This window comes from Sardina pilchardus, chromosome 2 (assembly GCF_963854185.1).
Source record: "Sardina pilchardus chromosome 2, fSarPil1.1, whole genome shotgun sequence".
Lineage (NCBI taxonomy): Eukaryota > Metazoa > Chordata > Actinopteri > Clupeiformes > Clupeidae > Sardina > Sardina pilchardus.
In genome coordinates, this window is record NC_084995.1 from 5,204,953 (window position 1) to 6,179,550 (window position 974,598).

The 974,598-nt window shown below is 40.6% G+C and overlaps 7 protein-coding genes and 1 long non-coding RNA gene across 30 annotated transcripts; 3 read left to right on the forward strand and 5 right to left on the reverse strand.

The window, feature by feature from the left end:
• Window positions 1–2,670: 2,670 nt before the first annotated feature.
• Window positions 2,671–87,431, forward strand: chd7 (chromodomain helicase DNA binding protein 7). 2 transcript variants are annotated; one of them, XM_062517336.1, is made up of 38 exons: window positions 2,671–2,865; window positions 22,727–24,731; window positions 29,384–29,748; window positions 34,572–34,710; window positions 42,304–42,429; window positions 42,569–42,634; window positions 44,811–44,863; window positions 45,550–45,664; window positions 46,019–46,102; window positions 46,286–46,423; window positions 46,578–46,699; window positions 46,822–47,065; window positions 49,518–49,694; window positions 49,819–49,962; window positions 50,246–50,543; window positions 51,582–51,792; window positions 52,380–52,575; window positions 52,716–52,883; window positions 52,983–53,162; window positions 53,249–53,359; window positions 64,323–64,528; window positions 67,900–68,099; window positions 68,264–68,423; window positions 71,568–71,657; window positions 72,127–72,230; window positions 74,712–74,841; window positions 75,468–75,525; window positions 75,617–75,674; window positions 75,789–76,122; window positions 76,315–76,523; window positions 76,689–77,492; window positions 80,477–80,637; window positions 80,733–80,960; window positions 81,214–81,621; window positions 84,167–84,364; window positions 84,870–85,010; window positions 85,096–85,200; window positions 85,307–87,431. In XM_062517336.1, the coding sequence occupies exons 2-38, from the start codon at window positions 22,917–22,919 to the stop codon at window positions 86,384–86,386; spliced, it is 9,426 nt and encodes a 3,141-aa protein (XP_062373320.1). In that variant the 5' UTR covers window positions 2,671–2,865; window positions 22,727–22,916; the 3' UTR covers window positions 86,387–87,431. The 2 variants fall into 2 exon arrangements, with proteins under 2 accessions (XP_062373320.1, XP_062373321.1); XM_062517337.1 differs by lacking the exon at window positions 2,671–2,865 and adding an exon at window positions 3,814–4,434.
• A 21,488-nt stretch (window positions 87,432–108,919) lies between these two features.
• Window positions 108,920–948,117, forward strand: atg9b (autophagy related 9B). Of its 6 annotated transcripts, none has more exons than XM_062517341.1 (15): window positions 108,920–108,966; window positions 858,429–858,563; window positions 858,649–858,692; window positions 864,021–864,085; window positions 898,882–899,052; window positions 914,104–914,245; window positions 926,962–927,710; window positions 927,817–927,970; window positions 928,197–928,376; window positions 928,494–928,739; window positions 928,905–929,164; window positions 930,249–930,342; window positions 931,654–931,726; window positions 946,586–946,740; window positions 947,838–948,117. In XM_062517341.1, the coding sequence occupies exons 2-14, from the start codon at window positions 858,458–858,460 to the stop codon at window positions 946,729–946,731; spliced, it is 2,430 nt and encodes an 809-aa protein (XP_062373325.1). In that variant the 5' UTR covers window positions 108,920–108,966; window positions 858,429–858,457; the 3' UTR covers window positions 946,732–946,740; window positions 947,838–948,117. The 6 variants fall into 6 exon arrangements, with proteins under 6 accessions (XP_062373325.1, XP_062373326.1, XP_062373327.1 ...); XM_062517342.1 differs by lacking the exon at window positions 108,920–108,966 and adding an exon at window positions 848,225–848,630 and having other exon boundaries at window positions 947,810–948,117; XM_062517343.1 differs by lacking the exon at window positions 108,920–108,966 and adding an exon at window positions 848,225–848,630 and having other exon boundaries at window positions 947,813–948,117.
• asph (aspartate beta-hydroxylase) lies at window positions 142,409–173,709 on the reverse strand. 4 transcript variants are annotated; one of them, XM_062517158.1, is made up of 12 exons: window positions 173,521–173,709; window positions 169,609–169,770; window positions 169,388–169,432; window positions 167,106–167,170; window positions 156,953–157,028; window positions 155,330–155,389; window positions 153,902–154,756; window positions 153,710–153,778; window positions 152,047–152,079; window positions 149,106–149,144; window positions 148,842–148,883; window positions 142,409–144,791 (listed from the first exon to the last, which is right to left on the reverse strand). In XM_062517158.1, exons 1-12 carry the CDS (start codon window positions 173,558–173,560, stop codon window positions 144,784–144,786), a joined length of 1,494 nt encoding a protein of 497 aa, XP_062373142.1. In that variant the 5' UTR covers window positions 173,561–173,709; the 3' UTR covers window positions 142,409–144,783. The 4 variants fall into 4 exon arrangements, with proteins under 4 accessions (XP_062373142.1, XP_062373134.1, XP_062373125.1 ...); XM_062517150.1 differs by lacking the exon at window positions 173,521–173,709 and adding an exon at window positions 170,482–170,671 and having other exon boundaries at window positions 148,842–148,880; XM_062517141.1 differs by lacking the exon at window positions 173,521–173,709 and adding an exon at window positions 170,482–170,669.
• Window positions 187,480–213,984, reverse strand: ttpa (tocopherol (alpha) transfer protein). The gene is made up of 5 exons (XM_062517200.1): window positions 213,628–213,984; window positions 213,206–213,359; window positions 196,796–196,989; window positions 193,607–193,717; window positions 187,480–193,455 (listed from the first exon to the last, which is right to left on the reverse strand). The coding sequence occupies exons 1-5, from the start codon at window positions 213,838–213,840 to the stop codon at window positions 193,261–193,263; spliced, it is 867 nt and encodes a 288-aa protein (XP_062373184.1). The 5' UTR covers window positions 213,841–213,984; the 3' UTR covers window positions 187,480–193,260.
• Window positions 221,836–270,799, forward strand: LOC134060480 (uncharacterized). The gene is made up of 3 exons (XR_009935190.1): window positions 221,836–222,024; window positions 259,015–259,087; window positions 269,363–270,799. It is a non-coding gene; the product is annotated as an uncharacterized LOC134060480 (long non-coding RNA).
• On the reverse strand, window positions 233,498–397,121 carry atr (ATR serine/threonine kinase). 3 transcript variants are annotated; one of them, XM_062517190.1, is made up of 47 exons: window positions 396,953–397,121; window positions 396,688–396,779; window positions 396,400–396,543; window positions 395,431–396,317; window positions 384,576–384,754; window positions 378,359–378,538; window positions 371,437–371,651; window positions 370,535–370,687; window positions 370,007–370,205; window positions 357,082–357,332; window positions 356,802–356,890; window positions 356,599–356,699; window positions 356,322–356,493; window positions 353,700–353,870; window positions 338,468–338,662; window positions 338,155–338,340; window positions 337,970–338,065; window positions 336,242–336,372; window positions 335,971–336,114; window positions 316,154–316,247; window positions 315,753–315,878; window positions 315,458–315,664; window positions 304,224–304,337; window positions 303,972–304,087; window positions 303,726–303,846; window positions 303,474–303,611; window positions 284,394–284,580; window positions 275,173–275,345; window positions 274,839–275,003; window positions 273,243–273,334; window positions 273,064–273,155; window positions 272,778–272,955; window positions 272,411–272,623; window positions 269,374–269,536; window positions 269,116–269,295; window positions 264,596–264,738; window positions 264,377–264,474; window positions 262,579–262,811; window positions 262,334–262,468; window positions 259,067–259,267; window positions 255,036–255,179; window positions 240,243–240,393; window positions 239,875–240,031; window positions 239,203–239,356; window positions 237,716–237,867; window positions 235,867–235,972; window positions 233,498–233,818 (listed from the first exon to the last, which is right to left on the reverse strand). In XM_062517190.1, the coding sequence occupies exons 1-47, from the start codon at window positions 397,006–397,008 to the stop codon at window positions 233,645–233,647; spliced, it is 7,848 nt and encodes a 2,615-aa protein (XP_062373174.1). In that variant the 5' UTR covers window positions 397,009–397,121; the 3' UTR covers window positions 233,498–233,644. The 3 variants fall into 3 exon arrangements, with proteins under 3 accessions (XP_062373174.1, XP_062373167.1, XP_062373161.1); XM_062517183.1 differs by having other exon boundaries at window positions 269,374–269,533; window positions 356,802–356,989; XM_062517177.1 differs by having other exon boundaries at window positions 356,802–356,989.
• On the reverse strand, window positions 443,526–788,798 carry obscnb (obscurin, cytoskeletal calmodulin and titin-interacting RhoGEF b). Of its 9 annotated transcripts, none has more exons than XM_062517297.1 (73): window positions 788,702–788,798; window positions 782,360–783,461; window positions 778,074–778,343; window positions 777,471–777,731; window positions 776,409–776,714; window positions 772,064–772,330; window positions 769,961–770,067; window positions 769,707–769,875; window positions 766,075–766,347; window positions 758,504–758,782; window positions 756,673–756,951; window positions 755,989–756,267; window positions 755,296–755,574; window positions 754,603–754,881; window positions 751,433–751,711; window positions 739,976–740,254; window positions 739,527–739,805; window positions 730,724–731,002; window positions 724,500–724,766; window positions 724,144–724,413; window positions 708,771–709,037; window positions 704,868–705,137; window positions 683,902–684,014; window positions 683,634–683,787; window positions 683,311–683,472; window positions 683,023–683,127; window positions 673,795–674,064; window positions 672,636–672,902; window positions 665,951–666,217; window positions 665,551–665,817; window positions 664,322–664,591; window positions 663,901–664,170; window positions 662,403–662,669; window positions 661,906–662,172; window positions 661,409–661,675; window positions 660,968–661,234; window positions 660,469–660,735; window positions 652,388–652,654; window positions 624,988–625,254; window positions 612,680–612,949; window positions 592,051–592,317; window positions 581,773–582,045; window positions 576,319–576,591; window positions 575,935–576,225; window positions 575,707–575,802; window positions 571,257–571,352; window positions 537,533–538,783; window positions 536,766–537,047; window positions 536,569–536,650; window positions 536,073–536,197; window positions 535,724–535,921; window positions 535,575–535,613; window positions 531,618–531,716; window positions 528,235–528,453; window positions 521,862–521,895; window positions 521,687–521,733; window positions 521,492–521,596; window positions 517,087–517,226; window positions 501,172–501,372; window positions 487,825–487,901; window positions 486,820–486,990; window positions 485,860–486,019; window positions 454,164–454,280; window positions 453,913–454,077; window positions 453,604–453,762; window positions 453,305–453,482; window positions 448,096–448,209; window positions 447,430–447,597; window positions 447,223–447,325; window positions 446,987–447,116; window positions 446,719–446,821; window positions 446,569–446,611; window positions 443,526–446,396 (listed from the first exon to the last, which is right to left on the reverse strand). In XM_062517297.1, the coding sequence occupies exons 2-73, from the start codon at window positions 783,453–783,455 to the stop codon at window positions 445,217–445,219; spliced, it is 17,604 nt and encodes a 5,867-aa protein (XP_062373281.1). In that variant the 5' UTR covers window positions 783,456–783,461; window positions 788,702–788,798; the 3' UTR covers window positions 443,526–445,216. The 9 variants fall into 9 exon arrangements, with proteins under 9 accessions (XP_062373281.1, XP_062373266.1, XP_062373273.1 ...); XM_062517282.1 differs by having other exon boundaries at window positions 571,257–571,355; XM_062517289.1 differs by having other exon boundaries at window positions 575,707–575,805.
• tyw3 (tRNA-yW synthesizing protein 3 homolog (S. cerevisiae)) lies at window positions 813,322–844,798 on the reverse strand. Of its 4 annotated transcripts, XM_062517345.1 has the most exons (6): window positions 844,315–844,798; window positions 833,587–833,667; window positions 832,699–832,797; window positions 827,651–827,722; window positions 814,020–814,153; window positions 813,324–813,923 (listed from the first exon to the last, which is right to left on the reverse strand). In XM_062517345.1, the coding sequence occupies exons 1-6, from the start codon at window positions 844,486–844,488 to the stop codon at window positions 813,725–813,727; spliced, it is 759 nt and encodes a 252-aa protein (XP_062373329.1). In that variant the 5' UTR covers window positions 844,489–844,798; the 3' UTR covers window positions 813,324–813,724. The 4 variants fall into 4 exon arrangements, with proteins under 4 accessions (XP_062373330.1, XP_062373329.1, XP_062373332.1 ...); XM_062517346.1 differs by lacking the exon at window positions 833,587–833,667 and having other exon boundaries at window positions 813,322–813,923; XM_062517348.1 differs by lacking the exon at window positions 813,324–813,923 and having other exon boundaries at window positions 814,018–814,153; window positions 827,635–827,722.
• Window positions 948,118–974,598: the final 26,481 nt, after the last annotated feature.

A 974,598-nucleotide genomic window follows, 5' to 3' on the forward strand; every position in this document is an offset into this window, starting at 1 on the left:
GAATTTAACACATAGCCTATGTGTCATTTGGCAAATGGCAAATTGACATACTGCATCACATTCCAAAAATTACCACAAGCGCACCATCAGGGCATGCAGTCCACATGGGGCAGTAAACTACCTGAAGCATCCTCCACAAAAAAATAGTCGTAAATCATTGCTCCAAGTCTATTTTTGTAGGCTCTCTCCAACTATTTTTGGTATCAACTTTTGGGTTATGCTGGCAGTTTTAGTTGAGTTTAATGTGTCATGCAACGTTGGGGCAGGGCACCTCGACGATTGCATTCCTATGTTTATTGCATAACCCTGGCGCGTTCATTATTGCAATCCGTGCTGAAAGATGCCTGTATGGTCATAAAGTAGTCTACCCCAAGTAGTCTACCCCATGGCCATATTGTAGAACTGTGCTCTGCTCACATTATTCTGTGATTTATAGCTAAAACAAAAACAGTTTCATAATACTGTAATATTTAACAACAAAGTGTGAGTGGCACAACCACTCACACTTACAACACACACACACACATACCCAGCAGCTATTCCCATAACACTGCTACACATAAACTTCATTGACTTTTTAACCAGTGTGTCAAGAACATGTAAGATCGAGTATTAGTACACTATTGCCAGAAGTATTTGCTCACCTGCCATGACTCACATATGAACTTCAGTCACATCCCATTCTTAATCCATAGGGTTTAACATGACATCAGTCCACACTTTGTAACAGCTTCAACTCTTCTGGGAAGGCTTTCCAAGGTTTAGGAGTGTGTTTATGGGAATTTTTGACCATTCTTTCAGATGCGCATTTGTGAGGTCACACACTGATGTTGGACGAGGAGACTGGCTCTCAGTCTCTGCTCTAATTCATCCTAAAAGTGTTTTATTGGGTTGGAGTCAGGATTCTGTACAGGCCAATCAAGTAACCTTAGGGTTGGCGGTTCGATCCCCAACCAGTAGGGAAAATGTGGGCGGGGGGGTGGTGGTTTAGCACTGCTCTCTCATGCCCACATCCACGGTTGAAGTGCCCTTGAACAATAATACATAATAAAATAGAAAGAATAATATTATTTATAATTTGACAAACATAATACAATTTTTTTTTTCAATGTTAACCTCACCTAATGAGATACTACTCTTTGAGCACAGCAAGTCCAATTTTATTACAATTACAGTATGCAAATATGCTATTTTTTAATAGGCCTAGTGGTATTTTTTTCTATTTCTAACTTTGGGAACCACTGCACTTAGGCACAGAGAGGTGGGTGACATCATATCCACTTCTGGTTTGGGACAACTGTGAAAATAAACACACAGATAACTGACGTGAATTTAAAAAAGGCACAGAATATTTGCCCATTTGGTTGGGTCATTTTTCCATGGGATTGTAGGGGCACTCACTCAATCTAGCTGTCAAACTGTAACACTTTTGCCATTTTATTTAGCTTGTCAGTAGTTGTATGACATAGGGGGCGCTGTGATGTAGCCTAAGTGGCCACAGACCCAGTTCTGAGTGGCCACAGCATTCATACCATGCTCGAGTTCAATAACCTAGGTTCGGATACAACCTATGATCATTTCCCGATCCCATTTCATCTTCTCTCTCTCCCACTCACATTCTGCCAATCTTCTCTGTCCTGTGTACAGTAAATCACTTTAATTCTCCACAGGCCTGGAGAGAGTGTGGAAGTACCACCCTAATACATTCAGATGGTTGCTAGACTGGCAACTTCAATCTACTGTAAAATAGGCCTATCCTTAATTGACTGCCATTACCTTGGTGTCCACCTCTGGCCACATTTTCACATACAAGCCAAATATGTGCCATGGATTATAAGGAATATTCTCAAGATTTTTTAGGATGATTTGCCAATTTATGTATTTTCAGATAATACCATAAATGTATGAACATAACCAATAACTCAGCTGCATGGCTTATGCAAATAGGCTATATGATGCAAATGTAATGTTTTGGCCTATTGATGCCTTTTGTCAATATAATCGGCAATGTTATGCGGGACAGTTATCTTTCATTTTTGTGGCATGTTTCAGTTTCATACCAAAGTTAGTTGCCTGATAAAAGCAAGCCTATAAATGTGGCAAATGATTCCTTAGTTTTGATTGCAGTTGAGGGGAAAGAGGGCATGTTTCTTTAAAGGGCTATGTAGTCAATGGAGTGATTAGCAAATAGTACCTGAGCTAAGGAACATCTGGATTATGGAAGTTTTGAAAGTTGTTGCTCGTAGATGAAAAGGTTTGGGAAAATTACACTACTGATGGATCCAAGTTTAAATCAGCCCATATAAATAGGCTATACATTTGCAGAATTTGATGTGTAGAAGTCATATATAGCCAAATGCCCTAATGTAGGTTTTGGAAGAAAAAATATTTCATTTAATTGATAGATTATAGTTTATCATCATGGCATGTTTAAGTTGAGTATGTTAGGCAGTCTTACTAAACAAAAACCTATGCCTATAGCTGAATCTATATGTCAATCAGCATACAAACAACAACAAAACCGACGCCAACAACAGCAATAATAATGAGGATGATGATGATGATGATGATGATAAAAACACGCGCACATGCGCCATAGCCGTCCAGGGTCATTCACGCGCACCCATGTTTATCCATGAACGCGCCCCCTGCCTGTGGAAGGTGAGCGAGTGTCTAGTGGAGAGGACGCGAGATCGATCTGATTAAACTCGATTTGGGTGAAATTAACACAAAGGAAACAGTCTGTGTTGGAAAGGACGGCGCATACGACGGGAACTATTCTTCGGGGATCTGTTCACACATCAGGATTTTCTTGGACGTACTAAAGGAGTTAATTTGCGAAAACCCCTAAACTGACCCATAAGGGTAAGTAACCTAATCGCTAACGTAAACGTAACGTTGTGCCTATGTCTACACGTTCATATTTAGGTGAACTTGTTTAGCGTTAATAATTGTTTCTTATTAATTTGCCATGTAACTACTTAGAAGTTATCGTTATTAGTTTTACACCGTAACGTTATCTTTTCCATTTCAACATAGTTGTAAGATAGCTATTGATCTTTTAAGTAAAAGTCAAGGTAACATTATTTGTCTGTAGCGCTTTATTTTCTCAGTTTATTCTAGTTTCCTTGTTAGTTTCACCACACATTTTAAACGAAGTAAACTGGTGGTAAATATTCCAAACACCGCACAGTCACGATATAGACCAATGATTTTTCTTGTGGTCGAAGTTAATGTGCATAGCCTGTTCACATGCTAAGCTAGTTAGCGACAGTGCTATTGTACAGGGCAAAGGAGTCCCTATTAGTTTTGTGAAAGTATTGGCTATAAATATGCTACACGGATTCACATGGTCAGGAGCTAATGCATACAAACTCATGCGTTTTCATGTACCATTGTAATGGAAAATACACTTTGTGTCGAATTATTAGGGCTTTGTTGGATGTGGCAATACGTTAGCAAGCTAATTGTGTGTTGGTAGAAACACGAGGTGGTTAACGTCGAGGTGAGTCACTGGCTTGGCTTTGCTCAATGAGTTAGTAGAGGGAGATCCCCGACCTTCCGTATCTACAATTCATATTTAAATACAACAAGAATTCCACGTGAGCGCAATGAAGTTGAATTCGACAAGAAGAAAACAATTTTCTTTAAAATGAGGATGTTTCTACGGGCAAAGTGACTTGAGTCGGTTCCACTGGGACGGAAAGTAGCTCGTCCGGAGGACAATATAGATAGGGGAAGGTTGCTTGAGGCCAGATGGTCAATCATTTTAGCTAGCTACTTATTTTCGGTTAAAAGTCTGGAATTACTATCTAAATAGTAATTGGGTCGCTATAGGAGAGCGGAATAGTGGTTTCTAGTGGATTTTATGAGAAAACATTTGTCTTTGAAGCAGCTGTTTCTCTGATTGAAAGAAGTGCGCTTCCGACCGAAAACGTGCGCAATGGTAATTAGCTAGTTGGAGGTGCCCCCATTGGTGCTGGCACTGGAACAGAACGGTACCGTCGTCTGCATTGTCTTTCAGCTAGCTGCCTTGTTGGTCAACCTCCGTATGTGGCCCTCGTTTTACTAATGTTACCATTACCGCTTTGTAAAAGGACCGGGAAGTATAATATATCGAGGATGCTTCGTTGTGGTAAATTGGTGTAACTTTGACCGATTTTTTTCATTATGTTTCCGCGTTTGTAAAAGTTTATGGTTTTGTTTGTTTAGTCATAACGTTATTGCACCCGGAAAGTCGAGAAGTTTGTGGTTTGATAGTTAACTACTTCAACACGGTAACTGAGCAAAACACCTGCTGAATACCATTATTAGATGGAAAGCGAATCTAAATTCATGGCGATGTACCTTACATAGGCCTGTTTTGATCATGTGGTAACTGAGCCAAACGTTCGCTAGCCACTGCGAAGTTGCGAGTTTACTCCGAAATGATTGGTAAGTTTGAGGTTTCTGTGTCTTTATTGGCTTGTTTTAGTCGAGTGTCATATCAGATTATGCAGAATACGCTGGTAAACGCTGGTTTGTAACGTTTTGATAGTTCACAGTTGCCACATATTATCTTTTGAGTCCCCCTCCCTTCACATAGAAATCTTTAACCTAAGATGGCAGCTTTTAATGTCTGTCGGGCCACTCAATGAAGAGATACGAGGCCGGTATGGCGGAGCAAATGTTTAGAGGCATTGTGGCTTTTCGCCTTTAGTTCGCCAGCCATTTGCGGTTCTTTTGGCATGAGATCAGGACATTAACCGAATGGGTATCAGCGAAATGCTTCGAAGATACTTTTCCGTTTCTTGTTAAATCTATTGGTTGTGTTTTTACCTCTTGTTGTATTTACGTTTGAATTACATTTCCCCTGGGAAGTAGAATGCATCCCTCTTTCAAAGTGTAAGGAAGAAAATGAAATGCTTCTTGTTGTGTAGTTTCTATGACTGGGAGGTGAAGTTATGGCAGAGGTGTTTCGTATCGCCAGTAGGCTATATTGTCTGTCTGCGACTCAAATGAAACATGCAAGCTATTAGACCGTATAGTATACTACAAGTTATTTGTGTTGTCTGAAATGGCAGTGCGTGGGTTTGTCTATTTTAGTTGATTACCTACTGATCTAATGGCATAAATCTGTTTCCCTGAAAGGCCCCAAATAAGCAGAAGAGATATTACTGACAGAAGAAGATAAATTATTTATAGAAGTGAATTTGGAATACTTGAACACCACTTGAGGTACAATTTGACCATCAGGTTGAAAAGTAGGGACCTTTCTCCTCAGGTGAATACTCAGAATAGGGTGGGTTTCACTGTAAACTGCAGAAAAATAAGTTGCCAAAAGACTGCTTAAAAACAAGTAAACAAAGTGATTTTCCTGTTTTTTTTTCTCCTTTTGAACTAGTTACCACACTCCCCCACTCCCTTATGGAATTAGTGCTCACGAATGAGAAGCCTACTATATTTAATCTTTCCACTGACAGTTATCCTAACCTGTCGCTTCCTTATTTGTGTTCTTTTCTTGTGATCACCATTCCCCTCCCAAAACACAATGGTAAACAGTGGGCTCATACCTGTATTTTCTGTACTGATCTCTGAGCATAATCAGAGCAACCAAGTCTTTGGCTTAGACATGTTAACAGTAAGACATAAGTTAGAACAGGAGTTATCTTCATCCCACTGATTAACTTGGCTATGTAGTTGCTTTCAGTTAGTGGTAGCGCTGTCTGGTGCTGGTACTCTATGATGTGATGAAGTTTTTAATGAATTTCCTCTGTTCAGATTACTTTATTGACTCTGATGGACTCTGGTCTTTGGGAGCCATTGATGCCAGTTAAACTCAAAATGTAGCCACAGTAAGTCTGTGTAGCTGTGTCTCACCGACCATCTCACGCACACACACATTTTCAGATGCACATTTTAGTGTGCTACTAGAGAGGGCGAAATCCCATCCATTAGCAGACCAGCCATGCGTAAAGCAAGCAGATCCCCACACATACTGAGTGACCGGAGAGCGCTACCCCCGCCTCTTTTCTATGCCCTCACATCCTGTCTCTCACTGATTCTGGCTTGTAATGTACTCTACAGCATGAACGCACCAAAGCCTTATCTACAGTGAGGAGCATAGACATAGCCTAAATAATGGCCAGCTGCAGACATGGCTTTTTGTGAAGTGTTTTTTTTTGTCTACAGGCTGTTTTACTGTAGTAAAAGGAGTTCTACTAGTAGTGAGTGTTTGTGATTGTCTTTGAGTGCCTTCCCTTGCCTAATTGGTGGTGATGGTGGTTCACCTCCATTTTGAGAGATCAGGCTCAGTACCAACCTCGAGGTTGAAATGCCCCCCCCCCCCCCCCCTTTTTTTTGTGGAAAAAGCCAAAAAAGAGAATAACATAAGGAATGCGTTAATAATAATATTTTATTATATACTAGGGCTGGGTATCACCAGGTACCTTGCGATATGATGCCATCACAATATTTTGTCCATGATAACGATAATATGACAATACAGCGATTCAGCTATAATTAATATATTGGAAGACATTTAATTTCATCCACGATACATCACGATATGTCACTGAAGATATTCATATTGAAGATATTACACTGAGTTTACTGCACTGTATCCATTTCACACAAATTCCAAAACTCAACAGAAAAGTATAAAAAACAAAATGAATGCAGAAAATACATATTCCTGTGCTAGTATTATTAACTTCCTCTCTATGGACTAGTGTTGTCACAACACCAAAATTATTATTAATTTCAAATATATTTTCCGATGCTTTGTTACAGTTCTAGTTGAATTGGCACATCATCAGTTGCTTGATACTGAATATAGTGTGATCATTCACACCTGTGCCCATCCAAGATTCTGCTTGACCCTCCACACACACACACACACACACACACACACACAGAACATGATGGCTTATGTTTCTATTTCATGTATTTTGGAATTCATTTATAAGTGTGTTTCCTTAATAATGTTTAGTATTCTACAAATTAGCCTGTTTGATTTGCATTGAGCTGGAAAAAGCACCATGCCAATCTCTAGCTATGGTGAAGGGTATGTGATGATGTGGGGCTATTTTAATTCCAACGACCAAGGGAACTTTATCAGGATGCATAATATGCTGGATCCATGAAAGAGCTGGCCTTAAAAAATAAAAATCTGCCTGCCCCTATGTTAAACCTATGTGTTAAATTTCCATAGGATTACATTGGGGGTCAAATACTTCCTTCCCCCTAGCATTTAGGAAGAACATTTGTTTATTTACGATACATTCTTCAATCACAAAGAAAATTGGTGTTCTTAGCGGTTTTATTTGTACTAATTTTTTTAATTAAGACATTAAGATCAATTGTCAAATTATTTTATATTCCTCTTTTTTTTAGCATGGTATCAAATACATTTTCTCCCCACTGTATGTATGCAGTGATATCACACACTACCTCTGGTTGTTGCCTATGGGGACTATTTTCAGATATCACTGCGGCCATGGTACGTTTGCAACTTCCCTTGGTTATTACACCAGATGAGAGTGTAGTTCCATGTCAAATCAGCCTAGAAAAACGCCAGGTTTCACTTTCAGTTGGTCTTATTGCACTTTCTAACTTGAGAAGAGACATGTTTTAAATCGGAAAATTACTGGAAATCTTTGTCCTCAATGGTACAGCAGTCAACAACAGCAATAGCCTGGGCCTATGTGTGGCTCCTTTAAGTGAACGTGACGTCATTGAGGTGCTAGTAAAGGGACACTGCATGAGTCGTTCTCATATGGAGTAAACACTAAACGCACATAAATGGCTAGAAGTTGTGAAAAAGCTTGAGACCAAATCAGAGTTTTGTGGGAAACTTATGTATAGTTTTAGCAGCGGTTAATTAAATAAAGCTGCAACTGCTCGGACTGTATCTTGTTGTAGGCTAATTGTTCCCCAATGTGCCATTTTTTCGTAGCCTGACTTTCGCCAGACCCTTGTAGTTCCACCATGCTCCACCAGAGGCGTTTCGCTGAGCTCCACACAAGGGTCTGGACTCGAGGGCAATCCAAACTCCTTCCAGGGAGCAAAAAATTATGAACCAATCAGGAGCGCCGAAGCGAGTGTTTGATTCAAACAACAATGGCGGCACCCAGCAAGGAGTCTTGTGCTGACATTGATTCTGCTATTTCAACCGTTTTGTCGAATCTATCGAGTATTCATTCTTTAAAAGATTAACAGAGAATGGTTTTGAGGACATTTATTGGTGGCAAGGATGTTTTTACTCTTCTTCCGACCGGGTTTGGCAAGAGCTTGAAGAAGCCTAGCACGTCATTCAAGATAACAGGCAAGTGGTTTATCAAATCACATGCAAGAATATTTTACAAGGACCCGCCTTCATAAATACATCTCCTATCGAGAAGTCCCAGATCCATGTGTGAAGCAGACGGCGAACTACAGGATCTGGCGAGAGTCAGGTTTATTTGCTCGAGTGCTGTCCCGTGTAAAAGTAGGCTACCTTCTGTTGCGCACAACCTGCAGTGCTGCAGAGGTAATATTACAAAAGCCAACCGAACGAAATGCAAATATAATACTTAGAACTACGTATCTACTGATTTGTCCCTCCAAAGATTGTGTTTGTCTCCCCGACTAGTGCGGTGGTTAAAGAGGAACTATGCAGGATTGGCGATTTCATCTCTGGTTTCGGTTTCGTTGTTCGTTTTCGCTCGTTTCATGCTTGCATTTTCTCTGCAGAGCTTCCCCGACAGCTTTAGCGTGTATATTTATACATGTATAGGCTATATTTAAATATATAAATTGCAAGCGTGGTTCTTCGTCTCAGACTTCCAGATGTAAACAAAGAGCGATCGTCTTCTGCAGAAAGTTGCATAGGGTCTCTTTAAGTGCAGACACACCAGCAAAACAATTTGCTCTGAGTAGGCTGAGCTTCGCTCTGCTTAGGTTAAAATGAAGATCGTTCAGGAGAGGATTTTGGGCTGCTTAAGGCCTATTCGGACGGGATTAGTTTTATGGGGTGACATCAGGTAAAGTAATAATTACCAGGTAATGTAGTCCCGTCCGGACGCGCCATGTCAGTAAACATAACGGAGTATGTCGGTGACATTTACAGACACTTTTATACCTTCCGTAAAACGGTCCGGAGAAATTACCTTAGGTAATATTAATCCCGTGCGAACGCGACCCTCTGTAAAGATGTCTGTAATATTTCGTCACATCCTGATTTGAAAACAATTCCACCATAGTCTGAATGAAAACATAACATGCTGTGCAGCTTGTAATAGGACGTTAGCTAGTTTGCCTAATAGCTTGATATTGTTAGCCATTTCAAACTACTTATGGCATAACATAAAGCTAACGTTTGCTAGTTTAACCAATTTGTGTAGTCTTTCAAATCTGAAAATGCCGCACGTACCTGACGCAAAGTATCACGTGCACGGCGACGAAGATGTGACGGCAGAACGTAAACGTAGTTACTCCTCCCATGTTAAGTAAAATGACAGAGATGTCTAGTCCCGTCCGAATTGGACATTTATATTGCAGAGGTCATATGATAAACCTGCATTACTCTACGTCCCCCCATAAAACTAATCCCGTCCGAATAGGCCTTTAGATTCAACACAGATCTTATTAGAATGGTGAAATACATACACACAGCTGACATTATTTTGAGGGAGAAGTAGCCAACCAAGCTCAAGTAGCATGCAACCAGACGGGCCTTGTGTAGTTGGGAAATTAGGGCTTTAAAGGTATACTATGCAACGTTTTTCAGTTAATCAATTCGTTCCATACTGTTATATATGATTAAATGAGTCATTACCGGTCGAACAGTGGTTTTTTTGGCCGCTCTAGTGGTCTGCTGCTGTAGAACCACACTTGCAACTTCAGGAGACCTCGGGCACGCACTCATGCTCTACTCCAGGAAGTGTCATGTAAAGTTTCATGAAAAGGCACGGCAGACTGACCGATTGAGGAGTTTTGTAAAATATACACGCTAAAGCTGTAGGGGAAGCTCTGCAGAGAAATATGCAAGCATAAAACGAGCGAAAATAAAAAGTGAAAGCGAAACCGGCGATGAAATCGCCAATCCTGCACAGTATACCTTTAAAAAATATCGGCGCAAATTATCGGCCGAAATTCTGTTATCGGACCGATAATAATATTTAAAAAATGTCCCTTATCGGCCAATAATATATTGGCCGCCGATATATCGTGCATCTCTAGGTCCAATCACTCCGTCATTTTCTGTTTTCATGGTCGCAGTGTATTTAACTTTTTTTCAAACAAAAATTCCGACATGAGGCCATCATTAGGCTTAGGCATGGCTGTAGCCAGCTATGAGGCCACTGAGATCTGGACCTCGTCAGTGTTGAGAGCTGGAAATAGCCTACATGTGTTTGCTAAATATCCTACAGGGCTCCAGACTAACTTTTTGCGTTGGTTGCACCGGTGCGTCTAGCTTTTTTTTTAGGTGCACCAGCAAAAAATGTAGGTGCACCCACATTTTTCATTGCATCGCCTTTAACGCCAAAAGGACACCTTTTATCGCACTCCTTTCATATAATGTGAATGATTTTTTAACAATAAGGCGTAGAAAAAGCTTGTCTTTATTTGAAACACAATATATAAGGAATATGCATATTCTTTATAAAGAATTATATATACTGTGTGTGTGTGTATATACCGGTGACTGTTTGACCGATGGTTGACCGTATCCACGTTAACCGACCAAAGTTGTCGCTAAAAAAAAGAGGCATCTTTAAATTAGGCTAAACACAGTGGACTAAACGCTACTACAGCTAGCCATCTCATTCCAAGAAGATCTTTTTTGCGTGAAGTTAACAAATTATCCCTCACACTCAATGTTTCATAACTCGCCTGCTTGTAGGCTAGGCTACGTAATAAACCAATAAAAACATTTGGCACGAGGTCACAGCGGTGGCCGGTGCGTCTTTTGCAATCTGGAAGTGCGCTGTTTTATCCATTGGGTTTTATCGTGTTGCAGTCTAGGCAACTTTCCGCATAAGATGGGTTTAGATTTGGAAAGACATTGCATCTACATTTCAGGAAGGGTCGTCAATGGTAACAGATAAGGTAATGATCATCTTTCGTTATTATTATTAGCACTTCCTCAAGCTAAGCTGTGTCTCTTCGGAGCTGTCATTTTCATAAGTGAGCCGCGGCCATTTCAGCTTCAAATGAGCTTCTAACGCTAGACAAACGCCTTTATTTGCGACGCGATCACCTTGTACCCAAACCATTTTCGGAGCGAAGGAACCATTTGTGAAAGTTATTCTATGCATGGTCCCTGTCAAACAAAATCAATAAACTTGTCCTCCACTTACAAGCTCCTTGGTTTGCAGGACTCATGTTTGGCGCTGTAGGGTATTTAAAAAAAGTGATGTGATTGAAAGGGCGGCGCCGGGGCTGTGTGTATGAGCGGGGGACCGAGAGATGAGAGTTGGGAAATTGCGTGGCTGTTATTTCAAATAGCATAATTTGTTTTAAACGAATCGGTTAACCGGTTTCAACCAGCTAATGAGCCTCGGTGGTCGGTCAAGAAAATTTGTAGTTTTCGCCATCCCTAACACACACACAGACACACACACACACACACACACACACACATACACTGTATTATGCTTTCTACATAGGCCTACTGAAATTTCGGATATTCATGACTATTCATATTACAACTCTGCCTCTTTAATTCAGCTGTCGGCTCGAAGCCTCAAAATATTGTAAACAAAGTAGCATTAGTTGGCTTAGGCTATCTTATTATAGTCTACTAGTTGGACTGTTCAGTTTCCCCACGTGTGTTTAAGTTACAAGGTAGGCCAATACTTTTTCTCCTTGGGACAGGCCCTTTTGAGTCTTGGAGTTGGAAAACATTGAGATGATCAGTCAACTTGAATGCAAGAGTTTTAATAAAATTTGTGCAGTATGCTATGATGCTATTGCTAACCGGATATTAATTATAATTTCGCTAGTTGTCTTCTATAGGCCTACGTCATTGATTTCACGATTGTGAATGTACATGTTGAGGGGCGGGTGTTCATTAAGCGTGCACGAGAGAGAGGGAGAGCGAGAGAAAGCGGTCTTAGGAGAGAGGGTTTACTTCTATACAGTTTGGTAAAGTTGCACACATAGTCTAGCCACGTTTACATGGCAACTTGTGAAAGAAATATATGCTTTCACCCGAGCCGCGTCAGGCGCACCAGTGCGACCTAGAATTTTTTTCAGGAGCACTCTTGAAAATTTTGGTCGCACTCTGGAGCCCTGTCCTACTGTGTAAGATAATAAAGATTCACATTTAAAAGGTCATTGTGAAGACTTCATTGTTAATTGCCTTGATATGGTTAATTGTCTTCATGTGCATGTTGCGTGCATGACTTGAGGAAGTGAAAGCAGTTCTGTAGGTTATAGACATTGCAAGTTTTCATGGTGACCATCGGCGCAACTGTAGCTGATTGTGAAAGCCGATTGACAATAAGTTTAGAGCGAACGTTTCAACTATGTTTGCCATGGGTAGTGGACAAAAAACGCTAAAATGAAACAATAGCCTAAATAACTGTAGTGCACCATTTGGTAATATGACCTACAACCTTACTGATAATAATTTATATTGATTTATCTTCCATTTAGCCGACATTTGCATTTTATTATGCAACTGTAGCCTTGTTGAACCCCCTGCATCCTCGCTGTCAATTCCTTTTTTTCAGATTCATGTTACCATGGTAAACAAGCTCATTAACAGATGTTTAACAGTGACCCACACTCGGGAACATGAAGAAAGGCGCGGGGAGAGCGCACAGCAGCTATTGTTACCTGTATGGAGCCGGCTTGTAACAAAGTTTCGTGCGTTAGAGATACCTGCATGCTGCATTACCGTGACCCTTACCTTGTGGATGACTTTTTCTCATTGGAATACAGCAAGAACAGGCTGCCTTTTTAACGCAAAAGCTGAGATTGCGTTACACATCTGTTTTGGAACGACTAGCCCACTCAACAAACTGAGATAAACATTGTTTTTCGTTTCTGGGAGATCCCGTTATCGTTTTGGACTGTCTGATTCTTATGCTTATTGTTTGGACTTATGGACACTGAACTTTGGGGGGTGGTTGTTTGCATTACGAAGTGTTGTGGTAATAAGCAAGTGTCGAAGAATCGAAGCCCATCTAAAGATTCTAGTGGTTTGGTATGAATGCGGAACTGTTACTGACCTAAACTTTGAGCTGTGATCACTTCTATCCCTGTTGCAAAAATGGGTGGGATTTGGCAAGAATGTGACTGTTCGATGCTATTGGGCCACAGTACAATATTTTTGTGATTCTTAACATATTATGATTACGATAGAACAAGTATTGCAATTAAATATAAGGAAAATTAGGCTGTTCAACTCACGTTAAATGTTGCATTTAAATCTGTGAACATTATCTTCTACACTTTAACTGAAGTGGAAAAACTTTGTAAGAGGGTAGTGCAAAAACTTTGTCATGGCATGGTTTATGTCAAAGTCCATACTGTTTGCTTTTCGTTGAAAACCAAAATACAGGCCCCAGCCGTGGCGCGACTGGCTGGGGCACCTGCACCGCACGCCGGCGACCCGGGTTCGATTCCCGCCCCGTGGTCCTTTCCGGATCCCACCCCTACTCTCTCTCCCGCTCGTTTCCTGTCATCTCTACTGTCCTGTCACATTAAAGGCATAAAAAGCCCCAAAAAATAATCTTAAAAAAAAGAAAACCAAAATACACCCACACAAGAATACGGAGTGTTGTGTGTTAACTCAAGTGCATTTTACTCCGGATAATCCCTTTAAGCATTCCCAGGGAAATTTAGGGGCAGGCTGTCCCCACTTTGATTGTTTTCATTTTTCAGAGCGTGGGCTGCCATTTTCCATTCAGTATACTCACTGAATGGGCAGCTAGCAGTCGTGAAAAGATGATTGCTGAATGAGACAAAAAATGTATGGGTTTTAAATTGTGTAAAATCCCTGACACTGCCTTTTTAAGTTGATTATTGCTTATTTGGACTTAAGCAATCAGAAGTTTTAATCGGGTTGATCTCAAAGTAGTCACTGTCCTTTTTGGTCTGGGGCCGGGACTATGGAGTAAAACGTTTGGTGGCTGACGGCTAGTCAACATTATCTCTAGCCCCTTTAAAGGAACACTTCACCGTTTTTTCATATTAAACTACGTTATGCCCCTAATTAAGACGAGTTTGTTTGGATCCCAATTAATGCATTGGGCTAGCTAAGTGCTATCAAAGTTGCACCGTGCGCCAGAGCCAGTGAGTGCACGCATTGAAACGAGAGGTATGTATCAACTCGTGTTAATTAAGCGAATAACATAGTTTAATATGAAAAACGGTGAAGTGTTCCTTTAAGGTCTCATGTCCGTTAACAATGGATTTCATGGTGCACAATGCACAGACATCGTAGCCTACGTTCACTGAACACCTTTAGTCTATTAGGATTTCCCTGCAGCCTATCAGAACTCTGTATGCAAATAAGAGTTCTAGAAGAGGGTAAAAAACAAAACATAATAAAGCTAACTTTGCACCTTCTGGAAAAAATCAACGACTGTATCGATGAAGGCAAGCTTGGCATTGGCATTTTCCTTGATCTATCAAAGGCCTTTGACACGATTGATCTTAAGATACTAATGAGTAAACTACATCACTATGGCATCAGAGGGGCTGCCCTTGATTGGTTCGAAAGCTATCTATATGATAGACAACAGTATGTTTCTATGAACAACTGCTGCTCACCCTGCAAGCCTATACACTATGGGGTCCCTCAGGGCTCAATCTTGGGGCCACTCCTATTTATCTTGTATAAATGATTTTGTTAACTCTTCCACCATTTTTCACAGTGTGATCTTTGCTGACGATACAAATATGTTTACCTCACACAAAAACCTACTCACTCATCAAGATACTGTAAATTCAGAGCTAGTCAGTGTTAATGCCTGGTTTAAATGTAATAAACTATCACTTAATGTAAGTAAAACTATTTTCTTTCTATTTGAGCAAAACAATATGTAATTTAACACAGAGCTATTACACGACAATATTGAGGATCAGGAGATGGAGTTAACTTTACTAAAATTCTTGGGGGTTTACATTGATGCGTTTGTGAACTTCAAATGCCACATTGACCATCTGACAAAAAAGTTATCTAAATACGTTGGCCTATTCTATAAACTGAGACATTCTCTTCCATTATCTGCATTGCTTACTATATATAAAACTCTCTTTGAACCTCATTTGAGCTATTGTAACATAATTTGGGCGAACACCTCTCCTAGCTATCTTCAAAAACTTGAGAGCCTACAAAAGAAAGTAATTCGCGCTATGTCATGGTCTGCTGCAAATACTTCCACCAGACCACTTTTCCATCACTATAGTTTCCTAAGACTTCCTGAATTCAATGTCTTCCATAATGCATGCGTTATGTTTGAAGTTGTAAAGGGTCTAAACCCTAGACTGTCTGTTCTGCTCCCTATCTGCCGCCCTCCGCATCAACACCATACCAGGAACAAACACCTTATAACAGGTAAACAACGCCGTCTTCACAGTGCTGGTATGAGTGTTGCCTGCAGGGGGCCGCAGATCTGGAACAATCTTGATGTTGACCTAAGGATGCTCTACTCCTTCTCCGTCTTTAAAAGAAATCTAAGAGTATATCTTCTGTCCAACTATCTATAACCATATCTCTGCTACATGGATGTAGTTGGGATGACTGTATGAGGGCTTGAATGTAAAATGTATGTTGGTATTAGGGCTGGGCGATATACCGAATATACTCGATATATCGCAGTTTACAGTATGTGAGATGCATGCTGAATTTGTGCACGTGCATCCCGCATATTTTTTTAATTTCCCGCGTAAGTGCCTCCGTTAATGAACCAATCAGTGGAGCTGATTGTGCTGCTAATATCCAATCAGAAATGCTGTACATATCCGAAGTTGTCATGCCGCAGGAAAGTCGAGCATGTGGATCGAAAATGAACTTAATTAACTTAATCATTTCAGTTGCTTAATTGTTAATGAATCAAACGTTTTTACACAATATCAAGCTTTCATGAAAACGTGAGCCTCCATTCTGGGACTCTTGTCTTTTATTTTTTAGACTAGCCTACATGTCATGTCTCTCTGTCTGTTATTGTTTTGGGTTAGATCGTGATTGTACAACTGGTTTGGGGGCATCAAAGTAGAGCCTGAATCCTTTGCTTTAGAAGTTTGACACTTCTACCCAGCTGCTAACAAATGGCTGAAAACTTTCTACTCAGAAACTGTAGGACCCATATCAAAATAAAAGTCCTAGCACATTTTCAGTGCATGCATTATGTCTTGCAGTAGAGGGGTATAAAACAGCACAGGATGCTAAAAGTGTACTAAGAAGCTGGGGTACAAATAATTTTATTCATTAATTCCAGTTTACTTACTTTGGTATTGAATCATATCCATAACCATAATGTGGGCTTAAAAACTTCCCTCTCTGAAAGACCACCCCCCGGGCGCACACCTTCCTCCGTTAACTTCAACCAGCCGTAACAATGTGAACAATGTACATCACACACTCACCAACCAATCCTGAACAGTCTATTCAGATGAGGGCGTGACGTCTAGGTGTAGCAGATGAGAAGAAGTGTACTTTCAGTTCAAAACAAACAGCGGTAGCACATGGGTAGGCCAGTGTTGTTCAACAACGAGCTAGGTTAATAGATGGAAGCGGTTTTAATTTGGTTACACGAAACCGCAAGGGATCTTCAAATTAAAGTTACAATATCTGTGCATAAGGCAGAAGGACTACTGTCTATCTATAAGGCTTAGTTCACACTGGCAGTCGAAATCTGATTTTTTGCTTATCTGGATTGTATCTAGCTTGAATTTTGGGTAGTCTGAACGGCACAAAACCGCATGAAATGCGATTTTTCCAATGCTCATTCGCACCACATACAGAGGTGGTTTCAATATCACTTACTATCGGATATGACTCAATCTGAACAGTCGAACCACTTGAATAGGATTTCAAAGTGCCCCTTTTGTCATTTGCACTGCGACAAACAAATACAACGTAATTCTGAAGACTGAAGTGATTGATTGATTCAGCGTGTGCGCCAGGGCTACCAGCAAAACAAAAACCAACGTCAGACTCCATTCATCATTTTATGGTGAAACATGGAAAACTGTAACGTTAAGGGTGACGAGGTATTTGCGCCGCGGCTACGCATAATAAGTTGGAAAATATAAAAAATAAATCCACTTTCATCCATGACGACTTGGTTGTGTACAACTCTACCTAATGAATCCAGGTGTGTGTAATTTATATCCGATCTGAGCATTGCACGCCAAGATCGGATGTGATCACTTGCAATATGCAGTGAGAACAGTCAGTCAGAAAGATGTGAACTAAGCCTAAGTGCACGTCCGACTGTTTCAAAACGACAGCGCATATGCGCACATCTCAGTCTACACAAACGAATTTCTCGTGCTAAATGCTCGTCTATGTTTCCTCCCGATTGATTTTTTTAAATTTAAATTTATGAGATCTGCACATTGTGGCAGATTAGGCTACTGTCCATGAGTGCATCTGACTGTCTCTTAACGAAAATGCAACCGTGTCTTATTTATCAACGATTGACAACGAACAACCAAACCACTAAATTAAGGAGGCACGCACCACCGTTCTATCCAGTGTAAGCCATCATCATTCTTATGGAGACATAGCCTATCAGAGATCAATTAAAACAAGCTTAATTTATTTGAAAAGTTAACGAAAGACAGAGAAACGCATTTCGAACAGGAATCGCTTATCATGCACTGTGATGGAGCATTTTAGAACGATGGGAAGGGCAAGAAGACCGTAAACAAACGAAGCGTAGTCTGCAAGGTACAGATGTCTACGCAAGTGAAGGCCTTTAACATGATGACTCATACAAACTCAGCAGCAGAGATTGACATTGGTGTGGGGAGTTTTTTATTGTCAAATTATTGTAATCAAATGTTGAAAATGGTGCTCTCATGTCAGTTCCTATGTGTGGAGGCCCTTAAGGCAAAAAAACATTTGTTTCCTAATGTATGGAGTGATTGAGGATAACTGGCATCTACTGTATCTGCCTTTGCTGTTAATTGATGGTTGCCTGTCAAGCCTACAGCTTCTGACCATATGCTGTCCCCTCTTAGTGTTCATTCCTTTCCCCACAGTTGTCTTGCTTATGTCCTTAGCTAATGATACACTTTGTGCCTTCTCAGGATCCTACATCCATCATAAATGGAAAATAAATGGCTCACTATAACAGCTCATGATGCCTCAGCTCTGCACCTATAGCACAATTCCTTCATTCCTTCTGTCTGTTTTGAGTGAAATGGAGGACATTTGTTTGATGTTGGTCCCAGTTGTACCATGTTTACAATCTGTACAGATTTCTTCAGCCACTTTTTCTTTAGCAAAGATCATGTCCTACTTCACTCCTTGGAATGAATTGATAAGTTCTTTGATAGAATTCCAGAAAATTGTAAAAAAATGTCATTGTTTTCCAATGCCCACATCTTCAAATGCCTTGTTTTGTCCTCACACCAAAGGTATTTAGTTCTCTGTCTTAGAGGAGTAAGTAAAGCTGAAAATATTCAAGTTGAAGAAGTTGCTATCAGAATCTGTTTTCCTTAAAAAAATAAAATAATACACAAACTAGAAAAGCACTCCGAGTGCAGACCTCCGCCTGTATTGTTCCTGCTAGGTTGTCATACATTTGAACCTAAACTATTCAGATCGCCACCACGTGGCCATACCATGCCATTACACTACTAACCGAAAAACATAAACGGCTCCAGAATCCCGACGGTGTTACGAATCTCTCCCAAAATCTAATCGTTTCTTCCTTGGGTCATTTCTGACATTCCCTGAAAATTTCATCGTAATCTATCCATTACTTTTGAGTTATCTTGCTAACAAACAGACAAACAAACAGACAGACAAACATACGCCGGTCCCGAATGAAAACATAACCTCCTTGGTGGAGGTAACCAGTTAAATCAACACTAATTGATATTCAAAACAGTTGGCAATTAATTTAATAGGCAACAACTAATCAAGTCAAGTTTATTTATATAGCGCATTTCATACACAGAGGTCATTCAATGTACTTTACATAAACAAAAACCAAACAGGAATAACAGATAAAAGCATAGATGGGCAAAGAGTAGTAATAATAATAATAATAATAATAATAGTAGTAATAATAAAATAAAAAAAAATGGAAAAGAAAACATTAAAGAATAATTAACATAAAGAACTTAAGGTGGAAAAATTAGACGACCGATACAGGTCTGTTTTTAACAGACTTTGCCAGAGTCTAATTTAGCAAACCAGTGATGGTGATCCTTCTCAAACACCCAGAGCTCTTGCCACTCTTTGGAGATTCATTGACGTAGGCCCATCTGTGTGCGCACACAATTTCTGTTTATTGATTTATTGATCGATTTATTGTTACAGCCCTAGATGTTTTGTAGTCTGTGTGCGCGTCTATGTGAGTTGTAATGTGCTGGTTTGCCATTTGTGCCCATAGTTAAGTGTTTGGCAGTGTGCAGCGAATGGACTGACTTTTCTGAAATGAAGCAAGCCACTGTGGAGAATCATTGAGTAACATCTTTATCCCAGTCTAGGGATGGGCGATATGGCCTAAAATCTATATTGCGATATGCATTGCAGCCTATTGCGGTAACGAGATATATTGCGATATAAAAATTATAATAAAACCCATTTCAGAACAGGTTATTTAGACCATAAGGAAAAACAGATTTGGGGTTTTCATAAGCTGTAAGCATAATCATCAAAATTAAGGCGAGATATTAAGGCTTGAAATATCTCACTTTGCATGTAATGAGTCTGCCTATTAGTTTCACCTTTAATGAATTGCTGAGATAAATGAACTTTTGCACGATATTCAAATTTTGAGTTTCACCTCATTCTATTGAATAACATTTAAATAGCCTACCTTGGAACACCAGAGTATGATATTATAAAAGAGAAAATACTACATTTCTAATATTCATGACCGCACACTTTATGCAGATTATAGCCTACTATTCATAATACAACTCCACCTCTTTAATTCAACTGTCTGTTTACAGTATTTTAAGGCTTAAACTAAAGAGGCATAGTTGGCTATCTTATCGTCACTGGTTGGACTGTTCAGTTTCCCCACGTGTAGGACTATTTTTAAGGTTTCAAGGTAGGCTGATACTTTTTCTCCTTGGGACAGGCCCTTTTGAGTCTTGGAGTTGGTAACACTACTGGTATTGAGACGATCAGTCAAATTGAGTGCAATTGTTTTAATCAAATATGTGTAGCATGATGCTAACCGGATTTAACAATAATTAGCTAGTCGTCTTCTATGTGTCATTGCTTCCACGATTGTGAATTGTTGGATTTGGATTGTGCATGTCGGGGGGCGGGTGTCCATTGAGTGCGCACGAGACGGAGGGAGAGGGGGAGAAGGCGGGCCGAGGGGGGGGGGGGGGGGGGTGTATTTCTATTCTTTTGTTAAATTGTCCACCTAGCTTTCAACGAAAACTTGTGAAAGAAATGTATACTTTCACCCGAGCTGCGTCAGGTGCACCACTGCGACCTAGAATTTTTTTCAGTTGCATCAGAGAGGGTTAAAGCGGATCTTTGCTTGCACTCTTAAAAAGTTTGGGCGCATGTGGTCACACTCTGGAGCCCTGAATCTCGTCATCAACATGCATACCGCGATAGTGCAAATAACTGAAATCTCTATCGCAGGCTAGTTTTATATAGTTTATATCGCATATCGTTTATACCCCCCATTACTATCCCAGTCCTTCCTAATCTCCTCCTGTGCCCACCACTACTAGCCTACACATTTCTCCCGTAACCTCTTGTCATTACTGTCCTTTCCTCTTTCCTGTTTCTATCTCAGGCCTCCTCCCCTCCTGTGGGTGGTACCGACTAGCTTGGCACTTTGCCACATCTGTCACTCTGGAGAGAATTAGGTGAACGGTCAGGCCTCGGCAGCTTAGACACCAAATCTGATCACAGGGATTCAAATTTGCGGCTTTTGGCTAGGCTGTTGCATGGCCGTCCTCCTAATGCTCCCCTCCTCCTACAACCTTCCTCTTGCTCTGTGTGCGCTGTTGCAGAAGAAACAGGCAGAAAGCTTCAGACAGCTGGGAGACAGAGCTCTCTGATTTATGGTTGTTCTGCTGGAGAAAGCTTAGAGGGAACTCTTTCCTTCCTGTCTCTTCGTTCCCTCACCTGTACTCTCTCACTCTCTCTGGAATATAAAATGAGAAATGAAACATCATGGAAATGAGTTATTAATCTTCTCTCACTCTTACTATAGCTTCACATTCCAAATGAACACTAAAATTACTTCAAGGGTTTTGTCCAAAAGCATGCGAGATACTGTACATTTGCACTGGTAAAAGTAGCTAAACAGTATTGAAGACTTTTGCATTTGGTTAGGTATGTTAACAATAAATGTAGTTCTGGGGAGGACTAGTCACATGACTGTAGGGGCCAGGTAGACTTTCAGACCCTAACCCAAATCCCATGCTTAAGGTTACTCGCATTTGATCACTTTCTTTCTTTCTATTATGGCTATCAAATTGGATGATTCCTTTTTCTGTGGCCATCAATTTTGTGAATAATTCTGATTCTTTTATTTTACTTTGAGATATTATGATTTCAGTTGATTCCTTGTAAGAAAGATCTGTTTTGTCTTTGAAATGCATCTTGACCAGTGTAAAATGGCTGCTGAGGTAGCTTAATGGGAGATTTGTGTGTGTGTGTGTGGATGGTTTAAACAGCCATGTCCAAGGCCCAGGGAGATGAGAGGGGGAGGTTGGAGGAGGGGTTGGTGCCTGTGTTGAAGTAAGTTAAGGCGATGCATTCCTCACCCACCCCCCCTTCTCCACTCCACATGCGCTCCCTCTGTCTGCCCCCCTCCCCACACACACACACCCCACCCCAACCCTTCTAAACACACGCAGGAGGTAGATGAGGCGTGGTTTGTGAGTTGGCTGTCTGAGGCCCAACCCCCAGGCCTGCTTTATCTCACGTCTCCATAATTCCCCTGGTTCAGTTCATCTGATTACACCTCTCGGGACAGCCAGGTTAGAGGCGCCTGACTGACAAATTCAGTACTCCGAGACAGGAGGGTGAGGGGGTGAACACACTATACCACATACACATCCGCATTGCCGCAATTAAAAAAAAAAAATATATATATATTTTTTTATCATTTCTTTTGCATTTTCTTCAGCAGGTGGACAGCTTTCTTGTGTTCCCACATCTGCCAGGCTGGTTTGGCAGCTGCTGCTGTTTAACTAGAACCGCTTCTGCTGGCCTCCTCTCTGTTCCAATAGCCTTTGTTCTTACACCAACCAACATCCCAGCTGTAAAGAATGAATGAGCTGAGGCTTGGTTCTTGTGTGTTGAGAGTAACCCTTTTGTTTGACCTTAAAAAAGAAGAATGCACTGTGGGATGGGGGAGGGGAATTAAAGTTTGACACAGACTTGTTTGCTATGCCTCTCTTGTGCATGTAAAGGCACTTTGTTCTTTACATTGCAGTACTATGTATGTATGTATGTATGTATGTATGTATGTATGTATGTATGTATGTATGTATGTATGCATGTATGTTTATGTATATGGCCAGAAAGGGAAAAACTAAGCAGTACTTACTAGGGTCCATTCTAATGATTATTCTTTTCTCTCTACAGGTCTTGTGCCCTGATTTTATCTTCCACTGTGTTCGCTGAGTGAATTAAGGAAATATGGAGTGACATGTTGCAGATTGGTTAGCGGATTAGCGGCTTTGAGGACACCCACCTCTGCGTGAGCATACATCATCCCTCACGTCCCGCTTCTGAAGCTCGGCTCCTGAGCCGTGCTGCTAGGGGACCTGGCGTCATGGCAGATCCTAGTATGATGAGCCTTTTTGGGGATGATGGGAATCTGTTCTCAGATGAACTGGAGAGTCTGGGGGATTGTGGTTACCCACCACAGGCCCAAGCCAACCCTATGGGCCCAGCCATGGGTCATGATCATCAGGCTTATGGACAGCTCTCCTCTAGCATTCACATGCCTCCACAGGCCGTTCCTGGCCAACCAAAGCTAGGACCATCTCCAACCCACCACTATGATCATTTCAGCCAGTATGAGCAGCCACAGAGTGGCCGCATGCTAGCAAATGGCCCTGTAAATGGCATGTCCTCCCCTCAGTCCCGCTACCATTCTGCTTCTACAGGACCTGCACCACCTGGACACCATGGATATCCTGGCACACAGGCTGATGCCCGAGCCCAGGCTTTTAGTGATGGGAGTGGCGGCACTTGGGGCCCACCGCCACAAGTAGTGCAGGTGTCTGAACAGGGCCGCCCTCCGTTCCAGCCGCAGCAGCAACAGCAAGCAACTCAGTCCCAACATGGAGGCTCTGGCCCTCAAGGCCATGGGAGTCATCAGATGAGCCCTTACATGGGCCATAATGACTACACAATGCCAGGTCATGGACAGACGCAAACTCCTCCCCGGATGAACCACTTTCCTCAGAGTTTGCCACAGGAGCCCGGTCACTTCATGGGCCATGTTGGCCTCCAACAGAGTTCCAATATTGGAGGACCCCCTGGGCCACCCCCCATGAGGCACCCAGCCCAGCAGCCTCCGAGGCACCCACAGGCCCCTCAGCAATTCCTCCACCGACCCAACCAGGCTGGGCATCGGCCGGATGCTGTTCCTAGTGCTCATAACACTCAATATCCACCCAGTCCTTCAAGGCAGCAGCAGCCTCAGCAGCAACAACAGGTGATTCCTGGAAGAGCGCATCCCAACTTGGGCTACAACATGCACAGCCAGCCTGTGACTCCAAACACTGTAACCAGCTCAGGACAGTACCCTCCCTACCCTCCATACGGCAACCTTAATCAGGGATTAGCCAACCCTTCAGGGATGAGTCCCAGCATGAGCCTTAACACCAGCAGCAGCTATCCTAGCCAGGGTGGCCCACCACCCCAGCAGCCAAGATACCCGCCTACTGGCGGGCCCCAGCAGGGACCAATGCACCAGCAGCAGCAGCCTGCTCTCCACCAGATGAACCAAATGAATGCTCAGCCTATGCACCCGGGCCAGAACTCCACTGCAGCCCAGCAGAAGCTCCAGCCACAGCAGAAGCAACAGCATCTGCCTCAGGGATCCTATGGTTCACCTCCCTCAATGTCACCTATGAGGAACTTGAGCACTCCTGCTGGCACACCCCCTCCCTCTCAGCATAGTCGCCCTCCCAGCACAGGCCTTGGTCCAGACATGGCTGCCGCAGGTGGTTACCCTGGTGTCCCCCAGAGTGCAGCAGGCAACATGCCACTTCCTCAGAGGGTCCAGCAGATACCCCACCCCCAGCAGCAGCAGCTCTCCACACAGGTGTACAACCCTCTGTCACCCAACCACAGAGCCCAGGGCAGAACCACCAACCCCAGCCATGAGTTGCCTCCACAACAGGGGCCGCCAGACCAGAGACTGCATCCTCAGCAGCCCCAGCGAGTGGGTTCACAGCTGCAGTCACCTCCAATGCCTTTCCAGCAGCAGCTGCAGCAGGTGTGCCCTTCTGCTGCACTGCCCCCACCCCAGCAGACACACCTGGCTGCCATCCATCAGAACTCTCCTCCCTCACAGCAGCCTTGGGCGCCACCACACCAGTCAACTCCACCCAGCCAGAAAGTGCCTCTAATGCAGGTGGGTGCTCATGAAAGCTCAGTACAGACATGGATATGAACACCACCCACATCCTCAAACTCGTGAACATCAATTATATGTTTGGCTGACTCCCTTGTGGAATCACGTTTCAGTGTTTGTGTTGGAGAGATTTAAGCATTTCCCAGGCTGTGTGAAGTTGTTTGGAGAGATTGTGTAGGTGTGTGTGTGAGTGGTGGTGGTGGGGATTTTTTACAACTGTTTGTTTCCTATTTAGCGCATATCCTGGCCCTCCCTTAGATACAGGCGCCACAGTGCTAATCTTCTCCCCCTCCCCCTCACCCGCCCCCACTCTCTGAAGGGGAAATACTCCCTTCCTGCTCTAAGCATATCTCTGCTCCTCTGTCTGCCCCTCTTCCGCCTGCTCTTTCTCCCCTCCCTCTCACCCTCCCCTTCTTTCTCCTCCCTCTTCCTTCACACACTGCCATTTTCCTCTACCGTCTCCTCATTACCCCCTCATTCTCTGTCATATGCCTACTCTGTCTGTCTGTTTGCCTCGACTGTCTCAGAGGACTCATGCGTGAGTTAATGGTGTACAGGAGGATGTGTCCTGTAGGGAGGAGATGGTGGGGTGTGGGGGAGTGTAGAGTCAGTGGGCCTGCCGCTCTCAATGGGAGTGTGTGTGCGCATGCATGTCACGTGCTTCTGATGCCATTAGGCTGTTTTGTACTGAATGCCTCTCTCTATGCTGACCAGTTCTAGCACAATGGTGGCTCTTATTCCTACATGCACGTCAAGCACAGAGACGTATTCGGCTTCTGTTTTCACCATCTCTGTGTCTCATTACTTCCACTAGTAACTCCTCATCTGAAATTGTTCTTGATGTCATTATAGGTCAAAGCCAGTAGGCTGACATGATAGTTAAGATATTTATTTAGAGTTTTGCTACAAATGCCTAGATATTGTGGCACAAAGTGATGACAACGATCTTGCACGGTTTCTTTTAGCTTAACTGTCGCCACAACCTTAGTCTGTATCATTAGTATATCAGAAACAAATTATCAAGGAGATTATCAAAATGATACAAGGATGTTTGTCACATGCATATGATTACTAATGTAAAGAATGCAGTGAAATTATCTTCGCCTATGACCTTCATGCCTTCAGTTTTGTTCCTGTGTAGAATCATCTACATTTAATTCCCTACCAGTGATTTTAAGAAGCTTTCCGGGATCCTTTCTGAGCATCAATAGATAGACACAGAAATGTCCGTAGGCCTTGTCTCATCTCAGTATATGTAATTGATAAAGCTGCAGTTTAGTGATCAGATTCATACTTAGAATTTGCTTGAGCAAAGGAATTGTGGTGCTTGATGGTGCTTCATGCACAGTGGAGGGCTCTCCTTTAGGGAGTATTTAACTCTGTGATGGAACCCTTTGCTTGCTAGATTAACTGACACATCAGTCTCCCATCCCCCTTTCTGCCCCATGTCACATAGAGATGAAACCTTATATCAAGCATATTGTATTCTGCACTGCTGCTCTCAAATTAGTCATTCAGAGAGCATGTGTGGTAGGTCCTATTGTCATTCATGCAATTGATTATTGGGGAGGCTTGGCAAGAGAGGAGACATTTATCCATTAAAGCATCCCACCAGCTCACTGCTCCAGCTGCTCTGATGGCTCAACCTTTCTGAGCTTTTTTGTGTGACCTTGCCATTATTTGGCATGCACACTGCACTTTTTCTTGATGTGTGTTTACAGAAACTAAGCACAGTCAAATATTTTCAGATTTTCTAAAATCAGTTCTCAAATTTCACATCTTCAATGTCACTGACGGCATTTGGAGAGGTAGTAGACTGCTGATGTCAAAGATGCACTAGCCTTTAAAGAGCTGTAGCATATTGCAGTTAATTTGCTGAGGTCTATGAATGTGCCCCTTAATATTCTCTTAAAATTACAACTCTAATTTATTACTGTCAATGCCTCAGGCCCATCTGCTCCAGGGATTTTGGGCAGCTGGATGCTCAAGTCGGCGGCCGGTGGGTTTCTAGTCAGCCCGACTTGAGAAGGGTCAACAAATAAAAATGAATGAAGGCCTACACCAGTGATTGACATTGCGACAAGCTGCAGCATTTTATAAAGTGACAGCTTGATGCAGCACTCATTCTGAAAACCGTTTCCATAACAATGCAGCTATATGAACTGGCTAGCTGGTTAGTTAGCCAGCAAAGTTAACCAACTAGGTAAATGAACCAACAATGAATCAAATTCTGTTTATTTTTCTGACTTTCTAACTTTGACCTTGTTGTTGCGATTTCTTTTTAAATGACTTGCGAACATGGAAATGTTACGTATATAGAACTAAAAAGACAGAGGACATACTGCCCCCAATCTTTTCTAGGTACTAGCTACTTCAGCCAAAAAAGTGGGGTCATTTTTAGCACCATCTAGAGGTAGCCGATTATGTGCCATGTTAGAGATGGAGATGAGGTACAACGGTATGTCGACTCGTCAATACAGATTTGTGGTTAAGATGACAATTTCCTGTTGGGAGCATCAGCTAATCTACATGGATGATATAATTTGTAGATAATTATGTGCATAATTTGTATTGCCCATGTGGATTGGTTGATCCTCCCAGCAGGAAATTGCCATCTCAACCACCAATCCACACTGATGACATAATTTGTGGCCACCGGAAATGCGGCACCTAAATGGCTTGTTTGTGAAATTGGAGCCAGAAGTAAGCACATGACGGACGCCATTTAAAGATGTGACGGCCATCAGGGATGCTAACTGGCTGAAGCTTACCTTCCAAATACTGACTCCACTGCTTGCAAAGCTCTGTTTAATTCAAAACACTGCAACTTGTCTCTGTAACCGTTTTGTCTCGCGAATCCTTGGTGGGAATTGGCCTGAAGGGAAAGGGGTGTACAGAGACTGGGGAAAAGAGGAAGGGAGTTTTGAGGAGCAACGTGTACGAGCACAATATGAATCATGGAGGTATTATATATAACTGGAAAGCGTGACTAAGTCCCACCCTCCATTCAAATGAATGGCAGAGGCTAGGCTAGTAAATCAGGCCAATTCATAGTCAACGCCATATTGAACACCGGAGCTCCGATCCAGCGCCAGTCAGCTCTGACCATGCGCGAAGTTCCAAAGCTGGAAATGACGCATGGACCTACATTGATTTTTATTGGACATTCTGTAAAAAGAGTCATCCTCCAGTTCAGAGGGTGGAGATAATGCACATACCTTGCTTGCCGCGTAACAACAAGCAGAACAAGTTGCTCGGTAACGCACACCTGAGTCCAGTGGAGTGTCGCACGGAGTGCTGATTGGCTGTAGGTACCCGTCCACCAACATGTGCGCGCATGAGAGCTCGTGCCCAACACAGATTTTCGTACACGGAGCTGGTTCTAAATGCTCCATCAGGCGCCATACTTGCTAACATGCTCGCTTGCTAACATGCCGAGGCTAATCTACACAGCCTTGACCCTCTGGTATGAATAGCCAGGATTCAACATGAGCCCGACCATCATGACACTGCTTAAGTGAAAGAGCATGTCTGGCAAGTTAGTTGGAGACTGGTGATGGGCCAATGTCAGTTTTTCTGCCAGTCAGCTCACCTTGCCTATGGTGCTAACTGGTTGAAGCTGGAGAGGTGTTTCTTGAAGTTGTATGCATTTTTGTATGTAATATCTAAAGAGGATTGTTCCACTTAAAGGAATAGTTCGGTATTTTACACTTTAAGCCCGTTTTCTGTATTGCCTAGGATGCAAACGAGTGTTTGACACCGAACTCTTGACGATTGATCCCGTTTCTGCAAATTGGCTACATTAGAATTTTCTCTGTGGCTTTAACATTGCTCGCTACGGGCATGGTCTATTCTGTCCTTAAAACACCCCTAAACGTTCGTTTTTGAAAATGTGCAACTCACAGAGTGGTTACTGGTCTTCAACGGTCATCTGTAGCAAGTTTCGCAGCGAAATTGAACTTCTGTTGTGTTATATTAGGCACACACGGTTGTCAGGTATCTGAAAAAGTACTTCTGGGAGTTCGAAAATCACTGATAAAAGTTGACAGAAGCTGTATTTCGCTGCGAAACTTGCTATAGAAGATCGTTGAAGACCAGTAACCACTCGGTAAGTTGCACATTTTAAAAAACGAACATTTAGAGCTGTTTTAAGCCATACAGAGAACATTCTAATGCAGCCAAATTGCAGAAACGGGATCAATCGTCGAGATTTCAGTGTCAAACACTGAAATGCATGCTAGGCAATACAGAAAACGGGCTTAGTGTAAAATACCGAACTATTCCTTTAAATATAACTCAAAGGAATTCTAAAACTTTGAAGCTCAATGTCTCGGAACTACTAATGCCGATAGAACCGTATAATTCCAAGGGGACAATGTGAACGTGACTTCTAACCCAGTAAACAAGGGGCCAGTCCAAATTCTCTAGGGAATGTTATCTTGGACACTGGAGTTGTTGTCTTGCTTGTATGAGTGAGAGTTCATACAACTTGATTGCCTGTAATGTGAGCTTCAATCTTATTTCTCTCTGTAGGTACACAGACCTGCATTAGGCATGTTGGGATTTTAACGTTAAAGCCAAAGTAGAATTATTATTGTGCACTTGTCTGCTCCTTCCTCTGATGTTTGTTGCTGTCTCTGTTTCCCTGGTAGCATTCCCCATCAGAGCCTCCAGTAGAGGTGACCACACCCAGCGGGCCTCCCACCTCTACCTGTGGCCAAAGCCCTCAGCCAACCAACTGTGACCAGCAGCAGATGGAAAGCAACCAGAAGCCAAAAAAGAAAAAGAAGAAGAAAGCCAAGGTGAGCGAGACTGAGGACGGGCAGTCCGGCAGTGTGGAGAAGGACCCTGAGGCTGTGGTGAGCCCGGATGCAACCCAGACCCACCCTGCACAGAAGAAGAGTAAGAAGAAACCAAAGGAGAAGGAGCCCAAGACTCCCAAAACACCCAAAGAGCTCAAGGAGAAGAAGGCTAAGGCAACATCCACCCCTAAAGCCAAGAGCTCCAAGAAGCCAAGGTATTGCCAGCTTTCCTTAAGTGAATGTAGTTATTGACCTGCTTACAGGGACAAACACACAGAATAAATTGTTGCCAGTTTATTTTTATGATGGAAAATCCAGGAATTTGCCTTGCATTCCTTCTCGATACTATACCAAATATGTTTCAATGAGATGCAGATGTATAGCAAGGGTACACAAAAGTAGCTAAGACAAAATCCCACCTCAAGAAAGATAAATTCCACCTTGACTCTTTGGGAACGGTTTTATAATTGCAAACTAAATCTCTAAATAGCCATTTGCTGTTGTGTAACAGAAAGTCGATTAACGTTCAAATACATTACTGATACGCATCTGGGAATTTTCACAGCTCTAGTTTGGGAGCATTCTAGACTTAAAGATGCGAGTGAATCGCTAAGCAAACCCCTTTATCAGTTTAAATGTACCATGACCTGGTCGATGGCCTGATCTGTGAAAAAAAATGATGTTGACCATTGTGTGTTAGACCTAACATTACCAGTGATACTTTAAGTTTTACTTTCAAACTTATATGACCTACTCTTGATTCGCTTGCACATCTAGAGTGTCTGGTAGCCTTCTTCCAACTAGCAGCAAACGTAATATGCAATCGATTTTTTTTATATTAGCTATCCTAAATGAAAGGGTATTTTGTTAAAAAAGGGAGCTCTGACACCATCTGTCAAGCATGGTAGACACAATCTGGTGGGCTAGGAATTATTTATATGCTGGTATAGTATGTAAAATTAATCTATAACAAGGAAGGCTATAATCCTTTTTTTACCATAACTCCATCACCCTGTTGATGGCCTGTTGACTGGGATCTATTTCATCCGCAAGACAGTGGACCAAAGTATTGGTGGTGGTGTAGTTAATAGATGGTGATTAGATGATGGTGGTCTTGTGAAGTCATTTTCCACCACTGTTCCGCTGCACACCAGTTTACCGTGAGAGATGAAATTGGACAATTTCCCATGGCACACCTCACGATCTATCATATTGCAGGGGCATTCACATAGCCTATGATAGAGCTCTAGAGACCATTATGAATGTAGTGAAACACCAGTTGAGCCACTTCAGAGTTCACTAAACTCCATATACACAGAACATCACAGTCGAGATGATCATATGCTCATTTAGTCGCTGCTGAAATGTTTCCTGACCAACCCTGGTGTAGATGGAGAACCTATTGTGTGCAGTCATGTGTTTCTGCGCTCCACTGAGCTGGAGCAATGTTTGATGGTATATTTCTTTCTAGTTCATCAGGTGTTCTTTAGTGCAGTCTTTCCCAAACCTTTTTTCTCACGGGCCACAGCATAGGATTTTCTATGAGAAAATGGCTCATGTCACATCACCGTGATGCACAAGTCACAGCATAGGTTTATCGCCCCCACACTTGACGTGTAGCTTTTTTAGACTAGCTCAAGCATTTATTGTAGCCCACTACTTGTCTATAGCTCCTCTTTTTTGCTCAGCTCCTAATTTTCTATGTTCTGTTCATCATAACAAAAGGAGGTGGGTCAGGTTCATAGGCAGGTATTCTTTTGGCTATGCACTGTAATATAAGATGACAACTTTTTGCTACTACTTCTGAATACAGCTGTGTCAGTATGCTGTGTTTGAGCTATGAAGTGTAACATTCCTTGACCAATATAAATGGCAGGCCTGTCAAAAGAGATGGACAAAAGCGTGAAATGGTATACAGATTAAATAGACGGCCACATTTTATTTCAAATAGCCTACAATTTCAGGCAAATTGTTAATGAGTATTGAAGACAAAACAAATCGTTTATTAACTTTAGTGCCACTGCCTTGGCACACCCCATGTTTTGTAGATTTGCACACCCCATTTTGTAGATTGGATTTTTTTTTTTTTTAAAGTAGTAGTTTTGTTAAGTAAATGTCCGAGCTGTAGTTCTGACAGGTGTTAATTTCCAAAATCAGAGTGCAGTTGGCATTCCAAGTCTCACCATTCTATCCCAATAAATGCTGTATTTAACAGAGATGACTGCGAAATGTGAAATGAGGTTGATTTAACCCCCCCCCCCCACCCACCCCCTTTCCTCCCTCCTCCTTTGGCTGAGGTAACATGATCTTTCTAAGGAAAGAGTCATCCCCGAAACACACACACACACACACACACATACACACACATACATACATACATATACAGCAGCACTTTTGCACTCTACATTTTTTTCACCTGGTCTTTCCTCTACTGTCATTTTACAGATGAAAAGTGTTGCATCTGCAGTGCCCACGGCTCTGGGTCATTTAAGGGGGAGGGGTGAGTGTGTGTTGTGGATGGGATCTAGAAATGCAAAATGGCAGATAATGGCAGTGTGGTCACAATGCTGGTTCATAAATCAGACCACACCAGATTAGTTGATTTTGGTGTATTTGGCACTTACAAGTTTACTACAGGAGTCTCATGCTGGCTTTTGATCAACTATAGGAACTGAGTAAGTGACTTCACTATTGAACAAGGACTTTCTTAGCATTTTTCATTCCAAGCAATTAGCATGTGATTGGCCATTTTTCTTTGCCCACTCATCCTCTCAGATATTTACTTGTAGTCTGTTATGTTTTGTTCATCTTGCTCCCTTACTCTCGTGTAATAATTCAGTTGAAAGATGGTAGAATGATGAGCATGTAATTAAGTCTTTTGACCTTGCATCATGTGAAACACACACACACACACACACACACACACACACACCTATACAACTATAATTTTTGTAAGAAATGCTTAGAATTAGATGTATTTGGCTGTCTATTGGCTTTGTATCTCAGAAAACAAATATTGATTTTGTGAAACGTATTTACTTTCTGACGCGCAGAAAATTGCTAGCCAGCATACCTCCAAAATTGAGCATGGCAGCATGTGCTTTTTGAATCTCAGCAGATGTTTCATGACTCCTCCTACAGTATTTTTGTCCACCTTTAAAATTGCTCTGACTTGTCAAAAGCATGTAGTTGGTTAAACAACAGGAGAGTTACTCCGTAACACTGTTTCATACCGTTTTGATAAACTAGTCACATGTCAGAGTGCAGAGTGCATGTATTGGGCCTCAGGAAAGCTTACATTTAGCCCACCCCCACCCCATTCACTGTGTTTACATGCTTTCACACAAAGACTTTCACACAAAGTGAATGTTTTCATTTCCCTATGAATAAGGATTTGCACCTTAACCTCTACTCTAGATAGCCCCAGTAGGGTTGAAAACTGGAATAGCTATTTTGTTTGAGAATGGGAAGAGTATATCTCAGGCTTGGCTATCTTGCACCACTATCTTGCACCACTACTTGCATGGCTCTCTGCTTTGGTCAGTTAAACACGCTTTCTGCTCTTCACCTTTGCCTGTAAGTGTTGTTTTCATGTTTAATGCAGATGTCTTTGAATTGTGTGGTTTCAGGTTTGTTTTTTCATGAAACATTTTCTGATCTGTGGAGAGCCAGTTAACGAAGGGGTGTGCACACACACACACACACACACACTTGTGTGTGTGCCTGTGTGTTAAGCTTGCCCTTTTGTGTGTGTGCGTCATAGCATCAAGTGTACTGTTGAGAGGAAACAGACATGTGGGTTACAGGCTATTTGGCTTGGGGAGAATACTCATTGGGGGTTGGGGGATCCAGTAGAAGATGAGTCATCTTGCTGATGAAGGCAGGTGTCCCATTAACCCCCCTCACGGCCACTGAGTCTCATGGAGCTAGAGCAGCAGGTCTCTCTGCCATGCTAACGCCAATTACATCCACCCAGCCCCGTGTACTTCCCCTGCTGAAACACAGGGCGAGGGAGCGGAAGAATAAGCTACCCAAAGCATTTTCTCCTTTTACCCAGCGCCACTCCAAACCCCCCCTCCATTTTCTCCCTCTCCTGCTCACTCTTTCATCGTACAAATGGGGGAGGGGTGGTATTTCAGCAGAGGCTACTCTAAAGAAGCTTGGCCTTTGAGGAGGAGGAGTGTGTGTGTGTGTGTGTGTGTGTGTGTGTGTGTCTAGTCTCTGAACCAAAGCCCTGCCCTCTGTGCTTCAGAAAGGTCAGCCATGGGAGAGCACAGCTCTGTCATCCTTTTCCCTCCCCCTCTTCGTCCTCCCACCCAGCAGCCCATCAGCTCTCCTCTAGCCCTGCTCTCTCCTCTCCTCCCCCTGCCCTTCTCGCTTTCCCTTGTCCTTTGTATGTTTTTTTCCCCTGTTCTCACTCTTTTTGGCTCCTTTTGCTGAAGCATTGACAGTCTGAAACCCGTAGACACTGAAGCAGTGCAGGTGCTTTGAGTAGAAGTGCTAGAGCACAAGAGGTAGAGAGAGAGTAACTGACAGAAGCAAGCAGATGGCTTTAGCCAGTGGCGTCCAGCCAGAGGAACAGGTGCAGGTCACGTGAGCGCCAGTTACCAGGGCGATTTGATTGCTCTTGGCGTGCGAATGAAAGGCGAGGGGGGCCCCCAGAGCGAGCTAGCACCACAGCCTCCAGGGCATTGTGTAAGCTGTGGCAGCATGAGAGCAGGAACCACACTGCACTGGAAGAGGAGTCTGTTCTGGCCTGACTTCTCTAGTTCTTTCATGTCCCTTATTACACACACACACAAACACTATTCCCCCTCACTATATTTTAAGAAGCTGGAATAAGTCAATCATTTTACAAGATGTAGTTTGCTTTTTATTTAATTTCTTTGCGATCCAACTCAGTTATCATTGAGACCTGTTTTTTTGTGTAGAAAGTACTGATTACTGTGCTTTGTGACATGTGTAGTTACAGTAAAAGTTTGTCTCCATTTCTCCCTCTTTCCCCTCTCTCCCCTCTTTTCCCTCTCTCCCCTCTCAGCACGAAGAAGTCAGACTCTGATAGTGGTGTGGGCACCAAGAAGGAATCCAAGCGGAAGAGGGAGCCATCTGTCACTTCAGACACAGAGAAGACACCACCTCCCTCTCCAGAGGAAGAGGAGGATGACGATGGTGTTCAGGTAACTATTTTTCCTCTTGAGCTGAAATGGCAAAATATTTTTAAGAGATCTGTTGACAATGTGGTAATGTTGTGTTACAGCTGTACCCTCCCTATAACACTAGGATTGGAACGTCTCCTGTGCATATTTGAAATGAAGAGATGCTCCATGAAGGGCGGGGGGGGGGGGGGTCTTGATATTGTCAATTGCAATAGTTAAACGACATTGCATCATTCCAAAATAGGCATCATTCCATTTCTGGAGAAAACAACTTATCTTTTGATGGAGGGGTATTCATTTTAGTAGAAAAAGGTTTAACTACTGTTCCATATTAAAGCTCTTTTGAATGGTGACTATAGCAACCATAGTAAACAATGGTTGAGCTTGGAAGCAGGTTTTACAACAATAGAATCAACTGTAACCGAACTGTATGCAAAGTGAACTATGCTGTGCGGTTATCACGGTCAGTAACAAAGGAAAGTAGTGCATTGAACAAGTCGACTTATTTTTAAACTGAAGAGTGTATTTCCTTTGTAGTGCTAGAATATGTATAGTATAAATGCATCACTATTGCCTACATACATGAGTGGCAACCGGGGGGTAAGTGGCCTTTGACATGTCCAGATGTATGGAATTAATGGACTTGCTGGAGGAAATTCTTTGCCTCCACCTCATCCATTAATTTGAGATATTGGAACACCTGGGTTGCCATTTTCCTTTACTTAAGACTTTTTAAGGACCGGCGCCCACCCTTCATTAAGTTGTAAATCACTTTCCCTAAAAATAAGGCCTTAAACAGTATTAAATTGTCTTAAATTCAGATTGGATGGGTCTTAAATATTGTTTTAGTCATGTCATCGCGAAAATGCAGGCAATCTGTTAGGCCTTGTCGAATATCCTCGGTATGAGCTGCGTTGTCTATGGTTTGCGCAGCTTTTGATGATGTGAAGTAACAGCAATATACCTCCAGTGTTGATAGCCACTTGGACCTACTTCAGCGTTTCTCAAACTACAAGGAGACTGCTGGTCCACAGAGCTGTAGAGTCTAATTATGTCCAGTACTTCTGTCACTCGTCTGCTAATTTGATCAAGGAACTGCAGACAGACAAATAAAAGAAAACAAAAGTTTCAGCAATGAGGAATAAATACTTGCTAATTTGGCGTCATCAAACATGTAGGCATACAACTATGTGGTAGGCTTGTGTTCATTTAATGCATGCATGTGCAAGTCTGAGCGAAAGAAACTGAAACCAATTGATAACGTTAGTAAAGCAATGCTTGCGGGGTTGTGGTTTCATCTTGGTCATGGCAGACTTTTGGGTCATAGGGCACACCGAGGCTCAGGTCAAAGAAGTTCAAACCGATTATTGTCATTTTACAGTACTGTTCATTTTGTATTTTTGATCGTAAGTTTGATCTTAAATTTTTATTGGGAAGTGGTACTAAAAGGTCTTGAACTTGTTTATCCCCGTAGACACCCTGTAATGGCATTAATTGTTCCTTCTGAATAATATTAATGAATACATGTAATGGAAACGTGTGTATTTGAACTGTTGTATAACCATGTATAACTATGCTATTTTTGTGAATGTTTATCCAATGTGAATCCAATTTTGTCCAATCTTTTCTATCCCTAACCCTAACCCAACCAGCAGGTGTTTTCTGCAGTGAACAGGTCACTATTACTCTCCGTGACCACACTCATGACAGACACTGGGTTGGGTTGCACTCTGTGCACGTTAAATGCGCTATATTACTTCATTAGATTCTCTGTGCGTCTCCTTGATAACCCTACAGTTCCTGCTCCGACGATGTCATGCCGACGGAACCTCAGAAGCCTCTCAAGTGAACATTTTGCAACATTAGTAACTTCTGCTCTACCTATTCCGAGTTCATTCTCATCACTTGAGGTTAATGACGCTACAGAGACTCTTTGCTCTACACTGGCATCCTGTCTGAATGTAGCATGTCCTCTTTCCACAAGACCCACTCGATCTAAACCTCGCCATCCATGGCTGACAAACAGTATATGCTCAGGTCGCAAGGAACTTAGAGCTGCTGAAAGGAAATGGCATAAATCTGGAGATAGAAATGATCTTAGCAGGGATGTGATTCTTCCGGATTTATCCGGAAATCCGGATTTTCAGGCGTAAAAATGCGACCCTCGTGAATCATGCAAAATCGATGTTTTTTTTGGGGGTTTTTTTTAGGGGGGGGGGGGGGGGGCGTTGGTATCTGTAGCCCAACACAGACCATTGCTGTAGGCTGAAAGTGCGCAGAATTGATGCATTTACATAACAATATTTACAAAATTTTCTCGGGGGAGACCAATAATATGCCGCTGACAATGACGACGGGTTTGGTGCTTATTTCATTCATCACTCCGCAAGCCTTGTCCGGAGGCCTAGTGGATTTCATTGAAAGTGAAAGCAGACGTGTTGATGAATGTTTGATGCAAGTTCGATGTGTGTGGTGAACTATTTGTTTCTTAGCTGAAGCGAAACGGTAAAGATCAAATTATTTATTTAAAAAGATATCATTAATGAAGTTGTTTTTTGGCTTTGCCACGCGTTCGCGTCCAGTTTGACGTGTCTGGATTTTCCGATAATGACAGCAATCTCGTGATGCTGATATTGACTTTTAATTTCTGCGCGTGTAAACTAGTCTAGGCTACTGTGCTTGAAGTTAGCTGTGACAGACTAGCCTACTGGTTTTCATCGTTTTAACCACAAAGCCTGTCTACCTTAGGTCTACTAAATTGTTTAGCTAACAATTGTCATTTCGCGTTTGTCCAGCCGTTCACATCCGTGCGCCCCATGTCATTCAAAACATATTTCGGTATTAGGCCTAGCCATCTGCAAACGTATGACGATAGTGCTGAGATATTGAGCTGAATTTTTAGTGGAAATGGCCTACTGTAGCATTGTGCTGATAGAAAAAAGTCGCCTATTTAAAGACACAGTCTGAATTTTAATCCTAGCTCTCCATTTAGTTAGTACGTGCACTTAGACAACTAGTGATGTAGCCTACTGTATAACAGTGCCTGTAATTTATTTTAGGAGGAGAGTTAGGACATGTTACTTTGGAAGGAGAGGGAGTGTTGCAATTTGATTTTCTTTGGAACTTAAATACAACAACTTTCAAGCAACCTCTTCAATCAGCATCAGTGTCAATAGGCCTATGGTTCACTATATTGTACAGGACTAGTCTAGAGGACTGTAAGCCTACATATTTCAGCCTACATATTTCAGCCATATCTCAGCCATATCTGGTTTAGTCTTGAGTAGGCCTAGGTTACTTTTCTATAAATGAGTGTCTTTAGGCCTTATAGACTATATTGTAATATTTTATAATGTTTGAAATATATTTATCAATAGTTCTCAAAAGTCATCAGATGTCGTCATTTAAGGGGTTATTTTTCAAAAAATTTCTCCCGGGGGGGCATGCTCCCGGACCTGCCTAGTAAATTACATTTATGACGTGCACAGTAGCCGACACTACCGTACCTTAACTATATACACGAGAGCAGCAGTTCACAAACTTTTTTTTACACGGGGGGGGGGGGGGGGGGGGGGGGGGAATATATTTTCCTGCTTTTTTGTCCTTTGCCAATCACATCCCTGCTTAGTAAATACCAGTCTATGCTTTCATCTTTTTCATCCACTGTCACACTTGCAAAAAGAACATACTATCAGAGTAAGATTGAGAACGCCACTGACGGCAGAAAACTTTTTTCTACGTTCAAGTCTCTTCTCGGCCCCGGCAGTGGCTGGGGCACCTGCACCGTACGCCGGCGACCCATGTTCGATTCCCGCCCCGTGGTCCTTTCCGGATCCCACCCCGACTCTCTCTTCCACTCACTTCCTGTCATTCTCTCTACTGTCCTGTCCATTAAAGGCATAAAAAGCCCAAAAAATAATCTTTAAAAAAAAAAAAAAATCCTCCACCACCGCCATCAGCTACTTCACTGTCAGCAGATGACTTTGCAACATTTTTCACTGAGAAAGTTGCTAAGATAAGTGCTCAGTTTGATGACCCTGTAAGAAGGACTCTGCCTGGTTTTAGCATGATGCCATCATTGGACTTTTTCTCTCCTCTTGATGAGGAAGCGGTCTCTCAACTGCTTCAGCGAAGCCGTCCAACCACATGCCCTTTGGATCCTGTCCCGTCTACTCTCCTGCAGTCTATAGCACCCGCTATTATACCAGCAGTCACACATGTATTTAATACTTCACTCAGTTCTGGAATAGTTCCTTCTTCTTTTAAACAGGCAAGAATTACACCTTTGCTGAAGAAAAGTACACTTAATTCAACTGATGTGAAGAACTACAGACCTGTCTCCCTTCTTCCTTTCTTGTCAAAGGTTTTGGAGAAAGTGGTCTTCAAGCAAATGTGTGACTTCCTCTATCAGAATAACCTACTAGACCCTATGCAGTCTGGTTTCAAGAGTGGTCATTCTACTGAAACTGCTCTTCTATCTGTGACTGAAGCATTGAGAGTAGCTAAGTCCTCTGCTCAGTCATCAGTGTTAATTCTGTTAGATTTATCTGCAGCCTTTGATACGGTTAACCATGACATTCTCCTTTCTACACTATATGAACTGGGAATTTCTGGGAAAGCTCTTGACTGGTTCAAATCTTACCTTAAAGGGCGTTTTTTTAGCGTGTCTTGGCAGGGACAGATATCAAAGTCTCATGACCTCACTACAGGAGTCCCTCAAGGATCAGTATCCTCCTCCCTCCCTCCTCTTCTCTATTTACACCACTTCTTTAGGTGGGATTATTTGCTCTCATGGATTTGAATATCATTGCTATGCGGACGACACTCAACTTTTCCTATCCTTCCCACCTGAGGACTCTAGTGTTTCCCATCGGATCTCTGCATGCCTGAAAGATATTTCAATCTGGATGAAGGATCAGCACCTTCAGCTTAATCTTTCAAAAACTGAGCTCTTGGTGTTTCCAGCAAAAACAGCCATTCCCCAACAGATGAACATCCAGCTTGATTCATCCTCATTGACTCCAACTAGATCGGCACGTAACTTGGGTGTCATAATTGATGACCAACTTACTTTCTCTGAGCATGTTGCCTCAATTGCAAAGTCATGTCGGTATACCCTGTACAACATTAGGAAGATCAGACCTTATCTGACACAAGATTCCACTCAGCTTCTTGTACAGGCAATGGTTATCTCCAAGCTGGACTACTGTAATTCCCTGTTAGCTGCTTGCGTATTAAGACCACTACAGTTGATTCAGAATGCTGCAGCACGACTGGTCTTCAATCAGCCAAAGAGGACACATGTAACCCCTCTCCTAGTTGCTCTCCACTGGCTCCCTATAGTAGCCAGAATTAAATTTAAATCTCTCACTCTGGCCTATAGGACACTGACTGGATCTGCTCCTAGCTACTTCAGTTCTTTGATCAAGATGTACATTCCCAACCGCCCATTGTGATCTTCTGAGGAGCGTCTGTTATGTCGACAAACCATACATGCTAGGTCAAACTGTAGATCCTGTTCTTCAGTGGTTCCGTGTTGGTGGAATGAGTTGCCCAGTGCTCTCCGTTCCAGCAACAGTTTTGGATCTTTTAAGAGGGGTCTTAAGGCATATTTGTTTAATATGCACTTAGTCTTTTGAGCGTTTGTTATGTGTTTTGTTATTTTGTCCATTGTTAGAATTTGACATTTATTCTGCTATTGTCCTTAAATTTAGCCATACCATGCTATAGTTATTGTTATTATATAACTAACTGAGTGACTTATTTGATTGCCATTCTCATTTCATTGTTTTATTTCTCATTAGATTAGTGCTTAAATGATTGTTTTATTGATAATATTGCTATTCTCCCTATTTTGTAATTGTTCACTGTTATTTAATTTGTATTGTTATTTATTTGTATGTCGCTAAATAACCATAACCATAACATATATAAATAATTTGACTTAAACGGTGAAAGACTCAGCAGCTTCCTTGTTGTGAACTGACTGTAGTTCAAATAATGTTAGCTCAATCCTGGTTAAAACGGCAATTAAGATATTATTACATTGCATGTGAATGCAATGTACTGTTATCCCTATTCTTCTTAATGTTATTATTCTTCCTCCGACCAAAATCCACGTTTTATAACGCTAAAACCACTTAACCGTTTGACGTCATTCAAACACTCCTACAAAGGTCTTGTAACGGAGATTTGTCCAATGTATTTTTCACATTTGTGAACTTTATGCTTGTAGAGATAATTACGATAAAAGATTTTAAAATTCCCATAGTTAACGTTGAGACCCTTTGGCAGCAAAGATTAATTGTTACGTCAGTGCTCAGCTGTCAGTAATCAAGGATCTTTAATCCAAAATGCCACCGCTGCACCAGGCTGTAACAGCTATGAAAACATTCTACCATGTAAACCAGGACGTTATCGTCTTGTCTCCTGCTACTCCTTACTTTATTTGTTTTATATCGTTACAATAACCGGTTTGCTCTTGGTAACGTTATCGACAGCTAAAGACAATCTAACCTCGTAAACGTAAACACTGTATTTAGCTAACGACAAGCAAGTTACTAGCAAGTTACAAGCAACTAGTTGCACCATTTAGGTTCAAGCCTTCTTATCACAGTCGTTTCTAGTACAAACTGCATTGCTATCATTTTCACGTTTGTTTGTTAGCAAGCTAGTCGTTTCAGCTATAGGGACTTGCCAGCCAGGCAATCATTTAAAGCTTTCGGCATCATTCACAAATTAAAAACCTTTGTTAACAGCTTATTGTACATTCCTATTAGGACAATCACACACCTGGAAACACTTCGAAGAACATGCTAGCTCATCTTGTAATATGTGTAGCCTACATAAAATATCCTACTGTAAGCTAACGTTGCATTTGCTAGATAGGCTATCCTACCTGTTGCTGCATCATCGTTGATTGATTGGCGTTGTTTGAGATTGTATTCCGTATTCCAATGGTGTCTAAATCTATAGCCTATGGCCTACTTTTAACCTGCATTAGTGTAGATATGAAGGCTATAAGCTATCCTACCAGTCGTCACTGTAGGCTACTAAAGTGTCAGCTCTTGCAACTCGTTTTTAAGTAGGCAACTTCATTTCAGTCTTTTAAATTCTAGGCCTAAATGAAGTTATTTTCCAAAATAGCCTATATCCACAATTTTGATGCATTTTCATAAATCACTTTTTAAATGTGACTTTCCAAGTAATTTCAGTGGAATTGTAATTGGGTTATTGTTGTTTATCTATTCTTCTGTGTAGCCTAGTTGTCTTTTTAACTATAGGCCTAATACAATGTTTTATACAGTCGGCAACCGTTTTGCATTTACATGCAATGGTAATTCCTTCCATGGAATTACATTTTCTAGTTATATTTGATGTATATTGTATTGCAATGTTTTTACCTGCTGTGTCTTAATAGTTGAAGAAAATATCAGTAGGTTTTTTTTTATTATTATTATTTTTATTTTTATTAGTGTTTTATTAGTGCTTTTTCCTTATCTATTCCAATGATGTAGATTCCCAAGCCTTGCCATTAGATGTACCTGTAGGTAATACTGTGCTGCATGCTAGGAGGTATTGACAATTGTCCTGAAATACGAAATTTGGTTGCAGAAGAGACGGTCCAGTCGTCAGGTGAAGAGAAAACGGTATACAGAGGACCTTGAATTCAAGATTTCTGATGATGATGATGACAACTCCACTGGTCCCAAGTCCCCTTCCAATGCCTCTGAACAGCAGGTTAGCAGCTGAACTCATTAGTCTTACTAATATAAAGAATAATACAATAGCAAGACACTTAATACTGTTCATTGATGGAGTTATTTTGTGTGAATCTATTTTGTATGATATATGAATCAATGTTCTTTTTTTCCCCCAGGAGGTGGCAGATACAGAGGGGCCTGTTGTTGAGAAGATCATGGGATTGCGTGCTGTCAAGAAAGAGGTGAGTGGAAAAAAATCTAGATATCTCCTAGATATTCGGTGCTTCTCTGGGACATGGTAGATAGTGATTTAGTTTTTTCTCTACAAGTCAACAGCTGAGTGTATTTACCAGAACAATTATAAAGGACAAACATATCTGATTACCAAATGATTGCAACATATTAGGAATCAGTCACACTAATTTTCATAAGTAGTCGTTGGTAAAAGGCATACCTACATAACGGTGTTTCTCAATATCACAGAAGCTGTGTCAACACTCCTTCAAAGTAACAAAGTGATTTGCCTAATATACAATGACATGTGTAAATATTAGGGCGGGGCACGTTAACGCGTTAATATCACGTTAACTCATCAATCAATTAACACCGATAATTATTTTATCGTCTCATCATGCATTGAAATTCCATAGCCTACATTCACGAAATCAGGAGATGTGCAACAGAAGTGAGAGAAGCACTGGCTGCAGCAGTGCAAGAGCAAGTCACATGTTCACGGTGCACGTTGTCACACACATGCCTGATGTTTATGTTTTACGCTGGTTTTGCAGCTACTTTGTTCAAGTGGCATTGATAAGTGAAACAGTCGTTTTTTCCTACACGGTAACGTTGTTGTATGGAAAGAAAACATTAGCCTTGATTATTTTAATATTCAGTTGTAAACAAAGACATTTTATCGATTATGCTAACCGTTGGGATTTCTATGGGATTTCTCATAGACATTAGCCATAAGCTAACACATTAGTTTCTATTCTGTAACTTGGAATGATAGCCTACGTGACTGCACTCTAACAAAACATTGAAGGAAATAACTGAAATGTACTCTGTTGTTCTGCTTAGTTTTACAGTAAAAGTTTGAAAAGAATTTCAGCATCAGAGTTTCCCTTGGGAAATTGGTTAGCCCTATATCCATCTATTCTAATGTAGCTGGTTAGACTTCATCATTACCACACACACAAGTGGGGGCAGAATTACAAATGTGTCATAGAATGAAAATGCATTGGTTGATTTGGTTAAAAGGTTGCAGGTTAGTAATTGATTATAATAGTAATGTTGCTAGTACTCAGAAATAATGAGCTGTAAAGTAACTCAGACTTTTTAAAAAACATTTTTTTAAAGTATATCGACTAATTATTGTTATTGTCAAAATCACAAAAAATATCGAGATATTATTTTTTGCCCATATCACCCACCCCTATAGGCCTAAATAAAAAAATATTTTGACATTATACCAGGCTAGGCTTATTACAACAAGTATTATGGAAATATCTGACTACAAGCACTGTTAAAGGTTTTACCAAAAAAGTGTGTGTACAATAAGCTTTAAATTTGTATTTGTTTTGATTACATTGTGTAAGTTGAGATTTACACTAAATCATTTATTTAACTGCTACTGTAAACAAAATGCTGATGTTAAATGTTTGCAGAAAAAATGCTATGGCACTTGCATTCATGTGGCAGCACATTTAAAATAAAAATGTGCTATATATTACTTTTGTGTTTTGCGTATAATAATGCGATTGATCATGATTAATCGGGGAAATCATGCCCAGCCCTAGTAAATATGAATCTAAAGGATGATATTGCGCCTGATGATATTACTGTCTTCAGTTCACACTGTATTAGCCATCAAATCCCACCATGGGGAAGGCAAACTAGATGCTCTTGGTGAAATTGGAGGGGTGTGAAAAAGAGTTGGGGGATCTTGTTAGACCCTGCTGTAACAGCAACAGTGGAATATGCGGTACTACTCCTCCAGTAGCCAGAAGTGAGGGTGAAAATGGGCTGTAAAAACAGAACACCACAAAAACGGCCAAAAATAATATTCAAAAGCACGAGCACGCTTTCTTTCTCACTCTCAGTAGCACAGCTGCGACTGGGCTCCCGCCCGAGGAAATGGTAGATTTGGCGTCTGCTCTAGTGCTGTGGTTTTGGCAGGAAGCCAGCAGTGGGTCAACTCGCTTGTGAATGGGGCCGTGTGTGGTGCAGGAGCTGATGTGATTCATGACTCAGCCTGTGCTTTCACTGCCGTCAACACACACTGTAGTGAAAGAGAAGGGCCAAATGCAAAGTACTACAGTTTTGATTTAACTGTGTTGTTGATATGAATTTCGCCCCTTCCTTAAACATCTTGATGTCTGATGTAATATTCTGATACTAACTACTTTTTTCTATTTTCAGTTGGAATCTGGAGAAGTAGAAGTGGAAGAGTTTTATGTTAAATTCAAGAGTTTGTAAGTGTCTGTTTCTTGATATGAATCAAATATACATGGCATTCTTCTTTTCAGGCATTGAAAGATATGATTTAAAATCATGTTACAAATTTCATACGAACTTCAGTTCAAATTATACTATCTTCTGTATTGTGATAGTTTTCATTTGGTTTCATTCCTGAAGACCAACAGTAGTTATGTCTTTTTACAAGGCAATATGCAAGTATGGAATTATGTAGTGCTGTTTCCAAATCTGGAAAGGTAATAGTTTTCTAGTTCGTTGTAGTTTTACCAAACTACAAAATGTGAGAGAAATTGGAGGAAATTGACTGGCAACTGCTTAGTTGTGCCTGAAATGTTTGAGATGGCAAACTGAACATTGCATCAAACACCTCACAGAACTTTTTTTTAAAGGAACAAAAAATACTCACACACTTATGTAGGTTATGGTTTTGCTTGATTTTGCTGGCTTAATACCATGAAACACATAAAAGGTGATCTTGAAGAATCTCTGAATTTCTGATGGTGGTTTGCATCAGCCATGTCATTGTGCATCTGTACTCTGTTTGAGTCTGAAATGTCCCTATGTGGGGTCTTTTTTTGAAGAGCCATTGCAATTTTAGTTAATTTGCCTCTATTTATTAAAACCGTATTTAAGAGGTAAAAACAAATCACCCTCATTAGTCCATTTGTCTTTGTACTTGCAGCTCTTATTTGCACTGTCGTTGGGCAGATGTGGAGGAACTTGAAAAAGACAAACGGATCCACCAGAAAGTTAAGAGGTTCAAGGCCAAACAAGCCCTCAGTAACTTTCTTACTGAGGTAAGCACTGTAATCATCCATGTCAAGGATCTAAATGTAGAAACTGATAAATTGCACACTTACTGTTTCATAGGTTTCTCATACAAGTCAGGAATTGTTTAGATTGATAAGCCTAGATTGTTTGTGGGATGGGGAGATTCAGCATGTTTCCACACTGGGCCACTGCCATTCACTCCTCTGCTTGCATGTATTAGGAAAGTCAGGTTGTATATTTACATGAAATGTACAGGCAACAATTGTCTACTCTGTGTTCTTGGGCACTATAATACAGTGCCACTATACACTATTTTAGGCTTGTGTATGGCCTCATTGACCACTTGAGACCTTATCAATTGTGATTGACTATTGTAACAGATGGATGATGAACCCTTCAACCCAGATTATGTTGAGGTGGACAGGGTCTTGGATGTGTCTGAATCAACTGATGAGAATGAAGAGGTAAGCTCTGTAACCTGACTTGACCGTACATGATGACTATTAAAGTAAATTGATGGTTCGTTGATTTGCCAACATTCTTTGGTGCAATGAATCAAGAATCTGTTTGTTGTAAGACTGTTGGTGCCAGGTCTGCTGCATTCAATGACCCAAGATTTGTTTAAAGATAATGTCTCTCTGTTGCAGCCTGTGATTCTATACCTGGTGAAATGGTGCTCCCTTCCCTATGAGGACAGCACATGGGAACTAAAGGCAGACATTGACCAGAGCAAGATTGAGGAGTTTGAACGAGTGATGGCAAGGGAACCAGAGCTGAAACGTGTGGTAAGAAGCAGGAGGTTCTGGCACTTTTTGTGACCCTTTTTATTCTATTGTATTTCCTCCTTTTAAAAGAGAGAAAGCTGAGGAGGGACAAACCAAGCCACGTTCCTGTGGTCGCCCAGAAAACCACTAACAGGAATTATTTTATTGGAAACAGGAGCGACCTCCTGCCAGCGACTGGCAGAAATCCGAGAATTCCAGGGAATATAAAAACAGCAACACACTCAGGGAATACCAGCTAGAGGGAGTGAACTGGCTACTGTTCAACTGGTACAACACGTATGTATGCAATTAGCTTGCCATCCAGCAGCAGTTTTCTCATTTAGACTCCTAGCCCTGATTTTGCCTCCCTCCCTCCTTCACATTTGCTTTAATTATTGTTATTATTTTTTTTACCATAGACGGAATTGTATACTTGCTGATGAAATGGGTCTTGGAAAAACCATTCAGTCCATCACATTCCTCCATGAGATCTTCCTGAAGGGAATCCATGGGCCATATTTGGTTATTGCGCCACTGTCAACCATTCCAAACTGGGAGCGGGAGTTCCGTACGTGGACTGAGTTGAACGTAGTGGTTTACCATGGCAGCCAAGCCAGCCGAAGAACCATCCAGACCTATGAAATGAACTACAGAGATGCACAGGTGAATGCTAATCCTGTCTACTTACCAAGCAACGTTTTTATAAAGTTGTTGCATTATGATCATGAGTTTGTTATGGGATTTTATATATACAGTGGGGAGAATATGTATTTGATACCATGCTAAAGTTGCCTAAAAAGAGGAATATAAAATCATCATTTGACAATTGATCTTAATGCCTTAAGAAAAAATGCAAAAATGCACACCCTTAGAGGTGCTGACATGGGACGAAACTTATAGAAAAAGATTATGTTACCGCACACTCAGTCTCGATCTCAAATTTATTGACACCAACGTTTCGGCCAGTTGGCCTTTTTCAAGGTTTCTCAATGCCTTAATTCAAAAAATGAATAAAAATCAAATCGCTAAGGACGCCAATTGTCTTTGTGATTGAAGGGTGTACCGTAAATGAATAAATGTTCTTCCTTAAATGCTAGGGGGAAGGTAGTATTTGACCCCCTATGTAACCCAATGGGAATTTAACACATACGGTTAACCTGGGGCAGGCAGATTTTATTTAAAGGCCAGCTATTTCATGGATCCAGGATATTATGCATCCTGATAAAGTTCCCTTGGCCGTTGGAATTAAAATCACATACCCTTCACCATAGCTACAGATTGGCATGGTGCTTTTTCCAGTAGGCCTGTTAGCCTGTCTGATTTGCATTGAGTTCAATGAGCATGAAACAGGCTAATCAATGCTGTAGCCTCTGAAAAATAATTAATTAGGACCATTTTAGCTAAATTATTAAATATTTTAAGTTCAATGTACAGTGCAAGAAGAAAGCCACCAGAACAATGTCACAATTTGAATAAGATGATAGTTTCACCTTTTTCACTAATCTGGCAAAACATGTTTGTTTTGGCTAGGGCTGGGCAACGATTAGAAATTTTAATCACATGATTTCCCTGATTAATCATGATTAATCGCGTTATCATACGCAAAACTCAATAATGAATTCAAAAGTAATATATAGCACATTTTTATTTTAAATGTGCTGCATTATGAACGCAAGTGCCATAGCATTTTTTCTGCAATCATTTAACATCAGCATTTTGTTTATATAGTAGCAGTTAAGTAAATGATTTAGTGTAAATCTCAACTCACACAATGTAATCAAAACAAATACAAATTTAAAGCTTATTGTACACACACTTTTTTGGTAAAACCTTTAACAGTGCATGTAGTCAGATATATCCATAATACTTGTTGTAATAAGCCTAGCCTGGTATAATGTCAAAATTATTTTTTATTTAGGCCTATAGGGTTGGGTGATATGGGCAAAAAATAATATCTCTCTTTTTTGTGATTTTGACGATAACGATAATTAGTCGATATCCTTTAAAAAATGTTTTTTAAAAGTCTGAGTTACTTTACAGCTCATTATTTCTGAGTAGCAACATTATTATTATAATCAATGACCAACCTGTGATCTGCCCCCACTTGTGTGTGGTAATGATGAAGTGTAACCAGCTACATTAGAATAGATGGATAGGGCTAACCAATTTCCCAAGGGAAACTCTGATGCTGAAATTCTTTTCAAATTTTTACTGTAAAACTAAGCAGAACAACAGAGTACATTTCAGTTATTTCCTTCAATGTTTTGTTAGAGTGCAGTCACGTAGGCTATCATTCCAAGTTACAGAATAGAAACTAATGCGTTAGCTTATGGCTAATGTCTATGAGAAATCCCATAGAAATGCTAACGGTTAGCATAATTAATAAAAGAGATATTTAGAGCGAACTTCAGTCCATTTACAGCTTGGGCTACATAGGAAGATGTCTTCGTTTACAACTGAATATTAAAATACTCAAGGCTAATGTTTTCTTTCCATACAACAACTTTACCGTGTAGGAAAAAACGACTGTTTAACTTATCAATGCCACTTGAACAAAGTAGCTGCAAAACATAAACATTAGGCGTGCGTGTGACAACGTGCACTGTGAACATGTGACTTGCTCTTGCACTGCTGCAGCCAGTGGCTTCTCTCACTTCTGTTGCACATCTCCTGATTTCGTGAATGTAGGCTATGGAATTTCAATGCGTGATGAGACGCCTGTTACCAGCCTGTGATCAACAGACTTTTACAGTATAAAATAAATGATAAAAACTGCGTTAATTCGCGATAAAAAAATTATCGGCGTTAATTGATGAGTTAACGTGATATTGACGCGTTAACGTGCCCAGCCCTAGTTTTGGCCGATATTAAAGCAGGATCTGTCAACCATCACAATGACGACATGACGTCCATCAGCCAATTCCCAATTATAATGTTAATTTTCTGAATTGTAGCTTATGCATCTTAGATATGTATCAAATACTCGTATAAGGAAGAGATGCTCACCCATACATATATGAACCATTTCCATTTCAATTTGGTTCCACTGTTCACCAAAATGCGTAGCTAGTCAAGCGTTTTGTATTTTCAGTCTTATTCACCATTATTCCCACAGGGCAAGGTGATAAAAGGAGCCTACAAATTCCATGCCATCATCACCACGTTTGAGATGATCCTGACAGATTGCCCAGAGCTGCGCAGTGTGCCATGGCGCTGTGTCATCATTGATGAGGCCCATCGCCTCAAAAACCGCAACTGCAAACTGCTTGAGGGCCTGAAGATGATGGACATGGTAAATGGACCCTTCCACTCTCACAAAAATGTCCATTTAACCTAAATACCAGTCAAGACAAAAAACTAAATAAAATAAACTGTTCCAGTTTGGAATAACCTATAGTTTGGTGTCCTCTGCTCAGGAACACAAAGTCTTGCTGACAGGGACTCCCTTGCAGAACACTGTAGAGGAACTTTTCAGCCTTCTCAACTTTCTGGAGCCCGATCGCTTCCCTTCAGAGACCACCTTCATGCAGGAATTCGGGGATTTGAAAACTGAGGAACAGGTACTGATTCAAAATGTTGTTGCCCCACCTTCATTCTGCCAGCCCTACTCTACCTCTAACTGGGCCTCAACTGAATATATCCAGTGACTTAGTTCACCTTTGATTTCCAAGTTCCAAATGCAATGTAAGTTGTACATTAAGCTCCTAATAAATCCTCCCTGATGTATGTCAGGTACGCCATTTTTTAAGCGTCTGTCCAGGCTATCTGATTCCTACTTCTCATCACCATCTCACTCCTGACCTCTCACTTCTTTGATACCCATTCGTCTTCACCCCCAAAAAGGTTCAGAAGCTGCAGGGTATCCTGAAGCCCATGATGCTTCGGCGTCTTAAGGAGGATGTGGAGAAGAACCTGGCTCCCAAGGAAGAGACCATTATTGAGGTGGAGCTTACCAATGTGCAGAAGAAGTACTACCGTGCGATCCTGGAGAAGAACTTTGCCTTCTTGTCAAAGGGTGGAGTTGGTGGTGGAGGAGGTGGAGGTGGTGGTGGTGGCGGTGGTGGTGGATCCAGTGTACCTAACCTGCTGAATACAATGATGGAACTGAGGAAATGCTGCAACCATCCCTACCTCGTCAATGGTATGTTGTCCTCAGCCAATCAATTTTTTTTAGTGCTGTACAAATAGTGCTGTGCGATATGGACAAAAAGTTATTTCCCGATATAGCCAATTCTATACCACGATAGCGATATATATCCCGATACTTTACAGTTGTGGTTATGTACAGTAGGTGTAATTGAGTGCCTGTCACTTTAAGAAATATGTGAGAGAAAATAATGACGTTAAACCCAATAGTAAGCCTAAATTATCTAAATGCCATAGCCTAGATAGGCCAGCAACACACATTTGAGAGATGCAAGTGAGCAAATCAACTTGATATTAGCCTATAATTGTGTGTTACAATAGCATCACTTAAACTGGCAGCAATGTCTCGCTGTTAATAGCGCTGCTGCTTATTTGAGTGTGTGAGGGGGAAAAGACGTACCTACTACAGCCACAGGCTGGCTTTTAGGGGAGACCTGCCTTGCGCGCACCGCTTCTTCAGAAGAACGCAGTCATTCTTAAGTATTAAGTATTGTAAAGTAGGCCAACATAAAGGTGTTGTGACATTTTTAATTTCAGGGTATTGCAATACCTTTGTTGTATCGGTGCACCGTGCAACACTAGTCTTTATGCCAACGTCAAAAAAGTTTAATTTGTTTTCTATCAGCTGCCTGCGTTCATTTGCCTGGCCACCCATCCCGAGTCAGTACATTTTTTACGTTGCCCGCTGCGAGAAGCGGCAACGCACCTGCAGTTAAATTATCTGAGCAGTCACAGCCACACACGTTAAAATGACGATATAAACGGTAGAGGACTGTATCGCACGATAGACATTTTTCTGTAGTATTGCACAGCACTATGTACAAATGTGTTATGTTCTTCCCACAACAGTTAATGTCAAAAATGTCTATACTGTGATGGCAAAATATACTGACCCAAACAAATCCTGCTCCTCTTAAACTCTGCATCAATTAATTAAGCAATTTCACCTTTGGTTTAAAAACATTTTTCTGCCCAGGGTTTCGTGGCAAGGCTCAAAGGAGATTTTGACTAAACTAATGCCATTCCTATTTAGGTGCTGAAGAGAAGATTCTGGAAGAATTCAGAGAAAGTCACTCCACTGAACACTCAGATTTCCATCTCCAAGCTATGATCCAGGCAGCAGGCAAACTGGTGCTTATTGACAAGCTGCTGCCCAAGCTGAAGGCCGGCGGTCACCGTGTGCTCGTCTTCTCTCAGATGGTGCGCTGTCTGGACATTTTAGAGGACTACCTCATCCAGAGAAGGTATTGTATTTTTTCTCACTAATCACTGAATAGACCAGAATGCAATAGACATCCTTTCCAACTGAAGTGACTGGGTCCGAAATTGGCACCCGCCAAGCACCAGTAGCAAGTAGATTTTTGTATTGACGGCTAAACTGTGGCATTCATGCATCTGCTGAGAAAAGGAATAGCCACATACATAGCAAAGCTTGACATTTTCAGATGTTGCATAGAAACATAGCCTATTACCTTGCTTACTTTCACTATCGGTGAAGTTCCATTGTGATGAACATTCTGGACTACACACAGAGTTATATGGAAGACCTGATTCATAGATCAAAACCCATCAAATGCCATCGTCATTATATTTTTGCACTGGTTACAAAAGTATTGGACCTCCGAACATTGGGAGTGCAAGTTTATGTGAATGGAACGTACTGCAGCATTTTGAAGAGCTGTATAATAACACTTTGAAAATGATTAGGTTATGAAAAGGATTGTATAGTGTTGGCTGGTAAAAAAAAGTTTTGCGAGTAGTTATTCACCTACCATCCAAAAGGTTATTCGACTGCTTTTAAATGGTATTTAATGTATAAAATATGGTGTAGGTACCCATATGAGCGGATTGATGGCAGAGTGAGGGGGAACCTTCGCCAGGCAGCTATTGACCGTTTTTCCCGGCCTGACTCGGACCGCTTTGTGTTTCTGCTGTGTACCCGGGCTGGAGGTCTGGGTATCAACCTGACTGCTGCAGACACCTGCATTATATTTGACTCTGACTGGAACCCACAGAATGACCTTCAAGTGAGTATATTTACAGGAATAATGCATAAGGGGTCTAAATATGATCTACAATACACAAAATATCATAAAACACTTCTCAGTTTTGATAATGTGAAATTATAACCAAGTACCGGGCTAATTGTGTTGTCTGTCTCTTCCAGGCTCAAGCTAGGTGCCACAGAATAGGACAGAGCAAGGCTGTGAAAATCTACCGCCTCATCACCAGGAATTCTTATGAGAGGGAGATGTTTGATAAAGCCAGTTTGAAGTTAGGACTCGACAAAGCTGTGCTACAGTCAATGAGTGGCAGGGAGAATGCCGCTAATGGGGTAGGAGTACACTTTAATAATCTCATTTCAATGTCTCAGTGCAAACTATTTATCCAGACACATATTTTGAATGAACAAGTTCTACCATGTACATTTCAGGTCCAGCAACTTTCCAAGAAGGAAATCGAAGATCTCCTACGTAAGGGAGCATATGGAGCACTCATGGATGAAGAGGACGAAGGCTCCAAATTCTGTGAAGAAGACATTGACCAAATTTTACAGAGACGCACACAGACCATTACCATCGAATCTGAGGGCAAAGGTTCCACTTTTGCCAAGGTACATCCCTGACTATTAAACAAACACATGGCATACATACACAAACAAAATGCTTTAATTTCTAGTCTGTTTTTGTCTGTCTCCAGGCCAGCTTTGTGTCCTCTGGAAACAGGACCGATATTTCTCTGGAGGACCCAGATTTCTGGCAGAAATGGGCAAAGAAAGCCGAGCTGGACCTGGATGCTATTAATGGAAGGGTGAGCCTGCTGCTTAAACACACATACAGGAGCCCCTCTGCAGGAGGGGTATTGCCGCATGGGAATTGTAGTTTGGCGCCGAGTGTTAATCTTCAGCAGCTTTCCTGCTTTGGTAAAGAAGCGACTGGATATGTTTGGCTTGTTAGACTGGTAGAGGGGGAAGGGAAAGTCGTTTCTGCTAAATACCTCAGTCATGCATTACCGGCTCTGAGCCCTGCCTTGAAAAGAATAATGCTGTAGATCCTAGGCCGGACACCACTGGTCCAGTCCTGTAAATCTACTAATAGAGCCAAATTATTGGCATTACTTTAAGCAACAATGCAGCAGGATATAACAAATAACCAGTGTTGGGCAAGTTACTGAAAATTAGTATTCAGTTACAGTTACTAGTTACTTGTTTTGAAAGTAATTGAATTACTTGCCCAGTTACTGTATATCAAAAGTAATTAGTTACTAAGAAAAGTTACTTGTATGTCTGCGCTTTAGATGTAAATACGAACAGTGCTGAACAGTCAAACACAATAAACATATTTGTTTAGACCTAGTGGGTCGTCAAACACAATAAACATATTTTTTTAGACCTAGTGGGTCACTGACTCAACAGTTGACAGAGGATGCATGTCATCGATAACATACCTAACGGTATGGACACGGTTATAGTGACCTATCATTCACAGCAGTGGCAATTAGTCTGCTCAACCCACAGAAAATGGCTCATCTTGTTTCTATTTCATATTTTGAATTCATAATCATAAACTATATATATTTTGTTAACAGTTAATAGTACTTTAGCATCTGCATAATTACTTACAGCTAAACATAATCAGTAATTTGAATAGGCCACTTCATGTTGATTACACTTGTCTTTAATGACATTAGCCTACAGGAGTGGTGTGTAGGTCTCATTGAGTGACTGTCACTTTAAGAGGTACGTGAATGTAATTAGGTTTCATTCGGTTTTAACGGGGAAAGTCACGCATAGTTCACTGACATGTTTTCATTAAATAAAATTAATGTTAAAAAAACGAACAAGGTAAAGAGGATATTTCTGGCGTCATAGAAAAGATAAGTGTCTTGCTTCTATGATTTAGGTAGGTTGAACTCTTACAGTGGGTACGGGTTGAGAATGCACCTTCTCCCGCGGGACTCCCGAAGAGATCCCGCAGGCCGTCAAGCCGATTTTTTTCGAGGCTAAGGCAATGCACCCAAACAACCACCAGGTGGCAGAAAGTTTCATCCCGCATTTCAAAATGATGAAGATCGCATATCCGTCAATAGTCGACTCCTTAATCTCATTTAATCATTACAATGAAGGTGATGACTGGCGAAATTATTCAAACGACGTTTCAATGAACCATTGTTGAAATGAATGAAAATGGTTATAGAAAATCGCCTACAGCCTAACGCCGACACAGCTGATTCTTTGATTGATTCTAAGCTGTTTTGATGTAGGGGATGGGTAAACTGGCGCGCTACAAACATGCTACCAATCAAATGTAATATTAGTAGGACTAGCCTACTTAGACACTTTAGTCATAGGCAACGTTGCCATGTTAATTTGGGCTAGAAGTGCTTGCTTGTGGTGGCGCTCCTGTCCGCTGCTTCTCCCGAATTGTGTGGCAAATTTGTCAGCAATCAGCTTAAATGTCAAATCATATTTATTTCTCTTTGTCGCCATGGTATTGGGGGAAACGCGGAGAAACGAGATGGTCAGTGTATTTTTTCTTTGCGTTTCGTTATAAGAAATATATAAGTAATAGTTAGTCTTCTTCCGTATTGAACAGATACGGGACGCTCTTTGTTCCGTATTTCAATGCACACACACTACAATGAAAAACACACAAAGAAATCACTTAACATATAGCCTACAACCTAATGACACTTTAATGCAGCGTTTCTCAAACTATGGGCCGCGAAACGTGGAGACTGCTGCTGGTCCGCGAGACATGGAGTGAAATTAGGTCCGGTGATCTGATAATTTGCTGCGCAATTGACCAAGCGGACCGACAGAAAAAGAAAGCAAACGTTGCTGCGGAAATGCTTGCTAATTTGATGTGTTTAAACATAGAGCCATACAATTAGGTGTGTCTATTATGACAATTTTCGAGCATAACTGCGTGTCCATAGCTCAGTGACAGGTGTTAATAGCCTTGCCATAAGCACTGCTGCAGGTGCTTCTTTTATTATGCGGTTAGAGCATAAGCGCTTACTCATATAGACTATAACTCAGGGACAGGTGCAAAACCACCAACTGGGATGGATCGAAGGGCAAGCAAGCACTGCCACACAACGTGTCAACACTAAACAGAAAGTTTCCTACGATGGGGAGAAGTGGCCGCAAGGACTGCATCGATAAGATCAACGAATAGGCTACAGTAATGTTTGACATATCCCCACTCGGCGGTAGGCCTAGGCCTATTTAACTTTTTTTTTTTTCAAACAATGTGCCATTCCGACATGAGGTCATTAATAGGCTATTAATGTCATAACTATAGGCTATCATTAGGCTTACTGTGCATGGCTGTAGGCAGCTATGTTTAGAGCGAACGTTTCAACTATGTTTGCCATGGTAGACAAAAACACTCAAATAAAACAATAGCCTAACAAATAACTGCATGCGTAATGGACACGGCTCTATATCCTAAATAATTTTCGAGGTTCGCCATTTGGTAATATGACCTATCCTTACTGACAATAATTTAGATTGAGCACAACTAAAGTTGCACGAAGGCAAAATACAGTCCTAAAAGCCTATTCTATATAGCCTGGCCAATATTGTAGATGTGCAAAAGCAGCATTTGCGTGCGTGCTTGCCGGTGAGGTGTAGCCTACAAAAATGAGCATAACATCTGATTATTAAAGTATGGCTATAGGATATAGGCTAGAGAAGAGTTGGTTTAAATTTCAAGTGTAGTAAAAACGTTTGTGCACATCCCCGGTCAAGGTGCAGAACAAGACTAGGCTAAATCATAAAAAAATGGAAAAAGGTTCGCACACTTGAAATCCTTCTTTTTTGATTTGATTTTATTTTCTTTATCACAAAGGAATGACGTTTCGACCGTGTGGTCTTCTTCAGATTAAAATTCAAGTACGTGCGCTATTTAACCCCTCGAGACCGACTGCAGTCTGCTGACACAGCCAGACGACTCTCCCAACCCATTCATTCGTTTTGGCCGATATAACCCATTCATTCGTTTTGTGCGTATATAGATTCCTGCATGCTGCATTACCGTGACCCTTAGCCTACCTTGTGGATGATTTTTTCTCATTGGAATACAGCAGGACAGAATGCCTTTTATCTAGCAAACGCAAAAGCTGAGATTGTTGCAAGGACTAGGCTACTCAACAAACTTGTTTTTCGTTTCTGGGAGATCTCGTTATCGTTTTGGATTGTCGGATTTTTATACTTATTGTTTGGACAATGAACTTTGAGGGGTGGTTGTTAGTGCTTTACAAAGCTTTGTGTTAATAAGTGTCGGTCCTCCTATCCTTCAGCTCACTGCGCGATGCAGTTGCGCATAGTGGCCACGAAGTCATTAACTGTTTATGACACAATACATGATATTTGTGTTTTTCGTTTATTAGATTTAATGCATGTTTGAAATGTAAACAGGCCTTCAGTCCGTTAACTTAAGGCCTTCTTTTGCATGGGGTTGCTCGCATGTAACCTAGGCTATTATGTGCGTAGTGGCTGCATACTCTTTATTATAATAAGAGGCAAATTGTTACAGGACAACTTAAACTGACTTCCCCAATGCTTCCCCGCAGCACATTACATTTTAATATAGGCTAATATAGGATGAACAAAGTCTATGCTTGCTATATTAAATCCAGTAGCCTAATAATTCAATGTGCCACGTCTTTTCACGATTTCGCAAGTGATGTAGTAGGCTTTAAACATCGACAAACGTCTGTGAGACTACCCATTTCATGAAGAGCAATTGTCTTGTGCGATCATTCCCCCTCCCCCACACTTGTCTAACCAGTTCACTAGACATTATAGCCTACCTATATGCGGCATTGAGGACGATTGCCCCCCTTCCCCCTCTCTCTAGACAGACACTTCCTGACACTAGGGCTCGGGATCATGACATCAAAACTTCGCGGGCACAGCCACATTGGCAGCTTCACTCCTTAGTTTACTATGGATTACTATGGATTTACTCCCGCCTTTTAGTGTGTTCCTGTTACTTAGTTTTTGCCTTCTTGGTAGTATGTTGCTGTGTAGTGGGGTGTAACAGTGCAACCCACGATCGCACGAGGAAAAGAATAAATCGCTACTATATTTCTGCTTCTTGTCTTGTGCATCTGAATGAATGGATATTACGTTCAGTGCGCTACCAAATGGCGGCGATATTCCTAGAATGCAAGGCGTGTGCCCGAGTCCTATTATGTAAATGTAAAATGTGTGTGTGTGTGTGTGTGTGTGTGTGTGTGTGTGTGTGTGTGTGTGTGTGCGCGCTGAACCACGAATTCACATATTAACTTTTCTTTTCAGCAGACATCGCAATCATAAAAAAATCGCAAAACGTTTTAATAAAATAAAGCCTCTTGTCTTAATGGGTTCCGGAGGTTCGTAGAGTGAGTTTTGAACCCCGGTCGCTGACGTATGATTAAGACGCTTCAACCAGTTACGCCACAGTTCGAGTCTCAATCTCTTCGCACTCAGCCAACAAATATAAAGGATTCAGTCAGTCGAGTTCATTTATTCGCGGCATGCACTTGAAACGCCGATCAAAAGTTCTGACATGTTAAACTGACGTTAGTCATTAATTCACCACATGATAAAATGCTGTTATATTGACGCACAGTAGCCCACGGTAGTCTATGTCTATCTCTGAATCAACATGAACATGCATACCGAGATCCATATATTCTAAGTTGCTAGAAACTTCTTTTGCGGAGCTAGGCCTACTAGTCGATGGTTAATGAATCACCCTCACTGCCCTATCGCATATCTGACCATCCATTGTTACAATGTTACAAAATGCGCGATCTTCTCCATGCATGTAGCCTACGGTTATAAGTAAAGTGACATGATAGGCATGTAGGCCTATTAAAGATATTTCTGTTAAATACATTTTATTTTCAGTTGTCAAAAGTGGTGGGGACAAAATCTGTGATGAAGTGCTGGGTAAGCTACCCAGCGTCGCCGGTTAAACTGAACATGCCTCCGTTTTAAAATAGCCTATAGGCCTACACATTTCTAAGTATTCCTTGCATAAATGTAGCCTAAATGTCTATCTTGTCCATCTCTTTCGTCTTCGCCTTGACAATAATAGCCTATTCATGGAAATGCGGTCTTGTAACCGTAATGAATTAATGAATTAATCTAAGGTTGCCTATATCGAGTCTTTCAGGTTGAATTGAAGGCTTCTAAAACCATTTTCATTAACTTCAACAATGGTTTATTGAAACGTCGTTTGATTATAATTTCGCCAGTCATCACCTTCATTTTAATGATTAAATGAGACGGATATGCGGAGCATTTCTCTCCCTCTCCATTGACCAAAACGTTGCTCTGGCATCTCTGCTGGACTGACTGAGTTATAGGCTACGTCGAGTGAGAGAGCCAGCTGTGCGGTACGCTGTAAAACATTCGAAAACTCTGAAACTGCAATCTGACATGCCGAGCGTGATGTCTCTGTTCTCCGCTTGTCGCCAGCGCGGTGTCTTCGGGTTTTTCCGTGTTTTCCGGTATGAGCCGAACCTTCATTTTATTAAGGCGGTCTTATGTTGCCCCCTTGCGGTTGCAGTTTTAATTAAAGTCCCGATGCTTCGGGAGTCCCGATGTGCGGGAAAGAAAGGAGCATTCTCAACCCGTACCATCTGTAGATGTGGGGTCTTTGCACCTGCACATAGGCTATTTTACAACTCACCACTACGTTTCTGCCTTTGATTTCGACGAGCGAAAATTAATGTCCATACTTCCAGGAGAGAAAGCTCATCTTATCCGCACTGTCGTCCATGATGCTCATTGATTGATTCGATTGGTGTGTGTGCCACCCTGCGACGTAAGGTCAGAAGTGAGCCTCTTGTCTTCTTGTCTGCAAGTGTTCGATTTTCACAAAAGAGAGTAACGCGAGTAACGAACTCATTTAAATTTCAGTAATTGTAATTGCGTTACCTGATTTTAAAAAATACTAGAGATGCACCGATCGATCGGCCGCCGATCGGAATCGGCCGATTTTCACGTGATCGGCCACGACCGGCGACCGGCCGGTCAGTCTGAGACATGCCGATTTTATGCCGGTCAAATGCACTCGCACGTACTTGTAACAACATCACACTCACACAGCTGAGTTTGCAAAGTTTGATGAAGCTAGGCCAACAGTCAGGGCTGGATAAAGCGCTAATACTGAGTTTTTCTATGCAGCGAACGCTGTGCTTAGCCATATTGCGTGGAATTTACTATACTAAGCTGTCACATTCAGGTTACAGCGCTCATCAAAGCCCGTCCTTGCCGCTAATTGTGTGCCCACAGCTGAACCACAGGCGCTATCAATAAGCAGCGATATAGCCTTTATACTCCACTTAAGGCGAGACATGGCAGGAATAAACATAGTTTTGCTTCGGTTTGCCAACTTATCATGTATTCTTTCACACTACTACAACAACTAAGTCCGATTCACACATTTAGAGGTTTATTTCATTACTTTTTGTCTGATCACGCCTGTATATTTCTTCTAAATTCGCCAAAAGTTAGCATTCTAACGTGTCATAAACTACCGCGACCGTGATGCAAAACATATCATGCGTGGTGTCGTTGGAAAGCTGTGTTTCTCCTGCATGACGTTATGCCATCCAAATATGGACACTTCCTTAGTATCCGCAAGCAATCGCGAAAGTTCAAAGAAGAGTGTGGACTGAGAATGTATGTCATTTGCTGTGTTTCAAGGCTTCTCAAAATTATTTTTTTTTTTGTCATTTTCCAACATCTCAGCCTATGTAGCACTAACTTCAGTTATCAGTATTCTGAAGATATTTACAGTTGGATATTGCATATGGATGTGAGAAGAAAAGAAATAGTGTTCCTAGTGCATTTCTACATGTGTGAAATGAATGTCCCACACTGGGATTACTGCAGCTGAAGAAGACTTGAAGAAGAATCTGTCTATTCACATTTTTCTACCAGCCATTGATAAGTTGATTACATTTCTAACATGTTGTATTAAAGAAAATATAGGCTAGAAAATAACTCTTTGTTTGTGCTGTAAAGTTGTTAGAAGAAATTAAATCGGAATCGGCTAAAATCGGTATCGGCCGGTCAAACTCGATGAAAAATCGGAAATCGGAATCGGCCAAAAAATTGCAATCGGTGCATCTCTAGAAAATACTTAGTTACTTACTCGTTACCGCTAAAAGTAGTGGAATTACAGTAATGCGTTACTTTGTAACGCGTTACTCCCAACACTGCAAATAACCATACGTTTTTTTTGTTATTATTTGGAAGTAGGTTGAGTGATGGAGTTAATGATTTAGAAGATTAAATCTCTATCTATTTCAGTTTTGTAGATTACTCTCAATTTTAATCCATTTGTTTCCCATCTCTACCTGAACTCAAGATAAAACAGAACTTGAAAATGATTTCCTTTTTTAAACTGTAGCCTACACTGTTCCCCGGTAGCTAGAGTTTAAATGTCTTATATGTGCCAAAAGCTATTAGAACCTATAAGCTACACACTTTACTATTAACTGCCAGGGTTTTAAAAAACAATATTGTATTTTTGCATAAAAGTTTCAAAAGGGCGTGGCTTGAAACTGGTCAGAGATAAAGTCCTACTGTAAATGTGAAAATCATTGAGTATGAACAAAAGTTTATGAAGGCGGTCAATTTACTCAAATAATTTGCATATCATGTCATGGGATGGTAACCACATCAAATTATGCACCTTTCAGTAAATACTGGTTGTTCAACATATTTGAGCGGTTTTACTTTGTGTTTTGTCATTTCACCAACATAACAAACGAACAGGGAAACAGTCGCATGTAAACCAACAATAGTAAACTATTACTATAACCACAAACCCTATGTTACTGTACAATAAAGTAGCCTGGTCAAATCGGTACCTATCACAAATGACTTTGTAGTTCTCCAGAGCCCTTTTACTAGCCCTGCTGTCTGTACCACTAGCCTGGGTGTTCTCATGCTGCCTTGCGCACAATTTGATTTACGCTGCTAATGCAATGAACGGATCTGGGCATTTTTTTCCAATACGAGAAAATGAACGTTTGGTCGCCAGACCACGTCTCATTGAGAAGTGGTAGACGCTAGCCAGGCTACTGTACCACGTTAATTATGGACACTATCATCATGATTATCACTGGCACCTGCAGCAGCGTTGGACAGAGGGTCCAACTAAACATGGTGTGCTTAGTAAACACAGACGTATACACGCAAAGACGCACTTCCATTCACAGACGCATCGTGACTGTCACTGCTAATGGACGATCGATCATAATCTCCAAAAGGCAGATATTCTCCTTCAGAATCAGGGTAGGTGAATGACCGACCCAAGAGTTCATCACACGTGTATTTTTTTTTCAACATTTGGTGTATTTCTGCTTCAATTTGTGCAACACGATCGCGCATTTCACTTCCACTTTTTTAAAAGGAAATTTATCATCTTTGTGTGTTTCTCGCGAGTAATACAGGCACTTCCTGAACACTTTGTGTATCGAATTTGGGCTTGAATCAAACCTTAATCAGTGATGTTGCTTGTCGCAATTCAGCGACTTTGGTGGTTAGAACAGGCCTACTAAGAAAGATCAGTTGGTAGGATAGCCACTCTAATTAATCAATATATATATGTGTTGACACCATATTGTGATCAAAGTAATATTTCTAAGAATATAACTACAAGTCACGGTGACTGACTGGGCCCGTGCACCTACGGCTCCGCGACCTGTGACATTTCAGAATCCAACAATAGAGACAAACGCACCTACCGAATTTGGTATGTGTAGCTGAAACTATATGCCAACGACGGTACATAAAAATTGTTCTCGTGAATAGCACACAAAATCCCAAATATCTAATTTCCTGTTGGGTGTGGCCAATGCAATGCACGTCATGAAAGTTGTTAGTCTTGGTGAGTTACACACTCCTTCTAAATTTGGTGTGTATAGCTGAAAGTATATAGCCTTACTCTCGCCAGACCCTTGTTGTTCCGCCATGCTCCACCAGAGGCGTTTCGCTGAGCTCCACACAAGGGTCTGGACTCGAGGGCAATCCAAACTCCTTCCAGGGAGCAAAAATGATGAATCAATCAGGAGCGCCGAAGCGAGTGTTTGATTCAAACAACAATGGCGGCATGCAGCGAGGAGTCTTGTGCTGACATTGATTCTGCTATTTCAACCGTTTTGTCGAATCTATCGAGTATTCATTCTTTAAAAGATTAACAGAGAATGGTTTTGAAGACGTTTATTTGTGGCAAGGATGTTTTTACTCTTCGTCCGACCGGGTTTGGCAAGAGCTTGAAGAAGCCTAGCACGTCATTCAAGATAACAGGCAAGTGGTTTATCAAATCACATGCAAGGATGTTTTACAAGGACCCGCCTTCATAAATACATCTCCTATCGAGGAGTCCCAGATCCTTGTGTGAAGCAGACAGCGAACCACAGGATCTGGCAAGAGTCAGGATAGAAAGTATATGCCAATCACGAGACTATTTGACATAAGGGGGCGCTAAGGAGTCCCTGGGCCACACCCTGGGCCAAGCCTTTGTCCATGACTGCTTTATTATTCACCTGTTGTGTGTTACAAATTTCACGAGCTTTCAGAATTTCAGAGTTCATGAGCTACTTCAGAAAAGGCAAACTGGCACGGTGCTGTCAACTATTAAAAATAGTTTTTAATAATAATAATAATAATAATCATCATCATCCTTACAGAAACGGGACTTTCGCACCATTTGGTTCTTGGGCCCTAATTACATATTTTAGCCCAGTGTTAATGGGACACATACAAATAGATGTAGTCTATCAAGTAAAACCTGTCGAATTACAGTAACTTAAAAAATTAAACCCACAAGTGTTACTGAATCCTTTCAAATCTCCTTTTTCTGGCATCAGAAGCATGACCACATTGAAAACAGGCCCAGTGCAGTAAGCCTACCAGTTCAATGTTTGGTGACTGACGCAACAGAAATTAACTTAAGTGTGGTTTAATTTTCGTAGGCAAGATCTATCCGATGCGTACACACAGCCTAGGGCTACATTGCTGTAAGCAGAGATTTATCTTTACATGCATGATGTTTCTGCCTACTGTGAGTAGCTATGCAAGTTTTATGTGTGTTTTAGTTTAAAAAAAAAACAAAAAACTCAACAATTGCTGCCTCTGGTGTTTTGTAGGAGTGCCTAAATCATAAAATCAAGATTTTCTACAGCTTTTTTCGCATCAATCGAGAACATTTGACCACTGTTTGTTATACTGTTGCCACACTGCACATAGCTGTACATACCATACATTTCTGTCTAAATGGCCCATATTACATGTCCATATTTATGCTTATAATATGTTCTGCTAATCACACTGCATATACTGTATCTATATTGTTCTTACTACTCTTATAACATTACTGCTTCTACACTGAACATACTATCTGTACTTGTTGTTCATACTACATATTTATATTTCTGCTTTTACAACTCCAACACACTCCACAGTTGAATCGGATCTAATCCAATCAATATTTGAATTAATCAAGTTAATTCAGTATAATGTCAGTCCTATTTCGGACACCATTTTTCACTTTTAATGTATACATGACTCATGTTTTTTTTCCAGCTGTCTGTTTACACGTTGTTGTTGTTGTCGTTGTTGTTGTTGTTGTTATTGTTGTTATTATTATTATCAACATCATTCGCTCAAGTAATTTGAGGGTTGATGTATTGAAGCAATACTGGGACACTTAATATTTTTCAGAGAAAAGGTTAAAACGGCATTGCTGTCTTTCTGCAGAACAACTTGGTGATTGACACACCACGAGTGCGGAAGCAGACTCGCCATTACAGTTCCATGAAAGAAGATGAGCTAATGGAGTACTCTGAGCTCGAGAGTGACTCTGAGGACAAGCCAGTGGCCAAACCCAGAAGACCACAGGACCGGGCTCAAGGCTATTCACGTAGCGAGTGTTTCAGAGTGGAGAAGAACCTGCTTGTCTATGGGTAAGCAGACATACCTTAATCAGCTTCACCTTCATGAGATGCAAATTGCTGAAATTTCTGCAAAGGAAATGGATATGTGTGACAAGGGTAAGGTGCCAAGTGTATATTTGTATATTTGCCAGGGGTATATTTTCTTATCTAAGTTTGCTATAATTTTCCACAGTTCACGCTCACAACATATCTGTATACCTGCTGAACTTATTCCAATTACAACTCCTTTGAATGTTGGTATGGGCTACATCAGTTCTGTCTTCCTGTTCCTATTTAACCGTGAAGCATGAAGGGACCTGGTCTTCCTAACTGCCCACCAGCGTTGTGACCGACATTGTCAAAGCCTGCCTTTCCCTCGGGCAGCATCGGGCATGCAGCTATCCAATGCACACATTTAATTAAGTGCCAGGCTTCTGCACTCGCCAAACTAATCATGGCTGGCTGCACGCACCATGTCTGACCAGGCCCTTGTTTTTTTTTTTTTTTTTTTTTTTTTCAGACTTGTCTAGGCCCTTAGGCTAAATGGCAAATTGGATCCGTCAAGTCTGGGGGACAGTGTCTCATTGGGTGGTTTCTGGGAGCAAAAACTGCATGTAGAAGTATAGAATCAGATCAGAAGGCCTATGATTTAGAGTCCCCCATCCACCCACCCACAGACACTCCTCTTGGGCCTCATGTAGCCCCCTGGGCACAGACTTTTTTGAAGGATGGGGAAACCTCCCCAGCTCATGTTCCATGTTATGTGGAAAAAGTACCTATTGCTATCCCCTCTTGCTCTTTAGTCCAATCAGAAATGGTAGAAGTTGAAATGTATTAACCTTAATTTTATAGACGATGTAGATAAAGTTGGGTAAAGGATTTTAAATGTCCCACACTTCAATCATCCCCAGCCATCACATGTTAACCTTCATGCCTTGTTGATTGTCATTCAAAGTTCCTGGTTGGCCTGGTGTTGAATTGACTTGGACTACTAAAGAAATATCTCCGTATGTTCCCTTTAGAGATGAAATATGATATGAATATTTCATATCAAGATTATAGGCACCAGCATTATCACGTTTGTCAGTGTCATCACAATATTATTAAAATGTGCCAGAAATTTGAGGCCATATGAGTAGGCCATATTGAAAACCTCATAAAATTTGCAGTTGTATAAACAGTGCAATTTGCAGTTGCATGAATGATAATAATGTAGCCTCTAGTACCTAATGTAAACACATGAAAATCATACCAAATATGTGTTACATGTGGCAACTGAGAAGTGGTGCACTTTTTGGAAAAACTCATTTACTGTATTTAGTCCTTCACAGATTTTATTGTCTAATTTGTTTCTGACCAGAGGGAACAAGCTTTCTAAATGAGCTTTTTCGCTTTACAGTTTACAGTGTTACAGGGGTGATGGTCACAGAGATGGATAGATACTTTTATTGCCACACAACAATGTTTGTGGTATTTTTGTCGCAGGATGTAGCTCAATCGAGTGGAGAAATAATATAACAAAAATAATAATAAATAAAGGAATGTTTTTTTTTATCTATCGTAGCCTTCTTGTCGCGTGTCGTCAGTGTCGGTGTCAACACGGGAGTCGTAGAAAATTCTGACATGGTAGACTTTTGGTCGTAACGTTGTAGAATGTCGCAGACAATAAATCGCGGGTCGTTGAACATGTTACATTACAAGACGCTTCCTCCTTCGATCGTCGTTCCCGACTTCGAACACAACAATGGAAATTTGTAAGGGCCACGACACAATCGTGGCAAAATCAGGCTGAAATCGTGTAGTCTGCACAGGCCTGAAGGAAGTCTATAGTCTTTGAGCCTTCTTGATTATGTGAGTGGTGTAAATTTACCACTTTGAATTCTTGTTGATATGAGCCAAGGAATTTTAAAGGAGTCTGTCAAGGTTATGGGCTGTTCACATATAATACCTGGGACAATGGTGTTAGGGCTCCTCCTCAAATCCACAACTATTTTCTTAGCCTTTAAGGTGTTGATAGAGTTTATTGTCGCACCAGTCTACTAGCGTTGGTGTTCCCATCCTGCCTTGCACGGTGATTTCATTCACAGAACTATGATGAGCTATGCACAGACGCATTTGATAGACATCCGTGGTGCCCAGTGAACGGATCAGGGCATTTTATACGAGAATTTACGTGTGGTTGCCAGACCACGTCTCATTTGAGAAGTTGTAGGCGCTAGCCAGGCTGCCAGTCTACAGCCCAGTTGACCGCTTTGTGGTATTGACTCATAATGATTACTTATGAGGCCAGTGATGGAGGTGTCCTCTGCATATTTTAACATTTTGACTGAGTGGTGGTGAGATATCAAGTCATTGGTATAGATAGGAGAAAAGCAGAGGAGATGGCAACACAACCTTGTGGAACACTTGTGTTGAGAGTCAGAGGGGATGATGTAGCATTATTAACCTTGACTGCTTGAATTTTGTTGCTCAGAAAGTCTGGTATCCAATGGCATAGAGTGGTATTAACATTCATGCCTTGAAGCCTGGAGAATGGTATGAGAGAATTGATTGTATTGAAGGCCAAGTTTAAGTTGATGAAATAAGATGCGTGCATCGGTGTTGGTTGATTCCAGGTGTTGCAGAGTGAAGTGAGCAGCCAGGTTGATGGGATCTTCCACAGACTTTTTTGGCAAACTGTTAAGGATCCATCAGTGGTAAAACACAGGATTGTATATAGGAGAGTAGCAAGTTCTCAAACACCTTCATAGCCACTGAAGTGAGAGCAAATGATCTAAAGTCATTGAGGCCTGTTTTTGTTGATTTAAGGTACTTGGATGATATTCGGAGACTCATTTTAGGTGTCATCCCATTGACCCTGTGTGAAAAGCTAGGTCATTTTAATGGTCAACGAAAGACAAGAGTCAAGAGTTGACAAGAACTTCAAGCTAGCTGTAGGACACGGACCTGATTTCATTTAGAATTCATCGAGAGACTCCAATGTGACATGGGACGCATATAAAATTCATATTTAGCTTTGTTGGTTGATTCACTGATTAATATTAGCTGTGCTAGATAGACTGGTTTAAAATTCCCAGAGCCGTTTATTGGGCGCTACGGATGTCTGTCGAATGCGCCTGTGCGTAGCTCATAGGCTAGCCAGTCTTACCAATTAACCTATACCAGATTACCTATGTAGAGTGTTTTAATACCTCTACTTAATAGTACTACTAAGAACCAGCTGAATCTTCTGCATTAATACAGGATTGAAAATCTCACTGATTTTTCGGCAAGAAAAAAATACCGATGACTCTACATTCTCCGCTCCCCTTATATGTTCCCTGATATGTTTTACCCTCCCTGTTCTCTAATCCTTTCATCTTTCTTTTTCCACTCCTCACCTTCTCCCCTTTGCTGATTAGCTGGGGCCGCTGGAGAGATATTCTCTCTCATGGTCGCTTCAAACGTCCTCTGCGGGAGCGGGATGTGGAGACCATCTGCCGTGCACTGCTGGCCTATTGCCTGCTGCACTACCGTGGTGATGAGAACATCAAGAGCTTCATTTGGGACCTCATCACACCCACTGAAGATGGCCAGAGCCGCACACTCTCAAATCACTCTGGTGAGACTCCCCGTTACTTCACCTGACTTCTGTGTGACCCAGTTGCTTGACGTAACACATTTATGGACTCCGATTCATGTGTGTTTTGATATCTTAGACAGATGTTCTGACTGAGAGGTATGGTTTCCAGTGATGGTGTAGAATAATTCTGCTCCTCTTTTCAGGCTTGTCTGCTCCTGTGCCTCGAGGACGCAAAGGAAAAAAGGGCAAGTGTCCGGCCCCCCAGACTCACACACCTCAGGCAGATTGGCTGGCCGACTGCAACCCTGATGTTCTGCTGCAGGAGGATAGCTACAAGAGACATCTCAAGCACCACTGCAACAAGTAAGCTCATGCCATATGAGAGGAATTGTTTAGTTCACAACACACACATTGCTTCTCCATCTATTTAGATGTTTAATGTAGATGTTGAACGATATCCTCACTAATGTGAAAGGTCTCTGTTACTTAAAGTGGTTCTGCTAATGTTCAGCCTGAAAGTTGCGAATAGTATCTGTTGACTGATTTGTGGACATTAGACAACTGTAGTTGATTTGATCATGATTATCAGTTTGGTCTCTGAGCATCATTATGCCCTCCTTATACCGAAGGTCTTTAAAAAATCTTTTCCAAGTCTTTGCCGTCTCAGACCCTCACATTTTTTGCAATGACTATGGATCTTGCAGGGTCATTTACATCTGATTTACAAGACTGCAACTAGATTCCTTAGTTTCTCATCGTGCACTAGATATCAACAGGATTTATTATTTCAAGTGTGACATCCCTGACCAATGTCTTGCTCTGTCACATGGAATAGCCGACTATTCATTTATAAGAATCAAAATAACATTATTATATAGGCTACAGCGGTCTCCTACTTTTTCCCTCACCAAACAGGAAGGGGCAGAGAGGTCACTATTGGTTTTTACATTGTTCACATCACTATTTGCATGAGCCATGACTGAAAGACTTGTGATATCAAACATGGTTGATATTGTCATTACAGCAAAACTAGAAAAAGTCTGATTCGAACTGACTTAAAACCACAAATATTGGCACCTCACACTAAATAATCGAATTGACTGGAGTGCACCGCAACTGTGCTGGATCTCCGGCGTGCAGTGCATGGATGTGATGGAATAACCTTGTTGTATATTTGGGAAAAAACGTATATTCTGCTGTATATTCACTTTGTCAAGTTAGTGAATTGAGTTCACCTATGATGTGAGAGGAACACAGCTCTTATTCTGACTAGCCTAATGTTACTGGCCAAACGGAAGCAGAGCAGGAGTCTTGGCAAAACCGTCTGGTTGAGATCCAATGTAAAGGGAGAGTGGCGATAATGGCGTTATGGTTATGCTTATTTAGCAGACGCCTTTGTCCAAAGCGGCTAATAGCTAATGATGGCAGCTAACAGCCTATTATCTTATTTGGTGAACATTGTGGTGCATGGGCAAGTTCATTGTCATTGTCTTTTGAATGACTCATCATTTTTGTTAGAAGCCTAGGCCTAACATTCAGTTTGTAGCATAACAAAGTCAACGGTTGGTTGGAGGCAGCCTACGGAATTTAGTTATGGTTGTCAATTATATTGCCAAATATAGGCTGGGCCAACAGAAATGTGGGGATTTTTTTTTTGTTGGTTCATTGTTACTTAAAGTAGAATTTTTATCTTAGCCAAAACAACACATGACAAATGAGTAGAGCACCTACATTGAGGTATAGCCTAGGTCAAAGTTGTGACACCCCCTTTGAAAATTCCTGTTAAACAATGCAAAAACCTCTAAACAAACAATTGTTGTCCAGAGCTCAATGTACCATCAGTTAGCATCAACGCAGTTAATCAAGCAGTTTAATTGTTTAGTACCAAATGAAAATGAGAACTTCCCAAAGCAATTTATTCTGCATGAGTGGAAAAAGGGATATAGTGTGAGGAGTGCGGGAGGACTGAATAATTTAAGATGGCGTGCACTGTGCTTTCTGTAAACATGTTCCTTCAATATCACCATGGCTTTATTTGTTCATTCAGAGCTAGTCAGTCAGCCTTTGTGTAAACAAATAGGCTATAGCCTACATTTGAACATGTGGCCATGTTAAAAGGTAGCCCAAAACGGGTCCGACTGAATGCCTAGGCTATAGCCTATAGGTATAGGTTTTATGGGAGCTTGTTTAAACAGGCTTTTATCAATCAGCCAAAGCTTTGACAAAGCTTAGGGCCTTTAAGATTACTCTGTTGACTAAACTAAATCACTGAATCACAGTTCAAAACATAATATTTTTTACTGATATGTATGTTATGTAATTAGTTACGTATTATGTGAATGAAAAAAAGCATTCTATGAAGCATTCAATCCAGCCCCATACTTTGTTATGTCGGGACTTTGTTATATTGGGTTCTTGACACTTACTGGCTTTTGGTGTCAGGAAAAAAAAACCCATGAAGCTTAAGTAACTTTTTGTGGCTACCTCAACAGTGTTTCAACTTCAACAAATCTGCTTTGTACTATGTCCACCAAAATATTCTAGACCGAATGGTTATTTAAGACTTCATTGTTCTGTCTTTCAAAAGAGGGGATAAACCTGTGTGCCATTATGAGCCTGTTGCCTGATCAACTCTTGTCTCTTTTGTTTTGCTGAGGCCTCTTGAGTTTCAGGTCATAAATAATTTCTGTGGCTCTGGCTACCAGTATTGTTGTTGACATATTGGCTAAAGCTAGTTTAGGAAAGGAAAGAAGCCTTATTGCTCCCTCTTTCCCTCGCCTCCTCTGTCTCTCTAATGTTCTTCCAGGGGGGGGGGGGGGGGGTTGATGGAGTGATGGCAAAAAAAAATTACAGGCTGATGAGTATGAAGTTTCTTTTTCATCTCGCCAACCATCTGTTTTACCCACTTCTCAAAGTTGCTCCTCCTGTGAGAGAGAGACTGAGAGAAAGTGTTCTGTAGGCTCCTCCTGTTAAACACATAGTCCAACATCCATGTAGAAATGCTATAGACAGGAAATGAAACTGGAAAGGTTGTCAGAGGTAGCTGTTGAAGATTTGTGTGTGTATGCGCATGCACACTTTGTGGGCAGCCTCCCTGAGCGAGGCAATGGCTGCGGCGATGTGCCAGGCCAGGTGCCAGGCAGACCTGTTGGAAGCGGGTGAAAGGCGGCACACACTGAGGTGATTATGGGCCGCCATCTGTCAGGCATGAGGGGGAGAGGGAGCGAAAGAGCTGGGGTGGGGGAGGGGGAGTGGCAGCGCAGCGTGGCTAATCAGACCTGGCAGCATGATGGATGAGCTGTGGCACATGCCAAAGAGCTGCTGCTACCGCTGCTGGCACACACCATGCAACTAACTCACTCTTTTGTTTTTTTTCTTTTAAAAAAAAAAAAAAAAAAACTCTTCCTTCCCCTTTGTGCTGTTCCTTTGTTTCAGCCTCCTCCCTTTTCTGTTCTTTTATGGATATTTTGTTTTTTATTAAAACAAAATTCTCCCTGTCTTTTTTAGAGTCCTGCTGCGGGTGCGCATGCTGTACTATCTACGACAGGAAGTCATTGGAGACCAAGCGGACCGCATTCTGGATGGAGCAGATTCCAGGTTGGCTTTCTCACTTGTGCTGTTTCTATCTCTTCTACCTCATCCCCTCACATGTGGTTGTGCACACCATCAGCATGCAGCAATCCCCCCCCCCCCCATCTTGTTCTTTCACCTTTTTTTCCTCCCCTCTCTTGGTCACCCAGATGTGCATACATGTATAATGTAAACATGTTCACCATATTGATGCAATAGGAGGACTTCACAGAAGTTGGCCGTGTGTGTGTACACGGTGGGGTTGGGTCTGGGGGATAAACAGGCAGTACGCGGACATTCGCAGCCTGTAATAAGATCGGCCATGCACAAACAAGATGAGCTGCCTGGTGCTAATGACAGCAGTTCCGTCCCAGATGTCTGCTGATAGACATTAGCTTGCTACCCTAATCTGATGAGTAGCCCTGTAGTCATCTGAAGGCCCTTTTGAAATGGCTTCTTTCCTGTTGTTTCTCATCATTATTTCTGTGCCCTCCAGTGAGCTGGACATTTGGATCCCACAGCCCTTCCATGCTGAAGTCCCCGCTGATTGGTGGAACAGTGAGGCAGATAAATCCCTCCTTATCGGTGTCTTCAAGCATGGTGAGTCTGTTCTACTCCGTCCCACCTCCTCACACTAACTTATTTTCACATGCTGTCAAAGATGGTCCTTTCATGATGACCAGGAGGGCAACATTGTTGGTGCTGAGCTATAAGTGTAGATGTGGTGCGCATAGATTGCACTATTGTAATGAGTTGTTAAATGAAAATAAACACGTAAGCATTCAGAATCCTACACAAGAATTATAAATGTGCAGTCTAACAGAAATATTAAACATTATTTGTATTTTCAGGCACAGATGTTGTGGATGCTCATGGTTGTACAATATTATTGCCAAGCCTATACAGGTCATTAATTCACTCTCAGAGTCTGGGGGAGCTGGCAAATAGTTGTGCAGGATTCCCTGTAAATCTGCACAGCTTTTGATGAGCAAACAAATAGTATTGTTATTTATTATTTTTAGTGATGGTTTTTCAACAACACTTTCAAACTGTCTTGTAGTATTTTTCATTATTTCACATGTAACCAGCTGTATCAAGCCTGCAGAACTCACAGGCTCAGGCTAACATGCATGTCATTGCTAGTGGCCTTAATGCTTGAACAAATGCCATATTTCATGCTTCTTCAAACTTAATATATTTTAGGTTTGTGTTAGTTTCAAGTATTTCCAGTATATCACATGGAATTCAGTGGTGTGGATTTTTGCCATGATCCCAATTCATTACTGAGCTCTGCAGAGAAGGAAATCTGGGAGGTCCAGGCTAGATGACCCATAAACCTAGTCATGACTACAATTTGTTTCAGGCCATGCAAGTACTGAGAAACAATGTGTATGCAGAAATTCTAATTGATATGTGCCATTCTGTAGTGGAGAAAGGAGCACTTTGAGTACTGTAGGTTGTAGAGGTCTGCTCTGATCACAAAAGTGGGTCCACTGCCACTCAACCTCTCCCCCCGCCGTGCACTCTCAGGATCCTCAGGCCCAAATCTGTTCTGCTTGGATAGTTTCAACGGGCGTCTCTCTTGCCCTGTCTACCCGTCTCACTGGGTCCTGCCCCCACTTCCCCCATTCAGTGTTTTTCCTACAAAAACTAATAATTACATTTAAACCAGAATCTCATTGTATGTTGGATTAAATGTTTGTTTGCTCAGTTAAGCTCTCTTTATCAGTCATAGTTTCATGTTCACAGTTCATTCCTTAAATGTCTTTTATTTCAGGTAATAAGTGCAGGCATTACATTTGACCTGGAGCAGAATGATAGTTTATGTTCAGGATTGCTAACCTGTACAGTTTTTGCATATTAGCTGTGTTTTGTGACACATAAGAGGGGACAAATGTACTAATGTAGACCTACTTTCTAAGTTTGACTTGGTGCACAGTTAGCTTGCCAATGAGCTTTGAGCCAGTTGAGAAGTTTTCGACCAATCGCAAGGCAGGGTTAATTTCCCTTGCTTTCATCCATTGACTAAAACATAGCAAGCAGGAATGTGTAGCCTGATGTCACAAGTCACACCAGCCCTGTTAACCTCTCGTTCCCCGTCTTCATTCTGCATGTCTGGCTCCTTGAGTGAGAACTGTTCATAAGTGTACCTTGCAAAGATAAATGGACAGGAGGGATGTGGAAAACTAATAAGAAATAAGTTAACATTATGTATGTATTTGTCAGCTTTGTCAACTAACTTGCAAAGGAAGGTACATTGTCCATGTAAGCTAATGTAGTTGGTTAACATAACTTTTCATAGTTCCCTCCCTGTTTATAAGCTCATTAAGAGTAGGCTACTGGGAGAGTGCAGACTTTTAATAACATGACGAGATGTTGGCATTTGCCAAAGTGTTTTCTATTATACTGTTTAACGTTAAATACAAACAAGCACACTGCCTAGAAAAGTAATTATTCCTTAAGTCCCTAGCATAATCATAATGAGGTGAAGGCAAAATGAGTGCATGTGTCGCAGAAATTCATAGAATGTTCATGCCTCTGCAAGACTTCCCCACCATACATTGTGTACAGTCTGCAGTGCTTCTAGAGCCTCCTTAAACATACCATATGTAATTTGCATTTTCAGAGCAATCTTTATGTATCGGTATGTAGGTATTAAGTGAATTAAAATTAACAAAATGATGTCAATAGGCTACTTTGAAAGAAAGTGATCGTTTGATGTTATGAGGGAGAGATCTGTGAAAAAAAATCTTGTTGTTGATCAAGGACATCTCTACAACCGTATTTTTTTTTTTTTTTTCAGGTACGCTCTCAATTTTAATTTGAATTTATATTTCTGATATTAAGAAGTTAACTGTAGACACAACACACTATTGTCATTATAAGGCGTGCTACAAAAAAATCTTCAGGTTTGGCAGTTGTTTCACTTTACCTGCCTATCCAATGACCATTTCTGCGATTGGTATTATGTTTTACCCTTGGAGGTGTTAAAAAAGGTCTTAGTCATTACATTTGTACTTCAGAAATTGAGATTTGCCTGTTCTGCTGCTCACTCCCATTGCTGTGCATTGTCTCTGCCAGGCTATGAAAAGTATAACTCGATGCGAGCCGACCCCAGCCTGTCCTTTCTAGAGCACGTTGGCATGCCTGACGCCAAAGCTATTGCTGCAGAGCAGAGGGGAGCGGACATGATGGCAGATGGAGTAGAAGGGTATGTTTTAACCCACAAAAACTCAATAAAATAGGCACTCATTTTAAGGCTAGTGATCAAAAAGTGTGTTGAACCAATTAGTCACATTACACCTTTTGTATATGAGTTGTACAACAGATGAAATGATTGTGATTTGTGTGTAAATTGCAACCATAATTGATATTCATCCATGACTGCACAGATAGGATATTGAGTAGTGTTTATATAATGCAAAATGGAAAGGATGAGTTGCCAATCACGTTGGAGTATAGATTATTTTTTTAAACCAAATGCTGGTCCAGAATCTGTACACTGCTAACCCAAATTGATGCCATTGCTATCAATATGTTCAGTTCATATTTTTAAAACGGTGTTTATTACCAATGTGTGTTAACCACTGTGGAATAGGGGTGTAAGACTATTTTATTCGGCAATACTGTATCAGTAAAAAAAAACATAATGATAATATACGTTTTTCTAAAATAAGACAAAAAAAAAAATCACATCTTAACATATTGAATCTTAACACATGTGTTATGTATTGATTCTTGGCAATACACAACTCTACTGTGGAAACATTTGTGCAATTTGGTTTGATCTTGGTTTGTTTTTTGTGTGTTTTTTTGTGTGTTGCTCTATTTTATCAGGGAGGATGAAGACCCTGAGTACAAGCCAGTGAGAATGCCATTCAAAGATGATATGGATGTAAGGTTTTAAGCCCTCTGTTTTAAAGACATTTGTAGAATTCCCTTAAATTAAGTTATTTACATTCTATAATGTTATTCTCTACTTTCAGGATTTTACCAACTCACCTCTTGATGATAAAGAGGAGACAATGGATGTGGAAAGTGAAGGTGTGAAATCCTATACTGTTCTTTTAAATATAGGAAAGGCTACTGTAAATGTCATTGTTTTTAAGTAATTAACAATGTGTTTCTTTTCATTTTGATTATGCATTTTGTCCTTAGTTAAAGCAGGGGAGAGCTATAAGGCGGGGAACCTGTATTGGCCCCTAGCATCAGCTCTGACTGCTCGGCTTCGCCGACTCATCACTGCATACCAGCGCACACACAAGAGGGAACAGCTTCGACAAGAAGCCCTTGCCAAGCCTGACCGCCGCCGCCGCCGGTTTCGTGAGGACCTTCTGGCCGTGGCTAGTGAGGTTGGAGCTTATGCAGCTCCAGAGGTGGGCAGTTTTCTGGCAGAAGGCGGGCCGTTCGTGACTAAAGGCTCGCCCTTCATCCCAGAGGGGGCAGCCCTCACGGGTGACGCTGGGGCTTTCTTCAAGGAAAGAAGGCAGAGGTAGGGCTCCTGGCATTGTAATAATACACTTTGATTTCTGTTGTATTACCTGATGATGGTGTTTTTAACAAACATCTTTATATCTCTGTATAATTGTGTTCTCCCTTATCTAACTTGGTTGCATTTGTAGAATTTCCTTTGGTCTCATTTTGTCTCTTTCCTTTATTTTTCCTGTCTTTGTCTACGGTGTAGATGGACTCGTCGTGAGGAAGCTGACTTCTACCGAGTGGTGTCCACATTTGGTGTAGTCTACGATGTTGCTCAGCAGTGCTTTGACTGGAGTCAGTTCCGTGCCTTTGCCCGCCTTGATAAGAAGACTGATGAGAGTCTGGAGAAATACTACTTCTCCTTTGTGGCCATGTGCAAGCGTGTATGTCGCATGCAGGCCAAAACTGACACAGGTAGACAAAAATGAGGAGTGTTGTCCGCTGTAGATGTCTTAATGTGTTTTGAATGTTTAAAGTTGATGAAGTGCTGAAACGATTTTGGAAACATTATTTGAAGGTACAAAAAAACTGGTTAGTATTGCATTAAATAACTTGTGCCCTTCGCTTTTTTATTCCCAGACCTGGCTGATCCCACCCTAATCATTGATCCAATCACAGAAGAGCGGGCGTCACGTACACTTTATCGCATTGAACTGTTGCGACGCATCCGTGAGCAGGTCCTACCTCATCCCATGCTGGAGGAGAGACTGCTCCTATGCCAGCCCAGCCCAGAGCTGCCTGCCTGGTGGGAGCCTGGCCGCCATGACAAGGACCTGCTGCGTGGAGCTGCCAAGCATGGTGTCAGCCGCACAGACTACCACATTCTGAATGACCCCGAGTTGAGCTTTTTGGAGGCTCACAGACGTTTCTCCCAGCCACCGGGAACCTGTCTCAATCCACCAAGCCAGAATACTCCCTCCAGCTTGCCTAAAGATGAGCAGGTAGAAGCAGTCAAGGATGCGGAACAGGTGGAGACTATTGCAACCTCCAGTAAAACAGAGAGGAGTGACTCAGAGCCAGAAGAAGTTAAGGAGGAGGAGAAATCAGCTGCAGTCTCACCTAAAGAAGTAGTGAAGGAGGAAAACGAGGAGGAAGAAATAAAGGAGCTGAAGGAGGAAGATATTGAAGAAATGGCAGTTGAGAAGGCAGAGGAGGATGAAAAGAGTGCCCCTGAGAAGGTCGGTGAGGAGGAGAAGCCCCTTGTCAAGCAGCCTGTGGAAGAATTGCTTGAGTCCAAAGAGGAGCAAAGCCCAGCTGCAGAAAAGGAACCCGAGACTGAGGGTGAGGTCAAATCCGAGAAAGGCTCAGAAAAGGTCTCGGAGGAGGAGGAAGAGGAGGAGAAAATTGATGATGACAAATCAGAGAAATCATCTCAGACAGAAGGTATGTTACAGTGAGTGAATGTCTGTATAGAGATGGAAGATCCACATGTAAATTCAAACTTGCAGTCTCTTTCCAGGTGTTTCTGATTAGATTTCCATTTTGCTAAAACAATCATACAAATGATTATAACAGTGTTTTTCTGAATACTGTTTTAATTGGTGGCTATTTTGTGTCAGAACTTCCTGTTGAGCAGTACATCCATTGTGATGCATTGAGATGAGAATTCAATTGAGATGACATGGCATCATATGTAATGGGCCATCCATACTCAAGATTTTTGTGACCTAAGACATCTCTGTAATACACCTTTCCTATCTGAAGTTAGGAGAGCACAGAAATAGGAGCAGCTGTTCTGTAATTATTTTCTTGACATGGTTACCATGGTTACCAAACAGATAAGATAGCCAGAGCTAGCCAACCTGAATATTGAGCACAAGTCGGAAGAAAATACATTTCTAGGGTGAAATCTTTGACATATTAACAAAAAGCGAGCTTATTTTTCCCGTTGACCATTGGGTTTATGACTTCATAAAGAGCCAATTAAACTGATTTGCACCCGTGTCAACTGCCAGCTCCTCAACCAACCACTACTGAGACTGGAATTCTCATGAATGAAAACAGCAGCCGTAATTTCACCGGTAAACGCATTGACGCTGCGCTTGACGTACTGTAGGTTAGCACGTTCGCTACGTTCACTACACGAATTTGCATATAGTGATGTCCCATTTAATAGGGAAAGATCTTCACCCCCACTTCCCTCATCAAGGGGACTTTACTGTCGAGGGTAATCAAAACGAAGTGGAAGATTTAAGTGAGGAGAATTGGGACAGGCTCTATCTCCATGAAAGAAGATCTAGGAGGGCAGGACCAGGCTAACGAAAGTGTGCTGATTGTCAGCGATTACAAAGCCGACGTGGTGTAATTATAGCCTGATCATTAAACCCATGTAGAAAGACTAAAGCCCAAAGCGTCCAGAATACGATTTCGACTGTGTGTTGGTCCAAACTTTGCAGCCAGTGTTACACTGTGTAATACCTGTTCATATCAGCCTTGTTTTAATGGCTATATAGCTACACTACAATAATTCTGAAGAGAAAGTAAGCATTCTCAAAATAACCTGTCTGAGTTAATTTTTTATGCATGTCCGGATAATTGGTGCGGAATGTTAAGGAAACCGACAATGGACTATGCACCGGGTTTTATGCAAAGTGCAGGTCCTGTTCTGACTGAATTTGCGCAGAACTTGCTAATATACTTTTTTTTTTTTTTTTTTTTTTTGCAGGGTTAAGTTTTTGGCTAACTGCAAAATTGAGCCTAATGTCTTTGTCTGTCTGACCTGGCGCATGTTCATGTTAGACAACTGTGCCCGCATGTGCACTTCGGTCACAAGCAAAGTGTCCCGGTTTTAGTTCTGAGAAATCTGGTCAATCTAGTCTAGAAATCTAGTTTGCGGTCATCTAGACAGCAAACTGTCTATCAACACTCATTAAAAAACGATCTACCGATCAGCATCCATTACCCATCAACATCCATTGAACACTATGTCCATCAACATCCATTAAACTGTCTATCAACAACTTTTAAAATATCTTCTCTAATAACTTTTTAACTGGCTACTTTTAAATGTATCAATATAAATTTAAATATATGAATTTAAAAATATCAACTTTGATTATATTATGCAACCATCATGGCTATCCTACCAACGCCTTGGTAACCATCTTTGCATTATCTGTTTTAACTGCATATTTTCCATCACAATTTTTGCATTTTCATGAACTGCTAATTCCTTGAATTGCATTTCTTGTTATTATTCCCGCTTCTAACCTCTCTTTCTGCGTTTAATTCCGCTTGAACCATTTTATGTACAAACTTTTAATTCATATTTTCACCCAGGTCTTTTAAAGGACTGGCGAGCTATGTCTATTTTTCAGTTAATGTAAACTTAATAATTTCTGAGATATTAATAAAAAACAAGCTTATTTTTTTCCTATACACTTGCATTGGCAATTATGATATCACGATAGGAGTTGCACCTGTTCCAACTGCCATCTGCTCAGCTAGGCTCCATTTCTCTCTGTCTCTCTTCAACAAGAATACAAGACACCTTCAATCCAACTGTCTGTCGTCCATCCACTTCAAACCATTCATTCATCCATTTAACTATCTACCTATACTCAACCATTAAACTATTTGTCTATGAACATTCATTATACTATCTGTCTATCAACATCCTTTAACCCATGTCAACCAAGATGATACCAGTATAGCAACCACTTTATTTGACATAGCAACCACCATCTATTATCTCCATAAATTCTGAAACCACCATGTCTACCCTAGCACCACCTTAGTAACCATCTGTTTTAACTATACATGATATTGTATAGCACAATTTTTGCATTTTGATGCATTGGTAATTCCTTGGAATTGTAGTTTTGGTTAATATATTATACAACCTTATACGGCTCTTCACAATGCAAGTAGAACGCCCTATGACTTGAATGGTATTTCCCAACGTTCTACCGCTTCGTGTCGGGGTCCGGTTCGTCCTGTTGGTCCTTATTTTCCCGATAATGACCAGCGTTCTAGACATTATCCCTTGCATCACCTTATCTAACAAATGTCTTACGGAAATACTTGTGAAGAGAGCCTATTTGAGAGAGCCTCATTGTTTATCATGGTATTGTTTATTTTCCCTTTTTTCTTTGATAACTGCGGTGATTAAAAAGAGAAGGTTACATTTTTAAAATAAGTGTTTAAATTGGGAAACAAATTTTCCTGGTCCTTATTTCAAATAGGTAAAAAAAATGATCAGTAATTATTGATTTCGACTGATGAACACTTTTATTGTGATACAGTTTTCAGCCACATCACCCAGCCCTACTCTCAAGGAAACACATTAATGTGAGTGATCGAAAGCGTTCACTCATTTTGTTCTGTGAATGGTCTAGTCTTATGAGAATCCTCTTTTTGTCACTCAGTTGGAGTGACCTCTGACAGGAAGAACTTTGATGAGGAGAGCAATGCATCCCTGAGTACAGCTCGGGATGAGACGCGAGACGACTTCTGTGCTGATGATGTGGAAGGCTCAACAACCCAGGCGCTCACTGACCGCCCGCTTACCTTTGCTTTCTGGCCGAAGGTTAGCCAACATACATGTTCAACAGTCCCCATTAATGTGCAGGAACCTGAAGTCATTCATTTAACAATCTTGTGTGTGCATTTTTCCTTGTGTAGGACCGGATTATGATCAACCGTATGGACAACATATGTGAAGCGGTCATGAAGGGTAAATGGCCCACCAACAGAAGGCAGTTCTTTGACTTCCCAGGCCTGTTGCCTGGTTACAGCTCTGTGATGGTGGACAGCCCTCTACAGAGGAGGAGTCTGGGAGATCTGTCCATGAGTGGGCAGACAAGCTTCAACGGAAGTGATGACCTCACCAAGTCCCCGACAGTCAGCAAGGTAGTCCCTGATATTTCCATTTCATCCTCATATTTTTCTATTCTTTTGCACATCACAAACTCTCTGAAGTTTAATTGAAAGTTTAATCGGTCTGATTTTTTGTGTCTGGTCTGTGAAGCGCTCACACAGTGCTTTTATAGACCACTTCATAGAGTTGTTCAAAATATTTTTTCCTTTTATACACTGGATTCATAATATAGTTGTTTGGGGCTTTCAGAAGGATAGTTCTCATGCGCTTACTCCCTCTGTGCAGGACGAGGCTCTGAGTCTTTCAGTCCCGCGGCGGCGGCGGCGACGCAGGAAGGTGGAGATTGAGGCCGAGCGTGCTGCCAAACGGCGTAATCTCATGGAGATGGTGGCGCAGCTGCGAGAGTCTCATGCCTCTGATGACCAGGCCCATGCCATGGACCTGACTAAAGCTCTGCATGGTCTACCAGCCCCTTCTTCTTCCTCAACCTTTTCTGCTGGCCTGGCCTCCTCCTCTTCTGCTGCCCTGAAGGCCCAGATGGAGCTGCTGCAGGCGGGCACACTGGGGCGGCCACGGGCCAATGGCTCCCTACTGGATATAGAACTGCCCACACGTCGCAGAAGGGGCCGCAGGAAAAATGTGGAGGGCTTGGAGCTCCTATTCGTAGGGAACAGGAGGGCTGCAGAAAGTGCTGTAAGTGTAACCATGTACACACCCACCTTTTATCCAAACAACTGTCTGGTCCTCCGCCCTGTTCCTTCCTTCCTTAACTCTTATGGGAGTTTTACTTCTTTAAAATCACCTTTTCAACTATGTTGGCTCTTAAATTAGGGAAACACTTCGGACTCATCATATATATATATATTAGTGCTGTCAAAAATATCGCGTTATTAACGCGTTAACGCAAAACAATTTTAATGGCGTTATTTTTTTTATCGCGAGATTAACGCTCTTCCTGACCTGTGAGAAGTTTTTTCATAAACTGCTGTGGCCACCTTTGAAAAACTACAGGACCCGGCTGTAAACCAGAAGGAAAACAGTAAGTGCGCCCCACAATGGCATTGTTTAGATGTCCAGCTGAAGACGTTAAAATGGGCTGCTAACAAACTAATAAATGGAAAGTTTAGTTTTAAAGCATTCCCAGGGTCAATTGATAAGTTCACATCGACAGTACATGCAGATAACTTTGCTCTTAAGTTACCATCGTAGCACGACTAGTTATTAGCCGCATTGAGAATTTGCACGAAACTTAGAAGACTAAGGTAGAGCAGGCGTTGGGGCAGAGACGCAGTTGCGCTAACGGGAGATTAGCCTACTGGACTCGTAATGAGCACTATCTCGAGGTAACATTAATGTGAGTGTATGTGTGTCTGTGTGCGACATCCCTCTGGCTCTTCTCTCCCCTTCCTACTGCTGCGTTATCTGTCTTGTGCCTGTGTGCGTGTGTGTGCGCGCACTCGTTCATATACATTCGGTGTGTGTGTTGGTGAGTGTGTGTGTGTGTGTGCATTCGTGCACATTCGGTGTGTGTGTGTGTGTGTGTGTGTGTGTGTGTGTGTGAGAGAGAGAAAGAAGAAGAACTATGTTTGAATTAGGCTACAACAATTCAGAGCTTTTTTAACTATCTCGGGGTAACGTTAATGTGAGTATGTGTTTGTCTGGGTGCGACATCCCTCTGGCGCTTCTCTCCCCTTCCTACTGTAACTTTAGGCTAACGTTATCTGTCTTGTTCCTGCGTGCGTACGTGTGCGGATTTTTAGTATAACCTACCATTGGATAATGACTGAATGCATAGGCCTAAGCTTAAGCAACAAAAATATTGTTTATTTTTGTTCAAGTCCAACAGACCAGTGCAATTTTTGCCATAAAGTGTAGCAATACCATATTTAGAAATAAAGTACATTTTCAGAAATTCAGATAGCCTATTAGTGCTGTGCAATATGGGCAAAAAGTTATTTCCCGATATAGCCAATTCATTACCACGATAACGATATATATCCCGATATAGCCTAGTATTTCTACTTAAAATTATGTATTTACATCCACACATGAATGCAAATTTTTCTTATTATTTCGAGAAAAAAAAAATGTTTACCAGTTGTGGTTGTGTACAGTAGGTGTAATTGAGTGCCTGTCACTTTAAGAAATATGTAAGAGAAAATAATGACGCTAAACCCAATAGTAAGCCTAAATGATCTAAATGCCATAGCCTAGATAGGCCAGCAACATACATTTGAGAGATGCAAGTGAGCAAATCAACTTGATATTAGCCTATAATTGTATGTTACAATAGCATCACTTAAACTAGCAACAATGCCTCGCTGTTAATAGCACTGCTGCGCATATGAGTGTGTGAGGGGGAAAAGACGTACCTACAAGGCTACAGCCACAGGCTAGCTTTTAGGGAGACCTGCCTTGCGCGCACCGCTTCTTCAGAAGAACGCAGTCATTCTTAAAAGTATTGTAAAGTAGGCCAACATTAGGTGTTGTGACATTTTTAATTTCAGGGTATTGCAATACGTTTGTTGTATCGGTGCACCGTGCAACACTAGTCTTAATGCCAACGTCAAAAAAGTTTAATTTGTTTACGATCAGCTGCCTGCGTTCATTCGCCTGGCCACCCATCCCGAGTCAGTAAATTGTCTACGTTGCCCGCTGCGAGAAGGGGCAACGCACTTGCAGTTAAATTATCTGAGCAGTCACAGCCACACACATTAAAATTACGATATAAACGCTACTTTTATTAATTAATAGGCCTAGCATAAAATAGGCTTGTATTGCACAGGCTGTAGGCCTACAATATGTTACCACGCCAACTTGGATGTCAACCAAGCCTATAAAAACTTTTGTTTTTATTTGAAGTTTGCACAAGTAGAGGAATAGGCTTATATTCTATGAAACTATGCTGCAAGTAAGCAGGAGTTACAGTTGTGAATGCTAATTTAATTTTTTATTTATTAATTTTTTTATTTATTGGGACTATTCCCAGGGGTGCAGTGCAACCCATAATTTTGCGTGGGCACTGGGCTGGCAGTGTTTTTTTTATTTTTTTATCATTATTTAATTATTTTTGTATTTTAAACCCTTTTCAAGATCAAGATGGCAGTAAGACTTGACTGACTGCATAACCTGCCAGCGAAAGTGGAATGAAATCACCACTCAGAATCTAGGCTTATTTTATGCGCAGTACAACATGACAACATGCAGACTGACTTATTTTATGATGTCTTTGGGGCAGGATGACACCGAGCGGACCAAAGCATTGGAGGAGGGCAGTAGCTTTCCAGCACGGGCCCCCAAGCACGTTTCTTCTGCTGGCAACAAGGGTCCTGGCACGGGGCTGGAAGAGGGAGAGGACGGCCCCAGCACCAAGGACCTGAGGGAATGGCTACGACAACACCCCACCTACACCATGGATATGCCTGGATATGTACCAGTAAGCAGCAGTTACACTCATCAAATCTCATCACTTGTGAAATAAGACTTAATGCTTCTTGTGCTTCTCATGCACGTGTTCGCTCTCTCTCTCTCTCCCCCCCTCTCCCTCCCTCCCTCCCTCTCTCTCCCTCCCTCCATCTCTCACTTTTGTATCAGTGTCTTAATGTGATGCAGACTAGGGTGGTCCTTATTTTACCTTTTTGCAAAGGTGGTCTCAGTTCGGTTTGTTTTAAAGGGGTCTGGGTACGGTTGGAGTGTTCACATATGCGCAAAAAATGTGGAGTCATTGATCTGAGTTCGTTTAGATGGCTGAAAGGGACCAAGTGTGGAAACACCCTTAAAATAAGGACCACCCTAATGCAGACATGTCTTTGCAGTTCATGGGGACAACATTCTCTCCTTTGCCCTTAGATTGTAAACTACTGCCTTTTTCTTCCTTGATATTGGCAGTTGGCAATTTTACATGTCTAATTTGGTCATTTTGATTTGTTTCTACTATGTAGAAGAGTGAAGAGCTGCTTCTGTCACAGTTTCCTAAACCCAAGCAAAAGAGGCATCGCTGCCGCAACCCCAACAAGATAGACATAAACACACTAACCGGTGAGGAGAGGGTACCAGTAGTGAACAAGCGAAACGGACGCAAGGTACGCTGGCATGCTGTTTTATTTCTTTGTTCTTGTGTACATTGTTTGTGTAAGATCCCTGTAATCATTATTTTTGTCTTTAAAGATGGGAGGAGCCATGGCACCACCTATGAAGGACTTGCCCAGATGGCTCATGGAAAACCCTGAGTTTGCGGTGGCTCCTGACTGGACTGAAATTGTTAAGCAGTCCGTAAGTAATCTACACAACATTTTTTGTTTCTGAGTTTTCACTTCAGAGGTATCATTTTTCAGTGTCTGCTCAATGAGATGCTCATCTTTCTGCTCTCGCCTTTTAGGGCTTCCTCCCCGAGTCCATGTTTGACCGCCTTCTGACTGGTCCTGTCGTTCGAGAAGAGGGTGTTCGCCGCCGAGGCAGGAGACCCAAATCAGAGATTGCCAAGGCAACAGCAGCTGCAGCAGCTCAGGCAGCAGCAGCAGCAGCTGCTGCTTCCACTGCCGGTGTGAATCCTCTGTTGATGAATGGCCTCTTTGGGGGTATGGACCTCACCAGCTTACAGGGCCTGCAGAACCTTCAAAGCCTTCAACTGGCTGCAGGCTTAATGGGCTTTCCTCCAGCACTGAGTGGGGTTGGAGACGGCAAGCATTCAGCCTCAGCCATGCTGCCCCTCATGTTACCTGGTATGGGGGGCCTACCTAATATGTTTGGCCTGAGCAGTCTGTTCGGAGCTGCCGCTGCTGCAGCAGCAGCATCTCCTTCCAATGGAAACAACTCCACTGTGAACACCAATGAACAGGGAGACACAGATGCAAAAACCCTACCCAAGAATGATGCCAAGGAAGAGGCAGAAGAGAAAGCGGGTGAGGCTGAAGAGGAGGACAAAGACAAGACTAATGCTTCCAGTGAGGTGGAATCCACTGAACCTAACGGAGAGGCGGCACTGGTTGCCGCTGCCGCTGCCGCAGGCATGTCCACCAACGCTCTAGCTTTTAATCCCTTCCTGCTTTCCACTATGGCCCCGGGCCTCTTTTATCCTTCCATGTTCCTCCCAACAGGCCTGGGAGGGCTTGGCCTGCCTGGCTTCTCCCCCACCTCACTGGCTGATTTGCAGAATGCTATGAATGGAGCACTGGGAGCTACAACTGAAAACAAGGAATCCACAAAGCGGCCCGAACCAGACCAAGACAAGCCAGCTGCTGCAACCACTGCAGACACAACCATTGAGAACAGTGACTCAGAGGAGAGTCAGAACAAGACTGCGGAGTCATCAGCACTAGATGAGGATATAGCTGGACCAGCTGAGGAACTGGACTCCTTAGAAGGAGGGGAAGAGGAGGAGGAGGACGACGACGACGATGATGATGACGATGATGACGATGATGATGTTCCTGAAGAGGATGGGGATAAAAGTGACTAGAAACTGGCCATCTGATGTTACCCCTGGGCTTGTTGACCATTCAGTGCTAGAGTTCTTTTTGATGAATTGTTAGTCCAGTTGTTTACATGCCAACTCGTTATCCAAACAATTATCAAATTTGGTCTTTTTTTTCCCTGTTGAACGGTGTGTTGAAATGAGGGGGGTGGGGTGGGGGGGCTAACAATGGATAAGCTGTCTCTGTAACCATTAGCATAGCGAGGGAAAAGGCAAACAAGTAGAGCTGTGCGGATGTCAAAAGGGTGACTGTTTTTGTTTTAGTTTATTTTTGTTTATCTGTTTTTAAGCACAGTGGTGCTTTCTAGATGAGAGAAATTTCCTCTGAAATATTATAGGAAGTAATTTTTCAAATAGTGCTATGCTGCTTTTTCTTTCCATTGTTTATGTTATGTTTTTTTCTCTACTGTTGACATTGAAACAATATGTAGTATCTTGTGAAAATTCGGTGGCATACAATTAAAAATGGCATTAAACAACCTCTGCTGCTGGAAAAAAGGAACTTTTTTCAATGTACTGTTGAGCTGTGAGGAGCGGGAAGAAGTTCTCACATATCATAGCCTACACTCTGACTGTTCTGAGTCTCTCACACTGACAATCCCAACAGGGGGTGAGGAGACCTCTCAACCTGTGGAGACAGCAATAACGAAGGCAGCTTTTGAATGTTCAATTTTACTCAAATCATCGGGAAGTGTGGAGAAATACATCAACTAAAATTTTACTGCAGTCAAATTGTCTCATTATGTCCATGTTGATGCACTGGTGTTAAACAGAAATGAAATCAGGTACCTTTATCTATTGAATGGACTTTTGTTACTTTAGCCACAAAGCTGAACAGCATTACCTCAATTCTAACTAGCCTTGAAGTTTACAGACATAAATGTTGTAAATGTAATTTTCCTTTCCTTTTGTGTTTTTTTTTCTTTTTTTTCTTCGTTGTTTTGTTTTTTGTTTTCAAACCATCATGTTTGATCTGTAAATGGCTGCCAACTGTAGTAATGATGCTTTTAATAAAAGTGACTCAATATTCGCCTAGGAAACCAAAATGAGTGTGTGGTGTTTGTGGATTCACAATGACCTTTATTCTAGGCCTACTTGTGTTAACAGTATGACTTATTGTTCTTCATCCAGCTCTACTAAATTAGTATGATCAGTTATAATGAACATTGAGGTGTTCTGCCATGTTGCCCTTATACCCAATAGGGAGGCAGAAGCTATTGTTTCAGTTTCTGTCTGTATCAGTTCACTCCCATAACATACAAACCAGAGTGTTTCCATATCTGTCTTATGTGATCCATATGCAGAAAGTTTTCATTTTCTATACTGACCAACAGTCACTTGACTGCCCTTTGGCAAGTTGCAAACTGTGAATGCAGATTGGCATGTCATGAATTTGAGGCAAGATTGCTCTGGCTTAATCAAATGTTATCTCTGTTATTTCAGGGGCTTTAAATACTACCACTATCAGCCATTAATTCAGCGACCTTGGAGAACTCTTCACTTTTAAGGGTTTTTTAAAAAAAAATTGGGTTGGAAATGAAAAACAATTGGTGTTAGATTCAGAAGTTCACAGGAAATAAAGTAAAAAACATTTTTTGTACTATCTCATGCATTCACAATTTGTCTCAGTTCAGAAACATCATAGTACCTTTGGGAGCAATCACAAACTAGCTTATGCAAAAGACTCGTTGGCCCGATTGGTCGAAGGACTATCCGAGCATACGGAGTTATTTGAACGATGCCCATTGATCACGCCTCTTGTGGAGTAGAAATAAATTGCATTCTCCCCATGTTCAGTCTTAAAAGATTGAGCTTAGTATGGCGATAGCCAGACTACAAGACCGTGGTTGTGAGAGTACAATCTGACGCCAGTATGTATGGAAAGTCAGGTATGACCTAGCTTCACAGCCCGTTTAGTTAGTGTCTCAGTTGTGTAGTCTGAATTCTCGCTGCTAGCAAAAGTATAGCAACAGAAAGACTAATGTTGACATTCTGGGTGAGAAACCTGGGAAAGACTCAATGTTGACAGCAACAAATCAACAAAGTCGACAGAAACTGAGCAACAAATCAAAAATCCACAAAGCCTATCTGTGTAATTGAGTATTTAAGCAACTAAATGAAAAACAATACAGCTGCAACAGTCAGCCTAACACACTGGCCATGGCTCACATTTTACACACATATAGCATATGTAGCAAACTACCAGTATATGGAGGGGGTTGTCATGAGAAAGCTGCCTATCGGAATTCCATTTGACTTAAGCTGCTCAGCCACTTAGCCACTCCTTGATATTGCTCCTCCTTCCACTCATGGTGGCTTTTTTTTTTTTTTTTCATTTCATTTTTGGTCCGGCAGCCAAATGCCATAATTTAGGTGAACCTGGTTTTGTCGGTTAAAGTTTTTTTTTTTGCAGAATCTAGTAGACTAGGGGTACCTCTTTAAGATTTAAGAGGGTGCCCGGTGATATCCCTTGGGCAATTTCGTATATTAAGCCTTTCTTGTCCAATGTGTTGACTATAAGACGGATATACTACAGGTGAACAGGGTAAAAAAATAAACAAGCAGATATCACTATGAAACTTCACCATTTGATTACTTAGATCAATATGAAAAATAAATGTATTACAAGTTTTCTGAAATTTAATGTTTGAATATGCAAATTAGGTATGATGTAATTAAATATGCGCTGATTTGCATAAACGTAAAAAGATCAAATCTGAACATTGGATAAAGCAAGTTTAAATTTGTTTCTTTTCATTTTGTTGACATAAGAGATGAAAAGTATTTTCAATTTCAATTTCAATTTATTGATATTTATAGTGTGATATCACCATGACCATGGTCTCAAGACACTTTAACAACATGCACAGTTAGGAGTAGGAGTATACCCCTAATAATAACATAAAAATAATAAAAACACACGTTGATTGTACAGTAAGTAAAACCAAGCAATTTAAAATAAATGAATAGCATAGATAAAACAATAAATAGACAAAAATATAATACAAAAAATAAAATCATCGTCACATTAGGTCAATAGGAACGGGGGTCAGGTAGCTAGTGACTGACCAAAATGCTGTGAAAATAGAAATGTTTTCAGTTTAGATTTAAAAATGTCTACAGAACCAGCCTCTCTGACATGTAGTGGAAGGCTATTCCAGAGAGTGGGTGCACGAAAAGCAAAGGATCTATGCCCTGCTGATTTCTTTTTTACCAGTGGAACAGTCAAAAGGCCAGCACTCATAGAGCGCAATGTGCGTGCTGGTACATATGGCTTAAGAAGCTCGTTTAAATAAGCAGGGGCAAGATTGTTTATGGCCTTGTAGGTCAAAAGGAGGATTTTAAAATCAGCTCTAGCTTGTATAGGTAGCCAGTGAAGACCAGCTAAAACAGGTGTGATGTGGCTATATTTCTTAACTCTCATTAAGGCTCCGTGTCGTGCTTGCTGGAAGGCCAGAGAAAAGGGCATTGCAGTAGTCTAGCCTTGATGACACAAAAGCATGGACCAGTGTTTCAGCATCACGGAGTGATAGCATGGGTCTAATCTTTGCAATATTGCCTAGATGGTAGTATGCAGTTCTGGTGACAGCTTTAACATGGGGCTGAAAAGTTAGGTTACAGTCAAATATAACACCAAGGTTTTTAACTGTTGAGCTCTCTAAGATTGCACAGTCATCAATTTTCACTGACAGTTAGTCGGGGAGGTTATAACCCTTTGTTGGTCTCACTATGAGTAGCTCAGTTTTGTCTGAGTTTAGCAGTAAGAAGTTCTTAGACATCCATTTCTTAATTTCAGACAGGCAGGTTTGTAGCTTAAGGATGTTAGAGTGGTCATTGTGGTGTATAGGGACATATAATTGAGTGTCGTCCGCGTAGCAATGAAAGTTCAACTCAAACTGTCTGATTAGAGTGCCTAATGGCAGCATGTATAAGGAGAAAAGGATAGGGCCCAGAACTGACCCCTGTGGGACGCCGAATTTGACATCACACTGTTTGGATTCGGTGTTATTAAAAATTACACTCTGGGTTCTGTTTGATAGATAAGAATAAAACCAGGAGAGGACTGATCCTTTAAGTCCAATGAGGTTCTCAAGGCGGCCAAGGAGTATGCCGTGGTCAATAGTGTCGAAGGCTGCACTCAGGTCGAGAAGAAGCAGAAGGGATACTTGGCCAGCGTCACTTGCAAGTAATAAGTCACTCGTAACTCTGGTCAAAGCTGATTCTGTCGAGTGACCAGACCGGAAACCAGACTGAAATTTCTCATATAAGAGATTTTGAGATAAATGGGCTGTAAGTTGCTCCACAACAGCCCTCTCCAGCACCTTAGACATAAAGGGCAGGTTGGAGACTGGTCTGTAGTTCTGCAGGACTTCAGGGTCCATATTTGGCTTTTTAAGAAGTGGTTTGATAACAGCTGACTTGAATGCCACAGGTACAATGCCAAGTGTGAGTGATTTATTAATAAGGAGGAGGCAGGAGCTACTTAAAATAGGGAGCAGTTCTTTAAACAAAGTAGATGGTATTGGATCCAACTGGCAGGTTGTAGACTTTGATATTTTGACTAGTTTCATAAAAGCCTCAAGGGAGATTGATTGAAACTGCGAGAGAGTGCAACTGGGGGTGAGAGATGAACTTTGGTCCTCTGTATTCAGAACATCTGGAACTGTGACAATGTTGTCTCTAATCCCCTGGATTTTCGCCGTGAAAAAGGCCATTAAGTCGTCAGCAGTGAATTCTGTACTATATACAGGAACATGTGGTCGTGTGAGTTGGCTGACGGTATCAAACAGGAACCGTGGATTGTCCTTATTGGAATGTATAAGGTGCGAGAAATATGCTGTTCTTGCAGCGGTGAGGGAGCCTTTGTAGGTTTTAAAACTATCGGTCCAGGCGGAGAGATCTGCTTCTAGACTGGTTTCTCGCCATTTGCGCTCAAGTTTACGGCAAGTCCTTTTTTGCGCCCGGATGTTGTCAGTATACCATGGCACTGATTTTGTACGAGTGTGTCTACGTGATGACAGAGGAGCTGCATAGTCAAGCGTGTGGGCCAAAGCAGTATTTATGCTGTCTGTCAGATTGTCCAACGAATGCGCCTCCGCGCAATATGAGTGTAAGAGGTTGGGTATTTTAGAGAGGGAATTATGGATATCTCATTTAGTTATTCAGTAAATCAGAAAATACTATACCAGTCTTTAAAAAATCAATTTTCGCCATGTTTTTTAGAATAAAATGTCATGTAAATCAGGCTAAGAATAATATATTAACAAACCCCTCTGCAAAAACCCTCTAAACATGGTTAGGTATAAGACTGAAAAGTTTGGTGTATGTAGATGCTTGTGAAGTGGAGATTTTGTTCTCAGAGTGAGAGAGGAAACTCATCCATATCCGCCTTATATTCAACACATTGGACAAGAAAGGCTTAATATACAAAATTGCCCAAGGGATATCACCGGGCACCCTCTTAAATCTTAAAGAGGTACCCCTAGTCTACTAGATTCTGCAAAAAAATAAACTTTAACCAACAAAACCAGGTCTGACCCGGGTTGGTTGCAACCTGACCCGATGCCTTAGTGACTGGTCTGGTCTGCCAAAAGCTCACGAGAACCTTAAAGGAACACTTCAATTTTGTCGGTTAAAGTTTTTTTTTTGCTGAATCTAGTAGAGTAGGTGTATGCGTTCTAATCGCTTTGGACAAAGGCGTCTGCTAAATAACCATAGCCATATGTAACCGGTTATAGTATATACTTATTATATTTGAATAATTGCACAACAGATCTATTGTAGATAGTTACTATACAGCTATAATGGTTTGATATTTCTCCACACTGGTAGTGAGGGTCTTTGGTAGCCCCTCCTCTCCCCCCTTTGCCTTAATCCTTTGTCTCCCCCCTTCCTCTTTCCTGTTAAAATTCCTTATGGAAAGAGGTAGGTTGAGTGATTGCAATCTCATAAGCAATCTAATAAATATTAATATCAAACATAGTCATCCATAAGATTGCTTCACGTTATATTGTTTGTATTCAGTTTATGCATAATATATTTGTGTTATTTTTGGAAATTTACCTTTTAAATGCATTGTTTACCTGTACACTGTCTAGCCACGAGTCATAATTAGCAATACAGTGGTGTATAGTAGCTACTGTAGCTTAGGTAGCTAATATAGCATACAGTATTAGCGATTACAATAGTTCTATGAACTGTTTCAGGAGCTACTGGGAAACCGAGATCACCTGTGTGTACTGTATGTTTGCTGTGCATGTGTGCAGGTATGTCCTGTTTTATTCTTATTTTACTATATATTTTACTGGCCTGTTAAAATTCCTTATGGAAAGAGGAGCTACTGGGAAACCGAGATCACCTGTGTGTACTGTATGTTTGCTGTGCATGTGTGCAGAATAAAACTTCAACGGTATCCCGCGATCGCTTTGGGTCATTTACTAAAAATCAACACAACGCAGAAGTCTACCCGGTTACAATGGTGCCGTGACCCTTGGATCATCTGATCTGCGCTCGCTAGATCACCGGGCTGCTGTTGCTGCATCTATACCGTTCCTGCCGATAGCGACAGCTAGCTATCTCCTGCATCGAAGGCTCCTCCGACGCGTCTGCTGTTCGGTAACGTGTGTAGCCGAGTTTATATGCTGGTCCGTGCGTAAATCATTGACGTCATTTGATGAGTGTTGTACGTTCAAATCTTTGCTCAGCCTATTACTGATAAATACTAGTAAATTACTGTTGAATACTTCTCCTTTTGAGATATTGCTTATGTTTTACTATTGAAACTAAATGTGAAATTTATTTTATTTTGCTTGATTTTCTACTGCATTTTCGTTTGAAATAATAGGCTAATACTTCTTAGTTGGTGATATTACATCACAAGTTACATGCACTTTTGAGTGCTATTATTTCATTTATTGGTATAATTGCTAGGATGTCATTTTCTAAACTGAACGGTGTTTATGTTTCTAATGGGCTTGGGAGGGGTTGCTCTATGGGATCAGATGGGGAGGCCATTTATCGAAGAGTAGGCCAGTCAGTCCTGAATCCAGTAGCTTGTTCCACCCCCATAACCCGCCTTATTAGAGGCTCACCAGAGCAGGTGGTAAATTCAGTTGACTATCCAGCCAATAGACATACAGAGCAAGCACATGACATTAACAATACAATGCATCACTACACACCTAGCACTCATTCAGGCCCAGTACATGCTTCACGGACCTGTTCAGGGGGCTGCCTGGATGCCTCAAGGCTGAACGTGGTAGTTCAATCAGATGTTAAACCGCCCCCTTTCTTCAGAGGTGATCGCACTGACACGTGTACTGTCCATGAATGGGAAGATTTGATGCAGGCTTACATTCGCCGACGCAGATTTACCACTGCTGAAATGTATGATGTGATAGCAAGCAGACTGATGGGGAAAGCCAGGGACATTGTAAAGGTTTCACTACGTAGCAACCCAGAAATTAACCCCTGTAGCCATCCTTCAGCTGTTTTTGACATACTGAAGCAGAACTTTAGTGAGCTCCCATACTCTGGCATGCCCATGGCAGACTTTTATAGCACACTTCCAAAAAAAGGTGAGAGTGCACTGGACTACTGGGTGCGGCTAAACAAGGCGATAGATGTTGCTGATGAATGTCTCCGCAGACAGGGTAAATGTGTTGAGGACGTGAGTGCTGAAGTTGTGATGATGTTTGTTACTCACTGCCCAGACCCTCACCTGGCTATGTCTTTCAAATACAAGCCAGCTGGGAGATGGACTGCGCCTGAAGTCCAGGAGCGCTTAGATGATCATCAGCGTGATCTGAGACGTGGAGCTTCAGTGAGTCAGCACTCTCCTGCCATTCACAGTCCGGGCCCTGTGGCAGTCACTCAGTCCACTGCACAGTTCAACCCCTCATTCAGCAGCATGCAAGCAGAGATGATGAGCCATCCTGTGCAGCCACCTGCAACTGTGCCGTTGACTGCAGTCCACTCAGAGGAAGAGCCAGGTATGCGTGAGGTGGTAAGCATGCTGAATAAAGTCATCACTCTGTGCTCTGCTCCCCAGTCACTGTCACGTCGTGTTCAGCCTCAGCAGCGCCAACAGTCCCCCCAGCCTTTCATATCTTCTTCATGCAGAGTATGCAGCAGCACTGACCACTCCACCTTTAGCCATTGTAGGCTGCTGAAACTCTGTCATCACTGCTTCCAACCTGGCCATTTCAAACATGATTGCCCCAGTGCCTCCCGTCCGGCAGCGACGTCTGCACAGCCCGGCCGCGCTCAGTTAAACTAGATGCCCCACGCTGTGAGAGGGCAAGCGTGGGTGGTGGTACAGAAGCCCTCATGAGAGAACCAGATCTGCTTTCTATCTACCGTAACAACTGTCAACTTTTGCAAGCAGGGCAGGTGCAGATTCTCATTGGCTCACAGAGACTTGAAGGGTCAAGTGAGCTGTTTTATGCACCCGTGTTGGTGAGTGGCAAGGTTACTTTGAGAGGGATGTTAGATTCTGGCTCCATGTCTTGTACACTTAGTGAAGAGGCAGAGAACAAACTTCAGGCTGCTGGTGTATTGCCCAGTGCTCAGTCAATCCCTGGAAATGTGGTGATTGTGGGTTGTGGTGGCTTGACAACGTATCCGAAGTGCTTCTATGACCTTGAAATTGAGGTGTATGAGTCGAAGTTTGTTGTACCCACTCTAGTTGTAACTGGCCAGAGAGATGACTTCATAATTGGCAGTAATGTGATTAAGTCTGTTCTACAAAACATGAGAAATAAGAAAGAATACTGGGAACTCATTTCCTCCAAAAGCAGTGACTGTGAGTGTGAGCGCTTCCTGGAGCTACTGAGCTGTGTGTCACGGTGGGAGGGCCCAGGTGAGCAAGACAAAGTCGGGACGGTGAAGCTGGTGCATAATGTTACGCTGCTACCGAAGCAAGAACATCTGGTGTGGGGTAGGTTACCCAGTGATGTCCATGTGTCCCCTGGTAGCACCATCATTGTTGAGCCTACTTCTGCCCGCTCAGCTCCAAAGCACATTCTTGTGGGAAAGCTGGTCACAGCTATGTGGGGAGATCGCTGGGTCCCGATGAAGGTTCTTAATCCGACACTGAATCCCATCACTTTGCGGCGCAATGCTAAGATAGCCGATGTGTTCCCCTGTCTGGCAATGGAGGACTTGAACATTGCACAAGGACTGTGTCAAACCCAGAATGTTGCCCCTAGCCCAGTGTTGTCTAGTAGCATGCACATGGATCTTGATCAGGCGTTGAAGGATGCTGGTTTGACTGATATTGATTTAGAGGGCTGTGAGGTTTCCCCTGCTGATAGAGCCAAACTAGCCACCCTGCTCTTGGAATACAGTGACATCTTCTCAAAGGACTCACTTGACTGTGGGAAGGTCAAAGACTTTGTTCACAAGATCCACCTTTCAGATGACCGTCCTTTCCGGCTTCCCTATCGGCGAGTCCCGCCAGCACACTACCACAAACTGAGGCAGGTGCTGAATGAGATGGAAGAGCGGGAGATCATCAGGAAGAGTGTGAGTGACTATGCCTCCCCTCTAGTGATGGTCTGGAAAAAGAATGGGGACCTGCGTATCTGTACAGACTTCAGGTGGTTGAACGCCAGGACCATTAAGGATGCCCACCCTCTTCCCCATCAGTCCGACTGCCTTGCTGCACTTGGGGGCAATGCTGTTTTCAGCACCATGGACTTGACGTCTGGATTTTACAACGTCCCCCTACATGACGTTGATAGGAAATTCACAGCTTTTACCACTCCGCTAGGGCTGTATGAATATAACCGTTTGCCACAAGGCCTATGTAACAGCCCAGCATCCTTTATGAGGATGATGCTCAGCATCTTTGGTGACTTGAATTTTTCCACCCTTCTATGTTACCTTGATGATCTGCTGTCTTTTGCTCCATCTGTCAGTGAGGGATTAGAGCGTCTGAGGACTGTATTCAACCGTCTGAGAGCCAACAACCTCAAGCTTTCTCAAAAGAAGTGCTACTTCCTGAGACAGTCAGTTAAGTTTTTGGGCCACATAGTGGATAGTAATGGGGTCTCAGTGGATCAGGATAAAGTTGCTGTGATTTCATCCTTTGAGAAGACTGACTTGATGGAGTCTGATGGCTGCACCCCATCCCAGAAAAGGATACGGTCATTCTTGGGCATGGTCCTATACTACCAGCATTTCATTCCAAACTGTTCTTCAATTGCAAAGCCTCTGTTTTGCTTGACTGCAGGTTCTAAGCGTAGAGGCAGAACAGCGAAAGCCGGGAGAGGTGGCACTTTTCGCCAGTTATCTCCGCAAGACTGGACGGCAGCTTGTGATAGAGGTTTTGCAGAGCTGAAGACTGCTTTAGTTGACTGTGTGGTTCTTGCCCATCCAGACTTTGATAAGCCTTTCATTCTTTCCACCGACGCGTCTCTTGATGGCTTGGGAGCCGTTCTCTCACAAGTCCAGGATGGTGATGACAGAGCGAGGCCAGTGGCATTTGCTAGTAAGTCACTTAGCCGAAGCCAAGCCAACTACCCTGCACATAGACTGGAGTTTTTGGCGCTTAAGTGGGCAGTGTGTGATAAGTTCAGCCATTGGCTGAAAGGCAGCCAGTTCACAGTGTGGACTGATAACAATCCGCTCACATACATCATGACAAAGCCCAAGCTGGACGCCTGTGAACAGCGCTGGGTTGCGAAGTTGGCTCCATATAACTTTAAGATCAAGCATATTCCAGGCAGGTTGAACATCGTTGCCGATGCACTGAGCAGAGACCCCTTTGTCAAGCCACTGAGCCAGCGGCTGCTTTCAGAACCGTACAGAGACCTGCTTCAGTGTGTGAGAGATGTTGGAGATGTGTTCGTCCAAGATGTTTTCCGCCTCATCAGCCAGCCGCAAGCTCTTACCTGTATGAATGAGTCTTCAGCCAGCTCCCATGCATCACTCTCGGAAGATGAGGTCTCAACGCTGTTTGATAGCCACAGTGACTGGGAGTCTGCCTCACGGCTCAGAGCGATGTCAGTAGGGGAACACCTGTCCGATGTGGTACCTGTTGGCCAGCCTGCTCTGCCTGCCATGTCTTTACAGGATCTGCAGTCCCACCAGTGTCGAGACACATCCATCTCAGCCGTCATACCTTATGTGGAGAGGAAGCGAAGACCATCTTTCCGTGAGCGTTGCCAAGAAAGTCAAACTACTCTGCAGCTGCTGAGGCAATGGGACAAACTGGCCCTCCAGAACGGTGTCCTATATAGAGTCTGTAAGGACCCTCTGACAAACCACAAGAGATTTCAGTATGTCTTGCCTGAAGCATTAAAGCCTGAAGCTCTGATGGGAGTCCATGATCTCGCTGGTCATCAAGGTCAGGCACGTACACTCCACTTGGCTCGCCAAAGGTTCTTCTGGCACGACATGGAAAGGGAGGTCCGTGACTACGTCAAGAAGTGTGAGAGGTGTGTGTTGAGCAAGACACCTGAGCCAGCTGCCAGAGCCCCACTGGAGAGCATAAAGACCACTGCTCCACTGGAACTTGTCTGCATTGACTTCTGGTCTGCAGAGGATCACAACAACAAGTCTGTGGATGTTCTTGTGATCACAGATCATTTCACAAAGCTCGCCCAAGCGTTTCCTTGTCGGGACCAGACAGCGAAAAAGGTGGCAAAAACGCTGTGGGACAAGTTTTTTTGTGTCTATGGTTTCCCTGAGCGTATTCATTCGGACCAGGGAACGAGCTTTGAAAGTGAACTGATTGCAGAGCTTTTTCACCTTGCTGGAGTTTCAAAGTCTCACACCACTCCCTATCATCCTATGGGGAATGGTGGGACTGAGAGGTTCAATAGGACTCTGGGTGGCATGCTCCGCTCCTTGGCTCCTAGACAAAAGCACAAATGGCCTCAGATGGTCCAGACAATGACGTTCGTTTACAACTGCACGGCCCATGAGACCACTGGCTTTCCTCCATTCTATCTCATGTTTGGCCGTGTCCCAAGGCTGCCGGTGGACTTGATGTTCCGAAGTGTTTTGCTGGATAATACGGTGTGTGACTATGACTCTTTTGTGGAATCTCTACTGAAAGATCTCAAGTCTGCCATGTCAGTTGCCCAGAAACACACAGAGTCAGAGCAGAAACACCAGTCAAGTCAGTACAACAAGAAAACCAAAGGTCAGCCATTGTCGATAGGAGACCGAGTGCTGGTGGCGAACAAGGGCTGCCGTGGGAAACGTAAGCTAGCAGACAGGTGGGGAGACACGATGTACACAGTCATTGCTTCCAAGCCGGCGCTCCATGTTTACAGGATTCGTGATGACCTTGGAAATGAGAAAGTGGTGCATCGTAACCTGCTGCTGGAGGTGAATTTTCTCCCTCTAAGTGAGAAGCTGGATGGAAGCTCTGTGGAGGACGCCGAGGTGAATGCTGATGCTGTCGGGGATGAGCCTCACTCTGTGCCTGCAGTTCTCAGTGATACCATGTCTGTACATCCATTGGATGAAGCTCTCTCTTCCCTAGATGCAGATGGTGGATCCCGTACTTCATCATGGGTCTCGCAGCATCACTCTGATGTCACTGCAGGGCCTGCAGAAGACCTGACTGAAGATCCTGGTTTGGTCCAGTCTCCCTCTGACTCCCCTCCTGAGCATGGTCTGACTGATGTTTCTAGTCATACTCCATCTACACAGCCACACATTCCTGTTCCACAGACCACACATACACCACATTCACCTCACACTTCTAGATTTGGTCGGGTTATAAGGCCTGTGTGTAGGTTGATAGAGTCCATGGTTCAGCTTCAATCTGTTCTTAGTGATGATGTCCCTGAGAGACATGTCATTCATGTTTGAGTTTGATTTCCAATCCTGTTTATTGACCCGGTTTATGATGGGTTATTATGGATATCGCTATAGTGTGCATTATTTTTGTCCTGGTGGTATAGAGTGTAGGCATTAGTCTATGGGGTGTAAATGGCATCCCTGTTTCCTATAGGGAATTCTGAGACTTGATCAATCTCTGTGTTCTTTTAGCCTGCTGGGGTAGGCAGCTTTTTATGCTGGAGGGTTTTTGGTTCTAATGGCCTGTATACCTGATGGATGTTAGTAGATCTTTGTGCAATTCTGAAGGGGTGAGTGTAACCGGTTATAGTATATACTTATTATATTTGAATAATTGCACAACAGATCTATTGTAGATAGTTACTATACAGCTATAATGGTTTGATATTTCTCCACACTGGTAGTGAGGGTCTTTGGTAGCCCCTCCTCTCCCCCCTTTGCCTTAATCCTTTGTCTCCCCCCTTCCTCTTTCCTGTTAAAATTCCTTATGGAAAGAGGTAGGTTGAGTGATTGCAATCTCATAAGCAATCTAATAAATATTAATATCAAACATAGTCATCCATAAGATTGCTTCACGTTATATTGTTTGTATTCAGTTTATGCATAATATATTTGTGTTATTTTTGGAAATTTACCTTTTAAATGCATTGTTTACCTGTACACTGTCTAGCCACGAGTCATAATTAGCAATACAGTGGTGTATAGTAGCTACTGTAGCTTAGGTAGCTAATATAGCATACAGTATTAGCGATTACAATAGTTCTATGAACTGTTTCAGGAGCTACTGGGAAACCGAGATCACCTGTGTGTACTGTATGTTTGCTGTGCATGTGTGCAGGTATGTCCTGTTTTATTCTTATTTTACTATATATTTTACTGGCCTGTTAAAATTCCTTATGGAAAGAGGAGCTACTGGGAAACCGAGATCACCTGTGTGTACTGTATGTTTGCTGTGCATGTGTGCAGAATAAAACTTCAACGGTATCCCGCGATCGCTTTGGGTCATTTACTAAAAATCAACACAACGCAGAAGTCTACCCGGTTACACATAATGCACGTTCGAAGTGGTAATAAGGACCCGACGCCGCAGGCGGAGGGGACTTTACACTTCGAAACGCACGGCGCGGAGTTGATTATCCCGCTCATACCACTGCTACTATCATTTTCGTTTATATTGCCGCTGTCTTGGATACAACATTGCTGTTTTTACCGTTACATTCACATTGGCGAATTAATATTCAAGTATAATAAGCCCAAAAGAAGGGAACTACTTCATAGCCGTGCGGTATATAGAAAAATAATGCACGCTCCAAATAGTGCATCATAATAGGAAATTTGACCAAGCAGTGGTATAAAATTAATTGATGTTGCGGTACATCAACTGGCCTATAGATGGCCAGACACAGTTTTCTGTGAATATCTTTAGAACCGTAGGGCCTAGAAGGACCACTTTTTTGTATGTTGGTCTTAAAGGGATAATCCGGAGTGAAATGCACTTAAGATAAATTTTTCGGACTATTGGGAGTACATACGTTGAGTTGACACCAAAATCATGTCATTCGGATGTATTTTGAGAAAGTTCGAGTTCACCGTTTTTAGCCAAAACTCGTTAGCCTGGAAGTGACCCGGGCATGTCCTTTCGCCGCTACAAAACGCTATTTTTATACCTCTTCTACTGTTCCAAACAACACTACACTTACATGGTAGTGAGTAGAGGGTCCCTAAAGCCCAACCGAAGTATCCCCACGTCTTTATGTGGTCGGATAGAGAGTCCAGAATGAATTTAATCGAGTCAGTACCTTTCCGGAAATGTCGCTGCTGCAGCTGGCAACGCTTTAACAACACTTTATTAACATTTCCGGAAAGGTACGGACTCGATTAAATTCATTCTGGACTCTCTATCCGACCACAAGGGCAAAATCAACCCTGAACAAGGGCAAAATGCACCATAGAGATCTATTGAGAGATTTGTTTTGTATAGAGTAACCACTAGGTGCCACTAAAATCACTGAATCACTGAAATTGCCGGGTGGGGACAAAACATATTGATCTCAATGGTGCATTTTGTCCATGTTTAGGGTGGAAAATGAAAAAGAAAGATTCGCATAAGACAAGTCAAATTGGTGTTTTTAAAAACAAGAGGTAATGCAGATTAACGAGAAAAATATAAAAATATGAGATCCAAAATTATTTTTCAAATTTGTGAGGTCTGCTGTTCAGTCCCTGATGGATTTTCTTTTCTCTTCATTGCTTTTTCGGAGAGTGTTTCTACTGATCTCAATAAGAGAAAAAAAATCAAGAGCCTATGTTGAGTAGAAATATGTCTTCTGTAAGCCTAAACAGAGCCCAGCCAAGAACTCCAATAAAATTGTGATCAACTTTGAGGGACTGCTATGACCATGCAGGATCATCCAGACTACTCGTGGTGATTTTACTGCATACTATTCCTATTTATGCACCAGCCTGCAAAATTTGAGCCTCCTACAGATTCTAGTTCTTGAGCAATGAGCTTGTGAACTTTGACAAAAAAAAGAGGTAGAACAAATTTGACACCCCCCTCCCCCTGTAAAACTGGCTGTTACTTAAAAAGTATTGATCTTAGCACAAAAACATTTTACAGAGTGTCTCCTGGGTAACATAGGCACACATGGTATTTTTTTCAGATTTTTTTGAGACGCAAGTGCATGGGCTCTGGTTGATTTGGCGTGGAATGACCCTACAGCAAAACAATTGAAAACACAATGCTCAATTTGTGAGAAGGTTCTTTGTTTCATAACTGCCAATGCATATTTTTAAAAAACTGAAAAACGGATCTTCTTAGATCTCTGCAGAGGATTAGGCATTTGAAGAGTTCTTTTCCAAAACACTATATCCACCATTTTACTAATGAATTTTCATAAATATATTTTTTCAATTTTGTTTTTCAAGTAATCTCAGTGAAACTGTATTGGGTTATGTTTAGTTACAGTAATGTATCTTTACTCAATAAAAACAAAACAACTGCATTTTTATCGATAATACCTGAAACACACAATTAAGGTAAATACAGTAACATGATTTGTTACAGTACAGTAATGTTTTCAAAAATGGATTTATAGCATTTTGGAAAAGAGCTCTTCATTTAGAGTTGTGAGCTTCATATGAAGAGTACAGAAAATTCTGCAAGTACACTACTGTAACACAACTCAACGCAAAAAAAACAGAATCTATTGCCCACAACAGTACTCTTGAAAACATGATCAGGGTGTATAGTTATTTTATTTTTCTTCATTCACACCACACACACACACACACCACAGTAACTGTGCGCATTAGCAACAAGTGTCTTGTTTTGAGTCGTGTGTAATAAATGACGCCAGGTGTGTTCATTGTGTTCAGTTATTGCTGACTGTGGCAAGCATTTTGCATCACATGAGCTTTCATTTGAGGATATGTTTTGCAACATGTGTTTTAGCAAGGAAAAATGTGTTTAGATTTATGAGAACGGAGGATTGTGTTTTGTGAATTGTCTTCATGTGAAATGTGTTTATCGTATTGCAAAATTATGGCTAGATTTAGTAAATGTGTTTAGACAATTGGTCATTTGGTTTAGAGGATTGGCTTTTGTGTTTTAGCATTTGAGAAAAACTGTATTATTATTGTTATTATTATGCTCTCATCCTCTTACCAGTGCCACGTGTGGCCTTTTTTCACCAACTTGGCATGCTCTAAAACTCTTGTAATTTGGCAGCTACATGTGGAATTATGGTCGCTACTCAGAGACAGAGCTCTGGCCTAGGGTGTGGCTCAGGGACTCTGAGTCTGTTGTGGTTGACACATACATGCACGAAAATGAACCACATTTGGTGGGCATGTGTGTTGCATTAATCTGAACAACTTGTACATTTAAACTACATAGTGAATCTTAGACAAATTTGAGTTATGATTATGATTATAAATTTTGCACATCATGTATTTTGAAACACTTCTCCTAGATGGTTTATTGAAATCATGTCATATGGGCAGTAAAATGATCTGGAGGGGTTGCCCAAGAGAAATTGCGAACACATTTTTTAATTTTTGAAGCATATGGCAAAGGTTTGAATTATGGCGACTTGTTGAAGAAACAGGAAGTTTGTGTTATAGGAAGAAAAAAGGTAATAATTTGGATGTAATTTGGCAGCTACATGTGGAATTGCTACCGCTAGTCAGAGACAGAGCTTTGGCCTAAGGTGTGGCTTCGGGACTCTATAGCGCCACCTAGCAGCGTGTTGTCTGTTGTGGTTGATACAAACATTCACGAACATGAACCAAATTTGGTGGGCTTGTGTGTTATTGCTATTGCTAGTCAGAGACAGAGCTCTGGCCTAGGGTGTGGCTTAAGGACTCTACAGCGCCACCTAGTGTGTTGTCTGTTGTGGTTGACGTGTACATTCACGAAAAATAACCAAATTTGGCGGGCTTGTGTGTTATTGCTATCGCTAGTCAGAGAAAGAGCTCAGGCCTAGGGTGCGGCTTAGGGACTCTATAGCGTCACCTAGCGTGTTGTCTGTTGTGATTGACACATATTCACAAAAATTAGCCAAATTTAGTGGGCATGTGTGTTGCTCATGCACATGCCCACCAACCCACACATGTTGCTTTGTTAGATTCCAAAATGTCACAGGTCCGCACCACAGGTGCTCGGGCCCGCCATCGCCGCTTGCGGCTATATTTGGTTACTGTTTTCAATTAGGCTATAAGTTGTGTGTTTGTTGTGATCATATCTGACATATTGGGAAACTTGTTGAACACATTGTTAAACACTACATTTAGATCATGTATGAATTTCTTGTTTCTTGATTGTAATTCTACATCCTGCTTTTGACCTCAATTCAAGTTCAATTCAAATTCAAGAATTGAATTGGAATTTAGGACGTCATCAAATTGCCAAATAGGCGCACAGGTCATACCAAACACGAAGATCACAAATCTATCAATGATGTTCCTGAATAGGACAATAATAGTCAGCAATTATACAAAAAGAAAATAATAATAGAATAAATAGAGTAATAAAATAAATTATTACAAAACGTGAAATGACAAACAAACTCGAAGGAAACACTGTAGCACCAGTTCTTCATTAAGGCCACCAGGTTGGACTGTCTGAAGTTCATGTATCCAAAAGGCATCTCTCTGAAGCAAGAGATGTTCCCTATCTCCGCCCCTCCTAGGCTTACGTACAAATTCAATCCCCTGAAATTGAAGCATTCAAATCGTGACCACTGTTATTTGAATGTCTTGCCACTGGGTATTTTTCATCCTTATTTCATATGTTACTTATTTTGTGTTCAGTGATACGTATTTTAAGTTCTCTGGTGGTTTTCTCGACATAACAGAAGCCGCACAGGCACTTCAACAGGTAAACAACAAAAGACGTCTGACAGGATATTCTCCCTCTCACAGAGAATTTCCAGCCGGGAACATTACTGTAAAATTCTCCCTAAAATTTTCATCCCTGATAAAATTGTAAAAATCAAACATTCGCCAGTGTTATTATGTAGTACCTGGTGCATTTTGGAGTGTTAATATTATTAATAGGACTGCTTAATCTCAAATAGTGTGAAAAGTGGAGAGGTCAAAATGATTACCCCCCATGTGATTTTTCTTGCTTTTAAACACACCCGACCCACCGGTCACTTTTCAAGCCGCACCTTTGCAGTCAGTTAGTGTCCAGACAACACCTGAACATCTAACAAGCATTGATTGTTCACCTAAAGACTCCAATGAACAGGCCTATAGGCACTTGAACACCTGTCTGAGAGGGGACTGCCTTTACAGGCATGCTGAAAATGAAATCTGTCTGGACCTCAGAAAGAAAATCATTGAGGCATATACTATGGAGAAAGGCTATACTGTAATTTCTAGATGCTTCACAGTCTCTAGAACAGCTGTGCGAGGCATCATTACAAAGTACAAAGAGTTCCAAGTTTGTGCATAATAAACCTAAGTGTGGATGAAAATACCAAATATCTCAATCTATAGAGGGATCATCAGGGATGTTAGTAAGCATCCCCGCACATCCGCCAAAATGATAGTTGCTGACCCTGAGACCTCTGGGGTTGAAGTCTTGAGGAAGACAGTAGCGAGGGCTTTTCATTGTGGAGGCTTTCAAGGTCATCGGCCGAGAAAAAAAACATTACTCCAAAAGGGGCACTTCAAAGTCAGACTTAAATTTGGCCATGCACATTTAAAAACAAAAAATGAGTTTTGGAAAACTGTCCTTTGGTCTAATGAGATTAAACTGAAGCTGTTTGGGTACATGGATGTTGCCTTTGTTTGGTAAAAAAAGGGCAAGGCCTACAACCACAAAAATACAGTTCCCACAGTGAAGCATGGTGGTGGGAGCATCATCTTATGGGGCTGTTTTGTCTCAGGCACAGAGAGCCTTGTTTGGGTGCATGGGATCATGAAAAAGAAAGATTATGTTGACAGTTTGAGGGATAACATCAAGAAGTCTGCCCTTAGTCTAGGCTTAGGTCGCCACCAGGTCCTTCAGCATGATAATAACTCAAAGCATAGTGAAAAGTGGTCTAAAACACCCTAAATGATACCAAAATCAAGGTGCTGGAATGGCCTACACAGAGACCCGACCTCAACCCCATTGATAATCTGTGGCACGTGCTTAAAGCAAGAGTCCATGCAAGAAAGCAATGCAGTTTGGACGAGCTGGAGCTAAAGAGTGTCTATATAGATAGGTGCCAACCTAGTATAAGACTATTCAAAGAAGTTGTTGTCAGTAAAGCAAAGAAAGGCTACACTATTGACTATTAATGGTATGGGGGTAATACTTTTGAACGTGTCAATTCTTCCTTTTCTTGTCAGAGAATGAGTAAAAAATGATCATCAAACTTTGTGGGCCTGCTGTCTTTGCTGTTTTGTAATCATATGAACTATGCACATTTCTGGATAGGTTATTTTCATATATAATCAAAGGATTATATCTGATTTCACAAGGGGGGCTAATAATTTTGGCCTTAACTGTACAAAGACCAGCTGCGGCCTCTCCTCAGTCCTAGCTTTCTGTCGTTCTTACTGTAATGCCATCCCAACTTACTGAACTTCAACATCCAAAAACGATATTTTGGCTGTGCTGAATTCAAGGGAAAATTTGTTCAACCGTCCCACTGAAGACAAAGAATATATCGCCTATGAATATCGCCTATATAATTCTGCGTTTGAGCGCATCCGCCTTTCTGATCTGCTATGTCTTCCCACTGAGGACAAAGAATATATCGCCTATGAATATCGACTATAGGCGATACAAAATAGATACAATATATATTGGCGAGTACAAAATAGAGCAGCAAGGCTTGCCCTTAAATGCACGCAGAGAGCCAATGTAAAGAACATGCATGACCAACTCTGCTGGCTGACAGTTGAGGCGAGGTTGAAAGCATCGCTTCTTTCTTTCATAAAGAACATTAATACACTAAACAAACCAGACTGTTTGTTTAGACAGCTCACACTTAGTTCCAATGTTCACACATATCCAGTGCCGGTTCAGCCCTCCATGGGGCCCTAAGCAAAATCCTGCTAAAAGGCCCTCCTACCTGTACTCTGGACAAAATGTAACCTTTTTTTTCCGCACCTGATACCTCAGTGTTCCCAATTCAATCATCCCACCCCATTTTGTCTACAAAAGTTACCAAACATAGTGTTAGGCCTACAGTGTATCATGTATAAACACTTGCATTGATTTGATTTAGATTTTTGAATAATACAAATTCAAAAAGTATACTATACAAATTCTTACATTTGACGTATATCTCACCACAAGTTCACAGCTCGACATGACTTTCATGGTTGTGTAGGCTGACTGCCCTGAAAATGGCAATATAAGAACCATGGTGGAGGGATACTTTGGGGCTGAGCAATTTACAGAAATATGTGGTGTGTGCCTTACAGAAATACATGGCCATTTTTATTTAGTGATGACAATTTTGACACTTATTTTGCTCCATATTTGTGACAGGAGCTGATCTGACCTGACTTGTTTGCGTGGTAGCACACAGGACGTGCACACATGATTCTCTATAATATTTTTTTACTGCATTGCAATAAACAAAGTAAAGGCAAAAAATTGTTTATTTGTCAAACAAATGTGGATGCAATATGAGTCTTGAATTGGATACCATAGAGGAGTTTGCTAGGATCTCAAAACCGGATTATGAACGTGCCTTGCCATAGAGAAACATATGATTATGAACATAGGCTATTATCCCACACAAAACATGGGCTGAGTGGAGCCAGATGAAGTTATTATTTTGTTGTCACTTCGTCTTGTTATGACCTAGAAGGTTGTGTTTGGTATCCCTGGATAGCTCTATCTCTCCTCTTTCATCTGACATGAGTGCTATAGCCTATCTTGATAATCGCGGATTCACGAGTAAATCAAACAAGAGTAATGGTAGCCTATATGACATTATTATTTGTTTGTCACTTCGTCTGTTTTTATAACACAAAAGGATCAAAGTATTTGGTATCAATAGAAAGCTCTGTTTCTCCTCTTTCATTTGATAATTCAAGTGAGAGTAATGCACGGGTGAACGCAGAGCAATATAGACTGTAAATAGGATAGGCTATACTTTGATTGGAGACGGGGGAGGGGCCTTCATTAACTTTCGGGGCCCTACGCAACTTGCGTAGTGTGCGTATATAGGGAGAACCGGCCCTGTATGTCTCCTGCCAACTGTTTCCTCTGCCTACAACTATTCCAAAATAAAACTCCTCACTACAATAATTCACTATTGAATAATAAAACCATTTAAACTACTCAACTAATTAACTGTTCAACCATTTTACTTGCCAGTTGCCATCAACTATGACTCCCACCACCTATTTCCTCTGCCCACAACTGTTTCAAAATAAGTCATCAGTACCATAATTTTGTATTTAATAATTTAACTATTTAAACTATGTAACTATTTAACTCTTTAGCCATTCCGAATTACAGTTGTCATCAGCTATGTATCCCACCAACAGTTTCCTCTGCCCACAACTATTTCAAAATAAAAGTCCTCACACAATAATTCTCTAAAAATTGCTCAACTATTCTATACTTTTTTGCCCATTCCAACTGTTAACCCTCTAACCGCCCGGGTTTTTTTGGATTTTTGCATAAAAAATTCAAAATGCCATGGCTTGAATGTGGTCAAAGATAAAGTCCGACTGTAAATGTGAAAATCATTGAGTATGAACTAAAGTTTATAAAGGGAGTAAATTTACTCATCTAATTTGCATATTATGACGTCACAGGATGGCAATAGCGTCAAATTATGCACATTTCAGTAAATACTGATTGTTGAACACATTTGAGCAGTTTTGCTTTGATTTTTGTAATTTCTCCGACATAACAAACAAACAGGACCACAGCCACATGTAAACCAACAATAGTAAACTATTAGTATTATCACAATCCCTATGTTACTATATAATAAAGTAGCCTGGTCAAATCAGTTCCTATCGCGGATGACTTTGTAGTTCTTCAGAGCCCTATTTTTACTAGACCTGCTGTCTGTACCATGTCAATTACAGACACTATCATCATGATTATCACTGGCACCAAGCACACCATGCTTATTTGAACCCTTTGGTCAACATTGCTGCAGGTAAACATTGACGTACACACGCAAAGACCCACCTCCATTCACAGACGCATCTTGACTGTCACTGCCAATGAACGACCGATCATAATCTCCAAAAGGCAGATATTCTCCTTCAGAATCAGAGTAGGTGAATGGCAGACCCAAGACTTCATAACACACGACTTTGTTTTTTAACATTTGCCGTTTTTCTGCTTCAATTTGTGCATAGCGATCGCGCATTTCACTTCCGCGTTATAAACAGGAAATGCGTCTTTTTTTTTTGTTTCTCGCGAGTAATACAGGCACTTCCTGAAAACTTTTTTACTCGAATTTGGGCTTGAATCGAAGCTCTGGATGTCTGCCAACTAGTGGTGGAGAGTACAAAGGCGATTTGTCACCCTACTCGGATCTACCGTCTGTTTTAATCAGTGATGTTGCTTGTCGCCGTACGGCGCCTTGGGCGGTTAGAGGGTTAATTGGCATCAACTATGACTCCCATCAACCTTTTCTCTACTTCACCTATATCTTTGTGCTTGAATGATATTTGAAACATTATCTAACAATATTTTACTGGGCAGACATGTTTAAATTTTCATGCACTCGTAATTCCCTGGAATTACTTTCTCTAGTTCTTATTACAGTGCATGCAAATGCACTGTTCTGTTCTTCCTAGACTTCTTATTCCTCATATTTTTATTATTCCGCTTACCACTTTTTCTGCTCGCAATTTCTCTTCAACCGTTTAACTTAAAAACTTCATTCAAACTCTGTAACGTTGGACTTCTAATGGATCAGGTTGGTATGACTTTTCAACTTTGTAACTTTTATACTTTTTCAACTATGAATTAAAAACTCTTAAAAATTTCCCCATAGACTTAACATTGGCCTCTATGACATCACAATCGGGTCGTTAAGCAATTAGAATCTTATGCCAGGTGGCCAGCCCCACCTGCAGCAGCTCTCTCTCTCTCAGGCTTTAAGCATACAATCTCTCTGTGAAGACTACATATCCTGTTAAACTGTTTCCTCTGTCCACAACTGTTTCAAAATAAAAGTCCTCACTGCAATAATACACTATTAAATCATTTAACCATTGAAACTACACAACTATTTAACTGTTCAACAATTCCAGCTGTCAGTTATCATCAACTATGCCTCCAGTCAACTACATGAAACCTCCATGTACCTAGCAACCAACATAGCAACCATTAAAATTAAGCGTTTATGGCCGTTTCCATAGCAACCAACATGATTATACTGCAGTAACTTCTTGTTTCCTGACAGTGGCCACCATGTATACCCTAGCAACAAATGTTTCAAAATAAAAGCCCTCACTAGCAAGTTAGCATTGTTAGCATAGTTAGCATTTTTAACATAACTGCTAGAAATCATTAGCTAAGTTAGCTTATCAACCTTCATGCACTGGTAATTCCTTGGAATTGCATTTCTAGTTATTAGAGTGCATGAAAACGCACTCTACTGTTATCCGATTTATTCTTATAGGTCATTATTCTTCTTCTAACGCTTTTTGTGCGTCTAATTCAGCTTCAACCATTTAACGTAGAAACTTCATTCAAACTGCGCTGCATAGGTCTTACTTAGGTGACTTCAGGTATGTATATTTCAACTTTGTAACTTTTATACTTTTTAAACTATTAATTAAAAACTATGAAAATTTCCCCATAGACTTAACATTGAGATTATGACATCATAATAGGGCAATTGGAATCTTATGCCAGGTGGCCAGGCCAGCTGCAGCAGCTCTCTCTCTCTCTCTCAGGCTTTAAGCATACAATCTCATTAAGACTACAGATCCTGTTTCACTACTTCTTCTGTCCACAACTGTTTCAAAATAAAAGTCCTCGCTGCAATAATACACTATTAACCCTCTAACCGCCCAAGGCGCCGTACGGCGACAAGCAACATCACTGATTAAAACAGACGGTAGATCCGAGTAGGGTGACAAATCGCCTTTGTACTCTCCACCACTAGTTGGCAGACATCCAGAGCTTCGATTCAAGCCCAAATTCGAGTAAAAAAGTTTTCAGGAAGTGCCTGTATTACTCGCGAGAAACAAAAAAAAAAGACGCATTTCCTGTTTATAACGCGGAAGTGAAATGCGCGATCGCTATGCACAAATTGAAGCAGAAAAACGGCAAATGTTAAAAAACAAAGTCGTGTGTTATGAAGTCTTGGGTCTGCCATTCACCTACTCTGATTCTGAAGGAGAATATCTGCCTTTTGGAGATTATGATCGGTCGTTCATTGGCAGTGACAGTCAAGATGCATCTGTGAATGGAGGTGGGTCTTTGCGTGTGTACGTCAATGTTTACCTGCAGCAATGTTGACCAAAGGGTTCAAATAAGCATGGTGTGCTTGGTGCCAGTGATAATCATGATGATAGTGTCTGTAATTGACATGGTACAGACAGCAGGTCTAGTAAAAATAGGGCTCTGAAGAACTACAAAGTTATCCGCGATAGGAACTGATTTGACCAGGCTACTTTATTAACATAGGGATTGTGGTAATACTGATAGTTTACTATTGTTGGTTTACATGTGGCTGTGGTCCTGTTTGTTTGTTATGTCGGAGAAATTACAAAAATCAAAGTACAACTGCTCAAATGTGTTCAACAATCAGTATTTACTGAAATGTGCATAATTTGACGCTATTGCCATCCTGTGACGTCATAATATGCTAATTAGATTAGTACATTTACTCCCTTTATAAACTTTAGTTCATACTCAATGATTTTCACATTTACAGTAGGACTTTATCTCTGACCACTTTCAAGCCATGGCCTTTTGAATTTTTTATGCAAAAATCCAAAAAAACCCGGGCGGTTAGAGGGTTAAATCATTTAACCATTGAAACTACTCAACTATTTAACTGTTCAACCATTCAAACTGTCAGTTATCATCAACTATGCCTCCAGTCAACTATATGAAACCTCCATGTACCTAGAAACCGTTTCGATAGCAACCAACATGATTATACTGCAGTAACTTCTTTATTCCTGATAGTGGCCACCATGGATACCCTAGCAACAAATGTTTCAAAATAAAAGTCCTCACTAGCAAGTTAGCATGGTTAGCATTGTTAGCATAGTTAGCATTTTTAGCATAACTGCTAGAAATCATTAGCTAAGTTAGCTAATCAACCTGGTTAGCATTTTTAACATAGTTAGCATTGTTAGCATAGTCAGCATTTTTAACATAACTGTTAGAAATCATCAACTGAGTTAGCTAATCAACCTGGTTAGCATTGTTAGCATAGTAAGCATTGTTAGCATTGTTTGCATTTTTAGCATAACTGTTAGAAATCATCAATTAAGTTAGCTAATCAACCTGGTTAGCATTGTTAGCATAGTTAACATTGTTAACATAGTTAGCATTTTTAACATAACTTCTAGAAATCATTAGTTAAGTTAGCTGATCAACCTGGTTAGCATTGGTAACATAGTTAGCATTGTTAGCATTTTTACCATAACTGTTAGAAATCATTAGCTAAGTAAACCAATCTACCTGGTTATCATTGTTAGCATAGTTAACATTTTAACATACCTGTTAGAAATCATTAGTTAAGTTAGAACTGGAATGTTAGAACTGGAATGCTTTAAACTGTCTACCTTCACACTATGAACTTTCATTAAACTATGCAACCACCATGTTTACCCTAGCTACACCTTAGTAACCATATCTACATTATCTATCTGTACTTTTTTTTGCATTTTCATGCACTGGTAATTCCTTGGAATTACATTTCTAGTTACAGTGCATGAAAATGCACTGTACTGTTCTTCCTAGGCTCCTTCTTCTTATTACAGTGCATGAAAATGCACTGTGCTGTTCTTCCAAGGCTTCTTCTTATTATTATTATTCCGCTGATCAAATTCATTTTTTCTGTTCAGGTTGAACCGTTTAACCTAGAAACTTCATTCAAACGTTGTAACGTAGGTCTTCAATAGCGGAATGCTGCTATGTATGTTTTAACTTTGTAACTTTTATACTTTTTAAACTATAAATTAAAAACTATTAAAAATTTCCCTATATAAATGTTTTTGCATTTTCGTGCACTGGTAATTCCTTGCTAGTTATTAGTTATTATTATTCCGCTTACCAAATTCATTTTTTCTATTCAGCTTGAACCGTTTAAAGGGATATTCCGCCATTTTTGGAAATACGCTCATTTTCCACCTCCCCTCGAGCAAAACAATCGATATTTACCTTGTTCCCGTTCATCCAGCCATTCTGTGAGTCTGGCGATACAACTTTTAGCTTCAGCCTAGCATAGATCACTGAATCGGATTAGACCATTAGCTTCTCGCCTGCTAGCTTCATGTTTAAAAGTGACTAAGATTTCTGATAATTTTCCCATTTAAAACGTGTCTCCTCTCAAGTTAGAAAGTGCAATAAGACCAACTGAAAATGAAACCTGGCGTTTTTCTAGGCTGATTTGACATGGAACTACACTCTCATCTGGCGTAATAATCAAGGCAACTTGCAAACGTACCATAGGCGCAGTGATATCGTACGCAGCATCTGAAAATAGTCCCCATAGACATCAAGCAGTAGTAGTGCCAGTAGCTGCAAGTTGCCTTGATTATTACGCCAGATGAGAGTGTAGTTCCATGTCAAATCAGCCTAGAAAAACGGAAGGGTTCATTTTCAGTTGGTCTTATTGCACTTTCTAACTTGAGAGGACACACGTTTTAAATGGGAAAATTACCAGAAATATTAGTCACTTTTAAACATGAAGCTAGCAGGCGAGAAGCTAATGGTCTAATCCGATTCAATGATCTATGCTAGGCTGAAGCTAAAAGTTGTATCGCCAGACTCACAGAATGGCTGGATGAACGGGAACAAGGTAAATATCGATTGTTTTGCTCGAGGGAAGGTGGAAAATGAGCGTATTTCCACAAATGGCGGAATATCCCTTTAACCTAGAAACTTCATTCAAACGTCGCAACGTAGGTCTTAAATATGGGAATGCTGCTATGTATTTTTCAACTTTGTAACTTTTATACTTTTTAAACTATAAATTAAAAACTATTAAAAAATTCCCCATAGACTTAACATTGGCATCTATGACATCACAATTGGGTCATTAAGCAATTAGAATCTTATGCCAGGTGGCCAGCCCCACCTGCAGCAGCCCTCTCTCTCTCAGGCTTTAAGCATACAATCTCTCTGTGAAGACTACATATCCTGTTAACTGTTTCCTCTTTCCACAACTGTTTCAAAATAAAAGTCCTCACTGCAATAATACACTATGAAATCATTTAACCATTGAAACTACTCAACTATTTAACTGTTCAACCATTCCAACTGTCAGTTATCATCAACTATGCCTCCAGTCAACTACATGAGACCTCCATGTACCTAGCAACCAACATAGCAACCATCAAAATTAAGTGTTATTATTATTATTATTAAGGTTTATTTAGATAGGGACAGATACAAAAACATAGACAAGCTTAAAAAGTCATCTGATGCATGCATCATAGCATTTTTAGCTGACGCTAATTTACAACACTTGTCCCTAGTAGGGCTTTTTGAGTAAAAAATAAAATACAGATTGGCAACATTTAAAAATAGTAAATAAATGGAGTAAAACAGAGTAAATGGAAAAAGGAAAAAAAGAGAAAACAAAGTGTAAGAACTAAAAATGATTGCATTGTTGTTCCTGAAAGAGCCACAATTTGGTGGTTTTTTTGAAGGTGGCTAATGTTGGAATTGATTTCAGGTTGTCTGGCAGAGAATTCCATAATTTTGCCCCTTTCACAGAAAAGGCAGTTTGGGCAAATGATGTTCTACGGAAAGGGATGCTACAATTGCCTTTTGATGCTGCTCGGGTGGTAGATCTACTACTTTGCTGTTTTATTGTTTTGCAAAGGGGTAGAGGGGCAGTGTTGTTCAGGCATTTGAAGACCAGTTTAACAAAGTGCAGGGATATGAAATTAGCAAAACTTAAAATCTTGTGTTTAGTTAGAATTTTACAGTGATGGTACCTAATTCTCTTCTTGTCCAGGACTTTCAGGGTTCGGTTATACAGACATAACCGAACGTTTATGAACGTTTCCATAGCAACTAACATGATTTTACTACAGTAACTTCTTTATTTCTGATAGTGGCAGCCATGGATACCCTATCAACAAATGTTTCATAATAAAAGTCCTCAGTAGCAAGTTAGCTAGTTAGCATTACTGTTAAAAATGATTAGCTAAGTTAGCTAATCAACCTGGTTAGCATTGTTAGCATAGTTAGCATAGTTAGCATTTTTAGCATAACTGTTAAAAATGATTAGCTAAGTTAGCTAATCAACGTGGTTAGCATTGTTAACATAGTTAACATTGTTAGCATAGTTAGCATTCTTAGCATTACTGCTAGAAATCATTAGCCAAGTAAACCAATCAACCTGGTTATCATTGTTAGCATAGTTAACATTTTTGAATACCTGTTAGAAATCATTAGTTAAGTTAGAACAGGAATGTTTAAGCTTTAAAATGTCTACCTTAACACTATCAACTCTCTTTAAACTATGCAACCACCATGTTTACCCTAGCTACACCTTAATAACCGTATCTACATTATCTATGTATACATTTTTTTGCATTTTCATGCACTGGTAATTCCTTGGAATTGCATTTCTAGTTATTATTATTCTCCTAACCAAAATTTCTGGATCTAATTCAGCTTCAACCGTTTAACGCAGAAACTTGGTTCAAACTTTGTTACGTAGGTCTTGAAAATGAGACTAAGTGAATGTATATTTCAGTTCTGTCAACTTTATACTTTTTGAGATATTAGCAAAATTCAAGCCTATTTTCCCCCATTGACTTTGCACTGCTCTGCTGTGACATCACAGAGGATAATGATTAAACTGATTAAGCTGATTTGCACCTGTGTCAAGGGCCAGCTGCTCAAGGCCCAAGTTTAATTGACAGCCAGTTAAATTGAACCTGCATTATACTGCTCTCTGCTCAGCTCTCTCTGTCAAACCATTCACTCATCCACACACACACACCTGACTGCAGCACTTCATATATACCACACTTCTCCATGCACTCCACAACATTCTCACCTTAACCTAACTCCCCCACTTCACTGCATCATAGAAAGCCACACTCCTTACATCCACTCACACACACACACACTCACACGCACTCACACTCAGAGGTGGAAAAGTCAAGCTTCAGAGAGTAAAAGTCCAATCACGTATTGTATTGGTTCTATCTGTGCACTTAACACAGGTGATCTCACCAATTAGCTGCTCTGCCTGGCTAAAGAGTTGTACTAATTAGAATTAGCTGGTTGGTTGGACTTTTCCACCTCTGCACACACTGCCCCTTACCAGCATCTTATTGGCCAATTATTACGTGATGTCAGCAGCTGGGTATCAGTTCATCCGGTAGCAGTAATATGCAGTCATAACGTCATTTAACTTTACTCTCAAATCAAGGCAGCTACGAGAGCAATGATTGCAAACGATAACTGAGGAGACGTTAGGAGACCCCTGCTATACATAGCAGCAACTTCAGCTAGCTAACATGTTAGCACCAAAAATCAAGTTGGTTTGATATTGGATATTCGGATACCCAATGAAAGACCGTTCCTTATTTTGAATCTCTGTCGAATATCCAATATCAAACCAACTTGATCTTCGGTGAAGCTAGCTGAAGTTGCTGCTATATATTAAGGATTAGGCTACTGACTTTACTCTCAAATCAAGGCAGCTATGTGACGGCAATGATCGCCAACGATAACAAGGAAAATGAAGATAATAAATACACGTGAAATATTAATCTTACCTCAAGAACTGTAACCGTATCACCATAGCTTTTGCTTACGGCGGATGAACTGATACCCAGCAAAGCTTCAAAGCGGAAAGTGTCTGACGTTAGCGTGAAAAGGGCGAATTAAGCCATATACATACAACACACTGCCCCCCCCCCCCATCTACTCTGTCTCAAGCTTTAAGCATACAATCGGACTCTCTTAAAGGGATATTTTTGGAAATACGCTCATTTTCCACCTCCCCTCGAGCAAAACAATCGATATTTACCTTGTTCCCGTTCATCCAGCCATTCTGTGAGTCTGGCGATACAACTTTTAGCTTCAGCCTAGCATAGATCATTGAATCGGATTAGACCATTAGCTTCTCGCCTGCTAGCTTCATGTTTAAAAGTGACTAAGATTTCTGGTAATTTTCCCATTTAAAACGTGTCTCCTCTCAAGTTAGAAAGTGCAATAAGACCAACTGAAAATGAAACCTGCCGTTTTTCTAGGCTGATTTGACATGGAACTACACTCTCATCTGGCGTAATAATCAAGGCAACTTGCAAACTACTGGCACTACTATTGCTTGTTGTCTATGGGGACTATTTTCAGATGCTGCGTACGATATCACTGCGCCTATGGTACGTTTGCAAGTTGCCTTGATTATTACGCCAGATGAGAGTGTAGTTTCATCGATTGTTTTGCTCGAGGGGAGGTGGAAAATGAGCGTATTTCCAAAAATGGCGGAATATCCCTTTAAGACTACAGGTCCTGTTCACCTTCCTCTGTCCACAACTGTTTGTAAATTAAAGTTTGTTTCACATTTAATCTTAATGTATGTCTTGCTTTTGCATGCACTGGTAATTTCCTCGAAATTACGTTTTCTAGTTATTATTCTTCTAACGCTTTTTGTGCGTTTAATGCGGCTTCAACTGTTTAACGTAGATACTTCATTCAAACTGTGTCGCGTAGATCTTACTTAGGTGACTTCAGCATTGTATTTTTCAACTTTGTAATTTTTATACTTTTTGAACTATTAAATAAAAAGTATAAACATTTCCCCATAGACTTAACATTGTGATTATGACATCACAATTCCGATTGGAATCCTATGCCAGAACTCTCTCTCTCACACCGTGTCCTAATTGTAAGCGACTGCACGACTGTCGGATAGTTTGTGTCCACATTGTATCCGTTAACATTCTTTAATGTACCTTTGTTACGTCGTGAAGACGTTAATGTCAAGGCGACGCGACGCGACTAAAATAGAAACGGACAGCGCGACAAAACAGGGTTGAAGAAGTCGCGTAGCAAAGCAACTTGTCCCGTTCGGTCGCATCGCATTCAGTCAGGACATTCCAATTGAAAATACAGGGATGGAACTGATTTTGTCGCACGCATTCGGTTGCGCCGCTTGCAGTTAGGACACGGTGTCAGGCTTTTAGAATCCTATGCCAGAACTCTCAGGCTTCTAGAATCCTATGCCAGAACTCTCTCTCTCTCTCTCTCTCTCTCTCTCTCAGGCTTTAAGCATACAGTCTGGCTCTAATAAGACTACAGATCCTGTGCCCAAAGCTGTTTCAAAATAAAAATCCTCACTAACATAATTCACTATCAAATCGTTCAACCATTTAAACTACTCAACTATGTAACTGTTCAGCCATTTTAACTGTCAGTTGTCATCAACTATGACTCCCTCCAACTGTCTCTACTGCCTGAAACTGTTTCAAAATAAAAGTCATCACTAAAATAATTCACTATTAATTAATTCAACTATTTAAACTACTCAACTATTTAACTGTTTGGCTATTCTAACTGTCAGTTAATCAACTATGACTCCCTCCAACTGTTTCCTCTGCCAATAACTACTTCAAAATAAAAGTGATCTCTAAAATAATTCACTATTTATTAACTCAACTATTTAAATTACTCAACTATTTAACTGTTTAGATACTCCAACTGTCAGTTTTCATCAATTATGACTCCCACCAACTGTTTCCTCCGCCCAAAACTGTTTCATAATGAAAGTCCTTACTACAATTATTCACAATTAAATAATTCAATATTTAAACTACTCAATTAATCAACTGTTCAGCCATTTCAACCGCCAGTTGTCTTCAACAATGACTCCAATCAACTGTTTCCTCTGCCAACAACTGTTTCAAAATAAGTAATCAGTACCATCATTTCGTATTTACCGTAATAATTTAACTATTAATACTATGTAACTATTTAACTCTTAGTTACTATTTAGCCATTCCGAATTACAGTTGTCATCAGCTATGACTCCAACAAACATTTTCCTCTGCCCACAACTGTTTCAAAATAAAAGTCCTCACACAATAATTCTCTATTAAATAGCTCAACTATTTGAACTACTCAACTGTTTAACTTTTTGCCCATTCCAACTGTTAATTAGCATATAAACTATGACTCCCATCAACCTTTTCTCTACTTCACCTATATCTTTGCGCTTGAATGATATTTGAAACATTATCTAACAATATTTTACTGAGCAGAAATGTTTAATTTTTCATGCACTCGTGATTCCCTGGAATTGCTTTCTCTAGTTTATCTTGCAGCCTGAAATCAAAACCCATTTTTTAAAAAAATATTTTCCCAGTTTTATTGACAAATTTAGCTGTACAACATCACACAATTATTTAAAAAAAAAAAGAAATCAAATAACAGGGTTGGAAAAGTGACGACGTCATACTCAATTCTTGTCAGAATATGAGTCTGAAACTGCTCCATTCAGCCGCGATTATGGGGCGTGATTCAACCGATACAGGGCGGGGGGATAGCTCTGCACTCATTGGATAGACCAAACCAAACAGAACAAGTTATTGGACTGTCAGTATCTATCTTGTACAACACCTGATAGCGAAATCTAAGACAACGAAATATGTAGCAGGGTAGGCTATATGGAAAACATTTCCCCTCCTTCGTTTTTAGAAATAATTCCTTCAAACTGTACAAACATGCAATGAACAGCTGGGGAAGTGTGTCGTTAACCCAACGAGCAAACAGACATTTCAAACAAACGGGAACAATATCACGCAAAACATGCTGTTTTAACTTGGTGAAAGTGAAACTGAAGTTTTCCCACATACCCACGTTGGTCTAAGTGTTCAGAAATAGTTGTGTGAATCGGTGATAAAACCTCCGTTTCCATAGCTAAGCTAAAGAAAAGGCCAAACTGCATGAAAAAATTATGCATTCATAGCCATAGCGTTTCTGTTGCAATCAAAATCAACCAAAGCCAACACGGTCTCACACCCAACTCGTTGAACGAGGACGCATGCATAAGCATGCAGCCGTGAACGTCACTGCTGTTCATCTGTCAATCATCACGTAAAGCCCTGACAATTTGTTTGGTCCGAATAGATCTGTATTGCGAATAGTAGCAGCCGAACGGAGAAGTGCCAGACCGAAGTTCCCTGCAGAAAAAGGATGTAGGCGGGGCTAAACTTCGGTCTGGCATCCAGACCAAAGCCTTCGATATAACAAAGTTACGACACTTCCATTGACTCCCGTGAACAAACAATGGCGGCACATCCGGTATGTCAGGGTCGTTGAAAGGAACTATTCCATTGAGAATGAATGAATATCTCAGGTGTTATAATAAGACTTTTCTACATGACTTATGGTCGTGTGCATAATAATGCATTTTCATTGAGTAATATATGTATGTGGAAATGCAGTTTATAGTAATTTTCATCGAGTATTTACCGTAAATATAAATGCGATCGCTGCTGTCAATCCCGTAGTAAATCAGGGACCAAGGGAACTACTGAGGCTACCCACTAACCACGTGACCGCTCTAATCTGGCTTTAACATGGAAGTCAACGGCTGTCGCAACTTTGTTATATCGAAGGCTTTGATCCAGACTAGGAAAAGTCATCATACCCCCGACTTAATACTTTGTAGAGATTCCTTTTGGTTTAATTGACAAACAGTATACGCTCAGTACGCAAGGAACTTAGAGCTGCTGAAAGGAAATGGCGTAAATCTGAAGATAGAAATGATCTTAGTAAATACCAGTCTATGCTATCATCTTTTTCATCCACTGTCACACTTGCAAAAAGAACATACTATCAGAGTAAGATTGAGAACGCCACTGACAGCAGAAAACTTTTTTCTACGTTCAAGTCTCTTCTCAATCCTCCTCCACCGCCATCAGCTACTTCACTGTCAGCAGACGACTTTGCAACATTTTTCACTGAGAAAGTTGCTAAGATAAGTGCTCAGTTTGATGACCCTGTAAGAAGGACTCCGCCTGGTGTTAGCATGATGCCATCATTGGACTGTTTCTCTCTTGATGAGGAAGCGGTCTCTCAATCAGCGAAGCCGTCCAACAACATGCCCTTTGGATCCTGTCCCGTCTACTCTCCTGCAGTCTGTAGCACCCGCTATTATACTGTACCAGCAGTCACTCAGTTCTGGAATAGTTCTTCTTTTAAACAGGCAAGAATTACACCTTTGCTGAAGAAAAGTACACTTAATTCAACTGATGTGAAGAACTACAGACCTGTCTCCCTTCTTCCTTTCTTGTCAAAGGTTTTGGAGAAAGTGGTCTTCAAGCAAGTGTGTGACTTCCTCTATCAGAATAACCTACTGGACCCTATGCAGTCTGGTTTCAAGAGTGGTCATTCTACTAAAACTGCTCTTTTATCTGTGACTGAAGCATTGAGAGTAGCTAAGTCCTCTGCTCAGTCATCAGTGTTAATTCTGTTAGATTTATCTGCAGCCTTTGATACGGTTAACCATGACATTCTCCTTTCTACACTATATGAACTGGGAATTTCTGGGAAAGCTCTTGACTGGTTCAAATCTTACCTTAAAGGGCGTTCTTTTAGCGTGTCTCGGCAGGGACAGATATCAAAGTCTCATGACCTCACTACAGGAGTCCCTCAAGGATCAGTATTAAGGCCCCTCCTTTTCTCTATTTACACCACTTCTTTAGGTGGGATTATTCGCTATCATGGATTTGAATATCATTGCTATGCGGACGACACTCAACTTTTCCTATCCTTCCCACCTAAGGACTCTAGTGTTTCCCATCGGATCTCTGCATGCCTAAAGGATATTTCAATCTGGATGAAGGATCAGCACCTTCAGCTTAATCTTTCAAAAACTGAGCTCTTGGTGTTTCCAGCAAAAACAGCTATTCCCCAACAGATCAACATCCAGCTTGACTCATCCTCACTGACTCCAACTAGATCGGCACGTAACTTGGGTGTCATAATTGATGACCAACTTAATTTCTCTGAGCATGTTGCCTCAATTGCAAAGTCATGTCGGTATACCCTATACAACATTAGGAAGATCAGACCTTATCTGACACAAGATTCCACACAGCTTCTTGTACAGGCAATGGTTATCTCCAAGCTGGACTACTGTAATTCCCTGTTAGCTGGCCTACCTGCTTGTGTATTAAGACCACTACAGTTGATTCAGAATGCTGCGGCACGACTGGTCTTCAATCAGCCAAAGAGGACACATGTAATCCCTCTCCTAGTTACTCTCCACTGGCTCCCTATAGCCAGAATTCAATTTAAATCTCTCACTCTGGCCTATAGGACACTGACTGGATCTGCTCCCAGCTACTTCAGTTCTTTGATCAAGATGTACATTCCCAACCGCCCATTGCGATCTTCTGAGGAGCGTCTGTTATGTCGCCCAACCATACATGCTAGGTCAAATTGTAGATCCTATTCTTCAGTGGTTCCAGCAACAGTTTTGGATCTTTTAAGAGGGGTCTTAAGGCATATTTGTTTAATATGCACTTGAGCGTTATGTTATGTGTTATGGTTTGTATTTAGTATTGTTTTGTTATAATTTGTCCATTGATAGAATTTGACGTTTATTTTTGCTATTGTCCTTAAATTTAGCCTTACCATGGCATAGTTATTGTTATTATATGATTGATTGAATGACTTATTTAATTGCTATTCTCTTATTCATTGTTTTATTTCTCATTAGGTTAGTGCTTAAAATGATTGTTTTATATAGTTTTATTGATAATATTGCTATTCTCCCTATTTTGTAATTGTTCACTGTTAATTTAATTTGTATTGTTATTTATTTGTATGTCGCTTTGGACAAAGGCGTCTGCTAACTATAACCATAACCATATAACCATATAATTACAGCCATCAATCTGTATGGATATGTCCCTATATATATTCCAGAATATCTGGAATATTTTGCTACCATGTAGAAAAAGGTTTTATGGTCAGATGAGACTAAGATTGAGCTTTTTGGAGACTAAGATTGAACTTTTTGGACATTATATCAACTTTTTGAACATTTTTTGTTTGATGGTGGTGGAGGTAATTGAGTAATGTTTATAACAATTTGAAAGAAGAGTAGCTGTGTGCACATCCCACCTTGCAGGTGCAGGACAAATGGAGAGTAACTATGGAAGGAATGTAATGTCCGCAACACTGATAAATTGCTCCCGGTGTAATGAAAGAATGCAACGTTTCGACCCTACTGGGTCTTCATCAGGCAAAATCACTTCAGTGACCTCACTTTGCGTGCAGTGACCACTAAGTTGAGTACACTGCGCCCCTTTCCACTGGAGTATCATCCACATAATTGATAGGAGAACCCATGGGAGTGGATGACCTCACTCAAAAAAGTTGTATAGAGAAAATAAGGTATCTGATGCCTGATCACTAGGGTACACTAGTGAGGAGGCCATGAGGTATTAGCACACAATTACACAGATTAGGTTAGCACACAAGTCAATAATAATGGATAGAGAAAAGGGCCCTGGGTCAGCTCCCTTGGAAAAATGGGCCGTGAGAGAAATGATGGAAGAGGTCAAGGACACACAGAGAGGAGGAAGGGGAACAGGGAGAAGAGGAGGAAGAGTAGAGAGGAGGAAGGGGAGCAGGGAGAAGAGGAAGAAGAGTAGAGAGGAGGAAGGGGAGCAGGGAGAAGAGGAAGAAGAGTAGAGAGGAGGAAGGGGAAGGCAAAGCAGAAATGTGTCCCAATATATTTCTTGCCACTCCTGATGACTATGTCCTTGTCTATGGAATGACTTTGAGGGAGACTGGACACTGTATGTACAGTATTTCTGTATTTATTGGCATCGTGGGGGAAGGTGTATAACAGAGCCTGCCTAGACATTTAAGTTAAGGCGTGCCAGGGATGGATAAAACATGGGACGTGTTTCCCCCCTGCTGCCTGACTAGGCTACATAGCCCTTCATGTTGATGATATTCTCTGACCACATCCAGACCAGAGGTGGGTGCTTTGGAGGATATTCTTTGTTAGTTTGTTTGTTTACTGTATGTCCCTATTGCTTAACATTATTTGGTTTGGAAAATGTACTGTATGGTACAATACAAAAAAAACAATTGCAACTGCAAACCGATCTTGTTTTATCTTTGTATTCATCCAAATTCTTTTAGGCAAGTCTTCCCACTCAGCAGCCATGTTGTTAGCCATGATGTCAGAAATGTAGCTGATTCACCCTCTTCCCCAGAGTGATAAGATGATACATACCCTTCTTGTCTCTGTGCATGCAGTCACTCAGTCTGATTTACTCACCATTAGCCTAGCTTAGCATAACTCATTGAGGTAGGCAGAACCAAATTGTCTAGCTCCCAAAAGTGGCAAAAGAACTCCCATGTAAATTTTCCCATTTACATGTTGTGATCCTCATACATTTCTATGGAAAATCCTTACCTCCTTTTCTATAAAGTCCTTGGTTCCTCATTAAAAGAGGCTTTGTGTGGGAGAACCATGAACAACATTGTGGGTTTTGACAGCATTGTTTTGAATTTATTTCACCAGAGGGTAAGTGTGTTCTTCTGCTCCAAGTGGCTGAATGCGGCCCACGTACTGTATGAGAATATGAATTCAACAAAGTCACCTGATACAACTATCAAACTATAAAATAGCAAGATGCTTCTTCAAGTTGGAACGGGGACGTATAGCCAGAAATGATAAGGTGTGTGAGATTTTAGGTGGCATCAACCCAGTAAAAATGAGGGGTGCAGATACAGTATATGACCGGTGGGACGCAAATTACCTGGAAATAGCCTACTGCATAGCCTATATCAGTGCTCTCAAAAATGAACGTGATCACTAAATGACAATAAAAAAACGCACGTTAAAATAGGCTATGCTACTCGCAAGAATTTTGCACTTTCAGGCTGCACCATAATTCATTACAAAATTAAATATAGCCTAGATCTATTTACAATTACAAATAAATAATTTTTAAAAGCTGTTTTAAGTTGGAATGAAAACCTCAGAATGAATACAGTGCCTATTAAGATGGGTTTCATCGTAGGTCTAAATCAACACGTAGGCCTAACCAGGCTTTGTTTATTAATAGCTAAGACTGTATGACCGATTGGCCGAAGTAAGCAATTAATAGGCCTACTTGGGAAAATATCTTTTGAACAGACATCAAGAAGCACCGTCGGTGAGTAGGAGTTATTTTGGGGAGTTGGGTGAGTAGTTATGGATTGGAGATGAGTTTAGGCAATGATTATCATTTATGTAATAGTGGCATGTGTGTTTTTGAGAAATCTCCATGAGTTTTGCTTTTTCTTCACAGCTAAATTTGCTTCCCTTCAAGGTTACATTTTCAGTCATTGTTGTCATTATGAAACTAATTTAGAAATATTTTATACAACCTTTACAAAGGGTGCCAATGGATATGGAGGGTGTTGTATCCAAACTGACTGTTGTGGACATTGCTGGTAACAAAGAGTAAGCCGTGAGAGGATGGGTTGGGCTTAGCAGACAGGCTTGTTTACTTCAGTCATCATAAACACCACCACTCCTGTGGAGCAGCTGACGTAACATGCTCTGACAGGATGATGGGACATGGCAGGGGCTGTGTCCGCTTCAGTGACCAGCCATTATGGGTCTAACGCCTGGAACAAGGGGAGGTCCTACCCCACACCCCAACAGACATCCTTTATAATGGCATGTGACGATGAAAGGCTTGCTCAATCCATCCTTTTGTGCACTCAGTAATTTTTATTGTTTTTATCCTAAAGAGGAGAGATTTACAATTTCAAGTTTACCATACACTTGATCACAGTGCAACGTCACCAGTAATACAATTCCTAGTCTCAAAGCCAACCCAACTTGATGTATGAAGTAAAATAGAATATGGTCAAATAAGAGTGTTTTAAAATAGTAATTATGAAAATCTGAGGTAAAGCATTGTGTTCCTCTGTCAGCATGAGAGGTCATAAGAGGCTGGCAGTTTAATCCGGGTGATATGTTAGCATACACCATGATGCCACACCATAGTCCAGATATTCTCAATGGCATAGCAACAAAAACAATATAAACAAGCAAACAAACAAACAAAAAGGTGTATTTTTGTACATTCTGTTTGTTGTTTTGAGATAGCTAAACTGTTTTTCACCAAGCAAATGAATTTGACTTGATAACTCTATCTGTTTCATTAGCCTATCTGTACAACTGGCAAGAGGCGCCACCCGTACATCCCTTGGCGCATTTGGTTCAGTCCAACCACGATGCAGAAATGGAAAATTGGAAAATGGACTCAATTTTAATCAATTTTAATAAACTCATTATTTACTGTTTCAAAAACCACAGTCAAAAGTAATAAATAGCATCAATTGTCCATTTGCTGAGTAGTCTGACAAATGGATAATGAAAGTATGAAGTGTGAATTCTGCAAATAGAACAAAGCACTGCAAAGCGTTACACGGACCGTCTCGTGTCTCAATGCGTGCACTCAATTTTTCTGGCGTGCGGCGCCACTTTGCTAGCACTTAGCTTAGCCCAGTTCATTCATTAGGATATGAACAGAGATGAAGTTAGAAGCAACCAAACTCCTCTCCGTTTTCCCTATTTAAAGGAACACTTCACCGTTTTTTGATCTTAAACTACGTTATTCCCTTAACTAAGACGAGTTGATACATACCTCTCACGTTTCAATGCGTGCACTCACTGGCTCTGGCACGCGGCGCAACTTTGATAGCACTTAGCTAGCCCAGTTCATTCATTCATTAGGATCCAAACAGAGATGAAGTTAGAAGCGACCAAATACCTCCATGTTTTCCCTATTAAAATACAGTTACACGAGTTATCACACGACCAAGTATGGTGAGACAAAATAAAACGTTGTGCATTTCTAAGCAGGTAAGAGGGATAACTATATTGTGTGGCACATTAATATCCTCACTCTTGCACTTTCAGTTTCACTTAGGAGTGAGGATATTACTGCGCCGAGTCTAAGTGCTCCAATTGTTATTCCGCCACAAAATATAGTTATCTAGGCTACTTCGACTCGGCACAGTAACATCACTCCTGAAAAATCCTCTCGTTGGTTCTATTGACGGAAGTGAGAAGGGGAGAGTCAACAGGCTTTTTCAAACACTGCTAGCCTTTTTAAACACTGCTAGCCTATAAACCGAGTGGGAGTGCCAGACTAGCTACAGGTAGTCCTAGGCGAACATACCAGTTATTTTCATGCAAAATGAAAATTGATCTTTGGAGTTGTATTGGATTAATCCATTTATAGATAGCGATTAGAGTGGCACCTGAAAATGATGCATTCATTCATCAAGTCACAGGTGTAACAAATTGTTTGAGTGAGGTCTCTCGGGTTTTTTTTCTCTTAATGCAACATAAATGGGCCTACCATATAGCCTACTCAGTAGGCCTAGGTCTAGTGAGGGGAAATTAGCTTTATTTGTTATTCAAATATGATGATGAGGACCCCAACAGTCCAATTTTCAAAATTTCCTGGCGGACTTCTCCCCTGGACTCCTGTACAAAAAAAAAAAAAAAAAACCATTCGGAGCTGTTGGGTTTTTTCTTCTTAGCGTAATTTTAATTTGTGCATAGAAATATTAAAGAATCAAACAAACGGATATGCATTGTATTTACGTATTATGACACTAATATAGTCCTATCCCACTAACCAACCTCCACCCTCGCCCCACCCCCGTCCCCATGTCCCAGTTTTTCTCAAAACAAATGTGGCAACCCTACTTCCACCACCAGACCTGTGCTGAATCATACTTTACACACTAAATATCCATATACTTAGCTATTTCCTAATAGATTTAATGATCCTACTAACTATCCCACGTACCATTTTAGTTGCTTGAAAATGACTCAAAAATGCAAACAAACAGGGAAAATATTTGTCAAGATATTAATGCTCAACACATGGCATGTGTTTTGCAAGCTATCAAAATGAAAGAATGTCAAGGTCTTAAAAAGATATGAAGACAGAAGATTTGCACAGAAATGTCTCACAGACCTTGGTTTTAGGACCCATTGATGATATAGACAAGGTTTGAACAAAATCTTCAGACAGCTGTTGTTACAACAACAACCTTATCTGATTTAACAGAGAATGGCTCATATATAAATGACTCTGAAATAATAATAATAATAATAATAAAAACACATGGCCAATGAAAGCTAATAGGAGCATGTAGACACACATTTAAGAATAAAAACACAAGAGCTAAGCCATGTGTGCTCCTGTTCCTTGGGGCATATTTAGCAACAATTAGCATGAATAATTATAAATTACAGTGAAGCTTTTCATACAACATGGTTGTCACACTCTAATCTAGGGTTTAAGAATGTGTAGTTACAGACAATAAAACCATGGGGAAATATATATTTTTAAAAAAACTCATTAAGAGAAATCCTGAGGGATATGGCCTCAGAGAATTCCTGAAATTTGTTTAATGAAATATAGCTTGCATTTTGATTTTTATATTTTAGGAAACAATCCCAGGCGGGTTTTTTTGTCCCTGTTTCAATGCTACTATTGAAAATCCAGACCTTTAGATGCTGTACTTTTTAAGATGGTAGCCCTAATGATATGCATGCACTGGAATATGGATAGGGTTAAGTCTAGCCCCCGTGCTGAAAGAAAAAAAACCAGCTAGAAACTTATAGCTGTTAGCTGGTTTTAGCTGGTCTTTGCTGGTTTTCTTCCAGCTCTTGCTGGTCTTTGCTGGTGTAGTTGGACTACCAGGTGGACATGCTGGCGTGACCATCTGAGGAAGCTGGTCATGCTGGTCAGACCAGCCTGTCTAGTAGGATATAGCTGGTGTAAGATGACCAACATGTAAAAAGTCCAGTGGGATATAGCTTGGTGTAAAATGACCAACATAAACTGGCATGGCTAATCCAGCAATGTAAGACCAGCAACACTGCCAAAATTACCAGCTTGGGGTGGTACAATCAAAACAAGCAATTACCATCGTAAACTGGGTAAATCAGCTGAAGGTATGTTTTCGCAAGAGTTTTGCTGGTTGAGTTGGACATCCAACATAGGGTGGTCAAACAATCTGGGGTGCGTTTTCCGATAACAATGGATAGACGCACTTACAAGGGTTTTCTACGATTCATCTTAAGATCGATCGTTTGGTTTTTCCGACTGTTTCCCGAACATGCTCGTAGCGTGAACGCGCGTGCACCGCTCTTAAGATGCTCTTAAGGGAGCTGTCCACGTTAAAAGTTCTGAAATATCCCCTAATTTGATGGTGATGTCAGGTGACTGCACGTCACTGCTAGTCTTACCGTCTGAACTTCGGATCTATACATTAATTAACATCAATACGAAAATAGAAAACCATTGACATCTGCATGTAAGCATCCCAAGTAGGCTATAGGCTATATAGCCTACCACAGACATACATAATTGTTATTATTTAACATTAGATTGTTGCCACAATTTTATGTTTGTTGGAAGATATGTAACATAGCCTATTATAGCTTAGTCCTAAATCGTGCCAGTTTTTTGCTAACCCACTTGTGAGAGCACGGTGTGCTGCCTGTGCAATAACGTTGCGAGGTGTCACTAGACGTTTGAAAAAAGAGGCCGAGTAAGAAAATGAGGAAATGTGTAGGCTTAAATACTGTAACATTAGCCTAGACTTAGATTTTGACGCAGCACAGACTAAAACCATGTTCCTTTCTATGTTTTTTACTCATAGGCCTAATAAAAGATAGCCTACACAAAGGCACAAAGATAATGACAAACTTTTCTGGCAACGTCTCGTTACATAAATTGTTATATTTTTGTCCGCTTTTAATCACATTCTTATGTCCATTGAATTAATGCTATTTTGCACGCTAAAATCCAAATCATCACAAGTGAATACAATAAAGAATGGTAACGTAAATTGGATAATTATATTCTTAGTTGTAATCCCCCTGCGTATCCTGCTGGTGGCTCCACTGATGCATACGTGTTAAGGCGCTCTTAGTCAGTAACGAGAACTCTACGATCTACGAGTGTTTTCACGATGCTCTTAAGCTACGATGGTTTCGGGATACAGTCAGAAAACCTTAAGACGTTCGTAAGAGGGACTTTACGATCAACTTAGGCTTACGATGCTTTCGAGAAACGCAGCCCCTGGTTAACAAGCTGGTCTGAAGCTGGTCAGGCTGTTTTTTTCAGCAGGGCTTTTAGAGGCAAGAACAGCGAGATCTAGCTTTTTATTCATTATGGAATCCTGGTATCCCTTCTCGTTAAAATATTTTACAACCTAAAATCACTGTTGTTTTATGGGTGATGTTACGCTCAATGGTGTTTTTTTGCCCCCAACGGCACCTTCCAGGAAGCACAGCCTAAAAGGCACTACCTTTACCCTTTTCCTAACCCAACCCCCTCAACCCTCATCCTACCCCTAAACTGAGGGGAGTAGTGCCTTGAAGGCAGCGCTGCCTGGAAGGCACAGTTGAGGGCAAATAATACCAAAGACCGTGATGTTACGCTTGATGGTAGGACCCCCATGCAGGGGGTCTGACTTCCACCAAAAATGTTGAACTATTATGAACATCAAAATTCATACACTGAGAATAGACAGAGAATAACTAGGCCTAGATATACCACAAGCTGGTACACATATAACCGCCGTTCAGTCCTACACATTCTCTCTGCTAAGATAAATCACAATTTGTCAATTTGTTTCCATCTCCTACTTCCATCCCCTATTGTAACTTTGATATATGTCAATTTAAGTGTGCATGTGTGCGCTTGCTTTTGTGTATGTGTGCTTTTCTGTCTGTGAGTTTTCGCTTGTGAGTGTGTGTGGTGGGGGTAATGGGATGTGTGTGTGTGTCTGCTTGCCTGCATTTGTGTGTGTGTTTTCTGTGTCTGTGTGTTTGTATACGTGCGTGTACATGTTTATGTGTGTGTGCATGCAGATGCGTGTATGCGTGCGTATGCCTGCCTGTCTACTGTGTGCGTATGTGTGTGTCTGTGTGTGTGTGTGTACATGCATGTGTGTGAGTTTGTGTATACGTGTATGTATGTATGTACGTGTGTGTGTGTGTGTGTGTGTGTGTGTGTGTGTGTGTGTGTGCCTGCATGTGTGTGCATGTATCTTTATATGTGTGTGCATGCGTGTGCATAATGTACAGTCACTAAATGTTTGCACATAATTGCCAAAAGTATTGGGTCACCTGCCTTGACACCCATATGAACTTCAGTCACATCCTGTTCTTAATCCATAGGGTTTAATATGACATCAGTCCACTCTTTGTAGCTATAACAGCCTCAACTCTTCTAGGAAGGCTTTCCACAAGGTTTAGGAGTGTGTTTATGGGGATTTTTAACCATTCTTCCAGAAGGTCACACACTGATGTTGGATGAGGGGACTGGCTCTCAGTCTGCACTCTAATTCATCTCAAAGGTGTTCTGTCGGGTTGAGGTCAAGACTCTGTGCAAGCCAGTCAAGTTCATCCACACCAAAATATTATCCATGTCATTATGGACGTTGCTTTGTGCAATTAGGACAATTTCATGCTTCCAACTTTGTGGGAACAGTTTGAGGATGGCCACTTCCTATTCCAACATGACTGTGTACCAGAGCACCAAGCAAGGTCCATACAGACATGGATGACAGAGTTTGGTGTGGAAGAACTTGACTGGCCTGCACAGAGTCCTGACCTCACTGCTAAACCTTGTGGAAAGCCTTCCTAGAAGCTGTTATAGCTGCAAAGGGTGGACCAATGTCATATTAAGCCCTATTCAGAACAGGATGTGACTGAAGTTCATATGGGGGCCAAGGCAGGTGACCCAATACTTTTGGTAATATAGTGTAAATTAATTTATTGCAAGGTCCCACATGAACCAAATTACACAAAACAAGCATATATTCAGAAGGTGTCATAATGATACACAATTTTGTGCAGTTTTGACCATGTCAGCCAGAGATGCCTGCGATTACAACACATGTCTGCAATTATATTTTTAACTAGGTGGCGCTATACATGAAATTAGTGTTATTGATTGGGTTGACATGGCCCCTTAAGAGCAACATACCAAAAAGGTGGTCCTCCTAGGCCCTATGGTTCTCAGGATATTCTCAGGAAGCTGTGTCCGGCCACCTACAATCCAATCCAATCCAATCCACTTTATTTATATAGCACAATTTAAGCAAACACAGGGTTTCCAAAGTGCTGTACAACACAATAATAATGACAACAGTAGAATAAATAAATAACATAAAATAATAAAATAAGAAATATAAAAATAAAACAAGTAAAATCAAATCAGATAAATAAGTAATTAAATAAGGACCACTGCCCACACAACACATTTACATACATCACATCAATAAACACGCTACCAAGCTAGTGAAAAAAGGTGGGTTTTTAGTAGTGATTTAAAAAAGAGACAGTGAAGGGGCTTGTCTGATGTGGAGTGGCAATACATTCCACAGTTTTGGAGCTGCAACAGCAAAAGCTCATTCTCCTCCGAGCTTTAGCCTAGTTTTAGGCACAGTCAAGAGCAGCTGGTCAGCTGACCTGAGAGAGCGGCTGGGAATGTAGGGGTGTAGCAGCTCGGAGAGGTATGGTGGGGCCAGGCCATTCAAGGCTTTAAATGCAAAGAAAATCATTTTAAAATGAATCCTTAAATGAATAGGCAGCCAATGAAGTGAGGCTAAAATAGGTGTTATATGCTCATACTTTCTAGTGTTAGTTAGGAGACGAGCAGCAGCATTTTGGACAAGTTGCAGACGGGCAATGGAGGACCCACTAACCCCCATATAAAGTGCATTGCAGTAATCCAGCCGAGTGGTCACAAAGGTGTGGATTACTGTTTCAAAGTCCTGTCTCTGAAGGACTGGTTTAATTTTTGCCAGCTGTCTTAATTGAAAAAAGCTGGACTTCACCACAGCACACATCTGGGTGTCAAATTTAAGGTCAGTGTCCACCTTTACCCCCAGATTTGTAATGATTGGCCTGTGATACTGTGCTAGGTAGCCCAGATCAACCAGGGGTGTCACAGAAGTGCCACTAAAGGCCATGACTTCTGTCTTCTTTTCATTAAAATTTAAAAAGTTAAGGGACATCCAGGTCTTAATGTCATGTAAACACTGCAATGGCTTTACACTGTAGGAGTCTGCCTTTTTAAGAGGGACATAGATCTGACTGTCATCTGCATAGCAATGAAAAGATAAATAACTTTTCGCCGTTAATCTAGCTAGCTTACTGGAAAAAGCACCATGCCAATCTCTAGCTATGGTGAAGGGTATGTGATGATGTGGGCTATTTTAATTCCAAAGGCCAAGGGAACTTTATCAGGATGCATAATATCCTGGATCCATGAAGTAGCTGGCCTTAAAAAATAAATATCTGCCTGCCCCTATGTTAACCCTATGTGTTAAATTCCCATAGGGTTACATAGGGGTTCAAATACTTCCTTCCCCCTAGCATTTAGGAAGAACTTTTTTTTATTTATTTACGAAACATTCTTCAATCACAAAAAAAATTGGTGTACTTAGTGGTTTTATTTGTACTCATATTTTGAATTAAGACATTAAGATCAATTGTCAAATGATGATTTTATATTCCTCTTTTTAGGCAACTTTAGCATGGTATCAAATACATTTTCTCCCCACTGTATATTGGTACTGTCTGAATACTGGATAGGGCTACAATATGGAGTCTTAGGCCCTGTTTACACGACAACGCTGGGTGTTTTTGTCTTTACCGCTTTCACACCTTTAACGACACTGGTAAAAAAAAAAATTGCGTTTACACACAGAGGTGAAAATGCAAAGTTGCCCAGAAGAAGCACGCCAGTGGGTGTTACCGACTGTAGCTATGCAAATGCCTTTCCTCGTCAATGAGCGTGCTCAAAACCCAAACAGCAATGTAGGCTCATGTCAATCACACTCTACATCGTGGATGTTTGCACAACCATTGAGAGCTAATGCACAGTTGGCCTATTGCTTTTCAGTTTCGGTCTTGTAATGTAATTGTATATGGCCCCCTAGAATAATATCTAATGTCTATCAGACGAACTGGCCCACCGGTATTTCGCATGCACAATTAATAGGCTATAGCTATGGACATTCGCCTTACATTATTTACTGAAATGTAAAGGAGGCCAGCGTGCCAGTAGCTATTGTGGTATCAGACAATACAAATTATTTAGGGTATTTTATTTACTTAGGCTGCGCAAAGCACAGGGCAGTCTGTGGGGCAGTCTTGTTTTTCGAGGCATTTGTGAGACGTTTCGTTTGGAGTGGCTATCAAAACATTTTCGGTTTGGTTTGGGATTTAATTTAGGCCTACTTTTAGACTTTTACTTTTAGACTGTCTGATTATATCGCTAAACGTTGGAACTGATGAACACTGAAATCTGGGGGGTATTTGATGGTTTACTATTAAGTTTCATGTCGCTGAAAGTGTCACCCGCTGTTTGTGAGAGAATTCCGTGAACATGCTCTGTGCTGAATTAAATGTTATTTGCATCACGGCCAAGTAGGCTAGCCTAGTTGCTGTGTGCATATTAGACTATGTAACTCCTGCTCAAACAAAATGTGTGCGTGTAGTTCTGCATTAAGTTGATTACAGTAGGTATTCATTAACTCTTCTAGCAGGGGGAGGTGGTGGATTTACATGTAGCCTAGACTATTTGGCGCAGGTTATTTACCTCCGCCAAGGAGGTATATGTTTTCATCGGGGACCGGCGTTTGTTTGTTTGTCTGTCTGTTTGTTAGCAAGATAACTCAAAAAGTAATGGATGGATTTCGATGAGATTTTCAGGGAAGGTCAGACATGGCCCAAGGAAGACGATTAAATTTAGGGACTGATCCGTAATTCTTTCGGGATTCCAGAGGCATTTATGTATTTAGCTTAATGGTGTAATGGCATGGTATGGCCACGTGGTGGCGATCTGAATAGTTTCGGTTCAAATATATGACAACCTAGGAAGAACAATGCAGGCGGAGGTAGCTGCGCTCTCTGAGTGCTTTTCTAGTTGTTAACTCATTGGCTGCCAGCCATTTTCAGTGCAGAGCGCTCCATACTGCCAGACGTTTTACAGCATTTTGACTGTTTTTCCAAGATCCACCGAACAGTGAGCTTTATGACTATGTAAACACTGAAGGTACCAAATGAAAGTGTAGACTCTCTTCTTTCACCAGGAGAAAACGGTTTGTTTCTATCGTTTTCCGTTCTTTAGTAATCGTCAGTAGGACATGGGTTAGTTTTGCTAAAAACACCTGTTTTTGACCAAAAAATGGAGAAAACGATCTTTTTGTGAAAATCAACTTTTTAACGTTAGCGTTTCAGTAGTATGTCAACCACGATTGCACTGTTATCTCGTCAGTCTCGTCAAGGTTGCTAGGGACTCTGATGGTCGCTATAGACTCTGAACAAGACGGTAGACTTAGCAAGCTAGCACCAAAGCCATCGATATCTCAAAGTTGCGACAGCCGTTGACTTCCATGTTAAAGCCAGATTAGAGCGGTCACGTGGTTAATGGGTAGCCTCAGTAGTTCCCTTGGTCCCTGGTTTACTACGGGATTGACAGCAGCGATCGCATTAATATTTACGGTAAATACTCAATGAAAATTACTATAAACTGCATTTCCACATACATTATATTACTCAATGAAAATGCATTATTATGCACACGACCATAAGTCATGTAGAAAAGTCTTATTATAACACCTGAGATATTCATTCATTCTCAATGAGAATAGTTCCTTTCAACGACCATGACATACCGGATGTGCCGCCATTGTTTGTACACGGGAGTCAATGGTAGTGTCGCAACTTTGAGATATCGATGGCTTTGGCTATCACTAGCAAAGTTGTTGTTAGTCTAGCAATGTCCAATGTAAATGGATCATACCGTTCACATGTTTTCCATCCTTAGTAATCCGAAGTAGGCATATTTATTCCCTGCACCGCGTGGAAACTAGATCCACTGTGGTCGATCTTCAGTGTGTTAGCTTGTTGTATGTCTCTACATGTGCACTCTGCAGGCAGATACTAATCATCCAAATGGCACTGCTGCCATGTAGCGGTTCGGATCGCTCGTACAGTCTGTTTACAAGCCTGAAACTCTGCCAGATCGTTCCCAAGCCCACCCATGAGCCCTCCCCATTGAAAAATGCAATTGACGTCTATAGACGTCAATGGCAGTCAACGTACGTGTCTAAATTGACGTTTAAAGACGTCAATGGCAGTTAATGAGTTAATGCGTTGCCGCTGGTCGTCAAAATCATGTAGAATTGCTACGTTTTTTTCCAGCATTGTCAACAAATGCAGCAGTGCAGCACACACACGGCTCCGTGATGCGGCATTGTTGTTGTTCTGCCAAGGCTCTAGTCAGGTGAGGTCAAGCGAGGGGGTTGGACTAGAGGTTCGAGGTGGGGCTATGTCATCATAAAAACGCCAGATGTGCCTTTACACAGTAAAATGAAAACGGGGTTTTCAAAAACTCCCACCTTGGAGGCAGTTTTCAAAAACCATCGTTTTCAGCCTCCGAAACTGCAGCGTCGTGTAAACGCAAGGCCTAATTGATGAAAAAAACCAGTAAAAAAAAAAAAAAAATGTTGTCGTCTTAGCGGGGCCTTATAATAAAAGAACATTCTGAGGAAACTCAAAAACATTAACAGTCTCACAAATACTGGAAATGAGTGGCCACTACAACTCAACACTCTCATATGAACCTGCCAAACACCCGCACTTAGCATTTGCAAGAGCCTGATAATGCTGGAGCCACCTAAAAGATTATAAACTGTGAATCCTCAGTCCTTGGGGCCAGTAGAGTACAATAGAGTAAGCCAGAGGGCTGTAAAGTGTTGTACTGCATCCTGCTGCCTCCTTTATCTCCCCCCACCATTGACTAATGACCTTCCCCTCCCCCTTCTCCTATCCTCTCTACTCCCATCCCCCTTTCCGCCCTCTCACGCCATCTCTGTCCCCATCCCCCACTCTAGTTGTGCAGGGAGGTGGGGTCCAGCAGCCCACACGCTGCCTGAAAGACGTCCATCACAGGTCTTCAGATTAGCTGCATCACTGCTTGGGACAAAAGAGCACCCCCACCACACACACAAACACACAGACAACACCACTCAGGCCCCCTCCATTCCATCTCTACCACTTTATCCATGGATAAGGCCGAGTGGTATCATTGAAATGGGTGTTGTTTAGGTGCTGTATGTTCTCACTGCAGAAGACATGGAGACTCTTGCAGCCTAATCCCAAAATATGCTTACGCCTGCATCATCTTCTCAAAAGGAACATTTCAATCAACCTTCTTCTTTCTGTTTGACATAATCCAGACAATTTGATCTTTTTAAGATCATCTTCCACCTTCCTTCCCCTTCCTACCATCTTGTGCAATGATACTTCCAGATTGCATTGACTGAAAATAATTCACTAGTTCAGCTTTGAATGTGTTGACAACCAGCATTTTTGCATATCTTTTGGCTGTATACTCCACTCCATTCTACACTGAGGCAGTTATGGGCTACGATTACAGGCTACTGTAACTTGAAGAATTTGTAAAAAAAAAAAAAAAAAATGCAATGATTTCAGTAATAACCAGGGATACTCTGTACATGTGGCTAATTGACTACTCAACTGAATGTCAACCCCTCACAAGTCTGTAGGCTATCAGTGACCTCTGCTGGATAATGCTGGAATTTGCAGCCGTGCCTAAAGCTCAATTCCAGGACAAAGTTAGAACAACATGTCCTCATGCAACACCGGTAGAAATATGACACACTTATGTCCTTGAATCAATGCAAAAGGCCCATTTTACCCTTTGGCTACCTGAATTTGGAAATTATGGTAAAAACCCAGCTGTTTGAATAACAGCTGTTATTTAAAGAGACCCTATGCAACTTTCTGCAGGAGACGATCGCTCCTTGTTTACATCTGGAAGTCTGAGACGAAGAACCACGCTTGCAATTTATATATTTAAATATAGCCTATACATGTATAAATATACACGCTAAAGCTGTCGGGGAAGCTTTGCAGAGAAAATGCAAGCATAAAACGAGCGAAAACGAAAAACGAAACCGAAACCAGAGATGAAATCGCCAATCCTGCATAGTTCCTCTTTAAGGAGTCATTTCTTGCTGTTTGAGGGAAACCCACTTACAGTACCCTCCAGAATTATTGGCACCCCCTGCTAACGTTGACTAAAGACCGATCTATTGTTGATTTATTGTAATATCACAATGAAAAAAAAGGAAAAATCCAATTTTGAGAAAAAAGCAAATCTCATAGAGATACATATTTTTCAACACATTGCTCACAATTATTGGCACCCCTGACAAATCTTATATACAAAACCTAACTGAAGCATTTTCCTATCTAATTCCAATTTAGTGAAGTTAATCAGAGTGTCTGTGAACTTTCAGAAGTAATTAATGACTTTATTTTTCACTACGGTATGAAAATAAAGTCACAGAGGCTAAATCCGCTCAATGGTGTTTTTTGCCCCCAACGGCACCTTCCAGGCAGCACAGCCTAAAAGGCACTACCTTTACCCTATTCCTAACCCTAACCCCCTCAACCCTCATCCTACCCCTAAACTGAGGGGAGTAGTGCCTTGAAGGCAGCGCTGCCTAGAAGGCACCATTGAGGGCAAATAATACCAAAGACCGCTAAATCCTCTCGTCATTTTTTCAACATTGGAAAGACAAGACAATACACTACATTTAAATAAAAAGACATTTGACATTTGTAAGTCAGAGAATGTAGCCTAGAAATCTAGACGCTCCTAGCGGCATTTTCTTCTAACATACCCCTCAGTATTCCATTTATATACTATTTGCTACTTGCATTTACTCGCAAAACACAACAGAATGTCTGCCCAATACCATATAGATAGGCTATCATTTAAATTATGGTGGCCTATAGGCCTAATTAATAACAAAATCGTTGTTTGCGTCTTTTTTTGACCGACGTTTGATGAATAGCCTACTGTAGTAGTTGATTGGAAGTGGAGGGGACATATTTCGAAGGTGTTTTCAACTAATTCGGTTTTAAGACAAAATAAAGATATACTTTGCGGTGGCAAGCGCTTCCTTAATGACGTTGCGTGCCGAGACAAGGAAGCTCTCACACGTGCTACATTTGCATTCAGTTGGTCTGCCACACCTACTCCAGCTATGTAACAGAAATAATCATGATTCCCCATCCAAAAAAGTACAACTTTACCTCGTTGTTAGTCTATATCAAAAGCGGATGTTCACTTTGTGCTCAAGACGCTATTTTTCGCGTCTTTTTCATTCCAACCGTGAGTTATTTGGGGGAGAAACGAGAACGCGCACACATCCCGAATAACATACACCTGGCTTGACATAGACGCTCCTATTCATCCTGGATTGGCGTTAGTGAAACGAGTTTAGCAAGGATGACTAGACAACGCTATGTCAAACCTGGCTTTATCCGTTATCTTGGATGTCTTAATTCTGCTTTTGTGAAATAGCCTACCCCTCTGGATCGCTAAATACGAAAGTCGCTATCAGAGTTGAGTGGTAGGCTATTACGAAACTCACTCACGGATGAATTTATCAAACTACTAGGCTTTCAGCTCAGATCTGTGCGCGTTCTCGTGGTGGGAGCGTACCTGTTCCCCGGGTCCTATGTTCCCCACTTTGTATGGGACCGGGGAACATAGGACCCTTTGGGTGCATGAAACTTGGTGCGCATGTAGCCCCACAAGCATAGCATGGTACCATTGTTTTTCGTTTTGATCCGTCGCCAACTCAACTGGACCCCCGTAAGGAGGGTAGAATGAAGAATATATCGTAAATAAATATTTTCCTTGAAACACAGGGGGCATAGTGACTTCTATGTTAAATTCTTATAGAAGCAGGAAGATTTTTCATATGTTTTTATTTTTAAAGGCCAGTTATTTCATGGAGTTTTCCTTTGCCTTTGGAATCAAAATAGCCCCACATCACCACATACCCTTCACCATACCTAGAGATTGGCATGGTGTTTTTTCCAGTTAGCCTAGGCCTATTAGCCTGTTTGATTTGCATTAAGCTCAATGAGTTATGTGGTGATGTGGGGCTATTTTGATTCCAAAGGCAAAGGGAAACTTTAACTGGCCTTTAAAAATAAAAACATATGTAAAAACTTCCTGCTTCTATGGGAATTTAACATACTTATGCCCCTGTGTTTTAAGGAAAACATTTATTTATTTATGATACATTCTCCATTCAAAAAGAAAATTGATGTCCTTAAAGGTTGGATTTGTGTTAAGGCATTAAAGAGGAACTATGCAGGACTGGCGATTTCATCTCTGGTTTCGGTTTCGTTTTTCGTTTTCGCTCGTTTTATGCTTGCATTTTCTCTGCAGAGCTTCCCCGACAGCTTTAGCGTGTATATTTATACATGTATAGGCTATATTTAAATATATAAATTGCAAGCGTGGTTCTTTGTCTCAGACTTCCAGATGTAAACAAGGAGCGATCGTCTCCTGCAGAAAGTTGCATAGGGTCTCTTTAAGATACATTTTTAAAAGGGTATTTCATATTCCTCTTTTTAGTCAACTTTAGCATGGGATCAAATACTTATTTTCCCCACTGTATACATGTGTGTGTGTGTGTGTGTGTGTGTGTGTGTGTCTGCATGTGTGTTCATGTATCTTTATGTGTTTATGCGTGCGTGTGCATAGTGTACAGTCGCTAAATGTACACATATTCATTTATTGTATGGTCCCTAAATTACACAAAACTTGGCATACATTCAGAGGGTGTCGTAATTTTCCGTGCAGTTTTGAACCTGTCAACCAAAGATACCTGCAATTACAATGCCTCATTTTTGCTTTTTCATTTTTAACTAGGTGGCTCTATACATGAAATGAGTGGTTATGGGATGGGTTGATATGGTCCTTTAAGACCAACATACAAAAAAAGGTGGTCCAACATGTCCAACAAGTTTCGTGCACCCCGGTCCCGGGAATCCTTGACAGACAATTGCGCATGCAAAAAAAAAAAAAAAAAATCTGACTAAACCTGTGCTGTAGGGCGGTCATAATAATTTTACCAACAAAAATTAAAAACCAACAAAAATAGCACAAACAATGCACAGTTAAAGTATCAGCCTAATTGAATTTAATTTCCCCTTGGGGATCAATAAAGCATCTATCTATCTATCTATCTATCTATCTAATACTCACTTACTCTGCCTCACAACAGGAGAGTCTTTCACCGGCCACTCACAAAACATTTTACAATCAAAGAGGGATGCAGTGGGTGAGACTGGTAAAGTTCAGTTTCTCACAGCGGGGAACATAGAACCCTTTTTCAAAAAAAGGGTTCTATGTTCCCCGGGAGACCTGGGGAACATAGGACCCTTTTTCAGAAAAAGGGTCCTATGATCCCCTGTATGTATTGCAACCGGGGAACATAGGACCCTTTTTCTGAAAAAGGGTCCTATGTTCCCCGAGCAGGGAACATAGGACCCGGGGAACATAGGGATGACCCCCCTCGGGGTTGGGGTGACTTTGACCAATCGGGAAACGTGGAGATGCATAAGACCGCCTCGGTTACTTCCGCATTTATGAGCGGTAGCAAAATCTAGGGTGGTCTTTTTTAGTGTCTAACCTATAACATCAAAAAATCGATGGTCATCAGATATTGTATGCTATGCATGTCCATAAAAGTGATAGCCTACATCTGCATGCGCAACATAGTTAAAGCGCCTTCGAGTTTCAAAATGTTTGAAGAGGAGGAGCTGCTCCAGTAGATGCTATGACAGATTCTCACACGTGAGATGACTTTGTTTTTCAAGATAATTGATTGGTCACTAGTCAGTAGGATTAGTCAGAGGGCGGTGATTTTTCACGATTTGAGCTATAACTAAGCACATAACCTGCTCCCGACCAGGTTTGGTTGCGAGCATAAGATACCATGGTGATATAGCGACGCTAAAACAAATCCACTTTCGTATGACAGCATAGCCTGGCTTTGAGCGCAACATACCTTGCTAACCCACTAATCGAGATTCGTAGTACACCCCACAGGCTAGCTTCAGAGAATAAATTCCCATGGCAACTTATGTAGCATCTCTTTTGTGAAACCGAGTCAAGGGTAAATTCATCCAGGATAACCAAAAAATCCTGGCTTAATCCCTTATCTAGGTTTTGGGAAATACCCCTCGGGTCAATGAACCCAAGCAAACATCCAGATCAAAACAAATATGGCTTGCTGAACACAAAATCACGCTTCGGACATTGCCATCTCAGTCCCCAACTCCATAGAGGAGAATGCACAAGTGTGGACCTAGAAATCTGGGCGATCTGGGATTTTATAAAGACGAATGGTCTTAAATCCCTTGCTTTGTATTCTCCAACTTTATGGGATGTTATAGGAGAATATTATAATCTGTCTCTATGGCAAAAGGAGGCTTAAGAAGGCATTACAAGCAGGGGTGCCAATGTGAGCAACGTGTTTTTGTTGAAAATATGAGCTGAGAGCACCTTTGTATGTATCCAAAACTATAGTTTTCTGAAAACAATACTTACAGTTAGTAACTCACATGACAAAAATAACAGTTGTCCCAAAACTTTATTGCAGTACTCAAACAGAAATGTACAGTTGTGACAAAAATGAAAATTCACAATAACTTAAAATTGGTCAGCCTATACAGCAGGATTCTTTGTAAACCTCTGACACAGGGAAATGGGGAGCTTATTGAGTAAAACTCCTGTTCAAATATGCAATAAAGAATTGTCCTTATGAGACTGTGTTATTGCTAGTTTTGTAATGTGTTTCCCTTGTAGAATTATCCATTCTAAGCTGCTAAACACCACCTTTTCACATATGGCTTTGAAAAATTAACACTCATCATTCTTTACAATTATATGGAAAATCTTCACCCCAAAAGTTTAAAAATCTAAAACAGACCCATCTTTGTCTTGTGTAAAATTAAAACACCACATTAAAAATTCACAGACTTCCAAAAGTGTTGAGTAGAAAAGATTCTATTGTGATAGAAAAACAGAAAATTCCTAAAAATTGTTTCATCATCTTGTCTTCTGTTATGAATCCGCTGTGTAATTCCTCGGAAGAGATTTTGCAATGCAGTAGTTCCTTAAGTCTATCACACAGACAACATTTATTCTGGCAGGCCCCATACAAACACAATGTACACAAAATGCTAAACACAAGGGGGAGAGCACAGCTGAAACCACAGCAAAAATACTTCAGGAGCCAGCATAGATTACACTTGTTGAGCTTCCTTCTAGACAGACTTTTGAGGTCAAAATAGTATTAGGTCTCTCGAAGTAGCCCAATGTGAATTTAAAACACACCTGAAGTTGAAAACTTCAAACGCATTAGATCACAATAAGTGTAGTTACACTTCCAGAGAGATTTTAGAGCCTCTGAGCTCAGTCACATTCCCTTCTAAATCTTGACAGCATTTCTTTTAGTTGGTCTAGGATTACATTTTTCTTTTAGAAAGGCAAACATGCAGTATCAAAACTAACAGACACAAGACAAACAATTAATCTTCTGTTGCACACAGAGGGTGTTTACGACACAATGGGGTGAAATGGTCTATAATCAGCACATTCATGGTGTCAACTCAAGGTCTTACTGTAGGATAATTTATACATGATGAGTCACTCCTGAATGCACACCTAGTTAGGTCATCTTCAACATATGCCATTGACCATGCAAAGACATCTCACATGGATTACTTCTTTCCCGCACTCAGTCACACAAAGCTTGTATCAAACCACACAGCTGGGCCCAGATGGTGGCTGAAAATCATAGAAGCTTTTAAAAGTTTCACCATACAAGAGGTACTGGTGAAGAGTCTCAATCACATCCTCACCTTTAGTCAGAGCAGTGGTATATTCAACAGGTCATGAGAGAAATTGGTAAATTGAGTCAGAACAGATGAAAAGAGGTAAAATACAGATAATGGGCCCTTTGATTGCCAATACAATAGCTTGACAAGACCATGAGCACATTTAACTAGATATAGCTGTGTTAAGTTCCCCAGTCTGTACAGCAAACTTACAGTATTGAAAAAGGCGTAAGGAGGATCTAGTGGGTGATGAAAAAGTGAGACTCAAATTGGAGAGAAATTGGAGAGAGGGTGTCTCATATGCACGCACACACACAGACGCGCAAACACACACAGACGTGCGTGCGCGCGCACACACACACACACACACACACACCTCAGAAATGATTGTTCAGCAAAAGATTTTGCTCACACTTGCACACAAACCTTCACATACACCCTCATACACAGAAAGCCTGAAGAAATATCCAAGTTAACCTGCCAGCATAAACATACCTTTGATATGCATCAACATGAAGTGTAGACTCAGATACTGGTAATACAAAAACATCACTGCTGAAGATCAGTGCAGCTTTGCATAGTAGCTTCACATTAAATGGACAAACCTTGGTTTTAACATTCCAAAGTGAGACACTGTTCAGTTTAAGATTTTTAACCACTGAACTACGTTTGGGTGATAATGTGAAGAACGGAAATAGCAAAGCAACATGTACCTCTGCCGTATACACAGGAAAGAAAACAAAAGCTAAAAAAAAAAACAACCGCTCATCAAAAATATTAAAGAGAGTCCATGGGGAATGTTGGTTCTTGGGAAAAGATGTTAGGAGGTTCTACAGCAAAATTAACTCAACCAAAAGATGACTAATAATAAAACAAAATAAACAAAAAACAAACAAAAAGAACTTTGCTCAGAACTGTGAGCTATCAAATAAACAAATACCACCCCTTAAAACAGTATTGAAATTATGTATCAAAGATTTAACAGCACTAGTTTCCTCTTGTTTTTTTTTTTTTTTTTGATGGTGGGAATGGGCAGCTGCTCAGGTTCAGTGGAATGTGATGTGGACAGGTCCTCATGCCTTCTGACCCTCAGCAGGCACTCAAGTTTTACGTTTCTACAAACAAATGAAAACATCCGTTTAAAACATTTTCATGTTGGTCAGTCATCATTTCTAATACCATCAATGAATGCTTATATGAAGTGAGTGAGTAAGGCACTCAACAAGTTTTTTTTTTTAGTATATATTTTTGGGCTTTTTGCCTTTATTACTCACAGCAGAGAGAGACAGGAAGTAAGCGGGAGAGAGAGATTGGGTGGGATCGGGAAATGACCGCAGGTCGGACCCGAACCCGGGTCCCCGTGGGCACTAGGACCCGTATAGAGAATGGGAATATGACGTGGTGGACGTGGGCGAGGATTGCGCCGCGTGGCGTCTGGGATATAAGTGAGGCCTCTTGTACGCTACTGCCAATTGCTGCCAATGCTGTATGATTGTAAACATTGTAAACATTGCTAACTCACTGTTTCTAACACCTGTTTTTCACACATCATGGGACGAACATGTTGTGTTGTTGGATGCAACGTCAGTGCCCACAATCGTCAGGGCAAAAAAAATAAAAAATCAACAACGGAGTGTCTTTATTGCTTTCAGTATCTCGCGTCCACTCTCCAGACAGTCATGTCATACGGATCCATGTTACCGATCAAAGATATCTTTTTCATATAACGTTTCCTCGCGTCCAGCAGGAGCTTGTCCCTGTACGGTCCATTACTACTACTACTAGCATAGTAGCCTAAATGTTTACATCTAGTGTTATTGTTATGGCTTGCCGATAGTGTTCGAAATAGGGCTCGGGATCGTGACGTGAAAACTTCGCAGGCAGCCATATTGGCAGCCTCACTCCTTAGTTTACTATGGATTACTATGGATTTACTCCCGCCTGTTAGTGTGTTCCTGTTTCTTAGTTTTTGCCTTCTTGGTCGCATGTTGCCGTGTAGTGGGGTGTAACAGCGCAACCCACGATCGCAAGAGGAAAAGAATCGCTAATACTATACATTTTCTGCTTCTTGTCTTCTGCATCTGAATGAATGGATTATTACGTTTGGTGCGCTACCAACATGGCGGCAATATTCCTAGAATGCAACGTGTGTGCCCGAGCACTATACCATAGGTGTGTTGTTTATAATTCGCACCACGACCTCACATAATGGAGGAAACCGCCCTTTTTGTCCCAGAATGCGCCGCTTGCGCCGCTGACGTCGGTTCCCATTTTCTATATGGAATGAGCTCTGTAGCCTGTTGCACCACAGTGCCCCCCCAACAAGCATGACTTTTAAACTCTTGGGACTCAAATTATCACACATGTAGTGGCTTACATTTAGCTAGCTTAGCTCTGGTAACAACCCATCCCAATTCAGAGCAAGGAAGGCCGAAAACCGAAGCAGACAGAAGAAAAGGACCACTTATCTTCTATATTTGCATACTCGAAACCAAAGAAGGAACAAGCTTTTTTTGGGCATACGCTAACTGTATTAAAAAATTATTAAATGCAGTTAACCAACATTACTCACCATCAATGCACAACACCGTTGACTTCAATCAAATAAGATTCTTCCATCAGTGTGGCAGTGCATTGACAGATTTTTCACACACTTAGATTTGATATTTTTACCTCCACCAAGGAGGTTATGTTTTCATCGGGGTTTGTTTGTATGTTTGTCTGTCTGTCTGTTTGTATGTTAGCAAGATAACTCAAAAGGTGATGGATGGATTTCGATACAATTTTCAGGGAAGGTCTGAAATGACCCAAGGAAGAAACGATAACATTTTGGGAGTGATCCGTATCACCGTCTGGTTTCAGGAAGCGGTTAAGTGTTTTTCGCTTAGCGGTGTAATGGCCACGTGGTGGCGATCTGAATAGTTTAGGTTCAAATGTATGATGACAACCGAGGAAGAAGCCATAATAACCTCACGACAGGAGTCTAGAGGCACAGATAACGTGTTGGAGAAGTTCTTTGGTGTGGACAGTGAAAACGGGTGACCTGTGGAGCAAGCGAAAGCTAATAAGCCGGCACGGCAACTAGCAAAAGGAACAATACGGGCAGAGGTCTGCGCCCTTTGAGTGCTTTTCTAGTTATGATATATCTTACAGGTATGAATAAACAGCCTATAAATAAATATTTTTCTGTACATCTGATGGGCAACTTAGTTTGTTAATCTAGACAAATGCCTTTCACTATTCAGTGAAAATTAAATTGGAAGTGCTACACAGGATCATGTCTTGCTTCTCTGGTTGAAGAATGCGTATTATGTTTGACAAGACATCTGTCTGCTTCTGCTTCCTTGCTCTGAATTGGGATGGGCTGTTACCAGAGCTAAGCTAGCTAAATGTTAGCTACTACATGTGTGATAATTTGACCAAGTTATATTCTACAAATATAATGTCAGTCCTAGACTATGGTGATTGTGTGGAAGGGACTGTATGCATATACACAATGCCATCACGCAACACAGTTTACCACAATTCTCCAAGTCGTATTACTGGTGATGGTTTAGGAACAGAAGCGGAAAGACCCTACTAGGCAAGTTACCTTTCTATCTTACTTTTAAGTAGGGATGCACCGATCCGACTTTTTTAGTCTCGATACCGATACCGATACCGATGCCTGGGCTCTGTGTATCGGTCGATATCCGATACCGATCCGATATCATTGTTAATTAATAAACTGTATACCGCACCATGTGGAAAAGACTAAAAGCTTCAGGCTTGACTTTTTCCCTAACTAAACATTACTTTCCTAAGAAAAAATCTGACAAAATAACACTTAGATATAAAGGTAATGTATTATTATCATAAATCATAATTATCATCAATGATTATATTACTAGTATTAAAAATAAACAGTTGTACACCAGCAGCAACTTGGAACAGAATTCAAATTCAAGTTCACAGTTATTACTAAATAATAAATCTAACTAGCTGACATGAAACTCAACGAATGCATAATTTTCTCCCATCAAAACAATTTTGCAGACAAAAATCCCATATTAGTGACATACATTGAAACACCCCTGCCAAAATGGTGTCACCCGCGAAACCCCTCTATTTACTCATAGTGGTACGGTTCCTCAGTTTCCCCACGATAAACAAATTAGTTCACACAGAGTTTGAATGGTGGTAAACGGTACTTGAAGTTGTACGTTTTATCTAATAAATGAGAAGTTTTTAACAGACAATTTGAACATGTGCATGTCTTGATACCAAGAACAGTTTATACAGATGAAAATGACAATGGGTTTAGTTTGAGTAGCCTATTTTGTGTTGACTGTTAGGCCTACACATTGCCTAAATGCAACAAAACGCATGAAGATCGTAATTAACCTATGACAAATGGTGGTTAGTATTGATATTCTTTTGATCCTATGACATAAATTTGGCATCTGTATTTATCCCATCTGTGAATTTAAACGCTCAGAGCACACAGTGAGGTGAGGCACACTAACCCGCAGCAGTGAGCTGTCTGCTACGGCGGCACTAAATGGCTAGTTGCGGGTCATGGCTCAGCCTCTTTTTGAAACAAAATTAAATTCGGATCGGCCCATGGATCTGCTCATTTTTTCCGATCCCGGATCCAGCTATTTTGTTCATATCGGGGCCGATATCCGATCCAAATATCTGATCGGTGCATCCCTACTTTTAAGGAATGACACATTTTGTATTTATTATACAGAGTTCTTGCTTTGACTGATACTGACCTTTTTTCTTCTTTTCTTACTTCATTTTATTTGTCTTGTATATATTATACATGTTGGTTATTTTATGGTATTTGTTGTATGAAAACTCCTTGGTCTCAAAGAGTTCAATGCTCAGTCAATCTTCCCTGAACTTATCCACTGTGGTAATGCTTATCAAACGCCTGAAAGCTGTGGTAATATAAACTTTGGCAACAGGCCAAAGAACAGTTTTAGGGAAAGCTAAGCACATGCAGTGTGAAATACTCAACTGAAATGAGCTTCATTTACTGATTTCCAAGCATACATGTTTGACCATGACCATGACATGATGCATGACCATCAAAATTAGAAAGCCATGGCAAATAACAATTGATCCCACACAGTACAGATCAAACTTTCGATGCAATGATCAAATTAGTAATGCTGTACCTGAGGGCTCATCTTGAAGCTGTTCCTCTGGCTGAAACTCTTCTATGGAAGGAACACAATTTTAAAAATCCACTACTGTTTTACAACTTAGACAGTCAACTCCTTACCAAATTTGAAAAAAAGGAAATGTCATTGGCAGTTCAGAACATTTATCAGTTTAGTGTTAAATAATTGTAAAACATCTATTTTTGATCGAGACCTGCGCAGTTCCTATAACACCTTTCATCCAGCACTTCAGATTTCTGTGACTGCTCATATACTCACCAATTACTTCTTCTTGGGGCTCATCTGCCATCTCCTCCTCTACAATATCAAACAATCAGTCATATCAACTAGATTCAGAAATAAATCGGATATTGCTGACAATATTCACCTTTACAAACCATGCACAATGAAATGCTCAATATATTTAACAGAGCAGGAATAGGAAAATGATGGCCCTGGCCTTGACAGTGTTTTTAACCAAATCTGAAATGGATCCTTATCATAGTGTGCTATGGTCCACACTCCACAGATAGCGGGCACGTCCTATATAAAACTGCAGTGGGCTCGCGCTTTCTTCACACGGAGGCGAGGAAGGGAGACAGAATGCTCACTAGGAGTGGTAAACAGATGATCTTTTCACATTCAAAGGCAAACCTATGGTTGGAAACTAAATCAGACATCAAAATTAAGATTTCAACTTAAGTCGCCACCACACACAAAGATAAAGTATGCTACAGAGTTGCCAGAGCTGACCTGTCCAGAGCATTATAGCTGGCCTCAAAGTAAAGAAACAATAGACCCTCTTTTTTTGGTGCCCTTAGCAAGTTGCTTTGTAGTGCCCCCTCACCAATCTGAGTTTTAAAATGGTCAGAAGTGGGAACAGCATAACCTCGCAAATCGCAACCTCCTGTAGTGTTGTCTTTGTTGGCCTAATGATTTCTTTTTAAAAGTTTAATATTCTAAAAAGGAGATACACAATGACAAGTCGGCTGGAGTAAGTAAAGTTAAATCCGCTACATGGTGGAGATTGAGAGAACCTAAAAAGTATCATCCTTGCGCGTAACATGGTGCATTTTGACATTGTAAACGTTATCGAGGTAGAGTGAAATGCAGTTTGCCGCAGAGACACTATTTATTGGCTAAATTTCGGTGCCCCCTCTGTCCTTTGGTGCCCTATGCACAGTGCGTGATGTGCGTATTGGGAGAGGCAGCACTGGCGATAATTACCAATTTCAAAGGATAAAGATATAGTTTATTATATAAATTGTCACGTTTGTTTAATACACAATAGACACACTGTAGCCTGGATATTATTGTGTTCTCGGAAATTGTAGCTTCAATTCGCCTCTATCCCAGTCATAGAAGTGCACGGACACATCTGGTCAGCTGACAGCGACAATATGCGTGGCCCTATCGCTATCATCAAAGTTGCTAATCCCTGTGTTAGAGACACACTGATCCCGTAGGGTGAAGAGTTTTGATGGGTGAACATAACACACACATAAAACAAAAATTGATCCTCGTCTCCTCACAAACCATTAATCAATTAAACACTGGCATCAGCAGACACTCAAAGCCCAGATACTGTTATGGGCACTGAAAACATTCACACAACACAAAACAAACTGGTTCATCCTGGGTGCAGGCATTTGCCAAAATAAGAAAATTGGCCGTAGTAGCCTACATATTTAGGTTCTGAGTGATCCCTGCCATTACAAGCACTAGTGCACTGTACACAATGCTTTGAAAAGTATTTACAAGTATTGTTTTTATGCTAAAAAAGACATACCCAAATAGTGAACGTGTTCGGTGGGCTTGTTCAGCTATCAGCTAGTCACATTACTCCAAAGCAATATTAGGAAAGGATAAACGTTAACATCAGGGGCGTTTGTAGACTTTAAGGACAACCTAGGCTTAGCCCCTGGGATGTGTGTCGGTGCGCGCGTGAAGCGCGCGCCGAAATTTTTTTAAGGGGACATTAAGGGGTGCGCGAAATGAAGAAAGCAATGGAGGATCTACAGTAGCCTATTATGTTATAGTCCTACATTGTATTTTTCACAAGGAACACAAGATAGCCTACTTATAGGAAGAGCACTGAGAGAAAAATTAGGCTTATCTGACTATAGCTGTTAGGCCTACAACTACCCATAAGCTTACACTATCCAGAGACACACTACAGTGTACTACCAGTGGATGACAAGGAGTCTGAGTAGATATAGCCTGTTGTAGGTCTAAATCAAAACATACAATTTTCCTTTTCGAAGTTTAAGCAGAGAACGTTTAAGCCTAGCCTACACTCATCTGCTCCTCTCAGAATGTGTGTAGACAAACACATACAGTAGGCTAGTCCTACCAACGATTCATATCAAGCATCTGCCATGGCTATATGACAAACAGGGGTCTGAATACAACTTCTGATAGGAAAAATAAATTATTTTGAAGTGGGGGAAATGGGGAGGTATGAAAAAATGCAGAAATTTGATGTGATTTCAAAAAGGATTTCTCGTTATTACCGCTAATTATACAGATACATTCTATACGCCATTGGAATCAGTAGGATCTCCTGTTTATTTTGATATGCAATTTGTCATAGGGCAGTAACGAAATCATGAGATATTTCACAGAGAAGAATGGGTATGACGCAGAACTGCATGTGACATTATTTTTTGTATGTTACTGTAATTTTCAACGCTAAGTATCTCAAGAACTGTTTATCATAGAAACTAGTGGCTAGTGCCACTGGAAAGGCCAGGTTACGTAGTTTCATATGATATACCTGTTATTTCTGTGCGAAAATATCTCGCAGCAATATGACCGAAAAGAATGGGTGCGGCCGCGGCCACATGGTGCGTCTCTCGGAGAAGGCGGGTCGGCCGGCGACCCGATGGTAATAATCTTCTCGCGGCCCGGTACCCATAGTATATATAGATTGAGAAACACTGGGCTAACCCATGTAGAAACGTGTAGCTAGTGTTGTATTGTGATGCCTATCGATAGCTTGCTTAGCCTACTACTAGTGGTGCTTAACATTTAGCACCAGGCAAATGGTTGATTTTGAAACTGGCTGATAGATTCAAGCATTCAAAAAAATTACCCCGGGCTCGGCTCAAATTACCCCGGGCTGAAGCCCCGGTAAAATCGGCTGGTGACGCCACTGGTTAACATTAATTCAGGTTTTCAGAAGTTAACATCAACTTCAGACATTAACAGTGTTACTTACCCTCTGCCTCTCCTTCAGACAGGACCTCCTCTTCTGGTGGGAAGACAAAATGAGATGAATTAGCATCCAACTATTCTATGCAACTAAATAATAAAGAGAGATTCGAGGCACTCAAAAAGGATACATATATATTTTTTCAAATGCATCCTTAGAGTGTCTTGGATCTCTCTCTATTTTTAACTAAATCTGGAATCACTGCACCAAAGAGCACCAAAAAGGATTTACACCCTCTATACACCGACTATTCTATTATACTATCGGCATATCTGTATCCACAATTCTACTAACAGCTTAAAACTTGACTCAGTGACTAAACAGGAAGAAGTTGCTGTAAATACATCATTACTGACATGTCTCTCTTCTACATTTGCAGCGTTACACCACAAACAACCACTCCAATACGGACAACTAACTTTAACAACTAGCTTACAACCCCACATTAGTCATAGTCATAGGTAAAATTGCTACAGTGTGTTGTGTCTGTTGACTAGCAACAAGATGCTCACTAATTGAACCAGCGAGGGCCAAAATGCTCACTAGCCTTATGATCTGACCAGTTCAAATAGCAGGGCACAAACATGTTTGTTTACAAGTTGAGCGCAGGAGAGCCAAAGTGTTCACTAGTTACAGTAGTTCAGGGGTATTAAAGCTTTTTCTTTCTATGAGGGATAATTTGACAAAATGAAAGTGGGCAAGAGCAACTAGTGTTTAACTACAGTATATTAATACAATGTATTGACATGCCTGAACCCTATGGGTCTTTTTGTCTTTATTAGTGAAACTAGTTTAGAGGTAGATGATTAAGCACAAATACTCTTATTCAGAAAATTAAGCAACACTACTAACCTCTTCATATGGAGAAACAATTCTCCATATTTATGAAGCTTGCTCACTGCTGTGTTTATTAAGCCAATATGTTGAACAATGTGACCGCCAAGACAATGAAACGTAGGACGTTTGAACTGTGCTGGGATGTTTTCAGGTCAACAGGTGAGAAAACATGGCAGAGGGTGGTGAAAACTGCATCCCCGGTTCCTCACTCCTCTCCATTACATTGAGGCCATCCATGTCAAGCAATGCTTGTGCAAGGTAAGCAGCAGCATCATCAAAGGCTGTTCCCACTCCAACCACAAACTGTTCACCCCACTACCCTACAGGAGACGTTACAGGTCTCTCCGCACCTGAATGAGCAGGTGGAAAGGAAGCTTCCTCCCTGCAGCCGTCACCCTACTGAACTCTAACTCTGAGTTGTTGAGGGTCATCGGGATGCAATCACACTGCATATATCTAGATCACTCTTACTACTCCTATGTTACTGCTGCTACACTGTGACAATGAAGTTGAATCTAATCTACTCTAATAAATCTTGTGTCTGTGCTTTAAACAGCAAGATAGCCAAGAGATTCTGTGGATATTTTGGACCTGAAATGTTTCATGCCTGACTAGTTAAACTACAAGGGCTTAACCTAGGGTGACTAGTTTGAGTAGTGACAAGTGACAATTTTGGCTCTCACTTGTTCAACTACTGCAACTAATTGTAGTTGCTATAAAGAGAACTGTTGTCTATCAACTAAACACTAAAAAGGCTTCCCATAGCACTTACAACATACTGTGTATGTGTGTGTGTGTACCCATGCATGTGAGTGAATATTAATATGCTAACCCGCTTCCTCTGTAAGTTCAGAATCCGGCACAAAAGCCTCCTCTTGAGCTAGATCTTCTGCTGTGTCCTCTGAAAAGAACAGAGATTGTCATTTGGAAGACAATCCTCCTTATTCTTAAGAAAATGTTCTGTGTTATGCATCAATATGCTACAGTGGGTATTTACATTTCAAAACAAATTAATTGAACAAACCTGCTTGATCAGCCTCTGCGTCTTCTTCAGAAACCTCTTCACCAACAGACTCTTCACCAGTGGGCATTTCTTTGTCATCTCCTGTAGGTGCTTCTTCAACTGGTTCTGCTAGTTCGACAGCTTCTTCAATTGGTTCAGCTAGTTCAACAGCTTCATCTGTTACTGCCTCCTCCTCTACTGGAACGGCCTCCTCCTCTGCTGGTGCAACTTCTGCTTCTACGGACGTGGCCTCCTCTTCCACAGGTGCCACCTCCTCCTCTACCAGGGCAGCCTCCTCCTCTTCAGGCGCGACCTCCTCCTCTGCAGGCGCGACCTCCTCCACAAGAGCCACCTCCTCCTCTACTAGGGCAGCCTCCTCCTCTACAGGTGTGGCCTCCTCCTCTGGAGAAACTTCCTCCTCTACTGGAGCAGCATCCTCCTCAGGAGCAACCTCCTCTACCAAGGCAGCTCCCTCTTCAACCACAGCATCCTCAGTGGGTGCATCCTCATGTGGTTCTTCAACAGCTTTGTCAGTGGATTCTGCCTCTTCAACTGTTTCTTCCACTGGCTCCTCAACAGCATCAGCCTCTTCAACTGGAGCGGACTCTTCAGCTGCCTCCTCTGCCACTACCTCAGGAGCGGCTTCTACTTCCAAATCCACTTCAGCTGCCTCCACGGCCTCTGCTTCAGGCTCCTCTGTCAGCTCTGGTTCTTCTTCCAAGACTACAGGTTCTTCCTCTGGAACCTCCACCTCCTCTTCAATAATCTCTTGCTCCTCTTCTAGAACCTCAGGCTCCTCTTCTGCTTCTGGTAACTGCACATCCACTTGTTCAGGTTCCACCACCTCTGGCTCAGACTCCTCTACAGGCTCTGGTTCTACAATTAGTCATTAAAGCATTGCAGTACAGTAAGTCACACTATTGCATACAATTTTAATGTGCAAACATTTGGAACCACAACTTAAGGAACTTAAAGATCTGCAACTATTCTTCATTCGCTGCATGAAATTGTACAACAATTAAGAGGATTTAGAAGTAAAATGTGTATTAGTTTGGATTAATACAATTGAATGTGTATATTACTGAGAAACTTGAATGAATTTTGGAGAAATGTTTTTGGTTATTTTAGAAATAATTCCTCTTCAACCATTTGACATTCCATTACACTTCTCCCTAGTGCTGGAATAAGTGTGGCGAGTACACATAAGGTGTAACATGACCAGTCCAGAGGTTGGTTTCAGTATTCCCACCAGCTGAATAAGTGTATGTAGAAAATACACAAAAGACCAATCAGCAGCTATGACTTAGCTTAAGTTAATGGTTTACTACCACACAAGACACAACCAGGTGTCATGTTAAATAAAATCCTTCCTAAACAGAGTAAAATAAATAAAACATGCTAAAAAAATTCCACTCTTCTGAACTTCTGAACAGTCCATTTTACACTTACCTGGAACTGCCTCCTCTTCTATGGGCTGTGTCTCCTCTTCAACAGGTTCTGGCTGAGGCACTATTGGTAAGAATAATGTTAATATTTTTAATACTTACTGCTAATATACTTATAATAACACACAAGAAAATAATTGTTATACAGTTAACCCAAAAGGGGCAGGGGGAGGAGACCTCATTTGTTTTACCACAGGACCAGTTTGTCAGATAGGTGTGATAAAATGTATTCATGCTTGCACAACAGTTGGTATGTTGCAAGTCTAGTTTATCAGCTTAGTAGTTGCGGTGCACACTCATGTTTAAAACCTTAGATACAGGGAAAATGATTCTACATGACAGGTGAACACATTTCACACACAATCTTCATGTACATAGTTAATAATAAACAAGATAAGCGCAAGTTTTACTTTGCTGAGTATAGCAATGTTGTTATCAGCATGAGACCAAGGACAAAAGCCAGTTGACAGAAGATCATGCAATAGTTAAAGCATTTACAGCATTCAATACATTTGTGCTCGCAGACTTATGGAACAGGCAAAAAATAAGTGCAATTCTTGACAGTCATGTCATGTAATTTTCTCTTAACATAAACTACCATCTATGGGCTGCACTTGGTGGAAACAAATGCAGTTGTATGTGTTCATTGAAATGTATTGAACTACTCTGATCAACTAGATGAAAAGTGTTACTGTCTGAAAGTGATGACAGCTGGATTGAGCGAGTGTCCCTACCAAGTACCAGCTGGCTCATAGAAAAATTAACAGAATAAATATGTGTTGTTATATTTCAAATCAGTCGTTCATGCTTTTGTTAACACCAAGTTGTCCCATTCCAAACTGGAAGTAGCCGCAATGTTGAGAATACATACAACTACATACCATGGCATAATTTGCAAAATCATTTTGGAAAGCTTTTGGAAACCAAGGCTGGACATGCAGAAAACCTTTCTATAACCTAGGTAGTGGCTGGGTGAATCCATTGTCATAATTAGTGTGTGTGCTCTTTTTAAATAACAATGATAACTGAAATCACAAAAATGGCCTTGATCAAAAACTTACATATCCTACCCTTGAGAGTTTGGCCTGGCTATGAAGTTCCCCCCACCCCTGGCTCGGAACGTTGCTTCATTAAAGAAATGTTTTGTTCATGTTTGTTTGTATTACTGGTGCGTTCCATTTGTACTCTTAAGTCGTTTTCCCCAGTTATGAGTAGGTAGTTGCAAAGGGAACACATCATGAATACTTGTACTTGTCAGCTCGTTTGATCCAGGAGTGCCTCTAACAGTAAATAAAAGCTGTAGATATGCCCTCTTTACTATTTACATTGAGATGGTGTGTTTATTCTGTAAAGGCTTGTTTTATTCTACCGGGTTACTTTTAATTTGAATCCCATTTGCCTGATCACTCCGGTTCTCTTAAAAGAATGGTACACATTTTACAGATTCAGCCAGGGCAAGTAAAGTCATGAGTGTATATGGGTGTCACATCTGGCAAACTGTGCATCTTTAACTGTATCAGGCACACTACAGATAACAGCTGGATAGCTTCTCATGGAATAGCATCAACTTAAGTCAGAACTTGTCCATGAACCAATCTGGATTTCTCTTATAATTTGAGCAACATACCTTGCTCCACAGGTGCTGCTGGTGCTTCTTCTTTAACTGGCTCCTCCACAGCAGTAACCTTATCTTTCAGTCCTAAGTGTTGCATAGGTGGGTGTGAATTTTAGTAATATGTCATTTGCAAATGATATAGGTTTAAAAGTGTGAGGCAACATTCAATTTCCAACATTTTGAAAATCACTCTGAACAAATCATTCTGAAATCAGTGCAAAAACTTTGTACACATATTTTAAGATCCCCAAGCAAACTATACGACAAGAAAATCTGTTTGACGTGGAGATGAAACATGTTCACATGACTACACTTTTAGATGATTAATTTCCAACAATCAAGAAACAATGGCAAAGGCAAGTTCATTGCCTCCCCTAATTCACACTATTTTTTAATAAATGAGGAGAGTACTCAATCTAACATTGCAATACCCAACATAGTAATATTATCAGGACACTTTCACATTAACTTCGACTTTAATGAATAATATAAGTCCAACCTTATTTTCACACTAAGACTTCATTTACTTTTGTTCTAGTATGAGCTATATTGTAAAGCAGTGCCTTAAATGTGTCAATGTGAAGGAAAGGATAGGTGACGGGAAATTCAGGTTTCAGGCATCCTCACACACTCACACACATACTTCATATCAAATTCACAGCAAGATTTCTGTTGTTGAAAGCCACAATGTAATAATTGACAGCATTTTTCACATCCACAAAAAAGGGCTGCAATTTCAGATTTATCAGGTTTATTAACAATCAACAGAATTTTTGTCCTTAAATAGTGGTTGATGAAATTAAGTGAGACAAATATAAAGTAAACACAGGAGTGAAGATGTAACTATTGTAGTGTTGATGTCTAATCCTGAATGCCGCAAAAACATTAACTACAAGGAAAATGGCTTATCATTTGGTGCTCTACAAACTGTCGATTTTTCCTTATGTTGACAGACATAGGTGCATTGCTTTAAGAGTGATTCTCACTCATTTCCTCGAGATATTTTACATCAACCTGATGAGCAGCTCCAGCTACAGGTCCTCATCAGAGCGCAGTCATCAGGAACTCACATCTTCTCCTAAACCAAGGACTTGCTTGACTTCTTTTTGGACTTTGAATGCCCCTTACTCATCCCCTTTGACACAGAGAGTTTCTTCTCCCTCTCTAGGTTCTCTCCCCCCTCTTCCTCTTCTTTGTTTTGTTTTCTCACCTCTTCCCTCTCTGTCTTTGCCCTCTCTTTGGCTTTTTCCATTTCCCTCTCTACCCTCATATCTTCCTCCTTTAAACGGGCCTCCACTCTTTCCCAAGCCTTAGCCTGTGCCTCCTCCCTCTTGTGGTCCATTAACTTCTCCTCCTCCTCCTTGGCTAGGATGCTTCTAACCTCAGCAAGTGCCATCTTGGCTATCTTTTTGGCCTCTATACGCTCATGGATGATAGCCAGCTGCATTTTCAGAGCCTCTCTCAATCTTGCTCCCACGTCTTTGGCCATAGAGTGGTCTGGGGGGTGCAAGAACCAAGGACACCAAAAGAGTTGAGATTTACAATACACAAACAACTCAAGTCACTCAATGGCATTTCAATTTTAGTCAACCACAAAATGCCCATTAAGTACTGCAAGAAATTCAATCACACAGTGCATCTCAGATTTTGCTATGCCTACTGATTGCCTAGGATATGTGATCACATTGTGTATGATAGTGGATACTCCATGAATACTGTAAACCCAAATCTAGCCCCAAAACTGAAAATAAACTATAGCTGAAATATAGTGAGCTACCAACAACACTTGCTTGATGGGATTTCAGCATTAATATCAAAGACATTTATTTACAATGACATGTCACTTTACATGAGTGACAGTTTGGGACTAATCTAACTTCCATAACTCTATACTCTACACTCCATATATCTGAAATATCCATTCAAACAGTTCAACTTAGTGACTATAGTTAATAAGTTACCAAAGTTAAAGGTTTTTAACTTTTGTTGGAAGTTAATGGCATAACAGACAGGCAATCCCACTAGCAAATAAACATTTGCCATGGTATCAAACTTCAAAGAAAACTGATTTGTCGATTAAAATATTGTTAAGACAGAGGAAACTTTATCAACATATCAAGAGATGCAAAAACAAGCAAACCCCACATGCAGCTAGTGTACACCAACTGGAACAAACCTTAGTTAGGCAATATCAACCTTCAAAGTAGCAAGGCACAAAAAGTACTGAAAACTACTTTCAGTGTATCCCGGACAAGTACCTCGTTTGCCTTGTTTCTTGGCTAGGTCTCCTGGTTCATCTAATAGTGAAAAGATAGTCGTTTGACAGTTTTGAGAACTCAGAGCACTATGATAAAACATACATGGCTTAAAACAAAACATGTTTCTTTTAAAACAAACATGCAGAGTAAATACCCGGTCAGATCAGCTTTGACAAGTTATATTATGCTTAAAGGAACACATCAACCTTTTGGGAAAAAGCTTATTTGGAGTCTCACCCAGAGTTCGATAAGATTATAGCTTACATACCCTTCTCGTGTCTGAGTGCAGAACTCAGTTGGACACAGCCACCGTTTGACTAGCTTAGCACAGTTGATTTAGCCTAGAAATCTAGACGCCCCTAGCGGCAGCAAATGTAATTTGGCTGGCGGGGCAGTCTAGGCACGATCCATTGAGGCAGGGAGCTGAGAACCCCCAGCACCAGCGGGCCAATCACAGGGCTTAACATAATGGTGACTGACATGCGACCAGAAGTTGCGACGGTAACGCATCCTGTTATTTGAAAACAAGAAGATGATTCGTTTAGCGTTATCCTATTGCGTGGAGAGGGAAGGTTACGCATCCTGCTGCTACTTAAAAACAAGAAGATGATTCGTTTAGCGTTATCCTATTGCGGGGAGGGAATTTGAAAGACAACTGTTTATCCCACCCCTCCGTCAGGCTACAGTTGATTAAGAAAAACAAACAAACAAAAAAATAGCCTATTGCTCCACAAAGTGACAAAAGAACTCCCTTTCCCTATACATGTTGTGACTAGTATAAGTACAATGTCTACAAATACCAATACAATGACTAAGTATGTACATACTTGGACCTATATTCTCATTCAGGCAAACCACAACTACTGTCCACCTCAATGAACTACGGTGGGTGCATCATACCAAAGTCCTTTCAGGCAAGACCCTCCACTTGGTGGACATATTGCAACCCACATTGGACACTTATCTGGCATCTATTTTGGGCAGAATTGCGCATGTGCTTCTCGACACCAACCTCGCTCCAGCGGTCAGATCATAGTATATGATGATTGACAGCAGCGGGCCGCTAGGTTGCTTTTGGTTGAGGTAATGTCCCGAGGATTTTTGTTGTGCTTGCTGCTGGGTTCAGTGCAAAATACCTATGATTTTCAGCGCACCACGGTCAAAGTTCAACATGTTTGAACCAAGGAGCTTTGCTCAGTGCAGCAGCAGACCAGTTGTTGCGTGCGCAGGCCACTGAATAGTACAGCGCTGCCGTTCACATATGCAATGTGAACACTCTGGAACCTTAGATATTCTGAACTGGTTGCAGTTTCATTCTGGTTCCATATGAGGGTGCTCATGGGTGAGTGTAAGGAGATATAAATCCACTTCTCTCAGGATCTACATATTTGTGTAGTAACTTGAGTGCTGCATTCGAAAGGGGAAGCAAAGAAAACACACTACTGAGTACTATATATTTTTAAAGTCGCTTATTTGTTCTAAAAAGCCTTTAAAAAATGTCAGTGACATCATTCATCAGCAGAATGCTAGTGTATTATGGGCAACAATGACCATCACTGTAAAAAAAGTACATAAGTACTCGTTCATTCAACTTTCGACCTATAAAATCCATGTTGAACTTGCAGACACTCCAACAAAATCTGCGTTTTTTCAACAATCAAATGAGAGAGATACATTTAGCCATCTAGCTCCATAGACCCCCATTCATTTTTTCAGTCATTCATTCAGTCAGCGCCCACAAGTAACCACAAATGTTCTATGTGTGTGGAATTTGTGAGTGCCGTCTCTCCTCGTTACGGAGTTACTGCATGCAGAGAGACAAGAAGGGTTCTCTTGATAGTGAATAAGCTAATTTCTCAAAATGTTGCTGTGCTCCTTTAAGAGACCTCGGGGTATTCCAAGTACATGGATTTAGTGACAAACCTGTAAATTAACTCGGAGTAAGTAACCTCCTACAACAAGAGCCCAATTGCATTGTTAACTTGCTGAGTTAACTTACCAGGTTTTACCCCCCCTGTTTGAAACACAGCTTTTTGGGGGGTCATAGTAAATGCAATGAATGGCTAAACATCCAAAGACTAACAAACAGCAATCAACTATGCTCTGGTTTGTGAATCTTTGACTCTGCAAAAAGGACTACCGTTAACTCATTCTAGTACATGTTTCAGAATGTTCTGACATTGGAAAACTCAGATTTAAGTTTTCGTTATATTAAAACGTTGTTTCACCACACAGAATAGCTGACAGCAACAGTCCAATCTCCTGTTCATAAGGAAATTACTGACTTTATTTCTCTATCGTTTCTCTACCTTGAGAGGCAAGAAGCTACAGTCGGAGTTTCCAATCCCCCCCCCAAAAAAAGTCTCAGGCCTAGCTGTTAAGTCCGTATGTGTGATCAAGACACAGACAAAAGGGTTTCTGCACAGTCCCGGGGCCTGTACTACGAAGCAGGGTTACTGGCTTATCTGGGTAACTTCGAGAGTAAGTTGATCACCTGTGGCGTAACTTCCCGATTAGCCCATACTATGAAAGGTGGATATGTTTTAACCGAGGTATGCTGCCATGGTAATTTACACTGCATCTCAAACCTCCTCTGAGCAGGTTATGTTCTTGGTTAACCCGAGGTTTGCATTTAACCACACCCTTTATAGGCTAAGTACCACCCCACAATGTCGGCGTAGGCTACCTGGATGATCCATACGACATTGGAGCGTAAATTGTTAGGGCCTCTCTTTGCAGGGCGAGGGTTTCTCGAGGGTAAGAGACCGCCAGAATCTGCTGACATACCCGAACGATATTCTCCATGGAAGATAAATATTCTCAGCTGAGGGAATTCGTTATATTTGTCAGCTGATCGAGAGAGACGTCTCTAATGTCACCCGCCGTAGCAATGCCCTTACGATAGAGCAGATAATGTGACTTTCGTTAATTTTGCCAGTGGACAATTCAGGAATTCCATTGGTGATGCTGAACATCTGAGCAAGAATACTGTATGCCGTATGATTCGCAAAGTGGTACTTGCTTTATCTCAACTATTGAATGCATTTGTCATTTTCCCTGGCCATTTAACTGCAAATTAAGGAAGGGTTTCATGCAATCACGGGTAATCACTAACACCAAAATATGGCAATTCTACTTCCATAAAGAAAATTGTAAGACTTGACGAAGAATTTCCCAAGAGTAATGGCCATTGACGGCACACTAGTCCCAATCAATGCACCCCTGGGAGAGTATGAGGGCGATTATATCAATCGCAAATCTTTTAACAGCGTCAACGTGCAGGTATTAGCGGAGCAATTACCTCCGCCAAGGAGGTTTTGCTTTCATCGGGGACCGGCGTTTGTTTGTCTGTCAGCAAAATAACTCAAAAAGTAATGGATGGATTTTGCTGAAATTTTCAGCGAATGTCAGGCATGACCCAAAGAAAAAACGATTACATTTTGGGAGTGATTCGTAATTCCGTCAGGATTCTGGAGCCGTTTATGTGTTTCGCTTAGTGGTGTAATGGCATGGTATGGCCACGTGGTGGCAATCTGAATACTTTAGGTTCAAATGTATAACAACCTAGGAAGTACAATACAGGCTGAGGTCTGCACTCTCGGAGTGCTTTTCTAGTTGATATAGTCAGAGAATGTCTAATAAGGGGAGAAGGACCACTCGCTGAATACTTCCGCATGGTACTGCAACTAGAGGGCGATCGCGAGCAAGTGGAGAATGAATGGAGGTGAATGGAGTTTCTCCTAAAATCCACTTTTCTCTGGATATAATTTTTTGTGTAGAAATCGGAATATTGCATGTGAAAGGGGGGTCAAGAAAATACACACGGTTGAGTATTAGATTTTTTGAGTCCCTTAATTGCTCTAAAAAGCCTTTGAAACGTGTCAATGACGTCATTCATTAGCAGGGTGCTAGTGTGTTATAGGCAACAACGACCAAGCCTGTGAAAAACCAAAGGGCCATAAGTAATTGTTCATTCAACTTTCGACCTATAACCCATATGAGCTTGCAGAAACTAAACTCCAATCTTCGATTTTTTAATGACAATCAGGTGAAAAAGACCAATTTAGCCGTCTAGCCCCATAGAGCCCCATAGACCCCCATTGTTTGATCACTTGCTCGTGATCGCCCCTAGTGGAACTGCAACAGGAACTGCAGGTACAATGCAGGTACAATGGAGTTAATAGCGAGTGGACCGGCTCTCCCTAAAGGGGCTCTGATATAGTGATAGGAATCGGCCATCATGTCCTACCTCAAGTTCACCTTCTCTTCACCTATTGGACCCACATAGGCTTGTATTGGTTTGCATTTTTAGAAAATTTTGAAAATGTTAAACATGTAAGGGATAATCAACGACGCGCCGTGCGTTTCTAGGAAAATAATGCACGTTCGAAGTGGTAATAAGGACCCAACGCCGCAGGCGTTTCCTAGAAACGCACGGCGCGTCGTTGATTATCCCGCTTATACCACTGCTACTATCATTTTCGTTTATATTGCCGCTGTCATAGATACAACATTGCTGTTTTTACCGCTACATTCACATTGGCGAATTAATATTCAAGTGTAATAAGCCCAAAATAAGGACCTACTTCATAGCCGTGTGGTATAGAAAAATAATGCACGTTCCAAATAGCGCATCACAATAGGAAATTTGACCAAGCAGTGGTATAAATAAATATAATTGTCTGCTAAATGTAATGTAATGTAATTGTTTAACATTCCTTCTCCATTATATTTTTCCCAAAGACATTTCAATTCTATCCACAGCATCACAAGGGCTAGAATTGAAGTGACCTTTGCCATTTTGAAGGCACGTTTTGCATGTCTGAAAGGCCTTCGCGTAAATCCAGAGAGGGCCTGTCAGGTTGGAGCTGCATGTGTGGTGCTACACAATATAGCCACAATCAGAAAAAAAACCTGCCAAATAATCAACCTTCTACTATTATTTGTGATGGCCAACTCTGCTACAGAACACTGGTGCCTTTCCTGCTCCATTAGCGCTCAAAAGACACCTTTTTCTCAGAGGCGAAGTGGAGGCTACAAGCATAGGCTACAACATACTTTCATTATTAAGAAATATTAATGCAAGCTATAACTAGGCCTATATAAACCTACCATTCTGAATAATGTTTTTGAGCTTCATCTTCACCTGCTGCCATAGATATATATATTGACCTGCTGCCAGGTGCGTTTGGCACTGCCGTTGCATCTGAAATGTTCACAGGATTAGGCATATGCTAAATCAGTCAATGGGGGCTAAACACACACAATTATCCTTATTAATCTATATGGCCTGAATGGTGTTGCATCTGTAGGTCTTTTTATGAACTCAAAATTAAATTTATTTTGCATATTCTCCATAACACATATGAGGAACATGAAATAAAACTTGTATTTATGTATTTATCTGATCTGCAATACAATGCCAATAGCCTTGCCTTTCCTTGTTTTTTTAGTATTCGATTTGTGATGTAGAGTGGGTTTTAATTCCTCACAACTTGTTATAATAATTGTGCATTCTTTACCGGTAAAATAAGGTGATTGCGCCAACATTAAATGTAGTGACTTGCGTTGCAACCCGCCCCTTTTAAGTGAACATGCAAACTTCAATTAGGTTAACCCCGGTTCAACAAATCAACTTCTTAATCAGCGTAGCAGTACTGATTAACACCAATGACGATAACCAGGTTTGGTCAACCGGGGTAGGTTAAACTCCCTTCGTAGTACAGGCCCCCCTTTCTACAACCAACATCACACTTCAGGAGCACTGAAGGGATTGGTGCAATTTTGACGACAACAAAACCACAGCGCATTTATACTGCACTTTTAAAGGCACCCAATGTGCTTTACAGTGAAGTTCGAACCTCACTAAGTCCTCCCCTTCATAAAAAAGATATAAAGATAATAAATAAACAATCATTACACATAAATAATAACCAAATAAATAATAACCAAATAAAATAGCCAATAACCAAACCAAATAACCAAATAAAAACCAAAGCACTGAATAAACAAGCTTACACTGTTACAATACTCTGATAAGATACTGAGCGAACAAATTTATCAACATCCCTGCACATTGAAACAAAAGGAGACTGTGTACCAAGTCTTATTACCCCCCAAAGAGCAAAATATCTGCAGTTGCTCAATAGTCCTAATACAGAGTTAAGGAAAGATGAAAGCCCCCTTAAAAATTACAGGTTTATCTGATGGACACCTTTTTACAGGAGAGTTATTCACCATCTATATCTAATATATTCGTTGCAGCTGACTAAGAGCAGCTGTTGGCCGTTACAGAGAACTGGGGTTCAGGGGGAGAAGACTTAAAACATTGGATTTCTAGAGTAGATTAATGGCAAAGGATCTTAATTACTAAATGTGATAAATCTGACTTATTCCCAAAAATGTAACATAATATTATATATAGACAAAAATGTAATTCAATTGATAGAAACCATTTCCAACTACACTATCTTTAGTGATGCGGTCAATCTGCTGTTCATTTTTGTTTTCATTTCTGAACTGGCCCCAAAGAGAGTATAGCTTAATTAAAAAAAAGGAAAAAAAGACATTCGTACCAACATACTGACTCAGCACTTCATATACATAAGTGAAACATCATAATTGAAGCAAATATGTAGGAGTCCACATAATGAGACCAAAATACATTTCTGTCATCTTATACTTTCTCTAGCATTCTCTCTATGAAGTGCTATGGTGTGAGGAGTGATGTGGCAAGCTGTTCCGTTTTATCCACTGTCCAAATAGAACTTGGAAATTGATATCAATCAATCAATCAATACAAATCCATCCCTTCTTGCAACAAAAAAATGACTAAGGTATGATCTATACACACATTGTGTAGAAAACAAATTGCATTGGTCTTCCTATGTCTCTTCAGGGAATCGTATTCTACATCATTTTCCTCTTTATATGTTCATTTTATTACTGAAAATGTCACTTGTTGTCACTTGAAGATGCCATTTGTAATTTAAGCGGTCGTAAAAAAAGGAAATATTAATAATGACGTTACTGATTTTGAAGGCCTAAAATGACACAGGTCTTTTGGCCCTGAACCCCCTCAGTCTGTGACGTGCCAGCAACATCCTCCGCCGCCGCCTCAGCCTCCTCGTCCTCTAGCGTCTCAAAGGGACTCATTACATCATAAAGGAAGGTGAAGAAGCCTTGAAACCAATCAGAGCCTTCCTCGGCTAAAATATCGAAGACCTCCTCGAGGGAGTCTGAGTTTTCTTTGCTGCCATCTTTGGTCAGCCCTATGCACACAAGCAAACATACACACACACACACACACAGAGGAAAAACAGGAAAAGGGGCAGGAGGAATAAGAGAGAAAGAGAAAGAGAGAAGGGAAAACAGTAGAGGAGCAGAGATAGGGTGGACATTTTTAAGTGAGGTTGCAAGAAAAAGGAAATGACTGATGCCTAAATAGGATAATAGGCCCAGTTACAAGGACAAAGGAGTAAGGGAACATGCAAGGCACTGCTACAAATTCCTTTGGGTTCAAATATTACTATACTCCTGGATGCAATAATGCTGTGCACAACCTACAAGAAATATGATTGCTATAGCTACAACACTGAGTTCTGCAGCAAAATTACATCCTAACAGTTGTTTTAAACTACACCCTAAAGTGTTTTGTTGTTGTTGCTGACAGTTCAACTGTTGCATTGATCCACTTGGTCCTATAACAGAATGGCATGTGGATAGATATTCATTTAAGGTCATGCTCATGCACCAAATCACACAGACATATTTTCATGTTTGAATTCAAGATTGAGGTACAGTGCCACGCAACAGGAGTAAACCAAACTCCGTATCAGTCATGCAAAAACATGCCCAGGTAGATTACATAAAAGAAGAAAAACTGCACATTGATTCAACTTGCCTAGTAGCACTTTAGCGTCCTCCACATCAAAGTCACCATCACCATCAGCATCATAGGAAACAAGTTTGCCTATAAGTGATTGGATATGAATTTAGTGTCTCCACTTCATTACACACTTCATGTGAGCTTCTATTGTTGTACATGTGAAGATGTTTGATGGTTATGCTTAAGTGATATAATGGTACCATCATCCCAACAATCTTGTCTTATCAAATGTTCAATGTATCAGATGTGTGATTGGATTATTTAATGGGTTCAAAGGGTTATAACATTTGTTAATTTGGCAACACATTATTTAACACATAATGACTGAACAATTGGTGTAGAAACTAGTCTACGCAATATTACAGACTCACATATTTTTTCTATTTTTAAATATTCTTGTTAGAGAAGAGCTGGGAGAGTATGCAACACACACACACACCACACACACCACACACACCACACACAACACACACAACACACACAACACACACAACACACACAACACACACAACACACACACACACACACACACACACACACACACACACACACACACACACACACACACACACACACACAAAAGTGTTGGCTGCCATGCTAAAGTTGACTAAAAAGAGGAATATAAAAATCATCTTTTAGAAAATTATCTTAAAATGCCTTCAGTAAAACAAGTACAGTACATATCCAACCTTTAATGAACCTTTGTGATTGAATAATAAGTCATAAATAATGATTCTTCCTTAAAATACAGGGGTCATAAGTATCATCACCCTTATGTTAAATTCCCATAGAGGAAGGTTTAGATTTTTATTTTTAAAGGCCAGTTATTTCATGGATCCAGGACACTATGCATCCTGATAAAGTTCCCTTGGCCTTTGGAATTAAAATAGCCCCACATCACACACCCCTCATACCTAGAGATTGACATGGTGCTTTTTTTCAGTTAGCCTATTAACCTGTTTGATGCTCATTGAGCTCCATGCAAATCAAATCAGCTAATAGGCAAACTGAAAAAAAAACTGTTAATTATGATGCTAACCAGCGATCATCAGCTCAGTCTCTGTCTCATTACCACTTCTATTTCCAAAGACAATAGCAAGCAATTCATCCTTGTGTTGATGAATGTGATGACTAAAATGTAATGGGTTCTGATTAGCTGAAAGCTATCCCCAATGATATCATTCTCATGTCGTTATAGTTTATGCGTAAACGTAGTCATCCATATTAACAAGAACGATCATTTCTTTTAGTTATCGTTCTTGGTGTGAACGTTCCTTTGGCCTAATAGCGAGGAAAACAGCCTGAGTGCTTAAGGGCCCTGTTTAATACAGACTTTTCTCTTCGTTTGTGCATTTCAAATTAACACACAAATGGCAGATTTCTACTCTGAATACGATGCTTTCTAAAAACTCTGGCAAAAGTGGAGATTCTCAGTTTACATTCAAACGCGAAACCAGAGTGTTAGGCAATCTACGCGCCAAAAGTGAAAACGCAGTGTACACGGCTGTCAGAGTAGTCTATGAGTAGGCTAGTCTAAATGGAAGCATTCCGGGTAGCGGTAGCATTTCTGTTGGTGCAAGCACTTTTTACATGTTTGCATTTGCAAATACTATCAGGGCTCTGAGGTCAGCAATTTCAAAACAACTTCTGTCACATATTTGCTGTTTTGAAAGAAAAGTTGTCGCTTTAGATTTTACATAGATTTAACTGATTTGATGACAATAGCATCACAAATTTCAATGCTAAATTGCTAATGGAGAGACTAGTGGTCACCTAGATATCTTTCGATCACAAAAGTTTTCAGGCCAAATGTGGCAGTCAACCATCTTGGCCAAATATTTTGAGAACATCGGCAAAGGAGGTGGAGGTAGGTAGTAAGGCATGGTTTTGAATCTGCTTGGAGTCAATGATGGACAAGCTAGTTGAAGCTACAAAATGTAGCTTTAATCTTTTCTTATAGATCTTCGTTTCTCGAGGTCACAGAGTACTGTCAGAACGAAAACAAACAAAAGTTTAACAGCTACAGCACTACACTCTGGGGGCAATGGTTGGTTGCAGCAACTTTGAGTTTTCCTTTCTTTCCCCCCCGGACCGACTGTACTCACGACCTCGGGAATCCGAGATCTGTGAAAAATCATTGGATTTCTCTCGGATTGGGACAATTTACATATTCGGAGCTAACCCTGACGAAACAGCTTAAAAAGCTACAGGGGAAATACTCTATTCTTTACAAACAGTGGTGATATGAAGGTTTGGGAATCATGATAATGGGTTTGATTGTTTGGACAAACATAATCATACCTTTTAAAACTTCTGAAAGATTATGGTGAAAGTCCTTTGCCTTGGCTGCATGCACAATTAACACCAAAGATTACAAGAAAACACATACGATTCAGAGAAAATTAACAGTTGTATGCTGGATTGATTTTTACACAGAATAGGAAATCACACATACAATGCTGAAGAGCTCAAACATAGTCATCTCCAAATGATCACCAAGGGCAGTTGAGGGCAAAACTTACCAACGACGCCTTGATAGTCAACCAGGTCAAAGTAGACAACGGCTACTGAGGTCCAGACCCCAAGGAGAGCCAACACCATGAACCAGGTAAAGAAAGATGTAGCCCCAGCTCCATCTGACTTCTTCCCATTCTTGTTTGCCTGTTGCGGCTTGGCCTCTGGTCCTAGAAAATAAAATAATTTGGGCACATCACATGAGTTCCATTTCGCAAAATAGAAGGTACTGTGCCCCCAAAACACACAACTTCCATGCAAACCACCAGCAAAGAGTGATCACCATATCAAACACAATGTTCATCTGCAGAATCCTTCAGTTAGTTGCTCTTCAAAATAAAAACCATGCAAAGCTGTGACAAGACACACACTGAACTAAGCTCAGCAAGGTCAGTCAGTCCCCCCTCCCTCTCCCTCTCTCCCATGCACACACAAAGCTAAAGGCTAAAGAGTGTAGCTATTCTTGGTACTGCTGACACTCTCTACATAAACTATGACATGAATATTTTGTATCTCAGAGGTATAAAGAAATGAACAGGTGTTGAGCCCACCATCATCTCTAGGTCAAACCTAACTTGAGTCTGTGTCCTCATCACCATACATAGCCTACATATGCCCAGACACACATACATGCATGCTACCTGCCAATTTCAACAACCTTGGTCCTGACAATACTTTACGACAGACGGCAGTCGACAGTCACCTTGCCATTATTTTGGGTCACTATAAAAATTAATTTAATTGAAGACTTTGGACATTATATTGTCATCTAAACACTTTTTCTCAACAACTCTGACTAATAAAAAGACCAGATCACTGTAGCCTCAGTCATTCCAATCCTTACAAACGTCACACTTTCCACCTCATTCATATTGATCTACCTGTATCCTCAATCAATTCAGTCACTTCAACCTTCGGCTCACCCATCCTTGCAGTCAGAAGCACAAGAAATGGAGGGAAACAGTTACTGGTATCGTTACTGTCCCAAACCTCTGTGCAACAACAGCTGCCCCAGTCTTTTTGTTCACAGTAAAAGCAGGCAAACTTGATACGGGAACCTTGCTGACCAATGGATTATTTTTAGAGCTGCCAACTTGACGGGCTAGAATACATTTAGCTACTCATATGCAATGAGCACTAATGCCAGGCCATGCCCAAGGCACTGTTCTTAGCTCCTGATAGGCTGGTCTAGGAGATGAAGGTGCAGGTAACACTTGTCTAAAACCAGTCTTAATCACATTACAGAGAGGGCATACAACATAAATCTATATCTCACAAAGAACATCTGCACTGTAGTTTCAACAATGCACCAAATAAGAAAATGAGATGCACGTCTATCTGACAAAAATTTAACTGAGCTGTGCTCTTACGTTGATTTGCAATTATGGTTACGACCATGGTGTATGGTTCATATAGACTTTCCATTGCACATAGATGTTATGAAAGCTATGTATGCTATGTATGTTATGAAAGCTATGTATATTTTTCTTTCAGGCTGCACTCAAAATACCAGCCAGACCAAGCATGTCTCATAGCTGTAATCATTATAAAGATTGGCAATCCTCTGGCAAGTTAAGATAAAGATCAAACAATGTGAATTACTGGCAACATGGCCATAGTCTGACCCTGATACACAGAGTGGATGGACAGGTCTTTTACACAAGAATGGGATCTGAAATTGGGGTGGTGAGACTCTGCATGTCACAAATGACAAGTGCAAACAGTCATTGCTTCGGTCTGTGTAATGGGGGGTCTTTGCCCACTATCTTGAATACATTCTTGTGGACTATGAAACCACTATGGTTACTCTTCTTCATGATGTGTAGACAGCAGTTTCCATTCCAAGCTGTGTGAATATTGAAATGCAAGTTGTAATTGCACTAATACTGCATTCACAACTTCTATGCTAAAACAACCAAAATCTGGTTTTGTCATCAACAACTAGGTCTATAACAGCATATGCATTAACAGGTTAAAAGATAACTCTCTGTGTGTATCATCTAACTGATTAACTGAAACATTGAGCAATCATTCCTGTTTTGAAGTCAGTCACACCTCAAAGAAAATCACCCTTAGACACACACATGCAATTACACTGAATGTTTGTCATTTGGCACAACTGGTATAAGCAATCACAAGCATTCTCAAATCATCTCTTTGGCATTTGGCAACCATAACCGTGGCATACCTTCAAAGCTGAACACAGGCTGGAAAATAGAGAATATATGCTTTAACTGCAGTTTTCCCATGTATAAAGTTCAAATATATTTTTAAAACAAGCACCTGGCACACCATTTCTTGTGTCCTAACTCATGTTTAACTAATTTATGTTACTAGTAGGCTGGCTGCAATGTAGCCTTACCCTTCTCACATGCTAGACACTGTACTCAAACAACTGAACATTGTGTTCCTGTCGACCATGCACCTTTCGATGCGGCCATTGGACCACAATATTAAACTCGGCCTACGAGTTGGTCGTAATTGCCACATTTATGTAAGAAAATCGAAGGCCCATACCTAGGGCCATAGCCTAAACTAAGATGACGACTATATTGCCTAGTCCTTATATTTTAACGTCAAGAAGTTCAATGGGACCAAGAAAAGGGGGCGGGGTGAACATCGGTAGAAAAGTTACGGTTAGGGCAGTAGGCTAGCCTAAGTCCACTAACTTATTATACTAGCCTAATTTCGTCGGGCATTTCAGAGGTTCTGGATCTACAATCGATTCTCGTTCCATCAAGCCGATCAAAGTTGGAGATGGGCCTGGTGTTTATAACCTATTCACTGGTTGATGGCCAGCAGCATAGGCTACATTGTGTTCCTGACGGCGATCGTCGTTCGATGTGGCCATTAATATAGTAATAAAAATGTAAGACAAGCTACTACAACGTAGGCCTACAGTCGTTTACACTATTGAAGATATTGCCTAAACCAAATATTTTCAACGTCGCCTTTCGTTCAATGGGACAAGAAGGGGGCGTGAACTTCGTTGGAAAAGTTATCTACCTTGGTAGGCCAATAAGTTAAATTTAGCCTCTTAACTATTCCTGTTATAATTTAATTTCATCAGATGAGTTTTGTTGGGGTTCTATCAACCCTTGGTGCAACAAGCTGATCAAAGTTCCAATTGCAGATATGTCGTTTACCGACTGACTATACAGCATAAATTGGTTCTTTTCTTTGAATAGTAAACCAGTTAGGCAACCCTGTTAAACTAGCTGTGGGGGTCTTCTCCTCTGAAATCGAGACGATAACCAGCCACGTGTAACCCCTCCCCCGTTATCCCATTCATGACACGTGAGCATTCAAGAAAACTAACGAGAGTAATATGTTGCATTGGAATCACAGAACTCGCAACTAAATAACCATTTGTCTTCCCACAAAGAGCAACTGCAAAAGTTGTCCCTAATGCCTAGACTACAGATGAACTGCGAAAGACGCAGCATTGCGAATGCAACAATTTTCTACTTCAAAATAGATCCTGTTTTAATGTTGCTACATCTCTTTAGTCATATCGCAGGTTTTCATCTTTGTAAGTCAACAGCATATTTACTATTACCATTTACAAAATAGCGCAGGTCTGCTGCATTAACTACAGCCTGTCGTGATTATATACAATCACGACAGAACAGTAACGTTAGGCTTTAAAGCCTACAAGTAATTTGCAGACAGACCTCTCGTCGTCTAAATGTTGACTGGAAGCAATGTAAACCATTTTTGTTTATAGACAGTTATAGAGTGACATGAGTCAGTACGAATGTGTTTTAAGTAGGCTAACAGAAGCCATTTCTCCTTGTGTTACACGAAGGTGTAAATATGCTAACACATCTTTATTAAGTTTCAGAGGCCTAACGTTAGCACTGCTGCATCTAGCTCATTGGAATTCTAGGCCCAGACCTGAAAGAAAGTGAAATACCAACCTTTTTTCGTGTGCCCTCGTGCATTTTTCTTCTGTGCCATGTTTTCGTAGTTTCGTATGAAAATCGTGAATTTGTCGAATTAAATTGTGAGTTTCAATTCTTAAATGAACGTAACCTCTAAAATCAAATCCCTCTGCCTTCATAAACCGATGCCCATAGCAACCCGTTCCGTTTTGAGTGACTCAGTCGACAGCCAGTGTTAATCTTACAAAAAAATCGTGGGTGGAGAAAAGTGAAAAGTCGTCCAATCCCAAAAAAGAGATAGTTGCCTTATTCAATCGTGTGGATACCCGAAGGATAAAACCGCCCCCTTTATCTATAGTATCTTCAACACTAGAACGTGGCAAGATGGAAGTCATGTATCGCGAGAGCGACCGATGTTTAAATTCCCAACAAGCCCACAAAGTTATTATGCAACATTCGCCGTTCTAGGCCACTCTGCCTGACACGAGACGTTGAACATTTCGCAAAATGAACTTGGTAACGTTCTGCATTCGATTTTTGGTACAATTTGGTACTTTAGACTAGGTGGACCTAGCAGTAGCCTAGTCTATCACCATTCCACACTGCTAGGGATTTTAAACGAGGAGGTAGCCTGTGTTGGCGACATAAGAACAATCACACAGTAGCCCAGTAGGCATTCAACATACGAGCTTCCTTCTACTTGGGTCGGAGGGGTGGAGTGAGAACGTTGCATTTTAGTACTTTATGTACAAAGAACAGTATGTTACAGAGTAGGTTGTCTTTCCATAGGAAATGCCCCTCCCCTTTCTCTTGTGGTCGCGAGAGCGCCTTTCGAATCATACTTTCTAAAGCTATTCCTTTCTCCTTTAACGAACGAATAGGCAATTTTAGCATACAGCATAGTATAAAATACCCAAATGCATATGCGAAATGATACCTAGACCTACGAGCATAGCTTGAAACATTCGTGCCGCCTTACGGCGCTGTAGCCTTGTTGTCTAGCCTACTTTTTGAGAAGAGCCACCATTCCATTCCATTTTCACTAAAAAGGATTGGCTGGACAAAAGGATACAAATTTAGGCAACACATTCTTGTTTTATTTATTTAGGCCTACTGGCGCTCATTCAGGTAGGGGCGGCCACAGCCATAAACGTCTGTAGCCTAAAACAACCGATACTTTGAATGCCCTAAGTGGCTTGGGCAACGACAGCATAACCAGATAGGCTAACATGATCAGCCGTATTGCTACAATCACATTAGCTAACTTCTTTTAATCGCCTAGTAAATTTTATCACGTCACCATACTGTCAGCTGATTTGTGGCGCAAGCAGGCGGAGGACTGTTAATCATGTTAATCGGATTAATTTACTAGATACTAGTGATGGCGAACTGAGGCTTTCTGAACCAGTGAGGCATTCAATCATAGGGAGGGAAAGTAATCTCATCGCCATCTAGTGGTTGCGTTCCTAGAGGCTAGCGGGAGGGGATGGGATTTTCTTTTAGAAAAAATATATCTCGGCACATGATGGGAACTTAGTTAAATGCCTTCAATATGCTACGCATTTAGGTCAGCTCTATTGCTTCTAGTGGTCATACTTTATTTTTTAGGATCAGTTTAATTGTTTTGAGTTTGTTTGTAACATGGTGATAACGAACTTTTTTTTTTTTTTTTTTACAACAATAATATTGACAGTAACAAAATATACAAACAGGTAACATTAAGGACTGAGATGATGCCAGGGGGAACATAAACAACATAAAGGGAATACATTACGTGGACATAAATAAATCAAAATGTATGCATAAATCCAGAGTTTTTATAGCTTTGGGATTTGTTGAGTGTACAATATTTTTAATGTACTGTTTAGTTTCATTCAAAAAGGCTGTAAAACATGGCTTTTGGTTACAGAATTTAGATTTGTGAATGTGAAATTTCGCAAGAAGTATTACCAAGTTGATGATATAGAAGTGATTAGATTTACCATATTGATAAGATGTGAAGCCAAACAGTACATTACTAAAGGGCAATGAAGAATAGGTGAAATCTGAAAGAATATGCTTGAAGATATTATTGCAAACAGATCTCCAGAAGTTGCCAGTGTAGTTACAAGACCAAAATAGGTGGTCAATGTTCTCCAGATGCAGGTCACAAAAGGTGCATTCCAGGGTAATGTCTTTTTAAAATCTTTGTAAGAAAGTCTTTGTAGGGTAAAAGCGATGTATCAGTCTGAAAGACACTTCTTTAACCATGAACAAAATCTTTTCTGTAGCCTACTTTGTTCACTTTAGGATTAAAGTTCAGAGAGCATCTAGTATCTTGATTTTTAACTATAGTTAAACCAAGGTATGTGACTGAATCTTTTATTGGAATGCTAGATATTGACAGAACATTGCAAGTCTTAAGGGGGAGCAGTTCACACTTACTTGTATTTAGATAAAGCCCGGAGGCAAGAGAGAATGACTTAATTGTATCAAGGGCAATTGAAACTTGTGAGGCGTCTTTTAAGAATAGTCGTATCATCAGCAAGTTGACTGATTATGATTTCTCGTCCTGCTATTTCAATGCCCTTAAGGGGGCTAAGCAAAATGAAGTCAGACAGCATTTGGGCACATATTAAGAATAAATACGGAGAGATGGGACAACCCTGTCTGACTCCACGATTTACATTAAACCTAGGAGAGGTTCCAGTGTGTAATTTAATTGAGCAATTAGCATTTTTGTACATGGTCTTAATTGAAGAACAAAAATAAGGGCCAAAACCGATTTTTTCTAAGGCTTTAAAAATAAAATTGTGTTCTATTGTGTCAAAGGCCTTACGAAAATCCAAGAATAAAATATAGGCCTCATCACTATAGAGATCAGGATAATCAATGAGGTCAAGTACAAGTCTAATATTATTAGAAATGTGCCTGCATCTCATAAAACCGGATTGTGTCTCATCAATAATGTAATCTAGAAAATTTTTTAATCTCTTGGCGAATATTTGGGCTAATACCTTATAGTCATTGTTGAGGAGACAGATTGGTCTCCAGTTATCAATGAGAAGTGAGTCTTTATTAGGTTTTGGGATAAGGGTTAATAGTCCCTGGGATAGAGTGGGGGGGAGGGTTTCAGATTCAATGCTTTCAGCAAATACATGAAGGAGGAATGGGGCTAACTGCTCTGTAAAAGTAATGTAAAATTCAGAGGTTAGGCCATCAACACCTGGAGATTTGTTAACTTTTAAGCGATGAATGGCCAGTTTTACCTCATTTAATGTTATTGGATCATCAAATAAAATATTGTGTTCATTTAATATAGATTTAGTGTTGGTGAGCTGCTCTAGAAAGTTGGTAGTTACTGTGTCATTATATTGAGTCTGATAGAGATGGCTATAAAATGATGAACAGTAATTGGCAATTTGTCGGGGATCATCTGTAATAGTGCCATTAACATTAAGTTTTTTTTAACAGAATTTGATTTATTACGAGACCTTTCTAATTGAAAAAAATAAGCAGTATTTTGTTCCCCCTCTTCCAACCATTTACACCTTTTACACCTTGATCTCACAAATGCTCCTTCTGCCTTTTTCTAGTGTGAAGCATGGTGGGGGCAACATTATGTTGTGAGGATGTTTCTCTTCAGTGAGGACTGGGCAATTGGTCAGGATAGGAGGGAAAATGGATGCTGCCAAGTACACCCAAATGATTGAGGAAAACCTGCGTCCCTCTGCTAGACATCTGAATATGGGCAGGTCATTTGCCTTCCAACACGGCAATGATCCTAAGTATACTGCCAAAAGAACAAAGTAGTGGCTTAAGGATAGGATGGTGAATATCCTTGAGTGGCAAAGTCAGAGCCCTGACTTAAATCCTATAGAAAATCTGTGGATTAACTTGAAGAGAGCAGTCCATCGCCATTCCTTACAGAATTTGACTGAATTTTAACAATTCTGCACAGAAGATTGGGAAAATATTCCCCAATCTAGGTGTGCAAAGCTATAATAGACATATCCAAACAGATTGAGGGCTGTAATGAAAGCAAAAGGAAGCTATACAAATTATTAAGTCTGGGGTATGATGACTTTTCCAACCCTGTTATTCTAGTTTTTAATTTTTTATTAATTTTCAGAACTGTTGCCTTTTTTTCATTATTTTGATGTTGTACAGCTACATTTGTGAATAAAACTGAAAAAGATTGTTTTTAAAATGGGTTTTGATTTCAGGCTGTAAGACAAAAAAAGTAACTATTTCAAAAGGGTATGATGACTTTCTATAGGCACTGTAGATTCTTGTGAAGTGGAGATTTTGTTCTCAGTGAGAGAGGAAACTCATCCATGGGTGCTAGCATCTCTCACTTGCATGTCTCTTAAGCGCCGTTCACACCCAGAACGATAACTATAATGATAACTATCATGAAATATCATCAAAATCATGAATAAATAGGAAATACCTCCTATCACTGTCCTATCAAATGCAAATCAACTCAAATAAAATGTAGCCTACTTAAATACAGTCCGAGTGAGAGATAGGAGTTTCCTCTTTCACAACAAAATCTTCTTTTCACAAGCATCTACATACAGCAAACTTTTCAGTCTTATACCTAACCATGTTTAGAAGGTTTTTACAGAGGGGGTTGTTAATATTATTCTTAGCCTGATTTACAGTGCCTATAGAAAGTCCCCTATCTAGGTGTGCAAAGCTATAATAGAGACATTTCCGAACAGATTGATGGCTGTAATGAAAGCAAAAGGAAGCTTTACAAAGTATTAAGTCAGGGGTATGATGACTTTTCCAACCCTGTTATTCTAGTTTTTAATTTTTTATTAATTTTCAGAACTGTTGACTTTTTTTTCATTATTTTGATGTTGTACAGCTAAATTTGTAAATAAAACTGGAAAAGATTTTTTTAAAAATGGGTTTTGATTTCAGGCTGTAAGACAAAAAGAGTAACTATTTCAAAAGGGTATGATGACTTTCTATAGGCACTGTATGTGAAATTTTATTTAAAAAAACATGGCGATTTTTTTTTATACTGTATACTGGTAGTATTTTCTGATTTACTGAATAACTGAATGAGATATCCATAATTCCCTCAGTAAGATACTTTTCATCTCTTATGTCAACAAAATGAAAAAGAAAAAAATTAAACTGGCATTAGCCAATGTTCAGATTTTATCTTTTTGAGCTAATGCAAATCAGTGCATATTTAATTGCACCATGCCTAATTTGCATATTCAAACATTAAATTACAGAAAACTTGTAATACATTTATTTTTCATATTGATCTAAGCAATCAACTGGTGAAGTTTCATTGTGATATATGCTTGGTTTTTTTTTACCCTTTTCACCTGTAGTATCTCCGACAAGAAAGGCTTAATATACAAAATTGCCCAAGGGATATCACCGGGTACCCTCCTGAATCTGAAGAGGTACCCCTAGTCTACTAGGTTCTGCCAAAAAGACAGGTGTGACCCCATGGCTGCCTGACTAAAAGCCAAATATAACTTTTCACTGTGGCATATCATCATCATCATCATCATCATCATTTTATTTGTCAGACTCAAGGTCCATAGAAAAACACACAAACAGCCCTACATAAAAAACAAACAAACACCAAAAAAAAAAAACCCATCAACTTCTCCCACACATTTTCATAAAAGACATTCATACCAGTACCTCCACATTGGTGACTGGTAACGAATTGTGCTATATCTGGGATTGGTCAGCAATATAACAATGTAATTCTGTGACATATTTAGGCGACAGATAAATTTATACATTAGGTTCCTCAACAATGCTCTGAAGGTTCTGACACCTGCATTACAAAACAGGCCACTAGCACTACAGCTCCTAGGCCTCTTCAGTAAGATCCTGAAGCTGTCATTACAAGCAACCTGTAGCCTCTGTAGACTGGCCTTTTTAAACTTTGCCCATAGGGCTGCAGAGTACAGTATGCTTTAAAAAGCTGAATTTTTACTTTGTCAGAGCACATTTGGAGTTTCCTTTTCAAAATATTGGCTTGGTTAAAGGAGCATTTCACCCATTTACATTAACTAACACTGGATAGACTATCCCATTGTTGCCGCCCCATCATTCTTTATCTAGATCTGTGAGGACGAGGATCAAGGAAGGAAGGAAGGCTGTATAAAAGACCAAATGAGAGGCACCCCATGTCCCGTGCCAAGTTTGGCCTTCATACAACAAAACGTTACAGAGATACATTGTGCATCCTCACAACCAGATACCATGTTCCTGTGCCAAGTTTGGCCGTCGTACATCAAAGTGTTGCTGAGATATGAGCTCACTCCCTGTATCGCAGCCCGCCCTATGGATGCCAAATAATTCCAATTTCCTAGCACGTCCTCACAATCAGGTACCAAGTCCACATACCAAGTTTGAACTTCATATATCAAAGCGTTGGTGAGATATGAGCTCACTTCCTGTTTGCCGGCTTCGCAGTCAATTTTGATTGGCTGTATTGAGTAAACGCTTGTGCGTATCGAAACTCTTCAGCTTTGCTGTTAGACCCCCAAATATCAAACCAGAATTCTTACACTACATGGTCAGATAAACATTGCGATCACCTCAGAAAAGCTGTTGCTTCAAGAGTGTACAGTATGTACGCATATTTAATCAGATATTGCCTCATTTGCATATTTTAAAAAACAAGTTAGACAAAGTGTAATACAAAAAGTATTTCTCTTAATATGAACATTAATCTGGTAGACGTTTATGAGGATGTCTATAAAGGGGAAAAAAAGTCCCATTCACCTCTAGTGTAACAATAGTGTGATCTATAGTGTCACCTATTGTGGTCATTTTCAGGACTTTTGTCCCGGATAGAGATTTTGGCACACATCCCACGTTGTTCAATGGGGTCATATTAGTCTAGAACAGTTGAGATATTCTCAGCTAAATGAAGCGCATACAAATCTTTCTCAGGACCTCTACTACTAGGCTACTAGGGATTTCTGAAGGAAACAAAATGTTTCTTTCTCTACATTTCAGTGGCTGGGCCATTGAGAGTTTTTTTCTGGGCTGCATGTGGCCCGCGACTGCCAATTGAATAGCCCTGCTGTATAGCATAGCTAGAGCCCATGTAGCTTGTTGATGTACTGTATGTTTTTACAAACTTTTAAATCAGAAATACACACATATAATCTGTGAACGAATAGAATAAACTGAATAATGAAACAATAAAGCAAATGCTGAATTTGCTAATTGAAGGACTATTTAGAGTGCTATTATAGATATATTAATATGTGCTATTTAATATCATGGATCAATGCCCCAGGTGGTAGGAGTAGGGGGGCAATAGACCTTATCAAAGCATGTTCTACATGGTGAAATACATAGGAATGAATGGTATGTTGATTATGTGTATGAGTGGGAAGTGGGTGTATGAATGCTGGTCGCAATTGTCTGGTTTGTTTGTTGTGTGGAAGTGTATGTTGTCCTGTGTTTGTCTTTGTTCTCCAGTTAGGTTTGCTATGTTGGACAAGAACTTGGCCAACTTAACCCCTCTTATCACTTCTTTGATAAAACCAAATGTTAGATAAAAGTTTTATTCAAACAAACCCACACAACAAATTCACTATAACAACTTGGAATGTCAACGGAACAACAAAAAGTCCTGCATCATCTAAAAAAACTCTCCTCAGACATTGTTTTTCTACAAGAGCTTCATCTTAAACCAGGAGAAATTAAACATCTCAGAAAGCAATGGGTAGGAGAGGCATATGAATCCAGTTTTACATCTAAAAGTAGAGGAGTGGGCATTCTTATAAGTAAATATTTACCATTTGGTTTAATTTCAAAGCAGTCGGATCCTGAGGGCAGATTTCTAATTATTAACTGTGACATTTTCGGAGAAAGGTACACATTGATAAACATATATTCCCCTCCATTATCAGACATCCCAAGTCTCCCGGAAGTTCCGGGAGTCTCCCGCATATTAATAGCGACTCACTGATGCCCGCAAATTACTTAAAATCTCCCGGATTCTAGAGCGAGCGGGCAAGATCGCGCACACACGACACAGACTGTGCTCAAAACCTCGCACAGCATCTGTGTAGCGCACACACGACAGAGAGGCAGAGTGAGAGACTGTTCATGTGTGTGATAGTTTGCGTGTGTGAAGCATCCTGATTGGCATGTTTCGGTAAGTCAACCAATCAATTTCCAGTGTGGGCGGGATTATATCTCTTCTCCCGAACCGTATCAATAGGTTTCATTTCAAGTGCATATTATTCAGGCCGGCTAGTTGCCAGGGCTACATGAAAACAACAAACTCCTTAGACCTGTTTAAAGTTGCAATGGAATAAGAATAAAAGCAGTTTACATTAATAGTATAAGCAGCCCATAAAGTAATCTACATATTCTTACATGATTAGAAGTGCATTGGGCTATAGCCTGTATTATTGCCTTGTCCTCCTTTTTTTTTTTTTTTTTTGCGGGGGGGGGGGGGGGGGGCGGTGTAGGGATACCTCCCTGAAATGACATTTTGCAGGTTGGGATGCCTGCATTATCCAACATGAAATTCCTTATAAACATTCAAAATATAATAGATAATATTACAACAGGAATAATTATATTTGGTGGAGACTTAAATCATGTCTTCACAGCACAGGATACATCTAACATGAAAAGAAAGTTCAATACACCTAGAGAACTTCAGGAGTTTATTGTATTAAATGAGTTAACCGATGTATGGAGACTAATGTATCCAAAAAGTAAAGATTACACATATTACTCCCACGCACAAAATAGTTATAGCCGGCTAGATTATATTTTAATATCAAATAAAGGCATAGATGATATAATAGCAACAAAAATACCGGATAGAATAATATCAGACCATGCTGCAGTGACCTGTACTATGTGCCCACCAAAAAATAAAATAATATAAAGGATATGGAGAATGAATAGAAGATATCTAAAGGATGAGGAATTTATTAAATACTTAACAAACCACATTACAGAATTCTTAAAAATAAATTGTGAAAATTCCGATGTAGATAAGCCACTGGTTCAGATAATATGGGACACCTTTAAAGTATATATCAGGGGGATTATTATTTCATAATCCTCTAGGGAAAAAACAGAATTAGATAAAGGTATGAAAGAACTGGAGAAAACTCAGACAGAACAATTACATAAGAAAACTTGTGCAAAAAAAGATTTTGAATATTTAGAGAAATTAATACTAGAATATGACCAACTCCTACTGGAAAAAGCTAATAACTTAATACAATTCCAATAAATTGAGATACATATCTTCAAACAAAACAGGTAAGCAACTATCTTCATTAGTGAAACGAATGATTAGAAGGGATAACATTGTACTTCAGGATCCTATAACAAATGCTATTCTCAGTCATAATAATGTTATCAATCAACAGTTTGCCTGCTTTTATAAAACATTATATACTTCTGAATTATCATGTGAGAGTAAAGAACAGAATATTTGAAGTCAGTGAACATTAAACAGCTATCAGGGGAACAAAAAATGGCATTAAGAAAGGACATTTTAGGACCTGAAATAAAAGAAGCAATTGATGGTTTTCCAAAAGGTAAAGCACCGGGGATGGATGGATTGCCAATTGAGTTTTATTCAATTTTCTGGCCTTATATAAGTTTAATTTTTATTGAAGTCATACAAGACGCCATTGCATATGGGAAGCTGCCACAAACAATGTATCAAACTATTATAAATGTAATACCAAAATCAGGCAAGGAATGTAAAGCTCCATCAGATTTCAGACCTATAAGTTTGATAAACTGTGATGATAAAATTATTACAAAGATCTTAAACAACAGAATGGCTAAAGTGCTCCCATCTATTATCCATTATAACCAAGCAGGATTTATACAAGGTAGGAATTTAAAAACAAATGTTAGAACATGTATTTCAATAACCCAATTTGCTAAAAAAGAAAAAATAGATCTAACATTAATGGCTATAGATGCAGAAAAGGCATTTGATCGCCTTGAATGGAGTTATCTATATGAGGTGTTAAATGCATACGACTTTCCACATGAAATAATACAACTGATTCAAGCGATATATAAGGCCCCAACAGCAAATGTTTACTGCAATGGGATCCTATCGGAGGCCATCCACATTACAAGAGGAACGAGACAGGGATGTCCACTATCACCAACACTCTTCGCCCTAGCCATTGAACCTTTGGCTCAGAAGATTCGACAGACAGAAGAGGTAACTGGCAAATGTATAGGTGGAGAGTGCTACAAGCTGAACCTGTATGCAGATGCTTATGCTATATCTAACTAATGTTGAAACATCAATCTCGTATGTGCTGAGTCTTCTGGAGCAATTTTCTAAAGTCTCTGGTTACAAAAAGAATATGGGGAAAACAGAACTTTTATCAATACTAGAGCATTCACAAGAGTCTTTTACTCAGTTTAAATGGCAAAAAGGAAGGATTAGGTACCTAGGATGTTATATAAGTCCTGATAAAACAGTATTATATAAGGATAACTATGTTACTCTGATTAAAGATCATAAAGTTAGTTTGGACAAGTGGGCAAATTTGCCAATAAATCTGATCGGAAGAATATATTTGATTAAAATGGTATGGCTGCCCAAATTTCTGTTTATCTTCCAAACAGTATCAGTGATACCACCAAAATATATTTTTAAGAAGGTTAACAGGCTGTTTAGTTCATTTATTTGGTCAAATAAAGCCCACCGATTAAGTTGGAAACTTCTCCAAAATTCGAGAAGTGAAGGAGGCCTGAATTTCCCAAATATTGAATTGTATTACCATTCAGCTCAAGCCTTCTACATTAACTCTGTAATTAATAGATCAGAAGAAGAGCCTTGGATAAAAAAAGAAGATTACCAACTCAGGCCAGATAATTTATTTTTAGCTATGTTTACAAAACGTAAAATCAGAAGTTCTAATTTTGTAATTAACAGCACACTGGGGGCATGGAAAAATATTTAAAACATCATAGGAGTGCATATTAGTCTACCCAGGAATACACACCTGTGGAACAATCCATCCATCACTATTCAAAGTGAAAAACTGGAATGGCAATCATGGATTCAGGGAGGTATATGTACGGTTTCAGATACTATATTCCAAAACAAGATTCTGACTTTTGAACAGCTCAGAAATAAATTTAACTTAACATATAATGAAACATTTAGATATTTACAACTGAATAACTGGCTATTACAGAACGTTGAGCTCAATTATAATGCTGAATTAATAACAATAGAGAAGATTTTTATGAATACTAGAGTGAAAAAGAAACTAATTGGTAATGTTTATAAATGTTTGATTGAGGCACAGGTGGGTAGCTACTCATTAAATAAAATATCACAGATACCCATATAAAATGGAAGGAAAGCCTAAACCTAACCAATAAGGTCACCACCAACGAAAACCTACGGCTTATTCAATTTAAACTTATGACAAGAACTTACTACACAAAATCTAAAATACATAAGTTTGACCCATCCTCTTCTGCTCTGTGTGTAAAATGTGGCTCTCATGAGGACATGCTTTCTGGGATTGTGGAAAAATTAAACAGGGTTGGCTGGAAATTCAAAAGTTTTTGACTGACACCTGCAAAATTGAGTTGAAGTTAACGTCAGCACAGTGTATTTTGCAGAGAACAGAGAATCTGAAGTATCCCATAGGATGGCAGATTCTTTTTCCCTCCTTGGTATATAAAAAAATAATTTTAAAATATTGGGAAGATATGCAAGCCCCATCCATGCAGACATGGAAGGGATTGATGATATATTATTTAAATATAGAAAAAGCTATTTGTGAGGACAGAAATAAAAAAGAACAATTTAATAGAGTATGGCAGGACATATATGACTCTTTATAATCAAATGTTGGACAAGTATTTAGACCACATGGGAGAACCTTATGGAGAACAATGTGTGAGCGTAGTGATGTTAGTGTGAACAGATGTTTGTCAGACTGTGTATGTGTGTCTGTGTGTATGTTGGTGTGTATGTGAAGGTGTTCCATATGTGGAAGGGCACCCAAGGTGTGAGTAGGGAGTATGTATGGAGGGTGTATGGTGTGTGGGTGTTTTATGTATGGGTGAATGTGTGTGAGTATGAATAATGGTGAGTGTGTGTTCTACAGTAGGTATGTATGGGTGAATGTGCATGTGAGTATGAATGATTGTGGGGAATAACTGTGAGTAACTAGCCTGGGTGTTCCCATACTGCCTTGCGCAATGATTTCAATCCCGCTGCTAAGCCAGTCTGGAAACTAACGCCCAAATGTTCGCCTGATGTTGGCGAACCAATCTCAGAACATCCGAGAAGTTTCCGTTGCCTTCTTGCGTCTACATTCGACGCCAAAGGATTTTCACTGATGTCAATGGCAGCCCTTAGCGTTGCATACGAACCAGTTGGGTGAGCTATGCGCATTTGATAGACATCTGTGGCGCCCAATGAACGGATCTGGGCATTTTTTCAAATACGAGAAAATGAACGTCTTGTTGCCAGACCACGTCTCATTTGAGAAGCGGTAGGCGTTAGCCAGACTAGTGAGTAACAGAATGTGAATACCTAGCCAGTAGGACTGTATATTTATATGTCTAACAAGATAATATGTCTGTACTGGTCTAAGCAATTTCTGTTACACGTATAAAATCAAATAAATATAATTATATATAAACCGCTCACAAAAAGTAAGGAAACTTGACTTTGGCCCATTATATCTCCCCTTTAGTAATACCAACCAGTAAAGTGTTTCATATCATTTGTATCGTTGATTTGTCACCTTTACAATGAGGTATAGCTTGTAAGCATTGGGCAATCATGGAATGAGCAACACAAGCAAACGTGTAAGTAGTGCCAACGAAAAATGTGCCAAAATGGCCTGTTATGCTGTTGGAATTCACCATTGTTACTTCAAGCATTGATGATTGCACTCTCCCACAGAAATGAGAAACAAAACATGTTAGGCATACATTTGTTCATTTTATACTCAGTGTCAGCGTCCTCAGTAGCGTGTAGAGGATCCATATGCAGCCACAACAGCTTGGCACCTTCTTCTCATGCAGGTCACCAACCTGGCTACATTCTGCTGTGGGGTGACATCTCCCTAACTGGAAAGACAGACCTTGTTACCATTGAAGGCAATCATCATGCAGTTAGATAGATACCGGGATGAGATTCTGGAGCCAGTGGCAATTCCATATCTCCAGAATATGGGACCAATTGCCATCCTCCAGGATGACAACGCTCGCCCCCATAGAGCTGGGATCATCAGAGTGTACCTCCAGAATTTGGGAGTGGAGAGGATCGAATGGCCTGCCGTGAACACTTGTGGGATCAGCTTGGGCGTACTGTACGTGCCAGAGTCACCAACAAAACCAGGTTGGCTGACTTACAACAGATCCTTATCGAGGAATGGAATGCCATCCCACAGCAGAATGTAGCCAGGTTGGTGACCAGCATGAGAAGAAGGTGCCAAGCTGTTGTGGCTGCATATGGATCCTCTACACGCTACTGAGGACCCTGACACTGAGTATAAAATGAACAAATGTATGCCTAACATGTTTTGTTTTCCTCATTTCTGTGAGAGAGTGCAATCGTCAATGCTTGAAGTAACAAAGGTGAATTCCAACAGCATAACAGGCCATTTTGGCACATTTTTCGTTGGCACTACTTACACGTTTGCTTGTGTTGCTCATTCCATGCTTGCCCTATGCTTACAAGCTATACCTCATTGTAAAGGTGACTAATAAACGATGAAAATGACATACAACACTTTACTGGTTGGTATTACTAAAGGGGAGACATAATGGGCCAAAGTCAAGTTTCCTTTCTTTTTGTGAGCAGTTTATATATAAAAAAAGAAACAATAAAGCAAATGACAAAAGAATACAAATTCTGTATTTGTATTCTTTATTGTGAGTATGAATTGTAAAAAAACCATTACAGTGACTAAGGCATACAGGACAGATAACAGACTGAGAAGCCAGGCTAAAAACAATGACATACCACATAAATCAGTACACTAAACATTTTATTATGTTTTCCATTTATTCATTTCAATGACATTGTCAAAAACAATGGTTGAACCCAAAGACATTGGCAATGCCAGTGAAGTTAAAGGTAGGGTATGGAATTCGCTTTTTTGGCCATTTTTCAAAATCACTCGAAATCCTATTCCTAACCCACTTACAGCCACTGAGTTGGAAGCACTGAAATGGAAATTAAACACGTCAATCATCTGTGGAACAGGCATGGCTCGAAAAACTCCAGCCAATTACATTCTCAACCCGCCATCATCATTTCACCGCTCGTTCGTCAAGCTAACGGTCTTACCCTCCCCCACAGCAAGTCCTAAAACGAAACCAACTATGTCTACTGCACGTCCCCTATGTTCCCCTCTTGTTGTATGTGTCACTTCATTTCTATACAAACTAAAATGGAGGATTCCTACGGAAACTCAAGCACCCACGCAATAAATAAGCTATGTAGCAAGAAATACATTTTACCGTGACTCGAAGAGTGTTGTAAACCTGAAACCGAAACTTAACCACTTGGTGCTCCAGTGGATGAATACGCAAACCACCGGGCCAGCACTAAACTTGGATATTTCAGGAGGTAAAAGTCCCGGTAAGAACCAAAACAGATTCTGTTCAAATATACACTATATGGCTACAGAAAAATGTATGGTTAATTTATCAAATGTTATTTTGGTGTATTAAAAAACATCATTGTTTTAGAATTTCCGAACGAAAGGGGCGGTAGCCTAATTGGTGCTTTTACAATAATGTATAAAATCATCTGCCTTCGGTCATTTGTGGAACTATTACCTACAACCCTTTGGAGGTGAATAAAGAATGTAAAACTAGTTGGCTAAGTAACCTATTGAGGAAGTTGATGTGAGCGATTGTATGGAGACTCGCTCATATAGGCCTAGTGCTGTACAGACGCCAGGCTTGCATTTCATTTTATACAGATCAAGAGTGCCTATAGCCTGGCTCGCTCTCGCGCATCTGAATTCTCGCTCGTGCATGTATGCACGTCCATGTTCTTCGGAGGGAGGGACTATTTCAGTTGTGATTTTTTGGCTGCCGGCCGTCTTGTGAATACCATACCCAACCTTTAATAGAGTAGAATTGATACATCTTGCCTCAACTTCATTATGGAAATCTACTCAAGAATAGATGAAAGTAAAGGCTTGTTCATGTTAAACACAGTCAGTGACGTTTTAGAATTTCAAAACAACAAAAAACAAAAAATGTAGCAGTAGGCCAGTTTGAAAATGTTTTGAATAGATTTAGATGTGAACTTCTTAATTTTGTATGTGCCCCCTCAAAAAAGTATCACTTTCCCCTTTTTTATTGCAATTGATGGTATTCACTAGCCTGGCAAGCCAAACTACACAGATATGTATAGTCTGGGGTCGGACCATTCACAGAGTTGAAGCCTGTGGGTGGGATGAACAGTTGTCTTTCAAACTGCCTCTGCACCTAATAGGCCAGCATTTGTGACCAATCGTAGCCGGTCGGCAAAACGGCAAATACATCCTTCTTTAAAACGAATGACCTGAGTGCTTCTTTCTGCTCAAACTTCAAAGAAAAGCCCAAGTGTAACTCTGAAACGCCGATTCAAACGAGCGCGCTTCGTTAGCCTCATCCATCTTTTGTTTTTTGCTATGGTTGTGCGATACGGTCTTAAACCCAACTCGTCGAATGAGGACGCATGGTCCAGCCCCCTGGCGTCTTATCGGAAGCCGAAGGTGAGCTAAGGCGGGCTCAAGGACTCCGTACACAGATAGAGCGTTCTGATTGGCTAGGCTGAACTCGAGCCTAGCGCAGGCTTGGCCTCAATGGTGCGACCCTAGACCATCCCGCTAGGCAAAAATATTTTTGCCCGCTAGGGTGTGTCTAGATTTCTAGGCTAGGTATTCACACCATAAAAATGTAATTCGGTAAAACAAAATTATTTCCAGATATTGAAATACATATTAAAATAAATATTAATCACCCAATCACAAATAGTTCATAATGTACATGTTGATTTACAATGAATCCATGGCAAAATGTTCATATTAAAAAATCATTATGTGATATTTTGTCTTCTAAGGTTTGAGTGTTCCACCTGTCGAGATTTTTTCAATTTTTTTTCAATATTTGTTCTGTAAAAAGTAAAATAATGTGCCAAATCACATCAAATTTCATATTGTATCACCTTTTATACACTTACTTTCTCATGTAGGTCAATTAGTGCTGCCGCGATTAATCGACGTATTCGAACTAATCGATTATGAAAATTAGTCGACGCCATTTTTTTTAGTCGACTAATCGTTTTGCCATTGACCCCCTATTTATTTTTGGTCTCCCGTCTCTAACGGCTGTAATGTTATTAATTCTGTTATTAAGTCTTGAGAAGCACAATGACTGTCTTTGGATGTTCAACAGGCTACTTAGACTTGATGTGTAATTTAGGCAGTAACTCGTTGGCAATAATGTTTTAAACACCAGCAGCATAGCCTGCGTGCCTGCCTGCTATCAGCACGATTCATAGTCAGAGCTAAGCGGGGGGAGCTGAGCTAGTAGGCTAGTCCAGACTCAGACTAATAGTATTGTGGAAATTGCAATACATAAAGTGAAGAGAGAGTCTCAGATAGTGTCTCAAAAGTCTTCAAAAGTAGGCTGATATTGATATGAGCATATCTATATCTATGGCTATATGTCATGTTTTGGCCCTTCAGTTGAGTTAAAAAATAAAATGGACACAACAAAATAACAAAAACTTGATAAAAAAAAAAAAATAGTTGTTGAGATTAGTCGACAAATCGAAAAATTAGTCGAAAGATTAATCGTTAGAAAATTTGTCGTTAGTGGCAGCACTAAGGTCAATTATCATAACGTGCTGTACATTTTGTATTCAATTTTGAATAAATTCCCTGTTTTACCGTATGACATTTTGTTTTACCAAATTACATATGACCACTTCTATTGAATTCCCTAGTTGTTTCTTTTGAATCGGCATACTGAAATAGGATAATTCATGCATCTAAAAGGGTTCAATAATGATGAATCAGATTTTTTTATTTTAAATCATAGTTTTTACATTATTATTTGTTCGTAAAAAAATTGCAAGTATGTAAAATCCGCCTTATAATTGTCAGATTTTGGAGCATTTCTCAATCAGAATAGAATAGAATAGAATACTTTTTTGATCCCGTGAGGGAAATTCAGTTCTCTGCATTTAACCCAATTTAACCGAATTAGTGAACACACAGCACACAGTGAACACACAGTGAGGTGAATCACACAATCCAGAGTAGTGAGCTGCCTGCCCAACCAGCGGCACTCAGGGAGCAGTGAGGGGTTAGGTGCCTTGCTCAAGGGCACTTCAGCCGTGGTGGACTGGTCGGGGATCAAACCGGCAACCCTCCGGTTACAAGCCCGATGCGCTAACCAGTACCCTACGGCTGCCCCGTCACTGATCAGACACTGGTTGAAACAGTTATGGGATACTGTCAAACATTACAAAAGACACAAAAGGCTACTTAAGCCTACCTTACACTGACAAGGCTGCAGTCTCAGACTCTCAGTTTGAAAGACTGCAGTCTCAGACTCTCTCACATCTAAAGACAATTCATCGAGTTTCTAGTCACAGTCTAGTCACAAGCCAGTCTCAGATTAAGATTTTGCAAAGACCGTGGGTCACTATTTAAAAGATTGCTATTAGATTCCTTCAAATTATTTCCTTTGTGCACTACATATCAACAGGAGCTCATATACGACAGCTTACTCATATCAGTCATTTTTTCGTGTTTCTACAGCATTGTTTCATGTGTGACATCCCTAACAGATATACAGTTGTTCTGTCACGTAGAATAGCCGACTGATAATTTATAAGAAATTAAATAACAAATAATCATATAGGCTACAGCTGTCGCCTATTTTGCCCCTTCCTGTTTGGTGTTGGAGCGAGGTCATTATTGTTTTTTAAATGTTCACGTCACTATTTGCATGAGCCACAACTAAAAAGACTTTGCGATAATATCAAACGTGTTTGAAAGTAAATAATAAACAACAGTCGTATCACATTGTTTTGAATAATATGAATATAGGGTCAGTGATGCGGCACCTACATTTTTACCTAAAGAGTCAACTAATTTAATTATTTTTTTTTGTAAATTGTTTATTTCCATGTATCACTCTTTTAATAACAAATCATATTTGTGTTAAAAATGTTAAACTGATTACAGTTCAACTGATTACACAGAAATAATCCCCCCACCCTCAGTCTCAACCCAGTTGAAATATAAAAACACATGGAATTGATGGATGTTTTGCCCTATTCTGAGGATGCACCAAGTAGGTCTACCAAATTTGATTTCAATACGTTTTTCAAGTATTCTTGATATATAAGCGTTTTTATAAGCTATAGTGCCCCCAAAGGTCATAATTTATGTTGCCCCCTCAGGACTGAGTCCCAAGGTACATCCTCAGAATAGGGTAACATGTCAAAGTGCCAAATTAGTTTTCTATACGTGAAAGTGTGGTTAAGATATAAGTAGTTTTATAAGCTCCAGCGCCCTCAAAGGTCAAAGGTCACCATTTATTTTGCCCCCTCAGGACTGAGTCCCAAGGTACATCCTCAGAATAGGGTAAAATGTCAAAGTACCAAATGTGGTTTCAATACGTGACGCTGTTGTTGAGATATAAGCGTTTTAATAAACTATGGCATTGTTTTACCAACTGACAAATTTTGTTTTGCCGAATGACAAATTAGTAATTTCTCCTTCCAAACAGGCAGCAGATTGGCCACCTAATACCAACATTAACTTTGACCTTGTCTCTTTAACTTCAAATGTCATATACATTTTTTTTTTTTGAAAATCAACAACTTTATTAACACTTTTATCATGTTTGACCGAATGACACCCAAATCTGTGACACATGGTATGACCCTTGTAAAAGGTCAAATTAACTGAATTTAGGAGCAAAACTTGGGTGGTGTTCAGGGGTCCTCTGAGTGATGACATCATATGCCACAAGACAAGAGTCATGAGTCTACAGTTCAAAATGGCCTCCAATCTTTGTTTTACCGAATTACATTAGAACGAAGTGTTTTAAATATTAATTATGCTTTTAAATGGTCTATCCTCTAAAGACTTTGCACTATTTATCTAAAGACTTGAAAAAATATGCCAAAGAGAAAATGTGAAGATTTAAAACTATTCTTTTATAATTTTAATAACATTTCTCTTCATTGACATTAAGCGAGTGCCGTTATACCATATGACATTTTGCACATTTAACACAATAAAGGTCAACCAGTTTAAATGTTTCACACAATTATGACTTGTTATTAAAAGAGTGATATGAGATAAATGGATTTATTAAGATTACGCATTTGATTACGCATTTTTTTTTACAAAAATATATAATTGATTGCCCCCGGAAGTAAAAATGTAGGCGTCACGTCACTGACTGGACAGAGTGCCCCATCTGTATTCTATGTGTTAATTTTGGCAATCATTTGCACATTTGGTGAAAGCTGATATCGACAAAAAAGACTACCGTATGAAATGGACAGAAAAGGGGTCACTCTTAAAATTGATTGTTGATATGGAAACACATGAGAGGACAATTAGGGGGTGATCTGACAGTATGCATTTTGTATAGGCTGTAAGTGGTTTTGAGTGCTTCTTATGCAGCCACAGCTCCTTGTGTTTTGTGTGCCTGCTGCACCTGCAACCTGCTGCCCAACGGCATTTGCATTTTTATGAAAACATGCTTTATGCCTATGCTTTATTTTTACTCATATTTTTCATAACTCCCACCATTAATAGACAGTCTGTGGAGAAGTTCCTCTGATTCCATAATGAAGTGGACCCACTCCTGACACAACTCCTCTATGGCAGGCCCAGTGCCACCGTACTCTGGAGGCAAGATGGATGGGGGAAAGACCTCACACAGGTTCTGCATAAATGAGCTGCCATGCATGTGAATCTATGGGAGAGAGAAGGATGAGGGAATGAAGCAGGAGAGTAAACTTTGATCAGTCTATCATGATTTAGCATCCATTTCAAGGTATCAGTGTGACACTTAAAAATAAAGTTAATAGTAGTGAAATGACTGTGTATAGCCTATGAGTCTTTACCCGTGCTTTGATTTTTTCTGGAAGGAATGGTCTGATCATTGCAAACACTGGACGAAATAAGACAGGTTCATTTACTAAATGGATTCCACGCACTTTCAAAGGGAATGAGTCCTAGGGAGGAAAATGATAGGTTAAGTAGGATCAACCTCCTATGTTGGCTGTGGTGTATTTAAAATGACCATAGAATTAAGGAGAGTTGAATGAACATAAGTGTTACGATTGTGCCGGTTCTCTATGGGCCCAGTACCGGCCCGATTCAGTGGTGAAGTCTACGTGATACGCGGGACTACGCAGTATACCCACTTAAAAACTAGATGTACCGCAAAGCGATACACAATATGACCGCCGCTCAGTCCTGCACATTCTCTCCACAAATATCAATCACGCTTTTGTTTCCATCGCCTACTCCATCCCCTTCTGCAACTTTTATGTATGTAAATGAGTGTGTGCATGTGTGCGCTTGCTTTTGTGTATGAGTGCTTCTCTGTCTATGACTGTGTGTGTTTCTGCTTGTGTGTGTGTTTTATGTGTCTCTATGTGTATATGTTCACTGTGTTCTCTGCCATCACTGTCACTCCAATATCAGATCACACACACATACACACTTGCGCTGGCTGCCCCTTCTCGCTAGCTGTAGACGGGCTATATCGCTCTGGTAGGCCTAATATCAATCCAACAGAGGGGGGAAGAATAGAATAGGCCTATACTGATGTCGAATTTGCAACAAATTATTCTGACTAAAGGCTGGCTTACATTGCACGATTTTGGACTGTTTTAACAGTCGGCGACTAAATTTCCAAAATCGGGCGGAAATCTTGGCAGTTGTACTAGAATCTCGGCGCGCTCCCGTCATCTAAATCGTTTAGTGTAAGGTGCCAATCTTAGCGGTTTTAAGTCCGTCGGAGTCAGTCTTTTTCTAGTTTTGCCGTTACGACAAGTAAGTCGGAAGTCTTTTCAGTCGTGGCTCATGCAAATAGTGACGTGAACATTAAAGACCAATCGTGACCTAGCTCCAACACGAAACAGGAAAGGGCAAAATAGGCAACAGCTGTAGCTTATATGATTTTTTGTTATATCATTTCATATAAATTATTAGTCTAATTATTCTACGTGACAGAACAGCTCTATATCTGTTAGGGATGTCACACATGAAACAATGCTGCAGAAACGCGAAAAAATGACTTTAATTGTAGGCTATCACGTGAGTTCCTGTTGATGATGACGTGTAGCCTAGTGCACGATGGAAATAATTTGAAGGAATCTAGCAGCAGTCTTGTAAATAGTGACCCACAGTCTTTGCAAAATCCTAATCTGAGACTGGCCTGTGACTAGTCTGTGACTAAAAACTCAATGAATTGTCTTTAGATGTGAGAGGGTCTGAGACTGTAGTCTTTCAAAAATCTTTTCCAAATCTTTGCAAAGTCTGGCAATGTAAGGTAGGCTTTAGTTGCAGTGTGGCTGCTGGCCGTGTTCAATTGGAAACTCATAGAAACTCTGGGGCGATTTTCATCAACAATAATCAACCCCAAGCACATAAGAAAATAACGTTCTATATGGTTATACAAATTAGATACCAAAAAACAACTAAGTAGCAGTAGTTGTGTGAAAAGAGAAATGCAGCCAGAATCTAACGTTTCTTTTTTTAGTTGTATAAACGTTCGGGGAACTTTGATAACCTGGAGCTAACGTTCTCTCCAGGGTATTAGAAGGTTACTGAAAAACTTACCACGGGAGAACCAACGACTAACGTTATTTGCTTGCTGGGATTCAACCATAATATAACATTTATTTTTTTAGTTGTAAAAACGTTAGGGGAACGTTTTAACCAAAAGTTACTTAAAGTTAGCAGAACGTTATTTGCTTGTAGTCACTAGTTAGGAAATGAACTGCAAATGTCTTTACATGAAAATGTGTCATTATGGATAACTATACTGTGTGGCGGAATAATATTGGGAGCACTTAGACTCTGCGCAGTAATATCCTCACTCCAAAGTGAAACTGAAAGTGCAAGAGTGAGGATATTACTGCGCCACACAGTTATCCCTCTTACCCGCTTAGAAATGCACCACGTTTTATTTTGTCTCACCATACTTGGTCGTGTGACTACACGTGTAACTGTATTTTAATAGGAAAAACATGGAGGTGTTTGGTCGCTTCTAACTTTATCTCTGTTTGGTTCCTAATGAATGCATTGGGCTAGCTAAGTGCTATCAAAGTTGCGCCACGCGCCAGAGCCAGTAGCCCCTTTCACACTGAGAAACGATGCATTAGCGTTTAAGAAATAGCGGGTTCAGGGGGATTTCACAATGTGAAAGGTATGTTTTGGTCCCGGGGTTGTTTGAAGCCGGGTTCAGAGGCGAGTTATGGGAGGTGTTGCCTAGCAGCACGTCACACGCAATTTGGGAGTGAACAATGACGTTAAGCATGCATTGGACCTCGGAGATAAACTGATAAACACAACTGTCATGCTAGTGCTACGTGGTTTAGTTTCCAAATGATGGCGGGCCACTTGTTATGTTATTTGAATGCCAAATGAGGTCTGTCGAAGTCATATTTTAGTGTGCTGAGTCCTGAACGACTGCTGACATTTCAGTTAGCTCGTTGGCTAGTTAGTTAGCAATGGGCAAACGTTCCAAAAAGACGTGCTGCTGGCAGCAGACGGTTTTGGTAACTTAACAACAATAAACACTTGACGGAAGCGCTGAGAAAAGGAGGTTCAGGGCGCTCTCAGCGTAAAAAACGCGCTTGGTGGACACAGTCATAGATATATATGGACACAGCAAAGTTGTCCTCGTCTCTTGTGTGTTTCCTGTATTTTAACCTCCTACCCGGCCAAATACGTCATCAGTTACACACCCCTAATAGCGGGGTTGACCTGTTCCTTTCACATTGAACACGCCTCGGCAATAATACTACCCCCCGAGACGGGTTCAACTGCCGAGGCGGGTTGACTCCCCACCCTGAGTCGGTCAGTGTGAAAGGAACAGCCTTAACGTTAAATTCGGCTGATTTGGCGTTAAATTCGGTCAATTTGAAAGGGGCTAGTGAGTGCACGCATTGAAACGTGAGAGGTATCAACTCGTCTTAATTAGGGGATTAACGTAGTTTAATATGAAAAAACGGTTAAGTGTTCCTTTAATAGCGATTGGCAAGGCTCTCCGTAGACGGGCTCTGGCTACGTGAACCTACCGTGAGTACAGATGAAATATGTTTAGCCAAAGAGGGAGTTATTTGAAGAGCGTGTGAAAAGCACCATCCTTGAAGATCAAAAATAGCCTTGAGTCCATGTCTTTGCGTTTCCGTCTCCCGTACTATCAGTTCTGATGTGATGAGGCTGACTCGGAATACATCATATGCAGTGAAATGCTTGGGATTCCAACGCCCTAAGAAAACACAAAGAAAGTCACCTTGGTAATTTAGCCTAATCAGAGACAATTGCTGTGTTTACATGAGAGCTTTAATTCCGAATAAACAAACTTAATTCTGAATAAAACTTAATTCTGCTTTAAAAAAAGACCATGTAAACGCTTATTCCGCTTGAAAATGATTATTCGGAATTAAACTTAATTCCGAAGTAAGTGGATGGTTTATTCCGATGTTAAAGCGGAATTAACTAATTGCTTGATCATGTAAGTAAGGGATAACGGCCGACGAGGTGACCGGTTCGATGGAAATAATGGCTAGGTGGAGGTCTAGAACTCCGGCGACGTGCGAAGCACGGAGACGGAGTTACCTCCGCCGTGCCATTATTTCCATCGAAGCGGTCGACCTCGAAGGCCGTTATCCCGCTTATCTCCCGTTAGTATTCATAACCTGTATATTTAGAACATAGTTTTATTCCACCGTTGCGTCCGTTAACATCGCTAAAACTGTCTTGACTGTGGGACTACTTTCCGCCACATATCAACTTTCTACTTGCAGGACAAAACTGCCGTTACTAGTTCTAAAATGGATGGTTGCTATGGCCAAAAGCCAGTCGTTAGTTCTAAATGGCTGGTTGCTACGGCCAAAAGCCAGTCGTTAGTTCTATCTCTCCCGTTGTCAAGCGGCCATATCCCAGGATTCTGATTAACTTTAACTTTGAAAGATCGCTACTTTTATAGCCTACATAGCATCCAACTAGCTACAATCCACCTCCGTCATATGCTACAATGTTACTATGGTTCTGCACGTCTGTATTTCAGCTTGGATGCAACGTGACAGTTCATTTAAACTTCGCAACGAGTTTGGCGAATTAATATTCAAGTGTGTTACGGGAACTAGTTCAAAGGTAGCAGGTTATACGAAGTTAATGGCCACCCCATCAGCCAATCAGAGAAGAGAATTCCATTGTTGAGGGAGATAAACAGCTTTATTCCGCTTCAAGTTCATTCCGCGAGGAGGAAGAAGAAGCGCATGCTCGTTTCATTGGCTGCGTTCAGACCAGGGCTGTACGCTTAGCTTTTTCATTAGGAGCACAGGTGCTCCTAAATGAAAAAAATTAGGAGCACAGAGAAAAATTTAGGAGCACTAAGAAATTTCCTTGAAAACCTCATGCCTTAAGCAGGATACATATCATTCAAAGGAGTGGCAATCCTAGTCTCTGCTCAAACCCTCCACACACACAGAAAATGGCTTGTCTTGTTTCTATTTCATATTTTGAATTCAGAATTTGTATACATTTTGTTAACAATTTATAGTATTTGCAATATCTTGAATACTTCATATTGATTACACTTGTCTTTAATGATATTACAGTGGTGGTGTGTAGGTCTAATTGAATGTCTGTCACTTTAAGTACCGTACTGAACATAATTAGGTTTCATTCGGTTTTAGGAAAATACTAGTCACGCATAGTTCAAGGATAGGCTACATGTTTTCATTAAATAACATGAATGTTAAAAAAAAACTAATAAAGGTAAAGACAAATATTTCTGGTGTAATAGAAAAGATGAGTGTCCAGCACTCAGTTGTCCAGTTAACTTCTATGATTTAGGTAGCCTACCGTGGCATGGCATTGTGAGTTGTCCCGTTCACTTTTTCCTTGGTCATGTTGGCTGGGTGCTTAACCTACTCTTACTTAACTTACGATGATTTGTCTTGGAGTTTGGTATAAGCTATCTGTTATATCCAATGAGTGACAACCAGTGCTAAAAATAACCCGTTATATTCTCCTGATAACGTTAGTGGAATGGATTTAATGTGAACGTAGCCTACAAAGACGCAGAGTGGCTATGATACAGCGCACATTTGCGATGAAAATGTTCCGCCTTTTTGTAGCAAGTGTAGCACCGAATCGTGGTTAAATCCATCAATTAGACGACAGAATCAGAGGGTACCATTTTTGTTTCAAGTCTACCAGGCCTATGTCAAATGCAGGCTCGGGTGAAGCTGGGAGGAATTTAACATAGCCTACGGTTTCCACACCGTGTTTATCAACCGTGATAGGCCTAATAATAATATTGTAAATGAATATGGTAATATAGTCAACATTTGTATCATAGTTCACCATTTCACCGGTAATCGCTACATATAGTCACCAACTGATAACGAACAGATTGAAGACAAAGAATGGATTTGGAGTGACATTTCTTGCGTGTGTGTGAGAGTGGAGGTTGATGCTGAAAGCGTGAGTGTCCAGCCAGGTGCAAGAGTTGTCAACTCCAGGGCTGTCAACTCTGAAATGTGTGGGCCTATACAGATGCGCGAAAATTGTACTATACTTTGATCCACTTGGTGTTGATTAATTTTAGGAGCAAAATGCGAATGAAAGGGTTGAAATCAGTATTCGCACGTGTGCGACAATTAATTTTTTTCAACTAGCATTAATATATATTTACTCGCATTTGCGACGAGCTGCTCGCAGTGTACAGCCCTGGTTCAGACTGCCAGCCAAAATCTGATTTTTAGCCCATTCAGATTTGAATCGGATGTCACTTTTGAAGTCAGTGACAGGTCACATGAAATCCGATTTTTGCAAAACGGTTGCAAACCACATCCAGGAGGTAGTTTCATATCGCATTCGTATCGGATATGGACAGATGTGTCTCAGTCTGAACAGCTCCCAACACTCAGATCGGATTTGACTGTCCGTGACGTGACTTTACGTGCTTTACGCGCATGACTACCCACCTATTTCGAGTTGTGGAGCAACGTTACGGCTATCTCTTTTGACCACATTATATTAAAATTTGACTTAACAATACTCAATGCTAAATAGTGCATTACACAGTCTCTGCTCTGTTTCTATGGAAGTTGCAAGAATCCACGTTGTTCTAAATGATGTTAAATTAAATACAGCGCCCTCCACAATTATTGGCACCCCTGGTTAAGATGCGTTAAAAGCCTTAAAATAAATACATTTTTTATTGTAGAAGCATACAATACAACTGAAACTTGTAGAAAAATGTAACCTTCAACTCAAGAGAATTTTAAGGTGGGAAAAAAATCCCTGACTGAGAAAAAAATGATTCTTCATAAAATCACCTGTTCCACAATTATTGGCACCCCTAACAATTCCTAGGAAATAAATGTAATTAAAGTATTTCTGTAATTTCTGTCATTTCTACAGTAGTTTACAAAGTCAATCAGAATATGTAGTCCTAAACATTTAATTAGTAGTTCTTAACATCCTGTTTCCCTGCCTGGGCTATCAATATGACGTGACACAGAGACCATTTCTCTTCAACATGGGAAAGACAAAGGAACACACTGTTCAAGTAAGGCAGATGTGTGTCGACTAGGGATGGGTATTGATAAGTTTTTATCAATATCGATGGCATTATCGATTCTGCCTATCAATCCAATTCCTTATCAATTCTCTTATCGATTCCCAAAAAATGTAGGTGCACCCACATTTTTCGTTGCATCGCCTTTAACGCCAAAAGGTCACCTTTTATCTCTCTCCTTTCATATAATGTGAATGATTTTTTAACAATAAGGCGTAGAAAAAGCTTGTCTTTATTTAAAACACAATAAGGAATATACATATTCTTTCTAAAGAATTATAAATATGTATATAGCCTACAGTGTATATATATATTATAATAAAATATAATTCTTTATATATTCTAATCTATAGCCTACTACTGACATTTCTGATATTCATGACATTCATGACTATTCATATTACAACTCTGCCTCTTTAATTCAGCTGTCGGCTTGAAGCCTCAAATTGTAAACAAAGTAGCATAGTTGGCTAGCTTATTATAGTCTACTGGTTGGACTGTTCAGTTTCCCCACGTGTGTTTAAGTTGCAAGGTAGGCTAATACTTTGTCTCCTTGGGACAGGCCCTTTTGAGTCTTAGAGTTGGAAAACATTGAGATGATCAGTCAACTTGAATGCAAGAGTTCGAATCAAATTTGTGCAGTAGCCTACGCTATGATGCTAACCGAAATTAATTATAATGTCGCTAGTTGTCTTCTATGCGTCATTGCTTTCACGATTGTGAATGTGCATGTCGAGGGGCGGGTGTCGCGCACGAGAGAGGGAAAGGGAGAGAGAGCGGGCCAAGGGGTTATATAGTTTGGCAAAGTTGCACGCATAGTCTACAATTAAAACTTGTGAAGGAAACGTATGCTTTCACCCGAGCAGCGTCAGGTGCACCTAGAATTATTTTCAGGCACACTCTTAAACATTTTGGGCGCATATGCACTCTGGAGCCCTGGACCGGGCAACATTAGCACCTCTCCGTAGTCTGTCAAACACATGACACTCTTGGAGCTTAATCCCATGCTTCACGGACAAATGTTTTAACATATTGCTGGTATTACTACCCTTACACGATTTGACTTGTAGTATGAGTCGTCGCAGAGGGCGTGTAGTAACACAAAATTTCAGGAAAACCGGAAAAAGTCTGACGTCATGCAGGCTGAGGGAATCGTTAAGGGAATCGATAACAAAAAAGACGTACGATGTCGATGGAATTGATAAGTTAAACCCGGTTCCAAGACGGAACCGGTTATCGATGCCCAACCCTAGTGTCGACCTTCACAAGTAAGGCAATGGCTATAAGAAAATAGCCACACCTGCCCATATCTATGGTCAGAGGAATCGTTAAGAAGTTTAAAACAACTGGAACAGTGGTAAACAAGCCTGGAAGAGGACGCAAGTTTATTTTGCCACCACGCACAGTGAGGAGGATGGTAAGAGAAATAAAAAAATCTCCAAAACTCACTGTTACAGAATTGCATCAAATGGTTGCATCTTGGGGTCACAACGTCTCCAAAACAACCATCAGGCACTATCTACATGCCAACAAGTTGTTTGGGAGGCATGCAGGGAAAAAAACCTTTCTCACTCAAAATCATACGCACAAACGTCTGGAGCGGTACTGGGCCTTCAACTGGGACCGTGTGCTTTGGTCAGATGAGACAAAGTTAGAGCTTTTTGGCAACAAACACTCTAAGGGCCCGATTTTGCCGGTCGCGCAATGAGCTTTCGCCACTTGCGCAACCTTTAATTACTATTCTCTGCGAGCGCATCCTTCATTTGTCCAGCGCAAATGTACGTTCTCTAAATGGGAGATGATATTGCGCCCTAACGGGCGTGTCAGTGGAGAGAAGAGGTGTGGTCCGGCGCAAAGCTCGCCAGTCGCTAATATATGGATGAAGAAAGTAAGTGCGCCACTGACCAGGAAAAACCTAGTCGGAAATCACTCGCGCATAGCTGAAAGGCTATTATATGAGCGCATGAGGCTTGGGGATATGGAAGAGTGCACAGTGCGCACTTCTTTCATCAGCAGGAGCGCGCGCAGCCCGAATATAATTAAATAATATTTGTCCGTTTCTCGGTTTTAGGTTCGTGTATTGGTCAGCAAAAAGTAGCATACATAGCATAACAACATCCACATGCAATAATACAACAATAACGTCTAACAGTGACCTGCTCATTTAGACAACATTACACAGCCCTATGGCTAAGTTACCTTCAGCGAGTTTTGTTCTAGCATACCTTTAACGTCTGGCATTAAACAGCTGTAGTGTTCTGGCAACTGTCTACCTTGTTATTGCTCATCTGGAATAACTTCTCTAGCTGCCTCCATCCTCCATCCTTTCTGTTTTGTTTGTTTAAAGAACTTGCGATATCCATGATGAGGAGGAGTTAGTGAATTAGCTTCACATTGTGTGCTGATAGCGGAGTAAAAGAAAACAACACGTAGCCTAGTTGCGAGCCTGCGTGCGTAATCTCTCCTGTTCAGACGAAATGTGTGCGCGTGGATATAGCTATATAGCGCATTAAGTTAATTTTGATAACGTATTGACTGACTTTTTCTTAAAATAGAAGATTGTAAATAGCCTGATGGCAGGCAGCTAATGGGATGCTGTGCATATTGGGTGGGTACGGCATGGCATGCCAATTTGGTGTGAATACACACACACACACACACACACACACACACACACACAAGGGAAATGTAATAATGATAATGATCAATAGTGAGAACTAGCTTCTGACTAGAGATGCACCGATTGCAAGTTTTTGGCCGATTCCGATTTCCGATTTTTCATCGAGTTTGACCGGCCGATACCGATTTTAGCCGATTCCGATTTAATTTCTTCTAACCACTTTACAGCACAAACAAAGAGTTATTTTCTAGCCTATATTTTTTTTAATACAACATGTTAGAAATGTAATCAACTTATCAATGGCTGGTAGAAAAATGTGAATAGACAGATTCTTCTTCAAGTCTTCTTCAGCTGCAGTAATCCCAGTGTGGGACATTCATTTCACACATGTAGAAATGCACTAGGAACACTATTTATTTTCTTCTCACATCCATATGCAATATCCAACTGTAAATATCTTCAGAATACTGATAACTGAAGTTAGTGCTACATAGGCTGAGATGTTGGAAAATGACAACAAAAAAAATAATTTTGAGAAGCCTTGAAACACAGCAAATGACTTACATTCTCAGTCCACACTCTTCTTTGAACTTTCGCGATTGCTTGCGGATACTAAGGAAGTGTCCATATTTGGATGGCATAACGTCATGCAGGAGCTTTCCAACGACACCACGCATGATATGTTTTGTATCACGGTCGCGGTAGTTTATGACACGTTAGAATGCTAACTTTTGGCGAATTTAGAAGAAATATACAGGCGTGATTAGACAAAAGGTAATGAAATGAAATAAACCTCTAAATGTGTAAATCGGACTTAGTTGTTGTAGTAGTGTGAAAGAATACATGATAAGTTGGCAAACCGAAGCAAAACTATGTTTATTCCTGCCGTGCTATGTCGTTGCTTATTGATAGCGCTTGTGGTTCAGCTGTGGGCACGCAATTAGCGGTAAGGACGGGCTTTGATGAGCGCTGTAACCTGAAGTGACAGCTTAGTATAGTAAATTCCACGCAATATGGCAAAGCACAGCGTTCGCTGCATAGAAAAACTCAGTATTAGCGCTTTATCCAGCCCTGACTGTTGGCCTAGCTTCATCAGACTTTGCAAACTCAGCTGTGTGAGTGTGATGTTGTTACAAGTACGTGCGAGTGCATTTGACCGGCATAAAATCGGCATGTCTCAGACTGACCGGCCGGTCGCCGGTCGTGGCCGATCACGTGAAAATCGGCCGATTCCAATCGGCAGCCGATCGATCGGTGCATCTCTACTTCTGACTACAGCTGCGGCTGCTGCGTTCATTCTGAAATAATCTATTTAAGTCATAAGCCCCGAGAGACCGTAAGCAAGTGCCTAAAACCCCCCTTAGCTGTTCTAAAATCAGTGTAGCCTAAACTATGGACTAGAGTGACTTATTGCTTTTCTAAAACGGTAACTATACGTCGATGTATTCATAGATAATCATTCTTCCGCCAATACATATTTCTTCCATAGGAATGGTTGCCATGCAACATCGACACGCAGCCACTTTAACTTTTGTGCAAGTTGTGGTAGTGCATTAACGAAATGCGGTCAAGGTGTATGTTTGTGTTGGATTTTATAACAGCATCGAACGCGATTCAGCCAATCATCATCAAGGACCGGAACTATCCGTGTTAGAAAATAATATTCACACATCATGTACATTATTTTCACAATTTCCCAGCATAAAAGTTGGGAAGGCTTAGGAAGTTAGGAAGTCTCCATTACGCGCCGCCCATGCCTCACGCACGAGCAAGTCGGTCTCTTCTGGAGTAGACGCCCAGGTAACTCCGCCATGATAATACCAACAGACCATTGAACAATGCGCCAGGCTTTTAAAGGGAATGAGAGTGTGAAATCTAATTGGTTTATAGCATGCTACGCCCAAAAGACACCCACGACTAATTAACTAAATTAAGACAACCCCTTTTCACTTTGCGCTGAGCGCAATGTTCACTTTTCAAGCTGTCATTATAGCCTTTTGCGCTAGGACCGCCCCAAAAGAAACTAGCGCGAGTGACTTGCGACAATGCCCAGTTGATCCTGATAATAGAGCCCTAAGTGGGTCTGGCGTAACAAAACGATGAGTATGCAGAACAGAACCTCATGCCCACTGTGAAGTATGGGGGAGGATCGGTGATGCTGTGGGCCTGTTTCTCTTCCAAAGGACCTGGGAACCTTGTTAGGGTGCATGGCATCATGAATGCTTTGAAATACCAGGACATTTTAAATCAAAATCTGGTGGCCTCTGCCCGAAAGCTGAAGATGGGTCGTCACTGGGTCTTTCAGCAAGATAATGACCCTAAACATATGGCCAAGTCTACACAGAAATGGTTCACCAGACACCGTATCAAGCTCCTACCATGGCCATCTCAGTTCCCAGACCTCAACCCCATTGAAAACCTGTGGGGTGAGTTGAAGAGGAGAGTGCAGAGGAGAGAACCCAGGTCGTTGGATGATTTGGAGATTTTGTGCAAAGAGGAATGGTCGAAGATCCCTCTTTCTGTTTTCTCTAATCTTGTGAAACATTATAAGACAAGATTAGGTGCTGTTTTATTAGCAAAAGGGGGTTGTACAAAGCATTAACATCAGGGGTGCCAATAATTGTGGCACACATGATTTGATGTCAAATAATTATTTCTTAATGTGGGATTTTTTTCCTTCTAAATAAATGCACTTGTATTAAAGGTTGGATTTTACGCTTTTTTCCATTGTGGTCCATATATTATTTGGAAAAAAAATGAATTTATTAGAAGCTAAAGAACACATCTTAACCAGGGGTGCCAATAATTATGGAGGGCACTGTAGCCTTCCAACAGTTTGAAGCGGAGCTTGCCACCGATTAGTTTCGGTTTCTGTCGCGCAAATGCTCACACGCATGCATGCATTTAATGAACACTCACCTAGTTGTATTGTTCTATGTTTAATCACATCAAATTAGCAAGTATTTCATCCTGATGGCAGAAACGTTTGTTTTCGTTGCTACAGCAACCTGACAGATATTATTAATGTGACCCAGTCTGAACAGAGCCATATCCGATTTGGACACTTGCTAAAGGCAGTGTGAACAGTCAGCCCTAAAAATCAGATATGAGAAGGAATCAGATTTGAATCAGATTCGTCTGCAGTCTGAACGCAGCCATTGAGTCTTGTAGCCTACCCCCCAAGACTTTCATTCAGTCTTGTTCTTGTAGCCTACCCCCCCTTCTCCGACACTCTTCTCCTCCTCAGCTAGCAAACGTGAAGTTTGATATATTCTTGAGCTGCTGGTTAAATAGTAGGCTTATTATCAGAATGACTGCGAAAACTCCTTAATTAGTCTACGTTCATGCGCCGCCTGTCCAATCGGAACCCTTCCAGACCCCCAGACGTTCAGCGGAATACAATAAAGCGGAAATAACGTATGTTCAATGTAAACGCCAATTTGGAATTATTATTTCCATGTAAACTCGAAAGAGAATATTTTAATTCCGAACTATTTAATTCTGATTAATTAATTTGGCAGATTTTGAAAAATCACAACCCAAATGGTTCCTCCCTCCGAAGAACATGGACGCACATTCATGCACGTCTGTACAGCACTATCTCAATACAATCCCTCACATCAACTTCCCCAAGCAGATTAGGGTGGACTGTGTACAGTTGAGACACTTTTTGCATTTTGATTTTACACACAAAAATAGATAGTGAAAAGAAGTGAATTTCCACATGACATTTCACGTGACGTTTTATGAGCTTGTAGACTTATCAATCTATTTTGATCTTACAGACAGCGGCGGCATCTCACTGAGAATGCATGTCGTAGTTCTAGATCTTTATCATATTTAATACCTTTATAAGATCTTTGTAAGACGTTAGGGAAGTGGATGTCCTATTATGACATATTGATCTGGGATACGGCTGCTAAACGCTGTTTGAAGATCTTAGCAAGACGTATCAGATATGTCTGCCAGAATGAGCAAACGCTCTCTAGAATACATCTTACAGCCGTCCAGCAGACCTTTCAAACACATCTTCAAGACGCCTTGTAGACGTTCTTGTGCTTACTGGGATAATACCCATAAGTAGTTTATATTTTCCACAATTAGCTCATAAACATAAGGTGAATTTTTGTCTCGACTGTGTCTCAACTGTACCCTATGTGGTACAGTTGAGACAGTACCATGGTACAGTTGAGACACCCATTTTTAATGAGGTATAGTAAACTAACCGTTCATTGCCAAATTTAATGAATAAACCCCTAGAAATTGCACTTTTTAATTATTGAATGCCTTTTATTATTTGCTGGTAAGCATTTATGCCTCCTCACCGTCTGTGCTTTCGTCAGCTGTACTGTTCTCTCAATTTGAGCAAACGCTCTCTAGAATACATCTTACAGCCGTAAGATGCTCTGTAAAGCACATTGAACTGCCTGGTGTAAGAAATGCGCTATACAAATAAAATGGCCTTGCCTTGCCTTGTCTCAACTGTCCCCCGCAGAGCACTTCGCACATTTCCCTTGATTTTGCAACAACCTTACATGACATAATGTCAGAGAATATGACAGTTTTTAGGGCACATGATAACGTTTGTAATGATACCAATTATGTATAACAGTTTCATAAGGGTTGTGACAGAGCGCATTGCGTCCGTCACTGGCAAATGCGGCTTTCCCGCCGCAACGTGAACAATGACTTTTCTAAACTTGCGAACTTTGTGCGAACAAAGACTGCGCTATTAAATCATATTATGAATGTGAATGTTTGCTTGTGTACTGTTGTGGGTGCAGACCTGATGCATGTTAAGACGGTGGTTAAGTTAGTTAATAGTTATAAATAGAAATGTTTGTTAACGAGTTGATTCATACAGGAAACTATGCCGTGTAGTGCAGTATACCGGGTTTAAAGCGTAATCTATATTTACCGGCAAGGTAAGCGTTCTCTAAATGAGCATGTTAACACCAATGCTTCCTAGTTGGGGAAAATATAAATGCTTGAACTGTAAGTATGCTTTAGCCTAGAAATCTAGACGCCCCTAGCGGCAGCAAATGTAATTTGGCTGGCGGGGCAGTCTAGGCACGATCCATTGAGCCAGGGAGCTGAGAACCTCCAGCACCAGCGGCCCAATTACAGGGCTTAACATAATGGTGACTGACATGCGACCAGAAGTTGCGACGGTAACGCATCCTGTTATTTGAAAACAAGAAGATGATTCGTTTAGCGTTATCCTATTGCGTGGAGAGGGAAGGTTACGCATCCTGCTACTTGAAAACAAGAAGATGATTCGTTCAGCGTTATCCTATTGCGGGGAGGGAATTTGAAAGACAACTGTTTATCCCACCCCTCCGATTGAGCCCTGTCTACGGTGAGTGTCCAGACCCTACATCTTGATGTGGGTCTGGCTCGTCAGGCTAGGTATGCTTGGGTGTGAATGTGCTTGCCTGTTCTCGGTGCTTCAGTTACTTTCCTTGTGGCAGGGAACAAACTGGGGTGCTGGGCAAGGGAACCTTTTGTGTGCATATTTCGCGCTCGGATTTGGGAGCGCGTATGTGGGCAGGGGTGTTCAGAGAGGTAATTATGATTCGTGCTTAATAATGTTTATTATGGCATTGTAGATAAATAACATGAACGTTTATTAGTAATGTGTATTGCCTATGTCATGTGTAAACTGAAACGTTGTGAATCTGAATTAATTGATTTGTGTTGAGTGGTTCAGGCCAGTGTTTTATATGGTGTCTGCATAGCCCAGACGAGAGATAAGATTCCTCCTCAGGTGTGAGAGGTCCTGTTACAAAGACCTCTGAGGTAGGCTATAGTGAGTGAGACTAGGGGGCACTGTCCCAGTTTTTGTTTTTCTTTTTGTATCAGTGTTTTGTTTGTCTTTTCGCATCACCTGCCGGCAGCTTACATTATAATAAAGAAAATTCCTTTTTGGACTAAAGACTTCTGCATCTGTCCATCATTCAGCCTGACCAATCAACCCACTCGGGCACGCATCATTACTGAGCTATTCATTGTGGAAGGCACATGGTGACGTCAACATTTTCTTATCAGAAAACATCTTTTGCCGATAACTTTGGATTGGAGATACTTGTGTCATTCAAATTTTCCATGATCGACGAGGACACTAATACGCATGTGCATAGCAAAAATCACAACCTGGGCTTACTGCGCACGCAAGATATTTAAGGTGTCTCAACTATACTCGTGTCTCAACTGTACACGGTCTACCCTACTTAGCCAACTAGTTTTACATTCTTTATTCACCTCCAAAGGGTTGTAGGTAGGCTAATAGTTCCACAAATCCCCGAAGGCAGATGATTTTATACATTATCGTAAAAGCACCAAGTAAGCCTATGTCATTTTCTATTCCTGTTCTGACAAGTAAGACTAGCACATCGAGCCTACAGGGTAAACCAGTCAAATCTCCTACCTGTACCACTACAGCCTCAGATCTCCCCAACTCTTACAGCAAAACTAGCTCTCCTAAACATCAGATCTCTTTCAAACAAATAATTCTTAATTAATGATCTTATTTGCACATACAACCTTGATTTTTAACTCTGAGACATGGTTAGACCAAGCAAACAGTGCTGCTACCCTCACCGAATCTGCTCCACCAAATTTCAGTTTTTTGAGTGCTACCAGAGCAAACAAAAGAGGAGGGGGATAGCATCATTTCAGTGCAATCAGTCATCATTTGGTGAATTTACTTCATTTGAATATCTGTCTGCAAGCATTAAGTCTTCTCCTCAGATTTTATTACTGACTATTTACAGGCCTCCAAAACATTCAGCTAAAGTCTTTCTTGAAGAGTTCGGTGAACTGCTATCAGTCATTTGCATAGAGTTTGACTGTCTTATTATATCAGGGGATCTAAACCTACATGTGGATAATCCTGAAAACAATTATGCCAAGGAATTCATTGCACTAATCAACACTTTCTCCCTAACACAGCATATACAGGAGCCAACACACTCTCAAGGCCATACACTCGACCTCGTTATCACAAAGGGTCTCAATGTCTCCACAGCTGTTAAAGAAACACTTGAAAAAACAGTACAGAATCTCAGCTCCTCCACATGTGGCTTAGACACTCTGCCTACAAATTTCTTCAAAACTGTTTTTCACCTTATAGCCTCAGATGTCCTTCACATTGTAAATACATCACTGCTGTCTGGCACTTTTCCTTTAGTCACTCAAAACAGCTGTTATAAAGCCACTGCTCAAGAAGAATAACCTGGATGCCTCCATGTTAAACAATTACAGGCCCATATCCAATCTACCTTTTATTGGCAAAATTATTGAAAAAGTAGTCTTTAATCAACTAACCACCTTCCTAACATCAAATGGGTATTTTGATTACTTTCAGTCTAATTTTCGGGCAAATCACAGCACTGAAACAGCTTTCATTAAGGTTTTCAATAACATACGTCTCAACACAGATTCTGGTAAAACATCAGTCCTAGTGCTACTGGACCTTAGCGCAGCATTTGACACAGTTGATCATAATATTTTACTACACAGACTAGAACACTGGGTTGGATTTACAGGCATAGTTCTAAACTGGCTCAAATCATATCTACAAGAAAGGAGCTTCTTTGTTGCCATCGGCAACTGTACCTCAACACCAACATCCTTGACCTGTGGTGTTCCCCAGGGGTCGATCTTGGGGCCACTATTATTCAACCTCTATATGCTCCCACTTGGACAAATCATCCAAAATAATTTGATTTCATATCATAGCTATGCAGATGACACACAAATTTACTTAGCTCTGTCACCAAAAGACTATGTTCCCCTTGAATCTCTATGTCAGTGTATAGAACAAATCAACACTTGGATGGCTCAAAATTTTCTTCAGCAGAACAAAGAAAAAACTGAAGCAATTATATTTGGTAAAAAGGAGGAAAGAATTAAGGTTGCCACTCTCCTTGAAAGAAAAGGAATGAAAGCAAAGGATACTGTTAAAAATCTCGGTGTATTAGTCGACAGTGATCTAAATGAAAACACATGAAAATGATAACTAAATCAGCTTTTTATCACCTCAAAAATATTGCCAAACTGAGAGGGCTAATGTCAAAACATGACTTAGAAAAACTCATTCATGCATATCTCTAGCAGGGTTGATTACTGCAATGGGCTTTTCACGGGCCTTCCTAAAAAGACTATCAAACAGCTTCAGATGATTCAAAATGCAGCAGTTAGGGTTCTCACAAAAACAAAAAGCCAAGGAGACAAGGAAGCTCTCACACGTGGGTGCGTGGCTGCGTGCGTAAATTTGCATTCAGTTGGTCTGCCACACCTACTCCCGCTATGTAACAGAAATAATCATGATTCCCCATCCAAAAAGTAAAACTTTACCTCATCGTTAGTCTATATCAAAACCGGATGTTCACTTTGTGTGCAAGACGCTATTTTTCGCCGCTTTTTTATTCCAACCGTGAGTTATTTGGGGGAGAAACGAGAACGCGCACACATCCCAAATAACACCTGGGGTGCGTTTCCCGAAAGCATCGCAAGCCTACGATGATCGTAAAGTCCCTCTTACGACCGTCTTAAGGTTTGCCGACTGTTTCCCGAAACCATCGTAGCTTAAGAGCATCGTGAAAACACTCGTAGATCTACGAGTGATCCAGAGTGCTCGTTACTGCCTAAGAGCGTCGTAACGCATATGCCTCAGTGGAGTCACCAGCAGGATATGCAGGGGGATTACAACTAAGAATATAATGATCCAACTTACGTTACCATTCTTAATTGTATTTAGGCTACTTGTGATGATTCAGATTTTAGCGTGCAAAATAACCTTCATTGAATGGACATAATGTTATTAAAACCGGATAAGAATAGCCTACAAGTTATGAAAGGAGACGTTGCCAGAAAAGTTTGCCATTATCTTTTTGTGTAGCCTTTTATTTTTTATTAGGCTTATGAGATAAAAACAGAGAAAGGAATATGTGACTATAGTCTGTTCTGCGTCAAAATCTAAGACTATAGGCTATGTTATTTAAGCCTACACATTTCCTCATTTTCTTATCAACCTCTTTATTCAAACGTCTGCTTAAGTGACACGTCGAAACATTATCGCACAGGCAGCACACCGTGCTCTCACAAGTAGGTTAGCAAAGAACTACGATGTAGGAGTAAGCTAGCCGAAGCCTAATATGTTACATATCTTCCAACAAACATAAAAACGGGGCAACAATCTAATGTTAAATAATAAAAAGTATGTATACGTGTGGTATATGGCCTAGGCTAATTGGAATGCTTACATGCAGATGTCAAAGGTTTTCTATTTTCGTATTGATGTTAATTAATGTATAGATCCGAAGTTCAGACGGTGGCTTAGCTATGACGTGCAGTCACCTGACATCACCATCAAATTAGGGGATATTTCAGAACTTTTATCGTGGACAGCTCCCGCTACGAGCATCTTCGGGAAACAGTCGGCAAATCCTAACGATTGATCTTAAGATGAATCCTAGAAAACCCTCGTAAGAGTGTCTATCCATCGTTATCGGGAAACGCACCCCTGGTTTGACATCGCTCCTGTCCTATTCATCCTGGATTAGCGTTAGTGAAACGAGTTTTGCAAGGATGACTAGACAACGCTATGTCAAACCTGGCTTTATCCCTTATCTTGGATGTTTTGGCCAAAATCCTACATACGGTTCCTTTAAGACATCCAAGATAAGGGATAAAGCCAGGTTTGACATAGCGTTGTCTAGTCAAAACACAACATAACAACATCAACATCAGTTGAGGGCTGCAACTTCACTTTTAAATGAAAATATCTTGGCCGGACTACTGTCAGTGATATAAGTATTTGAAATTAGCATGATTTCTAAATGTCTAGTGACATATCAGGGCCATTTTATGATTAATTGAAATACATTTCCTACATACGGTTCCTTTAATTCTGCTTTTGTGAAATACCCCTCCGTTCACTTTGGCTTGTTTCAGGCTTGTTCTGAGGGAATGTTTCCCCTCAAAAGGGGCGTGGCGCAAACCTGCTCTGTGTGACGACGGGGTCAAGAATGTGATTGGCTGGAGTTTTTCAAGCCCTGCCCGTTCCACAGATGATTGACGTCTTTAATTTCCAACTCAGTGGCTATTAGTGGGTCAGGAATAGGATTTCAAATGATTTTGCAAAAATGGCCAAAAAAGCGAATTCCATACCGGCCTATAAAAAAATCATCATGTAAACGTCGCCTATGACAGGCCTAGGTCTCTGCTACAAAGGCAAATGATTCATTTGAATGTAAGAGAACAACTCACCTATTCGATAAATTAGAACTCTGCTTCCCGTGTAGTCCCGAGACCGAAGTACGCCATGGTAATTGTTCTGTAGAAGACCCAACACTGATGATGGGTGCAGATTTGATGCTATTTCGGGACACTCTTTTCTCCATTTAACGTAGTTCACCAGTAACTGTGGAAGAGAGGGAATGCGTTTTCGTCCTTTTCTTGTTGTTGCCTTTCTCGGTAGTGCAGTGACAGACAGTGCCAATCTAATTTACTATCGTAGCCTAAAAAGCAAATCCCGTTTAGGCAGTTTACATTCGCAGTAATAGGCCTACTTACAAATATGATAGCCTTTACATTTAGTCTACGAATGTAGCCTAATGTATTTTGTTTCGATATGGAAACTGCAGTAGCCTAGGCTAGAACTTTTAGACAGGGAACGAGCTCATACCAACCTTAAATGCTAAGTCAACATCAAAATCTCTAGCCCTAAGAAACCTAACTAAAAAGTGATCTGAAAGATGCAGTTCACATGCAAGGTTTGCCTCTTGCTCTGCTCTATCCCTTAACTTAGAAACATACACTTTCGGCGAGTCATCAGTTAAATCGTTCACATTTCCTAAAGGTACGTCGCGTTCCTCTTCAAACTTCACGACACTGGACCACATTTGGAAAACCTCGAATGTGGCTTAGAAAAGGCTACCAGATAGGTCAGCAGGCTGAACTAGGCTATTTCGCGCACACATGCATGTCCAAGTTTAGCCTTTGCACATGTTAAACTCTGACTGAAAAAGTTGTGTGGCAAAGGTGTTTACCCTTTCCTATCCAAACAGCAGCAGTTTATGGCTGAGATCTAACCCGAAAATAGGTAACATATTGTTAACGATTTGTCCAGCAGACCACTGACCCTGGTCCTAGGCCTAAATCAGTCCCAAACTATGGCGTAGCCTCATTTTGGGACCCCCGCCACCTCATGTGGGTTTCAGATCCCTGGTGTAGCCTATTGAACATGCACCATGCAACCTGCACCCATAATGGTGCTTGACTGCATACCACTTGAGTAAAGGGACCTGGGGCCGTATTACAGAAACTTCCTAATTTGAAAATCCTATCTTATCTCAGTTTAGGATGGCATTTAGGATCTTTGGTAGGCCTATTACAGAAGCAACTGTTCTAACTGCATTTAGGACAAAATCTTATCTTAACTTAAGATAGGAATTTGGCCATAACAGGACCATCCTAACTCAAGAATTTCTTAACTTAGGAATCCTAACTTAGGACGGCACAGGCCCTGTCCTAACTGCAAAATAACTGCCAAACTGCAACAGGCCTGCTGGGTGCCTATGATAAGATGAGGAACATGACTGTTTGGGACACCATAAATCATAGTTCACTAAATAGGATAATTAAGTGAAAACAAGAAAAATAAAATGTGTAAGCTATGTCTTTTCAAACATTTATAACATTTACAACAAATAAATAGGCCTATCAATTATAATAATAGAATAATAGACTATGTATTATTATTCATTAATATATTTTTGTATTTCATCTTTTTATCCAGCACATCAAATTAATCAATATCACTCTCTTTCTTTCTGTCTTTTATAGCCTATTGCTCCTTCCTAGCCTATTTTCTCTCTGATATTAGGTGTTGTGTCCACCAAACGCGTTTTTAACAGCCAGAGCGCCCTCGACCTCCTCCTCTCGGTGCTTCGATAAGTGTTTATTGTTGCTAAGTTACCAAAACCAGAGACGGTTTATAACGAGAAGTGCCATTGACGAGCCCGGCGCTGTTCTAAAAGTTGAACAGATTTCAACTTTGAGCGCTCTGAGCGCTGCGACAAAAAAACGTCGGCGCCGACAGTGGGATCACCCAAACGACTTTGTGTCAATTTTCAACCGTGCGGCTTTTAATATCATAATAATGGGTGTGAAATATTCCTTAACCACTAGATGGCGGCATGGCACAGCGCACTTTGATGACACCGCAACCATGAAACAGGAAGTAAAGTGCTGTGACGTAGTTGCTGTGTCATGCAAAGTGCGCTTTTCCGTTTTTCGTGATCCATGGTCAATGGGGAATCCCATTGAACGTGGGTCACGGATGTAATGTTTTTGTTCTCCCTTAAGTTTCTCCATGTTGCGTCGATAAAATTTCGAAATTCTTGCTGTATTATGTCGGACAAAAATGTAGGTTATTATCAAAGTGAAATGGTTACTATCATATGTCAGCGGCGTTTGTTTCAGCACGTCAGCACATAATTGACGTTTTCCTTCGAAATGGTCAGTCAGAATCAATGGGAGTCAATGGGGAACCGTAATGCTTATGACAGCAGTGTACCAAGGAAGCTTGTGCCGGATGACATGACGGCGGTCAGCGCTAAGATGGACAGACAACCAGGTAAACAGGACAAGCATCGGGTGCCGGTGACGTCACTCGTCAAAAGAAAAGTCACCCCAATAGACCTCTGAAGTTCCCCTACAAAAAGGATCCGAAGCTGCCATCTTTGCCCATATAAGGAGATCCGGGAGTTAATTGAAGCTAACTGCCTATGGCAAGTTGCATTGTAAGTTAGCTTTGGGGTAGCAAAGATCAAAGTGTGCCGTCTTCACCTGCCGAAGATCACAGTATCCACTAGACGGCAGTGGACAAAACTGTGTAGTGAAAAACGTCTGTATTTCAAATGTCATCATCTCCGCGAGAGTTTAACAGTGCGATTATTGAAAATCCCCATGTTATTTTCCCATAGGAAAAATCTCAAGATACCGGATCTCCTTATTTGGGCAAAGATGGTGGCTTTTTTGTAGGCGAGCTTCAGAGGTCTATAGAGCTCCACAGTCCCGCCCCTCCTCCGAGAGAGGTGCTTGTCCGGAAGAAAATTTCTCATTCATTTCTCCCATTGACTTCTGGAAAAATCCGGATATAAAGAGTTTTAGACCATGCCTTAGGCTAACCAGCTACGATGTGACTCATAAGCATATAACTTGTAATTTCGAGTGAAAAAATGAACAGAAAATGTAAAAAAAGCGAAAGGTACAAGACTGTGTACATATCTTAAATTCCTAGTTAGAGAACTCAAATCCCAGGATGCTTTGCAAACGTACACACATTTCCAACATTTGCAGCCTAACCATAGTTTAACATGGTTCCATATTAATCTGAGAAAAGAAGATGATTACTTCCTACCGTTTCCATTGAGTAAATTCAACCTTCAAGATGAGAAAACTGTTCTTTTTCGGAAGACCACACATCGGTCCTGACAGCCCTGCAGCCATTTTAAGTTATGAAGTTCCAGCGAGACGCTAGCCGGACGATAGGCGCGGGAAAAGTTGAGTACAGTTTGTTTGGGATTGCCATGGCAACGGCGATCTCTACCAATCAAAGGCTCTGCTTTCACCAGTTTTACACGGTAGGGTGTTGGGTAGTGTAGTACTCTCTCGTTAAATCGTGAATAAAACATTGTTTTCTCAAAAACAAGGTTGATGCCCCGTTAACTTTTGACATCTATATGAGCCGGTATAATCGCTTAGTCACATCGTAGCTGGTTTTACGTCTACCATGGACGGTTACGATTTTATGGCTTATTCTCCAGTTGTCAATGGAGAAATTGTATTGGATTTTTACTTCCGGACAAGGCTGTGGGCGGGACTGTGGAGCTCTATTGGACCTGCCGTTATCTACGGGCCACTCACAGCAGACTGCTGTATCCTGCTAGGTACAGCCTGCTACAATAGGAGGTCTGAGATGAGAGGACCACTGATCTAAAAGTAATTCTTTATAGATCAGTGGATAGGACACAGCCATGAGTTTAGGAACTGCTTCTGTAATAGGAAGATAGGATTTTTCCTATCTTTGAAACTTAACTTAAGTTAGGACAAGCACTTAGGATATTTTTCTGTAATACGTCCCCAGGTGTGATCTATCAGAATAGCATCAGGCCCGCACAGGAATAGGCTACACCGTCAAATGTATCTCCATAATTTCCCCCCTTCACTCACTATGGGGAGAAAATAATTTCATCGCACTGGCATTCCTAGAGCTTATCGGAGTAGCTGGGATTAATTTTTTTAGAAACCCCCCCCTCGGGGTCATCGGCATGGTCATAATATATAATAGGTCTAATGTATTTCTTTAATCTGATTAAGAGAGGGGTTTAATTCAACAGGGAATTGCAATGTGCGTCTTGCCCATAATTAGATTATAGATTTAGATTGACTTTATTGTAATTTAGCAGAGTACAGGTTACAGAGCCAATGAAATGCAGTCGACATCCAACCAGAAGTGCAAAGAAGCATTAAAGTGCAGGTTGAGTACAGAATTCTGTGCAGTTATGTAGATAAGGGCCACATTCTTCAATGTGTTGCTCTGTAGGTTCAAAACTAAATTCTACCGTACTTAAATGACTCACATTTCTGCCTATAAAATTTCTCACACCCTGCGTATTAAAATGCTTTTTGGTTTCATTTTACAGGTTACCTGTTAAAAGTTGCATTGACACAATTTTACTTCTATACAGAAGTGAACAGATTTTAAAAAGGATATGTCGTACAATTAAGGCAATATTAGAGGATTTCAGTTCAATTTACAAGCGCCATCTACAGGATTTTACTACGGAAGTCATTAAATTGAACATTGAGAGAAAAAATAGATAGTTGCCTACATATAAGGAGAATAAAGAAATCGTACATCGGCTATTTAGGCTAAACTCAAAACAACTTTGGCATAGACTATTCAACAGTAGATAGCCTACGTTCGTAGATTAAAAAGGTTAACTCTAAAATATTGTTTCAATGGTCATAAAAAAAATTAGTAACGTAATACATTTATGTAGCGGAACTCTCACTTAAATTAGTGATGCTTATCAATAAGCCAGGTTTAGCCTTTAGCGAGGTTGATGGAATACCCCCCTGGTTGGCTAATAGATCAGGCTCACTATAGCCTAATTATAGACTTCAATTTTAGCTTGAATTAATTTATTTACTGAAAGTATGCTAGATGAATTACTGTGTCATAAGCAATGCCCAGTGTTATGTAAAAAGATACACAACACTATTTATTTCAACAATCAGTTTTAATCTGTCTTGGTCACAAAGGTAAGGTGCATTCCATGCAAACATCACAGTCTCTCAGAGCTCAACCACTGTGCATAGTGGCATGATTGCGATCCTTGTCTTTTGGTCTTGGATCTCCCCTTCACACCAACACAATTAGAATTTCAGAGGCAAATACATAAATGATTGTCTTTATCACCTCTTTCATTCAATAAAAATAGGTAGTTTCCCAGGTAGGCTATGTACACTGTCCAGTCCCAGTAAGCAAATAACGTTCTGCTAACTTTAAGTAACGTTAGCTTTTGGTTCCCCTGTGGTTAGGTTTTCAGTAACCTACTAATAAAGTTTAGAGAACGTTATCTCCAGGTTGTCAAAAAAAGTTACCTTTTCACAACTAAAAAAAGAAACTTACTTAACAGAAGAAGGGAAAAAAAAGAGAAAGTGGGGCGTGAGGCCACTAGGTATCCGCCGTTCATTCCGACATACCAGCACTTCGACATTGACGTCCAATTGTCGTAGTGGAGGCATGTCTCTTTATGGGAAAAAGTCCCACCACTCCGACATTTTTTTTTTTCATGGTCGCAGTGGCGGTATTTAACTTTTTTTTCAAACAACGTGCCATTCCGACATGAGGTCATTAATAGGCTATTAATGTCAACTATATCCAATTGTGTAAAATAATAAAGATTCACATTTAAAATGTCATTGTGAAGACTTCTTGATATGGTTATGTGTCTGTTGTGTGCGCGACTCGGGGAAGTGAAAGCAGTTCTGTATAGACATGGCAAGTTTTTACCATCGGCGCAGCTGTACCTAGATGATTGTGAAAGCCGAAAAGAAATAGGCCTAAGTAATGGCGAACATTTAAACTATGTTTGCCATGGGTAGTGGACAAAAAACACTAAAATAAAACAATAGCCTATAAATATCTGTAGTGCGTAATGGACACGGTTGGTCATTAAAAGTTATTTCAGCAATACGAACATTTCTCGTCGCACTACGCACGCAGTTCAACCTATTCAGTAGTAGACTAGGCCTACTGGTAAGAATAAAAACTACTTTTAGCCCTGGACCTATAGGGGATTGCTTCCCCCAATACAATGTGGGGAAACATATAAAAACGGACATGCGGTATCTAACTTAGGATGACTGCATGACATATAGGGTTCCCCCCCAGCGCTTTAGGCGCGGCCTTGACAGTAGCCTACAACACCTCCCGCATTGACTACGTCCCCGGAAAATAAATATATAAAACCGCCCAAAGCCAGCAGTTTTCATAGATATAAGTCCATTCTTCTCTGTCTCATTATTCGCGTACTAAGTGGAGCTAAATTAAGTTATTATTTTGCTGTCACTTCTTCTGTTTCATGGCCTAGAAGGTTGTATTTGGTACCTGTGGATAGCTCTAGCTCTCCTCTTTTATCTGACATGCAAGCCATATCTTTTTGACCACGGTTTCACGAGTAAATCAAACGAAAGTAGCGGTAGCCGAAGCTATATGACATTCTTATTAGTTTGTAACTTCATCTGTTTTTATAACACAAAAGGATCGATGTGTTTGGTATCAATGGAAAGTTCTGTTTCTCCTCTTTCATTTGATATGCATGCCATGTCTGTGCGATACCTGGTCCAGGAGTAATTCAAGCGAGAGCAGTGGCTGCGTGGTAGCCTAGAAATCTAGACACCCCTAGCGGCAGCAAATGTAATTTGGCTGCCGGGGCAGTCTAGGCACGATCCATTGAGCCAGGGAGCTGAGAACCCCCAGCACCAGCGGGCCAATCACAGGGCTTAACATAATGGTGACTGACATGCGACCAGAAGTTGCGACGGTAACGCATCCTGCTTTTTGAAAGCAAGAAGATGATTCGTTTAGCGTTATCCTATTGCGTGGAGAGGGAAGGTTACCAGAGCTGCCAACTCTCACGCTTTCGGAGTGTGACACACGATTTTGGCTGTTTACACACGCACTCACGCCATACATCCATTTTCTCACGCAAAACAAAATCTGATTTTGGGCTGAGACTCGTTCGTTTCTTTTAAAACTCCCCAACGGTATATGGTGCCAAGAATCGCCACTGTACAGTGGGCTAACCCTATTCGATGCATAGACATCCATTTGCGACACAAGAAGGAGACACCCGCGGGAGAAAATAGCTTACATGTTAACTTTAGACTAACTTGTTGCACTTTTGTTGCACTGTTTTGTTTGCGGGAACGTGTGGATAAATAACTTCTGGAGAGAGCTAAATCACTAAAATCATAAAGGAACATTGCAAGACACTCATCTCTTATATGATCCCTGAAAGATTTTCTTCGACTTGTTAGTGTTTTGAACATGTATTTTATGACACAGAAAGCCAAATTAATTGCACATATCCTTGCATGCATCTTTTATTTCACTCGCGTAAAACCGTGAGATAGAAAGCTGCTCACGTATTTCTTAAAGCGACAGGCACTCAATTACACACTCCATTAATGCACACTCAATCAGACCTACTGTAAGCCTACACACCATTTAAATAAAATAGGCCTGAGTAAGTGTAATAGTCTTGAAATCAGTACACGAATGACTAAACATTTTTAGCTACTAATAATCATGCAGATTGTGAAATATAACATTATCAACAAAATATGTATAGTTATGAATTCCATAATATATGATATATATTATCATTTTCTCTGTGTGTGGAGGGTTGAGCAGAATCTCAGATGGCCACTGGTGTGAATGATCACACAATATTCAATATTAGGTTACTGATGATTAAATCACCAAATACACTAAAATTGTTTTTAAAAAAGCATCGAAAAAGTATCGAAATCACAATTCTTGACTTAGTATCGGGATCGAAACAATAATTTTGGTATTGCGACGAGTGCGGTAAAAACTTTTGGTCACCCCCGACAGAATCTCACTCCAAGGTTTTTTGAAAAGTTGGCAGCTCTGGTTACGCATTCTGCTACTTGAAAACAAGAAGATGATTCGTTTAGCATTATCCTATTGCGGGGAGGGAATTTGAAAGACAACTGTTTATCCCACCCCTCCGATTGAGCCCTGTCTACGGTGAGTGTCCAGACCCTACATCTTGATGTGGGTCTGGCTCGTCAGGCTAGCTGCGTGGGTGAACGCAGAGCAATATAGACTGTAAATAATGATATACTTTGATTTAAATTCATGATTTTATTTTATTTTCATACTTGATCGTACAGACACATGTCTATCTCGTTGGAAAGCCCCGGTTCTGCCGCGTCCCACAGTGCGCCGATTGGAGAGGCGGAGCGCATGGCTTTGGCCTCTGGGATGAGCCAGCAAGCGCTGGCTGCAAGCTATAAACTGGGGATATCTACGGTCAGCAGGAGGTGTGTTGCGCTCTCTGGGATGAATTGCGTGATGACTTCATGAAATATCCCCAAGGTCAGGATTGGGAGACCATTTGCCTGGAGTTCTGGCACCACTGGCAATTTCCAAATTGCATAGGGGCAATTGACGGGAAACACATTCGTGTGCGAGCCCCAGCCAACAGCGGCAGTTGTTTTTCAACTACGTATAAAGGGTTTTTCAGCTTTGTGCTGATGGCTGCTTGCGATGCTCGCTACAGGTTTTTCTTTGTGGATGTCGGTGTATACGGCCGCGAGTCCGCGACAGTGATGCTGGAGTTTTTGCCCGCACGGATTTCTCAGAGGGCAGCTCCCTCTTCCAGCTCACGCTCCTCTGCCCGGGATTGACATTTGGACCCCACCAGTGTTTGTGGCTGATGAGGCCTTCCCGCAGAAGGTGAACCTGATGCGTCCATATCCGGGTAAGTAAAGACATCTAATTAATAAATGTTTAGGCTAGGCCACTAATCTTTTGCAGGACACTCCAACAACATCTGCGGTTGTGCCAAGAGCTACCCCGATCTCCTCAAAACTATTCAGCAGTGTTGTGCATGAACGAGTTCAAAATAACTGAACGCAACACATTTGTAAACTAGAAAAGCACAGAGAGCGCAGACCTCTGCCTGCATTGTTCTTCCTAGGTTGTCATACATCTGAACCTAAACTATTCAGATCGCCACCACGTGGCCATACCATGCCATTACACCACCAAGCTAAATACATAAATGCCTCCGGAATCCCGACGGAATTACGGATCACTCCCAAAATGTAATCGTCTCTTCCTTGGATCATGTTCGACCTTCCCTGATAATTTCATCAAAATCCATCCATCTGTCTGACAGACAGACAGATAAACAAACAAACAAACAAACGCCGGTCCCCGATGAAAACATATACCTCCTTGGTGGAGGTAAATAATGAATTTGAATGTGAATTCGTTCAGATTATGTGAAATTTACGACGAATGTCACTGTTGAGGTCCAATTAACATTACGGAAATTGTTTTGTCCTGAGAAATCGAGTGACACTATCTGCTGCCATTTTAGAAACAGCATGTCGTTATCCAGTGTTGGGGAGTAACGCATTACATGTAATTGAGTTACGTAATTTAATTACAAAATAAATGTAACAGTAATATATTACAGTTACTGTAGAAAAATGTGTAATTCAATTACAGGTACTTCAATTACAGGAACATTTTCAAAATTACAATTTGAATTACATCTCAATATTGTCAGCAAAACCTTGCAAAGAATATTAAAAGAACTGTTTCCCTCCACAGCCATAGTTTGATACGGGACCTTCTGATAGGCTCTATCACGTCTACAGCGCCATCAGCGTAGGCCTACATGCCTGCCTGTAAACGTATTATGATTATCATTATATTATCCTCACGAAAAATGTGATGCTAATTCATGTATTGAATGCCCTTGCTGCCTTGTGCACTTGTACAGAACTGCTCGGCAGCCTGTAGACCAAGGCCGAAATCTTTGCATGGATTTGGGGACTATATTTATCATTAAAAAATCGGAAAAGTAATCAAAAGTAATTAGTTACGTTACTCAGAAAAATTAATTCAAATAGTTACACTACTATGACATTTTAAACAGGGTAACTTGTAACTGTAACACATTACCTTTCTAAAGTAACCTTCCCAACACTGTCGTTATCACACTCACTGACCACGGGCGCCACTCCTAAACTACAGCTTTGCACTACGTTACCGTACATTACCCATGATCACGTTACGCATGATGCATTGTACACATATAGGACCGCTGCTATGTGAATGCAATCGCGGAAAAATTCCGCACTTGTCAGTGATGATCGAGGGAAGTCTAACGTGTGTTCAAAGAGCCCTACAGCATGTCACTGAACAGTTCCATCGCTGCAAGTAATGCAGCAAGGCTATAGCCTCCTCCATACTCCTGGTGTTTAAAACTACACTCTTCCGCTGTCAGGCATGCACAGCTGACAGCGTGGCCACATTTATTAGGCGTCAGTAGGCTATCTGCCCAGCGAAACAAAGCCCAATTTACGGATATTCTAAATTAGATGTGAACAACAGGTGCTTCATGTCTGAATGTCCGATACCGTCAGAAAACGATTTTCATTAAAATTAACTGAACTTTAAAAATGGTGAGCTATGAACGTGAACAGTTCACTTTCTTTGTGTGTGAACTGAACTGAACTAGTTATTGAAAAGTGTGAACGTGCACAACACTGCTATTCAGTACCCGTTGTTTATCCCTGTGTCCTGGGCTCGACGCATCATAAATATGAGGGAATTCCTAACAAGCTCAGCAAGTCTCTCCTCAAATCCCGCTATTGTTCTGACAGATATCTTCTTCGTGACTTTGTAGAGCATTTTGGACTACTAGTGCAGTGCCCGTACAAACAATGTTTTGCAAGAAACTTGTTGCCCAATGACGTTGATGCAGGTAGATCATGGTAGATTGGCGATGATGTAGAATCAGGCTTGTGCAGTTAGTAGAGCTTTTTACTCACTTTGCAAAGTAAAAATAGGCAACCGCGGTTGTTGATGTACAGTAGCCTAGCCTATGCAACGTTACGTTACTTTAACAGCATGCTTACCAGTAAATTACTAGTAATAAGGGGCTACAAAATATTATTACCATGAAATTAGATAAAAATACCATAGAAATTACCACCTTAATTAATGCTGTTTGCATTGCTATTACCTAGAAACTGCAGAGTAATTGCACCAGAAACTGCATGGAAATTACTTGTAATAAGTGGTAACAAGGGATTGTTACCATGAAATTACATAGAAATTACCATACAATTACCACCTTATTAGCGAGCCGTAATGTAAAGTGTTACCCAGCATGTTTATCCAAGATGAACAATCTTGAAACGGTCCGTTGCTTAAGTGAGACATCGTAATTTCCATGAATGGCAACACGTGAGTTTGTCAGTGAAATGGGCTGTTTTTCTATGCTGGAGTAAGTGAGAGTGAGAAGGGTAGTGGCTAGATAGCGGTAGAATTGTATTTTGCTTAATTTAACAATGTCTGTAATTTTTTGTCCAAAAACGACCAAACTTTGCATTGTACTCACGCATGCCATTAGCAAGACCTGCGCCAAATTTTTGGTCAATCGGATGAGTGGGTCGAGAGTTATGCATGGAACACACAGACAGGCAGACAGACAGACAGAGTGACACACAGACAAACGTTCCTTGCGTTAATAGATAGATAAACTCAATAGCGCCCCGACTTTTGCCTGTGGTATTGCTCCGTATTGCTACCAGGGCTTGAAAACGAAATTATTTTTCAATCATTCCATTCTGAACGGTTCAGGGGTGCGTTTCCCGAAAGCATCGTAAGCCTAAGATGATCGTAAAGTCCCTCTTACGAACGTCTTAAGGTTTTCCGACTGTTTCCCGAAACCATCGTAACTTAAGAGCATCGTGAAAACACTTGTAGATCTACGAGTGATCCAGAGTTCTCGTTACTGACTAAGAGCGTCTTAACGCTATGCCTCAGTGGAGTCACCAGCAGGATATGCAGGGGGATTACAACTAAGAATATAATGATCCAACTTACGTTACCATTCTTTATTGTATTTACTTGTGATGATTCAGATTTTAGCGTGCAAAATGGCATTCATTCAATGGACATAATGATGTTATTAAAACCGGACAAAAATAGCCTACAAACAAGTTATGAAAAGAGACATTGCCAGAAAAGTTTGCCATTATCTTTTTGTGTAGCCTTTTATTTTTTATTTTTTATTAGGCTTATGAGGTAAAAACAGAGAAAGGAGTATGTGGCTATAGTCTGTGCTGCGTCAAAATCTAAGCCTATAGGGGAGCGCTGTGGCGCAGCAGGCTACAGCGCTCATACCACATATGGGTCCGAGTGCGGCCTGCGGTCATTTCCCAGTCCCACCCCATCTCTCTATCCCACTTACTTCCTGTCTCACCCTTCACTGTCCTATACAAATAAAGGCAAAAAAGCCCAAAAAAAATACACTTAAAAACCGGCTATGTTATTTAAGCCTACACATTTCCTCATTTTCTTATCAACCTCTTTATTCAAACGTCTGCTTAAGTGACACCTCGAAACATTATTGCACAGGCAGCACACCGTGCTCTCACAATAATAATAATAATAATAATAAATTTTATTTCAAAGCGCCTTTCAAAACACTCAAGGACACTGTACAACATTAAAACAGGAGAAACAACATTAAAACAATAAGCCAAGGCATACACACACACACAAACTAAAAGAAAAAAGAAAAATAAGTGCACATAAATCAATCTAAACAGTATGCAAGCTGGAAGAGATAAGTTTTCAGTCGGGATTTAAACAGGGGGAGAGAGTCTATGTTGCGGATGTCGGGGGGAGAGAATTCCAGAGTTGAGGAGCAGAGCGACTGAAAGCTCTGCTCCCCATGGTACTGAGGCGGGCAGTTAATCGAACGCACTATAAGAGACAGAGATCTGGCCTAGGGTGTGGCTTAGGGACACTATAGCGCCACCTAGCGCATTGTCTGTTGTGGTTGACACGTACATTCACCAAAATGAACCAAATTTGATGGCCATGTGTGTTATTGCTATCTCTAGTCAGAGACAGAGCTCTGGCCTAGGGTGTGGCTTAGGGACTCTAAAGCGCCACCTAGCGCAGTGTCTATTGTGGTTGACCCATATATTCACGAAAATCAACCAAATTTGGTGGGCTTGTGCATTATTGCTATCGATAGTCAGAGACAGAGCTCTGGCCTAGGGTGTGGCTTAGGGACTGTATAGCGCCACCTAGCGCATTGTCTGTTCTGGTTGACACACATATTCATGAAAATAAACCAAATTTGGTGGGATTGTGTGTTATTGCTATCTCTAGTCAGAGACAGAGCTCTAGATCTGGCCTAGGGTGTGGCTTAGGGACTCTACAGCGCCACCTAGTGCATTGTCTGTTGTGGTTGACACATACATTCACGAAAATGAACCAGATTTGGTGGGCATATGTTGTGTATGGATATGAACAAGTTTTACATTTAAACTATATAGTAAATATTAAAAGAATTTGAGTTATGTGAGATTTTCTGATTTTTGCACATCATGTATTTTTACTCCTAGACGGTAAAATTATCTTGAGGGGTTGCCCAAGAGAAATTGCGACCAGATTTTTGAATTTCTAAAGTATATTGAAATGGCGAAGGTTTGAACCTAGGTGTCTTATAAAAGAAACAAAAAGTTGGTTGGTAGGCAGAAAACAGTGACTAGTTTGGATGAAATTTAATGGAGTATTAGTTAGTGTGTTTGTAGTGACAGTCATATACAAAGTTTTGAATTTGGTGTTGATTGTGTTTTTTAAAAGCGCATTAATGATTGTGGTGGACACAGTTTTAGCTAAAATATTTTGAAGCGAGTTGATGAATAATAATAATCATATCAACCTATGCTGCAATTTTGATTTTAACCATGTTAACAGAAAGTGAGTTATTTGTTAATTTCATAATTGCCCAATCACACACACCCCCCTCTCTATCCTTCTCTCTCTCTCTCTGTTGCAACTCACAGACACACGCTTGCACTCTGTCACCCCCCTTCTCCTCAATCTCTTCTTCCCGGGTCTCCCCTAGCATACACACATTGACACACGTGCGGCTGCCTAGAGAGAGAGAGAGAGAGAGAAAGAAAGAGAGAGAGAGACACACAGAGACAGAGACAGAGACAGAGAGACACACACACACACACACACACACCTTGGGGCAGCCGTGGCCTACTGGTTGGGGCTTGTAACTGGAGGATTGCCGGTTCGATCCCCGACCAGTCCACGGCTGAAGTGCCCTTGAGCAAGGCACCTACAGTAGGCCTTACTTGAGAATGGCCGTTTCCCTCACGCGTTACCTGATTCACGCTCTGCGTGAAATGTATTACAGCTGCATTACAACTTACCGCCACTAGGTGGCAGTACAGTCCACTGTAGCATTGCTGCGGTGTGATTGATACTGTAGCCCAGTTCTACTCATTCAATAAGCGGCCAGGAAGCAACCTCTAGTGGCCCAGCCCATATAGTAGCCTATATTTCGGAAATGCCAACAGAAATCCCTAGGAGCCTAGTCACCTACAGACTGCAACACTGCAACTCTTTTATTGTTGTGTTTTTTCGGGTGTTTGCCAATTCAGTCTGGCACTCTGAAAATGTTCGCAAGGCTCTGCACTTCGAAAAAGACGAGCATGAACTAACAAACTATTTGTCATAGTTCAGAATTGCCATTAACACAAGCAGCAGATTGAAATAACACTTTATGTTTCATTCGAGAGTTTGACAACAGTGAGGATGATTAGCACTATGCAAACAAGTTTTATTGAGTTAGACTGCGTCTCTATAATAGTTCCGTAATCTGACGTAGGCTATTTCCTCATGAATGTAATTCTGTAATTTCTCTTTGGATAGCTATCTATCTATCCAAGGGCGTCAGTTTAGTTTTCAGGGGACAAAAACGCTATTTTACAGCTTGGTTTGATAAGTGCTGGGGACATACATTTTATATGATCTTAACGATGTTGAGGACTCTGCTGCGCCGTTGCCGCCAGTACCAGTTTTAAACGCACGCCTAGGCTATATTTAGGTTACTTTATCAGCTTCGTACTTAAATGGCTCATTCCAAGGAGAATGAAGGCTAGTTCGCTGGCTTCTATCATGTCCTCAGGACTCGGCTTGCGCAAAAAAAAACTAAACCAGAGCCAGAGTGATGCTGAAACCGGTCTGTGTCCCTAGTTCATTCTAACTCCACGAAAATTACCACCGCTGGTTAGTTTGCTTTACTTTATGGAGTAGGCTAATCCATATAGATTGGTGAATATGTAGGCTTTAGACCTACTTTCTCGGGGGGCAGAGACATTTTTCAAGGTGGTGTAGGCCCTGAAATACAGTAGCCAAAGCATACATATTTTAATCGTAGTTGGGCTATTCGAAATTGCGCTCTGATCAGCGGAGGACGGGAGAAGTGAATCTAAATAGGCTATTGGTCGTTTATCGAAGAACAGTAGCCTACCATGCCTTACTATTATCTTTGATATTTCATGTGCATGGTTTTGAATATTTTAACAGTTGCCAAAAAATATAAGGGATTCAGTCAGTCGAGTATATTTGATATTCGCGGCATAGGCCTACACTTGAAACGCACGATCAAAACGTGTTGTTTCTGCGTAGACAGACCCTAGGCTACACTTGACATGCAGTTGTGTTCTGTTCTCAGAGCATATGCTTTCTCTGTCTATGATCTGCAGCTTTTTTCACGAACTGCTGACCTCCTCCACACTCGACAGAAAATTCGGCCACTGAGCAGCGAAGTTGCCGATGCGATGCGTGCTTCTCAAGTCTGATAATTTGCAGCACGATCGAATGGTATTATGGAATCATGGACTGAAAGAAAAATGAAATAGCCTAGGCTACTTAATTTAAATACTTCTTAATTTAATCCCACTGTCAACTCAAATTGGTGAGGGTTCTGTTACATCTGCGATCAAGTGATTTGAAACATAGAAAATATTATAACGATTAGTCTAGTCTAGTCTTTGACTTTTGAGTCGTTTTCCAAGCATCTGCCGTGCCGACTGAGGCATTCCATTCAGATGGCTAGCCTACCACAAAGCGAGCCATCAAGTGTTGGAAGCTAACTGTACCATCTCCCTCTGTGAACTGACCTCTGTGCCTTAGAAGACGAATTTAACCCCCCCCCCCTCCCCCCCCAGAGCAGTTTCACACATCATTAGCAATCTTATGTTGAGTGTGCGTCTGCAACAGTGAGCTTACTCCTTTTCGGCTTTCGGAAACAGCAGCGTCACATGTCTCCACCACTTTTTTATGACGAACGATTTTGTCCCCACCACAAAATGTTTATCAATTCATCAAAAAAAGTTGGTGCCCACTGCCCAGGGCTACAGATAAACCTATTGTGATCGACAATGCCAACGCATAATGGACCGAAATAGCCGAAACAATGTGTTGTCGTACCTGCAACAATGTAGGCCTTTTCCAAAAACAATTTCAGTTACTTTAACTGGAAGTGAAAGCTAGGGGTATTTAAGTATCTTTGCCTCGGTCTTGTCTTGGTCTTACTGTCTTGGTCTTGCCGTCTCTGGTCGACATAGTGGTCGGGAGATTTGCAACAAATTACAAACAACAAATTTCTGGCGTAGGGGCCTACCAAGGTGTTTGCGGAAAGAAAAACAAATCAGGTTCGCGGATAGAACTCGGTCAGATTAGCGCGATAAGGCATTGAACATTTTGACATTTTTGAAAATAAAATACATGTAAAATATTTCCCTCACATCTGTCTTCCTATGTGCAGAAATGTGTTAAACTACTGACAACAAAATATGTGCGTTTAAGCTATAGGCTATTGTGTCAGCGCAACGATGCAATAGGCCTACATGTTTAAAAAGTTGTCCATCCACCGTTGATGCAATCATTTTTCTGCATAAGAACATAGCCCAAACTTTTCACGGCGCGTCGTTGATTATCCCTTACTTAATTTCAAGTGGCTATATGATTGGGCTTCTTGTGCGTGCCTGTGTTGGCGCTTGTTGCCCCGTGTGAGCTTCTGCGCTCACCTTTTGACATTTCTGAATGCCTTCCTACAGTTGCTTAATTAGCCTACTAACACTGCAATGCAGTGATATATGAGATGCATCCCCTATAATCATTATAGGTCAAAAAAGACAAGTAGAACGGCAAACAACGGGATTCATAAGGTCATATCCTTTTGAAATAAATTAAGCCACCGTTAATGCCACGGGGCAAACGTGTTTCTTAGCGTCTTGAAACTTTCTTCTGTGAACTGAAAGTCCGATCAAATTTCATTCAAAGGCAGTCCATAATTCAAATGAAATTGTTTTCTAACGAAAAAGTCCCAACTTTTATAATAGGCCCAAATAATAGAATATTTAGGCAAGATGTTTGTAGTGCTTCGGAAGATGGGACATTTTATATTTAATCAAAACCGTTCAGTTCGTAATTCATTCTCCCTCCTTCGCATTCGGTTTGGAAAGAAACAGCATAAGAGAGCATAAACCATAGTTTCTCCAGTAGGTCTATCTTATTTTACAAATTTGACAACAGCCAGCTTACATTTCAAATAAACATAGCCTAGAGGTTTGTTGTGCGTCGGAAAATGGGACATTTTATTTTTTAATTGTTTCCTGCTTTTAGAATCAAGAATAACATTCGTGAACCATTTTGTTTTGTTGCCAGCATAAAAACAAGCGTACCATCGGCCTATCCACACATTTGAAATAAAATGTATGAATTGACCCAAAAACGAGAACACAGTTGTGCTTAGGGCATAGGCTTATGCTTTTAGTGGTTAGGCCTACCTCATGAAACCATTAGTGACAGCAAAACAAACCTAAACGAAACAGCCAGATGCCTCTTCATAAAATAGGCTAACAGAAGACACCTTCATAAACAATAACAAGTTTTGTCGTGAGACTAGGCTATTAAAAGCAGAAAAGATGTTCAGCTTGCTTCGGGATTGAATTCAATTTGGGACTGTTTGGCTAGTGGTAAATGCCGACATTCCTAACCCTGCTCACAAGTGCCACCTGGTGGTTGTTTGGGACATTGCAGCTTCACTTGGGAAAAATAAATAAAATACACGTGATTCACGTGTGATTCTCATGAGAATCTCACGTGAAAGCGGCCAATGTCAACCAACGCCCACTGTACATTCATGACAATTAGGTACGCTTGTGTGTTATTGCTGCCACTAGTCATAGACAGAGCTCTGGCCTTGTGTGTGGCTTTGGGACTCTATAGCGCCACCTAGATTGTTGTCTGTTGTGGTTGACACATACATTGATGAAAATTAACCAAATTTGGTGGGCATGTGTGTTGCTCATGCACATGCCCACCAACAAGTACGTGTTGCTTTGTTAGATTCCGCAAATGTCACGGGTCCACACCGCCGGTGCTCGGGCCCGCCATCGCCGCTTGCGGCTATATTTATTATAGTTTTTTCCGTCTTTCCTGTTTTGCCTTTCTCACCAATTTGGCATGCTCTAAAACTCTTGTAATTTAGCAGCCATATGTAGAATTGCACTTGATACTCAGAGACAGACCTCTGGCCTAAGGTGTGGCTCAGGGACTCCATAGCGCCACCTATCGCGCTGTCTGTTGTGGTTGACACATGCATGCACAAAAATTAACCAAAATTGGTTTGCAGATGTGTTGTATGATTCTGAACAACTTTTACATTTACACTACATAGTGAATCTTAGACAAATTTGAGTAATGATTATGACTATGAGTTTTGCACATCATGTATTTTGAAACACGTCTCCTAGACGGTTTATCGAAATTGTGTCATATGGACAGTAAAATGATCTGGAGGGGCTGCCCAAGAGCAATTGCGAACAGATCTTTTAATTTTTGAAGCATATTGAAATGGCGAAGGTTTGAATTATGGCGACTTATTAAAGAAACAGGAAGTTTGTGTTACGGGCAGAAAAAAGGTAACAATTTGGATGTAATTTGGTAGAATTGCTACCGCTAGTCAGAGACAGAGCTTTGGCCTAAGGTGTGGCTTCGGGACTCTATAGCGCCACCTAGCAGCGCTTTGTCTGTTGTGGTTGACACACACATTCACGAAAATGAACCAAATTTGGTGGGCTTGTGCGTTATTTCTATCGTTAGTCAGAGACAGAGCTCTGTCCTAGGGTGTGGCTTAGGGACTTTATAGCGCCACCTAGCGCATTGTCTGTTCTGGTTGACACACACTTTCACGAAAATGAACCAAATTTGGTGGGCTTGTGCGTTATTGCTATCGTTAGTCAGAGACAGAGATTTGGCCTAGGGTGTGGCTTAGGGACTCTATAGCGCCACCTAGCGCATTGTCTGTTCTGGTTGACACACATATTCACGAAAATAAACCAAATTTAGTGGGCTTGTGTGTTATTGCTACCGCTAGTCAGAGACAGAGCTCTGGCCTAGGGTCTGGCTTAGGGACTCTATAGCGCCATCTAGCGCATTGGCTGTTGTGGTTGACACGTACATTTACCAAAATGAACCAAATTTGGTGGGCATGTGTGTTATTGCTATAGTTATTCAGAGACAGAGCTCTGGCCTCGGGTGTGTTTTAGGGACTCCATAGCGCCACCTAGCGCATTGTCTGTTGTGGTTGACACACACATTCACGAAAATGAACCAAATTTGGTGGGCTTGTGCGTTATTGCTATCGATAGTCAGAGATAGAGCTCTGGCCTAGGGTGTGGCTTAGGGACTCTATAGCGCCACCTAGCGTGTTGTCTGTTGTGGTTGACACATACATTCAGGAAAATTGACCAAATTTGGTGGGCATGTGTGTTGCTCATGCACATGCCCACCGACAGGCACATATTGCTTTGTTAGATTCCAAGTTGTCACAGGTCTCCGCACCGCAGGTGCTCGGGCCCGCCATCGCCGCTTGCGGCTATATTTATGGCTTATTTTCAGGGACCTGCTGCTCATTTTCCTCACGTGACCTGGCAACACTGAAAGCAATTAGATAACACGGAGCAGCATAAAGTTCCAGATAAAAGAGTCCGACGAGTTGGATATGGACGTACAGTGTGAGCAGTCAAATCGCATCCGACCATCGGATCGTGTAGTGTGAGAACAGGAATCGTGAGCTGCCCCTGCGAATTCACTCGCGCAGTATAAGCAGCAGCTGAATACTGCGATTGAAAAAATCTTACAGTGTATGCCCAGCTTAAAGCAGCTCAGGTGGCACTGCTTGCTAGAATGCTCATTTGTGTCTTTTGTTCATTTGCCAAAATGCCACTCCTCAAATACCTTGAGATACTGTTTTAGGTGAGTTCACCAACATCAAGGTTCCTTTGTTGACCTTTGGCATTAGATGACAGAAAACATTCACAAATTCCTACAGTAAATGAAACTCAATTTTATTTAAAGTTATTTGTTGTCATTAATACGACCACTTACGTAAAATTCAAAATAAAAAAAAAAACTAACAGAGATGTAATGGAATGTCTTCGATATCCACTGAATCCACTTTAAGGCTTAGATGGTCAAAGGTAAGGTCCCCAGCCAAGGTACATCTGACACAGGCGATTCTCATCTGTGGCCTCTTGGATGAGGTAGTGGACATGCCCCTCAATGGATAAGGGTAAACCCATTACTTTGTTCCTATTCTTGATCACCCCCTGAAGCCTCTGCTCAATGTCAAGCACATGCGTCTTGGCCTGTGGAGGATATCAAACACAGTCATGTAAATATCCAATAGAGTTAATAAAAGTAATAGGGGTTGGAAAAACACTCGATTCTTAGATGCATCGCGATTCTGTCTAGAACGATTCGATGCTCGATGCAGATAAGTTCATAATCTGAATTTTAAAACATAAATCAGTTCGCCTGCTGCAACATTCTGTTCGCTTGCTGCAGAGCGCTGCAGAAAACGCTCCTTTCTGCCTGCTGGTTCTCCGCTATACAGGCATACACACCAAAGACATGTGCGAGTTTGTTTATATACAAAGTTTAAATGGTCACAAAATGGTTACAATGGCGAGCAACAAACCTATAGGCTATCCGACCTGCACCGGCTAATTTAAAAGCTGCCATTGTACCCTACCTTGCCCGTGCAGGTTGTGTCCGTGTCCGTGTCCGGCCTGACACATTAACTGTAATTATGAATATGAGCCATATAATCCAACCAATTTTAATGCACAGGCCACTATAACTGACGTTCTCAACAACAATTCCGAGTTGTTTGAACTACAGAAATACTGTATGTTTAGAATTATTTTAATGAATAATGCAACAAGGACGAAGCAAACCGCATTGTGTTTAATTCAGAATGGAATGGATTGCAAATAGAATAGAATATATACTTTTTTGATCCCGTGAGGGAAATTCGTTTCTCTGCATTTAACCCAATTTAACCGAATTAGTGAACACACACAGCACACACACAGTGAGGTGAATCACACATTAACCCAGAGCAGTGAGCTGCCTGCCCAACCAGCGGCGCTCGGGGAGCAGTGAGGGGTTAGGTGCCTTGCTCAAGGGCACCTGAAGCCCTAACCAGTACACCACGGCTGCCCCATAAATGAATGAATCCGAATGAAGAAACGTAATGCCCCTTACAACGTAAAATGGCTTAGGTCCTATGTCCTTGCAGCAAAAGAGGACACTGAAGGCTGACTATCATCCTTTCTGCCATGACAAGCCTAGCCTGGCACGCCCTCCCAGTGACGTAGCCTAACACCTTCGGCGTTGCTGTCGCTGGTCTGGCCAACTGCTCATCGGGCAGGATTTCTGAATTCCCCAAAACTGCGGAACTGCACCCTTTGGTCGAGAACCAATCAACTTTGAGCAGCTCCAACGGCTCTGGGTAGAGGCGTGTTCAAGGCAGAGGAAAGAGTGTTGTGTTTGGTTTAAACTCGGCAAACTCCTTTCTGACATCGACCAGTAGCAAATCGAGGCACTTAAAGGAGGCGGGTCAACCAAGCGCTTGGAGAAACTGTTGAGAACAGGCTCTTGGTCAGACCAAAGTCTCGCAGAGCCTTTAAAGTCGATGGTAATCAGGCTATGACAAGCCTGCTTTGCGTGTCTATTCATTGTCGAAGTCCGAGGTTTTTGCTGTCAAGCAAGCAGTGTGCCGGACTTAATGCACTCAACAAAGCTAACACATAGCCTATGTTGTCACTGCCCATGTTTACAATGATTACCTACCTCCGATTTTCCTCCAAACTTGTTAACAGTTAATTATCCTGTTTTTATCATTTTCTTTACATCTTGAAACTCCATGTTGCACTCAAGCTACCCAGTGTGATGCTTGCGAGTGAAAGAGGCTACCCATGCATTTTGTAACTTTGTAGCCAAACTTGTGCAACTTTGTACACATTTGTTACTTAAGCCTACTTTGCCATATAATATTTCTGATTATGACATAGCTTAACCCCCCACACATGCTTGATCAGGGGGTCTGGCCCGAGGATAGTGGTGAGAAATAAGCTTTTTCTCTAATGAAATATTAGAAAAGGTAATTCATCTGTTGATTTTCTTTAATGATCACCACAAAAGTAGGAAGTGAGTAGCAAACTCAAAACATTTTTTGCATCGAGATCGGTTATCGGTTTAGAATCGAATCGTTAGCCTCTGAATCGGAATCAATCATGAGGTGCCAAGAGATTCCCACCCCTAAAAAGTAAGCAACTTATGAACAATTTTTAATTAGCTAAATGAGGCCTGATAAAGACTGACCCAAAAATCTGTTGTGTGAAAGCAATACCTTTTCATTGAGTATCTCTCCAGACTCATTGACCTGCGTCTTCAAGAGACCTTTTGCAGGCTTACTCCACTCGACCAAGGGATCATGAAGGAATGTCTTTAGGACACTATGACAAGCCAGAGGAAAATGTTACATTTTAATCAGTTCACACCCTTTTGATTTGGTCAGCCATGGGGTTAGACCTGGTTTTGTGGGTTAAAGTTTTTTTTTTTTTGCAGAATCTAGTAGACATGGAGTACCTCTTTAAGATTTAGGAGGGTGCCCAGTGATATCCCTTGGGCAATTCTCTATATTAAGCCTTTCTTGTCCAATGTGTTTAATATAAGGCGTGATACTACAGGTGAATAGGGTAAACAAATTAACAAGCAGATATCACTGTGAAAATTCACCAGTTGATTACTTAGATCAATATGAAAAATAAATGTATTAAAAGTGTTCTGTAATTTAATGTTTGAATATGCAAATTAAGCATGACGTGACTAAATATGCGCTGATTTGCATAAACTCTAAAAGATCAAATCTGAACATTGGATATATGAGTTCAGTTAAACATCATACGCCACTCAGTTCAGAGCAGACACGCCTCTTTAGGGGAAAGCGCTGGAGTGTTAAAGGAATATTTCGGTATTTTACACTTTAAGCCCGTTTTCTGTATTGCCTAGCATGAAAACGAGTGTTTGACACCGAAATCTCGACGATTGAGCCTGTTTGTGGAATTTGCCAGCTTTAGAATGGAGCTCTATGGCTTTAACATTGCTCGCTTTGTGCATGGACTATTCTGTTCGTAAAACACCCCTAAACGTTTGTTTTTAAAAATGTGCAGCTCACTCAGTGGTTACTGGTCTTCAACAATCTTCTATAACAAGTTTAGCAGCGAAATATAGCTTCTGTCAGCTTTTATCATGATTTTCGAAATCCTGGAAGTACTTTTTCAGATACCTCACAACCGTGTGTGCCTAAGATAACACAACAGAATTTGAATTTCGCTGCTAAACTTGCTATTGAAGATCGTTGAAGATCGTTGAAGACCAGTAACCACTCGGTGAGCTGCACATTTTTTAAATGTAAATGTAAATTGAAATGTTTAAAGGCTATTGGCAGTATTTCCTGAATAACCAAACGAGATATCCATAATTCCCTGTGTAAATGCCAACAAACAAACAAACAAACAAATAAACAAATAAATAAATAAATACATAAATGTTTAAACTGGCTTTATCCAATGTTCAGATTTTATCTTTGTTTTTTAAGTATATATTTTTGGGGCTTTCTGCCTTTATTTGTATAGGACAGTAGAGAGAGACAGGAGAGAGAGATGAGGTGGGATTGGGAAATGACTGCAGGTCGGACCCGAACCTGGGTCCTCATGGGCACTAGGACCCGTTCATGGCACGAGCGCATTAGCCTGTTGAGCCACAGCACCCCTCAGAATTTATCTTTAAGGTTTATGCAAATCACCACATATTACATCATGCCTAATTTGCATATTCAAACATTAAATTACAGAAAACTTGTAATACATAGATCTAAGTAATCAACTGGTGAAGTTTCATAGTGATATCTGCTTGATAATTTTTTACCCCATTCACCTGAGTATCTCATCTTATACAGTATTCAACACATTGGACAAGAAATGCTTAATATCCAGAATTGCCGAAGGGATATCACCGGGCACCCTTTCTAATCTTATTGAGCTACCCCTAGGCAACACGAAACAGTAATAAAAATAATAATAATAATAAAAATAACTGACAAAACCAGGTTCACCTAAATTATGTCATTCGGCTGCCAAACTAAAGCTTCCAGTTTTTCAAGTCTGCTGTGCTATATGTCAATGGACTTACAGTACCTCATGAGTGGTTCATGTTGATCCCTCATCAGACGAAGGGTGACTTCACAAGCTTGTCTGAAAAGCCCTTCAACACCCATGGGCCCCATGGCATGCACCATGTTCTGAGTGAGCCGGAATGGGACTACCTCTGGAACATCAAAGGTTTCTCCCTAAGAAATTCCCATGTGCATGAGCCCCCATACATACATGGTTTAGTAGATGCTTAGTTTGAAGTTCAGCAAATCATCTTGGCAGCAACTATATGTACTTTGGCATGTAAACATGGTCATTTATTTGGCTGAATAGCTATATTTGCATTACAGTTTTTCTCAAATGCTAAAACACATTTCACAAACCTTTCCTCCATGTTCCCCAATGTCGAAACACAATATCCTTTTCTAAAGCTACATCCAGCACAACCACACCTTCTCACTTCAAAACTCAAACTTTCACACCAAAAGAGCAGCTCGAAGCTTTCAAAAATGTAAACACTATACACATCATTACACACTACAGCAAAACAATTGAAAACACAATGCTCAATTTGTGAGAAGGTTCTTTGTTTCATAACTGCCAATGCATATTTTTTTAAAAACTTTAGAGTAACGAATCTTCTTAGATCTCTGCAGAGGATTAGACATTTAAAGAGTTCTTTTCCAATACGCTATATCCACCATTTTACTAATGAATTTTCATAAATATATTTTTTTAATTTTGTTTTTCAAGTAATCTCAGTGAAACTGTAATGGGTTATGTTTAGTTACAGTAATTTATCTTTACTCAATAAAAACAAAACAACTGCATTTTTATTGATATTACCTGAAACACACAATTACTGTAAATACAGTAACATGATTTGTTACAGTACAGTAATGTTTTCAAAAATGGATTTATAGCGTTTTGGAAAAGAGCTCTTCATTTAGAGTTGTGAGTTTCATATGAAGAGCACAGAAAATTCTGCAAGTACACTACTGTAACACAACTCAATGCAAAAAACAAAATCTATTGCACACAACAGTACTCTTGAAAACGTGATCAGGGTGTGAAGTTCTTTTATTTTCTTCATTCACACCACACACACACACACACACACACACACCACAGTCAATGTGCGCATTAGCAACAAGTGTCTTCATTTTTGAGTCGTTGTGTGTAATAAATGACGCCAGGTGTGTTCATTGTGTTCAGTTATTGCTGACTGTGGCAAGCATTTTGCATCACATGAGCTTTCATTTGAGAATATGTTTCGCAACATGTGTTTTAGCAAGGACAAATGTGCTTAGATTTATGAGAATGGAGGATTGTGTTTTGTGAATTGTGTCTTCATGTGAAAAGTGTTTATGGTATTGTAAAATTGTGGCTAGATTTAGTAAATGTGTTTAGACAACTGGTCATTTGGTATAGAGGATTGGCTTTTGTGTTTTAGCATTTGAGAAAAACTGTAATAAGCAGTTGAATAGTAATAGAAAACATCCAACTATTCATAAATGCATAAATATACAAACCTTGTTGAAGAGGCAGTTGAAATCCACATGGACACATTCACCAGTCAGAGAATCAAACAATATGTTTTCTCCATGACGATCTCCTAGCCCAAGAATGTAGCCCACCATGGACATCACAGCAATGGACCGGCTATATGCTGATCTGCTATTGTACCTGTAACCAAAATATGCTTTCTAGTTATTTAAAGTCTCATGAGTTAGTGTCATATTCACATGACAATTATTGGCACCCCCTGGATGATTACTATCAGGATCTTTTAAGATTCAAGATGATCCTTTGAAAGTCTGAATATGTCCAATTAAAGATATTTGCAGTTTTTTTTTTTCTGGGAAAAGACTTTGTGTGAGTCATATGTTCAGGAACACTGAATGATCCAGTCTCAACCCACTTTTAGAGTCTTGGCAGATGCAGAAAGATTTTGAGTTTGAACATGTCCAGGAATTTCATGGAGTTCATAATACCATAATTAGTCTTGGTTGTTGTTTGGCGGTAGGAAGTCCCCAACCAATAGTACAAGGAATGTAAAATCGTGTTATCTGTGTATAACTGTAAACTACTGCTACTAATACATTTACAACATGGGGCAAGAAGACATTGGATTATTTCCAAATAATAAGGTGTTGCAAGAACAAAATACATAGGCCATTAGAGAATCAAAAGAGAAGCTCTACCAGGAGGTTGGATCAGGAAATGTTCTCAAAAACCACTCATGGAAGACTGGAGGATGGGACGCGCACAACACCTCTTTGAACAACTTGTACTTCTCTTGAAAGGATGCCGTCTTGGGTAGAATATATTTTCTGATCTGCTTTCCAGTCATGTAAAGACCTAAGAGAACAAATAAACAATTACAAGCAAGTTAAGTTTGCACTGCACTTCTAAAGAAAATTGGATTTCTGAAAGCTGAACGTCAGCTGCCTGAAACACTTTGGCATACAGACAAATTCCATTGCAAAGTAAAAGTTATTTCAGTTCGATTACATTCTTCGTAATGTTTTTTTGGGCCTGGGCTAGTCACAGAGAAAGTACCAGTATTTACCTCTTTCTTTATAGAGGTCCATGAGGATGTGACGTAGACCGGCTGTATTGTTTACCCACTCGATAAGGCCACACTCCTCACTCAATGGGATGACAGCATATGTACGAATGTGTAGATCTCGCCTCCGGGACTCAGCATCTTTCCGCAAGCACTGACATGGAAAGGAAAGACAAGAGGGACAACAATGATGTTACATTTCCTCATGCACTATCAAAGAAGCCCCAAAGAACATCTACAATTTCACCGGTGACTGACCACCATGTAAAAGCCTCTTTGGTAATCAACCTATTGGGGGCCAAACAGCGAAACTGAGTTCCATGTCTGCACCTCAAGCGTTTTAGCACCACCAACAGGTCAAAGTTGGATGTGCATTCACGTACATTATATCGAATTTTCCGCCATCTTGGATTTGATCCAAAACACGAAAAAGGCTCCTCCTAATTGGATCCTGAGTCCAAGTATTGAGATTGCTTTCAATACATGAAAGTTTTGCAGAGATAGGAGCTCACTTCAAATACACTATATTGCCAAATGTGGACATCTGCCTTCACTCGCATATGAATTAAAGTAACATCCCATTCTTAATCCATAGGGTTTGATATGACGTCGGTCCACCCTTTGCAGCTATAACAGCATCAACTCTTCTGGGTGTTTTTATGAGAATTTTTTACCATTCCTCCCGAAGCGCATTTGTGAGGTCACACATGTTGGATGAGAAGGCTTGGCTCTCAGTCTTCGCTCTAATTCATCCCAAAGGTGCTCTATAGGGTTGAGGTCAGGACTCTGTGCAGACCAGTCAAGTTCATCCACACCAAACTCTGGCATCCATGTCTTTATGAACCTTGAAGCATTCAGAGTTTCTTTCACTAGAAATAATGGGCCAAGCCCAGCTCCTGAAAAATGATCATACACCATCATCATGATCAAATGATCATCCCCCTCCAAACTTCACACTTGGCACAAAAGATCATACACCATAATCCCGCCTCCACCAAACTTCAAGCACCGTTCTCCTGGCAACCACCAAACCCAAACTCGTCTATCAGATCGCCAGATGGTGAAGTGCGATTAGTCACTCCAGAGAATGTTTCTCCACTACCCTGGAGTCCAGTGGTGGCGTGCTTTACACCAATGCAGCCGGCGCTTTGCATTACCCTTCAGAGATCTAAGATGGCGCCGCAGATGGATGCCTTTGTACTTCATTCTCTAGTACTTTGATTGTTTTTGTGCGTTTATCATGTTTTCTGCAGTCTTTCACCTGTAACTTTTACATGGGAAGGAAACTATTTCTTCAATTTTCACTGATTCAGCATCTCGCACTGATCTTGCATCAAACATTCATCAACCTGTCTGCTTTCAGTTTCAATGAAATCCAGACAATCCAGAGAATGGACAAGGCTTGCGGAGGGATATGACTGAAAGAACCACCAAACCGTCATTGTCAGCTGTTTAAAAATGGAAGAATCACAGCCCTGCATACTGTATCTATTCACTTATTCTTATACATAGGTTTTTTTTGTACAGTATCTATATATTAGTGCTGTCAATTGATTATATATTATATATATTGCAATAATATTGCAAACCACAGTATAGTGTTACAGCCAATCATGTCTGTGGTAATACTGTCAATAAGTATTGGGACAGATGACACAATGCTGGCAGCACCACTGAGCAAGAAACAAACATCTCTCCTAGAAGTTCAGATACTGCAATAACATAAAAAAAACTCATCCTCTACTCTATCCGCACACGGAACATGTCAATGTTGTAAACACACGAAATAGGTAGCCTACAACTTCAATAGAGACAAGAAGATAGGCTAGGTTGGCAGAAGATTGCCTAGGCCTACCTCAAATTATGCCCAGGGTCTTTTATTTAGGCTAATTAGGCTCTGCATACGTGCGTTTTATTGTGAGACATGCGTTTCATTTGGAGTGGCATACCATCAAAAGCAGAAGATTTTTGGTTTGTTTTGGGGTCTAATGTACTCTTAGACTGTTTGATTATATTTAGTGATGCTCCGATCGATCGGCCGCCGATCACGATCGGCCGATATTGGCTAAAAATGGCTTGATCAGTGAACCCCAAAAGCGCGATCAAAAAAGTCGATCATGTGACCTAAGTTACTTGTGTGACTTTTTTCCACCTGTGTGCACAGGCACACAACACTAGCCTAGAGAGGAGCTTGCAGTGGCAACATGAGTAGCCTAAAGGTTCAGTCAGTGTAAAATTAACCATTTGCAATGTATGTCGTGCTGAAATCCCTCACACACACACACACACACACACACACACACACACACACACACACACACACACACACACACACACACACACACACACACACACACAGAGCCCACAGCCAGCCAGAGACTAGAGAGCATGGCGAGGTGGCTGAGCCTCCAACAAGCCACCAACGAAGTTTTAACACCACTGACAGACAACTGAATATGTTGGGTATGAGAAACTAAACCAGCCAACTTCCCCATCCTTCAATCAGCTGACTGTAGGCATACTAAACTATATGGATAATAAGAGATGGAAAGACGTCACGTTTATCCTTATACAGTGGCCTAGGTTACGATTTTGCAAATATTTGTAAAAGATTTTTGAAAGACTACAGTCAGACTCTCCCACATCTAAAGACAAGTCATAGAGTTTTAAGTCACAAACTAGTCACAGACTACACACAGACATGCGATAATATCAGACATGTTTGATATTGTCGTTAACGGCAAAACTAGAAAAAGACTCCAACTGACTTACTGTACAACCGCTCATTGACACCTTACATTAAAGGAGTTGACGGGAGCGCGCCGCGATTCCAGTAGGCTACAACTCCCATGATTTCTGTCCCGACTTTGGATATTTAGTCGCCGACTGTGAAAACATGGCAATATCGTGCAATGTACTGTACATCCGCCTTAACCTGCCTTGATCCACGATATGACCCCGCAGGCATGAAATACTAATGTGTATCTCCCCGCGTTACTAAACAGTGTAGCCTACATTGACAAGCTGAAGAATAGCTTCCCAAGCGCAGACGCCTGTCCAATGTCCCTGCTAGCTTGACAGCGCACTTTATTGACTCAAACTGGTGGCATTTAACGGCATGTTTCAGTCATGGGGGATTCTAAGAGAAAAAAGCCATGCAATTTTTTGCTTACAGTAGCTTACATTGTTTCTTTTTTTGGATTTGGAACAGAGAAAAATACATAGAATTGCATTTGTGGCAGTAGGTTTTGGTGTAACACGTTTTTCATTTAATGTAGTCAGTGTATTAAGAGGCCATAATTTTCAAGTAGGCAATGTGTAATTTGGTCCCATCCCATTTAGGTGATCTAATGTGTGTTGGTCTGCCTGACCCCATCCTTGTATGGAATCATTTTATGTCACTCATATGCTGCACTGCATATTTGGAAAAGATGGCCAAAGTCATTTCATTTTCTAAAAACAAATAGATTAATTGGTGGTTCTCTAACATCTTGACTAGCCTATACGTAAGGGATAATCAACGACGCGCCGTGCGTTTATAGGAAAATAATGCACGTTCGAAGTGGTAATAAGGACCCGACGCCGCAGGCAGAGGGGACTTTACACTTCGATAAGTTATCACTTACTTATTCGTTATCACTTACTTATTTTTCGCGATTCCTATCACTGCGCGCTACTGACAGCTGGACAACGTTTTTGTGGTGCAAATATATCACTCTGTTGAACGCATATGGTTTTGAGAAGAAAAACATTTTACTTTCGTGACCCCAGAAACTTGCCGGACTACTTTCTTCAGCATCAAAAACGATCAAAAACCGGCTGGATCTCGGCTCACAGGACGCTGTCGGGGGGTAAGTCAGTGCTGATGCACCACGTTGCTGACAGGGAACCCATATAACTTCGTGTCTTAAAACCCGAACTATCCCTTTAACGTAGAAACTCCATTCAAACTATGTCGCGTAGGTCTTACTTACGCGATGTGGGCCTTGTATTTTTCAACTTTGTAACTTTTATACTTTTTAAACTATTAGTTAAAAACTATTACAATTTCCCCCATAGACTTAACATTGCTCATTATGACATCACGGCAGCAATTAGAATGTTACCCCAGCTGGTCAGCCACCTGGGCACCAACTGTCAGTTTCTCTGGCTTTAAGCATACAATCTCTCTGAAGACTACACATATCCTGTTAAACTGTTTCCTCTGTCCACAACTGTTTCAAAATAAAAGTCCTCACTGCAATAATACACTATTAAATCATTTAACCATTGAAACTACTCAACTATTTAACTGTTCAACCATTCCAACTGTCAGTTATCATCAATTATGCCTCCAGTCAACTACATGAAACCTCCATGTACCTAGCAACCAACATAGCAACCATTAAAATTAAGCGTTTATGACCGTTTCCATAGCAACCAACATGATTTTACTACAGTAACTTCTTTATTCCTGATAGTGGCCACCATAGATACCCTATCAACAAATGTTTCAAAATAAAAGTCCTCACTAGCAAGTTAGCTAGTTAGCATGGTTAGCACTGTTAGAATAGTTAGCATTTTTAACATAACTGCTAGAAATGATTAGCTAAGTTAGCTAATCAACGTGGTTAGCATTGTTAGCATTACTGTTGGAAATCATCAAAGCTAGCTAATCAACCTGGTTGGCATTGTTTGCAAAGTTAGCATAGTTACCACTTTAACATAACTGCTAAAAATCAAAACTAAGTTGGCTAATCAACCTGGTTAGCATTGTTAATAGTTAGCATTGCTAATATAGTTAGCATTTTTAACATAACTTCTAGAAATCATTAGTTAAGTTAGCTGATCAACCTGGTTAGGATTGTTAACATAGTTAGCATTGTTAGCATTTTTACCATAACTGTTAGGAATCATTAGCTAAGTAAACCAATCAACCTGGTTATCATTGTTAGCAGTTTTCATTTTAACATACCTGTTAGAAATCATTAGTTAAGTTAGAACTGGAATGTTAAAGCTTTAGGTGCTGTGTCCAGCAAATGCGTTTTTTACAGCCAGAGCGCCCAAAACCTCCTCCTCTCGGCGCTTCGATAAGTGTTTATTGTTGCTAAGTTACCAAAACCAGTGACGGTTTATAACGAGAAGTGCCATTGACGAGCCCGGCGCTGTTCTAAAAGTTGAACAGATTTCAACTTTGAGCGCTCTGAGCGCTGCGACAAAAAACGGTTGGCGCCGGTGTTTTTTTCCGCCGAGGGCGCTCAGCGCTGTGAGCGCTGAGCTACATAGACTTAAAGGAGAATTCCGGTGTGAAATTGAGCTTAACTGTACCGAAACATGTTAAGGTGTACTCACACGTGTTTTAGACGCACTTTCACTCACCCCCAGCATTCCGAACTCCTCCGTTTTCAGCCTAGCTTACAGTAGGCTTGAATCTATTAGATTGGGCATTACGTAGCCTATGCAGCTAAATCGCTATGTTTAAACCATTAAAAAGGTTCCAAGTAACTCCACACTGCATTGGTTGACTTCTGAGGGTCCTGACATTTAAAACGAGATACTTAGAACTTTGGAAGTGCACAGGAAGTTTATTAAAAAAGACTGTTTATTCAAGCAGTACCTTCATAGAATCTCTCCGCTGGGCGCCATCTTGTGGTGAAGTCGCGATAAGTCGACTGACGAGCACAAACAAACAGGAAAGACAGGGGGACATATTGCAAACATTTTGAGCTTTGTTACTCATCATGCTCATGTAGACAGTATAACTATATATTTCCTATGGAATTACTTTAGCAATATGTTCCCCTGTCCTTCCTGTTCGTTCGTGCTCGTCAGTCGGCTTATCGCGACTTGATTCCAAGATGGCGCCCAGCGGAGAGATTCTATGAAGGCACTGCTTGTAAACAGTCTTTTTTTAATAAACTTCCTGTGCATTTCCAAAGTTCTCAGTATCTCGTTTTAAATGTCAGGACCCTCAGAAGTCTACCAATGCAGTGTGGAGTTACTTGAAACCTTTTTAATGGTTTAAAAATAGCGATTTAGCTGCATAGGCTACGTAATGCCCAATCTAATAGATTCAAGCCTACTGTAAGCTAGGCTGAAAACGGAGGAGCTCGGAATGCTGGGGGTGAGTGAAAGTGCGTCTAAAACACGTGTGAGTACACCTTAACATGTTTCGGTACAGTTAAGCTCAATTTCACACCGGAATTCTCCTTTAACATTGAAAATTGTCGCCGTCGGCGCAAAAAACGCGTTTGGTGGACACAGCACCTTAAACTGTCTACCTTCACACTATCAACTCTCTTTAAACTATGCAACCACCATGTTTACCCTAGCTACACCTAAGTAACCATATCTACATTATCTATCTATACATTTTAGCATTTTCATGCACTGGTAATTCCTTGGAATTGCGTTTCTAGTTCTTCTTCTAACAGCAGCTAACTCAGCTTCAACCGTTTAACGTAGAAACTTCATTCAAACTGTGCTATGTAGGTATTGGCGACACTCCCATAGACTTCCATAGGAAAAAATGGCAGCGCTTTTTCCAGGCTATTTCCTCGTTATGGGGCTTTTGGAACTGTTTACAGCCAATCTCTTGGTCAGTAGTCAATGAATTAATTGATTACACCTTTCAGCATCAGAAGTACATCCCACCCTCCTGCGATTCAGCCATTCAGCACAGGTTTTTTTGGAACTTTTGATCGTGGCGGCAACATCAAAGAGTGTCGCAACTCTCTCTATCTATGGCTCTGCCCCGGCCTACATTCCGACTTGACTCGCGCACCCCCACCATCTGACACATAAATCGATACAAACGTAACGCATTGTATTGCCACCGCCACCGCCACCGCCCCCCGCAATGAAACGTTCAAAGCGTTGACAATATTTGTCCGGTTCCCGGTTAGGTTTGTGCATTGGTTAGCTAAAAAGTAGCCTGCATAGTAGGCTAACAACATCCACATACAATATCTTATAATAGGCCTACAACAACGCCTGTCAAGAATGTATTCGTTTGGACAACTTTATAGCCCTATAAAGGCTAAAATTACCTTTTAGTTTGTCACGTTGCCTTGTTCTTACCCATCTGAAATAACTCCTAGCTTTGCTGCCTCCCTCCTTTCTGTTTTTGTTGTTTAAAAAAAAAATGCTAGGCTATATCCACGATGAGTCTTGAGTTAGTGCAGCGGTTCCAAAACGTTTCCCCCACGGACAACCCACCATCTGACACATTCAAAATTAACGCATTCTATTCCAGGCGTCATGCTTAATAAGCCGCCCTTTTTGATGAACACCTACAGACTATAGAGTTTATAAATGATATTTAATTTCACGTTTCCATATCATTATGACCTGATTCTAAATTATATATTTATTCATGAATCAAAAGTTGATCTTTTTTAACACCTGTCCGCTATTGCCCTTTTCATCTCGCGCACCCCCTAGAAGCAGCTCACGCACCCCCGGGGGTGCGCGCACCACAGTTTGGGAATCCCTGGCTTAGGACATCGGACAAATGTATTTTTCAACTTTTTAAACTATACGTTAGACCGGCACATCCGGGAACTTGACTCGCGACGAACGTTCCCGCCCCTTTTAGGGGGAAACAAACTATGTCTCCCATTAACTCCAATGCAAATTAGGCTCAATAAACGTAATTCGTACCGAAATCGTAGGGGTAAATGATAACAGAAAACACAACGAATCAATAGGACCATTCAATATATTACCACTTTGCCGGTCGTTGACCGTGAAAAATACGTTCAAAAGCTTAATTCAATCAAAGTAAAAACATGTCCCTTCGGTCTCCCGAGTAGCCTGCTAGCAGTAGCAATGGCCAGTGTCATACCCAGACATACTCTTATCTCATTGAATCTCCAGTTAAATAACTAAATTGTTTTCCTGTATTTTTGGCCTCTTATTTTAATTGTAATGTTGTGTAGTTGACTGACAGGCTTGGATGTAAAGTATGTTCGTTAGATAATTCCAACATATGATAATTTCTGTCATAGCCGATAGCCTAGCTGCTAGTGTTAGCCAAGTGTTAGCCTAGATTTCCGTTTTCGTTGGTCTGATTTATTTTGGGTGTAGCCTAATGTTAGGGGTTCTTAGCTTTGTGGTTGGTACACCCAACCACACAGCAACTTATCGGCATGTCTGTCTACCGCGAACACTGATCTATAAATAATAAGTTATTCGTTATAGATCAGTGACCGTGAACAACACCCGTTCACTTTGGCTTGTTTCAGGCTTGTTCTGAGGGCTTGTTTCCCCCGAAAAGGGGCGTGGCGCAAACAACCTGCTATGTGTGACGCGGGTCCGGTCGAACGTATTAGTTAAAAACGAATTCCGTACCCAACCTTTAACATTAACATTAACGGCAGCAATTAGAATCATCTGCCAGCTGGCCAGCCCATAGATAATCACTTCCTAAATAAAGCTCAAACATTGGCCTTTCACTTTCAAATGGTTTATCAAGTCATATGCCAATTAACATTATGCTTAGATAATCACTAGTGAGTAGGCTAGTCTATTATAATGGTTCCCACGTCTTAGAAGATCGTTATTAAACATCACATGGAAAGAATCGTAATGTTAGTTGATGGCCGTTTGCGTAAAGTCCAAGGGCGAATGACATCCACCAAAGGTTTCTTAAAAGCATTTGTTGGTGACATCTAGCCTAATGGAAACTAGATTAAATTTGATAGATTACAAATGTGTCCCTTAGCAAATTAAGTAGCAAATACAATCCCATCAGTTAAAAAAATGTGTAGCCTGAATTAACCACAGCCTGCACACACGATGCCGCTGAAGATAGTTTTCGTGTTGGCCTAGGCCTATATATCAGTATCCTAAGCCTATGATGAAAGCAAGTCTGATCACTAATTGTAAACCTGCAATAATAGAATGCCTAACGTAGAAAGAGAGAGAGAGAGAGAGAGAAGGAGTGCTGCGTTGGGTGGCTTAATTAAAAAAAAAAAAAAACAGGTGCTTTTCGGGAACGGACAAAAATATAATTTAAACAAACAGCGACTGTCCTGTATGTAAAGTTTCTTGGTGATAAAGTTTGTAGAAGGCAGTAGGTTAGTCAGAGGTCCGAGGCACACCGATTGAGTGAACATTTTTTTTTAAATCCTTTATTTCATTGGATAAAGTTAGCGCGTTTCGACTAGGCTATACTGAGTCTTCCTCAGGGCAATCCAATAGAGTAACCTACTTCTAATCTATTTTATGTGGCAAATGCATGTGATGCTTTGTGCATGATCGATATATGAAAAGAGATAGCCTATAAACATGATATAAACCTACAAACAGCAATTGCGCAAGAGATGATCAACTTCTGCTAAATGGATAACATGGATATGATCATCAGCTGAGCCTCAATGACGTTCGTCAACGTTGCAATGGACTGGAGCTACAAGCTAGGTCAGTTAACGTCGAAGTCCAATAGTTATGCATTTAAGCCTGCAAACGACCAGCATAAATTCACATCAGCTGATCATAGCTCGTTATCCTGCAATTCCATAGCCAGTTATATTCCCTCCGATGTTTTTGCAATTATATCAAGCAGCTAAAGCAATTACGCTAGCCATGCCCATCTGTAACCTGTAAAGTTGTTGGTTTTAACCAGGCTAGAAAGAAAAAGGGCAAGGCTACTCACATGAACACTATCCAAGAACTCCCTTTGAAATCGCCATCTCTTGAAAAGTAGCCTAATGCGACAGTTGTGTGACCGCTTGTTAGACGGTGGCTTACAAATTATTTTAAATTGGAGATTGACAAGGCAAGCATAGAATATGGCCATAGGCTCTCCTATCACTGTTTTGACTAGTCTTATAATAAAATAAGATTGGCATTGCCTATGCCACATTAATTCCTTGATAACGTTTCCTCTGCACTGAATGTTATTCTAAGCGTCTGCTAAATAAAAAATAAAAAATCGAATAGAAGATTGCTCTCAGTCAGTAGTAGCATGTGGTATCGTTGTAGCCTATATGAGTTAAATGTAACATGTTTTGATTACATGGGCGTGTTGAAAGGATGCTTTTCATGTAGCCTACATGAGTTTGACAGATCAGTAGGCCAAGCTCGGACTCATGACGTAACAGAGCCGTTCTTTCGGGCTAGACCGTCCCGTTTAAAAAACCGTTGGTCCAGCTAGGTCGTGTCTATGCGGTCACAGAAGACCAGTGCTAGGTAGCACGAATGCTCCGAAGCAATATATAGAGGAAATGTGACTGTTTTCGCTAAAACTGGTCAGTCAAGCAAAACAACGATTTCTAAGCGATTTTATGACTATGAAAAAGTTGCATAGGGTCTCTTTAATGATCTTTGGCATAACTGCTAGAAATCATCAACTAAGTCAGCAAATCAACTTGGTTAGCATTGTTAGCATTGAAGTGTTCCTTTAAAGGGATATTCCGCCATTTTTGGATATAAGCTCATTTTCCACCTCCCCTCGAGCAAAACAATTGATATTTACCTTTTTCCCGTTCATCCAGCCATTCTGTGAGTCTGGCGATACAACTTTTAGCTTCAGCCTAGCATAGATCATTGTACACAGTAGTAGTGCCAGTAGTTTGCAAGTTGCCTTGATTATTACGCCATGTCAAATCAGCCTAGAAAAACGCCAGGTTTCATTTTCAGTTGGTCTTATTGCACTTTCTAACTTGAGAAGAGACACGTTATAAATGGGAAAATTACCGGAAATCTTAGTCACTTTTAAACATGATGCTAGCAGGCGAGATGCTACTCGTAAGGGCTGCACGATAATGGGCAAAATGATTATCACGATAATTTTGAGCAATATTGATATAGTTTTTAATAGCATTAAAAAATAAATGAATAACGAAACGCAATATGTGGCGGCCGGCGTTGAATATGTGGCGCACCACCCCGAATTATATGTGTGGGAAATACTGCGGACTGCTACCTGTTGTGGTTCACCACGTTACTTTATCCTCTGTGATGGTGTCTATATAGAAACTAAACTGCACGGTGCAGGGAGCAACTCTAATTGGCTCATGGAGGCATGTGATCAGACAGTGGTTTACAGAGCGCTAGAGTGGCTTTAAAAAAACAGCAGAGAGGGTTTTACTGTCTATGGTTAAAGCGGAGGATCTTTAATACGCAGCCTTCTATGGACGGAATGACACAATTAAAATATTGCTCGATAACGCGAATTTGATCGCGGGAAGCCAATATCGCTATCGTGATAAAAATTCTATATATTGTGCAGCCCTACTACTCGTTTAATCCATTTCAATGATCTATACTAGCCTGAAGCGGCGGCGGTGGCGGAGGGGTGGGGTGTCAACTATAGGTCACCGCACCGTCTAGAGTAGCGGTGGATTTTATCGTTCGCGGTGATGACACAGTTCGCGTCGTTCAGTTCGCCAAGATGATTCGTTCTTATAGTTCGTTCCTACGTTCGTTCAGTTTTATTTCCGGTATAATGTAATTCAGCGGTGAATGGAATGCACAGGTCTCAGCTCCTCGTTCACAAACGATCGTACAAACGGTCAGCAGTTAAAGGCAAATATATTATGTGTACTCTTTGACAACACAACAGCTAGCACTGTTGTATTCGCCTTGACATTAAATTGACACATTGAATTAAGGTTGGCTGGATAAAGTAGGCTAGATATGGCTAGATCAGCTATTATTTATTTTTTTAAAAACGTGTTAATTCATAAATAAACAATCCAATATCCCGACAAGCATGTTTAAAGGCTTGGCAGAACGATTATATTAATAAAACAGTTTCAAGTCCCCATTTAGGCAACAGAGCCATAAAAAGAGCATCTGCTGTACAGCCAACAAGGCAAGAACGAGTGACTGACTGAACGAGCGACCTGCACCGTGCCTGCTGCAAGCTAGTGAGCTATGAACGAGGAGAAATCCTGATTCGCGAACGAGATGAACGATGAACGTTAGTAACTCATGTTTTGACATACACGTGGTCACTGTTGATTAAAAGTGCACATATGAAGTTATAGCTATTTGTATGGTTTTGAACTACCATGGCCATGTACAATCCACCACTAATATCAAAGATCCTTCATTACCCCACGTTAACACTCTGCTAATATGTAGCTAGCAACCAAGTTTCTCCCACTCGCGAAATACATTTGTTTTCTTTCATGGAAACGGTTGCTATGCTTTCCTGCCTCTGATTGGCTAATTCGATGAGAACGTCTTAGAATCAGTACAGACAACATTTATGATTGGTTTGGCACAGCAGCAGTAGGTTGATGTGGACACAGCAACGAAGGCACGAACGAAGGGACGAACGAGGACTTAGGCTCCGTTCGAATCGGAAGGCAGCTGCCTACTGCCTCCCTCCCTAAATAGAGAGCTCTCTAACTAGACATGACTTTAGTTTAAACGCGTCGTTTAAAAATGAGCGTAGTACTCTAGAATCTTTGGTTAACACTACGGTATGACGTTAGCAAAAGCCTGACGTTAAACTAAATTAGCCTACGTAAGCTAGCAGGCTAACGGTATAAAATAGTTTAACTGACAGCTAATATCTCAGACCAGGCGTTATTAGTGGGTACAACAATGGTATAACCATGTAGTAAATCGTTTAGTTTCAATCTACTTTCCACAAATCCAAGCTAAATAACGTCACACAAATGACATTTCAACAGACTCGGCAGTCATTTACCGATATCGGCAGCCATGTTTGTTTTGTTTTCACCGAGATTCAGACGTGGACGCAAAGGATTGTGGGTAGAAGGGAGCTTGAAGTGTACATCGAAGCTGCCTTCAAAATTGACCGTTATTCGGGAATTCTAAGATATCTTAGAAGGCAGCGAAAATCGGTTTCGAACGGCCTTCGCTGCCTTGCTCTCTAGTTAGATATCTTAGAAGGCAGCAGTTTTACCCGATTCGAACGGAGCCAAAGTGTAACGTGAACTAGTTCAGGTCGTTCTTTTTAAAGACCCGTTCGATAGAACTGATTCGTTCGCGACCGACACATCACTAGTCTAGAGTGAACCATTAGCTCCGCCCCTGGTCGTCCATCATCCCTTACATAAATGCTCATTTCTGAGTACATGGCAATAAACTTTGAACTTAACTGCCATTATTCAATTTTTACGTTTTTTTATGTTATTGTTGAGTGTTGTACTTGAGAGCAAAGATTAACCGGAGTCAAATTCCTTGTGTGTTTAAGCAAATCTGGCCAATAAAGCTGATTCTGATTCAGATTGAATGCAGCTTGGAAACAGGCCTTGGAAACCCATTCCATGAAGCTCTCTATGCACTATTCTTGAGCTAATCTGAAAGCCACATGAAGTTTGGAGGTCTGCAGCGATTGACTCTGCAGTACTACTTTGTTATAATACCACTGACAGTTGACTGTGGAATATCTAGTAGTGAGGACATTTCTTGACTGGACTTGTTGCATAGGTGGCATCCTACAGTACCACACTGGAATTCAGTGAGCTCCTGAGAGCAACCCATTCATTCACAAATGTTTGTAGAAACAATCTACATGCCTTGGTGTTTGGAATACCTGATTTCAATTATTTGGATGGGCGAGTGAATACTTTTGACAATAGTGTCTGGTTTCATTGGTTACAGCTGGTCATCAAGTGATCTGATAAAATATATTAAGCACACCTCTTAACTCATTGAATGCCGCATTGTTTTTGGAAGCTATGTCCCAGAGTGCCGGCAAGCTAGATAATTTTTGACTATTTTAGTAGAGCCACAGCGTATTCTATGTTATAGTTATGGACATATACTATGGCTCATTTGAAAGGTGAGACTCTGAGCTCTCAGTGGGTGAAAACCGTTTATCTCTACGTGTCTCCATTCCTGAGAAATCCCAAGCTAAACAGTGGCTGGTTGTCATCAAAATCCCTGATTTTCCTCTAGAAACGGAGATATAAGCCACTTTAAGACAGACGTACATTTCCGCAATGATCACGGACTTTTTACCGAAGGGGCTTTTTTTTTGTTGTACTGTCTGAATTCATATGTCCGTATATCTACCACCGGAACCTTTCCTGCTGCCGACCTATGTTGCCGCCACAGCTGCTATGTGAACGCAATCGCGGAAACTTGTACTTTTCAGTGATGATCAAGGGAAGTGTTAGCCTACGTGTATTTAAAGCACCCTATGTCAATGAACAGTTTGATATCTCTATAATACGCTGCAGGTCATGCAGCAAGGCTACCTCTTCAATAGCTTATACTCCTGGGGTGGTTCTCAAACTCTCTCCTCGATCCTCGATGCTCGGTCCCACTGATCTAGGGCCTACTAACTAACGCTGGATAGACTATCCCATTGTTGAGACTGCCACCTTGTGACGAACCCATAAAATTACGAAATGACCTTGTATTGACTTGACGTGCCTGATTCGACACAATTCATGCAGCAATATCAATCAAATGCTGCGTTGTGATAATGCCCAGATAAAATGTCCGGATTGTAGGATTTCATGAGTTTTCAATCGTCATCTACTTCAGTTCTCTTCATGATAGACTTCCAAAAATCACACATAAGGTGAGTTAGAGTGTCTAGTTTCGTAATTAAAAAAAAAAAAGCGAAAAACGCAATATTGCGTTATTGGCACTCTACGCATGGGAACTAAAAACGCAATATTACGTTGTTGGCACTCAATGAGTTAAAAATCTGCCAAGGTGTTTATTAGAACAAACTTTTCAGTAAAAAAAAGATATAGCCTGACACAAAAGCTGTGTTCCAGTAACATATTACAGCATACAGCAACACATTTAAAAACATTCCACAATCCAAGCTTTCCACCATGTATGTACATTTTACCCCAAAATAAAGCCTGTGTGTACCTTATTTATAAGACAGTTGAACTCCATCAGCCTGCAATCTTTCCTCAGATCATCCTTTGGTTTGCACATCATGGTGTAAGATTTTCCATCTGAGCCCTTTAGACAGATCTTTTTAGGCTTCTGCAGTGAGGCCAGTATCTCCACCTTAAAAGAAAACATGCATTTTTATATACATGCAAGTTCAACCAATGCCTGGGTCTAATTAATAGGTTCTCTGTTACTGCACCAATTTCAATGCAATCATTGGAAAAAAAGATTTACACAGTATTAAGTACACTATATTGCCAAAAGTATTCGGTCACTTGCCTTGACCCCCGTAATGACTTAAAGGGATAGTTCGGGTTTTAAGACACGAAGTTATATGGGTTCCCCGTCAGCAACGTTGTGCATCAGCACTGACTTACCCCGCAACAGCGTCCTGTGAGCCGAGATCCAGCCGGTTTTTGATGCTGAAGAAAGTAGTCCGGCAAGTTTCTGGGGTCACGAAAGTAAAGTGTTTTTCTTCTCAAAACCATATGCGTTCAAAAGAGTGATATATTTGCACCACAAAAACGTTGTCCAGGAAAAATTCAAACCTCGTTATCACTTACTTATTTTTCGCGATTCCTATCACTGCGCGCTACTGACAGCTGGACAACGTTTTTGTGGTGCAAATATATCACTCTGTTGAACGCATATGGTTTTGAGAAGAAAAACACTTTACTTTCGTGACCCCAGAAACTTGCTGAAGAAAATAGTCCGGCATCATAAACTATCAAAAACCGGCTGGATCTCGGCTCACAGGACGCTGTCGGGGGGTAAGTCAGTGCTGATGCACAACGTTGCTGACAGGGAACCCATATAACTTCGTGTCTTAAAACCCGAACTATCCCTTTAAGTTGCATCCCATTCCTAATCCATAGGGCTTAATATGACATTGGTCAACCCTTTGCAGCTAGAACAGCTTCAACTTTTCTGGGAAGGCTTTCCATACGGTTTAGGAGTGTGTTTATGGGATTTTTTAGACATTCTTCCAGAAGCGAATTTGTGAGTTGACACACTGATGTTGGACGAGGGAACTGGCTCTCAGTTTCCACTCTTATTCATCCCAAAGGTGTTCTATCGTGTTGAGGTCAGCATTCTGTGCAGGCCAGTCAAGTTCATTCACAGCAAACTCTGAGATCCATGTCTTTATGGACCTTGTTTTGTGCAATGGTGCACAGTCATGTTGGAACAGGAAGTGGCCATCCAAACTGTTCCCACAAGGTTGGGAGCATGGAATTGACCAAAATCTATTGGTTAATAGGCTGTAGCATTCAGAGTTCCTTTCACTGGAACTAAGGGGCCAAGTCCAGCTCAGGGATGGCCCCTTCCTGTTCCAACATGACTGTGCACTAGTGCACAAAGCAAGGTCAGTAAAGACATGGATAACAGAGTTTGGTGTGGATGAACTTGTCTGGCCAGCACAAAGTCCTTACCTCAACCCAGCAGAACACCTTTGGGATGAATAAGAGCGGAAACTGAGAGCCAGTCTCCTCGTCCATCATCAGTGTGTGACCTCAGAAATGTGCTTCTGGAAGAATGGTCAAAAATTCCCTTGAACACACTCCTAAACCTTGTGGAAAGAAGAGTTGAAGCTGTTATAGCTGCAAATAGTGGACCGACGTCATATAAAACTCTATGGATTAAGAATGGGATGTCACTTAAGTTCATATGCGAGTCAAGGCAGGTGACCCAATACTTTTGGCAATATAGTGTATATTTTAATAAGCCTATTAACAACTCATGACAAACTTGAATGTTGGTTTGGTTGAATGGGTTGGTTTTATATGCTTTAAAGTTGGGAATGGGTTGGTTTTATATGCTTTAAAGTAACACTAAAGAGTGTTTAGTACCTTAATGTTTCCAAATCATTTCAGTGGTTCATCAACTTGTAACAGGGTGAACGGCACTTCTGCATTCACTTTGCGGCCCTCTATCGTCTATAACCGCACTATGTAACTTTACCAGATCGGGTAGCGTACCTGTAGTTTGACGAAATGAGACATAAGAAACTACAAATTTGCCCTACTTTCATGTCGCAATGCATCATTCTTTCATAAAATCGTGCAACATACTCTACCTTGTCTGTGGACATCGTTATTTGCTGGATAAACAAATAGCGTGCATGTGGCAGAGGAAAAGTGCTTTAGTGTTGCTTTAAAGTTATGAACTACAACAGCAACTGGATGAGACTACCCACTCTCTCAGGCAGGCCTGCAGGAGAGCTCAGCGCAAATGGAAAAAGACTACCTCACAGTCTCTTATTTGAAATCATTAAAAATGCACGTAAGCTAAATTAACCAGGTATTTCTTAGATATTAACCCGTTTAATCCCAACGGTCACAATTGTGACCGAAAATAAAATTTTGCTCCTGTGCCTTTAAAGATGTAATTGAATGAATTATCAATACATTTTCCCCAAAAATGGAAACCTGAAAGGGTCTCAGTTAGATATGTGAAGTGCCAAATGTGTAGTGTAATTTGTCACATGGTCAGAGCTGCTTATGTTTTGGTTGCACCCTGACCAGAACATTTCCACCCAAAAGCTCCCAAACTAAAGCTTAGAAAAGTATGTTTATGTAAAAAAGAGGGCAAAGAGTTTGGGTACACATAATCTTTAAGGTGTCTAGTATGGAGGGATGCAAATGAAATATGTGAACTTTGTTCAGCGTTCTCATAGCATGAGTGAACATGAAGACGGTCACAATTGTGACCGATGTTAAACTACAGAGTCAGATTTTGGGGATTTTCTCTTTTTTTGACACATTTCTTTGTCCAATCATCTAATTTCCAATACATTCCAAACAGAGGGGTCATTCCACGTCAAATCAACCAGAGCGCACGCACTTGCGTCTCAAAAAAATCAGAAAAAAATAACATGCGTGCCTATGTTACCCAGGAGACACTCTGTAAAATGTTTTTGTGCTAAGATCAATACTTTTCAAGCAACAGCCAGTTTTATGGGGGGAGGGGAGTGTCAAATTTGTTCTGCCTCTTTTTTTGTCAAAGTTCACAAGCTCATTGCTCAAGAACTAGATTCTGTAAGAGGCTCAAATTTTGCAGGCTGGTGCATTAATAGGAATAGTATGCAGTAAAATCACCACGAGTAGTCTGGATGATCCTGCATGGTCATAGCAGTCCCTCAAAGTTGATCAAAATATTATTGGAGTTCTTGGCTGAGCTCTGTTTAGGCTTACAGAAGACATATTTTTACTCAACATAGGCTCTTGATTTTTTCCCCCTGATTGAGATCAGTAGAAACACTCTCCGAAAAAGCAATGAAGAGAAAAGTAAATCCATCAGGGACTGAAAAGCAGACCTCACAAGTTTGAAAAAAAAATTTGGATCTCATATTCAGAGCACCCTAATACCTTGTGGGAAAATACAAAGATTCTTTTTATATTTTTTTCTTTAATCTGCATTACCTCTTCTTTTTAAAAACACCAATTTGACTTGTCTTATGCAAATCTTTCTTTTTCATTTTCCACCCTAGACATGGACAAAATGCACCATTGAGATCAATATGTTTTGTCCCCACCCCTACAATTCAGTGATTCAGTGATTTTAGTGGCACCTAGTGGTTGCTCTATACATAACATTATCTCTCAATAGATCTCAATGGTGCATTTTGCCCTTGTTCAGGGTGAGAAATGAAAAAGAAAGATTTGCATAAGACAAGTCAAATTATGCTGCATGCATACAGCAAACCATTGGATATTAGTATTGGCTGATACCTTTTTGGGCTGTACCATGTAGGGGAAACCGATTCAACCACATAAATCATATATTTTCTGAAAGTATATACTCACTACAACACTTGGATAGAGTTTTTTTTTTTTGCAGTGTTTGAATCTACTTTCTAAGTGGATGAATCTTTGGAAGGGCTCTGGCTCATCTGCCCGTGTGAAGCAGCCAGGCCCAACTTTCTAAATTTTCTTACCCATTCCACTTCTAACAGTGACAAGGACACCTAAGAACAGTACACTTGAGATGTTATTGGAGAGACTGACCGCATCATCAAAACCTGCCAGGTAAGCCCAATGCCCAGGGAAGGCGTCATGGTTTGGGTTAGCCCCACCAGTGGACGGCAAAGTGGGGATGAGTACAGCCTGAAGAGGGATAAGAATCTGGCTGAATGTGGGATCCTTGACCAGCAACTTGAGTGTCTTGAAATGAACATTCATGCTGAGGTTGGCACAGTTCCCATCCACCTGCACAGGGAAACCTTAAGGTTATTATAATAATTATTACTTTAAAATGTTGAGCACAGGGTTACAGTATAATGTACAGTACAGGCCAAAAGTTTGGGCACACCTTCTCATTCAAAGAGTTTGGTAACACTTTACAATAAGGGTACATGAATTCTCATGAACTAATGCATGAATTAATGCATGAATTACGCATTAGTTAATCCATTAATATATCATGAATCATTATGACTTAAAGGGATAATCCGGAGTGTAATGCACTTTGGATAAATTTTTCGGACTATTGGGAGTTGACACCAAAATCATGTCATTCGGATGTATTTTGAGAAAGTTCAAGCTCACCGTTTTTAGCCAAAACTCGTTAGCCTGGAAGTGACTCGGGCATGTCCTTTCGCCGCTACAAAACGCTATTTTTATACCTCTTCTACTGTTCCAAACAACACTACACTTACGTGGTAGTGAGTAGAGGATCCCTAAAGCCAAACCGAAGTATCCCCACGTCTTTATGTGGTCGGATAGAGAGTCCAGAATTAATTTAATCGAGTCCGTACCTTTCCGGAAATGTTAATAAAGTGTTGTTAAAACGTTGCTAGCTGCAGCTGCGACATTTCCGGAAAGGTACTGACTCGATTAAATTTATTCTGAAATAAATTTAATGACTTGAAGAGGCTATGAAGCACACAATAAAGCCAATTTTGTTTTGAAGCTGGAGACTTTTAAGTCTATAAGTAAGCATTCATTGTGTATAAGAAAATTCATCAACCAATGGATAAAATAACGGCTAGATTTTTGGACCAAACACTTTTCATATTTTAGATTGATGTTAGTGTTAAAGAGACCCTATGCAACTTTTTCATAGTCATAAAATCGCTTCAAAATCGTTGTTTTGCTTGACTGACCAGTTTTATCGAAAACAGTCACATTTCCTCCCGCCCCTAGTGTCCCTATCCGCTATTACAACCTTGCAACTTTCTGATGAACGATCGTCTGCTGTTTACATCTGGAAGTCAGAGACGCGTAAGGAACAAGAAGAACCACGCTTGCAATTTATATATTTATATATAGCCTATATATGTATAAATATACACGCTAAAGCTGTCGGGGAAGCTCTGCAGAGAAATATGCAAGCATAAAACGAGCGAAAACGAAAAACGAAACCGAAACCAGAGATGAAATCGCCAATCCTGCATTGTTCCTCTTTAACACTGACACAAGTATTCCATTTTAAAGTAAATGCATTTCCAATAATACATACCAGTGCATGCAAAGAGTAGAGATGAACAGAAAAACTAGTAGATCAGGGAAGCTTCCTCTAACCATTACTTCTGCTTATGAAGTAATATCAAGATACACATAGAAAGCCTTGAGTGAGTATGGATACATGGGAAGATAGACGGATAAATGCATGCGACGATGTCTGTGCTGTTTCAAAATTTGTGATGTACGTGACACCGTAGCATACACACAAATATTGCCCTATTTGGTCAAAGCAACACTTGTCGCCTGAATTATAAATTGACCTTCAGGGTGCCTTCGCAGTAGCCTGGGTGTTCCCATCCTGCCTTGTGCAGTGATTTCATTCACGCTGCTAAGGCAGTCTGATGTTGGTAACCAATCACAGAACATCCGAGAAGTTTCCGTTGCCTTCTTGCGTCTACATTCGACGCCAAAGGATTTACACTGATGTCAATGGCAGCCCTTCGCGTTGCATATGAACGCGCGGAGGCACCTTCGGCTTCCGATATTGACAGAATAGAAGAGAATAGAATATATACTTTTTTGATCCCGTGAGGGAAATTCAGTTCTCTGCATTTCACCCAATTTAACCGAATTAGTGAACACACAGCACAGTGAGTGAACACACAGTGAGGGGAATCACACAACCCAGAGCAGTGAGATGCCTGCCCAACCAGCGGCGCTCGGGGAGCAGAGAGGGGTTAGGTGCCTTGCTCAAGGGCACTTCAGCCGTGGACTGGTCGGGGATTGAACCGGCAACCCTCAGGTTACAAGACCGAAGCCCTAACCAGTAGGCCACGGCTGCCGCCAGGGCACTTGGCATGCGTCCTCGTTCGACGAGTTGGGTGTGAGACCGGGTTGGATGAACTATGCGCATTTGATAGACATCCGTGGCGCCCAATGAACGGATCTGGCCATTTTTTCAAATACGAGAACATGGCAGAAGCTCGCTACTTCTCTCTCCCACGACTCCAAAACAAAACTGTTATCTGTCACAGCAATAGGCTCAATGGTCAAAGTTTTAGCACTTTTTTGGATCGTTCTGACGGTACATTTATAACGTCTGGTTGCCAGACCACGTCTCATTTGAGAAGTGGTCGGTGCTAGCCAGGCTACCTTCGCAGCTTAATGCAGAAAGACAATGGCCCTCATTTATCAATGAGTGTAGAAACCAGCGTACATCTGAGCGCAGAAATCATCTTACGGCGGGGCTCACGTGTGATTCATGAAACTTTCGTATTACTCCAATTCCAGCGTAACGATAAACGTGTGTTGATAAATGTGGCGGCTGGAAACAAGCGTGATTTAAATATCACGCCCCTATACAGTATATGCTCGTTTTAATGGCCTCACCCCTATAATTTACGAAATGAAGGTGCATTATACGTCCAAAAGAGAAACATTTGTGAACTCGAGCCACAGTGACGTCAAGCTGAACCTTGTTAATTTTGACAGCTAGAAGTTTCATCAGGGAAGTGGGAAACTAGAGCAATTTAAGCGCAACAGACTTTGTTTACGCAGAGAGAACGCATCATACAATAAATACATTCATTACAAAACCATATGACACTGCCATTTGCCATTGCAAATAATTAAAAATATATAACTTATGAAAGTTGCGTTTGCCAAGAGAAAGTAATCATGTCCTATATGGCTATCCTAAGCCATCAAATGTGTCAACATACGCCTGTCGTACGCCTGTTTTTGGTTGTACGCACGTTTCATAAATGAGGGCCAATGGGAGCAGTTTTTCTGATTGGCTCTCGAAAAGCTACCTGATAACAGTACAGTGCATTACTTTGCATGCACTGTAATTGGTAAGAACCTCTTTACCGGCTTGTTGCTGAGCTCCAGAAGTTTGTCAGTCAATTTGGTGGCATCTGTTATGAATTTCTCTAGTGAGCTTTTAAGGTTGGCAGCCTTCCTTAGAATTTCTTTACACCTGTTCATTCTCGTGGGATATGACGACTGTGGATAAAACAAAAACAGAGTCTTACGTTGAAAATTATACAATAGAACACTTAAATGACTATCTTTCTTCAGGAGACCACAGGTTACTGGATTTCAATGTTTCTGACCTTGGACACGGCAGTCATCATCCACATGGCTTGTTGTGGGTAGGCCAGGAAGACTTTGGCCACAATTTCTTGCAGCACAGCAAACACATCATTGCTGGAGTGGCATATGCGTGAGATGAGCTGGGAGAATGCTGTGAGGTACTGGTATGGAGAGAGGTTCTTGTTGTGTTCACTCATGGTAGCATTGATTTTATTCAACTCAGCACGCATCTGCACATGTTCTGGACGGCCACCTAACATGCAAAGAGAAAATAATTGTCAAAATCTTTAAGTTATCAAATCATAAAATCATAGAATATAAGAAACATTATACAGTAACAAATATAATTCATAGACCCTTCCAATCTGTTCCTAGCAGAGATGTAAAGTACAGTAATGTAAAGTAGAAATACTGAAGTACGAATGGGCAGTGCTTGAAGTGGGAAAAAATAAGTGCAGGAACTCTAATTTTCCGACATTTGACATTTGTGCGGTGAAAAAAAAAATCAGTTTTTAGGATGTGTTGGTTCAAAAACTATTTTAATTGAATCATTCTTTCAAGCAATAACCTACTTTTTTCTAATTCACATATGGAATACTGAAAAACCATTAAAACAACATGAACCAGACCAGTGTGATAACCTACTTAGGCCTAACAGACTGGGCTAAAGGCCCTAGAACCTTAAAGAAACCTTTGGGCTAAAGGCCCAGTTGAAGAAAACTGTGAAATAGGCTGTAGCCTACTTGTTACATTGATTTAATTAACAATATTAACAACTGGCCAAGAACAGAGATTCAAGATCAAAAGTCAGAACAAGAGAGTAAAGTGACTGTAAGTGTTCTTTCTATTGCTATTTTGGGTCCTGAAATGGCATAGCGTCTGCCATGACTATACAGTATGACAAACACGGGGTCTGAATACAACTTCTGATATGAAAAATAAATTATTTTGAAGTGGGGAAAATGGGGAGGTATGAAAAAATGATTGATTTGATGTGATTTAAAAAAAAGAATTTCTCGTGATTACCGCTAATTATACAGAGACATTCTATACGCCATTGGAATCAGTAGGATCTCCTGTTTATTTTGATATGTAGTTTGCCATAGGGCAGTTACGAAATTGTGAAATATTTCACAGAGAAGAATGGGTATGACGCAGAACTGAATGTGACATTCATTTTTGTATGTAACTGTAATTGTCAAGGCTAATTATCTCGCGAACCGTTCATCATAGAAACTAGCGGCTAACGCCATTGGAAAGGTCAGGTTCTGCAGTTTCATATGATATGCATGTTATTTCTGTGCGAGAAATTCTTCGCGCAGCAATATGACCGAGAAGAATGGGTGCGGCCGCGGCCGAATGGTGCGTCTCTCGAAGAAGGCAGAGAGGGTCGGCCGGCGGTCCGATGGTAATCTTCTCACAGGTAGGCTACCGGGCCGCGACCCATAGATTGAGAAACAGTAGGGATAGGGCACTGTCGTAGCTCGTGGGTAATGTAGTCTTTCATCGGTCTTGTGATATTGTCTATTCTCGGGCCACTGTCGCTGCCTCGGATCAGTTTCAGTAAGTACCGGAACGCAGAAAAAAGTGGCGGAACCCAAAAGACGAAAATACATAAGTTCCGGAACTGCGTTCCGCTGCGTTCCGGCCCACTTCAAGCACTGCGAATGGGAATATCTGTACTCTACTTAGAATAGAATAGAATAGAATAGAATATATACTTTTTTGATCCCGTGAGGGAAATTCGTTTCTCTGCATTTAACCCAATTTAACCGAATTAGTGAACACACAGCACACAGTGACCACACAACAACTAACCTTTTTCAACTTCATAAACCTTGGCACCAAAATCTAGCCAAAGAGACAGCATTCGTGGCATGGCCTGATAGATATACTGGTTGCCAAATTGCAAGGCCCTGCAAAGTTTTCAAACCCAGCTGGTTAACAAAGCATACATTTACAAAAAACAAATAGCAATAATACAAAAAAATATACACTAGCACACAGCATACAGAAATAAATTGAAAATCCTCTTACTTTCCAAAGTACATGATGATGTAGTGAATCAGGTTTCCCTGTTTCTCCAGTTTGTTATCTGTCACCATTTGCGTTACTTTGTCGTAATATTTTGCCAAATAAAAGTTACCATCCTCCCATTCAGGCAATAAGTTGGTCACATCCTATTATAATTAACCAGAGCAAAAAAACATGCAAAATGTCACCAGATATCAAAGGCATCAAACCATTGAATACTCTGTATGAAAAACACTATAACTGATTGCATTAAAGGAGAACTCGGGCCATTTCTAATATAGAGCTCTGTTGCTCAGTAGGGAAAAAAATGGTGTTACTAAATTAGCCTGCTAGCAGCTAATGCAACCAAACTATGTTCTGGGGACATCACTTAAACTGTGCCATTGTGCCTCAAGGAACACTGTACATGGCTGATAGACAGGAAATTATCTGTGCCCGACATTATCAAACACATTCAAAGACAATAGAGAATAGCCTTTCATGACTGTACATGACTGAGCTCAAGCCTGAATTCAGAGTTAGATATGTTGATACCTACCCTTCCCATCTCTGTGCGTGCATTAATTAAAGAGGAATAATGCAGGATTGGCGATTTCATCTCTGGTTTCGGTTTCGTTTTTCGTTTTCGTTCGTTTTATGCTTGCATATTTCTCTGCAGAGCTTCCCCGACAGCTTTAGCGTGTATATTTATACATATATAGGCTATATATAAATATATAAATTGCAAGCGTGGTTCTTCTTGTTCCTTTCGCGTCTCTGACTTCCAGATGTAAACAGCAAACGATCGTTTATCAGAAAGTTGCAAGGTTGTAATATGCGGAGAGGGACACTAGGGGCGGGAGGAAATGTGACTGTTTTCGATAAAACTGGTCAGTCAAGCAAAACAACGATTTCTAAGCGATTTTATGACCATGAAAAAGTTGCATAGGGTCTCTTTAAGGATGTCCCGGTAACATTTTTTTCCAAACCAATAAGAGTGTGAGTATTTACATGTGTACTTGCCGATACCGAGTACCAATACCGATATTTCTACCACAAAATAACTAGCTTAAAATTGCAATAGATTTTCTTCTCTGCTCTGAAAATAAACAAACAATTCTGTCTAAAACTAAAACAAGCCTACACACTAGCACTGTGTCCATATCTTAATTAAACAAATGATGAACTAGTCGATTTTACATGGTCTCTCTCAGTAAAATCTGAGAGGGCAGCAAAACGTGATACCACAGACCCTACTGTAGACCTTTGTAAAACTGGCGCGGCTCCTTTAAGAACTTAGAGCGAGTAGTAGTGATGCGCGGTTCAGCCCATTACCCGCGGATATCCGCGGGTTTACCCGCGGGTCGGGCGGATTTGGGTAGGCCTAATAGTTTTTTCTAAATATTGCGGGTGGGTCGGGTCAAAAAAGTAAAAATGCACATTTCTCACTTGTTAACTTCCGACATATTAGGTGGCGATGCGCCTGCAATACAGGAGGTGTGGTCGAGCGCAAAACATAATTTCTCCTAAATTCAGCACCCAATTGCGCCATGCGTGACTGACTGAAAAAGTCAATCGCGCATTCGCTACTTTATGGACATGGAGCCTAATGATCTGGGATATCGAAGGTTGTGCACAATGCGAGAACACCTCGCTTCTGTCATAGGCTACACGAATAAACAGCTGTGCTTGTTAAATGCTTGGCAGTGTTAAACGCAAAAGTAGGCTAGCCTATGAAGTTGCAAGGGGAAATATGAATGGCAACTTGTTATGAAGATGAGATTTAACACTAGCTATGTCTAGGCTGCAGATTATGAATGGTGTGGAGGAGCGCAGATTGTCAAAATGACCGATCATTGTAACCCGCTGTTGTCCTCATGTGGGCTAATTAGGCTAGGAAAGACGTTAAATGCGTTTTTTCCTTTCCGCGGGTCGGGTCGGATTTGGGTCACAATTCGAACATATTTTTGCGGATTGGGCGGGGCGGTTTGGATCTCCTGAAAAGTCGGGTTGGGGCGGGTTTTAAAAAAAGCCCACCCGCGCATCACTAGCGAGTAGCCAGACTATGTGCCACCTAAGGAGAGAGGAAAATAGAGAATATGGGGGACTTATGCATTGTTTAAACTATTGGCAATTGAATAAAGCAGCGATTTATCGCACCCTGCATCTGTCTATTGCTCATGACATACAGTGGGGGGACTATGTATTTGACCTCATGCTAAAGTTGACTAAAAAGAGGAATATAAAATCATCTTTTGACAATTGATCTTAATGCCTCTTGCATGGGCCCCTCCGCACAGTAGTAACCCAGGCAGAGTTGCAGCAGGGCCTCAGCTGAGGACAGCACACTCACCGCTCTCCGTCCAGAATGGCTGGCCGGCCAAGGTGGATCAAGGCTTTGATATCCAATGTCCAAACTTGGTACAATGACTTGGTATCTAATTGTAAGGACACAATAGGAAGTGATGGACAAGCTACTTGATTTGTGTAGTGAGCTAAGCTACACTACACAGAAGCTACCACCCATAAAAATGTAGCAAGCTAAGTTACAAAATCCTGTCAAAAGTAGCTTGATACATAGCAGCTACTTTCAATTAAAACTGCAAGTCGACGCAATTTTAGTGATCAACACAACTTTCAGTCAGATAAGGGCTAAAATATGTTTAGATTGATTTATTGAACAATTAGCCCAATACACAAAAAACAGATGCAAATCAGAGCACATTTTAGCTCTAGTTATGCAAGGATGTCTTTTGAAATTGTAAATAAAATAAATGTATTTTCAAGGAAGAGAATAATACGTGATAATAGTCGATCGCATTTCATTACAATTCATACATGGCCGGTAGTTTGTGAATCGTGATGGTTAACTTTCGTTTCGCAGGGCTGCATTAACCAATCTAATAAACGCAGCTGGATCAAAATACTGTAAGGAAAAATAGTAGCTTGGATTGCATGAGCAGAACGTAGATTGTATTAGAAGTGAACATCAGGTAATAGACCTACTTTTAAAAAAATAGAAGTGCCTTTGCGCCAAAAAAACGGGACATTTGCTAAAGACATTTTAAAAAAGAGAACAATCCCATGAAAACCAGAACGTGCGGCAACCCTACCGCATGCGCTTGTACCCCGGCGTTGTCGTGGACACATAAACATCCTGGCTGTCTTCCTAATTTGTGTGTATTGATGGCTGCAGTATGAACATCATAAATGCCCAGGAGAAAATAGCTTTCGAGGACGCTACTGCGCTACTTGATCAATAAAATTAACTTATCTACAGAAAAGTTACTTGGTTTTGTAAATAGCGACGCTACCGTCAAGCTACTGAAAAATGTAGTTAAGCTAGTATCGTAGTTACAAGTAGCGACGCTACTGCCCATCACTGACATTTCACCTCTAAGGGCACGGCAATACAGGAAGTGAGCCTATGAAATGCAGAAATGAAATGGAGAGATAGATCAATGAAGCAATATGGAAATACAGAACTTAATAAATCAAGAAATACATTAAGAACTAGAAAAGCACTCCGAGAGCGCAGACCTCCGCCAAGCGCCTTATTGAGTCCATACAAACACTCGTATCAAGCATGTATTTGAAGCATGTGCGTCAAGCCGTTCTAGAGATATTATGCACAAAGCATGAGATATGGCTGTGACTTTTATTTTGACACACAGGAAGCACTTCAACAGGCTGTGTAGTTCAGGGAGAGTCAGATTGTATGCTTAGAACCTGAGACCATTGGATTCACAGGTGTTCTGATTAGCCCGGGAACTACTCTGGGAGCTTAACGAGCGCAGCTGGCTTAGGCCATTGTGACATCACAGCCTCCATTCAAGTGCATGGGGAAAAAAATAACAGCCTTATAGCATAATGTTGATAATTAATTAAAAATAATCCTGCATCCAGATCACTCCCAAAATGTAATGGTGTCTTCCTTGGGTCATTTCAGACCTTTCCTGAAAATGTCATGGAAATCCATCCATAACTTTTTATTTTTTAACATTTTTTTTAAAGGTTATTTTTTGGGCTTTTTATGCCTTTAATTGGACAGGACAGTAGAGAGAATGACAGGAAGCGAGTGGGAGAGAGAGCTGGGGTGGGATCCGGAAAGGACCACGGGGCGGGAATTGAACCCGGGTCAGTTGCGCCACGGCTGGGGCCTATCCATAACTTTTTGAGTTATCTTGCTAACAAACAGACAGACAGACAGACAAACAAAAAAACACCGGTCCACGATGAAAACAACCTCCTTGGCGGAGGTAGCTAGAAAACAGACAGACAGACAGACAGACAGACAAATCCCGATGAAAACATAATCTCCTTGCGGAGGTAATTTACACACAAGTAATTTGTTTCACTGACCAAAATGCATAGATACAGTTCTTCATTTATACAGATTTTCTTCACTTTTTTCCTACCGACAGTTCTCTGTGACCTTGAGTAACTGGGCTCTATTTTAAAAACGGCCGGAGTTGTCCTTTAACCATAAAATATTTAGTTGATGAAAAGCTGACATGCAAAATACATGACTTTCATTTATGTACCCTATATGTTTTCATGATGGCATTGCTCTCAAAGTTTGCAGTTTCTTCCATGAGTCTCGCCATCAACAACATAGCCTTGCCCTTGATCTGGACCAGCTTGTTGTCAGTTACCGGATGGTCATTGGGAAAGCACTGCTGCACTCCCTTCTGCAGAACCATGAGAGCCTCATGCACATCCCCCTGGTTAACACAATTATCTTTCATCAGTCAAAATACCAATGCTAAATGTGTTCATATATCGTTTCAGCTTAAACATACCTTGGACCATAACCACTTGGCCTTCTCAACAAACAGCTCAGACAGATGGGAGTTCTCTGCATTGAGCAGGGCATTGAAGGCTGTCTGGTGGAGGCCAGCTCTCCTTGCCACCCTTGAACTCTTCAGCCAGCACTCACCCACCTGCTCCTCACAACTTGACCTGCTAAAATGAAGAAAAACGGTCTATACTGGCTTCCAGTAAATCACAGAATTAACTTACAGTCTGCTATTAATCATTTGGTGGGACAGGAGAAGACTACTCATAAAATCTGTTCAGCAGCAGCACACAATGCTAAGTAACTGTTAGTTGTTATGTTGCTGAATTCTGGAGCCAAATTCCAGATTAACATGAAGAACTGTTCTTAGATACTTGCTGCTAACTGATCAGAGGCATTACTTTTTTTTATATAAGATACTCTCTAAGATTTGCATATTGTATTATGTTATAATAATGATTTCAATACAGAATACTAAACCAGCTGGTTGTGAAAACCTATCAACGGTGAAGTGGATAGACACCACGCTTTGGAGGAGTGTAAACAAGTGACACTTCACTTTGCCAGAAAGGTTGCTTTGGCTAATCTTAGTCAGGCCATCTGCAAGCTGCATCCTGACTGCATTGTCCATGTCAGAGCTCTGCTGTGTAGGCAAATGAGAACAATGGGATCTCCTCTCCACCCCTGACAAAGGGGGCGTGGTCACTGGGACATCCTCATCCTCATCTTTGCCCATCCACATCCTCATCTTTGCCCATGCTAAAAGCTGGTAATGAATATTCTCACGGGTGTTGTTCAGCCGTAGCTACGAGGCCGGAGGCCGAGTGGCGCAGGCAACCCCACGATCACGAGTGCTATATTGCTTTTTTTATACAACAATTCTATCACTTGTTTTGCATTAATTTCCCATTATAATGTTAACGTTTAAATTGCTAAAACTGTCTTGTTTGTAGAATTACTTCTTTCCGCCACATATCAACTAATTTCAAAATGTGCAGGACAAACTGCCGCTACTAGTTCTAAATGGATGGTTGCTACGGCCAAAGGCCAGTCTTTAGTTCTAAATGGATGGTTGCTGTGGCCAAAAGCCAATTATTAGTTCCATCTCTCCCGTTGTCAAGCGGGCATATCCCAGTATTCTGATGAACCTTACACCTTACTCCTAACAGGATATGAGCGAGCGACTGTCAATGTTGTATATCTACACCAAACTCCACCGGCTTCGTCATATGCTATGTTCTGAGTGTCTGTATTTCAGCTTGGATGCAACATGACAGTTCATTTAAACTTCACGGAACTTCACAACTTCACATTGTATCGCGGAGTGATTTATTATTAGCTGTGCAAAGTTTGAGTTGAAATGTCCAGGGATATTTCAACTCATGGAACGTCTCTCGGCCAATCAGAAACAAATATATAGTTCCATTGAACCCAATTGTTGTATAATGTCTGATGTATGACAATGATGTCATCCATATAGCTCTTTAGTGGTGGCAGCCTTTGTTCTGAAGGCAGTTTAACTAAGGGCTGCACTAATGCTGAGGTGCTCCTGGAGGGGAAACTATAGTCCCTTTCCCACATGAGCGAGACATCCGGATGTCAAACGGATATCAAACGGGTGGCTGTATGTGGGAACGCAAAACTCGGGTATTTTCTTACCCGGAACTCACCCTACTAGCCCCCTAGTACTACTTCTAGATGTTACCCGGGTGCACTTAGGTGGGAACGCAGCCGGCACAGTTCTGGGTAGAGATGGGGGGGCGTACCGATGACGTATAGAAATGCGCCCTTGCAGCCTGCTTGCAGCGCGAGGCAGAAAGTACAAATTGCCATGGTAACGATAAACATTGCCCTACGAGTATGAACACAGACGAGAACACCGGAGTACAGAAAACAGTGACATTTTGTTGTGTACGTACAATAAAAATTTAAACTGCAATCACGTTGTTGTGTTTGTTGCGGGACAGGCAGGATTATCCTTGCAAACGTGAATAGCTTGAAGTGTTGTCGATTAGCTTGCAACTAGCTGTTTATTACAGTGGTTAGCAATTAACAGCTAATAGTTAACGTCGCTGTTATTTAGCATTGTTGCTTTTTGTAGGAGTTGGGAAGGAGCCTCAGACCTCTGTGTGCTGTTTATATATTTTCCAGGTGTGTCATTATTTTCTATTAATTTGTTGTGTTGGATGTTTATACCAGAGAGGGTTGAAGTAGAGCTTTGTTTATACTGTGGTCCTGGCGTTAGCTATTTTTTCCTCTATGCTAGCTCCCGCTGACTAGCGAGCTAACTACTTCTGTTGTTTCATGATGTTTTGGATCTGATGCAAGTTCGCATCATCCAGGCAACACAGCACAACAACGCATTTATTTAGCGTCATCTCCCTCCCCCTGCAAGTGCTGACATTGCCCCACCCCTCGCGGCTCCTACTCGGGTCTAGTGTGAACACAATTACCCGTATCTCACTCGGACATAAAGCTCATGTGGGAAACGTCCGTGTCGTGCCTCTACCGGGTAAATATGTCCGGGTAACTTCTAGAAGTTAGGTGGGAAAGGGACTTTTGAGTGAGTAGGCAATAAACCAGCAGACTTTACAAATGTATCCTCCTAGCCTAGCCTTACAATATCTTATTAAGGTGTCCTGGCTTCAGAGAACCATACATACTAGAGAGGGAGTTTTTCATACTAGGGAGTTTTTCCTTGCCCCTGTTGCTCCTGGGTGCCCCTGTTGCTACTGAGTGTCCCTTGGCGCTTCCCCCCTTTTCTGCACTTATCATGCCCCTCTCTACTACCCCATTCTTGCATTCACTGCATTCTTTAGTAATGATATGCTTGTGACAAATAAACCTCCTTGTAAACTAGCTCTGACTCCGACTATGATAAAAAAGATAAGTGCACAATATATTTTGTATTTTTGTTTTTTACATTTTAGCAGATGTTTCCCCAGAAAAAAAATCTAATTCCGGGGTGTAAATAGGCTATAATGTAGAGAACACACGGGAGTACAAATATATTATGCCAGTTTTGATATACAATAACTTACTCCGGGCTGAGATTAAGTAGAGCCCGTCGGAGCGCGAGGATGGGCTCTTTTGCTCTGAAAGAGTTTTGAGTCATCAGCAGCCGAGCATCCCAATTGTGCATGACCATTTCATCTGCCGGGCCTCCTTTTTTCCGTGCCCCTTCTGAAGATGCTGCCTGCCACTGGTGTAGCAGATTCGTGAAGGCGTGCTCCAATTCACACAGCATGTGCAGTCTGACAAAAAGGATGAGGGATTTACTTCAGTCGACTACATTCTATATCATGTTGAAGATTAAGTTTACACATTATGGTGAAACACTATCAATAATCTGGAAGCAGTGGCTGGGTAATGCACTACTATACATGTTGTGAATGAGATCATCCATACCTAACAATGTATTCATATCCTCTCTGATAAGTCCCACACTCAAAGCTGGCAGCTGACAATGGGACAACCTGGTCTTTCCTTGCTATTTTTAGTTTCTCATAAAACATCTCTGAATTATGTTTCTTAGCAGCCACAAGCAGCTGTCCAAGTCTCACTGCCCATGTGTTGGACTTTTGATCTATAGGGTAAAACACAGACCACTTTAATTCATAGCACAAAATTCACAGTGTCATACTATAATTACCACTAATAATCACATCCTATCAATCTTTCTAAACTACCTTACCTGAGGCTAAATAATCTTCAACAACATCCCACTTGGAAAGCTTCCATGCAGCCTCAACTCGATATGTGTTCAAATCAGATTTCCACTGAGGCCTTTGGAGAAAACATACATGATTATTACAGGCTTGAAATGCTTGATCAATTTCCATGGAAAATAGACTAGACTGGTCCATGTATCACCTGCTTACAAGTACTCCATTAACTTGTGTAATAACAGCTGACAGCTGTCCAAGGCCCAATAAAGAATTCATGACTCCATGGTAGTGGCCAATCTAAAAAAAAAAAAGAGTTTCATTTCAGAGTTAAGTGAAGACTACATGTCCTGTTAAATTGTTTCCTCTGTCCACAACTGTTTCAAAATTAAAGTCCTCACTGCAATAATACACTATTAAATCATTTAACCATTGAAACCATTCAACTATTTAACTGTTCAACCATTCTAACTGTCAGTTATCATCAACTATGCCTCCAGTCAACTATATGAAACCTCCATGTACCTAGCAACCAACATAGCAACCATTAAAATTAAGCGTTTATGACAGTTTCCATAGCAACCAACATGATTATACTACAGTCGATCGCGGTCTACCAGTCGATCTTGGGCTGAGTTGGAGTCGATTGCGAGAAATGTTGTGTCACTTTATGAGTTGTTGCCTAGGCCTAGCCCCTACGTAGTGTAACATACATAAAAAACGTCTAACTTAGAATATATTAAATAGGCAAAAAGACCTGCCGATGACGTGAAACAGTGTGTAGCCTATATTTGTACAATACAGGCTATATCAGGCATAATGGGGGGGAAATCTCAAGCGCCCCTTTCTATCTGCGCATGCAGTGTATGGTTGCTAGGTGTAACTAAGGACTCGAAAGGGTGCGAGAAGCTAGACTAGAGGGATGACAACTAAAAAAACCTAAAACGCACCATTTTCATTCAGAGTGGGAGGAGGATTATTTTTTTCGTGTATTCAAATTCAAAGCATGAAAAAAGTATGAAAAAATCATCTGTCTTATTTGCAATGCAAGCGTGGCTTTACCAAAGAAAGGGAATTCGGCATTTCAAAACGGTACACAAGAGCTACGAAACCAACTTCCCAGCTAAATCACCTCTGCGCGCCCGAAAAGTCCAGGAATTGAAAAGTCAGCTAGCGACACAACAGTCCGTTTTTACCAGGCCCAATAGCAAGATGCTGCAACCATAGCATCATATTGTTTGAGTCGTGTTCTTGCAAAACGAAAGAAACCTTTCATGGATGGTGAAATTGTGAAAGAAGCGGCACGCAGCTCCTACTGTCCCGACTATGAGAGACTACAGTAGTTTCCTCCTCTCAGTGCTAGGTCTCCCACTAAGGTAGAGATACCACTTTTTCAACTTGAATTAGGCATTGTATTATTTGGGCTGTTTTTCTGTCTGTTGTGTTGTTACAGGCTAGTCCTAGGCCCACTTGTACTTATTTTTTGCACCACACACATTTACAATAAATTCATTATCATTGTTAAATCTTTGTGTCAGAAAACAGTGTCCTATATACAGTAGGTGCACAATAAATTGTGGCTACGCTACGTCTTTCTATATGGCTTGGTAGATCTCGATACACTATCAACTTTAAAAGTAGATCTTGGACCAAAAAAGGTTGGGCACCCCTGCTTTACATGATGAAGGAAAAAGCAAACATGCATTAAATACTGTGTTGATGACTATGCATTTATTTTGAACACCTTTTTTTCATTTCAGATGAGTGAACTTTTGCACTCATCTGAATCAATGATGGCACCTACCTGGTCAGATTCCAGTTGAATAGCCCGATCATAGCAAGCAGTGGACTCACGGAGTAATCCAATACTCTCATGTTCTAGGATCTGCTCTCTTAAAGAGGGCTCATCCCTCCGTAAAGCATTCACACCTCGCACCCCATCTGGCTCATGCATGGCTGCATACAGGGTCTGTGGAAAGTAGTAAAAGCATAAATGTGTAAGTCATAACTGACTAATTCCATGCAATGGTCACAGATTTTAGAAATGGAGAGAAAGCGAGTCAGAAATAATTTCCATTAGGCTATACTGGGTTAAAGCCCTTCTCCTCTACCGGGAACATAACAGAATCCACACTAACCTGGAGAAATGTAAGATGGTCCTGGATGTTTTGTTTGTTTTGCACTATGAAGGACTCAAAGTGCATTACTGCACGTGTGTATGCTTTGGAGCGGAAGCAGGCTTTAGCCAAAAGATCCTGTGGGATGTCAGTAAGGAAGTGCCACACTTTCTCATAGTCGTTGTTTTCTGGGCCTAATAAATAGCATACAAACATACAAAAACATAGAACAGGTACAATTGTGAAACCACTTCAAATATAATACAAATATAGCAGTGAAATACGTATTCAACACTGATTTGAAAGCCGCTGGATTAGCAGCGCCTCTGCAAAATCTTCACATCATCAGTCGCCTAATGTCATGTCCTTTCATACCTGACGAAGACCTGTACGGTCGAAACTTTGTACTTTGCTATTAGCATTTAAGACCGTGTGCGGATATTTTTCCCTTGACTATGTTTGTGCCCATATCCAGCACCTGTCGAAATGATGTGCGTACATAACTGCAATTAGGCCTAATTGCACATTGTAAAAGCACAACAGCCAACGTCATCGTTGAATCATGATGACTAAGTTAAGTGTAAGAAATCCTGGCTTAGCCTCCAATTATTCCGGATGTTGTTTTCCTGACACCATTGCACCAGATTCTCCACTTCCTCCCTGTACAGCAACTCGTTGTCACCTCTAATCAGGCCCGCTACCGTCGTGTCATCAGTGAGCTTGATAATGAGGTTTGACGGGGGTGATGGTGTGCAGTCATACGTGTACAGTGAGTAAAGAAGAGGGCTGAGCACTAAGGGTGTCACGATTTCCGATTTTAAATCTAAATCGATCAATCTCAAACTTCGAACTCAAAAGTAGAATCGACGATGCAGTTACACCCCCAATGACACGTCCAGCATGTATGCCCAAGATGCAAAAACACACACTTGTTAAACTGCAGCATCAACACTCCTCTAATTTTAGGCTGCAGCCTGTTAAAAAATGCACATCAACTGACCGAAATTAAATCGAAAGCCCTCTTGTTACTCTGAAATCACGGGTGTGGAAGTATTGTTTCATTCACGTCAGTTAGCCTATCACCAATTTAGCCTTCTCAATTTAGCAAGTAAAAAGAAAATATGATCTAGTTAGCCTACAGTTCAAAATGACTTTAACCCTCTGGAGTCTAAATCATTTGGGGATTTGAAAAACTGTTCCAAACACACATCTCAATTTTTGCTAGTTTTTGTCCTATAAACATATAAGTGACACCATTAGAAACCTTTAATCAACTAGTTTCCAAATATTATGTTCAAAGAGAATGTACCAATGACACTTTGCAAAAACAATAAAAGAAAATCCTAGGATTTCAGTCCTCTCACCTGCAGCAGGCCCATTCAACTTAATTTGCATTCGAAAGAGACACTCACTAAGTGGCCCATTTAGTCTGACTTTTTTCCAATTTGTAGTAAAACTACATAACATTGTTGAATATTCTTTTTACTTATATGGAGCCAACACCGTTGTTTTCAAGGTTCAAACTTCAAAAGTCTTAGCTCGATTTATTTATAGTGTCTTTTTTTACCTTTGACCTTTGACCCACGTGTGCTCCTGAAAAAAAAAGTAAGCGTAGAGCCCTGATTTAGCTTAGTGGTGTAATGGCATGGTATGGCCACGTGGAGGCGATCTGAATAGTTTAGGTTCAAATGTATGACAACCTAGGAAGAACAATGCAGGCTGAGGTAGCTGCACTCTCTGAGTGCTTTTCTAGTTACAGTGCATGCAAATGCACTGTTCTGTTCTCCCTGGGCATCATCTTCTTATTATAGTGCATGAAAATGCACTATATTGTTCTTCCTAGGTTTCTTATTACAGTGCATGCAAATGCACTGTTCTGTTCTCCCTGGGCATCATCTTCTTATTATCATTCTCCTAACAAGGTCTTATTCAGCTTTAACCGTTTAACGTAGAAACTTGGTTCAAACTTTATTACGTAGGTCTTGAAAATAAGACTAAGTCTATGTATATTTCAGTTCTGTAAACTTGATACTTTTTGAGATATTAGCAAAATATTTTTCCCTATTGACTATTCATAGACCTCTGAAGTTCGCCTAAAAAGGATCCAAACCCATATAAGGAGATCCGGGAGTTAATTGAAGCCAACTGCCTATGGCAAGCTTTTTTGTAGGCGAACTTCAGAGGTCTATCCAGGGGGTCAAGGCCGTGTTGATTAGCTTCGGCAAGTTAGCAAGCGCCATTTTCAATTATGGCGCCTCATGGAGCATTTAGAACCAGCTCCGTGCACGAAAATCCGTGTTGGGCACGAGCTCTCATGCGCGTACATGTTGGTGGACGGGTACCTACAGCCAATCATTACTCCGTGCGACACTCCACTGGACTCAGGTGTGCGTTCCCGAGCAACTTTTTCTGCTTGTTGTTACGCGGCAAGCAAGGTATGTGCATTATCGCCACCCTCTGAGCTGGAGGATGACTCTCTTTTTACAGAATGTCCAATAAAAATCAATGTAGGTCCATGCGTCATTTCCAGCTTTGGAACTTTGCGCATGGTCAGAGCCGACTGGCGCTGGATCGGAGCTCCAGTGTTCAATATGTCGTTGACGAAAATTGGCCGGATTTACTAGCCTAGCATCGGCCATTCATTTGTATGGAGGGCGGGACTTAGTCACGCTCTCCAGTTATATATAATACCTCCATGGGTCTATCGCACTGTACTGCTGTGACATCACATGCTGATTAAGCTGATTTGCACCTGTGTCAAGAGCCAGCTGCTCAAGGCCCTATCAAGTTTAATTGACAGCCAGTTAATTGCTCAGCTCTCTCTGTCTACCCATTCACTCATCCACACACACACACACACACACACACACACACACACACACACACACCTGACTGCAGCACTTCATACCACACTTCTCCATGCACTCCACAACATTCTCACCTTAACTCCCCCATTTCACTGCATCATAGAAAGCCACACTCCTTACATCCACTTACATCCACTCACACACACACACGCACGCACACTCACACGCACGCACACTCAGAGGTGGAAAAGTCAAGCTTCAGAGAGTAAAAGTCCAGTCACATATTGGTTCTATCTGCGCACTTAACACAGGTGATATCACCAATTAGCTGCTCTGCCTGGCTGAAGAGTTGTACTAATTAGAATCAGCTGGTTGGTTGGACTTTTCCACCTCTGCACACACAGCCCTTTAAGCCACATACATACAACACACTGCCTTGTCCTGTCCTGTTCACCTTCCTCTGTCCACAACTGTTTGTAAATTAAAGTTTGTTTCACATTTTATCTTATGTCTTGCTTTTGCATGCACTGGTAATTTCCTCGAAATTACGTTTTCTAGTTTCATTATGCTATCATGTCTATGTTTAACGTTTCTTTTGTTTACAACCTCACGGCTGGAACGGTTTCAAAGTAAAAATGGCTTTCAAAATAAAAGCCCCCCGAAACAAAATAGGAAAAGGGCATAAATAAATAAATAAACTAATAAAGTAGAAAAGCACTCAGAGAGCGCAGCTACTTCCGCCTGCATTGTTCTTCCTAGGTTGTCATACATTTGAACCTAAACTAGTCAGATCGCCACCACGTGGCCATACCATGGCATTACACCACTAAGCTAAATACATAAACGCCGACGGAATCCCGACGGAATTACAGATCACTCCCAAAATGTTATTGTTTCTTCCTTGGGTCAGGTCCGACCTTCCCTGAAAATCTCATCGAAATCCATCCATTACTTTTTGAGTGTTTCTTCCTTGGGTCATGTCTGACCTGCCCTGAAAATTTCAGCGAAATTCATCCATTACTTTCTGAGTTATCTTGCTAACAGACAGACAGACAGACAGACAGACAGACACAGACAGACAGACAGACAGAGACAGACAGACAGACATGAAAACATAACCTCCTTGGCAGAGGCAATAATAATAATAATAATAATAATAATTAAAGCTGCGAGCAGCAATGTGGGGGCCAAGCTTTGGAAATTTGGAAAGACAACCCCCCCTCCCCCCTCCCCCTGTGACCACCATAGAGGAGTATTTGTGTGCTTTTGTCTGGGCTTGAGAGAGAGAGAGAGAGAGATGAAAGCGTTACTGAAAAATGAGCTGACTTCCTGTGATTATAGCGCCCCCCCTAGTGGTCAAAAGACATGACATGGGAGAGTGGGCGTGTGCAAATGGAACCCCCCCCCCCCCCCCCCCACGACCACCATAGAGGAGGGTGTGTGTGCTTGTGTCTGGGTTTGAGAGAGAGAGAGATGAAAGCATTAATGAAAAATGAGCTGACTTTCTGTGATTATAGCGCCCCCCCTAGCGGTCAAAAGACATGACATGGGAGAGTGGGCATGTGCAAATGGAACCCCCCCCCCCACGACCACCATAGAGGAGGGTGTGTGTGCTTGTGTCTGGGTTTTTTAGAGAGAGAGATGAAAGCATTAATGAAAAATGAGCTGACTTCCTGTGATTATAGCGCCCCGCTAGTGGTCAAAAGACATGACATGGGAGAGTGGGCGTGTGCAAATGGAACCCCCCCCCCCCCCAACGACCACCATAGAGGAGGGTGTGTGTGCTTGTGTCTGGGTTTTAGAGAGTGAGAGATGAAAGCATTAATGAAAAATGAGCTGACTTCCTGTGATTATAGCGCCCCCCTAGTGGTCAAAAGACATGACATGGGAGAGTGGGCGTGTGCAAATGGAACCCCCCCCCCACGACCACCATAGAGGAGTTTGGGACAGAGAGAGAGTGGATGTGAAGAAAATAGCCAAAATTAATTTCTATTTTTTTTTTTGGTGTGTGTGTGTCCTAGGGATGTGTTCCTAAGTCCACTTACCAAGTTTGGCTTTGATAGGTGAAAGTGTTGTTTATTATAGCGCCCCTAGTGTTCAAACATCACCAAATTTAGTGTAGGTCCTCAAGATGTGCTCACAAGTCCACGTACCAAGTTTGGTGTTGATACGAGAAAGTTTTGTTAATTATAGCGCCCCCAGTGGTCAGAGTACACCAAATGTATTGTGCGTCCTCAGGGTGGGGTCCCAAGTCCATATACCAAGTTTGGTTTCGATACGTGAAAGCATTGCTGAGATATGAGCCTACTTCCTGTTACTATAGCGCCCCCACAGTTGTCAAAGGGCACCAAAGTTGTTGAGGCTTCTCTTAATTGAGTTCTGAGCCCATGTTCTAAGTTTGGTTTTGATACGTGAAAGCCTTGCTGAGATATAGGTTCACTTCCTGTGTGGCGGCTTCGCCGCCAATTTGGATTGGCTGTTAGAGGCGAGCACTTCCGTCAATTGTTCCATAAAGCAATGCAATTATAAGTCATGGTCTGAAGATGGTGTGTGCAAATTTTGGTGAGAATCGGATGAAATTTGTGACCTGTGAAACTTTTTGACCGTTTTTGACCTTGTCCTGCTGGTGGCGCTAAAGCGTTTGTGAAAAAGTCTTGTTAATTGGTGGGTGGGGCTATATCTTTTGCGTTAATACACTGAGCAAGTTTCAGCTTCATAGGTCTAAGCATTTTAGAGTTATTTGCATTAATGTTGTTGAGAAATTGATGAATTTTGACCTGTTGGTGGCGCTAGAGGTTTGAGGTTAAGAGTCTGTAAATTGGGGAAAGTGGTCATTGGCCATAGAGGAATATGTGTGTTAAATATCAAAACGTTTTACTGTATGGTTCTATGGCTTCCATAGATTTAAGTTTAATGTCTGTGTGGCGGCTTCGCCGCCGATTTTGATTGGCTGTTAAGGGTAAATAATTTAGTCAATTCTTCCAAACAGCAATGCAATAAGAAGGCATGGTCTGAAGTTGGTGTGTGCAAATTTTGGTGAGAATCGGATGAAATGTGTGACCTGTGAAACTTTTAGAAAGTTTTGACCTTGGTCTGTTGGTGGCGCTACAGCGTTTGTGGAAAAGTCTTGTGAATTGGTGGGTGGGGCTATACCTTTTGCGTTAATACACTGAGCAAGTTTCAGCTTGATAGGTCTAAGCATTTTAGAGTTATTTGCATTAATGTTGTTGAGAAATTGATGAATTTTGACCTGTTGGTGGCGCTAGAGGTTTGAGGTTAGGAGTCTATAAGTTGGTGAAAGTTCTTAGAATTGTGAGTAGAATAAGTGTGCCAAATTTCGCAACTTTTTACTGTACGGTTGAGTTCGACCAATCAGAGCTGTGGAATAATAATAAGAAGAAAACGTAGAATCACTATGGGTTCCTCGCAGCTTCGCTGCTTGGCCCCCAATAATAATGACAAGGAATGAATTAATAAAAAAAGATCGAAAATCGAATCGTGGCTTTAAAATGGAAAATTAAATCGAATCGAGGATTTGGAGAATCGTGACACCCCAACTGGGCAAACAGCCTTGGGGCACTCCGGTAATCAAGGTAAGGGGAGCGGAGGTGATAGACCCCATCCTCCCCACCAGATGGCGGTTACTTAGGAAGTTCAGGGGCCCGTTGCACAAAAGTAGGGTTAAGACATCCTGGGGGGTATTCCATCAACCTCGCTAAACAAGGCAGCGCTCAACAGAAATAGCCTGGCTTGAACTAGTGTAGACTTCCACTTGAAGCTAAAGCCGTTCCATTAACTCAAGTTAGCTGCATCTTGCCCTCGTTTATTCAAACGAGGCTAAAATCAGCTTCATGTATGCTCGTGCACGAGGTAGAAAAGTAGACCAAAACCATAGATTGACGAAAAGACGATACATGTCGTAAAATTAAGGCAAACTAGAAGATCTCAGTTCGATTTACAAGCGCCATCTACAGGATTTTCATCGGAAGTAATCAAATTGAACACGAGAGAAAAAAAATAGATACAGTAGTTGCCTAAAAAGGAGAATAACGAAATCGTAGGCCTAGGCCTACTGTAAATCGCTAAACAGTAATTATGATGGTTTGAATTGGGACTTTGATTGTCTTCACTCTGAACAAAACGAGTGAATAAGTAGCCTAGGCTATTTAAACTCAAAACAACTTTGGCAGCTATTCAACATTAAAGATAACCTATGTTCTATTAAAAGGGCTCACTCCAAAATATTTTTTCGGTGGTCATAAAATAAATTAGTATTGTCCTGGAGTATTGGGAGAAAACCTATTGTCTCCCATAAGCATTAGTTCTGCCAAAGTGTTTGTGAAATATAATTATCTGAAATGCAATATTGGCTTTCAATATGTCATTTCATATTTAATTTGTGTAATACAGTTGGTTTGATATCTGAACTATAGGCCTAATCAATAGACTATATGAAGCGGTTTTAATTATTATAGCCTTTACAGAATTAGGCAGGCTGGCTTGCCTCATCACTGACAGCCTGCCTACTGTCACTGAACAAGCTACTGTACATGACCCTTTATCAATAGTGATGCCTTTCATTAAAGAGTATAACTAAACATGGCAATATTAATGTGTTAACATAGCCTATGTAAATTCATCGCATGGGAACCGAACCCGAGAACACGCAAAACAGATCTCGGCTGATATCCTGTCACGCTGCGCATGACACCACGAAAGTTGTACTTTGAGCAGAGCCGCAAGATTCCTTGGACCACACACAGATCAAGTTCAAACAATGTAAGTTGCATAATTTTCAGAAATTCTTTGAAACTAGCGAATAGGTAGCCTTAATCAATGCTTGCAACACTGTCGGAAAAAAGTTTCTCCTTCTATTTTTTAAGTTGTAGGCTACAGGTGACGAAAGCACAGGTTGACGGAACCAATGGTTTGGGACTCGTTTTCCGACTGGTGTTTTTTTTTGCAACACAGATTAATTTAGCTCGGCAGTTAGCCTGCCACCGACCAGGTTAGTTCAGAAGCATATGTTACCCCAGCAACTCAGCTGAGATTCCTGTTAGCGGGAGTAATGGAACCGAACTCTCTCTAAAATTAGCGAGGCTTATCAAAGTTAGCAGCGATTTACGGTTAGCTTGCTTGATGGAATACCCCCCCGGATAAGTAACTGAGCTGAGCTCAATGAATCCACACAAGAGGGTCCAGGCTTAATTGATTGCACAAAGACCAAACCAGGATGAGCAGACATGGATTTATCAAGCCAGGTGAAACCTATCCTGGATAAGTGGGCGATCACGGCTCCCTCAAATAGACCCTGCCACCAATCACAGATTCACTGATTTACCATTTTTTCTTTACTGTAGCCTTGGCATAGAAGGTAGAAAAGGTTATAGCGTGCTAACCTAAATAACCAGTGTGTTAGATTAGCCATCTTGTCATAAGTTCTTGGATAGTTTGGTCACCTCAATTGACAGTGATCACAACGAACTAAGCAGAGAATGCAATCGTTTCAATGGTGTTACGGTTCATGATGCTACCTTTTAGTGACAGATTGATTTCAGCCATTCGATTGTTTGTAGGCTGGCCATGCCCACATAGATTTACTTTCAGTGAGATATTAGTTTGGAACACCATAGTGTAATATTTCCATCAGGTGGAAAACCTGCCCAATCAGCAATGAGAAGGGATGACGCTATAGTTTCGAAATCGAAAATGGCTGTGGTAAACAATAGTAGCAACATCTGCAAACATTAAACATGGCAGTCCGAAGAATGTGTACATTTATTTACAGAAAAGGTAGGTCCACACAAAATGCTTCCTAACTGCTGATGCTGTTTATTGTCAGTTTGCAGAGTTTAGGTGAAGTCAGAAGTAATGTTAAGAATCCCTGATCAATGGGACTGGATGGGCTGGACCAATTATTTTAAAGTTAACGCTATGTCTACGCCCATCACCATGCTAGTGTTTGAAAGATTTCCTAAACTATGATGTGTCCAGACTCTATTCACCAAGTGAGGGAGCTAGATTGCATGCTAGATTATATACTTATTTAGTAGCCTAGAGGGGAGGGGTGTGTCGAGAGAGAGAAAGAGAGAGAAAGAGAGAGAGAGAGAGGGCAAAAAGAGGGAGCATTAATACCTGAGTTTATACTGTATCTATTACCAAAAGACCATTTTGTAAATGGAATGTTTTTTTGTGGAAATTAAGGAAATGTAAATTCCAATTGCAAAACCCTAGCATACTGATCTCCATGAGAAAGAAAGAAATGAAAGCCAGATAGGTAGATAATTGAATTACCTGAACATCTAGGTATATCTGTGTTAGATATGTCATGTAAATGTGTGATAAATGCAAGATAAACAATGTAGTTGATATGTTAGATTTGTGAAGCATGTCAGAATATGTCAGTTGCAAAGAAAGCTGGAGTGCATTACTCACGGGTAGTTTGGACAGGTATCTTGTTTCTTCTCAAGCTTTGCATCATATGGCGGCCCCACAAGGTCAGGTGGTCCAACATGGAGAAGACTGTCTGGGTGCTCAGCTGGTTGAGGCTGGATGTAGTTTCTTGCAGGCGACTTAAACGTTGCTCATCCTCTTTAAGGACAGCCATAATCTCCTGTGTTACCTAGAAAACCATACCAACCATACTGTTGACCAGGTACAGTAACCCAGAGCAGTGAGCTGCCTGCCCAACCAGCGGCGCTCGGGGAGCAGTGAGGGGTTAGGTGCCTTGCTCAAGGGCCCGAAGCCCTCAAGCCCGAAGCCCTAACCAGTAGGCCACGGCTGGCCCACAAGAGTCTTTGAGAGACAATGAGTAAAATGTCCGTAAATAATAGATAGAGCCTGTATCATCTGTGTTCTCTGTAGTCGCTTAAACCTGCAGTAAGGTTTGCCAAACGGAGGTCCGACCCTTCGGTTAATTGTACATTAGGCTACAGAATCTCTGTGTGTTTGAGTGAGGGGTGGCGCAGAATATGCGGCCCCTGTCACAGGGCTTACTGTTTTTGCTTTACCACCGACAGCTTGGAGGGTGAATACAGCGTGCTCGTTCCGAATGTTGTTGCAACAATGCAGCATGTATTCCGTTACATCCGCAGCGTCGATGAAAGATTGGAGCGTGACATACAGGCAATTCGAGCAGATTAACTGGGTATAACTTTTAATTGGAACTCAGCAATGACGCTCGTTGTTGTTTTCACATTATCTGAACGAATTCACGTTCAAGTTCTTCATTTACAAATGTGTTGTATGCAGTTCAGTTCTTAGTTCACAGAAAAATAAATGTGTTCAATGAACACATTCTTTTTAACTCGTTTATGCACAACACTGCATTTGATTCTATTTTATATTATGGAATATACACAAAAAATCAGCCTAGAATTAGGCTGAAAGGTTTATTGCTTTATAGCATATTCAGGTTGTGTAGCCTAGCTAGTGTGTTTTTGAAAAGTAACAACGTAAAGTAATTAGTAAAGTAACTAATTACTTTTGGGAAAAGTAATCAGTAAAGTAATTGAATTACTTTCTTGGATAAGTACAGTGGGCGTTGCTTTAAATTGGCCGGTTTCCCAAGTGAGGCTGCAATGACCCAAACAACCACCAGGTGGCACTTGTGAGCAGGGTTAGGAATGTCGGCATTTACCACTAGCCAATAGCCTGACGAGCCAGACCCACATCAAGATGTAGGGTCTGGATACTCACCGTAGACAGGGCTCAATCGGAGGGGTGGGATAAACAGTTGTCTTTCAAATTCCCTCCCCGCAATAGGATAACGCTAAACGAATCATCTTCTTGTTTTCAAGTAGCAGGATGCGTAACCTTCCCTCTCCACGCAATAGGATAACGCTAAACGAATCATCTTCTTGTTTTCAAATAACAGGATGCGTTACCGTCGCAACTTCTGGTCGCATGTCAGTCACCATTATGTTAAGCCCACCCACCGACTCTATACACGGTGTGATTGGCCCGCTTGTATTTTCCAGTTCTCAGCTCCTTAGCTCTACGGAGCGTTGCTAGACTGCCCCGCCAGCCAAATTACATTTGCTTCCGCTAGGGGCGTCTAGATTTCTAGGCTAACTAGCCAAACAATCCAAAAGTGAATTAAATCCTGAAGCAAGCTGAACATCTTTTCTGCTTTCAATAGCCTAGACTTTTTCGTTAGAAAACAATTTCATTTGAATTATGGACTGCCTTTGAATCGGACTTGCAGTTCACAAAAGAAAGTTTCAAGACGCTTAGAAACACATGTTTGCCTCGTGGAAGCATTAATGGTGACTTAATTTATTTGAAAAGGATATGACCTCATGAATCCTATGGTTGTTTGTGTGTTCTAGGCTACTTGTCTTTTTTGACCTATAATGATTATAGGGGATGCATCTCAGTTGTTAGATTCGCACATAACATGTTTGCATAGTCTTTTTCTCGACTCTGCTCTTTCTCGGAACTTCAGTGCGGGACATTTAGGCTACATTCATTACTTGGAGTGGCGGACGTTTTTTTTGTAAAACAGTCTTAAAATAGGCTACAATTGTATTTGGCAGAGGACAGGCTGCTAGTAACAAAATCCAAGAAATGCTAGTGTCACTTCAGCGTGGCAACCACAAAGCTCTTCACGTTTTGAGGCAGTGCTCGTTACCCCTAGAACCATCCCAGTTTGTGGTTTGTATGATACGTGAATGTAGGCCTACCCGAGTCAAACTTTCATTTAAAAGCATTTATGCTGGCAACAAAACAAAAGGATTCACAAACGTTATTCTTTATTCTAAATGCGCACCGCCATGGCGATAAAGAGAAAGAAGGCTATGATTTTAAATGTAGCCTACCCTAAGCTGTTGTCAAATTTGTCAAATAAAATACAGGAGAAACGATGTAGTTCATGCTCTCTCATGCTCAAGGGCGTCAGATTGTTTTTATTAGTGCCGGGGACAATAACGATAAACTTGAGTGTGGTTAGAAAAGTGATGGGTATAATTATATTAATCCATTTTATGTTTTATTATAATATGCACTGCATTACAGTGTATTGAATATTGTCTTGTTTGTCTTGTTCCAACGGCGTTGGAAACCACCACTAAACTATTGTCTTGGGATAATTAATCAAACGGCGTTTCAATAAACCATTGTTGAAATGAATGAAAATGATTATAGAAAATCGCCTACAGCCTAACGCCGACACAGCTGATTCTTTGATTGATTCTAAGCTGTGTTGATGTAGTAGGGGGTGGGTAAACTGGCGCGCTACAAACATGCTACCAATCAAATGTAATATTAGTAGGACTAGCCTACTTAGACACTTTAGTCATAGGCAACGTTGCCATGTTAATTTGGGCTAGAAGTGCTTGCTTGTGGTGGCGCTCCTGTCCGCTGCTTCTCCCGAATTGTGTTTGGCAAATTTGTCAACAATCAGCTTAAATGTCAAATCATATTTATTTCTCTTTGTCGCCATGGTAGGCTATTGGGGGAAACGAGATGGTCAGTCCTCGTATTTTTGCTTCACGTTTCGTTATAAGAAACATATAAGTAATAGTTAAAGTCTTCTTCCGTATTGAACAGATACGGGACGCTCTTTGTTCCGTTTTTTAAGGAACTAGGCCTACTCAATGCACACACACTACAATGAAAAACACACAAAGAAAACACTAAACATATAGCCTACAACCTAATGACACTTTAATGCAGCATTTCTCAAACTATGGGCCGCGAAACGTGGAGACTGCTGCTGGTCCGCGAGACATGGAGTGAAATTAGGTCCGGTGCTTCATCTGATAATTTGCTGCGCAATTGACCAAGCAACCGCGGACCGACAGAATTTATTGTTTTTACAAAGTGCCATTATCATTGCCATATTCTCTTAAAACATAGGCTATATATTTGAAAACGAGTTGATTAAAGGTTTCTAATGGTGTTTCTATAGTATGATAAAAGCAGAGATTGAGATGTGTGTTTGGAACAATTTTTCAAATCCCCCGGGGGGTATTTAGACTCCAGGGTGTTAACACTAGAAGCGCCGTTCTGACCCACTTATACCTAGAAGCGCCGCGCCCCGGTCATTTGACCGCTTTGACGACCTACTAGAAGCCGTGCTGTTGTGAACTACTTAAAGCGCGGCGAGGCGGTCAAAAGACCGCTGAGTCCTTAGACTGGGAGGCTGTTACTTACACATAATGACAGCTAGATGGCGCTTCGTGCACGAATCAAATCATTTGGTCATAAATTTGTCAGACTGTGTTGTGTGTTGTCTGTGGTTGTTTCATTATGACATACAGCACGTTTGAGTTATCTGTTCATTTATTTGTGTTGATTTGTGTTGTTTGAGGTAACAACTCTGGAGGAGTTCTTGAACAAACCTTGAGCAAACTTGACTTTTTCATAGTATTTCATTTTTCATATTTCGTTTTTACATTTTGTATGCTAGCCTACTTAGAAATGTTGGCTATTTTAAAACGGAGGCATAGCGTTCTGTGATTAGGAGCCTGACCCGACGGGAGGGGAAGGATGAAAAATGTCGACCCAACACCGGTGTTGTTGGATCTCGAGATCCGTAACCCGCAGTTCGGGTTTGGGCAGATAATCTAAGCTCTAAAATGAATGGGTGGCTAGTTCTAATTCACTCCCCAAATTCACTTCTATTCATTTAATAGGTAGCCTAGGCTATGTTCGCGCCGCCGAAAATGATCGGACCGAACAAAGAGCCTAACCTAGTCTGGTTTCAATTACACAGTAGCCAGGATTTCATGCCGCATTTTACAGGCTGCCGCGGCTACTTTCTAAAACAATGTTCATTCATTTAGGGAGAAGCATCTAGGGTCTAGCTACCTCGGAGGGAGGGAGATAGAGAGAGCAGAAATGCTGAGCAGGCATAGGCGCGAGAAGTAGGCTAGGCTAATTAAAAATGATGAGTGAAAAAGATATTCTCCGTTTTGCGAATGTGTAGGCTATGTTTCGATGTCTGCTGAAAAACAGCTATAGGCCTATTGTTTCTACAATTTAAGCTAACTTCTATGTGAATTCGTGATTCAGGATTGAGACACACATTAACGTCATTAAGGGACATAGCCGTAGCCCACTGGTTAGAGCTTCAGCCCTTACGCCCAAGAGTTGTTGGTTCGATCCCCGACCTGGGTAGGCTATGGCAGAAGTACTTATGAGCAAGGCATCAATTAAGTATATTCTATTCTATTCTTTTCACGCACGCTGGCGAATTTGAACATTCTAAAACGCGCATATGCGATGAAACATGATTGCGCATTCTTCCACGAGTCGCATGCAAACAACAAACAGCAGCTTACAGCCATGCAGGAGGCAGAGTGGGGGTGGGGAGGCATTTATCAATGCCGCAGTGATGTCTGTAGCCTAAGATCATGTCCACACTTAGCAAAACGACCCCCACCCCCCTCCGTGAACTGGTTAGACGTGTATGGGGGAGGGGGAATGATCGGTTTCAAATAGGCTGTTTGCAATGGATAGTGTGTTATGTAGCAGGGTTTCCCCCAGAAAATTTGTTAGTTAAGGTGGTGTCTGTCCAGGGGAAGGGGGCGTCGCCGTAGCGTCCCCGCCACATCGCCGCCACTGCCCTCGATGGGGGGGGGGGGGGGGGGGGGGGTCGAGACCGTTGGTTGAACTGCAGCCGAGACCGAGTGACAACGGCCGAGTCTTTTAGGAAGCAAGTCTGAGTCGAGACTGAGTCTTAAAGGAGTCAAGGCCGCATCAAGACCAACCAAAGAAAGAGGTTTTCATAATTTACATCACCAAGGATCATATAACAGTTAAATTCCCAAAGGGTAGAGATTGTTGGCTACAGGAGCAGTCTAGCACACACTTGTGTAAATAACTTCTTTTCTGATTTACTTTAAGACAAGGAGGTCAGCTGAAGTAAAAAATTAGTAGGCTGTCAGCATTTCATTAATGTTGAAAATGTTGAATTTTGACACTAATGACAGCAATATACCTGGATTTCACATTCATTGTATCAGATTTAATTGAATCAGCAACCAATTAAACATCATTAACACAATTTAGACAATATTATACCTTAAAAGTTTACAACTCCAATGCAGGGCCTTTTGTATCTTTCAAAACCTTTGCACTGCTCAGCATAGCACCATAGGATATATTTTAAAGCCAGTCAATATTATAGTATTCTATTAAAACCAAGAATATTTGCAATGGTGGATATTTTAGAATATATCATGAAATAAAGATGAAACTGTATGAAAATGTAACATTGCGACTGTATGGTATAGTTAATGAATTGTGATTTAGTAGGCTAAAGCTGCAATTCTTTGATTGAAGCTGTAGGCCTTTATTGTGCGTGCCTGTTGCTCATATAGCCTAAGAGAGCCGGAACGTTTTTAATGCTTTTTAAAATATAATTAGCGAGATCGTACCGCATTGAACACTAATATTTTGTCACTAGCAACCAGATCTGTGATCTGTCAAATACAGTTGCATGTTCAGCTCTGAACAAAAACATCCAGGAATTATTTCTACAAAACGGAAACATGCGTCCCGCCCGGTCGGGATGAATGAAACTGGCATGGGAGACAAGAGGCTATAGTTTAAAGTTTAAACTAGCCTGTGTAAACCTCAGACAATTTACAACACGTGAATGAATAGCCGTCACAAGTTGTTGTTAGCTGTAGGCTAGATGGCACAAGTATTTGTCACAACAAATTACAAGATGCAGTGGGCTATGCATTCATAGTAGACGAGTGATTAAAAAAAGAAAAGATAAAGCGCTCAAAAGTGTTATGCCGCGCATCCCACACATTTGGTAGATTCAACGGAGAACCATTCCTGTGAGAGTCGTCAAATCTAGCTAGGTTTAGGCTATTTGTGTTCGCAGTCACTCTGAGATATGCGTGGCAGTGGCACCTGACCTGATATCAAATACTCATGCTGAATGAGCGCGTCGCCTGTGCGCATAGGCCAACTCGATTTTGAAAAAGTTTTTTTTTTTATGCGTTCTACAGAGAAGGGAGACTAGCGGCTACGGTTTGGAATGACATGGAGAAAACATGACAGAGTAATACGGCGAATATCACTATACATAATATATTTATTTATTTATTCATTTATTTATTGAAGACGCTAGTTAAGGCGGCAGCCCTGTGTTGTTAAGGCGGCCGCCTTAGCAGGAAAGCGCTGCGGGAAACCCTGTGTAGCCTAGCCTATAGACCCCGAAGCCATTTGCTTTGAGAATAACGGCTGGCTGATGAAATTTTCATGGCTGATAATGGCTTTAGTTGCCACTTCATGTCAGAACATGCAACTGAGTCCTGTGTAGCCTATCGTAGCAACGAGCACAATACTGATGTGGTGGGGGTCGTTTATAGGCTCGCGTTTATTTTTCGCGTGTGTCTCTGATATAATTATTTTTAGATACAAAAAGTCTAACCGGCTTAGCCAAAGTTTGTCAGATGGCGGCTCAATTTGGCTTAGAAAATTATTGGCTGGCGAAATTATTTTTTGTTAATGGTAAACAAATTTCAGAGAGTTTGTTATTAAAAAACATTAACAAAAAATAATTGTTCGTCGACGTTCAAAAATGGTCAGTGAATTCAGTCAATATGAGCTATAATATTCCGCTCCTGCCAAGATGTGAACCCGGGACTTCTTCGTCGCAGTCACGGAAGTTAACGCTGCGCCACTTGTCGTTTTAACCATTTGGAAATTGGAAATACAATAGGTCTTTGACGCGACGTAACTCAGTCAGTCCAGCAAACAAGTAATGTCTCTGAATGTGGCGATGACGTATTTTGACAGTTCAGTCACTTGTGCGAAGTCGTACTCATAAATGAAAGCCTACCTATAAAGTTTGATTTCGTACTTGTAATTTTTGAATTCGTATTTTTTTCCCATCCGTATTCTGATGGATAAAATACACACAATATATTTTATGCACGACTGGACTCATTTGAGAACCCACAAATATTTATTTTATGCACGACTACAGACAAATACGAACGTGCATCAAATCTATGACACGAATACATTGACAGCTATCTCACTCCATACAAATAGAAGATAAGATAGTACAACTATGAATGTACGTAGGATTACGCGCCCTACGTACATAAATAGCCTACGACGGACGAATTTCAGCTGAAAATATTTTTTACACATGTAGACCTGCCTAATACAACAACGTCACAACGTTTTCAAAACAAACTTGCATTTTATCACTGTAAATTGCCTCCATAGACTATGCCATGTAAATGAAAAATATTTATTAAAATAAATCACATAAACTGCTCACAAAAAGTAAGGAAACTTGACTTTGGCCCATTATATCTCCCTTTTAGTAATACCAACCAGTAAAGTGTTTCATATCATTTTTATCGTTGATTTGTCACCTTTACAATGAGGTATAGCTTGTAAGCATAGGGCAATCATGGAATGAGCAACACAAGCAAACGTGTAAGTAGTGCCAACGAAAAATGTGCCAAAATGGCCTGTTATGCAGTTGGAATTCACCTTTGTTACTTCAAGCATTGACGATTGCACTCTCCCACAGAAATGAGGAAAACAAAACATGTTGGGCATACATTTGTTCATTTTATACTCAGTGTCAGGGTCCTCAGTAGTGTGTAGAGGATCCATATGCAGCCACAACAGCTTGGCACCTTCTTCTCATGCTGGTCACCAACCTGGCTACATTCTGCTGTGGGATGGCATTCCATTCCTCGATAAGGATCTGTTGTAAGTCAGCCAACCTGGTTTTGTTGGTGACTCTGGCACGTACAGCATGCCCAAGCTGATCCCACAAGTGTTCACGGCAGGCCATTAGATCCTCTCCACTCCCAAATTCTGGAGGTACTCTCTGATGATCCCAGCTCTATGGGGGCGAGCGTTGTCATCCTGGAGGATGGCAATTGGTCCCATATTCTGGAGATATGGAATTGCCACTGGCTCCAGAATCTCATCCCGGTATCTAACTGCATGATGATTGCCTTCAATGATAACAAGGTCTGTCTTTCGAGTTAGGGAGATGTCACCCCACAGCAGAATGTAGCCAGGTTGGTGACCTGCATGAGAAGAAGGTGCCAAGCTGTTGTGTTTCAATGAACCATTGTTGAAATGAATGAAAATGGTTAAAATCGCCTACAGCCTAACGCCGACACAGCTGATTCTTTGATTAATTCTAAGCTGTTTTGATGTAGGGGATGGGTAAACTGGCGCGCTACAAACATGCTACCAATCAAATGTAATATTAGTCGGACTAGCCTACTTAGACACTTTAGTCATAGGCAACGTTGCCATGTTAATTTGGGCTAGAAGTGCTTGCTTGTGGTGGCGCTCCTGTCCGCTGCTTCTCCCGAATTGTGTGGCAAATTTGTCAGCAATCAGCTTAAATGTCAAATCATATTTATTTCTCTCGCCATGGTATTGGGGGAAACTTTTTTTTTTCAAACAACGTGCCATTCCGACATGAGGTCATTAATAGGCTATTAATGTCATAACTATTAGGCTATCATTAGGCTTACTATGCATGGCTGTAGGCAGCTATGAGGCCACTGAGATCTGGACCTCATCGGTTTTGAGAGCTGGAAATACATGTGTTTGCTAAATATCGGTTGTTGTGCATGTTGCGTTCGCTACTCGGGGAAGTGAAAGCAGTTCTGTAAAGACATTGCAAGTTTTCGTGGAGATCATCTGCGCCGCGCCGCGCAGCTGTAGCTGATTGTAAAAGCCAATTGGAAATACATAAGTTTAGAGCGAACGTTTCAACTATGTTTGCCATGGTAGACAAAAACACTCAAACAAAACAATAGCCTAAAAAATAACTGCATGCGTAATGGACACGGCTCTATATCCTAAATAATTTTCGAGGTTCGCCATTTGGTAATATGACCTATCCTTACTGACAATAATTTAGATTGAGCACAACTAAAGTTGCACGAAGGCAAAATACAGTCCTAAAAGCCTATTCTAGCCTATATAGCCTGGCCAATATTGTAGATGTGCAAAAGCAGCATTTGCGTGCGTGCTTGCCGGTGAGGTGTAGCCTACAAAAATGAGCATAATATCTGATTATTAAAGTATGGCTATAGGATATAGGCTAGAGAAGAGTTGGTTTAAAATGCAAGTGTAGTAAAAAAGTTTGTGCACATCCCCGGTCAAGGTGCAGAACAAGAGTATAGGCTAAATCATAAAAAAATGGAAAAAGGTTTGCACACTTGAAATCCTTCTTTTTTGATTTTATTTTATTTTCTTTATCACAAAGGAATGACGTTTCGACCGTGTGGTCTTCTTCAGATTAAAATTCAAGTACGTGCGCTATTTAACCCCTCGAGACCGACTGCAGTCTGCTGACACAGCCAGACGACTATCCCAACCCATTCATTCGTTTTGGCCGATATAACCCATTCATTCGTTTTGTGCGTATATAGATTCCTGCATGCTGCATTACCGTGACCCTTAGCCTTCCTTGTGGATGATTTTTTTCTCATTGGAATACAGCAGGAGAGAATGCCTTTTATCTAACAAACGCAAAAGCTGAGATTGTTGGAAGGACTAGGCTACTCAACAAACTTGTTTTTCGTTTCTGGGAGATCTCGTTATCGTTTTGGATTGTCGGATTTTTATACTTATTGTTTGGACTTATGGACATTGAACTTTGAGGGGTGGTTGTTAGTGCTTTACAAAGCTTTGTGTTAATAAGGGTCGGTCCTCCTATCCTTCAGCTCACTGCGCGATGCAGTTGCGCATAGTGGCCACGAAGTCATTAACTGTTTACGACACAATACATGATATTTGTGTTTTTCGTTTCTTAGATTTAATGCATGTTTGACATGTAAACGGGCCTTCAGTCCGTTAACTTAACCCTCATGTTGTCCTAAAATCTTACGACGTTCGTTGTCCTTGGGGTCAATTTGACCCCAGCTACAAAAAACTCTCAAAAATGATTAAAATTATTTTTTTTACCCAATTTTTTTTTGTGGTAGGTACTTAACAAGAGTGTAATAACCACTATCAAAAGCCCTACAAAACAATCCCACCCCCCCACACCCCTTTATGAACCCTGGAACCCTGACTGGCAATATGGCCAATCCAGTGTCAACAGCCCAAAGGCTGACTTTTTGGACTTTTTCAGACCTGCCAAAATAACTTATATGTAATATGTACTTGTATATGAAATAATGATAATAGCTACATGTTCTCATACTATTACAATAATAATATCCATAATTTGTCAAATATTCATTTACATCATGTTTCATAAAAATGGGGTCAAATTGACCCCAATACGACCAACGTAACTATTTTTTTCACAGGACATTGGAAACATATTTTTGTGCAAATTTCATGTTTACTCTGTTGTACCCTTCAAATAAGGAAAAGTCATGAAACTTGAAGCAAAACAAAAAAAGTGAACCATATATTTTATGATGTTAAACACTGCTTGGGGTCAAATTGACCCCAAGGACAACATAAGGGTTAAGGCCTTCTTTTGCATGGGGTTGCTCGCATCCGCCCGTAACCTAGACTATAGTGGCTGCATACTCTTGATTATAATAAGAGGCAAATTGGTACAGGACAACTTAAACTGACTTCCCCAATGCTTCCCCGCAGCACATTACATTTTAATATAGGCTAATATAGGATGAACAAAGTCTATGCTATATTAAATCCAGTAGCCTAATAATTCTATGTGCCACGTCCGATTTCGCAAGTAGTGTAGTAGCCTAGGCTACGTTTAAACATCGACAAACGTCTGTGAGACTACTCATTTCATGAAGAGCAATTGTCTTGTGCGATCATTCCCCCTCCCCCACACTTGTCTAACCAGTTCACTAGACATTATAGCCTACCTATATGCGGCATTGAGGACGATTGCCTCCCTCCCCCCTCTCTCTCGACAGACACTTCCTGACACTAGGGCTCGGGATCATGACATCAAAACTTCGCGGGCACAGCCACATTGGCAGCTTCACTCCTTAGTTTACTATGAATTACTATGGATTTACTCCCGCCTTTTAGTGTGTTCCTGTTACTTAGTTTTTGCCTTCTTGGTAGTATGTTGCTGTGTAGTGGGGTGTAACAGTGCAACCCACGATCGCAAGAGGAAAAGAATAAATCGCTACTATATTCCTGCTTCTTGTCTTGTGCATCTGAATGAATGGATATTACGTTCAGTGCGCTACCAAATGGCGGCGATATTCCTAGAATGCAAGGCGTGTGCCCGAGCCCTATTATGTAAATGTAAAAATGTGTGTGTGTGTGTGTGTGTGTGTGTGTGTGTGTGTGTGTGTGTGTGTGTGTGTGTGTGTGTGTGTGTGTGTGCGCGCGCGCTGAACCACGAATTCACATATTAACTTTTCTTTTCAGCAGACATCGCAATCATAAAAAAATCGCAAATCTTTTTAATAAAATATTGCCTCTTGTCTTAATGGGTTCCGGAGGTTCGTAGAGTAAGTTTTGAACCCCGGTCGCTGACGTATGATTAAGATGCTTCAACCAGTTACGCCACAGTTCGAGTGTCAATCTCTTCGCACTTAGCCAAGAAATATAAAGGATTCAGTCAGTCGAGTTCATTTATTCGCGGCATGCACTTGAAACGCCGATCAAAAGTTCTGACATGTTAAACTGACGTTAGTCATTAATTCACCACATGATAAAATGCTGTTATATTGACGCACAGTAGCCCACGGTAGTCTATGTCTATCTCTGAATCAATATGAACATGCATAACGAGATCCATATATTCTAAGTTCCTAGAAACTTCTTTTGCGGAGCTATAGCCTACTAGTCGATGGTTACAATGAATCACCCTCACTGCCCTATCGTATATCTGACCATCCATTGTTACAATGTTACAAAATGCGCGATCTTCTCCATGCATGTAGCCTACGGTTATAAGTAAAGTGACATGATAGGCATGTAGGCCTATTAAAGATATTTCTGTTAAATACATTTTATTTTCAGTTGTCAAAAGTGGTGGGGACAAAATCTGTGAAAAAGTGCTGGGTAAGCTACCCAGCGTCGCCGGTTAAAATGAACATGCCTCCGTTTTAAAATAGCCTATAGGCCTACACATTTCTAAGTATTCCTAGCATAAATGTAGCCTAAATGTCCATCTTGTCCATCTCTTTCGTCTTCGCCTTGACAATAATAGCCTATTCACGGAAATGCGGTCTTGTAACCGTAATGAATTAATGAATTAATCTAAGGTTGCCTATATCGAGTCTTTCAGGTTGAATTGAAGGCTTCTAAAACCATTTTCATTAATTTCAACAATGGTTTATTGAAACGTCGTTTGATTATAATTTCGCCAGTCATCACCTTCATTTTAATGATTAAATGAGACGGATTAAATGAGACGGATATGCGGAGCATTTCTCTCCCTCTCCATTGACCAAAACGTTGCTCTGGCATCTCTGCTGGACTGACTGAGTTATAGGCTACGTCGAGTGAGAGAGCCAGCTGTGAGGTACGCTGTAAAACATTCGAAAACTCTGAAACTGCAATCTGACATGCCGAGCGTGATGTCTCTTTTCTCCGCTTGTCACCAGCGCGGTGTCTTCGGGTTTTTCCGTGTTTTCCGGTATGAGCCGAACCTTCATTTTATTAAGGCGGTCTTATGTTGCCCCCTTGCGGTTGCAGTTTTAATTAAAGTCCCGATGGTTCGGGAGTCCCGATGTGCGGGAAAGAAAGGAGCATTCTCAACCCGTACCATCTGTACCTGACATGCAGCCCCATATCATCAACGACTGAGGAAATGTGCATGTTTTCTTCAGGCAGTTGTCTTCATAAATCTCATTGGAATGTGGATATAACTAGATGAAAGTCATATTCAGTGATGAATCGCGTTTCTGCAATGGGCAAGGTGATGATGCTGGAACTTTTGTTTGGTGCCATTTCAATGAGATTAATGAAGACAACTGCCTGAAAAAAACAAGGTCATTGATGATATGGGGCTGCATGTCAGGTAAAGGCATTGGGGAGATGGCGATCGTTACATCTTCAATAATGCTTATATTATTATTTATTATATAAAGTTTATATTGACATTTTGGACACTGTTCTTATCCAATCAAATTGAAAGGATGTTTGGGGATGATTACATCATTTTTCAAGATGATAATGCATCTTGTCATAGAGCAAAAACTGTTGAATTCCTTGAAGAAAGACACATAAGGTCAATGTCATGGCCTGCAAATAGTCTGGATCTCAATCCAAATTGAAAATCTGTAGTAGAATTAAAGAAAATGGTGCATCCCAAGGCTTCAACCTGCAAAACTGATCTGGCAACTGGAATCAGAGAAAATTGGAGCCAGATTGATGAAGAGTACTGATTGTCACTCATTAAGTCCATGCCTCAGAGACTGTAAGCTGTTATAAAAGCCAGAGGTGGTGCAACAAAGTACTAGTGGTGCAACAAAGTACTAGTGGTGCGTTGAAGTGTTCTTTTGTCAATTTGTTTTTCATGATTCCATATTTTTTTCCTTGGAATTGAGTGATTCCATATTTTTTTCCCCTCTGGCTGGTCTAAAACAAGCAACTGTTACTGATTAACTATTTTTTTTCTTGATTTCCTTTAATGTTTCCTAAAGCCAGAAAGTTGCCATTTCAAATGAACTTAGTTTTGTGTCATGTCTGTGATCTGGCTTTTTTCTAAAAAATTAAACAACTGGATTAACATCCTCCAAGACTGGTGATTCCATATTTTTTGCCAGGGGTTGTAGACTAGACTAATCGTTATAAGATGTTCTATGTTTCAAATCACTTGATTGCAGATGTTACAGAACCCTCACCAATTTGAGTTGACAGTGGGAACCGGATAACCTCGCAAACTCCTGTAGCCTCGTCTTTGTTGCCTTCATGATTTCCTTTTAAATGTGGAATCGGCCACTCTCCCTCCTGCGCGCAAGATGCGTTCCCAATTAAGTGGAGTAAGTAGGCTACAGTTAGATAAAAGATAATGCTACGTGGTAGAGATAGAGGGCCCAAAAAAGTACATTCTTGCATGCAACATGGCGTTAGCAACTTGTCACATAGTAAACGTTTTTGAGTGAAACGCAGTTTGCTAAGTAAAGTGTTTTTACTTGAAACTAGGCTACACGCATCCATGTATGGGTGCATATGAGACATGGGTAGCCTACTGTTCACTGAGTGCTTAGTGCTGCGCAGATAATTATACAAATAGACTACATAAATTGGCGTCACTACTATTCATTATTTGCTTCTTCTCTCCATCTCAGAAGATAACAGATAACGTTACGTTTATCCTGCACTAGCTTACACGCTGTGTTGATCCACTTCACATCCGAACTCTCGCGTCATTACATTACATTACATTTCATTTAGCTGACGCTTTTTAACCAAAGCGACTTACAACATGAAAAAAAACATTTAGGTTTTTAAGAGCATTTCTAACAACATAAAAAGCCACAATAAGTGCATCAATGGGTGTAATAAGTGCATAAATGAGTGTAATAAGTGCATGAAATAAGTGCATGAATGAGTGCGATTGTCTGAAGTAGTGCTATGAGAGATGTTCTTTGGGTTTTCAGACCTTTTTTGAAGATGGCTAGGGATGTCCCTGCTCTAGTAGGAACAGATATATAGTGCATTCCACCAACGAGGGACGACAGATGAGAAAAGTTTGGATTGACCTGAGCATGTTGGCGGAAGAGCTAGCCGTCGCTCAGCTGAGGAGCGCAGCGATCGTGTGGTAGCATATGCCTGTATGAGGGCATTCAGATAGGTGGGGGCAGAGCCGGAGAGTACTTTGTAGGCAAGCGTTAGAGTCTTGAATTTGAGTTGTTGATCCAGTGTAGCTGGATGAGCAGTGGGGTGACATGCGCCCTTCTGGGTTGGTTGTAGACCAGGCGTGCGTCTGCATTCCGGATCATTTGAAGGAGTTTCACAGCGCAGGCTGGGAGACCTGTCAGGAGGGCGTTACAGTAGTCAAGTCGAGAGATGACTATTGCCTGTAGCAGGAGTTGGGTAGCATCTTGAGTCAAGTAGGTCCTGATTTTCCGTATGTTGTATAGCACGTAGCGGCATGACCTGGCTACTGAGGCTACATGATCGGAGAAGGTCAGTTGGTTGTCAAGAACGACTCCTAAGTTTCTTGCAGTCCTGGTGGGTGCAACAGACAAGGAGTCGATTTAGATGTTGATGTCATGATGTATTGTAGGTTTGGCTGGGAGGACCAGCAATTCTGTTTTGGAGAGGTTTAGCTGAAGGTGGTGTGCCCTCATCCATGTTGATATGTCTGAGAGGCAGTTTGAGATTCGTGTGGAGACCAAGGGGTCATCCGGTGGAAAGGACAGATAAAGCTGTGTGTCATCAGCATAGCAGTGGTATGAGAAGCCATGTGAGCGGATGATCTGTCCCAAGGAGGTGGTATAGATAGCAAAGAGCAGGGGGCCCAGCACTGAGCCCTAGGGGACCCCTGTGGAGAGGAAGTGAGGTGCAGAAAGTTGTCCAAGCCATGATACTTTAAACGAGCGGCCTTATTGCTTTGTCTATATGGGTTTTTTATACTTTGTTTTACAATTAATATTTTATTTACATATTATTCTCACTTTATCTACTCTACCATTATTTTGCATTGCTATTTTGGTTTCATTATTATTATTATTATTATTAGTATTACTACTTACTAATCTTTACTATGATTCTTTAAAGTTATTTCATAATTATTATTTTTATTTTATTTTACTTTTATTTGATCTTATTTTATTTTACAGCACTTTGGTCAACTGTGGTTGTTTTTTAAATAAGCTATACAAAAAAAATCCTTTTGTTTTGTTGCCAGAATGCTTTTACATGAAAGTTTGACTCGGTTAGGCCTACATTCGCGACGCGTATCATACAAACCACAAACTGGGATGGTTCTAGGGGTAACGAGGACTGCCTCAAAACGTGAAGAGCTTCGTGGTTGCCACGCTGAAGCGACACTAGCATTTCCTGGATTTTGTTACTAGCAGCCTGTCCTCTGCCAAATACAATTGTAGCCTATTTTAAGACTGTTTTACAAAAAAAAAAACGTCCGCCAATGAATGTAGCCTAAATGTCCTGCACTGAGGCTCCGAGAAAGAGCAGAGTCGAGAAAAAGAAGACTATAGCCTATGCATGCACACATGTTATGTGCAAATCTAACAACTGAGATGCATCCCCTATAATCATTATAGGTCAAAAAAGACAAGTAGAACACACAAACAACCATAGGATTCATGAGGTCATATCCTTTTGAAATAAATTAAGTCACCGTTAATGCTACGGGGCAAACATGTGCGTCTTAACGTCTAAACTTTCTTCTGTGAACCGAAAGTCCAATCAAACCTCTTTCAATGGCAGTCCATAATTCAAATGAAATAGTTTTCTAACGAAAAAGTCCTAACTTTTATAATAGGCCCAAATAATAGAATATTTAAATAGGCAAGATGTTTGTGGTGCGTCGGAAAATTGGACATTTTATTTTTAATTGTTTCCCACCTGATCAAAACCGTTCAGGAATTGTTTATGCAAAAGTGAAACGTTCGTAATTCATTCTCCTTCCTTCGCTTTCGGTTCGGAATGAAACAGCATAAGAGGGCATAAACCATATAGTTTCTCCTGTAGGCCTATTTTATTTTACAAATTTGACAACAGCCAGCTTACATTTCAAATAAACATATAGCCTAATGTATACATAGGCAAGAGGTTTGTGGTGCGTCGGCAAATGGGACATTTTATTTTCAATTGTTTCCCGCATTTAGAATCAAGAATAACATTCGTGAACCGTTTTGTTTTGTTGCCAGCATAAAAACAAGCGTGCCATCGGCCTATCCACACATTTGAAATAAAATGTATGAATTGACCCAAAAAACGAGAACACAAGTTGCGCTTCGGACATAGGCTTATGCTTTTAGTGGAAACTGGCCTCGTGACCTCATGAAACCATTAGTGACAGCAAAACAAACCGAAACAGTCAGATGCCTCTTCCTAAAATAGCCTAACAGAAGACACCTTCATAAACAACAAGTTTTATCGTGAGACTAGGCTATTAAAAGCAGAAAAGATGTTCAGCTTGCTTCGGGATTTAATTCACTTTTGGATTGTTTGGCTAGTGGTAAATGCCGACATTCCTAACCCTGCTCACAAGTGCAACCTGGTGGTTGTTTGGGTCATTGCAGCTTCACTTGGGAAAAATAAATAAAATACACGTGATTCAGGCGTGAGGTCTCATGAGAATCTCAGGTGAAAGCGGCCAATTTAAAGCAACGCCCCCTGTAACGCCTACTGTAATCAGTAACTAATTACTTTTTCAAAGTAACTTGACCAACACTGCTGTTGACAGCAGCGGGACTGACTTCAAAAACAGAGACAGTATACTCATTTGAAATGAACAGCACAGGTTGGATGTGAGCATGTGGATAACACTCTCATTTGATACTATCTCCTTAAAGAATAGGGCCATCTCTAGGCTTTCCCCCTGAAATCGCACTGTTCCTACTCTAGAGGCTACAGCTCCCACCGAGTTTGGCCTACCATCAAATGCTTGACATCTCTGTAAAGCTAAGACACAGAGGCTTCAGTAGAGACAATCAGAATAACTATGTGATGTACTGACACAGGGCCAAAAAGGCTAGAATATAGTTTTCTTCCTGGCGGTTTGCAAGCATCTCTGAACTGACCATATATCAGCCCTCTACACAACTGAGCCCTAGCACCAGGTCTTGTGAAGCTGTGTGTAAAAGTAGACCAATATAATATGAAATATGAGTGCTGTAGACCATTATTTGCCCAGGTATGCTCATGCGTTTTTAAAAAAAAACCTATGGAAACTCCCCATAGGTCTCAATTCAAAGGTAACATTCTGAGGTTTCTTGTAGACTTTTTGGATTGTAGTCAGGTGTTCTGATACAGAGTGACAACACAAAACATGGAATACTTACACAAAAGTCTCTATTTTTGCATTTACTTTGTTGGATCAATGGTTGTATATTATGTTGCATTTACTTGTTGCAGTGCAGCTACACTGCAGCCAGATGTCAGGGTGGCAACAAAAGCGGAGGGGAGGGGAGGAGGGCATTTTTGATTAAATTTAATTAAGACATAGTATGATTAATCTTACAATATAAAGCACTATACAGACTGCACATTTAAAAAAAATTCACTTTTGGATTCCCAAGAGACCAATCTTTCAGATGGCGTATAACATTTATGCTTCACAGTAATATGGTCCCTACAATTGATTTTGAATGTTGTGGGGTGGTGGGGGGAGGAGGGGAGGTGTTCCTACAAAGGAAAAACTTTTGTGAAAGTGCTAGCTTTCTCTGAACTTGTGCAGTTTAAGATGCGTGCACACAGAGACTCCACCAATGGTCAAGCAATGAAAAGCACTTGTTTCTAGAGTGGTAAAGGGCTGAAATATTCCAGGTAGGTCCAATATTGAATTTTCCCCCATACTTACATTTTCTACAGAAACCTTGAATACTAATAAAATCAACATTGTGGGGTGAATCTGATGTACACCAGATGGCATCGGACAAACACAGAAATGTGATGTGAACACACACATACCTGCAGCTTCTCATCATTTGTACAACCCAGCAGCACATAGACCAGGATATGGGGAAGGAGGTAGATGGTCACCTTGTAATCATGCTTTATGATGAATCTGCAGCAGTTAAAAACTTTACTTGCCAATTCATGCCTAACCTGAAAAATAATACATGTCATGACCGTGCATTAATAGACCACTTCCTGAAACTGGACTCAAAATTAAAACTTAACTTCACAAGTGAATCAAAATGCACTGGAAGCAGTACTCACTTTACTGATAAGATAGCCAGCCCATGTTGCAGACCAGTCAGAAAAGTTGCTTCCACAACTGCTGAGGTATATGGGCTTCTTCAGTTTTGACCAGTTAACAACCTTCTGAGAACTTTTATACCTTTAATGCACACAACAAATTAAAATGATCAAACACTGCATCCATTTTGCTAAAGACATAAGATGTGACAAAGTCAGTTAATGAAGAACACTAAACTGTTACGGATCAGTTGGAGATTTGTAAACCTGCTATTAAGATGTGGTTCGAGTATTTCCTGAACCTGCTCTGGAAATCGTCTCCACAATCTTCGACCTGAGGTGTCACCACGGCCTTCCCGACATTCAAATATAGCCAGAAGCTCCTAAGGTGAAGAGTCACAATAGTACCATCCACTGAAGAACTGATTTAGAACACACCAGTACATTTGAGCTATAATTGCATACTGTAGTTTTGAGGCCAACAAAGTCTGCTACATAGGGTGGAATATCAGTACATACCTGCATGGCATAAGCTGCAGCATCCTGAGCCTGGACATCATCTGCATAGGCTAAGAAAGTTCTGGTCAACTCAACAAGGAGCTCGTAAGCAAAGTTTGGATCATCCACTCCACTCTAATGAATAAGATTGACATTGCAATACTGCAATAAGTAAGGAACAACGGCTGCCTAAATGTCCCAATACAGAAAATCTAATTCAGTATATCATCACAAGACATTTTAACGAACAATATAGCTGCAAGCAGCAATGAGACAATGAAAAATCAAGACATATGTAAGGCTCAGCCTGAACAGTATGAAATACAACTAGAAAACGTAATTTCGAGGAAATTACCAGTGCATGCAAAAGCAAGACATAAGATAAAATGTGAAACAAACTTTAATTTACAAACAGTTGTGGACAGAGGAAGGTGAACAGGACCTGTAGTCTTAAGAGAGTCCGATTGTATGCTTAAAGCTTGAGACAGAGTAGATTGGGGGGGGGGGGGGGGGCAGTGTGTTGTATGTATGTGGCTTAATTCACCCTTTTCACGCTAACGTCAGACACTTTCCGCTTTGAAGCTTTGCTGGGTATCAGTTCATCCGGCGTAAGCAAAAGCTATGGTGATACGGTTACAGTTTTTGAGGTAAGATTAATATTTCACGTTTATTTATTATCTTAATTTTCCTTGTTATCGTTGGCGATCATTGCAGTCATGTAGCTGCCTTGATTTGAGAGTAAAGTCAGTAGCCTAATCCTTAACATAGAGCAGCAACTTCAGCTAGCTTCACCGAAGATCAATTGGTTTGATATTGGATATTCGACAGAGATTCAAAATAAGGAACGGTCTTTCATTGGGTATCCGAATATCCAATATCAAACCAACTTGATCTTCGGTGCTAAAATGTTAGCTAGCTGAAGTTGCTGCTATGTATAGCAGGGGTCTCCTAACGTCTCCTCAGTTATCGTTTGCTCTCGTAGCTGCCTTGATTTGAGAGTAAAGTTAAATGACGTTACCGGACGAACTGATACCCAGCTGCTGACATCACGTGAAAATGGCTAATAAGATGCTGGTAAGGGGCAGTGAGGAGTGCAGAGGTGGAAAAGAGGTGGAAAAGTCCAACCAACCAACCAGCTGATTCTAATTAGTACAACTCTTTAGCCAGGCAGAGCAGCTAATTGGTGAGATCACCTGTGTTAAGTGCACAGATAGAACCAATACAGTCATGGTTGAAATTGTTGGCACCCATGCTAAAGTTGACTAAAAAGAGGAATATCAAATCATCTTTTGGAAATTGATTTTAATGGCTTAAGTAATAAAATTAGGAAAAATCCAACCTTTAAGGCGACCATTTTCTTTGTGAATGAATAATGTATCATAAATAAATAAATGTTCTTCCCAAAATACCGAGGTCAAAAATATTGGCACCCCTATGTAACCCTATGGGAATTTAACACATAGGGTTAACATAGGGGCAGGCAGTTTTTTATTTTTAAAGGCCACGTATTTCATGGATCCAGGATACTATGCATCCTGATAAAGTTCCCTTGGTCTTTAGAACTAAAATTGACCCACATCATCACACACCCTTCACCATACCTAGAGATAGGCATGGTGTTTTGTTCAGTTTTCTTCAGTTAGCCTATTAGCCTGTTTGATGCTCATTGAACTCAATGCAAATCAAATTGGTGTGTCCTTAAAGGTTGGATTTTTCCTAATTTTATTACTTAAGCCATTAAAATCAATTTCCAAAAGATGATTTTATATTCCTCTTTTTAGTCAACTTTAGCATGGGGTGCCAACAATTTCAACCATGACTGTACGTGATTGGAATTTTACTCTATGAAGCTTGACTTTTCCACCTCTGAGTGTGAGTGCGTGTGAGGGTGCATGTGTGTGTGTGAGTGGATGTAAGTGGATGTAAGGAGTGTGGCTTTGTATGATGCAGTGAAATGGGAGAGTTAGGTTAAGGTGAGAATGTTGTGGAGTGCATGGAGAAGTGTGGTATATATGAAGTGCTGCAGTCAGGTGTGTGTGTGTGTGTTTGTGGATGAGTGAATGGGTAGACAGAAGCTGCATTTCCATTGACCATTAAATTGCGCAAATTAAGAGTTGCAAATAGAAGTGTGCTTAATGGAAACACACAAATTTCGAAAAAAATCATATTTTTCGATAAAAAGTTTTTGCGCTCGGGTGAGGTGGTTTTTAGAGCGTATCGAAATGTGTATATTTCGCGAAACTGCAATGGAAACACTTCTTTCGCATCACACGAGTCACGTGATCCAACAACAGGATGTTAAAAGGAACGAAAACGACGAAGAAGACTGTCGACAGGAAGTGGTACCGGGAGAATAATGTAAAAATATATATATTTTTTTTTCATTAAAAGTGGCTCGTGTCATTCTAAAATATTGAATCCACAGCTCCCCTGTGAACTAGCGAACACTTTCTCAAAAACGCTGCATACGCAACCGCTCAACTAGTTTTGTTTACCCATAGCAACAACGTTGCTATGCTTTGCTGGTTTAACGTGATGAGAACTGTGCTGAAAGAAATCTAGATTCTAGATTCTAGTTCTAGAAACTAATCAACTGGGCTGATCTACGAAATATTCCACTGATATGGCTGTGACATGATTTAAGCATAGGCCTACAACAAACTCCTGTGAAATACGTCATTTTTAATTTTATGTTTCTTCCCCACCAAAACTTAGGCCTCCTCCGCTGATGGCTTATAGCCTAATGACTGATAATCAGTGTTAGTGCCGTGGTGGCAATTTAAATGCATTTAGTGTAAATCTGGGTTATGTTGATAACCGCCATGTCTCCAAATGACTTACAGCACGCGAGAATACACAAGATTTTAATTTAGTTAGCCGAATGTAATGGAAACACCACAATTGCGAAAATTGTGATTTTCGACATTAAGACAATATCGACAACGTTTTTGCGCATATATGTAATGGAAACGCAGCTAGAGAGAGCTGAGCAGAGAGCTGTTTAATACAGGTTCAATTTAACTGGCTGTCAATTAAACTTGATAGGGCCTTGAGCAGCTGGCTCTTGACACAGGTGCAAATCAGCTTAATCAGCATCCTCTGTGATGTCACAGCAGTGCAGTGCGATAGACCTCTGAAGTTCGCCTACAAAAAAGCTTGCCATAGGCAGTTGGCTTCAATTAACTCCTGGATCTCATTATATGGGCAAAGATGGCAGCTTTGGATCCTTTTTGTAGGCGAACTTCAGAGGTCTATGAAAAGTCAATGGGGAAAAATATTTTGCTAATTTCTCAAAAAGTATCAAGTTTACAGAACTGAAATATACATACAGTTAGTCTCATTTTCAAGACCTACGTAACAAAGTTTGAACCAAGTAAAAATACGCACAAAAAAAATATTAGACCCACCTAGCCTAAGTTCAACCAAATATAAGGCCTATAGTCTATAGTTGAGGCTTGCATAGAAAGTTGAACTATTTCAGTGCAAATAGGTAAACCAGAATCTTATGATTTGCATGTTTCTTTGATGTGTTTTTTATTATCTGCCAAGGAGGTTATTAGTGTGCTTGCAAAAGCACACTATTGTTCTTCCTATTATTATCATTTATCTTAACGCCAACTTTTGTCTCCCTAACTTGTCCTAGGGATTTGGAGCTAAAGACACCGTTCCACCTCTCACGCGTGCGTCCTGATGCGACGATGGTGGCTTGTATACAGCTTTTTGATACGCCTTGTCGTTCTCCCGTTATTCCAGTTTTTCCGGTCGATTTTTTCCCATAGGAATGAATGGAAAAGCGACTTTTGAGCGCTGATGCCCACACATTTTTCCACCTGTAGCCCAAACCGTAAGACATAAAGTCATGAAATTTGGTACACTGATAGAGGAGACTACCCTGATTGACACCACCAGGTTTCATGCTCGCCACTCTCACGCCCTAGCGCCACCAACTGGTCAAAGTTGGAAAACACGTTAATGCCTGTAACGTTTGATCCGTATGGCCGATTTTGATAAAACTTATACCATTGGAATCATCTGACTCAGCTGATTCCAACGCACCATGTGATGTAATTTTCCGCCATGATGGATTTTCCACCATTTTGAATTTTGTCCAAAGTCAAAGTAAAGCGACTCTGGCCGCATAGTTCCTCCGATCGTCATGAAACTTGGCACGCGTGATCTACAGACCAAAGCGGATCAACCGCCTTGATTTTGCCTTCATACGTCCAAGCGTTCGCCTGTGATAACCAATTAAATTTAGCAAGCGAAGCCGCCAAACAGGAAGTGTGCCTATCTTGGAAATACTGTGACGTATGAAAGCCATATTTGGTGGGATGACTTGAGACCCCATCCAAAGCACCCTCAATAAATTTGGTGTTATTCGGTCTGTCGATGGCTCTATAATTAGCAAAAACGTGTGTGTTGACGAATGTATACTATTAAGCAGAATAGCTCATCTTAAATTGCTTAAGTAATGTCAAAAGGACATTCCAGAGTGATTTAAGATACAATGTTGATATTTTCAAAAAAAAAATCAAAGTATGCCAATTCTTGCAAAAGTAACTGGGACGGGATCCATCATCTCGTTAGTTTGATGACAGCTTAGTTGTATGGCAACATTGCGCCGATATCTTTGTCGGGCCTGTCTGAGATTGTCCACAACGGTGCGATTTGGGTTGTCGGCAGCGTTGTCTCATCCGGAGACTGTGTATATCTTAACGACGCCATGGCCTCGAGAGGCAAGTACGGACTTACTCGTTGTTAAACTAATTGAGTGTCCAGGTGGTATATAAGGTTGCAATCACACGAGTTTTCACTGTGACGGTGTTTCGTTTTTGACAATTTGTAATAGTTTCTCTTCGTAATGAATTGCTATTTAGGAGATTGTAATGATTACAGGATATTGTTTGATATATTTGTGATGTTTTGAGAGTAATTCGATTTTATTTCTTGTTATTTACCATAATTGACCGGAGCATTCTGGGTAAATCACTTCCTGTAATAAAGACCGCTCCTGCGCGTATGCACCAGTCATTATGTCCGTGCACTTTCTGAGCGAGAGAGACATTGTGCTATCTTTGGCGTGCGTGTGATGATAATTGACCATAAAGTGAGTTTGACACCTCATTCCTACATGTTTATTGTTTAGTCAATAATATTGTCACGCTCTGAGCCGACCAAGATTTCATTTATGTTATTGCACTCAGTATTTACCAGTCATTTGTTATGTTAGAGCGCCATCTACTGGCCTTATCAGAATCTACTTTGGAGTGTAGTAGGCTAGTAAATACTTCCTGCTTAGCATTAAAACGAGAGAAGTCACTGAGATAATTCACACTGGTTGCTGTCTCCGGACAATTTATGTTTTTCATCTGCTATAGTTATTTCTTACCCATACGAAGGCAATGCCTGTAAGTATACATTGTTCTGGTGAAATATGTGTTTAGACATAAGTACAGAAAATAAGATATGTTTAAGAGAAAGATTTATTTGTTTTTTGATATAGTGGCAATTCGGTATATGCGTGGTTAGACAAGACAAATGGACTGAAAATAGTTTATTTTTGTATTCACAGTTTTACAGCATAAATGAAGGAAAGGAGAAAAAAGTGAAGATTTCCTGCATTCTTTGTTTGTCCTAGCCTAGTGATTGTAAACTTGCTGGATAGCTGAGCTAGCTCAGAACTTATGAGGCAGTAGCCTAGCCTACAATATTTACTGTTCAGCATATGTTGTAACGTGCCTGAAACATGTTGTTTAACGTCTTTAGAAGATGTAACGGAGATTAGGCCTATTGTTTACTGTCGCTTTGCATTTTTATATGTAGGCTACTGCTTTTGTATTCGTTGTGTATCCTTTGAATGTGCACAAGTTTACACCTGTAAGGTATTAGCGTGTAGAATTCATTATAGTTTGAGTGATTATGTAGAAAACGCCGGGACTTTTGTGTGTTTGCTGTGATTTAGCATTTGTCGCGATATTTCATGTGGTAAACTCGCGTGCCTTCCTGTTAAGTTTCTTATTTTTGTTAGCAGGCCTACCTGCAGAGACGTGCAAGTTCGTTGTGCACTAAAACAGAGATAATTAATTTACCTTTTGACAATTCCTACAGTTATCCTGAGTAATCCAGTCTTTGACATTCAGAGTTGCGAGTCATTGATGAAAAGTAAGTTTGTATGATGTTTACATCGAGTTAATTCACACTGGTATGCAAGAGGTTTGCTTGTTAAACTTGCTCTTGACATAATTTCCATGAAGTAATATAGTGTAAGTGTTCTTTGAAATTATAATACTTCATGTGTTTCGCTTAGGAATCTACCGTTTAGCGTGTTGTAAGGATGTTGCATTTCCAAATAGAGGAAGTTTTTAACGTTATTACACCGTACCATTTTACGCCGCTAGATGGCGTAATTGACCACATAATAACTGTAGTCACGAACAAAAAGGTTCCCTTTCTATCTTGAAGGGGTTAGCGTTGCTGTATGCGTGTCCTGGCTTACAATTCAGTTTAATGAGCTTAGTGTTGATGCATTTCTGTATGCTGCAGATATATTATTTGTAAGACTAGAACCTAAATTGTATTTGTCTTTTTCTTATTTCAGACTATCTATATATATATAAATAGCCATACCCATATTTCTCTGTATGGAAATCCTGAATGTCTCTGCTGGAACAATAGTTAAACCCCATCTCTTCTCCGTCCTATATTCTAACCGATATACCATCCAGTATATTGCCACTACCCTACCCGAATCAGTGCAAACCTATAACCTCCCCAGTAATAATAGTAATTATAATTAGGTAAAAATAATAGTTTCCGCTTTAGGGAGAAATCCCAGAATTCCACTACAGCTAAGGAAAGTGGGAGCTACGTTTTTCGACTCGGTAGGCAAGCTTATGTGTGGAGACTTAAACTGGGAAGTTTGGCCCACTTATAGCAGTTAACAATTCTAGGTCCAATTAATTACATCCAACACAAAGTGTTATAGAAAGTATTACTGTGTGTTTCATTTAACTATTGTTCATGGTAAACATTTGATTAATTTAGGCTATGGGTGGTATAGGTGAATTATTGCCACACAGTTACTATTTAGAACTACGTAATCCTTCATTGAGATTTCATTGAAAGTGATAGGTTGAACTTTTAAAAAGGGGTTTAAAAACTATTTTTGTACTTTCATTTTATTATGTCATACTGAACTGAATTCTAAGAGTTGAAAACAAAGGATACAATAAATGTTTTGTGATGGTTGCATTATGCATAGTATTTCATTGAGGACAAGCTATATCAAAGCAGGTAGAAGTAACTGTAGTCACTTGACATTTCTGAGGATTTACATATTTCCACCAGGGCAGTGGTAAAGACATTCTTCAGTGGAGGCACCACACTAGTTAATCACGCTATCAACATCTTCTTTCCTTTTCTTCTGTTATTACTATTCTTTAACTTTATGGTAGACAGCGAGTCCAGCAAATTGAGAACCTAGGATCCTGTTTATGTTTATGAATGTGACTCCAGTATATGTTGACATAAGGGTGGAAAAATAGGCTACATTTATATAATGCAAATGATTAAGTTAACAATATCATTGAATATGTTGTACAAACAAGAAGAGCGAAAGGGTAAACTTTTAAGAAATCATCATCCACATCATAGTTTGACGCTGTGTGGGGTTATGGACTTGACAGTTTTGCATGGAATTGCCCATACAGTATATACATATATATATATATATATTAAGATTTGACACATTGCAGTTTTTTAATGCAGGGATTATTTATAAATCAAAGAATTGTGGGTAGATGTGGGTGAACTGTGCAACATGCAGTTTGTGGACAAGAGGCAGACGTAACAGACAGATATTTGGGTTTGAAAGGGGTGTGTGTATGTGTGTGTGTGTGTGTGTGTGTGTGTGTGTGTGTGCCTTGTTGACGGTGTACAGTATTTCTGAATATGAATGCTGTCTGGACAGGAAATGGCATAGCTTTTATCACATGCAACCAATCCAAAATCGATTTCATATTCAGAAACGTTAACCAGTAACAGCCTGGTTGCTTTGACATATCAACACCAAATTTGATCCTATTACACCATTTGAACAGGTGAGTCGTCCTGTTTATTCTACCATCAATTTGAGGCTATAACACATTGCAACTTACTCAACAGTGAGTAAACAGTAGATGTTCCCGCAATTCTCCTAACATTACTCGTATTTGTTCTAGAAACATGCCTAGTTCCTTAGGCTCCTTCCTTCTTTCAGTGGTTACGTGTTTCATGCTGGCTACACGTGAACAACTCATACATAATTCAACACAAGGTCTACAGACCTTAGAGGTGTACATTTCATTTCCATACATCAAAGCGTTCGCCCATGGCAGCCAATCAAATTCGATGGCGAAGCCTCCAAACAGGAAGTGAGGTAAAATCTCGGAAACGCTTTGAGGTGTCAAGACCATATTTGGTGGGATGATTTTGGACACCATCCAAAGTAGCCTCAGTAAATTTGGTGTAATTTGGCCACTAGGGGGCGTCGCAATTAGCAAAAATGCATTTTGTCTCATATCTCTTTACGTCTTTGGGATGACATCCACATTTTTACATTGAGGTGCTCTGGGACATACCACTGATGAACCTAGGCAACCCTTCACGTCAGTTTAAGAATTCGGCAATCGAGGGCAACGCCGCCAAACTCGAAGCAGCTTCGCGTCTTGGCCAAACTTTGGCGCTTTGACCTGAGGGCGAGCGGTCGCGTCTCCTGCCGGGAAGCTGTCGCGGCGCGTCGGAGCAAGCACACTTCGCACTTTCCCATCGGGGAAATGCATTCTAGTTTTCATTGGGGCTTGTTTGTCTGTTTGTTAGTTCGCAAGATAACTCAAAAAGTTAAGGATGGGATTTTCAGGAAAGGTCTGAAATGACCCACGGAACAAACGATTAGGTGGTTGTGTTTTCGCTTGGCTTAGGTCTGCGCTCTCGGAGTGTTTTTTTAGTTTTGTAGGACTCACCATGTCGCTTCACATCGTATTCTTCACCATGCCCCAGAGAAAAACCCAAATGCAAAATGCCCTCTCTGCTTCGCCGTCTACAGGTCTTTGCCACGAGTATATGTTGCGGTCCATTCGCTAAAAGTGCATCTTCTCTTTTTCGTGGCCACACTGGCCATGGCTGCTTAACCTGACCGAAGAGCGCGCTCTCCAATTTGAGATCTTTGACAACGTTGCGGAGGCGTTCGTGCACCAGGCAACAGTTTGATTGACGTACGACTCAGCCGACTACCGATTTTATTGCTCTCCTTTGAACTATTGGACATAAGTTAACACTACGCCTGTGGGCGTATCTGTGTATTTATTTTCAATTGGCCAGGGTCGAACAAAGGGTAAAATTGCTGTACAGTACAACGTAAAGCGGGACAGGTGGTCACCCTAGTTATCTCGTCAGTCTCGTCAAGGTTGCTAGGGACTCTGATGGTCGCTATAGACTCGGACCGTAGACTTAGCAAGCTAGCACTAGCAAAGTTGTTGTTAGTCTATATAGCAATATCCAATGTAAATGGATCATACCGTTCACTCGTTTTCCATCCTTGATGTAAGAAGTAAGCATATTTATTCCCTGCATCGCGTGCAAACTAGATCCACTGTGGTCGATCTTCAGTGTGTTTGCCTGTTGCATATGTCTCTGCTTGTGCACTCCAGGCAGATACTAATCATCCAAATGGCACTGCTGCAATCTAGCGGTTCGGATCGCTAGTACAGTCTCTTTACAAGCCTGAAACTCTGCCAGATCGTTCCCAAGCCCGCCCAGGAGCCCTCCCCATTGAAAAAGGCAATTGACGTCTATAGACGTCAATGGCAGTCAACATGTGTCTAAATTGACGTTTAAAGACGTCAATGGCAGTGAATGAGTTAAGAGACCTAAACTTTCGTGTTTGATAAATGTTTGTTTGTCAATCTTTTTCATCTCACGTCGGGTGCGACCGAGAGTTGAAATTATGGACTACAAGTTGTAAATAAAAACACTGCGGGCCCTCTTAAACCTGCTGTCTCGGCCTGATTTCTCCTTGGCACTTTGTAAAAACATTAAAAGAAAATCCTAGGATTTCAGTCCTCTCACCTGCAGTAAGCAGCATTTCAAGAGTTTTAGAGCATGCCAAGTTGGTGAAAAAGGGCAAAACGTTTCCGGTAAGAGGATTCCACTATAATAATAATAATAACTAGAAATGGCATTTCCAAGGACCTGCAAGAGTGGGCTTGCAAAAATGCTGACTGTGCTAACAATACTAACTATGCTAACCAGGTTGATCAGCGAATTTGGCTAATCATTTCTAGCAGTTATGCTAAAAATGCTAATTATGCTAACATGGCAGCCATCCAACATTAACAAGCAAGCTAGACCGGATTGGGCCTGATTTTTTAGTGTTGGAACGGCGTAGATAGCTCAAAGGCTCTAGGAGAAGAGGCGTCTTAAAAATATGGGACGGGAATAAATAAGTATAAAACTTAAGAAGAACAATAGTGGGCCTTGCTTTACAGCAAGCCCACTAATAATAATCTGAGAAAAAACAAAAAGGCCTTGCACCTACGGTGCAGCCGCGGTGCTCGGGCCCTAACTAGGAGACTTCCAAACTTGCCAAGAGATACATGCCAAAATCCATTTTTGCCAATTGTAGTGACCCCTAGTGGTCACCAAATTTCTTGAGTGTCCTAAATCGACTAGGCTTGGTCCAAGGATCGCAACGAATACCTCATTTTTGAAAATGAGACTTGGTAAAATGAATCATGGGACTGTTTCCAATCAGTGTGCCAAATTTCACAACTTTTTACCAGATGATTGTATGGGTTTCCATAGATTCCCATGGCAGAAGAGAGAATACGTAGAAACACAATGGGCCTTGGCTCATGAATGTAGGGGGAAAGGCACGCATGTGTAAAACATATTCAGTTCAATAAGAAGTCAACCTGTTCAGTAAATCAGTTTGATGGACAATAATACAGTGGGTAGTTTTCTGACCACAGCACCCATGTCACACACGGGTCCAGGTTCCAGATCACACCCATATCTCTCCCTCCCCCTCACTTCCTGCAATCTCTAACTGTCCAATCACAAAAGGCAAACATGCCCAAAGAAATATACTTTAAAACAACAGTTATATTTTATTCAAAGGGAAACACATAAATGAATGTCATTCCAAAAAGTACACTTCGGCAACTGTTTTTCTCTCTCCCTGTATAGAGAACCCTTTAAAGCAAAGAGAGCGCCCTCACCACAAACGTGGAACCCTTGCCCTGGATGTCTGTAGTTGACAGCTCCAGCCGACCAGGATCAATAGCTCCTAGCTCTCCAAGACACTCTCCACAAAGCTGGCGGGTTTCTGGGTTAGTATCCTGGCACCCTCTTAGCAACACCGTCACCAATTGGGAGATGACTGGCTCCACCATCTCACTGTCTAACACATACTTCAGCAGATATTCCTACAACAGAATAAAAATGAGGAATAATCACGGTATGTCAACAATGATATCTATCCATTATCATATGATATCCATTTTTAGGGCCTACTTGGTTCTTGAAGAGCATGTCCTTAAGATTAGTAAGGGCATGGGTGCGCACAGCCACATTTTCATGCTGTATAGCCCGCATGGATAAAAGAAGTGAAGCCTGCAGGTCGGTGCTCTTGGAGGATTGCTGTTGAGGTAGAACTACTTTCAGTATCAGAGCGATAGATATGGTTAGTTGGCAGACATTTTTTGTCCAGAGTGACTTAAAAGAATATAAACATTACAATAGCTAACAATTTCATTTTTGTAAAACAAAATGGTAAGCCTGTGTTATCGCAAATGCAGACCTGTCAACCTTGAAAGAATTTTATGAGTACTACCAACATCTAATAAATTCCTGTTACCTGCAGACGGCAGTACACATCGAAATGGACTACATGTAAAGTCAATGAAATCACCAACCTCTCTACAATCTTGGAGAATGTCTTGAACATCTTTTAGCTCTGGGTGATCAGGTAAAAAGTAGACTTCATGAAGAAAGTCTTTGACCTCCTCCCTTAAAAAAAAACAACATATTGGGTATCAAAATTGAAAAATCGTCTCATTCTTCCAACTATGCGGTCACACCATCACATTGTCAGAGCCGGCCACAGTGACCGCCAATAGGTTACTTGGCCACTAGCTAGCCACCGTCCCAAGGTCACCCCATCACCCCCCTTTCCCTTAAATCCCCTACTTGACTTCTTTCTAACATTTTACTCCTGCTACCTTGGAGTAAAGGGCCTTGGAAAAGCAAGAGTATTTTCAAACATTGTACTTTATTATGCTTGTTATTATATCAAAGTACAACATATTATTATTACCTCCGCCATAGAGATTATGCTTTCATCAGGGTTTGTTTGTTTGTTGGTTTGTTTGTTTGCAAGATAACTAAAAAAGTTATGGATGGATTCCAATGACATTTTCAGGGTAGGTGTTAAAGATTAGCTTTTTTGGCCATTTTTGCAAAATCACTTGAAATCCTGTTCCTAACCCACTTACAGCCACCGAGTTGGAAGCACTGAAATGGAAATTAAACACGTCAATCATCTGAGGAACGGGCAGGGCTCGAAAAACTCCAGCCAATAGTATTCTTAACCCTCTACCATCATTTCACAGCTCGTTCGTCAATCTAACGGTCTTTACTCCTCTTCCTCATCCCCCTCCCCCTAATTGGTGCTTTTACCATAATGCAGGTTATAGAATCATCTACCTTGTCTGATTTGTGGAACTATGGCCTACAACCCTTTGGAGGTGAATAAAGAATGTAATTGGGGAAGTTGATGTGAGCGATTGATTGTATGGAGACTAGAGCTCATAGTGCTGTAGACGTCGGCTGGCATTTCATTTAGCCTGCTCACTCTCCCACATCTGAATTCTCGCTCGTGCATGAATGTGCATCCAGAGGGAGGGACTTGAGCTGTATATGTTCAAAATCTGCTGGCCGTTTTGCGAATTCCGTACCCAACCTTTAAATGAACCGAGGAAGAAACCATTTTGGAAGTGATCCGTATCATCGTCTGGATCCAGGAGGCGGTTATGTCTTTGCTTGGCTGAGGTCTGCGCTCTCTGAGTGCTTTTAGTTATTTTCTTTATTTAACTAGGGGAGTCGTATTGAGACAATAGCCTCTTTTCCAAGTGGGCCCTGGCCAAGAAAGGAAGCACTCAACTGCCTTAAATAAACATCATACATACAAAATACACATACAAAACTTTAACACACAATGTACAACACATGAACACCATACAAGCAACAAAATAGGCTGTATACAGGTGCTGGTCATATAATTAGAATATCATAAAAAAGTTGATTTATTTCAGTAATTCCATTCAAAAACTTGTACATTCATTCCATACAGCCTGATATATTTCAAGTGTTTATTGCTTTAAATTTTGATGATTGTAACTGACAACTAATGAAAACCCCAAATTCAGTATCTCAGAAAATTTGAATATTGTGAGTAGGTTCAATATTTAGGACACCAGTGGGGTATCCTACGAAGCAAGTTAGGCTAGGCTATCTAGACATATCGAGGCTACACAAAGCCTTTACTCGGGTATTAAGTTAAAGGTACACTTCACCGATTAGCATTAAGCTTTATATCTTTAGAAAACCAGTCATGTTTTTGAATGGTCGTGCATCATTCCCTCAGTTTGCCTTGAGATGGGAGAAATACGGAATTCAATGAAACCCATTAATAGGACTTCCTGCTTTCAATGATGTAAAATGATGATTTTTACATCATTGAAAGCAGGAAGTCCAACATTGAAATCCGTATTTCTCGAATCTCAAGGCAAACGGAGGGAATGACGCACGACCATTCAAAATCATGACTGATTTTCTAAAGATACAAAGCTTAATGCTAATCGGTGAAGTGTCCCTTTAAGTGATCCTACAATAGCAGTCATGTGATAAATTTGTCAAACTCGGCTTTCAGCTCAGATCTGTGCGCGTTCTCGTGGTTGGGGTGACTTTGACCAATCGAGAAACGTGGAGATGCACAAGACCGCCTAGGTTAAAAACTATTACTTCCGCATTTGTGAGCGGTCGCGAAATCTAGGGTCTAACCTATGACATCAAAAAATCGATGGTCATCAGATATTGTATGGTATGCACGTCCATAGTAGTGACATATTTGCACGCGCAACATAGTTAAAAGCGCCTTCGAGTGTTTGAAGAGGCGGAGCTGCACCTGTAAGATATATGACAGAATATCACCTGTGAGACGACTTCGTTTTTCAAGATAATTGATTGGTCAGTAGTCAGTAGGATTAGCCAGAGGGCGGTGATTTTTCACAATTTGAGCTATAACTTAGCACATAACCTGCTCCCGACCAGGTTTGGTTGGCAGCATAATGCTAGAAGTATACTCGACGCGCCCGACCTGTCGCGCGACAATGTGACGTCAAAATGACGTAATTTCCTGTGTCGCTAGCCACATTTCAGCCGCGCGCCGACCTGTCGCGCACCGAACATTTGATATCAACCGCGCGCGCCAACCTCGCACGACAACTAGGAAGAGATTGAAGCCAAGCTCACGGAGCCAGTGTCCTTCTACAGTCATCAACCACATTCAGGCATTATCATATAGCCTATCCAACATCTTAAATAAGCCCATTCATTTTTAAAACGACTGTAGTCATGAAGTTTGAATAATAGTAAGTTTGAGAAGTGGGAAGTTAACTTGGCTAGGCTGCAGCAAGAGTTGCCGTTTGGATGACTGATTTGTTTACAGTCGTGAACCACGTTGGATAAGTTAACGAAGTTACCAGTGAGAGTTGCAACAGGAGGATATTAGGGGGAAAGGACTAGGACCGAGGCACATAAGCATTCCAGCAAAAGGTAAGGAAGAGATTTATTTTCAACCAAAGGATATCTGCTAGACCTAAAAAAATAAATAAAAAAATATATATCTTTCCATTTAGGGAGATTACACTCATCTCATAAACGAGATGGTAGGCTAATCCTTCAGTTGTGCAAGCTAAGTCTGAAATATCAGCAAAGAAGCTAGTTGCTACTGCCATTAACGTCAATGGATACCGTGCCTCTGTTCAGGAGAATACTGCAAATTGTGACGCGAATACCACGCGCAAGTATACATGGTTACAACGTTCCCCGTGACGTCAACATGTCGCACGACAAGTCGGGTGCGTGAACTGTACCGGGGCCTTAAAGCGTAAGTTTGGCGGAAAATGAAAATAAAGCTATTTTCTGAATGAAAATACATCAACTATGCCATGGAGGAAGTAATGTTCGCTCATCACGCAGTACAGAGCTAGCTCTGTACTGCGTGATGAGCGAAAATTACTTCCTCCACGGCTTAGTTGATGTATTTTCATTCAGAAAATAGCTTTATTTTCATTTTCCGCCAAACTTACGCTTTAAGACACCATGGTGATACAGTGGTATCAGTGTATACAGTGGTATACAACATTCAATTATCCTTATTAATCTATATGGCCTGAATTGAACTAAAAAATGTATTTTATTTCAACACATTTCAGACATTACGCAAGCTATTAATCCTGCGTAACACATAGGCTATTTGAGGAACATGAAATAAAACTTTACTTATGCATATTCGATCTGCAATACGTTGGCAACAGCCTTACCTTGCTTTGTTTGCTGCCGACGTATTTTATTTGTGTCGAACAGTGAGTTTTAATTCCTCGCAACTTTTAATAATCATTGCGCATTCCTTATCCGTAAAATAATGTGATCGCATCATCATCAAAAGTGGTGGCTTGCGCTGCAACTCGCCCATTTTATGTGAACGTGCACCAACTCTGATGAGGTTAACCCCAGTTCAACTTCTTACTCAGTGTCGTAGTACCGATTAACACCAATGAAGAAAACCAGGTTTTGTCAACCCTGGTTTAGCAAAGCCCTGGGTTACATTTGGGTAGGTTGAGCTCCCTTCGTAGTACAGGCCCCTGGTCTATGAGCTTTCACACTAAAAAAAACAGTGTGGAGAACATTATAATACACAAAAAATAAAGGGAAGGGCTTAAGATTTAAAAATCATTAAAAATCATTAAAAAGGTAAACTATGCAACGTTTTTCAGTTAATCAATTCGTTCCATACTGTTATATATGATTAAATGAGTCATTACCGGTCGAACAATGTTTTTTTCGGCCGCCCTAGTGGTCTGTAGCAGTAGAACCACGCTTAAAGTCTCATGAGAAGGCACGGCAGACTGACCGATTGAGGAGTTTTGTAAAATGTGACTCTCCACGGCAAAACCAGTCGCTTGTCGCAACAGGCGTTTCTGAGAAAAATTACCATTTATTAGCCTGGAAAACCAGCGCCAACTGCTGGACGGCAAAATGTTTTGCCTGCATTTGGGTCTGGCCTCGGACCACTGTACATTTTGAAAACACTGCCCTGAATCTGGCAGATGGCAACTAAACCAATCACAACGCAGAGATGTGTTTTGAATCAACGCGGGCGGGGCAGAGGGCTCTGGGGCAGGGTTTTGAGGGAGCGTTGGCCTATAGGCACAGACACGGTTTGAAAGACAACGGGTTGTGCTCATCAACAATGTTCCGTTGTATCCATTCATCGGAGCCAGACTAAATTAGACATCCAATCCATTTAGGCTGGTTTATCAGGCTAACCATTTATGTTACTTGTGCTGAAATCGTGGATTTTTTTTTGTGTGTGTGTTTTGAAACAGTGGGAGGTCTGCACAGTACGGCCGTGAATACATTTCGCCAAAAAACCTTATCTAGTCTAAAAACGTGAGTTTCTTGAGGTGAGAAATTCAATTCCAGCAGGAAGTTAGAGGCGGCTCGTTTTTGCCGCTCTATTACAATATTTACGGTAAATGCACTCATTGACAACCACCAAGCTATCCGCGTGCTGTGTCGTTGTATACAAGTGAGTACCGTAAATCTTTAAATAGTGGCACTGGCAACCTTACAAAGCGTTCGTGAGTGTTGAGCCGACGGTTAACTTAAGAGGCAGATTTCTCCGTTTTTCTCTTAGCATGACAGGGTGAACTCAACTCCTTTGAATGTTTATATTTCAGTAATGTGACGTTCAATTCATTAGATATAGGCATTGTTTTGAAGGTTGATTATGCCCCCTGTGAAAACGTAATAACTATGATTTTGAAAATTTGAACAATGTGACTGATTTCGCCGTGGAAGGTCACAAATGCACACGCTAAAGCTGTAGGGGAAGCTCTACAGAGAAATATGCAATCATAAAACGAGCGAAACAAAAAGTGAAAGCGAAATCGGCGAAGAAATCGCCAATCCCGCATAGTTTTCCTTTAACATCTTTCTGACATTACCCTTTTCATCTTGCGTACCCCCTAGTGGATAATATTAACTTTGATCATGTAAACTAGGGCTGCACGATATTAGGAAAACATACGATAACATTATTGAGTACTGCGATAACGATATAACTTGCGATATTTCAATATTTCATGTTTTTCTCGAGTCTACTTGCTTCTAGCATAGACTGATGCAGACTATAAAAAAAGAAATGCATTGATTCCATTCCAACATGTTTTTTTGGTTGTTGTGTTTTGTAAAAACAAAACAAAAACCACTGTCAGTTCCAGTTTGACTTTCAATGAGGGTCACTGGTCAGTCAGGAAGAGGTCATGCCATTTTTTTTTTTAGATTCGAGTATATTCAACTTAACTGTCATTGCACAAGTGAAATATCAGTAACGAAATTCAGTTTGACATCTAGCCAGTGATGCAAACGAGTAGGCTAACTGACATGTCAAAAAGTCCATCCATATGAAATGCGTCACTACAACGTCCCATACACATAGAAGCGAACGGTCCCGGTGGACTTTTTCTTTGAAGTTTTAAAGTTGAAAGGTGTTGTGTGGATTCTGCGTTGTTCGTTTTTAACTGAAATGAAAATGCAAAGCAACAGCGATTACCACAAACTTTAAGCCTACCTCTGCTTGCCTGATCTGAATGCACCTCTTCTCGGTCGCGTTGCTCAGTTTTATTACTGAGCAACGCGTTTCGCCATGCGCTTCCTCTGAGGAAGCGAATGGCGACGCGCGTTGCTCAGTAATAAAATCTTAAAAGAGTAGTCCTATGGTGTGCGGTGATCCTTTTTTATTAATCGTAAACCTGCAAGTCACCAGCACCCAACAACCCAACTTAATTGGCTGTGCAAGGGGATTTTGGATTTTTTTAGTCAAAACATTTTAGTCTTTTTTATATAACAAGATACTTTTGAATAGGCTACTATTTCAGTCAAATAGTGTTTCAGCTATGTGTTTCACACATCTCAATTTTCACCCAATAATGTCCACAGCAGACCCAAAGTAGGCCTATGAATGTTTTACTCCGCTACACTAGATGGCGCTATGCGGCTAAACGCCATACCCCTAAAACATTCCAGCTTCTTTTAGCTTGCTTGCTAGCGAACTTTGCATCATCAGTGTAACTAGTTAAATAGTTGACAATACTTGCTGAATATTTTCGTATGGATATTCTTAGGGATAACTTATGTGTTGTGGCACTGGTAGTTAGTTGGTTAGCTTGCTAATTGTAGCAGAAATCTCTAGCCTACAGGAAAGCTGCTGCCCATGAATTCATTTGGACTATTTTGAATGCTTAACAGGTAGATATTCTGTCTTCTCATTTTGTGGACAAAAACGAAGAGAGATTTTATCTTAGTCTTTAAATCATGCAAAACATTTTAGTCTCGTCTTTTTTCGTCAACAGTAATGCATTTTATTATAGTCTTAGTCAGCGTTTCAGGACATTGGTTCAGTCTCGTCATCGTCTCGTCTTAGTCTCGAAAAAAAAGGTCGTTGACGAACATATTTAGTCTCGTCTCGTCTCGTCTGACGAAATTAACACTGACTTGGAGTTGGATTTTTTGGATTATAGGACTACACACAATTAGGCTATACATGCTTTTTAAACGTAGACGTAAACGTATCACGTAGTTTACAACTGCCAATTGTAATCAAAGTATCAAATCATCGATTCCCCTCTCAAAGAAGCACTCGCACTTCAAACTATTATGCGTTTCACAGGCAGGCCAAACCGAGCGCGTAATTTAGGCGCTCCGTTTGCTAAAATAGTTTAGAATAGGCTACTCTATTTTGTTTTCACACGTAGCCTACGCATTGCCATCACATCTGGTGTAGCCAGTTGCACTGATCATGGAAGGTGGTTGATGTGGCCTCCCTGTCAGTCTCACACGCGTTTATTGTATTGCAGTGTATTATTGCCTATACGCAAAAAACGTAGACCTTTAAAGCTCTCGCGGGCCACATAGCCTACTGCAGTGGTCCCCAAATGGCGGCCCGCGGGCCAGATCCGGCCCGCGCACAGTATTTTTTTGGCCCGCCACGTCAAGTCTGAACAAAGGTAAACAGTCATGTTGGCCACGCGTGATTAGCGATCTCTCTTCTTCAGTGGGTTACAACATCTGATAGTCATTCACTTTTCATACTGTTCGTATCCGACGTCCATGTCAAATTTATTCCAATTGATTACAAATGCTACAATGAAACTCCATCTCATTCTCAGGTTTTCATTGCCTGTCCTCACAGCACGCATAAGCGCACACACGCACAGACATGAGCAGTCCATTTCTAGCTGAAGTAGCCTAACCGCTGGAAGTGGCTACAATACACTCGCGAAATCCTTCTCGTTTTGATTACGTTAAATCCGTGTCAATAAACCACTGCTAATATTAATGCACAGTTTTTGCGAGAGCTACTTTATTAATATTTGGGAAAGTGATAAGGGGCTGCGACTGCTCTGCTGAAGTGCCACGACGGCACAGCACAATGAGCTTCAGAAACAATCACGACATTTAGACTACCCCAAAACGTTAACGGAATTCTCCCGAAGCTCCCGATTAGCCACTCAGGGCCTGCATTCAAAACATTAAAGAAATTAATTTAACAGATCATGGCAACTGCATGCAAGGTTAACTAGGCCTATCATGAGGTTATTAAAGCTGGTTCAGAATTAGTCATTGAATCCAAAGCTTTACTTTGCAAGATAAAAGTCTAATCTAACAACCTGTTCAAATATACCAGAATATAGAGGAAGTTGCATCTAGCAGAGCTCATTTTTTTTCTGCTGATCTGTAGGCCTACCACCCACTTTCAAAAAGCCCCCAACACCCATGGGTGGATGTCCACATGGGTAATTGTCCACAGTTTGCCTCTGTTCACATCAGGCACTTAGGCCTAGATAAATGTGTGGCAGCTGATAATGCTTTACGTTTCATTTAGAAAATGTGTACAATTGTTTGTTTGCTATTAGTAATAATAAATAGTTTTTAACCTGCCGTATCACACAGATTTCGGGGGGGGGGGGATTTGTTGGCCCTCAGCCTCACTTGCTGTACAGAATTTGGCCCTCGGGGAAAACTAATTGGGGACCACTGGCCTACTGTATCAGATCCTTTAAGCGGGCCATATGAAATGAGGTTGCGGGCCGCATTTGACACCTATGCCATAGACTGCATGGAATGCACGGCACAGAAAATATCTCGAATTTAATCGAAAATTAAGTAATCTTTGCGGTATGTCTATCGCCAGCGCTGATATTGCGATAACAATATATTTTAGATATATCGTGCAGCCCTAATGTAAACCAAACTACAGTGTATTGCCTACACTGCAGTTCATTTCTGATCTTATACTGCCATCTAGTGGATAACATTAGCCATATCGTTGATTGACATGTTCAGCCTTCAAAAGCTGTTTTTGCGTATTCTCGTGAATGGAATTATTTTGCAATACGAAGGAACAATCTCCATTTTCAGAACCTTTGGCTCCAATCAGAAACGGCCATACTCTAGTCCTGGCACACAATTGGCCGGTGACGCGCCAAAAACGACACGGCAAAAACGACACTTAAGCGACGCGAAGTGCAGTAGAAACAAAGCGCAGCCTCGCCAGACTAGCCTATATTCAGTGTTGGGAAGGTTACTTTAGAAATGTAATGTGTTACAGTTACAAGTTACCCTGTTTAAAATGTAATAGTAGTGTAACTATTTGAATTACTTTTTCTGAGTAACGTAACTAATTACTTTTGATTACTTTTTGATTACTTTTCCAATTGTTTAATGATATATATAGTCCCCAAATCCATGCGAAGATTTCGGCCTTGGTCTACAGGCTGCCGAGCAGTTCTGTACATAAGCGCACAAGGCAGCAAGGGCATTCAATACATGAATTAGCATCACATTTTTTTGTGAGGATAATATAATGATAATCATAACATCTTTACAGGCAGGCATGTAGGCCTACGCTGATGGCGCTGTAGACGTGATAGAGCCTATCAGAAGGTCCCTTATAAAACTATGGCTGTGGAGGGAAACAGTTCTTTTTACATACAATATTCTTTGCAAGGTTTTGCTGACAATATTGAGATGTAATTCAAATTGTAATTTTGAAAAATTTCAAAAGTACCTGTAATTGAATTACAAACTTTTCTACAGTAACTGTAATATATTACTGTTACATTTATTTTGTAATTACAGTGCATGAAAATGCACTCTACTGTTATTCCAAAACTTCTTATTATTACATTGCATGTAAATGCAATGTACTGTTATCCCTATTCTTCTTATAGTTATTATTCTCTTTCCGACCAAAATCAACGGTTAATTGCGTTAAAACCACTGAACCGTTTCACGTCATTCAAACACTCATACAAACGTCTTGTAACGGAGATTTGACGATTGTATTTTTCACATTTGGGAACTTCATACTTTTTGAGATATTTACGATATAAGAGTTTAAAATTCCCATAGAGTTTACATTGAGACCCTTTGGCGGCAAAGATTAATTGTTACGTCAGTGCTCAGCTGTCAGTAATCAAGGATCTTTGATCCAAAGCCATGCCACCGCTAAACCTGAATGTTCGTCTGCTACTCATTCAGCTGTAACAGCTGTGAAAACATTCTACCATGCCACAACTGCTGAAAACCGGGACGTTATCGTCTTGTCTCCTGTTAGGCTACTCTTGATTTGTTTATATCGTTCTAGTAACCGGTTTGCTCTCGTAACGTTATCAACAGCTAAAGACAATCTAACCTAACGTCAACGTAAACACTGTATAGCTAACGACAAGCAAGTTAGCCATCTCGACAGAGCAGCCTAAGCTACGACACTGATCTTCATCCAGCGTTTTAAGTGAAGTCCAACCTGATAGATAGGCCTACTAGTTGCACCATTTAGGTTCAAGCCTTTTTCTCCCAGTCGTTTCTAGTACAAACTGCATTGCTACAGTATCATTTTCACGTTTGTTTGTTTGTTAGCAAGCTAGTCGTTTCAGCTATAGGGACTTGCCAGCCAGGCGATCATTTAAAGCTTTCAGTATCATTCACAAATTAAAAACCTTTGTTAACAGCTTATTGTACATTCCGATTAGGACAATCACACACCTGGAAACACTTCGAAGAACATACTAGCTCATTCTGTAATATGTGTAGTGTAGCTAGCCTACATAAAATATCCTACTGTAAGCTAACGTTACATTTGCTAGATCGTACCTGTTGCTGCATCATCGTTGATTGGCGTTGTTTGAGATTGTATTCCGCAAAGCCATCGATATCTCGGTATTCCGTATTCCAATGGTGTCTAAGTCTATAGCCTATGGCCTACTTTTAACCTGCATTAGTGTAGATATGAAGGCTATACATAGCCATGTATAGGCTATAATATCCTACATAAAAGCTATTCTACCAGTCGTTTCACTGTAGGCTACTAAAGGCTCTTGCAACTCGTTTGTTGGCAACTTCATTTCAGTCTTTTAAATTCTAATAAATGAAGAGTTATTTTCCAAAATAGCCTATATCCACAATTTTGATGCATTTTCATAAATCACTTTTTAAATATGACTTTCCAAGTAGGCCTATACAATTTCAGTGGAATTGTAATTGGGTAATTGTTATTTATAATCTATTCTTCTGTGTAGCCTAGTTGTCTTTTTAACTATAGGCCTAATAGCCTACAATGTTTTACACAGTCAGCAACCTTTTTGCATTTACATGCAATGGTAATTCCTTCCATGGAATTACATTTTCTAGTTATTACAGTGCATGAAAATGCACTGTACTGTTCTTCCTAGGCTTCTTATTACAGTGCATGAAAATGCACTGTACTGTTATTCCAAGTCTTCTTATTCTTCTTCTTCTTCTAACGCAGTTAATGCAGCTTCAACCGTTTAACGTAGAAACTTCATTCAAACTTTGCTGCGTAGGTCTAACTTAGGCCATCCGGGCTTTGTTTTTTTCAACTTTGTAACTTTTATACTTTTTAAACTATAAATTAAAAACTATTATAAATTTCCCCATAGACTTAACATTGGCCTCTATGACATCACAATCGGATCATTAAGCAATTAGAATCTTATGCCAGGTGGCCAGCCCCACCTGCAGCAGCCCTCTCTCTCTCAGGCTTTAAGCATACAATCTCTCTGTGAAGACTGCATATCCTGTTAAACTGTTTCCTCTTTCCACAACTGTTTCAAAATAAAAGTCCTCACTGCAATAATACACTATTAAATCATTTAACCATTGAAACTACTCAACTATTTAACTGTTCAACCATTCCAACTGTCAGTTATCATCAACTATGCCTCCAGTCAACTACATGAGACCTCCATGTACCTAGCAACCAACATAGCAACCATTAAAATGAAGCGTTTATGACCGTTTCCATAGCAACCAACATGATTGTACTGCAGTAACTTCTTGTTTCCTGATAGTGGCCACCATGGATACCCTAGCAACAAATGTTTCAAAATAAAAGTCCTCAATTGCAAGTTAGCTAGTTAGCATGGTTAGCATTCTTAGCATTTTTAGCATAACTGCTAGAAATTATTAGCTAAGTTTGCTAATCAACCTGGTTAGCATTCTTAGCATTTTTAGCATAACTGCAAAAAATCATCAACTAAGTTAGCTAACCAACCTGGTTAGCATTGTTAGAAAATTTAGCATAGTTTGCATTTTTAGCAGTATTGCTAGAAATCATCGGTTAAGTTAGCTAATCAACCTGGTTAGCATTGTTAGTAAAGTTAGCATTGTATCCATAGTTAGCATTGCTAGCATAGTTAACATTTTTAGCATAACTGCTAGAAATCATTAGCCAAGTTAGCTAATCAACCTGGTTAGCACAGTGAGCATAGTTAGTATAGTTAACATGTTTACTATAACTGCAAGAAATCAGTAGCTAAGTTAACCAATCAACCTGGTTATCATTGTTACCATAGTTAACATTTTAACATGAATAGAAATCATTAGTTAAGTTAAAACTGGAATGTTTCAACAAACTGTCTACCTTCACACTATCAACTCTCTGTAAATTATGCAACCACCATGTTTACCCTAGCTACACCTTAGTAACCATATCTATATTATCTATCTATTTTTTGCATTTTCATGCACTGGTAATTCCTTGGAATTGCATTTCTAGTTCTTATTCTTCTTCTTCTAACGCAGTTAATGCAACTTCAACCGTTTAACGTAGAAACTTCATTCAAACTTTGTTGCGTAGGTCTTACTTTCGCGATGTGGGCTTTATATTTTTCAACTTTGTAACTTTTATACTTTTTGAACTATTAATTAAAAACTATTAAAATTTCCCCATAGACTTAACATTGCTCATTATGACATCACGGCAGCAATTAGAATCTTACGCCAGGTGGTCGGCCACCTGGGCACCAACTGTCAGTTTCTCTGGCTTTAAGCACACAGTCTCTCAGAAGACTACATATCCTGTTAACTGTTTCCTCTGTCCACAACTGTTTCAAAATAAAAGTCCTCACTGCAATAATACACTATTAAATCATTTAACCATTGAAACTACTCAACTATTGAACTGTTCAACCATTCCAACTGTCAGTTATCATCCACTATGCCTCCAGTCAACTACATGAAACCTCCACGTACCTAGCAACCAACATAGCAACCATTAAAATTAAGCGTTTATGACCGTTTCCATAGCAACCAACATGATTATACTGCAGTAACTTCTTGTTTCCTGATAGTGGCCACCATGGATACCCTAGCAACAAATGTTTCAAAATAAAAGTCCTCACTAGCAAGTTAGCATCACTGCAAAAAATCATCAACTAAGTTAGCTAATCAACCTGGTTAGCATTGTTAGCAAATGTAGCATTGTTAGCATAGTTAGCATTTTTAGCATTACTGCTAGAAATCATCGGTTAAGTTAGCTAATCAACCTGGTTAGCATTGTTCGAAAGTTAGCATTGCTAGCATAATTAGCATTTTTAACATAACTGCTAGAAATCATTAGCTAAGTTAGCTAATCAACATTTTAACATGAATAGAAATCATTAGTTATGTTAGAACTGGAATGTTTCAGCTTTAAACTGTCTACCTTCACACTATTAACACTCTGTAAACTATGCAACCACCATGTTTACCCTAGCTACACCTTAGTAACCATATCTACATTATCCATCTATTTTTTGCATTTTCATGCACTGGTAATTCCTTGGAATTGCATTTCTAGTTACAGTGCATGAAAATGCACTGTACTGTTCTTCCTAGTCTTCTTATTACAGTGCATGAAAATGCACTGTACTGTTCTTCCTAGTCTTCTTATTATTTTCTTTATTATTATTCCGCTGACAGCTTTTTCTAACCGCAATTTCTCTTCAACCGTTTAACTTAGAAACTTCATTCAAACTTTGTAACGTAGGTATTCTAATGGATCGGGTTGCTATGATTTTTCAACTTTGTAACTTTTATACTTTTTGAACTAAAAATTAAAAACTATTAAAAATTTCCCCATAGACTTAACATTGGCCTCTATGACATCACAATCGGGTCGTTGAGCAAATAGAATCTTATGCCAGGTGGCCAGCCCCACCTGCAGCAGCCCTCTCTCTCTCAGGCTATTAAGCAGACAATCTCTCTGTGAAGACTACATATCCTGTTAACTGTTTCCTCTGTCCACAACTGTTTCAAAATAAAAGTCCTCGCTGCAATAATACACTATTAAATCATTTAACCATTGAAACTACTCATCTATTGAACTGTTCAACGATTCCAACTGTCAGTTATCATCAACTATGCTTCCATTCAACTACATGAAACCTCCATGTACCTAGCAACCAACATAGCAACCATTAAAATTAAGCGTTTTTGACAGTTTCCATAGCAACCAACATGATTATACTTTCGTAACTTCTTTATTCCTGATAGTGGGCACCATGGATACCCTAGCAACTACTGTTTCAAAATAAAAGTCCTCACTAGCAAGTTAGCATTGTTAGCATGGTTAGCATTGTTAGCATAGTTAGCATTTTTAGCATAACTGCTAAAAATGATTAGCTAAGTTAGCTAATCAACCTGGTTAGCATTGTTAGCATAGTTAACATTGTTAGCATAGTTAGCATGTTTAGCACAACTGCTAAAATGATTAGCTAAGTTAGCTAATCAACCTGGTTAGCATTGTTAACATAGTTAGCAATGTTAGCATAGTTAGCATTTTTAGCATTACTGCTAGAAATTATCAGCTAAGTTAACTTATCAACCTGGTTAGCATTGTTAGCATAGTTAACATTTTAGAATACCTGTTAGAAATTATTAGTTAAGTTAGAACAGGAATGTTTAAGCTTTAAAATGTCTACCTTAACACTATCAACTCTCTTTAAACTATGCAACCACCATGTTTACCCTAGCTACACCTTAGTAGCCATATCTAAAATTTTTTGCATTTTCATGCACTGGTAATTCCTTGGAATTGCATTTCTAGTTATTTTCTTTATTATTATTCCGCTGACAGCTTTTTCTAACCGCAATTTCTCTTCAACCGTTTAACTTAGAAACTTCATTCAAACTTTGTAACGTAGGTATTCTAATGGATCGGGTTGCTATGATTTTTCAACTTTGTAACTTTTATACTTTTTGAACTAAAAATTAAAAACTATTAAAAATTTCCCCATAGACTTAACATTGGCCTCTATGACATCACAATCAGGTCGTTGAGCAATTAGAATCTTATGCCAGGTGGCCAGCCCCACCTGCAGCAGCCCTCTCTCTCTCAGGCTTTAAGCATACAATCTCTCTGTGAAGACTACATATCCTGTTAACTGTTTCCTCTGTCCACAACTGTTTCAAAATAAAAGTCCTCACTGCAATAATACACTATTAAATCATTTAACCACTGAAACTACTCAACTATTTAACTGTTCAACCATTCCAACTGTCAGTTATCATCAACTATGCCTCCAGTCAACTAAATGAAACCTCCATGTACCTAGCAATCAACATAGCAACCATCTAAATTAAGTGTTTTTGACAGTTTCCATAGCAACCAACATGATAATACTACAGTAACTTCTTTATTCCTGATAGTGGGCACCATGGATACCCTAGCAACTACTGTTTCAAAATAAAAGTCCTCACTAGCAAGTTAGCATTGTTAGCATGGTTAGCATTGTTAACATAGTTAGCATTTTTAGCATAACTGCTAAAAATGATTAGCTAAGTTAGCTAATCAACCTGGTTAGCATTGTTAGCATAGTTAGCATTGTTAGCATTTTTAGCACAACTGCTAAAATGATTAGCTAAGTTAGCTAATCAACGTGGTTAGCATTGTTAACATAGTTAGCAATGTTAGCATAGTTAGCTGATGATTTCTAGCAGTAATGCTAAAAATGCTAAGTTAACTTATCAACCTGGTTAGCATTGTTAACATAGTTAACATTTTAGAATACCTGTTAGAAATTATTAGTTAAGTTAGAACAGGAATGTTTAAGCTTTAAAATGTCTACCTTAACACTATCAACTCTCTTTAAACTATGCAACCACCATGTTTACCCTAGCTACACCTTAGTAGCCATATCTAAATTTTTTTGCATTTTCATGCACTGGCAATTCCTTGGAACTGCATTTCTAGTTATTCTTCTAACGCACGCAAATCAGCTTGAACCGTTTAACGTAGAAACTTCATTCAAACTGCGTTACGTAGGTCTTACTTATGACATGTGTGCTATGACTTTTCAACTTTGTAACTTTTATACTTTTTAAACTATTAATTAAAAAACGATTTCCCCATAGATTTAACATTGAGCTATTTCCCCATAGACTTAACATTACCCTTTATGACATCACGGCAGCAATTAGAATCATACGCCAGGTGGCCAGTCCAGGTGCAGCAGCTCTCTCTCTCTCTCAGGCTTTGACATACACAGGCTCTCTTGAGACTACATTTTCTGTTCCCCTGTATCAACTGTATCAACTTAAGTCTTCCTAATTTCATCCAACTTTCTATCCATTCATCTTCTTCAAACCATTCACTCATCCACCCATTCTAAACAGTCTGCCTATCAACATCAATTAGACGATCTACATTCAACTTTTAAACAATCTACTCTGTCTCAGGCTCTCTTAAGACTAGCCAGTTAAATTGATTACACCTGTATCTGTATCCACTACTCTCAGTAGAGAGCTGTGTCTCTCCATTCTACAAGAATATAAGGCACATTCCATCCAACTTTCTATCCATTCATCTTCTTCAGACCATTCACTCATCCACCCATTAAACTGTCTATCAACATCCATTAAACTCTCTGTCTATCAACATTAATTAGACTACATTCAACTTTTAAATTATTTACTCTGTCTCAGGCGTCAAGCATATACACTCTGGCTCTCTTAAGACTAGCCAGTTAAATTGATTACACCTGTATCAACTGTCATTTTCTCTGGCTATAAGCATACAATCCCTCTGAAGACTACATATCCTGTTAACTGTTTCCTCTGTCCACAACTGTTTCAAAATAAAAGTCCTCACTGCAATAATACACCATTAAATCATTTAACCATTGAAACTACTCAACTATTTAACTGTTCAACCATTCCAACTGTCAGTTATCATCAACTATGCCTCCAGTCAACTACATGAAACCTCCATGTACCTAGCAACCAACATAGCAACCATTAAAATTAAGCGTTTATGACCGTTTCCATAGCAACCAACATGATTATACTGCAGTAACTTCTTGTTTCCTGATAGTGGCCACAATGGATACCCTTGCAACAAATGTTTAAAAATAAAAGTCCTCACTAGCAAGTTAGCTAGTTAGCATGGTTAGCATAGTTAGCATTTTTAACATAACTGTTAGAAATGATTGGCCAAGATAGCTAATCAACCTGGTTAGCATGTTTAGCAAAGTTAGCATTTTTAGCATAACTGCAAAAAATCATCAACTAAGTTAGCTAATCAACCTGGTTAGCATTGTTAGCATTTTTAACATTGTTAGCATAGTTACCATTTTTAGCATTATTGCTAGAAATCACCAGTTAAGTTAGCTAATCAACCTGGTTAGCAATGTTAGTTTAAGTTAGCATTTTTAGCATAACTGCTAGAAATCATTAGCTAAGTTAGCTAATCAACCTGGTTAGAACTGTGAGCATAGTTAGCATAGTTAACATTTTTACCATAACTGCATGAAATTAGTAGCTAAGTTAACCAATCAACCTGGTTATCATTGTTACCATAGTTAACATTTTAACATGAATAGAAATCATTAGTTAAGTTAGAACTGGAATGTTTCAGCTTTAAACTGTCTACCTTCACACTATCAACTCTCTGTAAACTATGCAACCACCATGTTTACCCTAGCTACACCTTAGTAACCATATCTACATTATCTATCTATTTTTGCATTTTCATGCACTGGTAATTCCTTGGAATTGCATTTCTAGTTATTATTCTTCTTCTAACGCACTTAATGGAGCTTCAACCGTTTAACGTAGAAACTTCATTCAAACTGCGCTGCGTAGGTCTTACTTAGGCCATCCGGGCTTTGTATTTTTCAACTTTGTAACTTTTATACTTTTTTAACTATTAATTAATTAAAATGACAATTTCCCCATAGACTTAACATTGTGATTATGACATCATAATAGGGCAATTAGAATCTTCTGCCAGGTGGCCAGGCCAGCTGCAGCAGCTCTCTCTCTCTCTCAGGCTTTAAGCATACATTCTCTGTGAAGACTACACATGCCTGTTAAACTGTTTCCTCTGTCCACAACTGTTTCAAAATAAAAGTCCTCACTGCAATAATACACTATTAAATCATTTAACCATTGAAACTACTAATCTATTTAACTGTTCAACCATTCCCACTGTCAGTTATCATCAGCCATGCCTCCGGTCAACTACATGAAACCTCCATGTACCTAGCAACCAACATAGCAACCATTAAAATTAAGCGTTTATGACCGTTTCCATAGCAACCAACATCATTATACTGCAGTAACTTCTTGTTTCCTGATAGTGGCCACCATGGATACCCTAGCAACAAATGTTTCAAAATAAAAGTCCTCACTAGCAAGTTAGCTAGTTAGCATGGTTAGCATAGTTAGCATTGTTAGCATAGTTAGCATTTTTAGCATAACTGCTAGAAATGATTAGCTAAGTTAGCTAATCAACCTGGTTAGCATTTTTAGCATAGTTAGCATTGTTAGTATTACTGTTAGAAATCATCGGTTAAGTTAGCTAATCAACCTGGTTAGCATTGTTAGCATTGCTAACATAATTAGCATTTTAGCGTAACTGCTAGAAATCATTAGCTAAGTTAGCTAATCAACATTTTAACACGAATATAAATCATTAGTTAAGTTAGAACTGGAATGTTTCATCTTTAAACTGTCTACCTTCACACTATCAACTCTCTGTAAACTATGCAACCACCATGTTTACCCTAGCTACACCTTAGTGACCATGTCTACATTATCTATCTATTTTTGCATTTTCATGCACTGGTAATTCCTTGGAATTGCATTTCTAGTTAAATTACGTAACTCAATTACATGTAATGCGTTACTCCCCAACACTGCCTATATTTTACATGTCTTTCATCCGAGTGGTTGTAGAGTAGTGATCATGCACAGATATGAAATGAAATTTGACAACTCCTGCAACTGTGGTGAGCAACTTGAGCATGCGCAAAGAAATCAGTATGTGGGAAAACCCAGAAGGCACACAACACCGGCAATGCTACAGCAGACTTAAACTGCCACCTCATGGCGATAAGTTGCAATACATTTCACGCAGCTGCATGAATCACAGAGAATGAAGTAGCCACTTCTAAATGAAACCAGTGTTTCCCACAGAATTTAATTCCATTTGTGGTGGTAGTGTGTTTGTGCGCAAATTTTAAACGAATTTGCGCAACGTACTTATGATGCTAACTGGATTTAATTGCAATTTAGCGTCATTGTCGTCAACAACAACAATCCTTGCTGGATTTTTTAAAATGTATTCTTTAAACGGGCATGCATGTTTGTTGAGGGACAGAGAGGCTGCACAAAGGTGTGCATAGCTCTGCAATGAAAGGAGTTCATCTAGTTTAAGTAGTACAACATGAAATCATTGTGTGGTGGTCAGTGTTGATATTGTGGTGGGCCGCCACAAATAAGTCAATGTATGGGAAACACTGGAAACCCACTATAAGTCCGTTCCAATGAAGCTAATACTTTTTAGAAAAATGTCCGCATGCTATGTATATGTAATACTGATTTCTAAGCCTATCTGTGATTTCTTACGGTCTTATTTTGAGCTGCCTTTTGTGTATGAAATGCGCTTTATAAATAAAACTGCCTTGCCTTGCCTTGCCTAAGCCAATAGGTATGCTTCGAATTGGTGGTGATACTTAAACATGAATGAGACCACCTTTCGGAATGGGAAATGTTCATGAGCAAGGGGCTAAATGCAGGGGTTAAATGTGTGTAGAGTGTTTACCTGTTCTCCAGGATAAGATATCGAATAATGGTGGCAGTTTCTCTGGGCTGAATGGGTATGAGAGGCAGGAGAGCCACGATTACATGACTGAGAAGTGGCCCGAGACAGGGTGGATCCAGGCACCGAACAAAGCAATCCCAGGTTCTGTTCAAACGTACATAACACTTTCTCTTTGTAATCAAGTCTTTACCATTCAATGCTTTTTAAAATCTAATCCAATAACAGAAAGAGAATGAGCAATAGTACACAAAAAAATGTCTGAGCACCGTACTGGCAACAAAGCTCTGGGTAATCCTCCTTGTACTTCAGGCCTGTCCGGAGAGTTGTCATCATCTTCACCCTCACAGGGCTAATATGCTTGGGCCCCATGAGTTTCATAAATGCAATTAGACTGTTTAAGGCCTGAAAGCAATGGAAAAAACAGTTACGGTATTGGGCATAGGCATTCAATAAGAACATCATAAGGTCCACAATTCAACAAAATTCATCTGAAAGAAATAAAGGGAGACACATACATTTTGACAAATGGATAAATGATGACCCCATATTCTCAACCATCCTAAATGCTAATAGACTAATAATCGATAGGCCCATCCCAATGTCTTCTGACTGTGCAATATTAATAACCCATGCCAATATCACATAGGCAATACAGTATAGAATGGAGAGTGCCTGCTTCATCATGGTCTTCAACAAGGAAACATCATTGTATGCAACCATGTAACTTATCATTAAAACGAGCAATTTCTGCTAGAAAAGTGCTAGGATTGTGCCGGCTCTCCCCTACTCTAGCATAGACACCAAGACACAACTGGAATGTTGGAACATCGCGCTCTCCAACACAGATGCGAAAGGTCGGGTCTGCTTAATTTTTTCATGACAAACAAAACCTCAAAACCGGTCATAAGATGATCCCTCACGACACATTTATAATACACACTGGCCCTCATTTATCAATCGAGCGCAGAAACCAGCGTACATCTGAGTGCAGAAATCATCTTACGACAGGGCTCACGTGTGATTCATCAAACTTTCGTATCACTCCAAATCCAGCGTAAGAATAAACGTGTGTTGATAAATGTGGCGGCTGGAAACAAGCGTGATTTAAATATCATGCCCCTATATATGCTCGTTTTAATGGCCTCGCCGCTAGAATTTACGACATGAAGGTGCATTATACGTCCAAAAGAGATCATTAGTGATCTCAAACCACAGTGACGTCCAGCTGAACCTTGTTAATTTTGACAGCTAGAAGCGGTCATCAAGGAAGGCAGGAAACTAGAGCGATTTAAGCGCAACTGACTTTATTTTCACAGAGAGAAAGCATCATACTACTGTATAAATACATTCATTACAAAACCATACAACACTGAAATTTGCCCTTTGAAAATAATGTAAAATATATAGGCTAATTCATGAATGTTGCGTTTTCCAAAGAGAAAGCAATCAGCTCCTATATGGCTATCCTAAGCCATCAAATGTGACAATATAATAAGCTACATAACAGCAAATAGGCTGCACATGTACAGGAATGGTGTTAAGTCCGAGAATCGAGAAAGTTTATGAATTCAACTCTTCAACTTTCTAATCCACCGCCGATTTGCCACTGCATGGTGCTATGCCGCCTGAAAAACTTGTGTACGCGAGTTCAGACTAGACGTGAGATTTGAGCGTATAGCACCGATCACGTTCCCATTGATAAATGCCATACTTTGCGTGGAAACAAGTGTACGCCTGTTTTTGGTCGCACGCACGTTTCATAAATGAGAGCCACTATGTGCACACATGTGCAGGCCAGTTGTTCACAGATTTTGCTTTATTTGCAGTGATAACCGATGAGCTGAAACCTGTGGTAGGGGTTGCAGTATTGCGGTAATGCGGTTATCGTCACAGCCCTACGAGACAGAACTCCGAAATGGGTCGAGCAGGTGCGGGTCATAAAAGAAACCTTACCCACGCATCATTAGTACATAGCCAATTTCCAGCTTCCCATACAAACCATTTTCTTCCGCTCTTTCTCTCCTGCACTAGAGCTGAGCAGCTGCAAGTTGAAGAAAGCCAAGATCCCCAACAATTTAGGCTGTAGATAATTAGCCTGCGTAGCAGAAATGTAAAAAAAAATAAGATGTTGCCAGTCACATGCTCAAGACTACAAAATATGCCTGGTAAGAGACCAGTACTAACCATGCACTCTGGAGTGCTAATTTCTTGTAGACTCTGAGAGGGATCGTGACTTGAGGCAAAAGAGGATAAGATTGCAAGCCCATTGAAAACCTGCTGGTAGTGCTCTCCCAGCCGGAGCAGCAACTCATTGTGGAGACCCTGAAAATCCTGTCGTAGAAGACTGCCTAACTCCAGCTCAGTCTCATTCTATGCAAAAAAAGAAAATGTCAATTAAATTTAAATTGTACTTGGTAGAAGACGAACAAGGAACCATTTCCCCCCAACTACATATTACCCTCCCAACTATTTCTCATTTAATCTTTACTTCCATCACCTGAAGATAGTGGAAGGCCTTCTCCAACTCATCCTTGGTGCAGGAGCACACAAGGTGAGAAAAGATGTACTTGAAGTTGCTAATGAGGACCTCTCTCCTATTGCTGTTGAGTTGCTTGGCAATTGTCCGTATAAGAGCTGAGGCAGTAGGGGTGGCCTTGGCTGCTAGGTAGGGGAGGAGAACCTGGAGTGTGCGCTGAGCAAATAAATGAGAGGATAAAAGCAAAAGGTTTTAAGCCATATCAAACATCATAAACTCATAAATACAGTGTCCTAAGCTTCCATGTGAAACCAAACTGTGAAACTTATAAAACACAGATTTATATAAGACATGTGTTTAGATGACTTCATAGTATTAAAAGTACGGTTTCATGATTAATTGCATTAAACTGTATAGTTAATGGAACACGCCACCGTTTTATGAAATTGGGTTATTCGCAATCTAGTGAGCAAAAACATTTTTATCTCTGTGAATGAATGAATGAATGAATGAATAGCAGTGCCCCCACTAGCTTAGCTTAGCATAGTGGATGGACTCACTTGTTGCTGGACAGCATGTCATAAGTAAAAGTGAGTTAACAAAAAAAATCCTTAACTCTTTGAATGCTGCACTGTTTTTGGAGGCTATGTCCCAGAGTGCCGGCAAGCTAGATCATTTTTGACTATTTTTGTAGAGCCACAGCGTATTCTACGCTATGGACACATACTACGGCTCATTTGAAAGGTGAGACTCTGAACTCTCAGTGGGTGAAAACCATTTATTTCTACGTGTCTCCAATCCTGAGAAATCCCAAGCTAAACAGTGGCTGGCTTTCATCAAAATCCCTTGTCTTCTAGAAACGGAGAAACAAGATTCTTTAAAACAGACGTACATTTCCGCAATGTTGACAGACTTTTTACGGAAGGGGCTTTTTTTATGTTATGCTGTCTGAATTCTACCACCGGAACCTTTCCTGCTGCAGTTGTCAGTGATGATCAAAGGACGTGTTACTGTACGTACACACCGCCAGCGACTTGAGCTTCCAAGATCGCTCTGGACGCCCTGGCAAGGACGCCGTGGGAAGCTTGGATGCTTTGGCCGCTCTGACGTAGTAGCATTCTATGTTCGTTGCTGGTCGTTTGGTCGTGTCATAGCTCATTACCATAAAGTTGAGCCACTTTCAACTTTCTCTAGTCGCTCAAGACGCCCAAAACGCGACGCCGACCGATTGGTCGCTGCTGGCAGCTGAGAGAAGCTGGCTTCCATTGAAAATGAATGACTTCCGGAATCTTTGGAAGCTCAAGTCGGCGGCGCTGTGAACGTACAGTTAGCCTACGTGTATTTAAAGCGCCCTATGTCAATGAACAGTTCGATCTCTCTAACACGTTGCAGGTAATGCAGCAAGGCTAGCCTCTTCCATAGCCTAGGCTACTCCATAGACCTAAAAGAAACTCCCGGGTGGTTCTCAAACTCTCTCCTCGATCCTCGATGCTCGGTCCCACTGATCTATAATTAACGGTGGGTTTCCACACAAGTTAAATTTCGCCTCGCGCCCATTGAAAATGAACAGGGAAGTTTTCGCTCCGGTAGGGCGAAATGAAGCGAATTCGCCTCATGGGGCAAATTTGAACCGCTCAGAGCAAATCAGAAGCCTGCGTTGTACACAGAGGTGGGAGTTACAAAAAAATCAGAAAACAATGGCGGCAGCCCGGGGGTCGTAACGTAATTAAATGTGAATTAAGGTTTCTTGACCACTTTTAATGGTTTATTTTGATACGGTTTATTGTTTATGTGCGACATAATTGTGTTCAGGACACACAGATCATTGTAGGTTAACGTAAGCTCTCTAACGGTAGAGTTAGCTTGTTAGCTTGTTGACCCATTATAACCTATTGAAAACACATAGCAACTAAATCGCTAGCACACTGAAATGAACTACTATCGTGTTTCTGTACAACATGACTTGTTGTCAACATAAAAACATTAAAACGGATTGTTGTGTATGCCACCTGAACATACTTGGGCTAGATAAACCACTGGATATAATCTGAAGCACTAGACTGTCTCGCTAACTAACCACTAAGCTAACCTGTTGAGCTACCGTTGACCACCGTTTTCAACGAGTATCCTGCCTGTCACTCAACTGAAACGCTAGGTGTGCGACCACCCCCCTCGGGCGAAATTTTAACAGGCGTATTTTGCGTGGTGACATGCCCTGTGGAAACCCAGCGTAACACTGGATAGACTATCCCATTGTTGAGACTGCCACCTTGTGACGAACCCACAAAATTACGAAATGACCTTGTATTGACTTGACGTGCCTGATTCGACACAATTCATGCGGCAACATTAATCAAGTGCCACGTTGTGATATGAGTTTTCGATCGTTATCTACTTCAGTTCTCTTCATGATAGACTTCCAAAAATCACACGTAAGGTGAGTTAGAGTGTCTAGTTTCGCAATTTAAAAAAAAAGTGATTTGAAAATTTTAAAGTAATTGCAGCCTACTCGTTTTGGCCAAAATTCTACATAGCCTATATTAAAGGAACCGTAGCCTATGAATTGCATGCAACATACATGGATTTTTAAATCAAATTTTGTTTTTAATGACCCGCCCCAACCCGCCCCGCAAATTAAGTGATAATTTCTTTACCCGCCCCAACCGGGGTCCGCGGGTTACGAGACGACCCGCGCATCACTACTAGGTATGCATGTTCATGTTGATTCAGAGATAGGCATAGACTACCGTAGGCTACTGTGCGTCAAGCTATACGACAGCATTTTACCATGTGGTGAATTAATGACTAACGTCAGTTTAACATGTCCAAACTTTTGATCGGCGTTTCAAGTGCATGCCGCAAATATCAAATAAACTTGACTGACCGAATCCCTTATATTTGTTGGCAACTGTTAAAATATTCAAAGCCATGCACTGGTAAGGCATGGTAAGCTCTATTTCGTAGAGGGCCTAGGTATTAACTTTGAAAAATGTCTCTGCCCCCCGCGAAAGTAGGCATATAGCCTACATTTTCATGAGGATTACTCTGCAAACCAAAGCATACCAAAGAGGCATAGGCGCGAGTAAATAGTAAGACCTCAGCTGTGGCGCTACTGGTTGAGGCACCTGTGCCGCACGCCAGCAACCCAGGTTCAATTCCCACTCTGTGATCCCCTCCGGATCCCATCAAGAAAAGGCATAAATCGCTCCAAAAAAATATATATTAAAAAAATGAAAGATGGCCCCGGCAGTGGCGCAACTGGCTGGGGCACCATTCTCTCTACTGTCCTGTCCAAATAAAGGCATAAAAAGCCCAAAAATAAATCTTAAAAAAAAAAAAAAAAATGAAAGATGTTCATGTTCAATCGGCTTTCAATATCAGCTACAGCTGCGCCTATGATCACCATGAAAACTTGCAATGTCTATACAGAACTGCTTTCACTTCCCCGAGTCGCGCACGCAACATGCACAACAAATACCGATATTTAGCAAACACATGTATTTCCAGCTGTCAAAACTGATGAGGTCCAGATCTCAGAGGCCTCCTAGCTGCCTACAGCCATGCCTAGTAAGCCTAATGATAGCCTACTAGTTATGACATTAATAGCCTACGACCTCATGTCGGAATGGCACATTGTTTAAAAAAAAAGTTAAATACCGCTACTGCGACCATGAAAACAGAAAATGTCAGAGTGGTGGGACCTTTTCCATAAAGAGACATGCCTCCAGTATGACAATTGGACGTCAATGTCGGAGTGGGGATATGTCGGAATGAAAGGCGGATACCAACTGGAAATCTCTGCAACTGCGATCTGAGATGCTGAGCGTCATGTCTCTTTTCTCCGCTTGTCACCAGCGCGGTGTCTTCGGGTTTTATCGTGTTTTTTCCGGCATGAGCCGAACCTGCATGTTATTAGGGCGGTCTTATGTTTCCCCCCTGCGGTTGCAGTTTTAATTACAACTTTTCTGACTGTAACGCTAGTGACTAGAAGAAGCAATCTAACGTTGAAACCATGCCACAGAACGTTATCGTCTTGTCTCCTGCAGTAGCCTACTCCTATCTTGATTTGCTTGTCGTTACAGTATCCGGTTAGCTCTAGGTGAACGTTATCAATCGTTATAAAGACAATCTAACCTTACCTAACGTTAACATAAGCACTATATTTAGCTAACGACAATCAGCTCGCGGCTAACGTTTAACGTCGGGGCCGGTTGCACCAACAGGGCGCCGGGTCTAGCCACGCCAGTCTTAACTCAGCGTCCTAAGTGAAGTCCAATCTGATAGATGAGAGTTGCACCTCTTCTCCTTCTTGCAGCCTTCTTCTCACAGTCGTTTCTACAGTAGGCTACAAACGGTTACATGCTGCCACTCAGACATGCCACCACTACGACATGCTTCCATTTAGACATGCCTCTATTTCGAACATGCTGCTATTTCGACATGCTGCCAATCCGACACATTTTAGTACCCCCATTCCGACAGTTAACAAATCCTATTTTTTTCCAAGTCAATTTAACGGACCCTATACCCGACGGACGCAAAGTGCATACAAAAACACACCCATTCTTCTCTGTTACATTGCTCCGCGATTATTAGTCACAGCGAGATGAGACCTATATTGCATGAAAGGGCAGAACCGGGGCTTTCCAACGAGACTAGACACGTGTCTGTACGATCAAGTATGAAAATAAAATATGATCATGAATTTAAATCAAAGTATATCATATAGTCTATATTGCTCTGCGTTCACCCACATAGCCACTGCTCTCGCTTGAATTACTCCGGGACCAGGCATCGTACAGACATGACACGCATATCAAATGAAAGAGGAGAAACATAACTTTCCATCGATACCAAACACATCGATCCTTTTGTGTTATAAAAACAGACCAAGTGACAAACAAATTAAGAATGTCATATAGCCTCGACTACCGCTACTCGTTTGATTTACTCGTGAAACCGTGGTTAAAAAGATATGGCTTGCATGTCAGATAAAAGAGGAGAGCTAGAGCTATCCACAGATACCAAATACAACCTTCTAGGCCATAAAACAGACGAAGTGACAGCAAAATAATAACTTCATTTAGCTCCACTTAGTCCGCGAATAATGAGAACTTGCCATGTAACTGCTTTCACTTCCCCGAGTCGCGCACGCAACAGACACATAACCCATAATCATATCAAGAAGTCTTCACAATGACATTTTAAATGTGAATCTTTATTATTTTACACAATTGGATATAGCCTAGTTATGACATTAACAGCATTAATGACCTCATGTCGGAATGGCACGTTGTTTGAAAAAAAAGTTAAATACCGCCACTGCGACCATGAAAGAATAAAATGTCGGAGTGGTGGGACTTTTTCTCATAAAGAGACATGCCTCCACTACGACAATTGGACGTCAATGTCGGAGTGCTGGTATGTCGGAATGAACGGCGGATACCGCTACAAACTACATTGCTATCATTCTCATGTTTGTTGTTAGCAAGCTAGCAGTCGTTTTAGCTATATGTAATATGTTTGTGTACATTAAAATTTCCTACCATAAGCTAACGTTATATTTGTTGTATAATTTCCTAGGCCTACCTGTTGCTGCATAGCATCATCGTTGATTGTATTCCGTATTCCAATGGGGTCTAAGCTCTTAGTCTGTATACTTTTTACCTGCATTAAAGTGTAGATATGTATGTAAGCTTAGCTATCCTACCAGTCGTTTCACTGTAGGTGAACTTCAGTAGGCCTAGCCTACTAAAGTGTCAGTGCTTGCAACTCGTCTGAAGTTAGCAACTTCATTTCAGTCTTTTATTCTAATAAATGAAGAGTTATTTTCTAAAATAGGGCCTCAATTACAGTGGGTACGGGTTGAGAATGCACCTTCTCCCGCGGGACTCCCGAAGAGATCCCGCAGGCCGTCAAGCCGATTTTTTTCGAGGCTAAGGCAATGTACCCAAACAACCACCAGGTGGCAGAAAGTTTCATCCCGCATTTGAAAATGATGAAGACCGCATATCCGTCAATAGTCGACTCCTTAATCTCATTTAATCATTACAATGAAGGTGATGACTGGCGAAATTATTCAAACGACGTTTCAATTAACCATTGTTGAAATGAATGAAAATGGTTATAGAAAATCGCCTACAGCCTAACGCCGACACAGCTGATTCTTTGATTGATTCTAAGCTGTTTAGGGGATGGGGATGTAGGGGATGGGTAAACTGGCGCGCTACAAACATGCTACCAATCAAATATAATATTAGTAGGACTAGCCTACTTAGACACTTTAGTCATAGCCAACGTTGCCATGTTAATTTGGGCTAGAAGTGCTTGCTTGTGGTGGCGCTCCTGTCCGCTGCTTCTCCGGAATTGTGTGGCAAATTTGTCAGCAATCAGCTTAAATGTCAAATCATATTTATTTCTCTTTGTCGCCATGGTATTGGGGGAAACGCGGAGAAACGAGATGGTCAGTCCTCGTATTTTTTCTTCGCGTTTCGTTATAAGAAATAGCCTATATAAGTAATGTAATGGTCAATTTGCTGCGCAATTGACCAAGCAACCGCGGACCGACAGAAAAAGAAAGCAAACGTTGCTGCGGAAATTCTTGCTAATTTGATGTGTTTAAACGTAGAGCCATACAATTAGGTGTGTCTGTTATTATGATAATTTTCGAGCATAACTGGTTGTCCATAGCTCAGTGACAGGTGTTAATAGTAGAGATGCACCGATCGATCGGCCGCCGATCAGAATCGGCCGATTTTCACGTGATCGGCCACGACCGGCGACCGGCCGGTCAGTCTGAGACATGCCGATTTTATGCCGGTCAAATGCACTCGCACCTACTTGTAACAACATTACACAGCTGAGTTAGCAAAGTTTGATGAAGCTAGCAAAGGCTAACAGCGCCAAATCAGCGCTTTATCCAGCGCCAAAGGGCTGGATAAAGCGCTAATGCTGAGTTTTTCTATGCAGCGAACGCTGTGCTTTGCCATATTGCGTGGAATTTACTAAGCTGTCACTTCAGGTTACGTAAACAGCGCACATCACCGCCCGTCCTTGCCGCTAATTGCGTGCTCACAGCTGAACCACAAGCGCTGTCAACAAGCAGCAACATAGCCACGGCAGGAATAAACATCGTTTTGCTTCGGTTTGCCACCTTAGCATGTATTCTTTCACACTAATAGGCTACAACAACAAAGTCCGATTTACACATTTAGAGGTTTATTTCATTACCTTTTGTCTACTCACGCCTGTATATTTCTTCTAAATTCGCCAAAAGTAAGCATTCTAACATGTCTTCATACACTACCGCGACCGTGATACAAAACATATCATGTGTGGTGTCGTTGGAAAGCTGTGTTTCATGACGTTATGCCATCCAAATATGGACACTTCCTTTGTATCCGCAAGCAATCGCGAAAGTTCAAAGAAGAGTGTAGTAGACTGAGTATGCATGCCATTGGCTGTGTTTCAAGGCTGTTATCTCAAAATTAGTTTTTTGTAATTTTCCAACATCTCAGCCTATGTAGCACCTATACACCAAACTTTCCAGTTATACACTTATCAGTATTCTAAAGATATTTACAGTTGGATATTGTATGTGAGAAGAAAAAAATAGTAGTCCTACAGTGCATTTCTATTAGTAGTGTGTGAAATGAATGTCCCACACTGGGAATACTGCAGGTGAAGAAGACTTGAAGAAGAATCTGTCTATTCACATTTTTTTACCAGCCATTGATAAGTTGATTACATTTTTATATTAACATGTTGTATTAAAGAAAGGATAGAAAATAACTCTTTTTGTGTGCTGTAAAGTGGTTAGAAGATGCCAATCGGAATCGGCTAAAATCGGTATCGGCAGGTCAAATTCTATGAAAAATCGGAAATCGGAATCGGCCAAAAAATTGCAATCGGTGCATCTCTAGTTAATAGCCTTGCCATAAGCACTGCTGCAGGTGCTTCTTTTATTATGCGGTTAGAGCATAAGCGCTTACTCATAGACTATAACTCAGGGACAGGTGCAAAACCACCAACTGGGATGGATCGAAGGGCAAGCAAGCACTGCCACACAACGTGAAGGCCTTTGTGTTGTCAACACTAAGCAGAAAGTTTCCTACGATGGGGAGAAGTGGCCGCAAGGACTGCATCGATAAGATCAACGAATAGCCTACAGTAATGTTTTACAACCCAGCTGGTATCCGCTGTTCATTCCGACATATCCCCACTCGGCGGTAGGCCTAGGCCTATTTAACTTTTTTTTTTTTTTTCAAACAACGTGCCATTCCGACATGAGGTCATTAATAGGCTATTAATGTCATAACTATTAGGCTATCATTAGGCTTACTATGCATGGCTGTAGGCAGCTATGAGGACACTGAGATCTGGACCTCATCGGTTTTGAGAGCTGGAAATACTTGTGTTTGCTAAATATCGGTTGTTGTGCATGTTGCGTTCGCGACTCGGGGAAGTGAAAGCAGTTCTGTAAAGACATTGCAAGTTTTCATGGCGATCATCTGCGCCGCGCCGCGCAGCTGTATCTGATTGTGAAAGCCGATTGGAAATACATAAGTTTAGAGCGAACGTTTCAACTATGTTTGCCATGGTAGACAAAAACACTCAAATAAAACAATAGCCTAACAAATAACTGCATGCGTAATGGACACGGCTCTATATCCTAAATAATTGTCGAGGTTCGCCATTTGGTAATATGACCTATCCTTACTGACAATATTTGGATTGGACAATTTAGATTGAGCACAACTAAAGTTGCACGAAGGCAAAATACAGTCCTAAAAGCCTATTCTATATAGCCTGGCCAATATTGTAGATGTGCAAAAGCAGCATTTGCGTGCGTGCTTGCCGGTGAGGTGTAGCCTACAAAAATGAGTATAACATCTGATTATTGAAGTATGGCTATAGGATATAGGCTAGAGAAGAGTTGGTTTAAAATTCAAGTGTAGTAAAAAAGTTTGTCCACATCCCCGGTCAAGGTGCAGAACAAGAGTAGGCTAAATCATAAAAAATGGAAAAAGGTTCGCACACTTGAAATCCTTCTTTTTTGATTTGATTTTATTTTCTTTATCACAAAGGAATGACGTTTCGACCGTGTGGTCTTCTTCAGATTAAAATTCAAGTACGTGCGCTATTTAACCCCTCGAGACCGACTGCAGTCTGCTGACACAGCCAGACGACTCTCCCAACCCATTCATTCGTTTTGGCCGATATAACCCATTCATTCGTTTTGTGCGTATATAGATTCCTGCATGCTGCATTACCGTGACCCTTAGCCTACCTTGAGGATGATTTTTTCTCATTGGAATACAGCAGGACAGAATGCCTTTTATCTAACAAACGCAAAAGCTGAGATTGTTGGAAGGACTAGGCTACTCAACAAACTTGTTTTTCGTTTCTGGGAGATCTCGTTGTCGTTTTGGATTGTCGGATTTTTATACTTATTGTTTGGACTTATGGACAATGAACTTTGAGGGGTGGTTGTTAGTGCTTTGCAAAGCTTTGTGTTAATAAGTGTCGGTCCTCCTATCCTTCAGCTCACTGCGCGATGCAGTTGCGCATAGTGGCCAGCCACGAAGTCATTAACTGTTTACGACACAATACATGATATTTGTGTTTTTCGTTTCTTAGATTTAATGCATGTTTGACATGTAAACAGGCCTTCAGTCCGTTAACTTAAGGCCTTCTTTTGCATGGGGTAATAACCTAGGCTATTATGTGCGTAGTGGCTGCATACTCTTGATTATAATAAGAGGCAAATTGTTACAGGACAATTTAAACTGACTTCCCCAATGCTTCCCCGCAGCACATTACATTTTAATATAGGCTAATATAGGATGAACAAAGTCTATGGACTTGCTATATTAAATCCAGTAGCCTAATAATTCTATGTGCCACGTCTTTTCACGATTTCGCAAGTGATGTAGTAGGCTACGTTTAAACATCGACAAACGTCTGTGAGACTACCCATTTCATGAAGAGCAATTGTCTTGTGCGATCATTCCCCCTCCCCCACACTTGTCTAACCAGTTCACTAGACATTATAGCCTACCTATATGTGGCATTGAGGACGATTGCCTCCCTTCCCCCTCTCTCTCGACAGACACTTCCTGACACTAGGGCTCGGGATCAAGACATCAAAACTTCGCGGGCACAGCCACATTGGCAGCTTCACTCCTTAGTTTACTATGGATTACTATGGATTTACTCCCGCCTTTTAGTGTGTTCCTGTTACTTAGTTTTTGCCTTCTTGGTAGTATGTTGCTGTGTAGTGGGGTGTAACAGTGCAACCCACGATCGCAAGAGGAAAAGAATAAATCGCTACTATATTTCTGCTTCTTGTCTTGTGCATCTGAATGAATGGATATTACGTTCAGTGCGCTACCAAATGGCGGCGATATTCCTAGAATGCAAGGCGTGTGCCCGAGCCCTATTATGTAAATGTAAAAAATGTGTGTGTGTGTGTGTGTGTGTGTGTGTGTGTGCGCGCGCGCTGAACCACGAATTCACATATTAACTTTTCTTTTCAGCAGACATCGCAATCATAAAAAAATCGCAAAACTTTTTAATAAAATAATGCCTCTTGTCTTAATGGGTTCCGGAGGTTCGTAGAGTAAGTTTTGAACCCCGGTCGCTGACGTATGATTAAGATGCCGCAACCAGTTACGCCACAGTTCGAGTGTCAATCTCTTCGCACTTAGCCAAGAAATATAAAGGATTCAGTCAGTCGAGTTCATTTATTCGCGGCATGCACTTGAAACGCCGATCAAAAGTTCTGACATGTTAAACTGACGTTAGTCATTAATTCACCACATGATAAAATGCTGTTATATTGACGCACAGTAGCCCACGGTATGTCTATCTCTGAATCAACATGAACATGCATAACGAGATCCATATATTCTAAGTTGCTAGAAACTTCTTTTGCGGAGCTAGGCCTACTAGTCGATGGTTACAATGAATCACCCTCACTGCCCTATCGCATATCTGACCATTCATTGTTACAATGTTACAAAATGCGCGATCTTCTCCATGCATGTAGCCTACGGTTATAAGTAAAGTGACATGATAGGCATGTAGCCTAGGCCTATTAAAGATATTTCTGTTAAATACATTTTATTTTCAGTTGTCAAAAGTGGTGGGGACAAACAGTGGCGGTTTTAGGTACGGGCGAACCGGGCGGTCGCCCGGGGCGGCATCTTGTATGGGGCGGCACGAGCGCTTAACCCTATGAGCCCGACTGACGCAAAGTGCGTCAAAAAACACTCATGGGGGCGCTCGTGGAGGATCTCGCCTGGGGAGTAATTCAGTCTAGAACCGCCACTGGGGACAAAATCTGTGATAAAGTGCTGGGTGCTACCCAGCGTCGCCGGTTAAAATGAACATGCCTCCGTTTTAAAATAGCCTATAGGCCTACACATTTCTAAGTATTCCTAGCATAAATGTAGCCTAAATGTCCATCTTGTCCATCTCTTTCGTCTTCGCCTTGACAATAATAGCCTATTCACGGAAATGCGGTCTTGTAACCGTAATGAATTAATGAATTAATCTAAGGTTGCCTATCGAGTCTTTCAGGTTGAATTGAAGGCTTCTAAAACCATTTTCATTAATTTCAACAATGGTTTATTGAAACGTCGTTTGATTATAATTTCGCCAGTCATCACCTTCATTTTAATGATTAAATGAGACGGATTAAATGAGACGGATATGCGGAGCATTTCTCTCCCTCTCCATTGACCAAAACGTTGCTCTGGCATCTCTGCTGGACTGACTGAGTTATAGGCTACGTCGAGTGAGAGAGCCAGCTGTGAGGTACGCTGTAAAACATTCGAAAACTCTGAAACTGCAATCTGACATGCCGAGCGTGATGTCTCTTTTCTCCGCTTGTCACCAGCGCGGTGTCTTCGGGTTTTTCCGTGTTTTCCGGTATGAGCCGAACCTTCATTTTATTAGGGCGGTCTTATGTTGCCCCCTTGCGGTTGCACTTTTAATTAAAGTCCCGATGCTTCGGGAGTCCCGATGTGCGGGAAAGAAAGGAGCATTCTCAACCCGTACCATCTGTATAGGGCCACAATTTGCCTTTTCATAAATCACTTTTTATGAAAGAGCTCCTTGCTATGCCGCTAGCTCAGGTCATGTCTGTCATTCGTGTAGTGGTCACTAAAATCATTACTGAACATTGGAAGACTCTTCTATGACTCTTCTATGATCCCAAAAAGATTGTCTTCGACTTGTTATATTTTTGAACATTTATTTAATGTAATGAAAAACAATGAACTGCACCTCTGCATCCATATATGCACTATGCGCAACTATTATTCATAGTGAGACGGTAGGCTAATTACGCTCACGTATTTCTTAAAGTGACAGGCACTCAATTACACCTACTGTACACACAACCAACTAAACTCAATTAGCCCTACACCACACTGAACATATTGTAGATACTGACAGCATGTATCCAAGACGTTAAAGATATGCCACCACTTTTAAAAGCTAATATTAAGCCCTGTACTGTTCAAGTATGGAAACTGTGATGTGAAAATATAAATAAATCTGCCGTATTTGAAATAATTTCAATAGTTTTCATGAGTGAATGTCTATTTCTAAAATTATAGGCTACAAGTTTTTAATGTCAAATATCTACAGCAAGTACCCTATCATAATAACAGATTAATTACAGTACTGGAAAGACTTATATATATATCAGTATTGGCATCGCAATCGGCCAAAATGAGCTTGTAAATATCGGCATATCATTGCTGGACCAATTTGGAGAGTTCTCTGGACACAAACTAAACCGACATAAAAGCGTACTTTTCCCAGTAAATGACCTGGCACTTAAATTGGATTACTCAAACATACCTCTTAAACTTGAAAAGGAACATTTAACCTACCTAGGAGTCACTATTACAGGAAGGTATACACATATCTTTAAAGAAAACTTTGTGAAATGCCTGAATCAGGCTAAGGAGGATCAATCAAAATGGTCACCCTTATCCATGACACTGATTGGACGTATCAATTCTGTGAAAATGAAAATTCTCCATAAATTCTTATACCTTTTCCAATGTGTCCCTGTTTTTATACCCAAGTATTTTTTTTACTCTTTAGATTCCGTCATCTCATCATATACAGACTAATATGGGTCCTTTCCATGGAAAAACATCTCTTCATCATCAGAGAGTCCACTTTCAAACCCAGATCCCTCATCAATATCACTAGGTCCAAAGTCATTTGGTAACACTGGAAATAATAAATCCTCTAAGATAATTTTAGCCACTTCTTCTTTGGTAAACTTTTTGTTGTTGATGTTTAGTATTCTCGAAAATATCCGCGATCAATCACTTCTCTCCGACCTGTCTGCTGCACGTCTGTGACCCAAACTGACCTGACCGGTCTTGACCTGAACGTGAATTGGGGTACTAGGCATGCGCAGTAGCCTGTGCGTTCATTTGCGGTTTGCGTCTCTCTGATGCAAACTTTTGGAGCATAGCAATGAACAAGGAAAAGTAGTGTCGGGATCGGTAAGTTGAGCTATTATTCTCAAAAAGACTTTGGGTGGACGAGAAATAAGTCAAGTTATTATGTTACTGCTACTTCATCTTAGCCAAGCCAAAGTATACATTAAATGTATAGTCTGGAGTCGGACCATTCACAGACCTGAAGCCTGTGGGTAGGATGAACAGGTGTCTTTCAAACTGCCTCTGCACGTAATAGGCCAGCATTTGTGACGAGTCATAGTCGGTCGGCAAAACGGTTATGGTTGTTCTGCTATCTCGCAGCTCTGTCGTCACCGTGCTAAGGCGGGCTCAAGGACTCGGTACACAGATAGAGCGTTCTGATTGGACTGGCTGCCTTGGTGCCGGACGCAGGATTTGCCATAAGGCACGTTTAGACTTGCTGTAGACAACGCGTTCGTCTACGCATCATGGCTGCCTCGCGTATTTTGCGGTCATTTGGTGTGTCGGTCGTGCACGTTGTCGCAAGCGAACACGACGCGTCCACGAGATGCAATACTGACAAGAAAGTAGGGGGCGATCATTACCAAAAGAAAGTGACTGCAAGATGCATTATCGACATCAAAGCTGGGGGCAATCATGAGAGTAAACAATGGCACATGGCCACATCCACATCTGATATTAGGCTAATAGTCTCCCCCTGGTGAAGACCTCCAGTAAGGTGCGTAATGCTGCAGCGAGTCTGTACACAGGACACAGCAGGTCGCATACGGGCGCATACGCTTACGCTTGGTCTAACGGCAAGTATAATCCCAGCCTTAACGGTGTGACCCTAGACCATCCCGCTCAACAAAAAAATTGTTTTGCCGCTAGGGTGCGTCTAGATTTCTAGGCTAACTTCATCTGCTTTTACAACGTGATGATCCCTTTGACGGATAAATATGTGTTTGGTATCTTCATGTAGCTCTATGTCTCCTCTTTCATCCGATGTGTCATATCTATGCGTTGACGGGTTTGTGAGTAATTCAAACGAGAGTAACGGGTGTGCAGATAAAAACAGAGGAGAAATAACTCATGTTATTATTTTATCTGTTTCTTGCAACGTGATCCCTTTGACGGATAAATATGTGTTTGATATCTCCATGTAGCTCTATGTCTCTTCTTTCATCCGATATGCGTGCCATACCTGTGCGTTGACGGGTTTGTGAGTAATTCAAACGATAGTAAAGGGTGTGCAGATGAGAACAGACGTGTTGTAGATTATAAAATATGATGCAATTTGAATTAATTTCATGATTTTTCATTTTTTTTTAATGCTTGAGCATACAGACATGTGTCTGGTCTTGCTGGAAAGGCGCATCTGTCTGCTTTCAGGTGATATAAGCCTCTTGTCGCTGTGACAAATAACTCCGAAGCAATTTAACAGAGAGGGAGGGGTGTGAAATTTGACGCACTTTGCGTCCGTCGGGCTCATAGGGTTAAAGGTTGAATATTTCCTCATTTTTTCATTTAAGGCATTAAGATCAATTTCCAAAAGATGATTTTATATTGTCAACTTTATCATGTGTTCCATTACGTTTGGAGGGCACTGTAATTCACTTTTGGACTATTTGATTATAGGCTAGTGCTAAATGCCGACATTCCTAAACCTGCTCACAAGTGCCACCATTGCAGCTAAAAATATGCGAGAATCACGTGTGAAACCCACAATTTAAAAGGGCACCCACTGTAGGGTTAAATTAAAGACATGCTTCTTAAAAAAGAACAACAAAAAAAGGACATACATTGAGGAATCGGTTGAGGTCAGGGAAATCAAAGACTTGGGCCACGTGAAAGAGGACGTCCAGGGCCACCTCCCTCTGGTGAGCTGCCTCTTCACGAAGAGCCTCACTGCTCTGATCTGGGGTAGAGCGCAGCGCTGTGATGTGACGCGAGTGAATGGATTCCACAAGAAACTGTAAGAAATGATCATACACACAATCTCTAATTGCCATTTTAGCAAATTTAACTTTTCTCTTCACCTTTATGATCAATTACTTTACAATGCAAATAAGTCTTTGTATTTCATCATCAAAAATGTATCATTTGACCATAAAGTGCCCACAATAGTATTCAGCCCAAAGGTATTCAAACGTAATCTAAATTTTCAAGCATAACAGTGTCCTGTTATAAATAAAATGTTTAGCATCAAACTAAAGTGGCAATGGGATGTGAAGAATTGACTGTTTGAATTTAATGCTAAAAAACCTTTGCTGTGCATTGCCCAGCTATCCAATAAAATCAAGATGCTGAGCAGCTGTCCCCAAAACATCTTCGCTCATTACATCACCTTGTACCTGAAGAGCTGCTAATGAGAAAGTGTACAGAAGTGTCACAGGCATATGTCCGCACTATCATAGATGGTGTAAGTAGGTATGACTATCTTGGAGGCAGTATCAACTAGAAAAGCACTCAGAGAGCGCTGACCTCCACCAAGTGAAAACATAACCGCCTTCTGGACCCAGACGGTGATATGGATGGCTCCCAAAATGTAATCGCTTCTTCCTTGGGTCGTTTCAGACCTTCCCTGAAAATTTCATCGAAATCCATTCATAACTTTTTGAGTTATCTTGCGAACAAACAGACAAACAAACAAACGCAGATGAAAACATAACCTCCTTGTGCCTCTTGTGCAGTAGAAATAAAGCACAGACTCCCCATACTAATGTTCAATCTTAAAAGATTGAGCTTAGTATGGTGATAGCCAGACTAATATGTATTTATCAATTCCGAATTCTAGGGAGTTTTTCCTCGCCCCTGTCACTCATGGGCTCTCTCTGAATATTTAACACCCTGTAAAGCACCCTGAGACATGTGTAATGTTTTGGCGATCTATAAGTGAAATTAAATTGAAATTGAAATAATCCATTAAGACATTTTTGAAACACATTATGTTAATGGTCTTTCTTGTAGTTAGCTGACTAGCAGTGTTGGGTGTAACGCGTTACACTAACGAAAATACTTTTCCTGCCAAAAAGTAAGGTAACGCGTTACCTACCGACAATTTAGTAACCTAACGCCGTTTATTTTTCGATCCGCCGCAACGTTACTTTTTATTTACCACTCATCTGCCGGGCGCTTGTGCAGTCACAACTCACGCGCGAGTTATCATTCCACACTGCTTGGAGGCAAATTTGAGCCACAATAACATTAAGAACAACTTAATGCAGGACTGGCCTCAGAATTAAAAGGCTATGCTCACTGAATATGCTGGCCCTTCAGTTTGGCAGATAGAAATCAGGCGAAGGCAGGCTTAATACATGGGAGGCAGGCAACCTACAGTATTCCACATCAGCACAAAATGCGTGATTATATCTCATCAGGAGCAGTCTTTTGAAACGTTTATCTGAGAGTCTGTTTCTTCTGGGGGTAAGAAAGGGTAGCCCACCGATGCACTGGATGGTGTAGCAGTGTTGTATTCATGAACATAGCTCTCACTCGGGGGAATCGGTTTATGACCTCTAACTCTGAGCCCGACCTCAGGTAGCCTAGACGGGCTTTCGTTCTATCTCTCCCGTTGTCACGCAATGTAGCCTAATAAACGTTAGCTCGCATTGCGTCTGGTTAGGACATTCCTTTAGCTTTGAAACATCACTATTTTACTTAGACTAGCCTACATGCCATCCAACTACCTAAAATCCACCTCCGTCATACTATGTTCTGAGCGTCTGTATTTCAGCTTGGATACAACGTGACAGTTCATTTAAACTTCACAATTTCTTCACATATCGCTGAGTGATTTATTATTAGCTGTGAAAAGTCAGGGTTGATTATCGTGGGATATTTCAGCTCATGGAACGTCTCTCGGCCAATCAGAAACAAATAAACAGCTCCATAGAGCACAATAATGTTTAATATTGTTGTTTAGTGGTGGTGTTTAAACCAACAACCCAATGCACTTGCTGTGCTCTGTGCCATTTTGAAAAAGAGCAGGAAATAAATATCTATTGTCCTTCATAGTAGAACTTTCACAACACATATAGGAACAGTTCTGCCAAAAGTCGAGCAACATCAAAGTAACGAAAAAGTAACGAGTAACGTAATAAGTTACTTTCTTCAGAGAGTAACTAAGTAAAGTAACAGGTTACTTTTTAAAAGAAGTAACGAGTAACGAGAAAAGTTACTTTTTATAAGTAACTTCCCCATCACTGCTGACTAGTTCAGAGTATTGTAGTATGGCTAAGAACATAAGTTAAATGCGAGGAGCCATTGAGTGAGTCTTAATCTGAATAATTGTTTATTAATTTCCAGTGTTGGGGGTAACGAGTAGGCTGTACCAGAAAATAATGTTTAGCTACTTGTGCATGGCACTATAGCTTGTTAAGTCAGATGTTGCAAAATATGCATGTTGCATGCAGGGCACTCACTTGGCAGACTGGTTTACGATACTGGTTGAAAAAAGACTGCAGTTTCAAGCCCCTTGATGTGGCCAAGGCCTGGATCTCAGTGTAAGCCACCATGGACACTTGTGTAGTCTTGGACAGTAGAAAGTGCAAGAGGTGCAGCAGAGCAAAGGACACAAGGCTACCTTTTGCAGCTCTGACCAGAGAGAAAGAAAACCATGTCTTTGATATTATTACTGCTACATACAGAGACAAATTTCAAATTATTTCTGAATTAATTCTGTACTTTTAAAGAGATTACCTCCCAATTTCTCCTGTAGCAAAGATGAGCGTGCTTTTCAAATCATTGTTTCTTCCAATCTTTGCGTTGTTGTAGGCTTCTTTCAACCGGCTAGCAAGGACCTTTAACAGAATGGACATCAATGACATCATGGCACTATTACATTGTTCCATATTTCCAATCTATGTCAGTGAGTGATAAGTTGATGTAGGCAGTGAACATACATCTTTTAGGAAGTCATCACCATTCCATGATTCCAGCATGTTCTTTAGGTTCTTACTGAAGAGCATGCGTACCCCACGGTCGGGGTCCTCTATAAGGTCAACCAAAGCAGTTACCAGTGCTTTAGTATCTGGGTCACAATGGCTCAAATCCAAGTGCATACACAGATGAGGAATATTCTCCATAAAAGCTGAGTGAAGAGAAGCAGAGATGCCTGTAAACCTATCAAGTAAACACTACAGCTAGACCAGATGCTTTTATTGTAGAGAACAATTTCCTCACCTTGTTTCACTGGACTATCTTCCTGAGGCTTAAGTAGTGTAAGGAAGGGTGTGAGGATAGAAGCACCAATAGTGGTAGTTCCATCAGAGTGAGTGTTTGCCATTGTAAAGTTTGCACAAAGATATTTGGATGACATTACAGATTTCTCTAGAAGCTGGAGTCGGGAGTTCTCTGACAAACAGCAGACCAGATGTCCAGAGATACCAGCTAACCGGACCTTCACAAGGGGTGAGCTGTCCTGCAACCTGTTTCTGTAAATATATGAGATGCATATACATATAGAAAGAAATGTTTACATATGAAAATGCTTCCATAAATCCTTGTGGCAAACAAAATGATCTCGCATTTTCTCATTTTCATAATAAGACTAACATTGTGGGACAGCTACAGGGAGAAAGAAATATATGTATGAGGTCAGGTACTTACAGTACCCTCCAGAATTATTGGCACCCTTGGTAAAAGTTGACTAAAAATAGGTATAAAAAATTATCTTTTGGTGATATATTGTACTCCCACAATGAAAACAATGAGGAAAAATACACCCTGCAAGGGAAGCAAGTTTATTCTGAGAAAAAGGAAAATCTCATAAAGAAATAAATATTTTTAACAAAAACACATTGCTCACAATTATTGGCACCCCTGAAACATTATGTACAAAATGTAACAGGAGCATTTTTCTTATGTAAATGCAACTTTTTAAAGTAAATCAGAGTGTCTGTGAACTTTCAGAAGTAGTTCATGACGTTCTTTTTCACTATGGTATGAAAATGAAGTCACTCAGAGGCTAAATCCTCTAGTCATTTTTCAACATTGGAGAGACAAGAGAATACACTACATTGAAATAAAAAGAAAGTGTGTTGACAATTGTAAGTAAGAGAATGTCTATGGAAACAAGGTATTTGTTGAACATGCCTATATTTCCAGTTAAAATGATGATTAAAAGGTTCTAATCATCTGGAAATATGACAAACATGCTTGGACAAACACCCATGGCTATTTTGCCCCCACAAACAGTATGGAGGATGAGCTGTACTTGAACGATACCCCTGCATTTGTCCATTCCCATGCAATTCCTCCTGCACGAAGGCCATCACATTGTCTATGTCCGACTGATTTCGCCTCCTGCACAGTCCAAGTTCACGACACTGCCTCTTCAAGGTCCGGATAGAAATCACGATACTGTTTACCATTAACGAAAAATAATTGTTCGTCGTCGTTGAAAAACGGTCAACGAATTCAGTCAATGTAAGCTACAAAATCTCACCCATGGCTGGAATTGAACCCGAGTGGATTGAGTGCTAGACGAGAGAGAAAGCATTGCACTTTAAGCCTACATAACACACTATCCAAAGCAAACATAGCCTATTTGAAACCTTCGCACATGAAGGCATTCAATAGAAGAGCAATTAGCATAGCCTAGTTGTCTTGTGCGATCATTCCCCCTCCACCATACACTCGTCTAACCAGTTCACTTGCCGACCAGCTACGATTGGTCACAAATGCTGGCCTATTACGTGCAGAGGCAGTTTGAAAGACAACTGTTCAACCCACCCACAGGCTTCAGCTCTGTGAATGGTCCGACCCCAGACTATACATTTCTGTATAGTTTGGCTTGCCAGGCTAGCTCTTTTCAGCAGACATCGCAAACATACAACATTCGCAAAACGGAGAACATCTTTTACTCATCATTTTTAACTACTTCTCGCGCCTATGCCTGCTCAGCATAGCCTATTGCTCTCTCTATCTCCCTCCCTCCGAGGAACAAGATGCTTCTCCCAAAATGAATGAAAATTGTTTTAGAAAGTAGCCTGTTAAATGCGCCATAAAATCCAGGCTACTATTTTATTGAAACCAGACTAGGTTAGGCTTCGTCTTTGTTCCAGGTCTGTGATCATTCTCGGCTGCACGAACATAGACTACCTATTAAATGAATAGAAGTGATTTGGGGAGTGAATTAGAGCTAGCCACCCATTCATTTTAGAGCTTAGATTATCTGCCAAATCCCGACCTGCGGGCCGGTGTTACGGATCTCGAGATCCAACAACACCGGTGTTGGGTCGAAATTGTTCATCCCTCAGTTCCATCGGGTCAGGCTCCTAATCACAGAATGCATGCCTCCATTTTAAAAAAGCCTATAAATAACATTTCTAAGTAACATACAAAATGTAAAAACGAAATATAAAAAATAAAATACTATGACAAAGTTAAGTCAAGTTTCCTTAAGGTTTGTTCAAGAACTCTTCCAGAGTTTTTATCTCAAACAACACAAATCAACACAAATCAACAGATAACTCAAACGTGCTGTAGCCTATGTCATCATGAAACAACCACAGACTATCAACACGGTCTGACACGAATGACACATGGCTTACAGTGCAAACTGAATTCATGACCAAACGATTTGATTCGTGCACGAAGCGCCATCTAGCTATCATTATGTGTAAGTAACAGCGTCCCAGTCTGAGGACTCAGCGGTCTTTTGACCGCCTCAGCCGCGCTTTAAGTAGTTCACACCAGCACGGAGCCTCTAGTAGGACATCAAAGCGGTCTAATGACCGGGGCACGGCACTTCTAGGTATAAGTAGGTCAGAACGGCACTGCGCTTCTAGTGTTAAATGTGCAAATCGGACTTTGCTGTTGTAGTAGGGTGGTAGAATATGCTAAGGTAGCAAACTAGCACAAAATCTCAAAATTGACCAGTGCTAAAAAAAACTATGTTTTCACCTGCCGTGCCTCGCCTTAAGGTGCATGGTATCATGAACACCAAGAAAAACCTGAACATTTTCAAAGGAAATCAAACAATCTCTGCCAAGGCCCTAGAAGTTGGTCATGATTGGATCATTCATGAGGTCAATGAACCAAAACAAATGTCCAGATCAAAACAAATATGGTTTACTGAACACAAAATCAAGCTTCAGACATTGCCATTGCAGTCCCCTGATCTAAACTCCATAGAAAAACAGTGGGATGAGTCAAAGAGGAGAATGCACAAATGTGGACCTAGCAATCTGGACGATCTGGGGAGGTTTTGTAAAGATGAATGGTCTTAAATTCCTTACTTTGTACAGATGGTACGGGTTGAGAATGCTCCTTTCTTTGCCGCACATCGGGAATCCCGAAGGTGCAGTATTGTAATTAAAACTGCAACCGCAAGGAGACAACATAAGACCGCCCTAATAACATGCAGGTTCGGCTCATGCCGGAAAAACACGATAAAACCCGAAGACACGGCGCTGGTGACAAGCGGAGAAAAGAGCAGATCGCAGTTGCAGAGTTTTGAAATGTTTTACAACCCAGCTGGTATCCGCTGTTAATTCCGACATATCCCCACTCCAACATTGACGTCCAATTGTCGTAGTGGAGGCATGTCCCATACTCCGACATTTTCTGTTTACATGGTCGCAGTGGTGGTATTTAACTTTTTTTCTCAAACAACGTGCCTTTCCGACATGAGGTCATTAATAGGCTATTAATGTCATAACTATTAGCCTATCATTAGGCTTACTAGGCATGGCTGTAGGCAGCTATGAGGCCACTGAGATCTGGACCTCATCAGTTTTGAGAGCTGGAAATACATGTGTTTGCTAAATATCGGTATATTGTTGTGCATGTTGCATGCGCGACTCGGGGAAGTGAAAGCAGTTCTGTATAGACATTGCAAGTTTTCATGGTGATCATCGGCGCAGCTGTAGCTGATTGTGAAAGCCGATTGGAAATACATAAGTTTAGAGCGAACGTTTCAACTATGTTTGCCATGGTGGACAAAAAACACTAAAATAAAACAATAGCCTATATAACTGTAGTGCGTAATGGACACGGCTCTATCCTAAATAATTTTCGAGGTTCGCCATTTGGTAATATGACCTTTCCTTACTGACAATAATTTAGATTGAGCACAACTAAAGTTGCACGAAGGCAAAATACAGTCCTAAGCCTATTATATATAGCCTGGCCAATTAATAGCCTATTGTAGATGTGCAAAACCAGCATTTGTGTGCGTGCTTGCCGGTGAGTTGTAGCCTAAAATGATCATAACATCTGATTATTAAAGTATGTCTATAGGCTATAGGCTACTCGTAAGAGAAGAGCTGGTTTAAAATTCAAGTAACGTGCGCTATTTAACCCCTCAAGACCGACTGTATTGCAGTCTGCCGAAACAGCCAGGCGACGCTCACAACCCATTCATTAGTTTTGGGCACGAATTAATGGGTTTGCCCTTAGTTTAAATGGGAAAGCGCGCGGCAACTATTGTTATGTATGGAGCCGGCTTAACAAAGTTTTGTGCGTTAGAGATTCCTGCATGCTGCATTACCGTGACCCTTACCTTGTGGATTATTTTTTCTCATTGGAATAGCAGGACAGGATGCCTTTTATCTAACAAGCGCGATAGCTGAGATTGTTGGAAGGACTAGGGGGGTATTCCATGAACCTCGCTATACAAGGCGGCGCTCAAAAGAAATAGCCTGGCTTGAACTAGCGTGTACTTTCACTTCAGGCTGAAGCCGTTCCATTAACTCAAGTTAGCTGCATCTTGCCCTCGTTTATTCAAACGAGGCTAAAATCAGCTTCATGTATGCTCGTGCACGAGGTAGAAAAGTAGACCAAAACCATAGATTGACGAAAAGAGGATACATGTCGTAAAATTAAGGCAAACTAGAAGATTTCAGTTCGATTTACAAGCGCCATCTACAGGATTTTCATCGCAAGTAATCAAATTGAACACGAGAGAAAAAAATAGAGTTGCCTAAAAAGGAGAATAACGAAATCGTACTGTAAATCGCTAAACAGTAATTATGATGGTTTGAATTGGGACTTTGATTGTCTTCACTCTGAACAAAACGAGTGAATAAGTAGGCTATTTAAACTCAAAACAACGTTGGCAGCTATTCAACATTAAAGATAGTTTGTAGATTAAAAGGGTTCACTCTAAAATATTTTTTCGGTGGTCATAAAATAAATTAGTATTGTCCTGGGAGTATTGGGAGAAAACCTATTGTCTCCCATAAGCATATCTATAGTTCTGCCAAATATCTGAAATGCAATAATGGCTTTCAATATGTCATTTCATATTTAATTTGTGTAATACAGTTGGTTTGATATCCGAACTATAGGCCTAATCAATAGACTATATGAAGCGGTTTTAATTATTAGGCTATAGTCTTTACAGAATTAGGCTGTAGGCTGGCTTGCCTCATCGTATAGCCCACTGACAGCCTGCCTACTGTCACTGAACAAGCTACTACATGACCCTTTATCAATAGTGATGCCTTTCATTAAAGAGTATAACTAAACATGGCAATATTAATGTGTTAACATAGCCTATGTAAATTCATCGCATGGGAACCGAACCCGAGAACACGCAAAACATCTCGATTGATATCCTGTCACGCTGCGCATGACACCACGGAAAACGTACTATGTGCAGAGCCACAAGATTCCTTGGATCACACACAGATCAAGTTTAAACAATGTAAGTTGCATAATTTTCAGAAATTCTTTGAAACTAGCAAATAGGTAGCCTCAATCAATGCTTGCAACACTGTCGGAAAAAAGTTTCTCCTTCTATTTTTTAAGTTGTAGGCTACAGGTGACGAAAGCACAGGTTGACGGAACCAACGGTTTGGGACTCGTTTTCCGACTGGTGTTTTTTTTTTGCAACACAGATTAATTTAGCTCGGCAGTTAGCCTGCCACCGACCAGGTTAGTTCAGAAGCATATGTTACTCCAGCAACTCAGCTGAGATTCCTGTTAGCCGGAGTAATGGAACCGAACTCTCTCTAAAATTAGCGAGGCTTATCAAAGTTAGCAGCGATTTACGGTTAGCTCGCTTGATGGAATACCCCCTAGGCTACTCAACAAACTTGTTTTTCGTTTCTGGGAGATCTTGTTATCGTTTTGGACTGTCGGATTCTTATGCGTTTGGACTTATGGACAAAGAACTTTGGGGGGTGGTTGTTAGTGCTTTACAAAGCTTTGTGTTAATAAGCAAGAGTCGGGCCTTCAGCTCACTGCGCGATGCAGTTGCACGCTAGGTGGCCAAGAACTCATTTACTGTTTACGACACAATACAGTGTGATATGTGTTTTTCGTTCCTTAGATTTAATGCATGTTTGACATGTAAACAGGCCTTCTGCCCGTCAACTTAAGGCCTTCTTGTGTATGGGGTTGCTCACATCCGCCCGTAACCTTATATTATGTGCGTAGTGGCAGTATACTCTTGATTATAATAAGAGGCAAATTGTTACAGGACAACCTAAACTGACTTCCCCAATGCTTCCCCGCAGCACATTTCATTTTAAAAGCATGTAATATAGGATGACTAAAGTCTATGGACTTGCTATATTAAATCCATAGCCTAATAATTTGGCTATGTGCCAGGTCCGATTTCGCAAGTGATGTAGGCTACATTTAAAAATCGACAGCCGTCTGTAAGACTAAGGCCAAAACTTATTTATCGTAGTCTAGGCTACTGTATTCACCCACAATAGGCTATCCACTTTTTCGAAAAGAATGAAATAAGGCAGTAGACCAGGGCTATTCAACTTCAGTACCAAGAGGGCCGAATGAAAAAATCACTGGGTTTTCAGGGGCCGCATAAAATAAGACGCCGCAAAATAATTGTATCCAACAATATTTGATAAAATCAGAGTAAAATTCAGTTCAATTCAATTTAATTTTATACACTGGCATAGAAACTAAGAACATAGCCTAGCCTATTATCCATATCCATAAAAAAATCTTCTCAGACAGGTGATAGGCTGCCACACAAACTATACAAGTATTTGAAAACACCCAGGCTAACCATAGTATTTCATACCTGATGTCTGATAGCTGCCATATCATGCATCAGTGGGAAAAATTGCAGTGTTGATTTAACTAGCCTACTTCAAGATAATTAGGCTCATAAGTGTTTCAAACACACACAGTAGCCTACACCGCCAATCTCTCAAATATACTTAGCATTGAATTTAAAGAAAAAGTAATGTCAGCTCTGCCTCTGTTTATCTATTTCACAATTTCTTACCGCCAAAGATTCTAAACTTCGAGCCTGCGCAAATCACAAACAATAACATTCCCACGAGTGGAGTGAAGATGGCTCTGTCTAAAGAAACGTCTAATTGACAACGAGAATCGTTCATTTTACCCTCTGCAACAAGTACGAGACTTTCATGTTTATTGTGCAACGAATCCATCGCTGTAAAGAAGGAATATAAAGTCAAGAGGCAATTCTCTACAAACCACAGCTCCTTCACTAACTTTCCCGAGGGCTCGGAGGAACGGAGACCGGGTAGGCTATGATTGTAACATTTTTGATTTGCGCACGCTCGAGGTTTAGAATCTTTGGCGGTAAGAAATCGTAATTTAATCAACATTTAATGATAACATTTAAAACTAGTTACACATTTGGAAATGTCAGTTTGTGTAGTGATGTGCTGTGTTCTCTGAGTGAAGATAACTGGAAGAATTAGTCTGGCCAATAGGGGCGGGCCGACAGTGCGCTACTCGCCAATCATATGAAGATCTATGCACACCCGTCAAAGCAGTTCATTCTCATGACGAGAAACGCGGGCCACAGGAAATTTGAAGCGGGCCACATCTGGCCCGCGGGCCGCTAGTTGAATAGGCCTGCAGTAGACTAAAGATATGGACTGCAAGAGTAGCCTAGCCTACAGCAGCTTTCAGACACTCAAGGTGAGGAGGTGCTCCATCACTGTGCTGGACGGGCTTTGTTTCAGGAAACATTCTTCAACACTCTGTGAAAGACCTCCGATGCGCACTGATAGCGTAACTCAGGAGGATATAATTGAGCCTAAATAATAGAATGAATAGAAATAGAATGTCCCACTCGTCTAACCAGTTCACTCACATTACCTATATGCGGCATTGAGGACGACTGCCTCCCTCCCCCCCCCCTCTCTCGACAGACACTTGTTGCCTGACACTAATTATGTAAATGTGAAAATGTGTGTGTGAATGCTGACCCACGAATTCACATAGTTTACTTAAAATTTAGAAAAAAATGTAATTCTTTTCAGCAGACATCGCAAACAATTTTTTTTTCCCCGCACAACTGAGAACAACTTTCATTTTTTTAAATATATATATTTTGGAGCGATTTATGCTTTTCCTTAGTAGGATCCGGAGCGGCTAACGGAGTGAGATTTGAACCCTGGTCGCCGGCGTGCGTTGCAAGTGCCTCAACCAGTAGCGCCACAGCTGACGTCTCTTTTTTCATAGCGCTTATGCCTATTTCTTATGCTTTGGTTTGCAGAGTAATCCTCATGAAAATGTAGTAATGAAAATGAAATGAAAATGAAAATGAAAATGCCTACTTTCGCGGGGGGCAGAGACATTTTTCAAAGTTAATACCTAGGCCCTCTACGAAATACAGCTTCCCATGCGTTACCAGTGCTTATGGCTGACTATTTCAACAGTTGCCAACAAATATAAGGGATTCAGTCAGTCGTGTTTATTTAATATTCGCAGCATGCACTTGAAACGCCGATCAAAAGTTCTGACATGTTAAACTGACTTCAGTCATTAATTCACCACATGATAAAATGCTGTCGTATAGCTTGACGCACAGTATACGGTAGTCTATGCCTATCTCTGAATCAACATGAACATGCATACCTAGATATATACAAGTTGCTAGACATTTATTTTGCGGAGCTAGGCCTACTAGTCGATGGTTACAATGAATCACCCTCACTGCCCTATCGCATATAGCTGAGCATCCATTGTAACAATGTTACAAAATGTGCGATCTTCTCCGTGCATGTACGGTTATAAGTATAAGTGACAGTAGTTATAAGTGACAAGCGTAGGCATGTATTAAAGAGATTTCTGTTAAATATTTTTTTTTTCAGTTGTCAAAAGTGGTGGGGACAAAATCTGTGATAACAAAAGTGCTGGGTACATATACCCAGCGTCCCCGGTTAGAATGAACGCATGCCTCCGTTTTAAAATAGCCTATAAACATTTCTAAGTATTCCTAGCATAGGCCTATAAATGTAGCCAGTCTCAGATTAGGATTTTGCAAAGACTGTGGGTCACTATTTACCAGACTGCTACTAGATTCCTTCAAATTATTTCCATCGTGCACTAGGCTACACGTCATCATCAACAGGAACTCATATGACTTTGATATGCCTACTCATATAATTTTTTTTTTTTTATACTTTTTTATTTTGTCAAAGGAAACATACATGTCCAAATAATAATAATGAGTAATAATAATCATAATGATAATTATACTCATATCAAAGTCATTTTTTCGCGTTTCTGCAGCATTGTTTCATGTGTGACATCCCTAACAGATATAGAGCTGTTCTGTCACGTAGAATAACTAGACTAATAATTTATAAGAAATGAAATAACAAATAATCATATAAGCTACAGCTGTCGCCTATTTTGCCCCTTCCTGTTTCGTGTTAGAGTGAGGTCACTATTGTTTTTTAATGTTCACGTCACTATTTGCATGAGCCACGACTGAAAAGACTTCCGATAATATCAAACATGTTTGATATTGTCGTAACGGCAAAACTAGAAAAAGACTGACTCCGACGGACTTAAAACCGCTCAGATTGGCACCTTACACTAAACCATTTCGTTAATGGGAGCACGCCGCGATTCCATTACAACTCCCATGATTTCCGCCCGATTTTGGAAATTTAGTCGCCGACTGTTAAAACAGACCAAAATCGTACAATGTAAGCCAGCCTTAATGCTCATTCTGGTAGGCCATGACAAGATAGAAGCCTATAGCCTACAGAAGTGTAAATGTGTATCAATCAATATACAAGTATTCAATGAAATATATCTAAACTAGGCTCTGATTTAAGCTCTAAGGTTGCCTATATCTGAGTATGAGAAAAGCAAACGGGCATTAAAGGTATACTATGCAGGATTGGCGATTTCCTCGCCGGTTTCGCTTTCACTTTTCATTTTCGCTCGTTTTATGCTTGCATATTTCTCTGCAGAGCTTCCCCTACAGCTTTAGCGTGTATATTTGACAAAACTCCTCAATCGGTCAGTCTGTCGTGCCTTTTCATGAGACTTTACATGACACTTCCTGGATCAGAGCATGGGTGCGTGCCCGGTGTCTCCTGAAGTTGCAAGTGTGGTTTTACCGCTACAGACCACTAGAGCGGCCAAAAAAAACACCGTTCGACCGGTAATGACCCATTTAATCATATATAACAGTATGGAACGAATTGATTAACTGAAAAACGTTGCATAGTATACCTTTAAGGGTGATTAAGGCGAGACACGGCAGGTGAAAATATTGTTTTTCCATGCATCGGCCAATTTTGAGATTTTATGCTAGTTTGCCACCTTAGCATGTATTCTTTCACCCTACTACAACAACAAAGTCTGATTTGCACATTTAGGTGTTTATTTCATGACATTTTGTCTACTCGCGCCTATATATTTTTCCTAATTTCACCAAAAGTTCCCATTCTTAAGTGTCATGTCCTACCGTGACTGTGATCCGAAGCATATCGTACATGACACCGTTAGAAAGCCCTGTTCCTTTTGCATGACGCTATGCATCCAAATATGGGCATTTCCTTTGTATTAGCAACCAATCGCAAAAGTTCATAGGCGGGTCTAGGCTTTAGAACGGTATCTCAATGGCTGTGTTTCTATGGTTTCAAGGCTGTTTTCTCGAAACGAGTTTCCTCCGGTTTCCTCTCCCACTCTAAGCTCAAAAATTCCACTTCTGTATCACCTACATACACCAAACTTTCCAGTTTTATTCCCAAGTATATTGTAAAGACTTGTCCAGAGGGGTTTGTTGATTTATAATTCTATGCCTGATTTATATGACATTTTATTCTTAAAAATGAGGCGAAAATCAAAATGTTATGGGTATTGGCAGTTTTTTCAGGTTTACTGGAAAACAAAATGAAATATCCATAAACCCCTCTGAACATGTCTTTGCATCTACTATATTTACAAAATGAAAAAAGAATTTTGGACCTGGCTTTGTCTAATGTTGAGTTTTCGTGGTTTGAAATATATGAAAATTAGCGCATAATTAATGAGATAACGCCTAATTAGCATATTTAAACATTAAATTACATAAAACTTGAAATAAATTTTTTTCACACATTTATGTGAGTAATCAGCTGGTGAAGTTTCATGAAGATATCTTTAAGTTAAAAGACTCTATTCACCTGTAGTGTCTCGCCTTAAAGGGCCCACACACACACACACACACACACACACACACACACACACACACGACAGTTCCTTATTGGAAACGTTTGTATTGTAGTACAGGCCATTGACATAGGGATATGCTCCACTCAAGTCATTTTATAACCAAGAAAAACTAGTATTGACAAAGAAATCCCTAAGTAAATCGATATCGAATCGAATCGAGAATCGGATCGGATCGTGACCTTGCGGATCGGAATCGAATCGATTCAGGAAATCTGGATCGATGCCCAGCCTTAATTACAAGTAGGGGTGCCAATAAATGTGAGTGACGTGTTTTTGTTAAAAATATTTATTTATTTATGAGATTTTCCTTATTCTCAAAATAATTTGCTTCCTTTCAATGTTGGATTTTTCCTCATTTTGTTTCATTGAAAAATTACAATAAATCACCAGCAGTATTATTTTTCATACCTGTTTTTAGTCAACTTTACCAAGGGTGCCAATAATTCTGGAGGGTACTGTATGTCAGACTGAGACAAAACACAGTCTGGTCTGAAATTTCCTAGTTCATCTGTTAATTTTCTGAGGACCCCCCATAATGATAACAATTAAAGGCACCCTTAGAGGAATAGTTTGGAATTTTGGACATAGGAGCTCATTTCTAACGTAGTCAGTGACATTAATATTCCGATTATGGACCTTATTCTGAATATCGACAATATCCCGAATACGGTGTTTACATGAGTTATTAAAAGAATACTCTGTTCATATTCCCGTTTACATGACACGCAGCATACTCTGATTAATAACAAAGTTTAAACGTTCCTTCCCTGAATGTTTCCATAGTAACTTTATCCCTAGCCTAAGCTATGCTGCCACTTAAATCGGTACTATGCTGTCCAACGTGTGTTTCTTCCTCGCCCCAAAGTGTAGCATACCTTCTTCTTCATTCCCGACATCTTTTTTGAGGCTCCACTTATAAATAACTTTGAAAAGTTTGCCGCCAACATTTTTTTTACTATCACGACAGAAGAAATACCATGGGCCGTCAAACCGTTTGTTATTTGCCATAATGCTCTGCTCCTGACTACCAGCAGTTTATTTTTGTCCTCTCTAGAGGACCTTTCTAAACTGGAATATCTCCCACACCATACATACTACTGAACTAACTCCTTTTGTTCTCTAAAGGGGACATCCAGGGCTTTTACATGATACCAAATTTATGGGAGTGGGGTTTTGGGAACTTCCTCCTTTTCTTCCTTGAAAATTGGGTCAATTTGACCCAGGACTTTACAAGAAAAAAAGAGGTTCCCAAAACCCCACCCCCATAAATTTGGTATCAATTAAAAGTCCTGAATGTCCTCTGTAGAGAACGATAGGAGTTAGCTCAGTAGCATGCATGGTCTGGGAGATATTCAAGTTTAAAGATGTCCTCCAGAGAGGACAAAACGAACCTCTGGTAGTCAGGAGGTTAATTGTTGCGAAATACCGTGAATAGAACGTCATTATTCCGAATAAGGTGCTTACATGTCTAAATAACCAGAATATGATCGTAATACTCCACCTATTTTATTCCGGTTATGCTTCCGAAAATGACCTTATTCCGGTTGAGGCAATCAGAAAAGACTGTTTACATGAGAGTGTCTTATTCTGAATATTGTCTTAACTGGGTTGATATCAGAATATTAATGTCCATGTAAAAGCACTCACTGTGATATAGGTCAGTGGTTTTGTTTTGTTTAAAAGGTTCACTTACAGCAGGACTTCATGGATGAGGCCGTAGGATTTGACACCAAGGTTGTGCAACAGGATAGGGAATCCTCGCACAGTCTCAGCCCTCACCTCCTCATTAATACTATGCAGGGCCCATCGATATACTGATGAACGCCAATCAGGACACACCTTCTTTGGAAGCAGTGACATCAGGAACACACAATGGGCTTGCATTTGAGGCGCTGAATTAGCATAATAAAAACAGAAAAAGTACAATCTAAACCAACAAAACAAATACTTGAATTGCACACACATAGTTAAAAAACAATAATTGTGAAAACAATAATTATTGGTCAACTAAAAGTAAAGACTCGGAGCAGCACAGATGAACTATAAACTGGATTCTAATTCAGGTACCTTTAAAATCCAGGTAAGGCACCTTAATTAAAATCCAGTTTATAGTTCATCTCTGCTGCTCCGAGTCTTTACTTTTAGTATATCTACACGGTCCCTTCTCTCGTCAATGGACAAACAATGAACAACTACAGAAAATGGCAGCAAAGCAGCTTACAGAAAAATGGAGCCAATTTCTGGGAGAGTGCAGTGGTATTGGCTGGGAAGTCAGCAGTCTGATAGACTGAGAGAGTATGGTGCTCCTGCACCCAAGGAATAGACAGCAACGCACATAAATACTTTTTCAGACTGGATTCCTGCGTCCTGTTGACTTTGCACACAAAATACAAGAATAAATGACTAAAGACAATCAAGTGCAAATCAGTGACAGTCATCAAGTGAAAACAAGTTGTTAACCTTGTTAAAAAGTGCATATGTGAACCAGTCGCTTTGCGCTCAATGCTATTTTGAGAAAAACCACGATAAACAAACGTTCGGGCTAAAATGTTGAATTTCACACTCTCGCTTAATTTGACAGTATGCAGTCTAAACGTTCATATTGTGAGGAAATTTCACGGAACAAACATAAGTTTTGACTCTTAAACTCGGTGAAGATTTAACACATTAGCAGTCATTCCCGTTGTCCACGCCACTTAAAAAGGAGAATTTCTCCTTTTCTGGCATGTTGTGAGAGTCGAACGACCATGTCAACTTTGAATGCGGTTATCTTAGCGATAGTTTTTCAAATACCCTCGATATACATATCGTTGGAAAGCTTAGTTTATGGCCGTTCATGTGAGCACACTTAATTTAGTAAATTTTACCAAAGCGACTGGTTTCGCTTTGCAGGGTCACATATGTGACTAAGTAAGGCACACTGCACTTGATGCCTCAATAAGGAGGCAAAGCCATGACCAGGGGGTTAAAATTGGGCCAGGGGTGTCCAGGCTCATCGCTGGCCATCACCCTTACTTTTACGGTGTCTGGTGCTGATCGGTATTGTGCCTGATCTTGCGCAATATGGACATTTGGAACAACACTCATGTAGCTGGCACACAAAAACAATCAGTAATTCCTTACTGGTAATGAAGAGTATGGCATCCAGGATTCTGATAATACATTCCATCCATGACTTCAGATCTTCTCCAACTGCACTTTTGACCAACAGTTTGTAACAGGAGTCCAACACCTGCACCAATGTCTTCTCCTGCAACCACACCAGCTTGTTGCCATTGTTGAAAGAGTTACTGAGGTCTTCGTTTTTTTCTCCCTCAGGCAAACACACTCCAGCTTCCCTACACATATTTAACACAAAGGAACTATGCTGATGTACTGAGTGATGTAATTTTAGACTTGAATAAAAACACATCAAAACAACATTTGAGAGGAAATGTAAAATGTGATTGAAGATATGTCCAGGAGGAGGATGACCAGGATGACCAGGATGGAGCTGGTTGGCTGAGAACAGACTTGCCTGACATCCTACCCACACAGCCCATCTTCAAACCCGCCCGAACACCAGGTGCCTCATGTACAAAGCTTGCGTACGCACAAAAATGCTGCGTACGCTAACTCTCACGCTCACGTCCGGATGTTCAAACACTGACTTGAACGTGAGAATGTGCGGTCCTCCACACAAGCTTCATGTCTGGCGTATGCACATTTCCAGTATGTATCGTCAGTTGGCGACACATAGAGGCAATGCAGCGCAACAACATTAGTTCAGGCATGCAAACTGGTCAGGGGTGAAAAAGGTGAGACTCTTCTCCGACCCCCCCCCCCCCCCCCCCCCGAAAAAAAAAAAAAAAAAAACATGGAAACAAATCTTCCAAAGTGTGAGGGACCCGCTTTCTTTCTTTCTTACCATCTCTCTCTTTCTCTGTGCTTACTTATTATGTACAGTACTTATTACACATTTCTGTTGATTTCATAGGCCTAATGGACACTTAAATCAGAATAAGGAAAAGTCTGAATATTTGTTGGACCAAACCAGGTAATCAATAATCTTGCTTGAGACACAATCCCTTTAAACATGCGTTAATGGTTTTTTTCCCCCCTCGCCGAAATCATGGCAAAGAGAGTGAAGAAGAGAAATTTCACCGACGCGGAGATTGAGGTACTTGTGGGAGAGGTGGAATCCAACCAGAAAATATTATTTGGAACACTAAATGCAAGTGTGACCAACAAAAGAAAAAGTGCTACCTGGAGGAAAGTGCTGACTGCTGTTAATGCCGTTGGGTCAGAGGAAAGATCACCAGATGAAATAAAAAAGAAATTATTTCATCTCAAAATTAAAGCCATAAAACACGTCACAGCCCACAGACATATTGCAAAATTGTTAAATTATTAATTGATTCATTTTATTAATTAGAACAGGAACATGTGTGAAGTTTGAGATTGCTGAACGCTGTGACTCGTATAATGGGTTATATTTGTAGTTTCACTGTTCTACCACTAGATTTTGTGTGTACGCATGGTCAGAGTTGTGCTTAAATTTACGCACGTTTCTAAGCAGAAGTACAAGTTGATGAATTTCATACTTTGCGTAGGAATGTTCATTACGCACTCATTACGCACACCTCTATGCGTACGCATGGTTGATAAATGAGGCCCCTGGAGTGTATGTCATATGATGCAACAATAGCAAAAGTGAAACTAAATTTGGCAAAGCAACCCTGGAGTTGGAACTAGCTAGACTTTTTTGACCAGACAAGGGGTCAGCTAACATTCCAGAATACCAGACATAAAGAAAATCTGCCGTAAACATTTTTTAATTAGCCTATACATCTACACGGCACTAATTCACAAACCACATATTTCAACAATGCAGTTTAGGAAGCGTAGTCAGTACTAGGGATGGGCATAATTAATCACCGATTGATGATTGATCATTAAGAATTTCACCGATTACATACATTTGTAATCGATTAAACTATTGTAAGTTATATTGCATAGTGTGAGTCTTGACACAAAGAAATTCATTTCACTGCGTGGCAACAATTAAACATTGTTGTGACGCCATTCTCAGTTACTGTAGGCTATCTGCGAGTTTTGATTCAGTATGAAGAGGTCACTGTGAAGTGTGGCGTGGGACCAGTTTAATTTTAAAAGTGACTTAGTTTGCTGCAAAGTGCAAACACAATAACGTGTATGGACATTGGTATGCTACTTAGCAGACGCCTTAGTCCAAAGCGAAGTACAACACGGCCATAACTCAAACTATGTAGCCTACCACTTGAATAAATATAGCGGTGCATCCTGTAACATTATTTACCGAATCTCTTTACTACAAAGAGAAGCAGGAGCTGTTATGAGATTCTACCAGTCTGGTGATAGGCTATGTCGTGACGGAATGTGATATGCTGGTTTCAATAAATGTTTAAGGGCAGCATATCATCTCAATGAACTTGTAGATCCATTGTGTCATTTTCTCAGTTCGTTGAGCACCGCAAACCCTCCATGCTAAATTTGAGTTGATGCTAGGTTGAAACTACATGTTTCTGCTTTGGGCAGTCGTGGTGTACTGGTTAGGGCTTCGGGCTTGTAACCGGAGGGTTGCAAGTTCGATCCCCGACCAGTCCACCACGGCTGAAGTGCCCTTGAGCAAGGCACCCAACCCCTCACTGCTCCCCGAGCGCTGCTGGTTGGGCAGGCAGCTCACTGCTCTGGGTTAGTGTGTGATTCACCTCACTGTGTGTGTTCACTAATTCGGTTAAATTGGGTTAAATGAAGAGAAACGAATTTCCCTCATGGGATCAAAAAAGTATATATTCTATTCTATTCTTTCTATCAAAACGGAAACTCACAGGTATCTGAGAATGGTGTCAAATATCGCCCCTGCCCGGTAACACAGTGAAATGGATCAAGACTCACACTATGCAACAAACACGTTGTAGCTTTGTATTTTCATTGCATTTTAAATTGAATAAATAATGAATTTTAATATAAAAATATTAATGATTAATCGATAGTTGATCGTTAATTCTCCCGATGATCGATTGAGCTTTGCACAAACAGCGGAGAAGTCTACCGTCATTCTATGAAATCACACACTCGACTGCTGCGCAAAGATTGCAACAGGCTCTAGCCTATGCTAGGCCTACATAATGCTACACAAATGCAGTAGCAGAGAATGGCGAGTCAGGAGAATTCTCAGTGGATCATTAAAGGAAAACTATGCAGGATTGGCGATTTCATCGCCGGTTTCACTTTCGCTTTTCGTTTTCGCTCGTTTTATGCTTGCATATATCTCTGCAGAGCTTTCCCTACAGCTTTAGCGTGTATATTTCACAAAACTCCTCAATCGGTCAGTCTGCCGTGCCTTTTCATGAGACTTTACATGACACTTCCTGGAGTAGACCATGGGTGCCCGAGGTTCTACCGCTACGGACCACTAGAGCGGCCGAAAAAAACATCGTTTGACCGGTAATGTCTCATTACAGTGCATGAAAATGCACTGTACTGTTCTTCCTCGGTCTTCTTCTTCTTCTTCTTATTACAGTGCATGAAAATGCACTGTACTGTTATTCCAAAACTTCTTATTATTACAGTGCATGAAAATGCACTGTACTGTTCTTCCTCGGTCTTCTTCTTCTTATTATTATTATTATTATTATTACAGTGCATGAAAATGCACTGTACTGTTATTCCAAGTCTTCTTATTAAACTTCTTCTTCTAACGCAGCCAATTCAGCTTCAACCGTTTAACGTAGAAACTTCATTCAAACGTTGTTGCGTAGGTCTTGCTTATGCCATGCCTGCTTTGTATTTTTCAACTTTGTAACTTTTATACTTTTTAAACTATTAGTTAAAAACTATTACAATTTCCCCCATAGACTTAACATTGCTCATTATGACATCACGGCAGCAATTAGAATCTTAGGCCAGGTGGCCGGCCACCTGGGCACCAACTGTCAGTTTCTCTGGCTTAAAGCATACAGTCTCTCAGAAGACTACATATCCTGTTAATTGTTTCCTCTGTCCACAACTGTTTCAAAATAAAAGTCCTCACAGCAATAATACACTATTAAATCATTTAACCATTGAAACTACTCAACTATTGAACTGTTCAACCATTCCAACTGTCAGTTATCATCCACTATGCCTCCAGTCAACTACATGAAACCTCCATGTACCTAGCAACCAACATAGCAAGCATTATAATTAAGCGTTTATGACCGTTTCCATAGCAACCAACATGATTATACTGCAGTAACTTCTTGTTTCCTGATAGTGGCCACCATGGATACCCTAGCAACAAATGTTTCAAAATAAAAGTCATCACTAGCAAGTTAGCTAGTTAGCATGGTTAGCATAGTAACATTGTTAGCATAGTTAGCATTTTTAGCATAACTGCAAAAAATCATCAACTAAGTTAGCTAATCAACCTGGTTAGCATTGTTAGCAAATTTAGCATTGTTAGCATAGTTAGCATTTTTAGCATTGCTGCTAGAAATCATTGGTTAAGTTAGCTAATCAACCTGGTAAGCATTGTTAGTAAAGTTAGCATTGCTAGCATAATTAGCATTTTTAACGTAACTGCTAGAAATCATTCTAAAGCTAAGTTAGCTAATCAACATTTTAACATGAATAGAAATCATTAGTTACGTTAGAATTGGAATGTTTCTTCTTTAAACAGTCTACCTTCACACTATCAACTCTCTGTAAACTATGCAACCACCATGTTTACCCTAGCTACACCTTAGTAACCATATCTACATTATCTATCTATTTCTGCATTTTCATGCACTAGTAATTCCTTGGAATTGCATTTCTAGTTCTTCTTCTAACGCATGCAAATCAGCTTCAACCGCTTAACGTAGAAACTCCATTCAAATTTTGTCGCATAGGTCTTACTTACGCGATGTGGGCTTTGTATTTTTCAACTTTGTAACTTTTATACTTTTTAAACTATTAGTTAAAAACTATTACAATTTCCCCCATAGACTTAACATTGCTCATTATGACATCACGGCAGCAATTAGAATCTTACGCCAGGTGGCCGGCCACCTGGGCACCAACTGTCAGTTTCTCTGGCTTTAAGCATACAGTCTCTCAGAAGACTACACATATCCTGTTAAACTGTTTCCTCTGTCCACAACTGTTTCAAAATAAAGGACCTCACTGCAATAATACACTATTAAATCATTTAACCATTGAAACTACTCAACTATTGAACTGTTCAACCATTCCAACTGTCAGTTATCATCCACTATGCCTCCAGTCAACTACATGAAACCTCCATGTACCTAGCAACCAACATAGCAACCATTAAAATTAAGTGTTTGTGACCGTTTCCATAGCAACCAACATGATTATACTGCAGTAACTTCTTGTTTCCTGATAGTGGCCACCATGGATACCCTAGCAAAAAATGTTTCAAAATAAAAGTCCTCACTAGCAAGTTAGCTAGTTAGCATGGTTAACATTGTTAGCATAGTTAGCATTTTTAGTATAACTGCAAAAAATCATCAACTAAGTTAGCTAATCAACCTGGTTAGCATTGTTAGCAAATTTAGCGTAACTGCTAGAAATCATTAGCTAAGTTAGCTAATCAACATTTTAACATGAATAGAAATCATTAGTTAAGTTAGAACTGGAACGTTTCATCTTTAAAACGTCTACCTTCACACTATCAACTCTCTGTAAACTATGCAACCACCATGTTTACCCTAGCTACACCTTAGTAACCATATCTACATTATCTATCTATTTTTGCATTTTCATGCACTGGTAATTCCTTGGAATTGCATTTCTAGTTTAATCATATAACAGTATGGAACGAATTGATGAACTGAAAAACGTTGCATAGTTTGCCCTAGGGATGGCGAAAACTACACATTTTCTTGACCGACCACCGAGCCTCATTAGCCGGTTGAAACCGGTTAACCGATTCGTTTAAAATATTCTACACTATTTGAAATAACAGCCACACAATTTCGCAACTCTGTCGCATCTCTCTGTCCCCCGCTCACACGCACAGCCCCGGCGGCGGCGCCGCACTTTCACTCACGTCACTTTTTTTTTAAAATCCCCTACAGCGCGAAACATGAGTCCCGCAAACCAAGGAGCTTGTAAGTAAGTGGAGGACAAATGGCTCCTTCGTTTCAAAATGGTTTGGGTACAAGGTGATCGCGTTGCAAATAAAGGCGTTTGTCTAGCGTTAGAAGTTCATTTGAAACTGAAATTGCCGCGGCTCACTTAAGAAAATGACAGCTCCGAAGAGACGCATAGTTTGAGGAAGTACTAACAATAATAAAGAAAGATGATCATCATTACCTTATCTGTTACCATTGATGACCCTTCCTGAAATGTAGATGTAATGTGTTTCCAAATCTAAGCCCATCTTATGCGGAAAGTTGCTGCAACAGGATAAAACCAATGGCTAAAACGGGCACCTCCAGATTGCAAAAGACGCACCGGCCAAGGCATGCGTGCGAATGTTTTTATTGGTTTATTAAGTAGCCTGCAAGCAGGCGAGTTATTACAAATTGAGTGTGAGGGATAATTTGTTAACTTCATGCAAAAGAGACCTTGGAATGAGATGGCTAGATGTAGTAACGTTTAGTCCACTGTCTATAATAATAGCCTAATTTAGAGATCGTTTTTTTTTTTTTTTTAACCGACTAGCGACAACTTTGATCGGCTAACGTGGATACGGTCAACCATCGGTCAAACAGTCACCGGTTAACATCCCTAGTTTGCCCTTGACATTTTTTTATAAAACGATATATTGTGAAATATAAGCCAATTTAACATTATTAATAAATTACTAAATTTAGTGTAATTACCACCAGACATTGTTTTCTTCCGGACAACTACACCTGAAACTGGCCAATTTCCGGCCGTAGCCGGCTAACATAAACTCTGTTCATGCTGCACCTTTCCACCAAATTGAATGAACATTGGGTCAGTAGGCTACAATTTGTAGCTGCACACAGACAGACAAACATACAAACCTGGTGGAGGTAATAAAGAAATGAAAAAGCCTGTGTTACTGTACCTGTCTGTTTCTGAGATGCTAATCTTGGAGCAAAGTCCAGCAAGACGGAGAATGACCGCTATCCCCTCAAGGACAAATAGGGTTTGAGAATGCGTCCACTTATTCAGCTCAGTTATCAGTTCCTCCAGTCTCTTCTCCACAGCTGCCCACACCAGACTTCTTTTCTTCATCTCAACCATACTAAATGGAGTGAAGATCAACTTCATCAACACAATTCAATACTCAGAGAAATACTATACCATTAGGGTTGGTCATCATTCAAACGTTGTGGATTCAGATTCTGTTTATTAATTTATGGTTATGGTTATGGTTATGGTTATTTAGCAGACGCCTTTGTCCAAAGCGACATACAAATAAATAGCAATACAAATTAAATAACAGTGAACAATTACAAAAAAGGGAGAATAGCAATATTATCAATACAACAATCATTTAAGCACTAATCTAATGAGAAATAAAACAATGAAATGACAAAAGCAATCAAATAAGTCACTCAGTTAATTATATAATAACAATAACTATAGCAAGGTATGGCTAAATTTAAGGACAATAGCAGAATAAATGTAAAATTTTAACAATGGACAAATTATAACAAAACAAAACTATTATACAAACCATAACACATAACAAACACTCAAAAGACTAAGTGCATATTAAACAAATATGCCTTAAGACCCCTCTTAAAAGATCCAAAACTGTTGCTTGAACGGAGAGCACTGGGCAACTCATTCCACCAACACGGAACCACTGAAGAATAGGATCTACAGTTTGACCTAGCATGTATGGTTTGTCGACATAACAGACGCTCCTCAGAAGATCGCAATGGGCGGTTGGGAATGTACATCTTCATCAAAGAACTGAAGTAGCTAGGAGCAGATCCAGTCAGTGTCCTATAGGCCAGAGTGAGAGATTTAAATTTAATTCTGGCTACTATAGGGAGCCAGTGGAGAGTAACTAGGAGAGGGGTTACATGTGTCCTCTTTGGCTGATTGAAGACCAGTCGTGCTGCAGCATTCTGAATCAACTGTAGTGGTCTTAATACTTAAGCAGGTAGGCCAGCTAACAGGGAATTTACCTTCAGATTCTGCGATAACAAAATCAAAAAAATATTAAGATAATTGTAAGATGATGTTGTTTGATAATTCAAAGAGAGAATATTTATTTACAAGTAATGATCCACAGACTAGACATATTAAAGGAGTAGTTCGGAATTTGACATAAGACCGCATTTCCAATTTAGCTAGTGTGATATAGGTCAGTGGAGATCGTTTTCAGCACATTTCATCCAGTCCACGTATACCCCTTTTCCACCGACGCGGTTCTGGTGCTGGTTCGGAGCCAGTGCCAAGTCTGGAACCGGTTCTTTGCTTTTCCACACAAAATAACCTGGCTCTGGGCCAGGAAAACTGGTTCCAACTCAGCACCAACTTTGAGCTGGACCAGAGATAAGAACCAGTTACGTCAGGTGTTGTGAGTGAGATTTCAGCAAATCAGAAGCTTGCGTTGTCCACAGAGGCGGGAGTAACAAAAAAAATCTGAAAACAATGGCGGCAGCTCCGGGGGTCGTAACTGGAAATATTCAATGTCAATAAAGGTTTCTTGACCACTTTTAATGGCTAATTTTGATACGGTTTATTGTTTATATGCGACACAAATGTGTCCCGGACACACAGATCATTGCAGGTTGCTGTAAGCTCCCAAACGGTAAAGTTAGCTTGTTGACCAAAACATAGCAACCTAGTATGCTGATATAACTACTGTGGTGTTTCTGGTCAGGCTAACGTTAGCAGCAAAAAAAGCAGCGTAGCATGGTCATAACCATAACAACGGGTGCTAATCAAGTGCTAATGTTGGCTAACATGCTTTTCTAGCCACTGCAATAAATACACATGCAACATAGGGCACGTCCGGTTTTATTCCACAAATGGATACAGTGATACAGTTGAACTCTCTCGACATTTGAGCTTTTTGTGCTCAAAGTTAATCGTTATAAGTTTTTCCACCACATCTCCATTTCTGCTGGTTGTTTTGGGATACAAAAGCGCACGTAAACAGTGACGTAGCGACGCAGCACTACTCTGGAACTCTGTCTGTGGAAAAGCGAGCTGGTTCTTGGATAATCGGCAGGTAGCACCAGCACCGAACTGGCACTAGCACCAGCCCGGAACCAGCACCTGGTTCGTGGCGGTGGAAAAGGGGTAGTAGTTGTAGAGTTTGCTGGTGCTAGGCTAGCGCAAGTCAACGAACGGTATGTGATTACCTGCCACTAAAACAATCTAACCCACTCCACAGCACACCCGAGGCAAATAAATCATAAGGCCAGACTATCGATATACATGTCTGTGTCGACAGAATAATGTTAGACATATTGCATCTCAGTGATCACATTACATTTGAGGGACTAGTTTCTCAGCAGCAGCAGAATTATACTTTGCTGCGTTACTAGAACTGCCGAAATGTAAACAGAGAGGCACACTCCATGAACTCCAGTCGGGACACCAAGGTAATATCAGTTCGCCGCTGGCATTTTAAGCCTTAAAGTCATTTTGGACTGTAGGCTAACTAGATCATATTTTTTACTTACTAAGTTGAAAAGGCTAAATTGGTGTTAGGCTAACTGACGTAAATGAACGCAAAAATACTTCCACACCTGTGAGTAACAAGAGGTTGATGTGCATTTTTTAACTGTCTGCAGCCTTAAATTAGAGGAGTGTTGATGCCGCAGTATAACACGTGTGTGGTTTTGCGTCTTGGGCATACATGCTGGACGTGACATTGCGGGTGAGAGAGAAATACGGATTTCAATGAAACCCATGAATAGGACTTCCTGCTTTCAATGATGTAAAATGATGATTTTTACATCATTGAAAGCAGGATGTCCAACATTGAAATGCGTATTTCTCCCATCTCAAGGCAAACTGAGGGAATGATGCACGACCATTCAAAAACATAACTGGTTTTCTAAAGATACAAAGCTTAATGTTAATCGGTGAAGTGTCCCTTTAACTCTATTTACCATGTAAGAAACCTTCAACTATACCAACACTTCAACGGTCAGACTACAACGCTCAGACTTGGTTGTAGAAATAAATACAAATACAGTAATTAAAGCAATTCCCAAAGGACAATTACATCTAATTAAAAGTCTGGTCACATGGTTTACCTTCTAGTAGTAGGCTATGACACAACTTACATTGAATGGTACTAATATATTTGAGAATAAGTGTGACAAACATATTCGCCTAACTCTTCAGTTTGAGAAAATTACAATAGGCTACATTACATTATATTTGGCCGACGCCAAATGTAATGGAAATAGTTTCACTTTTCAGGGGAAAATTCTACTGGAATGGTCTAATCCAGGATATCAATTGGGAAAAGGGCTATTACCTAACAAGTATTGCATTACAAACTAGAAAAGCACTCTGAGAGCGCAGACCTCCGCCTGTATTGTTCTTCCTAGGTTGTCATACACTTGAACCTAAACTATTCAGATCGCCACCACGTGGCCATACCATTACACCCCTAAGCGAAACACATAAACGGCTCCGGAATCCCGACGGAATTACGGATCACTCCCAAAATGTAATCGTTTCTTCCTTGGGTCATGTCTGACATTCGCTGAAAATTTCATCGAAATCCATTCATTACTTTTTGAGTTATCTTGCTAACAAACAGACAGACAGACAAACAAACAAACAAACAGACAGACAGACAAACATATGCCGGTCCCCGATGAAAACATAACCTCCTTGGCGGTAGTGGTGCAACGGATCATCATTGATCCGTGATCCGTTCGGATCAGTATCTTCGGTTCGGCACACACATGATCCGCGGATTGATTTATAATAATTATTAATATTAATGTCCGTGTTTTCTTTTGAAGTAACATGCGTGTCCACAAGGCATGCTTCTAGTCCGTCCCTACAGAGCCATAGGCTCTGCTCCCCTAGCCTGCCTGCGCGTCTTTTCTACTCTCACACGTTATTAGCGGTCATGCCATAACCGGCAATAGGCCTACATGGCTGCTAGTTTAAGTGCTGATGTGGCTGCACAGCAGCAACACAATAATAGCCTAATATCAAGTTCGTTTGTGCACACTTACATCTCTCAAGTTTGTTGCGCACCTACCTACCTATGATATTTAGGTCATTTAGGCTTAGCCTACTGTTGGGTTCAATGTCAGCAATAAGCTACGCAACCTTGGCTAACTTGTACATCTGGAGATAGCTTGTGCTCACTAAAATCATAAAGGAGCATTGCAAGACTCTCATCTCTTTTTTGATCCCAGAAAGATTTTCTTCGACTTGTTAGTTCTATTAACATGTATTTTATCTAATGACATAGAAAGCATAACGAATTGCATCCACATATCCTTGTCATCATGCACTATATCCAACTTATTTTCACAAGAATGAAACCGTGAGACTGAAGGCTAATTACCCTCACGTAATTTCTTAAAGGGATAATCCGGAGTGAAATGCACTTTAGATCAATTTTTCGGACTATTGGGAGTACATACGTTGAGTTGACACCAAAATCATGTCATTCGGATGTATTTTGAGAAAGTTCGAGCTCACCGTTTTTAGCCAAAACTCGTTAGCCTGGAGGTGACTCGGGCATGTCATTTCGCCGCTACAAAACGCTATTTTTATACCTCTTCTACTGTTCCAAACAACACTACACTTACGTGGTAGTGAGTAGAGGGTCCCTAAAGCCAAACCGAAGTATCCCCACGTCTTTATGTGGTCGGATAGAGAGTCCAGAATGAATTTAATCGAGTCAGTACCTTTCCAGAAATGTCGCTGTTGCAGCTAGCAACGTTTTCACAACACTTTACTAACATTTCCGGAAAGGTACGGACTCGATTAAATTCATTCTGGACTCTCTATCCGACCACATAAAGACGTGCGGATACTTCGGTTTGGCTTTAGGGAACCTCTACTCACTACCACGTAAGTGTAGTGTTGTTTGGAACAGTAGAAGAGGTATAAAAATAGCGTTTTGTAGCGGCGAAAGGACACGCCCCGGTCACTTCCAGGCTAACGAGTTTTGGCTAAAAACGGTGAGCGCGAACTTTCTCAAAATACATCCGAATGACATGATTTTGGTGTCAACTCAACGTATGTACTCCCAATAGTCCGAAAAATTGATCTAAAGTGCATTTCACTCCGGATTATCCCTTTAAAGCGACAGGGACTCAATTACACACACCTCCTATGCGCACTCCTACACACCACATCAGTACACAAATGACTAAACATTTGTAGCTACTAGTAATTATGCAGATTGTATGTGGAGGGTCAAGCAGAATCTTGGATGGCCACTGGTGTGAATGATCACACAATATTCAATATAAGGCTACTGGTGATTAAACACCAAATCAACAAAAATTGCATCGAAAAGGTCATTCTTGACTTAGTATCGGTATCGAAACAATAATGTTGGTATCGTGACAACTCTAGCCTACTTTAAACACATGCTGAAAGTGCTTGAGCCACGTTACAACATCCCATCAAAGACAAAACTATGTTTATTTGTCTTGTCTTTTTTTTTTTTGCTTATCCGAAAAATTATCCGATCCGTGACTCTTGATCCGAGGAACGATCCGAACCGTGACTTTTTCGATCCGTTGCACCCCTACTTGACGGAGGTAACAAAGTGAAGGAAGTTCACTTTAAGGTTATTCACAAGATTTAGCCTACAAATGTGCATATATAGCTAATACTCTACACAGACAGTGTTAATGCTCCTTTTGTGAAGATATGGACGAAACACTATTTATTGCATGTTCTTTGAATGTAAAAAGATAAAATAATTTCTCACTGACCTTAGGTATCATCTTTTTGTTCAAAGAGGTACTTCACCTTATTACCTCGCTACGAAGGAAATTTATCCCCGCACCGTGATCTGACTTTTTTACTCCTCATAGGAGTTCATCATCAAGACTTGTTAGAAATGGGTAAAATATACAGCTCTCGCTTGAGGATTCTCCATGTCGTAAAGGTGATTGAACTGTGCCTAAACGCCCCTTTCATGAGAGCACGCATGGAAACTAAAGCGGAAAACCTGGTTTGACAAAGTCACCCGTGAGTGAGCTTCATGATACCGCTCAACTCTGATTGCAACTTTCGTATTTGTCGATCCAGGTTATCCAAAGATGTTCAGCGAGATTCATAGTATACCCCACTGGTGCTAACATACAAATAATACTTACACTAGGTGTGATTTGGCAACACAATCCAAGGGAGGAGGCAGAGAATATCGCTGTCTTTTAGTTGGTATTTCACTTCTGTCAGCACTGGGTTGAGCAGAGTCAGACAAAAATCCATCGGTCATCTGTAAGATGGTTCTTCTCTCTGTCCTCAGTGCAGCCCATAGACAGAGCTGCACAATCTGAAAGAATACCACTGAAATATTTACATCATTCTTACCTTAACATTGTATTGTTTTTGTTTGTATGTTGCTTAGGACAAGGGCATCTGATAAGTGGCATAACCTTAAGCATAACCATAACCATAACATTTTTGTCTTGGTTTTGATGGATTAGGGGAGGTTGTGCATAACCAAAGAGCTATCATGAATGAACATGAGGCATGGTTGTGCCCTCCTTCATATGAAAATCTTAAACTTAGAAATAGCCACTAAAGAATGGGCAAATTGCCATGGGCAAGTTGCCAAAGAGGGCACCATTTAGGGATGTAACGGTATGAAAATTTAACCCCACGGTTACAGTGACCAAAATTGTCACGGGTTTCGGTATTATCGTGGTATTTTAAAAAATATGTATTCAATATGTTAAGAAAGCACTGATAGGCCTACACAAGATGAAATAGTTTTAAAAAGTGTGACCGTGTTTATTACATTAGGCAAAACCTGACAGTGTGAGTGTTTACAAAAATATAGGCAAAACCTTATTGCCTTAAAGGGATAATCCGGAGTGAAATGCACTTTAGATCAATTTTTCTGACTATTGGGAGTACATACGTTGAGTTGACACCAAAATCATGTCATTCGGATGTATTTTGAGAATGTTCGAGTTCACCGTTTTTAGCCAAAACTCGTTAACCTGGAAGTGACCGGGGCAAGTCCTTTCGCCGCTACAAAACGCTATTTTTATACCTCTTCTATTGTTCCAACCAACACTACACTTACGTGGTAGTGAGTAGAGGGTCCCTAAAGCCAAACCGAAGTATCCCCACGTCTTTATGTGGTCGGATAGAGAGTCCAGAATGAATTTAATCGAGTCCGTACCTTTCCGGAAATGTTAATAAAATGTTGTTAACACGTTGCTAGCTGCAGCAGCGACATTTCCGGAAAGGTAATGATATTGATTACACTTGTCTACACACTACACTTGTGATACTACAGGGGATTTAATGTGAATGTACATACAAAGATGCAGAGTGATATGATACGGCGCACGTTTGTGGTGAAATGGTTCCGTCTTTTAAAAGCAGGTGTAGCCTAATCCGAATCGTGGTTAAATCCATCAATTAGACAACAGAATCAGTATGGGCCTATGTCAAAAGCAGGCTCGGATGAAGCTGAGAGAAATTGAACTGTTTACACACCGTGGTTATCAACCGTGACAAAAATTATATTTGATATGAACACGGTAATTGTTATAGTCAACATTTTTATTATGGTTTACCATTACACCGGTAATCGTTACATCCCTAGCACCATTTAGTCAAAAGGACAATTTCAACACCCAGCCTTAAAGGTGGGGTAGGAGATGTTTGGAGCATGCTCTCTGGAGCATTTTTTAACATATTGCTTGAAATACTCTTCACACCCCCATTGCAACCAATTAATTAAAAGTTTTGACACAAGTTTTAATTCTGATGCATCTATCAAACAGCAATCTGCTCCTCCCGCTCGTTAACAAGCATTGCACGTTCCTGTACTCTGGAGGTGTGACTTCGGGGGAAGTCTGGGGGAAGAAAGGGGTTGGGACTTTTGACCTGTAAAATGCAGCTTTGCTGGTATCGTTCTCCATGATCTTCTACCCTACCTTTAATATAAGGTTTTAATTGGCCTTGTAAAAATGCAACTATAAAAATTGTTCGTAAATAAAAGTTGAATATATACTATTTTAACATCAGAGAACACAGTACTCAATACTCAATTCATCCATTCTGTGTCCTCTTTTATAATAAATAAATAAATACATAAATAAATACATTAATTAACATTGCTAGTTAACCCTTTGGGCGCCATGTTTTTAAAAGGACAACATTGCATTTTTACTTAACATTTTCAAAAGGCCATGGCTTGAAAGTGGTCAGAGATAAAGTTCTACTGTAAATCATTGAGTACGAACTAAAGTTTATGAAGGGGGTCAATATACTCATCGAATTAGCATATTATGACATCACTGCATGACAAACACATAAAATTATGCACTTTTCACTACAGTTTTACTATGTTTTGTTTCTGTCATTTCACCTACATAACAAACAAACAAACAGGAAAATAGTCACATGTAAACCAATAGTAAACTATTACTATTACTATAACCCAAACCATACTATACAATAAAGTAGCCTAGTCATAGGGCTGCTAGACCGTGAGCCAAGGCCTCAAATTATGAAAACCGTTACCAAAAAGGTGGCAAAGGCTACCATACCTTTTCTGAAAGCCTGGAATCTCAGCTTTTCAATGATGTATGATGGCCATCTGACAAGAGTAGCTGTTTTGAGTTATGACACATAATGTAACTAAGGTTGAAGAAATAATGCGTATAAATCAAGCAGAACACTGGAATATTTTATTTTGTTATGTTTGGTATCATTTTAAAGGGGAGACTCTGAGCTTTCATTTAGATCCTTTTGTGAACATTTTGGATAAGTACAGCCAACCCTGGAGCTCTTTCACAAAAGGATTTAAATGAAAGCTCAGAGTCTCCCCTTTCAAATGATACCAAACATAATAAAATAAAATATTCCAGTGTTCTGCTTGATTTATACGCATTATTTCTTCAACCTTAGTTTCAGTAGTCGAGTTGAGGGGGGATGAGGGGGGATGGCATCCCCCTTTGGAATTGATATGGTCAAAATCATCCCCCCTCTGAAACGGCCATCCCCCTCCCCATCCCCTGTAATTTTTTCAATGAATGTGGAAATATCACCACTATTTAATTTTCAACATTTAGCTTTTGCGCACATCGAGGCTAAAATAGCCTACTGTGGACGAGGGGCATGTTCCTCCTATTGTCACGGCAATCAGCGACATATTGCATGCAGCCTTATATTCTTTTACTGTCTACAATGCGCACAGCAGGTGATTTCATTCAGCAGCGTCATGGCCAAGCGACAAGCAAAGTTGGATCTAAGGGACGTCGGCTAGATGAATTTGAAAGAGTACATTTATACTCAAACCTGAAACGCCCAGTCTCCCTTGTTTGCTAAGTGAAGGTACCTATAGCCCGCTAGCGAGAGCTAGGTGTTCACTCCAGCTGTTTCTGAACAAACTTGCTATAATGACATTGGAAAGGATAGGCTACCGTAGCGGCTCATGGCGAGCTAACGCAATGTTGTCCAACTTTAGGTCATCTTGTTGAGAGTGTTGTATTGAATGCATGTACAGTATCTACTCCTCACTCACACGAAAGAATAGTTTTGTAGTGTGCGGTTCTGCAAATAGATAATGTCACGAGGTGGCTGAAGAGACAAACGTCTGAACATCTGTTCATCTTTAGAATTATTATTCCGCTGTGCAGGTAGCCTAGGCAAGACGGCGGCTGTTTGCCGAAACGCGTCCGTCTTGTACATGCATTCAAGATAAATAAAAGAACGAGAATATATTCGAGAGTGAGTTTATCTTTCTTTAAATAGCCTAGGCAAAAATAATATGCTTTTGTTTTGCATTTTTAAGGGAGAGGTAAGACTGAGACTGAGCTACAAAAAATCCCACCAACATTGTTGTGTGGCAGTTAAAGTTTCTATTCTACTCTATGGTGGTAGAATTCCAGAGTGAAAGCAAAAAGTCTCAACTTTTTTGTTGGTTCCATTTAACTTGGCTAGATTGGTAATTATAACAAGTCATTGTTGAATGCATTATTTAATTGATGTCTGGTTCACTATTTCAGATCTGATCAATTATAAACTTCCAAGTTATTTAGCATATTTAAGTGATAATGTTACTCTAAACTGGGATCAATTTTAGCAACTAGACGCAGACATGATCTAAAATGTTAATGACACATAAAATGACATGAAATGGAAGAAATTTAGGATTTGCCGATGTCCAGCAGGTCACGCCATAAATGGACTAGAATACAGGAAATTGCATCTTAGATATTAAAAATTTTCTGAGGGAGGACCCCCATACCCCCCGCAACACTAGATTTTTCAAATCCACCATCCCCCCTGCCATTTTTTAACAACTCGACTACTGCTTAGTTTACATAATGTGTCATAACTCAAAACAGCTACTCTTGTCAGATGGCCATCATACATTAGGGCTTTGACTACGAACTTCGTTATTCGAATATAATTCGAATTTTTGAAAAATATATGATATTCGAACGAATTTTAAGCAGCTCTTAATATTCGAACCTGTTATGAGCATTATTTTTTTGTACATGTGTTTGCATGTAAACATTGTTTTCAGATTCAGCAGCTTTCTCACATCTGGTAAAGTCGTGAATCATGAGCTCATTAGCAAGGCTAGTCATCTGGGCTCCTGTACAGTAGGTGTTAGCGAGTGGTTTTTGACTAGCCTATTCAGTTTCCCCACGTGTGTGTAAGTTTCAAGGTAAGCTAATAGTAACTTCCTCATTGGGACAGGCCCTAAGTCTTGGAGTTGGAAGACATTGGTATTGAGATGGTCAGTCAACTTGAATGCAAGAGTTTTAATCTGTGCAGCATACTAATCATGCTAACCGGATAATTTAGCTTGTTGTCTTCTATGCGTCATTGCTTTCACGATTGTGAATGTTTAGGATGCATGCATGTCGAGGGACGGGTGTCCATTGAGCGCGCACGAGGGAGGATGAGAGAATAGCGGGCCATGGAGAATGAGTTCAGGCTAGCCTACTTAAATACTGTTTGGTAAAGTTGTATGCATAGTGCCTCCACCCGAGCAGCGTTATGTCGGTGCAATAAGCTTCAAGGGGTCTCATTTTCATGGAGACAGACGCGGTGTGCACGGAGTGGAGGGGCTGTGTACGCGCGCACGTGTGTGTGTGTGTGTGTGTGTGTGTGTGTGTGTGTGTGTGTGTGTGTGTGTGTGTGTGAGAGAGAGAGAGAGAGAGAGACAGACGCATGAGTGATAGAGAGACGGAGGGAGAGCAGGGAAAGGAAATTCAGCTTAATGAATGCTGCGTGTTTTTCAATAGCGTAAAAATAATGGTAAAAATATTATTAACAAATATTCGAATACATTCGAAGTTTGATATTAATAAACAAACGAACTTCGAATATGATTTTTGGCCAAAAGTCAAAGCCCTATCATACATCATTGAAAAGCTGAGATTCCAGGCTTTCAGAAAAGGTATGGTGGCCTTTGCCACTTTTTCGGTAACGACCAACCCCACTGGCTCACGGACTATGCACGATAATGGCCAAAATGATTATCACGATAATTTTGAGCAATATTGATATCACGATTAATTATCACGATTATTTGTTGATTTTAACCAAAACTATTTTTATTGTCATCATAGGCTTATTAAAACGGTGATTGGATTTTTTTTTTTTTAAATGACATTTAAATAGCCTACCTTGGAACACCAGAGTATTATATTGTATCTATATATTAATATAGTAAGATATATAAAAAGAGAACATCCTTAATTTCTGATATTCATAACAGCACACTTTATGTAGATTATAGCCTACTGTTCATATACAACTCCACGTCTTTAATTCAGCTGTCTGGTTGAAGCCTCAAAATATTGTAAACAAAATAGGCTATAGTTGGCTAGCTTAGTCTACTGGTTGGAATGTTTAGTTTCCCCACGTGTGTTTAAGTTTCAAGGTAGGCTAACGCTTGTTCTCCTTGGGACAGGCCCTTTTGAGTTTGGAGTTGGAAAATATTGGTATTGACTTGTTTATGCTAAACGGATTTAATAATAATTTAGCTAGTCTTCTATGCGTCATTGCTTTCACGATTGTGAATGTTTTATTTGGACTAGGCTAAATGTGCATGTCGAGGGGCGGGTGTCCATTGGGTGCGCATGAGAGGGAGGGGGAGAGCAAGAGAAAGCGGGCCAAGGCAAGGTTTTCTTTTTATAGGCCTACTGTTGTCATTTTCATAAGTGAGCCGCGGCCATTTCAGCTTCAAATGAGCTTCTAACGCTAGACAAACGCCTTTATTTGCAACGCGATCACCTTGTACCCAAACCATTTTCGGAGCAAAGGAACCATTTGTCCTCCACTTACAAGCTCCTAGGTTTGCAGGACTCATGTTTGGCGCTGTAGGATTTTAAAAAGTGACGTGAGTGAAAGGGCAGCGCCGGGGCTGTGTGTATGAGCGGGGGACAGAGAGATGAGAGTTGGGAAATTGCGTGGCTGTTATAGCATAATTTATTTTAAACGAATCGGTTAACCGGTTTCAACCGGCTAATGAGCCTCGGTGGTCGGTCAAGAAAATGTGTAGTTTTCGCCATCCCTAGTGTGTGTGTGTGTGTGTGTGTGTGTGTGTGTGTGAGTGAGTGAGTGAGTGAGTGAGTGAGTGAGTGAGTGAGTGAGTGAGTGAGTGAGTGAGTGAGTGACAGAGACAAAGGGAAATGCAGCGAATACGATGCATGTTTTTAACCCATTAAGGCCTAAAACGCCTGGAAAAAATACCTGTAAAACCTAAGGGCGATTTCAGAAAAAAACCCTAAAACCTGAAGTTTTTCTGGAAATTCAGCAATTGTGTCAACGCCTATTAAATTACTGATTTCTCAGCCTCTGTAGGAGATTGAAACAAAATTCAAAAAGTATTTGAGAGCTTACACCTGTGGCTTTCCTGGGAAATTGAGTTTATTTAGTTACACCTTCACAAAAATAAAACATGTACTGTGTCAGTGCAGGAACAGCACTATTTTATTAGAAACGAGTGCATTTTCCACAGCTTGTCATTCTGATTGACATCTGTTGACTGGTTATATATTATTGGTATGTTCAGAATTTACTTACTTACACAAGCTGTAATAGTTTCAAAAAGTGTGACTGTGTTTATATTCCAAAAATGTAGGCAAATTGGGGCCACCACCTTGACGCTATCAGTAATATTGAATACTGTGTGATCATTGACGGTCACGGTGATCCTAGCCTCTACTTGACCCTCCACACACACACACACACACACACAAAATTATGGCTTGTCATGTTTCTATTTCATATTTTGAATTAATACATTTCATATATTTTGTTAATAGTTTATAGTATTTTATGATCTGCATAATTACGTATAGCTAAACAATATTCAGTAATTTGATAATTGATTTTCTAAACTATTGCACTTGTCTTTAATGACGTTACAGTGGTGATATGTAATGTAGGTCTAATTGAGTGCCTGTCACTTTAAGAGGAACGTGAAAGTTAATTAGATTTCATTCTCAAGGTTTTTGGCTAGAGGAAAATAATCGTGCATAGTCTCATGATATGTTTTCATTATGTTTCCGTCATTAGATAAAATAAATGTCCGAAAAACTAACAAGCCAAAGAAAATATGCCTGGGATATGTGTTTTGCAATGTTGATTTCTATGATTTTGGTGAGTACTACATTAATTATAGAACGTGCACATAAAAAGACTCTTGCGGTGATGTTCTGCCTTTTAAAAGCAGGTGTAGCCTAATCTGAATCGGGGTTAAATCTATCAATTAGACAAACAGAATCAGTAGGGTATCAGTTTTGTAACCTACCAGCCCTATGTCAACGGCAGGCAACATGAGGGAGGGAGCGCACCGAAGTCAATAATGAACGAATCCGAGAAACTCCTCAAAATCATACCTTCCGATATCTCCTCGCTATCAAAGTCCTCCACGGTTGTTCGAAAAATTTCAAAACAATGTCACGAGGAACAAGACGACACTCCCTTGTGTCTATTCTGATGCATTTCATTGGCCCAGAGGCCGATAACTGATGCAAAAAAAACCTTAAATGCAAAAATTGACGTATACGCTTTCCCGGCTTCAATGGTAGAACGACGCAACAGCGCTCCCGGCCTTAATGGTAGAAATGTGCCAATGCTTTCCCGGCCTAAATGGGTTTAGATTGAACATTACTATGGGGAGTCTGCGCTTTATTTCTACTGCACAAGAGGCGTGCTCTCTTGGAGGAGGAGCGGGACTGTCAAGCTCTATTGGCATCGTTCAAATGACTCCTTACACTTGGATAGTCCGTCAACCAATCAGACCACAGATCCCCTGCGTCTCTTGGATAAGCTAGTTTGAAATTGGAGCCAAAGGTTGTGGACAGAAAGCAGGGGAGATAGATGTGCAGGTTTCCAGCCCGAGTTGCCGGGGGAAATCCAAATTCGTCGGCAGGTCAGGCACTATGCATACTGTAGTATATCAGCACCTCCACCCTCTTATACACTTACATGGCATGGCTTACATGTCTACCCTCTTTTTGTCCATATATTTGACCAATGACTAATGTCTGCACCCATATCTAACTATCCTTGCACTGCTGCTATAACTCTTATACAGGCATGCAAACTGGTCTGGGGTGGAAAAGGTGAGAAGAGTGCGCGTTTAACCAACCAATAAAGTTATGTGAACTGTCTTCATGTACATATTAAACTGTAGGCTACCTGTAGGCACAGACTAGGCTACTGATCAGGGTCCTGTAACTCAACAACCAAATGTAAATTTAAGTTACGCATGGCTTACGAACTCGTAATGATCCGGGTGTAACTGAAACTTGTCGCAAGTCACACACATAACTCAAACGGTTACGTGCATTACGTGTGGTCTGAAGCAGTCGCAACATTTTTTTGGCTACGTAACGAATCATTTGCGAACCATTTGAGTTGTATATCTTTTGTGTAGGCTTTGCGTAACGTCTATGCGCAGTGTGCTTCGAGTAACAGGGCCCACGTTTCGTAAAGACAGCATTACCATGTCAATCAACTACGTCTCTGGACAAAACGAACATGCCCAGTTTATGAGCATTTAATTCAACGGTCACATTAGCTTTTGATATACTGATAAAGTCTGCTTCACCTTTTGCCGATCTAAATGGTTCAAACTGCACTCTTCATCAGAAGTCTACATTTTTGTCTAATTTCGCTAACTGTCATAACATAAGAGGAAAACAACCTATGCTACATTGCTACACTAATCTCAGCGTCTTTTTCTAAAGAAGTTTAAAGTTTTCAACTAGCCCACCTGTGAAATCCCTCGGCATCTCTCCTCGCCAGGAGGATCACTATTCCACCTGACATCTCAGACGCATCTGCGCTCACAACAGGGAGGCTATACTTTCACGTTCTGTTCGCGTTGCGTCTTTGTCAACATAGCTTTCACTAATGTTTATTAAATGCACGACTCATGTAAATCACCTATTTTTTATTCAAAACGGCGAATTTCGCCGAAAGGTGAGGAGTTTGCATGCCTGCTTATATTATTACTATGTTAGGTTTATTTTAATTGTCCATAAATACACTAGTACTGTTTTTTTTTTTTTTTTTTTTAAAGTATATTTTTTGGGCTTTTTGCCTTTATTTGTATAGGACAGTGGAGAGAGACAGGAAGCAAGTGGGAGAGAGAGACAGGGTGGGATAGGGAAATGACCGCAGGCCGGACTCGAACCTGGTTCCCCATGGGCACCCGGACCCGTACATGGCACGAGCGCTGTAGCCCGTTGCGCCACAGCGCCACCCATATACCAGTACTGTTATTATTATTACTATGCTTACATTTTGTACTGTACATATTTATTGCTGGTCACTAGAATTTAATCTTGCACCGTTGCACTGTTGGACTTATTTGCACTACCAACTTGATACACACCTCATACTGGATCACACTAAAAAGAGGATTATAAAATCATAGTTTGACAATTGATCTTAATGCCTTAATTAAAAAAAATAGTAAAAATAAAACCTCCAAGGACACCAATTTTCTTTGTGATTGAAGAACGTATCATAAATAAATAAATGGTCCTCCTAAATGCTAGGGGGAAGTAAGTATTTGACCCCCTATGTAACCCTATGGGCATAAGCACATAGGGTTAACATAGGGGCAGACAGATTTTTATTTTTAAAGGCCAGCTATTTCATGGATCCAGGATATTATGCATCCTGATAAAGTTCCCTTGGCCGTTGGAATTAAAATAGCCCCACATCATCACATACCCTTCACCATAGCTAGAGATTGGCATGGTGCTTTTTCCAGTAGGCCTATTAGCCTGTTTGATGCTCATTGAGCTCAATGCAAATCAAACAGGCTAATAGGCCTACTGGAAAAAGGACCATGCCAATCTCTAGCTATGGTGAAGGGTATGTGATGATGTGATTTTCCCTGCTGTTCTAGACTAGACATTAGAGTTGTTTCGACCATCTTCTATCTGTTGCATATTAGTCTATAACGTAATGCTTCTCGTCCACAATGCATCCATAAAACTCAGGCTGTGCAGGGAACAGCTAGCCTGGATGCGCCTTCCAACGTACTTCCGCTCAGTTTTCCTTTCACTTCACTAAGTAGTCTGAGTCTGCGGTATATTCACAGGTTTTCTCAAGACAAAAATGTGCAGGTCCAATCAGCGAACAGAGGGAGTAGCTGAGAACTATGACGTTGTGGTCGTTAGCTAGTTTGAGTATGTCACGGCATGACCAAACATTACCCATTGGTTATGGCAGATCTGAGTGGCTCTGGGTAGATCCAATAGTTTTAAACATCAGCAGAGTATCCGCATTCAAGGAAGTTCACGCTTGGCAATGGAAAGTGGCCAGACTCTCTGTACATTATGAATGTACAAGAGTAGGACCAGGCTATGGAACAGCTACACATGAATATAAAGCATCACTACAATTGAGATGTAACATAAATGAACCATACATACTCTATTCTATATGGTCTTATAATGTGCATGTCACAGTGGAATTGTATGGTATTGGTATTGTACTCACCTCCTGCTGTGTCTGAGTCCCGATGGTCTTGATCAGTGTCTTACATATGGCAGTGACTCTCTCTCTGCGAATAGGCTCTGCTGACTCATAGCCCACAGGGACAGAGGTCAGCATGAAGCTGAAGATATGGCCAAGGACTGTTGCTACCACTGCTGCCTTTAAATGTTCTAGCTCCCCACTGATGGCTAATCTGTGAAGCCTTTCCATTAACATATTCAGGTGGATCCGCTCAAACCTGTGGTGTGCACTTTTCTCAATGGTAAAGATTCTCTGGGTCAGTTCCTCAAGTTCTTTCTGGAAAAGCCTCAGGTCTGGTAGGTCAAACGCCACAAGACAGTCAAGAACATGCAGAAAGGCAGAGAAAAAATCTTGAGACTGTCCTTCCGGTAACCCTCCTAAGGTCACCACATTGGTCAGCAGCGTCAAAGCAACACCCTTTGTTTGAGGGGTGCCGCAGCTAAATATTGTACAAGCAGTACCCCAGAGTATTCCTACTTCCTTAGGAAAGTAAATCCCTTGTAGGATATCAGTCACAATTTTCATAGCTGCAACTTCCAGCATTTCCAGGGCAGCTAATGGCACCTGAAGTGAGTTGGGAATGAGGTAAGCAGTGGTAGGCGAGGACGTAACTGTGAACTGATTCATGACAACAGGCCATTCTATTAACTCCTTGCTCCCTTGACTGTAGGTCTGTTTTCTGGAAATGGATGCAAGCTCCTGGAGCAAGCTTATGAGGCAACTTGCTAACACACCAAAAATCACTGGCCCCTTAGTTCTGAACATGTGCAGAAAAGAACAGATGACAGAGTTGATCTTTTCATGAAGTAGCTGACAGCCTGGAGAAGCAATAATTTGCAGGAGACAGCCAATAATCCACTTGCTGAAATCTGTGATGCAAGATAAATGCATATCAGATTAAATGTCCTCAAAGACGGAGTTTAATAAAGAGACGTTAAGAAGTTAACTTACCTGAGCTTCCTTTTTCAATCTCACCATATTCTTTCGATGGCCTCATGAACATTATTGGTGACGACTTAATTAAGTGCTGGACAAAATCAAGGAGCATCACACAAGCTGGCTGAGAACTGGTAGTTTTGCACAACTCTAGGGCAACTGTAACATAGGAAATAATGAAATATGAATTGCTGTTACAAAGCTGAATTGCAATTACAATTCGCTGGAACAATAATACAGTTCACGTTGAATTAGAAAATGATCATTTCCAATAACGTTCAGAACATCAACAACATAGCCTACCAACATCAACGTCTCTCAGTATCCTCTCGATAAACTGGCAAAGTATTTTTCGCGGTTTCTGGACGATTTGGTCGTACTCCGTGGAACTGGTGCTGCAAAGACCAAATATTAAAATGCAATTCGACAGTAACGTAATAGTGTCACAAAGACTAGTGCTATACTTTCAAGTTAAACTATTGAATAGTATGAGTTATGTTATGAGTGTTAGCGGAGTGGCTGATAGGTAACATTTAGGTGAAGCCTGGAAGCTAGCTAACGTACTGACCTTGTTAATTCCTGCAAGGCAGGTATCATGGCAGACATTTCCAAACCTTCTTCCATTTTGGTTACGCCTGATGTTTATTACATGTATCTATTGACTAGCAAAAATAAAATTGCCAATATCTTCGTAACTTGGCACATTGGCTTTTGTCATGGCTTCCGTTCACTCGCAAACTTTTCCCTTTTCAATTTCATGCATTTCTACGGCAACTACTTTAGGTCAATCCTCGTTCGGATAAACGCTCAAGTAAAGCCGAGGTACATTTTGACATCTCATCGCCCCCTACTGTCTGCGCTCCTAGAGTTTAGCAGAATTGATGGGATTTTTTAGTATGAGTTTTCATACATAAATGTAGATATTTAAAAGTGTTTCCTTCTTACTCATGGATGGCTGCTCCATTTCCCCATCTACTGAGGTGCACAACCTGGGTGTTATCCTGGACTCCACTCTCTCCTTCCGATCTCATATTAACAACGTCACCAAGTCTGCCTTCTACCACCTCAGGAGCATCTCACAACTCCGGCCCTCACTCACACAATCAGTAAGTGAGACACTCATCCATGGGTGCCTCTCAACATGCCTCCTCGATCCTCGAGGGGCGTTCCCACTGATCTATAACTAACACTGGATAGACTATCCCATTGTTCCCCCCCCCCATCATTCTTTATGTAGATCAGTGAGGATCGAGGCATCGAGGAGCGAGGGAGGACGTATAAACGCTGCATGAAATGCACCCCTTGCCTTCATTACCCCCTCCCGCCTGGACTATTGCAATACCAGGTTGCGGACTTATGGAGACAGGGCTTTTTCTGTCAATGCTCCCACACTCTGGAATACCCTACCACTATACGCTCTGCCCCGTCCCTGCCCATGTTCAAAAAGCACCTCAAAACATTTATTTTCACAAAGTCCTCTTGATTAAGAATTTCCCTTATGTAAGCTCCTAATTACCCCTTATTCATAGTAATTAAATAAGTTGTTGCATAAGAATTATGACTTAAATATGGCTCAGTATGGGGCTTGTAAGGTGGTACCACAAGAACAGCTATTCACCCCTAATAATATTTATCAAAGATGGTTTATTCAAATTGAACTAGACAATGAACCACTAATAGTGCTAATTAATAGTGTACAAATAACTAATAGGCTAATTAAAGTGTAAGTTTGGCGAAAATTGAAAAAAATGCTATTTTCTGAATGAAAATACATCAACTAAGCCGTGGAGGAAGTAATTTTCGCTCATCACGCAGTACAGAGCTAGCACGGGCAGGAGCTACAGCCCAAAATCGCAAACAGTGGGTTAGCATGGGGCTTACAGCCACACACTTTCAAAATCGCATTTTTAAACCACTAACATTGCTCAAAACAGCACCAAACCTCATCAGTAACTTGCTCTGGGTGTCTACACATAAAACAAAGCACCAATCAGTCTGTAAACTTTGGAAAAGTTAGTATACACATAGAATCAATTCGAGACCGCAACCCGCATCTGAAGCACAGAAATGTCACGCGAGATCTCACTTAGTTGATGTATTCTCATTCAGGAAATAGCATTTTTTTCACAATTTTCGCCAAACTTACACTTAAGTCTTTGTGATGCCAAAGTTGGATCTTTGTTCACGATAGATTCACAATTAATTTGGCACTATTAACCCCCATGTGTACTGTGTCATGCTGAAGGTGTGATTCAATCCTTTCGAGGTCAGTAGCAAGGTGACATTGATATGATGTTGATTTTCCATCTAAATCATCATTTTGGTTGAGATTGAAATCTCAATGGTAAATAGACATTGAAACAGCATTACAATCCTGACAAAAACCCGACAGTGCAAGAGCATTGATAAGATGCATTGAAACAACATTGGTTTATAGTTCATATTGCCATAATCGATAGAGCATCGATATAACCTTCACGAAAAGACATTGAAAAGTCATGGATTTATGATTGACTGGGAAATCTTGACGTGGTGATTGAAAAGTGGTGGGTTTATTATAGATGACTGCGCGACGACGTTTACACTGTCTGCGGGTCGGGAGCAACAGTTGAGTCAGACCAACGGTGTTCAACTCTCAAGTTCGCCGCTCCTAAAGGTAAGCAAGCAGCATTTATTTATCTAACGTTAAAGGTATACTATGCAACGTTTTTCAGTTCATCAATTCGTTCCATACTGTTATATATGATTAAATGGGTCATTACCGGTCGAACGGTGTCTTTTTTGGCCGCTCTAGTGGTCTGTAGCGGTAAAACCACACTTGCAACTTCAGGAGACACCGGGCACGCACCCATGCTCTACTCCAGGAAGTGTCATGTAAAGTCTCATGAAAAGGCACGGCAGACTGACCGATTGAGGAGTTTTGTCAAATATACACGCTAAAGCTGTAGGGGAAGCTCTGCAGAGAAATATGCAAGCATAAAACGAGCGAAAATGAAAAGTGAAAGCGAAACCGGCGATGAAATCGCCAATCCTGCATAGTATACCTTTAATGTTTCATTGTGAAATTGTACTAGGCTACATTAAATGTTCACAGTTTATCTGCATTTTACTGTTACGACTTACAAACACACTCATGCTTGTTTAACTAAATATAGATAGCTAGCCTACTTGTTTAAGTTACGGCAGATCATCATGTTAACGTTACTCGGCAGTCTAGTTTTTAATTAGGCCTAGCATCTACCTATAAGTTCTCTGTAAGTTATTATTCGTACGATTAACATAAAATATTTGCTATGTTACTGTCAAAATGTTAGGCTGAAGATCCTGGTTAACGTTAACGTGGAGGTTTGCGAACTGTTCTGTGAATTGAATAGGCTAACTTGCAAACTGAGAATGCTAACACCATCTTCGGACAGGCATTTTGACAGTAAACTCAACAAACATGACATAAACTGAGTATATTTTATGGTTATTCTTAAGTTTCACTTGTAAGTAGCCATCAGTTTCAGTTGAACACATTTCTCTACTGTCTCTTTTTCCCTTCTATTTCTGCCGTCTCACTGCAGCTGGATGGTGGAGGATGACTGCAACCGGGAGGTTTATGGATGAATGGATGGCAGTGAAGCACAGCACACGTGGATTTCTAAATGAAGAAGTTGTCCATGGCCTACTTAAGTTCTCAGTAAGTTATTATATTCGTATGATTTACATAAAATATTTACTATCGCTGTCAACATTTTAGGCTGAAGATGTGATGTCCTGGTTAACGTTAACGTGGAGGTTTACGAGCTAACAACTCCGTGATCATGGTATTGAGTTTATTAGGCTAACTTAAGCAATACTGATATAAGATACTTTTAAGTCATATCTGACTATTAACCGGCATTGAGCAGCAAAATTGTTCGGTCTAAGTTCACTTGTAGGTAGCCATCAGTTTCAGTTGAACACATTTCTCTAACAATGTCTCAATTTTTTTTTCTTTTTCTGCCGTCTCACTACAGCTGGATGGTGGACGATGACTGCAACCGAGGTGTATGCATGGATGCTATACGGAATGGATGGCAGGGATCGCACATCACACGTGGATTTCTAAATTAAGAGTGGATAAATAAATGCACTTGCTTTTCAAACTGATAAGAAGTTGTCCATGGTTATTTGTGCAAGCTTGTGTAGCCTAAACTAGACATATACAGCCTAAGCTTCTGGCTAGCCTAATTTATCCTGGCTGTAGATAAAGCAGGATATGAATTTCCCAATATTTTGCCAGCTTAATACTGGTTTACCGTGGTTTAATATCAATTGAAATACCATTGAAATCACGTTGATCTTTAATTAGTTTTAATTTCAACGTTGTTTCAATATTAAATGCTGTTATTTTCATTGAAACAGCATTGAAATTCCATTGATTTGTAGTTCGACTTTCAACGTTGGATCAATGATAATAGAGGGTGCAAAATGTTGTAGCAGTGCCACGTTGATTCAATGATTCAAGTGTTGACGAGGTAATGTTGATTTAACGTAGATTCAATGACTAATTGCTATCTGGAAGAGTAAAGTGGTGTCCGTAGGGAATTAGAAAAGAACATTTGATACAACATACAGTAAACCAAATAGCAAAACCACAACTAACATTAACTGAATGGGGCATTAAACTGAATGTGAGTCTCTATGCCCCTTTCAGTTAGTGTTAGCTGCTCTTTATTGAATCAAATTCTCTGTGACCTGTGACCTCAAACAGCAGAGCTATACTGTAGATTGATTCACACCGGATGTCTTCTTTAACATGTGACCCTTCACACTTAAAAAATAGTTTTGAGTTTGAGACTTTTGATTACTCAGGACTGAGGAGCCAAGAAAGTTAGCATACAAATGTATCCAGGTTTGCCTTTTTCGCTATCTTGTATTCATTAATGAAAGATATATTTTTTATTTGTGCTAACTTGGCTGTCTGCTTGTTGTGTAGTCTACTGTGTGCTGTAATACAGTTAATAAGTGTGAATAGGAGGCAACTTTAGTTTAGGGGACACATGGGGGTTAATAAGAGTCAAATGAATTGTGGATCAAATGTGAACAAAGACCCAACTTTAGAATAGAGAACAAATTTGGCATTACAATGACTTAATTATTAGTTATTTGTACACATTAGCACTGGTGGTTTAGTGTCTAGTTCCATTTGAATATACCATCTTTGATAAGAATTACTAGGGGTGAATAACTGTTCTTGTGGTACTACCGCCTTAGAAGCCCCAAACTGAGCCATGCATATTTAGGTCATGATTCATATGCAACAACTTATTTAAAAACTATGAATAAGGGGTAATTAGGAGTTTACATAGGGGATTTTCTTAATTAAGGGTCTAGTAAGGGTAGAATAAGGTCTTGCAGAATAAGGTATTAATTGGTGACTTACAATGACTAACAATGGCTAGTATGCTACTAATATACATGCTAAGCAGCTAATTAAGTAAGGGATAATCAACGACGCGCCGTGCGTTTATAGGAAAATAATGCACGTTCGAAGTGGTAATAAGAACCCGACGCCGCAGGCGGAGGGGACTTTACACTTCGATAAGTGCATTATTTTCCTAGAAACGCACAGGGCGCGGAGTTGATTATCCCGCTTATACCACTGCTACTATCATTCTCGTTTATATTGCCTCTGTCTTAGATACAATATAGCTGTTTTTACCGTTACATTCACATTGGCGAATTAATATTCAAGTGTAATAAGCCCAAAAGAAGGGAACTACTTCATAGCCGTGCGGTATATAGAAAAATAATGCACGTTCCAAATAGCGCATCACAATAGGAAATTTGACCAAGCAGTGGTATAATTGTGATTATATATTTTAATTAAATTATGACAGCCTCGGCCCAAAAATATGTGTCGGCCCACCGGGCATTGCCCAGTATGCCCTATGGCCAGTCCATGCCTGATCATGGTATACCAACTTTTAAAATAAACTACAAGAAATCCTATTTTTTTATTGGCTGACAGAGGCCTAAATTCTTTACTTTGGGCTGAAGTAGCCTGGTCATACCATACTCTCGTACATTCATAATGTACAGAGAGTCTGGCCACTTTCCATTGCCAAGCATGAATTTCCTTGAATGCAGACACTTTATTGTTTCAGATCTGCCATAACCAATCGCTATACGTTTGGTTGCGAGGAGACATGCTCAAACTAGCGACCTCAACATCATCGTTCTCAGCTACTCCCTCTGTTCGCTGATTGGACATTTTTGTTTTGAGAAAACCTGTAAATATACCGCAGGCCCAGACTACGTAGTGAAGTGAAATGAAAACTGAACGGAAGTACGTAGGAAGGCGGAGCCAGGCTACCCATGAAGTAGATCTAGTAAACAGTCCTAAATGTACACATAAATCCATTTATTTTATAGCCCCCCATGGATGAAATTCCACAAAACTTGGCATACTCCCAGAGTATGTCATGTTAATCATACACTTGAAATTTGGTGCAGTTCATAACATCTCATCTGAAGATAGGGGCAATTAAAGCAATATTACATTGCATTTAAAATTTTTACCATGGGGTGCAAATCACAAATGACTGGTTATAAGCTAAGTTGATGCAGGCTCTTGAGACCAACATACCATAAATATTTTGTCATCCTCGGTGCCCCCGGGGACGAAACAAAAATTTTCCGTAAAAGTCTACTGGGGCTACATGCCCACCAAGTTTCATGTGCCCCGGTGTTACGGTGTCCCGGGAATCGTTCACCAAAAATGTGAAACAACAAAAATGTAGACAACGACTATATGACCGCTACGCTAGCGGCGGTCATAATAAATATGTTAAAGGGTTGCTGAGAAATGGGCTTACTTCCTGTTTCGTGATCTCTACGTCTTATTTGATTGGCTGTCACGGCCAAACGCCCTTGAATTTCAAGATGTTGAATGCATTTGTGTGTCATGGTCTGAAGATCATCTGAACGATGTTTCGAGAAGATTACAAAAGTTTGTGACAAGAGAAACCATTTAAAGGTTATGGATCAAATCAAAGATGGCAGAAAATCCAATATGGCTGAAAAGACATTAAATATGTGTTGAACTCGGCTTGGCCCAAGGGTTCCAGTGATACGTTGTTTGTTAAAAATGAATGAACAGGTCAAAAGTTAATGAACATTCATGCCCCCCACACACTCTCACCCACTCCCCATCCCCAGGGTTTCCCGCAGCGCTTTCCTGCTAAGGCGGCCGCCTTAACAACAGACAGCAATTTAGCTCTTGCCGACGTCGGGGCGGTGTGCCTGCGCCGACATAAAATGCCTCGGCGCGATGTCCTATGCAGATCGGTTGCTAATCGGCAAGATGTCGGGAAGATGTCGGCATTAGAATGATTGCCGACCGCGAGCCCACCTAAACCCGATATTATCATGACCTATGCGGCGCGGTCCCACTAGAGTGGCGGAAAGCATTCGGACGCCGCTCTCCCATTGACTTAACACTGGAACAGCTGATCTTCGGCTACGTCTCTCGAAAATCAGCCCTTCCAAAGTTAAGTCAAAAGGAGTGACTATGGACAATTCCATGCTTCCAACTTGGGAAGTTTGGGGATGGCCAGTATAGTGTAAATGCGATTTTGAAAGCGTGTGGCTCTAATCCCCATTCACACCCACTGTTTGCGATTTTGGGCTGTCGCGCCTGCCCGTGCTAGCTCTGTACTGCGTGATGAGCGAAAATTACTTCCTCCACGGCTTAGTTGATGTATTTTCATTCAGAAAATAGCTTTATTTTCAATTTCCGCCAAACTTACACTTTAAGAATGCCATCAACCTTCTGAGATCTTAAGACAGTCACGATTGGTCGAAATTGTTGTCAATCTTGACGCAGTACAACAAGCAAACTATCAATTTTCTTTGCGCAGACAAACAGACACCCATACACACAGACATGCAGTCAGACGCATGGAATGAAACAGGAATGGTGAAAGCCCATAGAATTAACAATGAAAATGTTTGGGATGTGTAGTCTATACATCTTCACTAAATAGTATCAAGGTGAATTGTTGGCTAAAACTATGCAAATGCTCAACATAGGAAATTATTGCCGGTTTTATTTAGCGAAGCATTTAATAGCATATGAGTTTTGTGCACAACCTCATCCTTGCTGGTTTAGAGGTCACTCTTGTGTGTGTGTGTGTGTGTGTGTGTGTGTGTGTGTGTGTGTGTGTGTGTGTGTGTGTGTGTGTGAGAGCGAGAGAGAGAGAGAAATAACAATATTTCTTTAGCAAGGTTACTCGCTTCCATGCAGGCTACTGCGGTTTACTTAAATATTTTTACAAACAAAACAGTGTGCACATATATGTTGTATCATGTAAATTATCATGGTGGGCCACTATGGCCAAAAATGCCCGGGCCATTTTTTGGTCCCAGTCCAGCCCTGGTCAAACCGTGTTGATAGTCTGTGGTTGTTTCATTATGACATACAGCACGTTTGAGGTAGGCTATCTGTTCATTTAGGCCTATTTGTGTTTACCCAGGGGGCAAAGTGGGTTTACCAGACATGGGCTGCTGTAAAAGGTTGTCATATAAAAATGAAATCTATGATGTCTGAGGATCACAACCTGGGTGGCCAACCCAGTGAACAAGCTGCTGGAAACTTGCAATTAGGGTCTAAACAATGCTACCTCAAATTCTGTTTTAACTCCCGGAATCACCAAATAATGCTAAAAAGATTTAGTTATATTCATGAATCCTGGGCCATATCTCCCTGGTAGTTTATGCTAGAAACAAACTGAGCACACCTTTCAAAAGAGTGGTAGATTAGCTTTCATCTGATGCTTTGGTTGTACATTTAATTAGGATGTAAAAGTTAACAATGGTTCTGAATGTATAGGTATGCAAAGAAAATAATAAATTATAGAACATTCCATTGTAATCGATAGCATTCTATTCCCTTTATTGTTGTTAAAATAAACAAAATACAATGTGAAGTTAACTTTTACTAGATTAAATCATATTTTGATCATTTTTACTACCAGACAGTCCTTCTGGCTCATAACACATTTAGAGGGAATTCAATTTCAAGCCCATAATAGGCTATCAAGTCAGACAAGATCCAAGACATGAGTTTACTGTTAATCTGTTAACTGATGTTAATTGTAGTACTGTAGTATTGCTCTGTTTTATGTATGTACAGTACATAGTTTGCATATGTATGCAATATCTATTATTTGTATAACTAAGTAGGATAGCTTTATTTATTTTATTGAAATAACAAAGAGCATTTGATGATTTGAGTTAGGCTGGTTACTGTGGAGTTCAATCCAGGTGTTTGGAGTGTCAGATAAAGGTGGCAACAAATAAATACTGAAAGACTAAAACACAGGAATCAAGTGTAGAGTAAGTTTAAAAGTATTTACTGATTAATAAATAGACATTTATCTGTTTCATGAATAGTTTTTTTTTGTACAAACAGGTTACAATTCATTGTGATAACTCATTTCTATAGTAATGTTTATTCAATTTATTTAGCTGTTTTCGGAGTCACTGCTGCTGTCGCTGCTCTCTACTGTTTCAGCATGCTGTATCCTGCTACATTTGGTTGCCAACCCCTGGCAACGGCATCCTATGTAGCATGGAATCGCCCTCTTTGCACAGGAGCAGTTCTTCTGACAACCTTGACAACTCTGTCAACTCCTTCATTCTGGACACTGTAGAGGGCATGGAGTATTATTCCATCCTTCTTCTGTGTGGACTCAAGAGCAGGAACATCACTGACAGAACCATCTGCAAGCACAACGCTCTTTGTCTCTTCTTTAAATCCGCCACCCAGGTAGATACGAGTCAGGCCAATAGGATGCTTGAGTTGATCATGCTTACACCACCTCTCACAGAGGAAGTGAAGGAGATTTGCTTTATTGGCTGACACAGAAAAAAACTCCTGTGGATCTGGAGCTGTGAACTGCTCACTAATTTCATACACCTTTGGAGATTTTGGTGTGTACCTCCGGCTTTGCTCAGCAGACTTAAGGCTGAGTCCACTATATCGGTCACAACAGAAGTGTATAATCTCAGTGCCAGCAGGTACATCATTCATCAGCATGTTTTTGTATCTATCAGCAATGTGTCCAAATGTTTCACCTTTGTGAAAAGACCAGTGGCGTATGGCACACACAGCGTCGATGACAACTGATGTTTTTCTGTCACCTTGAGGCAGAACAGGAGTGATGGTCACTTTGGTCTCCTCTTTCAAGATCTTCACTAAGCTCGCCTTGGTACCAGTTCTCATACTGCCATCTTCCTGGAAGAGGGATGGGGGGAAGTCACTGCACTCATGTTTGCCAATAAAGTCAATAATGTTGAGCTCTCCACCACTGGCAATGATCTGTGTCATACGCAGAAGGGCAGTAACTTCTTGGCTCTTGCCAGGTGCTGAAGATTTTCTAACAGATGTCTTTGCTTTTTTGTTTTGTGTGTGGAAAGTGTTGAGCTTCACAATGCTTGTTCTTTTCTGAGCATTGGACAGTGATTCAGACAATGCCTGTAGACCCAGTTCCTTCACATGTGTCAAGTTGTCCTTGACTGTGGGTTCCGCACACTGTCCTGTTGATATGTTTATTAAGGATGGTGTGGCTACTGTGAATGGGTTGGTCTCCACTGCTGCAATAACCTTGATAACCATTTCTGCGTCCCTGGTGACACGACTAAGGCCAGATTCATGGTGTGGGCTGGATGAATGTAGGTGTAACATGGACTTTAGCTCTGCAGAGACAGCTGCAGTGAGAGGTTTAGTGTAGACCCACTTTGTTCGGGCGGCAGGGTTGAGTGTAATGCCATCTAGTCCACTCGCTTCCTTGGCATCGGCGTTGTAAGTCTGCTCCAGAAGCATGTCTAGAGATACACCATTGTGGCTGCCGTCAGCTCTCCTTCCAACGAATGCCCCTGCCATCATAGCTGCATGTACCTCTGGGGCCGTTTCTGGCAGTTTCTTCATCTCAGCCAAATACAGAGGCAAAGACTGATGCCCATATTTGTAGTGACCTGCTGCAGTGAGGTAAGACAGCATTCGCGCTGATTCACAGAGATGTCCTACCCAGTTGCCCTCCCTCTCATAGTAAATAAATCTGTGCAGAATGTCTGACATCTCCAGAAAGATTGACCAGAAGGTTGCAGTTGGATGTCCTTGCAGTGATTTCTGAAAAAGCAGCATCTGTTCTCGCAGGACTGACAAGTGTGGGTGTGACACATGGATGACATTTAGCTTCTCAGTATCTGTGATGTCTTTTACAAACAACATCCTCATGACTGCTTCTACCTGTGACTGCCAATACTCTGTGCCTGTCTCTGTGACCCATGCCTCAAATGCTTCCCAGTACAGGCGCCACATGGCTTCACTGAGAATCCTGATGGCGTGTATCGTTTGGTAATAGTCAGCTTTCTCACCAAATATTTTCTTGATGGTCCCTTCCTGACACAGACCTGCTGCAACAAGAAGATCTTCTGCACCAGCATCCCTGATAATTTTGCACACAGCTTTCATGTAGTTGTGGTCTTGGTGAAATCCCCCCAGCAGTAAGACTACATTGCAAAACTCTTCTCTGTGTTTGTCTCTGATTGTAACTGCCAGTTCATATGTGGCCTGATCTCCAGTAATGATGGTGTGCTTATCCCCAAGTGCATGTGATGTCTTGACCAGCCGCTTCATCTCTTCTTTGAGGACAGATGGATCAGTTGGAGATGCTGGGATAAGAGGAAGATAAGCGATGGTGCTGGCCTCCCTGTGTGGGTGGAGATCCGCACAGAAGGCAGAGAAGCCAGGCAGTACCGTTTCGGCCTCTAGAGGAGAATCCAGCAATTGTGAAGATGTAATTATCCTTGATAGGCGCCACGCAAGTAAAAGGTCTTCAGCTGTGCCATCTGAGGAAGTCATCATACTGTCAAGGCTCTTAATGTGTTCAAGTGACCTGGATCTCTGTCTGTCTTTAGTTGAGATATGGCATATAGGAGCTGGTCGGTCAGGGACATCAGAAAGGGTCTTTCTCCTGACGGATGTTGAAGTAGGGAGTCTGACACCCTCCTGCACTCTGCTACTCTCTCTATTTTCAACAATGAGTGCTGTTGTGGCATGGAAACTTCCCCCATCCAGCGTCTTCTTCTTCCAATCCAAATTGTCCATGGCAAAGACATGGGGAATCTTGCGGCTCTTGGTCATGGCCTCAGGAATATAGACACCGTCTGTCTCTACCTGTAGCACCTTTTCACCTTCTGCTGTCAGCTGACGTTGCAGACGCTCATAGCTGATCCCCAGCCCAAGTCTATTGCTCAGCGTAATTAATGACTTGCTTCGTGTCTGGTTGAATATATGGTACGCAGTGGCTATCCCCAAAGGTGTTGGCACTCCAAACAAATTCTGCAGAATATGCTGTGAGGTGATGAGAGATTTCTCTGTTGTTGCCTGATCAACAATAACTCTTTCAGCTTCAGAAAGTTCGAGCGCATGGTCATGGAGTAGCATAGCTGTGAAGTTGAACAGTGAGTCTGGCACCATATGACTTGCAGATGTTAATGATATGTCAGTTGAGTGCCTCTCACGACTTAGCTTTTTGCACTTATGACAATCTGCCCGAATGATCTTAGCTGCTCTCTGTAGGACATGGTATTTCTCATCCATATTACCCTCTAGTCGTCTCAACTTCTCAAGAGCATCACCAAGGGGTACATTGGATGCACATATGAAGCCTGAAACCCATGTCTGCTCAAGGACTGATATGCGTGATCCAAAGTGTTGCTGTAACTTTACTTTCAGAGTGTGGCTTCGGTACAGATCTGCGGTTTTGACACCAAGCTCCCTCAGTATGTCGCGGTAGTGGTCGCATAGTGACTTCACAAGGAATCCCGACAGGTCTTGGAAAAGAGGGGCCTCCAGTTCTATGACAAGACGATTAAATGCAGCATCATGAGGGTTTGGCTTGGACTCTCCAGATGGAACACCCTGAGCCTTGAATTTGTTCATGCATGATTTGTGATAAGCTATATCATTTGCTATCATGTCATGGCCTTGCCCAATCAGTCTGAATAGTATGTCATTTCTCCCTAGTTGTTTTGCCTTTTCTTCTACTGCATTTTGGCTGGTTTTCGTAGAGACTTTAGACATTGGCTGCTTTCCCTGAAACCACTGTTTATTGCAGATGATACACATCGTCTTTGGATCGAATGCCCCACTGTTCTGCCTAGTGACCTTGACAGCATCATGCTGTGATGAACTACATCCTCCTGTTGCTTCACCTAGTCGTTACCTCTCAGCATATTTAATGCTTTTCTCATTCAAATACACGTTTCGACATTTCCTGTGCCACCTTGGTGCATTGTCTTCCAACCAGTCTTCTAATATTGTATCATGACACAATCTCAGAAATACCTCATCTTGCCGAGTATTCATGGCTTGGATGAAAGTGGTTGTTGTTGAGGCCCGAATCGACTGCAGCTGTATGCACGGACCTTGACATATAATGCACTTGGTGTAGTCTGTGCGTGAAGGTCTTTTGATCTCATGTTTCAGTGACACGGCAACTTCTGCCACACGTTTCCTCTGGCTTGCCATAGTGCAGGAACCAAATCTGAAAATTTAGTGAGAAATTAGTAAAGTTATTTGCCTAGTTCAAACAAGTCAACTACATCAATAGCAATACCATTAGGCAAATAGTTCTCTGACAGTAGTTAATATGGTCATTACAGTGCATGAAAATGCACTGTACTGTTCTTCCTAGGCTTCAACTTCAACTTTTTATTATTCTTCTTCTAACGCACGCAATTCAGCTTGAACCATTTAACGTAGAAACTTCATTCAAACTGTGTTACGTAGATCTTGCTTATGCCATGTGTGCTTTGTATTTTTCAACTTTGTAACTTTTATACTTTTTGAACTATTAAATAAAAACTATTAACAATTTCCCCATAGACTTAACATTGCTCATTATGACATCACGGCAGCAATTAGAATGTTACGCCAGGTGGCCAGTCCAGGTGCAGCAGCTCTCTCTCTCTCTCAGGCATACACTGGCACTCTTGAGACTACATTTTCTGTTGCCCTGTATCAACTGTATCAACATAAGTCTTCCTTATTCCATCCAACTTTCTATCCATTCATCTTCTTCAAACCATTCACTCATCCACCCATTCTAAACAGTCTGCCTATCAACATCAATTAGACGATCTACATTCAACTTTTAAACAATCTACTCTGTCTCAGGCTTTAAGCAAAGTAAGCAAGCTCTGTCTCTGGCTCTCTTAAGACTAGCCAGTTAAATTGATTACACCTGTATCTGTATCCACTACTCTCAGTAGAGAGCTGTGTCTCTCCACTCTACAAGAATATAAGGCACATTCCATCCAACTTTCTATCCATTTATCTTCTTCAGACCATTCACTCATCCACCCATTAAACTGTCTATCAACATCTATTAAACAATCTGCCTATCAACATCCATTAAACTCTCTGTCTATCAACATTAATTAGACTATCTACATTCAACTTTTAAATTATTTACTCTGTCTCAGGCTTTAAGAGTACACTCTGGCTCTCTTAAGACTAGCCAGTTAAATTGATTACACCTGTATCAACTACTCTCAGAGAGCTGTATCAGTGTCTCTCTTAACAAGAATATAAGGCACATTCCATCCAACCTTCTATCCATTCATCTTCTTCAGACCATTCACTCATCCACCCATTCTAAACAGTCTGCCTATCAACATCAATTAGACGATCTACATTCAACTTTTAAACAATCTACTCTGTCTCAGGCTCAGGTATCTCTACACTCTGGCTCTCTTAAGACTAGCCAGTTAAATTGATTACACCTGTATCTGTATCTACTACTCTCAGTAGAGAGCTGTGTCTCTCCATTCTACAAGAATATAAGGCACATTCCATACAACTTTCTATCCATTCATCTTCTTCAGACCATTCACTCATCCACCCATTAAACTGTCTATCAACATCCATTAAACTCTCTGTCTATCAACATTAATTAGACTACATTCAACTTTTAAATTATTTACTCTGTCTCAGGCTTCAAGAATATACACTCTGGCTCTCTTAAGACTAGCCAGTTAAATTGATTACACCTGTATCAACTGTCAGTTTCTCTGGCTTTAAGCATACAGTCTCTCAGAAGACTACATATCCTGTTAAATGTTTCCTCTGTCCACAACTGTTTCAAAATAAAAGTCCTCACTGCAATAATACACTATTAAATCATTTAACCATTGAAACTACTCAACTATTGAACTGTTCAACCATTCCAACTGTCAGTTATCATCCACTATGCCTCCAGTCAACTACATGAAACCTCCATGTACCTAGCAACTAACATAGCAACCATTAAAATTAAGCGTTTATGACCGTTTCCATAGCAACCAACATGATTATACTGCAGTAACTTCTTGTTTCCTGATAGTGGCCACCATGGATACCTTAGCAACAAATGTTTCAAAATATAAGTCCTCAGTAGCAAGTTAGCTAGTTAGCATGGTTAGCATTGTTAGCATAGTTAACATTTTTAGCATAGCTGCAAAAAATCATCAACTAAGTTAGCTAATCAACCTGGTTAGCATTGTTAGCAAATTTAGCATTGTTAGCATAGTTAGCATTTTTAGCATTACTGCAAAAAATCATCAACTAAGTTAGCTAATCAACCTGGTTAGCATTGTTAGCAAATTTAGCATTGTTAGCATAGTTAGCATTTTTAGCATTACTGCTAGAAATCATCGGTTAAGTGAGCTAATCAACCTGGTTAGCATTGTTATGAGGTTAGCATTGCTAGCATAATTAGCATTTTTAACATAACTGCTTGAAATCATTAGCTAAGTTAGCTAATCAACATTTTAACATGAATAGAAATCATTAGTTAAGTTAGAACTGGAATGTTTCATCTTTAAACTGTCTACTTTCACACTATCAACTCTCTGTAAACTATGCAACCACCATGTTTACCCTAGCTACACCTTAGTAACCATATCTACATTATCTATATATTTTTGCATTTTCATGCACTGGTAATTCCTTGGAATTGCATTTCTAGTTATATCTGTGGTGGTGGTGGGGGTTCAGTCTAAGTAGGTTACACACACATTTCTTAAGATCATTTTAAATACAGTTGCTTAGCATTGTCAATCAACTAGTCCACAATTAGGCTACAACAATCATGTATCGAATTAATAATAGGCAGCCCTATGATCTAGACCTATTGGTCTTTCACATAAGATATGATATAGCTAGCTAGCCTAAAGCTAACTGGGTAACATTGGCTATCCGATACTAACCTGAGGTAATTTTTTAAAAATATTGAGTTCATATATTATGTCTTAATTAGACAGGTCATTTGCTCAACTTTTTGGGCCTAGTTTTCTGTCAAAGTTTTCTCAATGGATTCCTGGTCAGAACCCCTATTGAAACAGATTAAGACTTGGGGCATGTTAAATTTTGTCCAAAAATTCAAGATGGCCGCCGTATGGGCAATTCCATATCAGTTGGAACAGGTCCGACACCATGGTCCTCAGTTTTTCCTGATTTTTGGTCAAAATGTTCCATCATGTCTCATTAGAGGAAAACCAACATTTTAGCTTGGTATCTTGTTTAGTTTCTGAGATATGGCTCTTCAAATGTGGATAGACGTGTCCTAAAAAAAGGCTGAAAATGCCTGTATTTAATGAGCACCACTTTTTTTTAAACCCCTCTCCTGTCTTAAAGGTTGGGTACGGAATTAGCAAAACGGACGGCAGAGTTTGAACATATACAACCTCAAGTCCCGCCCTCCATGCACGAGCGACAATTCAAATGCGCAGCGCGAGAGCGAGCCAGGCTAAATGAAATGCCATCCTGGCGTCTACAGCACTATGAGCTCTAGTCTCCATACAATCACTCACATCAACTTCCCCAATTACATTCTTTATTCACCTCCAAAGGGTTGTAGTACATATGGTTCAGTAGCCATAGGTGTGTATATTTGAACAGAATCTGGTTTGTTCTTACCAGGGCGATTATCTCCTGAAATATCCGAGTTTAGTGCTGCCCCGTTGGTTCGCCTATTCCACCGTAGCTCCAAGCTGTTAAGTTTCGATTTCATGTTTACAGCACTCTTCGTGTCATGGTAAAATGTAATTTTTACTACATAGCTTATTTATTGCGTGGGTGATTGAGTTTCCGTAGGTATCCGCTGCCTTAGTTAGTTTGAGAAATGAAGTGACACATACAACAAGAGGGGAACATGGACGTGCAGCAGCAGGCAGTTGGTTTCGTTTCAGCACTGACTCGCGGTCACCAGCTTTCGAAAGGGTCGCGCGCGGTGGGGAGGGAGAGTAGGAAGAGGAGTAAGACGTTAGATTGACGAACGAGCTGTGAAATGATGGTATGGGGTGAGGAATTCTATTGGCTGGAGTTTTTCGAGCCCTGCCCGTTCCGCAGATGATTGACGTGTTTAATTTCCATTTCAGTGCTTCCAACTTAGTGGCTATAAGTGGGTTAGGAATAGGATTTCAAGTGATTTTGCAAAAATGGCCAACAAAGCTAATTCCATACCCTACCTTTAAGCCTACCATATTATTTTCTAAAAATTTGAACATTGGGGCAGTACCCTGTTTAGTTGTCCAATATCACAAAGGAATTATAGTCCTTCCCACCATTGAAGACTTATTCATCGAAACAAACCCATATTTTTTTAAAGCAATGAAAAACTAAAAAACCTGTTTTTGTTCTCTTATGGTCATGAATGGATAGCACTCACATTTTTAAAACTTTACATATATATAGTCCATGAGTAAGAGAACATGTTGAAAAAAAATGGAGATGGTAAGTTTTCGTATTTCGAGGCTATGGGCCTTCAAAGATGGCCAAAATGGTGTTTTTTCCAAAAAATGCCAATTTCATTGCCTTTTTTCAAGGACAAGATGAAATGCAAATCCAACATTTCTTTTTTCCTGCAATAGTATGCCACTTTGTAGACCATGTGAATGTGGTAGATCCGACCTGTCCATTTTAATATCCCCTCAGTACATGTCTGAAGTTAGACAAAATGAAAAATTGTCGGCTGAAGGAGGTGTTGGTTTGATTTTTATGAACCTCCTAGAAGGACATTATGGGGTTTAACCCCATTTTTTATGTTTGAGGGATCAGATTGCCATCCCATGTTATATCCCATTTTTACTCTTTATTGATCCCTTAGAATATGTCCAAAAGTTGTCGTCGTCACAGCCGTGAGCTGAGCTCCTCCAAACGGAGCTCCTCCCCTGGTTGGAAGGATGGTCCTGATACCGGGCGGCAAAGCGTATGTTTAAAGTCGTGTGTTGTTAACCCGGTAGGTTCTAATTCCGCACAACTTGACACTGCTGTGTGAAGAACTGCCCCCGTACCTCTTCTTTGTTTTCCCACTTAAGAACTTAGCTAGATAAGAATGCCCTGCACCATTCGTACACTAAACGCGATCATACGAGTTTTGTTTACAAGTGGCAACCGTTGCTAAGAGGAAAAGTCATGCCTTCAGGCACTCCTGGTTATCTTAACTTTGAAACGCTTTTCTTTCTTGGAATTTGCCGTTTTTACTAGATAATACTGCCATTTCCATGGACTTTAGATATTTAAGAAATGAAACGTGTTCTACTCTGACGTCGACGTGTGCCGAATGCTGGCAGGAACCCTTTGGTCTATGCGAGTTTTCAGAGGACTGAGCTACCGAAAACAATAGCAGCAAGCTAAAATTAGCAATAAATGTTTGGCTCATATATCGTGAGTACACATAATAAAGGCTGATATTTCAAACGAGCTGTCTAAAACTGGTAAATGTGTTTATATTTATGACTATAAGAGGCCCGACTTTACACTGTAACGTTTTTAAGACAGGTGCGGGGTTGTCTTAAAGTTGCGAGGAAAATTAAGCCTACATTTAAGATCTTTGTTTTCAAGAATACCATTTGTTCTTAAGTGTTTTCTTAGGAAACATTTTAAGAAGAAAACATAAGAACTTTATTCATGAATATCAAATCTTCTTAAATTTGCTCTTAAGACAAAAGATAAGAAGAAAGCACCACTTAGGAAGTATTTTTGTCTTAAGAAGGCTTTGTGAATCCGGCCCCTCGAGGCTTGTAGATGGCCAAATCCTGCACCCAACCACAGCAGAAAGTCTCATAACTTTCTAACAACTTGTGGCTTTTGAACTCTTGCATAGTGTAGTAACTTTGGATGCTGGAGAGCTTCTCCAAATATCGCTGCTTTGCGCTTGGTATAAGCTTGTCCTTGTACGGTCCTTGTAGACAAGAATCTAGACTACAGTTTTGATGAGTCTCTAAACGCGACTCTTCGGAAGGCGTTGCCCCTGGCAACCAATGATACATCCTTCCAAGATGGACGATAGGCTCAGCCCCATGCTCAGCCCCCTCCCAAATCGTCACGTGGTCGCTCATTCCTAATTGCTGTGACAGATACGTTAGACCGGACCCGCGTCACACAGAGCAGGTTGTTTGCGCCACGCCCCTTTTTTGGGGAAAACAAGCCCTCAGAACAAGCCTGAAACAAGCCAAAGTGAACGGGTGTTGTTCACGGTCACTGATCTATAACGAATAACTTATTATTTATAGATCAGTGTTCGCGGTAGACAGACATGCCGAGAAGTTGCTGGGTGGTTGGGTGTACCAACCACAAAGCTAAGAACCCCTAACATTAGGCTACACCAAAAATAAATCAGACCAACGAAAACGGAAATCTAGGCTAACACTTGGCTAACACTAGCAGCTAGGCTATCGGCTATCGGCTATCGGCTGTCGGCTATCGGCTATCCGGGGCAGCCGTGGTGTACTGGTTAGCGCATCGGACTTGTAGCCGGAGGGTTGCCGGTTCGATCCCCGACCAGTCCACCACGGCTGAAGTGCCCTTGAGCAAGGCACCTAACCCCGGGATCAAAAAAGTATATATTCTATTCTTTCTATTCTATGACAGAAATTATCATATGTTGGAATTATCTAACGAACATACTTTACATCCAAGCCTGTCAGTCAACTACACAACATTACAATTAAAACTAGAATGCATTTCCCGGTGGGAAAGTGCGAAGTGTGCTTGCTCAGACGCGCCACGACAGCGCCCGGTAGGAGACACGACCGCTTGTCCTCAGGTCAAAGCGCCAAAGTTTGGCCAAGACGCGATGCTGCTTCGAGTTTGGCGGCGTTGCCCTCGATTGCCGAATTCTTACACTGACCTGACAAGTTGCCTAGATTCATCAGTGGTATGGCCCAGAGCACCTCCAATGTAAAAATGTAGATGTCATCCCAAAGACGTAAAGAGATATGAGCCAAAATGCATTTTTGCTAATTGCGGCGCCCCCTAGTGGCCAAATTACAACACATTTACTGAGGCTACTTTGGATGGTGTCCAAAATCATGCCGCCAAATATGGTCTCAATACCTCAAAGCGTCTCCGAGATTTGACCTCACTTCCTGTTTGGACGCTTCAACATAGAATTTGATTGGCTGTCAAGGGCTAACGCTTTGATGTATGAAAATGAAATGTACACCTCTAAGGTCTGTAGACCTTGTGTTGAATTAAGTATGAGTTGTTCACGTGTAGCCAGCATGAAACACGTAACCACTGAAGGAAGGAGGGAGCCTAAGGAACTAGGCATGTTTCTAGAACAAATACGAGTAGCCTAATGTTATAGCTATTCTGTTATGCAGTTTACTCACTGTTGAATAAGTTGCAATGTGTTATAGCCTCAAATGGATGGTAAAATAAACAGGACGACTCACCTGTTCAAATGATGTAATAGGATAAAATTTGGTTTTGATATGTCAAAGCAACCAGGCTGTTACTGGTTAACGTTTCTGAATATGAAATCGATTTTGGATTGGTTGCATGTGATAAAAGCTGTGCCATTTCCTGTCCAGACAGCATTCATATTCAGAAATACTGTACACCGGCAACAAAGACACACACACACACACACACACAAACAACTCTTTCAAACAGAAACGTCAGTCCGTTACATCTGCCTCTTGTCCACAAACTGCATGTCGCTGAGTTGACCAGCAACGAAGACTTTCACATAAACACACACACACACACACACTTACACACACACATACACATCACCCCCTCAAACACAAATATCTGTCTGTTACGTCTGCCTCATGTCCACAAACTGCATGTTGCACAGTTCACCCACATCTACCCACAATTCTTTGATTTATAAATAACCCCACCATTAAAAAACTGCAATGTGTCAAATCTTATTATACAACAATTGGGTTCTATGAAGCGGTTTCTTTGTTTCTGATTGGCCTAGAGACGTTCCATGAGTTGAGATATCCCACGATAATCCACTCGGACTTTTCACAGCTAATAATAAATCACTCCGCGATACAATGTCAAATTGTCAAGTGTAAACCGAACTGTCACGTTGCATCCAAGCTGAAATACAGACGCTCAGAACATAGAATATGACGGAGGTGGATATTAGCTAGTTGGATGGCATGTAGGCTAAGTAAAATAGTGATGTTTCAAAGCTAAAAACATGTCCTAACCAGACGCAATGCGAGCTAACGTTTATTAGGCTAGATTCTACATTGCTTGACAACGGGAGAGATAGAACTAACGACTGGCTTTTGGCCATAGCAACGTGCTTTTAGAACTAACGACTGGCCTTTGGCCATAGCAACCATCCATTTAGAACTAGTAACGGCAGTTTGTCCTGCATGAAGTAGAAATTTGTGGCGGAGAGAAGTTAGTTCTACAAACAAGACAGTTTTAGCGATTTAAACGTTTACATGATAATGGGAAATTAGCGCAAAAAAGAAGTGGTAGAATTGTTGTATAAAAGCAATTTAGCACTCGTGATCGTGGGTTGTTGTTGGATATTCCCACGGGTGTTGTTCGGCCGTAGCCTCGAGGCCGGAGGCTACGGCCGAACAACACCCGTGGGAATATCTAGCAACAACCCACTCCCACTCGTGCTATATTGCTTAAATATGTATATACTGCATGGGCAATTCCATGCAAAACTGTCAAGTCCATAACCCCACACAGCATCATACTATGATGTGGATGATGATTTCTTAAAAGTTTACCATTTCGCTCTTCTTGTTTGTACAACATATTCGATGACATTGTTAACATAATCATTTGCATTATATAAATGTAACCCCCTTTTCCACTCTTATGTCTCAACATATACTGGAGTCACATTCATAAACATAAACAGGATCCTAGGTTCTCAATTTGCTGGACTCACTTTCTACCATAAAGTTAAAGAATAGTAATAACAGAAGAAAAGGTAAGAAGGTGTTGATGGCGTGATTAACTAGTGTGGTCCCTCCACTGAAGAATTTCTATACCACTGCCCTGATGGAAATATGTAAATCCTCAGAAATGTCAGACTACAGTTACTTCTACCTGCTTTGATATATCATTTCATAAAAAAAAAAATTGGCCATAATAATTATATTGCAATTATATCAATTCAAGTTTTCTTTGCAGCACAAACAACAATAGGCTACAGTTTACTTTACTTCAGGGCGTAATATTAACAACTTCGTTAACATTAAGTTTGTTTGTTTGTTGTTCTGTATTGACAGCAGACGGTAGAATGCAGGTGCACGCAATGGATATGTTTTTAAAGAGAGTGCATTCGCTTCCACATGAACCTCGGAATGTGCTGCACCAGAACAAAGACACTGAATGCTATGCTTTCTATCGTGCGTGTGGCTCGTTTTTCAGATTTGTTTGCTAAATTTAAAAAAGCCACACAATTTAACAGAGTCGCTCATTCTAGCCTGCAAATGGTTAAAGTGATGCTAGGGCCAGATGCTGCATAAGAAATGGAAAAACTCCACTGACCAGTTGGCCTTGCCAGTTGATCGCTAACGTGAGATACGTGGATGATGAGATTTCAGATCATTTTATTTGGCAAAGAACTGGACAATGCTACCGGAGATGAGATGTTCAGGGTAACAGAATTGTTGCCTGCTTTACAAATCATGAGCGTACAGGGGAGCTACATCCGGTGCAGAACTGAAGTGTTGAATTAGCTTCCACTATTAAAGTAGCTATAACAGATGTGGGAGATGGACCAGTCATCTAAAATGAATTGTACGCGTCGCGAACGGAACGCTTCAGTTACGCATCCAGTATAGCTTTCCAGTTAAATTAGCAGGGATATGCGTAGTTTGCACTGACGGGGCAGCATCGATGACAGGTCAAGTCAAGCTTCATAACGAAAGCCAAGCAGAAATATAGCCGCAAGCGGCGATGCGGGCCCTCGCACCTGCGGTCCGGACCCGTGACATTCCGGAATCTAACTAAGCCACACCCTAGGCCAGAGCTCTGTCCCTGACTAGCGGTAGCAATAAGACACATGCCCACCAAATTAGGTTAATTTTTGTGAAAGTATGTGTGAGCCACAACAGACAACACGCTATATGGGGCTATAAAGTCCCTAAGCCACACCCTAGGCCAGAGCTCGGTCTCTGACTAGCGGAAGCAATAACACACAAGCCCACCAAATTTGGTTCATTTTTGTGAATGTCTATGTCAACAACAACAGCCAATGCGCTATGTGGCGCTATAGAGTCCCTAAGCCACACCCGAGGCTAGAGCTCTTTCCCTGACTAGCGGTAGCAATAATACACATGCCCACCAAAATTTGGTTAATTTTCAATAATGTATAAGTCAACCACAACAGACAACGCACAAGGTGGCGCTGTAGAGTCCCTACGCCACACCCTATGCCAAAGCTCTGACTAGCCATAGCAATAGCACACAAGCCCACCAAATTTGGTTCATTTTCGTGAATGTTTGTGTCAACCACAACAGATAACGTGCTGCTAGGTGGCGCTATAGAGTCCCTACGCCACGCCCTATGCCAAAGCTCTGTCTCTGACTAGCCATAGCAATAACACACAAGTCCACCAAATTTGGTTCATTTTCGTGAATGTTTGTGTCAACCACATCAGATAACGTGCTGCTAGGTGGCGCTATAGAGTCCCAAAGCCACACCTTATGCCAGAGCTCTGTCTCTGACTAGCAGAGCAATTCCACATGTAGCTGCCAAATTACATCCAATTCATAACCTTTTTTCTGCCTATAACACCAACTTCCTGTTTCTTAATTAAACGCCATAATTCAAACCTTCGCCATTTCAATATACTTTTGAAATTCAAAAATCTGTTCGCAATTCCTCTCGGGCAACCCCTCAAGATCATTTTAGTGCTTATATGACATGATTTCGATAAACCGTCTAGGAGAAGTGTTTCAAAATACGTGATGTGCAAAAATCATAATCATAATCATAACTCAAATTCTTCTAAGATTCACTATATAGTTTAAATGTAAAACTTGTTCAGATTCATACAACACACATGTCCACCAAATTTGGTTCATTTCCGTGAATGTATGTGTCAACCACAATAGACGGCGTGCTAGGTGGCGCTATAGAGTCCCTGAGCCACACCCGTGGCCAGAGCTCTGTCTTTGAGTAGCGTTACCAATTCCACATATATCTGCCAAATTCCATGAGTTTTAGAGCATGCCAAGTTGGTGAAAAAAGGCGAAACATGGACGTAAGAAAATTCCACGATAATAATAAATATAGCCGCAAGCGGCGATGGCGGGCCCGAGCACCTGCGGTGCGGACCTGTGACATTTCGGAATCTAACGAAGCAACATGTGTGGGTTGGTGTGCATGTGCATGAGCAACACAAATGCCCACTATATTTGGTTAATTTTCGTGAATGTATGTGTCAACCACAACAGACAACACGCTAGGTGGCGCTATAGAGTCCCTAAGCCACACCCTAGGCCTGAGCTCCGTCTCTGACTAGTGATAGCAATACTAAAAAACTCCACTAAATTTGGTTAATTTTCGTGAATGTATGTGTCAACCTCAACAAACTATACACTAGGTGGCGCTATAGAATCCCTAAGCTACACCCTAGGCCAGAGCTCTGTCTCTGACTAACGATAGCAATAACACACAAGCCCACCAAATTTGGTTCATTTTCTTCAATGTACTGTATGTGTCAACCACAAACGAACAATGTGCTAGGTGGCGCTATGGAGTCCCTAAGCCACACCCTGGGCCAAAGCTCTGTCTGACTGGCAGTAGCAATAACACACAAGTCCAAGAAATTTGGTTCATTTTCGTGAATGTATGTGTAAACCACAACAGACAACGTGCTGCTAGGTGGCGCTTTAGAGTCCCTAAGCCACACCTTAGGCCAGCGCTCTGTCTCTGAGTAGCAGTAGCAATTCCACATGTAGCTGCCAAATTACATCCAAATTAGTCACTGTTTTCTGCCTATAACACCAACTTCCTGTTTCTTTAATAAGACGCCATAATTCAAACCTTCGCCATTTCAATATACTTTTGAAATTCAAAAATCTGGTCGCAATTTCTCTTGGGCAACCCCTCAAGATCATTTTACTGTTGAAATGACATGATTTCGATAAACCGTCTAGGAGGAGTGTTTGAAAATACATGTTGTGAAAAAATCATAATCATAATCATAACTCAAATTCTCCTAATATTTACTATAGAGTATAAATGTAAAAGTTGTTCAAATTAATAGAACACACATGCCCACCAAATCTGGGCCATTTTCGTGAATGCATGTGTCAACCACAACAGACAGCGCGATAGGTGGCGCTATAGATTTCCTGAGCCACACCCTAGGCCAGAGCTCTGTCTCTGAGTAGTTTTACCAATTCCACACGTCTATGCCAAATTTCAAGAGTTTTAGAGCATGCCAAGTCGGTGAAAAAGGGCCAAAAGGCCGTGGGACAGGTAAGGAGGAAAAAACTATAATAATAATAATAATAATAATAATAATAATAATAATAATCTGAGCAAAAACAATAGGGCCTTGCACCTACGGTGCAGCCGCTGCTACAGCGGCCGCACCTCGGTGCTCGGGCCCTAATAATAATCTGAGCAGAAGCAATAGGGCCTTGCACCTACGGTGCAGCCGCTGCTTCAGCGGCCGCACCTCGGTGCTCGGGCCCTAAAAATCCTGCCATGGTAGCGACACATTGAGTGTCGGAAAACTCTTAACTGTAAAAAAAAAATATATGCCCCCGACCTTGCTTTGAATCAAGTCGTAAAAATAGTTAATTATAGCCTATGTTAAGTCACGTCCCCTTCAAACACAATTACCCTATCCTCTGCAATGAAATGGGTATCCAAAATATCACATATGTTAAAGGCCGTATTGCAAGGTTTGCATTATTAAACAAATTTGCATTAGGTACTACTCATCTAAACTGTTATCCATTGTAGGCCTATTTGATGTTGCAATGATTTGAGGTTTGCAATGATTCTTCTTTCCCCCTCAATGTACTCTATTGCGTCACGTTGGGGACCACTGAACAAGCCCCCTTGAGATTGACATGAGAGAGGAGTAAAGAGAAACGGGCAAGACACTGTTCAGCAGTAAAAAGTGCAGATTATAGATAGATACATAGATATATACAGATATCCTAGATAGATACAGTATATAGACATATAGATATATATCACGTCACATTTTGCTGGTTGGGGGTGGCCTGACCAGCGATCACGCAGTCCACCACTGCAGTTTACATGGAATAGCACTGCCTTGCCTAGCCTACCACACGCACCTGCCATACACAGCTTACTTTCTCCCTGTCTTGGTAAGCCATACCCTGACGGTGTCAATGACAATCAATCAGGAGGAGTAGTTATTGAAAATAATCACGCTTTAGACATGACCAGCCTACTTGGCAGCAGCTTGCAACAGGGGGATTCATAGGTGGCACATAGACCATACAGCTAGCATGAATGCAAATATTTTTAGATCTTCTGACTAAGTTTACTGTACTTATTCAAACGACATCAGCACCACTGCCACTGGATATAAAGCAAACATTGACTTTCACTTGGTGCTTCATTGACTGTAAAAGAGTGTAATAATATTATCTATGCACTAGCTGCCTGATGTAGACTAGCTTGACTTGCTAGCTCGATGAGTTGCGAAATGATATCAGCAACACGTACTCGTTCCATATTAAACTTAGGCTACAGTTAACATAGTTTGGCTTCCCAGGCTACTTGGACCATGCATTTCATTACCTTTCACTGCCTTCACGTCTGCCAGGCTCCAAACTGTCTTCATAACAGCAGTTGCAATTCAGTATGCCTCGGTAAAGTTAAAACCAACTAGCGATGCTAGTCGCGATTAGCATTTGAACTGCAGTTAGCTAACCTACCCTCATAAATAGACCTCTCAAATTCCGAAAAATGCATTAAAATAACATTGGACTACGTTGTTATTTTTGTTAAACCTTAGGGTGGCTATGATATAAATGGTGTAACGAAATTTGAAGTGTAAATATACAAACTTTATGAAAGTGTAAGCCACAACCTTTTCCTACAGGAATACATGGAAAACATAACCCCATAACCTCCATAAGGAGACCTCCCCAAATTCAGAAACATTTATTAAATTGAAATGGACAACGACGTTATCTTTGGTAAACTCTTAGGTGGCTATGATATAAATTATGTGACGAAATTCGAAGTCTAAACACACTTACTGTTGAAAGTGTAACTGCGATTTCCATAGGACTACATTCTAATTAAAATCCTCGTTGCCTCACGCACACCACTCTACTTCCGGTATTTCGCCTGCTTTGTGGGGGTGTCATATGATCCTCTGAGTGAAATACCCAGAATGCTCAGGTCAATACAAATGATCTAAAACACACCGTCACTGAGAAACATCGTGTGATTGTCTACTATATATAACAACTGAACACACATTGTATTTAACAGCGAGCAAGTCCGTACTTGTCCCTCGGGACCATGGCATCTCTAAGAATTACCCAGTCTCAAGGTGAGACAACGATGCGGACAAGTGTAGAATTACACCATTGGTGTACCGCTGCGGACCATCCCTGTCAGTCAATCGACGATTGAGTAAAATTGGGTTTGAAATCATGATGTCGTTGAACTGTATGCGTCAGACTTGGAACAATGCTGTGCTGTGGCGTACACATCAGTACTTTTTACAAGAATGGCAATAAATAGATTTTTTTTTAAAAATATCAACATTGTATCTTAAATCACTCTGAAATGTCCTTTTGGCATGACCTAAAGCAATTTAAGATGAGCTATTCCGATTAATAGTATACATTCACCAACACTCACGTTTTTGCTAATTATAGAGCCATCGACAGACCAAATAACACCAAATTTATTGGGGGTGCTTTGAATGGGGTCTCAAGTCATCCCACCAAATATGGCTTTCATACGTCACAGCATATCCAAGATAGGCGCACTTCCTGTTTGGCGGCTTTGCTCGCTGAATTTAATTGGTTATCACAGGCGAACGCTTGGACGTATGAAGACGAAATCAAGGCGGTTGATCCACCTTGGTCTGTAGATCACGCGTGCCAAGTTTCATGACGATCGGATAAACTATGCGGCCAGGGTAGCTTTACTTTGACTTTGAACAAAATTCAAAATGGCGGAAAATCCATCATGACGGAAAATTACATCACATGGTGCGTTGGAATCAGCTGAGTCAGAGGATTCCAATGGTATAAGTTTTATCAATATCGGCCATACGGATCAAAAGTTACGGGCATGAACATGTTTTCCATCTTTGACCAGTTAGTGGCGCTAGAGCGTGAGAGTGGCGAGCATGACACCTGGTGGTGTCAATCAGGGTAGTCTCCTCTATCAGCATACCAAATTTCATGACTTTATGTCTTACGGTTTGGGCTACAGGTGGAAAAATGTGTGGGCATCAGCGCTCAAAAGTCGCTTTTCCATTCATTCCTATGGGGAAAAATCAACCGGAAAAACTGGAATAAAGGGAGAACGACAAGGCGTATCGAAAAGCTTTATACAAGCCACCATCCTCGCATCAGGATGCACGCGTGAGAAGTGGAACGGCGTCTCTAGCTCCAAATCCCTAGGACAAGATAGGGAGACAAAAATGTTCTGCAAGATAAATAAATTTGATAATAACTAGAATGCATTTCCCCGATGGGAAAGTGCGAAGTGTGCTTGCTCCGACGCGCCGCGACAGCTTCCCGGCAGGAGACGCGACCGCTCGCCCTCAGGTCAAAGCGCCAAAGTTTGGCCAAGACGCGAAGCTGCTTCGAGTTTGGCGGCGTTGCCCTCGATTGCCGAATTCTTAAACTGACGTGAAGGGTTGCCTAGGTTCATCAGTGGTATGTCCCAGAGCACCTCAATGTAAAAATGTGGATGTCATCCCAAAGACGTAAAGAGATATGAGACAAAATGCATTTTTGCTAATTGCGACGCCCCCTAGTGGCCAAATTACACCAAATTTACTGAGGCTACTTTGGATGGTGTCCAAAATCATCCCACCAAATATGGTCTTGACACCTCAAAGCGTTTCCGAGATTTTACCTCACTTCCTGTTTGGAGGCTTCGCCATCGAATTTGATTGGCTGCCATGGGCGAACGCTTTGATGTATGGAAATGAAATGTACACCTCTAAGGTCTGTAGACCTTGTGTTGAATTATGTATGAGTTGTTCACGTGTAGCCAGCATGAAACACGTAACCACTGAAAGAAGGAAGGAGCCTAAGGAACTAGGCATGTTTCTAGAACAAATACGAGTAATGTTAGGAGAATTGCGGGAACATCTACTGTTTACTCACTGTTGAGTAAGTTGCAATGTGTTATAGCCTCAAATTGATGGTAGAATAAACAGGACGACTCACCTGTTCAAATGGTGTAATAGGATCAAATTTGGTGTTGATATGTCAAAGCAACCAGGCTGTTACTGGTTAACGTTTCTGAATATGAAATCGATTTTGGATTGGTTGCATGTGATAAAAGCTATGCCATTTCCTGTCCAGACAGCATTCATATTCAGAAATACTGTACACCGTCAACAAGGCACACACACACACACACACACACACATACACACACCCCTTTCAAACCCAAATATCTGTCTGTTACGTCTGCCTCTTGTCCACAAACTGCATGTTGCACAGTTCACCCACATCTACCCACAATTCTTTGATTTATAAATAATCCCTGCATTAAAAAACTGCAATGTGTCAAATCTTAATATATATATATATATATATGTATATACTGTATGGGCAATTCCATGCAAAACTGTCAAGTCCATAACCCCACACAGCGTCAAACTATGATGTGGATGATGATTTCTTAAAAGTTTACCCTTTCGCTCTTCTTGTTTGTACAACATATTCAATGATATTGTTAACTTAATCATTTGCATTATATAAATGTAGCCTATTTTTCCACCCTTATGTCAACATATACTGGAGTCACATTCATAAACATAAACAGGATCCTAGGTTCTCAATTTGCTGGACTCGCTGTCTACCATAAAGTTAAAGAATAGTAATAACAGAAGAAAAGGAAAGAAGATGTTGATAGCGTGATTAACTAGTGTGGTGCCTCCACTGAAGAATGTCTTTACCACTGCCCTGGTGGAAATATGTAAATCCTCAGAAATGTCAAGTGACTACAGTTACTTCTACCTGCTTTGATATAGCTTGTCCTCAATGAAATACTATGCATAATGCAACCATCACAAAACATTTATTGTATCCTTTGTTTTCAACTCTTAGAATTCAGTTCAGTATGACATAATAAAATGAAAGTACAAAAATAGTTTTTAAACCCCTTTTTAAAAGTTCAACCTATCACTTTCAATGAAATCTCAATGAAGGATTACGTAGTTCTAAATAGTAACTGTGTGGCAATAATTCACCTATACCACCCATAGCCTAAATTAATCAAATGTTTACCATGAACAATAGTTAAATGAAACACACAGTAATACTTTCTATAACACTTTGTGTTGGATGTAATTAATTGGACCTAGAATTGTTAACTGCTATAAGTGGGCCAAACTTCCCAGTTTAAGTCTCCACACATAAGCTTGCCTACCGAGTCGAAAAACGTAGCTCCCACTTTCCTTAGCTGTAGTGGAATTCTGGGATTTCTCCCTAAAGCGGAAACTATTATTTTTACCTAATTATAATTACTATTATTACTGGGGAGGTTATAGGTTTGCACTGATTCGGGTAGGGTAGTGGCAATATACTGGATGGTATATCGGTTAGAATATAGGACGGAGAAGAGATGGGGTTTAACTATTGTTCCAGCAGAGACATTCAGGATTTCCATACAGAGAAATATGGGTATGGCTATTTCTCTGTATGGAAATCCTGAATCAGACTATCTATATATATATAAATATGGGTATGGCTATTTATATATATATAGATAGTCTGAAATAAGAAAAAGACAAATACAATTTAGGTTCTAGTCTTACAAATAATATATCTGCAGCATACAGAAATGCATCAACACTAAGCTCATTAAACTGAATTGTAAGCCAGGACACGCATACAGCAACGCTAACCCCTTCAAGATAGAAAGGGAACCTTTTTGTTCGTGACTACAGTTATTATGTGGTCAATTACGCCATCTAGCGGCGTAAAATGGTACGGTGTAATAACGTTAAAAACTTCCTCTATTTGGAAATGCAACATCCTTACAACACGCTAAACGGTAGATTCCTAAGCGAAACACATGAAGTATTATAATTTCAAAGAACACTTACACTATATTACTTCATGGAAATTATGTCAAGAGCAAGTTTAACAAGCAAACCTCTTGCATACCAGTGTGAATTAACTCGATGTAAACATCATACAAACTTACTTTTCATCAATGACTCGCAACTCTGAATGTCAAAGACTGGATTACTCAGGATAACTGTAGGAATTGTCAAAAGGTAAATTAATTATCTCTGTTTTAGTGCACAACGAACTTGCACGTCTCTGCAGGTAGGCCTGCTAACAAAAATAAGAAACTTAACAGGAAGGCACGCGAGTTTACCACATGAAATATCGCGACAAATGCTAAATCACAGCAAACACACAAAAGTCCCGGCGTTTTCTACATAATCACTCAAACTATAATGAATTCTACACGCTAATACCTTACAGGTGTAAACTTGTGCACATTCAAAGGATACACAACGAATACAAAAGCAGTAGCCTACATATAAAAATGCAAAGCGACAGTAAACAATAGGCCTAATCTCCGTTACATCTTCTAAAGACGTTAAAACACCATGTTTCAGGCACGTTACAACATATGCTGAACAGTAAATATTGTAGGCTAGGCTACTGCCTCATAAGTTCTGAGCTAGCTCAGCTATCCAGCAAGTTTACAATCACTAGGCTAGGACAAACAAAGAATGCAGGAAATCTTCACTTTTTTCTCCTTTCCTTCATTTATGCTGTAAAACTGTGAATACAAAAATAAACTATTTTCAGTCCATTTGTCTTGTCTAACCACGCATATACCGAATTGCCACTATATCAAAAAACAAATAAATCTTTCTCTTAAACATATCTTATTTTCTGTACTTATGTCTAAACACATATTTCACCAGAACAATGTATACTTACAGGCATTGCCTTCGTATGGGTAAGAAATAACTATAGCAGATGAAAAACATAAATTGTCCGGAGACAGCAACCAGTGTGAATTATCTCAGTGACTTCTCTCGTTTTAATGCTAAGCAGGAAGTATTTACTAGCCTACTACACTCCAAAGTAGATTCTGATAAGGCCAGTAGATGGCGCTCTAACATAACAAATGACTGGTAAATACTGAGTGCAATAACATAAATGAAATCTTGGTCGGCTCAGAGCGTGACAATATTATTGACTAAACAATAAACATGTAGGAATGAGGTGTCAAACTCACTTTATGGTCAATTATCATCACACGCACGCCAAAGATAGCACAATGTCTCTCTCGCTCAGAAAGTGCACGGACATAATGACTGGTGCATACGCGCAGGAGCGGTCTTTATTACAGGAAGTGATTTACCCAGAATGCTCCGGTCAATTATGGTAAATAACAAGAAATAAAATCGAATTACTCTCAAAACATCACAAATATATCAAACAATATCCTGTAATCATTACAATCTCCTAAATAGCAATTCATTACGAAGAGAAACTATTACAAATTGTCAAAAACGAAACACCGTCACAGTGAAAACTCGTGTGATTGCAACCTTATATACCACCTGGACACTCAATTAGTTTAACAACGAGTAAGTCCGTACTTGCCTCTCGAGGCCATGGCGTCGTTAAGATATACACAGTCTCCGGATGAGACAACGCTGCCGACAACCCAAATTGCACCGTTGTGGACAATCTCAGACAGGCCCGACAAAGATATCGGCGCAATGTTGCCATACAACTAAGCTGTCATCAAACTAACGAGATGATGGATCCCGTCCCAGTTACTTTTGCAAGAATTGGCATACTTTGATTTTTTTTTTGAAAATATCAACATTGTATCTTAAATCACTCTGGAATGTCCTTTTGACATTACTTAAGCAATTTAAGATGAGCTATTCTGCTTAATAGTATACATTCGTCAACACACACGTTTTTGCTAATTATAGAGCCATCGACAGACCGAATAACACCAAATTTATTGAGGGTGCTTTGGATGGGGTCTCAAGTCATCCCACCAAATATGGCTTTCATACGTCACAGTATTTCCAAGATAGGCACACTTCCTGTTTGGCGGCTTCGCTTGCTAAATTTAATTGGTTATCACAGGCGAACGCTTGGACGTATGAAGGCAAAATCAAGGCGGTTGATCCGCTTTGGTCTGTAGATCACGCGTGCCAAGTTTCATGACGATCGGAGGAACTATGCGGCCAGAGTCGCTTTACTTTGACTTTGGACAAAATTCAAAATGGTGGAAAATCCATCATGGCGGAAAATTACATCACATGGTGCGTTGGAATCAGCTGAGTCAGATGATTCCAATGGTATAAGTTTTATCAAAATCGGCCATACGGATCAAACGTTACAGGCATTAACGTGTTTTCCAACTTTGACCAGTTGGTGGCGCTAGGGCGTGAGAGTGGCGAGCATGAAACCTGGTGGTGTCAATCAGGGTAGTCTCCTCTATCAGTGTACCAAATTTCATGACTTTATGTCTTACGGTTTGGGCTACAGGTGGAAAAATGTGTGGGCATCAGCGCTCAAAAGTCGCTTTTCCATTCATTCCTATGGGAAAAAATCGACCGGAAAAACTGGAATAACGGGAGAACGACAAGGCGTATCAAAAAGCTGTATACAAGCCACCATCGTCGCATCAGGACGCACGCGTGAGAGGTGGAACGGTGTCTTTAGCTCCAAATCCCTAGGACAAGTTAGGGAGACAAAAGTTGGCGTTAAGATAAATGATAATAATAGGAAGAACAATAGTGTGCTTTTGCAAGCACACTAATAATAGGAAGAACAATAGTGTGCTTTTGCAAGCACACTAATAAGAGGCCAAAAATACAGGAAAACAATTTAGTTATTTAACTGGAGATTCAATGAGATAAGAGTATGTCCGGGTATGACACTGGCCACTGCTACTGCTAGCAGGCTACTCGGGAGACCGAAGGGACATGTTTTTACTTTGATTGAATTAAGCTTTTGAACGTATTTTTCACGGTCAACGACCGGCAAAGTGGTAATATATTGAGTGGTCCTATTGATTCGTTGTGTTTTCTGTTATCATTTACCCCTACGATTTTGGTACGAATTACGTTTATTGACCCTAATTTGCATTGGAGTTAATGAGAGACGTTGTTTGTTTTCCCCCAAAAAGGGGCTGGAACGTTTCTCGCGAGTCAAGTTCCCGGATGTGCCGGTCTAACATATAACAGTTTTGTTTTGGAGTCGTGGGAGAGAAGTAGAGGGCTTCTGGGATGTTTTCCGAGGGAAGAGTGCTTTGGAAGGCTAATAATAAGGTTAATAATTCCTCCCAATAATATCAAGCTTTACACATGCAGTTTAATAAAAACAACTATCTGATCGTAAATTGTTTTTGAACGACAGTTGTAACTGGCAGCTTTAGACCTTTAGACACTCCTTTTAGGGGAGTCTAACAACAAAGTGTAGCCTACCTCCCTGCCCCCACTGAAGTTTCGCTTGCCGTGAATGTTTTGGCCAAAACTTCGAATTTCAGCTGAAAATAATTTTTACACACGTATTAAACTCAACACATTTATAGCTAATCTCACAAAGCGGCTGAGCTGACAGGGAATTGGCTTTAATTTGGTGATGTGGAGTTTAGCTGTCGCCTATTCACACACACTTCCACAGAGTTAGGGCTGTGTAAAAATCTTGTAGGGATCTTGTAGGGTCTAGCTACCTCGGAGGGGGGAGATAGAGAGAGTAGCTATGCTGAGCAGGCATAGGCGCGAGAATTGAAAATGATCAGTGAAAGATATAATCCGTTTGGGAATGTGTAGGCTATGTTTCGATGTCTGCTGAAAAAAAGCTATAGACCTATTGTTTCTACAATGTACGCTACCTCTATGTGAATTCGTGATTCGGGATTGACACACACATTTTCAATTATTGAAGAGGCAGAGCTGTAGCCAACTGGTTAGAGCTTCAGCCTCCACGCCCGAGAGTTGCTGGTTCGTTCCCCGACCTGTATATGGCAGAAGTCCTTTTGAGCATGGTATCAATAAAGTAGCCTATATTCTATTCTATTATTTTCTATTCATACAACTACACGCACGCTGGCGAATTTGAACATTCTGAAACGCGCATATGCGATGAAACATGATTGCGCATTCTTCCACGAGTTGCATGTAAACAACAAACCAGCCTACAGCCTGGAGGCATGCGTTCTGTGATAGGAGCCTGACCCGACGGGAGGGGAAGGATGAAAAATGTCGACCCAACACCAATTTTCATTCATTTAGGGTCTAGCTACCTCGGAGGGAGGGAGATAGAGCAGGCATATGCGCGAGTGAAAGATATTCTCCGTTTTGCGAATGTGTAGGCTTGCGATGTCTGCTGAAAAAAAACTATAGGCCTATTGTTTCTACAATTTAAGCTAATTTTTATGTGAATAACTAATTATCGAAGTGTAGCTGTGGCCAACTGGTTAGAGCTTCAGCCTCATGACCCAAGGGTTGCTAGGTCGATCTCCGACCTATTCATGGCTGAAGTTCTTTTGAGTAAGGCATCAATAAAGTAGGATATATTCTATTGTATTCTTTTCTATTCACACAACTACACGCACGCTGGCGAATTCGAACATTCTGAAACGCGCATATGCGATGAAACATGACTGCGCATTCTTCCACGAGTTGCCTATCCAGCCTACAGGCTATGCAGGGGGCAGATAGAGGGGGTGGGGAGGCAGTTAATTGTCCTCAATGCTGGGGTGATGTCTGTAGCCTAGACGAGTGTATGGGGGAGGGAGGGGGAATGATAGGTTTCAAATAGGCTGTTGCAATGGATAGTGTGTTATGTATAGACCCCGAAGCCATTTGCTTTGAGAATAACGGCTGGCTGGTGAAGTTGTTGGCTGGCTAGCTGGCTCAGCCAGAACGTCTAACTGGCTTAGTCAACGTTTGTCAGATGGCGGCTCAATTTGGCTCAGAAAATTATTGGCTGGCGAAATTCTTTTTCGTTAATGGTAAACAGTTTTGTGATTAATCCGTAATGCCTCTCAGATAAATGAGACCCACGAATGCTTTCAGGTCATCCGCTGTTACTGTTCAGCCCCCCACTGCTCCCGCGTTGTGAATAATTGTCCTCACCAACTCAAAAGTTCCCTTGCTATGTATTTAATCATTCAAATGCTTACTTTACATGTTGCTTATTTCGGGGAGATGTCCTTAATATCATGATATACATGTTCTTTACCATCCAGACTCAATCTAAAGATGAGAGTTAAAAAGAGATACACAGGGAATCGAACTCCGGTCGTTCGCGTAGAAGGTTAGATGTTTACCCCTAAACCAACTGTTTCACATGAAATCATCAGCAATGAGAGAGATACTAGGCTATTGAGCCACCCGCCGTCACAAAAACCTGGAATGAATATCATAACAGAAAATAGTTTGTACAATAGTAAACTATTTACAGCAAATATGTAGAAAATGCTTATAGCCTACATTAGTCTGAGCTTTAAAGATACAACTAGGCCTATAGAAAATATAGGCCTACAACTTAGAAGATATAGAACTATAGCCCTTTTTCCATTAAAAAGTTAATTCGCTTAAAAACGATGCGCATCAAAAGTTAGTGCGACAAATGTGATGGAAAATGGCTTATATCGCTCTAACCTCGGTTTTGTCGTGATAAGTTAATTCACTCGCCAGAGGTGGTTTAAGGAGAGTTAAATCGATATAAATGTGATGGAAAAGGTTTGTAGCGATATAAGTTACTGTGACGCCTGCTCAGAATGTTCACGAAGTCGGCGCAAAAATTTGAGTTCTGTCTCGCGCATACAAAGATGTTGACCTCACAATGGTGTACCACTCGCTACCTTTGATTAATTCGCTAGAAGTGTTCCATTCGCTACAAATGTTGATGGAAAACCATCTAGCGCAGTAGAAATATGCGCATTAACAGGGCTCTGATGACATCATTTTGATTCGCTAGAATTGTTCTTTTAAATGGAAAACCGTCTTGGCCCTTCTTATGTCGCTAAAACATAATTCGCTTTAAGAGTTAATGCGCTTGAAAATCTGATGGAAAAAGGACTTATGAATGTACGTAGGCATACTAAGTAGCAGGCTAAGCCCAAATAAATGCATAAGAAAGGTTTGCCCACAGATGAATGGTTTGGCCTAAATTAATTTAATAGGCAACGACGAATTTCAGCTGAAAATAATTTTTACACACATAGAACACATTAATAGAACAACGTCGCGCAACGTTTTCAAAACAAACTTTTGACCACTGTAAATCGCCTCCATACACTATGCCATGTAAAGGAAAAATAGTTATTAAAATAAATAACATATATAATAGGCTACATATTGCACATATATAAACAATATGTTTTATTATATTATCCTCATGCCCGACTGACAGGAAACTTATGGGAACCCTTGCGACATCTGCTGTGAAAAAAGAGAATAGCGCCTGGAAAAACATGGCCGAACGTGAGACTCGCATTGTTGTGAAATAAGTAATAGCAAGATAGCTCTAAACTAGCTTGTACCGGTGTGCTTTTGATCATGTAAAAATACTGGGTGATAAAACACGCATATTTAGGAAAAGTCGTGAACGTAGGGTCCTGGAATTGAATCGAGTGAAAAGATTTTCTTTTTTTGTAATCACTGCGGTCAAATGACCGCAGCCCGGCAGTTCTAGGTATATCTAGGTCAAACCTACACGGCGCTTCTAGTAATACGCGTCAGCGGTCAAATGACCGGCGCTTGGCGCTTCTAGTGTTAACCATGGTTTTGTTGTGAATTGAAGGCAAATTAATTCTGAAACGTAATGTAGTAGGGTAGACTGACTGCTGGCCCTGTGTCTTCCCTCTGGCCTGCCAATTGGCTAACGAGGGGCGGGGCAGTGACCTTAATTGGTCAACTGGTTCAAGTGCAGCCTATTCACCTAATCACCTGCTGGGGAACTAGAGTAATTACACGTGTGTGTACTGAGAGTTGCTTGCTGTGGAGAGCTAGTAGGGATGCAACGGTACAGTTTTGCCACGGTTCGGTTTGTATCACGGTTTTTGGGCCACGGTAACGGTTCGGTTTCAATATATCAATATTATCTTGGCTCTAGCATACAGGAGGCTATATTTGCCTTTTCTATTTCAAATCAACAATGTGCTTCTACTTACACTTGCAGAGAAAATATTAAATGCATAGCCTGACACAGATGAAGCAGAATCACAAAAATGTATTAAAAGAAAAGAACACCATCATTGCCTTCTGTCATAAACAGGCAATGTTATCCATAGTGCAGTGCAGCATAAAGTAATGTGTAGTTATTTATTTAATAAACTCACTGTTCTTCACACATTTAAAGAAAATACTTAACTGTTATACACCCTCAAAAAAGTAGTGAACAATTCTGAAAATCTTCTCAAAATAATTGGTGAGGTAGTATTATGTGTAGGCTAGTTTCAAATGGATATTTGATTTGGGAGTGCCTGCCCTGTCCTCTTTTATGAACGTAAAAAATGTAAACATAGACAAAAGTGCAGTGCAGCATTAAAAATATTAGAACAATGAAATGAACATTATTGCAACCTGTTGTCAGGGGGGGCAATATTCCGAGAAGAAAGTGGCAAATTTGCCACTTCACAAAGTGTCTGTTTCCCCTGTGTCTCCTGTCGTGTGTGTGTGTGTGTGTGTGTGTGTGTGTGTGTGTGTGCGTGTGTGTGCGAGAGAGTTGTGTGATTGACGAGTGGACGAGCGATTGACTGATTTAGAAGTGAGTTTATTGTTTTTCGAGTGGACACCTCCCGCTGCCCGTAGCCTAGCGTACAACGTCAGGAAAATAAATGACCCGAGTTTGGAATGACATGTCAGCCTCCCCATCTCCTATAACCTCCCATCCCTACAATATTTTCCAGTAAACTATCAAAAAGAGAATACACTCAGCTGTGTCGGCGTCACGCTTTCTTAGGCTACACTAGCGAGCAATCAACGCAGGGCAGAAACCACCGGTTACACTGTTACACACAGACTTTATAATGTGGCAAATTTTCGACCTTCTAAAGTGGCAAATTTGCGTCTTTACAAAGTATATATACGTGGCCCTAATACGCCGTCGTATTCGTTATGTCTTTGGGAATTATAGGAATATTGTTGTCGAAAGGCTGCAGCAATGGATGGTTGGGTTTTCGGTGGCAAACTAACTCTCCGTGCTGCTCCACTTAAGGTTACAGCCGGGTGATGAAGGCGCAAGTGGGCCGACATGTTGGATGTGTTACCTTTATTAGGTGATCGTTGTGAAGCAGTGCTTGCAATGCACACAGTGGCCCTTTCCGAAACCAGCCCCTAAATCCTAACACTACACACTTCCACTTCGTTTGCGCGTTCACGCGAGGGTCCGCCACATTAAGTATCATCCGAAACGAATTTTGAGTCGAGTGAAGTGCCTAGGGAGAGGGGCTACCACGCCTCCAGGAGCAAGTCAGCATCGATGCTGACTTGAAACGCAGGTGCAACCGTTTTCAAGTGTTCGTGCAGCTCGTGAATCTCCCTGCCAGTTGTTTTTTGGTCCGTATGACGGCATTTACAGATAAAAGCGTGATTTAAGCTACATTGTAACAACTCATGTTCAGTTTGATACTCAGTAAAATGTGCAAGATCGTACAGAAGTAGGCTGTAATATTTGAACACATGTGCAGGTCGCATTTACAGCACTTTTATAATTTGATGTTAAATAAAGCATAAAATGCAACTCCTCACTCATAGTAATGAAAGGAGAGAAGAGGGATGTATATCCTAATACATAGGGGTGTCCAGAACATCTTAATTGGCGATTTAATATATATTGGCTTCATAATTTCTATGAAAACGAATATGACGTCAACTTCCTTCTCCCTTCAAGCGCATCCGAAATGTAACGCTGTTTTAACCCCCTAACCCTTCAAATGCGAGTGTTCTCCGCACCCACGAGTGGACTTGAAAAGGAAGTTCACTCGCTAACCGAGTCGAAGTGAGTAGGGATCCGTTTCGGAAAGGGCCTGTGCTTTGTTTACTGACGGTCTTTTTGCCTTGTTCGTGGGCTACTTCAAATGTCGCCATGATCATGCAGCCGCCGGTAAAGTTTGTTTCTTCTCACATGACTCCTTCATTTGAATTTCAACGCGCTTATTGGCTCTTGGGAAATTCAGTAAAATTCTGATTGGTTGTTGCAAGGTTGACGAGAGGCAAGCTGAACAGTCAGAGAAAACGCATCCCCCGGGTCCTAAGCACTCCTCTCTATCGCTCCCAGGCTACGCGCGCGCAATAACCTTGTATTAAATAAAAAGTTTAATGTCGCGTATACCGAAATATTGCGGTTTAGGTGAGTCTATTGAACCGAACAGGCCAAACCGAACGGTTCAATAAATTATTGAAAACCGTTGCATCCCTAAGAGCTAGCCTAGAAATCTAGACGCCCCTAGCGGCAGCAAATGTAATTTGGCTGGCGGGGCAGTCTAGGCACGATCCATTGAGCCAGGGAGCTGAGAACCCCCAGCACCAGCGTTCCAATCACAGCGTGTATAGAGTCGGTGGGTGGGCTTAACATTATGGTGACTGACATGCGACCAGAAGTTGCGACGGTAACGCATCCTGTTATTTGAAAACAAGAAGATGATTCGTTTAGCGTTATCCTATTGCGTGGAGAGGGAAGGTTACGCATCCTGCTACTTGAAAACAAGAAGATGATTCGTATAGCGTTATCCTATTGCGTGGAGAGGGAAGGTTACGCATCCTGCTACTTGAAAACAAGAAGATGATTCGTTTAGCGTTATCCTATTGCGGGGAGGGAATTTGAAAGACAACTGTTTATCCTACCCCTCCGATTGCGCCCTGTCTACGGTGAGTGTCCAGACCCTACATCTTGATATGGGTCTGGCTCGTCAGGCTAGTGGAGAGCTGCACTACTGCTTGAAACACTTTCATACTGTAGAATTGCTGTGTTTAGTATTAACCTGTCACCATTGATATTAGCCTGCCCCCTCAGGCAAGCTCTGTCTGCCTCTGTTAAATGTCTGTCTTTTGTGTTCAATCAATACTGTGTTTAAGGAATTCATGTCTCCATATGCTTAATCGAACCTGTGATGCTCTATTCGTAATGGTCTCAATCTCTTAAAGGTTCCCTGAGGCGCTAGGCCCCAGGGTGGCGTAGTCAGGCTACAGATATGGGGTGGTTGCCCTGACCACCTTGTTACAGTAACATTACTCATGTAGTCACTTTATTATAATACACTGCGCTCCAAATTATTATGCAAATCACCCTCGTAGATCTTTTGCTTGATGATGCTCCAGAGGTTCTCAATAGGGTTGAGGTCAGGGGAAGATGGGGGCCACACCATGAGTGTCTTTCCTTTTCCTGCCAATAGCAGCCAATGACCCAGAGGCATTCTTTGCAGCATGAGATGGTGCATGTCATGCATGAAGATGATTTTGCTATGGAAGGCACCATTCTTCTTTTTGTACCCTGGAAGAAAGTGGTCAGTCAGACACTCTACTCTCATTTTCACACCATCAGGGATCCTAAAGGGGCCTACCAGCTCTCTACCCATGATTCCGGCCCAAAACATGACTCCGCCACGTCCTTGCTGACGTCTCAGTCTTGTTTGGACATGGTGGCCATTCACCAACCATCCATTACTCCATCCATCTGGACCATCTAGGGTTGTACAGCACTCAAAACTGTTTGAAAATTAGTCTTCATGTATTACTGAGCCCACTGCAACTGTTCCTGCTTGTGAGCATTGTTTAGGAGTGGCCGATAGTAGGCTTATGCACACTTGCAAACTTCTTGAGGATCCTGCACCTGGAGGTTCGCGGGACTCCAGAGGCACCAGCGGCTTCAAATACCTGCTTGCTGCTTTGCAATGGCATTTGTAGCAGTTGCTCTCTCAATCCTATGAATTTGTCTGTCAGAAACCTTCCTTATTATGCCTGTCTTGTACTCTGAATGTACTTGTACTCTACACTTGTACTCTGAATCAGCTAGAAATTTCTTCACTGTATGATGATCACGCTTATGTTTTTGGGAAATATCCAATGTTTTCATACCTTGTCCAAGTTAGTGCACAATTTCACGCTTTTCAGCAACAGAGAGATACTTTTTCTTTCCCGTATTGCTTGAAACCTATGGCATGCTTAATAATGTGGAACATCCTTCTTAAGTAGTTTTCCTTTTCATACAGATTAATTTAAAACATGTTGCAAAGATACTGCTCCAGTCCGTAGTGTTTCATTATGCCTATAGGCTATTTGCTTTACTCTTTGGCCGCGTTCAGACTGCAGACGAATCTGATTCAAATCTGATTCCTTCTCATATCCGATTTTTAGGGTACTGTTCACACTGCCTTTAGCAAGTGTCCAAATCGGATATGGCTCTGTTCAGACTGAGTCACATTAGTAACAGATCTTACAGGTTGCTGTAGCAACGAAAACGAGCGTTTCTGCCATCAGGAGGAAATACTTGCTAATTTGGTGGTATTAGAACAATACAACTAGGTGAGTGTTCATAGAATGCATGCATGCGTGTGCGCAATTGCGAGATAGAAACCGAAACTAATCGGTGGCAAGCTGCTTCAAACTGTTGGAAGGCTATTTAATTATTTAACGGCAACGTGGATTCTTGCAACTTCCATAGAAACAGAGCAGAGACTGTATAATGCTCTATTTAGCATTAAGTATTGTTAAGTTACGTTTAATATAACATGGTCAAAAGACATAGCCGCAACGTTGCTCCACAACCCGAAATAGGTGGGCGGTCACGCACGTAAAGTCACGTCACGGCGTTGCTGTCGCTGGTCTGACCAACTGCTGATCGGGCAGGATTTCTGAATTCCGCAAAACTGCGGAACTGCCCCCTTTGGTCGAGAACCAATCAACTTTGAGCAGCTCCAACGGCTCTGGGTAGAGATGTGTTCAAGGCAGTGACGCAGCAGAACTCATCCTGTTACCCCGCGTACACACTGTCTCCGTCCGTCAACGGATCACGGAGGTTGGATCTGCCGTATGTGTATTTGCATACACGTGATCTGATTGGCTGACGGATCCGTCGCTGCCTGAAAAGTTGAACATTTCTCAACTTTCTTGACGGAGGCAATGGAGCTGAAGCGACGGACGGACCCACAATGCATTTCGAGTCCGCCCCATGCAAAGTGAATGAGATCCGTTGACGGACGGAGACAGTGTGAATGCGGGGTTACTCAAGCAGTTCCCGTCGCGTGAACACACGTCAGAGGAAAAAGTGTTGTGATTGGTTTAAACTCGGCAAACCCCTTTCTGACATCGACCAGTAGCAAATCGAGGCACTTGAAGGACGCGGGTCAACCATGCGCTTGGAGAAACCGTTGAGCACAGGCTCTTGGTCAGACCAAAGTCTCGCAGAGCTTTGAAAGTCGATGGCAATCAGGATGAAACACAGTGTAGGCTAGTATTCATACTGTATTAAATTTGATACCAGCAACATGTTTAAAGAAAAGTTGGGACGGAGATAACAAAAGGCTTTCTATAATAGTATAGAAAACAAAAGGAGGAACATTGCACAACTTCTTAGGGTAACTGGCAACACGGTTTGGTATATAAAAAAAAAGCATCCCTGAGAGGCAGGGTCACTCAGAAGTAAAGATGTAGGGGTATCCATCGCCGTGGCAATATCCTTTACCCACACAAATAGTTCTAATCTTTAGCCTTTTAATTTACCCTTGGAAAGCAATGTGACACCACTCAAGACGTACAGTACGTTGCTTAAAAGTGAACTCGAATAAAATTATCCAACATGGCGGCGCTAACTCTAACACAGCAGTAGATCAAGTAAGTTTAGTGCTTGTGGCCTTATATTTTGTGATGCTTAATGAGAAATAATCAATATTAAATCAAAAACCAAGGTTTTGTGATCAAAAAGTACATCTGCTGGCCACCTACTTTGTGTTTTTGTTGGTAATTCAATGCACTATGCAGAGTAATTGCTAGCAGTAAAAAGTATTGAGTGGCGCTGTGCTGGGATATTGCCACATGTGATGACTCATATAATGCCTCTTGTCCACTCAAAAATGAACTACCGTAGATGTACCGCAAAGCGATACACAATATGACCGCCGCTCAGTCCTGCACATTCTCTCCGCAAATATCAATCACGCTTTTGTTTCCATTGCCTACTCCATCCCCTATTGCAACTTTTATGTATGTTAATGATTGTGTGCATGTGCGCTTGCTTTTGTGTATGAGTGCTTCTCTGTCTATGAGTGTGTGTGTGTGTGTGTGTGTGTCTGCTTGTGTGTGTGTTTTATGTGTCTCTATGTGTATATGTTCACTGTGTTCTCTGCCGTCACTGTCACTCCAATATCAGATCACACACACACACAGGCACACACACAAATGCGCGCGAGTGCACACACACACACACACACACACACCTACACACACACACACACAGACACACACACACACTCACACACACACACACACACACACACACACACACATACACAAACACACACACACACACAGATACACCCACAGAGAGAAAGAGAGAACACACACAGAATACACACAGATAACACAGAACACACACAGACACAGAGAGAGAGAGCGAAAGAAAGAGAACACACACAGAATACACACAGAACATGCACATACACACATATACACACATGCAAACACACACACGGGCACACAGAAACGCACCCATACACACACACACACACACACACACACACACACACTCACTTCTCAGCTCCGGTGGTCTCACAAAACTTACTCAAAGATGTGTGTGTGTGTGTGTGTGTGTGTGTGTGTGCGCACTGTGCATCTGTGTGTGTGTGTGTGTGTGTGTGTGTGTGTGTGTGCACTGTGCATCTGTGTGTGTGTGTGTGTGTGTGTGTGTGTGTGTGTGTGTGTGTGTGTGTGTGTGTATGTAGGTGTGTGTGTGTGTACTGTGCATCTGTGTGTGTGTGTGTGTGTGTGTGTGTGTGTGTGTGTGTGTGTGCACTGTGCATCTGTGTGTATTCTGTGTGTGTTCTCTCTTTCTCTCTCTCTCTCTGTGGGTGTATCTGTGTGTGTGCCTGTGTGTGTGTGTGTGTGTGTGTGTTTGTGTATGTGTGTGTGTGAGTGTGTGTGTGCCTGCGTAGGTGTGTGTGTGTGTGTGTGTGTGTGTGTGTGTGTGTGTGTGTGTGTGTATGTAGGTGTGTGTGTGTGTACTGTGCATCTGTGTGTGTGTGTGTGTGAGAGTGTGTGTGTGCATGCGTGTGGCCGTGTTTGTGCATGTGTTTGTGTAATTTGTTATGTACGTGTGTGTGTGTGTGTGTGTGTGTGTGTGTGTGTGTGTGTGTGTGCCTGTGCTTGTCTGTGTTTGTGTGTGTGTGTGTGTGTGTGTGTATGAGCTAGCTGCTGACGAGGTTTTGCGCTGTTTTGAGCAATGTTAGTGGTTTAATTTTGAAAGCGTAGCCTATGGCTTTATGCCACTGTTAGCGATTTTGGGCTGTAGCTCATGCTAGCTCTGCAGGCTAGCCTACTGCGTGATCAACGAAACATACTTCTTCCATGGCTTAGTTAAATTTTCGGTGGACTTATAGGCTACTTTAAATGTTGTATGTTAAATGTTAACTTTCTTTTTTTGCAGAACAAAGTAATAAAGGTCGTACTCAACATGTGTTTGTGTGTCAGTAGGCTACAAAATAGCCTATTTCAGATCAGAGATGGTAATAACTAAGTAATTGAGTGGAAATAGGTGATAATGTATTTTACGGCCCTGATGCTGTGTATTTTCCTGGTAATTACCTCCTTGTTTTTCAGGTAATTAAACAAAAACAACACTAAAAATGTCATAAGGATAATTGATGGGTTTATCAACACAGCTAGGTAATTAAATAGAAAGAGGTAATAGTGAATTTTACAGCTCTGATACCATATAGTTTCCATAAAATGACTTCACTTGTTCCAGCTTAGTTACAGGCACATCATGTCTTCTTTACCAGCTTACTACGACAATGACTTGGTTTGTCTCTTTCATTGTAGGCTAATAACTAAGTAATTGGGTGGAAATAAGTGATAATGTATTTTACGGCCCTGATGCTGTGTATGTTCCTGGAAATTACCTCCTTGTTTGTCATGTAATTAAACAAAAACAATAAGTAAAGTTTCAAATAATTACCATTTTATTATACTTAAAATGAAAGCTGTTTGCATCGCTATTACCTTAAAACTGCAGAGTTATTGCACTGGAAACTGCATGGAAATAACTTGTAATAAGTGGCTACAAAGGATTATTCATAAAATTATATCAAAATGCCATAGAAATTACCACCTTAATTAATGCTGTTTGCATTGCTATTACCTAGAAACAGCAGAGTAATTGCACTAGAAACTGCATAGAAATTACTGGTAATAAGTGGTAACAAGTGGTAACAAGGGATTGTTACCATGAAATTACATAGAAATTACCATACAATTACCACCTTATTAGCGAGCCGTAATGTAAAGTGTTACCACATTTTCAGACGTGAATCTATACCTTTCATTGTACTGTAATGGCCTTTATATCAATATTGTGCAACTAAATGTAGGGGACAGCAGTGCAAGTGAGTGTGAAACAAGAACACACAAATACTGATAAATACTCTGCAAGACATTTATTACTCAAAACTCCAACACAAGCAAATTTAATTTACATCTACTTACTCACAGGCACTCAGGTTGTCCCTCTCCATTTACTGTACTAATTTACTATCCAGTAAAACAAAACACAATAATACAAGGAAGAGTGCACGCACACATTAATAGTGGGGAAATATTTGACAGTTGTCTCTACAATGAAATATCAACAACAACCCTGCCATTTTAGTAATTCATTTTGAGCAATATGTAACTATATTTAATGATATGCATCAAATCTTTCAATCACATCTTTAAAGAAATCATCTAGAATAAGTGTTATTACGAAATCATCTGTAATAAGTGTTAACTGCAAATGTTGTCATAGTGGTTCTCAAACCTGTATTCTCAGTTGCACAAAATCAACCAAAACCCATTTCTCCTGTTCTATTTTCACTAAGGTTGCACATTCTCAAAACATAAAAACTAATTTTGAACATGAATTGTAGTGCCCCTATGTGATTGTTAGTTGTCATAGATATTTGCTTTGGCAAGCTCAGACCTCAAGTCAAGGGTAGAAACATATGAGGCCATGTTTCAAACCTTCATGCAAGTGTCACTACAATGCAATGTCGCAGTGACACTTGCAATGCAATGTTGTATAAGCACCACATTATGCAATTAATTGCAAGTGCTCATGCTGTGAGGACACATTTACAATAGTCTGGCAACAAGATCAATGAGACACTGAATACTGATATGATTGATTAAAGATCTTCTCCAGATGTGATTTTAGAGAAATTAGGCAAACAGTGTTCTGTTGACGAACAGGATTTGGCTGTGCAGACAAATATGCGTCACAACAGGACGCTGGACCTTCACTGTTGCTTCCCCCAGCTCTGGAATAGTCTTCCATAACATATCAAGTCTTGTCTCGCCATTGAAAATCTAAAATCCAACCCTCTCTCTAAGTAGACCCCAAGTTCCTCCATGGTCTTAGTAGTAAAGTCTATTCTTAATTTATCTTATTCTTCTATGTGCGTTGTATTATATTCAATTATTATTTAAATTCATTCATTCATTCATTAAATTAAATTAATATCACCTTGTTTTATTAAATTATTTTACTTGCTTTATGCTTGATCTGTTATTATCCTTTCTTCTGGAGTGTTTACTCTTTATTCTTCTATTACGTTCTCTTTGTTCCTTGTATGCAGGAATAGTATATTGTAGTATTTCAATTCACTTATTATTTGTATAGCACTTTGGGTCAACTTTTGATGTGTTAAATGTGCTACATAAATACATTGACTTGACTTGACTTGACTTGACTTGACTTGACAGTATCACATAACTAAGTAAAACTGCCTGACAGCTATTCATTTGAAGGCATTTGTGCTTTTCCCCCCCCAGATTTGTGCTTCAAACATACTCACACCTACAACAGCATACTTGTGATGGATAGCATGGTTACTGAAACAGGCCTTTTTAACACAAAGGAATTAAATGGCCACAGTGTATTAGATTTGATCAAGGTCTTATACATTAACTGGAATGGTTTGCCTTTTGGAGCAAACATAAGGTCAAAATATGCCATTGAAAGTAGATTTTACAGAACTGTTCCCTGTTAAGACTAAAAGGACTACTGCGAGTCCTCATTTGTGATATCTGATGTGCAATAGAGAATCTTAACTCATTTCAACTGACTGCCAGACTATTGCTTCTGATTCAGATTGTTCTTCATTATCTGAGAAGGCATGCTTTCTCCAACAGCTACATAGCCTTGAGTATTTGCAGACACTCGAGTCTTAAAGCTCATTTGGTTATCCTTAATATTCCTTTGAATTTCGGAGCAATATTGGGGTTTGACCTCCATCTTAGTGTGGCTCTCATGTGCCCCTACGGTGAAAGTGAGCTGATTGGTGGCACAAGAATTCCTTGTGTGTTTGTGCTGTTCCTTCTGGCTCCTGGAAGTGGGAAGTACTGTGGTAAAGCCAGAAAGATATTCTCTGAAGCGGTTAAAGACACCTATGTTGGGCTTAGGCTTACACTCAGGCCAGTCAAGGTTCAATATCACAGGCTGACCAACAGTGGGTTCACTGATGTCCTTTTGTATGACAGAAACCTCACAGGGAGTCACACGGGAGGTACGTGGAGCTACTGCTCTGCCATATGCCTCCCAATCTTGTGGGACATAGTCCTCTAAGTCTTCTAGGATGACCACATGGCCATTTCCACATGGCAAGCTTGTAGTACCTACAAATGCATCAATTTCCGATTCTGACTCTACAATAAAGGGAGGTTCTTCTTTACGTTTGCTCCCTGCCTCTCCATCTTCAAAAACAGAGGTGTGATGACCACTCATCCCTTCAGGGTGATGAACCTGTCCTAACCAAGTGGCCTGTGATGAGTGTTCTTCATTTGTTTCAGCATCTATCTGTGGTACATTTGGAGCTAAGTTTTCAACATTGTCCAAATTCAGTGTGGTATTTGGGTCCTGTTGTGAATGTGATGCCTGGATGACTTCCACAAGGTTGTTGTTGTTGTTATTTGCATTGGGGTTGGTCTGTGAGGACTTCTTGGGTCTAGTGGAGGTGACATGCTCTCTTTCTGGTCGAGCAGGAGAGGCACCCCGTCTCCGCGGTAGCTTAGGGGACTTATTAACCTTATATTCAATGATCTCCTCCACTTCAACCCATTTGGGATTCTTCCCTGTGGCACCATCTGGTTCTGTGACATAGAGTGTTGGTACAGCTTTCCTCGGCATCAGGCGTCTTTGTCTTGGAGGTTCAGGGGTGGAGGTCTCACTATGGTACATTCCCATGGCAGAGGTGCGTGGGGACATGTGGCGCTTCAATCTAGTATTTTTTACCACAGTAGTAATGGTCTCCTCTCTGAGGATGACAAAAGGCACAGAGTGTGAGGGAATGCACCATCAATCAGATCTTCATAACAAAATATATTATGTTTAAAGTTTTTTAAGATTTGTGCAAATGCTGTGACTAGAAAGGAGTGTAATTAGTCAGTTAGGTAGATAATCCGGCAAAGTACAACTTTGCAACTTACATGATAATGGTTTTCTTTGGAGCTTTTGTCTCTTGTTCTGTCACTACAAAAAGACATACATAACCAGGATTTAAGTAAATCATGTTTGGGTATGATAAAGGGGAGCAGCTAAAACTGATTTAAAGTGATTGCTGAATTGTTGTATGTTACCTTCAATTGTAATGGCTTGTTCTCCTCTGCGGTCACTGGCCATGGCTACAATGGGATGGCACAAGTCAGCTCCACACCTGGCACTGCCGAGACGATTAGATAGCTAGAAACAACAAATCAAAATGATTTATAAAGTAAGATACAAATTGCATCGCAGTTGCATCTGTAATGCAACCTGGATGATTGCATGTGTTTTTTTCATACAAAATCAGTAATGCACAGAATACCATGACGTATTTAAAAACAAATTTGTTGAGAAATATCATACCTCACATTCATAATGTCCCAGGTCCCTCTCACCAGGGTTTTTAATGATTAGGACAAGGACACCACTGCGGGGCTCACTGTACGTCTGGTATTTTTCTTGATCAGTTAACAGGCGCCCCTCTTTAAACCATCTGATCATGAATCATTATGCAAGAATACGTTAATTTTAATGGATCATACTTATTTAAAGATCTTGCAAACAGAAATAAGAAAATTATTTTAATTGTTTTAGATTACCTGATTTTAGGATTTGGAGCACTTTGAATAGTGCATGTGAACTGAGCATCCTCACCAGCAATTAGAGTAGCATTTCGAATTTTGTTCACAAAGCGAGGTGGAACTACAAAGAAAATAGTTGTGTACACAAAATTTGTATCTCATTATGAAAAGATTTTAATTCTTGAATCAATACATCCATCACAATGCATGGGTACTGTGACTTACCTTGCACAGTGATCTTTCCCAAAGTGCTGGCATTGCCTGCAGAGCTTGTAGCAAAACACATATACTGGCCAGAGTCATCTGCGGTCATGTTGTCCAGGATCAGAGTGCATGAGCCATCAGGATCCTCTATGATGATGTGGTGAGGGTCTGCCTCTACAGCACGGCCATCTAACAAGAAAGGTAACACTTGACGATAAGGCTACATGAATTATCATGAATTTAGCATGAATTAGTTTATGATTTATGCAGTAATTCATTCTTTTGTACATCATCAGGAATTTACATGAGTTCATAGCCTTTCATTCATGACTTCATGCATGTATGATTTCTTAACCATGATCATCATGATTAGGTTAATGTTGCCCCTCAGTTAAAGTTGAGAATAATAACATGTGTTTAGAGAACTGCACAAGTTGTGTTCACAATCTGAATTTGAGTTGTGATGATGACATTTTTGGCAGAAAAATAAATCATGATCATTCTTAATAAATTATATTTCATATGCCCACCATACCTAATGTTTTAGTTGATGTGTTGTTCATGTTTGTTCATGACAAGTTGTGATGATTCATGAGTTCATGACAATTCATGTACCCTTACTGTAAAGTGTTATCACAAGAAAAAGGGGACTGAATACATTTACCCATTGTAAAATATTATCCTTACCCTTATACCACACCACTGTGGGCTTGGGGGTGCCTGTAACTTTGCAAGCCAATTTCACTGTTTGTCCCAGCTCTGCTGTACAATCTGCCAGAATCTCAACAAAATCAGGTGGACCTGATGAAAGAATAAATGGTGCTCCGTTAGATCGTTGTATTATATTGGCCCTCATTTATGGTTACGGTTATGGTTGCTTAGCAGACGCCTTTGGCCAAAGCGACATACAGACAAAACAATACAATAATTAAATTTAGCAGTTGATCAGACTAGTGTCGACTAAAGAGAATAGCAACATAAACAATAAACAGTATTAATATAAGCAAAGCTAATGAAAATAAACAATGACTAAACTTATCAACCCAGCATAGAAACCAACGCAGATCTAAGCACAAAAATTGTCTTACGATGAGGCTCACGTGTTCATGAAACATTCACATCATTCCAATTCCAACTAAGACTGAACACGTGTTGGTAAATGTGATTGCTGATAAGAAGCAATCATTTAAATATCACACCCTATATGCTCATAGTCTCATGGACTTGCCACTAGACTTTATGATATGCATACGAAGGTGCTGACCAGGAGATAGCCACAGTGACGTTGCAAGTTCAGCTGAACCTTGCTAATTTTGAAAAAACGTAGTAAATTAAGTGCAGATTTTTACAATTTTTTGCAGAGAGGACATAGCCTGGCTAGCGCCCACCACTTCTCAAATGAGACGTGGTCTGGCAACCAGACGTTCATTTTCTCGTATGCCCAGATCCGTTCATTGGGCGCCACGGATGTCTATCGAATTTGCATAGCTCATCCAACACGGTCTCACACCCAACTCGTCGAACGAGGACGCATGCCAAGCCCCCTGGCGTCAATATCGGAAGCCGAAGGTGCCCCCGCGCGTTCATATGCAACGTGAAGGGCTGCCATTGACATCAGTGTAAATCCTTTGGCGCCGAATGTAGACGCAAGAGATTGGTTACCAACATCAGGCGAAAATTTGGGTGTTAGTGCCTAGGGTTAGTGCAGCGTGAATGAAATCACCGCGCAAGGCAGGATGGGAACACCCAGGCTAGAGAGGACATACACTATATTGCCGAAAGTATTTGCTCACCTGCCTTGACTCACATATGCATTTCAGTCACATTCCATTCTTAAAGCTACATTGTGTAGATTTTTGGGTCAATTCATTAACCTGACTCTCGCCAGATCTGGGACTTCTCAATAGGAGATGTATTTCAGAAGGTGGGGCCTTGTAATAAAATCCTTGTATGTGATTGGATAAACCACTTGTCCGTTATCTTGAATGACATGCTAGGCTACTTCAAGCTCTTGCCAAACCAGGGCATGTGAGTGGAGCTGAGCGTGGAGCGGAGCTTCCGAAATATAGTCGGAGTGCAGAGCGGGTTTTAATCCAGAGGCCGGAGCGATGGTTCCGTTTCGCTCCAGTTCCGCTCCGATACCGTTCTCACCACAAGTCTAGAGCATGCACCCAGAGTCCACACAGAATCACGTGTGCCACTAGAGGTCATTCGTTAAGAGATGGAAAGATGGAGTTTTCTAAAATATTATGAAATAAATATGTTCTACTTTCTGACTGATGTTCGCGTTGCTGGGAGTTATTTATAGGCTACAGCTATTTCCTCGAAGTCCACGCATGTCTGAGGTGAATTTGAATTTGAATTTTGTATGCCTATTTATTAGGCTATGAGAAATAAGGTGAGATTTTAGCAATGATGAGTGCACTAGTATGTTGTTCGGTTGTTTCATAAGAACAACGTCAATGGTTTCTTTTTAAAATGCTGTTTATTCACCAGCATAGGCTATGTGACACATTCAAAATAATAATTAAACAAAGCAGTGCGATCATTTAGCTTTGTAGTAGCCTATTAAATGACACTGGTAAGTGAATACACATGTGAGTTGTTGGTCACAAGATGAAATTATTTGTAGGACCCATCCTATATAGCCTAATCTTTGAAAAAAGTCCGAAAAAGGTTTCAATCACAGGCTCTTTCCAGCAACAAAGCCGTGCACGTCAGTTCAGGCCACATTCGGCAATGTATTCCAGGCGTACTGCGGCGAAAAAACGTCAGATAGTGCTCCCTCTTTTAAATTTGAGCGAGCGTGGAGCGATTTCACCGGAGCGGGATGAAATTTTAGGTGAGCGGAGAGCGGTTTTTGAGCGGAGCTGTCTGGTGCAACTTTGAGCGATGGAGCGAAGGAGAGAACACGGACGTAAGGGGGGAGTGAAAATTCTAGCCTCTCAGCTCCGCTCACATGCTCTGTGCCAAACCCGGTTGGAAGAAGAGTGAAAACATCCTTGCCACCAATAAATGCCTTCAAAACCATTCTCTGTTCATCTTTTAAAGAATGAATACTCAACAGATTCAACAAAACAGTTGAAATAATGTCAGCACACGACTCCTCACTGCGTGCCGCCACTGTTGTTTGAATCAGACAGTCGCTTTGGCGCTACGTCACATCTATGAAATCCCGCCCGGCGATCCTGATTGGTTCATTATTTTTTGCTCCTTTGAATGAGTTTGCATTGCCCTCGATCCCAGATCCTTGTAGGGAGCTCAGCGAAACGCCTCTGGTGGAGCATGGCGGAACTACAAGGATCTGGCGAGAGTCAGGTTATCAATTCATAGCAAAAACAACAAAAATATGTGCTCATTCATGTGTAATTATGTCCACCAACAAATCAAAGTATTCTTGTAAGTGTAGAATCTGGCATTCAGAATACATACGCGCAACTTGTCTGTATGGCGAGAGCCATGTTTCTGCCTCCATCTTTAGAATACATTAACAAAGGAGGCACCTGAAATTCTAGCTCTGCCTTTCGCCGTTTGTCGGTCAGTTAGCTGCCGGGTAACCCCTAATGTTGAATCACCTGATAATATCTGATGCTTCTACCGGACATAGACCACGTTAGCATTATCTTGAAATACATATCTTGTACAGTAATGTCTAATAACGTTAGCACTGTTAAGTTGCTTGCTGAATATAAGCCAAAATATCAAATCCACAATGACATTATTCATCTTGCATTAACTATATGAGCTAATGATTCACAAACAAAATTACTAAACGCAATTCACACTGGCCCTCATTTATGAAATGTGCGTACGACCAAAAACAGGCGTAAAACAGGCGTACGCTTGTTTCCACGCAAAGTTTGGCATTTATCAATGTGAACGTGATCGGTGCTATACGCTCAAACTCACGTCTAGTCTGAACTCGCGTACGCAAGCTTTTCAGGCGGCATAGCACTGAGCAGCAGTAAATCGCCGGTGAATTACAAAGTAGATGAGTTGAATTTATGGACTATCTCGGACATAACACCTTTCCTGTACATGTGCAGCCTACAATATAATGTAGCATATTATATTGACACATTTGATGGCTTAGAATAGCCATAGGAGTTCTGTTTGCAATTAAAAGTGAATTATAAATGTGGTAGCCTCCTATAGCTATCTGAATGGAATGCCTCAGTCGGCACGACATAAATTCTTGGAAAATGAATTATTCAAGACTCAAAAAGTCAAAGTAGTAGACTAGTCGTTCCAAATCACTTGATTGTAGATGTTACAGAACCCTCACCAATTTGAGTTGACAGTGGGAACCGGATAACCTCGCAAACTCCTGTAGCCTCGTCTTTGTTGCCTTCATGATTTCCTTTTAAACGTTCCTTATATTAAAAGGAAGATATAAAATGACAAGCCAGCTGGAATCGGCCACTCTCCCTCCTACGCATGCAAGATGCGTGCCTACTCTGTTCACTGAATGCGTAGTGCTGTGCAGATAATCATACAAATAGGCTACATAAATTGGCGTTATTACTATTCATTATTTGAGTTTTCTCTCCATAATTCTCTCCTAATTTGGTTTTCACTATTTAACAATGAAGCCTCATGGATAAGGTAATGTCGGGAAATAAGCCAATGTGTGACACTGTAATGGGGGAAAGCATGAAGTTGTTCGGCACTGTCAGCTTATTAAGCATCAAATGTAATACTGTAATGTCAATTTGTAATATTCTGTGTAACCTACATGTACTTATGTAGAACTAGGCCTACTACCGACATTCACCTTGTAGTGGCGCTCAACCTTAATACAGCCCACGTAGCTGAAAACGTGCTTAAGCCTGTGGCAGAATGTGCGTACCTTAAATCCTCAAATTGTGGCCGGGGTATTTTGTTTACTTAGGCTGCGCAAATCACAGGCCTTTATTTGGGGCAGGCTTTTATTCGAGGCAGGCCTTTATTTCTTACATGGGAGCTACACCAGACGTGTAACTGAAGTGTTCCGTTCGCGACACGTAAAATCCATTTTAGAAGATGGGTCTATTTTTTTCAAATGTACGCGCCACTGTCGCGTCTGGTGTAGCTACTTCCATTGATTATCATAGTCTGAAAACTTCTGCATGTGGCATGACTCCGTGTTATAGCAGAAGTCAGATGTGTACAGGGTGAACAGGACTGGAGAGAGCACTGTTCCCTGTGGAGCTCCTGTGCTGCTGATGACAGTGTCGGAGAGGCAGTCCTTCAGTCTGACGAACTGTGGCCACTCTGTCAGGTAGCCATGGTCTTGGTCACCCTGGTTGCTGGAGCAGGGCAGTCAAACCTGTTGTAAAAGTGGTTTAACTGGTTCGCCCTGTCCAGATCTCCCTCCACAGAGCTGCTACTTTTCCTCAGGCCAGTGATGGTCTTCATTCTTGACATTGCTGGTTATCCAAGGCTTGTTGTTTGGAAAGCAGCGCACAGTTCTTGTGGGAACAACAACGTCCATACAGAAGTTCAGAAGTTGAGAACCACTGGTGTAGGCTAAACGACTTTTGGTAGGCAATTATATTACCCCAGCTTATATTTGGGGACCGGCCATTATTTGTCCAAATCGACCACGCCCCCGGGTATTATTAGAGGCCCGGCTACAAATAGAATCCCGGCAATAATTTGAGGATTTACGGTATACATAAGAAATGCCTAGATTTGGGGGTTGCTCCTCCCAAAACGCGTAAGCTACTCCATCGCGCATGAATGATAGGGCACAATTTGCGCAGGCTGAAATGTGCATAGCGGCTAGCTTTTTTGACTTGTACACACTAACGCACCCTTACGCACATAGGAGAAATCCCCCGCATATTTACTAAAGCTACTGAATATACTACTATACTACGAGAAAACCATCAAACTCTCATTAGGTGACACTTACTCCAGGCTGGTAGACTGTAGCGCTGCTGCAGGTCACGTAGGTCTCGCAGCCATGAGTTTTTAATGATGACAGTCCGTGCCTGCAGAGTGTACTTCCTGACAGAGTCCTCCCGCTCATGCCAAATCTCAAAGGCTCTTTCATCTCCTTCCACTGTCTCATTTACATCAATATTGTTCAGCTGTAGATGACATATTTCTTTTAGGTACAATATGCGTGCAAAACAATAATCATCAAATCAGTTAAAAAATGCTAAAAGTAAGGCAGTAAAGAGTGATCAAATACAAATACTATTAGTTTACCTTCATCATGTTCTTAAAGATGTAAGCCTGAGAGTCTGCATTGGTGCCTCGTTTTTGTTTGCAAATAATGACATAGTTTTTAAAGAGGAAGACGTGCCGATGATGGCCTCTGGATGATGTCCTGATTCCCGGAGCACCTTCCCACACTGTAAACGGTCCCTGTAAAAACCGATCACAAATCAGGTGTGCAGTAAAACAATAGATAATGCTAAGGAACTAGCTTTTCATACGTTTTTTACTTCCGTGATTATTTGTCTTGAATCAGTCAGGCTCTCTACCTAACTGCTCTCTAGTTGATGTTTTAGCTACCTGCCGAATGGGCTCGCCCAGGACCTCCAGGGTAGCAGGGTAGTTCTCTATGAGAGAAACATGATGCGTGTTCTCAGACCGTTGAGGCAGGGAGGACACCATGGCATAAGCCTCCTCCAACAGGCAGCAGTTTTGTCCATTTCTTGCCTTGTTTTTAATTAACTCCTAAACATAAATAGAAATATGAGATCATACTCAAGAGGTGAAGTACATGTTATTTATCATAATGAACCAAAGCGATTTCTATTCACCTTTAGAAAAGTCTTGTATTTTTGAACTCTCTCCACTGGTCTTTGAATGTATGCATTTACACTCAGAACAGGACCTTCAGAGGGATCAAGATTTGCAAGTTCACTGTCACTGTATTTCTGAAAGAGAAAATGTACATGAATAAGATGGATTGCAGTAAATCATGAGATCACAAAAGTATCTCAATAGTGCATCCAGTGGTGACTCCTCATGAAAGCCAGGGAAATCTAAAATCTTCAGAATTAAACAAACTAGTGCAGTGCCCGTTCAAACATAACATTCCTGTAGAAAACCAGTAGCCCAATTACTTGCCCGCAAAGTAAAAGTATTTTTTTTTTAAAATATACAGTATATAGTATGTAATTCATTGGATATATATATATTTTTTTTTTTTAATCGCTTGACAGCCTTCCTAGGCTTCTTCTTATTTTCCGTTTACCACTTATTACAGTGCATGCAAATGCACTGTTCTGTTCTTCCTGGGCTTCTTCTTCTTCTTACTACAGTGCATGCAAATGCACTGTTCTGTTCTCCCTGGGCATCTTCTTCTTCTTCTTATTCTCCTAACCAGGTCTAATTCAGCTTCAACCGTTTAATGTAGAAACTTGGTTCAAACTTTATTACGTAGGTCTTGAAAATAAGACTAAGTGTATGTATATTTCAGTTCTGTAAACTTGATACTTTTTGAGATATTAGCAAAATATTTTTCCCCATTGACTTTTCATAGACCTCTGAAGTTTGCCTAAAAAGGATCCAAAGCTGCCATCTTTGCCCATATAAGGAGATCCGGGAGTTAATTGAAGCTTTTTTGTAGGCGAACTTCAGAGGTCTATAGGCCCGATCAGATTACAGGCGGCATGCGCTATGAAACCCATTCATTTCAATGGGTTGAGAGCGCAAAAGCGGCTCTGCCGCTAAGCGCAGCAAAGCGCAGCGCCGGCGGCATTTTGCCGCTTTGCCGCTGTTGCGCGTACCGCGGTCAAAGTTGAAATAATTGAACTTTGACCGCGGCGCGCTGTAAGTGAATGGTCTTTTGCGCGGAGCCCAGCAGTAACCATAGAAATAGGAGCGGTAACAGCAACAAAAATCGTACAACGTTATCTCAACCAAGAGCAACCTAGCGGTGAGCGCAGCGCATGCCGTCTACAATGTGATCGGGCCTTATCGCACTGCACTGCTGTGACATCACATGCTGATTAAGCTGATCTGCACCTGTGTCAAGAGCCAGCTGCTCAAGGCCCTATCAAGTTTAATTGACAGCCAGTTAAATTGAACCTGCATTATACTGCTCTCTGCTCAGCTCTCTCTGTCTACCCATTCACTCACACACACACACACACACACACACACACACACACACACACACACACACACACACACACACACACACACCTCTGACTGCAGCACTTCATATATACCACACTTCTCCATGCACTCCACAACATTCTCACCTTAACCTAACTCCCCCATTTCACTGCATCATAGAAAGCCACACTCCTTACATCCACTTACATCCACTCACACAACACACACAAACACACACACACACACACGCACGCACACACACTCACGCACACTTAGGCTGTGTTTAGACTGCCAGTTTGAAGTGACCCAAATCCGATTTTTTGCTCTCATGTGGCACGCATCCGATCTGTGCCACGACAGTGTAAACAGAAAAAAAAACACATGAATTCCGATCTCCTCAGATCGGATACAGGCCCCTTTTGTTTGTGGTTTTAAATCAGATATGGATCGGATTTGTGTGCATGTGTCTACAGTCTAAACCAGGGCTGCCCAAATTGGGGCCCGCGGGCCAAAGTTGGCCCGAGACCGATTTTTTTTGGCCCGCGCTCTTGTCAGACTTTCATTCTGTCTCAACGTTTTATCGACTAAAAAAAAATCAAAAACAGTTCACTATCTAGCCACCGTTTAACATTGTTTTAGATGGGGCGGTAGGGGGGCGCTATTGAGCTCCTGTCAGCGCATATCCATATTCGTGGACGTGGATATGTTGACGACAAGAGTGAGGAAGGCTGAGGAGAAGGCAGCTCGGGACGTACCGCAGGCAGGAATTAATGTCATGGTACGCACACTTAGATCTAGTCTACCGGTGTGTCTGGCTTTAAACAGCTCGTGAGCTTTAACATTATCATGCTGTAATGCTAGCGTTTTGACAAGCACACCAATTTTGCCCACCTTGCCCATATGAAATAACTCATCTAAGTTTGCTGCCTCCGATCCTTTCCGTTTTCGTTCTTTATAAAGAAAATATCTATCAATGATCTTTGAAGTCTCAGCTAGTGAATAGCTTAACATTGTGTGCTAATAACTAACTAGCAACCACTGAAAGTAAAGCAAAACAACAAGTACCCCAGCCTGCAACTTTGCGTGTGTGCGCTGTTCTCTCACCCGCTCAAACAAAAGGTGTGCGTGCGTGCGTATATGTCTACGTTGTTGATTAGTTCAGAAGTTGATTTTGATAACGTGTTTTTTTTTTTTACATAATATTGTAAAAAGACTACTGTCATGCAGTTAATGGGATACTGCAGACTTAGGCCAACTTGTTTAGGCTACACAGGGGAAATTCTTCCTCGTTAGTAGGGAGCCTGATATGGAGAGTGCGTCGGCTATGGCGGTAGTTTGTCATTTCTCAATCAAATCTATTTATTTTAAATGTAATATCTGGATTATGTGTATTAATGTTGTACACATTGCATTTGCATTAATACAAGCACACAGTGCAAACAATCACAGTAAAGAGTATTTGCATTACAAGCACACAGTGCAAAGACCATCACAGTAAAGACTGTATTTCTTAAAACAATAGTCTAGGCTACTTTTTTTTATAGAATGTTAATTTTGCATAAATATGCAATACATTTCATTTTAATGGTCCACGACTTGAACATTTACTTTTGGCCCGCGACTCTCCACCCCGATTCATTTTTGGCCCTTGATGGGAAAGTATTTGGGCACCCCTGGTCTAAACAGACAAATCGGATATTCCAGTGCAATGCGTCCCACACGTCATTAATCGGTGACAATTGTGCGCCTGGTGACGTTAGGTTACAATTCCAAGTGGGCGCGCTGGCGGAGCGTGTTAAAAGTTGCCCTATTGATACTTTGATATACTATTACGTTTCCGTAGACCATGTATTGAGAATAAAATATTTGTAGCTGTTGAATTCTGGGGTACTTTTACTATATTCTGATGTGTTCATCATAGAATGGGATTCTCTAAGCTCTGATATTAGCTGCACAGTAGGCATGTTTACGTCAGAGAAGGCATTGTAGCTCAGAACATTCAGAACATGGGCCGAGGGCCGGAGTCATTGTATCTGGGTCAGAGCTGGGTTTTTCCATTCTATTTCCACGTGTACATGATTCATGTTAGGATGTTAGTATAATAACTTTCACTTATTGTATTTCTCGCTGAGACGGATCGAGAAGCCAACCGCATAGCATCACGCGCAAGATACTATGTGCCACGCTTGATAGCAATTCACACTACGAGGACTCTGTCAGTTTTACTGAGCGAGACTTAGACTGTGTCTGTTATTCACTTATTGTACCAACAATAAATCATCATTCAATCGCCGATCCTGATCCAGCCGTCAAGCTTTATTGACCAATTTCAATTCAGACATTAGAACATTGAAACTGAAACACAACGCAAACCACTAAAGAATCCTACATTTGGTGCCGTGACCCGGATTGCAACAAGAGAAGGAAGACACCAGACCATTCGACCGACGGGTTCAAAGAGACCTCGGGTTCAGATTTGATGAAGAATCGTCCACTGAGTCGTGACCTGACCCAAGCCTGCTGCAAGCCTGCCAAGAGGGAAGACTGCTGGCAGTGAAGAAACTCTTACCAGGTGAAAAGCAGAAAGTCTTTACTCTTGTACGCAATTAGAGAAAAGAACCATAGTAAAGATAATTCTTTAGAGAAATTAGAGAATTAAATGCTGCTCTTGTTTAATGAGATTATTGAAGTTTGTGTCATGAAGAGTTTGACAAAGTAAGGATACCATACCTATATCAATGATTAGGGAGCTCTAAACGTCATTTGATATAAGAGGGGAAATATGCATATCTTGGTTATATAACAGTTTCGTGAACGAACTAAAAGAAGTAATCGATTAACTAATTACGGACAAGCTTGGGGAATTTTTTCTGTTTCTGTGATATCAAGACATGCTAATAACTGTGAGTTTCAGGATATAAATGCTGTTTGCGTGCCAATGAGAAAAGGAGGGTTGTTTGTTTCAATGGAAAAGGAACATTTTGAAATTTAACAAGGTTTTGTTAAATGTGTAACAAGTGTGAATGAGAGATTTTCCATTTGGTTTATCACTGTCCAGCCGTGGGGGAAAAAAGGGAGTTTGTGGAACTTGAGCTGACGCTTGTTGAGGCTATCGGGCCCGTGCAGTTATCTGGCAAGGTCAGGGGAGAGTAAGGAAAGAGAGTTTTTCACGGAAAAAAGAAAAAGGGAGTTTGTATAACTTGAGCTGACGCTTGTTGAGGTTACGGGCCCGTACAGTGAAATAAAACTGGCGAGGTCAGAGTTGAGAAAGAGAGTTTTTTTCCCCTTGGTAGGACAGTGTGTGTGTGTGTGTGTGTGTGTGAGAGGAAAAGAAGGGAGAGCCGGTGAGAGAGAGTAGCCTGTAATCAGGTACTGTCTAAGCCAGATTATACAATTGCAATTACAATTACACATTATCCCTGCCACACTACTGACAAAATATTGCAAGATCATGAGTCAGCTAAGACTATCTTTCATGAGTGCTACACGACAAGAACACTCGCAGGAGGAGACACTCGCAAGCGAGCGTCTTGAAACCCGATTGAAAAAAGAGTTGGAGACAGCTGCAACTGTGGAGACCGAACTCAGAGATAGAATTTGGAGAAGTGAGACAGAGAAGCGTGATTTAGTGGAACAGCTCAGGGAAGCAGACCTGTTGCTGGAACAAAATGGACTGAGGCGAGGAAGACTGGCAGGGCGGCCCCACTCGGCTGGGAGGGGCCAGATCCTCCCATTTCCGTCATTCCATGTGGGCGAGGGGTGTGATGGGCAACAATCAAGCACTCGTCTTTATCCGGAATTGCCTGGCCAGGGCGCGGCAGCGCCACCTCCAATGGTAGGGGCTTCTGGAAGTGCAATGGAGAAGAACAGCTCCCCCCAGGACTATTACCACCAACCACCACCAGTGGCCCCATCAGCAGCCTCTGGTTTCTGCACTCCATACACACCAGGAGGTGCATTCACAATCCATTGCCCTCAGACGGTTCCACCCCACCTGGGCTACCATCAGATACAGGCCACAGCACCAACCACAGCACCAGCCGCAGCATCAGCACCTACTACAACTCCATCCATGCTGTTACCAGCGCCACCTGCTGTCAACCCAGGATATGTGCCACCAGTACCAGTACCAGTCCCACCAGAACCAGCGAATGAGGGCGCATCCACATCAACGGCTGGCCAGGGAGGTGCTGTCCCAAAGAAGAAGAAGAAGGCCACTCCAGGCACGGACGGATGGGATGTCTGGGACGAATCAGTGGACGAGGCACTGATATGCCCTGTGCGCACCATTGCCAACGCCAACGGTGTGTCTGTGTACTACCAGCCAGCGAGAGCCGACGAAATTGAGAAGTGGTCTAAGGCTGTACAACACCCTCAGGACGCAGGACATGGTACCTGGGCGAAGATAAAAGAACTTAAGGAGATGAGAGACCTTCATCCACTGGACGCCCTGAAGATCTTGCACCGTGTGCTGAACGTGAGGGAGAGAGAATTGCTCCGGACCACAGTCATGACAGCGTTAGGAGAAAACCAGCTGGGCCTGGAGACCGGTTGGGAAGAAATTCGCCAGTGGCTACGACAACAAGCCAAGTCAACGGTCGACTGGTCCAGAGTTACTGCCATTCTACAACAAGAAGGGGAGTCGGTGGACGCCTATGGGAACCGTTTTGTTGATGCTTACCTGCAATATGGTGGAATGAATCACGACTCCGACACCATTTCAGCAGCCACTGAGAGGCCCCTGAAGAGTCAATATCTCCAGGGCTTGCTGCCTGAGATTCAGAGGGGAGTCAGGCTCATTTTCCACAACTGGGAGGATTCCATCGTCGATTTCCATCAAGTTGTCACCTGTGCTATCAGAGTAGCCCGCGACACAGGGGTGAAGATAAGAAGAAAGTCTTCTTCCATATCTGGCAGCGCAAATTCATTCGCTTGAACACGTGGGAGTGGAGAAGATGAGGAACAGATTCAGGTCTGGTGGTCTCCAAAGTTTACAGCAGTGGCCAAAGACATCGTTAGACGGTGTGTCACCTGTCGCCAGAACAACCATGACAGGAAGGTTAAGCCAAAGATCCTTAATTATTGACAAGATAGAGCAACGTAATGCATCTCTATGGAAGCAAAATTCGAACAGTTCCGGTCTGCTTAAAGGGGCGTGTTGCAAAGACGTCATAGTGGGATATCGATCTCTGTCAGATCGGCAAGCAGTTCAATTCGAATGTTAGCAGGTCTGCTTAAAGGGGGATTTAGCCCCCCTCCCCCTTGTGAAGACAGAACGCGGAAATGATCGAACGTTTGCGCCTCTCGCTCCGCTTTAACCCTCTCTGGTTAAGCTGCCGATGCTGAAGACACCGGCTCCACCAGGACCTTTCAGAGTTCTTCAGATAGACTACATCACGCTTCCGAAGTGCAAAGGCTACCGAGATGTTCTGATTGTCCTGTGCAAGTTCTCCAGATGGATTGAGGCATTCCCAGCACGGTCCAGAACTGCACTACCCACTGCCAAAGTTCTTGTGAAAGACATTGCAACTTAGACACTGCAAATTAGTTGATCCTCCTATAACATGACGCGCCCGGACAGGGTACGAATTCTATCTGATTTCCGCCGATCTTCTTTTTAAGGTGAGGTGAGACTAGGGAGGAAGATTCCCCGGAAGACTTTACTTTGTTGGTGTTTTTTATTTTCACGGGAGGGAAGATCAAAACCTGGAAAGATAGGCATCTTAGCGTAGGATCTTCTGTAAAACCGAGCCTGCCCAGAGCGTTGTGACTGTTGACTCTTCTTGACACAAACTCATGTTTAGAGAAGCAATAGGCTTGGACAAGTCTATAAACTTTTATTTATTACCATTATAAGTGATTATTGCCGATTTTTGTTTTTATTCATTATTTCTTATTCATATGATTAATTATGAGTTGAACGATAGATATTACAACTGATCAGAGATAATTGATGGCGTTAGTCTTACATTGGAGGCTATTTAGTTAAATTCATAAATATTAAATCATATGGTTATCTCACTACAATATGACTATTTCCCGCCTGATACTGCTCTCATTTCCTTCCCACATGTGCCCATGAGATTACTGGAAGCCACAGTCATCACCCAGGACAGAGACTTTGCCTTTGAACTGAACTGTTGCCTGCCGATTTCCTGGACTTCTCCCCAAAGCACTCACTGATACTTACACATCACTCACTTCACTCAGCACATACATAATTCCACTTCATACACCAATTCACTCACTCATACACCAATCCACTCACTCATACACAACTCCATCTTCATCTCATCCACTCCATCACAAACCCGAACACAATCACTGCCTACACTCATACACAACTCTTCAATTCCTCCTTATTTTCTTTCTTTTGTTTTTAAAATATGAGATAATCATCAGTAACACAATCAGTTTTTATGTTTTTCTTTCAAGGTGCCCACATTCTTTTTCTTTCCATCAGATTGTTTGAGAAGTAATGCTGTGTTTGTTTGTTTATCTGTTTTTTTGTTTTTATTGGAACACATCAGACTCCTTTTATTATTGTGTGATCTGTACAAAAATCTGTATTTTTGATTGATCAAGAGGGGGGACAGTTGAATTCTGGGGTACTTTTACTATATTCTGATGTGTTCATCATAGAATGGGATTCTCTAAGCTCTGATATTAACTGCACAGTAGGCATGTTTACGTCAGAGAAGGCCTTGTAGCTCAGAACATTCAGATAACATGGGCCGAGGGCTGGAGTCATTGTATCTGGGTCAGAGCTGGGTTTTTCCATTCTATTTCCACGTGTACATGATTCATGTTAGGATGTTAGTATAATAACTTTCACTAATTGTATTTCTCGCTGAGACGGATCGAGAAGCCAACCGCATAGCATCACGCGCAAGATACTATGTGCCACGCTTGATAGCAATTCACACTACGAGGACTCTGTCAGTTTTACTGAGCGAGACTTAGACTGTGTCTGTTATTCACTTATTGTACCAACAATAAATCATCATTCAATCGCCGATCCTGATCCAGCCGTCAAGCTTTATTGACCAACTTCAATTCAGACATTAGAACATTGAAACTGAAACACAACGCAAACCACTAAAGAATCCTACATAGCCTACCAAATTATCTACAATCGTAGGCCTATAGCCATCCAAATATGAATGGTCTACTGTAAATAGCCTACAACCAGAGATATTAAGCAAAAAAGTGCCAAATTCAAGCATCGCGAATTGTAGGCTATTGGCCTTTTTTTAAAACTGCAACTGCAGTTCTGTTTGTTTAACTTTGAAGTCTACACATTCAAATTTCACGAAGCAATCACATGTCATTCATTTCGTCAGTCCCTCGATCTGTTTCAAGTTAACATGAGTGCCATTTGATTTATATAGTCACAGCAAATGCAATTAAGAGTCATTGCATGAGAAAACCAGGCAGAGGTGGGAAGATGGGGGTCGGCCAAATCGGCTCATACTTTGTATATGTGATAAGTATGTGGAACTATGAACAGCCATATACTTAAAACCCTCCAGCTGTTTTTTGTTATGGAGTTCTGGGACCCCTCTCAGAGACCCTCAAAAATCAAACAATTCATGGCTGAAAATGACTGAAATTGCCATTTCTACCCTGATTATCCTGATAAAGATATGAACATGAGCTTTATGTTTCCATAGAGCCTAGGTAGCATAGTTTTAAAGACCAAAAGGTGCACCGAGGGGTTATCTACACCACTGAAAGCAGAATTTTCCTCCCTCTAAATTTCGGTCATTTTTAAGAAGCATTATCTCGTATTCGCAGTGGCTTTGGTGGATGGTTTTACTGTTGCTGGAGAAAGGAACATCTACCGATTCAAAAACAATTGTCGTCTAATTGGGCCACACATAATGTGTGACGTGCCAGGAGGGTCTTTAGCAGGATTTGTTGTATTTTGGCCTATGATAAACCATATTCAGATCGCCATCACATGGCCATACCATGGCATTACATCACAAACAGATGTAATGCCAGATGTTTGCGATGTAATGGCATGGTATGGCCACTCGGTGGTGATCTGAATAGTCTAGTTTCAAATGTATGACAACCAAGAACAACAATGCATGCAGAGGTCTGCACTCTTTGAGTGCTTTTCTAGTTAATTAAAGCTTTCTTTAACAATTTGTCATACAGTGACACAAAAATTTACCATAAATTACCCTATAGTGAGATATTATTACCTGGTTTATTATACTCCAAAACCTGAAAAACCCCCGTAAAGACCCTCCTGGCACGGCGCACATTATGTGTGGCCCAATTAGACGACAATTGTTTTTGAATCAGAAGATGTTCCTCTGTCCAGCAACAGTAAAACCATCCACCAAAGCCACTGCGAATGTGAGATAATGCCTCCTAAAAATGACCAATTTTAGAGGGATGAAAATTCTGCTTTCAGTGGTGCAGATAACCCCCTAGTGCACCTTTTGGTCTTTAAAACTATTCTACCTAAGCTCTATGGAAACATAAAGCTCATGTTCATATCTTTATCAGGATAATCAGGGTAGAAATGGCAATTTCAGTCATTTTCAGCCATGAATTGTTGGATTTTTGAGGTTCTCTGAGAGGGGCCCCAGAACTCCACAACAAAAAAGAGTTCGAGGGTTTTAAGTATATGGCTGTTCATAGTTCCACATACTTATCACATATACAAAGTATGAGCCGATTTGGCCGACCCCCATCTTCCTACCTCCTGCTGGTTTTGCCTGGTTTTCTCGTGCAATGACTCTTAAATGAAAATAAAAAACATGACCTAGACCTGTGCGGGTTAGTTGCATAGACAGTAAAAGAGTTAGTTGTAACACCCGTCTCTGGCAAAATGAACTGATTTTATAGCGCATGCATGAGCAATTATGATTGCGAGATATGGATTATTTTTATGTGCCGCGATCACACCCAAAGAAAGTTAACACAGCAACTTCAAATATCAGTGTTGGACCAATTGCTTCAGACATGTAAGAAATAAACAGTTCATCAACTATATTAACAGGTTTTATCAAGTCGATATGACCAAAATAAGCCTATTTAAAGGTTATTGTGAGCTAGCATAATACCTTATGGTCTGCAATGGCTAATCACTCATACAACTAGCTTCAACAGTCATACATTTGGACCTTTTTTGCTGATTATATAAAACAGATGTTCATTGTTTAAGCCAGTAGTGTTTTGTGTTAAAATATGTCACGATTTTAGCACTGTTACAACCATGACGCTATACTGTTACAACTGTAGCCTACCGTACTTTTTTTATTGCTGCGTAGGTTGGAACAAAGGTAGCCTAAATGTCACTGTTAAGTTAAGTTATTAACAAACTGCAACATATTTGTTACATTCTGTTTCAACTCTCATGGAGTAGAGATGTATGACTCTCTCGCTAGTTTGAACTGAATTTTTTTTTAAATGTTACGATTGTGCTGGTTATCCCCTACAAGAAACTTTTAGCCCATGCGCATACGGGCCATTTCAAGTGTCTGGCAAATGTAAACACACATGATCGGATTTGGGTCATTGGCGAAAGTAGATGTAAACATGCAATCAAAAAAATCGGATATGAGCACAAAATCGGAATTGAGCATATCCGATCTGCAGTCTTAACGCAGCCTTAGAGGTGGAAAAGTCAAGCTTCAGAGAGTAAAAGTCCAATCACGTATTGGTTCTATCTGTGCACTTAACACAGGTGATATCACCAATTAGCTGCTCTGCCTGGCTGAAGAGTTGTACTAATTAGAATCAGCTGGTTGGTTGGACTTTTCCACCTCTGCACACTGCCCCTTAAGCCACATACATACAACACACTGCCTTGTCCTGTTCTGTTCACCTTCCTCTGTCCACAACTGTTTGTAAATTAAAGTTTGTTTCACATTTTATCTTATGTCTTGCTTTTGCATGCACTGGTAATTTCCTCGAAATTACGTTTTCTAGTTATTAGAGTGCATGGAAATGCACTCTACTGTTCTTCTGTTTCTTCTTATTAGAGTGCATGAAAATGCACTCTACTGTTCTTCCAAAGTCTTCTTATTATTATTACAGTGCATGAAAATGCACTGTACTGTTATCCCTAGGCTTCTTCTTCTACTACTTCTTATTATTACAGTGCATGAAAATGCACTGTACTGTTCTTCCTAGGCTTCTTCTACTTCTTATTATTACAGTGCATGAAAATGCACTGTACTGTTATTCCAAGTCTTCTTATTATTACAGTGCATGAAAATGCACTGTACTGTTCTTCCTCGGTCTTCTTCTTCTTCTTCTTCTTCTTCTAACGCACGCAATTCAGCTTCAACCGCTTAACGTAGAAACTCCATTCAAATTTTGACGCGTAGGTCTTACTTACGCGATGTGGGCTTTGTATTTTTCAACTTTGTAACTTTTATACTTTTTAAACTATTAGTTAAAAACTATTACAATTTCCCCCATAGACTTAACATGGCTCATTATGACATCACGGCAGCAATTAGAATGTTACCCCAGCTGGTCAGCCACCTGGCCACCAACTGTCAGTTTCTCTCAGGCTTTACAATCTCTCTGAAGACTACATATTCTGTTCCCCTGTATCCTCTGCGCACAACAGTATCAAAATAAGTCCTCCTAATTCCATCCAACTTTATATCCATTCATCTTCTTCAAACCATTCACTCATCCACCCATTCTAAACAGTCTGCCTATCAACAACATCAATTAGACGCTCTACATTGAACTTTTAAACAATCTACTCTGTCTCAGGCTGGCTCTCTTAAGACTAGCCAGTTAAATTGATTACACCTGTATCTGTATCCACTACTCTCAGTAGAGAGCTGTGTCTCTCCATTCTACAAGAATATAAGGCACATTCCATCCAACATTCTATCCATTCATCTTCTCCAGACCATTCACTCATCCACCCATTAAACTGTCAATCAATATCTATTAAACAATCTGCCTATCAACATCCATTAAACATTCTATCTATCAACATTAATTAGACTATCTACATACAACTTTTAAAGTATTTACTGTGGGTCCCTCTCAAGCAGCGTTTATATGTCCTCCCTCGCTCCTCGATCCTCAATGATCTACATAAAGAAAGATAGAAGAAGGGCTAGACTATCCCATTGTTGCCGCTCCATCATTCTTTATGTAGATCAGTGAGGAGCGAGAGAGGACGCGTAAACGCTATGAGAGGCACCTTCTGTCTCAGGCTTTAAGCATACAATCTCATTAAGACTACAGATCCTGTTTCACTACTTCCTCTGTCCACAACTGTTTCAAAATAAAGGTCCTCACTGCAATAATACACTATTAAATCATTTAACCATTGAAACTACTCAACTATTGAACTGTTCAACCATTCCAACTGTCAGTTATCATCCACTATGCCTCCAGTCAACTACATGAAACCTCCATGTACCTAGCAACCAACATAGCAACCATTTAAAATTAAGTGTTTATGACCGTTTCCATAGCAACCAACATGATTATACTGCAGTAACTTCTTGTTTCCTGATAGTGGCCACTATGGATACCCAAGCAACAAATGTTTCAAAATAAAAGTCCTCACTAGCAAGTTAGCTAGTTAGCATGGTTAGCATAGTTAGCATTGTTAGCATAGTTAGCATTTTTAGCATAACTGCAAAAAATCATCAACTAAGTTAGCTAATCAACCTGGTTAGCATTGTTAGCAAATTTAGCATTGTTAGCATAGTTAGCATTTTTAGCATTACTGCCAGAAATCATCGGTTAAGTTAGCTAATCAACCTGGTTAGCATTGCTAGCATAATAAGCATTTTTAGCGTAACTGCTAGAAATCATTAGCTAAGTTAGCTAATCAACATTTTAACATGAATAGAAATCATTAGTTAAGTTAGAACTGGAACGTTTCATCTTGAAACTGTCTACCTTCACACTATCAACTCTCTGTAAACTATGCAACCACCATGTTTACCCTAGCTACATCTTAGCAACCATATCTACATTATCTATCTATTTTTGCATTTTCATGCACTGGTAATTCCTTGGAATTGCATTTCTAGTTATTATTAAACTTCTTCTTCTAACGCAGCCAATTCAGCTTCAACCGTTTAATGTAGAAACTTCATTCAAACGTTGTTGCGTAGGTCTTGCTTATGCCATGCCTGCTTTGTATTTTTTAACTTTGTAACTTTTATACTTTTTAAACTATTACTTAAAAACTATTACAATTTCCCCCATAGACTTAACATTGCTCATTATGACATCACGGCAGCAATTAGAATCTTACGCCAGGTGGCCGGCCACCTGGGCACCAACTGTCAGTTTCTCTGGCTTTAAGCATACAGTCTCTCAGAAGACTACATATCCTGTTAACTGTTTCCTCTGTCCACAACTGTTTCAAAATAAAAGTCCTCAATGCAATAATACACTATTAAATCATTTAACCATTGAAACTACTCAACTATTGAACTGTTCAACCATTCCAACTGTCAGTTATCATCCACTATGCCTCCAGTCAACTACATGAAACCTCCATGTACCTAGCAACCAACATAGCAACCATTAAAATTAAGTGTTTATGACCGTTTCCATAGCAACCAACATGATTATACTGCAGTAACTTCTTGTTTCTTGATAGTGGCCACCATGGATACCCTAGCAACAAATGTTTCAAAATAAAAGTCCTCACTAGCAAGTTAGCTAGTTAGCATGGTTAGCATAGTTAGCATAGGTAACATTTTTAACATAACTGCAAAAATTCATCAACTAAGTTAGCTAATCAACCTGGTTAGCATTATTAGCAAATTTAGCATTGTTAGCATAGTTAGCATTTTTAGCATTACTGCTAGAAATCATCGGTTAAGTTAGCTAATCAACCTGGTTAGCATTGTTAATAAAGTTACCATTGCTAGCATAATTAGCATTTTTAGCGTAACTGTTAGGGCGCACTCACACTAGGTACGTTTCACCCGTACCGTACTGGAGCACGGTTGCCTCTGGTCCCTGGTCTGCGCTCACACTGCATAATATCAAACCGTACTTGGGTACGATTGAGTTGCTGTGTTCTAGAATCTTTATGCAACGTGTGATTGTTAATTGGAACGTTACTGTTTATTTCGTCATTAATGACATCGTGCTTCCATGCGTACCGTACCAGAGTCCACCTCCTCGAAGCGTACTAGCGTACCGTACCCCAGTACGGAACGAAGCGATCACACTGGTCAAATGAACCGGACTTTAGGGGCAAAGTGTACTCGGGTACGGTACGAATTGCTTAGTGTGAGTACGCCCTTAGAAATCATTACCTAAGTTAGCTAATCAACATTTTAACATGAATAGAAATCATTAGTTAAAGGGATAATCCGGAGTGAAATGCACTTTAGATCAATTTTTCGGACTATTGGGAGTAAATACGTTGAGTTGACACCAAAATCATGTCATTCAGATGTATTTTGAGAAAGTTCGAGCTCACCGTTTTTAGCCAAAACTCGTTAGCCTGGAGGTGACTCGGGCATGTCATTTCGCCGCTACAAAACGCTATTTTTATACCTCTTCTACTGTTCCAAACAACACTACACTTACGTGGTAGTGAGTAGAGGATCCCTAAAGCCAAACCGAAGTATCCCCACGCCTTTATGTGGTCGGATAGAGAGTCCAGAATGAATTTAATCGAGTCCGTACCTCACTGCAATAATACACTATTAAATCATTTAACCATTGAAACTACTCAACTATTTAACTGTTCAACCATTCCAACTGTCAGTTATTATCAACTATGCCTACAGTCAACTACATGAAACCTCCATGTACCTAGCAACCAACATAGCAACCATTAAAATTAAGCGTTTCCATAGCAACCAACATGATTTTACTACAGTAACTTCTTTATTCCTGATAGTGGCCACCATAGATACCCTATCAACAAATGTTTCAAAATAAAGTCCTCACTAGCAAGTTAGCATGGTTAGCATTGTTAGCATTTTTAGCATAACTGTTAGAAATGATTAGCTAAATTAGCTAATCAACCTGGTTAGCATTGTTAGCATAGTTAGCATTTTTACCATAACTGTTAGAAATGATTAGCTAAGTTAGCTAATCAACCTGGTTAGCATTGAAATCATTAGTTCAGTTAGAACTGTAATGTTTAAGCTTTAAACTGTCTACCTTCACACTATCAGCTTTCTTTAAACTATGCAACCACCATGTTTACCCTAGCTACACCTTAGTAACTATATCTACATTATCTACTGTATCTATACATTTTTGCATTTTCATGCACTCGTAATTTCCCTGGAATTACATTCTCTAGTTATTATTATTCCTCTAACGCTTTTCTGCGCGCAATTCAGCTTCAACCGTACAACGTAGAAACATTCAAACTGCGTTGCGTAGCTCTTACTTTGGACACCAGGGCTTTGTATATTTCATCTTTGAAAACTTTATCGTTGAATTTATATGAATTTTTAAAACCATTTTTTCTCCCATAGACTTAACATTGGATTATGACATCACGAGGGCAATTAGAGTCGTGTGCCAGGTGTTCTGACCACCTGCTCCTCCAACTGTCATTTCTCAGGCTTTAAGCATACAGTCTCTCTCTGAAGACTACATATCCTGTTCAACTCTTTCCTGTGCTCAAAACTGTTTAAAAATAAAAGTCCTCACTGCAATAATTCACTATTAAATCATTTAACCATTTAAACTACTCAACTATTTAACTGTTTGGCCATTCTAACTGTCAGTTGTCATCAACTATCACTCCCTCCAACTGTTTCCTCTGTCCGAAACTGTTTCAAAATAAAAGTCCTCACTAAGATAATTTACTATTTGTTAATTCAACTATTTACACTACTTAACTGTTTAACTGTTTGGCTATTCCAAATTCCAACTGTCAGTTTTTATCAATTATGACTCCCACCAACTGTTTCCTCCACCCAAAACTGTTTCAAAATAAAGGTCCTCACTATAATAATTCCCTATTATATAATTTAACCATTTAAACTACTCAACTAATTAACTGCTCAACCATTTCAACTGTCAGTTGTCATCAACTTTGACTCCTGCCAACTGTTTCCTCTGCCCACAGCTGTTTCAAAAAAAAGTCCTCAGTACCATATTTCCCAATTGAGTAATATAACCATTTAAATTACTCAACTATTTAACAGTTCAGCCATTTTACTTGCCAGTTGTCATCAACTATGACTCCTGCCAACTGTTTCCTCTGCCCACAACTGTTTCAAAATAAAAGTCCTCAGTACCATAATTCCCTATTTAATAATTTATCCATTTTAAAGGAGTCCTAGAATTCAAAACCACATTCACCTTGTTCCTGTTGAATTTAGGCTGCGAGCAGTGTCCAAAGGACAACACCAAAGACTTTACCGCGTCCCCCGCCTGCTTTCGTATGCAAATTGGGAAATAGAAACAGCCGTGTTGAAATGGTCCAATCTGAACAGAGCTCAGATAACACGTAATAGGCGCCCATCCCCCTTTAGATACACCCCCTCTCATTTGCATACCTTCGATTAATAATTCTTGTTAAACTGCTCTTACGATGCTAGTATCTAGATATGTGGTCTATGGCAGAGACGTTGTAATGCTAGCGTTATTACAGCTAACTTTGGCTAAGAAATGTACTGATAAAACTTACCAATCTAACACATTCATTCTGTTGGGGAATCTGCTGCACTTCATCTTCGTCAGAACCTTCTTCTGACTCGGTTTATACATGTACGGCTGTATTCCTTATTTAAATCCATTGTTGATAGCTTTATCAAAGACTTTGCCTTTATTTACCAGCAGTAAACGTAGTTTCACTTTGCTCTAGCTTCAGACCGGTGGATTGAGCCAATCAACTTTCAGGACATATCGGCCAATCGACCAATCAGCGCGCATCTCATTTGAATATTCATGAACTTGCTGAGTGGGCGGGAAAAACAAACTGTTTCATTGCAAGGCTTATTTATGACCTTGTATTAGGCGATCTAGCAGTGCTCCTGGGGCGTTTTCAGCCCCACAAATTTACATATGACATTATTTAGGCTCAAAGATCAATTTGTAATGGTCAAAAAATGCGTTCTATGACTCCTTTAACTACTCAACTAATTAACTGTAAAGCCATTCCAACTGTCAGTTGTCATCAACTTTGACTCCTGCCAACTGTTTCCTCTGCCCACAACTGTTTCAAAATAAAAGTCCTCAGTACCATCATTCCTTATTAAATAATTCAACCATTTAAACTACTCAACTAATTAAATCTTCAGGCATTTTAACGGCAAGTTGACAAAATATGACTCCTGCCAACTGTTTCCTCTGCTCACAACTGTTTCAAAATAAAAGTCCTCACTACAATAATTTACTATTGAATAATATAACCATTTAAACTACTCAACTATTTAACTGTTCAGCCATTTTACTTGCCAGTTGTCATCAACTATGACTCCCACAACCTGTTTCCTCTCCCCACAACTGTTTCAAAATAAAAGTCATCAGTACCATAATTCCTGAATTAATCATTTAACAATTTAAACTATGCAACTATTTAACTCTTTAGCCATTCAAAATACAGTTATCATTAACTATGACTCCCGCCAAGTTTTTTCTCTCTCTCACCTCTATCTTTGTGCTTTGATTATATTTGAAACAATATAGTATTTAACAAAATGTACTCCACAGCATTGGCATTTTCATGCACTCTTAATTTCCCTGGAATTACATTCTCTAGCTATTATTATTCTCCTAACCAGGTCTAATTTCAGCTTCAACCGTTTAACGTAGAAACTTGGTTCAAACTTTGTTACGTAGGTCTTGAAAATTAGACTAAGTGTATGTATATTTCAGTTCTGTAAACTTTATACTTTTTGAGATTTTAGCAAAATATTTTCCCCCATTGACTTTTCATAGACCTCTGAAGTTCGCCTACAAAAAGGATCCAAAGCTGCCATCTTTGCCCATATAAGGAGATCTGGGAGTTAATTGAAGCCAACTGCATATGGCAAGCTTTTTTGTAGGCGAACTTCAGAGGTCTATCCAGGGGGTCAGGACTTGACTGATTAGCTTTGCCGATTAGCAAGGCACTTCCTCGTCGTCATTTTCCAGAAATACATCATGTCCGGTGCCATTTCTCCCGATTTCTCCTCATGCTGATTGGTGACTGTTCCATTCTCAGCTCATGCACGAGCTTAGTGTGGGCACAAGCTCTCCTTCTGTACCTTACATCAACCAGTAACCTGGCACTTAATTGGTTAAAAAAGTAAAACGGCACCGGAAACAAGCCCCTTAAAACGCCATGTTGAAGCCTGAAAAAATCGTTCAATTTTGGCACTTTTCACTAGCCTAGCATTCCCATTGAAATGAATGGGGCGGCACTTTCTCCAGTTCTTATAATACCTCCATGGGTCTATCGCACTGCACTGCTGTGACATCACTGAGGATGCTGTGATACCTGTGTCATGACCCAGCTGCTCAAGGCCCTATCAAGTTTAATTGACAGCCAGTTAAATTGAACCTGCATTATACTGGTCTCTGCTCAGCTCTCTCTGTCTACCCATTCACTCATATATACACACACACACACACACACACACACACACACACACACACAAACACACCTGACTGCAGCACTTCATATATACCACACTTCTCCATGCATTCCACAACATTCTCACCTTAACCTAACTCCCCCATTTCACTGCATCATAGAAAGCCACACTCCTTACATCCACTTACATCCACTCACACACACACACACACACACACGCACGCACACTCACACGCACTCACACTCACACTCAGAGGTGGAAAAGTCAAGCTTCAGAGAGTAAAAGTCCAATCACGTATTGATTCTATCTGTGCACTTAACACAGGTGATCTCACCAATTAGCTGCTCTTCCTAGCTGAAGAGTTGTACTAGGGATGGGCATTCGGTTAAATTTTCTTATTCGATCGTCGGGAGAATTAACGATCAACTATCAATTAATCATTAATATTTTCATATTAAAATTAATTATTTATTACATTTAAAATGCAATGAAAATACAAAACCACAACGTGTTTGTTGCGTAGTGTGAGTCTTGAAGCAATGAAATCAATTTCACTGTGTGGCAACAATGAAACATTTTACCAGGCAGGGGCAATATTTGACGCCATTCTCAGTTAAATGCGAGTTTCCGTTTTGATTGTGCTCAGTTTCAACCTATAGCATCAACTCGAATTTAGCATGGAGGACATGCGATGCTCAACGAGCTGAGAAAATGACACAATGGATGTAGCCTAAGTTCATTGAGATGATATGCTGCCCTTATAGCCTACATTTATTGAGACCAGCATATCACATTCCGTCACGACATAGCCTAGGCTACTATCACCAGACTGGTAGAATCTCACTAACAGCTGCTTCTTTTCTTCGTAGTGAGATTCATTACCAGTTTGGTAAATAACATTACAGGATGCACCGCTATATTTAGTCAAGTCATACATAGGCAATAGTTTGAGTTATGGCCGTGTTGTGTAGCCTACTTTGGATAAAGGCGTCTGCTAGCATAATCCTAACCATACACGTCATTGTAGTGTTTGCAGCGAACTAAGTCACTTTAAAAATTTAAATGGTCCCACGCCACACTTCACCGTGACCTCTTCATGATTAGCCTACTTCAAAAATCAAAAGGGAAACTCGCAGGTAACTGAGAATGGCGTCAAACACTTCCCCCGGCTTGTAAAATGTTTAATTGTTGCCGCGCAGTGAAATTGATTTAATTGTGTCAAGACTCACACTACGCAACGCAACCTACAATAGTTTAATCGATTACAAATGTATGTTATCGACAAAATTCTTAATGATCAATCCGCGATCGTCGATTAATTATGCCCATCCCTAAGTTGTACTAATTGGAATCAGCTGGTTTTCCACCTCTGCACACACTTTGCACACACCAAATCTACTCTGTCTCAAGCTTAAAGCATACAATCGGACGTTTGTTTCACATTTTTTATCTTAATGTAGCCTGTGTCTTGCTTTTGCATGCACTGGTCATTTCCTCGAAATTACGTTTTCTAGTTTTATGCGCTATTCAGCTTGAACCGTTTAACTTAGAAACTTCATTCAAACGTTGCAATGTAGGTCCTCTACAGGAGACAGCTGTTATGTTTTTTTTTCAACTTTGTAACTTTTATACTTTTTAAACTACAAATGAAAAACTATTACACATTTAAATTATCCAACTATTTTACTGTTCAGTCATTCCAACTGTTAGTTGTCATCAACTATAACTCCAGCAACTGTTTCAAAATAAAAATACTCACTACAATAACTAGAAATGCAATTCCAAGGAATTACCAGTGCATGAAAATGCAAAAATAGATAGATAATGTAGATATGGTTACTAAGGTGTAGCTAGGGTAAACATGGTTGTTGCATAGTTTACAGAGAGTTGATAGTGTGAAGGTAGACAGTTTAAAGCTGAAACATTCCAGTTCTAACTTAACTAATGATTTCTATTCATGTTAAAATGTTAACTATGGTAACAATGATAACCAGGTTGATTAGCTAACTTAGCCAATGATTTCTAGCAGTTATGTTAAAAATGCAAATTATGCCAGCAATGCTAACTATGGTAACAATGATAACTTTACTAACAATGCTAACCATAGTCCGGGAGCCAAATGCCATAATTTAGGTGAACCTGGCTTTGTCGGTTAAAGTTTTTTTTTTTGCAGAATCTAGTAGACTAGGGGTACCTCTTTAAGATTTAAGAGGGTGCCCGGTGATATCCCTTGGGCAATTTCATATATTAAGCCTTTCTTGTCCAATGTGTTGACTATAAGGCGGATATACTACAGGTGAATAGGGTAAAAAAATTAACAAGCAGATATCACTATGAAACTTCACCAGTTGATTACTTAGATCAATATGAAAAATAAATGTATTACAAGTTTTCTGAAATGTAATGTTTGAATATGCAAATTAGGTATGATGTAATTAAATATGCACTGATTTGCATAAACGTAAAAAGATCAAATCTGAACATTGGACAAAGCCAGCTTAATTTTTTTTCTTTTCATTTTGTTGACATAAGAGATGAAAAGTATTTTAGGGAGGGAATTATGGATATCTCATTTAGTTATTCAGTAAATCAGAAAATACTATACCAGCCTTTAAAAAATCCATTTTCGCCATGTTTTTTGGAATAAAATGTCATGTAAATCAGGCTAAGAATCATATATCAACAAACCCCTCTGCAAAATCCTTCTAAACATGGTTAGGTATAAGACTGAAAAGTTTGGTGTATGTAGATGCTTGTGAAGTGGAGATTTTGTTCTCCGAGTGAGAGAAGAAACTCATCCATATCCGCCTTATATTCAACACATTGGACAAGAAAGGCTTAATATACAAAATTGCCCAAGGGATATCACCGGGCACCCTCTTAAATCTTAAAGAGGTACACCTACTCTACTAGATTCAGCAAAAAAAAAAAACTTTAACCAACAAAACCAGGTCTGACCTGGGTTGGTTGCAACCTGACCCCATGGCTTAGTGACTGGTCTGGTCTGCCAAAAGCTCACGAGAACCTTAAAGGAACACTTCACTTTTGTCGGTTAAAGTTTTTTTTTTTGCTGAATCTAGTAGAGTAGGTGTACCTCTTTAAGATTTAAGAGGGTGCCCGGTGATATCCCTTGGGCAATTTCGTATATTAAGCCTTTCTTGTCCAATGTGTTGAATATAAGGCGGATATGGATGAGTTTCCTCTCTCACTCGGAGAACAAAATCTCCACTTCACAAGCATCTACATACACCAAACTTTTCAGTCTTATACCTAACCATGTTTAGAAGGTTTTTGCGGAGGGGTTTGTTGATATATTATTCTTAGCCTGATTTACATGACATTTTATTCCAAAAAACATGGCGAAAATGGATTTTTTAAAGGCTGGTATAGTATTTTCTGATTTACTGAATAACTAAATGAGATATCCATAATTCCCTCTCTAAAATACTTTTAATCTCTTATGTCAACAAAATGAAAAGAAAAAAATTGAAACTGGCTTTATCCAATGTTCAGATTTGATCTTTTTACGTTTATGTAAATCAGCGCATATTTAATTACATCATACCTAATTTGCATATTCAAACATTACATTTCAGAAAACTTGTAATACATTTATTTTTCATATTGATTTAAGTAATCAACTGGTGAAGTTTCATAGTGATATCTGCTTGTTAATTTTTTTACCCTATTCACCTGTAGTATATCCGCCTTATAGTCAACACATTGGACAAGAAAGGCTTAATATACGAAATTGCCCAAGGGATATCACCGGGCACCCTCTTAAATCTTAAAGAGGTACCCCTAGTCTACTAGATTCTGCAAAAAAAAAAACTTTAACCGACAAAGCCAGGTCTGACCCCATGGCTCCCTGACTACCAGGTTGATTAGCTAACTTAACTGATGATTTCTAGCAATAATGCTAAACATGCTAACTATGCTAACAATGCTAAAATTGCTAACCATGCTAACCAGGTTGATTAGTTAACATAGTTGATGTTTTTTGCAGTTATGCTAAACATGCTAACTATGCTAACAATGCTAACTATGCTAAAATATGCTAACCAGGTTGATTAGCTAACTTAGCTAATCATTTCTAACAGTTATGTTAAAAATGTTAACTATGCTAACTATGCTAACTAGCTAACTTGCTTGTGAGGACTTTTATTTTGAAATATTTGTTGCTAGGATATCCATGGTGGCCACTATCAGGAAATATGAAGTTACTGCAGTATTGGTTGCTATGGAAACTTGTCATAAACGCTTAATTTTAATGGTTGCTATGTTGGTTGCTAGGTATGTGGAGGTTTCATTTAGTTGACTGGAGGCATAGTTGATGATAACTGACAGTTTGAATGGTTGAACAGTTAAATAGTTGAGTAGTTTCAATGGTTAAATGATTTAATAGTGTATTATTGCAGTGAGGACTTTTATTTTGAAACAGTTGTGGACAGAGGAAGTAGTGAAACAGGATCTGTAGTCTTAATGAGATTGTATGCTTAACACTAGAAGCGCCGCGCCGTTCTGACCCACTTATACCTAGAAGCGCCGCGCCCCGGTCATTTGACCGCTTTGACGACCTACTAGAAGCGCCGTGCTGTTGTGAACTACTTAAAGCGCGGCGAGGCGGTCAAATGACCGCTGAGTCCTTAGACTGGGAGGCTTTAACTTACACATAATGATCGCAAGATGGCGCTTCGTGCACGAATGAAATCGTTTGGTCATAAATTCAGTTTGCACTAAGCCATGTCATTCGTGTCAGACCGTGTTGTTGATAATCTGTGGTTGTTTGTTTCATTATGACATAGCCTACAGCACGTTTGAGTTATCTGTTAATGTATTTGTGTTGATTTGTGTTGTTAAAAACTTTGGAAGAGTTCTTGAACAAACCTTAAGCAAACTTGACTTTCAACTAAAATGCTCTAAAAGTGAATGTGGCTAGTTCTAATTCACTCCCCAAATTCACTTCTATTCATTTAATAGGTAGCCTATGTTCGCGCTGCCGAAAATGATCGGACCTGGTCACCTGGAACAAAGAGCCTAATAGTCTGGTTTCAATTACACAGTAGCCAGGATTTCATGCCGCATTTTACAGGCTACCGTGGCTACTTTCTAAAACAACTTTCATTCATTTAGGGAGAAGATCTAGGGTCTAGCTACATCGGAGGGAGGGAGATAGAGAGAGCTATGCTGAGCAGGCATAGGCGTGAGAAGTAGCATAATTTAAAATAATGAGTGAATGATATTCTCTGTTTTGCGAATGTGTAGGCTATGTTTGCGATGTCTGCTGAAAAAAAAGCTAGGCCTATTGTTTCTACAATTTAAGCTAACTTCTATGTGAATTCGAGATTCAGCATTGACACACACATTTTCTCCTAGTTAACAAGTAGAGTCGTAGCTCACTGGTTAGAGCTTCGGCTTGATCACCCAAGGGTTGCTGGTTCGATCCCCAACCTATTCCTGACGGAAGTTCTTTTGAACAAGGCATCAATAAAGTAGGCTATATTTATATTATTTTCGATTCACATAACTACACGCACGCTGGCGAATTCGAACATTCTGAAACGCGCATATGCGATGAAACATGATTGCGCATTCTTCCACGGGTTGCCTAAACAGCCAGCTTACAGCCTAGTCTATGCAGGGGACAGATAGATGGGGTGGGGGTGGGGAGGCAGTTCCTCAATGCCTCGGTGATATCTGTAGCCTAAGTATCCTAGACGAGTGTATGGGGGAGGGGGATGATCGGTTTCAAATAGGCTGCAATGGATAGTGTGTTGTATAGACCCCGAAGCCATTTGCTTTGAGAACGGCTGGCTAATGAAGTTGTTGGCTGGCTAGCTGGCTCAGCCAAAACCTTAATGCAGCCGCCACAGTTTTCATGACTGATAATGGCTTTAGTTGCCACTTCATGTCTACAGATGTGTATATTGTATTAGATATCAACACACAATGTTATTGTATTGTTTTGGACAACGTTCTGCACGTTTCACTTCAATGTAGACTGCATGCGTTCATTGCGTTGTGAACAGCGCAGCAATCTCTGGAAAGGAAACGGTGGAAGTCGCATCAGTAGGCTAGCTAATAGCCTATCACGTTCAATGCTGTAAATCCATCTGTTCCAGAATATTTGGTTCATATCATCAATCTTTGGTTTTGGTGTTTGTGCAACCGGGCCCTGACGATTTAACAAAAGTCTGTGTAGCCCTACGTAGGAATTAGGAAAGTAGCCTATGTAAGGTGAGATCAAAATCAGGCTACTTTGTTTGCTGCTTTTCCCCATGTCATTTTCATTGGTCGTCAACTCACTGGGAGTCCTGTGTGTCGTAGCAACGAGCACAATACTGATGTGGTGTGTCCAGTGGGAAAATCTCATGTAGGCCTAGTTTCTAGGCTATCGTTTATTTTTTCGCGTGTCACTATGATATAATTATTTTTAGATGCAAAAAGTCTAACTGGCTTTGTCAAAGTTTGTCAGTTGGCGGCAGAAAATGATTGGCTGGCGAAATTATTTTTCGTTAATGGTAGGCCTAAACATATTGCGATTCATCCGTTTATTTCAGATAGGTTGTTATTAAAAACCATTAACAAAAAATAATTGTTCATCGACGTTGAAAAACGGTCAGTAAATTCTATCGATATAAGATTTTGCACTTCGCTCCTGCCGAGATGTGAACACGGGTCTCTGGTGTTGCAGACAAGAGTGTTAACGCTGCGCCAATTGACATTATACAACAAGTGCGTTAGGATAGGTGCTTGACTTGACGTAACTCAGTCAGTCCAGCAAATATGTAAGAAAATGCTTATACATTAGTCTGAGCTTTAAAAGATAGCCTACAAATAGAAGATAAGATGTACAACTATGAATGTACGTAGGCATACGCGCCCTACGTACATAAATAGGCTACGACGAAAATTACACATAGCCTGTCGCAACGTTTTCAAAACAAACTCGCATTTTACCACTGTAAATCGCCTCCATAGACTATGCCATGTAAATGAAAAATAGTTATTAAAATAAAGCACATATATAATACATGTTGCACATATATAAACGATATGTTTTATGGTAAAATATTATTCTCATGCCCGACTGACAGGAAATCCTTGCGACATCTGCTGTGAGAAAAGAGAATAGCAGCCTGAACAAAAATGGCCGAACGCGAGACAACATAGTGTTGTCACATAAGTGAGCGCAAAATAGCTCTAAACTAGCTTGTACCGGTGTGCTTTTGATCATGTAAAAATTCTGGGTGACAAAACACGCGTATTTAGGAAAAGTCGTGAACGTAGGGTCCTGGAATTTAATCGAGTGAAAAGATTTTTTTTTTTTTGTAATCGCTGCGGTCAAATGACCGCAGCCCGGCAGTTCTAGGTATATCTAGGTCAAACCCCCACGGCGCTTCTAGGAATACGCGTCAGCGGTCAAATGACCGGCGCTTGGCGCTTCTAGTGTTAAAGCCTGAGAGAGAGAGAGCTGCTGCACCTGGACTGGCCATCTGGCATAAGATTCTAATTGCCCTATTATGATGTCATAATCACAATGTTAAGTCTATGGGGGTAATTTGAATAGTTTTTAATTAAAGAGTCACTTCACCCCATAACTTCACCCACTTCACATTTCTGAAAACGGCTTTCAAAATGGGCGAGACGTTCTGAAATTTGGAGAGAGAGTGCAGCACTGCTGCAACCAATCAACCATGGTGATTTCGTGTCAATCTGGGAATGAGTGCTGCAGACATGGCTTATCACAGGTAGGCTAATCAGGGCAGCAGGTGTTGGGGCGTTTCAGTCCTAATTTGTAACGACCCGGTGACGTAGTGTCGGACTAGAAGTGCAGGACAACATCAGCATTCCAATAGTATTTTGGACCAACATGCCATGGCATGTTTTCAAACGGTAGTATGCGCGAGAGAGCAATATCTCCAATACAAAGTCAGACGAAATGTTACTTTTGTCGAGAAACATGATTTTTGTCAATATTAACCCTGGTAATAGTACAGTTCACCACTTATGAGTATTTTCAATCAATCAACAGCTCAAAAAACCTATTTTAGGGTGCAGTGACCCTTTAACAGTTTAAAAAGTATAAAAGTTACAAAGTTGAAAAATGCAAAGCACACATGGCATAAGCAAGACCTACGCAACAAAGTTTGAATGAAGTTTCTACGTTAAACGGTTCAAGCTGAATTGCGCGCGTTAGAAGAAGAAAAATAAAGACTAGAAATGCAATTCCAAGGAATTACCAGTGCATGAAATGCAAAAATAGATAGATAATGTAGATATGGTTACTAAGGTGTAGCTAGGGTAAACATGGTGGTTGCATAGTTTACAGAGAGTTGATAGTGTGAAGGTAGACAGTTTAAAGCTGAAACATTCCCAGTTCTAACTTAACTAATGATTACTATTCATGTTAAAATGTTAACTATGGTAACAATGATAACCAGGTTGATTGGTTAACTTAGCTACTGATTTCATGCAGTAATGGTAAAAATGTTAACTATGCTAACTATGCTCACAGTGCTAACCAGGTTGATTAGCTAACTTAGCTAATGATTTCTAGCAGTTATGTTAAAAATGCTAACTATGCTAGCAATGCTAACTATGCTAGCAATGCTAACTATGGTAGCAATGCTAACTTAAACTAACAATGCTAACCAGGTTGATTAGCTAACTTAACTGATGATTTCTAGAAATAATGCTAAAAATGCTAACTATGCTAACAATGCTAAAATTGCTAACAATGCTAACCAGGTTGATTAGCTAACTTAGTTGATGGTTTTTTGCAGTTATGCTAAAAATGCTAACAATGCTAACTATGCTAACCATGCTAACTAGGTAACTTGCTAGTGAGGACTTTTATTTTGAAACATTTGTTGCTAGGGTATCCATAGTGGCCACTATCAGGAAACAAGAAGTTACTGCAGTATAATCATGTTGGTTGCTATGGAAACGGTCATAAACGCTTAATTTTAATGGTTGCTATGTTGGTTGTAGGTACATGGAGTTTTCGTGTAGTTGACTGGAAGCATAGTTGATAACTGACAGTTGGAATGGTTGAACAGATAAATAGTTGAGTAGTTACAATGGTTAAATGATTTAATAGTGTATTATTGCAGTGAGGACCTTTATTTTGAAACAGTTGTTGACAGAGGAAGTAGTGAAACAGGATCTGTAGTCTTAATGAGATTGTATGCTTAAAGCCTGAGACAGAAGGTGCCTCTCATATAGCGTTTACGCGTCCTCTCTCGCTCCTCGATCCTCACTGATCTACATAAAGAATGATGGAGCGGCAACAATGAGATAGTCTAGCCTTTCTTCTATCTTTCTTTATGTAGATCATTGAGGATCGAGGAGCGAGGGAGGACATATAAACGCTGCTTGAGAGGCACCCACAGTAAATACTTTAAAAGTTATATGTAGATAGTCTAATTAATGTTGATAGACAGAATGTTTCATGGATGTTGATAGGCAGATTGTTTAATAGATATTGATTGACAGTTTAATGGGTGGATGAGTGAATGGTCTGAAGAAGATGAATGGATAGAAGGTTGGATGGAATGTGCCTTATATTTTTGTTAAGAGAGACACTGATACAGCTCTCTGAGAGTAGTTGATACAGGTGTAATCAATTTAACTGGCTAGTCTTAAGAGAGCCAGAGTGTGCTTAAAGCCTGAGACACAGTAAATAATTTAAAAGTTGAATGTAGATAGTCTAATTAATGTTGATAGACAGAGAGTTTAATGGATGTTGATAGGCAGATTGTTTAATAGATGTTGATAGACAGTTTAATGGGTGGATGAGTGAATGGTCTGAAGAAGATGAATGGATAGAAAGTTGGATGGAATGTGCCTTATATTCTTGTAGAGTGGAGAGACACAGCTCTCTACTGAGAGTAGTGGATACAGATACAGGTGTAATCAATTTAACTGGCTAGTCTTAAGAGAGCCAGAGTGTAAGCCTGAGACAGAGTAGATTGTTTAAAAGTTGAATGTAGATCGTCTAATTGATGTTGATAGGCAGACTGTTTAGAATGGGTGGATGAGTGAATGGTTTGAAGAAGATGAATGGATAGAAAGTTGGATGGAATTAGGAAGACTTATGTTGATACAGTTGATACAGGGGAACATAAAATGTAGTCTCAAGAGCCTGAGAGAGAGAGAGAGCTGCTGCACCTGGACTGGCCACCTGGCGTAACATTCTAATTGCTGCCGTGATGTCATAATGAGCAATGTAAAGTCTATGGGGGAAATTGTAATAGTTTTTAACTAATAGTTTAAAAAGTATAAAAGTTACAAAGTTGAAAAATACAAAGCACACATGGCATAAGCAAGACCTACGCAACAACGTTTGAATGAAGTTTCTACGTCAGGGGTGTCAAACTCATTTTCACCGAGGGCCACATCAGCCCAATGGTTGCCCTCAAAGGGCCAGATGTAACTTCTAAGATTTGTAGCACCAGCCACAAAATCTTTAGCATCGGTAAAACTTCTAAAATCGAGAAGAGCAAAAGGTATCAGCATGACATGTTCTTTTTTATTATTGTTATGTTTTGTAAAAACAAAACACCACTGTCAGTTCCATACAGTTTGACTTTTCAATGAGGGTCACTGGTCAGTCAGGAAGAGATCATGCCATGGATTCTTTTTTTTTTTTCATATTTCTGAGTTTTTAGATTCGAGTATATTCAACTTTACTGTCATTGCACGAGTGAAATACCAGTAACGAAATGCAGTTTTACATCTAGCAAGTGATCCAAACGAGTAGGCTAACTGTCATGTCAAAAAGTGCATCCATATGAAATGCGTCACTAGCCTACACCGTTCCATACACATACAGTAGAAGCGAACAGTCCCGGTGGACTTTTTCTTTGAAGTTTTAAAGTTGAAAGGTGCTGTGTGGATTCTATGTTGTTCGTTTTAAACTGAAATAAAAATGCAAAGCAACAGGGCGATTACTACAAACTTCTAGCATACCTCTGCTTGCCTGATATGAATGCACCTCTTCTCGGTCAGAATAGGCTTCGCTTTTGGCCAAACAATCACTTGCTCGATTAGCAAGGATTTGGAGCTGGATTTTTTGGATAATAGGACTACACACAATTATACATGCCTTTTTAAACGTAGACGTAAACGTATCACGTAGTTTACAACTTACATCGATTCCCCTCTCAAAGAAGCACACGCACTTCAGACAATTCACAGGCAGGCTAAACCGAGCGCGTAATTTAGGCGCTCCGTTCGCTAAAATAGTTTAGAATACTGGTCTATTTTGTTTTCACACGTAGGGGAGAGCAGGGTCAATTGAAACACTTTTCAGTTTAACGTCTTTTTCAAAACAGGTGAAAGGGATACAAATAATGTTGTCACATTATCAACAACTCACATGTGTCCTCTCTTAGTTACCAGTGTAATTTCATATACACCTTGAGTGATCGCGTTGTTTTTTTAACTTTGAACGTAAGTTGTCATTTGTTTCAATTGACCCGCCCAGTCGGGTCAATTGAAACACATGTGCGGGACGAATGAAACAGCATATTGTAAACAGAAACCATTCACTTTACTCTAGTTTTTATGAAACATACCTAACAACATACTTCTGTACTTGTCATGGCTAAAATTTCACCGGATTCTTCAAAATATAAGTAGGTCAAAAAATGTATCTTTCCATGTGCATCAATGTCGAGATACGCGTTTTGATTAAACTCACATTTCTTCATTTTGTACCATGCTGATGACTACATTTCCATCTAATTTACTTATTTCCCGTTGTGAGCCTTGTTGAGGGATTCACAATTGATCTTCCTCTTTTATTTTGAAACATTTTTTTTTTTTTGCATTGATAGTTCGGGACGATTGAAACAACTGTTTCAATCGTCCCGACAGTGCTAACTAACACTTAAACATATTTTGCTTCTAAACCTCAAAATGCTGACATTTAACACTTTCAGACATGTTTAAGTAATGATTCATCTCTCGTATGGTCATGTGATCATTGCATGAAACAATAAACACGAGTTGTGATCACAAAAAAATTACCGCACATAAGATTTTACTTGCCGGTGTCAAAAACAGGTTTGCGGGGATAACGTTGGAATTCGATGACGTCATGGCACGAGATTTCCCGTGGTTGGCAAGTCTTGTGTGTTGAACAAACTGACGACATATGACATTTCAGATGTGCATGGTTTTCGAGGAAATCGCTATGTTACTTTCGTCCCGTGTTTCAATTGACCCGGCTCTCCCCTACACGTTGCTATCACATCTGATGTAGCCAGTTGCACTGATCATAGAGGAAGGTGGTTGATGTTGCCTCCCTGTCAGTCTCACATGCGTGCATTGTATTGCAGTGTATTGCCTATACGCAAAAACTGTATCGGACCTTTTAAGCTCTCGCGGGCCACATACTGTATCAGACCCTTAAAGCTCTCGCGGGCCATATGAAATGACGTGGCGGGCCGCATCTGGCCCGCGGGCCTTGAGTTTGACACCTGTGTTCTACGTTAAACGGTTGAAGCTGAATTGCGTGCGTTAGAAGTAGTGGAATAATAAGAAGACTTTGGAAGAACAGTATAGTGCATTTTCATGCACTATAATAAGAAGAAGCCTTGGAAGAACAGTACAGTGCATTTTCATGCACTGTAATTAACTTTTCAATAGTGTAATAATTTAAACAATGAAACTATTTAGCTGTTCAGCCATTCACTAACATTAGTGGTGTACAAGTGGTGAATACAGACAAATGAGTAGATAAGTGGAATTAATTTTTAGCACACCAGGCTAACAGCAGATTTGGATGATTAAGCAAGTTTGGTACATTAGGAATTTACTTATCTGGTATAGTTGTATGCATTTGTACATTGTCAAGTATACATACCTTGAAATACTGGTGGGTGATCTTCTCACTTATAGCAGCTTCAGCTTGGCGCTGGCTCACCAAGTACTGTAAATATTTCTCAAACCCTTCAGTATTTTTCAGGAGTTGCATGGCTACATCATCATCTGTATCACACTCATTGAGGCCAGGGAGAATGCAGCTGAAGGAAAGTAAGCAGATAGAGTTTAGACAGATAGTCAAAGTATTTTAGTATCAGACATTTATAGATTGTAATAAGTGGGTAATGTTATGGTAATATGTATGCAAATTAATGGTAATAATATTTTTAAACCACATATTACAAATAATTAATGTGTAATTTCTAGGCAATTACTGTGCAGTTACCATACAACAACAATGCAAATAACTCGGGTTTAAGGGTAAAATAAAATGGTAATAACTGCTGTTAATATGTACTTACTGAAGCAATAAATATTTAGGATTTACTTATTGTGACATAATATGTGACCTGTTATCTGTTGTTATGATTAAATAAATGAGGTAATTTCACAATAACTATATGGTAACAGGGTTGTAAAATACTGTTTTGTCTTTTCGAAAGGTTTTCTGTACGGTGGGGAGTTGTTGAAATCCTTTCGAAAAGCAAAGATTAATGCAAGTACGGTTTCATCTCATAGGAAAGCAATGTTCAAAATAAGATCTGACCTATTTCTCCCAAGGAGCAATACGAATAAATTGAGATGGGAAAAAAAGGTATTTTGATATCTTAAATTAAACTTAAGTTCAGAAAGGCTTAGACACCGCTTGCAGCTGAGAAATAGCCCTCTGTTTGTTTTGACCTGAAGAAGAGTAAACAGGTGAGATCTCAGTAAGAGCTGACTTATTTCTTGTGAGACGATGATAATACACAAAAGGGGAAGTGCTCAGCTGCCAGAGCTTATTTGTTTCAGAGGTAGTGAATCATCTCTGTGATATAAAATATAATGCATATCTAGTAACCTGGAATGAAAGGCTTTGATGTCATCAATGTTTCTAAATATAGTGTCCTTCTGGCTTGCCATCTCAGGTGGGACCTCCTCACTCTCCATTTGCTTCAGATGGTGGGATGAGACGAATTCCATCTCTTTCACATACTCTGCCTCACTGTTAATCATCTCTTGGATGAGTTGACTAAATAGGTGTGAAAAAGAGCACAATATCAGAATTGTTGTCTACCAGGCATTACACATTTTGAAAAAGCATGTCTAGGTGCCATTTACTGTAGAACATGAGGCACACGGCTAACATTCCAAATACCAATGTTAACATTATAATAATCAAAATAATGCCAGGTGAAAACTGACTGCATGTACTGTATGTTGCTGCGACGTTATAACCAAACAGCTAGCTGCTTGGCATAGCACAGACATGTAAGTATTTATTGATTGATTGATTCTTTATTGAACAATATCATGTGTTCAAAAGGATATAAAAATTCAATAAAGCCCAAAGGCTTGTTTCCATTGTGATCAGTAGGATGGAAGGGGACTAACAGGACATAGACTAAAACATTAAAGGAAAAGGGGGAAGGGGTCAAACAAGATACAAAAACAAAAACAGACAATAAGGCAAGCCAAAAGTAGACATACTGTATAGACATGCGCTACAAAACACAATAATAACTAAGACAGACAGACAGACAAGCAGACATACAGCCATACGCTTTCTATTCCTAGTGCTTCAGATTTTTTGATTTTGTTTATAAGTTTAATAACCATTTCTTTATTGAAGACTTAAAATGAGAGTAGGAGTAGCTCAGCTGAAATCAAATCCAATGGACTAATTATAACAAAAACAATAGTATTATACAAACCATAACACATCAGAAACACTCAATATACTAAGTGCATATTAAACAAATAGGGATATTCCACCATTTGGGGAATTACACTCATTTTCCACCTCCCCTTGATATGTGTATATGTGTATGCAATTATTTCAGGGAGTGTAATATCTCAAACATACCACAGCTTCCTCTTGTACTCTCCTTCAGTAACCTCCTCCCCAGTGCACTCAGAGGGCTCTCCTGCATCTGTAGAAAGCTAGTTACCAAAATGAAGACATATCAAAAGAAAAAGGTTATATGTTGAAACTATTATAATTATAATTATTATTACTGCTCTTCCTAGACTTCATATTACAACAAGATTAACATTAAACTTAGATTTAATCTTATTCATATTTATATATCACAAACTCTTCACTCAACGTTCATTTTGATAGACTATGAAACACTTGGAAAAAAAGATGGTAAATAGTCTCAGTTCTTCCACATGTGGACACTCTGCCTGCCAATTTATTCAAAACATTTTTTCACCATATAACAACAGATGTCACATGTTGTAAACGTTTCACTGCTGTCTGACACTTTTCCTAAGTCACTGAAAACAGCTGTTGCAAAGTCACTGCTCAAGAAGAATAACCTGGATAAATCCATGCTATGTATTTGTGTGAAGCACTTTGAATTGCACCAATGTATGCATTGTGCTATAGAAATAAATTGCCTTGCCTTGCCTTAAACAATTACAGGCCCATATCCAATCTTTCTTTTATTGGCAAAATTATTGAAAAAGTAGTCTAACTACCTTCCTAACATCAAAGGGGTATTTTTTTTTTTTACTTTGTTGATTTATGAATGTTGAATATCCATAAAAACAAATACATACATACACAAAAAATATAAAAAATAATACTGACACCCACCCCCTCTCTCTGCCCCCTGCATAGTTGTTTGATTTGTAAGGCAGAGCAATAGGCTGGCTGTTTAGGCAACTCGTGGAAGAATGCGCAATCATGTTTCATCGCATATGCGCGTTTCAGAATGTTTGAATTCGTCAGCGTGCATGTAGTTGTGTGAATAGAAAAGAATAGAATAGAATATACTTTATTGATGCCTTGCTCAAAAGAACTCTGGGTCGGGGATCGAACCAGCAATCCTTAGGTTTTTGGGCTGAAGCTATACTAGCGGGCTCTGCCCCACTGATATTAGAAAATGTGTGTCTCAATGCTGAATCACGAATTCACATAGAAGTTAGCTTAAACTGTAGAAACAATAGGCCTATAGCTTATTTCAGCAGACATCGCAAACATAGCCTACAACATTCACAAAACGGAGAACATCTTTCACTCATCATTTTTAATTACTTCTCGCGCCTATGCCTGCTCAGCATAGCTGCTCTCTCTATCTCCCTCCCTCCGAGGTAGCTAGACCCTACAAGATGCTTCTCCCTTAATAAATGAAAATTGTTTTAGAAAGTGGCCGCGGTAGCCTGTAAAATGCGGCATGAAATCCTGGCTACTGTGTAATTGAAATCAGACTAGGTTAGGCTCTTTGTTCCAGGTCCGATAATTTTCGGCTGCGCGAACATATAGGCTACCTATTAAATGAATAGAAGTGAATTTGGGGAGTGAATTAGAACTAGCCACCCATTCATTTTAGAGCTTAGATTATCTGCCCAAACCCAACCTGCGGGCCAGTGTTACGAATCTCGAGATCCAAGAACACCGGTGTTGGGTCGAAATCCCTCGGTTCCGTCGGGTCAGGCTATAATCACAGAACGCATGCCTCCGTTTTAAAATAGCCTATAAATAACATTTCTAAGTAGCATACAAAATGTAAAAACGAAATATAAAAAATGAAATACTATGAAAAAGTTGAAAGTCAAGTTTGCTTAAGGTTTGTTCAAGAACTCTTCCAGAGTTTTTACCTCAAACAACACAAATCAACACAAACAACAGATAACTCAAACGTGCTGTATGTCATAATGAAACAACCACAGACTATCAACAACACGGTCTGACACGAATGACACATGGCTTAGTGCAAACTGAATTTATGACCAAACGATTTGATTTGTGCACGAAGCGCCATCTAGCTATCATTATGTGTAAGTAACAGCCTCCAAGTCTAAGAACTCAGCAGTCTTTTGACCGCCTCAGCCGTGCTTTAAGTAGTTCACACCAGCACGGCGCTTCTAGTAGGTCATCAAAGCGGTCAAATGACCGGGGCGCGGCGCTTCTAGGTATAAGTGGGTCAGAACGGCACGCCGCTTCTAGTGTTAAACAGTATCCTTGTCTAGTTCCTCTCTCTAATAATATGAATTTGTCTTTAAACAAGAACCATTTATTTTTACCCTTGCTGTTGGCTCATTATATATGGATTTAATACACTGTATAGTATTCTTTTCAAAACCAAATTTCTCCAGTGTCATATATAAATATTCCCAATTAACCATATCAAATGCTTTTTCTGCGTCAAGACTAATCAATGCTGTTGGTGACTTGTTTTTTTGTATTCTATTTGTAATAAGCAAAGTTCTTCTAATATTATCTTGGGTTTGACGTCCTCTAACAAAACCTGTTTGGTCCTCATCAATAATATCTGGTATAATTGTCTGTAGTCTATTAGCTATAATTGAAGTATACATCTTATAGTCAACATTTAAAATTGATATGGGCCTATAATTTTAACATAATTCTTTATTTTTTGTGGTTTGGGGAGCACTGTAATAATCTCTTCCTTCCATGATGGAAGAATACAGTTTTTTTCCATAATCCAGTTAAAGGTAGTGAGGAGGAGTGGAGTCAACTCTTGGTTAAGTTTTTTATACCACTCAGGTGGAAATCCATCACTGCCTGGTGCCTTAGATGTTTTTAATTTTCCTATAGCCTTCTTAATCTCCTCTGCAGTTATTGGTGATGCTATAGTCTTATTTTGTATGTTTCCTATTGAGGGCAAATCCAGCATGTCAAGAAAAGATTTAGTCTCCTCTCTATTGGGTATTTTGATCACTTTGGTCATTTGGTTTTCGGACAAATTACAGCACTGAAACAACTCGTGTTAAAGCTTTCAATGACATATTGTACGCCTCAACTCAGATTCTAGTAAAGCATCAATCCTAGTGATACTGGACCTTAAGGGCAGCATTTAAGACTGTTGATCATAATGTTTTACTACACAGACTAGAACACTGGGTTGGATTTACAGGCATACAGTAGTTATCAACTGGCTCAAGTCATATCTACAAGAGAGGAGCATCTTTGTTGCCAACTGTACCTCAATCTGTCCTTGACCTTTAGTGTTCCCCAGGTTTTGATCTTGGGGCCACTACTATTATTCAACCTCTATATGCTCCCACTTGGACAAATCGTCAAAAATTATTTGATTTCATATTATAACTATGCAGATTACACAGAAATTGACTCTGTCACTAAATGACTATGGTCCCATTGAATCTCTGTGTCAGTGTATAGAACAAATCAACACCTGGATGTCTCAACATTTTCTTCAGCTGACAAAAACGAAAACAACCGACCACATTACTCCAATTCTTAAGTCCCTTCACTGGCTTCCAGTAAGTCACAGAATTGACTTTAAAGCACTACAGCTTGTTTATAAATCAGTAAATGGAGCAGGACCTAAACACCTAGCAGACATGCTTCAGCAGTACACACCTTCTTGTCCTCTCAGGTCTCAGGAGAAAAACCTGTTACTACTGTAAAACCTGCTGTTATAACTAAACATGGTGAAGCAGCTTTTAGTTGCTCAGCTCTGGAACCAACTTTTGGATGATATTAAAAAAAGACCCCAATAGCCAGTTTTAAATCTAGATTTAAGAGTCATTGCACGAGAAAACCAGGCAAAACCAGCAGGAGGTAGGAAGATGGGGGTCGGCCAAATCGGCTCATACTTTGTATATGTGATAAGTATGTGGAACTATGAACAGCCATATACTTAAAACCCTCGAACTCTTTTTTGTTGTGGAGTTCTGGGGCCCCTCTCAGAGAACCTCAAAAATCCAACAATTCATGGCTGAAAATGACTGAAATTGCCATTTCTACCCTGATTATCCTGATAAAGATATGAACATGAGCTTTATGTTTCCATAGAGCTTAGGTAGAATAGTTTTAAAGACCAAAAGGTGCACTAGGGGGTTATCTGTACCACTGAAAGCAGAATTTTCATCCCTCTAAAATTGGTCATTTTTAGGAGGCATTATCTCACATTCGCAGTGGCTTTGGTGGATGGTTTTACTGTTGCTGGACAGAGGAACATCTTCTGATTCAAAAACAATTGTCGTCTAATTGGGCCACACATAATGTGCACCGTGCCAGGAGGGTCTTTACGGGGTTTTTTCGGGTTTTGGAGTATAATAAACCAGGTAATAATATCTCACTATAGGGTAATTTATGGTAAATTTTTGTGTCACTGTATGACAAATTGTTAAAGAAAGCTTTAATTAACTAGAAAAGCACTCAACGAGTGCAGACCTCTGCATGCATTGTTGTTCTTGGTTGTCATACATTTGAAACTAGACTATTCAGATCACCACCGAGTGGCCATACCATGCCATTACATCGCAAACATCTGGCATTACATCTGTTTGTGATGTAATGCCATGGTATGGCCATGTGATGGCGATCTGAATATGGTTTATCATAGGCCAAAATACAACAAATCCTGCTAAAGACCCTCCTGGCACGTCACACATTATGTGTGGCCCAATTAGACGACAATTGTTTTTGAATCAGTAGATGTTCCTTTCTCCAGCAACAGTAAAACCATCCACCAAAGCCACTGCGAATACGAGATAATGCTTCTTAAAAATGACCGAAATTTAGAGGGAGGGAAATTCTGCTTTCAGTGGTGTAGATAACCCCTCGGTGCACCTTTTGGTCTTTAAAACTATGCTACCTAGGCTCTATGGAAATATAAAGCTTATGTTCATATCTTTATCAGGATAATCAGGGTAGAAATGGCAATTTCAGTCATTTTCAGCCATGAATTGTTTGATTTTTGAGGGTCTCTGAGAGGGGTCCCAGAACTCCATAACAAAAAAACAGCTGGAGGGTTTTAAGTATATGGCTGTTCATAGTTCCACATACTTATCACATATACAAAGTATGAGCCAATTTGGCCGACCCCCATCTTCCCACCTCTGCCTGGTTTTCTCATGCAATGACTCTTAAGACCAAACTGTTCTCAGATGCTTTCTGCTAACTTAACTTCAGTTACAAATCTGAATCTGCATTGAAAATGATCCTACCTTGTGTCTTTTATTTTGTCTTTTAAATTATTCTTTATTTTAAGTGATTTTACCTTTTCTTTTTTTAAATGACCCCTTTCAAACCTTTCTTTGACTATTGTCCTATGCTTTTATTAGTGGGCTTGCTGTAAAGCAAGGCCCACTATTGTTCTTCTGAAGTTTACTTCTTATTTATTATTCCTGTTCACCCTGTTCACACTTTTTATAAAGATTTTTTTTTATGCCTTTAATTGGACAGGACAGTAGAGAGAATGACAGGAAGCGAGTGGGAGAGAGTCGGGGTGGGATCCGGAAAGGACCACGGGGCGGGAATCGAACCCGGGTCGCCGGCGTGTGGTGCAGGTGCCCCAGCCAGTCGCGCCACGGCTGGGGCCTGTTCACACTTTTTAAAGACGCCTCTTCTCCTAGAGTGTTTGAGCTATCAACGCGGTTCCAACACTAAAAATTCAGGCCCGATCCGGTGTATGATGCCAGCTATTTTCGGGTGGCTGCCCGTTGTCGTTTTTGCGGTATTCCCGTTTTTCGGTCCCATTGAAATGAATGGCGGAACGTTCAAGCATTGTGTCATCACAAGCTCCTTAAGGCTGGCTAACATTGTACGATTTTGGTCTGTTTCAACAGTCGGCGACTACATTTCCAAAATCGGGCGGAAATCTTGGGAGTTGTACTAAAATCGCGGCGCGCTCCCGTCATCTAAATCGTTTAGTGTAAGGTGCCAATCTTAGCGTCGGAGTCAGTCTTTTTCTAGTTTTGCCAGCGATCTTATCCACCAAAAATATTTTTCAGTCTGCATACTGTAATAATCTACTAACTGTGAAAATATCAGACCCTATTTCGCCTTATTTTAAAAAAACGTAATTGCTCGTTTCATTTCATAAATGGACTACAACTACAAGTGACGTGACACCCTTCAACGACGTTACTCACCTAGCATGGTTTGTTTATTAGCCTGTTAGCTAGTTGGTTAGTTAGTAGACAATCACACTTACTGCCAGCTCTTGTGTGAGTAGGAGCACAACACAAGTTATCCCAACATAAAGGTAATTACCACGCGGTTTACATCGCTCTCTGTTATTACAAAAATATGTAAAGCCAGTTAAGCAAATTGCCGTTTTGATCATTTGTAGATGAAGCGCCCAAACTGGTGACGTCAAATGCTACTGTAGTTCGTTATCACCATGTTACAAACAAACTCAAAACAATTAAACTGATCCTAAAAAATAAAGTATGACCACTAGAAGCAATAGAACTGACCTAAATGCATAGCATATTGAAGGCATTTAACTAAGTTCCCATCGTGGGCCGAGATATATTTTTCTAAAAGAAAATCCCATCCACTCCCGCTAACCTCTAGGAACGCAACCACTAGATGGCAATGAGATTACTTTCCCTCCCTATAGTGACCTCGCTCCAACACGAAACAGGAAGGGGCAAAATAGGCGACAGCTGTTGCCTATATGATTATTTGTTAATGAATTTCCTATAATTTATTAGTCGGCTATTCTACGTGGCAGAACAATTCTATATCTGTTAGTAATGTCACACATGAAACAATGCTGCAGAAACGCGAAAATATGACTTTGATGAGTAGGCTATCATATATGAGTTCCTGTTGATGATGACGTGTAGCCTAGTGCACGATGGAAATAATTTGAAGGAATCTAGTAGCAGTCTTATAAATAGTGACCCACAGTCTACCCACTCCTAATCTGAGACTGGCCTGCGACTAGACTGTGACTAGAAACTTGATGAATTGTCTTTAGATGTGAGAGGGTCTGAGACTGTAGTCTTTCAAAAATCTTTTCCAAATCTTTGCAAAGTCTTTCAATGTAAGGTAGGCTTTAGCTGCTGGCTTGCTCGTTAGCTCCTGGCTTGATTGCTTGCAGCTGGCAGATCTGCTTGAGCTGGGCTGGCTTGGGCTGTGTGTGCCTGTGAACGTGTGTGCATGTAACTTTTGACCCGTAGGGCCGATTTTCCAAAATGTTTTCTCCCATCTAGCGGTTAGGGATTATATCGCAGCCTATACGGACTACGGTAGCTTCTCAGGTCAAAAAACATAATGCCCAAAGATCTGCGACGAGACAAAACTGTTGCGGAGGTGTGAATTAAATGCAATTTTCTTTTACTGTCTATGACTAAACGTTGCACATCGTTGCCAACATTTGCAAGCCGTTGCAAAACATTCATTAGGTTGTTGAGTATAATGTTAATCTCGTCGTGAATCTACCAAGACAATGGCCCTAGTTCCAGTCTCCTAGTCAAAACAGAACTTTTCTCTATTGTCGTTGCTTGTGTGTGTTGCCAATAAAACTCACTTTCGGATACGTAATAAATTATTTCACTTTGCCTGTTAACCGAGCTGGTTAGCACAGTAGCTAGCTAGCACAGTAGGCCTACATAGAAAGTTATGGGAAGGGCTAGTCAGGCTTGCTAGCTAGGTAGCCAAGGACTGTGGTTAAACTTGTTGTTGCAAACTAACCTGAAGTAACATAAAACCGAAACTTCTCCATTGTCATTGCTTGTGTGTGATACCAATAAGACACACTTTCGGACACAACAAACCATTTCATTTAGCCTGTTAACCGAGCTAGCTCGCTAACGTTTGCACCGTAATGGGAAGTGGTAGCTAGCGGTTTTGTACAAAATCTCACAGCTGTTTACAGCTCCTCGAGTCACGGTAAAATGTCATGTTTGGTACAAACCTAATTAAGAAACACTTATGATGTGGGTGCTTGCGTTTCTTTACGAATCTGCAGTCTTAGTTGGTATAGAAATGACTGTGACATGTAAGAGGGCAATAATATGGTGCCCGTGAATGTTTTGCAACTAACCTGAAACATCCTCCTCCGTTCAGCAAATTTGTATAACTTTGTAGAACTTCTAGTTCTAGTAAAACTATGGTAGGTTAGTTTATCAACTGTCTGTGGGTCTAGAAAGCCTTTTACGTGGCTATGTAAACTAAACTAAAGGCCATTGCGGAGACAGTGACAGATCACGATCAAAGTTACTTTATTTGTTTATTTGGAAAATACAATTACAGTGTTGGAATGTTAGATAGACAGGTGGCTTGTTGAAAACGGGTTCATAACTTACATCGCTGAATGTAGGAAATGGATAGATCCGAGATATGGTCTCTGCCATAGACATAGCTATGGTCTCTGCCTTCAGAAGTCAAAGACGGAGCTGTAGTATTTCGCAATCGCATATGTCCGGAGCGCCCACCCGTATTCCAAGATGGCGCACGCAAATGGAGCGCCGGGTCTGAGCTATGGATATTCAAACGAGGATTTCTGAGCCAATAGGAATGCTTCGAATTGGTGGTAGGTGTAATTACACATGAATGAGGCCACATTTATGAATGGGAAATGTTGATTTTGGTAACAAACCATTGGAAATCTTACACAATGTCCCTTTAATTGTCTGGGATGGCCACACCTGCGATGTAGGAGATGGCCTAATTATGTTTCAGTAGAAGCACTATGGATAAGGATCACGCGAACATGGCAGAGGAATTAAGGCGAACGGACTGTAAACTGTAACATAAACCCTAATCGATTATCACATCATGTCAACATAATTCCGTTAATTGGACTAAGTAAACGGCTTGCTCTGATGTCGGACTTCTATATCCACATCTCTGCGAACTTTTGAGCAGGGAATGAGCTCACGTTACAGCTATATGCACAGAAGACTATTCAGTGGACACTATTCATTCTGTTGCACTCATCAGAGGATTTGAATCATGGCACTAAATCCACGTTGGTAGTCTGTTGTTGACATGGGGAGCGATAGACAAATATAATTTGGACAAAACATAGAGCATATTAACTCATTGAGTGCCAACAACGTAATATTGCGTTTTTAGCTCCCATCCCAGTCAGCACAAATAGAGACAAATACGTCTCCAAGACGCCTGGAAAAGATCTGAACAGCTTAATTACATCGTGTTCCAACGTCTTATTTTGATCTTACAAACAGCGGCGGCATCTCACTGAGAATGCGTGTCGTAGTTCCAGATCTTTATCATATTTAATATCTTTATAAGATCTTTGTAAGACGTTAGGGAGATGGATGTCCTATTATGACGTATTGATGAGCATCTGGGATACGGCTGCTAAACGCTGTTTGAAGATCTTAGCAAGACGTATCAGATACATCTGCCAGATTAGCAAACGCTCTCTAGAATACATCTTACAGCCGTCCAGCAGACCTTTCGAACACATCTGCAAGACGCCTTGCAGACGTTCTTGTGCTTACTGGGATGCGTAGAGTGCCAATAACGCAATATTGCGTTTTTGCTTTTTTTTTTAATTACGAAACTAGACACTCTAACTCACCTTATGTGTGATTTTTGGAAGTCTATCATGAAGAGAACTGAAGTAGATGACCATCGAAAACTCATGAAATCTCACAATCCGGACATTTTATCTGGACATTATATCACAAAGCAGCATTTGATTGATATTGCCGCATGAATTGTGTCGAATCAGGCACGTCAAGTCAATTCAAGGTCATTTAGTAATTTTGTGGGTTCGTCACAAGGTGGCAGTCTCAACAATGGGATAGTCTATCCAGTGTTAGTTAGTAGATCAGTGGGACCGAGCATCGAGGATCGAGGGGAGAGTTTGAGAATCACCCCAGGAGTAGCCTAGGCTATGGAAGAGGTAGCCTACCTGCAGCGTGTTAGAGAGATCGAACTGTTCATTGACATAGGGCGCTTTAAATACACGCAGGCTCACCAAAGATTCTAGAACAGAGCTCTGTTCTAGAATCTTTGATCATCACTGACAAGTGCAAGTTTCCACGATTGCATACACATAGCAGCTGTGGCGGCACATAGGTCGGCAGCAGGAAAGGTTCCGGAGGTAGATATACGGACATATGAATTCAGACAGCACAACAAAAAAAGCCCCTTCCGTAAAAAGTCTGCGAACATTGCGGAAATGTACGTCTGTCTTAAAGCGGCTTATATCTCCGTTTCTAGAAGACAAACAGGGATTTTGATGAAAACCAGCCACTGTTTAGCTTGGGATTTCTCGGGAATGGAGACATGTAGAAATAAATGGTTTTCACCCACTGAGAGCTCAGAGTCTCACCTTTCAAATGAGCCATAGTATGTGTCCATAACTATAACATAGAATACGCTGTGGCTCTACAAATATAGTAAAAAATGATCTAGCTTGCCAGCACTCTGGGACATAGCTTCCAAAAACAATGCGGCATTCAAAGAGTTAACCTCCATTGCTCAGCCAAATGACATAACCGCGCTTCACCGACGGCACTGAGTGCACGGCAATGAGCAATGACATGAACCAAGATGTATAGCCCAGCAGCAATCTATCCAAAATAACACAAATTTGAAATACTATTCATGATATGTTGTCAAATATTGAAGTTGTGGGAAATTTACATAGCTTAAACTAAGTTAGCCTACATTCGTCCCCATGCTGTTTCATTTGCAGCCAGGATGGAAAAATTAAAGAAAACGCACGACTTCTCCTAAATAACTCTTGAACGGTTTTGATCAGTACGGTGGCCGAGAAGGGCCAAACGCGCTCAATTAGAGAAAGCAGTTTCAAATACAAAACGGTGCAAATTAATAAAAGTACAAACAGAGAAACGTGGTACAAATGAAAAAAACGCACTGCGAGAAACAAAAGCAAATGCATCTTCATGAAATGCGCTGCAGGAAGAGAAACGATGCAAAATACAACACGCTGCATCTTCATGAAATGCGCTACAAATAGAGAAACGATGCAAGATACAAAAAAGCTGCAAACAGCGCTCCTACAACGGAAGTGCTCCAAACCTCCAGAGGGCGCTCTCACAGTGACAGCACCATGGAGAGGCAGACACACAGGAGGATGACGAGTTCTTCTAACGTCTCAATCAAAAACTGATCGCAATAAGAAGTTGCATTACAGCGTAGCAAGGTAATGTGACTTGTCTTTGTTTATATTCATATATTATGTTTATGTCAATGTACAACGCTGTACATTACGTGACGTTGTACTACATTTTACACCAGACTGTGTGTCTGCCTCTCCATGGCGCTGTCACTGTGAGAGCGCCCTCTGGAGGTTTGGAGCACTTCCGTTGTAGGAGCGCTGTTTGCAGCTTTTTTGTATCTTGCATCGTTTCTCTATTTGTAGCGCATTTCATGAAGATGCCGCGTTTTGTATTTTGCATCGTTTCTCTTCCTGCAGGGCATTTCATGAAGATGCATTTGCTTTTGTTTCTTGCAGTGCGTTTTTTTCATTTGCACCACGTTTCTCTGTTTGTACTTTTGTTAATTTGCACCGTTTTGTATTTGAAACTGCTTTCTCTAATTGAGCGCGTTTGGCCCTTCTCGGCCACCGTAGATCAGAGCTGTAAATGCGACTGTATTTGACAGAGGACAGATGTATGGTGCTAGTAACAAAATATTATGGCCTTAGATAAATATGTTAGGCAGTTTTTTTTATGTAGGAACAATGTACTGAAATTAAGGAATACCACACTTTTTAAAATGATAATGTTGTCTCTATTGCCTATATTATGCCAATGCAGCTGTTTGCCTCTTTATAAAATAATCCATTAAGTCTAGATGTATATAATGTAAATCCATCACTAATGAAAAGTGAAATGCACGCACACACACACTTACAGGCTCCCTCTACTAGCACGACTGACAATTTCACTGCATTCTTTACTTTAGTAATGATATGCATATGTGACAAATAAACCTCCTTATATCCTTGTAACTTTTGACCCGTATGGGCGATTTTTCGAAAATGAGGTACCGTTGCGCTCCTTTTGGCGATCTGCACATGGGCAAGCCCACTCCTGCAGGTCCTCGGACATGCACATTTCTAGTTTGTTACTACTGTTTGCTTTTGGTTATGTACATCTGCGCATCCAAAAACTCGGTATTAGCACTGTCTTAGTACATCTGGCCCTAAATGTTTAAAAAATCCCAATGTAAATGGAAAAGCATTTTCCAAGATTCGACAGTGCTTGTCCCAAGGAAAAGTATGATCCTTTATTTTAACTAACTACATAGAAAACAGTATGAATTGCATCCACACATATCAGTAGTTTTTCAACTGTGTTAAAACTGCAAGGCTTCCCCCCTCACAAATGTTTTGAAGTGACTTGAAGAAAAATGAAGACAGGGGAAGGAGAGAAAACAAAATGAGGACAAAAAATTGGTAACTTGTTTTTCAAAGAAAGGTGAACACAAACTGAAAAAGAAATCCATGGTGCTAAACATCTTAACTTTGTGAAACACATGGCCCTCAGTTTCAGTTATTACCCTATAAACATCTAGGCCTACATATTCCTGTGTACATAGGCCCGATCATTATTACTATTTATGCGTTTTTTGGAGGGGGAGGGGGGTGGTTGATGAGCATGGGGGCCCATCAGGACTGCCTATGCAGGGGCCCAGGATCTTGTGCTAGCCCTGGCTCTTTTCAACTATGTGCATGACTTTGTGACCATTTAACACCTGTAATCCAAATTAACTCATGCGTATTATGATGCACATTACGTGCTCATCTCATGCACGCTAAAACTTACAAACTTGATTAATAATAATTATTTTCTAAAACATGGATTTAGCCTCAAAATATGTATCTTTTAAACTCTTAGTTAGAAATGTTTGGGACACACTGTACTAGATCAAACTGTTTTTAACAAAGTATACCTTTTAATTCCTCTTAAAACACTTAAAGGTGACCTAGAATGGAAATATTTTTTTTCTTGGTATTCATGAATTATGAGAGGTTGTGCATAAACAAAGAGCTATCATGAACATGAGGCATGGTTGTGCCCTCCTTCATATCTTGGACTTAGATCTTGAACTTAGAAATAGACACAAAAAAATGGGCGATTCAGCAAAACTGCTTGCTTGTGATGTCAGACCTCGCAAAGCCATTGAAGTTCAATTGGGGTTGCCAAAGAGGGCGCCATTTAGTCAAACAGACCATTTCAATACCCAGCCTAAATATATGGTTTTAATTAGTCTTGTAAAATTGCAATTGAGTTTATTTTTTTAAATCAAAGTTGAATATATACTATTTTAACATCAGAGAAGACAGTGCAATACTCAATTCATCCATTCTATAGGACCTTTAAACTATATTTGGGAAACACACCCCATATTATTGATTTGTTACATCTTGCTTTCATTGACAATCTATAATTATTTACAATTCTCACTATTGCTCACTATCACTAAGGCCCACTATTGAAGAAACACAAAGCTTATCATAACAATTCATACCTTCAGTCGTTTATCCAAGTAAGCAGGTGAAACCCAGCCCTGACGGGATGGTGTGCTTTTTGTTGGTTTGGTGCGCACCAGCCATTTCAGTGGGTGAGCAGAGTCCAGCACCTCCACATACTGTCCCTCCTTCAGTGCTATTGTTTCTTTACTAGCAATTGTTGGGTTGTAGTCAGCAGTGGCCACATAAATGTCAAACATCTGCAAAGGACCAAAATATGGTATTGGTTAGACTTAAATATTGAACATACATCACAGCGTACTAAAGGCACTTCAATTCACACCAAATACACAATTGGCATTAACACTACTAAACTTGACTTGTTTGCTGTTCACTTCCTGCACCAGTAACTCCAGAGGATTTAGTGAAAATAAATGTTTTAGGTGCTTTTTGAACATAAGCAGGGATGGGGCAGAGTGGACGTGGAATGGTAGACTGGTCCAGAGTGTGGGAGCATTAGCAGAGAAAGCTCTGTCCCCAAAAGTCTGCAACCTGTTGCAGGGGATGGCCAGCAGGTCCTTGTCAGAGAACCGCAGGGAATGTGACCAATTGTAGGGTTGGAGGAGATCTGTGAACAGGAGGATCTTGTAGGCAATGCGTAACATGGCTACCAGTGGAGCTGTTGGAGGATGGGAGTGATATGCTGCCAGAGCTTTGTGTGGGTTAGAACCCTGGCAGCTGAGTTTTGAACATACTGAAGTCTTCTAAAGGCCTGGGCAGTCTAGACAGGACACCATTGCTGTAGTCCAGACAGGAGATGATGAAGGCATGGATGAGTGACTGAGTTACTGAATGTATGAGTGAAGGCCGGAGTCGTGACATATTTCTATGGTGGTACAGTAGAAGGCGGACTTGGTGGTGATGTGGAAGGAGAGAGTGTAGTCCAGCAGTGGAAGTTGAGTACATGTTTACGGATAATATGACCTGTAGGGGTAGCATGTAGATAGTGAACAGCAGAGGACACTTCCTGGATCTATACATTATGATTTTATTTCTGTGATCCTGCTTTATTCCTCCTCTTAACCACTGCAGTCGTCTGATCATCATCTATTGCAGAGGTTCCCAAACTTAAAACTGCTGAGGCTCAATTTCAAATCTGAACATCTTCTACCTCTCAGTCCTGCACATTGTCTCCATCCTCTAGACTTGCAACTCCTTCTATGGGCCCTATCTCGACGTTCAGAAACGGATGGTCAGAGGCGTCAAGTTTATAGACATGAAGGCCTGACCAGTCCATCTTCACTAATTACATCGCATGTAAATGCAATGTACTGTTATCCCTGTTCTTCTTATAATTATTCTTCTTCCGACCAAAATCAACTATCAAAGGCTCTAAAAACACTGAGCCGTTTGACGTCATTCAAACACTCCTACAAAGGTCTTGTAACAGAGATTTGAGGAATGTATTTTTCAAATGTGTGAACTTTATACATTTTGAGATATTTACGATAAAAGAGTTAAAATATCCCATAGAGTTAATGTTGAGACGCTTTGGCGGCAAAGATGTTTTGTTACATAGTGCTCCACTTTAAACTTGTCTGGCTGTAACACTAGTGACCAGACGAAGCAATCTAACGTTGAAACCATGCCACAGAACATTATCGTCTTGTCTCCTGCAGTAGCTTACTCCTATCTTGATTTGCTTGCTTGTCATTACAGTAACCGGTTAGCTCTAGGTGACGTTATCAATCGTTATAAAGACAATCAAACCTTAGCCTACCTAACGTTAACGTAAGCACTATATTTAGCTAACGACAATCAGCTCGCGGCTAACAGGGCGTTCACACTGTCTACGTCCGTCGACGGATCTCGGAATGCCTGTCTGCCTTATGTATATTTGCATACACGCTATCTGATTGGCTAACGGATACGTCGCTGCCTGAAAAGTTGAACATTTCTCAACTTTTTTGACGGAGGCAGCGGAGCTGAAGTAACGGACGGACCCACAATTCCTTTCGAGTCCGCCCCATGTAAAGTAAATGAGATCCGTTGACGGACGTAGACAGTGTGAACGCCCTGTAACGTTTAACGTCGGGGCCGGTTGCACCAACTGGGCGCCGGGTCTAGCCACGCCAGTCTTAACTCAGCGTCCTAAGTGAAGTCCAACCTGATAGATGCGAGTTGCACCATTCAGGTTTAAGCCTTCTTCTCACAGTCGTTTCTACAGTAGACTAATAAACTACATTGCTATCATTCTCATGTTTGTTGTTTGCAAGCTAGCAGTCGTTTAAGCTATGTAATATGTTTGTGTACATTAAAATATCCTACCATAAGCTAACTTACATTTGTTATATAATTTCCTAGGCCTACCTGTTGCTGCATAGCATCATCGTTGATTGTATTCCGTATTCCAATGGGGTCTAAGCTCTTATCCTATGTATGTAAGCTTGGCAATCCTACCAGTCGTTTCACTGTAGGTGAACTTCAGTAGCCTACCAACTCGTTTGAAGTTGGCAACTTCATTTCAGTCTTGAAGAGATATTCCAAAATAGGGCCTAGCCTACTGTCCACAATTGTAATGCATTTTCATAAATCACTTTTCAAGTAATTAAATAATTCAAGTAATTTCAGTGGAACTGTAATTGGGTTAGGCTAATTATTTATCTATTCTAGCCTACTGTGTCATATGTTGTCTTTTTAACAAATACAATGTTTTACACAGCAACCTTTTTACATTTACATGCAATGGTAATTCCTTCCATGGAATTACAGTGCATGAAAATGCAATGTACTGTTCTTCCTAGGCTTCTTCTTCTTGTTGTAACGTATTTAATGCAGCTTCAACCGTTTGACGTAGAAACTTCATTCAAACTTTGCTGTGTAGGTCTTGCTTAGGACACCCGTGCTATGTATTTTTCAACTTTGTAACTTTTATACTTTTCAAACTATAAACTAGAAAATTTAATTCCATGGAAGGAATTAGTTTACCATTGCATGTAAATGCAAAAAGGTTGCTGACTGTGTAAAACATTGTATTAGGCCTATAGTTAAAAAGACAACTAGGCTACACAGAAGAATAGATAAATAACAATAACCCAATTACAATTCCACTGAAATTACTTGGAAAGTCACATTTAAAGAGTGATTTATGAAAATGCATCAAAATTGTGGATATAGGCTATTTTGGAAAATAACTCTTCTTTATTAGAAATTAAAAGACTGAAATGAAGTTGCCAAGGCTACTTCAAACGAGTTGCAAGAGCTGACACTTTAGTAGCCTACAGTGAAACGATTGGTAGGATAGCTTACATAGCCTTCATATCTACACTAATGCAGGTTAAAAGTAGCTAGGCCATAGGCTATAGATTTAGACACCATTGGAATACGCAATACAATCTCAAACAACGCCAATCAATCAACGATGATGCAGCAACAGGTAGGATATCTAGCAAATGTAACGTTAGCTTACAGTAGGATATTTTATGTAGGCTGCACATATTACAGGATGAGCTAGTATGTTCTTCGAAGTGTTTCCAGGTGTGTGATTGTCCTAATAGGAATATACGATAAGCTGTTAACAAAGGTTTTTAATTTGTGAATGATGCCGAAAGCTTTAAATTGCCTGGCTGGCAAGTCCCTATAGCTGAAACGACTAGCTTGCTAACAAACAAACGTGAAAATGATAGCAATGCAGTTTGTACTAGAAACGACTGTGAGAAGAACCTAAATGGTGCAACTAGTTGCTTTTAACTTGCTAGTAACTTGCTTGTCGTTAGCTAAATACAGTGTTTACGTTAACGTTAGGTTAGATTGTCTTTAGCTGTTGAACGTTACCGAGAGCAAACCGGTTACTGTAACGATATAAACAAATCAAGTAAGGAGTAGCAGGAGACAAGACAATAACGTCCTGGTTTACAGCAGCTGTGGCATGGTAGAATGTTTTCATAGCTGTTACAGCTTAATGAGTACTGTAGATATAACATTCAGGTTTAGCCTGGTTTAGCCCAGCCGTGGCATTTGGATCAAAGATCCTTGATTACTGACAGCTGAGCACTGACGTAACAATTAATCTGTGCCGCCAAAGGGTCTCAACGTTAACTCTATGGGAATTTGAAAATTCGTAAATTTCCCTACAAGTATAAAGTTCACAAATGTGAAAAATACATTGGACTAATCTCTGTTACAAGACCTTTGTAGGAGTGTTTGAATGACGTCAAACGGTTAAGTGGTTTTAGCGTTATAAACCGTGGATTTTGGTCGGAGGAAGAATAATAACTATATTAAGAAGAATAGGGATAACAGTACATTGCATTCACATGCAATGTAATTAAAAACTATTAGAATTTCCCCATAGACTTAACATTGTGATTATGACATCATAATAGGGCAATTAAAATCTTATCCCAGGTGGCCAGGCCAGCTGCAGCAGCTCTCTCTCTCTCAGGCTTTAAGCATACAACTAAACCGCTCACAAAAAGTAAGGAAACTTGACTTTGGCCCATTATATCTCCACTTTAATAATACCAATCACTAAAGTGTTTTATGTCATTTTCATCGTTTATTAGTCACCTTTACAATGAGGTACAGCTCGTAAGCATTGGGCTCCCATGGAATGGGCAACACAAGCAAACGTGTAAGTAGTGCCAATGAAAAATGTGCCAAGTTATGCTGTTGGAATTCACCTTTGTTACTTCAAACATTGACGATTGCACTCTCCCACAGAAATGGGCAACACAAGCAAACGTGTAAGTAGTGCCAACGAAAAATGTGCCAAGTTATGCTGTTGGAATTCACCTTTGTTACTTCAAACTTTGACGATTGCACTCTCCCACAGAAATGAGGAAAACAAAACATGTTAGGCATACATTCGTTCATTTCATACTCAGTGTCAGGGTCCTCAGTAGCGTGTAGAGAATCCATATGCAGCCACAATAGCTTGGCACCTTCTTCTCATGCTGGTCAACAACCTGGCTAGATTCTGCTGTAGGATGGCATTCCATTCCTCGATAAGGATCTGGGGCCGGTTTCCCGAAGCCTTCTTAACGCTACGTAGTTCGTAACCTCTATCTTAAGCTCTACCTTAAGTACCTCACGCATTTCCCGAAAGCTTCTTTGCTACGAATGTCTTTCGCACGTCGTTCGTTGGTAAGAGTGGTCTGGAGCACTCTCAGACCTCTCTTAGCTGCACCTTAGCAATGTTTCGACTCGCGACGCTAGTCGCCGCCACTGTACCCTACAGCAATTTCCGTTACGCATGCAACTCATATGATACAAAATCACTATTTTGGTTCGCCAATGATTTTATGTAAGTATGCTAATTTAGAAAATAGTTTCTGGAAATGTTTTCATGCAAATATGAAACGTGCACGCATTTGAAAATAGTTAAACGCGCTTTATTCTTTGCTTCCCCCCACCGTCCTACAATGCTTAGGCCTAATGTGCGGGCTTGCTGTCATGTTTAATGTTAACCAAAGGCACACAATACTGAATGAGGATGTTGGTCAATCAGCTGTGATTAAAAAAAGTCTACATAGCCTATTTCAACTAGAAAAGCACAAACCTCCCCCAAGCAAACACATGTAGCCTACGCCTCCTGCATCCAGACGGTGATACGAATCACTCACAAAATTAAATAGTTTCTTCCTTGGGTCATTTCAGATCTTCCCTGGAAATTTAATCGAAATCCGTCTTTAACTTTTAGAGTTAGCCTATCTTGCAAACAAACGGACAGACAAACAAACAAACAAACAAACTAGAAAAGCACTCAGAGAGCGCAGACCTCTGCTTTCAAACATGAAGCGTTCGAATCTTTTTATCCATGCGGGAAACAAACTAACACACCAACAAACAAACCCAGATGAAAACATAACCTACTTACCTACGTAGATCATTTAATTTCTAGACTACGTTTTATATCATTGTGTGCTAAAAAGTTCATCCACGTTGAAGTTGCGTGAATGTTGTGGGGGCAATAGGCTATTATAAGCAATGGTTTTGGTGCAAAGAACGCTTTCATAAGTCTGTCAAGCCTCCGCGTGAAATAAAAAATCGATTTCTGAGCAATCGATGTCACCTAATTCAGCACCTTCATGGTGGACAGTGCCTTGTACGTCGGACGTAAGGAGCTTTTCGTAAGAAGACTCCTAAGTGATAGTTCGGGAACCACGACTAGAAAGGTAAACAACTTTGGTAAGTTATACCTTTGGAGTCTTCGTAGCTCGCTAAGAGTGAACGTTATCGGGAAACCGGCCCCTGATCAGTCAGTATGTTGGTGACTCTGGCACGTACAGCACACCCAAGCTGATCCCACAAGTGTTGAATTGGGTTGAGGTCTGGACTCACGTCACGGCAGGCCATTCTATCCTCTCCACTCCCAAATTCTGGAGGTACTCTCTGATGATCCCAGCTCTATGGGGGCGAGCGTTGTCATCCTGGAGGATGGCATTTGGCCCAATATTCTGTAGAAATGGAATTGCCACTGGCTCCAGAATCTCATCCCGGTATCTAAACTCACCTGGTAGCACTTGAAGCCCAAAACGAGATGTCTGGCAGCAGAACCCTATTACTGGCCATTTTGGCACATTTTTGGTTGGCACTACTCAGACATTTGGCTGTATTGCTCATTCAATGATTGTCCTATGCTTACAAGCTATACCACATTGTAAAGGTGACAAATCAACGATAAAAATGATATGAAACACTTGTTACTTGTACTGGTTGGTATTACTAAAGGGGAGATATAATGGGCCAAAGTCAAGTTTCCTTACTTTTTGTGAGCAGTTTATATGAAACCTCCACATACCTAGCAACCATTAAAATTAAGCATTTATGACAGTTTCCATAGCAACCAACATGATTATACTACCGTAACATCTTTATTCCTGATATTGGCCACCATGGATATCCTAGCAACAAATGTTTCAAAATAAAAGTCCTCACTAGCGAGTTAGCATGGTTAGCATTTGTAACATTTAACTGCTAGAAATCATTAGCTAAGTCAGTTAGTCAACCTGGTTAGCATTGTTAACATAGCTAGCATTGTTAGCATTTTTAACATAACTGCTAGAAATCATCAACTAAGTCAGCTAATCAACCTGGTTAGCATTGTTAGCATAGTTAACATTGTTAGCATAGTTAACATTTTTAGCATTACTGCTAGAAATCATCAGCTTAGTTAGCTAATCAACCTGGTTAATATTGTTAACATAGCTAGCATTGCTAACATAGTTAGCATTTATAGCATAACTGCTAGAAATCATTAGCTAAGTTAACCAATCGACCTGGTTATATTTTTTAGCATAGTTAACATTTTAAAAATACCTGTTAGAAATCATTAGTTAAGTTAGAACTGGAATGTTTAAGCTTTAGTTTAAACCAGTGGTTCTCAACCTTTTTTGGACAAACGCCCCCTAACCTCTTGATGATCCTCTTAACGCCCCCCCCCCCCCCCCCCCCCCCAAAAAAAAAGGCTACAGGCAAAAAAGTGTCGCTGATACCAGAGTTTTGGTTTAAAAAAAATTAAACAGAAGTTTCTTATGAGTAGGCTTATGAAACCTATGTTGTAGAAAAGGAATTAAGTAACTATCAAATTATCATTATGATCATCCTTATCACAATTATTGTTATGCTATTTTGTACATGCACTTCAAAACAATCAACATTGCTAACATTGTTCACAAAATGTTGGTGAAAACAGGATCAGTGGACTGCTTTACTAATGTAAAATATAATTACAAGTTTCATTGCTTTTGCATGGTTGTATAATAATTGCATGGAAAAATATAGCCTACTTCTCAAAACAACAGCAATTATATGGGTGCCATTGTTTTGGATGTTTACCTCATGCAAGCATCATACACTGGTAGGCAAATGGAAAAAATGGACATGTTTTTTTAATAACCTTATTTTTTGAATGTAAGGATTCAGGAAACACAACACCAACTTTGTGTATGGTAAATGACCGAGCATAAATCACTGATTTTGAGTTAACAGGAAGATATGCTTCAATAGCTTTTGGCCATGTTGTATTCAAATTTGGCAAAACAATACTCGACTGTATTATAGTCTCTGCTATGTTTTTATGGACGTTGGAAGAATCCACGTCGTTTTGTTGTTACATAATTAAATAGCCTTCCAACCGGTTGCAGCGGAGCTTTGCTACCAACGTTCTTAGTTTCAGTTTATCTCGCATAAACGCGCACATGCATGCATTGAATGCACGCTCACACTACTTAATTGCATGCCTGTATGTTTGAAGACGCCAAACTAGTGGGTATTTCCTGATTGCAGAAAAGTTTGTTTTCTTTTTCTGTCGGTCCGCGATTGCTTGATCAGTTGCAAATCAGACGAAGCGCCGGGAATAATTTCACTATGTGGCTCCGTAGGCCTGCATTGTTAACGTCGCGGACCGGCGCATGTCTGCGGCCCATAGTTTGAGAACTAGCATGTAGCAATGACATCAATTCAATCATTTGCACAAAGACATCGTTTTATTCCAAATTCAAATGTACACTGTATGTGTAGTCACTGTCAGAGGCTTAAAAGTTGAGATGAATAACAGTGATTCACGCCCCCCATTTGTGCCCGAGCGCCCCCCCTTTATGCTGCCTCGTCCAGCGCCCCCCAACAATGTCCGAACGCCCCCTGGGGGGCGGTACCGCCCCCGTTGAGAAACCCTAGTTTAAACTGTCTACCTTCACACTATCAACTCTCTTTAAACTATGCAACCACCATGCTTACCCTAGCTACACCTTAGTAACCATATCTAAATGATCTATCTATACGTTTTTACATTTTCATGCACTGGTAATTCCTTGGAAGTGCATTTCTAGTTCTAAATGAAGTTGAGTTATTTTACAAAATAGGGCCTAGCCTATCGTTGCTATGGAAACTGTCATAAATGCTTAATTTTAATGGTTGCTATGTTGGTTGCTAGGTATGTGGAGGTTTCATTTAGTTGACTGGAGGCATAGTTGATGATAACTGACAGTTTGAATGGTTGAACAGTTAAATAGTTGAGTAGTTTCAATGGTTAAATTATTTAATAGTGTATTATTGCAGTGAGGACTTTTATTTTGAAACAGTTTTGGACAGAGGAAGTAGTGAAACAGGATCTGTAGTCTTAATGAGATTGTATGCTTAAAGCCTGAAAGAGAGAGAGCTGCTGCACCTGGACTGGCCACCTGGCATAACATTCTAATTGCCCTATTATGATGTCATAATGTAATGTTAAGTCTATGGGAACATTTTAATAGTTTTTATTTAATAGTTCAAAAAGTATAAAAGTTACAAAGTTGAAAAATACATAGCTGAAGTCACCTAAGTAAGACCTACGCAGCGCAGTTTGAATGAAGTTTCTACGTTAAACGGTTGAAGCTGAATTGCACGCACAAAAAGCGTTAGAAGAAGAATAATAATCGCCTATAATAATAAGAAGAAACCGGATAACAGTAGAGTGCATTTTCATGCACTCTAATAATAACTAGAGAATGTAATTCCAGGGAAATTACGAGTGCATGAAAATGCAAAAATATATAGATACAGTAGATAATGTAGATATAGTTACTAAGGTGTAGGGTAAACATGGTGGTTGCATAGTTTAAAGAAAGCTGATAGTGTGAAGGTAGACAGTTTAAAGCTTAAACATTACAGTTCTAACTGAACTAATGATTTCTAGCAGTTATGGTAAAAATGCTAACTATGTTAACAATGCTAACCAGGTTGATCAGCTAACTTAACTAATGATTTCTAACAGAAATGTTAAACATGTTAACTATGCTAACAATGCTAACTATGTTAACAATGCTAACCAGGTTGATTAGCTAACTTAGCTTATCATTTCTAACAGTTATGCTAACTATGCTAACAATGCTAACCATGCTAACTAGCTAACTTGCTAGTGAGGACTTTTATTTTGAAACATTTCTTGATAGGGTATCTGTGATGGCCACTATCAGAAATAAATTAGTTACTGTAGTATAATCATGTTGGTTGCTATGGAAACTGTCATAAAAGCTTAATTTTAATGGTTGCTATGTTGGTTGCTAGGTACATGGAGGTTTCGTGTAGTTGACTGGAGGCATAGTTGATGATAACTGACAGTTGGAATGGTTGAACAGTTAAATAGCTGAGTATTTTCAACGGTTAAATGATTCAATAGTGTATTATTGCAGTGAGGACTTTTATTTTGAAACAGTTGTGGAAAGAGGAAACAGTTTAATGTAGGATATGTAGTCTTCACAGAGAGATTGTATGCTTAAAGCCTGAGAGAGAGAGAGAGAGTTGCTGCAGCTGGACTGGCCACCTGGCATAAGATTCTAATTGCCCTATTATGATGTCATAATCACAATGTTAAGTCTATGGGGGGAATTTTAATAGTTTTTATTTAATAGTTCAAAAAGTATAAAAGTTACAAAGTTGAAAAATACATACCTGAAGTCACCTAAGTAAGACCTACGCAGCGCAGTTTGAATGAAGTTTCTATGTTAAACGGTTGAAGCTGAATTGAACGCACAAAAAGCGTTAGAAGAAGAATAATGACCTATAAGAATAAATCGGATAACAGTAGAGTGCATTTTCATGCACTCTAATAAGAAACCGGATAACAGTAGCACTCTAACTAGAAAATGTACTTCCATGGAAGGAATTACCATTGCATGTAAATGTAAAAAGGTTGCTGTGTAAAGCATTGTATTAGTTAAAAAGACAACATACTGTATGACACAATAAGAATAGATGAATAACAATAACTCAATTACAGTTCCATTGAAATTACTTGGAAAACCACATTTAAAAAGTGATTCATGAAAATGCATTAAAATTGTGGATAGTATTTTGGAAAATAACTCTTCATTTATTAAAATTATAGACCGAAATAAAGTTGCCAACTTCAAACGAGTTGCAAGCGCTGACACTTTGTTTAGTAGGCCTAGGCCTACTGAAGTTCACCTACAGTGAAACGAATGATGCTATGCAGCAACAGGTAGGCTGAGGAAATGATATAGCAAATATAACGTTACCTAGCTTGCTAACAACAAACATGATGGCAATGATGAGAATGATAACGATGTAGCTTGTACTGTACAAACGACTGTGAGAAGAAGGCTTAAACCTAAATGGTACAACTGGCATGTCTATCAGGTTGGACGCTGAGTTAAGACTGGCGTGGCTATAAGCTAACGTTAAATTTGATTGTCGTTAGCTAAATATAGTGCTTACGTTAGGGTTTGATTGTCTAACTATGGTCTAACTATTAGGTGTTCCCAACGTCACCTAGAGCTAACCGGTTACTGTAACGAAGAAAGATAGGAGTGGGCTACTGCAGGAGACAAGACGAAGACGATAACGTTCCGTGGCATGGTATCAACGTTAGATTGCTTCTTCTAGTCACTAGTGTTTACAGCCAGAGAGGGTTGAAGCGGAGCAGATGGCTAATGAAGGATTCTTTGCTACAGCTGTAGCTTAATGAGCACTACGTAACAATCCATTTCTGCCGCCAAAGCGTCTCAACGTTAATTCTATGGGATTTTTTGAACTCTTTTATCGTAAATATCTCAAAAAGTATAAAGTTCACAAATGTGAAAAATAATAGAACAAATCTCCGTTTCAAGACCTTTGTAGGAGTGCTTGAATGACGTCAAACGGTTCAGTGGTTCTAGAGCCTTTGATCGTTGCGTTGATTTTGGTCGAAAGATATAATAATAAGAAGAACAGTGATAACAGTACAATGCATTTAACATGCAATGTAATAAGAAGAAACCGAATAACAGTAGAGTGCATTTTCATGCACTCTAATAAGAAGCCTAGGAAGAACAGTACAGTGCATTTTCATGCACTGTAATAAGAAGACTTGGAATAACAGTACAGTGCATTTTCATGCACTGTAACTAGGAAGAAAAGTACAGTGCATTTTCATGCACTGTAATAATAAGGAGAAGACTTTGGAAGAACAGTACAGTGCATTTTCATGCACTGTAATAAGAAGCCAAGGAAGAACAGTACAGTGCATTTTCATGCACTGATAATCATTTTAAGCACTAACCTAATGAGAAATAAAACAATGAAAATGAGAATAGCAATCAAATAAGTCACTCAATTAATCATATAATAACAATAACTATGGCATGGTATGGCTAAATTTAAGGACAATAGCAAAATAAATGTCAAATTCTATCAATGGACAAATTATAACAAAACAATACTATTATACAAACCATAACACATAACAAACGCTCAAAAGACTAAGTGCATATTAAACAAATATGCCTTAAGACCCCTCTTAAAAGATCCAAAACTGTTGCTGGAACAGTGAGCACTGGGCAACTCATTCCACCAACACGGAACCACTGAAGAATAGGATCTACAATTTGACCTAGCATGTATGGTTGGTCGACATAACAGGCGCTCCTCAGAAGATCGCGATGGGCGGTTGGGAATGTACATCTCGATCAAAGAACTGAAGAAGCCGGGAGCAGATCCAGTCAGTGTCCTATAGGCCAGAGTGAGAGCTTTAAATTTAATTCTGGCTACTATAGGGAGCCAGTGGAGAGTAACTAGGAGAGGGGTTACATGTGTCCTCTTTGGCTGATTGAAGACCAGTCGTGCCGCAGCATTCTGAATCAACTGTAGTGGTCTTAATACCAGTGGTGGACAGTAACGAAGTACATGTAATTCGTTACAATACTTAAGTAGCATATTGATGTATCTGTACTTTACTTAAGTATTTATATTTGGTGAGACTTTGTACTTTGACTTCACTACATTTTTAAGTGAAAATTCGTACTTTTACTCCGTTACGTTTATGAAAACCCTCTCGTTCCATTTTGGCAAAGAATCACGTGTCCAAACTGCGTCCTGCACGCACTTCAGTGCGGCCCGTCGAGCATGCATTAGTTGTGGTTAACATTACTGCAAACTAACACTCTTCTTAGAGAACGTTTACATTTACAATGTCAATATCAATGTTACATAGAGATGAAAGCCTACTCTTTGAAATCTCTATTGCAGCAAATCTAATTTACGTGTTTGTTACTCATAACGTTACTTATAACGTAATTGGGAACGTGTGAGCGCGCATGAAAGGGAAAGAGTGCATTGATAACTGATATCTCCGCTTCATAAACTAGAAGGCAGCCACTGAGTGGAGCCGGCAAGAGTCTTAAAGTGACAGTGTACCATTTATAAATGAATCAAACAGTATCATAGTTCTTAACACATGTATTTTCTACAACAAAATTACTTTGGCATTATAATGGGAGGGGGGGGCTAAGGACACCAATTTTCTTTGTGATTGAAGAATGTATCGTAAATAAATAAATGTTCTTCGTAAATGCTAGGGGGAGGGAAGTATTTGACCCCCTATGTAACCCTATGGGAATTTAACACAGGGGCCGGTAGATTTTTATTTTTAAAGGACAGCTATTTCATGGATCCAGGATATGCATCCTGATAAAGTTCCCTTGGCCGTTGGAATTAAAATAGCCCCACATCATCATACCCTTCACCACAGCTAGAGATTGGCATGGTGCTTTTTCCAGTATAGGCCTATTAGCCTGTTTGATTTGCATTGAGCTCAATGAGCATCAAACAGGCTAATAGGCCTACTGGAAAAAGCACCATGGCAATCTGTTTGTTTGCAGTTTGATTTTTACTCATTTTTTGAATTAAGGCATTAAGATCAATTGTCAAATGATGATTTTATATTTCTCTTTTTAGGCAACTTTAGCGGTATCAAATACATGTTCTCCCCACTGTAGATAGCTTCTAATGCTTTGTGCTTATACTCTTTTAAATAGACAAATGTAAGAAAGTATTTGAAGAGTGGCATTAGTATTTCACCTTATATAAGCTGATTTAGCAGGAGCTTTGATGTGAAAATGATAAATTATAATTATAATTAAAGGGATAATCCGGAGTGAAATGCACTTTAGATCAATTTTTCGGACTATTGGGAGTACATACGTTGAGTTGACACCAAAATCATGTCATTCGGATGTATTTTGAGAAAGTTCGAGTTCACCGTTTTTAGCCAAAACTCGTTAGCCTGGAAGTGACCGGGGCAGGTCCTTTCGCCACTACAAAACGCTATTTTTATACCTCTTCCACTGTTCCAAACAACAGTACACTTACGTGGTAGTGAGTAGAGGGTCCCTAAAGCCAAACCGAAGTATCCCCACGTCTTTATGTGGTCGGATAGAGAGTCCAGAATGAATTTAATCGAGTCAGTACCTTCCGGAAATGCCACTGCGGCAGCTGCGCAACGCTTCAACAACACTTTACTAACATTTCCGGAAAGGTACTGACTCGATTAAATTTATTCTGGGCTCTCTATCCGACCACATAAAGACGTGGGGATACTTCGGTTTGGCTTTAGGGACCCTCTACTCACTACCACGTAAGTGTAGTGTTGTTTGGAACAGTAGAAGAGGTATAAAAATAGCGTTTTGTAGTGGCGAAAGGACCTGCCCCGGTCACTTCCAGGCTAACGAGTTTTGGCTAAAAACGGTGAACTCGAACTTTCTCAAAATACATCCGAATGACATGATTTTGGTGTCAACTCAACGTATGTACTCCCAATAGTCCGAAACATTTATCTAAAGTGCATTTCACTCCGGATTATCCCTTTAAGCCTTAGAACCATAATTCATTGAAGTACTTTTACTTTTAATACTTAAGTATATGTGAAGGCAAATACTTTTATACTTCTACTTAAGTAAAAATTCAAAGTGGGTACTTTCACTTTTACTCAAGTAATATTTGACACAAGGTATCTATACTTTCACTTAAGTACATAATCAATGTACTTCGTCCACCACTGCTTAATACACAAGCAGGTAGGCCAGCTAACAGGGAATTACAGTAGTCCAGCTTGGAGATAACTAATGCCTGTACAAGAAGCTGTGTGGAATCTTGTGTCAGATAAGGTCTGATCTTCCTAATGTTGTACAGGGTATACCGACATGACTTTGCAATTGAGGCAACATGCTCAGAGAAATTAAGTTGGTCATCAATTATGACACCCAAGTTACGTGCCGATCTAGTTGGAGTCATTGAGGATGAGTCAAGCTGGATGTTGATCTGTTGGGGAATAGCTGTTTTTGCTGGAAACACCAAGAGCTCAGTTTTTGAAAGATTAAGCTGAAGGTGCTGATCCTTCATCCAGATTGAAATATTCTTTAGGCATGCAGAGATCCGATGGGAAACACTAGAGTCCTCAGGTGGGAAGGATAGGAAAGGTTGAGTGTCGTAGTTTGATGGTAAAATGTGACCTGTTATCTGTTATTAGGATGAAATAAATAAGGTAATTTCACAATAACTATATGGTATCAGGGCTGTAAAATACTGTTTTGTCTTTTCGAAAGGATTTCAACAACTCCCCACTGTACAGAAAACCTTTCGAAAAGACAAAACAGTATTTTACAGCCCTGATGCCATATAGTTATTGTGAAATTACCTCATTTATTTCATCATAACAACAGATAATAGGTCACATATGTCACAATAAGTAAATCCTAAATATTTATTGCTTCAAAGTAAGTACATATTTGCAGCAGTTATTACCATTTTATTTTACCCTTAAACTCGAGTTATTTGCATTGTTATTGTATGGTAACTGCACAGTAATTGCCTAGAAATGACACATTAATTATTTGTAATATGTGGTTTAAAAATATTATTACCATTAAATTGCATACATATTACCATAACATTACCCACTTATTACCGATCTGTAATGTAAAGTGTTACCACATACGGTACCTCAATGTTGCCAATAAGATTGGTATACTCCACATACCTTACTTCAGTTATTGCTTATTTTGAATATGACTGGCTATTGGAAAAGGCTGTTTACGTGGGAATATCTTATTCTAAATATTGTCTTAACCGGGTAAATATCGGAATATTAATGTCCATGTAAGTGTACTCATTCGGAAAGACATTTTGCAAGACTCTTCTCTGGACCAGAAAGCCCTTACCTCTCCACGGGCATCACCCTCATCTGACTCAGAAGAGGAATCCATGATGAGTGAAGGAGGGCGGGATCGCCCATGATGGGGTGAAGGAGAGGGTGTCTTTGTCTCATCATCACTGTCAGCCCCTGGGACACGAAGTGAAGCTAGAAAATATTGGATTTAACAAAAACGTCTTCAGTGAATTTTTTTTGTAATTGTGCTGCAATTAGCATGGTACATTCAGATTTTCTTTAGTGGTATTTCATGTTGTGACGTTGTCAATGTCAACTATTGTCAGTCGACTATAAATGAAATCCTCAAACTACTGTTAAATTTGTCTCACAATAAACACAGGTAATTTATAATTGTGTGTATGCAATACAATTTTAACAAAATTAAACACCTGCCTAAAATAAATGTGGGGAAAATAATATGCATTTTGTACTGCATACTGTATAATGGTACAGAAAAGAATAAAAGGTTATGGGCAAACTTAACTCGTGAGAACCTCAAGATTAGTTAAGATTAGGCAGTGATAGTGGATGACAGGGGACACAGCAGTGGAGAGAGTCAGCAGCTGATCACACCATATAGGATCACAAAGTCAGCAAGACAGTGGTTGCTCTTTCTTCGGTTTGGTGAAATATAGACCAACTGCTGCCACAGTACCATTGACTGACCAACTTCTACCGCTGTACCTGACTGGCAACATCACAGTCAAGACTGAGTGACCAACTATTCATCTCTTCACCTCCCACCATCTGGTTGAAGGTACAGTATAAGAGTATGCGGACCTCTACCGGTAGATACCAAGGCAGTTTCTATCCACAAGATACACAATCCACCTTTTTTATTACTAGATTAAATGTTTTGTTTAAAGTTAAGCTGGCTCTTGAGCAAAATAATTTCATTATTTATGATTACATAACAATAAACTACTTGAAAACTTGGTACATAACTGACACTTTATTCACAAAATTTCTATAAACTGAGCTATTCCCACGTTCAGGGGCGGCGCCAGAGATTTGTTTCTGCCGGTGCTATGCGGGAGCTATGCGTTTCGCAGAGGGTGCTATGAATTGCCCCAACCTCAATCGGTCAGTCTGCCGTGCCTTTTCATGAGACTTTACATGACACTTCCTGGAGTAGAGCATGGGTGCGTGCCCGGTGTCTCCTGAAGTTGCAAGTGTGGTTTTACCGCTACAGACCACTAGAGCGGCCAAAAAAACCACCGTTCGACCGGTAATGACTCATTTAGGTGCTGTGTCCACCAAATGCGTTTTTTACAGCCAGAGCGCCCAAAACCTCCTCCTCTCGGTGCTTCGATAAGTGTTTATTGTTGCTAAGTTACCAAAACCAGAGACGGTTTATAACGAGAAGTGCCATTGACGAGCCCGGCGCTGTTCTAAAAGTTGAACAGATTTCCGGGTCCCATCCCTACTCTCTCTCCTGCTTGATCTGTTTCGACCTCACTCTGACCGTCACTACGGTCCAAAAAGGAATGATCACCTTCGTTCTGCCTATCACCGAGACCATATGTCAAAATAGTCATGTCCATGACCTCCGGAAGCAGAACGACCTGCGTTAATAAATAGCAGAGAATGCTCCCGGGTCAGTCTCCTATCCCTGAACGCCTCAGGAGCGGTCCGAGCGACAAGGATAGTCTCACAGATCGTCTCACAGATCCATAGTTACATTTGTAACCTACGTTTCCTGTCATACTCTCTACTGTCCTGTCCAATTAAAGGCATAAAAAGCCCCAAAAAATAATCTTTTTTTTTTAAAAAAAAAACAGTGCCTTTCTACACTCCCTTTCCGCTGCAATATACGAAGGTTGACAACTAGACGCCACTTCAATCTGAAGCGCAGTTGAATGAAATTACCTGATGTGAACATTAAAAGGAATCAAACGCTTAGCGATCATGAAATAATACAATGCATGATATCAACAAGCAGGAAGATAATGAAGAGCAGTAGTTCTACTCAAACTAGGCCTACTCGTGCACATAGACTATGGAAGATCTAGCTGGTCAAATCTAGCGAGTAGGAAAGTTTTTTTGGGGGGGGCTTTTTATGCCTTCAATGACAGAGACAGTGGAGAGTGACAGGAAGTGAATGGGAGTGAGAGTGGTAGGTGGGATCCGGAAAGGACCATGGGGCGGGAATCGAACCTGGGTCACCGGTGTATGATGCAGGTGCCCCAGCCAGTTGCTCCACAGCTGGGGCAGCGAGTAGGAAAGTTTATGTAGATGACGTGAAAGTGAAAGTAAGACATTCAAAAGGCCAGCGAAAGTTAAGGTTGCTTTTGATATTGTACAAAACGCAAAACAGTGTTCTAAATAGCAATTCTGTTGTCTTTGAAATGTTCTCTTATAGACGCATTTAACTGCAAACCGAACTTAACACCTGCTTTTACAAGGCGGAAATATTTAGGCACAAAATAGACGTGTGCTTTCATGAGCAGTTTTAGTACATACAGGGGAATACCTAATTAGGCGCATTTTATGATTCTCCTCCCATCTTTTTACGACACACACACTCTCCCGACACTCCTATAAATGCATGAGACGGAAAAACGCGATTTGACATTCTCAGCTCCCGTGACAGGCAGTCTGCGCTTTCACCTCAGAGCCGCCTGTTTGTACACACCTTGCCATCTTTTTACGTGCATGTTGCAAAACATATGAAGTGGGTGCAAAAGCATTAGTACGTCTGGCCCTCTCTATCACTAGTTTTGCACTTTTTGTCCATATCTAGGGCATTAAACTAATGGGCAAGCTAGGAGTAATACTTTTCAAGATATTAATGCCCAGACATAGCGTCTAAGATAAGGTATTTATGAGGACGAAAAATGATACAAAGGCAAGAGTGAAAAAATAAAAACATTGATACAGGTGTTAATTTTGGGACCTAAATATAGGTAGGCACACTTTGCCGCTGACAAAGGAAAATAAGTAGGGGTTGGAGAGGACTTGAGAAGTGTGACTTGTAGTTCATAAGGAGTTGCAGGAGTAGGGGCATAGATAAAACATTGGAAATGTGCTTTATTTTCTATGTGTAGCAGGTGGCAACACCATGCGGAGGTCATAACACCAGCGTTACATCTCGTTTTACTGTCATCTTTTTCTTGATTTTCATCTCAGAGTCTCCGTAATTCTTTCACATTTCAACTAGTAATCGAAGAAGTACTTTAAGAAGTACTGCTGACAAATACTGTACCTATTTATGTACTTGATGCTGTAGTGAATATCAAGATAGTGCTAAGGCACTGTAAAAACGTTTGAATACAAAGCACAAACAAAAAGAAAGTCCACATCATACAGTCTACATTCGAAAACTCTGTGTATACATACTGGACACTTTGGGCCAAGATTTCATCCACTGGAGCACTTCCTGGTTCTGTAAGCTGTCTGAATAACAAATTAACGATTGGATGAGTATGTGACTGAATGGAAAGATATATGGACGTATGGATGGGCAATGTTTGGATTGATGACTGATGAGATGGAGAGAAGTTAACTGGTTATTCATATATTTATAAGTGCCATTGCAGTATTCAGTGAAAAAAATTCCCATTCTCTGTGGATTAATGAGCCAGTGTTGTATGCACTCAGACAACAAAGCACAAGAACACCCGAGTTGCTCCTTTGCATGACAGTGGTTCACTATCATGAACTTTTGCATGACATTCTAGTATGTTTTACAGACACTGTAGCACTGTAGTTTAAACAGTACATGATATCCTATGCAATTCACTGTTCTTGATATGCTGCAATAGACATGGTAAAAATGATGAATCAACCATTGTTCATGAATTTGATATTCAAAAAGCATCTTTAGGCTAAAGTGAACAGGCAAATTAAGGACAGACTGCTATCTCTCTAGCCATTCCCTTAGTAAGCAGAGAAAACCTTCAGTTTGAATTTTGTGTGTGATTTAGGAATATTCTAAGCAGTAAGATTAAATGCTTTGTGAATACAAGCTCAGTTTTTAGTTAGAGAATGTCTGGTTATTTCTGATGACACTAGTACATGTAGACATTACACTGAAATGTTTGATATTAACTATTAATTGCAGTCTACATTTAAACAAGCACTTATTTTCTTTTTACGGTACAAATATTTGAACCTTTCTTACACATACAATCTGAAAAGGCTGTTTATGAAGATAATTAATGAGGATTGCACACATCAGTGTTGACATAGAGGAAGAGGAGAGACAAGACAGATACTGTAGATGAACTCCGACAATATATTTATAATGTAATATTATATTGAAATAAATTTCCCATGATTTAATCAATGACAGAGTTTGCATACTGATAATTAATCAATATCTTAACTGAGTAATTAAGAATAGTACATAGTACATAGTACATTAATTGGACATGAATAACTCACAAGCAACTCCCTAATCACTTCCCACTTACCTTGAGTTATTCTGGCAGATACCATCTCAGTAATCTGGGTTGTGAGTTTCTGAAGGAACTCTTCTGTACCCACTCCACCGAGATAGGCAAGTTTGCTCTCTTCAGCTAAGTTAAACAAAAAAGAAATGAGAACTGCAAGTATTTGAAATGTGTCTATTATTAGATCCCTCAGACTACAGAGTTTGAAAGACTGACCTTTGCTGGCCTCCTCTTCTGGTGGACTTATAGTGATGCCAAGAACCCTTGAAAATGTGCAAACATTTAATGTTGCTTCATAATAACTTAGGAACCACTCCTGAAATGTATATTGTTTTCATAAAAAAATATAAATCAAATTGTGAGCTGTTGACTGTTTTGTTCTCATACTCACTCTGGTGTGATTTTATCCTTCTTCTCTGATGATACTACAAAATAAGTATTTTTTCATTAAGTATGATAAGATTACTCCAATCATTCATTTTCTAACTTCATTTTTATACACACTGCTGATGGGCCTGCCAAAAGCATTAAGTGGTTTATTGAAAAGTCACAATTATGCTTTAGTTATACACTGAAAAGGGGCTTTTGGACAAACCCACTGAGCAAGCAACATCTATGGACGTCCAAGACAAGTTGATATCATGTCGGACCGTCCAGGCTATGATCTGGACGTCCATTTGACAGCTAGCATTAGTTAATAAATGACATTGGGACAACAGTCCAGCATGCCTCAGTTCGGGACGTCTATAGACAACCAAAATTAGTTGCAAATAGACGTTCTGCTAGGTAATAATGTAGACGTCTATTTCACAGCCAGAATTAGTTAATACATGACACTGGGAAAATAGTCCAGTCCGACCTCGTTTGGGACGTCGAAACAACCGAAATTAGTTGCAAATGGACGTTCTGCCAGGTCATAATGTGAATGTCTAATTGACCGCCAGAAATAGTTCATAAATGACATTGGGACAACAGTCCAGCATGCCTCGGTTCGGGACGTCTATAGACAACCGAAATTAGTTGCAAATGGACGTTCTGCCAGGTCATAATGTAGACGTCTATTTCACAGCCAGAATTAGTTAAAACATGACAATGGGAAAATAGTCCAGTCCGATCTCGTTCGGGACGTCTATAGACAACCGAAATTAGTTGCAAATGGACGTTCTGCCAGGTCATAATGTGAATATAGCGGTGCATGCTCAAAAAAATCCCTAAAGTCCTAAATCTCTGAAGTTTGGATTTTTAATTTTTTTTTTTTTTTTTACGGAAACGTGGTGCTAAATTCCCATATACATTGTTAAGTAAACTGGTAAAACCGTCCATTTGTAAGCAAAATAAAAAAATATGATCTTTTAGTTTGTTTACCTTTAACTAGCAACCACAACATAGTGATTGAGATATCAGTAGTAGCCTATCCATTACGACATCAGCCAAAATAGAGTAGCCTAGTGCAGGAGTGAGCGGGTTGGGAATCTGAGATCACAGGTTCGCATACCATCGGAAGAAACTTTTTTTGGCATGCTAAAATGAAATGTTGCGAAAGTATGTGCAAATGACTCTCTTTTCTTTGATGACTTTACCTCGCGGCAAATAAGAGTTTGTGCACCTGTCATTGTCTAGTTTTATTTTAATTGTCGTCAAATGTGCATTCTGGGTACTCTGAGGACATCTTCTGGATATTCAATAATGAAGTCTTCCAGACGTCTTCTAACGACGTCTATGTGACACCCAGCATAGCACATATATTCAATGTCCAGGACATACGTCTTAAAAACTTTCATTCTGGCTACTCTGAGGACGTCTTCTGGATGCCCAACAATTAAGTATTTCCAACGTCTTCTAAGGACGTCTTTATCACACCCAAAACAACACATGTATAGAACGTCCAGAAAAGACATCTTAAAAAAACTTTCATTCTGGCTAGTCTGAGGACGTCTTCTGGAGTTCGGCGACCACGTCTTTTTGACATATTTTGGACCATTTTTTGCTCAGTGGGAATATACTAAAAGTAACAATAATTATTTAAGATAACAATATAAAAAACATAGCCGCAAGCGGCGATGATGGGCCCGAGCACCTGCAGTGCGGACCTGTGACATTTGGAAATTTAACAAAGCACCATGTGCGTGTTGGTGAGCATGTGCATGAGCAACACACATGGCCACCAAATTTAGTTAATTTTCGTAAATGTATGTGTCAACCATAACAGACAACGTGCTAGGTGGCGCTATAGAGTCCCTAAGCCACACCCTAGGCCAGAGCTCTATCCCTGACTAGCGGTAGCAATAATACACATGCCCACCAAAGTGGTTCATTTTCGTGAATGTACGTGTCAACCACAACAGACAATGAGCTAGGTGGCCCTATAGAGCCCCTAAGCCACACCTGAGGCCAGAGCTCTGTCTTTGACTAGCAATAGCAATAACACACGAGCCCACCAAATTTGGTTAATTTTCGTGAATGTATGCGTCAACCACAACAGACAATGCGCTGGGTGGCGCTATAGAGCCCTAAGCCAGAGCTCTGTCTCTGACAAGCAGAAGCAATTCCACATTCCACATTTTTTATAAATTGGATGTAATTTGGCAGCTACATGTGGAAGTTTTCTCCCTATAACACCAACTTCCTGTTTCTTAATAAGACGCCATAATTCAAACCTTCGCCATTTCAATATACTTAGAAAATTCAAAAATCTGGTCGCAATTCCTCTTGAGCCCTCAAGATCATTTGCTTATACGACATGATTTCGATAAACCGTCTAGGAGAAGTGTTTCAAAATATGTGATGTGCAAAATTCACAATAATCAAATAATCATAACTCAAATTATTTTAATATTCACTATATAGTTTAAATGTAAAACTTGTTCAGATGAATACAACACACATGTCCACCAAATCTGGGCCAATATCTGTGAATGCATGTGTCGACCACAACAGAAAACGAGCTAGGTGGCGCTATAGAGTCCCTGAGCCACACCGTAGGCCAGAGCTTTGATAAAATCTAATATGGCGGTCTAATCAATTATGTTGATGTTACAAATTGACATGCATCAGCATTAGGACCTCCCACAATATTAACAGACATCCCTAGTAAGTTTTAATTTTCAAACACATCAACCCTTATAGGCCAAATTCTAAAACGGATAGTTCCGGTCCTTGATTATGATTGGCTGAATCGCGTTCGATGCCATTGTATATAGCACGATAAACACACACCTTGACCGCATTTCGTTCTATAGTAATGCGCTAGCACAAAACTAGCAGTGGCTGCGTCTTGTTGTTGCTTGGCAACCATTCATATGGAGGGAATATATTTCTTGGCGGAAGAATGATTATCTATGAATACATCGTTACTTTTTCGTTGCTGTGCCATTGTTTCATGAAATCTTGCTAGATCTACGTGGTAGAAAAGCAAAAAGCCACCTGAGTCCGTGCGTTATACTGTATAATCGAACAGCTAAGGGGGTTTTAGGCACTCCGCTTCGCATCGTGCCTAACAACGCCCCTTAGCTGTTCGATTATACAGTATAACGCACGGCCTCTCGGGGCTTATTGCTTAAATGTAATTTAGCTAATTACAGCACAACCTTTAGGTGAAATGTCACCTAATGTATTGAGCCTCCTCCTAATTGGAGGCTGAATATTGAGTCCAAATATTGAGATTGGTTTTGATACATGAAGCTTGCCGAGATATGAGTTCACTTCCTGTTTGGAAGCTTCACCATCGATTTTGATTGGCTGTCACGGTTGAATGCTTTCGAAAATGGCTCCAGAAAGTAAAATGTGTATAAGGCATGGTCTGAAGATCATCTTTGCCAAGTGAAATTTGTGACCTGTGAAGACTTTTAACACGAAGCGCCGTTCTGACCCCCTTATACCTAGAAGCACCGCGCCCCGATCATTTGACCGCTTTGACGACCTACCACAAGTGCCATGCTGGTATGAACTACTTAAAGCGCGGCTGAGGCGGTCAAAAGACCGCTGAGTCCTTAGACTGGGAGGCTGTTACTTACACATAATGATAGCTAGATGGCGCTTCGTGCACGAAACGAATCGTTTGGTCATAAATTCAGTTTGCACTAAGCCATGTGTCATTCGTGTCAGACCGTGTTGTTGATAATCTGTGGTTGTTTCATTATGACATACAGCACGTTTGAGTTATCTGATCATTTAGGTTCCTATTTGTGTTGATTTGTGTTGTTTGAGGTAAAAACTCTGGAAGATTTCTTGAACAAACCTTAAGCAAACTTGACTTTAAACTTTTTCATAGTATTTCATTTTTTATATTTCATTTTTACATTTTGTATGCTTCTTAGAAATGTTATTTATAGGCTAATTTAAAACGGAGGCATTCTGTGATTAGGAGCCTGACCCGACGAGAGGGGAAGGATGAAAAATGACGACCCAACACCGGTGTTGTTGGATCTCGAGATCACCGGCCCTTAGTTCAGGTATGGGCAGATAATCTAAGCTCTAAAATGAATGGGTGGCTAGTTCTAATTCACTCCCCAAATTCACCTCTGTGCTTCACTTCTAGGCTTATTTTTATATCGTTTATTTTTCGCGTGTGTCTCTATTATATAGCCTAATTATTTTTAGATGCAAAAAGTCTAACTGGCTTAGCCAAAGTTTGTCAGATGGCGGCTCAATTTGGCTTAGAAAATTATTGGCTGGCGAAATTATTTTTCGTTAATGGTAAACAGTATTGTGATTCATTTTTTCAGATAGTTTGTTATTAAAAACCATTAACAAAAAATAATTGTTCGTCGACGTTGAAAAACAGTCAACATGTCACTCTACCAAGATGTGAACCCGGGTCTCCAGCGTATTAGTCGAGGGAGTTAACGTTGCACCACTTATCGTTGTGTACTCCATAATACTGAAAATAGGTGTTTGACGCGACGTAACTCCAGTATACGTAAGAAAATGCTTATACATTAGTCTGAGCTTTAAAATACAGTCTACAAGAAGAAGATAATATATACAACTATGAATGTACGTAGGCATACGCACCCTACGTACATAAATAGGCTACGACGAATTTCAGCTGAAAATATTTTTTACACACGTAGGCCTGCCTAATAGAACAACGTTGCAACGTTCAAAACAAACTTGCATTTTACCACTGTAAATCGCCTCCATAGACTATGCCATGTAAATGAAAAATAGTTATTAAAATAAATCACATATATAATACATAGGCCTATTGCACATATATAAACTATAGGGGTGTGAATCTCTCCCTTTTAAGACGATTCGATTCGTATCGATTCATAAAGCTACGATACGATTCACAGACGATGCGGTTTAATACAGAACGATTCAGTGCGATTCGATACGATGCGATACGATTCGATACGATGCAGTAATAGGCCCCAAAATGCAATATAGTTCTTAATCTCATTTTATTTTCCATAGGCCTACTGCACCGAAGCATTTGGGGAGACACGGGGAAAGGGGAATGCAGGAGGATGGCAAGGGGTGTTTGTTGTAGCCTATGAAGCTAGTTTTGAGGCTTGTGCTTACGACTGAATGTCTTCGTTCAGGATACTGCAACACGCGTTCACGTCAGTGTTATCTGCGTTTCACTAAACTTGACAACTAGTTTGTTGCTGCCACTGTCTAGCAATGACGCTACTTAGCCTACCCTCGTTGGAGAAGGCTAGGCGCTCTGGTGTGTTAGCAAATCACGGTTGGTCATTACGATTTTGAAAGTAGCCTATCATAACTTGTAACGTTAGTTTTCCGATTCGTCATTTTAAAATCGATTTATCTATCGATTCATAGTACATTTAAACCGATCCAGGGGTTTGCCTACCGATGCACTCGCGTTGTTAACGTCCCGAATGATTACCGATACGTATCGGTTATTTTTTACACCCCTAATAAACTATATGTTTTATGGTAAAATATTATTCTCATGCCTGACTGACAGGAAACCCTTGCGACATCTGCTGTGAGAAAAGAGAATAGCAGCCTGGACAACGTGAGACAACATAGTGTTGTCACATAAGTGAGCGCAAAATAGCTCTAAACTAGCTTGTACCGGTGTGCTTTTGATCATGTAAAAATTCTGGGTGATAAAACACGCGTATTTAGGAAAAGTCGTGAATGTAGGGTCCTGGAATTTAATCGAGTGAAAAGATTTATTTTTTATTGTAATCACTGCGGTCAAAAGTCCGCAGCCCGGCAGTTCTAGGTAAATCTAGGTCAAACCTACACGGCGCTTCTAGTAATACGCGTCAGCGGTCAAATGACCGGCGCTTGGCGCTTCTGGTGTTAAGTGTCTTTGATGAAATCCAATATGGTGTAAAGTCCAACATGGCGGATATAGACGTCATGGGGTGTGTTGAGTTCGGCCTCATCCAAGAATTCCAAATATATCGCAATATTCAAAATCGGGTATATACAGTTCAAAAGTTAATTGCAAGGATGCAATGTTAACTTTAACCCATTGGTGGTGATAGAGTGTTTGTGGTTCAGACCTGAAATTTGGTGAAATGGATTATGGAACTGTCCTAAATCAATGTGCCAAATTTCACAACTTTTTACTGACTATGATTCTATGGGCTGCCATAGACTTCCAGAGGAGAATAATAATAATAATAATAGGAAAAGGTACAAACACAGTGGGTGTCTTGCAGCTTTGTTGCTTGGCCCCAATAATAAGAAAATAACAAAAACAATGAGTTCTTGCATCTTTGCTGCTAGGCCCCCAATGAATACACAGCTTACTATCAACTGAACTCATTCCCAATACACACCTTCCTCCACCTCCAGGTGGGCGGTACAGACAGATTGACCAGCCCTGTTGGTGGCAATGCAAGTGTAGGTTCCAGTGTACTCTTTTCCAACATCCATTAGGATCAGGTTGTGCTGCAAGCCTGAGCTAGCCACCTTGTAACCCTTAGTGTCTGGCTTGATCCAAAGCACATCTTCTCCAGACTCCTCTTTCAGCCAAGAGACCATTGGAGAGGGGGAGCCTTGAGAATAGAGAGGATTAGCAAGATGAAAAGACGTGGTAGATATACATAACAGTGGTACACTGGAGATAACTTCATCACATTCAGCACTGCTACTTGGGCGAAGTGATTTGCAAAGCACTTTGAGGTTTGAATCAGTAACACTGGAGCTCTTCAGGTGCTGCGTGCAAATCACTCCAACCAAGTAGCAGTGCTTCGCCTGAATGTGAACATAGTTCCAAGTCTGTATGGGGGGAATTCTCCCCTTCGCGCATAAATAGCGCGAAAGCTTTTTTTTACGCGTTTCTGTTGCGCACCTATGTTTTACGTGCATCGGGTCTCTTTAATTTAGGTTGATATGAAAACGTGGAACGTGGACTTTCTCATTGACCTTCTGAATGGCATTTAAATCCAGAAAGAACACCAACCAGTCTTTGATTTTGAAAACGTATGCAAGCAAGGTGAACTGAATAAAGAACTGCCTAAAGTAAAATGGTGTGTCATCACATAGCTTAACAAAGAAATTACTTCACAAAATTTTACTTTTGCTCTGAAGTTTGTTTATAAAGAGTCAAGACGTGCTATAGGTGTGTAGATTTATAATTCGCTGGCAGCTGCCACGCATAATGTCAATTTATCTAAGACATATGTAGACTGACATCTGCGGCTTCGAGCACAGTAGAGAGACTGGCATAAAGAGTTCAATCTCCATTACAAACGAATTAAAAGACGAGAGAATAAACTATAAACTATAATAACTATAATAACTATATAACTATGCTGCTCCACTATAGTGCAGACGCCTGTGCAAATGTATGGATGACTTCGGTGAAGTTGGAAAGAAACGGACAGATTCAAACGAAGTATGCTATGGGATTATGAGCTCTGGTCAAGTTAAAACTGAAGATGCATAATCGGTAAACTCCAATACTGAAAGTGGGTGATTATAACGGGATTTTCACTATTTAAAGTGTAACTTCACCCCATAACTCCACCCACTTCACATTTCTGAAAAAGGCTTTCAAAATGGGCAGGATGTTCTGAAATTTAGAAGGTAGTGCAGCACTGCTGCAGCCAATCAACCATGGTGATTTCGTGTCAATCTGGGAATGAGTGCTGGCTTATCACAGGTAGGCTAATCAGTGCAGGACTACGTCAGCATTCCAATAGCATTTTGGACCAAAATGCCATGGCATGTTTCAACCTGTAGAGGGCGCAGAGAGCTATATCTCCAATACAAAATCATACGAAATTTTACTTTTCTCGGGAAACACGATCTTTGTCAATATTAATCCTGGTAATAGTGTAGGTCACCACTTATGAGTAATTTCAATCAATCAACAGCTCAAAAAACATATTTTACAGTCACACTTTAACAATGTAGCCTATGAAGCCAGTGAAGGTAATGGCGCGAAATATGCCACCGTGTGACACTGTAATGCGGAAAACATGAAGCTGTATCAGCGTATAAGCATCACATTTGATACTGTAATGTAAATTTGTAAATTCCGTGTTGCCTACATCTATTTAGAACTAGGCCTTCTGCCGACACGAGCAATATGCTGTTTCACCTTGTAGTGGCGCTCGACCTTATTCCAGCCCTCCAGAGTGTGTAGCTGGAAAAGTGCTTAAAGGGATATTCCGCCATTTTTGGAAATATGCTCATTTCCCACGTCCCCTCAAGCAAAACAATCGATATTTACCTTGTTCCCGTTCATCCAGCCATTCTTTGAGTCTGGCGATACAACTTTTAGCTTCAGCCTAGCATAGATCATTGAATCGGATTAGACCATTAGCTTCTCGCCTGCTAGCTTCATGTTTAAAAGTGACAAAGATTTCTGGTAATTTTCCCATTTAAAACGTGTCTCCTCTCAAGTTAGAAAGTGCAATAAGACCAACTGAAAATTAAACCTGGCGTTTTTCTAGGCTGATTTGACATGGAACTACACTCTCATCTGGCGTAATAATCAAGGCAACTTGCAAACATACCATAGGCGCAGTGATATCGTACGCAGCATCTGAAAATAGTCCCCATAGACAACAAGCAGTAGTAGTGCCAGTAGTTTGCAAGTTGCCTTGATTATTACGCCAGATGAGAGTGTAGTTCCATGTCAAATCAGCCTAGAAAAACGCCAGGTTTCATTTTCAGTTGGTGTTATTGCACTTTCTAACTTGAGAGGAGACACGTTTTAAATGGGAAAATTACCAGAAATCTTAGTCACTTTTAAACATGAAGCTAGCAGGCGAGAAGCTAATGGTCTAATCCGATTCAATGATCTATGCTAGGCTGAAGCTAAAAGTTGTATCGCCAGACTCACAGAATGGCTGGATGAACGGGAACAAGGTAAATATCGATTGTTTTGCTCGAGGGGACGTGGGAAATGAGCGTATTTCCAAAAATGGCGGAATATCCCTTTAAGCCATGGCAGAATGCGCGCAAGAGTTGTATAGAAACGGCCAGATTTTGGGGTTGCTCCACCCAAAACGCGCAACTCTCTCTACCATGCGTAAATGGCCGGTTTAAGTGGATGGCAGAATTCACTTAGAGGGAAATGCGCGTATAGTTGTGCGTTTTTTTGGACTTACGCACCCTTACACGCATAGGAGAATTCCCCCCTATATGCTTACAAAACGTCTGTCTTATTTGGCATTGTTATTTGTACACATTGTAACATTACAAATCAAAGCATATAAATAGGAAAACGGAGTTCTTTTGTCACTATTGGGAGGTGTAGGCTATTGGAACCGTCCACTTCAAGAAATCGATGCTAAACTAGGCTGGAGATGAGAAGGGTATGTATCGACTTAGTTAACTCTGGGGAATGCGGTTAATAAGCTAAAGTCCCTATAAAGTCAGCATGTTCCTTTAATAATATCAATTGGTCAATATTCAAATTAGGCTGACATATCTGTAGTCCTCCTTGTCATGGCTTAGTTGCTGACCCACAACCTACCAGCACACAGATTTATTTCCATTCAGTTTCAATGAGAAAATAACTGATTAAAAATTGTCAATTCAATTAAATTTAAAAAAGCAGGCTGTATCAAGACACTAGCGAATAGCAATCTTGGATGGACCTGTGATATACAAGAGTTATAGAGTCGATATCTTGAAAACTTTGGGTGGAGTGTAGGGAAAACTGGGGGAATGAAATAAAATAAGTAAAAAGTAAAACAATATGTACCTTCGACTTTTACAGACAGAGTAATGCTTGCACCCTGCTTCACATTCCTGTTATTGAACCTTTCCAGGAATCGTGGAGGCAGTAGTGGTTCTTTTGAATCTTTGAAAGGAATAATGAAAAAGCAGCTGTCACAATTTGCCTTGTGACTAACTTCAATGCATAGTTCAGTAAAAATCACATAACTATGCATTTTTAAACATTTACATAGTTAATCCTTCACTACACCAATCACATGTCATTAGACACACTTGGGGGGAAAAAACAACTTGAACACAGATATGCTGCTTTATGCAAATTAATTGGTATTCTTCTAATGAATGTGTCCATAATATGTAGGAATATACATTACATAGCATACTGTGCACTATTGATACTGATAATTAATCAATTCAATCAATTACTCACATCTATATTATGTATTAATTGAGAATAATAATTTGGAATAATCCCTTCAATATGAGTAATTCGGTTACCACCTTAATTAATGCTGTTTGCATCGCTATTACCTAGAAACTGCAGAGTAATTGCACTAGAAACTGCATGGAAATTACTTGTAATAAGTGGTAACAAGGGATTGTTACCATGAAATAACATAGAAATTACCATACAATTACTACCTTATTAGCGATCTGTAATGTAAAGTGTTACCAGTAATTAAATGTCAAATCAGATAAGGTTGTTGCTACACCGTCTCAGATTTTGTTCAAACTTTGTCTACTGTATATCATCAACAGGTCCTAAAACCAAGGACTGTGAACTATTTCTGTGCAAATCATCTGTCTTCATATAGTTTTCAGACCTTGAAATTCTTTCCTTTTTACAGCATGAAAAATACCTGCCATGTTTGGGCATTCACATCTTGACAAATATGTTCCCCAGCCTCCCCAAATTGTCTAGGGTGCAAGATCAACTCATAATTTCATTCTAATTTAATTTTTAATTTAATTACACGTCTCATGGCGCTTTACAGAGTGTTAAACATTCAGAGAGGACCTATGAGTAACAGGGTCGAGGAAAAACTCCCAAGAATTGGAGATACAAAGGAAAAAACCTCATCCAGGCATTTTTAAAGGGACATTGTGTAAGATTTCCAATGGTTTGTTACCAAAATTAACATTTCCCATTCATAAATGTGACCTCATTCATGTTTAATTACCACTACCAACAATTCGAAGCATTCCTATTGGCTCAGAAGTCCTCATTTAAATATTCATATTCACAACGGAGTCTGTTTGTCCATTTCATTTAGGTCTATGCTCAGACCCAGCTCAGACCCGACCCTGCATTTACGTGCACCATATGGAAATACGGGTGGCCGCTAGCAGCATTATGCGAAATACATTCAGCGATGTAAGTTATGAACCCGTTTTCTTCAAGCCACATGTATCTAACATTCCAACTCTGAAATTGTATTTTCCAATGAAACAAATAAAATAACTTTGATCGTGATCTGTCACTGTCTCAGCAATGCCCTTTAGTTTAGTGCAAAGCCCCTTTTCCACTCCCAAACTAGTCCGACTCTACTCGGTTCGATTTAGCTCTGTGTCACTTGACTGCAGATTCGTAAAGAAACGCAAGTACCCACATCATAACGGTGCAGTCACACACTTGCGTCCGCCAACGTATGTACAGTATCATTTTCATCAACGGCAGCATATTTCCATAAACGCGTACTGATTGGTTTGTCAGTGTTTGAACATTTGCATAAACTGAATTTCATTGGCTGGTGCTTGTGCGATCCGTCAAAAGTTGAAAATTTCTCAACTTTTTAACGGAGGCAACGTATCCCAGGCAACGCACCGGACCCACAATTCAGTGCGGCATCAAGTGAAGTCCAGCCAATGTAAAGTAAATGGGAAAACAACGGACGAACGTTGGCAGACGCAAGCATGTGACCGCACCGTTAGGCCTGGTTCATAGTCAACGCAAGGTACGCAAGTGTTCCAAGGAACTCTTGCTCACGCGAGTATTTTCACTGCAACTTGAACATGCGTTGTTTGCTGCGCTTGATCCGTCCAAATGCAATACGTCGCTCATCCGCTGGGGGGTAGCAGAGTCAGGTCGGCGTGTAAAAAAAACCTGACAACGCCAACGCATTGGTATCGGAGTGCAGCGGGCTAGATGCGTCGTACAGATGCCTGTTTGCACACAGACATTCCTCGTCTATTGCCGCCATGTCGCTTAACCACACTTCTTTGGTGAATTGATAAATGGGATTGACACAAGTACGTTGCTTTCATTATCGCCCCCATCGGATACGCACGGTAATACACGCGTCGTTGCGTCGCGTCAGGAAAATTCCTACAACACACTTTGCGATGCAAGGACGCATCATGGCGTCCTTGCGTGGCCTTGCGTTGGGGTTTTCGTTCGCGTTTGCGTTCCTTGCGTAGACTATGAAACGGCCCTAAGTGTATCTAAATTAGCTATGTACCAAACATGACATTTTACCGTGACTCGAGGAGCTGCAAACAGCTTGTAAGGTTGTGTGTACAAAACCGCTAGCCAGCGAACATCACTTCCCATTACGGTGCAAACGTTAGCTAGCCAGGTCGGTTAACAGGCTAAATGAAATTGTTTATTGAGTCCGAAAGTGTGCTTTATTTGTATCACACACAAGCAATGACATAGAGGAGTTTCTGTTTTATGTTATTTCAGGTTAGTTTGCAACAATTCCAAGTCCTTGGCACAAGCAACGAAAAAATTCTGTTTTGACTAGGAGACTGGAAGTAGGGCCATTGTCTTGGTAGATTCACGACGAGATGAGCTGTTCTAAAACCTTGCAACCACTAATGAATGCTTTTCAACGGCTTGTGCAACGATGTGCAACGATGTGCAACGTTTAATCAATTGCATTTAATTCACAACTCCGCAACAGTTTCGTCTCGTCGCAGATCTTTGGTGTGAATTAGGCATTATGTTTTTGTTGTGCAATGGCTTCCGTAGTTTCTACAGGCTGCGATATAATCTGTAACCGCTAGATGGGAGAATTTCACAATGAAATGTTCTAAATCCTACACAATATCCCTTTAAGGTATTGGGAATTTCATATTATATTTGTAATATGAGAAGTAAAATATAGCCATTCCTTTCAATTCAAGTAGCCTATCTATCAATACCTTTAAAAAGGAGCAAAATGCTATGTTGTGTTTCACACACTTTTAACTACATGCATTTATTCCGTGAATGTGACTCGGTACAATATTGGTACTTTACATACTAAATGTCCACATAATTAGTCATTTCCACATAGATTTTCATGGTCCTACTACCTACCCCACATAGCATTTCAGCTGCATGAAAATGACACAAAAATACAAACACGCCTTGTTTTATCTTCTGTCATGGGCATTATAATTGTCATGGGCATTTGGTTTGGAGACTTCACGTTTTGGGACAACATTAACAAAGGATTATATTTGTAGAGAAAATACTCATTGATGGCATGTGTGTCCCAATAAAAAAAATAAAAAGTTTTGAGACCCTCAATATCACTTTTTTTGCATGTTTTTTCATAAACGAGACTTCTATACTTCCACTGAGACTGTGATACAAACTGTTAATGGTTGAATCTTACTGAGAACATGTTTATCTTCCATTCTAAGTTTAGTAAGGCTAGGAATATTAATCGTTTTAAAGATATGAATGTCCAAACATGGCCTCCTAGATAAGGCCTTCTAGGGAGTGTGAAAATCAAGGGCAAAAAGATGATGAAAACAATATAATAGAACAAAAATATTTTACAGGTTTTAGTTATGGAACTAAAGATTGTGTAGACAAACTTTGAGGAAATTCAGAGTCGGTGCTGCAACCATTTTCCTGGATTTTGTCTGATTTCACATGGAATGACTCATATCTATTAAGTCCCTGTTTAAATAGCATCTAAATAATTACACCCTTGCTTTAGACCGACAACAAGCACACTGTAGGGTTTTTTTTTTTAAATTACATCTCTACCTTTGGCTCTTTTATCCTCTGGTAAACATTCTCCAGGTCCTATAAACAACAAATGAGCAGATAGATACAAATACTTCATCAGTTTTGTGTCACAATTAGATATGGTATAGTATACATATTTCCTGAAAGAAAAGTCTTAGACACTCTACCCATAACAATCATCCTAGCAGAGGAGTAAGCTGAGCCTGCTGAATTGCTGATGTAGGCAGAGTACTCTCCCGTGTCTTCACGTGTAACCTCTAGGACCTCTAGACTGTGCAGATCCCTTTCAGTGGACAAAATAATTCTGCTTGAAGGCCGTAGAGGACACCCGTCTTTAAACCAGTAAAGTCTTGGCCTAGGGTACCCTGTAAAATCCAAGAGAAACAACTGATGAAGTATTTAGTTCCATTCCTTGGCATGACAACAAAGTAAGTGCAGAACATCAACACCAACAAAAAAGCCTTTATGTTAAATGTTAAAACCGGATTTGGAAACAGACTTTCATTTAGAACCAACCTTTGACCTTGACCTGCATTTTAGCTATGGGTGCACCAGGGCTGACATGGACATCATGCAACTCATCCAGAACTTGTGGAAGCTGCTCCTCTTCAGCAACTGACTCAAAAGCCTCAGTTTCAGTCCTGCTCAAAAATAAAGTATAACTGTCAATAATGAATTATATTTGTCAAATAATGCCCTAAAATAAATGTGTTGAAAGCAACACAACTTACATTGTTTTCAACACATATCTGCCTCCAGACAGACACAGATTCTGTTGTTTTCAACACATTGTTTTTGCTATGTTACACAGTAAGTGGTGAAAATAACAACACGACTTACACTGAAAACAACACAACTTGCATCATTGCATCTCTGTGTCCAGATAGAGAAAACACATTTTGTGTTGTTTGATTCTAACACATTCATTTTAAGAGTGGGTAGTTTGATTCGCCTAGGTTTTGCATACTATTGTTATTCACATTATTTAGTGTAATGAAACAGAACACCTCACCGTGAAACATAACCCTTTGCACTGACATAAGAAGAGGTTTCTGTGGCATCAGCAGCTGTGTCATAGTCAGAGCTGCAAGACACTGAAGACAGAAGACAAGACACAATATTTTACAGTAAACAAAGTGTTTTTTTTTTTGTTAAAACAAAAAACACAAACAACCAAATGAGTGTAAGAAACCTGTTGAGCATACTTACAGTCCACCCTAAGTTCAGCCTTTGTGGAGGCCATGCCACTGTCATTCTCTGCCATACAGCGGTATACACCCATGTCAGAGGGTAACACTGATGTGATGATGAGCTGGTGACAGCCCTCCTGGTCTTCATTGATCATGTAGTGATCATTCTCCTCCAGCAGCTTCCCATCCTTGAACCAGCGAACCGTGGGTGGTGGCTTACCAATCACTACACAGTCAAAACTCACTGGGTAACCGTCTGGCACATCCTGACTGTGGAGCTCAGTCAGGAAAACTGGAGCCGCTATGACAATCAAAGGTCAAGAGTACACTATTAAACATTTAATTTAGAAAGTACAGTAGGCTATTGGCAGTTACTAGTTTTCCAGTATCTATGAGTCAAAGGTCTTTTTTGAAAACAGTAAGCCATGTTTCCACACGTACTTTCATCTTTTGTTCTTTTTTAGCCTACAGAGACCATATAAACTGTGTTTCAAACCCCTCTGTTTAATAGTAAATTATGTGTGCTATACCTTTGAGGCTTATGCAATCACAAATAAATAATGCAGGGTCGAGGCACAAAAGATTAATGGCATCTATTAACATGGCAGAGCAGTACACATCAATAATGGCATGCATGGGACCAAAATAATATGTGCTTCTTATGTAATAAATTATCAAGCTTTGATTCATGCTTTCATGCTTGCATAATGAGGCAACAGTCCAAAAAGAGAGGAGTTCCTGGTATCAACAATGCAGTGACACTTTAAATAGAATGAATATCCATACCAGGGGCCCCTGTCATGAATGCAGGTGGCTGGCGATCTTGGGTTGGTGTCTGAGATCCATCTTGAACATAACCCATCTTCATGATGCGCAGCTCTACCTTTTGCGGGGGTTTGGCCTCCAAAATGGTTGTTTCCACTGGAACCCCTTGTGCTGTGAACATTTCCTGGAAACGTTGTGATGCCACTTCTGCTTCAGCTCGAGTATCAAAGCGAATGTAAATATAGCGGTCATCCTCACGGTAAGAATGAGGGTCGGGCGGCTGCAGCTCACCCTCATCGGCACTTATAAATGACTCTTCCTCAACATTTGGTGGTAGGCGGGTGCGCAGGAGCCGCCTCAGACGCTTGCTGGCCTGTCGTAGTGACTCATCCATCTCACTTCCTGATGAGCTCTCAGGCTCACTATCAGCACTATAGCCATAAGTCAGTGTCAGGGGTCGGCGTCCTGATGACTCTCGGAGAGAGCCCACTGTCACTTTGGCACTGTGTGTGGCCACCCCAAACTTATTAGTGACTTCACAAGCATACACACCTGTGTCTTTTGTGGTGGCAGCAGTGACCACAAGTGAACAGGTGCCATCATTATAGATGTCAATGTGGTGGTGTTTGCCATCAACTAGCGGATCATTGTCCTTAAGCCATCGAACCTTGTCTGGCTTGCTGTCAGTAACACATTCCAAATGAATGGTACTATTGGGCTCTTTGGTCTGATCCTTGAAAACCTCTTTGAAGATTGGTCGCATGTCCTTTCGTGCCTTATATCCCTTGAACGCAGCCTGGATTTTGACAGCAGCCTCAAGCAGCTCTGGTTCATTCTCATTGTCTATGTCTAAAACAGTGGTCTCTCCTGATGTCTGTTGCTCTTCTATCTTGATCTCACAGACTTTCTCAGAGGAGATGATCTCAGTTTGATGAGTAGTAGTAGTAGTAGTAGTAGATATGCTTGTCTTTGTGAGGTCCACAAGTGAAGGTGTGCCACTAACAGGGTCATCATCAGTGCTGATATGAAGGCTGGGTTCTGGGGTTAACTGTAGTTCCTCAGGCTTTGCTTCATCTTTGGTTACACCGTCCTCTTTGCGTTTTTCTTTGCCTTCTTCCTCAGGGATGGAATCAAGAGTGGGCTCACGGCTCATGCGCCTCTTCTTGGCAACTGCATCCCAAAGTGCATGCAGATCGTCAGAGGCAGCTTCGGGAGGCAGACTGGGTTGGCTGCTGTCTCCTGGCTCTTCCTGTGAGGTCTCAGTGGCTTCTCCTGCAATAATGTCAAGTCAGATCTCAACAAATACCCCTTTCAGTTTTTGTTAGTTGAGGTTTAATACAGACATGCAAAAGTAAGGCAATGCAGCCAGAGCAAAACAGTGTTGGTCTCCAATAAATAACTGAAATGCGAAACACAGGGAAACAGAAGAACACGACTGGGATAAGTAGGACATCAGGAATCATGAGAATTAAATATATACTGTATGTCTGTAATGTACATTAAACCAACATGCATTCATTTAATATTTCCTACACTTCTACACTCAAATTAGATTAGATTAGATTATCTTTAATGTCCCCAAGGGGCAATTGGTGCACAACTGATAGTCAACACAAATATACAACTAGAAATGCAATTCCCAGGAATTACCAGTGCATGAAAATGCAAAAATATATAGATAGATAATGTAGATATGGTTACTAAGGTGTAGCTAGGGTAAACATGGTGGTTGCATAGTTTAATAGTGTGAAGGTAGACAGTTTAAAGCTTAAAGGAATAGTTCGGAATTTTGGACATAGGACCTCATTTCCAACTTTACCGAGGTGATATAGGTCGGTGGAGACCGTTTTTATCGCGTTTAGCCCCTTCCTTCAGTTGCAGCGTCCCCCTTTGCTAACGCTGGTTTTGAGCTAACACATTTCTACGGTAACATCAGTCTGACATCAACAACAGTCTTACTCACTCCACCGCACACCCGAGACAAGTCAATTAAATCGTCGGACTATCGATATACATGTCCGTGTTGATAGAATAATTTTAGAAATAAAACTAACCTGGCAACTCAATGATTTATTACATTTTGAGGGACTAGTTTCTCAATATCAATCCGCCACTGCCATACAGGGAACAAAGTAGGCTATTGCAATGCGATGCCAGGTTCGTTTTATTTCTAACATGGTTCTATCAACACTAGGCATGTGCATCGATAGTCTGACGTTAAAATGTATTTGTTTCGGGTGTTCTGTGGAGTGTTTTCAGTGGCAGGCTGGATGTTACCGTTGACTTGCGTTATCTTGGCACCAGATTAGCACGAGATGAACGCTGCAACTCATAGGAAGGGCAGAAATTCACCGAAAATGGTCTTCACCGACCTATATCACCCAGACTGAGTTGGAACTTTGCTTTCTAAGAGATGTTTTCTAAAAGATATGTTAAAATGTTAACTATGTTAACAATGATAACCAGGTTTGATTGGTTTACTTAGCTAATGATTTCTAAGTTATGGCAAAAATTTTAACAATTTTGACTATGTTAACAATGCTAACCAGGTTAATCAGCTAACTTAACTGATGATTTCTAACAGTTATGCTAAAAATGCTAATTATATTAGCAATGCTAACTATGCTAACAATGCTAACCAGGTTGATTAGCTAACTTAGCTAATGATTTCTAGCAGTTATGTTAAAAATGCTAACTATGTTAACCATGCTAACTAGCTAACTTGCTAGTGAGGACTTTTATTTTGAAACATTTGTTGCTAGGGTATCCATGGTGGCCACTATCAGGAATAAAGAAGTTACTGTAGTATAATCATGTTGGTTGCTATGGAAACGGTCATAAATGCTTAATTTTAATGGTTGCTATGTTGGTTGCTAGGTACATGGAGGTCTCATATAGTTGACTGGAGGCATAGTTGATGATAACTGTCCGTTGGAATGGTTGAACAGTTAAATAGTTGAATGGTTTCAATGGTTAAATGATTTAATAGTGTATTATTGCAGTGAGGACTTTTATTTTGAAACAGTTAGGGACAGAGGAAACAGTTTAACAGGATGTGTAGTCTTCACAGAGAGATTGTATGCTTAAAGCCTGAGAGAGAGAGAGCTGCAGCTGCAGGTGGGGCTGGCCACCTGGCATAAGATTCTAATTGCCCTATTATGATGTCATAATCACAATGTTAAGTCTATGGGGAAAGCACACATGTACACATACAATACAAACACAAAGCAATAGTCAGGTCCATTTATGGGCTAAAAGTAACTGAATAACCTAATGACTTAATGACTTGTTAAGAAGACCAACAGCAACTGGGACAAATGATCTCAAGTATCTATTGGATCCGGCCTGCTTAAGATAAGTGTACCTCCTACCTGATGGCAGGAGGCAAAACTCACTATGCAGTGGATGACTAACATCAGCCAGAATTGTCAATGCTCTCTGTGTCACTCTGACCTCATACACCTGTGCAATACTATTGAGGTCAATACCAACAATCTTTTGACAGATATGGACTAATTTGACAAGCCTGTTTTTGTTGGACACATTTAGGTTACCATACCAACAAATTGAAGCAAAGGTTAAAATCGTTTCAATAAAAGAGGAGTAAAAAGTCCTAAGTAGTGTGCTGTCAACATTGAATCCCTTCAACTTTCTCAAGAAAAACAGTCTTTGGTTGGCCTTTTTACAGATAGCATTGGTGTTGGCATCAAAAGTAAACTTGTTATCCAGTATAGTGCCACTAACTGTCTCTACATCAGTGCCATTTATTATGGTTGGTGCGATGGTAGTGGGACTGGAGGGACTACGGCGAAAGTCAATCAACATCTCTTTTGTTTTAGAGACATTCAGTTGTAGGTAAGAATCTTTGCACCATGTTATAAAATTGTCCAAGACAGGTCCATGAGCCACCTCATGGTCCTGCAAAAGGCTGACAATTACTGAGTCATCAGCATACTTGATAATGTGCCTTGATTAAAATTTGCTTTGACAGTCATTAGTATATAAAACAAACAGTGGGGATAAAACACACCCCTGGGGTGAACCAGTAGAGCACAAGAGGGCCTTAGACAAAGTGTTATTAACACTGGTTCTTTGTGGCCTTAATGTTAAAAAATCAACCAACCAACATATAGTGCCAGGGTCAATACCAGGGAATTGTAAAAGCCTTTGAGCTAAAATATGAGGCTGCATGCAGTTAAAAGCAGAAGAGAGGTCCGCAAATGCATTTTTAATATTAATGTAAACAAAAAACATTACACATTTTTCTGCTTTCAAATTTATCCCATGTGTCCCCAAATGCTTCATTAAATTTGACAATGTTCCCTACAATCATTTTTATTCATGTAACACATCTCGTTGAGAGAATGTTTTGATTCAGAGCCATTATTTACTGACTGTTCAGCTTTAGGTATTTTAACTATAAGCTACCTCCTGTCAGAGCAGGTTAATTAGCAATAACATACAGTGATACTTCTGTTGCCTGTAAAATACAAGATGGCTGCTGAAGGGTGGTTTGTCAGGCTCCACTAAAATTCTTTTAAACTAATTTTGTCTGCTACTAATTGGCATAATAGCCTTGGCTCTTAATCAAATAGTTAATGGTTCAAGAGCAATAGAAAGAAACCAGTCAAATAACAATCATGGTGATGAAGGAAATGTTTTACTACTGCTTTGCTCTTGGCTTCTGCTGTTACCACTTAGTCAACACCTAAACATGAACAAACAAATGTCCCAAGCTGACAATGGCCAGTCGGTAAATATAAATAAAATGCAGAGATCAAACTTTTTAAGACAAGGATACCTCGCCATCTACTCGATCACCAAACAATCTGAGGAAAAGCAACTGGAATGGTTTCTTTTTTACTCTGACCCTATTGTCCTATTCAGACAACACAAGGGTAATATGGTAGCCTATGTCTAAACCTAAAGGCATTCTGGGTGGACACTTGATCAAAACAGAACCTCACAAACCTGATTGGGAAATACACCCAAGTTACTCAAAGGTACGCAACAAAAAGTCAAGTCAATCTGAACACTTGTAAGCTAATGAAAAGAAAATATGCAATGAAAAAATGGCTGCTCTCCAAAAAAATACCAATCTCAGCTTTAAAGGATTGGTAAATGCAGTAGTCAGAGAACTGTGTGAAGCAGACAGCCTATTTTATGCAACTGGTTGAGGAATCTGAAGGAAACACCACATCTCTATGGAAGCATCTCAACAGTCTTACGAAACTCAAGCCTAGTCAGCAAAACATAATGACTGAATTGGAAGTGAATGGAGTTATCAACACTAACAATTCAGCTATTGCAAATTCATTCAATCATTTCTTTATTCAGTCAGTGGAAGAGCTTGCGTGCCGTTCTGACCCACTTATACCTAGAAGCGCCACGCCCCGGTCATTTGACCGCTTTGACGACCTACTAGAAGCGCCGTGCTGGTGTGAGCGCGGCTGAGGCGGTCAAAAGACCGCTGAGTCCTGGGAGGCTGTTACTTACACATAATGATAGCTAGATGGCGCTTCGTGCACGAATCAAATCGTTTGGTCATAAATTCAGTTTGCACTAAGCCATGTGTCATTCGTGTCAGACCGTGTTGTTGATAGTCTGTGGTTGTTTCATTATGACATACTGTACAGCACGTTTGAGTTATCTGTTCATTTATTTGTGTTGTTTGAGCTAAAAACTCTGGAAGAGTTCTTGAACAAACCTTAAGCAAACTTGACTTTCAACTTTTTCATAGTATTTCATTTATAATATTTCGTTTTTACATTTTGTATGCTACTTAGAAATGTTATTTATAGGCTATTTTAAAAAGGAGGCATGCGTTCTGTGATTAGGAGCCTGACCCGAAGGGAGGGGATGGATGAAAAATGTTGTGTTGTTGGATCTCGAGATCACCAGTCCGCAGTTCGGGTTTGGGCAGATCTAAGCTCTAAAATGAATGGGTTGCTAGTTCTAATTCACTCCCCAAATTCACTTCTATTCATTTAATAGGTAATATGTTCGCGCCGCCAAAAAATGATCGGACCTGGAGCCTAACCAAGTCTGGTTTCAATTACACAGTAGCCAGGATTTCATGCCGCATTTTACAGGCTACCGCGGCTACTTTCTAAAACTATTTTCATTCATTTAGGGAGAAGCATCTTGTAGGGTCTAGCTACCTCGGAGGGAGGGAGAGAGAGAGCAGCTATGCTGAGCAGGCATAGGCGCGAGAAGTAGCCTAATTAAAAATGATGAGTGAAAGATGTTCTCCGTTTTGCGAATGTGTAGGCTATGTTTGCGATGTCTGAAAAAAAAAGTAAAAAATGTATGAAAAAAAGCTATAGGCCTATTGTTTCTACAATTTAAGCTAACTTCTATGTGAATTCGTGATTCAGGATTGAGACACACATTTTAACAGTTTGTTGGGGCAGAGCTGTAGCCCACTGGTTAGAGCTCTGCCCCAAAACCCAATGGTTGCTGGTTCGATCCCCGACCTGTTCATGGCTGAAGTTCTTTTGAGCACGGCATCAATAAAGTATATTCTATTCTATTCTTTTCTATTCACACAACTACATGCACGCTGGCGAATTCGAACATTCTGAAACGCGCATATGCGATGAAACATGATTGCGCATTCTTTCACGAGTTGCCTAAACAGCCAGCCTACAACCTATGCAGGGGGCAGAGAGAGGGGGTGGGGGTGGGGAGGCAGTTGTCCTCAATGCCGCAGTGATGTCTGTAGCCTAAGTGAACTGGTTAGACGAGTGTATGGGGGAGGGGGAATGATCGGTTTCAAATAGGCTATGTTTGCAATGGATAGTGTGTTATGTATAGACCCCGGAGCCATTTGCTTTGAGAATAACGGCTGGCTGATGAAGTTATTGGCTGGCTAGCTGGCTCAGCCAAAACCTAAATGCTGCTGCAGCCGCCAAAGTTTTCATGGCTGATAATGGCTTTAGTTGCCACTTCATGTCTACAGATGTCTATATTGTACTAGATCTCAACACACAATGTTATTGTATTGTTTTGGACAAAGTTCTGTAGGTTTCACTTCAATGTAGACTGCATGCGTTGTGAACAGCGCAGCAATCTCTGGAAACGGTGGAAGTCGCAGTAATATCGCGTTCAATGCTGTAAATCTGTCTGTTCCAGAATATTTGGTTCATATCATCAATCTTTGGTTTTGGTGTTTGTGCAACCGGGCCCTGAAGATTTAACAAAATTCTGAGTAGCCCTACGTAGGAATTAGGAAAGTATGTAAAGCGAGATCAAAATTAGGCTACCTTGTTTGCTTCTTTCCCCCCATGTCATCTCAGCGCGAGAAAAAAACATTGCGGAGAACTTGCACTTTTAATTGGTCGTCAACTCACTGTGAGTCCTGTGTATCGTAGCAACGAGCACAATACTGATGTGGTGTATCCAGTGGGAAAATCTCATGTAGCCTAGGCCTAACTGGCTTAGCCAAAGTTTGTCAGATGGCGGCTCAATTTGACTTAGAAAATTATTGGCTGGCGAAATAATTTTTCGGTAATGGTAAACAGTATTGTGATACATCTGTTTATTTCAGATAGTTTGTTATTAAACCATTAACAAAAAATAATTGTTTGTCGACGTTGAAAAACGGACAGTGAATTCAGTCAATATAAGTTACAACATTTCGCTCGTGCCGAGATGTGAACCCGGGTCTACTGCATATTAGTCGAGGGAGTTAACGCTGCGCCACTTAACGTTGCGTAACTTAAAGTTTCCTACTTTATTTAACTGGAAATGGGTGTTTGACGCGACGTAACTCAGTCAGTCCAGCAAATATGTAAGAAAATGCTTATACATTAGTCTGAGCTTTAAAAGATAACCTACAATTAGAAGATAAGATATACAACTATGAATGTACGTAGGCATACGCGTCCTACGTACATAAATAGGCTACAATGAATTTCAGCTGAAAATATTTTTTAGACACGTAGGCCTGTCGCAACGTTTTCAAAACAAACTTGCACTTTACCACTGTAAATCGTCTCCATAGACTATGCCATGTAAATGAAAAATAGTTATTAAAATAAATCACATAATACATATTGCACATATATAAACTATATGTTTTATGGTAAAATATTATTCTCGTGCCCGACTGACAGGAAACCCTTGCGACATCTGCTGTGAGAAAAGAGAATAGCAGCCTGGACAAACATGGCCGAACGTGAGACAACATAGTGTTGTCACATAAGTGAGTGCAAAATAGCTCTAAACTAGCTTGTACCGGTGTGCTTTTGATCATGTAAAAATTCTGGGTGCGTATTTAGGAAAAGTCGTGAACGTAGGGTCCTGGAATTTAATCGAGTGAAAAGATTTTTTTTTTGTAATCACTGCGGTCAAAAGACAGCAGCCCGGCAGTTCTAGGTATATCTAGGTCAAACCTACACGGCGCTTCTAGTAATACGCGTCAGCGGCCAAATGACCGGCGCTTGGCGCTTCTAGTGTTAACCAGCAACCCTATAACAGACCACAAAGTATGAGTCATCAAAGCTTTTCCAAATTAACCCTTACTGTGCGTTCAGACCAAGAGCGACTTGAGCTTCCAAAATCGCTCAGGACGCCCTGTCAAGGACGCCGTGGGAAGCTTGGATGCTTTGGCCGCTCTGACGTAGTAGCATTCTATGTTCGTTGCTGGTCGTTTGGTCGCTGAACCGCGTCATAGCTCATTACCATAAAGTTAAACCACTTTCAACTTTCTCTAGTCGCTCAAGACGCCCAAAACACGACGCCGACAGATTGGTCGCTGCTGGCAGCAGAGAGAAGCCAGCTTCCATTGAAAATGAATGACTTCCGGAATATTTGGAAGCTCAAGTCGCCCGCGGTGTGAACACACAGTTAGGGGTCGGCCATCCCACCGGCGGGATTTTTTGGTCTGTTCCAAACACACGTCTGACACTACGCGAGTTTTTATCCTAGGAACATGTAAGTGGCACCACAATCCTCTAGTTTTCAAATATATATTTGTTATTACTATTATTATTGATGGCGATTTGTAAGGATAATAAAAAGAAATCCAAGCATTCTCAGGCAGCATTTCTGTGGACGCAGACACGCCTATCACCATTCAGTACTTCTATACTCTTTGTTGTGACTTTGTTCGCTAGCTTACGAGTTTACACGCCAGCAGTCTGCTAGTTGATCTGGCCGTTGTTATGAACACCATCACCAAACCGTCTTTTAGAAAGAATGCTGCAACAACTTGACGGGGCGTAGTTCTAGATCTAGATGTTAAGCTCGTCTCGTCGTGAATCTTGGGTTTGAACTGGCCTTATATTAGCAAACATGCCATAGTTTAGCATTGGTAACTGCATCTGAATAATGTGGATAATTCATAGCCCATGCATAGGCTACCTTTTGTTTATGTAGTGACTCTGAGTCCTGACCAGGCAAGGATATGTTAGAGGGTACTGAAACTGAACTGTCTAATTTCCACTGTTACTTGAACAATCTTGTGGACTCTATAAAATTCAGCCTAGAGTATGACATTAACAAAATTCACATTCTTGACACCTGGGGAGTGCGCGATGGCAATAGGCTACACACCACACTCTATAGGAAGCCTACCGATAAAAACAGCGTCCTACACGCAGCTAGTTTTCACCCCGAACCAAGCAAGAAGGGCCTCCCATATAGCCAATTTCTGCGCATTAGACGCATCTGTCAGAGAGATGAGGACTTCCACACTGAATCACTGAAAATGCACAATGATTTCATCAAACGTGGATACTCTAAGCCAGGGGTCTTCAACCTTTTTCAGCTCAAGGACCCCTTGGCTGTGAGAGGGACTGAGCACGGACCCCCACACCTTTCATGAGTGCCTACAGTAGGCCTACATGCACACACACACACACACGAACGCACACATTCTAAACATAAGTTATTATTAACAGGGGGGTAACTACTGCTTAATACAACTCGTTTCTGATATTTCTCTACATAGTGTTGCATAAATTTAGCCTGACTCTCGCCAGACCCTTGTAGTTCCGCCATGCTCCACCAGAGGCGTTTCGCTGAGCTCCACACAAGGGTCTGGACGCGAGGGCAATCCAAACCCCTGCCAGTGATCAAAAAATTAGCAACCAATCAGGAGCGCCGAAGCGAGTGTTTGATTCAAATAACAATGGCGGCACGCAGCGAGGAGTCTTGTGCTGACATTGATTCTGCTATTTCAACCGTTTTGTCGAATCTATCGAGTATTCATTCTTTAAAAGATTAACAGAGAATAGTTTTGAAGACATTTATTGGTGGCAAGGATGTTTTACTCTTCTTCCGACCGGGTTTGGCAAGAGCTTGAAGAAGCCTAGCACGTCATTCAAGATAACAGGCAAGTGGTTTAACAAATCACATGCGAGGATGTTTTACAAGGACCCGCCTTCATAAATACATCTCCTATCGAGAAGTCCCAGATCCTTGTGTGAAGCAGACAGCGAACTACAGGATCTGGCGAAAGTCAGGTTAGCATAAATTCGCCCTATAATAGAATGAATGTCATAAGGTGGATATATTCAGCTAAATTCAGACAAAGCTTCATTAGCTCAAACTGAGAGCCTGTTGGCCCTACTCTTGTGTAAATAGGCTACAGGCTTCCGTCTACAGAAGGAAACGCAAACACATCAGATTATCGTTATCGTTTTATTGTGATGGTAGCCTATGAAATCGCGGAGAACGTCGGATGAATCAATTCGCGCAGAACACCTTGACGCGCAAAGACCGCAGACTCTCGTAAAAAAAAAAAGACAAAGCAAAACATCACACAGAACAAATAGGCTACCCCGCAAAGTTCAGGGTCCATCAGTCCCGACACTAGGCAAACGAATCAAACAGTCGGAACGTGATTTATCTCACTGAATGAAAAGAACGAGTTAGCTTATGGTCCGATGCCGCTGAAAACAAAGCTATTTAACTAAAACGCACAGGAGAAAAAGTGTTCTTTAATCGCTATGATCCAACTCAATTTAGTAGCCTACGCCTATTTGAGTTGGATCAAGTATTTACGAGTCTTCTCTCGTCTGCGCTCCTGGCTATTCATGTTTTTCCCCCGGAGAGTTAAAAAAACGATCCATCATTCACATTTGATTGCTAGGTTAGCAAAAAGTTACACAGGGAGGATCACATGCATGATTCATGGGTAGCCTACAAGGTGTTATTTAAAAACGAATATGAAGCGATTTTCTTTTGAACATTATGTTAATTATGACCTATTTTATTTTTTGGAAGAGAAAAAAAATGCTTCAGACGAAAATATTTTCGCGGACCCCCTGCAGTACCTCCGCGGACCCCCTAGGGGTCGCGGACCCCCGGTTGAAGACCCCTGCTCTAAGCAATGCCTGGATGATGCCCTTGCACGAGTCAGAACAGGTCGCCACGAAAGCCAGCCCAGTGACAGACCCAAACCCAAGCGCAGCGATCCCCCTCTCATATGTTGCACGACATATACTCCATTAAGCCACCAGATCAAGACGACTATAAGAAAGCACTGGCACGTCCTCCAGGCTGACGCCAAGTGTGCAGAACTCTTTCCTAGTCCTCCTCTTTTTACACACTCTAGGTCGGCTAACCTCAAAGACAAACTTGTGCATTCAGACACTTTTGACAAGTCTCATCGTCCTCGCGAACGCCTGGATGATATGACAGGCTTCTTTCCTTGCCGCAAGTGCACCTCATGCAAGAACGTTTACAAGTGTGATTCTTTCATCTCTTTTTCGACTGGTAAAAAGTACGACATCCGTAAATTCATAACTTGTAATTCAATCAATGTGGTTTATGTACTTTATTGTCCATGTGGCTTACAATACACTGGATGCACACGCAGGCAACTCAGGATCCGCATCAATGAACATCGGAGCGCGTGTCACCGGTTGCACGGCACTTCACTGAAGCGAATCACACAGTGTCAGATTTAAAATTCATGGGTATCGATAGAGTTTTCTCTACCCGTAGGAGAAGCTGTACTACACAGGCTCTCCTCCAGTGTGAAACTAAATGGATCTTCTAAGATGTTTCTTGTAACTTGGAACTTAATGTTAACTCCATAACTCGAAATGTCTGCATATGCACTTCAAGACTTCAAGATGTTTTTGTTTATTGATTTATTCTATATGCACTTGTTTTTTTTATTTCCATTAGTCTGTATTGTCCAACATACATTATTATTTCTTTGCCATTATAAATAGGTGAACTGTGCCTTTTATAAAAACGGTGAACACGTCTGCCGAACTAGCCCCTTTAATTGATGTATGCCGCCGAATAGGCGTTACCTGTATATAAGGAAGTCTCTCCCTATGTTATGGTTGCACTGAGGATGGTCTGAATAGGACCGAAAACGTTTTGCACGCACTTTTTGGGTAGCCTTTTTATGCCTTTAATTGGACAGGACAGTAGAGAGTATGACAGGAAACAAGCAGGAGAGAGAGTAGGGGTGGGATCCGGAAAGGACCACGGGGCGGGAATCGAACCCGGGTCGCCGGCGTGCGGTGCAGGTGCCCCAGCCAGTCGCGCCACGGCTGGGGCCGGGTAGCACTTTTTTAAATGCAATAAAAATCGACTTTTTGCATCGGCTACAGTGGTGTGCGAGTTCCGTTCCTCCTGACTGCTAAGGATATGTTAGACACATTCCTTTTAAAAGATTTATCCAAAGAAAAGTTTTTTTTATCTGATCTGGATTTCCTGTGTTTTGGCTTCTTTTCAAGAGATGTGGGGAAATGGAACTGCCTTTGTTGTGCCTTTGATGGCCCGTTGACAGTTACCAGTGACAGTGGGGAGGGGACATTATAGGTGTGACCTAGCCTGGCACGCCCTCCCAGTAACGTAGCATAACACCTTCGGCGTTGCTGGTCTGGCCAACTCAGGGGGTCAGGAGTTGACTGATTAGCTTCTCCAATTAGCAAGGCACTTCCTCGTCGCCATTTTCCAGAAATACATCATGTCCGGTGCCGTTTTTCCGGCGTTTTCCTCATGCTGATTGGTGGCTGTTCCACTCTCAGCTCATGCACGAGCTTAGTGTGGGCACGAGCTCTCCTTCTGTACCTTACGTCAATCAGTAACCTGGCACTTAATTGGCTAAGTAAAACGGCACAGGAAACAAGCCCCTTGAAACGCCATGTTGAAGCCTGACAAAATCGTTCAATTTTGGCAATTTTCACTAGCCTAGCATTCCCATTGAAATGAATGGGGGCGGGACTTGTTCACTTTCTCCAGTTCTTATAATACCTCCATGGGCCAACTGCTCATCGAGCAGGATTTCTGAATTCCGCAAAACTGCGGAACTGCCCCCTTTGGTCGAGAACCAATCAACTATGAGCAGCTCCAACGGCTCTGGGTAGAGGCGTGTTTAAGGCAGAGGAAAGAGTGTTGTTATTGGTTTAAACTCGGCAAACCCCTTTCTGACATCGACCAGTAGCAAATCGAGGCACTTAAAGGAGGCGGGTCAACCAAGCGCTTGGAGAAACCGTTTAGCACAGGCTCTTGGTCAGACTAAAGTCTCGCAGAGCCTTGAAAGTTGATGGCAATCAGGCTAGGTGTGACCCACCCATCTAATCTGTATGCACCTGAAAGATCACTTGGCTGTGAAGAAATCGAACTTATTTGGAAGTGTTATGTTTTATTATGTTTACAAGATGCAGACTTCAAAAGTTTTCGATAGATATATAGTATGATTTTTTTTATACAGTTTGAAGACCTTTGAAAATAGGATTTTGTTAGGTTGTGTTTACACTTTATTTAGATAAAATATTTTTTTTTATTTACATTCACTTCACTCTGATTTTCTTATTGCTGAGGACTTCTAGATTATAACCATATGTGTCACTTTTGCATGGATGTTTTCAGTTAGACAAAAAAGTGGTAGCAAACTGCCTCAGAGTGTCTGAAAGGCCTCAGACCCTGAAGTGTTAAAGGGATAGTTCGGGTTTTAAGACACAAAGTTATATGGGTTCCCTGTCAGCAACGTTGTGCATCAGCACTGACTTACCCCCCGACAGCGTCCTGTGAGCCGAGATCCAGCCGGTTTTTGATCGTTTTTGATGCTGAAGAAAGTAGTCCGGCAAGTTTCTGGGGTCACGAAACTAAAGTGTTTTTCTTCTCAAAACCATATGCGTTCAACAGAGTGATATATTTGCACCACAAAAACGTTGTCCAGCTGTCAGTAGCGCGCAGTGATAGGAATCGCGAAAAATAAGTAAGTGATAACGAGGTTTGAATTTTTCCTGGACAACGTTTTTGTGGTGCAAATATATCACTCTTTTGAACGCATATGGTTTTGAGAAGAAAAACACTTTACTTTTGTGACCCCAGAAACTTGCCGGACTACTTTCTTCAGCATCAAAAACCGGCTGGATCTCGGCTCACAGGACGCTGTTGCGGGGTAAGTCAGTGCTGATGCACAACGTTGCTGACAGGGAACCCATATAACTTCGTGTCTTAAAACCCGAACTATCCCTTTAAGGAGGTCAGTCGGGAATCAGCACATAAAATCATTAAAAAAATAAAAATAAAAAAAAAAAGTCTAAGGCAACCCACCTTGTAAACCCTTCCATCAGAGTGGGTAAACTCCACAAAGTTGGAAACAAGCAATCATTATCCCAATTTTCGAGGCTGGCGCAAAGGACCAAGCAGGCAACTGTAGGCCAATCTCCATATTGCCTGCTCTTTCCAACATTTTTAGAAAAGATCACAGAAAAGCTAGAAGAGCATCACGAAAGAAACAAACTTATCTACTCCAAACAGTTTCAGGGTACTCCACAGAAATGGCTAACTGTTAGACAAGGTTTGTGTTATGGGAGCTGTGTTTACAGACACCATGAACCACAATATACTCTTGAATAAACTCACCACCTTCAACTTCTCTGAACATGCTATCGACTGGTTTGCATCATAACTGGAGCATAGAAAGCAATGTGTTAATCTAAACACTGAACTCTCAATGCCACTATAATCCACAATGGGTATCTCACATGACTCCATCTTGAGGCTTCTGCTCTTTAGTTTATAAATGAAAGATTTACAGACTTGCTGCCAGTCAGCCAACTGTCAAATGTATGCTGACGATAAAGTAGTAATTTATGCACCAGCTAGGACATCGAGTGCAGCAGCAGAGACCCGAGAACATGGAGGGTGTATCCCATAGCTCAAAGACAACCATCTGATGCTCAACTTCAAAGACTGTATCCAGGTGCCTCTCCATAAGAGGGAAAGCCAAGTGTACTATCAAAAAGGCCATGGAGGAAGTTGAATGAGATATTATTCTGGACGTCCAACTCAAATTCAATATAACAAACTCTGTAAGACTGTCTGGACAAACCTGAATCTATCGCATACCTGTCAAGGCAGCTTTACTGTTTTATCATGCCATGATACTCCCTCACTTATCCTACTGTGTTACTGTATGGGGCCAAGCCTCCCACACAGCAGTTAAACCCATCATATCATTCATACAGGCACGGAAAATAATGGATCAGAAACCAACAATTTAGCACCACTGTTTGATTGTACAGAAATACAAGCGTTTAAGTTTTGACAGCTGCATCAAGTTCTCTTTTCTTAAACGGACTTTTAAATGCATGTGACAGATCACACCGTGTCTGCCACGTAAGCTGGCGCATTCCCACCAGTGGAGAACAATGGGACCGGAGTTTAGGGTGGCATGCGATACTTAAGCATTATCGCACTCGTGGTCGTGGTGTTGTTGGCCAATATCGCCACGGCTGTGGTTCGCCGCAGGCACGAAGCCAAAGGCCTCAGCCGTGGCGATATTGGCCAACAACACCACGACCACGAGTGCGATAATGCTTTTATACAACAGTTCCATTGGCAACAAAAAAAAGATACCCGAGTGCATTTTTAGGAAGGATAATTATTATTTGCCATCGTTTTTTTTAAGCCCAGTTCCTCCGCTATGCGAAGTAGGCCTAGCTCAGAACGCTTGTGGTTGCTATGCAACTGCTAAGTCAAAGAACATGGAATCAAATCAAAGCGAAGAATCAACTGTCGCGGAATGATTATTAGCTGTGAGGAGTCACCAGTGGTGATATCGGTTAATATCACCACGGATAGAACGCGTCTCGTCCAATCAGATATTGCTAAATAGTTTGACCGGACCTAACTGTTGTATAAATACATACATACATATAGGACATAAAATAACATGTTGATAAAATGAGATGTTGATAAAATGCATAGGAAGAAAAGAAAAAGGAATGACTATGTATTGTGTCCTTTTTTTGTCCTTTGTGTCCAAATGCAGTTGTTTTGTTTTTATTGAGTAAAGATAAATCAACTTAACATAGCCCAATACAGTTTCACTGAGATTACTTGAAAAACAAAATGTAAAAAAATGATTTAGGAAAATTAATTAAAATGGTGGATATAGCGTTTTGGAAAAGAACTCTTCAAATGTTTTTTTGTTCGATATATTAAAGGTTGGGTACGGAATTCGCAAAACGGCCGGCAGATTTGGAACATATACAACCATAAGTCCCGCCCTCCATGCACGCACATTCATGCACAAACGAGAATTCAGATGCCCAGGCTAAATGAAATGCCAGCCTGGCGTCTACAGCACTATGAGCTCTAGTCTCCATACAATCGCTCACATCACCTCCAAAGGGTTGTAGGTAATAGTTCCACAAATCAGACAAGGTAGATGATGTTATAGCCTACATGGCAAAAGCACCTATAGTCTACCAGCCCTTTCGTTCGGAAATTCTAAAACAACGATGCATTTTAATACACCAAAATAACATTTGATATACCTTACATTTCAGTAGCCATAGGTGTGTATATTTGAACAGAATCTGGTTTGGTTCTTACCAGGGCGTTTATCTTCTGAAATATCCGAGTTTAGTGCTGGCCCGTTGTTTCGCCTATTCCGCTGTAGCTCCAAGCGGTTAAGTTTCGGTTTCATGTTTACAACTTCGAGTCACGGTAAAATGTAATTCTTATTTATTGCGTGGGTGATTGAGTTTCCGTAGGTATCCGCTGCCTTAGTTTGTATAGAAATGAAGTGACACATACAACTAGGGGGGGACATTATGGGACGTGCAGCAGGCCTAATTAGTTTCGTTTCAGCACTGACTCGCGGTCAACAGCTTTTGTGCTATGTGCATTGTGCACCATAGACATGATGTGCACGAAAGGGTCGCGTGCGTGGGGGGGAGGGGGAGGAGGAAGAGGAAGACCATTAGATTGACGAATGAGCTGTGAAATGATGGTATGGGGTTTAGAATTCTATTGGCTGGAGTTTTTCGAGCCCTGCCCGTTCCGCAGATGATTGACGTGTTTAATTTCCATTTCAGTGCTTCCAACTCAGTGGCTGTAAGTGGGTTATGAATAGGATTTCAAGCGATTTTGCAAAAATGGCCAAAAAAGCTAATTCCATACCCTACCTTTAATACAACAAAAAAACATATGTTCAACCTGGCTTTTTCCAATGGATAGACTCTTCGCATCAAAATATATGCAAATTAACACATATTTAATTACAGTACCCTCCAGAATTATTGGCACCCTTGGTAAAGTTGACTAAAAACAGGTATAAAAAAAAATTATTTATTGTAATTTCTCAATGAAACAAAATGAGGAAAAATCCAACATTGAAAGGAAGCAAATTATTTTGAGAAAAAGGAAAATCTCATAAATAAATAAATATTTTCATCCAGGACACTATGTACCCTGATAAAGTCCCCTTGGCCATTGGAATTAAAATAACCCCACATCATCACATACCTTTCACCATACCAAGAGATTGGCATGGTTTTATTTCAGTTAACCTATTAGCTGGTTTGAATTGCATTGAGCTCAATGAGAATGAAACCAGTTAATAGCCTAACTGAAATAAAACCATTATGATACATACTAATTCACAAACAAAATTGATGTCCTTAAAGATTAGATATTTTCTCATTTTTTCCATTTAAGGCATTAAAGAGATCCTATGCAACTTTTTCATAGTCATAAAATCGCTTAGAAATCGTTGTTTTGCTTGACTGACCAGTTTTATCGAAAACAGTCACATTTCCTCCCGCCCCTAGTGTCCCTCTCCGCTATTACAACCTTGCAACTTTCTGATAAACGATCGTTTGCTGTTTATATCTGGAAGTCAGAGACGCGAAAGGAACAAGAAGCACCATGCTTGCAATTTATATATTTATATATAGCCTATATATGTATAAATATACACGCTAAAGCTGTCAGGGAAGCTCTGCAGAGAAATATGTAAGCATAAAACGAGCGAAAACGAAAACCGAAACCGAAACCAGAGATGAAATCGCCAATCCTGCATTATTCCTCTTTAAGATCAATTTCCAAAAGACGATTTTATATAGTCAACTTTAGCATGTGTTCCAATACTTATGGAGGTAACTGTATTATTCTGAAATGTCTCCATTCAATAAACTAATGATGTTATTCCTATTCTGAACATATCCTGAAAAATTCAGCTTGTTACTAATTTGTTCCAGGTTTGACTCTCTTTTGAGCTAATGCTCTTGGGCTAAAGGGCAAACAGCAAAGGCTTACAAAAATACAGTACCCTCCAGAATTATTGGCACCCTTGGTAAGACTGACTAAAAACAGGTATTAAAAATCGTCTTTTGGAGGGTTTCCGGTTTGGCAAATGAGTGGATAAACGTGAAATCATAAGCTCCCGGCGTATGAAGTAATAAACCATCAAAAAGTCTAAATTCAAACGCGCAATCAGAGAGGGGATGAGTAGTAAAAGGGAACAGACCAAAAAAGAAACGGAGAAGAAACAAAGAGAGTGAGAAAAAATGGGGGATAGAAAGGAAGACCACAGGTCAGATGCAGCTAACGAAGACATGCTAGCTAGCATGAATGCTGGCTTCGACAACGTGTCTAAGCAGATTGTGACTAATAGCGAAGAAAACTGAAAAGAAATGAAAGACATTCGAGAGAGTATTCAAAATCTGGGAAGTATGTTGAGACAAGAACTAGCCACTTTTAATGAGGAGATGGGCAACAGGTTTGAGGCCATCGACAGGGGAATGGAAGCTCAGGGTAGAGATATTTTGGGCATTCAAGAGCGTGTGGTGGAAACCAAGGAATGGAACGCAGATTTGAAAGAAATTCTCGCCTCTTCCCTCAAGCAGCAAAGGAGGCTGCAGGAGAAGGTAAATGACTATGGCTTAGTTCACACTGGCAGTCGAAATCGGATGTCTTGCATATCCGATCAGAACCTGATCTATCTGACTGACTGTTCTCATTGCATATGGCAAGTGATCACATCTGATCACATCCGATCTTGGCGTGCAATGCTCAGATCCGATATAAATTACACACACCTGGATTCATTAGGTAGAGTTGTACACAACCAAGTCGTCATGGATGAAAGTGGATTTATATTTTATATTTTCCAACTTATTATGCGTAGCCGCGGCGCAAATACCTCGTCACCCTTAACGTTACAGTTTTCTATGTTTCACCATAAAATGATGACGTTGGTTTTTGTTTTGCTGGTAGCCCTGGCGCACGCGCTGAATCAATCAATCAATCACTTCCGTCACTCAGGATTACGTTGCAATTGTTTGTCGCAGTGCAAATGACGAAAGGGGCACGTTGAAATCCTATTCAAGTGGTTCGACTGTTCAGATTGAGTCATATCCGATAGTAAGTGATATTGAAACCACCTCCGTATGTGGTGCGAATCAGCATTGGAAAAATCGCATTTCATGCGGTTTTGTGCCGTTCAGACTACCCAAAATTCAAGCTAGATACAATCCAGATAAGCAAAAAATCGGATTTCGACTGCCAGTGTGAACTAAGCCTTAGAAGGGAGATCGAGAAGGAACAATATTCGAGTTTGGGGAGTACCAGAGGGCACAGAGAAGGATTCGACACTTGAAATATAGAGCATTTGATTCGCGAGGAGCTTAAACACGAGGAAGATGCTAATATACAACGAGCCCACAGAGCGTTGGCCCAGAGACCGGCACCAGACAAGAACCCCAGAGCTATCATTGTCAACTTTCTGCAGTACAAAACCAAAGAGGACATTCTCAAAAAGGCCTGGCAGACGAAAATCGAGATTGGGGGAAAGAGAGTGACGTTCGATCACGACTACTCGGCGGAAGAGAGTTCTAAAGGAAGAAGGGATCAGATTCCAGTCACCGCTAACGGCTTTGAAAGTCCACTGGCAAGGAGGCGTCAAGACCTACGGCAGTCCACAAGAAGCTGCGCAGGCAATGAAGGAGAAGGGAATGAAGGTGGATTGTCTGATAGAGGAACAACCGACGTTGCAGCAGCAGCTGGAGACTGCTTTCAAGTGGCGCAGAGTGGGAGACCAGGAGAACGACGTCGCTGGGAGAGCCAGGGAGGAACTGAGGCGGTTCTCTAGGAAGGAGTGAGAGGAGGCGAGCTTTGGTACTTTGGTAGAAATACGATCTTTGATATCTTCTAATTTTTTTATGTTGTTATTTTGGTATTCCTACTACTCATACTGTATTGGGCTGTTTTTCTGAAACATAATGTAGACTAGATAGCCTAGCCTACAGGCAATTTTTATTTGGACGAAGGATGAGGGGAAACTAACAGCTTGGACTAGGCTGCACTATGCCCACCCAGGTTTTTTTTTTTTTTTTTTTCCCCTCTCTAAGGATTATTGGTGGTATTCCATTCTCCATTATGTGGGAAAGTTTGGACAGGGTGGGTAAAGATATATCCCTAATGTTTTATGGGCTTTAAAATAATCACAAGGTCAAGGCTGGGAGTGATGGTTTGAGTAGGATATGTTGGACATTCTTAGCGAATACGGACTTCAGTTTGGAGAGTTTTCCATCGCTAAGGGGGGCCCTCTTACGAGAGGATTTCTCCCCTCCTCACCAACAGGGGAAATGGGGAGAGATAAAGAACCCCAGTTTATTATGGGAGATCACTTTTTTGTTTACTGTTATTCAGCTGTTGCTGATGGTTTTTGTGTGTCCATGTTTAGCTTATGGGTAATGAAAGTGCATTGGGGAACTGATGTATAATGCAGTGTGAGGATATTAAAGTGGTATCACAGAATGTGAATGGACTGAGTAGTCCAATTAAGAGGGGGAAGTTTAGGACCAAATTCAGAAAAGAAAAAACTCAGGTGCTTTTCTGCAGGAAACACATTTGTCTATAGAGGAACATGAAAAACTAAAGCGATTTGGGTATAACAACACATTTTATAGCACCTACCACAAGTACAGTAATAGGAGAGGGGTAGCCATATTAATAGCAAATTCAACCAAATTTGAACTTGAAAAAGAAATGTGTGATAGGGAGGGAAGGTATGTAATGGTAAAGGGGAAATTAGAGGGACATAGAGTGACACTGATCAATGTATATGCACCTCCTGATAGCAAGAAGGCCTTCTTTGAATCATTATTTGACATCAATGTACAACTAGAGGGGATCTTAATATGTGGAGGAGACTTCAATATGGTGATGAACTTTAATCTAGATACGACTAGTACAAAGAAGAATAGGACATGGCTTAATAGATATATGAGTATGCAACTGGTTGATTTGGGTATAATAGATGTTTGGAGAGACCTACATCCCTTGAGGAGAGACTATACACACTATTCAGACCCACATCAAATGTACTCACGGTTAGACTATTTCTTCATGACAAAGGGAGATATGCATAGGGTAGTGGACTGTAGAATAGGGGTAGCAGATTTATCAGACCATAACGCAGTCTACCTGACAATTAACCTAAACAAGAAAAGGAGGACTACAGTGTGGAGAATGAATGTGGGGGTACTGAATGACAAAGACCTGGTGGAAAGGACAAGAATGGATATAAATAGGTATATAGAGGAAAACGATAATGGGGAGGTTGACCCAGCCATTCTTTGGGATGCACTTAAGGCTGTTATTAGGGGGAATTTGATGACACAGACAACGCTACGCAAGAAATCCAGACAAGCACATTTTCAGACGCAAATTGGTTGCTTAAAAGACTTGGAGAGAAAACATAAGGCTACAAGTGACCCAGAGGTACTTAGACAAGTGAAAGAAACAAGGAAGAAAATTGATAATATCTTAATGTCAGAAGTGGAAAAGAAGGCTAGATTTGTCAAACAAACCTATTATGAGGGAGGCCCCAAAGCAAGCAGATTACTGGCTAGACGTATAAGAAAACAGCAAGCAATGAACACCATATACAAAATTAGAGACCCCCAAACTAATGATTTGCTTACTGAACCACTTGAAATAGAGAGAGTATTCAGGGAGTATTATCAAAACTTGTACACACAGCCAGCAATGGCAGATAAACATGATATGATCACTTCACTGTCAGCAGATGACTTTGCAACATTTTTCACTGAGAAAGTTGCTAAGATAAGTGCTCAGTTTGATGACCCTGTAAGAAGGACTCTGCCTGGCGTTAACAAGATGCTATCATTGGACTTTTTCTCTCCTCTTGATGAGGAAGCGGTCTCTCAACTGCTTCAGCGAAGCCGTCCAACAACATGCCCTTTGGATCCTGTCCCGTCTACTCTCCTGCAGTCTATAGCACCCGCTATTATACCGGCAGTCACACATGTATTTAATACTTCACTCAGTTCTGGAATAGTTCCTTCTTTTAAACAGGCAAGAATTACACCTTTGCTGAAGAAAAGTACACTTAATTCAACTGATGTGAAGAACTACAGACCGGTCTCCCTTCTTCCTTTCTTGTCAAAGGTTTTGGAGAAAGTGGTCTTCAAGCAAATGTGTGACTTCCTCTATCAGAATAACCTACTAGACCCTATGCAGTCTGGTTTCAAGAGTGGTCATTCTACTGAAACTGCTCTTCTATCTGTGACTGAAGCATTGAGAGTAGCCAAGTCCTCTGCTCAGTCATCAGTGTTAATTCTGTTAGATTTATCTGCAGCCTTTGATACGGTTAACCATGACATTCTCCTTTCTACACTATATGAACTGGGAATTTCTGGGAAAGCTCTTGACTGGTTCAAATCTTACCTTAAAGGGCGTTCTTTCAGCGTGTCTTGGCAGGGACAGATATCAAAGTCTCATGACCTCACTACAGGAGTCCCTCAAGGATCAGTATTAGGGCCCCTCCTTTTCTCTATTTACACCACTTCTTTAGGTAGGATTATTCGCTCTCATGGATTTGAATATCATTGCTATGCGGACGACACTCAACTTTTCCTATCCTTCCCACCTGAGGACTCTAGTGTTTCCCATCGGATCTCTGCATGCCTGAAGGATATTTCAATCTGGATGAAGGATCAGCACCTTCAGCTTAATCTTTCAAAAACTGAGCTCTTGGTGTTTCCAGCAAAAACAGCCATTCCCCAACAGATGAACATCCAGCTTGATTCATCCTCATTGACTCCAACTAGATCGGCACGTAACTTGGGTGTCATAATTGATGACCAACTTACTTTCTCTGAGCATGTTGCCTCAATTGCAAAGTCATGTCGGTACACCCTGTACAACATTAGGAAGATCAGACCTTATCTGACACAAGATTCCACTCAGCTTCTTGTACAGGCAATGGTTATCTCCAAGCTGGACTACTGCAATTCCCTGTTAGCTGGCCTACCTGCTTGCGTATTAAGACCACTACAGTTGATTCAGAATGCTGCAGCACGACTGGTCTTCAATCAGCCAAAGAGGACACATGTAACCCCTCTCCTAGTTACTCTCCACTGGCTCCCTATAGTAGCCAGAATTACATTTAAATCTCTCACTCTGGCCTATAGGACACTGACTGGATCTGCTCCTAGCTACTTCAGTTCTTTGATCAAGATGTACATTCCCAACCGCCCATTGCGATCTTCTGAGGAGCGTCTGTTATGTCGACAAACCATTCATGCTAGGTCAAACTGTAGATCCTATTCTTCAGTGGTTCCGTGTTGGTGGAATGAGTTGCCCAGTGCTCTCCGTTCCAGCAACAGTTTTGGATCTTTCAAGAGGGGTCTTAAGGCATATTTGTTTAATATGCACTTAGTCTTTTGAGCGTTTGTTATGTGTTATGGTTTGTATAATAGTATTGTTTTATTATAATTTGTCCATTGTTAGAATTTGACATTTATTCTGCTATTGTCCTTAAATTTAGCCATACCATACTATAGTTATTGTTATAATTAACTGAGTGACGTATTTGATTGCAATTCTCATTTCATTGTTTTATTTCTCATTAGGTTAGTGCTTAATTGATTGTTTATTGATAATATTGCTATTCTCCCTTTTTGTAATTGTTCACTGTTATTTAATTTGTATTGTTATTTATTTGTATGTCGCTTTGGACAAAGGCGTCTGCTAAATAACCATAACCATAACCATAACCAGGGCTGTACGCTAAGCTTTTTCACTAGGAGCACAGGTGCTCCTAAATGAAAAAGTTTAGGAGCACAGAAACGAATTTAGGAGCACTATGAAATTTCCTTGAAAACCTTCTTGCCTTAAGCAGGATACAGATCATTCACAGCAGTGGCAATAGTCTCTGCTCAAACACAGAAAATGGCTTGTCTTGTTTCTATTTCATATTTTGAATTCAGAATTTGTATACATTTTGTTATCAATTTATAGCATTTTAGGATCTGCATAATTACTTATAGCTTAAAATATTCAGTAAACTGAATACTTCATATTGATTACACTGTAATGATATTACAGGGGTGGTGTGTAGGTCTAATTGAGTGCCTGTCACTTTAAGATGTACGTGAACATAATTAGGTTTCATTCGGTTTTAGGAAAAGAGTCAAGCATAGTTCAAGGATACATCATGTTTTCATTAAATAACTTAAATGTTCAAAAAACGAACAAAGGTAAAGACAAATATTTCTGGTGTAATAGAAAAGATGAGTGTCCACTGTCCAGTAACGTTAACTTCTATGATTTAGGTAGCCTACCATGGCATGGCATCGTGAGTTGTCACTTTTTCCTTGGTCATGTTTAATTGGCTGGGTGCAACTTACTCTACCATGACTCGTCTTGGATTTTGGTAGGCTACATCTGTTATATCCAATGAGTGACAACCAGAGCTCAAAATAAAACGTTACGGTATTCTCCTGATAACGTTTGTGGAATGGAATTAATGTGAATGTAACCTCCATACAAAGACGCAGAGTGGCTATGCGCACATTTGCAATGAAAATGTTCCGCCTTTTTAAAGCAGGTGTAGCCTACACCAAATCGTAGTTAAATCCATCATTTAGACAACAGAATCAGTCGGATTTCTTTCATAGAAGTCAACCAGGCCTATGTCAAATGCAGGCTGGGGTGAAGCTACTGTAACACGGTTTCCACACCGTGTTTATCAACCGTGATAATAATAATATTTGAAATGAACACGGTAATTGTAGGCTATATAGTCAACATTCTTATCATGGTTTGCCGTTTCCACGGTAGGCTAATCGCTACAAAGTCACCAACTGATAATGAACAGATTGAAGAAAAAGAAGAATGGTTTTGGAGTGACATTTGCGTGTGTGAGAGACAGCGAGGTTGATGCTGAAAGCGTGAGTTTCCAGCCAGGAGCGTTAGAGTTGTCAACTATGAAATTTGTATACAGATGCGCGAAAATTGTAGTACTTTGATCCACTTGGTGTGGATTTTTAGGAGCAAAATGCGAATAAAAGGGTTGAATTCAGTACTCGCACCTGTGCTCCCATTTCATATTTTCAATTAGCACTAATATATATTTACTCGCATTTGCGACGAGGTGCTCGCAGCGTACAGCCCTGACCATAACCATAACCATATGAGAAACTTCCTGGATAGGCTGGATCTACCATCAATAGGGAAAGAGCAGAATACATTATTGACTGCTGACATCACTGAAGAGGAAATGGAGAGGGCAATATCTAGGATGAAGAACAATAAGTCTCCTGGCAGTGATGGATTCCCCTCAGAATTTTATAAAACATTTAGGCAAGAGTTGACCCAGGTATTGTTGGCCTCATTTAGACATACAATTAAAGAAGGGAAAATCCCACCCTCATGGAGGGAGGCCATCATCACGACCATACCCAAGGAGGGCAAGGATAAAGAGCACTGTAGCAGTTATAGTCCACATTTAGTACTGATATTGGTCTATAAGATGTACACCTCAATAATCTCCAAAAGATGAGACATTCATGACTGACATTATAGACGAAGACCAGACTGGCTTTATTAAAGGTAGACAGACACAGGACAATATTAGGAGGATGATACACATTGTAGAAGAGACTCAACAAACAAACAAAAGTGCAATTTTAGTTAGTGTAGACGCAGAGAAAGCTTTTGACAGTGTCAATTGGACTTGGATAGAAATAATTAAGATGAATGTACTACCGAGACTACTGTACCTGTTCCAAACCCTGCCAGTAATGATACCACAGAAACAGTTTATGGAGTGGGATAGATGGATATCCAGGTTCATTTGGGGGGGTAGGAGGCCAAGGATTCGATTTAGCACCATGCAGCTCCCCAAAGACAAAGGGGGCATGGCAGTACCAAAACTACAAGACTACTTCTATGCTGCACAGCTCAGGGCTGTCACTTGCTGGTGTAATAGAGAATATATAGCTAGATGGAAGGATATAGAAATGAAGGTAGGGGCTAGCCCAGTACAAATATTAATAACAGATAGGGAACGGTTTAAGAGGGAAGAGGGATTGTTGGACCCAGTAGTTAAAGTCACATTGGGGATTTGGTACATAGTAGTGAGAAAGTATGGGCTACAGACTGAAGTAAAGATCCTGAGGTGGTAAACCCATGACACAAGATTCAAACCAGGAATAAGAGATTGGGGCTTTGAGAGATGGGCACACAGGGGTATTACAGCAATATGTACACTAGTTGAGAAAGGGGAAATGCAGAGCTTCCAGGCTTTAAGGGAGAAATTTGATCTGGAGGCAAATTAACTTTTTAGATATTTTCAGGTGAGGGATTATTATTTGAAAGAAATAAAGTTAGAAGAACCCCAACAACAGAATATGATTATTAAAATAATGGTAAATGCATATGAAGGAAGAAAATGTAGAGTAATTTCAGCCCTATACCAGGCTCTTGGTGCCAGTGAGAGTAATTCAACTGCCTATATTAAAGAAAAATGGGAAAAAGAGCCTAGTGTAGAAATAACTGAAGATGATTGGTATAATGTGTGCAGGGTTCAACACTCTGTCACTGGTTCAAGGGTATGGCGAGAATTTGGGTGGAAGAACATTATATTGTTTTTTATAACACCAAAGACTAAGGGGAGATATGCACCAGATCAGAAATCATGTTGGAGGATGTGTGGTCAAGCGGAGGCAGACCATACTCGTGTGTTTTGGAAATGTCAAAAGATGGAAGGATATTGGGAGGGAGTGTTGAGTGTGCTGAGGGAGATACTGGGATATGACATACCCAAGACTTGTTTGGTATTGTATCTAGGGAACATTTCACAAGAAGAGGTACAAGGGAGAGATGAATATCTGGTGAAAGTATTACTGGTGGCTAGTAGGAAGGCAATTACAAGGGCCTGGTATAAGATAGACCCCCCAACTAGAGAACAGTGGCTGAGCATAGTAAAAGAGATCTATGATATGGAGAGGTTCATACATACCTTGAGAATGAGGGAGGAACAGTTTCAAGGGAAATGGGAGAAGTGGCATTACTACAGATTGCTGGGGGGTGAGGATGATACCACAACTAAACAGGGGGAAAAAACTGCTGCATTGTGACTGAATGGAAGGACCTATAAGCTGTTAATGGAAGAGTTGTTATGTTTTGTCTTGTGGTTTTTGTTTGTTTGTTTGTTTGTTTTTTCTCTGAAAAAAAAATATGTATTACTGTATTGAAATGAAACAATTCCAAATAAATTTTAAAAAAAAGGAAAAAAAAAAAATCATCTTTTGGCGATTTTGTAACTTCACAATGAAAACTATAAGGAAATATCCAACCTTGAAAAGAAGCAAATTTACTCTAAGAAATGAAAAAAATACCTCATTAAGAAATGAGTTTATCAACAACAATACTGTGCTAAGACTCCCTTTCCCAATAAAACAGCTCAAAATATTCTCCTGACATCTCACAAAGCTAGATTATACAAAGCAAGGGATTTGAGACTATTCCTACAAAGTCTCTCCCGATCATCCAGATTCCTAAACCCTCACTTGCGCATTCACCTCTTTGTGCTGAGTTTAGATCAGGTACTGATATGGCAATGGCAGAATCTTGATTTTGTGTAAAGTAAACCATTTTTATTCTGATGTGGACATATGTTTTGGACCTGAAGAATAATTAAACCATTTTTATTCTGATGTGGACATATGTTTTGGACCTGAAGAATAAGTCAATGACCCACGATTAATGTCTTGGCAGATATTTTCATTGAAAATATTATTATTTTTCTTGAAAAGGTACCCATGGCCTTTGGAATAACAGCCCCACAATATCACAGACCCTTCACCAGAATTCTCATTAGGCATAGGGTTTTCATTATAGTCATTCTTGTATGTACACCAAACCCACCAAGAGCCCATCTGACAATAATCAATGATTTCAGAAATAGTCAGTGTAGCATTCAGTGACTCTTACCATTTACATCTGTAATCAAATAACAGGAAAGGCTTTTATCTGATATTTCCTCTAAATAATCAATTAGCGAGGTCACTTTTGAAGATGCTTTTGGAGGCTTGGTGACCCCAAGATGATATTTTGCCTCTATTACCATTCTCCTCACTGTGTGTGGGGGTAATATAAACATGATTCTGTTACATTTTATAAAAATAGATTGTCTAGTCAATAATTCAACTGTTGAACTCTGCCAATTTGTGTTTGTGTTAAAACTCTGTATCTCTTTTTGAGATTCCTTTTTCTCATAATGAGGAAGGTTGGATTTTTCCTCATTGTTTTCATTGTAAGATGACAATGAGTCACCAAAGAATGATTTCTTATACTGTAGTGAACGGGTTTTAATATGTAATGAGCGCGCATGCACGGATGTTCAGATGTGGATATTGCCTCAGTAAAGAGTTGACGTTACGTCTTGGTTTCTGGTCAATTACTTATATAAATAAGTATAATACATTACAACACATGGTGTCAGAAGTCGTCGTCCTCGCCTCTGTGATAAAAATCAACTATCCGACGCAACTGGCTGGAATGTTTGGTGTGGTTTGCTTAGACTACATGAAGATCACTTCCAAAATCGCCTAAAACTAGCAGAGCTAACGTGAAGCTCCGTTGATACACCGTCAGTCAGGAAGCTTCAAAAGGTAATGCAAAATGGATTCTCTGTTTTCCATAAATCCACCTGAGGCATTTGACTTTGGAGACTTTGGTAGTTGGCCTAATTGGATCCGACGTTTTGAAAGATTCCGCATAGCGGCAGGACTTAATACAAAAAGTCAAGAGTATCAAGTTAACTCGCTAGTATACACTATGGGAGACATGGCGGATGACGTGATGAACACGTTAGCACTGTCAGAGGAGGACAAGAAAACGTATGACAAAGTAAAGGAAGCATTCGATAAACATTTCATTTGCAAGCATAACGTGATCTACGAGAGAGCTAAATTCAACAAACATCGCCAGGAGCCTGGTGAGACAGCTGAGGCGTTTATTACAGCTGTGCATAAACTGGCTGAGCATTGTCAGTATGGAATTCTCCGAGATGAGATGATCAGAGACCGCCTTGTCGTAGGTATTAAAGACCATGCACTTTCAGAGAAGTTACAGCTAGATTCTGAGTTAACCCTTGTGAAGGCTATGACGAAAATACGACAAAGTGAAGAAATAAAAAAACAACAGCCTGTATTAAGAAGTAGCATTAACGGCACTGAAGCAAACATGGATGTAGTTAGATTTAAGTTCAAACAGACATTCTCTCCACATGAGAAAAGTGGTGTTAAACCCAAGGACAGAACTGTGCAAAATAGTTCAAATGATAATTGTGGTAGATGTGGAAGGACACATGAAAGCTCACTCAATGCATGTCCCGCGCGCATGGCTGAGTGCAACAAATGTAAGAAAAGAGGGCATTTCGCTGCTGTCTGTAAGACTAAAATGAGAGTAGAGGAAATGAAGGAAAGTGACTTTGATGAAAGTGTAGAGTCATTGTTCCTGGGCACAGTGAATTTGACAAAATCCAAAACATTTTGGCAGAAGTCGATTGCAGTAAATGGTCAGCAAATGATGTTCAAGCTGGACACGGGCGCTGCAGTGACAGCTATCCCGGCACGTTTATACTCACAAAAGCTACATGGTGAGCCAAACGGTTGTGTGGACCAAGTAATGTTCCCATAGAGGTTAATGGACATTTTATGGCGGAGATTAGCCATAATGGAGCTTCAGTGAAGCAATATGTATATGTTGTGCCAGGCTTAGTGACTCCTCTGCTGGGATTACCAGCAATACAAGACCTCTGCCTGCTCAGTCCAGTCCAGGTTATCACAACAACGGAAACAAGCTACAGAGAACAATATCCAAGAGTTTTCACTGGCTTAGGTAAACTAGAGGGAGAATACAAAATTAAACTGATGGACAATGCCTCTCCCTTTGCCCTCGCTGTGCCACGTCGTGTGCCATTGCCCTTAAGGGGAAAAGTCCAAGAGGAGTTGAAAAGGATGGAAGAGATGGGCGTTATTTCTCCCATAGAGGAAGCTACAGAATGGTGCTCTGGAATGGTTGTAGTACCAAAACCTAATGGAAAAATTAGAATATGTGTCGACCTAACCCGCCTGAATGAAAATGTGTGCAGGGAGCGACATATTCTTCCAGCAGTTGATGAGACGCTAGCTAAACTGGCCAGAGCTAGAACTTTTTCCAAGCTGGATGCCACTGCTGGTTTTTGGCAGGTACCTTTGCACAAAGCTTCAGCCCCACTCACCACCTTCATCACGCCCTTTGGTCGTTATTGCTTTAATCGCCTCCCTTTTGGAATATCATCTGCTCCAGAGCATTTTCAGAAAAGGTTGACGCAGATGCTTGACGGACTTGAGGGAACATTGTGTCATGCTGATGACATCCTGGTATTCGGTGCCACACCCAAAGAACATGATGAGAGGGTGCATAAGGTGTTGCAGAGACTGCAGCAGCGTGGCCTTACTCTAAATGACAAATGCAGGTTAAATTCCTCGGACATGTTGTGCAAAAGGCATACAGGCAGATCCTGAGAAGATCAGGGCAATTAGAGAGATGCCACCACCGAAAGATGTGTCCGACGTAAAACGCTTCATGGGGATGGTCAACTATGTAGGAAAATTCTCGCCTAACATCGCAGAGCTCACAGGGCCAATCAGAGAACTCCTGAGGGCGGAAAACGTGGACATGGGGAACAGCGCAGCAATGTGCGTTTGATAGGGTGAAAGAAGAACTCAGCTCCTCTGCAGTCCTTGCCCAGTACAGTCCAAAGAAACCGACAAGGGTCTCAGCAGATGCCTCTTCTTACGGATTAGGAGGGGTCTTATCTCAGCTTCAGGACTCGGGAGAGTGGAGGTCAGTGGCTTTCATATCTCGCAGCATGTCTGAAACAGAGCGCAGATATGCCCAAATCGAAAAGGAGGCCCTGGCAGTCACCTGGGCCTGCGAAAGATTTCAGACTTACCTCCTTGGTCTGCACTTTGTGATGCGAACAGACCACAAACCATTAATCAGTCTCCTCAGTTCAAGGCCGCTTGATGATGTCCCACCTCGTATCATGCGCTTCAGATTACGACAGATTTCTCCTACACAATCATACGCGTACCAGGAAAAAATCTGGTAGCAGCAGATGCTTTATCAAGAGCACCACTCCAGTCTACAGCAACAGAGGAAGACCTTGTGCTTAAGAACGATGTGAGAGCTCATATCCATGAGGTCATTCAGCAACTCCCGGCCTCACCTGAGAAATTGCTGCAAATAAGGAGAGCACAGGAAGAAGATCCAGTGTGTAAGCAGCTGTCTTACTTGATCCACACAGGGTGGAAAAGACTCTGTTCGGCACCACAGTTAAAAGCCTTCTGGCAATACAGAAACTACCTGCTGATGGTGGATGGCCTGTTGATGAAGGGAAATAGAATACTGATTCTATTAAGTATGCAAAAGGACATCTTGGACAAGCTTCATCAGGGTCACCAAGGCATGGTGAAATGCATGGCCAGGGCCCACGAAGCAGTGTGGTGGCCAGGGCTGACTACACAGATTAGAGAGAAAGTACGTCAGTGTGAAATTTGTGCTAAAGAGAGCCAAAATGCCACAGAACCACTGATGTCCACACCCTTGCCTTCACGCCCTTGGGAGCGGCTAGCAGCTGACTTATTCGAATGGAAGAAGGGTCAGTATTTAGTAGTCATTGATTACTATTCGCGTTACATTGAAGTTTCCAATCTTACACGCACTTCAGCAACAGCTGTGATTGAGAAAATGAAAGCCATCTTTAGCCGCCACGGAGTGCCTGATACACTCATCACAGACAACGGACCACAGTTTGCTGCCACAGAGTTTGCAGATTTTGCTAAGGATTACAACTTTCAACATGTAACCAGTAGCCCCCGTTACCCGCAAAGCAATGGGGAAGCTGAACGGGCAGTAAAAACGGTCAAAGGCTTGCTGCAGAAGAGTGTGGACCCTCACAAAACGCTTATGGCATACAGAGCAACTCCTCTTGCCCATGGATTATCACCAGCACAGCTCCTGATGGGGCGCAACATCCAAACATCCCTTCCGGTAAGTCCAAACACCCTCAAACCAGCCTGGCCAGACTTGACAGCTTTCGAGTTGAAAGACCAGGAGCTTAAAAGACAGCAGGCTGAGGGATACAATAGACGACACAGAGCACGGGAGACACCACCACTCAAGCCAGGTCAGAAAGTTTGGATACGGAACATACCACACACAGGAGTAGTCTCTGGTTCAGCAGCGACACCACGGTCGTATGAGATTCAAACCTCCACAGGCAGTCTTCGACGAAACCGTTCTCATCTGAGAGTGGTGCCTTCTCCATCTAGAGACCAGCCAGACTCTGGACAACACACCAGGGTTGGCAGGGAAGTCAAGCCTGTTAAAAGACTGAACTTGCAGCTTAGTGTTGTGTGTGTAGACGGAGCAGAATAACCTCCATACCACAACAGAGAGGATCAGGCAGTCTACCCTACCTCTCAGTTAGGTACTTGTTTTGATGAGTTCATGTATAAAAAACAAAAAAAAACAAACAAAAAAAAAAGATGTGAAATGGGTGTCTAGATGTAACAGAAGTTAATTTAACCAGTTTATTTGTGTTCATGTTTACAGAGATGTTGTAGGTGCCATCTGTTCCCCTGCCTTGATGGTGAAATCAGCATTAGACTTTATTAACAGATGATTTGAGTTTTTTACAAAGATCTTGAAAGTATTAGGTAAAAGGGGGAGATGTAGTGAACGGGTTTTAATATGTAATGAGCGCGCATGCGCGGATGTTCAGATGTGGATATTGCCTCAGTAAAGAGTTGACGTTATGTCTTGGTTTCTGGTCCATTACTTATATAAATAAGTATAATACATTACAACACATATACCGTTTTTTAGTCAACTTTATCAAGGGTGCCAATAATTTAGGGCACTGTAGCAGGGTAAGCATACTACAGTGCAAAAAGAGGAAGAATAAACTGTAAACGATCATGCAGGTTCCTGAGGCAACTATATGACACAGTCCATGTGACTCCTATTTTCATTACAGTTTGGTTGGAGTGGGTTCGGTGTAATAATATACATGCCTGCAACAATATACCAAGGGATACTCTAAAGTGATTTGACTGAAAAAGAACCCCGTAATGGTGATTTAAAGCATACAAAGTATGTACTGTACCTTCTATGGTCTTAGATGACTCAGCCTCTAGGTAGGAAGTCTTGGTGAGTTGAGACTTGATGCTGTGTACTTGTTCGGTTACAGACACTGTCATCTCTGCTAGGAAAACAAAAGGGTAAATCACTACCTTTCTTAGAAATTGATTTTACAGCAAATGCTCATCTTCTTTTTTCATATCATCTTAAGCCTACCTTACATTGACAGACTTTGCAAAGATTTGGAAAAGATTTTTTAAAGACTACAGTCTCAGACCCTCTCACATCTAAAGACAATTCATTGAGTTTTTAGTCACAGTCTAGTCACAGGCCAGTCTCAGATTAGGATTTTGCAAAGACTGTGGGTCACTATTTACAAGACTGCTGCTAGATTCCTTCAAATTATTTCCATCGTGCAATAGGCTACACGTCATCATTAACAGGAAATCACATGATAGCCTACTCATATCAAAGTATTTTTTTCGCGTTTCTGCAGCATTGTTTGATGTGTGACATCACTAACAGATATAGAGTTGTTCTGTCTCGTAGAATAGCCGACTAATAAATGATAAGAAATGAAATAACAAATAATCATATAGGCTACAGCTGTCGCCTATTTTGCCCCTTCCTGTTTTCGTGTTCGCGAGAGGTTACTATTGGTTTTTAATGTTCCATCACTATTTGCATGAGCCACGACTGAAAAGACTTCCGATAATATCAAACATGTTTGATATTGTCGTAACGGCAAAACTAGAGAAAGACTGCCTCCGACGGACTTAAAACCGCTAAGATTGGCACCTTACACTAAACGATTTAGATGACGGGAGCGCGCTGCGATTCTAGCACAACTCTCAAGATTTCCGCCCGATTTTGGAAATTTAGTCGCCGACTGTTAAAACAGGCCAAAATCGTGCAATGTAAGCCAGCCTTTAATCAAACATTTCCAAATAAAACAGGAACAGGTATTTATCTCACTAAAGCCTACCTTACATTGCCAGACTTTGCAAAGATTTGGAAAAGATTTTTGAAAGACTACAGTCTCAGACCCTCTCACATCTAAAGACAATTCATTGAGTTTTTAGTCACAGACTAGTCACAGGCCAGTCTCAGATTAGGATTTTGCAAAGACTGTGGTCACTATTTACAAGACTGCTGCTAGATTCCTTCAAATTATTTCCATCGTGCACTAGGCTATACGTCATCATCAACAGGAACTCACATGATAGGCTACTCATATCAAAGTCGTTTCTGCAGCATTGTTTGATAGTGTGACATCACTAACAGATATAGAGTTGTTCTGTCACGTAGAATAGCCGACTAAAGCCTACCTTACACTGACAAGATTTGGGAAAGATTCTTGAAAGATTGTAGTCTTTTAACTAATGCCCCTCATTCAGACTTTACTCAAAAGACTACAGTCTTTCAAGAATCTTTCCCAAATCTTGTCAGTGTAAGGTAGGCTTAATAAATTATAAGAAATGAAATAACAAGTAATCACACAGGCTACAGCTGTCGCCTATTTTGCCCCTTCCGTTTTCGTGTTCGTCGACCGAGGTCACTATTGGTTTTTAATGTTCACGTCACTATTTGCATGAGCCACGACTGAAAAGACTTACGATAATATCAAACATGTTTGATATTGTCGTAACGGCAAAACTAGAAAAAGACTGACTCCGACGGACTTAAAACCGCTAAGATTGGCACCTTACACTGAACGATTTAGATGACGGGAGCGCGCCGAGATTCTAGTACAACTGGCAAGATTTCCGCCCGATTTTGGAAAAGTAGTCGCCGACTGTTAAAACACACCAAAATCGTGCAATGTAAGCCAGCCTTAAGCTGCACAGTCTGGGGCAGTTTGGTTGGAGTCATGGCCGTAACTACCATTGAGGACACCGAGGTCATGTCCTCGGTATTTTCTTCTTCAAGTTTCGTTTTTATAAGTGTTATACTTTAAAGTCTTCTTCCGTATTGAACTGATACGGAACGCTCTTTGTTCCGTATTTAAGAAACTGCCCAATGCACACACGCTACAATGAAAAGCACAAAAAAAAACCTGAACATAGGCTATACACCCTAGTAATGACACTTGTGCAGCGTTTCTCAAACTATGGGCCGCGCAACGTGGAGACTGCTGGTCAGCGAAGTATAGAGTGAAATTAGGCCCGGTGCTTCACCTGATAATTTGCTGCGCAAACAACCGCGGACCGACAGAAAAAGAAAGCAAACGTTGCTGCAATCAGGAGGAAATGCTTGCTAATTTGATGTGATTAAACATAGAGCCATACAATTAAGCGGTGGTATGAACGTTCATTGAATGCATGTGTAGTAGGATGGACTGACTGCTGCCCCTGTGTCTTCCCTCTGGCCTGTCAATTGGCTAACGAGGGGCGGGGCAGTGACCTTAATTGGTTAACTGGCCAAGTGCAGCCTATTTAAAGAGCTTGGTGGCTAGCAACAGTGGAGGTTCTGCTGCAAGAAGGTGTGTGAGCACACCAGAGCCTTCCACCAGGTATGAAATCTTTTTGAGTGTTTGTTTGTATTAGTTTTTGTCATTGTGGTTAATGTTTATCGTTTTATGTACTGTAGCTGGGTGCCCTGCCTGTCCGGACCACGGCAGGGGTGATGTTGCCTGCTTCTCCGGACTGCTACAGTTGGTCAGGCTGCTGTCTTGTCTTCATTTAGTTTTGTTTGATTTGATTTACTATTTTGTCCCAGTTACTTTTGGTTTGATTGTCTTTGTCTGTTGTCTTTCTTTTGTGAGCAGGCAGAGTGTTAATGGGGGGGGGGGCCTAGTCACCTGCTGGGGAACCAGAGTAATTGCACGTGTGTGTACTGAGAGTTGCTTGCTGTGGAGAGCTGCACTGCTGCTTAACACTTTCATACTGTAGAGTTGCTGTGTTTGGTATGAACTTGTCACCATTGATATTAGCCTGCCCCCTCAGGCAAGCTCTGTCTGCCTCTGTTGAATGTCTGTCTTTTGTGTTCAATAAATTGTTTATTTAAGGAATTCATGTCTCCATAATGCTTTAAAGAACCTGTGCAGCTCTGTATAGTGAAGGTATCAAGCTCTTAAAGATTCCCTGAGGCGCTAGGCCCCAGGGTGGTGTAGTCAGGCTACAGATTTGGGGTGGTTGCCCTGACCACCCTGTTACACATGCGTAGGCCTACGCGTTTGCGTGACAGAAACTAAAACTATAACGTTGGTGGCAAAGCTCCGCGTCAACCTGTTGGAAGGCTATAATTATTTAACGACATTCAATAGAACAACGTGGATTCTCGCAACTCCCATAAAAACAGAGCAGAGACTGTACAATACTTGTTTAGCATAGATAGATACTTTATCAAGGATTGAGTATTGTTTAGTCAAATTTGAACATGGTCAGAAGATTTTGTCTTTCATTTAAAGATCTCCAGATTTCGCCTATGTGCACGGCCGTTTACCATAGACAAAAGTTGGTATTGCGTTTCCTGAATCCTTACATTCAGGCATTCAAATGAAATTTCATTATAAACCATATCCATTTTTTCTCCATTCGCCTATCAGTATGAGTATGATATGCTTGTATGAGGGAAACATCCCAAAACAATTAGCACCCATTGCTGTTGTTTTCAGAAGTGTCTCCCATGCAACCATGCAAAAGCAATGCACTATTGTACTTATATCTTGCATGAGTAAAACAGGCCTCTGATGTGCATATGACATGTTAACATGTGCATAGTTTTCACAAACTTTTTGTGAACAATTTTGGCACTTCAAACATTGACTGCTTTGAAGTGAAAGTGCATGTCTAACAATATAGCATAATATAATTGTGATAATGATCATCATAATGATGATTTGATGGGGGGTGGGGTGTAGGTACGTGTAGGTGGGCCCAATGACCCCAAAGTCTGCCATAACCAGGCCTCAACTTAAAGAAGTTAAGCTCCACGCCCCGCACTCCATTTCACATTGAATGTTCCTTATGTTATTTTCTCATAGTTGGCAACCCTAGCTATGACCCTGCAGTTTATATGCAGCATTCCCTACACTGATGAGGAGATGAAGAGCATTCTTAATCACAGATGGAGTAGGGTCCAGTTTAAATAACCAAAGTCAGTTTGGGAAAAGGCTCTTGAGGCTCTACAAAAAGAATATTGTGGAAAAGTGTGTTGGTTCAAGTTATGAACAAAACATGTTATACAATGAACAAATCTATAGTTCTATGTCGTTGGCAAAATGATCAGAGGGCTCGGAAGAACCCCCCTGGCATTTCGGGCTGCCCAAAATTTCTAGCGATGGCCCTGACCTCGGTATTTTAAAAATCCTGGTTACGGCCTTGGTTGGAGTGAGTTTGGTGTAATAATACACGCCTGCAGCTATATACTAACTACTAAGGAATACTCTGAAGTGATTTGACTGAAAAATAACTCGTAATGGTGCTTTAAAGCATACAAAGTACCCTCCCAAAATGTTGGACTAAAGTATGTACCTTCTATGCTCTTCAAGGTCTCAGCCTCTAGGAAGGAAATCTCGGTGAGTTGAGACTTGATGCTGTCCACTTGTTCAGTTACAGACACTGGCATCTCTGCTAGGAAAACAAAAGGGTAAATCTCTACCTTTCTTAAAAAAATGATTTACAGTAACAGCAAAGGCTCAACTTCTGTTTTCATATCATCTTAATCAAACATTTACAAACAGGAACAGGTATTTATCTCACCAAGCTGCACAGTCTGGGGCAGTTGAATTGGCTCTCCGATTCCTGCACGGTTAATGGCAGCTACACGAAAGCAATATCCCATGCCAGGGATGAGGTTTCCTACAGTAAACTCTGTGTTGCACACAGGCTCAGTGTGGCATGGCATCCAGAGGGCACTCTCTAGCTGACGCATTTCCAGTCTATAGCCAAGGATGGTGCTGCCCCCATCATGAAGAGGTGTGAACCAGGACAGGGTCACTGAGTCTTTGATTTTGCTCACTAACTCAGGATCCTCAGGGGGATCAGGTGGACCTTGAAAAGCAGAAGCAAAAGAACACTGAAAAGATTAGTTCACTTTTAAACACCCCCATATTGTGAACAGATATAGGAAGCTAGAATACTAACCAATAACAGTGAGCTTAGCCATGGAAATGGCATCTTGTGCAGCAAATGTAATCTCTTGAGCTGTCTGAGCTTGAACCGCCTTCAGGGAGAGTCTGTAAGTACAGCCATCTGAACTTATGGTCCTGTCGTCATCTGGATTAACCTCTGCTCCGTTAACATACCAAGTCACCTCACTTTCTGCCACCACCTCATTCAACACACAAGCAAACTCCACTTGTTCACCAACCAAAGCTTCTCTGTCTTTAAGAGCTGTCATTATCTTCAGCTGCAAGCCTAAAAAAAAGAATATATAATGAGCATGGCCTTAACACATTACTTAATGTAACAAAGAGTATAGTGTCCAAACTTTTGGCTTAAGGGCCACATTCGGTCTTGAAAATTGGCTGGTGTGCCAATTATATTAATATATAACTAGAAAATTTAATTCCATGGAAGGAATTACCATTGCATGTAAATGCAAAAAGGTTACTGACTGTGTAAAACATGAGGCCTATAGTTAAAAAGACAAGCTACACAGACGAATAGATAAATAACAATAACCCAATTACAATTCCACTGAAATTACTTGGAAGATCACATTTAAAAAGTGATTTATGAAAATGCATCAAAATTGTGGTTATAGGCTATTTTGGAAAATAACTCTTCATTTAGGCCTATTAGAATTTAAAAGACTGAAATGAAGTTGCCAACTTCAAACGAGTTGCAAGAGCTGACACTTTAGTAGCCTACAGTGAAACGACTGTAGGATAGCTTACATAGCCTTCATATCTACACTAATGCAGGTTAAAAGTAGGCTATAGACTTAGACACCATTGGAATACGGAATACAATCTCAAACAACGCCAATAAACGATGATGCAGCAACAGGTAGGATATCTAGCAAATGTAACGTTAGCTTAGAGTAGGACATTTTATGTAGGCTACATTACATGATGAGCTAGTATGTTCCTCGAAGTGTTTCCAGGTCTGTGATTGTCCTAATAGGAATGTACAATAAGCTGTTAACAAAGGTTTTTAATTTGTGAATGATACCGAAAGCTTTAAATGATTGCCTGGCTGGCAAGTCCCTATAGCTGAAACGACTAGCTTGCTAACAAACAAACGTGAAAATGATAGCAATGCAGTTTGTACTAGAAACAATTGTGAGAAGAAGGCTTGAACTTAAATGGTGCAACTAGTAGGCCTGTCTTTCAGGTTGGCTGGGTGAAGATCGGTGTCGTGTAGGCTGCTCTGTCGAGATGGCTAAAAGCCCTTGTGTAAGCCGTGTTTGCCTTGCAGCCTACCACGACGTTAAACGTTAGCCTGGAGCAAGTTTGGTTGTCGCTAGCTAAACACAGTGTTTACGTTGACATTAGGTTAGATTGTCTTTAGCTGTTGATAATGTTACCGAGAGCAAACCGGTTAGGCTACTGTAACGATATTAACAAATCAAGTAAGGAGTAGCCTAACAGGAGACAAGACGATAACGTCCTGGTCAGCCGTGGCCGTGGCATGGTAGAATGTTTTCACAGCTGTTACAGCTGAATGAGTAGACATAACATTCACGTTTAGCCTGGTTTAGCCATAGACAGTAAAAGATATGGACAGAGCTATCACGTAGACGGCAGCAGAGACCGAGGAAGCAAATCTCAACGTTTTTTTTTAGGTCTTCTTGTCTCCTGCGCAGGCTCAGTTGTCGTACATGTGACGTAGGCACGTAGTCTGACCGAGTCTGACCTATGGCGACGCTTTACTCTCGCTGGACGCATGCGCCTTTAACACTTTAGCATTGACTTCGGAAAAACGTTAATTACTCAGCAGATAAAACAGTTACGAGATTATTATGTCAATTTCACAATGTAGTATGTACCCCGACAATAGAAAATGTTCATATAAAGGCTTAAAACGCTTCAGCTCTAACGTAATTTGATGTCAAAGTGGCGCTTACGCCCCATAGGATTCAATGGAATGGCCAGCTAGCCACGGTCTTCTCGTTAGCATGGCGGCCGCCATACTGTCTACACTCTCAGAACGTTCGCTGCCCCCTTGGGTTTAGCGCAGTAGTGGTGGTGGCATGGCTTTTGGATCAGAGATCCTTGATTACTGACAGCTGAGCACTGACGTAACAATTAATCTTTGCCGCCAAAGGGTCTCAATGTAAACTCTATGGGAATTGTAAACTTTTTTATCGTAAATATCTCATATATCTCTCTCACATCTCAAGTATAAAGTTCACACATTTGAAAAATACATAGAACAAATCTCCGTTACAAGACCTGTGTAGGAGTGTTTGAATGGCGTCAAACGGTTCAGTGGTTTTAGAGCCTTTGATCGTTGATTTTGGTCGGAAGATATAATAATAAGAAGAACAGTGATAACAGTACATTGCATTTACATGCAATGTAATTACATTACATTAAATTAGCTAGATATCCTACCTGTTGCTGCATCATAATTGATTGGCGTTGTTTGAGATTGTATTCCGTATTCCAATGGTGTCTACGTCTATATACTTTTAACCTGCATTAAAGTGTAGATATGTAGGCTATGTTATCCTACCAGTCGTTTCACTGTAGGTGAACTTCAGTAGGCTACTAAAGTGTCAGCGCTTTTAACTCATTTGGAGTTGGCAACTTCATTTCAGTCTTTTAAATTCTAATAAATGAAGAGTTATTTTCCAAAATACTATCCACAATTTTGATGCATTCTCATAAATCACTTTTTGGTTTCCAAGTAATTTCAGTGGAATTGTAATTGGGTTATTGTCATTTATCTATTCTTCTGTGTCAAACAGTAGCCTATATTGTGTTTAACTACAGGCCTAATACAATGTTTTACACAGTAACCTTTTTGCATTTACATGCAATGGTAATTCCTTCCATTCTTGCCCGGGGAGTAATTCAGTCTAGAACCGCTACTGATATTGCCCCATGAATTGTGTCGAATCAGGCACATCAGGTCAATACCAGGTCATTTTGTGGGTTCGTTACAAGGTGGCAGTCTCAACAATGGGATAGTCTATCCAATCCAGTGTTAGTTATAGATCAGTGGGACCGAGCATCGAGCATCGAGGAGAGAGTTTGAGAGCCACCCGAGAGTAGGCTATGGAAGAGGCTAGCCTTGCTGCATTACCTGCAGCGTGTTAGAAAGAGAAAACTGTTCATTGACATGGGGCGCTTTATACACGTAACACTTCCCTTGATCATGACAAGTGCAGATTTGCACTTGTACAGAATCTGAGAATCAGAGTGTTTCCTGTTACCCAGGAAACACTCTGTAAAATGTTTTTGTGCTAAGATCAATAGTTTCCAAGTTACAGCCAGTTTTACGGGGGGAGGGGTGTGTCAATTTTGTTCTGCCTCTTTTTTGTCAAAGTTCACAAGCTCATTGCTCAAGAACTAGAATTTGTAGGAGGCTCAAATTTTGCCGGCTGGTGCATAAATAGGAATAGTATGCAATAAAATCACCACCAGTGGCCCGGATGATCCTGCATGGTCAGAGCAGATCAAAGTTGATCAACATTTTATTGGAGTTCTTGGCTGGGCTCTGTTTAGGCTTACAGAAGACATATTTTTACTCAACATAGGCTCTTGACCCCCCCCCCCCTTATGCAAATCGTTCCTTTTCATTTCCCACCCTGAACATGGACAAAATGCATCTCTATCGCCGGACGAACACATTTCACGCTTGCCATTTTCCGAAACTTGCCAGCCCTGCAGATATGTGGCAGGACTTTTACTCACTGAAGCTGGGGTTGTTTTCCACCTCTGGCGAATAGTGCCAGCCCAACGGAGAAATGCCAGACTGAATTTCCCTGCTGAAAAATGATGTAGGCGGGGCTAAAGTTCGGCTGCACCCAGGCTAAAATTGTATATGTTTATCATTGAATTAACTGCTTTAGTTTCACTTACATATATAATGAAATCTAGTTGCCATTGTTTACCTTAAGATAACCTCTGTGTCAGGCCACCCCCTCTGTGGCAATGTGAGATATCTGATGGTGACCACATGGGGCCTTGACACAAACATGGCTTAGGCTGAGGGGTTCTTGCAAACATTCTTATCTTTGCTAAATGCCAGTTGGTTAAAGAATCACTGGTAAGTGCATCTTATAATTTTCCATGTGTGTGTGTGTGTGTTATGGGTATAGGAACTGGCTTCACCCACAGATGTGTGGGCTTGTTACTTTGACTGTCATGTGAGTAAAATGCTCCCTGCAATCTCACACCTGTTGTCTTGAAGTAATTTTGACCACAGTGGGACAAAATAGTGATCAGCCAATGATAACTTAAGTACGTGGTGGGCTGGATCTATTATAACCTAATGCAGCGGTGGCCAACCCGCGGCTCGCGAGCCACATGCGGCTCTTTGCCCCTTCTCGTGCGGCTCGCGGCTGCTCAACTGATGTTCTCACTTCTCCTCGGACCTAAACTTTTTCCTTTTGAAATAGCCTTTATTTCCGGTAAATAAAAAAAAAAAATCAGAATTTGATAGTAGCCTATTGCCCAAATTAATTATTAATAGTTAACAATAATAATTGCACCGCCATGATATGGATAGGAATTGGCAAAAACGGAGCAGACGTGTTTATTCTCAGCCAGGTTTAATGCTACTGTTGCAATGAGGAATACCCTGAAGCTAATCGTAAGTAGAAGGAACACGTGCCATTGAAAAGGACTATTTATCGTTTTGTAGCATAACCCCTCTGGTTAATATGTCAAAGTAATCAAAACAAAAGCACTCTGAGATCGCAAACCTCCGCCTCGCGCATCCTGCTTAACATCTCGCGCCTCCGCTTAACATCTTGCTTAGCAAACAGACAAACCCCGATGAGAACATAACCTCATTTGCGGAGGTGATATGTTTCTAGCCACATTAGTTTGGTACTTGGTATGCCACTGATTCATAAAGCTTCAAACCTGAACATTTCCTACATACTTTTGCAAGTAGGCTACAAGGTAATGGCTATAGACGTCAGTCACTCGTTTTCTTTTTGATTATTTTCTTTTTAAAAGTTAACTGAACACTTGACATTGCATTATCAGGTGTTTTAATGTGTGTCTGATCTTTTTTTCATTTTTCAATGATCATTGAGCATCTGCCAAGTGTCTTACTTTAAATGAAAAACAAAGGAGCTATAACTGTAGGCCTAATGTTGTGCTGTTGTAGTATGAACGTATTTTTTGTTGTGCGGCTCTTTTGACTTTTGTGGATTTTTTTTGGCTCTTCATGCTAGACTGGTTGGCCACCCCTGACCTAATGCATGCTCGGCAAGCTGGATTAAACTAAGTGGCAGGCCACATTTAGCCTGCGGGCCGTAGTTTGGACACCCCTGGTATACAGTACTGTATATACCGGTAGTACAGTCCTACTTGACTTTAATGGGTTTTGTTTTTTATCAACATCCCCAAAATATATACTCTGTGTACTGGTAAAGGTTACTGCAGTAATGATTCTTGAGGAACTGAAGTTCACCTTTGACAGACAGCATGGCAGTAGTGGAGGCAGGGCCAGCCTGGAAGGTCACAGTATTGTCACCAGCACGCAGTTCCTTCAGAAGGAGGAGGTGTCGTCGGCCACTCTCAAATGACACAATCTCCACACAAGATGACTCGGAAACAGGTTTCCCATTCATCAGCCAAATGACATCTTTGGTTTCAGGGCGGGAAAGAGAACACTCAAACAGAGCCTCCCCTCCATCTATTGCCTCCACATTCTCCAGACCCTGAACAATGTCAATGGGCTTAACTGTAGAGGGGTGAGAAAAATGGTAGCAATGGATAAAAATGGAAAACACATATTCTTGCAAGGAGTTTCCGTTTATATAGTGTAAAATATAACAATGTTAAGGACCTCAGACAAGTAAACAGTGAGAGTAACAATAGAAAAAGGTAGAACAGTTCATGGTTGAGATATGACAAACATTTGTGGTGGACAAAAATGGATACTGAAAGTATCTCACATTCCTTTACGTGGTTTTACATAGTGTGGCAATAAAACCTGATTCCTTATAACAAAAAGTACTATGAAAACATGGCCATTTTTTACGGGAGATGCATGCAACATCTTTAAACTAGAAAAGTACTCAGAGAGTGCAGACCTCCACCTGTATTGTTCCTCTAACTAGGCCAGGGGTCTTCAACCTTTTTCAGCTCAAGGACCCCTTGGCTGTGAGAGAGACTTAGCACAGACCCCCACACCTGGCCCACCTCAAATCCTGACTATCATTTGGACCGTCTGTCATGAGTGCCTACATGCACGCACACACACGAACGGACACATACTAAAGAGAAGTTATTGTTAACAGGGGGTAACTACTTTATACAACTTGTTTCTGATCTGTCTTTACATAGTGTTCCATAAATTTGCCCTATAGAATGAATGTCACAAGGGCTATAAGGTGTGTAGAACCTGATAATGTAATAAATCCCCGATAATGTAAGAACCCCGATAATGTAATAAAAAAATGGCACTTGAGTCCATTGAAAATGTAATACAACCTGATAATGTAATAACTTCCCGATAATGTAATAAAGTGCATTTCCCAATAATGTAATACACGTTTTACCAATAATGTAATAACGTAATTTCCCGACTATTAACCGCGGCTTATACATTGATTTTGTAAAATTTCTTCAGCTATGAGGTTAATACAGGGGGGGCAGTTAATATGGTGTTAATATGGTTTTGTTTCTTTTAACTTGCATAAAACACTGTCCTGTGGCTTATACACAATGCGGCTTATATGCGGGAAATTACTGTAACGTATTGCATTAACGGGAGGTTATTACATTATCAGGGTAGCCTTCATTTCCCAGGTCCTGATAATGTAATAATCCCCCAATATTGTAATAATTTAACAGCAGACCACCCATTTCTCGGATTCAAGTGGTGATACTGAGTAACCAACGCAAGCTCGAGAGCTCTAGCGCCACCAACAGGTCTGAGTTGAACATGCATGAATGTTCATTAACTTTTGACCTGTTCATTCATTTTTAACAAACAATGTATCACTGGAACCCTTGGGCCAAGCCGAGTTCAACACATATTTAATGTCTTTTTCAGCCATATTGGACTTTCTGCCATCTTTGATTTGATCCATAACCTTTAAAAGGTTTCTCTTGTCACAAACTTTTGTAATCTTCTCGAAACATCGTTCAGATGATCTTCAGACCATGACACACAAATGCATTCAACATCTTGAAATTCAAGGGCGTTTGGCCGTGACAGCCAATCAAACAAGACGTAGAGATCACGAAACAGGAAGTAAGCCAATTTCTCAGCAACCCTTTAACATATTTATTATGACCACCGCTAGCGTAGCTAGCGAAGCGGTCATATAGTCGTTGTCAAAGTTTTTTTTTTTTTTTTTCCCCCGTCACATTTTTGGTGAACGATTCCCGGGACACCGTAACACCGGGGCACATGAAACTTGGTGGGCATGTAGCCCCAGTAGACTTTTACGGAAAATGTTTGTTTCGTCCCCGGGGGCACCGAGGATGACAAAATGTTTATGGTATGTTGGTCTCAAGAGCAGTGATGCCAGTAACGCGTTACTTAGTAACGCGTTACTGTATTTTGACCACTTTTTTCGGTAACGAGTAATCTAACGCGCTACTATTTCCAAACCAGTAATCGGATAAAAGTTACTCATCCACGTCTCCGTGCGTTACTATTTTTGTCATTTTCATTTTGCTTTCTTCTTGTCGTGTAGACTATGCTCACGTTTTCAGCATGAGCACGACTCATGTGTAGGCAGTATAGGCTCCACGCAGCGACACAAACGTAAACATCAATGCAGGGAGGAGAGGCGCGTTTCCTAGATGAAAATACAGTCAGTCGGCATATTTTGAGTTTGAGTCATCTACATATGACAACATTAAGGTACGTTGTACACTCTGTGTTGGCGACAAAGTGCAAGGCCTTTCTAGCTAAACATCCCGAGTTCGCATAGCGGCTCCCTGACGCACGCAACGGAGAGGGAGAGGGAGATGTGTGTGCCCGACGCGCATCCAAAACAGAGCACCCTGACTGGGCTGTTTCGCTATATCAACCGATACGTTTTCAGTGTAGGCGGGCTTTTATCTCTTTTCTCCCGAACTAAATTAATAAAGTTCAATATGGTACAGTAGCCTAGCGTCAGTCAGTGGCCCAAAAAGCCACTGTCATTTAAGTCATTTAAGACCGCATCTACGAAAGTGTACCCTTGTCTCACGAAATAATGATCTTGCACACTGCACTGTTAGTAACAGTGATTTTAGCATCGCCCATGGTGTAGGCTATTAAATGATTGCAAAAGACTTGTCGACGTGAGGTTAACAAGTGTAATTTCACTGGCATATTCTAAATGGCTACAGTAGAAGGATACACGAAAAGCCCAAACTACCAAAATCTTCATATTTTATTACCACAGTTTCTATCTATAGGCCTTCCTTATTTAGTATACTGACTAGACATTATTGAACTAACATTCATCTGTAGGCTATTTCAGTATCTGAGTAGGTTAAAGTATTTTTTAGATACCTCCCTGAAGTAACTTTTTGCAGGTTGTGATGTCTATATTGTTGATGTTACTGTTAAAATGCACTTCCAATAAAGTGAGTATTGGCAAAACCGGTTGCCATTTTTATGTTGAGGTGGCGGGGGGCTTAGTTTAAAAAGTAACTAAGTAATCTAACTTAGTTACTTTTAAAATCGAGTAATCAGTAAAGTAACTAAGTTACTTTTAAAAGGAGTAGTCAGTAATCAGTAATCGGATTACTTGTTCAAAGTAACTGTGGCAACACTGCTCAAGAGCCTGCATCAACTTAGCTTATAACCAGTCATTTGTGATTTGCACCCCCCTAGTAAAAATTGAAAATACAATGTAATATTGCTTTAATTGCCCCTATCTTCAGATGAGATGTTATGAACTGCACCAAATTTCATGTGTATGATGAACCTGACACCCCCTGGGAATATGCCACGTTTTGTGGAATTTCATCCATGGGGGGCTATAAAATAAATGGATTTATGTGTACATTCAGGACTGTATACCCATCGGCCTATAGATGGTGGTATTAAGCGAAGGGTTGCTCTGGATGCTGGATGCTACGGTCATACACACACACACACACACACACACACACACACACAAACATGCAGGAACACACACACACACACACAGACACACACACAAACACAAACACAAACACAGGCAAGCACAGGCACATACCTACACACACACGCACCAGCACACACACACGTACATAAATAATTACACAAACACATGCACAAACACGCCCACACGCATGCAAACACACACACACACACACACCCCACACACACACACATATGCAAACACACACACATACACATCTTTGAGTACGTTTTGTGAGATGCAGCACTGTGTGAGACCACCGGAGCTGAGAAGTGAGTGTGTGTGTGTGATGTACAATAGCCTGTGTGTGTGTGTGTGTGTGTGTGTGTGTGTGTGCATTTCTGTGTGCCCGTGTGTGTGTTTGCATGTGTGTATATGTGTGATGTGCATGTTCTGTGTGCATTCTGTGTGTGTTCTCTTTACTTACTTTCTCTCTCTCTCTCTCTGTGTCTGCGTGTGTGTGTGTTCTGTGTTATCTGTGTGTATTCTGTGTGTGTTCTCTCTTTCTCTGTGGGTGTATCTGTGTGTGTGTGTGTGTGTGTGTGTGTGTGTGTGTGTGCATGTGTGCGTGTGTGTGTGTGTGAGTGTGTGTGTGTGTGTGAGTGTGTGCCTGCATGTGTGTGTGTGTGTGTGCACGCGCGCGCGCGCGCATGCATGTGTGTGTGAGTGTGTGCCTGCGTGTGTGTGTGATCTGATATTGGAGTGACAGTGACGGCAGAGAACATAGTTAACATATACACATAGAGACACATAAAACACACACACAAACAGACAAGCAGACACACACACACACACACACACACACACACACACACTCATAGACAGAGAAGCACTCATACACAAAAGCAAGCGCACACATGCACACACTCATTTACATACATAAAAGTTGCGGTAGGGGATGGAGTAGGCGATGGAAACAAAAGCGTGCTTGATATTTGCGGAGAGAATGCGCAGGACTGAGCGGCGGTCATATTGTGTATCGCTTTGCGGTACATCTAGTTTTACTGGTTTTTCTGGATATAAGTTTCTTTTGTTGTGTGTTAAATTAAATAAACAGTTTAAATACAGTGCCATTGGAGGTCAAAGGTCACCATTTTTTGTGGTATCACATGATGTCATGAATCTATGTACCATGTTTGATTATATGTTAAAGGATAGCTGAGAAATGGCCTTACTTCCTGTTTTGTGGCCATGGCGTCATATTTGGATGGATGTCACAGCCAAGCTGTTTTGAATTAAAAAAAAAAAAAAAAGCTGTTATAAAGATTGGACAGAATATGTAGCCCCTTAGTGGTCACAGGTCCCCAGGATGATGTCATGAGTCTATATACCAAATTTGGTTGAGATATGTTAAAGGGTTGCTGAGAAATAGGCTTACTTCCTGTTTGGCGACATCTACAGCAAGTTTTATAGGCCGTCACAGCTAAAAGCCTTTGAATTTCAAGAAGATGTTGAATGCATTCGTGTGTCATGGTCTAAAGATAATCTGGGCAACATTTCGGAAAGATTAGACAACATTTGTGTCAAGAGAAGCCTTTTAAAGGTTTTTGATAAAATCAAAGATGGCAGAAAATCCAATATGGCTGAAAAAGACCAAATATACATTGAATTCGGCTTGGCCCAAGGGTTCCAGTCATGCATTGCTTGTTAAACATGGATGAACAGGTCAAAAGTTAATAAACATTCATGCCTGTTCAAATTTGACCTGTTGGTGGCGCTAGAGCTCTCCAGCTAGAGTTGCCTACACAGTATCACCACTTCAGCCCCAGTTACGGGTGGTCTGCTGTTAATTTATTACAATATTGGGGAGTTATTACATTATCAGGACCTGCGAAATGAAGGCTAACCTGATCATGTAAGAACCTCCCGTTAATGTGATACGTTATTACAATATCAGTAAAAAGTGTATAACATTATTGGGAGGTGCACTTTATTACATTATCGGGAAGTTATTACATTATCAGGTTGTATTACATTTTCAATGGACTCAAGTGCCATTTTTTTATTACATTATCGGGGTTATTACATTATCGGGGATTTAATACATTATCAGGCTCTACAAGGTGAATTCAGCTAAATTCAGGCAAAGCTTCATTAGCTCAAACTTCAGTTAGCAAGTCCATTTTTTTTTTCTAAATATATCTTGGGAGACGTGTGTTCAGAACGAGTACAAATCATAATGCAAAATCGAACGAGGCTATTACCTGGACAGACATTTACTTGCATCTATATTCGGCCTCATCACAGGCGAAGCACCGCTAAATAGGCGCAAAGTTCTCACGTATCACTTGAAAACTCCCAACTTCTAGATTCGACTGGAACTTCACGGGATGGGTTTCAAGTGCTGCGTGAGAACTTCGCGCCTATCTAGTGGTGCTTCGCCTGTGATGGGGCTGAATATAGTTCCAAGTAAATATCTACCCAACCCAGGTAATAGCCTCGTTCGATTTTACATTATGATTTGTACTCGTTTTGAACACATGGCTCCCAAGATATATTTAAAAAGAAATGTAGATGTCTCAGTCACTTTTTTTGAAGGACGTGCTAACTGACTCCCTTCATTTACAGCAACTGTGCTAAGCTAAAGCTAAAAACGCTGCTCCCAAAGCAGGACATTGCCGCCCCGGACGGATTTTAATCAGGTTTTTTTCACTGTTCTAACTCTGGGGGTGACAGAGACTGGCTTAATTTCATTTTTGGGTGGCGTATTCCTTTAATGAATTGAGGGCCAGATGTACTAACGTTTTGCGCCCATTTCAGGCGTAACGTCCGCGTATAAACATGGGGAGGATATGTACAAACAAGTCGCAATGAGGGAAACACGCAGACTGCCTGCCGTGGGAGCTGAAAATGGCTATTTGCGCTTTTCCGTGTCATGCATATTAATTCCTGGGCGGATCAGGTGAAAATGGGTGTAACGCGCAAGTACAGGGGAGGAGAGGTGCTAATAGCGATTGATTAAGTATTCCGCCAGATGTATGAAAACAGCGCACGTCTATTTTGCGTTTAAAAACTTCCGCCTTCTGAAAGCAGGTGTAATCCAGATTGCGGTTAAATGTGTCTATTAGAAAAACTTTTAGAGACAGCTGAATCAATATTCAGAGCATCCGTTTTCTTCATTGTACTATGTCAAAAGCAACCTTAACTTTTGTTTGCCTCTCTAAAATCGTATTTTCTCTTTCACAACATAGCCTACACTTCCCAATCTGTTAGACTAGGCATTAAATCATATCCCAAGTCTACGTGCAGTAAATAGTTCAAGTATTTTTTAAAGAGACCCTATGCAACTTTTTCATAGTCATAAAGTCGCTTAGAAATCGTTGTTTTGCTCGACTGACCAGTTTTATCGAAAACAGTCACATTTTCTCCCGCCCCTAGTGTCCCTATCCGCTATTACAACCTTGCAACTTTCTGTTAAATGATCGTCTGCTGTTTACATCTGGAAGTCAGAGACGCGAAAGGAACAAGAAGAACCACGCTTGCAATTTATATATTTATATATAGCCTATATATGTATAAATATACACGCTAAAGCTGTCGGGGAAGCTCTGCAGAGAAATATGCAAGCATAAAACGAGCGAAAACGAAAAACGAAACCAGAGATGAAATAGCCAATCCTGCATTATTCCTCTTTAAGTGGATTTGAAGAACTACTAGGCCTACTCTGTCTGTCGCTGCTCGTTGACATCTCTTTGAATCGTGTATGACCGCTAAACTTTGATTCTTTTTATTGCTGCAATATTCAATGCGCTTGTTGTTCAGCTCTGCATGCGCAATTGGCCAGATACAGGGGTCGGAAACGGGCGGCACTGAACGCAGTTAACGTAATGAAGTGACAGCTTAGTAAATACCACGCAATATAGCAAAGCACAGCGTTCGCACTCTGCGCATACAAAAACTCGCTATTAGCGCTGTCTTAGTACATCTGGCCCTGAGAGTTTTGAACCATTTATCTGTAGGAGTGATCATAGAGAAAGGGTAGTTAATTTGGGGTAGGGTTTTCATTTTGACAGGAGCTATTCTTCCAATGAGCGTGAGTGGATGTTTAGACCAGCGTTTATAATCACCTTCAATTTTCCTAAGGAGGGGAGAGTAGTTGAGGGTGAAAAGCTCTGAAAGCCTGGGGGAAATCTGAATCCCTAGGTACTTGATGTTGCCTCTTGTTCCAGTTGATGGTGTAACGTGAGATAAGGGAGAATTTGCTGATAATGCTGAAAGTTTCTCTTAGTGATACTTGTGGTTGTGGGTATAAACTAATTTTGTGTTGTAAGTTGGCTACCTGAATTCCTTTGATTATTGTGTTTTGTTGTATTGCTGCTGCAAGAGTTTCAATGAAGATAGCAAAGAGCTCTGTGAGGTGATTCCGTTAGTGGTGAAGGTGGCTCTGGGTAAAGAGAAATCCGTATTTCTCCCATCTCAAGGCAAACTGAGGGAATGATGCACGACCATTCAAAAACATGACTGGTTTTCTAAAGTTACAAAGCTTAATGCTAATCGGTGAAGTGACCCTTTAAGGATAAGGGTCTAGAATTTTGGTTTGTTCTGTAGATAATTTTGTCAGTGTCAGTGTGTCAGTGTTTGACAGTTCAAGAAGGTGTCGATTTCTGATTGGGTGGGTTGATGAGTTGGGGAATAGAGATTGCTTTAGAAATTCCGACACGTTATTGATATATTTTTGATTAATGTTTCCTGTGGAGTCCAAAATGGCTAGGATGATTGATTTCTCTTTCTTGTGTTGGAGTAGATTTGCTAGGTATTTACTGTTTACTTTATTACTGTATTGAAAACCATTATATTTCAGTTGCTGAATTTGAATTTTTTTTTTTTTTTCTGTATGATATCGTCAATTTGTGCTTTGAGTTCCTTTAATTCCTTCTCTTTTGGTTCACTGAGGTGGTGGGAAATTTCATTTGTTAGGAGTTCGATTTTTTGTTCTAATGTATTTTCCAATTGTTGTTGCCATTTTTTCCTGTATGAAGATATGATTTTCCCTCTGATTACGGCTTTCCCAGTTTCCCATAGCAGTGCAGGTGAGGTTTCAGGAGAGTCGTTCATCTCCAGAAAGGATGCCCATTCTCGCCTTATAAGGGTTGTAAAGTCGAGGTCTTCCAGCAGTGAGGTATTGAAGCGACATGTAGTTGAAGTTTTAGTATGAGTTTTTATAGACAGAGAGACAGGGGCGTGATCAGTGATTACGATCGGGTGGATTGTGTTATCTGATATCTTAGTTATTAGTGAGTTGCTGATGATAAATAGTTCGATTCTAGATGAACATTGGTGAACTGTTGAAAAGTATGAATATTCTCTTAAAGAAGGGCTCCTCATTCTCAGCTGTCGCTAAGGCGATAGTCCTCCATATATTGCTTTATTATGTCAGTGGAGTGCCAGTTTCTTAAGTTACCAGAGGTGCTAGAGCGGTAAATTGTGGGATTGATGAACGTGTTGAAGTCTCCTGCTATGATGAAGTGGTTTGAATTTAAATGTGATAGAATGGAGAAGAGATTGTGGAAGAAAGATGGATCATCATTGTTAGGGCCATACATATTTGCCAGTGTAAATGTTGTATGATTTAGAATGGCATTAATGATGATGAATCTTCCGTCTGCCATTTGCCCTTTTTTTACAATCATTTACAAAACTCCCCTCTTTAATGTTAATGTGTATAGTATTATAAAGACACCTGCGTTTAGGAGGTCCAGTCACTGGTCAAAAAGTATTCCTGGCTATAATTCCACCGTGAAGACAAAAAAAACCACTCCTAACAACTCAAAGGAAAGGTTATTGACAAGCATAATAGTGAAGGGTTGGATACAAAAAGAAAATAAAAAAGGCCAAATTGAATTGATCAAGATTCCATTCATAAAAGCAGTAAAAGTGGAAATATTCAAGGGGGTGAATAGTTTTTATAGGCACTGTATAAACATGACAACAATGCCTTGCCTGAATCTTTCCTGACCTCAGCTTGGGATCCGCAACCATGATCAGACCCTGCCTTTTTTACTTTAAACTATGTGTAGCATTACAAAAGCAGTAATAATGTAGTTGTGTGTTGAACAAATCATGTTTTCTGGAAATGCCTGCCATGTTGCAATGAGTTGTTTCTCATTCTCCGAAACTGAAAATAATGTTTTTGCCATTTATGAATGCATAGGCCAGGATTTCCTGACATAAAATGAACACCAACCATCTTTCATGCTTGTTTACATTCGACCCCAAATCAGAAAAAGGTGGGGCGTTGTGTACAATGTAAAAAAAAACCTAAATGCAATATTCTGCAAATCTCACAAACTCATTTTTAGCTGCATAAAGGACACATCAAATGCTGAAAATGACAAATTAGACAATTTCATGGAAATCATATGATGCGTTTGACTTGATACAATCAACACATTTCAAGAAAAGTTGAGACAGGGGGTTAATATGTATATATTATAGGTCTTGAAGAAAAAAGGGAAGCAGAGAGAGAATGTTTTTTTTAAGCTGAGGACTGAAACCCAATATCCACCACTTTATAAATGACCTTAAGAAAGTAATTTGTAAAGGGTTATTAATGCCCCGCATTACATTATTAGGTATGCAGCCATAGATGCATCTTTTCCGTGAGTTAAGCTCACCTTGCACCTCCAGGTGAGCCACCACCGAGGTGCCATCTGCCTCACAGGAGTATGATCCCATGTCTTCCGGGATAACAGATTTAATGTACAAGCGAGCCACGTTCCAGTCCTGTTCCACTGTCAGCCTGCAATCATCAGACTGCAGTGGTCGGCCACCTCTTTTCCAGACAGCTGTGACTGGCCGAGAATATTGGCAGATGAACTCTGCAGGCTGGCCCTCTGGCACTTGCAGATCTTCCATGGCACTGACCACCTCTACAGATGGATCTGGAAGGAGCGTGGGTATGGATCTGAATCAGAGCATGTAAAGCAATGCTGCTGGGCTACACTTGCCTTTTACAATACACTGCTGAAGTATCTTTGAGTAGGTCTAAATTGTTTCCTCAGCTTAAAGCAACAATAAGTTTCCACTAGGGCTGTCAGTGGAGTATACAAGAGGCGGCATTCAATAGAACGTTTCATAACAACAAATGTGCCTATGACCCATCTTGGACTCAAGGCAACACAACTATCAACTAGAACTTAATGATACCAGTCCAGATTGAAAAAAAAACGTCTTGCAGTATTAAAACAAGATTCTCTCTAACATACCCTTAATTCCTCAACTGACATAAACCATGTTAAAAAAATGCAAAATATGAACATACTGTACATTTATTCATAATAATTTAGGCTTCCACTAGTTTTGACAGATCAGTGATTCTAAAGTAGTGATTGTAGGGTAGCCTACAGTTAAGAAAATGGATCGGAATAAAGTTGGTAATATTGGCCAATTTATCTTTTCATCCAATGCTTGTGAAATTATTGAAATATTGTTTTGCCGCTTGTGAGCCACGTATCAGGATTGGCTAATTAATTAGCTACTCTAGTCTTTCCAAATTACAGGCTGGCTAACGTAGCTTATGCTAAGTGATGGACATTTATTTTGTTTCCAGGTCAAACTTATTTTCAAGTACAGTCTGGAGGGAACAGTGATGGAGAGTAAACTTCCTGTTATGTTGCTGACTAAAAATCCAGTCTTCTGTCAAACTTGTTGTAGACCTGACAAGCTGATAGCCTACATAATAAGGTTATTGTAATTTCATTTGATCTGTTAAGTTAAGATGTGACTTTAAAATAATATTTTCCTGTTTGTTTGTATATAGTGGGGAGAATAAGTATTTGAACTCATGGTAAAGTTGACTAAAGATTGACTAGAGATCGGCATGGTGTTTTTTCCAGTTAGCCTATTTGTGATTTAATTTCAAGATTGTAGGCTATCGCCCCTACCAAACGTGTAGCTACACACCGTTTATAAGCTAGGCTACTTCTGACTGTTTTTGTTTAAAGGAGCTTCGTCATAAATCGCTACTTCAACATCAGGCTGTACAAAGTTTACACTTGTATCATAACACTTTCGGTTTCGTTGCTGCTTCGGCCACCAACATCTTTTACTGTCCATGCCAGGGGGTCAGGATTTTACTGATTAGCTTCGCCGATTAGCAAGGCACTTCCTCGTTGCCATTTTCCAGAAATACATCATGTCCGGTGCCGTTTTCCTCATGCTGATTGGTGGCTGTTCCACTCTCAGCTCATGCACGAGCTTAGTGTGGGCACAAGCTCTCCTTCTGTACCTTACGTCAATCAGTAACCTGGCTAAGTAAAACGGCACCGGGAACAAGCCCCTTGAAACGCCATGTTGAAGCCTGAAAAAATCGTTCAATTTTGGCAATTTTCACTAGCCTAGCATTCCCATTGAAATGAATGGGGGCGGGACTTGTTCACTTTCTCCAGTTCTTATAATACCTCCATGGTCCATGCAATATACATGCTAGTTTGGGCTCTCACTGAATTTGAGGAAGTGGTGGGGGAAGTGTATGCTGTAAAGTAGTCGAATTTTGTAGTTCTTTTTGTGCTCGGGTTCCCACCCGAAACCCAAAGTTCCGCATTGCCAGGAAAAGCAACACAGACACCATCAGGCTATGGCAGACGTGCCATTCAACCTATTGTAAATTGATGTATCATCACAAGGGTCTTGAAAATGTATTATTAACACTTGGAGGTCCGGGCCCTTTTCAGGTACTTTGAGGCAGTCAGCTATACCTTGAGATTTTTTAAGTTTTTCATCTAACTAAAAACATCTATGCAAAAGTGGCACATATGGTTATATTCTAGAGGTCCTCCACAATAATTATGTGAGATTAAAGTGGATGCAATGAAACTACTTTTTATTATAATTCTGTATAAACACAACTATTTAAAAATATATATTTTCAAAGGTCAGAGGTCAAAGGTAAAAAAAACACACAACGGTGTTGGCTCCATATAAGTAAAAAGAACATTCAAAAGTGTTAAGTAGTTTTACTACGAATTGGAAAAAAGTCAGACTAAATGGGTCATTTAGTGAGTGGCTCTTTCAAATGCAAATTAGGGTGAATGGGCCTTTTGAATGGGCCAGCTGCAGGTGAAATCCTAAGATTTTCTTTTATTGTTTTTACAAAGTGCCATTGATACATTCTCTTCTAAACATATATATTTGGAAACTAGTGGATTAAAGGTTTCTAATGGTGTCACTTATATGTTTCTAAGACAAAAATTGGCAGAGATTGAGATGTGTGTTTGGAATCCCTGGGGATTTTGAAAAACTGTTCCAAACACACATTTCAATCTTTGCTAGTTTTTGTCCAAGAAACATATAAGTGACACCATTAGAAACCTTTAATCAACTAGTTTCCAAATATACTGTATATGTTTTAAACGAGAATGTACCAATGGCACTTTGTAAAAACAATTAAAGAAAATCTTAGGATTTCAGTCCTCTCACCTGCAGCAGGCCCATTCAAAAAGGCCATTCATTTGATTCACTTAATTTGCATTTGAAAGAGACACCCACTAACCCCGCATTCACACTGTCTCCGTCCGTCAACGGATCTCGGAGGTTGTGTCTGCCGTATGTGTATTTGCATACACGCCATCTGATTGGCTGACGGATCCGTCGCTGCCTGAAAAGTTGAACATTTCTCAACTTTCTTGACGGAGGCAACGGAGCTGAAGGAACGGACGGACCCACAATGCATTTGGAGTCCGCCCCATGCAAAGTGAATGAGATCCGTTGACGGACGTAGACAGTGTGAACGCAGGGTAAGTGACCCATTTAGTCTGACTTTTTTCCAATTTGTAGTAAAACTACATAACACTAGAATATAACCATATGTGACACTTTTGCATAGATGTTTTTAGTTAGATAGAAAACTTAAAAATCTCAAGGTATAGCTGACTGCCTCAAAGTGCCTGAAAAGGCCCCGGACCTCCAAGTGTTAAGGTTGAAAAACTACATTTTCATGCACTCGTAATTCCCTAGAATTACTTTCTCTATTTGACAGTTGGAATGGTTGAACAGTTACATTGTTAAGTAGTTTAAATGGTTACATTATTTATTAGTGAATTATTGTAATGAGGACTTTTATTTTGAAACAGTTCTGGACACAGGAAACAGTTCAACAGGCCGTATGCTTGAAGCCTGAGTAAAGGCCTATTCGGACGGGATTAGTTTTATGGGGTGACATCAGGTAAAGTAATAATTACCAGGTAATGTAGTTCCGTCCGGAAGCGCCATGTCAGTAAACATAACGGAGTATGACGGTGAAATTTATAGACACTTTTACCTTCCGTAAAACGGTCTGGAGAAATTACCTTAGGTAATATTGGCCCTTTCCGAAACGGAGTCCCTACTCATTTCGACTCGGTTAGCAAGTGAACTTCCTTTTCAAGTCCACTCGTGAGGGCGGAGAACACTCGCATTGAAGGGTTAGGGGGTTAAAACAGCGCTACATTTCGGATGCGCTTCAAGGGAGGAGGAAATTGACGTCATATTAGTTTTCATAGAAATTGTGAAGGCAATATATATATTAAATCGCCAATTAAGATGTTCTGGACACCCCTGTGTATTAGGATATACATCCCTCTCCTCTCCTTTCATTACTATGAGTGAGGAGTTGCATGCTATGCTTTATTTAACATCAAATTATAAAAGTGCTGTAAATGCGACCTGCACGTGTTTAAATATTACAGCCTACTTCTGTACGATCTTGCACATTTTACTGAGTATCAAACTAAACATGAGTTGCTACAATGTAGCTTAAATCACGCTTTTGTCTGTAAATGCTGTCATACGGACCAAAAAACAACTGGCAGGGAGATACACAAGCTGCACGAACACTTGAAAACGGTTGCACCTGCGTTTCAAGACAGCATCCATGCTGACTTGCTCCTGGAGGCGTGGTACAAGGGGGCAGGCATATTCCCGGAAGTAGAAACACGAAATGAGCTGGTGATCAACGGTCTGCTAACTCCCATGGACGGCCATAGATTGCAGATTTTTTTGCAATCCCATAACATGAAACATGTGCCCTGTGTCGCCCTTATAGCTTCTGTGAATTCTATATAGGGTATCGAAGGCAAAACTAATTCACTTCTTCCTCGTATATAACGTTGGTTTCTCGTAAAGAAGTATAGTTAGCATGTCGGTTGGAGGGAAGCTAACGTTCGAGGGGAGATTTCCCGTAATGTTTGGATAAGAAGCTTAGTGAGCCTGCACGAAAACCATGACGGAAAGTCATTCGCAAGATCAGTGAAAATGCGTGTAGCCTACGGTAGCCTACTGTTTGATAGGGTAAAGCATTACCTAGAGGCAAGTACACATAATACAGTTTTTCTCAAATGCTAAAACACAAAAGCCAATCCTCTAAACCAAATGACCAGTTGTCTAAACACATTTACTAAATCTAGCCACAATTTTTCAATACCATAAACACATTTCACATGAAGACACAATCCTCCGTTCTCATAAATCTAAGCACATTTTTCCTTGCTAAAAAACATGTTGCAAAACATATTCTCAAATGAAAGCTCATGTGATGCAAAATGCTTGCCACAGTCAGCAATAACTGAACACAATGAACACACCTGGCGTCATTCATTACACACAACGACTCAAAAATGAAGACACTTGTTGCTAATGCGCACAGTGACTGTGGTGTGTGTGTGTGTGTGTGTGTGGTGTGAACGAAGAAAATAAAAGAATTTCACACCCTGATCACGTTTTCAAGAGTACTGTTGTGTGCAATAGATTCTGGTTTTTGCATTGAGTTGTGTTACAGTAGTGTACTTGGACAGCCTAGCAATCTAGACGCACCCTAGCGGCCAAAAATATTTTTGCTGCTACATTTCTGTGTAGTTTGGCTTGCCAGGCTAGTACTTGGAGAATTTTTTGTACTCTTCATATGAAACTTACAACTCTTAATGGAGAGCTCTTTCCCAAAACGCTATAAATCCATTTTATAGACATTACTGTACTGTAACAAATCATGTTACTGTATTTACAGTAATTGTGTGTTTCAGGTAATAAAAATGCAGTTGTTTTGTTTTTATTGAGTAAAGATAAATTACTGTAGCTAAACATAACCCAATACAGTTTCACTGACATTACTTGAAAAACAAAATGTAAAAAAATATATTTATGAAAATTCATTAGTAAAATGGTGGATATAGCGTTTTGGAAAAGAACTCTTCAAATGCCTAATCCTCTGCAGAGATCTAAGACGATCCGTTACTCTATGCATTGGCAGTTATGAAACAAAGAACCTTCTCGCAAATTGAGCATTGTGTTTTCAATTGTTTTGCTGTAAATGTGTAATGATGTGTATAGTGTTTACAATTTTGAAAGCTTCGAGCTGCTCTTTTGGTGTGAAAGTTTGAGTTTTGAAGTGAGAAGGTGTGGTTGTGCTTATGTAGCTTTAGAAAAGGGTATTGTGTTTAGACATTGGGGAACATGGAGGAAATGTTTGTGAAATGTGTTTTAGCATTTGAGAAAAACTGTAATAATATTAAAAACGAACATTAACAATTTCAGAGGTTTTCGATCTATCAGACGAGTTACAGCAATGTGCAGGATGGCTAACGTCACAAAGTGAGTACGAGTCTGCGCAGTACGACGGAAAGTAAACAGAATTTTGTTTCAGCCCCCTTCCATTGAGAACAACGGAGTCTGTTTGTCCATTTCTTTTAGGTCTATGGCGTGGTAGCCCCTCTCTCTAGGCACTTCACTCGACTCAAAATTCGTTTCGAATGATACTCAATGTGGCGGACCCTCGCGTGAACGCGCAAACAAAGTGAAAGTGTGTAGGGCTAGGGTTTAGGGGTAGGTTTCGGAAAGGGCCATTAATCCCGTGCGAACGCGACCCTCTGTAAAGATGTCTGTAATATTTCGTCACAAATGAAAGTGAAAGTAGCCTATCACGTGCACGGCGACGAAGATGTGACGGCAGAACGTAAACGTAGTTACTCCTCCCATGTCAGGTAAAATTACAGAGGTCATATGATAAACCTGAATTGCTCTACATCCCCCTGTAAAATAAGTCCTGTCCGAATAGGCCTAAAGACAGTCACTGAAAGTGGCCTGGCCACCTGGCATCGGATGCTATTTGCTTAACGGCCTAATTGACTTTTTGCTAAGTCCTGCCCCCCTTAGTTATTGTTGCTAATGCTGAATTCACGTGCTATGGAAAGATGATTTCCATTTGTGAACTGGTATTTACCAGTGTGTTGTGTTCAAGTGCTTTTGTTGTCGTACTGTTACATTTTTGGGGGGTAAATTTGTTTTACTATTGACTGATTGTTAACGCATTATATTACAATTGTCAACTAGAAAATGTAATTCCATGGAAGGAATTACCATTGCATGTAAATGCAAAAAGGTTGGTGACTGTGTAAAACATTGTATTAGGCCAATAGTTAAAAAGACAACTAGGCTACACAGAAGAATAGATAAATAACAATGACCCAAATGGAAAGTCACATTTAAAAAGTGATTTATGAAAATGCATCAAAATTGTGGATAAGCTATTATGGAAAATAACTCTTCATTTATTAGAATTTAAAAGACTGAAATGAAGTTGGCAACTTCAAACGAGTTGCAAGAGCTGACACTTTAGTAGCCTACAGTGAAACGACTGGTAGGATAGCTTATAGCCTTCATATACTAATGCAGGTTAAAAGTAGGCCATAGGCTATAGACTTAGACACCATTGGAATACGGAATACAATCTCAAACAACGCCAATCAACGATGATGCAGCAACAGGTAGGATATCTAGCAAATGTAACGTTAGCTTACAGTAGGATATTTTATGTAGGCTATATTACAAGATGAGCTAGTATGTTCTTCGAAGTGTCTCCAGGTGTGTGATTGTCCTAATAGGAATTATGTACAATAAGCTGTTAACAAAGGTTTTTAATTTGTGAATGATACCGAAAGCTTTAAATGATTGCCTGGCTGGCAAGTCCCTATAGCTGAAACGACTAGCTTGCTAACAAACAAACGTGAAAATGATAGCAATGCAGTTTGTGCTAGAAACAACTGTGAGAAGAAGGCTTGAACCTAAATGTCTATCAGGTTGGACTTCACTTAAAACGCTGGGTGAAGATTGGTGTCGTGTAGGCTGCTCTGTCGAGATGGCTAAAAGCCCTTGTGTAAGCCCTGTTGGCCTTGCAGCCTACCCGACGTTAAACCTAGCCTAGTTTGGTTGTCGTTAGCTAAATACAGTGTTACATTTACGTTGACATTAGGTTAGATTGTCTTTAGCTGTTGATAACGTTACCGCAAGCAAACAGGTTACTGTAACGATATAAACAAATCAAGTAAGGAGTAGCCTAACAGGAGACAAGACAATAACGTCCTGGTTACAGCAGCTGTGGCATGGTAGAATGTTTTCATAGCTGTTACAGCATAATGAGTAGACATAACATTCAGGTTTAGCCTGGTTTAGCGCAGCAAAGATCCTTGATTACTGACAGCTGAGCACTGACGTAACAATTAATCTTTGGCGCCAAAGGGTCTCAATGTAAACTCTATGGGAATTTTAAACTCTTTTATCGTAAATATCTCAAAAAGTATGAAGTTCACAAATGTCAAAAATACAATCGTCAAATCTCCGTTACAAGATCTTTGTAGGAGTGCTTGAATGACGTCAAACGGCTCAGTGGTTTTAGTGTTATAAATCGTTGATTTTGGTCGGAAGAAGAATAATCCCGATAACTAGAAATGCAATTCCAAGGAATTACCAGTGCATGAAAATGCAAAAATAGATAGATAATGTAGATATGGTTACTAAGGTGTAGCTAGGGTAAACATGGTGGTTGCATAGTTTACAGAGTGTTGATAGTGTGAAGGTAGACAGTTTAAAGATGAAACATTCCAGTTCTAACTTAACTAATGATTTATATTCATGTTAAAATGTTGATTAGCTAACTTAGCTAATGATTTCTAGCAGTTACGTTAAAAATGCTAATTATGCTAGCAATGCTAACTTTACTAACAATGCTAACCAGGTTGATTAGCTAACTTAACCGATGATTTCTAGCAGTAATGCTAAAAATGCTAACTATGTTAACAATGCTACATTTGCTAACAATGCTAACCAGGTTGATTAGCTAACTTAGGTGATGATTTTTTGCAGTTATGCTAAAAAATGCTAACAATGCTAAAAATGCTAACCAGGTTGATTAGCTAACTTAGCTAATCATTTCTAGCAGTTATGCTAAAAATGCTAACTATGCTAACAATGCTAACTATGCTAACCATGCTAACTAGCTAACTTGCTAGTGAGGACTTTTATTTTGAAACATTTGTTGCTAGGGTATCCATGGTGGCCACTATCAGGAAACAAGAAGTTGCTGCAGTATAATGATGTTGGTTGCTATGGAAACAGTCATAAACGCTTAATTTTAATGGTTGCTATGTTGGTTGCTAGGTACATGGAGGTTTCATGTAGTTGACCGGAGGCATGGCTGATGATAACTGACAGTGGGAATGGTTGAACAGTTAAATAGATTAGTAGTTTCAATGGTTAAATGATTTAATAGTGTATTATTGCAGTGAGGACTTTTATTTTGAAACAGTTGTGGACAGAGGAAACAGTTTAACAGGTATATGTAGTGTTCATAGAGAATGTATGCTTAAAGCCTGACACCTTGTCCTAACCAGATCCAAGCGAGCGACTGTCAATTTTGTCTGTCTACACTGAATCTGTTAAATATGCCATTGTGTTGCGTCACGGGATTCCATATTTCTCATTGAAAATAGCAGAGCAATGCGAGCGTCAAAAAGAAAATAGAAACGGGGCGTCCGACAAAAGTTCTCTCAAAACGTCGCGCTGCTCGCGTCGCTTGCAGTCTGGACACTCCAATTGAAAACAATGGAATTAAACTGATTTTATCGCTAATGTTCGCTCGCATCGCGTTCGGTTAGGACACGGTGTGAGAGAGAGAGAGAGAGAGCTGCTGCAGCTGGCCTGGCCACCTGGCAGAAGATTCTAATTGCCCTATTATGATGTCATAATCACAATGTTAAGTCTATGGGGAAATTGTCATTTTAATTAATTAATAGTTAAAAAAGTATAAAAGTTACAAAGTTGAAAAATACAAAGCCCGGATGGCCTAAGTAAGACCTACGCAGCGCAGTTTGAATGAAGTTTCTACGTTAAACGGTTGAAGCTCCATTAAGTGCGTTAGAAGAAGAATAATAATAAGAAGTTTTGGAATAACAGTACAGTGCATTTTCATGCACTGTAATAAGAAAAACAAGGATAACAGTACATTGCATTGACATGCAATGTAATGACACAACATTGTATAGGCTACAAAAACTTTCTGCCAACAGTAGAAACAAAACGTAGTGCACAATGCTATTTTTAATGGTTATCTAATCTCGGCAACTCGTCCATCAAAACATTCTACAAGTTGCCCAGTGGTAAATACCACATGAGAGGGTGTTCTAGTGCATTTTTCACATTGGCTTTTGGTATTTACCATAATTACCATAGCACATGAAGGCACCATAAGTCCGACAGTCTCAGACCGGAGTTGACTAGAACTTCAATGGAAGCCCTACACCTGTCTGTAAAAGTTACAATCCAAGAGTCATGGACCTGATTTCATTTAGAATCTGTTGAACAACACCAGTACGACATGGAGACACATGAATACAAATTAATATCTAGGTTTGTTGAGAGACAAACTTAGAGACAAGGGGAAAATGGGGCTAACTGATTAAAAATAGCTAACTGTGCTAGATAGACTGGCCTGCATATTACAAGGACAACGGGCCATGTCATGTAAGGAACATGGTACTGCAAATAAACGGAAACATAGTCTACATTGCAGAGTGACTTCAGCTTTAATCTATGGTGAATAAATGTTACATGATTGTGCACAGCCCCATGCTTTTTTGACGAGGCGATGTTAGCACATTAGCAGCAGTTAGCTAGCTATGCTGTCTCAATCTGGCTCTTACAAGACTACAGATCCTGTCCAACTTCTTCTGTCCACAACTGTTTCAAAATAAGAGTCCTAACTACAATAATTCCCTATTCAATAATAAAACAGTATTTCAACTACTTAAAGGAACAGTATGTATTTTGGCCAAAACTGGTAGTGCAATCACTTTCAAAATACTGTAGAGCTGAGTATAAATAATAATAATAATAATAATAATAATAATAATAATAATAAATGTTATTTATATAGCGCCTTTCTAGACACCCAAGGTCGCTTCACAAATAATGAAATAAAAAATATAGACAATTACAAAACACAAAATAGACAGAGCGGCATATTCGCACAGCGTTCCTGTAGGCACCATATGTGTAATGATTAAATATTAAATGCCAAAGACAGACACAATAATACTTATTCTATTATCCCCCTCCCCCCTGAGTCGAAGCTGGCAACCTGGGGCCTATTGCACAAAACTAGGATAAGGGATTAACCCGGGATATCTTGGTTATCCTGGCTCAATTTATCCGTGATCCAGTTGCACAAAAGCGGGATAGGGGGCAGCAGGATATGTTATGGTATAAGTTACCATGGCAATTTATTCTGTGGAGCTAGCCTGCTCCTGACCAGGCTCACAGCCAAGATAAGTTGATTCTAATGGTAACTACATAATCTGATTGGTTCAGCTAGCTGTCATTCAAATGAGACCTCCACGTGATTTTTTTTTTTTAAAGAGCTGTAGATTTCATTTATATATTATTTGCAACATGCATTTACTCGCAAAACACAGCAGAATGTCTGCCTAATACCATATGGATGTCATTTAAATTATGGTGGCCTTATAATTAATAACATAGCCTACTCGTTGTTTGCTTCTTTTTTGACAGATGTTTGATGAATAGGCTGCTGTAGTAGTTGATCGGAAGTGGAGGGGACATTTTTAGAAGGTGTTTTGAACTAATTCGGCTTTTAAGACAAATTAAGATACTTTGTGCATCTTTGCGGTGGCAAAGCGCTTCCTAATGACGTTGCGTGCCGAGACAAGGAAGCTCTCACACACGTGGGTGCATACGTAAATTTGCATTCAGTTGATCTGCCACACCTACTCCCGCTATGTAACAGAAATAATCATGATCCCCCATCCAAAAAAAGTAAACTTTACCTCGTTGTTAGTCTATATCAAAAGTGGTTATTCACTTTGTGTGCAAGATGCTATTTTTCGCGTCTTTTTTATTCCAACCATGAGTTATTTGGGGGAGAAACGAGAACGCGCACACATACCGGATAACTTACACCTGGCTTGATGAATCCGTGTCTGCTTATCCTGGATTGGTCTTTGTGCAACCAATTAAGCCGGTATGCTCTTGTTTTGGATTCAGTGATCGCAGCTCAGTAACTTATCCCGGATATCTTAATTCTGCTTTTGTGCAACGGGCCCCTGGATACCAAAACACCACTGACTTTGTGATTAGTAGATAGGTGGAGCATGGCGCATCAGGCCAAAACACACAATATGTAAACATCAACATCAGTTGAGGGCTGCAACTTCACTTTTTTAAATGACAATATACTGACAAGATTACTGTTGTCAATTATATAAGTACTTGAAATGAGCATGATTTCATAATGTCTAGTGACATATCAGGTCCATTTATGATTAATTGAAATACATTTCTTACATACGGTTCTTTTAACTATTTAGCTATTCAGCCATTCCAACTATCAGTTGTTATCAACTGTGGAACTGTGGTATTTCAAAATAAAAGTCCTCAGTGATATAATTCACTGCTGAATAATTGAACTATTTAAACTACTCAACTATTTAACTGTTCAACCATTCCAACTGCCAGTTTTCATCAACTAAGACTCCTCTGCCCCACAACTGTTTCTTAATAAAAGTGGAGGTATTTTTTTCATTGTGTAAGGGATAATGGACCACCCGCCGTGAGGTTATTCAAAGTTAATGCACGTTCTAGACGGTGATACGGCCCGACGTGAAGCGGAGGGACGTTCCGTCTAGAAAAGTGCATTAACTTTGAATAACTGCACGGCGTAAAGTCCCTTATCCCACTTATTCCACTGTTGCCACTTGGGTTGTGTTAGTTTCTGGTGGTAATTTAAATGTTTTAATCGCTAGAACTGTATTGTTTGTAGAACTACTTTTCCCAGACACATTTCAACTAATTTCTCAAAGGCTCCATTTGAATCGGAGGGCAGCTGCCTACTGCCTCCCTCCCTAAATAGAGAGCTCTCTAACTAGACATGACTTTAGATTAAACACGTCGTTTAAAAATGAGCGTAGCACTCTAGAATCTTTGGTTAACACTACGGTATGACGTTAGCAAAAGCCTGACGTTAAACTAAATTAGCCTACATAAGCTAGCAGGCTAACAGTATAAAATAGTTTCAGTGGCAGCTAATATATCAGACCAGGCGTTATTAGTGGGTACAACAATGGTATAACCAGGTAGTAAATCGTTTATTTTCAATCTACCTTCCACAAATCCAAATAAATAACATCACACAAATGACATTTCAACAGATTCAGCAGTCATTTACCGATATCGGCAGCCATGTTTGTTTTGTTATTCAGGAATTCTAAGATATCTTGGAAGGCAGCGAAAATCGTTTTTTCGGTTTCCAACGGCCTTCGCTGCCTTGCTCTCTAGTTAGACATCTTAGAAGGCAGCAGTTTTTCCCGATTCAAACGGAGCCAAACTGCGGTTACTAGTTCTAAATGGATGGTTGCTATGGCCAAAAGCCAGTCGTTAGTTCTAATCTCCCGTTGTCAAGCTGGCATATCCCAGGATTCTGTTGAACGTTAACGAAAGATTGCTATTTTTCTTAGCCTACTGCCACCCAACTAGCTAAAAGCCACCTCCGTCATATGCTAAATGTTACTATGATCTGAACGTCTGTATTTTACGTGTAAAGTGACAGTGCATTTAAACTTCACAACGAGTTTGGCGAATTAATATTCAAGTGTGATACGGCCAACAAATTGGAACTACTTCATAGCCGTGCGTATATCGAAAGTTAATGCACACCTTATAGAACGCAGGACAATGGGGAATTCAACCGAGCAGTGGAATAAATGGTAATATATGTTTTGCATTTTCATGCACATGTAATTTCCTCAAAATCAAATGTTCTAGTTAGGATTTTAATTTGTTATGCCCTTTATAATGTGTCTAGCTTACATTTTGTACAGGGACTTCTGCTATAACATTTCTTTCAGTTTATATCAACTATATTCCTGAAGAATACATTGTGCTGCCTCTAGCCCACTGCCCATCTTTTGAAATGTGACTTTATTTGCTTTCATTTGATCCCAATCAAGATACTGGTAAGAATTGATTTACACTGTTAATATGGACTTCTGGAAAGTTCTGAAATGCAAAATAATATAAGTTGAATCATGTTGTAAAATATGGGATTAATTCATCGCAATTAACTTTTTAAAAAATCTATTAAAAAAAAACAAAAAAAACCTTTGACAGCCCTAGTTTCCACATGAATTAATTAAAATACACTGCTTGCAACATCTAGGCAACAACAAAATGCAACACAACTCCAAACTCAACATGAATTAATACATCTGGTCCAAAGCAAAGCACCTTTGCATAAAGACATTAGTACTTCTACCAAACTGGGGTGCGTTTCTAGAAAACGTTGTATGCTAACTTACGTCGCAACCTTGGGAGTTCCAGTTGGTGATGTCGTCAGTGTCAGGATCGCCTGACCAAAAATCACACACGCCCAACCAAAATTCACAAAGTTGTTGTTTTTCTCGTGGCTCAAAGCTTGCACTATGCTGTAGGCAAATATAAATTAAAAGACTGGGCTTATTCTTGCTACTTGTGTTACTTTGTGTTAATTTGCGTGTTGGTTTGCGTTTTGGTAGGCTACTATGATGGTGTTTATAAACCATTATTGTAGACACATCGATCATTAGTACAGTGGTTCAATTTTTTGGGGGATTATGAAAACTATATATTTTTGGAATCCTTAGAACCTGAAGAATCAGGAAATCTTTGTTTGACAATTTTCAGAAGTCATTAAAGCAGTCATTTTGGGTCTTGAAAATGGTGTACTATTGCATTAAAAACGCCATATACTGTATAATGCTATACTGGTAGATAGGGTTACATTTTAAACTTTTATGTATCACCACAAAACTTCCCCAGTTATTCACTTACATTAAGACAAGATTTTTTGTATTACAAGTTTTCTGAAATGTAATGTTTAAATATGCAAATGAATATGCAAATGAGGCAATATACGGAAATAGGCGTTAATTTGCACAAACTTCCAAACCTGACATGTACATATAATAGTAGCTATCCTTTATGGAGGATTACGGTTTTAGCCCTTTATTATTAAAATACTTAATAGTTTCTGATACAAAAGTAACTATTTAGTATTTAAAAACAATGGCAGAAAACGCCTTCATTTATGTATTCCTCAATCAAGAAACTTTTCAATGCTGCTGACTGTGGAATTGACTGTTTACCATGATACAAGTTTAAAACAAACTGATGGGTCTTATGAATAAGCAGGGCTATTGTGTGGAAACAGCTCTTGCCAATGCTGTGGTAGAAAACACAAAACACTTTCAAGGCATGTATGCACACCCTTTCCTGAAGAAGGGTAACATTTGTCTGCTTTGCTTCCGACAACACTGAACCTTCAATATGAACCTTCTTTGGTAAGTATGCAGCACATACAAACTTCGCCAAAGTAGATAGCTGATCCTTTTCACTTTTTTGTGAGAGCATCTGTAGAGCACTAAGGACCCTTGGGGGAGTTGCATCTGATTCTGTCAAATGCAAAGAAAAGCTTGCTAAGTCCTTCTGCAGCTTGAAGGTGGAGTGCAAGATCAGCAGTGCGAGAAGCTGCCACCTAGAAGAGAATTGTCTCCACTCGATGTAATTCATGATGGATCTGAACACTGCATTTTTAGCTTTGTTTGCTTCCCACTCATTTAATGATTTCACAAATTCAGCATTAGTCAAAGCTTCAAGGAATGTACTATTAGCCTGCATTGTACACTCAACCATGGTAGATTTGTCCTTCTCAGAGCAGGCCGGTTCAACTTGCTCTGTTGCCTGCCAGCAAACATCTCTCAGCTGTGGGTTCTCCATGAAGAATTCCTCCAGAACCAATTCGTACAGAGCCACATATGAGTAAATAATGGCCACTCAAAGAACGCTTGTTGTGTGTACACTTCAGGATTTGCCTCGTTGTTGCTGCACCAAAGACATCAGGTTCTATCCTGGCATCATCTATACCTGAATTTTTAATAGAAATCCCAAGAGCTCTCAGAGCAGCCATTGTGGTGTGCAATTCCCCAAGCCTTGGAACAACAGAGTTTTTTCAGATCAGGTCTGGAATCCAACAGTTGAACAGCCTTCTCGTAGAGGGCCATGTCAAAAGAGATAACAGTTGGATGTTCTCCACCAACTACCAGGCGACGTAGTTGGTTTGCCTGCATAATCAGTCAGGAGGGTTGACCACTCATGTGCCACTTCAGGAAGTAGCGGTACAGCTAGCCCAGCCTAACATGGGACATTACTTGTGCTCTCTTCTGACTTCAACCTGGATACTGCAGAGGCAACTACCCAACCTAGGTGACGCAGCTGATGGGTTCCAGAGATACCATCTTTGTTTACTGAAATCTGCTTCACTGGTTTATTTTGCTTTGGTTTGGGCTGATTGCAATGTAATATTTTTACATGGCATGGTGTGACTGACATAGCCTGACGAGCCAGACCCACATCAAGATTGAATAAACGGTTTTCTTTCAAATTCCCTCTCCACGCAATAGGATAGTGCTACATCCAAGCATCTTCTTGTTTTCAAGTAGCAGGACGGGGAATTCACGCTTAACAGTCGCAACTTATGGTCGCAGGTCAGTCATCATTATGTTAAGCCCACCCACCAACTCTATAAAAATGTGATTGGCCCAATAGAAGTTTAATTTTTCCAGCTTGCAAGCCAACGGAAAGTTGCTCGACTACCATGACCAACATTTGCTGCTGCTAGGGTGCATCTAGATTTCTAGGCTATGACTGACATACACTTAGTGTCACTAATTGTGAGGAGGGGGAACTATAGCCAACTTCACCAGGAGCATCAGTTCTTTCGTAAACTGCCACAACTGTTCCATGAAGGGCACCCTTGCCATCAACTGTGTCCTCAGCAAAATCAGTGTTGTTGGCAGCAAAGCAGACAAATGTTTCCCTTCTTCAGGAGAAGGTGTGCATACATGCCTGGGAAGTGTTTTGTGTTCCACAGCATTGGCAAGAGCTGTTTCCACACAATTGCCCTGCTTATTCATATGACCCATCAGTTTTTTAATTTGTATCATTGTTTTTAACAGTTACCGTACTGTTTTTTATAAGGAACTATTAATTATTTTAGTAATAATGGGCTAAAACCTTAATCCTCCATAATAGATTGCTACTATTATATACATGTCAGGTTTGGAAGTTTGTGCAAATTAACGCCTATTTCAGTATTTTGCCTCATTTGCATATTCATTTGCATATTTAAACATTACATTTCAGAAAACTTGTTTTGCAAAAAAAATCTTGTCTTAATGTAAGTGAATAACTGGGAAAGGTTTGTGGTGATACATAAAAGTTTAAAATGTTACCCTATCTACCAGTATAGCATTATATATGGCGTTTTTAATGCAATAGTACACCATTTTCAAGACCCAAAATGACTGCTTTAATGACTTCTGAAAATTGCCAAACAAAGATTTCCTGATTCTTCAGGTTCTAAGGATTCCAAAAATATATAGTTTTCATAATCCCCAAAAAAATTGAACGAATGAATTGGTCTGAACATAGTGTCCTTGACTTAATAGTGGGCGCCTGTCAACATCCCTCCTCGATCCTCGGTGCTCTGTCCTCCAGACTCGTTCCCACTGATCTATAATGAACAGATACACTATCCCATTGTTGCCGCCCCATCATTCTGTGAGGACGAGGATCGAGGAAGAAAGGGAGGATGTATAAAAAACAAATGACAGGCACCCAGTGACAGAGAATTTCTAGTGGGTGGGATATTATACGCTGCCACTTTTCCCACCAATGAAATGTGCCGCTGCGTCCTCAACAACGTTGTTGGAACAACGGTGTTCGAACACCGGAGGTAGCGAATGGCGACACAGGTACGATGCTTTCTGGAAACAGGTGTAACACTGTCGTTGTTTTATCCCAAGTTGCGTTGTACCACGGTGGTTTAGCAACGCCGTTGTTAGCTCTTCTAGAAACGCACCCCTGAATAGCACACCTTCAGAATACCTTCATTATGAACTTAATAGAAATGGTGAGAAGGTTAGCGCTGATACAAAGAGAAGGAGATGGCAGAGGAGCATGTGAGTATGAGGAAGAGAATAAACGCTAGGGTGTGTAGTGAATATCATTATAGGAAATTATTCACTCAAACTGATTTCTTTTTGGGGCATTGAACCACACCAGGAAAATCTAAGATCTACAGGATTTGTTACTCAAAGCGTTACGATGGTGTTTGTTCTAAAATAAGATGTCCTAATAACTCATTGTTTATTGCTATTACAAAGGTTGTAAGTAAGGTCATCACTTCATGTCTAACTATGTACACATACAGTACTATGGGAAAACAGAGCAAAGGCTTACACAAATTTTCATAAGCTTTGCTTATATTGATACTGTTTATTGTTTATGTTGCTATTCTCTTTAGTTGACACTAGTCTGATCAAGTGCTAAATTTAATTATTGTATTGTTTTTGTTTGTAAGTCGCTTTCGACAAAGGCTCCTGCTAAGAAGCATAACCATAACTATAACAATTACGGTACCTTCCAGAATTACCGATGCCCTTGGTAAAGCTGGCTCAAAACAGTTATTAAAAAAAAAAAACATCTTTTGATGATTTCTTGTAATTTCACAATGAAAGCAATGAGAAGAAATCCAACCTTGAAAGGAAGCAAATTTATTCTAAGAATCTTTTCAGTTCAAGCATTCTTTTTATGTGCACCAAACCCACCTGGAGTGTTTCTAGACAAAGAGTGCAATTTTCATGTCATCTGACAATAAACCATGATTCCAGAATTAGCATTCAGTAACTTTTGCCATTTACATCTGTGACGAAATTACAGGTAACACTTGCTAATACTATAGGTAATGCTGCCATGCCCTCAAAATAATCTAAATAGTTACTGCTAAAGTCACTTTTAAAGATTTTTGGATTTTTGGAGACTGGGAGACCCCAAGATGATAAATTATGTAAATCTTTCAATAGTGGTTCTTGTGGAATGTTTCACTTCTCTTACCATCAAAGATTTTAATTACTGTTTTAACTGTAATTAGTGGCAATTTCAACCAAGTACCTAGTTTCAATAGCTATTCCCTGACTTTCTTTTTATTTAAATTTAGTGTATTCTCTTGTCTTTCCTAAGTTGAAAACATGTTCCCATGTTGTTTTTGTTACAAAATATTAATTTTTGAAAAAAAAAAAATATATATTCCCTTTTCTCAGAATAGATGTGCATGTTTCATAGTTTGACTGGTCCTGTGACTTATAGTCAGCTGCCTGCGACATACACATGAAAGCAAATCAATGCAATGCATGCATTGCATTGATTTGCTTTCAGCTCATTGAGAATGAAATGCTAATAGGCTAACTGAAATAAAAGCATGCCAATCTTTAGGTATTAGGCTTTAGGTATTAGGCTTTAGGTGTCGCAGCTGACTATACACTGTTGTTGGACGAGGCGACTGGCTCTCAGGATCCTCTCTAATTCATCCCAAAGGTGTTTTGGAACAGGAAGTGGCCATCCCCAAAGTTGGGAGCATGGAATTGTCCAAAATCTCTTAGTTAATACTGAAGCATTCAGAGTTCCTTTCACTGAAACTAAGGGACCAAGCCCAGCTTGGGGATGGCCCCTTCCTGTTCCAACATGACTGTGCACCAGTGCACAAAGCAAGGTCCATAAAGGCATGGATGACATTATGAGTGTGGTGTGGATGAACTTGACTGGTCTGCACAGAATCCTGACATCAACCTAATAAAACACCTTTGGGATTAATTAGAGCGGATCCTGAGAGCCAGTCATCTCATCCAACATTAGTGTGTGACCTAACAAATGCGCTTCTGAAAGAATGGTCAAAAATCCCATAACCACACTCCTAAACCTTGTGGAAAGTCTTCCCAGAAGAGTTGAAGCTGTCATAGCTGCAAAGGGTAGACCAACGTCATAATAAACACTATGGATTAAAGATGGGATGTGACCGAAGTTCATATGAGTCAAGGCAGGTGAGCTAATACTTTTGGCAATATAGTGTATGCTGAATTAATGCAGGGCACCTTGCTTTAGCCAACCTATTCTCACCACTTCCCGGCAAACACTTTGTAACCCATCTATCCTATCCTATCCTTTAACTCCTTCAAATCAATGGCATGTTGTTGTCATTGATGCTTGCTTGTTTCGTATCCACAGTGGACGGGTGTTTCTTTCTGGGAATTACTATGGGAATTACTGGGTCATAAAAGTTTTTATCACAAAGTTGCTAAAGTATGCACAAGGAGCTAGCTACCTCCTTGCTATTGTACCTTCAGTTCTCTGTGATCCTATCATGGTAACAAAGAAAAAATCCATACTTTGACATCGTTCAGACACCTGGGGCCAGGAAACAAACTGGTGTGAGCCACACCCATCAATAATATGGGCATGGGGGTAGAACTGAACCATTCCAAGCAAGGGGTGAGTTAAACTAAATGATCATACAGAACAATCAAAGTTTTCCTGATCTGTTTGCATCAGAGACCTTATTCATCTAAGAGTGCAGGAAGCACCTTGAAAACAATATGGGTAGAGTTCGGGATACTTTTTGTTCATTAGTAAATGTGTGTTTCTGCCATCATACTCAGACTGGGATGTAAGAAGCTGGGAATTGCAAACATAGGCTGGCACTGAACTCACAATCTCACATATGCTTTTTTGTGAGCCTTGTCAAAGACAGACACCTCAACCATTTGTTACAGTGAGAGGCCTAAATGATTCATGCATCCAAAGGGCAAACACCATGGTCAGTAGATATTAAAAGTGACACTGTATTGAGTGGGAATGAGCTAAAAACCTTTCTCCTGAACACAGCTGCAGAGATCATGGTAGATCTTATTTTTTGTGTTTTCTCAAATCAATGTACTAGTATTGAGTTTCATAGATATTTCCAAAACAGTTTCACGAGTTTCACTATTTTGCAATGTCACAAGAAAAGTACTGCTCAACTCCTCTCAATACCATCATAACAATTTCCACCAACAATACCTTTAACCAAGAGTTTTGCAGAAGACACCAGGCTGCCTGCTTTAAATGTGACATTTCCTGAGTCATCAGGGGCAAGGTTCTTAAAGCTGAGAGTGTAGATTTGGCCATACAGTTCCCCCATCTCACAGAAGGGGCCATGATCCAGCTGAGTGCCATCCAGCCACCATTGAACTTTGCCAGGTGTCTGGCCAGACAGTTGGCAGGAAAACACAGCCTGCTCACCCGCAAAGATGTCAGTGTTGTGCAAACCTGAAACTATGTGCACCTCACCTGTTGCAGAGTAAGACACAGGACACTCAGCAACAACACCACACTGTCTGCCTTTCAAACTAATAACAGCATTTATTCAGCTATATAACAGACCTCATGTCTATCCATACGGCTATTGAAAGGATTCCTTGATAATAGGGAATTTGAGTGGTTTAATTGTGCAGTCTGTGGTCTTTTTTTGAGATAACTGAAATGGTTCTAGGCCTATAATACAGTTGGTGCTTTTCTCAGATTAGAATGAAAATTCTCATACCTATTTTCAACCCACAACATTTAGTAATTTGTACACATAATAGCAATTTCTCCTTCCTCTGAACAAATCACAAATGCTTTTGGACATGTATCAGTATCAGTTGCTTTCATACAATTCTCTGCTGTTTTATAATATTGTCTTTGCTCATGTCAGTCAAAATGAACTATACTTATGGATGCTGAACAGTTGTTTCCAACAATAGTCTTCATTCCATTGCTTGTGTAGCCAATGGGACTTCATTACCCAGAATCCCTCAGTAATGGCATAAATGATTGCATCCAATGGCGTAACATTGCGCATTGGAATCAGCTCAGGCAGAGTGAGTGGACAGGAGTAGAAACGCGGTAAGCTTGAATTGTTTGGTATTGTTGTTGGATGTCGCTAGTTGCATACTTTATCACAGTATATGGTGTTTATTTGAAATTTGGTTCCCTCTTGTCAGCGAGTACGTACCGTGTTGGTGTACTGGTGTGCCTTGATGTTGGAGAGTGGTCTGAATCAGCGGCAACATGCAAACACAACATTGGCCTAACTGGTATGTATTCCTGATTAGTGCTTTGATGTGATGTGGGCCTCGTGAAATGGGATTGTGATCTGACCACATAGCCTGATAAACCAGCCTAAATGGATTGGATGTCTAATTTAGTCTGGCTCCGATGAATGGATACAACGGAACATTGTTGATGAGCACAACCCGTTGTCTTTCAAACCGTGTCTGTGCCTATAGGCCAACGCTCTGTCGTCACTCCCTCAAAACCCCGCCCCAGAGCCCTCTGCCCCGCCCGCGTTGATTCAAAACACATCTCTGCGTTGTGATTGGTTTAGTTGCCATCTGCCAGATTCAGGGCAGTGTTTTCAAAATGTACAGTGGTCCGAGGCCAGACCCAAATGCAGGCAAAACATTTTGCCGTCCAGCAGTTGGCGCTGGTTTTCCAGGCTACTGACCACAGGTTATTTTGTAGAGTTGAACTGGCGATTGAACAGCAGCGTTACTAAGCGTTCTTGCAGATAGCGTCTCCCTTCTAAGGTGTGTATAACTTAAGTGTTTTGAAGCTTTAGCTCTGGTCGGCGTGATTTGGGGGAAAATTGATGTTTATCGCCCTTCAACAGATAAGCTTTGCGAGCTGTGTTACACAGGCTAAACTGGCGGTGTGTGCTTGGGCGGATCTCCTTGTAAAAGTAGGTACCTGTTCGTTTATTCATTTGTAGCCTGATTGTATCGTAGGCTAATGACTTATGCACGTCTATTATGCCCAGCCGTGATTTCTCTGGGTCTGGCTTCAGCGACGGAGCCGCACACATTAGAAGCCCCTGGGCCTTGGGTCCTGCTGATTGTGAGTGTTTGCTCCATTATGTGTGTATGCTCCCGTATGTGTTGAGTGCTAGTCTTACGTGTGACTGACTGCTTATATCGCGGAGTGAATGAGTTATGACTACAGGTGAATAAATGTTTGTGTTTCAATCTCTCTTGTAGGATCGTGGGGGTTGTAGGACGTCGTAGCCACTGTTTTCCCATACTATGAATTATTATGTGTTTTTATCTTGTGTATGATGTGTCTATGAATTACTGACGGGATTGAAGTGCAATTCATCTCTTCGCGGGGGTATTCGCAAGTGTTTCCCTCGATCGGGCATTGTGCAGTTGGGTTGAGCGACAAAACATTACTGCATTTTTGTACATCATTATTTATTCTGTGTATCAGCCCTGGTATAGCCTATGTCTATAAAGTCAAGCTTGGACTAGGGATTGTTAGGTGGACAGCGGGCACTTCTCAGAGGTAATATGATGACCATATTGCTGCTGTGATTCTGATTGGGAATGCTTTGTTTGTAGTGGAACGCACACAAGTTTGCCGTGCAATCACGTTTGATGTGGAAGTGGTAATATAATAAATTGGTTGTTCTAAAAGTGGTTCCCCGCCCTACATCGAGATCTGCGTGCTGCCCAGCTTTTCCCTCTAGGCTTCGACCGAGTAGTACAAAATAAAAAAAAGGAAATTATTTTAAAGTGTTTACCTGTGACTGCTATCAATAAAATTGTATTATTATTGCTTTTGCACATCAGCCTCCAACTTGTTTCATTTTGATTGACACCAGCGTGGGGAAAATCTAGTCTTGAAATTTAAAAAAAGGGTTCTCCTACACCTTTTAGATAAGTGGGAGTGGCGTAGTCACTAAAGGCCACACTTGAATCATTACATAGGCTACACAATTGTTGAACTAGTTCTGATCAAATTGTTGATCAAATTCTGTCACAATGCTGTAGAATTGCAAAGAGCATATACAGTAAAAATGTGAAAGGTACGTATTCAGGGCCAGATGTACTAACACAGCGCTAACAGCGAGTTTTTGTATACGCAGACTGCGAACGCTGTGCTTTGCTATATTGCGCGGAATTTACTAAGCTGTCACTTCATTACGTTAACAGCGGTCATCCCCGCCCGTTCCCGCCCCCCTCTTCAACGCTAATTACTGCGTGTAGAGAGCTGAACTACAAGCGCAGTTCAGTATTGCAACATTAAAAAGAATCAAAGTTTAGCGATCATACATGATACAAAGAGATGTCAACGAGCTGCGACAGAGTATACCGGCCTAGTAGTTCTACTAATCCACTTAAAAAAATAGGCTACTTGTGAACTATTTACTGCACGTAGACTAAGGATATGACTTAATGCTTGTCTAACAGATTGGGAAGTGTAGGCTATGTCGTGAAAGAGAAAATACGATTTTAGAGAGGCAAACAAAAGTTAAGGTTGCTTTTGACATACTACAATGAAGAAAACTGATGCTCTGAATATTGATTCAGCTGTCTCTAAACGTTTTTCTAATAGACGCATTTAACCGCAATTTGGATAACACCTGCTTTCAGAAGGCGGAAGTTTTTCAACGCAGAATAGACGTGCGCTGTTTTCATACATATGGCGGAATACTTAATCAATCGCTATTAGCACCTCTCCTCCCCTGTACTTGCGCGTTACACCCATTTTCAGCTGATCCGCCCAGGAATTAATATGCATGACACGGAAAAGCGCAAATAGCCATTCTCAGCTCCCACGGCAGGCAGTCTGCGCGTTTCTCTCATTGTGGCCTGTTTATACATATCCTCCCCATGTTTATACGCGCACGTTACGCCTGAAATGGGCGCAAAACGTTAGTACATCTGGCCCTCAGTGTCTTGTATTCACTTACTCCCCTAACTACAGAAATGTGTAACTTTTCTGTAGTAGTTTTAGTGCTACAGTATCTTGAGAATTTTCAGGTAGTGTCACCGAGTTCTGACCTTTTTGTGGCATTTTGTTGCAAACAGTCGTATAGGCCCTTCCCACGCTAACATCAGACACTTTCCGCTTTTATCTTCATTTTCCTTGTTATCGTTGGCGATCATTGCCGTCACGTAGCTGCCTTGATTTGAGAGTAAAGTCAGTAGCCTAATCCTTAATATATAGCAGCAACTTCAGCTAGCTTCAAGTTGGTTTGATAGTGGATATTCGACAGACTGCCTCACTGCCTAGCGAGTGAGTTGCCGTAGAAGGCAACAAGGTTAACTGTACGGAACACTGTGGTGTACGTATTAGCATTGTTTTCGAAATAGAACGCTGTACGGAACTCCGTGAACTACTTCTATGTGTTACCGACAGCTGTGCTTTAGGTGCGTTAGCGTAAATCGCTATTAGCATGCTAGTCATGGCAAATTAATTGCCACTGATGTGTAATGACCGGGCAATTTCTGGAAATGCTTTAAAACCCTGACCAGCCAACGCGGTTCACTTGTTAAGACCCCGGGGATGGTGTTATGGAGGAGAGGAGTCGAAATTTGAAGTATAAACATGCTTTAGACGTGTAAACAGACCGAAATTTGAAGTATAAACATGCTTTAGACGTGTAAACAGACCTATCGTGATTTTTGCAAGCTAAACACAATTCAATTCCACCAGGAAGTAAGAGGCGGCTCGTATTTGCTGCTCTATTACAATATTTACGGTAAATGCACTCATTGACAACCACCAAGCTATCCGCGTGCTGTGTCGTTGTATACAAGTGAGTACCGTAAATCTTAAAATAGCGGCGACCGTACAAAGCGTTTGTGAGTGTTGAGCCGACGGTTAACTTCAGAGGCAGATTTCTCAGTTTTTCTCTTGATATGACAGGATGAACTCAACTCCTTTCAATGTTTATATTTCAGTAATGTGACGTTAAATTCATTAGATAAAGGTATCGTTTTGAAGGTAGACTATGCCCCTTCGTGAAATCTTAATAACTATGATTTTGAAAATTTGAACAATGTGACTGATTTCACCGTGGAAGGTCTACATCAAACCAACTTGCTAACATGTTAGCATGTTAAATGACATTATGACTGTATATTACTGCTACCGGACGAACTAATACCCAGCTGCTGACATCGCGTGGGAAAGGCCTATTGAACACATGACAAAGCCATTTGTTCATGAGCCAAGCCAATCTTGTTCATAAATGATGGTGTCAAGACTAGAGTTTAATATTTTTCCTGAAAATTAGATGAATCAGAGCCCGGAATCAGAGCCCGGAAAAAAAACGACCCATTCCCCATTGTTTATGTTCATCAACAAAGTTTGCAATGATCAATTCTGCTACGTGATCAAGTGAGCTGCGTACTTGACATCTGCAGCAGCGCTTATTCTGAAATGCCAGATGGATTGTCTGTGACTTGTCTTCTGAAAATCAAGGCAGCCCTCGCATTGAGCTCAATGATAATGAAACCAGCTAATTAGCTAACAGCTAATAACTGACATAAAGCATGCCAAACTCTTAGTATGGTGAAGGGTATAGTGTTGATGTGGGGTTATTTTAATTCCAAAGGCCAAGGGGACTTTATCAGGGTGCATAGTGTCCTGGATCCATGAAATAACTGGCCTTTAAAAATAAAAATACAAATCCTCTATGGGAATTTAACATGGGCGTTCCATGGGCGTACTTACAGTATGACCGCTGTATTTTAAGGAAAACATTTATTTATTTACAATACATTATTTATTCACAAAGAAAATTGATGTCCTTAAAGGTTGAATAATTCCTATTTTTTTTCATTTAAGGCTTCACAGATGAATTTCCAAAAGATGATTTTATATTGTCAACTTTAGCATGTGTTCCAATACTTTTGGAGGGCACTGTATATTATGGAAGCATATGAGTTCCATAATTCAAATGAGAATGCATTCTGCAATATGCAATTCTAAAAGACATTACATTAGGCAATTGCTAATTCATTATGCAATTTAATATTACAATTTGCAATACTTTCTTTCAAACTGCATTTTAATATACAAAGTGACAATGCAATCATCAAATCAATTTGATTTATTTTGGTTAAAAATTTGAATAAACATGGATTGAATTGCATTCCATTTTGCCATGGTACTTTAGTCTCAAAATTCAAATGGCAATTCATTTTGCATTTCAATTTTCAATATTCAGTTTCATCTTTTAATTGTCAATTACTTTTGCAATGTAATGTTCAAAATTCAATGTAGAATTGAATTATTTTTTAATTTTTTTATTTATTTGATTTTTTTTTTTAAATGTTTTTTAAAAAAATATTGAAAACATTTTGAATATTTTTTGGCAAAAAGTTTTGCCCGGTTTGCAGAAATAGCGCCCCCGTTATTGCATAGCACTTTGTCACGCTCTTTGTGTCTCAAAATTCAAATGGCAATGGCAAACGCGATTCCAAAACACTTTGCAATCTGTCAGTCTCCCATCACCCATGGCGGGAACTACGTCACGTCCGTGTTTATCTCGCATTGGTCAGTCTTCTCTTTAAGGCGGGTCTTGGGCAGGGCGGCTGACGGCCTCCAGGTAGAGAAGATAACGTAAAAGAGAAATTGTCGCTGACACATAGCCTACTGTTGGAGGTGATGGGCAAGAACAGTCGCTCAGCTACTGAGGGAGGCAGGCGTGTGTGTGTGCGCGTGCGGAGACCTTGATCCGACCGTACGCCACCCCCTCCAGGAGCGTGTATCAGGGTGAAGCGTGAAAAATAGCACACAGGTAGCCAGGGGAGCTGATCGAGGGAGCTGGCAGCCCAGGGCCCTGGAGCTCATATCTGGGTGCAGCGTTTGCTCCTCTCAGCCCGGAGGACTGCTCCAGATTAACGACCATAGACAGTAAGATAGGCTACTGACAGGGCTAACACAGGGCTACTAACAGGGCAGGGCTGTTAATGACAGGGCAACATCGTTTCATTCACACTCAGGCACTCCTGGTCTGACCACGACCGTCCAGCTGCAGCCTGCACTGTCAGAAAGGAAGCGTAGCCACGTCCTGAGATATCGATGGCTTTGCCCCAAACGAGGAACGTACATCGTTCTTTTCACAAATACACCATATTTGTAAGCAAATAAAGTGGTTTACTTAAGATTACTCAGCGTTTTATCAACGTTTGGTCAGAACCGGAAAGCAAGCGTAGTCACTTGCTGAGATATCGATGGCTTTGCCCCAAACGAGGAAGTAGTTTTTCACTGATCGTTGATAAGAATGTAGCACAAATTAGCAAGTGCATCTTTTAATAGGTGTCTACGTTTTATTTTTATAACGTAGCACAAATGTATTACATTCGTCAATGTTGACGTTTTTCAGTTATAGTTTTGGATGTTGAATGTTTGTACAAACAACAATCCAGTGGGATGATCACGTCTCACCGAGTCTCGCAACCGATTCTCTACCACCGCCGTCATGTCATCCGGCACAAGCTTCCTTGGTACACTGCTGTCATAAGCATTACGGTTCCCCATTGACTCCCATTGATTCTGACTGTCAGAATCAATGGGAGTCAATGGGGAACCGTAATGCTTATGACAGCAGTGTACCAAGGAAGCTTGTGCCGGATGACATGACGGCGGGTTCCCTACCGGTGCAGCGAGAATATTTTCGCGGACCAAACGTTGATAAAACGCTGAGTAATCTTAAGTAAACCACTTTATTTGCTTACAAATATGGTGTATTTGTGAAAAGAACGATGTTCGTTCCTCGTTTGGGGCAAAGCCATCGATATCTCAGGACGTGGCTACGCTTCCTTTCTGACAGTGCAGGCTGCAGCTGGACGGTCGTGGTCAGACCAGGAGTGCCTGAGTGTGAATGAAACGATGTTGCCCTGTCATTAACAGCCCTGCCCTGTTAGTAGCCCTGTGTTAGCCCTGTCAGTAGCCTATCTTACTGTCTATGGTCGTTAATCTGGAGCAGTCCTCCGGGCTGAGAGGAGCAAACGCTGCACCCAGATATGAGCTCCAGGGCCCTGGGCTGCCAGCTCCCTCGATCAGCTCCCCTGGCTACCTGTGTGCTATTTTTCACGCTTCACCCTGATACACGCTCCTGGAGGGGGTGGCGTACGGTCGGATCAAGGTCTCCGCACGCGCACACACACACGCCTGCCTCCCTCAGTAGCTGAGCGACTGTTCTTGCCCATCACCTCCAACAGTAGGCTACTGTGTCAGCGACAATTTCTCTTTTACGTTATCTTCTCTACCTGGAGGCCGTCAGCCGCCCTGCCCAAGACCCGCCTTAAAGAGAAGACTGACCAATGCGAGATAAACACGGACGTGACGTAGTTCCCGCCATGGGTGATGGGAGACTGACAGATTGCAAAGTGTTTTGGAATCGCGTTTGCCATTGCCATTTGAATTTTGAGACACAAAGAGCGTGACAAAGTGCTATGCAATAACGGGGGCGCTATTTCTGCAAACCGGGCAAAACTTTTTGCCAAAAAATATTCAAAATGTTTTCAATATTTTTTTAAAAAACATTTAAAAAAAAAAATCAAATAAATAAAAAAATTAAAAAATAATTCAATTCTACATTGAATTTTGAACATTACATTGCAAAAGTAATTGACAATTAAAAGATGAAACTGAATATTGAAAATTGAAATGCAAAATGAATTGCCATTTGAATTTTGAGACTAAAGTACCATGGCAAAATGGAATGCAATTCAATCCATGTTTATTCAAATTTTTAACCAAAATAAATCAAATTGATTTGATGATTGCATTGTCACTTTGTATATTAAAATGCAGTTTGAAAGAAAGTATTGCAAATTGTAATATTAAATTGCATAATGAATTAGCAATTGCCTAATGTAATGTCTTTTAGAATTGCATATTGCAGAATGCATTCTCATTTGAATTATGGAACTCATATGCTTCCATAGTATATCGTTGTATGGCAGAAAAATGTCTATCATACAATACAGTCCTCTACCGTTTATATTGTAATTTTAACGTGTGTGGCTGTGACTACTCAGATAATTTAACTGCAGATGCGTTGCCGCTTCTCGCAGCGGGCAACGTAAAATTAATGTTCTGACTCGGGATGGGTGGCCAGGCAAATGAATGCAGCTGAGAACTCTCTCCGACTCCACGGATAGCCTGTACTAAGAGCTTTAAACAACTGTTGCATCCGCTATAATTTAGCAGCAAGTTTGATGCATCAACTTTACCGTATAACAACAATTTTATTTTATTTCCCGTTTCCCGTCATAACCTTTCCCGGGAATCGGGAAATCCCGAATCCCGTCTCCCAGGATTAAACCCCAGACAAGACTTGGCACTGGCAGTTTCACTGACAAAAATACTTGCTTTTGAGGAATGGACTGTCCATTTTGAGCAAGTGGCGTGTTTTTAAGGAATGGAGTTATCCACTAGGTTTCGCTATTTGCACTAATTGCTTTGAAAAATGCACTAAATGCTGTGCAAATGATAAAGGAACCATATGTATGATTTTGGCCAAAACTTGTATTGCAATCATTTTCAAAATACTGTGGTGTGGTGTATCCCCTCCTCCTCCCCACTGAGTCTAGTAGTAGTGTCTAGTGACATATCAGGACCATTTTATGATTAATTGAAGTACATTTCTTCCATACGGTTCCTAAGTGATGTGAGAAAAACGCCAAAGCGACTGAGAAAAACTGTAATAACACGTTTTGCTGAGATAATGTTAACAATCACATTTAAAAAAATGTTTTATGAAAATTAATGGCTAAAGAAATCAAATGTCCACTAAGTGGACTATTTCATCATCACTGTAATTCCAGAAGCATCTTCCTTTTTAACTGAAAACCTACTTCGTATAAAACGTAATGATAAAAAATGGATATTGTAATCAAATGATTTATTAGAATTAATCATGTAAAAATATCATGTTATAACTATGAAAAATTATAGTTATGGAAAAACAAACTTTGACATTGAAACACTTGTGACGTAACTTCTGGCACTGAAAAAAAAATATTTTTGCTGTTGTTTACCTTTGGCAATTTTTTTTTTTTTTTTTTTTTTTTTTTTTTACTTATGTGTTGCAAATCTTTGTTCAATGCCAGTACTTTTCATTGACAACTTACTGGGCCCTATCTTACACCCAGCAGATCGTGGCACCAATGCGACGCAAGTCTTGTTACTATAGGACAGTGGTTCTCAAACTTTTTCTTTCATTCCCCACTTTGATCAAGGGGGCTTTCTCGAGCCCCACCTGTCCATCATCGCTCTAAAAAAGTAGTAGGTCAAGCTCAAAAATGTAAAATGTATTGACGTAATGTCAGTTGCTAAATATGGGCTACATCAGTAGGCCTAAAAAATAACATTTGACGACAGATTATCACTTCAAAAATAGAGAAAATAAAAATCTAAATCAATGACCAATTATGTCAGTTATTGACAAGGTGTCCATCCTTGCTTCAAAAAAAGCTGATTTCCAAAAATAAAGAAACAGGGCCAACTATATGCTACCATTGTGTTATAAATGAAGGTTCACCAATCTCACAACCTCGTTCAAAATCGTATTCAGGTCAGGCCTTGACATGAGCGCTTCTCTGAATGAAACAGTCCGTCCGTTGCGCATCGGGCGCTACCCTCTTTATCACGGCCTGCAGACCATTTATTTTACCGTCTGTGCGCCATTTGAGCAAAGTCTCTCACGTTTCCCATTTGATGTCATGTTCTGCCAGGTAGACTAATTGTTGAGAATGTTGAATAGCTCATCAGCAGTGGCCCTACTTTTGACATACTCGCAGAATAGAATATCTTCGCTCGCTGTCAAGTTAACAAAGCGGACATAAGTAATAACTAAATCACCTTTGTTACTGTCAGTGGCCTTGTCCACTTGCAAGACAAAACATGAGTGTTTCCGTTTGTGAAGCAGTTGTTCTTCGAGATCGCAAAACAGCAATTGTGTCGTTGGACAGATAGCCAAGATATCCTTCAATTTCACTGCGCTCGTCTCGAACATGAACGTTTTTTTTGTTTCCGCCGCAATTAAAATGCCGACGTCAATCATTTTTTTTTCGAACTATGGTTCTAGGACAGACTAACATTTTCATCTGGTCAATGATACAAGAGTCTATATTACGCCTAACTTGTTTGTGTGTGTTTTGTGAGATGGAGGTGCATGCTCGTAATTATCAATAAAGGAAGGCATAGGCTACAGATTAAAAAGAAAATCTCCCGTTTTTCACGTCAGCTCGCGCCCCACCTGGCAGGTCTCTGCGCCCCACTAGTGGAAGATGAGCAGTGAAGATGAGCAGACTCGCCAGTTGTTTAAGAAAAACTACTTTTCAATCTATTTTATTTTTAAATATTAGTCAAATATTAACCTAGTATTACAGGAAACACGAGAGGCTACATTCTTCGTTGAGACCAGAAGGCTCAAATGTGCCCAGCACATAAATCCAATAGGCCTCCCTGCATAAAAGCTTCTTAATAACATTGCCACCTCTAGGTGGTGTGGAGACTTTTTCCAATGCCCCAGAGTTTAAGTGATGCTGGGGAACAGTGATTGGCTTGCATGTAGTGTCTTGCAATAGCGTAGGTGGTATTCTTAGTGCGTATAGCCGTTTTATGCCCCGCTTTTCTCAGTTTCTAATTGCCGTTTTGTTTGGCCTACGTATGCAAGTCCACATGGGCATTTTAGCCAGTACTTATGTTTACAAGATGCAGACTTCAAATGTTTTCGATAGATATATTTATAGTGTGCTTTTTCATAAAGTTTGAAGATCTTTGAAAATTGGATTTTGTAAGGTTGTGTTTGCACTTTATTTAAATTAAACTAATTTCTTTACATTCACTTCACTCTCATTTTCTTATTGCTTAGGGCTTCTAGATTAAAACCATATGTGTAACTTTTGCATGGATGTTTTCAGTTAGACAAAAAACTTAAAAATCTAAAGTGGTAGCAAAATGCCTCAGAGTGTCTAAAAGGCCTCAGACCCTGAAGTGTTAAAACAGTATAATATTGCATTTTCATTTTTCACTATGGGGGTGCAAATCACAAATGACTGGTTATAAGCTAACATGAATGCGGCAGTTGAGACCAACATACCATAAACATTTCATCATCCCAGGTGCCACGGGGGTGGAGTGGCCCCCGGGGACCAAACAAAAATTCTACTGGGGCTACATGCCCACCAAGTTTCATGTGCCCTGGTGTTACGGTGCTCCAGGAATCATTGACCAAAAATTCAGGAGGTAGATGACGGGAAAAAATAAAATAAAAACTCATAAATTAAATTGGTTTAATAGATGTTACATGCAAAACACACCTATGATTAATTGAGAAACATAAGAACAGCCCTTTTGAACTATGTGCTTGGCGCAGAGACAATTTTTTAGACTGTAAAAATAGTGAAAGTAAATTCAGACACATCGTAATGTGTGCACGCATCATTTTTCAGACAAAGACTTTAAAAACAGATTCACCAGGTCAAAAATAATAAATAACTTTTTTTATCAGACATGCCAATGAATTAATGCTGCTTTGTTACCTTGTACTGTCACGGAGGCAGTAGTTAGCTGTGCTCCTGCATCACATGTGTAATAACCATTGTCCTCAGGATCCAGGTCATGTATTAGGAGCTCCTGAATGAGGTTATCTTGTCTCATGGTGTACTTCTTGCCACTCTGAAGAACTACTCCTCCTTTTCTCCACTCTACTGCAACACCTGGTTTGGAGAGCTCACAGCATAGTGTAACACTGTCACCCTCTGTTGCTTCCTGATTCTTCAGCTCTTTCTGGAAATAGGCTGGAGCTTCTGATAGTACAAGACACATGATAAAAGAGAACTATTTCAGAGAGTTATCTTCAAGATGGTGGATGATTCAAGGAGAAATCAAGTGAGGCATTGCTGATGACTGAACTGAAGCAACTGAAGAGTGAAGAGTATGAAAGGTGCTTTCCTCTAAATATAATTAATTTAGGTTCATTTAGGTAAATTAAAATAAATGAACAACCTTTAACTTTAGAACAGTACTTGATGGTGCTTTGCTAATTTTCTGGATTAGAGGTGTATAATCCAGAATTTCTGAGGTCAGATTAGTTTCCTAGTTGACAAGCAAATTTCTCATTCACAAATACTGTATATTTAATGAATCAATAAGAAATGTCAAGCAATTAACCGATGTATAAATCTCAAATAAATGTCACACGATTCATAAAAGTAATTTCTGATTTGCATGTACTGTAGATTAGGGCTGGGATAAACAATTATTTATAGATTATAACAATTAATCTAGCGATTATTTTTTCGATGCATCGATTAATCTAACAATTCATTTTTTCAGTCCGATTTCGATTCGATTATCTCAACACTAATTGACTAATAGCTGTATGTACATGTTGATTTACGTATCTGAATGAAAACAAACATGAATTTCTTAACATTGCAATGTATGTTAATTGCTCTTAAAATTCCAAAATGAAAGACTGTACAAGTGCAAAGTAATGCATTCTAAGTCAGAGGTAGTATTCAATAAAACCTTGAATCCTTGGAGTGTTGTCAAATTGAAGGAGACAAGATCCCAACTGTCATCAATAAAATGACAAGTAGGCTTCTTTTAGGTCTTTGGGACTTTGGGGCCATAGGGCCCACCTACACGTACCCCCATCCCACCCCCCATCAAATCATCATTATGATTATCATTATTACAATTATTATTATTATGATGTATTGTTACATACACTTTCACATTGTTCACAAAAAGTTTGTGAAAAAAACAGAGACCTGCTTTAGCAATGTAAGATATAATTACAATAGCTAATTGCTTTTCTATGGTTGCATGAGAAATAGCCTACTTCCGAAAACAGCAGCAATTATATGGGTGCTATTGTTTTGGGATGTTTCCCTCATGCAAGCATCAAACTCTGGTAGGCAAATGGAGACAAAATTGTCATGCTTTTTATTGAAATTCCATTTGAATCTCTGAATGTAAGGATTCAGGAAACACAATACCAACTTTTGTCTATGTATTACGGCCAAGCAGATAGGCTTAAATCACTGATCTGGAGATGTTTAAATGAAGGCTACAATCTTTTGATCACATTAAAATTTGACTGAACAATACTCTGCTCTGTTTGAAGAATCCACGTTCTTAAACAGCCTTCCAACAGGTTGAAGCAGGGCTTGCCACCAACGTTATCGATTAGTTTCAGTTTCTGTCGCGCAAACACGCACATGCATGCATTCAATGAACGCTCATACCAACACTTAATTGTGTGGCTCTATGATTAATCACATCAAATTAGCGAGTATGAAACTTTTGTTTTCTTTTTTTCTGTCGGGCCACAGTTGCTTGATCAATTGTGCAGCAAATTATCAGGTGAAGCACCGAGCCTACTTTCATTCCAAGCCTCGCGGACCAGCAGTCTCCACATTCATGCGGACCGGTGCAGCTCCGCTGCCCATAGTTTGAGAAACGCTGCTATAGAGGAACAAGTGCGTGCGGAGTCTCTCACTGAGGAATCACTCACGTTGCCGCCAACCTTGTTTTGGGTTTTTGACGACGAATCGCTTTTGCATATTTTTTGCGTCGAACTAATCGATTTCGTCGATGCGTCGGCCCAGTCCTACTGTAGATGTCTCATAATTTACAAGTGCTTACTATCTTACTACCTTTACAAATGCTTACTACCTTACTACTAAGTTTGAACACACATACTAATTTATGGCCCTTTCTTATTAGGGGCCATGCAGTGAAGTTGTGCAGGCACCCATTGGCCTTCATTTATCAACCGAGCATAGAAACCAGCGGAGATCTGAGCGCAGGAATCATCTTCCGAAAAAATCATGTATTACTGGAAATTCTCTCCACATATTTAAATTGAATGTTAATAATTAATATTAGCATTATCTTCCTCAATAATATATCTCCCAGGATATAGCCTATTAGCCTAGAAATCTAGACGCCCCTAGCGGCAGCAAATGTAATTTGGCTGGCGGGGCGGTCTAGGCACGATCCATTGAGCCAGGGAGCTGAGAACCCCCAGCACCAGCGGTCCAATCACAGGGCTGAACATAATGGTGACTGACATGCGACCAGAAGTTGCGACGGTAACGCATCCTGTTATTTGAAAACAAGAAGATGATTCGTTTAGCGTTATCCTATTGCGTGGAGAGGGAAGGTTACGCATCCTGCTACTTGAAAACAAGAAGATGATTCGTTTAGCGTTATCCTATTGCGGGGAGGGAATTTGAAAGACAACTGTTTATCCCACCCCTCCGATTGAGCCCTGTCTACGGTGAGTGTCCAGACCCTACATCTTGATGTGGGTCTGGCTCGTCAGGCTAATAGCCTATAGGACACTGACGGGATCTGCTCCCTGCTATTTTAATACAATGATCAAGATGTACATATCCCTAACCACCCTCTGCGGTTTTCTGATGAATGCTATTGTGTCGACCAACCATAAACGCTAGGTCAAATTCAAGATCATTTTCTTAGTAGTTCCCAGGCATGGACTGGCCATAGGGCATACCGGGCAATGCCCGCTGGGCCGACACATATTTTTGGGCCGAGGCTGTCATAATTTAATTAAAATATATTGTGTAGTGTACAGCCGCAATGGTAGCGAATCGCGGCCCATTGGCCCTAATGGACATTGGGCTAGTCCAATGAAATCTCAGGCCCCTGACTTCCTCCCGGCCGAATCTCCGTTATGACTGAGGGGGGGGGGGGGGGGGGGAGAGAAAAGGCAAAAGCCTACAAGTGGATGCAGCAAGTAAGAAGTAGGCCTAACCGAAATGTTGGCTGAAAATGAAGAGAGACATTTCATGTAGGGAGGGCGGAGGGCTGTGTGTGTGTGTGTGCCACTCCTGCATGCATTCAGCATGTCTGCATCACAAGGCGTCACTAGGCTAAGAAGTCTGAAAGAAGCAAGGACAGCACTCGCAGATTTCAAACTATTTGGGCGCACAACGAACGATTAAAAGTTTGAAATCTGCGACTGCTGCTTGCCCTTGCTTCTTTTAGATGTATTAGCCTAGCCTACTATGTAGGATTCAGCACCCAGTGTGAGAGCGTCTTTTCATGTGGTTTGTGTGGGCCACTCTCGCATGCATTTGAATTGCGATACCCATCAAATTAACGAGTGGTCGGCTTAAGAATGCCATCAACCTTCTGAGATCTTAAGACAGTCACAATTGGTCGAAATTGTTGTCAATCTTGACCCAGTACAACTAGCAAACTATCAATTTTCTTTGCGCAGACAAACAGACACCCATACACACAGACATGCAGTCAGACGCATGGAATGAAACAGGAATGGTGATAGCCCATAGAATTAACAATGAAAATGTTTGGGATGTGTAGTCTATACATCTTCACTAAATAGTATCAAGGTGAATTGTTGGCTAAAACTATGCAAATGCTCAACATAGGAAATTATTGCCGGTTTTATTTAGTGAAGCATTTAATAGCATATGAGTTTTGTGCACAACCTCATCCTTGCTGGTTTAGAGGTCACTTGTGTGTGTGTGTGTGTGTGTGTGTGTGTGTGTGTGTGTGTGTGTGTGTGTGTGTGTGTGTGTGTGTGAGAGCGAGAGAGAGAGAGAGAGAGAAATAACAATATTTTTTTAGCAAGGTTACTCTCTTCCATGCAGGCTACTGCGGTTTACTTAAATATTTTTTACAAACAAAACAGTGTGCACATATACAGTGAGGAGCACATGTATTTGATACCATGCTAAAACAGGAATATAAAATCATCATTTGACAATTGATCTTAATGCCTTAATTTAAAAAAAAAATAGTAAAAATCAAACCGCCAAGGACACCAATTTTCTTTGTGATTGAAGAATGTATCGTAAATAGATAAATGTTTTCCTTAAATGCTAGGGGAAGGAATTATTTGACCCCCTATGTAACCCTATGGGAATTTAACACATAGGGTTAACATAGGGGCAGGCAGATTTTTATTTTTAAAGGCCAGCTATTTCATGGATCTAGGATATTATGCATCCCCATAAATTTCCCTTGGCCTTTGGAATTAAAATAGCCCCACATCATCACATATCCTTGACCATAGCTAGAGATTGGCATGGTGCTTTTTCCAGTTGGCCTATTAGCCTGTTGATTTGCATTGAGCTCAATGAGCATCAAACAGGCTAATAGGCCTACTGGAAAAAGCACCATGCCAATCTTTAGCTATGGTGAAAGGTATGTAATGATGTGGGGCTATTTTAATTCCAACGGCCAAGGGAACTTTATCAGGATGCATAATATCCTGAATCCATGAAATAGCTGGCCTTAAAAAATAAAAATCTGCCTGCCCCTATGTTAGCCCTATGTGTTAAATTCCCATAGGGTTACATTGGGGGTCAAATACTTCCTTCCCCCTAGCATTCAGGAAGAACATTTATTTCTTTACGAAACATTCTTCAATCACAAAGAAAATTGGGGTGCTTAGCGGTTTTATTTTTACTATTTTTTTTAATTAAGACATTAAGATCAATTGTCAATTGATGATTTTATATTCCTCTTTTTAGGCAACTTTAGCATGGTATCAAATAAATTTTCTCCTCACTGTATGTTGTATCATGTAAATTATCATGGTGGGCCACTATGGCCAAAAATGCCCGGGCCATTTTTTGGTCCCAGTCCAGCCCTGGTAGTTCCTCATTGGTGGAATGAGTTGCTTAGTACTATCCACCCCTGTGATGGTTTTGGGTCTTTCAAGAAGGGTCTATGCATATCTATGCACAAACTGAACATTTATTAAGCTGCAACAACTGTGGTTCTTCTAAACATGCCGTCTGAGATCCAACCTGCCCTGCCCAAGGAAAGCACTGCAAGTTTAACCATTTTGCAGGCTACTGTCGTTCCCCTCCTGCACAGTCTGCCACTGGTGCTGTCTCCATTAAAGAGTCACTGCACCCTAAAATATGTTTTTTGAGCTGTTGATTGATTGAAAATACTCATAAGTGGTGAACTGTACTATTACCAGGGTTAATATTGACAAAAATCGTGTTTCTCGACAAAAGTAAAATTTCGTCTGATTTTGTATTGGAGATATTTCTCTCCGCGCATACTACAGGTTGAGACATGCCATGGCATGTTGGTCCAAAATGCTGGTGGAATGCTGACGAAGTCCTGTACTTCTCGTCCAACACTACGTCACCGGGTCGTTACAAATTAGGAATGAAACGCCCCAACACCTGCTGCCCTGATTAGCCTACCTGTGATAAGCCATGGGTGCCTTCCATGTAACGATTTATTGGTCCTTCCTTCCTCCCTCGATCCTCGTTGACCGGAAATCGCTCACAGTGGAGGGCACGAGGACATCTCATTCATCTCATCTCGTTCGCTTTGGACAAAGGCGTCTGCTAAATAACCATAACCATGTAATTGCAACCAGAGGAGGCAAGACCGAGGACAAAGGAGGGAAGTGGCAATCCCGATACGAGAGGAAACATAAGACCATCCCACGCGGAAGTGTTATTTCGGAGATGGGCGTTCTGTGGCTACGCATGGATGACGTATCCTGTATAACGTTTAAAAATATAGAAATATAGAAATGTTGTCTGTTATTTATGGCGTGTGAAGTTGATGCTAAAAGCTATAGTGGGATTATGTTAGGGGCTCATGAATAAACATAAATGTAGCCTAACGAACAATAAGTTCATTATTTGAACGTCCTTATCAACATTTGTCATTGAAACATTTTGTGTATCTGCACAAAAAAGCATCATGTCGGACCTAGTGATTTTAAATTATGCGTTATGTGTTGAGTTCAAAACACAATGTTGTGAATGTCCTTTTAATCAGCAGAAGAGCTGACGAGTTGCATGCACACAGATGTCGGCACGTCTTTTGGATCCGCCCTATTACACTGACGTTGCACGTGCTAAATGGTGTGTATGCAGTCGAGGACGTCTCATTTGCGCAGTTCATCAAGCTTCGTTCCTCCATCCTCCGCTCATTCCTTCGTCGTTTCCTTCGCAAAATGCATTAGTAGGAGGGGCTATGACCGGGGTGAGGATCGAGGGAGGAAGGAAGGACCGATAAATCGTTACATGGAAGGCACCCATTGTCTGCAGCACTCATTCCCAGATTGACACGAAATCACCATGGTTGATTGGTTGCAGCAGTGCTGCACTCCCTCTCCAAATTTCAGAACGTCTCGCCCATTTTGAAAGCCGTTTTCAGAAATGTGAAGTGGGTGGAGTTATGGGGTGAAGTGACTCTTTAACCAAAGATCCTTAAGGCGGAGCAAGATACGTCGTCGTAGTTCATGTCTATGGGCGCAAAACGGGGATCACTTCCTCTGCATAAAGAGGCGCGTCATTGCGTGTCAGACGTATTCATGGGCTTCATCAGGTCCCTTTCCACAGGTGTATAAAATCAAGCACTCGATTATCAATGCAATTGCTATCAGTTGCTTGATGATGTTCCAAAATAATCTTGCTGCTCTTTCAAGCCTTCTACAGTTATTAATTCTAATAGCCTATGGAAAGTAACACACACAAAGCATGTACACTTTCAAGGAATTTAATAAAACCATCAATGAAATAATGGAAATATGTCGCTGCTCTCATTAAGTTACCCCAGCGCCATCTGATCGTCGTTAGCACAAATCAGGATTTGGTTCAGCTGGCTGGCTAATGTGTTGTCAAGGTAGAGCGTACGTAGCAACCGGCCAACATCAGCAGAATAAACAAGAGGGGCACACCTGATATAAAGTCGATTTTCTCCAGATGGGAATGCTCAAAAATGCTAAAAATGTACCTGAAGTGGTCAGAAGGGGTTGAGGGTCATGAAACCGTGCCCAAAATTCACATTCCTAACTAGAGAATGGAGATCTTAGCATATACTTGAAATTCTGATCTATGTCCATAGACTTCAATGGAACAGTTGCTGCCTCTGCTCTGCATAAAGGGGGATTTTGACCCCCCCTCTTGCGATTCGGGTTCCAGGAAGTGGCTTCTAATGAAGTATCTTGCTCCGCCCCTTAATGATCTTTGCTTTAACTCAATACAGACCTCCCAGCCCTCATTCAAGCTCTGCACATGTCAGGTGGGGGAAGCTCACATCTCGCTCTTGGTGGATATAGGGGCAAAAGTATCAATCCTGAACAAGCACACATATGACTTGTTTTTCAGACACGTGCCTGTTGGAGCAGTAGCAAAACCCCTTGTCAGACTATGGCCATTCCCCCATCTCTATGCTGGGGTAGCCCGACTCCCTGTCAGATATGACCAACAGACTGTCCCTGATGCTGCGTTTTGCATCACTCAGAAGGGAGCCAACATTATGGGCCTAGACCTGTTCCTTGCCCTGGGGTTTGCAGTGACGGACGCTAGGGGTCTGCATGTCCTGCAGGTGGGGGCCTCCTGGCCTGATCACTATCCTCACCTGTTTAAAGAATGTCTGGATTCGTTCACCAGCCCACCGTGGCTTTGCTAGTGACCAAAGGCTCGGGGCACAGACCTATGAGACTGCACAGGTGGGCTCACCAACTGAATCAGTACAGGTGCCCCTCATGAGCCATGTGCAGCAGTCTTGCCCTTAGGGTCTCTAGGACAAGCGCATGATGGCCACGAGCAAGACACAGTGGCCCAATCCCAATGTCAGCCCTAAAGACTAAGAACTAAAGACTCACAGACTTAATTGATCTCAGGTGCTAAGTGAGTGAGTGTGTGAGGCCACATAGGCTCAGATAGGTATTTGGGATTGGGACAGCACTTCACGAGATCACATGTACCTTGGCGATGTTTACTAACAAAGACGTTGCTAACATTTGCACCATGCACGTGTGTCGTGCGTGCTGTTGTTTACCTTCATTTCCGGATTTTTCTATGATCTCCGCGGTAAACGTCACAACACTTTGAACTGTGGGTAATTCCCTTAGGTTAAGTCTGCACCGATGCAGACTCACGGAAAGGGCTCGGTAAGTCTGTACTCAAACCCTCCCGCCCGTTGTAATTCGACATTGGGACAGCCCTAAACCCTTACGAATTTCGCGAGAACGCGCACCAAAGTCCGTGAGTTTGTGAGTCCGGACATTGGGATTGGGCCAGTGACTCCCAGGAGGATCACCCGGTGGCTTTCGCTTCACGGGCGCTTGGGGGCAGCCGTGGTGTACTGGTTAGCGCATCGGGCTTGTAACCGGAGGGTTGCCGGTTCGATCCCCGACCAGTCCACCACGGCTGAAGTGCCCTTGTGCAAGGCACCTAACCCCTCACTGCTCCCCGAGCGCCGCTGGTTGGGCAGGCAGCTCACTGCTCTGGGTTGTGTGATTCACCTCACTGTGTGTTCACTGTGTGCTGTGTGTTCACTAATTCGGTTAAATTGGGTTAAATGCAGAGAACTGAATTTCCCTCACGGGATCAAAAAAGTATATATTCATTTTGCTTACACCAGCGGAGGGGAGAGGGAGGCCCTGGCCTGCCTATGGGCATGCGAACGCTGGCATGTCTATCTATATGGACGGGCCTTCACCATACGGGCGCTGACAGCTTTGCTAGTGACCAAAGGCTCAGGGCACAGATCTATGAGACTGCACAGGTGGGCTGACCGACTGAATCAGCACAATTTCAGTCCGGAGTTTATGCCGGGGCGCGCCGACAAAGTGGCTGTCTCCCTGACGAAGGAGACTGATGAACTGACCTCAGATACTGAGAGCGACGAAGACTGGGTCAACATCTTGCATGGGCCCCTCAGCACAGCAGTCACCCTGGCAGAGTTGCAGCAGGCCTCAGCTGAGGACAGCATACTCACCGCTCTCCGCGCCTTTGTCCAGAATGGCTGGCCAGCCAAGGTGGATGACAACCTGCTTCCCTATTACCGTTTTCGTGATGAGCTATCCTCCTGGGGGTCTGTGTGTCTCGCTCGTGGCCATTGTGTGCTTGTCCCAGAGACCCTAAGGGCAAGAGTGCTGCACATGGCTCACGAGGAGCACCTGGGGGTGGTCAAGGTGAAACAACGCTGCCGAGATATAGTTTGGTGGCCCCGCATAGACTCGGACGTAGAGGAGCTGGGGCCTCATGTACAAAGACTTGCGTGGAATTCCTACTAAAACATTGCGTACGCGAAAATCTGGAAAGAAGCGTACGCACAAAAAAATTCAGATGTACCAAACCATGCGTACGCAGCAATCCACGCAGCTTTCCTTTGTACATCCCAAATAACATGAAATTAAGCGCACATGCACGAGCATTATTCTCCACCCTCTCTCCTCCCTCAATCGCACTCATTTTAATATGCTAACTAGAAGGCCACTCGAAAACTCAGACTTCTGCGAAGGCAAAATGGCTTATCCCACAATATTAATAAGAGTTCAAACTCATTTGAGGATCCATCCGTTCTCGAACCTGCTACAAAATGTAATAGCCTAATTGAAATCATCAAATCAAAAAAGTTTTAAAAGTTTATTACCAGCGATTGCGAGGTAGAAGTGCTCAGACAAAATGGTAAAGATACAGTAGCCTACGGCTTTATCATCTGTAATTAATAACAAAACAAAAAAAAAACAGTAGTGGCAGAGCGTGGCAGCGGCTACAAGGGTCAGAGACCGTGGCAGATTTGGCCAGTCTGCAAGTGACAAGGTTCACATAACACGGTTTGGTGGGCATTTCAAGCATTACAAAATAACTGCATTAATTAAAAGGTCATTAAATCACTCGTGTCCGAGTAAGAACACGCATCGCGCACCCATAGTAAAAGATGTTTATCCAGGCTTTGCCACGGCGATTTCTTCCTATATTTTGGAAGAACAATAATGTGTTACAACAATAATGTGAATGCTTACTCGAGGAAAGTCAAAGTAGCCTATGCAATCAGTCAGGGAAATTGCTTCAATTCGCACTAAGCTATTCACGCGGATCATCTTGTCCCATTTGTATTTTGTTTTACTGAAAACTGTTGGAAATATGTGAAAACACCCGGAAAATGTTTCAGACATGGACATATGCGTGAAGCCGACCACATTCATCGCAGATTTCGAGGAAGGAAAGCTCTTCGAAATCTGAAATGTTTGATAAGCAAGTGAATAATCATGTATGGAACTAAATATAGGCACTATCTCTATACGTTTCATTAGGATACCTAATTCTTGATATCCTCTGATAAGACTACAGTTTTAATTGCAGATATAGGCTGTTGCATAGTGTGGTACTATTATTAACGCATGTTGCATGGGCAATTATCTAGAAACATTGAAGTGCTATTTTTAATAGCCGACATTTCACAATATGCTGTGCAAATAAAGGCCTTGATTCGTGATCAACTAATATTGTTGCGCTGCATTGCCTCTATGTGTCGCCAACTGACGATACACACTGGAAATGTGCGTACGCCAGGCATGAAGCTTGCGTGGAGGACCGCACATTCTCACGTTCAAGTCAGTCTTTGTACATCCGGACGTGAGCGTGAGAGTTAGCGTACGCAGCATTTTTGTGCGTACGCAAGCTTTGTACATGAGGCCCCTGGTGCGTAACTGCACATTCTGCCTTCTGAGCGGGAAGACAGGCCACCACGTTTTATTTTGTCTGACCATACTTGGTCGTGTGACTACTCCTGTAACTGTATTTTAATAGGGAAAACATGGAGGTGTTCGGTCACTTCTAACTTCATCTCTGTTTGGATCCAAATGAATGCATTGGGCTAGCTAAGTGCTATCAAAGTTGCGCCGCACGCCAGAGCCAGTGACTGCACGCATTGAAACGTGAGAGGTATGTATCAACTCGTCTTAACTCATTGGCTGCCAGCGATTTTCAGTGCAGAGCGCTCCATACTGCCAGACGTTTTACAGCATTTTGACTGTTTTTCCAAGATCCACCGAACGGTGAGCTTTATGACTATGTAAACACCGAAGGTACCAAATGAAAGATTAGACTCTCTTCTTTCACCAGGAAAAACGGTTTGTTTCTATCGTTTTCCGTTCTTTAGTAATCGTCAGTAGAACATGGGTTAGTTTTGCTAAAAACACCTGTTTTTGACCAAAACATGGAGAAAACGATCTTTTTGTGAAAATCAACTTTTTAACGTTAGCGATTCAGGAGTATGTCTACCACGATTGCACTGTTATCTCGTCAGTCTCGTCAAGGTTGCTAGGGACTCTGATGGTCGCTAAAGACTCTGAACAGGACGGTAGACTTAGCAAGCTAGCACTAGCAAAGTTGTTGTTAGTCTATATAGCAATATCCAATGTAAATGGATCATACCGTTCACGTGTTTTCCATCCTTGATGTAAGAAGTAAGCATATTTATGCCCTGCATGCGTGCAAACTAGATCCACTGTGGTCGATCTTCATTGTTAGCTGGTTGCATGCTGGTTGCATGTCTCTGTATGTGTACTTTGCAGGCAGATACTAATCATCCAAATGGCACTGCTGTCATCTAGCGGTTGGGATCGCTAGTACAGTCTGTTTACAAGCCTGAAACTCTGCCAGATCGTTCCCAAGCCCACCTAGGAGCCCTCCCCATTGAAAAAGGCAATTGACGTCTATAGACGTCAATGGCAGTCAACGTGTGTGTCTAAATTGACGTTTAAAGACGTCAATGGCAGTGAATGAGTTAATTAAGCGAATAACGTAGTTTAATATGAAAAAACGGTGAAGTGTTCCTTATCAACTGCGCTTCTGACCGAAGTGTCGTTCAGTTGTTAACCTTCGCTAATTGCGTTTGAACTCGATTTATCAAGATGCATTCAGACCGGACCAATCAGCGAACAGGGGGGATGGGGGGGATGCGGGTGTTAACCATAGTAACAATGACATCGAGCACATGCGCGTTTGCTGTCATGACCAAACGTTAGCGATTGGGTAAAATCAGGCCCAATCGTTCCAAACTTCAACAGAGTTCACGCCTCCTGTTTGAAATCGATTCTGAATGGAGTAGGTCCAGTACGATTAGTACAAGGGTTTGGTATGACCAGGCTAGTATTAACGCAGTTTTTATTATTTATTTTATACTGTAAAAGTCGTTTGCTCACAGGCTGGTAAAAGTATGTTGCCAACTGCTGCAGCGCTTACAGGAACCGAGAAAGAAAAAACAATATTGGCAGATAAACAAACCAACATGGAGCAGGGTAAGCCAACTTTTACATGGCAATTTTCATTTTAAAGTTTCAGACGGCGCAATCGACTGAAGTAAAGTTATTTGTAATCACTGCAAACTTTCTTCTCACCAGAGTAGGGTGAGATGTCACGAAAAATTCGGAACAGTCATGACAAGCAGTTGTCCCGAAAATTATAGGTTACTATAGCAGAGATCTCGAGTAGCCTAGTTACAGATGGTACGGGTTGAGAATGCACGTTTCCTTGCCGCACATCGGGAATGCAACAGGTGCGAGATTTGTAATTAAAACTGCAACCGCAAGGGGGCAACATAAGACCGCCCTAATAACATGCGGGTTCGGCTCATGCCGGAAAACCACGAAAAAAAACGAAGACACCGTGCTAGTCTCAGATATTAAGGGCAAAATGTTGCCCTTAATAGAATTTCGAGTCGTCACAATGGATGAAACAGCAGTGTCTGCTAAACTTACCACGGATATGCTTCATAAGTCACAAAAACGTACGCAATGTTTAGGACAGTTTGCCATTAGCTAAACAGGGGTACCTTTGTTTGCTAGCCAAAAAGAAGGCTTGTTATTTTGAACATCTCCATTACGTTAACTTTTTAATCATGCAGTTTAAGAATTATCGAGAGGCTCCACCGACGTATGACTGCGTGCTTGCGTTGTGCTTTTATGAGTCTCTCAGGAAATTGCATAATCATCTCAATTCTCCAATTTATTGCAATAGAAACTGGACTTTTGCTATTTTACCCCCGTGACGACTCGAAATTCTATTAAGGGCAATATTTTTACATTCCTGATTTTTGTTTTCAGAGTAGAGAATCCAATGAATGGAAGGTAGGCCTACACAGACCCAAAAAAGGGCTCGAAGTTCAATTTTTACAATAGTTATTTTTATCACTATTATTAACCTATTATCATTGTCTACGCGCAGTTCTAAGCAGGCCTATCAGTATTTCATCTCTGTGAAATCCATGAGTTTTGTTATAGCCTAGATTTCCGTGAAAACTCATCCTCAACTCAACTCACTCTTGCACCTAAATAAAAAGTGTGTTACATTTAACCCCGCGCTCTGCTGCGCTGTGAAATCGTACAGCATAGCCTACCCTGACTTGACGTTTCATACCACTCAATCTAGCTCACGTTCAGAATGATAAATTCAAAATGTTTTGCGCGGGAATGATGCTGTTGTGTGGTCGTGTCTTAAAGGTTGGGTACGGAATTCGCAAAACGGCCGGCAGATTTTGAACATAGACAACCTCAAGTCCCTCCCTCCATGAACGCACATTCATGCACGAGCAAGAATTCAGATGCGCGAGAGCGAGCCAGGCTAAATGAAATGCCAGCCTGGCGTCTACAGCACTATGAGCTCTAGTCTCCATACAATCGCTCACATCAACTTCCCCAATTACATTCTTTATTCACCTCCAAAGGGTTGTAGGTAATAGTTCCACAAATCAAAATAGGTAGATGATTTTATAGCTTACATTATGGTAAAAGCACCAATTAGGCTACCAGCCCTTTCGTTAGGAAATTCTAAAACAACGGTGCATTTTAATACACCAAAATAACATTTGATAAATACCTTACATTTTTCAGTAGCCACAGGTGTGTATATTTGAACAGAATCTGGTTTAGTTCTTTACACTCTTCGAGTCACGCCGTGACGGTAAAATGTCATTTTTGCTACATAACTTATTTATTGCTTGGGTGATTGAGTTTCCGTAGGTATCCGCTGTCTTGGTTTGTATGGAAAGTGACACATACAACAAAAGGGGAACATAGGGGACATGCAGCGTGCAGCAGGCATAGACAGTCACAGCAGGCCTAGTTGGTTTTGTTTCAGCACTGGCTCGCGGTCACCAGCTTTGACTATGTGCACGAAAGGGTCGCGCGCGCAGGGGGGAGGGGTAGGAGTAAGACAGTTAGATTGACAAACGAGCTGTGAAATTATGGTATAGGGTTTAGAATAATTGGCTGGAGTTTTTCGAGCCCTGCCCGTTCCGCAGATGATTGCCGTGTTTAATTTCCATTTCAGTGCTTCCAACTCAGTGGCTGTAAGTGGGTTAGGACTAGGATTTCAAGTGATTTTGCAAAAATTGCCAAAAAAGCTAATTCCATACCCTTCCTTTAACCCTTTCATGCACGCATTATGAAAAAAAGTGTCTAGATTTTTTTAGTATTGATTGTAGTGCTCTATATGAGCCCAATATTGAAAATCAGTTGGAATTTTTTAAAAATATGCTTTTATATAGAAGTTATGTTATTGTCCACGTATGTGGACAGTGCGCAACAAAGGGGTAAAAAAGGATAAAATGTAATGACAGAAAATGTGGAAACTATGGCCCTCTACTTCCTCCATACTACCCACCCAGCCCTCTACTACCGCCATACTACCCACCCACCTCTCTACTACCTCCATACTACCCGCCCAACCCCTCTGCTACCCCCATTATTGCTCACCGACCCTCACCCACCCCTCTACTACCCCCATATTACCCACCTCTACTACCACCACTACCCAACCACCCCTCTACTACATCCATACTACCCACCCCTCTACTACTAATCCACCCACACCTCTAGTACTCTCATACCCACCCCTCTACTACCCACCCAACCCTCTACTACCCCCATATTACCATACCACCTTGGCATTACCACATGTAATTAGGTCATTATTTATAAATATGTTTACCAAATGTTTGTTTCTTTGTAATTTAAAGCAATTAAAATCATATTTGAAAAAAAAAAAAAAAAAAAAGTCCTAGTTACAAAATCTAATTTTTGGCCATTTAACTCCTCTGTTGCGCAACATCCACATACGTGGACAGTTGCTTTTTAGGGTCTACAGACTCCATTTTACATCCGATTTAATTTCTGAAAACATAGAGTTGTTCAACACACTCTCCTGTACAGCATAATATTTTTTTTTACATGATTTTACCTTCTTGAGTACTAGCTTTTTACAGATATGCCTGGAGCATTCAGCATATGGCCATTACTGTCACTCATGTTGAATTGATGATGTCATCAAGCAGTCAATATTCCAAATATAAGTTCTAGGTCACATGACTTGGTTCAGGTTATCAGTCATAGACCTCTGAAGTTCGCCTACAAAAAGGATCCAAAGCTGCCATCTTTGCCCATATAAGGAGATCCGGGAGTTAATTGAAGCTAACTGCCTATGGCAAGTTGCATTGCAAGTTAGCTTTGGGGTAGCAAAGATCAAAGTGTGCCGTCTTCACCTGCCGAAGATCACAGTATCCACTAGAAGGCAGTGGACAAAACTGTGTAGTGAAAAACGTCTGCATTTCAAATGTCATCATCCCCGCGAGTGTTTAACAGGTGCGATTATTGAAAATCCCCATGTTATTTTCCCATAGAAAAAATCTCAAGATACCGGATCTCCTTATTTGGGCAAAGATGGTGGCTTTTTTGTAGGCGAACTTCAGAGGTCTATTGTTTCGTCACCCTGATCAGAAATCAAAATGGCCACCAGTGCTGGAGCACAGGCTGACCATGAGATGAGTAATTAAAACATAATTATTTTCAATAAAACAACCATATTAACTATTATAACTGATTATAACTATAGTCTAAATATATTTATGAAGGGAAATGAAGCCTATTATGCTCATGGTGTTAGTTTAGCAACTTTGAAATGTATGTATCCCACGAGATACGTTGCCAGATTAGCGGTATAACATGTGGTCAATGTGTAATATTCTATGTGGTATTGACAATTTTGTTTCAGACAGGAAGACAAACTAATATACAATGCAAAAACAAATTTTCCAGGTACAGGTATGTACATTATGACAGTATAACCATGTATATATGCCCACAGGGTTTTTATGTAAGTGGCACCAAGAGAAAGCTTAGATCTTAGTTTTCAAATATATATGTGACTCTCCACGGCAAAACCAGTCGCTTGTCGCAACAGGCGTTTCTGAGAAAAAATGACCATTCATGTTACTTGTGCTAAAATCGTGGACATTTTTTTTGTGTGTGTTTTGAAACAGTGGGAGGTCTGCATTGTACGACCGTGAATACATTTCACTGAAAAACTCACCTTTTCTAGTCTAAAAACGTGAGTTTCCTGAGGTGAGAAATTCAATTCCAGCAGGAAGTTGGAGGCGGCTCGATTTTGACGCTACAATATTTACGGTAAATGCACTCATTGACAACCACCCAGCTATCCGCGTGCTGTGTCGTTGTATACGAGTGAGTACCGTAAATCTTAAAATAGCGGCGACCTTACAAAGCGTTCGTGAGTGTTGAGCCGACGGTTAACTTCAGAGGCAGATTTCTCCGTTTTTCTCTTGGCATGACAGGATGAACTCAACTCCTTTGAATGTTTATATTTCAGTAATGTGACGTTCAATTCATTAGATATAGGTATCGTTTTGAAGGTTGATTATGCCTAACTCAACCTTTTTTTCTGACTGTCCATAAACAAAAGGCAACATGAGCCTTTGGCAAAAATATCAAATGCAATCTCACAAGCACAATAACGGTACATTGCATTATCTTGATGGTGTAAGAAGGGGGAGTCCAACGCTTCCAAAGACGAAATCAAGTGCTGAAAAAAATTGCCTCGCTGTAGTAAAATCGCCCAAGTTAGGCTACTGCATTGCACACCTGTTAACGATGTATCCAACAGCGAGTTGGTATTGGTCTAATTCTAACTCCTGTTTATTGTATTGGAACCTTTCCTTAACAACACACTTTAACGCAACCATTCAAAATGATAAGTGTGACAGGGAAGGTAATGGGTATGGCACTAGGACCCAGGGGAGGAACAGTGTCTATATAGAGGGGTGGGGATTTACCTGGGCCTCTCTGTCTCTCTTCCTGAATACACCTGAGCTTTGAGCAACTGAGGCCTGCTATTGTTTGCAGTCGAGTTGGTAGGTTTCTCTTTTTAAACTATGTTTGTGTATATGTATGTGTAATGTGGGGAACATATTGGAGATATAATTGGGCTAGTTTGGACAACTATTTTATTGAAAGAAAAGAGTAATGAAATGATGGTTAAAATTAGTGGTGGGGGAAAAAATCGATTCTGTTCAGTATCGCGATATTTCGTGCACACAATTAAATCGATACTTGTAGCTCAAAGTATCGCAATACTTAATTATATAATTTAATTATCCATTTTACTTTTATTTGAGTCGATTTTACTCAGGGTTTACTCTGATCACATTAAATGAGCTTATTATGCTTATAAGGGGGGCACGTGTTGTGGTGTTTCATTGTGCATTCAACAGCAATAATAAATGAAAATGGCTTCACAATCACAACCTGTTATACACGACACTCTACACTACTTTCACATCGAAAAAGGTGGGTGTATTTTGGTTTTCAACAAAAAGTGAATAGTAAGGACCTTGACATGCACCATGCCATTGCAAAGTGAGTTGAACAGTGTTATTTTCCTAATTTTTTGTAATGACTTAGAATAATATGAGAGACATGAATAGCAATTTATCGCAAAATCGAATTGCAATACTTGGTGTATCGCAATATGTTAAGAATCGCAATATTATCGAATTGTGGCCCAAATATCGCAATAGTATCGAATCTTAATTTTTTTGCCAATTCCCACCCCTAGTTAAAATGTAATTTGTCAGAGCATGGTTGGTCCTCCTGTTATATTAACATGCTGCTTAAAAAACATAGATGCCAGTCACCTGCATGTGGCCAGGGAAGGGAACTGTCCTACCCGCAAACAAAAGGTAGATTTGCCATTACACATTGCAAACATACAACATATTATCTGTGATTATCTGTAATAATGTTTTATTGTATAGTCATGTGCTTTTGTCTCTTTTAGTCTCACCAGAGAAGGAGCCACACAAGCAAAGATACAGAAATCTGTTTTTAGTTACTAATGTATGTAAAAACGGAGTACAAATTATCAATTAGATCTGTTATATGCCATGAGTGCTATACAGATTTGTCCTAGAAAAAGCCCATATTGAATCACTTGGCCCTGTCAATAGAATTAGATTAAGTTTGTTGCATGTTTCCGGTGGGATAAGAGAAACTGTTTCCCCCAGCCGTGTTACACAACTTACAATTAGGAACATAGGACCCTTTTAACCCCAACTATTCACCCTCGTCACAAGGAGGAGAATATTATCTGAATTCCCAATCCCAAACTAGATTTACTAGTTGTCTTCTATGTCATAGAAATCTGTCACTGGAACAGTTATGAATCTTTCTGTGACCACGAGGAATAGGTCCCCTTTGTCACTCCATTGACGGGCGACAGCCTTTGTAACAGGAGGAAGACTTTTAGAAATCATTGTCACAGATTAGTTTATGCAGTAAATGGCCAAGTCCTCTTATTAGAGGAGAATCACATAAGTACAAGCACGATTGCAGGTAATAGGGTTAACATGAAATAGATATATGGAGAGCCTCCTATAAAATATCTACTTGTTGACCCTGAACTCCTGATTAAGGATTTTGATTCATAAAGGGAGAAAGCCTCTCCCTTGTATCAGTCCTTTCGTGCATCCTAAACCCGTTGAAAAGGGGCCTTTGCAACAGACACGACACTGATAATTACTTCCCCTTTTTCGCAGAGCAGTCGCCTCACAAAGTCGAAAAGGGGAAAAAAGCTATAGATAGTATACACACACACACACACACCTTTTTAGAAAGTGAGGGATTCACTGAAAATCTAAAAGGTTTACACGCACACACCCGGAGTAGCGATCTCAACTGTGACTATTAGGAATAAGAAAGTGTCGTCACAGCCGTGAGCTGAGCTCCTATAAACGGAGCTCCTCCCCTGGTTGGAAGGATGGTCCTGATACCGGGCGGCAAAGCGTAATTGTTTAAAGTCGTGTTGTTAACCCGGTAGGTTCTAATTCCGCACAACTTGACAATGATTGGAAATCACTGTTGTGTGAAGAACTGCCCCCGTACCTCTTCTTTGTTTTCCCACTTAAGAACTTAGCTAGATAAGAATGCCCTGCACCATTCAAAGTGAAGACGAGGCGACGGGAGATACGGGAGAAGAAGTGCAGATTTAAGCCCGCAGTTCCGTCAATGGTGATGGGAAACGTGAACTCACTGGCCAACAAAACTGACGAACTGGCTTCCCTGGTAAGAAATCAGAAACTATACAGGGAATGTAGTTTAATATGTCTCACGGAGACGTGGTTGACTAGCTCCATCCCTACTGCTAACGTTGAGCTACCTGGCTTTAGTGTGGCCCGTTTGGACAGAGACAATAAACTTTCTGGCAAGAAGAAGGGCGGTGGACTGGTGATTTACAGTAACGACAGATGGTGCAACCCCGGTCATGTTACAGTTAAAGAAACTGCATGTTGTAAGGATGTGGAGTTAATAGCAGTGAGCCTTCGACCGTATTACTTGCCGAGGGAATTCACGCATGCCATTGTTGTCTGTGTTTACGTCCCACCACGAGCCCTACCGGACGTAGCGTGTGACATCATTCACTCTACAATCGCAAGACTCCAAACTCAGCACACAGATGCTTTCTTTGCGATCTCTGGAGACTTTAACCACATAACACTGGATTCTACCCTCACAAATTTCTACCAGTTTGTTGATTGCCCGACTAGGAAAAACAGGACAATAGACCTCATGTATGCAAACGTGAGGGATGCATACAGCGCCACCCCCCTTCCCCCCCTCGGAAAATCAGATCACAACCTTGTTCACCTGCAACCAATGTACATACCTAAAGTGCAGAGGCTACCATGTGACACACGCACTTTCAGGAAGTGGACCCCAGGAGCAGATGAGGCTTTGAGAGACTGTTTTGAGTCCACTGACTGGAATGTACTACAGAATGGTGATTTGGAGGAGGCCACACATTGCATGACTGACTACCTGAACTTCTGTATGGATGTTGTTGTTCCCACAAGAACTGTGCGCTGCTTTCCAAACAACAAGCCTTGGATAACCAGCAATGTCAAGGCCCTTCTAAATAGGAAAAAGATGGCGTTCAAAGAGGGGAACCAGGCAGAGCTGAGGCAAGTGCAGGGGGAGCTCAAAGTCAGGCTGAAAGAGGCCAAGGAGGATTACAGGAAGAAGGTAGAACAGAAGCTGCAGGAGAACAACATGAAGGAGGTCTGGGATGGAATGAAGACCATCACTGGACTTAGGAAAAGCAGCAGCTCTGTGGAGGGCGATCTGGACAGGGCAAACCAGCTAAACCAGTTCTACAACAGGTTTGATTGCCCTGCTTCAGTGGACAATGGTCGTCCATCATCACCATCACCAGCACCATCAACTGCTACAGTGGACAATGGTCGTCCACCATCACCATCACCATCAACATCACTAGCACCATCAACTACGGACACTGCTCTTGCTGGCTTAACTGCCCAACTCACACCTCCCCCCTCACCCCCAGTGCAGCACGTCCCCTCCTCCCCTACCCCCCGGAGTGACCAATGCCTTGGTAACTCCTCACCCCCTCCCCTCCCCTCCCCCCTCATCATAACGGCAGATCAAGTTAGAGGACAGCTGAAGAAACTCCATCCCAGGAAAGCAGCCGGACCTGACGGACTGTGTCCAAGACTGCTCAAGGCCTGTGCTGCTGAACTGGGAGAGCCACTGGAGCATATTTTCAACCAAAGTCTACGTCTCGGGAAAGTCCCAACACTGTGGAAGACATCATGTCTTATCCCCGTCCCCAAGAAACCACATCCACGTGAGCTGAATGACTTCAGGCCAGTTGCTCTCACATCACACCTGATGAAGACCCTGGAGAGACTGGTTCTGGGGATACTTAGGCCACAGGTGCGCCATGCACTAGATCCGTTACAGTTTGCATACCAGGAGAAAGTGGGCGTCGACGATGCAATCTCCTACCTCCTACACAGGACACACTCTCACCTGGACAAGGGGAAAAGTGCTGTGAGAATCATGTTCTTTGACTTCTCTAGTGCTTTTAACACCATCCAACCCCCCAGATTGAGTGACAAGCTCCTGCAGATGGGTGTGGATGCTCATCTAATATCCTGGATTGCAGACTACCTGACAGAGCGGCCACAGTTTGTAAGACTGAAGGACTGCCTCTCCAACACTGTAATCAGCAGCACAGGTGCTCCACAGGGAACGGTGCTCTCTCCAGTCCTGTTCACCCTGTACACGTCCGACTTCTGCTACAACACGGAGTCATGTCACATGCAGAAGTTTTCAGACGATACTGCAATTGTGGGATGTATCAGGGATGGGCAGGAGGAGGAATACAGGAGCCTGGTGGAGGACTTTGTGCAATGGTGCAGACTCAACCACCTACAACTCAACACGACCAAGACCAAGGAGATGGTGGTAGATTTCAGGAGGTCTAAGCCTGCTCTGCTGCCAGTCACCATTGAGGAGGTCAATGTGGAGGTGGTGAACACATACAAGTACCTGGGCGTACATCTGGACGATAAACTGGACTGGTCAGTCAACACTGAAGCAATATACAAGAAAGGGCAGAGCAGGCTGTACTTCCTGAGGAGGCTGCGCTCCTTCAATGTCTGCAGCAAGCTCCTCTGGATGTTTTACCAGTCTGTTGTTGCCAGCGTCCTCTTCTATGCTGTGGCATGCTGGGGAGGAAGCACTAGGAAGAGGGATGCTAGGCGACTAGACAGGCTGGTAAGGAAGGCTGGCTCTGTTGTGGGAGCTGATCTGGAGTGCATCACTTCAGTATCAGACAAAAGGACCCTGAACAAGCTACACAGCATCCTGGACAATGACTGTCATCCACTCTACAGCATTATCATACAGCAGAAGAGCTTGATCAGCTGGAGACTACGCTCCATGACATGCACAACAGACATACTGAGAAAGTCATTTGTACCCAGGGCCATACAACTGTACAATGCTTCACTGAAGGGAAAAGGAGAGTTGGACTTCTATGCATAGTATATCTGCACCTCCACCCTCTTATACACTTACATGGCATGACTTACATGTCTACCCTCAACTCTTATATTATTACTATGTTAAGTTTATTTTAATTGTCCATATATTTATATTAGTACTGTTATTATTATTACTATGCTTACATTTTGTACTGTACATATTTATTACTGGTCACTAGAATTTTATCTTGCACTGTTGCACTGTTGGACTTATTTGCACTACCAATTTGACACACACCTCAGACTGGATCACAGTACCAATCCTCAGTACATTCATGCATACCTTATCTATAGTATTCTACTGCTCCTTTAGTCATTGTTGATTGTTGATTGTTGATTTGCTTTTTAATCTTCCTGTTTACATTGTTTACATTGTACTGTATGTTGTGTGTGGTGTCTTAAGCTGCTGGGACCTTGAATTTCCCCTTAGGGATCAATAAAGTATCTATCTATCTATCTATCTATCTATCGTACACTAAACGCGATCATACGGTAGAGTTTTGTTTACAAGTGGCAACCGTTGCTAAGAGGAAAAGCATGCCTTCAGGCACTCCCGGTTATCTTAACTTTGAAACGCTTTTCTTTCTTGGAATTTGCCGTTTTTACTAGATAATACTGCCATTTCCATGGACTTTAGATATTTAAGAAATGAAACGTGTTCTACAGTGACGTCGACGTGCGCCGAATGCTGGCAGGAACCCTTCGGTCTATGCGAGTTTTCAGAGGACTGAGCTACCGAAAACAATAGCAGCAAGCTAAAATTAGCAATAAATGTTTGGCTCATATATCGTGAGTACACATAATAAAGACTGATATTTCAAACGAGCGGTCTAAAACTGGTAAATGTGTTTATATGTATGACTATAAGAGGCCCGACTTTATACTGTAACGTTTTTAAGACAGGTGCGGGGTTTCTTAAAGTTGCGAGGAAAATTAAGCCTACATTTAAGATCTTTGTTTTCAAGAATACCATTTGTTCTTAAGTGTTTTCTTAGGAAACATTTTAAGAAGAAACATAAGAACTTTATTCATGAATATCAAATCTTCTTAAATTTGCTCTTAAGACAAAAGATAAGAAGAAAGCACCACTTAGGAAGTATTTTTGTCTTAAGAAGGCTTCGTGAATCCAGCCCCTCGAGGCTTGTAGATGGCCAAATCCTGCACCCAACCACAGCAGAAAGTCTCATAACTTTCTAACGACTTGTGGCTTTTGAACTCTTGCATAGTGTAGTAACTTTGGATGCTGGAGAGCTTCTCCAAATATCGCTGCTTTGCGCTTGGTATAAGCTTGTCCTTGTACGGTCCTTGTAGACAAGAATCTAGACTACAGTTTTGATGAGTCTCTAAACGCGACTCTTCGGAAGGCGTTGCCCCTGGCAACCAATGATACATCCTTCCAAGATGGAGGATAGGCTCAGCCCCCTCCCAAATTGTCACGTGCTCGCTCATTCCTAATAGGAGCGGGTCTGTAGTCACCAGAGTGGACACAAAACGCAACACCTCCAACCGACATGCTATACTTCTTTACGGGAAAACAATGTTATATACGAGGAAGACATGAATTAGTTGTGCCTTCGATACCCTATATAGAATATACAGAAGCTATAAGGGCGACACAGGGCACATGTTACATGAAGTTATGGGATCGCAAAAAAATCTGCAATCTATGGCTGTCCTATGGGGGTTAGCAGAGCGTTGATCACCAGCTCAATCCGTGTTTCTACTTCCGGGAATATTCCTGCCTTGGTAAGAACACGCCGATTTCACTGGCCACATGGCTCTTGTTTACTTATTGAGAAAGCCTAAGGAGACTATAGCTTTATTGTCTTATCAGCTACTGAAGTAAACATAGGTAGCCTACTGCATTGGCATAGTCTCATCTATTACATTTCGTTTTGAGTTTTAGAAATGTTTTTACCTCAGCTTTTATGGCGCGACGTAACTCATTTAATCCAAAGAAGGTAAACGCGGATATCTATAATATTTGTTCAATCAGTGCAGCACAAACACGAACGCAATGTTTTGGACTGTTTAACATTAGCTATAAACGTGGTGACTTTATGTTTGCTAGCTTACATTAGCTGATCTGGCCGTTGCTATGGAAACCATCGTCTTTTAGAAAGATGCTGAAACAAGTTGACGGGTTTTAGTAACAATCCACTGTGTTCTGTAGCCTACAGTCTGCCCCCTCGGGATCGGCATTTTGTTACATTTACCCCAGAAGGATTGAGTGATATGGGAACCAATACGCTTCCGGTATACATCTAGATGTTTCATAAGGTTGTAGCTCGTCTCGTCGTGAATCTTAGGGTTGAACTGGCCTTAGCAAATATGCCATTGTTTAGCCTTGGTAACTGCATCTGAATAATGTGGATAATTCGTAGCCCATGCATAGGCTACCTTTTGTTTATGTAGGTGTGACCCTGACAGGGTAAGGATATGTTGGACACATTCTTTTTAGATTATTTATCCAAAGACAAGTATTTTTTATCTGATCTGGATTTCCTGTGTTTTGGCTTCTTTTCAAGAGATGTAGTGAAAGAGAGCTGGCCTTTGTTTTGACAGATGGCCCATTGACAGTCACCAGTGACAGTGGGGAGGGGACAGTTATAGGTGTGACCAACCCATCTAATCTGTATTCACCTGAAAGATCACTTGGCTGTGAAGAAATCAAATTTATTTGGAAGTTTTTCCAATTAGTAGCGAAACCACCAAATATTTCACTTTCACTTTATTTTTTCACTTTTATGTAACCAGTACTTATGTTTACAAGATGCAGACTTCAGAAGTCTTCGACAGATATATTCATAGTGTGTTTTTTTTATACAGTTTGAAGACATTTGATATTATGTAAGGTTGTGTTCACACTTTATTTAGATAAAAATTTATTTACATTCACTTCACTCTGATTTTCTTATAGCGGGGGACTTCTAGATTATAACCATATGTGTCACTTTTGCATGGATGTTTTCAGTTTGACAAAAAAATAAAAAATCTAAGTTTTAGCAAACTGCCTCAGAGTTTTTGAAAGGCCTCAGACCTGGAAGTGTTAAATGCAGTTGAAATGCGGGTTGAAGCTTTCTGCCACCTGGTGGTTGTTTGGGTACATTGCCTTAGCCTCGAAAAAAATCGGCTTGACAGCCTACGGGATCTCTTCGGGATTGCCGCGACAAAAAGTGCATTCTCAACCCATACCCACTGTATGAGTGCATGGTCATATTGCTTTAAACTAGGCTAACATGTTTGTGTAGACAAGCATGCATACCAAGGCTTGAAACTCATTTTGAACATCACACAAAAACAGATGGTGTACTGACACTTTAAAGACAACAGCGATATAAGGTAACCCACGATGTCCCACTGACATTAACGTTACATAAAACGTTGAATGACAATGTGATAAGCTGAAGACTAGGATACACAAGAACACAACATCTACGCAAAATTGCATAGGCTAATCTAACACTTACTCGACCACCAGTGATCGTCGAAACGGTCATGTTTTAGCACAAAAAAAACCCACCATCTTTGTTGGAAGCTAAGCTAACAGGCTAGGCTCGTGGTCTGGAGAAAGCTGAAAGTAACTATGATGGTGGATGGTAATTTTGAAACTTCTGAAGATCTGGTGTGTGAATCCGGAACTCTTGATTAGTTATAAGAGCCGTAATACAGCAAAGAACATGAGGCCTCCAGCCACTGGGATGGACTGGCTTCTTGCCAAATCGGCTCTGAGTGGTCTGCGGGCAAAGCTGATAAGTAACTATGATGGCGGATGGTAATTTTGAAACTGATATGGCAAATGGGGATTCTGAAGATACGAGGTACAGGATGCTTCCAGCCAGATGAGCCCGGGGCAGGGCTACTACAACTGGGGTGGATTGCTCACGGAGTCGCTTGAAGATACTGAACGTTCCACACACATATTATCGCACAAATATGTGTTAGTGATATTAATGTTTGTTAAATGTCAGGTATTCTAGCCTATACTGTAAATTTTTGGGACATCTGACATGGAAATATGTAATATTCATGGTTTTGTGCAAACAAGTAGCCCCAGAAATGTTATTACCGGTAGCTCAAATGTTATAAAACACTTATAGAACGTGGGATCTTCCTCTACAGTGATTGTTGGCCCTTGGCCCACTGCCTAATTGCTGAATAAATGTATGGAAAAATTGTGAGAGAATGCTGTAAAAAGTAAAATGTGTTATTTCACTTCAACTATATTTAATTGTCCAACAAGGGCAATGTTAGGAAAAGCAATGTGGCGGCCAAAGCAAATCTGTATTCTAATTAAACTGAATGGAAATTAATATAAAATGGAATCGTGACCAAAGACCAGAGGCAGACTATACATAGTGCCATAGACATGCGACATGAAGACAACTGATGGAAAAAAAACAACCATCAGGTCTTCAATTACCTTTGGGTTTGTCTTGTACAAGAAGGTAGGCCACACTTTTCTCTTCACCGACCACAAATGCCACATCACCTGATTCATCTGGTGTGACCATTCTCAGCACTAGATGGTGCTCTCTGCCCTGGCAGCTGATCTGATTCAGATCATTGTTCTGCAGATGGTTGGAGCCCAACCACCACTGAACATGAGTCACTCCCTCTTGGGAAAGTTCACAACTGAAATGCGCATTCTCACCCACAGTAACAGCAACATTCTGCATGCCCCGAGTGATAAGCACACGTTCTGGACATGGATGGAAGAAAGGTGTGCAAAAGGCTTCCATTAGGCCTGTATTTGTGTAGAAGTAAGGGAGCAAAAGCACCAACTGTGGGGGCAAAATCTACCTTTTATGAGACATTTGCCAGGAGTAAGGGCTATCTGGTGTCATTTGTAATTGCGAATTGAAAATCCAACATACTGTCACACATATCTAACATGTGTTTTGAGAGAATGATCTTATTACAATAATGCAAAATAAAATAAGAAGAATTAACAAAATAAATGATTACCTTTGACCATTAATGTAGCTTTGCTTTGTTTTTCTCCTGTGTCACAAATGTATTCATCGTTGTCATCCACTTTCACACTGTGGACTACCAGTGTATGAGTTGTGCCTTCCTTCTGGATGGAATACTTTTTGCCCTCTTCCAGTTCCACCAAACCTTTCCTCCAGGTGACTTTGGCATTTTGACAGGATGTTGTGCAAAACAGAGTGGCATCTTTGCCCTCCAGAACTTCTTGATTTTCTAACTCTTTCATAAACAATACCACGGGTGCTGTAGTCAGAACACAGAAAGACAGAGAACAAATGAGGAATGACCTGATTCTTCTACGGAACAATAGAGGCTGAAGTCTGAGATTACCAAATATATTCATCAAACCCCAGTCACTGTAAGTAAGGGGGAATGTAAAGAACGCCAGTCATTATTGGCAAAATAAGTCTCGACAGGGCAAACAGGACAGGAAGTGATATGAAAGACGTAAATAAGGAGCACAAAACCCATCGTCTGCTACTTCTCTTCTCTTCTCTGAACATTGGGAAGGCCCATTCAAGTGAATGGAGCATTCTGCAGCCTTATGAAGAGCCGTGTACCGTAATAACAGAAGTGAAAACATGAGACTAACTGTCGGCCATATCTTATACCATATGGGTCTCAGTTAGGGCTTCTGTTAAACAGTATTTAAACAGAACATTTATGTTTTGACAGTAAAATATTTTTTTCTACCAAAGGCTACAAATGCACTTGAAATGACAGCTGTATCAGCAGCCAGAACTCTCACTGATGTCAGGCAAAAGAAAATCGGATCAGAAACTCTTGCAGAAGCATTTTGAATGAGATGCTGCTGTTTAAGCTTCCGGGGTCTGGGGCCAACTAGGATTCTCAGACATATTTTTGGAAATTTAAGTAAAAGTGAATAGTAGTTTCAACTAGAAATGCAATTCCAAGGAATTACCAGTGCATGAAAATGCAAAAATAGATAGATAATGTAGATATACAGCGCCCTCCACAATTATTGGCACCCCTGGTTAAGATGCGTTAAAAGCCTTAAAATAAATACATGTTTTATTGTAGAAGCATACTCTCACACTGAAAATTGTAGAAAAATGTAACCTTCAACTCAAGAGAATCTTAAGGTGGGAAAAAAAATCCCTGACTGAGAAATAATTATTCTTCATAAAATCACCTGTTCCACAATTATTGGCACCCCTAACAATTCCTAGGAAATAAATGTAATTAAAGTATTTCTGTCATTTCTGTCATTTCTACAGTAGTTTACAAAGTCAATCAGAGTATGTAGGAACATTTAATTAGTAATTCGTAACATCCTGTTTCCCTGGGCTATCAATATGGCGTGACACAGAGGCATTTTCTCTTCAACATGGGAAAGACAAAGGAACACACTGTTCAAGTAAGGCAGATGTGTGTCGACCTTCACAAGTAAGGCAATGGCTATAAGAAAATAGCCACTCGCACACCTGCCCATATCTATGGTCAGAGGAATCGTTAAGAAGTTTAAAACAACTGGAACAGTGGTAAACAAGCCTGGAAGAGGACACAAGTTTATTTTGCCACCACGCACAGTGAGGAGGATGGTAAGAGAAATAAAAAAATCTCCAAAACTCACTGTTACAGAATTGCATCAAATGGTTGCATCTTGGGGTCACAAAGTCTCCAAAACAACCATCAGGCGCTATCTACATGCCAACAAGTTGTTTGGGAGGCATGCACGGAAAAAACCTTTCTCACTCAAAATCATAAGTACAAACGTCTGGAGACCTTCAACTGGGACCGTGTGCTTTGGTCAGATGAGACAAAGTTAGAGCTTTTTGGCAACAAACACTCTAAGTGGGTCTGGCGTAACAAAAAGATGAGTATGCAGAACAGCACCTCATGCCCACTGTGAAGTATGGGGGAGGATTGGTGATGCTGTGGGCCTGTTTCTCTTCCAAAGGGCCTGGGAATCTTCAAAATCAAAATCAAAATCAAAATCTGGTGGCCTCTGCCCGAAAGCTTAAGATGGGTCGTCACTGGGTCTTTCAGCAAGATAATGACCCTAAACATATGGCCAAGTCTACACAGAAATGGTTCACCAGACACCATATCAAGCTCCTACCATGGCCATCTCAGTTCCCAGACCTCAACCCCATTGAAAACCTGTGGGGTGAGCTGAAGAGGAGCGTGCAGAGGAGAGGACCCAGGTCGCTGGATGATTTGGAGATTTTGTGCAAAGAGTAATGGTCGAAGATCCCTCTTTCTGTTTTCTCTAATCTTGTGAAACATTATAAGAGAAGATTAGGTGCTGTTTTATTAGCAAAAGGGGGTTGTACAAAGCATTAACATCAGGGGTGCCAATAATTGTGGCACACATGATTTGATGTAAAATAATTATTTCTTAATGTGGGATTTTTTTCCTTCTAAATAAATGCACTTGTATTAAAGGTTGGATTTTACGCTTTTTTTCATTGTGGTCCTATATTATTTGGGAAAAAAATGAATTTATTAGAAGCTAAAGAACACATCTTAACCAGGGGTGCCAATAATTATGGAGGGCGCTGTAGTTACTAAGTTGTAGCTAGGGTAAACATGGTGGTTGCATAGTTTAAAGAGAGTTGATACTGTGAAGGTAGACAGTTTAAAGCTTAAACATTCCAGTTCTAACTTAACTAATGATTTCTAACAGGTATGTGAAAATGTTAACTATGTTAACAATGACAACCAGGTTGATTGGTTTACTTAGCTAATGATTTCTTACAGTAATGGTTAAAATGCTAACTGTAGCCCCTTTCACATTGACCAAATTTAACGCTAAATCAGCCGAATTTAACGTTAAGGCTGTTCCTTTCACAGTGACGACACGGGGTGGGGAGTCAACCTGCCTCGGCAATCCAACCCGTCTCGGGGGGTAGTATTATTGCCGAGGCGTGTTGAATATGAAAGGAACAGAGGTCAACCCCGCTATTAGGGGTAAGTGAGTGATGACGTATTTGGCCAGGCAGGAGGTTAAAATACAGGAAACACACAAGAGACTAGGACAACTTTAGCTGCTGTGTCCATAGATATGTCCTACAATCACGTTTTTTATGCTGAGAGTGCCCTGAACCTCCTTTTCTCACCAATTCTGTGTCAAGTGTTTATTGTTGCTAGGTTACCAAAACCGCCTGCTGCCAGCAGCACGTCTTTTTAGAACGTTTGGCTAATGCTAGCTAACTAGCCAACGAGCTAACTGTCAGAGCAGAAGTTGTTCAGGACTCAGCACACTAAAATATGACTTCGACAGACAAAAGGACCTCATTTGGCATTCAAATAACATAACAAGTGGCCCGCCATCATTTGGAAGCTAAACCACGTAGCACTAGCATGACAGTTGTGTTTATCAGTTTATCTCCGAGGTGGTTACATGCTGCCACTCAGACATGCCACCACTACGACATGCTTCCATTTAGACATGCCTCTATTTCGACATGCTGCTATTTAGACATGCTGCCAATCCGACACATTTTAGTACCCCCATTCCGACAGTTTACAAATCCTATTTTTTTCCAAGTCAATTTAACGGACCCTATGAGCCCGACGGACGCAAAAAACACACCCATTCTTCTCTGTTACATTGCTCCGCGATTATTAGTCACAACGAGATGAAAGATTGCATGAAAGAGCAGAACCGGGGCTTTCCAACGAGACTAGACACGTGTCTGTACGATCAAGTATGACAATAAAATAAAATCATGAATTTAAATCAAAGTATATCATATTTACAGTCTATATTGCTCTGCGTTCACCCACGCAGCCACTGCTCTCGCTTGAATTACTCCGGGACCAGGCATCGCACAGACATGACACGCATATCAAATGAAAGAGGAGAAACAGAGCTTTCCATTGATACCAAACACATCGATCCTTTTGTGTTATAAAAACAGACGAAGTGACAAACAAATAAGAATGTCATATAGCTTCGGCTACCGCTATTTCGTTTGATTTACTCGTGAAACAGTGGTCAAAAAGATATGGCTTGCATGTCAGATAAAAGAGGAGAGCTAGAGCTATCCACAGATACCAATTACAACCTTCTAGGCCATAAAACAGACGAAGTGACAGCAAAATAATAACTGTAACATTAATAGCCTATTAATTACCTCATGTCAGAATGGCACGTTGTTTGGGAAAAAAGTTCAATACCGCCACTGCGACCATGAAAAAAAAAAATGTCGGAGTGGTGGGACTTTTTCCCATAAGGAGACATGACTCCACTACGACAATTGGACGTCAATGTCGGAGTGCTGGTATGTCGGAATGAACGGCGGATACCCTCCGAGGTCCAAGGCATGCTTGACGTCATTGTTCACTCCCAAATTGCGTGTGACGTGCTGCTTGGCAACGCCGCCCATAACTCACCTCTGAAACCGGCTTCAGACAACCCCGGGACCAAAACACGTCTACCTTTCACATTGCGAAATCACCTGAACCCGCTATTTCTTAAACGCTAATGTATCGTTTCTGAATGTGAAAGGGGCTTGTGTTAGCAATGCTAACTATATTAACAATGCTAACCAGGTTGATTAGCTTACTTAGCTAACATGTTAACTATACTAACAATGCTAACTATGCTAACCATGCTAACTAGCTAACTTGCTAATGAGGACTTTTATATTGAAACATTTGTTGCTAGGGTATCCATTAGTGATGCGCGGTTCAGCCCATTACCCGCGGATATCCGCGGGTTTACCCGCGGGTCGGGAGGATTTGGATAGGCCTAGTATTTTTTTCTAAATATTGCGGGTGGGTCGGGTCAAAAAAGTAAAAATGCACATTTCTCACTTGTTAAAGGTTGGGTACGGAATTCGCAAAACGGCCGGCAGATTTTGAATACATACAACCTCAAGTCCCGCCCTCCATGCACCAACGAAAATTATGCGCGAGAGCGAGCCAGGCTAAATGAAATGCCAGCCTGGCGTCTACAGCACTATGAGCTCTATACAATCGCCCACATCAACTTCCCCAATTACATTCTTTATTCACCTCCAAAGGGTTGTAGGTAATAGTTCCACAAATCAGACAAGGTAGATGATTTTATAGCCTACATTATGGTAAAAGCACCTTAGTCTACCAGCCCTTTCGTTCGGAAATTCTAAAACAAAGATGCATTTTAATACACCAAAATAACATTTGATATAGGCTACCTTACATCTTTCAGTAGCCATAGGTGTGTATATTTGAACAGAATCTGGTTTGGTTCTTACCAGGGCGTTTATCTTCTGAAATATCCGAGTTTAGTGCTGGCCCGCTGGTTCGCCTATTCCACTGTAGCTCCAAGCGGTTAAGTTTCGATTTCATGTTTACAGCACTCTTCGAGTCACGGTAAAATGTAATTTTTGCTACATAGCTTATTTATTGCGTGGGTGATTGAGTTTCCGTAGGTATCCGCTGCCTTAGTAGGCCTATGTATAGAAATGAAGTGACACATACAATTTGAGGGGAACATTATGGGACGTGTAGCAGGCCTAGTTACTTTCGTTTCAGCACTGACTCGCGGTCAACAGCTTTCGTGCTATGTGCACGAACGGGTCGCGCGCGCGGGGGGAGGGGGAGGAGGAAGAGGAAGACCGTTAGATTGACAAATGAGCTGTGAAATGATGGTATGGGGTTTAGAATTCTATTGGCTGGAGTTTTTCGAGCCCTGCCCGTTCCGCAGATGATTGACATGTTTAATTTCCATTTCAGTACTTCCAACTCAGTGGCTGTAAGTGGGTTAGGAATAGGATTTCAAGTGATTTTGCAAAAATGACCAAAAAAGCTAATTCCATACCCTACCTTTAACTTCCGACATATTAGGTGGCAATGCGCCTGCAATACACAGGAGGTGTGGTCGAGCGCAAAACATAATTTCTCCTAAATTCAGCACCCAAATGCGCCATGCGTGACTGACTGAAAAAAGTAAATCGTGCATTCGCTACTTTATGGACATGGAGCCTAATGATCTGGGACATCGAAGGTTGTGCACAATGCGAGAACACCCTGCTTCTGTCACGAATAAACAGCTGTGCTTGTTAAATGCTTGGCAGTGTTTCACGCAAAAGTAGGCTCGCCTATGAAGTTGCAAGGGGAAATATGAATGGAAACTTGTTATGATGAAGATGAGATTTAACACCGGCTATGTCTAGGCTGCAGATTATGAATGGTGTGGAAGAGCGCAGATTGTCAAAATGACCGATCATTGTAACCCGCTGTTGTCCTCATGTGGGAGAATTAGGCTAATTAGGCTACGAAAGACGTTAGGTGCGTTTTTTTCCTTTCCGCGGGTCGGGTCGGATTTGGGTCACAATTCGAACATATTTTTGCGGATTGGGCGGGGCGGTTTGGATCTCCTGAAGAGTCGGGTTCGGGCGGGTTTTAAAAAAAGCCCACCCGCGCATCACTAGTATCCATGGTGGCCACTATCAGGAATAAAGAAGTTACAGTAGTATAATCATGTTGGTTGCTATGAAAACTGTCATAAATGCTTAATTTCAATGGTTGCTATGTTGGTTGCGTCAAGGTTTCATGTAGTTGACTGGAAGCATAGTTGATGATAACTGACAGTTGGAATGGTTGAACAGTTAAATAGTTGAGTAGTTTCAATGGTTAAATGATTTATTAGTGTATTATTACAGTGAGGACTTTTATTTTGAAACAGTTGTGGACAAAGGAAACCGTTAAACAGGATATTTTATGCTCATTGAGCTCAATGCAAATCAAACAGGCTAATAGGCTAACTGGAAAAAGCACCATGCCAGTCTCTAGCTATGGTGAAGGGTATGTGATGATGTGGGGCTATTTTAATTCCAAAGGCCAAGGGAACTTTATCAGGATGCATAATATCCTGGATCCATGAAATAGCTGGCCTTTAAAAATAAAAACATATTAAAAATCCTCCTGCTCCTATGGGAATTTAACATAGGGGTCAATTACTTATGCTCCCTGTATTTAAGGAAGAACATTTATCTATTTACGATACATTCTTCAATCACAAAGAAAATTAGTGTCCTTAGCGGTTTGATTTTTACTCATTTTTTGAATTAAGGCATTACAATCAATTCTCAAAAGATGATTTTATATTCCTCTTTTTAGTCAACTTTAGCATGGGTATGAATACTTACTATAGCCACTGTAATCAACAAAATGTTACATCCTTGTTATGGGCTACTGGTCAGATAGTGGAGCATTTCCAGTTTCCAAGTTCCAAGGCTTTCTCAGCCACAACATAATAATGTAAACTTTCAGGAGGATATTTCTGTCCACAGCAACCATCCTGTATAACAACTGCCTTCTGTGGTGGGAGATCAAACTCATCCTTTGAATTGCAATATAGAAGAATGCCCATAAAAAGCACATTGACCATTCTACCCATCTCTCTAGATAAAATAAACGTATACACAAATGTCACTGAAATCCGAAAGAGTGAGATTAAAATTCCCATTTGGTCATCTGGCATGAAATGACTAGCCTGACTCTCGCCAGACCCTTGTAGTTCCGCCATGCTCCACCAGAGGCGTTTCGCTGAGCTCCACACAAGGGTCTGGACGCGAGGGCAATCCAAACCCCTGCCAGTGATCAAAAAATGAGCAACCAATCAGGAGCGCCGAAGCGAGTGTTTGATTCAAATAACAATGGCGGCACGCAGCGAGGAGTCTTGTGCTGACATTGATTCTGCTATTTCAACTGTTTTGTCGAATCTATCGAGTATTCATTCTTTAAAAGATTAACAGAGAATAGTTTTGAAGACATTTATTGGTGGCAAGGATGTTTTTACTCTTCTTCCGACCGGGTTTGGCAAGAGCTTGAAGAAGCCTAGCACGTCATTCAAGATAACAGGCAAGTGGTTTATCAAATCACATGCGAGGATGTTTTACAAGGACCCGCCTTCATAAATACTTCTCCTATCGAGAAGTCCCAGATCCTTGTGTGAAGCAGACAGCGAACTACAGGATCTGGCGAAAGTCAGGTTATGAAATGACCTAGCTGTGACAAAAGACAGACAAAAATCTACCAATCAGTTTGATGAAGAGAGCACAATGGAACAAATAAAAAATAAAAATCATAAAACATCTTACCAGTGATTTTAATGAAGGCTTTGGTATGGTTGGCTCCTGAGATGCAGCAATAATCCCCCGTGTCCTCACATTTCACTGAATTGATGGTGATCTCAACAACGGCTCCAACTTGCTTCATTTGGTATTTCTCTCCAGATGTGAGCACTAATAGTCCTTTCCTCCATTCCACAGGTACTCCAGGCTTGGAGAGCTCACATCGTAGAGTTACACTGCTTCCCTCAACAGCTTCCTGGCTCTCAAGCTCATGAACGAAGATCACAGGCAATGCTAAAGAATGATTGTAAAGTTGTGAAAACCAAGGACATTAAACACAACAGACATACAAAAACTCAGACTATTAGAAACAAGTGATTACATTTTGCATTTCTTAGCCAAGAATCAGACCACAATGGTCAACAACGTCTGTGAATAACAAAGAACATGGAGACACAGACTACCCTTCCTTCAAAGTGTAGGCATAACATTTGTTTTGTTCTGTCAGATTACATCAAAATTATACCGTTTACTTTGATGCTGGCAGTTGTCTTATTGGCTCCACAATAACAAACATATAGTCCAGAATCTTCAGTTATCAGATTTGATATCTTCAGCTCTACAATTGATCCAGCTTGCTTCATTTGGTATTTTTGTCCAGAGCTTATCACTTCAGAACCTTTCTTCCATCCAACAGGTACACCAGATTTGGAGAGTTCACATCGTAGAGTGACACAGCTTCCCTCAATGGCCTCCTGGCTCTCAAGTTCATGTACGAAGGTCACAGGTAAAGCTAAAGAATCATCACAAAGATATGAAACTCAGGAATGCTATGCCCAACAAGCAGACTCTGTGACAGGTGGTTTTACACCCTTTTCCGCATCATGCAGAAATTTCAATGGTCTCTTCTTCACATTTTAAGTCACTGTAAAATATGTTTTGTTAATTGGGAGTGAAATGATCGTACCCTTTACTTTGACGTTGGCTGATGTGCTATTGTTTCCACAATCACAAACATAGACTCCAGAATCTTCAGGTGTCAGATCTAAGATCATCAGCTCTACAGTGAATTCAACCTGCTTCATTTGGTATTTCTGTCCAGACTTGATCACTTCAGGGCCTCTTCTCCATTCCACAGGTACTCCAGGTCTGGAAAGCTCACAGTGTAAAATGGCACTGCCTCCCTCTACAGCATCCTGGCTCTCAAGTTCATGTACGAAGGTCACAGGTAAAGCTAAGGAAGCATTACAAAGATATCAAACCCAGAAAAGCTATGCCCAAGAAACATACAAGTCAGATTTATCAACAAGTGTTGTTACACACTATTGGCTTGCAACGAAATCACAAGACAACGGTCAACAACTCATACTAATGACACCAAATGCAGAAACACAGATGACCATCTCTTCACATTGTAAGCCACTGTAAGAGATGTTTTGTCAGTCGGGAGTGAAATGATCGTACCCTTTACTTTGACGTTGGCTGATGTGCTATTGTTTCCACAACCACAAACATAGAGTCCAGAATCTTCAGGTGTCAGATCTAAGATCTTCAGCTCTACAGTGGATTCAACCAGCTTCATTTGGTATTTCTGCCCAGACTTGATCACTTCAGGGCCTCTTCTCCATTCCACAGGTACACCAGGTCTGGAAAGCTCACAGTGTAAAATGACACTGCCTCCCTCTACAGCATCCTGGCTCTCAAGTTCATGTACGAAGGTCACAGGTAAAGCTAAGGAAGCATTACAAAGGTATCAAACTCAGAAAAGCTATGCCCAACAAACATACAAGTCAGATTTATCGACAAGTGTTGTTACACACTATTGGCTTGCCATGAAATCACAAGACAACAGTCAACAACTCATACTAATGACACTAAATAAAGAAACACAGATGACCTTCCCTTCACATTATAAGCCACTGTAAGAGATGTTTTGTCAGTCGGGAGTGAAATAATCGTACCCTTTACTTTGACGTTGGCTGATGTGCTATTGTTTCCACAATCACAAACATAGACTCCAGAATCTTCAGGTGTCAGATCTAAGATCTTCAGCTCTACAGTGGATTCAACCAGCTTCATTTGGTATTTCTGTCCAGACTTGATCACTTCAGGGCCTCTTCTCCATTCCACAGGTACTCCAGGTCTGGAAAGCTCACAGTGTAAAATGGCACTGCCTCCCTCTACAGCATCCTGGCTCTCAAGTTCATGTACGAAGGTCACAGGTAAAGCTAAGGAAGCATTACAAAGATATCAAACCCCTGGAAAATTATGCCCAACAACCATGCAAGTCAGACTCATCAACAAGGTGTTGTTACACGCTGTATACATTGGCGTGTCACAAAATCACAAGAAAGAAGGTAATAACTAGTAACGGGCGGTATAAACAATATGCGATATAAACGATATAAAACTGGCCTGCGATAGAGATTTCAGTTATATTGCACTATCGCGGTATGCATGTTGATGACGAAATTCAGGGCTCCAGAATGTGGCCACATGCGGCCAAACTTTCTAAGAGCGCAACCAAAGATCAAAGTTAGCATTGTTAGCATAGTTGACATTTTTAGCATAACTGCTAGAAATTATTACTAAGTTAGCTAATCAACCTGGTTAACATTGTTAGCATTGTTAGCATAGTTACCATTTTTAACATAACTGATAGAAATCATTAGCTAGGTTAGCTAATCAACCTGGTTAGCATTGTTAACATTGTTAGCGTTGTTAGCATAGTTACCATTTTTAACATAACTGATAGAAATCATTAGCTAGGTTAGCTAATCAACTTGGTTAGCATTGTTAACATTGTTAGCATTTTTACCATAACTGTTAGAAATCATTAGCTAAGTAAACCAAACCAATCAACCTGGTTATCATTGTTAACATAGTTAAAATTTTAACATACCTTTTAGAAATCATTAATTAAGTTAGAACTGGAATGTTTAAGCTTTAAACTGTCTACCTTCACACTCAGGGGTGTGATTGGCAAAGGACAAAAAAAAAGGAAAATATATTCGACCCCGATTTCATTAAAAAGCATGTAAATATTTAATTTTTCATTTGCCTACCAGCCTATAACAATGCTTGTGACGGAAACATCCCAAAACAACGGCACCCATAAAATTGCTGTTGTTTTGAGAAGTATTTCTCATGCAACCATGCAAAGGCAATGGAATAATGTGCATGAGGCCCATATATTGTAGCATCACAATGGTTACTGTTAGTAGTTAGTAAGGCAATGAATACCAAAAACCATAAATATGTAGGTTTCAGACATACTGTACAGTAACTCATTGATATCCCTGAACTGTCGGATCTTTGTACGTCATCGCTAATTAAGCTGCTCTGACAGGGGTTAGCTTATGTTAGCGCATATACTGTATAGTAGTAGATTGGTTGTTGGCTTGTTAGCTTGCTATGTCAGACAAAAACTCAAAAAACACCAAATGTGCATGTACATACCCTGGACTTCAAGGCTGGCTTTTGTTGAGAGTCCACCCAGGATTTCACAACAGTATGTCCCTGAGTCTTTGTCAGTGACATTGTGAATAGTGAGCTTCATGACTTTTTCTTCCTGGATCATGTCATACTTTTCACTTTTTTTAATGGCCTTCCCATCCTTGGACCATTTGATGTCAGGGCTGGCCTCAGACAGTTCACAAATAAATACAGCATCCTCTCCGGACACTGCACAGACGGTTTGGAGCGCTCTGGATACACTGACAGCAGTGCCTACAACAGCACCAGATGAATGATCACATTTCAGGTTCCATTACTGTATTTGAATTCTATCCATTCTATGAATCTGTACAATAATGGCAAAGGGCACACTAACAGAGAGCACAGTATAAATGTACAGTGTAAGTCAGTAATATTGACATACCTTCAACAAAAAGAGTGGTTTTTGAGACAAGGTCTTTGATGGTGAAGATGACTTCACCAGTGTCACTGCTAGTCACATGTTCGATGGTCAAAGTGTACTTGCGACCCTTTTTGCTCACATCAAAGCGTCCACCAGCACTGACAGGATTGCCATTGACATTCCAGGAGTATGCATCTGCGCTCTCTCGAGACAGAATACATTCAAAGCTGCATGTCTCTCCTGCTTTAGCTTCAACTGGCTTCAAGCGCTTAGTGATTCCAATGTTAATATCTGCAATACATTGAGAAAGAGTATGAGATACTGTAGAACTATTTTTAAAAAGATGAAACATAATGTCAGCTTCTACCTCATGATCACTGGTTAAACCTCATAGAAAGAACCTATGTACCACATAGTGGTATATAATATGAGCGCTGCTCAGTTCTGCATACTACCTCCTCATTAAATAAATCAACCTTCTCCATTTCTATCCATCTCCTAGTTCACCCCCTTCTCCTACAACTACAAGTATGTAAGCAAGTGAGGCTGGTGAGCTGGGCCAAGAGGGCTTTCTAGCCATCTTCTAGACATCTGGAAATCTTTAGATGTGTGCTGTTCTTATACCGCAATTTCCCGACTATTAGCCACGGCTTATACATCGATTTTGCAAAATTTCCTCTGCTGTGAGGTTAATACAGGGGGGCAATCAATATGGTGTTAATATGGTTTTGTTTCTTTTAACTTGCATAAAACACTGTCCTGCGGCTTATATGCGGGAAATTACTGTACATATCCCAGAAAACCTAATCAATCATGCTTGATCAATCAATCAATGTGCTTGGTACAATGCCATGGTCTAAGGCGCACATTTAACATCTTAGCATGTTTTACTGTATGACTACGGGCCTACATATCTAATTTAGGAGGGATCAGCCTGGATCTGAATATGTTGATTCCTCATGATTTGTCCTAATTAGGCTGGTAAGATTAATTTAATCTGTATCATAGAAATTAGATCAATATTCAATGTAACCTTTCCCTATGAAGAACATTATAAAACATGAAATGACATGACTTAAAATGTATTATTACCATTCTCATTCTTATGTTTATGCTTATGGTTCTAAGCAGCATATTAGTATACTCATCATATATCATAAGGAAGTACCCATTCATGGCATACATTTTTTAATACAAAAAGAGATGCGTTTCAGAGAGAGAGCAGAAATAAAAGGTCTTATTAGGCCTACCTCTGACAGTCACTTTAGATTTGGCAAGGTCTGTGCCAAGATCGCAGCTATATTCACCAGCATCCTCCTTGGTGATGTCATGAATGGTAAGACCCAAGGCTTTGCCAGTTTGTAAAAGATCATACTTGGAGCTGGCAGCAAGGACCTCACCATCTTTCCTCCAGACAACGGATACCCTTGGTTTTGAGGCTTCACACTTCAATGTGATCTTCCCATTCTCCTCCCCAACCACATCGTCCAAAGACTTGAGAAACACAGCTTTTTTCTCTGACAAGTAAAGCAGGTTAGTAAACTTTACTTTCCATCAAGCTAACTTACAGTGTTCAAATATTAACACTTATCAACTGTTTTTGAAATGGACCACAACATGGCCATAAGTCAAACAAATATCTTGTTTTACCTTTCACCTTCAGGGAGGCTGTTTCCTTCTTGTCCCTGACAGTAACTGTGATCATTCCACTATCCTCAGCTGGGAGATTCTTCAGAGTGAGAGTGTGGCGCTTGCCCACTTGTCGAATCGTGTTCACTTCATTTGAGCACAACTGCTTCTCATTCAAAAGCCAACACACTTCTTCATCTGCATAATTAAGCTCACAGCTGAACATGGCTTCCCCATCCTCCTCCACCTCTGCATCCTCCAAGTGTTTTGTGAAATTGATGTCTCGAACTAAAAAGCAATACCATTAATTCAATTTAGGCTCTTAATATCTCAGTTCATAATTGCATTTTGACACAAAAACAGCAATACATAATATATACATATAGATATATATAGATATATAAATATATTTTTATAGTATAGGAGCATAATAATCTTTTGGAGTATTTTAGGATGTGCCCAGAGTAGACTTGGAATTTTGAGTTCAGCCAAATTGGAAGTGTTGCCACTAATATTTGTGGAACCACTACTGTGTTTACGTAGCATGGGTGCCAGACTATCCAATTGAGTGAAGAGGCATGTTTCCCTGGTTCAGTTGAAACACACCCCATAATCACAGCCCAATGGAGCAGTATCAGATTCAAACTCTGACTAGAATGTTGAGTATGACAACATCAGGCTACTGCCATGCCCACATGTCAAACTCCCTTGGACATACTGTATCTCTCTTTTACGAGGTAGTACATGACTGTAATGTAATTTTAGTCGTCAACAAGCAACAAGCTTAAAGCAACACTAAAGCACTTTTCCTCTGTCGCACGAACGTTATTTGTTTATCCATCAAAAAATGATGTCTACACACAGGGTAGAGTATGTTGCATGATGTAATGAAAGTATGATGTATTGCGAAATTTGTAAAATTGAAGAAGGGCAAGTCATTCACCTTCCAACAAGATAATGATCCTAAACATACTGCCAAAAGAGCAAAGCAGTGACTTAAGAATAGGAAGGTGAATATCCTTGAGTGGCCAAGTCAGAGCAGCCCTAACTTAAATTCTAAAGAAAATCTGTGGATTGACTGAATTTGAACAATTCTGCAAGGAAGATTAGGCAAATAATCCCTGATCTAGGTGTGCAAAGCTAGAGACATATCCAAACAGATTGATGAAAGCAAAAGGAAGCTCTACAAAGTATTAAATCAGGGGTATGGTGACTTTTCCAACCCTGTTATTCCAGTTTTTCATTTTTTTAAAATTCATTTTCAGAACTGTTGTCTTTTCCCCCCATTATTTTGATGTTGTTCATCTAAATGTGTAAATAAACTGGAAAATATATATTTTTTAAATGGGTTTTGATTTCAGGCTGTAAGACACATAAAGTAACTATTTCAAAATGTTTGATGATTTTCTATAGGCACTGTAATGCTAAAGTTTATTAAAAAGAGGTATAACAAATTGATCTTAATGCCTCAATAAAAAAACTTGGGAAAATCCAACTTAAATATAGGAAGAATCCACGACTCAAGGGCCCATCTGTCTAGGGTCAGTTACAGTACAGTAAGGTCATTTTTAGTCTCAGAAGGCTCAAATAGTCCAGTGTAGGAAATAAATTGTTCATAGGGATTAGTAATTAGGAACTAGTAATTACGATTAATCACATAATCGAATCGAATAATCGTAAATAAATAAATGTTCTTCTTTAAAATACAGGGCCTATAAATTTACATAACCCTATGTTAAATTCCCATAGAGGCAGGTAGATTTCATGGATCCAGGATACTCAGCATCCTGATAAAGTTCCCTTTGCCTTTGGAATTGAAATAGCCCTACATCATCACCGTACCATTAAATGCCGCCAGTCCGACATGCTGCCACTTCGACATGCTTTTTGTCAGCATCCCACTATTCCGGCATGCTGCCAATCTGACACATTTTAGTACCGACAGTCTACCAGTCCTATTGTTTTTTTTTAAATTAAATTTATCTTTGCGGTTCCTGCATCAAATTCCAACATCCTGAGAGGCGCGGATGAGCTGTGGGCTAATGTCATCTGCACCCGCAGCTATTGCCTATTCCACCTGCCATCCACCCAAGGCAACGTTTTAAAAAATGAAATACCGCCACTCTGACAATGGAAAAAAATGTTGGAGTGGTGGGATGTTTGAAAACAAGGGTAGTGACACTACCAAGGACACTACCAAGGTAGTTGCTATCATGGTTAGCATTATGCTTTGGGGGAATGGTGTGTTACATTTTGTCTTGATAAAACAAAACATTGTGTTGAAAAGACAAACTTATCTTTCCAGAGAGTGCTACGTAAGTCTCTTCATACCAAGAAAAATACCAAATTGATGGGTTTTTTTATCTTAAAATAAGATTAATAATACTTGGTTAGATATTTTTTGCAGTGCAGGGGGAGCTCTGTAGAGAAAAAATCAACAATAAAAGTGAGAAAGAGTGAGAAAAATGACTGGAGTCACAAAACGGCCCTTTAAACTTCAAAGCATCAGTTGAGGGCTGCAACTTCACTTTTTAAATGACAAAATCCTGGCATAACTACTGTTGTCAGTTATATAGTGGGGCAGCCGTGGCCTAGGTTAGGGCTTCAAGCTTGTAACCGGAGGGTTGCCGGTTCGATCCCCGACCAGTCCACGGCTGAACTATTGAGCAAGGCACCTAACCCCTCACTGCTCCCCGAGCGCCGCTGGTTGGGCTGGCAGCTCAATGCTCTGGGTTAGTGTGTGATTCACCTCACTGTGTGTTCACTGTGTGCTGTTTGTGTTCACTAATTGGGTAAAATTGGGTTAAATGCAGAGACTGAATTTCCCTCACGGGATCAAAAAAGTATATATTCTATTCTATTCTATTTAAAAGTATTTGAAATGAACATGATTCCTTAATGTCTATTGACATATCAGGGCTATTTTATGATTAATTGAAATACATGTCTTTCACACAGTTCCATGTATCGGAACGACACCAATTACCGCCCGTCCCCTATGTCCACCTTCTTACGTGTATGCGCTATTTAAAAGTAATTTCTATACAAACAAAGACGGCAGGTTCCTTTAAAAAACACAAGCGCACACACACACACACACACACACACACACACACACACTAAAGTGTGGATCAGGCCGATTTTTTCTGTCCGCGAACGACCCGAGCCCGACAACGCAGTGATCGAATCCGACCCTAACCCGACAGGCATTAAGATATTTGTGTCCGAGCCCGACTGGGCCCGACACAGTTCAAATCACACTATTTGCATAGGCATACTAGAGACAGACGTGGATATTGCTTGTGTGGAAAGTCCGATTGTATCAATCAATTGAAAGGCATTCGGAACGTCGGCACAGATAAGCGGAGCCATGAGCGCACACACACACACGGAGCAAGAAGTGCACGCGTTAGAACAAGAGGCCGGGAGGGCACAGTTATAGGCTATGTCTACATGCCATGATTTTCCTCTCTCGTTTTTGATGGTCTTAAACTCTCCAGAGGCTAACTTCTGTTTGCAATCTTCCATCTTAGCACGGCTCACAACTGCACTTAGCCTACTGGATGTGTTTCGTTGTCGCATGCAATAGAAAAATCTCGCGCACAAGAGGAAATATGTTATGCTGTTAAGATCAGGAATCAAGATAATCAGGATAATCTATTACAAACCTATCACAAAAACGAACATCAAGTGAAATAAGTTGTTTTTCATTTTACATTTCAAATGTCTTATCGCGCTGATGTGTCCGGGTCCGACCCGAGCCCGAACATAAGTTCTAAATATTTGTCCGACTCGGTTTCCGACGGGTCCCGTCGGGCTTCGGTCGGGTATCCATGCTCTAACACACACACACACACACACACACACACACACCATAGGTGTATCTAAACTAGCTATGTACCAAAAATGACATTTTACTGTGACTCGATGAGAATTCTCGGTCTAACTGTTGATGTACCGTGTGAAAGGGCGAAAATAGGCGAACCACAAGGCCAGCACTAAACTCTGAGCATGGCAAACAAAATCGGATATTTAAGGAGGTAAAAGGCCCGGTAAGAACCACACCAGATTTTGTTCAAATCTACAGTACACACCTATGGCTACTGAAAAATGTAGGGTTCATTTACTAAGTGCTATTTTGAGGTATCAAAAAAGCAATTGTTGTTTTAGAATTTTCGAATGAAAGGGGTGGTACATACGGTGGCCCTGAAGTGCAAAACACAACACAAATAAGACAACACAACACAAATAAGACAACACAACACAAAGAGAGAAATCACGGCCCCGAAGTGCACAACACAACACAAAAAGAGACAACACAACACAAAAAAGAGAAAAAACGGCCTCGAAGTGCACAACACAACGGCAAATCACACAACACAACACAAAAAGAGACAACACAACACAAATAAGACAACACAACACAATTAGAGAAACCTCGGCCCCGAAGTGCACAACACAACGCAAAAAGAGACAACACAACACAAAAAGAGACAACACAACGACATTAACCAAAACGGAAGAGGTAGGTACCCTCAGGCCACATGAATCGTCGCTGATTGGACAAAATAGCTGCTCTTAAATAAGCAAATTAATGTGTGAAGTTATAATTTTTCTTTGATTCTATGACAGTCAGTGTCATGCAAGTGTGGATATCAATAAAATCTCCAGAATGTTAGCTTTCATTTGACACCAATATTATGCTTCTACTCAAAGGGCTACTTGTGTAATAAGAGTTTTATTGTCAGTATGCACCATTAAATCTTCGAATTATTTCAGCCTGCATGTCTCTTTATATCTTTTAATGAATGTTACGGGGACTTTACTAGGGTTTATAAAGTAAAGTCGCATATCACTGAAATCGTCTATCCCTTGGCTTCAACATTATCCGGTTTTCAATGACGAGGCATGTGGTTGACTAGTGCTGTCGTCATTCAAAGCTGGGGAGCCTGATTGACAGCTCTCTTGCCCAATCTCCTCCGGTTTCGAATATCTCGTTGCAGAAAGACATGTGGGGTAGCTACTACGGTAACCAGTGGGATCTCACGAAAATTACCATATATGGTATATGACGGTATCTAGAACGGTGACAGAGTTACAAGCTGTTTTACTTCCTGATTTCAATTCGCAGTCAGATGATTTGTTTCGAACTTGTTGCTTTTGTATGAGTTGGATTATACATCTACCAAACATATTATGAATAAAACACAACGTGGATAGCCTATTCCATTACTATGGGTTCTTATGGACATGTGAAGAGCATGCTATTTTCTGCAGGCTGTACGTAGGCTACGTGTCCCAGTTGTTTTGTCCAATCAGCGATGATTCATGTGGCCCGAAGGTACCTACCTCTTCCGTTGTGTTGTCTCTTAATTGTGTTGTGTTGTCTCTTTTTGTGTTGTGTTGTGTGATTTGCCGTTGTGTTGTGCACTTCGGGGCCGAGGTTTCTCTAATTGTGTTGTGTTGTCTTATTTGTGTTGTGTTGTCTCTTTTTGGGTTGTGTTGTGTGATTTGCCGTTGTGTTGTGCACTTCGGGGCTGTGTTTTCTCTTTTTGTGTTGTGTTGTCTCTTTTTGTGTTGTGTTGTGTGATTTGCCGTTGTGTTGTGCACTTCGGGGCCATGTTGTCTCTTTTTGTGTTGTGTTGTCTCTTTTTGTGTTGTGTTGTGTGATTTGCCGTTGTGTTGTGCACTTCGGGGCCGTGTTGTCTCTTTTTGTGTTGCGTTGTCTCTTTTTGTGTTGTGTTGTCTCTTTTTGTGTTGTGTTGTGTGATTTGCCGTTGTGTTGTGCACTTCGAGGCCGTTTTTTCTCTTTTTTGTGTTGTGTTGTCTCTTTTTGTGTTGTGTTGTGTGATTTGCCGTTGTGTTGTGCACTTCGGGGCCGTGTTGTCTCTTTTTGTGTTGCGTTGTCTCTTTTTGTGTTGTGTTGTCTCTTTTTGTGTTGTGTTGTGTGATTTGCCGTTGTGTTGTGCACTTCGAGGCCGTTTTTTCTCTTTTTTGTGTTGTGTTGTCTCTTTTTGTGTTGTGTTGTGCACTTCGGGGCCGTGATTTCTCTCTTTGTGTTGTGTTGTCTTATTTGTGTTGTGTTGTCTTATTTGTGTTGTGTTTTGCACTTCAGGGCCACCGTAGGTACATGTAGCGCTAACGTTAGCTGGGAGCTAACATCAGGTTTGATAATTGTAAGCTAAACATAGTGCTGACGTTAAACATTAGCCCGGGAGCTAACGTTAGGTTTGATTGTCGATGTTGAATGGTACTTGCTGTACTCAAGCTGTTGAATGGTACTTGCTTCTAGTGTTTGAATGTTTTCGCAGCTGTAAAGCTTAATTAGCACTGACGTAACAATGCATCTATGCCGCCAAAGCATCTCAATGTTAACTCTGAGAGGTTTTAACCATTTGATCGAAAATATCTCATAAAGTACAAAGTTCACAAATGTGAAAAATACATTGAACAAAATTATGTTACAAGACCTTTAGTTTTTTAATGGCGTCAAAAGGTTCAGTGGTTTTAGTGTCATTAATCGTTGATTTTGGTCGGAAGAAATATAATTATAACGATAATAAAAAGAACAGTGCATAAGCATGCAATGCAATTATATGTTAACAAGGAGTCCCAGCATATTTATAGTCTACATACAGTATACAGAGCTGAATGTTAATTTACAACAATTCTGTGTTTTATTGTGATTAACTGTATAGAGCTTTACCTTCTACTGTGAGAGTTGCTTTACTTTCACAGGTTCCACTTTGACAACAGTACTCCCCTTTATCACCTGGTGCCAGGTTATTGATGGTCAGCAGTACGTTGGCACCATCCTGCTTCATACTATATTTTTGTGAGGTAACCAGGAGGGTTTCATCTTTGTACCACCTGACTTCTTTGGGTGGAGAAGAGAACCTGCAGCTCAAGTTGGTAGAGGTCTTTTCTTTGGCCATCATGTCTTTGACAGGTTCCACCACCTCTAGGGGTCGTTCTAATTGAACAGGGAACAAAGGTTCACTTAACTTTCCAAAAGGAATGTACAGCAGACAAAAAAAACACTTTGACTGATTGGCCCACCCAGTAATTGGGTTATATGGAGCTGTTTATTTGTTTCTGATTGGCAGAGAGACGTTCCATGAGTTGAAATATCCCACGATAATCAGCTCAGACTTTTCACAGCTAATAATAAATCACTCCAAGATACAATGTGAAGTTGTGAAGTTTTAAATGAACTGTCACGTTGCATCCAAGCTGAATATACAGACGCTCAGAACATAGTTTATGACAGAGGTGGATTTTAGCTAGTTGGATGGCATGCAGGCTAAGTAAAATAGTGATGTTTCAAAGCTAGAAGCATGTCCTAACCAGACGCAATGTGAGCTAACGTTTATTAGGCTACATTGCTTGACAACGGGAGAGATGGAACTAAGGAACTAAGGACTGGCTTTTGGCCATAGCAACCGTCCTTTTAGAACTAACAACTGGCCTTTGGCCATAGCAACCATCCATTTAGAACTAGCAACGGCAGTTTGTCCTGCAAGTAATAGAAATTTGTGGCGGAAAGAAGTAGTTCTACAAACAAGACAGTTTTAGCGATTTAACATACATTATAATGGGAAATGAACGCAAGAAACAAGTGGTACAATTGTTGTATAAAAGCAATATAGCACTCGTGATCGTGGGGTTGGTAATGGATATTCCAATGAATATCCATTAACAACCCCACTCTCACTCGTGCTATATTGCTTAAGTCATGCAAGTATAGTTTTTTTCTATTACAACCCAGAACCACAGAACCCCCATGCACTGCACAGACTTCAGAAGCTTATAATAATAATAATAATAATAATAATAATAATAATAATAATAATAATAATGCAAACCTTTAACAATGAGCTGAGCCACAGATTTGCTTTTGCCAATACTGAACTGAAGAGGACCTGACATTGAGGCTTTGGTCTTTTTGAAGGTGAGACGATGCATGGTCCCTTCTGTTTCCATCTCAACATCTGTGCTTTCCTGAAGTACCACATCAGTGAGCATCCACTTGGGTGGCTTCACAGATTCCATACTGATTTCCACCTCAAATACAGCAGCGAAAGGTTCTGTGACCTCCACTGGGCAAAGTTGTTTCACAATGCTGATGGCCTGCTCTGGAACCCATGAAAAGTGAAGATCCCAGTAAAGGTTTAAACATAATGAATGGAAAATCTGATGACTAATTCACTTATGAATTTTAAACACTCATAGCACGAATCAACTATGAGTTCATTGCATGCATACCATGTATACCTAAACCTATTTATTATGGCAATTTCAATTACCCACAAACAAATGTTCCTGTCAGTGGCATTGTCAAGACACTGTCATTTCCAATACCATTTACATTTGGTGGAATATATGGGTGAAAGTCGGAAAAAAAAAATTGAATATTTTTAAAAAGTTAATCTGGGGTGGGTTTCCCGATAACGATGGATAGACAGTCTTACGAGGGTTTTCTACGATTCATCTTAAGATCGATCGTTAGGATTTGCCGACTGTTTCCCGAACATACTCGTAGCGTGAACGCGCGTGCACTGATCTTACGATGCTCTTAAGGGAGCTGTCCACGAGAAAAGTTCTGAAATATCCCCTAATTTGATTGATGGTGATGTCAGGTGACTGCACGTCACAGCTAAGCCTACCGTCTGAACTTCGGATCTATACATTAATTCACATCAATACGAGAATAGAAAACCTTTGATATCTGCATGTAAGCGTAGCCTAGGCCATATACCACACACAGGCATAGGCCTACATACTTTCTATTATTTAACATTAGATTGTTGCCCCGTTTTTATGTTTGTTAGATAGGCTATGTAACATATTAGGCTTCGGCTAGCTTACTCCTACATCGTTCATGCCAGTTCTTTGCTAACCTACTTGTGAGAGCACGGTGTGCTGCCTGTGCAATAATGTTTCGAGGTGTCACGTTTGAATAAAGAGGTTGATAAGAAAATGAGAAAATGTGTAGGCTTAAATAACATAGCCTAGGCTTATTTTGACGCAGCACAGACTATAGCCACATATTCCTTTCTCTGTTTTTACCTCATACGCCTATTAAAAAATAAAAAATAAAAGGCTACACAAAAAGATAATGGCAAACTTTTCTGGCAACGTCTCGTTTCATAACTTGTTTGTAGGCTATTTTTGTCCGGTTTTAATAACATCATTATGTCCATTGAATGAATGCTATTTTGCACGCTAAAATCTGAATCATCACAGTATACAATAAAGAATGGTAACGTAGCCTGAGTTGGATCATTATATTCTTGGTTGTAATCCCCCTGCATGTCCTGCTGGTGACTCCACTGAGGCATAGCATTACGACGCTCTTTGTCAGTAACGAGAACTCTGGAACACTCGTAGATCTACGAGTGTTTTCACGATGCTCTTAAGTTACGATGGTTTCGGGAAACAGTCGGCAAACCTTAAGACGGTCATAAGAGGGACTTTACGATCATCGTAGGCTTACGATGCTTTCGGGAAACGCACCCCTGAACTATACTGAACCACTGAGTCTGAGTGACCATCTAAAGGCTCAGGAACCCTCAAGCTGATTAGAGTGTGACACCTTGAGCCTACAATATTGAAGCTTTTCACAATATTCTATTCTTCTGACATTTTGAATTTGGGGTTTTCATAAGATTTTCATAAGCCATAAGCATCAAAATTGTAACACACAAAGGCTTGAAATATATCGCTTTGCATGTAATGAGTCTATATAATATATTAGCTTCACCTTTTAACACTTGGAAGTCCGGGGCCTTTTCAGGCACTTTGGGGCAGTCAGCTATACCTTGACATTTTAAAGTTTTTCATCTAACTAAAAACATCTATGCAAAAGTGGCACATATGGTTATATTCTAGAGGTCCTCCACAATAATTATATGAGAGTAAAGTGGATGTAATGAAATTACTTTTTTTTAAAATCATAATTCAGTGTAAACAAAGCTATTTTAAAAAACGATTTTCAAAGGGTAAAGGTCAAAGGTTAAAAAGACACTATCATTATATTGAGCTAATACTTTTGAAGCTTGAATCTTGAAAACAACGGTGTTGCCTCCATATAAGTAAAAAGATCATTAAAAAATGTTATGTAGTTTTACTTCAATTTGGAAAAAAGTCAGACTAAATGGGTCACTTAGTGAGTGTCTCTTTCAAATGCAAATTAAGTTGAATGGGCATTTTGAATAGGCCTGCTGCAGATGAGAGGACTGAAATCCTAGGAATTTCTTTTACTATTTTCACAAAGTGCCATTGTTACATTCTCTTTTAAAGAAAAAGATGTGTGTTTTGGAACAGTTTTTCAAATCCCCAGGGGGGGATTTAGACTCCAGAGGGTTTTTCCAGTAGGCCTATTAGCCTGTTTGATGCTCATTGAGCTCAATGCAAATCAAACAGGCTAATAGGCCTACTGGAAAAAGCACCATGCCAATCTCTAGCTATGGTCAAGGGTATGTGATGATGTGGGGCTATTTTAATTCCAAAGGCCAAGGGAACTTTATCAGGATGCATAATATCCTAGATCCATGAAATAGCTGGCCTTTAAAAATAAAAATCTACCTGCCCCTATGTTAACCCTATGTGTTAAATTCCCATAGGGTTACATAGGGGGTCAAATACTTCCTTCCCCTAGCATTTAAGGAAAACATTTATCTATTTACGATACATTCTTCAATCACAAAGAAAATTGGTGTCCTTGGCGGTTTGATTTTTACTCATTTGTGACCATTCAAAGCGAAATCAGTCGTTTTGCGCAGAACGTTATTTTGAGAAAATCAACAACAACAAACTTCCGGGTTAAAATGTTGAATTTCGCGTTTTCGCATAATTCGACTGTATACAGTCAACAGTTTCATATCGTGAACGCATTTCACGGAAAAACATACGTTTTGACTGTTAAACCCGGCGAAGATTCAACACATTTGCTGTCACGCGCCGCTTAAAAAGGTGATTTCTCCTCTTGTGGCATTTCATGACAGGAGAACCATGTCAACTTTGGATGCGATTATCTTAGCGATAGTTTGTGCAATACCCTCAATATACATATTGTTGGAAAGCTTAGTTTATGGCCGTTCACGTGAGCACAATAACTTAATTTAGTAAATTTTACCGAAACGACTGGTTCCGCTTTACAGGGTCACATTTTTTAAATTAAGGTATTAAGATCAATTGTCAAATGATGATTTTATATTCCTGTTTTAGCATGGTATCAAATACATGTGCTCCTCACTGTATATATATAAATATACACGCTAAAGCTGTAGGGGAAGCTCTGCAGAGAAATATGCAAGCATAAAACGAGCGAAAAAACAAAAAGTGAAACCGAAACCGGAGATGAAATCGCCAATCATAGTTTGTCTTTGATAACAATCCTCATTCCTGGTGGCTTAACAAAAAAATCTTGAGTCTTCACTTCTAAGTGCATGACGATGAATGTCGATAAGTGGGCTAATGAAGGAAATTGGATCCTCAGATCAGTATAAAATATTAATAGGATAGAGGGCAGCCTCACCACATATAACGATTGATGTGCAATCTCGACTAAATGTCAAAATATGGCCCAACTTTACACTTTATTTTGGCAATCCACTGCCGATGGATGTCTGTGTCTCTTGGGAAACAATGACAAAATAGTTCTTAGTTCCGTCAATGCTAAGAAATACACAGCAATAAGCTAAATAGTAATATTACTCCATTCACTCACAGCAACGTTTTCGAACGTTCTACAACCACAACCTCATCATCGCTTCAGAACGTTATAGTGTGACAAGGGTGAATATTCAAATGTATTTAGAAACACATTTCACTATATATTTCAAAATATATTTCACCCTATATTTAAATGAATTTAGAAACATGTTTCACCATATACTTCAAAATATGTCACCCTATATTTAAATGTATTTAGAAACACATTTCACTATACATTTCACACCATATTTAAATGAATTTAGAAACATATCTCAAAATATATTCTGACATATATTAACATACAAACTTCAAAATATATGTCCAATATATTTCCCTTACAGTATGTATGGGCAATGATCCAGACCTCATTCAGACCTTTGGAATTCAATTGGGACTTAAGTACGGAGCTGATAGTAAACGATTGTAAAAGAGAAAAAATAATTCCAATATTAGCCTTGGTGTTTTCCATTGCTAAGCAACGCAGCACCACTCAAGAGCCAAGTTCAGTGAAAGAAGCTAAATGTACTTATGCACACATAGGTGATTTCTCCCATTTGTGCGTAAGTCCTTTTTAACATGCTTACAGTTATGCACTTCACTTATGTTAAGCACATTCTCCCATTCCAGCTTCTGTTACACCCACAGTGCACAAGTTTGAAATCAAGGCGACCTTATGAAAGATATGTAATTTATTAAAATAGATCCAGACTTATCCACCACACCTTAATTTAGGTTGATATGAAAATGTGGAACGCAGACTTTCTCATTGACTTTCTGGATGCCATCTAAATCCAGAAAGAACACAAACAGTCTTTGGCTTTGAAAACATAAGCAAGGTGAACTGAATAGCAAACAGCCTACAGTAAAATGATGTGTCATCACGTAGCCTAACGGTGGGCTTCCACACAAGTTAAATTTTGCCTCACGCCCATTGAAAATGAATAGGGAAGCGAAATTCGCTCCGATAGGGCGAAATGAAGCGAATTCGCCTCATAGGCCGAATCAAAGTTGGCGATCTCCCAACTTTATGCAAATTTGAACCACTCAGAGCAAATCAGAAGCCTGCGTTGTACACAGAGGCGGGAGTAACAAAAAATTCTGAAAACAATGGCGGCGGCCCCAGGGGTCATAACTGGAAATATTAAATGTGAATTAAGGTTTCTTGACCACTTTTAATGGTTTATTTTGATACGGTTTATTGTTTATATGCAACATAAAAGTGTTCAGGACACACAGATCATTGTAGGTTAACGTAAGCTCTCTAACGGTAGAGTTAGCTTGTTAGCTTGTTGACCCATTGTAACCTATTGAAAACACAATACGGTTAAAGGTAGGGTATGGAATTAGCTTTTTTGGCCATTTTTGCAAAATCACTTGAAATCCTATTCCTAACCCACTTACAGCCACTGAGTTGGAAGCACTGAAATGGAAATTAAACACGTCAATCATCTGCGGAACGGGCAGGGCTCGAAAAACTCCAGCCAATAGTATTCTAAACCCCATACCATCATTTCACAGCTCATTCGTAAATCTACCGGTCTCCTCTTCCTCCTCCTCCCCCTCCCCCCCGCGCGCGCAACCCTTTCGTGCACAGAGCACGAAAGCTGTTGACCATGAGTCAGTGCTGAAACGAAACTAACTAGCCTACTGTAGGCCTGCTGCACGTCCCATAATATTTCCCTCTAGTTGTATGTGTCACTTCATTTCTATACAAACTAAGGCAGCGGATACCTACGGAAACTCAATCACCCACGCAGTAAACAAGCTATGTAGCAAAAATTACATTTTACCGTGACTCGAAGAGTGTTGTAAACATGAAACCGAAACTTAACCGCTTGGAGCTACAGTGGAATAGGCGAACCAACGGGCCAGCACTAAACTCGGATATTTCAGAAGATAAACGCCCTGGTAAGAACCAAACCAGATTCTGTTCAAATATACACGCCTATGGCTACTGAAACATGTAAGGTATATCAAATGTTATTTTGGTGTATTAAAATGCATCGTTGTTTTAGAATTTCCGAACGAAAGGGCTGGTAGACTAAGGTGCTTTTAGCATAATGTAGGCTATAAAATCATCTATCTTGTCTGATTTGTGGAACTATTACCTTGGAGGTGAATAAAGAATGTAATTGGGGAAGTTGATGTGAGCGATTGTATGGAGGCTAGAGCTCATAGTGCTAGATGCATCTGAATTCTCGTTCGCATGAATGTGCGTCCATGGAGGGCGGGACTTGAGGTTGTATATGTTCAAAATCTGCCGGCCGTTTTGCGAATTCTGTACCCAACCTTTAAGATACATAAGAAACACCCAAACACATAACTGCCTCCACGGCGCATAAGTCATCAGACTTAAGTCAAGGGCAGAATGCGCACAGGCTGAATAGCGCTTAGTTGGGTGTTTATTTTTACTCGCGCACCCTCACCCACATGAGATAATTTGCCCCACAGTAATTTGAATAGTCTAGATAAGTTCAAGTAAATTCACCTGCACTTTTATTACCCAATTTTCTCACTCAAATGCAATGCTATGAAATTGCTGCTTTCTTGCTATGAATGAATGGAATGTTCACGTTGGATAATGCAATGCGGAATGATTAATAACTATAAAATGCTTGGCTGGAGATGTCCTGAGATATTGCCACTTATGACTCGAGACCTACAATGACTGTGACTACAAACTATAAGTTCATTAATAAGAGCTAGTAAGTGCTCTATTTTTATGAAAAAAGAATTTGAAATTTGAACTCAAGTAGCCTTCAGTAAACTTTTCATTTCCCTACAGCATTACTGGGTCTGGGTCTGATCCTATTGGACTCGATTTCTCAGGATGCATTCCATCCTGAACAATCAGTGAACGGAGGGGGGGGGGGGGGGGGGGGGGGGAGGGGGGCATATATCGGATTATGCACGCTGTAGTCTCTAGCTGTCACGACCAAACGTTAGCGTTAGCGATTGGGTAAAATCAGGCCCAATCGTTTCAAACTTCAATAGAGGTCACGCCTCCTGCCTGAAATTGATTATGAATGGAGTAGGTCCAGACCCTCTGTAGGATATTAGTACGGGCCTCTATACGATATTAGTACGAGGGTTTGGTATGACCGGGCTACATCAGACCATATGATAAACTCATAATCCAGAGTTATACTTGAGGGTGAAATGCATTATATGGAAGTAGCAAAATCATTAATATGTTTTTAATCAACAATGAAACCCTGATCAATGTTGACTGCGGTATCATAACATATTTGAGACAGATTTAAGACCCACTGATGTCGAAGGGACACTTCACCGATTAGTATTAAGCTTTGTATCTTTATAAAAACCAGTCATGCTTTTGAATGGTCGTGCATCATTCCCTCAGTTTCCCAGTTTGAGATGGGAGAAATACGGATTTCAATGTTGGACTTCCTGCTTTCAATGATGTAAAAATCATCATTTTGATTCAAAAATCGCCTCGCCTCCCTCGTCCTCCGCGACCGTCAGCCCGAGATAGCTCCGCCGGAATAGGCTACTCCAGGCCTATCCATGAACATGCCCGCAAACAATCGTGCAGGTTTCTCCGATTTAGTAGAAATTCTCCTGTGTATCTGACAGGTCGGTTGTCATCTGGAAGACTGCCTCCACTTGTCCATTCAGGAAATCCCATGGCGAATGGAATCAAAGTAGCCTTTAGAAGTTGCGGTAGCTTGATAGCCTAGAAATCTAGACGCACCCTAGCGGCCAAAAATATTTTTGCCTAGCGGGATGGTCTAGGGTCGCACCGTTGAGGACAAGCCTGTGCTAGGCTCGAGTTCAGCCTAGCCAATCAGAACGCTCTATCTGTGAAAGGAGTCCTTGTGCCCGCCTTCGGCTTCAGATAAAACGCCAGGGGGCTGGACCATGCGTCCTCCTCGTTCGACGAGTTGGGTTTGAATTGATTGAGAAGTCATTCGTTTTAAAGAAGGATGTAGGCTATTTGCCGTTTTGCCGACCGGCTACAATTGGTCACAAATGCTGGCCTATTAGCCTACGTGCAGAGGCAGTTTGAAAGACAACTGTTCATCCCACCCACAGGCTTCAACTCTGTGAATGGTCCGACCCCAGACTATACATTTCTGTGTAGTTTGGCTTGCCAGGCTAGTAGCTTGATGCAATCCAACGAAAACAAAGTGGCGTCCTTTCACGTTCCGTTACTATGCAACTCCAAAAAGCTTGCCGTGTCCCACTGAGATCAAGAGCAGCAGTATATCTTATATCGGTATAACCCAAAAACAAAGAGGAAGATGATGCAGGAACATAAAAATCTTAAAAACACCGATAACACAAACAATATAACAAAAAACACTATGCCAGCACAGCCGGTCGCCACAAGAGCAGCGCCACGGCGTCGCCTAGCAACGACTATATTCACGGGTTTCATTGAAATCCGTATTTCTCCCATCTCAAGGCAAACTGAGGGAATGATGCACGACCATTCAAAAACATGACTGGTTTTCTAAAGATACAAAGCTTAATGCTAATCGGTGAAGTTTCCCTTTAAACATGATGATCTGTTATAGCGTGTACATGTAAATGTTCCTTTTATGTGAAAAGTGCTGTCTCATGTAATGTTTTTTTTTCTGTTTACCATAATATCATAACTCAGATAACTTCATATAAACATATCCAAACACTCATAGATGATAAAGAATGGCTCCATATTATACCCTCCACCAGTAACTGACAGGAAGTCTTGTCATCGATGGCATCACATACGTAGGTGTCCTCATCACCCGAGTCTACATCATTGATGGTGAGCTTCCGGTAGACACCATCACTGGAGATCTCATACTTCTTGTTGGACTTCAGCTCTTTATTGTTCTTGTACCATGTAACTTTTGCACTGGCACGAGAAACTTGACATTCTAGGTGACCGCGATGTTTATACATGGCAATTTTGTCTCTGAGTTTCTTCACAAATTTGACAGGCAGCTCTGTAATGACAACAAGGCCTCATAATAACACCACTGATTGCTTCAAAAAGCTAAAAGTAGAGCCATCACTGGTGGTGTGGCAAGCTGACTCATCCCTTTCAGGATTTTCAAGATTTACTGCCTCTATTGAGATCTTTTGAGCCATTTGAGAATGCAAACTGAAAGGGAGGTAGGCATGCACAGCAGAGGCAACCAGCAACAGCTCATGCAAATATTTTGACGTGCCAAGACATATTTCAACAGTTCTCAGACAAAATGTTGTAATGTGACACATTAGGCTACAATGTAACATTTTGTCATATTAAGAATGTTACATTAATTATGTTTAATGTCTATTGCTAATTCAGACAGAGCAATCTATTCAAATCAACCATAATTGCAAAATATTAGCAACGGCTACAATAGTTTGTTCTGGATTACCTTTTACCCGGAGTTTGGACATCGATGAAGCATTCTCAGCAGAGAACTTAATCTCTGAAGCATCCTCTATTGTCACAGATTTGAACAGAAGAGTGAAAGTCTGTCCTGTTGGGAATATGTTTACATAAACAATTAAATTTATGCCACTCTGCACAAACTCACAGCTGTTGAAGGCATTTAATCTGACACACATGGTCAAATGTGACACCTCATTGCCACTAGAACTATGACACAGGTACAGATTTAGTTATGACAGAGGCATTCACATTCTCTCTAAACCATACTGACCCTCCTGTCTAATCTTTATGTTGTCTCCTGGTTTGATTGAGACACCATCTTTGTGCCACTTTCCTTCTACCTCATCATGGGAGACCTCACAGACAAATGAAGCACTTTCCTTCTCCATAATCTCTATATCCTTCAGGGGCCTCACAATTTTGATATCCCGTGCTGTGGGGATAAAGATGTTTTCAAAATGTACAAATTAGATAGTTTCGTAGATGTTGAATGACAAGTGTATAACTATTCTGTAGTTCTCTGCAAATAACATTCATTATAGTAATGATAACAATCAATCCAGGTGATGGAGGAAATACGAAACAATACTGTACCATGCACAGTCAGCGTTGCTGCTGTGTTATCATCAGCTGTGCGGCATAAGTACTCGCCCTGGTCCTCATAAGTACATTTGTGTATGACAAGGATACGCTTGCGACCCTGGGATCGAATGGCAATATCCTTCCCTGGTTTTAGCTCCATGTCATTCTAAGGGAACATAGTAGGCTATACTCAAATTCATCTAATAAAAATACACCGCACTCATCATTCACTCTAGGAAATATCATGGCATACAAACATGCGTGCACAAATGTGCCATACCTTAAACCACTTCACATCTGCAGTAGTTTTTGACACTTCACACTCAAAAGTCACCTTCTCCTTTTCAGGACATTTAATGTCTTTGAGTGGTTGAGCAATTGTAGCTGCAGGCTCTGTCGATTTTGATACCCGAGAACAGAAAAAAGAACATTGCATTTGTACCCATTGAAAAGCAATACCACACATCAAGTATCACATTAAATATAGAGTGACTGTAACTAGTTATAAATGGATGGTTCCTATGGGCAAAGGTTGTTAAGTGGGCATTTCCCAGGATTCTGGGGCTTGTAAAATTACTATCGTATGTAGCCTACTACCATATGGGGGTCAGCCTTTATTTGTCCGAATCAACCACACCATTATCACAATAAATTTTGGTTTTGTCTTCCCCTCTCATCGATGATTGGCCTGACATTTTTCATGTCTGAGGGAAACGGTTATGAACTATGGATTGTCAGACTAGATCTCCCTGAAAGATCATCTTCCCATAGGACTATGGGGAGAATTCTACCATGTATGTAAGGGTGCATAAGTCCAAAAAAGTGCATAACTAATTGCTTTTCAGTCTGTGTGAATTCTCCCTTTCATTATCAATCTGTCATTTACGCACAGTAACAGGAGTTACACGTTTAGGGAGGAGCATTCCCAAGATCTGGCCATTTCTTATAGATACAACTCTTGCGCACATTCTTCCACTGACTTAAACACCTTTTCAGCTACACGCTCCTGAGGGCTGTATTTTAAGGTCAAGCGCCACTACAAGATGAAACGGCATATTGCTCGATGTCAACAGTAGGCCTAGTTCTAAATACGTATAGGTTACATAGAACTTTACAAATTAACATTACAGTATCAATTACAATATTTACAGTATTTGGTGATTAATATGCTTATATACGGCTTTATGTTTCTCCCCATTACAGTGTCTCGAGGTAGCATATTTCCTGACATTACCTTCTCTGTGCACATGAAATGCGCTATATAAATAAATTTACCTTACCTACCTTCTCTATGAGGCTGCATTGTTAAATAGGGAAAACCCTGTTATAATCGACCCCTTTGGATATTGGAGCTACTTTGCATCTTTAGTTTTAACTTGACGTGAAGTCATCCGAATCTGTCCATTTCCTTCCAACTTTACCGAGGTCATCCATACATCTGCACAGGTGTCTGCACTATTGTCGAGCAGCAGAGTTTATACTGTCCTGTCTCTTGATTTCTTTGTAATGGAGGCTGGTATTGTTATGCCATTTTCTCTATTGTATTTGAAACTGCAGGTGTCAGCCTACAGCTTCGTTAGCATGGATTAATTGGTATTATGAGCAGCAGCTGCCATTGAAACGTTCTTTCTAATGGTGAGTTTTTTCATAACATCCACTTTACTCTCATATAGTTATTGTGGAGGACCTCTAGAATATAACCATACTGTATGTGCCACTTCTGCATAGATGTTTTTAGTTAGATGAAAAACTTAAAAATCTCAAGGTACTGTATAGCTGACTGCCTCAAAGTGCCTGAAAAGGCCCCAGACCTCCAAGTGTTAAATTATGAATCTACACACCTCAAGCACATTTTGACTAAACCAACCACAAAGCAAAAGTGAAATTTCATGAGGTCAATGTGATGACACATAATATATCTGCAGGCCGTTCACTATTCAGTTTACCATGGTTAGATATTCAAAATCAAAGACTAGGTTGTGTTCTTTCTGGATTTAAAGGTCAGTGAGACAGTCCATGTTTTCATAAACCTTAACTAGACTATGCATGAAAAAGCAAAAATATGATTTAAAATATACTAATATCATAGAGTAAAAACCAAAACCAAATCCACTCTCCTCCACCTCCCCCACTCCAAGCAACGGGGACGCTGGCTGCTCAAGCCGCTCCGTCTACCTTGCTTTTGTTATATTTTTTGTTTTATTCTTGCGTATTTTCTCCATAATTCTTGTGAATTAATTTAGTTTAGCTGTACAGTTGTAGGTAGCCCTTTTATTTTAATTGTTTGATTTTGCTTTTACATACTTTCACTGGTCTGCGCTCAACCTGCGCTGTTTTTTGGTGATCAGCTGTTCCCTTGCCGATCGGTTGACTACGATCGCTACCCATCTAAGACGTGCTCTATTGGTGTTTATGGTGTTTAAGGACCCGCACTTGACCTTTAGTCGAGTGTTTGATGAGAAGAGTGTCCGTGAAATGTTCATAAATGTGGGCCCTTCGCTACACCACAGCTGAACTCCAGGAATTGTCCTCCACCTTTGTCACTCTCAGCAACGAGGCTTTCCATCACTGCCAGGCAGTGGGGATCCTGCGGCAGAGACGCTATGTGCATTGCGGCTCTGGTTGTTTTCCAAACCTTCCAGGTTCACTACGTGGCCTGTCTCGAGCGTTGCCATTTCAGTGCAATCAACAGCACGACAAGACCCTGCCCTCGACACTGGAGACATCATGGACGAGGCTGATCAAGATCAGGATGATGCCACGGCAGCCTGGTCCGCGACAAATTGGACTTAGTCAAAGGTAGGGTATGGAATGAGCTTTTTTGGCCATTTTTGCAAAATAACTTGAAATCCTATTCCTAACCCACTTACAGCCACTGACTTGGAAGCACTGAAATGGAAATTAAACACGTCAATCATCTGTGGGACGGGCAGGGCTCGAAAAACTCCAGCCAATAGTATTCTAAATCCCATACCATCATTTCACAGCTCATTCGTAAATCTACCGGTCTCCTCTTCCTCCGGTAAGAACCAAACCAGATTCTGTTCAAATATACACACACCTATGGCTACTGAAAAATGTAAGGTTAATTTATCAAATGTTATTTTGGTGTATTAAAATGCATCGTTGTTTTAGAATTTCCGAACGAAAGGGCTGGTAGCCTAATTGGTGCTTTTACCATAAGGTAGGCTATAAAATCATCTACCTTGTCTGATTTGTGGAACTATTACCTACAACCCTTTGGAGGTGAATAAAGAATGTAAAACTGGTTAGCTAAGTAACTTGCTTGGGGAAGTTGGTGTGAGCGATTGTATGGAGACTAGAGCTCATAGTGCTGTAGACGCCAGGCTGGCATTTCATTTAGCCTGGCTCGCTCTCGCACATCTGAATTCTCGCTCGTGCATGAATGCGCGTCCACCGTCCATGGAGGGAGGGACTTGAGTTGTATATGTTCAAAATCTGCCGGCCGTTTTGCGAATTCCATACCCAACCTTTAACATGGAGTTTTCTGGTTTTGTTTGTTTTATTATTTATTTGATTTTGTACTATGTACTACTATGCCATATGTACCACAAAAACGAGGAATGCTAAATCTGAGTATTTTAAAAGTTCAAATAACTACAACGATCCCAAGAAATTTTGGAAAAATCTTAATGAGTTATTTAACAAATCTAATCCAAGCGCTCCAGCCAAAATTAGATTTAAAAAATATACTCTAGCTAATGCTTTTAATCAGCATTTTGCTTCTATCTGCAAAACCCAGTCTCCTAATTCCAACATCTCAAATATGGCTCAATATTCTTGTGATAGACCAACCTCTTTTTCTTTTTCTACTATTAGTCCCATTGAGAGAGCTATATCTGAACTGAAGACTAGCAGTGGTAGAGACCAAGTTCATCAAAGTCGCCTCTGACATACTGTCATATCCTCTATCTGATTTATTTAATCAATCTTTAACCACTGGTGAGGTTCCAATAAGATGGAAATGTGCCAGGATAAGAAAGGAGGTGATCCATTTGACATTAACAATTACAGACCCATATCTATTATTAGTAGCGTGGCAAACGTTTTTGAAAAGCTAATATTTCATCAATTATATAATTATATTAATGCTTCTTCTATTTTGTCTCAACATCAATCAGGTTTCAGACCTAAATTTTCCACCACAACTGCCTTGTTAAAGTTCACCAATGATGTATCATCATCTCTCGATGATAATATGTCTACTGGAGCGATATTTATAGACCTAACCAAAGCTTTCGACCTTGTTAATCACTACATTCTTTTAGATAAACGTCATGCCATTGGGCTCTCTAAACAAGTTCTTCTTTGGTTTAGCTCTTACTTACATTTTCGACAACAGTGTGTGCTTTATCAAGGTAGTTTATCCTCCTTTGCTATTATGGAAAAGGGTGTCCCTCAAGGATCTTCGTTAGGGCCTCTCTTATTCTCACTCTTTATCAATGACCTTCCTCAAGTTTGCTCAGATTGTTCTATTCACTTATACGCTGATAACACAGCAATCTATAATTCTGATTCTAATATTTCTAAGTTACAAAACACTCTTCAGACAGACTTTGATACTATTAAAAATGGTTCCAATGCAATGACCTGAATAAAAATAAATCATATTGTATGCTTTTCCCAACAAGATCTGCTACCGTTAAACAAACAAATGTATCAATTAACTTTCTAGATGGCACCGCTCTTGGTAGAGTGGATGAATTCAAATACTTAGGCTTTTGGCTTGATTCTCAGCTCTCCTATAAAACACATATCAATCATACTATAAGAAAGCTAAATTGTAATATAAGGATGCTGTATCGTTTCAATAATTGTTTTACAAAGCAGATCAGGTTGAGAATTGTGAAGCAATTATTGTTCCCAATTATAGACTATGCTGATGTAGTATATCAGAACACCACTGATACCAATCTTAAGCCATTGACTGTTGTCTTTAATACCATCTGCAGATTTGTGTTGAAATGTTCATACAGGACGCATCACTGTGTCCTGTATGATTCACTAAATATTTTGTCACCCAATGCCAGGAGACAGTTTCATTGGTTCCAGCTCATTTTTAAGTGCATACATCTTAGTTATCCACTCTATCTCCAACAATATTTAATACCTTACCAAACAAAATATAGTTTGAGGCACACCGAATTTCTATCATTTACAGTACCACATACAGTTAAGCCCAAAATTATTAGCCCCCCTGAAATTTTGGAACATTACTCTAAAATTCTCCCTAAATTTTTCATCCCTGATCAAATTTAAAAAATCAAACATTCGCCAGTGTTATTATGTAGAATCTGGTGCATTTTGGAGTGTTAATATATTATTGGGAATGCTTAATCTCAAATTGTGTGAAAAGTGGAGTGGTCAAAATTAATAGCCCCCATGTGATTTTTTTTGCTTTTAAACACACACGACCAACCTGTCACCTTTCAAGCCACACCTTTGCAGTTAGTTAATGTCCAGACAACACCTGAACACCCAACCAGCATTGATTGTTACCTAAAGACTTCAAGGAACAGGCCTACAGGCACTTGAACACCTGTCTGAGAGGGGACTGCCTTTACAGGCATACTGAGGATAAAGGAAATCTGTCTGGACCTCAGAAAGAACATCATTGAGGCCTATAATATGGAGAAAGGCTATACTGTAATCTCTAGATGCTTCACAGTCTGTAGAACAGCCGTGCAAGGCATCATTACAAAGTACAAAGAGTTCCAAGTTTGTGCATAACAAACCTAAGTGTGGATGAAAATGCTAAATATCATAATCTAGAGAGAAAAATCATCAGGGATGTTAGCAAGGAACCCTGCACATCCGCCAAAATGATAGTTGCTGACCTTGAGACCTCTGGGGTTAAAGTCTTGAGGAAGACAGTAGCGAGGGATTTTTATTGTGGAGGCCTCCAAGGTCATCGGCTGAGAAAAAACCCATTACTCCAAAAGGGGTGCTCCAAAGTCAGACTGAACTTTGCCCATGCACATTTAAAAGCTAAAAATGAGTTTTGGAAAACTGTCCTTTGGTCTGATGACATTAAACTGGAGCTGTTTGGGCACATGGATGTTGCCTATGTTTGGCGAAAAAAGGGAAGGCCTACAACCATAAAAATACAGTTCCCACAGTGAAGCATGGTGGTAGGAGCATCATGTTATGGGGCTGTGTTGCTGTCTCAGGCACAGGGAGCCTTGTTTGGGTGCATGGGATCATGAAAAAGAAAGATTATGTTGACCTTTTGAGGGATAACATCAAGACGCCTGCTCTTAGTCTAGGCTTAGGTCACCACCAGGTCCTTCAGCATGATAATAACCCAAAGCATAGTGAAAAGTGGTCTAAAACGCCCTAAAGGATACTAAAATCAAGGTGCTGGAATAGCCTACACAGAGACCAGACCTCAACCCCATTGAGAATCTGTGGCACGTGCTTAAAGCAAGAGTCCATACAAGAAAACCATGCAGTTTGGACGAGCTGGAGCTAAAGAGTGCCTAAGAGATATGTGCCAACATAGTAAAAGACTATTCAAAGAGGTTGTTGTCAGTTGAAGCAAAGAAAGGCTACACTATTGACTATTAATGGTCTGGGGGCTAATAATTTTGAACATGTCAATTTTTGCTTTTCTTGTCACAAATCAGAGCATGAGTAAACAATGATCATCAAACTTTGTGGGCATACTGTCTTTGCGCTTCTGTAATCATATAAAATAGGCACATTCTTGGAAATGGTAATTTTCATGTATAAACAAAGGATTATGTCTGAATTCATAAGGGGGGCTAATAATTTTGGGCTTAACTGTATCTCCAAAAAAAGCGGCAGGCGTTCATTTAAATACAAGGCTCCCTTTGACTGGAATAGCCTGCCGGGGAATTTAAGAGTAACTACATCTTTGAGTTGCTTCAAGACATCTTTGTTTACATATTTGAAAGCAAGTAACAGCTGTAATTGTTTTCATTAATACTTTTTCACTTGTCTCTGATCTGTCAATATGATCTGCTATGTGATACGTACGTCTATATTTATGCATGTGTATGTATGTACTGTGTGCATGCATATATGTGGATATGTAGGAGTATGCTTGTATGTACTGTATATGGTTATCTTCAGTATATGTTGTCTGTGCTACTACACTTGCTAATTCTATTATCAAATTATTAGGGAATGTGAGCTGTTGGGTTGGGGGTGGGGGAAGGGGCTGTATGTGACTGAATGTGTATGTTGTATTGTACTGTACTGTAGTGTCTTGTTTTTGTGACTTTGTCTTTGTCCAGTCCATTCGAGGACCCTCTCGAAAATGAGATGCCACATCTCAAGAGGCATTCCTCTTTAAATAAATAAATTAAATGAATAACATTTTGTTTATTTGTCTGTCTTGAATGTCTTGGTGTCACGGGTACGCTGGCGATTACGCTGCTCCGTCCGGCATCTTTTGTCTTGTGTCATCTTGTTATTTTGTAAATTTGTTTGTTCAGGTCTTGTTGTCACGGGTACACTGGCGACTACGCCACTCTGTTCGACACTGTCTCTGTCTTGTGTAATGCGCTTTATAAATAAAAATTACTTACTTACATTCCTTCCTTTGTCATCAGGAGGCAGAGGTGTGCAAACTTTTTAAGGGCGTATTCACACCAGGAAGGTCCGTTAGTTCACTTATTTGGTCCGGACCATTTTTTTTTTCTTTTTTTCTTTTTTGGTGCAGTTCGCTTTCACACCGTGATTAATTGCAACCGGACCAGAATTTATAAACAAAAGCACATGTGCTAAGGTCGTTCAACCATTGGCTGGTAAACGTGTAGGTGGGGTGAAGAATAGGAAGCCAAAGTCAAAGTTGGCCCACGTAAATACTATGTTTGCGTGCTGTACTCGTTATTATCCTAGCAATATAGTTTATACAGTTAAAGCTTTGCAGAAGTGCTTGAGCGTCAAGACCGTTTGATGCAAGTTTAACAATATCATGCTCGTAATTTTGCAACGACGAAGACGTGCAACAAAACAGCTGAGAAGAGCTCTCATGTGTGTCCAACATGCTAACAGCAGGCCTACGGAAGACGGAACGGGTAGGAGATGCAAAATCAAATTATTGTTGGCAAAAAAGCGTTAGCCCACTGCTGCTTACAGCTGTTGTGCGTCACGGAGCTATCCTACATTTCCCATAATGCGCAAAAACTACGGGAGCTCGTCAAATCCAAAAAAGGTAGATTTCTGTAACTGGGTCGGATCGAGGTCGGTCTGCTTTCACACCATAAACGAACCGCACCAGGGTTCGATAGGAACCGCTCCGAGACCACCTCCTCAGCTGGGTCTCGGTCCGCTTGTTTGGTCCGCACTAGAGTTCGAGTGATTGTATTCACACCAGTCAAAAAGGTCCGAACCAAGCAAGAAACGAACTTGAGTTCGTTTTAATCGAACTAAACCAGGCAGGTGTGAATACCCCCTAAAAAACAGAAGACCAGAAAATCAGAAGGACCATATCAGCGTTCCCCAGCTGTTTTTAGATACTGTGCAGATCAACTGGCACAGACATTTGGAAGTGACCATCCCCAAACTTCCCACAAAGTCAGGAGCACGGAATTGTCCAAAATTGCTTGGTCAATGCTGAAGCATTCAGAGTTCCTTTCACTGGAACTAAAGGACCAAGCCCAACTCTGTGATGGCCCCTTCCTGAATAGGTCTTACTGAGTTACGAGTCCTCTCGACTTCTTTTAAGCTGTCCTAGACTTAGGAGCTACTTTTAGGCTTAAAATGCTTTGTGAATTACTTTTAGTGAGAAAAATTAAGAGTCCTAAAGTTAGGAGTGACACGCCCATTATTTTTAGGAGTTTCTCCTAAATTAGCCAGTTAGGAGCTACTTTTAGCCCTAAAATTCTTTGTGAATACGGGCCCGTATTCACAAAGCATTTTATCTTACCACTAAGAGTACTCCTAAATCGCGCTAGAAGATTTTAGTTAGGAGTTTTCCCCTAAAAGTTATTCACAAAGCCTTTCAGACCTACTTTTAGTAAGGAGAAACGCCCACTCCTAAACTAAAATTGAGTCTTCGTTGCTATGGTTGACGTCATTACTCATGCACGAGCTTGATGAAAGTGACCACCTTGATTGGCTGGTGATTATAACGCGGGAATGATGGCAAACCTCCTCTACAATGACGAGTTGAGTGACAGGTGTTAGGTCTTAGCTGGTGAGAATGCGTGCGCTATGTCGGGCTGTGAAGGATGGAAGATGATGAATAAATAGGCATAGCCTTAATGAATAAAGAGTAAAGCAAGCCTAGGCTTAATGAAACACTATGGACTGGAGCAGTATATTTGCAACATGTTTTAAATTAATCTGTATGAAAACACGTAGCCTCTATTTGCAAAGAGAGAAGCGATTTAATTTAATTAGGCACAATGAGACGTTACATTTAGTTTACATGCAATGGTGGTTTTGGTTGTCGGTGGCATTATTGCATTTGCATCCTTAGTTGCAATGCACATTTATTCCCTTGCATGACAGCGAGCTCCTGCACTGCACGGTCATTTCAAAACATCGCGACGTGAAATGCCACTAAAAGCGGGTTGTGAATAGGTCTTAGTGAGTTAGAAGTCCTCTCGAGTTCTTTTACGCTGTCCTAGACTTAGGAGCTACTTTTAGGTTTAAAATGCTTTGTGAATAACTTTTAGTGAAAAAAAATAGGAGTCATAAAGTTAGGAGTGACACGCCCATTATTTTTAGGAGTTCCTCCCTAAATTCGCCAGTTAGGAGCTACTTTTAGCCCTAAAATTCTTTGTGAATACGGGCCCAGGTCTATAAGAAGACCTACTTTACAAAGTTTGAATGAAGTTTCGGTGCGCGAAAAAAAGCGTACGGAAAAAGTGGTAAGTGGAAAAGAAGAAGAAGATAAAGCCTACGAAGAACAGTACAGTGCATTTTCATGCACTGTCACAAGAAGGCGCCAAGGAAGAACAGTACAGTGCTGTAATGATTTCATACGCGCTGTGGATGTGACAGAAGCGGGAATGGGAGATATGCATAACTGTAAAGTGCGTAACTGAAGCATGTAAAAAGGGTTTATGAATGAATGGGAGAATTCACCCCATGTGATGTGCACTGAAGCTTGCTCACCAGCCCTCCCCAAGCCTCCCTGAAGCGCTTTAGAGTTAACCTACAAGGAAATTTAAGGAGTATGATGTTTGACATTGAATTGAGAGGACTGAACTTCTTTTTCATGTGATAATGTAAATATGAAGCAATTTGATGTTTCTTCTCATGTTTAACACAGTGGCTCTGTTTGAAACGAAAAAAAAACTGCTGCCTTCTAAGATATCTAACTAGAGAGCAAGGCTTTCGCTTTTCGCTGCCTTCTAAGATATCTTATGGCGCATTTCCAATACGGGGTAAAACCCCGGTGTTTGGGGTAAAGCCTCGGGCTTGACGTCTTTCCTTTATCGGGGACAGCCCAAAGCGGGGGCTCAAACGGCCTCAGTCGGGCCCCGGAGTTGGGCTGGGCCGAACCGAGGCCAGACCGAGGACTTCCAATGGGAGTGGGAATGGAATCAAACGTAATAAGGTTTTAGCCTAGCTAGCTGCTACCGTTACCTTAAAAAGACCATGTCTAGAGCAAGAGTATGGGAAATACTACTATAACCTTCAACTAAAGTGTTCTTTAAAGTGTTTTACCACTTTGCAGCATTCCTGGTCGCCCTGTTTTGAGTCAGTGCTTGATTTGTTTAGGTAGTAATAAGTTGAGAATAATTCACGAAGTTGCTAGCTAGTTCTCCAACGTCCGAGTTAAGTTAATGGCAACAGCCTTCCCTGGATCACCACTCTTTAGCACCCCTTGTTATGCGGAGCGAGGTATGTAATGTAATGTACTATTTCATATGAATTAATTTTATACAGTATGTTTACGTAAATGGTAATGAAATTCATGTAATGGTTGTTGCCTGCTAATGTTGTTATGAATGTGTTGCTAGCTTGCTTGCTTGCTAAAGTGCATTTGTCAAGACATTATTTTTGTATCAGGCTAAATTGCCTTAGTTATTCTCCTTTTAAGTTTTCACGGTGTTGGTGCAATGCACAATCGTCTGAAATAAAGTACGCCTGTATGGAAACACTCCCAAACCGCTAATATTATGTGGGCATAGGCTACGTTTTAGTTTCAGCACTAATGTCGGAGGTTACTTCTCCTATGATAGATGGCGATATGCATCTCTCCCGGGAAATTAACGTAGGCTATTACGTTTGTACAGTAAACATTCCAAGTTCACGTAAAACCCCGGTGTTTAACTCGGTAGTGGAAATACAACACTGGGGCTAAGCACCGGTGTTTAAGACCGGGGTAAAGCATGGGGCCGGCCCGGGGCCGTAGTGGAAATGCGCCATTAGATTTCCCGAATAACGGTCAATTTTGAAGGCAACATTAGCCCCTTTCACATTCACCGAATTTAACGCTAAATCAGCCAAATTTAACATTAAGGCTGTTCCTTTCACATTGACGACACGGGGTGGGGAGTCAACCCGCCTCGGCAATCCAACCCGTCTCGGGGGGTAGTATCAGAGCCGAGGCGTGTTGAATATGAAAGGGACAGAGGTCAACCCCGCTATTAGGGGTGTGTGACTGATGACATATTTGGCAAGGCAGGAGGTTAAAATACAGGAAACACACAAGAGACAAGACAACTTTGCTGTGTCCATATATCTATATGGCTGACTCCAACAATCGCGTTTTTATGCGGAGAGTTCCCTGAACCTCCTTTTCTCAGCACTTCGGTCAAGTGTTTATTGTTGCTAGGTTACCAAAACCGTCTGCTGCCAGCACGTCTTTTTAGAATGTTTGCCTAATGCTAGCTAACTAGCCAACGAGCTAACTGTCAGAGCAGCAGTTGTTCAGGACTCATTCAACACACAAAAATATGACTTCAACAGACTAAAGGACCTCATTTGGCATTCAAATAACACAACAAGTGGCCCGCCATCATTTGGAAACTAAACCACGTAGCACTAGCATGACAGTTGTGTTTATCAGTTTATCTCCGAGGTCCAAGCATGGGTCCAAGGCATGCTTAACGTCATTGTTCACTCCCAAATTGCGTGTGACGTGCTGCAAGGCAACGCCTCCCTTAACTCGCCTCTGAAACCGGCTTCAAACAACCCCGGGACCAAAACACGTCTACCTTTCACATTGCGAAATCCCCTGAACCCGCTATTTCTTAAACGCTAATGTATCGTTTCTAAATGTGAAAGGGGCTATTGATGTACACTTCAAGCTGCCTTCTACCCACAATCCTTTGTGGCCACGTCTGAATCAGCTGTGAAAACAAAACAACATGGCTGCCGATATTGGTAAATGACTGCTGAATCTGTTGAAATGTTATATGTGTGACGTTATTGGGGGCCAAGCAGCGAAGCTGCGAAGCACTCATAGTGATTGTACCTTTTCCTATTATTCTTCTCCTCTGGAAGTCTATGGCAGCCCATAGATCCATACAGTAAAAAGTTGTGAAATTTGGCACACTTATTCTACTCAAAACTCTTAGCACTTTCACAAACTTACAGACTCCAGACCTCAAACCTCTAGCGCCACCAACAGGTCAAAAATCATCAATTTTTTAACAACATTAATGCAAGTAGCTCTGCAATGCTTAGACCTATCAAGCTGAAACTTGCTCAGTGTATTAACACAAAAGGTATAGCCCCACCCACCACTTAACAAGACTTTTCCACAAATGCTGTAGCGCCACCAACAGACCAAGGTCAAAACTTTCAAAAAGTTTCACAGGTCTCAAATTTCATCCGATTCTCACCAAAATTTGCACACACTATCTTCAGACCATGCCTTCTTATTGCATTGCTTTCTGGAAGAATTGACAAAATTATTTGCTCTAGGTGTCTACACATAAAACGAAGCACCAATCAGTCTGTAAACTTTGGAATAGTCTGTATACACGTAGAATCAGTTCGAGACCGCAAGCAAGTCTGAAGCACAGAAATGTCACGCGAGATCTCACACGAGAGCTCGTGGACTTTCCTTCGTGAGGAACTGGAAGAGGTTAGTGTTCATAACAGTCTTCTTTTATAAACGTCGGGTTCATGAGCCAAGTTGTTGGTGGTTCGTTTTATGTGTAGACACCTAGAGCAAGCTTCTGACGAGGTTTGGCGCTGTTTTGAGCAATGTTAGTGGTTTAGAAATGTGATTTTGACTACCCGTAGGAATAGCTCCCGTGCTTCCGTGTGAGATCTCGCAAGACATTTCTGTGCTTCAGACGGGGTTGCGGTCTCGAATTGATTCCACGTGTATACAGACTATTCCAAAGTTTACAGACTGATTGGTGCTTCGTTTTATGTGTAGACACCTAGAGCAAGCTGCTGACGAGGTTTGCCGCTGTTTTGAGCAATGTTAGTGGTTTAAAAATGCGATTTTGAAAGCGCATGGCTGAAAAGCCCCATGCTAACCCACTGTTTGCGATTTTGGGCTGTAGGTCCTGCCAGTGCTAGCTCTGTACTGCGTGATGAGCGAAAATTACTTCCTCCACGGCTTAGTTGATGTATTTTCATTCAGAAAATAGCTTTATTTTCATTTTCCGCCAAACTTACGCTTTAATTCTAAAGGTTTGGCCCCACCCACCAATTAACAAGACTTTTCCATGAACGCTGTAGCGCCACCAACAGACCAAGTTTAAAACTTTCAAAAAGTTTCACAGGTCTCAAATTTCATCCGATTCTCACCAAAATTTGCACACACCATCTTCAGACCATGCCTTCTTATTGCATTGCTTTCTGGAAGAATTGACAAAATTATTTGCCCTTAACAGCCAATCAAAATCGGCGGCGAAGCCGCCACACAGACATTAAAGAGTCACTTCACCCCATAACTCCACCCACTTCACATTTCTGAAAATGGCTGTCAAAATGGGCGAGACGTTCTGAAATTTGGAGAGAGAGTGCAGCACTGTTGCAACCAATCAACCATGGTGATTTCGTGTCAATCTGGGAATGAGTGCTGCAGACATGGCTTATCACAGGTAGGCTAATCAGGGCAGCAGGTGTTGGGGCGTTTCAGTCCTAATTTGTAACGACCCGGTGACGTAGTGTCGGACTAGAAGTGCAGGACAACGTCAGCATTCCAATAGTATTTTGGACCAACATGCCATGGCATGTTTTCAAACGGTAGTATGCGCGAGAGAGCAATATCTCCAATACAAAATCAGACGAAATGTTACTTTTGTCGAGAAACACGATTTTTGTCAATATTAACCCTGGTAATAGTACAGTTCACCACTTATGAGTATTTTCAATCAATCAACAGCTCAAAAAACGTATTTTAAGGTGCAGTGACCCTTTAAACCTATATCTCTATGGAAGCCATAGAACCATACAGTGAAAAGTTTTGAAATTTAAGACACATATTCCTCTATGGCCAATGACCACTTTCCCCAATTTACAGACTCCAGACCCCAAAACTCTAGCGCCACCAACAGGTCAAAATGTATACATTTTTCAACAACATTAATGCAAGTAGCTCTGCAATGCTTTGACCTATCAAGCTGAAAATTGCTCAGTGGATTAAGGCAAAAGTACTCACCCCACCCACCTATTAACAAGACTTTACCATTCAGGCTGTAGCGCCACCAGCAGGACAAGATCAAAAACGGTCAAAAAGTTTCACAGGTCACAAATTTCATCCGATTCTCACCAAAATTTGCACACACCATCTTCAGACCATGACTTATAATTGCATTTCTTTATGGAACAATTGACGGAAGTGCTCGCCTGTAACAGCCAATCCAAATTGGCGGCAAAGCCACCACACAGGAAGTGAACCTATATCTCAGCAAGGCTTTCACATATCAAGACCAAACTTAGAACATGGGCTCAGAACCCAATTAACTCATTAACTGCCATTGACGTCTTTAAACGTCAATTTAGACACATACGTTGACTGCCATTGACGTCTATAGACGTCAATTGCCGTTTTCAATGGGGAGGGCTCCTGGGTGGGCTTGGGAACGATCTGGCAGAGTTTCAGGCTTGTAAACAGACTGCACTAGCGATCTGAACCTCTAGATGGCAACAGTGCCATTTGGATCATTAGTATCTGCCTAGAGTGCACAAGTCATGCAGAGACAACTAGCAAACACACTGAAGATCGACCACAGTGGATCTAGTTTGCACGCGATGCAGGGCATAAATACGCTTACTTCTTACATCAAGGATGGAAAACACGTGAACGGTATGATCCATTTACATTGGATATTGCGATATAGACTAACAACAACCTTGCTAGTGCTAGCTTGCTAAGTCTAGCATCCTGTTCAGAGTCTATAGCGACCATCAGAGTCCCTAGCAACCTTGACGAGACTGACGAGATAACAGTGCAATCGTGGTTGACATACTACTGAAACGCTAACGTTAAAAAGTTGATTTTCACAAAAAGATCGTTTTCTCCATGTTTTGGTCAAAAACAGGTGTTTTTAGCAAAACTAACCCATGTTCTACTGACGATTACTAAAGAACGGAAAACGATAGAAACAAGCCGTTTTTTCCTGGTGAAAGAAGAGAGTCTACTCTTTCATTTGGTACCTTCGGTGTTTACATAGTCATAAAGCTCACCGTTCGGTGGATCTTGGAAAAACAGTCAAAATGCTGTAAAATGTCTGGCAGTATGGAGCGCTCTGCACTGAAAATCGCTGGCAGCCAATGAGTTAAGAGAAGCCTCAACAACTTTGGTGCCCTTTGACAACTGTGGGGGCGCTATAGTAACAGGAAGTAGGCTCATATCTCAGCAATGCTTTCATGTATCGAAACCAAACTTGGTATATGGACTTGGGACCCCACCCTGAGGACACACAATACATTTGGTGTACTCTGACCACTAGGGGCGCTATAATTAGCAAAACTTTCTCGTATCAACACCAAACTTGGTATGTGGACTTGTGAGCACATCCTGAGGACCTACACTAAATTTGGTGACGTTTGAACACTAGGGGCGCTATAATAAACAACACTTTCACCTATCGAAACCAAACTTGGTAAGTGGACTTAGGAACACATCCCAAGGACTTTACAAATTTCCAAAGCTTGGCCCCCACATCGCTGCTTGCAGCTATATTTTAGCTTGGATTTGTAGATAGTAGATTGAAAAAATAAACTATTTACTATCTGGTTATACTTGTACCATTGTTGTACCCACTATTAACGTCTGGTCTGATATGTTAGCTGCCAGTGAAACTATTTTATACCGTTAGCCTGCTAGCTTACGTAGGCTAATTTAGTTTAACGTCAGGCTTTTGCTAACGTCATACCGTAGTGTTAACCAAAGTTTGCTACGCTCATTTTTAAACGACACATTTAATCTAATGTCATGTCTAGTGAGAGAGCTCTCTACTTAGGGAGAGAGTCAGTAGGCAGCTGCCTTCTGTTTTGAACGGAGCCAGTGAGTTTATAATAAAACCATTCTAATTTGCTCATCGAGGCTCACATTTTCATGATAGCTGTTAGTGTTTTTTTGCCTATGAACCAGCAACATGACGTTCAGCAAGTGATGGTTACCATTCAAAGCTTGCTAGTTAATCTTGTTAAAATTAGCTTAAAACCTTTTTCAACTAAATTAGATCTAAATAGCTACAGAAATGTGTTTGTTCAAATGTTCGTTCATTTACTAAGTACAAGGCAACATATAATTTCATTCTTTCTCCTTTGTTTTTCTTAAATGATAAGTTAAGTGACAGACTTACCCTCGCTACCATTGGAGTTTCGTAATACGTATTTCAACGAATAATAAAATGTTTGATTTATTAACAACTAAGCAACTGAAGTGAATACTAGTTAATTTTCGATTCCAATGCCCGACTTTCCTGCAGCGTGACAACTTCTGATACGTGTACAGTTATCCTGCATTTCTGATTAGATATTAGCAGCACAATCAGCTCGACTGATTGGCTCATTGATGAAGGCTGTTATTCATGAGCCTCAGGGGTTTTGAGCATTTATAATGGGCGCATATAATGGGAGTATTGAGGTGGAAGATCCTACATGCTAAAAAATCCTCAAATTTAAAATTTTGGTAGGAGTCACTCACAAATTTGACTGATTTCAGTAACATTGTGCTTGAAAAGCAATTGGCTCTATGTTGTTTTAATTAGGGCGTTGGTTAAATGTATGTATATTTTTTTATTTTAATTTCCCTGAAAAGGTTAGGGAGGATTGTCCTCCCTTTCCTCAATGGACGAGCCTCCTCTGATATACTCCTCCTCCTCTGCAACTAGTCTGCTAGACCCTATTCCCACTCACCTTCTTAAGACCGCCCTCCCCCTCCTCGATAATACGTTACTTCAGATTCTAAATAATTCAATGTTATTAGGACATGTTCCACAGCAGTTTAAGATGTCTGTTATCAAGCCATCACTCAAAAAACCTAGCCTTGACCCTAACATCCTAGCTAACTATAGGCCTATATCTAATCTCCCTTTTATATCAAAAATACTTGAAAAAATAGTATCCAAACAAATCAGCGCCTTCTTACAAACTAACAAAATTCAAGAACTGTACCAATCTGGCTTTAGAGCCCACCACAGTACCGAATCAGCCTTAGTTAAAGTGTTTAATGACCTCCTTATTGCTGCCGATGACGGCTATGCATCAATACTAGTCCTCCTTGACCTCAGTGCTGCTTTTGACACCATAGATCATGACATACTACTCCACAGGCTTGAACATTCCATAGGTATCAAAGACTCTGCACTTGCTTGGTTTAGATCATACCTTACTAACCGCCAACAATTTGTACAGGTCCATAATGAACCATCCTCCCAGACTATGGTTAAATATGGAGTGCCTCAAGGCTCAGTACTAGGGCCCCTATTATTTTATCTTTATATGCTTCCTCTAGGTTCTATAATTAGAAAACATGGCATTGATTTCCATTCTTATGCAGATGATATGTGTATTTCCATAAAGCCTGATGAACCAACCCCATTAGCCAAACTCAACACATGTCTGAGAGACATAAACATTTGGATGACTAATAACTTCCTGCTATTGAACTCAGATAAAACAGAAGTTATGGTTTTAGGTCCTAAGAAGACTAGGGATATCCTATCCACATCACAGGTTACATATAGTGATCTCTCACTGACCTCATCCACAAGTGTTAAAAATCTAGGAGTTACAATTGATCAAGAACTTCTACTCAATAGTCACATAAAGCAGATCACAAAAAACTCATTTTTCCATTTAAGGAACATTTCAAAGATAAGGAAGTCCTTATCCTTACCAGACGCTGTAAAATTAATCCACGCTTTTGTCACTTCCAGGCTAGACTATTGTAATGCGCTATACGCCGGCTACAATAATACCTGTCTAAAAAGCCTACAGCTTATACAAAACGCAGCTGCTCGCACACTCACTAGGACCAAAAAATATGAACATATTTCCCCCATCCTAGCATCTCTACATTGGTTACCTGTTAAAAGTCGCATTGACTTCAAAATTCTACTTCTAACATACAAAGCCATAAATGGCAGAGCACCCGGATATATTAAAGATCTTCTAGTCCCATATAATCCACCTAGACCCTTACGATCACAAAATACTGGACTTCTTGTAATTCCAAGAATTTCAAAAACTACAGTAGGAGGCAGAGCCTTTTGTTACCGCGCACCCCTCCTCTGGAATAATCTTCCTCCCTCAATTCGATTAGCAGACACCCTCCCTATTTTGAAGTCTAGACTTAAAGGAATACGCCACCCAAAAATGAAATTAAGCTAGTCTCGGTCACCCCCAGAGTTAGAACAGTGAAAAAAACCCGGTTAAAATCCGTCCGGGCATTCTCCTGCTTTGGGAGCAGCGATGTTAGCTTTAGCTTAGAACAGTTGCTGTAGATGAAGGGTGTCAGTGAGCACGTCCTCCAAAAAAGTGACCGAGACGTCTACATTTTTTTCGAAATATATCTTGGGAGCCGTGTGTTCAAAACGAGTACAAATCATAATGCAAAATCGAACGAGACTATTACCTGGGCAGATCTTTACTTGGAACTATATTCAGCCTCATCGCCGACGAAGCACCGCTAGCTAGGCGCAAAGTTCTCACGTAGAACCACTTGTGAAGTTCCAGTAGAATCTAGTTGGGAGTTTACAAGACTGCTACGTGAGAACTTTGCGCCTAGCTAGCGGTGCTTCGTCGGCGATGAGGCTGAATATAGTTCCAAGTAAAGATCTGCCCAGGTAATAGTCTCGTTCGATTTTGCATTATGATTTGTACTCGTTTTGAACACACGGCTCCCAAGATATATTTAGAAAAAAATGTAGACGTCTCGGTCACTTTTTTGGAGGACGTGCTCACTGACACCCTTCATCTACAGCAACTGTGCTAAGCTAAAGCTAACATCGCTGCTCCCAAAGCAGGAGAATGCCCGGACGGATTTTAACCGGGTTTTTTTCACTGTTCTAACTCTGGGGGTGACCGAGACTAGCTTAATTTCATTTTTGGGTGGCGTATTCCTTTAAAACATATCTCTTCAGTGCTTCCTATAGTTCGGTATGGTGCAGTGTGGAACTTCAACCACCTCAGGGTCTTACTGGAACGGACCACCTCTGCTGTGGGCTTGTGTGACTGGTGCCCCAGTCATGCGTCCCATGGTGGCTACTGACCACACCTGAGCTGGTGCTGACCACCCTCCACCATGCCTTAGTTATGCTGCTTTAGCATTGCGCTGTCATGGACTTCTTATGTGGCATGCCGTACAACTCCTCTTCTCCCCTCTCCCTCTGTCTCTCTCAACTCTCCCTCTTTCCTTCTCTCCCTGTCCTGTCCTCTATAGTGTGGCTTGGGGGGGAGGGTCCCGCGTGCTGTCTGTTGCGCGCGTGGGCCGGTCGGGGTCCATTCGCGGGTGGCGTTGCTCGTCCGCGGGGGGCCTCCTGTCTGTAGATGGGGGGGGTGGGGTTTGTGTCGGCTCCATTCGGCAGTGGCTCTACGTGGGCGTATATTGGCGGTCTGGCTGGGGCATGCGGTCTGATCAGATGTGCACGGCTGTGCATTTTGTGGGATGGGGGGGACGGGGGAGGTGGGAATGCTGGGAGTGGATGGCGGAGGGGAGGGCTATGTTGCGGCATTGTATTTGGATTGGGCTCGCGGTCCGGGCCTTCTTGGGGTAGTGTTTCTAGAGTGGAAGTCCAATGGTTTTAACGATTTTAATTACATTACACCAATGTCCAATGATTTTAACGATTTTAATTACACTACATCGCCTCCCTACGCCTCCCGACCCTGTCAACAGGATGACAGGATGACACGTCCAAAGACATGAAGCATTCTGGACTTTTGCCATGGGGGCGCTGCTTCCGGGGGGCCTGGGCGGCGGGGCGGATCAGATTGTGTGTCCTGGTCGGGCCGTGGTGTGTGTTCGCGCGGTGTTGTGGTTGGGGTGGGGCTGGCGCGGGCCCCGTTCTCTCTGCTCGCGGATGGTGGTGGGGGGTTATCTGCGGATGGGTGGCGCCGCCTGTGGGCGGACTCTGGCTGGCCATGCTCGGCCTTGCTGCTCCGACGCGCGGTTCAGAGGTGGTGTGTGGGTTCGCCTGGGGGGGGGCATTGTGGGTGGGTGGATGTTGCGTGCGTGGTGGGTGGGTGGATGTTTGCATGCGTGATGGACGATGTGCGGGATTCTCTCTTCGGGTTTAACTGGGTAACCTATTCCTACGCACCTGTCCCCACAAAAGAGGTGTGTAAAAGCGTTTTGTAAACCCTCTATAGTATAACCATTTATATCACCATTGATATACTTATTAATACTTAATATGACTTACAGTAATACTAACACACTCTATTTCTCTTCCCTTTCCCCTATACCTCACCTGTGAGGTAAACCATTACCAGCCATCAACCATCTCTGTGCCTGTCCCTCATCACACCTGAAGTCACATCCCTCTGACTGCCCTACCATCGCCATTGCCTTCGCCATCCCTATGACTGCCCTACCATCGCCTGCTGTGGTTCCCTGCCCGAATCTTTGGCCCACGCATCCCAGCGACCCATCACTTTCCGAAATAACTAATGGATTACTAATGGACAATTTATTCCCTACACTGGACTATTTGAACTTTCATTGTCATTGTAACTTTCAAACTACAAATGACTGTACTGTCTGACACTCTGTAAAGCGCCTTGAGACATGTGTAATGTATTGGCGCTCTATAAGCGACATTAAATTGAAATTGAAATTGATATAAACCATCAATCTCAAGGAGAAGCATTATTAGGCACCTGTGATGATCAGCTTGCCAGAAACATGGACACCTTCTGCTTGGAAGACAATCATCCCAGCATCCTCTGTTGTTAACTTGGATATTGTCAAGGAATGTTTTTTGCCATGTCTGGTAATGACACAGTTTGTTCCTGCTTTTAATTTCTTGCCATCTTTCATCCAGGTGCCTTCTTCTACAACTTGACTCAGTTCGACCTCAAATGTTATGGATTCTTCTTCAGTAACCTTTGTTTCCTTTGCAAATCCCTTTACCACCTTAATCTTTCTCACTGCATGGTAAAAAGAGAGAACATTTTACTTTCACAATCATATAAAATAACAGCATAGTCCATGGGCCAGACCAGATACTGGGAACAGTCAAGATGTCAAAACTTGAATGGTGGAATTTAATCGGTTAGACCAAAAGTAATACATGGTAGCCTTTCCAAAAGGGATAAAATGTTAAATTTTGAAAATATATTAGTAATGCTATGAAGGCTATAAATGATATGTAAACATATTCCTCTTCTTTTTGTGTGTTCATGTCCTTGTGATGTGTATGTCTGTCAACTAAAGAAAACAAAACAAAAAAAAACCTCAGAAAAAAAACACAAAGTGGCAGATCTAAAGGCCATAGTCAGACAATATACAGGTGTAGGCAGTGTGTGGTGGGCCTTTGTGTTGTGCCCTGCAATAAGAGGTACCACACCATGAAACACTACAAGAAGTGTCACCTGGATGAATAGGGATTCATTATCTCTATGGCAAAAGGCCTGCTACATAAATTCGCAGCATCATCATCATTCCCGTCATCTTGCTATTAGTGGCCTATGATGATTTACTATTTCCCTGACCATTCAGTATAGTACAATGTTTGTTCTTTTTGCATTTTCATGTCCTGGTGATGTGTATGTCTGTCAGCAAAAATATTATTAATAATAATATTAATATTTTTATAATAATATTTAAAAAATCATGAAAATTAAAAAATCTGGATGGCTGCCACCATATGATGTCATTATGACGACATAATATGCAAATTAGTTGGATACCTTTAAGCCCTACATAAACTTTGGGCCATCCTTAATATTTCTACAATTTACAGAAAGTTTCTATCTCTTATCACTTTTAAGTTAAAGCTTTTTGAAATGATTGTCAAAATTGAACGTTTTAGGAAAAAACCTCTGGCGCCTAAAGGGTTAAAAACACATAAAACAAGAGTATGCAAGAGTTACTTCTACTACACACTGTTAAGCATGTTATTAAATGCTGTGTTCTTAATTTTAAAGCATAATTCGTAAATTGACACTCATCTGTAAATCATGCGTACACAATTATAAATGTTTGTTCATAGCAAACACACGCATCTGTTTTATATTTCTGAATTTATAGCTACAATAGCAATGGGCAGGGGTAGTGTAGTGGATAAGGCATTGGGCTAGCATGCTGTAAGCCTATGAGTTTGAGGTTCAATCCCCCGGTGCCACTATTGTGGCCGTGCTCTTTAATTTCATTGATAGTGTAAGTCTCTTTGGATGAAAGTGTCTGCTAAATGAATAAATGCAACTGTAACCTTTATAACTAATTTGTAAATATGTAGCTAGGCATATACAGTCCTCACTTTAGATGAGCTCACAAATATCATTAACTAACCACTTGTAACTCCTGAGTTAATCATGAATTACAGTATGAGAATTAACATAGGAGTAATACTTTACAAATGATGGTCAACGCATTTACTAATAGTTTGTAACTGGTTCATAATAGGGAGATGATTTTATTTATAAATGGTTGTTTCATTATTTATAAGGTACAAACCATGTATTTACAAACATTTGTTTTATTTACTATGAACAAACCATTCATAACTTTGTGAACAAATGCTTTACTGATGATGAATTATGCATGAACAATAAATTGCTAATGATGAACAAACCATTAACTAATAAGTAACAAATGCTTAATAAATGATGAATTGTGTGTAGTCATTATAAAGTGTTACCGGGAAGTGTTAGCCTACGTGTATTTAAAGAGCCCTATGTCAATGAACAGTTTGATCTCTCGAACACGCTGCAGGTAATGCAGCAAGGTAGGCTACCTCTTCCATAGCCTAGGCTAGCCTACTCCCGGGGTGGTTCGCAAACTCTCTCCTCGATCCTCGATGCTCTGTCCCACTGATCTACTAACTAACACTGGATAGACTATCCCATTGTTGAGACTGCCACCTTGTGACGAACCCACAAAATTACGAAATGACCTTGTATTGACTTGACGTGCCTGATTCGACACAATTCATGCGGCAATATCAATCAAATGCTGCGTTGTGATATAATGTCCAGATAAAATGTCCGGATTGTGAGATTTCATGAGTTTTCGATCGTCATCTACTTCAGTTCTCTTCATGATAGACCTCCAAAAATCACACATAAGGTGAGTTAGAGTGTCTAGTTTCGTAATTAAAAAAAAGGCGAAAAACACAATACTGCGTTATTGGAACTCTACGCATGGGAGCTAAAAACACAATATTACGTTGTTGGCACTCAATGAGTTAAAAGGAAGATACAAAATGACAAGCCAGCTGGAATCGTCCACTCTCCCTCCTGCGCGCGCAAGATGTGTTCCCAATTAAGTGGAGTAAGCAAAGTTAGATAATGCTACGTAGTAGAGATAGAGAAGGCCCAAATAGTAGGCCTACTATTCTTACATGTAACATGGCATTGGCAAATTGTCACATTGTGAACATTCTCGACGAATAGGGAAACGCAGTTTGCAGTAAAACTACTAAGTGGCTAAATGTTGGTGCCCCCTCTGTCCTTGGTGCCCTACGCGCAGTGCATGATATGCTTGGTGGGAGTGGCGGCACTGGTTGGTCTTTTTACACTTTCTAACTTGAGAGGAGACCAGTTTTAAATAAAGTAGGAACATTACCGGAAATCTTAGTCACTTTTAAACGTGATAGGCCCACCAAATCATGACATCCTGGTAAAATCTTTGCAATAACCTCACAACCCATCATGAATGATTACATAGGGTGACCAGACGTCACGGTTTTCCTGGGACAGTCCCGATTTTGAGTGGCGTGTTCCGAGTCCCGACAAAAGCCTGTTAAACTAAGGTTGAGAAAATAATATGGCTGAGTTTCGTTTTCAAAAAATGTTTTCATGCATAGGCTATCTGGATAATAGGTGAGGAATGTTTAGGAGTCAGACAGTGCAATCAATCTATCAACCTAATCTGTGACTGAAAGTGCACAGAATTTGTGCATTTACACAGCAATATTTAAGACATTTTCTTTGGGGTGACACCCCCATACCCCCACTATCGTTTGGGCTTAAGGACGGCTCCGGGAAAAAAAAATTCACCTGTCGCATGTTGACGTTACATTTGATCACGCACAAGTGTCCTGGTTTTAGTTCAGAGAAATCTGGTCACCCTATGTTTACAGGTAGTAAGTCATTGTCAGTATTGATTATTACAGTATTTAATATTCGCATGTCTGTACACAGGATTCTGGAAAAAACTATTAGCCAGATGCTAAGTAAACTTTTATGGATTATAAAAGGAGGAGGCCTGCGATCTCTGACAGCCCTTATAGCTGTACTGTTTATACACTGTGTATTTAAACCAATGACCAGATTGCGACCTAACCAGCCTTGGTTTTGGTAGTTTCTCAGTAATAATACCCATTAAACTGTTCCAGATGCCTGTCAGGAATAGATATAAAAGTCATGATAAATACAGCTCAGCTGCCACTGCAGGGGTTATCATATCATAATCAAATCAAACAACTAGACTTTGCCACCTTGATACCTTGCTACCGATCTGGTCTAGGCCCATGGACAAAGGTTTACTTACTTTCCAAGAGAAAACATACATTTTCCAACCATAAATAATAACAACATCCCCATGAAAGTTTAGCTTACTTTCCACTGTGAGCTTGGCTTGGGTCTTGTCATCCAACGTCTCGCATGAGTAGTGTCCTCTATCACCCTGGGTCACATTCTTGAAAAGAAGGGTTTGTCTGGCACCTTCCACAATGATATCTACACTGCCTCCAGGTTGAACAACAACACCATTCTTCATCCATTTTACTTCATTGGATGGCTTACTCAACTCGACCTCAAGACGCACTTCATCCTGCTCCTCAACTGTGAGGTCCTGAAGTTTCTTCTTAAAGGTAACTGGGACCTCTGTTGAAAAAGAAACCCCAATTTAAAAAATAAATAAATAAACTATTTCCCTTGCCACTGATTAGTGCTCTAGAAATGTTGATGAGGGAAAGTAAACAGAAATCATTTAACAAATAATAATACATGTGGCAATACAGGTGGCATTACACCACAAACATATAGGTTACAATGATATGCTTCCAAGTTATTCGTTTATGACAAACATTTTGTGATATGCAGTGGAATGAGCTTTTTTTTATAGAAAAGTTTCAAAACAATCATGCTAGACCAGGTTAGCAGTTTGGGCATGTGGATATCATCAGATTTATTACCTCCGCCAAGGAGGTTATGTTTTCATCGGGGACCGGTGTCTGTCTGTCTGTCTGTCTGTCTGTCTGTCTTTTTAGGAGTGATCTGTTACACCATCGGGATTCCGGAGCCTTTTCTGTTTTTCGCTTAGTGGTGTAATGGCATGGTATGGCCACGTGGTGGCGATCTGAATAGTTTAGGTTCAAATGTATGCAGGGCTGCCAAGTCTCACGCTTTGAGCGTGACAGTCACGTAATTTGACCCATTCTCACACCACACGCCATAGTTGACATTTCTCACGCAAAATATTTCCCATTCAGTGCACTATACAGTGGGTACGGGTTGAGAATGCACCTTTTGCCGCGGGACTCCCGAAGAGATCCCGTAGGCTGTCGAGCCGCCGTCGAGGCTAAGGCGATGTACCCAAACAACCACCAGGTGATGATGAAGACCGCATATCCGTCTCATTTAATTTGCATTGAGCTCAATGAGCATCAAACAGGCTAATAGGCTAACTGGAAAAAGCACCATGCCAATCTCTAGCTATGGTGAAGGGTATGTGATGATGTGGGGCTATTTTAATTCCAAAGGCCAAGGGAACTTTATCAGGATGCATAATATCCTGGATCCATGAAATAGCTGGCCTTTAAAAATAAAAACATATAAAAAATCCTCCTGCTCCTATGGGAATTTAACATAGGGGTCAATTACTTATGCTCCCTGTATTTAAGGAAGAACATTTATCTATTTACGATACATTCTTCAATCACAAAGAAAATTAGTGTCCTTAGCGGTTTGATTTTTACTCATTTTTTGAATTAAGGCATTACAATCAATTCTCAAAAGATTTTATATTCCTCTTTTTAGTCAACTTTAGCATGGGTATGAATACTTACTATAGCCACTGTATGTGATTTATTACAGTGCATGCAAATGCACTGTTCTGTTCTTCCTGGGCATCTTCTTCTTCTCATTACAGTGCATGAAAATGCACTGTACTGTTCTTCCAAAACTTCTTATTATTATTATTCCGCTGATCAAATTCATTTTTTCTATTCAGCTTGAACCGTTTATTTTTTTTTTAAGTATATTTTTTGGGCTTTTGTGCCTTTAATTATGACAGGACAGTAGAGAGAGACAGGAAGTGAATGGGTGAGAGAGTCGGGGTGGGATCCGGAAAGGACCTCGGGGCGGGAATCGAACCCGGGTCGCCGGCGTGTGGTGCAGGTGCCCCAGCCAGTTGCGCCACGGCTGGGGCCAGCTTGAACCGTTTAACCTAGAAACTTCATTCAAACGTTGCAACGTAGGTCTTCAATAGGGGCATGCTGCTATGCATTTTTCAACTTTGTAACTTTTATATTTTTTAAACTAAAAATTAAAAACTATTAAAAATTTCCCCATAGACTTAACATTGGCCTCTATGACATCACAGTCGGATCGTTAAGCAATTAGAATCTTATGCCAGGTGGCCAGCCCCACCTGCAGCAGCTCTCTCTCTCTCTCTCAGGCTTTAAGCATACAATCTCTCTGTGAAGACTACATATCCTGTTAACTGTTTCCTCTTTCCACAACTGTTTCAAAATAAAAGTTCTCACTGCAATAATACACTATTAAATCATTTAACCATTGAAACTACTCAACTATTTAACTGTTCAACTATTCCAACTGTCAGTTATCATCAACTATGCCTCCAGTCAACTACATGAGACCTCCATGTACCTAGCAACCAACATAGCAACCATTAAAATCAAGCGTTTATGACCGTTTCCATAGCAACCAACATGATTTTACTACAGTAACTTCTTTATTCCCGATAGTGGCAGCCATGGATACCCTATCAACAAATGTTTCAAAATAGAAGTCCTCAGTAGCAAGTTAGCTAGTTAGCATGGTTAGCATAGTTAACATATTTAACATTTTTAACATAGCTGCTAGAAATGATTAGCTAAGTTAGCTAATCAACCTAGTTAGCATGGTTAGCATAGTTAGCATTGTTAGCATAGTTAGCATTTTTAGCATAGCTGTTAGAAATGATTAGCTAAGTTAGCTAATCAACCTAGTTAGCATTGTTAACATAGTTAGCATTGTTATCATAGTTAGCATTGTTAGCATAACTGTTAGAAATGATTAGCTAAGTTAGCTAATCAACCTGGTTTGCATAGTTAGCATAGTTAGCATTTTTAGCATAACTGATAGAAATCATTAGCTAGGTTAGCTAATCAACCTGGTTAACATTGTTAACATAGTTAACATTGTTATTATTGTTAGCATTTTTACCATAACTGTTATAAATCATTAGCTAAGTAAACCAATCAACCTGGTTATCATTGTTAACATAGTTAGATAACATTTTAACATACCTTTTAGAAATCATTAAGTTACAACTGGAATGTTTAAGCTTTAAACTGTCTAACTTCACATATCAACTGTCTTTAAACTATGCAACCACCATGTTTACCCTAGCTACACCTTAGTAACCATATCTACATTATCTATCTATATATTTTTGCATTTTCATGCACTGGTAATTCCTTGGAATTGCATTTCTAGTTATTATTATTCTCCTAACCAGGTCCTAATTAGCTTCAACCGTTTAACGTAGAAACTTGGTTCAAACTTTGTTACGTAGGACTTGAAAATAAGACTAAGTCTATGTATATTTCAGTTCTGTAAACTTGATACTTTTTGAGATATTAGCAAAACATGTTTCCCCATTGACTTTTCATAGACCTCTGAAGCTGCTATCCTTGCCCATATAAGGAGATCCGGGAGTTAATTGAAGCCAACTGCCCATATATGGCAAGCTTTTTTGTAGGCGAACTTCAGAGGTCTATCGCACTGCACTGCTGATTAAGCTGATTTGCACCTGTGTCAAGAGCCAGGTGCTCAAGGCCCTATCAAGTTTAATTGACAGCCAGTTAAATTGAACCTGCATTATCAGCTCTCTCTGTCTACCCATTCACTCATACACACACACACCTGACTGCAGCACTTCATATACCACACTTCTCCATGCACTCCACAACATTCTAACCTAACTCCCCCATTTCACTGCATCATAGAAAGCCATGCTCCTTACATCCACTTACATCCACTCACACACACACACACACACACGCACGCACACTCACACGCACTCACACTCAGAGGTGGAAAAGTCAAGCTTCAGAGAGTAAATGTCCAATCACGTATTGGTTCGGTTTGTAAATTTAAGTTTGTTTCACATTTTATCTTATGTCTTGCTTTTGCATGCACTGGTAAATTCCTCGAAATTACGTTTTCTAGTTTTAATAGCTATTTTTCATTTACATGGCATAGTCTATGGAGGCGATTTACAGTGGTAAAATGCAAGTTTGTTTTGAAAACGTTGCAACGTTGTTCTAAGAGGCAGGCCTAGGCTACATGTGTAAAAAATATTTTCAGCTGAAATTCGTTGTAGCCTATTTATGTACGTAGGGCGCGTATGCCTACGTACATTCATAGTTGTATATCTTATCTTCTATTTGTAGGCTATCTTTTAAAGCTCATACTAATATATAAGCATTTTCTTGCATATTTGCTGGACTGACTGAGTTACGTAATGTCAATCACCTATTCAGGATTATATGCAATGTCAATTGGCGCAGCGGTAACACCCCTGAGTGCAACGCCGGAGACCCGTGTTCACAGCCCGGCAAAAGCGATGTATTGAAGTTCATATTGACTAAATTCACTGAATGTTTTCAACGTCGACGAACAATTAGTTTTTGTTAATGGTTTTTAATAACAAACTATCTGAAATAAACGGATGAATCACAATACTGTTTACCATTAACGACAAATAATTTCGCCAGCCAATCATTTTCTAATCCAAATTGAGCCGCCATCTGACAAACTTTGGCTAAGCCAATTAGACTTTTTGCATCTAAAAATAATTATATCATAGAGACACACGCGAAAAATAAACGATGGCCTATAAACGATTCCCACTGGATACACCAGATCAGTAGCCTATTGTGCTCGTTGCTACGATAGGCTACACAGGACTCAGTTGCATGTTCTGAAGACATGAAGTGGCAACTAAAGCCATTATCAACCGATCATTCCCCCTCCCCCATACACGTCTAACCAGTTCACGGAGGGGGGGTCGTTTTGCTACGTGTGGACATGATCTTAGGCTACAGACATCACTGCGGCATAGACTGCCTCCCCACCCCACCCCCTCTCTCTGCCCCTGCATAGGCCATAGGCTGGTTTGTTGTTTGCGCATTCTTCCACGAGTTGCATGTAATCATGTTTCATCGCATATGCGCGTTTCAGAATGTTCGAATTCGCCAGCGTACGTGTAGTTGTGTGAATAGAAAATAATAGAATAGAATATACTTTATTGATGCCTTGCTCAAAAGGACTTCTGCCATACACAGGTCGGGGATCGATCCAGCAACTCTTGGGCGTAGGGACTGAAGCTCTAACCAGTGGGCTACAACTCTGTCTCCTGAAATTGTGAAAATGTGTGTCTCAATCCCGAATCACGAATTCACATAGAAGTTAGCGTACATTGTAGAAACAATAGGCCTATAGCTTTTTTTTTCAGCAGACATCGAAACATAGCCTACACATTCACTTATTGGGAGGAATTATTAAAGGTTGGGTACGGGATTCGCAAAACGGACGGCAGAGTTTGAACATATACAACCTCAAGTCCCGCCCTCCATGCACGAGCGACAATTCAAATGCGCAGCGCGAGAGCTAAATGAAATGCCAGCCTGGCGTCTACAGCACTATGAGCTCTAGTCTCCATACAATCACTCACATCAACTTCCCCAATTACATTCTTTATTCACCTCCAAATGGTTGTAGTATGTATGGTTCAGTAGCCATAGGTGTGTATATTTGAACAGAATCTGGTTTGTTCTTAGGGCGATTATCTCCTGAAATATCCGAGTTTAGTGCTGGCCCGTTGGTTCGCCTATTCCACTGTAGCTCCAAGCTGTTAAGTTTCGATTTCATGTTTACAACACTCTTCGTGTCACGGTAAAATGTCATTTTTGCTACATACAGTGGGTACGGGTTGAGAATGCACCTTCTCCCGCGGGACTCCCGAAGAGATCCCGCAGTGCGTCAAGCCGATTTTTTTCGAGGCTAAGGCAATGTACCCAAACAACCACCAGGTGGCAGAAAGTTTCAACTGCATTTAATGATGAAGACCGCATATCCGTCAATAGTCGACTCCTTAATCTCATTGAATCATTAAAATGAAGGTGATGACTGGCGAAATTATTCAAACGACACTTCAATGAACCATTGTTGAAATGAATGAAAATGGTTAGGCCTATAGAAATCGCCTACAGCCAGCGTTATAAGAAATATATAAGTAATAGTTAAAGTCTTCTTCCGTATTAAACAGATAGCCTACGGGACGCTCTTTGTTCCGTAGGCTATTTTAAGGAACTACTCAATGCACACACACTGGGTAAACTGGCGCGCTACAAACATTAAAATGTCAAATCATATTTATTTCTCTTTGTCGCCATGATATTGGGGGAAACGGGGAGAGGCGAGATGGTCAGTCCTCGTATTTGTTCTTCGCGTTTCGTTATAAGAAATATATAAGTAATAGTTAAAGTCTTCTTCTGTATTAAACAGATAGCCTACGGGACGCTCTTTGTTCCGTATTTTAAGGAACTACTCAATGCACACACACTGGGTAAACTGGCGCGCTACAAACATTAAAATGTCAAATCATATTTATTTCTCTTTGTCGCCATGATATTGGGGGAAACGCGGAGAGGCGAGATGGTCAGTCCTCGTATTTTTTCTTCGCGTTTCGTTATAAGAAATATATAAGTAATAGTTAAAGTCTTCTTCTGTATTAAACAGATAGCCTACGGGACGCTCTTTGTTCTGTATTTTAAGGAACTACTCAAAGCACACACACTGGGTAAACTGGCGCGCTACAAACATTAAAATGTCAAATCATATTTATTTCTCTTTGTCGCCATGATATTGGGGGAAACGCGGAGAGGCGAGATGGTCAGTCCTCGTATTTTTTCTTCGCGTTTCGTTATAAGAAAGATATAAGTAATAGTTAAAGTCTTCTTCTGTATTAAACAGATAGCCTACGGGACGCTCTTTGTTCCGTATTTTAAGGAACTACTCAATGCACACACACTGGGTAAACTGGCGCGCTACAAACATTAAAATGTCAAATCATATTTATTTCTCTTTGTCGCCATGATATTGGGGGAAACGCGGAGAGGCGAGATGGTCAGTCCTCGTATTTTTTCTTCGCGTTTCGTTATAAGAAATATATAAGTAATAGTTAAAGTCTTCTTCTGTATTAAACAGATAGCCTACGGGACGCTCTTTGTTCTGTATTTTAAGGAACTACTCAAAGCACACACACTGGGTAAACTGGCGCGCTACAAACATTAAAATGTCAAATCATATTTATTTCTCTTTGTCGCCATGATATTGGGGGAAACGCGGAGAGGCGAGATGGTCAGTCCTCGTATTTTTTCTTCGCGTTTCGTTATAAGAAAGATATAAGTAATAGTTAAAGTCTTCTTCTGTATTAAACAGATAGCCTACGGGACGCTCTTTGTTCCGTATTTTAAGGAACTACTCAATGCACACACACTGGGTAAACTGGCGCGCTACAAACATTAAAATGTCAAATCATATTTATTTGTCTTTGTCGCCATGGTAGGCCTATTGGGGGAAACGCGGAGAGGCGAGATGGTCAGTCCTCGTATTTTTTCTTCGAGTTTCGTTATAAGAATATATAGGCTAAGTAATAGTTAAAGTCTTCTTCTGTATTCTCTGCCACATTCGACAACAGCATTCAAGTTCCTTCTCAGCACGAAGACGTGACTTTGCTTGCTGTTGTAGATACGGATGCTTGCTCTTCAGAGCCATCACCACAAAGGAGCACTACAGAGCCTGGTGCAAAACTACCAACTGGGATGGATCGAAGGGCAAGCAAGCACTGCCACATAAAGTCAAGACCTGTGTGTTGTTAACACTAAGCAGAAAGTTTCCTACGATGGGGAGAGTGGCCGCAAGGACTGCATCGATAAGATCAACGAATGCCTTCGCAAGCCCCGAAACCCTGGCGATACATTTTCTTTCCTTTAATTCAATAAAACATTGTTTATCTGAATAACTTTTCCGATGTTGTCTTGTCTACCAAATCCTAAACTTAAATAGAGTAGGCCTAAACATTTTATCTTATGAAAAAACTCTTAGGGGGAACAGTTAGGCAGCCCTTCCTCCATTATCGTAGTAGGACTATAGGCAATTTATTAGAGGGGTCAAAAAAAACTCATAAATGTCACTTTAGTGATTGGCTCTTTCAAATGCAAATTAGGTGGATGGGCTTTTGAATGGGCCTGCTGCAGGTGAGAGGACAAATCCTAAGAATTTATTGTTTTTAGAAAGTGCCATTATCATTGCCATATTCTCTTAAAACACAGGCTATATATTTGAAAACGAGTTGATTAAGGCTTCTAATGGTGTTTCTATAATATGATAAAAGCAGAGATTGAGATGTGTGTTTGGAACAGTTTTTCAAATCCCCCGGGGGTATTTAGACTCCAGGGTGTTAAGCACTCATTCACAACTGTCCCATCGCTAAATGCTCTCTTGTGTTGCGTGATCACACAAGTATACCTGTCGTAGTGTGCTTTTAATTTGATAGGTCTAATTATTATCTCTGCCAAGGATATAACAAAGTCTATGGATTTGCTATCCAGTAGCCTAATAATTAGGCTATGTGCCACGTCCGATTTCGCAAGTGGTGTAGTAGGCTACATTTAAAAACCGACAGCCGCCTGTGAGATTCATTTCATGAAGAGCAATTGTCTTGTGCTATCATTCCCCCTCCCCCACACTCGTCTAACCAGTTCACTACATTATAGCCTACCTATGCGGCACTGAGGACGACACTTGAGGCCGACACTATGTCAATGTAAAAATGTGTGTGAGTGCGCACTGAACCACGAATTAACATATTAACTTTTCTTTTCAGCAGACATCGCAAACATAAAAAGAATCTCAAAACAGAAAGTCTGTCATTTTTTTTAATAAATCGACGCATTTTGTTTTGATGGTTTCCGGAGAGGTTCCTCGACTGGGTATTGAACCCCGGTCGCTGGCTTACGACACCTATGCTCTAACCACTTGCGCCACAGTTTGATGTGTACCTCGACAGGCTTTATTCGGCAAATGTACTTGAAACGTCGATCAAAAGTTCTGACATGTTAAACTGACGTTAGTTATTAATTCACCACATGATAAAATGCTGTCATATAGCTTGACGCCCAGCAGCCTATGGTAGTCTATGCCTATCTCTGAATCAACATGAACATGCATACCATACATACGTTGCTAGAAACTTATTTTGCGGAGCTAGGCCTGCTAGTCGATGGTTACAATGAATTACCCTCACTGCCCTATCGCATATCTGACCATCCATTGTTACAATGTTACAAAATGCGCAATCTTCTCCATGCATGTAGCCTACGGTTATAAGTAAAGTGACAAGCATAGGCATGTATTAAAGAGATTTCTGTTAAATACATTTTATTTTCAGTCGTCAAAAGTGGTGGGGACAAAATCTGTGATAACAAGTGCTGGGTACATGTAGGCTACCCAGCGTCGCCGGTTAAAATGAACATGCCTCCGTTTTAAAATAGCCTACACATTTCTAAGTATTCCTAGCATGTAAATGTTGCCAAAATGTCCATCTTGTCCATCTCTTTCGTCTTCGCCTTGACGTTGACAATAATAGCCTATTCACGGAAATGCGGTCTTGTAACCGTAATGAATTCATGAATTAATCTAAGGTTGCCTTTCGAGTATTTCAGGTTGAATTGAAGGCTATTTCCTTCTGATAGGCCTATATGTTTCTAAAACCATTTTCATTCATTTCAACAATGGTTTATTGAAACGTCGTTTGATTAATTTCGCCAGTCATCACTTTCATTTTAATGATTAAATGAGACGGATATGCGGAGCATTTCTCTCCCTCTCCATTGACCAAAACGTTGCTCTGGCATCTCTGCTGGACTGACTGAGTTATAGGCTACGTCGAGTGAGAGAGCTGTGAGGTAGACTGTAAACATTCGAAAACTCTGCAACTGCAATCTAACATGCCGAGCGTCATGTCTCTTTTCTCCGCTTGTCACCAGCGCGGTGTCCTCGGGTTTTTCCATGAGCCGAACCTTCATATTATTAGGGCGGTCTATGTTGCCCCCTTGCGGTTGCAGTTTTCCCGATGCTTCGGGAGTCCCGATGTGCGGGAAAGAAAGGAGCATTCTCAACCCGTACCATCTGTAGCTTATTTATTGCGTGGGTGATTGAGTTTCCGTAGGTATCCGCTGCCTTAGTTTGTATAGAAATGAAGTTACACATACAACAAGAGGGGAACATGGACGTGCAGCAGCAGGCAGTTGGTTTCGTTTCAGCACTGACTCGCGGTCACCAGCTTTCGAAAGGGTCGCGCGCGGTGGGGAAGAGGAAGACGTTAGATTGACGAACGAGCTGTGAAATGATGGTATGGGGTGAGGAATACTATTGGCTGGAGTTTTTCGAGCCCTGCCCGTTCCGCAGATGATTGACGTGTTTAATTTCCATTTCAGTGCTTCCAACTTAGTGGCTATAAGTGGGTTAGGAATAGGATTTCAAGTGATTTTGCAAAAATGGCCAACAAAGCTAATTCCATACCCTACCTTTAACCTTATTATTAGCCTTCCAAAGCACTCTTCCCTCGGAAAACATCGCAGAAGCCCGCTACTTCTCTCTCCCACGACTCCAAAACAAAACTGTTATCTGTCACAGCAATAGGCAAGTCAATTTTGAATCACAATGGTCAACGTTTCAGCACTTTTTTGGATCGTTCTGACGGTAGCCTACATTTATGACTAGGTGCAACGACTTGATTATTTTCAGCCGATAACTGAATGTTATAGCCTATTCGTAGATTAACTGCACTCAAACTACCGTGTGTGACGTTGATTTAATCATCTTTATAACAATCTCCAAAATATTAAAAACTAATATTCATATTTATTGAAAACGAAATATATATATAAATATAGCCTACTACGAAAAAGTTGAAAGTCAAGTTTGCTTAAGGTTTGTTCAAGAACTCTTCCAGAGTTTTTACCTCAAACAACACAAATAAATGAACAGATAGCCTACCTAAAACGTGCTGTATGTCATAATGAAACAATCACAGACTATTTACACGGTTTGACACGAATGAGACATGGCTTAGTGCAAACTGAATCTATGACCAAACGATTTGATTCGTGCACGAAGCGCCATCTAGCTATCATTATGTGTAAGTGACAGCGTCCCAGTCTAAGGACTCAGCGGTCATTTGACCGCCTCACCGCGCTATAAGTAGTTCACACCAGCACGGCGCTTCTACTTGTAGTAGGTCGTCAAAGCGGTCAAATGACCGGGGCGCGGCGCTTCTAGGTAAAAGTGGGTCAGAACGGCCCGGCGCTTCTAGTGTTAATGGTAAACAGTAGCCTATTGTGATTCATCTGTTTATTTCAGATATATTAAAAACTATTAACAAAAAATAATTGTTCTTCGACGTTGATAAACGGTCAATGAATTCAGTCAATATGAGATACAACATTTCGCTCATGCTGAGTTGTGAACCCGGGACTCCTGCGTAACAGTCGAGGGAGTTAACGTTGCGCCACTTATTGTTGTATTCACCTAGAATTGGAATGGCATAGGTGTTTGACGCGACGTCCAGCAAATATGTAAGAAAATGCTTATACATTAGTCTGAGCTTTAAAAGACAGCCTACAAATAGAAGATAAGATATACAACTATGAATGTACGTAGGCATACGCGCCCTACGTACATAAATAGGCTACGACAAATTTCAGCTGAAAATATTTTGTACCTACGTAGGCCTGCCTAATAGAACAACGTCGCAACGTTTTCAAAACAAACTCGCATTTTACCACTGTAAATCGCCTCCATAGACTATGCCATGTAAATGAAAAATAGTTATTAAAACTAGAAATGCAATTCCAAGGAATTACCAGTGCATGAAAATGCAAAAAAAAAATTATAGATAGATAATGTAGATATGGTTACTAAGGTGTAGCTAGGGTAAACATAGTGGTTGCATAGTTTAAAGAGAGTTGATAGTGTTAAGGTAGACATTTTAAAGCTTAAACATTCCTGTTCTAACTTAACTAATGATTTCTAACAGGTATTCTAAAATGTTAACTATGCTAACAATGATAACCAGGTTGATAAGCTAACTTAGCTGATGATTTCTAACAATAATGCTAAAAATGCTAATTATGCTAACAATGCTAACTATGCTAACAATGCTAACCAAGTTGATTAGCTAACTTAGCTAATCATTTTTAGCAGTTATGCTAAAAATGCTAACTATGCTAACAATGCTAACTATGTTAACAATGCTAACTAGGTTGATTAGCTAACTTAGCTAATCATCTCTAGCAGATATGCTAAAAATGCTAACTATGCTAACTAGCTAACTTGCTACTGAGGACTTCTATTTTGAAACATTTGTTGATAGGGTATCCATGGCTGCCACTATCAGGAATAAAGAAGTTACTGTAGTAAAATCATGTTGGTTGCTGTGGAAACGGTCATAAACGCTTAATTTTAATGGTTGCTATGTTGGTTGCTAGGTACATGGAGGTCTCATGTAGTTGACTGGAGGCATAGTTGAAGATAACTGACAGTTGGAATGGTTGAACAGTTAAATAGTTGAGTAGTTTCAATGGTTAAATGATTTAATAGTGTATTATTGCAGTGAGGACTTTTATTTTGAAACAGTTGTGGAAAGAGAGTTTAACAGGATATGTAGTCTTCACAGAGAGATTGTATGCTTAAAGCCTGAGAGAGAGAGGGCTGCTGCAGGTGGGGCTGGCCACCTGGCATAAGATTCTAATTGCTTAATGATCCGATTGTGATGTCATAGAGGCCAATGTTAAGACTATGGGGAAATTTTTAATAGTTTTTAATTTATAGTTTAAAAAGTATAAAAGTTACAAAGTTGAAAAATACATAGCAGCATTCCCCTATTTAAGACCTACGTTGCGACGTTTGAATGAAGTTTCTAAGTTAAACGGTTCAAGCTGAATAGAAAAAATGAATTTGATCAGCGGAATAATAATAATAACTAGAGAATGTAATTCCAGGGAAATTACGAGTGCATGAAAATGCAAAAATGTATAGATACAGTAGATAATGTAGATATAGTTACTAAGATGTAGCTAGGGTAAACATTGTGGTTGCATAGTTTAAAGAAAGCTGATAGTGTGAAGGTAGACAGTTTAAAGCTTAAACATTACAGTTCTAACTGAACTAATGATTTCTAGCAATTATGCTAACAATGCTAACTATGCTAACAATGCTAACCAGGCTGATTAGCTAACTTAGCTAATCATTTCTAACAGTTATGCTAAAAATGCTAACTATGCTAACAATGCTAACTATACTAACAATGCTAACCAGGTTGATTAGCTAACTTAGCTAATCATTTCTAGCAGTTATGCTAAAAATGCTAACTATGCTAACCATGCTAACTTGCTAGTGAGGACTTTTATTTTGAAACATTTGTTGCTAGGGTATCCATGGTGGCCACTATCAGGAAACAAGAAGTTTCTGCAGTATAATCATGTTGGTTGCTATGGAAACAGTTATAAAGGCTTAATTTCAATGGTTGCTATGTTGGTTGCTAGGTACATGGAGGTTTCATGTAGTTGACTGGAGGCATAGTTGATGATAACTGACAGTTGGAATATTTGAACAGTTAAATAGTTGAGTAGTTTCAATGGTTAAATGATTTAATAGTGTATTATTGCAGTGAGGACTTTTATTTTGAAACAGTTGTGGACAGAGGAAACAGTTTAACAGGATATGTGTAGTCTTCAGAGAGATTGTATGCTTAAAGCCAGAGAGAAACTGACAGTTCGTGAGCTTAGAATTATAAGGTTCTATCTCCGTTTAGGGTAGTTCTGAGATATTGAGCATCAAAGTTTTACATAGCTAGCAAAACTGTACTGTAGTACCTTTTTTATTTTGCTAATAATTAACTTTTTTTTTTTTTTTTTACAAAAATAACACCACACAGGCATTAATAAGCACCTAATGGATCACATGATGTCAAAAAATCAATTTCGACCAAAATGGAGATAGAACCTTATAATTCTCAGCTCACGAGTTGGTGCCCAGGTGGCTGGGGTAACATTCTAATTGCTGCCGTGATGTCATAATGAGCAATGTTAAGTCTATGGGGGAAATGGTAATAGTTTTTAACTAATAGTTTAAAAAGTATAAAAGTTACAAAGTTAAAAAATACATTGCGCTGATGTCCTAAGCAAGACCTTCGTAACACAGTTTGAATGAAGTTTCTACGTTAAACGGTTCAAGCTGAATTGCGTGCGTTAGAAGAAGAATAATAAGAAGTAGTAGAAGAAGAAGCCTAGGGATAACAGTACAGTGCATTTTCATGCACTGTAACTAGAAAAGCATTTCCTGAAGGAAATACCAGTGCATGGAAAGTCATTGCTAGGGTTATACTAGGGTACTTAAAGTGATTACTATCGTGTTGCTAGGCTAAATAAAGTGGTTAGTATTCTATAAAAAGTGGTTACTAGGTTGGTTGCTAGGTAAATCACATTGGTTGCTAGGGAAATTACATTGGTTGCTAAGGTGGTTGCCAGGGTGTCATTATGGAAGTGGTTGCTAGGTTGTTACTAAGTAATTATAGTGGTTGCTATGCTATAAAAAGTGTTATTTTAAATATAGTTTTAAAAAGTTATTGAAATTGGGAGAAATAGAGAGAGTGATAGAGAGAGTGAGAGGAAGTGAAGAAAAAGAAGCAAAAGAAAGTGGGGATGACAAGTGAGCTATCCAGTTCAATGGAAAGACACAGAGAAGTTCCATTGAAGTTGCTGAAGTCAGTGAGAGAACACTGGCAAAGTTGATTCCATTCTATTTCTTTAAAAGCAAATTATGATGTCACAAAGCCAATGTTAAGTCTATGGCAAAATTAAGTTTAGTTTTTATTTATTATCTCAAAAAGTAAAAGTCGTAGAAGTATGAAAAGTAATAGACTGAAAATTTGATGCAAGAGCTACGCGACAAAGTTTGAACCAAGTTCCTACGATAAGTGGTTCAAGTCAAATTAGGGCCTGGAAGAATAATAAAAATAAAAATAATAATAAAAAGAAAAAACGAAGGAATATCAATACAGTGCATTTCCATGCACTGTAATAAGAAGAAGAAGCCTAGGAAGAACAGTACAGTGCATTTTCATGCACTGTAATAAATCACATATATAATACATACTGCACATATATAAACTATATGTTTTATGGTAACAAGGGTAAGGAAACCCTTGTGACATCTGCTGTGAGAAAAGAGAATAGCAGCCTGGACAAACATGGCCGAACGTGAGACAACATATTGTTATCACATAAGTGAGCGCAAAATAGCTCTAAACTAGCTTGTACCTAGCTTGTACCTATCAAATGACCGGCGCTTGGCGCTTCTAGTGTTAAAGACGGCTTTCTGAGCTCAGAGGTGAACCAGGGGCATGTATTTGCTGGTACACGCCTGGTCCTAAGCCAGAGCCTAAGCCATCAAGCATGGGTATCATTATACATGGCAATCAGGTTGGCCGGGGACAAGAGCTCGTCTAGGTCAAACAGTGACGAGGCCTTTATAGAGGCAGCAAGTGTGCTGTGGTACATAGATACATAATGTGAAAATGTAAATACAAATAATGTAAAAAACTGAGCAATATATGCACTGTAAATAGACTTACGCTGGACTTGTAGTGTTGCAGTTGAGAGCTTTTCTTCTGCCTCAATAGAAATCTCCCCAGCATCTTCTTGACAAATGTTAGTTATAGTGAGAGAATGATTGTTCCCTCCATGTGCAATCTTATACTTGGGCCCAGATGTAAGTGGAATACCGTTTCTCAGCCATTTCACTGTGACATCAGCAGGGGTAATGGAACATTTGAAAGTGCATTCTGTGTTTTCAACTGCAACAATGTCACTCAATTTGGAGGTAAATCTCACCAATCTAGGAGCTGAAATTAAAGGATCAAATTAAGAATTCTATTTTTAATAACTGATAATGAAATGACTAAATGGCTTATATTACTGAGAAATGTACCTTTTATATTGACATTGGCAGATGTCTTGTCATCCTTGCTTTCACAGCTATACTCCCCCTCATCCTCCTTGGAAACTCCAGTCACTGTCAGAATGCATCTCATGCCATCAGTGTTGATGATGTGCCTTCCACCACTCTTGATCTCTATCCCATTGTGCCGCCAAACCACATCGCCTTTGGGCCTGTTAAGCTGGCAAACCAGGGTGAGGACATCCTCCAGCACTGCAGTCGTAGACTCCAAAGGCAGAGAAAATTTCAGATGTTCTTCTGGGGGGGCAAAACAGATAATGTCGAAAAACTTCACATTAAGAGTCTACAAAATTATTGGCGATCTGAAATGTACGTTCTGAAGCGGATGGTTTATATACATTTAAAGGGGGCATATTATACCTCTTTTTAAACAAGTTAGAATTGGTCTATGGGCTATACAAAACATGTTCATGAAGTTCTTTGCACAAAATGTTTCACCATTTCACCAGCTCTATTCCTGCCAGTTTCAGTCTCTCCCAAATTGAGCCGTTTCAGGGCTCTGTCACTTTTATGCAAATAAGCTGTACATAAAGCCACACCTCTGGTTGGGTGTACTGTTTACGCCGGGGGTCAAGACCGTGTAGGTTAGCTTCGGCATGTTAGCATACGGCATTTTCAAGTATGCCGCTGCATGGAGCATTTAGAACCAGCTCCGTGCACAAAAATTAGTGTTGGGCACGAGCTCTCATGCGCGTATGTTGGTGGACGGGTACCTATCCGGCTGCTACAGCCAATCGTTACTCAGTGCAGGACTCCACTCGGACTCAGGTGTGCGTTCCCAAGCAACTTTCACTTCTTCTTGTTACACAGCAAGCAATTATGTGCATTATCGCCACCCTCTGAACTGGATAATGACTCTCTTTTTACAGAATGTCCAATAAAAATCAATGTAGGTCCATGCGTCATTTCCACCTTTGGAATTTTGCGCATGGTCAGAGCCGAACGGCGCTGGATCAGAGGTCCAGTGTTCAATATGGCGTTGACTATGAATTGGCCGGATTTACTAGCCTAGCCTCCGCCATTCATTTGAATGGAGGGCGGGACTTAGTCACTCTCCAGTTATATACATCCATGGTTTATGCTGCTCGTTTCACACGTGAAAATGACTGCAAACAGAGCTGGTATCCAACCACATATGTTAGACCCTGGGGCCAGGGTTGGTCTATGCAAATTCCCATATGACATCAGAATAAGGAAGCCATCCAAATGGCTCAGAGTAGCATACTATTCTTGACACCAAAGTCTTTCTACTGACCTACAGAAACTGGATGGATGTTTTTTTCGCACGTGTGTTTATAAGAACAGTAGGGCCCCAAATATGAACACAAAGGCCTGCAAAAAAGTGAGTTTTGCATAATATGTCCCCTTTAAGGTGTGGCCAGTCCAATGTTCCTATGTTTCTCAATCAGTCATGGATGTGTTTTGGGCATACCATCCCTTTAACCAATGGGAGTTGTCATTCCATGTAAACCTCTGGGGATTTGAAAAACCAAAATATACATCTTTCAAACACATCTCAATCTCTACTAGTTTTTGTGCTAGAAATATATACAGTGGGTACGGGTTGAGAATGCACGTTTTGCCGTGGCAATCCCGCAGAGACTCCGTAGGCGGTCAAGCCGACTTTTATCGAGGCTATGGCATGTATGTACCCAAAAAAACACCAGGTGGCAGAAAGTTTCAACCCGTATTTCAACTGCATTTAAGAGCATGGAGCGCAACATCAAACAGCGTATCTGTATTTTGACAGTCAGTGCATCCAAAGTATGCCGCACCAGAATTCCACTTAACTTTGCTTTGCACTTCATCACTCTTACAGACATTGTAAGAAGGGTGTCACTTGCGCTCAAGCCTTTTCGGTGCTCACAGTCCAGGACCACAGGATCAGAGAAGCTGGCTGGGCTACTTCAAAGAGACTAAACCCAGAGATGACTAGAGCACTCAGATTAATTAAGAACTTAGTTTATTGTGGTGCACAATCGACTGACGTTTCGACGCAGAGTCAAACCATACTGGTAACATTACACAGTTAATAAAGACCTTTCTCTTATCCTCTTTCAAGACATTGGTTAGTAATGAGGGGTCACTCTTTGAAAGAAAAGTGGACATCAAGTACTTTAGTTAGTCATCTTTAGTCAGTGTGAATTAGAAATACAACAAAGTGAAAATAACTTAGATGATGACAAAATCAGAGAAAACAAGACAAACATAGTTCTTCATTTCGACCATGGGGCTCAACTGTGTTGTGTGTTACTTCTCATTTGAGTAACGTTTTTGTAATGTATTCACCCCCCCCCCCCCCAGAGCCGTGATTGACTTGGACATAGTTCTGTTCGCGTATAGCAGCCTTGTGCTCAGCAATCCGCTGTTTGAGTGGACGTTTGGTTTGCCCCACATATAGCGATTCACAAGGACATTTCAAGATGAATACACATGAGTAGTATTACAGTTTATAAAAGTGTTTATGTTGTATCGTTTGCCAGTGTGTGGATGCAAAAAGAGTTTAGTGTCATTTAGGGCTGTCAAAATTGCTCAAAAATGACGTTCGAAAATTCGCTCTACAGTAAAAAAACAGAGAGATTCGATTATATTCGAATATCTGGTTGCGCATTTTGTCAATGATGCACATTAAGTCAATAACAGGACAAATTAATACAAAGAGACATAACTACTTGTAAAAGGTAGTTCATTTAAGTATAAACATATTTGACAATGTATTGCCCACTCAAAAACAAGTAAATCAAAGGTTAGGACCGCAGACCTCACTCTCGCTTGCTCTCTCTCTCACCCGCACCCTCGCGTTTGTTGCGCACCTAGCTCTCTGCGCACAATGGAAAATGAACAACAACAAACAAATGTTGAGTGCTGATAAAGATTTTTGTACAAGCAATTTTAGATCATGACTCTTGTCCCAAATAGGCTATAGCAGGCTTCATTCAATGATTGAAACAAATATTATTAAATTAGGCTAATTGAAGCTTTACAGTGGGCTAGCCTATATACGACTTTAGTTTAATGTGCTGTTACATTGCGTCGTTAATCAGCTTCTCAGCTTTCAATCCCAAAAGTTGTTGTTTCGATTCTATTGGTGACTGTTACACAGGGATACGGTACCTCATTGCTTGACAGATCTCCCTGAAGCCTGCCCCATCCACGACACTAATCGGTCTCCTTACAAATGAACGAAATTAATTTCTGCGTGATGGCCTGCTGAAATGGACACTTAAGAGCGTGGCATTGTACGCCAAAAGCATGAAATGCGTCAAATAACACAGCAAATGACTTAAGAAACCGGTGTGTCATTCTACGCCTTTTGGTGAGATCAGGCTGCCCCTTCTCTTGTTGCTGACAGAGCTTGATGACGTTTCTTCGACAGATGTGGCACCTTGATTTGTCAACTTTCTGATATAAACGGGAGACGAACGAATACAAATATGTATGACATCTTTAAATGTCAAAATTGGTTGTAGTAGGCTACGTGCACTGGATCATGAATATGCCATTGAAAAATTAATACTTAAAGGGATAATCCGGAGTGAAATGCACTTTAGATCAATTTTTCGGACTATTGGGAGTACATACGTTGAGTTGACACCAAAATCATGTCATTCGGATGTATTTTGAGAAAGTTCGAGTTCACCGTTTTTAGCCAAAACTCGTTAGCCTGGAAGTGACCGGGGCAAGTCCTTTCGCCGCTACAAAACGCTATTTTTATACCTCTTCTACGGTTCCAACCAACACTACACTTACGTGGTAGTGAGTAGAGGGTCCCTAAAGCCAAACCGAAGTATCCCCACGTCTTTATGTGGTCGGATAGAGAGTCCAGAATGAATTTAATCGAGTCAGTACCTTTCCGGAAATGTCACTGCTGCAGCTAGCAACGCGTTAACAACATTTAAATAACATTTCCAGAAAGGTACGGACTCGATTAAATTCATTCTGGACATCCTGTAGGCCTATTTTAGGCTATTTGACAACAGCCAGCTTACATTTCAAATAAACATATAGCCTAATTAGGCAAGCGGTTTGTGGTGCGTCGGAAAATGGGACATTTTATTTTTAATCGTTTCCCGCATTTAGAATCAAGAATAACATTCGTGAACCGTTTTTTTGCCAGCATAAAAACAAGCATACCATCGGCCTATCTGCACATTTGAAATAAAACGTAGCCTATGAATTGACCCAAAAACGAGATAACAAGTTGCGCTTCGGACATAGGCTTATGCTTTTAGTGGAAACTGTCCTCGTGACCTCATGAAACCATTAGTGACAGCATAACAAACCTAAACGAAACAGCAAGATGCCTCTTCATACAATAGGCCAACAGAAGACACCTTCATAAACAATAACACGTTTTATCGTGAGACTAGGCTGTTAAAAGCAGAAAAGATGTTCAGCTTGCTTCGGGATTTAATTCACTTTTGGATTGTTTGGCTAGTGGTAAATGCCGACATTCCTAACCCCGCTCACAAGTGCCACCTGGTGGTTGTTTGGGTCATTGCAGCTTCACTTGGGAAAAATAAATAAAATACAAGTGATTCACGAATGAGGTCTCATGAGAATCTCACGTGAAAGCGGCCAAAGTCAACCAACGCCCACTGTATGAAGCATATCCATGATAAGTTGAACAGACACTGCTGTTTCATTGAAAGAAGGTAGGCCTAAGAAGCATTTCTCTCCCTCTCCTAGTGCTGTGCGATATGGACAAAAAGTTATATCCCGATATAGACAATTCTATACCACGATAACGATATATATCCCGATATAGAATTTCTACTTAAAATTATATATTTACATCCACACATTAATGCAAATTTTTCTTATAATTTCTAAAAAATTGTTTTTAACAGTTTTGGTTGTGTACAGTAGGTGTAATTAAGTGCCTGTCACTTTAAGAAATGCGTGAGAGAAAATAATGACGTTAATCCCAATAGTAAGCCTAAATAGCCTAGATTGGTTAGCAACACACATTTGAGAGATGCAAGTGAGCAAATCAACTTGATATTAGCCTATACTTATGTGTTACAATAGCATCACTTAAACTAGCAGCATGTCTCGCTGTTAATAGCACTGCTGCGCATACCAGTGTGTGTGAGGGGGGGAAAGACGCACAGCCACAGGCTAGCTTTTAGGGGAGACCTGCATTGCGCGCACCGCTTCTTCAGAAGAACACAGTCATTCTTAAACGTATTGTAAAGTAGGCTAACATAAGGTGTTGTGACATTTTTAATTTCAGGGTATTGCAATACGTTTGTTGTATCGGTGCACCGTGCAACACTAGTCTTTATGCCGTCAAAAACGTTTAATTTGTTTACTATTAGCTGCCTGCACTGCAGCGTTCATTTGCCTGGCCACCCATCCCGGGTCAGTAAATTAAGTTTACGTTGCCCGCTGCCAGAAGCGGCAACGCACCTGCAGTTAAATTGTCTGAGCAGTCACAGCCACACAAGTTAAAATTACGATATAAACCGTAGAGGACTGTATCGTACGATAGACATTTTTCTGTCGTACAACGATATATACCGTAGTATCGCACAGCACTACCCTCTCCATTGACCAAAACTTTGCCCTGGCATCTCTGCTGGACTGACAGAGTTACATCGCGTCAGAGAGCTGTGAGGTATCTGAGATGCCGAGCGTCATGTCTCTTTTCTCCGCTTTTCACCAGCGCAGTGTCTTCGGGTTTTATTGTGTTTTTCCGGCATGAGCCGAACCTGCATGTTATTAGGGCGGTCTTATGTTGCCCCCTTGCGGTTGCAGTTTTAATTACAAATGCCGCACCTCCGGCATTCCCGATGTGCGGCAAAGAAAGGAGCATTCTCAACCCGTACCATCTGTAGGTAAGCCTCTTCATACTAAACCTTTATGTTCACACAAAGGAAAAGATCTTTTAAAACATCAAGTGTTTAAAAGTTAAATGTAATGTCCACTGCTTTTGCCATCACGAAGAATCTCCAGTAGTGTTGTTGCATGTGAGGAAAAATCATTTTTTTCAATTTAATGCATCTGAATCATATGAATCATTACATACAGTACACTGTTAACTAAAGGCTTTGAATGGGATATCTCATACTTATAAGACATATTTACTGCCACCAAAATTGCTGCATTCCAATTATCGTATTTCTACTATTGGGCAAGGCCAGTTCGATTTCCACTGTTCTAGCTACAAAGTTGCAAAGCTCATTACATACCTGCTACATGAATCTTGAACATTATTTTCTCTTTCCCAGCCTCACAGATGTACTCCCCAGCATCCTTCTTCTCCACACTGTCCAACACCAACTGACGTGTTTTGCCCTTCATCTCCATGTGGACGCTTTTACTTGAGCTCAACAGATGACCATCCTTGTACCATTTGACTTCTGTCTTTGAGTTGGCCACTTCACAGCTTAAAGTAGCTTTCTGAGAGATGGTAGTTTTAACCTCCTTTTGGACAGACTCCTTATTAGCAAAGCCAGCTTCCTGGATTTCTGTAACAGGATGACAGAGAATAGAGGTGAATATTACCAGAGTGCCATTCAGGCCTCACAATTGCCATACACTTTGGTCATAACTTTTCAATGCCTGTGTTTCTACTATTGGGCAAGGCCAGTTTGATTTCAGACAGACTCCTTATTAGCAAAGCCAGCTTCCTGGATTTCTGTAAGAAAGTAAGTAAGTAAGTAAGTAAGTAAGTCATTTGTATTGATATAGCGCATTTAACATGCACTGAGTGCAACCCAAAGCGCTTTACAGAAGACAGACAGTGCCTAAACGGAGTGGCGTAGTTGCCAGCGTACCCGTGACAACAACACAACAAACAAATTCACAAAATAACGAGACACAGACAAAAGATGCCGGACAGAGCGGGGACGGACCATTGGTCCGACATCCCATTAGTCCGAAAATGAACCATTCAATAGAGATCCCATTAGTCCGACATCTCATTAGTCTGAAAAAAAGAGAACCATTGGTCCGACGTCCCATTAGTCCGACCAGGGCTGTACACTGCGAGCACCTCGTTGCAAATGCGAGGAGATACAGTGAGGAGCATATGTATTTGATACCATGCTAAAACAGGAATATAAAATCATCATTTGACAGTTGATCTTAATGCCTTAATTCAAAAAATGACTAAAAATAAAACCGCCAAGGACACCAATTTTCTTTGTGATTGAAGAATGTATCTTAAATAAATAAATGTTTTCCTTAAATGCTAAGGGAAGGAAGTATTTGACCCCCTATGTAACCCTATGGGAATTTAGCACATAGGGTTAACATAGGGTCAGGCAGATTTTTATTTTTTAAAGGCCAGCTATTTCATGGATCCAGGATATTATGCATCCTGTTAAAGTTCCCTTGGCCTTTGGAATTAAAATAGCCCCACATCATCACATACCCTTCACCATAGCTAGAGATTGGCATGGTCCTTTTTCCAAAAAGCCTATTAGCCTATTTGATTTGCATTGAGCTCAATGAGCATCAAACAGGCTAATAGGCCTACTGGAAAAAGACCCATGCCAATCTCTGGATATGGTGAAGGGTATGTGATGATGTGGGGCTATTTTAATTCCAACGGCCAAGGGAACTTTATCAGGATGCATAATATCCTGGATCCATGAAATAGCTGGCCTTTAAAAATAAAAATCTGCCTGCCCCTATGTTAACCCTATGTGCTAAATTCCCATAGGGTTACATAGGGGGTCAAATACTTCCTTCCCCCTAGCATTTAGGAAGAACATTTATTTATTTACGATACGTTCTTCAATCGCAAAGAAAATTGGTGTCCTTAGCGGTTTTATTTTTACTCATTTTTTGAATTAAGGCAATAAGATCAATTGTCAAATGATGATTTTATAATCCTCTTTTTAGGCAACTTTAGCATGGTATCAAATACATTTTCTCCTCACTGTATATATTTGTGCTACTTGAAAATATTAAATGGGAGCACAGGTGCGAGTGCTGAATTCAATCCTTTTATTCGCATTTTGCTCCTAAAAATCCACACCAAGTGGATCAAAGTATAGGCTAGTACAATTTTCGCGCATCTGTATACAAATTTCATGACAACTCGCTCCTGGCTGGAAACTCACGCTTTCAGCATCAACCTCGCTGTCTCTCACACACGCAAGAAATGTCACTCCAAAACCATTCTTCTTTTTCTTCAATCTGTTCGTTATCAGTTGGTGACTTTGTAGCGATTAGCCTACCGTTGAAACGGCAAACCATGATAAGAATGTTGACTATAGGCTATAGCCTACAATTACCGTGTTCATTTCAAATATTATTATTATCACGGTTGATAAACACGGTGTGGAAACCGTGTTAGCTTCACCCCAGCCTGCATTTGACATAAGCCTGGTTGACTTCTATGAGAGAAATCCGACTGATTCTGTTGTCTAAATGATGGATTTAACCACGGTTTGGTGTAGGCTACACCTGCTTTAAAAAGGCGGAACATTTTCATTGCAAATGTGCGCATCATATAGCCACTGACTCTGCGTCTTTGTATGGAGGTTACATTCACATTAATTCCATTCCACTAACGTTATCAGGAGAATACCGTAACGTTTTATTTTGAGCTCTGGTTGTCACTCATTGGATATAACAGATATAGCCTCCCAAACTCCAAGACGAGTCATGGTAGAGTAAGTTAACCACCCAGCCAATTAAACATGACCAAGGAAAAAGTGACAACTCACGATGCCATGCCATGGTAGGCTACCTAAATCATAGAAGTTAATGTTACTGGACAGTGGACACTCATCTTTTCTATTACACCAGAAATATTTATCTTTACCTTTGTTCGTTTTTTGAACATTTAAGTTATTTAATGAAAACATGATGTATCCTTGAACTATGCTTGACTCTTTTTCTAAAACCGAATGAAACCTAATTATGTTCACGTACATCTTAAAGTGACAGGCACTCAATTAGACCTACACACCACCCCTGTAATATCATTACAGTGTAATCAATATGAAGTATTCAGTTTACTGAATATTTTAAGCTATAAGTAATTATGCAGATCCTAAAATGCTATAAATTGATAACAAAATGTATACAAATTCTGAATTCAAAATATGAAATAGAAACAAGACAAGCCATTTTCTGTGTGTGTAGGGTTTGAGCAGAGATATGATTGCCACTGCTGTGAATGATCTGTATCCTGCTTAAGGCAAGAAGGTTTTCAAGGAAATTTCATAGTGCTCCTAAATTTCTTTCTGTGCTCCTAAACTTTTTCATTTAGGAGCACCTGTGCTCCTAGTGAAAAAGCTTAGCGTACAGCCCTGAGTCCGACCATACACAGTAGGCCTAGAGATGCATGGATGACTTGAAACTGAAAGATGCAAAATTCGTGGAAAAGAGGAGACGTCTTTTTTGCAGCATCGTGTGTCTAACAACAGGTGGAAATAGCCTAACCGTTTACCTTCAGCTGTGTTAATTAAACGCACAAGTTTTTTTTTTAATATAACTAAATATGAATGGCAATACACAGATAATTCTGAAAATGAAGTTCAACGTAGCATCTGAGTGCGTCTCTTGATTATAACAATGAAACAATGTTGCTTTCTTCGGTTTAACAGTAAAGGAAGACACACACCAAACAATAACCCAGGTCGTGCACAGCGGCGCTTTATATTCACACACAATTAAATGTCCCAAACAATCCCAAGCGTTGCAAATACCCCTTTCATTCAGCCCCGAAAATAAACCTAAAAGTCCAAACTAAACGAAAGATGTCCTGTATTTTTGCCAGGACCGCGCACAAGAGTCAATAATCCAATCCAGGAAAACGAAAGGGCCGCTGTCCACAAAACGTCCCGCGATGTAGCAAACAAAAAATATAATGCTCAGAAAAAAGGGAAAATGTGATTGCTGTCTCTCTGCTAGACCAAGCAATATGAAAACACAGTAAAGCAATCGATCTCACCAAATCTGGTGAATGCACCAGCAGTCCACGAAGGCTTTTTCTCTTTGTGCGTCCTCTGTTTGGTAACGCACCGGTCCAAATTGCGCACAGCGTTACCTAATGTGAAGATAAGTTTCCTCAGTAGTCTTCTATTATTGTTAGTTTCAAACTCGCAGGAAAACATTTACAAACACTCGTTGCCGCAGCACTGAGTACTAGGCTAGGCCTACTGGCGCCACAGATTCAAAATCTCACAGACACACTTGCTACCCTCTTCAGACCGCCCCCATCCCCGGGTAAGGTGCGTGGGTGCGCGTGCATATAAAAAAAACACATATAAATAAGGACATATACAGTTAAGCCCAAAATTATTAGCCCCCCTTATGAATTCAGACATAATCCTTTGTTTATACATGGAAATGACCATTTCCAAAAATGTGCCTAGTTTATATGATTACAGAAGCGCAAAGACGGTATGCCCACAAAGTTTGATGATCATTGTTTACTCATGCTCTGATTTGTGACAAGAAAAGCAAGAATTGACATGTTCAAAATTATTAGCCCCCAGACCATTAATAGTCAATAGTGTAGCCTTTCTTTGCTTCAACTGACAACAACTTCTTTGAATAGTCTTTTACTAGGTTGGCACATATCTCTTAAGCACTCTTTAGCTCCAGCTCGTTCAAACTGCATGGTTTTCTTGTATGGACTCTTGCTTTAAGCACGTGCCACAGATTCTCAATGGGGTTGAGGTCTGGTCTCTGTGTAGGCTATTCCAGCACCTTGATTTTGGTGTCCTTTAGGGCGTTTTAGACCACTCTTCACTATGCTTTGGGTTATTATCATGCTGAAGGACCTGGTGGTGACCTAAGCCTAGACTAAGAGCAGGCGTCTTGATGTTATCCCTCAAAAGGTCAACATAATCTTTCTTTTTCATGATCCCATGCACCCAAACAAGGCTCCCTGTGCCTGAGACAGCAAAACAGCCCCATAACATGATGCTCCTACCACCATGCTTCACTGTGGGAACTGTATTTTTATGGTTGTAGGCCTTTCCTTTTTTCGCCAAACATAGGCAACATCCATGTGCCCAAACAGCTCCAGTTTAATGTCATTAGACCAAAGGACAGTTTTCCAAAACTCATTTTTAGCTTTTAAATGTGCATGGGCAAAGTTCAGTCTGACTTTGAAGCGCCCCTTTTGGAGTAAGGGGTTTTTCTCAGCCGATGACCTTGGAGGCCTCCACAATAAAAATCCCTCGCTACTGTCTTCCTCAAGACTTTAACCCCAGAGGTCTCAAGGTCAGCAACTATCATTTTGGCGGATGTGCAAGGTTGCTTGCTAACATCCCTGATGATTTTTCTCTCTAGATTGAGATATTTAGCATTTTCATCCACACTTAGGTTTGTTATGCACAAACTTGGAACTCTTTGTACTTTGTAATGATGCCTTGCACGGCTGTTCTACAGACTGTGAAGCATCTAGAAATTACAGTATAGCCTTTCTCCATATTATAGGCCTCAATGATGTTCTTTCTGAGGTCCAGACAGATTTCCTTTATCTTCAGTATGCCTGTAAAGGCAGTCCCCTCTCAGACAGGTGTTCAAGTGCCTGTAGGCCTGTTCCTTGAAGTCTTTAGGTAAACAATCAATGCTGGTTGGGTGTTCAGGTGTTGTCTGGACATTAACTAACTGCAAAGGTGTGGCTTGAAAGGTTACAGGTTGGTCGAATGTGTTTAAAAGCAAAAAAAATCACATGGGGGCTATTAATTTTGACCACTCCACTTTTCACACAATTTGAGATTAAGCATTCCTAATAATATATTAACACTCCAAAATGCACCAGATTCTACATAATAACACTGGCGAATGTTTGATTTTTAAAATTTGATCAGGGATGAAAAATTTAGGGAGAATTTTAGATAAATGTTCCAAAATTTCAGGGGGGCTAATAATTTTGGGCTTAACTGTACATACGTGTAACTTATACATTAGCCTATGTAAACCATGTAGTGGGCAGGAAACTGATTGCTTTGTTTGCTACTTTCAGGAATGATCTGTAGCCACTGTTTTTCCCACTACTGTTTAGCGTTGTAGGCTATAACTTTGTTCAGATTGATGCCCCTTCCACACTGGTAGCTTGTTTGATACCCAAGCATAGCATTAGCCTATTGATAGTCTATCCACACTGGTAGCTTGAAGCGTATTGATATTCTATCTACACTGGTAGCTTGCTTTGTATATCTAAGCATACTGTTAGTCCATCCACACTGGTAGCTTGTTTGGTATCCAAGCATTAGCCTATTGATAGTCGATCCACACTGGTAGCTTGAAGCGTATTGATATTCTATCTACACTGGTAGCTTGCTTTGTAGCATTACTGTTAGTCCACTCACACTGGTAGCTTGTTTGGTATCCAAGCATAGCACTACTGATAGTCTATCCACACTGGTAGCTTGAAGCGTATTGATATTCTATCAACACTGGTAGCTTGTTTGGTATATAAGCCTAGCATTACTGTTAGTTCATCCACACTATAACAACTTCACCATACTACGGCACCAGGCCAGTATTTAGTTATATACTATTTCTACATTGTGTGAAACCACCTCCAATCTGTGTTTGTTTTCTTTATTTTGTTGGTGAGACTTATTCTTTTCTTTGATATCCTTTTATCCTCCCCATCATTATTTGTGTGCCCTATTTGGGGGTTTGAATCACCTTTTGAAAGTTATTGTTTTGATTGTTTGCTTTGGTTGTGTAGCAGATACCCTGACTAAATACAACTTGGTGCTCGTAAACATATTGCCTAATTACACTTCTCCTTCCAACGGTCATACCGTAACCAGCAACTCCAAAAAATAAAAGTGTTTTATCTTGGTACACAGTCTCCTCCCTTATTCATTCAGTTGAATACACCTAGTAGGGAATTCTGGGAAATCTAGACCTGTGGTTTAGTCATAACTTAATAACTTCAGTCTTGTAAGGGTTACATATAGATGAAGTTCATCGCGGGATGCGAGCCTGGGTCACCTGCGTGACAGTCACGCACCCACCCACTACACTATGCTATTGAAATCAAACTACAATAGCGTCACATCGGTCTAACTGTAAACATTGGCAGACGGAGTTTTTAGGAAATAGACCAAAGTCTGGATTTGTTTATTCATTGTATGGTCGGACTAATGAGATGTCAGACCAATGGGCCTCTTTTTTTTCGGACCAATGGGATGTCGGACTAACGGGATCTCTGGTCAATGGTTCATTTTCGGACTAATGAGATGTCGGACCAATGATACGGAACCGGACAGAGCGGCGTAATCGTGACACCAAGACAAACAAGACAGACAAACAAATAAACAAATGTCAAATAAATAATAAAACAAACAAAAACAGAAAAGTCCACGTTAACTTAGTCGAATTGACTGCATACAAGTCAGACAGAGCACAGTGACAGAGCACACAATGGTTGAGTATCTTTTAAAAAAAAAAAAAGAATCACTTAGGGTAGAATTCTCCCCTTCGCGCATAAGCTTTTATTTACGCGTGTCTGTTGCACACCTCTGTTTTACGTGTATTCTGCCGTCCCAGCTTCTGACACACCCACATTGCGCAAGTGAAGGCTGGCTTACATTGTGCGATTTTGGTCTGTTTTAACAGTCTGCGACTAAATTTCCAAAATCGGGCGGAAATCATGGGAGTTGTAATGGAATCGCGGCGCGCTCCCGTCAACAAAATCGTTTAGTGTAAGGTGCCAATCTTAGCGGTTTTAAGTCCGTCGGAATCAGTCTTTTTCTAGTTTTGCCGTTACGACAATATCAAACATGATTATCGGAAGTCTTTTCAGTCGTAGCTTATGCAAATAGTGACGTGCACATTAAAAAACAATAGTGACCTCGCTCGAACACCAAACAGGAAGTGGCAAAATAGGCGACAGCTGTAGCCTATATGATTATTTGTTATTTCATTTCTTATAAATTATTAATCTAATTATTCTACGTGACAGAACAGCTTATATCTGTTAGGGATGTCACACATGAAACAATGCTGCAGAATGCTGATATGAGTAGGCTATCATGTGAGTTCCTGATGACGTGTAGCCTATTGCACGATGGAAATAATTTGAAGGAATCTAGCAGCAGTCTTGTAAATAGTGACCCACAGTCTTTGCAAAATCCTAATCTGACACTGGCCTGTGACTAGAAACTCAATGAATTGTCTTTAGATGTGAGAGGGTCTGAGACAGTAGTCTTTCAAAAATCTTTTCCAAATCTTTGCAAAGTCTGTCAATGTAAGGTAGGCTTAAAACGTTCAGTGTAAGGTGCCAATTTTAGCGGTTTTAAGTCCGTCGGAATCAGTCTTTTTCTAGTTTTGACATTACGACAATATCAAACATGTTTTCAGTCGTGGCTCATGCAAATAGTGACGTGAACATTAAAAACCAATAGTGACCTCGCTCCAACACGAAACAGGAAGGGGCAAAATAGGCGACAGCTGTAGCTTATATGATTATTTGTAATTTCATTTCTTATAAATGATTAGTTTAATTATTCTACGTGACAGAACAGCTCTATATCTGTTAGGGATGTCACACATGAAACGATGCTGGAGAAACGCGAAAAAATGACTTTGATATGAGTATGCTATCATATGAGTTCCTGTTGATGATGACGTGTAGCCTAGTGCACGATGGAAATAATTTGAAGGAATCTAGAAGCAGTCTTGTAAATAGTGACCCACAGTCTTTGCAAAATCCTAATCTGAGACTGGCCTGCGACTAGACTGTGACTGCTACTAGATTCCACCGTGCACTACATATCAACAGGAACTTAGGTATTTTTTTTTTCGTGTTTCTGCAGCATTGTTTCATGTGTGCCATCCCTAACAGATATAGAGTTGTTCTATCACGTAGAACAGCAGACTAATATATATATATTTTTTGCAGTGCACTGTTAACAAAGGATTTTGAATGGGTTATCTACATCTTTGTATAAGGCATATCTACTGTACTGCCACCAACTGGGTGGTGTTTTTTAATTCCAGTTCCCATGGTTCTGCTGTTTCCATTGCACCACCTACAAAGTTGCAAAATTCATTACATACCAGCTACATGAATCTTGAACACCAGTTTCTCTTTGCCAGCCTCACAGATGTACTCCCCAGCATCCTTCTTCTCCACACTGTCCAACACCAACTGACGTGTTTTGCCCTTCATCTCCATGTGGACGCTTTTACTTGAGCTCAACAGATGACCATCCTTGTACCATTTGACTTCGGTCTTGGAATTGGCCACTTCACAGCTTAGAGTAGCTTTCTGAGAGATGGCAGCTTTAACCTCCTTTTGGACAGACTCCTTATTAGCAAAGCCAGCTTCCTGGATTTCTGTAACAGGATGACAGAGAATAGAGGTGAATATTACCAGAGTGCCATTCAGGCCTCACAATTGCCATATACTTTGGTCATAACTTTTCAATGCCTGTGTTTCTACTATTGGGCAAGGCCAGTTTGATTTCCACTGTTCTAGCTATAAAGTTCCCAAACGCATTGCATACCTGCTACATGAATCTTGAACACTAGTTTCTCTTTGCCAGCCTCACAGATGTACTCCCCAGCATCCTTCTTCTCCACACTGTCCAACACCAACTGACGTGTTTTGCCCTTCATCTCCATGTGGACGCTTTTACTTGAGCTCAACAGATGACCATTCTTGTACCATTTGACTTCGGTCTTTGAATCGGCCACTTCACAGCTTAGAGTAGCTTTTTCAGAAATGTCAGCTTTAACCTCCTTTTGGACAGACTCCTTATTAGCAAAACCAACTTCTTGGATTTCTGTGATAGAATGACAGAGCACACAATGCTTGAGTATCCTGGGATTACAGAAAAAATAATAAAAAAAAAATGTTTTGGTTTCAAGAACAATTCTATGTTTAAAAGATAGGTCTATGCTATAACAAACCTCTATAATTTAAAAGTAGGTCTATGCTAAACCATACCTTAAATCCTCAAATTATGGCCAGGGTCTTTAATTCACTTTGACTATGCAAAGCACAGGCCTTTATTTGGGGAAGGCTTGTATTTAAGGCAGGTCTTTATTTGTAGAATGTTGCATTGTGATACATATACTTCTTTTGAAGCAGCAAACTGGTAGGCTATCAAAAGCAGAAGATTTGATTTGGGATTTAACACACTTTTTGGAAGTTTGATTATATTCCTAAATGTTACGGTTAAAGGTAGGGTATGGAATTAGCTTTTTTGGCCATTTTTGCAAAATCACTTGAAATCCTATTCCTAACCCACTTACAGCCACTGAGTTGGAAGCACTGAAATGGAAATTAAACACGTCAATCATCTGCGGAACGGGCAGGGCTCGAAAAACTCCAGCCAATAGAATTCTAAACCGCATACCATCATTTCACAGCTCATTCGTCAATCTAACGGTTCCTCTTCCTCCTCCCCCTCCCCCCCGCGCGCGCAACCCTTTCGTGCACATCATGTCTATGGAGCACATAGCACAAAAGCTGTTGACCGTGAGTCAGTGCTGAAATGAAACTAATTAGGCCTGCTGCACGTCCCATAATGTTCCCCTCTAGTTGTATGTGTCACTTCATTTCTATACAAACTAAGGCAGCGGATACCTACGGAAACTCAATCACCCACGCAATAAATAAGCTATGTAGCAAAAATTACATTTTACTGTGACTCGAAGAGTGTTGTAAACATGAAACCGAAACTTAACCGCTTGGAGCTACAGCGGAATAGGCGAACCAACGGGCCAGCACTAAACTCTGATATTTCAGAAGATAAACGCCCTGGTAAGAACCAAACCAGATTGTGTTCAAATATACACACCTATGGCTACTGAAATGTAAAGGCTCTAGCACGCTCCTCCGTCTGCGTCACGCGCACGCGGCACTGGACGTTTGACGTGCGTCATTTTAGACGCGTATAAGAGGCATACTCCAATGTCTGTGTCCTGAATACGCGCCAGCCGATCAAGGTTAGCGCCGGCGCAGTACGAATTAACTGTGATACTCTGGGATGTGCGACCACTGAACTAAGGAAGAACCAGGGAAGGAGTGTTCCACACTTAAATACACAAAAGATGCAGCTGTTAGATGAGGAGAAGCACCACGAGTACTTTCTCATGTCTGCTGAAAAGTTTGATGAGTTGGTTCTTCACATCTCTCCATTTATCATCCACCAGAACAGGCACAGCACACCACGCGTAGGCTAGCATTCCAAGTTACAGCTAAACTAATGGGTTAGCTTATGGCTAATGTGTATGAGAAATCCCATAGAGATGCTAACGATTAGCATAATCGATAAAAGTATATATTTAGAGCGAACTTCAGTCCATTTACACAACTTGGATTACATAGGAGGTCTTTGTTTACCACTGACTATTAAATTACTCAAAGACTAATGTTTTGTCATCATATAACAACATTAGCGTGTAGCGAAACGCCAGTTCAAGTGTTCTTCTGTCTCTGTTTGCTGCGTTTTAAGCGTTATTTCTGTACGTGCTCCACCTACTGGAGCGGCGTCTTTACAGCAGTTCCATTTCACACATGCGTAGTCTACGCGTGAAAGAGACGCGCGGTCTTAAATTTTGGTCGACTCAAAAACGCGACGCATGCCGTAAAAATGACGCAATTCTCGTCACACGCTCACCAGTGCCGCGTGCGCGTGATGCAGACGCGGGAGCGTACTACCCGCTTATGGTATATCAAATGTTATTTTGGTGTATTAAAATGCATCGTTGTTTTAGAATTTCCGAACGAAAGGGCTGGTAGACCAGTGGCGTGCGGTGAGGTCTGTGGCAGGGTAGGCAGTGGCCATTCACATGTGTAAATTCCATCCATACACTCGCAAATATTACTATATTTTCATGGTAATACTCCTCCTACTTAGTCATTTTACAGATTCAGAGGCGTCACTAGGTGTGCATTTTTAAAAAACATTTTTTTTTTTTTTTTTTACCCTACGGGGGTCTGGGGGAAATTTTGAAAATTGGGTTGTTAAAGATGCAGTTTCAACGTAGTTTGAGAAGGAAATAAGGAAGAAAATTCGTTGGGGTCCTCCTCATCATATTTTTAATAACAAATAGCCTAAGCTAATTTCCCTCACTAGACCTACTGGTATTTATGGGGGATTAAGAGGGGGGAAATCGTTTTAACTGAGACCCAAACTTTTTTTCTGCCCGTGACATGCTGGATAGGCTAGTGAATACCTGGTGCGTTGTTGGCTTCTTTAGTAGACCTGCTGCAAACGTGAGACATCTTGTAGGCTACTGTTGATGAAATATAACCTTGTTTTCTAGCCTCTCGGTGTACTTGGTTGACCATGGTTATCCGTCTGGGTTTTTAATTAGCTAAACTACATAAATCCACCATTCATTTGTAATTGTATGCCTCCTCCCTGCTGTTTCCTATCTGGAGTTGTTCGAGCTGCTGATGTCCCGAGTACCGTTGAGGCCGGACTGCCATTGGCTTATCTGCGTTCTAAAGGCAGCGCTTGGCGGGAATAAGCATGCTTATGGTCAATTGTTCCACAAAGCAATGCAGTAAGAAGGCATGGTCTGAAGATGGTTTGTGCAAATTTTGGTGAGAATCGGATGAAATTTAAGACCTGTGAAACTTTTTGGAAGTTTTGAACTTGGTCTGTTGGTGGCGCTACAGCAATCATGGAGAAGTCTTGTTAATTGGTGGGTGGGGCCTTGACTTTTGTCTTAATACACTGAGCAAGTTTGAGCTTGATAGGTTCAAGCATAGCAGAGATATTTGCATTAATGTTGTTGAAAAATTGATGAATTTTGACCTGTTGGTGGCGCTAGACTTTTGGGGTCTGGAGTCTGTAAATTGGGGAAAGTGGTCATTGGCCATAGAGAAATATGTGTGTTAAATTTCAGAACTTTTTACTGTATGGTTCTAAGGCTTCCATAGAGATATGGGTTTAATGTCTGTGTGGCGGCTTCGCCGCCAATTTTGATTGGCTGTTACGCGCAAATTTTTTTGTCAATTCTTCCAGAAAGCAATGCAATAACAAGGCATGGTCTGAAGATGGTGTGTGCAAATTTTGGTGAGAAATGGAGGAAATGTGTGACCTGTGAAACCTTTTGAAAGTTTTGATCTTGGTCTGTTGGTGGCGCTACAGCGTTAATGGAAAAGTCTTGTGAATTGGTGGGTGGGGCCATACCTTTTGCCTTAATACACTGAGGAGGTTTCAGCTTGATAGGTTCAAGCATAGCAGAGATGTTTACATTAATGTTGTTGAAAAATTGATGAATTTTGACCTGTTGGTGGCGCTACAGTTTTGGCGTCTGGAGTCTGTAAATTGGGGAAAGTGGCCATTGGCCATAGCGGAATATGTGTCTTAAATTTCAGAACTTTTTACAGTATGGTTCTATGGCTTCCATAGAGATAAGAGTTTAATGTCTGTGTGGCGGCTTCGCCGCCTAAGTTGATTGGCTGTTACGGGCAAATAATTTTGTCAATTCTTCCAAAAAGCAATGCAATAAGAAGGCATGGTCTGAAGATGATGTGTGCAAATTTTGGTGAGAATCGGATGAAATTTGTGACCGGAGTAGTCTTTTGAAAGTTTTGACTTTGGTCTGTTGGTGGCGCTACAGCGTTCATGGAAAAGTCTTGTTAATTGGTGGGTGGGGCCTTGACTCTTGCCTTAATACACTGAGCAAGTTTGAGCTTGATAGGTTCAAGCATGGCAGAGATATTTGCATTAATGTTGTTGAAAAATTGATGAATTTTGACCTGTTGGTGGCGCTAGAGGTTTGAGGTCTGGAGTCTGTAAATTGGTGAAAGTGCTAAGAGTTGTGAGTAGAATAAGTGTGCCAAATTTCACAACTTTTTACTGTATGGATCTATGGGCTGCCATAGACTTCCAGAGGAGAAGAATATATAATAGGAAAAGGTACAAACACTATGGGTGCTTCGCTGCTTGGCCCCCAATAAACAATGACTTACTGGGAGAATAGTAAATAAACAACTAGAAAGGAATTCCAAGGAATTACCAGTGCATGAAAATGCAAAAATGTATAGATAGATAATGTAGATATGGCTACTAAGGTGTAGCTAGGGTAAAGATGGTGATTGCATAGTTTATAGAAAGTTGATAGTGTGAAGGTAGACAGTTTAAAGCTGAAACATTCCAGTTCTAACTTAACTAATGATTTCTATTCATGTTAAAATGTTAACTATGCTAACAGTGCTAACCAGGTTGATTAGCTAACTTAGCTAATGATTACTAACAATTATGATAAAAATGCTAACTATGCTATCAATGCTAACTATGGTAACGATGCTAACTTTACTAACAATGCTAACCAGGTTGATTAGCTAACTTAGCTGATGATTTCTAGCAGTAATGCTAAAAATGCTAACTATGCTAACAATGCTAAATTTGTTAACAATGCTAACCAGGTTGATTAGCTAACTTAGTTGATGATTTCTTGCCGTTATGCTAAAAATGCTAACTATGCTAACAATGCTAACCAGGTTGATTAGCTAACTTAGCTAATGATTTCTAGCAGTTATGCTAAAAATGCTAACTAACTATGCTAACCATACTAACTAGCTAACTTGCTAGTGAGGACTTCTATTTTGAAACATTTGTTGGTAGGGTATCTATGGTGGCCACTATCAGGAATATAGAAGTTACTGTAGTAAAATCATGTTGGTTGCTATGGAAACGGTCATAAACGCTTAATTTTAATGGTTGCTATGTTGGTTGCCAGGTACATGGAGGTTTCATGTAGTTGACTGGAGGCATAGTTGATGATAACTGACAGTTGGAATGGTTAAACAGTTAGATAGTTGAGTAGTTTCAATGGTTAAATGATTTAATAGTGTATTATTGCAGTGAGGACTTTTATTTTGAAACAGTTGTGGACAGAGGAAACAGTTTAACAGGATATGTAGTCTTCACAGAAAGATTGTATGCTTAAAGGCTGAGAGAGAGAGAGAGCTGCTGCAGCTGGCCTGGCCACCTGGCATAAGATTCTAATTGCCCTATTATGAGAGAAACTGACAGTTGGTGCCCAGGCGGCTGACCAGCTGGGGTAACATTCTAATTGCTGCCGTGATGTCATAATGGGGCAATGATAAGTCTATGGGGGAAATTGTAATAGTTTTTAACTAATAGTTTAAAAAGTATTAAAATTACAAAGTTGAAATGTATGTCATTCTGAACAGGCACTTCAGATCCATGTGGGTTGACAAGTTTTGCAAAATCAGCCCAATTATTTTAAGCAAACCACATCCAGAGGCAATCTCTATATTGTTGAGGTCATACGTGATAATATGCTTTTGTGTTTCACATTCAAACATCTTACTCAATACACTACTCTGTGACACAGAGCTCTGCTGCTCTGCTACTGAGACAGACACAGCATGTACGTACACCACACCGCACTCACTACACTAATACATTTTTACACTTAAACTAATAAAATTTTGAGCAAAACATATGTGATACATAAATTCAATTAATCACACTGAATCGTGTTTAATCTCCAATGGAATCCTGATGGGATAGTCTACTCTGTGATATGCCAAAAATGATATTTTAACGCAATTAATATCTGTTAATTATAATAGGCCTACTATTGTAACATTATATTCTCGTCTGGCATTAGTATTAATTAGAAAGAAGTGGAAATAGATGAATGAACTGAACACCGCAACATAGGAAGATTGGCTTGTCTGCCTCGTTACCTCCGCCAATGAGGTTATGTTTTCATCGGGGTTTGTTTGTCTGTCTGTCTGTCGGTTTGTTTGTTTGTTTGTTTGTTTGTCTGTCTGTCGGTCTGTTTGTTAGCAAGATAACTCAAAAAGTGATAGATGGATTTCGGTGAAATTTTCAGGGAAGGTCAGAAATGACCCAAGAAAGAAACAATTCAATTTAATTGATCCGTATCATCGTCAGGATTCCGGAGCCGGTTATGTGCTTTGCTTAGTGGTGTAATGGCATGGTATGGTCACGTGGTGGCGATCTGAATAGTTTAGGTTCAAATGTATGACAACCTAGGAAGAAGGTCTGCGCTCTCTGAGTGCTTTTCTAGTTTCATGTGTTGGCCATGCATTGAAATAACATAATACATTCTGTGGATAAACCTTGATTGGAAATAATGTTGTCTAATTGACGTGGTCAATTTCTGCGCTTTGTAGAGTTTTAGAATAAGTGACGACACAATCTTGTATGCACTTGTGCACTTGCCATCTACTCATCATTTTCTGTTCTGTCCTGTTCTGCTTATAATTTCGCACAGGATAGCAGAATGTCCCATTCTTACCATAAAGGGATGTTAACATGTATTTGCAGATAGATAGATAGATCGACTGTTTGCACTCAATAGGTTCATTCAAATTCACTTCACCAAGGTGGCCTTCCCATTTCAGAGAACCCACCTTGACATAGCTTTTTCCGAATTTCCCATATTGCCTGAGACATTTAAAGGAGAAATCCAGCAAGTATTCACGTAGATGTCCGTTTCTCAAGGTCATCGAGTACTGTCGGTACGAAACAAAACAAAAACAATCAGTTTTGCCTAGCTCAAGTTGCTACAACCAGCAGCCAGGCAGCTACAGCGCTACAATTTGGATGCATGTCTGTGAGCCTCCATGTACTGTACATGACAGTGTACAGAGTGTAGCGCTGGAGCTGCCTGGCGGCGTTAGCTGCTGGTTCTAGCAACTCGAGCTAGGTAAAACCCATTGTTTTCCTTTTGTTTTTCGTACTGACAGTCCTCGGTGACCTCGAGAAAAGGAGATCTATGTGAGAACTTGCCAGATTTCTCCATTAATATGCCTGAGTGGGAGGAAAGCTTTAATGTACGGTGTACATTTTAGGACATCCTCAGACTCAGGTGTAAAACATCCGTCATCTCCAGACAAAACTGCCTCAGCATCAGAAAAACCTCTGTCATCTTCAGGCAAAACTGTGTCAGCGTCAGAAAAACCCATGTCATCCTCAGACTCAGGAAAACAACCATCATCTTCAGACAAAACTGTCTCAGCGTCAGAAAAACCTTGTCATCCAAAAATTAAGCACAAGGTAAAGCAGAGCCTAAATGTAATGTCCTCACAACGGACCGTTTCAAGATTGTTCATCTTGGGTAAACATGCTAAAATATTGGGTAAACATGTTAAAATAACGTGGCTACTCTACATCAACAACCGCGGTGTTTCCTACCGCCCTAGAGCGCCATGGTCATGCGGTTAGCTTTATCATTTCCCAACACAGCAAAAATGCACGGGTATGTAATGTGTCTGATATTGCTATTAGCTTCAACTCAAACGCCTTTCCCCTTCACTTTTTCACTTTGCAAAGTCAGAAAGATGCTTAACTAACTGCACGGGCCTGATTCCTAGGCTACAGAATTAGGGTACTGGCTTGCATAGCCCACTGACAGCCTGAAGGCTACTGTCACTGAACAAGTCTAATGTGCATGACCCTTTATCAATAGTGGACATGCCTTTCATTAAAGAGTATAACAACATGGCATTATTAATGTGTTAACATGTGTAACTTCATCGCATGGGAACCGAACGCGAGAACACGCAAAACATGAGACTTGCTAACCCATCACGCTGCGCATGACACCATGAAAGACGCAAATTACGCAGAGCAGCAAGATTTCTTGGACCACACATGTCAAATTCAAACATTTTAAATTGCATCATTTTAATAAATTCTTTGAAACTAGCGAATAGGTAGCCTAAATCAATGCTTGGTAACATTATCGGAAAAAAAGTTTCTCCTTTTATTTTTGAAGTTGTAGGCTATAGTTTACGAAAGTACAGGTTGACGGAACCATCTTTTGGGACTCGTTTTCCGACTGATGTTTTTTTTTTTTGCAACACAGATTAATTCAGCTCGGCAGTTAGCCTGCCACCGAACAGGTTAGTTCTGTGGCATAAATTCCCATGGTTAGCTGGGATTCAGGTAAACCACACTAATGGAACGGAACTCTCACTAAAATTAGTGAGGCTTATCGAAATGAGCTAGGTTTAGCCTTTAGCGAGGTTGATGGAATACCCCCCCAGGGATAAGTATATTGTGTAGCGGAATAATATTGGGAGCACTTAGACTCTGCGCAGTAATATCCTCACTCCAAAGTGAAACTGAGAGTGCAAGAGTGAGGATATTACTGCGCCACACAATATAGTTATCCCTCTTACCTGCCTAGAAATGCTCCACGTTTTATTTTGTCTCACCAGACTTAGTCGTGTGACTACTCGTGTAACTTATATTTTAACTCATTGGCTGCCAGCCATTTTCAGTGCAGAGCGCTCCATACTGCCAGACGTTTTACAGCATTTTGACTGTTTTTTCAAGATCCACCGAACGGTGAGCTTTATGACTATGTAAACACTGAAGGTACCAAATGAAAGAGTAGACTCTCTTCTTTCACCAGGAAAGGAAACGGTTTGTTTCTATCGTTTTCCGTTCTTTAGTAATCGTCAGTAGAACATGGGTTAGTTTGGCTAAAAACACCTGTTTCTGACCAAAAAATGGAGAAAACGATCTTTTTGTGAAAATCAACTTTTTAACGTTAGCGTTTCAGTTGTATGTCAACCACGATTGCACTGTTATCTTGTCAGTCTCGTCAAGGTTGCTAGGGACTCTGATGGTCGCTATAGACTCTGAACAGGACGGTAGACTTAGCAAGCTAGCACTAGCAAAGTTGTTGTTAGTCTATACAGCAATATCCAATGTAAATGGATCATACCGTTCACATGTTTTCCATCTTTGATGTAAGAAGTAAGCATATTTATTCCCTGCACCGCGTGCAAACTAGATCAACTGTGGTCGATCTTCATGTGTTAGCTTGTTGTATCTCTACATGTGCACTCTGCAGGCAGATAATCATCCAAATGGCACTTTTGTCATCTAGCGGTTCGGATCGCTAGTACAGTCTGTTTACAAGCCTGAAACTCTGCCAGATCATTCCCAAGCTCACCCCTCCCCATTGAAAAATGCAATTGACGTCTAAAGACGTCAATGGCAGTCAACGTTTGTGTCTAAATTGACGTTTAACCCTCTAACCGCCCAAGGCGCCGTACGGCGACAAGCAACATCACTGATTAAAACAGATGGTACTTTGTACTCTCCACCACTAGTTGGCAGACATCCAGAGCTTCGATTCAAGCCCAAATTCGAGTAAAAAAGTTTTCAGGAAGTGCCTGTATTACTCGTGAGAAACAAAAAAAAAAGACGCATTTCCTGTTTATAACGCGGAAGTGAAATGCGCGATCGCTATGCACAAATTGAAGCAGAAAAACGGCAAATGTTAAAAAAACAAAGTCGTGTGTTATGAAGTCTTGGGTCTGCCATTCACCTACTCTGATTCTGAAGGAGAATATCTGCCTTTTGGAGATTATGATCGGTCGTTCATTGGCAGTGACAGTCAAGATGCGTCTGTGAATAGAGGTGGGTCTTTGCGTGTGTACGTCAATGTTTACCTGCAGCAATGTTGACCAAAGGGTTCAAATAAGCATGGTGTGCTTGGTGCCAGTGATAATCATGATGATAGTGTCTGTAATTGACATGGTACAGACAGCAGGTCTAGTAAAAATAGGGCTCTGAAGAACTACAAAGTCATCTGCGATAGGAACTGATTTGACCAGGCTACTTTATTATATAGTAACATAGGGATTGTGGTAATACTAATAGTTTACTATTGTTGGTTTACATGTGACTGTGGTCCTGTTTGTTTGTTATGCCGGAGAAATTACAAAATTCAAAGTAAAACTGCTCAAATGTGTTCAACAATCAGTATTTACTGAAATGTGCATAATTTGACGCTATTGCCATCCTGTGATGTCATAATATGCAAATTAGATGAGTAAATTTACTCTCTTTATAAACTTTAGTTCATACTCAATGATTTTCACATATACAGTAGGACTTTATCTCTGACCACTTTCAAGCCATGGCCTTTTGAATTTTTTATGCAAAAATCCAAAAAAAACCCGGGCGGTTAGAGGGTTAAAGATGTCAATGGCAGTTAATGAGTTAATAGGGAAAACATGGAGGTGTTTGGTCGCTTCTAACTTAATCTCTGTTTGGATCCTAATGAATGCATTGGGCTAGCTAAGTGTTATCAAAGTTGCGCCGCGCGCCAGAGCCAGTGAGTGCACGCATTGAAACGTGAGAGGTATGTATCAACCCGTCTTAATTAGGGGAATAACGTAGTTTAATATGAAAAAAAGGTGAAGTGTTCCTTTAAAAGATTGAGCTTATTATGGAGACAGCCAGACTATATGCAAATTGCACACTCCCTCAAAACTTGCAACATCTGTGGCATTGTGCTTGTGTGATGGAACTGCACATTTTAGAGTGCCCTTTTATTGTGACCAGCCTAATGGCCAGTACAGACTATTGAGAACAGGATAGATACGATTTCAGCCCGATTTTGCTACGATTGTGTCGTGGCCGACAAATGTCCATTGTTGTGTCCAAATATTCAAAGTCGGAACGACGTTCGAAGGAGGCAGCGTCTTGTAATGTGACTAGTGCTGTCAATTGATTAAAAAAATTAATCAGGATTAATCTCATGAATGTCCTAGTTAACTCCCGATTAATCGCATATTAATCGCACATTTTATCTGTTCAAATCTGTTTATATCGGCAAAGGAGTAACACTAACATAGATTTAGAGAGTATCACAGATTTAGAGAGATTTGTGAGCACATAATAAATGGGGGGAAAGCAAAAGTGTCGTATTTATAATTTTGTTCTGCATAATATAAAGGTAAATACACCTGAGGAAGGACCATGACCGAAACGTTGTGAATTCTAAATAAATGTGTGCATGCGTAATGGACAGTGTGTGGGATTCTCTTTTACACATTCTGCATAATATAAACACTGCTCTTCTCTTAGGCATATTTAGTCACCAAAACTCATGTATTTAAATATTGGCCAACCCATGTTTCAAATGTCATGCAAGGCCAGTTGTGTTTCCACTGTAATAGTTGCATTACATACCTGCTACATGAATCTTGAACACTAGTTTCTCTTTGCCAGCCTCACAGATGTACTCCCCAGCATCCTTCTTCTCCACACTGTCCAACACCAACTGACGTGTTTTGCCCTTCATCTCCATGTGGACGCTTTTACTTGAGCTCAACAGATTACCATCCTTGTACCATTTGACTTCTGTCTTTGAGTTGGCCACTTCACAGCTTAGAGTAGCTTTCTGAGAGATGGCAGCTTTAACCTCCTTTTGGACAGACTCCTTATTAGCAAAACCAACTTCTTGGATATCTGTGATAGAATGACGGAGCACACAAAAAATGTGTTGGTATTTATCCAGGGGTAAACATTTTGAATTAGAATTGATAATTCACTTTTTCTTGGAACATCCTATATTTATGCATATTTAACATTGAAAACTTCAGAATAAAATGCAATGTGCATTGCTGCTTTTTTATTTCTAAGAATCTCCAACAAATGTCCTTGTTTATGAGAGAAAATCCGGTAACACTTAGCTCCAGTGAACGCCTTTTGTCATCTGTGCACATGTAACAGCTGTGCTGCTACAACCTTGTTATGGGTTTATCCCAGTGTTTCTCAACCTTTTTTCAGTCGCGGCACCCTTTAAATGATTGAAAAATCTCAAGGCACCCCAAACTTTAAAAAAAAAAAACTCATAGGCGCGCGCGCGCACACACACACACACACACACACACACACACACACACACACAGGAGTGTGACTTACACTCAGTGAGAGACTTGGGCCTGCAAGGATGAATACAGCTGCTCTATTCTCGCAGGAATGGATGACAGACACACCAGCTCCTGGTCCACAGCTCTAGGACGCTCTCTGTACTTGAATCCGAACGTGAGGTAGCATAATTGTCATCATACTGACGTTTCTCAAGCCGTTTTCAGACAGACGTGTTTTTCGCAATGTTCACGCCACAGACTTTTTACTTTTTTTTTTTTTTTTTTGTGCTGTCTGAATTCTTATGTCCGTATATCTGCTACCGGAACTTTTCCTACTGACCTAGTCATAATGTTGCCACCACAGCATGTGAATGCAATCGCGTAAAAATTCTGCACTTGTCAGTGATGATCGAGGGAAGTATTACGTGTATAAAGCGCCCTAAAGCCACTTAACAGTTTTGCATCTTTCTAACACGCTGCTGGTAGTGCAGCAAGGTTATAGCCTCCTCCATACTCCCGGTGTAAAAACTACAGTACACTCTTCCGCATGCACAGCAGACAGCGCGGCCGCATTTGTCAATATCTGCCCAGCAAAACAAAGTCCTTGCTGACGGTCTCTACCTCCTTCACTGAATAACCACACGATGAAGAGAGGATGACTTTGAGGGCGCATGTTCAAAATTTTTTTTTAAAAACCTGGCCATGTTGCTAATTAACCGCTACACAATAACGCTATGACTTGACAACTCATCAGATATCGCACGCAGTAAACAGTTTATAGACGTCATACAGGCTACGGATTGCAGCTTCAGGGTTAGAAAAAAATATCTATTTTCTCTGATATGTGGCCGCAATTTAGGCTACTTAACTGCGTGATAAAGCTAGAGGAAAGATTCCGAAATTATGCTTTTTTTTTTTTTTTTTTTTCTTAATTAGATTAGCCTAGTCAGACACGTTTCTGCGGCACCCCTGAGGAGGCCTCACGGCACCCCAGGGTGCCGCGGCACCCCGGTTGAGAAACACTGGTTTATCCCACTGTATCAAAGAGTAATAAGTGTGTACCAACACAGTTGATACATGTAACAGCTCTACTGCTACACCTTTGTTACTCTTTGATACAGTGGAATAAACCTGTTAAGTGTACCAGTTAATATGACATGTATGTGTCTTTGATGTCTTAGAATATGTCATATCACCCTACGTAGCACATGCATCAACTGTGTTGGTACACACTTATTACTCTTTGATACAGCGTAGGGGTGTCACGATTCTCCAAATCCTCGATTCGATTTAATTTTCAATTTTAAAGCCACGATTCGATTCGATTCTCGATCTTTTTTTATTAATGCATTCCTTGTGTCATTATTATTATTATTATTATATTAATTTTTATTTTTTGCCCTCTTCCTATTCTGTTTCAGGGGGCTTTTATTTTGAAAGCAATTTTTATTTTGAAACCGTTCCATCCATGAGGTTGTAAACAAAAAAAAAAGTCAAACATAGACATGTGAACATAGTGAAATGAAGCAACACAGAATGATACTTTGAATGTTTGTGCACACTCTGAAGAGACCCAAGGTAAGTGTTAATGGAATAAGTACTTATCAATGTGCATTTTAAGCCTTAAAGTCATTTTGAACTGTAGGCTAACTAAATCGTTTTTTTACTTGCTAAGTTGAGAAGGCTAAATTGGTGTTAGGCTAACTGACGTGAATGAACGCAAAAATGCTTCCACACCCGTGATTTCAGAGTAACAAGAGGTTGATGTGCATTTTTTAACTGGCTGCAGCCTAAAATTAGAGGAGTGTTGATGCTGCACGTGTGTGGTTTTGCGTTTTGGGCATACATGCTGGACATCACGTTGGGGGTGTGGCTGCATCGTCGATTCTACTTTTCAGTTCGAAGTTCGAGATTGAGATGTAATTTCGATCGATTTCGATTTAAAATCGAGATTGTGACACCCTTAATACAGCGGCATAAACCCATTAAAATGAAGTGTACCAGTTAAGTACTTACATGTACATATTACATGTATGTTGTGTCATTGGTGTCTTGGAACAAGTCTGCCATTACCCTACGTAGCACATTGGCAACGTGGCAAATTGGCAAAGTTTTGTAAAAGCACTCAGTATTACAATGTAACAACTATATGTAGGTACCCACAAATACATAATGCAAGTACAATAGTAGTACCTGATAGTACATGTTGTTACACAGGTTGTACCACTGTACCTAATTAGGTAGATACACTGTAACAGTGACACATTAAAATAAAGTGTTACCAAAAATCCATTTGAAATAACCTGAATTTTATCACAACACCATTGTTTACAGTACCTGTTTTCAATGGAATATCTACATAGTCTTGAAAAGGCGCATTTACTGCCACCAAAACATTTGTATTTCAATGCCTGTGTTTCTACTATTGGGCAAGGCCAGTTTGATTTCCACTGTTCTAGCTATAAAGTTCCCAAACGCATTGCATACCTGCTACATGAATCTTGAACACTAGTTTCTCTTTGCCAGCCTCACAGATGTACTCCCCAGCATCCTTCTTCTCCACACTGTCCAACACCAACTGACGTGTTTTGCCCTTCATCTCCATGTGGACGCTTTTACTTGAGCTCAACAGATGACCATTCTTGTACCATTTTACTTCTGTCTTTGAGTTGGCCACTTCACAGCTTAGAGTAGCTTTCTGAGAGATGGTAGTTTTAACCTCCTTTTGGACAGACTCCTTATTAGCAAAACCAACTTCTTGGATATCTGTGATAGAATGACAGAGCACACAAAAAATTATGAATTCGTTGGTATTTAACCAGGGGTAAACATTTTGAATTTGAATTGATAATTCACTTTTTCTTGGAACATCCTATATTTATGCATATTTAACATTGAAAACTTCAGAATTAAATGCAATGTGCATTGCTGCTTTTTTATTTCTAAGAATCTCCAACAAATGTCTTTGTTTATGAGAGAAAATCCATTTGAAATAACCTGAATTTTATCACAACACCATTGTTTACAGTACTGTACCTGTTTTCAATGGAATATCTACATAGTCTTGAAAAGGCGCATTTACTGCCACCAAAACTTTTCAATGCCTGTGTTTCTACTATTGGGTAAGGCCAGTTTGATTTCCACTGTTCTAGCTATAAAGTTCCCAAACGCATTGCATACCTGCTACATGAATCTTGAACACTAGTTTCTCTTTGCCAGCCTCACAGATGTACTCCCCAGCATCCTTCTTCTCCACACTGTCCAACACCAACTGACGTGTTTTGCCCTTCATCTCCATGTGGACGCTTTTACTTGAGCTCAACAGATTACCATCCTTGTACCATTTGACTTCTGTCTTTGAGTTGGCCACTTCACAGCTTAGAGTAGCTTTCTGAGAGATGGTAGTTTTAACCTCCTTTTGGACAGACTCCTTATTAGCAAAACCAACTTCTTGGATATCTGTGATAGAATGACAGAGCACACAAAAAATTATGAATTCGTTGGTATTTAACCAGGGGTAAACATTTTGAATTTGAATTGATAATTCACTTTTTCTTGGAACATCCTATATTTATGCATATTTAACATTGAAAACTTCAGAATTAAATGCAATGTGCATTGCTGCTTTTTTATTTCTAAGAATCTCCAACAAATGTCTTTGTTTATGAGAGAAAATCCATTTGAAATAACCTGAATTTTATCACAACGCCATTGTTTACAGTACTGTACCTGTTTTCAATGGAATATCTACATAGTCTTGAAAAGGCGCATTTACTGCCACCAAAACTTTTCAATGCCTGTGTTTCTACTATTGGGTAAGGCCAGTTTGATTTCCACTGTTCTAGCTATAAAGTTCCCAAACGCATTGCATACCTGCTACATAAATCTTGAACACTAGTTTCTCTTTGCCAGCCTCACAGATGTACTCCCCAGCATCCTTCTTCTCCACACTGTCCAACACCAACTGACGTGTTTTGTCCTTCATCTCCATGTGGACGCTTTTACTTGAGCTCAACAGATGACCATCCTTGTACCATTTGACTTCTGTCTTTGAGTTGGCCACTTCACAGCTTAGAGTAGCTTTCTGAGAGATGGCAGCTTTAACCTCCTTTTGGACAGACTCCTTATTAGCAAAACCAACTTCTTGGATATCTGTGATAGAATGACAGAGCACACAAAAAATTATGAATTCGTTGGTATTTATCCAGGGGTAAACATTTTGAATTTGAATTGATAATTCACTTTTTCTTGGAACATCCTATATTCATGCATATTTAACATTGAAAACTTCAGAATTAAATGCAATGTGCATTGCTGCTTTTTTTTATTTCTAAGAATCTCCAACAAATGTCCTTGTTTATGAGAGAAAATCCATTTGAAATAACCTGAATTTTATCACAACACTATTGTTTACAGTACCTGTTTTCAATGGAATATCTACATAGTCTTGAAAAGGCGCATTTACTGCCACCAAAACTTTTCAATGCCTGTGTTTCTACTATTGGGCAAGGCCAGTTTGACTGTTCTAGCTATAAAGTTCCCAAACGCATTGCATACCTGCTACATGAATCTTGAACACTAGTTTCTCTTTGCCAGCCTCACAGATGTACTCCCCAGCATCCTTCTTCTCCACACTGTCCAACACCAACTGACGTGTTTTGCCCTTCATCTCCATGTGGACGCTTTTACTTGAGCTCAACAGATTACCATCCTTGTACCATTTGACTTCTGTCTTTGAGTTGGCCACTTCACAGCTTAGAGTAGCTTTCTGAGAGATGGCAGCTTTAACCTCCTTTTGGACAGACTCCTTATTAGCAAAGCCAGCTTCCTGGATTTCTGTAACAGGATGACAGAAAATAGAGGTGAATATTACCAGAGTGCCATTCAGGCCTCACAATTGCCATACACTTTGGTCATAACTTTCTATTCCTTTCACGTGATATCATAAATAGATAGGCAGTCAAGTTGTAGAAATATTAATTAGCTGAGCTCCCAAACCTTTTTTCAGAGGTCTACCCTGTCAGGCGGGCTAAATGTTCACCCTGTCTGATTTCCAACAGGGTAGACAATGACAGGTTCATGTTTTTACTCACAACAAACTGTCACTGGGTCACTATCTAGGCTTGCAGAAGAGACTTTAGTATATCTATACCTGTGTATTATGCAAATATTGTATCCAAATCACTTCTTCAATGTGTTAAGCTTGGGCATAGTAAGTAAGCATACTCATACAAAGACAGATTCCCACGACGAGAGAACAGAAACTGTTTTCCTGATGTTAATTGGCTGGATGGCCTTAACTTAAAAAGGCAAACTTCCCAATACGACAGGGTGGACAATAAATTCAAGGGCACACAGAAACTCTTCTTCTTTAGTAAATAAAGGCACTATTCTTATCATCAAATTATTCAATGCACTCAAGTTTTATGATATCTTCTTTAGCAAAACAATAATTTGAAAGCCAATAAAATGTCAGAGCACAGTGGTTGAGTATCTTTCAAAAACAAAATTGGAAATGAGAAAATTATTAATTCTTTGCCATTTACATTACATTACATAACAGTGCATTTAGCAGACACTTTTTTTGCTCAAACTTGCATACAGTATGTAAACTATATACGACAGGGTGGACAATAAATTCAAGGGCACACAGAAACTCCTCTTCTTTAGTAAATAAAGGCACTATTCTTATCATCAAATTATTCAATGCACTCAAGTTTTATGATATCTTCTTTAGCAAAACAATAATTTGAAAGCCAATAAAATGTCAGAGCACAGTGGTTGAGTATCTTTCAAAAACAAAATTGGAAATGAGAAAATGATTAATTCTTTGCCATTTACATTACATTACATTGCATTTAGCAGACTTTTTTTGCTCTAACTTGCATACAGTATGTAAACTATATTACAAGGGATTACATTGTCCCCAGAGCAATTTAGGGCTAAGGGGGGAATTCTCCAATTCGCGTAAGGGTACTTGAGCCAAAAAAAACACAGTTTTTGTCAATCGGGGTTAAAGTTAACCTTGAAAAACCGAGGTTTACAGTAGAACAAAATACAAAAAATGAAGGCCAAAAGTGGATACTAAAATGTCTGAAGGAAAGCAATGACAAGAGACAAGACAAGCAATGCTAGAAGACTGAATCAGTGGTGTCAGAAGTGTTGGATCAGTGTATTGTATCAATGGTGCAATGGTGCGTGCATCCTCATCATATTGCATTAAATTGCCCACTGATACCAACATAAACAAACAAAGAGCACATTTCAACCTGTGTAATTTACTATGCTTTTCTTTAGTCACTAAACAAAGCTAAATTAATTGAGTGAGATTCACAAAACTTTTGCAATCATAGAGTACACTTTAATTATATCAAATGCAAACTCATACCTGCTACGTGAATCTTGAACACTAGTTTCTCTTTGCCAGCCTCACAGATGAACTCCCCAGCATCCTTCTTCTCCACACTGTCCAACACCAACTGACGTGTTTTGCCCTTCATCTCCATGTGGACGCTTTTACTTGAGGTCAACAGATGACCATCCTTGTACCATTTGACTTCGGTCTTTGAGTTGGCCACTTCACAACTCAAAGTTGCCTTCTCAGATATTGTAGCTTTTACTTCCGTCTGAATAGACCCTTTGTTGATGAATGTATCCGTTTGAGATTCTGAAGGAAAGTGGCAGATAATTCATTACTATCATAGTCACTGCTCTTTTGAAGGAAAAACTTCCTTGGGTTTATCAGAAAACAGTTATGTGAGCCATGATGAGGACATAACACAGAAGACTCCTTACAGATGGAAAATATTATGAAAAGACAAGATTGATACACTGGAAAGGATGGATTTCTGTATTTATATTGTTCATAAAAAAACTGCAATCGAAATTTGGTATACCCCCAGAGGATGTCAGTTAAATTTGGTGCAGCTCAGAACATCTTAAATGGAGATATGGATGATTTAATGGCATGATATTACATTTTATGCCCTTGAGACCAACAAACCCTAAAAAAAAATTCACCATAAAAAATTGTCACCCTTGGTGCAATCACATTCACAATATTCGATCGTTTAACCCTATATTATGCCCAATATTCCAATATGTGGTTTAATGTTCTGCATTATGTCCACTATTCCAATATGTGGCTTAATGTTCTGCATTTCTCACTAGTGGGTCACTTTGACACTAAAAGGGTGCTCCTACATCATGACTCTGTACGATATCTGTACTGTTTTCCCAAACATCGATAATGTATGGCGTTAGGGTTGATATGACTTCTTGTTCTTTGCTTTTTGTCTTTTATTATGTATGGCATGTTATATGTTTACCAACAATACATACCATTACTGTAAGTCTATTACTATAAGTCTGTTTTCCTTTCCAGATTGGACCATGTCAGTCTGATGTTTCCTGATTCATTGTGCTCCTATCACATGATAATGGCTATGTTCCCGTCTTCCACTATACAGACTATGCTCATTTTTAATGGCAATGGATTTATATGCAATGAATGTCAAAGAGGCTGAATATTGTTTGTTTACAACCCCCTGTGCCCTCTGCCGCATGGAGCATTTAGAACCAGCTCCGTGCACGGATATCCATGTTTGGCATGAGCTCTCATGCGCGTACATGTTGGTGGACGGGTACCTATCCAGCGACTACAGCCAATCGTTACTCAGTGCGGGACTTCACTCGGACTCAGGTGTGCGTTCCCGAGCAACTTTTTCTTCTTCTTGTTACGCAGCAAGCAAGGTATGTGCATTATCGTCACCCCCTGAACTGGAGGATGGCTCTCTTTTTACAGAATGTCCAATAAATGCGTCCATGCGTCATTTCCAGCTTTGGAACTTGGCACATGGTCAGAGCCAACTGGCGCTGGATCCGAGCTCTAGTGTTCAATATGGCGTTGACTATGAATTGGCCAAATTTACTAACCTAGCCTCCGCCATTCATTTGAATGGAGGGCCGGACTTAGTCACGCTCTCCAGTTATATATAATACCTCCATGGTTGTTTCTATGGGTGCCTCTCTTATACCCCTTTTCCACCGCCACGAACCAGGTGCTGGTTCCGGGCTGATGCTAGTGCCAGTTCGGTGCTGGTGCTACCTGCCGATTATCCAAGAGCCAGCTCGCTTTTCCACAGACAGAGTTCCAGAGTAGTGCTGCGTCGCTACGTCACTGTTTACGTGCGCTTTTGTATCCCAAAACAACCAGCAGAAACAGAGATGTGGTGGAAAAACTTATTACGATTAACTTTGAGCACAAAAAGCTCAAATGTCGAGAGAGTTCAACTGTATCACGGTATCCATTTGTGGAATAAAACCGGACGTGCCCTATGTTGCATGTGTATTTATTGCAGTGGCTAGAAAAGCATGTTAGCCAACATTAGCACTTGATTAGCACCCGTTGTTATAGTTATGACCATGCTACACTGCTTTTTTTGCTGCTAACGTTAGCCTGACCAGAAACACCACAGTAGTTATATCAGCTATGTTTTGGTCAACAAGCTAACAAGCTAACTTTACCGTTCGGGAGCTTACAGCAACCTGCAATGATCTGTGTGTCCGGGACACATATAAACAATAAACCCTATCAAAATTAAGTGGTCAAGAAACCTTTATTCACATTGAATATTTCCAGTTACGACCCCCGCTCCCGCACCGCTCCCGACATTGTTTTCAGATTTTTTTTGTTACTCCCACCTCTGTGGACAACGCAAGCTTCTGATTTGCTGAAATCCCACTCACAACACCTGACGTAACTGGTTGTTATCTCTGGTCCAGCTCAAAGTTGGTGCTGAGATGGAACCAGTTTTCCTGGCCCAGAGCCAGGTTATTTTGTGTGGAAAAGCAAAGAACCGGTTCCAGACATGGCACTGGCTCCGAACCAGCACCAGAACCGCGTCGGTGGAAAAGGGGTATTATAGGGATTTATCGGTCCTTCCTTTCTTCCTCGATCCTCGTTCACCAGAAATAGCTCACAGTCGACGTCAAGAGGACATCTCATTCATGTAATTGCAAGAGGAGGCAAGACCGAGGACAGGGGAGGGAAGTGGAAATCCCGATACGAGAGGATCCCATGCGGAAGTGTTATTCCAAACAGACTCAAAAACAGTTTCTATCCCACTGCTATACGTACACTGAACACATCCAGACACCCACACACACGGCCCGTCTAAACATGAAAGACTGGGCCCTTCTGAGGGTGGACTGTTGTTTGGCACTTTACTATTGGACTGTTTGCAATTGCACTTTTATCTTCATTCTACCTCGCCTGACATTGCTATGAGCACGAATGTATTGAATTGTATGTGTACTACTGTTTTGTGTGGGTCCCTCACCCTACTATGGGGCTATGGGAGGACAGAATAACTGGGGTTGAGTGATTGTGTGTCTGTAATTGTCTTAAACTATTAGCCCTTTATTTTGTTTTAAGTGCACCTTGAGGATTGTGATCCAATTTCGTTGTATTCTGTGCAATGACATTAAAGTATTCAATAATAATTTCGGAGATGGGCGTTCTGTGGCTACGCATGGATGACATATCCTGTATAACATTTAAAAAGGCCTTTCAATGAAAAATAAATGATGGACATGCGTCCTGCTAGCCTGACGAGCCAGACCCACATCAAGATGTAGGGTCTGGACACTCACCGTAGACAGGGCTCAATCGGAGGGGTGGGATAAACAGTTGTCTTTCAAATTCCCTCTCCGCAATAGGATAACGCTAAACGAATCATCTTCTTGTTTTCAAATAACAGGATGCGCTACCGTCGCAACTTCTGGTCGCATTTCAGTCACCATTATGTTAAGCCCACCCACCGACTCTATACACGAGTATTGCTAGACTGCCCCGCCAGCCAAATTACATTTGCTGCCGCTAGGGGCGTCTAGATTTCTAGGCTAGCGTCCTGCAAGACCAAAGTCATAGCTGGAGAAATATTGTCTGTTAATTATGGCGTGTGAAGTTGATGCTAAAAGCTATAGTGGGATTATGTTAGGGACTCATGAGGAAACATAGCCTAAATGTAACGAACAATTCATTATTTGAACGTCCTTATCAACATTTGCCATTGAAACATTTTGTGTCATCTACACAACATCATGTCGGACCTAGTGATTTTTAATTATGCAGTCGTGTTGAGTTCAAAAGGCAATGTTGTGAATGTCCTTTTTCATCAGCAGAAGAGCTGACGAGCTCCATACAGATGTCGGCCTATAGTGCGTCTTTTGGATCCGCCCTTACACTGACGTCGCACCTTTTCAAAATGGTGTGTACGCAGTCGCAGTCTCATTTGTGCAGTTCATTGGGCTTTGTTCCTCCATCCTCCGCTCATTTCTTTGTCGTTTCCTTCACAAAATTCATTAATAGGTGGGTATGACCAGGAGAAGGATCGAGGAAGGAAGGAAGGACCGATAAATCCCTATATGAGAGGCACCCCGTCTCTCACACTCTCGCTGGGTCATTTCTGATTTGAAGACATGTTGGCCTAATCCCAATAGACCCCTGAAGTTCGCCTACATAAATGATCCAACGCTGCCATCTTTGCCCATATAAGGAGATCCGTGTGTTAATTGAAGCTACAGTGGGTGTTGCTTTCAATTGGCCGGTTTCACACGAGATTCTCACGCGTCACGCAAATCTTATTCATTTAAGCGGCAATGACCCAAACAACCACCAGATAGCACTTGTGAGCAGGGTTAGAAATGTCACCATTTAACACTTTATCCTATAATCAAACAATCCAAAAGTGAATTAAATCCCGAAGCAATTCTGCTTTTAATATAGCCTACCAATAGAGCTCCACAGTCCCGCCCCTCCTCCGAGAGAGGTGCTTGCCCAGAAGTAAATTTCTCATTCATTTCTCCCATTGACTTTTGGAAAAATCCGGATATAAAGAGTTTTAGACCATGCCTTAGGCTAACCAGCTACGATGTGACTCATAAGCATATAACTTACAATTTCAAGTGAAAAAATTAACAGAAAATGTAAAAAAAAGCGAAAGGTACAAGACATATCTTAAATATGTGTACATATCTTAAATTCCGGTTAGAGAACTCAAATCCTGTGATGCTTTGCAAACGTACACACATGTCCAACATTTGCAGCCTAACGATAGTTTAACATGGTTTCATATTAATCTGAGAAAAGAAGATGATTACTTCCTACCGTTTCCATTGAGTAAATTCAACCTTCAAGATGAGAAAACCGTTCTTTTTCGGAAGACCACACATCGGTCCTGACAGCCCTGCAGCCATTTTAAATTTTGAAGTTCCAGCGAGAGATAGCCGGACGATAGGCGCGGGAAAAGTTGAGTACAGTTTGTTTGGGATTGCCATGGCAACGGCGATCTCTACCAATCAAAGGCTCTGCATTCACCAGTTTTACACGGAAGGGTGTTGGGTAGTGTAGTACTCTCTCGTTAAATCGTGAATAAAACATTGTTTTCTCAAAACAAGGTTGATGCCCCGTTAACTTTTGACATCTATATGAGCAGGTATAATCGCTTAGTCACATCGTAGCTGGTTTTAAGTCTACCATGGACGGTTACGATTTTATGGCTTATTCTCCAGTTGTCAATGGAGAAATTGTATTGGATTTTTACATCCGGGCAAAGCTGTGGGCGGACTGTGGAGCTCTATACGCTGCTCCAAATCATACGATAGTCTCACGATAAAACTTGTTATTGGTGCAGCATTTGCAATTAAAACGGCAACCACAAGGGGGCAACATAAGACCGCCCTAATACCATGCAGGTTCGGCTCATGCCGGAAAAACGTGATAAAACCCGAAGACACCGCGCTGGTGACAAGCGGAGAAAAGAGACATGACGCTCAGCATCTCAGATCGCAGTTGCAGAGTTTTCGAATGTTTTACAACCCAGCTGGTATCTGCCGTTCATTCCGACATATCCCCACTCCGACATTGACGTCCAATTGTCATAGTGGAGGCATGTCTCTTTATGGAAAAGGTCCCATCACTCCCGACATTTTCTGTTTTCATGGTCGCAGTGGCAGTATTTAACTTTTTTTTCAAACAATGTGCCATTCCGACATGTGATCATTAATAGGCTATTATTTGCCACGTTTACATGATGCTTTTAATTCCGAATTAGTTGATTCAGAATTAAATAAATATTAAAATATTCTCCTTCGAGTTTACATAGAAATAATAATTCCGAATTGGCGTTTACATGGAGCATAGGTTAATTCCGCTTTATTGTATTCCGCTGAACGTCTGGGGATCGGGAAGGGTTCCGATTGGACATGCGGTGCATGAACGCAGCCTAATTAAGGTCTACCGGAAGAAAACAAACTTTAGCTGGCTGGCGGCTTTTTTGTCATCTCGGGTTAACGTTATAGCATTGGGCAATAACATAATGAAAACGGTTTCGCAGTAATTCTGATAATAGGCCTACTATTTAACCAGCAGCTCGAGAATATTGTCAAGCTTCACGTTTGCTAGCTGAGGAGGAGAACAGTGCCGGAGAAGGGGGGAAGAAGACGGAGCCGAAACGAGCATGCGCTGCGTCTTCCTCCTTGTATGAGCATGCGCCAAACAAACGGAATAAACTTTGAATCGGAATAAAGGTTTACATGATCAAGGAGTGTGTTAATTCCGCTTTAACACCGGAATAAACCAACCACTTAAATCGGAATTAAGTTTAATTCAAAATAATCATTTTCAAGCGGAATAAGCGTTTACATGGTCTCTTTTAAAGCGGAATTAACTTTTATTCCGATTTAACTTGGTTTTATTCGGAATTAAAGCTCTCATGTAAACGCAGCAAATGTCATAACTATTAGGCTATTAATGTCATAACTATTAGGCTACTAGGAATGGCTGCTATGAGGCCACTAAGATCTGGACCTCATCAGTTTTGAGAGCTGGATGTGTTTGCTAAATATCGGTATATTGTTGTGCATGTTGCGTGCACGACTCGGGGAAGTGAAAGCAGTTCTGTATAGACATTGCAAGTTGTCATGGTGATCATCGGCGCAGCTGTAGCTGATTGTGAAAGCCGATTGGAAATACATAAGTTTAGAGCGAACGTTTCAACTATGTTTGCCATGGTGGACAAAAAACACTAAAATAAAACAATAGCCTAAATATAGTGCGTAATGGACACGGCTCTATCCTAAATAATTTTCGAGCTTTGCCATTTGGTAATATGACCTATCCTTACTGACAATAATTTAGATTGAGCACAATTTAAGTTGCACGAAGGCAAAATACAGTCCTAAGCCTGTTATATGTAGCCTGGCCAATTAATAGCCTATTGTAGATGTGCAAAACCAGCATTTGCATGCATGCGTGCTTGCCGGTGAAGTGTAGCCTACAAAAAGGAGCATAACATCTGATTATTAAAGTATGGCTATAGGCTAAGGGTATAGGCTATAGGGTAAGAGAAGAGCTGGTTTAAAATTCAAGTAACATGCGCTATTTAACCCCTCGAGACCGACTGTATTGCAGTCTGCCGACACAGCCAGGCGACGCTCTCAACCCATTCATTCGTTTTGGGCACAAATTAATGGGTTTGCCCTTAGCTTAAATGGAGCGCACGGCAGCTATTGTTATGTATAGAGCCGGCTTAACAAAGTTTCGTGCGTTAGAGATTCCTGCATGCTGCATTACCATGACCCTTACCTTGTGGATGATTTTTTCTCGGAAAAATCAGCAGGACAGGATGCCTTTTATCTGACAAACGCGAAAGCTGAGATTGTTGGAAGGACTACTCAACACACTTGTTTTTCGTTTCTGGGAGATCTCGTTATCGTTTTGGACTGTCGGATTCTTATGCTTATTGTTTGGACTTATATGGACAATGAACTTTGGGGGGTGGTTGTTAGTGCTTTACAAAGCTTTGTGTTAATAAGCAAGTGTCGGGCCTTCAGCTCACTGCGCGATGCAGTTGTGCGCTAGGTGGCCAAAAACTGTTTGGTTTGGTATTCACATACCTTTAATCTTGACCTGGAATGTCACCTTGTCCTCTGCTGTTTCACATGAGTAGTGTCCCTCATCACTCTGCTTGGCACCCTTAATGATGAGCTTGCGCTTTGTTCCTTGGGAAAACATTGATGTCCTCTGGTCTTCCTTTAGTTCTTTCTGCTCTTTCTTCCAAACCACAGCTGTGTCATTAGTAGACACCTCACAGCTGAGCTCAATATTACCACTGAGTTGCATGGCAGTTCCTTCACTCTTAGACTTATTTACAAACCTGCCCGGTTCATCTAAAAAAATATATAAATAAAAAAAACAGAAATTAAAATATTTTACAATCAACATGCAACCTTCCCCACAGTATGTGCTAAGAGCTAGATATATTTCGGTTGGATTGATTTTGTCTAAAATATCATCATGTCGTCATTATTCTTTATGATTGTATAGACCAATGTTCTGCCAAGTTCCTGTTTGTGTCCTGTTTCTAATTGTTTATAGAAAAAAAGATTAAATCAAGCACCTAGGGATCATTTTAGTGACGCCACAAGTTTGAGTTATTACCCAGTAGTACCTCCAGAAACCTAACTGCAATAACGGTCTACTATTTTTTGTTCAAAACATAGTATAGAACTAACTACTTCTAAGTTACTTCTACTGTCTACTCTTTGTCCAAAACACCTTGATAACTTAATGAACTTCCACTAATATAAAATTTGATTTCAATTTTACTTATGGTTCTTATGTTATTATCCCATTGGTTGCACTGTAAAGTCCTCAGAAAGTAATTTAGAACAGCCATACCCCTTCAGTCTTATGACTCACCGTTGTGTTTTCACTAGTTCAATGTTGAATGCATAAGTCTTTTCCACCAACCCCTTTTGTGGTCAAGCTACAGGCTCAGCTGTGCTATATTATTGTGTATATACCAGAAGCTACAATGCCAAACACAGTGGCACACAGTGTTGGTCATCTTACTTTGAAAAGTAATTAGTTACCATTACAAATTACTTCTGCCAAAAAGTAATTGAATTAGTAACTCAGTGACCACACTGTAAAAGTAATTAGTTACTCAGCAAAGTAACTGACGTTAATTTTTATGTTCTATAACGCTATTACATTCTATAACATCTTTAACGTCAAAGATAGCCTAAATTAACTGATTGAAGAATAAAAACAAATATAGCTGCAAGCAGCAATGTAGGGGCCAAGCAGTAGGCCGGAGTAACCACGGCAACTCGACGCTGTTGGCTCAATGCGGCAATGAGACATATGGCCGTAAGCAGTCAGAACAAGTTTCATGTCTAACACGTCAAAAGTTACAAGCCAACTTGCATTTTTGCTAATTGAAGCTATCCTAAAGGTCAAAGGTCACCAAATGTCTTGAGCGTCCTCACGATCGGGTCACGAGTCCATGCACTAAGTTTAGTTTTGATAGATTCAAAGGTTGCTAAGATATGAGCTCACTTCCTGTTTGGAGGCTTCACACCCTAGAGGTCAAAGGTCACCAAATGTATTGGGCTTCGTCCCAATTGGGTCACAAGTACATATACTAAGTTTGGTGTTGATAGATGCAAAGGCAGCTAAGATATGGGCTCACTTCCTGTTTGGCGGCTTCGCCGCGAATTTCAATTGGCTGCGACGGGCAAACGCTTCTGTCAATTGTTACAGAAATCAAAACACTAACAAAGCATGGTCTGAAGATGGTCTGTGCCAATTTTGGTGAGGATCAGTGGAAATTTGTGACCTAGGGAAATTTGTTAGTGTTTTTGATTAAATCCAATATGGCGGCCAAATCAGTTACGTTGATGTCACAAGTTGTCATTTGTCGACATAAGTATCTTCCAAAGTATTACTAGACATCACTAGTACATTGTAATTCTAAGCACAACAGCAGCCACAGGCCAAAAGGCATGTTTCTGAATTACAGTGCCCCCTAGAGGTCAAAGGTCACCAGATTTCTTGAGCTTCATCTTGATGGGGTCAGGAGTCCATGTACCAAGTTTGGCTTTGATGCGTGCATGGGTTGCTTAAATATGAGCCCACTTCCTGTTTGGCGGCTTCGCCGCGAATTTCGATTCGCTGTTTTGAGCGAACGGTAATACTTCCGAAGACAAAAAGCAATGTGTTGGCAAAACATATTCTGTGGATGCTCCACGTCAAGTTTGGTGTTGGTCGGACAAAATTTGTGAGAGTAGTAGGCTTTCAAGTGTTTTTGATGAAATCCAAAATGGCGGAAAATCCATCATGGCGGAAAATGACGTCATAGGGTGCGTTGAACTTGGGCAGGTCCAAGGAATCCAAAACTACCTGATTTTTGAAAATTGGACAAACAGGTCAAAAGTTACGTGCGTAGACGCACGTCCAACTTTGACCTGTTGGTGGCGCTAGAGGGTTTGAGGTGCCGACATGAAATTTGGTGACATGAATCATGGGACTGTCCCTAATCAGTGTGCCAAATTTCACAACTTTCCCGTAGTAGGTTCTATGGGCTGCCATTGACTTCCATGTCAGAATAATAATAATAAGAACAAAGACAAACACAATAGGTGCCTTCGCAGCTTCGCTGCTTGGCCCCTAATTATTACAATTAGTGGGTGGAAGTCAGAGCCACCCCAAGGCCCGGGGTCAGGGTGGCTATCGGAAGATGCGGGAGGATTCCCGGTGGGCCGTTAACATTTTGGGCCGGTCTGAATATTGTGAGCTTAAATATATTGTTTCTGACGATTTGCTGCGCTCTCCCGGCACTTCAGCAGCCTGGGCTGTGCGGTCGCGGCCCCTTACTCGCAGTTTCCCAAATATTTAAGTGTAACTTCACCCCATTCACATTTCTGAAAAAGGCTTTCAGAATGGGCAGGACGTTCTGAAATTTGGAAAGTAGTGCAGCACTGTAAGGTAACCCCTGATATCAAAAGCCCTCAAAAATAAAATAGGATATCTTTAAAATATGTATTGGGTCCTCCTTTGAAGATAACGTTCAGTTTCAGTGAAGTAGCCCTGTGAGAGAAACTATAGGCTAGAGGAGCGTTAAATCCGACAGATTTAACTATTATGCCTAAGCTATCATGGCAAGTTCGGTCGGCTACGCTACAGTAGCCTATGTGCAGAAATGAAATGGCTTGGATTTGGTAAGTAGCCTATTCAAGTCTTTTTTTCCCCTCCTGAAGTTGGATATGAAGTGGGCCTATAATGAAATTATTTCCAGATTCCACTCTGATGTACAGTATATAGGTAGTTATAGCCTAGTCTGTCAAGGGTGATTAGGCTAATATACATTTCTTTATTAGCTCAGGGAAGGGTATTCCATCCTATATGATCCTATCCAGTGAACGCGCTTCATTCAGCCAAATTGTAGTAATGCGATGCTTTAAATTCTTAGTAACAATAACGGCATTGCAACGATGAGAAAAGTAATTAATTAGATTACTTCGTAACTGACAAATTAACGCCGCTAGTAACGCCGTTATACTCAAACGCTGTTACTCCCAACACTGGTGGCACAACAGTCAACAGCACCCATACCATATTCATCCATGTGCCCATGGAGTCCAACCCAGGTAATTTCCCGATCCCACCCCATCTCGAAATAAAGGCATACAAAGCCCAACATATAAAAAAGCTAATGCCAAACAAAAGAAAAATGACCAAGTACCTTTAAGAGCAACCTGGATGAACATTCTATCTCCATCACAAACACACTCATATATGCCAGTGTCTTCATGTGTGATTTTGTGTATCACAAGAACACGCATCCGGTCGGTGGACAGGCACTCATACTTTTTCCCTGCCTTAATTTCCTTGCCCTCCTTCATCCATGAGACCTGTGGATGTAAAAGATAGCATTTCATATTTTGAAAAGTTACAGAAATCACAAGTAATGGTATTCCCATTTCACACACCACAAACCTGGACATTTGGATCTGACACTTCAGTCTGCAGCTTGGCCGATGTGTACGCTACGAAGCCAAAAACTTCTGTCTCACTGGACTGTCTTGTGAAGTGGGCTTGTGGAGCTAAAAAAGTGCATTCATAAAATAATCAAATCAACATGTACTTTCCCGTTGTTCTCTCTATTTTTCATTGAGAAGCTTCCTCAAATAACTTTTTAATATAGTATCTTATTTGTAACATACAAGACCTATTGTGAACAAATGAAACAAGCATTGCCATGGTTGGGGATTTCTGCTGTACATTTGCATTGCACCAATGATGTTCTCAGACAGGCAAATACACAGACAAGAATTTTCATCTAGAGAAACTAAGAATCAATATTTACTGTGCGGGTGGGGATTTCTGAATCATTATGCTGTGGAAAAATGATGAGGATTGGAGAAAATGGCAAGCTTTGGCATGTGTGTTAAGGACACAGATGGTTAGCTGGCCTTCATGGTGTTCAGTTCTGCTAATCTTCCGAAAGGGTGGCAAAAGCATGTTCTGGTTTTGGTTGTTGGTAGGGCAAAATCAAAGATGGTCAGCCTTCAGGTCGTACCATGAGATCTTAAAGGAACACTCCACCGTTTTTCCATATCAAACTATAACGTAATAACACTTGGGAGCACTTCGACTCGTGCAGTAATATCATCACTCTTGGATTTTCAGTTTCACTTTGGAGTGAGGATATTACTGCACTGAGTCGAAGTGCTCCCATGTGCTATTCCACCACACATTATAGTGATCCTTCTTACTCACTTAGAAAAACGCCATGTTTTATTTTGTCTCACCATACTTACTACATGTGTAACTGTATTTTAATAGGGAAAAGTGGAGGTGTTTCGTCGCTTCTAACTTCATCTCTGTTTGGATCCGAGTAAATGAACTGGGCTAGCTAAGTGCTATCAAAGTAGCGCCGCACGCCAGAGCCTTTGAGTTAGGGTGACCAGACGTCCCGGTTTTCCTGGGACAGTCCCGATTTTGAGTGCCGTGTCCCGAGTCCCGACAAAAGCCTGTCGGGACGCTAATATGTCCCGGTTTTCACCAACCACTATTGAAGTGTGGTTTTAATATAGCCCGATCACTAAACACATGTAGAAAGTAGCAAAAAGCGTCCGATGTATGATTTGTGTGTGTGTGATCGTGTGCCAGTCAATCGCAACAGTCTGCACAATCTTTGCAGTCAACGTTACATTGTTTCATTGCCTCGTTTTAATGGCTAGCAGGTTACGCTACAACAATGCTGAAGAGAAAGTCATCATTCTCAATAACCTATTAGTCCGTGAGCCAGAGGGGTTGGTCGTTACCAAAAAGGTGGCAAACCATACCTTTTCTGAAAGCCTGGAATCTCAGCTTTTCAATGATGTACAATGGCCATCTGACAAGAGTAGCTGTTTAGAGTTATCACACATAATGTAAACTAAGGTTGAGAAAATAATATCGCTGAGTTTCGTTTTCAAAAAATGTTTTCATGCATAGGCTATCTGGATAATAGGTGAGGAATGTTTAGGAGTCAGACAGTGCAGGCCCTAATCTCTGACAGAATTTGTGCACTTACACAACAATATTTAAGAAATGTTCTTGGGGGTGACACCCCCATACCCCCACTACCATTTGGGCTTAAGGACGGCTACGAAAAAAAAAGTTTCACCTGTTGCATGTTGACGTTACATTTGATCATGCATAAATTGTCCCGGTTTTAGTTCAGAGAAATCTGGTCACCCTACTTTGAGTGCATGCATTGAAACGTGAGAGGCATGCATCAACTCATCTTAGTTAAAGGAATAACGTAGTTTAATATGAAAAAACGGTGGAGTGTTCCTTTAGGTACACTATGCAGGTTTAGGTATTTTGGACAACTGTATTCACAGGCCCTATGAATGGATTCCACTCAAGATGTTGTGATTTCAAGGAATGTATTAGTGTTTAACTGTATCATATTTCCTGTTTGTCAATATGTTTTGACATACATGCCAATATGTTCAGTTTAATAAACAAGGGCAATGCCTCTTTTGCTTGCACCTTTGGAACTTGGTTGCTTGAACTTTGAACCAGTTTGATAAAAGAGAAACTCCTTACCTTTCACATTAAGTGTGCAAATACTCTCTGAGCCACCACCAACAAACTTCACTTCAGCCCCATTCAGCTCAACAGTGGCCTCACGGATGAGAAGCGTATGAGTGGTCTTTGAACGTGTGATAAGGTAGTCAGAGCCACTGCGTAGGAGAGTATTATTTAACTTCCAGGAGCCTGAGCAGACAGCAGAGAGCTCCAATGTCAACGTAACCTCCTCCCCAGAGGTGGCACTGGCGTTAACTAGGCCTTGTGTTATGTTTGCTGACGGTTCTGTATAGGACAATAGATATCAAGCAGGTAATGAGAAACATGTTAACATAACTGGTATAACTGAAATGATATCAACAACAGATGTCAAGAGATTAACAGAATAAGTGTCAGAGAAAAAACTAAGGCCATCCTTAAGAATATTGTTGTTTGCCGTAACAGTCGAAAAAATATGTATATTGGGTCGGTCGGTCAGTCTATAATTTTTTTTTCACGATTCAAAGTAAAAATAAAAGGTACAATTTTTGGTCACAGTGATTTTGTAGGTATAAATGTAAACAAATTTGCATATAGTGACCGACTCATTCTGATGCATGTTATAGCCACAACAAGTTCTTATTGAATTCTTAGTCTAAGGTTGCTTTCACACTAGGTCCGTTTAACTGGACAGGACCCGAGGTGCAGTTACTTCTACCGTAGTTAGTCGTAGTTACATGTTTGTCTGCGCACCCGGGTCCGTTTGCGTCATAAACACCATGCTTCTTGACACGAACTTCGAGAATTCTGCTTACAAATATCACTTGGCAACACAGCAGAAGGCAGTGCAATGAAAAAGACAAAGGTAAAGATTATTTAGATTCTTTAGAACGTTTGCTTAGCAACCTGCTCCAGGGTTCTAGCGAACCGGACCCCAGACCACCTTTTCAGGCGGACCCGAGTCCAGTCCCGGGTCCGCACCTGAGTTCGGTACGGTTGCGTTCACACCAGGGATGAAAATTAGCCGCCCGCCAAATGCGGGTAGTTTTGCGCGCTGGCGGGTGAAATATGTCAACACACCCGCCACTGTGGCGGGTAAGCAACTACTTCTACTTCAATTTGTTCATTTCATCAGAATATTAGCAGTTGCCGCAGAGATAAGAACACACGCCTTGTATCAATAATCCTCAACATCGATGGACATGACGATCACAACAAACATTCTGGAATTAGAAGCATTAGAATGTTGGCTCTCATCATTGCGTCAGCCTACTCAGAGACGGTTTATAAAGCGAGACGATTCATATGAGGGTAAATTCTGGTTTCATTGTGACGCAACTGCCACTCCCATTTAGGAGGCAAACGGGAGCATTTCTATGGTGGAAATAAACCTGTTATCAACGGCACCTGCTTCTACTGATTCTACACCGTTCTAAACCGATTATCTCGTCACTGATCATGCCCCTTTAGGAGGCGGAAGTGGGTGCCATTTCATTCCATTGAAAAAACCCTTTATGATTCATCTTAGTAACTATACGATCTTTCAGTTAACGTGGCAGCTAGATAGCCTACAACCATTGACTGTATACATTTACAACGAGGCTACCGGTCAATACGTTTAGGTAGGAAATACATTGGATATATATGTATATATATAACAGATATACCAAACTCCGAGTCATGGTACCTAAGTTAAGCACCCAGCCAATTAACGGAGTGTCTATTTGCACCCTGGGTAGGCTACAAATAGCCTTGGCCACACAGCTATTTACACCCTGTGATGTAACAATAAAAAACATTTTGCTCGCGTGCTAACCCTGGCAGGACTATCTTGGCAGGAGATGGCCTAAATCCTAAATCTAACCATTTAGGATTATTAAAACAATATTTTAGATGAGAAAGTGGTGCTAAATTTTCATAAACTTTATTCAGTGAACGGGTAAAATCATCCGTTTGTAAGCAAAATCAAGAAATACGATCTTTTAGTTTGTTTACCGTTACCTAGTAATCCCCTTGAAATATTAGCATTCTCACATGGTATTCCAAAGGGTTGTAGTGTAGTGGAGTTGTCACCGGGTTGGAATCTCAGTTGAGGTAGGCTAATGTCTTTTTTTTGCATGGCAATTACGAACGACTCTCTCTTTTCTTAGATGATGTTACCTCGCGGCAAATAAGAGTTTGTGCTTTTTGAACCTGTGACAAGAGCCAGCTGCTCAAGGCCCTATCAAGTTTAATTGACAGCCAGTTAAATTGAACCTGCATTATACTGCTCTCTGCTCAGCTCTCTCTGTCTACCCATTCACACACACACACACACACACACACACACACACACACACACACACACACACACACACACACACACACACCTGACTGCAGCACTTCATACCACACTTCTCCATGCACTCCACAACATTCTCACCTTAACCTAACTCCCCTATTTCACTGCATCATAGAAAGCCACACTCCTTACATCCACTTACATCCACTCACACACACACACACGCACACTCACACGCACTCACACTCAGAGGTGGAAAAGTCAAGCTTCAGAGAGTAAAAGTCCAATCCCGTATTGGTTCTATCTGTGCACTTAACGCAGGTGATCTCACCAATTAACTGCTCTGCCTGGCAAAAGAGTTGTACTAATTAGAATCCAAAAAAATCTACTTTGTCTCAAGCTTTAAGCATACAATCGGACGTTTGTTTGACATTTTTATCTTTGTCTTGCTTTTGCATGCACTGGTAATTTCCTTGAAATTACGTTTTCTAGTTATGCATATGCTATAAATTGTTAACAAAATATATAAAGTGTATGAATTCAAATATGAAATAGAAACAAGACAAGCCATTTTCTGAGCAGGGTTGAGCAGAGACTAGGATTGACACTGCTCTGAATGATCTGTATCCAGCTTAAGGCAATAAGGTTTTGCCTATATTTTTGTAATGTAATAGACACAGTCACACTTTTTAAAAACTATTTCAGCTTGTGTAGGCCTATCAGTGCTTTCTTATTGAACACAATACCGCAATAATACCGAAAACCGGGATAAATTTAGTCACTATAACCGTGGGGTTAAATTTTCATACCGTTTCATCTCTACTTGGCAGTATAATGTATGGAACGGTTGAATATATATTGGCTGGTAAAAATGTTGAGTGGCTGGTAGATTTTAAAATCTACCTGCCACAGTGGCAGGTGGACAAAAAAGTTAATTTCCATCCCTGGTTCACACTTTCAAAAACAACCGAACCATCGGACCAAACGAACCCGGGTCCGGTCCAGAGGACCTAGTGTGAAAGCGCCCTAATTGTTTTATTTTTTTGATAAAACATTTTAGCTTGAGGCGACACGGTCACCGTTAGACTAATGGGGAGAATGGATGGGAAATATATGGGCACAGTTCTTCCAGAACTTTGTGCCAAGTGAACACTATTTTGAGGTGTTTTAATGCATTTTTTAGGTGAATAATTGTGTCCGAACTAGTCACTTTCAAAAAAGACTTTTAATAACCTTGACTGTGAACATTTTCTATAGCCGCAACCATCATTACAGACAGTAAATGAAACAAACCTTTTCTATCTGCCAAACTGTGCCGGGCCAGCATATCCTGCATTAAGTCCTGCATTAAGTTGTTCTTAATGTTATTGTGGCAAACATTTGCTAAAAATGATAACTTGCGCGTGAGTTGTGACTAATGCACAGTAGATGAGTGGTAAATAAAAAGGAACGTTGCGGCGGATTGAAATATAAAGGCCGTTAGGTTACTAAATTGTCGGTAGGTAACGCGTTACTTTACTTTTTCCTGGAAAAAGTATTTTTGCTAGTGTAACGCGTTTCTTTGTAACGCGTTACACCCAATACTGCTCGTCATTAACACGACAACACAACACAAATGTACTAAACGATTAGGCTACCAAACGTCTTGTCAATCGCTAACTTATCTGAACCAAATATTCCCCCTCGGACACCCCCCCAATCACAACACATCAGAACTCATTGTGACACCGGAGGGAGAGGGAGAGACAACACTCTCTCGCACATGCCGGGAAACAGGAGACACAGGGGAACCAACGGGACAGTCAAACATTGTCTAGTTCCTTAATACACCGTCTCTGAGACAGTCCAACAAGGGAGCTAATAGCCTTTGGCACTAAAATATTATTGTATTGAATTTGTATTGGTTGTTTGAAGAGTTTTAAAAAAAATTGGTCGGTCTTAACACAAGTTTACAACCGGCAGTCTGAGTCAGCCCTAAATTTACAGAGTCGGTCTGATTACGGCAAACGAATATTTTAAGGATGGCTCAAACAACAGCAGCTAGAATGACGGAGAATAAAGAGATTGCAACTGGTACTGTTTAGGAAACATTTACTCTCTCACCAAGGAAGAATGTTCCGGGAACATCAAGGCAGGAGCTTCGGCCAAAGTCATTTACAGCAGAGATGCGGAACTCATAGCTGCCTTCTTCTGTAATGTTGCTGACCGTGTAGTGGGTGTAGGGCACTGTGCTTGTAGTGTTGCACTTCACCCACGTGTGACCTCCCAGTTTTCTTCTATCGATTAAATATCCTTTGATTGGCACTGGACGATCACTCTCTGGAGGTGACCAGCACAGGGTGATGGATGAATCAGTCTTGTTCCGTACCACAGGGTCTATTGGGGCATCTGGTGGGTGCTTTCTTGGGGCTAGAAGGGCAAAATAAAAAATACGAAAGGTGACATGTGACTAGTTGTATTCATATTGTTTTCACACACTATGCCACTTTCAAAATTGCATCAGCAGTTAGGAAGGAATTCTTCCTCAAAGACAATGGACAAGTAAAGTGCATTTGCATGTGTATGAGGCGGTAGCAGTGTGGCATAAGGAGCTGGGCTAGTGTAGCCTGGCACGCCCTCCCAGTGACGCAACGCCTTCAGGCTTTTGCTGCTGGTCTGGTCAACTGCTCATTGAGAAGGATTTCTGAGTTCCCGAAATCTGCGGAACTGCCCCCTTTGGTCGAGAACCAATCAACTTTGAGCAGCTCCAACGGCTCTGGGTAGAGGCGTGTTCAAGGCAGCGGAAAGAGTGTTGTTATTGGTTTAAACTCGGCAATCCGCTTTCTGACATCTACCAGTAGCAAATCGAGGCACTTAAAGGAGGCGGGTCAACCAGCGCTGGCAAGAAACCGTGTTAGCACAGGCTGTTGGTCAGACTAAAGTCTCGCAGAGCCTTTGAAAGTCGATGGTAATCAGGCTAGGGCTAGTGTGCTGTAGCCTAAAAAGTTGTGGGTTTCATTCCTGACTTGTGCCCTTAAACAAGGTACTTAATCCCGAGTTGCTCTGTGTTAATGGACTTTGTAAGTTACATATCTCAATTATATTACACTCACTTGGATGAAAGCGTCTGCTATATTTAAATGTAAATGTTTATGTACATGTACATAAGTATTTAAGTAGCCTCACCAGTAACAGTGAAATGAGTTGAGGTCTTGCAATCCCCTGCGACGAAAGCTACTTCTCCTGAGTCTTCGGCCGTGCAGTCACGTATGGTTAAAGTGTATTGCCGTACACTATGTGCAATGCTGATGCGTGAGTCTTCAAGCAGCTTAACGCCATTTCTTGTCCAGTAGGAGACCTCACAAGGTTTTTCAAGCTCTACACAGAATATGACTGTGTCACTCACAGGAACAACTGTCCTACGCGGGAGTTTCTTTGTGATGTTACCTGAAAATCAAATGCAAGAACAATAAGCAGTTGGGAAAATCTTATACAAGCACTGTTTGTCGTAACAACATAATATTTGTAATCAACAACAGCAAAGAAGCAAAGAAAAGAAATTAGATGAGTGGGAGTGAGAGATAAGGAGTGGGTTTTGGCAAATGACCTCAGGTCGGACTTGATCCTAAGAACCTATGGGCATTGAGCTCACACTACCGCTGTGCTGTACATTTGCCATATTAGGAATATGTATTTTTTATGATGTATGTGGTGTTTCTTTTACACTAATGGGTGTAGGTCTTTGATAGGGTAGGGTAAAAGCAGAATGTCTGATTCTGTGTCAGTTACCCAGAACAGTGAGCTCCGCAACAGTGCGGCTCCCCTCTGACATTTCGCAGATGTAAACAGCATCATCATTGGTTGTGACATTGTGGATGGTGAGGCGGCGCAATGTCCCCTTCTCCTCCATTCGGTATTTGCCACTCTCTTCCAAGCGTGTCTCCTCCATGAACCAGTTGGCTTGAGAGGCTGCTGCAGGAACCTCACAGAAGAGCATTGCTGTGGTCTTTTCCTGTACCTCCACATCCTGCAGCTTCCTCTTGAAGGGGACCTTGGGTTCTGCCAAGGGTCAGATTGGCACAAAACAGAGAGAAATCAATTAAGACACAGAAATATGTGTACAAAACACAATTTGGGATACTGTATTGCAATGCCAAGTATTGGCACCAAGAAGACAAAAAGTAAGCATGCTTAATAGTAAGCATGCTTTCCCAATCTTGCTTTTCCCATGCTTTCCCAATCCAAACCCTTCCTTTTTCTGCTAATTTGAATTTTGCAGCCTGTAAATTATGTTGCTATCACATCAGCTGACATGGAACATTTCTTGCGCAAATTTGTGATGTTCCTCTGATATAACTGTTATATAACTGTTGCTATTCTCACTCCTAAAAATTAGAATCTGATCTGAGCTATTCAAACTGTGAATCTCTGTCTCATTAGGCTCATAAGTCACTGTTACTGTTGTACTGTGGCCACGGTTTTTGTTGTCCAGCTTTTTAGAGTGATGTGGACTTTTTATCTGTTCCTGTTGGGCAGATTGTCAACCACTGTTCTGTCTGTGGCACCAAAAAGGGGGTCCCACTCAATCATACAGTATACCATTAAGTTTAATGGAGTTTAAAGCTTAAAGCACCAGTGAGGCCTGTGGGGAAGAGGTGCCTGAGTCAACAATAAGACAGCATATTTTGTCGAAAAGCTTTTGAAATGTAGGCCTATTCCTTCAAAATATAATGATTGTGTCTAGTGACACGGCCGAGCTGAAAGCATGTCCAGTTAATAGAAAATAAATGGCAGAAGTAAAGCCACATCTCAACAATGCTTTGATATGTCAACTGTGTCAATATGTAAACAAACTTTGGACATGGACTCCTTTCTGAAGATGTTCCTAAACAACTGGGTAACTGCCTAACATCAAGTTGCCATGCCAACTATGCCTATGTATGTGATCTCCCTCAATAATGGAATACCTTCTCTTGGTAACACTTTATTTTAATGTGTCGCTGTTACAGTGTATCTACCTAATTAGGTACAGTGGTACCTGTGTAACATCACCTGTGCTTCACCTGTGATGAGGCTGAATATAGTTCCAAGTAAATATCTGCCCAGGTAATAGCCTCGTTTGATTTTGCAGTATGATTTGTACTTGTTCTGAACACACGTCTCCCAAGATATATTTAGAAAAAAAATTAGATGTCTTGGTCACTTTTTTGGAGGACGTGCTAACTGACACCCTTCATTTACAGCAACTGTGCTAAGCTAAAGCTAAAAACGCTGCTCCCAAAGCAGGACAATGCCCGGACGGATTTTAACCGGGTTTTTTTCACTGTTCTAACTCTGGGGGTGACCGAGACTGGCTTAATTTCATTTTTGGGTGGCGTATTCCTTTAATTGGAACATGTCTGCCATTACCATAAGTAGCACATGTATCAACTTTGTTGCTACACACTTATCACTCTTTGATACAGTGGCATAAACCCATTAAAATGAAGTGTAGCTATGTACTTAAATGTACATATTACGGTACATTTATGTTGTGTCATTGCTCTGTTTATGCCTACCTGTATTAGCACATTTCAAGACTTGAGAAAGAGGACACACATGTAATATGGATGTATGTACTTATCTGGTATACTTTATTTTAATGTATTTGTTCCACTGTATTAAAGAGTATTTAGTGTGTAGGCCTACCAACACAGTTTATATATGTACTAGTAGGCTAGACTTGTTCCAAGACATCGAAGACATAACATACATGTCAATGCACATGTAAGTAATTAACTGGTACACTTAATAGGTTTATTCCACTGTATCAAAGAGTAACAAATGTCTAGCAGCACAGCTGTTACATGTACACTGAAGACAATGAGGCCTTGACTGGAGCTAAGAATGGTTTGTATAGGCTATCAAATCTATCATGACCAGATTTACCCCATCCAGCAGGTCTCAGGCAAGCCCTTTGCCAATTTGTCTACATTTTTCATCAAAGTTTTGTTAAAGCACTCAGTATTACAATGTAGCCAAGCTTTGTGGCATGTGTGGGGGCCCAGTTTGTATGATCCTAAAAAGGTTAGGGGTGATTATGTCAATGGGCCAAGGTGCATAATAGATTTGTAGAATTAAAACATTCATTAAAAATCAATGAAAGGGTTAAATGGAAAACCGAGCTTTGTGGCATGTGCAGGGGAGCAGTGTGTATTATATTAAAAAGGTTTGCTGTCAGTCGGTCAATGTGCCAAGGAGCATAAGAGTTTTATAGAATGGAAAAAAGATTTTAAAAAATCAATGAAAGGGTTAATTGGGAAACCAAGCTTTGTGGCGTGTGGGGGACCAGTCTGTATGATCCTTAAAAGGTTTGGGGTCATTAGGTCATTTGGCCAAGGAGCATAATAGATCAGTAGCCTTATTTGTGTCATAAAACAATTTGTCATAAAATCTACAGGACAGGGGCATATGGGACATGCAAAAACCATATATTTGGAGTCTACCACATGAGGGAATTTCATTGGTATGCTCCACAGCCATTTTCGGTCATTTTGAATTTTGAATGTTAAAAGAATGTTGAATATTAAACAAATTTTACCGCAGTCACTGGGCGGTACCCACTAATACATAATGCAAGTACATGTTGTTACACAGGTTGTACCACTGTACCTGATTAGGTACTGTACACTGTAACAGCGACACATTCAAATAAAGTGTTACCATTCTCCTCTCCGATTGGCTGATGGGGTGGCCATTAACCATTATTTCCATCGAACTGATCACCTCGTCGGCCGTTATCCCTTACTTACACAATGTCCTATATTTCCCTACCTGGTAAACATAATTTTATGCATTTGCTTCATTTCAATTCTATAATAAGGAAAACACTATCACAAAGTAATTCACTATCACTCAACCGTTTTTAGATAGTTCACAATATTACATTAAAAAGTACTGCTATTTTCAAAACACCCCCCAAATATGACTTATCAACTGTGTTAATTTCAAAGGGCCTAGCTGAAATCTGCCTCAATTCTGGAAAAGCCTCCAGTATCAATCAGAAATCTGGAATACTCTGACCTTTGCCTCTGCTGGCCCTCTGTAGTGTGAGTACAGAGGGCCAAAAGAGCTGGAAATATGGTAGGCCTGTACAATCCATATACAACATTCATTTAACAAAAGCCATTAAGCCAAATATCTTCACAATCATTTCAACAAAGATACCTCATACAGCCAAAGAAAGTGGAACCCTGCATGAAATAATGAAAATGATAAATCCATTGTGAATACAGGTGAATGAAAGCTCTTCAACACTTTATCTAACCAATGCACTGGTGTCAGATGGCAGCTTGTGCTATCAGAGGAACTGCAAACTACTCATCAGGAGCAGAAAATAGATGAAACTTGATACCACCCCCTCCACTTTTGTGCCAGCTCTTTACCATGTAGAGCATGATTGAAGTTCAGAGACACACATCCACTTTCATTGAAGCTCTCAATAAAATAACAGATCCAGCTATACTCATCACTGAAGTCTTTATTTAAAGGTGACATAGAATGGAAACCATTTTTGTCTCATTTTTGATTAATTAAGAGAAGTTGTGCATAACCAAAGAGCTATCATGAACATGAGGCATGGTTGTGTCCTCCTTCATGTGAAAATCTTGAACTTAGCCACTAAAAAAAGAAATAGCCACTAAAAAATGGGCGAATTAGAGCAAAGCCTACATGTGATGTGAAATATCGTAAAGCAATTTAAGTTAAATTTTGGTTGCCAAAGAGGGCACCATTTAGTCAAAAGGACCATGTCAATACCCAGCCTAAATATAAGGCTTCAATTGGGCTTGTACAATTGCAATTGAGTTTCTTTTTTTATAAATCAAAGTTGAATACAGTACTATTCTAACATCAGAGAACACAGTTCAATACTCAACTCATCCATTCTATGTCCCCTTTAATTATATGAACTAAAACACCAAATTGTTTTGATGAACTGTAAATAGGATGAACATGGACAAAAACCAAAAAGTACATCCAAATCCATACAACCGCTGTTAAAACAATTGTTTATGATAAATCAAAATGATCCTTACCTTTAACAATCACCAACACAGCACTGTATGTCTGTCCAGCCATATTTGAGGCATTGCAGGTGTACAGGCCATTGTCACTCTGTTTACAGTATAAAATCTTGAGGATGAAGTTCTCCGCATGATCCTCATACATTACTTGCCGTCTGCCTTCAGTGATGTTTGAACCATCCTTCCGCCAAACAATGTGGGGCTTGGGATGACCTGTGACAAAACAGCTGAGTTTTGCATGCTTCCCCTCAGTCACCATACATGTGCGAGTAAAGACACCTTTTGGCAACTTGTAAGAAAAGTCGGAGGCACGTTGATCATTGTCTTGTCCAAGACAGAGGGTGCTGAGATCGTCAGTGATCTTTGAGCTAGAGAGAGAGGATGAAGTGCTTTCTGTGGTTCGATGAAAGGAGATATCTTTTCTCATCTCCTCCTTTCGTTTCTGGAGGTGTGACAAAAGGGATGTGCTTTTGTCTGCATTAACAATTTGATAGGCATCTTGGAGGTCCACTACAAGAGTGGCAGCTGCATGAGACCGACCGACTGTGTTTTGAGCACGACAGGTATAGGTTCCGCTGTCAAGGCTGCGCACACTTTGGATCCGCAAGGAGCTGCCTTCACTGTCAGAGGTGATTTTGATACGATTTGTCTCACCAATATAACGGCCGTCCTTCTCCCATTCAAAGTTAGGATCAGGGTGAGCTGCCACCCGACAGTAGAAGGTGACATCGCCTCCCAGGCCAACTCGTGCAGACATAGGCTTCACCATAAACACAGGTGCTCGATCCACCAGCTGCTCTGGCAGACCCACCCTAAGGCTCACAGCAGCATAGGCTTCCCCAACATTGTTTTTGGCGCGGCACATGTATTGCCCACTGTCTTCCAAAGTCAGATCATAGATGGTCAAGCGATAGACATCACCATCCTCCACTGTTTTGAAACGGCCACCAGCTGAGAGTTTGAGTTTCTCTTTCTCCCATGTGACAACTGGGACAGGACTGCCCACAATGGTGCAACTCAATGAGGCATCCCTACCCACACACACAGAAAACGCCTTGGGCCGTGTTATGAATCTGGGAGCCCCACCAAACAGATTCTGGTCCATCATGAAATCCTGCAACAGAGGCAAAGAATGATAAGTAGGCTACTATGCATGCCATGTACAACATAACAAGAAGTTTGTGACTCTTCTATTGTAAAGAATAGGCATGTGCATATCTTAGGGTCCTGAGAAACACTTCCCTGACAATTCTTAGAAACACTATTGCAATACTCTTCTTTTTATTACATTGTTGCACACCTACCCATACTTTTTACCAATTATAAGTATACGGCTCCTTTACAGTTTAGTTTGCGAAGGTTTCATTCCGTCTTTATTTTTTTTAGTAGCCTAAAGGAAAAAGCCATGAACAGTAACATTTACTACATTTGAAGATTACTTTGCAATTGAACTTTCTCTGTCTCAAATGATTACAACCTGTATAATAAATAATACTAATAATACTAATAATAATAACAACAATAATAATAATCATGATGCAATTTTTAAAAAGAATAGGGTGCAATCTGCTTTTGATTTCACTTGTTCAACGTCAAATTGGTCAAAAGACTATCCTAAACATCATCAGGTTCACCTTAACCTCACCAGATAAAACAGCATATGTGTTAAGGGTGTAGTCAGGGATTTTAGGTGATTTTCAAGCCCATAGGCTAAAATTTGTCACATACAGCAATAATTTCCTCACAACCACTAGCTGCCCATTCCGTAAGTAATGTAAAATGACCTGGGGCCTCATTTATAAACGATGCGTACGCAAGCTTTGGTATTTATAAAAAGTGAACTTGACGGTAAAATGTGCGCACCTCCACGCAAGCTCTGACCCATGCGTACGCACAAAAAAGAGAAAAGCTGAAAGTGCGACCTCAGGAGGAAACAGGTACAACGACCCGAAATTGGTTCAATAATTGAAGTTTAACACAAACATAACATCGCGCAATGACACGCATCAATGACATAACTGCCTTAATCCTGTTAAAAATCTAAAACGTGGTTGATTGTTGTTTCGTGCGCCCGTCAAAAATTCCATCTTATTGATGCGAGAAAGACATGTAGGCTATGTATGTTTTGTTAATTATCCACTTATGGCTTTCATGCATGTTGTGTTATTTGTCAATAATACAAAAAGGGTCAAACATGTTGCTTGTTAGCTTGCAAATGGTAGGCTATACAGTAAGAGGGATTTGCCAAGAGGTACCCGCCCGAATCATGCCATCCCAGTCTCGCTGCAAGTGCTGACTTGCATCGGCTTTCTTGCCACTGGCTGAATCGAGAACTGGCTGACCGGACTGGGATAGCCAACCTTCAGCCGAATTTTGCCAGACGTGTTAGGAGTTGTAACTGCTTCATCACCAAACTACATCAACTTTCCTTAGACAGTGAACAGGCAAATAAAAACGCAGCAAAGTCTAATATCCCAAATGTGATCCGTGCTATTGACTGCAATCATATTGCTATTAAGTGAAAATAAATGTGCCTTTGTTAACAGGAAGCATTTACATTCCCTCAATGTCCAAGTTATATATGTGACACGGACATGTTGCTCACAATGTTGTCGCCCGGTGGCCTGATTCATATTGAGACAGACTGAATGCTGGAGCTGTGCGTGATAGTGGCTTCTACTGTAGGCGCGAGCAAGTCGTGTTTAAATCCTGTGTGTAAATCCTAAAAGAATTTGTAACATTTTTTCGACCATTTCTAAACATTCAACCCTTTACTCATTCAAGTTACAGTATGTTGTAGGTGACAGTGGATATCTGAAACGGTGGCTGCTCATGCCATTTATGAGCCCACGAACAGTCAATGAAGTTGCGTTTTTTGTCTTTCCCGCTGTTTTTGGCATGTTGTCCACAGACATCAATATTCATTAAGGGCGTTTCGCTGAATATTTATAGGCAATTATGGGTGTGTCTTGAGTGGAGCTTGATTTATAAAGGGAAATTGGCGTGGAACGTGCGTGCGCACGGTTTTATAAATCAGAATATTTCTGTGCGCACGCACTTTCTGAGTTTTGAGCGCACGCCATCTTCTGGCGTACATGCTGCGCAGAGTTTTATAAATGTGACCCCTGGTCAGCCCAGACTTCGAAAACTGGAGACAAACAAAGTGGGGTAGCCTGTCCCCCAAACAAATACGAAACCTTGCATGGTCTGGTCCTTGGTTCAAATATAATGTCCATTGTCCTTTTAGAATTTTTTTGCACAAAAGAGTCTGCTAGGCCTAATAAATGTGATTATAAACATAAACAAACAAATACGATTTCCTGCGAAATCCCTGACTATACCTTTAACTGAGACAAGGTGACAAGTTCAAACCTTGCTTTAATCTCAGTTTATGTAAATAAATGAATATTTTTCAGTCATAATTTGTCTACAGTTTGTTCTGTTAAAGGAACACTTCACCGTTTTTTGTATATTAAACCGTTATTTCCTTAATTAAGACGAGTTGATACATACCTTTCACGTTTTAATGCGTGCACTCACTGGCTCTGGCGCACGGCGCAACTTTCATAGCATTTAGCTAGCCCAATGCATTCATTAGGATCCAAACAGAGATGAAGTTAGATGCGACCAAACACCTCAATGTTTTCCCTATTAAAATACAGTTACACGAGTAGTCACACGACCAAGTACGATGAGACAAAATAAAACGTGGTGCATTTCTAAGCAGGTAAAAGGGATAACTATATTGTGTGGCGGAATAATATTGGGAGCACTTAGACCCTGAGCAGTAATATCCTCACTCCAAAGTGAAACTGAAAGTGCAAGAGTGAGGATATTACTGCGCCACACAATATAGTTATCCCTCTTACCTGCTTACCACCACATTTTATTTTTTTAGCTAAGTGCTAGCTAAGTGTTTAAGTTGCGCCGCGCACCAGAGCCAGTGAGTGCACGCATTGAAACGTGAGAGGTATGTATCAACTCGTCTTAGTTAAGGGAATAACGTAGTTTAAAGGAATAGTTCGGAATTTTGGACATAGGACCTCATTTCCAACTTTACCGAGGTGATATAGGCCGGTGGAGACCGTTTTTATCACGTTTAACCCCTTCCTTCAGTTGCAGCGTCCTCCTTTGCTAAGGCTGGTTCTGAGCTAACACATTTCAACGGTAACATCAGTCTGACATCAACAACAGTCTTACTCACTCCACCGCACACCGAGACAAGTCAATTAAAACGTCAGACTATCGATATACATGTCCGTGTTGATAGAATAATTTTAGAAATAAAACTAACCTTGCAACTCAATGATTTATTACATTTTGAGGGACTAGTTTCTCAATATCAATCCGCCACTGCCATACAGGGAACAAAGTAGGCTATTGCAATGCGATGCAAAGTTAGTTTTATTTCTAACATTGTTCTATCAACACAGGCATGTGCATCGATAGTCTGACGTTATAATTTATTTGTTTCGGGTGTTCTGTGGAGTGTTTTCAGTGGCAGGCTGGATGTTACCGTTGACTTGCGTTATCTCGGCACCAGGTTAGCACGAGATGAACCCTGCAACTCAAGGAAGGGCAGAAAATCACTGAAAATGGTCTTCACCGACCTATATCACCCCGACTAAGTTGGAAATGAGGTCCTATGTCCAAAATTCCGAACTATTCCTTTAATATGAAAAAAAAAACGGTGAAGTGTTCCTTTAATAAAGATCAGGAGAAAAATCATGAATCGTAGGCCTAATTGAGTGTATGCTATATATCAAATAATTATAATTGTATATATCATAATTAATTCATTTTATAACTAAAGTGATTTGGGAAAATTCTTTTAAATGGAGCCACCTATTTTTTTTTTTGTGATTGGGAATTTTTATTGATTTTAAAACATTAGTACAGGTCACCAGTCACATAAGAGGAGCCACCTATTTTGAAGAATGAGCTTCATCTATTTTGAATGCTCCTGTGAAAGTGGTTAAAACCGGGGCCTCTGTTCTGACCAATATAGGTTAGATCAGTGGTTCTCAAACTTTTAACAATGAGATACCACCTCAGAGAACAATTGGCTCCCAATCCCCATTACCATATTTTAATGCTGGTCATAATGGCGGTACTTGTAGGCCAAATTAAATATATTTTACATTGTGCATAGGCTACTGTTGTTGTTTTATCTTAGGGCCTACTGTTGAAAGATAAAAACTAGTTTAAATGTAACTATTTTGCATAATATATATCTTTATATAATTTGAAGTGATTCATGAAATCTGCATGGAAAAAAAAAAACATCCTGGAGACTCCCGGAGTAGCCTACCACAACAGAGAGTCTAAATACCACCAGTGGTACCCATAGGCCTACCACAGTTTGAGAACCACAGGGTTAGAGTAAGCCCAAGATGGTTCTCATGGAGAGACACCCACAATTATAATATGACCTATTAAATTTCAAACCTGAAATACGGCAATAGCTGGTAAGTCTAGTAAAGTTACAAGTTAAGTCCTCATCCACTTATTGGAAATTATTATTTTTCATAAAGTCTAGCCTATAGATTCTTTCCATGGTAGGCCACCCTTGGAAAGAATCTCCAACACAGATGGTGTCAATAGCAGACTGGTGAAATTATTTCAACAAAATATCACATTTCACAATCTCCAAAATGAAGGCTATCTCAAAAGTGTTCTCAAAACAACTGTTACAGCAACTATGTTCAAATGAATTCCACTATAACCAAGTTAACAATCTATGTACCTTTGAAACGGTTGACATTTGCCATCGTTGTCACCTCACTCCCTAAGCTGCCACCACCAAAAATAACTTCAGCTGTCAGACCCCATCTCACTCCCATTGCCATTTGTAGAGGCGGAGACAGACGGACTCACACATTAACAATAGGCAAATAAACCAAACTAACTTATCTTACAACATGCCTAACAAACTATAGACTGGGATCTTAGAAACCATAAGGTGTATCATTCCATTTGAAACTCGGGCTTCTTCGCCTTCCCCTTAGGCGCCACAGGTTATGGCTTGCACTTCGATTTGCTCAAGGCTAATAGATAAGAGTACTAGCCTAATTGAGATCCAGATTATTGCGCATTTCAAGAATTCTGTAGCCTACTACCACATCTGATGAAGGCCTAGGCCAAGTGAGTCTGTCCTAAGGAAGCAGAAAGTCAGAAATGTGCGTTAAAACTAGCCTAGGACTACTGACCTTTTCGATTTTAGTTCACGGACAAATCACATAGGCTAGGCTACTAGAACTACACTTGTCAAGAAGCCTATGTATCAAGCATTTAAAATATATATATATATATATATATATTTTTTTTTTAATGTTTAAAAGAAAGTTTCCTTGCCTGGGTGAGGGTTGGCCTAAATTTGCTCCAAATGAAACAACCGTATAAATCCACTGAGACTGTCGAATACCGTCGTTAGTGAAATATCCCCCAATCTCCTGCGGAGGCCAGATGACACTATTTTTTCTCCGTGGCTCTACATGATGACAAGTAGGTGACGTTCCATTTTCGTTGCAGCCTCCTTCCAAAATAGACATCGCGACGGCAGCTAGACCTACCCCTCCTCACGCGTATAGCCTTCGCCGTTTCAACCATATAGCCTAGGCCTACTGTTCATACACTTTCATACTTTCTACCTAACAGTAATAAATACATTGTTTTAAATGTAAGCTATACTACAGCCTTTTAAACGTGTTTTAGGCAGCAGCTATTCATGGGTTTCATCAGGTCCCTTTCCACAGGTGTATTAAATCAAGCACCTTGATTATCAATGCAGACTGCATGGTGCTTGATTAATACACCTGTGCAAAGGGACCTGATGAAACCCATGAATTAACAACACGGAATCGCCCCATCGTAGCCTACCAGACAGAAACAAAATCCCATTGGATATTTCACGCCTTATCAAAGACTGGCGGCTGTCAAGAGAACGTCTGATGTTTTTGCCAAGAGGCATAAGCGCGTCCGGGAATAATTTAGCCCAAGGAGTTTTACAGCAGGCTGTGTGAAGTTAAATGCTGGTCTCTTTAACAGAGGAAACCCATGCTAATAGTATTGTACAAATTGTATCGTGTTGGTATGAATAGGCCTATTTGTGGCAGGTCTAGTCTAGGGACTATATAATTATAATATTATCATTCCTACAGTGTAAAAAACATAGTAGCCTAGCGTAACGTCAAAAGAAACGTTGTAGCCTAAAATGATGCTTAAGGCTTAGACACTTTGCCCACCAATTCTTTAAAACGATTTTTTCACCTTTGCGACAGGATGCTGCTGAGTGGCACTTTGTTTTCATAAGTCCCTCAAAACTGCTGCCCTTTTTCAAAAAGAAGAATCTAGATGCCTAAACAATTACAGGACCATATATCCAATCTACCTTTTATTGGCATATTGGCATTTTTTTAATTATTATTACTTTCAGTCTGATTTTCGGGCAAATCAAAGCACTGAAATAGCTCTCATTAATGCCTCAATACAGATCAAAAGCAATACCTCAGTGCAGCATTTGATCACAACGTAGGACCAAAAAATATGAACATATTTTCCCCATCCTAGCATCTCTACATGGTTAGGCTACCTGTTAAAAGTCGCATTGACTTCAAAATTGTACTTCTAACATACAAAGCCATAAATGGCAGGGCACCCGAATATATTAAAGATCTTAACACTTTAGTTTGGGGTGTCGCTGTTACAGTGTACCTACCTAATTAGGTACAGTGGTAGCCTACAACCTGTGTAACAACATGTACTATCAGGTACTACCATTGTACTTGCCTCATGTATTTGTGGGTACCTACATATAGTTGTTACATTGTAATACTACATTTACTACTTTCTGGTCATGAAAGATTTGATATACAAACCATTCTTAGCTCCAGTCAAGAGGTCATTGTCTTCAGTGTACATATAACAGTTGTGCTGCTACAACCTTGTTACGGGTTTATGTCACTGTATCAAAGAGTAATAAGTGTGTACCAACACAGTTGATACATGTGCTACATAGGGTAATGGCAGACATGTTCCAAGACATCAAAGACACAACATACATGTCATATGTGCATGCAAGTAATTAACTGGTACATTTAACAGGTTTATTCCACAGTATCAAAGAGTAACAAGGTGTAGCAGTGCAGCTGTTACATTTATCAACTGTGTTGGTACACACTTATTACTCTTTTATACAGTGACATAAACCCGTAACAAGGTTGTAGCAGCACAGCTGTTACATGTACACTAAGGACAATGACCCCTTGACTGGAGCTAAGAATGGTTTGTATATCAAATCTTTCATGACCAGATTTACCCAATCCAGCAGGTCTCAGGTCAGCCCTTTGCTTCTGATGAAAAATGTAGGCAAATTGGCAAAGTTTTGTAAAGCACTCAGTATTACAATGTAACAACTATATGTAGGTAGGCTACCCACAAATACATAATGCAAGTACAATGGTAGTACCTGATAGTACATGTTGTTACACAGGTTGTACCACTGTACCTAATTAGGTAGGTACACTGTAACAGCGACACCCCAAACTAAAGCGTTACCAAGATCTTCTAGTCCCATATAATCCTAGACCCTTACGATCATAAAATACTGGACTTCTTGTCATTCCAAGAATTTAAAAAACTATAGTAGGAGGCAGAGCTTTTTGTTACCACGCACCCCTCCTCTGGAATAATCTTCCTCCCTCAATTCGATTAGCAGACACCCTCCCTATTTTTAAGTCTAGACTTAAAACATATCTCTTTAGTGCTTCCCATAGTTAGGTATGGTGCAGTGTGGAACTTCAACTTCAGGGTCTTATTGGAACGGACCACCTCTGCTGTGGGCTTGTGACTGGTGCCCCAGTCATGCATCCCATGGTGGCTACTGACCACACCTGTGCTGGTGCTTACAACCATGCCTTAGTTATGCTGCTTTAGCATAGCGCTGTGATGGACTTCTCATGTGTCATGCATGCCGTACAACTCCTCTTCTACCATATCCCTCCAATAGGGAGACCAATATGTCTTTGCACTTTGGGGTGAGTTCAAGAACTTCGCTGTTGATGTCAGCACTGACATTAACGTGCTCACCGAGAATGTCATTGGAACTATTTCCACAATCATAGAAATGCATGTACCCAAAGAGACTGTCAAAGTATATGGAAACCAGAAACCATGGATAAATAAAAATACACGGAATGCCCTGAAACAACGCACAGCTGCATATAAATTAGGACTGGAGACTGGCAATATGGATTACTACATTGCAGCAGCATACAATGTCAGAAAAGCAGTGAGGGATGCCAAGAGGGAATATGGAGAGAAGAAGGTGGAGTCCAAATTCCAGCAAGGAGACCTAAAAAACGTATGGCAGGGGCTAAAAATCATGACAGACTACAAAGCCCCACCCCCCTCCTCAGGAGGTGCAAATAAGGAGTTGGTAAACAGCCTCAACACTTTCTTTGCATGGTCAAAAATTGTATGTCTGAATCTGGAGGTCAGACGTCAAATCTGACAGTGATTCTAAGAGTTGCTGCAACATGTAGGGATCGCTGGCTTAAGTAAGGTATTCATAGGTAAGATGTTATTCATTGTGCCGTAAACAGGTTTATTTCACCAAAATGAAGCTTTCAGCTTTCTCCTACTGCCTTATTTCAAGTATTTCCCTCAGACTACAATATCTAACTGCTGTAAGAAATGAGATAAACAATGTTAGCCTCGTGGAGTCAGCAGCCATCAACATGGTCAGAGACATTAAAGTCTGCTTCTGCTTCCCCCATCCATATAGTTCATTAAAGAAGCTTCCCCTAGTATTTTGTTGATTTTTGCATTTGCAATAGCCATTGCGTGGTCGTGTGTGTGTGCATGTGTGTAGCTCAGTCTGGCCAGATGTTAAAATTTGCTAAGTGACGTTTTCTGGTTATCTGTGCTGCCGCTGCTGTTGTGTTGGGTGCACTGAGGTCAGGACTGGGTGTCATGAAACGAAGGCGGATGAAGTTAATTGTTGTATAGGTCTGGGCTACCTTCTCATCATGATTTCTAAGCCATTTGTAAGTCACGTTTTTTTTCTTTCCTATTTTTCGGGGGGGGGGGGGGATACAACACCTGTCTGTATCACAGCAACAGCTTAGCTACACCAACAAAATTATCCTGGCGCCGCCCATGAAGAGAGGAAAGAATTACTGACTGAGACAAAGAAAAAGAACAATGCCAGGGCAGTTAGTGAAAAGATGGCTCAAACGTTTCCCTTCAGAAGACATGAGGTTGTCAACTTGTGCCCCAGTGCGAGAGAATTCATGGAAAGATGGCCTGCTCTTTTTGAAACATCTCAGGTAGTACATTTTAAACTATTTGGAGCACAGTAACTGAGATTAATTCAGTTTTTAAAAGGCATTTAGTCTGAAAATGCATATTAATTCACATTTAACGAGGCAACTAAAGTGTAAAAATATTTATTTTAGTTCATGAATATGAGTGAGCTGTAATGAATGGTAAATGTTTTGAAACATAGCATCAAAGCACATTTCACTTATTTTCAGATCAATGAAGAGTTCCGTAGATTGATTACAAAACCTCTGGAGCCAAAGTTCATGTTGATGTTGGACCAGTACACTCCAAAGCTGCTAGGCCTTTTCCAATCCAAAGGAGGAGCTGTGGGGGAAAGTAAGGTAACACATCTACTCATGCTGAAGCTCATTTGCTGTCAAAGGCACGCACGCACGCACGCACGCACGCACGCACACACCCTCTCACACATACAGACTTGCGTGCTCACACACGTACACAATCACACACACATTCAATCATTACGTAATGCTCTTGCAAATCCTTGCACGCACACATGCACCCATATTGCACTCACAGACACACTGACCAGCAAGCACACAAACATAAACATATCCATATGTGTAACACCAGGTTCTTACAGACCAGACAGTTGCCAGACACCAAAGAAGAGTCAGAGGGGAAGATTAATCAAGTACAAATTTATTGAATTTATGATAATCAGAATCAATGGGAGTTGGGGATACTGCCCTACAAAGCCAAAACCCCTTAACATCATGTTTGGTCAAAAATGAGTTAATGTCATTTTTGGGGTACTTGAGACCTCCTTTATCATGTGAATAAATATCGTGAGTCAATTTAATCGTTTTAACGTAAAAATAAAGGGCTATGACAACCGTAACATCCAAAACCGTAAGAGAAACCACAGCAGAACGCCATATAGTGTTGTTACGGCTCTATAGCCTTTGCTCCGGCAGCTGAAGTTGGGTTAAGGTGTTGTGACTTTGCCGAACCAGGCAGCAGGAGAGATGTTACTGTACCACCGTGATGTTACTGTACCCTGGCTTTGTCCTACTGTCAAACTTTGCCGCTCTTTAATTGTCACTAAAGCACATATTATTACGCACCATATTCGAAATAAAGACAAGTGTAGACTGCCAGTGCTCGTTGCTTGTGTGTCAATAACTCTGTATAGTCCAGTAGTAATAGGGTCAAACCCGGAACAAATTAGTAACAAGCTGAATTTTTCAGGATATGTTCAGAATACCTTTAGGAATAACATACTAAAAGTCCCCGTGAATCCCCCTTGTGCTCTCTGAGATATTCAAGATGGCGTCCAAAATGGCCGTAATTTGGAGATTTTTCCGTATTTCAGGCTTAAAACCTAATACAAATGCAATTAAAAGGTCAAAATATATGTTTTATAGGGCAAGTAAGTCGATTTCATCATTAGTTTATTGAATGGAGACATTTCATAATAATACAGTTACCTCCATAAGTATTGGAACACATGCTAAAGTTGACTGTATAAAATCGTCTTTTGGAAATTGATCTTAATGCCTTAAATGGAAAACATGAGGAAATATCCAACCTTTAAGGACATCAATTTTGTTTGTGAATAAGTATATATCATAATGGTTTTTATTTCAGTTAGCCTATTAGCTGGTTTCATTCTCATTGAGCTCAATGCAATTCAAACCAGCTAGGCTAACTGAAATAAAACCATGCTAATCTCTTGGTATGGTGAAGGGTATGTGATGTGGGGTTATTTTAATTCCAAAGGCCAAGGGTTCTTTATCAGGGTGCATAGTGTCCTGGATGGATCCATTTATTTAAAATAAATAAATGAATAATAAATCGTCCTGCCTCTATGGGAATTTTAACACATAGGGTTAACATAGGCGTTCCAATACTTATGACCCCTGTATTTTAAGGAAAACATTTATTTATTTACGATACATTATTCATTCAGAAAGATATTTCCTCATTTTTTCATTTAAGGCATCAAGATCAATTTTCAAAAGATGATTTTATATAGTCCACTTAGCATGTGTTCCAATACTTATGCTCGGAGGGGACTGTACATCACTTCAGTCATCATCAGAAACTGGTCTTGATTCTTCAGTTTCTTCATAATCTAGTAAAGATGACAGAGTTGGCCTTCCTTTGCATCCAACTTGCACATAATCCGTGCATAATGCATGACTCCGTCGCTGTCGCTGAATTACTCTGATGTCAAAAATCTAACATCTATAGGCTGTGACCGTGTCAATTTATATGTGAACTCCTACTGAGCTCAGGACTTCACAAGTTCACATTTAAGAATGTTCACAGTACTGTAAATGTATGTAGGTTTCCAAGAAGAAATTACAATCAAGGATTGAAATGACAAAAAAAGTCATTATTTGCATAATGAATACCTCTCGTATACTGTATGTTTATGAAATGGCTTTATTACTTGATGTTTAGGACATTATGTACAAGTATAATATTATATGCTATATGAGGTCAGCATTATATATACTATTATGTGCCATGATATTACAAAGGTTATAGAGGGAAAATTGTTGTCTGATTGTTTGTCTAACTGTGCGTTCACACCAAGAGCTACCAAAGTTGCAAGATCACTTTTGTACTGTAGCTGTAAAATGCAGCTGCTACATAATAATTATGAAGTTGCTCATGACATGAGAGATTTTAACCTTCAATTTCAATTCTCTTAACTCAATTTTTGTTAGAAAATGTAAGATGATCTGCTATTTTATATATAAAATAAATTTTGCCGCTGGTCATTTTTGTTGCTTTAGTCGCTCGTCTCCATTCAAAGTCAATTGCTTGCAGTGATTTCGCAGCTTTGGTCACTTTTGGTGTCAAGGCACGGTTACATTATGTTCCATCTCACAATCATGTCGACTATCAAATTTGTATGTACATTTTGTGTCATTGTCACATTAATGATCTTGTAATCTTGGTTAACTTTAATTTTAGCAGTGTGTCAAAGGTGAATTTGGATTCCTTGTATGAGAAAACATATTGCATAGTTCCATCCAGGACACTATGCACCCTGATAAAGCCTTTGGAATTAAAATAACCCCACATCATCACTTCACCATACCAAGAGATTAGCATGGTTTTATTTCAGTTAGCCTATTAGCTGGTTTGAATTGCATTGAGCTAAATGAGAATGAAACCAGCTAATAGCTTAACTGAAATAAAACCATTATGATACTTATTCACAAACAAAATTGATGTCCTTAAAGGTTGGATATTTCCTCATTTTTTCCATTTAAAGCATTAAGATCAATTTCCAAAAGACGATTTTATACAGTCAACTTTAGCATGTGTTCCAATACTTATGGAGGTAACTGTATTATTATGAAATGTCTCCATTCAATAAACTAATGATGAACTTGACTTTCTAACCCTAAAAATCATATATTTTGACCTTTTAATTGCATTTGTATTAGGTTTTAAGCCTGAGATGCGGAAAAATCTCCAAATAGCGGCCATTTTGGACGCCATCTTGAATATCTCAGAGAGCACAAGGGGGATTCACGGGGACTTTTAGTATGTTATTCCTAAAGGTATTCTGAACATATCCTGAAAAATTCAGCTTGTTACTAATTTGTTCCGGGTTTGACTCTATTTTGAGCTAATGCTCTTGGACTAGTAATATGGCTTACTCTCGTGGAAAATTGTTGGTGGAGATGGCCTTGAAACGAAGACATCAGCAAGGTAAGAACATACCGAAAACATGATGAATTTAAAAAACATGATACATTTTTATTGTATACTTCAGCTAGCTTCTGAGAACATATAGGCTAGCACCACTTAGCTGACCAGACAAACTGCTCAAAGTATGCAATTGGAAAAGCAATATGAACAAGCCATATTCAGATGGTATCCAGCTTTTATAGGTTGTCATTCATGTTATGATTTTCGTTCAGGTCGATGGTTCAGATCTGACGATGTCAGTGACAGCCCGGAGCTAAATTCAATCTGTGTCACGTACTGCTAGCTAACGTTGAGGCTGACACACCTCCTCATTTGGCGGAGCCTCCCCTCACATCAGACGCCGAAAACCAATCATTATAAATACAGGCATCCTACCTTTCCATGTAATCCGATTTCATCCATGGAAGCAGGGGCGGAGCTAATGGTTCACTCTAGACGGGGCGAAGACCTATAGTGGGCCCCTCCCCCTGCGTGCGTGCGTGCGTGCGTGCGTGCGTGCGTGCGTGCGTGCGTGCGTGCGTGCGTGCGTAACAAGACTTTCAAAGCGCTGACAATATTTGTCCTTTCCACGGTTAGGTTCGTGCATGGTCCGTTAAAAAGTAGCCTTAAAGTACTACTATACTAACGTAGCTTTAAACAGGTAATGAACGTTCTGACAAGCACACCCATTCCCTACCTTGTTCTTGCCCATCTGAAATAACGCCTCTAGCTTTGCTGCCTCCATCCTTTCTGTTTTCGTTGTTTACATCCATGATGAGTCTTAAGTTAGTAAATTAGCTTAACAGTTTATGGCGATAAAACAGCAAATAGGCCTATCGCCGCGTAAAAAGCAACAAAAATAGGTCTAGTCTTGCGAGCCTGCGTGCGTGCGTAACCTATTGTCTCTGCTGCTCAAACAAATTATGTGCATATAGACCTAGGCTACTTCTGACTTTGATAGCCTAACGTGTTCACTAACTTTGCAGAAAATTGTAGCCTATGTCATGCAGTTAATGGGATACTGTGCTGCATTGAGAAGTTATGGTAGGCCAAATTTTTTATGAATACACACACACACGCACATGGGACATTTTCTCTCGTTGTTGAGCAATGCGCAATGCGTGCGGCCGTACACCTGCAGGTAGGCTACGCCTGCCAGCTACTCGGTGTTTATACCAACATCATGTTTTTATTTAAGCCATTCCATGTTGTGCTTATTGGCTGGGGCATGTTGTTTTCTTTCATGTCGATTCAAGATTGTTTGTGTAGGCTAAACTACCGGTCAAAACTCTCACAGTTGAATTTCACTACGCTTGCCCGTTTAGGCTTATTGTTTTTTTGTTGTTGTTGTTTTTACAAGATTAGGCAATACACCGAGGCAGGAACTCCACTGACACTAAGTGTTGGTGACAGAGGTAGCCATACCGTACGGTATCTCAAGTTATGGCCGGGATTTGTATTTATTGGCTGCGCAATAACTTAACCAACACAGCGCACGTTGAATGAATTGACTGCCTTGTGCGTAAACAGCGGTGGAAATCCCGACAGTGTTTAAACTACATGAAACATAATTAGTGAACCATCAAATACCCCCTTATTGCATTGGCCATCAGTCCAAACATTAAGCAATATAATCAAACAGTGTAAGAGTAAATTAGACCCCAAAACAAACCAAAAATGTTCTGCTTTTGATGGCATGCCGCTCCGTTCCAAATGAAACGCATGTCTCACAATTAAACGCACGTATGCAGAGCCTAATTAGCCTAAATAAAATGGGCATAATTTGAGGAGTTACAGGTAGGCCTAGGCAATCTCCTGCCAACCTAGCCTATCTTCTTGTCTCTATTGAAGTTGTAGCCTACCTATTTCGTGTGTTTACAACAACATTGACATTGACATGTTCCGTGTGCGGATATAGAGAGGCTTTCCAGGCTATCAGAACTTTTTTTTTTAACCGTTTATGTTCATCGGCGCAGCCTACTACAATGCGAACTGACAGCTGTTGCCACGCGTATGCTCCAGACTCTAAATAGGTATATAGATCTTGCTAACTCACTTGATTTTCTGTAATACGGTAAATGCAACCTGTAGCCTAGGCTACCTCAGAAAACCCAGACAGGTCGTGCATCAGTTTCGCTTTTAAAACACGCCAGTGTAGCGTGAGAGGGGAAATGCCTGTCGCGGGCTATGCAGTGTTTAAGGGCATGACAGACGGGCTCCCATTGTGAGGGCACTCTACGGACCAGCGGCATCTTTAGTAGCATCTAGCAATCAGTACATATAAGCATCGTTAAATACAACAATTCAGCAAGATAGATTTGGCCAAAGGTGGGCCCCCTGCCTGCACCCGTGGGCCCGGAGCGACCGCCCCCCCCCCCCCCCCCCCCCCCCCTGCCCCCCCACTCGCTCCGCTATTGCATGGAAGACATAATCCATAGAAATTCACGAAATCTACTATATCCAAAACAATCCATGCATGTTTGAACCATATTCCCTTCATGCTGCAGGTGTTCATTTCACAACTCCATCATCACGAAGATAGTTATCGCTAACAAACTTGGCTAACCTCAATGGTAATTTTATGTAAAAGTTAGTCCAACTTTTTTTCGGTCGACTCTGTCCTTTTTTTTCCGGTCGACTCTGTCTATTAAAAAGTAGTAATCCAAATCGAGTTCGCTGACTGCGCATCTTGAGAAGTTTGGTAGCATTTAACCTTTAACCCTTAAATTTGATTGACCAGCTTGGTCACAAGGTGCTGCTCCTTTCACGGATAGGTCGTTTGTAAACATGGAATTTTGCTGGAGGATATGGCTAAACTTTCTTCCTCAGGTTATTTGTTAGGTCCCTGTGCAAAATATAAAATTAGTTGTGTTGGGCCTGTGTCTCATGAACTAATAGATCAAATGAAATGCTGTTAGGGTCAATCAGTATGCACAATGTCAATGAAATAGGTGCTGATTTATTATATAATAAAATGATATTTTATGATTTATTATATAATAAAAATATATGATAACAAATATCAATATTAATTACTGTAGCTAATTGTAATCATCATTGTTGAACTGGCTATTTGCGCCCTCTGGCTGGCTTATTAATAGAAGGACTAGTTTACCAATATCAATCATCTCCTTGTTGCATATCATTTCAGAACCAAGTGAGGACAAGCCTATTCAATGTGGTCCAGAAGCACCAAACACAACAAAAAAGATCATTCTGGACAATGGTATGCCTATTCATTCAAATTAATGCCATAATATCTTACATTCATGAATATTTTTGGGATTTGTATCTAATTATAATTGCTCTAATTATAATTTTTATTTCAGACTCTTTTAAGGATTACTGTGTTCAAAGTGACACAAAAACATGGACAATCCTTGATAGCTGTCTGGACATCAGTTTCCCGCAGTTTGGCTCTGAGGACCTGTTTACCAGCACGCCTGACACCTCTATGCTTCTGGATTTCTGCAATAGTCCAGACATAGTCTCTCTGCTTGCCTCCAACACCACCGGAGCCCTCGTCCCAGCCACTCTGCCTGCCTCCAACACCACCGGAGCCCTCATTCCAGCCACCTTGCCTGCCTCCAACACCACCGGAGCCCTCATTCCAGCCACTCTGCCTGCCTCCAACACCACCGGAGCCCTCATTCCAGCCACCTTGCCTGCCTCCAACACCACCGGAGCCCTCGTTCCAGCCACTCTGCCTGCCTCCAACACCATTGGAGCCCTCGTTCCAGCCACTCTGCCTGCCTCCAACACCACCGGAGCCCTCATTCCAGCCACCTTGCCTGCCTCCAACACCACCGGAGCCCTCGTTCCAGCCACTCTGCCTGCCTCCAACACCACCGGAGCCCTCGTCCCAGCCACTCTGCCTGCCTCCAACACCACCGGAGCCCTCGTTCCAGCCACCTTGCCTGCCTCCAACACCACCGGAGCCCTCGTTCCAGCCACCTTGCCTGCCTCCAACACCACCGGAGCCCTCGTTCCAGCCACCTTGCCTGCCTCCAACACCACCGGAGCTCTGTCTACCCCGGCCCCTCCGATGAGAGAACCATGTGGCCAGAAATGCAGGAGAAAATGTACCGAGAAATTCAATGAGGAATGGCGAAGGAAGATTTGGGCCATGTACTGGAACCTGAACTATACAGACAAACGCACATTTATGTTCTGTAACATCAGCCAGCTACCAACAGCGAGATTATATGTCCCAAAAGGAACAAGTCGGCGCAGCAGGTCTTTTGTTTACAGACTAAAAAATGAGGATCAGGTTCCACAGCAGGTCTGCAAAAATTTATTTTTGTCCACTTTGGGGTACCATCCGACAAATGACAGCCTGGTCCTGTCGGTGATGAAGAGGGAAATGGGAGATGAGGAGATCCCAAAGGATAAAAGAGGGAGACACACACCAGGCAACAAACTGGATCTGCAGCCACTGTTGGAACACATTGAGTCCTTCCATCCTTCAATTAGTCACTACCGGAGGGAGCATGCTCCCCAACGCCGCTACCTCCCAAGTGACATTAGTATTAACTGATGTATGCAGACTGGCTGGAAAAAGGCAACAAGTGCTCCTACGAAACGGAAAGCAGTGCGGCAGAAAAACATCGGCTTCACAAAGCTTGGAGAGGAGGAATGTGAGGAGTGCTTGCTGCATGAGGAGCATGAACATGCTGATGGTGATGATGGTGACTGCTTGCAATGTGAGCGCTGGCACAAACACAAGCATTCTGCTTTGCAGAGCAGACTTGCATACCAGGCTGACGCAGACAAGGACTGGCAAGAAGACACATCAGTGAGGAGTGTGGACCTTCAGAAGGTCATCATGTTGCCACGCATGCCTGGGGTTAAAACTGCCATCTTCACCCGGCGTATAGTGGCATACCATGAGACCTTTGCCTCAGTGGGGAAGAAAGAGAACAAGAAACACACCATCTCTGTGGTTTGGCATGAGGGCATGGCGGGCAGAAGTGCTCAAGAGATAGCGTCAGCCTATGGGATGGTCTTGGAGAAAGAACGAGATGCCAGACACAGCATCTTCTGGGTCGACAATTGTGCAGCCCAAAACAAGAACTGGTGCCTGTTGAGCATGCTAGTCTGCACCATCAATGCTGCCTCCTCGGAAAGGGAGGATATCACATTGAAGTACTTTGAAAAGGGACACACCTTCATGAGCGCCGACAGTTTCCACCATGGCGTGGAGCTGGAGATGAAGAGGAGGCCTGGCGGTGTTGTCTACGACTACGAGGACTTTTTTAGTGTAGTGGCTGCTTCCAACTCCAGAAAAGTGGAGGCTTTACACATGAAGAATGGCAATGTACTGAACTGGAGGGATGGCCATTCCACCACGAAGACCAAGACGGCTCACAAGTTGAGTGAAATGGCTGTGATTCAGCTGAGACGGGGATCGAGGAGTTTGTTTTACAAGCTCACCCACACAGATGAAAGCTTCATTGAATTGGACTTTCTCCAGAAGAAGGCCAGCATGAATGTACCCTCTCTGCTCAGGTCACATGACAGAGGGATTGAAGAGGGCAAGAAAAATGACATCATCAAGAACCTGTGTCCCCTTATGCCTTCAAACAGAAGGGCCTTCTGGGTCTCGCTGCCTGTGAACATGGTGGATGAGGAATGAACAGTCTAATGCTTAATTAAATATTACCAAGAAATAAATATACTGTACCTTTTCATTCAATTATAATTAAATTATCTTTTTTGAGAAAATATTTCATGTATTTATGTACATGCAAAGTAACTTATCTGTCATAATAAGTTTATACTGTAGTGTTGCCGCTCTATCCTGATCATTATAGCACTTTATCAGACCAATGGTCTTCTATATGATTTAAAAAAAATAGCATGATGACTAGACCTTGGTTAGGTGTTCTTATAATGGATGTAAATATGTTGAACAGCGAGCAAATATTTAGCTTATGTGGGTTAATGCCTTTTGCCTTTGCACGACTCCTCCATTTTTGGCATATGATACAAAGGCAGAGTAAAGTAACAGCCAAACGAGGGTCAAAGGTCAATTTTGAGTTCACAATTTTTTGCATAGAAACATTTCTTCACCCTATCAACTACCTGTCAAATTTTGGGAGTCCTACCTAAAATACTTTTGTCTGGACAAGACAAAAACTTTAAAGTCATTTTTCTCAGTTTCACACTAGTTAAAGGGGGTTAAGGTCTTTTGTCTTTGCAGGGCAGGATAGCTGCTCACTCTCAGGTTTAGGAGGCCCAATCAACTGGGACACACAGTGTAGACACTACAAGCACAGCAATCAACAACTTAGGTGATCAAGATCACTAACCACACCAATCACAGCAACCAAACAAGCCTAGAAGTAAGCAGCCAGTCCCCTGCTACAGCCAGTGGTCCTTGAACCATCAGTTAATCAGTTTATACTTAATAAATAGAATAAAATGTTAATTTATTTAATTATAGCAGCAAGTCTTTACTTTTCAATTAATTAAATAAAACTCAATGTTACCACAGTCCCAATTGGCAGAAGTATACTGGACCGCGGGCTGAGCCACTTGGGAAAGGTAGATGGCGAGCAGAGTCTCAGCACAGGTCGGCCCCCCTGACTGGGACTTAAAATATATTCCACAGACACACAAAATCAAGAGTCAAATAAACAATGGCAACTCAAACACACACTAATACAGTTGGCTAACACCTTGACTTAAGTTACTTGGAGCAAACACCAAACATCCACATTCAGTCAGATTCTGTTGTTACAAACCTACTCTATTCACTTGATGTCAGCCACTAAGTAGAAACTCACATTAACAGCACAACACATAGTACAATAACAAACAAACACAATCAACTGCACGCCATCCACCTTACCCACAGAACACAAAGGAGACCAAAGAGGGGGCGGGGCCATCGTTGGCACCATTATATATGGCTCTCTTCTTCTCCCCTAATGGCCTAGGCACTTCCTGTCTGAATGCACTGGCTCCCCCACAGCACTGGTCCCATTATTACACCTCATGTCCACAGTCCATCCTGTTACATATGCATACATACACCTGTAGATTTATTCTCATTCATTGACTCCCTCTCTTCTCTCTCTTTCTCCCTCTCTCTCACACACACATACACATCAATGTTCATGTTTTCATATGATTTTTTTGGTGTCTGTTGAGGTTCAAAATTGCCTGAGGATGGAAATGTGTCAGTAGTGTTGTTTTTTTTTTTCCCCCCAAACAGAATATTCTGCTGTGGTTGCACGTTGAAAGAGCACACACAAAAACGGTCTGTAACTATCTTTACAGGATCCTACCAGCATTGATCTCAAGAGAGAAGTGGTCTTACTGTGCCTGATGGACTATTTGGGGGAGGACAAAATGGCCCTGATCAAGGAATACTGTGTAAGTAAAGAGCGACACAACTAAAATATATAATTACAAAGGTGTGACATTACATATCAAACGGCATGGTCCTGAATACAAAACTGTGCCATTTTTACAGTCAGATGACCTGCTCCATCACGACATTCCGCAACAGGTGATGGGAATCTATGTAATTAGGAAAGATTCATCAAATGCCGACCTCACAGATGATGTTGGAATTGTCCTGGAGGGTGTTAAGGTGATGGGTGGTCTTGGAAACCTGGCACGGGCATGCTCTGCTCTTCTTGGACTGACCTACTCACTGAACCTAAGCTACCCAAAAGAGCTGAGATACACATGTGAGGCCTTTCAGAAACTTTTTGTGGAAGTAGAGGGGACAAAGCTCTCAGGCAAGTTGCATACCCTAAAAAACAAACAATTGAAATAAGAGGATCTGGCCTTATGTTACTATAGGGTTTATTGCACAATTAAGTCCTTGTTAGTGGTTTTCATGTTTAACAGTTGACTTTAAGGCTTTCGAAAGTTTGACTTGTTTTTCTGGCTGAAATTCCTTTTCAATCATTCCTTGAAAGTAAGTGTTCTGAACTACTTTTGTGCGGTGAGAATATGTGACATGTATGTGCCATAAATGTAAGCTTCATGTTCATCAGATCCTTTTTTTAAGACTTACAAGGTAAGCAAACAGTATTTACCCTGCTGGGTTTATTATTTTTAAAATACTTTTAATTTGTATTATTATTATTTCTTACTTTTTTTTGCAATGTAAAAAAAAAAAAAACAAGTCATGTTTATTGGGGGCCAAGCAGCGAAGCTGCGAGGCAACCCATGGTGATTCTACGTATTCTTATTATTATTCCACAGCTCTGATTGGTCGAACTCAACCGTACAGTAAGAAGTTGTGAAATTTGGCACACTTATTCTACTCACAATTCTAAGAACTTTCACCAACTTATAGACTCTTAACCTCAAACCTCTAGCGCCACCAACAGGTCAAAAATCCTCAATTTCTCAACAACATTAATGCAAATAACTCTCAAATGCTTAGACCTATCAAGCTGAAACTTGCTCAGTGTATTAACGCAAAAGGTATAGCCCTACCCACCAATTAACAAGACTTTTCCACAAACGCTGTAGCGCCACCAATAGACCAAGGTCAAAACTTTCAAAAAGTTTCACAGGTCACACATTTCATCCGATTCTCACCAAAATTTGAACACACCATCTTCAGACCATGCCTTCCTATTGCATTGCTTTCTGGAAGAATTGACAAAATTATTTGCCCTTAACAGCCAATCAAAATCGGCGGCGAAGCCGCCACACAGACATTAAACCTATATCTCTATGGAAGCCATAGAACCATACAGTAAAAAGTTTTGAAATTTAACACACATATTCCTCTATGGCCAATGACCACTTTCCCCAATCTACAGACTCCAGACCCCAAAACTCTAGTGCCACCAACAGGTCAAAATGTATAAATTTTTCAACAACATTAATGCAAGTAGCTCTGCAATGCTTTGACCTATCAAGCTGAAAATTGCTCAGTGGATTAAGGCAAAAGTACTGACCCCACCCACCTATTAACAAGACTTTACCATTCAGGCTGTAGCGCCACCAGCTGGACAAGGTCAAAAACGGTCAAAAAGTTTCACAGGTCTCAAATGTCATCCAATACTCACCAAAATTTGCACAGACCATCTTCAGACCATGACTTATAATTGCATTGCTTTATGGAGCAATTGACGGAAGTGCTCGCCTGTAACAGCCAATCCAAATTGGCGGCGAAGCCGCCACACAGGAAGTGAACCTATATCTCAGCAAGGCTTTCACGTATCAAGACCAAACTTAGAACATGGGCTCAGAACCCAATTAAGAGAAGCCTCAACAACTTTGGTGCCCTTTGACAACTGTGGGGGCGCTATAGTAACAGGAAGTAGGCTCATATCTCAGCAATGCTTTCACATATCGAAACCAAACTTGGTATATGGACTTGGGACCCCACCCTGAGGACGCACAATACATTTGGTGTACTCTGACCACTAGGGGCGCTATAATTAGCAAAACTTTCTTGTATCAACACCAAACTTGGTAAGTGGACTTAGGAACACATCCCAAGGACACACACACACACACACAAAAAATTAGAAATTAATTTTGGCTATTTTCTTCACATCCACTCTCTCTCTGTCTCAAACCCAGACACAAGCACACAAACCCTCCTCTATGGTGGTCGTGGGGGGGGGGGGTTCCATTTGCACACGCCCACTCTCCCATGTCATATCTTTTGACCACTAGGGGGGCGCTATAATCACAGGAACTCAGCTCATTTTTCATTAATTCTTTCATCTCTCTCTCTCGCAAACCCAGACACAAGCACACACCCCCTCCTCTATGGTGGTCGTGGGGGGGGGTTCCATTTGCACACGCCCACTCTCCCATGTCATGTCTTTTGACCACTAGGGGGGCGCTATAATCACAGGAAGTCAGCTCATTTTTCAGTAACGCATCTCTTTCATCTCTCTCTCTCTCTCTCTCAAGCCCAGACAAAAGCACACAAATACTCCTCTATGGTGGTCACAGGGGGAGGGGGGGAGGGGGGGTTGTCTTTTCAAATTTCCAAAGCTTGGCCCCCACATTGCTGCTCGCAGCTTAAATTTTAAGTGTTTTACTTTTTTTTGTTGTTGAAAAAACAAGTTATGTTTTGAAGTGTTTACAGACATTCTGTACTTCAAATGTTCTCATACAGATGTGTTTGGGAATAAAAGAAAATAAAAGTGTTCTCATACTGATGTGTTTAGGAATGAAAGAAAATAAAAGTGTTCTGTGGAAAAAAAATCTGTGGTGTCATGTATATTATTACAGTGCATGCAAATGCACTGTTCTGTTCTTCCTGGGCTGCTGCTTCTTATTATTACAGTGCATGAAAACTGTTCTTCCTAGGCTTCTTCTTATAGTTCTTCTTCTAACGCAGTCAATTCAGCTTCAACCGTTTAACGTAGAAACTCCATTCAAACTTTGTCGCGTAGGTCTTACTTACGCGATGTGGGCTTTGTATTTTTCAAGTTTGTAACTTTTATACTTTTTAAACTATAAATTAAAAACTATTAAAAATTTCCCCATAGACTTAACATTGGCCTCTATGACATCACAATCGGGTCGTTAAGCAATTAGAATCTTATGCCAGGTGGCCAGCCCCACCTGCAGCAGCTCTCTCTCTCTCAGGCTCAAGTCCTCACTGCAATAATACACTATTAAATCATTTAACCATTGAAACTACTCAACTATTTAACTGTTCAACCATTCCAACTGTCAGTTATCATCAACTATGCCTCCAGTCAACTACATGAAACCTCCATGTACCTAGCAACCAACATAGCAACCATTAAAATTAAGCGTTTATGACCGTTTCCATAGCAACCAACATGATTTTACTACAGTAACTTATTCCTGATAGTGGCCATCATGGATACCCTATCAACAAATGTTTCAAAATAAAAGTCCTCACTAGCAAGTTAGCTAGCTAGCATGGTTGGCATAGTTAACATTGTTAGCATAGTTAGCATTTTTAGCATAGCTGCTAGAAATGATTAGCTAAGTTAGCTAATCAACCTAGTTAGCATTGTTAGCATAGTTAGCATTTTTAACATAACTGCTAGAAATGATTAGCTAAGTTAGCTAATCAACCTGGTTAGCATTGTTAGCATAGTTAACATTATTAACATAGTTAGCATTTTTAACATAACTGCTAGAAATGATTAGCTGAGTTAGCTAGTTAGCATGGTTAGCTTAGTTACCATAGTTAACATTGTTATCATAGTTAGCATTTTTAGCATAACTGATAGAAATCATCAGCTAGGTTAGCTAATCAACCTGGGTAGCATTGTTAGCATAGTTAGCATTTTTAACATTTCTGTTAGAAATCATTAGTTAAGCTAACTAATCAACCTGGTTAGCATTGCTAACATAGTTAGCATTTTTACCATAACTGTTAGAAATCATTAGCTAAGTAAACCAATCAACCTGGTTATCATTGTTAACATAGTTAACATTTTAACATACCTTTTAGAAATCATTAGTTAAGTTAGAACTGGAATGTTTAAGCTTTAAACTGTCTACCTTCACACTATCAACTCTCTTTAATCTATGCAACCACCATGTTTACCCTAGCTACACCTTAGTAACCATATCTACATTATCTATCTACATATTTTTGCATTTTCGTGCACTGGTAATTCCTTGGAATTGCATTTCTAGTTACAGTGCATGCAAATGCACTGTACTGTTCTTCCTAGACTTCAGCTTACCACTTTTTCTGACCGCAATTTCTCTTCAACCGTTTAACTTAGAAACTTCATTCAAACTTTGTAACGTAGGTTTTCTAATGGATCGGGTTGCTATGACTTTTCAACTTTGTAACTTTTATACTTTTTGAACTATAAATTAAAAACTATTAAAAATTTCCCCATAGACTTAACATTGGCCTCTATGACATCACAATCGGGTCGTTGAGCAATTAGAATCTTATGCCAGGTGGCCAGCCCCACCTGCAGCAGCCCTCTCTCTCTCAGGCTTTACGCATACAATCTCTCTGTGAAGACTACATATCCTGTTTCCTCTGTCCACAACTGTTTCAAAATAAAAGTCCTAACTGCAATAATACACTATTAAATCATTTAACCATTGAAACTACTCAACTATTTAACTGTTCAACCATTCCAACTGTCAGTTATCATCAACTATGCCTCCAGTCAACTATATGAAACCTTCATGTACCTAGCAACCAACATAGCAACCATTAAAATTAAGCGTTTATGACAGTTTCCATAGCAACCAACATGATTATACCACAGTAACTTCTTTAGTGGGCACCGTGGATACCCTAGCAACAACTGTTTCAAAATAAAAGTCCTCACTAGCAACTTAGCTAGTTAGCATTGTTAGCATAGTTAGCATTTTGTAGCATAACTGCTAGAAATGATTAGCTAAGTTAGCCAATCAACCTGGTTAGCATTGTTAACATAGTTAGCACTGTTAACATAGTTAGCATTTTTAGCATATCTGCAAAAAATCATCAACTAAGTTAGCTAATCAACCTGGTTAGCACTGTTACCAAATTTAGCATTGTTAGCATAGTTAGCATTTTTAGCATTACTGTTAGAAATCATCGGTTAAGTTAGCTAATCAATCTGGTCAGCATTGTTAGTAAAGTTGGCATAGTCACCATAGTTAGCATTATTGCATAGTTAGCATTTTTAGCACAACTGTTAGAAATCATTAGCTAAGTTAGCTAATCAACCTGGTTAGCACTGTGAGCATAGTTAGCATAGTTAACATTTTTACCATAACTGCAAGAAATCAGTAGCTAAGTTAACCAATCAACCTGGTTATCATTGTTACCATAGTTAACATTTTAACATGAATAGAAATTGTTAGTTAAGTTAGAACTGGAATGTTTCAGCTTTAAACTCTACCTTCACACTATCAACTTTCTGTAAACTATGCAACCACAATGTTTACCCTAGCTACACCTTAGTAACCATATCTACATTATTTATCTATTTTTGCATTTTCATGCACTGGTAATTCCTTGGAATTGCATTTCTAGTTATTATTATTCTCCTAACCAGGTCCTATTTCGCTTCAACCGTTTAACGTAGAAACTTGGTTCAAACTTTGTTACGTAGGTCTTGAAAATAAGACTAATTGTATGTATATTTCAGTTCTGTAAACTTGATACTTTTTGAAATATTAGCAAAATATTTTTCCCCATTGACTTTTCATAGACCTCTGAAGCTGCCCTCTGCCCATATAAGGAGATCCGGGAGTTAATTGAAGCCAACTGCCCATATATGGCAAGCTTTTTTGTAGGCGAACTTCAGAGGTCTATCGCACTGCACTGCTGATTAAGCTGATTTGCACCTGTGTCAAGAGCCAGTTGCTCAAGGCCCTATCAAGTTTAATTGACAGCCAGTTAAATTGAACCTGCATTATCAGCTCTCTCTGTCTACCCATTCACTCATACACACACACACACACCTGACTGCAGCACTTCATATATACCACACTTCTCCATGCACTCCACAACATTCTCACCTTAACCTAACTCCCCCATTTCACTGCATCATAGAAAGCCATGCTCCTTTCATCCACTTAGATCCACTCACACACGCATGCACGCACGCACACACACACGCACACTCACATGCACTCACACTCAGAGGTGGAAAAGTCAAGCTTCAGAGAGTAAAAGTCCAATCACGTATTGGTTCTATCTGTGCACTTAAACACAGGTGATAACACCAATTAGCTGCTCTGCCTGGCTGAAGAGTTGTACTACTTAGAATCAGCTGGTTGGTTGGACTTAACCACCTCTGTCCCTAAGCCACATACATCACACTGCCCCCCCCCCCCCCCCTTCCCTCACCTTCCTCTGTCCACACCTGTTTGTAAATTTAAGTTTGTTTCACATTTTATCTTATGTCTTGCTTTTGCATGCACTGGTAATTTCCTCGAAATTACGTTTTCTAGTTTTAAATAAATATACATAATATTTTTGTATTATGAATTTAAAGGAAATTTAAGTAATAGCAATTTAATTACTAATTATGTATTAGTATAAACAATCCTAAATATCAAGTATATTCAAAACAAATGATTCACTTAATTATTTTTCCAACTTATTATTAGTGAGTGATCTTAAATATAATTCTAGGTTGCTGTTGTAGTTTAAATGCATTTTGGGTGAGTTGCATCTACTTAGTTTTTAAAGCTAATTTAATAAAAACTGTAGAAGTCAGACCAACTCATTTAAAGTGAGTGTAAATTGTTGCCTCATTTTTTTAAGTAGGTTTAACAAATATTTTTTTACAGTGCAGGAGGATATAATTGAGCCTAAGAAATCAACAACGTCTGTACTTTGCAGCGTTTTTTTTTTTCGGGAGGGGGTCCAACATTGCGGGGGTCCCGACCCCCCGGTTCCTACGCGCATGAGTGCAACTGTTAGAATTATTTTCCAAGGATAACATCAAATCAACACATTTTGTTATTAAGAGTACATTAAAGGCCTGGAATGAAATAAAACAAATTCTCCATCAAGAAATAGGGCTTCCCAGGTACTGTACAGATTTGGAACAATCCATCAATAAATATACAGAGCATGCAGCTATACTTGGAAACATGGATAAAAGGTGGAATCCAGCAGTTGTCGAATGTCACAAATCATGACATAGTTGCACCATTCAGTGAATTAAAAAGCAAACATAACCAAAATTATTTAGTAAGTATGTAAGTAAAATGTATTTATAAAGCACATTTACACACAGCATAAGCTGACCAAAGTGCTGTACAGTGAAAGACCAAAATAATACAAAGTAATACAAAGAACATTTGCTAAAACATAGATAGTGAAATAATAACATTCAAGACAGGACAGGATTTAGGTACATACAACTGAAAAACTGGATTATTGCCATTTTGATTTGGGAAAGAACATCAGCCCTGAAATGTCTAACATCTTGAGCCAAAGCAAAAAAAAGAGAAAGCTGATCGGCTCTATGTACAATTCGCTGATAAGCATGGAAAGCAGTGACACATTATTACAAAGGATATAAATAAATGGACCGAAGACCTAGGAGTTCATGTTAAAGACTGCTTGTCACTAATATACAAATTAACTACTAAGGGAAGGAAGATGGGTTGGTAGGAGTGGGTCAGTATAATCAATAATAAGAGGGAAGCATGATGTAAAGGTAGAAGAGAGGAAATTCAGATGAAACTCTGAATTTGATGAAATTCTGAAATGTTTTTTTCATTGTTTTATGTACTTCCTGGCACCTAATCATGATGACCTACAGCAATTAATTACTTCTAAATAGATAAATAATTCAAACATTTAACTTAACATAGACGCAGAAAGACGGTTCCCCAAAACTAAGCTTCATCATTCAAACTACCATCACCTCATGAATGTTGTATAGGTGATTCGTAATTCCGTCAAACATTTTATGTGGTCTGTCTACATTTATTTTTACTTTGCTAGATTATAATGAAGGATGATATCATGGGGTTTTGTCTTTTGTTATTTAATGTATATATTTTAATGTAATGTGCTGGTCAATTGTAAGATACCCAGTATCTCAGGTGACACCATTTGAATTTCAGGCGACCCCATACTGTATGTAGTCCTGACCCCAAGGTTGGAAAACTATGCTCTAGGCCAGGGGGTCAAGGCCGTGTAGATTAGCTTTGGCAAGTTAGCAAGCGCCATTTTTAAGTATGGCGCCTCATGGAGCATTTAGAACCAGCTCCGTGCACGAAAATCCGTGTTGGGCACGAGCTCTCATGCGCGTACATGTTGGTGGACGGGTACCTACCATAGACCTAAAAGAACCTACAGCCAATCATTACTCCGTGCAACACTCCACTGACAGGTGTGCGTTCCCGAGAAACTTTTTCTGCTTGTTGTTACGCGGCAAGCAAGGTATGTGCATTATTGCCACCCTCTGAACTGGAGGATGACTCTCTTTTTCCAGAATGTCCAAAAGAAATCAATGTAGGTCCATGCGTCATTTCCAGCTTTGGAACTTTGCGCATGGTCAGAGCCGACTGGCGCTGGATCGGAGCTCCAGTGTTCAATATGGCGTTGACGAAAATTGGCCGGATTTACTAGCCTAGCATCGGCCATTCATTTGTATGGAGGGCGGGACTTAGTCACGCTCTCCAGTTATATATAATACCTCCATGCTCTAGGCTGCGGTTTCAAGGGTCAAGGTCACATGTCCTCAGAAGTTACGGTCTAGTTCATTCCGGGGCACTGAAGGCTAAGGCATACTTTACACTTTACATTGCATCAAAAAGAGCGAGAAAAGTAACAAAAACAGGCAGTACACCTATCAAAAAGGTTCCAAGGAATTTTACCTTACCAATAAACCAGATATACACTATATTGCCAAAAGTATTGGGTCACCTGCCTTGACACCCATATGAACTTCAATCACACGCTTTTCTTAATCCATAGGGTTTAATAACGTCGGTCCACCCTTTGCAGCTAACAGCTTCAACTCTTCTGGGAAGGCTTTCCACAAGGTTTAGGAATGTGTTTATGGGAATATTTGAGCATTCTTCCAGAAGCATTTGTGAGGTCACACACACTGATGTTGGGCAAGGAGACTGGCTCTCAGTCTGCGCTCTAATTCATCTCAAAGGTGTTTTGTTGGGTTGAGGTCAGGACTCTGTGCATGCCAGTCAAGTTTATCCACACCAAACTCTGTCATCCATGTCTTTATGGACCTTGCTTTGTGCACTGGTGCAAAGTCATGTTGGAACAGGGAGGGGCCATCCCCGAGCTGGGCTTGGCCTCTTAGTTCCAGTGAAAGGAACTCTAAATGCCTCAGCACTAACCAAGAGATTTTGGACAATTCCATGCTCCCAACTTTGTGGAACAGTTTGGGGATGGCCACTTCCTGTTCCAACATGACTGTACCAGTGCACCAAGCAAGGTCCATACAGACACTTGACTTAACTTGACTGGCCTGCAGAGTCCTGACCTCAACCCAAAAGAACACCTTTGGGATGAATTAGAGCACAGACTGAGAGCCAGTCAAAAATTCCCATGAACACACTCCTCCCACTTGTGGAAAGCCTTACCAGAGGAGTTGAAGCTGTTATAGCTACAAAGAGTGGACCAACATCATAATAATCCCTATGGATTAAGAATAGGATGTGACTGAAGTTCATGTGGGGGTCAAGGTAGGTGACCCAATATTTTTGGCAATATAGTGTATATATCATACAGAACACATCTCTTACCTTTAATGTGTTCTCTCAAAAATGTATAGAATGATGAGGTAAACATAAAAGGATTTAGGGTAAGAACACCAATTTACACCTTGCTGCATCAAATCCAATTCATGAATGTTACAACTTTTCAGGGACTGGATGTAATATCTAATATATTTCAACAAAATAGGCAATGTCCTGAATGCAATGTGTTCTAAAGTATTTAAAAATCTGTGTCAGATTTTATGAAAATATAGTCAAACTGGTCTCTAGGTAATCTTCTGAATCATTGGATTTATTTGCGAGAATTTGGCTTTCTTCAACAACCGAGTCTTGTGTCTTTCTCGGATTCCAAACTGTTTTTGTGTTTTTTTTGTCTTTGCCTGTTGCCATGGATGAGGACACAGCTGCTTGAAGAGCCACCTGTAGGCCATCATAGAACCTGAATTGGAGACCAATGGATAGCCATTTTCAATAATCTGAGAAGACACATTTGAAAGAAACAACACATTATAGATTCGATGAAGAGAGAAAATACCTTTTTATTCTGGTGACATTCTCTGCCATTTTCTGATTAGCAATCTGCACTAGGAAGTGGATGTAGTTTTCATTCACTAAGACCTCCCCCCTGTGGCTAAGTGGAACTTCAAGACAGTGGGTACTGCGAACAGCCTTTGGATATGAAAGATCAAACCATTTAACAGACAAGTGGTAACACACAGGGCCCTTATTTAATAGACTGGCAACACTGGTTCTAACAAACAACAATACAGGGCATAGACCTAAATTGTCCATGCAAAGCCTTTGGTGCTTTCCAGAGTGGACCATTACTAAAGGTGCATTCAAATTGGGCATATAGTGGCGAAAGTTCGTGGTGAACAAGTTTTCTTTGCACAGTTAAATTTGAACGATTTTGTCCACCTCTATTAAATTAGGGCCAGTATCATTTGATTCTGCATCTTCATTCCAAAACACAGAAATAAAGAGTGACAGAAATGGCTTTCTATTTGATTGGAACTAAGTGTTAATCAGAATCAGAGCCAGCTTTATCCAAAAGGCCAGGATTGCGTAAACAAACAAGGAATTTGACTCCGGTTAACTTTGCTCTCAAAGTACAACACTCAAACAAATAAAATCTTTATTCCCTACACTGGACTATTTGAACTTTCTCTCACTAAAAATGACCTTAATGTACTGCAACTGACCTAGACAGATGGGTTGGGCCCTTGAGTCGTGGACCTGTCCGAAGTTTCTTCCTAAATGTATCCCCAATTCTAGGGAGTTTTTCCTCGCCACTGTTAGTCATGGGCTCTCTCTGAATGTTTAACACTCTATAAAGCGCCATGAGACATGTGTAATGTTTTGGTGCTCTCAAAGTGAAATTAATTGACCGATCCCTAGCCCCGCCTCCCATTGTCAGTCCCATAGTTACTGTTGCTACCTCAGACAAACTTGGTCGGAAAAGTGCGAGAGAACGCGTGTTCAACATGGGGACACCAATGCCATTTAGTCGAGTGTGCTGTGTGCTGGATGATTTCTGGGCGTCAAATATTATTGCTTCAAAAAGGAGAGGCCAGAAAGGCCTCCAGTAGGCAACAGATGAATATTCACAATGTCAACGAGGTAGAACAGCACAAACTGAGGGCAAATATCGTTCAGGTGTTAACGTTACGGATGTAACAGGGTGCATGATAAGGCCTGAAAAAAAAAAAAACTTCTGGTTCCGGTTGGTAGTCAGTTGAGGCCATGGATCGGTAGGGATTTTTTATTTTATTTAATTTTTTTCCCCCAATGTTATGAAAATGTGCCGATTTATAATGTGATTAACTTTCGTTAGGGGCAAATGAGTGAGTGGCTGAGCATGAAGAAGCATCTCGAAGGCAGGTGGAGGCTCTGTAGCGTTACTTTGAGCCGCGGAGGGCATAGATTCTGGTTCTGGGGCACACTGCAGTTAAATTTTGTGAAGTCGGGGGATGGGGGTAGGAGGATGTCCTCTTTTGGGGGGCATTTTGCTTATTTGGGGGGGGGGGGGGGGGGGCAACAAAAAATGGGTGCAAAAGGTATCAGCACAATCTTTAAGTGCAGGCCCATTGGCATACACACAGGGCCCGACTAGGCTATATAAACATGTGGTAGTTGTTAAACCAGGTGAATAAAATATACTGTAGCAGTATGGGTCATTTGTAGTGGTGTTGCAGACCGATACAACTGTCATTCAATACAATAATAGCTATTTACAGAATAATAGATGTTTTGTAGGCTATCCATAAAATCCATTAAAATAGCCCCACATCATCACATACCCTTCACCATAGCTAGAGATTGGCATGGTGCTTTTTTCAGTAGGCCTATTAGCCTGTTTGATTTGCATTACGCTCAATGAGCATCAACCATAAAGGGAACTTTATTAGGATGCATAATATCCTGGATCCATTAAATAGTTGGCCTTAAAAAATAAAAATCTGCCTGCCCCTATGTTAACCCTATGTGTTAAATTCCCATAGGGTTACATAGGGGGTCAAATACTTCCTTCCCCCTAGCATTTAGGAAGAACATTTATTCATTTACGATACATTCTTCAATCACAAAAAAAATTGGTGTACTTAGCGGTTTTACTTTTACTCATTTTTTGAAATTAAGACATTAGGATCAATTGTCAAATGATGATTTTATATTCCTCTTTTTAGGCAACTTTAGCATGGTATCAAATACATTTTCTCCACACTGTATCCATCAGGAGCCATAGCCAATAAAAAGTACATGATAAGAATTTGAGTGTGTCACAATTGTTTTGATACTGATAATAAGGCAAGAATCTTGATTTGATTTGTTAGCCTCCTCCACCACACCAGTGGGGATCAAAGATTTAGTGGAAAGGTGGCTTTATATCATATGTTTATATTTCAAACATTTTGAAATTCATATTAAAGGAATAGTTTAGCAGTGAAATACAGCTTCTGTCATCTGTTATCAGGGATTTTCGAAATCCCGGAAGTACTTTTTCAACCGTGTGTGCCTAATATATAACAACAGAATTTGAATTTCACTGCGAAACTTGCTATAGAAGATCGTTGAAGACCAGTAACCACTCTGTGAGCTGCACATTTTTAAAAACGAACGTTTAGGGGTGTTTTAAGGACAGAATAGACCATGCACAAAGCTAGCAATGTTAAAGCCATACAGAGCTCCATTCTAAAGCTGCCAAATTCCACAAACAGGCTCAATCGTCGAAATTTCGGTGTCTAACACTCGTTTTCATGCTAGGCAATACAGAAAACGGGCTTAAAGTGTAAAATACCGAAATATTCCTTTAAGCTTTGTTACGCCCCTCTGCACCCCCACTGGTCCTGCAGTGACAGTGCAGCAGCCTTTGGGTGGTGTTTGGGCAATAATAGACCTAATTGTGTACACCTGAAGGAGTGGATAAGAAGCTCCTGAGTTGGCTTTCAGTGGTTGGAATTTTTCACCACACCAGAGCAAGCCATGCTCTTGGGTGTGTGTGTCTTTTTCTATATTAAACCCCTAGATTTTAGTGTGTATATATTTATTGCAATAAACAACCTTATTTTTCGAGAACCACTTATTACAGTAGGCTAACTAGTAGTATTATACCAACGGAAAGCTATATTGTGCTCTGTCAGGTGTGCATGTGATGTGTGCTTAGAACTTCGTGAGCAATATAACAGAGAAGAATGGGTGTGCATTTTGTAGGCTACTTTCGCCCGTCGCATATAATGCGCATGAATGTAAATATAATTAGATTTCATGTAGCCAAATCCACGTTGATTTTCTCGTGATCCGTTTATCACAGCAACTAATACCATCGAAAGTTAAGACCGTGCTCTGTCAAGTGGCATGTGTATCGGTGTGACAAGAACTTTGTGAGCAATCTGACAGAGACGAATGGGTGCGCCCGTCGCAGATAATTTCTCTGCGCTGAGAACTTTGTAGACAGTAGGCCTATTAGACCTATAGCCTACCTGCTGTTGATCTAAAGAGCCTACTCGTGCCTTAAATGTGTCACCTGTCTAAACAATATGCTGTGGTCTAGTCCAGTCACCAATTGATCATGAACGGATTGAACAAAAATAATATATTTGGCGTGACATTTCTTGCGTGTGCGTGAGAGCGATTGATGGTGAAAGCGTGAGCCTGGTGCGTGAGAGTTGGCAACACTGTTTATTTAAAAATATATATATATTTAAACTGAAATAAAGACATGACTCCACTGACGATTGTCTTTGTGCACAACCGACCGTGCAGCATTGCTAAGTGGTTAAGATTTTCGGGAAGATTCCTCAAGACCATAAAATAAATTTGGGTCGCACAGCAACCGGAACCAAAACAATTGTTTTTTTTAGGCCTAACTGATAAACTAGCACGTTATCACAAGCAGGTTGTTACTTTGTTTACTGCAGTCTGCAGATATGTGAAGATTCAATAAAGAAGTCTGCGTGAACATGGTCTTGACGTATGCTATATAATGAGATATCAAAACATATTTCGAGGATTAATTGAAGTACGGAATTGCTGCTCAAATCCAAGTTCCCATTTTTACTTGGGAGAGGCCCCTGACAGCTAACTTGGAGGTGGAGAGATAGCCTCGCTTAGGCATATTTATTATTTTGAATGGCTGCTGTATGTTGTTAGGAAGAGTTAAAATTAGAACTAGAAAATGTAATTCCATGGATGAAATTACCATTGCATGTAAATGCAAAAAGGTTGCTGTGCAAAACATTGTATTAGTTAAAAAGACAACATACTATGACACAGTAAAGAATAGATACATAACAATAACCCAATTACAGTTCCACTGAAATTACTTGGAACCCCACATTTAAAAAGTGATTTATGAAAATGCAATAAATTGTGGATAGTAGCCTATTTTTGGAAAATAGCCTCGGCAAACTCTTCATTTATTAGAATAAACAACTGAAATGAAGTTGCCAACTTCAAACGAGTTGCAAGCGCTGACACTTTGTTTAGTAGCCTATGAAGTTCAACTACAGTGGTAGGATAGTTTACATAGGTAGCCTACATATCTACTGTACACTTTAATGCAGGTAAAAAGTAGGATAGCCTACATAGGCTTAGACCCCATTGGAATACGGAATACAATCTCAAACAACGTCAATGAACGATGCAGCAACAGGTAGGATATCTAGCAAATGTAATGTTAGCTTACGGTAGGATATTGTATGTAGGCTACACAATATATTACAGGAGCTAGTATTTCGGTTCTTTGAAGTGTTTCCAAGTGTATGACTATCCTAGGAATGTACAATAAGCTGTTTAATTACATTGCACTATTTAGAGTCAATCAAGGCAACTTGCAAACGTACCATAGGCGCAGTGATATCTTACGCAGCATCTGAAAATAGTCCCCATAGACAACAAGCAGTAGTAGTGCCAGTAGTTTGCAAGTTGCCTTGATTATTACGCCAGATGAGAGTGTAGTTCCATGTCAAATCAGCCTAGAAAAACACCAGGTTTCATTTTCAGTTGGTCTTATTGCACTTTCTAACTTGAGAGGAGACACGTTTTAAATGGGAAAATTACCAGAAATCTTAGTCACTTTTAAACATGAAGCTAGCAGGCGAGAAGCTAATGGTCTAATCCGATTCAATGATCTATGCTAGGCTGAAGCTAAAAGTTGTATCGCCAGACTCACAGAATGGCTGGATGAACGGGAACCAGGTAAATATCGATTGTTTTGCTCGAGGGGAGGTGGGAAATGAGCGTATTTCCAAAAATATCAAAAATAGCAGAATATCCCTTTAACATTGGATTATGACATCACGAGGGCAATTAGGGCAATTAGAGTCGTGTGCCAGGTGTTCTGGCCACCTGCTCCTCCAACTGTCATTTCTCAGGCTTTAAGCATACAATCTCTCTCGGAAGACTACATATCCTATCCATATTACTCAACTATTTAACTGTTTGGCCATTCTAACGGTCAGTTGTCATCAACTATCACTCCCTCCAACTGTTTCCTCTGTCCGAAACTGTTTCAAAATAAAAGTCCTCACTAAGATAATTTACTATTAGTTAATTCAACTATTTCTCCTTTCGCTCTCCTCCAACTTATGAACTTTTTATGTTTTCCCCGACAAGCAGTGATGGTAGTAACGTTTACTGAAGGCTTAACTGGTGGCTGGATAAGACATATTATGATTTTGCTTTACATAGCCTGGCCTAGATGCTTTTACCCCTCTTCTTTCTTTCTCTATTGGTCGAATAGGCTATTGATTGACGCCTTTATTTTTGATCACAGAAATGTACTCTAATGAAACGTCTTCTTCCCATCAGTTTTATACATCGCAGACTGAGAGTCTCTTTCCTTTTGTTAGTTAGTAAGTATTAGTTAGTAGTGATTGTGTATGTGTGTGTGTGTTTGTGTGTGCATGTGCGTATGTATCTCTCTCTTGACGCCTGCCCCCCTTTTTCCACTGTTTCCAATGCTGTTATATACAATAGTTGAATTGGGTAAAGGACTTTATATCATTCATTTGAATATTAGGAGTCTTCTTCCAAAAATAGATCTCTTACGAGCCTGGATTGTTTACAATAAAACTAATATAATTACAATCTCAGAGATGTGGCTGAGTAATATTATCTCTGATGATGAAGTTAAGCTTGATGGCTATGTTCTGTATAGAGCTGATAGGGGTACCAGAGGTGGTGGCGTGGCCACATATGTCTCTTCAACTCTTTCCACTGAGCTCATGGTACCCAGGTAAGCTCTTATGTCTTTTTAATGTCTTTTTGTTAAAATTATTTTCCATAAAAATAAACAGTTAACCATAGGGAATATTTATGGACCACCAAATTTTCCCTCAGACTCCACAAAGTGTATGCTGTCTACCATAAACTCCTTAGATTGCACAAATGAGTTAATTATTCTTGGTGACTTCAACAGTAACTGGCTTGATCGCACATCTTCTAGTGACAGAAACTTGCTAAAGCTAACTACTGTACTATAAATATTCTTTATCTACTAACTTTAAAAATCCTAATCATTTTTGGAAAACCCTTAATAGTTTAATTAGTAAATCTGATAAAAGTCCTATTACAAAAATCAGAGGCAACAATGAGATTATTAGTGATTCTTCTATAATTGCAAACACATTTAATCAGTGTTTCTCTTCTATCTCTAATTCATGTATAGCTGACTTCTCTTATAGTGATAATAAGAGTACAACAAATACATCTTTACATAGAGGCTCCTTTTCTTTTAGTAAGATACATTCTACTGATGTACAACAGGAAATATCCAACCTAAAATCAGGCAATAGTACAGATCCTGATGGCCTTGACATTAAGTTTATCAAGCTTGCTTCTCACATCTTGGCTTATCCTTTATCTGATTTATTTAATTTATCTCTATCCACTTGTGTAGTACCTTCTATGTGGAAGGCTGCCAGAGTCACTCCTCTTTATAAAAGTGGTGACCCTCTTGATATCAATAACTATAGGCCTATTTCCATCATAAAATTTCCATCACATCTTTCCAAAGTTTCAAGTCATCTCTTTTTATTTATTTGCAAACAGCATGCTCATGTTACAGTTAGTTTTGTTGTTGCTTTTGTTTTTGTTGTTTTCATACATATCTATTTCCTACCGGCTAATACAAGCCGTCAAGGCTGCTCACTTATTTCTATTGTGTATCCTACTAAGTACTTGTTATCTTACTGTATGTTACTTTACTATCCCATTTAACGCGTTTATCTTTGGGAACTTGTGGATTTGAGTGTGGCCAGGTATAGGAGAGCTTTTGTGTGTGTGAGTGTATGTGTGATTTATTTCTTTGTATTGTGTTTTGTGTGTTTAAGGACCCCCTCGAAAATGAGATGAACCATCTCAAGGGGTTTATCCTAACAAATAAACATATCCATATTTAAACTACTTAACTGTTTAACTGTTTGGCTATTCCAAATTCCAACTGTCAGTTTTTATCAATTACGACTCCCACCAACTGTTTCCTCGATGCTACGGCCGAACAACACCCGTGGGAATATCCAGCAACAACCCACTCCCACTCTTGCTATATTGCTTAATTAAATAATTAAACATTTAAACTACTCAATTAATTGACTGTTCAGACATTTTAGCTGCCAGTTGTTATCAACTATGACTCCCACCAGCTGTTTCCTCTGCCAACAAATGTTTCAAAATAAAAGTCCTCACTATAATAATTCCCTATTATATAATTTAACCATTTAAACTACTCAACTAATTAACTGCTCAACCATTTCAACTGTCAGTTGTAATCAACTTTGACTCCTGCCAACTGTTTCCTCTGCCCACAACTGTTTCAAAATAAAAGACCTCAGTACCATAATTCCCTATTGAATAATATAACCATTTTAACTACTCAACTAATTAACTGTAAAGCCATTCCAACTGTCAGTTGTCATCAACTTTGACTCCTGCCAACTGTTTCCTCTGCCCACAACTGTTTCAAAATAAAAGTCCTCAGTACCATAATTCCTTATTAAATCATTTAACCATTTAAACTACTCAACCTTTTAACTGTTCTGCCATTTTACTTGCCAGTTGTCATCAACTATGACTCCCACAACCTGTTTCCTCTTCCCACAACTGTTTCAAAATAAAAGTCATCAGTACCATAATTCCTGAATTAATCATTTAGCTATTTAAACTATGCAACTATTTAACTCTTCAGGGTACGTTCAGACTAAGCGTCTTTTTCTCAGCTGCCGGCGTCTGTTTTACATTATAACCCTATGGAGGAGACCGTGTTTTCAAAAAAGTTGCCGGCTTCTTTTAAAAAGCGACTGCAACCGTCTTTTTTCTGCAGCTCGAAGTTGAGAAATGTTCAACTTCTGGCGGAAAAACGCCTTACCTCATGCTGTCTTTTTTACAACTGACCAATCACAAGCGGATTAATGAAAAAATGGTGAAGGTGACAGAACATCGGCCGAGAGACTCGTTTTATGTCTATGGTTTTAGCTGCTAGGTGTCTGAGCTTTTGGGAAATGTTTGACATGACTTCACAACTTTGCCATAACATACTAAAAGCAATAGTCAACCCCATTTTTCTCTTTCGCGATATTTTGTGTCCACACATACGTTAGTCACTTTGCCTATCGCAATAAAAACGCTTCTGGCTGCTTTTGGAATAAAAACGCTGGCAGATTTTTTTTTCAAGATGAAAAAACGGTCTGCACAACTTCTTTTGTCAGAAAAAGACGCTAAGTCTGAACGTACCCTTAGCCATTCAAAATTACAGTTATCATTATCATCAACTATGACTGCCGCCAAGTTTTTTCTCTCTCTCACCTCTATCTTTGTGCTTTGATCATATTTGAAACAATACAGTATTTAACAAAATGTTACTCCACAGCTTTGGCATTTTCATGCACTCGTAATTTCCCTGGAATTACATTCTCTAGTCTTCTTCTTCTTATTCTTCATCCGACCAAAATCCACGGTTTATAACGCTAAAACCACTTAACCGTTTGACGTCATTCAAACACTCATACAAAGGCCTTGTAACGGAGATTTGTCCAATGTATTTTTCACATTAGTGAACTTTATACTTTTTGAGATATTTACGATAAAAGAATTAAACACTCCCATAGACTTAACATTGAGACGCTGTGGCGGCAAAGATTAATTGTTACATCAGTGCTCAGCTGTCAGTAATCAAGGATCTTTGATCCAAAGCCATGCCACCGCTGCGCTAAACCAGGTTAAACCTGAATGTTATGTCTACTCATTAAGCTGTAACAGCTATGAAAACATTCTACCATGCCCCTGTCATGTCGAGTTGTCCTACTTTGTAAAAATGTCCTATTCACGTTCTAATAACGTCACAATCCATTGTTTAAAGCCGCACACGCAGCCGCAAAACACAACGCACTATTCCAGTGGATATTCATGTCTTATCAAACAGTGGCGGCTGTTAAGAGTGACGTTTTGTTTTTGCGTAAAAAATAAAGCCAAGAGACGTCAGTGAATTTAAGGATTTTTTGTATGTGACTCCAAACAGTGTAAAGAGAATATACTTAACCCTTTAGGCGCCGGAGGTTTTTTCCTAAAACGTTCAATTTTGACATATTAATTTCAAAAGGCTTTAACTTAAAAGTGATAGAGAGAATATACTTAAGACTGGTGTTACATGGTAACTGGCTTTCTATGTCAACTGGCTACCTTGATGACATTCCACGATTGATGACGTTTCTTCAACAGATGTGGCACCTTGATTCGTCAACTTTCTGATATAAACGGGAGACTAACGAATACAAATATGCATGACATCTTTAAATGTCAAAATTGGTTGTAGTAGGCTACGTGCACTGGATCATGAATATGCCATCGAAAAATGAATACTTAAATAAAGTAATTGTTACGGACAGATATAGGATTTTGTCTGGTGTTTGGGTGCGTCTGCGTGATGACATGCACTGATTGGTCACATGATGGTGGTGGCGGTAGCGATTCGTAATATCACCTGTTCACTCGCTAGGTGAGAGTTAGTGAGTAGGTGATGGGGGAAGCCTACTTTTTGCTGACCGCTAACGCTATTGTGGTTTAGTATTTTAATGTTTCCTGGCACTTCGCACTTTATCCTTCTTGGAGTCTCGCTCTTTGCACTTTATCCCACTGGGAATTTGCACTCGCACATATCCTACTATACTTGAAGTCGTGTTGTGGATTATCACTCAGCCTGTGGATTTTACTGCTCCTGTGGATGATATCGTATGAACTGTGCTCACTGATATTTTAATACTGTGAAGATTTGTCTTTCATACTGGAGAGATGTCCAGGGGCCGGTTTCCCGATAACGTTCACCCTTAGCGAGCTACGAAGACTCCAAAGGTATAGCTTACCAAAGTTGTTTACCTTTATAGTCGTGGTTCCCGAACTATCACTTAGGAGTCTTCTTACGAAAAGCTCCTTACGTCCGACGTATAAGGCACTGTCCACCATGAAGGTGCTGAATTAGGTGACATCGATTGCTCAGAAATCGATTTTTTATTTCACACGGAGGTTAGACAGACTTATGAAAGCTTTCTTTGCACCAAAAAACATTGCTTATAATAGCCTATCGCCCGATTCGCCCCCATTCACGCAACTTCAACGTGGATGAACTTATTAGCACACAATGATAAAAAAGTAGTCTAGAAATTAAATTATCTACGTCTGCCAAGTAGGTTATGTTTTCATCTGGGTTTGTTTTTTGGTGTGTTAGTTCCCGCATGGATAAAAAGATTCGAACGCTTCATGTTTGAAAGCAGAGGTCTGCGCTCTCTGAGTGCTTTTCTAGTTTGTTTGTTTGTTTGTTTGTTTGTTTGCAAGATAGGCTAACTCTAAAAGTTAAAGGTGGATTTCGATTAAATTTTCAGGGAAGATCTGAAATGACCCAAGGAAGAAACTATTTAATTTTGTGAGTGATTCGTATCACCGTCTGGATGAAGGAGGCGTAGGCTACATGTGTTTGCTTGGGGGAGGTTTGTGCTTTTCTAGTTGAAATAGGCTATGTAGACTTTTTTTTAATCACAGCTGATTGACCAACATCCTCATTCAGTATTGTGTGCCTTTGGTTAACATTAAACATGACAGCAAGCCCGCACATTAAGCCTAAACATTGTAGGGCGGTGGGGGGAAGCAAAGAATAAAGCGCTTTTAATTATTTTCAAATGCGTGCACGTTTCATATTTGTATGAAAACATTTCCAGAAACTATTTTCTAAATTAGCATACTTACATAAAATCATTGGCGAACCAAAATAGTGATTGTGTAGGCTATCATATGAGTTGCATGCGTAACGGAAATTGCTGTAGGGTACAGTGGCGGCGACTAGCGTCGCGAGTCTAAACATTGCTAAGGTGCAGCTATAGAGAGATCTAAGAGTGCTCCAGACCACTCTTACCAACGAACTACGTAGCGTTAAGAAGGCTTCGGGAAACCGGCCCCTGATGCTTTGGATAGCTAGTGCGTCTGGCATATCTTCCCCCCAGTCAGCTGCCTGGCGACTTAAAGTTTGTGAAATAGTCGCCAACAGTAATTATAACTCCACGTGGGATTCGAACCACTAATAAACTAAGCTGCATGATTGGTAGCCCGTCACTCATCTGTTCACGCCACAAACCCACCGTGAGATAACTGAAGTGTAGGCTACTTGACTTATACCATGTATATCATGATTGTAGCAAGTTAACACGGCTGATCATGTTATCTGGCTACCGAGTTATTATTTTGCTACCATTATTATTTTGTTTTTACTGTATTGAGTAAAGATAAATTACTGTAACTAAACATAACCCAATACAGTTTCACTGAGATTACTTGAAAAACAAAATTTACAAAACATATTTATGAAAATTCATTAGTAAAATGGTGGATATAGCATTTTGGAAAAGAACTCTTCAAATGCCTAATCCTCTGCAGAGATCTAAGAAGATCCGTTACTCTAAAGTTTTTTCAAAATATGCATTGGCAGTTATGAAACAAAGAACCTTCTCACAAATTGAGCATTGTGTTTTCAATTGTTTTGCTGTAGTGTGTAATGATGTGTATAGTGTTTACATTTTTGAAAGCTTCGAGCTGCTGTTTTGGTGTGAAAGCTTGAGTTTTGAAGTGAGAAGGTGTGGTTGTGCTTATGTAGCTTTAGAAAAGGTTATTGTGTTTAGACATTGGGGAACATGGAGGAAACGTTTGTGAAATGTGGTTTAGCATTTGAGAAAAACTGTAAATTACTGTAACTAAACATAACCCAATACAGTTTCACTGAGATTATTTGAAAAACAAAATGTAAAAAATATATTTATGAAAATTCATTAGTAAAATGGTGGATATAGCATTTTGGAAAAGAACTCTTCAAATGCCTAATCCTCTGCAGAGATCTAAGAAACTCCGTTAGCCTACTCTAAAGTTTTTTTAAAAAATATGCATTGGCAGTTATGAAACAAAGAACCTTCTCACAAATTGAGCATTGTGTTTTCAATTCTTTTGCTGTAGTGTGTAATGATGTGTATAGTGTTTACTTTTTTGAAAGCTTCGAACTGCTCTTTTGGTGTGAAAGTTTGAGTTTTGGAGAGAGAAGGTGTGGTTGTGCTTATGAAGCTTTAGAAAAGGGTATTGTGTTTAGACATTGGGGAAAATGGAGGAAACGTTTGCTAAATGTGTTTTAGCATTTGAGAAAAACTGTAATTTAAACGTGGGCAATGTAGTAACATCGGCGACTTCGAGACTTCAGCACATTATTTGAAAGGACAAGCTAAGGTTATCCTTCGTGTAGCCATCAAAGATGCATGCGGGCTATAGGCTCGTTTGTCGGAATAGCTGTCGTTAGCTTTATAAACACCCTTCTATGCCAAGTCAACACGGCAAGGTAGCCTATGCCTAAAAGCTGAATATATCTTGTTGTGTGTTAAAGAGATACGCGCTTGAAGGTGTATTTTTTTTTAAGCCCCAATGGTTATCTGACACAAGTGTGGGAGTTCAGTTCCTGCACGGTTATGTAAGTAGGCCTAGGCTACCTCATGTACAGTAAGTTAACATTAATTTATTACATAGGCTCAGGTTGTCCATTGTCGTTTCAACAATGGAAACCATGGTTTAGTTAGGGTATGCTTAACTGTTTTTATTATTCATGGACACAAATAGCGGGAACATTTTTGCACAAACTCCGACTTCTTACTGCAAAATAGTAGCAGGCTAGTCTCATGTGTTTTTTTTTTCACACAGTCCGGGTATCGAATAGGCTATCACTTGTACAAGTACTCAAGGCATATAAACCATTTTGAACTCTTTAGTTATTTAGGTAACTCGCAAAAGAAGCATAACATTTGCATAACCGGCATCCTCCAACAGTGGATTCTGAAAATTGTCCTAGGTTGTCCGAGCTCTTCTGAAGTCCTCATCATGACATAATGAAAAGGGGCGGGGCTTGGGATCGGTTCTGAATGTAGGGCACTCCACCAATCGATTGGTTATCCTCCCAACCTTATCCAACCTCGAGTCCTCGACCTCGCCTGACTGTTCGACGGCCGATAATCGGGTTGGTGTGTCCTGGACTTAAAGTGCACTGACTGATATACATGACTAGGATATATTCACATAAATCATAGATAAAATAAAATAATACAAAAATATATTATCAGTAGCTTAAAGTATAGGCTCACCCAGCAATTTCCATACCATTATGATTTTGCCTCTCTTTCCAATCGACACACCTGAGTTTCTGAAGCCAGAGTTTACTGCCACAGAGTGCTGCAAAGCAATAAACAAGTGTACATCAAAAACAAAATCAGAGGTGCCTGAGAACTTGTAATGCTGATTCGGACATAACAGTAAGATATGAAAATGAAACCGCACGTGTTTTGGATCAACATAAACAGAGATTTGGGCAAATGAAGTTTGAATCAATTAAGGGAGGTTACTATGATTGACTCCAGTGCTATACTTAATGCTATGTTTACTGAAAATGAACAGAAACCATAGAAGTGATGAGTTGCAAAATTGAATAGCAGGGAAAAAACAACATTTTTAAGATAAAAAAAAAAGAAAAAGTTAGGTTGCACCATCAACATGTCCAGAAAGTTTGGTCTCTGGTTTCTAAAATAGTTATCCGATATACCACCAATATATCACTGATGGTTTTCATGGCTGGGTGATTGTGTCGTCGTCCCCCCTCCCCAGATGCGTTTCGTTATTAATTTATTTTCTTAAAGGGACACTTCACCGATTAGCATTAAGCTTTGTATCTTTAGAAAACCAGTCATGTTTTTGAATGGTCGTGCATCATTCCCTCAGTTTACTTTGAGATGGGAGAAATACGGATTTCAATGAAACCCATGAATAGGACTTCCTGCTTTCAACGATGTAAAATGATGATTTTTACATCATTGAAAGCAGAAAGTCCAACATTGAAATCCGTATTTCTCCCATCTCAAGGCAAACTGAGGGAATGAAAAAGGATAAAAAGTCCGCACACCAGTATAGCTCCCAGTGATAATTTATTGAAGCAACGTTTCGAGCAATACGCTCTTCCTCAGGCTTAAACACAATGCATTTTCGCCATCTTAAAATCCCCACTTTGTTATCACCCACACGTGTGGATACACCTGGATACTCAGTGCCACAATCAAAATCATCTGGTCATTCATTACAACATGATTAGGTATAATGATCGGAATACAGCTTTTTTTTTAAAAAACACAATACAAAAATACAGCATTTTACATATTGTATCAATTTCCATTTCATGGCAGTGTAAATATGAAAATATTAACATATTAATATTTACAAGAGTATTTACAAATATCTCTAGAAATATATATCAAAGGACATGTTCAACACTTACATTTATAAATTTTTTTTGGATAGTCTTTCTCTAAATTTAAAATGTTTCTACACTGATCCGTTATTCTACCTTGACAAGATAAGTTTCCCGTGGCCCTCCACCTCGTATTTAAACTTATCTTTATCCTCAAGATATTTACAATACTAAAATTTATATTAAAAAAAGGGGTTTCAAAATAAATATAAAAAAGTGTATAATAATAAATTATCACTGGGAGCTATACTGGTGTGCGGACTTTATATCCTTTTTTGTATGGCCTTTTTTGAAGTTCCGGCACCCAGGTTGAATAGGATGTGCGTGGATTATCTACTTTTTTAAACTGAGGGAATGATGCATGACTAGAGATGCACCGATTGCAATTTTTTGGCCGATTCCGATTTCCGATTTTTCATAGAATTTGACCTGCCGATACCGATTTTAGCCGATTCCGATTTCATTTCTTCTAACCACTTTACAGCACACAAAAAGAGTTATTTTCTATCCTTTCTTTAATACAACATGTTAATATAGAAATGTAATCAACTTATCAATGGCTGGTAAAAAATATGTGAATAGACAGATTCTTCTTCAAGTCTTCTTCAGCTGCAGTATTCCCAGTGTTGGACATTCATTTCACACACTACTAATAGAAATTCACTGTAGGACTACTATTTTTTTCTTCTCACATACAATATCCAACTGTAAATATCTTCAGAATAGGCTACTGATAAGTGTATAACTGGAAAGATTGGTGTATAGGCTAGGTGCTACATAGGCTGAGATGTTGGAAAATTACAAAAAAACTAATTTTGAGATAACAGCCTTGAAACACAGCCAATGGCATGCATTTTCAGTCTACTACACTCTTCTTTGAACTTTCGCGATTGCTTGCGGATACAAAGGAAGTGTCCATATTTGGATGGCATAACGTCATGCAGGAGAAACACAGCTTTCCAACGACACCACACATGATATGTTTTGTATCACGGTCGCGGTAGTGTATGACATGTTAGAATGCTTACTTTTGGCGAATTTAGAAGAAATATAGGCTACAGGCGTGAGTAGACAAAAGGTAATGAAATTAAACCCCTAAATGTGTAAATCGGACTTTGTTGTTGTATTAGTGTGAAAGAATACATGCTAAGGTGGCAAACCGAAGCAAAACAATGTTTATTCCTAGCCTGATTACCATCGACTTTCAAAGGCTCTGCGAGACTTTAGTCTGACCAACAGCCTGTGCTAACACGGTTTCTTGCAAGCGCTGGTTGACCCGCCTCCTTTAAGTTCCTCGATTTGCTACTGGTAGATGTCAGAAAGCGGTTTGCCGAGTTTAAACCAATAACAACACTCTTTCCTCTGCCTTGAACACGCCTCTACCCAGAGCCGTTGGAGCTGCTCAAAGTTGATTGGTTCTCGACCAAAGGGGGCAGTTCCGCAGATTTCGGGAACTCAGAAATCCTTCTCAATGAGCAGTGAGCAGTTGACCAGACCAGCAGCAAAAGCCTGAAGGCGTTGCGTCACTGGGAGGGCGTGGCTATGTTGCTGCTTGCTGACAGCGCTTGTGGTTCAGCTGTGAGCGCGCAATTAGCGGCAAGGACGGGCGGTGATGTGCGCTGTTTACGTAACCTGAAGTGACAGCTTAGTAAATTCCACGCAATATGACAAAGCACCGCGTTCACTGCATAGAAAAACTCAGCATTAGCGCTTTATCCAGCCCTGGGTGTTAGCCTTTGCTAGCTTCATCAAACTTTGCTAACTCAGCTGTGTGATGTTGTTACAAGTAGGTGCGAGTGCATTTGACCGGCATAAAATCGGCATGTCTCAGACTGACCGGCCGGTCGCCGGTCGTGGCCGATCACGTGAAAATCGGCCGATTCCGGTCACCAGCCGATCTATCGGTGCATCTCTATGCATGACCATTAAAAAACATGACTGTTTGAGACTGCTAATTGGTGAAGTGTCCCTTTAACGCTATTAAAAACACTCATCGTCATCGTATTCGCTGCATTTCCTTTCCCTCTACATGTCCTTTCTCTCTTTCTCTCACACACACACACACACACACACACCTCCCCCCGTGTTCACCGCGTCTGTCTCCATTTAAACGAGATCATCCCTGGAAACGTGTAAGCTTTGCCTACTCAGGGACTTTTTAAGAGTGCGACTGAAAGAAAATCTATGTTGCAATGGTGCACCTGACGCTGCTCGGGTGAAAGTATTCATCTTTCGCAAGTTCATTGTAGAGTATACATGCAACTTTACCAAACAGTAGGCCCCCTCGCCTTGGCCCGCTATCTCTTGCTCTCCCTCTCGTGCGCACTCAATGGACACCCGCCCCTCGACATGCACATTTGATCCAAATAAAACAGTCACAATCGTGAAAGCAATGACACATAGAAGACTAGCTAAATTATTATTAAATCCAGTTAGCATAAATAATTAGCATGCTGCACAGATTTGATTAAAACTCTTGCATCTCAATACCAATGTTTTCCAACTCTAACACAACCCAAGGAGAAAAAGTATTAGCCTACCTTAAACTTAAACACACGTTTCTGAACTGAACAGTCCAACTAGTAGACTAAGCTAGCCAACTATACTTTGTTTACATATTTTGAGGCTTCAACCAGACAGCTGAATTAAAGAGGTGGAGTTGTATATGAATAGTAGCCTAGGCTATAATCTGCATAGTATGCTGTTAAGAATATCAGAAATTAAGGTTTTTGTCTTTTTATATCAGGATATAATATAATATATATCCTGATATATATTCCGCTCCGACACGGGGCGACCACCACACAATGCCTTCGAATCTGAGGTAAACACTGTATTCGTATGTGTTGATGACACTGTCTGTGTAACAATCTTGTGAAATCAGAAGAACAATTGTGGATTTTTTCAAACGCCCACATTTGGTTCCCCATTACACAATTTCTGAACAAAATGTTTAGCAAATTACTATGTCTATCTACAGATGTGTTTAAGCTGTCTTTGTAAAAGTAATTAAGAGGTGTCTATATTGTATTTCTGATGGAATTTTTGTAACACAAAACTGAAAAATAATCAATTTGGATGATATTTCATCTCCCCATAACAGAGGTATGACAAGCTGTACTAATAAAATGAACACATCTCCAGAAAGAGTATGAAATAGTCTTTCAGACTGTGAAAAGCTTAAAACACATCTGTAAAGAGACATAACCAATTGCCAAACATTTTGTTTATAAATTGTGTACCTGTAACGGGGCACCCAATGTGGGGGTTTGAAAAAAAATCAGCAATTTTTCTTCTGATTTCACAACATTGCAACACAGACAGTCAGTATCAACACATACAGCTTACACATGTATATGTGCAATCTATAGGTAGCAATCATTATTCACAGAAAAGTCTTTAGCATGAATACTTTTTGAGAATATGACATCTGAACTTTGCTGCAGATTCAGATGAGCGCGCAAATGTGGCAAAAGGTACCATGTTCAAAAATGTTTTTCTCTGGATATATTAGGCATATCAAGCTAATATTTTGGCTAAGTTAGTTTAAATTAACCCAGGTCTTTAGATGGTAAAAGTTTGAAGCAAATCTGCAATGGTCAAGCAGAAAGCTTCTCTAAAATCTGTTGAATTGAGGTGGAATGACCCTAAAATGATAACATTTTACTGTCATATTTTTTCTCAAAGGGCGTCTTTGTGTATAACTTTAGGTTTATAAAGGTTAGACTATAGTTTAAGTAAAATCATGCAGCCTTATCCTATAATCTGAAAGAAAGGTAGCCTAATCTGATAATTCTCAATAGCCTAAATGTCCTTTACCAATTTTAAGTAGGCTGTAAGGTTTTGTCAGCAAAATCTACATGGAGGTCTGTTTTGTTAAAAGTTTACGCATCTATATAGGTGAACTTACCAGTATTTTAGCACTTTCTATATCCTTGCACTGCACATGAAGTACAAATGGCTCAAACTTGAATACAGCATTTCCACTTGCCTTCTGTAACCCCAAAACCTGTGACAGATAAACAAATTGGAAGATGGCTTCTATCGGACATCATCATGAACTGCTTCTTTATAAGTCTTTCACACAAGCTTACTGTATGTCACAGACCACTTGGAGATGCACATAAGATTGGAGTTTTGGATGATTTGACCATCAGTTAACTTTGAGACATTCACCTTACTTTGGATAAAATATAGCAATATTTCATAGGAGTGAATAACGTCAAAAAAACTGGAGTAACTCAACAATTGGCACCTCATATGTTTAGTGTTCAAAAGACGTCAAATAGCTTGTATAATTACCAAAATGATAGCCAACAGGTTTGTGCAAAATTCTGAATTTCAGAATTTAATTCAATTCAGTGAATGAATTTGAATTTGAATTTGAATTTGAATTTGAATTGGCTCCACCCCACAGGATGTTGAATTGAATTTGAATTGGAATTACAGGAAGTGGAATTAAATTAATTGCAATTCAGAGCAATTCATTCTAACCAACCTCAATTCAAATTCAAACTCAAATTCAAGAATTAAATTGGAATTTTGGGGTCATTCTCAATTCAATTCAGAATTTTGTACAACCCTGATAGCCAAGGAGCCAGAAGTGAACACACATGGATGGCTGTAGAAACGGTACTTCACGGTATTCAAATAAACATGATAAACACTTTTATAACCATTGAGCCAACTCCTTTATAGTGATTTCTATGGCGAAGCAGCATTTATTCACACTTCCAACAGCATGGCGTACCTGTTTAAAATGGCCACAAATACCCATGTTTTAGCTCATTTCACTCACCACATCTGCCACTTCGCATTTCTGGTGTGTAACAAACAACCAAGAGCAATTCTGCTTCTGCACTTTCGAGCAATCTGAAAGCTTTTCAAAGAAAACTAATATCAGTCTGCAGTAGTGCTGAGTGGTATGACCATAAATGTATATCAGGATATTTTTCAAAATTCAAAAGGGTGCATAATCAGGTATTCACAGCATTTTCTACTGGTTGAGAGAGGAATTACTGCAATAGATTGACTTAGGATGGTCTATTTTACTGTCATGGAGTACATTTGTAGAATAGTTCCAAACTAGTAGTAATACAGGTTTACATGGCCCCAGAAAATGATGCTGCCTATAGAGCCATTTACAGCGCCCTCCATAATTATTGGCACCCCTGGTTAAGATGTGTTAAAAGCCTTAAAATAAATTCAGTTTTTATTGTAGAAGACTCTCACACTGAAAATTGTAGAAAAATATAACCTTCAACTCAAGTGAATTTTAAGGTGGGGGAAAAAAATCGCTGACCAATAAATAATTATTTTTCATAAAATCACCTGTTCCACAGTTATTGGCACCCCTAACAATTCCTAGGAAATAAATGTAATTAAAGTATTTCTGTCATTTCTACAGTAGTTTACAAAGTCGATCAGAGTATGTAGGAACATTTAATTAGTAATTCTTAACATCCTGTTTCCCTGGGCTATAAATATGACGTGACAAGAGAGGCCATCTCTCTTCAACATGGGAAAGACAAAGGAACACACTGTTCAAGTAAGGCAGATGTGTGTCGACCTTCACAAGTAAGGCAATGGCTACAAGAGAGTAGCCACTCGCACACCTGCCCATATCTATGGTCAGAGGAATCGTTAAGAAGTTTAAAACAACTGGAACAGTGGAAAACAAGCCTTGAAGAGGATGTGTGTTTATTTTGCCACAACGCACAGTGAGGAGAATGGTAAGAGAAATAAAAAAAAATCTCCAAAACTCACTGTTACAGAATTGCATCAAATGGTTGCATCTTGGGGTCACAAAGTCTCCAAAACAACCATTAGGCGCTATCTACATGCCAACAAGTTGTTTGGGAGGCATGCACGGAAAAAAACCTCTCACTCAAAATCATAAGCACAAACGTCTGGAGCGGTACTGGGCCTTCAACTGGGACCGTGTGCTTTGGTCAGATGAGACAAAGTTAGAGCTTTTTGGCAACAAACACAAAAAGAACAGCACCTCATGCCCACTGTGAAGTATGGTGGAGGATCGGTGATGCTGTGGGCCTGTTTCTCTTCCAAAGGGCCTGGGAACCATAGGGTGCATGGCATCATTAAAGGGATAATCCGGAGTGAAATGCACTTTAGATCAATTTTTCGGACTATTGGGAGTACATACGTTGAGTTGACACCAAAATCATGTCATTCGGATGTATTTTGAGAAAGTTCGAGCTCACCGTTTTTAGCCAAAACTCGTTAGCCTGGAGGTGACTCGGGCATGTCATTTCGCCGCTACAAAACGCTATTTTTATACCTCTTCTACTGTTCCAAACAACACTACACTTACGTGGTAGTGAGTAGAGGGTCCCTAAAGCCAAACCGAAGTATCCCCACGTCTTTATGTGGTCGGATAGAGAGTCCAGAATGAATTTAATCGAGTCAGTACCTTTCCGGAAATGTCGCTGTTGCAGCTGCCAACGCTATAACAACACTTTATTAACATTTCCGGAAAGGTACGGACTCGATTAAATTCATTCTGGACTCTCTATCCGACCACATAAAGGCGTGGGGATACTTCGGTTTGGCTTTAGGGATCCTCTACTCACTACCACGTAAGTGTAGTGTTGTTTGGAACAGTAGAAGAGGTATAAAAATAGCGTTTTGTAGCGGCGAAATGACATGCCCGAGTCACCTCCAGGCTAACGAGTTTTGGCTAAAAACGGTGAGCTCGAACTTTCTCAAAATACATCCGAATGACATGATTTTGGTGTCAACTCAACGTATTTACTCCCAATAGTCCGAAAAATTGATCTAAAGTGCATTTCACTCCGGATTATCCCTTTAATACTTTGAAATACCAGGACATTTTAAATCAAAATCTGGTGGCCTCTGCCCGAAAGCTGAAGATGGGTCGTCACTGGGTCTTTCAGCAAGATAATGACCCTAAACATATGGCCAAGTCTACACAGAAATGGTTCACCAGACACCGTATCAAGCTCCTACCATGGCCATCTCAGTTCCCAGACCTCAACCCCATTGAAAACCTGTGGGGTGAGCTGAAGAGGAGAGTGCAGAGGAGAGGACCCAGGTCGCTGGATGATTTGGAGATTTTGTGCAAAGAGGAATGGTCGAAGATCCCTCTTTCTGTTTTCTCTAATCTTGTGAAACATTATAAGAGAAGATTAGGTGTTGCTTTATTAGCAAAAGGGGGTTGTACAAAGCATTAACATCAGGGGTGCCAATAATTGTGGCACACATTTTACATATTTCTTAATGTGGGATTTTTTTCCTTCTAAATAAATGCACTTGTATTAAAGGTTGGATTTTACGCTTTTTTTCATTGTGGTCTTATATTATTTGGAAAAAAAATGAATTTATTAGAAGCTAAAGAACACATCTTAACCAGGGGTGCCAATAATTATGGAGGGCGCTGTATGATTCGAATGAAGTGAGAAATCAGAATGTTAAGACAATTGCAGTCAAAATACAAACTTTTTCACAAACATCTTTTATAAAAACCAATACAAAAAGTAGTGCAACTTGCAATAATTGTAAAGTTCAAGCCCAGGTACATTACACAGTATACAAGTAAATCTAAAAAAAGAAATATAAAACAAGTGTGACTTAGTGAGGAGACAATTTGCATTAATATGGGCTTTGACTACTTTTGACAATTGAAAATAAAACCTCTCTGGTAATGTGCTTGTCAAGGCCTATCAGAAACATGAAACATGCCGCATTGCTATTGTGTGGTTTACATGTTAGTGGTAGGGTAGTGGCGAATTGGCAAGCAGAGATGTCTTTCGATGTTACAGGTGGGCTACGTGAAACTTAAAGCATTCAAATTTTGTTGGAAATAAACATTGATTAGCCTTGCCTACATTAGTGCAGCTAGGAGCATATCTTTTTTTCCAATGTGATTAACATGCTGCTTTACAGGCGCGCCGACAGCAGTCAGTTCAGAAGGAGGAGGATGTAGCCTGCTGTCGGCATTAGGATTGGGTACCTATCGCATTTGAACCGATAATGGTACCGGTGCCTGCATCATGTTTAATAAGCTGGCCCTTTTTAATGAAAACATAGCCTACTATAGTGTTTACAAATGGTATCCTTTAATTTCAGGTTTCTATATCATTATGACCTGATTCGAAGTTATTAATTTATTCATTAAATACAAAATACTTTAAAAGATCATTTTTAACACCTCTCCGCCATAGCCCTTTTGGGTCATTCCGTGTCAAATCAAAGGTTGTTGCTGCACCGTCTCAGATTTTGTTCAAACTTTGTGTATATCATCAATGGGTCCTAAAACCAAGGCCTGTGAAATATTTCTGTGCAAATCATCCGTCTTCATATCTTTTTTAGACCTTGAAATTCTTTCATTTTTACAGCTTGAAAAACACATGCCATGTCTGGGCATTAATATCTTGACAAATGTGTTCCCTAGCCTCCCCAAATTTTCTAGGGTGGAAGATCAACTCATAATAAGCATGTGTAAACAATTTAAAGTCTGTACTAAATGTCTCTTGACTCTCGAAAGGGCCCTAGATTTTGGAAAAACGTGCATTAAGTGTGATATTTATGGTATTAAAAAAACTGTTTATCTTTTTCACTTGGTATCAGTCACTATTTCCTCTTGAAATACGGCAGTTAATGAATGTTTTCCCACAATTTGAAGTCTCCACAACAAATAACCATGACAATAATAACAATAAAACAAGGCATGTTTGTATTTTGTGTCATTTTCATGTAACTGAAATGCTATGTGGGGTAGGTAGTAGGATCATGAAAATCTATGTGGAAATAGAAAAGTATATGGACATGTAGTGTGTAAAGTTCTAATATTGTACCAAGCCCCGTTCACAGAATAAATGCATGTAGTTACAGGTGTTTTGGTAACACCAGAATAAACATTTACAATAAAAAAGTGAAGTTTGGCACCCCCCTCTGGCAAAATAGTAGCATTTTGCTACTTTTACAATAACCTGACTTTCGCTAGATCCTGTAGTTCGCTGTCTGCTTCACACAAGGATCTGGGACTTCTCGATAGGAGATGTATTTATGAAGGCGGGTCCTTGTAAAACATCCTCGCATGTGATTTGATAAACCACTTGCCTGTTATCTTGAATGACGTGCTAGGCTTCTTCAAGCTCTTGCCAAACCCGGTCGGAAGAAGAGTAAAAACATCCTTGCCACCAATAAATGTCTTCAAAACTATTCTCTGTTAATCTTTTAAAGAATGAATACTCGATAGATTCGACAAAACGGTTGAAATAGCAGAATCAATGTCAGCACAAGACTCCTCGCTGCGTGCCGCCATTGTTATTTGAATCAAACACTCGCTTCGGCGCTCCTGATTGGTTGCTCATTTTTTGATCACTGGAACGAGTTTGGATTGCCCTCGCGTCCAGACCCTTGTGTGGAGCTCAGCCTCTGGTGGAGCATGGCGGAACTACAAGGGTCTGGCGAGAGTCAGGCTACTTTTACGAGGCATTAACTCTGGTAGCTATTTGAATGGAATGGAAAGGCTATATTTTACTTCTCGTATTCAAAAAGAAGCAGAAATTCCTAATACCTTGAAATCGAAAAGGATGCCAAATACACCGAATTATGTACTATTTCATTGTCTTAGATTTCGCAGATACTGACAGCCAATAACTTGTTCTGTTTGGTTTGGGCTATCCAATGAGTGCAGAGCTATCCCCCCGCCCTGTATCAGTTGAATCACGCCCCATAATCGCAGCTGAATGGAGCAGTTTCAGACTCATATTCTGACAAGAATTGAGTATGACGTCGTCAGGCTAAAAAAGGCCTATTTCAATGAGAAAATTGTGGAACATAAAAATTATCCAAGTAAGCTATGGAAGTCCCTCAAGCAGCTTGGCTACAGTAACAGGTTGAAAACAAAAACTAGTAACATAACTCTTGATCTGGGGAATAATGTAACAGCAGAAAAGGGGACAGTGGCAGATAGTTTTAACAACTACTTCTCATCAGTTGCTAGTAAACTGGTGAAAAAGCTACCTGACCAGTCAGGGCAGTATGGTGAAAGTCACATCCTTGACTTTTATTCTCAGCAAGAGGTCAAAGTAGATGGCTTCTCTTTTGAAAAAGTGTCAGAGGCAGTTGTACTCGAGCGGCTTAAAAACCTAAATATCTCTAAAGCCACTGGCTTTGACAATATTCCATCTAGATTTTTAAAAGATGCTGCTGAGGTTATCACTCCATGTATCACCCATATCATAAACTTGTCTATTATGCAAGGACATTTTCCAAATGATCTCAAGCTTGCCAGAGTGATTCCACTTTACAAGAAAGGGAGTAAACTAGATCATGGAAATTATAGACCTGTTTCCATTCTTTGTAGTCTGTCAAAGATAATTGAAGGGATAATTTGTGAACAGATTGACAAGTATTTATCATCACAAAATCTACTCTATGAATTTCAGTCTGGCTTTCAGAATCACATTCCACTGACACCTGTTTACTGTATCTAACCGACTACATCAGGAGGGAGGTAGATAAGGGTAATTTTTGTGGTATGGTCATGCTAGACCTACAGAAGGCCTTTGATACCGTTGACCATGGCATTTTGGTACGCAAATTAAAAGCCATCGGATTTAATGACTTAGCAGTCAGATGGGTGAGGTCTTATTTGAAGGACAGGAAGCAGGTGGTAGATATTGGGGGAACAATATCTGAACCACAAAGCATAGATTGTGGGGTCCCTCAAGGAAGTGTCTTAGGCCCAGTTTTCTTCCTTCTATATATAAATGCCCTTGAGTCTGTATGCTCATGTGAACTTTTTTTGTATGCAGATGATTCAGCATTATTGGTCTCACATAAAGATAAGAGCATAGTGGAGAGAACTCTCTGTGAAGAACTTCAGCAGGTGGATGTCAGACAATAGGCTATCACTTAATTTAGGGAAAACTGAAGCCATACTGTTTGGATCAAAGATAAAACTGAAAAGATCCCCTGGTTTTAAATTTTTAGTTGGAGATCATGAGAGTAGTGTTAAGGACTCTGTTAGTTACCTTGGTTGTGTGCTGGACTGCCATCTGTCTGGAGTGGGCCAAGCGCAAAAGGTACTTGCCAAGGTTAATCAGAGAGTACGCTTCTTGGCCAGAATTTCAAGTTTTCTGGACAAGAAAGCGATGCTAACCCTGGCAAGTGCTCTAATTCAGCCTTATTTTGACTATGCATGTTGCTCATGGTATAAGGGTGTCTTAAAGCCACTGAAACACAGGCTTCAGACTGCTCAAAATAAGGATCATTTTGAACCTCCCCATGAGATCTCATCTTGACATTTCTCATTTTGAGTCTATTGGGTGGTTAAAAGTTGAATTTCACACCTGTATTAAAGTGGAATTATCACACCTGTTAAACTCTCGCGGGGATGACAAAATCGGAAATTCAGGTGTTTTCCTGAACACACTTTTGTCCTCTGCCTTCGAGAGGAATCTGTGATCTCCGGTACGCGAAGGCGGCAGACTTTGATTTTCGCTACCCCAGAGCTAACTTCCAATGCAACTTGCCATTAAGTTAGTTAGCCAGTTAGCTCTGGGGTAGCAAAAATGAAAGTGTGCCGACTTCACGTACCGGAGATCACAGTATGCACAAGAAGGCAGAGGACAAAAGTTTGTTCAGGAAAACGTCTTTATTTAAGACTATATCGTCCCCGCGAGAGTTTAACAGGTGCGATAATTCAAAATCCCCATGTTATTTTCCCAAAGGAAAAATCGGCAGATACCGAATCTCAAAGATGGCAGCTTTTTTGTAGGCGAACTTCAGAGGTCTATTCCTTCCTATGAACAGCAGTAGTCAAGGCGACATCTAGTCAATGGCTGTGTCTGAAACATCAGTACGCACGCTGGGCAGTGTGCATTTTCCGGAATTACGTCAGAATAGACTGTCCGAAAGTCAAGCGCAGCACAAGATGCACGTGGTTAAAAATCTGTCCACGATGGTCTAGATGGGTGTGTTTTCGACTCAGCAGTCGGTATCACATGGCCTCAACTTATCGCGGGAGCAAGGCGTGGCCAGGCAGCTGCTCAGCAGCGGAGCAGCCGCTCTAGAGGTACTGCGGAGCGCAGCGGAGCCTAGACCCTGCCTTCATGACGTCAGGTCTTTGCCCTAATTGGCTTTGACATCCCTGACATATGTGCAGGTGTTTAGATGCCTCCTCATAAGGGTCCGTGCGGGTCCGTGCCTCGTGATTCGTCACATGGTCAAGTCTAGCCAAGTCTAGACTACGGGAAGTAGAGAGTGTACAACTTCATAGCAGCGTTTGTATCCCCTCCCCTGCTGCCACCGGCAGCTCTTGCTGCTGCAAGAGGTCATTTGGAGTTGAACTTGAACGCGCCTAAAGCTGTCCAAATGTAGGTAGGGACGCATACTGAGGAGCAAGCTAACTAAGACGCTACTGGAAAGAAGGTACTATCCAGCGTGCACACTTGACTTCTGGACACATTCAATATATCTATGGGTGCGACCCTAGACAAAAATATTTTTGGCCGCTAGGGTGCGTCTAGATTTCTAGGCTAACGGTGAAGTGTTCCTTACGCTGGGTTTCCACAGAGCTTGTCACCACGCGAAAATCGCCTGCTTAGATTTCGCCCAGGAGGTGTGATCACACACCTAGTGTTTTGGCTGAGTGACAGGCAGGATACCTTCGTTGAAAACGGTGGTCAACGGTAGCTCAACAGGTTAGCTTAGTGGTTAGTTAGCGAGCCAGTCCAGTGCTTCAGATTATATTTAGTGGTTTATTTAGCCCAAGTATGTTCAAGTGGCATACACACAACAATCCATTTCAATGTTTTTATGTTGACAACAAGTCATGTTGTACAGAAAACGATAGTAGTTAATATCAGTGTGCTAGCTATCTCGTTGCTACGTGTTTTCAATCTGTTCTAATGGGTCAACAAGCTAACAAGCTAACTCTACCGTTCGAGAGCTAACGTTAAACTACAATGATCTGTGTGTCCTGAACACATTTATGTCGCAGATAAACAATAAACCGTATCAAAATAAACCATCAAAAGTGATCAAGAAACCTTAATTCACATTTAATATTTCCAGTTACGACCAGGTTACGACCCCCGGGGCCGCCGCCATTGTTTTCAGATTTTTTTGTTACTCCCGCCTCTGTGTACAACGCAGGCTTCTGATTTGCTCTGGGCGGTTCAAATTTGCATAAAGTTCGGAGATCGCCAACTTTTATTCGCCCCATGAGGCGAATTCGCTTCATTTCACCCTATCGGAGCGAATTTCGCTTCCCTATTCATTTTCAATGGGCGCGAGGCGAAATTTAACTTGTGTGGAAACCCACCGTCAGTGGTGACCAAAGACCGTGAGAGCGAAGACATTTTAAAGGAGCATTTCACCCATTTACATTAAGCTTTTTATTGTTAGAAACCCAGTCATATTTTCGAATGGTCATGCATCATTCCCTCATTTTCCCCTGAGATGGGAGAAAAAAGCCGAAAATGTATTTTTGGGTCATGTGGATAAAATCCAACAACTCCCAGAATTCCCTGCCTTTCACTGCCTTACCAGCACCCACCAGGAAGTAGACAAGTACACAGAAGGACTCATTAATGTAACATTTTGGCATTAATAACGATTCTAAAATTAAAACGATCATTGTTTTATGTTGTACTCAATCTTGTGGCCATATCAATGTTGCTGGTCTTCAAATGAATTAGCGAAAAAATTGCGAAAAAAAACAAAACGTTAATTAACATATTTCCATGTCAAATGTCCCGCAAATTGACAGAATATGCTAGAATACCCGACCTTTAACAAGTATTAGTATCGCTAATACTATTTGTGCCATAACTTGTGAATAACATTAGGATAACTGACCTTGTGAGAGCTAGTCCATTCTAGTTTGAGCTAGCCGGAGCTAGCCCAGGCAAAGGCTAATCGACAGCCAATGATCCTAATCGACGTCCAGGCTTGCTGCAGGCCTTGATGGAGGCCTTGATGTTCTGGGGCCGGTTTCCCGAAGCCTTCTTAACGCTACGTAGTTCGTAACCTCTATCTTAAGCTCTACCTTAAGTACCTCACGCATTTCCCGAAACCTTCTTTGCTACGAATGTCTTTCGCACGTCGTTCGTTGGTAAGAGTGGTCTGGAGCACTCTCAGATCTCTCTTAGCTGCACCTTAGCAATGTTTCGACTCGCGACACTAGTCGCCGCCACTGTACCCTACAGCAATTTCGGTTACGCATGCAACTCATATGATACAAAATCACTATTTTGGTTCGCCAATGATTTTATGTAAGTATGCTAATTTAGAAAATAGTTTCTGGAAATGTTTTCATACAAATATGAAACGTGCACGCATTTGAAAATAATTAAAAGCGCTTTATTCTTTGCTTCCCCCCACCTTCCTACAATGTTTAGGCCTAATGTGCTGGCTTGCTGTCATGTTTAATGTTAACCAAAGGCACACAATACTGAATGAGGATGTTGGTCAATCAGCTGTGATTTAAAAAAAGTCTACATAGCCTATTTCAACTAGAAAAGCACTCAAACGCTTTCAAACATGAAGCGTTCGAATCTTTTTATCCATGCGGAAAACAAACTAACACACTAACAAACAAACCCAGATGAAAACATAGCCTACTTGGTGGACGTAGATCATTTAATTTCTAGACTACTTTTTTATCATTGTGTGCTAATAAGTTCATCCACGTTGAAGTTGCGTGAATGTTGTGGGGGCGATAGGCTATTATAAGCAGTGTTTTTTGGTGCAAAGAACGCTTTCTTAAGTCTGTCAAGCCTCCGCGTGAAATAAAAAATCGATTTCTGAGCAATCGATGTCACCTAATTCAGCACCTTCATGGTGGACAGTGCCTTATACGTCGGACGTAAGGAGCTTTTCGTAAGAAGACTCCTAAGTGATAGTTCGGGAACCACGACTAGAAAGGTAAACAACTTTGGTAAGTTATACCTTTGGAGTCTTCGTAGCTCGCTAAGAGTGAACGTTATCGGGAAACCGGCCCCTGTGCTGTATTACAGCTCGTACAGGTCATCTCGTGCATCAAATTCACATACCAGATCTTCAGAATTCCCATTTGCCATATCAGTTTCAATATCAGCATTCAATGAATTAGTATTTAATATTAAATCGTAGTTACTTATCAGCTTTCTCCACAGACCGGGAGCCTATAGCTTCCAAAAAAAGATGGCCGCTATATATTTTAGTTTCTGCAAGTGAAGTCCCACCGCTAGCGCCCCCTCTTGGAAAAATGAGGAAAGTGTTTGTAGTTTCATCTACTCGACAAAGATATAGGACTTCCTGCTTTCAATGATGTAAATTTTTTACATCATTGAAAGCAGGAAGTCCAACATTGAAAACCGTATTTCTCCCGTCTCAAGGCAAACTGAGGGAATGCTGCACGGCCATTCAAAAACATGACTGGTTTTCTAAAGATACAAAGCTTAATGCTAATCGGTGAAGTGTCCCTTTAAAGACATACAACACATGAACGACTGATATAAAGTTAAACCGGATACATTTGGATTTGTCTTACCCCATCAATAAGAATAATTCTCCCCGAACAAGAGCTTGTGGTGAAATAGTCAGAAGAATCGTTTATAAGGCAGACAACCGGATAAATTTCGTCATCAATTGTCCCTTTCTTGCTAAAATCAACTTTGCTGAAACAATGCTTCTTCCATTGGGTAAATGCATGTCCGTGGTCCATTATCGATAACTTGGCGACATGAATATAGTTAGAAAATGTCTAAACAGTCTCTCTAAAATTAACAGATCATCGTTGCAGCATGCTGGTTCCGAGGGGACTGTTAGTATGCTGGCTTCATGCCGCGCTGCGTAAATGGCTGGACGTAATGCATACTAGCTGACCCTATATGCACACAGTCGTTACAGTACTGCACGCCAGTGGGTTTTTTCGACAGTCGGGCCGGGCTGTGTAGCCTATAGGGAGTATATTTTGAAGCATAGCCGTAATTTGATTGTCTGCCTTGCGTTGTTGTCCGTCGGTGTTTCTTTCACTGTCGGTGCAAAAGTTCTTTGTAGTGTGAAACTAGCGACAGTAAAGAACATTCCAATATGGCCGCCATTCGCGAATCCTTCAAAAGAAAAGTCGAACATATTCATTGCTTTTTCAATACATGTGGGCGAAAATTCTTAATTTAAAACGGTATTGTGTTACCAAACGGAAGGTAAAGTTAGAAAATAATGACATAATACATTTAAATCGAAAATACACCTAGAATGCTATTTAGAATGTATTTTTTACCTTATCTACCTTATTGCCTAGTGTTGAATTAGAACTGTGTGGCTGATAAAACAATAAAGTTGTGCTTATTTAAAAGGTGGGTTTATAACATGTACTTTAATAGTGCAGATATTTATACCAAATTTGCCTTTGTGAGTACCAGGCCATACAAAGTAGCCTAACCGAGTTAAATAATAGGTCTGACACACTAGCCACGTTTACATGGACAGTTTTTTGTCATTCCGATTAAACTATTCCGATTGAACATTTTTGCGCCGTCTGTTTACATGGGCTACATTCTATTCCGATCAGACGTCTGTAAGCGCTTTAGAATCTTTGATCGGAATAGCCGTTGTTTGCTACTTTTCATTGGGAAGATATTACGGTCAATCCGAATGACCGTATACATGAGCGTTCATTCGGAATAGGAATGGACTACACCACCTCTTCTATTCCGATCACAATTCTGATCGGATCAGGATTTTCATTCCGATTGAGGTGTTTATATGACGATTTTTATTCCGATTGAGCTGTTTTTTCCGTTTCTAATCGGAATAGAAGTGTCCATGTAAACGGGGCTACTGTTGAACTTCAATTTGTGTGGCTGTGAAAACAATAAAAGTCTCGTTTCCACCGAGCAGTACGGTACAGTTTGGTTCAGTTCGGTCCGCAATTATTTGTGTTTCGATTGTGAGAAGTTCTAAAGCGTACCTAAATAAGCGTACCGAACCGTACTGTTTTAGGGGACCCTTCTGTTGAGGTACCAGTTTGTGGTACGGTATTGAGGATTCCGGGCGCGTCACTATTCCTCACTGTTCCCATAACAACCAGCATATAGATATTAACGCCGCCATTTTGGGAGTCAAAAATTAGCGGAGTCCAATAGCGACACACGTGAGATTGAATCAAAGTTTGCTTCATTGAGTATTTTAAATGACCTGGTGCAAGGTGATCGACTTCCTAGACCTCAAGTAAGATACTGTGACACTGATTATTTAGTTAACGCCACGTCTTGATGACGCTTGACCATTAAAGCTTAGAGTTTGAAGATTTTCAGGCTGGATTTACGTAGGCTTTAGATAACGCTGCAGGGAACAGCTTCTATTATCGGTCCTAAACAGTGCTATTTGTTCCTCAGGCTTGAACGTGACAGGCAGTCAGCCTACATGAATAAACAAAAATATGTGCCTAGGTATATTGCCTGAAAGAGTGGACGTGCTAGCAGTGCATCCAAGCTGCCTACCACAGATCCTTCAGCGAACTGTTTTGACTGGCTATCAAGCATATCAACGGGAGCTACAGTAGCCTGGGCCTATCTGGATTACATCTATTTATTTCGTTTGGCAAATGACAACGTGTTAACTACGCTACTGGTCGCTAGGATTACATCTATTTATTTCGTTTGGCAAAATGACGACGTGTTGGTCGTAGACGCTAGTTAGCAGGAGTTAGTAATTAGCCCACTGTGTTTCTAAATTAGGCATAGGCTACAAGTTATCTTAACTAAGTTTACAGCACACTTGGATTAACTCTGAAAGACAGCATGACGTTTACTGGATATCTGAGGATTTTTCTCTGTGGACAACTAGAAAGCAGGAGAGAAGAACAGCTAGACTGGCCGTCAGTTTAGCTGGCTAGCTTTCAAGCAAGGTAAGAAATTTTCCCTCCAGTGCTAGCAAAAAAGGGCAGGATATTGTTATTCAGTTGTGGTTATCATTTGCCTTTAAATTGAGTGAACGTATCTATTCAAAATAAACTAAACGTTTCCCCAATCTGGACATACGTTTTAGTTTGGTGCCACCGATTCATGAGCAGTCGTGCAATGTGTGTGGTCCCTGCAGTGAAACCATACGAAGCTAGCAACGATATTTAACATACGATTGATTCCTGCAACTATATCCATGCAAACAGCATAGGCAGACTGCCTAATCCTTGTTTTTGAAACGATTTAAGATGATATGATGGTGAAACGATTTAAGATGGTATGAACACAAATATCCCTTTGCATAGGCCTACATTTGCAAACATGCGTTGGGTAGACAAAACGGAACAACTGCTATCCCGCCTGTCATACAGTAGTGCCTTTTGCAGTGGGTACACAAAGCGGACCGAACTGTACCAAAACGTTCCGTACCAAAACCTAATGTACTGAACCGAACTGTACCGTACTACTCGGTCGAAACGTAGCTTTACAGTTGTGCATACGTAAAACATAAAAGGGGGGTGAAATGGAATCCTTATGAGGTCTACTTTCAGAAAATATATAGATGTTTATACCAAATTCTCCTTTGTGGGTATATATTTTCGGAAAGTAGACCTTCTAAGGATTCCATTTCACCCCCCTTTACATATGCACAACTTATTGTTTTCACAGCCACACAATTTGAAGTTCAACAGTGTGTGTCAAAGTAACGCTTAGTATGTGACTCGGCACACACTTAGTATGGCCTGGTACCCACAAAGGTGAATTAAGTATAAATATCTATATATTTTCTGAAAGTAGACCTTCTAAGGATTCCATTTCACCCCTCTTTTACATATGCACAACTTATTGTTTTCACAGCCACAAAATTTGAAGTTCAACAGTGTATGTCAATGGCAGGCCTTTTATGTGACTCGGTACACATTTGGTATGGCCTGGTACCCAGAAAGGCGAATTTGGTATAAACATCTTTATATTTTCTGAAAGTAGACCTTCTAAGGATTCCATTTCACCCCCGTTTTACATATGCACAACTTATTGTTTTCACAGCCACACAATTTGATGTTCAACAGTGTGTGTCCATGGCAGGCCAATTATGTGACTCGGTACACACTTAGTATGGCCTGGTACCCACAAAGGCAGATTTGGTATAGATATCTGCAATATTAAAGTACATGTTATAAACCCACCTTTTACATAAGCACAACTTTATAGTTTTATCAGCCACGCAGTTTTAATTTAACACTAGATAGATATAGGCACATTCAAAAATACCTTCTAAACATTCTAAGGTGTATTTTCCATTTTAATGTCTTATTTAATTATTTTTCTAACTTTACCTTACTTTTGTTAACACAATAGCAGCTACAGTTTTAAATTAATAATGTTCGCCCTCATGAATTGAAAAAGCAATGAATATGTTCTGACTTTTATTTTGAAGGATTCGCGAATGGTGGCCATATTGGAATTGTCTTTGCTGTCGCTGGTTTCACACTACTATGTTTGTTGATATGTGTGAAGCTACTGGATTCCTTTAAAACGTGTCTGACTGAAGTCAGCCATCTAGAAGCTAACGCAACGTTAGTTGCTGCTATAATCCAAATGTTGCCGCTACATTCAGATCGTGTGTATTTAGAAATAGCTAAACAGTAACTACGTTATTAGACCAAGAAGGCTAACGTGATCAGTTATAACGTTAACGTTAGCTTCAAAGGGGGAAGAGTTATTGTTATGAACGACTTACACTTAACTAACAGGTTAAGTAATGTAACGTTAACGCAAACTTTAATTTAACTTAGTTTGGGCCTACCCAAACCCAACGCAGATAACGTAAGACATTATCCTGAGTTAAATTGTAACGTCAATGAACGTTTCCAGGTGATCCCGAAGACAAGTTTCAAAGGTAAGTGATGACAAGTAGCAGCTAACTTCTACGTCGAGGTTGCGTTAACTTCGCTTAACGTGAATGTAACGTTAACTTTCAACCTAAAGCTAACATTTCTCAACATTCAAATGAATTGACCAAACTAACGTTGACTTAGCGGTACAGTGATGTAAGTTATCTCTTATCTCATACCGTTAACGTTTAACAGAGATCTCATCTATTAACATTAGTGTTGCTGTCATAAAATCACTAACACTGGTCAACTTTCCTGTATCTTCGCTAACTTGCAAACCAAATGAACATAGCAGCTAAAGAACGTTTGCTGTCGTTTGTTTGAGAATAACTGTAAGGTCATCCAACTCGCCAACCATGATTGTCATTTGAGCTGCTGTTGCTTTGCAGTGAGTGCCATCAAGGCAAGCAGCGAATTCTAAAAATAGTCATGCATTGGGACTGTATAGCCTAGTTGTGATATCTTTGCGGCATAAGTTTGTCCTTAAAGTCTTTTTGAACAAGCGGAACAAAACAAAACAAAATCTTGCTGATACTCCTAGTCTGGTGAGCATGCTGACTGATGAGGTTTGCTTGCTTCAGAGTTGTCAAGTATTTTAAGGTATTCTTACGTGTTTACTAACCTAAATTTTTTTTTTTTTGGTCACATATAGCAAACATTACCTCACCATCCAATAGCTGTCTGTGCCCATACACTGTTAAAAAATGGGTCTCTTTGGACAGTCCAGGCTCTAAAAACAGCAACAAAAACAACTTGGTCCAGCCTGAACCATAAAAACATCAATAAAGTATCTATCTATCTATCTATCTATTTATTTTGTTTGACGTCACAGAAGTGACTTTACCCAACATTGCTTATAGCACCTTTCAGTCTTATTTGAACTACGTAAGCAATGTTCATGGCAGCCATATTGTTGACAGTTCTCACCGGTATTATTGCTGTACTTTCTTTATTTTTATCTACACAATTTAACACGATGGTACAACTACGTGGCTGTTCTAACAACAGCAAACCCAGGAGTTAGTTTTTAAGTGATACTCTGTTTGTGTGTTTCTGTGTGTGTGCGTATGCGTATGCCTGCCTACCTGCTAGTGTTGCACTACAAAAGAATCGCAATACCCTGAAATTATAAATGTCACAATACTTAATTTTATTAGTATTAATACTTTTATGAATAGCCGTGTGCTTTTGAAGTAACATGCGTGTGCACAATGCATGCTTCGAGTCCCTCCTCGAGCCTGCGCATCTTTTCTTTGACAAACGGTATTAGCTGTCATGCCATAGGCAACACATGGCTGCTACATTAGTTTAAGTGGTGAAGTGGTTGCACAGCAGCAACACAATAATAGCCTAATATCAAGTTAATTTGCTCACTTCCAGCTTTCAAGTTTGTGTTACTCACCTACCTATGCTTTGGTATTTATGTCATATAGGCTTACTGTAGGGTATAATGTCAGAAATAGGCTACACAACCTTGGCTAACTTGTACATCTGGAGAGAGCATCTTGCTAACTAAAATCATAGTGCTCACTAAAATCGTAAAGGAACATGGCAAGACACTGATCTCTTCATGATCTTCGACTTGTTCGTTTTTACCTCCGCCAAGGAGGTTATGTTTTCATCGGGGACTGTCTGTCTGTCTGTCTGTCTGTCTGTCTGTCTGTCTGTCTGTTAGTTAGAAGATAACTCAAAGTAATGGATAGATTTCGATTACATTTTCAGAGAAGGTCAGAAATTACTCAAGGAAGAAACGATTGAATTTTGGGAGTGATCCCTAACACCATCGGGATTCAGGAGCCATTTATGTTTTTCACTTAGTGCTGTAATGGCATGGTATGGCCATGTAATGACACCGAAAGCATAACAAATTGCATCCACATACTGTATCCTTGTTATGCACTATATGCGATTTTTTTCACTAGGCTAAAACCGTGAAACTGAAGGCTAATTGCCCTCACATATTTGTTAAAGCGACAGGCACTCAATTACACACACCACCAATGCACGCTCAATTAGACTTACACACCACATTAAATATATGATATTGTGTGGCGGAATAACAATTGGGAGCACTTCGACTCTGCGCAGTTATATCCTCACTCTTGCACTTTCAGTTTCACTTTGGAGTGAGGATATTACTGCGCCATAAGTGCCCCCAATTGTTATTCCACCACACAATATAGTTGTCCCTCTTACCTGCTTAGAATTGCACCACATTACAGTACCCTCCAGAATTATTGGCACCCTTGGTAAAAGTTGACTAAAAATAGGTATTAAAAATAATCTGTTGGTGATGTATTGTACTCCCACAATGAAAACAGTGAGGAAAAAGTATCAATCTTAAAGGAGCATTTCACCCATTTACATTAAGCTTTCTATTGTTAGAAACCCAGTCATATTTTCGAATGGTCGTGCATCATTCCCTCATTTTCCCCTGAGATGGGAGAAAAAAGCCGAAAATGTATTTTTGGGTCATGTGGATAAAATCCAGCAACTCCCAGAATTCCTTGCCTTTCACTGTCTTACCAGCACACACCAGGAAGTAGACAAGTACACAGAAGGACTCATTAATGTAACATTTTGGCATTAATAACGATTCTATCGAATAACGATCTTGTGGCCATATATCAATGTTCCTGGTCTTCAAAAGGAATTAGCGAAAAAAAATGCGAAAAAACCCAAAACGTTAATTAACATATTTCCATGTCAAATGTCCCGCAAATTGACCGCATATGCTAGAATACCGGACCTTTAACAAGTATTAGTATCGCTAATACTATTTGTGCAATAACTTGTGAATAACATTAGGATAACTGACCTTGTGAGAGCTAGTCCATTCTAGTTTGAGCTAGCCCAGGCAAAGGCTAATCGACAGCCAATTATCCTACGACGTCCAGGCTTGCTGCAGGCCTTGATGGAGGCCTTGATGTTCTGTGCTGTATTACAGCTCGTACAGGTCATCTCGTGCATCAAATTCACATACCAGATCTTCAGAATTCCCATTTGCCATATCAGTTTCAATATCAGCATTCAATGAATTAGTATTTAATATCAAATCGTAGTTACTTATCAGCTTTCTCCACAGACCGAGAGCCTATAGCTTCCAAAAAAGATGGCGGCTATATATTTTAGTTTCTGCAAGTGAAGTCCCACCGCTAGCGCCCCTTCTTGGAAAAATGAGGAAAGTGTTTGTAGTTTTATCTACTCGACAAAGATATAGGACTTCCTGCTTTCAATGATGTAAAATTATGATTTTTACATCATTGAAAGCAGGAAGTCCAACATTGAAAACCGTATTTCTCCCGTCTCAAGGCAAACTGAGGGTATGTTGCACGGCCATTCAAAAACATGACTGGTTTTCTAAAGATACAAAGCTTAATGCTAATCGGTGAAGTGTCCCTTTAAGGCTTAATTTCTCCTTAGGTAAGGAATTTATTTAAGGGTGTTGCACAAAATTTCTTAAACGGTATCCTTAGGTAAGGAACTCCGTTAAGTGATTTACTGCATTGAAAGCGGTTTTCTGGCACGGAAATTCTACAGTTTCCACGGATATTGTTTGTTTGCTAATTTGCGCTTGCTTTTCTGAGGGTGAAATGCGGGACTGTCCAAAATAATATCAAGCTGTGTGCATTTGTCTATAAAATGGGATAGCGAATAACACATTACAAGTCTGAGTGTAACTAGTGTAACTAACTTTGACCAGTTTGACAGGTGACGGCCAAACACGGCGCACCTTAGAGCAGTGACATTATACTTTAACGAAGTTATCGATGTATACAGCGCTACCTATCTATCAATAGCTAATGTCAGCAATAAATAACGTAGCCTACGTTCAGCCAAGTGTCTCTGGTTCAGCACTTGTTGTAACTAGCTTGCTAGTAAGTTATGCTATTAGCCAGCAATCCACCAAATTATCTTATAATCTTACCGTAATAATTTGCGGTGAAATTTATCCATTCATCACCATAAATCCTGACATAAATCCTCCGCTTCATTTAGCGGAGAATATCTCAACTGTTCATAACTAATATGACCCCACTGAACAACATGGGATGTGTGCCAAAATCTCTATCCGGGACGAAAGTCCTGAAAATGACCACAATAGGTGACCCTATTATCGCACTATTATCACACTACAGGTCAATGGGACTTTTTTTTCCCTTTATAGATGTCTTCATAAACTTCTACCAGATTAATGTTCATATTAAGAGAAATACTTTTTGTATTACATTTTGTCAAAAATCATTTTTTAAATATGCAAATGAGGCAATATCTCATTAAATATGCATACATGCACTCTTGAAGCAACAGCTTTTCTGAGGTGATCTCAATGTTTATCTGACCATGTAATGAAAGAATTCTGGTTTGATATTTGGGGGTATTGCAGCAAAGCTGCAGAGTTTCAATATGCATAAGCGTTCACTTAATACAGCCAATCAAAATTGACTATGAAGCCGCCAAACAGGAAGTGAGCTCATATCTCACCAACGCTTTGATGTATGAAGTCCAAACATTGGTAAGGGGACTCGTTAACTGATTGTGATGATGCACTAGGAAATTGGTATCGTTTGGACTCTATAGGGGGCGTTGTGATACAGGATGTAAGCTCGTATCTCAGTAACACTTTGATGTACGAAGTTCAAACTTAGTATGTGGACTTGGTACCTGATTGTGAGGACGTTCTAGGAAATTGGCATTATTTGGTGGGACTTTTTTTTCCCCTTTATAGATATCCTCATACATTTCTAATAATTAAATGTGCAAATGAGGCAATATCTCATTAAATATGCGTAGATACACTCTTGAAGCAACAGCTTTTCTGAGGTGATCACAATGTTTACAATGAACATGTAATGTAAGAATTCTGGTTTGATATTTTTAATTGTGTTTCTGTAGATGTTCAATGTGGATGTATGTGTGAGGAAGATGTCCTGTGTTGTGCTGTGTGGAATTACAAATACAACACTGCAAAAAACTGCTTGTCTAATAAAATCAAACTAATCAATTCTCGCTGAATACAAGCAAAATTATCTCCCAGTGCAATAAGTAAATTTGTCGTAAAACAAGCACAATGATCTGCCAGTACAGTAAGTATATTTGTCTTAGACTTAAAAATAAGTGTAACTCGTTGTAAATTAAGTCAAAATTATCTTATGAGAGAGCACTAGGTAAGTATTTTCATACTTAAAACAATACACCACCTTGGTCTTAAATGCACCACCTTGGTCTTAAATGCAGAATGCTTTTAAGGTTTTGTGAGAAAGGGCAGTTTATTAGTCCCTGAGATTGGAATATCAAAGCCTGAAGGTTTGCCAGATCTCTGCTCGTGTGGCAAGTGTGCACACAAGAATGGCTGTCCCTGTCACGTAACTGGTATCCATTGCTCCAAGTACTGCAAATGCAAAATACAGGCATGCAAACTCCTCACCTTTCGGCGAAATTCGCCGTTTTGAATCAAAAATTGGTGACTTACATGGTTCGTGCAGATCCGATGAGAAAATATTTTTTTTGGGGGGGGGGGTAAAGGTGAATTGAATTTACAACTGAGTTTAGAAATCATGCACAGACGCTAACGCATCTTGAGGTGTTTCTAGAGCCGCATTTAAAACGTGTCTGATCAGCAAGGGATGCGTGAATGTAGCCCCTATGCGTTTAATAAACATTAGTGGAAGCGAATTGTTGACAAAGACGCAACGCGAACAGAATGCGCACGCCAAGTGTAGCCTCTGTTGTGAGCGCAGATAGATGCGTCTGAGATGTCAGGTGGAATATAGTGATTCTGGCGAGAAGAGATGCCGAGGGATTTCACAGGTGGGCTAGTTAAAACTTTCAACTTCTATTAGAAAAAAACGCTGAGATTAGAGTAGCAACATAGCATAGGTTGTTTTCTTCTAATGATGAAAGTTTAGCGAAATTAGACAAACATGTAGACATAACGAGTTATTTTGATGAAGAATGCGTGCAGTTTGAACCATCTAGATCGGCAAAAGGTGAAGCAAATAGGCAGACTTTATCAGTAGGCTATATCAAAGCCTAATGTGACAGTTGAATTAAATGCTCATAAACTGGGCTGGTTCGTTTTGTCCAGAGACGTAGTTGATTGACATGATAATGCTGTCTTTTAGAAAAGTGGGCCCTGTTACGCGAAGCACACTGCGCATAGACCTTACGCAAAGCCTACGCAAAAGATATGCAACTCAAATGATTCGCTATAGTAACGTAGCCAAAAAAAGTTGCGACTGCTTCAGACCACACGTAACGCACGTAACCGTTTGAATTATGTGTGTGACTTGCAACAATTTTCATTTACGAACCCGGATCATTACGAGTTCGTAAGCCATGCGTAAATTAAATTTACATTTGATTGTCGAGTTACAGGAGGACCCTGATCAGTAGCCTAGTCTGCGCCTACAGGTAGCCTACAGTTTAACATGTAATATGAAGACAGTTCACATAACTTTATTGGTTTGTTAAACACACTAGCACAATATAGCCTAGAAAACACAATATGTAGTAGCCTAGGCTGCATATTAAAACGTTTTAAAACAATTTGAAAAATTAAAGCCTACCCTATTTTATATAGGCCTAATAATATTAGTCTGAAATAGTGTGTGTCTCAAGCAAGATTATTGATTACCTGGTTTGGTCCAAGAAATATTCAGACTTTTCCTTATTCTGATAGTTTAAGTGTCCATTAGGCCTATGAAATCATCAGAAATGTGTAATAAATAAATAATAAGTACATAAGCCCAGAGAAAGAGAGAGATAAGAAAGAAAGAAAGCGGGTCCCTCACACTTTGGAAGATTTGGTTCCATGTTTTTTTTTTTTTTTTTTTCGGGGGCGGGGGCGGGGGGTTCGGAGAAGAGTCTCACCTTTTTCACCCCTGACCAGTTTGCATGCCTGAAAATAGGAAATAGATGTAAAAATTCTATCACCGAATGAGTTCTTATCATCTTCCCCCATATCTGGACTCTGTTGAGAAAAAGTTGAAAGTCGTTTTGTGTTTTTCTTTTTAATGTAACGTTCCAATGATAATAGGAAGGTTGGATTTAACTGATCTGTATGCTTGTATTCTTTCATAAAAGCCCCTTGTTCGTATATTGTATTTGTAATTCAATACGGCGTAACCCCTCACACACACAACATCCACACTGAACATCAGAAATACAATTAAAAATATAGCTGCAAGCAGCAATGTGGGGGTCTAGCAGTAAAATCGCAGAAATGGCGTTGCCATGGCATGAGCAAGCACTCACAGCAATTTTCACGGCAATTGGATAAAGAATAGTTGAAATATCAGCTTACTTCCTTTATTACAGCACCCCTAGAGGTCAAATGATGCCACAAACCTTGCATGTTCGCACAATCAGGTACCAATTCCTCGTAACAAGTTTGGCCTTCATACATCAAAGCATTGCTGAGATATGAGCTCTCTTCCTGTATCACAACGCCTCCTACGGATGCCAAATGATGCCAATTTCATAGTGCGTCCTCTCAAACAGATACCTGAGGTGCCTCTCATGTAAAGTTTATACGTCCTCCTTCGCTCCTCGGGCCTCGATCCTCACTGATCTACATTAAGAATGATGGGGCGGCAACAACGATAGTCTATCCCTTCGTCTATCTTTCTTTATGTAGATCAGTGAGGATCAAGGCCCGAGGAGCGAGGGAGGACGTATAAACTTTACATGAGAGGCACCCCATGGGTGGCTCTCAAACTCTCTCCTCAGTCGTCGAGGGGCGTTCCCACTGATCTATAACCAACACTGGATAGACTATCCCATTGTTGCCGCCCCATCATTCTTTATCTAGATCTGTGAGGACGAGGATCAAGGAAGGAAGGGAGGCTGTATAAAAGACCAAATGAGAGGCACCCCATGTCCCGTGCCAAGTTTGGCCTTCGTACAACAAAACGTTACAGAGATACATTGTGCGTCCTCACAACCAGATACCATGTTCCTGTGCCAAGTTTGGCCGTCGTATTTCAAAGTGTTGCTGAGATATGAGCTCGCTTCCTGTATCGCAGCCTGCCCTATGGATGCCAAATAATTCCAATTTCCTAGCACGTCCTCTCAATCAGGTACCAAGTCCACATGCCAAGTTTGAACTTCGTACATCAAAGCGTTGGTGAGAGATGAGCTCACTTCCTGTTTGCCGGCTTCGCAGTCAATTTTGATTAGCTGTATTGAGTAAACGCTTATGCGTATCGAAACTCTTCAGCTTTGCTGTTAGACCCCCAAATATCAAACCAGAATTCTTACACTACATGGTCAGATAAACATTGCGATCACCTCAGAAAAGCTGTTGCTTCAAGAGTGTACAGTATGTACGCATATTTTAAAAAACAAGTTAGACAAAGTGTAATACAAAAAGTATTTCTCTTAATATGAACATTAATCTGGTAGAAGTTTATGAGGATATCTATAAAGGGAAAAAAAGTCCCATTCACCTCTAGTGTAATAATATATCTATAGTGTCACCTATTGTGGTCATTTTCAGGACTTTCGTCCCGGATAGACATTTTGGCACACATCCCACGTTGTTCAATGGGGTCATATTAGTCTAGAACAGTTGAGATATTCTCCGCTAAATGAAGCGCATACAAATCATTCTCAGGTCCTAGACTATACGTGTTGACTGGGGCACCGAACCAAAGCTCATCGTAGGCTTCAGTTAGGGCGAATTGAGTAGCCTATGTTACTATCGCTAGGCCTAAATAAACTAGGCTACATAACAAATTCTGGTCGGCCTATTTGACAGAAGAGTAATGATATTAGCGAAAGTTTTCTTTTCAATTGTCAAAAGTGGTTAATTAACTTAAATTATCAGCATTAACTCAGATAATAATATGGTTATGGTTATGGTTATGGTTATTTAGCAGACGCCTTTGTCCAAAGCGAAATATGCTTAAGGTAGGGTCAGAGGTTCCTTAGGTTTTTCCCCTTACTTAGGCTGCTAAGGTCGTTTGTGCAACGGTTTAAGGGATTTCTTATAAGATAAGTAGAAAACCTTAAATACTTAAGGGAAAATGTTAAGGAAAATACTTAAGGGTGTTTGTGCAACCGATCTTATCTTAAAGGGATAATCGGGAGTGAAATGCACTTTAGATCAATTTTTCGGACTATTGGGAGTACATACGTTGAGTTGACACCAAAATCATGTAATTCGGATGTATTTTGAGAAAGTTCGAGCTCACCGTTTTTAGCCAAAACTCGTTAGCCTGGAAGTGACCGGGGCAAGTCCTTTCGCCGCTACAAAACGCTTTTTTTATACCTCTTCTACTGTTCCAACCAACACTAAACTTACGTGGTAGTGAGTAGAGGGTCCCTAAAGCCAAACCGAAGTATCCCCACGTCTTTATGTGGTCGGATAGAGAGTCCAGAATGAATTTAATCGAGTCAGTACCTTTCCGGAAATGTCACTGCTGCAGCTAGCAACGCGTTAACAACATTTTAATAACATTTCCGGAAAGGTATGATTCTTCTCTGTTACATTGCTCCGCGATTATTAGTCACAGCAAGATGAGACCTATATTGCATGAAAGAGCAGAACCGGGGCTTTCCAACGAGACTAGACACTTGTCTGTACGATCAAGTATGAAAATAAAATAAAATCATGAAGTTAAATCAAAGTATATCATATTTACAGTCTATATTGCTCTGCGGGGTTAGTAACTGTAAGATCAAAGCAGACAAAGTTGATTTGTTTGGGAACCAAAAGTTCCTTGATCTTTACGGTGTAGTTAGCAGTGAACATCAATGAATGTGTCTTGACTTCGTGTATTTGTGTTGTGAATTTAAAGAGATTGCATCAGAGATTATGTAAAGAAGAATGGCTAACTTTGAGGCCTATCAGGAGTATCAAAGAATTGAGGACTTTGAAGACTCCCCACCAGGAGAGGAGGATTTACTTGTGCATGTTCCTGAAGGCCTGAGAGGTATACTGTTGGCGCTGACGATCATTAAATAACAACCTTTACACACATTTGAACTGTTACTAAATGATTCTTATCTTTCTCACAGATTCATGGCATCACATCGAGAATCTGGATATTTTTTTCACACGGATATCCTTTCCAATTGTCCTTACAATTGAGGTCAAAACACAGCATGTTTAAAGGCGAAATCCGGCCAATTTTTTAGATGGCATACATTTTTAATATGATGTTGGTCGACCCTTTGCAGCTATAACAGTTTCAACTCTTCTGAGGAGTGTGTTCATGGGATCTTTTGACCATTCTTTCAGAAACGTACAGTTGAGGCCAAAATGATTAGCCCCCCTTGAAAAATCAGACATAATCCTTTGTTCATACATGAAAATTACCATTTCCATAAATGTGCATAGTTTGTATGATTACAAAAGAGCAAAGACAGCATTCCCACAAAGTTTGATTATATTTTTTTACTCTGATTTGTGACAAGAAAAGAAAAAATTGACATGTTCAAAATGATTAGCCCCCAGACCATTAATAGTCAATAGTGTAGCCTTTCTTTGCTTCAACTGACAAATTCTTCTTTGGATATAGTTTTTTACTTGGCACATATTTCTTAAGACACTTTTAGCTCCAGCTCGTCCAAATGGCATGGTTTTCACACACACTCTTGCTTTAAGCACATGCCACATATTCTCAATGGGTTTGAGGTCTGGTCTCTGTGTAGGCCACTCCAGGACCTTGATTTTGGTGTCCTTTAAGACGTTTTGGACCACTTTTCACATATGCTTTGGGTCAGTATCATGCTGAAAGACCTGGTGGCGTCCTAAGCCTAGACCAAGAGCAGACGTCTTGATGTTATCTCTCAAATGTCATCATGATCCCAGGCACCAAAACAAGGCTCTCTGTGCCTGAGACAGCAGAACAGCCCCATAATATGATGCTCCCACCACCATGTTTCACTGTGGGAACTGTACTTTTAGGGTTGTGGGCCTTCCCTTTTTTCGCCAAACATAGGCAACATCCATGTGCCGAAACAGCTCCAGTTTACAGTTTTCCAAAACTCATTTTTAGCTTTGAAATGCGTATGGGCAAAGTTCAGTCTGACTTTAACTCATTCACTGCCATTGACGTCTTTAAACGTCAATTTAGACACATACGTGTCTTTCAATGGAGAGGGCTCCTGGGTGGGCTTGGGAACGATCTGGCAGAGTTTCAGGCTTGTAAACAGACTGTACTAGATCCGAACCGCTAGATGGCAGCAGTGCCATTTGGAGGATTAGTATCTGCCTAGAGCAGTGGTTCTCAACCTTTTTTGGACAAACGCCCCCTAACCTCTTGATGATCCTCTTAACGCCCCCCCCCCCCCCAAAAAAAAAAGGCTACAGGCAAAAAAGTGTCGCTGATACCAGAGTTTTGGTTTAAAAAAAATTAAACAGAAGTTTCTTATGAGTAGGCTTATGAAACCTATGTTGTAGAAAAGGAATTAAGTAACTATCAAATTATCATTATGATCATCCTTATCACAATTATTGTTATGCTATTTTGTACATGCACTTCAAAACAATCAACATTGCTAACATTGTTCACAAAATGTTGGTGAAAACAGGATCAGTGGACTGCTTTACTAATGTAAAATATAATTACAAGTTTCATTGCTTTTGCATGGTTGTATAATAATTGCATGGAAAAATATAGCCTACTTCTCAAAACAACAGCAATTATATGGGTGCCATTGTTTTGGATGTTTACCTCATGCAAGCATCATACACTGGTAGGCAAATGGAAAAAATGGACATGTTTTTTTTAATAACCTTATTTTTTGAATGTAAGGATTCAGGAAACACAACACCAACTTTGTGTATGGTAAATGACCGAGCATAAATCACTGATTTTGAGTTAACAGGAAGATATGCTTCAATAGCTTTTGGCCATGTTGTATTCAAATTTGGCAAAACAATACTCGACTGTATTATAGTCTCTGCTATGTTTTTATGGACGTTGGAAGAATCCACGTCGTTTTGTTGTTACATAATTAAATAGCCTTCCAACCGGTTGCAGCGGAGCTTTGCTACCAACGTTCTTAGTTTCAGTTTCTCTCGCGTAAACGCGCACATGCATGCATTGAATGCACGCTCACACTACTTAATTGCATGCCTGTATGTTTGAAGACGCCAAACTAGTGGGTATTTCCTGATTGCAGAAAAGTTTGTTTTCTTTTTCTGTCGGTCCACGATTGCTTGATCAGTTGCAAATCAGACGAAGCGCCGGGAATAATTTCACTATGTGGCTCCGTAGGCCTGCATTGTTAATGTCGCGGACCGGCGCATGTCTGCGGCCCATAGTTTGAGAACTAGCATGTAGCAATGACATCAATTCAATCATTTGCACAAAGACATCGTTTTAAAGGGATATTCCGCCATTTTTGGAAATATGCTCATTTTCCACCTCCCCTCGAGCAAAACAATCGATATTTACCTTGTTCCCGTTCATCCAGCCATTCTGTGAGTCTGGCGATACAACTTTTAGCTTCAGCCTAGCATAGATCATTGAATCGGATTAGACCATTAGCTTCTCGCCTGCTAGCTTCATGTTTAAAAGTGACTAAGATTTCTGGTAATTTTCCCATTTAAAATGTGTCTCCTCTCAAGTTAGAAAGTGCAATAAGACCAACTGAAAATTAAACCTGGCATTTTTCTAGGCTGATTTGACATGGAACTACACTCTCATCTGGCGTAATAATCAAGGCAACTTGCAAACGTACCATAGGCGCAGTGATATCGTACGCAGCATCTGAAAATAGTCCCCATAGACAACAAGCAGTAGTAGTGCCAGTAGGTTGCAAGTTGCCCTGATTATTACGCCAGATGAGAGTGTAGTTCCATGTGAAATCAGCCTAGAAAAACGCCAGGTTTCATTTTCAGTTGGTCTTATTGCACTTTCTAACTTGAGAGGAGACACGTTTTAAATGGGAAAATTACCAGAAATCTTAGTCACTTTTAAACATGAAGCTAGCAGGCGAGAAGCTAATGGTCTAATCCGATTCAATGATCTATGCTAGGCTGGAGCTAAAAGTTGTATCACCAGCCTCACAGAACGGCTGGATGAACGGGAACAAGGTAAATATCGATTGTTTTGCTCGAGGGGAGGTGCAAAATGAGCGTATTTCCAAAAATGGCGGAATATCCCTTTAATCCAAATTCAAATGTACACTGTATGTGTAGTCACTGTCAGAGGCTTAAAAGTTGAGATGAATAACAGTGATTCACGCCCCCCATTTGTGCCCGAGCGCCCCCCCTTTATGCTGCCTCGTCCAGCGCCCCCCAACAATGTCCGAACGCCCCCTGGGGGGCGGTACCGCCCCCGTTGAGAAACCCTAGCCTAGAGTGCACATGCAGAGACACACAACAAGCAAAAACACTGAAGATTGACCACAGTGGATCTAGTTTGCACGGGATGCATATTTATTGCATATTTATGCAATAAATATGATTACTTCTTACATCAAGGATGGAAAACACGTGAACGGTATGATCCATTTACATTGGATATTGCTATATAGACTAACAACAACTTTGCTAGTGCTAGCTTGCTAAGTCTACCGTCCTGTTCAGAGTCTATAGCGACCATCAGAGTCCCTAGCAACCTTGACGAGACTGACGAGATAACAGTGCAATCGTGGTTGACATACTACTGAAACGCTAACGTTAAAAAGTTGATTTTCACAAAAAGATCGTTTTCTCCATTTTTTGGTCAAAAACAGGTGTTTTTAGCAAAACTAATCCATGTTCTACTGACGATTACTAAAGAACGGAAAACGATAGAAACAAACTGTTTTTTCCTGGTGAAAGAAGAGAGTCTACTCTTTCATTTGGTACCTTCGGTGTTTACATTGTCATAAAGCTCACCGTTCGGTGGATCTTGGAAAAACAGTCAAAATGCTGTAAAACGTCTGGCAGTATGGAGCGCTCTGCACTGAAAATCGCTGGCAGCCAATGAGTTAAAGTGCCCATTTTGGAGTAATGTATTTTTTTCTCTGCCGATGACTTTGGAGGCCTCCACAATAAAAAGCCCCCGCTACTGTCTTCCTCAAGACTTCAACCCCAGAGGTCTCAAGGTCAGCAACTATCCTTTTGGCGGATGTACGGGGATGCTTGCTAACATCCCTGATGATTTTTCTCTCTACAGATTGAAATATTTAGCATTTTCATCCACACCTAGGTTTGTTATGCACAAACTTAGAACTCTTTGTACCTTGTAATGATGCCTTGCACAGCTGTTCAAGAGACTGTGAAGCATCTAGAAATTAGTATAGCTTTCCCCCATAGTATAGGCCTCAATGATTTTCTGTCTGAGGTCCAGACTGATTTCTTTCATCTTCAGCATGCCTGTAAAGGCAGTCCCCTCTCTGGTGTTCAAGTGCCTGTAGGCCTGTTCCTTGGAGTCTTTAGGTAAGCAATCAATGCTGATTGGATGTTCAGGTGTTATCTGGGCACTAACTGACTGCAAAAGTGTGACTTGAAAGGTGACAGGCTGGTCGTGTGTGTTTAAAAGCAAAGAAATCACATGGGGGCTAATCATTTTGACCACTCCACTTTTCGCACAATTTGAGATTAAGCATTCCTAATAATAATATTAACACTCCAGAATGCTCCAGATACTACATAAAAGCACTGGCGAATGTTTGATTTTTTAAAAATTCTTCTTAGGAAGAATTTTAGAGTAATGTTCCAAAATGTCGAGGGCTAATCATTTTGGCCTTAACTGTATTTGTCAGGTCACACTGATGTTCATGTTGAAACAAGTGTCTGACTTCACAAATGGAGCACAGTGTTAGTTCAGGCAGGTCACTGAGTCTCGCGAGCTTCCCTGGATGGCCCAGCTGACTGTCAATCCAAAACACAGCCGGCCAGGCCCTTTCATTGGTGGAGATCATTCAGAGCTCTGACTCATACATCTGTCTTATCAATGTCTGTCAAACACTGTCTACTAGCCTATGTGATGTACCCCTCTGCTTTATAGCTTATACATCTACTCTTTTTGTTAGCTAACTGTATCTGGATGTAGTGCTATCAAAGCAAGATGTTAGAGATAGCACATGATGTGCAGTGATATTGTTACAGCCCTTTCAGACCTTTTGTTATGAGTTGCTATTGAACTCTGATGCATCCTACCTCTCTGTCAATGGTCCTTGAGATGCTTGCACGTCTTGATTGGAGTCCACCTGTGCCTAAATGAATTAATTTGACATTATTTGGAGAGGAACACATATATAAGGTCTCACAGTTGATGGTTTATGAGTGAAAACCAAGCCAAGAGGTGGAGAGAATTGTCTGTAGACCTGCAAGACAGGATTGTGTCTAGACAGATCTCTGGAAGGATACAAGAAAATTAGCGACGAGTAAAGTGCATGCCACTCGTAAAGTCCCTTTGTATTTTTGCTTTCCCTTAACATGATCTCACATATATCACTTCCACCAGAAAAATGGCTTCGCCTGTATGATGCTCTCTGAATTCTTTGAACTAATGTGAGTATGACGCCTTTTTTGTCTTAAAGGTGCTATATGCAAGAATGTTGGTTTAAAGTGTTTAAATATTCATGAAAATGTAATTAGAACCAATGTTACAAAATTGTGATGAAGGTTTGTCTATTTTGTAGTTACCTCTGCCAAGGAGGTTATGTTTCCGCCGGGGTTTGTCTGTCTGTCTGTCTGTCTGTCTGTCTGTCTGTTTGTCCGTTAGCAAGATAACTCAAAAAATAATGGATGGATTTCGATGAAATTTTCATCAAATGTCGGGCATGACCCAAGGAAGAAACGATTAAATGGGAGTGATCCGTAATTCCGTCGGGATTCCGGAGCCGTTTATGTGTTTCGCTTAGTCGTGTAATGGCATGGTATGGCCACGTGGTGGCAATCTGAATAGTTTAGGTTCAAATGTATAACAACCTAGGAAGAACAATACAGACAGAGGTCTGCGCTCTCTGAGTGCTTTTCTAGTTAGGATATGTATCAAGGACATGCTAGTACAGAAATATGTATTATGGTCGGGTCCCAAAATACTGTAGATAAACAGCCCTGGATAAGATGCAGTAGGCGTTTTTGAGGAAAAGTACTTCAAGTGTTGTTTCTATATGATTTTGAGGTGCTGAATCCATTTCTTCCATATAACAGTTGTAAACATCACTGTTTAGACAAGGCATAAATAAAAACAACAAAATGGCTGCCAAAATAAAAACGTGTTAATGCATTTCTTGCAGTTTAAACATGAAACCTTGAATCTTCCCTTGGGGATCAATAAAGTATCCATCCATCCATCCATCCATCCATCCATCCTTCCATCCTTCCTTCGAATTAAACTGTGCGTTCTCCAAATCTTCATGTAAACAATGAAAAAGCAACACTAGCATGAAAGGAACCATTTTTAATGTTTAAATGGCTGCTGGAACATTGACACTTTAACACAATCAAGTAACAATAGAGTTATTACAGATATCCCAAAAGTTATTTGTTCATGAAAGTATCGTTGGACTTTCTGCATTTGCAAGATGCAGTGCATACAATTCTTGTAATTGATATTTCTCTGGGTCAATCAGAGTCGTAGCACTTGCTTCAGAATCTTGAAGAACACAGCGCCAACTTTGGATGAGACGCCTGGCTACCGCGCAAGTCATTTTTGTAAGGGACGACACCGCGTTCGGTTCACAGAAATAAATACACGTAGAGGAGGTAAAACGCCCTCTTGTAAGTGCAAGTGTAAGTAAAAAATATTTTGTCTTGTTTGCAGAACTAGGCTACTTCTTTCCGCCACTATCAACTATTATCTAAACTTGCAGGACAAACTGCTGTTACTAGTTGTAAATATATGGTTGCTAGTTCTATCTCTTTCCTATGAACCTTAGCTTTGAAACATCGCTATTTTAATTGCCCTACAGTATATGCCATCCAACTAGCTAAAATCCTCCACCGTGTGCCACAATGTTATGTTCTGAACGTCTACAGCTGGGATGCAACTTGACAGTTAATTTAAACTTCACAACGAGTTTGCCAAATTAATATTCCAGTGTAATACAGCCAACAAATGAGATCTACTTCATAGGTGTGCAAATAACGTATGGTAATGCACCCTCTAACGCAGGACGTGCAGGGAATTTAACTAAGCAGTGGAATAATAAAAAAAGTGTCATTCTCTTTAAGAGATGTTTTGACATTGATTTTTGATAATGTATGCTGATTTTTGTTCAGTAAATGTGTAATTTGCTAATTGATAATTATCCAATAATCATATATATATATAGTTTTTTATATGCCCGCCCCCGCACCTATATTAAAATCACAATAAAAATGAAATGGGCACCCCCCCCCCCACACCTTTTTTACTCTGAGAAGTTAGCAGGTCTGTTATCAGCATCCTTTACACCATAGAATTTGCAGAAAAACCGTTCTGCATTCTGAATGGTCTGGTCACTCAGTTCAGGCCAGGTACTGTTAGTAGATGGGAATATTCTATACTGTAATACTCCCAGCATGTCTTTGACACAACTTCATACATTGCTGGACATTCACTCCCAGTGAGAGCATGGAAACGTGGAAGTAACTCGAGGGCCTGTGGCTCCATCTGCAGTTGTTCCACTACAGCATGAATTGGGATGTACTTTCTCTCCTTTGCTGTACCTGCCTTCATCCAGATCTTTTGGCAGGGCATCATGTGAGGTGGCCAATCAGCAGTACCAAGATGTTGGTGTCTCTTGCTGAGATAGCAATGTTTGATGCTTAACTTCTAATGCAGTGAAGGATAGTTCTTGTGTCTGCTTCGTCATGTTTAGCTTCCAAGCTGTCAGTGTTAAGGGTTGTATTAGATGCTTCATCCCTCTCTTCATCGCTGAAGCCACCTGCAGCAACTATAATCTGGTGTCTGGTGCTTTCACAATCAGCTGTTGTGATAGAAGGCGAGCAAGGTCTGCCTTGTCTTCATGAGCGATAAAGTTCTCCCATTTTGTGGGAAGAGGTAGATCTCTGCCCTCAACTGGTCTTCTGATTACCACCAAGCCTCTTCAACGCCGTTTACGTGTTCCACTCTTGATTGAGCGTGTGTGGTAGCGATCATACAGGACATCAATGCGCTGGAACTGTGCTCCACTTCAGACAGTCTCCATAAATCTGCAAGGTCTCCAAAATTCTTTGCTTCTTGTTGCTTTCCAATAGCAATGACCAAAGCTTGACCATCAACGATAAGCATTGATTCGTCTTGTAGGTCTGTGTCTCCAAGGTGGTTGGGACATGGAATGTCAGCAGTCAAGATCTTAGCAAGTATTGCCTTTGAACCTGAACGAAGCTGCCCATTAACTTCTGCCAAGGACATGGTACAACAAACAGTTCATGCATCATAATACTTCTGAGGTTGACTGGGCGCCCTGTCTCATACAGGAGGCGTTACCTAGTGATGGCCATTTCCCTCACGCGTTGCCTGATTCACGCTCTGCGTGAAATGTATTACAACTGTATTACAACTTACCGCCACAAGGTGGCAGTACAGTCCGCTGTAGCATTACTGAGGTGTGATTGATACTGTAGCCCAGAGTTCTACTCATTCAATAGGCGGCCCGGAAGCAACTAAGAGGCCCAGCCCATAGCTTTGACTGAAATGTAAGCTAGAGAAAAAATATTTCGTGAGCTTTCGGAAATGCCAACAGAAATCCCTTGTAGCCTAGTCACCTACAGACTGCCAGTGTTGTGCATGAACGAGTTCAAAAGAACGCGTTCATTGAACACGTTCATTTTTATGTGAAGGTTGAACTGAACGCAACACATTTGTAAATAATGAATTTGAACGTGAATTCGCTCAGATTATGTGAAATGAACGACGAACGTCACTGTTGATGTCCAATTAAACGTTACGGAATTTGTATTGTCCTGAGAAGTCGAGTGACTATCTGCTGGCATTTTAGATTCAGCATGTCGTTGTCACACTCACTGCCCATGGGCGCCAAAAAAACAGAGGGGGGGATGTTTAAGAAAATAAAAATAAATAAATGTATCAATATTATTCATGGAGGCCCCAGCCGTGGCGCAACTGGCTGGGGCACCTGCACCGCACACCGGCGACCCGGGTTCGATTCCCCGCCCCGTGGTCCTTTCCGGATCTCACCCCGACTTTCTCACCATTTCGCTTCCTGTCTCTCTCTACTGTCCTGTCAAAATTAAAGGCACAAAAGCCAAAAAAATATATATATAAAAAAATATATATATATTATTCATGGAACGCACCGGCTCACTGCACCCTCCTACGCAAAGGCCTATACGTTTCAGATGAGTCGCTATCGAGTAGGCCATATGGGGTTTCTTTCTTCATTGTGAGACTTTAGCGGGGGAGAAAAAATTATAAATTAGACTCAATTTCCTGAACTCTGGTACATTTTAACAGGCTGTTGTCTCTGGAGTCTAAATCCCCCCCTGGGGATTTGAAAAACTGTTCCAAACACACATCTCAATCTCTGCCAATTTTTGTCTTAGAAACATAAGTGACACCATTAGAAAACTTTAATCAACTAGTTTCCAAAATATATATGTTTTAGAAGAGAATGTATCAATGGCACTTTGTAAAAACAATAAAAGAAAATCCTAGGATTTCAGTCCTCTCACCTGCAGCTGGCCCATTCAAATTTGCATTTGAAAGAGCCACTCACTAAATGACCCATTTAGTCTGACTTTTTTCCAATTTGTAGTAAAAAAGTAAAGCTGCAAGCAGCGATGGGGGGGCCAAGCTTTGGAAATGTGGAAAGGGACCCCCCCCCCCCCCCCACGACCACCGTAAAGGCGGGTTTGTGTGCTTGTGTCTGGGTTTGAGAGAAAGAGAGATGAAACCATTATTGAAAAATGAACTGACTTCCTATGATTATAGCGCCCCCCTAGTGGTCAAAAGACATGACATGGGAGAGTGGGCTTGTGCAAGTGGAACCCCCCCCCCCCCCCCCCCCCATGACCACCATAGAGGAGGGTGTGTGCTTGTGTTACATTAATGTTGAAATATGAGCCTACTTTCTTTGAATACAGCGCCACATAGTGGTCAAAATTTGCCACATTTATTGAGACTCCTCTTAATTGGGTCCTGAGCCCATGTACTAAGTTTGGTCTTCATACGTGAAAGCCTTGCTGAGATATAGGTTCACTTCCTGTGTGGCGGCTTTGCCGCCTATTTGGATTGGCTGTTACAGGCGAGCACTTCCGTCAATTGTTCCATAAAGCAATGCAATTATAAGTCATGGTCTGAAGATGGTCTCTGCAAATTTTGGAGAGTATTGGATGAAATTTGTGACCTGTGAAACGTTTTGAACGTTTTTGACCTTGTCCTGCTGGTGGCGCTACAGCCTGAATGGTAAAGTCTTGTTAATAGGTGGGTGGGGTCAATACTTTTACCTTAATCATAATAAACAAGTTTCAAATAAACAAGTTTCAGCTTGATAGGTCAAAGCATTGTAGAGCTACTTGCATTAACGTTGTTAAAAAATGTATAAGTTTTGACCTGTTGGTGGCGCTGGAGTTTTTGGGTCTGGAGTCTGTAAATTGGGGAAAGTGGTCATTGGTCATAGAGGAATATGTGTGTTAAATTTCAAAACTTTTTACTGTATGGTTCTATGGCTTCCATAGAGATATAGGTTTAATGTCTGTGTGGCGGCTTTGCCGCCAATTTTGATTGGCTGTTAAGGGCGAATAATTTTGTCAATTCTTCCAGAAAGCAATGCAATAAGAAGGCATGGTCTGAAGATGGTGTGTGCAAATTTTGGTGAGAATCGGATGAAATTTGTTGGTGGCGCTACAGCTTTTGTGGAAAACTCTTGTTAATTGATGGGTGGGGCTATACCTTTGTTGTTAATACACTGAGCAAGTTTCAGCTAGATAGGTCTAAGCATTTTAGAGTTATTTACATTAATGTTGTTGAAAAATTGATTCATTTTCACCTGTTGGTGGCGCTAGAGGTTTGAGTTTTGGAGTCTGTAAGTTGGTGAAAGTGCTTAGAGTTGTGAGTAGAATAAGTGTGCCAAATTTCAGAACTTTTTACTTTATGGTTCTATGGGCTGCCATTGACTTCCAATGGAGAAGAATAATAATAGGAAAAGGTACAATCACTATGGGTGCTTCGCAGCTTCGCTGCTTGGCCCCCAACTACTTAACACTTTTGAATGTTCTTTTTACTTATATGCCCGAGCACCGAGGTGCGGCCGCTGTAGCAGTGGCTGGCCCTATTGTTTTTGCTCAGATTATTATTATTACATTGCATGTGAATGCAATGCACTGTTATCCCTATTCTTCTTGATATTATTATTCTTCCTCCGACCAAAATCCACGGTTTATACCGCTTAAACCATTTAACCGTTTGACGTCATTCAAACACTCCTACAAGGTCTTGTAACGGAGATTTGAAGATTGTATTTTTCACATTTGTGAACTTTATACTTTTTGAAATATTTACGATAAAAGAATTAAGCACTCCCATAGACTTAACATTGAGACGCTGTGGCGGCAAAGATTAATTGTTACGTCAGTGCTCAGCTGTCAGTAATCAAGGATCTTTGATCCAAAGCCATGCCACCTATGCCAGCTGCCGTTAAACACCAAGGAAGAAGAAGAAGAAGCCATGCCACCGCTGCACTAAACCAGGCTAAACCTGAATGTTATGTCTACTCATTAAGCTGTAACCGCTATGAAAATATTCTACCATGCCACAGCTGCTGTTAACCAGGACGTTATCGTCTTGTCTCCTGTTAGGCTACTCCTTACTTGATTTGTTTATATCATTACAGTAACCGGTTTGCTCTCGGTAACGTTATCAACAGCTGAAGACAATCTAACCCAGGGGTCGGCAACCTGCGGCTCCAGAGCCGCATGCGGCTCTTTAGCGCCACCCTGGTGGCTCCCTGGAGTGTCTTCAAAAATGTATGAAAATGAATGAGGGGATTTTTGTTTGTTTGTTTTAATATGGTTTCTGTATGAGGACAAACATTCTTAACGTTTTCCAATGTTGTAAAAATGTGTATAATAAATATTAAAGTTCGACATTTCTGTCAACGAAGATTTGATAGCCTGCGACACACGTTTCAGGGTGGCACCGTGCCAGGCTGGTGGTTGTAAACAAACCGGCGGGTGTGTCAGCATGGGCCATGCCATGGCTGCCAAAGGGAAAAAGAGAAAGATAGCCGATGAGATCAGAGAATTTAAGGCAGAATGGACCGAATCATTTGCTTTCATTGCCATTGCGGAAGGATTGCCTGCATGTTTGCTTTGTAATGAGAAGTTGGTGAACAACAACATGAAAGAATGATTTTGCACCTGGCTCCATCATATGTACAGTCATGGTTGAAATTGTTGGCACCCATGCTAAAGTTGACTAAAAAGAGGAATATCAAATCATCTTTTGGAAATTGATTTTAATGGCTTAAGTAATAAAATTAGGAAAAATCCAACCTTTAAAGGTAGGGTATGGAATTAGCTTTGTTGGCCATTTTTGCAAAATCACTTGAAATCCTATTCCTAACCCACTTATAGCCACTAAGTTGGAAGCACTGAAATGGAAATTAAACACGTCAATCATCTGCGGAACGGGCAGGGCTCGAAAAACTCCAGCCAATAGTATTCCTCACCCCATACCATCATTTCACAGCTCGTTCGTCAATCTAACGTCTTCCTCTCCCTCCTCCCCACCGTGCGCGACCCTTTCGAAAGCTGGTGACCGCGAGTCAGTGCTGAAACGAAACCAACTGCCTGCTGCTGCACGTCCATGTTCCCCTCTTGTTGTATGTGTCACTTCATTTCTATACAAACTAACTAAGGCAGCGGATACCTACGGAAACTCAATCACCCACGCAATAAATAAGCTATGTAGCAAAAATTACATTTTACCGTGACACGAAGAGTGTTGTAAACATGAAATCGAAACTTAACAGCTTGGAGCTACGGTGGAATAGGCGAACCAACGGGCCAGCACTAAACTCGGATATTTCAGGAGAATCGCCCTGGTAAGAACAAACCAGATTCTGTTCAAATATACACATCTATGGCTACTGAACCATATGTACTACAACCCTTTGGAGGTGAATAAAGAATGTAATTGGGGAAGTTGATGTGAGTGATTGTATGGAGACTAGAGCTCATAGTGCTGTAGACGCCAGGCTGGCATTTCATTTAGCCTGGCTCGCTCTCGCGCTGCGCATTTGAATTGTCGCTCGTGCATGGAGGGCGGGACCTGAGGTTGTATATGTTCAAACTCTGCCGTCCGTTTTGCGAATTCCGTACCCAACCTTTAAGGACACCAATTTTCTTTGTGAATGAATAATGTATCATAAATAAATAAATGTTCTTCCCAAAATACCGAGGTAAAAAATATTGGCACCCCTATGTAACCCTATGGGAATTTAACACATAGGGTTAACATAGGGGCAGGCAGTTTTTTATTTTTAAAGGCCACGTATTTCATGGATCCAGGATACTATGCATCCTGATAAAGTTCCCTTGGTCTTTAGACCTAAAATTGACCCACATCATCACACACTTCACCATACCTAGAGATAGGCATGGTGTTTTGTTCAGTTTTCTTCAGTTAGCCTATTAGCCTGTTTGATGCTCATTGAACTCAATGCAAATCAAACAAGCTAATAGGCTAACTGAACAAAACTGAACAAAACACCATGCCTATCTCTAGATATGGTGAAGGGTGTGTGATGATGTGGGTCAATTTTAGTTCTAAAGACCAAGGGAACTTTATCAGGATGCATAGTATCCTGGATCCATGAAATAAGTGACCTTTAAAAAAATAAAAAATAAAAAACTGCCTATAGGGTTACATAGGGGTGCCAATATTTTTGACCCCAGTATTTTGGGAAGAACATTTATTTATTTATGATACATTATCCATTCACAAAGAAAATTGGATTTTCCCCAATTGTATTACTTAAGCCATTAAAATCAATTTCCAAAAGATGATTTTATATTCCTCTTTTTAGTCAACTTTAGCATGGGGTGCCAACAATTTCAACCATGACTGTATGTATATCTACCGGAAATATATGCAAAATCACGCCTATTTAATGAGATAATGCCTAATTTGCATAATTAAACATACACATTTCAAAAAGTTTTTTTTTAAATACTTGTGTAAGTAATCAACTGAGGAAGTGTCATGGTGATATCTATTATTACAGTGCATGAAAATGCACTGTTCTGTTATCCTATTTCTTATTCCTCTTATTATTATTCCGCTGATCGATTTTTCCGTACGCAATTTCTCTTCAACCGTTTAACTTAGAAACTTCATTCAAACTCTGTAACGTAGGTCTTCTAATGGACTAGGTTGCTTTGACTTTTCAACTTTGTAACTTTTATACTTTTTAAATTATAAATGAAAAACTATTAAAATTTCCCCATAGACTTAACATTGCGACCATGACATCATAGAATCTTTATGCAAATGTGAACCACTCAGAGCAAATCAGAAGCCTGCATTGTACACAGAGGCGGGAGTAACAAAAAATTCAGAAAACAATGGCGGCGGCCCTGGGGGTCGTAACTGGAAATATTAAATGTGAATTAAGGTTTCTTGACCACTTTTAATGGTTTATTTTGATACAGTTTGTTGTTTATATGCGACATACAGTGAGGAGCACATGTATTTGATACCATGCTAAAACAGGAATATAAAATCATCATTTGACAATTGATCTTAATGCCTTAATTAAAAAAATGAGTAAAAATCAAACCGCCAAGGACACCAATTTTCTTTGTGATTGAAGAATGTATCGTACATAGATAAATGTTTTCGTAAAATGCTAGGGGAAGGAAGTATTTGACCCCCTATGTAACCCTATGGGAATTTAACACATAGGGTTAACATAGGGGCAGGCAGATTTTTATTTTTAAAGGCCAGCTATTTCATGGATCTAGGATATTATGCATCCCGATAAATTTCCCTTGGCCTTTGGAATTAAAATAGCCCCACATCATCACATACCCTTGACCATAGCTAGAGATTGACATGGTGCTTTTTCCAGTAGGCCTATTAGGCTGTTTGATTTGCATTGAGCTCAATGAGCATCAAACAGGCTAATAGGCCTACTGGAAAAAGCACCATGCCAATCTCTAGCTATGGTGAAAGGTATGTAATGATGTGGGGCTATTTTAATTCCAACTGCCAAGGGAACTTTATCAGGATGCATAATATCCTGAATCCATGAAATAGCTGGCCTTAAAAAATAAAAATCTGCCTGCCCCTATGTTAACCCTATGTGTTAAATTCCCATAGGGTTACATTGGGGGTCAAATACTTCCTTCCCCCTAGCATTTAGGAGGAACATTTATTTATTTACGAAACATTCTTCAATCACAAAGAAAATTGGGGAGCTTAGTGGTTTTATTTTTACTCAATTTTTGAATTAAGACATTAAGATCAATTGTGAAATGATGATTTTATATTCCTCTTTTTAGGCAACTTTAGCATGGTATCAAATACATTTTCTCCTCACTGTAAATGTGTTCAGGACACACAGATCATTGTAGGTTAACGTAAGCTCTCTAACGGTAGAGTTAGCTTGTTAGCTTGTTGACCCTTTATAACCTATTGAAAACACATAGCAACTAAATCGCTAGCACACTGAAATGAACTACTATCGTGTTTCTGTACAACATGACTTGTGGTCAACATAAAAACAGATTGTTGTGTGTATACCATCTGAACATACTTGGGCTAGATAAACCACTGGATATAATCTGAAGCACTAGACTGCAGGGCTGCCAAGTTTAAGAAAATGGCAAAGCGACCACAGGTCGGCGGCGAATTTTTTTTTGACTCTCACTCTCAAAGCGTGACACTTTGCAACTCCGATTAGAGAAGAGAAGAGGAAAATAAATGTTACACAGCTCTGCAACAAATATAGGACAATGATAGACTTATAGCAGCCTTACAACAGTACATGTTAACTTGGAAACTCAAACAGCGAATCAACAGTGATCAAAATCTAGCAAGCAGGAGAACGTTTTAAATGTGGGACTCGGCGCTCAACGCCAAGACCCGCCTTACGTTGCTTCTGATTGGTTTATATTGCGTTTTGCCTTCCGTGGTTGGTTAGATTTAGGCACAAAGGACTGATGGATTGGTTATTTCGGTCAGTCAATCAGAGTTGCTCGAACTACGGCAAGGCAAGACAAGGACAAAAATGTATTATCCTGAAAATAATAAAAGGGGAAAAATATGCGTGAGAAATGTCAAGTATGGCGTGTTGTGTGAGAATGGGTCAAATTGCGTGACTGCCATGCCCAAAGCGAGACTGGCAGCCCTGATACAGTAGTTCAGCTGTAAATAAAGCTAACTTCACTGAATCAATGTCAACCCCCGATGTTGATCATAGTGTTGATCCCCGTCTTTTGGAAGTCACGATTAGCAGAAACATTTAAATGTTTACCACCGTTAATAGCCTATTGTGAAACTCATGATAGCCTATGCTTCATCTAAAGTTAGGCTACAGCCAGGATAAATATTGATACTCCAGACACTTTGTCACACTTGAGGGAAACTTCCCGTGCTTTATTTATCAACCAAGTAGCTATATCACAACCGAGTTGCTGTTTTAGCCACAACTCACGCTTTTAACAGCGCATTCATTAACAGACCTAACTCTATGTCCAACTCCTTCACCGGACCTGTGCTGCGCGCATAGACCTAAAAACGTAAACAAACACGCACTTAAAACTCCACCCCCCAGTTCCCCTAAAAGGGACACAACAATTTCAGGAACTCAACAGGTAACAGAACACATCACACACAATTCGACACTGTGAACCATAATGTTATGCTGTCCAAACTCTCAAGCTTAAACTTTTCTGCTAATGCTATGTTATGGATGGAATCTTACTTAGACTCAAGAAAGCAATGTACAAGAATTATTGATACATGCTCATCACTTTCTAATAGCACAGTTGGAGTACCCCAGGGATCTATTTTAGGACCAATTTTATTTAGTTTATATATTAATGATTTACCTTTGATTTGCCCAGAAGCTCACATTCAAATGTATGCAGATGATACAGTTATATATGTACATGCCAACACCAGAAAACAAGCTGCACTAAAACTCACTGCAGCTTTAAATAAAGTGTCAGACTGGTTGACTTATGGCTGTCTTACTCTTAATGTGAGTAAAACAGTAGCCATGTATTTCTCCATCAAAGGATATGCTATAAAACAGCAACCTAGTATCCTCATTAAGGGAGAGAAAATAAATACTGTTGATAACTTCAAATATTTGGGTGTAATCATTGATTCTAATTTAAATTTTAAAAAATACATAAAGAAAATATCCAAAAGTGTCAGAGCTAGCTTAGTTAACTTTAGACATATTAGGCACCAATTGCCACTCCCTGCTGCTAAACTGTTCTTACACTCCATGATCTTTTCACATCTGTCATACTGCTCTACAAGTTGGTCCCAGGCAGGTGTGACTACTCTACAACCTCTAGCCACCCTCTACAAAATGGCTATAAAAGTTCTTGACAAAAAACCAAGACATTACCATCACTGTGCCATTATAACAAAATACAATTTACTGACTTTTGAAAGTTTCATTTGTTTTGCTGATATGTGCTTGTTGTATAAACTCATTCATGATCTTGCACCACCACCTCTCAAGCAATGCATATCACTGTGCAGGGATAAAATAAGGGTCTCTAGGTCCTCTGTCAGAGGTGATTGCTTATGGGCTGATAAATGTGCCATCAGAAACTGAATTTGAATAGTATAATTTGAAATTGTATTTTTTTATTTGAATCATTGCATTGAAAAACTGAATCTGAATAGTATGATTTGAAATTGAATTTATTAGTTTGTAACAGGAATCTAAAAACATTGAAAATTCAACTATTTTTATATGCTCATATTCAGTTCTCGCATTCAAATTCAGTTCTCAAAATTCAATTTCAATTTACTGTGACAAACATCCGGGTAGTTTAAGGATAAAGAAAGAGCAATCGAGCTCAGACGCAATATTTTATTAGGCTAATATTCATGAGAACTCCTTATGACGGAAACTTGCAGATGAGTCCAGTTTCACTAAGATAGACTGTGACTACAACTTAGACTAAGGGTAGCATAGACGTCTAAATAATACTGTTGTTCAAAGCAGTTAAGACGCCGACTATCCTAGGACGTAATCTGGATATTTTCAAAACAAAAAACATGGCGGACCAAGTGGACACTAACCGCGCTGTATATTTACTCACTCAGAGAACCTGTGCATTTTGGAGGAGTTTAACACGTTTAAAGACTTTTTTGTGTAGCCTAATGCATGTAGTGGCCAGTGTGGTTGTCGTTGCTGGCTAACGTAACAGATAAATATGTTGCTCCCTTCTTGTCCTACCACCCATGTCCCACTTCACCTATCGAGGCAGTGTATCGCTGGCTAGGAAGCTGATAGCCTACTTTCACCATGCAACCTACCAGTCCGCATGCTCTTTTAATGTGTGCATGACACGTTTGAGGTCGTTTACATTTTATTCGTCGGCAGGAACATTGTTGCCTAAATCTAGCCAGGTTAAAGCAGATGCTGCTAGCTAGCCTGCTGATTTCAAATGGACAAGCTAACGTAATGTAGCTATTCTGTTGTTACCATGGTGTTATAGCACTTTAGACTCTTGTTAGCCTGGGGGTGAGGTGTCTACTTTTTTAAGTCTAAAATGAGATAGTCTTAACTTTTGTTGAACTGGCTTACTTGCACTAGACTGGTCTATAAAGAAACTTAAGACCTATCAACCTGAGTGAAACCGGCCCCAAGAGTCCATTCTAGAGCTTCACCATTAAATTGACGCCAGCTCACGCCAGCTAACGTTTATGATAGCTTGTGGAGTTGAACCAATCGTCTTTTTTCCCCTTCGTTTTTTGGCTTACGATGTCGGGAAGAACCTGTGTGTGTTCGGCTGTTCGGCTACACAGCAGTGGGGAAATGAATGAATATTAATGATATTCCCGGATCTAGCCTACGAAAAAAAATATTGCGTCCTGCATATCTGAGCTCGATTGCTCTTCCTTCATCCTTAAACTACCCGGATGTTTGTCACAGTATTTTGAAATTGAATTTTGAGAACTGAACATGAGCATATAAAAAGAGTTGAATTTTCATTTTTTTTAGATTCCTGTTACAAACTAATAAATTCAATTTCAAATCATACTATTCAGATTCAGTTTTTCAATGCAATGATTCAAATAAAAAAATACAATTTCAAATTATACTATTCAGATTCAGTTTTCCAATGCAATGATTCAAATAAAAAAATACAATTTCAAATTATGTGATTCAAATTCAGTTTCTGGTGGCACATATATCAGCCCATAATTGCTATGCAGTTTACAGGAAGACATCATTTGGCCAGTCAGTTTTCTCTGTCAGAGCAGTGGGTAAATGGAATTCAATCCCAGTACTTATCAGGGGAAGTACAACCTTCAGTCAGTTTAAATCATCCCTGAAGACATGGCTAAAGGCTAATCAAAGATGCGATCATTAGTCATGGGTGCGGTCTTATGTGTTGTCATATGTGTTATATGTGTGTCCCTTGTACATGTATTGCTCTTACGTCAAAATGTCTAAGTGTGAAGTTGCTGTTGTCTATGTTGTGTTGTTATGTCTTAGTATGAGGCTGTCTTAATCTGATGTTGCTGTTTTTACTGTGTAGTTATTTGTAATGGTAATAGTAGGGTGGGTAATGTGATATGTCTATGTGCATTGTTTTTTTATTTATTGTTTTACTGCCCCTTGCCCAGGGACCACAGATGCAAATTAGCTGTATAGCTAAATCTGGTGCAGGATTTTTTCTGTACATGGCCCCTGTCAAATAAACAAATAAACTAAACTAAACTAAACTAAGAGGATATATCTCAATATGATATCAATCTAATTCGGCTACACAGCCTGCCTAAATGACCATTGAACATTTTATCAGGACCTAATTATTCAGCCAATAACGTCGCCTTTACTCAAACTTTGATTTTTGTGTGCAATGCGCACCCTAACTGGCTAAACACTCTTTCAGGAATCAGGATAATGCAATAGGCCTACAATTATATGATGTTTAACGTAGGCAATGTGAGCCTACATGACCCATAGACAGTAAAAGAATGACCTCTGAAGATTTCACCATTTCGAAAAAAGTTAATTTATCCACACAAAATGTCTACACAAATTATCTCTTGCTGTGATCCCTTGTGCTCTCATCCTAAGGTGCAGAGTTTATAGCAAAAAAAACCCAACCATTTATGGTTTAACCATAAATGCATGACTTCATATCACAACATAATATCGATGTTAGGTTATAAAATAAAGCAGGCCTAGTTGCCTTTGGACTGTTCAAGAGCTCCATGCTGGTGTGTCATCTATGTGACTCTCCACGGCAAAACCAGTTGCTTGTCGCAACAGACGTTTCTGAGAAAAATGACCATTTATGTCACTTGTGCTAAAATCGTGGATTTTTTTTGTGTGTTTTGAAACAGTGGGAGGTCTACACTGTAAGGCCGTGAATACATTTTGCCGAAAAACTCACCTTTTCTAGTCTAAAAACGTGAGTTTCTTGAGGTGAGAAAGTTAGAGGAAGCAGGAAGTTAGAGGCGTCTCGTTTTTGCCGCTCTATTCTAATATTTACGGTAAATGCACTCATTGACAACCACCAAGCCATCCGCGTGCTGTGTTGTTGATATAAGTACCGGAAATCTTGTAATAGCGGCAACCTTACAAAGCGTTCGTGAGTGTTGAGCCGACGGTTAACTTCAGAGGCAGATTTCTCCGTTTTCTCTTGGCATGACGGGATGAACTCAACTCCTTTTGAATGTTTATATTTCAGTAATATGACGTTCAATTCATTAGATATAGGTATCGTTTTGAAGGTTGATTATGCCCCTTCCTGAAAACGTAATAACTATGATTTTGAAAATTTGGACAATGTGACTGATTTCGCCATGGAAGGTCACATATGATCAGTTTGGAAATTGTCCTTACTGTCTATCAACACTCATGTCTGATGCAATTACTACCTAGGAACCTCCACCTTACTTTAGCAACCTACTTTATATAGCAGAGTAACCACTATGAATACCCTATGATAAACCTAACAGCTATTTCAATTACCCCTGCAACAATACAAAAATCATCACAATCACCCTAATATTAACACAGACCACTTTCCATTCAATTCAACTTTCCATTTCCACTTTCTCTCCATCCATTTACATCCAACTATTCATTCCTCTATTAAACTGTCCTCTATCAACATCCATTAATCTACCTATACATCCATTAAACTATTTGTCTATCAACATTCATTAAACTATCTGTCTTATCAACATCCATTAAACTGTCTACCTACACATTCCTTAAACTATGTCTATTAAACGATCTGCCTATCAACATTTATTAAACCATGTCAACCTAGCAACCACCATTATTGTCTTAGCAACACCTAACAATCTCAATTACCAACAACCTAGCAACCACCATTATGTCAACCTAGGAACCACCATATTAACCAGCATTTATTACCTTGTCTCCATCTATCTAACCTTCCATCCAACTTTCTCTCCATCCATTTACTTCAAACCATTTATTAAACTATCTGTCTATCAACATAAATTAAACAGTTTGTCTGTCAACATTCATTAAACTATTTATCAACGTCCATCAATACAGTATCTGTGTCTAATTCAATTGCTACTTAGCAACCTCCAGAGCGTGTATTAGGGATCGACCAATATGTTTTTTTCAGGGCCGATACCGATATCAATTATTACCAAAAAGATATGTAAAACCGATATTTCAGTTGTCAAAAAAGGGGGTATATAAAATGTAAAAAAAAAAAAAAAAATAATAATAATAATAATTCAAAAGCATTTCATTATGCAAATGTATCTTTCTTCTTTTGTTACTCTATATCAACTTGCAGTGTAGATCATGTGTGGGCTATCTATCATATTAATCTGAATTAACTACTACAGGGCAGTGTGCTTGTTAAGGGATCTGTCAATGATGCTTTGCCATAGTGTCTGAGTGCACGAGAGAGGGAGAGAGGTGCACGTGTGATTATCCAAGTGTTGTACTTTAATGAAGCAGTTTTAAAATTAATAGGCTAAGCATACAATCTGTGTCCACAGTTTGTGGGCCTAAAAGGCGCGGTAGTCAGCTTGGAACGTGATTTAGTCAGGTCAAATTTACTACGGCTGGCCCTGGGTGCCTGTAGTCTTTTCTGCCAGTCCTTGACGTTCGCTATCGCACTGGGACTTGTCTGTTATCGAACGTCTGTTCGGCTATCCTGCCGTTACTCCCAAACGTCACTCCCAAATGGACTTCTTAACTTGACGTAACGTTTTCCATATGGCGAGAGTTTGGATTACGTTTCAGTAGTTAGCCTACAGCTAGAGCCTTGATAGCCTAGGTGTCAGTCTAAGATAGGTTAGTAAACATCACTCAAGTAGCCTACATCAATCAATGGAGGAAGTGAGCGCTTTACTTATGGAACCGGATCAAAGTGTTTTTGCAACTTCAGTGTAGAGATGTGATTCATTGCAACTTGAGCAATGTTACCTTACTTTCGAAAGTAATGTATGCTACCGTTGAAAACCTCCATGCGCAGTCAAAGCAAGTATCTATCTATCTATCTAGCCTGCCGAGAAGTCCTGACTAACAAATCAGATGGTGTAGGGGGCGGGACAGTGCTCTCGACCACAGAATGTCAAATGCAGGGAGTGAGAGGCGCTTTATAGCAAATATAAATAATAAATACAGCAAATAGCGCGTCTCATTCTTTATTCATTTCAATATCGGCTTATCGGTGGAAAATATGACCGATACCGATTATTATAAAAATGCTAAATATCGGCCATAATAATCGGCCCGGCCGATAATTGGTCGACCCCTAGCGTGTATATTTTACAAAACTCCTCAATCGGTCTGTCTGTCTTTTCATGAGCATGATCGCGAGGCTGGAGACTTTCTGTTAGGAAGTGCTGTCCTGGTGGCAGAAAACTTGCATGCGTGGTTTTTCCGCTCAGAGGCGCCAGGGGAAAGCAAGACAGCCGTCATTCAACCCGAAATAAGTCAAATAACCAATCTAATGACTATGAAGCTGATTAGTTAGGGCAAATTAAGCTTAAAAAAACTTTTCCTTTAAAATGTGACTTTTCCTCAAAAATGCCTACAGGGTTACACAATTTTGAAGATTCCGACCTGACTATTATTAGTGTAGAATCAGGTGACAGTTCTAGAAAGGGGATAGTCAAGTGGTAAATGCTAGACTTACAGTAGCATGTCCAGTTATTGTGAGTGCTAGGAGAGGAGTGTTATAGGGTAGCATCTTGGTCCAAGAAGAATGAATGCAGTAGTGATCAAGGAGGGAATTCTTCCATACGTGCAATTCACTCTGCGCAAATTCTTCCCTTCACTTAAATCTGTCATTTATGTGTGATGGAGGGGGTTACGTGTTCTTGATGGAGCAACTCCAAAATCTGGGCATTTCTTATACAACTCTGGACTCTTAACACAGTGAGCATGGACAAACTTTTACATCACCTATCAGATCTTCAGGTTCACCCAACACTGACCCTGTGGATAAAACATTTTCTGCTGGACAGACCACAACAGGTGTCTTTTAAGGGACTAAATCAACAAAGCTCATTTTAATCTCTGGACTCCCCCAAGGCTGTGTTTTATCCCCAATCCTCTTCTCAGTATACACTAATAACATTCAGTGTAACAGTGAAGGTATGGCACTTTTTAAATATGCAGATGACATTGCCTTGGTTGCACACATGTCCCACACTGATGCCCTAGCCCGATACCAGCAGGCAGTGGACAACCTGTCTGAAACTTTTGTTGAGCTCTCCTTAGAGCTCAACATAGCAAAAACAAAGGAGCTATGCTGTGGGGGCAGAGACAAGGCATCACCTCTGTTCCAGCCACTTACAGTGGGTGTTGGTTGACATTGGCCGCTTTCACGTGAGATTCTCATGAGACCTCACGCGTGAATCACGTGTATTTCATTTATATTTCCCAAGTGAAGCTGCAATGACCCAAACAACCACCAGGTGGCACTTGTGAGCAGGGTTAGGAATGTCGGCATTTACCACTAGCCAAACAATCCAAAGGTGAATTAAATCCCGAAGCAAGCTGAACATCTTTTCTGCTTTTAACAGCCTAGTCTCACGATAAAACTTGTTATTGTTTATGAAGGTGTCTTCTGACGGAGTTGACGGTGGGAACCGGATAACCTCGCAAACTGTAGCCTAGGCTACTCGATCTTTGTTGCCATCATGATTTCCTTTTACATAAATTGGCGTCACGACTATTCATTATTTGCCTTTTCTCTCCATCTCTGAAGATAACAGATAACGTTATGTTTATCCTATATGGCACTAGCTCACGCTGTGTTGATCCGCTTCACATCCGAACTCTCTCGCGTCATAGGCTAGCGCTCCTCAATTGCGGCACAAGTGAATGGTTGACTCGAACTAGCTGAAAGGAAAGGAAACTAAACGTTTTCCAAATTAGGAAATAATATCTTAATTGTGTGTGGTCAAATAAAGAGGCCTGCAATTGGATTAATTTAGTAATATGAGCGCTGATTGAATGTGTGCGCGTCTGCGCAAGTGAAACCGAACGTTAGCTAGATAGATAGATAGACAGATAGATAGATAGATAGATATCCAAAGAGAAATTACAGAATTAGGCCTACATTCATGAGGAAATACGTCAGATTACGTAACTATTATAGGAGACGCAGTCTAACTCAATAAAACTTGTTTACATAGTGTTAATCATCCTCACCGTTGTCAAACTCTCGAATGAAACATTAAGTGTTATTTCAATCTGCTGCTTGTGTTAATGGCAATTTTGAACTGTGACAAATAGTTTGTTAGTTCATGCTCGTCTTTAAAAGAGTTGTAGTGTTGCAGTCTGTAGGTGACTAGGCTACTAGGGATTTCTGTTGGCATTTCCGAAAGCTCCGAAATATACTATATGGGCTGGGCCACTTATACCCCTTTTCCACCGCCACGAACCAGGTGCTGGTTCCGGGCTGGTGCTAGTGCCAGTTCGGTGCTGGTGCTACCTGCCGATTATCCAAGAACCGGCTCGTTTTTCCACAGACTGAGTGCCAAAGTAGCGCTGTGTCGCTACGTCACTGTATGTGTGCGCTTTTGGTATACACACAACAATCCGTTTTTATGTTTTTATGTTGACAACAATTAATGTTCTACAGAAACACCACAGTAGTTCATATCAGCGTGCTAGCTATCTAGTGCTAGTTGCTATGTGTTTTCAATTGGTTCTAATGGGTCAACAAGCTAACTCTACCGTTCGGGAGCTTACAGTAACCTACAATGATCTGTGTGTCCGGAACACATTTGTGTCCCATATAAACAATAAACCGTATCAAAATTAGCCATTAAAAGTGGTCAAGAAACCTTTCAACCTTTTCCAGTTACGACCCCCGGAGCCGCCGCCATTGTTTTCTGATTTTTTTGTTTCTCCCACCTCTGTGGACAACGCAGGCTTCTGATTTGCTGAAATCCCGCTCCCAACACCTGACGTAACTGGTTCTTATTTACGGTTATTTTGTGTGGAAAAGCAAAGAACCGGTTCCAGATTTGGCACTGGCTCCGAACCAGCACCAGAACCGCGTCGGTGGAAACGGGGTATTAGAGGTTGCTTCCTGGCCGCCTATTGAATGAGTAGAACTGGGCTACAGTATCAATCACACCTCAGCAATGCTACAGCGGACTGTACTGCCACCTCGTGGCGGTAAGTTGTAATACAGCTGTAATACATTTCACGCAGAGCGTGAATCATGCAACGCGTGAGGGAAATGGCCATTCTCAAGTAACGCCTACTGTAACATCCAGGGTCAGCTAGTGGAACAAGTGCAGGTATTCAGGTACCTGGGCACAGAAATAGACACTTCCCTGTCCGTTTCACAACACACCAATACAATATTCAAGAAAGCACAACAACGTCTTCATCTGCTCAGAAAACTCAGGACATTTCAGGTCAGCAAGGACGTGCTAACTTTGGTCTACCGCTCGCTCATTGAATCAGTTCTCCCTTTCAATATATCCTCCTGGTACAACCAACTCACCATCAAGCACAACACAAGACTCTCCCGGATAGTAATTTCAATTTCAATTTAATGTCGCTTATAGACCGCCAATACATTACACATGTCTCATGGCGCTTTACAGAGTGTTAGACATTCAAAGAGAGCCCATGAGTAACAGGGGCAAGGAAAAACTCCCTAGAATTGGAGATACATATAGGAAGAAACCTCAGACAGATCCACGACTCAAGGGCCCAACCCATCTGCCTTGGGTCAGTTACAGTACAGTCATTTGTAGTTTGAAAGTTACAATGACAATGAAAGTTCAAATAGTCCAGTGTAGGGAATAAATTGTCCATTAGTAATCCATTAGTTATTTCGGAAAGTGATGGGTCGTTGGGATGCGTGGGCCAAAATTCGGGCAGGGAACCACAGCAGGCGATGGTAGGGCAGTCATAGGGATGGCGAAGGCAATGGCGATGGTAGGGCAGTCAGAGGGATGTGACTTCAGGTGTGATGAGGGACAGGCACAGAGATGGTTGATGGCTGGTAATGGTTTACCTCACAGGTGAGGTATAGGGGAAAGGGAAGAGAAATAGAGTGTGTTAGTATTACTTTAAGTCATGATGGTTGGTATTAATAAGTATATCAATGGTGATATAAATGGTTATACTATAGAGGGTTTACAAAACGCTTTTACACACCTCTTTTGTGGGGACAGGTGCGTAGGAATAGGTTACCCAGTTAAACCCGAAGAGAGAATCCCGCACATCGTCCACCACGCATGCAAACATCCACCCACCCACCACGCACGCAACATCCACCCACCCACAATGCCCCCCCCAATGCCCCCCCCCCCCAGGCGAACCCACACACCACCCCTGAACCGCACACCGGAGCAGCACGGCCGAGCATGGCCAGCCAGAGTCCGCCCACAGGCGGCGCCACCCATCCGCAGACAACCCCCCACCACCATCCGCGAGCAGAGAGAACGGGGCCCGCGCCAGCCCCACCACAACACCGCGCGAACACACACCAACGGCCCGACCAGGACACACAATCTGATCCGCCCCGCCGCCCAGGCCCCCCGGAAGCAGCGCCCCCAGAGCAAAAGTTATTATGCTGCCAAAATAACTGGTTCCCCCCACACCCTCCTATCTGAGCTGTACAGTCGCTCAGTGATCAGGAAAGCCAACCTGATCACAGCGGACCACTCTCACCCCCTCCATCACTCCTTCCAGCTACTACCATCAGGCAGGCGTTTCAATGTACCACTGGCCCGGAAGAATATTTACAAGAAATCCTTCATCCCTTCTGCAATAACCATACTGAACAACACAAAATGATTACCACAGCTGATACCTCAACACCCCATGTCTTGTCTTTATATGTCTGTGTGAATGTTTCTTGTGATTGGAGCCTTGTCAAAGAAAATTTTCTGTAACCCTTGTGTAACAGACAATAAAGTATTATCGTATCTTATCTTATCTTAACTCTTGTGCGCATTCTGCCATGGTTTAAAGCATCTTTCCAGCTACGCGCTTCGGAGGGCTGTATTAAAGTCGAGCGCCACTACAAGGTGAAACAGCGTATTACTTGATGTCGGCAGTTAGCCTGGGTGTTCCTGCCTTGCGCGGTGATCTCATTTACGCCGCTAAGGCAGTAGGCCTAGTTGTAAATACAGTGGGGAGAGTAAGTATTTGATACACTGCCGATTTTGCAGGTTTTCCCACTTACAAAGCATATAGAAGTCTGTAATCTTTATCATGGGTACACTTCAACTGAGAGATATGGAATCTAAAGAAAATCACAGAAAATCACATTGTATGATTTTTTAAAAAATAATTAGTATTTTATTGCATGACATAAGTATTTGATACATTAATATTTGGTCCAGAAACCATTGTTTTTCTTTAAGAAGTCCTCCTGTTCTCCTGTCATTACCTGTATTAACTACACCTGTTTTAAAGGGATATTCCGCCATTTTTGGAAATAAGCTAATTTTCCATCTCCCCTCGAGCAAAACAATTGATATTTACCTTTTTCCCGTCCATCCAGCCATTCTGTGAGTCTGGCGGTACAACTTTTAGCTTCAGCCTAGCATAGATCATTGAAACGGATTAGACCAGTAGCATCTCGCCTGCTAGCATCATGTATAAAAGTGACTAAGATTTCTGGTAATTTTCCCATTTTTTTTAATTTATTTTTTTTAAAGTATATTTTTTGGGCTTTTATGCCTTTAATGATAGGACAGTTGAGAGAGACAGGAAGAGAGTGGGTGAGAGTGTTGGGGTGGGATCCGGAAAGGACCACAGGGCGGGAATTGAACCCGGGTCGCCAGCGTGCGGTGCAGGTGCCCCAGCCAGTCACGCCACAGCTGGGGCCTAATTTTCCCATTTAAAACGTGTCTCTTCTCAAGTTAGAAAGTGCAATAAGACCAACTGAAAATGAAACCTGGCGTTTTTCTAGGCTGATTTGACATGGAACTACACTCATCTGGCGTAATAATCAAGGCAACTTGCAAACTACGGGCACTACTACTGCTTGTTGTCTATGGGGACTATTTTCAGATGCTGCGTGATATCCCTGCGCCATGCAAGCGAGATGCTACAGAGGGTATTCCACAAAGCCGGTTTTATCATAAAACCGGGTAAGTTAACCCAGGGTTTGCGGTAACCCTGGGTTTTCCGTTCCAAAATGAACACGGTATGTTAGTTACTATAGAAACATATGCTCTGAACCAAACCTGGTTGGAGCAGGTTTTGCACAGGTTAAGTTTGAAAGATAACCCGGTTTTGCTCAGGGTAGGCTATTTAAACCCGCGTTTTCAGCAGCTTTCTCTTGTTCGCAATGGCATGCCCTATTAATGAGAGGCCTATTGACATCGGAGCGCAAATAATTCGTGCAATTCACAGAGAGAGTTTGATAAAACCACAGCTCGACATCTTGATGAATTTTGGCTGAAGCGATATCGTTTTTCGCGTGAACTTTAAGATATTTAAATAGCCTTCTCCAGCCCTGCGTTACCAATCGTGAACCTGGCCTCAGTTCACTGCAAACTATTTGCATAGCTCTCCGTTTATTTGCGAAGTGTAGTTTTCTATACAGTATTTTAGATGCTGAGCATAGGGAAAGCTACGGTCTGCCAATCAGTGCGTAAAGTCTGTCTTGCGCTGGAGCGGTTAGTGCGCGACTTCATCCTCTTTCCTGGCCACAACTCACGAGGGTCATTAAAATGGGGTTTCACCAACTCACAGGTCACTAATGGTTTAAGTGTCCCCAAGTGACACAGAAATTATCCTTACTGTTGACTTTTCATATGGGTATCACTATGATACCATTCGGTTACAATATTATGTAATTTGGGTGCATTGATGGCACAAGTGCCTATAGGCCCCAGCCATATATGAGGCCGGTTAACAGGAAAGGCTATCACAGTATAAATGTTTAGGTAGGTATACGCAGCCTATATTGGCCATTTCCTATATCTTCAAGATGGTTTGATAATCGCTGTCGATTTTATCATTAGCCAAGATGATATAGCCTGATGCTTCGTACATGATTACTTATATGGAGGCACAATTGCCTGGTTCGGTCTACGATGCAGGATGTAATTTGAGCTATACATTTCAACAGACTGCGTTGCATTATGAACATATCATAGACCTTATATAATTGTTGTGCTTTTGCAAGATAGCTCAAAGTTTGTATTTGGTCGCAGCGCAATTCGATGGGTAGCTCCTTATTGGGGATCGAGGGTATCCATGCCTCCCGACGCTCATCACCCTGTATCCCGCTCCTGGACCACAGACAACATTTTACCTGGCACACAGCAGAACCGCGTTGAGATTGAAAACACATTTGGGATATTGAAGTCCAGATTGCAAAGCCTACGTAGTTTAAGATTGTGTCCGAACGGGCTTGCGTAATTGTTGCATGCGCCGTCCTCCACATAGCCATTCCACAAATGGATTTAAGGGCTGGACAAAGGATTCGAGACCACATTTGCAGGAATGATTTTAATTTTTAAAAACACTGTTTTCATCCATCATATTTATTCTTTCTGAGGGAGGAAAAATAATAGAATTACTACCATGAATCGTAATATTACATCTTTACTTGATCAGATGATAGCTTGGGGCCCATTGGAGTAGCCTACATCTTTATGAAATAACAGGTTATGTGGTAGGAATGCTAAGAAAACTTAACTGAGAATAGATTCATAGTTCAAATATCTAGTGCTTTTGTCATGAAACGCAGTCAGCCATCCGCTGCCAGGGTTTCTCTGAATGGCAGAGGCTTTGGTATTACTTTTAAACACTTTCTAATTTAGTAGAGCCTGGAGTTCGAGTTCTGAGAAACATCCAGCCCGTTTCTAGCCTAGAAATCTAGACGCCCCTAGCGGCAGCTAGCCCGTTTCACCCTTTTAATCAGAATTTCCATGCTCCATACATCACGTCATTATAGGTTTGGCATGTACGCGCTCAACCCAGTGTTAACCAACCCCGTGTTGATTAAACTAATTCATAACCGGCAGCTCTAGTTTAGTCGGCTATGGGTCAATCAACTTAGAGTTCAGCGTTAACTCTGTGTTTGTTAAACCTCTGTTCGTGGAATACCCCTCTGGTCTAATCCGTTTCAATGATCTACACTCTAAAAAATACTGGGCTAAAAACAACCCAAATTGGGTTATTATCAACCCAGTTCCTGGTTCAATATAGAACAGAACACATGCTGGGTTAACTTGACTTCATGAGTTGGGTTGGGATTTGAACCCAGTATTATGGGTTGTTTTGCCACACCAAATATGGTTCATTCTGACACAGATGTTGGGTTAATGCAACTCATTACTGGGTCAAGCCCACTAGCCCAATATTGAGCTAAATTGACCCCCTTGTTGGGTTGATATTTGAACCATTCATTTAGTTATTCTTTAATCTACTATATTACTATATTTTTTAAAATAATAATAATAATTATAATAATATACAATACATACACTTAATTAATGTCACTGAGTTTATTGAATAGCTGGTATTATCACAACAAGTAATAATGCACAATATTTCATTGATATATTTTACAACTGACCCCCAAACAACCTTGTTTCAAAAATGTGTATCATACAACTGGAATAACAAATATAGCTGCAAGCAGCAATGAGGGGGCCAAGCAGTAGGCCGGAGTAGCCACGGCAACTCCACGCTGTTAGCTCAATGCCGCAATGAGACATATGGCCGTAAGCAGTCAGAGCAAGTTTCATGTCTAACACGTCAAAAGTTACAAGCCAACTTGCATTTTTGCTAATTGCAGGTATCCTATAGGTCAAAGGTCACCAAATGTCTTGGGAGTCCTCATAATCTGTTCACGAGTCCATATTCCAAGTTTGGTTTTGATAGATGCAAAGGTTGCTGAGATATGAGCTCACTTCCTGTTTGGCGGCTTCACACCCCAGAGGTCAAAGGTCACCAAATGTGTTGGGCGTCGTCCCGATTCGGTCACAAGTCCATATAGCAAGTTTGGTTTTGATAGATGCAAAGGCTGCTAAGATATGTGCTCACTTCCTGTTTGGCTTCGCCGCCAATTTCGATTGGCTGCAACGGGCAAACGCTTCTGTCAATTGTTAAAGAAATCAAAACACTAACAAGGCATGGTCTAAAGATATTCTGTGCCAATTTTGGTGAGGATCGGTTGAAATTTGTGACCTAGGGAAATGTGTTAGTGTTTTTGATTAAATCCAATATGGCAGCCAAATCAAAGACATTGGCGGTGTCTCATTCCGCCCACTTCTACCCTTCGACCACTTAGTTTTAAGTATATAGTGTAGATAACACAGAAAGTCCCCTAAAAACGGTCAAAAAGTTCAGTGTGGAACGATGGACCCTACTCACACTAAATGGACGCCATCTTGACTAAAAGCGGAAGGGGAGGGACCAAGGACGTTGTGGAGGTTTTTCAAATTTGAAAACAATGGCGGACAATTCAACCGAGCCTGTATCGTCGCAGGTCCGGTTGTCTCTGCTTTCATATTTAAATGTAAGGTAATTAGCCTAAAGGTTACAGGTTAATGCTACCTAGCTACCTAGCACGTTAAGCCAGCCAGCCACTGGGATGAGCATGTTATACATGTTAACTCTATGGTATTAATGTAAGTAACAGCAGAAATACAAAACGTTTACTGTTGTCTAATGCCTTAATTACATGTCATCACTGACTAAAGCCAAAAATCATTGGGAGAGTTAACGTAACCTTACATGCTAATGCTACCTAGCTACCTAGCATGTCACGTTTGTAACGTTCATTCCGCCTGTAATTTCAGTAAGTGTTAGCAAAAGTGTTGATTTTTGGACAGTACTAATCATCGAAAGTGGGCACTACGGCAGTAAGTGGTCAGTGCACATTCGCAGTGCACTGACGAAAGTAGGCGGAATGAGACATAGCCATTGATGTCATAAGTTGCCGTCTGTTAACATAAGTACCTTCCACAGTATGACTAGACACCACTAGTACATTGTAATTCTAAGCACAACAGCAGCTATAGGCCAAAAGGCATGTTTTTAAATTACAGCGCCCCCTAGAGGTCAAAGGTCACCAAATTTCTTGAGGGTCCTCCTGATGGGTTCGCGAGACCATGTATTACGTTTGGTTTTGATGCGTGTAAGGATTGCTGAATTATGAGCCCACTTCCTGTTTGGCGGCTTTGCCGCGAATTTCGATTCGCTGTTTTGGGTGAACGGTAATACTTCCGAAGACAAAAAGCAATGTGTTGGCAAAACATACTCTGTGGATGCTCCATGTCAAGTTTGGTATTGGTCGGACAAAATTTGTGAGAGTAGTAGGCTTCCAAGTGTTTTTGATGAAATCCAAAATGGCGGGAAATCCATCATGGCGGAAAATGACTTCATAGGGTGCGTTGAACTCGGGCAGGTCCAAGGATTCCAACGATACCTGACTTTTGAAAATCTGACCAACGGGTCAAAAGTTTGACCTGTTGGTGGCGCTAGAGCGTATGAGGTGCCGACATGAAACTTGGTGACATGAATCATTGGACTGTCCCCAATCACTGTGCCAAAGTGCCATTGACTCCCATGGCAGAATTATAATAAGAACAAAGAGAAACACAATGGGTGCCTTCGCAGCTTCGCTGCTTGGCCCCCAATAACAACCTGGTCAATGACCTGGTCAATGATCTGAAGGGAGCTGGGACCACAGTTTCGAAGAAGACCATCACTGAGACACTACGCCGTCAGGGATCCCGCATCACACGCAAGGTACCTCTGCTCAAGCCAGTGCATGTCCAGGCCCGTCTGAGGTTTGCCCATGACCATCTGGATGATACAGAGGAGGAATGGGAGAATGTCCTCTGGTCTGATGAGACAAAAATAGAGCTTTTTGGTTGAAACTCCCTGCGCCATGTTTGGAGGAAGAAGGGGGATGAGTACAACCCCAAGAACACCCTACCAACTGTGAAGTATGGGGGTGGAAACATCATTCTTTGGGGATGTTTTTCTGCTAAGGGGACAGGACGACTGCATCATATTGAGGGGAGGATGGATGGGGCCATGTATCGCGTGATCTTGGCCAAAAACCTCCTTCCCTTAGTGAGAGCATTGAAGATGAGTCGTGGCTGGGTCTTCCAGCATGACAATGACCCAAAGCACAAAGCCATGGCAACTAAGGAGTGGCTCCGTAAGAGGCATCTCAAGGTCCTGGAGTGGCCTAGCCAGTCTCCAGACCTGAACCCCATTGAAAATCTTTGGAGGGAGCTGAAAGTCCGTATTGCCCAGCGACAGCCGCGAAACCTGAAGGATTTGGAGAAGGTCTGTATGGAGGAGTGGGCCAAAATCCCTGCTGCAGTGTGTTTAAACCTGGTCAGAAACTACAGGAAACGTTTGATCTCTGTAATTGCAAACAATGGTTTCTGGACCAAATATTAAGTCCTATTTTTCTGATGTATCAAATACTTAAGTCATGCAATAAAATACAATTTTTTTTTTTTTTTTAATTATACAATGTGATTTTCTGGATTTTTTTAGATTCCATCTCTCTCAGTTGAAGTGTACCTATGATCAATCAGTATCAAATACTTACTCTCCCCACTGTACATATTGGCAACACAGAACGTTAGAAATGGCCATTACAGTATAAAAATTGATGCTTAACTCATTTGCTGCCAGCCATTTTCAGTGCAGGGCCCTCCATACTGCCAAACGTTTTACAGCATTTTGACTGTTTTTCCAAGATCGACTGAACAGTGAGCTTTATGACAAACACTTTATGTAAACACCGAAACTACCAAAAAAAGCTATCTTTTTGTGAAAATCAACTTTTTAACATTAGTGTTTCGGGAGTATGTCAACCACGATTGCACTGTTATCTTGTCAGTCTCTTCAAGGTTGCTCTGATGGTCGCTATAGGCTCGCACTTAGCAAATGGTACATTTAGCAGTTATTATCATCATTATTTTTATTATTATTATTACCTCCGCCAAGGAGGTTACGTTTTCATCGGGGACCGGCGTCCGTCCGTCCGTCCGTCCGTCCGTCCGTCTGTCTGTCTGTTAGCAAGATAACTCAAAAAGTAATGGATGGATTTCGCTGATTCGCTTTCAGCGAATGTCAGGCATGACCCAAGGAAGAAGCGATTACATTTTGGGAGTGATCCGTAATTCCGTCGGGATTCCGGAGCCGTTTATGTGTTTCGCTTAGTGGTGTAATGGCATGGTATGGCCACGTGGTGGCAATCTGAATATTTTAGGTTCAAATGTATGACAACCTAGGAAGAACAATACAGGCAGAGGTTTACGCTCTCTGAGTGCTTTTCTAGTTATTATTAGTATTATTATTATTTTTATTTGGGGGGGGGGGGCACTACAAAGCAACTTGCTTAGGGCACCACAATGGCCAGCTGTGGCACTGGTTGAGGTACTTTTACAAATAACGAGTCCCGATTGCCACTCCGCTGCTGCTGGGTCTAAAGGCAAATGCATGAAAGCTTTACAGTGAAAGACATAGACTATAGAGCCTACTGATCCTATAACAGTAACAAAATACATGGTTTATTTTAACACGGTGGAGAATGACGCATTTGGCGCTTCAGTGCTGTTTGCCTCGCAAAACATTAACTAGAATTTCCTAGTCGTAACAAAAACGAATAATTCATTTGGACTATTTTCTTCTTACACATTATTAGGCTACATGTTTTACGTTCAATGTTGGCTACACTGCGAGACATGTAGCCTAAAAAAGACAATAACACATTCACGTTGCAAGGAAGACTTATTTGAACGGTGAAGACGGTAGTCTCAGTCTCAGACACTGTTTGGCTGACTAGCCTCTAGACAGCCTCTAAAGCACCCTACATGCATCAGTTCTAGGCTCAATTTAATTTCCAGGGAAAGGTTTATATTTTAGCTTAGTATACAGCAGAAATAAGTGCCCGGCATGTGGGGGCGTGGCATCACGATGGTCCTTTCCAAACCTAGTTACAGTGCATGCAAATGCACTGTTCTGTTCTTCCTGGGCATCTTCTTCTTATTATAGTGCATGAAAATGCAGTATATTGTTCTTCCTAGGTTTCTTATTAGAGTGCATGAAAATGCACTCTACTGTTATCCGATTTATTAGAGTGCATGAAAATGCACTCTACTGTTATCCCAAGTATTCTTATTATAGGTTATTTTTCTTCAACGCTTTTTGTGCGTCGAATTCAGCTTCAACCGTTTAACGTAGAAACTTCATTCAAACTGCGCTGCGTAGGTCTTACTTAGGTGACTTCAGCTATGTTTTTTTTCAACTTTGTGACTTTTATACTTTTTGAACTATTAAATAAAAACTATTAAAATTTCCCCATAGACTTAACATTGCGATGATGACATCATAGAATCTCTATGCAAATGTGAACCACTCAGAGCAAATCAGAAGCCTGCGTTGTACACAGAGGCGGGAGTAACAAAAAAATCATAAAACAATGGCGGCGGCCCTGGGGGTCATAACTGGAAATATTAAATGTGAATTAAGGTTTCTTGACCACTTTTAATTGTTTATTTTTGATACGGTTTATTGTTTATATGCGACATAAATGTGTTCAGGACACACGGATCATTGTAGGTTAACGTAAGCTCTCTTATGGTAGAGTTAGCTTGTTAGCTTGTTGACCCATTATAGATAAACCACTGGATATAATCTGAAGCACCAGACTGTCTCGCTAACTAGCAGGCTATGTAGGCAACAAACGACTGGTCCGAGCTTGCTTCTGCTATTATTAGTCCACATCTGGCAGCACATCTGGCAAATACGCACAAAGTGCAGTTAAGGTAACAAACCAAACTATTTCCGACTAAAACAAATAGCCTAACGTTATCAAGCCAGGCAAAATTGCTAGCCTAGGCTACTTGAATTAAAATAACGCAGACCACGAGAGTCCTAGATAGTTCAGCTGTAAATAAAGCTAACTTCACTGAATCAATGTCAACTCCCGGTGTTGATCCCCGTCTTTTGGCAGGCGATTAGGCATAACTTAAATGTTTACCACCGTTAATAGCCTATTGTGAAACTCATAGCCTGCTTCATCTAAAGTTAGGCTACAGCCAGGATGAATATTGTAATACTCCAGACACTTTGTCACACTTGAGGGAAATTTCCCGTGCTTTATTTATCAACCAAGTAGCTTATATCACAAGCGAGTTGCTGTCTTAGCCACAACTCACGCTTTTAACAGAGCATTATTTAACAGACCTCTCTGTCCAACTCCTTCACTCTCCGACTCAGACGACCTGCTCAAACAAACACACGCAAACATACGTACCTAAAACTCCACCCCTAAGTTCCCCTTAAAGGGACACAACTATTTCAGGAACTCACGTAACAGAACACAAGAGGATATCACAATATGATATCAATGTAATTCGGCTACACAGCCTGCTGAAATGACCGTTGAATATTTTATCAATTTGAAAAATATAGACCTAATCATTCAGCCAATAACGTCGGCGTCGCCTAACTGTGATTTTTGTGTGCAATGCACACCCTAGCTCTTCTACAGTCACAATAATGCAATACAATTATGATGTTTAACGTAGGCAATGTGAGCCTGCATGATAGACAGTAAAAGAATGACCTCTGAAGATTTCACCATTTCTAAAAAAGTAAATTTATCCACGCATATTGTCTACTCAAATTATCTCTTGCTGTGATCCCTCGTGCTCTCATCCTAAATTGAAGAGTTTATTGTAGCAAAAAAAAAAAAACAACCATTCATGGTTTAACCATAAATGCATGACTTCATATCACAACATAATATCGATGTTACAGTAGGTTATAAAATAAATTACAAATTTAAAGCTTATTGTACACACTTTTTTGGTGCGTGTAGATATTTCCATAATACTTGTTGTAATAAGCCTAGCCTGGTATAATGTCAAAATTTTTTTTTTATTTAGGCCTATAGGGGTGGGTGATATGGGCAAAAAATAATATCTTGATATTTTTTGTGATTTTGACTATAACGATAATTAGTCGATATCCTTTTAAAAAATGTTTTTTTTTAAAGTCTGAGTTACTTTACAGCTCATTATTTCTGAGTAGCAACATTACTATTATAATCAATTACCAACCTGTAACTTTTTAACCAAATCAACCAATGCATTGTCACTCAATGACACATTTGTAATTCTGCCCCCACTTGTGTGTGTGGTAATGATGGAAGTCAACCAGCTACATTAGAATAGATGGATATAGGGCTAACCAATTTCCCAAGGGAAACTCTGATGCTGAAATTCTTTTCTAACTTTTACTGTAAAACTAAGCAGAACAACAGAGTACATTTCAGTTATTTCCTTCAATGTTTTGTTAGAGTGCAGTCACGTAGGCTATCATTCCAAGTTACAGGATAGAGACTAATGTGTTAGCTTATGGCTAATGTCTATGAGAAATCCCATAGAAATGCTAACGGTTAGCATAATCGATCAAATTAGATATTTAGAGCGAACTTCAGTCCATTTACAGCTTAGGCTACATAGGAAGATGTCTTTGTTTACACTGAATATTAAAATACTCAAGGCTAATGTTTTCTTTCCATACAACAACGTTACCATGGATAGGAAAAAACGACTGTTTAACTTACCAATGCCAATTGAACACAGTAGCCGCAAATCCAGCGCAAAACATAAACATTAGACGTGCCTGTGACAACGTGCACCGTGAACATGTGACTTGCACTTGCACTGCTGCAGCCAGTGCCTTCTCTCACTTCTGTTGCACATCTCCTGATTTCGTGAATGTAGGCTATGGAATTTCAATGAGTGATGAGACGCCTGTGACCAGCCTGTGAGCAACAGACTTTTACAGTATAAGATAAATAATAAAAACTGCGTTAATGCGCGATAAAATAATTGTCGGCGTTAAATGATTGATGAGTTAACGTGATATTAACGCGTTAACGTGCCCAGCCCTACTATCTACACATTTTTGCATTTTCATGCACTGGTAATTCCTTGGAATTGCATTTCTAGTTATTATTATTCTCCTAACCAGGTCAAATTCAGCTTCAACCGTTTAACGTAGAAACTTGGTTCAAACTTTATTACGTAGGTCTTGAAAATAAGACTAAGTCTATGTATATTTCAGTTCTGTAAACTTGATACTTTTTGAGATATTAGCAAAATATTTTTCCCCATTGACTTTTCATAGACCTCTGAAGCTGCTATCCTTGCCCATATAAGGAGATCCGGGAGTTAATTGAAGCCAACTGCCCATATATGGCAAGCTTTTTTGTAGGCGAACTTCAGAGGTCTATCGCACTGCACTGCTGATTAAGCTGATTTGCACCTGTGTCAAGAGCCAGCTGCTCAAGGCCCTATCAAGTTTAATTGACAGCCAGTTAAATTGAACCTGCATTATCAGCTCTCTCTGTCTACCCATTCACTCATACACACACACACACACCTGACTGCAGCACTTCATATACCACACTTCTCCATGCACTCCACAACATTCTCACCTTAACCTAACTCCCCCATTTCACTGCATCATAGAAAGCCATGCTCCTTACATCCACTTACATCCACTCACACACACACGCACGCACGCACACTCACACGCACTCACACTCAGAGGTGGAAAAGTCAAGCTTCAGAGAGTAAAAGTCCAATCACGTATTGGTTCGGTTTGTAAATTTAAGTTTGTTTCACATTTTATCTTATGTCTTGCTTTTGTATGCACTGGTAATTTCCTCGAAATTACGTTTTCTAGTTTTTACATGCTGTTCCTTCAAACACAATCTCCTCTAAAGCCTCAAACAGCCCAGGATAAATACAATTTTTTTTTTTTATTCAGTCATTCGAACATTATTGGGGTAAAACCTGTTTTTTCAGGCTATGTTTTGGATAGTAACCTATTGTCAGTCAATAGTGAAAGTAACTGTGTGTGTGTGTGTGTTTTGTTGTTGACTATCACTATGGTAAAGTTAGTTTCACTGGTTCAAATAATTGACGAGTGCAGATAAGTGTAGGCTATACTAGGTTTTAGTAAAGCATGGTTCTTGCATGCAGATTCCTTCAAAATGCGCCAGTGACCATCAAAATGCCAATGCACTGTTTGAAGTCACCTTGCTTGCTGTTAAAGATAATGACAGATGTCACTCTCATTGGTTTAAAGTATGTTAGGCCCAAAACACCATTTCAGATTAAGAAGCATAGGGGGGGGGGGGGGGGGCGCTGTGGCGCAGCAGGCTACAGCGCTCGTACCATATACGGGTCCGAGTGCCCAGGTTCGAATCCGGCCTGCGGTCATGTCCCGATCCCACCCCATCTCTCTCTCCCACTTGTTTCCTGTCTACCTCCTCACTATTCTGTAATGATAAAGGCAAAAAGCCCCAAAAATATACTTAAAAAAAAAAAAAAAAGATTAAGAAGCATAGGAACGCTTTGTTGCGAAAGACACTCCCAATGTGGACTGGACAGCCTACTAAATTTAAGTATGTTTTTCGCCAATGACCATGAGTTTTAGACATAATAGGGCCCAAGGTCCCAGTGGGGCATCAAGACAGCCTGAGTCAGACACCTTTAACAAACTAATACTACTAAGTGCTAGTAGTCTAGGGTGAATAATCAGACATCCAGGAACGAAACTATGAGATATTTCACCAAGATATTTTTAGAATCCTCAACCTCTCGACTACTTCTGCAAGATGCTGAATACAATCTTTTCCCTCCTATGCAGACAGCTGCTGTTTGTGGTCATATTCACGACCTTTCTCTTCAACTGTGTCGAGTATGATATCCTTTTTGGCGATCGGGCAGTTAACCACACGGGTCCCAGTGTCAACCCTCTGGACAGGAGTAAGGTTACCCTGCCAGATGCCATCTTGCCCTGTCATCAGTGTTTCGAGAGGTCAGTGTTTTGCTTTTTACTACTTACTTTTACATTGCAACTCCTTATTGGATGTTCAACATAAATACAACATTATTACGACCTTTGGCTTGTCTTTGTTATAGCAGGGCAGACACAAACTGAGGTGTCCTAGGTTGTACATGTCCTTGGATAAGTGTAACATTGAACATTTGTAAAGAATTGTTCATTGTTTCTCATTAGTAAAGCATTTGTATACACAGTTATGTAAGAAATAAGCATATCTCAAAAAATATGTTAATAAATTATTGCTGATACTTAAAGTGTAACTGCTTAATGAATAAATACAAATGTAACTCCTGAGTTAATCAAAGTTTCCCCAAAATACATCCTAGGGTGTTTTTGTGAATGTACCTACTGTAAGTCAAACTTTTGTTTAAAAATATAAATACATTGGAAGCATAAATGTCATTTGTCATTTGACCCGAAAACGACAACACAGACAAGCTTATTTTGACATCTTAATTTCAAAAGGCTTTAACTTGGATATTTTTGCTTTCGGTCGTTAGACCTTCATCAGGCAGAGTGAATCATACAGACAGTGCTTTGAGTTAATACACCTGGCTTGATTGAAAACACCTGTGTCAAAAAAGCATCATCGGACATGTGGTCTTTACAAGTATCTGTATGGAAAACACTCTGTATGTCAGTGAAGCATCATGGGTAGTGTAGTTTAGATAGTACATGAAGCATACATACATACAGAAAGAAAAAGAGAACAAGTCTATGCCAAGTACACATCAGGCTACAGCCATCATAAAACAAAGTACAAGCAGTTCAAAGTTATATAAGCACACTCATGTCAAAATCCTCATTCACATACAGCTTTTTGTTGTCTAACTATGTTGTTTACTTTACCTGGTGGATAGTAAACCGTATCACCTCTAGTTGTCATTTTAAACAATGTTGTAATTCACCGCATTTAAATTAAGCCTACAACCACTTAGTCAGGTAGAACCCCAGGATAGGTGTGACATAAGGTACTAATGCAATTTTTTTGCATAATCTGATAGTGTAGGGGGTGTAGACTCAGAATCTGACGGGTGCCGCTCCGGCACCCTTGAGCATTTTCCTTAAAATGACATCATCTGCCACACCCCTTTTTGATCATAGAAAGTCGTCTAAATATACATTAACATATAAACCCATCATGTATGGTATCAAATTAAAGCTCTTCTCATGCAGGAATCAGCTTTGACCATCAAAAAGATGAAAAAAAAAAGTTTTTAGTGACATAATCTGCCACGCCCCCTTTTGTTGACCATAGAAAAAGAACTAGACTCACATTACTGTATAAAACCCATCATGTATGGTATCAAATGAAAGCTCTTCTCAAACACAAATCAATTATGTCAATTTAAAAAATGCTAAAAATTATCCCTCCAGAGAACATAACTGTAAAATCTGGTACGGTCACACCTCTGAAATGGTAGGCTGAGCAACAAATTGTATCAACCCTCACCAATTAATCAAATAGACAACAAAGTAGTACTTTATCACAGATTTCTGAAAGCAACTATATCAAGAACATGTTGCCAGGCTGGCCTTGTACACATCACAAACATCAAATGTCTCCTCCAAAGAACATTCATTCAATCAGACATTTCTCCTTCGCTGTCATCAGTATCCTCCACTGAAAGTCGAATTTTTATTTGCACACTGCTCATCACCTTTGCAATGGATCCCTGAAGCAGACGACCACCTCGTGACCCAAAGAGAGAGACATTAAGAGACCAGGAAGGGCAGTACATCTGCTACACATGTGGAGAGTCCGGTCACACCAGTCAACAGTCATGGCCAAGTCACCCGGCAAAGACATGCTCCAGGAGAGGCAGACAGTGCACAGAATACTCCACCAGAGAGCGAACCAAGGCCCCCTGGTTAATCAATGATCAGGAGTGGGCTGGCAGACTGTGTTGACACTGAAGTCGACCAGTTCCTGAAACAAAATGCATTTGGTCACTGCTGGACGGTTGACCTGATGATCTCTGGAGTGAAGACAAGCTGCCTTTGGGACACTGGGTTTGAGGTCACCACCATCAAAGAGTCTCACTTTAGAGAACACTTTGGGGAGGAACAGCTAAAGTCCACCCATTGGGTGGAGCCTATGGACTGAACATGCCGGTCCTTGGTTGTCTTGAAGCAGACGTTGAGTGTTTTGGAACCACTCTTTAGTGGCGGTGCATCTTCATACTGAGAGACACCCATCTGGATGTTGTAAAGATGTAAAAATGGGCTCCCTGGCATTATGGGGATGAACATCATCAAAGATCTAGTGACCTCTCTGCTGGGTGTGGATGCAATGAGGATGAAAAGGCTGCTCCACCAGAGGCAAGTGTCCGTCGTGTGTTGGCTAGGGTCAAGAATGAGGTGGAATTCTTGGATTCAGATGGCAAAATTGGGTTTGTCAAGGTGGCTGGCAGAGAAGTGATCACCATCCCACCACACAGTAAGAAGGTGATTGAAGGCTGGTGCCTCCAACAGTGGAATGCCATTCCTGGTGGAAGCCACTCCAAAGATCAGCATCCAGAAGGGGCTTCTGGTTGCCAACATACTCGGAAAGGCAGCAGGTGGAAAAGTCCCTGTCGGGGTTATGAATACCTGTGAGAAGGCCATAAAACTAATATCCAGGGCCAGGGTAGCTGTGGTGTCCAAGTCACAGAGGATCTGTCCAAAAGAGGTGGTGGGGTTTGATGAAATGGATGGGGTATTGCATGTTGAACAGTGTTCAAGGCTACCGAAGATGGACACCAATGTATGCCTCTTCCAGTACAGGTAGCTGCAGGAGAGCTTAACTCGGCACAGCATGTAAAGCTTAGTGCACTGTTGAAAAGCTATGGGGATGTCTTCTCAAGCCACGACAATGACTATGGCTACACAACTACAGTGACACATGACATAACATATAAACTGGTGACACCCACCTGATCAAAAGTTCAAGCGACATGTACAGGACATAGTGGGGCAAAGAGAGTAGCAGCCCCTGGGCATCGCCAGTGGTCATTGTGCGAAAAAAAGACGGGAGTGTGCGCTTTTGCTGTGACTACAGAAAGCTGAACATGGTCATGTGCAAAGATGCATACCCACTTCCACGGATAGAGGAGGCGCTTCATGCACTGGGCAAGGCACAGCTGTTCCCCACTTTGGACCTGACATGGGTTACTTTCAAGTGGCTATGGGTGACCAGGATAGAGAGAAGACAGCTGTCTTTACCCCGTTTGGTGTCTATTCTTAAAGCATTAAAAAAATTATAGGATGAAAAATATTGTTTTCTGTAATTCTGGGGGGGATCCAAGGACAGTCATAATTAATGTGCTTAACTACCTGGGAAGTACCTCACAACATCAAATTCAGTGACAGATTCAAGGGAAATTATAATTAACATGCTAACTAACTAGGGTACATCAGACTTGCTATAATATTCACAATAAAATGAATTACTATTGAATGATTGTATTCCTGTATGTATTAGACCAGGGGTTCTAAACCTTTTCAACCTTGAGGCCCAATTTGTTATAGTAGAAAGTGGCCCGGGGCCCATTTAATATTCATCATTCACATCCAAAAAGCGCACGTTTTTGTATTTATTGGTAGACATTTCACAAGTGCAATTTCATTACGTTACGTTAGCGGTATTTGTTTTTAGACATGGCTGGATTCACTTAATGGTAGCTTTCTGGCGATGAACTTCTGGCCATCCATTCATTCTAACACGTTGGGCAAGTCTCCCCTTTAGTGAAATGTGTAGTGTCAGAATCCCAGCAGTTTTGTAAGGATTCTTGTGAGTGCATAGGTATAACGACAATGTGCTAACGTAGCTAGCAGCATTTGCAGTACATATCCTCGATACGGATATACCCACAAGGTGAATGAATGGAATTAAGTCTCATGCATTACATATCTCTGATGTCTTCATTTGATAATCTACCCAGTACCGCGGCCCTTGCGGCCAACAGGTGCAACACTGAACATGTCTTGCGGCCCTCTGGTTAAGAATCACCTGAAGTCTGGGCCGCGGCCCTGTGGTTAAGAATCACTGTATTAGGCTAAATGGCAGTTCCATCATTTATTCAATTTAATACCAAAATATGACATGATTTAGAGTCAGCTATGCGGCAAAAAGGAACGTAATCTGACCTTAAAGGTCACTTTGCAAATGGTATTTTGTTCTCTGAAGGGACCTGAACTATTTTTTTTTCATCTTTTTGATGGTCAAAGCTGATTCCTGCATGAGAAGAGCTTTAATTTGATATCATACGTGATGGGTTTATATGTTAATGTATATTCAGACGACTTTCTATGATAAAAAAGGGGTGTGGCAGATGATGTCATTTTAAAGAAAATGCTCAAGGGTGCCGGAGCGGCACCCATCAGATTCTGAAAGGACACCCCCTAAACTATCAATTTATGCAAAAAAATTGCATTAGTACCTTATGTCACACTTATGCCCAAATTCCATAAAGTTCTACCTGACTAACTTACCATTTCTATGCACTAAAATACAAAAGAATAAGAATGATTAATTCATTGAACAGATTATTTATTGATTTTGACGTTTGACAATTATTAAATGTCTGCCGTATGAATGCTTCAATGTTCATGTCAGTTAGTTGGTGGATCTTGCCCTGGCGCGGGCCTTGATGTTGTTGCTGTTGGTGGATCTTGCCCAGGGGCCTGTACTACGAAGGGAGCTCAACCTACCCAGATGTAACCCAGGGTCACTTTGCTAAACCGGGGTTGACAAAACCTGGTTATCTTCATTGGTGTTAATCGGTACTACGATGTTGAGTAAGAAGTTGATTTGTTGAACTGGGGTTAACCTCATCGGAGTTGGTGCGCGTTCGCATAAAATGGGCGGGTTGCAGCGCAAATCACCACTTTTAATGATGACGCGATCACGTTATTTTACGGATAAGGAATGCGCAATGATTATAAAAAGTTGCGAGGAATTAAAACCCACTTTACGATACATCAAATATGTCGGCAGCAAACAAAGGCTGTTGGCAACGTAGGCTATTGCAGATCGGATATATGAAAGTAAAGTTTTATTTCATGTTCCTTAAAGGAGCATTTCACCCATTTACATTAAGCTTTTTATTGTCAGAAACCCAGTCATATTTTTGAATGGTCGTGCATCATTCCCTTATTTTCCCCTGAGATGGGAGAAAAAAGCCGAAAATGTACTTTTGGATCATTCATTCATTCATTCATTCATTCATTCAACCTTTATTTCATGCTCGGAAATACAGTTGAGGGCAGTCCTCTTTTCCAATGTAGCCGAGATACACAAAGAGAGGCCAGTATAGGCCACTAACAAAAATCATAAAATATCAATAAAACATACAATAAAATAATTAATAAATAAATAAATGAAATACAATTAAAATAACAAATTGATCAATAAAAAGGCAATTGAGGTGAAAGTGTAAGTTAAAAGGTCAAGTAAAACAATTACAGACTGGACTGGGGAGATTTGAAATTAATGCTTTGAACTGGCCATATGAGATGAGTGAACTTAAACCAAGGGCCTGTTGGGCTGAATTCCAGGTTCTGGGTGCATCAAAACTAAAGGCCGTCTTACCAAGTTCAGAACGAACATTGGGAACTCTGAGCTGGAGATGATTTGATGAGCGGGTATGGTGAACATGTGATTGCCAGAGCAGCAGTGAGGAGATGTAGGGTGGAAGTTCGCTTATGATGGCTTTGTATATGTACAGTAGCCAGTGTCTGGAGCGCCTTTCTGATAATGATGGCCAACCAATTAAGTTATACAGGGTACAGTGATGAGTGTTATAGCTAGAACCAGTTGCAAATCTAATAGCTGAATGATAGACAGTATCAAGTGCTTTAAGAGAAGTCAGGGTAGCATTATTATATATAACATCACCATAGTCCAGTAATGGTAAAAAGACAGCCTCAACAATCCTTTTCCTGCACGGCATAGGGAGACTTGTTTTGTTTCTATAAAGGAGACCAATATTTTGCCTCAGCTGTTTTGCTAGGTAGTCAATATGAAAGGAATAATTTAGCCTGTCGTCGAGCCAGATGCCCAGATACTTGTAAATGGAAACTTGCTCAATCTTGCTGTCATTTAAAGTGGTGAGATTCAGTTGACTAAAATCAATGTTCCTTGCTTTTGTAAATAGCATACATTTTATTTTATCTGCATTTAAAACTAGTTTGAGTTTCATTAGTGCTAATTGCAATGCATTGAAGGATTGCTGCAGGTTGTCCATTGCTTGTGTGACAGACTTATTAACACAATATAAGACAGTGTCATCAGCATAAAAATGGACCTGACAGTTGTTTAAAGATGATGCTATGCCATTTATATACAGAGTGAATAAAATTGGACCTAGCACAGATCCTTGTGGGACACCTTTAGTAAGAGGAAGGAAGTTGGATTTGGTTTGCCCTAGCTTTACACATTGAGACCGTCCATTTAGATAGCTTTGAAACCATGTACGTGTATTACAATCAAAACCAATCTCTTTTAGTATCTGTACTAGTAGGGTAGTGCTGGGCGGTATGGGCAAAAATGTATATCACGGTATTTCTCAAAATTCTGACGGTTTCACGGTATATGACGGTATTTTTTCCCCCATGCATAATCAGGTGTTCACAACACTTCCTACTGGTTGAGAGAGGAATTACTGCAGTAGATTGACTTAGGATGGTCTATTTCACTGTCATGAGTGAATGTTGTAGAATAATTCCACACTAGTAGTAATACAGGTTTGCATAGCCCCAATGGACAATGATGCTGTTTACAAAGAGGCACTCATGATTCTAATGGGCAATTGCAGTCAAAATACAGAACTTGTATTATGCAAATTTCACTAACATACTTTAAACCTACACAAAAAGTAGTGCGACTTGCAATAATTATACTTTTGCTTCAAGTTCAAGCCCAGGTACATTACAGTTTTCAAGTAAATATAAAACAAGTGTGACTTAGAGAAGAGACTACTCCGCTAATGCTTCCTCTGTCAAATAGGCCCATCAGAATTATGCCGTATTGTTATTGTGTGGTAGACTAACGTCAACAGAATTCACGTGGATGTCTGGTTAGCCCAGGCTACCAAGCTAGGCAAAAAACGTTAGCAAAAAAGTTTGTTTCAGTGCACTGATGACTGTCAAGATCATGACTAACTGGTCAGCTAGTATTGTTCAGTTCATGTTTGTAACATGCTTTGCTACTTCGATAATTTCAGCGAATATTACTAAAGGAAGATGAATTATAAGATCATTAAGCTTCCCGTGTTCGGTGGGTTCACCTCCTAGCCAGCTAGTTACAGCTGTTGAACAATCTTTTTTAGCTTATTGGAAAATCCCTTCCAATGTAGGCTATTAAGTCCTATAACGCTTTTCTTTAACTAGGGGAGCAATTTAAGGTATTCTGTGTAACACCCGTAAATAAATCCCTTATCAAAGGAAAAAATTAAGCCTTAAGCGTCATTGTTAAAGGGAAAAATGTGAGGTGTCTTGTGCCACAGCCTCCACTGTTTACTTTTTCCATGGTTTAGAGGTGCAACATTGAAAAGGGTCCCGTCTGAAACAATGTCGCGCGACGCAGCATTCCACCCATAGTGTAATCAAATACACCGGTATGGCGGTATATTAAAAATTCATATCATAACGAAAATATACACCGGTATTCGGTGTGAACCGGTATACCGCCCAGCACTATAGTAGGGTATGATCAACTGTATCAAAAGCTTTGGATAGGTCTACAAACAGTGCAGCACAGTGGTGCTTGTTGTCAAGTGCAGAAGCAATGTCATTTGAAACCAGGGTCACTGCAGAAATTGTGCTATGCTTGGCTCTGAAACCAGACTGGTGTGGGTTTAAAAGAGAAAAATGAGAAAGAAATGATTTTAGTTGGTTGTTAGCTAAGGACTCCAAGATCTTTGCTAAACAAGATAATTTGGAGATTGGTCGGTAGTTGTTTAGTACAGCCTTATCCCCATTTTTGTGAAGTGGTGTCACACAGGCCATTTTCCATATTTGGGGGAATATGCCAGAGGAGACTGAAAGATTAAAAATATGAGCTAATTGCTCAGTAATAAGTGGTGCAGATAGCTTTAATAAAAAAGGGTCAAGATTGTCTTCTCCAGTGGAGCTCTTGGGATCCAAGCCATTCAGAGCCCCTTGGACTTCACTAACCGTGAAGGGGGTTAAAGAAAACTGAGCACCAGGAAGTGGGGCATCTGTCTGGGCATTACGGGAGCAGGGGTGATCATTAATGTGGCCAGCAGTAGCAAAATGGTTATTAAATGCTGCACAGATATCAGTGGGATTCTGTAGAATGTTGTTTCCAAGCATTATAGAGGAAGGAATAGAAGTAGTTGAGTTGGAGGTGATGGATTTAAATGCTTTCCAGAACAGAGTAGGATTTGAATAGGAGTTGGAAAGCAGGTTGAGATGATAGTTTGATTTAGCTAGTCTGACATTAGAAGTAAATTTATTTCTGATTTCCCTGAAGTTGGCCCAATCGCGGTCAGATTTTGTACGCCTGGCCAGTGACCATGCTTTATTTCTGGAGAGAAGTAAAGTGGACAATTCACTGGAAAACCAAGGATTTGATCTGTTCTTTACTCTGTGCTTTTTAAGGGGGGCATGTATATCTGCGATAGAAAGAAAGGACTCACAAAAAGAGTCCAGTGCTAGCGTGACATCAAAGATTTCAGAGGTGTTGTGAATGTTGCTGCAATACAAATCATTTAGGAATGCCTGCTCATTAAATTGCCTCATATTTCTTTTTAAGACAAAACGAGGAGGGGCCTTCTTTAAGTGAGTGTCTCTGATACAGGCTATGGGGCAGTGGTCGCTGACCCCTAGGTCAAAGACTCCACTTGCTGTGATTTTGTCAGGTTTGTTTGAGAAGATTAGATCTATAGTGGATGACTTAGATGGGTCCAGGAGGTGAGGCCTAGTTGGTTCAGTGATTAGTTGTGTTAAGTTAAGACTGGAGGAGACTTCTTTTATAGAGTCAGAGGCGGCCGAAGACCAGTCGGTATTAAAATCACCAAGAATAATGACTTCAGAATTGGAGTAGATAGAAATTAGGTCAGCCAACTGATCTAGAGAACTGGCAATGGCCGAGGGAGGTCTATACACTCCAATAACTATCAGGGTGTTATCAGGTTTAGACCCATAATGAACCTTCAGAGCAAGAAATTCAAAGCACAAGGGACTGAGACAGAATGAAGAGTATGTGAGGTAATACAAGACTTAATGTAAATAGCCACCCCCCCACCTCTTCCAGCCCTATCCGCTCTAAAAATATTAAAATCAGTTAGTGCAACCTGATCATCGTTTACATTACTCTTGAGCCATGTCTCAGAGAGGACCAAAACATCTGGATTTGCTTGATCAATTAGGAGTTTTACATATTCTAGCTTCTGGGGGTGGAGTAAACTTCTGATGTTCCAGTGAATAAGACCTAGGCCTTTTCTGGACTTAAGGTCTGAGGGGTTATTCAAAGAAGAGTCAGATAGTGTACTGGACGTTGTAAAATGAGAAGAGTGACAGGAGATATAAATGAGATTTGACGGGGTAGCTGACTGCAAAGAGGAGTGGCTAGTCCTCCTATCACTAATCACAACCTTGATAGCAGTTTGACCATGATCCATAAGGCCCTCTGGGTTGTCATACTGGATGGTGGGGGAGTAGGACAGAGAACGGTCAACCTTATATCAGAGGCCAAAAGCTATGAAATGAATCAGGTTGGAAATGAGCTGCACAACCCCCTCCATATTCAGATGAATACCATCACTTTTATATAGATCATGCCTGGTCCAGAAGTAATCAAAATTTCCAACGTAGTTAAATCCAGCAGCTAGACAAAAATTCTTTAACCATGCATGAAGGCTAAACAGACGGCTAACGCATTCAGAGCCCTTAGAAGGGGAGGGAATGGGCCCAGAAATAACACATAGTTTGCCCAAATTCTCAATTACATTACATATATTCTCAAAGTCCTGGTGCAGTTTTTCAGATTGCCTAGCCATGACATCGTTTGTCCCAGCATGGACAATTATTATATTGACCGAGGGGTGAAGATTTATAAGCTGGGGAATAACTTCAGTAAAGTCACTAACCTTGCCACCCCTGAGATAGTAAGTTACAGCTGCAGGAATTTTTATTTTGCTGATAATGGAGTCACCCAGAACCAGAATCTCTGGAGTAAGGAGATTCTTGCCCACAGATAAAGTCATGTCAGATGGTGTAATAACACGGCCCGTCCTAGATGGAGCAGAAGCGTCCAAAGCGATCACAGGTTCAGTGGGTGTGATGTCATCACGCACCTTGGTGTCCAATATCGACTTTGGCAGGGCAGGGGCAATGTTCGATTCTGGGCCACTTCCGTCTCACCGGTGCGAAGGGGAGAAGTAGAACCGATATGCATGAAGTCATCAGTGGCGACGAGCAGGTGCGATGAGTTACTGAGTTGAACAGGTGTTCCCGTGAGACTAGCTGCGCTTTCAGGCGAGTAGCCCTCTACACTGGGCCGGTAGAGAGTACCAGGAGGAGAGTAGCAGCGTCGGCGTTTCCCACCAAAGGCAGGAGTTGTTGGGGAGGTTCGAGGTTTTTTCGCCTTATTGAGAGATGCCGAAGGTAACCGCACCTCCGAGCAAGGAGATGTATCACAGCTAAGCCCAGACTCGGCTAGCTTCTCCAATGGAGCATAGTAGTTCGAAAGTGGAATGACGCCTTCGTCAGCATCAGGTTTAAACAGAGGGAGAGACACCCTTCTGGCCCTCTTCTCTGGGATGGAGTACCAGGGATTTAGCTCCGAGGATGGCTCTGGGCCGACGAGATCCACATTGTTGAGTGGAAAAGACTGCTGTAAAATCAGCTTGTCCATTTGTGTGAGTAGTAGTAGAGAATGCCGGTGGAGCGCATCATTCAAGGGAGTTTCTATGGATCGCAGCTCAAGTCTCAACCCGGACACATCAGAGTCCCGACAGGGAGAGGGCAGAAGTTCGGTGGTCATGATCCAGGTGAGGATCATGTGGATAAAAGACAACAACTCCCAGAACTCCCTACCTGTCACTGCCTTACAAGCCACCAAACCAGGAAGTAGCTAACTACTCAGAAGGACTCATTAATGTAACATTTTGGCATTAATAACAATTCTAAAATTAAAACGATCATTGTTTTATGTTGCACTCAATCTTGTGGCCATATATCAATGTTGCTGGTCTTCAAAAGGAATTAGCGAAAAAAATCGCAAAAAAACCCAAAACGTTAATTTTACATATTTCCATGTCAAATGTCCCGCAAATTGACCGCACATGCTAGAATACCCGACCTTTAAAGGAGCATTTCACCCATTTACATTAAGCTTTTTATTGTTAGAAACCCAGTCATATTTTCGAATGGTCGTGCATCATTCCCTCATTTTCCCCTGAGATGGGAGAAAAAAGCCGAAAATGTATTTTTGGGTCATGTGGATAAAATCCAACAACTCCCAGAATTCCCTGCCTTTCACTGCCTTACCAGCACCCACCAGGAAGTAGACAAGTACACAGAAGGACTCATTAATGTAACATTTTGGCATTAATAACGATTCTAAAATTAAAACGATCATTGTTTTATGTTGTACTCAATCTTGTGGCCATATATCAATGTTGCTGGTCTTCAAAAGGAATTAGCGAAAACATCGCGAAAAAAAACAAAACGTTAATTAACATATTTCCATGTCAAATGTCCCGCAAATTGACAGAATATGCTAGAATACCCGACCTTCAACAAGTATTAGTATCGCTAATACTATTTGTGCCATAACTTGTGAATAACATTAGGATAACTGACCTTGTGAGAGCTAGTCCATTCTAGTTTGAGCTAGCCGGAGCTAGCCCAGGCAAAGGCTAATCGACAGCCAATGATCCTAATCGACGTCCAGGCTTGCTGCAGGCCTTGATGGAGGCCTTGATGTTCTGTGCTGTATTACAGCTCGTACAGGTCATCTCGTGCATCAAATTCACATACCAGATCTTCAGAATTCCCATTTGCCATATCAGTTTCAATATCAGCATTCAATGAATTAGTATTTAATATTAAATCGTAGTTACTTATCAGCTTTCTCCACAGACCGGGAGCCTATAGCTTCCAAAAAAGATGGCGGCTATATATTTTAGTTTCTGCAAGTGAAGTCCCACCGCTAGCGCCCCCTCTTGGAAAAATGAGGAAAGTGTTTGTAGTTTCTACTCGACAAAGATATAGGACTTCCTGCTTTCAATGATGTAAAATGACGATTTTTACATCATTGAAAGCAGGAAGTCCAACATTGAAAACCGTATTTCTCCCATCTCAAGGCAAACTGAGGGAATGTTGCACGGCCATTCAAAAACATGACTGGTTTTTTAAAGATACAAAGCTTAATGCTAATCGGTGAAGTGTCCCTTTAATACTAAATACTAATTCATTGAATGCTGATATTGAAACTGATATGGCAAATGGGGATTCTGAAGACTTGGTATGTGAATTTGATGCACAAGATTACCTGTACGAGCTGTAATACAGCACAGAAAATCAAGGCCTGCAGCAAGCCTGGACGTCGATTAGGATCATTGGCTGTCGAGGAGGCTTTGCCTCGGCTGGCTCAAACTAGAATGGACTAGCTCTCACAAGGTCAGTTATCCTAATGTTATTCATATAGTTGTTGCACAAATAGTATTAGCGATACTAATACTTGTTAAATAGCCTATGTGTTACGGAGGATTAATAGCTTGCGGAATGTCTGAAATGTGTTGAAATAAATACATTTTGAGTTCATAAGAGTCCTACAGATGCAACACAATTCATGCCATGTATATTAATAAATATTAATAAAGGATAATTGAATGTTTAGCCCCATTGACTGATTTAGTGTATGCCTATCCTGTGAACATTTTAGATGCAACGGCAGTGCCGCTGGCAGCAGGTGAAAATGAAACTCAAAAACATTCAGAAGGTTTATAGGCCTAGTTATAGCTTGCATTAATATTTCTTAATTATGAAAATATGTTATATTGCCAATGCTTATAGCCTCCACTTTGCCTCGATCAGCTGACAAATGCAACGAATTCCCTCGGCTGAGAATGTATAGGCTATCTTGTAATAATTCCTCAATACTTAATAATAAGGTTTTATCACAAACGCTAAATCGGACTCGCGGCACCTTGATCAGCATCTGTTGCGCACGGCGGCGCAACCAACACACTACACTTCATGCTCTATAAATGAATAAACATAACCAAATACTTCGTTCACCGTGTGTATTAACATGTGTAATTCATAATCATTTAAACTCTCCAGTGAAAAACAGCATTTAAACCACCCTCCCCTCCCACAGCCGGCTTCTTCCCCGCACTCAAACAAACAATTATACGAACAGTTTTAGGCCCGGTCCAAAAGGAAACAAATGATAACCATAGTCTCTTATAAGTTTAGTCCATGTGTCCAGCAAAAAGGAACGAAAAATAAAGTCTTTGTCTCACCGCAACCTTTAGTTTATGACAGTCAGGAAATTGCCCAGTCCGACGCGTTAAATCCATATAAGTAAAAAACAGACGATCGCGGCTTAGCTTGCGCTCCAAAAACAGTGTACTAGTCCAACAAAAAATAGTAATCCCAAAGAACAATAGGAACAAAGAAAACACAGCGTCTTTACCAGGTAACCTGTCTCCAAAAACTCTTCCTTTCCCAGCGGCGCTCTCCATTCAAAAACTTGACAGTCTCTCCTCATTGGCCTGTCTATCAGACCAAACCCCCATCCCTGCCTTAAACTTGTGTGTTCCATAAAGGGATAGCACAACATAAATACAAAGCAATAATAGGAAAATAAATACATGTTGTGTTTACATGTATATACAATATATTTAGTATAAATATGTATATACAAGAACATTTTCATTACTCATTTCCCCAGCTTGTGTTTAATTTTAAAAGGGACAAATCTTTATTCAGTGGATTTGTTACAATCTTTCATAGAGAATATTATATGGAGAAAGATTCTGGCGGTCTTTAAAAACCCTCGCCTTGCGAAGTGAGGCGCTTACAATTTGCTCGGAGCAGGTTTGAGATGCAGCGTAAATTGCCATGGCAGCATACCTCGGTTAAAACCTATCCACCTTTCGTAGTACGGGTTAACCGGGAAGTTACGCCACACGTGATCAACTTACTCTCGAAGTTACCCAGCTAAGCCAGTAACCCCGCTTCGTAGTACAGGCCCCTGGCGTGGGCCTTGATGTTGTTGCTGTTGTTGCTGTTGTTGCTGTTGGTTGGCCTAGGTGTGGCCTTGCTGTTGATAATCTTGGTGCACGAAGAAATTCCTTCATCCTCTCCAAAACCTCTGGCAGCACTGAGCAAAGACAACATGTGAAACAAATGAACAACAAAAAAAAACCTGTGTCAAGAGTGCTGGTTGTGAAAAACTTATTTCCCTACAAAAGCGTTTCAGAAATTCTCAGAACTAGTATTCAAGATTTCAAGACTGTAAATACACAGTAGTATGCTTGGTCACAACGCCCTAGATCTGCTCAAGATGTTTCATTGAAGCTGCATAGAAATACAAATTTATACTGAAAATTGTTGCCAGTTTGAACTTTCCTGTATGAACTTGGTCATTACATTTCAGTGTCGCTATTTTGTTCTTGAGTGAGTAATTTTCTTTCTGCAGGCTATGATAGTCTTCTCACAGCTGTAAGTAGAACATAAAAGAAATCTAGTGCAGTGGTTCTCAAACTGTGGTACGCGTACTCAGACTACAGGATTTTTAAACCTTATACAATTTTGAAATCAAGTGGCATCACACACATATAATCTCAATCGATAATCTTCTTTTATGATCAGAAACATGCACAAGACAAAAACTATATCAGTGTGATTGATACATGGACAGTACCATCTAGAATTTGCTTTTTGTTGATGCAAAGCACATTGAATCGCCTGTTTATGTAAATGCATTAAATAAATAAGCCTGCCTTGTCTTGCTTTGCCTGAACCAGACTTGATCATTGATTTACATGTCTTCTTCTTTCTCAGAATTCAAAGCAGTAATTGGATTATTTTTCTGATGATATTGGCAGCCGTCTTCTGGATCTACCGTCTTATAAAAGTCATCTTCAATGTCCTCAGTTACTGGGAGATCCGGCAGTTTTACATTAAGGCTCTGAAAATAAGGATGGTAAGAAAACGCATTGTTCAAGAAATATAATACAGTGTCCTCTACCTCCACCCCTGCTAAATATGAGTAGAAAGGGTTTAAGAAGTTGAGGTTAAAGGAGAACTCTGACGGGGAGGCTACACCGGATACATTACGGCTGCGTTACGTTACGTTAAGTCTGGTTAAAGGTGACATAGAATGGAAATATTTTTTTTCTTGGTGTTCATGAATTATGAGAGGTTGTGCATAAACAAAGAGCTATCATGAACATTAGGCATGGTTGTGCCCTCCTTCATATGAAAATCTTGAAATTAGAAATAGACACAAAAAAATGGGCGATTCAGCAAAACTGCTTGCTTGTGATGTCAGACATCGCAAAGCCATTGAAGTTCAATAGAGTGCGTAGGTGAAAGTGTCACGTTGTCCCGGTAACGAGATTTCCTGTTCTAAACAAATGACCTGCAAGTGGCGTTTTCCATTGCCTCACCGTGTTGTTTCTTTCAAAATGAAAATAAATGAATTTTAAGCGGTAAAAATCACTACCATGTCAAGGCGTTTATGTATGCTTCTGGTGTACTAAAAAGAGACGTTCATGCTAGCATGAAAAAAAAAGTTCAGGTGAAAGTTAGTGCCAGCAATGTAAGCTTTATGTGTAAGATAAGTGGCGCCTGCAGGCGTACGTCCGTACGCACTGTGCGTACCATGAGACTACTCATCAAGGAGAGAAAATTACCCTTGTGCGTATGTATTCACATCAAATTGGCCTACCATGACTTCCCAACTATGTCCAGTAGGCTTATCCCATTAGCTGCATGCCATCAGGCTATTTACAATTTTCTATATGAAGTTAGTCAACACGTTATCAAAATTAGGAAAAAAGAAATCAGTGCTTCCTATCTCTAGCAATCACACTAATGGCTAGTGCAGCCTGGTGGTAACAAAACTATGCTATGGGGACAGAGGGTAGAGGAAGCCCGGAACACGATGCTCATGGTTGTGGTGGATTATTACACCAAGTGGGTGGAGTTGTTCCCAATGAAAGACGCAAAGACTACACGGGTCTGTAAAATCCTGAAGGACGAAGTCTTCACAAGGTGGGGTGTGCCAGCCTACATGGTCTCAGACCGTGGACCCCAGTTCACCAGTCAAGTCATGTCCTCTCTATGCGAGTCATGGGGCGTTATGCAAAAGCTGTCCACAGCGTACCACCCTCAAACTAACATGACAGAAAGGGTGAACAGAACCATGAAAACCATGATAGCATCATTTGTGGAGCAGCACCATCAAAACTGGGACAGATGGCTCCCAGAGTTCCGTCTGGCCATTAACAGTGCCACGCATGAAACAACTGGTGTGACACCAGCATTGTTGGGGCTAGGGCGTAGCATTAAGGGGCCATTCGAGCGTCTCATCTCCAAAACACCAACACCTACCTCACCTGCATACACAACACAACACTGCACAGACAGCAACACATTCATGAAGATTTTCAGCGACATGTAGGTTTAGCCAAAGCCAGACAAGCCAGATACTACAATGCACGCCGTAGGGATGTACACTTTATGGTTGGGGATCTGGTCTTGCTTAGGACGCACCCAAAGCCTTCGATATATCAAAGTTGCGACACTTCCATTGACTCCCGTGTACAAACAATGGCGCCACTTCCGGTATGTCAGGGTCGTTGAAAGGAACTATTCCATTGAGAATGAATGAATATCTCAGGTGTTATAATAAGACTTTTCTACCTGACTTATGATCGTGTGCATAATAATGCATTTTCATTGAGTAATATATGTATGTAGAAATGCAGTTTATAGTAATTTTCATCGAGTATTTACCGTAAATATTAATGCGATCGCTGCTGTCAATCCCGTAGTAAACCAGGGACCGAGGGAACTACTGAGTCTACCCACTAACCACGTGACCGCTCTAATCTGGCTTTAACATGGAAGTCAACGGCTGTCGCAACTTTGAGATATCGATGGCTTTGGACGCACCCATTGTCGAAAGCAGCTGTTAAATTTTCTGCCAAACTTGCACCTCTTTGGTCGGGACCTGCTAAGGTGGAAAAAAGATTAGGTCCAGTAAACTACCGTGTGCGCTGGGTGTCTGATAATTCGAAGGTAGACACAGTCAATGTGGTGGACATGAAACCCTTCTTTGGTCCAGATATGCCGCTGGCTGGGGGGGTGGGGGTGGGGGGATGTAATGGTCACCCATTAAAATTATGTGTTCTGTTTTGAGCATGTACTCATTGAATGGTTTTACTATTTAAACTAGAAAATGTAATTCCATGGAAGGAATTACCATTGCATGTAAATGCAAAAAGGTTGCTGACTGTGTAAAACATTGTATCAGGCCAACTAGACAACTAGACTACACAGAAGAATAGATAAATAACAATAACCCAATTACAATTCCACTGAAATTACTTGGAAAGTCACATTTAAAAAGTGATTTATGAAAATGCATCAAAATTGTGGAAATAGGCTATTATGGAAAATAACTCTTCATTTATTAGAATTTAAAAGACTGAAATGAAGTTGCCAACTTCAAACGAGTTGCAGGAGCTGACACTTTAGTAGCCTACAGTGAAACGACTGGTAGGATAGCTTATAGCCTTCATATCTACACTAATGCAGGTTAAAAGTAGGCCATAGGCTATAGACTTAGACACCATTGGAATACGGAATACAATATCAAACAACGCCAATCAACGATGATAAAGCAACAGGTAGGATATCTAGCAAATGTAACATTAGCTTACAGTAGGATATTTTATGTAGGCTATATTACAGGATGAGCTAGTATGTTCTTTGAAGTGTCTCCAGGTGTGTGATTGTCCTAATAGGAATGTAGCCTACAATAAGCTGTTAAAAAAGGTTTTTAATTTGTGAATGATACCGAAAGCTTTAAATGATTGCCTGGGTGGCAAGTCCCTATAGCTGAAATGACTAGCTTGCTAACAAACAAACGTGAACATGACAGCAATGCAGCTAGAAACGACTGTGAGAAGAAGGCCTGAACCTAAATGTCTATCAGGTTGGACTCCCCCCCCAATATTCAGATGCGACCAAAATGTCCCCCCCAATATTCGGACATAGAAAAATAAATAAATTAAAAAACGCTACTGGAAACCAACGCTAACGACCGCGATCTGAATTGTCACTGGCAAATCCACTCAAATGCACAAAATAGCTTAATAGTAGCACCTTCATTACCTGGCGTGACGCACCCTTTCAACATCAATCTCACGCTCTCACACACACGCAAGAAATGTCACGCCAAATCCATTCTTCTTTTTCATCAATCTGTTCACTTTCAGTTGACAGTTGGTGACTAGACTAGACCACAGCATATAGGTGGGCTCTTTAGATCAACTACAGGTATAGTATCTGTCTGTACAATGTTTTCAGCGCAGAGAAATGATCTGAGACGCAAAATGCAAAATGCTCACCTATTCTTCTCTATCGGATTGCTCACTAGTCACACTGATATGCATGTCACTTGACAGAGCACGAGCTTTCTGGTGGTATCAATGTAAATTTAGCCTACACGAAATATAATTATATATTCTTCTATCTGCAGCTCGCAAAAGAATCAAATTGCGCACCAACTATTCTCTGGTGGATTGCTCACGAAGTTTAGGCTAATCACAAGCTTTCTGATTAGGCTACACTAGTTGCTGTAATAAACGGTTCGCGAGAAAATCAACGTGAATACTGAAATCATATTAGGCCTACATTCCATCTCCACACCTGGCCCATCGCGGTGGAATAACTCCCAAGCCATTCCCGAGAAATCCAGTTTTTAAATTGCAATACATTTCTACTTGTTCTCCATCTTCAGGCTGTGGCACAGCCAAAATAATGAACTAGCCTACTGCTTGACTATTGTGTTCTTCCACTTGTTTGTTTTGTTTAACATTTAGATAAACTACATAGAATTAGAACATAAGCATTGCTTTCATATTCCTAGGCATAATTTTAGACTAGCCGAAAATATGACTGAAGTAAAATTATTCTCACGTTCTTAAAGTGACAGGCACTGAATTTGACTTGACATTAAAGATAAATGTAGGCTACGTCAATTTCATCCCAAATCAAACTTCTTGACCTATTATCAATTTCAAAACAATTGTGACACCAATATTCTTATCATGTATTTTTAATTGGCTATGGCTCCTGACTGATGCATAGATAGATAGGCCTAGATAGATCGATTGATAGATACAGATGGTACGGGTTGAGAATGCTCCTTTCTTTGCCGCACATCGGGAATCCCGAAGCATCGGGACTTTGTAATTGGGGGCCAAGCAGCGAAGCTGCGAGGAACCCATAGTGATTCTACGTTTTCTTCTTATTATTATTCCACAGCTCTGATTGGTCGAACTCAACCGTACAGTTAAAGTTGTGAAATTTGGCACACTTATTCTACTCACAATTCTAAGAACTTTCACCAACTTATAGACTCTTAACCTCAAACCTCTAGCGCCACCAACAGGTCAAAATTCATCAAGAGTGAGTTTACCATTAGCGAGAGTGAGTTTACCATTAACGAAAAATAATTTCGCCAGCCAATAATTTTCTGAGCCAAATTGAGCTGCCATCTGACAAACTTTGACTAAGCCAGTTAGACTTTTTGCATCTAAAAATAATTAGGCCTATATCATAGAGACACGCGAAAAATCTTCAGGGCCCGCGGTTGCACAAACACCAAAACCAAAGGTTGATGATATGAACCAAATGTTCTGGAACAGACGGATTTACAGCATTGAACGCGATAGGGCCAGGCTATTAGGCTGCGACTTCCACCGTTTCCTTTCGAGAGATTGCTGCACTGCTCACAACGCATGCAGTCTACAATGAAGTGAAATGTGCAGAACGTTGTCCAAAATAATACAATAACATTGTGTGTTGAGATCTAGTACAAAATAGACATCTGTAGACATGAAGTGGCAACTAAAGCCATTATCAGTCATGAAAACTTTGGCGGCTGCAGGCACCATTTAGGTTTCGGCTGAGCCAGCTAGCCAGCCAACAACTTCACCAGCCAGCGGTTATTCTCAAAGCAAATGGCTTCGGGGTCTATACATAACACACTATCCATTGCAAATAGCCTATTTGAAACCGATCATTCCCCCTCCCCCATACACTCGTCTAGGCTACAGACATCACCAAGGCATTGAGGACTATTAACTGCCTCCCCACCCCCTCTCTCTGTCCCCTGTAGGCTGTAGGCTGGGTAGGCAACTCGTGGAAGAATGCGCAATCATGTTTCATCGCATATGCGCGTTTCAGAATGTTCGAATTCGCCAGCGTGCGTGTAGTTGTGTGAATGGAAAAGAATAGAATAGAATAGAATATAGCCTACTTTATTGATGCCTTACTCAAAAGTACTTCAGCCCTGAATAGGTCGGGGATCGAACCAGCATACCTCGGATCAAGAGGCTGAAGCTCTTACCAGTTGGCTACGCCTACACTCCGATAATCCGTCAAAATGTGTGTCTCAGTCCTGAATCTCGAATTCACATAGAAGTTAGCTTAAATTGTAGAAACAATAGGCCTATAGCTTTTTTTCAGCAGACATCGCAAACATAGCCTACACATTCGCAAAACGGAGAATATCTTTCACTCGCGCATATGCCTGCTCAGCATTATAGCTCTCTCTATCTCCCTCCCTCCGAGGTAGCTAGACCCTAAGATTTTTCTCCCTAAATGAATGAAAATTGGTGTTGGGTCGACATTTTTCATCCTTCCCCTCCCGTCGGGTCAGGCTCCTATCGCAGAACGCATGCCTCCATTTTAAAATAACATTTCTACGTAGCATAGGCTACAAAATGTAAAAACGAAATATAAAAAATTAAATACTATGAAAAAGTTGAAAGTCAAGTTTGCTTAAGGTTTGTTCAAAAACTCTTCCAGAGTTTTTACCTCAAACAACACAAATCAACACAAATAAATAAACAGATAACTCAAACGTGCTGTATGTCATAATGAAACAACAGACTATCAACAACACGGTCTGACACGAATGACGCATGGCTTAGTGCAAACTGAACGATTTGATTCGTGCACGAAGCGCCATCTAGCTATCATTATGTGTAAGTAACAGCCTCCCATTCTAAGGACTCAGCGGTCTTTTGACCGCCTCGCCGCGCTTTAAGTAGTTCACACCAGCACAGCGCTTCTAGTAGGTCGTCAAAGCGGTCAAATGACCGGGGCGCGGCGCTTCTAGGTATAAGTGGGTCAGAACGGCCCGGCGCTTCTAGTGTTAAACTTAAATCTCTATGGAAGCCATAGAACCATACAGTAAAAAGTTTTGAAATTTAACACACATATTCCTCTATGGCCAATGACCACTTTCCCCAATTTACAGACTCTTAACCTCAAACCTCTAGCGCCACCAACAGGTCAAAATTCATCAATTTCTCAACAACATTAATGCAAATAACTCTAAAATGCTTAGACCTATCAAGCTGAAACTTGCTCAGTGTATTAACGCAAAAGGTATAGCCCCACCCACCTATTAACAAGACTTGCCACAAACGCTGTAGCGCCAACAATAGACCAAGGTCAAAACTTTCAAAAAGTTTCACAGGTCAGAGATTTCATCCGATTCTCACCAAAATTTGCACAGACCATCTTCAGACCATGACTTATAATTGCATTGCTTTATGGTACAATTGACGGAAGTGCTCGCCTGTAACAGCCAATCCAAATTGGCGGCGAAGCCGCCACACAGGAAGTGAACCTATATCTCTGCAAGGCTTTCACGTATCAAGACCAAACTTAGAACATGGGCTCAGAACCCAATTAAGAGAAGCCTCAACAACTTTGGTGCCCTTTGACAACTGTGGGGGCGCTATAGTAACAGGACGTAGGCTCATATCTCAGCAATGCTTTCACGTATCGAAACCAAACTTGGTATATGGACTTGGGACCCCACCCTGAGGACACACAATACATTTGGTGTACTCTGACCACTAGGGGTGCTATAATTAACAAAACTTTCTCTTATCAACACCAAACTTGGTACGTGGACTTGTGAGCACATCCTGAGGACCTACACTAAATTTGGTGACGTTTGAACACTAGGGGCGCTATAATAAACAACACTTTCACCTATCAAAACCAAACTTGGTAAGTGGACTTAGGAACACATCCCAAGGACACACACACACAAAAAAAAAAAATAGAAATTAATTTTGGCTATTTTCTTCACATCCACTCTCTCTCTGTCTCAAACCCAGACACAAGCAGACACACCCTCCTCTATGGTGGTCGTGGGGGGGGGTTACATTTGCACATGCCCACTCTCCCATGTCATGTCTTTTGACGACTAGGGGGCGCTATAATCACAGGAAGTCAGCTCATTTTTCAAATAATGCTTTCATCTCTCTCTCTCTCAAGCCCAGACACAAGCACACACACCCTCCTCTATGGTGGTCGTGGGGGGGGGGGTTCCATTTGCACACGCCCACTCTCCCATATCATGTCTTTTGACCACTAGGGGGGCGCTATAATCACAGGAAGTCAGCTCATTTTTCATTAATGCTTTCATCTCTCTCTCTCTCAAACCTAGACACAAGCACACACACCCTCCTCTATGGTGGTCGTGGGGGGGGGGTTCCATTTGCACACGCCCACTCTCCCATGTCATGTCTTTTGACCACTAAGGGGGCGCTATAATCACAGGAAGTCAGCTCATTTTTCAGTAACGCTTTCATCTCTCTCTCTCTCTCTCAAGCCCAGATAAAAGCACACAAATACTCCTCTATGGTGGTCACAGGGGGAGGGGCGGAGGGGGGGTTGTCTTTCCAAATTTCCAAAGCTTGGCCCCCACATTGCTGCTCGCAGCTTTAATTAAAATTGCAACCACAAGGGGGCAACATAAGACCGCCCTAATAATATGAAGGTTCGGCTCATGGAAAAACCCGAAGACACCGCGCTGGTGACAAGCAGAGAAAAGAGACATGACGCTCGGCATGTTAGATTGCAGTTGCAGAGTTTTCAAATGTTTCACAGCCTAACTCACAGCTCTCTCACTCGACGTAGCCTATTCAGTCAGTCCAGCAGAGATGCCAGACCAACGTTTTGGTCAATGGAGAGGGAGAGAAATGCTCCGCATAGCCGTCTCATTTAATCATTAAAATGAAAGTGATGACTGGCGAAATTAATCAAACGACGTTTCAATAAACCATTGTTGAAATGAATGAAAATGGTTTTAGAAAATCGCCTATAGGCCTATCAGAAGGAAATAGCCTTCAATTCAACCTGAAATACTCGAAAGGCAACCTTAGATTAATTCATGAATTCATTACGGTTACAAGACCGCATTTCCGTGAATAGGCTATTATTGTCAATGTCAAGGCGAAGACGAAAGAGATGGACAAGATGGACATTTTGGCTACATTTACATGCTAGGAATACTTAGAAATGTGTGTAGGCTATTTTAAAACGGAGGCATGTTCATTTTAACCGGCGACGCTGGGTAGCCTACATGTACCCAGCACTTGTTATCACAGATTTTGTCCCCACCACTTTTGACAACTGAAAATAAAATGTATTTAACAGAAATTTCTTTAATACATGCCTATGCTTGTCACTTTACTTATAACCGTAGGCTACATGCATGGAGAAGATCGCGCATTTTGTAACATTGTAACAATGGATGGTCAGATATGCGATAGGGCAGTGAGGGTGATTCATTGTAACCATCGACTAGCAGGCCTTGCTCCGCAAAATAAGTTTCTAGCAACTTATGTATCGTCTGCATGTTCATGTTGATTCAGAGATAGGCATAGACTACCATAGGCTGCTGGGCGTCAAGCTATATGACAGCATTTTATCATGTGGTGAATTAATAACTAACGTCAGTTTAACATGTCAGAACTTTTGATAGGCGTTTCAAGTGCATGCCGCGAATAAATAAACTCGACTGACTGAATCCCGTATATTTGTTGGCAAGGCTAAGCATGGCAGTGATTAGATTCGAGCTGTGGCGCAACTGGTTGAAGCATATGAATCGTACGCCAGCGACCGGGGTTCAAAACCCACTCCACGAACCTCTCCGGAACCCATCAAGACAAAAGGCATCGTTTTATTAAAAAAATGAAAGATTTTCTGTTTTGCGATTTTTTTTCTGTTTGTGATGTCTGCTGAAAAGAAAAGTTAATATGTGAATTCGTGGTTCAGCGCACACTCACACACATTTTTACATTGACTTGTATGTGTTCTTGAACAAATGCGAACTTGTGAAATGGAACAGTACTTCGGCAGTGTTTGATGACGTTTTTTAACGGTTCTCGAGTTCATGAGAACACAAGTATAGAAAAGAACGCACATTGAGAAACGGCCATAGTGTCGGGCTCAAGTGTCTGTCGAGAGAGAAGAGGGGAGGGAGGCAGTCGTCCTCAGTGCCGCATATAGGTAGGCTATAATGTAGTGAACTGGTTAGACGAGTTTGGGGGAGGGGGAATGATCGCACAAGACAATTGCTCTTCATGAAATGGACATCCACAAGGTATAGGGTCACGGTAATGCAGCATGCAGCATGCATGAATCTCTCTCTCTCTCTCTTTCTCTCTCTCTCTCTCTCTCTCTCTCTATATATATATATATATATATATATATGTGTGTGTGTATATATATATATATAACGCACAAAACTTTGTTAAGCCAGCTCCATACATAACAATAGCTGCCGCACGCTCTCCCCGGCCTCCATTTAAACTAAGGGCAAACCCATTCATTCGTGCCCAAAAAATTATTGTCAGTAAGGATAGGTCATATTACCAAATGGCGAACCTCGAAAATGATTTAGGATATAGAGCCGTGTCCATTATGCACTACAGTTATTTTTTAGGCTATTGTTTTATTTGAGTGTTTTTGTCTACCATGGCAAACATAGTTGAAACGTTCGCTCTAAACTTATGTATTTCCAATCGGCTTTCACAATCAGCTACAGCTGTGCTGATGATCACCATGAAAACTTGCAATGTCTATACAGAACTGCTTTCACTTCCCCGAGTCGCGAACGCAACATGCACAACAATATACCGATATTTAGCAAACACATGTATTTCCAGCTCTCAAAACCGATGAGGTCCAGATCTCAGTGGCCTCATAGCTGCCTACAGCCATGCATAGTAAGCCTAATGATAGCCTTGCCAAATAAGTCATCAGTCACACACCCCTAATCGCGGGGTTGACCTGTTCCTTTCACACTGAGCCCCGATGAAAACAACCTCCTTGGCGGAGATAATAATTAGGCCTATCAAATTAAAAGCACACTACGACAGATATACTTGTGTGATCACGCAACACAAGAGAGCATTTAGCGATGAGAAAGTTGTGAATGAGTGCTTAACACCCTGGAGTCTAAATACCCCCCGGGGGATTTGAAAAACTGTTCCAAACACACATCTCAATCTCTGCTTTTATAGAAACACCATTAGAAACCTTTAATCAACTCGTTTTCAAATATATAGCCTATGTTTTAAGAGAATATGGCAATGATAATGGCACTTTGTAAAAACAATAAATTCATTAAATTCAATTGCGCAGCAAATTATCAGATGAAGCACCGGACCTAATTTCACTCCATGTCTCGCGGACCAGCAGCAGTCTCCACGTTTCGCGGCCCATAGTTTGAGAAACGCTGCATTAAAGTGTCATTAGGTTGTAGGCTATATGTTTAGTGTTTTCTTTGTGTGTTTTTCATTGTAGTGTGTGCGCATTGAGTAGTTCCTTAAAATATGGAACAAAGAGCGTCCCGTATCTGTTCAATACGGAAGAAGACTTTAACTATTACTTATATATTTCTTATAACGAAACGCGAAGAAAAAATACGAGGACTGACCATCTCGTTTCTCCGCGTTTCCCCCAATACCATGGCGACAAAGAGAAATAAATATGATTTGACATTTAAGCTGATTATTGTTGACAAATTTGCCACACAATTCGGGAGAAGCAGCGGACAGGCAAGCACTTCTAGCCCAAATTAACATGGCAACGTTGCCTATGACTAAAGTGTCTAAGTAGGCTAGTCCTACTAATGTTTGTAGCGCGCCAGTTTACCCATCCCCTACATCAAAACAGCTTAGAATCAATCAAAGAATCAGCTGTGTCGGCGTTAGGCTGTAGGCGATTTTTCTATAACCATTTTCATTCATTTCAACAATGGTTCATTGAAACGTCGTTTGAATAATTTCGCCAGTCATCACCTTCATTTTAATGATTAAATGAGATTAAGGAGTCGACTATTGACGGATATAAGGTCTTCATCATTAAATGCAGTTGAAATGCGGGATGAAACTTTCTGCCACCTGGTGGTTGTTTGGGTACATTGCCTTAGCCTCGAAAAAAATCGGCTTGACGGCCTTTTTTTTCTCTTCGGGAGTCCCGCGGGAGAAGGTGCATTCTCAACCCGTACCCACTGTAGCCTACAGAACATCTATGATTCTGTAATTAGGTTAACTATTATTGTATTGAATGTGAGTTGTATCAGTCCACAACACCACTACAAATGACACTGGGAAACCCATTCTATTTTATTCATCTGGTTGAACAACTACCGTGTTTATATAGCCTATATAGTCTATATGGTCTACAGTAGGCTATGGGCCAACCTGATAGAGAGCATGAGCATGCTGACATGGAGGTGTGTGAGGAGAAAAACAATTCTGAAATATTTGATAATTTGAAAATTGAAAATTATGGTTAAGAATGAAACCGCCACAAATTTGGTCCCCCCCCAATGTTGACATCATGGCTACGGCCTTGATAAATTGAATCATGGTCAACATGAATTTTGCCTCTAATTCCCTCTGCCACAATTGACCAGCAGGCTACTATTAAGTAGAAGTTTGAGTAATATGGACAAAATGATTGATAATAATCAGTGATGTCTATAATGATATTTATTGAACTAACTCGATGGTGTTCGAATGTTGAGTCTTGGTAATTGTATTGTTGACTTCATTGAGGTTCAGAATAGGACTGCAACTACCGTAATGATTATTTTGGTTGTCAACTATAATCTGTTGATTATTTTTTCTATATTAGTCAACGATTATTTCTGTCACACTCACCATCCCTGCACCTATTATGGGCTCCAATGCATGTTTTACCTTACCTGCTCAAGTCTGCACCCCATGAATGTCACCTTAAAGTCCAGTTTCTGCCTCAACATAACTTAAGTTCAAATAGTAAATTAAAATAATGTCCATATACCAAATAATAAACCAGATTGTTGTATGCTAAATGCAGAATAAACACTTGTAAGGTTATTAAAATGAACAAAGGTTAGGAAGAATAAGGCTAGTCCTATATCTCACTGGTCTATTGCACTTAACGGTGACTATAATGCTATCATGTTAGCTAACGTGTTGAGACTTTCTTTTCTGACAACATAAACACTACAAAACCAAATTATACCCTTACATATAAGGATAATTGTGGAGGTGGGCCTCCACCCACTTACAGATTTATGAAGGGAATAGGTATATTACGTGTGTACATTGCAATCAGTAGCGCTGGCAAAAAAAGCCTCTATGCATCAATCATGGAACTGTGGTTTTACAAGTTTTACATGCAGATAAAACTAGGACCCCATGACTCAAGTGTTAGAATTTTAGTAGAATTACAAATATTTATACATTGTGAATTTGTTATCACAAATGTCTTATCTAAGTACACTGTACAAATTATTACTTTTGTGTCTTATGTCTTCAGGATGAGCTCTGTAACTTTACTTGGCAGGAAGTCCAAGACCGTCTCATCAGCTTGCAGCGTGAACAGCAGATGTGCATTCACAAAAAAGAGCTGACAGAACTGGATATCTACCACAGAATCCTACGTTTCAAGAACTACACTGTGGCCATGGTCAACAAATCAGTGCTACCTGTGCGGCTACATTTACCCATATTGGGTGAAGTTGTTTTCCTCACACAGGGACTCAAATACAATTTTGAACTTATTCTATTTTGGGGTCCTGGTTCACTCTTTCAGAACAAATGGAACCTTCATCCTAAGTACAAGCGTGCGAGCAATCGACTGGAGTTGGCACAGCAATTAAGCCGGGTAATCCTATTAGCAGGTGTGGCAAACCTGTTGCTCTGCCCTCTGGTGCTAGTCTGGCAAGTTCTCTATGCATTCTTTAGCTATGCTGAAGTGATCAAGCGTGAACCAGGCAGCCTGGGAACACGCCGTTGGTCTCTATATGGTCGGCTCTATCTCCGCCATTTCAACGAACTAGACCATGAACTGCAAGGACGGCTTGGACGTGGCTATAAACCAGCTGCCAAATACATGAACTCTTTTGCCTCTCCACTGCTTTCTGTGTTGGCCCGTAATGTAGCCTTCTTCTCTGGCTCAGTTTTGGCTGTCTTGATTGCACTCACAGTCTATGATGAGGATGTGCTGACAGTACAACACATTCTAACAGCAATTACAGTGCTGGGTGTGGTCATCACTTTAACAAGGTGGGCATTTTATTTGATGATGTTTAAACTCAGTCCGAATGATCATTCCATCTGAACGCTGACAGCAGGTAGCCTAATTATCAACATTATATTCTGTGGTCCACAGATCATTCATCCCAGATGAACACATGGTGTGGTGTCCAGAGCAACTGCTGCAGTGTGTCCTAGCACATATCCACTATATGCCTGACCATTGGAAGGGAAATGCCAGCAAGAGTGAAACCCGTGATGAGCTGGCTCAACTTTTTCAGTATAAGGCGGTGAGACTTTTATTTATGTACTGTATGTTAGCTGGAAATTACTTGGCATGTTTTCATCCGACATTATTTGCTAATAGAATGACAAGACAGTCACAAGGAATGACAGTAAATACATTTGGTTCGTTGATCTAAGACTTTTGGTATAGCAGAAACACACCTCCTAACTGTTGACAGGTTCTTTGTTATATATTTTTGGGTAATACTGAATTTACCTATATATTCCTAGGTATTCATCTTGGAGGAACTGATTAGCCCAGTCATCACCCCATTCATCCTTATCTTCCTCCTGCGCCAGAAGTCACTTGAGATCATAGACTTTTTCCGTAACTTCACTGTGGAGGTGGTAGGTGTCGGGGATATATGCTCTTTTGCCCAAATGGACATACGTCGCCATGGAAATCCACAGGTGACTGATGCCATCTGAAGTGAAATTCCTGCTTTTGCGTTGTCTCTATATGAATATGATTAAAGCACTCAAGGCCTGCTCTTAAGTCAGAATGTCATGTCTAATCTTCTATTGTAGTGGATGTCTGAGGGCCAGACAGAGGCTTCTGTCTATCAGCAAGCAGAAAATGGAAAGACAGAACTGTCGCTGATGCATTTCACTATCAAGAACCCACGATGGCAGCCACCACAGGACAGTTCTGTCTTCATTAGCCACTTGAAAGAGAAAGTCCAGCAGGATGCCCAATCAGGACCCTCCACCCAACCTTTGTTGTCTGAGGCCCCACTCTGTGGGTCACTGTTTTCAAACGAGTCCAACACTAGTGTGAGTAGCTTAACTTCATTAATGGGGTGTTTCCAAAAGGGCAGATGTGTGTGACTGTGGTGCCTCGTTGGACTTGTCCAATGACAAAAAATGTCTGATTCTGTTTCTGATTCTAATTTGATTCAACTCAACTGTATTTTCTACCTCACTCTTCTCTGTTCCCAGCCAAACAATCCTCTGGCTAGTGTGTTTACTCATCCATGGTTGAAAGCACCTGGTCTACCCAGCCGGGACTGGCGTTTTCTCCCCCCAAACACTACTGTGTCAGCTGCTGCTTCTGTTCTGGCTTCACTGTCTGCTTCACAGCCTTGCCCAGCCAGCCGTACCCACTCTGTGAACACTCTTCTGCCCTCAAACAGCCGCCATTCTTTACCACAGAACCATGGTAGCACTATGTACTTTAGTGACCGCACTGTAGTGGACAGGTGAGGTCAAATTTCATGTTGGTAGACAGTTCTGTTTGTAACATAAACTTACACATAATGGTAAACCGTTTCTATTTTTTCTGAAGTACGTTCTGATCTTGGTCTAAAGTACATAATGGTTGGTAGTTATGTGATTTAAAGAGTATCACATGTTGAGGACATTACCCTATCTCATTTGCATTTTTTTTGTAAATACTACTAAACATAGAATGTAAAAGACATATAAAGTTAAATATTACAAAGTTGAAATGATGTTTTTAGTATGCACAAAGAGAGGGGATATGTAGAGAAAAAGGACAATTGTGAGGACAATTGTATTGGAAAGGTTATCAAAACAAATCAAATAGGGAAACATGGAAATAGGGTAGAGAAATATGGAAATGTAGAAAGATGGTAGAATACAGATAAATGTATAGATGTGTGATGAAACTGCATACATATTCAGAATGTCTTCATTATTTAGATACACTATGCAAGATTGTCACCTCAATATAACCTTTACAAAGCCAATTTGATGGTAAACAAACTTGTTATAGGTAAATCTTTTCTCTTCTATCTTTCAGTAGATATAGCTCTTGGAGATCATTTTTGCCTGTTGTTGTTAATCCTTTGCCTCCTCAACAAAAGCATTTCATTGTGTACAGGGGGTACAAGTCACGAGAAGTAGGCCATTTGGCAGAGTAAAATATGAAAATGCCCACGACTCTAGGAGGAGCTCTAAAGTCTCCAAAAATACCTGAAACTGCATAGTACTGTATACCCTTTCAAAATGTAGAAAAATCAAAATAACAAGTGGCATATATAAGACTTATGTATGAGGGTTTCTATGTTAAGCACTTCAAGCTAAAATTGCTTTGCAAACACTACAATAATGTAATTTTGATCCCCAAATGGACATACAAATGTAGCTGTGTACAGCAGACTAACATGGTTACAAGTGGTAGTTTTCCCAGGGACAGTAGTCTCCATCACCCTTTCTATACCATCCTCCTTACAGCAAAATTACTATTTTGGCTTGATGCATGTTACAACCTCGTTGTATCTGTTTAGTTGACCTGATTTTGTTTTTTTGTGTGCCTGCCAGTATGTCTGCTAGTGATTCAAGGCTCCATAACTCGGCACTGCTGATGGAGTATGCCTCCGCAGAGATGAGCCTTCATGCTATTTACATGCATGAGGTAAGCTCCTGATAGAAATAAGTCTCCATAGTGCATGAAACTCGTTTTCATTCTGAGAGAGTAGATAAATATGTTTTAGTTTTTGCTAAACTTTTCCTGTCATCTGTTGGTGCAGTACATACAGTATTATCACTGAGCAATACAATTTCACAATCCAATGCATTGGTCCACACACTAAGACGATTTCTGCAAAAGTTATATCACAGACAACATTTGGGCAGTAGAAAATAATGCAGTGAAGTCTGTGTTATACAACTGACACCACTGTTGCCCCACTTATGTCCATATTTTGATCTGTAGATATCAACCAAGTTTGTTTGACCTTTTCATTTTAAAGGGGAACTATGCGGTATTCTAGCTTCATTTACCTTAACCCTAGCACATGAGTGGAAATACCATGCTTGCAACTTTGGGCCAGCATGCCGCTGGACTCAGAGACAGAAAGTGTCGCAGCCTCGCAATCATGCTCGCGATGTAACAAACTGCTTTTCTGCACTACACACATACTGTACAGTACACGCCAGGCACCGGCTAGAACAAGGTAGCGATGCAGTTTTCTGACATTTGTCATAGTAGACGAAGCGAAAAGAAGCAGAAAGCGAGTAAACCATTGTTGAAGGAACAGGGAAAGAGGAAACGGCAGACTGACAGATTGAGGTGTGTCGTGGTGCAGAAGACGCCGGGTGGCCGGTCACAACGTTATAAAGTTAACCTAATAACCAGCCGCTGTAAGCTACAATCAGCATTTCCCTCTCTATCTCTCTCCCTCAACTCTCTGTTCCTCCACTCCCTCTCTCTCCCTCCATTCCCTCTCTATCTCTCTCCCTCAACTCTCTCTTCCTCCACTCCCTCTCTCTCCCTCTATTCTCTCTCTCTCTCTCTCTCTCTCTTTACTCTCTATTCATTCTCCAGCAACACTCTTGTATGCCACTGTTGTCTAAATGATGATAACATCTCATTTCAAAGTTTATTTCCGAGTTCGTTTTCGTTATCAATATAACATCGTCTTTTTGGCGGTTTTGGTGGTTTTTGGCAGAGAAATGCAGTACTTTACATTCCTGAACATTCTCTAACCATAGTCATTTCGAATGGTGCTGTTTTCTGCACTAAAATTAATTTTAGAGAGCAGCTGCTTAATGCTGTTCATGGTGCTTTCTGCCCCTTGTTTGCGCACGCATGTGTTTGTGACGTTGCGTAGGAATTTATGTATAGTTTCCCTTTAAAATCTAACTATATCTCGATGAACTCTACTCTTCTGTATCAAAGATGCATTATATGATAGACATCACTAATGGAGTTTGTATCATACAGGTACACCAGCAACGTGCAGGGGTAGCACTTTCACAGATCCCTGTGTCACTGAAGGAATTCAGCTGCAGCTCTGGTAAGATATGATATTAATTTGCTCATCACTAGGCTTTTTATTACTGTGCATGAATTTATTAGCACTAGTCTTCTTCCTCTTCTTCTTCTTGTACTGTTATCATTATGAAAATGCACTCTACTGTTCTTCTGTTTCTTCTTAATTATAGTGCATGAAAATGCACTATTCTGTTCTTCCTAGGCTTCTTCTTATTATTATTATAACAGTGCATGAAAATGCACTGTACTGTTCTCCTAAAGTCTTATTATTATTATTATAGTCCATGAAAATGCACTGTACTGTTCTTCCTAGGCTTTTTCTTATTAGAGTGCATGAAAATGCACTCTACTGTTATCCAAATTATTAGAGTGCTACTGTTATCCGACATCTTCTTATTAGAGTGCATGATATCTTCTTATAATTATTAAAGGTTCTGATATTATTCTTCTAACGCTTTTTGTAAGTCTAATTCAGTTTCAACCGTTTAACACTAGAAGCGCCAAGCGCCGGTCATTTGACCGCTGAGACGTATTACTTGAAGCGCCATGTTGGTTTGACCTAGATATACCTAGAACTGCCGGGCTGCAGTCTTTTGACCGCAGTGATTACAACAAAAAAAAATATTTTCACTCGATTAAATTCCAGGACCCTACGTTTACGACTTTTCCACTAAGAATAAGGTGTTTACATGAGTTATTAAAATAATACTCTGTTCATATTCCCGTTTACATGGCACGCAGCATACTCTGATTAATGAAAGTTCTAACATTCCTTCCCTGAATGTTTCCATAGTAACTTTATCACTAGCCTACTAAGCTATGCTGCCACATGTCGCTACTATGCTGTCTAGCGTGTTTCTTCCTTGCTTCAAAGTGCAGTCTACCTTCTTCTTCATTCTCGTCATCTTTTCTGAGGCTCCGCTTATAAATAACTTGGAAAAGTTTGCCGCCAGAAGGTTTTTTTCTTTTCTTTTACTGTCGCAACAGAAAAATACCATGGGCCGTCAAACAGTGTGTTGTTATTTGCCATAATGCTGTGTTTAATTGTCGCGAAATACCGTGAATATTCCAATAGAATGTCATTATTCCGAATAAGGTGTTTACATGTCTAGAATGCACCTAAATAACCAGAATATGATCGGAATACTCTACCTATTTTATTCCGGTTATGCTTGTTCCGAAAATGACCTTATTCTGGTTAAGGCAATCGGAAAATGATGTTTACATATATTTATTCTGAATATTGGCTTAACCAGGTTAATATCGGAATATTAATGTCCATGTAAACGCACTCACTGTTTCAAAAGTGCCGTAGTGGCGTCCATATAGTAAACGTAAACACGAATAATCATTAGTAAATTCACTGGGAGTTAGAATGCTCGTCTTTTTCGAACTTCAGAGCATTATTCCATTTTTCAGAGTGTCAGATTGAATTTACGAACGCACCCTCTATCGCTCTCAGGCTTTAAGCATACAATCTCATTAAGACTACAGATCCTGTTTCACTACTTCCTTTGTCCACAACTGTTTCAAAATAAAAGTCCTCACTGTAAAAATACACTATTAAATCATTTAACCATTGAAACTACTCAACTATTTAACTGTTCAACCGTTCCAACTATCAGTTATCATCAACTATGCCTCCAGTCAACTATATGAAACCTCCACGTACTTAGCAATCAACATAGCAACCATTCAAATTAAGCATTTATGACAGTTTCCATAGCAACCAACATGACTATACTACCAGAGAGGGTTAAAGCGGAGCGAGAGGCCCCAACGTTCGAGCATTTCCGCGTTCTACTATTGCAAGGGGGTTGGGAGGGAGTCCCCCTTTATGCAGACCAGAGTAAGCCCTCGCTGCATTAATGTCAATGGGAGACTTGTGGAATGTTATCAATAAATTGGTCATTATGGCTTTCTGGATTTGTTGATGGTATTTTTGAATATTTTGTCATAATCTGTACGTTTTTCCGATCATTTCAAGCCTAAAAGTGTAATTTTTAGTGTATGGATTTGTTAAGAAAAATAACTTAATATCAGACCATGCTGCTGCTGGTTACTGTCTGGTTGCTAGCTAGCTAGCTAGCCGCCTACCTAAGGTAACATTTTAAACGGAGCAGTGTAATTTCTTTGAAATGACAACTACCTGAATAACATTAGTGACATTAGTTAAAGTGGGTAGTTTATAGTCGAGTGAACTTGCAACGGTATATACAGTTTAAGCGGAGTCTTTCAACTGTTAGTGACCTGGCAGCGCATAGCTGTATTGTCATGGTTACTGCTATTCACTTCCATTGCTTTTTAAGCTAGCGTACGCTAGCTAGTTAGCTCGGTTCACAGACTAATTCAATTATTCATTCCGTGTCCAATAGAATGATTCATTGGTGTCATGCATGATTTTAGACAGTAAAACTGTAATCACAATTATATGTTTGTATGTTGTTAGCAGAGTATGTTGTTAGTCTCGTTCAAAATCGAACGAGACTATTACCTGGGCTGGGCAGATCTTTACTTGGAACTATATTCAGCCTCATCGCCGACGAAGCACCGCTAGCTAGGCGCAAAGTTCTCACGTAGCACCACTTGAATCCCATCCCGTGAAGTTCCAGTCGAATCTAGAAGTTGGGAGTTTACAAGACTGCTACGTGAGAACTTTGCGCCTAGCTAGCGGTGCTTCGTCGGCGATGAGGCTGAATATAGTTCCAAGTAAAGATCTGCCCAGGTAATAGTCTCGTTCGATTTTGCATTATGATTTGTACTCGTTTTGAACACACGGCTCCCAAGATATATTTAGAAAAAAATGTAGACGTCTCGGTCACTTTTTTGGAGGACGTGCTCACTGACACCCTTCATCTACAGCAACTGTGCTAAGCTAAAGCTAAAATCGCTGCTCCCAAAGCAGGAGAATGCCCGGACGGATTTTAACCGGGTTTTTTTCACTGTTCTAACTCTGGGGGTGACCGAGACTAGCTTAATTTCATTTTTGGGTGGCGTATTCCTTTAAAGACGTCAATGGCAGTGAATGAGTTAAACACAGCCAATGAAATGCGTTTTCAGCTTAGACTCGTCTTTGAACTTTCGCGATTGATTGCTAATAGAAAGGAAATGCCCATATTTGGATCGCATAGCATCATCTAGGAGAAACAGGGCTTTCCAACGTTGTCACACACTATATGATTTGGATCACGGTCATGGTAGTACATGACACTTTAGAATGGGAACTTTTGGTAAAATTTGGAGAAATATATAGGTGCGAGTAGACAAAATGTCATAAACTAAACACTTTTATGTGCAAATCAGACTTTGTTCTTGTAGTAGGGTTGTAGAATATGCTATGGTAGCAAACTTGCACAAAATCTCGAAATTGACTGGTGCTAAAAAAAATATGTTTTCACCTGCCGTGTCTCGCCTTAAATAATTTAACCATTTAAACTACTCAACTTATGAAATCTTCAGCCATTTTAACTGCAAGTTGTCATCAAATATGACTCCTTGCAACTGTTTCCTCTGTCCACAACTGTTTCAAAATAAAAGTCCTCACAACAATAATTCACTATTGAATAATATTTAAACTACTCAACGGTTCAGCCATTTTACTTGCCAGTTGTCATCAACTATGACTCCCATAACCGGTTTCCTCTTCGCACAACTGTTTCAAAATAAAAGTCATCAGTACCATAATTCCCTGTTCAATCATTTAACTACAGTATTTCAACTATGCAACTATTTAACTCTTTAGCTATTCCAAATTACATCAACTGTTGTCATCAACTTTTCCTCTACCCACAACTGTTTCAAAATGAAAGTCCTCACAAAATAATTCTCTATTAAATAGTTCAATTATTTGAACTATTCAACTGTTTAACTTTTTGCACATTCCAACTGTTCATCAACTATGACTCCCACCAAGATTTTTCTCTGTCTCACCTATCTTTGTGCTTTGATTATATTTGAAACAATATTTAACAAAATGTTATACTCCCTGGAATTACATTCTCTAGTTTGCTTTATTCTTCTTCCAACCAATTTTTGTAACTAATTTAGCTCAAACCATTTACTGTACACATTTCATTCAACCACCATTGCAGAGGTCTTCTAAATAGCACTGGCACTATGTATTTTTTACTTTTTATTACTAGTAGGAGTACACCTTCCACCTGGCTACATCCAACTCTCCATGTATCTACATTTATCCACAAAACGTTATCTTTCTTTGCAACCAATACTATTTTATCCAGGATTGCTCATCACAAATAAATAATTTTGACTGGTCCTAGCGGCTTCTTTTGTTAAGTAATAGTCCATGTCTGGCACATGGGCACAAAGTTATTAAACCGAGCAATTTCCAACTAAAACATGTAACGTTATCAAGCCAGGCAGAATGTTGCATGATACTCCTGACCCCTCAGAAGAGACATACAGTTGAGGCCAAAATTATTAGCCCCCCTTGTGAATTCACACATAATCCTTTGTTTATACATGAAAATGAAAATGTTCAAAAATGTGCCTAGTTTATATGATTACAAAATAACAAAGACTGTATACCCACAAAGTTTGATGATATTTTTTTACTCATGCTCTGATTTGTGACAAGAAAAGCAAGAATTGACATGTTCAAAATGATTAGCCCCCAGACCATTAATAGTCAATAGTGTAGCCTTTCTTTGCTTCAACTGACAAGTCTTTTACTAGGTTGGCACATATCTCTTAAGCACTCTTTAGCTCCAGCTCGTCCAAACGGCATGGTTTTCTTGTATGGACTCTTGCTTTAAGCATGTGCCACAGATTCTCAATGAGGTTGAGGTCTGGTCTCTGTGTAGGCTATTCCAGCACCTTGATTTTGGTATCCTTTAGGGCGTTTTAGACCACTTTTCACTATGCTTTGGGTTATTATCATGCTGAAGGACCTGGTGGCGACCTAAGCCTAGACTAAGAGCAGACATCTTGATGTTATCCCTCAAAAGGTCAACATAATCTTTCTTTTTCATGATCTCATGCACCCAAACAAGGCTCCCTGTGCCTGAAACCGCAAAACCGCCCCATAACATGATGCTCCCACCACCATGCTTCACTGTGGAAACTATATTTTTATGGTTGTACAGACTGTGAAGCATCTAGAAATTACAGTATAGCCTTTCTCCATATTATAGGCCTCAATGAATTTCTTTCTGAGGTCCAGACGAATTTCCTTCATCTTCAGCATGCCTTTAAAGGCAGCCCCCTCTCAGACAGGTGTTCAAGTGCCTGTAGGCCTGTTCCATGAAGTCTTTAGGTAAACAATCAATGCTGATTGGATGTTCAGGTGTTGTCTGGACATTAACTGACTGCAAATGTGCGGCTTGAAAGGTGACAGGTTGGTCGTGTGTGTTTAAAAGCAAAAAAAATCACATGGGGGCTAATCATTTTGACCACTCCACTTTTCAATTTGAGATTTAGCATTCCTAATAATAATATTAGCACTCCAAAATGCACCAGAATCTACATAAGGTAACACTGTAACAGCAACACATTAAAATAAAGTGTTACCGAGTAAGGTTCCAAAGGGCTAATAATTTTGGCCTCAACTGTATATATAGTTTAGCTGTAACTATCGCTAGCTAGTTGCATTGCATGCATTTGCAAAGCACTCACTTTAAATAATAAAAGAAAATCCTAGGATTGTCAGTGCTCTCGCCTGAAGCAGCCCATTCATAAAGGAAATTTCAAACTAAATTTGAAAGAGCCACTGGCTCATTTAGTTTAATTATTTTCAATTTGTAGTGAAGCTACATAACAGTTTTTAAAACTCTTCTTACTTTTACGTATCCAACACTTTATAAGGGTCAAACTTCAAAAGTTTTGTGCAGATATATTTATAGTGTGTTTTTTACAAGGTCTGAAGACCTTTGAAAACAGGTTTTTGTCTAGTTGTGTCTACACTAAAGATGAATAAAAACTGATTTCATTACATTCACTTTACTCTCATATTATTAGAGCCTGAGCACCAACGTGCAAGACTCCATTGTTTTTGGACAGATTATTATTATAAGGGCCCGAGCTGAAGCGGCTGCACCATAGGTGCAAGGCCCTATTATTTTTGTACAGATTATTATTAGGGCCCGAGCACCGAGGTGCGGCCGCTGAAGCAATTGGCAAAGTTTTGTAAAAGCACTCAGTATTACAATGTAACAACTATATGTAGGTACCCACAGATACATAATGCAAGTACAATGATAGAATTGATCGTACATGTTGTTACACAGGTTGTACCAAAATCACAATAATAACCAGGATACTGATGTACGCACAGTCAATGTTAGTTAGCACTATGTTAAACTGATTTAGCTAACTTATAGCCAGACAGCTAGCATTCACTGACAATATTGCTGATATCCAAGACAACCAGGAATAGTATTTTGTGTGTCATTGATTGTTGCATATTAGTGTGAGAGCCTATGTATCCGATTTGGGGGCCTGTGGGATTTGGATGTTAATTTTTGGAGACATTCATATCTTCATTCTATAGGGTCTAAGGAATGAAAAAAAACATGTCTCCATTTTTTCTTTTGACTTTTAGTGCCTTAAACCCCTTAACATTCCTGATGATGTGCCTGAAAAAACGCCTGAAAAGCAATCCAAATTGAAATTGTAACTGCACCCCAGCCCTTTGTGCTATTGACAAAATAAGACCACTTTTGTAAAGCAGACATTCTCTATTTCCTTCATATATAGTCAGATTCACTGTAAATTGTTCTGGTGAAACCTGTAGATTAAGAATTATTGTAATTTTTTATAATTTTTGTCCCTCGCCTAAAAAAAATAAAATGTATATCTATTAAACAGACCTTTTACTGTGAGGAAAAAGGTTTTAGACATAATTAAACAAAGGCAACAAGTCCTAAGAACTTTAATTTCAAGTTTCATTACAATATCTCAAAATTTGTGCTCTCTACACCATTTTATATGTGGGCATGCCTAGGCGTTTTTGCAAAGTACCATTTGGAGTCTCCAGCTGGACACTTTGGGAGACTTATAGGTATGCTAATGGAAAACAAGCCACTTTAAAACTTCATCTAGCGACTTAAGCGTCTTTTTGGTTAATCTGACGACTTTTAAAAATATGCCTTTTCAGTGACAGAGTCATTGTTTTTCAACATACCAGTAATTATAACTCTGTGCCACCGTCAGAAGCGTTTCCCACGGTTAAGCAGGGCTGCAGATTAGCTCTGATCTCCTAAAAATAACTAGCACTGCCTGTTTGTATTATGAACGTAGACATGTGGGCATATTCGTGCTGTACGTGACTATGCGTAACGCCATGATGTCATCTAGCGACTTTTAGCGACTTTTCAGCGAGCAAATAGTGACTGATTTTTTTGCCAACACTGCCTGACTGCAATAAAATATCTTTTTATCCAACATTATAGATATTCATGTTTCATGTTTAGTCTACTATTACCAGTGTTCCAGTCATAATTGACCGACATGACGGGTTTTTTTTGCTGTTGATGGTTACACGTGGTTCAAAAAAAAAAGAGAATTGACTGATTATCCTTTTTCATGTTACGTTTTCATGTTAAGCATTTAACTTGCTTGGATTCATTCCATTAGTATATTTTTCTGTAGCTGTCTTACAACTCAGTCAGTTCAGTGCCTGTTTCGAGGTACAGTATTTGATATATAAAGGATTAGTGACTTCAGTTTGATGCATTGCATGTTTCGAGATGGCAAGCAAGATATTCTCTGAAGCAAGATCAGAAGTCGACTTTCAGCTATGTATCCAGTGTCAGAAAGCAGACATGTCTGAACTGGTACATCAGCCCTCACTGGAAACATATTCAAAATTTCTGTCTTTTGTCCATGAGAGAGGAAAATATGGAGATGCCGATTACCCACAGATAAGTAAACAGCTACAACCATACAGTGCAAGTGATCTGCAGCAGAATAGTGCTGTATGGCACAGGAACTGTTACAAATCAACCTGTAACAGTCAGCATCTGCAGCGTGCTAAGATTCGCTACCAAAGAGCATGTGAGGAGGGTAAGCTAGAGAATCTCCAGACACGGCGTGGTAGGCCATCGACAGGTCCAGCAGAAACAGCTGCAACGCCATCATGCTCATCCGGCGAGACTTTATACACTCGCTCAGCAGCAGCTGCAGCCATTAAGGAAATGTGTTTTTTTTGTCAGAAGCAGACCAAAGATAGTCTTCATGAGGTGTCCTCTTTTAATGCAGGCAAACAACTGAAAGAAGCTGTGCAAAAGAGCAACAACCAACAGTGGAAAGTACAGCTAAGTGCTGCCATCACTGCAGATGATGCACGCGCAATTGATGTCAAGTATCACCTAAAATGCTGGGTGCAGAATGTTCAACGAAATAAAAGGACATGTGATGAAAGTAAGGAGTTTGAAAAGGTGGAACATAATGTTGGGGTGGTAGCATCAGATATTGAGTTTATTGGCTTAGTTCGATGTGGCTTGCAGGCTGGAGAGGTCATCAATATGACTGACCTCAAGTCAGCCTATTCCACCATTCTTGAAACAAATGGTGTACATAATGTACAGACAACTACAAAGAACATTAAACAGAAACTTACCTCTCACATTCAGAATGTCCAGTTCATTAAGACAAAGGCTCGCAATGCTCCTGATCTTGTATGTTTGTCTAAAGTGTGTGATGCAGCGGTGGAAGAAGTGACAACTAAAACAACTCATGATGACATACACAAGTTGTTTGAGAGCGCATCTATTCTGCGAGATGCCATTGCTGCTCATATCAAACAACCTTGGAAATTTGAAGGAGAGCTTAGCACCGTTGATGCTGAAAACAGCGTCCCCAAAGAGTTGTACACATTTCTCCGCTGGGTACTTGAAGGACCAACTTCAAGCATTAGACAAGAGACTATGCGCATAGCCTCTGCTCACAGAGATGTCCTTGCTTTGAGTCAGAATCTCATGTACTCTTTCAAGACAAAGCGTCAAGTAATGTACACAGAAAAACATCCCAACGCACCATTCCGCCATCACCTAGAATGGCCACAGCAGCTAGCTGTAGGCATAGCAGTTCATCAATCAACAAGAAGTAAGAAGCTTCTTGACTTCCTCCATGGTTCTGGTTTGTCTGTTGATTATGATCGGATCCTCAGACTTGAGACACAGCTGGCTAACTCAGTCATGGAGCTGACCAGGGAGCAGGGTGCCTACTTGCCTGCAAACATGAGAGTGGGAACATTCATATTTTTTGCTGTGGACAACAGTGATTTCAATGAAGACACATCTGATGGTAAAAGGACTCTACATGCTACTGCTACTGCTCTTTACCAATGGCAAACAGTGTCCACAGACCTAGCCAGCAGGACCAGAACAAGGCTGCTTAACCAGAAAGCAAGAGATCGCTCCTTGAAGACACTGACAATGCCAGACTTTGTCCAGTGTTGTGCACCCAAGACACAGACAGTCAAAAGTAGCTCATTTCCTGACTTTAAGCCTGGTACAAGCTTGGATATAATCAAACCCTACTTTGCACAGGACATGGTCTGGCTTCTTTCACGTTCCATGATGCGAACAGATGAGGCAAAAGATGAACAGGAATTTAGAGCAGACCACATACTACCTTCTGGGGGACTTGAGCCAGATCCTGCAGAAGGTTCAGTGGTCACAACTCCACAGTTGGCTGAAAATGAACAAATTCCTGTTTTAGAACCTGCGTCTGATACAGAGGCAACAGCTCCACAGCCACCATCTGATCATGACATTAAGCATCACAATATCCCTACCTGGTCAGCATACAACTCACTTCTGGCCTCCAAGAAGCCTCTCACAGAAGTCAATGTTATGCCTTTGATAGCTGCACCAGCACACGAATGGCAAACACTGATCACAGTTTTGAAGCAGACACAACAGATAAATTGCACAGTCATGGGTCCTGGCCGAAAGACTGTAATAACTCTGGATATGGCACTCTATGAACGTGCAAAGCAACTTGAAATGACCAGAGATGACTGCAAGGGAAAGTGGGTGCTGAGGCTGGGTGAAATGCACACTGTGATGGCAGCACTGAGGGCTGCTGGCAACATCATTGAAGATAGTGGGCTGGATGAAGCCTGGATTGAAGCAGACATCTATGGTCCTGCTACAACAAGGCAGATCCTAGAAGCAAAGCATATGAAGAGGGCTCTAGAAGCACACATGACTACAGTCCAAGCCCTGTTTGACCTCTATCTGGAGGAATTCTTTCAGGAATATTCAACACTGAAGAGTGTATGTGCAGAATCAGCAAAGCTAGCTGACGGAAGCTGTGTTGGACAGATTCATGCAAAAGTGCTGGAGGGGCAGCAGACCATGCTGGCTACATTAGTGTTGAACAAAGTACTTGAGGCTATGGCACAGTTTGACAAGAAGAAAGAATCCAGTCATCCACTTTTCAAGTTTGTTTGGCGCTACATGCACATGATCTTACTGATATATACATTCATCCGTGCTACGCGTGATGGCCTTTGGGAGCTTCATCTGTCCTCACTTGATGAGCTGTGCAAATACTTTTTTGCTCAGGACAAGCTCAAATATGCCAGGCTCGTTCCACTCTACCTGGCAGAAATGAAGGCATTGCAGACCACTGATCCTGACATATACCAAGAATTTATGGAAGGGAATTTTTCTGTCAATAAAAATGAAATCCCATTCTGTGCCATTGGGGTGGATCATGCACTTGAACATGTTAATCGCATTATGAAGGTCACAGGAGGACTTGTGGGGATCACTCAAAATGCTAGTGCAAGGGAGAGATTCTTTCTCACTGCCCCTGAGTTGAGCAGGCTTGCTGAACAAGCACATCAAATTACTGGCACACCCACGACTAAACGGAATCAGCACCACGAGCTGTCCATGACTGTCTGGACAAGGCAGGAAAAGAATGTTGTACGACTCAAAGATGTGATCAGATCATCCTTGAATCCCATGACGTATGATGGTGAAGATCTGCCAAATGTTATAACAAAGGCTGTGATGCCACCTCATATTCAGAAAGATGTATGCAACCAAGATGAGATTGGGCAGCAGATGTATGCTACTTTTGTGGACGAGCGGATCAACAAAAGTGAAATTAGTGTCGGGGCCAGAATGAAGAAGGATCAACTGAAGATGTGGAAGTGTGCGAGAAAAGTAGTAAAACAAAAACTAGCTGACCAGGTTGTAGAATTAAAGGATGAGAGGTCACTCTTTGCTCGTATGCTGATAGTTGCTCGATCACGACCAGAGATTGACCTGAAGGAAGCCATTGGGCAGCATGAGTTTACACCCCAACCACGTGCCCTGTTCTCAGTGACTGGAGACCTTCTGCCATGTACGGACAAGAGCAAGCTCATGACCATACTTGAGGAGCTGCCCAGTCAGACCATTTGTGATGACAGTGACCAAAATGATCAGGATGTTGTAACTCATAGTTGTCCATTGCCAACCAAGAAGGTCATTGTAATTGATGGAATGGCTGTAGTACAAGGAATGGGAAAGCCACCATTTATCACCACATGTGCCCAATGGGCCAGCCACTTCATAGCCACCCTGGCTGTAAAGACCAAAGATTATGATGAGATCCATGTAGTGTTTGATCGCTATGACCTTCCTTCTTCACTAAAGGAGGCCACACGAGAGAGACGCCAAGGTGGAAAGCAGCCAACTGCTTACCATGTGCAGGACAGCACCCCAATGGGGAAATTGTCTGCCAAACAGTTCCTATCAAGCATCAGGACCAAAGATGAGCTGACGGTCTACCTTGCCAGGAAAGCTCTTCAACACTTTACGGGAAAACCACAGGTTTTCATTGTCACATCAAGGCAAGATGTTCTCTCAAATTGTATGAATGTGCAACATCTTCACAGCTCCCAAGAAGAGGCTGACACAAGAATAATTCTTCATGGTCTGGATGCTGTTAAAAGGGGTGCAACAAAACTCTATATAGAGTCCCCTGACACCGATGTGTTTGTTCTTGCAATTCGACGGTACCATCAGCTATGTAAAGACACCTACTTTATCACTGGTGTGGGTAATAAAAAACGGATCATCTCTCTGGAACCAGTGGTTAATGCACTTGGTGAAGAAAGGACCGCAGCCTTGCCAGGCTTCCATGCTTTTTCTGGAGCTGACCAAACAGGTCGATTTGCTGGTAAGGGAAAGCTGACATGTTGGCAAGCATTTAACAGGAGTTCCCCAGATGTGTGGTCTGCATTTGCTGGTCTCGGAGATACAGAAAGAATAACTCCTGATATGGAAAAGAGCATCGAAGAATTTGTTTGCCAGCTGTATGAGCCTGGCACTACCCTGACAGATGTCAGTGAACTCAAGTGGAGGCTATTCACCAAACGACAGCTGGAAGCTCAAAAGCTGCCCCCGACACGAGGGGCATTGCATGAAGCCATTGCCCGTGCACATTTCCAGGCAATAATCTGGGATCAAGACCATGTAGCTCATCCGAAGTTACCATCACCAACGGATAATGGATGGGAAGAAGAGGGAGGCCAACTGGTACCAATAACATCTCGTGTTCCCCATGCCCCAGCCACCATTACACAGTTAATTAAATGTGGCTGCAAGAAGAGCAAATGTATGTCACACTGTTCTTGTAGGTCTCAGGGTATCAACTGTTCAGAGATGTGCTTGTGCGGAGCAGATGAAGAGGTTTGTGGAAATATGAGCCAGGGAGATATGGTAGGAATGGATGATGAGGAGGAGGATGGAGATACTTCTGTTTAATATGATTGCAAATCTGAAGTGTCATTGTAAACAGCAGCACATGAACCATGAACCATTCCAGAAAATGTTTTCTATATTTTGTTTTCATATTGTTGAAACTGGTTAAAACAAGTATTAAACAGAAAGTTTGGATGTTAAGTGCCCTGTGTTAAGCATTTATTTAGCTTGTATGTTAGAAAAAAAATAGAAAAAAAGATACAAAAAAATACCAAAAATAATGCAAAAAATAATTAAAAAAATAAATAAAAATACTAAAAAATAAAAAATATATATTTTTTAAATCCTAAAAACATATAAAATAATTATAAAACAATTATGCATGAAGAAAAACATAATATACTAACTCTTTTAATTAAAATAGTAATACAAGCCATATTTCAGGCGTCAATTGCAGTAAAATATCTAAATCGGGGGGGAAATGGTAAGAAACTGGGGGAAAAAATGGAGACATATTTTTTCTCGAAGTTCAATGACCCTAGAACACATTTCAAACAGTCTCCAAAAATTAACATTGAAATCCCACAGAAATACATAGGCTCTCACACTATATTGCTAATACTACTAAAACAGTTATTTTCATCAGTAGTGCATGTAACATCTCCTGAAGACATTTCTCTATTTGAAAAAAAAAAATATTACTCTTTCTTTTACCAAAAGATGTTTAGCTCATTCACTGCCATTGACGTCTATAAACGTCAATTTAACCCTCTGGAGTCTAAATCCCCCCTGGGGATTTGAAAAACTGTTCGAAACACACATCTCAATCTCTGCTAGTTTTTGTCCTAGGAACAAATAAGTGACACCATTAGAAACCTTTAATCAACTAGTTTCCAAATATATATGTTTTAAAAGAGAATGTATCTATGCCACTTTGTAAAAACAATAAAAGAAAATCCTAGGATTTCAGTCCTCTCACCTGCAGCTGGCCCATTCAACTTGATTTGCATTTGAAAGAGACTCTCACTAAGTGGCACATTTAGTCTGACTTTTTTCCAATTTGTAGTAAAACTACATAAACATTTTTAATGTTCTTTTTACCTATACAGAGCCAATACCGTTGTTTTCAAGGTTCAAACTTCAAAAGTCTTAGCTCGATATATTTATAGTGTGTTTTTTTACCTTTGAACTGACCTTTGAATTACATAATTTCATTACATCCACTTTACTCACATATAATTATTGTGGAGGACCTCTAGAATATAACCATATGTGCCATTTCTGCATAGATGTTTTAAGTTAGATGAAAAACTTAAAAATCTCAAGGTATAGCTGACTGCCTCAAAGTGCCTGAAAAGGCCCCGGACCTCCAAGTGTTAAACACTTACGTTGACTGCCTAGACGTCAATTGAGTTTTTCGACGGGAAGGGCTCATGGGAGGGCTTGGGAATGATCTGGCAGAGCTTCACTAAAAATCAGGCTTGTAAACAGACTCTACTATCGATCCGAACCGCTAGATAAATACTTCTTACATCAAGGATGGAAAACACTTGAATGGTATGATCCATTTTCATTTGGATATTGCTATATAGACAACTTTGGTAGTGCTAGTTTGCTAAGTCTACCGTCCTGTTCAGAGTCTATAGAGACCATCAGAGTCCCTAGCAGCCTTGAAGAGACTGAAGAGATAACAGTGCAATCGTGGTTGACATACTCCCAAAACGCTAATGTTAAAAAGTTGGTTTTCACAAAAAGATTGTTTTCTAAATGTTTTGGTCAAAAACAGGTGTTTTTAGCAAAACTAACCTATGTTCTATTGTCGATTAGTAAAGAATGGAAAACGATAGAAACTTTTTCCTGGTGAAAGAAGAGTGTCTACTCTTTCTTCTGGTAGCCTCGGTGTTTACATAGTCATAAAGCTCACTGTTCGATGGATCTTGGAAAAACAGTCAAAATGCTGTAAAACGTTTGGCAGTATGGAGCGCTCTGCACTGAAAATGGCTGGCAGCGAATGAGTTACGGCGGAGCAAGATACTTCATCAGATGGCACTTTGGGAATCTGGAGAACACGGCAGGGGGTCAAAATGCCCCTTAATCCAGAGCAGAGTCATGGCCTGTGCTCTGACAACCCCCCCTTGTGATTAGGTCCCCGTAACTGGCTCCTGATGAAGTATCTTACTCCGCCTTAACAATCTTTGTTTTCCCTTAATCTGCAGGCCAGGTGGTATCCATCAATCCAGACAACCGATCAATTCCTAGCAATAGAAGACTGGGTGGCTGGATGGCGGAGCAGGTGGAGGAAGAAGAAGAAACATTAAACAGATCAGCATCTGAGTCTGGAGCAGTTTCTGAAGTGCCTTAAAATTTTGTGGTAAGGGAGCATTTGTTGCATGGTTAAATTGCATTCACACTTCCAGATGATTGTAGGCAATATTCTGGAATACATTTTTGTCTCAAATGTAAATTTGTGATGAAAAATATACAGTTAAGAACAAAATGATTCATACCCTTTGTAAATATTGATTTAAAGGGATATTCCGCCACTTTTGGAAATACGCTCATTTTCCACCTCCCCTCGAGCAAAACAATCGATATTTACCTTGTTCCCGTTCATCCAGCCATTCTCTGAGTCTGGTGATACAACTTTTAGCTTCAGCCTAGCATAGATCATTGAATCGGATTAGACCATTAGCTTCTCGCCTGCTAGCTTCATGTTTAAAAGTGACTAAGATTTCTGGTGATTTTCCCATTTAAAACGTGTCTCCTCTCAAGTTAGAAAGTGCAATAAGACCAACTGAAAATGAAACCTGGCGTTTTTCTAGGCTGATTTGACATGGAACTACACTCTCATCTGGCGTAATAATCAAGGCAACTTGCAAACTACTGGCACTACTACTGCTTGTTGTCTATGGGGACTATTTTCAGATGCTGCGTACGATATCACTGCGCCTATGATACGTTTGCAAGTTGCCTTGATGAAAAATGTTAACGCGTTAATGTTTGTGTAATTAATTAATCTTAATTAGCGCGTTAAAGTCCCGGCCCTACTTATTTGATGTGTTTTCATTCAGAAAAACACCCTTTGGTCAATTTTCGAGTTACACTTTAAATCAACATCTGCCAGGGGTATCAATATATTGTTATTAACTGTATATATTTATGCCATTTATCAAGCAATCAAATTGTTCTGTTTTTCTGAAGCAATGTGTTGATAGCCAAAACTGCCGTAGCAAAGTAAATTAGTTACCACATTTCCAGGTTGATGATAGCATTTCAGTTATGTTACATACATCGCCTGCCATTTTGGCTTGAAACCAAAAATTACCACTGGCACACAACGAATTTTGAGATATGGGATAAGAGGGTTGTTTTTTCAGTTTTATGTGGTACCATGTAGTACTGGGCACCTATTGAATGGCATGTCTGTTAATTTGTCCTAGAAGTTGATACCAAAACATTTGTTGACAGCTGAAGCGTCCACCAGATGGATGGAAACACTGGACTTACATGATCTTTTTCTGATCACCGTTCAAGAAGTTTGGTTCAATAAATGAGAACTCTCTACCAATGCCCCTGTAGTCAACCAGGAGGGTGAAACCACAGATGTCTTCCTCATCAACCTCACAAAGAAACACCAGATAGTACCACAGTGTTGTGTGCTTGTGTGTAAGTGTGTGTGCATATTGTGTCTTGTTTTAAGACAGCATTTTAAATAAAACCTGGCTTCATGCCAATGTACTGGTTCTAACTGCACTCTGAATTACTCTTTTTGTTATTTATAAGTGAGAGTGATTGAAGCATTAGATTTGAATAGATTCATTACAATATTTTTTTCACTCAGCCCTCTTACTTGCATTCATACAGTGGGTACCACTTTCATTTGGCCGGTTTCATGCGTGATTCTCATGCAACAATTTTCCCGTGTAGCTGCAATGACCCAAACAACCACCAGGTGGCATTTGTGAGCAGGGTTAGGAACGTCGGCATTTAGAACTGTAATCAAACAATCCAAAAGTGAATTAAATCCCGAAGCAAGATGATAATCTTTTCTTCTTAATATTCGTAGCCTACCAATACGCTGCTCCAAATGACAAGCAGTCTCACGATAAAACATGTTATTTTTTTATGAAGGTAGTAAGGTTGTTCCCACTTATATATACGTGTTCTGTCTTTGTCCGGTGCTCCAATGAGATTGTGTTGAACTAATTTACTTATTGACCATCTGACTCCATTATGGTATAAAAGTTAGCTACGCTGTCGATGACTATGAAATATCAGTCTACAATGAATACCATGTATTTCTAGACTTATCTCTACAAGGCCTATTTGTTTAATCACAATGAGATCCAACCTAACATCATTAACAATTTATCTCTAGTTCATTGACTATTGGCACCCCTGTGAAGTTTTCTCTTACTAGTTCAGTGGCATTTAGCAGTTTGGCTGACTCAGGCCGGGCCCGGCTTTGGCACGCGGAGGCACACAAGGCTTGGTGCAAATTACTAAGTCAGAGCAGTGACTTCCCAAAGTATAACTAGCCCCCACAGGTCACACAGTTTAACTGAGAATTCAATAGTTAAGATATCTGATTAAACAAATTCCTTGATTAGAACTCCAATCTCAAGAAAAGAATATTACCGATAACCAATTAATATCATTACAATATTGTAATCTTTCTAATACAATCAATAAAGGTATAAAGGTACAAACAATAATAAAGTAGTAAAAATGGTTAAACAATCAACCTAAATTAAAATGTTAAAGATATCATACCTGATGTAGAATTGACTAAAGAAGTGGAGCTCTATTTAAGCAGAGAGATTCCAATTTCTAAATCCAGCTTAGAGTGCTGCTAACCAGACTCTCCTAGCTTGGACTAACACGCTCATGGAAATCTTTGGTGAGCAAAGATCCCCATAGTCTACCTTCAGCTACCCTTACCTCAGAGTTCTGTTAAGCAGAATCTCCCGAGTAACTTGTTCTCCATCCTTAAGTATCCACACCGAACAGGGTTTTTTTTTTGTGAAGTTCCAAACTAGAAATTAACATATAAATGCTGTAGCTACAGAAGGACCTTGGGCCACCACAGGGTATCTTCTTATCACTACGAAGGCAATGGAAAGTTTCTCATCAGAACACAGGCCACTTTCGCCTAGATCACCGGAAAACATATTTACACTTATTTTACAATTATACAACTGAGACCCTCTTACTTCTCGTACTGAGACATTAAAAATGACACCAAACATAGATACATTATCATTATCATTTGTCATGAAACAGATACATTTCAGTTTTCAGCATTAGTTCATCAGAGGCGTGGAGAGGGGGGAGTGGAGGTGTGCCTGGCATAGGGCCGGGAGCCTTGGCCATATGGTGGTCTCGAGACAATGGAGACAGTCAAATGCAAACAGGTAACCTGACCACAAAGAGCATCCAGCTGTGAGGTCGTCTCCCCCGTCTTACAGATGCAACTTTAGGAGGTCAGACAGTCAAGATGGAAAAATCAGCCTTACAAGATGGAAAAGTCAGCCTTACAGTTTAACTCGTGAGGTCACGAGGTCAGTCAGTGACCACCCCACTTTTCGGGAAAAAATGAAAAATAAAATGTCTCATGTCTAAAGAATAGAAGAATTCAATCTTTGCATTTAACCGAATTAGTGAACACACACAGCACACAGTGAGGTGAATCAGACACTAACGCAGTAAGCTGTGAGCAGTGAGCTGCCTGCCCGACCAGCGGCGCTCAGGGAGCATTGAGGGATTAGGTGCCTTGCTCAAGGGCACTTCAGCCATCGACTGGTTGGGGATCGAACCGGCAACCCAACGAGATTAGGAAAATACAGAGACAATAAGTAGCTGAATGATTGATAACTTTATTGTATCTTAGGCTAGTTAGTAAGTTAGTTAGGTAACTAACTATGCTATTTTTTATGCAAACATTTTTTTGATCCGAGTCAAACTTTCATTTAAAACCATAATTACATCCGAAGCAACACTTGTCCATGTTGTCATTTTTAGGTTAATTAATACCTTTTCAAACTTACCGATAGGCCGATGGTACGCTTGTTTTCATGCTGGTTATATGCGCTTGTTGTTACGTTTGTTTTTATGCTGGTTGTGTTGAACCACCGCAGTCCAGCCCTGCATATGCCTGGACTCGAACCCGCGAAACAGCAGCACTTCAGAGCGGGAGCTAACAATCCAGCTAAAAGCCCAGGCTACAAGCTTTCATGCCAGCAGCACTCTGGAGGCGTCGGGGAGTGAGGTTTACACACATTTAACTAGTTGGCATCCGTTACACTGACAACAAAACAAAATAAAAGGGTTCACAAGCGTTATTCTTTATTCTAAATGCGTACCGCCATGGCGATAAAGACAAAGAAGTAGGCTATGATTTGAAATGTAAGGTGACTAGTTGTCAAACTTTTCTAATAGAATAATATAACTCTATTACATATGTCGTGGCTCAGCTATAACTCATCTGTACAGTGCACACGCGACCAGGGTTCGCATCCTGTCTCTCTGTGTCACTTTTGAGTAAGAGTAGACCTATGAGACACAACAAGGTTTGACCCAAAATATTTATAGTTACTTTTTAAAAAAATGTATGCGCTTTTTAACAACAACATAGAAGACAAACAAGTAAACAGCGGTAATAAAGAAATCAAACAACAACAACAACCAAAAAAACCATACACAGACAAAAACAAGCATACATATTTCAGATATATAACCCAGCCATTTTTATATTTAAGCTGTAAATTAATTTCATGACAGCCAGAACAGAAACATATAGAATATGAGGCAAAAATAGAATCTTATCCATAAATATCAAAATCAAAACAATAAAATAAAATATGATATTATTGATCTTTATCCCATTTTTTGTGATAGCTGTTTTTTTGTGATGTTCTCCAAACATCTGATTGTGATTATCTTTTAGTTTTTATCATATTCTAAGTCATTAAATAATAATGTTTTAGAAACATGATGAATGGTTCCCATGTACAGATGGTACGGGTTGAGAATGTTCCTTTCTTTGCCGCACATCGGGAATCCCGAAGGTGCAGCATTTGTAATTAAAACTGACGACCGAATCCCTTATTGTGTCAACCAGTGCAGTGGCACTGCTACAGAGAGAGATAGTATACCTACTTAAAGCATTGCCATCTCTACCCACTTAAAATATTAACTTTTGGGATTGATTACAGTATACCCACTACAGCTAACTAGACTACATTGCAAACATTGTTCTTATTCTATGAGAGATGATAATTAAACCCTATCCTCTTATCTAACAAAGTGACAGGTGTGACGTAATGAATGAAAGAGGCGGGACTTCCGGTGAGGGGGGCGGGACTTCCGGTGTGTAGTCTTTGATGAGTGAGGCCTGTGTTTGTAGTCCTTTGATGTTGTTTGAATGAGGGTTATGATATTCTTTGAAGATGAAAGGGTTAGGGTTATGACATGGTCTGATCTTTAATGGCTGAGGGTTATGACATTTGTAGTTGTGTCAGGTTTGAAGATGAAAGAACATTTGTAGTTGTGTCATGTTTGAAGATGAATGACCATTTGTAGTTGTGTCATGTTTGAAGATGAAAGAACATTTGTAGTTGTGTCATGTTTGAAGATGAAAGAACATTTGTAAGAGTTGGATTTTGCGACCTGCCCTATGAACTGTGGGTCAAGCGGTATGATGTTGAGTGGCGTGTTTCAATTAAGTGTTTGAATTGAAGTGGGTGAAGGGAGGTGTCCCCTCTGGGCGTGCTGTGCGTGCGTGTGTGGGTGTGTGTGTGGGGTGGGTGAGACATGCGTTTCTAGATGTAGCTGCCTGTGCATAAAAGAGGTGTTAGAATAGGGAGTCAAGGATGAATGAATAAAAGTTTGCACGGTTGAACTTTTACCAGCCTCCCAATCTAGCTAAAAACTCAAAATGTATTTTTCCTAGCAAAGATCTGCGTTGATGTTGGTGATGGCAAATGACACTATTATCAGTTAAACTGCTGGTTGAATGAATAAAAGTTTGCTCGTAAGTGAAGTTAGGTTGGTCATCCTGTCTGAGCTACGTCATGACTACAGGGGGGGGCCTCTGTGTGTGTGTGTGTGTGTGTGTGTGTGTGTGTGAGAGAGAGAGAGAGAGAGACAGAGAGAGAGGGGACAGGGAAAGAGAGAAAAGGGTGGAGTATGGTATGTATAGTATGTGTGTTTATGAATGCAGATTGGGAAGGAGGAACTTGTTGTAGGAGTGAACGGGAGCTATTGATAAACCTAATTATCAAGCCAATGATCTATAGGCTGGTCGCTGGAATTCATTTAACACCCATATCTTTAGTTAGTTAAAACGGGGCTTTACAACCAGAGACACTCCTTTTCAAGATTGGGATCATTAGTTTTGCAGATTTATTGTTTTAATAAATAATGAGTGAGAGTGAGGGTTATACAAAATTAGTAAGTGAATTATAACAACAAAAGACTCACCAAATCCAAGTAAATTGAGGGTTTGTCAGAGAAATGTATGTTTGATGGCATCAAAGGTCTTATAGAAATCAAGACAAAGGATAAGATCCTGAGACTGTGCTGGATCAGCTATATATTACTGTTATATAGATTAGTGTTTCTAATATGATATCCTCAGTTAAGGAATGAGTGAAAATTAAAAATATATATATAAAAAATATATTATAATATATTCCCCAACAAAATGAACATAGAATTTTACAGTTATATCAGTTGCTGTTGTACCAGAATCAAAAGTATTCAACTTGGGAGCAAAACATCAGCACAGATTTGCACAACTATAAGGACACTATTAGCTTCTCTAACAAAATGGCCCACGGGATTTACTTCATTGTACAGTAGTATGTACATCACTTACACATACATTAAATATCTTTCAGTTAACAAAATTGTTGCTTACCATGTGTGTCTAATGAGGGAATTGTTTCAAGGAAATTGATTAAGTTTATTGATGTGTTATACAGGCTGAGACATGTATAGGCCTACTGGGGATGGACATCCATATGTACAGCACTTAGTATTGTAACATTTATGTTAAAGCAGCGCTATGCAAGTTTTTACCTGACTATAACAGCTCCAAAGCCCTTTTGATGGTAAACAAAGTTAGAATAGAGAATATTCCCTCAGGCAGAAAACCAGCCTTGCAGTTGGGCTGATGGCGAGCTGGAGACATGTCGAGAGAATCGTAAAACATTGAAAAGTATTTAGCCTACTGCGGCTAGGTAAAATATTTTTTTAAAACGAGGTAAAAAACTAGGTAAAAAGTTTTTTCGGGACAAAATACTCTAAATTACACCGGATGCCTTTAACGGAAAAAGATTTTGAGATTAAAGACTGTCTTGAAGCCTTGGCACACCGCATGAATATGTCAGGCTGCAGTATTCACAAGTAATCGTTGTGGCGGGCATTATGCACCACTGATAGACCTTCTCTACCGAGGCTATGCTCAACACCAAATTCTACTGGTCTCTTAGCAAAACTTGTCCTCATAAAAATGAAAGATGTGAGAACTTTTGGTAACACTGACAACTGTGTGATAATAGATAGATAGATAGATAGATAGATAGATAGATAGACAGATAGATAGATAGTACTTTATTCAACAATGAAACTTCCAACAATGAAAATTCAGGTGTCCAGCAGCCTATACACTGTGTCGTCCAAACAAGCATTCACTAAGCAATACACTCGTAAAAACACAAGTAAAGACACAGACAATAACAGTTGTTAAAGGAAAAGTAAAGAAAGGCTACTATCATTAAAAATAGATTAAATTAAAATGAATGTGCATCAACAGGCCCATTATGCAGCCTTATGACGGCTGGAACAAAATATCTCCTGTACCTCTCGGGCCTGCAGCGCACAGAGAGGAGTCTGTCACTACGGCTGCTTTGCTGGGCAACCACAGTATCATGTAGTGGGTGGCCCCTGTTTTCTGATTATTGCAGTATTCTTGCAAAGGCTCACGGAAACACAATGAAATGGCGACACCGAGACTTCCCATATGATAATTTCCTTTCCTGGTTCAGTACTTAGCCGCGCTTACATGAGAACTAGCATGATTGTCCCTGGATAAATTCACAGTAAACACACTTACATTATGTGATTCCATTAGGTAAATGAAATGCTCAACGAGGATGACTATTTTTATTCAAAATAGACACCTAGCGGCGTAAACTCAACAAACAGGTCTAAACACCGGGCATCAGGTGAACCCTAGTCAGCAACAACAATAAAAGGCAATATAGCATTGCGAGGAAGAGGAGGAGGAAGAGTGGTGGTGAGAGGGGAAGCCTGTAGAGGAGGAGGAATAGATAATGGTAGGCGCATGTGAAGAAAGACAAGGACCGAATGTATTTATCAGACGGGATGTGAGCAACATTGTGAAGACTGGGTCAAGCCAAGTGACATATGTCGGCGTTTATGTAGGGTCTGTGAAAGGATATCTAGGCTTTTTCTATCATTATTGTTTGACCTTTGTGTATTTTTGTTTGACCCAAATATTTCACTGTTCTTTTTATAAATTATGTAAATGCTCTCCTTTGAATATACAGAGCAAAATGAATTTGGAGATGGATTGATGTATTTGGTGTACTTGGCAGTGTGGAGAGAAAAAAAACAAATCTGCAATGTACAGGTTGGGTCTTATGGGACATGTTAGGTCTATATATTCATGCACTCTAAATTACCCTACGTGAAAAACAGACACAGAGATGGGAAATGGATATAAGGTTAGAATGGCACAAGATGGTAGGCAAATCTTGGTGATCAGGTTCAATACAGAGGAAACCGAAGCAAGACAAAAATACAAATAATCCACAATCCAATGAGGCAAACAGAAAGGACAGACTTGACTCGGCAGGACAGGGCGGAAACACTCTGTAGACACACTCTTAAAGCAACAGTAAAGAGTTTTTGTACTTTAAAATAATGTTTCCAAAACCATTTCAGTGGTTCATCAACTCGTAACAGGGTGAACGGCACTTCAGCATTCACTGAGCGGCCCTCTAGCGACTATATCCACTATGTAAATTTACCAGATTGGGTAGCAGACCTGTAGTTCGATGGAATGAGCTTAAGAAACTACAAATTTGGCTGGCTTCGATACTTTCATAAAATCATGCAACATACGTGTGTGACAGAGGAAAAGTGCTTGCGTTGTTTTAGAAAATTGGTCAGAAAAGACACAGAAACAAGACCGTGTTTAAATAGTGAGGGTGATTGAGTACCTTAGAACAGGGGTACAGGACTCAATCAACAGAAAGCCAGGAAGTGCGGTAACAGAACAAAACATGGAGTGGACAGAGGGGGCCTATACACATGACGAACACTGCATGACAAGGAACAGGAAACATAACCCAGGTTCCTCGGAATCCCGGACTGGACTGTGACTCAAAACATGCATAGAGTACATTAGTGTGTAACAGGTTCAAGGGCCAATATCAGATCATATGATGGATGGATGGATGTGAAGACAAGAACATAGATTTTTGATCAATAATTGTATGGCTTTGAAAAACCCTGTCGGGTGCTTTTTCTGATTTTTCCAGCGAATATGTTGCAACTACAGGGGTTTAAACTTGGAGTAGCCTACAGATTTTTGTCAAATGCTGAGCCTGTGACACATGTAGAAGTTCAATGAAGGGTAGTATACTTGGTTACATAGTAAGGGAAGTCAACGTTTTCTCACTCTCCTCTAACCATCTGAACTTGGACCTGATAAAGTCACCTTTAGTCAAATTGAAATAAAACTCATCAAGTTGGTATTTCTAACTTTTCTTCTTGTCTAAGCTCTTTTGTCAGCACATGTATTCTCTTTATACGGTAGCTTCATCTCTGATTGTTTGTTTCCTCTCATTAGGCTATTGGTCATTGATATTGCATTGACATTATTGTTTATTATTGTGTTAGTCCTTTCTTAACATTTTAAAAAGACAACATCTTTGTTTACATCTCTCGCTTAGATCAGAAACCTATCCAGCTTTAAGGTCCTTAATACTCTTTTTCAATGTGCAACCTTTAATAGAGGATTGTACACTTTCCAATAACCTCATGGTGCTGGAATATCCCGTTGGCCACCCAGTTTACTGTAATCACAATCTGATTTTCTACAGATAGTTTGGATAGTCTCGTTTGAACAAGTCCATTAAGTCAGGGTTGAAACATGGTCAGTTGTCTACCAAAGAAAGATCAGAGTATAGTGTATATGGAATGAAATTATTAGCACAAGGCCCTTGACTCAAGGGAATCTATCTAAACTAACATCAACATCTTCATTGAAATGGTAAATAATAAAGAAGCCATTCTCTTGTTTTATGCTACACTGCACATGTTTAAAGTTAATGTGTATTAGGCTACTGTAAACATTCCACCTTCTCAACTATAATATTGTCTATACGGCGCTATCTTATACTGTTTATGCACCGCCTCTCTATACGGTGTATATCACATTACACTTTTTTGCACTTCTGTTTAGGCGCAGACTGCATGTCATTGTGTCTGTATGTGTACTCGGCGCAGTGACAATAAAATTGAATCTAATCTAATCTAATATAATCTTATGACAGTCGTCACGCATCTTCCTCCATGGGATTTAACCATCTCTTCCCCTTTAAATGTGTGTAAAAGTATAGACACAACATCAAAGTGATTACTCCCATGACAATAACGTTTATTCACCGATTGCGAGCTCCAAAATCTGGCTACCGGTTTAGCCTAGCATGTCTCGAGCAATACAATATCTACCTAGTAGCTTATTTTACAAAATAAAATAAAGCTTTCTCCTTCAAAGCATCGCTTATACCACATATACTTCAAGACAAAACTTGCGGCAGACTTGAAAACGTATTCCATAAGACTGAAAGACTACAGTTAACACATAACAACAACTTTGTAAGTTTACAAACTCGTCTAACAGGGAGAAGCGGCTATTATTTATCACCCCACCCAGGCGTATACAACACACAGGGGTAACATATGAACACAAATAATTTTGTGAAGAGAAACAAATATGGGTTAGTCTATGGGGGTAGTCTTCATGATACTGACATATGTTACTTGTTTGATATGTTACTTGTTACTTTATATGTTACTTGTTTCTTGGGATATAGGTAGGGGATTCACACAGTGCCCAACCAACCCCTATTTACAAGCAAAAACAAAATCAGTAGCAAATCAACCATGAGGGGCAAAACACATCACCAACAGAACAGTCTATTCAGAACATTTAATTGAGGTTATCAAGCAGACACCTCCCTACATGGGGTGTTTCATGGAATAAGGCCCACTGCACATCCAAAAGACCAACAGTGGTAACAGTGGTAACTGGGGTTCCAGACCCCTTTTTGGTGTTGAAACATCAGGTGTGAACGTGAACCACCTTCCCAAAGTTCCCCACCCAGCCTTTCCCAAGGGCTATAGACCTACAACATTGCTCCAACATATAACACTTTTGAAAAATAATATAGCCCTCAGGGGTCAGGGGGCCTTTCAGACACTTTGAGGCAGTCTGCTACACCTCAACATTTTTAAGGTTTTCATCTAACTAAAAACATCTATGCAAAAGTGGTAAATATGGTTATATTCTAGAAGTCCTCAACAAGAATGAAATGAGAGTAAAGCGGATGTAATGAAATGAGTTTCTTATTACAATTCAGTGTAAACACAACTATGTAAAAATGATTTTCAAAGGTCTCCAAGCCTTGTAAAAAAAACACACTCTAAATATATCTACCCAAGACTTTTGAAGTTTGGAAATTGTTGGCTACATAAAAGTAAGAAAAACATTCAGAAATGTTATGTAGTTTTACTACAAATTAGAAAAAAGTAACACTAAATGAAATGTTATAACAGAGAGCACTGTTAAAAGTCTAGGTGTCACCTAGGATCAATTTTTAACATTTACGCCTCACGTAAGAAACATTTCCAGGATTGCTTTTACCATCTAAGCAACATTGCAAAAACGTAAAGGATGCTGAAATGCTAGTGCATGCATTTGTTTTATCTAGACTAGATTATTGTAATTATTATTAATATACAATTAACTTTAAACATTAATATACATTAACTTTAAACATGTGCAGTGTAGCATAAAACAAGAGAATGGCTTCTTTATTATTTACCATTTCAATGAAGATGTTGATGTTAGTTTAGATAGATTCCCTTGAGTCAAGGGCCTTGTGCTAATAATTTCATTCCATATACACTATACTCTGATCTTTCTTTGGTAGACAACTGACCATGTTTCAACCCTGACTTAATGGACTTGTTCAAACGAGACTATCCAAACTATCTGTAGAAAATCAGATTGTGATTACAGTAAACTGGGTGGTCAACGGGATATTCCAGCACCATGAGGTTATTGGAAAGTGTACAATCCTCTATTAAAGGTTGCACATTGAAAAAGAGTATTAAGGACCTTAAAGCTGGATAGGTTTCTGATCTAAGCGAGAGATGTAAACAAAGATGTTGTCTTTTTAAAATGTTAAGAAAGGACTAACACAATAATAAACAATAATGTCAATGCAATATCAATGACCAATAGCCTAATGAGAGGAAACAAACAATCAGAGATGAAGCTACCGTATAAAGAGAATACATGTGCTGACAAAAGAGCTTAGACAAGAAGAAAAGTTAGAAATACCAACTTGATGAGTTTTATTTCAATTTGACTAAAGGTGACTTTATCAGGTCCAAGTTCAGATGGTTAGAGGAGAGTGAGAAAACGTTGACTTCCCTTACTATGTAACCAAGTATACTACCCTTCATTGAACTTCTACATGTGTCACAGGCTCAGCATTTGACAAAAATCTGTAGGCTACTCCAAGTTTAAACCCCTGTAGTTGCAACATATTCGCTGGAAAAATCAGAAAAAGCACCCGACAGGGTTTTTCAAAGCCATACAATTATTGATCAAAAATCTATGTTCTTGTCTTCACATCCATCCATCCATCATATGATCTGATATTGGCCCTTGAACCTGTTACACACTAATGTACTCTATGCATGTTTTGAGTCACAGTCCAGTCCGGGATTCCGAGGAACCTGGGTTATGTTTCCTGTTCCTTGTCATGCAGTGTTCGTCATGTGTATAGGCCCCCTCTGTCCACTCCATGTTTTGTTCTGTTACCGCACTTCCTGGCTTTCTGTTGATTGAGTCCTGTACCCCTGTTCTAAGGTACTCAATCACCCTCACTATTTAAACACGGTCTTGTTTCTGTGTCTTTTCTGACCAATTTTCTAAAACAACGCAAGCACTTTTCCTCTGTCACACACGTATGTTGCATGATTTTATGAAAGTATCGAAGCCAGCCAAATTTGTAGTTTCTTAAGCTCATTCCATCGAACTACAGGTCTGCTACCCAATCTGGTAAATTTACATAGTGGATATAGTCGCTAGAGGGCCGCTCAGTGAATGCTGAAGTGCCGTTCACCCTGTTACGAGTTGATGAACCACTGAAATGGTTTTGGAAACATTATTTTAAAGTACAAAAACTCTTTACTGTTGCTTTAAGAGTGTGTCTACAGAGTGTTTCCGCCCTGTCCTGCCGAGTCAAGTCTGTCCTTTCTGTTTGCCTCATTGGATTGTGGATTATTTGTATTTTTGTCTTGCTTCGGTTTCCTCTGTATTGAACCTGATCACCAAGATTTGCCTACCATCTTGTGCCATTCTAACCTTATATCCATTTCCCATCTCTGTGTCTGTTTTTCACGTAGGGTAATTTAGAGTGCATGAATATATAGACCTAACATGTCCCATAAGACCCAACCTGTACATTGCAGATTTGTTTTTTTTCTCTCCACACTGCCAAGTACACCAAATACATCAATCCATCTCCAAATTCATTTTGCTCTGTATATTCAAAGGAGAGCATTTACATAATTTATAAAAAGAACAGTGAAATATTTGGGTCAAACAAAAATACACAAAGGTCAAACAATAATGATAGAAAAAGCCTAGATATCCTTTCACAGACCCTACATAAACGCCGACATATGTCACTTGGCTTGACCCAGTCTTCACAATGTTGCTCACATCCCGTCTGATAAATACATTCGGTCCTTGTCTTTCTTCACATGCGCCTACCATTATCTATTCCTCCTCCTCTACAGGCTTCCCCTCTCACCACCACTCTTCCTCCTCCTCTTCCTCGCAATGCTATATTGCCTTTTATTGTTGTTGCTGACTAGGGTTCACCTGATGCCCGGTGTTTAGACCTGTTTGTTGAGTTTACGCCGCTAGGTGTCTATTTTGAATAAAAATAGTCATCCTCGTTGAGCATTTCATTTACCTAATGGAATCACATAATGTAAGTGTGTTTACTGTGAATTTATCCAGGGACAATCATGCTAGTTCTCATGTAAGCGCGGCTAAGTACTGAACCAGGAAAGGAAATTATCATATGGGAAGTCTCGGTGTCGCCATTTCATTGTGTTTCCGTGAGCCTTTGCAAGAATACTGCAATAATCAGAAAACAGGGGCCACCCACTACATGATACTGTGGTTGCCCAGCAAAGCAGCCGTAGTGACAGACTCCTCTCTGTGCGCTGCAGGCCCGAGAGGTACAGGAGATATTTTGTTCCAGCCGTCATAAGGCTGCATAATGGGCCTGTTGATGCACATTCATTTTAATTTAATCTATTTTTAATGATAGTAGCCTTTCTTTACTTTTCCTTTAACAACTGTTATTGTCTGTGTCTTTACTTGTGTTTTTACGAGTGTATTGCTTAGTGAATGCTTGTTTGGACGACACAGTGTATAGGCTGCTGGACACCTGAATTTTCATTGTTGGAAGTTTCATTGTTGAATAAAGTACTATCTATCTATCTGTCTATCTATCTATCTATCTATCTATCTATCTATCTATCTATTATCACACAGTTGTCAGTGTTACCAAAAGTTCTCACATCTTTCATTTTTATGAGGACAAGTTTTGCTAAGAGACCAGTAGAATTTGGTGTTGAGCATAGCCTCGGTAGAGAAGGTCTATCAGTGGTGCATAATGCCCGCCACAACGATTACTTGTGAATACTGCAGCCTGACATATTCATGCGGTGTGCCAAGGCTTCAAGACAGTCTTTAATCTCAAAATCTTTTTCCGTTAAAGGCATCCGGTGTAATTTAGAGTATTTTGTCCCGAAAAAACTTTTTACCTAGTTTTTTACCTCGTTTTAAAAAAATATTTTACCTAGCCGCAGTTTGCTAAATACTTTTCAATGTTTTACGATTCTCTCGACATGTCTCCAGCTCGCCATCAGCCCAACTGCAAGGCTGGGTTTTCTGCCTGAGGGAATATTCTCTATTCTAACTTTGTTTACCATCAAAAGGGCTTTGGAGCTGTTATAGTCAGGTTAAAACTTGCATAGCGCTGCTTTAACATAAATGTTACAATACTAAGTGCTGTACATATGGATGTCCATCCCCAGTAGGCCTATACATGTCTCAGCCTGTATAACACATCAATAAACTTAATCAATTTCCTTGAAACAATTCCCTCATTAGACACACATGGTAAGCAACAATTTTGTTAACTGAAAGATATTTAATGTATGTGTAAGCGATGTACATACTACTGTACAATGAAGTAAATCCCGTGGGCCATTTTGTTAGAGAAGCTAATAGTGTCCTTATAGTTGTGCAAATCTGTGCTGATGTTTTGCTCCCAAGTTGAATACTTTTGATTCTGGTACAACAGCAACTGATATAACTGTAAAATTCTATGTTCATTTTGTTGGGGAATATATTATAATATATTTTTTATATATTTTTTTAATTTTCACTCATTCCTTAACTGAGGATATCATATTAGAAACACTAATCTATATAACAGTAATATATAGCTGATCCAGCACAGTCTCAGGATCTTATCCTCTGTCTTGATTTCTATAAGACCTTTGATGCCATCAAACATACATTTCTCTGACAAACCCTCAATTTACTTGGATTTGGTGAGTCTTTTGTTGTTATAATTCACTTACTAATTTTGTATAACCCTCACTCTCACTCATTATTTATTAAAACAATAAATCTGCAAAACTAATGATCCCAATCTTGAAAAGGAGTGTCTCTGGTTGTAAAGCCCCGTTTTAACTAACTAAAGATATGGGTGTTAAATGAATTCCAGCGACCAGCCTATAGATCATTGGCTTGATAATTAGGTTTATCAATAGCTCCCGTTCACTCCTACAACAAGTTCCTCCTTCCCAATCTGCATTCATAAACACACATACTATACATACCATACTCCACCCTTTTCTCTCTTTCCCTGTCCCCTCTCTCTCTGTCTCTCTCTCTCTCTCTCTCTCTCTCTCTCTCTCTCTCTCTCTCACACACACACACACACACACACACACACACACACACACACACACACACACACACACACACACACACACACACACACACACACACACACACAGAGGCCCCCCCCTGTAGTCATGACGTAGCTCAGACAGGATGACCAACCTAACTTCACTTACGAGCAAACTTTTATTCATTCAACCAGCAGTTTAACTGATAATAGTGTCATTTGCCATCACCAACATCAACGCAGATCTTTGCTAGGAAAAATACATTTTGAGTTTTTAGCTAGATTGGGAGGCTGGTAAAAGTTCAACCGTGCAAACTTTTATTCATTCATCCTTGACTCCCTATTCTAACACCTCTTTTATGCACAGGCAGCTACATCTAGAAACACATGTCTCACCCACCCCACACACACACCCACACACGCACGCACAGCACGCCCAGAGGGGACACCTCCCTTCACCCACTTCAATTCAAACACTTAATTGAAACACGCCACTCAACATCATACCGCTTGACCCACAGTTCATAGGGCAGGTCGCAAAATCCAACTCTTACAAATGTTCTTTCATCTTCAAACATGACACAACTACAAATGTTCTTTCATCTTCAAACATGACACAACTACAAATGGTCATTCATCTTCAAACATGACACAACTACAAATGTTCTTTCATCTTCAAACCTGACACAACTACAAATGTCATAACCCTCAGCCATTAAAGATCAGACCATGTCATAACCCTAACCCTTTCATCTTCAAAGAATATCATAACCCTCATTCAAACAAGATCAAAGGACTACAAACACAGGCCGCACTCATCAAAGACTACACACCGGAAGTCCCGTCCCCCTCACCGGAAGTCCCGCCTCTTTCATTCATTACGTCACACCTGTCACTTTGTTAGATAAGAGGATAGGGTTTAATTATCATCTCTTCTATGGATGGACCTAATTCTGCCCTTAGAGCATCATTAACCTACACTTTTCAGTTATCCATACAAGGTAAAAAAAAGAAAAGAAAATTATTCTACTTACAAGGACCACTTAATGAAAGGTCTTGTCACGTCACTTTCAGCATCTGCAAGATAGTCATTGCAATCAAAATTATTCCATCAAATACATCGACCTGCTGTGGTGATACAGACCTCAGAAATGTACATTCAATGTAGAATAAATCGACTGCAACCTGACATCCAACAGCAGTTGAAGCAAAAAGTAGTACTGTAGGCCTACTGTACACGCGCCCCTATACCAAGCTCTCGTCTCGTGCCACTGTCCCGAGTTGGAACAGAAGTGGCACAGGGGCAGGACAGGACAGTTAGGCAAGTGACACACGGCAGGAGAGTATAGTACAGTTTTTGCTTCTACAGCTCCCCTGGCCTGAAGTTCATAACTGAAATTTCCGTTGTGAAGAAGTGATGTAGGCCTACCCGAGTTCATATCATGCTCTCTGATCACAAGTTTACTTCATAGTGCCATGAAACTTTCCATCTAGCGAGCCAACAAGCTAGATCAGGTCTAAATGAAATGTCATCCCATTAATGAGATTGTATGCTTAAAGCCTGACACAGTGTCCTAATTGTAAGCGACTGCGCGACTGTCGTGTTGCGCCGGATAGTTTGTGTCCGCATTGTATCCGTTAACATTCTTTAATGAACCTTTGTTACGTTGTGAAGAAACTAATGTCAAGGCGGCGCGACGCGACTAAAATAGAAACGGACAGCGCGACAAAACAGGGTTGAAGAAGTCGCGTAGCAAAGCAACTTGTCGCGTTCTGTCGCATCGCATTCAGTCCGGACATTCCAATTGAAAATACAGCGATGGAACTGATTTTGTTGCACGCATTCAGTCGCGTCGCTTGCGGTTAGGACACGGTGTGAGAGAGAGAGAGAGAGCTGCTGCACCTGGACTGGCCACCTGGCATAAGATTTTAATTGCCCTGCCTGACCCAATAAATAATGGTCAGAAAATTCTATTTTTTAGAATCTGGAGTCTTTATTAGGCCCTAAACCAAAATGTAAAAAAAAAAAATTTAAACAAATATTTGCAAATATGTTTTTCTGTTTGTATCATGTTTGATACATTGGGCATTACACACACGTTGGTCAATAACAAGAACTTGGACATCTGTAAGATTTTTGGTCATCCATAACATCCAAATCTTTCTTTCTGCTGCCTTTTTACATCCATTTCTTTCATTTTGCAATGAGATAACCAGGCAGAAGCGTTACTTTTAGTAGAACTTTTCTCGTCATGCTCTGTATTTGGAGTCCTATTTCTATTTTACACTTCATCATCTGTCTCTACATGGCCCTGTATGTCACTCCAATTGCCATCAAGGAATTTCAGAACATTTTCAGTAGAGAACTTTCTTTTATACCTCTGTAAATTAGCCATAGCATGGATTTTTAGGAATTTTGAATACGGATTATGGTTTATTTGTTGTAAATATCACATTTTAATATGTAAATTGTGTAATTGATTCATTTAACACTGTATGGAAGACATAATACTCATATAATATCCCCCCCCCAAAAAAAAGCCCCCATGACCACTGAGGGAATTACCTGCTGTATCAAATTTGATACTAACATTTTCTGCTCGATTTCACACCAAACTACATTTTAATTTTTTTTTTTTTTTAATTGTTTTTTGAACGAAGCAATATTTCATTTTAAAATATTGATACATATGTAAAGGTAAATCTCACCATAAAACCGCAGGCCGTCAAGCCGATTTTTTTCGAGGCTAAGGCAATGTACCCAAACAACCACCAGGTGGCAGAAAGTTTCATCCCGCATTTCAAAATGATGAAGACTGCATATCCGTCAATAGTCGACTCCTTAATCTCATTTAATCATTACAATGAAGGTGATGACTGGCGAAATTATTCAAACGACGTTTCAATGAACAATTGTTGAAATGAATGAAAATGGTTATAGAAAATCGCCTACAGCCTAACGCCGACACAGCTGATTCTTTGATTGATTCTAAGCTGTTTTGATGTAGGGGATGGGTAAACTGGCGCGCTACAAACATGTTACCAATCAAATGTAATATTAGTAGGACTAGCCTACTTAGACACTTTAGTCATAGGCAACGTTGCCATGTTAATTTGGGCTAGAAGTGCTTGCTTGTGGTGGCGCTCCTGTCCGCTGCTTCTCCCGAATTGTGTGGCAAATTTGTCAGCAATCAGCTTAAAGCTGCTTAAAAAGCTTAAAGAGACCGCAATGACAAAACCGGAGGTGGAGTGGCTTTCTACGTAAGTCAAAGGTATTCACATTCTTTAAGCACATTTGATACTGAGGCTGAGTCATTGCAACTGTCAATCAAATTCACGCCACAACACGCTATAACTATAATTGTCACCTACAAGCCTCCTAATGTCAGTGCAAGCCTTTATCTATCTCAGCTCTCTGACATAATTAAATCAGTTACAAGGAGCTTGTAATAATAGGCGACATCAACCTTGACTGGAATGACGCTGCATCCAAGCCTCTGAAAGCAATTGCAACAAAGCTTGGTCTATGCCAACTAATTAAAGATCCGACCAGAATAGGCCAGACACGCAGCTCCATTCTAGATCTTATTTTTACTAATCATCCGACTAAATATGCATTCTCCGGTGTGATTGACACAGACATATCTGACCATCTGCTTGTCTATGCAATCAGGAAAAAAATAAAACCTCCAAACAATCATTCCCGTCCCCTGGAACCTAAAATACCACTGTCAAAACTACCGCAGTTCAATGCTGAATTTAGCGAAATTGACTGGAGTGCTCAGTTATCACAGAAAAATCCGGATGAGATCCTGACCCAATTTCATACTAAATTTAACATAATACAAAACAAATACACCTCCGTTGGTAAGGTGCGCCCTCGGCAGGTTAAATTACCATGGTTAAACTCCGAGTTACTCGCACTCCTTAAACAAAAAGCCCTATCTCTCAAAAAACTCAGATTACATCGAACCCCTGAGAGTAAAAATGACTTCACAGAAATAAGAAATAAATGCACTACTGAAATACGGAAAGCTAAAACAATGTATTTCCAACAACAAATCACTAGATCTGCTTCTAATCCAAAGTCTCTTTGGCAGACTCTTAAAGTCATCACTGGAGAAAATGAAAAAAAGAAAACGCCAAATTTGCAGCTTTCCCTTCATGGCAATCTAATTTCAGACTCTGAAAAGATTGCAAATATTTTTAATGAATATTTCATATCATCAGTTCAAGAGTTGGCATCTGTCTTTCCCATTTCCAATGCTTTCCCCCTACCCCCAACAACTGACATGTTTTCTTTCTCTGAGATCACACAGGATAATCTCATAAAGAATATGAACTCTTTGAAAAACTCCAATAGCCGTGATAATTATGGCTTAAACACTGTGTTTTTGAAGACCCACGCTAACAGCCTTATACCTCTTCTCCACCACCTAATTAATCTCTGTATCAGGCTGTCCATTTTCCCCTCCAGCTAGAAAACAGCCCGAATTACACCGATTTTTAAAGCTGACAACCCTTGTCTGGTCTCTAACTATAGACCCATAGCAATACTTCCAACAATGTCTAAGCAGCTTGAAAAAACGATGTACAATCAATTAAGCGACTATTTAGAAAACAGTAACAGGCTAAGCGACTGCCAACATGGTTTCCGTGCAAAACTGTCCACCATGTCTGCCCTACTACTCTTCACGGAAGAAATCCGTAACTCTCTCAATCGAAGGCATATTACTGGAGCAATTTTCATCGATTTTCGGAAAGCATTTGACACAGTAGACCATTTGATTTTATTATCTAAACTCCATTCTTTTAACTTAGCATCCTCTGTAATAGACATGATCTCCTCTTATTTAACCGATAGATCACAAGTTGTCAAAATTGACCATGCTATATCTCAGCCTTTGGGATGTGGTATGGGTGTCCCACAGGGGAGTATTCTGGGGCCTTTACTTTTCCTTTTATATATAAATGATCTCCCAGCTGTGTGTAACTACTCTAAATGCCTAATGTATGCTGATGACACTGTGCTTTTTTTATCTGATTGTAATTCTGATGTGATAAACTTCAAATTGTCTTATGATCTTCAACTCCTGCATGAGTGGCTGAACGATAATCACTTAACCATCAATCTTAAAAAAACTGAATGCATGTATTTCCATTCCCCTAGAAAGCATCTGTCCATCACCAGTCCTGTAACCATCTCAAATCACACTCTTGTTACAACTACATCATACAAGTATTTGGGAGTGTTACTTGACACACACCTCACATACCGTGAACATATTTCCAAGTTAACCAAAAAGCTAAATCAGAAATTATATACAATAAGATTAGATCATACTTATCCTTTTCTGTCTCCAAAACTTATCTGCACGCGATTGTATTCTCAACCATCTCATATTGTCTACCAATTTGGTCTCTCACCACAAAGGAAGTTACAGAACCCATCGCACGGTTATATTACCGAGCTCTTAAGATCCACTGTAATCTTCCTAAATGGACGCACCATTGCACTGCACTTTCTCAATCACATGCTCTGTCTTTTCAAAATTTTATTTACAGTCACGCTATCCCTTTTTATTTTCAACTCCAACACAGCACTTCACGAACACTTATCTCTCTTTTACCAACACACAACATGCCTCAAGTGCGTGTCACTAGGTCAGTTTCCACGGCCCTCCACCCAGTGCCCTCATACAATAATGGCTTTGGGCAGAGATCTTTTCTATATACTATTACTAGAGTCTGGAATGGCATTCCACAACATATTAGAGAACTACAATCCATCACACAATTCAAAAAACACTATAAACAATTACTCCTTAATACATACACCTGCAAACACTGACCCTTAAACCACTGTCTTTGCTTGAGTCTGTCTATGTTTGTCTTCTGTTTGTATGTAAATGCTGATGTCTGATGTGTCTTGTCCCTGTTACTTGTTGTATGTGCTGCAGAACAGGAACCTGCTGTAAATCAGTTTTTCACTGAGTCAGGCCCGTTTTAAACTGTAACTTTGTTACTTTTAATACTTTCCTGTATAATAAATATGAAAAAAAAAAAATGTCAAATCATATTTATTTCTCTTTGTCGCCATGGTATTGGGGGAAACGCGGAGAAATGAGACGGTCAGTCCTCGTATTTTTTCTTCGCGTTTCGTTATAAGAAATATATAGGTAATAGTTAGTCTTCTTCCGTATTGAACAGATAGGCTACGGGACGCTCTTTGTTCCGTATTTTAAGGAACTACTCAATGCACACACACTACAATGAAAAACACACAAAGAAATCGCTAAACATATAGCCTACAACCAAATGACACTTTAATGCAGCGTTTCTCAAACTACCCAGCAAACAATTAACGTTCTGCTAACTTTCACTAACGTTAGCTTTTGGTTCCCCTATGGTTCCTTTTTCAGCAACCTACTAATAACGTTTAGAGAACGTTATCATCAGGTTGTCAAAACAAATAACGTTCCCCTAACGTTTTTACAACTAAAAAAAGAAATGTTATATTTTGGTTGAATCCCAGCAAGCAAATAACGTTAGCCGCTGGTTCTCCTGTGGTTAGTTTATCAGTAACCTTCTAATACCCTGGAGAGAACGTTAGCTCCAGGTTATCAAAGTTTCCCGAACGTTATTACAACTAAAGAAAAAAACTTTATATTCTGGTTGCATTTCTCTTTTCACACAACGTTGCTACTTAGTTGTTTTTTGGTATCTTATTTGTATAACCATATCGGTATTCTCTGGTTGTGTGCGTGGGGTTGATTGATGAAAATCGCCCCAGAGTTTCTATGAGTTTCCAATTGAACACGGCCAGCAGCCACACTGCAAAGTCGGAATAATTTGTTGCAAAATCGACATATAGCCCTATTCTATTCTTCCCCCCTCTGTTGGATTGATATTCGGCCGACCAGAGCCAGCCCGTCAGCTAAAGGGGCCAGCGCGAGAAGGTTGAGAAACTTCCATCTCGGGTCCGTGAGTTCGGGGGCCGGTTTCACTAAGGTAGTTTAGACTGGTCTATGGGTCAAGATAGGTCTTACGTTTCTTTATAGACCAGTCTAATGCAAGTAAGCCAGTTTCACAAAAGTTAAGACTACCTAATTTTAGACTTAAAAAAATAGACACCTCACCCCCAGGCTAACATGGGTCTAAGTGCTATATCACCATTGTAACAACAGAAAAGGTGCTAAATTACGTTAGCTTATCCATTTGAAATAAGCAGGCTAGCAGGGCTTCAGTCCTACAGCGTATGCTTTAAACTAACCTGGCAAGATTAAGGCAACAATGTATGTTCCTGCCTACGAATAAAATGTAAACGACCTTAAACGTGTCATGCACGCATTAAAAGAGCATACTGGTAAGTTGCATGGTGAACGTAACTTAGCTTCCTAGCCAGCTAGCCAGCTAACGTTACTCTGCCTCGATAGGTGAAGTGGGATAGAACGACAAGACGGGAGCAAAATATTTATCTGTTACGTTAGCCAGCAACGACAACCACACTGGCCACTATGCATGACACAAAAAAGTCTTTATACGTGTTAAACTCCTCCAAAATGCACAGGTTCTCTGAGTGAGTAAAAGCAACGTGGTTAGTGTCAACTCGGTCGGCCATGTTTTTTGTTTTGAAAAGAGTCTTAAAATACCCAGATTACCCACAATTCTTTGCATCTAGTCCTACTTAGGATAGTCGGTGTCTTAACTGCTTTGTACAACACTATTATTTAGACGTCTATGCTAAGTCTGACTATACCCTTAGTCTAAGTTATAGTCACAGTCTATCTTAGTGAAACCGGCCCCTGGGGTGTTGTTTTAGCAGACTCAACCTCGCTAACTTTAAGACATTTGGATAACACAGAGATAAAGTTACTCACGTAGGCTACTGGCTGTATGGTATCGATCACATTCTTCACATCGTTCTCCATGCACTTCCATTAAGTCCAACAGGCTTTTACAAAACACTGTAGCCTACAGGGTTAACCGGGTGGAAGAGCTAGCTAGCCATAGTCCCAAGCAGGCACACAACGATTACATGCTAACTAATCTGACGAATAGTGTTGGATTAATCCATAATCGATTAGAGTGGCACCTGAAATGCATTCATGTTTTTAAAGCTTTATTTGTTATGAAAATATGATGATGAGGACTCCAATGAATTATTTCTCAAACGTTGAGACTGCATCTTAAACAGCACAATGTTCCCGGGGGAGAATTGTTTTATATTAAGACGTAGTCCAAGTTATAGCCTATGTGTGCTGTTCACTCAGCCTATCCCACAATTCCCAGTCCCAATTTAAAACAAAATAAACCAAAATCCATCATAATTCTGAACCGAGGACTTTTAATGGCATACGATGCAATAAAACCAGCCAGTTTTGAAAGTTGAAACAGTGTGTTAGGCTAGCGCCTGCTCTGCTTATGTTTTGATCTGACTAATCGTTTATTATAGGAAAAGACACCGTAGACAAGAAAGTATTAGACCTAACCGCATATAAATACTTAGCTGACACGTACTTACGTTAACGAGCCGTATTCGTCGCAGTTCAGCAAGCAGCGGTAAGTGAATTGATATGCGTGTAGTATACTGTCATTGCCGGCTGTCGCCGCAGACGGCGAGTGTACTGCGGAGCCATGCCTGGATGTCGCGATAATTCTACATATTTTTTCCCCCTTAACACAACCAGAAAAAAACGTTGTATTTTCGTCAAGAAAACTTTCCCGGGGAACCTTGTGGCAACTTTCGCAACTTTCAGGCAACGTTTTCCTAACCAGGAAAAAAACGTTCTAAAAACGTTCTCCTAACCAGAAATTGTTAGCTGGGTATGGGCCGCGAAACGTGGAGACTGCTGCTAGTCCGCGAGACATGGAGTGAAATTAGGTCCGGTGATCTGATAATTTGCTGCGCAATTGACCAAGCAACCGCGGACCGACAGAAAAAGAAAGCAAACGTTGCTGCTATCGGGAGGAAATGCTTGCTAATTGTATAACACATAGAGCCATACAATTAGGTGTGTCTGTTATTATGATAATTTTCGAGCATAACTGCTTGTCCATAGCTCAGTGACAGGTGTTAATAGCCTTGCCATAAGCACTGCTGTGGAATGCAGGTGCTTCTTTTATTATGCGGTTAGAGCATAAGCGCTTACTCATATAGACCAGGGGTCTTCAACCTTTTTCAGCCCAAGGACCCCTTGGCTGTGAGAGAGACTGAGCATGGACCCCCACACCTGGCACACCTCAAATCATGCCTATCATTTGAACCATCAGTCATTAGTGCCTACATGCACGTACGCACACGCACACACACGAACGCACACATTCTAAACATAAGTTATTATTAACAGGGGGGTAACTGCTTTATACAACTCGTTTCTGATAATTCTTTACATAGTGTTGCATAAACTCGCCCTATAATAGAAGGGTCATCTAAGGATGTAAGGGATAATCAACGACGCACCGTGCGTTTCTAGGAAAATAATGCACGGCGCGGAGTTGATTATCCCGTTTATACCACTGCTACTATCATTTTCGTTTATTGCCGCTGTCTTAGATACAACGTTGCTGTGTTTACCGTTACATTCACATTGGCGAATTAATATTCAAGTGTGAGAAGCTCCGCTTTAACCCTCTCTGGTGGTATAAATTCAGCTAAATTCAGGCAAAGCTTAATTTGCTCAACCTGATACAGACAGAGAGCCTCTGCATCTTGTGTAAATATAACTTGTCTTACACAAGGAAACACAAACACACAAGATTATCGTTATCGTTTCATTTTGATGGTATGACATCGCGGAGAACGTTGGATTAATGAATTCACGCAGAACGCCTTGACCCCCGGTTGAAGACCCATGATATAGACTATAACTCAGGGACAGGTGCAAAACCACCAACTGGGATGGATCGAAGGGCAAGCAAGCACTGCCATACAACGTGAAGGCCTTTGTGTTGTCAACACTAAACAGAAAGTTTCCTACGATGGGGAGAAGTGGCCGCAAGGACTGCATCGATAAGATCAACGAATGCCTTCGCAAGCCCCGAAACCCCGGTGATACATTTTCTTTCCTTTAATTCAATAAAAAAGTGTTTATCTGAAGAACTTTTCCGAGGTTGTCTTGTCTACCAAATCCTAAACTTAAATAGCGTAAACATTTTATCTTATGAAAAAACTGTTAGGGGGAACAGTTAGGCAGCCCTTCCTCCATATCGTAGTAGGCCTATAGGCAATTTATTAGAGGGGTCAAAAAAACTCATAAAGTAGGCTAGCCTGCTACTTTTTCCAGACTAAATGTGTCACTTTAGTGATTGGCTCTTTCGAATGCAAATGAGGTGGATGGGCTTTTGAATGGGCCTGCTGCAGGTGAGAGGACAAATCCTAAGAATTTGTTGTTTTTACAAAGTGCCATTATCATTGGCATATTCTCTTAAAACAATACATAAGTTTTGAGCAAACGTGTCAGTTTGCCATGGTAGACAAAAACACTCAAATAAAACAATAGCCTACAAAATAACTGTAGTGCGTAATGGACACGGCTCTATATCCTAAATCATTTTCGAGGTTCGCCATTTGGTAAAAAGCCAGGTCTATATAGAGAGAGAGAGAGAGAGAGAGAAAGAGAGAGAGAGAGATTCATGCATTCTGCATTACCGTGACCCTATACCTTGGATGTTTTTTTTTTCTCATTGGAATACAGCAGGACAGGATGCCTTTTATCTATCAAACGCAAAAGCTGAGATTGTTGGAAGGACTAGGCTACTCTGTTTTTTCGTTTCTGGGAGATCTCGTTATCGTTTTGGATTGTCGGATTTTATACTTATTGTATATATAGGATGAACAAAGTCCATGGATTTGCTATATTAAATCCAGTAGCCTAATAATTAGGCTATGTGCCACGTCCGATTTCGCAAGTGGTGTAGTAGGCCTAGGCTACATTTAAAAATCGACAGCCGTATGTGAGATCCATTTCATGAAGAGCAATTGTCTTGTGCGATCATGCCCCCTCCCCCACACTCGTCTAACCAGTTCACTACATTATAGCCTACCTATATGTGGCACTGAGGACGACTGCCCCTCTTCTCTCTCGACAGACACCTGAGCCCGACACTATGTCAATGTAAAAATGTGCGTGAGTGTGCGCTGAACCTCAACCACTTAACTTTTCTTTTCAGCAGACATCGCAAACATAAAAAAAATCGCAAAACAGAAAATCTTTCATTTTTTAATAAAATGACAACTTATCTCTTGATGAGTTCCGGAGAGGTTCTTCGAGTGGGTTTCGAACCCCTGCTTGCTGCACTCAAATGCACATTTGGACTAATGAGGTCGGTGGGAGTCATAGCTATATCTATATAGCTATATCATTAATATACTGATTTAACTTCATTATTTCACAGATTTAAGTCATGTTGAGTGACGAGCACTTGATCAGCCTAACATATTTGTTTAAAAATACAAAGTCAACCGGAAGACGACGTCATGTTACATTTGTCCCGACAGTGACTTCTCGCAGCAAAACCCGTTTTTCTCCTAAACTAACTAACTTTGACATTGCATACAGTAGGATAAGTTACACTACCAATTCATCTATTGTTTGAACATGATAGCATTACATGACGCCATAAATACAACTTGATATTTGAAAAAATCGGCGTAATAGAACATTTACTTGGCGCACGTCAAAATGCATTGTCGGGTCTAACTCAAGATCAGCTTGACGTATCAACACGATTTTTCTCAGGTCTGGCAAGGCTTGCGTGCTGTGCTTGGTGACAAATTTTGACGTTTCAATTTTGAACGGCTTAGGAGAAAATCGCAATGTTTTATTTTTCCTCCGTTTCATTCGTCCAGGCGCTCCCCTACATGTAGGCTACCCAGCGTCGCCGGTTAAAATGAACAT

What these genes read in the sequence shown, in the direction of transcription:
- chd7 (XM_062517336.1), top strand. Translation starts at nt 22,917, where the DNA reads ATGGCAGATCCTAGTATGATGAGCCTTTTTGGGGATGATGGGAATCTG. An exon ending in TGCGTGCTGTCAAGAAAGAG is followed by an intron (nt 42,635 to 44,810) that starts GTGAGTGGAAAA and finishes TTCTATTTTCAG; the next exon opens with TTGGAATCTGGAGAAGTAGA. An exon ending in ACCCACAGAATGACCTTCAA is followed by an intron (nt 52,576 to 52,715) that starts GTGAGTATATTT and finishes TGTCTCTTCCAG; the next exon opens with GCTCAAGCTAGGTGCCACAG.
- asph (XM_062517141.1), bottom strand. Translation starts at nt 170,527, where the DNA reads ATGGGTGAGCCGAAGGTTGAAGTGACTGAATTGATTGAGGATACAG. An exon ending in TGACTATCAAGGCGTCGTTG is followed by an intron (nt 169,433 to 169,608) that starts GTAAGTTTTGCC and finishes TTGTGCATGCAG; the next exon opens with CCAAGGCAAAGGACTTTCAC. An exon ending in AGAAGAGGAGGCAGTTCCAG is followed by an intron (nt 154,757 to 155,329) that starts GTAAGTGTAAAA and finishes GACTAATTGTAG; the next exon opens with AACCAGAGCCTGTAGAGGAG.
- ttpa (XM_062517200.1), bottom strand. Translation starts at nt 213,840, where the DNA reads ATGTGGTCCAGTGTCGTGAAGTTTGAAGAGGAACGCGACGTACCTTTA. An exon ending in ATGTTGACTTAGCATTTAAG is followed by an intron (nt 213,360 to 213,627) that starts GTTGGTATGAGC and finishes TCTCTTCCACAG; the next exon opens with TTACTGGTGAACTACGTTAA. An exon ending in CAGAAAAAATCAAAGCACGG is followed by an intron (nt 193,456 to 193,606) that starts GTAAAGACTCAT and finishes TCTCTCCCATAG; the next exon opens with ATTCACATGCATGGCAGCTC.
- atr (XM_062517177.1), bottom strand. Translation starts at nt 397,008, where the DNA reads ATGGAAGAAGGTTTGGAAATGTCTGCCATGATACCTGCCTTGCAGGAA. An exon ending in GGATATGAATACATTGTTAG is followed by an intron (nt 272,624 to 272,777) that starts GTATGGATGATC and finishes CCTTTTTGTCAG; the next exon opens with ACTGCACATGCTGTGTGAAT. An exon ending in ATCATCATGTACTTTGGAAA is followed by an intron (nt 264,475 to 264,595) that starts GTAAGAGGATTT and finishes AAAACTTTGCAG; the next exon opens with GGCCTTGCAATTTGGCAACC.
- obscnb (XM_062517274.1), bottom strand. Translation starts at nt 783,455, where the DNA reads ATGATGGACCAGAATCTGTTTGGTGGGGCTCCCAGATTCATAACACGG. An exon ending in GTTCAAGATTCATGTAGCAG is followed by an intron (nt 739,806 to 739,975) that starts GTATGCAATGCG and finishes ATCCTGTTACAG; the next exon opens with AAATCCAGGAAGCTGGCTTT. An exon ending in CCAAAGAAAACCATTATCAT is followed by an intron (nt 446,397 to 446,568) that starts GTAAGTTGCAAA and finishes TGTCATCCTCAG; the next exon opens with AGAGGAGACCATTACTACTG.
- tyw3 (XM_062517345.1), bottom strand. Translation starts at nt 844,488, where the DNA reads ATGGACCACGGACATGCATTTACCCAATGGAAGAAGCATTGTTTCAGC. An exon ending in AATGCGAAGTGGCAGATGTG is followed by an intron (nt 832,798 to 833,586) that starts GTGAGTGAAATG and finishes TATCTGTCACAG; the next exon opens with GTTTTGGGGTTACAGAAGGC. An exon ending in TAGAAAGTGCTAAAATACTG is followed by an intron (nt 827,723 to 832,698) that starts GTAAGTTCACCT and finishes ATTGCTTTGCAG; the next exon opens with CACTCTGTGGCAGTAAACTC.
- atg9b (XM_062517341.1), top strand. Translation starts at nt 858,458, where the DNA reads ATGGCTAACTTTGAGGCCTATCAGGAGTATCAAAGAATTGAGGACTTT. An exon ending in GTGGTCATCACTTTAACAAG is followed by an intron (nt 927,711 to 927,816) that starts GTGGGCATTTTA and finishes TGTGGTCCACAG; the next exon opens with ATCATTCATCCCAGATGAAC. An exon ending in GACCGCACTGTAGTGGACAG is followed by an intron (nt 929,165 to 930,248) that starts GTGAGGTCAAAT and finishes TGTGCCTGCCAG; the next exon opens with TATGTCTGCTAGTGATTCAA.